Source organism: Bubalus kerabau, chromosome 9 (genome assembly GCF_029407905.1).
Source record: "Bubalus kerabau isolate K-KA32 ecotype Philippines breed swamp buffalo chromosome 9, PCC_UOA_SB_1v2, whole genome shotgun sequence".
Taxonomy (NCBI): Eukaryota; Metazoa; Chordata; class Mammalia; order Artiodactyla; family Bovidae; genus Bubalus; species Bubalus kerabau.
In genome coordinates this window covers 96958374-98111806 of record NC_073632.1, presented here as the reverse complement: position 1 = coordinate 98111806, position 1153433 = coordinate 96958374, and the positions used below count along the sequence as shown (strand labels likewise).

At 39.9% G+C, this 1153433-nt stretch overlaps 5 protein-coding genes, 1 long non-coding RNA gene, 2 other non-coding genes and 3 pseudogenes across 27 annotated transcripts in view; 2 read left to right on the top strand and 9 right to left on the bottom strand.

The window, feature by feature from the left end:
* FBXO5 (F-box protein 5) overlaps positions 1-9397 on the top strand; it is an 11152-nt gene extending 1755 nt beyond the window's left edge. The window contains exons 2-5 of one of the 2 annotated variants that reach the window (XM_055536013.1): positions 4185-4902; positions 6744-6834; positions 7601-7783; positions 8487-9397. In XM_055536013.1, coding sequence (XP_055391988.1) covers positions 4185-4902; positions 6744-6834; positions 7601-7783; positions 8487-8738 — 1244 coding nt within the window. In that variant the 3' untranslated portion in view covers positions 8739-9397. The remainder of the gene's footprint in view (positions 1-4184; positions 4903-6743; positions 6835-7600; positions 7784-8486) is intronic. The other variant, XM_055536014.1, reaches the window with a different exon arrangement.
* Positions 9398-130846: 121449 nt separating this feature from the next.
* Positions 130847-148649, bottom strand: LOC129659934 (glutamine--fructose-6-phosphate aminotransferase [isomerizing] 2-like; annotated as a pseudogene).
* Positions 148650-163295: 14646 nt separating this feature from the next.
* On the bottom strand, positions 163296-171843 carry VIP (vasoactive intestinal peptide). The gene is made up of 7 exons (XM_055534708.1): positions 171675-171843; positions 170351-170465; positions 168456-168578; positions 167423-167527; positions 166539-166670; positions 165635-165723; positions 163296-164140 (listed from the first exon to the last, which is right to left on the bottom strand). Exons 2-6 carry the CDS (start codon positions 170455-170457, stop codon positions 165678-165680), a joined length of 513 nt encoding a protein of 170 aa, XP_055390683.1. The 5' UTR covers positions 170458-170465; positions 171675-171843; the 3' UTR covers positions 163296-164140; positions 165635-165677.
* A 13069-nt stretch (positions 171844-184912) lies between these two features.
* Positions 184913-191699, bottom strand: LOC129659933 (mitotic checkpoint protein BUB3-like; annotated as a pseudogene).
* A 6818-nt stretch (positions 191700-198517) lies between these two features.
* On the bottom strand, positions 198518-215604 carry MYCT1 (MYC target 1). Its single transcript, XM_055536012.1, is given in 3 exon segments — positions 198518-201140; positions 215429-215505; positions 215507-215604. Coding segments are annotated over 3 exon segments (687 nt in total). The 3' UTR covers positions 198518-200628.
* Positions 215605-258669: 43065 nt separating this feature from the next.
* SYNE1 (spectrin repeat containing nuclear envelope protein 1) lies at positions 258670-754463 on the top strand. 17 transcript variants are annotated; one of them, XM_055535996.1, is made up of 146 exons: positions 258671-258924; positions 268999-269290; positions 348106-348167; positions 369174-369269; positions 374526-374609; positions 381212-381304; positions 382457-382635; positions 385963-386159; positions 389199-389308; positions 392885-392935; positions 395882-395989; positions 399193-399330; positions 400332-400496; positions 413136-413248; positions 413800-413968; positions 420126-420222; positions 420933-421135; positions 423021-423185; positions 423655-423807; positions 424849-424992; positions 427346-427519; positions 430436-430594; positions 430889-431053; positions 432767-432901; positions 437620-437778; positions 437973-438181; positions 439161-439269; positions 441348-441512; positions 443082-443249; positions 444696-444866; positions 445674-445814; positions 449658-449818; positions 451756-451906; positions 455040-455267; positions 455652-455750; positions 457589-457776; positions 458173-458296; positions 460502-460668; positions 463186-463339; positions 465638-466266; positions 469347-469526; positions 471540-471690; positions 472005-472163; positions 473480-473662; positions 477897-477998; positions 480286-480489; positions 481330-481537; positions 482352-482464; positions 483956-484161; positions 485153-485308; positions 489179-489470; positions 490510-490682; positions 492957-493266; positions 495635-495799; positions 498322-498678; positions 503490-503626; positions 503844-504021; positions 504854-505036; positions 507840-507983; positions 508283-508438; positions 509931-510095; positions 511700-511872; positions 512876-513029; positions 515325-515468; positions 516477-516641; positions 520706-521023; positions 521908-522063; positions 522218-522388; positions 523064-523390; positions 524817-524969; positions 525275-525442; positions 527482-527658; positions 529633-529779; positions 534066-534191; positions 535581-535757; positions 536794-537059; positions 539294-541454; positions 542834-543171; positions 543815-543959; positions 544627-544845; positions 545625-545884; positions 547324-547489; positions 547830-547985; positions 552373-552525; positions 553462-553644; positions 554361-554498; positions 558487-558672; positions 560200-560322; positions 560907-561089; positions 563241-563384; positions 568298-568492; positions 569579-569719; positions 576821-576988; positions 577269-577430; positions 585969-586175; positions 587686-587859; positions 592040-592231; positions 599711-599842; positions 600823-600932; positions 606437-606593; positions 610458-610589; positions 610767-610922; positions 611655-611864; positions 617794-617895; positions 623443-623562; positions 625099-625299; positions 627639-627812; positions 628686-628817; positions 629400-629596; positions 630285-630417; positions 630798-630980; positions 632555-632704; positions 633876-634052; positions 634497-634652; positions 639635-639790; positions 643085-643255; positions 645218-645351; positions 645971-646175; positions 647834-648016; positions 648569-648715; positions 650836-650990; positions 651726-651873; positions 653114-653208; positions 656991-657225; positions 659342-659536; positions 663621-663746; positions 666998-667153; positions 678516-678674; positions 681667-681833; positions 700998-701160; positions 711989-712176; positions 713076-713226; positions 717137-717319; positions 717580-717717; positions 724743-724934; positions 725848-726181; positions 728610-728678; positions 730435-730577; positions 732709-732835; positions 733582-733793; positions 737036-737236; positions 738669-738797; positions 740639-740851; positions 743504-743596; positions 745007-745065; positions 753487-754463. In XM_055535996.1, exons 2-146 carry the CDS (start codon positions 269224-269226, stop codon positions 753725-753727), a joined length of 26478 nt encoding a protein of 8825 aa, XP_055391971.1. In that variant the 5' UTR covers positions 258671-258924; positions 268999-269223; the 3' UTR covers positions 753728-754463. The 17 variants fall into 17 exon arrangements, with proteins under 17 accessions (XP_055391978.1, XP_055391985.1, XP_055391971.1 ...); XM_055535994.1 differs by having other exon boundaries at positions 599708-599842; XM_055535998.1 differs by having other exon boundaries at positions 258672-258924; positions 585981-586175.
* On the bottom strand, positions 299556-299627 carry TRNAS-GGA (transfer RNA serine (anticodon GGA)). The gene has a single exon. It is a non-coding gene; the product is annotated as a tRNA-Ser (tRNA).
* On the bottom strand, positions 555502-559283 carry LOC129620163 (uncharacterized). The gene is made up of 4 exons (XR_008698407.1): positions 559148-559283; positions 558452-558664; positions 557686-557745; positions 555502-555637 (listed from the first exon to the last, which is right to left on the bottom strand). It is a non-coding gene; the product is annotated as an uncharacterized LOC129620163 (long non-coding RNA).
* LOC129620162 (ferritin light chain-like) lies at positions 580459-580987 on the bottom strand (annotated as a pseudogene).
* TRNAW-CCA (transfer RNA tryptophan (anticodon CCA)) lies at positions 664933-665005 on the bottom strand. Its single transcript has one exon. It is a non-coding gene; the product is annotated as a tRNA-Trp (tRNA).
* Positions 754464-769696: 15233 nt separating the features above from the next.
* Positions 769697-1050686, bottom strand: ESR1 (estrogen receptor 1). 3 transcript variants are annotated; one of them, XM_055535993.1, is made up of 9 exons: positions 1050557-1050686; positions 1047997-1048521; positions 1006310-1006500; positions 974802-974918; positions 923047-923382; positions 839521-839659; positions 804361-804494; positions 779179-779362; positions 769697-774331 (listed from the first exon to the last, which is right to left on the bottom strand). In XM_055535993.1, exons 2-9 carry the CDS (start codon positions 1048449-1048451, stop codon positions 774097-774099), a joined length of 1791 nt encoding a protein of 596 aa, XP_055391968.1. In that variant the 5' UTR covers positions 1048452-1048521; positions 1050557-1050686; the 3' UTR covers positions 769697-774096. The 3 variants fall into 3 exon arrangements, with proteins under 3 accessions (XP_055391968.1, XP_055391967.1, XP_055391965.1); XM_055535992.1 differs by lacking the exon at positions 1050557-1050686 and adding an exon at positions 1048998-1049166; XM_055535990.1 differs by lacking the exon at positions 1050557-1050686 and having other exon boundaries at positions 1047997-1048812.
* Positions 1050687-1153433: the final 102747 nt, after the last annotated feature.

Here is a 1153433-nt window from a genome sequence, read left to right as displayed (position 1 = left end):
AGAGAAGTTAACTTTGTACAGTTAACTACCTAATACCACTTTTTCATGATTGGACTATTGAGTTGGTAAATAAGAGGTTTTAAAAATGCAATGGTGAATCTTTACCAACTCCATGAGGTAGATATTATGGATATAGTATCTCCATTTTAAAGAAATTGAAAGACCAATTCAATGTTCTAGATCACAAAATGGCAAAAGGCTGAGCCAGGACTTTCATTTGAAGTTGGATTTGATTCCTAGGGAAAAATATAATCTGAAATGCATAAGTCTGTGTAGAATGTATTTTGCCACTTTGAACATGTTCGTGATTTAAATATAAAGAATATGAAGGGTTTGGCTTACAAAAATAACACAGTGAAAATAGATTCTGTTTATTAAACTATATGTGATGGAAACTCTACCATGCATTTAGTCCAGTTTGGTTTTCTTACCTGCATTTTATACATGAGGAAACAAGCGTTAAGAGTTAACTTGCTCAGTTTTTTGTTTTTCACCTGAGATGCTCATGATTTAAACCCAGGGTATTCACATCTAATACAGTGTATCACCAACCTCTGTTGACTTTACCTTTCTGAAAAGATCTCAGATCTATTCAGTTATCCTTATTTGCCCTGCAGTTGTGTACCCAACTCTAGACTCCTGTGATAAGCATTTCCAACTACCCTCCCTGCTTTCACTTGTATTGGATTAGCCAAGAAGTTTGTTCAAATTTTTTCACAGGAGAAGTTTTCAAGTTTTTCCACAGTGTCTTTTGAAAAAACCCAATGAACTTCTTGGCCAACCCTATACCTTCCTATTCAGATAATCCAGTATTTTCCATAGCTGGCAATCATTTGTTTGTTTATTTGTGTGTTTGTGTGTTAGTTGCACAGCCATGTTTGACTCTTTGCGACCTCACAGACTATTCTGCCAGGCTCCTCTGTCCATGGGACCATGGAATTCTCCAGGCAAGAATACTGGAGTGGATTGCCATTCCCTTCTCCAGAGATCTTCTCGACCCAGAAATCGATCCCTAGTCTCCTGCATTACAGGCAGATTCTTTACTGTTTGAGCTACAGGGAAATCCTAGTGTTAACCAGATGTCTCACTTAGAACCCCTCAGAGGCTCTTTATTACACGATGAATAAAACCAGTCTACCCTAAAAATCCTGTAGCATTCTATACCTCTTCAACATTAATTTTCAATCCTTATCCCCCTATCATATACTGAATCACAGCCCTGCAGGCCTTCCTCTTCCTTGAAAGTTCAACACTTTTCCTTCCAGGGTCCACCTCTGTCTGGATTTTCACAAGGCTTTCAAGATACCAGGATTTCACCTTCAAAAGATCTATGGCTAGTTTCTTTCCTTCTCAAGACTCTGTCACTAAGTAGGCATTGGGTAAATGAAGTGGCAGAGCTAGACTCTCTATTGCTCATTCGCTCAGTTGTGTCCAGCTCTTTGCGACCCCATAGACTGCAGCATGCCAGGCTTCCCTGTCCTTCACTGTCTCCTGGAGTTTGCTCAAATACATGTCCACTGAATCAGTGATGCCATCCAACCATTTCATCCTCTTTCGTCCCCTTCTTCTGCCTTCAGTCTTTCACAGCATCGGGGTCTTTTGAGTCTGTTGTTCACATCAGGTGGCCAAAGTATTTGAGCTTCAGCTTCAGTCCTTGTAATGAATATTCAAGGTTGATTTCCTTTAGGATTGACTCTTAGCCCTCATCTTTCTGATTCAAGAGGTCTCCGAACCGTGAGATTTATATATATATATATACTTTTTTAATGATCCTTATGACTCAGCTGGTAAAGGATCCACCTGCAATGCGGGAGACCTGCGTTTGATCCCTGGTTTGGGGAGATCCCCTGGAGAAGGGAAAGGCTACCACTCCAGCATTCTGGCCTGGAGAAGTCCATGGGGTCACCAAGAGTTGGACATGACTGAGCGTTGGGCTGAGTGTCTTTCACTTCACATTCTACCTCAGAGTTTTGAACATATGTTTGGAAATGTTGGAAATTGTTGACTTCTAAACAATTATAAAGTAGCTGAATCATTATTAGCTCTGAACTTAAGGAACTGTCCATACTCTTGAGAACAATGTTGAATGAACAGGGTTCTGTAGGATAGTCTTTCAGTAACTGAGTTGTAAAGGCAGCAGAGGAAGAATACCTTTGAAAAGAATTGAGTTTCTGAAATATAGTTTCAGGCCTCTTCCCTTTAGGATTTCCCAGGTGGTACTAGTGGTAAAGAGCCTACCTGCCATTTGCAGGAAACAAAAAAGACGGGACTCTATCCCTGGGTCATAGAAGATCCCCAGGAGAAGGGCATGGCAACCCACTCCAGTATTCTTGCCTGGAGAATTCCATGGACAGAGGAGTCTGGTGAGCTATATAGTCCATAAGGTCACAAAGTGTGACACGACTGAACATGCCCATTCCCTTTAGGGAACTAGACAAAATAAAACATGTCTTTGTTGGTGGTTTCTTTATCTTCAGATAACTTGGGTGGTCTTAGCTAAATCATACTTAATTCCTTACTTGAGGCAAAAATGAAAATATCAGAATTTTTTACTCTTTTCTGAGTACAAGGGAACAACTCAGAATAATTTGTTCTAGAGTTAGGGTTAATTGGGGGAATATTTATGTCCCTAAACTTTTAATTTAAACTTAATTAAAAGAAAGTTTCTATCTACAAGGTGTCCTTTAGTGCTTAGCAGTTCTGTTCTAAGTAAAAACAGTAAATTCCATATGAACAGATTACCATGTTTAGTACAGACTAAACATACTGACTGTACTTAGGTATATTTACTTACAGGATAAATTGTTACCTACCTGTGATTGGTTTGCAGGAGGTATAGTACAGTAGATGGGGGGGAGTACATTAGAAGCACATACACTCTGCCTTAAAAAATGCTAAACAGTTTTCTTAAACCCATCTACTATATTCCTTCCCAGCCACTATTGCCTGCCAGAAATCCTAATCATCTTTTAAAACAGCAGTTCTTAACTGAGAATGGGGGAGATTTGCCTCTGCTAACTTCCCCCACTCCAGTATTCTTGCCTGGAGAATCCCATGGACAAAGGAGCCTGGTGGGCTACAGTCCATGGGGTTGCAAAGAGTCGGATACGACTGAGCGACTAACACACACACCCACAACTTCCCCCTACTCCCAACATTTGGCAATAAATGGTTGCTGGAGACATTTTTTATTGTCCTGCTAGAGGAATAGCGGCTGCTAATGGCATCAGATAGCTAAAAGTTACTAAACATCCTGCAACAGACAGGACAACCCCCAGCAAAATCATCCTGCCCCAGAAGTCACTAGTGTGGTTAATTTGTGCCTGTGTGCTTAGTCGCTTAGGCAGATTCTAAACACTACCATGATGCCCCCTGGGAAACTCCCAGTGGTTAACTTACAAATGATTAAATTTATTGGCTCTTTAGTCCTTTCTCTAAACTTCCCATAGATTTTGTGATTAATTATTATAAGACTTAAAATTGTTGTTTAGTCGCTAAGTTGTGTCCAGCTCTTTGCAACCCCATGGATTGTAGCACACCAGGCTCCCCTGTTCTTAGGTATTCCCAGAGTCTGCTCAAATTCTTGTCCATTGAGTTGGTGATGCTATGTAACCATCTCATCCTCTGCCGCCCCCTTCTCCTTTTGCCTTCAGTCTTTCCTAGCATCAGGGTCTTTTCCAATGAGTCAGTTATAATAATTACTAACATTTAAATATATAAGTTTTTTGCAACTTTTATCAAAACTGTTTTAACCCTTATATATTCCGTCTTCCATTATCTTAACCATATTTCTAGAAGTATTTGATTTCTCTAGGGATGTCTGTTACCTAAGGCCCTACTCTTGATGCATCATATTTCCTTATTCTGTAAGCACAGACTATTGGTTAAATAGTCCCTTTTGTCACTATTTTCTATTCAGATACGACTCTAAAAGCCAAATGGTATAGTTACACCAGATTTAAAAGCAGACTGTACTGAAGTACTCCCTCAAGAATAAGATATATGTACTTATTAGGTTTTAGTAATATTTTCTCACATTATACTTGGATAATTTCATAGCTAATTTCATGGTAAGTACACAGTTCTGAAAGGATGCAAAGTGATTAAATCTGTATCCCAAAGTTAAAGAAGTAGTGATACATGGAAATTTTGCCATCGGGCATAATGTTATGTTCTTTTTGTAGGTTGTAAAGAAGAAAGTTCCACTCTCTCTGTCAAAATGAAGTGTGATTTTAACTATAACCATGTTCATTCTGGAATTAAACCAGTAAAGCCTGATGACAGTAGAAGAAAAGGTTCCTACACTACTGCATATTTGGAAGGTTCTTATAAAGACTGCATTAAAGACTACGACAGGGTATCGGTTGTTGGGTCCCCCGTTGTGAGCCCCAGGATTGTAGAACTTGAACCTGAAAGCAAGCCATTGCATAACAAGGAAAATCAACACATACAACAAACACTTGATAGTTCCAATAACATACAAGAACTAGAGAACAGCGGGTATTATGAAGACAGTGGCTACTCTTCATTTTCCCAACGAAGTGGCCTCAGTGAACATGAAGACAGTAGCCTTGCCCTGGTGGAAAGTTGCAATGACAGTCCACAGTGCTGCCTGCTACGGACACAAAGCCCAGACCAGTATCCCAACAAAAACTTACTGCCAGCTCTTCATTTTGAAAAAGTGGTTTGTTCAACGTTAAAAAAAAATTGTAAACGAAATCCTAAAATAGATTGGGAGAAGCTGAAGGAATTTATATCCAGTGGAAATTTTAGACTACAGAATATAATTGGTAGGAAAATGGGCCTCGAATGTGTAGATATTCTTAGTGAACTCTTTCGAAGAGGACTCAAACATCTCTTAGCAAATATTTTAACACAACTCAGTGAGATGGACTTAATCAAGTAAGTATTGTTGCTCTGAGTGTATGTATTAGTATAATCCATAAATATTTTTGTTAGGTAGCTCAGCGCTACCAGCTCATGCAAAGATAGTAGTGTAGTCTTGCACTGTAGTTTTAATTGAGGTGATGAAAGTATGCTTTTAATCCAGCTACTTCAAATTTCATATTATGCTAGTGAAAGCTATTTCTGTTAGGTTAGGATCTTTGTTTCTTTTGGTTCTGAAATTGTTCATATCTAAGCTACATCTTCTGGTCATAACCATAAAAACAACAGCCTAGGGGTCTGCTGTACAGGTCCAATGGGAATTTGATTTTTGTCGCGCTTGAAAGTATGAAGTAATTATTTCTGTTCTTTTTAGACCATTTTCAAGTTTAAAAGTGATAAAAATGGAGAAGCATACAAATGGGTCTGATTATGACTATTTCTTAGAAACCTTTTACTGACTGCCCTTTCTTCCTTATCCAACCAGAGAAAACCTTTTAGGATGAGGTAACAGAGAATTGCCATTGGAGAAGGCAATGGCAACCCACTCCAGTACTCTTGCCTGGAAAATCCCATGGACCGGGGAGCCTGATGGGCTGCCATCTATGGGGTTGCATAGAGTCGGGCACGACTGAAGCATCTTAGCAGCAACAGAGAATTAGGGCTTCCCTAGTGGACAGAGGAGCCTGGTAGGCTGCAGTCCATGGGGTCACTAGGAGTCGGGCACAACTCCACTTTCACTTTTCACTTTCATGCACTGGAGAAGGAAATGGCAACCCACTCCAGTGTTCTTGCCTGGAGAATCCCAGGGACGGGGGAGCCTGGTGGGCTGTCATCTATGGGGTTGCACAGAGTCGGACATGAAGTAACTTAGCAGCAGCAGCAGTAGTGGCTCAGTGGTAAAGAATCCGCCTGCCAATGCAGAAGACTTAGGTTTAGTCCCTGGGTCGGGAAGATTTGGAGAAGGAAATGGTAGCCCACTCCAGTATTCTTTTTTTTTTTTTTTTATTTTAATTGGAGGCTACTAACTTTACAGTATTGTAGTGGTTTTTGTGATACATTGACATGAATTAGCCATGGGTATACATGTGTCCCCCATCCTGAACCCCCCTCCCCATCCCACTCCAGTATTCTTGACTGGGAAATCCCATGGACAGAGGAACCTGGCAGGTTGTGTCCATGGGATCGCAAGAGTTGACACAACTTGGCAACTAAACTACAATTGAGAAAATGATTATCCAGAGTATTGGATTAGATTGCCTCCACCTTGGTTCATTTTTGGCTTTTTGAAAAAATTTCAGGAGTACTCTTTGTTACTTTACACTGGCCCATGAAATATAACTGAACCAAAACAGGCACAAGTATTTATTTTTATTATTGACTAGCTTCTTGAGGGATAATCAACATCACAACATTTTTGTTAACAAAATGGATTTTTTAAATTGATTTCTACTAGTAGCAATGTGTCACATGTTTGAAATTTGTCTAATGTTAATAAATAGCTATATATATACAATGGAGTTTCCGATTTGATATTTGTGGATATTGTGAAAAAATGAAGTGTTAGGGTTCCTAAGCCTAGATCTACTTAGAATTACTTGATGGTGAACTTTTTAAAAGGTGGGGGGCGGAGGGGAGCTCGAGCCCTGGCCCCCATTTTAGACCAACCAAACCCAAGTGACTAGGCATGGGCCATTCTTAAATCTTAAGCGCATGCCACAGGCAGTTCTAAGTATAGTCAGGTTTACGAAGCACTGCTAATAGAAATTTCTTTTTTGCACTGGTTGTGTTTCTGTAATATATTCATCTTAGCCTTCATGGTGCTTAATTGTTCCCTTTATGATCATTTATTTTTCCAGTGTGTCTAAAGTGAGCACAACTTGGAAGAAGATTCTGGAAGATGACAAGGTGGCATTGCAATTGTATAATAAAGCAATACAAAGAATTACTGTAAGTCTATGCAGTTGTTTTAAGATATAACAGCTAGTGCTCTCTACCTTTGAAATGGGAGAGGGAAATAGTAAACATAACAGATCTGGAAATCCTTTACATTCATAACTCATTAAAAGAAAATACAAAGATAGAGGGGCTGGGATTTTATCTGTTACAAAGTAGTAAAATTATCTACATATAGAAAATTTTTAGTGTAGGAAGGGAATTCACTCACTTTGCAAAATACTTAGTAACTTTGGAGATGTTTCTGAGAATAAAGATCAACACATGATTAAAATTTCAGACTTAGGAGTTGGCAGACTAAGGTCGAGTGTTGCTTAAATTCTCCAGGTTCAGTTTCTTTATCCATAAGCTGGTGTTAATGAAAAATTTTCTACCTCAATAGATTGTTTTGAATCCCTTCACAGCACTGATGTGACACTTGAATGTGACTATTGCCATCTACTGGTGGGTAGGAAGAATGACCTTTTGTTCTGGGGGTAGTGCTTTATAAATCGTGTATTAAATGCTGGGTATTAAGCATGTAAAGTTGCTTTCTCACAGTTTCTGATTCGTAGTTTCTCTCAGTAACTTAGTTGTTAGGCTTTAAATGTTTGAATAGTTGTGGGTGGCTGTGCTTACACACATGCAGGTAAATTGAATACAGGAATAAATCCTTTATATTCTCATTTGCCCTTTTTTACATGTACAAACATGATAAAAATTTCTGATTATTGAGAATATAGGATAATTTTTAATCCTATTCAAACTTTTTTTTAATTAGGAAAAAAACATTAAGTTTTCACCACACGCTTCGACCAGAGAGTATGTTTTATTCAGAACCCCTTTAGCATCTGTGCAAAAATCAGCAACCCAGACTCTCCCCAAAAAAGATGCTCGAACTAAGTTACCTGATCCAGGTGATCAGAAACATTCTACTTACAGTCGACACAGTGAATTCTCTGAGGTAATTTTTTGTTTATCAATAAATTGGAAACGAGGTATTTATTGTTAAAAGGTTTTAGAGAAAAAAAATAAATAAATAAATAAAAGGATTTAGAGTAAGAAAACCGTTTATGACTCAAGTAATCAAATTAGGAAAGTACACAGAGGTGTCTTTCTATGCCAAAAATAATAGATATTATTTGGCATTGTTTATGATAGTTCAGTGGTGTTGAGCTCTAATTTAGAAACACTTAAGAGAATAAGGAGAAACCTTGAAGTTTCTTCTAAAACTTAAATACTACATTTCACAATTATTGCCTTTGATAACTGAGGAAGAGAGAGCTAAGCAAAAAGTCAATTTTATCAGGCATAGGTAGGGAAACATGGTAACCTTCATAGCTATATAAAGGTAAATGCCATATAATGTGAAAGGTTTTTTTTAAAGAAAAGCTAGAGGTAAAAGAGCAACCAACTCCTGGTTTCACAGAAAAGGTGGCATTGATGTGGGAGTAGCGTTTATGAACTAGAGCATATTTGTAGCTTAATGCCACAATAACCACTGGGTCAGTTGACAGTGATCTGTTCCCACGTTGAGCAGTAAGATCCTGAAAGGCAGGAGTTGTGTTGGTGCTTTAATACGTGTATTGGGAAAGTGCCCTTGTTTTGACTAGCTAAATTACATTCAGTTCTTAGTAAAATATGTGTATGGATTTCCTTCTTTCTAGGTCGCCAAAACTTTGAAAAAGAATGAAAGCCTTAAAGCCTGTATTCGCTGTCAATCACCTGCAAAATATGATTGCTATTTACAACGGGCAACCTGTAAACGAGAAAGCTGTGGATTTGATTATTGTACGAAGTGTTTGTGTACTTATCATACCACCGAAGACTGTTCAAATGGCAAGCCCCTAAAAGCCAGTTATAAAATGGGTCCTGTGCCTGGTACTAAGAAAAGCAAGAAGAATTTACGACGATTATGATTGCTTATTACATCAATTGAGATTGATCATGAAGGCTAGTTAGAAAAATGTTAGGTTTTAACTAAAATAAAAAATGTATTGTGATGTTCAATTTTATGTTGAAATCAGTGTAATACATGGGATTTTTCCCTTCAGTGAAAAAAGAGGGTACACAACTTATTAAAATATTTTATAATTTAATAGTGAAAAATTTAAAATTCTCAATGTAAATCAGAAAATATAAATATTTTAAGGAAAAAAGGGAAACTGATGATTGTGATTCAGAGGTAAAATAAAATTCATTCCATTTTATGGTAAAGGAAGACCATGTCATTTTACCTAAACAGTCTTAAAAGTAAATCTTCTTTACCATCTATTAACAGATTATTTTATTTGCTTTACCAAATTAATAATATCTATTGAAATATCAGCTTCTGGTGTCTCCATGTAAATGTTTTGTCACCTTTGTTTTACCTCTTTTTTAGAGTGTATTTCCCAAAAAAGTATCCTTTGTAAAATTTTGCTTGTTTTCCTTATATGCAAAGTTTGAATGTTTTAATATTTTGTACATATGTAAATATTTCTGTGTTTTTTATGTCAGTAAGAAAATACATGTCTTTTGTATATATATGTAATTTTTTTCCTATTATGAATAAAATTGTTACAAGCTTGATAAAGAATATGAGTCTTTTATGTAGGTAAACATTTAAATCTTAGAAACAGCTGAAGAAGCTGTAGGAGACTGACGTGTGGAAAGGCATTGAGTGGGTCTTTGTCTCCTTATGGGAACCTTGTGAGATTGTTGTTCAGTCACTAAAGTGAAAGTGAAGTTACTCAGTCGTGTCCGACTCTGCGACCTCATGGACTGTAGCCTACCAGGCTCCTCTGTCCATGGGGTTTTCCAGGCAAGAGTTCTGGAGTGGTTTGCCATTTCCTTCTCCAGGGGATCTTCCCATCAGGGGTCAAACCCAGGTGTCCCGCACTGTAGGCAGATGCTTTACCGTCTGAGCCACCAGGGAAGATCATCTAATCAGTCACTAAGTCCTGTCCAACTCCAACCCCATGGACTGCAGCACGCAAGGATCCTTTGCCCTCTACTGTCTCCTGGAGTTTACTCAAACTTGTAGAATTACATATTCCAATTTCAATTTTCTTGCCACCGAGTATCTTAGTAGTGGAATTGGGTCTTGAAATAAGCATTTCAAGATGGATCAAAGCAAGATCATAAAACACACTTTGGGAAATTCTGGTGTATTCATTCATTCATTGCTTTTTCACTATCAAGAGGCTCTTTAGTTTTTGTTTTCTTTCTGCCATAAGGATGGTGTCATCTGCACATCTGAGGTTACTGATATTTCTCCCGGCAATCTTGATTCCAGCTTGTGCTTCCTCCAGCCTGGCATTTCTCATGATGTACTCTGCATATGAGTTAAATAAGCAGGGTGACAATAGGCAGCCTTGACGGACTACCTTAGCAATGTGGAACCAGTCTGTTGTTCCAATGTCGGGTTCTAATTGTTCTTGACCTGCATACAGGTTTCACAGGAGGCAGGTCTAGTGGTTTTCCCTAATTGAAGTCTGAATTTTGCAGTAAGAAACTCATGATCTGAGCCACAGTCAGCTCCAGCTATTATTTTTGCCTAGTGTGTAGAGCTCCATCTGCTGCAAAGAATGTAATTTGGTATTGACCGTCTGGTGATGTCCATGTTTAGTTTGTCTCTTGTGTTGTTGGAGGAGGGTGGTGTTTGCTATGACCAGTGTTTTTGATTCAGATTACCTTGATTCATCTCAATCGATGGGCTTCTTAGAGGCTTAAGGGCTTTGCCCTTGATCTCAGCAGGAAACCAAGATAGAGGATTTATCTTAAATGGATTATCTTAAATGGGTGTGTCTTTCTAATGGAATAAAATCTCCAATGAAATTAACAATGGTTTTCTTAAAGGAACTTTCAACAAACAAAAGCATTAAAGTATGTAATTTGACACACATGCATGAAGCCATCACTTGCCAGATGAAGGTAATGAATATTATCATTTTTTCCTGCCCATTTGTAATCCCTCCTGTTAGTCCCCAGGCAATCAGTGATCTGTCACTGTAGATTCCTTTGTCTTTTCTAGAATTTTCTATAAATGAAATCACTTTGTACTATGTGACTACTTTCAATGAATGTTACTTTTGAGTTTCATCCATTTTATGTGCACAGTAATTCATCCTTTCTCTTAATAAGAAATACACTGTTGGATATGCCAGTTTGTTTATATGTATGTTCACCCTGGTAGTTGGATGTTTGGATTTTTCACCCATTTTTTTGCTACCAGAAATGAAGGTGTTAAAATCATTTATATACAAGTCTTTGCAAGTTGTATTCTTTAATTTCTCTTGGCAAATATCTAGAGGGGCTTCCCTGGTAGCTCAGCTGGTAAAGAATCTGGCTGCAATGCAGGAGTTCAGTTCAGCTCAGTCGCTCAGTCGTGTCCGACTCTTGGCGACCCCATGAATTGCAGCACGCCAGGCCTCCCTGTCCATCACCAACTCCCAGAGTTCACTCAAACTCAAGTCCATCAAGTTGGTGATGCCATCCAGCCATCTCATCCTCTGTCATCCCCTTCTCCTTCCCCCAATCCCTCCCAGCATCAGAGTCTTCCAATGAGTCAACTCTTCGCATGAGGTGGCCAAAGAATTGAAGTTTCAGCTTTAGCATCAGTCCTTCCAAAGAACACCCAGGACTGATCTCCTTTAGAATGGACTGGTTGGATCTCCTTGCAGTCCAAGGGACTCTCAAGAGTCTTCTCCAACACCACACTTAAAAAGCATCAGTTCTTCGGCACTCAGCCTTCTTCACAGTCCAACTCACATCCATACGTGACCACTGGAAAAACCATAGCCTTGACTAGACGGACCTTTGTTGGCAAAGTAATGTCTGCTTTTTAGTATAATGTCTATGTTGGTCATAACTTTCCTTCCAAGGAGTAAGCGTCTTTTAATTTCATGGCTGCAGTCACCATCTGCAGTGATTTTGGAGCCCAGAAAAATAAAGTCTGACACTGTTTCCACTGTTTCCCCATCTATTTGCCATGAAGTGATGGGACCAGATGCCATGATCTTAGTTTTCTGAATGTTGAGCTTTAAGCCAACTTTTTCACTCTCCTCTTTCACTTTCATCAAGAGGCTTTTTAGTTCCTCTTCATTTTCTGCCATAAGGGTGGTGTCATCTGCATATTTGAGGTGATTGATATTTCTCCTGGCAATCTTGATTCCAGCTTGTGCTTCTTCCAGCCCAGCATTTCTCATGATGTACTCTGCATATAAGTTAAATAAGCAGGGTGACAATATACAGCCTTGACATACTCCTTTTCCTATTTCGAACCAGTCTGTTGTTCCATGTCCATGCAATGCAGGAGACCCCAGTTCAATTCCTGGGTCGGGAAGATCCACTCGAGAAGGGATAGGCTACCCACTCCAGTATGCTTGTGCTTCCCTTGTGGCTTACCTGGTAAAGAATCCACCTGCAATGCAGGAGACCTGGGTTTGATCCCTGGGTTGGGAAGATTCCCTGGAGAAGGGAAAGGCTAACTCACTCCAGTATTCTGGCCTGGCCTGGAGAATTCCATGGATGGTATATAGTCCACGGGGTCACAAAGAGTTGGACACGACTGAGCAACTCTCACTTTTGCTTTCCAGTATCTAGTAGTAGAATGTTTGGGCTATATAGTCATTATATGTTTAACTTTTTTAAGAAAATACCAAAATGTTTCCAAAGTGACTACTATTTTATTTATTTTCGGCTGCACTGGATCTTCATTTCTGTGCTTGTTCTTTCTCTCGTTGCGGTTAGCAGGGGCTACACTTTCTTTGCTGTGCCCAGACTTCTCATTTCAGTGGTGTGTCTTATTGCAGAGCAGGATCTCTGTGGCACACAGGCTCAGCAGTTGTGGCTCATGCACTTAGTTGCTCCTCAGCATGTGGAATCTTCCCTGATCAGGAATCAAACTTGTCCCCTGCATTGGCAGGTGAATTCTTAACCATTGGGCCACCAGGGAAGTCAATGAGTACTATTTCATATTCTCACAAGGAGTGTATGAGAGTCCCATTTACGTCATGTGCTCATCAGCACACGGTATAGTCTGTCTTTAATTTTAGCCTTCGAATGTGTTTGTAGCAGTATCTCGTTGTGGTTTTAATTTACATCTCCCTGATGATGTTTGCCATTGTTATTTGCCATCGTACATTTTCTTTGGTCAAGTGTCTATCAAATCATTTGTGTGTTATTATTGGTATTTGAGAGTATACAGTCGGTACAAGTGTTTTATCAGAGTTTGTCTTATCTTTCATTTTCCTAGTGTCTTTAGAAGAGTTTTTATTTTTGATCATATATAAATTATTAACATTTGTCTTTAATTCATCATGCTTTGAGTGTTACATCTCAGAACTTTGCCTAACCTCAAAACCCTGACATAAATCAAAGCAGGATTCTCTATGAACCACCTCTCAGAGTAATGGAAATAAAAGCAAAAATAAACAAATTGGACCTAATTAAACTTAAAAGCTTTTGCACAGTGAAGGAAACTATAAATAAGGTGAAAAGACAGCCTCCAGAATGGGAGAAAATAATAACAAAGCAACTGACAATTAATCTCAAAAATATACAAGCAGCTCAAGTAGCCCAATACCAGAAAAACAGCCCAATCAAAAAATGGGCCAAAGAACTAGACAGACATTTCTCCAAAGAAGACATGCAAATGGCTAACAAACACATGAAAAGATGCTCAACATCACTCTATCACAGAACTGCAAATCAAAACAGCAATGAGGTACCATCTCATGCCAGTCAGAATGGCTGCTATCAAAAAGACTACAAACAATAAATGCTGGAGAGGGTGTGGAGAAGAGGGAACCCTCTTACACTGTTGGTGGGAATGCAAACTAGTACAGCCACTCTGGAGAACAGTGTGGAGATTCCTTAAAAAACTAAATAGAACTGCCGTATGACCCAGCAATCCCACTGCTGGGCATACACACTGAGGGAACCAGAATTGAAAGAGACACGTGTACCCCAATGTTCATCACAGCACTGTTTACAATAGCTAGGACATGGAAGCAAGCTAGAGGTCCATCAGCAGATGAATGGATAAGAAAGCTGTGGTACATATACACAATGGAATATTACTCAGCTATTAAAAAGAATGCATTTGAATCAGTTCTTATGAGGTGGATGAAACTGGAGTCTATTATACAGAGTGAAGTAAGCCAGAAAGAAAAACACTAATACAGTATATTAACACATACATATGGAATTTAGAAAGATGGTAACAATGATTCTACATGCGAGACAGCAAAAAAGACACAGATGTAAAAAACAGACTTTTGCACTCTGGGAGAAGGCAAGGGTGGGATGATTTGAGAGAATACCATTGAAGCATGTATATTACCATATGTGAAATAGATCGCCAGTCCAGGTTTGATGCATGAGTCAGGCGGCTCAGGGCAGGTGCACTGGGACAACCCTAAGGGATGGGGTGGGGAGGGAAGTGGGAAGGGGCTTTGGGATGGGGGACACATGTACACCCATGGCTGATTCATGTCAGTGTATAACAAAAACCACTACAATATTGTAAAGTAATTAGCCTCCAATTAAATAACTTAATTAAAAAAAAACTAATTTGCCTAACTTAAGAGCATACGTATCTTTCTCCTTTGTTTTCTTCTAGAAGCTTTATAGTTTTAAAGTTCATATTTAGGTCTGTGGTCCATCTGCAGTTTACATTTGGAATGTAGTGGGAGGTATCATTTGAAATGAGTGTCCACTTGCTCCAGCATCATTTGTTGACAAGACTCATTTCTTGTCAACTGAAATGTCTTTGCATCTTGGTCAGAAATCAATTTTACATAAACATGAGGGACTATTTCAGGACTCTATACTGTTTAATTGACCTATTTGTCTCTTAAACTCCAAAACCACACTGCCTTGATCACTAATAAGTCTTGGAATGAAGTAGTGGCAGTCCTTTTCTATTTAAAAATGTTTTTCAAAGTTGTCTATCATAGATCCTTTTTATTTCTACATAAATTTTATAATTAGCTTGTCAATTTCTACAAACATACAAATTGCGATTTTGATTGAGCTCGCAATGAACCTATTCATCTATTGGATTAGATGAGAAGGAGAGAATTGTCATTTTGACAGCGCTGAGTTTTCCCACTTGTGTACATAGTCGTTCTTCCATTTACATCTTTTAAAATGTTTATTAGCAGTTTTGTCTTTTAATTGTCATGTCTTGCACATCCTATGTCAGATTTATTCCTGTTTTATATATTAATGCTATTGTAAATGGTGTCTTTAATTTCAGTTTTCAATCATTCATTGTTAATATATTGAACTGTAATTGACTGAACTTGTGGTCTGCAACCTTGCTAAACTCAGTTACAGGATTTTCTATGTAGATGATCAATGTTTTCTCAAAATTAGGACAGCTTTATTTCTGCCATTACAGTCTATATGCATTTATTTCTTTTTCTTGCCATATTATAATGTCTTAAATCTTCAGTAAAATGTGAATAGAAGAGCCTTTAAAATATCCCTTGTGAACCCAGCCTCTTGGTGTTTACAACTTAGTGTAATCTCCTTCTACACTCCCTCAAGTTTGGTCTACATGCCTAACAGACCAGCAGAAGTGATGGCATGTCACTTTCAAGTCTATGTTGTAAAAGACATGGTAATTTCTACCTCCCTTTATTTCTCTCATCAGCCACTGGGGGAAGGTCCGTTGTCAGCAGCCTAGAGAGGCCCACACTGTGAGGAACTAAGGTCTTTGAAAGAATTGAGTCTGTGAGTCTTCTTGAAAGTAGGTCTTCCAGTTCCAATTCAGACTTCAAATTTTAGTCCCTGTTGACATCCTGAGTACAAACTGAGTCACCCAACTAAACTGATCCCAAATTCCTGAACTCCTGAGATAATAAATGTTTATCATTTTAAGTCCCATAGTTTGAGAATGATTTGTTATGCAATTATATACACCAAATGCAAAGTGGGCACCGCTTTCTAGGAACCCTGGACTAGAGAAAAGGGAGTAGAAGTCTTTCCTTACACCGTTCAATTAGCTGCACTAATCATTTTTAAGAATGTCAAGTCCTCCCCAGGGCTCTGAGATGTGTAATTACCTGACCTGAAATCAACATTAATATGACCACAGGAGGCTAAGCCATCTTGCAGCTGTGTAGAATGTCCCTGAATAAAGAACACATACTCCAGCACCAAAATAGATCACCAAAATGGACTATTGTAAGTCTGCTACAGAAGGGAGAATGAATAACTTACAGATGTTAGTGCTTTCATGGTGACTGATACATGGGGTATTTTTTTTAATGATTCCTTTTTTTTTTTTTTTAACAGAAAGTCACACTACTGGCTTTAAGCTTCCTAAAATGTCTTTGTGTTCTGGTATCCAGGGAAACCCTATATGTTTTATGGATTGAATCTAAATAAATGTTATGTCAAAAGATTTCTTGGGATTCCCCTGGTGGCCCAGTGGCTAAGACTCTACTCCCAATTCTGTGGGCCCCTTTCAATTTCTGTTTAGGGAACTAGATCCTACATACCTCTGCAATTAAAAAGATCCTGCATGCTGCAATGGAGATCAAAAATCCTGCATGTGACAACTAAGACATGGAACAGCCAAACAAATAAAAATGAATAAATACTTAAAAAAAAAAAAAAGATTTCTTAGGTGGTTCATGTTGTGGCAAGAATCCATAACTACATTCAGAAGGGCCCTTAAGCTGACCCTGGTCGAATGCGGTCTCTCCTGGGAGCTAGTCTCCTAAATGACCGCCTTCACATGGCTTCTCTGGTCGAGCGAGTGAGCAGTCTGTACTCTCAGAGTCACTCTTGGCGACTCTAACACAGTGCTGGGGCCGTTGGTATTTCTGATTAGTTAAAGCGACCATCTAGTGGCAAATGCTGCTTCATTGAGGCTTTTATTCTAACAAAGAAAGTTGTCGGCAGCTCTGCAGTAGTTCGGTCATCATTTAAATGGTAGAGATTATATTCTTGGATTTCTGCTAAAATCTCAATGTGTTCATAGGCACTGGCCTTGTGTGAGTGTTCGCTTTGTCATATTCCACTGGAGCAAATGCCGTACTCATATATTAGCACTAAAGCCTTGCCTGCCTTTCACCAGGGTTCGTGTTAAAATGTTATCTGACACCCAGAGTTTGGTATTTCCATATCCTCTACCTGGCTGAGAAGTTTGTCAAGCCCGGTTCATACAACTCAAGGGTGTGCCTGAAAGATTGCATATGAGAGCAACAATGATAGTTCCTTCATCATTACTTAAAATTTAAGAAATTTAAGCTACTTTCTTGAAATCATAATTGTACCTTGATTGCTTGGAGTTGTCTGTCCCCTTTTTCTCAAATTCGGCTTCAACATTGTAAATAGCACTATGCCACTAGATGGCGCTCTTATAACATCACACACCAATTTGTTCATTCCTGTGAAGTTTAATGTAAAAATGGATGAAACAATGTTACTGCTTTTCTGTTCGATCTGTACTATCAGATTATAGCATAGAGCCCACAACATAGTGTTTATCTAGGATCGGTTCAGTTCAGTTCAGTCGCTCAGTCGTGTCCGACTCTTTGCCACCCCATGAATCGCACGCCAGGCCTTCCTGTCCATCACCAACTCCTGGAGTTTACTCAGACTCATGTCCATCGAGTCGGTGATGCCATCCAGCCACCTCCTTCTCCTGCCCCCTTCTCCTCCTGCCCCCAGTCCCTCCAAGCATCAGGGTCTTTTCCAATGAGTCAACTCTTCGCATGAGGTGGCCAAAGTACTGGAGTTTCAGCTTCACCATCAGTCCTTCCAATGAACACCCAGGACTGATTTCCTTTAAAACGGACTGGTTGGATCTCCTTGCAGTCCAAGGGACTCTCAAGAGTCTTCTCCAACACCACAGTTCAAAAGCATCAATTCTTTGGTGGCAGCTTTCTTCACAGTCCAACTCACATCCATACATGACCACTGGAAAAACCATAGCCTTGACTAGATGGACCTTTGTTGGCAATGTCTCTGCTTTTGAATATGCTATCTAGGTTGGTCATAACTTTCCTTCCAAGGAGTAAGTGTCTTTTAATTTCATGGCTACAATCAATATCTGCAGTGATTTTGGAGAAATAAAGTCTGTCACTGTTTCCACTGTTTCCCCATCTATTTGCCATGAAGTGATGGGACCAGATGCCATGATCTTCGTTTCCTGAATGTTGAGCTTTAAGCCAACTTTTTCACTCTCCTCTTTCACTTTCATCAAGAGGCTTTTTAGTTCCTCTTCATTTTCGGCCATAAGGGTGGTGTCATCTGCATACCTAAGGTTATTGATATTTCTCCTGGCAATCCTGATTCCAGCTTGTGATAGGTAGCTATAAATTATTTGCCTTTTGGTCTCAGGTATTAAGAATAAAAGACTTCCTTATTTTCAATAATTACGTCCACTATTTATATTCAAAGCTGAGATCTGCCACTGGCCAATGCAGTAGCCACAGGAAGCTGGCAAACACTTGAAATGCGACTCATTCAAATCCAAAAGGAGATGAGCTGCAAATGTAAAATACACCCCAGGTATCAAAGACTTGATAAGAAGAAAAACAAAATCTCATGAATAAGTTTTATACTGACTACTTGTTGAAATAATGATATACTAGGTTAAATAAAATACTGTAAAATAAATTTTCCCTATTTCTTTTCATAATTGTTAGTGTGGCAACTAGAAAATGTTAAATTACATATGCGGCTCACATTATGTTTCTGTTGGACAGCACTGGTCTAAGATCACACAACAAACACGTAGCTGAAGAATCTTTTCTGGCTCCATAGCCCAAACAGATCACACTCTAGTACCCTAGTATCTAGATCTACCATACTCTAAAAATAAGTTTATTCTAGGTATAAAGATAGGGCATCCCTCTGGGCTCAGCTGGTAAAGAATCCACCTGCAATGGTGGAGATCCGGGTTCGATCCCTGGGTTAGGAAGATCCCCTGGAGAAGGGAAAGGCTACCCACTCCAGTATTCTGGCCTGGAGAATTCCATCAACTATACAGTCTATGGAGTCACAGAGTCGGACACGACTGAGTGGCTTCCACTTTAACTTTCAGGTGGAGAGAGAAGAGGGTATTTGCTGGAAAATGAGGGACTAAAGGTCATTTAAAAAGACTTGGATACTTTTCTCCAGAGCCCCCAACACTCATGGTTTGGCAGCAACTTGCTCCTCATCTGACCTCTGCCCTTTCCTCACTCTCAAACTAACAGGTCACCTCTCATACCAATGAAGGCCAGGTCCTATCTCCCCATCACACAGAAAGTGTTTATTAAATATTTGTGGAAGAAATGAATAAAAAGAATGACTGTGGATTCAGGCTGGCATCTCTGGAAGTCAATGAGTACAACTGAACTTGGGCTTTGCCTCCACATCACTGCTGGAACCTTCTGTGACCCTTTCCCCAGGAATAAGCTTTTCCTTTCTTCCAGAGCTTTGAGGGCCATAGGGATCCTATAGTTTGAGGTTTGCAAAAATACTGTTTTGCTAATGCCTTGTTTTGGTTATGAGGGTTTATTTTTTGGTCAATGTCATTTTACATAGTGGACATAGATGAGCATGTCCAGCTACACTTTGTCATTTGGTTTCAAAAAGATGATAAAATGGACAAAGTCTGTGAAAAGAAGTGATGGATCATTAATATTAAAGGGAAGAAGAAGGAACCACCCCCTCCCTTCTTTTAAAAACATGATTAAACATCCACTGCATTTCATTCATGTAATTCTACTCAGTCCTTAAGTCATGTCCAACTCTTTGCAATCCCATGGGCTGTAGCCTGCCAGGCTCCTCTGTCCTTGGAATTTTCCAGGCAAGAATACGGGAGTGGGTTGCCATTTCCTTCTCCAAAATGTAATTTTATGCTGCCAATATTCCAGGAGTTCCTTTACTACTGTGAAGAAAACTAATTCTCATCACCTGTTTTCTTTACATGACAGGAAAAAACAACTTCTATATCATGTCAAGAGCTAGGCAAACGCCATAAGAAATCATTTTTTAAAGAATTCAGAGTAGGGTGGCAGGAAAGGAAACTCTGAAGTGGTGCTAGAGTTCATGACCCCCTAAGCCAACATGTATTATTGTTGACCTAACTTCAGAACCCAGTTTAATTTATTTCTAAGGACTAGCACTATTATTTTTAGGGCTTCCCCGGCGGCTCAGCAGTAAAGAATCTGCCTGCAGTGCAGGAGTTGCAGGAGATATAAGTTTGATTCCTGGATCTCGTAGATCCCTTGGAGGAGGGGATGGCAACCCACTCCAATATTCTTGCCTGAAGAATCCCATGGATGGAAGAGCCTGGTGGGCTCCAGTTCACAGGGTTGCAAAGAGTCGAACACAACTGAAGCGACTTAGCATGCATGCACTATTTTTTTAAAGTAAATATATTTTTTAGATTTTTAAGTAAAAATTATAAAAATACTCCCATATTTTTCAGTCAGTTAAGTTCAGTCACTCAGTCATGTCCAACTCTTTGCGACCCCATGAACCGCAGCACACCAGGCCTTCCTGTCCATTACCAACTCCCAGAGTCCACCCAAAGCCATGCCCATTGAGTCGATGATGCCATCCAAGTATCTCATCCTCTGTCATCCCCTTCTCCTCCTGCCCTCAATCTTTCCCAACATCAGGGTCTTTTCAAATCAGCTCTTCACATCAGGTGGCCAAAGTATTGGAGTTTCAGCTTCAACATCAGTCCTTCCAATGAACATCCAGGACTGATCTCCTTTAGGATGGACTGGTTGGATCTCCTGGCAGTCCAGGGGACTCTCAAGAGTCTTCTCCAACACCACACTTCAAAAGCATCAATTCTTTGGCGCTCAGCTTTCTTTATAGTCCAACTCTCACATCCATACATGACCACTGGAAAAACCATAGCCTTGACTAGACGGACCTTTGTTGGCAAAGTAATATCTCTGCTTTTTAATACACTGTCTGGGTTGGTCATAACTTTCCTTCCAAGGAGTAAGCATCTTTTTATTTCATGGCTGCAATCACCATCTGCAGTGATTTTGGAGCCCAGAAAAATAAAGTCAGCCACTGTTTCCCCATCTATTTGCCATGAAGTGATGGGACAGGATGCCATGATCTTAGTTTTCTGAATGTTGAGCTTTAAGCCAACCCATATTTTTAAGGATGAGTTTTTTCAATCGAGGATGAACTAGCACTAAAATGAGCGGAGGATGGATTGTATGAAGATAAAAGAGGGCTTCCCTGGTGGCTTAGCAGTAAAGAATCCGCCTGCCGATGCAGGAGACGTGGGTTCAATCCCTGGGTGAGGATCCACCAGAAAAGGAAATGGCAATCCACTCCAGTACTCTTGCCTGGGAAATCCCATGGACAGAGGAGACTGGTGGGCTACAGTTCATGAGGTCATAAAGACTCAGACACGACTGAGAGACTGAAAAACGAATGCTTATCTTGCTGGGAATGAGAGGAGAGTGAAGAGAAGCATAAGAGGGGGAAGTACTTCCCTCCCCACCTCAGCTGCCTGAACAGGAAAATTTCAGTGTGTTGACTTCTCACCAGACACTGTGCAGGCAAGTTCTACCAGTCAGTTCACATTTAAGACCGACTGCCTCTAACCACTGGAGTGCATAGTCTGAGAAGTGAAGAAATAGTACTTTATTTTAAAGCAGCTTTTGCTTGGGAGATGAGAGTAGGGAGCACAGAATTAGCCCTTAGGGCCTTAGGAGGGTATATCCCAGGAACTAATACTTTCAGCACCAGGAGGAGGGGAAAGTCACATCTGCTAGCAATTCCTTCCTGAGCAGGCGATGCACAGTAGCTTCATGATCATGTTTTTATTTTTTTTTTTTTTTTTGACATTCTGACAAACACTTTTTTAAATTAAAATGATTTCTTGTAAAAATTATGGTTCTAATATTCATTTTGGAGATGCTATAAGATTCCATCGCAGAGTTGTCCCTGTAAAGACTCTGTCATATGTAGCCAGTGTGAGAGAGCTACATCATGTTTTCTGTTTAGTCTTACTCAGGATTCTTATATCTGGTTCCTGGAAGGTTTTCCAGCCATTCTCATGAACTTGCAAACTTTTCTAGAGCCCAGAATGTCAGGGAACTTATTGCTGTCTCTTCCTGTTGCCCTTAATGTTTCCTTGTGTTTCTTTCTTTGGTTTTCCACCAGAGGGCATACTGCTACTACTAAGTCGCTTCAGTCGTGTCCGACTCTTCGACCCCATAGAAGGCAGCCCACCAGGCTCCCCGTCCCTGGGATTCTCCAGGCAAGAACACTGGAGTGGGTTGCCATTTCCTTCTCCGATGCAGGAAAGTGAAAAGTGAAAGTGAAGTTGCTCAGTTGTGTCCGACTCTTAGCGACCCCATGGACTACAGCCTACCAGGCTCCTCCGTCCATGGGATTTTCCAGGCAGGAGTACTGGAGTAGGTAAGGCACACTACGCTTAGCTAACTTACAGTTTGGTAAGGGCACTTTTGGGGCTTCCCAAGTGGTGTTAGTGGTAAAGAACCCACCTGCCAATGCAGGACACAGAAGAAATGCGGGTTTGGTTCCTGGGTTGGGAAGATTCCCTGGAGGAGGGTACGGCAACCCAATCTGATATTCTTGCCTCGAGAATCCCATGGACAGGGGAGCCAGGTGGGCTACGGTCCAAAGAGTCACTTCTGAAGTGACTTAGCAAGCACGCATGGGCACTTTTAATATGTGAAGTGAAGCTTTTTGGAATTACCTAGAATGGTTCTAATTTTATTACTACAGGGTGTTGTGGTTAAGAGCAGAATCTCTGAAGCTAAACTTTGTGAGTTCAGATCCCAGTTCTACTATTTACCAGCTTGTGATCTTGGTAAATTTCTTAATTTTCTTTCTAAGCATCACTGTTCTTATCCTCATCAAATGAGAATAACAACCTACCTCATAGGATTAAATGACTGTGGATACATACATAAAGCACTTAGAATCATGCCTGGCTTAGAGTAAGCATGAAAAAGTGAGAACTGCTATGAAAATTTATGAATATGGCAATTTTACTTACCTGTGAGTTACCTGGAAAACACCTGAAAGTTAAAAGCTAATACAAACTGCTAATTACTACCATTTTTGAGCATCAGTAATGTGCCGGGCCCTAGTGATAGCATTATTTCCACGCAGGGCTTCCCAGGTGGGGCTAGTACTAAAGAATTCGCCTGCCAATGCAGGAGACATGAGACTTTCCTCTTGGGTCAGGAAGATTCCCCTGGAGGAGGACATGGCAACCTACTCCAGTATTCTTGCTTGGAGAATGCCATGGACAGAGGAGCCTGGTGGGCTACAGTCTGTAGGATCGCCAAGAGTTGGACACTGAAGCCCAACAGTCATAGGAGGAAGATGTCTGTGTCAGTTTATTCACTGATCCATCCAAAGCTAGACCAGTGGCCAGTACACTGAAGGTGTTCAAGATATATGTTGTAAATGAATGTAAGGTAATTGGTATGAACCGTGTTTTCAGGTAAGAAAACAGAGGCTTGAGGAATTGATGTAAGTTACCTAGGATCACACAAGTAAGTGGAATATGTTATGTCTAAACCCAAATGTGTCTGATTTCAAAAAACATCTTTCCATAAAATTTTCCTACTTAGAAAAAATTTTGAAGGGATGGAGAAAATGAGCTTCTGGTTGATTCTCATAACTGAAATATCAGGCTACATTTTTATAGCTGTTGGGGGAGAATGAGACATTCCCTTTAGTAACACTTATGAGGATAGTTAGCCCCAGGATTTAAACAGTGCTTAGCAAAAAATTAACCTGAATGAAGGAATTACTTACTCTCAAGCAAGTGTAGCCTATATTCTCCATTCACACTTTCCCTGGGGCATTTTGCACCCTATTTCCCATAATGGAAAGGGAATCAGCAAAATATAAAGAAAAAAGAAATTTGAAAACTTGCTTGCACTTAGATATGCTTTTTGGAGGGCACAGTGGCTGGTTCAGAGTTCATGTTCGATATGTGTTCGTTGAATTCCTGAGGGTGAGAGGGAACAGAAACAAATAACTGGGTTAAGGATTCTAGTGCCTTGATAGACCATGTGGGTCTGCTGCCCAACTGCAACAGCATCTGAAAAATTGCTAGCAACGCTAGACCTACTAAGTCTGATTCTACAGTTTGGTAAGATCCCCAGGTGATTTGGAAGAAAAGCTATGACAAACCTAGTGAAAGAAAGTGAAAGTGAAGTCGCTCAGTCGTGTCCGACTCTTTGCGACCCCATGGACTGTGGTCCACCAGGCTTCTCTGTCCATGGGATTTTCCAGGCAAGAGTACCAGAATGGCTTACCATTTCCTTTTCCAGGGGATCTTCCCGACCCAGGGATCGAACCAAGGTCTCCCGCATTGCGGGCAGATGCTTTACCTCTGAGCCACCAGGGAAGCAAACCTAGACAGCATATTAAAAAGTAAAGACATAACTTTGCCGACAAAGATCCATATAGCTATGGTCCATCAAAGCTATGGTTTTTCCAGTAGTTATGTATGGATGTGAGAGTTAGACCATAAAGAAGGCTGAGTGCCGAAGAACAGATGCCTTCAAACTGTGGTGTTGGAGAAGACTCCTGAGAGTCCCTTGGGCTCCAAGGAGATCCAACCAGTCCATCCTAAAGGAAATTGACTCTTGAATATTCATTGGAAAGACTGATGCTGAAGCTGAAGCTCCAATCCTTTGGCCACCTGACGCAAAGAGTCAATTCATTGGAAAAGACCCTGATGCTGGGAAAGATTGAGGGCAGTAGGAGAAGAGGGCAACAGAGGATGAGATGGTTGGATGGCATCACTGACTCAATGGACATGAGTTTGAGCAAACTCTGGGAGATAGTGAAGGAAAAGGAAGCCTGATGTGCTGCAGTCCACTGGGTTCCAGAGTCAGACATGACTTAGTGACTGAGCAACAACAACCAGGTGATTTATATGCACATTAAAGATTCAGAATCACTGTTCTACTCAATATGGTTAACTGCAGAAAACAAATGATTGATTCCACTAACTAATTAATTAATCATTTCTTATGAAGTATGTTTCAAAAAACAAGCAACTGGAAGAAAGTTAACGCTGGGAACCATAAAATTCCAAAATATGTGTTTTGGAAGGAAGGGAAGAAGAACTCTGAATGTGTTTAAAAAATGGAAACGACACACTTATTTTTCTTTTTTAAGGACTTGTGCCCATCATGCCAATATAGGATAGGTGTCTCTAAATTTACACAATGATTTACAAATTTACACAGTGAATTCTCACATGGATTACTTATATGAAAGTCTTGAGTTCTCTTTATTTATGGGTCTATATAGCCTAATGTCATTTTATTGTCAATAATACTTTTATGCTATATATATGAATCATCAAAATGTGTTTCCTAAATCCAGAGTGGAGGTGAACAGTCAAGCTAAAATTTATGGAACTGTCATTCCCTGTGACAGATGTCTCGTGTTAGGTTATAAAAGTTTTCTGTCTATGAAAAGACAAGGAAATCTGCAGTGATATACATAAATTTCAGTTATTAAAATACACATTAAACACACTTCTGCCTAATATACTATATATCATATATGCATATGTATAGACACATAAAATATGTGTATACATCTATATATATTTTTTTAATGATATATTATTTATATGTATTTTATATGTAAATGTGCATAACTTCTATAAAAGTTGTAGCATCTTCTCAGATCTTTTTTCAAAAGTTTATAGGCACCAGGACTTCCCTGGAGGTCCAGGGGGTAAGACTTCACCTTCTGATGTAGTGGGTACAGATTTGATTCCTGGTTGGCCACATGTCTTGGGATCTTAGAAAACAGAAAACAGAAATAATATTGTAACAAATTCAATAAAGACTTTAAAATAGGTCCACATCAAAAAAAGTCTTTAAAACAATTGATAGACACCAAAATATAATAATTTGTTATCGTAAAAGCACATCTCTATAATTACTTTAAAAATTATAACCCAGACTTATATTCTAGCACTGGAATATTTTGGTAGATATCTTTTTCTTTTTATTATTCAACCATCTCTATATATAGTCCACAACTAAAAATTGTTAATAAGCTAGGAATAATATAGTAATAAGGCCATGCTTCACAAAGTTTTTTTCATTAAATTAGCCACACATATATTTTTCTTTCTACAAAATCAAACTCTGTCTTTTAAAAATAGGATCTTGATTACTATCCTTGAGTAAGTCACCTGTGCCTCTCTGACTTGAAATTAACTCATCCATAATAGTAAGAAAATCCCATGGATGGAGGAGTATGGTAGGCTGTGGTCCATGGGGTCGATAAGAGTCAGACATGACTGAGCAACTTCACTTTCACTTTTCACTTTTCTGCCTTGGAGAAGGAAATGGCAACCCACTCCAGTGTTCTTGCCTGGAGAATCCCAGGGACGGGGGAGCCTGGTGGGCTGCCGTCTATGGGGCCACACAGAGTCAGACACGACTGAAGTGACTTAGCAGCAGCAGCAGTAACAATAGTAACTATTTGATTCAGTTACCTCTGAAATTACAAGTTCAGAACCAAAAAACGGCAGTGTTTCTTTCCCTTTTAATATGATGAAATTACACGGTCATAGATTTTTCTGTCTATAGTGTTTTGCCTTACTCCAGAATCTAATTGAATAAAACAGCAGCGTTCGTAAGCTCACTGTGCATTTGAGGCCTGTCCTTCCAGTAGACATAAAGGAAAGGAAACAAGTTGGCATCATTGGCTGCTGCAGTGCGTTTACCTGGAAAAATACCAACTTTCCATTTTATATTCACCTCTATGAAGCAGGAGCTTTATTCTGCTGAAAATAGTATGTCCTTGTTTGTGAGGACAGCTGTCTTCCTCTTTCTCTCTTGAACACTGTTGTAGATGATGAGTCTGTAGAAACTAAAAGGGAGCTTTCACAGTGTTTTACTGATTGACTGAAGCTATGTAGGAATGTAGTCCAAGTGAAGAATTTCCTCAATAGCAAGAGTTTAGGTCATTAGGAATGCAAAAGTATTTATGAAACATAATTTTGGTTACATTTTATTATATTGCTTTTTTATTTTAATTGGAAATGGTTACAGTATATTATGGAATTCATAGTCAAGTTTCCAACCTTACGATTCAATATGTGTAAGAAAAGGGAACATCAAATATAAGGAAAAGAATACACTGTTAATTTTGTGCTAGTTAAGTATATTCTACAGGAATTTGATCTATGAGGACTGATTAGCAAAAGATTTTCAAGGGGTTTCTAATGACAGATATTTCATGATGCCCAAATGAAATAGAAGAGTAGAGCGAGTATTTTCACCAACATCAAGATCGCTCAAGAGCTTCTTAAATGAATTCCCTTCTTCCATTCCTAGCAAATTTCCACCCAATGTAAAAGTGATATTTACAAAAAGTAAATCAGATTATGTCCTAGATGCTCAGAGGAACAAAAGTGTTAGAAAAGCAAAATGGTCCTGTCCTCAAGGAGGTTTCAATACATTGATGGCCTTAGGAGAGACCCTGGAGTCAGGGCCAGTTTCATGACTGCTGATCTGTACATTCACACTGAACTCTGTACTCGGGAGTCCTGACGAGCTTACTGCTCTACTGTTACCCTCCCGAAATCCTTGTAATTTTATCTTTTAAAGTAATTTATCTTTTGCAAATGAGGTCTAGTGGGACACTCTGCCTTGTTATTTCTTTAAACAGATTAAAGGTATTTTCTGCACCTTAGTTGAGGAGATATATTGATATAGAGGCAGTGACAGGTTTTATTTTCATGGGCTCCAAAATAACTGTGAATGGTGACTGCAGCCATGAAATTAAAAGATGCTTGCTCCTTGGAAGAAAAGCTATGACAAACCTAGACAGCATATTAAAAAGCAGAGATATCACTTTGCCAACAAAAGTCCATATAGTCAAAGCTATGGTTTTTTTCCAGTATGGATGTCAGAGTTGGACCATCAGATCAGTTCAGTTCAGTTCAGTCATTCAGTCGTGTCCGACTCTTTGCCACCCCATGAATCGCAGCACACCAGGCCTCCCTGTCCATCACTAACTCCCGGAGTTCACTCAGACTCACATCCATCAAGTCGGTGATGCCATCCAGCCATGTCATCCTCTGTGGTCCCCTTCTCCTCCTGCCCCCAATCCCTTCCAGCATCAGAGTCTTTTCCAATGAGTCAACTCTTCGCATGAGGTGGCCAAAGTATTGGAGTTTCAGCTTTAGCTGAAACTAAAGGAGATCAGTCCTTTCAATGAACACCCAGGACTGATCTTCTTTAGGATGGACTGGTTGGATCTCCTTGCAGTCCAGGGGACTCTCAAGAGTCTTCTCCAACACCACACTTCAAAAGCATCAATTCTTTGGCGCTCAGCTTTCTTCACAGTCCAACTCTCACATCCATACATGACCACTGGCAAAACCATAGCCTTGACTAGACGGACCTTTGTTGGCAAAGTAATGTCTCTGCTTTTGAATATGCTATCTAGGTTGGTCATAACTTTCCTTCCAAGGAGTAAGCGTCTTTTAATTTCATGGCTGCAATCACCATCTGCAGTGATTTTGGAGCCCAAGAAAATAAAGTCTCTTACTGTATCCACTGTTTCCCCATCTGTTTGCCATGAAGTGATGGGACTCAATGCCATGATCTTAGCTTTTTGAATGTTGAGTTTTAAGCCAACTTTTTCACTCTCCTCTTTCACTTTCATCAAGAGGCTTTTTAGTTCCTCTTCACTTTCAGCCTTAAGGGTGGTATCATTTGCATATCTGATGTTATTGGTATTTCTCCCGACAATCTTGATTCCAGCTTGTGCTTCTTCCAGCCCAGCGTTTCTCATGATGTACTCTGCATAGAAGTTAAATAAGCATGGTGACAATATATAGCCTTGACATACTCCTTTCCCAATTTGGAGCCAGTCTGTTTTTCCATGTCCACTTCTAACTGTTGCTTCTTGACCTGCATCCAAGTCTCTCAAGAGGCAGGTAAGGTGATCTGGTATTCCCATCTCTTTCAGAATTTTCCAGTTTGTTGTGATCCACACAGTTAAGGGCTTTAGCATAGTTAATGAAGCAGAAGTAGATGTTTTTCTGGAACTCCCTTGCTTTTTTCATGATACAGTGGATGTTGGCAACACCAACTCCACCCACACTGGGTAACCAGGGTCTTTGCATCTTACTCTCTTCTCTGCCTTCTGTCTACAGAACTCTTCTATCTAGAAGGGCTTTGTTTGATAATGAACCTCACTATACTTTTAGGTCAAAGTGTCATGTCTTTGAAGAACTCATACTTTTAGTTTTTATCCTAATCAAAGTAAAAAGTTCCTCTTGCAGAATAAATTTTGGAATTCACTAGAAAACATTTTGGGAACAGGAGACTTGCTTGATACCTTTGAAATTATACCCCACAGATGTGCATCTCCTTTATGACTAAGACTGACCTTTATAGGGACTATTGGTTTTTTTCCCTCTTTAGTCCTGGAGCTAGGACTGCCATCTTAGATGATAAAAGAAACGAGAAAAAAAAAAACAAAAAACAACTAAGACTATAAATGACACAGATATGAGTCATAGGAAGAAAATGACAATGTAGCTATTCTCAAATGACAATTATTTTTGGTCTAATCTACCTTTCATCAAATACAGGGTGTGGACAGAGCTATTATTCTTGCTTTTTTCATAATACTTAGAAGTTTTACAATAACTTTTGAATAAAACTATAAGAAAAACAGATACATCAGATGAATAAAATGATACTTTCAAATTTAGCATCAGGTAACTGGCTTTCATCCCTGGAGGAGGCATGGCAACCCACTCCAGTATTCTTGCCTGGAGAATCTCCCTGGACAGAGGAGCCTGGTGGGCTATAGCCCACAGGGTCACAAAGAATCAGACACGACTGAGCGACTAAGCACAGCACAGCACAATTGCTTTCATATAGATGATTCTCTTTTGCATATTTACATATAAGCACTATGTCAATTTAGGAGAATTTATGTCTATTTTTCATTTTTTTCTGTAGTATGCATTCTATACCAAGTTCATCTCATATTTGTAAGTGTTTAGCTTATATTTTTAAGTTATTTAAATTCACTCAAAATGTGTTTAGTCTAATCTTTTGTTCTGACACTATTGACTTAATTGTTTTTGCACGGCAAAACACTACTAGGTGGAAATAATTGAGGATGTTGAAATATTGAGCATTTTATTAAAAGTGACAGATTTCTTCAGGCAGATTGAATAATGCAAGCATGAATAAAATCTGTCTATATTATTATGAGGTAGTGCAGCTATGAGTAATTCATTTCTTAGCTATCATCGGAGTAAGAGAAATGAAATTATTTTAAAGTCCTAGAATACTCTTAATTAGCCTAATTTTTCTTTTTAGATTATAATGTAACAGCAAAATACATTGTTATTTTATTTATTATTTTTAATGTGCTAAGACCATACAATTAATAACAAAAATCAGAACTGGAAAATAATAACTAGGTAAATAGACCAAATATTATCTGCAACCATTGTGCAAAACAAATGGGAATATCTAACAGTCTGCCAAAATATGTTCTTTCTTTATGAATTTGAGTATACATTTATTTTAAAAATCTTTGTTTCCAATTATTAAAAGCTACTATATATATTTTTGTTTAAGAATATTTTATGGTATAAAATGAGTTTAAAAATAAAGATCATGAGACATTCTTTTATTTATGAGCACTAGAGAGTATGGGTTAGATGGTTATCAGGATAATTATCAACTGATACAAGTTAACCTTCACAAAATATCTGACTTTAAAATGCAGAGGGCTGTGGAAAATGTAGACAGAGTGGAGGCTGGAAAAATGCAGCCTCAGTGATGTTGAAAGTTAATCATTTCTTCCTTCAAATGCTTGTTTTATACAGGGTGGCAGATTCTGTTAGGCACAGGGGATTTACCTGTGAAGAGGACAGTTATGGTCTTTGAGCTCACAGCACTTATAGCACCGATTCTAGAGGAGAAAACAGATAATTAATTAGGGAATGGGCTTCTCAGGTGGCACTAGTGGTAAAGAGCCCGCCTACCGATGCAGGAGACATAAGAGACATGGGTTCGACCCCTGGGTTGGGAAGATCCCCTGGAGGAGGGCATGGCAACTCACTCCAGTGTTCTTGCCTCGAGAATCCCATGGATAGAGGATCCCAGCAGGCTACAGTCCACAGTGTCACAGAGTCAGACATAATTGAAGTGCCTTAGCATGCACAGAAGTAGAAAATGGCAACCCACTCCAGTATTCTTGCCTAGAAAATACTTCAGACAAAGGATCCTGGTGGGCTACAGTCCATGCAGTTGCAAAGAGTCAGACATGACTGAGTGACTAAACAACAACAAAATCCTTGGCCATATCTGACCATGAGCAAATATATCAGGGAGACTGCTATAAACTTAATATTTGGTGGTGATTTAGTTGCTGTCATGCCGAAGATCATGGCATCTGGTCCTATCACTTCATGGGAAATAGATGGGAAAACAGTGGAAACAGTGTCAGACTTTATTTTTTTGGGTTCCAAAATCACTGCAGATGGTGACTGCAGCCATGAAATTGAAAGACGCTTACTCCTTGGAAGAAAAGTTATGACCAACATAGATAGCATATTGAAAAGCAGAGACATTACTTTGCCAACAAAGGTCCGTCTAGTCAAGGCTATGGTTTTACCAGTGGTCATGTATGGATGTGAGAGTTGGACTGTGAAGAAAGCTGAACGCTGAAGAACTGATGCTTTTGAACTGTGGTGTTGGAGAAGACTCTTGAGAGTCCCTTGGACTGCAAGGAGATCCAACCAGTCCATTCTGAAGGAGATCAGCCCTGGGATTTCTTTGGAAGGAATGATGCTAAAGCTGAAACTCCAGTACTTTGGCTACCTCATGCAAAGAGCTGACTCATTGGAAAAGACTCTGATGCTGGGAGGGATTGGGGGCAGGAGGAGAAGGGGACCACAGAGGGTGAGATGGCTGGATGGCATCACTGACTCGATGGACGTGAGTCTGAGTGAACCCCGGGAGTTGGTGATGGACAGGCAGGCCTGGCATGCTGCGATTCATGGGGTTGCAAAGAGTCACAACTGAGTGACTGAACTGAACTGAACTGATGCCTGACTCTTGTGACCCAATGGACTGTATCCTGCCAGGCTCTTCTGTCAATGGGATTCTCCAGTTGAGAATACTGGAGCAGGTTTTCTTTCTCCAGGGAATCTTCCCAACCCAGGAATCAAACCCAGGTCTGCACTGCAGGCAGATTCTTTACCGACTAAGCTATGATAAAATCTGTGCCCTCCCCACGCCAAATTCATATACTGGCTTCTAGCATAATCCCCAAAGTTGATATTAATATTTTGAGATAAGGTCTTTGGGAGATAATTAGTTTGTGAGGGTGGACCCCTCATGAATGAGGGGGTCTTCACCAGATACTGAATCTGCCAATGCCTTGATCTTGGACTTCCCAACCTCCAGAGCTATGAGAAATCAGTTTCTGTGGTTTATGAACCACTTAGTCCATGGTATCTTGTATATAGCAGTCCTAACAGTCTAAGATAGATACCTACTACAGTTCAGGAGAGGGTCAAGAGGGTTTCCATTTGGTCATGATTGAAAAGTATATATTAAGCTTAAATAGCACAGAATCAGTGTCAATGCTCGTAGCTTAATTATTTAGAAATTCATTCATTGATTAATTCAGCCAGCAAGTATTTATTGGGCAATTATGATGTGCCAGCCACTCTGCAGTATATTTAGAGGAAAAACAAAATCTCTTTGGTGAGATCTCATTTGTGATGGCCAGGTAAACTGCACCATTTCTTTGCAGGTTACCAACTGGCTAATAGGGCTGATTTATATCAATCACTGAATGTTTCTAAGCAGAAAATAGAATGCATTAGCCTTGCAAATACTTCCAAAAATTACTAAGCTCCAGAACTCGCTGTTTTGGGCTTCTGTATTTTGCCATGTCTTATTCAAAATACTGTTTCCTTTCTGTCCATCTGTCACTTCTTTTCATCACTTAAAACATCAGTTCAGTTCAGTTCAGTCGCTCAGTCGTGTCCGACTCTTTGCGACCCCATGAATCCCAGCACGCCAGGCCTCCCTGTCCATCACCAACTCCTGGAGTTCACTCAAACTCATGTCCATCGAGTCAGTGATGCCATCCAGCCATCTCATCCTCTGTCGTCCCCTTCTCCTCCTGCCCCCAATCCCTCCCAGCATCAAAGTCCTTTCCAATGAGTCAACTCTTTGCATGAGGTGGCCAAAGTATTGGAGTTTCAGCTTTAGCATCAGTCCTCCCAATGAACACCCAGGACTGATCTCCTTTAGGATGGACTGGTTGGATCTCCTTGCAGTTCAAGGGACTCTCAAGAGTCTTCTCTAACACCACCATTCAAAAGCATCAATTCTTTGGCACTCAGCTTTCTTCACAGTCCAACTCTCACATCCATACATGACCGCTGGAAAAACCATAGCCTTGACTAGACGGACCTTTGTTGGCAAAGAAATATCTCTGCTTTTCAATATGCTATCTAGGTTGGTCATAACTTTCCTTCCAAGGAGTAAGCGTCTTTTAATTTCATGGCTGCAATCACCATCTTACCTGTAACAAATGAATCAGTCAATAGATACCTTTCAGTTCAGTTTAGTTCAGTCGCTCAGTCGTGTCCGACTCTTGGCGACTCCATGAATCCCAGCACGCCAGGCCTCCCTGTCCATCACCAACTCCCGGAGTTCACTCAGACTCACGTCCATCGAGTCAGTGATACCATCCAGCCATCTCATCATCTGTGGTCCCCTTCTCCTCCTCCCCCCAATCCCTCCCAGCATCAGAGTCCTTTCCAATGAGTCAACTCTTCGCATGAGGTGGCCAAAGTACTGGAGTTTCAGCTTTAGCATCATTCCTTCCAAAGAAATCCCAGGGCTGATCTCCTTCAGAATGGACCTTTATTTACCACCAGTTCTAAGAGCTGATTCATTGGGAAAGACCCTGACACTGGAAAAGATTGAGGGCAGAAGGAGAAGGGAGCAACAGAGGATGAGATGGTTGGATGGCATCATTGACTAAATAAATGGACATGAGTTTGAGCAAACTTCACATAGTGAAGGATGAGGAAGCCTGGCATGCTGCAGTCCATGTGGTCGCAAAGAGTTGGACCTGACTTAGTGACTGAACAACCACTATGTGTAATGCTAATGGCCTTGAGACATGCTTGGAATGCCTCTGCACACTCCAGGACAAAGCCAAACAGCATTATATGCTTTGGGGGAGAAAAAAGTTTAAGACATGGTGTTTTGATTTTTAAGGATCTTATGGCCAAATCTGAGTGATATGAGTAATATGTATGACATAAGAAAGGATGTGCATGAATTTAAATGCTGAATTTTGAACTATTCTGAGATTTCAAGAAAAGGAAGACCAGAGGGGACTTGACCTGGGTAGATGGTATTGCGTTGTTAGGAGGGAGAAGGATGGAGATTAGGGAAGATTTCGTGGGAAAAGTTGTGATTTGGCCTGGAATTTGAAGGAAGAGCACTATGATGGATGGGGAAAAGCCACACTGTCTAGGCAAGAGAGGGTAGGATATGAATGAGAACAAGAGAGCAAGCAGCAGTCAGCTGTGTTCATAGGAATGATGATTTTAGGATGAAGAACACCACTGGAGCAATGTCTTGGGAGTTTCCTTGAAAATTAAGTTGTATAGGATAAAGCCAAATTATTAAAGAATCTGGAAACCAGCCAAATGATTTAGGTAGCCACAGAGGGTTTGAGAGACAGACGGATGTTGATCATTATGTGCAAGAAAGGTAAATCTGGCAGGGCTAGTTCAAATAAATAGAACCAGGGAGATTAGGTTTGGAGACCAATCTCTTTTCTCATCTGATTCTACTCAGAAATCCTGTGTACACACACTCTCCATGCCAACAAAAGGAAAAAAGCAATGAACCCAGTGCAATGTCATTAAATACTATTTAGATATTAAGATACCTCAGTGACTGTCATTTTTTTGGCATATTTGAAAGATTTTTTTTTCCCTCATGGCAAAGGGATAGGTGCCTTATATATTTTATATTCATAAATCTTAAGATGCTGGTCACTGAAAAAGTGTCATGTATTAAAGACTTTGATAAAAAATTAAAAGCAAGACAGATTTTCATTTTTGGTCAAATAGCAGAATGAATGAGGTACATTCTTGAAAAACATTCATTTCTTTCCCCCCTAAGTAGTCTATTTAAGATCAGAAGGAATATGGCTAACATCAGAGATCTTACTACTACATGACGAGACTTTTTGTGACCCCATGGACTATAGCCCTCCAGGCTCCTCTGTCCATGGAATTCTCCAGGCAAGAATACTGGAGTAGGTAGCCATTCCCTTCTCCAGGGGGATCTTCCCTACCCAGGGATCAAACCTGGGTATCCCACATTGCATACAGATTCTTTACCATCTGAGCCACCAGGGAAGCCCATATTCTTTCTACATGTAGAACAAATAACTTTCTAAGCATATGTGTTAAGTGAGACCTGATCTTTCTTGTATTCCTTAAGAGACTGTGCTTCAAAGGTGATGTGGACATTAGCACATCATGAGTAACTCTGTAATGTGAAATGCCACTGATTGGATTTGTGCAGCCCAGATGTCAGAGGCCACTCAACAAATGGAACATAATATTGTTGAAACTCATGACAAAGAAGGAAGGACAAAAGGGGATTAATTACCAATTAGGATCTGAGTAAAACATTTGTTTATGATTACTCACATTTCTAAGGGTTATTTAGCTACATTTTAAAAGTCTGGAACCATTACACCATCTTTATTTCTTTTCAAAAATGATGAAAATAGGAAATTATTACTGCAAGGAATATAACTTTAATTTAATATTTCTACATGCATGTGTACTGTAATAATGAGATTTTAATTTTCATTAGGAAAAGATAAAGGAAACAAATTGCTGTTAGACATTAATTTACCCCTTTTGTGTATTAAATGATGATTCATAGGCATTCAACACTGATCAGAACATTATTCATATAACAGAAATGATGATTCATAGGCATTCAACACTGATCAGAACATTATTCATATAACAGCTACTTTTCCAAGCTTCAAAACTTAGAGCAACATAAAAAACTTGAATAGGTTTCAGAAGAGAACAAGACTTCTATGTTGTTAGAATACTAATCCATAAGATCCAAGACAGAAGCTTAAAGGAAGTAAAATCATTTGTCTGGGGAAAAAAATTCAAATATGTAGTATCTTTTTCTAAGAAGAACAGAACAAGAAAAAGCTGTACTAGCTAAAATATAAGTAATTTTGGATAAATATAAGGGAAAGAAACTCTTTACAGTTAGTTCAAAATTAAGACAGTTAAAATGTGATCCCAATGATCCCTCTTTGGAGATATTTTAAAACAAGATGAACTCATGTTCATTCATTCATTCATTCAACAAGTATTCATTAAATAGCAACTACTGTACAAAATAGACAAGATTCCTGAACTCTTAGATCTTTTATATGAGGGGTAATAAATACTGCATAAATAAACTAAAAAGATAGAAATTTTAAATACTAAAGGCAATGGGAAAAAGAATGGCCAAGCTGGGAATTTATCCTTTTAATTGGAAATAAGAGAAGCCTCTTTGGAGGGGGCTGCATTGATACTGTCACTTATGTGATGAGAAGGAAACATCTATACAAAATCTAAGAGAAAAGCATAAGAGACAGGGTAAATGGAAAATTTACCCAGAGGCCCTCAGTTGAGCCTGAACTCAAGTGTGCAGAGAACAGGACAGGAGAGGATGGGAACACGAGGTGCTGAGGCTGACTGCCTGCAAGGGTTGTGCCTCCAGTTAGGAGTTTGGATTGTGTTAGAGTCCAGTGAGAAGCTAGTGGGTGGTAGTAAATAGGTCAGAGAGCTAGAATAGGTAGCTTTTTCAGTTTGCTTCATCCGTATGATTTGACCATAGCAACCAAAATGTGTTTTTTAAAAAGTGTTGTCTTTCATAGAAAAGGACTCATTTCAAATTTGGACACACAATCATTTAGTTTATAAACTAAATCAATAGCATAAAAACAATGTGAATCTTAATCTACTAAAGTTTGTCTGAAGAAACCACAGGAATCCAGCTATCTTGTGAGCCTATTTAAGTCTCTTCACGTTTATATACCATTTCCAGACGGCATTCGCTATCTAGACTGTGAGCCGTGTGAAAGTGAGGACTGTCAGCCTCTTCATCATTATTCTTAGTTGCAGGAAATAAGAGATGTTTAATCATTGATTGAATGATTGAATCTATTTATTTCAATTTTTGCCATTAAAATTCTTTCTAAAGTATAGGATCAATCCATTTTGCTGATTGAAAAAAAAAACATAGCTTCAAATCATCAAGAATCTTAGAATGCATCTCAATAAAATTCAGATCATCAATTTTTATACATTTTATACATTCCCCGTCTATGGTTCATTGCTTTAAAATAAGAAAGAATATTATTTTAGCATCAAATTTAACTTTATGAATGATACTAGCCAGTACATTTACTGAAATTACTGTGCTTGTTATGTTTTCAGTGTGAATTTGTTTACTAGCTTAATATTGCAGAATCCATATTTCTTATATAGGGAAGCATAGATGGAAAATAATCATTTAATATTTGGTAAGGTAGAGAAAGAAAGAGGTTAGCAAATATTAGGACTTACTACATCACTTGCACTCCAACTAGACAGTCACCTAAAATACCAAGAAAAAATGACTATTCTGAGGTCACAGAGGGAGTTCAGACTACTGTCCTGGAATCCCAAATTTCCACTACTTTTCTACAACTTTCTGGAGAAGTCAAATGTGGTGCCCAAACAAAGGCATTCTATACAACCCAGCCCTTAAGTTTGTCTTTTGTCATGGGATTCTTACTGTCAAGATGAGTTTTTATTTTAAAGGAACATTAAAGGAAATAGATTTGGCTTCTATTTCACCTCCACCTATATTTACCCAAATAACACTTATTTCAAGGCTTTCTTTTAGTGTTTAAATACACTCTGTTAAAGGGCAAAGGACATGATCATATTCACTTTGTTACATGTCGTCGCTCAGTTGTGTCTGACCTTATGAACTGTAGCCCACTAGGTTCCTTTGTCCATGAATTTCTCCAAGCAAGAATACTGGAGTGGGTAGCCATTCCTTTCTCCAGGGATCTTCCCCACCCAGGGATTGAACCTGGGTTTCCTGAATTGCAGGCAGATTCTTTACCATCTGAGCCACCAGGGAAGCCAAATTTAGTCACTTGGTTGTGTCTGAATCTTTGCAACCTCATGGACTGTAGCCCCACAGGGTCCTTTGTCCATGGAATTCTCTAGGCAAGAATACTGAAGTGGGTAGCCAGTCTCTTCTCCAGGGGATCTTCCTGACCTAGGGATGAAATCCAGGTCTCCTGCGTTGCAGACAAACTCCTCACCATCTGAGCCACCAGGGAAGCCCCCATATAAATCTTTGTTGTTCAGTCACTCAGTCGTGTTCAACTCTTTGCAACCCCATGGACTGCAGCATGTCAGACTTCCCCGTCCTTCACCATCTCCCAGAGTTTGCTCAGATTCATGTCCATTGAGTCAGTGACACCATCTAACCATGTCATCCTCTGTTGCCTGCTTCTCCACCTGTTCTTGATCTTCCCCACCATTAGGGTCTTTTCCAACAGATCCACTCTTTGCATCAGGTGGCCAAAGGATTGGAGCTTCAGCATCAGTCCTTCCAATGAATATTCAGAGTTTATTTCCATTAGAATTGACTGATTTGATGTCTTTGCTGTCCAAGGGACTGTCAAGAGTCTTCTCCAGCACTGCAATTCTAAAGCATCAATTCTTTGGCAATCAGCATTCTTTATGGTCCAACTGACATCTATAAATGACTACTGCAAAAACCAGAGCTTTGTCTATATGGACCTTTGTCTGCAAAGTGATGTCTCTGTTTTTTCACATGCTGTCTAGGTTTGTCATAGCTTTTCTTCCAAGGAGCAAGTGTCTTTTAATTACTTGTGCAAGCAGGTATTTTTTTAAAAATGATTTGATTTATGCATAGAGGAGAAGCAGAAAATACAGGAAGTGTGGTGGTCAGTTGTTGGTGGGATTATGGTTAATTAAAATTTTTTCTTGTCTTCTAAATTTTCTATTGTAACATGTATAATAATTATGATAATACTTTTTATTAACAGTAGACAATAAAAGTGAATTCCATGATTTTCTGGGTCATTTTTTTCCTAATTCTGTGTTCTGGGAAAAATAAATATCCATAGAATATGGAGTGTTTATCTCCACTCTAGTGCCCATGTCTTTTGGCAACAAGAAGCATTCAGTTCTAAGGAGCCGCTGCCAAAGACAGCAAAATAGTCATTAATGAGGTTGTACTTATTCTTCACAATTTCCTCTACAATCTTGAAGACAGCCTTATTTACTCCCAAGATAGCATTTGGTGTCACACATCTGGATTTTGTTATCTCCCATGTAGCTGCATTGTAGTATCAGATCATTGAGTTCTAATTACATATTTTAACAGGGATTCAAATAAAGAAGACTTTGGGGTTTTTTTTCAGCTAGTCACAGATTTTATTGTTGTGTCATGCAGCTAGATGAATTGTGGGTGGAATGAAAGTTTCAGCATAGCATTTTGAAAAATATCCTGAAGAATATAGTGATGCACAGGCTAGGTATATATCATCTGCCTCTGTAACTGGTCTGTGTTTTAACTATTCATTTCCAAAGATGGATACAATGGCCAGACTGAACCACAAGAATGTTAGCAAAGGTCCAGGAGCCAGTGAAAATGTGGGTCTATGAAAGGCCCTTTTTTAAGGCCTCCTTAAGGGATAGGTGAACAACTGTGAGTTCTGCCAACTGGGCTGAGCCAGGAGTGCCCTTCTCAATAAAGAGGTAACTGAGGCTGTGTAAAGTGCCATGCTGTCCAGGCAGCTGCATTCCTTATGGCGGTGGCTCTGCTATCAATGAAGATCACCAACTCCCTGTCCAACTCAGACAGTTGGTCCCAAGGGACTCCCCAGTTATCCAAGGAGAAGTAGGAGTGCTGCTACCAGCTCCACAAGGTTCTCAGGCAAGGGCCTCAGCATGGAGGAAGCCACATACTCCTGTAATTTGAAAAAAGCCTCTGAGGTCAGGTTTCATCCTTTCCTGAAGGTACCATTTCCTCTTTACCAAGGCAGTATCTGTGGCTGTGGGCTTCCCTGGTGGCTTAGTGGTAAAGAATATGCCTGCAATACAGAAAGCACAGGAGATGAGGGTTCAATCCCTGGGTCAGGAAGACCCCCCTGGAAGAGGGCATGACAACCCACTCCAGTATTCCTGAGAGAGTTAATTCTTAGGTAAGTTGATAAGGAGCCCAAGGGTCTTCAAGGAGGAGAAAGAGAGAAACTTTTTTTCCCTACATTCCTTCATCTTAGTCACATAAGACTTTTTTTTTCTTCTTAAACTCTGAGTTGTTATGACAACAATCTATTTTTTCTAAGACTAACTTTCTTTAAGCCCAGAACTAATGATTACACAACAAAACAACACATCTTGCTCGAGTATGTTTTTCCTTAAACTCTGTACTAATGTACAAGGTATCTTGCTCGAGGACATGTTTCTCCTTCTTAATGGGAACATTAAGACTGGACTAATAAAAATTTAAAAAAATTTTATTGGACTAATCTTGTTGTTTTATGTTTTGGGAGTGGTTCTGATAAGACCTTTCTATTGTTAGTAACCAATTGAAAAAGTATATAGGGCTTTGGTAAGACTAGCAAGTGGGACACTCTCCTGTCCCCTCCTGATGTCTATGTCAGAATCTTTCTCCATCCCCTTTTCACTGTATGGGCTACCCTGGTGGCTAGGCTGGTAAAGAATCCACCTGCCATGTAGGAGACCTGGGTTCGATCCCTGGGTTGGGAAGATCCCCTGGAGAAGAGAAAGGCTACCCACTCCAGTATTCTGGCCTGGAGAATTCCATGGACTGTGTAGTCTATGGGGTCGGCAAGAGTCAGACACAACTGAGTGCCTTTCACTTTAACTTTTAAACTTTTGCCACATAAAGCTCTGAGTGCCTGAAGCCTCATCTCTAATCTTGAAGCTAACCTCTCTTCTTCAGAGATCACTAATCCAGCACCTTTCACTGTAAGATATCATTCCTGCCTGGAGAATCCCATGGACAGAGGAGCCTTGCAGGCTACAGTCATAGGGTTGCAAAGAGTCAGACACAACTGAAGCAACAGAGCACACACGCACGCGTGGTGGGTGTGCTGAACTTCTGCCATGAGGCGTGTCTAGCCCAGGGCATTTTAGGAACTTGGATGCAGAATAGTACATCTGTATCCAAGATGTACTGGTTAAAACCTGGTTTCTAAAAGAGCCCAGAAGGATCTCAAAAGTTGGCATGCCAGGGAAATATATTTGGGAGCTGCTGGGAATAGGCACATAGTCTAAAACTCCATGGGAAGTCAAGTAGACTCACCGTTGGTCCAGAGACTCCTGGAAACACAATGAGATATCATCTTGTGCCTGCTAGAATAGTCATTATCAAAAAAAGATGAGATAAATATTGATGAGGATGTGAGAAAAGATAGCCCTTGTGCACTGTTGATGGAAATATAAATTGGTGTGGCCACAGTGGAAAACAGTATGGAGAACACTCAATAAATTGAAAATAGAACTGTTATAGTTAACAATACTGTATGATATAGCAATCTCACACTGGACATACATCTGAAAAAAATAAAATCACTGTCTTAAAGAAATGTCTGTCCACCCACACTCACTGAAGCATTATTTACAAAAGCCAAGACATGGAAACAACCTTCGTGTCCATGGATGGATGGACAGATAAAGAAAATGTGATATAGATGCAACGGATGGACAGATAAAGAAAATGTGATATAGATGCAACGGAATATTGTTCAGCCATAAAAAGAAAACCCTGCCATTTGTAACACCATGGATTGATGTTGGGAACGTTATGCTAATGAACTAAGTCAGACAGAGGAAAACAAACACTGCATGACCTCACTTAGGTGTGGAATCTAAAAAATGCTGAACTCAAAGAAGCAGACTATAGAATGGTGGTTGCCAGGGGCTGCAAACAGGGCTTAGTTGTGTGCATGGGAGCAATGGGGAAATGTTAATTAAGGATATAAACTTCCAGGTATAAGACGAATAAGTTCTGGGGATATAATGTACAGCAAAGTGACTATAGTTAACAATACTGTATTCTACACTTAAAAGTTGTTGAGAGTAGGTTTAAAAAAGGTAATTATATGAAGTGATGGAGCTCTTCACTTCAGTTCCATTCAGTCGCTCAGCCGTGTCCAACTCTTTGCAACCCCATGAACTGCAGCACACCAGGCCTCCCTGTCCATCACCAATTCCTGGAGTCCACCCAAACACATGTCCATCGAGTCAATGATGCCATCCAACCATCTCATCCTCTGTGGTCCCCTTCTCCTCCTGCCCTCAATCTTTCCCAGCATCAGGGTCTTTTCCAATGAGTCAGCTCTTCCCATCAGGTGGCCAAAGTATTGGAGTTTCAGCTTCAACATCAGTCCTTCCAATGAACACCCAGGACTCATCTCCTTTAGGATGGACTGGTTGGATCTCCTTGCAGTACAAGGGACTCTCAAGAGTCTTCAACACCACAGTTCAAAAGCATCAATTCTTTGGCGCTCAGCTTTCTTCACAGTCCAGCTCTCACATCCATACACGACCACTGGAAAAACCATAGCCTTGACTAGAAGGACCTTTTTTGACAAAGTAATGTCTCTGCTTTTTAATATGCTGTCTAGGTTGGTCATAACTTTCCTTCCAAGGAGTAAGTGTCTTTTAATTTCATGGCTGCAATCACCATCTGCAGTGATTTTGGAGCCCAGAAAAATAAAGTCAGCCACTGTTTCCACTGTTTCCCCATCTATTTGCCGTGAAGTGATGGGGCCGGATGCCATGATCTTAGTTTTCTGAATGTTGACCTTTAAGCCAACTTTTTCACTCTCCTCTTTCACTTTCATCAAGAGGCTCTTTAGTTCTTCTTCACTTTCTGCCATAAAGGTGGTGTCATATTGTGGTAATCATTTTGCAGTATAGATTGGTATCAGGGCTTAACTTTGTATATCTTAAACTTTTACAATATTACATGGCAGCTATAGCTCAATAAAGGGAAAAAACTAAATTAAAAAAAAAGACAAAAACCCTTATTATGGAATTAAATTTTTCACGTAATAAAAAATTTTGAAAATCTTCCCCTTTCAATAAATATAGGATTAATTATTGCTCTTAAGGTACATTGTACAGCACATATTTTGGTGTGAGAAAATACATGTGAAGTGCCCAGCACAGTGCCAGGCATATAAGTCTTTGTTGAAATATATATTTAAAATATTTTAAATGTAGATATTCTTAGGTATAATGCAAGTGGCCTTAGAAGGAGCAGTAGGGCCTTTGCATAATTTTGAGCTACAGTAATAAAGGCAACCCAGGTGGCTCAGTGGTAAAGAATCTGCCAGCCAAACAGAAGACTCGGGTTCAATCCTTGGGTCAGGAAGATCCTCTGGAGAAGGAAATGGCAAGCCTCTCCGGTATTCTTGCTTGAAAAATCCCATGGACAGAGGAGCCTGGCAGGCAGTAGCCCATGAGGTCACTAAGAGTAGGACACGACTGAGCACTGGACACTCACACACTCATGATAGAGGCACAGACCAGGAGAAAGGGTGCCTGTGAACTGAGGCCGATGTTTCACTCAGTAGCTGTCCCTTCAGCGCGAGTGAAAGTTGCTCAGATGTGTCCGAGCCTTTGCATGGACTATACAGTCCATGGAATTCTCAAGTCCAGAGTACTGGAGTGGGTAGCCTTTCCATTCTTCAGGAGATCTTCCCAACCCAGGGATCAAACTCAGGTCTCCTGCATTGCAGGCAGATTCTTTACCGGCTGAGCCACTGGCGAAGTACAAGAATACTGGAGTGGGTGAAGTGAAGGTGGAAGTCGCTCAGTCGTGTCTGACTCTTTGCGACCCCATGGACTACCAGGCTCCTCAGTCCGTGGAATTTTCCAGGCAAGAGTACTGGAGTGGGTTGCCATTTCCTTCTCCAGGGGATCTTCCCGACCCAGGGATCAAACCCGGATCTCTCTTATTGCGGGCAGACGTTTTACTGTCTGAGTAGCCTATCCCTTCTCCCATGAATCTTCCCGACCCAGGAATCGAACCGGGGTCTCCTGCATTGCAGGCAGGTTCTTTACCTGCTGAGCTAGCAGAGAAGCCGCCTTTCAGTAGAGATAAATGCATTCCTATCCCAGCTGGTTGACAGCTGGAATGAAAACCATTCAGTTCACACCCCTGATCCCCTTCCCAGGTTTATCTAATCACCTTTGGATTACAATCTCCCTACACTGATAAACTTAAAAGCACTCTGCTGCTGCTGCTGCTGCTGCTGCTAAGTCGCTTCAGTCGTGTCCGACTCTGTGCGACCCCGTAGACGGCAGCCCACCAGGCTCCCCCGTCCCTGGGATTCTCCAGGCAAGAACACTGGAGTGGGTTGCCATTTCCTTCTCCAATGCATGAAAGTGAAAAGTGAAAGGGAAGTCGCTCAGTCGTGTCTGACTCTTAGCGACCCCATTGACTGCAGCCAGGCTCCTCCGTCCATGAGACTCTCCAGGCAAGAGTACTGGAGTGGGTTGCCATTGCATTCTCCGTAAAGCACTCTATGAATGCACAAATAGATGGGGAAACAGTGGAAACAGTGGCTGACTTTATTTTTCTGGGCTCCAAAATCACTGCAGATGGTGATTGTAGCCATGAAATTAAAAGATGCTTACTCCTTGGAAAGTTATGAACAATCTAGATAGCAAATTGAAAAGCAGAGACATTACTTTGCCAACAAAGGTCCATCTAGTCAAGGCTATGGTTTTTCCAGTGGTCATGTATGGATGTGAGAGTTGGACTATAAAGAAAGCTGAGTGCCGAAGAATTGATGCTTTTGAACTGTGGTGTTGGAGAAGACTCTTGAGAGTCCCTTGTACTGCAAGGAGATCCAACCAGTCCATCCTAAAGGAGATGAGTCCTGAGTGTTCATTGGAAGGGCTGATGTTGAAGCTGAAACTCCAATACTTTGGCCACCTGATGTGAAGAGCTGACTCATTGGAAAAGACCCTGATGCTGGGAAAGATTGAGGGCAGAAGGAGAAGGGGACCACAGAGGATGAGATGGTTGGATGAAATTACTGACTCGATGGACATGGGTTTGGGTGGACTCCAGGAGTTGGTGATGGCAGGGAGGCCTGGTGTGCTGCAGTTCATGGGGTTGCAAAGAGTCGGACATGACTGAACGACTGAACTGAACTGAACTGATGAATGCTATGTTGGCAAGAGCCTACCATATTCCAAAAAAAAAAAAAAAAATCTGCATAAAAAGTAATAAATACCTTCTGATTTTTGTTTTTTTCCTCCCAAAGGTATTGAGTGATGAATCAGGGACAGACATAGCTATAGGCACTTAGTACAGAACAGCAAACAAATTCAGTGAAGACCCTAGTCCCAAGGATAATTATCCCAACAGAAGTCATACATAATGACAAACCAAAATAAATCTCTCTCTAGAGCTGAATTCATAGTTTAATAGTCACTTGCCCATGCTCAGTCACTAAGTGGTGTTTGACTCTTTGTTACCCCATGGATTATAGGCCACCAGACAAGAATACTGGAGTCGGTTTCCTACCCTAGGGGGCCTTCCTGACCAGGATTGAACCCAAGTCTCCTTCATCTCCTGCATTGGCAGGCAGATTCTTTACCACTGAACCACCTGGGATACCTCTTAAGAGTCACTTACAATTTAAATTTAATTCACTACTCTTATGGCAGAAAGTGAAGAAGAACTAAAGAGCCTCTTGATGAAAGTGAAAGAGGAGAGAGAAAAAGTTGGCTTAAAGCTCAGCATTCAGAAACCTAAGATCGTGGCATCTGGTCCCATCAGTTCAGTCTGGTCCCATCACTTCATGGCAAATAGATGGAGAAACAGTGGAAACAGTAGCAGGCTTTATTTTTGAGGGGCTTCAAAATCACTGCAGATGGTGATTGAAGCCATGAAATAAAAAGATGTTTACTCTTTGGAAGAAAAGTTATGACCAACCTAAACAGCATGTTATAAAGCAGAGACATTACTTTGTCAACAAAAGTCCATCTAGTCAAGGCTATGGTTTCTGCAGTCCATGGGGTCGCAGAGTCAGACACGACTGAGTGACCGAACTGAACTGAACAATTTAAAAACTCTTTGAATTTTAATTTTACTATAGATGGGTTAAAAAGCAATCTATCACAGCTTCTAAATGACCTTTCAAGTGGAAACTTGAAGAGTGTGGTAACAGATACAGAATGAATTCCATTATGGTCTGGTATCTAGTAATTCTGTATTTTATCTACCAAATAAAGAAATTAAATGACCTCAATTAAAGCTAATTAATTAATAGCAAATGTAACAAGTTTAGCATTAAACTATTTGAGTATTATAATAAATGCATATCTTATCTTCCATTTCACTACATATTTGTTTAGCCAGAACAGAACATTTCAGTATTTGATTTGAACTCATAAATAGATCTCAATGACTTTGTTACGAATGTGTTGAACTAAATAACTGTCTTCAAAACCTATTTTTGGAGACATCGTGGGTATTTTGGGAGACATCGTGGAAACACTGGGTTGGCAGGGGGAAGAGAGCAGATAAAGAACTAAAAGGTTAATTCATCATTTGAGAATTTTGACAGGTAATGCAAGTGAAATATTGAAACAAGTGAAAAAAAATCAGATTTTAAACCAAGGAGAAAGAATAGTTTCAGAAGAAAATTAAGTTGTTGGATTATGAATAAGAAGAAATTTAAATTGTGTTTGAAAATAAAAAGCAGGTTATATAGCAGTTCATCAAAACTTGGCAAAATTTGTTCAGAATTTAAATTTACTTATTTTAACTCAAGCATTATTCTTCTTAGTTGTATAAAGACAGATGATCCACATATCAACTCATGTAAATATGAATGTTTATAAGAGCTTTTAAAATAAATATGGTGGATATTTTAACCAAGAAGCTAAAGCCCTGCAATCTTTGCCATCATCTCCCATACATCCACATTGTGTATTATCCCTTAAAGTATACCACTTGAAGGGTTTCCATGGTGGCCCAGATGGTAAAGAATCCACCCCCAATCCAGGAGACTCAGGAGATGCGGGTATGTGTTAGGAAGATCCCCTGGAAAAGAAAATAGCACCACACTCCAGTATTCTTGCCTGGAAATCCCCATGGACAGAGGGGCCTGGCAGGCTACAGTCCATGGGGTCACAAAAGAGTCAGGCACTACTTAGCGACTAAACAACAGCGTTTTCCTTGAAAGGGGATCTAATTAATTGAGTTCACCTTCCCCCAAACATATTTATGAAGAACTACTTGACTCATTAAAATATATGCTTGAATAACTTTACAAAACTATTTGACTATGTGCCTGTACAGCTTTAATAAAAACCTAAAAATGAAAAAAACAAATAACTTATTTATGAATGATTAAACATTTCTGATCAAGCCGATGTAAGGCTTTAGGAGATTAACCACAAACAAAGATAAATGAGTATATAATTGTAGTTGAATACACTATAGTTCACATAATGTAATCTTAATGCTATTCATCTTAAACTGAGTCCTTTAAGGGTGAATCACCAATAAATAATGCATCAGTTCAGTTCAGTTCAGTCGCTCAGTCGTGTCCGACTCTTTGCCACGCCATGAATTGCAGCACAGAGTCGGACATGACTGAGCGACTTCGCTTTCACTTTTCACTTTCATGCATTGGAGAGGGAAATGGCAACCCACTCCAGTGTTTTTGCCTGGAGAATCCCAGGGACGGGGAAGCCTGGTGGGCTGCTGTCTGTGGGGTTGCACAGAGTCAGACACGACTGAAGTGACTTAGCAGTAGCAGCAGCAGGCCTCCCTGTCCATCACCAACTCCTGGAGTTCACCCAAACTCTTGTCTATCGAGTCAGTGATGCCATCCAGCCATCTCATCCTCTGGTGTCCCCTTCTCCTCCTGCCCCCAATCCCTCCCAGCATCAGGGTCTTTTCCAATGAGTCAACCCTTCGCATGAGGTGGCCAAAGTATTGGAGTTTCAGCTTTAGCATCAGTCCTTCCAGTGAACACTCAGGACTGATCTCCTTTAGAATGGACTGGTTGGATCTCCTTGCAGTTCAAGGAACTCTCAAGAGTCTTCTCCAACACCAAATAATGTATAAATGACACTAAAAAAAAGGAAGAACTTGATTTTTTTAAAGTTATTCACCATTTTTTTTTTAAATCAGATAATTCAGAGAGTGATTTTTCCAGATGTCATCATTTACTGTAGTCTGGTGAGGGGTTTCCCTATACATTTTGACACTAACTCAGAACAATTTTTCTTGTGATGCTCCAGATCAGATTTGCATATCCCTAATTCCCCAATCTAGAGATATTGACCTCATCATATTTTAATACATTATTCATCCCATCTAATCAGTGGTGTTTGTGACCTGTCTCTCTAGCCTTTCTTTCCTTGTCTCTGCAGATGCTGGCCAGTGTGAAAGTCTAACATCAAAACATGAGTGTAATCAAGTGTTGGAGAGAAAAGACATTTGAAAATGATTACCCCTTCTCCCCGCCCCCCACCTAATGTATAGGTTCTTGTGAAAATGTTCCTTCTGTTATTTTTAAGGCTGTCTAATCCTGAAATAGTTTTCTCATTGAACAAGATATGGAAAATAAATACATCCAGGTCAGGGTCAACCTGATCCTTAAAGGCCTCCTAGTTTATTATATTAACTTCAGCCAAAAGATAAATTGTATAGTTGTATGAGATCCGAAAGTCACTTTGCTAAAACTGGATATGTGGTGACCTAGAAAACTTCAGACTTTGTCAAATAAGAGTAAATCCCTTTTCTCCCTGTGGTCAATACTCCCTGGATCAAAATAGCCATGATGTTATCCCCTGTGCTTCTGCCTGCACGGGCTGCTTTCATTTAATCAGATTCTCCATTGGAACTCTATTTTTCCCCTCTCCAGCTTTGTTTCCTAGAGAGAACTTCTTTTTGGCCTAGATTACCTTGGCATGTATTCTGTCTTTCCGTTTGGTAATAGAAGAAACAAAGAGAAATTTAATGGGATGTGCCCAACTCACGGTTCCCATGGTAGTGACTTACAAATATGATGTTTGTTAACACAGTTGAATTCAAATCTAAAGTCACTTTTTTCTAAAAGATGTGTTAAAGTACTACACAGGAAGTCTAAAATTAAACAAGTTTATGCAATCAGTTTCTTAAGGAGCAACATATTTAATAGTTTTAACCCTATAAGAAGACTATGCAAATCCATTAAGCTAAAGGAATGCATCTTTCCTTCATTTAACCCTTCCTTTTATTTGGCATTATTTCTTTTTATATATATTTTTCTTTATTATTTATTATTTCTATATCATTATTTATTATTGTTTATTTATTATTTATTAATATTATTTCTGTATATATATGCTGCTGCTGCTGCTGCTAAGTCACTTCAGTCGTGTCTGACTCTGTGTGACCCCAGAGACAGCAGCCCACCAGGCTCCTCCATCCCTGGGATTCTCCAGGCAAGAGCACTGGAGTGGGTTGCCATTTCCTTTTCCAACGCATGAAAGTGAAAAGTGAAAGCGAAGTCGCTCAGTCGTGTCCGACTCTTCGTGACCCCATGGACTGCAGCCTACCAGGCTTCTCCGTCCATGGGATTTTCCAGGCAAGAGTACTGGAGTGGGGTGCCATCGCCTTCTCCGATATATATGCTATATATATATAAACATATATTTGCAGTATATGTATATATTTATACATACATATATATTTGCTGTATATGTATTTATATATATTTGCCGTTTATGTCTTTATATACTTATGTATTTATTTGCTGTGAATACATATATACTTACTGATAGAGAACAGTGTGGAGTGGAGTTTATTCTACAACTGTGGCCTCCTTGATCCCCTTACAAAGTAGGAAATCCTTACAAAGGGGTATTTATTGTCTCCAGAGGCCCTGTTTATAATAATTACATCTAATTAGTCCAATCATCAAGGTAAATTCCAAAGCTTCTTTCTAAGTAGATTTAGTTTCTAGACCAATATATCACAAACAGAACAATTCATTTTATAAGGGAGTATTTAAGAATTTATGGGCTTCCTTGGTGGCTCAGTGGTTAAGAATCCAACTGCCGATGCAGGAGACATAAGCTTGATCTCTTGGTTGGGAAGATTCCCTGGAGAAGAAAATGGCAACCCACTCCAGTATTCTTGCCTGGGAAATCCCATGGACAGATGAGCCTGGTGGGCTATAATCCATGGGGTTGCAAAGAGTCAGACATGACATCATGACTAAAAAACAACTCTCTAAGAACTTTTTTGTGCTATATCATAGGCTTGTCTATTGTTTTGCTCACTAATTTTGTCTTTGTTTCTGTTAGCTATGGATTTAACAATGACTTGGAAGGTTTTGTTGGAGAAATGAATCCTAAGGGATTATTTGAAGTAAGACTAGAAAATTGCGTTTCCGCTTTCTTAAGCCTGGTCAAAATGAAAGAATAAGAATAAAAGAATAAGTTGAAAAATATTCAATTTTTTCCACTATCCAGAATTAAATATTTGAAAAATATTTGGAATAATGAGAGAATCTATTCCATCCACATATGGACAATTTTGACTGATGATGATAATGCAATGATTTGCTTGATTTATTGCCTGTGCATCAGCTCTTGAGCAAAAAGACAACGAAAACACTTTTGTCATCGTATTTGATGCAAACAACTCTTGCAAGAGTTACCAGCTGACAGTCTCATGAATACCAACATCATGGGGCTATAACGTGTCATAAGCAAGGGTCAACCCAAGGAAAGGGACATCATAAATTCACATTTCAGTGAGTGAAGTAATCTTCTGAATTTTCCTCCATAGTCCATAATGTTCTATGAAGTCATTTCTTCCCCTGATCTAACTGAAACTTAGGGCACTTTAGAATATATTGTACTCATCAAATCAATTTCTGCACAGTGTTTTATTAGCCCTAATGATACTAGTGGAGTGTACATTTAATTGGCATGAGGATTCTGGGAAGTCTTAAGGAAAGGCAGCTCAAAAACACAGAGCTTTTAAAAGGCTTCTCCATAGCATTTTCCTCAGCCATGTGGCACCTGGATACAGTAGGTGGTCAATATAGTTTTAAAATAAATCAAAGTGTATTAAATTTGCAACTTAGTGTAAATACAATTGTTTACTTTTTACTTGACACCCACTAATAATGAAGTTGAAGTTTTAAAATCGTACATTTAAAAATTTATTCTAAAGGTCCTTTATTGAATGCATTATGGAGAACTTCATAGTGTTTTCCATCAGTGTTCGAGTAGGGGAAAAATCACATGCCCGGGGAAAATGCTATTGAGAAGCCTTTTAAAAGTTCGATGCTTTTGAGTTGCCTTTCCTTCATAGCTCAGTTGGTAAAGAATCTGCTTGTAATGCAGGAGACCCCGGTTCGATTCCTGGGTTGGGAAGATCTGCTGGAGAAGGAATAGGCTACCCACTCCAGTATTTTTGGGCTTCCCTTGTGGCTCGGCTGGTAAAGAACCTGCCTGCAATGCAGGAGACCTGGGTTCAATCCCTGGGTTGGGAAGATCCCCTGGAGAACGGAAAGGCTACCCACTCCAGTATTCTGGCCTGGAGAATTCCATGGACTATGCAGTCCATTGGGTCGCAAAGAGTCGGACATGACTGACTGACTTTCGTATCCAGGTGCCATGCTAGTGTCTATAAAGGGATAGGTCTGGTACAACTGTCGCCCTCCAGGATTTAGGGTTCTGGTGTTTGCTGCTGGAGCCTAAGTCTGCCATTCAACAAACTAAATGCCACACATTTGGTTTAGAGACTCTGGGTACAGAGCTCCTTGGAGGTGCAAAGGATGCTTTGAAATTTGCAAAGTTGTCACATATTTTGAAATTTGAAAGGATGCTTTGAAATTTGCAAAGTTGCCACATATTTATTTGATATAAATAGTGAAGGATGAGATTTATATGCAGAGAGCTATATAAAACTTCTAACTGACTTTTAAAATATTCATCTTGCATAATTTTTCAGTTGAGAACATCAACGATTTGGGAAAACTTCAAGATTACTACTCTACTACTTATGAACAAACAATATTATATTGCTACATTATGAGATAAAATACACCCCAGTGTGAGTCATTTTTTTCATATATTCTTCAGAAAATATCTTCATCTTCTTATGGACAATCTGTTTTACCAGCTTCAATATGATTCAAATTAAGTCAGGTATTTCTCATAAAAGTTCAGGGAATCTCTGTCTTTGCATGCAGAGGGACAGATGGCCTCTAGGAAATTCATCCATTGTTAGTAATGGAGGTTGAAATACTAACTATGAAAAAGCAACCTTGAAGTAGTCTTCTGTGTGGAGTGCACTATTTCATATGAATCTTCATTCTGAGTGCAAAACTGCAATGGATTTTGGACACTAATTTTTTATATGGGCAATTTTTAATTACTCATCCTCTTGATCTTTATAAACTACATAGTTTCAAATAAATATGGTTACCATTAACTACTAAATCATAAGAAATTTTTACTTGACTTGATTAAGTGTTAATAACTAGACCTATACATGATTGAAGCTGAAGCCCAGTATTTTGGTCATCTGATGTGAACAGCCAAGTCATTGGAAAAGTCCCTGATGCTGGGAAAGATCGAGAGCAGAAGGAGAAGAGGCGTCAGGGGATGAGACAGCTGGATGGCATTACCGATTCAATGGACATGAACTTGGGAGGCCTAGCATGCTGCAGTCTATGGGGTTGCAAAGAGTTGGACACGACTGGGCGACTGAACATACATGACTTCATTGCATATGTATGCACTGAGGTGGAATTGATCCTCTGAAAAGTGTACTGCACAGATACCTAAGTTCAGTTTTCCTACAATGATGATTCATGCAGTTTCACCATTCCAAAGATCACTGAGGTTTCTGTTAGTGCCTATTTGGGAAAGCTCCTGTTCAGAAGATAACTTGAGGCCAAGTTCTGCCATTAGCAGAACTTATCAAAGGGCCTGCAAAAACTTAAACAAGAAGCTGCCTATTCTCTTCAATAGTTTCTCCAAGGGGATGAAAGAAAACAGCAGTTGAGAAAAAAATTAAAACAAATGTTGGCAATTACAAAAATATATGTAGGTGATTTCAGTAAACAAAGACCAAAGGTGAGTATGCTGTTCATCAAACATTTTTATAAAAACAAAAAACCCCAAAAAACCTATATTACCATTTTGCTTAGATGATTTGATCACTTGACTTGTATTCCAACTTCTATATCAAAAAAATTTTTTTTAGTATTTATTTATGTGTTTGTGTTGGGTCTTAGTTGCCCCATGGCAGGTGGGATCTTAGTTCCCTGACCAGGGATTAAACCCACGTCCCCTGCATTGGCAGGTGGATTCTTAACCATTGGACCACCAGGGAAGTCCCTATATCAAAAAATTTTAACATATTTTTAGTAACTTCCTTTCTTACATTTATCCTTGTATTATCAGCTATATACATAATATATATAGGACATTACAGAGTATGTCATATATAAGTATATGTTATATGCTGTATATATGCAGTATTCATATATAAGTATATGTTATATGCTGTATATATACAGTATTCTGTTTATACTCTACAAAATATATATATATATATATATATTTAAAAGAAAATTCAGATAGCTTTACTTTATACGACTATTTCATTGAGTGAGGAACAAATCGTGAACAGGAAGACTTGTTTATGATTATCAGAGGCATTAATAACTCAAGTTAACTTTCCATTATGTCCATAAAATAAGCTGGATTTAGCTTTGCTTACATGGCTGAAATGGTTTTGTCTGCCTGGGAGATTTTCAAGTCTTGTCTCCATTAATACATACATGTATGTAGAGTCATAGGATATATGCTTGGACTCAGACTGCATTTCAAAATATCTCTGTCATCGTCACTAATCATGTCTCTTATCTGATGCTGTTCTCAAGAGCAGAGCTTCAGTGGACAAACACCATAAGGACCTGTGGTCGGGGTCAGCCCTGGTATTTCCTCACCAGCACATTAGTATGAGAATGCTAGTCTCATCTTTTGCATCAGTGTCTTTAGGTATATTTGCAGTTTCTGACATCTGCTGCTGCTGCTGCTGTTAAGTCACTTCAGTCGTGTCCAACTCTGTGCGACTCCATAGACGGAAGCCCACCAGGCTCCCCCATCCCTGGGATTCTCCAGGCAAGAACACTGGAGTGGGTTACCATTTCCTTCTCCATCTACCAACTGCCTGATGTTGAAGAGAAAATGATGGCTTTGGCAAAGCTTTTCTTTTCATTTTTTTTTTAAATCAAAATAAAATAAACATTCTTTTTATTTGTTTTCTTTAGTATATTCTGCCAATTCTCTAAAGTTTATCAAATATATATTTCCTGCCTGGTTTGACTCTTTCTTGTGTCTGTAGTTGCTTTCACATTCTCTCTTCTAAATATAAATTTTCTAAAAATCTCACTGCTCTTTCAGCCTCACTTAATTAGTCATTTTACCTTTCTCTTATGAGCCATAGAGAACTTGTATCAGAGGTTTGCTCAAGAAAAACACATCACAATCAAAGCTGAAGTTCTAAAGCAAAACAAAAAGACCAAAAAAAAAAGAAAAAAAATGAAATGGTGAAATTTGCTAAATAGAGGTGTAGAATAAAGTCATTCTGTGTCTAAATCTTGGATCTGTCACTATGTACGTCAACTTGGGTAAATTACTAAACCAATGAGCCTAAATTTCCTTATCTTTCTTTAGGATCATAAAAACGATTCTTTCCATCAAGGGATAACCTTGTGAAACTTGTTAAACTATGCTTGGCACCTACAAGCTGCTTCAGTAAAATTCAATATACATTCTTTTTGTTAAGCACAGTGCCTGACTCTAGGAAAATTAAGGTGAAAAGATACACTGCTATTCTCAAGGAATTTACAATGTTAAATTCCCCCCTTTTCTTCAAATCAGGTACCTTCTCAATGGAATACAGGAATGCCAGTGAGTTCTGCTCTTGAAATCTCATGTTGGAGAAGGTCTTGATGTGAGGTTATTGGATGAAGGTTTATGATTTGGAGAACATTCTATTGATAGAACTATAAGCACAGATGGCCCAGAGTTCTTTTTAGGGACAGATTTCTGAACCATATCCATGGCAGCTGGTTCATATGACATGGTCTTTACCAATGGAAGAAGGAATCAGGTGGCCTGGCTCAATTTCAGCTGGGTGGTGCCCCATGGAATTGGACACAATTTAGCATAAATGTCCTGATTTTTGAAACAGATTGTCCTGTGACAAGACTGCCCTTTTCTTCTCAAGAGCAGTTTCATTTGCTACAATGCTGAGCTTGGTTATGTCTTTCTAGCTCAAACTTAACTTCTGTGTGATTTATCAATGCCGTTTGTGTTTCAGATAGAGATAAAATTAAAACGGAAATTAAACGCAAATTTTGTTTTAAATATAGCATAATGGGATGTGGGGCCATGGAGCAAACAAATATTTTAACCCTGCCAATGCTGTTTGGTTTAAGTTAACATCATACTCAACACTGCTGTTTGTCAGTTGTTACTGTTGGACCATACTTTAAGTATGAGAAGCTATAGCTAAATTCATTTCCTGACATTTGTTTCCTATTTTGTGGGTATATCTAATTCAAGTCTTGATTCATTTAATTCTAGTCTATTCTGTTATAGTTAACATGCCACCCACCCGGCAGTGTGATGAAATTTTTCAGCACTGAATCAAATCTAAATGTCATGTTTTCTATTTCTGACCCTCTTCAATTGAGATCAGTGTGGCCTTTCCTGGATTTTCATGCTCTCTGTTTCCTTCTTTTGCTAGTTACCATATCAAATCTTATATCATAAACATTTATTCATCTGAAGAAACAGCTCCTTGAGGGCAGGCTCTGGATTCAAGTTGTCTATTTGCAATGCTTGGCACAGGAATACAGGACTCGGGACATAGTGGTGATCAAAAGTATTTATTGAATGAGAGAAGGATGGTGCCAGACTTGGACCTGGAAAATGAGGAAGTTAAATGATTTCCAGAAGTTTATTTTCTTTTTAGAAAGTAGTGATTTGAAGATTTTCAAGATTTTATTTGAAAATGTAAAAAGGAAAATCTTTCTAAAAAGAATTGTTGGTTGTAATAGCAAAAGAAGGAATATGGCAAGAAGACCTATAAAAGTGACAAAGCTGAGCCTTTCTAACGGAACACAGGTTTAACTAGGAGGTTGTTGATGGATAAGATTTGGGAATTATTTGACTTAGCAACCAAACAGAGTTCTTTAAAAGAGTATCTTATTCTCTATAGTGGTTGCTTGTTTTTAGGTCAAAACAAACTAAATCAGCTAGCTTCAGAAATTGACTCCTTAGAAACATTTTTTCAAAATGTTTGAAACACTTTCTTTAAAGAGCTGCTTCAACATTTGATGTGATTGTTCCATTTCAACACAAAGAGACCTAAGTTTCTCAGAGTGCTTAATAAAACCTCAAAAAGCAAAAGACCAATAACACCTGACATTTCTCCCACAGAGCAGTTGATGACTGGGCTCGGACTCTCAGTTTAATGTATTTCTTTTCCTTTTCATCAAGGAAATAGACTAAAGGAAATATTTGTCTTAGTTCCTTCACTTATTTCTCTTTCTTCTATCAGCTCTGGCATGTCACTCTCAAAATGAAGGGGTAAAAACTAAAGTCAAAGGCATCTATTTCCAAGAAAATTAGCCAGCATCAGGAAATTTCTAATGATCATTATTAGAAGCTCTAATGTATTCACCAATTGTAAGAGTGGGATATGGAAGCTGATTCAACTTTGCAGCAAGATCCCAATGGAATGCCCATTTAAAGAAGAAAAAAGTTTTTAAAAATTATTTGTGTACAAAGATCTGGATGTAAAGGGTACAGGTGGTAAAATTTCAAAGTAATGAACTCAGTCAATGCCCTATTCCAGTTCTGGACCGTATTTGAATCCTCTTTCCTTCATTAGCCAGGATTCTGTCAAGAAAGAGAAACCACACGAGTTAATTTAATAGGACTTGATATGAAGAATCATCAGTCAGATATTAGAGAGGTGAAAAACTCAAATGCATAGGATTATGGATTCACAGAGGGAGTAACTGAAGGAAGTATGTTCACATCCTTGGCTGGGATAAAAGAGTAAATGACTGGGATTATTAAATTTAGATATGTGGAATCTAGAAAAATGGTACAGATGAACCTATTTCCATTGCAGGATTAGAGACAAATAAGGAGAGAATGGACATGTAGACATGGAGGGGAAGGGGAGGGTAGGATGAATTGGAAGAGTAGCATTGACATATGACAGCTAATGGGAGCCTTCTGTACAGCACAGAGAGCTCAGTTCAGCACTCTGTGATGACCCAGAGGGGTGGGATTGTGGAGGCAGTGGGAGGGAGATCTAAGAGAAAGGGGATACATGTGTACATATAGCTGATAGCTGATTCACTTTGCTGTACTGCAGAAAATAACACAATAGAGTAAAGCAATTATACCTCGAAAAAAATTAGAAGTTAATTGGAGAGCTTTATAGAGTTGGAACCAACACTTAGGAAGAAGAGGGCTTCCTGACTACAACTGGTACCAGCTGGGCACCCAGGGAACTTGGGAGGCCTGAAGGTCACAAGATGAATGAATTAAAGTCTCAGCTCCTGAGATAACTCACAAGATACTGGGGAAAGTAATCATGTGCATGAAGGCAGCTTGCAAACTACAAAGTGCTGCATAAAAGTGAATTTATAATATGGTTGTTTGTGTGCTCAGTCACCTCTGACTCTTTGTGACCCTATGGACTGTAGCCACTAGGCTTCTATGTTCATGGGATTCTCCAGGCAAGAATACTGGGATAAGTTGCCATGTCTTCCTCCTGATGATCTTCCTGACCCAGGGATCAAACCTAAGCCTCCTGCATCTCAGGCATTGCAGGCAGATTCTTTAGCCACTGAGCCACCTGGGAAGCCCCTTTAATATTGTTATTTTGGTACATTTTAGATTTATATTTTTCATGACCATTCAAATAAGTTACGCTGGGGCAGCCTGAACTTCATGTTTTATGTCTGTTTTCACACTTTGTGTTAAATGATGGCATTTGATTTTTGATTTGGAATGTGCAGTAATCAGCTATAATCCTATGCATCACAGTCAGCTTCTAAACCTTCTGACTGGGACCTAGACTTACTAACAGTAATAAAAACATTTCTGAGCCCCCTCCCCTCTGTTTTGGTATTCAAGATCCATTTATTCTAACTTTCCTGCTAGAGATTCTGTCCTTGATTCTCTGACCTTCTTGGAGAGGAAGCATGGTTGTTTTCATACCTTTTGAGATATTTTAGACGCACTGAGCAGAGACTGAGTCATTGAATACAGGAAAGAAAATACAAGCTGTGTTACTCAGTTTCTGATTCTACGTTTTCATTTAGTGGGCAAAAATTTGTTTATTACAAACCTGAAGAATCAGAAAACAGTTCATAAAGAGTCTGCAAATTCCCTCTTCTTTCAGGTGGAAAATAGCTTCCTATCGATCCTTCTCAGCTCTTCTTGGACACACAGGTGGCAAAATCATTTGTATTTTGGTTGATTACAAAAGAACGTGAAATTTAAGTATGAAATAATGGACACAGGGAGCACTTCCTCTTAATTTAGAATAACAATCGTTTGCTGCCCCATTTCATCCTAGAAATCAGCTTATTACCATAATGTCACATAATATTCTGCATTTTATCAGAAAAGAAATATTCTACAAATATCTGCAGCCTGGATCTCTCCCTGTAATTAGCTTCTAATTATGCAGCTCACCCTTCTCTCCACTCAAACAGTCCTTGACACTAATTGCGTAATATTTCATGGTCAGCAGAATGCACAACAGTGCTCTGGTCACTGAATGGAAGTTGGATCCTTAATCCAGACCTTTTGTAAAATGAAGTGCATTGCCTGGCACCACAGTATTCATAAAGTTTTGGTAGATTTATTGACTATTGTTATAATTAAAATGCAGACATACATTTTAATGATACTGTATATCAAGTATATTTATATGCTTTCTTCTCAACAATTGGTCTCCTGATTGGCCACTATGTCTCTGGTTTTCTCTTCCTTACATCTTAAAACTATAAATAAATGATGCTAAGATTACTTGTGGAGTTTAATAACTCATCAGAGGATAAGAATTATAAAGTCTATACTTAAAATATTTATGGTCCTTTTTCAATTATTTTCATCTTCCCCAAAGCAATTCTTTTGATTAATAGTAGTAACATTTAATAGTTAACCATTTTGAATCTTTCCTATATGACAAATAATGTGATAAAATCTTTATGATTATTTCAGTTAATATAACATGATTATGCCAAAGAATGGCAATGCCAAAGAATGCTCAAACTACCGCACAATTGCACTCATCTCACATGTTAGCAAAGTAATGCTCAAAATTCTCCACGCCAGGCTTCAACAGTACATGAACCATGAACTTCCAGTTAGGCAGAGGAACCAGAGATCAAATTGCCAACATCCACTGGATCATCAAAAAAGCAAGAGAGTTCCAGAAAAACATATATTTCTGCTTTATTGACTATGCCAAAGCCTTTGACTGTGTGGATCACCACAAACTGTGAAAAATTCTTAAAGAAATGGGAATACCAGACCACCTAACCTGACTCCTGAGAAATCTGTATGCAGGTCAGGAAGCAACAGTTAGAACTTGCCGAGGTCCAGCCCCGGCTGATCCAGGGTATTCGAAGGAGAGACGGTGTAGGCGAGGGTCAGGAAACAACTGCTTAATTAAACGTTAATTAAGGATATAAAGAGTAATAGAATGAGGATAGCTCAGTAGGAAAATTCAGTGGAGAAAAGAGTCTGAGTAGCTTGGTTTACGCGGGAGACCAATAAAACTTCAAGACAAGAAGTTTGCACCACTTACGTAGGCCGCAGGCGTCCTTCCGTTCTCCCGAAGGAGAGGAGACACTGAGGCCTCCCCGGTCGGATTTTAGAAGCCCAGGCATAATTAGTAAGCATGGTGGGTTCCGCGCTCCAGAAGGAGACTCAGCTGGAAGTTAAAGGGAAGAATGACATGGGGAGACCAAGCGTTGGTGAGCAAGGTCCATAGCTTTATTTTCAACAGGGGCTTTTATACCCTAAATTACACATAGAGGATAATAGGGGATGCAAAGTCAGCAGTCTTTGATGCTTATCAAAAACCAGGGTTTCTTTCCTGCAAATTTATCGTATACAAATGGTTTAGGTGATTTACATCATCTTCTGGCCAGAAGGCCTATTAACATTTTATGACTCTTGACAAGCACTTATCAACAAAGACTTATTTTCTCTAAGAGTAATTATTTTAAGGTTTGGCGCCATCTTTCGAAGATAAAATTACATTCCTATAGGGCGGATGTGTAATGGGTTTACAAAGGAAAGAATTTATTACCTTAAGGGTCTAAAGTTACTAACACCAAGGCCACTACTTATTTTTTCTACATAGCAACTATATTAATTAATACACATTCAAGGACACAATTCAGGGGATGTGGAAACTTGGCAACAAACATTGGCTCATCAATGAAATCTTTTACTAATTTTATTCTGACCGTTTCTAACTCTCTGAGAGGCTCTAAGTTATTTGAATATCTTAAGCTTCCTGTGCCTCTTGAGGCTGGGAGACTGTAAACAATCGTATGCATAGCTGTAGGTGTCCGGGTAAACTTGTCAGGCGAGTTAGAGAGCCATCTGAGGGGTTTGGATTTAAACACTCCTAATTGCCCAGGAACTTTATTAATTGGAGCTGTAAGTTAACTCTTTGACAGAGAGAGCAAGATGGTGGTGGGGGACAGCTCCCAGTAAAGTCAGAGGTGAGAGCACAAAGCAATAAAGTAGGCAGACTCTGGTTTTTTGGGGGTAGATGCTTGAGAATATCCGGGGGCACTCCTGAGGCTCGATCCCACCTTTGCATATGCCGAGCCTCCTTCCTCATGACCTTTGTCATGAGTGGAATGTCTCTCGCCGGCTCCTGGCAAGAACTGACATGGAAAAACAGACTGGTTCCAAATCAGGAAAGGAGTATGTCAAGGCTGTATACTGTAACCCTGCTTATTTAACTTATACACAGAGTACATCATGAGAAACACTGGGCTGGATGAAGCACAAGCTGGAATCAAGATTGCTGGGAGAAATATCAGTCACCTCCGATATGCAGATGACACCACCTTTATGGCAGAAAGTGAAGAAGAACTAAAGAGCCTCTTGATGAAAGTGAAAGAGGAGAGTGAAAAAGCTGGCTTAAAACTCAACATTCAGAAAATTAAGATCATGGCATACAGTCTCATCACTTCATGGCAAATAGATGGGGAAGCAATGGAAACAGTGAGAGACTATGTTTTGGGGCTCCAAAATCACTGCAGATGGTGACAGCAGCCATGAAATTAAAAGACACTTGCTCCTTGGAAGGAAAGTTATGACCAACCTAGACAGCATATTAAAAAGCAGAGATATTACTTTGCCAAAAAGGTCCACCTGGTTAAAGCTATGGTTTTTCCAGTAGTCATGTATGGTTGTGAGAGTTGGACTATAAAGGAAGCTGAGCACCGAAGAACTGATGCTTTTGAACTGTGGTGTTGGAGAAGACACTTGAGAGTCCCTTGGACTGCAAGGAGATCCAACAAGTCCATCCTAAAGGAAATCAGTCCTGAACATTCATTGGAAGGACTGATGCTGAATCTGAAACTCCAGTACTTTGGTCACTTGATGAGAAGAGCTGACTCATTGGAAAAGACCCTGATGCTGGGAAAGATTGAAGGCAGGGGGAGAAGGGGACCACAGAGGATGAGATGGTTGGATGGCATCACTGACTCAATGGATAGGGTTTGAGTAAACTCTTGGAGTTGGTGATGGACAGGGAAGCCTGTGTGCTTCAGTCCATGGGGTCACAAAGATTCAGACATGACTTGAGACGTGAACTGAAGTTCAGACATGAACTGAACTGAATGTGGTTATAATAAGATCCTATTATAATTCCAAATGTTTTCAGCAGTAAACCTGAGTTGGATGTGAAATATAAAATATGACATATGTTAAACAATTGCAAAATAGAGTCTGAAATCCAGAAAAGAAGGAATCATTTGAATAGTCCATTGAGTCAGAATTAGAAACAAAACAAAAACCCAACCAAAAAATCCTTTCAACTTATATTCCTTAGACCTCTGAGGGAATTTTCTTTATTTTCCACCCCTTTGAATTCTCTTGCCTTAGGTATTTGTTTGGCTGACTGTCTCTTTCCCACAAGTCCTTGCTCAAATCTTACTTTCGCAAAATGGCTTCCCCTGATCATACAAATATTAAAATTTTGCCAACTCTCCTTCTGTTATTTCTCTGTCCTCTGGTCCTAATCTTTCTTTCCCTAATAGATCAAGCTCAACTTCTTTATTTACCAGCACTAATTACTTTCTGAAGTGCACATTTAGTAATTATTGTGTTCCTTGCTGGGGCTTCCCTGGTGGCTCAGATGGTAAAGCATTGTTGTCAGTCTTCTGCTCCCACTAGAATTTAATCTCCTTGAAGCTAAGGATTTGTGTTTGTTGTGCTCCCTTATGTACCCCAAGCATAATATCTGGTAAAATAGTATAATATTATCTATTATCATAATATAATATAATAATATCTAGTATAATTATAATATCTGGAAAACTAGTATACTATCTGGAAAACTATATACAGCTAGTAAATATTTGTGGGATGAATAATGGTTTAGCACTGAGTTGGAATTTTAAGGGAGTTTATTGCCAGTGGCTTTCGTGGTTAAGAACCTGCCTACAAATGCAGGAGACATAAGAGATGCAGGTTTGATCCATGGTCTGGAAAGATCTTCTGGAGAAGGAAATGGCAACACACTCCAGTGTTCTTGCCTGGAGAATCCCATGGACAGACTAGCCTGGTGGGCTAAAGCCCATGGCATCACAGAGAGTAGGACATGATGGAAGTGACTTAGCAACAGCAACACTACCAGTAAGTTCCAGCATCTGAAAAGAGAACCATACATGGTCCTAAGCAAAGACAATCATCATCCCTTCAAATATACCAACAGGAAGAGAGGTGCCAAAGCAATGCAGTTTCAGAAAAGGAGTCTTCTCTCTGCTTCCTTCAGGTGTGACAGGAAGGTCCTCAAAATCAGGCTGTCCCCTGAGGACTTCATTCTAATACAGAGCAGGAAATCACTTCTCTTCCTCCCACTGGGATACACACCTCAGACCACTCCACTCTCCATGGCCCTTCCACTTCTCTATCTTTCATGTGGACGCTTTTTTGGTGATGGTGCTATTGTTTATCCTTTACTGTGGCTTTGTGAGCTTGTTGGGATGATCAGCTTCATCACTAAGCCAGACCAATGTATCGCTTGCTGGACCATTAAGGAGCCACATTTGAAAACCACCAAAAGAACTTCACAGCCTCCAGAGATCTTAAACTCAGAGCACATTTCAGCAACTGGACATGACTTTTTGTGTCTTTTTTTGAGACTAGGATAATACATTTTCAGTTGGGCATAGGTATTTGAACAAGAGTAGATGTGCCAGTTTTGACACTGGATATACAGAAAAAAGAAAGTGTGTGAACATGGGCACGGGAGAGGGTGCTGGAGAGTAATTGCTTTAAAATAAATTATATTAAAAAATAAATTTTATTGACAGGAAATATAATCAGAAATTTGTAAACAATTTAATATTTATTACTTACCATAAAGTAAATCTCATGTGACCAACACCTAGATCGGGAATTGAAATTACCAGCATTTCAAGCCCCAGTGCTCTATGCCAACTACAGCTTCTTGCCAATCCAGCAGTGACCACTCTCATGGCCTCTAATATCATATATTACTTTTGTTTATTTTTGGCTTTAATAAATGGAGCCATGTAGTATGGTTGTTTTTTGTTTTTGTTTTGTTTTGCCCTTGTATCTGGCTTATTTTAAAAAATATTAGGTTTATAAGATTCTTTACATTGTCTCAAATAGAAACAGTTCTTTTCATTGCTGTTTAGCTTTCTATTGAATGAACACACCATATTTTATTTATCCATTCTACTGTTTATAGATATTTGGACTTTCTTCAGGTTTGAGACTGTGTAAATATTCTTGTTCATAACTTTTAATGTGCATACACATTTCTACTGGTTGTCTATCAGGAGTGGATTATAGATTTGCTGAGGCATAGGACATGTTGTTGTTTAGTTCTGTCCAGCTCTTTTGAGATTCCATGGTCTGTAGCACACCAGGCTCCTTTATCCATGGGGTTCTCCAGGCAAGAATACTGGAGTGGGTTGCCATTTCCTTTTCCAAGGGATCTTCCTGACCCAGGGATCAAACCTGTGTCTCCTGCTTGGCAGGTAGATTTTTTACCACTGAGCCACCAGGGAAGTCCATAGAATATATACTCCTGTATATACTCAGGTTTGATAGATATGAGTAAACACTTTCTTAAAGGTTGTGCCAATTTACACTCCCACCAGCCATGTATGAGAGTTCTATTATTTTACAATGGTTATGCTAAGCTAAGTTGCTTCAGTCGTGTCCGACTCTGTGCGACCCCATAGATGGAAGCCCACTAGGCTCCCCCGTCCCTGGGATTCTCCAGGCAAGAACACTGGAGTGGGTTGCCATTTCCTTCTCCAATGCATGAAAGTGAAAAGTGAAAGTGAAGTCGTTCAGTCATGTCCGACTCTTAGCGACCCCATGGACTACAGCCTACCAGGCTCCTCCATCCATGGGATTTTCCAGGCAAGAGTACTGGAGTGGGGTGCCATTGCCTTCTCTGACAATGGTTATAATCAGTCATTAGATTTTAGTCACTCTAGTGAAAGCAAGAGTCCCTTGAACTGCAAGGTGATCCAACCAGTCCATCCTAAAGGAGATCAGTCCTGAATATTCATTGGAAGGAATGATGCAGAAGCTGAAACTCCAATACTTTGGCCACCTGATTCGAAGAACTGACTTATATGAGAAGACCCTGATGCTGGGAAAGATTGAAGGCAGGAGGAGAAGGGGACGAAAGAAGTTGAGATGGTTGGATGGCATCAATGACTCAACGGACAGAGTTCGAGTAAACTCCCAGAATTGGTGATGGACGGGGAGGCCTGGCGTGCTGCAGTCCATGGGGTCTCAAAGAGTCAGACACGACTGAGCAACTGAATTGAACTGAAGTGAAAGTGTAGTGGCATTTTATTGTGATTTTAATTTTCATTTACCTACTGAAAAATAAAGATGAGACCACTTCCTTTTTCTGAGGGGGGATGTCCAACCAGTTAGTCTATTTTCCTATTGTATTTTATGTTTCTTTCTTATTGGTTTGCAAATGTTCTTATATATGCAGATCAGTGCTTTTTTAATATATAAATTGCATATATCTATTCCCAGGCTATAATTTCTCACTTAATGTTATCACTTGGTGAACAGAAAAAGTTAATTTTAATGAATCTTAATTTATCTATATCTTATTTTATGATTTTTGTGTTCTGATTAAGTAATGTTTGATAACCCCAAGGTCATATATACAGTCTTTTATAATATTTTCCAGAAGCTTTATTATTTCCTCTTTTACATATGGAATTTATTTTTGTATTTTATGTAAAATATCATCTTAGTGGTCAAGATTCTTTTTTTCTCAGTTTACATTTGCTAAGTTGCTTCAGTTGTGTCTGACTCTGTGCGACCCCATAGATGGCAGTCCACCAAGCTCCCCCGTCCCTGGGATTCTCCAGGCAAGAACACTGGAGTGGGTTGCCATTTCCTTCTCCAATGCATGAAAGTGAAAAGTGAAACGGAAGTCGCTCAGTCATGCCCGACTCTTAGCGACCCCATGGACTACAGCCTACCAGGCTCCTCCATCCATGGGATTTTCCAGGCAAAAGTACTGGAGTGGGGTGCCATTGCCTTCTCTGAGTTTACATTTAGAACAGCACTATTTATTGAAAAACACCATCCTTTCCCTATTGCTTTGGAACTCTGCCTTTGACAAAAATCAAGTTTTCATACATATGTGAGTGTCTTTCTATTTTGTTTAATTGGTCTAGAGCTTTTCACCAGTACTATCTTATTTTAATATTGTTAATTTATTACTACTAATTTTGATTTATGGCAGTGCAAATTTTCCAACTTTATTTTCTTCAGGATGATTTTGGCTATTTCCTGGATTTTTGTATATATATTTAGAATCATATTGATATTTTCCATTAAAATTCCTGCTAGGATTTTGATTGACATTTCATTAGTTTTGATGCTTTTTCTCATATTTTAGGTTATTTATGTATTAGGAATATAGACCTTTATTATAACGTATATTGCATGCATGCTAAGTTGCTTCAATCGTGTCTGACTCTTTGCAACCCATGGACTGTAGCCCACCAGGCTCCTCTGTCAGTGGGAAACTCCAGGTAAGAATATTGGAGTGGGTTGCCATTTCCTTCTCCAGGGGATCTTCCTGACCCAGGGACTGAACCCACGTCTCTTATATTTCCTGCATTGGCAGGAGGTATCTTTACCACTAGCACCACCTGGGAAGCCAAATTAATTTTTGAAATCTGTCATCTGTCTTTTGACCTTGCTGTTTGTGATTTTTGGTCTTATACTTTAAAATTTCAGTTTGGCTCTCAAATTCTTTCAAGAGTTATTCCCCAAGGAAAATATGCAACTGTGACTAAAAGAGGCGTGTAATCAAGGTACTTCAGTATTATGCTTTACCTTGCTTATTACTTTGTGGAGTCTTCATCTATAAATTTAGGTCAGTACAACAATCTTCATTCAGTGCATCTAGAATTCAGCCTGCATCTCCCGGAAGCATTTGTGAAATCTGTGCAGAGAACACACCACATGGGTAAATAGCTGTGGAGAACTAAAGTAATTTTCATTGTGTATTTAGTTAATTCACTCAAGTAGATAAATATTTTAGAAGATTATTAGGTTGTTTTATTGAATTTTCGTAGCAAATGTGGATGTGTTCTACTATTACATAATATACCTCTTATGAAGGAAGTACTTTAAAGAATATGGTTGAGTCCTTAAGAACTGCACAATGCATTGGATATTTGTGCTTCAAACTATTGAGATGTAATACAATGTTTATTGCATCAGAACAACTGATTTTTTTCACTCAACGTATAGAGTGGATTTAATGAAACGAGGTTCCTGTGTTATTCTTTTGATAATTCTTATGTATGCATGCTACTGCCTTATCTAAGTAATTCAATACATTCTTCCCCGTGTTCTTCTCTGCCAATTAATTATCTAAATGCCATTTCAAACTTCAGTTAATATATTAGAACCCTGCACTTCAATTTTTGAATTTCATGTAAAGCACTTAGAACTGTGAGAGAATTGGCATTGAGTAGACAAGTTGATTTAAACTGATCCCAGAAGAATCAGGAGCAATGTGAACTTTATAAAAATTATCTAGAACTTCCTTTTTAATACATGTGTTTCCATCTGGTTACAAAACAAAACCACTGTCATTATAGACATTTTGGGAAAAAAAGAAAAAGATGAAAAAAATCCTTCTGGTTCCAACATATTTAAACACAAAGAGTGTTGACATTTTGATGTAGCTTTCTATCACAGTTGTTTTAGTCATTAAGTGGTGGTTGACTCTTTGAGACTCTGAGGACTGTGGCCCACCAGGCTCCTCTCTCCATGGATTTCCCAGCCAATAATTTTTTTTTTAACTTTTGGATTGAGTTGTCTTTTCCTTCTCCAGGGAATCTTCCCAATCCAGGGCTCGAACTGAAGTCTCCTGCTTGGCAGGTGGACTCCTTACCACTGAGTCACCTGGAAAGCCCCCATATATAGTTAAACACATATATATTACTTTATATTTCTCCATTTATAATACAATATCATATTTTATTTCACTAGATGTAAAATAACTTACATGTCTATATTTTTTTAATATTTTAAACTGAATTCACTTTTTAATTGGATGCAATCTTCTCATTTGAATCTTTAAATAGTTACAGAAGAGAGAAGAGTATAGTTAAAAATTTTTAAATCAAATAGGTTAATTAGGAAAATTAATTGCTATACTTTATTTATTTAGGATCATGTGATATTATTAAGAATACAAAATGTAGAAATGAATGGTTGGCATATTTTTCCTTAGTAGTTAATGATAATGTTTACTTTTCTAGGGTGCATGTATTTATACTAGTTCTTAAATCTCAATCATTTTTGTTTAGTTCATATACTTACTAATTCCTTTGTAATTGCATCATTTATTCAAGGATGTATGAAAGATAAGCTATTGTCAAATTCTGCTTATACAGATTTTACCAACTGCCATAATTCAGATTCTTATCACCAAGTTTTAATTACAATGATATTCTTCTAATTTGTCTTCACTGATACACTGCACACTCAATTGCCAGATGAATCTTAAAATATACCTTTCATAATAACTTTTGCTGTTATAATTCTTAGTGTTTCCACATTACTTATTGGGTAAAGTTCACTCTGAATCCTGAATATTTTCTTCTCCTGACATCAGTCTAACTTCCTGGATTTCTCCTATGTTCATTGTTTCACTACATAATCGCCCATCTGTGCTTCATTTGGCTTGTTACTTAGCAGCTTAGAATGCCCTTTCACTGTTCATTTCTACCTTTGAATACTTAATACCACATAAAAATCTCAATTCTTTTGTGAAGTTTTCTTTATGAGCCTGTAGCATTTGTGAACATGTTTTTACCTCATCCTTAATGGTTTCCCTGATGGCTTGGTGGTAAAGAATCTACCTGCCAATGAAAGAGACATAGGTTCAATCCCTGGGTTGGGAAGATCCCCTGGAGGAGGAAATAGTAACCCTCTATAGAATTCTTGCCTGGGAAGTCCCATGGACAGACAGCCTGGCAGGCTATAGTTCTTTGGTTTGCAGAGACAGATATGACTTAGCAACTAAACATCAATATAATCATATGTAACATTAGGCAACCATATTTGGCAATATCACTTATGATATGAGGATATCACACTTAATCTGTAATTGTTCATGTATTTTACATAGTAACCTGAGGGCTATAGAAATATTAAACTGATCCACAATCTTGGTAAATATACCATCTAGACTTGAAAAATTCTCTACAAAGTTTCTTTGCCAAGAAAAAGAGATTTGGAACTCTCCAACTCTCAAGGAGTGTCCCTTAAATGGCCAAGGCTGACTGACAGAAGAAGTGGCCACCTTCTACATCTTTATCTACACACTGCAGCTCTTTATCCTTCCCCTGCTTGTAGAAGTGGGCATCATGAGTCATTGATAAAGTCTGTCCCATAACCAACTTTAGCCACGGGCACAATGTTTTTGAGTACATAATAGTCCATCCATCACATACACCTAGAAAGTCCTTATTAAGACACAGGCTATTATAGTTTGTGACCAAGTGAAGATTCAGTTCAGTTCAGTCGCTCAGTCATGTCTGACTCTTTGTGACCCCATGAACCGCAGCATGCCAGGCCTCCTTGTCCATCACCAACTCCTGGAGTTTACCCAAACTCATGTCCATTGAGTTAGTGATTATCAGTTGTTAAAACTCAGAATACAAATATATCTCGGTCATAAGAAATGAACGTGATACTCATATTTTAGGGGCAGTTGGCTGGAAGATTTTATACCACATTCTAATTTCTGACAAAGTATAAAATGGCGCTACTTTAGTGGAATGAATAAAACTTTAAATTTATTGTAGCACATTTCTTGTGAAAGTTCAAAGCACTTTGCAGTCTATAATTTCATTCATCTTGACACAAATCCTCTAAGGTGGTAATTGTAATTCCTTCCGTAGCTTCTCAGATTCTTCAATTTAATAGGAAAAGAGCTGACAGGACTGGAAAATAAATAAGGCTTGGTAACTGATATTTGGTAGAAGGAGAAAGAATTCTGAGTCATCAATGGAATTAACAGATATGGAAACTATGCTAAATAAAAATCCTAGGAGAGATTGACTTTAAAACCAGATGATATTTTATACACATTGGATAATGTATAAATATTGGAAGTATATTCCAATTTTCTAAAACCTAACATTATGATATAAAATGTCCGTTCATTATTGATTGCAAAGGAAAAATAAGAAACAATAGTATGGCAGGATTGTGTTGTAAAATATTAATAACCCTGATAAGCACATTCTATAAATACTTAAGTATTTTTGCTACTCTAAGATGAATCTAATTATGATTTTCTAGTGAAATTTTAATTCAATCTGAATGTACAATACAGTTTAAAGATTTTCCCCCTGAAACTTTAACCCTTTATTGCACTTAATTTGACCTACTTTTATGGATTATAGATGAGAAACCTTTCAATGAGGTAGACCTCATGTAAGCATCTTGGATTGGATCAAATTTGTGTCATCAAGTATCAAAAATACATTATTCATTCAATATATACTTGGGGCTTCCCAGGTAGCTCTAGTGGAAAAGAACCCATTTGCCAATGCAGGAGACGAAGGAGATGTGAGTTCGATCCTGGGTTGGGAAGATCCCCTGGAGAAGGGAATGGCTATCCACTCTAATATTCTTGCCTGGAGAATTTCATGGTGGACTATAGTCAGTGGGGTCACAAAGGATTGGACACAACTGAAAGACTAACATACACATAACATATATTTATTAAATGTCTGTCATGTATAACTACCAATTCTTATATAATCTCTTGGAACAAAAACCTCAGTCAGAAATAAAATGACTTGGAGGATTACACTACATGTCTACATCTCCAGACATGTAATATTGGCCCCTGTGAGTACTTTTGTCTCATTAGTAAACTAGGTAGGAAAAGAACTGTGGACTTTTGCTTTGTTTTTTAACTTAAAGGATTTGTAAAGAACAAGTGAGATAATTCAGGTAAAAGTAACTTTGAAATTCTAAAATTATAAATTCTAGTTTTAATTCACTCTATTTTTTATATTTCATTAGATCATCAAGACAAATGAATTCAGATAGTGATCTCTGTTTTCTTATAGTATTTCTCCATAGAAAATAAACAACCAATAATTTCCCAAGTCTATAGCAAAAAAGAAAAAAGTAATCAAGTGATAATTTTTGTTTGGCTTCCCAGGTATCTCAATGGTAAAGAATCTGCCAACCAAAGCAGGAGATGCAGATTCAATCTCTGGGTCCAGAAGATGCCCTGGCAGAGGAAATGACAATCCACTCCAGTATTATTGCCTGGAAAATTCCATGGACAGAGGAGCCTGGCGGGCTACAGTCCATAGGGTTACAAAGAGCTGGACATGACTGAATATGCAAGCATTCAATTTTTGTTTTGTTTCACATAATTATTTAAGAAAAGACCTTTTGTCTTACTATATTTCATCCTTTCTGAGGTAAATGTTTGTGTCTTGTTTTTGAATTCTCTTTGCTATAGTCAAATTCTTGACAGAAAGTAAGTGCTCAGTAAATGTTTTTTAAGTTTAATATATTAAAAAACTCTTAGCAGATGACAGAAACTCTCAGCAATGAGCCAAAGGGTTCTGATAAAAGCCAACTTGACCATAACAGTCATAGATATTAGAAATCATAACTACAATCATGATTTTGCAATAGTGAGTATTTTAATAGTATGCTAAAGTTGGTGCAGTCATAATAAATGACAGAAGATACTGGAATGTAGAACAATTAACTGGTGTGCTAAGTGTGCCTGGGAAATTACTAGAAAGCTGAAGAAAGCTGAGCAGTAGAATGCCTCACCCTTCATATCCTTGAAGAATGATATCTTACAGTCTATAGGGCGATGCAGAATTCTTAGATGAGACTAGACAGAGAAACCAAGATAAATGCACTCCATAACAATGAATTCATATACAAACCTAGAGAATTAAAAACATCCTTCAGTTGACAAGCAAATAATACATTGAATCAGAGGCAGAAGTTTATGTAACTCCATGTGAAGTTCACATGAAAAGTCCAACAAAAATGAAATTCTGAGGTTTTCCCCATGCACATGACATCTGGAAGCTATGTTCAGGTACACAAAGATCTGTGTACACAAATTTTATCCATGAACTCTGAATATAGGACAGTACCACTGTGGAGTGTGCATATAAAAATAAGCTGGCAAATTAATTTTGTAATAGATAAATCTTTTTTTATTTTTTTATATTATTATTATTTTTTACTTTACAATATTGTATTGGTTTTTGCCATATATCAACATGCATCTGCTACGGGTGTACACGTGTTCCCCATCCTGAACCCCCCTCCCACCTCCTTCCCCATACCATCCCTCTGGGTCATCCCAGTGCACCAGCCCCAAGTTTCCTGTATCCTGCATTGAACCTGGACTGGCAATTCGTTTCTTATATGATATTATACATGTTTCAATGACATTCTCCCAAATCATCCCCCCCACCACAGAGTCCAAAAGACTGTTCTATACATCTGTGTCTCTTTTGCTGTCTTGCATACAGGGTTGTCGTTACCATCTTTCTAAATTCCATATATATGCATTAGTATACTGTATTGGTGTTTTTATTTCTGGCTTACTTCACTCTGTATAATCGGCTCCAGTTTCATCCACCTCATTAGAACTGATTCAAATGTATTCTTTTTAATGGCTGAATAATACTCCATTGTGTATATGTACCACAGCTTTCTTATCCATTCATCTGATGGACATCTAGGTTGCTTCAATGTCCTGGCTATTATAAACAGTGCTACGATGAACATTGGGGTACATGTGTCTCTTTCAATTCTGGTTTCCTCGGTGTGTATGCCCAGCTGTAGGATTGCTGGGTCATAAGGCAGTTCTATTTCCAGTTTTTTAAGGAATCTCCACACTGTTCTCCATAGTGGCTGTACTAGTTTGCATTCCCACCAACAGTGTAAGAGGGTTCACTTTTCTCCATATCCTCTCCAGCATTTATTGCTTGTAGACTTCTGGATCGCAGCCATTCTGACTGGCGTGAAATGGTACCTCATTGTGGTTTTGATTTGCATTTCTCTGATAATGAGTGATGTTAAGCATCTTTTCATGTGTTTGTTAGCCATCTGTATGTCTTCTTTGGAGAAATATCTATTTGGTTCTTTGGCCCATTTTTTGATTGGGTCATTTATTTTTCTGGAATTGAGCTGCAGGAGTTGCTTGTATATTTTTGAGATTAGTTGTTTGTCAGTTGCTTCATTTGCTATTATTTTCTCCCATTCTGAAGGCTGTCTTTTCACCTTGCTTATAGTTTCTTCTGTTGTGCAGAAGCTTTTAATTTTAATTAGATCCCATTTGTTTATTTTTGCTTTTATTTCCAATATTCTGGGAGGTGGGTCATAGAGGATCCTGCTGTGATGTATGTCAGAGAGTGTTTTGCCTATGTTCTCCTCTAGGAGTTGTATAGTTTCTGGTCTTACATTTAGATCTTTAATCCATTTTGAGTTTATTTTTGTGTATGGTGTTAGAATGTGTTCTAGTTTCATTCTTTTACAAGTGGTTGACCAGTTTTCCCAGCACCACTTGTTAAAGAGATTGTCTTTTCTCCATTGTATATTCTTGCCTCCTTTGTCAAAGATAAGGTGTCCATAGGTGCATGGGTTTATCTCTGGGCTTTCTGTTTTGTTCCATTGATCTATATTTCTGTCTTTGTGCCAGTACCATACTGTCTTGATGACTGTGACTTTGTAGTAGAGCCTGAAGTCAGACAGGTTGATTCCTCCAGTTCCATCCTTCTTTCTCAAGATTGCTTTGGCTATTCAAGGTTTTTAGTATTTCCATACAAATTGCGAAATTATTTGTTCGAGCTCTGTGAAAAATACCATTGGTAGCTTGATAGGGATTTAATTGAATCTATAGATTGCTTTGGGTAGTATACTCATTTTCACTATATTGATTCTTCCAATCCATGAACATGGTATATTTCTCCATCTATTAGTGTCTTCTTTGATTTCTTTCATCAGTGTTTTATAGTTTTAATAGGTAAATCTTTTGAAAATAAAAACATTATGTTTATTGTTATGCTTTCAATATTAATTCTGAGATTTAATTTTTCTAAATAACTTGATGCCTAGTTCTATGCAGTAAAATGACACGTTTTTCAAATGGAAATATATTTCTCCATGTATAAAATAAACAATTACTATTAAATGTTTGACTCCATAACTTCTGACTTACGTTTTAAATCTATATGTAGAAATAAGTCCACATTCTCTAGTATGACTTTCAACATCTTCTACAGCATGCCACAAGCAGGTATTTCCAGCTCATTTTCCAACACTTACTGCTCTTTGCCATATTTTTTCTGTCATCCAGAACCAGTTCACAATTTAACAGCTTTAACCAAAGCTCCCTTAACAAAAATGGAAAAACTCAAACGAACAACAACAATAAACAGGATCAGACACACAACATATGCTATATAAGCTCTTTGACATGACATTTGACTTGTGGTTGCCCTGTATTGGTTTCATACTCTACATTCTGACTTCATTTTGAGTTATAATCAACCATGTTCAGAAGAAACTGACTTGGAGTTGACAAGATATTAAGAAATATCTCTTAGGAAAATTCTCTATAGGATGAAAAATACATCTACAACCAGAGATCAATTCTTCAGTAATAGGAAACAAGTGACGTGAGATGCTATGTACAGAATGAGAATGTTACTTACAGGAATCAGATTTAGATAGTTTCAGAGACATTGTGGTGCTAGAAATGATAGGAGTTGGACTCTTGCTTGGTATGGCTATCAGGTTTCTAAGTCTGGGTGACAGGGAGAATTGTTTTGCCTTTTATGGAAGTAAGAAATTGAGGAAGAGAAGACCATTTGGTGGAAAGGATTTGACCTGCTGTCTGAACAATCAGGGAGAAATGGAAGCTGGAGTTTGGGAAAGATGGCATAATTATGTACTTCTAAATCAAAAGGTTAATCCCTTAAGTGAGTACTAGTTAACCAGGACCTAAGTTTTGGAACATTGCTTTATCTAAAGGCAACAACAAAATAGAATTACTTCTGGAGGACCCACATTATAAAATACACCCATTAACATTAATAACTGAGAATAGAAGAAACATATATCTTAAGAAAAAATATAGTTAATAGTTTTAACCTATTCCTACAAGACTGTAAGAACACTGTATAATTACTTTCAAATGGATGAAGACTGAAATTTGTTGTTTTATATTGTGATTTTATTTTGTATTTACCTAATGCGATTGAGACCCAGGTTTGATCCCTGAACCGGGAAGATCTCCAAAAGACAGGAATGACTACCCACTCCAGTATTTTTGCCTGTAGAATTCCGTGGACAGAAGAGACTGGTGGGATACAGTTCGTGAGTCACAAAGAGTAAGACATGACTGAGCAACTGTCATTTTCACAATGAGGTTGAAATGTTCCATCTTGATTTGTTCTTATGTGGTTATGAGCAATTCACCTACCTTCTTTTCCTTTTCTTTCTTTTTTCTTCCTCCTTCCTTCCTTCCTTTCTCTTTCTTTAACCTATTTAAATCTTTTGATCATCTTCGGCTTCCTTCTTTTATAATTAAGTTGTAAGTGAACACACTTTTCAATGGCAAATTCTATAAAATATTTGTATTATATTAAGCCCCCATTCAAGGAAGATAATGAAAACATAGTTATTTGGGGGAATTTTCAGCAAAATTAAATTTGAAAAAGTTGATGTTTCTCAGGTAACAGGTGTTTAGGAATACTCTGTTGAGAGCTGATGCAAGATCATCCATCAAGGATTGGGCTTCACTTTCATTATGGTGTGGACCCTGCTTTCAGGCTTGTAAGCTGGCTGATACATCTCTAGGTATCAAACCATATTCCAGGAAGAAAGAAAGGAGAAAATGAAGGACCAAAGGCATGTGACGTCCTAATTTGGGTTGCTTTTATCTGGCCATCCTACCCAGTACAAGGCTGCTTATATCTTGTCCAGCACTGGGTCCTGTGACATCCCAAGCTGCTAGAGAATTTCAGGCAGGGCTAGGGTATTTTCAATGCATCTATTGTGGCTCAGGAATCTTTTATTAAAGAATAAGATAGCATCAGGCAGGCAACCGAAGTTGATAGTACTATATTAATGCAAATATATATCTAAAGGAAGTTCACCACAGAATACTTTGTAATGGAACATTTAATTAGGAAATGGAATTAGCCAATTTTGCAGTGCCTATCACGTTGAATTTTATCCTATTAAAATTGCACTTAAAAGATTACTTAATGATTTGGGAAATATTATAATAAATGTAAAATGATACAACAAATAACAAAAATAACCACTATTTTGTTAAAAAATCCCACTTTTTAATGTTTATAAGCAAGTGCAGAGAGTTGTTAATAGTATTTATGACTGTAGAAAAATAAAGTCAAATGGTAATTTTTTCTGATTTTGTTAATTTTCTTATTTTTTCCAATGAACTTGAAATACATTTCTCAGAAAAAAACTCAGTATATAAATTAAACTTAAAGTAGAGACAAAACTAAATATTGGTGGAATGGAGTATAACCTATGGTATCATTGTTAAGTATTAAAAGGAGCAGAGTGGGAAAAAATTTCACATTTGTGTCTTGCCCACTTATTATTTTTTTAGATTTCCATGGCATTTTCAGTTCAGTTCAGTCACTTAGTTGTATCTGACTCTTTGTGACCCCATGGACTGCAGCACACAAGACTTCCCTGCCCTTCACCATCTCCTGGAGCTTGCTCAAACTCATATCCATCAAGTCGATGATCCCATCCAACCATCTCACCTTCTGTTGTCCCCTTCTCCTCCAGCCTTCAATCTTTCCCAGCATCAGGGTCTTTTCCAGTGAGTCAGTTCTTCACATCAGGTGGCCAAAATATTGGAATTTCAGCTTCAACAAATATTGAAATCCTTCCAATGAATATTCAGGGCTGATTTCCTTTAGGACCGACTGGTTGGATCTCCTTGCAGTCCAAGTGACTCTCAAGAGTCTTCTCCAATGCCACAGTACAAAAGTATCAGTTCTTCAGCGCTCAGCTTTCTTTATAGTCCAGCTCTCACATCTATACATGACTACCGGACAAACCATAGCTTTGACTAGACAGACCTTTGTCAGCAAAGTAATGTCTCTGCTTTTTAATATGCTGTCTAGGTTGGTCATAGCTTTCTTCCAAGAAGCAAGTGTCTTTTAATTTCATGGCTGCAGTCACCATCTGCAGTGATTTTGGAGCCCAAGAAAATAAAGTCTCTCACTGTTTCCATTGTCTCCCCAACTATTTGCCATGAGGTGATGGAACCGGATGCTGTGATCTTAGTTTTCTAAATGTTGAGTTTTAAGCCAACTTTTTCACTCTCCTCTTTCATGTTCATCAAGAGGCTTTTTAGTTTCTCTTCACTTTCTGCCATAAGGGTGGTACCATCTGCATATCTGAGGGTATTGATATTTCTCCCAGCAATCTTGGTTCCAGCTCGTGCTTTATCCAGCCCAACAGTTTACATGATGTACTCTGCATATAAGTTAAATAAGCTGGGTGACAATATACAGCCTTGAAGTACTGCTTTCCCGATTTGGAACCAGTCTGTTGTTCCATGTCCAGTTCTAACTGTTACTTCTCGACCTGCATACAGGCTTTTCAGGAGGCAGGTAAGGTGGTCTGGTATTCCCATCTCTTTAAGAATTTTCCACAGTTTATTGTGATCCACACAGTCAAAGGCTTTAGCATAGTCAATAAAGCAGATGTTTTTCTGGAGCTTTCTTGGAAGTTACATATTCTCAGGAAATAGCAACAAATGGATATGTATTCAACTTGGCTCCTATGCTTATTGACATCCATTATCCAAGGGCTTTAAGATACAGAATGGGTTTGTTTTGCAGGAGGGGTAGAAGTTTGGGAGAGGTGTCACCTCGGTAGGACGCAGTGGGTTTGGTGGCAGGAGGTCAAAAAGGCATAAGGTCATCTAAGACATTTGAATCATTTATGTAGGCAACCATTTATTAGACACCTCTTCATCTTTCTTTTATAACAAATAGTCTAGTATCTGGTATATACTAAGTATTACAAGTGTTTGTTGAATTAATTGATGAATGAGTGAATGTGGGAGGTCCTGTCTAGGATCTGAGATTCATATTTAAGTACAGGACATCAAATGAGGAGAGGCAGAAAAAGCAGATTGAATTGTTCTCATGACAGATGTAGCTAAAAGATCCCTTTATAGGATGCCATATAATTTGGGTATAACAATGGAGCCAACCTTTGCTCCAAAGGGTAACAAAGTCATCGGAGAACAACAATCTGCCTCAGGGGATGGTGAGGTAGATTTTCCATATGACCTGGTTGCATTGGACTCTATCTACTCAGTAGTACAGATTCAACTAGGTATTGAATTAAAGCCAATTTTGCCTGCAAGAGCAAGCTTAAGAGACATCTAGTTTATTTCACAATTTTTACTTGACTCTAAATTACTTTCTCTAAATGAATTTTCTCTCCAACTTTTTCTTAGAGTAGACTTTTACAAATCTATATATTATTAAGGGAACCACTAATTATTTCATTTGTATGTTAAGGAAAAAAACAAGCATATCTCAGAATCTATTTACTAACTGACTTTTTGGTAGTTCTTATTAATTTCCTTATTTCCCCCATAAACTTTTGCATTAAATAATCTTTTTGATTCTCAGAATTTATCTTTTTTTAGTTATATTTGCCAGCCTTGAGGCACTCTCACTGACTCTCTTGTTCTTTCTCTGTCTCCTCTTTTAAATTTAATGAAATTGGAAGATATTTAATTACAGATATGTACTAGTCAACTTATACAGAGTTTTACTTATTCTATTATTGGTGGCAAGTAGGAGGCAATCGTATACAGAGCACTTTCCACATGGGAAGACTAGAATTCAAGTTCCAAAATTTTCATGAGGATTAATTTGGTTACTCTGGAAAAAAAAAAAAGTATAAATAGAATGGAACAGAAGTTAAAAGTGGGAGAGAGGAAGAAAGGAAGGAAACTTACACTTCTGCATTAAGAAAAAGGCTGGACAGAAATATAACACATGACTAATAAGGAGAGTAACAGAGGAATCCTGAGCTAATGAGAGCGACATGGAGGGAAAGGAGAGGTAAATTCTTTTGGGGCGCTTGACAACTAAATGAAAAGAATCTCAGCCACTATGGCCACTTTTGAACACACTTGATTTACAAATGGTAATAGCTGTAATGACCCTTCAGTTCTATCAGAGATATTTTGGGAGATTGTGAACTCTGTTTCTGCTAACATAGTAACCTATGCTAGGTAGGGTAGAAATACTTTAGACCCAAGAAGAGTCCCAATGGAAGGTTGGTGTTTGTGCAACATGATGTGCAATAAGGATTAGATGTATTATGAGAGTTCCCAAGAAAAAATACTGAACTATGTTGCCATTTCCTTCTCCAGGGGATCTTCCCAACCCAGGGATCGAACCTGTATCTCCTGCATCTCCTGCATTGGTAGGGAGATATTTTACCACTAGACCCACCTGGGAAGCCATAAAAAGACTTAGGAATAAAGATAAGTCACCTAAGAAAGTTTCTGTGTACTGGATTTCCAAGTAAATTTTAACTTCGACTAGATTCAGAACTGTTCCTTGGAATCTTTGGAAGTTTACAAGGCATACCTATTATGCCTTCAAACCCAGCACTTTTTTATCCCCTCAAATGAAGCTTTATATATTGGCGATCTTTCATTATGAAATAGGAGTTAGAGTTCTTAGCCTGAGTCATCCTTCTAAAGAGGCAGCTGGTCTCTTTTACCAGCTGATATTACATATTAAATTGTCCCCCAAATATTTCATCAAAATGGCTTGCGGCACACACCCTACATTTACCTCATGTCCCTTTTGTGGCTCATTGTCAATTCACACAATGGGGAAGTCTGGGTGGCAGCTGCAAATTTTCTGGTTTTCAATACACACAGCATATTTGTCAGCAATTACATCTTAGCCTCTTATTCTGCATTTGTATTCTCAGTACAGAGTACTGATGGCAAATTCATTATTCCAGTGATCTGGACTGGGTACTCCCTTCCCTATAATGCACACTGAAGTCCTTCCAATTCACAGATCATTCTAACCATCAGGAAGCAGAGATAAAGAAACTATAGCCTCCATATGTTTTGAAATTTTTGTGGCTTCCCAAATCTTCTTCCTAAACAGAGCATTTTTTTACCTTTCATTTCCAGATAAATTTACTACCTGTATTCATTGCCTTCAAAGAGCACTTTTAACATTTTTCGATAGATACATTTAATGGTAGAAGAAAGTAAATACTCATCTATGGGAGACAGAACACAACATAAGATCATGGGAAGGTTGAAAACAATTTAATCCCAAATTTTAGCTTAAAACTATACTAACTTTATGTTCCAACAAAAAAAGATAATTTTCCATGTCTTCACAATACTCAAATTACTGCCTAGAGGGTAAAATGATGGTACAAATCTTGTGGGAAATTTATGCCATGAATTTGAGGAGACCTTGGCACATCCTCCCATATGCCTGACCCCTGTGCATTCCAGATTTCTAAAGCAAGGGGAAAGATCCCTCACAAGGAATCAGGACTTATGTTTCTGACTCTTCTGACTCTATGGACTGTAGCCCGCCAGCCTCCTCTGTCCATGGGATTCTCCAGGCAAGAATGTTGGAGTGGGTTGCCATTTCCTTCTCCAGGGGATCTTCCCGACCCAGGAATCAAACCTGAGTCTCCTACATTGCAGAAAGCAAGGGGAAAGATTCCTTACAAGGAATCATGACTCATGTTGCCTCTCTATATACCCAATAAAATTCCTTTCCTTTTCTATTACCTTCTTGAAAAGCTGCTGCTGCTGCTGCTGCTCTCGCTTCAGTCGTGTCCGACTCTGTGCGACCCCATAGATGGCAGCCCACCAGGCTCCCCTGTCCCTGGGATTCCCCAGGCAAGAACGCTGGAGTGGGTTGCCATTTCCTTCTCCAATGTGTGAAAGTGAAAAGTGAAAGTGAAGTCTCTCAGTCATGTCCGACTCTTAGCGACCCCATGGACTGCAGCCCACCAGGCTCCTCCATCCATGGGATTTTCCAGGCAAGAGTACTGGAGTGGGGTGCCATTGCCTTCTCCTCTTGAAAAGCTAGCCTTTCTCAATTTGGAGGATATTTGTGACAACCTTGTAAGTTGTTTCTGGTGACCATCTATAGTCTTGTCCCCTAATGACCTTTTAAATTTCAAAATTCCAAATTAATAAAGTATGTAAATATATATTTAACATAGTTTCTAGGTATGGAGGCTTGAAAGTCAGATGATCCAGATTTGAAACATAGCTCCTTCATTTTCCTGATACATGAATTTGAGTTTCCTAATTAATCTTCAGTTTTCTCACCTATAAAATGGAGGAGAATATCACACCTACCTTTTAGGGTTATTGAAAAATTAAATGAAATCCTATATGCAAAATGCTTAGAATAGTGCCCAGAAATAGAACACAGGATCATTATTATTCCCAGATGAAAAAATTTGGAAGAAGTTCTAACTACAAGAAAGTTTTTAGTCATTTCCAAAAATTGCAACCACACATACTTGTTTTTAGAACTTTTCCATTAATAAATAGTCACCATTTCTTTCCAGATGTCCATCAATTCTGCAAAATGTTGGCACATCTTTCTATATAGCCATTTTCAACAAAAAACCCAAAGCAACATGGTATTGTTGCCATCCTCATAGTGAATTCCAAGACAGAAAGCAACATATGCAATGCATAAATTTATTCATTTCTTTCTTCATTCACTCATTCCACACCCATGACCAAGTACCCACAGCAGGTTGCTACATAAGTTGAGTACCACTGAAAGTCTATGTATGTGTCCATTTTATTACAAACAACATGGTAATCCCTGGTCTTGGGTTAGAACCTCCGTTTCTACTTTTGGGTACATTTATAAGAGCTAATGGTTCAAGTCACAACACTGTACTGAATATTTAAGTCATGCTTTGCAAACTTGTCAGCCCTGGTGGCTCAGATGGTAAACAATATGCCTGCAATGTAGGAAAAAAATGTTGGACCCTGCATATGGAAGATCCTCTGGAGAAGGAAATGGCAACCCACTCCAGTATTCTTGCCTGGAGAATTCCATGGACACAGGAGCCTGGTGGGCTATAGTCCATGGGATAACAAAGAGTCAGACACAACTGAGTGAGATTAATACTTGCAAACTTAGCTGGACCTTTACTATGCTGAACATTTTTTTCTCTAAGAGTCTGTCTGTTGAGTTACCTCCACAGCTCTTCCCAACCTTCCTCTTTTTTAAGCCCTTCAACTCTACTATTATCCCTTTATTCCTTGCCAGTGATTTATTGAGATTTTATGAAGTTCAAGGTTATTTACAGTAAACAGTCTCAACAACCTCAAGCCTCTCCTCTCCTCCAAACTGAGTGTATCTGAGCCCATCTTCTCCTCTCAGAGAAGCAGATGACCCTGTTTGCAAAGGTTAATCCCTTTGCCTAAATTCTTGACCTGTTCAAGTTCTTTGTTTCACCAGTTCCTGTGCTTTCTCCCTCTTACCTGGCTTCCTTCCTGGCAAAATCGAACCTTCTTCCCAAATCCTACTGGTCACTAAACCCGATTGCTGTTAGTATCTCAGTAGAAATTTCCTCTTCCAACATCAGTTCAGTTCAGTTCAGTCACTCAGTTGTGTCCGACTCTTTGCAACCCCACGAACTGCAGCATGCCAGGCTTCCCTGCTCATCACCAACTCCTGGAGTCTACTCAAACCCATGTCCATTGAGTCGGTGATGCCATACAACCATCTCATCCTCTGTCATCTCCTTCTCTTCCTTCCCTCAATCTTTCCCAGCATCAGGGTCTTTTCCAATGAGTCAGCTCTTCCCATCAGGTGGCCAAAATATTGGAGTTTCAGCTTCAACATCAGTCCTTCCAATAAACACCCAGGACTGACCTCCTTTAGGATGGACTGGTTGGATCTCCTTGCAGTCCAAGGGACTCCCAAGAGTCTTCTCCAACACCACAGTTCAAAAGCATCAGTTCTTCTGCACTCAGCTTTCTTCACAGTCCAACTCTCATATCTATAAATGACCACTGGAAAAACCATAGCCTTGACTAGACAGACCTTTGTTGGCAAAGTAAATGTCTCTGCTTTTTAATATGCTGTCTAGGTTGGTCATAACTTTCCTTCCAAGGAGTAAGCATCTTTTTATTTCATGGCTGCAATCACCATCTGCAGTGATTTTGGAGCCCCCCAAAATAGAGTCTGACACTGTTTCCACTGTTTCCCCATCTATTTCCCACTAAGTGATGGGACCAGATGCCATGATCTTAGTTTTCTGAATGTTGAGCTTTAAGCCACATTTTTCACTCTCCTCTTTCACCATATGTTCCTCTTCCAATATAGCCATGTGTTTTCCACCAAAATGATCTAAATATGCAAGTAAAAGAAATTAGAATTAGTTTCAAAACACATTTAGCTAGTAATTTCATTACTTAGGTCAATAATTTAGATTATTTTGTAATAATTAGATTTAGTTACATGTAGATTTAGCTGTACATCATGAGTAAAATGGCTTTCCTGGTGGCTCAGGTGGTAAAGAATCTGCCTATAATGCAGGAGACCCAGGTTCAATCCTCGGGTTAGGAAGATACCCTGAGAAGGAAATGGCAACCCAATCCAATATTCTTGCCTGGAGAATCCCATGGACAGAGGAGCCTAGCAGGCTACAGCCCATGGGGTTGCAAATAGTCAGACATGACTGAATGACTAACATATGAGTAAAAATAAAATATTCTGGCTATAAATAATTTCAAAAATCATACAATATTTTCATAACAGTGGTCTGCATAGAAAATAAGGACCAGCTTATTAAGAAGTTTTCATGTTAATCTATTTACTGTGTACTTTCCTGGGATTTGCATGTGCTAGATATTGTGAAGGATTTCTTTTTGTCCTTTAAGAGTTTACATTTGAAAAATGCTATAAGCTCCTCAGTAGGCCAATGAACTACCATGGAGGAAGTAGAAGAAATGGAATTACTTTATAGAGCTATAATTTTCCAGTACTTTAGGCAAGAAAAGAATTGATATTTGATTCTTCCAGGACTCCAGGGAGCAAAAAAAAAAAAAAAAAAAAAATGAGTGTAGAGATGCTGAGGCTACTTGCTTTTAAATATTTAAGTACTATAATCTCCAGGGGATACAAAATGACTCATTAAGTTGGATTTGTTTCAGTTAAATTGTGATGATTAGATTTCTGAGTCTGTGAATAGCAACTACAGATCCATATATCTCTCTTTCTATTTCATTACTCATTGATACCTTTATTTGATGTTGCTTTGGAATTTATCTCATAAAATGCTATATGTTCTCACGTTGTGTTTTGCTCCCACCACTTGATTCTTGATCACATAGAAAAATGAAGAATCATAGAAAAAATCATTCTCTCTTTAGGAACATTTCAAATCTACGGACATTTGAGAGAGAGAAAATGATCATGTTTTAATAAAAACTCCGGTCTCCCATCCAGAATATGCAAAATATTTCTGGTTTCAAAAACATATCTCTAATCTGACAAAGCAGAAAATGATAATTTTAGAAAATTAAATTAATAATATGTTAGAGGAATTCTGCTTGTCAGAATACCTGAAGAAAAAGAAAAACTTTAAATATAAGATGTTTGAGATATAAAGTGTCCTGGCAAATAAAGATATAACATGTAATATAAATTTACAAACCTAATAGGAAACCACTGAGTTGAATAATCTTTCTCAACTGTTAAAGTATTACTTAATAGAGAAACGAGAACAAATAGATAAAGCAAAAAAAAAAAAAAACAAAACAAAAACCAGAGGTTATGGAATAAAGGCATGTATACCATGGCAATGTTTGTCTTTGCTTTTTATACAGAATGATCTAGAGTTTGAGAAGTGTTGCAAATAAAATATGATAGTGAACTAGAGAGAAAATCTTCAAGATTGACATAAAAAGATCTGCTGAACTCAAGGCCTTAGACATGGAGTTATTTTCTAAAACCACAAAAGCTGAGAGGGTGAAGAGTTTTGCAGGAAAGGCTGAGGGTAGGCTGACTGGTTTCCTTCACGTATTCTGCCCTCTGTCTAAAAACAACTGGAAGGAAAATATACTTTCTATATCTAAAAGAAAGATATTATGTCTTTTATTTTTCTACCTTCAGAAGTTTTCATTTGCTAAGCATTGTAGTTTTCCCTATTGCAAACTGATTGACATTGGGATCACATGATTAAAATGGCACTGCGGAGAAGGCCATGGCACCCCACTCCAGTACTCTTGCCTGGAAAATCCCATGGATGGAGGAGCCTGGTGGGCTGCAGTCCATGGGGTTGTGAAGAGTCGGACACGACTGAGCGACTTCCCTTTCACTTTTCACTTTCATGCACTGGAGAAGGAAATGGCAACCCACTCCAGTGTTCTTGCCTGGACAATCCCAGGGACGGGGAAGCCTGGTGGGCAGCCTTCTAGGGGGTCGCACAGAGTTGGACACAACGGAAGCAACTTAGCAGCAGCAGCAGCTTTTATAACCTAGATGTCAGCTGGTGCCCTCTTGTTGCTCTCAAAGTCAGGCATCTTCAGATTGTCTTTAGAAGTTCAAAGCCATTCTCTTATTAGCCTCAATTTCTCGGAGTTAGCTCTCTCTTCTGCACCAGACTCCCTGATGCACGTGGCTTGCCTTGTTTTGTTCATATAATCCCAGACATAGATCTTAATCTTTTTACATTTTTTCATAGGAAATCAATACATGTAAGGCCTTTTGTGAGGTTAACAGTCCTAACTGAAGATTTAATGATGACAGGAAGACATTGTGTCTGAGGGTGTGAAGTTTATCTCGAGTCTCTTTCCCATTTTGCCTGTTCTTCTTTTTTAAAAAATTTTATCAAAGTATGGTTTGTTTACAATAAAAGTTACAGATGTACAATACAGTCATTCAAATTTTTAAAGGTTGTACTCCATTTATAGTTATTATATAATACTATCTATATTCCCTGTTTTATATATCTTTGTAGCTTATTTTATACATAGTAGTTTGTACCTCTTAATAACCTACCTCTATGGCCCCTTATCCTTCCCTCTTTTGACTTGTAATCACCAATTTGTTCTCTACATATGCGTATCTGTTTTTTTTTTTTTTATTCACTAATTTTGGGGTAATTCACATGTTCGGAGGTAATTAACTAGCCTCTATATTTTTTCTCTAAGAACTCTATACTCTCCTCCCATAAGAAGGTGTAACAGGAACTGTACATAAACCCCAAGTCAAACTCAGGTTTATATCTCTTAACATTTATCTCCTACCACCAGGTGTAATTCTGACCTATGTTCCCAATTTGTTTGGGAATTAAACATACCTAGTGCCGAGTGATAAATAATCTGCTTGCAATGCAGGAGACGGGGCTTGATCCCTGGGCTGGAAAGATCCCCTGGAGAAGGAAACGGATACCCACTCCAGTATTCTTGCCTGGAGAATTTTAGGAACAGAGGAGCCTGACAGGCTACAGTCCATAGAGTCTCAGAGTTAAACATGACTGAGCAACTAACACTTTCACTTTCACTTAGACATATATAGTGGGAAGAGAGTAAGGATGTCCTTCCTGAAATATTTCTTTAATAGTTTATATCATAGACTCATTTTAGTTCTTGAATCAGGAACTTCTAGATATTTCTGCTTGTTTTAAATATTTTGTGTTTGTATGTCACAATTTATATCTTTCTCTTGCAATAAGTGCATCTCTGTTAAAACGAATAAGTGAGACCTGTCTAAACATGAAGAAGATCTCCACTTTATAATTGAGCAATCCAAGAAAAGTTGACAAAAAATCCAACTTTAGGTTTAGTTGCCATGGTCCAGAATTTACCTGAGGTTTACCATGCTTAATTCAGAAATGCTGACACTAACATTTTAGAATTTATGGTAACCTTGCCTTCACTCAATAGTTAATTGACTATTTTGCCACTGAAATAGATTCTCAATCTAGGATTTTAAGGCTTTATATCTGTCACAGTGTCTACTCTCTTTCCTAGATATAATCATTTTTGTAATAAGGTGTTTTTTTCTTTTAAAATAAATTTTTATCCATCCTCCTAGGTACTTCATGATTAAGTCCCAACCTCCTCTACTAGAATAGATTTTAGACACTGAAGCATATAACTCAATTGTGCAGTTTAGCATTGATCTCTGGGTTTTGTATGTCTCCAGTAGAATTGCTTAAACTACTTGACATTAAACTATGAAGCCATTCTGTCATTTTTTAGCAATTTCCTGAATAATTTCCAATTTCCAAGCCATTTATACACAGGAAACTGCTGATTAACAAAGGTTGTACCCAATGAAGTCAGTAGCTTTTTATCTAATTATGAGCATCCCTTATTATCTTCAATTAAGTCTACTGTGACCCTGAAACAACTTTGCATATTTGAAACTAAACTATGGACAGATGCTAATAGGTATCAGAAGCACGACTCACCTGCCCGACAACTAAGAGTTAAGACTCTGTCAAAATCTCTGCTGCAGAGACATCTATGGTTAGCAGTGGTTTCTATTTAATAAGAACTGAGGGAGGCCAATACTTTGGCCACATGATGCAAAGAATTGACTCCTTGGAAAAGAGCCTGATGCTAGGAAAGATTGAAGGTAGGAGGTATAGGGAATGACAGAGGATGAGATGGTTGGATGGCATCACCAACTTGATGGACATGAGTTTGAGCAAGCTCCAGGAACTGGTGATGGACAGGGAGGCCTGGCGTGCTGCAGTCCATGGGGTCACAAACAGTCGGACATGACTGAGTGACTGAACTGAATATATGTTGAAGGAAACATAAATGCAAGATCGATTATTTGGCAACCACCATGATGGTAACTGTTTCAGGCAAGAAACTTCAGTGGAATCCCAAGCTGGAAGATATTTGATAAGAAACAGGATACGTACATGGTCTTAAAGTGTCTCCTCCCTATGATACTTCTTAATTACGAAGTAAAAGTAGTGACCTTACAGTGAAAAAACCTGACAGATGCCACCATAACCAGGAGATCAAGAGGAACAGTAATGTGGAAAACAGATATAACTTCCACCCTGATGTGATGCACTAAATATACAATCTCACTTTTGTGGTATTGCTTCTCAAAAACACATAAATCTAATCACAAGTAAACATTAGAAATCATGAAGTGGACAAAATGCTTTATAATAAATGGCCTGTGTTATTAAGATAGAATGGTCATGAAAGACTAAGGAAAAGATCCCAGATCAAAGGAGACTGAAAATGCATGACAATTAAATTTTTTTATGGCAATTAAATTTAAAGGTGAATCTTGGATTAGATTTTGCACACATGCAAAAATACATTTTATCTTTTTTATAAAGAACATTAATAAGAAAATTAGTGAAATTTGAATAAACCCTGTACATGATATAATAGTATTATATCCAAAATTAATTTCCTGATTTTTAACATTGTTAGGTGGTTATATAAGATAGTGTTTTTGCTTTAAGAGAAAACAAACTGAAGAACTGAAGTGTAAAGGGAAATCTGTCCACTCTTAAAAGGTTCAGAACAAATTTATATATGTACATTTTACATATAATATAGAACATATATACAGAGAGAGCCTAAAGCAAACATGGTAAAATGCTAATTTTTGGAGACATTTTAGTGAAGATATTATAGAAATCATTTTATGATTTTTTTCAACTTTTTAATGACTGTGAATGTTTTTTGAGTTTGTAAGAATTTCAAGCCTTAGATAATCCAGTAAATTTTGCTTTTATTTCTAAGATTTATTAATCAACAGATTTTAGAGAAAAGTTAAGGAATTGAAATAGACAAAACCATGTTTCCAATTCTAGCTGAGCATGGACTAGTAATCTCCTTGAGTTTCAAATATATATAACTGCATTTTTAATATACATGCACTCATTTGTTTCATTGTACTTAATAACTTCACATAGCAAGCATAAGCTGAATCCTGCCTTGTTTTAAAAAGAAAATTGATGGCAAGAAATTGAATAGAGAATGACTATAATCTCAAACAGCAATTCTTAATCTCAGTTTGGTAACGTACTAATACCGTGTGCTGCAAGTAGTTTATTTCCACAAATATAGAGACGCTTACTCCTTGGAAGGAAAGTTATGACCAACCTAGACGGCATATTAAAAAGCAGAGACATTACTTTGCCAACAAAGGTCCGTCTAGTCAAGGCTATGGTTTTTCCAGTGGTCATGTATGGATGTGAGAGTTGGACTATAAAGAAAGCTGAGCACTGAAGAACTGATGCTTTTGAACTGTGGTGTTGGAGAAGACTCTTGAGAGTCCCTTGGACTGCAAGGAGATCCAACCAGTCCATACTAAAGGAGATCAGTCCTGGGTGTTCATTGGAAGGACTGATGTTGAAGCTGAAACTCCAATACTTTGGCCACCTGATGGGAAGAGCTGACTCATTGGAAAAGACCCTGATGCTGGGAAAGATTGAGGCCAGGAGGAGAAGGGGACGACAGAGGATGAGATGGTTGGATGGCATCACCAACTCAATGGACATGGGTTTGGGTGGACTCCAGGAGTTAGTGATGGACAGGGAGGCCTGGTAGGCTGTGGTTCATGGGATCGCAAAGAGTTGGACACGACTGAGTGACTGAACTGAACTGATAAGGTAAAATTTAATTTGATTATTTTTCTCTGTAGATTAGAGCACAGTTACCAGGGAGTTCTTCCCTGAGAGCTCAGACGGTAAAGAATCCATCTACAATGCAGGAGACCTGGGTTCCATTCCTGGGTAGAGAAGGCCCTCTGGAGAAGGGAATGGCAACCCACTCCAGTATTCTTGACTAGAGAATCCCACAGACAGAGGAGCCTGGTGGGCTAAGAGTGGGATGTGACTTAGTAACTGAGCATGAGTGCATGCACCACTCTAGTGATAACACTGGTATTTCTGTAAATGTTCCTGAGAGGCCAGGGCACTGGAAATTGCATACAATCAGCAGCTGGTACTCCAATCTGTGATTGACCTATAATTTATAAATCGATAAATATGGCATGCGTGAATCATTGCAGTACTTCATATCTGTGTAAATACTGGTTTTCATAAAAACTTAATAGCATGCATAGGAGGAAGTGTGCCCCATATGTGAACGTGGTTTGTCATGCATTTATGAAAAAAAAATTTTTTTAATTTCTTGGTTAAAAATACAAATGATTTTTAAAACTATAACTTTGGTTTATAAATATGTCCATAATTTGAATAAGGTTTATGAGGGACATTTCAGTGTTTATAACTTATGTAATTATAAAGTGAGAAATTTATTTTTTATTTACAGATAAAATAATTTTCAGAATGAAAACATTTTAAAGATAATTTGACTACAACATTAACTAGAAGAGATTCTGGGTCATCTCAGTTAATATTCCTGTAATAATTGCAAACAAACTTTGATTTGATGAATACATTATTGCTGCAAAGCTCACACTTAGCTATTTTAAATTAAATGCCTTTGTTTGAATAGAATTGGCTTGGTCAATGGCTACATTACAATGAACTAGATTTCACATTCAAAAGTTAGGATAATCCCTTCAGAACCACAGAGATGATAAAGAAGTTGATTAGTCATCATCAATTATAAATATTGTTGTATAGATACATTTATGTATCAGTCCACTATTTTCCTACTATTTTGTTAGTCATGTTAGCAAACTAAGGTTTGGTTGCTTGCTGCTCACTGGTTGGAAAGGAAAGACGACTTTATTTGGGAGATGGGCAACCTGGAGAGATGACATTCTTATGTCCAAAAACCAACTCCGAAGATTCTGCTCCACTGTGAAAGTTTTTAAAGGGCGTATCAGTTGGGGAGGGGAGTCAGAGTCCTTGGTGGGCTTCCGGATGACTCAGCAGATAAATAATCTGCTTGCAATGCAGAAGACACAGGAGACTTGGGTTTGATCCCTGGGTCAGAAAGATCCCCTGGAGGAGGAAAATGGCAACCCACTCAGTGGAGTCCGATTCTTAATGAGGCTAGGGACTCTAGCCCACCAAGCTCCTCCATCCATGGGGATTTTCTGGAGTGTGTTGCCGTTTTCTTCTGTAGGGAATCTTCCCCAGTCAGGGACCCATGTCTCTTGTGTTTCCTTCATTGTAGGTGGATTCTTTACCACTGGTGCTACCTGGGAAACCAAAGCAATCAGAGTCTTAATTATCTTCCACTGTGTGCGGACTTCCTCCTGATTGTTTGGTGGTGAGGTAACAGAGTGGTGCTCCAGGAATCCCGTGCTCAGCTCAAAATGACCATCCTCCACCTTGGTGAGGACCTCAGTCTCCACAGGAGAACTCAAAGATGTTTGTATCTTCCTGGAGGAAGAACTGGGATCCTGTCCCAAGACTACACTATTATTTCTTAAGTGCTTCTCCTTTGAAGCATTCCCTCCCTTCCTGGATAAGCGACTGTTTGAATATGCCCTTTGGAGCTCTGGGAAGGTCAAGGAAGTTGAATGAAACTTATTTCCTACAAATAAGAAATGGGAGAAGGTAAGCGAATGTGGGTCCTGAGGGCCCTACAGGGTCCTGCTCGGTTTCATGACTATGACTCTAGCTTCCTTGCGTCTTTGCCTCAGCCCTGTGCCCTCTTCTCTTGGGAACATTCTGCAGCTGCCTGCTGCTCACTCATTTGCACTGCTGTCATTTTAAGTTCTCGTGCTTGAGCGCTGTGAAAATGATGTCGGTTAATGCTATAAACCTTTTACACAAATTTAATCCAAATAGTAGTCTGTTTTGAAAAGTGGTCCAGATTGGCTACTCACTTTCCGATTTTCTAAAATAATTGGAGGGGAGGGATGATTAGGGTCAAGTTTAAAACCTGGAGTTGGGGGTAGGGTGGGGGTGGTTATCTAGTAGAAGTAGAGAATTATATACAAGTGGCTATTTCTAAACACCATTGTTTCTCTTGAATCAAATGAGCTTGTAGAAATCAGAGACTCTTAAAGCCAGAATTTCCCCTGATTCTATAAAGGGGAAGATTGAGTACTCTCACAACATCCTAATCATGTACACCCTAAACATTGTTTATTGTAAATATATTTAGTTTCCTTCCATCACTTTAATACATATATTATGTGTTATTTATTTAACCTTTTAAATTTCTTATAATTTTTAAAGCATTTTATTTTACAGCATACTTGCTATCATGAATTATTATCACCACATTTGAAAGTACATTGTGCAATTAAAAAATGTTAACAACTCAGGGTGATAGGCAAAATATTTCCACTAATGTCACCTCTTTCAATATATTGTCTGTATTACTCACTAGCTGGACAAATCTGAGTAAACAACTGAAATTTCTATTTCTTAGTTTTCTCACTATAAAATGAGGACATGATTAGTATCCACTGGACCCACTGAATGGACATGTGCAAAGTGCCCAGAACACTGCCTATTGCACAGCAAGTGCCCAAACCAGCAAGTGTTAACCATCATGCTTATCATTATTAATATGCATGGGGTTCTCCACTTGCAAGTACATTCATCTTCTTTTGTCTAAATTGTTTCTCACGTTGAATAAATTGGGTCATTCTGAATTCAAAACAGAGCTCAATTACTGTATTAATCTTTTCACTTTGTGAAATGAATTAATGAAAGGGATATCACAACTTACCAAAGAAATTTTTCTCTTTGTTATTGAAGACCAGTAAATTGGGGCTTCCCTGGTGGCTCAAACAGTAAAGAATCCACCTGCAATGCAGGAGACCAGGTTTAATCCCTGGGTGGGGAAGATCCCCTGGAGAAGGGGATGGCAACCCACTCCAATCTTCTTGCTTGGAGAATACCATGGGCAGAGGAATATGGCAAGCAGAGTTGAGCATGACTAAGTGACTAACCACACACACATTTTCTAGAGTAGTAGGGTCCTACATATGACAAAGGATTTGTCTTATTAGAAAGTAAAAATAAGGAATATACAGAGTCAGGATGTTCTTTTTGTTATATTTTCCAGACAGGAATAGATAGGAACTGCTAATTAAGTGATACTGCTAATTAAGTGATAGATAGAGCAGGGACACAAAATCCTAGAGTTCTAAGTGGGTCTTCTCTGACTGGGAGAAAACATTTTATAGTTCTTCAGATTTGGAGATTGGATGAGATGATCTTGTCTTTAGGAAAATGATGGACAAAAATGAAACTTAAATTTGGAACGGCAGAATTCCACTCACATAGTCATAGAAATTTGACTATCCTGAAAGGATCCTAGAAAATATATAGTTTTATACCTACATCATGTTTTGAGGTGTAATGCCAATCCACATAAGCCCATACCGCTTAGGGTAGACCTTGGTCTTAAAACTGTGAGTTTTAGCATATCTAAAACTTGTCTTCCATATCAATACCTTTGGGACTGAAATTGTATCAAACTCATCAGCAGTGAACTTTGTTCCTGATTTCTCACCTGAAAGACTATACATCTGTTATATAAAGCAAATGACTTAATGGACCATACCATTTCAGACTTATTGTTGTTGTTGTTTCAGAGACATTTTGTATATTTATCTTATCCTGATATCTCTTTGGATGAAGCAAATAGATAGCTAGTGGAAGGCTGCTGTGTAGCACAGGAAGCTTAGCTCTTTGCTCTGTGATGACCTAGATGGGTGGGAGGGAGGTCCAAGAGGGAGGGGATATATGTATACATATAGCTGATTCACATCATCATACAGTAGAAACTGGCACGATATTGTAAAGCAACTGTACCCCAGTTAAAGAGATATTGAATATGTATATGCCCTTCAACCCAGCAAGTTTCACTCCTGGGATTCTGTACTAAATAAATAAAATCATTAGTCCTTAAAAGAAAAGTTATTAATTTGAAGCAAAGGAATTATCTTATCTTTCTCAAAAAGAAATATCTACATTTTGAAGAGTTATTAGAAGATCTTCTCTCTATCCTTGTTTTATTCTGCCTTTTCACAAATCAAGCATAGAAGGTAAGTTTTTCACCATAATAACAAAGGTAACTACTGTTATTAAGAGCTTCTTACATGTCTATGCACATTGTCTGCTTCGGTTCCTATAATAATCATACAAGTTAGAGATTGTTGTGCCCATTTTATAGAGGAAATAGCTTAGGAAAGTGGCATGACATGCTCAAGGACACAGTTAGTAAACTGGACCCAGATACTTCTGACTAAAATTTCCATACATTTAATAACTATGCCATAATGCAAAAATTTTCCTTTTTCTAAAAGACATTTAGAACTAATTTATATACACAACTTTTTAAACTATTTTCTTCACTATTTCTACATGTAAAAAATCTTAATGACTTTTAGTCAGATTGTAAACTTCAAAATAGGAATTCACTCTGATATCTAAAGCCAAGAATTCCTTGTTATAATAATTTTTTTCATTGCTACAAGTAGATTATTGCTTGTCTTTTTAAATTATAGCTTTATTATTTAATATGGATTTAGAGTAAAAATATATGGAGATAGGTAAAAGGAATTTATTCAGTTCTAAGAACAGTATCTGTAAAGTGCAAAAATCAGAATGATAAGTTTCTTTTAGCTTTTTCATGATTATCTATGAGGACTTGCAAAAACAAGAGTTCCAGGAGAAAGATTAACTCTCCCTTTAGGAATGCTGACTCCAGGAAAGCGGGGGTGGCAGGGGGAGTCTACTACCTGTTTTTGGAGCTTGTGGGTAAGAATGAAGGAGACACAGGTGTTTGATTTTCATTTGAAGATTTCCGAGAATAGCACTTACCTGAAAAATTCATAAGAAGATGGCAAGAAGAGCCCTGTTCTATTGTGCCAGGGGAGAAGATGGAGGCAACCCCATCACTCCCTTCCAGGTCTCCACTGTCCTCAGACATGTGAAAGAGAACTTCAGGATTCCTGTATTCTTATATGAAGGAACATGAACTTAGGGGAGAGGACAGAACGTGTCCCACCTCGGACATTTATGCACCAAGCAAGATAGAGGCTCAATGTGAGTGGGCCTAGCCATTGGTGGTGCTATAAGGAGAAGAGTTTGTGTCTCACGGGGAAGTTTCTACAGATCCTCTAAGAACACCATCCGTATGATTAGTAGGGATGCTACAAGGTGTGGAGACCACCAGCAGCCGAAAAAATAGTTTGCACCAGAAGGAGACCTGGGTAACTTGATGCAGCCAACATGGGGCCAGAGTTGCCTCTTCATCACCAGTACATGGCCAAGTTAGACAAACGTGAAGATTCTTTGGTTACCCCATTCTCCTTTCTACCATGGCCCCAGAAGAGTTAGATCCCCAAGAGAAAGAAGAAGGTGTGTAACTAATGGAAGTGCGAGTACCTCCACCCTCGTCCACCCCTGTGCTATCCACTTCAAGGCCCTGGTACAGACGGATGGGAAGAAAGATCAGACTTTGTGTCATCCTCACACCTGTTTTCTCCTTGATCAGAAAGGGGAGTAGCCTTCAATTGTTTGAAACTGAAACTTTAGACACGCCATGATGTGATGGGAAAAGGCTATTACACAGTATTTTGTTAAAGGCAGTGAATGGTGAAAAAGAAAATGTTCATGTTTATATCCTACTGAGCTATTGCCTCAGTAAACCAGGTACACTCACATGAGATGCAAGTAGCATGGTGTGAATCTTGCTGTTTTCTTCCTTTAATGATTTTACACTGCATTTAGATATTACTAGTAATCTTAGTTAATGATGTATATGCTAAATATTAAATTTAGCAAATTTAATTGATTCAGCCAATGCAATACAATTCAAAGTGTTAAGTAAGATGGAAGGCACAAGTTATATAAGATAAGGCATATCGCTTTCTTTTCAACCTGCTAGGTTTACAATCTGCTGATGCTGGGAAAGATTGAGGGCAAGAGGAGAAGGAAGTGATAGAGGATGAGATGGTTGGTTGGCATCACCAATTCAGTGGACACAATGAGCACACTCAGGGAAATAGTGAAGCACAGGGAAGACTGGTCTACTGGAGCCCATGGGATCGCAAAGAGTCAGACACTACTTAGTTACTGAACAACAACAACAAGGTAATATATAAGCACTTTTTGAGTTATACAACCAGACAGAAGTCAGTTAACAATAAAAATTCTGCTAATATTCATATGAAACAATTTTTCAAATATTACATTTGTGTCACCTTAGGAAAAATTCAATGAATTTCTCATATTTGTTTCAGCTACCTCTTATAATTCTCTTTTGAGTCCATTTTTTTTGTGTGTCAGGTCTGGTGATACCCTTCTGCTAAGTCACTTCAGTCGTGTCCGACTCTGTGCAACCCCATAGACAGCAAACCACCAGGCTCCCCTGTCCCTGGGATTCTCCAGGCAAGAACCCTGGAGTGGCTTGCCATTCCTTCTCCAATGCATGAAAGTGAAAAGTGAAAGTGAAGTCACTCAGTCATGTCTGACCCTCAGTGACGCCATGGACTGCAGCCTACCAGGCTCCTCCGTCCATGGGACTTTCCAGGCAAGAGTACTGGAGTGGGGTGCCATTGCCTTCTCCTGATACCCTTCTAGTTATCCTTATTAATAACGTGAGAGTGAACAGAATACCAGTGAAAACAATCAGTATTTGACAGCCTCTTCAAATAGAAAATTTTTCTATCAAGAGCCAAACTGAAAAGGTCAAAATCCTCCTGTTTATTGTTTCTAGAATTTAAACTTGAGACAAAAACTACTCTGATCAATCCTTGCTGATGTGACTATATGCTTTCATTGTCTTTTTCTCCAGAAGATGCCCTATTAGCCTTGTCCTGGATTTCCTTGATTCTGATGCTTTACCCAGACAACCTCTTACCACCTTTCATATGTCTTTCTAGTTACTATGCTCTCTCCCAATTAACCTAGACGTCTTGTCTTGTCTGAAGCCAGAAATAGTGTCTACTCAGCCTTACTTGATTAAGTTTCTAGGCTTCACTCCTTCTTGGCGGGGACCATGTATAAGAACTTATTGATTTTTTAACAACCTTATAAAGGTATAATTGATATACAAAGAATTTTTATTGTTGTTCAGTTGCTAAGTCATGTCCGATTCTTTGCAACCCCATGAACTGCAGCACACCAGGCTTCCCTGAACTCCATTGTCTCCAGGAGTTTGCTCAAACTCATGTCCATTGAGTCGACGATGCCATCCAACCATCTCATCCTTGTCACCTGCTTCTGCCCTCAATCTTTCCAAGCATCAGGGTCTTTCCCAAAGAGTTGGTCTTTCACATCAGATGGCCGAAGTATGGGAGCATTAGCTTCAACGTTAGTCCTTCCAATGAATATTCAGTGTTGAATTCCTTTAGGATTGACTGATTTATCTCTTGTCTGGAGAATCCCATGGACAGGGAAGCCTGGCAGGCTGTAGTCCATGGGGTTGCAAAGAGTCAGACATGACTGAGCAACTAACACACACACACACACACACACACACACGGTGAGAAGACAAGAGATCTCCTCTCTTAAATTTGGAAGCACACAATACTATATTATTCTCTATAGGCTCTATGCTGTGCAGCAGATTTCTAGACGTTACTTACCTAGCATAACTGAAACTTTATACCTATTGAACAACTCTATAATACTAAGTCCACAGACCCTGGCAGCCACTATTGTTTTCTGCTTCTATGCATTTGACTGTTTGAGTTATATCAGTGGAAATCATGCAGCTTGTTCTTTCATGACTGGCTTGTTTCACTTAACACCCTCAACATCCATCCATGTTGCCACAGATGGCAGGATTTCCTTCCTTTTTAAGGCTGTGTGTGTGTATACAACATTTTATTTGTATATACATAAACCATTTTCTTTATCCATTCTGCCAACAGATACTTGGGTTGTTTCTATATTTTGGCTATTGCGAATATAACTGTAATGCATGCATACATCTCTTACAGATCCTGACTTCTGGAGACACAACCGGAAACAGGATTACTGGGTCACATGGTAGTTCTGCTTTTAATTTTTGATGAATCTCTGCACTGTTTCCCTTAAGTATTATACCAGAGAGTGAAGGACAGGGAAGCCAGGCACACCACAGGCCATGGGGTCGTAAAGAGTCAGACATGATTCAGTGACTGAACAACAACAGTGTAAAAATCTCTTAACAATCTGACCAACACTTGTTATTTTGTCTATTGTTTGCTTTGTTTTGTTTTTCTAAGAATGGCTGTCCTATAAGTGTGATGTAATATTGCACTGTGGTTTTGATTGACATTTTTCTGGTAATGAATGACACTGAGTATTTTTCATATACTCTTGTACCATGTATATGTCTTCTTTGGAGACATGTCATTCAAGTTTAACTAGCAAAAATCCTACCCAGTTTTCCATCTGTGTAGGGCAAAAATCCAGTTCTTCCCTTCTGTGTCATTCTTTCCTGTACATCTCTATTTTTACTTACTGACACACTCACACAGGACACTTCACTTCTGACACTTCTAGTTATCAAATCTGAGGTGGTTTTCCCCCCACTCCAGGCAACTCTGTGGCACCTGCCTGGTGTCCTACAATTTGACTCAATTTCAATACTGTAGACTTGGAGATAGTGTTAGATTCTACAGGTTAAGTTTTTAGTCCCACAAAACTGCTCCCACTCCATTTAAATGCATTTGTACATAATAGAGTTCCAAGGTTACCCACAACTTTTGTCTGATTTGGCTACAAATCAGAGCTTCCCATAACGCCCTCTTCTGGTTCAATTAATTTGCTAGAGCAACTCACAGAACTCAGAGAAACATACCTACATTTACTGATTTACTAGTTTATTATAAAGGATATGACAAAGGATATAGATGAAAAATATCACAACATCCTTTGTTTATTTTAAAAACTGAATTATTTGCTTTTCTGCTACTGAGTTGCAGAAGTTCAGTATTTTACATGAATAGAAAAAGAAGTCCACAATACATATAGAAACTCAAAAGACCCACAATAGCCAAAATGATCTTCTGAAAGAACCTAACTAGAGGCATCATACTTCCTGACTTCAAAATAAATTACAAAGCTGCAGTATGATACCAGCATGCTGCTGCTGCTAAGTCACTTCAGTCATGTCCGACTCTGTGTGACCCCATAGACAGCAGCCCACCAGGCTCCCCCGTCCCTGGGATTCTCCAGGCAAGAACACTGGAGTGGGTTGCCATTTCCTTCTCCAATGCATGAAAGTGAAAAGTGAAAGTGAAGTCGCTCAAGTCGTGTTTGACCCTCAGCGACCCCATGGACTGCAGCCTACTAGGTCTCTCCATCCATGGGATTTTCCAGGCAGGAGTACTGGAGTGGAGTGCCATTGCCTTCTCCGTGATACCAGCATAAAGATAGATTATATGCACCAATGGAATGCAATAATGATCCTAGATATAAACCCACAAACACAGTTAACTAATCATTGACAAAGGAGAAAAGAACACGCACACAGAGCAGTCTCTTCAACAACCAGTGTTGGTTGAATATTCAACCAACAAGGGGAAGGAAAAAGGGGAAGGAAAGAGGGAAGGGAGGAAGGAAGAAAGACAGACCCCTTTTTTGTGTGTGTGTACATCATACACATAAGAACCCCATGAAAGTATGAAAGGGCAAAAGGTAGGACACTGAATGAAAGATGAACTCCTTAAGTCAATAGGTGCCCAATATGCTACTGGAGATCAGTGGAGAAATAACTCCAGAAAGAATGAAGAGATGGAACCAAACAACACCCAGTTGTGGATGTGACTGGTGGTGGAAGTAAAGTCTGATGCTGTAAAGAGCAATATTGCATAGGAATGTGGAATGTTAGGTCCATGAATCAAGGCAAATTGGAAGTGGTCAAACAGGAGATGGCAAGAGTGAACATCGACATTTTAGGGATCAGCAAACTAAAATGGACTGGAATGTGTGAATTTAACTCAGATGACCATTATAGCTACTACCGTGGGCAAGAATCCCTTAGAAGAAATGGAGTAGCCATCATAGTCAACAAAAAAGTCTGAAATGCAGTACTTGGATGCGATCTCAAAAATGACAGAATGATCTCTGTTCGTTTCCAAGGCAAACCATTCAATATCACAGTAATCCAAGTCTATGCGTTGACCAGTAATGCTGAAGAAGCTGAAGTTGAATGGTTCTATGAAGACCTACAAGACCTTCTAGAACTAACACCCAAAAGAGATGTCCTTTTCATAACAGGGGACTGGAATCAAAAGTAGGGAGTCAAGAGATACCTGGAGTAACAGGCAAATTTGGCCTTGGGGTACAGAATGAAGCAGGGCAAAGGCTAATAAAGTCCTGCCAAGAGAATGCACTGGTCATAGCAAACACCCTCTTCTCCAACAACACAGGAGAAGACTCTACACATGGACATCACCATATGGTCAATACCAGAATCAGATTGATTATATTCTTTGCAGCCGAAGATGGAAAAGGTCTATACAGTCAGCAAAAAAGAAAAGACCAGGAGCTGACTGTGGTACAGACCATGACCTCCTTATTGCCAAATTCAGACTTAAATTGAAGAAAGAAGGGAAAACCACTAGACCATTTAGGTATGATCTAAATCAAATCCCTTATGATTATACAGTGGAAGTGAGAAATAGATTTAAGGGACTAGATCTGATAGATAGAGTGCCTGATGAACTATGGAATGAGGTTCGTGACATTGTACAGGAGACCGGGATCAAGACCATCCCCATGGAAAAGAAATGCAGAAAAGCAAAATGGCTGTCTGGGGAGGACTTACAAATAGCTGTGAATAGAAGAGAAGTGAAGGGCAAAGGAGAAAAGGAAAGATATACCCATTTGAATGCAGAGTTCCAAAGAATAGCAAGGAGAGATAAGAAAGCCTTCCTCAGGGATCAATGCAAAGAAATAGAGGAAATCAATAGAATGGGAACTGGAGAAGGAAATGGCAGCCCACTCCAGTATTCTTGCCTGGAGAATCCCATGGACAGAGGAGCCTGGAAGGCTATAGTCCATGGGGTCACAAGAGTCGGACATGACTTAGTGACTAAACCAAACCAATAGAATGGGAAAGACTAGAGATCTCTTCAAGAAAATTAAAGATACCAAGGGAACATTTCATGCAAAGATGGCCACAAGGAAGGACAGGAATGGGATGCACCTAATGGAAGCAGAAGATATTAAGAAGAGGTGGCAGATAATCACGATGGTGTGATCACTCTCCTAGAGCCAGACATCCTGGAATGTGAAGCCAAGTGGGCCTTACGAAGCATCACTATAAACAAAGCTAGTGGAGGTGATGGAATTCCATTTGAGCTATTTCAAATCCTAACAGATGATGTTGTGAAAGTGTTGCATGCAATATGCCAGCAAATTTGGAAAACTCAGCAGTGGCCATGGGACTGGAAAAGGTCAGTTTTCATTCCAATCCCAAAGAAAGGCAATGCCAAAGAATGCTCAAACTATCACACAACTGCACTCATCCTACATGCTAGTAAAGTAATGCTCAAAATTCTCCAAGCCAGGCTTCAACAATACATGAACTGTGAACTTCCAGATGTTCAAGCTGGATTTAGAAAAGGCAAAGGAACCAGATATCAAGTTGCCAACATCTGCTGGATCATCAAAAAAACAAGAGTTCCAGAAAAACATCTATTTCTGCTTTATTGACTATGCTAAAGCCTTTGACTGTGTGGACCACAACAAACTGGAAAATTCTGAAAGAGATGGGAATACCAGACCACCTGACCTGCCTGTTGAGAAATCTATATGCAGGTCAGGAAGCAACAGTTATAACTGTACAGGGAACAACAGACTGGTTCCAAATTGGGAAAGGAGTACGTCAAGCTGTATATTGTCACCCTGCTTATTTAACTTTTATGCAGAGTACATCATGAGAAACGCTGGGCTGGAAGAAGCACAAGCTGGAATCAAGATTGCCGGGAGAAATATCAATCACCTCAGATATACAGATGACACCACCCTTATGGCAGAAAGTGAAGAGGAGCTGAAGAGCCTCTTGATGAAAGTGAAAGAGGAGAGTGAAAAAGTTGGCTTAAAACTCAACATTCAAAAAACTAAGATCCTGGCATCCAATCCCATCACTTCATGGCAAATAGATGGGGAAACAGTGGAAACAGTGGGAGACTTGATGTTTTGAGGTTCCAAAATCACTGCAGATGGTGACTGCAGCCATGAAATTAAAAGACACTTGCTCCTTGGAAGAAAAGTTTTGACCAACCTCAGTTGCTCAGTTGGGTCCGACTCTTTGCAACCCCATGGACTGCAGCACGCCAGGCCCCTGTCCATCACCAACTCCCAGAGTTTACTCAAACTCAAGTCCATTGAGTCAGAGATGCCATCCAACCATCTGTTATCCCTTTTTCCTCCTGCCTTCAACCTAGACAGAATATTAAAAAGCAGAAACATTACTTTGCCAACAAAAGTCCATCTAGTCAAAGCTATGGTTTTTCCAGTAGTCATGTATGGAGTTGGACTATAAAGAAAGCTGAGCACTGAAGAATTGATGCCTTTGAATGTGGTGTTGGAGAAGACTCTTGAGAGTTCCTTGGACTGCAAGGAGATTCAAGTAGTCCATCCTACAGGAAATCAGTCCTGAATATTCCTTGGAAGGGCAGATGCTGAAGCTGAAACTCCAATACTTCGGCCACCTGATGGGAAGAGCTGACTCATTTGAAAAGACCCTGATGCTGGGAAAGATTGAGGGCAGGAGGAGAAGGGGATGACAGAGGGTGAGATGGTTGGATGGCATCACCAACTCAGTGGACATGAGTTTGAGTGAACTCTGGGAGTTGGTGATGGACAGGGAGGCCTGTGTTGCTGCTGTCCATGAGGTCGCAGTATCAGATAGGACTGAGCAATTGAACTGAACTGAACTGATATATCTGATAAAAGCTTAATTTCTAAGTATAACCGCTCTTCTGAAACATCGCTCACACATACATGTATACATACACACACCGCAGAAAAACCTACAAAGTATTTTGAAATCATAGTCATCAATACAGTCTCATATTCACTTGATATAAACAACACTGTAGATTAGAAAATCATATCCAAAATGAAGTCAAGGTATTATTATGTCCAGAAATTGTTATTTAACTCATTTGAGAACATTTTTAAGCTGACGTCAAGCACTGTAATATGATTTTCTTGATGGGAAGGTATAATATGGCAAGCAAAACACTTGAGAATGTTTAGGTATTTTCTCAAATATATTAACATGATGAGATAAAATTTAGTCCTCAAACTGGAAGAGAGCAGTTAAGGTAGCAGGCACTGGCCCGTAATCAAACTAAGGCTTGCTCATTAAATTGTGCTGCAGATAACAATGCAAGTTGATGATGCCCAGCATTCCATGATTGTCACAAATTGCTGTTACTTATGAAACAGAGCAGTAGCTTGAATATTTTCCAGACCAAAGAGAACTGCTTGCATAAGCACATATGCTTACAGGTGTTTGGTGGCTGTTTCTATTTTTAAATGGATATTTTAATACACAGAGCAAACTTTGGATATTTTTTTCCTGTGAATTGACATTGTCAAGTACACCATCACTGACAAGATGGAAACCTGGACTATCATATACATGTGTATGCATGTATTTTGCATCACATTTCCATTATTGTGGTCATGTATCTCAGTGTAGTAGAATAGGTGTTAGTCACTCAGTCATGTTCGACTCTCTGCGAACCCATGCACTACAGCCCCCCAGGCTTCTCTGACCATGGGATTCTCCAGGCAAGAATACTGGAGTGGGTATTCAATACCAATTAGCAAATGGTACCGAGTTTTAATTCTCAGGATGTACGTATACCTTAAATCAGTATTCTCCCCACCCCAGTAAAAAATCTTTACCATTCTAAAGAACTCACTAAACATGGGACATGCTGCCTTAAGAGGGATCTTCTCAACACTTGAAATATTCCTGTGTACCCTAAAAATCCATGTAGCTGTGATGTTCAATTGCAATTTCAAGCAGAAGGTGACAGTTAAGCATGTTTTGGCTGACTCTGAAGTCCCAGTGTTAAAAGCTTAGTCACAGAACACAGCAGCTAGGGGTCTGATTAACTGACCTGTGCCATGCTGGCAAAATTCAGTGTAAATGACAGCTTCTACAGGTTTGCTCAGAACTGGTTTCAAGAGTGCAGAAAAGCAGTCATATGAAACCATGGCTAGAGTGACAACTGGCCTCAGTCTTCAGATTTATATACAGCTGATATTTTCAACACTAGATCACCTGGACAGCAGATCAATCAACTGGTTAGGAGAAATTTCTCTAACACACACAATACAGTGGACAATCTAGGGAATGGTTCTATGAAGTAGATCTGTGCTATGATTTATGCTCTAACTGATGATAGAACCTATGAAATGATCATTGCCCTGGTTATATCTTTTCATATAACCTTACACCTCTCCTCAGGCTTCCCTGATAGCTCAGTTGGTAAAGAATCTGCCTGCAGTGCAGGAGACCCCAGTTTGATTCAGGTTGGGAAGATCCACAGGAGAAGGGATAGGCTACCCACTCCAGTATTCTTGGGCTTCCCTTGTGGCTCAGCTGGTAAAGAATCCACCTGCAATGTGGGAGACCTGGGTTCGATCCCTGGATTGGGAAGATCCTTTGGAGAAGGGAAAGTCTACCCACTCCAGTATTCTGGCCTGGAGAATTCCACAGAGTATATAGTCCATGGGGTTACAAAGATTTGGACACGACTGAGTGACAGCCACGCTTTCACACACCTCTCCTCAGGAGGCTTATCATATCTATAATTTCACTTCTTTATGTAAACTTTTTATTTTATATTGAAATATAGCCAATTAACAATGTTATGATAGTTTCAGGTGCATAGCAAAGTGACCCAGCCATTCATATACATGTATCCATTCTCCCCCATAAATTTCACCTTTTAAGTGATCATTTGATGAGTGGCTGAATCCCTCCACTTGACTGAAGCCATGGCAACAGGACTGCTGTTAGTTATCACTCTGCATTGTATATCTAGCACTTAGCAAAGTGTCAGGCACAGCACGAATGCTCAAACATTTACTGAATAAGTAAATTGAATGAATTTAAGTTTTCTGGGCTCCAGTTTCTTTGTATGTATAATAAAGAGAAAGGATTGTGGACTATTCCTTCATGGTTCTTACCCTTCAGATGCTTAGCAACTATTTATAAATAGAAGACACGTGAATGAAACTACTAGAGAAAAAAAAGATAAAGTCAAAAGTCAAGTGATTTGGGAAAATAGCACTGAAACATGTACATTACCATATGTAAAACAGATGACCAATGCAAGTTGTATGAAGTGGGGCACCCAAAGCCAATGCTCTGGAACAACCCAGAGGGATAGGGTGGAGACAGAAGTGGGAGGAGCAATTCAGGATGGGGGAGACACATGTCTACCTATGGCGGATTCATGTTGATGTATGGCAAAAAACATCACAATATTGTAAACTAATTATCTTCCAATTAAAATAAATTAAAAAATTTTTTAAAAGTCAAGTGTCTCAGGTTACTGACTTCAGAAAATTTTTAAAAATTATGTTAGAAAGTAAGATTTTGTAATTTGTATAATGGAACAGATATGGGAAAATATTTCCAGGTTATCAGTAGAGAAATGACAAAAGCAAAGACAGAGGCAAAAATAAAGATGGAGCATGCTGGGGAATGTGAGCAATGTTTTCCATATTTGCATATTTGTTTGATTAAAATCTTAACTTATTCTATTAATGTTTCTTTCTGTATATAATTAAATGATGAAGTAAATGTCATAGCCCAGATCTCTGTGATTGGTTTCATCAGAATTATTTAATTGTATTTGCTGGCTCCTGGAAGTTCGGATTACAAACACCACATCTCAAACCTTGGGCAGGTCAAATGACAATGCAATACTCTCAGAAGAAAAAAGTGGCCACCTCCATCACTCTGTGTGGAAGCAGATTGTGACAACAGAGATGTTTGCCTCCTTTCAAAGATAAAGAGGAAAGCTATAAGTGCTTTAGAGTCCAAAAGGCCTGTAGATAGTAACAGTTTATAATAGTCTCTGAAACGCCCAGAAGGAGAATTCCAATTGCCTTAAATGATTAGAAGGGAGACTTGAAGCTGGGAAATTCAAAGGCTCTTTATAAAGCCATGGCCCTCAGATTTATTTAAGGATGTATGTGATCCCAGGCACACAATTGTACAAGTAGAGCATCCTTTTTGCTGGTCCACGAGAATATACAGCTACTTGCACAATGCTTTTGACTAACGCTACTGAAAGTAGAAAGGAGGAATCCAAGCGGGAATCAAAGCCAACTAAATACACACACAATAGCAAAGAAGGCTCCATTTGTTTAACATGGAGAGTGAAGTGAGGACTACTCCTTATTTTTAGTTGTGTTTTTTTTTTTAAAAAAGGAAAGTCAACAAAGTATTTTTAAACAAGTGAAAGCCCTTGTGTATGTTCCTTAGTTTTGACCAGAGGACTCAACAACAACAACAGGTACACTTCAGAGCAAATTTTACACTAGAAATGATTAGAAAAGAAAGTACTTTTATTGAACTTCACACTAATAAATGAACACATTGAACAAGGTTTATAGCAGCTGAGAGCAGAAGGATGACTGACATCCCACCCTGAGTGACTGTGGCTTAACATGGGCTTCGTAGAGTTACTGACATTTTGATGGTTGGAGACGTGGGAGATGGAAAATGGAAAAGACACTGTGAACAAAGATGTGGATGCTGGATGTGGTGGTTTGTTTGGACTACAGAGAGTAAGACAACATTTTGGGAATGGAAGATGCTTGAGAATGGTGGAGGGAAAGAAAGATTGATTTTAAAAAAATAAAGATCATGAATAAAATGAGTAAATACCGTAATTTAAAGTCTTCTTCAATATCTGTAGATGTTCTCATTTTTCCTAAATGCTAAGTTTTCCCATGATCTCTAATATCTTGGGGCCCATTGATTTTCAATCTTGGATTACCTTAAGTTCAGTAATATATCTGACTTTGGCAAAAACAGACTAATCATGGAGGCTGGCCTAGAGGATCAGAATCAGAAGAGGATTCTGAAAGCAATGCTCTTATTTTACCAGCAAGCCCTCTTCTCCAGTGGGAAAATCATGTTTGTATATAAGTATCATTTTTAGTATCTGCAAATGTCACATACAGACCTTTTGTTTTTACTTCTACAAACCGCACATAGTGTATATTGAGTTAGAAGCCCTTCCAGATTTAAGAGATCTATTTACCCTCCTGCAAAAATATCCTTCATGGATATATGGTATAGACTCACCAAATATCTATCTTTTAATGTAAATATATAAGACAGTGAGTTATTCTCTACATGCTTTTAATATTGATAAAGAAGGCAATTTTTTCCCCTGTAGCCACTTCTCTTAGAAGTGGCAATATGCACTGTCTTCAAACTGAATTTTGACATATTTAAAAATTTAAATCACACTTTGATATAATATGACAATAACATTGAGTGTTGTTTTTAAGTTCTTTTAATTTTATTTAAGTTTCATGGATAAGTAAAGCATACACCTGTAATTTCACATTATGATGTGCCTTTTTCTATTTATATTTGTTTCTGTGCTGGTTTGTCTATATGCAGTTATAACCCACATACAATTTACCAATTTGCTCTTTCATTTAACACTGTATTACAAATATTTTTCCATGTTTCTATGGTTTAAAAAATATCTATATTAATGTCAGTAATTAAACTTATTTCATGCACTTTCTAACTGCTTCTTTTAAATCTTCCTCTTAGTCATCTTTAAGAGTTGACTTTATTCAGTTCAGTTCAGTCGCTCAGTCGTGTCCGACTCTTTGTAACCCCATGAACTGCAGCGCTCCAGGCCTCCCTGTCCATCACCAACTCCTGGAGTCCACCCAAACCCATGTCCGTCAAGTCAGTGATGCCATCCAATCATCTCATCCTCTGTCATCCCCTTCTCCTCCTGCCCCCAATCCCTCCCAGCATCAGGATCTTTTCAAATGAGTCAGCTCTTCGCATCAGGTGGCCAAAGTATTGGAATTTCAGCTTCAACATCAGTCCTTCCAATGAACACCCAAGAATGATCTCCTTTAAGATGGACTGGTTGGATATCCTTGCAGTCCAAGGGACTCTCAAGAGTCTTCTCCAACACTACAGTTCAAAAGCATCAATTCTTCAGTGCTCAGCTTTCTTTATAGTCCAACTCTCACATTCATACATGACCACTAGAAAAACCATAGCCTTGACTAGACGGACCTTTGTTGGCAAAGTAATGTCTCTGCTTTTTAATATGCTGTCTAGGTTGGTCATAACTTTCCTTCCAAGGAGTAAGTATCTTTTAATTTCATGGCTACAGTCACCATCTGCAGTGATTTTGGAGCCCAGAAAAATAAAGTCAGCCACTGTTTCCACTGTTTCCCCACCTATTTGCCATGAAGTCATGGGACCAGATGCTATGATGTTAGTTTTCTGAATGTTGAGCTTTAAGCCAACTTTTTCACTCTCCTCTTTTACTTTCATCAAGAGGCTCTTTAGTTTTTCTTCACTTTCTGCCATAAGGGTGGTGTCATCTGCATATCTGAGGTGATTGATATTTCTCCCAGCAATCTTGATTCCAGCTTGTGCTTCCTCCAGCCCAGCGTTTCTCATGATGCACTTTGCATATAATTTTTATTTATTTTTGTCTTCATAATGATTAACTCAAATTCCATTTATTTTTCCAATGACATAATTGTATGTTTATATTTTATCTTTACATTGCTTTCTAATCTCTTCTAAAAAAGATAAGGTATAAACTCAAAGCCATATGTCTTGTCTTAGTAGAGAAGTTAGTGTTGTTACTCAGTCATGTCTGACTCTTTGAGACCTCATGGACTGTAGCCCACCAGGCTCCTCTGTCCATGGAATTCTCTAGGCAAGAATTCTGGAGTGGGTTGCCATTTCCTTCTCCTTGTCTTCTCTTAGGTTATTAGTTAAATTTCAGAATCTGAAACCCTATTTATTTTTATGTTTAAGAAAATTTTGTTTTATTATTTAAACATTTTATTCCAAAATTTTCTCTAGTTATTCAGACTATTCAGTAATACATTTTCTGCTTCTAAGATCATTATTTTACTATTTGAAGCAGTAACTATGCACTTAATGATTTTGTTCAATAATGAGGACATAATTTCAGTGGTTATCAAAGGTGTCCATTTGTTTGTTTGTTTTTAACCTTGGTCCATATCATTTAGGTTTGGAATTTTGGATTAAGTGTCTATGTATTTTAGAGAAGGAATTCTTGGGTTCCTATTGCTTTTCCATACCCAGAATACATTGCTGATTCTCTTGGTTAAGATCTTTTTCCTTTTAGATAGCAGACTGTGAACTAACATTGGCATTTGCAATGAAGTCCAACAGGGTCATAATTTTAATGCCCTTGAAAGTAAATTTCCTTTGCATGAAAGCTTGAAAAAAGTTTTTTTTAATCTTTAAAGTTTAAAAATTTCACCAGACTGTGTGTAAGTGCTGACTTCTTATGATTGATTTTTCTACAGTCAAAAGCACTTTAATGTCCAATGTTGCTATTTTTTAGTTCACATCATGACCTTGACTATAAAATCTTTTTCATATTCTGTTTTCTTTCTTGGTAATATTTCCCATTAGTTGCATTTTGGCAAAATTAATTATGATCCTTTGTCACAGCTGTGATACTGTGCTTTGCTGCTGCTGCTGCTGCTAAGTTGCTTCAGTCGTGTCCGACTCTGTGCGACCCCATGGACTACAGCCTACCACGCTCCTCCATCCTTGGGATTTTCCAGGCAAGAGTACTGGAGTGGGGTGCCATTGCCTTCTCCGATACTGTGCTTATTTCCCTGTAAATGGATAACATTTTTGCTCTGGAATATTGCATTGTGTATACTGGACTTATTTCCAGGGCAAATATTAGTACTTTGATTTTTCTTCTTTCTTTCTTTCCTTTTCCCCCAGAATTGTCACAGTATTTTAGATAATTTATTTCTCCTTGTTCATTTTATTGAAAAATCTGACTTCTTCTTAGAGAAAAGGACAGCATGGGGGTTTTCTTTATTATTGTATCATACATATATGAATCCCTAAGCAATAGTTTAGTTTTGCCTACCTTTAAGTTTTCTATAAATAGAATTGCATGTATGCTTCTTTTTTTTTTAAGCTTCTAACTTGCATTTCTTTTTTTTTCTTTTTTTTTTTTAAACTTTACAATATTGTATTGGTTTTGCCAAATATTGAAATGAATCCACCACAGGTATACATGTGTTCCCCATCCTGAACCCTCCTCCCTCCTCTCTCCCTCCTCTCTCCCCATGCCATCCCTCTGGGTCATCCCAGTGCACCAGCCCCAAGCATCCAGTATGACTTGCTTTTTCTTCCTCACTATTCTATTTGTGAGATTCATCCATTTTCATGCATGTGGCTTTGTTTATTTGTACTTGAATGATTTAATTCTCTGGCAATTATTTCCCTGTATGGTATGAGGTAGGGACAGAAGAGTAATTGCTCCCCACATTTATTAAATACTCCACCTACTGTTTTGACATTCTACCTTCATTATGTACTTAGTTTGTGTATATTTGTCTTACTTTCTCAACTTTATTTCATCAATCCTTCTATTCTGTTATCAGTATTTCACCATTTTAAGTATGCTGCTCTGTGGTAAATTTCCATTATTCTCTTGAAAAATCTTAGATATGAAGGAATTTTAACCAAAAATAATAGTATTATGAAATATCAGTTTTGTTCTGTGTTGGGGAGCACATCTATTTTTTTTTTATTTTTAAACTTTACATAATTGTATTAGTTTTGCCAAACATCAAAATGAATCTGCCACAGGCATACATGTGCTCCCCATCCTGAACCCTCCTCCCTCCTCCCTCCCCATTCCATCCCTCTGGGTCGTCCCAGTGCACCAGCCCCAAGCATCCAGTATCATGCATCGAACCTGGACTGGCAACTCGTTTCATACATGATATTTTACATGTTTCAATGCCATTCTCCCGAATCTTCCCACCCTCTCCCTCTCCCATAGAGTCCATAAGACTGTTCTATACATCAGTGTCTCTTTTGCCGTCTCGTACACAGGGTTATTGTTGCCATCTTTCTAAATTCCATATATATGCATTAGTATACTGTATTGGTGTTTTTCTTTCTGGCTTACTTCACTCTGTATAATAGGCTCCAGTTTCATCCACCTCATTAGAAGTAATTCAAATGTATTCTTTTTAATGGCTGAGTTAATACTCCGTTGTGTATATGTACCATAGCTTTCTTATCCATTCATCTGCTGATGGACATCTAGGTTGCTTCCATGTCCTGGCTATTATAAACAGTGCTGCGATGAACATTGGGGTACACGTGTCTCTTTCCCTTCTGGTTTCCTCAGTGTGTATGCCCAGCAGTGGGATTGCTGGATCATAAGGCAGTTCTATTTCCAGTTTTTTAAGGAATCTCCACACTGTTCTCCATAGTGGCTGTACTAGTTTGCATTCCCACCACATCTATTTTATTTGGGAATCCATTTGTAAAATCAGTGAATTTTCAATTTACTTTGTAAATTGAAATAATACTTTGTAATTTGTAAATATTTATTTCAATTTACCTTGAAAACAAGAGTCAAATATGAATATTTGTTTTGAAAGTGAGTCTCATATAAAAGTCAAATTTTCATTTGAAAGACTTTTATGGGCTTATGTGGCATTTGTTTATGTGAAGTGTTACTCAACAAATAATGTACCCTTGTAATTAAATAATAAGAAGGAGAGATCATGAATCTAAATGTGATTGAAGTGAACTATTGATAATAATGTCATGAAAAGGCTGAACATGATCTTTGTTGAGAGGTCTGCTTAGTGTCTATGTCTGGCTAGCATCCAGCTCTTGCCAATCATTGGCAATGTTTTTTTATCTGAGCTCATTTAAAAGCACTTCTAAGAGTCCAGACAATAAAGGCTAGATTGCTTAGATGCTATCTCTGTGGTACACAAAAGAGTCACATTGGATGATTTCACTCTAGAAAGGCAAAGGTATGTGTGTGCCTGTGCATGTGCACACGTGTGTGTGTGTATGTGTTTGGTCATTACTGAGTCTGCTACCCCATAGATTATAGTCCGCCAGGCTTCTCTGTCCATGGAATTCCCCAGGCAAGAATACTGGAGTGAGTATCATTCTCCTCTCCAGGGGATGTTCCCGAACCAGGGATCAAACCCAGGTCTCCTGCATTTCAGGCAGATTCTTTACCATCTAAACAACTCATCTTACAACCCCAAATATTCAGCATTTTTATTCACTCATAGAAATCCATTTATTCTTCATCTTTCTTCTGGATACTTAGGGTATGTCGTTGGCTTTGATGTGAACATAAAATATACAGGTGAAAATGCCTAGCAGGACATTAAGTATGTGGGTCAGAAGATCTGCAGAGATGTGTAGACCAGAGAATTAAACTGGGGCGTCATTGATTTACTAAAATTTAGTTTACAATAAGGCAGTTGATAACATCAACCAGAGAGAGGCTATAGAATTAAAATAGAAGAGTACAGCATGAAACTCTTCAAGAATATCAAGTTTAGGGTGTAGGTAATAAAATAGAAACCAATAAAGGAAGCTAAGGAAAAGTTTTCAGAGAAAGAAATATGTGATGAAACCAAGATACAAGAATGCCAAATCTTCAAAATATAAAAATAATTGACTAAAAAAACAGCAGTTAGATTTGAAAATTAGTCAGTCATCTGTTAACTTATCACAAGGCATAGCAGTATGAGATTGTGTAGACAGCAGCTTGAACAGCATAGATGAATGAATAGAAAGTAAGACATGAAAATATTGCTTTGCTTTCTTGGAGGGGACTGGAGGGAGAGGAATGTGACATATAGTAATGTGTGAGGGAGATGTGGAGGCAAGAAACATATTTTAAAGGAGTAGAATCTTGAAAAAACATGTAAACGGAGTCAGATGGCATAGAGAGTGTTCACGACTAATAGAATAATACAGGACCACTGCTGGAGAAATGGAAGGCACAGTGTTCCATAGCACAGATAGTGAGATTTAAATATGAACAGGAGGAACCATATCTTCACTGTTGAGAATGATTGTGGCTTCAAAAAACATACAATGAGAAGAGCTGGAAGTTGACATTTCCCTGTAAAATTCAAAATAAAGTTCTCTGCTGAGACATATAAGGGTGGAGGTAAAATGGATCACTTCACAATGGTGGTGTAGGTATTATCAGTCACTGAGGACTCTGTGAAAGGAGTTGGGAAGTAACTCAATTTGAGCCAATGATTGTAAATTATGAGATTCCACTTGTACAATCTCAATGTGTTCGCCAATCATTTCTCATTCATATGAGTGTGGAAGCAGAACTGGTGGAGAGCAGGACTGGCCCAGAGATTAAAATTTGTAGACTAGACAAAGACAGAGATCACAGAGATGAGCTCATTGCTCAGAGGATGCCCAAGTGACTGGACATAGGCTAAGTCTGGGGAGGAAGGTATGAAATGGGAAAGATAAATTGCAGGGAAACAGAGAACTGAGCAGATAGTAAGGGTCCAAGTAACTTAAGAAGAGGAGAAATAAGAGGATAGGAAGTTTTCACTAAGAGAATGGAATATTGGAATTTAAATTTTCAGACGGTGATAACATGATGTAGTCATACGAAAGACTGAGTTTATTAACCATAAAGATGTTTGTAGTTAAAGAGATCAAGAAACTTAAACCATGTTGGTTTCTAGCAGGTTAGCATACTACATATTTCACTAACTCTCCTGCTGAAAGAAATAAACCAGAAAACTCAAATTACTGGATAAAGTATTTTTAAAAAATCATTTGAATACATAAATGAGCTGAAAAACAGTGATATATCTCCAAAGGTCAAAAACTAAGTGAAAAGGAAAGTCTGAGAGGTAAAATAAAATGGGGCAGTGAAGTAAGCTTTCCTGGAGGCCACATGCCAAGATGGGTTAACGTGAATTTTGGATTCCATGAGTTATGAGACACAGAAATCAGGAGATTAAGCCCAAGAGCAATGAAAATTTATGAAATTCTAAGGAGAATCAGAAAAAGTTATATGTATTACATGTCACTATTATTGTTTTAGTCTGTAAGTCATGTTTGACTCTTTGCAACACCATGGACTGTGACCCACCAGGCTCCTCTGTCCATGGGATTTCCCAGGCAAGAATACTGGAGTGGGTTACCATTTCCTTCCCAACACAGGGATGGAACTCATGTATCTCCTGCATTGGCAGACAGATTCTTTACCATGAAGCCACCAGGGAAACCCCATATATACATGTATATGTGTGTGTGTGTATGTAATCTTACAAATAGCTGAGAAAATAGAAGTGAAAGACAAAGGAGAAAGGGAAAGATAAACCCATTTGAATGTAGAGTTCCAAAGAGTAGCAAGGACAGATAAGAAAGCCATGTTTAGGGATCAATGCAAAGAAATGGAGGAAAACATTAGAATAGTAAAGACTAGAGATCTCTTCAAGAAAATTAGAGATACCAAGGGAAAATTTCATGCAAAGATGGGCACAAGGAAGGACAGAAATCATTTCATGCAAAGATGGGCACAAGGAAGGACAGAAATGGGATAGACCTAATGGAAGCAGAAGACATTAAGAAGAGGTGGCAAGAATACTCAGAAGAACTATACAAAACAGATCTTCATGACTCAGATAATCATGATGGTGTTATCACTCACCTAGAGCCAGACATCCTGGAATGTGATGTCAAGTGGGCCTTACAAAGCATCACTACAAACAAAGCTAGTGGAGGTGACGGAATTCCAGTTGAGCTATTTCAAATCCTAAAATATGATGCTGTGAAAGTGTTGCACTCAATATGCCAGTGAATTTGGAAAACTCAGCAGTGGCCACAGGACTGGAAAAGATCAGTTTTCATTCTAATCCCAAATAAAGGCAATGCCAAAGAATGCTCAAACTGCCACACAATTGCACTCATCTCACACACTAGCAAAGTAATGCTTAAAATTCTCCAAGCTAGGCTTCAACAGTGTACTTCCAGATGTCCAAGCTGGATTTAGAAAAGTCAAAGGAACCAGAGATCAAATTGCCAACATCCACTGGATCATAGAAAAAGCAAGAGAATTCCAGAAAAGCATCTACCTCTGCTTCATTGACTACACTAAAGCCTTTGACTGTGTGGATCACAACAAACTGTGGAAAGTTCTTCAAGAGATGGGAATACCAAACCACATTACCTGCCTCCTGAGAAACCTGTGTGCAGGTCAGGAAGCAACAGTTAGAACTGGACATGGAAAAACAGACTGGTTCCAAATTGGGAAAGGAGTACGTCAAAGCTATATATTGTCACCCTGCTTATTTAACTTATATGCAGAGTACATCATGCAAAATGCCAGGCTGGATGAAGCACAAGCTGGAATCAAGATTGCTGGGGAAAATATCAACAAAACCTCAGATACTCAGATGACACCACCTTACGGCAGAAAGCAAAGAACTTAAGAGCCTCTTGATGAAAGTGAAAGAGGAGAGTGAAAAAATTGGCTTAAAAGTCAACATTCAGAAAACTAACATCATGGCATCTGGTCCCATCACTTCACGGGAAATAGATGGGGAAACAGTGGAAACAGTGACAGACTTTATTTTGGGGGGCTCCAAAATCACCATAGATGGTGACTGCAGCCATGAAATTAAAAGACACTTGCTCCTTGTAAGGAAAGTTATGACCAACCTAGACAGCATATTAAAAAGCAGAGACATTACTTTGCCAACAAAGGTCCATCTAGTCAAAGCTATGGTTTTTCCAGTAGTCATGTATGGATGTAAGAACTGGATCATAAGAAATCTGAGTGCTGAAGAACTGATGCTTTTGAACTGTGGTGTTGGAGAAGACTCTTGAGAGTCCCTTGGTCTGCAAGGAGGTCTAACCAGTCAATGCTGAAAGAAATCAGTCCTGAATATTCATTGGAAGGACTGATGTTGAAGCTGTAACTCCAATACTTTGGCCACCTGATACAAAGAACTGACTCATTTGAAAAGACCCTGATGCTGGGAAAGATTGAAGGCAGGAGGAGAAGGGGTCAACAGAGGATGAGATGATTGGATAGCATCACCGAGTCGATGGATATGAGTTTGAGTAAGCTCTGGGAACTGGTGATGGACAAGGAAGCCTGGCATGCTGCAGTCCATAGGATCACAAAGAGTTGGACACGACTGAGTGATTGAACTGAATTTATATATATATATATATATATATATATATATATATATTTTATATAAGGACTATTCCAAGGACTGAACAGAAGATTTTTGTATTTTAAACAAGAAAACAAAAGAAAAACTCAGAAGCAAGAAACGATAATAAATTTTCTACAAAGGGAAAGAATAAATTATCTTCAAAGGAATAACGACAAAACAATGGATAATTTCTTAACAGAAGAGTGTAAATCAGATGACAGTGAAGGAAATGCCAAACTCAGAAAAGTTAATTCTTCAGTAACTACTTCCAGATTTCACATAAGACAATTTTCTGTCTTTAAAATGCTTTTAAAGTACCATGTATAATGTTTTGGTTCAGCACTCATGATCATGATTTAAGTTTTATCAATAAGAAAGAAAAGACTTCTATCATCAATTTCATAGATCTAATTCACTGGCAGTAGCTCATAGGGCAATCAGAACTCAGTTTTCTCTTGGCTGTAATGAAATTTTAAATCTGCATATCAAGTCAATGTATAGCATTTTCCTCTAATGAATTAAAATTTTGCTTTTTCCATTGTGGTCTGTTGCAAGGGTCAAGTTGGCCTCTAAGACTATTTTCCTTAGTGTTTTCTTATATTTATAATTGATGAACTAATTCAGTGTTGAAAGTGTTAGTCACATCAGTTGTGTCCAACTCTTTGTGACTCCATGGACTGTGGCCTGCCAGGCTTCTTTGTCTATGGAATTCTCTAGGCAAGAATACTGGAATGAGTAGCCATACTAACTCAGGGATGATATCAGTTCCTTTGTTTTGGTCATCTGATGCACAGAGACAACTCACTGGACTAGTCCCTGATCCTGGGAAAGATTGAGGGCAGAAGGAAAAGAGGGCATCAGAGAATGAGATGGCTGGACGGCATCACTGATTCAATGGACATGAACTTGGGCAAACTTCGGGAGATGATGAGGGACAGGGAGGCTTGCTGTGCTGCAGTCCATGGGGTTGCAAAGAGTTGGACACGACTGGGCGACTGAACAACAAAGCATTAAAAAGTGTTCAGACTTGGTGAATACACTTATTTAGAAAATAATCTTATGATTCTGCTATCAAATTAAGAGGTATTTTGTAAACTCTAAAAATTTAATTATTTCCATTGTAAATATTTTCAATTTAACCTAAAGAGAATAGAAAATAGTAGAAATCAAATTCTTTTTTCAAACTCTGCTGTAGCTTTAGATGTTTTTGTGTTATGATTGAATGGAAAAAATTAAAAGTGGTAATCCTCAGGCTAATGAGAAATAATGAATTAATTTATAAATAAGATGGAGAGTAAAATATTACCTATCCTACCTCATTAGAATTAAATCTTTGGTATCTACAATTCACTAAATAGTGCTCTTATTGTTGAAGTTACATTTTGATTTTCTGAGCCCCCCAAAGGATTGCTTATTAAAAATATTTCCTTCATAAACTTTAATGAAAATAAGCCAAGCAATAGAAAAATTTGGTTTTTTTTTTTAATTTTTGCTTTTCCATTTCATGTAAATTGAAGTTAAAATAGAAATAAATGAACTGAAAAGAAAATATTGACATAACCCTATCTATGACCCAGCTGTTCTTCTTTCCAGGTATTTCCTCCAAACATTTATTGATGTGTAACTGTGGTTTTAGACAGTTGAAATAAGTGCATTTTTTGGTGTGTTTGTGTTGTGATATTATTACTCTGACACACAAACATTAATTATTATGCAAATAAATTAGTGTTTTTCTTTTTTTTTCTACTGACTTTCAGAAATGTTAAGCTCATATATCAGTATAAACAACAGAGGTTGCATAGAACTGGTGGTTAAAAGCATGGCTTCTGGAGACATACTGCCTGAATTAAATCCTAGATCAGCCACTTGGGCAAGTTATTTAACTTTTGTGTCTGATTTAATTTATTGGTAAGATGGATATGTTATGTCACCTTCTTCATAGGGTTATTATGAAAATTAAATGAGATGTAAAGTTTAAATTCCTGTAAATTTCTTAGATTAAACTCCTGTAAGTCTTCCCTGGAGTAAAGTAAGTAAAAGTATTAGACACTAATATTAATCAGCAGAGAAATGGACCTTTAAATAAAAAGCTGTAAAACATCTGTTGAAATTTTATTAAGGTGCTTGTTCTGACACTGTTTTCTTTCTACAAAAGAGACTGGAAAATAGTAGAAATCAAATTCTTTTATAAAACCATACTATATCTTAGAAAATAATTTCAAGTGTTATTGTTGAATTTAAAAAAAACTAATAATATGTGGTGATGTATTCTCTGTCTGACATCTGGAGAAGAAACAGTATGTATGTGATATTAAATTCACCACCGTCTCCTCCTGCTGAGAGAGACAAGAATAAATGAAACAGAACTTCAGAACTATGTTATTACAGAGTAAATGATCATCAATCAGGAAAAAATTGCTGCTTTAGGGAAAGTTCAGAGATGACCTATCTGGTCCCTTTCAGTCAGAAGATTCTAGGATTCTAATATTCCTTAAGACATGATCCTAGAGTGACTCAATGGCTTTAGGGACAAACATCATTCTCTGATTCACTGTAACCCTTTTGCTGTTTGCCAAACTGGCTGAGCAATTTGTGACTTATTTGTCAAATGAGAGCAGTAAGATTAGCAAAACAGATTCAGTTTGGAAATTATTCAAGCAAAAGAACAAAAAGGCATTCGGAGGAATAATTAAAAAGACAATTCACAGCGGCAGTGTAAACTAGGCATTTTAGTGGTATGCTATTTGCGTATTTATATGAATAAGGAATGATGTGGGTAGTAGAGCTCCTTTAAGTTCTTTCCATTCCTAAATGTCTATAGGTTTTTAGATAAACTGGCCGGGACTTGAACTATATAGACTATGGACTCTTGCTAGGGAAGAAATGCTCAGCATATGGTATAAATAAGAGAATGCAGGATTTACGTTATTTCTTATTCCACTTTTGCCATTGATTGACTCTGTGACCAGGTACAAGTCACTGAACTTTCATTGATCTGTTTTCATAACTCAAGAATGGGCTACATAATGCTAATTTTCTTTCATTTCTAATTTAATCAATTTTTTAAAATACATTCCTTTAAAGAATATTAGACACCTATGTTGCTAGCTAGCAACATACCAGACATGATAAATTACATTGTGATTTATAAGGTATTGTTTCTACCTCAGTTAGGTTAAATTCAAGAGTAAGGCTTCGCTGGTGGCTCATTTGGTAAAGAATCCGCCTGCAGTGCAGGAGACCTGGGTTCGATCCCTGAAGGGAACGGCTACCCACTCCAGTACGCTGGCCTGGAGAATTCCATGGACTGTAAAGTCCATGGGGTCGCAAAGAGTCAGACACAACTGAGTGACTTTCACTTCCACTTTCAAGAGCAAGGACTGTCCAGAGAGACTAAGAACTAGTAATTTTAGAAATACGAAGACATGAGAGAATGGTGTCTTAGATTCCAAGGAAGTATGAGATTTGAGAGAATATAGATTATTCAGTGTCATAAGCTGAAGAGTGGCCTGGAAGGTGAGGATGGATCTCCACTAAGAGGTTTGGACTGGATTTCACTTTGGGGCTGTTACTGGGAAATTAGCATAAGAATGATTGTAGTTGGTAAGAAGGGGCAAAACAATACTGGAAAGAGTTAAAGAATAAATGTTCTCAAAGAAAAAGAGAAGGTAGAGATGACTGTTCATAAAAATTAGCCATGTGGGGAGGGAGGAAGGTAAGGTTATTTAAGGAGGAGTTGGGGCTTCTTTGGGGCTTCTTTAGGGCTTCCCTGGTGGCTCAGAGGTTAAAGTGTCTGCCTGGAATGCCGGAGACCCAGGTTTGATCCCTGGGTCAGGAAGATCCCCTGGGGAAGGAAATAGCAACCCACTCCAGTACTCTTGCCTGGAGAATCCCATGAAGGGAGGAGCCTGGTAGACTACAGTCCATGGGGTCACAAAGAGTCGGATGTGACTGAGCGACTTCAGTCACTCACTCTGGGGCTTCTTTGAAAGCCCTCATTCATAAAATGAATGATTCTCTGATTTTACTTAATATTTCCAATTGTCAGTGATTGCTTCCCTCTTTGAGATTTTTACTACCTTTTTTTTTTTAACCAACAACTTAATGAAACAGAGGCATTTTTGTTTTTATATTGAACAATGTTAAAGAATTGTGTCATTGTTACATAGAGAAGTGTGACCATTTTCAAATGACTCTTCAGTAAAAGCATTCTAACAAATGGGACAATATTTGAGGGACCCCTACTTCACCAACTCACAAACGTGCTGAGACTCACAATTATCTACCCTCTGAATTTTCTTATTTTCATTCCCACAATTTTATTTCTCAAATTACACATTAATATATTAACACATTTATATTGAGAATTTATTTGCTGACTATCAAGTGGGGAGGAAGCAAGTAAGTGAAATTATGAAAGTTCAAGGTGCTCCTGTCTACCTCAGAAAATACATCTAAAAAGTCTGCAAGGGCTTTGGAATTTAAAGTATGTAAAACCGCCGTTTTCAAAAGTAGTATTTGTGTATGCGCAGTTGGCTCAGTCACGTCTGACTCTTTGCAAACCATGGACTGCAACCTGCCAGGCTCCTCTGTTCATGAAAATTTCCAGGCAAAACACTGAAGTGGATTCAACCCAGGGGTTGAATCTCTTGCATCTCTTGCATTGGCAGGCAGATTCTTTACCACTAGCTCCACCTGGAAAGCCCATGTTCAAAAGAAAGCATTATATTATTTAGCGACAGATTAAACGTCTACAGGCATTTAGGAAAAATAACCAGGAATAAAGACTGCAGCAAATATACGACTAAGAGAATAAATACAGCAGCTCTCAGAAAAAGAACCTCATTTCAGAAACAATGTCAGAGAAATGGAAGTGAAAGGCCCAACACATAATATCGAATTAGTATTCCATGGATGCTGTCCCTGGGGCTTCCCTGGTAGCTCAGTTGGTAAAGAATCCACCTGCAATGCAGGAGACCCCTGTTCATTTCCTGGGTCAGGAATATCCCTGGGGAGAAGGGATAGGCTACTCACTCCAGTATTCATGGACTTCCCTGGTGGCTCAGTTGGCAAAGAATCGCCCTGCAATGCGGGAGACCTGGTTCAGTCCCTGGGTTGGGAAGATCCCCTGGAGGAGGGCATGGAAACCTACTCTAGTATTCTTGTCTGGAGAATCCCCATGGACAGAGGAGCCTGGTGGGCTACAGTCCATGGGGTTGCAAAGAGTTGGACACGACTGAGCGACTAAACACACACACATATGATGTCCCTGAGGGTGTTTAAGTGATAAGAGACACATTCTGCATGGAAATGCAGCTGTTTGATATATGTTAATAATATCAAATATAATATGCTGTTGATTTTCTAAGATAATTGTGTGACAATTTGACCAGAGGGACAGTGGGATGATGAGCTGGTTTTCTCTGAGGATTAAACAGAAGTGGAATCAACACAGAGTAATAATAATTAACAAAAGCATCCTTCATGTACAAATGACAAGGGTTCCTCTTGGCACAGGGTATGTGCTGCAGGTTATAGGCTCGCTGGCTCTCTCTCATTAAATGTAAGTGGCGCAGGCAGCACCTTTTGGGGAAAATGTTCCTCGGGGCTGTGGATAAGGAATCTTTCCTTCCTTGCAGAGCAGGGCAAATCCACGTACATATCTTCTGCATACAAGGGAGCATGTGTCTGGGTAAGCGGGCAAAGATGAACACTTTCATAAAGATGATCATGTTCTCCAAATGATTTATTTCACATCTCCTCTTGAATTCTTAAGAAAGAAAAATATATATACTGTGTGTTTTTTAAACCAATTTCCCAATGTCATTTGCCAAGTCACCCTAGCAAACAAGTGACACACAACACAGTTGCTTGTGTCCTATTCTGATTTTTGACATTTAGATTTTTTAAATCCAAGCTGCTGGTCTTAGACGGTGGCCTGGGTGGGCAACAGGTTAGCTATGTGCAGGCTCAATGAACAACATGCAAGAAAGTAAGCTCCCTAAGACCCTGTAAGTCCAGAGTGAATGCTCAATATAAATGCTTATCCTTTTTGAATCCTGTAGAGAATTGAAGGAATACAATAAGAATTTTCTGTCATTTCTGAATCATTTAAGCCTGAACACAAATAATAGCCCTTAGCTTGAGAATTCTTTTGAATAGGGATCCATCTAACATCTACAAAGGCATCATACTTTTGAGACAAGGGAAAGAATTCTTAGTTTGGGGGACAATATATTTTCTTGCCCCTGAAACATATTCTTGTTAGAGGAGACTAGAACTCACATCTGGATTCCTCTTTGATCAAATAGACACTACTGCTGAGCAGGATCCAGGCTCAAATCCCTGAGGAAATCTCAGAGGGGAGATTCTCTGGGCCAGTGGATGGCGGGTGGAGTGACCCTCCTGTTTTCAGCACAAGGCAAACACAAGCCATTTCCCACAATAAGACATAACAAACATAACTGGCAGTCACATGACCACAGATCCTATCACAGAGTCACATGACCACAGATCATCTCAGAAAGTTCCCAGGAAATGCTGTGGTCTCTCTGAAAATGTCTGATTCTGCAGAGAAATCTTAAGAAACGTAGGCCTTTCAAGGCTAGCTGCTTATTAAGCAGGACTGAGAGTCTGCACCAAGCATTGGCTTCTTCCAGAGGTTAACAGCCATCTTATAAAAAAAATCCACTGAGAAACAAAAGCTCAAAAACTGTCCTTCAACCCCCACATCCACCTCCAGCTCCCATTTTCCAACTGTGATCCCAACATTCACACCCAAGCATCTTGAAGGTACAACTTGCTTTCACAAGTGCTGAGTATGTGGCCCCATTAGCAACTCTGAGTAAAACAGGCATGTCACTCTCATTGCCTAGCTTTATGCTAGACTTTTACATCTACTACGAATCCTTTAAAATATTTTTTTTTTGGTGAAAACAGCATATGTTAAAATTTATTAACATGAATAGTTACGATAGGGTAAGAAAAAATTTGCATTTTAAGGTCAAATACCAAGAAGTATTATTAATTAAAACTTTGTTTATAAATAAATAAATTTTTTTAATGAAAAAGATTAAAAAAAAAACTTTGTTGGAAATTTCCTGGTGGTCCAAGAGTTAGTGGTAAAGAAACTGCCTGCAATGCAAGAGATGAGGGTTCGATCCCTGGGCTGGGAAGATCCCCCAAAGAAGGGCACGGCAATCCAGTCCAGTATTCTTGCCTGGAGAATCCCATGGCAGAGGAGCCTGGTGGGCTACAGTCTGTGGAGTCAGGGTTGCAAAGAATCAGGCATTACTGAAGCAACTTAGCACACACCAACAGTTAGGACTTTCACTGCTGAGGGCCCAGGTTAGGGGAACTAAGACCCTGCAAAAACAAAAACAGAACAGTTTGTTCCTTTAGAACCTAAATTCCTCTATTTTGAGACTCAGTTTTTTTACCCTTAGTTTTCACTATGAACTGGGGAAGAAGAGCCTCATAAAGGGTCATGCTTACATCTCTGTATTTCTGACTTAGCTGGAGCCTGAAAACTGGCACTCATCTGTGAGGGAAGTCAGTTACTGCCAGATTAGTTCACTGACATTTGGGACAGGGATGGAGAATTTAAAATGGTTAACCTAACGCATTATGAACAGAATCCTTGGAATGAGTCTTAAAGAGCAGAAATGTTATGGTGTTGAGTCAGAGTTTGGAGAAGAATAAAATTTTGTAGTAACAGGTTATGGGATCACTTTTTTCATACAATTTTTCAAAGGTAATTGTGTCTAAAAGCTCCTCCCCACCCCCAACCCAAATCACTTCATTACATTTCTATAAAAGTATTGATTGTGAAAATCACTACTTGTACTTTTCTTTCAAACTTGTTCATTCCAGGATACTTTTATCAGAAAAAAGCATATCTTCAATGACTTTTAAAATAATATGTATACATAAAGTTTTACAGTATGGTTTACACAAATTCAATTATATATATTATCTCTTTTTTCCAATTTAAAATACTGTCAAATATATTTAACATAGGTACTCTATGTTGTAGTATATTGTATATGGATAAATTAATATTTAGGTTTGGTTTGTGTGGGGCTTCCCAGGTAGCTCAATAGTAAAGAATCCTCCTGCCCATATGGGGGATGCAGGAGACACGGGTTTGATCTCTGGGTTGGGAAGATCCCTTGGAGGGGGAAATGGCAGCCCACTCCAGGATTCTTGCCTGGAAAATCCCACAGACAGAAGAGCCTGTTGGGCTACAGTTCATAGGGTTCCAAAGACCCCAAATAACTGGGTGACTGAGTACACACGCATAGGTTTGTGTATAAATATATAAATATAATGAACAATGTATAATGCACATTATGAGCAGTTTCAGGTATTTCTTTTTTTGAAGAGGAATTTTGACTTAATACTATTTTGACCTTACTTGCTAATTTTAAAAATAATCCTTAAGATAAGATGTTATTATGAATGTATCCTTGCAATTGGTTTATATACAGTTTCTGTATCAGTGCTACTTTCATAGGAGAGCTTACTCTCTGCTTCTATGCATTTCATTTTTTTATATTCCAAGTACAAGTGAGATCAAGCAGGTTTTTTCTTTCTGTGTCTGGTTTATTTCACTTAGCATAATGTGCTCCAATTCCATTCATATTTTTGCTACAGGCAGAATATTTGTCTTTGTTAAGGCTGAATAATATATCATTGAATATAAATATATATACTTCAATTTCTTTTCTATGTATCCATTGACAGACACTTAGGTGGAATGTCTGCCTTTGAGAAGTCAGGATCTTTGAAAAGAAGATGCTCTTCATTTTACAGCAAAACAATGTTCATGTTGAGAGCCTTGAGAGTGCTATAAGGGCGGTGGAATCTATTAAAAAGGATTCACTAGAAGAATTTCAACTCTATTCTATACTTATTTTAGTTATTAGTTAAGGCCTTCCTTAGTGGCTTAGACAGTAAAGAATCTGCCTGTGATGCAGGAGACCTAGATTCCATCCCTGGGGCTGGGAAGACCCCCTGGAGAAGGAAATGGTTACCCACTCCAGTGTTCTTCCCTGGAAAATGCCATGGACAGAGAAGCCTGGCGGGCTACAGTCCATGGGATTGCAAAGAGTCAGTTTTAAGTGACTGAAAATGAGATAGTCACTTGCAGCATATTGACTAAGTATTTGGATTTGTTATTCTTTTCCAATTAAACACTATTCTCCCCCCCCATTTTATCCACCTTGAGTGTTCATTTAACAAGATGACAGTTGAAGACTCCCCAGTCTTTGAAATATAGGTAAAGTTGCCTTGTCTTCTCTTCCAATTGCAATGTAGTTCCTTTCAAAGTCCCAGTTTCCCCTAAAATTTCTCCGAATTCTACTGGAGGGTAAGTTGGTAACAGGTAAAATGTGCAGTGAACCAGGGCTTCACTCTCCTGCGCTGCTCAAATTAGTTTCAATTATGAGTCATCTCGCCATCTCAGAAGCTCTGACCCTGTTGAGGCAATACATTGAATCAATTATGAAATTTGTCTTAAAAATGCAACATATGACCCCTCCCTCCAAACTGTCCCCTGGACCATTAGAAATTGAACAGACATTCTAATAATCCAGTACAAGGTGGGGGATAGTCAACATACCAATACAACTTCAACACAGCCATTCAAGTTCCTAAAAGTCCTCTATTTGACCAACTCAAATTTCTGTTCTGCCTGTTGCTCTCTGAGTACTGCCCAGATTCATTAATTCTTTCTCTCACTTACATTGCTTCTCTCTTTTTAGCTCTCTCCCAAGCTATCAACTAAAATCAAATCACTCTGTTACAAAACAGTTTGATCATTTTTACCTTGACTCCTGGTAATGCCTGTGCCCTGGAGGTTTCGTCTTTTACCAAAACTGTTTAAAGCATTCTCCTCCACAAAGAAAAAAAATTCTTAGGCTAAACATTGAAGTTATAAAATTTTCACCAGCAAATCCTCTTTTCTCCTCTCTCTTCTTATTTAAAGATCAACTCTCTGGATAAGATTTAAATTTTCCAAAATAAAATGGTGAGCATACAATTTCCCATATCTTTGACTTTGTGAGTTGAATGGACTGTTGTGAGTAGTAAATGGATTGTTAGAAACAGCCAGTTCTAAACATTACCCTGTGAGATGCATGGCTGTTCTTTTCATTTGGATTTAGCAATATATATAGAATGGTAATTATATATGAAGAATTGGCTGAAACAATCTCACTATACATTCCTCATAAACTGCATATACACAGGATTTATTCCTTACTCAATATAGATGCAGTGTTCTTGCCTGGAGAATCCCAGAGATAGGGGAGCTTGGTGGGCTGCCATCTATGGAGTCGCACAGAGTCAGACACGACTGAAGTGACTTAGCAGCAGCAGCAATATAGATAGATGATATTTACCAAGCCTATTTTCAATTATGACTCTGCCTCATGGAAAGAGACAATTCTTCATACTCATATTATTTTCCCCCAGTCTATGACTATTTTTTAAAATGAACTTCAGCTCATTGCTGCTTTGCAGTTCAAATTAGAACATTCATACAGACAAACCTATGAGAACTTTTCTTACCTTTATACATACAAAATGGCATTTTAATGTGAGTGTTTTGTTACCATTGATAAGCACTCAAGAAATATCCACTTGTGTTTTTCTGTTCAGTTATAATAAACTTCACTGGTGATTAAAAAGCTATGAAAGAAAGGACAGAGTATGAAAGCCAGAACACCGATAAAAGGGAGGAAGGGATAGTTGGGGAGTTTGGGAGCAACATGTACACATTGCTATATTTAGAATGGATAACCAACAAAGACCCACTGTATAGACGGGTGAACTCTGCTCAATGCTGTGCAGCAGCCTGGATGGGAGGGCAGTTTGGGGTAGAGTGGATCCATGTATGGCTTAGTCCGTTTGCTATTCAAATGAAACTATCACAATATTGTTAATCAGCTATACTCCAGTATAAAATAAAAAGGCTTTTTTTAAAAGTGCCAATAAAAAAGAGGGTGTGGCTATGAAAGATGACACAAAAGAAATGACTGAAATTATAGGCACAACTGGAGAAGAAAATGGCAACCTACTCCAGTATTCTTGCCTGGAGAATCCATGGACAGAGAAGCCTGGTGGGCTACAATCCATGGGGTCACAAAAGAGTGGGACATGACTCAGTGACTAAACAACAGCAACAGAGGCACAATAAAACAACTTGACCAAAGTAAAATTTAAAAGCACAACTTGGAGAGGGTGGGAAGATTTGGGAGAATGGCATTGAAGCATGTATAATATCATGTACGAAAAGAGTCGCCAGACCAGGTTCGATGCACGATACTGCATGCTTGGGGCTGGTGCACTGGGACGACCCAGAGGGATGGTGTGGGGAGGGAGGAGGGAGGAGGGAGGAGGGTTCAGGATGGGGAACACATGTATACCTGTGGCGGATTCATTTCGATATTTGGCAAAACTAACACAATATTGTAAAGTTTAAAAATAAAATAAAATTTAAATGTCAAAAAAATAAATAAATAAAAGCACAACTTGGGGGAGGGCTGCTTGGGTTTGCCCTCTGACCGAAAGGTACTAAGCAGGGTTATTTGGGGGCGGTTTAACTTATTCCTCAGTGGTTCAGTTCCTTCACCTCTAAAATAGGCACAAAAATAAGACCTTCCTTATAGATGAAGTAACACAAAATGTTAAGCATGGGTTTGTAACAAAAAAGAGCTCAAAAATACTATTCTTCTGGTGCCAATAATAAAAATGTAGCTAGATTATATAAGTATGCAAGTTATGAAGTATAGTTTTGTTTTTTATTAAGAAGAATGCAATTAGCCACAGAATAAGCCATGGTTTCACATAGCTGTCTCAGAAACCATAAAGTAAACACTATCATTGTTCAGATACCAAAGCCTTTGACTATGTGGATCACAACAAACTGTGGAAAATTCTTCAAGAGATGGAAACACCAGACTACCTGACCTGCCTCCTGAGAAATCTGTATGCAGGTCAAGAAGCAACAGTTAGAACTGGGCATGGAGCAACAGACTGGTTCCAAATCAAAAAAGGAGTATGTCAAGGCTGTATATTGTCACCCTGCTTATTAAACTTATATGCAGAATACATCATGCAAAATGCCAGGCTGGATGAAGCACAAGCTGGAATCAAGATTGCTGGGAGAAATATCAATCACCTCAGATATGCAGATGACACCACCCTTATGGCAGAAAGCAAAGAACTAAAGAGTTTCTTGATGAAAGTGAAAGAGGAGAGTGAAAAAGTTGAGTTAAAGCTCAATACTCAGAAAACTAAGATTATGGCATCTGGTTCCATCACTCCATGGCAAATAGATGGGAAAACAGTGGAAATGGTGACAGACTTTATTTTCTTGGGCTCCAAAATCACCGTAGATGGTGATTGCAGCCATGAAATTAAAAGACACTTGCTCCATGGGAGAAAAGCTATGACCAACCTAGGCAGCATATTAAAAAGCAGAGACATTGCTTTGACAATAAAGATCCATCTAGTCAAAGCCATGATTTCTCCAGTAGTCATGTATGGATGTGAGAGTTGGACTATAAAGAAAGCTGAGTGCCAAAGAATTGATGCTTTTGAACTGTGGTGTTGGAGAAGACTCTTGAGAGTCCCTTGGACTGCAAGGAGATCAAATCAGTCTGTCTTAAAGGAAATCAGTCCTGAATATTCATTGGAAGGACTGATGCTGAAGCTGAAACTCTAATCCTTTGGCCACCTGATTCGAAGAACTGACTCATTTGAAAAGACCCTGATGCTGGGAAAGATTGAAGGCAGAAGGAGAAGGGGATGACAGAGGATGAGATGGTTGGATGGCATCACCAACTCGATGGCCCTGAGTTTGATTAAGCTCCATGAGTTGGTGATGGACAGGGAGGCCTGGTTGCTGTCCATGGGTTGCAGTCCATGGGGTTGCAAAGGGTCAGACATGACTGAGTGACTGAACCGAACTGATCATTGTTCAAATGAAGTAGCTGTTAATGGGAAACAGTTTTAAAGCGTAGAAAAACACATAAGCCACAGAACATTGTACCAGAATAGAGCTCATAAGCAATCTAACAGAGATATTAATTTCCCTGTGAAATTTAGCTTCCTTTATTGGTTAATTTGCTTCCTTGGCTGCCGTAGAAGAGAATCTCTCTCAGGAAAGACTGCCCTTATGGTTCCTGTCAACATGCGCAGGTGAGGTTCTGTGTCTTCTTTTGCAAGCCCATCACTGCCCAGTAGGGTCAGGTAGATATTTTACCAACCCTGGTTTCATACCTGGTGCACGTGGAAGGGCAGATCCACAGTGAGGAAACCATTGATTATCCTGTGCAGTGTTTTCTTTAAGATCTCTGCATTGTTTTCAATAAAAGGCTCAAGAGGAATCAGGAAAGTCAAGATCCTTAAGAGTAACCTCATCACAAGCCTCAAATCTCCGTTCTTCTCTGTTAGAGTGGAGCTTTGGTTTGGAAGAACAGTCTAGGTTCAGAATTAGGTCTTGGAAAATGTGTCTTTCTTTCAATGAGATCAAGTATCTGGTATCCAGCTCTGTGTGCTGCCTGTCTACAGGAGAGTTTCCATCATTGCATCTCAAGATGCTCCCAATGCTCATGTTTTTTTCTGTATTGATGCCCTCTTCAATGCATCAGTGGCATTTATTAAGAGCCATCCAGTTCTACAGCCTTGAGTTACTTCTCTCTTGAAGTTCTGAAATGCTAGAGACATTTGACCAACTAGTGTACAGCCTTCCATCTACTGCCTACCCCATTTAACCACTGGTGGAAGTATTAGCAATCCCTCTGCTATAGCATGCCAGCACTCCCAAAGTCTCCCTTCCACCAGGAACAATGCCCTGACTGCCTTCTGTCCAGGAATTGGTCTGTATCCAGATTTCATTCTTAGAGATTGCTTCCCAGGTTCGCTTCTGATACCAGTTATCTTTGGTAGAGTTTCTTCAAATCAAACCTCGTGAGAGGGATTCCTGTGAGGATGATGTGCCAAGGAGAGCTCTAGGAGAAGGGGGTGAGGAAAGCAGAATGGGAAGAAAGCTAAACAAGGTGGTCAGCTTGGCTGGAAATGGGCCTCAGTTTATCTGCTCTCATGAGGGGCTCTAACACAGAAATGATAACCCAGCATTTGCTGTTCCTTAAGACAAAGAAGGTGGCTTTTTGTCTTCTTGGATCAATCAGTCATTAACCTCTGACCTCTATCAGAAGTCATTAACCTCTATCTCAGAGGTTAATCAGTCATTAACATCTGAAATACCAAAGGAACATTTCATGCAAAGATGGGCTTGAAAAAGGACAGAAATGGTATGGACCTAACAGAAACAGAAGATATTAAGAAGAGGTGGCAAGAATACACAGAAGAACTGTACAAAAAAGATCTTCATGACCCAGATAACCATGATGGTGTGATCACTCACCTAGAGCCAGACATCCTAGATGTGAAGTCAAGTGGGCCTTAGGAAGCATCACTATGAACAAAGCTAGTTGGAGGTGATGGAATTCCAGTTGTGCTATCTCAAATCCTAAAAGATGATGCTGTGAAAGTGCTGCACTCAATATGTCAGCAAATTTGGAAAACTCAGCAGTGGCCACAGGACTGGAAAAGGTCAGTTTTCATCCCAATCCCAAAGAAAGGCAGTGATCAAACTACTGCACGATTGTACTCATCTCACACGCTAGCAAAGTAAGGCTCAAAATTCTCCAAGCCAGGCTTCAGCAGTACATGAACTGTGAACTCCCAGATGTTCAAGATGGATTTTTTTTTTCAATTTTACTGTTATTTATTGTCTTAAAATTGCATAGTACTTTGATTGTGCATGCTTTTAAACAGAGGGCAGGGTAGCCCACTTGAAACTATTCTCTTGCATGGGATTTTTCAGGCTGTTTTTACTCTGGGCAGGAGCAGGGACCAAAATGCTGCCGGGGCTTAAAAAGAACCATGATGAGATGAAAGAGAAGTTGGAGAGTCAGAGAGATTAAGATGAGAAGATACTGTTGAAAGGAGCTGAGATCTGATAGGACCTATGGAGGCATAGGAAGATGGGGGGAGGGGGCTTCCCCGAGGTCAGAGGACAGGACTCAGTAGCAGCCAAGAGAGGATGGGAAAGGAGAAAAGAGTCCAGAGGGGCAATGCCTGGCACTCAAATCTGAGATGTACATTCCCTGCCAGGGGACTGGGTACACTAGGTAGCCTGAGGGCACCGTTGGCTACAGAAAGCCACATACTAGAAAAATAACTTAAAAGCTATACAACTGTCATTATAAATATTTTGTCTTTAGTGTTGGTTAAAAAAGGTTCACAGTTACTCTGAAGAGAGCTGTATCTCTATTGCACGGTATTGGAAGAGTCTGCTCAGATCCCCATGTGTAAACAATGATTCCCTTCTCCTCTGGCAACTTCAGGACACAGAGAAAACACTATCTGCTGTAAGCAAAGCACTTGGGTACAAGGCACATCAAAGCTGTCAAGCTCTATTGGGATCTACTGAGAACACGCTGAATGCCAGCTTTTCCTCCCACTTGGTTTCACTGGGACAGGTCTTGAAGGTGGTAGTGGTTTCCTCTCGGTTCTCATTCCACGGTTACAGACTTGGCCAGATTTCTGGGGAAGTCAGCGTGATATCCTCGGAGTACAGCCAGGTGGAAGGAGAGGAGCTGCAGTGGAATCACACTTAGGATGCCCTGCAGGCAGTCTACAGTGTGGGGCAGCTTGATCCTTTTATATGCAAACTTGAAGCTTTCAGTGTCGTCCTTGGGGCACAGTATTATCGGGCGACCCTGGCGGGCTGTGACCTGCTGCAGGGCGTTCTGGCATTTGGCAAAGCAAGGATCCTTCATGATGACCATGATGACAGGCATCTGCTTGTCAATCAGTGCCAGGGGGCCGTGCTTCAACTCTCCAGCCAGGATGCCGTCTGAGTGCATGTAGGTTATCTCTTTAATTTTCAGGGCTCCTTCCAGGCATGTGGTATAGTTGTAGCCTCGCCCCATGACCAGAAGCGACCTTTGTGTGTAGAGCTCCAGGGCCAGGTTGTGGATCTTCTCATCCAGAGACAGCACCTCCTTGATCAGCTCGGGTAGAGATTTCAGGCCATGGATGATCTCTCGCCTTCTGTTTTGCAGTGAAATGCGGTCTTCAGACATCATCAAACCAAACATCACCAAGGAGATGAACTGACTGGTCTAAGCCTTGGTGCTGGCCACACCGATCTCCGGCCCTGCGTTGATGTGGACGCCGTAGTCCGTCTAGTGGGAGATGGAGCTGCCCACGGTGTTGGTGACGCCTACGGTCAGAGCTCGGCGGTCCTTGCAGTAACGCAGTGCCAGGAGGGTGTCTGCAGTCTCCCCTGACTGGCTTATGTAAAAGCAAACGTCATCCCTGAACACAGGTGTGTTCCTGCCCAGAAAATCACTAGCAAGTTCAACCATCACGGGGAGCTCGGTCAGTTCCTCCAAAACTTGCCGCGTGGCCGCAGCGGCGTGGTAGCTGGCCCCACAGCCAATCACAATGAGCCGTCGGCATTGTCTGATCTCCTTCAAGTGGTCTTTCAGGCCACCCAGGAGCACTGTGTTGGTCTCAAAATTCACTCGACCTCTCATGGTATTGAAAACGGATTCTGGCTGTTCAAATATCTCCTTTTGCATAAATGCACTGAAGTTACCTTTCATGATTTGCTGCAATTCCATCTGCAAGATCTGGATGGCTCGAGATGGGTCATCACTAGCCAAACGCTTGACCCGGTGAATAGAGAGTTTCCCATCAGCCACTGCAGCAATGTCATCATCCTCAAGGAAGATGACCCGGTTGGTGTGCTCTATGATAGCACTTGCATCAGAAGCAAAAAAGAATTACACTGCATTATCACCCACAGCGTGAAGGCAGGTCAAGCTGTCCAGCCTCTTCATCCTTGTTTTACAGATATTCTTCACATTCTCAATAGTGCGTGTCCTATATAGGACGGGGATCTGTCCTGTGGAGAGTTTGTATTTGCTCCTTACTCCGATGAGTAGGGGACTGCCTCTCCTTGTGGCCACGGCTTCTCCAGGGTAGTGGATGCTCTTGAAAACCAAGGCAAATGCGCCTTCCAGCTGCTGAATGACTCTCCACCAGTGTTGAAAATGTAATGTCCTCAGTTTCTCTGTTGTCAAACACATATTTAATCAGCTTGGCAATGGTTTCTGTATCTGTTTCTGACTCAAACTCATAGCCTTTGCTTTCCAGAATTTCCTCAGGTCTTTGTAATTTGTGATGATCCCATTATGGATGACAACGAATTCGTTGCCTTTGAGCGCTGCGGGTGGCTGTTGACAGCACTGGGGACCCCGTGAGTGGCCCACCGTGTGTGGGCAATGCCAAAGTGGGTCTCAAACTCCACTTTTAAGTCCATGCTGTCTTGTTTGTAAAGTTCTTCATCAAGAGCTTTGACATTTCCTCTTTTCTTGACTAGCTGCATATGCCTTTCTTTGACTTCATTATTATTTCCATCAATTGCCACACCTGCTGAGTCATATAACCTCTGTATTCAAGCCGCTGCAGGCCCTTGATGAGGGTTTCAAAAATCTCCTTCCTTGTCCGGGGGACTCTGTAATTCATGTAGGCAAAGATTCCGCACACCTCGGGGGCTCCTCGCGCCCCTCCGGGATCCCGGCCTCCGCTCGCCGATAACCGTGGACACTCCCCCAAGATGGATTTTAAAAAGGCAAAGGAACCAGATATCAAATTGCCAACATCCGTTGGATCAGTGAAAAAGCAAAAGATTTCCAGAAAAACATCTACACCTGCTTTATTGATTACACCAAAGCCTTAGACTGTGTATCACAACAAAATTTGGAAGATTCTTCAAGAGATGAGAATACCAGGCCACCTTACTTGCCTCCTGAGAAATTTGTATGCAGGTCAAAAAGCAAAAGTTAGAATTGGATATGGAACAACAGACTGGTTCCAAATAGGAAAAGGAGTATGTCAAGGCTGTATATTGTCACCCTGCTTATTTAACTTTTATGCAGAGTACATCATGTGAAATGCTGGGCTGGATGAAGCAAAAACTGGAATCAAGATTGCCAAGAAAAATATCAATAACCTTAGATATGCAGATGACACCACCCTTATGGCAGAAAGTGAAGAGGAACTGAAGAGCCTCTTGATGAAAGTGAAAGAGGAGAGTGAAAAAGTTGGTTTAAAACTTAACATTCAGAAAACTAAGATCATAGCATTTGGTCCCATCACTTCATGGGAAATAGATGGGGAAGCAATGGAAACAGTGACAGACTTTATTTTCTTGGGCTCCAAAATCACTGCAGATGGTGACTGCAGCCGTGAAATAAAAACAGGCTTGCCCCTTGGAAGAAAAGCTATGACCAACCTAGACAGCATATTAGAAAGCAGAGACATTACTTTGCCAACAAAGGCCCATGTAGTAAAAGCTATGGTTTTTCCAGTAGTCATGTATGGATGTGAGGGTTGGACTATACAGAAAGCTGATTGCCTAAAATTGATGCTTTTGAACTGTGGTGTTGGAGAAGACTCTTGAGAGTCCCTTGGACTGCAAGGAAATCAAACCAGTCAGTCCTAAAGGAAATCAGTCATGAATATTCATTGGAAGGACTGATGCTGAAACTGAAGCTCCAATACTTTGGCCACCTGATACAAAGAAGTGATTCATTGGAAAAGACCCTGATGCTGGGAAAGATTGAAGGCAGGAGGAGAAGGGGATGACAGAGGATGAGATGGTTGGATGGTATCACTGACTCGATGGACATGAGTTTTAGCAAGCTCGGGGAGTTGGTGATGGACAGGGAAGCCTGCCATGCTGCAGTCCATGGGGTCACAAAGAGTTGGACATGACTGGACTGAACCTCTGACTTTCCTTTAAGAACTGGACTTTAAGAGGCAGCACCCATTCAACCAAGGGCAATTATCAGACAAAAGGTACAACTGTAAGGTCAGAAGTCAACCCTCACAGTGACTGGGCAGTGGGTGACTGTGGTGATCAGCGTGGGTCCTCATAACATTGGTACCAATTCCACATTGCCAACACCAGGCTACTTCAATCTTCATTGGCTTCCCACAGCTCATAATTCTCTCACACCTACAGTTTGTTCTTCACAGGGGATTGAATTGGGGCATTTCAATATGCTTATCAATAATTTTATATATGATAATTTGTCTGTTCAACTCTATGTCTTGGCACTTGAAAGGTAAGAGTTGATTTTTCTCACACTTTAAGTCATGGTGTTGGACTCTTGCCTGAAAATAATAAGCACGAGGTGATTAGTGGAGTTGCAGTCTATGGAGTATTCAGTTCAGTTCAGTTCAGTTCAGTCGCTCAGTCGTGTCTGACTCTTTGTGACCCCATGAATCGCAGCACGCCAGGCCTCGCTCTGCATCACAAACTCCCAGATTTCACTCAAACTCATGTCCATTGAGTCAGTGATGCCATCCAGCCATCTCATCCTCTGTCATCCCCTTCTCCTCCTGCCCCCAATCTCTCCCAGCATCAGGGTCTTTTCCAATGAGTCAACTCTTCGCATCTATGGAGTATTACTTACTATTAATACTATACTTATAAGTTTATAATAAATACTTTACTGGTCAAAGACCAACAGAAACTGAATGAAATTGAAAAAATTGAAAATTAAAAATCAATAGGAAAATAAGAATGAATAATGGAAATTCTCTACTGATGGTGAAAGTTAAAGTTGCTCAGTCATGTCCAACTCTTTGCAACCCCATGCATGAACTATACAGTCTATGGAATTCTCTAGGCCAGAATACTGGAGTGCATAGCCGTTCCCTTCTCCAGGGGATCTACCCAACCCCTGGAATGAACCCAGGTCTCCTGCATTGCAGGCAGATTCTTTACCAGTTGAGCCACAAAGAACAATCAATAATTTCAGGCAGAAGTTAAAACATTTGAACAAGCGACACAGAAAACCATCTGACGTTCTCCACTAGGCAAACTGTGAGAGATAAAGAATATGAGATTTTGTATTTTAAAAAAATCTAAAAACATCATAAGGACTTCCCTGGTGGTCCAGTGGTTAAGAATTGGCTTTGCAAGGCGAGACACGGGTTGGATCTCTGATAGGTCCCACATGCCACTGCATAGATCCTTAGAGCCACAGCTAAGACCTGACAGCCAAATAAATAAAGAAACAAATATTAAACAAAAATAAACACACTGTACATTTTATAATTGCTTAAATTTGCTTAGTACAGCAACCATAAAATGGATTGTTTTTCTTGCACGGAACAAAAGATAGGAAAGTAATCAGAAGTGATTAATTATACTTTTATAGAAAGCAAATAAACTGGATGATGATCTAGAATATATGAGGCAATTGGGATAGAGAATGCAATGTTCCAGAAGACTCCGACTGACACACCTGGAAACTAAAAGGAGTGGCTATTATTCAGTATCATAGAGGAGGAAAGATTCCAAATATAATCACGTAATTCATGAGTGTTTCCCTCCTGACCTTTTAAACAGCTAAATATTTTAGACAGTGACGCAAACATTCAGTGAGACTCAAATGCATTATTTAGGTGAGCAGGTGTTTGTTTCTGTAATCATTTCAAAACCTCTCAGTGTACGATCAAAGAAAACAAGTTTAGTTCACAAAGAACAGTTTTAATTACCGGGACCACAGTGTAATGACATAAAGTTTTATTTAATTATTGTTTCTCCAAGGCCCAGCTCCCATGGATTCCTGTCTCAGTCCTCTAGACAAGAAATTTAAGTGAAAATAGCAAGTGTTATTTTCTTTAAGTATCTCTAAGATACTGAGCAAAGAAGCAGCACCCCTCTTAAATCCACATAGCAAACAGCACTGTCAGTAAAATTACACCCCATGTTGGCAAAGAACACAGCATAGCTTCAATAATGAAGGTCCCAGGAGATCAGAGGAGCCATCTTCAACATGTGAAGAGCTTAGCTGAGCAGTAGAGGTCAGCTTTAGGAAGCAGTGGGACCCATCACCCCCAAGGTACCACCCCCAAGGTACTTTGAAAGCATTGAGTGGTGAGCACAATAGGAGATACTTCCCAGGGTTTCCATGAAAATGCTGGAGGCAAGATGCTGCACACAATCCTTAGAGACCCAGAGATTTCACAAGCAGAGGGTACACCATTTAGGATTTTCTGCCTGGGAACTACACACAGCAGCTCATGTGATTCAACAGAAAAGAAACTCACTGGAGCAATCAGCACAGGGGTAGGGAGGGAGTGAGGGCCCCCATATTCAAGGGGGAAACAGCAGATCTGGGCAAGAACCAGGGTAGCTGTGGACACCTGCAGATAGTCTGGTCTCAGACCTGCTGCCTCTATACTTTTCAGCTCTACTTTCAATCCTTTTCTCAATCTGTTAGTGATACAAATTCCAGGAAGAACAACTAATCAGTCTAACTTCAGTCACTTGCTCACTCTTTGGCTAAGGAACAGCCAAGTACCTTGACTGACAGACTGCATTTAGTAAGACCAAAAATAGATTGTATTCAATGGAGTAAAGATAATTCTCCCAAAGGGAAATCAGAGTGTTGTTCTAATATCAGGCATATTTTGGTATGTGGGAGAGGAAAGGTGTTAGAACCACTGAAGTTTAGTTTATTATTAGTACACATAAATTGGCATGGGAGACCAAAGGAAAAAAGTGATAGGAGATTATTAGAGTCCTCAGTGACCACAGTGTGGGAAAGGAGGTCAAGGTCAAGGAAAGAGGAGAGGGAGGGCAAAACAGATTGTAAGTGGAAGAAAAAGATGAACTAGAAACCAATTTTTGTAAGTTCCTGAATGCAAATGTGATATGTTTCAGGACAGAGACTATGTTTTATTTATATTTATTTTCACAGTTTACCACCCAGCCCGCCAATTATATAGTAGATAGGTGTTCCAAAAAGGTTTGCTGAATTAATGGTGAACAAATGAGTAAGTGATTAAATATATGAGCAAATGGATGGACAGATGGATAAATTTAAGATTGGTGGAATAATAATGCTAATTTAGAGAAATTAAAGAATCTACCAATAGACACAGACAGGTATTAAGCTAGGTTGCTCCTGCTAGAACAGAGATTCAATAACTAAGGTAAGACCATTAGGTGAGTTTCAAGGCTTCTTATGACCCACAACTAAATTCCTAAAAATTCTGTAGGTTCAGTTCTCTTCAATTCTGTGCATTCAGGGAGCACAGTTGGTCAGTCTCAAGCAACCTGTGTTGCAGAAGGTTCGTGATTTTCATGCCACAACTTTGGGAAATGGCCCAAAACACACTTGAATCCTTTCATTTTATAAAATCATCTATACTTAGTGTCTAGCTACTCTGTTTGCTGTTTTCCCCAGGAGGTTTTCTAGAATGAGAGCTAGAATGACCATAGCAGTTCAGTTAAGTCCCTCACTCGTGTCCCACTCTTTGTGACCCTATGGACTGCAGCACACCAGACCTCCCTGTCCGTCACCAACTCCTGGAGCTTAATCAAATTCATGTCCATTGAGTTGGTAATGCCATCCAACCATCTCATCTTCCGTAATCCTCTTCTCCTCCTGCCCCCAATCCCTCCCAGCATCAGAGTCTTTTCCAATGAGTCAACTCTTTGCATGAGGTGGCCAAAGTACTGGAGTTTCAGCTTTAGCATCATTCCTTCCAAAGGAATCCCAGGACTGATCTCCTTTAGAATGGACTGGTTGGATCTCCTTGCAGTCCAAGGGACTCTCAAGAGTCTTCTCCAACACCACAGTTCAAAAGCATCAATTTTAGGCAATCAGCTTTCTTTATAGTCCAACTCTCATATCCATACATGACCACTGGAAAAACCATAGCTTTGACTAGGCAGAACTTTGTTGGCAAAGTAATGTCTCTGCTTTTTAATATGCTGTCTATGATCAACCTAGCTTTTCTTCCAAGGAGCACGTGTCTTTTAATTTCATAGCTGCAGTTATCATCTGCAGTGATTTTGGAGTCCAAGTAAATAAAGTCTGACACTGTTTCCACTGTTTCCCCATCTATTTGCCATGAAGTGATGGGACAGGATGCCATGATCTTAGTATTCTGAATGTTGAGTTTTAAACCAACTTTTCACCCTCCTCTTTCACTTTTATCAAGAGACTGTAGTTCTTCTTTGCTTTCTGCCATAAGGGTGGTATCATCTGAATATCTGAGGTTATTGATATTTCTCCTGGCAATCTTGATTCCAGCTTGTGCTTCATCCAGCCCAGCATTTCGCATGATGTACTCTGCATAGAAGTTAAATAAGCAGGGTGACAATATACAGCCTTGACTGATACTCCTTTCCCGATTTGAAACCAGTCTATATTCCATGTCCAATTCTAACTGTTGCTTCTTGACCTGCATACAGATTTCTCAGGAGGCAGGTGAGGTGGTCTGGTATTCCCACCTCTTGAAGAATTTTCCACAGATCACTGTTGTGATCCACACAGTCAAAGGCTTTGGCATAGTCAATAAAGCAGAAGCATTTGTTTTTCTGGAGCTCTCTTGCTTTTTCGATGAACGTTTTCAAATTGTACCTGAATCTTGATTGAAAATGGGAAATAATAAGTTGATCCAACTCCACAGAAATCTTGGTAAAATTGCCACAACTCAGCAAGGATCATGATTATATATTAAAGGTTCTAGACTTCCTATTTCAGGAAAGGAAAAGGGAAAGACTGTGTATCTCTGATGGCTTAGATGGTAAAGAATCTGCCTACAGTTCAGGAGACCTGGGTTCAAACCCTGTATTGGGAAGATCCCCTGGAGATCTTGGCAACCCACTCCAGTGTTCTTGCCTGGAAAATCCCATGGACAGAAGAGCCTGGTGGGCTACAGTGCATGGAGTCACAAAGAGTAAGCCAGCGCTGAGCTACTAACTCTTACACTTTTCTCAGTAACCTAATCCCATGTAATCAAAACCTGGGGAGTGAGTTTATATGAGTTTTAGTCTTGGAGCAAAGTTTTGCTTGTTAGCCTATGGACATTTTTATTTCCTCAGCTTGTGGTGCTTACTTAATGTGATATTTTCAGACAGACCAGCTAGAAGTTTGGTATGTTTTCAACAGAATGTACATCTTTCACTTGTCTTCAGAAAATTTTTACATCTGACTTTTAAGTAAGGTTAAGGGGAATACTGTGAGCATTAAGATCACAGTTAACAAAAATGATAATAATAAAAAAAGCTATCATTATTGCATGCCCATTATATATCAGGAGCTGTGTTAAGTGCCCTACATAAGGACTGAGGCTCAGCAAAACTCTTTCAATTCTTGAGGCTCCTATGTTCCAAGCATCAGTCTGCAATCTAGAAAAGGTGACTGAATAATTGCTCGAAATATTTGTATTTCTTTGTATTATTGCATGCTTTGGTTCAGCACATGTTATGGTCACATGTATACCATTATAAGAACTTCACCATGCTTTTGAAAAATATAACTTGAAATCATCTTCTTGACATGAAGTAATGGACTAGGCTTAACATTTCAGTATTGGTAATCTGCCTTTTAGGAGTGTCAGAAAGCCAGATCATGTAGATGCAACAGGATGGAAGAGATGCCTCAGAGCTAAAGTGGAAAATGGAAACTAGAGGAGAATGTCTGACTGTGACTTTTATGCAAAAGTGCACATCCCCCATTAGGAACTTACCTTTGCCATGTGTGTGATAATAATTTAGCCTTTTAAGGCTGACATTACTCTCTCTCTGATTATTTTTGTTGTTGTATGCTGTAGCATACAGGGAACTGTATGTATGTATAAAATTTGCATATCTGTATGTGTACAACCTGTGTCCCCTGCAGTGGAACTTTTAACCACTGGACTGCCACAGAAGTCCTCTATCTATTAGTGAGACATTTTGGAGAGGTTTTATAAGAGAGCAAAGCAAGTTGAATGGCATCCTGTTGCTAGAGAGACAGAGAAGTTGGTTCTAGGTGTGGAGGCTCTGAACTGCACCTCTGGATAACAGATGAAGCCGCAGAACATGGGAGATTCTTTGTTACTGGGTCTTGGCATTCTGTGACCACAGTAAATCCTTAACAAATGGAGCGACAGCTCTTAATGCTGCTCACAGGCCTCTGTCTCATTTCCTCTTGGGCTGTGTTTGCTGACAATGTCTTCTGCAGCCACCTTGGACTTGTTTTCTTCTCCTTTTATTCCTCTTTCCCAGCCCTCCTCCAGCTCTGTTCTCAGAGTCTTTCCAGTGGTCCATGATTCGTCCTGGATTTCTGTCCTTTTTCACCGAGTCTTACTTGTCCTTCTAGTCTCAGCTCAAATATCACACACTGAGGGAATTCTTCTTTGCCACTGAGACTATGTGCAATCCCCCTGTTACAGATTCCCAGAGCACAATATGTCTTTATGGATAGAAATTGCCTTACTTATAACTTACATTTATATGCATGATTATCTCTTGTCTGTTTTTTCCCTGTACCTCAAGCCCATGTTCCCCATTCTCTACACAGGCTCAAGGCATAGGATAGGTATTTGAGGAGAAATTGTTCAGTAAATGAATGATCAATTACACATCTGTCAGAAGGGTGATTTCTTGGATTCTCTTGTGGCTCAGATGGTAAAGAATCTGCCTGCAATGAGGGAGACCTGGATTTGATCCCTGGGTTGGGAAGATCCCCCGGAGAAGGGCATGGCAACCCACTCCAGTATTCTTACCTGGATAATCCCCATGGACCGAGGTGCCTGGTGGGCTACGGTTCATTGTGTTTCAAAGAGTCGGACATGAATGAGCGATAAGCACAAGCACAGCACACAGAACAGTGAAGAGAAATGAAGAGACATGAGGGCTTTATATAAATTATTTGTGATTACTAACTGACCGAAACAACCTAAATGTTTTTTCAGTATGACTAAATTTTAGACAGATTTCTTCCTGACTGTGCACTCTAAAAGTCCTTTTTCTCAGTTTTCATTTCAAATTATCTGTGTTGCCTTCTGCCTCCACCACTTTAAAATGTAGACAGATCTTTTAGCCTCTGACCAGTTTTACAACCCAGGAATGGGTTTAAACCCAAAGCTTAATAAAGACCTGGGAGTCATTCCTTTGCAATGCCATCATGAAAGGACACAGGGCCTCAGTTTCCCAATCTCGGTGGAAAAGTAGGAGCCGAACTTCGATGAGCATCTATTAGCAAACATAGATGGCCTACTCACACTGATCAATCTCCTGAAGTCCTGCAGTCTTTTCCCACCAGCTCACTTCAGTGCTCAAGAACTCTCTCACCTTATGTTTCAGCAGAGTTCAGTCTCTCTCCCCTATTGCCACGGTCTTAAATAAAGTCTCCCAGGCCTGTTTAATTCTATTTTGTGCAGTTTTCTTTGACATGATACAATTGAGCATCAGTTTGGCAGTATCCTCAGCAGAAGATAATATTCTGCTTTGCATGCCAAAAGAATGAATGTGTGCCATTAGCTTTGTAGACTTTCTATGACCAAAGCTGAGAAGTTGGCCAAACTACCTCCCATCCACCCCTTAACCATGAAAGATCTTCGAATGCTAGGGTTGTTTAAGGGATGGCTCTGCCTATAAAAAGACAAACAAAAGACTAATTCACTAAATTTACATCTAAAAATACAATTTTCTGATTTTTAAAAGTGTTTTACTCTCTTAAACATTTTTGGATTTAGCTGTGTCTTACTATCTATGGCCTTTCCTTGTTCTCCAAATGCCCTTATATTGCTTGGAATTTTAACATCTATAACTAATTTCATGAAATGTTTAACTAAATGGGTCAATCACTTAGTCCATCTTAATGAAATGTTAAATTGCTTGTCTTCACTGGAGCATATTTTTCAGAATGGCTTGGTTAGCAGGACAGATCTAATGCTTGACTTATCCTTGTTAGATAACTGGATGCTGGAAGTGCTTTTTAAAAATGGGAAGCCAGATCTTCCAAGAGAAGGACAAGTCATTTGGGAAAGTTTTAACTGTAGAAATCAGGAAGTTTGGGCAGAGAATTGAAGCACTGGAGGTGGGCAACCAGACAGATCAGTGGAAGGGCTAAGTAGGTGGGTGGTTTGCATTAAAGAAATTTACTAATATGTGTATTTTGCTCCTTTCTTCCCTTCCCTTCCTTTCTTCTTTCTTTTCTCTCACAAGGGTATTTACTGAACAACTATGCCAGATACTTTTCTAGGCCCTGGGGATACAAAAGTGAACAAAACAGATTACACAAGAAATTCTACTATCATAGAGCTTACATTTTAATGTAACAATCCTTCTTTCTTTTCTAGAATCTGATTTCGGAGACAGAATCAAAGCTTTTCGTGGGTCTGACAATTCAATTTAATTCCCAGGAATGAGTTTAAACCCAGGATTTAATAAGGACCTGGGAGCCCTTCCTTTGAAAAGTAATCATGGAGGGAAACAGTGCCTCAATTTCCCAATCTCTGTAGAAAGGTAGGAGTCTAACAGATCTTCCCAATGCTGGGATTGAACCTGTGTCTCCTGTGTTTCCTGCATTGCAGGCAGATTCTTTACTGCTGAGCCACTGGGAAGTTTAATTTAGTTCCAAACCAAAAAACAAATGACATCAGCATATCAGCTCAGTGCTGGGCCTGAAGACTTCCATTAAATTTCCCCAGATTTTATGTAAGCATTCATCATCACTCATGAAGACGTATCTCTAACTCCTAGGGATGATTTAAGAGATTATATTTAAAAATAGGATAACGTTTCAGATCATGGGATTTTAAATAAAGTTCAAAATTATCCCTATTACATTCTGCCCTGTGACCCAGAAGAGAAAGATTGCCCGTACTAGGGCAACTCGATGAAGAACCTAACATTAAATTGCTTCACAATTTAAATTGTGGTTTCAGCTTGGCTTGTGCTGCCCACCGAAAATAAAAACCATCCCAAGGGCATTCTATTTTCTTATCTTCTTGGACTCTGTACCATATCTCAATTGTACATGAATTACATGAAGCCTTCCTACAGTAAGTCAACTAAAATCACATAAGTTCCTAACATTAAATTTTTATGTTGGAAACATTATAATTGTTTGCTGGCATAGAGGGTGTATTGGAAATTTTAGTGAGTGCATTGCTAGGCATGAATGTGATAAACCAATTCCATGAGCATTTGAGAGTATAATTACTTATGATCTGCAATATTTATTCTTCTCTTAGGGATCATTATGTTTTCCTTTGTGCGCAACTTTATAACTTGTGTATCTATCTGTAAAGGACCAAAGATATTCAAGTAAGTTTACACTTAATTCCATTCAAAATATCTATATTATATTCATTCTCAACTTTACAAAGATACAGATGAGGATTATGTGAAACTAGTCACCAGAACAAAAAAAAATATTAAGTATAAACATTTAAAAATAAGTTTGACTTCAAATGATACATGATAGTTTTACAAGCATAAACTATAAAATATATATGTTACATAAAATGTGAAAATACTAACTTTTCTATAGGTACTTATTACTGCTATTCATTCACTAATTTGCTACTGCTGCTGCTAAGTCGCTTCAGTTTTGTCCGACTTTGTGCGACCCCATAGACGGCAGCCCGTTGCTACTTATTTTTTAAAAATATTTTAGAATGTATTGATTTGGGGGCTAAGCACTGTGCATTCCCAAAAGAAACAATCTCTCCTTTTCAAACGAGGAAGATAATATAATTTGTATGCAGCCTGAAGAGTAGATTAATGAATATATGTGGAATCTAGGAAAACGGCACAGATGAACCTATTTGTAGGGCAGGAATTAAGATGCAAACGTAGAGAATGGATGTGTGGACACATTGTGGGGGAAGAAGGGGCAAGATAATTTGGGAAATTGGCATTGATTTACGTGCACTCATATATAAAATCGATGGCTAGCCGGAACCTGCTGTATAGCGCAGGGAGCTCGGCTTGGTGCTCCGTGATGACCTAGAGAGGTAGAAAAGGCGCAGGGGGAAGGGAGGTTCAGGAGGGTGGGGATATATGTATGCATGTAGCAGATTCACGTCATTGTACAGCAGAAACTAAAACATTGTAAAGCAACTGTACCCCGATTTTTTAAAGATTTAAATATACAAGGATTCTAAGGGAGTAGAGTTAAAGAGTATCTGAACTTAACATGTATCATTATTAGTTCTTTCCAGCTGAAACTATTACAAACGGTGCTGCTATACATTCATTTACAAATGTGTAGCTGGACATGTATAAGAGTTTATTTTTATTGTCCTTTTTGTTCTAAGGCCTACAATATGAAGTTGAATAAAAACAATGATTTTGAACATCTCTAATATGTTCCTAATTTAAAAAGAGGTTATTCTAATGCTTTGCCATTGAGAATGATGTAGTGTAGGCTTGGGGTATATAACCTTTACCAAGTTATATGTTTCTATTTTGCTTAATTTTTTAAAATCATAAATAGGTACTGGAACTTATCAGATGTTTATAGTTGCCGCTTATCATATGGTTTTAGCTGCTTTAACTTGTTAATGTGGTGAATAGCATCCTTAGGTTAATATTAAAACATTCTTACATTTCTGGGATAAACCCAGCTTAATTGATTTGTTTTATCTTCTTAAACACAAATGAATGTGTTTTGCTAATATTTGGTTTGGGATTTTTCATCTGTATTCATGAATGACATGGCCTGTAGTGCTCCCTTTTCCATGTGTGTTGTTTTGCTTTTTTTTAAAATCTAGTTTTGTTATCAAAAGCTATGACTTCATAGAATAAGTTTAATAGTGGATCATTTTTAAATTTTCTGGAAATTGGTTTAAGATTGGACTGATCTGTCTTTTGAAACTTTGATTGAATTCAAATATATAAGACACTGGGTCTGGGGTTTCCTTTATGAAATTATGTTTGTCTTACTCATCTGGGCCTGCCACAACAAATACCATAGAACAGGTGGCTTAAACAACAGAAACATATTTCATTACAGTTCTCTAGACTAGAAATCCAAATCAACTGGGCCACACGTCCAGCGAGCACCTGGCTTGTACATGACCTTCTTGCTGGGTCCTCACGTGGCAGGGAAAGAGAGAGAGCAATCTTTCTGTATTTCTTCTTAAAAGGTCACTAATCCCATCATGAAGCCACCAAACCTCACGACCCCATGTAACCCTAGTTTCCTCTGAAGGATCCCATCTCCAAATATCACCACACTGGGAACTAGGGCTTCAACATGAATTTGAATGTGACACACTCAGTCCACAGCAATGTTAACTTTTAAAAAATTTATTTAATAGTTGCAAAGGTTATTTATTCTTCTAATCCTACCTAAATATATTTTGATAAAATCATATTTTTGTAGAAGTGTGTCCATTGCACTTATAATTTCAAATTATTGACATAGAAGTTGCTCTCCCTATTTTATTCTTTTATTTTTAATCACTTTTCTATATACAATTTCTCCTTTTCATGCCTAATATTTTGTATGTGACTTTGATCTTATTTCTTCTTTTCTGGATTAGCACAACTAGAGGTTTCTTAAAATTTCATTAATATTTTCAAATAACAAGAAAGATTACACAGCTCTTATAGTCCTTTATTATTTTCTTATTTTCTACTTTATTGACTTCTGCTACTGCCTTTATTTTTTTCTAGTATAGTTTATTCTAAGGATATTTTTCAAACATTATGAGTAAAACATAAAAGATTCATTGAAAGAGACATTAAGTAAATTTTTCTATCATTTTTATTGGTTTTCTTACTTTCACATGAATTTAGAAGAGAATAGAAAGATAATGACTCTCTCCTGGGTGTATACCTGTACTAGTTGTGAATTTCTTGCCTTTCAACTCCAAAAACAGTGTGTATTGCTCTGCTTGAGATACTGGAGTTGGAGGGCACTGGAAGGAGCACTGAAGAAGGAAGATATTTTTTCCCTGGATGAGGTGTGGTTTCTTTCCTTTGGTCGTTGCAGTGTTAGGCTAAGCCAGTATGATACCCAGTGGAGTTCACCCCCAGCCAGTTTCAGCAACATCCCCTGTGGGCATTTCCCAGCACCCCCAGTAGGTTACTTCCCAGGATTTCTTGTGGGCATTTCTCAGTGTCCCCTGTGAATGACTTCTCAGTGAGTCCTGCATGTACTCCAGCCTGACTTCCAAGAAAGTGAACTTCCAAGTCAGAGGTTCATAAGCTTCACTTAGAGCCGGCTAATCTGAGATAACAAGTCAAACCTCTTGTATGTGGGAAGGTAGCCATTCCATCCAAACTGCTGAGATCACTCTAGGAACAGTGGGATCAGTTGATCTATGTTAGGGTACAGTAAGAATCTAGGCAGTAAGCTGTGATCCCCACAACTTTCCCATTCCCACAAACCCCTGCCCATCTGAGCCATGCCCCAATTCCACCTCTTCTTGGCTACGAAGACCCAGAAATTTAGCTATAGATTGTAGACTATGACCTTTTGAGTCAACAGAAGTGGGAAATAGTTTACATAATCCAATACTCTCGAGAAGTGTCTCAGAGTATTAAGGACATGTAGAAAGACTAGCAGTGGTTCCGAGAATCCAATTATCACCACAATTTTCCCAAACCCTTTAAATTTTCTAATTTCCCCTCTTGTTGGACCACAAGTTTTACGATTTTGTTGTTTTGTTTTGTTTTTTTAAGACTGTCATTAAATGTCTGAGAAGATCAACAAAGAAAAAGTTTTTATAGTAGCAATAGAAATAGAAATGCAGTTCTAAACATATAAAGTTAACTAATTTCTACTTTATTTCTTTGGAGTAAGGAATTTGGAATTTGTTTTGCCTCTGGTATGCTATGCTACTACTGAGAACACCAGGTTTTGACTATAATAAAGCATATATTTAGAACATTTAATATTCTATTCATTACATATATCTAATAACATTTCTTTATTTTAATTTTGGCTCTAGTAATAATTTATGAATTAAAGTAATCTTATTAAAATGATTTAGAGCAGGATTAGCTCATATTGAATAATCCCAAATTCTGAAACTATTTTCTGTGCTCTGACTCACGGTTAGAATTGGGATTGGATTTCTTTTATCTGAAATGAATTATGTTTCACACATGAATCACTTTCACTAATAATTTTATTTTCCCTAAATCCTATTCTATGAAATCTTCACCAGCATTTTCAGCATAAGTGAGGAATAGCTAAAGAAATATGGGAAATGGAAGCACGGAATAGAGATCTATTTGTGTGGACTCTTGTAGCTGTGTTTCAGAAAAAAATAAACACTGAGAGTCAATATTCCCTGTGTTTTAGTTAAACTGAAACAGGAAGAGCTATTTCTGGTTCTGTTGGCCTGTGGGTAGAAATAGTAAGCAAAGAATCTTTGCAAGTTGTCGTGGGAGCAAGAGTAAATTGTTGACCAGAGTTGAAGGTCGGCTCTTGGGGCCATTCAACCTCCTTCTGAGCAGAAGTGCCAGCCTCGTGCTGTCAAATGGACCAGAGAAAGGTCACTGGGCCAAGAGAGACCAAATACAAGCCCTGAGCCAGGCAGCTCCTGAGCTTCAGAGCAGCCCTTGGGAAGGAGCCATATGCAAACAGTCTCCCACCTTAGACCCCTCAGTGCTTGATTCCTGGAAAAGTTTATCTTGCTTCTCAGCTTGCCTGCAGATGTAGATGTGCATGACAGTTCCTGAGCATTCATTTCAATATCCTGAAGCTAAAATTATTTTTAGGAATCCAGATGATATCCTCAGGACTCCTTGAGTCTGTGGGGTAAGCTGGACTCTGATTTTTCTTATAGGAACGCAAAACTTTAAACCGGATATAGTGAAGTGTGCTTCATTGCTCAGTCATGTCTGACTCTTTGCAACCCCACAGAGTGTAGCCCACCAGGCTACATTCCATGGGGATTCTCCAGGCAAGAACAGTGTCGTGGGTTGTCATGCCCTCCTCTTGGGGATCTTCCCAACCCAGAGATCAAACTCAGGTCTCCAGCATTGCAGGTGGATTCTTTACTGTCTGAGCCACAGGGAAGCCCAAATAATAAAGTAGGCAGTTTATTATTATTTATGCAGCAACCCCTGATTCACATGCTCAGTTTCAGTGTGGGCACTTAGGTTGCTCTGGTGTGAAGTTCACTGTGATTCTATAACAGGCTCTGGCTCTTAGTTACGTTCTGATACTCATCTTTTTCATAGTCATAGAACAACGCTTCATTGTCAGACCCAAGAATGAGTTCCTGGGTGCTAATGAGGATGTATAGTGATATCAGAAGTTATAAAGAAGAGAGGTCCCCAAAACATTCATCTTTACACCCCAGAGCCACCCAAACACATGGACTAGTATTTACCCTGCTGGAAAACCAGGACATGTTATTTGCTAGTCACCCATCTCTTTAGAGTCATGTTTTCTTTCTCATAATATGGACTCAAGAAGTGGCATTAATCAGCAATTTTGCTTATCACAAACACATGAGTGATGACACCGACTTCCTGGTTTATTCAAGCTAATGTGTGGAAAGTGTTGGTCACCTGTCTCAATGAACATTATCCATTAAGACAAGTCTCTCCTATTTAGCCTCTGTCATGAGTAACCCACTGAGAGCCATGGGATGCTGCTTCTGCTCTACTGTTTGTTCAAATACATCTATTACCATCGATATGTGTGCATTACTCCCCAAAAGAAAGTGGGAACCATGACATAAATGCGAATTTACCTTTTCACCTATGATTCATTAAATGAATATGATCCATGTAATATTTGGGAAACAAGATACTCATATTTCACTTTAAAAAAACATTATGTTGTATCATCATAATGCTTTAAAATAAGATTACTATAGTAGCCCCTTCATGGAAGCCAACTTTTGCTATTACCTTTTATTTACCATTTTTCTTCTACTTTGCAGGTATATATATATTTAATTTATCTATTTTAACTGGAGGATAATTTCTTTACAATGTTGTGTTGATAAAGGTATATTTTCTTACCAGCTGCTTAACAAGAACTGAGATCTTAAAACAGGAATTTTCTCAGTTGTATTCATTGCCTTTATTTTCACTACCTGCGCACAATTTCAAACTTACCCATCTCTGATAAATTCTCTTTTTTGAGAATATGTTTGCTCCTCCAAACCTCTATCCCATTCTCTACTCGTCTACAAAGACACAGCTGAAGTTCTTCATCTATGTAAAGTGTCAAGGTAAGAAGGAAATGTCTTCCAGGTATAAATAAAAACTAAGAATAATGACATAGTTATTTCCCCAGGAGTAAATTATAACCTTATATGCAAGGGCAACTTCTAGCTTGAAGATGCCATATTTTTTAACTGGAAAGATAAATAGAATATAAATTAGGAAATCTATTTTAATAAGTGTCACCTGTGTGTAAGGTCCAATGGAAAGAAAAACTAAGAGACAAAACAAAATCTTGGGAGATCTATGTTAATATTCTGTCACTGGAACAAATGAGATTAATGTGTAGGTAAGGCAAGCAGGAGGAGCTTCCCTGGTGCCTCAGCAGTAAAGAATCTGCAGGCAATCCAGAAGACGCGGGTTTGATCCCTGGGTGAGGAAGATCCCCTGGAGGAGGGCATGGCAACCCACTCCAATATTCTTGCCTGGAGAATACCATGGACAGAGAAAACTGGTGGGCCACAGTCCATAGGGTCGCAAAGAGTCTGACACAACCGAGGCAATTGAACACACACGCACGCTCGCAAGGCAAGCAGGAGAGCAAGATGCCCAAGTAAATGAATCCACAAGTCTATAGAGAACAGAAGGGCAAAGGGAAAAGGAACAAAATTATGAAACCAGGGTGAACTTCCAAGAAAGAAGAAAAAAAGAAAAAGCACAATTGTGTGATGGAAGAATGAAAAATGTTAAAGTATGAAAGGAGATGAATCTTGCAAGCGACTTGCAATTACAGAAGGCAAAAGAGAAAGACACAGGAAATGTTTTCTCTCTCATAGTCAGGGAGAGAAAGCTGTTAACAAAGGACAGTCAAAAGGCAGATGCTTTTTATGTGTCTTTCCCTCTCTCTCCTTTTAAACAATTGCAGCTGCTATCGGTTAACCAGAGGGGGTACCATCTGAGTGTGGAGCATCAGACAAGAATAGGCAAATAAATAATTGGAGTGTCTTTTTCTAAAAATTTAGTTCTACTAAAATTTGCAGCTCCAAATGTTCTCAGGAATTCATAGATATTATTATAGACATTTTAGTCCTTATGTCCTTGAGATATCCTGTTAGCATAGTTTCTAAAACCCAGAAACAGAATGTGCATGTTTGTGCTATTATTATTACTATAGAGTATTTTACACACAATAGTATGTAGTAATGTTAACAGTAATTAATGTTATACTGTTTTAATATTGATAGTATAGTATATACTATGGTATATACTAATATAAGGGCATCCCCGGTGGCTCAGCTGGTAAAGAATCTGCCCACAATGCAGAAGACCTGGATTTGATACCTGGGTTGGGAAGATACCCTGGAGAAGGGAAAGACTACCCACTCCAGTATTCTGGCTTGGAGAATTCCATGGACTTAATAGTCCATAGGGTTACAAAGAGTCAGACATGACTGAGTGGCTTTTGCTTTCACTTTCATAGTAATATAATAGTAATGTATACTTTTTTACATAAAAATTTATGGAAGAAAATAAGTAACCTTGCTTACTGCTGCTGCTACTGCTAAGTCACTTCAGTCATGTCCGACTCTGTGCGACCCCATGAACTGCAGCATGCCAGGCCTCCCTGTCCATCACCAACTCCCGGAGTCCAACCAAACCCATGTCCATTGAGTCTGTGATGCCATCCAACCATCTCATCCTCTGTCGTCCCCTTCTCTTCCTGCCCTCAATTTTTCCCAGCATCAGGGTCTTTTCAAATGAGTCAGCCCTTCGCATCAGATGGCCAAAGTATTGGAGTTTCAGCTTCAACATCAGTCCTTCCAATGAACACTCAGGACTGATCTCCTTTAGGATGGACTGGTTGGATCTAGACTATAGAGTCACTTTAACTCTTACAGGATTTTAGAAAACTAGATATTTGAAATTTATCATACCCAGAAATTATAATATAATATATATAAATGTATATATATGTTATAAACATGTTATATCATATATATATGTTTATATATAATATATAAACATTATATATATTATAAGCATATAATATAAACATGCCTAAGATGCTTATCACTATCAGTGAAAATGTGATACCATTTACAAAAGAATATAGTCCTAAATTGACAAATTCAACATGCTAATTAGACATCATGGGACAGTGAACAGAATATACAGCATGCATTCACTGATAAAGAAAATAGGCGTGTTGTTGGACCTCACAGGAAGTACAATTGAGGGAAGGTAAAAATGAGTTTTCTGATTTTTAAAAAATTATTTTCTCCTGTCTCTTTTCTCCATTCCCTTTTTCTAAAACTTCTATTTATCAGATGCAAGTACTTCTTTTGACTATATAAGACTCTTTTTTTTTTAATTTCTAAATTTAATCCTCACATTTTAGGCAATTCACTTGATTTTGACCTATAACTCTTCAATTTTAATTCAGGCAGTTTTATAGTTCAAGAGGTTTTTCTTCCCTGTTCCTTCATCAGGTTCTTATATTATGCATGCAGTATATCTTCCTAATTCTCTCTTAGACTTTATCGTTTCTTCTCTGACATTATTTTCTTTCATGTTCGATTTTTCACTTGGGTGTTTTCTGCTTCAAGTTTTCCTCAAGTGCCTGGAGAGACCTGGTTGTTCACTCATATTCAGGATTTATAACAGCACCTTCTATCATTAACTTAAGGCCTGTTTGGGTAAATGATTAAAAAACTAAAGGGAGGAAAAGCAAGAGGAGAAGTAGCTAGAAAGTCTGAATTGAGTTGCTGTGAGTGGATGAAGCTCTTTGAAGGCAGGTTTCTTTCCAGGCTGAGCTGAGCCGGATGCAACTCTGAGTGGCCCAGAAGGAACAAGCCTTAATTCTGGGGCATCATCTCCCACATTAACCATCCTAGTTCTCCCCAGCCAGTTTTTATTTTCCATTTTTTAAAGCAAAAAACCCACAAATTTTCTTCCTTCAAGGCATCTAGGTGTTTAAGTGTTCTGTAGCAAGTATAAGTTGGAATAGGAAATGGCATCCCACTCCAGTATTTTTGCTTGGGAATTCCATGGACAGAGGAGCCTGGTGGGCTACTATCCATGGGGTCGCAAAGAGTCAGACATGACTGAGCATGCATGCCTGCATGCAGCAAGCGTGGGTGGTCAGCAATCCTGTGTATAAACCTCCTACATATGTGCATTGGTGCCAGTCCATGCACAATTTTGCCCTCAGTTGTAACGTTTCCAAATTTCTGAAGATATTAATCTTTCATGTGCAGGAAAGATCAACTAGAATTGGACAGGAATTCTTTAAGACATTCCCAAATTTTAAGTTGTTTCTTATTTTTCACAATATTTAGATATTTCTAAAATAATAATAAATAATCATAATAACAAAAGTGAAGATTTTTCTAGGATAAGATCACAGTAAAAGTTTCAGAGGTTTTCTATAACAAAGACAACATAATAATAAAGACACAGTTTGTTATTATTATATGCTGATATATTGTGACAAACTAATATGTTTCAATCATATTGAAGATTGTTTTTTTTCCTAATACAGACATTTGGTTATAGACAACATTATAAGAAAGGCACTCCACAGTGTTTCCTGCTCTTGCTTTTGACTTGCCAGTAATGGTGTTATGGACTCAATCATGTTCTCCTAACCAGTCCTTGGGTGTTCATTGGAAGGACTGATGCTAAGGCTGAAACTCCAATACTTTGGCCACCTCATGTTTTTAATTCTGCATTAGCAACATTAATTTATAAATGTAAGCCAGGACAAAAGTGAAAGTTTCTCTGTTCCCCAAGTCAGTCACCAGCTTCAAAGCCATGGTAAGGATTCCATGCAAAGACCAAGCACTGAATTCAGCATTGTTTAATATACTGAAAGTCCTTTTTAAGTCAAGAGATAACTTCTTTAGAGATTATCTTCTTAGAAACTTTTGCAATAAAAACTATTTGTATCATTTCAAGAGCAATAAACTGGTATGTTCAATGATAGGCATTTTCCACCCTGGCCTATCTTTTGAAACACAGCATAACCCAGAACCCCCAGAGATTTCAGCTATATGTGACTACTCAGGAAAGTATTAGTTTGCAATAGCAAAGAACATGCAGGGAACAGAGAGAAAAGGAAGGGAAGGAACAGTTGGAAAGTGAGAATTGAATAGAGAAATAAAATGACATAGGCTGCTTGGAATGGGACTAGTGATCGCTGATGAAATCCTTGTGACCCATAACAAGTTCTGTCCAAGTCCAGAAAGAGATCAAGTACCAAAGAGAGAGCTGGAATACAAAAGGGAAAAGGAAGGCAAAGGTGATGTTCTCCGATAAGGCCCATCTGAGACATCATCATATCATCCACGTGTTGAAGATGAGATAAGGAAGAGTACAGGGCAGTTCCAGGGACGTTTCAGCAAAGAACTAGCTGAGGCTGGATTTTAGGGCCAGGCTTCTGAAAGGCAAGAGATGAGGAAAATCTGAGTATACACGAGGTGCCAGCAGGGTGGGACCATAAAGGGAGACAGTGCTCCACCCTCATGGAAAAGCTGCAATTCAGCACGGCTGCTAAAACATAGAGGGGTCCGGTATCCTCCATGCTTCTTGAGCAAAAGAGAAGCAGAATATACCATGTCTGGAAAAGCCTCACTGGTGAGGTGAGCTCTCTGGCCTCTTACCTGTCTGGCCTCTGAGATGCTTTAGGAGGGTAGGGCAGCCTCTACAGAGATGGGACTGAGACTGCAGGGGCCTTTAAGGGAATCCATGTACTATGCATTGAATTTTGCCAATTTCAGTACTGGGTGTGAAAGAGTAAAATGAAGAAAGCATCTGAGGTCTAGTCCCTGCTCTGCCACTAAATAATTATGGTATATTGGAAAAGTCATTTAGTCTTTCTGGGGTCTTAAATAAGACCCATCAGGGGGTCAGTGTTTCAGAGGGTTTCTACAACAAAAAAACAACATAATAGTAATGACCCATTAGGGGACTGCCTGGAATATTTCCACATGAGCTTCCAGGGCTAAGAGTCTGCTTCTCCTTTGTGTTTTAGCTCCCTCATCTAAAAAAATGGGTTGAAGATACATGCCTTCTAGACTTGATATGATTTAACAATGTGAAGTCCTTAGAAAAGTCCCTGCTGTTAGCTATCTCTACCATTTCCTTTTGCTTCTCATTAATACCAGTCTAGCTCAAATCCTTATCAACTCTCTGTCAGATAACTTTAATGGGGCCTCCCCCGTGGCGCTAGTGGTAACGAATCCGCCTGCCAATGCAAGAGATGCAAGAGACAAGGGTTCAATCACTGGGTCAGAAAGATCCCCTTGGAGTAGGGAGTGGCAACCCACTCCAGTATTCTTGCCTGGAGAATTGTATGCAGAGAGGAACAGGAGAGTTACAGTCTATGGGGCTGCAAACAGTCAGACATGGCTGAGCACAATAACAATGATCTCCATACCATTTCCCCATTTGCAGTGACTCCAACCAGGACTCAACAACTAGAGTGGGGCTTCTTAAAGACCAATTAAGGAGCCTCCTAAAATTCCATGCATGGACCTGTAGCATTCAGGGAATTCTCTGAACGCACACAAAGAGTATGTATTTCTGAGGAAAGCTCTTTAACTTTTATTAAACTTTCAAAATAATTTCAAAACAAGAGAAGTTACCGCAATGACAAACCTACACACTGCAACTAGAGTATAGCCCTGGCTCATTGCAACCAGCAATGAGGACCCAACGCAACCAAAGTAAATATAAAAATCTTTAAAGAACATTATTTGACCTCTTTTTTTCCCCCACCAAGTTTCTCCTCTTTTCTTTGCTCCTCTATGCAGGAAAACAACTCTAGGAGTTATAGATATTCACGGTACAGACCCTTCCTCCATATTTCTTGGGCCCTTTCTGACCTGACTTTCACCTACATCAGTGGACCAGGACTATTATTGTGAAGGTCACTGGTGACAGTTCTCTAATGGCTTCTCATATCATCCAAAATAAAAGCCAAAGTTTTGCAATGACCTATAGTGTCCTCTGTGGCCTGGTTCCTCATAACAGACTCTGTTTCTTCCATCCTCTCTTAACCATTCTGTCCACTTCTGCCAAATGGGCCTCCTGTCTGTTCCTCACTGTATGAGGATTGCTCTTCATGCCAGGGCTTTTCACCTGGAATTCCCTCCTCTGGGAATGCTCAAACTACCACACAATTGCACTCATCTCACATTCTAGCAAAATAATGCTCAAAATTCTCCAAGCCAGGCTTCAGCAATATGTGAACCGTGAACTTCCAGATGTTCAAGCTGGTTTTAGAAAAGGCAGAGGAACCAGAGAAATTGCCAACATCTGATGGATCATTGAAAAAGCAAGAGAGTTCCAGAAAAACATCTATTTCTGCTTTATTGACTATGCCAAAGCCTTTGACCGTATGGACCACAGCAAACTGTGGAAAAGTCTTAAAGAGATGGGGATACCAGACCATCTGACCTGCCTCTTGAGAAATCTGTATGCAGGTCAGGAAGCAACAGTTAGAACTGGACATGGAACAACAGACTGGTTCCAAACGGAAAAAGGAGTACGTCAAGGCTGTATAATGTCACCCTGCCTATTTAACTTATATGCTGAGTGCATCATGAGACACGCTGGGCTGGAAGAAGCACAAGCTGGAATCAAGATTGCCGGGAGAAATATCAATCAGCTCAGATATGCAGATGACACCACCCTTATGGCAGAAAGTGAAGAACTAAAAAGCCTCTTGATGAAAGTGAAAGAGGAGAGTGAAAAAGTTGGCTTAAAACTCAACGTTCAGAAAACTAAGATCATAGCATCTGGTCCCATCACTTCATGGGAAATAGATGGGGAAACAATGACAGACTTTATTTTTGGGGGCTCCAAAATCACTGCAGATGTTGATTGCAGCCATGAAATTAAAAGACGCTTACTCCTTGGAAGGAAAGTTATGACCTACCTAGACAGCATATTAAAAAGCAGAGACATCACTTTGCCAACAAAGGTCTGTCTCGTCAATGCTATGGTTTTTCCAGTAGTCATATATGGATGTGAGAGATGGACTATAAAGAAAGCTGAGTGCCGAAGAATTTATGCTTTTGAACTGTGGTGTTGGAGAAGACTCTTGAGAGTCCCTTGGATTGCAAGGAGATCCAACCAGTCCATCCTAAAGGAAATCTGTCCTGAGTGTTCATTGGAAGGACTGATATTGAAGCTGAAACTCCAATACTTTGGCCACCTGATGCGAAGAAATGACTCATTTGAAAAGACCCTGATTCTGGGAAAGATTGAAGGCAGGAGGAGAAGGGGATGACAGAGGATGAGATGGTTGGATGGCATCACCGACTCAATGGACATGAGTTTGAGTAAACTCCAGGAGTTGGTAATGGACAGGGAGACCTGGCGTGCTGTGGTCCATGGGGTCACTAAGAGTCGGACACGACTGAGAAACTGAACTGAACTGAACTGAGGATGATCTTCTCATAGAAACTCACAGCTGATTTCCTCACTTCTCTAAGCGTATCTCAAATTTACCTTTCTGTAAGAATTTCTCTGGGAATCTCAAGGGAAATTTTAAACTTCTTCTTGAACACTTCATATTCTCTTTCCTTGCATTACTGTTTTCTCCTCAGCATATATCATTTTCTAACATAACATGTATTTTACTTATCTATTTGATTTATCAGATCTTTTGCTTAATAGAATGTAAGCTCCATGGGGCAAGAATTTATGTCTGTTTTTTTCACTGATAAATCATCAGAATCAAGAACAGTGGTGGGCATGTAGCAGATTCCTTAGATATACTTGCTTAAGAAATCAATAAATGAATCGTATTTTACATAATAACGGCATTTAAATCTGTTAAGGATGCTTTCTTCCTTGAACCATTTTCTTCACTTGTTTTCCAGAATTACTCTATTCTTTTTCCTATTTTACTAGTGTTACCAAAAGGTATGTGTGGGTTCAGTTACTCCCCACTCAAAAGCCAATAAATATGCCAGTTGGAGGGAAGGAAAGTTTGCTTATTTCAGATGCTGGCATTTGGTGGGGGAGGGTGGCAGATATCTGTTCGAAGGCTGACTCCCCGACAATAACAAGCAGGGTGTGAGAGCTTTGACAGACAGACTGGGGGAGAGGCTCTACATGCAGAAACAGCACAAGCATCTCTAAGTCATCTTTGAATTGATCATCAGTGGTCTTACCAGCATCAGCATGGCTGTTTTAGGCACAGCTAATCTTCACTGCGATTCATGGGGTCGCAAAGAGTTGGATACTACTGAGCGACTGAACTGAACTGAACTGAATCTTCCCTCCCAGGATCCATTTGTTCCCATTTCTTTGCAGCCAGTTCTCGGAATGGTGGCAGCTCATGTCCTGGTATAGTCTGATCATCATGTAGTTAACTTCTCCACCTGGTGTTTTAGTATCTATAAGACAGCTCTCAGGATATGGCTCAGAATATTATCCACAGCTCTTGAGAAAGGACTAAAGGTCCTTGACTATGCTTCATGACTACATTATTATTAATTAGTCTCCTTTGACTATTTTCCTTTGTTTCCACATTTCTCACTTCTCTGATTAAACTTATTCTTTGACTACAGTTTTCCACAAACAAAAGACAGGCAGGAGACATGGTCTGTGTGTGGTGGGGGCAAGAACCATATGGTCCATTTCACTAGCTTTTCTTTTTAGTCCTTTTTACCCCATTTATTTCAAATCCTGAAAGATGATGCTGTGAAAGTGCTACACTCAATATGCCAGCAAATTTGGAAAACTCAGCAGTGGCCACAGGACTGGAAAAGCTCAGTTTTCATTCCAATCCCAAAGAAAGGCAATGCCAAAGAATGCTCAAACTACTGCACAATTGCATTCATCTCACACGCTAGTAAAGTAATGCTCAAAATTCTCCAAATCAGGCTTCAACAATACATGAACTGTGAACTTCCAGTTGTTCAAGCTGGTTTTAGAAAAGGCAAAGGAACCAGAGATCAAATTGCCAACATCTGCTGGATCATCAAAAAAGCAAGAGAGTTCCAGAAAAACATCTATTTCTGCTTTATTGACTATGCCAAAGCCTTTGACTGTGTGGATCACAATAAACTGTGGAAAATTCTTCAAGAGATGGGAATACCAGACCACCTGACCTGCCTTTTGAGAAATTTGTATGTAGGTCAGTAAGCAACAGTTAGAACTGGACATGGAACGACAGACTGGTTCCAAATAGGAAAAGGAGTATGTCAAGCTGTATATTGTCACCCTGCTTATTTAACTTATATGCAGAGTACATCATGAGAAATTCTGGGCTGGAAAAAGCACAAGCTGGAATCAAGATTGCCAGAAGAAATATCAATCACCTCAGATATGCAGATGACACCAGCCTTATGGCAGAAAGTGAAGAGGAACTAAAAAGCCTCTTGATGAAAGTGAAAGAGGAGAGTGAAAAAGTTGGCTTAAAACTCAACATTCAGAAAATGAAGATCATGGCATCTGGTCTCATCACTTCATGGAAAACAGATGGGGAAACAGTGGAAACAGTGTCAGACTTTGTTTTTCTGGGCTCCAAAATCACTGCAGATGGTGATTGCAGCCATGAAATTAAAAGACGCTTACTCCTTGGAAGAAAAGTTATGACCAACCTAGATAGCATATTGAAAAGCAGAGACATTACTTTGCCAACAAAGGTCCATCTAGTCAAGGGTATGGTTTTTCCTGTGGTCATGTATGGATGTGAGAGTTGAACTGTGAAGAAGGCTGAGCGCTGAAGAATTGATGCTTTTGAACTGTGGTGTTGGAAAAGACTCTTGAGAGTCCCTTGGTCTGCAAGGAGATCCAACCAGTCCATTCTGAAGGAGATCAGTCCTGGGATTTCTTTGGAAGGAATGATGCTAAAGCTGAAACTCCAGTACTTTGGCCACCTCATGTGAAGAGTTGATTCATTGGAAAAGACTCTGATGCTGGGAGGGATTGGGGGCAGGAGGAGAAGGGGACGACAGAGGATGAGATGGCTGGATGGCATCACTGACTCAATGGACGTGAGTCTGGGTGAACTCAGGGAGTTGGTGATGGACAGGGAGGCCTGGCGTGCTGCGATTCATGGGGTCACAAAGAGTCAGACACGACTGAGCGACTGAACTGAACCCCATTTATTCCTCAATAACCCAAACTATTAATGTTGGCAAGTCTCAGTGCTATGGTTCAATTGTTGTGTGTTCAGTCACGTCTGACTCTTTGTGACCCCATGGACTGTAGCCTGCCAGGCTCCTCTGTCTATGAAATTTTCCAGGCAAGAATACTGGAGCTGGTTGCCATTTTCTACTCCAGGGGATCTTCCTAACCCAGGGATCGAACCCGCATATCCCACAGCTCCTGCAGTGGCAGGCAGATTCTTCACCACTGAGCCACCTGGGAAGCCCATGGGTTCAATTGTGTCCCCCCAAATCCATATGTTGCAGTCCTAATCACCAGAGCCTCAGAAAGTGAACTTACTCAGAGATTGGTTTTTACAGAAATAGCCAAATTAAAGTGAGTTCATTGGGAAAAGGGAAATTTGGAGACACACAACACACAGGGAGAACCCCATGTGAAGATCAAGCCAGAGACTGAGGTAACACCTCCACAAGCAGAGATTGCTGGCAAACCACCTGAAGCCAGGAAAGAGGATTCAGTTCTCTGTCACAGTGCTTGGAAGGAACCAACCCCACTAACAGCTTGACCCCTGACTTCTAACCTCCGGAAACAAAACACTTCTGCTGCTTGAGGCTCCGTATGGGGTGCTTTGTGATGCCAGCCCCAGTGAATGAATACACTCAGGGGTTTCAGGTGTTGAGATTCTTCTCTAGCCACATTCAGTCCCTGGGTGATCTCACTCTTTTGTGTCTTTAAATCCCATCTACACACTGAAGACTCTCAGTAATTTATCTCCAACCCAGTGTCTCCTCAACTCCTCACAGTTTTCCCCAACTCTACACAACATCAGATTTAACCCATCAAAACAGACCTCATCTTCCCCAGGAACCCCCTTACCCACAGTGTTCTTCATCTCACTTAATGAAAACCTCAACCTTCAAGTTGCTCAAGTCGTTTACCTTGGAATCATTCTGGACTTTTCTCTTTCATATTGTCCATTTATCAGCGAAAAGCTTGATTCTCCTTTTGAAATGTGTTCAGACCACTTCTCACCACCTGCACTATTGGAGCCCTGGTAGCCATATTGTCTCTGCCATGATTCATAGCAGCGGTCTCCTCATGTGTCTCCATCTTCCATCCTTAGCCCCCTTTCTCCCGCTTCCCAGTACAGCAGTCAGATTGATCGTGACAACATGCATTTCAGAAAATCCGAAATTCTGCCTTGTCTCTTCCTCTCACTCCTCAAGCCCTTAACAGTGGCCTGTGAGGCCTCACAAGTTCTGTGCTGTGTCTTAGTCGCTCAGTCATATCCGACTCTTTCCGACCCCATGGACTGTACTCTCACAGGCTCCTCTGTCCATGGGGATTCTCCAGGCAAGAGTACTGGCGTAGGTTGCCATTCTCTCCTCCAGGAGATCTTCCCAACTCAAGGATCGAACCCAGGTCTCCCACATTGCAGGCAGACTCTTTACCGACTGAGCCACCAAGGAAGCATCACAAGTCCTTGGTAACATCTTTGACCTTGTCTCCTCCTCAGTCCTTGTCCAGCTCATACTGTTTGGGGCATCCTGCCTTCCTTGCTGTTCAGATGTTCCAGACTATTCCCTCACTTGCTCTTGATCTTGCTTCTGCCTAGAACACTCATCTCCCAGATATCCTCCTGGTACATCACAGTCATTGATGTCTCTTGAAGGAATAGGGAGTCAATTGAGAAGATTCATATTAATGAGATAAAATAAAAACTCTTTAGGGAATTCCCTGGCAGCCCAGTGTTTAGGACTCCACGTTTTCACTGCCAAGGGCCTGGGTTTGATCCCTGGTCAGTGAACTAAGATCCCACATGCTGTGTGGCATGGCCAAGAAAATACATAAATAAAATAAAACTCTAGATTCACATTCAAATTGCACTTTAATGATGCCCAACTTTGATCTTTATAAGCTTCTTGTGTGCAAATAGCATCTAGAAGTTTTCTGTTTTCACTGTAGTGAGCATTTTGCATAGATAAGTCACTTAACAAAGACTTACAATTTGTGAAATCAGATATGAAGGAAAGGTACAGTTAGTCCAATTCATTTCAATTTGTATAAACTATTTTCCAATTACTAGTAATTCTAGACTAGTCTCTCCTCATGTAGCCATTTGTTCTAATTGTAGCAAATGAAACTGATATGATATAATGATGATGATTCTTCATTTACAGTTAGGAGCTACCTGATTCTACTTAACCTGATTTTCCTTGTCATTTATTTAAGCCTTTTTGGTGAGAATTTAAGATGTGTAGCCTGGGATTTAAAAAAATCCCTGCATCGACCTATTCATTTTTTTTTATCATTTTTTTGGGCTTTTATAATTATTGTTGTTGTTACTGTTTAGTAGCTCAGTCATGTCTGACTCTTTGCAACTCCATGGACTATAACCCATCAGCTTCCCTGTTCACGGAATTCTCCAGGCAAGAATACTGGAGTGGATTGCCATGCCCTTCTCCAGGGAGGAGGAATTATAGTTTTAGAGTTTATAGAGTTATAGAGGAGGGATTTATAGTTATAGAACCTTGGTTTTTCACTGAGCACATGATCTTCCAGAAAAAAAAAAAAATTCCCAGCCTCTTTTGCAAATGACTCTGACTATAACACTATGTCCTACTCAAGGGAATGTTAACATAAGATATCAGTTAAGAGAGAATCAGCATGCACTCTTTTTTCCCTTTTCTTCAATGCCTCTTCCTCCGTCCTGCTGCCTAAAATGCAAGTGTGATGGCTGGAACCCTAGCTGCAATTTTGGACAATGAGGAAAAGGGCTATGTCCTAGAAAATGAGGGGTGAGCTAGAAGGGGTTTAGATTACTGAGGGACTCATGGAGCAGAACCATCATGCTAACCCTTGACATTTTACTTCTGGCCTTGTATTAGAAAGAAATTTCTCTCTTACTTAAGTCATAGTTATTTTAGAACACACTCAAAGTCAAATATAATTCTACCCTAAACATCACAAGAACTAATTAGTTCCTGGAACTTTGGAGCCACAACAAATTGCTGCAAAGAATCAAAACAGTATAAAGAATCAAAACAACAGAAAGTGCCTGCAATGATAATCAAAGGTCTTTATTTTCTATATTTAATTTCTTACAATCATTTTGGAAAAATAGTTGTTTCTCCAAATGTACTTTCACTGAAGAAAGCTGATATGACCTAAGCATTATCTGAGAGACAATGGAAAAAATATTTATCACTGAAAAACAAGTGTTCTGTTCAGTTTACGCGTTACACATACTTAACACAAGCATAAAGGAAAAGTTCAGTGTCAGAAATAGAGGCCATTCTCCTTAACTGAAGCATTCAATCAGAAGAGTATTTGGCAATTAGACATTCAAATTTGAAAGATTTAAAAATCTCATTCAAAATGAATGCTGCCTAAGAATACGGAAACACACAACATTTTCTGAAAAATCTTTGTTTAAAATAATTTTTTTATCTTTGCTTCTGGTATTCTCTTAAATACTCTGAAGTTTATTTAACACAGCATTCTATCTGCTCAACATTCAAATTTAGATGTGCTAATTATCAGCTACACTCTTCTGCATAGTTAAGTATGTCCTATAAATAAACACATCAATTTTGCTCAATTACTATCCTTCCAAAAAGCCTCATATAATTGGAATTAACCTAGTATTTACTTATCATTAAATATATTTTTATTAGAAAGGATACACAGCACATGAAGTCACAGAATTCTCATGAGTTAAAGACAAATTTCAGAACTCACAAATAATATTTACAATGTAAACATCACAGTTATTACATCAGAGTAAAATAAATCACAACATTCACGACACAATGTATTTTATTTGGTTTTGATATTGAAGTAGTTTTCTTGAATTACTTATGTAGAACTCAAAATAAAATTACTTCACTTATTGTTTTCCTTCAAGAATTCTGAAAAAGAAAGAATTGGTGTTTTAAGCATAAAATCATTTTTATTTACAGTCTCTGACTTTCATTTACTGATCCACTCATTTAATAAATATTTATCTTTGCACTTGATCAGCAGCTTTTGAGAGGGGATCACATTTTGGAATATCAAGAGGGACTCTTCCAAAGAAATTGTTGGGAAGGGAGCCAGAATGTGAAGGGGTTCTTTAACTAGTCATAAATAATTAATTACTTATTTGTAATTTTCACAATTGGCTGACCAGCAAAACTTCCTGTTAAAAGAATTTGTTCAATGTCACCCATTCAAAATAGCAAAAAATGGAGGATGGAATCTCTTAAAGGGACAGAGTAATGAATCCTCTGTTATATTGCAGTGCCTATTGTATTTTAATTTAATGGAAAAGTCTTATTTGATAAACTTCTTTGAGAGTCTGTACGTTACTCTCTTTTTTGAGCATTCGAGGAGTTTGTTTCTCTGAAATGTCCGTGCGTGATGAGGAAAGGGCACCTGCAGCGCCCTTGACCACATATCTCTCTTACAGGGATCTGTCATGCTACTATAGCAGAGTCCAACAGATGTTACAGAAACTGTAGAATACACGAAATCAAAAGTTTGTCCTCAGAGTCCTTTAGAGAAAAATTGTGACAACTTGATACAGTGATGCTACAAAATTTCTTTAAAGACCTGCCAAGCATTATAAAAATATTTTATGAGCTACTGTAAACATTAATGTCACTCGGGAAAGAAATATGCCTTGTGTCCATGTTCACACAAAAACAATTTTGACAACAACCTTGTCAACTTAGCAAAGAAAAAAAAATCTATTTGTGTTTTCTCTACTCCAAAAATGTTTTACAGTGGATATTACTAGAGTCATAGTATCTGTACTTACTTTATAGATAAAATAAGCTAAATTTAACTTTTACTCCATGAAGTTTATTATGTTTCAAGAGCTACAATATCTGCTGTTCACCTGAAGCTATCACAACTTTGTTAATTGGCTATACCCCAATGTAAAATAAAAAGTTAAAAAAAAAGAAATATAATGAGACCCAGGGTGTTTGTTATTTTCACAGTAACAAGCCACACTTTAATTTGGTAGTATTTCCTTATACTTAAATGAGATGCTAACAGTCAATTGTGAGACTGGACTTTAATAAAAGCAACATGGCTTTACTATCAAAGAGAAAGCCAGTTTTTCTCAGTAGTGTGATTCAGTCTCTTTTTTCAATATTTCTTCAAAATGACAGGAATGAGTCTGAGCAAAGTAGGAGGTACTGAACTGTTTACTCATTATGAACTGTCTCTTTCACGCTATCAGAACACTGTATGAATGGTTTCAAGCTCTACTAAGCTGTGATCCACTTAGGTAGAAGCATCCTTCTTAGATAAGGTCTCACTGGGAGAACATTATGATGTTTTTACCAAGTGAGTCCTACCTACTTAAATACTGAGATGATTCCTACTAGCATATAAGAACACACAGATATACTCACCACTGGGAAACTGTCAGCAGCTTTGCTCCAAAGAGCTTTCTCATCATTTTTCTAACTCTTCAAGAAAGTCAGGAGACTCTCCTTCACTGCTGCAGACCAGAAAGAGAGAACTGTGCTTGTGAAGACTCTTGGATGAAAAAGCTTCTAAAGAAAAGGTGAGGAATGGCCTAGACTGTACAAGGTACTCAGTTAAGTGCTCTGGGGGCTAAACACTTCTGTTTCAGGTGAGCCATTACCTTTGACTGGCTCTTCAGTCTTAAATTGTCTAAAAGCTTTCCTAAAGAATTATAATCTGGTGGGCAAAGAGATCCATCTTGCTTGATCTCACCCAAACAGAATTGTCTTGCGTACTCCCCATCTAAACAAAAATAACTGGAATAAAAGAAAGGATCGTATTTCCTATAAATTGTGTTCTAATATTTACATACCATGGAAAGACAGGTTTTACTGAATCTGAGAAGACAAAATAATTCATGGTTTAATTTGGTAAAATACAGATAATTGAATTTGCAGGTAAAAAGGGAATTCCATGTGGTAACAAATTGCTAGTTGACTGTCCTTCACATGTTTTAAAAAGCAGCACTTTTGATAAAACCGTTTCCTAGACCCAGGCTAGATATCTCTACAGTCATCATTTTTAACCCTGGAGGCACATTAGCATCAACTGGGGAACTCAAAAAATACCAGTGTCCACAGCCACATGCCTAGGGACACTGATTTCCTGGCAATTGGTTTTGGGTTAGGGTCAGACATCAGTATTTTTATATTCTCCAGGGTAATCTAATGTTAGCTAAGGTTGAGAATTACTGCTTCAAAGGTAGAGAGGGAGATATGTCTCCATATGCAACTACTATTTGGAAAGTCAGTTATAATTTCCCATGTTAGCAAGTTCTCATTTCTTTACCTTCGCTTTCCATTTAGAATTGAGTTCAAGTATTTCTTCACAGCCATTTGTTTTCGAAGGCGTGTGTAGTTGTCAGTGAAGACAGCATCTGAGTGGCGCTTGATTGGTCCCTGGTCTTCTGAGATGCTATTGCTAAGAAACATGAGGATAAGGAAGTCAAATAATAATTTCTTGGAGTCAGATGAAAAGGAATTCCAACACCCACCTCATTTTCTATCACCAAAAAACTGAAAGAAAAAAGCCTCCAAGCCTAAGGATGGGGGAGCATGGAATAATCCAGTGTACTTTAACCTTCACTAGGGTGCTGTTAGACAGTCTGTCCTAACTGAGCAAATAATTTATATAAAAAAAAATGAGGGACTAGTTGAAATTGTGTTCTTCCATTGGAAGAAAGAGTTCTTTAAAAGTAAACGCTTCTTAAAAACATGAATGAATGCTTCTTCATGAAGAGATGCCAATTTAAGTAATGCCATATAAAATTCAGTTATTAACCATTTAAAGACAAAATCTTCCAATGCTTAGCTTGAAAGCAGGAACTTAAATACAAACGCTATAGCTAGCCTTAAAATTTGCTTCAGTTTAGAATATGCCTTATTTTGTTTTTACTGTGTCTAGTTTAGTTTGTTTGCCAATTTATAAATGATTATTATTTAAGAAAAATAAGCGTGTCTGGAGCCTATGAATATGATATTACTAGGAAACCTTATTTTCTTAATCTATGGGTCTAGTACATTTTATTGAAGTATATAAATTATTTTATAATGAAATTAAACATTATTGAGTTATCAGTTTTGAATAAAATAAATAAGTTACTTACAGTGAAGATATAATTGTCTAATTTAATAACTATAACATGCTTTTTAATAGTAACAAATTCTCTTTACCTAACTCGTTTTCCAATAAGGGACTCAAGGTACTTTTTGGCAGAAAGTTGACCCAAGAGTCTACTATAGTCACTGGTAAAAACTCCATCAGCATGTCTGACATTTCTGAAACAAGGAAAAAATGATAGTAATTATTTTGTAAATAGTTTGCTAAAAGATTATTTTGGCTCATTAAATAAAAAGGAAACATCAACTTATTTGATAGCTTCTCATTCAAACTTAAGTCCAAAAGGAAGTTTCTAAACAACTGAATAAATAATATATTCTAGTGACTTATTTCCAGCCCCAAATTTTGAAAAATTGAAGAAGTTAGCTTTTTAAGGAGCATATCTCAATATTAATGCTCCCTGGTAGAATCTGTAAAACTAATTCTTTTCTAAGAAATATTGGTGGGAAGATATATTTATTTTCTATTTATTCATGGTGATTTATTTCTTCTACTCTGAATAAAGATATATGCAAGGGGAAATTATTTTGATTTTAGCAAACCTTATTATCCCTTTTGCTATTTCTTCTGCCAAAAGGTTGTAAACAAAATCTCTTAAGATAGAAAGACTCTAAAAATCTATAAATCAAATTTTCCATCCAAATGAAAAATACTTCATGCTTTGCCTTCTGGATAGAGTTACTCTGTCTATACTGGAATGTTGCTCTGGACAATATTCTATGAAATGAATGGCTTTTATTATTAGACACCCTTTCTTTGCATAGAAGTGAAACTCTAACCTTAGAACTTTTTCCATCATGGAATCTCAAATGTTGTAGTTTTACTACTGTTGGCATAATTTCTGATGTTAAAAATGTATGCAACAGAATATAGGTGGATGACTTGCTTAGCTTGGCCTGTTACAATCTCTACAAGTAAAAATCATGCAAGTATCAAGAGTTTCAATAAATCAGGCTGAATGAAGCCACGACATACAGAAACTCATAGTGCAATGCTATGAGAATAGCTTCATGGTGACACAAAAATAAAATGTTTAGATTTCAAAAAAGTATTTGCTAAAATAAAACTCAGTAAAAATGAACTCACCTGGATACATCATAATAAGGTGTGTCATTTTCAGCCAGCGCATCTTGTAAAATGTCAGTGTCTGCTTTTAACGAAACTTGATCAGGTTCATTTGCTCCTTCAAATGGTATTCTGTCCCCCATCCTGGTAGGAAAGGATACAGTAAAGTAAAATACATTCCTTTCTCAGAAGCTGGTGCTTACAGTTTTATAGTCATTTGAGATAAGATACTCAAAATCTTAGGAAATATCACCCACTCATAATATGTGGATGGCAAAATTGAATTAATGACTTCTATAGTTTATTAAAGTGTAAATAGTAAAATTCTTGTTTATTCCATAAAACAGATGCCATACAACTTTTACAAGCTGTATGTAACAGAAGTTAGAGCTACTTAGTTCAGAATTTCAGAACATTAAGCAAAGTACATTTCCTTGGCAATAAGTAGCTTCACTTTGCCAAGTACACAGGTAGAAAGATCTTACACAAAATAGAAACTTTGGAAATTTTTTTATATTCAATATGAAAATTTCAAGCAATTCACATATTTCTTGATGGCCAGTATCATGTGTCTCAACATTTCTCAAGATCTGAGTATTAACTATTTTTCTTTCTCTGAGTCCATAAATTTTATTTCAAAGATTCACTTTGGTGTGGTGCATTTCTATATATTGACCAAGTCCAAAGACTCTCTCCGTCTCTGAATAGTCATTCAAACTCAGTGAATTTTGTTTTCAATGTTATGTAGTAGCACAATTTTAATGAAGGCTATCCAATGCTTTACTGGAAGGCCGAGAATAGTCCTGCCCATGCATGGACTATGTGGTACACGCACATATTGAACACCAGCACACTGTTAAAATCATGTGTGTGCATGTTTTTACTGTTACCCTATTAAGAACTGTGTTGGCTGCTGGGCACTTGTGTATCTTTGGGTGAGGCAGTTCTTGGTAGTCAGGAGCAAGCAGCCCTCTTTAAGAGTGAAGTTTAGCAATTAATGTAAGCTTCAGCATTCTTGAGATTATTCATCTCTTAACTATTCTGACAGACTAGTTCTATTTAATTATCAAAGCAACACACAAGCAAATTTCACAGAAAACCACTAACAGCTAAAACAGCTAAGAGATTATTCATTCTATTGAGCATATGCCTACCTTGAACAAAGAATTGGAAATGAAAAAATAAGCAAAGACATGTAAACTGGAAAGAAAAATAAAGCTAATGTAGTTTCCTTTTACTGTTTCCTTCTTTAGCATAAATTTATTTCAAATAAAGCTTTAGAGGTGAGTTGTATTATATGAATTTGAAATATGAAATGCAATGTAGAGAGCAGTAAAACGAAGAATTTGTGGTAAAAACTAAGTACCTTAAAATTCACTCATTGGGGAAGGGTAACTCAGTAGATTAATTATCTCATAATTTTTAACATTGACAAATTGATTCTGCCTAAATAGTCTGTCCAACATGATTTTATACATATTCCACTAATCAACTGTTCATGATTATTTGCTGATTGATCTTGAAAAATGAACTCAAATGAAGTGGGCAACTAGACACATATTTTTCTATCAGAAACTGAACTGAACTGAGGTGACAATGGAGAACAGCTAATTACTCAACTGAAACTGGTTTGAATGAAAGGAAATCCAATTCCTCTTTCTGCCTTGCTTGGAAATGTGATCCCTCTTACCTATAAAACTAGTCATCGACACTGTCTTTCTGGCCCTGAGAGTGAATTCCAAAACTCAGAACAATCATGTTGCCCTGAAGTTGAAAAAACTTGCTTAACAAGTCAACCAACAGATTTTAATAAAAATACATAGTTTACAAAATTGAGCTGTCTGAAATAACATATCAGAAATTCCCATTTACATGGAGGAAGACTGTTCAACTGTCTGAATTGAAAGAAAGCCTACCTCAGAGCCGAAGGTGCTCCAAAAAGAGGCCACGCCAAGGTCTGGGAGAAGAGCACGCTGAACAGTGTCAGGAACACAAGAAGCTGGGGCTTACTTCTTGTTTCCATCGCAGGACCTGAAGGGGAGACAATCACAGCTGTAAGTTTTTCCAACCACAGCTGTGCCTGAAAGCTAACTCTGTGTGTCCAGCAGTAATTCCTGAGGACTCATGAAGAGTTTAGAAAAAGCAATTTACATCTTACAGGAAGTGTTTAACTGCAGTATGATTACTTTTTAAATTAAGAAGGTTTTTGGGTGTGTGAACAGTGCTTAGATAAAGATTAGGATCCTTTCAACTTCTGCCTCTCTCTCACTAGGCACAAGATTGAATGCAATACTTTTATAGTACTGGAAACAACCATAATGGCAATTTTCTTATAACAGAGTTGTAACATCCATGTTTAATATATTTTCTAACTATGAAGCAGCTTCAAGAAACTGACATTTCTTCTTCTACTCTAAGTTTTTAGTACCTGAGTAATGGAAAAGTGGAGTGTCACCTATTTAATAATTTGTGTATATAGGTACATGTATACCAATACATAGATACAGATCAGTCAAATTATTTTGTGTATACATTTTTTCCTCTTTTAATTATAAATTTTACTGGTAGCTTAATCTCCTTAAGGAGTTTGGGTCTGAACAAACTAATTCAATTAATAGTGTAAATTAATACCAAAAAATCACTGAGGTTCATATTACCACCAAAATAATTTCTGCCATAAGAGGAAAAATATAACAAATGCAAAGCTTGTATATTTTTACATCTAATTGACTTACACATTTCATTTGTAAATAGGGTGCAGATAGAAACTTCAGAGTTTGATGCCTGTTTCTTGTGCTGTTTGTAAGACTCACAGCATTTAAACTCAGAAGAAAATAAATGTTTTGTAAGTTCACATAATTAACAAATGAAATGGAAAGAACAGCACTAAATAACAAGTTGAAACTTTCAATACATATGCACCCACTGAACTTTCAGTTAAAAATTTATAAACAAGCCAAAAAAAACCCCACTTGAAGGCATTATTTTATTTAAAGTTGGCATTGAGTAAAAAAACAGAGTAAAGCATTTCCAACTAAAGAATTCAGAAAACCCATTCATATGTGAGAAGTTGAGGCATTTCTATACTTACCAGATGACTTGAGAAACTTGCATTTTTATTGTTGTAAAGAAGGAACACTGTAAAGTTATTTTTCAGGAGAAATAAAAACTCAATATATCCCGAGAAAAGTTCCAGAGTAAGGGGGAGAAAAAAAGAAGAGAAGTAAAGTTTTCACTTACTTTGCCGAATAGTGTTCTCTGAGAGCTTTCTGTTGAGATTATGAGAGCTGTCTCAGGTGTTGAAGTCCTGGGAGCCGACAGTCTTCACGAGTTCTCTTGCCCTTACAGCTGAACCAGAACTTGGTGCTGGCTGAGGTTGGCTACTATTGCCAGCAACTGCTTCTCACTCTACCCTGAGCAGCACTTCAAGCCCATCATTTTATAGGGCTTATGCGTTGGGCTGAGCAATCACACAGCTCTCGGAAAGACGTCACAATGGTACTCTCATGGGATGAATAGGACTTGAAATTCTTATTAAGTTGTCATTATGCTTGATTTATATAAATTTAGAGTGAGTAACTTCAAGATGTAAGATACAAAGAGGAAATTTACTTTTCTTTAAACAGAAAAAGGTACTGAGCTTCATGTGAAATATTTTAATCTCTAATTAGTAGTAATGAAATAAAGGACTGATTAGTATTATGCCCAGGGCCACTGGGAATGCCTTTAGAAAATAAGAATTTTATGTGTAGGAACAGATGCAGAAAGCAACAAATACTTAGGCTCATGGGCTTACCAATGTATAATTCTCCTTTATTACAAGTCATCAATTGCCCTAAAGCCTTTTTATTTTTATACTATTCATATAGACTCTGACTTAATCTTTTCTGAGATCTATCTTAATTGTAAAAGCACCAGAAATAGATTTCCATATTCTTTCTATTATTACATTTTCCTTATATTGAAACTAATCCCTGGATAAATTTTCAAAAAGCCTCTAAGACAGTGTGATATGGACACTATTGCATAGAATAGTAGCAGTACTGCTGTTTCATATTGGTAGAAAATGTCATCATTCCTAATGTATTTTCACATACGTGATCTCAAATGATCCAAAAAAACTTAATAAATTATCATATTAGATAGCCTCAAAGGGTCATTTTTTCTTTCTTTTTAAAAGTCATGCTCATCAATTTTTTAAGTTCTTGCTCCATGTGGAATTTTATGTATCCCTGAACATATATCAACATCCATAGAGTTTATAACATTTCCAACTCAGTCACTTGACAGGTGATTTCAAAGAACTGGTTGGAAAGCCTTTATGGAGTACTTTGACAGATACTTAATTTCTATTTGTGGGTTTCTATTTCAAAGTAGCCTAGCATACATTCAATCAGAGTTTAAGGTAAAAAATACAGAAGCCTGCACAACTTCATGGATAACAAAGTAAAATGCTATCCTTCCTTTTACTTAAAAAAATGGCCGGGATATGTATTTTTACATTTTTCTTTGTAAGTTCCTGAGGGAAGGGGTAACAGCTCTTAAGCCCCCTTTCCTTCTACTTTATGATTTCAGTATCTATTTGCTTCATTCAAATCCAGTAAAAGAATATCCTGCTATGCTTCATCATATTTTCTAACCCAGTTACAAGAAAAATTAAATGAATTAAATTTCAAAATGTCTGGAAATTTGTTTCCCAGTTGACAGCTCTGACTTAAGCCAGAGTTCCTGTGGCTTAATTCCAGGAAATCTTTTTTTACCTGATGGTTACAAGCTAGAGGTTGACATTATTCTCATATGGAATCTTTTTATCTTTAGCTTTTCATCACCTAATTCCCAGGGAAGCAATTTTGTTTAAGAACAGCAACAGCAAAATATGTTTATTGAGAGTCACAGGAAATCCAATGCTGAAAGTAAGCAGAAAAAAACTAAAAGTAAGACATAAAAGTTTGTTTATTACTTGGTCTAAGCGAGCACTTAGCATTCACACAGAGTACCCACAGTGGTTTTCCAATGGTGAAGACAGTCTCTCCAATTATATCAATAAATTATAATAATAAAACACAAAATAAAATTAATTCAACCTTAATACCTCTGAATAAAAGTAAACTAAATCAAAGAATTGCATTTTCTCCTATGAATTCAAACTAATAGAAAGCAGAACTGAATTTCAAAATGGGATCATAGCACCATCTGCAGGTTCATAAGTCTTAAAACACAGATTAGATTTTTTTAAAATGTGTGGTTTTTTTTTTTTCTCTTTTCTTGAAGGAAATAGATGTAAACCAGAGGTCTTTTATCCAGCTAAATTATGGAATTTTCCAGAAAAATAACCATGTGAAAAAATACTGTAGCTGAGTTTATCCTGAACACTTTGTTACTATAAAATTCAGTAAACACAAAACTACAAATACGAATTTACTGTTTAAATCTGCTTTCCCCCATACTTTGGCATATCTTTCCACAATGTTCCCACATCTCTAGCAGAACTTATTTCCTACCTAAGACTTTTCATGAAAATGATATTATGAAAAGAACAACAGGCACACACAGACTCATTTCAGTGCCTGAAAGTACATTTTTAAAAGGCTGAAAAATATTAAAAGAAGAAAAATGCTTTGTTACATTTGAAAATTATATGAAACAAAATTTCAGTGCTCATCAATGAAGTTTTATTGGAACACGGAAATGCTTGTCAAATATGTATTATCTGAGGCTGCTTTTGTGATACAATGGCCAAGCTGCATAGTTGTGACAGAGACTGTATAGCCTGCAAGACCTAAAATGTTTACTATTTGACCCTTCACAAATAAGCTTTGTGGACATCTGGCCTAGAGCCTCCTGTTAAGGAAGATATTTAAGAAGTTGTGTTAAACTTCGCATTCTTAAATCCTTTAGATTTCAATAATTTTACTGGGAAATATATGCATGTGTATATATGTGTGTGTATATATATATACTTTTAATATACACTATGGATAATATGGCTTACCTGGTGGCTCAGATGGTAAAGAATCTGCCTGTAATGCAGGAGACCTGGGTTCGATCCCTGGGTTGGAAAGATCCCCTGAGAAGGGAACAGTTACCCACTCCAGTATTCTGGCCTGGAGAATTCCATGGACAGAGGAGCCTGGCAGGCTACAGTCTATGGGTTGCAAAGAGTCTCACACAAATAAGTGACTTTCACTTTCACTTTCTTGGATAATATGTTTGTATGTAAATGCCTATGTGTTATATGCATAATGTATGCATATATTGAATGCCTGCCTCTACTGAATACTCTTCAGTTGCCCCTTTGCATCTGTTCTCTGCTCTACTATGCTCTGTGGTCCTCTGGCTCCTGGTTGGACTTAGCCAAAGGGAGGCACTAGTAGAAAACTAAGGGACTGAAGATTAGAGAAAGAAGTTTTCTGAATATTTATTCTCCATAAGCCATGGTTTGGAAGAGACTACATTCCTCTCTCAAGACCCAGAATCTGCACAGTGGCCCCTCTCCTGCAGCCCTACAGGTGCCAAAAGCTCAGGGGCTGAGGCTATTCCATGGGTCCTTTGCCGCCTCATTAGTTCTCAACACTAAATTCTCCTCAATCCTTATTAAACTCTAATATCTTCATGAAACTCTGTTCATCTAACCTTTGGAGAGAGCCATGTGTGTCCTGCTCAGACCGTATCTCAAAGTCACGCTTCAAAGAGTAATTGGAGACATTGAAATTTAGGATTCAATAGCTGCAGGAAATAAAATCTGTCACTGTTTCCACTTCTTCAGTGACATATTTTATTTCCTTGGACTCCAAAATCACTGCAGATGGTGAGTGCAGCCCCAAAGCTAAAAGATGCTTGCTCCTTGGAAAAAAAGCTATGACAAATCTAGACAGCATTTTAAAAAGCAGAGACTTTTACTTGGTCAACAAAGGTCTGTATAGTCAAAGCTATGGTTTTTCCAGTAGTCATGTACAGATGTGAGAGTTGGACTATAAAGAAGACCGAGTGTCAAAGAATAGAGACTTTCAAACTGTGGTGCTAGAGAAGACTCTTGAGAGTCCCTGGATAGCAAGGAGATCAAACCAGTCAATCCGAAAAGAAATCAATCCTGAGTATTCATCGGAAGGACTGATGCTGAAGCTGAAGCTCCAATACTTTGGCCACATGATGGAAAGCTAACTCATTGGAAAACTCATCTTACCCAGCATCAGGGTAAGATGGAGGGTCGGAGGATAAGGAGGCGACAGAGGATGAGATGGTTGGATGGGATCACTGACTCAATGGACATGAGTTTAAGCAAACTCCAGGAGATAGTGAAAGACACGGAAGCCTGGTGTGCTGCAGTCCATGGGGTTGCAAAGAGTTGGATTATGACTGAGCAACCGAACAACAACAACAAAACTTTAGAAAGCTTTCTTGTTTTTAAAGTTCTAATATATTAAATTTAAGTTGAGAGAATCCTTTGAATAATCAATGTGGAAGCTTATAGAAAGGTCACTCTAGCCCTGAGCATGTCTGCCGGACTGGTGAACAATTAGTTTTTGAAGGTTGTGAAACAGAGATAAACATGAAGCCCTTTCAGACCCTTGCTGTTACTCAGGTCCCTCCAGGAAAAGAAGCTGGATCTATTGTGACACATATCAGGAGGAAAGGTCATTGTACTGCCAGAAGCCAAACACCAAACCCTGATAGGGTCTCTGTGGTGAGCAGCGCAGTGGTCCTGGGAAGGACATCTGAGGCCATCACAGGCTCCACCTCCCAGGGCTCCTGGCGCCTGGTCCTCAGGAAATAGACTCTCACTGTCTAGGAAGCAGGAGATGTGGCTATTTGATAAACTTTATTTTTTAGTTAATCATCATTCTAATATCCTGTATCTGTAGTCATTTCTCTGTACTTCCCAGGCTGAGAGACTGATGTTCTAATTTCTGACTCATAAAACCATAATTTTTAGGTAAAAAGAATGTAAGATAGTGCTTTATCTTATCTGCCAGTTTGTTTTGAGAGATTCTCGGCCTTCGATATCCAAAAGAGGCATCAGTTTCTATTTCATTTAGGGACACAGAGTTGAAAAGCCAAACTCCGTTTCCTATCTTAGCTCTCAAGGGGAGCAAAGATCAGTGGAAAATAGAGACACTGCGTACCTAATTATAAGGTTTATGAAAGGCAGAGCAGGTATTTCTGAGAGCATGATATCAAAGCAGAGATTTATTGAGGGCATGTGCTTTGGCTTAAAAACTAAAGGAGAAGAAGAGGGATGAACATTCCATGTATAAAAATAAAACAATAACATATTTTAGAAGAGCTGGTGGTATGACATACATGAGAAATTGATATGGAACTTCATCTTATGGAAAAGGAGCACCAGTAGGTAGGGGGATGATATGAGCTTCTATTTGCTTTGTCTGCTATAACAGATAACTTACTGGGTATAGAAAGACCAGAATGTCAGTCTGCTGAGACTAGTGTTCTGGCTCCAGAGGATACTAAAGCAGATTTTCTGTCCAAAAGAAGAAAGGAAAAAACAGAGTCCTTGGGATCTAATAAGGAGAGAAACTGCTCTAATCATTTATAAAAATAAGAGTTAGAAATTAGATGCTCTCATCAATTGTAGCTTCTTCTAAGAGATAGTAGGTTTCAAATGTATAAGGACTTCTGTCTTTACAAAGATTCCCCCAAAGTCAATTCATCCAGGAATTGTAATTTAGAGCATAAAAAATGGCCAGGGTCTCTCAAAAATCTTCCTCTCAACATTGTTATGTGACGCAATAAACATGAGTTTGCGCAAACACCAGGAGATATCGAAGGACAGAGAAATCTGTCATGCTGCAGTCCATGGGGTCGAAAAGAGTTGGACATGACTTACCAACTGAACAACAAAACAACTTTTGTTAATCCAAGTGGCATCAGTTAAATAGCTGGCTTAAGTTACTAAACTAATATGGGTAGGGAGAAGCTAAATGCTTTATAAAGCCAAATTGAGAAAAATATATCTTCAGATCAGATCAGTCGCTCAGTTGTGTCCGACTCTTTGTGACCCCATGAATCGCAGCACGCCAGGCCTCCCTGTCCATCACCAACTCCCGGAGTTCACTGAGACTCACGTCCATCGAGTCAGTGATGCCATCCAGCCATCTCATCCTCTGTTGTCCCCTTCTCCTCTTGCCTCCAATCCCTCCCAGCATCAGTCTTTTCCAATGAGTCAACTCTTCACATGAGGTGGCCAAAGTACTGGAGTTTCAGCTTTAGCATCATTCCTTCCAAAGAAATCCCAGGGCTGATCTCCTTCAGAATGGACTGGTTGGATCTCCTTGCAGTCCAAGGGACTCTCAAGAGTCTTCTCCAACACCACAGTTCAAAAGCATCAATTCTTCGGCGCTCAGCCTTCTTCACAGTCCAACTCTCACATCCATGCATGACCACAGGAAAAACCATAGCCTTGACTAGATGAACCTTTGTTGGCAAAGTAATGTCTCTGCTTTTGAATATGCTCTCTAGGTTGGTCATAACTTTCCTTCCAAGGAGTAAGCGTCTTTTAATTTCATGGCTGCAGTCACCATCTGCAGTGATTTTGGAGCCCCCAAAAATAAAGTCTGACACTGTTTCCACTGTTTCCCCATCTATTTCCCATGAAGTGATGGGACTGGATGCCATGATCTTTGTTTTCTGAATGTTGAGCTTTAAGCCAATTTTTTCACTCTCCACTTTCACTTTCATCAAGAGGCTTTTTAGTTCCTCTTCACTTTCTGCCATAAGGGTGGTGTCATCTGCATATCTGAGGTGATTGATATTTCTCCCGGCAATCTTGATTCCAGCTTGTGTTTCTTCCAGCCCAGTGTTTCTCATGATGTACTCTGCATATAAGTTAAATAAACAGGGTGACAATATACAGTCTTGACATACTCCTTTTCCTATTTGGAACCAGTCTGTTGTTCCATTTCCAGTTCTAACTGTTGCTTCCTGACCTGCATACAAAGTTCTCAAGAGGCAGATCAGGTGGTCTGGTATTCCCATCTCTTGAAGAATTTTCCACAGTTTATTGTGATCCACACAGTCAAAGGCTTTGGCATAGTCAATAAAGCAGAAATAGATATTTTTCTGGAACTCTCTTGCTTTTTCCATGATCCAGTGGATGTTGGCAATTTGATTTCTGGTTCCTCTGCCTTTTCTAAAACCAGCTTGAACATCAGGAAGTTCATGGTTCGCATTTTGCTGAAGCCTGGCTTGGAGAATTTTGAGCATTACTTTACTAGCGTGTGAGATGAGTGTAATTGTGTGGTAGTTTGAGCATTCTTTGGCATTGCCTTTCTTTGGGATTGGAATGAAAACTGACCATTTCCAGTCCTGTGGCCACTGCTGAGTTTTCCAAATTTGCTGGCATATTGAGTGCAGCACTTTCACAGCATCATCTTTTGGGATTTGGAATCGCTCAACTGGAATTCTATCACCTCCACTAGCTTTGTTCGTAGTGATGCTTTCTAAGGCCCACTTGACTTCACATTCCAGGATGTCTGGCTCTATCTTAGCTTTGTCTAAATAGCTTTAATATTGCATATTTCCCTCATTCTTAGAAACCAATTTGGAGGACCTAGAAAATGTCAGTAGTTTGTAAAATAGTAATTAAATAAACAGCAAGATAAATAATTAGAATAAATTAAACAAGACAGTCACTAAATGTGGAGAATCTTAAACTAGAGAAATATCAAGTGTATTACAAAAACTATACAATATTAGATAGTCTAAAGGTAGTGCCTCTGAGTTGGAGGATAATTGCCTGCTTGCTTGTCTCCTTTTCTGGGGTAAGAGAGGTGAAAGTGAAGATGGTGGGTGGCTTATTAGAAAAGAAAGATATAGGAAATAGAAAATCTTTAAAAAAACAATTTTTTTTAACTCTCCTGACAGCCTTAAGCTATAAAGAGCTTTTGAAAATTAACCTTGCATCCCTAAAACTTCTCTTCTAAAGAAGGTGTTTATGGCTAATGGAAAAATATATCTGTAAATCAGATATGACTAAATATGCTTTCATTTTTATGTAAAGTACTAGCTTTTCAAACATGAAGAATATTTGTTGTTTTGTTCTTCCTTCCCAATAAAACACCTCACTTTGAAAATGATTTCCTCTGAGAGAAGCCCACTTGTTTAAAATGACTAAACTTCAGCTTCTTTTGAAGCAGAGTAGTTTACTTAAATGTCTCACACATTAGTGCAAAATGCTAAACACTTCATAAAATGGTAACTGAATTTGCCTCTTTCTTTCTTTCTTTCTCTCTTTTGTTTGTTTTTGGTTGCTCTGGGTCTTCATTACGGTGTGGGAGACTTTCTAGCTGTGGCATGCAGGTGGAGTTGCCCCAGGACATGTAGAATCTTAGTTCCCTGACCAGGGATCAAACCAACATCCCCTGCATTGGAAGGCGGTGGATTCTTAATCACTGGACCACCAGGGAAGTCCCTGCTTATTAGTTTCTTTTTGGTTTGTTTTGTGTGTTTTTTTAAACATATACTGTGTAGTGGGCTTCCCTGGTAGCTCAGACAGTAAAGAATCTGCCTGCAATGTGGGAGACCTGGGTTTGATCCCTGGGTTGGGAAGATTCCCCTGGAGGAGGGCATGGCAACCTATGCCAGTATTCTTGCCTGGAGAATCCCCATGGACAGAGGAGCCTGGCGGGCGACAGTCCATGAGGTCACAAAGAGTTGGACATGACTGAGCAACTAAGCACAACACAGCACATACAATCTAATAGGAGACATTGTATTAAATACAGTATCATTTGATCCAAACAATACTATGAGCTAAGTGTTATTTTCTCCATCTTCAGCAGGGAAAAGAAAATGCCATCTAGAGGAATTAATTAATTGGCACAATATTGTCCTACTAATGAGTGGAGGACCCAGTATTTAAAAGATAGGAAGTCCATTAGTGACTAATGAAATCCTGAAAGACTCTAATGAAAACCCTGGAATTTGTCAAGCATTTTCAAATATTTATGAAATAAAAATCACAAGATTAAGGAAAGAATGAAAAATATTTATAATCCCATTACACAATGACTATTTCCATTTCTTTCACGTTTTTATACATATATGTTTTTAGTTGTTGAATGTATAACAGTTGTTAAGTATATGTCTATAACTTAGTATTTTGCTATCCTTTCTTGATGCTTAGTCAGATGTTTTCATGATTTTACAAATTTTTATAACTTCATAATATTTTCATAATATTGCACTTTGTTGATATGGTGGCACTAGTGGTAAAAATCCACCTGCCAATGCAGGAGATGCAAGAGATGCAGGTTTGATCCCTGAGTTGGGAAGATCCCCTGGAGGAGGAAATGGCAGCCAGCTCCAGGATTCTTGTCTGGAAAATTCCATGGACAGGGCTATAGTCCATGGGGTCTCAGAGTCAGACACAACTAAGCAACTGGGCATACACAGACACCCCCCTTAATACAGCATCTCTGGGAGATGAGAGAGGTGGGTTCTTCCCAATATTTTATTATATTCTCTTATAAAGAAAGACATGCTGGATATCTTCATGAATGTATATAGCTCTTTTGCTTTCCTTAAATAGCTTCACTGGGATAAAACCCTGGAGTAGAATTGCTGTGTCAACTCTGGTGTAAACAGTCATACAGCTGGCTGGAGAAATTTGAAAGGATGAAGAATAAACCATTTAAGTGGATGCTCTTAATTACATACAAATGCAACAATACTTAAACAGTAGCTGACTAACAGGAGATGTCCAGCTATTCTGCTAGCAGCTCTCAATTTCTCTCAGCTGTGCAACCTTAAATAGAATGATCACTATACAAATGCTCTTGAAGAACATGCTTGTGTGCTCAGTCGTGTCCAACTCTTCGTGACCCCATGGACTGTGGCTTGCCAGGCCCCTCTGTCCATGGAATTTTCCACACAAGAATACTGGAGTGGGTTGCTATTTGCTGCTCCAGGGGATTTTCCCTATTATCTTGTTCTTTAATAATTGAATAGCATTTTGAGTGCAATAGATATGTTGCTCCTCTTCTAGACACACACAGTGGAAAGGCATATTCTTTTAAAGTATTTGTCTCTTGTATCACGTCTCTCGTGTCTCCTGTATTGACAGGAGGGTTATTTTACCACTAGTGCCACCTGAGAAGTCCCATATATTTTGTATATTTTATGTATTAAGAAAAAATATATTAGAATATGAAAGTGAAAGTGAAGTCACGTCCAACTCTTTGCGACCCCATGGACTGTAGCCTACCAGGCTCCTCTGTCCATAGGATTTTCCAGGCAATAGTATTGGAATGGATTGCCATTTCCTTCTCCAGGGGATCTTCCCAACCCAGGGATCAAACCCAGGTCTCCCACATTGTAGACAGGTGCTTTACCATCTGAGCCACCAGGAAAGTCCATATTAGAATATACACATATATATTTATATACTTTCATATTATGCTTATATAATATATAAATTATATAAACATAATATATATTATTTATATTAAATATATATGAATTGTATTTTATATTAAGAAAAATATTAAGACTATATTTATATAGCTTTAATATATATACAGTCTTAAGGTCTTGGCTAGATTACAAATATAAAAATTTATTATGCATCTTTTGTGTGTGTACAGCTTAAGATTTAATATATATTTTATATATAAATATACATAAATGAAAATATATATTGACTATATATCTTTTATCAGGGTTTCCCTGGTGGCTCAGAGAGTAAAGAGTCTGCCTGCAATGTGGGAGACCCAGATTCTGTCCCTGGGTTGGGAAGATCCCCTGGAGAAGGAAATGGCAACCCACTCCAGTATTCTTGCCTGGAAAATCCCATGGATGGAGGAGCCTAGCAGTCTATAGTTCATGCGGTCACAAAGAGTCAGACATGACTGAGCAACTTCACTATCACTATATATCTTTACAACATACTTAATATATAAAATATATATGAAAATTTAAGTTGTATCCGCACACAAAATACACAATAAATATTTATACTTATGATTGAAACAAGATCTTAGGAAACTTCTGGCCTGACTGGCTATTGCTAGAAACAAAACTTTTAATTTCTTTAAAGCTAACAATACCGTTCAGCAAGGTATCTCATTCATTTACAGAGGAATACATTTTGCAAGCAATTTCTGTTAGTATATTGTTCCAGGAAACTGTATCACTCAAAGCCAGACTGTCTACGGGTGATTTATTCAACATTTCTTTTGTAATGTTCAAGATAAGCTCCTGATTACACCGGCTTTGAAAATATTCATGTTATGCTTATCAACACACTGACTGAACTATTTTCATTTCATTTGGAGTATACGCAAAATTATTTTCTATAAAAATCTTTATCTTTCTTGAAAATACACTTGGCCTTACCTCTGAGCATATATGAAGTGGATTTCTCTTCCAATCAGTTCTAAATCAGCGCCTCAGATTTTATAAGGGGTCCAGTCAGTGGTGCTAGTGGCAAAGAATTCACTTGCCAATACAGGAGACATAAGAGGCATGAGTTCGATCCCTGGGTCAGGAAGATTCCCCTGAAGGAAAGACTGGCAGTCCACTCCAGTATTCTTGCCTGGAGAATCCCATGGGCAGAGAACCCTGGCAGGCTACAGTCTATATGGTTGCAAAGAGTCGGACACGACTGAAGCGACTTAGCATGCACGCACAAGTCTGCTCTATTGAACTGACTCATGGGACATATGTTTTCTTTTTTTAGGGGACATGCTGAATTTCTTTCATTCTGAGAAGTAGAGAGCACAATCTCAAAACCCATTATTATATATATTTTTGAAAAGCTTATTAAGAAAAAGGTGTCCATGGACTTCTTTGGTGGTCAAGTGGCTAAGAGTCTGCCTTCTAATGCAGGAAACATGGGTTCAATCCCTGGTCAGAGAACTAAGATCCCATATACTTCTGGGCAACTAAGCCCACACACCACAGCTACTGAGCCTGCATGCCTCAAGTTAGATTCAACCTATTCAAAAATAGGTTTTAAATAATTTTTTTTTTTTTAAAGAAAAAGATATCCATAATGGGATTTGCAGCTTCTTTACTTCTGTAAATCAGTGGTTCTCAGTCTTTCCTGGAGCAAAGATCTTTCTGATAAAAGTTACAAATCCTGTCCTCAGAAAAAGGCATTAATGCCCACTCACGTCCACTTATGTACACAACTTACAGGATCCCTACAACTTTTATTTTAATGTTTATTGATCAACTCCCTTTGGGCTTTTGAAACTGTTTAAAAAGATTTGTTCCAGATACTCCAACATCTCTCAAGATCTCTAAAGTGAAGTGAGTGAAGTCACTCAGTCGTGTCCGACCCTCAGCAACCCCATGGACTGCAGCCTTCCAGGCTCCTCCATCCATGGGATTTTCCAGGCAAGAGTACGGGAGTGGGGTGCCATTGCCTTCCAAGATCTCTAAGATGCCGTTTATCTGGATGATACTATGGCATTTCCCCTATGGTTTTATTTTAAGTGATTATTTTTTGTTATAAGGACAATTGCCTAAATTAAAATACATTCTCATAAAACTCTGCAGTAGCTATCCTAAGCATATTGCTTAAGGCTTTGTTCATTTCATCACATAGATCCTGTTTAGGATAAACTTCAAATCAGAAATTACTGTGCCTCTTCTTTGTGAATAATTTGCCTTTATTTTATGAGCACTCTGAATGATATGACTACTTATGTTTCTGTTTTTAAATTTTCATCTATAAAGCTAAAAACCAAATCCATGGCCCTTTGCTGGTAAGTGTTTAGGATGTAAGGCTCTCTCATCTGAGCACTAATCTCATTACTGGCTCTATTTTACTTCCTTTTAGCCCTAACATTGTCATATACTTCTTATCTATGTTACCTTGTTTAAAACCTTTTATAAAAATTTTATGACAGTAGAAAGAAGGAAGAAAAAAGACAGAACAAAGGAAAATGTAGAAAAGTTTTCTTAAATTAACTGTTATGTTCCTTTATTTGCAATTTCCTTCAAAACATGCAATTAATCAAATATTTAATTCTGATTTATATTTTAGTTTTAAAAGGCTTTAGAAAAATTAGGGAAAAAAACAAAAAAATAGTAATAAGATGTTGATTTACATGTTGCAAAATCTCAATTGCTAAAACATTTTTTAGTTAAGGAACATGTTTTAAATTTTTATTATTGAAACAATCAAATGTATAGATGAGTAGAGAAAATGGTATCATGAACACTCCTTTATATATCCATTGCCTAGATTTTAAAATTTTGCCATATTTGCTTCTTTAGTTTTCTTCTGTTAAAAGTATTTTAGAGTCATTAACATACAAAGCACATAAAGATTCTTCATTCTACACAAAGTCAGTATGAAAAGACATACAGACAAGCTTTTTGTCAGACAGAAAACAGAGAAATTCATACTACATAATGTATCAAAAACAATGGCTCTAACACACCCAAGAGATACACATGTATCTGTAGGAAGCAGAAGAGTTTTCTGTAGAGAAACCACTTTCAGGAGATGATTAGGTAGACTTAGGTTTTCTTATATCTGTCACTTGGCAAATGAGAGACCATCTTCAGGACATCTTATGTCATCCATCTTATATATTGGAGATGATGCGATTGCAAATATAGTCTCGTCATTACTGAAGACAACTGATTCATGCTGAAGGGGTATCTATGGACCCGATGTATTTACAAATCCATCAGAACCACCCATGGCAAGTACATTGTTGATGTTGTTAAAACGAATGGCATTGACTGGATAAATCTGCTCAGTATTCTTTTATTTCAGCCTTGGATACTTGAAAACAAGCTTCTACAGTACCTCAGGGCTCAGCAGGAGGTATTCAACAGCCACTCTTCAAAAGAGCTTAATACATAATTCTGCTTATTTGAAAATGCTCAAAGCAGTGAGCCTGGTACTTCGGGTTGGACATCCAGCACTGTGCATGGAATCCATGTTCTGGGAGCCCACGTTAATCCTTTACTGCCCATCTTGCTCCCAGTCAGCCATCTTCAGGCAGAGAGAAGGTTCTAGCACTGCAAGGAGTTCTGGGGTTCCACAGATTAACTGTCTGATCCCAATGCCCAGTGACCACCACCGTCATTTCTGGACAGAATTCACCGCATCTGATAGGGCATCATGTGTTCCAACAAGATTTTCTTGATCAGTGTTGGAATCATGCATTTTCAGTCGAGGGTTTAGTCCTCCACTCAAAGTGTGTTCTGGATCGTTGAATGCGGGGAGCGAGCTCCGCCTGTGGCAAAGGTCATGAGGAAGGAGGCTTGGCATACGCAAAGGCGGGATCGAGCCTCAGGAGTCGCCCTGGAAATTCTCAAGCATCTACCCCCAAAACCAGAGTCTGCCTACTTTCTGCTTTGTGCTCCCACCTACACCTCTGACTTTACGGGGGGCTGTCCCCCACTACCTGTCTCTGAAAAAAGAGTTAGCTTACAGCTCCAGTTAACAATTCCTGGGTGTGACAGTGTTTCAACCTACAAACTCCTTTGGAAGTCCTCTAGCCTGCCTGAATAGGTTTTTCCGGCCACATGTGATTGTTCAGAGCCTCCCAACTGTTGAGAGGCAGGAGATGTTCTAAACTGTCTAAACACAGATTCCTTTGAGTAGTTATAAGATTGATTAGAAATTGTATTGGTGAAGGGTTTTTCACTTATTGGGCCAATGTTTGCTGCTAAGTCTCCATACCCCTTACCTACTGTGTCCTTGGCAGTGTATTGATTGATATAATGGGTGTATAGAAATGTAAGTAGTAGCCTCAATGTTTGTAACCTTGGACCCTTGAGTTAATTCTTTTCTTGATTGAGCCCACCTCACCTTTGCCCTATAGGAATGCAACTCTATCCAATGCTTTTTGGAGGCTGGTGCCTGACTTTAGAATAATCACCTTTACAGAAAAATAAGTTTCTTAAAATGTTAACAGGCCTCCGGGCCAGAAGATGATGTAAATCACCTAAACTTTTGCATATGATAAGTTTGCAGGAAGAAAGCCTGGCTTACTGCATGACTCTACCCCTCCCCCCATTATCCTCTATGCATAACTTAAGGTATAAAAACTACTTTGGAAAATAAAGTGCGGGCCTTGTTCACCGAAACTTGGTCTCCCCATGTTGTTCTTTCTCTTACCTTCTGGCTGAATTATTCAGCCTCTCTTCTTCACTGAATTTTCCTACTGAGCTATCCTTATTTCAGCATCTTTTCTCCACTGAATTTCCTCACTGAGCTATCCTCATTCTATTACTTTTTATATCCTTAATTAACGTTTAATTAAGTAGTTGTTTCCTGATTCTCGCCGATGCCGTCTCTCCTTCAAATACCCTGGATCAGCTGGGGCTGGACCCCGGCAGTTGAACACACATCCCAGACAGCCCTGGATGCTGGTACTTGAGCCGAACAACCGGAACATCGCAGAGATGCATCGCTGAATTCCGGGAGGAAACAAGCAGAAGCTGGTCCTGGGACTGAACTTCACCAAGGAGACATCATCCTTAGCGGGTGGTTCAGACTGAACTCATGGGCTTCTCTCAGAAGTGACTTCACCGCCATCTCCTCCCGACTTTCCTCAGACGTTACTGTTTTCACCTTTTAGCGTGCATCTCTGAAATGGAAACATCCGTTTCTACAAAATCACGATAACATTTTCACACCTATTAAAATTTACAATAATCTCCTAGTGTCACACTAAAAGTAATGTCACCAAACGTGTGTGTGTGTATCTGTGTGTTAGTTGCTCAGTCATGTCTGACTCTTTCTGACCCCATGGACTGTAGCCTGCCAGACTCCTGTGTCCATGGAATGCTCCAGGCGCTAGACTCCTGTGTCCATGGAATGCTCCAGGCAAGAATACTGGAGTAGGTTGCCATTCCCTTCTCCAGGGGATCTTCCTGACCCAGGGATCGAACCCAGGTCTCCTGTATTGTAGACAGTTTCTTTATCTTCTGAGCCACCAGGGACATCCATACAGACTCTATATTCAAATTACTGAGTTATCCAAATACCTTTTATAACTTCCCCAAATTCTTAATATTAGACTATATGAGGTAAGCTACTCAAAGTTCCTCTTCACTTCCATTTAACCATTTTGTTCTCCTCTAAAGGCCAATATATCTGGGTATCTCTAAATGGTTAAGAAAAACAAAATGATGAAATTGATTGTATTGTGGTCCCATTCAACAATAAGAATTAGCTCAAGACTCTTTAAGTCATTAATAAAAATTATCCTCTAGGAAAATTTCAATTTTCAATATTACTACAAAATAAGATGTCATTTATTACGAATTTTCCAAAGGTTCTAAATATTAATTAAAATCGATATGCATTGGCTTTTAAATATAGGCTAAATGTACCCAAAACCTTACTTATGTATAGCATTTTTAACTTTGGAAATAAAGAGAAACTTCTCTGTCAGTTTTTTTAACACTGCTAAATATTGTCAGCCCTTTAACATTTGATAATGCTCTCTGACTCCCTTTTAAAAAACTAGATTCGATCATAATAACTCATACTGTTCCTTGTATATTTTCTGTTCCTATTGAACATAGTCATACTCTTCATGCATTTTAAAAATGTTAGATATAAATTTTGTTTTAAAAATTTCTTTGAGGAGCATTATCTCATAAGCATTGCCTAATTTTATAAAGCAGCTGTAGATCAGGGATCTGGCCTGTGTTGTTTTATTTTTAAAAGCAAATTTCCAGTAAATGCAGTTTTCAGTTTACACTTATGAAGTAAAAATGTCAAGATGACTCAAAAACAATACGTTAAATTGCAAGTGAACTTTACAGATTTGATTTGGTAAAGATAGCACGAGATTCAGTGAGGCCAGACCCTGCATCTACAATACAACAGGCCTGAGTGAGCAGTCAGAGATCATTCCGGAAGATAACGTCAAAAGGCCAGACCCACACCGCTTATGCAAATACCTTCGGGGCGAATTAACCTAATAGGATGAAACATTTGCCTCAAAAAAAAAAAAGATGTCAAAGCATGTGGGGAATGTTACTAAAGTGTCTCATCTAATGAGAAATTCAGAGAGGAAGAAACAATGGAAAAGCACACACTTCAAGGTAGAACTCAGAATAAAAAAAAAAAGTCCCTGCACACGAGTCTCATCACCTACTTCTGCCACTGGATGGCTGTGCTTCCTCCCAGTGAGGAGAACAGAAGTGTCTAAACATAAAGACTGAAATTATCTCAAACAGCACCTTTGATCTTGATGTTGATTGCACATGAGCATCTCCTCATTCAAAGACCTTTGGGGAAAGGGATTGAACTATCGAATTCTATAGTTGTCCAGAAGAAATAGGTTAAATGAAATTGTGGATTTAGCAGGCAAGTTGGAGGACTGAAAGAGAACCTTGGGAAAATGGTCCAGATTTTGAAACTGCAGTACAATGCGATGGTCTTTTAGCCAACAATTGGCATTGCATATTCTTTTTTTTTTAATTTTTGTTGTTGTTGTTGTGGTGAAAGTTTCATAATGTTTTATACTAAAGAATCTGCCTGCAATGCAGAAGTCCCCGGTTTGATTCCTGGGAAAATCCGCTGGAGAAGGAATAGGCTGTCCTCTCCAGTATTCTTGGACTTCCCTGATGACTCAGCTGGTAAAGAATCCGCCTGCAATGTGGGAGACCTGGGTTCAATCCCTGGGTTGGGAAGATCCCCTACAGGTGGGAAAGGCTACCCATTCCAGTAGTCTGGCCTGGAGAATCCCATGGACTCTGTAGTCAATGGGGTTGCAAAGAGTCAGACACGATTGAGTGACTTTCACTCACTCACTCCCTCAACCATATTTAACTGCACAGTTCAGTGGCACTCGTACATCCACACTGTGGTGCAGCTCTCACCATCATTCATCTCCTGAATTTTTCACTTTCCTAAACTGAAACTCTGTTCCCATTCAACATTAACTCCCCATTCTGTTTTTTGTTTTTTTTTTTTAATTTATTGATTTTAATTGAAGGCTAATTACTTTACAATCTTGTGGTGGTTTTTGCCATACGTTGACATGAATCCTATGTCCCCCTGTCCTGAACCCCTCTCCCACCTCCCTCCCCATCCCATCCCTCTGGGTTGTCCCAGTGCACTGGCTTTGAGTGCCCTGCATCATGCATCGATCTTGGACTCATCAACAGTTTCACACATGGTAACATACAGGTTTCAGTGCTATTCTCTCAAATCTTCCCACCCTTGCCTTCTCCCACAGAGTCCAAAAGTTTGTTCTTTAAATCTGTGTCTCTTTTTCTGTCTTGCATATAGGGTCGTCGTTACCATCTCTCTAAATCCCATATATACGCATCAATACACAGTATTGGTGTTTTTCTTTCTAACTTACTTCACGCCATTCTGTTTCAACTCACAGGAGATTCATGGTTGAGAAAGGGTTGCCATTAAAATCAGCCAACTACTCCCAAAGGATGGTTAACTCTCACCTATCATTTCGTATCATAAGAAAAGCAGAGGCAGGGGCATCACTACAGTATTTGGGTGAAGAAATGATGGGCTGTTTCTAATTTTTAGAACCTATGACCTTAGATTTTTACAGCAGTAGATTTTTACAGCACTATTGTCTAAATTCCAAGATAAGCAGAAGCACTTTTGGAGTGAATGGAATGAAGACCTCTGAAAATTTTCTCCTTCATAAAAACGAAGAAGACACAGATCAAAATTATGAACTTTTTCAGTGCTCTGGAAATTAGCTAAATACTTGCAACAACTCAAGGAGTGTTTATTTGGGGAAAACAGCACAATCTTGGTAAGAACACTGAACTGTGTGGCATTTTTAACTTACCTACTCCCAACTCCTTCTTGCCAATTCTGTCATAGCTTGAACATCAGCAGCCTTTGCCACCACACTGGCAATGAGGGTGAACAGCCTAACAGTTCCTGGAGAAGTCAAAGTGTGTTTTGTCAAAGAGTTAATAGAGCTGGAGTAAATAGAGTGGTAAAAGAAGATTTTATTCAGAAAAGCTATTAGCATAGGGGAGAAGAGACCTCACTGGAGAACTAGCCTCAGTGCTGAATACAATAAAGAATACTCACAATTTATAGTCAAGGAACGGGGTAGGGTTCAGTGGGTGGAAAATTACTAAGAGGAAACATCACAGTTAAGAGGGGAAACTGGCTAGATTGGCCTATTGAGATTCTTAGTTAAGACAGGCCAGAAGACCAAACATTACCTGGGGGATGGTGGAGGAGGAGGAACCTGATTAGATACCAACAGTGATCGAATATCAAGAGTGGAGGAATATGGGTAAACTGCCTTAGCAGAATTCTTTCTATGTTTGGACTATGCAGAGACAAAAACCGAAGCCCAAAAGTCAAAGTCTATTTGAGAACAGCAGTGGGGGGAGCCTGAGTAGAATTGAGGCAAGGAGAGAATTTTGTCCGTTTAGAGTTCGACAAAGCCCAATTTGACCTGACTGGCAGCTAACTCCCTGCCAGGGAAAAAGCCCATCTACAAGGCATATTTTTTATTGCCTCTTTCAGAGCACACTTTACTCTAACCCTAGTGTTAGTGGCTCAGTCGTGTCTGACTCTCAGTGACCATATAGACAATAGCCCACCAGGCTCCTCTGTCCATGTAATTCTCCAGGCAAGAATACTGGAGTGGATTGCTATTCCCTTCTCCAGGGCATCTTCCTGACCCAGGGATCGAACCTGGGTCTCCTGCATTGCAGGCAGATTCATTACCAACTGAGCCAACAGGGAAGCTCAACCCTAACCCTAGCCCTAACCCTAACCACTGTCCGGCCCTTTGCCTAAATTAGGGACCACTCTGAAGGACCATGCTAGCTCTGTCCATAAGACTAGCTGAGATTTGTATTGGAAAACCCACTCATTTTCTTTCTACTGTCTCCTGCTTCCCTGGCTCATTTATATTTTTCCTGAGATCTCCCATTCCAAATTTTTGCATACAGATCAGTATTTGAGTCTAATTTCCAATGATCTCAATTTAATTTGGAAGTATTAATGCCAGAAAGACAAGGAATACTTGAAACAGTGAAATTATTAAGAAGGAAAGAGGGAATTAAACTAAAAGCACTAGTCAAATATTGATTGAAAGAGGGATATTTTCTCCACGTTTTTTTTTATAAGATCTATTTGATGTGGACCATTTTTTAAAGGTCCTTGTTGAATTTGTTATAGTATTGCTTCTGTATTATGTTTTGTTTTTTTTTGGCCACGAAGCATATGAGATCTTAGCTTCCTGACCAGGGGTGGAACCTGCAACCTCTGCCTTGAGAGATGAAATCTTAACCACTGGACCACCATGGAAGTACCTTCATTTTGGTAAGCAGGGTGGAGGGCATAGGGACAGGCGGGATATGATAACTGAGAGTTATCATAAGGCCTGTAAAATGAAGAATGGTTCCTCTAAGAAAATTAGGTAAGCAAAAAGGGACACATATGTTAGCCAAGCAAGTGAAACACTTGTCCAGTACAGGTGGAACTCAAGACCACAAAATAAATCTCAGAAAGAGCTGGAAACCAGAGGACTAGAGAGCTGTGGAGAAAACAGGAAGGATTCCCATTTTCTCTTGTCTTCCCACTTCAGTCATGTTTCTCTGGTAGTCTGCTTTCCTTTTTCTCCTTCCACTTTGTTTATTCACCCTGGTCAGATTTATACAGGCTTCCCAGGTGGCGCTAGTGGTAAAGAACCCGTCTGCCAATGCAGGAGACACAGGAGATGTGGGTTTGATCTCTGGGTTAGGAAGATCCCCTGGAGAAGGGAATGGCAACCCACTCCAGTATTCTTGCCTGGAGAATCCCATGGACAGAGGAGCCTGGCAGGCTATAGTCCTTGGGGTCACATAGAATCAGACACGACTGAATAACCAACACTAACAGATTTATACTATCCACTTCATCTTTTACTTCTCCATGACCTCTGATTCTAGGTCCTGCAATTTATTTTTAACCCCTGTTTAATACCTATTTTGCTGTAGGACACCAGGCTTTTCTGCTTGAGCATTTGCAGAACGTGACCTGTATCTGAGTTCAGAGATTTGGGTTTATTTTCCCAGTACAGTGTACATAGTACAGTGAGAATTTTAACTTTCATTCACTCCCTCTCTGACTGTAAATTCAAATCCCAGCTCATCTCACTAGTCAAATGATGACTGAGGAACCTCTAGGTCAAGAGCACATTTTTAGTCCAGTGGAGATGTAAGTGGGCTTGGATTTGCGAAAGGGGCTTGTTTTTATGGACTTCCCTGATGGCTCAGAGGGTAAAGTGTCTGGTCTGCAATGCAGGAGACCCGGGTTCGATCCCTGGGTCTGGAAGATCCCCTGGAGAAGGAAATGGCCACCCACTCCAGTACTATTGCCTGGAAAATCCCAGGGATGGAGAAGCCTGGTAGGCTACAGTCTATGGTGTCGCAAAGAGTTGACACAACTGAGCGACTTCATTTTCACTTTCTTGTTTTTATGCTGTCTAGTCAGTGGAGGCTTTGGTTTAATAATCATCAGGTCTTTGAGGAAGTAAATTACAACATAAAATTTTATAATAGCTAGGATTACTTTTCTAGGGCAAACGATTGTCTAATCCTCAAAGAGTATTTATATGGCCAAAGTCCACTCCAGAAAAGTAAATTTCAAGGCCATTTTAGCCATTTTTATATCTTTATTTTGCAAAAGACCTGATCCATTGTGCATTTTTTACTAAGGTATTATTTTTATAAATTAAACAGTAGAACATTCAATCCATACTAAAGCTCTTACTCACAGTTCATAATTTGTCTTTTAATAGGGTTTGAGAGCATCCTGTACTCAGGTAATGTTTGATCTTTTTTTTTTACTATTCTTAAAAAAAAAGGTTTTCAGAGATTTCCACTTCCAGTCAAAATAGATAAAAGATATAAGATTAATCTTCTGACAACAAACAAGCTATAAAATTGAGCATACTTGGCTACAGGCAGTTTTTAAACAAATGAGGGAAGCCTGACAATCACTCCTATTTCTTTTTTTGGAAGATGTATTCCAGGGCAGGAAGAAGGAATGCTAAGCACAGCACACTGGTCTCATCAAGTTGAGGAGAGAGTTCATGGTTCAGGGGTGTCAAGGCAACTACAGGGCTCGGCACAGTTATTACACAGTAGGAACAAACTGGGTCAGAGATCTTTCTGACTTCAGGGTGGATGTGTGTCAGCTCAGTTGCTCAGTCTTGGCCAACTCTTTGTGATCTCATGGACTGTAACCCATCAGGTTCCTCTGTCCTTGGGGCTTTCCAGGCAAGCATACTGGAGTGGGTTGCCGTTTCCTCTTCCAAGGGATCTTCTCGACACAGAGATTCTCTCCTGCAGCTCCTGCATCGTCAGGAGGATTCTTTAGTGCTGCCCCACCGGGGAAGCCATAAATGCTGAATAGGCTAGCAAATAAACAAGTCATAGTATATGCATTCAATGGAATATTATTCATCTATTAAATAACAAATCCCTAAAAAAAGTAAAAAACAAATTAAAAATGAATCTTTGAAATATGCAACAACATGGATAAATTTCAAATACTTATCTTGAGAGAAAGAAACCAGAGGCAAAATAGCACCTATTGTCTGATTTCATTTGTAGAGAACTTGGAGACAAATAAACCTAATCCATAATGATAGGAAGTACATCTAAGTATGTTTAAGTGTTGGTTGCTCAGTCATGTCTGACTCTTTATGATCCCATAGACTGTAGCCCACCAGGCTTTTCTGTTCATGGGATTTTCCAGGCAAGAATACTGGAGTGGGTTGCCATTCCCTTCTCCAGGAGATCTTCCCAACACAGGAATAGAATCCAGGTCTCCTGCACTGCAGGCTGATGCTTTACCATCTGAGCCACCAGGGAAGCCGACGTATGTTAAAAGGTGGTATTAGAAAATGACGATTGACTGAGAAGGAGTATAAGAGAACATTTTGTGATGATGGAGCTGTTATCTCTCTCTCTCTCTTTTTTTCTTCCTTTTGGTCAAGCCATGCATCATGTGGAACTTTAGCTTCCCAACAGACCAGGGATCAATCTGGTGCCCCCTACAGTGGAAGCACAGAGCCCTAACCACTGACCTCCAGGGAATTCCAAGTGTTACGTATCCTGAATATTGTGACGATGATATGAGTGTCTGTGTTGTGTGTGTGCTTAGTTGCTCAGTTGTGTCCAACTCTTTGTGACCCCATGGACTGTAGCCCACCAGGCTCCTCTGTCCATGGAGATTCTCCAGGCAAGAATACTGGAGTGGGTTGTCATGCCCTCCTCCAGGGGATCTTCCCAACCCAGGGATCGAACTCAGGTCTCACACATTGCAGGAAGAGTCTTTACCATCTGAGCCACCAGGGAAGCCTAAGAATGCTAGAGTGGGTAGCCTATCTCTTCTCCATCAGATCTTCCTGACCCAGGAATTGAACAGGGGTCTCTTGCATTGCAGGCAGATTCTTTACCAGCTGAACTACCAGGTAAGCCCTCAACATAGGTGTCTACCTATTTCAAAATGGATCAGATTCAGCACTTAAAATGCAATGAATCTAACTGTATATGAATTAAATCTCATAAAGTTGACTCCAAGTATAAATTGTAAATAGCAAGATTTATTTAAAAAAATTAAACTTCAAAATTTAAAATAAATCTGATTACCCACTATCCAAACTCACTCAGAAAAATTATTTCCATGTAAATATTTTTTTAAATATTTTTCTATTTTTATTATACACCTTTATTTTAATGGTTACATTTATTATTCATTTTAAACTTATTTTAAGATACATGAGAGAGATATTTTTCTCTTTCACCATCTAGTTTCCCCCAAAACATTTGTGAATCAGTTTTTTCATTTATTAGAAATTCTACCCTCAACTTAAGTAATTTTAATAGAACTTTGTTCTATTTCTGTATCATTTATTCTATTAAGTTGATTTGTACATTAATTTTCTTCTGATTTTTTTTGTTGAATGATTACTTTAGCTTTAAGAGTATTTTATTATCTAATAGCCCAAATTCTTTCTCATTACTCTTCTTTGTCAGAGTCTTGATGACTTTGTCTCATTTTATTTCCAACATGACTTCCATCTTCATCTAAGTTAAAATACAAACAAAAACAGATACAAAAAGCAAAGCATAAACCCTTACAGAAGGATTCTGATTGTAATAGGTTGAATGTATAAATTAATTTAGGTATGCTGCTGCTGCTGCTGCTGCTGCTGCTAAGTCGCTTCAGTCGTATCTGACTCTGTGCGACCCCATAGACGGCAGCCCACCAGGCTCCCCTGTCCCTGGGATTCTCCAGGCAAGAACACTGGAGTGGGTTGCCATTTCCTTCTCCAACGCATGAAAGTGAAAAGTGAAAGTGAAGTCGCTTAGTCGTGTCCGACTCCTACCGACCCCATGGACTGCAGCCTACCAGGCTCCTCCGTCCATGGGATTTTCCAGGCAAGAGTACTGGAGTGGGGTGCCATTGCGGTATAAAATGCCTTAAAATATTGAGGCTTCCTAGCTATAATTAAGGCATGTCCCTCACATATATTCAAATATTTCTTTATATCCCTCAGTGTGTTTTTAGTTTGCTTTATGAAGACATTTCTGGTACTTTGCTATTAATACTTGCTACCTAAGTTTCAAGATAATTTATATCCTCATTGGGATTATAGTTTTTAATGTTATGAAGTGATACTCTTTATTCTATTCACATACTTTTTCTGATGTTGATAATAGGTATACTGTATTATATTTTTGCCTTTACTTTGTATGTGTGTGTGGGGGCTGGGTCTTCCTTTCAACACCCTCTTCATTGTGGCATCCGTGGGCTCTCTCTAGCCTTGTGGCTGAAAAACTCTAAGCGTGGACTCAGTAGTTGAGCCACATGGGCTTAGTTGCCCCAGAGCATGTGGGATCTCAGTTCCCCAATCAGGGACAGAAGCTGTGTCCCCTGCATTGGAAGGTAAATTCTTAACCACTGGACCACCAGGGAAGTCCCTGTCTTTACTTTCAGTTTTTCTGAATCACTTCATTTTAGGCAAGATTTACAATTGGCTTACAGTTGGAATTTTTTGATCCAATTGAAGCTATTATTTTGTGTATTTATCTCATTTGTGTTAATTTTGAAAAGAATAGATTTTAATAATATTTATGTAGATTTATTAAATTCACTTTGTTGATATTTTATTTTAAATCTGATATCTGACACTTCACTTTTCATTATTTCCTTTGTTTTCTATCATTTATCTATTCTTTGCCTATTTTCCTAAAATAGATACTCTAATTTTACCAGCAGCTGCTAATAAAATTTCTCATAATACACTTATGCTCATATTTCTTAATTTATCCGCTTCAGAAATAAAGCAGTATATATTAAATTTCTGTTTTGTTAGAAACCTTTTTGGCAAGTGATTGTAGTCTAACTCAATTTGATCTACAGAAAAATGAGAATTTGCTAGAAAGCTATTATAGAGTTGAATCCAGGAAAGACTTCATTACTCTTGCCTTATTAAGGCAAGGAATGTGTTCTAGCCTTCAGGAGCTACAAAAACTAAGGATTTCAAATCCATTGACTATGCCATTTTTTAATTTATCTCTGTGGATCAGTTTAATTTCTTTCCTATCACATGGTAGGAAAAAAGCTTTTACATCTTACTTCTTACAATGTTAACCATCTAAGAGATACTGATCTCTCTCAGGACCCCTACCACAAAATCTTTTGCAAAGGACCACAGGATTGGTTTGATCAGATGCCTTCGAGACCAGTCAATGAGGTTACATTGGATGTGGTGCTAGTTCCTGCTATAAGTCAGGGAAAGGAATTTGGTTTTCAGACTAGTAGAGGATTTGCCAACCAAAAGAGCATGTCCTGTACTCTCTCTATGAAAGATATGCAACGTATCTCTTCTTTTGATCCCGACACCCAGTAGCTAGTTAATTTTGATAATTTCTAACTTGATTTTTTTTCTAATGTGTAAATCAGATACTATCTGCACTAAAATTAGAAACTTTTGTAGCTCTGCAGTTGCTTTTTCTTATGATTTTCATGCATTACTAGGGTTCTTTTTCTTAATTTCAGAGAGATTATTTCTAGTTGTTTCAAGACTAGGCAATATATACATTAGGCAAAATTCCAAATAAACCAATAAGACTGTCTACTGATATCAGAGAACAGAGAGCCAGACATGGTGGGGAGGGAAGTGGAGATCAAAAGGGTGAAGCTTGTCAAAAAAGGCATAAACATCTAGTTGTGAAAATAAACAAACCCTGGAGATGTAATGTACCACATTGTGACTATAGTTAATTGTACCGTATTGTATATTCCAAAGTTGGTGAAAATAGATCATATACATTATAAAGATGGATATATCCAACCAGTCAATCCTAAAGGAAATCAGTCCTGAATATTCATTGGAAGGACTGATGCTGAAGCTGAAACTCCAATACTTTGGCCACCTGATGCGAAGAACCGACTCAATGGAAAAGACCCTGATGCTGGGAAAGATAGAAGGCGAGAGGAGAAGGGGATGACAGAGGATGAGATGGTTGGATGACATTACTGACACAATGGACAGGAGGTTGAGTAAGCTCCGGGAGTTGGTGATGGACAGGGAGGCCTGGTGTGCTGCTGTCCATGGTTTCGCAAAGAGTCAGACACGACTGAGTGACTGAACTGAACTGAACTGAGAGTAGATCCTCAAAGTTCTCATCACAAGTAACTAAGTGTGGCTGCAGATATTAATTAGAGTGGACTATGGTGATCGTTTTGTAGTACATACATATATCAAATCCTTATGTTGTACACTTAAAACTAATATAATGTTAAAAGTAAATTATATCTCAAAAAGTTTATTCTCTAAAAAAATTAAACAATTCTGGAATTGTTTATCTCGTGAGATAAGAATCTAAATTCATGTTTTTAACAACTTATTGTTCATCTATATTAATTCATTAAAAATTTTGTTTTTTTCTTTGTGATCATACCCTTTTTCTGTTACACATTATTAGATAAAACAAGGTTTGTGTCTCTAGAATAGTTTATAAAGAATGATTTTTTTCCCCATTTTTTAGAGAATGATCTTGATTGAGTTAAAATACCAAATAAATAGGAAACAGTCACAGGCTGTTCAATAAATAAACTCTGAATCAAAATTGACATCAGTTTATTTCATAATCAACTAAATATTTCAAATAAAATAATTACATTAAGAAAAAGCCTCCAGTTTTTGTTTTAATTTCATGTTTTATACATTGCACATTTACAACATACTCATTTTGATCATTTCATAACTTGGTGAGGGAAGAGATAATAATTCTTTCAGATGGTTAAATACACCAGAGGATTTCTGCTCTCATTTTCATTATTTGAGAGAGATGAAGCAGTTTTTACTCTCAACATAAATTCTACACAAAAACCATATTCTTTGTTTACCTCGCATATTAGACATTAAAAATGGCATACAAGCAAAGATAGAGTTGAATGGCATCACTGACTCAATGGACATGATTTCCAGCAAACTCCAGGAGATAGTGAGGGACAGGGAGGCCTGGTGTGCTGTAGTCCATGGAGTCCCACAGACTTGGACACAACTTAGCGACTGAACAGCAACAAGCAAAAATCTCTTAAAATTTTATGTGGCTATAACTAAGTTTTTATTTAAAAAACTTACAACAAATTTGCTATCTTTTGAGCTTTTTTTCTCTTTCCTTCCTTCCTTCCTCTATCCCTCCCTTCCCTCCTCCTTCCTCCTTTCAGGTATATTGCATTAGAAAGCATCTATTTATAGACATTTACTATAGACATCATTAAGCATAACTGTCCTTGAGGAACAGTGGAAAATGTAAGCTGAAAAAAAAACAATAAAGAAAATACTATACAGAATCTTTTATTGTGTAAGTATCTATTACAGTATTGAATCATATTCAGACACCATTAGCTGGGACTGCTGCATTGCAGAAACTATCATGAGATCATTTTTCTTCACAGAAAATCCCAGTGTTCAGAGAAGAAACAGCAACATAAGCTAAATATTCACTATATCAGAAACAAACCCCAGGTCTTTTGAGTAATAATTCTGGGAACTCATGTCCTTAAATGAAAATGACCAGCCAGTCATCTCTGGCCACTGAAGCTCTCTTCCTTTAAAAGGGTGGCTTTCTGTGGAGATGGACTCCTTAAATAATTGTCTGCACCAAGGGCCAGTTGGCACAGTTTCATCTGTACAAAGACTCTTCACAGAAGCTGAGGCTGAAATCCATAGAGAAGTAAATAAAAGATGATGACTGATGGGTCCATCCAGGAAGGAAGATTCTTCATGGCTGTAACATCTAATTTGGATAAACAGACTTTCTCTCTACTAGCCCTCCTTTATTTGTCTTTGAAGTTACAGAAAATCCTTAGGTAACAAGCTTTCCCCATTGCTAGATTTAAATGTAAGAAATAAAGTTTATCCGTTAATAAAAATATAAACTCGGTATTAGAGTTTGTTTTTAGATCAAATGAATTGGATTTGCTATTGTTTTTATAACAATATAATGAAAACAGTAAAGAAAGGTCAAATTATCAAGTGAGTAAATCCAAGGATTTTGCCTCAGTGAAGAGGATAACTATTCTTGGGAAAAGAACAAAAGGAGTTGGGGGAAAAATAAGTGTCAGAATTGCACTATTCTGTAACACTGAGTTCAGCTTCCTTTGCTTGATTTCCTCACTTGTCACAAACGAGTGAAATCAAGGAACTTTAGAATCTCCTATGTTCCATCATTTTATGTCCATAAAATCACTAAAAATCCAAGATCGTCAAATGATTCACTTGTCTTTCTAAAGAAAGTTAAATTAAAATCCCTTAAGACAGGAATTTTTTTAAGTTACACAGTAATTTTTCCCGCCTTTATAGTCACATTGGACATTGAGTGAAGACTGTAAACCACAAAAATCCAAAGTTTTTGTTTTAGTCTAAAAGACATATATACTGTATCCAGTTGATTCTGAGCTAAGAATCACTATCTTTAAAAATTCCCACCTTGAATACAAAATACATAAATATATAACTATTTGGAAAAATATTATTTTTTTGTGTGAGACAAAAAAAAAAAAGGAAATCTGTTTTACATTGTGATGTCCAACTTGTGTGTGCGTATTTCAGCTTGGAAACTCATCAGGCATTTGGGCCATGTCCTCAAAATTCTGTTTTGCCTATTTGTAATTTCCCTTCAATAAAAAAAAAAAAAAAAAACACAAGAAAAGAAAGAAACAAAAACAGAAGCACCCTACTCAGGAGTCCGAGAAAGCTTTTATGATGGACTCATAGGCAGGTGGGGGTGGTGTTGAAATGCCAAGCCGAAGACTGTTATTGGACCAGTGGAAATCAGGACGGCCCAGGCTGTGGGAAGTGTTGATGGTGGAGGAGGTAGTGGATGAAGGGAAAGTCACCAGCTGACTCTCAGTTTCCACAGGAAGTGGTGGGCATTGCAGAAAGGGGTGGAAAGTTGAGCCCCTGAAGCTTGATTTTCTTGGAAAGGAATTGGCTTGTTCCAGGGAAGCTTGTCGCTGGAAAGTGAGGCTTGCCAGGCTGAGGTTGCTTCGACGTTCACAGCCACTGTGGCGGTAAAATCCATTTCTGTTGAGGCCGTGGGTATATGAAGATCTGGATCGCCGGCTTGAACTCCACTGCGAGATGGGGGCGCTGGCCCTTCTTCGAGACAGACAGACAGACAAAGCCCAAATAAATCCTCCGATTACAAGCACCGTTGCCACGGATACCGTGAAGGACATTATCACATCCTCTGAAACAAAGAAAACAAATAGGTAATATGATTTACAGATAGGTGTTCAACTAAATATACAGGCAAAATGCAAATGAGGACTATGGAATATTTGATTAACTTAGATTTTGCATTTGGGAGATAGAAGATGGTGTTGGGTGGGTATAAATAAATGAAGCCGATAGGCTTCCATTTATCAAAGAAAAACAATAAAGGTTGTAAAATGACATCTTTTTAGCTGTAACATTCCACATTGCTTACAATATTTTCTTATCTTTAAGAAATTAGTAATTAAAAAGTCTCATATTTTGAAAAAATCTCTTCTTTATTTAGCTCATAAATTTTTATAGTTGCAAATATAATCCAAAGATTACTTCCTTTTGAATTACAGTAGTAACCAATGTGCCAAAAATTGATAAAGAATTTCATAGTCACATTGACTTTGTCTTTTCCTCTGTCTGCTTTCAAATCCCCCACCAGTGTATCCCACCCTGAAGGCTGCATGATGCCTCACATCCGTTCTCATTCTGAGACAGGAAGTGCTGGGCTAGAACCATCTGGGGGGGCTGACTGATTTATGTCTTATTTCCAGAACTCCTGGACTGTCACCTTTATCTTTGACTCATTGATGACATGAGCTATACAGACTGCTGAGCTCTTTCTTGGTCCCCAAGCAGGTTCATGCTATTATCGTGCCCTTGTGATCATGAAATTCCTATCCCCTGAACCTCCATAGAATCCCTGCTATATACCAGTATCCTCCAATTCACAGAACTTGTCCAGATTTCCTGTTGTAAGGAGGGAAAAATGCCTTTCCCAAATACCTTATTGCTTCTTTTTGTGAACTAAAAACATATTCTTGAATAAAACTGGGTAGCAGAGCCCTGCATTAACTGGAAAGACATGCTGAATATTAGAAGACCCCTCCACCCTTATCATCCACCACACACAGACACACACACCCATGATCTAACCCACAACCCATATTGATTTTCACACTATCCTAAAATCTGTTGTTCTCACTCAAATTCCATACATTTCAGTATATTTTCCCCTGATACCTGGATATAATTTTAGAATTTTCTATTTGGAAAACTCAGTATGTGCTGAATTTTAAATACAGTCAACCTACCAACTGAGTATGGTTCATGAAAAAATACCAGCAGAAAATCCATCAAGCTGACCCCAGCCCAAGTTGCCCACCCACAGAATTGTGAGCTAAGTAAATGGGGTGGATTGTTACACAGCAAAAGCTAATTGATTCAGGGTTCCAAACTCAGCTCTATTTCTAACATTCCGTGTGATTTTTATAAAAATTTATTTAGACTCACTTATTTTATTACTTTCTTCAAATAAAGGAGTTAGATTTTATAATAACTAAAGTTCTCTCCAGTTTGTTAATATAGTCTATGACAGTATGCACCAAATCTATTATATAGAAATAACAAAACAAGCCCGTATTAATAAATAAAAAAGGATATTCATTGTTCTTTAGTTTTTGGATCTATTTTAGCATCTTTCTATCTTATATTGTCATGTTTTTCTCCTGTAGAAAGACCATATTTGTTATGTCCAATGTTTACAGTTATCACAAATGCTTGTATCAAAATCTCTAAAGCAACTCTTTATGTCAAATCTAGGCAATGAATTCTTTATAACAGGATGATGACTTCTGAAATACAAGATGATTTATGACAGATCTTCTAGACTCAGGATTGTTCTTCAAAATTGTCTCTCATCTAATATTGAGTCATGGCCTTAAAGTGAAATCTCTTGAGAATGGAGTTTTATAGAGTTAGGCTTTATCTGGAAAAAGCAATAAGCACAGTCAGAACCTAAAATTAGCCTTATTAATAATACAGTAAAATTCCAAATTAACTTGTAACTATCAGTGCCCCCAAATATTTGGAACTCAAAAAGGGAATTATAGAAAATCTGGGCTGCCAACACAAAAAGACCATGTAAATCAGGATTTTCCAAAGTTTCTTCTGAAAAACAATAGAGGACAACAAGATGACCAAATAAAAATATACAAAACCATGCTTTCAGCATAATTAGAAGACAACAAATATCCAAACTTCAATTTATCTAAAAAATAAATGACGGAAACTAGAAATCAATAAATTATCTCCTATACTTTCACCACATTGTCATGGAGAAGAAGGGCAATTCTGGAAATACTATAAAAATAAAATGAAAAGGTATTTTGGTCCATGAGCATGCTGACCAGGAAAGGGACTTACGGGAATGGGAAGAGGCAGTCTTGGAAAGTAATCCTTGCCATGAGGAAGAGTCCTATCACAAAAGGATCACGCATTTTATGATTCTACTCACAGGAAATGTCCAGAAGACACAAACTACATAGAAAGAAAGTAGATTGGTGATGGTCTAGGGCGAAGGGGTGAGGTGGAAGGGAATGGGAGGGACCTCTAAGTAGGGACAGGGTTTCTTTTTGAAGGACAGAAGTGAAGGTGAAAGTTGCTCAGCTGTGTCCAACTCTTTGAGACCCCATGGGCTATACAGTCCATGGAATTCTCCAGGCCAGAATTCTGGAGTGGGTAGCCTTTCGCTTCTCCAAGGGATCTTCCCAACCCAGGGATCGAACCCAGGTCTCCTGCATTGTAGGCAGATTCTTTACCAACTGAGCCACAGAGGAAGCCTAAGAATACTGGAGTGGGCAGCCTAGCCCTTCTCCATCAGGGAAGCGCTTTTTTGAAGGACAAAATCTTCTTAAATCTGATGCTGGTGGTGGTCACACAACTCCTATAACAAAACCATTTAATTGTATGCTTTAAGTGGGGGAACTATATGGTCTGCGACTACATCTCAATAAAGTTGTTTAAAAAAAGAAAGAAAAAGGTGCTTTTTGGAAGCCACACAATGAAGGAGGAAAGAGGCAGGACTGAGGGGAAACTGGAGGATCCTTCAAAACAAAAGACAGTTTGAAACAAAGGCCATGCATTTCCTCCCAACTCCACTCTCTAAAAATTAAAGTCAACCAGCAAAAAGCAACCAACCAAACACACACACACATGGACACACAGTCAACCAGTAAAAACACCACATTTTGCTACCCTGAGGGAAGGATGAACCTAGAATGACTCTCAGGTTCTGGTGTGGGCAAATGGGGGTGGACAGGTGCTTACTAGTACCGTTTGTCCAAATAGGGAAGTAATGTGAGACTGCAGAACTGGGGCTGGAACTGATGTTAGGAAGATGTTGAGTTTGCATGTCCCTGGAGTGTATATTAGGGAATTCAGTGTTAAATAAATATGGAGTTTAAAAGGATGCAAAATTTGGAATCTTCATGCTGCAAGAGAGTTCAACTATCCAAGGAACGCACTTCTACTACAAGAAACAAATGTGTTTATAGAAGTGAGTTGAGAACAAACTTCCAGGAAAACCAGAATTTAACAGGTGGCGGAGGTCAACACCAGGGAAACACAGAAGGGCTAATTAGGATGGCTCATAGAGACAAGAAAGGTTACTAGCACTGAATCAAAGTGAGAAGAGACTTTTAGGGAGAAGTGATTAGCAACCAGGAGCCCCAGAGAAATTTATCAATTCATTTGTTAGCGTATAAAGCACCCACTAGATACCAAGTACTGCTAAGTACAGAGAGAGCTGGGAAGAAATTGTCTGTAGCGGAGTTAATATTCTAGAAGACTTAAAGTAAGAAAAAGGCCCTTTAGATGGGACAGTGAGTGGGTCATTGGCCACTTTACGCACAGTTAGGTTGAGGGTCAGATGATGGAAGGCCCTGAGTACTTCTCCAGGAAGTTCAACCTCTTCCCTGTGGGCAAAGAAGAGGCTTGAGCAGTTACCCATAGGAAGGATAAAGATGGAGCTGGTGTTGATATCTGTGGTAAACTGAAAACAAAGAAGCAGGGAGGAGAGGGAAACAGTGATTCGAACATAAAATAACAATGGCTTAATCTGGGAAGCTATAGTAAGAATAGAAAAGAATCTGATCGTGGGAGTCTCAAAGTGAAAAGAATATAAAAATTATTCCATAGTATCACACCATCTAATGTCCTAGAGATAAGACATTGAGCAGCATAATGGTGATAAACTGAGGCTTAGAAGCTCTTGCTCCTAAAATCTAAATAATAATGTAATTTTATATTAGTAATTTGATAATCAGATCAAATTTTAATGTTTTAGAAATTCTATCATCTGCTTACTTTATATTTACTTGCCTTTGCCATTTTATGCAACAGTAGTTTATCAGAATAGATTTACTAGATAAAATTTTAATTTGTATTATAATCATTACATCTTTCCTTGAAGTTTTGTGTTGTTTATAATAGCTATCTAAATTCTGGATTTCACTGAAAAATGTTTTAATTGTTCTTGTAAGAGAACTAAGTAAAAATCATAAACTACTCAAATACTTCATAAAACCCAGTCCTTTGTCTTCTTCCAAATAAGTATGTGAATCCAGAAATTTTACTAAATTCGGTTCTTTTGTTAAGAAAAATACCTAATTTTACTATATTTCAGTGAGGTTTAGCAATCTTAGTTTTTGTGAGGTGTATTGCACATAATTTGAATAATTTATTGTGCATTATTAAGTGGTCAGTTGTCTCTGGAAGAGTTTATGCATTAAGTAGTTTATGCTCCAGAGGATCCATAAGTGGATTACCATGATAAACACTTTAATCAAAGACTATGAATAAAGTCACTCAGAAATTCTGTCTTTCTATTTAGAATAGATGAATGAGAGATATATTATGATTCATTTTAGTGTTATTGTGTCTTTGAGTAGAAAAATAATGCATTAAGTTGAGATTTAGTTGGTAAACTGTAAACTCCTTCTAAATTTGAACTTTTATCATTCTAAGTTAGAAAGGTTTCACTAAAACTAAGATTAAGAAAATTTTGATGTTGGAATGAATACAGTTTACAAAATGCAACCCTATTTTTATTTCATTATTTTGGTAAACAGTAATATGCATTTCTAATTTGATTAATTTAATATAGGGTCTTGGACACTATTAAGTCTATTACATCCCTTAATTGTCAAACAACCTCAATTAGGGAAAAGCTCTTTATCTTTGGTGTGTTGTAAGAAAATATTAATCTGAAATGAAAAATTTGAAATGCATAAGATTGTATTGATTTAATGCCAGATTTGGTAGCCAGTTACAGATAGAAATACTTGGAGGAAATGTGGTAAAGCAGTGTTATATATTCTGCAATTACATTTCTGAATCAACAACCTCCACTGGAGAATTTTAAATATCAACAACTTCAGATATAGAATCAGAGATATAATGTTTCAACTAAAACAAACTCTTGCCTCAGCTCAAACTCTTAGTTTTTTTATATTGAAACAGAGTTGTGCTTTTGAATTGTGGTGCTGAAGAAGACTCTTGAGAGTCCCTTGGACAGCAAGGAGATCAAACCACTCAATCCTAAAGGAAATCAACCCTGAATATTCATTGGAAGGACTGATGCTTAAGCTGAAGCTCCAATAAATACTTTGGCCACCTGACATGAACAGCCAACTCACTGGAAAAGACCCTGATGCTGGGAAAGACTGAGGACAGGAGAAGGGAGTGACAGAGGATGAGATGGTTGGATGGCTTCACCAACTAAATGGACACGAGTTTGAGCAGATCTTGGGAGATGGTGAAGGACAGGGAAATCCGATGTGCCGCAGCTCATGGGGTCACAAAGAGTCAGACATGACTTAGCAACTGAACAAGAAGATTTATGCTATAGGCGTGTGTGTCTGTTAGTCGCTCAGCCGTGTCCGACTTTGTGATCCCACCAGACTCCTCTGTCCATGGGCTTCTCCAGGCAAGAATACTGGAGTGACTTCCCATATCCTCCTCCAGGGGATCTTCCCAACCCAGGGATTAAACCCAGGTCTCCCACATTGCAAGCAGATTCTTTACCATCTGAGTCACCCACTGCACATAAATAAAATATTTAATTTATTTTAATAATTGAATATTGACAACCAACACTAGTCAGGGGACTGTTGCATTCACTCAGGTATGACATAAAGTGAGAAAACAAATATTAAAGTCTGCAAAGTATTGGGTTGGCCAAAAAGTTCATTTGAGTTTTTCCATAAGATATTACAGAAAACCCAAGCAAACTTTTTGACCAAGCATGCTCTGGCTTTAGGGTCTAAACCTGTGTAACCACTAGAGTCTGATGGAGGATTCTGAATATCTCAGTATATAAGCATGTATAATAGATGAGATTAGACATACTTACTTTATTTCAACTAAATGAAGCTAAAATCTTAAAATCCCATAAAAGCATTTAAAGTTTACAGGAGTTCCTTTACATCGTCTCTGTGCATATGCCCTGTGAGCCCTTCCACCACAGCCTCTTCAGACAATGTGTTCTAAAAGATTAACCTATAGCCAAAATTAGCATAAACTTCATTTCAAGAAGAAATTAGAAACTTTTAAAATGTAAAATCAAGGGGAAACAATTTTACATCAAGTAACAATTATAATGCAACTAAAAAGAACAAATGATTGCTTTAAAAATGACAGATCTCCCTTTAAAGGAAAAAAGGAACAAACTCTAACATTAGTAAAGCATGGCATATAACTTAAGTGTTATCCTATTTTATAACTTATGTCTATATACCTACTAAGGGGCTGGCACATTGGTCCTCAAAGAAGGACAGCTATTATTACTAATGGATGTATAGCTTTCCTGTGTCATTTGACTCTTCCTAGCCTAATAATAATGGTCATGATAGTGCCTTTCAATTCAAAGATTCTAATATTGAACCTGGTTTTCGATAAATCTAATCTGTACCTAAAATTCTGGCCACTACGATCAAAATTTAGTAAACGTCACCACCTAGTGGCGTTGAGTTGAATTGTTCTAATATCTGAAAAGTGATTTTATCTTTGACAATACAACATTGATCAATTCACAAAATCCTTTGCAATCTTAAGAATCATTAAGCTTAGCTATTAGACTGCTAGTAGATTGTGCTGTTCTTGGTACCCTAGAGAATATAGCAGGATTGTTCAGACAATAAGATTTTGGCAAAAATTGTTAATTTAAATGAGAGCAAGCATTTCCTATGTGTATCTCATCTCCCAGAAAATCCTACTGGGTCTATTGTCAGAACGTATCCAGAATTCAGCTTCTCATTATCTGCTCTGCTACCTTCCTGATCCAAGTCACCATCATCTGTGACTTGGACCATATCTATAGCCTTCTCTTTGGTTCCCGCTTCTCTCCTTGCTCAGTTCTCAGTACAGTAGCCAGAGTGAGCCTTCTAAAGTGTTAGTCAAATCACATCACTCTTTTGCTCTAAACCATTCATTTCTCCCAGAGTATAATAAAATGTAAACTCTCCCAAATCATCTTTAAGTTCCACCTTGATCGGTTCCCTGCCATCTGTCCTCCTTACTACTCTTCACTGGCTCATTCATCTCCATCCACACTGCCCTCTTGCCATTCCTTAAACACATCATCTGTGCTCCTGACTTAGAGCCTTGTGCGAACTGTAACCTATTCCTGAAACTCTACTCAGCTGTTGACACGGGTGACTTCAGGTCTTCACCCACATGTCACCTTCTCATTGAGAGCTACCCTAGCCACCCTATTTCAGGGTCATCCTGTCCCACCTCTGATGTCTAACTGCCCCCGTTGGTTTTCTTTTTTTCTTTCTAGGTTACTAGAAACTAGACTAACGGGATTGTGAGACAAATGAAAAATCGGGGAGATTTGGAAATAGATTTGATCAAAAGAATAAAGCATAAGTCATACTATGAATATAATTATTCAGCAGTGGTGTTAGAGTAGTAGGTAAGTTAAACTATGTTCAGAAGGAACAGGGTAGACCAACAGTTAACCCTTGAACAACATAGGTTTGAATGGCACAGGTCCACTTATACATGGATATTTTTTCAATAAATACATACTAGTGATTTCCTCTGGGGATGATGTAAACAGGGTTGACTAAGAAGTGTCATTATCATCAGGTAACTTTTCAGGTTGGAGATAATGTTCTATGTCTTTACTGGGCTTTGGGTTACTCAGGTGTGTATGTCTTTATCAAAATTCAGCAAATATTCAGTTATGATCTGTGCACTTCATTTTTTGATCATTTACACATTTTATTGATGTACATTTGACTTTCAAAGAAAAAAACTAAAAATATTAAATTCTTGTTAATACTATGAATGCTAAATTAATTAGGGGGAAGCATACTGATATCTTCAATTTTCTTGGAAATATAAACTAAGATTGGTTGATAAAATGAATATTATAAAAATGTTAATAGTATAATCTAGGAGTAAGTATACGGATATTCACGGCAAAATTCTTCAATTTTTTTCTGTATATTTCTTTCATAATAAATTTTAGAAAAGTATATGAGAGAAGGTCATGAACAACTTTAAGGCAACACATTTAGAAATTTAATTCAAATGGGCAAATTCCTACAAGACACAAACTGCCCTAAAGTAATCAAATGATCAGTAGGAAATCTGAATTATCCAATACTGTTAAACACCTTGACTTTTCCCTTAAAACCTTCTTATTAAAAATACTACAGATAATTACACTGGTGAATTCTTTCAAACATTTAAACAATAAACAATGCCACTCTTAAACAATTTTTTCCAAATAATAGAATTTTTTTCACTTCCTAACCTGTTTTAGGAAACCTGCCTAACATTGATACCAGAATCTGACAAGGCTATTGTAAGAAAAGACTACTATAAGCAAATTTCTATCATTAACATAAATGGAGAAGTTCTAAAGTCAGGAATGTATTAAAAAATTACATTCTTCTAGGCTCTGCCTCATCCTACTGAGCCAATCTCTGAGCATGGAGTTCAGTGAGAGATGAATCATGAAACTTCTGTCTGTGGAACTGAGATATAGCAGTTTTAAAGACAAGCATTTATAAATACTTGTCAATCAAACTTCCTAGGTAACTGATATAAAGCAAGTAATTATCAAGCTGTTAATATGAAATGTTGCATAGATGTCCAAGAGTTTTTAAAATACAAATTAAAAATACACATTTGAAACATAGTATTTGTTTACTATTTGGGAAGAGGGGATATAAAGAACATTGTTAGGGTGCATGCCCAGTCCATAAGCTTTCTCTGTCCTCAACCTCTCTAGAAACAACCTTCTTCCATCTTCTGGGGTAGATCCCTAAGTGACATATTTTTATCAGGTTATGAAATAAAGTTTTCAGCTATTAACCAAGGTTTGCTGCCCTTGACAGCACTTGATTGCCCAAGAAATCAACTAACAATCCTCCATCTCTTCAATTATCTTGGAGAGGATTAGGGCTGTTATGAAAGATGCACAGAAAAATAAGAAAAAACTGGCGTTCAGAATTACTAACAGGATTACTAAATACTTAGAATAGAAGATAGTTTTGAAAACAAAATTGTTTTACTCCAATCAGTAGACATTGTGAAAGACACAAGAGTGTTTTGGGGTTTTTTTGTTTGTTTGCTTGTTACAATTTCAAAATACTGAGCGCCTAAAAGACTGCAGAACATACCTTTTACCATAATGAACAGTGTTGGAAAAATAAACTGTGGTCCATGAGTCATGCCCAGGTCAACTTGGGCTGCTGTTTAAATACCACAGACTGGGTGGCTTCAACAACAGACATTTATTTCTCACAGTTCTGGGAACCAGGATGCCCGGCATCCAGGTGCCAGCATGACCAGGTTCTGGTGAGAGCCCACACCCTCATCTCAGTACTAGCACACAGACGGGAAAGAACAGTTATCTCTTTCTCCTCCTATAAGGCCATTAACCCCATCATGGCGGACCCACCTTCTAATTTGATCCCAATTATGCCTCAAAGGCCCTATCTCCAAATAACATCGCATTAGGGGGTTAAGGATTCAACACTGAATGGGGGAGGGGACTTAAATATTCAATCCGTAACAAGTAAATTTTCAGAAGCAGTGTGAAGAGGAGAAGTTTTGGAGACCGAAAAAGGGCTAGGCATATACATGTGACCAGTGAGGGTCCTGGATAAGGGGCCATTACTCCATTTCTGCCTGTGAATGAGCCGCAGATTCGTTTAGGAAATCCCAGAGAAATTGGTATCCATTTTCAACTTCTTGGGATCCAGATGGGAAAGATGATAAACCCCTCTGAGAAACTCTGGGTCCCTGCAAAGCAGAGTAGGGATGAGAAAGTATTGACTTAGTATATCCAGATCTAACGGTCTTATATATAGCCCAAATGCCCTCAGGTCCAAGGTTACGGGAGAGCATTCAACATTGTTCTGCACCAGCTGAGACAGATGGAAAAGAGCCAATAGACCAGAAAGGAAAAATCATGAATTAGCAAATGTCGCACAGATCATCAGATTTTATGGTAATAATCTTCAGCAGTAAAGGCAAGAAAAAAGGGCAATGCCCCTAAAGCAGATGGGAAATACACATCAGTAGAGTCAACAGAGACCAGAACTTGACCAAGAACCAGTAGCCCTCTCGTTCTAACACACTCAATAGTGTAGAGTTCCCAGTCCTGTCTCATCCCCTTTCCAGCTGTAGAGGAAAGTAAAGAGGGAAGTGGGGAAGCTTGAAGTAGCTAAATTAAAAATAATTAGGTTAAATCAGATCTCCTGCATTACAGAAAGATTCTTTACTTCTGAGCCACTAGGGAAGGTCAAGGTTAATCAGGTCTCTGTACATGGAATTCTCCAGGCAAACTTTTACAGTATACTATAATACTGGAGTGGATAGCCATTCCCTTCTCCCGGTAAACTTTTACAGTAACAGCCAAAACTACACAAATCTCTTTCAAGTAATTCAGTTCTCTGAAAACTTGGCTTGCGTATTTTTAACTTCTGTATATTTGCTGATAAGATTTTTTCCTAAATTTCCTGAAATTCTCCAACCATGCTATATTTATCTCACAAACACTAGGCACATTGCCTAATATAAATAATATAGAGTGGTCAGTCAATGCTTCTGAGTAATATATATATTACTGAGTAAAATAATATAAAGAGTGGTCAGTCAATGCTTCTGAGTAAACTAATGAACTGGATAGATAAAAAGATGAAAGAATGATTTAATAAGATAATATAAGAAATATGAATGACTACAATGTTCTTCCTAGAATTGTCTCCCTATTTGAACCTTGTCTGATTTATAGAAACAGGTAAGGCCTCACTTTTTTTTCTAAAAAGGATTTAGGGATCAGGCAGTTCAGACAGCAAAGAATCTGCCTGCAATGCAGGAGACCTGGATTCAATCCCTGGGTCAGGAAGATCCCCTGGAGAAGGGAATGGCTACCCACTCTAGTATTCTTGCCATGGAAAGAGGAGTCTGGCAGACTATAGTCCATGGCATCACAAAGAGTTGGACACAACTTAGGGACTAACACTTTCATTTTTCTAACTCATTCATTGCCATTTTACTGAATATTATCTTGCAGTATTCCATAGCAATATAGACATATGTTGCATACATATGTTTGCATATGTATGAGCACATAATCTCCTCCAAAAGTGTAATCTTCTTTAGGACAGATATTATAGATTTGATGAGGATTAAATCAGGTAAATAAAGGCAAATTCCTAAACCCATAAATTCTCTAATTTTTCACAATACTAGCCAAAACCACACATGGTAAGGCAAGAAGTATAACCAAATGGTCTTATTTAGAACTATAAATACGAGAAGACTAACCAAGTTTAATGACACTTGTCTACAATTTCATTAAAGCAGAGTGCAGCAAACTTTAACAGGTTATGTTTCCTGTTGCTTTCATTGGGACTGTTTATAGGGAAGAGAAATGCATCAAAGAAAGCAAAAGTGAGAAATGCAAGTCTTCAGCTGTGTTGTCAGGCCAATTTTATCAATCGCCTTTGCATTAATTACTGTCATGTTTGTACAACATTTAGTAAATTTTGCTAGGTGCTTATCAATAAAATGTAAACTATCATTATTGGTAATAACCTGGTATCTTTATCGAATTTTTCAATATTCTTTAAAGTAAACCAGGGAAATTACATTTGGAAAGCAATTTTTTATGCAGCCTTAGCATAAGTCTGGGAAATTTGTATGGTTTGATGTATAAGTTTTGCTTTTCTAAACTGTTCTTTCCCTATCTTCTGAATTCAAAATGCCAACAAGCAGACAATTGATTTTGGAAGCAATAGACAATGCATTGCACTGCACTTTACAGGATTTTCAAATAACATTTTTTGTGGAGACAGTGGACATGATAGATATCAATTTAGACAGAAAAGAGAGATAAAAATTTTAAAGGTCAACATTTATATTTTAGAAAATTTTACATTTCATAGATCCACATTTTTGCATTTTACACTTAATATATATATATTTTTTCTGCATTTTACATTTTTTATATATATATATATATATATATATATATATATATATATATAAAACCCCAGAAGAAATAATGGGATCTTCTATATATTTTCCCCACATCATCAAACATTATAATATTATATCTGCATAACATATCTGTTTAGCTTTGTTAATGCTTATCAATGTAACACTCCCTTTCCTGGTTTTCATTATATCCATCTATTTTCCATTGTATTCACCAAGTAAGATAAAGAAACACTCAGAACTATCTTTGGAACAATAAGTTTGAATTCTTTCTTAAGCATAGATTTCTATACTAAAAAAACATTATGGTAAGATTGGCAAATTGCCACTAAATATTTTGTTTTTAACTGGGGTCATTTTATGATTATGCTCCATGTTTTAATCAGTGGATAATTATTTTTTCCCTTAAATCTTTACATAGTCTTGAAAATTTGACTTTGGTCTGAAAAAAAATTGATTTGGTAATTTTGCAGTAAGAATTACTTTTCAATAATTTATACATCATTTTTGCAATGAAGAATTTAGTGTAAACATATTCTCACTATTTTTTAGCATCTGTTTAGTACATTCACTTTCCCTATAAAGGAGGACAGCAAACTGTATTGTAAGAAACCCAGATTACTAACACTCTCCCAATTCAGACTTGTCTTTTGGTGTAAAGTAGAATAACATTACCAAAAGCCATTCTTTACAATATGCAAGTATAATTTACTTTCTTTTTCTTAATTCTTTGAGAATTACAATAGGATATCTACTAACATCTCTCATTTTCAGACATGAGATGAACATAAATGTTGATGGTAAAAGGAGAATTCATTCCCTCCATGAACGTTTCTGTGATGGTGGAAAACCAGGTAGGTGGTTAGGGGCAGGCAGCGCCCCTGCCCATCTTTGACCTGAGAGCTCCCCAAACATACTTTGGAATCACAGCAGAAAGTGTTAAATAGTTCCCTTGGGGAAGTGATCTCTTTGCGAACTCCATTATCTCCTTTAAAATTTTTTTTTCTGAATTTAACCCAACTTCTCCCTTTATCTTTTAAATTTCCCTAAACCCAAGTACCTGCAACAATTTCATGTCTCAGCCCTTCTTCCCTGAGTCTGCAGCCTTGGAAGTCATGGATTTTACCTCAGCTCCATTCTGTTGCTGCTGATTGACTAGAAGTTGTGTCTGAACCCAGCCAAAAACTACTTTTGTATTGTTCCCTTTTTCCCTGTGATAAGCTTTCTTTATGGCTGGATGGCATCACTGACTTGATGGACATGAGTCTCAGTGAACTCCGGGAGTTGGTGATGGACAGGGAGGCCTGGCGTGCTGTGATTCATGGGGTCGAAAAGATTCGGACACGACTGAGCGACTGAACTGAACTGAACTGAAGCTTTCTTTATAATGCTATTTGTGATGTTATTTCCACTTAACTTGTTCAGTTACAGTTTTTCCCTCTAATTTCATAATATGATTTTTTTTATTTGATCATGTCATCACATTCCTTCAGTACATTTATTATTTAGATTCACTTTGGAAATTAAAGAGTATAACACTGACAATGTAAGTTAAAATTAATCTCTGTAGAAATTCTTAGTTTCATTAAATAAGATACATAATCTGTATAACCATAAGACAAAACAATTTTCCAACAAAATCCACATTAGTATTTTCCAAACAGCAATGACTTTCATTTTTTTTCATTTTTATTCTTATTTTCTAATTATCATTTCCTATTTTTTTTTTTATTATTTTGTAACACCAGCCAAAATCTTGTTGCCCAGATTCTACTTGAGTGATTTCACAGCCCACATTACAGACATTTTACATGAACAAATCTTTTTGTACTAAATCTATGAAAACATTAGGTCGTCAATTTAGAGTAAGCAAAATGGCTCAGGGATTTCCAAGGTTTTAATCACCTCTAGGCAATACATTTCTCCACATGCTAATTTTAAATTAAAAACAGCTAAAGAAAATCTTACCCCAAAAGTTTTCTGGCCATGGGCTCCCTAAACTTGTTGTGTTATTAGCCATAATATCCACAAAGAGAAGAGAGAAGAAAAGCCAGTGTGTCCAGAAGAACTTTGAATCTGTGTCTTTGTAGTTCGGCAGGAGAAAAATAATTTTCACACAACCTCTCATATACTTGTGTTTGCATGAAAGGAAATAAGTGTTTCATGTTTCCTGCTTTTATACTCAAATTAGCAACTGTTTTTCTTATCTTGGAATTCCACACAGTTCCTGAGACACAAAACAATTTCCTTCTCGTCATTTCCTCAGCTCAGTTGCTAAGTACCCACATTTCCCCCACCTCCAAACTGCTTTGGGGACATGAGACTCCTTTTCTGTCCTTTCCTCATCTCCTCCTCCATGTGGAGGATGATTTCAAACTCTCAGCTACAACACTTTGGGTTAAATTTGTGTTGGATCAAGAAATAGACTGAAAAAAAAAAAAAAAAAGACTACCTTCCAATGTTTAAAACCTATAATATAGTTTAAAAACTATATTTATATAGTAAGTTGGGAGTGGGAGGAACTCTTCAGAAATCCATAGTCTGTTCCAAAGCAATTAATTTTATCCAATACCTATTTTTTATAATTCTCACTTACTAAAATTCCAATGTCTTTGGCTCTATTTTGCATATTGATTTTGAAAAGAGAATTCTTTTTTTCATAAATACCTCTAAAATGTAATCTATATTTAATTTTTTAATTTAAAGTGGTGTGTAAGTATGAGAAAAAAACATTCCTATATTGATGGGCCCTATTTAAAACCAATTAGGGGAAACCTAAATGTAAATATTTAATTACAACAGAATGTTGAGCACTACATTGTAAGAGTACAAGGATAATTATGTTTTTCTTCATGATGAAGTGATGACTTTGGTATGACGGTATGAAAATAATTGTACCAATTGGAGAAAGAGTAAGACAGAAAGCAACATCAACAAAGAGAGGAGTTATGACTATACTGTGGCTATTCTGGATATCACTATCCAGAAAGTGGGTAAATGGGCTTTGAGAAAGAATTACATGAGACATCTCGGGAAACATAAGTTAGTTAAAATTTCAAGAATCTTTGCAAGTTTTACTACTTAGACTGGATTCTCTGAGCATTGGGCAGGCATTGGAAGAAGGAATAACAGTGCCATGGCACTTATAACCACTAAACTGTTAAGAATCTGGTTTCCTCCATTTTTGATCAACTCTAGCATTAACTCTTGTATAATTCTCATTCATCCCAATTGTCATCACAGTATGATTTAGTGTGAAGCAATAATCATCTTCATGAAAACTGTCATATATTCCTAAGTAGCTCTAGGAAAATCTGAAAAACCATAATATGAAGTTGATCCCGTATAAATTTTTACAGTCCTGATTCTCTAAAATTAGGTTGTTTCCGCTCATCAAAACCAGTACAATATTGTAAAGTAATTAACCTCCAATTAAAATAAATACATTTATACTTAAAAAAAAAAGAAAAGTAGCTGGAAAAAAATTTTTATATATTTGCATCAATTTTAAATGCATTTGAAATTAAAATATAGCCACCTAAAGGAGAATAATGGAATGTTATAGAAAATTTAGAGACTCCACTGTGCAAATATGAAAAGTCATCATCTCTATAATATTCTTGCTAAGGTTTATTTCCATATAATTGAATAAGTAAGATACTCATCTTTTTGCTTAGGAAAAACAAAAAAAAAAGGGACTCACATTTTAATAGTTACCTTTACTTTTCAATATTTTTGACAGAATTTATAAAAACATAAAATTAAAAAATTATTTCTGGAAAAACATAATCAGAATGAAGGTATGTTGAAATACTTCTGAATTCTAAATTCTTATGGGATTTGTCAATCGTTAGTTTTTTAAAGTATTTATTTATTTGATCTCTAGTTACAGCATGCAAACTCTTAATTGTGACATGTGTGATCTACTTCCCTGACCAGGGATTGAACCCAGGTCCCCCTGCATTGGGAGCATGTAGGCTTAGCCTTAGCCACTGGACCACCAGGGAAGTCCCTACATTATTTTTAAGTGCACATGTTGTATTATAGGCTACCTGATTCAATACACACTAATTACAAACATGGATATATTTTTGTAAAGAGTTATATAGACTGCATTTGATCTAAAACAACAAACCAGATGAGTGGAGTAGATGAGTCTGGTTTGGTGGAAATGCCTTCTGTGCTGAAGCTGGGCTCACTCCATCTCAAGGCTGGGGTACAGTTTGAGACTTCCTTTCATTGTTTCATGTTTAATTATCTAGATTTTCTCCCAGTTTTCACTTTTGCAGATGTTCAGAAGCCAGTCAAAACTCTGAAGAAATTTATTTTCTAGCACTTTATGACCTAGGAATATTTTTCTTTTCTGTAAACAGATGTGTGTAACTTTTGCTCTTATCTGTGCATATTATTTGCTTCGTAAAAGATTCGTATTTTTCTTGGCAGAGATCTACAGAAGTGAGTATTTATGTCTATGCCATTTTCAAATATCATGGCTTGTAATGACAAAACAGGAAATTGGTTTTTATCTATAAAAAATTGTTAAGTCTTTTCTTCTACTGTTCGTTATTTCAGAAGATAGGTCTTTAGATCTGGATTCCCCAGTAGTCATACAACACATTTGGAAGCTTGTTCTTCCTTATAGAGGTGGCTGAGACTGTAAAGAATGTGCCTGTAATGCAAGAGATGCAGGAGACACAGATTTGATCCCTGGGTGAGGAAGATCCCCTGGAGAAGGAAATGGCACCCCACTCCAGTATTCTTGCCTGGAGAATTCCTTGGACAGAGGAGCCTGGTGGGCTACAGTCCATGGGGTTGCAAAGAGTCAGACATGACTGAGCATACACACTTATAATGTTGTATATGTATACACACATACAATGTTATTAAGAGCACAACAGGCTTAATAACAGGCTCATATTAAATATTTGTTTAATAAGGGAATGAAATAATTCCAAGGAATCTGAACCTGAAAGTGTTACTAAACCAGGCTTGTCTGATGTGCAGCAAGCCAAATGCACAGCAAAGGTTTTTCAAAGAGGCAGCCAAGCAAGTAGGTGGGAAAACAAACTTCAAATCCACCTCTCCAAAGATGAGGGGCTAGGGATATTTACAGGCAGAGTACAGAGTAGTCAGAGGTTCAGGGGAAGGTGACTGAAGGCAGGAAAAAGTGAAGTAATTGCTGCTCTCTACAAGTTTATCTACATTACCTAGGATGCATGTTCAGAAAATAGCAGCATTAATGTAACCCGAGGGTGGAGTTTTTGGCCCTCTGATGTAATCCGTTGGACATTTACATAGGTCCAGTTGAATGGTGAGTGGTCTAGATTAACTTGAGCTGGGCTAGAACTAGTTCCAAGTTGCTGAAAAACAACTTAGGCAATCAGTATTCTGGCCCACACATTAGAGGTGTTATCTATATGGGACAGTTAAAGCAGTCTGTGACACACTATCTAAGAAGCGATGTGAAGTTGGACGGTATACAGTTTGCAAGAACAATTAAGGTGAGCTTGGTTAGTGAAGGTAGGTTATAATTTACTGTTTGTTAGACAAGCAAGTTATAGTTTAATGAATCTAATCCTCAGTTTCAAAAGTATTTTGGACATCCCAGTGGAAATCAGAAACAATGAAATATCTTCAAGAGATATTTCAAGAGAAAAAATAACCTGTGTACCCAAGCAACTGATATACTGTGAACCCATTTTTCAAAGATAGAATTAAACTACAGATAGTTTAAAACAGAAATTGAGTGGTTTTATTATTCTAAGAATTACCAAAGAATAAAGATCAGAAAGAAGGAAAATCATTCTAGAGAGCAAATTTGATATAAAAACTGGCAAATATGTGGGTCAACCCAAATGTTTATATTATGAAAATAATAACAAAAAGTTCTAAATTATTGAATTATTGGGATAAAAAATCAAGACAGAACTAAAAGTCTATAGGAAAATATAGTCTATAAGTAAAAGGTACAAAATGAGCTAAAATATTCAGATGACTCACTTGTCCGAAAAACGGATAAAGATATTGATGACATAGTCTAAAGAAAAGAAAGAAACTCTTTTTAAGTTGAAATGTAGTATGAATTAAGAAAAAATTCAGTTAGAATTATGAAGAAATACTAAAGCACACCCTTTATAATTCCTTTAAAACATTCCCTTTAGAAACAAGACGAATCTGATCACTATCAATATTTGCATTCAACATTGGACTGCACAGACTTGCCAATACCATAAGAAAAAGAAATAAATATATGATGTAAGAGAATTTGAAAGATAGAAATGAAACGATATTTTTATATAGATTGTATGATTGTCTACATTACCACAAACGAAAAAACTAAAACTACAAAAGACAAGAGTTATTAATAGCAACAAAATGCAGAAAAGAAAAAAAAATGTGCAAAATTTATATGAAAAATGATAGCATTTATTGAAGGATGTGAAGGAAAACTTTTAAAATGTGGTGATACAACATATTCATAGATGGGAGTAATCAATGCTGAAAAGATGTTCATTTTCAACATACATGTATTTTTCAGACATGTTTTTTAATTCCTTAAAAATTCCTAAGGGCATTCTTTAATAAATATGGCAAATTTATTCTAAAATATATATGAAGGACCAAAGGGCTAAAAAACAGCCAAGACACTTAAGAAGAAAAATTAGCTTAGGGGACATATAAAGATATTATGATAGACTTCCTCTGTGGTCCAGTGCTTAAGATTACCATCCTCCTCCGTTTGCATTACAGGAGTTGTGGGTTTGATCTCTGGTCAGGGAAATCAGATCCCACATGCCATGGGGTGTGACCAGAATTTTAAATAAATAAATAGTAGCTAATATATTTTTAAAAGATATTGTGGCTCATTATAATGTGCTGTATTCAGTACAGTAAAATTTTGATTCGGGGTAGAATGTTGTTGTGGTTGTTTAGTAGCTCAGTTGTGTCAGGGTCTTTTCTAATGAGTTGGTTCTTCGCATCAGGCAGCCTAAGTACTGGAGCTTCAGCTTCAACATCAGTCCTTCCAATGAATATTCAGGACTGATTTCCTTTAGGATGGACTGGTTGGATCTCCTTGCAGTCCAAGGGACTCTCAAGAGTCTTCTCCAACTCCACAGTTCAAAAGCATCAGTTCTTCAGTGTTCAGCCTTTCTTATGGTCCAACTCTCACATCCCTGCAGGAGTAGAATAGCAAACCAATTATGCAGAATAGAGAACTCAGAAATGGATCCTTGAAGGATGACAGATCTTGGGTTGATACAATCATTGTTAATATTGAAGGTCTTACAGCCTAGACATATTTTAATAATAAAACTAATTTAACATGGCATGACTCGCTTTTATTGCAATAATACAGACTCCCGCAATTGTCAGTGTTCATTCTTGAGCAATGCCCTCATTCAAAAACTCATTCTAAAACTTTTAGGATTGATGGCAAAAATTTACCTTAAATTTTAGGAACCAATTTCTTTCTTATTAAAACAAAATTTTCCTATTCTCTATGGCTCTCTAAACTTACATTTAATAAGTTGATATTCAAATTCCCAGTATATTAGAAACCAGCAAAAAGGGGGAACAAATCATTGCAAGATGCAAGTTGGATGAATCTTGAGGGAATTGCAAAGGAATAAGCACACACACACTCACACTCACACATACACACACTCACATACACATGAATGCATGTAAAACTGGGAACATCTAAATAAGATCAATGGATTGTATTAATGTTAGTATCCTGATTACAATGCTCTACCATTGGGAAATACTTGGTAAAGTGTACATGGGATCCTTCTTTATGACTTCTTACAACTGCGTGTGAGTCTACAACGATCCAAAAAGAAGGGAAAAGAATTTCCAAACTTTGTGAAAGATTGAAATGAACTATGAAGTGGTTACTAATGAAATAGGACAGAAATACTAGATGAGGCCTCCAGGAATCAAGTCTCTATCTCATCAAACCTCAGAGAATCTTGGGATGCAAAAATGCTTGGTTTGAGTAAAAATACAAGAGATGTGGGAATCAAAGTAAGTTGACTGTAAATACATTTTTGCAGTTCAATACCAATTTCCCAACAAGTCCCCCAACCTAAGAATAACTGAAAACCAGATAAGCAGGTTCTACCACCTCCCAACTCCTACTCCACCACTACTCCCCTACTCCTCCATCCTGCAAAAAGGGCTGTTCTTTTCTAAAGTGATGCTATATAGTTTCTAGGGAAAACTAGATGGCAACCCACTCCAGTACTTTTGCCTGGAAAATCCCATGGACAGAGGAACCTGGTAGGCTGCGGTCCATGGGGTCACGAAGAGTCGGACACGACTGGGCGACCTGACTTTGACTTTTCATTTTCATGCATTGGAGAAGGAAATGGCAACCCACTCCAGTGTTCTTGCCTGGAGAATCCCAGGGACGGGGGAGCCTGGTGGGCTGCCGTCTATGGGGTCGCACAGAGTTGGACACGACTGAAGCGACTTAGCAGCAGCAGAGCACCTAGTCTGGGAGTCTGTGTTCCAGAGCAAAGCTGATGAATTCTAGCATTTACAGGATTTCACGGAGCTACAGCCATCTTGTCACCTAAAAACTGGGTTTACCCCTTGGTCAGGCCACAAGATATAACCAAGCCCAAGAGCAGGAGAAGGAAGGATTTATTACTTCCAGCAACTAAGGCGAACACAGGGGATCTTCCCCAAAGCAGTGTCTCCCTGAACAGCAAAACTGGGGAAATTTTAAGGTAATGGTACACGCATATTCATGAACAGGCTTGGGCACTGAAGTTAGGAGGGCTAAAGCCAACATCATCCTCCCTTAGATGACAGCTGTTCTGGTGATTGAGTGCTTCAGATAAATCTTTATCATTGAGACATCTCTGGGAGCCTTTACAACTGATTCATTATCTTTGCTTTAGTTACTTCTCTTGTATGCTGCTGCTAAGCTGCTTTAGTCATGTCCGACTCTTTGCGACCCTATTGACTGTTGCCTGCCAGGCTCCTCTGTCCATGGGATTCTCCAGGCAAGAATACTGGAGTGGGTTGCCATTTCCTCCTCCAGGGGATCTCCCTGATCCAGGGATTAGGATGGAACCAGATCTCCTGTGTCTCCTGCATTGCAGGTGGATTCTTTACCTGCTGAGCCATTAAATAAGAGAATGGATATGAATGTAACTTCAAGAAATGTTGACAGGCTATGCAAAATTTGGTTAGTAAAAGAAAAACCTATAACTTTACAAAGTATGATATGCCATGTGCATTTGGCAAATAAAAATGCAAGATTTGATTAATAATAATATTGTTAAATCTGTTAATGTAACAAGGAAAAATCCCCTCTATTATACTGAGAGGATTTTAATGCCACAGTAATTTTTACAAAAAGGCTGACCACTAAAGAACTAATGCTTTCATACTGTGGTGCTGGAGACTCTTGAGAGTCTCTTGGACTGCAAGGAGATCAAGCCAGTCAATCCTAAAGGAAATCAACCCTGAATATTCACTGGAAGGACTGGTGCTTGAGCTCCAAAATTTTGGCCACCTGATGCAAAGAGCTAACTCACTGGAAAAGACTCTGATCCTGGGAAAGATTGAAAGTAAAAGAAGGGAATAGCAGAGAATGAAATGGTTAGATAGTGTCACCAACTCAATGGACACGAATCTGAGCAGACTCTGTGAGATAGTGGAGGACAGAGGAGCCTGGCGTGCTGCAGTCCATGGGGTCCCAACAAGTGGACATGATTTAGTGACCGAACAACAACCACATACTTAAACTTTGTTTGCCCTATAAATTTATTTTACATGAAAATCAGTTGTCTGAGACCAAAAAGGTTTTATAATGGAATACTCAGAAAGCAAGAGAGCTTCCATTTTATCTTTCAAATCATTTTTAATCATAGATTAGAAATTTAATTTCTTCTTGCTTATCATGCATAACAGATGTTTACCTCTTTTGTTTTTTGCCTATTGATTTCTTTCTTTTATTTTTTTCCATTCTTTCCTAGGTCTCTAAAGTTGAATTTCCTTATATACTAATTGAGGTGATTATAATATTCATCCTAGAACTGACAAGTGATTTAATGAAAGGCCTTGTTTAAAACGTTCAGATCCCAAGGTCAATATATGGTAACTATAATTAGTGCCTGACCTATACAAATTCTATTCTTAATGTCTTATAAAATGACTTGTATTAGAAAATCTCTAAGAACTATTCTAGTTCTTATTTTAGCTAATTTTATGGTGATAATTTCCTAATTATAGTGACATTATACTGAGTTCTCATTTTTTAACTGTCAGGCTATTTATCAAGGAGATAAAAAAGTTAAAATGAAATAATGGTAGTGGACTTCAAGAGTACTAAAATGGGTCTTTGTGACCCTCCATGGGATATAGCCCACCAGGCACCAGGCAAGAATACTGGAGTGGGTTGGCATTTCCTTCTCAAGGGGATTTTTAACAACTCCCTGATCGAATCCAGGTCTCCTGCATTACAGGCAGATTCTTTATCATCTGAGCCACCAGGGAAGCCTAAAATGGGTCTCCTCAATATCTAAATACATATTTTAGTAGAAATTATTTTATATACAGTGACAAAAAATACATGTCTTGTAGAAATGGAAAACAATGGTAGTATTTTTTGGTGAATATTAAATCTTGAACATAATTTGCTGTTGTTTCTTACATGTGACAGTAGCATGATTTTATAATTTTGAGTAATTTAAAATAAATTTTACTTGAAGATAATACACTTACACAAAAAAGGAGAAAGATAGTTGGTGTTATCCCGCATGTGGGTAAAATACCTCTATCACATTTACTTGTTCCAGGAGAATTCATGACACATAGAAGCTTATGGCTAACCAGCTTGAATGAATTGTCCAGACAGAAAATATTCTCAGCAGCGTTCTCTACAAAATGTACTTTTTGGTTATAAGTAAAGTGTGTCTAAGCTTTCAAATGGTGCTATTAAATTAAGAGAAATATAATACTCTAAATAACTATTATTTTTCCTCTGACATTTGTTTCCACCATCTTTTCCACCTATCTTTTATAGGTCATGAAATTTTTGAAAACAAAAAGCGAGCTGGAACTGGAGTAGTTGTTTTTAAGTTTTATTAAAGGCTCATTTCCTCTTACTTGGTTCACACCCTAAGGGAAGAATTCCAGGGGAGGAAACAGTGGAGAAATGTCCTTGAAAAATCTATGTGTAATCAGTAGAATTGTATGTCCCTGAAAGTGATTTTTTTTTTAAATCATGCACAGCTTACATTAGTGGACAACAAATGCCTATACATTCAAAGTTCTCAATGCCCAGATACTTTCATTTTGTAACTGAGATTGTGTTATACACTCCCAAGTATAAACTTTTCCTTGAAACAACTCTGGTTTGCTCATTACTATATCCTAAATTGGCCCTTATCAAAATAATTTCAGATGTATTATATGTAGGCAATGGATATACTCCACAAATATTAATTATATAATCACTTTTTAATAAAACATGGGAGTTCATCATTAAAGGAACCTTTAGAGGATTACTTTTGGTGAGATAATGATTTATTTTATGATACAAAAAAATCAAACAATAAATACTATTTTAAAAATAAGATGGATACATACTATATGGGTCTACATTACATCTTTACATAATTTTGTTTTTATGTACTACAAACAGATTTCATTGTGTGTTTTGGTTTGTTAGGCAGATATAAATACACACACACACACACACACACACACACACACAGGTATCAGGGAAGTCCCCAAGCAGATATGTTTTGTGAACAGCATCTTTTAAAAAATGTGTGTGAATAACATCTTACTCCCAATTCATTTTGAGTTTTTTTTTAATGTTTTGATATATAAATTGCATGGCATAGAGATGATATCCACAGTGTAGAGTACATAACCTCAGCCTTTTTTTAGCTTTAAATACTAAATGCATGAGTACAAAGCATAAAGAGAGCAAGAGATGATGCCATGGAGTAAAAAAAAGAGAAAAAAACCTGCCATGAATTAGTGGTGTTAAAGAAAACCTTTACATTACACATTGAAGCTAATTAAGTCTCAATTAAAGACAAAAGTGTTAAGTTATTAACATTCATTGTAAAGAAGCTAGGCAAGAGCAAAGATGTATTGTGATGGCATAATATTGTTCTTAGGAATTAAAATTTAAACATAATTTCCACTAATACCCATGACCATGATTATAATTAAAGACTCTAATAATTTATTTTGCCCTTCTCACAGTGATTTCAAAGTGGCTAAAAGGAACAGGAAGATCTAAAAGTGGGCAAACAATGCTGTAAAACTACTACAATAGGAAACAACTGTAGGAAAGCTTGTATATCCTATAGCTACCCTATTTAACGTGGTAGTCACATTTGGCTATTTAAAACTAAATGTAAATGATTTAAGATTAAATTATAAATTCAGCTTATCAGTTATACAAGCCACATTTCTTTGTTTAATTTTAATTTTTATATTGGATTATAATTGATTAACAGTGTTGAATGAGGTTCAGGTATACAGCAAAGTGATTCAGTTATACACATATGTGTATCCATTCTTTTTCAAATTACATTCCCATTTAGGTCATTACAGATCATTAAGCAGAGTTCTCTGTGTTATACAATAAGCGTTTGTTGGTTATCTCTTTTCAATATAGCAGTGTGTGTATGTTAACCCCAAACTTCTAGTCTATCTCCCCTCCAGTCACCCATCCCCCCATTAACGATAAATTCATTATCTAAGTCCATGACTTAGTCAGTCTGTTAGTCTGTTTCTGTTTTGCAAATAAGTTCATTTGTATTCTTCTTTTTTTTTAATTTCACATATAAGCATATGATATTGTCTTTGTCTTATCTTACTTCACTTAGTATGATAATCTCTAGGTCCATCCATGTTGCTGGAAATGGCATTATTTCATTCTTTTCAGTGGCTGATATATACCAGTGGCTGGTATATATATGCACCACATCTTCTTTATCCATTCATCTGTCAGTGGACATTTAGGTTGCTTCCATGTCTTGGCTATTATAAACAGCTCTGTAATTAACAATGAGGTGCATGTATCCTTTTGAACCATGTTTTTCTCTGGATGTCTGCCCAGATATTACTGGATCATAGGATAGCTTTATTTTTAATTTTTAAAGGAACCTCCATACTGTTCTCCATAGTGGCCACACCAGTTTACATTTCCACCAACAATGTCAGGAAGGTTCCCTTTTCTTGACAAACTCTCCAGCATTAATTGTTTGTAGACTTCTTGATGGTGGCCATTCTGACTGGTGTTTTTTTAACACTGAGCTGCACAAACTGTTTGTGAATTTTGGAGATTAATCCCTTGCCAGTTGATTCAGCATACTAGTCACATTTCACATGCTCAAGCTACATGTGGCTAGCAGCTGCCATATTGGACACCATGGATATAGATGTCCATCATCACGGAAGGCTTTATTGGACTGTGTTGGCCTACAGTTCAGAAGAAAGTTTCCATGAAACTTGTACTATTTTTAAATGTCTTTGAGGTTATTCAAGTTTTATAAAGAAGTGATGAGATAGAAATATGCTTCTACCATTTAGGTTCCTAAAAACCTAGTTTTAAAAGATTATATAATCTCATGAGAGGAACACAAAACTTGGTGTCAGATAATTCTGAGTTCTAATATTACCTCTGCTGAGTGATCTTGGATATATTATTGTTAGTGTTTGAACCTTTCTTCCTTTATGTGCACAACATAACCTTATCGAATAAAAAGTTTGTAAATATTAGAAATAATGTACGCAAAGTGATTAAACAGTACCTGACATATCAGTTCAGTTCAGTCGCTAAGTTGTGTCCGACTCTTTGTGACCCCATATATTGAGTCACCCGGCCTCCCCATCCATCACTAACTCCCAGAGTTTACTCAAACTCAAGTCCATTGAGTTGGTGATGCCATCCAGCCATCTCATCCTCTGTTGTCCCCTTCTCCTCCTACCCCGAATCCCTCCCAGCATCAGGGTCTTTTCTAATGAGTCAGTTCTTTGCATCAGGTGGTCAAAGCATGGGACTTTCAGCTTCAGCATCAGTCCTTCCATGAATATCCAGTGAGGAGAAAAAGTTAAAATTTTATAACCTTCTCCTTCTGTCTCTGTAACTCAGCTTGCCCCTTGTAAAGTCTAGATCACTTAGGTCACACAATCTCAGAAAGTGGGGACTTGGAATACTAGGAACTGGAGTTTATCTCACTCACTCTTGTCCTGCTCTTTGCAATCATCTGGCCCCTGTGAACTTGCTTAATCATGCCTGTCTGTATAAAGGCCAGGCATCTCTCTCCCCATCTTGACTGCTGTTCCTGAGCACGCAAAAACCCTTAGTTTAAACCAGCCTATTGACTGTGGCTCAGATCATGAACTCCTTTATTGCCAAATTCAGACTTAAATTGAAGAAAGTAGGGAAAACCACTAGACCATTCAGGTATGACCTAAATCAAATCCCTTATGATTATACAGTGGAAGTGAGAAATAGATTTAAGGACCTAGGTCTGATAGATAGAGTGCCTGATGAACTATGGAATGAGGTTCGTGACATTGTACAGGAGACAGGGATCAACCATCCCCATGGAAAAGAAATGCAAAAGAGTAAAATGGCTGTCTGGGGAGGACTTACAAATAGCTGTGAAAAGAAGAGAAGTGAAAAATAAAGGAGAAAAGGAAAGATATAAACATCTGAATGCAGAGTTCCAAAAAATAGCAAGAAGAGATAAGAAAGCCTTCTTCAGCAATCAATGCAAAGAAATAGAGGAAAACAACAGAATGGGAAAGACTAGGGATCTCTTCAAGAAAATCAGAGATACCAAAGGAACTTTTCTGCAAAGATGGGTTCGATAAAGGACAGAAATGGTATGGACCTAACAGAAGCAGAAGATATTAAGAAGAGATGGCAAGAATACACAGAAGAACTGTACAAAAAAGATCTTCATGACCCAGATAATCACGATGGTGTGATCACTGATCTAGAGCCAGACATCCTGGAATGTGAAGTCAAGTGGGCCTTAGAAAGCATCACTACGAACAAAGCTAGTGGAGGTGATGGAATTCCAGTTGAGCTATTCCAAATCCTGAAAGATGATGCTGTGAAAGTGCTCAATATGCCGCTCAATATGCCAGCAAATTTGGAAAACTCAGCAGTGGCCACAGGACTGGAAAAGGTCAGTTTTAATTCCAATCCCAAAGAAAGGCAATGCCAAAGAATGCTCAAACTACCCCACAATTGCACTTATCTCACAGGCTAGTAAAGTAATGCTCAAAATTCTCCAAGCCAGGCTTCAGCAATATGTGAACCGTGAACTTCCTGATGTTCAAGCTGGTTTTAGAAAAGGCAGAGGAACCACAGATCAAATTGCCAACATCCACTGGATCATTGAATAGGCAAAAGAGTTCCAGAAAAACATCTATTTCTGCTTTCTTGACTATGCCAAAGCCTTTGACTGTGTGGATCACAATAAACTGTGGAAAATTCTTCAAGAGATGGGAATACCAGACCACCTGATCTGCCTCTTGAGAACTTTGTATGCAGGTCAGGAAGCAACAGTTAGAACTGGAAATGGAACAACAGACTGGTTCCAAATAGGAAAAGGAGTTTGTCAAGCCTGTATATTGTCACCCTGTTTATTTAACTTCTATGCAGAGTACATCATGAGAAATGCTGGACTGGAAGAAGCACAAGCTGGAATCAAGATTGCCGGGAGAAACATCAATAACCTCAGATATGCAGATGACACCATCCTTATGGCAGAAAGTGAAGAGGAACTAAAAAGCCTCTTGATGAAAGTGAAAGTGGAGAGTGAAAAAGTTGGCTTAAAGCTCAACATTCAGAAAACGAAGATCATGGCATCTGGTCCCATCACTTCATGGGATAGATGGAGAAACAGTGGAAACAGTGTCAGACTTTATTTTTGGGGGCTCCAAAATCACTGCAGATGGTGATTGCAGCCATGAAATGAAAAGACGCTTACTCCTTGGAAGGAAAGTTATGACCAACCTCGATAGCATATTGAAAAGCAGAGACATTACTTTGGCAACAAAGGTCTGTCTAGTCAAGGCTATGGTTTTTCCTGTGGTTATGTATGGATGTGAGAGTTGGACTGTGAAGAAGGCTGAGCGCCGAAGAATTGATGCTTTTGAGGTGTGGTGTTGGAGAAGACTCTTGAGAGTCCCTTGGACTGCAAGGAGATCCAACCAGTCCATTCTGAAGGAGATCAGCCCTGGGGTTTCTTTGGAAGGAATGATGCTAAAGCTGAAACTCCAGTACTTTGGCCACCTCATGCGAAGAGTTGACTCATTGGAAAAGACCCTGATACTGGGAGGGATTGGGGGCAAGAGGAGAAGGGGACCACAGAGGATGAGATGGCTGGATGGCATCACTGACTTGATGGACGTGAGTCTCAGGGAACTCAGGGAGTTGGTGATGGACAGGGAGGCCTGGTGTGCTGGGATTCATGGGGTTGCAAAGAGTTGGACATGACTGAGTGACTGATCTGATCTGATCTGATTAACATCTAGTGTTGCCCACTACAGTCTGTCTATAAAAACCCTGTGATACCTTTGTTCCAGGCTCAGAGCTTGGAGTGTTAACTCCTCTGGGCCCGAGGCATGATAAATCTGTGATCTCCAACTCTGAGTGTGTGCTTGGTGTCTAGAGTGCTGGTTTATGCAACATCAGGACTGATTTCCTTTAGGATGGACTGGTTGGATCTCCTTGCAGTCCAAAGGACTCTCAAGAGTCTCCTCCAACACCACAGTTCAAAAGCATCAATTCTTCGGTGCTCAGCTTTCTTTATAGTCCAATTCTCACATCCATACATGACTACTGGAAAAACCATAGCTTTGATTAGATGGACCTTTGTTGGCAAAGTAATGTCTCTGCTTTTTAATAGGTTGTCTAAGTTGGTCATAACTTTTCTTCCAAGGAGTAAGCATCTTTTAATTTCATGGCTGAAGTCACTATCTGCAGTGATTTTGGAGCCCCCAAAAATAAAGTCTCTCACTGTTTCCACTTTTCCCCATCTATTTGCTATGAAGTGATGGGACCAGATGCCATGATCTTCGTTTTCTGAATGTTGAGCTTTAAGCCAACTTTTTCACTCTCTTCTTTCACTTCCATCAAGAAGCTCTTTAGTTCTTTTTCACTTTCTGCCATAAAGGTGGTGTCATCTGCATATCTGAGGTGATTGATATTTCTCCCAGAAATCTTGATTCCAGTTTGTGCTTCATCCAGCCCAGTGTTTCTCATAATGTAATCTGCATAGAAGTTAAATAAGTAGGGTGACAATATACAGCCTTGACATACTCCTTTTCCTATTTGGAACCAGTCTGTTGTTCCATGTCCAGTTCTAACTGTTGCTTTCTGACCTGCTTACAGATTTCTCAGAAGGCAGGTCAGGTGGTCTGGTATTCCCATCTTGTGAAGAATTTTCCACAGTTGTTGTGATCCACACAGTCAAAGGCTTTGGCATAGTCAATAAAACAGAAATAGATGTTTTTCTGGAACTCTCTTGCCTATTCAATGATCCAGCAGATGCTGGCAATTTGATCTCTGGTTCTTCTGCCTTGTCTAAAACCAGCTTGAACATCTGGAAGTTCATGGTTCACATATTGTTGAAGCCTGGCTTGGAGAATTTTGAGCATTACTTTACTAGCATGTGAGCTGAGTGCGACTGCGTGGTAGTTTGAACATTCTTTGACATTGCTTTTCTTAGGGATTGGAATGAAAACTGACCTTTTCCAGTCCTGTGGCCACTGCTGAGTTTTCCAAATTTGCTGGCATATTGAGTTCAGCACTTTCAGCATCATCTTTTAGGATGTGAAATAGCTCAACTGGAATTGCATCACCTACACTAGCTTTGTTCATAATGATGCTTCCTAAGGCCCACTTGACTTCACATTCCAGGATGTCTGGCTCTAGGTGAGTGATCACACCATGATGATTGTCTTGGTCATGAAGATCTTTTTTGTATAGTTCTTCTGTGTATTCTTACTCCAGTACTTTGGCCACCTCATGAGAAGAGTTGACTCGTTGGAAAAGACTCTGATGCTGGGAGGGATTGGGGGCAGGAGGAGAAGGGGACGACAGAGGATGAGATGGCTGGATGACATCGCTGACTCGATGGACGTGAGTCTCAGTGAACTCCGGGAGTTGGTGATAGACAGGGAGGCCTGGCGTGCTGCGATTCATGGGGTCGCAAAGAGTCGCACACGACTGAGCGACTGATCTCTTTCTTTCTCTCTCTGTGTATTTTTGCCACCTCTTCTTAATATCTTCTGCTTCTATTAGGTCCATACCATTTCTGTCCTTTATCGAGCCCATCTGTGCATGAAATGTTTCCTTGGTATCTCTAATTTTCTTGATGAGATCTCTAGTCTTTCCCATTCTATTGTTTTCCTCCATTTCTTTGCATTGATCACTGAGGAAGGCTTAGGGACTTAATTATGGTAGTTATCATTGTTTTCAATTAAGAATTTGGGAGACAGCAAAGTTGTTAATAGTTATACCCCAAAATCACATCTTTGAATAAAGTGTGAGGTTTTATTTCCTAGAAAAAGTGTCTTAAAAAGCCTCAGTTCCTATCAGAATCTTCATACCAAAAATATTTAGGATCATGGTAATCACAGGACAGGAGGGAAATGACCAAGTGAGGACAGGAAAATATATAAGCACAAAAGAATCAGTGAGTCAGGAAGAGGATAATGAGAATATGAACTGGTATGAAATGGAAAAAGGAGAGAGGGTAAAAGAGAAAGGATACAGACATACCAGGTAGAAAAGGGAAAAATAGTTCCTCTAGGAAATGTACCAGAAAGGAGTGTGAAACATGATGACATAATCATATAAGGAAGGAAAAATCATCTCCCACTACATGACTGGGAGGAAACAGCTTTTCTATAAAATTATTTTTTTTGTGCTAGAGAGGCCCATATATCTAAAAGATTCAAGATAAAAAAGGTGGCAAAATTGGTGAAGAATATCTTCTGGTGTCCTTTCAGCCTTAAACAAATCACCTTAAACTAATACAATTATGTAAAGTTTAAAAGTAAAATAAAATTAAAAAAAAAAAACCCACCACAATACTGTAAAGTAATTAGCCTCCAAATAAAATAAATAAGAATTTTTTAAAAACTCTCAGTACACTAGAAATAAAATCTACAACTAATATCATAAAAAAAAAAGAAAATCACTTTAAACTGATGTGCTGCTGTTTTGTGAAAAACAAAATGCATTCGGTAGACTGATACTTAATCCCTCCAGATTCACTATGTAATACATATGGAGAGTAGTTTAGCTCTGACAACCAAAATGTGCATCCTCTCAGATCCTTCATCAGAAAGAGGCAACCCAGAAAAGACACAAGTTCCAACTGCAAGAGGAGCATGCATGAAGACTAACACAGTAATGGAGAACAGAACTGTCACAGGTCACTATGGTCAAATGTTTTAAATAGAAAACAAACAAATCAAAAAGATAAAATATCACCACAAGTGAAAGATCTCAGGCATTGTCCATGTATTATTCCATGGGGATAACATTAAGTGCTTGAAATTAAGCAGGATTTTGGAAGAGGAAGCAAGTCACCTCTTTCATAGCATACTGGGGCTTAACAGCCAGAAGTAATAGAAATATGTTGAATAAAAAAAGAAACAGGGTGAGGAGCTTAGAAAATTGTGAGATAGCCCAGAGGCTTCAGACTCAGGAATCAATTTCCATTTGATTCTAAAAAGCCTAAAGTCAGACTATATAAGGCAATAATAAAACCTATTATTATTGTATATATATTGAATACCCAGATTGTACCATAAATAGTGCTAGGTATTGAAGATGAGATGATGAACAAAACAACACAATCCCAGCTCTTTGACACTTAAAAGCAGTCTGTGTCTGAAAGCAGGTAATTCTATCAGAATTCCCTGGTGGCCCAGTGGTCAGGACTTTGGGCTTGCACTGCTGGTGACCCAGGTTCGATCCTTGGTTAGGGAACTAAGATCCCATAAGGGGAGTTAAGATCCAAGCCAAGTGGCATGGTCAAAAGAAAAAAAAAAACTAAAAATAAATAATTCTTTTTCAGGTATATTTTACTTTGTTAGCTTAATAAATTCATATATTCATATTGATAAGGACATTAATTAGGAAAGTCAGCCATGTTAAGGTTCGATTGTGAAATCTATCCACCATCCGATTAAGTACTACAAATATGATATGAAAGTAAAGTCACTCAGTTGCGTCCAACTCTTTGCGACCCCATGGACTGTTGCGTACCAGGCTCCTCAGTCCGTGGAATTTTCCAGGCAAGAGTACGGGAGTGGATTGCCATTTCCTCCTCCAAGGGATCTTCCCATCCCAGGGATCGAACCCCGGTCTCCCGCACTGCAGGCAGATGCTTTACTGTCTGAGCCATATACCTACAAAAATATACCTATGATGAAAAAATTTTCCTATTCTTAGGTATTTACCCAAGAGTAAAGCAAAAAGCAAGGGAGAAAGGGAAAGATATAACCAACTGAATGCAGAATTCCAGAGAATAGCAGGGAGAGATAAGGCCTTCTTCAGTGAAGAATGCCAAAAATTAGAAGAAAGCAATTGAATGGGAAAGACTAGAGATCTCTTCAAGAAAACAAGCAGGAGAGATTAAGAAGAGGTGGCAAGAATACACAGAAATACTATACAAAAAAGGTCTTTATGACCCAGATAAGATTCTCACTGGAGTGGGTATCCAGGGGATCTTCCCAATACAGGGATCGAACCCAGGTCTCCTGCATTGCGGGCAGATTCTTTAATGTCTTAGCCACCAGTGAAACAACATATTCATATAATAGCATGATAATTAGCAATATAAAGTAATAAATTATTGATAAAAGCAACAATATGAATGAATTGTAGAATCACTATGCTTTGTTTGCTTTGTAAAAGAAGCCAGGCACTAAAAGATGCATATCATATGATTCCATTTCTACAAAATTCTACAAGATGCAAACAAATGTGTAATAACTGAAAGTAAAACAGTGGTTGCCTGGGGAGGGAAAGATGGATTACCAGGGGACACAGGAGTTTGTAGGGAATAATTAAACTATTTTTTAACTTGATTATAAAAAATGTCTTTACATAGGCATTTGTCAAAAGCGATAAAAATGAACAGTTTAAATGTTTATCATATTTGGACAAAGTGTTAAAAAAATAAGCAATAAAACGAAATGAACAACACACAAGATATCAAAGTACCCGTCCATGTGACACTTTGAATACTCTCTCAAATAATGATTCTTTCAGAGAAAAAAAACTTCATGACAGTTACAGAAATTGAGAGATAAATAGTTTTTACAGAAACAAGTTGATAATGACCACTGGAGTTAATCAGAGCATGAAGATTTTTCTCTGAAAACTGGAAACTCAGAGAAAATAACTATTTGTTTTGTGTTTCCTGAATGAACTATATATCTGGGTAACTCCAATTGAAGAAGCAAAGGCTTTCTTACAGAAGAACCCCAGCTATGAAATGTAAAAGAAATGATCAAGTTTTTTTTTTTTTTTTAAGCACCATTTTGCAATGCTTAGTGAAAAAATAAATGTCATCATTGAGTAAACCCATCAAAAGAGAGATTAAAATGAAATATTACTGTAAAAGTATCAGGTTTTGTCATCTGAGCCCACCAATCATTTTTCCCCCCAGGTTATTAGAATTAGGTTTTATTGGTAAAAGCAGAGAATTATCAAACCTTAAATACACGAGTGTAATTTTCCATCAAATAAAATGTAGCAGAGGCAGGTTGCCAGAGGTGATAGGATGGCCTTACAGCATCTGGTGTTTCCAACTTTTCTATTTTATTATTGTCAGTGCCAGCTTTCTGCCTGAAACCCCCACCAGTCATTTTTAACTTCACAAAAAGGACAGCCAGACATCATGTGTCTCCATAAGTGAGGGGATGTCAAGCACACAACAGCCCTGATGAAAAATTTGTAACCTGAAAGTGTTCCTGAACTTAATCAAAACTTTGGACCCAATTTCCACTTGCGTGAACTACGACACTACAAAGAAGTAAAGAGATAAATCCAGGATGCCAGGCATGATGCAAGACAGTTGACCTAGTTTCGGTAAGAAATAATGGCAGGAGAAATCAAGAGGGAGGAGCAGGGCAGTTGCTCCAGATAGAAATCAACTTAAGAAAGTCAATAATTAAATACATTGTGTAGACCGTGTTTGAATCCTGAGTCTAAAAAAGAGAAAAGGAAATCAGCGCAAGGGGCCCAGATTGGATCCTTGTGTGGGAAACTGTATCCCTCATGCAGAACTAAGGATCCCACCCGGAGGAACGAAGATCCCATGTGCCACAACTAAGACCGCTGCAGCCAAGTAAATAAATAAAATATTAAAAAAAAATTTAAGAGATGGATACTGAAGTATGGAAGGATGAAACAATTCAATACCTAAGATTTGCTTTAAAATACTTTATCAAAGTATTTTTAGACATGTTAAAAGTTTGGATAAAGCAAAATCTTAAAGATTCTTAAAATTAGGTGGTGGGTATATTGGGAGTTCCCTGCTTTTATATTTGTTTGAAATTTTTTCATAACAAAATGTATCAAACCACACATAGAATCTTGTTAATAGAACATGAAAAGAAGCGTCTGGTTCAAGACAGCAAGTAGCGTACTTATTTGCCTCTCATCCATTTGGCACGCCAATGAAATTAAAAAATAAAGCATGAAAAAGGAATAACCACAAAACGAGACAGATAATAGGGGAGAGTATCTTTAGTATAAGAGAGATTCCAACACATTTCTGGAAGATTGAGGGGTGATGGATGGACTCAAACTGACTCAGGTTTTATCAGATTTCTCTTTTATGACTTGAGTCTACAAGACAACCAGTTTCAAAATTCTTTGAGAAAACGACATACAGAAAGAACAAGTTTCTTTAGGAAGAAACATTTAGGTCTAATTTGGCAGAAACAGAATTCAAATGGCCAGTGTGGATATTCACAGCCTCTTAATTAATTTTCATACCCAAGCCACTTTGCAAAGAGAGTTTAGACTGAAGGGGTTTCTTTGAGAAAGGGTCATATAAATTGACCACAGATGAAAACCGTGACTCTTTGCCTGAGGTTTCTTCAGAGACTCAAGGCTGTTTAGCAGGATTACTGGAGACAGAGGAATAGCCAGACCTTCCAGAAGTGATCGGATTCTGTCCTGATTCTGGGTGACCACCAAATACCTAGTCCATTGTCAGATATGGGACTTGCAGAGTCTGTAATGGTCTTGTCCATGTCTGTCTTCTAGACTTGGGACGGGCATATGGTACTTCTTTCTTCTGTATATGTTCAAGACATTTCCTAATGACATATTTAAACCTACAAATATTATCTCATAGTTATTTTCTTAGTCCTAAAATGTCCAGTGGAAACAGATATGATTAATACCAGATAGATATTTTAACTCCCTGATGCATGGAGAAAAGTTCATTCTGGAAGAAAAGGCAGACTGGAAACCCCTAGAACTGAATTGCTTCCCCTTCCCCTCCACCTTCCTCCAAGAGAGTGAACAATATGCAATGTCACATACCTGAGGAATTGTTGAGGCAAGTGTCTCCATCAGAGACTTGAGAGATGAAAGGCTAGTGATTCTTCCATACCCTCATTTAGCATATGAGCAAAAGCCAGATGGGTTAGAGAATAACAGTAGATTACAGCAACTTTAATCAAATAGTGAAACCAATTAAAGCTGCATTTCCAGATGTGGTATCTCTGCTGGAGCTGATAAAAAAGTCTTTGGTACTTACTATGAAGTTACTGACCTGGCAATTATTCTTGTTTTCAAGGGAAATTGAAAGCAATTTGCATTTATATGCCAGAGGCCAAAGTATACTTTTTATTACTATTATTTCTTTGTTTTCCACATATAGGATCTTTAGTTGCAGCTTGTAAACTCTTAGTTGCCACATGTGGGATCTAGTTCCCTGACCAGGGATCAAACATGGGCTCCCCTGCATTGGAAGTGTGGAGTCTTAGCCACTGGACTACCAGGGAAGTTCCCCAAAGTATACTTTTAATGGATTATATCCATTGTCCAGCTATCATAATATAGTCCAGGGGAGCATCAATCATTTCAACATTCCACAGAATATCAGGAAGACCCATTACTCTCCTAATATTATTCTAATCTGCCTTGGTGAGCAGGAAGCTATAAGTAATCTAAATTCCCAAGTAATATGCACTAATTACACACAGAAGGCAGATAAATGTTCTAGATGTTCAAGAACTTGCCTCACTGGTAAAGTGTCTAGAAGCCCAGTGGTAGGAGGCATATCAAAACATCTCTTCCAGAGAGAGATGCTGCTGCTTCTAACCCAGCCTACCATGGGGCAGGTAGTGCAATAGTGAGTCTCCTTGGTTACTTTGTTAAGCTAATGAATGAATTTAACGAGGGTGATGGGAATCTTGTTTCCTGTTGCTGGAGAGAGGATTTACATACCTGGGGAGACAGGACACGGAAATGAATGTGAGAGTGTTATCAGTGGGTAAGTGGCCTGGGGCAGCTATAATAAAATACCCCAAACTGGGGGCTTAAACAACAGACGTTCATCCTCCCCCAGTTGAGAGGATCCCCTGGAGTAGGAAGTAGCAACCCCCTCCAGTATTCTTGCCTGGAAAATTCCATGGACAGAGGAGCCTGGCAGGCTACAGTCCATGGGGTTGCAAAGAGTTGGACACTACTGAGTGGCTGAGCACTAGTACCAGTTCTGGAGAACAGAAGTCTGAGCTCAAGGTCAGTGTCCTGCTTCCTCAAGAGGCTCCAGGGGAGAATCCTTCCTGCCTCTTCTAGCTTCTGGGGGCTCCTAGAATCCCTAGGCTTGTGGCCACATCCCTCCAATCTCTGCCTCCATCTTCATGTGGCTTCTTTTCTGTGCCTGTGTCTCTCCCCTTCTGAGTGCAGGCTGAGGTTTTTGCATCTCCTGTAAGTGGGGGTGGAGATGCCATTCTCTGAGGCTCCCCCAAAGAAAACACTTGTTTCTGTGCTCAGAGCACCTCTGAGGGGGTGTAGTTTCCACATGGTGAGTTTCTCCAGTTCTGTGTGGACAGCAGAAGTGTCCCAGCATATAATGAAGTCCTCCATGAAGATAATGCCTAGTATGTCAAAATCAAGAATCGGCATTATAAACACATCATTTAAAGATATGGAGATAAATACAAATTAAGTATAGCTGTAAGTGTTTCAACTTGATGGTTCTGGGGAGGGAAAAATAAAAGGAAGTAATACTTCAGAGGATTTGAATTTCTTTCTGTTTTGCTTTAAATAACAAGGGAGGAGATGTGTACCTTCAGATTGTAGGGTGATTTGGGAGGTTACCTTCAATGGAATCAGATATCCTGGCTGAATCATGTACAGTATAAGAGTAATTATTTGGATTACTCTTTATAGATGCTTGACACAGCAAATTTTCTTTTAATAACACAATATTCATTTACACATTTAGTTTTTAATTTGCTAAGTGTTAATAGGTTGGCGTATATTTTTGTGCAATTAGGAAAGTTAAAATTATTTGTAAGATTTATTATCAATGAAAGTGAAAATTAGTCTCACAGTCATGTCCTATTCTTTGCGATCCTAAGGACTGTAGTCTGCCAGGCTCCTCTGTCCATGGAATTCTCCAGGTAAGAATACTGGAGTGGATAGCCTTTCCCTTCTCCAGGGGATCTTCCCAACCCAGAGATCAAACCCAGGTGTCCTACATTACAGGTAGATTCTTTACCAACTGAGCCACTAGGGAAGCCTGCTAAGTGAAAGTGAAAGTCGCTCAATCGTGTCAAACTCTTTGCAACCCCATGGGCTATACAGTCCATGAAATTCTCCAGGCTAGAATACTGGAGTGGGTAGCTTTTCCCTTCTCCGGGGCATCTTCCCAACCCAAGGATTAAACCCAGATCTCCCTATTGCAGGCGGATTTGCTACCAGCTGAGCCACTAGGGAAGCCCAAGAATATTGGAGTGGGTAGCCTATGCCTTCTCCAGAGGATCTTCCCAACCCAGGTATCAAACCCAGGTCTCCTACACTGCAGGCAGATTCTTTACCAGCTGAGCTACTAGGGAAGCCCTTATTATTAACAACAATTTCTAATTTAAATTCCTATATAATAGAGGTAGAAGTGGTTAGATTGCCTTAGAAATGAAGTTGAAGCTTATTTATTGATTTATTTTATCTTCAGCACCTGACAAACAGTATATAAGCTAAGAAGTAGTTCCATCTGTCTACTGTGATCAGTGTTTTCTAAATATAACGAGAAGGCATTTTTACCCAGATGCAGCAGCTTTTTAGGTTTTGTTGTCTTGTTTCCATTTAGGGGCAGGGATTTCATCTTTCACTGCATTATTATGACATTTCTTTCCTAGAGTTGCCTGTAGATTGTTCCATTTTGTGGACTTCAAATAGCAAAGTCAACAGAATAGCTTATCAGCTATTTTTTGTAAGAAGAAATTACAGCAGTTTCTAAACTTGTCATATCAAAGCTAGCATTGCTGTACCTGAACCAGTATTCAGGTCTTATGTCAGACACCGGAGGATAGCCATTCTTCTCTCAAATTGGCTCTGAACCTGGCTATGCGTCCAGACTTGCTGAGTTTATGTAAAGCACTAATTTTCATGCCTTATCTTAGATGTAGAAAATCAAAATGTAGGAGGCTGGGAGTCCAATAAAACCCCATACTTTTAGTAAGATCCTAAGATTATTCAGATATAATAATATTTGGAAAACATTACTATTATATACATCTCAAAAACTTAGAAAAATACCTTCAAGGAAAATAATTTCCAGTGTAATCTATTTTCTAACAACTTTTCACAAATTTTTCTAAGCTTTCATTCTTATAATATCCTGTCTGAGTTCCCTCATTTCTGACTTTGTACTAACCTATTCATATTTTGCCTGGAGAGTCCCATGGATGGAGGATCCTGGTGGGCTGCAGTCCATGGGGTCGCTGAGAGTCGGACACGACTGAGCGACTTCGCTTTCACTTTTCACTTTCATGCATTGGAGAAGGAAATGGCAACCCACTCCACTGTTCTTGCCTGGAGAATCCCAGGGACGGCGGAGCCTGGTGGGCTGCCGTCTATGGGGTCGCACAGAGTCGGACGCGACTGAAGTGACTTAGCAGCATTCATATTTCAGTCAGCATCACTTTGGAAAATTTAGCTCCAAAAGTACAATTTATACTTTATGAAACAATGCTTCTTTATTTGTATTATGTTTCTCTCCTTTCAAATGATTTCTTTACATGGACACTATGATCACTTTACAAGCAATAGCTTGGACAGAATGATTCTCGAGGGCAGTAACTGAAAGCTAATAAGAAATGACAGCAGAGATGGAAGGGAAGAAGATTAACCAAGAAAAAGAGATGAACTTGTAAACAAGCAAAGCAATCAAGAAACAACTGCAATGCCTGAAAATGTAGGAAGAGGGGCAGGAAAGAGACAGGTAGAATCGACATGAAGGATTTGTTTCCTGGCATTGTCAAGGAAGATTAACCTCATAAGGGAATGCCAGAATTTCTGCTGCTGTAGTCAATTTGAGGAGATGGGAAGCAGAGAAAGATAATGGGGTGGAGGTGGTTTCTAGAGAAAATAACAGAAGGACAAAGTGAAAGAGGAAAATACACATTTTAATATAAAGAGGCTGTATTTTTGCTTAAGGACGTTATCATTCTCCTTGTCACAGAGCCTCAACACTTGTGATTTATCATTGATTCCCCTCTCTTGGTCTCTATAGCCAATCAATTGCTTAGTCATTGTAGTCTTTATCTATGAAATGACTTTCCTATCCATCTTCTTTTCCTTTCCACTATGATTATTTTGGTTCAGATCCCAGTTTCCTCCCACTTTTGAACTTCGGTGCTGGAGATGACTCTTGAGAGTCCCTTGGACAGCAAAGAAGTCAAGCTAGTCAATCTTAAAGGAAATCAATCTTGAATACTCATTGGAAGGACTGATGCTGAAGCATCAATATTTTGGCCACCTGATGCAAACAGCTGACTCACTGGAAAAAACCCTGATGCTGAGAAAGATTGAAGGCAGAAGAAGTAACAGAGAATGAGATGGTTTGATGGCATCACTGATGCACTGGACATGAACTTGGGCAACTTTGGGAGATGGTGAGGGACAGGGAAGTCTGACATGCTGCACTTCATGGGGTCATGAAGAGTTGGACACTACTTGAAGACTGAACAAACAGCAAGAAACTTACAATGCTATTCTTCCCTCTGGAGAAGGAAGTGGCAACCCACTCCTGTTTTCTTGCCTGGAGAATTCCATGGACAGAGGAGCTTGGCAAGCTACAGTCCATGGGGTTGCGAAGAGTAAGAGTCAGACACAGTGAAGCAGCTAACACATGTTCTTGCCTCTGTTTTCATAATCCTCTATTATGGATTGAATTGTATCGCCCCAAAATTCATATATTGAAGCCCTAAACAATGGGGCTATATTTGGAAATATGACCTTTAAAGAAGCAATGAAGGTTAAATGAGGTTGTAAGGGTCCTTATAAGAAGAGGAAGAGCCACCAAGGATGAGTGTGCATGTGGGGACACAGCAAGAAGACAACTGTCTGCAAACCAAGGAAAGAGGTTTCAGTAGAATGGAGTCGCTAAGAGTCGGACACGACTGAGCGACTTTGCTTTCACTTTTCACTTTCACGCATTGGAGAAGGAAATGGCAACCCACTCCAGTGTTCTTGCCTGGAGAATCCCAGGGATGGGGGAGCCTGGTGGCTGCCGTCTATGGGGTCACACAGAGTCGGACACGATTGAAGTGACTTAGCATAGCATAGCATAGAAACCAGCCCTGCGGGCACATTAATCTTGGAAATGTGCTTCTGCTGTTTAAGCCATGCAGTCTGTGGTGTTTTGTTAATGCGTTTTAAACTGCAGCACTCATACTCTTACTCTCTTCCTCACAAAGCGCTAATGACACCCCATAGGGATTTCTCACCTTGGTTTTCAAAGGCATTCTTCCTGGATTCACCTTTCACTGTCCCCTTGTTTCAGTGAAATACCATTCCTCACCATTTCTTCACAGGTCAAATAATTTTTTACTTCCACAGCTTTCACAGTCTGTGCTCCTCTATGAGGAAATGTACTTCTTTCCTCCAATCTCAGTAACAGTCAGGGGTGGGAGGAACCCTACCCAGAGGAGCCACTTCCATGATATACATGATGACCAGACTGAGTGCACCAGCAGAAAGTCATGGGAACAGCAGCCAAAGCAGCAGAAGGACAAAAATCCTTCTGTAGTTTATCCCTGACCTTCCAGTCCTGCTAACACTTGAGTCTTTGAAAGCGATAAGCCTCTGGTTTTTAACTTGCTTGGCTTCCAGTCATGACATCTGCTGTACTCTCCAGTTGGATTTATCCCAACATCAGCCCTGGCTTAGCAGAGACAATGCAAAGAGCATTAGGACAAGAGCTCAATATCTAAGCATCACATTGGGTATAATGTTGCTCCAGCTCCAGCCTGGTTGTCCTCGTGATGTGTTTGATTCTCTGTACCTAGATCTCTTTCAGAACCAATGAATTGCTTCCTTGTTTTATGATGATCAAGTCACTGCCCAATACTCAGAGTCCTGTTGTTGTTTAGGTGTCCAATCATGTCCGACTCTTTGCGACCCATGGACTGTAGCCCACCAGGCTCCTCTGTCCATGGGATTTTCCAGGCAAGAATACTGGAGTGGGTTGCCATTTCCTTCTCCAACTCAGTCTATTGAAGCCAAAATGACCACGGTTCACATTTCTAGGCATCTCTCAAGCCTCTCTGCCTAAGCCTGTGTTGGTCACCTGGTGTAGACCTGCCAATTGCTTTTTCCCAGAATTCCGGCCTCACCTTAATTCAGTCTCAATCTCATCCTGGATTAAGAAATTTTGCTATTCCATCCATCCCAATTGGCCCAGAGTTTTGCTTGTTTATTGTTCCAGAAGAATGGCCCGCTTTCAATTTCAGACCTGTAAGAATTCATGTTTTTTACAGAATCCTTGGGAAACTTTGGAAATTGCAAACACTCTGCTGGTCTTTTTTTTTTTTTTTTTTTATATAATTTTATTTATTTTTGGCCGTGCTGGGTCTTTGTTGCTTTATGCAGGGCTTCTCTAGTTGCAGTAAGCGGGGCTGGGGGCTACTCTTTATAGCAGGGGCTACTCTGCATTGTGGAGCACAGGCTCTAGGCACGTGGGCTTCCGTAGTTGCAGCACACAGGCTTGGTAATAGCTCACAGACTCTAAAGTTAGGGCTCAGAAGTTGTGGGGCATGGGCTTATTTCCTCCACCACATGTGGAATCTTCCTGGACCAGGGATGGGCCCCATGTCCCCGTTGCTGGCAGGTGATTCTCATCCACTGCACCGCCAGGGAAGTTCCACACTCTGCTACTTTTAATGTCCTAATGACTTTTCTCCCAAGTTACAGCCAGTCTATGAATAAATTTCAAAATCTTTCCCTTCAAAATATGTTCAGAATCGAATCACTTCTCACCACTCACACTGTCACCATGCTGATGCAGGCGACAACCATCTCTCATCTCTTCTTCTTCAATGGCCTCCTGATTGGTTTTTCTGCTTTTGCCTTTGATAACACAGTAGCCAGAGTTTTCCTAAAATATAAGTTATATCATGCTATTCTTATACTCTGGTGGTTCGGACGGTAAAGAATCTGTCTGTAGTGCAAGAGACGGGTTTAATCCCTGGGTCAAGAAGATCCCCTGGAGAAGGGAATGGCAACCCACTCCAGCATTCTTGCTGGGAGAATTCCATGGACAGAGGAGGGTGGGGGGCTACAGTCCATGTGGTCGCAAAGAGTCAGACATGACTGAGTGACTAACACTTTTACTTTCATACTTATGCTCAGAACTCTCCAGTGAATTTCCACATTGCTCAGAGTAACAGCAAAATCCCTGAAATGACTAACCAGGACTAAAGGATCCTCCACTAAATGGAGGCTCAATCCTCCACCACAGCTCACTGTTTCTCTGGCCTCCTCTCCTATGGCTCTCCCTATCATTCTCTGCACTCTGAAAACTCCAGCTTCCTACCTATCCCTGGAACGGAATAGCAAGTTTTAACCTCAGGGCCTTTGCACTTGCTCTCTGCTCCCCTTGGCATGCTTTTCCCAGTTATGCAATCACTTCTTGATTCGCTTCTTTCAGGACTTTTCTCACAAGTTACACTTTTAGAGCTCTCTTTCCTGACCACTCTAACTAAAATTTCAGCTATTTACTGAGTACAATTTTTATCTTTTCTATTTCATATTTTTCTCCATCATATTTATCATTATACAATGCTGCATATATTTTTGTGCATATTTTTTGTCTCCTTCCCCATCTAGAAGATAACTGTATGAAAGAAAAAATGTTTTCTGTCTTGTTCACTGCTCTAATCACCACAAGAAACATTTCCTGGCCTGTACATAGTAGGCACTTAGTAAATATTGAAAGAATGAATGTTCTGGGCCCTAACTCTGCTTATCTTCCTACATTTTGAGCCCTGCCTTTTCTGATCTTGCCTCTCATTCTATGCTTGTGTCCCTGTCACACCACATGAAGGCTGGAAAGAAATCTGACAGCCCTGCTATGCATTGCAATGCCTTGGCCATCTGAATTTCTTATGGCCAATCTAGACAGAGATGGAAATATAATTCACTGGTCCGACAACCAAAACAACTGACCCAATAATAGTCACCCTGGGACACCTTGTAGCTCTGCCTGGAAAGGAAAATTAAATTTATATCCATTTGTAGGCCCTGTTGGTTGCCAGGTTTATCTTAAACCATTGGCAGAGGAATCATAAAACTGTGCTCAAAAAAAAGTCAGGGGCAAAAACTTCGGGGATTTAACAGATCCTACTGTTAAAAGTTCTTCCTCTATTTAATCTAAATATTTCATGCTAAAAGTAAATTCATTTCCTCTTATTTTATGTTCACAAAGATAAGTAATAGACGGTCTCTCTCATCCACGTGATAATCTTTCATGTGCCAAATACTTTTGTCTAGAAAACTTTCCTAGAAGTCATGCAATATGTCTCAGTTCAGTTCAGTTCAGTCACTCAGTCGTGTTTGACTCTTTGCGACCCCATGAACCGCAGCACGCCAGGCCTCCCTGTCCATCACCAACTCCTGGAGCTTACGCAAACTCATGTCCATCGAGTTGGTGATGCCATCCAACCATCTCATTCTCTGTCATCCCCTTTTCCTCCTGCCTTCAATCCTTCCGAGCATCAGGGTCTTTTCCACTGAGTCAGTTCTTCACATCAGATGGCCAAAGTATTGGAGTTTCAGCTTCAACATCAATCTTTCCAATGAACACTCAGGACTGATCTCCTTTAGGATGGACTGGTTGGATCTCCTTGCAGTCCAAGGGACTCTCAAGAGTCTTCTCCTATATCACAGTTCAAAAGCATCAGTTCTTCAGCTCTCAGCTTTCTTTATAGTCCAACTCTTACATCCATACATGACTACTGGAAAAAACATAGCCTTGACTAGATGGACCTTTGTTGACAAAGTAATGTCTCTGCTTTTTAATATGCTGTTTAGGTTGGTCATAACTTTCCTTCCAAGGAGTAAGCGTCTTTTAATTTCATGGCTGCAATCACCATCTACAGTGATTTTGGATCCCAAAGAAATAAAGTCTCTCACTGTTTCCATTGTTTCCCCATCTATCTGCCATGAAGTGATGGGACCAGATGCCATGATTTTAGTTTTTTGAATGTTGAGCTTTAAGCTAACCTTTTCACTCTCCTCTTTCACGTTCATCGAGAGGCTCTTTAGTTCTGCTTCACTTTCTGCCATAGGGGTGGTGTCATCTGCATAACTGAGGTTATTGATATTTCTCCCAGCAATCTTGATTCCAGCTTGTGCTTCTTCCAGCCCAGTGTTTCTCATGACGTACTCTGCATATAAGTTAAATAAACAGGGTGACAATATACAGCCTTGACGTACTCCTTTTCCTATTTGGAACCAGTCTGTTGTTTCATGTCCAGTTCTAACTGTTGCTTCTTGGCATGCATACAGGTTTCTCAAGAGGCAGATCAGGTGGTCTGGTATTCCCATCTCTTGAAGAATTTTCCACAGTTTATTGTGATCCACACAGTCAAAGGCTTTGGCATAGTCAATAAAGCAGAAATAGATGTTTTTCTGGAACTCTCTTGCTTTTTCGATGATCCAGCGGATGCTGGCAATTTGATGTCTGGTTCTTCTGCTTTTTCTAAAACCAGCTTGAACATCTGGAAGTTCACGGTTCACATATTGCTGAAGCCTGGCTTGGAGAATTTTGAGCATTACTTTACTAGCGTGTGAGATGAGTGCAATTGTGTGGTAGTTTGAGCATTCTTTGGCATTGCCTGTCTTTGTGATTGGAATGAAAACTGACCTTTTCCAGTCCTGTGGCCACTGCTGAGTTTTCCAAATTTGCTGGCATATTGAGTGCAGCACTTTCACAGCATCATCTTTCAGGACTTGAAATAGCTCAACTGGAATTCCATCACCTCCACTAGCTTTCTTCTTAGCGATACTTCCTAAGGCCCACTTGACTTTGCATTCCAGGATGTCTGGCTCTAGGTGAGTGAGAACACCATTGTGATTATCTAGGTCGTGAAGATCTTTTTTGTATAGTTTTTCTGTGTATTCTTGCCACCTCTTCTTAATATCTTCTGCTTCTGTTAGGTGCCTACCATTTCTGTCCTTTATTGTGCCCATCTTTGCATGAAATGTTCCCTTGGTATCTTTAATTTTCTTGAAGAGATCTCTAGTCTTTCCCATTCTATTGTTTTCCTCTATTTCTTTGCACTGATCACTGAGGAACGCTTTCTTATTTCTTCTTGCTATTCTTTGGAACTCTGCATTAAAATGAGTATATCTTTCCTTGTCTCCTTTGCTTTTATCTTCTCTTCTTTCACAGCTATTTGTAAGGCCTCCTCAGATAGCCATTTTGCTTTTTTGCATTTCTTTTCCATGGGGATGGTCTTGATCCCTGTCTCCTGTACAATGTCATGAACCTCCATCCATAGTTCATCAGGCATTCTGTCTATCAGATCTAGTCCCTTAAATCTATTTCTCACTTCCACTGTATAATCATAAGGGATTTGATTTAGGTCATACCTGAATGGTCTAGGGGTTTTCCCCACTTTCTTCAATTTAAGTCTGAATTTGGCAATAAGGAGTTCATGATCTGAGCCACAGTCAGCTCCCAGTCTTGTTTTTGCTGACTGCATAGAGCTTCTCCATCTTTGGCTGCAAAGAATATAATCAATCTGATTTCGGTGTTGACCATCTGGTGATATCCATGTGTAGAGTCTTCTCTTGTATGTCTCATCAATTAGCTAATATTCTTTCTGTAGTTGTTGATACTATGATGACAATATGGTGGGGAAGTCGCTCAGTTGTGTCCAACTCTTTGTGAGCCATGGACTATACAGTCCATGGAATTCTCCAGGCCTGGAGTGTGTAGACTTTTCCTCTCCAGGGGATCTTCCCAACCCAGGGATCAAACCCAGTCTCCCTCATTGCAGGTGGATTCTTTACCAGCTGAACCACAAGGGAAGCCCATGATGACAATAAATGCGATTAATTAGGAAAAGTAGTTGGTCCACCAGAGAAGGCAATGGCACCCCACTCCAGTACTCTTGCCTGGAAACTCCCATGGACAGAGGAGCCTGGTAGACTGCAGTCTGTGGGGTCACTAAGAGTCGGACCTGACTGAGAGACTTCACTTTCACTTTTCACTTTCATGCATTGGAGAAGGAAACGGCAACCCACTCCGGTGTTCTTGCCTGGAGAATCCCAGGGACGGCAGAGCCTGGTGGGCTGCCGTCTACGGGGTTGCACAGAGTCGGACACGACTGAAGTGACTTAGCAGCAGCAGCAGCAGTTGGTCCACACCTCGATTGGGATAAGAGAATACTCCTAGGCATATAATGTGTTATTGTAAGTATTTTAAAGAAAACACAGGTGCTTCCCTGAATATTGTAGGAGTTCACAGTTAGACTAGTGAGTAAGATACTTCTGATCTGTAGGGAACATTGGCTCGTTGTCTCCCCAGGATTTATTATTCCCTCCGTCCTTCTTCCAAGTACCCAAATTTTGATTCAGATACTGTTCAGAGCATAAGCCATTTGTCCTCCCAGCTCTGTTCTCTGCCCCTTTACACTGTGTGCCCTGCCCCAGAAGGCTGAATAGTATAAGACACATCAGCAGGGCTTCTGCACCCTCTGTGCTGGTCTGATTTGGACAATGGGAAGCCCCAGCAGAAACAGGAAAACACAAGAATATTGGAGCCTTAGCTCCCCTTACTCCCTCTCCACTTCCTCTGAAGTTACGTGTGCTCCTAACCACTCACTATTGCTTTCAACACACCGTCTTCCACATGATCCTCCTTCCAGGTTCCCTCCCCTCTTTCTTTGGCTTCAGGATCAGTAATGGCTCTACGGTTGCTCTCCCCAAGTTTCTGTGCGAGGCCTTATGGTTCTACTGCACAGCTTCATTATCCTGCCTTTTGAATTGAAAACAAAAACCAATACATCTCACCTCAAATTATCCTAATCTAATGTGTGACTTCTGATCCTCGTACGGACTCTGACAAATGCAGGTATCTACAGTTTGTTCATGTAGACCACTGACTTTGGGAAAATATTTTGTCACGTTTAATACCCAGTATGGGTCCTCATTGGTGAAATGAGAACATTTTATTCTTCTTGGCCACAGAAGTTGGTTGGGATGAGAATGTTAGGCATATAACCTAAGCCAGCCCATTTGGAGAAGGAAATGGCAACCCACTCCAGTGTTCTTGCCTGGAGAATCCCATGGACGGAGAAGCCTGGTAGGCTGCAGTCCATGGGGTCACAGAGTCGGACACGACTGAAGCGACTTAGCAGCAGCAGCAGCAGCCTATTTGGGGTGGGTTTTAGAAACTTCACCTCAAAGGTTTAGACAGACATAAGTGTGTTATTTTCTAATGGGTGAACCAAGATGTATGTAGTCCAATATTTTGTTGGAGTTAGTCTACAACCCTCAGGGGAATCAGCCTTAGGGTGAAGTCAACATGTGGGCAGCAGAACAGAGAGGAAAAGAAACCAAATCCTGATGGAAACTTTGGGTGAATCCTGAAACCCATTTTTCAGACTTTCAGGAGCTAGTAAATCTTCTTTATGGGTTTTGTCAGTTTCAGTTGGGTTTTCTGCTGCTTGCATCATAATGGGAAACATGATCACATGGAGAGTTGATTTTGATGATTTCTCACAAATTTTTCAGTTGTAAATGGGCATGGATAGTGAAATAAACCAGGAAGAAGAAATTCACAAGTAATTCTCTCTGTTCCTTTCTCCAAGGCTCCTTGAAGTATTTCCAAGAAGCCAATAAAACTGTGTGTAACAGTGAGCTCATTCAGCCATTCTGGAACACTCTTTGTAGGAATCCAATTAAGAAGTTCTTCAATCCACATAATCTTTCCCCACTGCAAACCCATCTACAACCTGATGTCATTACTGGCGCAGTTATCTTGTAAACAAAAGCTCCATTCAAAACAGTGCTTAGCAAAGTCACTATCAACAATGAGAAAGAATGAGGGCCGCCTATGAAATTATTTTTTAACGTATCCAGAAAGTGTTAATACTTTTTTGAAAAAGAAGGCAATAAGGACAAAAATAGATGATCTTAATATAAGACACAGGGGTTTCCCTCATAACTCAGTTGGTAAAGAATCTGCCTGCAATGCAGGAGATCTGGGTTCAATTCCTGGGTTGGGAAGATCCCCTGGAGAAGGAAACGGCAACCCACTCCAGTATTCTTGCCTGGAAAATCCCATGGACAGAGGAGCCTGGCGGGCTACAGTCCATGGGGTCACAAGAGTCAGACACAACTTAGCGACTAAACCATCACAGTATAAGACAAAGAAAAGACTCCAATATGACTAGACCTTGACAGAAACCCAAGAGAAATATGAAAAAAAGCACAAAATTGAAGTGAATTTATCAGAGGATTTCAGACATGTCTACTTATCAGGAGCCATGGCAGGCATAAAACTATATACCCAAATAGAGTCAAACGTACAGTGACCAGAGTGCATTGGAGTAGCACTTTTTGTTCTACTCCATAAAAGAAAAGAAAAGATAGAATGGAGGGTTGAAAAGAAAGAAAATCAACATTTGAAACATGAGGTTATTCTGTGCTGATGGCCCACTGAGGACCTAGATACCCCGGAGGTTTGGGTAACAATTTTCCAAATGTAAACTGGTAATATTGTAACAGTATAGTTGATGATTTGTAGAATTTCATAATGTATAGTGAGATTGATATATTATTCATTTATTTATTCCACAAATACTTACTGAGCTACCTTTTATCCATCTGTTTTAAAAGCTAGGAATATAAGAGTTAATAGACAAAATTTATGCCTTTGCAGCAGTTAGAAAATAAACTAGATAAGTAAGGGAATATACACACAATGTTGGTGTTAAGCGCTGGAAGAAAAAAATAAAGTGGAAAGAAGGATAGAAAGCTCAAGGTAGAGTGATGAATGTTCAAAATCTTACACAGAAAAGAAGTGACTAGTAAACCAGATAAGGTAGGTAACTCACAGCAAGTCGGGGGGAGAGAATTGGCCAACAGTGAGCACAGCCAACCCTTGAAAATAAAGAAAGAAATGTGTAGTATTTAGAGTTCAAATGGTAATCAAGAGGAGTTTTTTTGTCCTTTGTTTTTTTAGTATGAGATAAATAGCAGCATGTTTCCATATTGATGAGAAAGAACAAGTAAAGAAAAAAAAAAAACGATTCTGGGAAGAGAGGAAAGTATTGTTGGCTAAAAGGATGGATTGAGTATGTAAGTGGAGGAACTGCATTATCGAGGAGCTTGAAGAACTCTTGTGTAACAATAGCAGACAAGTTTGAATATTATATAAGTCACTGATGCAAATAGTGCAGATGTCAGTGGAAGCTATGGAAATTCTCTGGATTGCTTAAGATGTTCAAGAGAAATAAGAAGAAAGGTTGACAGTTGAAAACTTAGATGTGGGGAAGACTGTTGGAAGTCTGTGGAAATGGGAAATGTATGAAATTTGTATAGGGAAGTGGGAGAATGTGTTGATCAGAGAAGCAGAGTATTCAGGGGTATGTAGTTCTGCGATCACAAATGCAAAGAACAATTAGTATGACTGGATTTTTCTCCAGCCATTCTCAGCACTCTGAGTGCTGGCACCAAACAGGCAGAGGGGCATGGTTCAGCCAAGTGAGTAGGAGAAAGTGAGAGGAAAGGTAGTTAAGGATAAATGCAAGGAAAATAAGAAATTGACATCATTTTAAGAGGGATAAACATAAAAGGGGTGGACAATGAAAAAAAAAAAGGTAGGATCAATAGTCACAAGCTACCACCTATGACTAATTGGATGCTATTCATATTTGAAATATTATTTGTATATTTATTATAATAATTATCTGGCAGATGGTACTCAAATGTCTTGCTTTGTTTAAAAAGTATCTTTTATGACATTTGTAATTTTCTTTCTAGTTTTTCAAGCAATATATGCTCGTTTCTGATAACTGCGTGCTAAGTTGCTTCACACCAACTCTTTGTGACCCTATGGACTGTATTCCACCAGACTCCTCTGTCCATGGGATTCTCTGGGCAAGAATACTGGAGTGGGTTGCCATGTCGTCCTCCAGGAGATCTTCCTGACCCAGGGATCAAACCCAAGTCTCTTACATCTCCAGCATTGACACGCAGGTTCTTTACCACTAGTGCCACCTGGGAAGCGCTTCTAATAACTAAAAACACGTACAAAATAAAGTGAAAACAACAACAACAGTCACCCATAATCCCTACTCCCCACATATAACCATAATTGGCATTTTGATTCATTGCTTCCCAGTGTTTACGTATTTATTTATTTATTTTTAATGTTTTAGATTTATTTTTATTTTTGGCTGCACTGGGTCTTTGTTGCTACGTGTGCGCTTTCTCTAGTTGCGGTGAGTAGGGGCTACTCTCTAGTCGCGGTGCTTGGCTTCTCATTGTGGTGGCTTCTCTTGTTGCAGATCACAGGCTCTAGGGTGGACGGACCCAGTAGTTGTGGTGCCTGGACTTACTTGCCCTGTGGCACGTGGAATCTTCCTGGAACAGGGATCAAACCCATGTCCCCTGCATCGGCAGGCTGATTCCCAGCCGCTGAACCAGCAGGGAAGTCCTATATACTTTTAAAAAATCGAAATAAAATTATCTACAGCACTATGTAAGTTTCAGGTACACAGCATAATGATTCGATATTTCTATGCATTACAAAATGATCACTTCGATATGTTTAGTTACCCTATGCTGCTGCTGCTAAGTTGCTTCAGTCGTGTCTGACTCTGTGCGACCCCATAGATGGCAGCCCACCAGGCTCCCCCATCCCTGGGATTCTCCAGGCAAGAACACTGGAGTGGGTTGCCATTTCCTTCTCCAAGTTACCCTATTTGCTAAGTTTTGCTACCCCCCACAAAGATATTACAATAAAATTGACTATATGCCTCCAGCTGTACCTCTCATCCTTGTGACTCATTCATTTTGTAGCTGGAAGTCTGTACCTCTTAATCTCCTTCCCCCTATTTTCGCTCATCCGCTAACCTCCCTTTCCTCTAGCAACCATTTGTTTGTTCTCTGTTGAGTCTACTCTGCTTTGCTATGTTTATTCCTTTGTTTCGGTATTTTAGGTTCTGCATACAAGTGAAATCATACAGCATTTGTTTTTCTTTGTCCGACTTATTTCACTTAGGTTAATACCTTCTAGGTCCATTCATGTTGTTTCTAATGGCAGGACTTCTTTCTTTTCTATGACTGAATAATCGTGTGTGTATGTATTTTATATTTACAAATATATATTTATATATTTATCTATCCACAGGCACTTAGGTTGCTTCCATATCTTGGTTACTGTAAATCACGCTGCAAGTATCTTCTCTCATCCGGTAGACAAGTTTTTTGCTTTGTTGACAGTTTCCTTCCCTGTGCAAATGCTTTTTAGTTAGATGCAGCCCCATTTATTTTTGCTTTTGTTCCTCTTGTCTGAGGAGAGGTATCTCTGAAAATACTACGAAGGGAAATGTCAAAGAGCTTACTGCTTCTTTTTCTTTCAGGAGTTTTATGGTTTCGGGTCTTACATTTAGGTCTTCAATCCATTTTGAGTTTATTTTTGTATATGGTGTGCAAATGGCATTCCAGTTTGATTCTTTGGCATGTAACTGGCTCTAATAGTGTTTTGGTGGTCTCTTTAGGATTTTCTATCTATCGTATCATGTCATCTGCAGACAGTAATGGTTTTACTTCTTACAAAATGGCCTATTATAACAGTCTACAAAAGAATGAACTGAAACATCTTGAGGAAGGCTCCCTCTCTAACACAAAGTCATCATAAGGGCTGGCAGTGGCCTTATCAGGGGCTATAAGGTCCTATTTAGCTGAGAAACTCCTGGAATTGAAGCAGAAAAATAAATGGGCTGAAAACAAAAGAGGAAGCAGTCAGAGAGTGGAGTGTTAACATTGAGATTATCAGTATCAAATGATTGTTATTATTGATAGTGACAAAATCAAGGCCATGATCATGGGAGTGTATGGTTAAAGCAGGGGAAAGACAACACTGGTCTAAGAAGAACAGCTCTTGAAGGAACAATGGGGAGAAAGGGACAAGCTTACACTGGGTAGATGTCATCTTAAAATTCATCAGATATGCTATTTTTTGTCTTCTTTAAAAAAACAGTCTTAAAATTGTAGCTCTTGAAATTCTAAAATACTATCAATATGAGAGTTAACAGATTTAAAAGACTCAATGTTTTAAACTGGAGTTCCTATGAGTTATAATTTAAATATGTTTGCTTTTCTTTCCGAGTCTGTGTTTGTACTGAATATTGTTTGTTGGAAAACAATCTTCGCTGTCCATTCTATGCACTCGCCCTGCATCTCAGAGGTTGGAAGTATGGGGATTACATTTCCAAGGCTCTTTCCTGGGGAAGGGTGGGGTGGATGAAACATACATTCTGCCCAAGTTCTCACATGAGACTTGGAAGGCAAATGGAAGGTGGAGAAATTGGCCCTCCAGCAGCCAAGACAGTAGTTCTACAGTGATTGACACCAAGCTCCACCACCAGGAGTCAGAGCAGAGGCAGTTGTGATGCTGCTAGCCATTTGCTGCGGCACCTTGCCCTCTAGGTGGCAGCAGTGAGTCACCGAGGTCTGAATTGCTCCTGCAATGGCAGGTGCAATGAAAGACAAAAGCAAGAAGGAAATGGCGAGCCACTCTGGTACTCTTGCCTGGAAAATTCTATGGACAGAGGAGCCTGGTAGGCTACAGTCCATGGGATCACAAAGAGTCAGACACGACTGAGCAACTTCACCTCACCCTGCCTTAGCAAAAATTTTGAACAACTAAATCCCTGTTTCAAAACCTCAAGCTGCTTTGACTTTTCTTTAATGAATCCTGGCTGACATACTATTTCATGCCATGCCAAGGTCCAGACCTTCAAAGATGGGAATCTCAAACTGATTAGTTGACCTGCCTGGGTTCACATACAGTGATGAAGGATGATATGATTCCACTGCACAAAAGAATTCTAAAGAGACATCACAAGGAGGGGGGAAGAAATTCACACTGGAAATTAAGGGCCTATTGAAGATAAGAATTTGGAGACCAATTTGGCTACTGTTGTGGAATATTATAGTAGGAAAGCGAATTAGGAGAACTATGGGATGGGTCAGTTACTTCTGACAATGAAGACCATAAAGAAAAGAAAAGATAAGTTTAGAAACTTTACAATCTTAGATCAAGGCATGGTCAGAGGCCAGGTAGCTTCTAGAAGTCTTACCCTTGCAGTTATTACAATGCTGGAAGAGCGAAAAATCAGACAGACTTAAATTTGCTGCAGCTTGCAAATTTATAATGTAAAGTGAGTTCAAAGCCTTGCTAGGCCTCTCAAGTGAAAGTAAAGGCCCTTGTTGAGAACTGCAGAAGGGACATTTTGGCGGATTTGGTTGAATCTTAGTTCTTTGAACCCCAAATCCTCCTGAGCTTTCCTTCAGGTAAACCCCTTCCTCCTTCCCTGTCTGCCCTTCCCCTCTCCTTAGCAGACTGTACTAACTCCACAGAGGCCATTACCACTGAGGGGCTGCCTAAGCCAAGCAGACCATTACTGACGGCATCAAGACAATGCAAAGCCCCTTTAACTTTAAGAAGCAAGAGCCATTTTGTTTAGTGTTTCCCTGCACTGTGCATAGAAGTTTGTTTTGAAGGGACTTAAGACTAATGGAAGCAGGTGGAAGAAGAGGCCCGTTTATTGAATTTCACTTGTGCAGATCTCTGAAAGATGCACCTCTGGTAAGACCCTGGGTTGCTGCTTTCAATAAATCGACAACATATTTAATTGTGGTAAATCTTTGCCATGGTATTAACACAACTACATAAAAGGGAAAGGATAGCCATATAAAGGATTCGCTGTTTATTTCATTTGGCCATTGGGGTTTATTTTACAAATACAGGGAACACAGTGATGCGGCCATTGGAATAACGCTGAACTGAAACCAGTTGGCACTTTTTTGCTGTTCTTTTCCACCTCCTATTAATGCAAGGAAGAGGTATAGTTGGCCCTGTTGCCATGATGCTTAGGAGTAGGATTTTGTATAAACTTGGAGGGTCTGAAGAATAGACAGATGAGGAGGACAGACCTTGAGCTCCATGGAGGAGGAAATCAGGTTGCTACCCAGACTGCTGTCTCTCAGCCTGTGATGGCCCCATGGGTTCTATTTTGCTGCCCTCAGAAACTGGTGTTCTAATTGCAATCAATTCAATCAGCCTGTTGCAAAGTGAAGTAGAATTCATATTTCCTTTATTTGCCAACTTTAGAAACATCTAGAATCATGGCAATAATAACTATAACTATAAAAATGACATTAACTATACTGTACTTCCTGATCGCACCAGGCTCTGAACTATGAAATCTTGCCAATATTAGCTCATTTACTCCCCACAACAGCCCTATGAATGAGATACGCTGTTATAATCCTGATTATGAGTTTGTAAAATCTGAGCTTGTGAGAGGTTAAATTACTAGCTAAAATTCACACAGGTAGTTAATGATGGAGTTGAGACTTAAGCTCAGGCCTTTCTTGTTTCAAAATCCAAGACTTTAACTTTATACTATTATGATTTCCTTCTGCCACAGACGACCTTATGTCTCACACACTTTTTATCCATTAAACATCCCTTGAACCCATGCACTTTCACCACCACCATCACCGTAATGATGAGGGCTATGATCCTTTTAAAAGATTACTATACAACTTCCTAACTGGTCCACCTTTACACATTTTGGCCCCACTTCTAATCTGTTTTCCATATTGTAGCCAAAGGAAAAGCTTCAAGACTTAAGTGTTATCACATTGCACCACTTAGAACACTGTAAAGACTTCCCTAATGATCCATCTCTTTGGGCTGTTTTTTAAGTCCACAATCTGCCCTTTGCTTTGTTTTGAGTCTCAGGGGGCCCATTTTCCCCTGAAGCTCCTGTTCCCTCCCTTGCTTTCTCTTCTGCAGTCCCATGGGTTTTCACTTCTTCAAAAGCACCAAGTGCGTTTCTTCCATGGATCCTTTGCCCTGGAGCGTTACTCTAGACCCCAGTCTATCTGCCTTCCTCTTAGTCGAAGTTTCTTTTCCTGCAGCTCACAGTTCAAAAGTCACTTCCTTAGCAAAGTCTTCCTAAATTGATTCCTTTCATTGGAGGCTCTCAAAGTATCTTCCTTCTTTTGGAAGCTGGGGTTTTATAATTATTTGCATGGTTTTTTGATCAATGTCTCTCTTCCTGATTATACTGGAAGCTCAGTGAAGGCAGGAGCCAGGTTTGGTTTCGTTTACCATTGTGGCTCCAACAGTTAGGACAATATTCAGGATATGGTAGGTGTTTGAACAATATAGTCGAATAATGAAGCTACAACACACTTCCCTGGGGTTTATGAAAAAAGACAAGCCTTTCCCAAAAGTCGATGATGTGCTTAGTCCTTCGGTGGAGGATAAAAATGAGCTGAGAGTGGACATTCAGTTCATCAGGCAACCAATGCCAGCCAGAAAGCCCTAGGCTCCTGCCTGTCTGCTCCTGGGAGAAGAGCAGCTAAGTCTAGGAGGGGAGTTTCAGTTGGTGAGTGAGTTGGTTAGATGAAAGCACAGACTGCAAGGAAGAGCTCAACTGCCCTCTCACCCTCTCCTCTTGAATGACAGGCCTGCAGCTTGGATCTCAGTCCAGTCATATGCAGGCAGAGGGTGGTAACTGCATGACTAGGCTATGGTGGGTCACTTCGCCACCCAGAACACCTGTTCTGGACAGCCATGCGGAATGTCACCCTGAGGCAGAGGATATGTTCAGAGTGACCCCCGACACCACCCTCTCCAGGCCCGACTCCCTGACACAACCAGTTTCTGCAATTAGACATTCATTCCTTGGTCTCTAAAATATGTAAACACAAGGAAACACATCAGATTAACTCACTAAATTCATTTCAGATATTATGATTTTGTTAGAATCCAGAAAGAAAAGCCTTTGAAGAAAATGCAAAGCTAAAGAGTGAAGTGTTGGCAGTGAGCTAGGGAAAGGCAGACGGCAGAGGAAAACTTTGTCCACTGAAAAGCTCCAGCCTCCCATTCTGCAAACGTAGCTAATGGGAAAAACGATTTGTTCAGATTGAAAATTTGAGAGTAATTATTATTTTTAAGATTCTTGCAACATAGCTGTAATTATTTGTTGCCTGCAGTCCTGTTGGACCTGAGCTTCCTTGTTGGTGAATAGAGGCTGTGTTTGACTTTGCTTGGAGACCATAAAACCACAACAAAATAAATTCTTCAGGAGGCTACCCGGCAACCCCAGGATCTCCTCGACACCTTGAGAAGGACTTGTGATGACAGACTCGCCGAGAGCGCGAGGGAAGAACCTGAAGGCAGTTCTCCAGCGTCATCTTGACGAATAACCAAGAAGAAATATCAAGAGGTCGGATGTCTCCTTAGGAAATCGAAGCTTTATAAACCACAAGAACAAAAGCCTATATAGTCTGACCCGTCTCCTTAAATTGCATGCTACGGAAGAGGTCAGCCGTTAGGATCTTTTTCGAAAGTTGATTGAAAAGGAGCCAGAGAAATGTCCTCAGTGAACCGCATCACTTCCTTCCTGGGACCATCAGCGAACCTCCCCAGCCTTTCAAGATAGGTTCTGCCCTGAAAGGTCAGCCGGGCGGTGGAAATCCCAGGCAAAAGTTAGCAGCCGGGGCAGAGCATCTCCTTCCCGGCGCTCTCGGCCATTTCTTTCCTCCTCGACCCCCCGGGAGGTGGACCTGGTGGAAAGGCTCCCCGAGAAAGAGAGCCGCAGAAAGCCTTTGCCGCTGCAGCAAGACGCTGGAGGCGGCCGAGCATCTCCAGGAGGTAGGGGAAGCCGGGGAGAGAGCCTGGGCGCCTGCCCCCAGCGGTGCCGGGGACCAGCTCATCCCGGGCGCCGGGCGCGGGGCGCGGGGAGGGGCGTGGCGGCGCACGGGCCGCGTCGGGAACCTCCCCAACCTTCCCTACCCGAACCCCAGTGCCGCGGGGGTTGCGGGGGGGTGGCGGGTCGTGGGGAGAGGCCTGAACCCCCCCCTCCTCGGGTGCACCCGGAAGGAGGACCCGCTCGCCGAGGGAGGGCAGAGTCGCCGAGCTGCTGGGCGCAGGAGTGAGTGAGCGTGCGAGCGGCCCGGGAGCGCGGCGGCGGGCGATCCGCCACCGGCCCGGGAGCTGGCCCCCGGCGTGCTGTCCTCGGTCACCGGGGCTGCCCGGCGCCCCGCAAAGCCCCGCAGCCGCGCGCTCCGGCTCCCCCCAGCGCGCCCGGCCGCCGCGGGTTCGCTCGCTGCGCTGCCCGGCACCTGGACGAGCCCGAGAGAGAGAAGGTAAGAGAGAGGCTTTGGGTGCCAGCCGAACAAATTGCAGACAGATTGTAAGCAAGTTTGCACTTGCAGGTTCGGGTCCTGCGTGCTTAACGGGAGGGAGAAGGTGGTGATGGTGGCGGTGGTATGTGTACGTGTGTGGTACTCAGGGAGATACGGAGGTGGGGGGCGTCCTGCCAGCATCTCCTACGTACATACCCCTATTAATATCCGCCCCCCAACCCCGACTTGACATTTCGGCTTGTGGCACTTCTCCCGGGGTCCAGAGACGCAGAAGCAAAAGGCAGCCGCCCTCTTGTTGCGATGGTCGGGGCTGCTGCTACTATCAGATGGGAGATGTAGGGCGTTGAACAAATTCCAGGAGCCTCCCTTCCTCCACTGACTATTTTAGGAAGGGCTGGGGGAGGGGACATGGGTAGCGCAGCCCCGGGGGCTTGAAGAACCGAGGAGGCTGGGGCTTCAGACTACTCCAGCTGTCGCCTGCGATGGCAGGCAGGCGGAGCCTACGCTAGAGGGCAAGATAACTTTCATCTCCTTTCCAGAAAGACACGTTTCAGACAGATTTTTTGCATCACTGCCAGAGGGAGTTCTGTGAAATGGTGGTTCGCCGAGTGGCAGGTGTATGGCAAAGGGCACGAAAATAATGTAAAATAAAGCAGCTAGTAGCCATCAGGGAAAGAAAGCCGGTTGAGAAACGGGGTTTGGAGGGCTATCTGGGATAACAGATCTGAAAGGCTTCAAGTTCAGGCCCTTTTTCATAAATAGAGTCAGGTTCAGCAGGGGTGCGGGGTGAGGGGGGTGGACTGGAGGGGTGAGGGCGTGCGGGGCAGTGGGAAGACACCAGCTGTGAGGTTTAGCATCCCAGAATGTTCATTTCTGAGCTTTTCCGTTGGGGGTAGAAAACCTGTATGCATCTGAAATTTTTCTGTGCATGTTAAGAAAGTTCAAAATGAATGATTTTTTTCCCTCCCTCTTCCTTAATGCTTGTCTATTTTTGTCTTCATCTGAGATGCACTTTTCCAAAGAAAGCATTTGTATGCAAGAGCCAGACTTGTGCAAGAGAAAGTATGATAATTTTCGACTAAGCAAAGGTTGTTAATATGACCCCCATCTGTATAAAATGCTGACTTAACCATGAGTCATGAGGATTCTTCTTGGAGAGGCTTGCTGTTCTCCATGAGGAAAAAGATTAATAGAATGGATAAAAAGTTCCTGACATCACCAGAAAGATGTCATAAAACAACATTGCTATTTTGCCTTGCATTTTTGAGTCTGTTTATTACTTTGTGGCAAATTGAGAACAAAAGTGCCCAATCAATGCTAACTGAATATATTTATTTCACACAGAAGATAAAAGCCACAGCCTCAGACTGACTCAGATAATAATATTGCTAGCCTTTGGAAATACTTGCTCAGTTATTACATTAAAGCTTCACTTTTATCTGTCTTAACTAATGATTTCTTCACAAAATGGTTTATTTCTTTTTTGTTGTAAGATTTTTTTTTCCGCCACTTGATTCTTCTCTGCAAAGGAGTAAGGATTGGGAAAATGTGGTTTGCTGTTTAAAAATGTTCAAGCATTGCTGTGTTCAGTGGGGAGGGTGCTGTAGTAGAACCTGATTTCTGATAATTATGCAGCCCACACAGCTACTTGGAGGTGAAGGGAGGTGTCACTGAAACCGGATGTGAGAAGCCCATGACTGGGCAAGGTTGGTGACAACTTCTGCAGGGCAGGCGGCACCAGCCTAGAGACTGCAGCCACACCCTGTGGTCTGAACCCAAGACTCCTCTTTGAGGAAATCTGCTTATCTTCTCTTAAGTGAAGTGAGTGAAATTGCTCAGTTGTGTCTGACTCTTTGCGACCCCATGTTCAGTAGCCTGCACCAGGCTCCTAGGTACATGGGATTTTCTAGGCAAGAGTACTGGAGTGGGTTGCCATTTCCTTCTCCAGGGAATCTTCCTGACCCAGGGATTGAACCCAGGTCTCCCGCATTGATAGACAGATGCTTTACCATCTGAGCCACCAGGGAAGTCCATATCTTCTCTTTAAAGTGTTAAATGTGTCCTTCCTTGTGGTCTAAACCAGTGAGAACTTTTGTTTGGCACAGAGTGCAGTCTAGACTCTAGCCAAGCTGGGGAGGAAGGGGAGCAGATATCTCTGGGCAGGATTTACACTCCAGGCGAACCGAAGAAAGTTCAATTACGATACAGTATCTGTCATGCACATTTGTTCTTCCAAGGACAGGACCAATTTTTGTTTGTTACCCTGTAACATTCATGAATTGTGGGTGCTTGGTCACGTCTGGTTCTTTGCAACTTAATGGACTCCTCTGTCCATGGGATTCTCCAGGCAAGAATAGTGGAGTGGGTTGCCATTTCCTTCTCCAGAGATCTTCCCAACCCAGGGATCAAACCCACCTCTCCCGATATTGGCAGGTGGATTCTTTACCACTGTGCCATTTTGGGGGGAGGTGTAATAACGTTCATAACAGTGAATAATTACCAGCACTACACACTGATAGCCAGTACACAGATGTTGTAATATATTTGTAGTGACTACAGGATATCCCTCTTTTCCCCAGCCATTTAGCTGTCTTGGTATTCATTAATTAGTACCATAACTAAAGGATGCATAGAGAAAAACAATAATTAAATGTAAAATTAGACACTATGTGACTCACAGCGGCTAAGGACTGATAGTAGGGGGTGTTGAAATGTATTTATTAGGTTTCAAAATTTTTTAATAGTGGATTTTAACAGGAATGAAAGTGAAGTTGCTCAGTCGTGTGCGACTCTCTGCAACCCCGTGGACTGTAGCCTACCAGGCTCCTCTGTCCATGGAATTTTCCAGGCAATAGTACTGGAGTGGACTGCCATTTCCTTCTCCAGGGGATCTTCCCAACCCAGGGATCGAACCCAGGTCTCTTGCAGGGGATCTTCCCAACCCAGGGATCGAACCCAGGTCTCTTGCAGGGGATCTTCCCAACCCAGGGATCGAACCCAGGTCTCTTGCATTGTAGACAGACGCTTTAGCGTCTGAGCCACCAGGGAAGTATTAACAGGAGTGCTGTTGTACATATTGAGAGAGCTAATGAAGTGCTACATACAGATGTGAATCTGTGTATGTTTTATGGTCTCAGTTCATCTTCTTTGCCTAGAAATGAGCCATATCATTTCTGGTTGTTGCAGAGATTGTAACTTTCTGCTGTAGTTCCCTAATACTTAAAAACTTGTTACATTGCCTGAATATATAGTCTTGTGGCTTAGCAGTGTTTCTTCTAGTGTTGTTGTTCAGTCACTGTCGTGCTCGACTCTTTGTGATGCCATGAACTTCGGCAGGCTAGGCTCCCCTGTCCTTGTCTGTCTCCCCGAGTTTGATCAAATTCACATCCACTGAGTTGGTGATGCTATCTAGCCATCTCATCCTCTGCATACCCCCTTCTCTTTTTGCCTTTAATCTTTCCCAGCATCAGGATCTTTTCTAATGAGCTGGCTCGTCTTATCAGGTGGCCAAAGTATTGGAACTTCAGCTTCAGCATCAGTCCTTCCAGTGGATATTCAGGGATGATACGGAATTCTTTTTTAAGAGCACAAACAGGAGACTGCTTTAGCAGTCAGTTGTCCATTCTGCTTAGAATGGACAGAAAAGTCCATTCCACTCTGCTTGACTGGAAAAGTCAAGTTGTGATGATTCACTCCTGTGCTTTTCACAGGTCTCGGGGTTAAGAAGAGCCCATTGTTCAGACAGGAGGATCCCAGATAGTAGATCGTCTAAATTCCCTCTGCAGCCCACATGATAAATGCAGCAGATGGTATTGATTGGATGTTCTCTTTGCTCCCACAGTACCCTGCATTTTTCCATTACAATACATGACCTACTTTGTTATAATGCTGTTTATATCATCTTCCCCTCTGGTACACAAACTCTAAGGGGGCTTATCTATCTTGTTTACTGATGTTTACCCAGTAGCAGTGTGTCCTTTACATGTGAATTCTCAATGCATTTCTGTATGAAATAATCAATACAGGAATCTCACCTCTCTGCTAGGTGTAGTGGATGTTGCTTGCCACTTTGTAATCTTAGTTCCTTCTCTGGAGAGGATTTGGAGACGGTCTCAGGACTATTAATTGGTCCATGACCCATCAATGTCTCTCTAATTCTCTCTTCTTGTCCCTTTCCACCTCTTCCTCCTCTACCCCCTACAGTATATTGCACCCAATTAAAAACTGTTAATTACCCTGGGGGTAGTGAGCTCACTGATGGTGCCGGACCTTCCTCTGATGTTCTAGTTCTGTAGATCATGCCCACATGGGCAGGAAGAGGCAGAATTAAGAGTCACTTCCATGTCTTTTTAGTCCAGAGTCTATGCCTTTCTGGGGACCATCCTGCACATGTCAGGGGGTTGTTGAGGATGTTGCTGAGAACCTCCCTACACAGAACCGGCTCAGAATCATCCTGATTGTCAGAACAAAGTGTTAGTCACTCAATTGTGCCCGACTCTATGCGATCCCATGGATTGTTTCCTCTGTCCCAGAAATTCTCCAGGCAAGAATACTGGATAGGCTGCCATTCCCTTCTCCAGGGGATCTTCCCAACCCAGGGACAGAACCCAGGTCTGCTGCCTTGCAGGCAGACTCTGTACAGTCAGCCACCAGGGAAGCTCCGTCAGAGCAAAGCTAAGTTTAAACTCACATCTTCTAACCTCCCGAGCACATATCTTGTAAAACCTCCCTTTATGATCATTGTTGGATTCATTTGAAATTTCTTAACAAATTAAAGGGGCATATTTTCCCCTTTAAATTTAAGTATCAGTAAAAAGCAAGAATATCAGAATTTCACAAAATAGGAAATAATGTGTGTACATGAATGATGAAAGCAAAATATTTAATCTCATGCCCAAAAAGGGAAGGATGTTGCATCAACATCTTTTACTGTAGGGAGGAACGAGTTTTCTGGGGGTTGCCCTGCAGAGGTAAAGTAATGTGAACATTGTTCAATAAAACAGAAATATGTTTTAGGGGCTAGGATGTGTTCAGGGATGTAGTTAATATCAATGGGTAGGATGTCAAAGCAATAATAGTTGTGATCTCTGTGCCTGCAAAAGGTTCACAGCCTGGTTAGAGGGAGACGAGACTCATTGGTGAGGGATATAAGATGAATCGCTCTTATCAGAGTGTGGATTGTTGATTCAGAAGAAATGGAGGGAGTTGCTGAAAGTGTGTTGTGTCTAGGTTGGCTTCACACGCAGTGCGGGTCCTGGGTCCAGGAAGCCTTTGGGTTAGATTAGCTGAGAGTGTGAAGGAGTCATCAAGAAACTGCTCAGCAAGAATGTGAGGGTATGAAAGGCAGAGTTTGGGGAAATAATAACTTGCACAGCCACTCTAGTGCTGAACTCAGCCCATGGCCCACACAGAATCTCAAGTCAGAACCCTGAGAGTCCTCAAGATCCCCTGACGACCCCACTTCCCATTTCCCGTCTCCCCTCCCCCACCAATCACCAAGTCCTGCATATCCTGCCTTCTTAAGATGTTTTGGATTTTACCCTCCATTCATTCACTATCCTGTACAGTCTCTCATCATGTTTCAGCTGGGTCCCTAAGATGCTTTCCTAACTGCTCTTCCTGGAGCTTTGTGTTGTTAACCTCAAATACACCCTTTAAAAATGTAGCCAGAATAATCTAAATTGCACGTGATGACTTCCAGCTTAAAATCCCTCGGCGTTTCCTGTTGCTTCCTGGGGACTCAGAACCTACTTCTGAGCAGAGCACTCAGCCATCTGGCTGCTCCCTCCTTTTCCAGCCTCAGCCCCAGAATGTCACCTGGTCGAGTCCCTCACTATCTGTCTGTTGGTCAAGCTGTTTCATGTGTCCATGCCTTTGCTCAAGTTATTCATTCTGCCTGGAATGCATCCCATGTTTTTCACCTGATTAACTCTAACACTTTTACCAGGCTCAGGGCAGAAGCTGTTCTCTCCCAGGACACTCTCAGAACCTCCAGATTGGTTTAGTGCCTGTGCTTTATATTCCTCATTTCTGTATTTGCATTTAGCCATGATTTTTTGTTGCATTATCTTTTCTATATTCTAAGCTTCTCAAACAATAGGTTACATGTTGTATTCATCCTGTTTATCTAGCACTGAACTCTGGCACTCAGAATGTATTAGTTATACTGTGAAAGTAACACCAGGTACATGAACTAAAGATGGACTCAAACAGAGAAATTCTGAGCTTAATGTTGTTGTTCAGTTGCTAAGTCATGTCCAACTCTTTGTGACCCTACGAAGTGCAGCACACCAGGCTTCCTTATCTTTCACTATCTCCTGGAGTTTGCTCAAAGTAATGTCCATTGAATCAGTGATGCCATCCAACCATCTCATCCTCTGTCATCCCCTTCTCCTCTTGCTCTCAGTCTTTCCCAGCATCAGGGTCTTTTCCAGTGAATCAGTTCTTTGCATCAGGTGGCCAAAGTATTGGAGCTTCAACTTCAGCATCAGTCTTTCCAATGAATATTCAGAGTCGATTTCCTTTAGGATGGACTGGTTGGATCTCCTTGCAGTCCAAGGGACTCTCAAGAGTCTTCTCCAACACCACAGTTCAAAAGCATCAATTCTTCATCACTCAGCCTTCTTTATGGTCCAACTCTCACATGCCTACATGACTACCAGAAAAACCATAGCTTTGACTCTATGGACCTTTGTTGGCAAAGTGATGTCTCTGCTTTTTAATACACTGTCTAGGTTTGTCATAACTTTTCTTCCAAGGAGCAAGCGTCTTTTAATTTCATTGCTGCAGTCATGGTCCACTGTGATTTTGGAGCCCAGGAAAAGAAAGTCTGTCATTGTTTCCACTTTTTCCCCTTCTGTTTGTCAAGAAGTGATGGGACTGGATGCCATGATCTTAGTTTTTTGGATGTTGAGTTTTAAGCCAGCTTTTTCACTCTCCTCTTTCACCTCATCAAGAGGCTCTTTAGTTCCTCTTTGCTTTAAACTTTGCTTTGGGTTTAATGTGGTATCAAAATAAAGACAGAGACAGAAAGAGGGAGGGAGGGAGAGAGGGAACTATTTCAGTATTACTCCACTGAGAAGATGAACGTGATTTAGAAGAGTTGAGAGCATGGTGATCTGTAAGGCAATGGCATGAAGAAATCCCTTTTAATTCTCTAATTCTTGATTGATGGTAGGGGCCTTGTCTTAATCATCTGTGAAATCCAGTGCTGAGCAGGGTCTGGCGTTGGGTAGCTAAATTAAAATGAATTTCTTCCCTCATTTCTACCTAGTGTATCTGTAGCCAGCTAGCTAGACCTCAGAAAGTTATAATCTTGTATTTGGAGAACCTTAATTTGTAACAGTTTAGGAAAGCCATTTGTAAGATCCTTCAGGCATTGCTCACTGTCCATCAGTCTTCAAATTAAGGTAGCTTTGGTATGTGGGCTGGTGGAATGCTTTTCCCTAGGACATGGAGGCTACTAATGGGCACACAGCTCCAGCAGGACTAAGATCTTGATGGATGAGGGCTGGCTGGTAGTAATTATTTCTTCTCTAAGAATCCCTGGGGGAGCTGCCCACACATAGGTACCTCTCTAGCTCAGAAGCTGCCAAATATTGGGTCCAACTTCCAGTATCTTTGCAAGTAGCCAAGAGAAATCTGTCTTTACCTTCTTACGAGGTAATGCTGTTCACTGCATCGCAGCCCTCTAACTTGTTAAGGGGCCAGTACACTCTTTCTGGCCCCAGAAATGTGCAAGGTAGCAGCAGGGTAGGGTGTTTTATATCCTTTTTAAGGTGGTAATCTAAAAACGATGCTCTCAGCTTATTCATACAATTCAGCCAGGTACCAGTATATGCTAGTATTAATGCCATTTAAAAAATCTGTTGTAATCTGTAATTACAGTGTATTACTTAACCAATTCTTCATAAATATTGCAGGTTTTATGACCACACATTCATGTCATAATGTTTGATTGCCCTCACAGACTCTTATTTCCTTGCTAAAAGTGGACTGCCCCACACAGAGGAACTGTTTTCTTTACAGTTTTGCTTTTGCCTTTCTCCCCTGACTCACCCTATTTCCTTTCTTCACCTTCATCATCACAGCCCAGAGATGAGTATGAATTGTAAAAGTGTCATGTTCACATCGGCCCCCTTGGTTTGGTGTCTTGGTTAAATTTCTCTGTGTACATTTTTCACGCTCCTTCTCTTTCTGTCATTAATTGTCCTATTCATGGCAAGACCTCTTCTTCTGTCAACCCTAGGGTTAGGAAGGGAGAAGGAAATGGCAATCCACTCCAGTATTCTTACCTGGAGAATCCTGTGGACAGAAGAGCCTGGTGGGCTGCTGTCCATAGGGTTGCACGGAGTCAGACACGACTGAAGCGACTTAGCATGCATGCATGCCTGCGTTGGAGAAGGAAATGGCAACTCGCTCCAGTGTTCTTGCCTGGAAAATCCCAGGAACAGGGGAGCCTGGTGGGCTGCCGTCTCTGGGATCGCACAGTCGGACACGACTGATGCAACTTAGCAGGAGAAGCAACAGGGTGAGGAAATCCTTGTTCAAAGCACGTGTCTCAATGTCAAGATTTCATCAGCTGCTCTCCTACTTCTGTTTTGCTTCCCCAGTCCAACATGATGAATTAGACTTGACCAAAGCAGAGAATTCAGGAAGAGGTTACAAGAAAAATGTCCTCTCTTGCTTAGCCCCCAACCCCACCACGGCCTTACGGTTTACTTTAGAATCTTTCTATGGGGAGGAAAAACAGAAATCAAACCCGTTTGTCTCTTTAAATGACAGAGTCTCAAACTCAACAGGGAGGCCTGGAGTGCTGCAGTTCACAGGGTCACAAAGAATCAGACAGGACTTAGTAATCGAACAGGAAATTTTATATTTATCCTGTTTCAGTTCATCAAATTTTAGGAGCTAAGATCTAATCTCATTCCTGAAAAGTGTACAGACAAAACAGAGCAGAGTAGGCATGCAAAACCGGCTAAAACAACCCAGATAAGAGAACTTATGAATATTGAGAAATGCTTGGTGTTTTGGGTAAAAGTACTTTTATTTTCATAGATTGGTGAAAAAAAGACTAGTTTAAAAAGAAAACATAGAAAAACATGAACACTTCTCCTTTTAGCAAATTTATTGTGTATGTTTCAAGTGTTTGTTTATTTTATCAAGCATCATGGGAATGTCTCACATTTGGCCTGTGCTATGCTGTGCTCAGTAGGGTTCAACTCTTTTAGACCCCATGGACTGTAGCCTGCCAGACTCCTCTGTTTGTGGAATTTTCCTGGCAAGAATACTGGAGTGGCTTGCCATTTCCTACTACAGGGGATCATCCCAACTCAGGGATTGAACCTGCGCCTCTTGCATCTCCTGCATTGGCAAGATTCTTTAGCTCCGAGCCACCTGGGAAGCCCTCATATTTGCCTACCACTTTATAGATTTTTAAGTATTTTTACATTAGTTGTTTCACTTGGTAATGAATCATCTCTTCAAATTAAATAAGCATAGTTCTACTTTTTGCGCTTGGGTGACGTATATTGATTTTTTGAAAAAATATTGAACCTTTTTTTTTCTATTTGGTTTTCAGAATCCTGAATTCATCCTGAGAAGACAGTCTTAAAGCAAGAGAAGAAAAAGAAGTGGTTGGATCTCTGGGAGATTTCCTCCCGGACTGCTGTGAGTGCCTGGGACTTGGCAATCACCTGTCACTTGAAAGAACTGGAGAACTTCAAGTATGTTTTCTGGAGTGGTCTAGGGACACAGCCGGCCGGACACAGAGTCTCCCGTGGTGGTTCCGCTCTCAGGGGCAGCCATGGCCACCTCCAGGGCAGCCTCGCGGGCCCCTCGGGACATCGCCAATGTGATGCAGAGGCTGCAAGGTAAAAAAATGCTTGGAGGGTTTTTTGTTTTATTTTATTAGAGGCTCTAAAGTTGCAATACTGACTTATCTCAGATTCTTTCCAAATCTGCTTGCCTTTTTATTCAGTTTTATGAAACTACAGCAAGGGGATAACAATGATGGCTTTTATCCTAAAGTTTTCAAACTAGTATCCACGTGATTTTAAGATGCCGTCTTCTTTAAGTAGAAAAAAAGACAAAGCTCCTGTTTTGGTTTTGTGTCTGGGTGAGCGTGACCTTAATGGCTCTTAGTCCAGTGTCCATATGGGAATTCCGAGTTATTGGCAACCTGTCCTTCAATAAGAGATGAAGACGCAGCGGCATGACGAGGCCCTGATAAGGATATCGTGACAGTGGTGAAGAGATAACTGTGTGCTGTGGCCAAGTGGTTCCCTTATCCCAGGGAGAAAGCGCTTAGATATTTAGAAAGTCTGTCAGTAAAGAGAGACAAAGAGATCCAGAGGGGGCGTGTGATGAGATGAGGTCAGTGACTAGTAGCCTGGATGGACTGGAACCACGTCCCTTACCTGTATTCTTCTCGGACAGCGAACTGTTTTAAAGAAGAGAGTTAGCAGTGAAATGTTATGGCAGCTGATAGATGAATTTCTAATTCTGAATTTTCTTTAATATGTGTATTCCTGGAATCATTAAAAAAAAATCATGGACGCATATATAAAAATATTGCTTCTTTGTCACAGTCATCTCTTCTCTCAGGCTTCACGTGGCTATTTTCAGGACATAAAAATATCCATACTTAGCACGGTTTTGCTCTAATCTTTGTCAAGAGAGCTTGCACATAATGCAGTAGCTTGGCTTTTAGGTTTCCTCGTGTCTCCAGCCAGTGAGCATGTGGTTTGGCACCCTAGCCATCACATTAAGTGGGAAAGCCTGACTTTCCTTGCTTATAATGCATTTAATGTGCATTGTGGTTATTTCCAGTTGGGCACTTTCGACTTTCAAATACAGACTGAACTACTACATCTGGGTGTTCGTGACCTGGTACACGCTTCCAGTTATAGAAAATCAGGTGATCGGTGGAGCTGAATGTTCTTCTTGCCTGAACAGAGATCGGCAATCTGACTGAAGCAGTCAGATGCAGTGGTGTGACCCCCGCCCGCATTTGTCTGCCTGGGCTGATTTGTGCTGCGTCAGTGCAAGTGATACTTGTTTCACAGTGATTATTGAAAAATCCCACTTGTCCTGCTGGAAAGAACCTGATTGGATGAAAGACTGATCATTGCTTAGTATGTGCAGAAACCTCCTCCACAGGCTGAAAAAACCTCCGGTTGGGTCTGTCCAGTGCCGAGGATCTGCAGTTTAAGTTGTGCATCTTTTCTTGGGCGGATGGAACACTGAACTTGGAGTTCCAGTCCACTGTCTATGTCTGCCTGTGTGCAAAGGACTGAACCATTTTGTGCCTCAGTAACCTCAGCTTCAAAATGATGGATTGATAAGTAAAAGTGTGAGGAAGATAATTAGATAATAAAGCAGATTATCCTTTAAGTGATTAAATGTGAAATTTCTCCGGATAAGATACATATTGACAACAATGGAAAGTTGTAGACAGTAAATTTCAAAACACTTAATTCAGAATTAGATTATGGTCCTATGAACACGCTTCTTTTTATACTTACTTTGGTTTGAATGAAAGTTCTTGTATTAAGGTAGTGGTTGGGAATGAGAGGAGAGAAAAATACATGCCTCAGTGTTTTATTTACTTTTTGTAGTACAGCAACAAGAATGAACTTGGAGGGCATTATGCTAAGTGAAATAAATCACACAGAGAAAGACAAATGCTATAGGATATTACTTATATGTGGGATCTAAAAAAACTACAACAGACTATGAATATAATGAAAAAGAAGCAGACTCACAGATATAGAGAGCAAACTAGTGGTTACCAGTGGGGAGAAGGCAGAGGGGAGGGGCGGTATAGGGCCAGGAGAGTAAAAGGTACAAACTTATGTATAAAATAAGTAATCTACAAGGATGTATTGCAGCCCACAGGGAAATTAGCCAGTGTTTTATGATAGCTATCGATGGAGTCGACGGTTGGCTGCCACGGGGGTCAGGGGCATGGCAGCAGTGGTCTTGGGAGGCGTGACTTGTTAGCATAAGTCCTCTTAAAGGAGATCACCATTAGCCCTACCATAGAGTCTGCAGGGATTTCCCTGGTAGCTCAGATGGTAAAGCGTCTGCCTGCAGTGCAGGAGACCTGGGTTCGATCCCTGGGTCAGGAAGATCCCCTGGAAAAGTAAATGGCAACCCACTCCAGTATTCTTGCCTGGAGAATTGCATGGACAGAGGAGCCTGGTAGGCTACAGTCCATGGGATCGCAAAGAGTTGGACACGACTGAGCGACTTCACTTCAGAGTCTGCAGACTGCAGAACTGGACTGCCTCAGGCCAAACTACAGGGAGAGAGCACAGCCCCACCCAGCAGCAGAAAATTGGATTTACGGAGCATGGCCTTGCCCGCTGGAGCAAGACCCAGGTTTCCCCACAGCCAGTCCCTCCCATCAGGAAGATGGAGTATCACCTTTAAAAATTAAACTAATACAGTTATGTAAAGTTTAAAAATAAAATAAAATTAAAAAAAAATAAAAATTGTGAGTCACTATATTATATACGTATAATATATAATATTGTATAGTGACTGTGCTTCAGTAAAAAAAATTTAATTAAGGTAATGTTTAGGGGTGAGAGGAGAGAGAAGGGTACTGATGCCTCAGTGTTTTGTTTGTTCTTGTGGGTGGGGACCTAAGTGGGTTTTCTTGAGAGGGGAGTGAAGTCTGGGAAAGTCCTGGAGCCCCACCCTCACCCCACCTTAGGCCTGTGATGATAAATGTCCTAATTCACATCTATGAGTTTAGGGACCCCCACTTGCAAAAGGTGGACTGTTTTTACCTTGCTTAGCTCTCTCAAGATTGTTGTCAAGCTCAGTGAGATAATAGACAAAAAGTGCTTTTAAAACTGCGAACACTGTCACATGACAAATTGTCCCAGTAGTCACGGAAGAAAATTGGATGAGAAGATGTGAGCCTAACAGTTTCTCACACATTGGGCTCATCATGCAAATTTGGGGAGGAATGTTAACTTTTTAATATATTCTATACTGTATAAAGCTAGTCATTTTATTACATAATGGACTGTACTTGCTGTATAATTTTTTTTCTTTGTAGTATAAGAGTTATAACATGTCTTAAGGGTACCTGACACATTTAGCACAGTAAATCTTACAATTCAGGAGAGAAAATTCCTTTGCACTAGGTATCATTAACTTTTAGCATCAAGTACTTCATAAAATAGGTTAATTGGCGACAGTGAAATGTAAGGTCTGCTCAGCTACAAGCTGCCACCATCTAACCTGCATTAGTGGAAGCCAAATGGCAGAGGTGGAAGGAAAGTTGATCAGGAGGACTTCTCTGCTAACCTACTTATCTCCTGGGTTAATTCTGCTGATTCAGCCAGAGAGGTTTCCTCCTCAGCTTAGCTCTCACTATTTCTTACTGTTGCTCCGAGCCCAGAGAAGAGTCAGCCTCCTCTGATGGAGGAGACCCGTCTTCTGCCAAGGGTATTGAGTAACTGTTCTTGCCTGTTAGAATCTCCAAACCAATGACCAAGATCCTAATAAACAAGGGGCTGCCATTATTGCCCAGATAATTAAGACAAATGAGTGAAATTTCTTTGAGGAAAAGTAAATTTCTATTGGGCTTCCCTGGTGTCTCAGATGGTAAAGCATCTGCCTGCAGTGTGGGAGGCCCAGGTTCAATCCCTGGGTTAGGAAGATCCCCTAGAGAAGAGAATGGCTACCCACTTCAATATTCTTGCCTGGAGAATCCCATGGGCAGAAGAGCCTGGCAGGCTGCAGTTCATGGGATTGCAAAGAGTGCGACAGGACTCTTTTATTATATACTCTTTTATTTCTATTAACTTAAATAGAATCAGAGTTACTATTAATACTTTCAAAGTTCAGTTCCATAAGAATATTCTTCTGGAATCCTCATTACTTTGCCTGGATAGATAATCCACATAACTAAGGGGTTTTTTTTCCCCCCCTTCTCGGATTTTATTGTCTTATCAGCTCCATAAAAAACGAATAAAATGTATGAAGATTTGAATAATGACACCTTGGCTTTTCTCTCTTACTTATTTAGTTTACATTTATAATTGTTGTCTGTTTTTTTTGTCTTAGTTTTTGTTTCCAGAGCTAGGAAATTAAAGCGCATGCACAGATTGCGACATAATAATTTATGCTCCTACTGTAGCAGTTCAATATTTCACCTTTGCCAATATTTGTGCTTGTTTGGGCTTAATGTTTTAGGCTGGGATCCTGAATTATGGATAAGCAGACAGACTGCAATGCAGAGTTTCTTTTGCTGTTAAGAAAAATGAATGTTTCTGTAACTTTCATCAATTTAAATATAAGCATTTTAATATTTAAATAAAAGAAAATAGTAGACACTGGCATAGTATAGGGCATTAAGTTTTAATTGCGCATAATATGTACATACATTTTCTGCTCTTAAAAGACTTACTATGTTGTTTAGTTGACTCTTTGCAATCCCATGGACTGTGGCATGCCAGGTTCCTCTGTCCCTGGGATTTCCCAGGCAAGAATACTGGAGTGGGTTGCCATTTCTTTCTCCAGGGGATCTTCCTGACCCAGGGATTGAACCCATGTCTCCTGCTTTGGCAGGAGGATTCTTTACCACTGAACCACCCGGGAAGCCTAAAGGCTTACCAAGGGAATCTGTTTAACAGGTGGCTCATGGAGTCACTTTAGTTTATGGTGGTGGTTTAGTTGCTAAGTCGTTTCTGACTCTTGTGACCACATAGACTGTAGCCTGCCAGACTCCTCTGTCCATTGGATTCTCCAGGCAAGAATACTGGAGTTTTTTGCCATTTCCTTCTCCAGAGGATCTTCCCAACCCAGGAATCAAACCCTGGTCTCCTGCATTGCAGGCAGATTCTTTACCGACTGAGCTACAAGGGAAGCCCGATCTTCCCAACCCAGGGATTGAACCTGTGTCTCTTACATCTCTTGCATTGGCAGGTGGGTTCTTTACCACTAGTGCCACTTGGGAAGCTACTTTAGTTTATAATCACATCTGAAAAAGTAAATGTTGAACTGTTCAGATCATAAGTTTCTTTAAGAGAGTGACAAGAGGTTAAGGCTTTTGTCATTTTCTCTAGGGCTTCTGCATAATGTTTGCTTTAAAAGGGTTTGTTGACTGACTTTTATCAATTGCATTGTTTTCATTTGAAGGTCATCTAGAAAGATTTTTATATAAAGTATCAGTGTTGATTATTTCAAGGCAGGGTAGCATTCATGCAACTTGGTAGAGCAAGAGGTAAATGCCAGAGAAGACCAGATGGGCATGCTAGGATGTCACACGGAGATCAATTAAATAAAAAGAAGGATGCTTGATTGTAAGGTTAAACTTCGATTTTTTTTTTTTTTTTTGGGGGGCTATGCTGGGTCTTTTTTGTCACGAGGGCTTTTCTCTAGTTTTGGAGCATGGGTGCTGCTCTCTTGTTGCAGAGCACGGGGTTCTCATTGCAGTGGCCTCTCGTTGTAGAGCACGGGCTCTAGGATGCTCAGGTTTCAGTAGCTGCTGCCCATGGACTCAGTCGTTGCGCTTCCTGGGGTCTGGAACACAAGCTCAATGGTTGTGGTGCACAGGCTTATTAGGTGCTCCACGAAATATGGGATCTCTCCAGACCAGAAATCAAACCTCAAACCCGTGTCTCCTGCGTTGGCAGGTGGACTCCACTGCTGAGCCACAGGGAAGACCCTAAGCTTTGATTTTGAAACATTGTGAATAAATTCAAAGAGAAACAAATGAGAAAGGGGGTAAACACTCTTGGAGATGTAGCTCTGAAATTTGCTAACTTCAAAAAACATAATCATGACCTTCCCCTAAAATTGTTTTTAGGAGCAATGTTAAACTTTTTTGGCTACATATAGTATTTCCTACAGATACTGTTTTTTGTTCATTTTACTGTTAAAAATAAAAGACCTCAGACTTAAAAAAAGAAGATGACTGAAAAGTAGAATAACTGATTTTCTTTTGACAACATTAAACATTGGGTAGAGTGTAAAAGTTTGTCATCTTGTAACGATTCTGATTTCTTATAGTGCCTTGAAGATTAAGTTTTATACTTTGTTACTCTGACTTAATGACTCTTCTTATTAAAGTACAAAGTAGTGTCAAAGATCCATTTATCACATCTAGGTTGAACTCCTTTTAATCTTTTTCTTCCTATAATGGATATTATATGGTAGCATCTCAAATTTAAATATAACACAAAGCTTGTTACAAAACAGGGATACATTGGAACATGTTAGTTCAATAACTATTTGATGAATGAATAGATAAATCATGATCTCTAAATTAAAGAACTGAAAATGAAATTAGTCAAAACATATGTTAAAACAAAGGAAGAAACCATTTAAATTGGATCCTACTTTATTTGCCTCCTTTTAAAAAATCTTTTTCTGAGTTTTAATCAGAATTGGGTTTTGACCATAAAATCATTTTAAGGACACATGTCCAGCCTGAGTGGGTGACTACATTGACCCCTCAGATATGTACATGGCTTTTGTAACTATAGTGCTTTAAACACATTTCTCCTTCCTAAAGGTATATTACACCCTCCTATTACTTTTAAATGTATCAAAGTGTTTACATTTGTATAATGCCCTGTCTTGAAAGCCTTTCCTTTTGCAGAGCCTTTTTATCCACTATGTATTATGGTGAAAGTGCCTGGGGCCTTCAGGATTTTTAACGGCTTGTAAAAATATTGACTCTCAAATAGAAAAAGTAAACTGCTAAGTCAAAATTAGCAAGGGTTTCAGTTCAGTTCAGTTCAGTCGCTGTCGTGTCCGACTCTTTGTAACTCATCGCAGCACGCCAGGCCTCCCTGTCCATCACCAACTCCCAGAGTTCACCCACACTCATGTGCATCAAGTCAGTGATACCATCCAGCCATCTCATCCTCTGTCATCCCCTTCTCCTCCTGCCCCCAATTCCTCCCAGCATCAGGGTCTTTTCCAATGAGTCAACTCTTCGTATGAGGTGGCCAAAGTATTGGAGTTCCAGCCTCAGCATCAGTCCTTCCAATGAACACTCAGGACTGATCTCCTTTAGAATGGACTGGTTGGATTTCCTTGCAGTCCAAGGGACTCACAAGAGTCTTCTCCAACAACACGATTCAAAAGCATCAATTCTTCAGCACTCAGCTTTCTTCACAGTCCAACTCTCACATCCATACATGACCACTGGAAATGCTAAAATTATGTGAACTAGTCAAATGTAAATCCAGCCAATTCAAACATTATTTATGTATAAAGTGGATTTGACATGGGGTATGGGTGCACTTTCTTGCTATTGATACAGCGTGTGGCAGGCCTTTAAACATAAGGGTTTCTAAGGCTTACCAATAAAACATAAACTATTCCTACACTTCGCCTCCAAATTAATTCTCGTTAACATACTACTAATTTTGTTACATTCATGATGAAATTCTTCCTAGACTCTGGTCTCCCTATCAAATCCCAACTTCTTGGCTTGGCATCCTATTCTAATTCCATCTTAACTGTCTAGCATTTGTCCCCTCTGAATCCCTACCTAGCCCCAGATGTCTGTCAAATGACACTAGCAACGGTCTCAAGATGTAAGATTTTTCTGTCTCCAGCTGGGACAGCGTTGGAAAAGACTACACTGAAAACTCCACTTATCTTCAAGGCCCAATCTAAATACAGTGTCCGCAATGAAGACCTTACTGCCAATACAATCAGAAACTCTCTCCCCTCTTTCTAAATGCCTTGTTGCACTCTTATGTCCATGGTTGGTACTGCTTTGCCTTATGGCACGTGTAGTGTCTAATCCACCCACTCAGAGGATAAATACCTTGAAGGCAGAAATTAGGTCAAGTTCATGCCAGTGCCCTACACGTTGATTAGCACAGTGCACTTCATAATATGGATGCTTCATAAGTATTGTTTGAGAGCATATAATATGTATACTTAACATCATACTGATTTTCAATAGTGGAAGCAGGGCGACCTGGAGGGTCAACTCTGGTAAGTCAGAAGAGATAAGAATGGTTTCGACTAGATATTAAACAGTGGATACAGAAGTGGTGAAAATCTAGATATAGTTTGAAAGTAAAGCAGAAAGATTTTGCTGATGGATTGGAGGTAGTCTGTGACAGAGAAGAGTGCAGGGTAGCCCCTTTGTTTTTCATTTGGAAATGAGGAAAGGCATAAGACTGTTGGGAACAAGGCTGAGAAAGAAAATCAAGAAAGTCACATGTAGTGTCTAATCCACCCACTCAGAGGATAAACCACCTTGAAGGCAGAAATTAGGTCAAATTCATGCCAGTGAATCAATCTAAAATAAAACATTTTAGTTGGCTGGTGGACATTCAGGACAGTAATTGAGTGTCTATGACTGTAGAGATCAAGAGTGAAGACACAGCTGGGAAAAAAAAATTTGGAAATCATAGGCACCCATAGGTTTTAAAGCTGTGAGATGGGCTGATACCACCCAGGGAGCAAGAACACATAGAAAAGAGGTTAGAAAAATAGAACATCCAGCATCAGGGGTTGAGGAAAGCCCCACATATGAGACTGAGAGTTGCAGCCTACGTGATCAGAATAAAGAAGACAGCCAAAAGGAGAGAGTTCAAGGAGGGAGTGATCAACCGTGTTCTCACCATTAAAGTTCTTAGCATGTGCAGGATTCATTATTTATAGAATATAAAAAGAGTGTGTGTTTTTTATACATAAATATCGAGCCCGAGTTGGTGCAAGGACATATGCATATAGTTTCCAAATCTGTTCTGGAAGAATAAGAGAATGGTCCTGCATGTTGCCCATAGAGTTACAAGGTTCTTGGAAGTTCATTGCTGCTGCTGCTGCTGCTAAGTTGCTTCAGTCGTGTCTGACTCTGTGCAACCCCATAAACGGCAGCCCACCAGGCTCCGCCGTCCCTGGGATTCTCCAGGCAAGAACACTGGAGTGGGTTGCCATTTCCTTCTCCAATGCATGAAAGTGAAAAGTGAAAGTGAAGTCAGGATACGAGCAATTCCTTAAGTATTAATGAAATCTAATTCTGTATTGATGTTGAGCCCAATTAAAATTGCATCCTAAGGATAAAATAGCTCTCACTCAGACTCTAATCAGCTCTCCATCCTCGTGGAGTTGGCGGCCCTGCTGTGAACTGAAGGATTGTCCTCGTGAGAATGGTGCACCCACTGATGCCGTTTTGGACGCCTGTGTGGGACTCTTACGTCTCAGCACGCCTCTTCCACTCCTAATTTCCACTTGCCTCCCTTGGCATTATCTTTCTAGATTCATTCCACATAACAAAACTAATAGCATTCCCCTCATGTTTTGGAGAAAGTCTTTATGAAGTTGGTGTCATCTCTTTTCATTGCTTTGGTCATGGTTGAGTTAGCTCCTCTAGGATTTAATGAAAATATGATTTTAGGGGTGTTTGCATTATTTGAAACGCTGTGATGGTTCTGGGATTTTCCACCAAGACTGAGGTGGTAGGTTGTTGTTATTTAGTTGCTAAGTCTTGCCGTCTTGCCCCACTTCCCCAAGGCAAAGGCAATAAGAACTTGCATAGCTGTTTCATTCAATAGTGGTCTGTTGTTATTTGATCACTAAGTCAAATAGTGGTCTGTTGTTATTTGATCACTAAGTCGTGTCTAACTCTTTGCGACTCCGTGGACTGTAGCTCACCAGGCTCCTCTGTCCATGGGATTTTCCAGGCAAGAATACTAGAGTGGGTTGCCATTTCCTTCTCGAGGGGATCTTCCTGACTCAGGGATTGAACTGTTGTCTCCTGCTTGGCAGGCAACTTCTTTACCATTGAGCCACTTGGGAGGCCCTTCCCCCAAATGCTGTAACTGAATTTGGGAAACCCATCTTTGCATTTAGGGGAATTCTTTCAGCACAGTGCTGGTAGCTATTTAACCCTTCCTGTGTTGAGTCAGACCTGGGGTCGTGTGTTGCCCTCTGTAAGAAAAGTTCAGATGTCCTTGAACTGAAAACTTTTATGAATGTATAATTTAGGTAATAGATACTGATAAAGGGAAAAATGCTGGACTTTAAATGTCATGTGGTAAGTTCCTCGTATATCCTAAGAGCCTTACAAAAATAATTCACACACCCTAGGTTATTATTTTTCTCTTATATTTTCCTTCTAATTGGAGCTAATGAGAAATGTTGACACATTTTTTTATGTTATTCACACCTAAATACATATTTCCTGATCTTTGCATGGCATTTTGTAATTTAATTAAGCAACTGTTAATCATAGGATTCAGTTAATCAAGCATTCATTTAGTTTAGAAGTGATCATGTAAGAATCTATGCAGTTTTGCCGTGATTCTAAGGAAAGGCAAATAGTAATTTTCTGTTTGTCTTACTCAAATCAATGAATGTAAATAACAGGGAAATGAAGGAATTGACATCTGCCTCAAGCAGGGTCAAAGACAAATGTTTTATGCAATGTTTTTAGTTCCTTGGATGTAGTGAAGTCTGCTTTAGTATTTTTTAAGTGGTTTCTATGGTAACCTGTGTTCTTTTTTCCCCCCATTGTTTGTAATGACCTCTTGGAGTAAAAACAAACAACTTCCTTCCTCTACTGATATTAATCTTTCATGTTTAGTAAACATTGGTCTCCACCCATGTTTTTAAAAAATCACTTACCTTCAACTATACAGTTGTTCTCCATTCTTTTGCTTCCCTTCTCCTCACATGTGTCACCAACATTGTTCACGTGACATTTTGAATCTCTTTTATCTGTTTATTCTTTATTATACTGATGACTTGTTTTCAGGACTTGTGAGTTTTTTGTTGTTGTTGTTACTGATGTTATTTCTTTATGAGCTGTGGTGTTCATGTTGCCAAGAATTACACTAATTACATACTCATGGTCAGATTTTCATCTTCTTTACTTCTTTGGGAGTTCTCAAAAATTATCTCGTTTTATCCCATTGTGGTTGATATGAGCATTCATTGCTCTAGTATTGAACAGAAAAATATAGAATTCTTACCCAGAAATCTGGGAGCTAAACTCTACTGTACCCTAGATATTTTGATGACAGAGATCATTCAAAGTACAACTCCACGTGGGTCTTTTGCCCTGTTTAAAAGCCTGCAGTGACTTTGGACTTCCCTGGTGGTCCAGTGGTTAAGACTTTGCTTTCCAGTGCAGGGGCTATGAGTTTGATGCTTGGTTAGGGAGCGAAGATCCCACATGCCTCTGGGGCCAAAAAAAACAGAACATAAACAGCAGAGGCAATGTTATAACAAATTCAACAACAACTTAAAGAAATACTTGGTAAAAAAAATACAGATAAAAGCCTACAATTTATTATTCAAAATGGATCTCCATATGTGGCTCCTTTTCACTTCTCTTTGTTTCCACTCTCCATTGATGATGTCGTTTCCATCGCCCTGAACCACTTCTAGTTCTCCTCATGTACCTTCCATCTCACTTCCATGTCTTTGCATGTTCTCTTTCTCTGTCTCTCTCCCCTTTTTCTTTTTTATTTACCTAGACCTGCTCAGGCTCCATGATTCAGCTCACATGCTGTCTCCTCTGTGACACCTCTTCCAGTACCACCAGCCAAAGTGAAAGGACTCCTCCTTGTCCTCTACTTTCAATATGTTTCTGTTAAATTATCGATTATATCAGGCTGTCATGGTTTGTTTCTTTCTCTCTGTGTCCCATTAGAATATGCCTGAGATTAGGGATCTTGTCTTAGTCAATTTTGGATCTCCAGCACTGACCATAAAACTTGACATGTAGTAAATCCTCAGTTGTTCATGCCTGCATTTAACAAATATATTTTGAGCATCTGCTATGGCCAAGTCCTCTGACAACAGATGTGAATATGATAACATGGGGGTCCTATCTTCATGGGGCTACAGTCTACTGGAGTGACATGATAATTAACAAGGAATTTATAAATTGGGTGATAGATATGATGGGTGAGTATATGTTTGATAAAATATTGACTGACTAAATTAAATTTCCACAAAACGCTCAGATGTAATTAAGTACGTTGACCAGACTAGCAGACCATTTAACGGTCTGAATTATTTTCGTGTAATCTTTTGCTCTGCATGTTGACAGCACCTTATTCTTGCAAGCTCAGGTCCTTAAATTTATATAGAACTGGTGTGGTTGTTTCAAGAAGGGACCTAGCATTTATAATTTGATGCACTTATTCTACAGATGAAATAACAGAGTTCTTAAGCATGGACTGTGCTGTTGGAGAAGACTCTTGAGAGTCCCTTGGACTGCAAGGAGATCCAACCAGTCCATTCTAAAGGAGATCAGTCCTGGGTGTTCTTTGGAAGGAATGATGCTAAAGCTGAAACTCCAGTACTTTGGCCACCTCATGCGAAGAGTTAACTCACTGGAAAAGACCCTGATGCTGGGAGGGATTGGGGGCAGGAGGAGAAGGGGATGACAGGATGAGATGGCTGGATGGAATCACCGACTCAATGGACGTGAGTTTGAGTGAACTCTGGGAGTTGGTGATGGATAGGGAGGCCTGGAGTGCTGCAATTCATGGGGTCGCAAATAATCAGGCACGACTGAGTGACTGAACTGAACTGAACTGAAACATGGAAGGGATAAGTTAAGGTCATAAGTAGATATTTGAGCAACTCTAGTGTCTGAGAAAATTGAGGGATAACCTGCTTTTCATACATTAGTGCATATTCCTTCAAGATTATTCTTTTGCATAGTTGCTAATGATCACTGTATCCTTATGGATAGGAGACAAGACTGGCTACTTAATTTTTGGTTTTGTTTTGGTTTATTATAAATAAAAATGTGGGACCCTCATTCAACAGTTATTAAGAATAGCTAATATGCAGCAGAGCTTTAAGCCATGTGTGGGGCCGTCTGAGTGCAGGACCCCAAAGAGTACTCAGTCCACCCCTATGAGGCCAGCACTGGTAGGAGACCGGACGTGGGACCCTGAGGATATTAGGGCCATTGCGAAGTAAAATTAAGAGGTGGAAGAGGGTCAAGAGAAGAGGAAAGAAAAAATCAAAGACATCCTTTAGCTATCTCAAAATTGTATTTGGAACAGCCTATAAAAGGAGGACTCTTTCTCTCATCCTCATCTCAACTCTCCCTTGACCAGAATACCAAGCTGGTCCTTGAGCACGAGAGACAATCAGTCAACTGATCTGTGAGTTAAACATACCGGGGTTAAACATAACTCACAGTTAAACATCTGTGAGTTAAACATACTTCTCATTACTTACAATCTTATCTTTCTGGGTTCAAAATAACTTGTCAAAAAGATGATTCACGACCACTTAGTGAATTGATGCTTGCTGATATATTTCCTCAAAAGGAAAGATCGTTTTGGTTATTAATTATTTTAATATCCAGTTTTCTACCAGAAACATTTGGGTTGTACTGAATAATCATGATGAGAAACTAGCAATAAATTTCTTATTTCTAGATATTTTCATGCTAATTATATCCCTTTAATTTCTCTGTTCTACAGTTGGTAGCACTACAGTGAGATTTGCAAGAAATGGGATATAGGGTGTATAGAAAGATTTGGTGAAAATTTCTTGTCTCTTGACTTCATGTTATTCAGTAAAGTTGTGAAAATTCCCTAACGAGTTCATGGCTCTTGTGTTTACAAGTCAAAAGGCGTGAAAACATGTTGTTTGAAAGCATTGCCAAATTCATACATCTCATGCAGTGAGAGTAAGATATTCGGAGATAATTTCATGTTCTGATGTTGTGATACTTCTTTATTTTCATAATTGTGGTGGGAAAATACCTATGTATAACTAGTGAATTTAATAAATTAATGTAAAACATATCTAAATCAGACTGGAGACACATTGTAAACAAATAGCACTCTTTTTAAAAAAAATTATTTTCCATATTCTTTTCCATTATGGTTTATTGCAGGACACTGAATATAGTTCCTTGTGCTATACAGTAGGGCCTTGTCATTTATTCATTCTGTATATAATAGTTTGCATCTGCTAATCCCAAACTCCCAATCCATCCCTCCCCGACTTCCCTGGGAAACCATAAGTCTGTTCTTTATATCTGTGAGTCTGTTTCTGTTTCATTAGATACATTCATTTGTATCATAGTTTAGATTCCACACATAAGTGATATCATATGGTACTTATCTTTCTCTTTCGGACTTAGTTCACTTAGAATGATAATCTCTAGGTCCATCCATGTTGCTGCAAATGGCATTATTTCATCCTTTTTTTATGGCTGAGTTTATTCCATTGTGTATTAATAATCCAAATGATGTTTCCTTTTGAGGAAATGTGTCAGCAAGCTTTAATTCACTAAGTGGCCATGAATCATTTTTTGATAAGCTGTTTTGAACCCAGAAAGATAAGATTGTAAGTGATGGGAAGGCTCCCACGTCCCCAGTATATTTAACCCTTAGACCCATTATTTCTCCATTCATCTGTTGAGGGACATTTAGGTTTTTCCCATGTTTTGGCTGTTGTAAATAGTGCTGCTATGAATATAGGTGCACATGTATTTTTTTCAAATTGTAGTTTTATCTAGATATATGCCCAGGAATGGGATTGCTTGATTGTATGAGAGCTCTGTTTTTAGTATTTTGAGAAAGCTCCATTTCCATAGTGGCTACACCAATTTACATTCCCACCAACAGTGTAGGAGGGTTCCTTTATCTCTACACCCTCCTCAGCATTTGTTATTTGTAGACTTTTTAATGATGGCTCTTCTGACCAGTGTGAATTGGTACCTTACTGTAGTTTTGATTTGTATTTCTCTAATAATAGTTAACGATGGACATCTTTTCATGTGCCAGTTGGCCATCTGTATGTCTTCTTTCGGAGAAGGCAATGGCTCCCCACTCCAGTACTTTTGCCTGGAAAATCCCATGGACGGAGGAGCCTGGTAGGTTGGAGAAATGTCTATTTAGATCTTTTGCCCATTTACATATAGCACTTGTTAAGATTTTCTATTTGGTTTTATAATGTCTATTTTCTATGAAATACATGTGTCTCATCTTTGTGATAAAATGGCTCCTTTTCAAAATAATAGCTCACCACCTCAACAAGAATCAGACAGACAAAAAAAGAATGGTATTTCTGATAAAATTTAAACCTTGTGTATTTTCTTCTTTTGAAACTTTATAATTGTAGAAAGAATAGTTTCATGACCGCATTCAGTCTTGGTGATACTTTTTGAGTTTAACATGATGATAGCAATGACCACATAAGTATCTATAAATATTTGGAAGATGACCAGTTATATTAAAAATATCACTTTGTTTATTTAACATTGCCTATAAAAAAAATCTTCATTTTTAAAGATTTTCTAGGTGACACTCAAGATTGAAAGCTAAATATCCTGAAAGGGTTATAAAATTTTTGAGGGAAAAATCTTAAAAGATCTTGTCTAACTCTGATTTTTAAAGATAAGTAACTGAGATTCCTAAAGATTAAGTGATTTGTACAAAATCATGCATTTAGTTAAGACAAAATAGGACTTGAACCTTAGATTATCTGACTGTCTCCAGAATTATGAAATTTTATGAATTTTCTTCTCATGATAAAATTATATGACCCATTAATAAGCATTGTCTCTTTATCTTTGTTCTGAGTTGAAAAGCAAAGTTGATATTTAGTGTGTGTTTAGTTCACATAAAACCATGCACTTTATATTTACCTCTAATTAGAGCACTTTTTACAAATACTTGGTGCTGTTGGGGGCATAACTAATGTCTTTCTCAGCTTTGCAAAATATGGTAAATGTTCACCAAGCATCTGCTGAATGGATGTTACATTAGTAAATTCACCTCCTCTCCAGTGAGCCTTTGAAGAGAGAGACATAGAGTCAGAGGGACAGAAAGAGAGGTCTTTAGCTCATCATTTGATTTTAAACTATTGTTTCTATAAGGCTGTTGCAATAGATTCCTCTGTGGGTACTACTTACTTGAACTAGCAAATATTAACTATGGGCTGTAGTTTTGAAAGTAACGTTACTCTCAAGAATGCTTTTTCTTCTGAAAGCTTTGTCATACTAGTTGCTTTGCATTTGTGTGATCTTTTGTTTGTAAAATGCAGTAAAGGATGGCCATTCAGCAGATATTCCATTCCTATGGCAAACATAATTCAGTACTTCCTGTGTTCCAGATCCTGTGTTAAGCCTAGAGGATCTTACTGTGAAACTGACATCCGTATCCTGGCCCTTCCAGGATGCAAAGCTAGTGACCTGCTTGTAATCACAACTGGCACAAGTCACTCTGGACAGGGGGCAGAGCACCCCTTGGAGGTTGCTTGAGATTCCTCCTGGGCTGATGCCAGCCATGGCCCCAGAAGTCTCCCTAACTACCGTGGTTCTTGTGCTCCGTCTTGGGTACTGGTCCTTCCTCATGTTAATTCTCATGCCAGGTTTTGGGAACTAGGCCACAGTCTGACAGAACTGCCAATGAGTGCCCCTTTTTCCATGCTCCAGATGGAATGTTGGTTTGTGGAAAACAAACTGTGGATCCTTCTCTCCAGGAACTGCCAAGTCACAGATGGGGAGGACGGAGGGGTGAAGGATGCTTGCTTCCTTCCCCGCACGCATCTGCAGTGCATTTATGCCACAGACTTGTAACATTGCCTTAGTCCTCATTATACCAGGGAAAGCTGGCTGTGGTTCCATGTCCAAGACTTATAGGAATTGTAATTGTTCATCATTACTTTCCCGAACTTATGGGGAAGGTATGGACTAGTTGAATGGCATACTCTGCCCTTTTTATTTAAAAAAACAAGCATTACTCTAAAGAATGCATATAGCTCCAAGAATGATCTAAGCTGCTGCTAAGTCACTTCAGTCGTGTCCGACTCTGTGCAACCCCTAAGACGGCAGCCCACCAGGCTCCCCCATCCCTGGGATTCTCCAGGCAAGAACACTGGAGTGGGGTGCCATTGCCTTCTCCAAGGCATGAAAGTGAAAAGTGAAAAGTGAAAGTGAAGTTGCTCAGTCATGTCCGACTCTGAGCGACCCCATAGACTGCAACCTACCAGGCTCTTCTGTCCATGGGATTTTCCAGGCAAGAGTACTGGAGTGGGGTGCCATTGCCTTCTCCAAGAATGATCTAAAATACTTTTTAAATAAGTAAAAAGCTCCAAGCCTTAATCGTAACTATAAAAATGTCTTTAAACATCTGCATTTAGAAAAGCAAAATTGTTCCTATGCTCCAAAGTATAAAGAAAGCCTTTCTACCCATAAAGCTATGTGTGGTTCCAACCTGATGTTGGTTTTAATTGGCTTAGTTATTGATGCCTAAGAAAGGGAGTTTTACAAGGGAAAAATCAAATCAGCCTTAAGTTCAAACCACTGGATTCACGTGTTGTAATGCAGTTCTTCTTGGCACTATTGCTTCATAACCAGCTACACATTAATGAGGGCTTTTATGTGTTTGTTAAAGATAAATATTTCCTGTTATCTCAAATGGCTTCTATGTGGGTCAAATTATCAATGCCTGTACATTTCAAGAGCAATTAGTGCTTTGAAAATAGCCAGTGGCTTTTGTTTCTGGTTTGAGAGAGGAAACATGAGTCTATTTTTCAAAAACATCTTCATTGCTGGTTGGCTACTTAATAACTTATCATAGAAAAATGTGATGTCTAGAAAATACAGAGATCTTATCACTACTTTTTTAGCCACTTGAGCTGAAAGAAATAAGTCCAAGTGGAAAGCTAGTAAGATTGCTGTACTCTAAAAAAAAAAAATTCTTCATAAACTACAGTGATTGTTTTCAGCATTTTATCAGTGAGATTAAACAAAACAAAAATTAGATAGGCCTATAATATTTTTCCAAAATTTAGATAGCTTAACTTTCTCAGATTATACAAATAATATGTTTGTTAAGATTCAACCAGCATAGAAAAATATAAACAACAAAGTGATAATATCTCCAATACACCCAGGTAGATGAGTAGATGCCTGATAGAAGATGACAGCTAGATGTGTCCAAGTGTTCTGGTAGGTCTCCTTCTAAATGTTTTTCAGTGCACACACCCTATAAATGACGACAAATGGCTAAACGCTATGAATACTCCTTATTCTTTGTAGTTTTTTTTAATGGAGCAATATATTGTATATTTCTCCACACATCAATAAGTATATATCTACATTGACACTGAATAGCTAAATAATATTCCATTTTATTTTTTATTTTATTTTATTTTTTTTCAGCCCTCCCCTATTTTTTATTTTAAATTTATTTTTAATGGAAAGATGATTGCTCTACAATATTGTGTTGGATCCTGCCATACATCAGCATGCATCAGCCATAGGTATACATCTGTCCCCTCCCTCTTGAACCTCTCTCCCACCTCCCGCCAATATTCCATTTTAGATGTGTGCCATTGCTGGTTTAACTCATCCTCTGTTGGTGTCTCGCTTTTCACTATTGTAGGTAAGAATAATAATCCTTTAACATAAGACGCTCTTCTTTCTGTATTGGATTTTACTTTACAAAACATAGACTAGAGGCTTCCCTGGCGGTCCAATGGTTAAAACTCCACGCTTCCAACGCAGGAGATGTGGGTTTGATCCCTGGTTGGGGAGCTGAGATCCCATATACCTGGCAGGACGAAAAAGAAGCATGGACTAAATGTGAGACAGTTTTATGCCTTTTAAGAATCAGTTGTATAATTATTTTAGTGAACAAGTTTTCCAAAGAATAAGATGGTAAAAATCTAATGATCATTATCAGTGAATTAAAGTTTGAATATAAGTTGGTGTAATACCCCATTACTGTGAAATATTTTCACATGATGTTCCCAAACATTTTTCTTCAGATATAATCAAACTGCCTAACCCAGAAGAAGAGTTTTGCTCTTCTGGTATCCGCATCTAACTTAAACAGGTGCTTCTGAAAGGAGATTTATGTCAGGAGTTGATGTATCCTTTCCTTTGATCAGACTGATTCCCATAATGTGAAGGTCAGTGCCATCAGCAGCATTTTATTCAAAATAATACAAACATGTATGCAAAACAGCAGTACCTGTCTTATAATAACACTGAATTTAGTCCCGATATTGCAGAATATAACCTTGAAACTAAGAATGCAGGGCAAACAAACAAAAAAAAAAAACAAATCTCCAACTGAGGTAGTGGAGTTTTATTTTCCTTTTCCTTAAATCACCCAGACAACTGCTCAGCTCTCAGTTTTATGCTGTGAGTGGGAAGAAGAAGCTGTGAGAAGTCAGGAAAACGATCAGGGCCGAGATGCTACAGTCTTGCCTTGTATTCCTTCCAGGGCTCATTTCACCTGCAGGGCAGTTCCTTTAGTCTGACATACACAGATCATCGTCCCCGGCTGGCCCCGGCCACTGCTTCTCCGTTTTGTCCTGTCTCACAATTGCTCCTGTTTTGTTCTTCAGCTCATGGTTAGTGGCCCCAAAAAGGGGTGCCTCTCTCTCCAAGTTAGCTCTTATGGTAGGACTCATTAAGCCTCTTCCTGGCCTCCCTCACTTCTCTATATCTATCTCTGAATAGTAGCTACTTAAAACTTGATATTAACCAAAAAAAGGAAGCACCTCTGAATCTGGTTTCAGATTCAGAAACAAAATAAATAAACAAACAAAAAAATTTGTTTATTTATATTCTGTTTGTCCCAGAAAGAACTGAAAATAACAGAAGTGCACACAACCAGTTGCAGTGTGTTTTTAAAGGAGGAAGCAAGTCACTGAGAGCCATGGAAAGTACTAATTCACATTGCCTTCCTTCTTCACTTCATGCAGAGCGTCCAAGTTTTTCTCCCGCTGAGGGTTGAAGGAGTCAGGCTGGTGGGAGTGGAGGGTGGAGATGATGCACTGAGTGTCTTATTTCCTGGTTGCTGAGCACCAGACTTTGGCATCAACTGAAGGAACATAATATGAGTGGACAATTGGGGGTCAGGACAACCCAGGACAAAGAACATCTGGATAAACAGAGTGGCTGGGGAACCCTGGGGGTGAATTTACAAAGCCTCTGTAGCCTTTTGCATACACCCCGTGACTGATTGTCAGGATGGAATCAGTAAGGAATATGTACCCCACCCACCTCCCGACCAGCCTCACTCTTTGTTTAGATATTTTCAATTGCCCAGAGCTTAGACCACATCATATGAGCTGTTTCTCTCAGTGCTGTTTCATTTCTATCCCTACCGGAACTGTTGCTAAATCTAGTGACTTTAGGAGAAGGCAATGGCAACCCACTCCAGTACTTTTGCCTGGCAAATCCCACGGACGGAGGAGCCTGGTAGGCTGCAGACCATGGGGTCATGAAGAGTCGGACACGACTGAGAGACTTCACTTTCACTTTTCACTTTCATGCATTGGAGAAGGAAATGGCAACCCACTCCAGTGTTCTTGCCTGGAGAATCCCAGGGACGGGGGAGCCTGGTGGGCTGCCGTCTATGGGGTCGTACAGAGTCGGACACGACTGAAGCGACTTAACAACAGCAGCAGCAGTGACTTTCAAATCATTTCAGATCATGACTTGTCATCTTGTCCACAGGGGTTCAGGGTGCCCTCAGCCTGTGGCCTGAAGGTCGTTGTTACTCTTTAGGTATTCAACAGAGCCAGATCCTGCTAGGATCCTTTGTTCTTTGGAAAAGAAAAGCATCTGCATCCTTTTCAAGCTGTGGTTTCTCATCTGCCTTAGGCTGGTGTCTTTCTTTTTTTTTTTTTTTTTTTTAATTTAATTTTATTTTTAAACTTTACATAACTGTATTAGATTTGCCAAATATCAAAATGAATCCACCACAGGTATACATGTGTTCCCCATCCTGAACCCTCCTCCCTCCTCCCTCCCCATTCCATCCCTCTGGGTCGTCCCAGTGCACCAGCCCCAAGCATCCAGTATCGTGCATCGAACCTGGACTGGCATCTCATTTCATACATGATATTTTACATGTTTCAATGCCATTCTCCCAAATCTTCCCACCCTCTCCCTCTCCCACAGAGTCCATAAGACTGTTCTATACATCAGTGTCTCTTTTGCTGTCTCGTAGAGGGTGTGGAGAAAAGGGAACCCTCTTACACTGTTGGTGGGAATGCAAACTAGTACAGCCACTATGGAGAACAGTGTGGAGATTCCTTAAAAAACTGGAAATAGACATGCCTTATGATCCAGCAATCCCACTGCTGGGCATACACACTGAGAAAACCAGAAGGGAAAGAGACACGAGTACCCCAATGTTCATCGCAGCACTGTTTATAATAGCCAGGACATGGAAGCAACCTAGATGTCCATCAGCAGGCTGGTGTCTTTCATCTGCTTCACTTGCTCCTACCATACGCTTCTCAGTGGCATTGCTTGTTGAAAGTTGACCTTAACATGTTCCTTCTTCTTTGGTTTGCCTCAAATGCATCGATCAGCCCAAGGTTAAGGATGAATACCCAATTTAGGTGAGCCTTGGTTTCTTCAATTAAGTTAGCCCTGTACCCAGCTAGGTCTACTATTGTTCAAGGTTCTGACAACTAGCACTATCATTCATAAATTCTCTCAACTGTTAGCAGAGGCTTCTCTTCTTCCTATTTTTAAGCATATAACTGCCTGTTGAACTTCTACCAATGTTCCTGCTTTTGGTGTAAGTAAGTGCTTCCTTACTTGGTGTAAATCATTAAAATATACCCTGTACTCAGTTGAATGAACGAAGCTTCCTCATGTCAGAATAACAGTGTTTTTCTCATTCTTAGGTTCTCTTTGGTGCCTCCTTAGATTTGGAAGGTGACCTTCCCCAAATATCTAATTTTAGGTTTGCAACTTGAAGGCAGTATAATTACAGTGTAAAGTGAAAGCATAGTTTCCATCAAGAAAAGAAGAAAATTATTTGTTCCTGCCCTCACTGGACCTTTAGTTCTGGATTGAAATCTCATTTTTTAGCGTAGCTACCTCTAAGTAAGAGCTTTTTAATTTCATGGTGCATAGATTCATACTCAGACTATCTGAGAACTTCACGATTACATTTTTCCCTCATGAAATAAAGAGCTATCTAGAGAAAAACTTTTCTCCAGTGATTCCAATTCCGTCCCATCTCTCAATTTCTCTGAGAAATTGAGAATTTAGACTGCCTGAGGTCAAGGCCAAGAAAAAAGGAAAAAACCGATCATGGTAGAGAGAGCTAAAAGAGTGTCATTAGTCAGCAGGAAAATGCAGAGACAGATTTTCAGCAGATCTATTTGCTGCTTTAAAAAAAGAAAATAAAAAATAAAACCCCAAAAAACAATTGCCAGCACATAAACACTTCCACTACAAGGGAGAAAAGTCCACAGTTTCACTAATCCTAAAATTTTGCCTCTTATTTTTCAGAGAGGATAGAGGACACTGAAAAAAGGTTTCTGTTTTGGGGGTTTTTTGTTTTTTGTTTTTAACTAGGAAACTAAAAAAAAAAAAACCCACACAATTATTGCCATTTACTAGCCACTTAAATACAAATTTTTATTTGGATAGTACACTTTATTGTCCTGCATCTAAAAGAAAACTATGCAAAGGTGAGATTTGTTTGGATGACCAGTCCCTTGTCACTGCAGCGGTGGTTTGCCATCTTTTCAGAGGTTTTATTTTGCCACATCAGAGCTGTCCTTTTATGGTTTAACTCTTCACCTCTGTTCCTATATGCTGATTTCAGGGCTTGTCAACTGCTACTACACTTAATATAATGATCCATCCCAACATGACTGAGCTTTGCTGGCTCTTGCTGCTACTAAGAGAGACGTTTCAAATAGTTGACTGAATCTTTTCAAGTCCCACATTATTTTGAGGTTCAATTCAAGTAGCGCTCTTCATCATCCCAATAGTTCTTGTGTGTCCACTTATGTTATCTTTTACTTTTAATGTACCAGATATCATTCCAGGTATTTAATACTCATCTGTCAACTTCTAGCATCTGACTAGAGTACCTGTGACTAACCTTCAAGGCTATAGAACAAATAGACAAGTTAATGCTTGTCATTGCTTTCTGAGGATGAGTAAGCAATAGAAGACCTATTGGTATGAATAAAATAATATCTGTGAATACACTTGACTCAAGTGAACCCGACAAATGGATTTTAATTCTTGCCCTAGACCAGCAGCAGAAACTCCGTTGTATAAATGATCAGTTTTATAATCAATAGTTTGAAGATTTTTACCCAAGGAATTGACCAAGCTTTTAGGCAATGTTTTTGCAGTTTATTCATCTTTATCTGCAAAGTAAGAGGGAAAACACTGATGTATCTGGCCACGGTAGATAATGTCTACAGCCTTGATTCCAAGATGCATATCTATTTTATGTTTAAAAATAAATTTACCTCTATATTCTTAATGGGAAAGCATGTTCAACTCTAATGTCTGTTGGTTTACTAACATATCTAGAGCCTCCCAGAGAGGTGCATTTCAATGAGATCCACCATTTCATATTGACATTAAGAACATTAAGAACAAAGTTATTTTTAGTTCTTTGATCTGAAAGTGTTACCCATGTAGGATTGCTCAGTATGTCAAGAGAGGGAAGTGGGAGGCGTTCTGGAAAGGTGTGGATGTGCGATAACCTAATGCCATCAGATAAGAAGATCCAAATAGGATTTTAGAACAAATCCTTCCTCTGTGTTTCAAGCACTTATTAGAACAAGTCACAATGATGTTTTCTTTGGCAGGCTTGTAGAGCATTTATCAGCCCGTGGGTTCTCCACTCTAAAATTTATGATGCTTTGAGAGACTCACAAAAGCCTGTACTTAGAGCTTTAAATAAAGTCAAAAGGATAGTTTTTCTGCCCTATGAATTTTCATTATTGAAATTATTAAAGGAGCAGTAAACTTTCCTGCTTTTTCCCACAGTTTCCAGCAAACTGTGTTGGTTCTTTATCTCATGTGATGGTTGAAAATCAAATCCCCTGTTTGTTCTCAGTTTGTTTTCTGAATAATGTAGACAACATAGATGAGGCCTCTGACCTCTTACCAAAGAGAATGACATCACTTGAAGTTACTAACTATTCTGCTTCTCTCTGGGACAACACATGTGAACAGCAACAAAACATCTGGGTTAGCAAGGAAGAGCAGCTAGTTGAAAAACAGTACCATTACTTATGTCATAGAATACCCTTGTTGGTCAGTGGAGCAGGACAAGCGATTCTGGACCAAAAAGTGATGGTGCCTGGAAGCTGCTCTGGCCTAGGGGGATGTCGTGGAGTAAAGGAGGGGCATGTGTCTTTAAATAATGTGTTCACGAAAGAAAAAAAAAACAACAAACAAACATGTTATGAGTATATGTGTACATATTATTGATGCTCTGTCTACCTGATTCTTTTTCTGCATAAAAATAACAGATTTATCTAGACTCTTACAGGCTGTTATTAGCTGTCAACAGTCATGAGTAATTGCTACATTGCCCCTTCCTCTTGTGTTCTACAAGTAGTAAGCTTTCTTTTAACCTTGAAAATTAAGAGTATACCATGATGTTATTTTGAAAATCCAGAAGCTGAAACCATATTTATTTCAGGAGATATTGCTAAGAGACCATGGGGCTTGTGAAAAAAAAAATGGCAAATATGAGTTAATTAATGTAATTATTTTAAAAAGAATGATTTTAATATTCTAATGTATGTATTCAGTTTCTGAATTTGAGTTTCCAAACCTCAGCTTTTTACTCCCTAAGCCCCTGGAAACACTTTCTCTCTCTTACCTTGTTTAAGTATAATAAAAAGGAAGTGTATTTGCTACCACTTCATTAGCTCAGTGACTCTGCTACCAAATTAGAGGGAATTCATGGATCAATTCCTAGTCTCAAAGAAAAATGAATTAATATATATATGAAAGAATTGGGCTTCGCTGGTGACTCAGATGGTAAAGAACCCACCTGCCAATGCAGGAGACATAAGAGATGCGGGTTCGATCCCTGGGTTGGGAAGATCCCCTGGAGAAGGAAATGCAGCCCGCTCCAGTATTCTTGCCTGGAGAATCCCATGGACAGCAGAGCCTGGCGGGTTACAGTCCACGGGGTTGCAGAGAGTTGAAACACAACGGGGCGGCTAACACACACAAAAGAATTGGGGCGTCCCAGGTGGTGCTAGTGATGAAGTATCTGCCTGCCAGTGCAGGAGACCGCAAGAGATCTCTGGGTTTTATCCTTGGGTCAGGAAGATCCCCTGGGGTAGGAAATGGCAATACTGCTCCAGTATTGCCTGCAAAAGTTACATGGACAGAGGAACCTTGTGGGCTACAGATCACAGGGTCCCAAAGAGTTGGACACGACTGAGCAACTGAGCACACACACGAATGTAAAAGAATCTTTATCATTTTCAAAGTAAATGATCCTCAATACCATAGTTGTCACAGGGACTATGAAAGAAAAAGGGAGTTTTTCTAAAGGAGAAAAAAACCTTCCATTTGACTGTGATGTGTACTACGTATTCAAGCATGTATTTTGATCTTTTTCTTATGAATATATTCATAATATTTACAATGAAAGAAAGAATTCCTCACCTGTGGCTATTTTCTCATTAGACATACACTCTACAATTGGATGATAGTCAATAATATGGTCTTTAGAGCTTATACTCACTCAGTCCTAGCATCACAGGTATCTGGACTGGGCAATCAGATCCAATTCAGCAAGTATTTATCTTGCACTTGCTAAAACACATTTCATAAGGTGTAAAGTTTGAGGCAAAAAGGAAAAGGCTTTACAGAGTTTTAGTTACTGTTAAGATACACGTCTATTTGACATTTAAAGGTAAATCTGCCTAACTCTGCTTAGTGGAAAAACATCATTTTGCAAAAAATTCAAATGTCTGTTAGTTTACTAAAAGATCATCCAGATTAGTGCACGAAAACAAAAATCCACCATTCCACATTCAGTTTAAGAAAAGGCGTCTAGGGGATTCCCCATCAGTCCAGTGGTTGGGACTCCACACTTTCACGGCAGAGGGCCTGGGTTCAATGCCTGGTTAGAGAACTAAGACCCCACAAGCTAGGCAGCATGACCAAAAAAGGAAAAAATTCCATATTATTAAATAAATATCTATGATTTAGGAATATGGTAAGAATAGTTTTTTCAACTTTATTTTATCTACCAGTTTGACATCCACATTTCCTTGGGCAAGTGAAGCACTCATGTTCCTGGCATAGATTTTGAGCAGTCTTTGCCTGTTCCTTTGTTTGCACCTTTATAGAGAACCAGTTTGTTATGAAATAAAGCAGTATTCCTGTATATTAGAAAGTCTGTAATGCCAACTTTACTTAAGGTTGTTAAATTCAACAGGAAGGGAAGATAATAGGAAGGAAGATCTCTTTTCCAATTAATTTTTGAAAACTTTGTTTTATACATCCCATAGTTAAGATGATGTCCATGAAACAATCCTATAAAAATCATGCTTCCTGTAGCCTTTCCTTTCACTCTGCTTATGTTTAACATTTGCCTTGAGTATAGAGGTGGTTTAATCATTAAGTCTTGTCTGACTCTTTGGGGTCTGGACTGTAGCCAGTCAGGCTCCTTTGTCCATGGGATTTTCCAGGCAGAATACTGGAGTGGGTTGACATTTCCTACTCCAGGGGATCTTCCTGACCCAGGAATCGAACCTGCGGCTCATCTGTCTTCTGCTTTGTAGGTGGATTCTTTTCTCACTGAGCCACCGGGGAAACCCTTTGAGTATAATTCAACAGTATTAACTTGCAGTATTAATACTTGCAGTTACCATATGTATTCTAATTTAAATAATTAGAATTCTAGAAAGAGAATCAAGTTAAAACAATACTATAAGATTTTTAAAATGAGAAAATAATTGAAAAATATCCCATCATGCCAAGTGGGCCTTAGACAATTCATTCTCCTCTAGGGAAGTTCTAGCCAAAGAAGCACAGATCGAAGGGGGCCATCTTTTTTTATTTTCTGGTTTTGATTGTCATTTGCTCCAGGTACTCCTTTCACACCTTTTTGAGAGAGAAGTGCAAGGAATAGTGAAGAAGATCAACTTCAGCCTTCTGCCTGTGATGGTCTTGATTAGAGCACTGGGCTCAGCCTTCATCTCATTCCCATGTATAAATGTGCGTCAGGCCAACATCCCCGATTACTTACTTAGGACACAGGGTATTTGAAACGTGAAAGCATAGAATTTTAGAACTGGATGGGGCTGTAAAGAGCATAGACCCAACAGCGGCATCTTTATAGACGAGGCAGCTGTGGCCTTGAAGTCTCAGGCTTTGTTGAAACCTCGACTCTGGGTTAGCCGCTGCTGTTACACCCTCTTTATTGAGTTTCCAGAGTTCCCTTTAGGGGCAGATAAAGAGCCAAGTAGATTTTCCCACAACAGCTCTGTTAACAGATTTCTGTTCCTGTGTTTCCAAATTCGAGAAAGAATATATAGTTTCTGGCAAGGCATTTTGGAATAGCTAGTGGCAGCATTTTTAAGTATTATGATAAAAAGAGATCAGTGATTGCTCATTTATTCATTCACTAACCATTTAATAAACTTATGCAACACTTTTTCAACTAGGGTTGCCAGCAAAGCCATGTGTAAGGGATAACATTTGATCAGAGACCCAAACAAGAGGGATGGAGTCTTGGAATGAGGATGGCATTCCAGGTCATATAAGCCCCAAATATAAAGTACCATGGAACAAATGTGTTCAGTGTGTCTGGGATTTAGAAGATGAGGCATGAGGAATTCCCTTGCAGTTTAGTGGTCAAGACTCAGCACTTTCACTGCCATGGGCCTGGATTTGATCCCTGTTTAAGGAAATAAGTTCCTGCAGGCCATGTGGTGTGGCCAAAAATAAGAAAAAGAATTATGTCTAAAAAAAGAAAAAACTGAAAATTATATCCCACTATAAACATCTCCCATTGTGAAGATGGGGAGTAGGGGCAGATCATGGACAAAAGTCATCTCTATAGTCTTCAATGGAAGGTACTGATCCGGCAGAGCCAGGAGCATGTCAATGGCATATGAACTGGATTCGCACACAGGTGATAGTACTTTCAATAGGAATAAATAATAATTAAAAAAAGAAGAAGAGGTATGGAATCAAGTGCTGTGCCTTAGAACTGTTCATGGTGAGATGTTGGGAGATCCAGTGGAGAAGTCTATAAAGCAGTTTTACCAAACAGGCTGGAACTCGGGGGAGAATGCAAGGCTGGGAATGGATGTTGATGATTCAGGAGCATATGGATGATGTCTTGCTGGATGAGAGCTACTGAAAGAAGAATGTCAGGGGAGAATGAAGTGATCACTGCTCAGTTGGTCCTCTTCAATATTTGAAGTTCAGCCCCCTGCAGTGGATGCACAGAGTCCTAACCCCTGGACCACCAGGGAATTCCCATGTTTGCTATGTTATATGTTGTGTGGCATCAGATGAAAAGAACTTCCCTAAATGTTTCATAAATTTTATAAATTTTCAGGAGGAGACAGCGGTGGAAACTGGAAAGGCAAGTAAGGGAGAAAAAACTAAACAATCGGGAGAAGAGGATGACTTGGAATTTAAGCCTGATAGAGTTTCAAGACTAGGAGGGTACCTAGCAATGCCTGTGTGCTGAGACATCATGTAATCTGAATGAATTGCTGGGCTTGGTAAGGTGTAGATGTGGCTCTGACAAGAATGTTTTCATTGAATAGAAGTTTGACTGGATTAGGCTTGAGAGAGACTGAGAAGGAAGTGGAGGTTGATGTATTAAAAATTCCTTGGAAGAGTTTTGTGTTTTTTTAAGCACAAGACACTGTGGAAATTGATGGTAATAGATGGAGACATGACATCTAAAGGGGTATTTATGTAGTGAAACATTTTTAGAGGATTTTCAGTAAATTTGCTATGGAATTCAGTAATTTAAAATAATAACTGTTTGCACTCTGTGTGTGTGTGTGTGTGTGTGTGTGTGTGTGTGTGTGTGTGTATATGTAGGCCATGCCAGGCAGCATGCAGGATCTTAGTTCTTTGACCAGGGATTGAACTCATGCCCCCTGCAGTGGATGCACAGAGTCCTAACCCCTGGACCACCAGGGAATTCCCATGTTTGCTATGTTATATATTGTGTGGCATCAGACAAAAAGAAGTTCCCTAAATGTTTCATAGATTTATTTAATATCTGTGTTAAAATAAATTCTAAAGATAGAATAATCTAACCTCTTCCCAGACCAATATCCCTTCCTATAAGGCAGCACATTGCATCTTTGTACAGACCAAAGAGTCCAGAACAAGTTCTTTATGTGTACCAAACAGAAATCTATCTTGTAACCTTTGGATGTCCTAGTTTTATCCCATTGGGCCACACCTTGTCTAGCTGCACCTGCTGCACCCGAGGTGACCCTGGTGTCCTTGGCACCTACAGCCCAGCACTCCCATCCCCCATCTACTCTTTGCATAATATCATTTTAAATCCCTTCACCAGTCTGACAGCCAATCCTTTCTAATGGCCCAGGTCCCACATACAACGGGCGTAACCATCAGATCTCCTCTATGGATCTTTGTCTCTTCTGAAAAATCCCTGTATTCAGTCACATAAGTCTCTCTGGAATCCAAGTAAACAGGAATTGAACAGAATGGGAATGGGGGGAGGAAATGCGTGTGTTTCTGATCTGAAATGTTGGTTAAAAAAAAGTGAATGACAGACAAGGTGAGTAGGTGCTTCTTGGTGGGGAGTTTAGTTTGGCTTATGGACCCAGCGCAGTTGCCTTCTGACCTTCGTGTTTGAGGAACCCTGTGTTATATGTGCCGTGAACACATCCAGGTGTTCACAGAGCGATCAAATATAAGTTTTTCCACTCCAGAAGCAGGCGTCTCTAATCCCTGCTTAATAAAGAAGAAAATAAAGACTCAGAAACTCTAGATAGATTGTTCAAAATCATATGTTTTGCAAGTGGCAGCATTGACATTTAAACCAAAGTCTGTCCGGCTTCAGAGACTCTCTTAGACTTGACCTGAGTTCTTGGCAATGTGTTTGGATCATAGGCTTGGGGCACCTTGGATGTTTTCCTTTCTCTGTGGGTCTTCAAAGTGTATAATTTCTTTTTAATTAAAAAAAAAATTTGAAGTATAGTTGATATACTATATGTGTTTCATGTGTACAGCAAAGTGACTCAAATTCTTTTCCATTATACGTTATTGAAGTAGAAGTGAAGTGAAGTCTCTCAGTCGTGTCGACTCTTTGCGATCCCTACCAGGCTCCTCCCTCCATGGGATTCTCCAGGCAAGAGTACTGGAGTGGGTTGCATTTCCTTCTCCAGGGGATCTTCCCTACCCAGGGATCGAACCCAGGTCTCCTGCATTCCAGGCAGACGCTTTAACCTCTAAGCCACCAGGGAAGCCCCATTATATGTTATTACAAGATATTATATATAGTTCCCTGGGCTAAGCAGTAGGTCTTGTTGCTTATCTGTTTTGTGTATAATAGTGTGTATTTGTGAATCCCAGATTTCAAATTTATCCCACTCCCCTTCCTCTTGGTAACCATAAGTTTGTTTTCTGTCTGTGAGTCTATTTCTGTTTTGTAAATAAGTTTGTTTGTATCTTTTTTTTGATTCCACATATAAGTGATTAAGATGTGTCATTTCTTAGCATGTTTCGTTATATTATACTTTTTACTATGGTATGCTCTTCATGATACTATTTTAATCAGATGTTTTATTTTCTAAGATATTACATTATATTATTCTGTTGACACCTTCTCTGGGTCCAACTCGATTCAAGGTAGAATATGCTAAGACAGGAAAAACTCAGTCCCTGACCCTCAGAGGTTGGTGAGTCTGTGGAAAAGATAACCCAAATACTTATATAAAGCAAAACAGAATGGATGATCCTGAAGAGAGGCACAAATGAGTGCTCTTGCCTCTAGAACTGTATGGGGATGGGGCGGCCATGATCAAGTGGGAGACCTTAACATTCTTCATGAAAAAGTTAGAATGTGAGATGAGTTTGAAAGGATGAAAGAATGAGATTGTTCAGGGGGAGGTGGGGCATAGCCACAGCTCGAGAACAGCGTGGACAGTGGGAAACCTTAAGATAAGCTAGGAGGCATCTAGTGATTGAGCTGGAGGAAAAGACGCACATTAGAGATAAATGATAGACAGCTCATCAACAGGAAAGACAGGACCATACTGGCAAAGGTATGACTGTTATGCACCTGGTAACAGGAAACCTTACAGGATGTATTTTTAAGAAAAGTTGTGACTGTAGTATGTATAGGAGGTTCATGACTTTTTGGATTTAGGACTTTTTTATGTTGTTAAGAGAAGTTACATCTTTAATTATAGTGAAAGTGTTAGTTGCTCAGTCGTGTCTGACTCTTTGTGGCCCTGTGGACTCCCGCCAGGCTCCTCTGTCCATGGGATTCTCCAGACAAGAATTCTGGGGTGGGTTGCCATTTCCTCCTCTAGGGGATTTTCCCGACCCAGGGATTGAACCCAGGTCTCCCATGTTGCAGGCAGATCCTTTACCGTTTGAGCCACCGTTTAACATGTCAGAATAGGTCATGTGCTATGACCTATTTGGAACTGATGGATTTGCCCCATCAGTTTCTTGAGTTTTCTTGCAATCTTAGATCTTGCTTGTAATATCGTCAGGTGACTATTTTAAAATGAACACAATTTGCAAATTTATTGGTGATAAAAAATAAAATTTATTAGTTCTCATTCCCATGTTAAGTGAAATATACTTTTGTATATAAAGACTGTAGGTTCAAACTAGCAAGAAAACTGTTTAAATATGAAAGATTGTGCAAGGGAAAAAATAATGGATTCAATTAAGATTTGCTAAGCCCTTTATTCTATTTTGAGTTAATGTTCCAGGTGAATAACTGTACTTCATGTTTAGTTAGGAAAACCACACTGGATTGTCACACCAGCCCTTTGCTGTCCCCCTGACATCCCTTAGGGTTGGGAACATGATTCTTGTTTGACTCAAAGCTGTCAAAAATTAATAGCAATCTGAATTGGTGGATAAAATGTTGACTGCAGACTTCTCCGACAAAAAGTCCCCCTTCGGTTCTATTTTTGTACCTTTCAAATTATAATTTATATCATGCACCTCTGTCTGTTTAGATCCATTTGATACCCAAATTCATTTCTGTGATTGATTTTCTAGTAAGAGGATGAAAAGTTTTCATATTAATGGGTTTTTATTTAAAGCCCATAAAAGCTAAGAATTTGAAATCAGCTAGATTTATATTAAATTTCCTGATAGGAAATGGTTTTCTGAGATTACTAGTTGCCTTTTTTTAGAATACTAAAGCTATTAATAAACCATCTCTTTATTACATCTTCCTTCAATAACACCACAGAATGGCTATAAAATATTCCAAATATCTCTTAAAGAGGACTGAAATTGAAACATTTAAAAACTCTGGGCTTTCCCAGTTTTGCTTTCGCTGTCTATTAGAATAGCTGAGTAACTCTGTTTACTATGTGGCTGTAGAAGGATGTCGGCCGTCTCAGATGTTCTTAAAGGTGGCCACCCTTCCAGGGGCCCAGCTGGAGGAATCTTAACAGGACAATGCCCCCCACCCTGCCCCAGGCCTATGTGGATGCAGAGTAGGGAGGGAGCTTGTTTAAAACTTGCCTGCGTATCTCCCCTGACCCCCCTAAAATTTACCAGAACTGCAGCAGGAGGAAGCCAAGGCCCGCATGTTGTCCAGGAGCTCGGCTGATACTCTGGTCGGTCTGCTATAACCCACTCTCCCCACCTCCATCATCAATACCATCTGTAATGACCCCCTGAGAGGATGCTTTTTCCTTCCTCAAGTCTCATCTTGACCTTGCTTGCCCTCCAACCCTGTCAACCACTGGTCAAGATTCTTACTGGCAGCCCAATTTGTATCAACTCAGAGAGTGAAGCCATAAAGCAATTCAAACAAGAGAACCTATAGAATAGCTCCCAGTTTTCTGTGTGATACTATGCCATAGATCATTTCAGTTTTAGAATATTTTATGTATTGTAAATAGTCATTTATATGGAAGTGACCTATTTAATCTGGTGCAGTGTTGCTTATGCTAAGTCCCTTCAGTTGTGTCTGACTCTTTGCCACGCTATGGACTGTAGCCCGCCAGGCTTCTCTGTCCGTGGGAGTCTTCAGGTAAGACTACTTGAGTGGGTTGCCATCTCCTCCTCCAGGGGATCTTCCCAGCCCAGGGATCGAACCTGCATCTCTTATGTCTCTTGCATTGTCAGGCAGGTTCTTTACCCCTAGTGCCACCAGTGGAAGACTCTTCAAGGAACAGATCATATGATACATTTCTTTGCTTTTATTTCTCAGTGCAGAGTCTCAACATAGCAGTTATTGAAAAGTTCCTGTGATTTTTATTGCTGAAACTGATGTTTTCTTCTCTGCTCTCTGCCTTTAGCACTCAATCTGGCTTGAAGCATCTATATCTAAAGCAGTGGGTGGATAGTTGGAGTCACAGAGTCTTGACAGCCAACTAGACTGGTTGTCTGTAGGTCGTTAAAGGATTAAAGTGAAGCATTTAAAAATTGTTGTGGCATTTGCATTTCCAGCCCATCCTAAAGGAGATCAGTCCTGAGTGTTCATTGGAAAGACTGATGTTGAAGCTGAAACTCCAATACTTTGGCCACCTGATGCAAAGAGCTGATTCATTTGAAAAGACCCTGATGCTGGGAAAGATTAAAGGCAGGAGGAGAAGGGGATGACAGAGGATGAGATGGTTGGATGACATCACTGACTCAATGGACATGAGTTTGGGTAAACTCTGGGAGTTGGTGATGGACAGGGAAGCCTGGTGTGCTGTGGTCCATGGGGTCGCAAAGAGTCAGACACAACTGAGCGACTGAACTGAACTGAACTTGCATTTAAGATAGGTGACCAGTAAAATGTTGCTATCGTTGTTGTTGTTCAGTCACCCAGGCGTGTCCGACCCTTTGCAACCCTATGGACTGCAGCACAACATGCCTCTCTGTCCCTTGCCATCTCGCGAGGTTAGCCCAAGTTTACATCCATTGCATTGGTGACACCATCCAGCCATCTCGTCCTCTGATGCCCTCTTTCCTTCTGCCTTCAATCTTTCCCAGCATCAGGGACTTTTCCAATGAGTCAGCTGTTCGCACCAGATGACCAAAACACTGGAGCTTCAGCTTCAGCATCAGTCCTTCCAACGAGTATTCAGGGTTGACTTCCCTTAAGACTGACTGGTTGCTATCATTAGTCCTAAACAAAACAACACAGGCAAACCCAAATTAGTTTGCTTCTTTTATTCAGGGTGACTCTAAATTGCTGCAGTGTCCCCATAATCATAATTTATGGGAGCTGAGCTCCATGTGGCATAAAAGGAATTTCTTCCAGATGGTAAGTCTAACCTAAAAAACATTTCTGTAATTGCTAATGGAGCCCTGGTAACTTAGCATCTTACACGTTGATTGAGAGAGGCCTTCTAATCTCACAGCAATATTGCCACAGCAGATCTTGTATGAGAGAGGATGTGGGGAGGAAAAAAGAAGAAGATATTAAACAAGAGGAACTTGCCCAAGGGATAAAGTTCCCTTTATGCTCCTTTCTGCCTGAATAGCTTACCCCTTAAAAGTAGCACCAGTTAGTACCTTTTGCATTATTTTTCAGGCATCCTCTGCTTTTCTGCCAGTCTTTATTTGGTGTAACTGAATTGGATCTTCTCTCATCCTGGTCTTTTGAAATGCTCCTTCTTTTCAATAATATCTATCACCACGAAAATTTGAAACAACCTAAATATCTTATAAAATACAGCCATTCAATGCAACATTGGGCAGCCTTGAGAATAATAGTGTAGGTGTTCTGGTAAAAGACTGTGAAGAAGGATTCTTTTTTACATCTCTCCCTGAGACTTACCAAAGGCAACAAAAAAGAATGTAAAAACAATGGGAAAAATGTTAACTTTAATAACCTTGAAAATACTAGTCATAATCCAACCCTACCCCCCGCCCCCCCAAAAATATCAGTCAGAATAGTGACATTTGGAACATTGAGAAGGACTTTGAGAACCAACACACACTTATCCAGAGCTCAAGCAAGGCATGGGCCTCTTAAGAAGTAGGCACTGGGCTCCCTGGTGGTCTACTTGTTAAGAATCCACTTGCCAATGCAAGGGATAGGGGTTCAATCCCTGGTCCAGGAAGATTCTATCTACTGTGGAGCAAGTAAGCCTGTCGGATGCAGCTGCTGAGCCCGGGTGCCTCGAGTTTATGCTCCACAACAAGAGAAGCTGCTGCAATGAGAAGGCACCACAACTAGAGAGTAACCCCTGCTGAGAGAGTCAGAGAAAGCCTGTGCATAGCAAGAAGCAGCAGCACAGGCAAAATTAATAAATCTTAAAATTTGTTTTAAAGTAGGCATCTTTTATAAAAGTAAGTGATGAGGCCTTCCTGCTGGCTCAGTGGTGAAGAATCCGCTTGCCAATGCAGGAGTCACGGGTTCAATCCCAGGTCTGGGAAGATCCCACGTGCCGAGGAGCAGCTAAGCCTGTGTGCTGCAACTACTGAGCTTGTGCTCTAGAGTCTGGGAGCTGCAACTCTTGAGCCCAGGTGTCGCAACTACTGAAGCTTGCACGCACGCCCCAGAGCCTGCGCTCTGCAACAAGAGAAGCCTCCGCAGTGAGAAGCCCGCATACCACAACTAAACAGTAGCCGCTGCTTGCTGCATTAGAGAGAAGACTGCGCGACAACGAAGACCCAGCGCAGCCATAAATAAATAAAAGTGTCAATTAAAAACAGAAGAGAAATATCCGCACTTAGGCAACACACCTCCAAGTAAAGATGCATTAAAACATCCAATCAGCAATTTTGCTTCTAGGATTTCATCCCCTGGATCTACACATACTTGTATGCAAAGCTATATTACAGACTTGATGATTATGGAATTTTTGCTATATATATATATATATCCTAATATATATGTATCCTAATATATACATTTATACATCCTAATTTCTCCCATAGGGAGCTCCTTATAAATAGTAAAATGTATCCATACCATGAAATATCATGAATCTATTTTAAAAATGAGGAAGATTTGTTTTGATGTAATGTGAAGTTGTGAAAGTGTATGTACTTTTATCCCCAAAGTAATCTCTACATATGTTAAGAGTGTGTGAGCATATATAAATATTGAAAGAAAGTAAAAGTGTTAGTTGCTCAGTCGTGTCCAACTTTTTGCAATCCCGTGGGCTATAGCCCTCCAGACTCCTCTGCCTATGGGATTCTTCAGGTAAGAATACTGGAATGCGTGGCCATTCTCTTCTCCAGGGGATATTCCCAACCTAGGGATTGAACCTGGGTTTCCTGCATTGCAGGCTGATTCTTCACCATCTGAGCCACCAGGGAAGCCCATATAAATATTACATTGTGGAGGTACTAGTGGTAAAGAACCCACCTACCAATGTAAGAGACATAAGAGATGTGGGTCAATCCCTGGGTTGGGAGGATCCCCTTGAAGAGGGCATGGCAACCCATTCCAGTATTCTTGCCTGGAGAATCCCATGGACAGAGGAGCCTGCTGGGCTACAGTCCATTGGATCACAAAGAGTTGGATACAACTGAAGCAACTTAGCACCCATATTTAACAGTTTATTAAAATTGTGAGGCTAACCAAGAAGCTGTTAATATTCATTGGCATCAAGATAAATTAAGTAGAAAAAGTTAGGTCAAGTATAATATGATTTTATCTGTGGTCTCATTTTCCTTCCTCTCTCTCACTGCCTTTATTGAAACTTCATACCAAGCACTGTTGTAAGTGCCTCATATGGGTAATCTTATTTAAATCTCACAACAACCTTAAAACCACCCCAAAGAAAACTTTTATTAACACATTCGCAGTTTAGTCATGAGGATATTGAGATATAGAGTTTAATAATTTGCCCAAAATCTGAAAGCTGGTGAATGCCAGAGCCAGAATTTAAAACCAGGCAGTCTGGCTTTAGAGCTTATGTTCATAATTCTTAGGCAGTCATGCTGTCCTATACACATGTGCATCCATCACACAGCTTCACACAGAAAAAGTGGTTGGCAGAATATAGCTTTAGGGCATTTTTAATAGAGTGCTTTTATTTGTACTTCTGTATGTCAATTACACAGTCTGTGGCCATTATACGATTGTACTGTATTACTCCTGTTTGTTTGTTTGTTTGAATCAGGCCTAGTTCCCTATTATGTACTACAAAAAATCTAAAGCACATGGGCCTGCCTTGTCCTCTGGTGGAGAAATCTAGTGTGTTATCTGTGGGATTTTAAATTTATACTTTCACTGAGAAAATGGCTCTGTGGGCCTCCTGCTGGAATGTGATTCTCTCCTCTGCATCCTAGCTGTGCAACCTTGGACCAGTCACGTAACTTCTCTCTACCTTTGTTTGCTCCTGTATAACATGTATATCGTGAAAAGGATAGGCTTCTTGATTTATTGTGAGGATTAAATGTTTATCAAGTGTCAACTGCCCAGAACAGCAATCAGCATGTTCAGTAAACATCAGCTATTGCACTAGATGGGCACCTAAGTAAGTTAGCCTGAATTTACGTTGAACCTGAAAGGATTGGGAGAAAGAGAATGAACGTTGGTCCGAATGGTCTTGGTGGCTCTGCCAGGCTTTTCCTGGCTCAGGACTGAGTCTGGGAAGAATGAGATGGGAGTCCAGAGCCTGTGCTTCTCTCAGTCCGTCTCAGTGTCCACTTACCTCTTAGTGTGGGCATCTCACCTCCGAGGATGACTCTAGGCCTAAAGAGATGCAATTTTCATAGGAGATGGCTAGCACAGGCTAAGTATATCAGCCTATGAAGTTGCCTTCATTTGACTGTTTTAGATCCACAAAATTAGCAGTTTCACCTGGTTCAGCCTAACAGGTTATCAGTTGCTCAGCTGGAAAATTCGTGGGTTTTGCTTTTACTGAGAAAAATAAGACATTAGGTTTTCTTTCTTTTTCATCCCTGCTTTTATTCCCATACACGGAGCATGTTTTCTGTTTTTCTCCTTCGTTAAGTGGTCATGTCTATTTTCAAGGAAGTTTTGAGTAGTGGAAATATGTTCTTGATGACACCTGACCTCCAGTCCATTCCTGTGTCTTCACTCTTTGCCCCAGGGCTCATACATTGTCTAATCCATCCATGTCTGCTCTCGAGAAAGAACCTAATAAATTCAGTCATGGAGAGGAACAAATGGCAAATAGGACCTAGTGCTCTCCTGCAAGAGCTGTGCAGGTTTCAATAACCACCATCTTCCGTGAGAAGAGCACGAATCACAGATTCTAGACTGGAAGGCTCTCTGTGTCCTAGGGTTGGAGGCTGGTAGTTGGGATTTGAAAGAAGAAGATTTCTGGAACCTGTAAAAATAGATATAGCCTGTTTCTTAGCCTCTGAGGTCCAGAATTCCCTGGTTCCCCAAATTTTCTGATATAGGCTTTAAGACCACATATTGGGATTGTTGTAGATAAAGTATATAATACTTATAGATTTCATATTATTCTACACAACCCTCACAATAACCTTAGGAAGCTGGGGGGCACTATTATTATCATTTTAGAATTAAGGAAATGGAGACTTATAGCAGTTAGGGAACTTGCTCAAGGTTATTCAACTAGTAATGGTAGAAAGTCCCTTGGACAGCAAAGAGATCAAACCAGTCAGTCTTAAAGGAAATCAACCCTGAATATTTATTGGGAGGACTGATGCTGAAGCTGAAGCTCCAATACTTTGGCCACTGATGCAAAGAGACCACTCATTGGAAAAGACCCTGATGCTGGGAAAGATTGAGGGCGGGAGGAGAAGAGGGTGACAGGATGAAATGGTTGTATGGCATCATTGACTCAATGGACACGAGTTTGAGCAAACTCCAGGAGATGGTGAAGGACAGGGAAGCCTGGTGTGCTGCAGTCCATGGAGTCCCAAAGAGTCAGACACAACTTAGCAACTGAACAACAAAGAAATGTCACAAGTCTGTATCTATGGCTTGGGGCCATGAGAAATAATGTCAGTTGTGATGGTCCTACAGACTCATCCCCTCTAAGCTTCCTTGATTCTAGGATATGACCATGAGACCATGATGTACTGGAAGCCCTGGCTCATTCTGGTTCTCTACTGAGGACCACTATTTAGAATTTAAATACAGATAATTCATAATAAATTTTAATATATTCCTTTTTAGTGAAAAATAACTTTTAGATTGGTAAATGCATTACTAGCATTCATGTGTAGTCACTCAGTCATGTCTGACTCTTTATGACTCTTTGGATTGTAGCCCACCAAGCTCCTCAGTCCATGGGATTTCCCAGGCAAGAATACACGAGTAGCTTATCATTTCTTCCTCTGGCAAATCATCCCAACCAGAGATCCAACCCACGTCTCCTGCATTGCACACGGAGTCTTTATCCACTGAGCCACTGGGGCATGACTTATTTATTGTTATCAATAAAATAGTTATAAAATGTATGATAAGATTTGTAACACTTCAAAAGTCTTCTACTCTAATGAAAGTACTAATTAAATTTTTATAGCCCTCCATGATTTTGTCCATATTTAGAGCAAAACAAATCTAGATATAATGATCTGGTTAAAAACATTTAAAATATTGAATGATTCCACCTCCCACAAAGTGTTTGGAAATAATGAAATACATTTGCACTGCAGAATTATGACTGTCAGCAAATGTTGAAAAGGCAGCAATATAAGTGGCCAGTCGTGTTTGAAGTGCAAGGAACTGATGTAGGCGTACTTGTGCAAAAAGGAAAGCATAACCTTTGTATTTGGGGTTATTAAAGTATTTATATGATGAGTCATAGTTTGTCAAGAAAAGAAGTATAATTTTCTAGAAATTAATAAATAAAAGTATCTTTTTAGACTGATTCCAACTTTAAATTACATTTTGTGTTATATTATTTATATTATTTATGAGTCAAGATAGCCATTTACATTTCAAAAGCTCTTTGAAGCTAGACATTAATAGAATAAATTATCACAAGGTGATATAACATGATTTCCTTTTGAATTTCCTGCTGAGATAACTTCATATTTGCAGCTGTCAGGGCCATCATAAATTATAAATTTGATCTTTCTTTTTAAATTTAGCAGTCTGTGTATGTGTGTCTGTACACACACACACACACATGCAAAGATCTTTAAGCACTTCTATGGAGTGAGCAGGGCTAGCTAATGTGGAAGAATAGGTTAGTGTTGATGTTATTAATACAAAGAAGGATGTGAGACCTACTATGAAAGTATTTAAGACAAGGTGCTACAGATTTTGAGAAAAGGAAAGAGAATGCCCAGGTGTGGTATCATGGGAGAGCTTGCCTTTGAACTTGGAGCTGAAGAAGAGGAGTTTTACCAGGTGCAACAGAGAAGCTGCTACTGCTACTGCTAAGTCGCTTCAGTCGTGTCCGACTCTGTGCGACCCCATAGACGGCAGCCCACCAGGCCCCGCCGTCCCTGGGATTCTCCAGGCAAGAACACTGTTGTGGGTTGCCATTTCCTTCTCCAATGCATGAAAGGGAAAAGTGAAAGTGAAGTCGCTCAGTCGTGTCCGACTCTTAGCGACCCCATGGACTGCAGCCTACCAGGCTCCTCCGTCCATGGGATTTTCCAGGCAAGAGTGCTGGAGTGGGGTGCCATTGCCTGGAGGTGTCCAAAGTGGCAGAGCCAACTTGAAAAAAGATGGAATCAGCAGGCAGCCAGAAAGACAAGCCCAGTCTGTATTCAGAAAGTGTGGAGCGGGTACAGATTGGCAGAAGGAAGCCGCAGTGCAGTGCAACCAGCTCTGTGTGGGTTATTGGTGACCTGACCAGAAAGTAGGTTGAGGCCAGGTTGGAAAAAGCTTTGAGTCCTGGGATATGAAGTACGAACCCTGCTAAGCAGTGGTAACCCATTTTAAGGTGGCAGGGGAATGATGTTGTCAAGAGATATGCTCTGAAAAATTAATCTTGTGTTAGTGAGTAGTGTGACGCAGACAGCAAAGAGGGGGAATCAGGGAAGACTGGAAGAGGTACATGAGAATCAGCTGCAGCACCTATGCACATCTACACCCAGGCAGTGATTCTGATTCGGTGAGTCTGAAGTGGCCCTGTGGTCTTGATATCCACAGGGACCCCAAATGAGGCTTAGGCTGGTGGACACTGTGCCCTGTTAAGAAACATTGAGAGAAAGTGAGGAGGTGTTTGAACTACAAATGAAATGGGAGTGGCCTGCGGACAGAAGGAATGAAAGCTGTCAAAGGTGACTGAGTTTGAGAACTGGGGCCGGGAGAGAGGCTTGATTTTGGGACTCATCACGCTGTGCCCGTGTGTTTACACGATCATTTCCTGCCCTGACGTTGCCTTAGCTCCTCTTAAGATGCAGTGAGCACTCAGAAGTGTTTGTGGAATGGCACGATCTCTTGCAGGCTCAGAGATGCCTGCAGGGATCTAGCCTCTCTCTTGGAGGACCAACTGGGAATTCAGTCAGCTGGAGGCACTGGTTGAACATGGTCGCTCATGGAAGAGCCCTCTCAGGCTCTCCCTGCCCTGTCCCTGTGTGCCCAAAAGTGCTACATCACTAGGCCCATCGGCAGCTAGACAGGAATTCAATTCATCGCAAGTGCCACTTGGGGGACAGTCTCAGGCAGGTGATTCTTTGCACCCTTGGGTTCACCCATCAGTGGCTCCTGAGGCCTCCTGGGACAGCTTTTCAAACACTTCCTTTGTGACTGGCTTTGCAAGGGTAGATTTTAGTCAACCTTACCAAGTGAAGAGAAACTGATCAATGAAGAAAGTGACACATTGTTTAAACAGCCAAGAGAAAAGTGACATAGATGTTAATGCATGCCCTGAGTTAGGTGCCAAATAGCCTTTCGCACATGCTGAACGCTACACACACGGGCATCCTAGTTATCCGTGGCTCTGTAACAGGCTACAGAAGCTTCATAGCAGAGAACATTATGCCCAGGCCCTTGGTCGATTAGGAATTTGGACAGGCCTTGGGAGGGATGGCCTGTCTCTCCTTCACCATGTCTGGGTCTTCAGCCAGAAGACTTGAAACCTGGAGGTTGGTCCCATCACGAAGCTCTCTGAGCACATCTGGCAGCTGGTTGGCTCTTGGCTGAGACTAGCTGGAGCACCTGCCTGTGGCTTCTGCATGTGGCCTGATCAACCTCTGAATATAGGGCCTGGGTTCCAAGGGCAGGAGAGAGAGAGCACCAGGAAAAAACCTTTTTGCCTCCAAGACCCAGACTCAGAAGTCACAGGGCATCCCTCCAGATACATCCTGTTTGTCACTGGGTAGTCATTCCCTCCTCCAGGGGATCTTCCTGACCCAGGGATCGAACCCAGGTCTCCTGTATTGCAGGCAGATTCTTCACTGTCTAAGCCACCAGGGAAGCCCTCCTCTTTGTCAGAGAAGGTCCTATAGGCCCTCCCACTGTCCCAGGGAGGAAAAGTACTCTTTACCTCCTCATGGAGTAGTAGTAGCAAGGTTCTGCAAGAGCATGGAGGATTAGAAATGCTGTTGTCTTATTCAGAAGATGCAATCCTCCTCAAAATGGTGAAAAAAGAGAATATTCTTATGTTACTAAATTTCAGCCAATGGAGCCTATTTAGTGAGAAGCAGCCAGGAAGCATAGTTATACTTGTAGATTTACATTTCTCAGTTTTAGGCACGTGCAGTCAAATGTCTTCTGAAACAAATCAGAATATTAAATAATACCCATCTCTAAAGACTTCAGAGGGTTTTAAGTGGATAACCTAGAAATAAAATGTGCCCCTTACTGTTTAAAAATGTTCGTGCAATAAGTAGTAGTGACAGTGACATAAAATATTGTTTTATGAATAATACATACATTTTATAGAAGAGATCTATTCATAGTGCTTAGAGGTCAAAATTATTCATTTTGAAAATTAGTCGGAAAGCAAGGCTATAGACTTCTCAGGGCTGACCAGCCTCAAACCTTCAAAGTAGGGAACCGTGAAATCAAAGTCAGAATATTGGAAATGAAGACTAAGAAACTCTGGGACTTCCCTAACCATCCAATGGTTAAGACGCTGCCCTTCCACTGCAGAGGACAGGGGTTCAATCCCTGGTTGGGAAACTAAAATTCCACGTGCTGTGCAGCATGGCCAGAAAAGGGAAATATGATAAAATAAGTATGAAAAAAAAGTTTGCTATGGTTTTGCTGCTGATGATAGCGAATAACTGTTTCTGCTGTCTATGTGTAATAGAAAGGATGACACTTACAAATACACAGGCATACACAGACACACATATGTGTACCCACAGCCACACCAACCCTGTGTTACATTCTAGTTAGTATATTCAGGGAAGGAAAATGCAAGAAGGAAAAGAAAAATGGGGCTTATTCCAAGAACTGTTTGTTTCAGTTGTTTGCTGTCTATGTGAGGCCAACTAGTCTTCTTGTAAGTGGATACTGTACAGTGTTAAAAAAAAAGTAAATTATATATATAGATATATATCACCCTATTGCTTTGTGAAACCAAAAAAAAAACAAGCCACTCACATCTGTAAGAATGAGATGTGATACCAGTGACTGGAGTTCTTCACTCTAAAGCTGGTCTGAAAAATTGTCATAATGAAACATTTCAGTGTTAGAAAATGATTGTGATCTAAAATATCACAACCATGTCATTTTTAGACTCAGCCGTTTGCATGGATCTTGATGAATTTCCTTTACCAGCAGCAGCATACACCGCCTTTCTCAAAATGTGTGTGGTTGTGCCCATGTTTCTGCCTGCAGACATGGGATTCCAGCTTAGCTGTGTGACTTTTCTAACATCCCTTACAGCTCCCAAGAAAATCCTTCCTATTATTGAACATATACATTACCATATGTAAAATAGATAGCCAGTGGATATTTGATGTATGACTCAGGGAGCTCAAACCAGTACTTTGTGACAACCTAGAGAGGTAGGATGGGGTGGGAGGTGGGAAGGAGGTCCAAGAGGGAGGAGACATATGTATGGCTGATTCATGTTGATGAATGGCAGAAACCAACACAAATTGCAAAGCTGTTATCTTCCAATTAAAAATAAATACATGAAAAAAAAAATCCTTCCTATTATTGAACCACTTGCAACAGGTTTTATTCTCAAAAAAAAAAAAAAAAACAAGAAAGCATTTCATTATCCCCTATGATTGTGAATAGCCATCTTAGTCAAGTGAAAGTGAAAGTGAAGTTGCTCAGTCTTGCCCGACTCTTTGTGACCCCATGGACAGCAGCCTGCACCAAGCTCCTCCGTCCATGGGATTTTCTAGGCAAGAGTACTGGAGTGGGTTGCCGTTTTCTTCTCCAATCTTAGTCAATGCTTGATTTAATTTAAAGACAAGAGAATACTTTTTTAATGTATGCAAAGTGATGATTGACAGTTTAAAGCTGGCATTTTATGTATCTTCAATTTGTTTTTAAAAGCCTTTCTTGTATGAAAATGATTAGTGTAAAACATATTTGCATTGCTCACAATCTGTTTGCCATAAATCTTTTGTTAATGCTCAATTATTAAGTTAAATTGTATCTCCATTTCCTCTGCTTGCTTTGAGTGTTATCCATTAGTCTTTAATATAATTGGACTAAATGGGAATTAGATCTGGGGAATCCCAGAGACAAACCCAGATTTTCTCACTGATTATTTGACGGTCAGCTTTGGGAGACAATAAGATAATTTCTGCAGTTCCTCTAGTTCATTTTGATAGGAAGGTCAAGAATCTGACCATCTATTTTTATACCTGTTATGATGCAAAGTATCCAATCAAAGTTTTTTTAGACATTTATTTAATTTTATTTATTCATTTGGCTGCACCAGAGCTTAGGTGTGGCATGTCAGATCTAGTTCCCTGACTAGTGATTGAACCTGGGCCCCTCTGCATTGGAAACTTGGAGTTTTAGCCACTGGACCACCAGGGAGGTCCCTCTAGTTGAAGTTTTGAAAGCCCTTTGGTCTGTTTGTCTCTGTGTACTTGGAAATACCTGTGTCTTTTGGGGATAACCTCCATTTTGTAGTAATGATTCTTTAGTTAGCTCTGACAAATTTAAATACCTTTGAAGTTATTTTCATGGAGAAATGACTAGGTGTAGAAGCATGAGCATACCAAGTTACAAAGGATTAGTCATCAAGAACTTAGCATATAATGAACTCTTGGAAATTAATTGATTGAAACAAACAAAAATAACATAATCTATAGAAAAGTGTTGTCCTCTGCCTAACAGAACTCAAAAATCAAGACTAGTGTATGTGCTAATATTTCTGCCATTCAGTTCAGTTCAGTCGCTCAGTCGTGTCCGACTCTTTGTGACCCCATGAATCACAGCACGCCAGGTCTCCCTGTCCATCGCCAACTCCCGGAGTTCACCCAAACTCACGTCCATCGAGTCAGTGATGCTATCCAGCCATCTCATCCTCTGTCGTCCCCTTCTCCTCCTGCACCCAATCCCTCCCAGCATCTTTTCCAATGAGTCAACTCTTCACACGAGGTGGCCAAAGTATTGGAGTTTCAGTTTCAGCATCAGTCCTTCCAAAGAATAACCAGGACTAATCTCCTTTAGAATGGACTGATTGGATCTCCTTGCAGTCTAAGGGACTCTCAAGAGTCTTCTCCAGCACCGCAGTTCAAAAGCATCAATTCTTCGGCGCTCAGCTTTCTTCACAGTCCAACTCTTATATCCATACATGACCACTGGAAAAACCATAGCCTTGACTAGACAAACCTATGTTGGCAAAGTAATGTCTCTGCTTTTGAATATGCTATCTAGATTGGTCATAACTTTCCTTCCAAGGAGTAAGCGTCTTTTAATTTCATGGCTGCAGTCACCATCTGCAGTGATTTTGGAGCCCCCCAAAACAAAGTCTGACACTGTTTCCACTGTTTCCCCATCTATTTCTCATGAAGTGATGGGACCAGATGCCATGATCTTCGTTTTCTGAATGTTGAGCCAACTTTTTCACTCTCCTCTTTCACTTTCATCAAGATGCTTTTCAGTTCCTCTTCACTTTATGCCATAAGGGTAGTGTCATCTGCATATCTGAGGTTATTGATATTTCTCCCAGCAATCTTGATTCCAGCTTTTGCTTCTTTCAGCCCAGCGTTTCTCATGATGTACTCTGCATATAAGTTAAATAAGCAGGGTGACAATATACAGCCTTGATGTACACCTTTTCCTATTTGGAACCAGTCTGTTGTTCCATGTCCAGTTCTAACTGTTGCTTCCTGACCTGCATGTAGGTTTCTCTTAAATGCCTACTAATCAGTTATTCTGTGTCTGTGGTGTGTGTGAGCTGGGGCACCCTAACTTGTGGCCTGCTCTGGACCACCTGAGAATCCTCATATGCATAACAATTTTTATTTATTTTGGGTATTTCCTAAAGCTATAGAATAGAAATACATACCGCAAACTGCACACAGCAAGCAGATTAGATTTAACATTAGTGAAGAAAGATGGGTTGGTACACATTTGAAAAAGAAATCACAGAAGGAACAATTACATAGCTGACTACTGGCTACCAGAAAGGCATGCACAGGCATGTTTGTGGATTAGTCAAGGTCCACTTTGTTCTTATTTGGTGGATTATGCAAGAGTTGTTTCTCAGAACACTGCTGATAGTGCTGCGGGACTTATAAGAGAAATTTTGTCTAAACTGGGTATTTTTAAAGAGATTAAACTAACATCAGGTTGCTCACATGTAGGGTAATAACAATAATAATAAGTCTACCATAGATTAAGTACTCATTGTGTTCCAGGCACTTTGCTGTTTGATTTACTCACATGTTGCTCTCAGCCACCCTGTGAGGTCACTGTTGCTACTTCCTCCATTTTAAAGCTAAGGAAACTGATGCCCAGACAGGTTAAGAAACTTGCTCTGGTCACACAGCTCCTAAATGGTGGGAAACCTACGTGGTTCTGATTCCAAAGATCATGCTTGTTCCCATGACATTGGACTCTAAAAGTGGAGAGACATTTTGGATCATGACTGATCTATGTGTGGTTATGTGCTCAGTCCTGGCCGACTCTGCAACCCCATGGACTGTAGCCCGCCAGGCTCCTCTGTCCATGGGATTTCCCAGGCAAGAATACTGGAGTGGGTTGCCATTTTCTCCTCCAGGGAATACTGAACCTGTGTCTCCTGAGTCTCCTACATTGGCAGGCGGATTCTTTACCACTGAGCCACTTGGGATAAAATATCACTGCTCTCTTGACTATTACCGGCAATTAACATAATGACATAATTATACAGATATTTTAAGAATCTAATGCACTGGATTTTAAACTTCATTTGGATAAGAGTCACATGAGGAGTGTGTCTGAGCCTCATCTGAGCTGTTCTCAAGCAAGACTGAGCTTGGGGACACCGCACATTTTTTTGACACTCTCCAATGTCATCAACAAATATATATATATATATATATATACACACACACACATATATATATAAGATGTATGTAACTATGACATATAAAACATAGTGGATTTGTCCCTCTTTTTCATTCTTCCCGTTTTGTGGCTCAGGTTGTAGTTATAAACTGGTATCCATGTCCACTTTGGCAGGTCATAATCAGGAGATTCTTGCATGCCTGGACCTTCTTGTCATTTGTTACTGAGAAGCTGTAACTGGTAAAGAGATGACTCAGAGCTTGAATAAATATTGTTAAAGTTTTACGTTTGTGTATGTGTGTAAATTTAAAATATATTCTCTATGAGGTACCATTTCACACCAGTCAGAATGGCTGCGATCCAAAAGTCTACAAGCAATAAATGCTGGAGAGGGTGTGGAGAAAAGGGAACCCTCTTACACTGTTGGTGGGAATGCAAACTAGTACAGCCACTATGGAGAACAGTGTGGAGATTCCTTTAAAAACTGGAAATAGAACTGCCTTATGATCCAGCAATCCCACTGCTGGGCATACACACCGAGGAAACCAGAAGGGAAAGAGACACGTGTACCCCAATGTTCATCGTAGCACTGTTTATAATAGCCAGGACATGGAAGCAACCTAGATGTCCATCAGCAGATGAATGGATAAGAAAGCTATGGTACATATACACAATGGAGTATTACTCAGCAATTAAAAAGAATACATTTGAATCAGTTCTAATGAGGTGGATGAAACTGGAGCCTATTATACAGAGTGAAGTAAGCCAGAAAGAAAAACACCAATACAGTATACTAACGCATATATATGGAATTTAGAAAGATGGTAACAGTAACCCTGTGTACGAGACAGCAAAAGAGACACTGATGTATAGAACAGTCTTATGGACTCTGAGGGAGAGGGAGAGGGTGGGAAGATTTGGGAGAATGGCATTGAAACATGTAAAATATCATGTATGAAATGAGTTGCCAGTCCAGGTTCGATGCACGATACTGGATGCTTGGGGCTGGTGCACTGGGACGACCCAGAGGGATGGAATGGGGAGGGAGGAGGGAGGAGGGTTCAGGATGGGGAACACATGTATACCTGTGGCGGATTCATTTTGATATTTGGCAAAACTAATACAATTATGTAAAGTTTAAAAATAAAATAAAATTAAAAAAAATAAAAACAACAACAACAACAACAAAAATAAATAAATAAAATATATTCTGTGCTTCCGTTAGGGGAAACAGAGCTTCAGTGCTAGTCTGAAAACATGTTTGAAAATGAACCCCTTCTGTTTCTTAGTAATAGAAGTTAGCCTTCTGGGATAAATGTTATTTTAGGATAAGCGGGTGCTATTATCACAATTAGTTTGCTAATCTTAATCAGTTTTTTTTTTTTTTTTTAATGATTGACCTGACTTTCAAACACATGTATTAGAACGCTAGGATAATGAGTTTTTATAGGTAAATTCATAAAGAGAAATTATTATTTGTGAAAATCCCAAGATTACATGCTTAACATTTTTTGAGAATGAGCTTTCTAAAAACTTCCCAAACATTTATTTTCATGTTCAAAACTGGACAGTGATAGTTCAGGCCTATGCAAGGGAAGGGGAACTGTGAGAAATGGAGTTCCCCCTTTTTCATCCTCTCTCTAGTTTAGGTACCTAAACCTAAGTGCCTCACCGTTAGAAAACTATTCCTTTCTTTTTTCCCATCCCTTATTTCTCATTGCCAGAGGCTACTGAGCAAGGTGTTGTCTAATTAGAGCAATTGCCAGTGAGGTGTGAATGACAAAATGCCTACCCTTCCCAGGAGGTGTTTTCATCCCTGAAGTGTTTATTAGACCAAAGACATCTCCCTGCTTCAGAATCTGTGGCTGAGATAGGTTTCACTGGTGTACTTCCTGCCTACCCTAGGAAGCCAGGTGACCTGGAAGACGTACAGAATCCATTTAACACAAAACACCAATGAGCAAATATCATAGAATCAGTTTTAGTTTATAATTTTGGGCATTTCATTACTTGATTCTCTTTACCTCTGCTCTGCTCCTTTTTTAAGTGAACTCCTCTACACCTGACAGAAAGCGAGCTGTCCTTCAGTTTTCAGTTCAGTTGCTCAATCGTGTCCGATTCTTTGTGACCCCATGGACTGCAGCATGCCAGGCTTCCCTGTCCATCACCAACTCCTGGATCTTGCTTAAGCTCATCTCCATCAAGTTGGTGATGCCATCCAACCATCTCATCCTCTGTCATCCCTTTTTCCTCCTGCCTTCAATCTTTCCCGGCATCAGGGTCTTTTCCAGCGAGTCAGTTCTTTGCAACAGGTGGCCAAAGTATTGGAGTTTCAGCTTCAACATCAGTCCTTCCAGTGAATATTCAGGACAGATTTCCTTTGGGATCTCCTTGCAGTCCAAGGGACTCTCAAGAGTCTTCTCCAACACCACAGTTCCAAAGCATCAGTTCTTCAGCACTCAGCTTTCTTTAAAGTCCAACTCTCACATCCATACATGACTACCGGACAAACCATAGCTTTGACTAGATGGACCTTTGTTGGCAAAGTAATGTCTCTGCTTTTTAATATGTTTAATATGCTTTGTAATAAGCTGTCCTTAGGGAAAGACTTTTCCTTCGGCTCATGTTTCTGATTGTAGAGGAAAGAGCTCTGGGGTATCAGTCAGTGAAGAGCATCATCTCTGACTCTCTGTGGCTAACTGGTTCTGTGACTCTGGGCAGGTCACAGACATGAGCTCACTCATACACAGTGCTCGATTCTAGAATTCTTTTATTCTAGCAGTTCTCTCATTCTGTTTATTTGTTCTTAAGCCATTCCTGTCTGAGCAATTCCTCTTGTAAAGGCATATGAAATGAATTGTTTTACAAGAAACAAGTCATCTGCAACTGAACTGAATTGTTCTAACAGCTAGGTAGATCATTGTGTGTTGTGGATATGTATAATTAATGGACCTCACCTTTAACCGGAAAATGAGAAGAAGGGATCATCAATTGACAAAATTGGCAAAAATATGAACAAACACTGGCTTGTAGAAATTTCATTTTATGTTAGTAAGTGTTAGTTGCTAATTCGTGTCTGACTCTTTGTGACCCCATGGACTGTAGCCTGCCAGGCTCCTCTGTCCATAGAATTCTCCAGAGAATACTGGAGTGGGTAGCCATTCCCTTCTCCAGGGATTGAACCTGGGTCTCCTGTGTTGCAGGCAGATTCTTTACCATCTGAGCCACCAGGGAAGCCCCTTATGTTAGTAAAAATAGACCTTAATTGTCATGTCTATTACAGTAAAATCCTAAGTATTGTAATGACAATGGAAATGTCACTCAGACACTTTTAAAGAATGTCACTTAGGATGTAGACATTTTATTTTTAAAAATATCGATTTCTGTTTGCCTTCTCAGATGCTTAAAGCAAAAAGCCAGTCCAAGATTGTGATTTTGAAGGTACCCTCCGTCCCCATCCTGCCTTATTCAGGAAGTTACTGAGGAGAGTTTTGTCATTGTACCTACAAATATGATAGTCTTTTCACAAGGGCATTATGAAAAATCTGTTATGAAGAAAAGCCTAGCATTGAATTTTTTTTCAAAAATCCATTAAAAATAACAAGTCAGTTGCACCTAGCAAGTAAGGAGGAAACAAATGTAAAAGTGAGTAGAATCACAGGTTATGTTTTCCTTTTCACATTATTTAAGAAAATAAAGCACTGATATTCTCTCTACCAGAGAAAATACCCTTCTGTCATAGTAATTGGTCCAAGACAAATACGGATATAATCAGACAGTTGTGTGTCTAAGAACTGTTTCCCGTCTTCCCTCCTGTGGACAAATCACAGTCCCAAATTTTGCAAATAAGTTAGATGACACTGTTTTTCATAAGAAGGGAACACACATGCTTCATTCTTTTGTTAGAGTAAAAAAGTATATACATATGAAAATTAAATACATATTCTTCCCTTATACTGCAGCTCTTATGAAATGCCTCCAAAGGACTTCATGTGTATAGCGTTTAACCTCTGAGATGCTGCAAGATTCATGCACACACACATGTATATGATCCGTTCTTTAAGAAATCTCGGGCCTTTTTTGTTTCTACATGATGTGTTTTTCTTTCTTCTTTTGGTTTGCTTTTCTAAAGTGCCATTTCTAACCTGGAGTTTATTTCCCAGGCTATTAAAAAAGCAAGAATAGTAATGACTACTTTGTTTCCCATTCTTAAGCAATCTCAGAAGACAAGAAAACACATGTGTTTCCATTAGTATCTTGGGTTAAGAGGAACCCCCAAACTGAACACAATGTAAGGTGACACTTGCTGGCTAAATTTATTGCAACTAGGTAGCTGAGATAAGGGCTTCCCAGGTGGCCCTAGTGGTAAAGAACCCATCTGCCAGTGCAGAAGATGTAAGAGACACGGGTTCGATCCCTGGCTCAGGAAAATCCCCATTCCTGTATTCTTTCCTGGGAAATCCCATGATCGGAGGAGCCTGGTGGGCTACAGCCCATGTGTCACAAAGAGTCAGACACAACTGAGCTTCTGAGCACATAACTGAGATAAATTGTCAGTTGAAAAAAAAAAACAAAAAAAACTCTGTATTCCTACATGGGTCCAAAAAGTCCAGATTAAGAAGCAGATTAAAGAAACAATTTGATTTCTGAGTGAGACCCTTCGCGTCTCCTAGTTTACAAACCAAAGGGACGAAAATCCCCTTGTTCCTCCCTTCCTGAGACTGGGCAGAGAGATCACACTCAAATCCCTCCAGATCCGGGCCTGATTAGGGGGAGGGTCCTGAGAGGCTCTTATACTGCTGTGGGGAGGGAGTTGGTTTGTTTTCCTTTTTAGGAATGTGGGCACCACTGGAAAGGTTTCTTTCCTTGCTACTAGGGACTGAAATATCCTAGACAGTTCTTTATAAATTTGTAGTGTTACCAGATAGGGAGAGTCAAAGATGACCCTTCCTCGTGGGCCTTGGTTCTTGGTAAGGACATAAAAATGAATCTGAGGTCTTACCTGTAGCAAAAACAAGTTTATTGAAGAAAGAACAGAAAGAACACCTCAAGGGAGTGGTGGGCCACGCCAAGAGAAGCACTGGGCCCAGAATGTTGAGGTACACAGGGTTTTCAAGACAGGACTTTTACATATTTGTCTACGTGAGTGTGGACTGATGGTTTTCATGGACAGTTCCAAGTTATGTAACAACAGGCTGTATTGCACATGTCTTTCCCATAATTCAGTCTGTTATAATCAGATGCATGTAGGTATAGAATATTTATGAACCGTTAATAGGCTCTTGGCTGCCTAAGGTCACTGAGGACACAGCTGTGCGTCACCAGCACATATGCAGGAGCTGGAGAAGTCCCTCTGGCTAGTTTGTATCCAGTGCTTAGGGCACAGAATCTCTGTGGTTATTTTGTAATGTAGCTCTCATGAGCCACATTGGGGCATGTTTGGTATGGGGTTTAAGAGATCAGTTTGAATCTTTTTCAGGTAGGCCGTGCCTCTTTGCTCATGCCTAACTTCCTACCTAACAGTAGGAGGAAATGAATTCCATCTTTTTCAGTTGTCTTTGACTGAAGGAACAATTATAGTCTGGGAGTCTGACTTTCTGGTGGGAGCAGATGGAGCAGACCTGCCCATCCCGAACATGTTAGCCTTGAAGGAAGAAAAGGACCCAGCACTATTTCTCTTGCTGTGAGGAAACACTCAACATTCAATATGGCCTCAATCCATTTCCTAGTGATGCTAAGGTTGGGCTTCCCCAAGAGGTTCAAATTGACAACTTCATTCTTCCACAATCTTATTTTTCGTGGGCCCTCATGACTCCCTCATCTACTTGACCCCAAATGCACAGGTAACTAGCTCCCTGGTTAATCTGTTCTTATGAAAGGAGCTAAAAAACAAACAAAAAAATTATACACAGAGGTGGAAGAGCAGACATTTGAAATCTGAGAGAGTCAACATTTTATAGGCAAGTATTCAAAAGATTTTTGAAAGCATAACAAAGATATTTTAACATTTTGAAAAATCAAATACCTGAACAATACAGAGAAAGTAATAAATAATACTTGAATTTTTATTTCATTTAGTCTTGAGCAAGAGTGGCTAAAACTAGAAACTGCAAGACTGTATTTTCCACTTATTTTGCTGTGACTTCATGATAATTTATTTAGTTATTGTTAACAACAAAATAATTGAAGAATTTAGCAGAGTTGTCAGACAGGGTCTAGACAACACTGAAGCAATTACTAGACTTACACTTTTTGTTTTTAAATTATTTCAGTAACAAAATGGTAAATCAGAAGAGTGACAATTAATAGACTGAACTCACTAAAAACACATTTTGATGATAGGCTCAGATCACATTTGCCTCACTTATAAATTAATAAAGGGTTATTTATCTTTCAAAGTAGGGCTTCAAGCCATGTCTCCAACAGCTGCTTTATTAGCATAGAAAACAAAGCGAGCACAATCTTTGCCATCATCATAATGAGTTTTCTATTCCCAAATTGTTTTAGACTGAGCATAAGAATTTGCACTGCTAGGCTTACCTCTAAGATATTCCTTGAATTACGTGTGGCCCTCGACTGTCAGAGTATTTGAGAATATTCTGGATGCAGCCTGTGTATATTCTTTTTTTTTTCTCCTATTCTTATCCTTCCTAACTTCTCTTACTAACCTACATTTCTATTATAGATATGCAATTTACTGTCATTTTTGATAGTGAATTATTATTTTAAAAAACCTTGACTGTGATCTTTTCCCTTTTAAAAGTTATTTGTTTTTAAATTTTTATTTGACAATATGGCTAGACTATGCCAAGCACTGTTTTGTATCCTTTGGGTACTGTGCTGGGGGCTTCCCAGGTGGTGCTAGTGGTAAAGAACCTGCCTGCCAATGCAGGAGAGATATGAGAGATCTGGGTTTGATCCCTGGGTTGGGAAGTTCCCCTGGAAGAGGACATGGCAACCCACTCCTGTGTTCTTGCCTGAAGAATCCCATGGACAGAGGAGCCTGGCGGGCTAGCGGAGTCTGGTGGGCTACAGTCCATAGGGTTGCAAACAGTCCGACATGACTGAAGCAACTGAGCGCATACACACACACATACACTGTGCTGTCCTCCTAACAGCCATATGAGGCAGATGGCATTACTATCCCCATTATACAGATGAGGAACTGAAAGGTGGAGAAAAAGAGGTGATGCTGGAACTTAGACCAAGGCATTTTGGACACATGCTGTATCGAAAACACTGTGCCACAGAATTTCATTATGATTCATGAAGTTGTCCCCACACTTGATTCTGTATAAGAATCACGGGGAAGTCTTGTTAAACCAGGTTGCTGATCTGATTCTATAGGTCTGGGTTGGAGCTGGACTGTGTGTATTTCTAACAAGTTCCTAGGTGATGCTGTGAAGGCACTTTGAGAACCACTGATTTCCCATAATATTGAGACTATGGGAAAGAAATTGCTAATTTATTAATATTGCTTAAGCTTTATTATAATAATTGAAAATATTAGCTTTCAAAAATAGGAGCTCTTTACAACTCAAGATCTTCCTGTTTAAAAATTACCCCTGGAATTCATGTTTATCTCACTGTTGTAATCTCTACTTTTCAAGTAATCGCAAACCTTATTTCCCATATTTTAAAAGCCACTTTGTGAATTTCTGGTTTATGTGAAGTGAAAGTTGCTCAGTTGTGTCGGACTCTTTGTGACCCCATGGACTATACAGTCCATAGAATTTCCAGGTCAGGATACTGGAGTGGGTAGCCTTTCCCTTCTCCAGGGGATCTTCCCAACACAGGGATTGAATCCAGGTCTCCTGCATTACAGGTGGATTCTTTACCACCTGAGCCACAAGGGAAGCCCAAGAATAGCTGGTTCATATCTTTGCTTAACAGTGTAATAGGATTTAAAGTTTTTTCCCATTGATTTTATTTAAAATTTTTGCTATTATATTTTTGGCAAATATTTCCTCTTTACTTTTAATTATGGTTATGCTTTCTCGAGTGCGCAATTTTTGTTTTTATGCAATGAAATCTCTCCCTCTTCTTTTAGTCCTAGAATATCTTTACTTTTTTTTTTTGTTTTTTAGACCTAGAATATCGTTACTTTTAGACCTAGAATATGTTTCTTCATTTGGTAAACATAGATATTGATAGGTAGTTGTTATAGTTATTTTATTTTCTTTAATTCCCTAACCCATTTGTAAATTTCTGGGGGCAAAGTTTGGCTGTAAGTGGATTTTTCTGTTTAATTTGCCCTCTACTTTTCCCTTAACCTAAGTAATCATTCCTGAAGGCTAGGTAATTATTCTCATTTTTAAATGAGCCTAGAGTGTCTTTCTGGAGAAGGCAATGGCACCCCACTCCAGTACTCTTGCCTGGAAAATCCCATGGATGGAGGAGCCTGGTAGGCTGCAGTCCATGGGATCGCTAGAAGTCAGACACAACTGAGCGACTTCACTTTCACTTTTCACTTTCATGCACTGGAGAAGGAAATGGCAACCCACTCCAGTGTTCTTGCCTGGAGAATCCCAGGGATGGGGGAGCCTGGTGGGCTGCCGTCTCTGGGGTTGCACAGAGTCAGACATGACTGAAGCGACTTAGCAGCAGACTTAGCAGCAGAGTATCTTTCAGGATTATGTATCCCATTCCATTCTGTGGTTTGTTCCTTCTCTGGTATCACAATGTTTTAATTAATTTAGCTATTTATTTTATTTTAATACTTGGTAAGATGAACCTAGATAGCATATTGAAAAGCAGAGACATTGCCAACAAAGGTCCGTCTAGTCAAGGCTATGGTTTTTCCAGTGGTCATGTATGGATGTGAGAGTTGAACTGTGAAGAAAGCTGAGCACCGAAGAATTGATGCTTTTGAACTGTGGTGTTGGAGAAGACTTTTGAGAGTCCCTTGGACTGCAAGGAGATCCAACCAGTCCATTCTAAAGGAGATCAGTCCTGGGTGTTCATTGGAAGGACTGATGCTGAAGCTGAAACTCCAGTACTTTGGCCACCTCATGTGAAGAGTTGACTCATTGGAAAAGACTCTGATGCTGGAAGGGATTGGGGGCAGGAGGAGAAGGGGACAACAGAGGGTGAGATGGCTGGATGGCATCACTGACTCGATGGACGTGAGTCTGAGTGAACTCCAGGAGTTGGTGATGGACAGGGAGGCCTGGCGTGCTGCAATTCATGGGGTCGCAAGAGTTGGACACGACTGAGTGACTGAAGTGAAGATGAATCTTTTGCTTTCCTCATCAATATGTTTCTTTTCTATAACCAAGGTTATCTTTGTAAAGGAGTCAGATCTCCCTCCTTTTTTCCTTTTTTTTTTTTTCCAGAAAGCAGGAAGGAAGCTGTTTCTTGACCATTCAGTAAAGACATCTAAAGTCTTGGATTTTGCAGAAATATCTATATATTCAAGGTGACTGTTATAATAACTGTTTGACACTGGGATAACAGGAGATTTCAGACTAAAGATCATGACCAATGAAAAAATATTCTTTTATTCTTCTCTGTTGCTTCTGCTTCGAGGAATGGTAAAAAGGGAGACAAAGAATTCAACAGAAGCATTCAAAGTACCTGTTGTATATACTTCACTAAGGCTTGTAGAACAATCCACTGATAAAGGTCCTCGGTATTAAAGAAAACCATAAGTTTCAGGACAACAAAAGAATGTACATTTTTATCTTATTATAAAAGAAAGGGAAAATCTGTTCCATTGATGAAGAGTTAACATTTTTGTTCCGTCGCTCAGTCGTGTCCGACTCTTTGCAGTCCCTTGAACTGCAGCACGCCAGGCTTCACTCTCCTTCACTGTCTCCCGGAGTTTGCTCAGATTCGTGTCCATGAACACAATGAAAAGGCAAAAAGAGTTAGCATGGTTTGGTTAATATTTAAAATAATGTGTAGTAAACCACAGGTTACTTTACAGTGCCACAAAAATCCAAGAGATTGGTTTTCTACCACTGAGATTATAACCTTAAATGATGAAGAGTCTCTCTTATAGCTGCATTTGTTTGTGAAATTAATATTTGAGTCAGGCCAAACTCTACGTGATGTGATGCTGTAAGGACACCTTGCTGAAAATGAGCCTGTGGTTTCTCTTCCTGCCTGATGTCCATTTGGCATCCACACTCTTGATAATTCCACTAAGCCTTATCCTAGAGTGTTGTGAATTGGAAATGTACTGCCAAAAATGCTATTTCAACCATGCTTTTAATATAATTTGAAAGGTGGTGGATTGGACTCAAATTACCTCTGAATCTATATTTTCCTGCTCTGTGTTCCTCTGACCCTTTCTCACCTCCTTCCTATCACAACTTCTTTGTTGTTGCTATTTTTTAATGTGGATTTTTTTTTCTCCATGTTGATATTGTTTCTTCCTGAAAAGAAGTAAAATTGCCCTTGACAGTGTGAACTTACAATAGAAGGGAAGGTCATGCTCCTTGCTTGCTCCAGAGTGAGCAGAGGGAACACATTATTCTCAAACAAACCAGCATCGTTATCTTGCCCACAGCTTTGACTGTTGCTTTTCCCTCTGTTAAATAATTTTTTATAAATCTAAGCATAGTTGATATACAATATCATATAAGTTACAGGTGTACAATATAGTGATTCATAATTTTAAAGGTTGCACTACATTTATAGTTATTCTACAGTATTGGCTATAATCCCTGTGTGGTACAGTGTATCTTTGTAGCTCACTTTCTACCTAATAGTTTGTTCCTTTTACTCTCCTGCTCCTATACTGACCCTCCCTCCTTCCCTCTCCCCTGTGTGTGTGTGTGCTAAGTTGCTTCAGTTGTGTCCAGCTCTTTGAGACCCCATGGACTGTAGCCTGCTAGTCTCCTATTCTTTATCCATTTATTTTCAGATGGACACTTAGGTTGTAGCAACTGAAGTGCCTTTTCGCTCTTATCTCAGTGGGCTTAGTGGTTAACTGTCTTTCCACGTGCGCCACAGATTCAAGCTTTTCGAGCAATAATCTAAATGGAGGTTACTATGTATGCATGATGTTTCTTCCCCTTACATACATGCGCATGCACACAGACACAGCCATGCTGTTGGGAGGGGGAAATACTTCTACGGGATATGAAGGGGCTAAGTTTACAAGTTCTCCTTGGCTACCTTTGCCTCACCTTCACCTCCCCAAATCACTAATATACCTAGTCATTGCCTTGCACGTAATTTGTGTACAATAAATCATGTGTGCAGTTAAATCATTACAGTGATTCTGTGGGGTTTGTGTTACTCTTTTTATCCCCATTTTACATATGAGTCAGGACTTCCTGGTGGCTCAAACAGTAAAGAATCTGCCTGCCATGCGAGAGGCCTGGGTTCAGTCCCTGGGTTGGGAAGATCCCCTGGAGAAGGGAATGGTCACCCATTCCAGTATTCTTGCCTGGAGAATTCCATGGATAGGGGAGCCTGGCAAGTTAAAGTCCATGGGGTCACAAAGAGTCAGACACAACTGAGCAACTAACACACATAAGTCAACTGAGGCATAAATTGGCCGAGTCACCTTTTTAAGGTCTCACAGTAAATGTGGATGTTAGGATTCCAAATCAGGTCTGTTTCACTTCCAGAGTCCAAAGTTGACTTCTGGAGAAATTAATTATTCCATTTTGCCTCTACTGAACTGCAAGGATTTTTTTTTTTGTAAGTCATGGAAAATAGTCAGCATTCTATATAAACAAATTTTGGGGATTAAGTTTTATCTCACAGTAAACATTGCTTTCTCTAAACAAGACAGAAACATGAAGACAGTGTTATTATTAATAATTTTGTAGTGTTGTTTAATGGGCATGAGTATGCTGCAACTGATTCTATTTTGCCTTGAAATCCTTGGTCAAAGAATTATTTTACTGTAGCCTGTAGAGACTCATAAGTCTGTAAACATTTATTGCTTGGGGGTCTAATTGCCTTAGGAAGCATAACATGGAATTTTAAAAATACTTTTTGTGGATTCTTGCACTTATATATGTATAGTTTTTTTTTTTTCTGGATTGGCTTTTTCTTTAGCTGATATTTATGTAAGATAATGTAAAATCTCTCCAATGTTATTTGCATATATATATTTTTAAAAAAAACAGTGTGATTCCCTTGGTAATTGGCTATAAAGTATATTTCTAATATAGTAATTATAACTTTTAATATGTGTCCCACAGTGGCACTTGGAAAAAATCCAGCAAATTCAAAGAACAAATTAGAAATAAACCAGATTATATGCTGTGTAAATATGAATATGAGAAATTAAATGCCAGTGTAGTATTGGTCTACAAATTTCTTTCTCTCAGATTCTGAAACTAAAACTTTACATATATATCTAAGGTTAAAACTGGGGACTTTGAATGCATTGAATGATTTTTTTTCAACATAATAAGAATGCCTGAATTCTAAACACTGACTGAAAAAGGTGTCATTTTTTTCCCCTTGAAAATGCATCTGAAGCACTTTTCATTAATCAATGTGAAAACTGTCTTTGTTGAAATGTTGGCATTAGGGAGCGGTGCATTTGGTCAGTAAGCAGGGGGTGAGGCTAAAGAATGAGAGGAGAATAATATGCTTTTATAGAGGGGTTGCTATAGGGATACTTGAGGGGAGAGCTTCTGGGGGAGCTGGAAGTTCGCTTGGTGAAAGCTGTGTTTAGATACTGATTGAATTAGGACAACTCCCAAAAGCCACCATAAAAGGTGGAATATGATAAAAACAACCTTCAAGACTCCTGGTGCGATAAAAGGTACTTTTTGTTGTTGTTGTCTTTCTGTGTGTGTGTGTGTATGTGTGTGCACTCTTTCTTCTAATAATATTTCAGTCTGAATCCTTGTTAGAGAATATTGGGGTTATGTAAAGTAGATTTTAAAGCAACTCTAAATTAAGCATTGTTTTCTTCCTATCTCATCTGAACCTGAAAATCAAAGAAGTAAAATGAATACTACTGACTTATGCTCATGATTTTGGGAAACCTAAAACCATTATTTATAGTGAAAGCCTGAACTGTGCAATTTTTCTAGGAGTACTAAGATATAAGCCAAATTTTAAAATAGAAATATAGATGATTTATAGGTAAGTATTTTTATGCTTCTTGAAAGTTAAGACCTCAGTGTCATAAGTGCCATTTATGACAGAGCTAAATATCTTTCTCAAATTCATGAACAAAAGTTATTCTTGAAGCCTTAATTTCATGTCAAAAATTTGTCATAGTCTGTTATGACTTAATTTTTTTTAACTTCCAGTTATTGTCTTTTAATTATAAGTTTCAAAGTCCCTGACATTTCATGTTTTTATGTGAACCTAATGGAGTTTTTTCATCTTATTTTTAATTTTATTGTTTTCAGACTTCTTATAAAATATGAGGATGACTCAAAATTTCACCTCCTTTCCATTGTGTATAGATACTCGAGGATGATAACCAAATATGCATCCAACTTTGCTTCTGGACTCCCAACAACTGTTCCTATGTGGTGTGACCCTCAAAAACATACTTAGATAGCTGAGCCATTTTCCTTACTAGGAAACAAATGTAGATACAATGTCAAGTCTTATGCTAATACTTGGCTACATGAACTATACCAATTAATTGCTGTTTATATGTGCTTTGGTGATTTCCAAACTTTTATATAAAATGTACCAGGAGGTTTTATAGCTGATTGAAACTTGGGATCTGGTGCTTGGTTATATATAAAAACACCAAAATCTTAGACTTTATATACATGTATCAAAATATACATTTCCTGTATATATATCTTTACATTGCTAACAAATAATTTTTATTTAGTTCTGATTGCTCTGAGTTTCCTTGAAATAGTTCAGTTGAAATAGTAAACTTATTTAAATTTATACTAATTTAAAATACTGGATGGTGGGGTAGAAAAAGTGAACAGAAATCTCTTCTACTTTCCCCAAGAATATAATTAAAATAACCATATCAGAAAATTGCAATAGCTTCTTTTTAAATTGGGAGAGTCTTTGTTCTGCTTATTACCTCTTCCTGTGATTTCTCATCAGGTTCCCTCCTTACCTCCCTTCCCATCTGTGAATATATGGAAGTCAAGTCTTTCTCTTTTCTACATGTTTTAAACTCATTTACCTTCAGGTGATTTGAGATGTGGCTGGTTTAAGGAAATCTAGAGTAATGGATCTATGGGAAACTAGGAAATGTTAAGTCACACCTAAAAAATATTCAAATTAAAATGTTTTCTTAGAATGTTGCTGGTGAAAGAAAGCCCATTTTCAGCCCAGATTCTTACCCACATGCCACTATTTAGCAACTCCTTTTTTAAGAACTTGAAATATAGTAAATTTACAATGTGTTAGTTTCAGGTATACAGAAAAGTGATTAAGATATATATATATATATTCTTTTTCAGATTCTTTTCCCTATAGCTTATTATAAAATATTGATTATAGTTCCCTGTGCTATATAGCGGGTCCTTTTTTATCATCTATATATAGTAGTCTATATATTTTAATCCCAAACTACTAATTTATCCCCCCACCCCCACCTTTCCCCTTTGGTAACCATAAGTTTGTTTTCTATATCTGTGAGTCTATTTCTATTTTGTATATAAGTTCATTTGTATCACTTATTTTTTTAGATTCCACATGTAAGTGATATCATATGACACTTGTCTTTATCTGGCTTACTTCACTGAGTGTGACAGGGAATCTTTAGGTTCATCCCTACTGCTGCAAATGGCATTATTTCATTCTTCTTTATGGCTGAATAATATTCCATTATATGTATGTACCACATCTTCTTTACCCAGTCACCTGGTTCCTGGTCAGTGCTGGGTTTAAGAGCTGGGAGAGAGATTATCTGTGGAAGAAGAAATCAGACAGATGGACAGTGATATGGAGCCAGACAGAGGGCAGGGCTAGTTGTTGGAGTTGTCTGGTCGGAGAAGTAGACAAGGTACCTAGGCAGGCAGGCAGACTTAGAGGGGAGAAAGGCGGATCCAGCCTTGATTGGTTGGCTAGAGAAACCATTGGGATCATTGAGCAACCATTCAAACAGTTAGAAAAACAGACATCTGAGGTTGTTTGGAGACCTCCCTGTAATTGGTTGTCTCATGAGAGGTGTGGCCCTTTGCCCGTCTTAGCACGGTTCTCATTGCTGCCACACTGCTAATTCAGTCCTTAGAAAGGTTCAACAGTGGGACTTGGAAACAATGTTCATTTAGAGACAAATGCAGAAAGCAGCATCTCATAGCGATAAAGGGTTTGACTCTGGTGTCAAACAGATATGAAAGCAAATGTTGCCTCCCTCTGTATTCATTGTGTCTGCCATGAAACACAACTGACGGGAGCTTTATTCTCTTTGTTGTTTGAAAGCAGCAGTTCTGGAAACTTAGTAGCTAACAGTGTAGCTGATATATTAATAGCACAAGCTGGCAGGAGCAGCCCGGGCGCTGCTCTTCAGTTCTGGGGCCCTGATTCCCCCAGCTGCCCAGAGTGCTACCCACGGAAGGCTCAGTCCCCAGGAAGGATGTGTCCTCAGTCCCAGGGATTTGCCTCAACTGAGTTGTGCCCCTGCGCAGGGCAGCTCACACCCAGCCAACGGGTACAGGGTCGCAGCCCTTCCCTCCATGTAGGGCATCCCTGAAGTAATACCTCAGCTCTCTGCATCTCAGGTCAGCATCTCTCACTGCCCAATCCTGCTTCCCCCACGCCTTCAAAGTGTTGTTTTTGAGAGCACATCCCCCAAAGCACCTTCTACTGACAAAAATCCTTCTAGAGTCTGTTTCCCTGTTATCCGAACCCTGATAAATGATGATATTGCAGCAGATACAAATATACAGATGGAGAAGAGAAATCATTTGTAGGATCAGGGTCTTTTCTAGTAAGCTGGCTCTTTGCATCAAGTGGCCAAAGTATTGGAACTTCAGTTTCAGTATCAGTCCTTCCAGTGAATATTCAGGGTTGATTTCCTTTAGGATTGACTGGTTTGATCTCCTTGCAGTCCAAGGGACTCTCAAGAGTCTTCTCCAGCACCACAGTTTGAAAGCATCAATTCTTCTATGCTCAGCCTTCTTTATGGCCCATCTCTCACATGCATACATGACTAAAACCATAGCTTGCTATAAAAATAAACTTGAACATATGAGGTTGGGCTGACACCCAGCACCCGCTTGTGACACCCACCAGCTGCTGTCTCACGTAGACGCCCCTGATACTGGCAGGGTGGTCACAGGTTCCATGATGGGGAATCTTTATGCTGAAGGTCACTGGCGTCACAGCAACAGAAAGTTCCAGCACCATCTGGTGTTCTGTGTGTGACTGAACACTGAATGCACGTCTTCCCAACATTGAATGTTATGTGGGGGTTGAATTTCTAGCATCTGCTCCTCAAACTCTGTGCTTTGATCTTCTTTTTCAATTTTACTCTTTTCAGCTCCTATTTTAAATCATTTCATCTCCTTTTCATGTTTATGGATTTTCACATTAAAATTGTGGGAGAAGGCAATGGCACCCCACTCCAGTACTGTTGCCTAGAAAATCCCTACGGAGGAGCCTGGTAGGCTGCATGGCTTCTTAAGAAGATGTGCAGTATAAGGTAGAAGATAAATGCAGTTGTGTCAAATGTTTGTGTCTGTGCTTGGCTTGAAAATAAAAGAAAAGGAAAATTTAGATCACAGGATGAAAATAGAAAATAAAGTTAGTAATGTTTAAAATAAAAGTCCCAAAGTATGGGATTGTAACCCTAAACCTGTTTAAAACAAAGGGTAGTAATTTAATGGAAAACAAACAAGCAGACTTTGAAGGCACTATCTTGGGGAAACGTCATATATATTTGGGAGAGCGATATGTTTTTAAAAGCCTAGACTAAATATTAGATGTAAAATATATGAACACTTTGGTCAACTACTATTCCCTACTCAGAATTAAAAACTGTGGGTTTTTTTTGAAACAGTAGTACAATTTAATGTTAAAGTAAAGTGGAGAATCCCAGGGACAGAGGAGCCTGGTGGGCTGCCGTCTATGGGGTCGCACAGAGTCAGACATGACTGATGCGACTTAGCAGCAGCAGCAGCAGCAAAGTGTTTGTCTGAAGATAATACTTCAGGACATTTTTTAATATTCACTTTTCTTCTACTGTGCTGGTGTTGCTAAGTGCTCACAACAGGATACAATTTCAAAGTTATGCTAACGTTCTTCCAAAACCAGGAGACGGGCCCCTTTTTACAATGGGGTGTTCATCCAGGGCCAACTTGAAGGTCTTTTCACAGTTCCTGTGCTAATTGGAAATAAGGCTTCATCGTGATCACTTGTCCTTACTTTGCTTTGTCACTTTCCTTTATATTTCACTTATCAGGAAACATCTTAGATATAGAAGCAGAATTTTCCCATTAGTTGCAAACTGTAAGGACTGGCTTTTACTTTTTTCCACATTCATGTTGCCTTTAATTTCCTTCACTGTGGTCTTTTTTTATCCACTCGCATATTCCATGCCCCTGTTCTTACTTTGCGCTGCATGTACAGAACTTGGGCTATGATGTACTTCCTTTTATGATGTACTTCCTTTTGAATCTTGTCCTCCTTACTGGACCGTAAGGAACCACAGTGACATCCATCCTCTCTGATTGCACCCATAGTTGGTCAGAGGTGGATGCTGGTACACAAGAAGGGCATACTGACATTTATTAAATACATGAACCAAACAATCAGTGAATGGATTGAAATTAGGAGTCAGTCTACCTAAACTCTGACCATGCATCTATAGCTTTCTTACCCACATTCTATGTTCTAGATTTCTGGCATATTTCTTAACCCCACCATGCTTCAATGCCTTAATTCCATCTGGACTAATGATACCTCCTCTGTCTGTGTGGCCAGGCTACTTGTGTGAATTTAAATGAGAAGTATACATGAAGACAAGAGTAAATTCAGGTTGTAAAAATATAAGGTATGTTTATTAATTTTCCATGTGATTATCTTCTTTTGCAATGTTTATACCCACAAACAGAGGAAGAAAAATGGTAGAGAAAGGCACCAGATTTCTGCTAGAACTAGTCACATTTATTGTCTTTGTTTGGAACTAGAAGATATTGAAAGGAGCCCCAGGATGAATGGCCATATGAACTTCGTTGCTTTCAATCTCTTATTGTATCTATTGCTTATGTTCTCTTTAGTATTATCATTACTCCTCTGTAGGATACATCTCTATCATGGTACAGTCCTTTGTGCAGAAGTCCAAGCTTCGTTGTTTTCAAATTAGAATCTTTTGGAGTTTAGAAATACAATCTGGTAGGCATGCTACTCGGTGTGCATCATCCCCAATCAGGGACTGTGACAGCACTTTGTAATCAGAGACATTAATATTTATGCAAAAAAGTATGACTTTTAACATTAAGTAGGATAAAGAAAGATTATAAACAGCCTTTCTCGATGGGTTTTTCTTCCCCACCAAGTGATTTTCCTAAAAAATATTTGAAATGGAGGCCTCTTTAAGGGTTCAGAGCTGATGTATCTGTTACCTTCTCTCCATCACACCCCCATACATACCTAATTAAAATTCCTCACGGTAAGAATGCATTTCCTTTCCCTGTTGCTTGTCCTTAGAGACTAACCCACTGCCTGGGCTACTTCCTGGCATACTGTCTGATCTAGGGGTCCTTAGCAAACTTCTTTAACTGCCTCTCAAACAAATATATGAAAATTCTCTAAATATTTAAACGTTCTTCTAATTGCTGACTGACATATGCTATGCGTTTCCTTGCCTGACAGTGATAAAATTAAAGTGTTATAATGAATGTTTCAGACTATATTTTTAACTAACAAAAACCAACTGAGGCTGAAAAATTACCTTCCTTTTTGTGTTGTTTTCTACAATTCTGAAAAAAAAAAACTTAAAAAGGTTTAGAAAAGTTAAATAAATCAAACACAATATCAGGATATATACACACCCACTCCCCATCGCGTATGACCAGATTTTCCAGATTTGAATGATAGTACCGCAGACATGGTAGGATATTGTATTCGTATTGGAAAAATCATGTAACCCTTTTAGCAAATATGCTAGATCTACTGCATTCTGCCATTTCTTAAATATATCTCAGTCTTAATTTTTGTCTAAATAAATGTATAAACTGTGGGAATAACCCAATATGATCCTGACTTTTGGGTGTAGTTAATTGGACAATAATAATTCAATTGAAACCAATATAACATTTTCAAATGTTCATATCACTTCATACACATAAATGCCAAGGACACAGCTTAGGCCAGTGATTCTCAACTGGGGTAATTTTTCCCCAGTAGAGTTTTGACAATGTGAAGACGTTTTTTATTGTCACAACTTGTTGGGTGGGGAGAGAGAGGATTGCTCTTGGCAGCTAATGAGTAGAGCCAAAGGATGCTGCTAAACACCTATAATACATGGGACAGCCTCTCAGAACAAGTAATTATCCTGCCCCAACTGTCAATAGTGTAGAGGCTGAGGAATTTCTAATTTGGGAACCAAGATAATTATATTTTTCTCATCCCTTGTGCCTTAGATTTAAACTGAGATGATACTAAATTTTGCAAATGTAACTTTAATAAAACTGGGCTCTTTTAATCTAGTCACTGCTTTTACATATATATGACATACAGCTCCACTTCCAGAAATCTTCAGAGCAGTTTATCTTTACCAACATGTGCTCGAAAAAAATTGGAGCAGTGATTAGAGCACTCAGTATAAGCAAAGATCCTTAAAAATTCCCTGTACTCATCTTTTTCTTCAATCTCACTCTTTCATTAGCTCTCGTCTCCTCTCCTTCTCTGTCCCCTTTTGTCTATGCTGAACTTGTGTAGAGTAACTTTGGATGCCCTTATTCCTTGCCACTTTTCTCTGTATGGCTCATCTGATCAGAAAACCAAAGACCCAGCAGATGGAGCCAATGAAGCAAGTCTAGAAGACAGAAGGGTCTTTTATTACAGAAGACAGAAGGGTCTTCTGAAGGAGGTGTGTGTGTGTGTGTGTGTGTGTGTGTGTGTGTGTATCTGTCACACAAGTAAATGCTTTTGCTATGTTACAAACCACTCCAAAACTTTGAGGCTTGAACAGTCATAATTCATCATTTCTCATGATCTGTGGGTTGGCTGGTTAGTTTATAGTTTAAAAATGAATGGTTTTCTGAGGAGCGCATACATGAGACAATGTGCCAGGCAGTGGGTTACTTTCTAGGGATACAATGATGGGGGAAACGCTTTCCTCCCAGGATGAATTTGTAAGCAGGTTTGTTTGGGGGTGTGGGAAGGAGGAGTTAACAGATACATTAACTCTGAAGCCTTAGATAGGTCTCAGTTTGCTGGTTTCACCTGGCCTGTGTTCATCTGCAGGGTTGGCCAAACTAGGAGGTCCAAGATGGCTTCACCCCATGTCTGGCAGTTGGTTCTGGCTATTGGATAGGGCATTTCAGTTGTTCTCCACCTGGACTCTCATCCTCCCATATAGACCACTTGCTTTGCTTGGTGACTTTAGGACAGAGATACAAGACAGCTAAAATAAAACTATAAGACTTCTTAAGCCCTAGAATCATATGATATAAAGTCATTTATGCTGCATTATTGATCAAAGTCAATACAATGCAAGATCAGATTCAAGGAGAGAGGAAATCAATTCTGCCCTTGAAGGGAGGAAGGACAAAGTCACATTGCAAAAGAGGATGTATTTTTGAACTGGAGGCATTTGTGTCCATAATTTAAAATCTGTGCTCTGGTCACTATGATTTATATTCTTTCTACATCAGAATGCACTCACCCCCTCTCAAGAAATCAAAAATGTCATCCAATTATGTCAGCAAGCTCCAACTCCAGTGTCATGTGATCTTCATCTGGTCCAGACACAGGTGAGGCTCCTCAGCTGCAATTCCTCTCAATCCCTAGGCCTGGAAACTAAAAAGAGAGGTTGCTGCTGCTAAGTCACTTCAGTTGTGTCCAACTCTGTGCGACCCCATAGATGGCAGCCCAACAGGCTCCCCCATCCCTGGGATTCTCCAGGCAAGAACATTGGAGTGGGTTGCCATTTCCTTCTCCAATGCATGAAAGTGAAAAATGAAAGTGAAGTCGCTCAGTCGTGTCTGACTCTTAGTGACCCCATAGACTGCAGCCTTCCAGGCTCCTCCATCCATGAGATTTTCCAGGCAAGAGTACCCGAGTGGGGTACCATTTCCTTCTCTGAAAAGAGAGGTTACTTCTTCCCATTCATCCGACATGCAGTCTTGAGACAGGGAGGGACCATTGCAACAGATGCTTCTGTTCAGAAAAGGGAAGAATGGAAAGGAGATGGTAGTCATACTCTGAAGTTATCCTGAAATAGAGCCAGACACAGGTGGCCCGTCCCTTTCATTCAAGAACAAGGGTCATTCCCTGTCTTTTTGATAAGAAGTGGCTCATATTTGTGGCTGATAGTCTTCTCGGCTTCTTTTAGCCATATAAATTTGTGGTTCCAAAATCTTCTCTTCATTTTGAATTATCCAATCCCTTTAGTTCCAACGGGTGGCGTTTTTGCTTAACAGATTTGTTGGCTTTCCCTAAATCTGCTTGGAGTTTATCCTGTGCCCTCCAACCCAAAGTCTGAATTAAACTTTGCATCACAGGCCACTGCAGTTGGCAGTGCCCTCAAGTTTCTCAGAAGCTGGATTGTCTGGGTGGGATCATCAACCAAGCAATGCCTTAAATCTTTCCAAGTCCTTCACAATGGTCTTACAGTCACATTCTTGATTTACTGTTATCCTGAAGCTATTTTTTGCTTTGCAAATCTTTTTCCACGAGAGACTGACAATGACAGAACAATAATTTTTTCCACTGCACCATATCAAAGGCTTTCTATGTTTCCTCTAAATTCTGTTTGCAAACTTAATAGTTTCTTCTTTGGTTCATCTCCCTTTCTTCCAGGACCTTATCAGTTCAGTTCAGTCGCTCAGTCATGTCTGATTCTTTGCGACCCCAGGACCTTATAATGTGCAGTTAAAAAAAGCCAGTTGACATCTTTCTATAGGAAAATCCCCCTAGCCAGTTGCAAAAGTTCAAGTTACTTCCAATGACAGAATATAAATACATAAAATATGTGTAGTTCTCCTTCCAGTCCCAGTTGGCAATTTTCTCACTGTTCTTTCAGCCTTGACCAACAGTCTCTTTGTGACCTTCAGCCTCCTTCCCCACCTCATCCCAAGGCCAGGGCCACATGTTTTCGATTTCTTTTAAAGCACCACTGACCTCCAGTAACAATTTCTGTTTCAATTAGCCTTTGCTAAACCACCATCAGGACTGAGAGAGTTAACGCAATAATACATATGGTTTCCGCTGGTCCCGTGGGTGGGCTATGCGTTTCCTCTGTTGACTGTGCCTGGAAACATTCACTTGGCTACGTTCAGCAGGAAAATCAGCAGGGCTGGCAAGTCCCCTTGTTCACGTGTCTGGCAGTTGATTCTGGCTGTCACCCTGGGTGCTTTAGGTGTCCTCCAAGTGTCTTTGTTCCTCTAGGATGCTGTATCACCACCAGGACAGAGTTCATAGAGAGCCATGATGGAGCCTCAAAACCTTTTAAAGCCCAGCCTCTGAAGTTGAATGAAATCACTTCAGCCATGTTATTGATCAAAGCAAGTCTGAAGGCCCAGCCTAGACTCTGTTGTTGTTGTTGAGTTGCTCGTGTCTGACCCTTTTGTGACACCGTGGACTGTAGCCCACCAGGCTTCTCTGTTCATGGGATTTCCCAGGCAAGAATACTGGAGTGGGTTGCCATTGCCTTCTCCAGGGGATCTTCCTGACCTAGGGATCAGTCCCACATCTCTTCATTGGTAGGTGGGTTCTTTACCACTGAGCCACCAGGGAAGCCCAGACAGACTCGCTCAGGGTGGGGAAGCTGTCTCTCTATCCTGATAGGAGGAACAGCAAAACCACGTTGCAAAGGGTGTGCTGACCAGAATGGCAGGAGTTTGTGGACATATTTGGTAATCAGCTATAGCCTGGTCATAGCAAACACCCTCTTCCAAGAACACAAGAGAAGACTCTACACATGGACATCACCAGATGGTCAACACCATAATCAGATTGATAATATTCTTTGCAGCCAAAGATGGAGAAGCTCTATACAGTCAGCAAAAACAAGACCCGGAGCAGACTGTGGCTCAGATCATGAACTCCTTAATGCCAAATTCAGACTTAAATTGAAGAAAGTGGGGAAAACCACTAGACCATTCAGGTATGACCTAAATCAAATCCCTTATGATTATACAGTGGAAGTGAGAAATAGATTTAAGGGACTAGATCTGATAGATAGAGTGCCTGATGAACTATGGATGGAGGTTTGTGACGTTGTACAGGAGACAGGGATCAAGACCATCCCCATGGAAAAGAAATGCAAAAAGGCAAAATGGCTGTCTGAGGAGGCCTTACAAGTAGCTGTGAAAAGAAGAGAAGCAAAAAGCAAAGGAGAAAAGGAAAGATATAAGCATCTGAATGCAGAGTTCCAAAGAATAGCAAGGAGAGATAAGAAAGCCTTCCTCAGTGATCAGTGCAAAGAAATAGAGGGAAACAACAGAATGGGAAAGACTAGAGATCTCTTCAAGAAAATTAGAGATACCAAGGGAACATTTCATGCAAAGATGGGCACAAGGAAGGACAGAAATGGGATGCACCTAATGGAAGCAGAAGATATTAAGAAGAGGTGGCAAGAATACACAAAAGAACTGTACAAAAAAGATCTTCCTGACCAAGATAATCACGATGGTGTGATCACTCACCTAGAGCCAGACATCCTGGAATGTGAAGTCAAGTGGGCCTTAGAAAGCATCATTACGAACAAAGCTAGTGGAGGTGATGGAATTCCAGTGGAGCTATTCCAAATCCTGAAAGATGATGTTGTGAAAGTGCTGCACTCAATATGCCAGCAAATTTGGAAAACTCAGCAGTGGCCACAGGACTGGAAAAGGTCAGTTTTCATTCCAATTCCAAAGAAAGGCAGCGCCAAAGAATGCTCAAACTACCACACAATTGCATTCATCTCACACACTAGTAAAGTAATGCTCAAAATTCTTCAAGCCAGGCTTCAGCAATATGTGAACTGTGAACTTCCAGATGTTCAAGCTGGTTTTAGGAAGGCAGAGGAACCAGAGATCAAGTTGCCAACATCTGCCGGATCATCAAAAAAGCAAGAGAGTTCCAGAAAAACATCTATTTCTGCTTTATTGACTGCCAAAGCCTTTGACTGTGTGGATCACAATAAACTGTGGAAAGTTCTGAAAGAGATGGAATACCAGACCACCTGACCTGCCTCTTGAGAAACCTATATGCAGGTCAGGAAGCAACAGTTAGAACTGGACATGGAACAACAGACTGGTTCCAAATAGGGAAAGGAGTACATCAAGGCTGTATATTGTCACCCTGCTTATTTAACTTATATGCAGAGTACGTCATGAGAAACGCTGGGCTGGAAGAAGCACAAGCTGGAAGCAAGATTGGCGGGAGAAATATTAATAACCTCAGATATGCAGATGACACCACCCTTATGGCAGAAAGTGAAGAGGAACTCAAAAGCCTCTTGATGAAAGTGAAAGAGGAGAGTGAAAAAGTTGGCTTCAAGCTCAACATTCAGAAAACGAAGATCATGGCATCTGGTCCTATCCCTTCATGGAAAATAGATGGAGAAACAGTGGAAACAGTGTGAGACTTTATTTTTTTGGGCTCCAAAATCACTGCAGATGGTGATTGCAGCCATGAAATTAAAAGATGCTTACTCCTTGGAAGGAAAGTTATGACCAACCTAGACAGCATATTGAAAAGCAGAGACATTACTTTGTCAACAAAGGTCTGTCTAGTCAAGGCTATGGTTTTTCCTGTGGTCATGTATGGATGTGAGAGTTGGACTGTGAAGAAAGCTGAGTGCCAAAGAATGGATGCTTTTGAACTGTGGTGTTGGAGAAGACTCTTGAGAGTCCCTTGGACTGCAAGGAGATCCAACCAGTCCATCCTAAAGGATATCAGTCCTGAATATTCACTGGAAGGACTGATGCTGAAGCTGAAACTCTAATACTTTGGCCACCTCATGCGAAGAGTTGACTCATTGGAAAAGACCCTAATGCTGGGAGGGATTGGAGGCAGGAGGAGAAGGGGACAACAGAGGATGAGATGGCTGGATGGCATCAACAACTTGATGGACATAAGTTTTGGTGAACTCCAGGAGTTGGTGATGGACAGGGAGGCCTTGCGTGCTGTGATTCATGGGGTTGCAAAGAGTCGGACACAACTGAGCGACTGAACTGAACTGATAGCCTGGTCCTGTAATTTTTTTCATGTATAAGTGAAAGTGAAGTGAAAGTCACTCAGTCATGTCCAACTCTTTGCGACCCATGGAGTATACAGTCTATGAAATTTTCCAGGTCAGAATACTGTGGTGTGTAGCCATTTCTGTCTCCAGTGGATCTTCCCAGCCCAGGAATCAAACTGGGGTCTCCTGTATTGCAGGCAGATTCTTTCCCAGCTGAGCTCAGGGAAGCCACTTTTCATGTGTATGTTTAATTTAAAATCTAAACATTGGGTAATTTTAAACTTTTTCATTCTGTTGAAATATTTGATATAACTTAGACCCTACCCATATTATATAACAAAACTAGTGATGATTTTAGTAACTATAAATCAACAATTTGGATCATGTAATTTTGATCCCAAAACAACTAAAATTTTAATTTAGATCACTGAATTGAGGCTTTTATTAAATGAATAATGGTTATGTTGCCATCATATCCTTTTGTTGTTTTTTCCTTTGTAGCCATATTTGATTGTGTTGAGAAATTGAACCTGCTTATTTCTATTTATAAATTGCTTTCCAACTTTGTTGAGGTGAATATATCTGCATCAGAAATGAAAAAACTTTATTAGCTGCAATTATGAACAATATTATTTTAAATATTTGGTTTGTTTTAAATTAACATATTTACTCTTAGGCGACTTAGACATCATTGTCATTAAAGCATCCAAAGAGTCTGCAAAAACTAATTAGAGTCTGCAAAAACTAAAAAAGTTAATCATAACTTATTACAAACTGTGAGTGTATTAATATATGATACCCTAATGTTTTTGTCAGAGATGGCAGTGTCAGACTTAACTGTATCTGTTTAAACAGTCTTTCTTCTTGGTATTTCTATATTAAAGATGACATTGATTAAGAATGGATATACCTAGAAATCCAGTATTTTGCTGTTTATGATTGTTCATAACTGTGATAAAAATGTTCATTTTTATTTGCATACCCATGAATGCAATGCTGTGTATCTCAGAAATAAATTCTGATGGACAAATTTGTTAAATATATTGAAATATGCTAATTTTAATTACTGTTAACATTTTAAAAGATACCATCTGTTAAGAGGATATTGGCCTTTATGTTAATTTTTTTTAAATTTGGTAATGCTAGTTAACAGCTGCTGATGGTTGGGTTCTGTGTCAGTTTTACATAACATATTTATATAGAATAAATTTATTAATATGGTAAAATGAAAATACAGTTAACATACTTCTAGGCAGCAAACTTTTCGTGATTGATTGCAAAGTCTCTCAATAACCCAGGTCACCTTTTCCTGTGGTCTCTGGGCTTATCAGCCGGTCTTTGTTACTATGACTCATCAGGAAAAAAGCTATTGACTATAGTCAGGTGACAGTTTCTGAATAGTCAGATGTAACCACCTTTGCTGCATTAGGCCCATGTCTGCAACGTGTCATGATCTTGCCCTGAAACAGCCTAGTACTGAGGAAATCTATAGATGGGGCCAAGAAATACAGAAATTGAATATCAGAGCTAGCTCTCTTTATTTTTCACTCATTTTTTAGAGAAGGATATTGCCATGGGATTTGGGGATTATCACACATAACAACATTACCCAGGGCTGTGTGCAGCCAGCAGCTTTCCTAGGTAGACATCTCTCTAACTCGTGGGGACCAGCTGTTATTGAAACAGAGGCAGTGATGGAAGCCGCAGGGTTGAAGGACCTAGAGAATTTTCATAACTAGTTTTGTGGGTTTTTTTTTTTTTTAATCCTCACGGTGTGGCTTTTAGAAAGGAATCAAGTTCAAGCCCTAGGAGAGGGGATTTGGAGCTGCATCTGCTCAGTAACACTCACCTAGACCAAAAGTTCGTCCTGAATCAGAGCGCAGTGCATGTTCCTGTCGGGGGGCACCCAGCTCCTAAGCTGGCTTCTCATCTCCTCTCTCCTCTGTGCTGATGCTGCTGTTCCATCCAGAGATTTCATGATGCATTTGCAGTGGGCGTGAATTCTCATAATCTTCCCTCTCAAACCTGCTACTTTTTTCTTCCCTCCTTCCTCCCTTCCCTCCCTCCCTTCTTTTTTTTTCTTACTTCAGAAACTTGTGGCGTCTGAAACTTGGCACTGCCACTGAGTGACCTTGCTGAAAATGCTTAACCTCTGTGTACTTTGGTTTTCTTTCTTTTGGTTTTTGGTCACGTCAGCGGCTTGCAGACCTGTGCTCCCTGTCGTGGAAGTGTGGATTTTTAACCACTGGACCATCAGGGAATTCCCCCAGTTTTCTTATTTGTAAAATGGACATTAAAGTAGTTCCTCTTGTAGATTTGTTATAAGAAGTCAGAGCGTTAATAAGTATTTATTACACAAGAATAATAATTAATCAATTTAAATGTAATATGATCTATAAATAGATAGGGAAACAAGTGCCTGATACATAGGAAGACTTAACCATTATTATTATTTGGGTTTGCTTCCGGTAGGTACTTGAAAGTTAAAAATGCATGTTTAATGTGATTACGAATAGTGGTTTCTTTAAATTTTATGAATATATCCAGATTTCCTCTAAATTTTAAGACTTTGCTTTGTATTTTCTTTATTCATTCAGCAGGATTTATATGTCACATTTGTGGGCATTGGGAACAAAGTTACTGTCCTCGGGGGTTTATATTCTACTAGGCAGTCAAAGATTCTGACCTGAAGCCCAGGAGAGGTCAGCTCCAGAGATGAAATCTACCTTTCTAGCTAGTTGAAATTACATTTCTTTGAGCATCACCTTTAAAAGGTAAGGAATTGAGGTGATATCTTTTTCATCTGTGATCCTTACAACAATCAGTTTATAGCAAACAGTTGACATTCAATAGATGTTGGTGTAGAGAGTAGAATTCACCTTTTCCTTGAAAGCAGTTATACCATTTCAATCATTTAAAAACTATTTTATCTATTTTATGTAGTATTTGGGGCTGCTTCAGGTCTTAGCAGCAGCATCTCTCATTGCAGCCCAAGACCTCCAGAGCATGTGGGCTCTGTGTTTGAGGTGCATGGGTTCAGTTGCCACTGGCATGGGGGATCCTAGTTCCCCAAGCAGGAAATGAATCCATGCCTCCTATATTGGGAGGCGGACTCCCAACCAGTGGACCACCAGGGAAGTCCCCTGGCATTTATCTCTGTATATCTCTAATTAAAGCCTGCTTGAAGCAGACCTGTTTTCTTTGTATATTAGGTTTTCCTTATTGCATAACAAGTTACCAAACTCAGCAGTTTAAAACGATGTTCATTTATTATCTCCAGATTCTTCTGGGTTAGGAGTCTGTGCAGATGGCTGTGCCATCTGCTCATGGTCTCATGAGTCCGCAGTCAGGGTGCTAGCTGGGCTGCACTCTCGTCTGGAGCCTGAATAAGGAAGAATCCACTTTCAAACTCATCCAGAATTCATTTCCTTGTGTGTGATGGAGCTTCTTCCGGGCTCTTGGCTGGAGGCTGCCCCCCTCACCCACTACTTCCAGAGGCAGCCTGCAGTTCTCTGCTCCAGGACCCTCTCCAGGGATTGGTCACATCTTGGCTGTTTGGTTGTTTACGCCAAAAGGAGAGTCTCTCACTCCAGTCAGCTCAGAAGGAGTCTTACATGAAGTAACACGTTCATGGGTGTGGCATGTCATCACCTTTGCTGTCTTCTGTTGATTAGAAGCAGTTCACAGGTTCTGGCTGCAGTTGTTCACACAAAGGTCATGGACTCTAGGATGTGGGAGTTCTTGGAGGTTACCCTATAGTATGTTCACCGCACTCCCCATGGGATGGAGTCCCCAAAATGCTTCTATCTTGGTACATTACTGTACCCTCCACTATATACTTTCCCTTTCTTGTTTCTCTCCACCTCTAAATATTTACTTTTATTATAATTTTTTTTTCTATTTTGACTTGCCTACCTTTTTCTTCCAGTTTTATTGAGATATAATTGACATGAAGCGCCATACGAGTTTAAGGTGTAGAGTGTAATGATTTGACTTACACACACCATGAAATGATTATCACAGTAAGTTTAGTGAATATCCCTCATGTCATATAGATACAAAGTTAAAGAAATTGAAAAAAAAATTGTTTTCCTTGTGATGAGAACTCTTAGGATTTATGGTCTTTAAACCACTTTCTTATATAACATGTAGCGGTGTCAATTGTATTTATCATGTTGTATATTACGGTAGTGCATTGTTCATTGTATTGTAGCAACAATAAAGTACTTAATTTATCTTTTAACTGGAAGTCACACCTTTTGACCACCTTCATCCAGTTCCCCCCCACCACCACCACTTCTGCTAACCACAAATCTGATTTCTTTTTCTATGACTTTGTTGGTTTTTGAAGTATAATTGAAAAGTATAAATACTATGCTAGTTCCTGTTACACAACACAGTGATTCACTATTTTCATACATTTTGAAGTGATCACCACGATAAGTCTAGTTACCAACTGTCACCATACAAAGATATTACATAGTAATTAACTATATTCCCCACCCTGTACATTTCATACCTGTGACTCATTTATTTTTCAGCTGAAAGTTTGTACCTCTTAATCTCACTCTCCTATTTCTTTCCTCCCCTCAATGCCTCTAAGCAATCACCTGTTTGTTCTCTGTATCTATGATTTTTTTTTAATTCTTAGATTTGACATATAAGTAAATCATACAGTATTTATCTTTTTCTTTCTCACTTATTTCATTTAGCATAATACCCTCTACATCCATCCATGTTGTTGCAAATGGTAAGATTTCATTCTTTTTAATGGCTGACTAATATTCCACTTTATAAATGTGGATTTATACCACATCATGTTCTTCGTTTTTTATCCATTCATCTATTGATGGGCACTTAGCTTGTTTCCGTAGCTTGGGTATTGTAAATGATGCTACAGTGAATATAAGGGTGCATATATTTTTTCTAAATAGTGTTTTCATTTTCTAAATATCCAGGAGCAGAATTGCTGGATTGTATGGCAGTTCTGTTTTTAAATTCTTTGAGGAATTTCTATATTGTTTTCCATAGTAGCTGCACCAATTTATATTCCTTCCAATAGTGCATAGGGTTTCGTTTTCTCTACATCCTTGTTATTTTCTCCAACGCTTCTTATTTGTTGGTTTTTTTGTAATAATAGGTGTGAGATAATATCTCATTGTGGTTTGATTTGCATTTCCCTGATAATTAGTGATGTTGAGCATCTTGTCACATACCTGTTGGCCATGCATATGTCTTCTTTGGAAAAATATGTATTCAGATCCTCTGCCCACTTTTCAGCTGGATTTTTTTTTTTTTTTGATGTTGAGTGATATGAGTTCTTTGTATATTTTGGATATTAACATCTTACGGGATACATCATTTGCAAATATCTTCTTCCATTCTGTAGGCAGCCTTTCTGTTTTGTTGATAGTTTCCTTCACTGTATAAAAACTCTGCAGTTTGATATAGTCCCATTTGTTCACTTTTGCTTTTGTTTCCCTTGCCTGAAAATGAGTATTAAGAATATGTTACTAAGACCAGGGCCAAAGAGCATACTGCCTATGTTGTCTTCTGGATATTTCCCTTTAGAGTCATTGTGGTAGAGACTATATCCTGTTTATCTGTCTGCATCCCACAGAAGTTAATTGGTCTCTGTGAATTTCTTTTTTTTAACAGCTTATTGAGTTTAATTATTCAATGAGTTTTCAGTAAGTGAATGAAAATAAAGTGAGTGAAAAGTGAAGTCGCTCAGTCGTGTCCGACTCTTGGCGACCCGTGGACTGTAGCCCACTAGGCTCCTCTATCCATGGGATTCTCCAGGCAAGAACACTGGAGTGGGTTGCCATTTCCTTCTCCAGGGCATCTTCCTGACCCAGGGATTGAACCCAGGTCTCCCGCATTGCAGGCAGACGCTTTAACATCTGAGTAAACATATGGCTAAAATTTCACAAATTTTAAAGCATTTGCGGATGATTTTTTTTTTAAATAGTCAAATTCCTTAATATATTTGGAGCCTTATTGATTTTTCCTTCAAGATAATAATTGGCAAGATGAATTACAAGATAAAATAATCTATATATATTATTATAGATAATTAGGGCTTCCCCAATAGCTCAGTTGATAAAGAATTGGCCTTATATATAGCATATATATTATATATAATATCATTTCTAGAATTGTGTGACTATGAATTTTTTCATGATACAACTTCCTGACTTGTTATCTAACCAGCTAATTCTTTTTCTTCTAGATGAGCAAGAGATAGTACAAAAACGTACTTTCACAAAATGGATCAACTCTCATCTGGCCAAGGTAAATAAAACTCCCCAGAGTTCTATGTTTATTTAGTTTGAGCCAATAAATCATTAAATTCACAGCATAAAATAACACTACCATGATCATTGTCACTCTTACCTAGTCAGTGTTGGCAGTCCTATGAATTTGATTGTCACCTAAGTGTGGCATTTGCTAACCTTGCCTTTAGATAATCAACAGATAACCAGAGTAAAGAGCAGTTACTTCATATCATTTCCATGAATCCTGATGGAATATTTCATCCACTTCTTTCTTCTGTACTAACCTGTGTGCCATACCAGAAGGAGAATTCATGCTAGATTTTTGTTTGTATTTGTTTCTATTTGGAACAGAAAGAAACAATGAGTGGTCTACCCTGAGCAGAGAATTTTATCTGAAGAAATTGTAATGGTGTCTAGACTCCCCTCTCAAGTGCTTTTATAGAAAAGTAATTATGGGGTCAGGACACTACAAAAACTAATCATTCTGAGATTATGCATACTGATGTTGGATGGTGTCAGGAGACTATGTATTCATTCATTGTGATTATTTTGAACATAAATACTAATGTAAAAGAAATTCCCAGGTAGGTACATTACAATAAAATTAATCTCTTATAATGTTGATGAACAACTGTGTGAACCAAAAAACACTGCATTTGTAAAAATAATGTCGATGATACAATGATTTTCTGTGTTCAGTTAGAGGATCTTTGCTGAGGCGCTACCTGTAAGTGTCCAAGGTATAATCCTATTAATATGAGCAATTTTTGCCTGGGGACTTCCCCCAAAGCTTCTTTTATTGTTCAGAAGCAAAACGCGACAACTAATTTCAGTGGTATGGTACACATTTACTGCTTACTGTGTGTCTTTGCTAGGCTTTGGAGACAGGAAAGAAGATTGCAAAACACTTTCCCAGGCCTTGGGAAGCTCACAGTCCAGCAAAAACTGGAGACTAGCATAACATGTCTAGATACAGGATTCAGTAGGCTTGTCTTTTCTAGGATCTCTCTCCAAAAACCTCTTGGTAAGATGGGAATTCTCTGGCCCAGTGGCGGCACCCAGAACCTGCCTGTGACAAGGCACTGAAGGACTTTGGGGCCCATTTTCTCAGGCTTAGGAGGGTGCCATCTCTCCATGGCCATTACTTACACTAGAGACTGGTCATCTTTTGAAAAATTCTTGCTTTTCCAAACTAAAAATAGAGTTATTGTTTTTTCATATTGTGAAATGGTTATGTGCTTGTTGTCAATCATTTTGATAATAGTCCTTAGAAAAATGTAATGAAAGTACGTGAAAGTGTTAGTCGTTCAGTCATGTCTGACTCTTTGCGACCCCATGGACTGTAGCCTCTCAGGCTCTTCTACCCATGGAATTCTCCAGGCAAGAATACTGGAATGGGTAGCCATTACCTTCTCCAGGAGACCTTCCCAACCCAGTGATCGAACCCGAGTCTTCTGCACTGCCGGTGAACTCTTTACCATCTGAGCTACCAGGGAAGCCCAATGAAAGTAAAAATCACCTTATGTCCCACAGTCCTGATGCAACCATTACTGAAGTATTGATCACTGTTTCCCTTCACATGGACATGCATAATTTCATGTAAATGCCTCTAGAGGATACCGTTCTGGATGCCTGACTTCACTTAGCACATCCTCCCATGTCAATATATACAGAGTCATAGAAACATTTTAATGGCTGCATAACATTTTTATTATAAATATAATAAAATTATAGTTATAAATTAGCTATAATAGTTGCCTATTAATGATCACTTAGGTTGTTGCCAATTGGTTAATATTATATAAAATACCACACTAAAAGTCCTTGGGCATGTATATATCTGTACACTTGTGTTATTTTTTTCTACTTTCTAGAATAAATTTCTAGAAATAGGTGGATAGTCCACAAGTATACACATTTATGGGCTTCCCTGGTAGCTCAGCTGGTGAAGAATCTGCCTGCCATGCAGGAGACCCTTATTCAATTCCTGGGTTGGGAAGATCCCCTGGAGAAGGGATGGGCTCCCCACTCTAGTAATCATGGGCATCCCTCATGGCTCAGACAGTAAAGAATCCGCCTGCAGTGTGGGAGAAGTGGGTTAGATAACTGGGTTGGGAAGGTCCCTTGGAGAAGGGATGGGCTCCCCACTGCAGTATTCATGGGCATCCCTCATGGCTCAGACGGTAAAGAATCTGCCTGCAGTGTGGGAGAACTGGGTTCGATACCTGGGTTGGGAAGATCCCTCGGAGGAGGGCATGGCAACCCACTCCAATATTCTTACCTGGAGAATCTCCATGGACAGAGGAGCCTGGAGGGCCACAGTCCATGGTGTTGCAAAGAATCTGGCATGACTGAGTAGAGCACAGCACATGCACATTTATAAATTTAATAAATAACCAAGAACTTATGAGAATGCCTCTTTCCTCACACTATTAATCATCTTTAAGATTAGCAGTATTTTTAAATCTGAGTGGTGAAAAAGTTTTTAATTATTTTCATACTTATTTTTTAATGGAGTTGAATATCTTTGTGGGAGATTTTAAAGCAGAATTCCTGGGATATACTTATTTACATACTGAATTCTTAAAAAGAAGTTAAAATGAGAATGTGTGCCATGGCACACAATATACAAAGGGCCTTTGTGGAGAGATTGTAGGCCAGGAGCTCATTTTCTACTTTACTTTTATCACCATTTTTTCATTGTTTCAAATTGCTTTGCATATTTTTGTGCTAAATGGGTATTGGAATACCAGTGTGTATCCTTTTCCATTCTTTTTCTTAGTCCTGCTAGCAGACCTTGCTCCTACTATTTCCTGTCTAAATATCTAAGTCCTACCTTTAATGTTTAGTGCAAAGCTTTCTCATTCGTGAAGTCATTTCTGACCACATGTGAAACAGTGAGGGTGGGCCCCAGCAAATGCTCCAGAATATAAGTAGTTTCCCTGGCAACCATCTCCCAGCACCATCCCTGTGTCCTCTCTGCTATACCTGCCTCCGGTTTGGTGGAATCTGAAATCTCAGCACTCCTCCAGAACCTGCAGCAGGTGGAGAAGTTCAGCGTGTACTTCAGTGATTTCATACTATTTCATATCTCACCTTCCCAACAACGCTGTGAAATCTTTAAGACGTGCTAATTATTGGAATTCATAGTGGAATATTACTTAGCCATAAAAAGAAACACATTTAGGTCATTGGTAGAGGGGTGGATGGACCTAGAGTATACAGGTCATACAGAATAAGTCAGAAAGAGAAAAATAAATATTATATATTAATGTGTGTATGTGGAATCTAGAAAAATGGTACAGATGAACCCATTTGCAGGGCAGGAATAGAAATGCATGTCTCCATAGAAAACAGACATGTGGACATGGAGAGTGGGAGGAGGGGTGGGGTGAACTGGGAGGTTGCAATTCACACATATACACTATCACGTGTAAGTAAATAGCTGGTGGGAAGCTGCCGTATAGCCCAGGGAGCTCAACTCGGTGCTCCGTGGTGACCTAGAGGGATGGCGTGAGGGTGAGGTGGGAGGGAGGTTTAAGAAGGAGGGGACATATGTATACATATAGCTGATACACTTCATTGTACAGCAGAAGCTAACACAACATTGTAAAGCAACTTACTCAAATTAAAAAAAGAAACCGCAATAGCTCTGGGCACAACACTAAGCACCATTTGCTTAATAAAACAGCAACAGCAAAGAGTCGTTATCTTGCCTTACTTTATGAGACTAGTAAAGACATCAATCACATGAGGAAAAATAATGATTAATTTCTGGCACTGTGCTGAGTGCTTAACCCAGGTTATTTTATAGGGAACTTCATCATACACCTGGTCGTTGGTGCTGCTGAGGTTTTAATGCAGATGTAAGCCTGAAATTCACTTGGTTTCCCTACTTTACACCATTTTATGTTGATGGTATCATTTGGAAAGACCCAGAAAATTGCTATCTCCACAACTGCTCCATTAGAAACTTACTGCCATAGAGATTTTGTTGTTGTTTTCTTCTCTGTACTTGTTATTTTTTGTTTTCCTGTCTCTTGACAACAGAAACAGTGATGCCGATACTTGTTATCCAGAACTTATCTATAGTGACAGCATAGTATCTTGCCAAAACCACAACTTCTTTGGAAAATATTTTCCTTTTTCTGATTCACTCATAGTCGGAAAACATTCTGAAAATCAAATCTGACCCCATGACCCTGCTTTGACACTTGAGAGTTTTAGGAGGGCTGCAGAGTGCATGTTTATGTCTGTGACTGTCTTGGCAGCTGATCCCATGGTTGCTTGTTCACCCCTCTCTGTTGTCCCCCACCCTCTGCTCACCTTTATCCCTATCTGAGTTTCCTCCTATCTGAGTTTCCTGTTCCAGGCTTGTTTCTCGCTCATTCTCCCTCCCACCCTGCTCCCATTCCTGTGTCACCTCCATCTCTCCCACCCTATCTCCTCCTCCATCGCACCTCCACCCAACTCCCTTCCATCTGTATCTCAATCCCCGGTCCCTGTTTTATCCCCATTTCCAACTCTATTTCTCTCTGTATCCCTTCTCTGTAAAAAAAAAAAAAAAATGCAACCTAGGCTTCACAGTATGGTTGAAATCACATTTACATATCCACCCAAATTTAAATGGAAGCACATTCTTCCCTCCCCAATGCAATGTGTTCACTTGCTTCTGAGACTAATGCCTTTCTTGCAACAGAAGCAGGATCAGTTTCATATCTGTGATCTGGCCTCTGGACATTGTAGGGCTTCCCTGGTGGCTCAGCCAGTAAAGAATCCGCCTGCAATGTGGGAGACCTGGGTTCGATCCCTGGGTTGGGAAGATCCCCTGGAGAAGAGAAAGGCTACCCACTCCAGTATTCTGGCCTGGAGAATTCCACGGACTGTATAGGCCATGGGGTCGCAAAGAGTCGGACATGACTGAGCGACTTTCACTTTCACTTTCTGGACACTGTATCACTTTTCCTGTTGTCTCTGTGAGAAGGCTTGCTCCCAAAGCCATTGTGTGATGCTGGAGTGTGTCCATCAGTCTGTCACCCCAGATGTGGACAACACGCACCTGTACAGACACACAGACACACACACCTTAGTTACCTGGGTTCCACAGAAGCATGTATTATGCCCAGAGTCTTATTAAGTCTCTTGTGAAAGCAGCTTCTTAGATTTTTGGTCCTCAGCTCCTACTCACCCTTTTGTTTCCCCCCTTATTTTATTTTTTAAAATTAGGGTATAGTTGCTTTACAGTGTTGTGCTAATTTCTGCTATACAACAAAGTGAATCAACCGTATGTTTACATAGACCCTCCTCCTTTTGAATCTCCTCCCCCACTCCTCACGCCCCATCCGCCTAGGTCACTGAGCACTGGGCTGATCTCCCTTTGCTATATGGCAGGTTCCCATAGCTATCTGTTTTACCTTTTAATGATACAGAGATATCTTCCCTAGCCTCTGGTTTTCAGTCATAGAGCAGGCCCCAAACCATACTTAGAATAAAAATGCTTCTCATTAGAGAAGGAACCACAGAGAGGCAATTTGATCTGCCTCAAGGTCTTTTCTTATCCTCTAGAGATTCAGGAGCCAACTTTTCTTCTTCCTTCTTGCTTATTAAATACCAAAGGCCAGTGGTTTGTCCTGTAACTGACAGTCTGCTCCAAGGATGGAGCCCTAATTGCTGTCAGCCTTGAAACAACCTGGTGTTTTGTAATTTGTTGGGTCAGATTGAGTCCGGTTTGGTGTACTATTTGTGTTCATTTACTTTGTCCAGTAAATATGCAGCCGGCTTAGACCCGCTATTAGTCAACTGTGGCCATAGACTATGTGGCTTAAACCAGGAAAATTTATTTCTTGAAATTCTGGAGACTGGGAAGTTCAAGATCAGTGTGTTGACTGATTCAGTTCCCAGTTCTCTAAAAATGAGAAAGGACAAAGGTGCTAAATTGGCAGGAAAAAGAAAAGTTTCAACTTTTTTCTAGAATGCAAGTTGTAAATATTTTGCAGGATCTCTATTGCCTGAGATATTGTTTACAAGTCATGAGGATTTTTATGGATTTAAACTAGGATGATAAACCATCTCACCCTAAATTCTGTGATAATGCCTTACTACTGTAATGCCTTCTTTAAAAGTCAAAGTTTCATAGTTTGTGTAAGCAGACTAAACAAAAATAAATAACGCTTTTATTTTAAAGAACAATTTAGAAGATTTCTTATTTAGAAAGAAAGCTTCATATGTCAATTATATTTCAATAAATTGCAAGAAAACTGTAGTATCTGTTTTCTCAAAATCTTTTTTGGAAATTGACCTTTTCCAAAAACAAGTGGTGACAGGTTTAAGAGCTATAATGTTGAATTGAGAAGCAAGAAAATTTCCTCTTCTGTCCTGTGATCATTTAGTCTTGGCTACATGGGAGATGTCCAAAAGATGCTTCACGGACATGAATTTGGGGAGGCTTTTTATTTCAGTTTTGTCCTAGTCTGCTTTTCTCAGTTGCAAATAAGTAAAGTAATTAATGCTAATTAAATAAAAGAATAAACTCTTTCATGGATGACATTTTATTCGATTGCAACAATTCTTTATAAATATTTTGACAAGAGTATGAAGTGATAGGGTGCAAATGAGAGAGCAATCTGTTTTCAAAAAAACATGCTTTTCTCAAAACAAAACTTTTATTAAAAGTAAGAAAAAAACCTGATAATTTTCTGTAGATTGTTCAAACTTGTGGATATAGTTATCAGTTTTTGTAAAATATTATAGATTGCTGTTTTCAGATTGAACACTCTATGCTTCTGTGATTATGCTAAGCATTGTGAGTCACAAATTATCGATACAGTGTGATATAACATTAGCAAATGTTAGTGAATTCTGTTTATTTCATATGCCTGGTACTTCCTTTCAGGAAGGGAGTTTCATATTTAAACATGGACCCTATAATTTTCTTCCTTTTTAAGAAGAAACCTGACTCTTTCTGTTCTATTTGCTCTGTCAGTGAAAGAAGGTAGGGTATTTGTTTTTTAATTAGCCCAATATCAATCCATATAATAGTTTTTCAAAGTTAGCTCCTGATTTGGCACTAGCTATCACCGCTCATTGCTAAATATCTTTCTAAATTCCAGGGCCGCTGTTCATTGAACTCTTATCCATGTGCCAATTACTGCACCTTAGCTACTTTATCTTTTATTTAAATCTCACAACAACAATCAAATATAAGTATTATTTTCACCACGTTATAGATTGTGAACCCGAAACTTAGAGTTAGTTAATAAGCTCAAAGTCATATAACAAGTAGGTAGAAAACTAGATTTCAGTCCCAGGACTACAAAGTTTGGGCACTAATCACTGTGTTATATGCCCATGCTTCATTTGATGAACTATTCATGTAGCAAATACTTTTCAAGCACCTCTTATGTGCTACAGATTGTGGGTACTATGGTGAACAAAAACAGCTATAATCCATGCTATCATGGAACTGACGCTGTAGCAGAAGAGACAGCAATTACAGATGTGTGTGAGTGTGCGTGTGTGTGTGTGTGTGTGTGTGAAATCCCACGCGTGGGGAAGTCAAGGGTGTTAGGGAGCACAGGGCAATTGCAACCAACCACTCAAGTAACCTGATGGAGGACCATAGGTTTTCAGAGGAAGAAACGTCTGGAACCTGAGAAATGTCTCGAGATTGGCTAGGTAAAGGAGCTAATGTTTTCAAAAGTTTAGGGTAAGAAAGAGCTTGGTACAGTAAAGGAAATGGAGGAAGCTCAGAATACCTACAAATACAGGTTCCAGAGATGGGTTGGCGACAGAGAGAACTGAGACTCAATCGAAGGTCAGTCGTTAAACAGGTTCGGATGCTGTGTTATTGGCACTGGGACACATTAAAGAATCTTAGGAAAAAGATATGGTCACTCTGGGCTAAACCCCTCTCTCAGTCTTGTTCTCTCTGTCTTTCTCCCTCCCTCCCTCCTTTCTTCTTCCGCTCATCTCTCTCTCCCGCCCCCTCTCTCATTTCCCCACACCCTCTCACATAAACAAGTAAAAGTGAAGTTGGAGTGAACTTGCAGTAAGTCAGATGAGAGGTGAGGATACTCTGGACTGAAACAGTGCTGGGGGGATGGAGAAAAGTGGATACATTGAAAAGTGTTATCTAGGAGTGGATTTGATACAATTGAGTCATTCCTGGGAAGGTTGGGGGAGAAGGAGTCAAGAATGACTTCTAAATTTCTGTCTTGAACAAATGATTAGGATCATTTACAAAGACAGAGAATATAAGACTTTGGGGAAAAGCTAATGGGTTCAACTACAGATGGAGAAATTAACTTGGTAGAGATGGACCCATTTGATTTGGCAATTCGGAAGTCATTAGCCATCACTGGGAGTGACCAAGTCATGGCAGAAACCCAACTCTAGCAAATTGATGAGTAAACGAGAGGGGAAGATGTTAGGATCTGAGTGTGTATTACGTGTTCAGGAGTATTAGCTAAAGTAGAACATAGGATCGGGTAAGAGCTGTTTCGATAAAGAGTGGTCCTAAGCGTGTGTTTATGGAAGGGAAAGCTCAAGAACTGGTGGAGAGGGATAGGCTGATAAAGAAAGAAGACAAGATTATTTTAAGACACAAGTCTCCTGAGAAAGCATGGTGGGGAGAAAATCTGGAGCACAGGTAGAGGGTGGGTATTTCCACAAAGATAAAGAATACTTCCACCAAAGTCCCCATCTCTGAGGCCAGAGTGGTGATGGGAAGGAGGGTGTGGATGTGCCTAAGTTTGAGATGGGGGAGAGAGAAACACCGAGTGGGGTGGACTTGAATTTGAGGGGATTCCCACCTGAAGACTGCATGCAGGTTTTTTAGGTCTAACACAATAGTCTACCTTTCTGAGCAGACAAATTTATGAAAAACATTTTTTAAACCGACAGTTAAAATGTGCTATACTGAGTGAAATAAGTCAGAAAAAGAAAAACAGATACTGTATATTAATGCATGTATACGGAATCTACAAAAATTGTATTGATGAACCTATTTGCAGAAGGGGAATAGAGACACAGATGCAGAGAACAGACTTTGGACACAGCGGGGGAAGGAGAGGATGGGAAGAATTGAGAGAGTAGCACTGAAGCATATACATTGTCATATACATATGCATTACATTACATTACATATACATTATCGTATGAAATGGGAAGTTGCTGCATAGCACAGGGAACTCAACTTGGTGCTCTGTGACAACCTGGAAGGGTGGAATAGGGTAGGGAGGAGGGGGAGGTTTAAAAGGGAAGGGGCGTATGTAAACTTATGGCTGATTCATGTTAATGTATGGCAGAAGCCAGCACAATATTGTAAACACTTATTCTCCAATGAAAAAGAAATTAAAAAAAAGAACTAAATAAATGTGTTCTTTCACATTTTAAAATGTAGCTATCATGGCAAATTTCTAAATTTTAAGCAAGATTCAAAAGCTATTGTATAGTGTCACATTGGCCCCCAAAGATACCAGTTTAAAGATGTGTTTTCCAAAAATATCTCCCCTGAAGTTTTACTTTTAATTAGGAAAAGATAGTATAAATAATCTTAAAATTAACATTGGCTACACTCTGTCATCAAATGGTTATAGTTTCACTTTTCTGTAAATTTGTCAAATGGAATAGAATATCTGTATTTAAATACCTTGGATTCATTCTTTATAATATATGGCTTTGAAATAAATATATGGTTTGACACTAAGTCCTTTGGGAATAAAGATAGGTCTGAAACAGCCATTGTTTCTTGTTTCTATAAAAGGAGCATCTCTTTCAGGATGCAATAAACAACCCACTCCATGTCTGCCAGACTTAGATCTAAGGGGCTGTGAAGGATAAGAACTGAACACTCTAAGTACCAACTCTCGGATGACCTCAGTCATGAGCATCTCCTCGCTTTTTAGATGAGCTGGGAAAAAAGCACCATTAACATTATTTACATTCTGTGTGAGTTTGCCATAACAAAGTGCAACATACTGGGTACCTTCAAATGAGAAATTTATTATCTCACCGTCCTCAAGGTTAGGCAGCCATGCCACCCTCTGAGACTCTGGGCAGAATTCTTTGACTCTTCCTCGCCTCAGGTGGTAGCCTGGAGTATATGGGATTCCTTAGTTTGCAGCTGCATTAGTCCAATCTTTGCCCCTGTGCCTGTGTGAGACTGTCCAAATTTCCCCTTTATATAAGGACATTGGTCATATTGGATTAGGACCCCTCCCCGCCATGACCTCATTTTATCTTGATCACTTCTCTGAAGATCCCACTTCCAAATAAAACCACATCCCAAGGTAGACTTCCATGTATCGTGGAGGGAGCACACAGTTCAACCCATAATAGGTTCTATTAAGAGCACATTTTGAGACCAAGTCAAATACATAGACTCCTTTTAAAGGAACACTTTTGACACTCCATGCTTTTCAATAATCCATACTAGTAATGACTTTGATCAACATCCTCACAGACAAAATATCACTTCAGTGGCTGCTTTTGTTCTTCTTCAGTTGTCTTTCCACCACTGGTATTAAAAGATAATATGGAAATGTTCAAAATTGAAATTTGATCCTTCGGTTTCTTGTACTCAATTTGGTGGGACTATTAATGAACTAAGATGAGATTAAAGAGACAAGGAGGAAAAAGTAAATGTAATAATACACCCCAGAAACAATTCTTTAGTTGATTTTGTAAAACTATTTTGGTAATCCTAAACATACTAATAAATTGTTTCCAAATATGCAACTAAAAGATTAAAAAGAAAATCGTCATTTCAAAATAAATGGCATTTATTAAGAATTGGATATGACTGAGCAACCAACGTTTTGTGCTTCCCTGGTGGCTCAGACAGTAAAGAATCTGTCTGCAATGTGGAAGCCCAGGGTTCTGTCCCTGGGTTGGGAAGATACCCTGAAGAAGGGAATGGCAACCCACTCCAATATTCTTGCTTGGAGAATTCCATGGACAGAGGAGCCTGGAGGGCTACAGTCCATGGGATTGCAAAGAATCGGACATGACCGAGCAACTAACATTAACATTAATTTGTTAATAACAGAGATGTAGACATAGCAAAGTTTATGCAAATTGCCAAACGTTTTGATAACGTTTATCAAAGTTCCCTCTTTTAGAAATATTTTTTCTTAATACATTTATTTGATAAATCTTTTAAAATGTTATTTGATATGCTTAGCAAGATTCTAGATACTGAGACTGCAACAGTGAACAAAACAAGAGGAGTAACCCTTTCACTGTGATGCTTTTATCCCATTTGGGGAGAAGGACGGGAGAGAAAGAAAATAGCTCTTCTCTTGAGAATAGACTGAAGAGGACAAAGGATGAAGGAAGGAGATAAGGTAGGAGATTGTTGGGTCATTCGGGTGAGAGAGGACTGGCTTGGACCAAGATCATTGCTGTGGAGGTGGTAAGAAATGGCTGGATTCTGGGTGAATTTTGAAAATAAAGTCAACAATTTGTTGATGAATCAGCTGTGGAGTATGAACAGAGATGGGTAAAGGATAACTCCAGCTTCATCCTGAATAAAACAAATAACTTGAGGAGTATGCTTCTTTTAAACTATATAATGAAAAAGAAAGATTACATGTGAAAGTTGTTAAGAGCAGTTTTTCAAGCAGATTTAAAGTTGAGCTGGAGGGCAAAGTTACTGCCTTTGGGATATTTATTCCAAATCGAATTAAATAATTAAGGAAATGGAAATATTTATGCTATCTGTCATAGGAAGCAGTAAAGAATGGGAACTATCTTCTCATTTTTGCCAAACAGAGGTGGAAAATAATCACAATAGTACTGTTAAAAGGGAGAGAAGGATAAACAGATTATGCATAACATTTTTTTTAATTACTTCACTTTGTTTCTGGAGATATTGGTAATGTCTAATTAGATTTTCTGAATAAGATGACAGAACCTTTTAGATGTTGAATTAATTTTCTCTGGCTCCTGTCAGTGGTTGTAATCACAGTTTTACTCATCTAGTCCAGCTGTTTCTGCATTTTTAGACAGTTTTGTGTGGTGGGCTCCTTGCCAACCATTGGGGGGTAACTTGCTCCATATCTGCAGGTCAACCTCACTTCCCTTCCCACTCTCCTCTCTGTTCCTGTTGTTGAGTTTATTGTCCCTGCCCATCAGATAACCGGCAGAGCACGTGAACATGCTCAACTGGTCCTGGGATGGGATGTCTCCCCATGCCCTGTTTCTCAGCCTGTTATATAGCTCCCACCTGGAACTCATGTAAACCAGAGGCAGGAGTGATTTCATCTCACTCGCTGCCGAAGTGAGAAGCCTTTGTGTAAACAGAAGTGTTGAGGTACACAGAATACACCTTGAGATCCAGCCTTTGCTTTCAGACATCTTTATATACTGCACAGAAGGCCATCTGGGGAATATCTCAGGCCGTCATTACACATCATGGTCAGCAAGCCTGATCGTGCCCAGCAGCATGTGTGTTTCAACTGGAGTGAAGCATTATCTGTGCTCCAGACTTTTCGTTTAGGTCTTTTCCAGTTCAGTTTTATTGGTATTGCTAGATATGTATAAATCACAAATTTTAAAGCCTGAGATATGTATTTAGGAGTTTAAAGTAAAATGCTATAAGTTTTATATTATTAAATGCACAGACATGGTCACAGGGGGACATGGTGTGAGTGGGGCTGATTTGTGTCTATTCCAATGTATATGTATACACATATGCCTCAGTATTTCTATACATTTCAAAATGGTCACTGCAATAATCTAGTTATTGTTACCATAAAAAGACATTATACAGTTATTGACTATTTTCCTCACACTGTACATTTCACACCTATGACTCATTTATTTTGTAAATAGAAGTTTGTACCTCTTATGCTCCCTCACCTATTTTTCTCCTTCCAAAAACCCCCTTCCCTCTTGCAGCCACCTGTTTGTTCTGTATATCTATGAATCTGTTTCTGTTTTGTTATGTTTGTTCATTTGTTTTTGTTCTTTTTTAGATTTCACTTATAAGTGAAATCATACAGTATCTGTCTTTCTCTATCTGATTTATTTCACTCAACATAATACTCTCTGGATCCATCCATGTTGTCCTAATGGGAAAAAAAAATCATTATTTTTTATGGCTGAGTAATATTCCATTGTATATTTACCATATCTTAATTCATCTCTTGATGGGCACAAACTAGAATAAATAATTCTAAGATGTATATTGAAAGACAAAAGACTCTGAATAGTCCAAACAATCCTGAGAAAGAACAAAACTGGAGGCATCATGCTCTCTAATTTCAAACTATACTGCAAAGCTGCTGCTGCTGCTGCTGCTGCTGCTAAGTCGCTTCAGTTGTGTCCGACTCTGTGTGACCCCATAGATGGCAGCCCATCAGGCTCCGCCGTCCCTGGGATTCTCCAGGCAAGAACACTGGAGTGGGTTGCCATTGCCTTCTCCAATGCATGACAGTGAAAAGTGAAAGTGAAGTCGCTCAGTTGTGTCCGACTCATAGCAACCCCATGGACTGCAGCCTACCAGGCTCCTCCATCCATGGGACTCTCCAGGCAAGAGTACTGGAGTGGGGTGCCATTGCCTTCTACAGTAATCAAAACAGTATGGTACTGGCACAAACACACACACATAGATTAATAGAACAGAATAGACAGCCCATGAATTTGAGCAAACTCTGGGAGATAGTGAAGGACAGGGGAGGCTGCAAGAGTTGGACATGACCTAGAAATTGAACACATACACACACACAGAGCCCATAAATGAATGCACATTTCTATAGGAAATTAAACTATGATAAAGGAGGTAAGGATATACAATGGAAGAATGACAGCTACTTCAATAAATAGTTTTGAGAAAACGACAGCTACGTGCAACAAAATCAAATTGGACTACTTTCTCATGTCATACATGAAAATAAATCCAAAATGGATTAAAAGCCTAAATGTAAAACTTGAAATCATAAGATTTCTAGAAGAAAACATAGGCAATCCACTCACTGACATCATTCTTAGTAGGTTTTTTTTTTTTGCTATGTCTTCTTGGACAAGGGAGACAAAAGCAAAAATAAACAAATTGGACTATCAGTTCAGTTCAGTTCAGTTCAGTCACTCAGTCATGTCCGACTCTTTGTGACCCCATGAATCTCAGCACGCCAGGCCTCCCTGTCCATCACCAACTCCTGGAGTTCACCCAGACTCACGTCCATCGAGTCAGTGATGCCATCCAGCCATGTCATCCTCTGTCGTCCCCTTCTCCTCCTGCCCCCAATCCCTCCCAGCATTAGGGTCTTTTCCAATGAGTCAACTCTTCGCATGAGGTGGCCAAGGTACTGGAGTTTCAGCTTTAGCATCATTCCTTCCAAAGAAATCCCAGGGCTGATCTCCTTCAGAATGGACTGGTTGGATCTCCTTGCAGTCCAAGGGACTCTCAAGAGTCTTCTCCAACACCACAGTTCAAAAGCATCAATTCTTCAGCGCTCAGCCTTCTTCACAGTCCAACTCTCACATCCATACATGACCACAGGAAAAACAATAGCCTTGACTAGCCAGACCTTTGTTGGCAAAGTAATGTCTCTGCTTTTGAATATGCTGTCTAGGTTGGTCATAACTTTCTTTCCAAGGAATAAGTGTCTTTTCATTTCATGGCTGCAGTCACCATCTGCAGTGATTTTGGAGCCCAAAAAAATAAAATCTGACACTGTTTCCACTGTTTCCCCATCTATTTGCCATGAAGTGATGGGACTGGATGCCATGATCTTCGTTTTCTGAATGTTGAGCTTGAAGCCAACTTTTTCACTCTCCTCTTTCACTTTCATCAAGAGGCTTTTTAGTTCCTCTTCATTTTCTGCCATAAGGGTGGTGTCATCTGCATATCTGAGGTTATTGATATTTCTCCCGGCAATCTTGATTCCAGATTGTGTTTCTTCCAGCCCAGCGTTTTTCATGATGTACTCTGCATATAAGTTAAATATCAAACTAAAAATCTTTTGTATAGTGAAGGAAATGATCAACAAAATGAAAAGATCAACTACTGAGTGGGAGAAGATACTTGAAAATGACATATCTGAGACGGGGTTAATATCCAAAATATACAAAGAACTCCTAAAACTCAATATCCAAAAAACAACATGATTGAAAAATGGGCAGAGGATCTGAATAGATGTTTCCCAAAGAAGACATACACATTGCCAGCAAGCACGTGACAAAATGCTCAAGATCGTTAATCAAGGAAATGCCAATCAAAACCATGATGAAATATCACCTCACACCCGTCACGATGGCAATTATGATTTCTATATAGTTTTAAAAATGTGAGAATTCCGTAAATTTTCATTTCATAACAAGTAGTTATGCCTTTTTTCCTCAAAATTATTCTCATATTCCTTTTTCTCTTCAGTATTGCAACTTTCTGAAAGTGAAAGTCGCTCAGTCATGTCTGACTCTGCAACCGCATGGACTGTGCAATACATGGAATTCTCCAGGCCAGAATACTGGAATGGGTAGCCTTTCCCTTCTCCAGGGGATCTTCCCAACCCAGGGATCGAACCCAAGGCAATTTTCTAGGGACATAAAATCAGCATGTGGCATAGCAAATATGATCTTCCTATATGAGTGAAAATATGAAAGTAATGGTCGATAAGGATTAAACGTGTACTAGAAGGCAATGGCACCCCACTCCAGTACTCTTGCCTGGAGAGTCCCATGGATGGAGGAGCCTGGTAGGCTGCAGTCCATGGGGTTGCTATGAGTCGGACACGACTGAGCGACTTCACTTTCACTTTCCACTTTCATGCATTGGAGAAGGCAATGGCAACCCACTCCAGTGTTCTTGCCTGGAGAATCCCAGGGACGGGGGAGCCTGGTGGGCTGCCGTCTATGGGGTCGCACAGAGTCGGACACGACTGACGAGACAGCAGCAGCAGCAGCAACACTTATAGACTAGTAAACGATCACAAGTTATTCTCATATACACAGTGACAGAGAGTAGATTATTTTTCCCCAATATAGGAATGCTCAGTAAAAGTTATGCCAAAGATCCCTGTGTTTTCTCAGATCTCATAAAGTTGAAGGAGAAATATTTGGTTTCCTTTCTTTAAGTTCTAAGAGTAAAGGAATAGATCTCATTGTATGACATTAAAGGGGCCACAAAAATAAAGGAGGAGGAGGAAAAAATTAGAGAAAAATACTCTGTGAGGTCTGTTCCACTCATGAGTTAACTACCGAGGGCACAGCCAGGATGTGCCTTTTCCCTGAGTTTCAGAGACTTTAGACAGTCCTCTGACAGCCAAAACTTAGGGCTTAAGCCTAGTTTGAGGAGAGCTTCTAGAAGGGAGTAGCCACAGAAGCCAAGTACCTCTTTATCTTTTCTTGTTTCCTCCATCTCCCTCTCCCCTCAGTCAGTACATTCCATTCTTTGAGATTCATCATGAATCTCAGATTCATCATGAGTATCTGTGGAATACCTAAATGTGATTTCCAGAGCAAAGAGTATAGTATTTCCAAACACTATACAAAACTAAGAGCTTATTGTAATTTTATCTTAATAAAAAATAGATAGCTATGGTCTTAAAATGTGCCTGGTAGATTTCTGTCTAGTGCTTGAAACTGTACATTGTCAAGCCGTCGGAACAAACCACATTATCTCTATTTTCCATTAAGTCAGGCTCCAGTGAATTACCCTCATTTCTATCTCTTCTTTTTGGCCTCTAGCACCATGACCTGAATCCTACAAAGAAATAGATTGATACTGTGAACACTTATCTATATGACAAGAGAGGCATTTTAGATGAGAGGTTTTCTATTAAAAAATTGTTTCAAAAAGTAAATGCACTATTGTCACGATAGTAAGGGTCCCCTCTAGTTGACCATTCGCTATAGATAAATGGTACTTCATACAAAACGGGGGAGCAAAACTTGTCCAATAATTGCTAGGACTTCTTATTCTAGTATAATCTTTGGTAACGTCTTTTGATAAATAAAGTGATCTTACACAGCATGTACATTATGTAAAATTGGATAGAAGTTGTAGAAATATGGAGATCATTTTCTGGGATTCATTTTTGTGAGCTCTTTGCAGTCAAAGGTTTGTTTGTTTCCTCTTTTGCTGGTTGAGGTATTAAGTCAAGAATTTATTACATACTAGGTTCTATAATTCTGTGTATTGAAAATATAATAATTGAATATTATAAATAACATAAACATTTTTATTTTAAAGAAAAATATTTTGTCCAGTTTCTAATTAGTCTGCTAATAGTCATCAGACTGCATCTCTTTACTTTGTGTAAGAAGATATTGGTGAAAAAATTTTCAGAAGCGACTCATGCTTCCTATAAAAAAAGAAAATTTTGCTTCATGTCCTTATTTTGCTTCATATTGTTCTCTCTCCAAGATTCCACAAGGTAACTTGCAGATAAGCATCACATATCTCTGTTGAGATATCTGTCTATGGGCGAGGCACTGTTCTTGGTATTAAGTGTATAAACATATATTCAACTTCCTTGTCCTCCAGAAGTCCATGATCTGAATTCCTGAGGACACGGACTTGTGAATAACTAACTGTAATGCAGTATGATTATTATAATCTGAACCATGCATTAACACAAAAGAAGTGATTTAATTCCAGTTGGAAAACTGGAAAAGATAATGTAAGACTGACTGTGTCATATAACTGACCAGGAATTTGCTAAATGGGAAAGTACGAAAGTGAGAGTATTCTAGGTATCTATGTTCTTGCGATAAAAACCACCTGCTGTTTTTTTTTTTTTTCCCCCATGCGCAGGCTAGAAACTTCATTCATTTCTTCAACAAGTTTTTAATGAGTTCCTACTGTGAATAAAACACTCAGAAACAAGATGCTTCTATGCATTGCATTGTAGTCTTGGATTGCCAAGAACCTGGAGATAATTTGTCTTTACTCATCATATATGCACCTCATTTTGAGAACCATTAGTATGGGCATAGGGCAAAGATCATTTTTTTAAGAAAACTTTGTTCATTCATTCATTCAGTCAGCCAGCAATATTTGTTGAGTGCCTGCCTTGTGTTCGACAGTGTTTAGTAGAGAACACTTACCTGGAAAGAAGGATTCAAGAATCATGTCTGTCCAGACAATTTTTTAAACAACAGAGGAGTTGGCACTGGGTTTGGTGAATGGCCACAGTCAGGAAGAAAGGAGAGCAAGAGAGGAGTAGAAGAGGCCTGTGAACCAGGCGGGCTGATCAAAAGGGCTTGGGGAGAAGCCGCTCAAGGAGAGGCCAGCAAGGCCTCGACCACCATTGCTGGAGCCAAGAAGGCCCAGTGCGGTGGGATGAGGGGTCACTGATTGTTCAGAGGTCAGTCTGGTCTGGAGGCCGCTTCTAGGAGTGGAGAAAGGGGCAGGGAGCACGTGGAGGACGGGTAGGGATGCAGGAGAACACAAATGAGCGGCAGAGGTGGGGTGAAGACCAAGTGTTCTTCAGGGACTTCCCTGGGGGTTCAGTGGTTAGGACTCCGCACATCCACTACAGGGGCCCGAGTTCAAATCCTGGTTGGGGAACTAAGATCTTCCATGTCTCGTGACATGGCAAAAAAAGGAAATGTTCTTCAAAGTAACAGAAAGTGAAGTCGCTCAGTCGTGTCTGACTCTTTGCGACCCAATGGACTGTAGCCTACCAGGCTCCTCCATCCATGTAATTTTCTAGGCAAGAGTACTGGGGTGGGTTTCTATTTCCTTCTCCAGGGGATCTTCCCAATCCAGGGATTGAAGCCAGGTCTCCCGCATTGCAGGTAGATGCATTACTGCCTAAGCCACCACCTGTGTATGCTTAAAGGCATAAAGGATGGATGCAATTTATCTTTTATTTTTGGTGTCCAATTTCGTGGAATCTTTATTATTTCATGAAAATTCCCTGCCTTGTTTAATTTTTAAAATATGTTTGCAGTTAACACAATATATGAAAACCCCCATTCGTATTTGCTTGCAGAATGTATCATGTGTTTATTAACTTTTCCCCTCATTATTTCACTGTTATTATTAGGACACAGATGGACATTTTAAAAGACAAATAGTCCATATTTTTAATGATGATATATCAGTTCAGTTCAGTTCAGTCACTCAGTAGTGTCCAACTCTTTGCGACCCCATGAACCGCAGCATACCAGGCTTCCCTGTCCATCACCAACTCCACAATTTTGACTGTTATCATATTGAATATTTTTCATTAAGAAAGGCTCATTTTATTCCTAATAATTTTATTTAAATGCTTAGCATATAAAGTCACTATTACGTTTTTGCTGTATAAATAGTAAGCAGTGTGAATAGTGGAACTTAAAAGACAAAGCTTGACAATGAAAACTCTGTTATTTTTGAACATGTATTTCACAGCATGAGAACATAATGTATTCAGCTATTCATTTTATAAACAGAAAAATGCATTTAAAATTAGAATTGTGCCATTCAGAGCCAGTAATTCATGCAGTCATAAGAGAAATATAAATGTGCCATTATCAGTGGGTAGAGAAAAAATCATGTTTCAATAAAACATTTGGTGATTAAATATCTCTGAAAAAAACTTTCTTTCTAGAAAATAAAGAAAGACAATTGAAAGTCAGGTATACAGCATTAGGCTTTTAACACGATCAGGGAGAATTAGAAAATTACAGAGCATGAATCTGCTATAGACTTCTTTGAAATTCATCTTTTGTGAGAAATCTGAGGTCACCTAACTTCTGTTGACCATCAACTTTAAGCATCACTTTTTTGCTTCCTTCTGAGCCAAAAGATACCTTAATCCAAGATTTCATAAACTCTAGTATATGTGTGTGTGCTAAATCACTTCAGTTGTGTCCAACTCTTTGCGACCCTGTGGACTGAAGCCCTTCAGACTCCTCTGTCCATAAGATTCTCCAGGCAAGAATACTGGAATGAGTTGCCATGCCCTCCTTCAGGAGATCTTCTTGACTCGGGGATCAAACCTAGGTTTCCTGCATTGCAGGCAGATTCTTTACCATCTGAGCCATCAGGGAAGCCCAGGTATTACGATAACCTTTGTAAAATAATAAAAATTCCCTGTGAATTAAGTATGGGCTTATTTTTCCAGTAGTGGTGTAGATTTGCCCTGATCAGCCTGTACTCTTGAGCTTACGATCATTTGGGTTCAATGCCACACAGTGAGAGAGGGTTTGCAGGATTTGCCAGCTTGTGAAACAGAACTGTTGTGTCCAGCTAACCCACAGGAGAGTCAATCTGCCACCCTGGCTAAGCTAACAGTGTCCCCCCAGCAGGTCCCTGAGCTAACAAGGTTACCTTGGAGAGAATGTTCATAGAAACTTGGCACCTGCCTCAGTCCAGCAGTATGCTCACTCAGGTAAGGAGGTTGCTCCAGTTTATCTGGGGTACCTCCTGTTCCCTGCTTACATCCTGTTTTAACCCCTCTCTTATCTTTTATGTTAATAGCACCCTCTTTCCCTCCTGTATCCCACACCATCTCTCTCTTGTCAACACTCCCTCTCTATGGACTTCCCATGGTGGTCTAGTGGTTAAGAATCCACCTGCCAATGCAGGGGAGACAGGTCTGATCCCTGGTGTTGGAAGATTCCATGTGGTGCAGAGCAGCTAAGCCCATGGGCCACAACTGCTGAAGCCCGAGTACCCTAGAGCCCTGCTCTGCAGCAAGAGAAGCCACCATCGTTAGAAGCCAGCACCAGAACCAGAGTAGCCCCCGCTCGCCATAACTAGAAAAAATCCATGGAGCAGCAACCAAGCTCCGGAGCAGTCAAAAATAAATAAAGAATGAAAGGAAGAAAATTTTAAAAAATACTCCCTTTCTAAACAACATTGGTGTGTACGTAAAAACCCAAACAGGAGGTTTTTTGAATGTTAAGTTTATCTCCAAAAGGTCATTTTTCTCTTTGCATCTATCAAAATTGATTGCCAATCACATCCTTAATAAAGGACTTTGACATTTAGACACTTTTCACCAGATTTCACCGCAGTGAGTACCAAATGTCTGCCAGAGAGGGAGAGACGCATTTTTTGCATTAACTCATTTTTTAAATTTTATAGCGGAAACCCCCAATGGTGGTAGATGATCTTTTTGAAGACATGAAAGATGGTGTGAAGCTACTTGCTCTGCTGGAAGTCCTGTCTGGGCAGAAACTGGTAAGGATGTTTTCTGTGACCAGATTTGTCAAAGTATTCCCATTTGGAATTTGGGGAGTGTAGATTGGGGAGTGTAAAGGGTGCTACCCATGTAAAAGTTTTTCTCTTTTGTAGTTGGTAATACATAGGAAACACTAGTCTATCGGTCACTTCTGGGAGCAAGGAATAATTTTTCTTTTTTGTACCCGGATACCTGTAGTAGCTTTAAAACATTATGTATAGTAGTAGCAACTTACAAGTAAAGGTAAAGAGCTTAACTCTTTAAAGGTAAAGAGGTTAACTGCTGCATCTGTGCGGTATCCAGGAAGATAAGTTGGAAATTAATATCTAACACATTTTAAGTGCTTACTTTCCATTTGGAAAGGATTGTTGGTCCAGTTGTTTCCATAGTATTGAAAATTAAGCTTGAAAGCAGCATGGCATTTTTCATCCATTGGTGGCCATTCTCCATCATCAGTCGTTTGTAATGGGAACAGCGTGTTCAGAACCATTTGATTTTATGTTCAGCAGAACTAGCAAAGTGAAAAACAAATTGCCACTGACCTATAAAGTGTCTTTTTCTGCATTACTAAAATAATAAAATATTTAGTTCTTTCTGGCTTATGGTTTTTTTTTTTTTCCATTTTGGAATAGTAGAGAAGTAGTTTGCAAACATAAATTATTTATGTGACATTTCCCATAATTTTTAAAAGGAGCTCAGGAAATAATCTTCAGAATATTGTATAACACGCTAGACATAGTGTCCAAAATTAGATGTACTCATTTTTTCTTAATCTGTTGCATCTTGACAAAGAGCTGCTGGATCATTGTTTCTTGGATAATTGAGGTTTTTAAAGTGTTTTTGCCTGGTCATAAATTTCCAGTTAATTTCATGTAGGAGTCTTCAACATAGCTTTTATAAATGTAAGATAGTTGTTTGTTGAAAAATACAAACTGATGATTTTTGTGTAAGTCATTATCTACTTGCATTCATATTACAGCAGAGGCTTCTGGTGAGCCATCTCAGCTCACCTCTGATCTAGCCACGGCAGAGGTGGACACAACCCACACCCTCCATCAGCATCTCAACTCAAGCTCTGACAACACCTGTCTGAATTTCTGCCCCCAGGGCTTTTATCAAAGCCACAGATTGCACAAGGCAACCCTGAAGTGTGGGAAAGTTAATGGTTTCAAAGGGGATGGGAGTCTGTGAATAAAAACTCCAGCCTGCCATTTGTAGGAGGGACAATTTCAAGGCTTATTTCACACATCAGGGCATGCTCCATTGGATCTGCAGCAGAGCTGAGCCCCAGTTGCCCACTGAGGAGACCCTCAACAGCACACTGAACTATTATAGATGATTGTTAATTAATTTTTATTCCTTCCTTCTCTCACTCTCCATGCGTCCTCACTCTTGCTACCTGGGATCATCTCCCTAGTCAATGCATGCACCCATGTTCTTATCTCAGGCTCCGCTTTGGGAGAAATCAAACAAGACACATGTGACAATCCAATTTGCAATCAACAGATGTATGCATGAGCTAAATAAACTGGATTAGCATTAGGATGTGAGAGTCATTGAACTGAAACATTTACCTCCTTGATGGTCAGGTGTAACTAGCCATATTTATGTGTCCTCCTGAATTAACCTATTTACTTATATGAAGGAAACTTCATTATAATTCAAACAAGATTTAAGAAGTGTCTCATTCAAAGTGTCATTATAATTGTGCCACTCTACTTGGCCAACAGTATACAGAAACCTTGATGGGCATTACCTACCAAGCTAAATGAATCTAGAGAAAGTATACATTTTGACATAATAATTCTACTTCTGTTTAAGTGCCCTTGTAAGTGCCATGGTAAGAATTTTAGAATCTTGAAGCTAGAAGCAATTTCAGAAAGAATCTGAGCATTCTTATTTAACACAGAGGAAACTGGGACATAGAAATACAGTTTCTGGTTTAAATTTCAACATTCAAAAAAAGATCATGGCATCCAGTCCTATCACTTCATGGCAGATAGATGGGGAAAATGTGGAAACAGTGTCACGTTTCCTTTTCTTGGACTCTAAAATCACTGCAGACAGTGACTGCAGCCATGAAATTAAAAAGTCGCTTGTTTCTTGGAACAATAGCTGTGACAAACCTTGACAGTGTGTTAAAAAGCAGACACATCGCTTTGACCACAAAGGTCCATCTAGTCAAAGCTATAGTTTTTCATGTATGGGTATGAGAGTTGGACAGTAAAGAAGGCTGAGCACTGAACAATTGATGCTTTCAAACTGTGCTGCTAGAGAAGACTCTTGAGAGTCCCTTGGACTGCAAGGAGATCAAACCAGTCAATCCTAAAGGAAATCAACCCTGAATATTCATTGGAAGAACTGTTGCAGAAGCTGAAGCTCCAATGCTTTGGCCACCTGATGCAAAGAGCCGAATCACTGGAAAAGACCCTGTTGTTGGGAAAAATTGAGAGCAAGAGTAGAAGGGGACAACAGAGGATGAGATGGTTGGATGGCACCCCTGACTCAACGGACATGAGTCTGAGCAAACTCTAGGAGATGATAGTGAGGGACAGGGGAGCCTGGCATGCTGCAGGTCATGGGGTCGCAAAGAGTCGGACATGACTTAGTGACTGAACAAAAACAAAATTAATTAATTAATTAATTAATTTGGCTGTGCCATGCAGCATGCAGGATTTTAGATCCCAGACTAGGGATCAGATCCATATCCCCTGCAGTGGAAGCGTGGTGTCTTAACCACTGGACTTCCAGGGAAGTCCCTTTCATTATTTATTTTTATTAAGCCCTTCAAAATTCTGAATTGCATAGAAGGAAATTACTCTGAAATTATAAATATAACTTGGTGATCATTATTTAAATTTTGTACATGTGGGCATTTTGATCCAGGATCACATTAAGATGAAAAGCATCATTTAAGGGGCTGAGTATCTGAGGCATTCTTGTAGAGCTTTCAAAAGGAGAATGTGAACAAAAGCATTTCGCTCAGGAGTGTTAGCAGAATTCAGGAACTCTATAATTATCTCATACGTAGAGCTCTATTAAGAACACTATACTTAACATCATGATTCAGATAGCCTAGGACTCTGGCTTTGACCATGATCTTCTGGGAAATGCAGCCAAATACCTTAATATTCTCTTATCATCAGCATCTCAATGTAAGAGAAAAATCTCAATATCTTAGTTTCTTTTAATAACCTACTGTGACTCTCTTATCTGTGATTTTATTTCAGGTACTAGGAAATTTAAATTTTTTGGAATTAGTATCCTTGGATTTCTCTACATCACTTAATTATTATTTGTAGAACATTTACTCTTTGAATGGATCCATGATTATATGTCTTTAATCACACATAAAGATAGGAATACTAAATTTAATTTTATACTCAGGTTTTCTTAAAGAATGTGAAAAATTACCATTGAAAAATTTTAAATAGTAGAAGCAATATGAATAAAGCTTAAGGACTGCAGAGAAATTTATTTCTTATTTATTTTGTTAATCTTCTGTATAGTGCTTTTAAAGACTCCTTAACACTCTGCATTCAAGAAGAGTCTAAAAAGCCACTTAAAAGTACACAGTGGGCATTCTTAGGAAATTGGGATCATCACCTGTGTCCATCAGATGACTTTGTTAAGCATCAATCATATATTTATAGTAGAACTTGTGTGTAAGTGGGTTTAGCATTATCTATTGACTGTCCAGCTAACATATCTGGAGTCGCTATTATGGATAAAGCACTGCCTTTTGCCCTCTAAGGAGAACAAAGATAAATGAGGTATGGTTGGTGCCTTCAAAGAGCTTGTAGCCTGGTAGGGAGGATCAGTGTGTTAGTTAATGGCAGGTCAATTGTGTTAAAACTGATGCAAATATGAGATAGTCGCCATGGTGTAGGAAGGCAGGAGGATGAGATGAAGGGTTATGTTGAGGGATCTGGCATTCGTTCTTAATTTCTGGGTCCTGACTTGGCTTTAGTTGTAGGTTCCTAGATGCTTTTTATATTTTAAAAGATAATGAATTAAATAACTAAGTGGGGCATGCAGGAAAAGACTACAATTTTTTAAAAAGTTAAGTATATTTTCTATTTAAATATTTGTTTAAAATCATATCATAGAAATCACCTGTTATGTTACTAACTGGAAATGAAAAGATACTTGGTTTTGAGCTCTAACTGGAAATTGTTTATAGAGTTTTGGTGTCACGCAGAAGAGACCAGTCTATCAGCTCTGCAATCATGGACTTTGTTATCCTCTCAGGCCCTGTAAATGTAATGCTACTGACTTCAATGAAATTATTTTGAGTTTTAAAATGAACAGTGTGGCACATAGAAGTCACTTATTATTTTATTATATTTATTAAAATATGTATTAATTTATTACATTTGCTAAGTTAAATGCAAGTAACTTAGTATCCTTGTACCAGATCATACTGTTTTGTGCAGAACATTTTCTTTCTCACATTCCTTCTTTTTAACCTTGGCTCATATAAAGCATGTGGGCTTCCCAGGTGGGACTAGTGGTAAAGAACCTGCCTGCCAATGCAGGAGACATAAGAGACGTGGGTTCGATTCCTGGGTTGGAAAGATCCCCTAGAGTAGGAAATGGCAAACCAGTCCAGTATTCTTTCATGCAGAATCCCATGGACAGAGGAGCCTGGCAAGCTACAGTCCACAGGGTTGCAAAGAGTCAGGCCTGACTGAGGTGACTTGGCATGCATGCATATGCACCATGCATTTGGTTGTTCAAACCGAGAAATATCACTGTCAGTGACCTTCATGTTGATATGACTGAAAAAAAATGTGAGTGACCAACAGTACTTTTCTTAAGACTTTATTTTTCAGAGCAGTTTTAGGTTTATAACAAAATTGAGAGGAAAGGAGAGAGATTTCCCATGTTTCTCCTGCCCCCTTACATGCACCAAGAGGACTTTTCATAAAAATACTTCCTAACGTACAGGGGGAACGGTCTCAATAGACAGCATAGGAATTTTGTGAATTTCTAACCTTAGGCATACAGAAACCTTAAGGGTAAGTGCATTCATAAGCTGAGAATGAATGTTTATTTATTGAGTCAGTTATACACCTTCCAAGTGCTGTGGGGATAATGCTCCTGTAGGTATTGGCTAACCTTTATAGAAATTCAGTAATGTTGGCTGTTCTCAAATATTCTTCAAGTATGTTTTGAATCCACTTAAATAGCTTTTATAACTATCATTTGAATGTGTGCATTTTTATTTATTCTTGTCTTTCTCCCTTTCATAGCCATGTGAACAAGGGCGCCGGATGAAGAGAATTCATGCCGTGGCAAACATTGGCACAGCACTGAAGTTCCTTGAAGGAAGGAAGGTAAGAGAAACAGAGACAAAAGAAGAAGGCGTGGGCATACTAGTATTTTCAATGTTGATTTTGGGGGTAGAAATACTGCATGCAATCTATACAACATAAAAGTGTGGTATTACTGTAAAATCATTTTAGACTTGCCGAAGTGGCAAAAAAGGCACAGAGATGTCATGTCTGTACTTTGGTCAGCTTTCTCTGATGTGAAAAACCTATTTATATACATGATACCTATATGTAGGGCTTCCCAGGTGTTGCATGAGTAAAGAATTGGCCTGCCAATGCAAGAGAATCAAGAGATTCGGGTTCAATCCCTGGGTCAGGAAGATCCCCTGGAGGAGGAAATGGCAACCCACTCCAGTATTCTTGCCTGGAAAAATTCCATGGACAAGAAGAGCCTAGCAGGGACGTGAAGAGTTCATGGAGTCTCAAAGAGTCAGACATGACTGAGCACACGCACACGCAGTACATAGGAAACACTAGTCTATTGGTCACTTACGCATTTGTATAATATGTATAACATATATGTAGCATATGTAGCATATACCTAACAGTAAAGCTATCAAATAAGAAAATTAAAATTGGTATGATACTGTCAAGTAAAGCATAGAAACTAATCTCACTTCATCATTTTTTTCTCCAGTGTCTTATTTCTATTCCGGGTACAATCGAGTAACACAGCTTGTGTTCAGCCATTGCTCCTTTGTCTTTTCCATTCTACCACTTGTGTTTCTGTGTCTCTCATGATCTTGATGATAAACTGCTAGGCAGTTATTTTTCAGAATGTCTCTCAGGTTGGTTTGTATGATATTTTCTCATGATTAGATTGAGGTTATTCACTTTTGACAAGAATTCCAAGGAAATGATATATTCTTCTCAGTATATCATATTAGAAGGGACAGGATTCTATCATGGCTTATTGCTGGTGATCCTACCCTCAACTACTTGATAAAGTCACCGACTGAGTTTTTTTATGGTAAACCCACTACTTTTCCATTTATAATTGAGAAATAACTTAGGGAAGATAATTGAGATTATGCTAATATTCTGCTTCTCCTCAAACTTTTGCTCACTGATTTTAGTATCAGCTGCCTTCAGTAATACTTCTGTGCTGTTCACCTGATGATGATTTTGTTTTTCCCTCACTTCTTTTATACTTATTAATTGGAATTGTTAGGTAAGAAAAAGACAACCTTTCTTCTTCCCCATTTATTTATTCAATTGCTTATTTACTTCATTGTGGACTCATGTATATTTATTTTATTCTATAGTTTTAATCCAATATGAGTACTATTATTGTTGTTGTTAGTATTATTTTTTGCTCAAATTTTTCTACCTTTGGCCATTAGGAGTTCCTTCATGCTGACTCCTGTACTCTTTTGACATGGGCCCATTCTTTTATAAGCATTTCCTTATTTCCTAGAACGAAAGCTTTTCAAGGTTTATCTTATATTTCCCCTATCCCAGTCCTGGAATCAACCACTTCCTAATGCAGCTTTGTTCCTTTCATTAGTGAATAGCATTTAGAAATCAAGATTTAGGTGCCGTGTGTGCTCATTGCTACTGAGTTTTCATTGCCCCAGGCCCACATACAGATCTGGAGATATGTATGTTTACTGTCTGGGTATACACAGATATCTATGTTTCTCTCTCTTTCTCTCTCTCTCTCTGTTTAGTTTGTCCTGTTATAGGTATGTGTAAACCATTACTTCAAACTGACACTTCTGATTTCAGTCCAACACCTCAAGATCCATTTCATGCTGATTTTTTTCCATTTTCTCTGACAATGAGAAACTTGGCTCTCATCTACAATATATTCTTTTCTTTTTCACCCCTAATATATATACACAAAGTAGTTTCAGAACTACTTTTGTTAATCCAAATTTTATAAATAACAGATCTGCTAACTGGAGAACAGTATTTGTGTACAGTTCTTTCTGTCTTCGGCATTACAATATCCAGTCAAAAGACTGTTGTCCAAATTTCCTTCGATTACTTCTGTTCTCCACATCCCTTTCAGTGTAATTATGTTATTAATTTGTAGTAGAATTATGTAGTAGAGTTATGCTTCCCTGGCGGCTTGGCTGGTAAAGAATCCTCTTGCAATATGGGAGACCTGCATTCAATTCCTGGATTGGGAAGATCCCCTGGAGAAGGGAACAGCAATCTACTCCAGTATTCTGGCCTGGAGAATTCCACGGACTATATAGTCCACGGGGACACAAACAGTCAGACATGACTGAGCAACTTTCACCCCTAATAAAGTTATATTCCACTTTGGGTAACCACCACACACGTGCCGTAGTTGACTTTTTCGTTTTAAAGAATGAGACATTACTGTGATTCAAGGTAAAACTTATACTTAGAGAAGTGCCATTTCCTCCTCATCCCCACTTCTCCATACCCACTCCCCTTCCTTTCACTTCTTTTCTCATCTCTTGTTCACCAGTCTCTCTAGTTTCTGATTTATCTTTTCTATATTTCTTTTGCAAGAATGAGCAGGTATATTTTCATATACCACCTTCTTCCTTACATGAGGGTAGCATTCTAGAGATAAACCAATTGTACTTTACTATTTTTGTTTTCCATTATGCCCTGGAAATCACTCAAATCAATTCATAGAGATCTTCTTCATTCATTTTCACAGCTACATACTATTCCATTGTCTGGATATGGCAGAGTTCATTCAACCACTCTTTTATGAATGAGCATTTAGCTTGTTTCTAGCATTTTTCAAACAGAAACAATGATGCTGTTAATAACTGTGCATGCTGCTGCTGCTGCTAAGTCACTTCAGTCGTGTCCGACTCTGTGCAACCCCATAGACAGCAGCCCACCAGGCTCCCCCGTCCCTGGGATTCTCCAGGCAAGAACACTGGAGTGGGTTGCCATTTCCTTCTCCAGTGCATGAGAGTGAAAAGTGAAAGTGAAGTCGCTCAGTCGTGTCTGACTCTTAGCGACCCCATGGACTGCAGCCTACCAGGCTCCTCCATCCATGGGATTTTCCAGGCAAGAGTACTGGAGTGGGGTGCCATTGCCTTCTCCGAATAACTGTGCATAAGTACTTTTATATTATTGGAAGTGCATCTTCTGGGTTAATTTTTAGAAGTATGATTGCGGGATCAAAACATAAGTGTATCTTTTGTTTTGTTAGGTGTTGACATATTTCCCTCCAAAAGGGTTGCACTACTCCTTTTAGATTTTGTCTTTTCTAACTTGTGGAAATTCAAGAAGTCTGTGTTTGGCAGTACCAAAATCAGCTTTATGAATGATATCCAGATACTTCTGGAAAAAAGAATAATTCAATTATTTACTTCTTTATGCACTAAATTAATTCATTTACTCCACAAGTGCATAACTGAATAGGAACTCTGGAAAAATAAAAAATTAAAGAAAACTATATTCTGGCTCTTAAATAATTTACATTTTGATGAGTTGATAGTGCAGTGAGTCAGGATAAAGCTCAGTCAGGTGTGCTAACTTCACGCCAAACAGAGTCTAGGCACTGCGATGTGCGAAAAAACAATCTTAGTTTCTTGTAGAAGACTGGACATTGTTTCCAGGTCACTCTAACATCATCCTAATGGAGTGTTTCTCTTCCTTCTCTTGTTCAACGAGTTTTTCATGGAAAGCTGAACGAAGCCTCATTTAACAGAATAGTTAGAGTTTTCCAAATCATTCTGTTGTCTATTTTACTGATATAACAATAGTGGCCTTCTTTGTTCTGGTGTGTATTCATTGACAGGGCGAGCATGTCCGCTCTTCTCGTTCTGATGTATATTCATTGACTAGAATGTGGAACAAAATTCTTTTTACTAATTAATGGCTTGGAGAAAAATGCAGTAGACTCTGGTTCAATTCCTGGGTCAGTGAAGATCCATTGGAGAAGGGATAGGCCACCCACTCCAGTATTCTTGGGCTTCCCTTGTGGCTCAGCAGGTTAAAGAATCTGCCTACAATGTGGGAGACCTGGGTTTGATCCCTGGGTTGGGAAGATATCCTGGAGAAAGGAAAGGCTAACCTACCTCAATATTCTGGCCTGGAGAATTCCATGGACTACAGTCTAGTCCAACGTGACTGAGCGACTTTCACTTTCAATATGAAAGGCATCATTTATAAACAAAACCAAAAAGTCTTATTTTCACAGAAAACTTCTTTGTACCATCTTCATTTTCACAGAACAAACCTAAGTAAATTTTAGAAAGTAGCGAATTCAGATTTCAAACATTATATTTGTTAAGGGCAAAAAGTAATACATTTGAGTTTTAGGACAAAAATCCCAAGTATTTTTTGTCTCCACATATCTCAAAACTTATTTTAATTTTTAAAAATCTTTCTGAAATACATGGTTTGGGTTTCTTTTTCTTGTATTTATTTACCCCATAGGCTCACAAAATAATTGACTATGGGATAGAAGGAGTTTTTGAAAATTCTTTGGTTCCCTCCCTCTTACTGTTTATTTTTGTTCTTTGTAATTTAAGAACTTATATCTCAAACATATTTTCAAGAATTTTTCTTTAATGTTTATATTTGCTTTGTTCCCCATTTAGATTTTTTCCTTACATGATAAATTTTTTTAGTACTTGGGTTCTAGCTTGATTTACAGAATAACAAAGACACTCTTCAAGTTTTACTGAAGAAAACCCTACCGTTCTGTTTATTTTCCACTAGTTTACGTAAAAAGGGATGTGTTAGTGTTTAATAAGACTTGTATGACTGAGGAATAGATTCATCGCCACTTTCCATGAGTTTTTCTCCATTGAGGGCTCATTTGTGTGATTCATCCTTTCTGGTCTCTGGAATTCTTTAGTCTCTTTGGATGTGTCTCTGTTGCCTGTCCTACAATCTTAGATTATTAAGTTTATTGTACATTTCATAGGATTTTTCAAGGTAGAGGAGGTAAAACAAACATAAAACCTGTGCTCCTCAAACCCATTATGGAACAGTTTTTAAGAGAAAAAAATAATTTTGAAAAACATTTTTTCTTCACAAGTTGAGCAAAAGATCTTTAGATTCTATGGTAAGCTGAATATGTAAACGTCAGTATAATTGGAACTGGGTTGAGGTAGGAAATACAACTTATATATTCAATTGCATTTTAAAAAGAATGATATGTAAGGAAAAAGAAAAAAATTGTCTTCTGTTAAATGCATTAATCTTGTGGTTATTAGCATATATTATAAATTTGTGGCCTGCAGATACTAAAATGGATGTGGAGAAAATTCTGGAGAGGGTATAAAACAGAACAATTAAAATGAATATAAGAGATTGCAATAGGTTCTGCCATAAAAGATTAAAGAAATATTATTTATAGTTTAATCTTTTATTATTATTAATACAATAAAAAAGTATTACATATCTTATGTGCTAGGTTTTAAAGAAATAAACACCTATGCTTGTAATCTATGGGAATTCTCCTTTTTTTTTTGTTTTCTTTCTGAACTTGATGAATGAACTTCACTAGTGAAGCAAAATCCCATGGGTATGTCTCAAATTATTTACAGTGACTTTTGTGCTAGCCTTTACCTTACTCTTCTTATACCTAACTAATAACTTTTATTAGTCAAGAGTAAAGTATTTGTGGAATATTTTTCCTTCTGATAATTTAAGAAGGTAAACCATTTACAAACTCCTGAATTTTATCATTAATAGCACACCTTATTAAATCCTGCTGAGAATTATTGAACTGGAATCTAAGGAGTTCTTTATTTTTTTCTAATTTGTTCAGTGGTTGTGAAGAGGACGAGGAGTAGTTGTCAGTTCTATTCTGTAGACTGACTAAGCTGGGCCTACCATACGAGTCCATTTTCCTGAGACTTAGGAAGTCACATTTCTCATAGTTGGGAAGTCATTAAAATGAATAAGTGAGGACAACAGTAGGCAGATTAATACTAAATGCTTTTCAGTTGTCAGTGCCCCAAAGTAGGGAACTGAGCCCCACAATCACTTTCTGCTTTACTCTTTCTTGGCTTTCCTTTGTCTTTAAAATGTATGCTGCAAATTATGCTCTGCCTTCACCACCTACATTTTTTTACCCCCTTTGAACAAATAATGTGGATTTTGAAAGACTATTTATGTATATGTATCATCTTCTCCCTTTGTTTTTCATGTCAGTCCATGTACAGAGGATCACCGGTTAGTACAAATTTTAGAATTTTTAACTCCTGACTTTTATAGGTAAAAGAGAACATAAGTTTCATGCTATTTGGTAACAAACTTCAAAGTAAGTGCATCTTCTTAAAATACCCCTCACAGTTTCTTTTACGTTCCAGTCAACCTTTGAATGTAAAGAATAACCCTTTTTTTTTTCCCTGTCTGGTATTTTGTTAGTAATTCCTTGCATGATGTCGTATTTTTTTTTTCAACTTCAAACTAGTTTTTGAAATTCATTCTGTAGTTGCGTTGATTGTGTGCACCTAATGAATGCCCCTGGAATTTCCACTGAAACCATACGCTTGTTTGTTTTTTATGGCTCACCTTACTTACTCTTGTGTACCACTGCACAGGCATGACCAGATGTTATTGATGTCTAATAAAGTGCTCCTTATTGCATAATGAAATGGTCTGTAATCTTCTAGTACATTACTAGTACAGTTTTTCTTTTTGAACAGATTAAACTAGTCAACATTAACTCCACTGATATAGCTGATGGTCGACCCTCCATTGTTCTCGGATTGATGTGGACCATTATCCTGTATTTCCAGGTACTGTGTTTCATCTCCCTTTTCAGTTGATAGAATGTCATGGATGGAGATAGAGGTGCATTTCCATAATGAAGATGCCCTCCTTTTCCATACTTTTGTGGTTAATCCTCAAGTTAGCAGAAATGTGACCTTCACATGTATATTATTTTTTTTGCGAGCAGGAAAAGGTCCCTTAGCCTCTGTTAAAGTGTTATATATTGAAGTCCCCAAAGAACTCTGGCCTACATACCCAATCTGAAAAGTGGTCAGGACATGATGGAGATGAAATATTGGTGTAGAAAGACTTCAGGAAATTTTACTTTGTCCTCTGGAAGGAAGAGGTTCTATACTCCTTTTAAATATTGAAGGGAGAAATTAACGTGCTAATCTATCCAGGATAATTCTTTTAGCCCATAGTTTAGTTTTTAAAGAAAAATACTTTATTTTTTAGAGTAGTTTTAGGTTCACAGAAAAATTTAGCAAAGAGGACAGAGATTTCCCTTGTACCCTCTGCACCCACAACATACGTAGATAGCCTCCGCCTTAACAAGCACCCCTCTTCAGAGTGGTATAATACTTTGGTTACAATTAATGAACCTCTGTGGACACATCACTATCATTTCAAGGTTCCTAGTTTACATGAGGGTTCATTCTTTTTTTAAAACTTGGAGTATAGTTGCTTTACAATGTTGTGTTAGTTTTGCTGCACAATGAAGCGGATCAGCCATATGTATACATATGTCCCCTCCCTTTTGGGCTCTCCTCTCACTCCCATATCCCGCCCATTCAGGTCATCACAGGACACCGAACGGAGCTCCCTGCACTACACAGCAGCCTCCCACTAGCTAGCTATTTGGCACTTAACATTGCATATACGTCAATCTGAAACAACAGAGTTCACTCTTGATGTGTACATTCTATGAGTCTGGAAAACCATTAGGTTTTGTTTTTATTCATTCATGCATGTATTTGACAACTGTTCATTACTGGGTCCAAGGTCCCATTTTAGATGTGGTAGGAAGTGGACAGAGGAGTAAGGCATCAATCGTGTTCTTTAAGAGCCTACATGGTCAGGGGGTGTTAGGGTTGTTAAGATCAATCAAGCTGGAAAAGTAAAACATCTGATGAGAGAACCGGGATAATGCTGATGTTTTTGCTGACTTGCACACGCAGATCGAGGAGTTGACCAGCAACCTGCCCCAGCTGCAGGCTCTGTCCAGCAGCACGTCCTCCGTGGACAGCATGGTCAGCTCTGAGACCGCCAGCCCCCCGAGCAAACGGAAGGTGGCCACCAAGATCCAAGGAAACGCTAAGAAGGCGCTATTGAACTGGGTCCAGTACATAGTCACCAAGTAAGTTCCTAGGCAGGGGTTTGTTTAAAGAAACCCTTGAAAAATTGAAGTTAGTTTATGACTGAGTACTCATTTCAGTGGTTGCAAAATTTGTGGAGACATATGAATGACTGGCTTTGCTTCAGGTCTCCTTTCATTCTTGTCTTGAGTTAAAATGTAGACAGAAAGCACCCCTGATACTCTAGAAAAATGCTCTAATAAAGCTAATTCCTTCTTCACTCGTGTGATGGGACCCGATTAAGTTGTTTAATCCCTACACTCTGATTAGCATGAGGACTAATTCTATTTAGGTCATTGTTTGGATTTTCTGCTGCTATTAAATAATCTTTCCACAAATAAATTAGAGGTTTAAACGTGATTATCTCTTCATGAGACTACTACGTGCTATTCAATAATATCATGAACTAAAGTCCACATTCTGAAATAAGTATAATTTGTTTTTATGTCCTGAAACTTGCCAGCAATTTTATTTTTCAATATTTCCTTTGATCTCATCTTTTGTCTGGAATGTAGATTATTTTGTCAACTCCAGCTTATGGACTGGGAATTTGCTTCTAGTTTTGTTTGCCTCAGAGCATAATAAATTTACATGTGTATGTATATATGTGATAATGTTGTTATTGTTTAGTCACTAAGTTATATCCAATTCTTTAGTGACCCCATGGACTGTAGCCCGCCAGCCTCCTCTGTGCATGAGATTTCACAGTCAAGAATACTGGCATGAATAGCTATTTCCTTCTCTAGGGATCAAACCTGCATCTTCTGCATTGCAGGAAGATTCTTTTCTACTGAGCTACCAGGAAGGCCATGTGCATTAATACTGGATATAAAATTCCTACTCTCACAAAGTACCTTCTCATAGCAGTTTCAGTAGAGTTTTCAATTGATCATACCAACATTTTGCAGTCAGATGTGGTCAGTAATAAGATCTATTCACATAGAAGTTGTGTTTTTGTAAGATTTTCCTAATGAAATATAAAGTTGACTCACTTTCTATTTTGCTTTTCATGCCTAAATCTAATCTGAATTTAATGCTCTACTTCTGGAAAATAGTTGTAAACAAGTACTTATCATTATGAAACACTGAGGCACTAAACATAGGGAGTTCTATTTTTAAAGCATTTGAAGAGCAAAAATAAGGAGCGAAAAAAATAAACATAGAGAAGATATAATTAGTGTTACTAGTTTATATAGTTTTGTTTAACTTTTCAAGTTGTTTTCTAACTGGGGGTATATTTTGATGATTCAAGTTGCAATCAAAAATATTTCTGAAAGCAAAGCTTTGTGGCTCTTGGGACTGTAGTAGGGATGAAATGGAAAGCCCTTCCTACATTGCTGGCATGCTCTTTACATTCCATCCACAGTGGGCATCAGTGATCTATTTGAAGCTTAATGGAGTAGGGAGAAGAGATGTCCTGAGTAGGAGAGGATGGTGATCACATACATGCTGTGACATATATCACGATGCTATCATGATAAAACTTTGTGGTTATGTCAGTATGATAGTCTGTTGTCTATTGATCCACATGGCATTTAATTATGCAAGCTGAGTGTGTGCTGGCAAAACAAGATTTTAAGCGAACTTTAAAGTTTGCAGAGAAAAAAATTTAAGGGCATTTACCAACTTTTTAGGCTTCCCTGGTGGCTCAGAGGTTAAAGCGTCTGCCTGCAATGCAGGAGACCTGGGTTCGATCCCTGGGTCGGGAAGATCCCCTGGGGAAGGAAATGGCAACCCACTCCAGTATTCTTGCTTTGAGAATCCCATGGATGGAGGAGCCTGGTGGGCTACAGTCCACTGGGTCGCAAAGAGTCGGACACGACTGAGCAATTTCACTTTCACTTTTACTTTACCAACTTTTTATATTAATCAATGTTTCAGTAAGATATATGGTATTTTATAGTTTATGGAAATTCTGAGAATATAGTAAATTAAAAGAATTGAGTGGTATTATTTCTGCTTTATTTAGAAACAACTATAATGGGGCTAATTTTCTAAAAAGAAATTACCAGAGTATTTATCTATTGAATTTTACCTAATTCACTGATCACCTTTAAATGCTCTGCTGCTAAGCTGCTAAGTCACTTCAGTCGTGTCCGACTCTGTGCGACCCCATAGACGGCAGCCCACCAGGCTCCCCCATCCCTGGGCTTCTCCAGGCAAGAACACTGGAGTGGGTTGCCATTTCCTTCTCCAATGCATGAAAGTGAAAGTGAAGTCGCTCAGTCGTGTCCGACTCTTAGCGACTCCATGGACTGCAGCCTTCCGGCTCCTCCGCCCATGGGATTTTCCAGGCAAGAGTACTGGAGTGGGGTGCCATTAAACGCTCTAGACTTAATCAAAAATGTTGTTCAAAGACATATTTACAACACTTTTGAAACTGCCTTTATAGTTGATAAGTTACATGAAGAAAAAAAAATTATTCATTGTGAGCTTGCCTCGCTTCTGTTTTCAACGACAAAATATTACCACCAACTTGAATCTCTTCTTAATTATAATAATTGACTTTGAATTAAACCCACTATGCAAGAGCAAAGATTTATCACCAGTGCTTTGCCCTCAAGGCAATTCTAAAAAGAAGAATTTAAAACACAGTTTGATCAAACAGTTTGATTGGTAGGGTAAATTAATCTTGCTGGTACTTGTGTGGAGTATAGGCTTTTTTGTGGCTAATTTAGAGAGATGACCACATCCCTCTGCATTTTGTTCATTCTACCACATTTAATGTGGTTCAACCACATTATATTTGTCTGATATGATCTGTGCATATAAACACAGGCTGCTTGTCATTGTCATTAGAAATGTGTTAGAGGCTTCTTAAAAAAAATACACAGAGGTGAATTATTATCAATTGGGGTGTTTTTAAAATGTTCCTTTTTTTCCTTTGTTAGGTATTTTTTCTCTCAGTTGAAAAATGTGCTTTACATGGAGGCTTTCAAATGCTTAAAAGCTCTAATCCAGAAAACTCTTAAGTATGGAACCAGAATTTCTACTTCTTAACTTGTTTCTGGTGAGGCAGTCCATGGGGTTGCAAAGAGTTGGACACGTTAGCGACTGCACACACACACACATTTTGTTACCCACTAAAAATTTTGATTATTTTTTCTCAAAACCAGTTAACTGCTATAGAGCTATATCAGAAATCAGAAAACTCTTAAATATGGAACCAGAATTTTCCACTAAAATTTTTGTTTTGCTTATTTTTCCTGAAGACCAGTTAACTGCTATCGCTGACCATACATCACCCATTGTGGAGGAGGTTGGATTGAGTCTTTGAGGAAGCGTGCATTACCTGTTTAGAAGGTGACGTTATCATTTTTTTTTTAAAGGCAGAGTGGAATAGAAGTAAAAGACTTCGGCCGGAGTTGGAGAAGTGGAGTGGCCTTTCATTCTGTCATCCACGCTATTCGGCCGGAACTAGTGGACCTGGAGAAGGTGAAAGGAAGGCCTAACCGAGAAAACCTGGAGGAGGCTTTCACCATTGCTGAAACAGAACTGGGGATCCCACGGCTCCTGGACCCTGAAGGCATGTAGAGTGATTCTGGTGCTTGTGTCCCTCAACTCAGGAGGGCTACATCCTAAACCCAGAAATTATAGATGCGTCCGAGAGCTCAGAAAACCTTGGAAAGTGAGAAGGAATGGTATTTTTCTGCACAGATTTTCTTTTGGAGAAATATGTGCCGCTGTGCCGGGGTCCAGCCCTGGTGGATCCAGGGAATTCGAAGGGGAGATGGCATCCACGATCAGGAAACAACAGCTTATTTAAATGTTAATTAAAGATATAAAGAGTGGTTAAATAAGGATAGTTCCGTGAGAAAATTTAGTGGAGAAAAGAGGCTGAATAATTCAGCCAGAAGGTGAGAGAAAGAACGACATGGGGAGACCAAGCTTCGGTGAACAAGGCCCGCACTTTATTTTCCAAAGTAGTTTTTATACCTTAAGTTATGCATAGAGGATAATGGGGGAAGGGGTAGAGTCATGTAGTAAGCCAGGCTTTCTTCCTGCAAACTTATCATATGCAAAAGTTTAGGTGATTTGCATCATCTTCTGGCCCAGAGGCCTGTTAACATTTTAAGACCCTTTCTTCAGAAAACTTATTTTTCTCTAAAGGTGATTAGTCAGGCGCCACCCTCCAAAAGCATTAGATAAAGTTGCATTTCTACAGAGCAAAGGTGTGGTGGGCTATAACAAGAACAAGAATTAACTCAAGGGTCCAAGGTTATAAACATTAAAGCTACTACTTACACCAATTATATTAATCAATACACTGCCAGGGACACAGCAGGTAAGGGATATGGAAACTTAGCAGCAAATATTGGCCCAAGAAGTGAAAAACCCTTCACCAATACAATTTCTAATCAATCTTTTAACTGCTCAAAGGAATCTGTATTTAGACAGTCTCATCCCTCTCACAGTTGGGAGGCTCTGAGCAATCACATGTGGCCGGAAAAACCTATTCAGGCAGGCTAGAGGACTTCCAAAGGAGTTTGTAGGGTGAAACACTATCACACCCAGGAACTTTATTAACTGGAGCTGTAAGTTAACTCTTTTTTCAGAGAGAGGTAGTGGGGGACAGCCCCCCCGTAAAGTCAGAAGTGTAGGTGAGAGCACAAAGCAGAAAGTAGGCAGACTCTGGTTTTGGGGGTAGATGCTCGAGAATTTCCAGGGGGACTCCTGAGGCTCGATCCCGCCTTTGCGTATGCCGAGCCTCCTTCCTCATGACCTTTGCCATGGGCGGAGCTCCTGCTCCCGGCATTGCTGTGTCGTTGTGTCCAGCTCTTTACGACCCCATGAACTATAGCCCACCAGGCTCCTCTGTCCTTGGGACTTCCTGGGCATTCATACTGGAGTGGGTTGCCATTCCCTTCTCCAGGGGATCTTCCTGACCCAGGGATCGAACTGAGGCCTCCTGCATTGGCAGGCGGATTCTTGATTTCAGAATGAATATTTCTAGCTCTCAAAACACCGTCTGCCTTCTTGGCTTCCATGTGATGATGGCCAGCATGGAGATCCCTTGCCATTTTCGTGACCCTGTTTCCCCTTCTTGCCTGCTCCCCTACCCAATTTCACTAGGGTTGCCAAGGGCTTTCCACCTTGTTTCTGTACACACACACACACACACACACACACACGCACACACACACACATGTGCCAAGCCACTAGTATCCAGGACACACCTCAGTTCAAGGGGAAAGACCACAAACATCCTAACCCTCAGCTTCAGAGAATACATCAGAGCTGAACTTTTTCCTATAGTGGAATAGGAGAAGGATATAAATGGTTCTTTCAGATTCACTAGACCAGAGGATCTTAATATTTTCTTTGATGATCAGAAATTGAGTTTGCCCAAATGCAAGCCTAACCCAGATATAAAGTAATTATTTTCCTAATGAGAACTCCCCCCTCCCAAATTTTTAGCCAATTTGAATGTATAAACTTGTAGGAATATAGATTAAATAGACCAAATATCAATATCAATCAATAACGATTGTTTCATGATTTAGTCCCGTGTATACTAAAAGCAGGTACTGTAGTAAATCATGTATTAAATGTTGTTTTCTTTCCACTTTTACACTTAATGAAAGTTTTACTCTTCACATGCATTTTCCACATCAGTGATCTTATTATTTCTAAAATCCCCTTTGAATCATCTCATGAATTCCAGAATACATTATCTTTGTTTATTTTTAAGTCTTTTGAGTTGTACCACTTCTTAAATCCTACACTGATAATCCCTATAAATTATATTTCAAATCACAAGAAACAATACAAAATATTAGGGAAGTTTTATATTTTGATTTTCATGGTTTCTGTTTGTTCAGTTTTTTTGTTGTTGTTGTTGCTCTGTAAGTGTATATATCATATATGAAATCTCCAAATGTATCCAGTCTTACCCTGATTTTGAAATTATTAAATCTATATAAATATCCTTGCTTGATTTTTACTGATATTTTAGATGAACATCTATATGCTTAAAAATGACAGTGACAAATCTTTTCAGCTCTCAAATTAAGTACTTAAAGGTACTTAATTGTTCAATATACAGTGGCTTAGACAGAAGGCTTCACAATGGAGAAGCTGTGTAAGGACTTGGACATAAGGCATCTCCCTCTTTTCTGAAATAAATTAATGCGTGACCATGTATAGTATACAAACTATATAGTCATTTATCATTCAGTGCTGTGCCTGTAACTTGTTTTACTACCCATTTAGTCTGATTCTGTAATGTACATATTATTGGTATTTTAGTAACTAGACAAAATCTATGCATAATTATATATATATCTCATATTTCTGATGAGTGTTGAAATTATTTAAACGAAACACATGCTACTTTCCCAACAGCTCTTGGCTAAAATGTGTCAGCTTTCTGAGTCATAAAATTTCCACTGTATATTATCCAGACTAAACTGGTTTTCCCTCTCTCCATCTCTAAATAGTATTCTGTCTTTCTTCTGCATTTAGGACACTGTATTTTGGTATATTAGCTAGATTTCAAAGTTTATATTCTTAAAATCTTTTAAAATGTTTATTAATTTCTCATATTTGGGTTTGATTTTTTTAGATGTTGATGTGGATAAACCAGATGAGAAGTCTATTATGACCTATGTGGCCCAGTTTCTGAAGCAGTATCCTGACATCCACAGTACAGGCTCTGATGGGCAAGAGAATGATGTAAGAATTTGTTTTTCTGTGAGCATTGATAACACACTAGATTGATATCACCCACACTTGGGAGGAAATTAGAGGGAAAAATTTATCTGATGTGTTGGCTGAATCAGAGAAAGCATTATTAATAATAACTGCTGGATGTATAATACATATAATATGAATTGAAATCTATGAAAGATAAGAGTGTTGAAAAACTTTATTTTAGCAATTTGACCACTGAATTATTTTTGTATCATCATATTATCTATGCATCTACATCCTGAGTTTCCTTCTTCTGTTCAATCTGATAAAACCCAATTTTTACTTTTAGATTTATTATGTAAGTTGCTTGGAGAAGGGAATGGCAACCCACTCCAGTGTTCTTGCCTGGAGAGTTCCATGGGCAGAGGAGCCTGGTGGGCTACAGTCCATGGGATCGCAAAGAGTGGGACATGACTTAGTGACTAAACCACCACCACCATGTAAGTTGCTACTCATTGTAAACATATGGAAGTGAAGCAGACTTATGAAAGTTCTAATTATTCACTGTGCTTAAATTTTTCAGCCACTCAGTAGTTTGAATAACATATTTTTCATAGTACTCAAATGACATATATTTGTTGTCATAAATAAAGAAAAACAAAAATTGGGGGGAAAAGGAAAAGAAAATTATTTGTACTTAACCTTCTGTAGAGAATCTGTTCTTAAAAAAATTAATACTTTGGTGTGAGTTCCCTGTATATGTAGACGTATAATATATTTTAACAAAAATAGAATCATGGGGCTTTCCTGGTAGCTCAGTGATAAAGAATCTGCCAGCCAATGCAAGGGACACAGGTTCAATCCCTGGTCTGAGGAGATCCCACATGTGACTTCCGTATGTTTACAATGAGTAGCAGCTTACCTGGTGGTGGTAAGCCCATGCGCCACCCCTATCGACTCTGCGCTGTAGAGTCTGGGAAACCGAAACTACTGAGCCCTCATGCCACAACTACTGAAGCCGGGCTTCCCTAGAGCCTGTGCTCTGCAATAAGAGATGTCACCACGATGAGAAGCCCACACACATCGCCACTAGAGAGGAGTCCCTACTCTCCACAACTAAAGAAAAGCCCGCACGGCAGCGAAGACCCAGTACAGTCAAAAACAAGTAAATAAATAAAATTTTAGAACATAGAATCATAGTATACATATAATTTTATTTCCTCAGTGATACAACACCTTTCTCATACCATTCTCTCTAGAACTTCATAAAGGTGGATGGTAATTTATCCAATATTGATTGTTGAAAATTTCTGATTTTTTGCTATTATAAAAATACTTCCATAAGAACTGTTCTACAACTCTTTCTTAAAGAGGAATTCCTAGACTAAAGAGCATGCAGAGTTTTGGCAAATTCTCTCAGGAGGATGTCTCATTTTACGCTCTAGCCTGCACACCAGAATGCCTATATTCTGTCCTTATTAACAAGGGATGTTACATTCTCCTATTTTTTAAAAGTACTCTATTAGGTTTGGGGGTTTTTTTGTTTTTAGAGAGAGAGGTGGATTTACTACTGAATTTAAAACTATTTATTAGGCAAAATGACATCAGGGAAAGTAATAAATGAATTTTCAAGACACGTTAAAAACACTCTCATCTTTACCATTCAGGTCTCAACTAGGATTTACTGTTCAAGTCTTAGCTAGGGTTTTCAGAGAGGTTTCAGATTATAATGAACAGAAACAAGAAAAACAAACAAACGAAAAAATACACTTTCTTAGAAACAGATCTAAGGAAGGAAAAGATCAGAGGAACATAACCCAGAGTTTTCAAGTAGGAAAAGGTTTTGCAGTAATAGAAATCTTTGTAAAAGAATTAAATGAAACAACAGTAACTGGTATTTCCTAGGTAACTTGGGTGAAGTTAATCTGGTATTTGATAGAACTATGTTAGTTATTTTAAAAACTGTGGTTTCAAGAAACTGTTTTCTTTGTTCCTTGCCAAGCTTGGAAGGAACAAATATTGATAACCAGAGTAACTTATTCTACAACAGGCAAAATAATGTTCCTAAGAAGCACCACTGAACACGAAAGACTCTCCTTGCAAACTCCAGTGTGGACTGAGTCATGTGCGTGGTATTCATTTGGTGTTTTTTGGGTTTTGAGAATGTTTTTGGGTATGGATGGTGCTCTGTGAATAAGAAACTGTACGGAGGTCTATTAGAACTCCCTCACAGGGCACAGAGAAAATCAGTTTTCCATCTGATTGTCATATCTAAACTTCTTATATTGGCCAGTTGGATTTATTTCTGACCTGATGTCTAAGCTTGTACTGTTTTAATTTCTCTGACATTAATCATCTCTCCAGATCAGTAAACACGGTGGCTGGTAATGTCTGAGAAATAAAGGGAGATACTTATGTTAATGCTCATGAGCAAGGATTTAATGTAAAAATCCTCAGAGATTTGAAATACACTCCTGCTTTAAACTTGTTAATATACTTGACTAAAGAGCTTTATTGTTAAGCAATTAATCTCATTCTCTAGAAGAAAAATTCTGATTTTTCTTTTAAAAACTTCCATCTCTTTCCTAAAACAGAGATGCTTCAAGAGAGTTTCAAAAAATAATTTTGAGGAAAGCGTGTTATAAATGTTACCCTTTTTTAAATGACGGGTAATGTAGAGTATGAACATCTAAATATTAATATTTTAAATAGAAAATCATTATTTTTTATGATGTATGACTTATTTTTGTTTAATGCAACTTAGTGGCCCTCTCATTCCGTCTAATGAACCTTGAAGATTTTATAGACTATACACATTAGGGTTGATGTCATCCCCTTGAAGTCCGCATTACTTTTGTACTCAAGTTTTAGTAAATCATTTTTAAAATTCATTTTAAAAAATACTGGCATCAACATATCTATCAGGCTTTCATTTTCCCTTCTTTTTGATTCTTATATCCCCTTTATGAATGTATTTAAATTAGTTATTTTATAGATACTATTTTAAATCTGATTTTCTGATTGGAAATAGATAGTGCCATGTTTTTCTTACTTCAGTCAGTAAAATTGATAAAGAACTTTTTCCTTAAAAGTATTCCTTGGATAATTAGTGCTAAATTATTAATAAATGCAATAGACCCACTGGTTTATAGCTCTCATTTCTCAAACTTTCAATTATTTATTCACTCATTCCTTCCCCAATCTCAACAAATGTCAATGACTGTTTTCAGAACCACAGCTTAGTCTTAGTTGTGTAGGAATACACAGACATATATCATGACAGTATAGAGAAAAATGTGAATCCATATACCTTTTCTTTACATTGTTCTCCCTTCAAAATATTTACCATTTTAAGACATATGTATAATATATATATAGTCACATATGACTATTAAAAATTAAAGCAAAACCACCAAATGCCAGAATTCTACATTGCCTTATTGGATTTGAACAGTTTGATACTTTCAAAAGTTGTGAAAATGTCTTAAAATAACTATACCCTTCAAATTATTGCCTATTTATTTATAGACAGATGCCTTTTCATTTTTTGTGTTTCCTGTATAATTTTTGTCCATGATTTATGTTATTTTTCTATATGTTATCTTTTCATGTTGTTAGGAAATACTTCCAAGTTTCCCATCTTTTACAAATTCTATCCAAATTCTTAAGGTAAGATTTAAGTCATCTTGAATTAGTGACTTCTTTCAAACATTCTGCATTCTATATAGCTTGTTAGCCATCCCTTTGCATGTATTTGTCTTTTTATACACATTTATTTTAATACCTTAATTCTGTTATTTTCTTTTCCTTTCTAGTAGAAAAATAATATGTGCATTCTTAAATATTAGTTACAATCTAAGCTACTCCCATGGACTTTCCCACTAATCTCTAATTATAAGATGGCATTAATTTCTTTTTAATAATAATAGCACTAACAAAAGGAAAAATTAAAATAACTATTATTTATTTATGTGTGACATGGAAAATAAAAATTAAGTTAAAGCTTTATTTTTTTCATTTTAAAGTATTAATAGGAAATAATTAATTGAAAAAGGTAAGTGTTCAATTAGCTTGTAACCCTGAGTTTCATCACAACTCTTCTGCTCAATATTGAGTAACATGGTGTAGTAAAGTTCATGGAACACGGTGAGTGCTCAAAAAATATTTGTGGAATTCATGATTAAGAATTCTTTCCCATATCCAAGTTACTTCCATTTTTCTACCTAGGCCTGAAGTTAAAGATTTATCAACACAATAGACTTTGTGCCAACACTGGGATAAAAAAATTAGAAGTAAAAATTTTTATTTCATGCTTCATGAAGCATGATTTTAAGTATATATAAGTACACTACCAAACATATAATGCATGCATTTGAGTGAGTGAGTGAGAGAGAAAAGAAAAAGTAGTGAGAATGCTAACAGTTTGGTTATTTGGCGCTTAGATGGTCTCTAGGCAAATAGATTTCCATGTCTTTGAATGTGTGTGGAAGTTACCAATTGAAGAAAACCCACTAAACTAAATGAGTTTTGAAATCTAAATCTAAATATTTCATTTTCCTTTAAAAGGAGAATGCTAAGTGTATACAGAGCTGCATCCTTTTTAACGTTATTGCAATTTGCACTTCCACACCAGAAGAAAAAGTCCTTTGTTGAACATACTCTAGTAAAGTTATTTTAAGAACATATTTTTTTTCTCTCAGATGATTTTGTGAAATAATTTCAATTGGTGAAGAAAAGCTTATGATGAGCCTGTCTTTGGAGAGTCAAAGCCCCATGCTCACTTTGGTGAGCTCCACCAGTGGTCATATTGAGCTCAGGTTCCTTGAAGGTAGAACAAGAGCTTTGTGTTCCTCTGAGCTCAGAAAATATGTCATTAGTGCTGTTGTGGCCATGAAAGTCAACCAAGAACAGAACATGCGCCTTGATACCATTCCCTTGTTCATTCAGAAGAGCCATCATGGGAAGTGCGGAGACTTTGGGGTCCTCCTATTCCATTTTGTCCTCTAACTATGTTACCAATCAGTGATTTATTCCCCAGTTATCTATCAAGTGACACCAGGTGCCAGACTGCTATGTTAGTCTGGAGAAAAAAAGATACATATGTGGTTTGGAATGCTGGATGGAGGAGGGAGGTGAGACAATGAAATATAATGTATTTTGGGTGAATATTTGGGCTCAGGTTGTTGCAAGATCATAGAAAAATGTTCTCAACATGTGGTCCCTAAGCCAGTAGCATCAGGTTCACCTGGGAACTTGTAATAAATACACATTCTCAAGATACACTAAGCCAGAAAACCTGATGGTGTGCCCAGGCATCTCCTTCACAAGCTTTCCAGGTGATTCTAGTGTTCACTAAAGTTTGAGCACCACTGGCAAAAGAGAAACTCATAACTCAGACCTGTGGATCAGAAAAAAGCTTCTTAGAGAAGGGTGCACCTGAGCTGAGCTCTGAGGAAGTCATCACCCAGGGGAAATTGTTCCAGGCCCAAGAGGGTTGTCTTTGTAACGCCAGGAAGAGAAAGAGGACACAGACCACGATAGCACTCGTGGCAACCTCTGCTCTGGAGGTGTTGATGAAGAATCTCTGATTCTCCTCAAAACCATGTAAAGGGGGTGCCATGACCACCCAGATGATGGTACAACAGAAGAGAGGATTTTAAAAAATTGCATCTGAATTCACAGAGCTAATACACGTCAGGACCAGAGTTTGAAACCAGTTTCGCCTGCCTCCATAGCCAGCACTCTTTCTCCTCTGCCATTTCACCTGTCTGCGGACAGCCATTTCAACCTGTCATAGGGCTGTGATCATCAGATGAGATGTTGTAATGGAAAGTTAAGTGCCAAAAAGTCACATTAAATGTGTCTGTGATTATTCTGGCATTCTTACCTGATAAGAAGTCTTAATGACAGTTTAGGATATTTTCACTACATCAGTGCTAGAATAGCTCTTACTAATTGTGGAAACAAGAATGTAACTCTCCAGTTCTTTTTCATTTTTGAGATGTGAATGAATGAATTCATTCAGCAGATGATCTGGTACATATCGTATAGGTTTCATGTTGCCAGGGTTTGGGAATGCCATATTGAGCAAGATAAATGTGCTTTCTGCCCTCATGGGGCTTATGTTATATTATCGCATAATGTTTTTAAACATAATGTACACAAGTAATCCAATGTTACTCTGACTGTAGCTCCTTTAATTCAGTCAAAATTAATCTTATCTTGATCAGTCCTCTGGGTTACCAGTGAGTGGCCTTGGGTTAAGACGAAACCACAGGCCTATTTCCACTCCCATTCCAAGCCACTGCTTTTTCTGAGTATTTTTGTGCTTAGCACATTTCCTCGGGAGCATATTTTCTTAATTAAATTAATGTTTCTTGAGAAGAACAACAGAGGTAGATAATTTCAGTATTCAGTATGATAATTAAGATTTTTTATAGAATTAATTTTTGCTTCTTATTCTCCGGAAAAGGTGAGGGCAGGGAAGGAGAAAGTTTTTCAGAGACATTTGGAGCTTATTAAATATTCAGTGTATCCTAGGATCAGTCAGGCATTAATCAGCAATTAAGTAAATGCACAGTTACTAATAAAATTGTAATGTCTTGTGGTTTCTAGAGAGAAGACAGGCTAATTTTGAAGGAGATGAAAGTTTGGATAGAACAATTTGAAAGAGATTTGACAAGGGCACAGATGACAGACTCAAGTTTGCAGGATAAATATCAGGTAATGTATGGAAGAGATATTTCATTTTTCTTAAAAGCCTTTCATGAGTAAGAGCCACATATGTCATTTAATTTATGTTTAATCTTTCAAGTGATGTTAATGAGAAATATCTTTTAAAAATAATATGCATTATCTTGTTTACATATAATTTAATCATGTTTCTATGTAAATAGGTAGTTTTTAAAATTTAATGCATTTATATATTGTAATATGTTTGCCATTGTAACAATAATTAGCACCTCTATCATGTGACATTATTATCATTTATTTTTAGTGGGTGAGATGTTTAAGTTCCAGTCTCTTAGCAATTTTGATGATTGTAATGCAATACTATTGTCCATATTCCCTGTACTGTGCATTTGGAACTAGGACTTATATACCCTAAACTTTTCCAGTTTGTATACTTAAATATCCACCCTGTCCCCTCCACCCTCTATCCCCTGGTAACCATCCTTTTGCTCTCTGTTTTTAGGAGTTTGACTTTTTAGATTCCATATATAAATGATATTATACAATCTTTGTTTTTCTCTACCTTATCTTGCTTAGTACAGCATCTTGAAGTTTCACCCATGTTGTCACTTATGTCAGGCTGTCCGTTCTTCTCATGGCTGAATAATATGCCATTATATATATACACCGCATCTTCTTTGCCAATTCTTCCGTTAATGGGCACTTAATTGTTTCTATCAATTGACTGTGGTGACAATAAACATGAGAGTGCGTGCATATCTCTTTGATACTTTGTTTTCATTTGCTTCTGATATACACCCAGAGCTGGAGTTGGTAGTTTTAAATTGTATGTGTCATGTTATATAGAGTTCTGAGGCTCCATCACTTTCCCAGAACTCAGTCTTGTAGACGATCCAAAACACAAAAATCTGGCCATTGTTTTTATGTAACACATGACCTTACAGATGTTACCTCACAAGAAATTCCTCCAAAATGTGACTTCAGTGGCAAATTGACATTTTCTATAGGATAAGCTGAATTAAATAAAAATTGCAGCATGAAGAGTTGGCGTAGGTCCCTTAGTAAGATCGGTTTCTCCTGCTACCTGCCTCACTCAGCACCGCTGCATTCAGGTTGAGTCCAGTGTTGCTGCTGTTGCTGTTGCTCTTTCTCCCAGTTTCATCACACCGTCATTAATTAGATTTCAGCTTCCAATTTCCACTTCCAAAATCCTTTAACAAGTTTTTTTTTTTTCCATTGAATTGTGACTTACTCTGCGTAGCACTGACATTTTCTCCTGCTTAAAATATCATTGCATTTCGGTGGCAGAACTATGGTATATTCTAATCTACAATGTATTTTGACAATTTTTGCTACAAAAAAAAGGTGAATGATGTAAGAGATGTGAAACGGCAGATGATAAAAGATTTAGCTGTTGGAATTAGTGTGTGATTTTATATAATCATATCTATAAAGTGTGCCTGAATTTAGATGGATGGTTTCATCAATATTACATTTGATGGACTTGGAAATGCAATAAATACATTCTTATATATGTGTTCCTTTTGCTGAAGCTCATTATAATTTTTTTCCCCCAAAAGATAATTTTCTGGGAACATTAAAATGATTAAATCAGTAAATTGAGGCTATAAATGCAAGAACAGAATGAATGTCCTTATTTAGTCCATTAGTGAGCTTCAGTTTTAGCATAAATTATCAAAAAATAAATTCCAAGTTATAAAGTTACCATTGTACAGAAGTTAATTTATAAGAGGAAATCTAAGTATCAGAAAAGTACAAAACAGAAGCATTCCTTTCAGATCAGTCTCTTAAATAGGGTTAGACCACATAGGGAACGTTTTCTTTCATTTGTATGTTTATTATGTAATCAGAATCTAATGTTTGTACTTATCAATTAATAGTGCATTTTCCAGTTTTTCTGTATATAGAATTCTGTAGAATAAAATTTAAGGCTGATTGTATGTTTTGGTACTTTAAAATTGCATTAAGTTATAGTGAATGGTAGGTAAACTTTGTGGTAAAATATTTATTCACCATCTCCCCCCAGTGTTCTTCATGTGAATTTACATGTTTGTGTACTTAGTGACTTAGAAGTTCTTTCAAATGTGCTATCTGTTAGATTCTATGGGGGCTATTCTCATGTTCCTTAATATTTTTAATATTAAAGACATTAAATGCACATTCAGTGACATTTTTAATTCATATGTAGACTTTGAAACATATTTTAGAGTGGGTTAATGTAATGTACAGAGAAGGCGATGGCACCCCACTCCAGTACTCTTGCCTGGAAAATCCCATGAATGGAGGAGCCTGGTGGGCTGCAGTCCATGGGGTCGCGAAGAGTCGGACACGACTGAGCGACTTCACTTTCACTTTTCACTTTCACGCATTGGAGAAGGAAATGGCAACCCACTCCAGTGTTCTTGCCTGGAGAATCCCAGGGACGGGGGAGCCTGGTGGGCTGCCGTCTATGCGGTCACACAGAGCTGGACACGACTGAAGCGACTTAGCAGCAGCAGCAGTGTAATGTAAAATGTAGGGCTTTCATTAAAATCACTAACCTTTCTTAGGTTATATTAATATTAGACTTACAGTTAAGTCTACCTGTTACAAATTTATCTTAACCGTACTGTGACAAAAGAAAGATATAATATTTAGTATTTTAACATCATAAAATTAAAGCAAAAGGTTATTGCATAAAGTAAACCTCTTTATACAAATTTACTTAAATATAAATTAGGATACCATTAATTCTGGTTTTTTTTTTTTTTTTTGGATGTATACAATTTCTACTTGTAAACTGGCACTTTAAAGTAAAACAACAATTTTGATTATGAACATAGATTTATACTCTTGTTTATTACTTCATCATGAGCAGGGACTGGCTTGTAGATTATACCTAGGAATGAGAAATCCTAGCCTTGAGTGCTGTCTCTACTACTTGTGTTTGCCAAGTCACCTCTGGGCTTACTGTGGTAGTAATAACGGGCTTGTCTAAGTTGTAGCATGATGGGAAGCCAGAGACGATAATGTGCAGAAGGCACTTCGCAAGGGGCCAGGGTCATCATCAGGGCTAGATGAATGCTGGCTGTATCACGATTGTCATTATTATTATCAGCAACATTTATTGAACGTTATCCAAATATAAAGGATTGTTATTTAGGAAACATGGTTTCCTTTGCTTTTGCTTTTTTTGACTGACTGCCATGTTCTTGCTATTTTTCCTCTTTTAGTCATTTAAGCATTTCAGAGTTCAATATGAAATGAAGAGGAAACAGATTGAACACTTATTGCAACCATTACATAGAGATGGTAAATTGTCACTTGACCAAGCATTGGTAAAACAGGCCTGGGATAGAGTGTCCTCCAGGGTAAGTCCTCTGATAATTCATTTCATTAGGACTTAAATTAGTCGAGAATACCTTCTATCATCTCTTTCTTCACAACGATGTTATACCAGGTCCTCATGCCTCTGTCTGTGGTTGGAAGTTTTACCAGTGGGATGGTCTTTGTCCTCTCGTCAAGTTTTCCTTTAAGTTAGTGGAAGTGCCTGTTTAACAACTCTTTCCCTACTTTGCCTGCCTTATTGTAATATCACCATCGACAAGACAACCCACTGAAATCCTGAAAGACCACCTGGGTTACTTCTCCTTTTACACAATTTAATCCTGGGTTTTTAGAAGTAACTCCCCAAGAATGAGGCCTCAACTTCTCCAAATTCCATAACCAGATTTCATCAACAGCTAATTATCTTCCTGTATTCACATTTATTTTTATATTCTTTAATTTAAGTTTATCTTCTTATCTGGTCTTGAACTTGAAGGAACCTTGCTCTGTAGCTTTCATTTTAATATTTTGCAAACATTAAGTCTGAGATTTCAAAACCTCTGAAACTTCTATCCCTCATGGGAATATTTACCTCGTACTTATTCCATTTTCATTTTTATAATCCAACTTTTCCCATTAAGCTCTATTAAAGAATAAGTTAGATCCCAACCCATCCCCCCATCATTCCAATAAGCTGTGAAGCAGTTCCTGAGAATCAGATAAGTGGGAGAAATTATTAAATCATTAGAGAATTACATTATTGTAGAAAGAATCCTGAATTCTCATTTTCCTCCCGAGATGTCTAGATGACCCTGATTTTTCTGGACCTGTTCTCATTATGTGGGAGATTTTGAAGGAAAGTATCTGTGTTCTGAACTTTTCAAAACATTAGATTAGGACACAGATATTTTCTTACTTGATATTTATTAAATTAACCCAAAATTAATAACTTACAGCATTTTGTAGGCTTTAAAATCATTTGGGGGAATTTTAGGAATTGTTTTTTTTCTGTGTTAAGACACTGTCTTTCTACTTTGTATTTCAGCTCTTCGATTGGCATATACAACTTGATAAGTCTCTTCCTGCACCTCTGGGCACCATAGGGGCCTGGTTATACAGAGCAGAGGTGGCCCTAAGAGAGGAAATAACCATTCAGCAGGTTCACGAGGAAACAGCCAACACAATACAACGGAAACGTGAGCAACACAAGGTAAATACTCTGGCTGGAAAACCTTCCAGCGTAACGGTTCTAGTGTTACCAAATCAGGTTTGTTTGCCCATTACTCAGCGAGTCAAAGGCTGAGACACTAAGATTTGCAGCAGAGAAAGGGTTTATTCACAAGGCAGCCAATTGAGGAGATGAGAGAACAAATTTCAGTCCATCTCCCTGAAGGTGAGGGGTTCTGAGTATTTATGGGATAAAGCTGAACATGGGAAAGGTCACTGGAGATAAGAAACGGGTGAGGTGATCCTCGTTCTCTGCAGATGTAACTAAGCCACAGATGTCTTCATGGGCTCCGTGTTCCGAAAATGTGGCATCAGTGTGATCAGAGGGTGGAGTTTTGGGCCCTCTGACATCAAAAGGTCACCATGCGGACACTCACCCATGGTCAGATGGAGGGTCAGTGGACCTAACCAGTCTTAACCAGCTGGAGCTCAAACTGGACACAGCTGACTCCAAGTTCCTAAATTCAGCTTGGCCAACATCTTTTTGTTAAGGTTGTGTGATAGTTGGAGGACCTACAAATTTTATTAAAGCAAACCTGATCAGTGAAGGTACCTACCTTGCTGTTGATCAGTTGCTAAGTCGTGTCTGACTCTCTGTGACTCCACTGTCTGCAGCACGCCAGGCTCCCCTGTCCTTCACCATTTCCTGGAGCTTGCTCAAACTCATGTCCATTGAATCAATGATGCCATCCAATCATCTTATCCTCTGTCACCCCCTTCTCTTACCCTCAATCTTTCCCAGTATCAGGGTCTTTTCCAGTGAGTCAGCTCTTGGCATCAGGTGGTCAAGGTATTGGAGCTTCAGCAGGTTACAATTTATTATTTATTAACAGCTAACTGATAATACCCTTGTTTCACTAGTATAGTCTGGGACTTGCGCTGACTCAGGTCTCCCAGGCACCCATTCATTCTGGTTCGGAGCTGTCCCCATTTTCCTAGAAATTCTTTGATTTGCATTTCCCTCTTCTGTACTTGTTATGACAATCCCAGTAGATTCATTTCCCGAGTTGTTCTCCAATAGCTCTGTGTTATTTTTTCATCTGCATTTACTTTTGTTATTTCTCGTGCTGTATTGTTGTCTTTGAAAATATAAGGCCATAGACAGTGTGTATTTACATAATAGTGTAATTGGCCATTGGCTCCAGACCTCTTTTCCTCCCCCATTCTCACAGGAAGGCAAACCAGGTCACCAAGTTCTTACGTCCTGGTGCTTAAGAAGTAAGGAGAGGGAGAGGGTGGGATGATTTGGGAGAATGGCATTGAAACATGTATAATATCATATATGAAATGAGTCGCCAGTCCAGGTTTGATGCACGATACTGGATGCTTGGGGCTGGTGCACTGGGACGACCCAGAGGAATGGTATGGGGAGGGAGGAGGGAGAACAGGATACACGTGTTCAGGTTGGGGAACACGTGTATACCTGTGGTGGATTCATGTTGATATATGGCAAAACCAATACAATTGTAAAGTTAAAAAATAAAATTAAATTAAATTTAAAAAAAAGTGAGGATCAGGGTGGGGGGAGGGGTTACTAGTGGCCTTAGAAAGTGGTGGGATTAGGCCTTGATCTCTCAGCCATTTGCGACTTTATTTTCTCATTGCATGTTTTGTGCTTTGTGTAAGTTCTAATACTCTTCCTGTGTGTCTTGTGATAGTACAGTCCTAACTTAAAATGCTGTGTTTTTCACTAACATCTCGTTAATGCAACCCTGCATTTTGTGCAGTTGAATTTGTGTATCTCATTTACTGAGTCATGGTGGGGGTTAACTGTATATGTGGAAGATAAACCAACAACCAGGTCTCACTTTGTTCTTCTCTCCTGGTTAAACAAGAAAAAGTGAAAGTGTTAGTTTCTCAGTCATGTCCAACTCTTTGCAACCCCATAGACTGTAGCCCATCAGGCTCCTCTGTCCATGGAATTCTCTGGGCAAGAATATTGGAGTGGGTTGTCATTCCCTTCTCCAGGGGATTTCCTGAGCCAGGGATTGAACCCAGGTTTCCTGAATTGAAGGCAGACTCTTTACCATCTGATCCACCAAGTGACTTTTTGGTTAAAGCCAGCTCTCAGCCCAGCTCCTGCCTACGTTCATGCAGTTGACTGTGGTTGGAGATAAACACACCCCCAGGCATGCTGACTAACCCAAGTGGGCCTTTAATGCTCCCCGGCACTCTAAAGGCATTTTTGGACTCTCTTCCCTCTGCATTTCTGGGACAACTATTTTATACCTTTTCTCCTCAAACCTTCCACACCTCCTCCTTCATCCTTACTCTTAGCTGATGACACCGCTTCCTATTTCTCTGAGAAAATAGAAGCAGTCAAAAAAGAATTTCCGCAAGCTCCCACGACCACATCAACCCACCTACACGCATCTGTGACCGAATACTCCGTCTCCTCTCCTGTTACTATGGACGAACCATCTGTGCTCCGAGCTAAGGCCAGCCCCTCCACATGTACAGTGGATCCCATCCTCCCAGCTCTGTTCCAGAAGATAATTCCTGTAGTACTTTGCTTCTTTATTTTTTCTCTCTCTTTCTCTGCTGGATTTTTCCCACCCACATGAAATATAGTGTCATTATTCTTAATACCCTCTTTCTTAACCATACCCCTCCTTTCAGCTATTGTCCATTTTTTAAAAAAAATTTTATTGGGGTATAGTTGCTTTACAATGTCGTGTTAGTTTCTGTACAGCAAAGTGAACCTGCTATACATATGCATGTATCCCCTCTTCTTTAGATTTCCTTCCCACTCGGGTCATCACAGACCAATGGATACAGTTCCCTGTGCTATACAGTAGTTTCTCATTAGTTATCAATCTTATACAGAGGCTCAATAGTGTATATATGTCAATCACAATCTCCCAATTCATCCCATTCCTTCCCTTCCCCCTTGGTATCTATATGTTTGCTCTTTACATCTGTATCTCTATTTTCTGCTTTGTAGATAAGATCATCTATACCAATTTTTTCAGATTCTACATATATGCATGAATATACAGTATTTGTTTTTCTCTTTTTGGCTTTCTTCACTCTGTATGACAGTCTTTAGGTCCCTCTACATCTCTACAAATTACCCAGTTTTGTTCCTTTTCACAGCAGAGGCAGAGAGTAATATCCCATCGTGTATACGCACTACATCTTTATCGATTCCTCTGTTGATGGACATTCAGGTTGCTCCCATATCCTGGATAATGTATATAGTGAGCTACTGTCCATTGTTTTCTTTCTTTTACAAAAGTGAAGTCCTTTGAAAGTACTATCTGAAATCTCATCCTTTCTAGAACCCATTCCAATCGTGTTTTCCCTTGCCCGTCTAGCCATGGCAGGTTCATGAGGGTGCTTTTTGCTCCTCGCTCAGTGGTCAGTTTTCAGTCCTCATTTTACCTTTATTGGAAGCATTTTAGACTCTGAACTACTTTATCCATTTGGTTTCTTAATTTTTTTTTTCTGTTCTTTCCAGTGTTTTCCGTTAGCCCACATTTGGTCCAAAATGTCCATGAGTGTATTTGGTTCATAGAACAAATAGTTTAGGACAGGGCCAAATATCAAGGACCTTTTGATGTGGACCAAATGTCTCTATGGACATTTTGGATAGGACCAGATATGACCAATTATCAAGGACCTTTTGGCATAAACCAGATATTTTATGGTAATTTTGAACAGGACCATATGGTCCTAAAATGGTCTTTCCTTCTCTTTCAACAAATACTTATTGAACTCTTTCTATGTGTAAAGTAGTGTTCTAGGCATTTGTGATATACCCATAAGTAAAACAGACAAAACTTCTACCCTAATATAACTTGCCTTTTCATAGGAGGAGGCAATTAAGAAATAATAAATATGATAAATAAAGGCATTTTATATTAGAATAGAAGATAGAAGGACAAGGAAGGTAAGGTGGTGTTGCAATTTTAAGCAGGGGAGTCAGTGAAACCACACTGAAAAGAGAACTTCAAACATGCAAGTGTGTTCCTACTCAAAGGCCTTTGCCCTTGCCAACATTTCTGGAATGTTCTTGTCTCTTTGCCTGATATTTTCCAGGCATTCTTCCTCATCTCCTTGGGCCTTTACTGAAAGGTCACCTTTTAGTCAATCCTCTCTTGGCCACCTCTTTGAAAGGACAACATCCTTTTCCTGTTCCCTATTCAGTTTTTCTCTTTAGCATTATCTTCATCTCAAATGCTAATTTAATTATCTTATTTATTGCTTGATCTCCTACAGTGTAATCTCAACTCTGTAAGAGCAATGATTATTGTTTGTTTTTTACTCTTGTTAAAAAAAAAAAAGCCTCTAAAAATGGTTTTATAAATATTCAGGCTTTCAAAATTGTGATTGGGTCAATAATGCTAATCATACTTTCTGAGAATTTGTTCCTTTGACTAAGTTTTCAAAATTATTGACACAAAATTATTCAAAATATTCTTGTGCCTGTAGTTAAGCCTCCATTTTCCCCCAGTTTTGTTTCCATGCACTTTGTCACATTCCTTAAATGCACTTTCAGCATCCTTAATTTTCTCTGATATATCCTAATGATCTTTTCCCATCTACTTTCTTACCAGAGAAATGACAGAATCCCTCTTTTAGCAGCATCATTCTGGTGCTGTGTGAGCATATGGCTTAGACTGGTCAAAGAGGGGAGAAGTGAGAGAAACAATTTCAATGATCCAGGTAGAGTGGCTTGAACAAAGGTCACAGCTATAGAGATGGTAAGAAATAGATTCTGAATATATTTCAAGGGCAGAACAAAGAGAATGTTTAGCATTAGATATGGATTATGAAGGAAGGGGAGTCATAAATGACACTATGATTTTTCAACCAAGCAGTTGGAAAAATGGAGTTTCCATCAGTTGAGATGGAAAGGCAATGAAGCAGGTTTGGGAGGAAAGATGGAGTTCAGTCTGGGGGAAGGTAAGTGTGAGACTGTTTCACGCCCCAGCAAATATGCGGAGTGGGTAGCGGGAGATGAGACAGGAGGGGGCCAGATGTTCAGAGTCCTTGGTATATAAAGGGAAGTTAAAAGCTTGGAGACTTAAATAAGTATAGACAGAAAATTAGTCAAGAGCTGAGCCCTGAGGGAATCCAGTAGTAAGTAAGCTTCAGTGCTTATAGTTACTGTTGTTCAGTCACAAAGTCATGTCCGACTCTCTGTGACCACATAACTGCAGCACGGCAGGCTTCCCTGTCCTTCACTATCTCCCAGAGTTTGCTCAAACTCGTGTCCATTGAGTCAGTGATGCCATCCAACCATCTTATCCTCTGTTGCCCCTATCTCCTCTTGCCTTCTATCTTTCCTAGCATCAGGGTCTTTTCCAGTAAATCAACTCTTCACATAAGGTGGCCAAAGTATCAGAGCTTCACTTTCAGCATCAGTCCTTCCAATGAATATTCAGCGTTGATATCCTTTAAGATTGACTAGTTTGATCTCCTTGCAATCCAAGAGACTCTCAAGATTATTATCCAGCAACACAGATGGAAAGCATCAGTTCTTTGTTTCTCGGCCTTCTTGATGTTTCAGGTCTCACATCCACACATGAGTACTGAAAAAACCATAGATTTGACTATATTGACCTTTGTCAGTAAAGTGATATCTCTGCTTTTTAATACACTGTTTAGGTTTGTCATAGCTTTTCTTCCAACGAGCAAACATCTTTTAATTTCATGGTTGCAGTCACCATCTGCAGTGATATTGGAGCCCAAGAAAAGAAAACCTGTCAGTTTCCACTTTTCCCCATCTATTTGCTATGAAGTGATTGGAACTTAACAGTATCTAGATTAGCAGTATAAAGAAGCATAGTGGGATGCTCTTCTGTGGGAATGATCTCTGTTCATTTCCAAGGCAAACCATTCAATATCACAGTAATCCAAGTCTATGCCCTGACCGATAATGCTGAAGATGCTGAAGTTGAATGGTTCTGTGAAGACCTACAAGACCTTCTAGAACTAACACCCAAAAAGATGTCCCTTTCATTATAGAGGACTGGAATGCAAAAGTAGGAAGTCAAGAAATACCTGGAGTAATGGGCAAATTTGGCCTTGGAGTACAGTATGAAGCAGGACAAAGGCTAACAGAGTTTTGCCAAGAGATTACACTGGTCATAGCAAATACCCTCTTCCAACAACATAAGAGAAGACTCTACACATGGACATCACCAGATGGTCAACACCATAATCAGATTGATTATATTCTTTGCAGCCAAAGATGGAAAAACTCTATACAGTCAGCAAAAACAAGACCAGGAGCTGACTGTGGCTCAGATCATGAACCCCTTATTGCCAAATTCAGACTTAAATTGAAGAAAGTGGGGAAAACCACTAGATCATTCAGGTATGACCTAAATCAAATCCATTATGACTATACAGTGGAAGTGACAAATAGATTCAAAGGATTAGATCTGATAGACAAGAGTGCCTGAAGATCTATGGATGAAGGTTCATGACATTGTACAGGAGGCAGTGATCAAGACCATCCCCATGAAACAGAAATGCAAAAAGGCAAAATGGCTGTCTGAGGAGGCCTTACAAACAGCTATGAAAGAATAAAAGTGAAAGACAAAAGAGAAAAGGGAAGATACACCCATTTAAATGCAGAGTTCCAAAGACTAGCAAGGAGAGATAAGAAAGCCTTCCTCAGCGATCAATGCAAAGAAATAGAGGAAAGCAATAGAATGGGAAAGACTAGAGATCTCTTCAAGAAAATTAGAGATACCAAGGGAACATTTCATGCAAAGATGGGCACAATAAAGGACAGAAATGGTATAGACCTAACAGAAGCAGAAAATATCAAGAAGAGGTGGCAAGAATACACATACAAAAAAGATCTTCATGACACAGATAATCACGATGGTATGATCACTGACCTAGAGCCAGACATCCTGGAATGCAAAGTCAAGTGGGCCTTAGGAAGCATCACTACGAACAAAGTTAGTGGAGGTGATGGAATTCTAGTTGAGCTATTTCCAATCCTAAAAGATGATGCTGAAAGTTCTGCACTCAATATGTCAGCAAATTTGGAAAACTCAGCAGTTGGCCACAGGCCTGGAAAAGGTCAGTTTTCATTCCAATCCCAAAGAAAGGCAATGCCAAAGAATGCTCAAACTACCCCACAATTGCACTCATCTCACACAGTAGCTAAGTCATGCTCAAAATTCTCCAAGCCAGGCTTCAACAGTACATGAACCGTGAACTTCCAGATGTTCAAGCTGGATTTATAAAAGGCAGAGGAACCAGAGATCAAATAGCCAACATCCGCTGGATCATAGAAAAAGCGAAAGAGTTCCAGAAAAACATCTACTTCTGCTTACTGACTATGCCAAATCTTTTGACTGTGTGGATCACAACAAACTGGAAAATTCTGAAAGAGATGGGAATAACAGATCACCTGACCTGCCTCCTGAGAAATCTGTATGTAGATCAGGAAGTAACAGTTAGAACTGGACATGGAACAACAGACTGGTTCCAAATCAGGAAAGGAGTACGTCAAGGCTGTATATTGTCACCCTGCTTATTTAACTTATATGCAGAGTACATCATAAGAAACTCTGGGCTGGATGAAGCACAAGCTGGAATGAAGATTGCTGGGAAAAATACCAATAACCTCAGATATGCAGATGACACCACCCTTATGGCAGAAAGCAAAGAAGAACTAAAGAGCCTCTTGTTGAAAGTGAAAGAGGAGAGTGAAAAAGCTGGCTTAAAGCTCAACATTCAGAAAAAAAAGATCATGGCATCTGGTCTCATCACTTCATGGCAAATAGCTGGGGGAACAGTGGAAACAGTGACAGACTTTATTTTTTGGGCTCCAAAATCACTGCAGATGGTGACTACAGCCATGAAATTAAAAGACACTTACTCCTTGGAAGAAAAACTATGACCAACCTAGACAGCTTATTAAAAAGCAGAGACATTACTTTGCCAACAAATGTCTATCTGGTCAAAGCTATGGTTTTTCCAGTGGTCATGTATGGATGTGAGAGTTGAACTATAAAAAGAGCTGAGTGCTGAAGAATTGATGCTTTTGACTGTGGTGTTGGAGACTCTTGAGAGTCCCTTGGACTGCAAGGAGATTCAACCAGTCCATCCTAAAGGAGGTCAGTCCTGGGCATTCATTGGAAGGACTGATGTTGAAGCTGAAACTCCAGTACTTTGGCCACCTGATGGGAAGAACTGACTCATTTGAAAAGACCCTGACGCTTACTCCTTGGAAGAAAAGTTATGACCAACCCAGATAGCATATTGAAAAGCAGAGACATTACTTTGCCAATAAAGGTCCATTTAGTCAAGGCTATGGTTTTTCCAGTGTGGTCATGTATAGATGCGAGAGTCGGACTATGAAGAAAGCTGAGCGCCGAAGAATTGATGCTTTTGAACTGTGGTGTTGGAGAAGACTCTTGAGAGTCCCTTGGACTGCAAGGAGACCCAACCAGTCCATTCTAAAAGAGATCAGCCCTGGGTGTTCTTTGGAAGGAACGACGCTAAAGCTGAAACTCCAGTACTTTGGCCACCTCATGCAGAGTTGACTCATTGGAAAAGACTCTGATGCTGGGAGGGATTGGGGGCAAGAGGAAAAGGGGACGACAGAGGATGAGATGGCTGGATGGCATCACTGACTCTATGAGCATGAGTTTGAGTGAACTCCAGGAGATGGTGATGGACAGGGAGGCCTGGTGTGCTGCTATTCATGGGGTCACAAAGAGTCGGACACGACTGAGCGACTGAACTGAACTGAACTGATTCTGGGAAAGGTTGAAGGCTGGAGGAGAAGGGGAATAACAGAGGATGATATGGTTGGATGGCATCACTGACTCAATGGACATGAGTTTGAGTAAACTCTGGGAATTGTTGATGGACAGGGAGGCCAGGCGTGCTGCAGTCCACGGGGTCACAAAGAGTCAGACACGACTGAGCAACTGAACTGAACTGAACTGCATGGGATGATCAAATTTTCAATAGATTTATGGGAAGTCTAGTTTTATTCAATAGATACTTGTTAGGATATACAATTAATTCTCAAACAAAATTCTAGGATATACAATTAATTTTAGAGCAAAATTGTTGGCTCTGCTTTTTAATATGCTGTCTAGGTTTGTCATCGCTTTTCTTCCAAGTAGGAAGCATCTTTTAATTTCATGGCTACAGTCACCATCCACAGTGATTTTGGAGCCCAAGAAAACAATAATTAATTAAGCAGTTAATAACTTGTAAAGACTTCTGTTCTGGAGTCTATTTGTCTGATATTGATGCACACATATGAGACTTCTTTTATTAGAATTTTCCTGGCTTGTTGTTTTCTATTGTATTAATTTCAACCTATCCTTGTTCTTAATGTTCAGGAATATCTCTTTTAAAAAGCAGATAGTTCTATTCTGTTTGTCTAATCTGACAATCTCTCACTTTCCATAAGGAAATATATATTCCATTCACATTTATTTATAATTACTGATATATCTGAATTTGTTTCTACCATTTATTTCTATTTGCCCTACTTTTTCTTTCTTTCTTTTTCCCCTGCATTCTTCCTGTTTATAAGTTGATTGAAGGAATTTTTTAAAAATTTTTTAAGGGGAGGAAAATTGCTTTAAAATGTTTGATTGAGGGGTTTTGTTGTCATTGTTGATTTGCTTCCCTATTTTTCTTATTCCATGTTTTCCCTCAAACTGTCTTCAAGTTATAAACTGTAGTTGTGTAATGTGATTGTCCTTGAAATTATACCATAGATACTTAATGAAATTGAAAATCAATGTCTTGACCTCCTTTTAATCCATATAAGGAATTAAGAACACTTTAACCGGGTCCTACTCTTCTAACTTGCAAACTGTTATTGTCAAGTATTAAATTACTTACATTTTTCTACCACTGTGAATGTATTGTTTCTGCTGGTTCTCACTCATGGTAGCGTGTCTCCTGTGTTTGGCGATATTTGCATTCTTCATTTTGTGTTTGCATTTGCTATCAACCAGGGACACATCAGCTCTCTTGGAGGGTTCTAGCTAACTGTTGAGTTATCACTTTCAATATTTCTCACATTATTCAAGTTCCAAGACTTGCGCGGTATTGATATTTGTCCAGGACAATCAGCTTTTATATATATATATATATATATATATATGTATTTATTTATTTATTTTAATTGGAGGCTAATTACAATGTTGTATTGGTTTTGCCCTACATCAACATGAATCTGCCACGGGTGTACATGTGTTCCCCAACCTGAACCCCTTCCACCTCCCTCCCCATGCCATCCCTCTGGGTCATCCTAGTGCACCAGCTGTGGTACATATACACAATGCAGTATTACTCAGCCATTAAAAAGAATACATTTGAATCAGTTCTAATGAGGTGGACAATCAGCTTTTTCAATGATTTTGTTCATAGGTCTGTGATTCAGTTTTGGGTCATGTTTTACTGAAAATGGGAGACTTAAAGGTTTCACTTACTTCCTGTGAGCCCACTAGTGAACTAAAGTCATACGCTGTGCTCAGCATCTGGTTGCTTTGTAGTGAGACAGCCTTTCAGAGGACCCAGCAGCATCACAGCATCTGTATTCTTTGGTCACGTTTAAAAATGTTTTTGTTTGTTTTGATTTCTTGTCAAGATTTTTTTCAAGTCATTAGATATAGAAAACTACAACAGGGAAAGCTTCTCGGAAGACAACTGGACATTTGGAAATTCCAGTAGAGTCACAGACTCCCACCCACACATTAACATGTAGTCACACACAACAAATAAGAGGTGGGAGTGGTGGTAGCTCTAAACTTGCCCTGAAGTCATTTGGGGGAGTTTTGGTCAAGATATAAGCTATAGAACTGTGTCTACAGGTTAAGAAGGAGGCAGACAAGTGATTGAAATACTCAAGCAATAGCTACTCTAGGATGGTCCGCTGTTCTCTGGGATCAGCTCTGAGATGTCTGTGGTGCCCTCCCACTGGGAACAGGGAACTTGTGAATATCTGTGCCATTACCTACAGACTCAGAGCACCTCAGAAGGTGATAATAGCAAGTACATATCAAGATAGAAATAGTTTGGGGCTGGAATTTTTTCTACAATGTAACAAATAACATCCTCTGAAGGAAAAGAAAATTAATCCTTTATGTTAACAAACATGTATGACTTTAGCATCTTAATTTATATATGAAAGCCTTCATTTGTACCTGTCTATCAAGTGTCTTCGGAGAAGGCAATGGCACCCCACTCCAGTTCTCTTGCCTGGAAAATCCATGGACAGAGGAGCCTGGTAGGCTGCAGTCCATGAGGTCGCTAAGAGTCAGACACGACTGAGCGACTTCACTTTCACTTTTCTCTTTCATGCATTGGAGAAGGAAATGGCAACCCACTCCAGTGTTCTTGCCTGGAGAATCCCAGGGATGGCGGAGCCTGGTGGGCTGCCGTCTATGGGGTCACACAGAGTCGGACATGACTGAAGCGACTTAGCATCAAGTGTCTTATGTTTTAGGCTGTTTTCTTGCTTCTATTTTCTCCGATTAATCTACTAAATCTTAGTGTGAAACACTATTAGTTAATTAATTTAAAATATATATATATGTTTTTATTTGGCACATCAGGTCTTAGTTGCAGCACATAGGATCTTTGGTCTCTGGTGTGATATGCAGGACCTTTAGTTGTTGCAATGGGGATCTAGTTCTCTGACCAGGGATTGAACCCAGGCCCCCTGCATTGGATGTGCAGGGTCTTAGCCACTGGACCACCAGGGAAGTCCCAAAAGAGTGTTGATTTTTCTAATTCATTCTGGTAGGTTAACGTATCTTATTTTTTAGTGAGTGACAATCTGTTGGCTATTTACTCTGCTATTGAGAAACCACCTAAGCTCTAGAAAATATGGCATGAATCTGTTTTCACTTGTCTCCTTCTTTGCTTTTATGTGAGAAATTAGCTAGGAATTGTGAAGGACATGTGAATCTTCATATAAATATATCTTCTGACAATGAAAAACTCAGAAAACAAATCTAAATACATTATTAAAAGTTTTTGGAGTTCTGTACAATCTAGACAGAATCTTTATAAACATCACATTTACTCTTCCCACTGTGATATCTATGGGACATTCCCTGTGCTTGTTTGAAATCTTCTAACCATAAGAGTGTTTTCATAATATGTGGTAATGCAATTGATTTACTTTAAGATGGCAAGCAAGCATAACTTTAGGGTAGCCTGCACACACTCAGAATAAAATAGAGAATTTAATATTTTTAGTTTTACCTTTAAAGGGTTAAACTAGTTGTACCTAGTTTTAAGCTTTGGAAAACCAATAGATTCAAAATCAGGGAAAAAGAAAAATGCTAACATTTATCGTTTATAGCACTAACTACATCTTCCTTTGGACCATGTGCCTTTAAAATGTCTGAATGCATTGCTGTGCAAGTGTCATGTGTGTTTAAAAGATGCCATAATTATTAGCTACGGCTCTAGCACAGGGCCTTATGGACAAGCACCCAGGCTCCTGTACAAGGTAAAAGCCTGTGCTCCGCAGCAAGCCGCGTATGGCTGCGGCAGCACCATCAAATTGTTGAATACATTGACTCATCCGTGCAGGCTGGAAATTATGCTGCTTAGCTTCCTGTGAACATGTTTCTTCATTTTTTATTTTTTTAAAAAAATTGTATCTTAGGATCTGCTTCAAAACACAGATGCCCACAAAAGAGCATTCCATGAAATCTACCGAACCAGGTCTGTGAACGGGATCCCAGTGCCGCCTGATCAATTAGAGGACATGGCCGAGAGGTAAGAGAATGTCTGATTTTGAATGAAGTGTAGTTAAAAGGCTCGGTGGATGCTTTTTTTTCCCATGTCTTTTCTTTCTGAGTTAATTTTTTTTTTTTTTTTACCTAGATACTTGCATTTGGTACATAAAAACTGGGTTCCCATAGCATATGCTGAGAATGCCAACATTCTAATATATGATTAGTTAAAAAGAATAAACCAGCATGTACCCACAGCCTGAAAAAATCACAGAAATGGTTTCTTCAGAGGCTGTATTTTTATTCAGTACTGTGAGGAACATTATGTAATATTGCAAAAACAGCTTCTAAAAGAAACAGATGAGAGCGATCTTGGCAGGAGAAAGAACTAAATCAAAGACTTCAATCAATCGTGATTTGCCTTTAAACCCAGAGCTAGAAACCGAACCAGCTTTCCTGAGAGTAATTGATCAGCCAGAGTTTAGAAGACCTTGTGCCTGCATTTTATTTAATACTGACGTGTAACAGGTTAAGTAAGCCCCGTTCTGTTACTATTAGTTACATTCTGTAAATTCTCTGGTGTTTTGTTTCTAGGTTTCATTTTGTTTCCTCCACATCAGAGCTACACTTAATGAAAATGGAATTTCTAGAATTAAAGTACCGTCTGCTTTCACTGCTGGTTCTTGCAGAGTCAAAGCTGAAGTCTTGGATCATCAAGTATGGGGGCAGAGACTCAGTGGAGCTACTTCTGCAAAACTACATCGTAAGTCTCCCCGAGGCTCTGACAGAGGTCAGAGGTACCCTGGGTTTAGTATCTAATACCTTCCAGTTTATTGGACATTGTTACTTTTAACTTGAATTTAAACCTTAAGTTACCAGTGTGTAAAATGGGTTTAATGTAAATCTGTGAGCTTTTCACAGCAATCTGAAATATACACCTGTATTCTTTGGAGTATAAAATGTTTTGCAGCTTTAATCATGTTGAACCAATTTTGATGAGCTTTCTTGCTTAAAAAAAAGAAAGTTTTTGTATTGCATACAACTGATTGTGAGCTCACTACTGAAGCTGACTTAAAATACTTAAACATTTTAAGCTTTCTAAAATCCAATCATGAGTAGTTGACAATTCTCACTTGTTCAGTGGGAACTAATTTTTTTTTTTTTTAGATTAGTTCAAGCATGCCTTGTTTATGGCCATGCTGTGAGTTTCATTACTTCCTGTGTATGCCTAGGAAAAGTAAAATTTTGTCTGTGAACCTGTAAGAACTTAATTTTTGAGGAGTATTTTCTACTTTGGGCTATCAGTATAGATAATCCTGTATGTACATAGACGAGTAGCCCTGCATTAATGAGGGAAGTAGGCCCTACTGTAGTTTCCATTTACATGTAATCAGAGAATTATAATTATTAACAGGAGTTTATTTCTCTTCAAGATGCTCCTCAATTAATTAGCAACACAGATATGCTCACAAAATTAATAGAACATCTCAGTCCTTTGTTTCATTTGTATTTATTTAGAAGTTCTAACCGATAAATTAATTCATTTAAAATATAAGCCCATTTCTAACCTGACTAGTCTCAGTGGTTCTGTTACCAACATGACTGAATATTTATTGAATCACATTTTTACTGAAGTATGCTAGAACCATAATATATTTTGCTACATTTTAATGTTATTTTCTACATAATAAATGAATAACATGCATTTTAAAAAATTTAACAAGTTTGCAATAAAAATATTTCTCTAGATTTACTATAATTTTCTAGGAAACATTTGTCCAAAAATGTGAAATATGTGACAATATGTTGTTCCCTTATTCATTTTGAATGATTTTGGAAAGTAATGAGAAATCTGATTTTCTTTTTAACTTTGAGCATTTACATTAGTCCTACAAATATTAAATGCAGATATACATGTATATTTTCTGGTTTAGTCATGTCAAATGATACACTCTGAGCTCAGTAGGTAATTATTCAGGATCCATCTTTGTTCTTGCTATTTAAGGACAGCCAATTAGATTGAAATGCCTAATGAGACTGTTTCACCAGGTTAATGTTCCAACACAAAGATGTTAATAATTCTCTTTGAACTTCTCACATGAAGCATATGTAGCTAAAGAATTATGATTAATGATAAAAAATCAGTACTTTCTACCTACTTCATAAATAGACATTCACTGAGCTGGTAATTTTAAACTGTTTTGTAATGTGTCTCGCAAAATTATTTGTAAGATTGCTAATAACTCTATAAATATAGCGGGCTTTAATGAATATTTCCTGATATTCTTGTTCCCTGATGAAAGATATGTATTTGTCACCTAAACTATTCCAAAAGAGGTTTAAGATATTCATAGTTCAGTAGTTTTAATAATTAGAGGATGTTGGATATTTTCCATGTGCCAAGTGCTTTACATGTGTCATCTTCCATCTTAAACATGACCCTATGGGCTGGGTGTTCTCACATTGTTTCATTGATGAAATGGGACTTTTGAATGTTCATGTCTCATGCTCCAAGTGGCATAGTTAATAAGAAGTGGAATCTGGATTTGAATCCGCATCTTTCTGCATCAAAAGCCTTTGTGTTTATGAATTTTATGAGAATTCCCAGGTGACACGAGTGGTAAAGAATGCGCCTCCAATGCAAGAGACATAAGAGGTGTGGGTTCAAGCCCTGAGTCAGGAAGATCCCCTGGAGGAGGGCATGGAACCCACTCTAGTATTCTTGCCTGGAGAATCCCACAGACAGAGGAGCCTGGTTGACTATAGTCCTTAGGGTCACAAAGAGTCAGACATGACTGAAGTGACTTAGCATGCACTGAACTTTACTTTCTAACAAATTGGCTGGGAAAAAAATTTTTTTTTAAAACTGGAAAGTCCAAATAATTGAAATGATATTCTGTAGCTCAGTGAACTAAAGAATGTCATTCACATAAACATCAGTTCCATTCAATGTTGGTCCATAATTGACAATATTTAACATTTCCATGCTGAAGCCTGTTAGTTACTCTTATATATAATAGGCAGCATGGTATTGAGGCAGGGTGTGGTTGGATTCTTGGGGAGATTTTTGGGACACTATAGATTATTCTATGTGGCCACCAGTGACATAGGATTGTGTTGGATCAGGACTCAGCTCCTCACTACCTATGTGACCTTATACATAACTTAATGTCTAGAAGACATACTCTTTTCCAAAATTTTAACAATAATAAGAATTCTTCTAAGGAACAAAGACTGACACTTCATTTTTTTCCTTCTATCTCACACGCCACAGAGCTTCTCTCATTCTTCTGGAGTTTTCGGGAAAATCATTCTTTTTAGAAGAGACTGTTTCAAAGTGCATGAAGATTTAAAAAAAAAAAACATAAAATCAGTTTCTTAAATATAATCCTTTACTTGGTTTCTAAAAAAACATTATTGTAATGAGCCATATGCTGCTACATCATCAAATAAGCAAAGTAATATTTGGGATATAAGACTTCCATAATTATCTTTTCCTTCATCTGAATTCTCAATTCTATTCTATTTATCTGCAAGGAAAAAAAGATACTTTTTTTAAGAGTTGGGAAACTAAAGAATGTGTTTCCTCCTTTAAAAAGTGCCTCTTTTAAGAGGCACTTAGGTACACAGCCCCTAAGTGCTCAAGGAATTCTTAGAAAATATTAATACTTCATGAATGCTTGTTGATTAAATTAGGCCACAGGATCCTGGTAAGAGATTACATACTGTAATGTAAATAAGAAGATGATTGGTTTGGTTCTTGATGTCAGAACTGTTCATGACATAACTGTGTTACTTAACACATGCTCCAATTTTATAGTGGAAGAAATGAGACAGAATTTCATTCTTTCACATAGAAGAAAAGCTCTTGGGAGTGTAGATAAAGTGAATGCAGCCTATGCAATGTGAACATTTAGTCTAATATTTGTAATGATTTTATTAAAGTCAATAGGCAGTTCTAATGAAAGTACTTCTCACATCTCAGTTGATTTTTTAAAACCTTAAATTGTCTGGTTTAGCTCTCTTTGAGTGAAATTCATGAGCTTTGTAGTTATTATATTTCTCTTTTCAGGGTAGAAATTTACTCCCTTCCAATTCTTTGAATTTTGCAGCATAAAGAAATAGCTTCCTTTTCTTGAAGTGCCATCAACTTTAAAAGTCCTTTGACCAACACAGCTAATTTGTTGAACTTGATTTCAAAATGTAAGCTGTATTAAAAAAAAATAATAAACTAACCCCATCACTGGTATTTTAAACACACATTTGTGCTTAATTTGGCATTCTTCTGAAAGACTTTGTCTAGATGGCTCACAGCGAAAAAGGGAGTTAGCAGTCCTTCTGCTGAAGTGATTCTAATAGACAAAATAATTCATCTTGCTAAGTGGAGTTACTCAGGACTCAGAAAGAAAGGGCAGAAGTAAATGAAACAATTTTAAAACTAAAATAACAAATAAGGCTTCTTCCTCAAAAATTTATTATTTAGTTTTCCTCGTAGTTGTTCAGTAGCTAAGTCATGTCCAACTCTTTGCAACCCCATGGACTGCAGCATGCCAGGCTTCTCTGTCCTTCACTGTCTCCCAGAGCTTGCTCAAACTCATGTCCATTGAGTTGGTGATGCTGTCTAACCATCTCATCCTCTGCTGCCCCCTTCTCCTCCTGCCTTCAGTCTTTCCCAGCATCAGGGTTTTTTCCCAATGAATTGACTCTTCGCATCAGGTGGCCGAAGTGTTGGAGCTTCAACTTCAGCATCAGTCCTTCCAGTGAATATTCAGGGTTGATTTCCTTTAGGATTGACTGATGTGATCTCCTTGCAGTCCAAGGGATTCTCAAGAGTCTTTGAAAGCATTAATCTGTCACTGCTCAGCCTTCTTTATGGTCAAATTCTCACATCCGTACATGACTACCGGAAAGACTATAGCTTTGACCATATGACCTTTGTCAGCAAAGTGATGTCTTTGTCCTTATAGGAAAACTCAAAAGTACTTTAATGAATTTCTACATTTATAATATTCTTAAAACATTCTTCTCCCCACCCATACCAAAAATTAAACCAAAAAATAACTTTTCTCTCTTGTTCATTTATAATGAATTTGTAAATCACTCTAGCAAAAGCATGTGTATGTTTTAATGTCCGATGTAGGCACTGTTTTCCATTTATTTGACACTTTGAGCAATTGTTTTCCCATTAGCTCCTTGAAATTGGGTCCAAACTAAATGGACACTATTTTTTAAAACTTTGCTGAATATATTTGTTTCTTCGGTTTCTTACAAGGTCTTGAAAATTAGGTGTAATCATCCATGTTTGATGAAATCAGGACCTTATTTGTGAAATTATTCAAAGTTTAAATTCCATTAAATTACTCTTTCTCCATTTGGGGAGCAGGTAGAGGTTAAGGGAATAGGACATAAGGCTAAATAATGAGCTAACCAATTCTCAACAAAAATAAGAAAGCCTATTTCACTTATTGGGTAAGGTATTCATCAGGGAATCCCTCATTCCAGATAATTCGCAGCTTTATTCAATATACCCATGAAGAATAGTTACTATGTAGTAAATTCAAACATAAAATGGTATGAAATGTATTATATGTAACTTTTTAAATATAGTCATGAAATGCTATAAATTTCTATTAATAAAATCTAGGGATGCCTATGAAATTGTTGTATGAATAGTTTTGCATCTGCTCACAAGCATTTTGCATCTCCACATTAAGCATTCATCAGCATCCTATTCAGAACTTCAGCTAGTTTTTGAAGACCAATTTTATATTCTATAGTAGTGACACAAAGTATTTTACTGAGTTTAAATCATAGGAACTAATTACACTATTAAAAGGAATTAAGAAGCCTTTGGTAATATGTTGTTATCTATAATTGCTTTAATTTTCTACTTTTAGAAAAGTAGGAATTATTTTTGAAACAGGAATTATTTCATATTTCCTGGAGTTAGCAATAATAAAAATCACCTGTGTGTCCTCCATTAGTCTTCATTTGCTTATAGTAACTCTAATGCATACGTAAATTGCATACAGACATATTAGATATAGGGGCTCCCCAGTAGCTCAGCGGTAAAGAATCCACCTGCAATGCAGGAGACGTGGGTTCAGTCCCTGGGTTGGGAACATCCCCAGAGAAGGAAATGGCAGTCCACTCCAGGATTCTTGCCTGGAGAATCCCATGGACAGAGGAGCCTAACGGGCTAGAGTCCACAGGGTTGCAAGAGTTGAACATGACTTAGCAACTAAACCACCACCGTATTAGATATAGATGTATCTTATCTTTAATTTTTATGCTGAGGCTTCCCTGGTGGCTCAGAGGTCAAAATGCAGGAGACCCAGGTTCAATCACTGGGTCGGGAAGATCCCCTGGAGAAGGATTAATAAAAATATGAGAACATGGATAACATGGATAGGATGTATGATTATTTAGCAATTTTCTACTTGGAAATATTTTTGTATTTACTTTTCAAGAAAGTGTGCCTTGTGCCAGTTATTTATACTCTGAAATACCTCAGAATCATCATCCACCAGAATTATTGTTTAAAGAGCAACAGAATCCCACAGCTAAGACCCAGTGGGACACTTTCAAATGTTGTTCCAAATTTAGTGCTTTCTAAATGTTAGCCCCACATACTCTGGAGAAGCTTCTGTCTCTTCTAAAAACAAACCCTTGGGTGGAGAAGAAGTGTAATATTTTCTCAATCTAGGGGTGAATTAGAAGCAAAAGTGGGGAATAACATTATATTCTCAGGAATAATCAGGTTATTTACAGCAGTTGAATTAAGTCGATATTTTGAAGAAAAATGAGGTTGGTAAATTTGGGTAACATAGCCACATACCTGCACTGCAGAAGACTGACTTTGGCATGCCTGCATATAAGCCTATATTAGTTATCACCTAACTGTTCCCTCTTTTTTCTAGTCTTTTATAGAAAACAGCAAGTTCTTTGAACAATATGAAGTGACATACCAGATCTTGAAACAGACAGCTGAGATGTATGTCAAAGCTGATGGTTCAGGTAAAGCACAAGACAGAATTTGTTGTAGTATTGAATACAGTAGAATTAGAACAATTTTCTGTACGATTAAATCAGTTTTTCTCTGCAGAATCTTTGTGTGACCATGCCATTGGCCTGAAAATTCATATTGGATTCAGTTCCCTTGACTTTGTATTATGCCTCTCCTATGTATATGCGTGTGTGTGTGTGTGTGTGTGTGATTTTCTAAGAGAAAGGAAAATAAGTTTTCACTTTCTAAGTTGTAATGGTCAAACCTGTTTTAAATTCCAATGGTTAAAGGCAAAATTGGACCAACCTGAATATTATAATAAAATGAATGAAAACTTAAGTTCGTGGAAAGACACAATTGTAAAATATGTCTGTTTCATTTTGCAGATATATTTCTCATATTTGCTGAAAATGAACTATAGCATTTATGATTGTACTATATATGTGTCTATCTGAATGCATATAAAATGAAAACAAATCTATGCCATCTTTATTTATATATACCATTTATCAGAAATTTTAAATATTCATTGTCTTTAATCTTTATAAATATCTATAAATAAGATATAAGGCATCCCCAACATTAGCTGAATGTGATTCTAACGTTACATCTGTTAATTTTAAAATCCTAAGAAGAATCATGAATGCCCTCCAATAGACCCTAGAAAAAAGGTGTAGTGGATTTAAAATATAAAACAGGGATTATAACTTATCTGTTTCAGTGGAAGAAGCTGAGAATGTGATGAAATTCATGAATGAAACCACTGCCCAGTGGAGGAACCTCTCCGTGGAAGTCAGGAGTGTGCGAAGCATGCTGGAGGAAGTCATCGCCAACTGGGACCGATACGGCAATACCGTGACTAGTCTTCAGGCTTGGCTCGAGGATGCTGAAAAAATGCTAAATCAGTCAGAACATGCCAAAAAGGTAAGACTGCTACTTAACAACTAACAAGCACAGGCGAATTTGGAAATAGGTGACTTTCACAGCAAACTTCTCTAGGGAGTGTTATGTGTTTGCATACGTGTCACACAAATCCTGACTTCTCCTTAAACGCTGCACTTTCAGGTTAGTAAATTATTTTAGACCAAGAAATGTTCTGCTTTTAAAGCTTAACATTAAGACAGTATTGGACTTTTGCATTCAGAGAGCCATCACTGTGGAGGGGCAGCCAAACCCAGTGGGCAGCAGAGGGCGCTATACACACAATAAGGTCTATGACTTAAAGGGTGCAGCCTCTGGATTTCCTAATTTAAGGGAGGATGAAAACAATTTTGGGCTTCCCAGGAATTCACCTGCTAACGCAGGAGACGCAGGAGACCCAGGAGACCCGAGTTCGATCCCTGGGTCAGGAAGATCCTCTAGCGAAAGAAATGGCAACCCACTCCAGTATTCTTTCCTGGAAAATTCCATGGACAGAGGAGCCTGGTGGGCTACATTAGTCCATGGGGTCGGAAAGAGTCGGATAAGACTGAGCGACTGAATGCTGATCATTTAAAACAATTCTGGCTAACGTAGCCCTAAATCTGTGTGATGGCATTATACAGATTCAACAGATGGGTCACCACATGTTTGTCTCTCTGGAAGTTTGTTTTTGGATTTTATCAACTGTCATTCAAGGTCTTCTTCTGGGTAGGAGTGATTTTCTTTCCTCCAGTTACAGGTGTGTGCAAGAATTGCTGTCTTTAATATCACTTACATTAAAATATCACATGAAATGGACTGAGTTCCATATATATACTTCTCAATGGGAGTCTGGTATTTTCTCATGGAAAAACAACTTTTATGTAAAACATTAAAATGCCAGACCCCCATTAAGAGGTATGGCACTTATATTAGAATTACTGCTTGCCATTCAAGTTTGGTTCTTTGATTATTATGTTATACAAGCAGATGTATAATTTTTATATGTTTCCCATTCTATATGTCATATAGATTAAGTGCTTTCATGTACCTGAGCAACTGTAACCCACACAGATTTTGGCTTTTCTGGTTAGACTGGCAGTGCCCTAGCAGATGTCGTATGTGATCATTTCATCCAAGGGGATATAACCACCAGAAACAGAAGTGTTCTCACTGGTTTATGTAGGAAGTCCTCCCACACATGACTTGTGAAATCGATTTTGAATTATGGTGTTCTTGGTTTTTACCATGGTGCATATGTGTGTGTGTGCACACGCACACAATTTGAAATCCAGTGGAAGCTGCTCCATTATCAGATGTGTAACCTTAAATAAGGAAGGATGTCATTGTATTATGTATTCTTGGCCCAGATAATTACTTTTTAAAAATTTTCCTTGAAGAGTTTATCTTCATGATTGTTAATTATCTTCATGGACTGTATTCAGATTTTAAAATTTGATTTTAATATCAAAAGTAATCAGTAAAATCTTTCTTGAGAAAGATATATATATATATATATTCCCTAAAGCTATATATTCCCTAAAATATTATACCTTTTATATGACTCTGGCACTGGTATTTACTAGCCTGAAGAATAGAGGCACAAGTCCCTTACATTCACAGAAATTCAGCTTTTTCATCCACAAAATAGGAATAACAGAATGTGGTCATCATGTTGTTTTGTTTTCAGCAAAATATGTGGCATACATGTTCTTATGAAAAGGCACAATTTCTAGTTCACATTTTTTAACTTTTTTGTTAAAATTTTCCATTTTGAAAGAGAGTTAAAATTCAGTTTAAAATTTGCACAGATTTTAGAACCAAGGTATTTCTCACGGTCTGGTTACTTTCATATCATCTACTAACCTTTGGTTTATGATTTACAAGAGTGTGCATGTTTCTTGTTCAGGATTTTTTCCGAAATTTGCCTCATTGGATACAGCAGCACACTACCATGAATGATGCTGGCAATTTTTTAATCGAAACCTGTGATGAGATAGTTTCCCGTGATCTCAAACAGCAATTACTGTTGCTAAATGGGCGATGGAGGGAGTTGTTTATGGAAGTCAAGCAAGTATGTTTTTCAAATATGTTTATGCCTAGAACATGGATGGGTGTGTCATAAATGTTGTGATAAACAGTCTGTTTAGAGACTCTTTACTGTTATAGCATGGGCTTATTAAGGCAGAGTACAGATGTGTTTAGAACTGTTATGTTTCTATTTGGTCCTTTATTCTTTCCAATTTGTAATGGAGGAACATAACAGAAATGTATAGTTTGATTAAGGATTATGTTGACATATGGAGCTTACTTACATGGAATGATTCATGCTTTAAATCATAATTCGTTGCTTCTATGCTAGCTCCTTTCTTCTTTTCACAGTAATTTGACTAACTTCAAGTATATCTAAAATAAGAATCAGGAATCAGAGTCTTTCCTACCACCTAACAATTCCAGATAGTATGTAGAAATGAAAGTTAAACAAGCTTCCTGAGTCTTGGCTTAATGGTTTTCTGTGTTGCCCCACTCCCTTTTCTGAACAGTATGCTCGAGCTGATGAGTTGGACAGAATGAAGAAAGAATACAACGATTGTGTTACTATCTTGTCTGATTTTGCAACTGAAGCCCATAGGAAACTTTCAGAGCCCTTAGAAGTCTCTTTTATGAATGTCAAGTTATTAATTCAAGACTTGGAGGTGAGCTGGTTTTCTGGAACATAAAGTGAAAAACCTATTCTATTGTGTAAAGAAATATCAGTGAAGCTACTTAGGTCATTACAAGAACTGTTTCTGTGTCTCCTTGGCATCACTGTGACATGTATGCATATCCTGATTTCTGGTCTCATAAAAAAGCTATCTAAATTTTTTAAGATGTGTATTGACCATAGAGTAACTTCAAAATAGTTTTTTAATAGAAATTTTCATTTTCTACAACCGAATTATAAAGTACCAGGAAAAAACAGGTGTCTGGAGATACCTCTACATAAATGTCTCCAACAATAAAGGATTTACTAAATGAATTGTGCTATTTATATATTTTGAATACCCTGCAGCTCTCAAAAATGAAGCAGTGGAAGAATATTTAATGATATGGAACGACTTTTCCAATATATCATTAAGTAAGAAAAGCAAAACAAAGCATCATCCTTTTGTTGTAAAAATAAAAATAGGTGTAAATACACACAGGAAAAATATTAATTTTGTTTAAGTAATTTTAGCAGAGCCTTGTGGTGGTAGGGGTGTTGGCTCTGGTGTGAGAAGACTGTATTAAGTTTTCATTATTATCTCTAATTTATAAATTTTTGCAATGTTACTTATTTTAAAGAAGTAAGTTGTTTCATTTTTAAAATCAGAATTGCCCCAAATTGTTAACATGCATTTACCTGATATAATGTTTACAGATTACATTAATATGTATCTTGAAAGTGTAAAGATTACTTCTGCTTATCTTTATGTTAACCTAAGGATTTATGGTGATATTTAAGAAAATTTATTTGTTAAATTCTATTTATTTTATTCATTTTCTTATATTTATTTCTATTTATTTTCTTATATCAATATATCATATATTAGTATCATATATTAGTAATGAAGGAAAGTAATCATTGGACTCTCCAAAAGATTATTACAAGTATAGAGTTTTATTCAGCACATACTTATTTGTATCCATTTGTCAAATCTTGAAATTAAGAGTAAATGTATCATGTGTTAACATAGCTGTTTCAATGATTCATGTAGGATATTGAACAGAGGGTGCCTGTGATGGATGCTCAGTATAAGATGATAACAAAGACAGCGCACCTCATTACCAAAGAGATCTCTCAAGAAGAAGCTAATGAAATGTTTGCAACCATGTCTGGGCTCAAAGAGCAACTAACCAAGGTGGGAAAATATTTTTAAAGCATGAAACTCCATTCAGGACCAACATCACTTTCTGCTCGTCTTACTTTTCTGTCACTGCAGGCAACTCATTCACTTGTTAGCAGATCCTGTGTTTATTTCTTATTGGGATTCTTCGTCTAGTAACTTTGTTGTGAGTTTTAAAAAATGAAACTATGGAGATGATAACTGAAGCCTTGCCTCTTTCATGTAGATGTACTAGTACATGTATTTTAATAGGAAGATAAGCCTCCTCTGGAAGAACAGAGGACCAGTGAGAAGTGATGAAATGGGATGCAAGGGGAGAAGAAGAGGAGGAGGAATACATCATATATTTAAGTGAGAAAGAATTCCAGCATACCCTTGTATTGGGGTGTATTGATATTGGACATACTTACACGCTCTTTATTACACCATTTCTTTTCACTTGCACAGCCACAAAATAGTGAAATTCTTCCCTCTTCATCTCACAGAGCTCACTTTGAACTTAGGATACATACATTTATGCCACTTCTGTGCAGGAAACTCAAAGAATATGAAATGACCCATAAGTCATTTCTATTCTATTGAGGGGTTTTCCTTAACAGCTTTGGAAGTTTCATTAGGATGTTTTATCTATCTAAAGTTGCATTTTATAAAGATGATATTGTTTTCAAAGTCCATTTAAACTGGGTAATTAATACCTGGTTTTTTCCTTAAAAAAAAAAAAAAAGGAGTGATTATGTAAGTGAAGAGAAAATTTTATAACGAAGAATTGGAAAACAAAGGGAAATAAGACAGAAAACCCTGTTAATTAGAAAAGGAAATTTAGAAAGAGAAAGACCAATATGAAAATATGAAATCAACTGTGGAGAATTCATTTTAAAAAGGAATAAATGAGACAGGTAGAAATAGGAAGAATCAAGGCCATGGAAAGAAGAGAAAATTTTGTCAAACTGGTATATACTAGAATGGTAATTTTAAATCCTTTCAAATATTCAAGATTATTTATAAGGATTTGGTACAATTTGGAGTCAACATTATCAATTAGATAACCTTCAAGCAGCCTTTAGAGCTGTGTCTTGGGCTGGCACATCTCAGCCTAGCTTGGGTTTAGTGATTTAGGGCAACTTCTGAGAAAGCAAATTGCTCCTTTAGACACAGGTAAGTCATCACACTTTCTTAACTGCTGTGTTAGATATAGCATCTTGGGAAGATTCCTTTTGTGTCCTGAGAAGATTTAGAATGTATACCAATTATTACACATGTCAGCAGATTCTCTTTATTTTGTTCAGTAATTTTAACAGAGCCCTGTGGCAACAGGACAGTGGCTTGCTTTCTATGAGTTTCTCCTTCATTCGGTATATCCAAGAGCATGAGAATAATTATAAGGTAAATAAAAAAATAAATGATCTACTAACAGATACTTAATTTCCTTTCCTTGGTTTCCAAAAGCATTGGGTTGACCAAAAAGTCCATTCAGGTTTTTTCATACCACCTTAGGAAAAATGCAAATGGTATTTTGGTCAACCCATAATACTTTGGGAGCAACTCTAAATAAAACGAGAGGGGCAGGAAGTTCTTGCAAGATTGTATGAGTTCCTGGATTCCAACAAATATGACAAAGCAGAAATTTGATGGAGATCTTCATCTTCAGGAGCTCATCATGAAGATAAACACAATGCAGTTGTATGAATTAATAACATTTTTAAAAAAGAGAAGTAACAGATGGGAGCTGGGCCAACTCAGATGAGGAAGAACCAGCTTGAGAACCTTTGTGAATAAATTTGTATATGACATGAGTGCTTGGTGTGAGTGGGATATCAATGGGGAAAGAGAGGCTAAGCATGGAGCTTGAAGGAGGTTAGGAGAGGCACAGGACCTCCCTGGGAGGAACGCATCAACAAGTTTGTAAGTTTGTCTAGAGTTAAGGGGTCAAGTAGTGGAGTTCTTAGAAATGAAGTTGGAAAGTCCAAGTCGGCTTAGATAATGGTCATTCATGACTGTCTTAGGTCAGATTTTGAGCCCAATGTGAAGATGGGTTGCAGAGTTCATAAAATGGAATTTGATGCCATCTGGCTCACTGACATAATTTAAATGAGCAAGACCTATCCAAATGAGCAAATACTTCCTATAGATGTATTTTCATGAGAAAGCTCTGTAGCATTTACTTGTCTCAGTGGTACAATAATAGTGCTTTTTTTTTACATCAAAATTTAACAATACACAGGAAATATCATTAAAGAGTATCTCTGGAGATCTGTAAGCACAGAACGACCCCATAATGAAGAAAACATTCCTGAGAGCTATGAATAGTGCCCTGAGCTTAGGGTCTTTCATGGCCTTCGATGCAGTTTGTGTCTTTGTTTTTTTAAAGGTCAAAGACTGTTACTCCCCACTCCTTTCTGAGTCTCAGCAGCTGTTGGTACCGTTGGAGGAATTAGAAAAGCAGATGACGGCCTTTTATGACTCACTTGGGAAAATCGATGAAATTATGACAGTTCTTGAACATGAGGCACAATCTAGTCCTCTTTTTAAACAGAAACATCAGGTAAGGAAATTGTTTTTTTCAGGAGACCTAGTTAATTGAATGCATAGGTAGTAACACTGAGGTGCATATAATGATAGAAATTCAGTGATAGGAGAAGAAAACTTTTAATAGAATAATACTGGCAACTCAAAACAAAATTGCATGGCCAAAGATGAAAAGCCTATGCACTATAGATAGAATAAAAAATGTTATATCTCTCTATATATTTATATATAGGTATATTTACATAGGGGCTTCCCTGGTGCCTCAGTGGTAAAGAATCCACCTGCCAGTGCAGAAGCCAAGGAGATGTGGGTTCGATCCCTGGGCTGGGAAGATCCCCCTGGAGGAGGGCATGGCAACCCACTCCAGTACTCTTGCCTGGAGAATTCCATGGACAGAGGAGCCTGGCAGACTACAATCCATGGGTCACAGAGGGTCAGACATGACTGAAGCGACTTAGGCATACCTGCATATTTATGTAGATAAAAATTGTATAGATAAATTTTAAATTGTATATATTTAGCTATGTACAGAAATAATTGCATTCCATTTCTGTCCAGTGTCTATCATCTGTCTTATGGGATCTTTTCACGGCTCTAGGATTAGACCAGTTGACATGACTATAGCATTCTGGAAATGTATTTGGAGTGAGAATTGTTCTTCTTTGTCTCAGTTTTAGCAAGCAAATCTGTATGCAGAACAGCCTCCTACTGAGTGTGACAGTTAATTGGCTTATTTAGTTGGTTTATTATAAATGAACTTAAGCAACAGAGGGTGAAACTGATGGGCAAAAGGTTTGCCACTGTATTCATCAACATAGACTCATGGAAGGAAGGCAGCGTCACTTAGTAGAAAGAGCAGAGAACATCTGAAGTGAGTCAGACAGGTATTCAGATCTGATACAGCAAATTACAAAGCCTTGATTAGCTTTATTTTCTCATGTTTAAATGGGAGTGGTGGTACCTAAGTTGAGAACTTGTTGTAGAGATTACATTAAATATTCTATAATAGGACTAACACATTAGGGCACATACTCTATAACTGTTAGCAATTAACATTATTATTAGTAGTAATGATAAGTCACAATGATGATGCCAATGCAGGAGATGCAAGAGACATGGGTTCAATCCTTGATCCAGGAAGATTCCCCTGGAGATGGAAATGGCAACCCATTCCAGTGTTCTTGCCTGGGAAGTTACATGGACAGAGAAGCCTGGTGGGCTGCATTCCATGGGGTTGCAGAGTCGGACACGAATGAGTGACTGAGCACACACGCAATGATTATACCACCAAACCCTATTCTAATGGGTTCTCATCATATTGGTTAAAGATTGTCTTTGATTTTGAAATCATAGTGCCATTTCCTGTGTTCCCAAATTGCTATATGTCTCCATCAAATAATCCTTTCACAATTAAAATTGTATTTAATATTTTTAATGATAAAATATGAGTAAGATTTTTCTAGGGCTTGCCTGATAGGTCACTTGGTAAAGAATCCACCTGTAATACAGGAGACCCCGGTTTGATTCCTGGGTCAGGAAGATCCGCTGGAGAAGGGACAGGCTACCCACTCTGGTATTCTTGGGCTTCCCTGGTGGCTCACCTGGTAAAGAATCTATCTGCAATGTGGGAGACCTGGGTTTGATCCCTGGGTTGGGAAGATCCCCTGGAAAAGGGAAAGGCTACCCGCTCCAGTATTCTGGCCTGGAGAATTCCATTGACTGTATAAACCACGGGGTCACAAAGAGTCAAATACAACTGCTCAACTTTCACTTTCACTTCAAGATTTTTCTAACATATGTTACTCTCTTACTTCCTAAATGTTCAAAATGAACAAGTATATCCTTACTCTGTCTTCCCCAAATAAAACAGAAATCTTGCTCTCAATATTTGCATCTAAGTTACCCAAACTGGTATCCATATTACCAGTTTGAACTATTTCTTCAAAGTAATCAAGGATGCTGAAGTGCAAATGGTGTAGATTCAAGTCAAAAAAATGACTGCTTGCCATGGAGCTGAATAATTTCCATGCTGTCTAAGGCAGAAATTGCCAGGATCCCAGGATATAGTCAGGTGAAAAGGCCTATGAGTCACCATTGCTTCTCATCTGCAAATGCACGACAACTGCCAAGTATTCCCAGGCCCACTAGTCTGCTGCCTTTTGTGTTAGAATCTGGGGTCCACTTGGTAGCTCAGTTGGTAAAGAATCCACCTGTAATGCAAGAATCTGCCTACAATGCAGAAGACCTGGGTTCGACCCCTGGGTTGAGAAGATGCCTTGGAGAAGGAAACGGCAACCCACTCCAGTATTCTTGCCTGGAAAATCCCGTGGACAGAGGAGCCTGGTAGGCTGCAGTCCATGCAAGAGTCAGACATAATTTAGCAACTAATCCACCAACCAACCTGGGGTCCACCATTTTATTAATGAGGTTGATAGTTTGTGAACCTTAAGAATTCAAATGTTGTATATTTTAGGATATACAAATTATGTATACTGCTTCGACTAACTCTGTAAAGTATAATATGCACTGGTATTAAATTTATTGAGGTAGATTATAGCCTGATATGTAGATTGATTTCATTATTGTTTTATACAATAAATTATGGACCTGTTGGTAGAAGGAAGGCATGCACCAGGCAGATAACAATTTTGATGCTCTGTCATTCTCTTGACATTAATAAGGTAGGCATGAAATGTAAAAGATTTCAGAAACCTCAGCGTGACATTTAAATGCCTTATATAAAAGGCACTGACTTCAGTGATTGCTTAAAATTGTGCTCTTCTGAAAAGCACCACCTCTCCATACTTTTGGTTTTACTTATTGCTGATTAAAAGCCTAAAAGCTATATAATGCTGTTAATGTTTTGTAATGGTTACTGTCATTCTTTCTTGCCCTTTTAAATACTATTGTTGTGAGTTCCCTTTTCTTGTAGGAACTGTTGGCTTGTCAAGAAAGCTGTAAGAAAGCCATGACTCAAATTGAGAAAGGCAGTCAGAGTGTTCAGAAGTTTGTGACCTTGAGCAACGTGTTAAAGCATTTTGATCAGACGAAGCTACAGAGAAAGATTGCAGATATGCATGTTGCTTTTCAGGTAGGTTCACTGCCTGCCTTAGAGACGTGAATGAGGAAGATTCCAAGAAGACTTGTAATTACCCCATTTCATGTCTTCACTCTTGACAAACAGCTCATGTACTGAGGTTGGAAACCAATCGTTTTACTTCTTTCTCTGTTATTAATTAATATTTAGAAGGATTGATTATTGTCATTATAATGACATATATTCCCTCCAAGTGTTTTTTGAAAGAAACAGTATACTTTAACAAATGACATTTTCAATGACTAGGGATCAATATCCCATTATGATTATTATTATTTTTTAATCAAGAATATGGTAAAGAAAACTGGAGATTGGAAGAAACATGTGGAAACCAACAGCCGCTTGATGAAGAAGTTTGAGGAGTCTCGAGCCGAGTTGGAGAAAGTGCTCAGGGTTGCTCAGGAGGGCCTGGAGGAAAAGGGGGACCCAGAAGACCTGCTGAAGAGACACACCGTGAGTGCATCCCACGTGGGCCCTTGAGGATGTGAGGACATGAGCAAGCCATCTTGGATGAAAACTAAAAAGAGCATGATGTTCTAATACAGAGAAGGAGATAGAGACCGGAAGAGAGAGACAGAGAGAAAGGGAAGAAAAAGAAAATGGAGGGGGAGGAGGAGGAAGGGAAGAAGGAAGGGGAGAGAAGGGGAGAAAGGGAGGGGAGAGGGAGAAATGAGCCAGGAGAAGGAACTTGTTAGATACGAGACCCGAAGAAATGACAGCAAAAAGAACCTCAGAAGCAGTTGATAAGCTGCCCTATAATTCGCCGTTCTTGAGCCCCTGGAGTAGCAGATAACCATGGGAGAGCTAATTCAGACTCTCCAAACTACTAATTCATTATTTAGCTGAAACACTCTTTCATGACCAACATATGCTTTCTAAGAAAGAAGTTTAGGGGGATGGCTAAGTCTTTGTGCTTATATCATAATTCTGCCATCTCACACATGGAATAGGTGCCATGTCACTTGAAGTTTGATAGCTGATCTACAACTTGAGCCTGTATTGTGAAGCCATCTCCCTGTTAATCATACTCATTTAAATTATATCAGTATTGAGAATATGAGTAATCTCTTAAATGGTGTATGGAGATGATTCCCTCTGACAATATATACTTTTTTCCTGAAATTTCAGTGGATATTTATGCAAGCCACACTCTCAAATGATGAATGCAATGCATTTGTGATGCAGCTGATGGATTTAGGTTTGATGTCCATGACCATCCAACATCTCATTCAAATTTATACACCCCTACTCTTCTGTTCTTTCTTTTGAATCACTGTGGCTTCCCAGCATACATAATCCTAAGACTTTGTGAGACTTAGCCATGTATATTTGTGCAGGTGTTGTATTCATCTGCCCAGGCTACCATTAAAAAAAAGACAAAAAAAAAAAAAAAAAGACAGGTTGAGTGGCTTAAGCAATAGGAATTTATTTTCTTAGTTTTGAAAACTAAGGCTGAGCTAAGGGTAGTAGCCTGGCTGGGTTCTGGTGAGGACTCTTCCTGATATGCACTTGGTTACTTCACTGTGTCCTCACATGGCAGAGATAGGTAAAGGGGAAGATCCTCAATGTCTCACCTTGAAAAAGGGCACTAATTCCTTCATGAGAGGCCCACCCTCAGATATTATCGCACCGCAGGTTAGGGCTTCAACATATGACTTTGATGGGATGGGACGGTGAAGAGGGGGCAACACAATTCAGTCCACAGTTTGTGTGCTTGGTGTGAATGTAGAAATGGCTCATAATGAACCAGCAAGGCCTGGAACACACTGCAGTTAGGGAGTGAGGGATTGTGAGGTTTAGTCCTGGCTTCCACTCTGCTCTTCTGACTTTTACCAAAGAGGAACTAAAACTCTGTCCCTGTGGGATCAAGTTTTTAGAATCTCCCATTGACTTTCTAGAATATTCTATCAACTTTAAAAACTGGAAAGACTTTTTTCTAAAAAATAAAAAAGTCCTAGTTGAATTTCAGATTCAATGGCTTCTGATTCATCACTGTGGATAATTTTAGTTTGTTCCTGAAAACAAAATGGTAGTCACCCAGAAGGTTTGAAGAGGGCAGCAGCTGGCTAAGAGGCTTGTTTAGAAGCATGACTACTTCACTGGTGTCTGATGCTGCCTTTTATTCTGCCTGACACTTGTGACCACTCTGCCCCTTCTCCATGCCAGGAGTTTTTCAGTCAGCTGGACCAGAGGGTGCTCAATGCTTTCCTGAAAGCGTGTGACGAGCTCACTGACATTCTGCCTGAGCAGGAGCAGCGGGGCCTGCAGGAAGCCGTCAGAAAGCTCCACAAACAGTGGAAGGTGAGTTGGGACCACACGGGAAGGTCATGTATCATGGATGAGGGAAGAGAACATGAGGGCGTGAGGGTTCAATGGTCAGAGAAATTTAGAAACCAGGGTAAGTTATCATAGTTTTTAATACCTTTCCCATTGAAAAAGCTGAGCTTGAATAAAACAGGAATATGATAGAATTTTGCTTTTCCTGTTTTCTTAAAGATTTTTTTAAAATTTCCTTTTGTCTCTGCTTTTTAAAATTTTTTTAATATAAATGTATTTATTTTAATTGGAGGCTAATTACTTTACAATATTGTATTGGTTTTGCCATACATCGACATGAATCCACCATTGGTGTACAAGTGTTCCCCATCCTGAACCCGCCCCCCCACTTCCCTCCCCATACCATCCCTCTGGGTCATCCCAGTGCACCAGCCCCGAGCATCCTGTATCATGCATTGAACCTGGACTGGCGATTCGTTTCACATATGATAATATATATGTTTCAATGCCATTCTCCCAAATCGTCCCACCCTCGCCCTCTCCCACAGAGTCCAAAAGACTATTCTATACATCTGTGTCTCTTTTGCTGTCTTGCATGCAGGGTTATCATTACCATCTTTCTAAATTCCATATATATGCATTAGTATACTTTATTGGTGTTTTTCTTTCTGGCTTACTTCACTCTGTATAATAGGCTCCAGTTTCATCCACCAAATCAGAACTGATTCAAATGTATTCTTTTTAATGGCTGAGTAATACTCCATTGTGTATAGGTACCATAGCTTTAAAGATTTTTTTAAATTTATTTTACGTGTGGTTGCACTGGATCTTCTTTGCTGCATGTGGGCTTTCCCAAGTTGTGGTGAGCAGGGGCTACTCTCTAGTTGGCAGTGCACGTGCTTCTCACTGCAGCAGCTTCTCTTGTTGAAGTGCTCAGGCACTAGGGCACTTGGCTCAGTAATTGTGGCACACGAGCTTATTGCCTAGTGGCACAGGGGATCCTCTGGACCAGGGATTGAACCCATATCCCCCATTGGCAGGCAAAGTCTTTAACCACTGGACCACCACGGAAGTCCTGCTTTTCCTATTTTTAAGTATTATCAATTTCATTATATTACTTAAGAGTACGCTTTCTTTTCCTGATTATTTTTGGGGATGGGAACATCAAGGCATTTAACTTTTTTAGCGACATTTCATAAACTCTTCCCATCTTAGTTATGTTAGATATGCTATTGAAATGACAAGAAATGTTTCTTATAATTTCAGTAGCATGGTGTATGAAATATATCATATGTATATGAAATATATATTCTGTATTCATATTTCATATGAAAACATCATATATATACATTATGTATGAAAGTGTGAAAGTGTTTAGTTGCTCACTCGTGTCTGACTCTTGTGACCCCATGGACTGTAGCCCACTAGGCTCCTCTGTCCATGGAATTCTCCAGGCAAGAATACTGGAGTGGGTAGCCACTTCCTTCTCCAGGGGATCTTCCTGACCCAGGGATAGAACCCAGGTCTCCTGCATAGCAGGCAGATTTTTTACCATCTGAGGCACCAGTGAAGTCCTATATATTATATATATTTGTATATAAAGTCTGCAATTATGTACTATATATAGATAGGTATATACATATATGGTCATGTATGGATGTGAGAGTTGGACTGTGAAGAAGGCTGAGTGCCGAAGAATTGATGCTTTTGAACTGTGGTGTTGGAAAACACTCTTGAGAGTCCCTTGGACTGCAAGGAGATCCAACCAGTCCATTCTGAAGGAGATCAGCCCTGGGATTTCTTTGGAAGGAATGATGCTAAAGCTGAAACTCCAGTCCTTTGGCCACCTCATGCGAAGAGTTGACTTATTGGAAAAGACTCTGATGCTGGGAGGGATTGTGGGCATGAGGAGAAGGGGACGACAGAGGATGAGATGGCTGGATGGCATCACTGACTCGACGGACGTGAGTCTGGGTGAACTCCGGGAGTTGGTGATGGACATGGAGGCCTGGCGTGCTGCTATTCATGGGGTCGCAAAGAGTAGGACACGACTGAGTGACTGATCTGATCTGATCTGATATATACATATAGATGAGTGTGTGTGTGTGTGTGTATATATATATATATATATATATATATACACGTATATGTTGGAGGTTTTTCAAGGATTTTGCCATCTGGTTTAGCTTGTTATTATCTGAAACATATAAATGAAAACAATTTATTGGTTAAGGATTCAGTGATGAACAAAGCATAATCCTTTCCCCCAGAGAGCTTAGAGTCCAGTAAGGGAGATAATTAGTTGCAAAATAATAAAAGTACAATATATAATAAGTTCCAAAAAGTGTAAGTAATACATTGATGAAAGCTTTGAAAGAGAGAAGTGGACCACTTGGACAGCAGACAAGAATAAGGCAGGTAATTAGTTTTGAGCTAGGGCCTTAAAAAGCAGCAGAGATCTGGGGGCGGCAGGGAGGAAGAAAGCAAGCTGGAGGGTGTGCCAGGGGCACGCGGGTTCCACTGGGCTCAGTGTGACTGGAGTGTCTTGGGTGCACTTGTCGTGTGGAAGCCGACTTCAGAATCTGCATGACAGGGGAAGCAGCTGTAGGTGACAGGGCCCTTTGAAGGTGTCATCCTTGGGGCAGACTGGAGGAAGCTACGCTAGCAGCAGACTCACAAGTTATGCTCTAAGGAAATATTGAGTGGTGAATTTCATATGTGTTAGCTGAAGGAGTCATGAGATCCAGAAAATATGCAGCTGGAACACTCTCCATCAAGTTGTGTCACTTTCTGGATTTTGTTTTTCTAACCTCAGTAACATAGGCTAAAAATTTCAGCCCTTTGCATAAGAAAAACACAATTAAAGAAATACCTTTTAAAATAGATAACCAACAAGAACCTTCTATATAGTACAAGGAACTGTAATCAATATTTTGTAATAACCCATAAGGGAAATAATCTGAAAATATATATATGTGTGTGTATATATATATATACATGTATAATAATTGAATCACTTTTCTGTACACCTGACATTGTAAATCAGTTCAGTTCAGTCACTCAGTTGTGTCCGACTCTTGACGACCCCATGAATCGCAGCACAACAGGCCTCCCTGTCCATCACCAACTCCCGGAGTTCCCTCAGACTTACGTCCATCCAGTCAGTGATGCCACCCAACCATCTCATCCTCTGTCGTCCCCTTCTCCTCCTGCCCCCAATCCCTCCCAGCATCAGTCTTTTCCAATGAGTCAACTCTTCGCATGAGGTGGCCAAAGTATTGGAGTTTCAGCTTCAGCATCATTCCTTCCAAAGAAATCCCAGGGCTGATCTCCTTCAGAATGGACTGGTTGGATTGCCTTGCAGTCCAAGGGACTCTCAAGAGTCTTCTCCAACACCACAGTTCAAAAGCATCAATTCTTCGGCGCTCAGCCTTCTTCACAGTTCAACTCTCACATCCATACGTGACCACAGGAAAAAACCATAGCCTTGACTAGCCGGACCTTTGTTGGCAAAGTAATGTCTCTGCTTTTGAATATGCTATCTAGGTTGGTCATAACTTTCCATCCAAGGAGTAAGCGTCTTTTAATTTCATGGCTGCAGTCACCATCTGCAGTGATTTTGGAACCCAAAAAAATAAAGTCTGACACTGTTTCCATTGTTTCCCCATATATTTCCCATGAAGTAAATCAGTTATGCTTCAATAAAAATAAAAAAGAAATACCTTTTTACTTGCTAAATTTGAATTTTTTAAAATAGATGCTTACAGAAATCCAAGCTTTTAAAGATGTCTTTGAGGTTTAACATTATCAAAAATGTACTGTGGAATAGAGACTATAATTGAAGGCTGTATTTTATTTTACATACACACACACACATACATTCAACTCTCTGAGATATAATCTGTCCTAGTCTTTCCAAAGCCTTAACTCATTTTTCTCATCAGTTATTTCAGTGTTTTATGTTAATCTTTTAAATGCCATAGGAGACAAGTAGGCTAAAAATAAATTGTACAACTAAAGGGAATGATGAAGCTTATACTTGTATTAAAGAAGAATGTAAAACATTTCCCATTGTCAGGGTGCCATTGTTCGTGTGCTGGCTTGCTTGTGTTTTCTTAGTGTATGCTCCGAGGAAAAGAGGAGATGACAGGTGGTCAGAGCCGTGGGCTGCTTAATCCTGGCTTTTTCACTAATAAGGTTTCCTTGCGTGCCCCCTCAACCCCTGTGTAGTGAACATAATATCTGTCCTTCCTACCACATAGGGCTGTTGACAAAATTTAAAAGGACACATGCCAGGGAGAGGGAGTATGGAATCAGTATGTGATTTAGAATCAAATCCAGCTTTTCTACTTAACCTTGAGCCTCAAGGGTCTGATCTTTAAAATAGGAATATTAACACCGTATAGGGCTATTAAAGTTAAATAGGATAATCACTGTGGAAACACCCAACTCACAGCAGGCTGAAAAGCTTGGCTGTGGTCCTGGTACTTGGAAAAGTACAAAGCACAGAGTCTCAATGCTGATGATAAGGGATTAAGTCACATTTGTGCTAAGCTATCCAGGTGGCTCAGTGGTTAAGAATATGCCTGCCAGTGTAGGAAAGGTCAGAGAGACAGGTTTAATCCCTGGGTCGGGAAGATCCCCTGGAAGAGGAACTATCTCATATTTTCTGCCACTTCAGTGGGAAAGGTACATGATCAGGAATGGTATCCTATTTTCCGGATTCTTCCTATGGCATGCAGGATCTTCAAGCAGAAGCTCCATATCATTTGCTTCATCTGAAGATTGAGGTGGAGAAGAACAGGTTCTTAGCTTCTGTGGAAGAGTGCAGAGCTGAGCTGGACCGAGAGACCAAGCTGGTGCCCCAGGAAGGCAGCGAAAAAATCATCAAAGAGCACAGGGTATGTCCCAGGGAGTCCCGGTGTCCCTTCAAGTATATCACTGATGCTTGTGTTTGGGTCTGAAAACACTCAATAGCTTAATTACTTTATACTGCTAGACTAAATGGGAATCAGCCATGAAAATATGGCAGTATTGTACAAGAAAATATGGCAGGATTCTCACAGAGATCATATAAATGTTTATTGCTCACTAGATTTTCTTCAGTGACAAGGGCCCTCACCATCTCTGTGAGAAAAGGTTACAGCTCATTGAAGAACTGTGTCTGAAACTTCCAGTCCGGGATGCAGTCCGGAACACACCTGAGACCTGTCACGTGACCCTCAAGGAGCTCAGAGCTGCTATTGACTGCACCTACGTGAAGCTGGTGGGAGACCCAGACAAATGGAAGGACTACACGAGCAGGTAGTTGTGGGTGGCTCCCAGAGAAGGACGTGGTCTTTCATAATTATTTTAATTCTGACATTGTTGCAAAACAAGTCATGAAATATGTTTCATCTTAAGCAATGAAGAAAATCAGATGGTATGATTGTGTACATGCTCTTGTACAAAAATGCTTCATTGAATTTAAAGAATGAGCTTCAGTTAGAAAACTGAAACGGGGCTTCCCTGGTCGCTCAGCTGGTAAAGAATCTGCCTGCAATGCAGGAGACCCCATTTTGATTCCTGGGTCAGGAAGTTCTCCTGGAGAAGGGATAGGCTGCCCACTCCAGTATTCTTGGGCTTCCCTTGTGGTTCCGCTGGTAGAGAATCCACCTGCAATGTGGGAGACCTGGGTTTGATCCCTGGGTTGGGAAGATCCCCTGGAGAAGGGAACGGCTACCCACTCCAGTATTCTGGCCTGGAGAATTCCATGGGCTATATAGTCCATGGGGTTGCAAAGAGTCAGACACGACTGAGTGACTTTCCCTTTCACTTTCAGTCAGAAACAAGAGTGAAGCACATTACTTCCAGGTGACCCAGATGTTGTCTCTTTGAATCAGAATTAGGCAATCTCTTTCATTCTGATTTCCTCATGTCCCCGCCAAAGGGACTTCTGCCTCTAGTGGAGACACATGAGGAAAGACCTCAGGTGTACCTTCCTTGCTTCCATATGCCCAGACTCTGAGATGCATTTTCTCCACCACTGAGGTCCATCTGCTCTGCTTCCCCTTTGGTTCAAGTGACTGAGCCCAGGGGTAGCCTCTCCTGCCTTGAGCTTCATGTGGAAGGAACCATTGTAGGGAAATTTGTTAATCAGTTTCCTAATGAGTTGAAAGAAATGTGTTAACCCATTTTCTCATCAGTTGATTATCAAATGTCTATGCATAAACTCAAAATAGAAAATGTATTCTAACTCTGGGCATATTTTCTCCCTTTAATAAGAAAATGCCTGTTATTTCAGAATTTCTGAGTTCTCCTCTTGGATATCTGCAAAGGAGACCCAGTTAAAGGGGATTAAGAATGAGACCATTGATACTGCTAATCAAGGAGAAGTTAAACGTGCTCTGGAGGTAAGTTCTGGGCCACTTTTTTTGTTACTAGAAAACAACTATTAATAAAAAAAAAATAGCAACAGTCTAACTGATGTCTTGTTTTCTTTCTATAAAAAAATTGACTTCCTGAAAATTGTCTTAAAATAAGTCTCCCCCTGTTACTGTGGAGAACTGTAGGGGTGTTCTCTATGGAATCATTGTTAGCTCTGAGATTTAGTCATGTTCAGTGGTGCTTCTAATACCTCTTTAGCTAATGGGGAATCTTGCGAGGAAAATTGTATGCGTGGGCGCACAACACAGTGGAGATCAAGAACAGTCATGGAAAACAAGAACACTGCAGGTTTTTGTACATTTTCAGCCACTCAAAAGCTGGGTTACAGAAGATGAAAGAACTGGGCATGGTCTCTAAGCATCGTTTCTATGTCACTTGCAGCTTGGGTTGGATCAGTCCCTGTGAGCATGGGTACCGCCTGATAAACCCAGCCAGGGCGACAGAACCTCAGGCCTGAATCCAGTTTGCAGTCTGTGAATGGCACACAGCAACCCTCTCCCTCTTATCTTGGCTCCTGGCTTTGTAGACACGCGCTGTTGTGTATGTTATTTATCTTTCGGTATTTTGAACCACTGCAAGTCACAGAGTTGTTCATGAGAATATGTTGTGTTGTTTAGTCGCTAAGTCGTGTCTGACTCTTTTGCGACCCCATGGACCTTAGACCACCAAGCTTCTATATCCATGGGATTTCCCAGGCAAGAATACTGGAGTGGGTTGCCATTTCCTTCTCCAGGGAATCTTCCCCACCCAGGAATTGAACCAGAGTCTCCTGCATTGGCAGGTGGGTTCTTTACTGCTGAGCCACCAGTGAAGCCCTGATAAGAATGCATTTCCCTTCTATTCCCATCCTCTGATTTTCATTTTTTCCCTATTAAATTTATAATCCCTTGACATGCTAAAAGTACTCAACAATACCATGTCCGTCTGTAGACGGATGTCTATGTTTGCTCTTGGTTGATGTTATAGTACCAAAAAGTTCACATCTCGGAATGAAGAAAGCATTTGCTTCTAAAACCAACTATTTCCTCTATAGGTACTGGCCCTGTAAGACCCTCTTGTAGCAACACAAGCAGTCAGAGTCCACAGCTCTCAGCTACCCAAAGCAGGTGCAGGAGGGAGAGGCAGCCCCAGGCACCATTCCCCTGGTCCCCAGTCCTACAAATGCTGACGCCTAGGGTCTTTCTGGTATCATCTTAGCCAGTCAGTCTTCTCTTCCTGGTTTAGAGCTGAGCTCCTGTTCGTGCACCTTACTATCTGGGGTATTGACTTCCAAAAACCAACCAAAGTAAAACATAAAATATGAGCTAATGAAGTGAAAATAAATCTTTGTGCTCAGCTGCTCAGTCGTGTCTGACTCTGCAGTGCCATGGACTGTATCCCACCAGGGTTCTCTGTCTGTGGCACTTTTCAGGCAAGAATACTGGAGCGGGGTGCCATTTCCTACTCCAGGGAGCCTTGCTGACCCAGGGATCAAACCCGCATCGCTTGTGTCTCCTGCACTGGCAAGTGGATTCTTTACCACTAATACCATAAATCTTTAGAGCATCCATAATAATATTCACCAAATAAATTCTTCAATAAAAGAAACCCACTAATTTAAAAAAGGACTCTGTCACTTTTTTTTTTTTTTTTTTTTTTCAAAAAAATACACTGTTCCTTCCAGCTCACAGAAAATACGGTGAAAAAGTATATGTTATAATTTCCAGTTCTGGTGTCACATATTCTAAAGTACTTTTGGAAGCATCTTTGTGTGATCAAGGAAATATCTGTAAATAGGTAGATAGTTACAGAGGGAATTTTTTGGTGTAGAGAACACTGATTTTACACATCAGGTTTTGGCATTGGGGAAACAGTTCCTTCTAGCATTCATAGACTTCGGTTAAAGACGTGAACAAAAAGTGAAATAAGCAGGCACTGTGTTGGTGAATGAATTTCTGGCTCCTCTACCTCCGTGTTACAAACCTTCTTAGGTTGAGTTCTTTTGTGCTGGAAAGTTATGATTCACAGTTTTATTTTGCTCATCAAAAGTGTTCTTTCATTCCAGGAGATCAGAAGTGGTATTACCAAAAAAGGGGAGACTCTCAGCTGGCTGAAATCCAGGCTTAAAATTCTGATTGAAGTTTCTTCTGAGGATGAAGCCCAAAAGCAAGGAGATGAGCTGGCAAAATTATCTAGTTCTTTCAAGGCTCTCGGGACTTTGTTGTCAGAGGTAAGCTATTTATTCACATGCTAAACAGAAGCTCTGGCTGAAGAGTCTGGAAGATTCCTTTGGGTTTCAGTTTAACAAATAATTTTATTTAAAATGTGTATTAATTGTTTAAACCAAATGGTTATAACAAACACTTATGTATATGAAGATTGGTGGGGAAGATGAGCAGAATCTTTGCTTTGGTAGTCTGTGCCATTACTGGATATGTTATTAATAGTTCAGGTTCACCATCTATGTTTAAAGTGCAAAGCTTCTAAATCCATACTTTTACTAGAAGCATTATTTCATGGTCAGTTTCAGGTAAATTACAGAGGTTAAGAACCCAGGTTTGAGAGTCAGACAAGCCCACTGGTAGAGGTTAACTCTGCTACCCCATTTCCTACTTAACCATGAGCTTAAAATGGATAAAAATACCCCAAAAGTTAACTTCAAGAATTGAATGCAATACTGTATGTAAAGCACTTAGTACAGTGCCTGAAGTGAAGTGAAAGTCACTCAGTCATGTCCGACTCTTTGCAACCCCATGGATTATATAGTCCCTGGAATTCTCCGGGCCAGAATACTGGAGTTTTGGGTAGCCTTTCCCTTCTCCAGGGGATCTTCCCAACCCAGGGATCGGACCCAGGTTTCCTGATTGCAGGCAGATTCCTTACCAGCTGAGCCACAAAGGAAGCCTGTACAGTGCCTGAACAGAGTTAAATAACTGATGCTGTGCTGCGCTCGGTTAGCTCCAACTCTTTGGGACCCCATGGACTGTAGCCCACCAGGCTCCTCTGTCCAGGGAATTTTCCAGACAAGAATACTTGAGTAGGTTTCTGTTTCCTACTCCAAGGGATCTTCTTGTCCCAGGGATTGAAACTGCATCTCTTGCATCTCCTGCATTGGCAGGAGGATTCTTTGACCACTGAGCCACCTGGGAAGCCCAAATAACTGATAGCTAATAATAGCAACACGTTCATGTTGAGCCAGCAGGCTAGTAAAATCCCTTTTAGGCAAGATCTACTCACTTTAAACTTCTTTATATACATTTCAATGTTTATAGTCCTTTGAATACTATACAAGACCATCTATTTCATTTCTAGTAAGGCCACATTTGGCTTCCCTGGTGGCTCAGCAGTAAAGAATCCTCCGGCAATGCAGAAGCTTCGGGAGATGCGGGTTTGATCCCCGAGTCAGGAAGATTCCCTGGAGGAGGGCATGGCAACCCACTGCAGTATTCTTCCCTGGAAAATCCCATGTACAGTGGAGCCTGGCAGGGTACAGTCCATAGGGTCGCAGAGTTGGACACAACTGAAGCAACTTAGCATGCACACACAAGGCCACATTTACCCTTAGCAAGAATATTTTTACTGACCCAGTTGTCCTACGAATCTGATGACTTTGTATTTTGGAAGATAATGTAAGAATGTAAAGTATAGCGAATAGGTATCAGGATTTCTTGAAATTGTTTATAAACTTGCATAGAAAAAATAATCATTTGGCTGACATAGTTCCCTGATTCTGAAAGATCTGAAATTCTCTATAGATGTTCCTAACCTAACAGTTTGATTGATTTTCATGAAAATCTAGGTTGAAAAGATGTTAAGCAACTTTGGAGACTGTGTCCAGTACAAAGAAATAGTCAAAAGTTCCCTGGAAGAGTTAATCACTGGCTCTAAAGAAGTCCAGGAAGAAGCCGAGAAGATCTTGGACACTGAAAATTTGTTTGAAGCACAACAACTACTCCTTCATCACCAGGTAGAATGCCTCTTTACTCTGGAGCATTTACGCAAAGTCGATTAGTTACTGAGAACCAGAAAGATAAAGAGTAAGGCTCTCCACTGACTTGAGCGGGGAAGATGGGGAGCTTGGGAAGGAACTCAGTCGAATAGTTAAAAGAACTTGGCACTTCTGTTCTCTTTATTAAATAGTAAATATTTCAGAATATCTTGCAAGAAAAATTCTTAGCCAGTGTGGTTTGATGATACTAAAATGTTCAAGGAATATTGTGGAAGGAAAATTGATTTAGCTATGAAAACTTTCATAAAACACTAAATTATCCTTTTCTTAATAGAGAAGGAAAGCATAAACAAACTATCTCATATTTGAGATGACTATTCTTTTATTATGTTACAATCCTTGATCTTCAGTTTACAACATTGAATACATCCTGGTTTGGGAAATTATAACTAACATGAAGTACCAGTCCTTTCTAAAGAGTGTGCTCCCACAAAGGATTAAAAGTGGAACCAAAGAAGCTCTGGTACATGTATTGATAATTAACAATTTTAATCAGCTTTACTTGTCAAATTCAACAGAAGTGAAAGTATGATTCAAATTAATCTAATGGCAGAATTTTAGCTAACTTAATGTATAGGAAAATGTTAAGTAATTGTCTAGTAATAATATATCAAAATGGAAGTTGCATTGAAGTAGTTGTAAAAGAGCAGCCTTTAGACTTCAAAAAAATGCTTAGTGCTATATTGTTCTCAATCACTGGTAAAAGTGTTGTTTGGGTTTCAGTTTACTTTAAATTAGAGAAATATGAAATTATAGATATTCACAGTAATATAGTAATATTAAAACTCTTCATTTCTTGAACCAACTGCTTGGTTATATGGTGTGTTTACTCTGTGAAAATTCATAAGTTGTATTTTGAGATTTGTGTACCATTTTTGTACATCATACTTCAATAAAATATTTATTTTAAAACACATCTTTCCTCAGATATCTTAGCATATTAATAATACTGAATATACCTTGGGCTTAAATCTCTTCATATTAGCATTTTGAGAACATGATTGATTTTTAAAAATTGGAATTGGGGCTTTGTGTTTTTAGGCAGAATATAGTTCTTCAGGGAGAATTATGTCAAATGAATAGTTTTGCCAGATTCCATCTGGGTTATTGCATAAAATATTACATGTTGTCTAAATCTGCACACAATTAAAACACTCAGGCCAAATTAATTATGTTGTTTCCCATTAAAAAACATAAAATATTTATAAATAATGCCCATCTTTGACTATCACAGAGCCTTCATTACCATCTTAACTATCCATCTTAAGTTTAAAATGCAGTTTAGGTCCCTGCTCAGGAGATTTTACCTTTCTGTACCTCCATTATAGCGTGGGTGTTTATGTCCCTACTTAGTTGCTTAAGAGAGTTAACATTTCTATCCATCTGTTGAACAAATGGTTCCAGCAAAAGACAAAGAGGATCAATGCAAAGAAGAAGGACGTGCAACAACAGATCACGCAGGCTCAGAAGAGAGAAGGTGGGCTGCCTGGGCGAGTCCAAGAGGAGCTGCAGAAGCTGGAGAGCACCCTGGACAGCGTGGAGCACAGTCGGGAGAAACAGGAGCGCCGCATCCAGGTAGGAGACCGGAAGTTACATTATAGGCTGCATTAACTTCCGGGTCACAAGTTACCTCTCCTACTAGCGGGAGCGAATATTTATTTTTCCTGTCTCTGAGGTGCCAACGTTCAGTTAAACACTTCATGAGTGCTCTCTTTTAATCATAGCATCAGCTTTGTGAGATGGGTACTGTAATTAACACATTTTTCAAGAGTGGATGCTTAAAAATAGAGAGTTTGAGGATATTCCCTGAAAATCAATAATAAAGCTAGTGTTTGAATCCACTCTTGTTTGAATCCAGAAATTTGTTGCTGGATAATTTCACTTTTCTGGACAGTCCAACAGTCATATCTTTATGATTTGTTGTGCCCTTAACACATACAAGTTAATGTGTTCTTGGATTTTTACTTCCACCTATTGACTGCCCACTACTGTTTCCGAGTCTCTTCTCTCTCCCTCCTTCCTTCTGTCTCTCCCTTCTCTCTTCTATCTTCCCTTTACTCCTTTATTTTCTTGAGACACATTGAAGAGTTTCTTTCCTTTGTCCCATACCTACATTAAGTAGTATCCTTGGATTCATAGGGCTTTGTAGCAGATAGAAAATTTCGAGTCCTGGGCCACATATTCTTTTTGTAGGTGAACTGAGACTCAAGAAGGGAAATTCTTATAGAAGATATAAGGATGATGTTTAGTCAGTGTAGTCGTTTGACAGTGGAACTGAGAGTTAACTGGAAGTTCACAGCCTAACGAATGAAAATGTGACTGTATTTTGTGAGGCATTCTGATAATTCATAACATGATATATTGTTATTTTTTCAAATTCAGGTCACATTAAGAAAATGGGAGAGATTTGAAACAAACAAAGAGACAGTGGTCAGATACCTTTTTCAAACAGGTTCCAGCCATGAGCGCTTCTTGAGTTTTAGCAGTTTGGAAAGCTTATCTTCAGAATTGGAACAGACAAAGGTATATTGGCAAGACCATATAGTCTTTTGGTACCCTTAATTCCCATGAAAAGCTGTTTCTACTTCATTGTGTCATTAATTATTGTAATTATTCATTTAGTCAATTCTTATTGTTTATGGTTCACTCTTCAATACATTGGTCAAGTCACTCTGGGGAATGAAAACATAAATAAGATTTAAACATCAAGATGTAAGAGAAAGTTTTCATTAAAGTGGAAAATGATTAGTTTCCTAGTAGATGGAGAAAGTTCTAAAACCTCTTTCTGAAGGCAGTGATATTTTTAACTGAACTTTGAAGGGCAGAAAAAGACACAGAAAAGCAGAGTTTGGGGCAGAAAACCAGCATTCCTGTAACAGGAAACACCATGAAGTATTAAAGAGTGAGAAGTGGGAATTCGCTGTTGTAAAGCAGAAACAGAGAAGTGAAGTTTTAAAGGAAATTTGCACTGCATCACAAAGATTCTTGAAGGTCTCTAGCATTACTCTCTACCCTTAAAGTTTTGTAAGAAAGAGTCACATGACCAGAAGAGCTGTACTTTAGGGAGATGAGTTTTTAATCTGGTGTAGAACTTTGAAAGGGTAAAAGTCTGCAGTCATGGGTTCTAATTATAAAGTCATTCATTGCTTGTGTGCATGAATAGGAACATGAATTAGGGTAATGGTTATGGCAGTGGATATATAAGGACAGATATAAAAGGGACAGAGTGAAAGAAGAGAGGATGATACCCAAGGTTCTGAGCCTGACAGAGATAATGGTAGCAGGACAGGAAACTGGGTTAGCTGTTAGTAGAAGAAGATGAACAAGTCACATTTACTATTTGCTGATCTAATTAGTTGATGGCTATCATTTTCTTTAATCACCAAAACAGTCCTTAGAGATAGGTACCATTATTAATCACATTGTATAAATGAGAAGATACAGGGTACAAAATTGTTACTGAATTTATCCTAGATCTTGGAATTACTAATTGGTGAGGCTAGGATTCAAACTCAAGAGCTCTGAGTCTAGAGCCCATAACCTCATATATAACTGTATCATATTTTCATTAAAAAAACTGATCTACTTTACTGGTTGTTTCTATATGCTGCTGCACACGCGTATGACAGCTGGAATAATTGTTCCCTATTTCTTTGTTTACTTGTTAATACAGCTTTCATGCCTGTTGTAATCCTTGAGTGGCTATACTGAGGAACTTGAGGGTTTTCTGTCTGCCACTGCGTGTTTATAGCAATGTCATGTTTAGCCTTCATAACAAGGTTTTACTTGATGAGGAAATGGGAATTCAGAGTTATGTGGCTCAAACACCTAAGAGTTATATGGCTGAAGACCTAGCTGATGTCAGAATCCATTCTCTCCTGCTGCTTCCTGCCACCACTCATGTCTTCTTGGGATTTAGAGATAAAGCCTTATGAGAGTATTCTAGTTTTATTTAACTTGGTTTTTATCAGCATCATTCTGTTCTCCGGATTCCTCTGCACTGTGCTTTCCCCATATGTAGCTCCCACAGAATGCTCTTAGATTGAATGTGTATTTTTGTTGTTGTTCAGTTGCTAAATCCTATCTGACTCTTTGAAGCCCCATGGACTGCAGCATGCCAGTCTCCTCTGTCTTTTACTGTCTCCCAGAATTTGCTCAAATTTATGTCTACTGAGTTCATGATGTTGTCTAACCATCTCATCCTTTGCCACTCTCTTCTCCTTTTGCCTTCAATCTTTCCCAACATCATGGTCTTTTCCAATGAATTAGCTCTTTGCTTCAGGTGGCCAAAATATTCAAGCTTCAACTTCAGCATCAGTCCTTCCAATGAATATTCAGAGTTGATTTCCTTTATGATTGACTGGTTTGATCTCCTTGCAGTCCAATTGACTCTCAAAAGTCTTCAGCACCACAAGTTGAAAGCATCAATTCTTTGGAATGTATATAAGCATTTTCAAACATAACTCTGCCTTCTCCATTTTTTTCTGGGTTCTGAAAAACACCAGGAGGAAAAAACACTATTTTACACTTCTGATTTTATTCATGGGGTTCTGCTGTTATTCACAGTTTCACAGTTGAATCTGCAATGACTCTGAGTTCACATATAGTGATAGCATTTAATAATTTAATAAATGCTTATAACCACAGAATTTAATGTTGTGACAGTACATACTGTATTTTAGGATATTATAAATTTTTTATTGATATTATAAATATTTTAGGATATTATAAATCTCTCTGTCATAAGAGATTATGACTTACTGATCTTTTATTCTTTCAAATTGCAGGGTACTTCTCTGAAGTAATGTTGATAATTTCTATGAGGACGTTAAATCTTTCAAACATGAAGATGCAATAGTATTATGTAGTAACTATCATATATTGCATTATGTAATAATTCTGAGAGATGCTATGTAAGAAAAGGCAGCTATCAGAAGTTTTATTTTACAAAATCATTTACATTACCTATTTAAGAGAGAGGAGTTTATGATCAAAATGTAAATCTTCTCTGATATAATCCAGGAGAAGAAATGAGATGCTAAGTTACTCAAAATTATCTCTGGGTTTACCTTTCCTAATTCAGTATTCAATACATTTACCTGGCAAAATTAAGACAACTAAAATTTACTGATACCTCAAATATATTAAGTTAATTTTTGAATTAAGGTAGTTCACTATTATTGAAAATCAGTGTGTGAACTTCATAAATGGTTTTGTCCTCAATTTTATGTGCTGGACATTAAAAAAATGATAATAGGTGCCTGTCAGAGTGCCAGGTACTTAAAAATGAGGTTACTAGTGAAATGCTAACAGTGACCTTAGTGAGAACAGTTTACTATCTGCATTTTATGTAAAAGAGCCTGAAAAATAATTTGTCAAAGTCAAACAACTAGTAATTAGCAAATCCAGAATCCTAGTTCAGGTTTGACTGGTTCAAAATTTTTCTTCTTTCCCTTGTGTAGTATGTGGATATATGGTAGATAAGATTTAACAGCATCAAGATCAGTTTATAGATCTTTTCAGAAAGCTAGTTAACAAAATGTTTCTTTAAAGATCAATGATACTCTGTAATGACCAAAATATCCTTCAGTTAAATAAACAAGTATTTATGGGCACTGGTCTAGAGGTCTGTTATCTTTATGACTGAAAAAAAAAAAAAGCAATCACTGTTGTTGTTGCTGCTGCTGCTGCTGCTGCTAAGTCGCTTCAGTCGTGTCCAACTCTGTGCGACCCCATAGACATCAGCCCACCAGGCTCCCCCGTCCCTGGGATTGTCCAGGCAAGAACACTGGAGTGGGTTGCCATTTCCTTCTCCAATGCATGAAAGTGAAAAGTGAAAGTGAAGTCGCTCAGTCGTGTCTGACTCTTAGCGACCCCATGGACTGCAGCCTACTATGCTCCTCTGTCCATGGGATTTTCCAGGCAAGAGTACTGGAGTGGGGTGCCATTGCCTTCTCCAGTCACTGTTGACCATGGCCTAACTAGCCTGGAATAAGCTGATATAGGCATGCACAAGTTAATTATTATCATGCAGCTAAGAATTTTAAACAGTAAACACAAACCAGGTGACCATTGAGTCAATGTTTTTTGGGGAATTGTTGGATACATATGAAAGCAGTTCTCTAACTATGAAGGTCTAGTTGTGGTTTCACTTATATAAAAAGAAAATAATTTAACAAAGTGTCTATTTTGGCCATAATGAAAATGTCTGTTTTATTGCTAAAAGTATCATATGCCAATATTCATACATGTTTGAATCTATCTATTCATCTCTCCATCTATTCTGGTGAGACTGTATGTTCAGTTTATTTGAGGGCAGAGTTTAACAGAAGAGGCTGCCTTTACAATTATAATATCTTTTTTTAGGAGTTTTCTAAACGCACAGAAGGTATTGCAGTCCAGGCTGAGAATCTTGTGAAGGAAGCTTCAGAGATCCCACTTGGGCCCAAGAATAAGCAGCTGCTTCAGCAGCAGGCCAAGTCAATCAAGGAGCAAGTTAAAAAATTAGAAGACACCCTTGAAGAAGAGTATGTGCTTGACAAGTCCTAGACTTTCTTCTCTGAGATTGTTTCATAACGCTCTTTCCTGTATATTGTATTCAAAACATTCTTTTAAAATCAAAGTGTTTGTGTATTTCAGCATGTTTTGAGGAAGCAACTTGCAGTTCAAAAGAAAGCATCGGCAATAGAGAATCCAGCATCTATAAGTGAGGGACATGGTTTTTGCATTGTAAACTGATTCTGTTCATGAGAAAGCCATATCTATAAAATTCAAGTGGCCTTCGTACACTGGAAAGGAGAATCTCAAAAAAGAATCAATATTTAAAATAATTTTTTTTACTGCGTTATTCTGCTGTCACCAGTTAGAGGGAAGGGTAGATTTTTGGTTGTGTAGATTCTAGGTCTAAACACATAGACCAAGCATCTCCAACTCCAAGAAGCTCACAGAGTTTACTTACAGTGCCTCAGTATTCAAACTGTCACTGATTGTATGCTATTTCCAAAAATTAACTTCAAAAATATATTTTATTTTTAAAGATTTAATGTTTAAATATCTAAAAGAAATTATAGTTTGGCCTGTGGTATCCTGTTATGTACAAAACAGACACACACACAAATTTGGAGGGGATAAACATATGGCCAATAACCAAAATAATATGGCTTAACAGTTCTACTTGAAAGGTTATTTAGTGGCATATCACCAACACATATTGTTTTTAAGGTATAGGGCATAATTTCTAAGATGGGCTTTAAAATGCAAAATTTGTTTTTAATACTATGAATATCTTAAAATTAATATTTTGCATTTATCTAAACTTTAAAATTTGTTAAATAATTTACTTAAAACAAATTGTGACTTAAAATTTTAAATATTATCTATTGGGTAGAAATAGTTAAACAGTTTATTAGAAAGGAAGCAACATCTATCTATATTAGAAATATCCTTTTGAATCTGTATTTCATTAAAAGTTGCAATATAATATAGCTTGCATTACCTGTGCTGATGAGAACATAGGTATATCCAGGGTATACATTTGAGATTGCAATATTATTGAATTTGACAATCATTGATGCCATTGTATTTTCCTGATGTCTTCAAGTGCCTTTTGGTAAACAGGGAAATTCTTTTTTTTAACCCAAGGACTTAATAGTTCAATGATATCCTTTTAGTTTCCTAGTCTTTTTCTAAACTGAAAGCCATAATCTCTTGCTTAGATATGCATAACTACCACATGGTTATATATACATAATTAATATAAACTGGGAACCTATAGCTGGAATTTTATTCACTAGATTTATTACAAATAAAGCCCAAGTTGTCTAAAAGCAGTTAGGGTGCTCATGTACAAGAATTTATAAAGTCTTTTGGAATCAAGATCATCCAGACTCTAAGAATAGCTGAAATTGTGATAGATAGTAGATTGCAGGCTTCACTCTAATAATAGAAACAGTTCCTGCATGACAGCATGAGATTCAGACTACAAGCTCTATCTTGATTCATAGAGATGTATTGTAGAAAGATCTTTGAGTATAAGGCATCACTAAACATCTCTCCTCTAAGAGCAAAAGGACCATGTTGGCAAAAGTGGGACTGTTAAAAACGTTATGTGCTCTGTAATCAAGGTGAGCAGTTTACTAAAATAAGCCTTGGCAACTACTTGTCACATGCAGTGTTTAACTAGATTATACCTGGATTCAAACCGTTTGAACCCAGCAGTATTTTCTTCAAAGCACAGTTCCGTACATAATATAGAGTAGTGCTACCTCATTCTCAGAGGAGACAGGAAGACTTGAGGACTGACTAATTCACATCAAAGGTGCATTTTTCCCCCCTGTTACTAATAGTTTCAGCTTCTATGTGGTCACAGATGTCTTCACTATCCTTTCACTTGGTGATTTAAAGGGCGATGTATTTTTCTCTATTAAAATACTGCATTTTATTTACTTAATTTGGTTAATTTTAGTATTAAAACCATGGAAATGGTGAAAAACAAGTGGGATCATTTTGGCACTAACTTTGAGACCCTGTCCGTCTGGATAACTGAGAAAGAAAAAGAACTCAATGCCTTGGAGACGCCGTCATCTGCCATGGATACACAAATCAACCAAATTAAGGTGACCTGCTCGCAAGTTACATTTACAATCCATCTCTAGCTTTTAAGAGCACCTTTCTTATGTTTCGTCAAATGCTATCTGACCCCAGGACAAATCTTTCATTGCTATGTGACTCTATTAAAATTAAATTCACACAAAATGCTGAGCTAAGAGGTCTCGACTGATACTGGGCAATGCTTAATAGATGGAATTATGTATTAATACTGACTGACTTATGCATTCAAAGTCATTCTTGTGTGCAATATCATTAAAATGTTTTTATGGTTACATTATTCTTTTCCTTGATTTTGAATTAGCGCCATTAGAGTCCCCTGTTGATGGGTTTATATGCCATGAAATATATTCATCATCTACAACCTTACTTGTTCTTACTTGTAAGAACAAGTCTAAATGTCTAGCTTAAGTATTGGTAGCATTTACCCTCACCAACCACAAAGAAGGGTTCAAGAAATTGCTTTCTTTAGGTGAAGCAATCAGATTCCATTGCTTTAACACTGGCATTTTTGACGCCTTTTGGGGGCGTGGACCAAGATGTTCTGATATGCTGTCCCACAGTCCTCAGATAACCACGTGTATAAGCTATCATCATCCACTTCATTCAAATAGCGTACCAAAAAAAAAAAAAATGAGCTGAAAGAAATGAATTCTGAGTGTTCATTTCTCTTCTTCTGTGCTATTTTTACACAACACATTTTCAAACTCCAGCCACTTCTTTTTCTGCCTCAGCTCATTTTTTTGGAATGGGAAAACCCTCTGCCATTTCATTCGATTAAATATAGTAAAATGAATAACAAGGTGAGGGAATGTTTCACATTATGACTCAGAAGAAGTCATTGCCATGTGCACGGTGGGAGGTGCAATATGGTTTAGCTAAGATTACATGCCGGACAGATTGCCTGTCAAACACCTTCTGCAGTCAAGGATACACGGAGTTTGGTGTCTGCAGTCTAGCTTATGTCCTGCGTGATACACCAGGAAAAACAGATACCCAGCCATTAAGGAATATCCAAGAAATATGTTTAATTTTTAAAACTGTTTGTAAAGTTGCCATTTAATCATTTCCACTAAATTCTAAGAAAACAAACAATAGTCCATTTAAATAGTTTCATCTCAAAATTTTTCTCTCAAAAAACTTTGACATAAACCCTTTTAACTTGTTTATCCTTTCTCTAAATTCACTGTTCTATTTTTGAAACCTTAATTCCACAACTTCTGAAATACATCAGTAACCAAAAGTATCACATTGTTACTTTTTAAGAAACAAAATAATCATGTATTTTATTTTTAAGTGTATAAGCATTCAACTGTGGATTGCCATGCCATCAAGCTAGAAATACATTTTAATATTCTGATATGGCACTTTGAAAACTATTTAAAAATGAATACGAATAACAGGAAAAAATATATTTGCTAGAAATAAGCAAAGATAGAGTTGAATTCATTGTACAGTGGAATCGTAAATTCATGCTCTATTTCCAAACAGAAGACTGGGTTATAGGAAATATTCAAAATATGTTTACACTTGTCATAGTATTTTCACTTTAAAACAGTTTTAGGATTAAAATTAAAAACTCATTTGCATGTTACCATGAAGATACCTATAATCTCATTTTTCTTCATTACATGCTGTTCCAGATTGACTAATTTCTTATTCATTCCTAATTGATAACTCCAAAATGATAAGAACATTCAGTGGGCTCATCTTCCATCTTCTCTTCTTGGACTGGAATTTTTTCTGCCACAGCCCAGCAGTATAATTATATAGTTAGCATCTATGAATTTGTTAATGGCATGTATTATGCTGAAAACTAAAAATTTTGATCTTAACTAAGATTATTTCACTAAGGTGTTGGAAGAGCCTACCACAACTATTAGCACATAAAAAATTCAAAGATTATTTGTTGAATTTTTGAGTAACTTTTCCAGAAAAATCATCTTAAAAGACAGCAAAACAAAGAAAGATTGTATCAATGCTCAAACAACAAGCGTCCATTAGCTATATGACTTTAGTCACAAACATAAAAATACAAACAAATAAATGATGTACCCCGGCACTAATCTGATGCCAGTTATTTCTGACTGTCTTCTCTAGACAGAAGTTATTCTTACTCTGTTGCTTCACCTGGACAGAAGTCATATATTTTTATGGGATAACAGTATTTTCTATTTAAATTATTTGGGTTGAAACTTGTCTGGATTTTTGGCTTTATTTTGATTGAATTATTTGGATTTTTTCTCAGAGAAATAGTTTTTGTCTTATACATAAATAAACATCTATGTTTATAAGAAACTTCTGTCCCCAACACACACACACACATACACACGCTGAGTTCTTTCGCAGTTTTCAGTACTCTTTCTGTATTGGCTAATAGATAAAATGTCCTCCTGCCCCAAACAGAAATCATAGTCTGTAGGTTCTTGACTGTCAAGTCCTAGCTAGTGAATAAAGCAGTGATTCCCAGAGTGGGTTCCCTGGGTCAGCAGCAGTGTATCACCCCAGAAGTTGTACAGCTGCAAAGTGGGCCTCAGCTTAGACCCAGTGAGTCTGAGTCCCTGAGGATGGGGCCAGGTGACCCTAATATATTCCAAATTTGGACATCATTGGCATAAAGACTAGTTGATAAACTTTAAAAGACTGGGTTGAAGCAGAAGCAGAAAAATTTTTTAGCTTGTAAAATATGAAAAACTAAACTACATTCTAGGAAAATTAAATGTATGTCAATGTTAGCATTCCTATGAGTTTGGGAACATACTGCTTCCCAGGCCAATTGGTCAAAATTCTCAACTCATAGAATAAGAAGAGAACTTTCTGCATCTTCAGACAGACAGTAAGAGTTCCTGGGACACATTCCTGCTGCCTTCACTTCAAGCAGGGTGGGTGTTTCTCCTTACTCTCCAGCCAGAGAGCGCGCCCACCGTCAGCGTGTGTCTTTCCGACTTTGTGTGCCTATCCTTCCCAAACAAGGTCAGGGAACCTGTGGTGTGTGTTTGTAGCTGCTCTACAATGGTGCAAATATGTTGAAATGCCAGTTAAGGAAAATTCTGCTGATTTTCTCTCTGCAGATGATTGTATCATTTCAGGAAGGCAAGCTTGCTCAGCCTACCTTGTCATTTTTCTTGTTTTAAATATTAGGTCATGATTAAGGAAATAGAAAGTAAGATCAGCAGCATTACAGGACTAGAAGAAGAAGCTCAGTCTTTTGCTCAGTTTGTTACCACTGGAGAATCGGCTCGCATCAAAGCCAAGTTAACACAAATAAGAAGATACTGGGAAGAGCTCCGAGAGCATGCACAGAGTCTGCAAGGAATAATCCTGGGACATTTATCTCAGCAGCAGAAGTTTGAAGAGAATCTTAAAAAGGTAAGAATTGGCCCATGCATGCTAAAGTTACCTATTTCACATTGCATTTTATAAATCACCCAGAAATAATGGAATGAGGGAAAAAGACACAATTTGCCAGTTTCTTATCAAGTTGTCAGTGATGATTGAGTGTATAATTTGTATGTAAACTTTTTGGGGAGAATATAAAAATGTCATTATATATTGTGTTCAGAAAGATCTTATGGCTTAATTAGGTTTCTTTCAAATAGTGGGATACATTGATTTGGGTTTTTCTTTTTTAATTTATTTTATCATCACATTGAAAGTTATCCCAAAAAGATAAGCATGCTGTTTCCCCAGCAACCTTTTCTGCCTTGAAGTATGTCTTCCCCACTGTATTTTCATATTTTACCAATGTTTTAGATCCAGCAGTCTGTGTCTGAATTTGAAGATAAACTTGCTGATCCAGTTAAAATATGTTCTTCAGCTACAGAAACATACAAAGTTCTCCAAGAACATATGGTAATAGCATGTTTCAACATTTCTTCTTATTTGTCTGCTCAGAAATGTGATGATTTCTGTTTGAAAAGAAAACAGTAATATTTCTATGACAGTTATATTTGAAAAAAAATTGTATGTTACTTGAGAAATAATATGATCAAATATATTCACTTCATATACTACAAGAAATATAACTATACAAATAAGTTTTCATTAAAAATGTTTGTTAAAAAGTAGTCATTTAAGATATATTTCTCTCGTAATTAAAACATGTAGCTTTTTCAGATTTATAGCTTTAATAAATCCTGTTACCTCTTGCCAACATTATAAAAAATGAAATGTACAGAAAAATATGCATATATTTGCATAGCAGATTTCAGATTTTAACCCAATACACTCAGATGTGCAAAGACTATGTACTCACTGATCTTTTCCTCAATGGCTAGCTTTTTTGATCTGGTCCCTGAACTGATAATCACTGTGAAAGTGAAGTCGCTCAGTCATGTCTGACTCTTTGCAACCCCATGGACTATAGCTTCCCAGGCTCCTCCATTCATGGGATTTCCCAGGCAAGAATACTGGAGTGGGTTGCCATTTCCTTCTCCAGAGGAATCTTCCCAACCCAGGGATCAAACCCAGGTCTCCTGCATTGCAGGCAGATTCTTTATGGTCTGAGCCACCGGGGAATCCCACCCACTGTGAGATATGTTGCAAAGCAACAGATGCTTCTGGCAGAATTTACAGGAAGGAGCAAAGCAAGGGAACATGGCAAAGAAATACTCAAAAGAAGCGTGCTCATTAACACAAAAAATATGCTGTTGTTGTTGTTTAGTCGCTAAGTCACATCTGACTCTTTGTGACCTCATGGACTATAGCACCCCAGGCTCTTCTGTCCTTCACTGTCTCCCAGACTTTGCTCAAATTCATGTCCAACAAATATATATATGTGTGTATATATATGTAGCATATATATGTATACATATAATCCCTATCATGTGTGCATGCATGAAAACGTATATATAAATGCAGATGAGGGGATGCAGTAATAACAAACAGTTGACAAAAACACAACTGGAATGGCGAGTGGAATTTGTATCATTTGAATTTTTATGGTAAGAATGCATTATTTTGTTACTTATACAATTTCTTAAGAAATAACCTCCAAATGAGGAAAAGTAGGAAAATCGGATTTGATGGAATTGTTTTAATAGACAACTAAATTAACAGTTGAGTACAAGAGAGAATAATGCATTTTTTTTTTACCATTTGGATTTCCTAAACTAAGTTGTGTTTCTCTGTCTTGACTTTTTGACCTATAAAATGGGGGCTAATGAAAGAGCATACCTCTTAGGGTTCTTGTGAAGAGTAAATGAGTTAATGTACGTAATGTGCATAACACAACGCCTGCCACGTTCTCAGGTACCTTAATTGTTGTTATCATGGATTCTTGACGTCAGCTATGTCAGTCATAACTTCCCATAGATATTTTTAAATAAAATTACAGCATGTTGCATGTACCTCTTTGTAAAGCAGGAATAGTGTTTTTAAATACTTGTGCTATATCATGAATAACAATTTTCCCATATTACCTAAATCCTTAAGGGAAAGTTAAAATTATCCCAATAGACAGGGACAATTTCTTATTTGGGGAATAGTTTCCATTCTCATCTTTGACTTCTGCATTTATGAAGTAATTGTCACTCTGTCTTGCTGTAAATCACACAGAGAGACATTTTTTAGTACCACAACTGTTTATTGTGACATTGGGGAAATGTTTGGTGATAACTGGTCTCAAGGGAAAATATGGGGCTCCTTCCTTGATGCTGGGACTTTATTGCACTCTTTCGCCCTCACGTCAGGATCTCTGTCAGGCCCTGGAATCTCTGTCCAGCACGGTGGCTGCCCTGTCAGCCAGCGCTCGGAAAGTATCCAACAGAGACTCCTCCATCCAGGAGGCTACAACCGTGCAACAGAGCTATGAGGGTTTGCTGGGTCGGGCGAAGGAGAGACAGACAGAGCTGGAGAATCTGCTGGCCCGCTGGCAGAGGTAAGCAGCCTTCCTTCTCCCATTGGCAGCCAGGGTATCAATAGCTACTCTTCAGTGGAAAATTCTGAACTTTGAGGGATGAGACGCGATCATCCCACATGTAAAACTCCTCAACTCATGTGCCTACCATGGAAAGACACCGATCTTCATCATAAGATAAAGTCCCCTAGTTGTGGAAATGATGCGTGTCTGTCTTTACACATGGCACAGATATAAGCACATGAGCAAGTTCATACGCAAATACAAAAGGAAAGGTTTTTGGACTTTCACACCAGAAAAAGTCAACCAACACTGTGGTATTTATCATGGTTACTGTTGAACTCCCCGACTTCAGAAAGGTTTAGTTTTCAAGTATGATAATTTCGCAAGACTGTTTATTATCTCTGCTTTCTGCAGGCTAGAGAAAGAACTGTCGACCTTTTTGACTTGGTTAGAGCGGTGTGAAGCTATAGCCAGTTCACCAGAAGCCGACATTTCTGCAGACAGAGTCAAGGTGGAGAGTGAACTTCAGTCAATACAGGCAAGTTCAAGGAAGTGTGAGGAGAATGAAATGCTGTTTGTCATGGTTGCATTGTAAAAACAAAATCAAGAACAAAACCCTCTCTCAACTTAGCTTCTTGTTTTTATTTCGTGATCCTGAAGAGAAGAACAGCCCTGACCTGAAAGACAAAGTCATGGTGAACTTTGTAATGACCAATTTCCACAGTATACTAGAAAATCCTGTAGCATAATGTCTGGCACTTGAATATAAATTATCCGGTAGGGGAATTGAAGGAGAAGTGGGTGGAAACATAGATGAAACAAGGTTGATTCTCAGTGAGTAATTTTTTTTTGGCTGCACTGAACTGCATGTGGGATCTTAGTTCCCCAGCCAGGGATCAAACTCATGCCCCCTGCAATGGAAACACAGAGTCCTAACCAGGGAAATCCCTCAGTGAATAGTTTTTGAAGTTGGATAATAGCTATATTCTTTATACTTTTGTATTTGTATAAATTTGGGATAAGTTTAAAAAAAAAGAGAGAGAGAGAGAGAGAGAAGTAATACAATGTAGAAAGAAGTCACAGTAGTGATTATTTTCAAGCAAGACACCAAAAAGTGAATAACCAAAGTACAGGAAATAGAAAGACAAAGAATTCTAGTTTATTACATCTTTTAAGAAGCCAACTTTTTAAACTTTAAAGAATCTCTCAGTATTATGGAAACTACAGACAATGCTACTGATTTCTGGAGATTAATAATTTGCTTTAAGTGATGCTATCTGTGCCAGAAAATTCAACAAGCAAAATTGCTTCAACAAAGAGATTTATTGTGTAACAGATTTGCACCCCAACTTTCTCCCTTCCCCTTTTATAAAACACTTAAGAGGAAAATGGATTCTTTTACTTTTCATAATTTCTCCTCTAAAAATTCCATCAGTGCACGTCTGTAGCTTCTGGTCTTATTCCCCCAACTTCAGATGTTCTCCTACTTTGACTTTGAGGGGTTCCCGTGCTCTTGGTTCTCTTGCCTTTCTAGTTTATTAAACACAGTTTATTAATGCAGTAGTTCTGCATTAATCTCCCCAAAAGTCCCTGTTCAGAAGTCTCTGGTGACTGTCCTGTCTGGATAATCCACAATCCACAATCTGGTGTTTATCTTCTTACAATTAGAGTGTGGGGAATTCTAAGAGGGAAAGTCATTGCTCCTGTTCATAAAATTATCTGCCCATATCAAAATGTATTCTTACGTGTCTCTAAATGGAAAACAGGTCTATTCAAGTTAAAGACCTACAAAGGGGGCTGCAGGCCCACATACAGGAACTGTGTCAACTAAGCTGCTCCCTGCCCCAGTCTGAACCTTCCTTGTACGTTCCAACCTCCTGGCCTCGTGTCCTTCAACTTACTCAGATTCTGCTTTGTTATCTTTCCTGGCTTCTGTAGACAGTCCTTCCTCTGATACCTTTAGCAATTTTGCTTTTATCGCACAGGTGACCTCCCTACAAAGTGGAAAGAGCATCATCTATGTGCCATGCTACAGCTGTCCATATGGTGCCTCCTGTTCTGTTGTATGAAAATAAAATGAAGAGCCTTTAAGCTCCCTGCTTTGGCCTAATGTCATCTCTAAACCCAGAGACTCACCGTGTTCCCAGTTCCTAGACTTGCACCTCTGTCACTGTTAGATATGCATTGTTTCTCCTCGGCAGTAGTTATTCTTTGATTCTTTTCACCTACTCAGTTTCTTTATTCTGAAAGAAATTCTACAGCTTCTAAATTTGCCTAACTTAATATAACTCAGACTGTTGGAAAACTAATTCGGGTTTCAGAAGCATTTTTAACATTGCATTAGAGGTTGTGCTGTGTGCTCAGTAGCTGAGTCACGTCCGATTCTTCGGGGCCCCATGGACTGTAGTCCTCTGTCCATGGGATTTTCCAGGCAAGAATGCTGGAGTAGGTTGCCATATCCTTCTCCAAGGGATTTTTCCCCACCCGGGGATCGAACCCTTGTCTCTGGTGTCTCCTGCATTGGCACATAGATTCTTTACCCCTGAGCTACCTGGGAAGCCTTGCATTAGAGGTTAAGTGGATCCAATTCTAAATCAAGGGATAAAAACTCTTCTTAGCCTGGTCCTAATGACCTCCATTTTTCAAGAACACAAAGCCTTTAGACAACAACTACCTGTGTCATGTGGTCCTTCCTGGTCAGTCTTGTTAGGATGAAATCTGTAATCCATTCTTTTTTTCTCAGGTGCTGCAAAATGAAGTTGTGTCCCAGGCTTCCATCTACAGCAACCTATTGCAGCTAAAGGAATCCCTCTTCTCAGTGGCCTCCAAAGATGATGTGAAAATGATGAAACTACAATTGGAGCAGTTGGATGAGAGATGGCGAGATTTGCCCCAGATAATTAGCAAAAGGTTGGGGTTCAAACAAACTTCTAGTATTGCTCATTTTTTAAAACAGTGAGCATATAAATTAAGAAAGCTTAGTTTTGTTTACTTTTACTTAACCCCATTATTTGAGCATAAAGAGAAGAAAACTAATCGTCATTTATAAATCAAAGTGCTTAAAACTAGTATTTCAGATGACCCTAAATTCAAAATTTTAGTCTTGCAATCAAGGCAAATGATCAAATTAGTTGAACGATATTAAAGAGAGTAGGATTACTCATGTTTTAATTATTATTGCTCAAGTTGTTTATATATATAGGAAAAAAATGGTAAATAAAATTTTACCTCACATGATATTTCTCAACAGAGGATATGTATTTTTCCCATTTCATTCCAGTATTATAGAGAACAGGAAAATTATTATTATCATATTAAAAGGAGACAAACATGGATTAAATCTTAACTGACTGGATGGTTAACAATTGACATCTACATATTTCTAATATGCCAGAAAACAAGTTTTTGTCTTAAATTGGTATTGATTATCCATGTAATGTGGAAAAAAGCAGTTAACCTTTTTAGTCAATTTTTAATTTATTTTTTCAGCAAATATTTACTGAGTTTTAATGAGTAGCACACTCTTCCATGTGCTGAGGTTAGCAACGTAAACAGAGTTCTGCTCTTTAACTCTGTGGAGCTTGTATTTGTTCTGTTGTCTATTCATTCATATATTCAGTTAGCAAATGTTTATTGGGTACCTGTTGAGTATGAGACAACCTATCAGACACTGAAACCATAAAAATCAGTAAAACCTGAGGGCAAGTATTATAGATCAGTGTGGGAATAACAAGAAACCCAATGGGAGGGGAGCACAGGATATTACAGAAGCCAAGAGAAAGGACGTTTGAATGGGTTCACGAAAGGCTGACAGAAGGTTTTTGGTGCCAAACTCTTGAAAGATGAGTAACTTTCTACAAAATAGAGGAGGATCTGCCCTCCCCAGCCCTCCCAGAAAAAAAAGTAAAAGGATTTTACAAATGATACAAATGTATGAAAGCATTCAAAATATACTCTATGCATGTAAAGATAACATGTAGAAGATTTTGTAAGGATTAAAGCATGAAAGTCTATTTAAAGAGTTGAACTTTGGATATGAGCCATCATAACAAGTATATTTTATTAAAGTGTTATTCTTTTTTAATATTAGTTAATTGCCTAATCTTGGTTGTGCTGGGTGTTCTCTGCTGCATGAAGGCTTTTCTCTAGTTGCAGTGAGCTGGGGTACTCTCTAGATGCCGTGTGCAGTCTTCTCATTGCGGCGGCTTCTCTTATTGTGGCTCTTGGGCTCTTGAGCTCAGGCTCAGTTAATTGTGGTGCACAGACTTAGTTGCTTCACAGCAGATGGAATTATCTCAGACCAGGGATCAAAAGCGTGTCCCCTGCATTGGCAGGCAAATTCTTATCCACTGTACCACTATGGAAGTCCCAAGGTTATCCTTAATGCCAGCCTTGGGCTCTGAAGTCAGATTGCCTATTGTTTGTTGATCTAATTCATTCATTACACAAGCAATGATTGATCCCTGACCCTATCCCAGGTACTTTTCTAGGTACTGAGTTTATAGCAGTAAGCAAAGCAAGACCTATGTCTTATTGGGTGAGGGGGAAGATAAATAGATCATTAATCAAAAGAATGAACAAGACCATTTCAAGTGGTGTTCAGTAATATGAAGACAACAAAATAGGATGACATGGGAGGGGCTGTAGATTGGGTGGCCAAGCAAAGCCTCTCAGGGGACTTGACATCAGATTAAGATCTGAATACTATGTACAAAGCATGTTCGCGGTACTTTGGGGACAAAGCGTACAGGCAGAGGGAGCAGAAAAGGGCAGAGGCTCTTAGACAGTAATGAGCTGGGATACTGAGGAGTATCTGAGGATACTGGGATACTGAGGAAACAGAGATGAGTGAAGCATGGGGCAGTGCTGTATCAGATGAGGTCAGAGAAGTTGATTACCTGGGATCCCTTGCAGACCACAGTAAGGAGCCTTGGAGTTTTGCCTTCTTGTATGCAACAGGAAATTGCCCCCATGTTTAAGCTTGGCAGGGATGTTCTGATTATATTAAGATAATTTCTGGTTGTTATCTACAAAGTGGATAGTAGGAAGGCCATGGTGGCAGGAAGGAGGCTGGTGTGGGAGGCTGGTAGAGGCAAGAGATGAAGAGATTTAGGCCAGGGTGTAGAAATGGAGAGAAGAGCACAGAACATACTGTGACGGGGTGCTGGCAAGATCAACACAGATCAGACATGGTGGTAAAGACAAGGGGATGAAGACTGACTCGTAGAATCATCTGGGTGGATGGTGAGGACGTCAACTGAGATGGGGAAAATTGGGAGAGAAATGGGGCTTGAGAAGTAGAAAACGTCAAGAGTTCTGGTCTGGCCATGTATGACAGCATTGCTTTTGCCCTTGATTAGAAACATGTCATTAATTTTTTCTGTCCAGATGTGTGGCATTTTAACATTAACACTTTTCTGTACATAGGATTAACTTCCTTCAGTCTGTGGTCGCTGAACACCAGCAATTTGATGAACTGCTGCTTTCCTTTTCTGTCTGGATTAAGCTGTTCCTCAGTGAATTACAAACTACTTCTGAGATAAGCATAATGGACCATCAAGCAGCTCTTACACGGCACAAGGTAAAGTTTGTTAAGATTGAAGAAGAATTTATTCATAAAATAGAGTTCTTGAATTATAAAGGGATGCAACATTAAAGAACACTTGCAACAATTTAACTTCTTATAATATGCAAATGTTTTAATAATTGAGTATATGGGTCCAGGCAACATGTTATGCAGACAAAGTAAACACATAAAGCTACTTCAGATAAAATAGGCAACCACCTTAAGAGACTGCTCCTTCAAAGTAGAGCAAATGATTTCTAGAGTGAATGATATGAGAATGTTCATTTTTAAGCTTCTACTTTGCTTTGTTACAGTGCTGAAAACTAATACTGAATTCTGATGCTTTAATGATAGAGTTTTTCTGTATTACCCTTTAGCTTGAAAGTTATTTAAAATTCATGATTTATTTTCCATGTAAAACAGCTGTTGAGGCATCAAAAAATAAAATATTTAATAAGATTCTGACCATCAAGCATTGGGATAGTTGGACATAAGCTATATAATAAGTTTATAACAACATTTAGTAATAAAACATTTAATATTTGTTGAGTGCTAACTCTATGGTGCGTTTGCTAATTGGTTTTACCCAAAGTAAAAGTACTTTATCATATCTTCCTGTTACAAGATAGGGGTGCTATCTTCCTTAATGATTTACATTTCAAAGAAATGGCTCCCCCAGTCCCTGAGAAAGATCTTCTGAGTTGTAAAATTGGCCAGAGGCTTTAAAAATATTTATCTCACAAAGGGGCAGAGAGGGAATTTATACATTTTCTAGTGTAAATGCTCAAAAAAGCCCTCGAAAGTTTAGTAGTCAAGCTAAGGAGAACAGGCGTTAATGTTCATCTATTCCTATACTCCTTCCCTATAAATTGTTGATATTAGCTATAATTATAATTATAAATACTATAATTTGTATATAAATATATTACTATAATATGTAAAATCTAAATATGTGTTATATATAATAGAGCTTAGCTCTAATATATAAATATTATAATTTGCCTGTAAGTGAATTATTATAATATATAAAATGTAAATTTAAAGTGTTGGCCAAAAAGTTCATTATGGAAAAACCTGAATGAACTTTTTGGCCAACTTAATATAATATGAATCATAGATCATAGAGCTAATTCCATAAATTAGTAATTCTAAATAAAATCTAATGAATTAATTCTAAAGTAGAGCTAATTCTGTAAATATTTTAGTTATATTCTGCATATATGTATAGGTAAATAGCTTCCCAGGTGGTGATAGTGGTAAAGAACCCACTTGCCAATGCTGCTGCTGCTACTGCTAAGTTGCTTCAGTCGTGTCCGACTCTGTGCGACCCCATAGACGGCAGCCCACCAGGCTACCCCGTCCCTGGGAATATCCAGGCAAGAACACTGGAGTGGGTTGCCATTTCCTTCTCCAATGCATGAAAGTGAAAAGGAAAGCGAAGTCGCTCAGTCGTGTCCTACTCTTAGCGACCCCATGGACTGCAGCCCACCAGGCTCTTCTGTCCATGGAATTTTCCAGGCAAGAATACTGGAGTGGGATACCATTGCCTTCTCCACTTGCCAATGCAGGAGACCTAAAAGGCATGGGTTCAATCCCTGAGTCAGGAAGACCCCATGGAGGAGGGCATGGCACCCACTCCAGTATTCTTGTCTGAAGAATCCCATGGACAGAGAAATCTGGCAGGCTACAGTCCATGGGGTCTCAAAGAGTCAGATACAGCTAAAGTGACTTAGCATGCGGCGTGCACATATAGTTAAAAAAAAATTGAAAATTTGGATGATTTTAAAAGCATATATGTATGATGTATTTATATGCACACACATATATATTTGTTGTTGTTTAGTCGCTAAGTCATGAAGGACTCTTTTGTGACCCCATGGACTGTAGCCCACCAGGCTCCTCTGTTCATGGTATTTCCCAGGCAAGAATACTGGAGAGGGTTGACATTTCCTTCTCCAGGGGATCTTCCCTACTCTGGGATTGAACCCATGACTCCTGCATTGACAGGCAGATTCTTTACCACTGAACTACCTGGGAAATCCATATATAATTCCTTCTAACTATTTCTATCCATGGAGTAATTATTTTCTGTGGAATGAATTATTTCCAAATGAGAGTTGTGTTTTATGTGAAATATATAGATAAACAAAACAGGAGAAATTTTAATAATGTTTCTACAAGATTCACCGTAGTTGACCTTTTAAGTACTGTGCCATCCGTTGCATTTAAATGTATCTTGACATCACAAATTTGTATCTGTATGAGTCAAGCACACTGCATCTGGGAAATTACTAACTCTCTCTGCTCTTTCAGGACCACTCGGCGGAAGTAGAGAGCAAAAAGGGAGAACTGCAGAGTCTGCAGGGTCACCTGGCAAAGCTGGGTGCCCTGGGCCGCGCTGAGGACCTTCATCTTCTCCAGGGCAAGGCGGAGGACTGCTTGCAGCTGTTTGAGGAGGCCAGCCAGGTCGTGGAGAGGCGGCAGCATGCCCTGTCCCAGCTGGCCAAGTTCCTACAGAGCCACGCCTCTCTGTCAGAGAGTCTCCACCAACTGAGACAAACAGTGGAAGCAACCCACAGTATGAATAAGAAACAGTCTGACTTATTAGAAAGGGACCTAAACGATGCTATTCGAAATGTGAAAACACTAGAATCTGCTGCCATCAGTCTCGACAGCCTTCTTACCAAAGCCCAGTACCATCTCAAAAGTGGAGGTTCTGAGCAGAGAACATCCTGCAGAGCCACCTCAGATCACCTCAGCATGGAATTAGAGAGGATCCAGAACCTTCTGGGAACCAAGCAGAGTGAGGCGGATGCCCTGGCAGTATTGAAGAAGGCCTTCCGAGATCAGAAAGAGGAGCTGCTGAAAAGCATCGAGGACATTGAAGAAAGGACTGACAAAGAGAGGCTGAAAGATCTAACCCGACAAGCACTTCAACAGAGGTGAATGGCAACTGCCTGGAAGACGGTTGCCAAGAGTTAATTCCTTTGCTTTTCATTTGTTCTGGACTCGTTTTTAAAATATTTTGAGGGGACTTCCCTGGTGGTCCAGTGGTTAAGACTCCACACTTCCACTGTAGGGGGCACAGATTTGATCCCTGGTCAAGGAACTAAGATTCCCACATGCCACAGGGCTTGCATATATGTGCATTAGTGAATGAAAGTCACTCAGTCATGTCTGACTCTTTGCAACCCATGGACTGTAGCCTGACAGGCTTCTCTGTCCATGGAATTCTCCAGGCAAGAATACTGGAGTGGGTAGCGGTTCCCTTCTCCAGAGGATCTTCCCAACCCAGGGATTGAACCCAGGTCTCTTGATTCACATGCAGATTCTTTACTGGCTTAGCCACCATAGGGTAAAATTAATGACTATTTTAGCACTTAAGAAGTACTAAAATGTCTTTGTTTTCCTTAAGGACTTTCCTAAGAGCTATATATAAGCCATTTTGAGATCTTATTTACAATAGAGTATATTGATCATATTATCTATTTTTAAGCAGTTTTTAGCTGATAGAAGAAGGGACCTATCTTCTTTAGCAAGAATGACAAGCTGAGGAGAAAGGAAGTGAAATGGATTTGTATTTCTGGTGGTAAAATATGAGGGAATTTTTCCCAGTGGCTTCTAGCCTATGAGAAAGTACTGGAGTGAATTCATTGGTTGACAGTGAGTGATAGGAAACTGTGGGTAGAAAATGCAGCGAGAAATGGAGAGGAAGCCTCTGGCACTTGGTAAGTGATACGCTGCCATTTGAGATTTATATTCGTTCACTTAAAGTGGAACCAATCAGCCTGGCAGAGTGGTTCTTCCCAACTACTTTTAACAGTTTGCTTAGAAGTGTGGAGAAGGCAGAGAAGAAGATTTAAGCAAAGCTGGTTGTTTTGTCAGGGAAGTTTAATAGAGAAGCTAAGAGGTCAAAGGTATTTTTTTATAGTAAATTTTCCAAGTAATATTTTACTGTAGGCTTCCTTGCATTCCTATTTTTCTTTTTTACTAGAAATTTTCCCCACTCGTCTCAGCATCACTTTCTCTTCCATTTTTTCAGGGGGCAAAGAAAGAGCAGGGATGAGTATACCAAGACATCCATAATTGATAAGGATTAGATTGACCCTGTCAAGATCATTGCCATTTGCTTCCTTTTAACCAGAATCAACGGAGAAGGCAATGGCACCCCACTCCAGTACTTTTGCCTAGAAAATCCCATGGACGGAGGAGCCTGGTAGGCTGCAGTCCATGGGGTCGCTAGAGTCGGACATGACTGAGCGACTTCACTTTCACTTTTCACTTTCATGCATTGGAGAAGGAAATGGCAACCCGCTCCAGTGTTCTTGCCTGGAGAATCCCAGGGACTGGGAAGCCTGGTGGGCTACCGTCTATGGGGTCGCACAGAGTCGGACACGACTGAAGCAACTTAGCAGCAGCAGCAGCAGCAGCAACCAGAATCAAACATTAAGCTAAAGGCGTTGGTTAGGTGATAATGACTACTGAGGTTGTATTCCTTATGGGCAATAAGCTATCTGACTAGTTTAACAACAAATTTACAAAAAGAAATAAGATTTGGAAAGGAAAAATGGCCTCCAGAGTAGGGATAGAAGGAAGAGCCGTGTGTGACAAAGGAGCAATGAGTTCACCCAGGAAATGTGCAATAGGATTGGTGCTGCATGGCCCTCCCTAGCCTGCTCAGGCCAAGCTGACCAGGAGATCCTAAAATTGCTCAAGTTGCCCTGGGTTGGTTTCAAGGGCCACTTCAGAACACACAACGCTAAACTCACCAAAGTTGTACAGAGGCTACGGAAAATGTTGCCTGGACTAGATTATTTTTTAAATACCAGTCATACCATGCCTAGGTATTACTGAGTGACCTTGAACAAATCGGCTCTCTTATGAAATGGAACTATTGATAATACCTGTTCCTAGACACTTTGTTCACCCCACTCCAGTACTCTTGCCTGGAAAATCCCATGGATGGAGGAGCCTGGTAGGCTGCAGTCCATGGGGTTGCTAAGAGTCGGACACGACTGAGCGACTTCTTTCACGTTTCACTTTCATGCATTGGAGAAGGAAATGGCAACCCACTCCAGTATTCTTGCCGGGAGAATCCCAGGGACGACGGAGCCTGATGGGCTGCCGTCTATGGGGTCACACAGAGTCGGACACGACTGAAGCAACTTAGCAGCAGCATCAGCAGCCACTTTGTTTGGGGAATTAAATGGGATAATGCACACAATCATCTCTATACCAAACTGCAAAAATTAAAAGAGTCAATGGCTGCCTCTCTATGGCCACTGTTAACAAATACTCAAATATTAAGGACCCAAAAAACCCTTTCTAGTGATAACCTTAAAAAAAATATAGGTAAAGTTTTAAAAACATACTTATTGTAGATCTCAGTGAAACTTATTTTTATTTTGAGTGAAATGACTGTGATTTTGAAATATTACTTTAATGTGAATCAAACCTCACAGCATGGAAGAATTTCTTACCGATGACCTTGTGATAAGTACTCAACTACTTTACCTCAAATGTTGGCCCTGGTCTTGAAATTCTTATATCATCAAAAGAAAATAGAAAAAGAATACAAACTTAATAGAAGTTTGAAGGTCAATGGTAAAAATGACTTCAAATGTTTTCTAAGTAACAGTCTGAATTATGCAAAATTAACTGTAAAAGCATCTTTGTTCATTGATATGCATAAATTGCTGTGTTAAAAGCTTTTCTAGCTATTGATATGCATGCTTTATTTATGGAAGTGAAAGTCACTCAGTTGTGTCCGACTCTTTGTAACTCCATGGACTTAGCCTGCGAGGTTCCTCTGTCCTTGGAATTCTCCAGACCAGAACGCTGGAGTGGGTAGCCTATCCCTTCTCCAGGGGATCTTCCCAACCCAGGCATCAAACCCAGGTCTCCCGCAATGCAAGCAGATTCTTTACTGTCTGAGCCACCAGGGAAGCCCTTATTTACAGAAAGGAAATAGTAGTTCAACACTTGTAGTAAACTAATAGTAAAATAACATTTTAATTTGCAGGTTGAGAGTCTTCAATCAGTTAGAAGATGAATTGAATTCTCACGAGCATGAATTATGTTGGTTGAAAGATAAAGCTAAGCAAATTGCTCAGAAAGATGTAGCCTTTGCACCTGAGGTTGACAAGGAGATAAACCGCTTAGAGGTCACCTGGGACGATACCAAAAAACTAATTCATGAAAAGTAAGTAAAAAACTTCTCAGCTTTTGTTTTTAATTTCCTATTTATTTTGTGACATTGGTCCATTGCCCATTGATTTGAGTTGGTCTGATCAAGAGTTTAATATCTTTTGCCATCTTAGGTATTTGCTGTCTCTTTAATAACATTAAAAATTTAGTCCTACAGAATTTTATTGAGGAATTTTTCTTGAGACAGCAATTACATGTGAAATTCAATACTTGGAAGTAAGAATTGTCAACGTTTACAGGGTACCAGTAGGAGAGTCTTAACCACTGATTTTCTTTTTTTGTTTTGTTATATTCGTTTATAATTGAGGTATTATTTACATACAGTAAATTCACCCTAAGTGTATACCCTTAAACTATAGGAGTTTAACAAACTCATATAGTTGTATAAATATCACAACTATCAAATGGTAAGAGTTACACCACCTGAAAAATGCCCTCATGTCTCATTGTAATCAATCCCTTCCTCACTTCCAACCCCTGGCAACTGTTGATCAGATTTCTGTCTCTGTAGTGTCTTCTTTCTTAGAATTACACATAAATGGATTCTTTCCAGTTTGAATGATTATAAATAAAGCATCTCTAAACACTCATGCTCACTTTTTGTGTGTACATCAGTTTTACTACACTTGGTTAAATACCTTCTTTTACTTAGCACAAGTACCTTGTGATGTGTATCCATAAAGTGCATTCTTTTTTTTAACAGCTGAATGATATTCCATTTACTAAGTGTTGATTTTTTTCACCAGTTGATAGATATTTGGGATCTTCCCAGTTTGAATTACTACAAAAGCATCTGTAAACATTTATTTTTTATGTGTACATAATTTTTTATTATACTGTAGACTATTCATGTAGACTTTAAAAAATGTAATCCTGCTGCACAAACTTTATTCTGTGTTATTAAATATTCTCTAAATTGTGATTTGGTAGAGGTTGCATGGTATTCAATTACAAGAATGTATCACAATTAATTCAGTTATTGGCCCATTTTTAACTTTGGGGTTATTTCTAATTTTTCTATTATAAATAATGGTATAAAGAATAGAATTGTACCCAAATCTTAGTGCACACCTTTTTCTTTGGAAAAATACCTAGATGAAGAATTGTTTGCTCAAAGACATTTTAGTCTTTTAAACAAAAACTATTTCCTATTTTAGCCATTCTCAGGGGACTCATAGTCAATGAACGTTTGCATAATTTAAATGGAAAAGAAAATCTCATGTGAACTTTAATTATTGAGCAGTATTTTTTCTTTGTTTTGTTTTTTGTCTTTTTTTGTCGCAGGGAGGCAGGTGGGTTTTCTTCCCTACAACATATACCTATGAAGTAATTAAATCATAGAAAAAAATTTTTTTAATTAGCAAATTTTTTTTCACTTTTTGGAATTATTTTATTGATGTCTGAGTTCCTTACTAGACTATAAGTTTTTTTCAAACCTAAATATTTTTATTTCGTACTGGGGCATAGCAGATTAACAATGTGATAGTTTCAGGTGAACAGTGTAAGGACTCAGCCGTACATACACATGTATCCATTCTCCCCCAACCCCCTTCCCATCCAGGCTGCCACATGACATCGAGTAGAGTTCCATGTGCTATAGTAGAGTTCCTTGCTGGTTATCGATTTTGAATATAGCAGTGTGTACATGACCTTCCCAAACACCCTAACTATCCCTTTCCCCAGCAACCTTAAATTCGTTTTCTTTGAATTTCTTTCTGTTTTGTAAGTAAGTTCATTTGAAGAAAATTTTTTTAAATTTAGCTGACTTTGTTTTAATGGCCGTGGCTAATGGCTGTGTGGATTCTTCATTCGTGGAGGACATTTTGGACACTAGAGTTGTCAGACTGACCAGAATGCTTTTGGCCTCGGTTCAGGAAAAATATGGTTTTCCCTTCATTCCAGCACTCATCAGAATACAGCAATGCAGTTATGTATCAGGTCAATCATAGGGAACTCTTCTCGATACTGATATATGACAATAAATGATGTGTTTTCTTAATTATTACAGCCAGGGTCAATGCTGTGGACTTATTGATTTAATGAGAGAGTATCAGAATTTGAAGTCAGCCATAACAAAAGTCCTAGAAAATGCCAGCAATGTGATTGCAACCAGAACTACTGTAAAAGATCAAGAAGACCTTAAGTGGGCTTTATCAAAGGTAATAATTCATAATATATTTATTTTTTAGAATTTTTAGTAGGTTTGTTTTTTACTCATAATGCATTCTCTTTTCGACTCTTGAAAGTATATTTAGAGATAGCTAATTCATGCTGACAAGCTCAACCTTTATTTTTTATGAGTACTTATATCCTAGGATCCTAGCAATTCGAGAAAATTATATATTTTTTTCATTATTATCACTGGTTTATGCATAAGGTCAACCACAAATTTAATTTCTTAAAGGCAAATGATTCTAAATTCTTGACTTATTACTGGCTGTTTTATTAACTAAGGAAACATTTATGTCCACAGCATGAAGCTGCCAAGAATGAAATGTGTAATAAACAGAAAGATTTGGATAACTTTACCAGTAAAGGAAAACAGTTGCTGTCTGAGCTGAAAAAAATTCACAGTGGTGATTTCATTGTGGTGAAAACAGACATGGAAAGCACAGTGGACAAATGGCTAGATGTAAGCTCATCCCCTCGATTCTATGAATAGTTTGCGTGTGTGGTCATTTCAGTCGTGTCCAACTCTGTGACCCTGTGCATTGTAGCCCGCCAGGCTCCTCCGTCCATGGGATTCGCCAGGCAAGAATACTGGAGTGGGTTGCCATGCCTTCCTCCAGAGGATCTTCCCAACCCAGGCATTGGAGCCGGGGTTCCTGCATTTACTGCTGAGCCACCCGGGGAAGATGAATAATTTAAATATTTACATTTTTCAATCACATTTTTTGGGCAAAGGATTATTTAGAAATGTGACTTTCATTGTTAACTTTTAATACTAAATTCAAAATCATGCTGTAAAGGAAAATAGTTTACATAGAATTTATACATAGTTAAAAATTTATTTGTTTTGTTAAAACTTATTGGCAGATTTTCTAGAATTTCACATGATAGCTTCAATCATAACATATTCATAACTTTGTTTTTCTTTTACACATTCTGGGATCATGGATAAAATAGAAGAATAATTTATAAACATCTTTCAGGATATTAAACCATAATAAAATAAAGTAATAAGACTGTAATTGTGCATTGAAAAACACTGGAATTTACGATCTTGGCTTTTAGTTCTTGCTGTCATTTGTTAGCTGTGTGCCTGTGTTATACAAGAAGATGCTTGATTTCTCTGGAGCTCTACATCTCAATCTATACATGTTTTATGTTGTTTTCCAGCACATAAATCCTGTGATTCTGTTACCCCTGCCCTGTTATTTTAGTATCTAGGTTCATAAGTTTAAGCTACAGTGGATTCCCTCACTTAAGCTAAATTACTGAAGTTAGATATTGATATTTGCATATTATAATGAGATAATTTAGGGATTTGGGAAAACTTTATCTGCCTACACTTTTAAAAAATGGCATTCTTAGGACTTCCCTGGTGGTCCCAGGGTTAAGACTCTGCACTTCCAATACAAGGGGCATGGGTTTTATCACTATAGAGAACTAAGATCCTGTATGTCGCATGGCATGGCCAAAAAATAAAAAATAAAATAAAATGGCATTCTTAGTATGACAAGAATTGATAAATTGTTAAACAGTAACACTTTAACCATGCAGAGTGGGTTTCTCTCTTATGTATTTACTTATTCTATAAATATATCCAAGTCTAATTATGCACATTTTTATATCTCAGCATTGCAAGTAACAACAACAACAAATTTTCGTAAACCTTTGTTTTTCTGTCAGAATAGGAATGAAGCACTGGCATATTTATTACTTCATTGGCCAGAGAGCATCTAAAAGCCTTGGATTTAATGATAAGGTCTTTCTTTTCTATCCCAGATATCAGAGAAGATTGAGGAGAACATGGACAGGTTGAGGGTAAGCCTGTCTATCTGGGATGATGTACTTACAAGTAAAGATGAGATTGATGGATGGTCAAACCATTCTGTTCCACAGCTGACCGAAAGCATCAGCAACCTGAATGACAGCCTTAGAGCAGAAGAATCCCTGAAAGAATTTGAGGTAAAATGATTACAACCTTCCTATGTGAGCTCATGGTACATCATTGACCAGAATATGAAAAAAACTGTCTTTTGTAATTGCTTTCAGGACACCTACTATACTCAATATTTTGTAATAACCTATATGAGAAAGTAATCTTAAAAATAGATACATATGTATGTACAACTGAATCACTTTGCTGTACACTTGAAAGTAACTGCTAACTGCTAAGTCGCTTCAGTCGTGTCCGACTCTGTGCAACCCCATAGACGGCAGCCCACCAGGCTCCCCCATCCCTGGGATTCTCTAGGCAAGAACACTGGAGTGGGTTGCCATTTCCTTCTCCAATGCATGAAAGTGAAAAGGGAAAGTGAAGTTGCTCGGTCGTGTCTGACTCTTGGCGACCCCATGGACTGCAGCCCACCAGGCTCCTCCGTCCATGGGATTTTCCAGGCAAGAGTGCTGGAGTGGGGTGCCATTGCCTTCTCCTCTTGAAAGTAACATGACATTGTAAATCAGCGGTACTGCAATTTTTTAAAAAAGAAAACAGACCACTGGGGAGAAAAATAAAGTTAATTCTTCCTCTTAAGACAGATATGAGTGTAATAAAACTGTTAATTATCATTTGCTGTTTACTTGAATGTTGAATAGACTACTGATACGAGAGGTGTTTTCTTTTGTATGTCTTTACCATTTCTTAATTGGGGCTCTTTTACTTAAAGTATTAATAGACTAGTAAAGATTCATCAAATCTATATTTTGTCCCATTCTTCTGAGATTATGGCACCTTCCTATCAGAGAATCAGATGGAAAGTGTTTGTAACCTAATAATATTTATTATGTATTCTTTCTTCATTCAAACAAAATGTTAACTGAACAGTCACCACGCCCCGATCACTTACATTAGGTGCTAGATTCTTCCACTGGCTTTTCAGAAATAGAAGAAAAGTGGAGACTGGAGTGTCACAGGCTTCCACGGAAAGTAGGCTTCTAAAGTTCTGGTCATCAATTTAATAACTCATTTTATTCCCATTTCCTGCATTCATGTATTCATCCCTTCATCAGATTCCCCATGAGCGCCTAAAATATGACAGGCACTGTTTTAGACATTGAGAATTTACTACTAAAACAAAGTTACTACCCTCATGGTATTCACGGTATTTGCATTACGACATATATCTTATGTAAACTGTCCAGAAGTAACTGGGCCGTGATGAAAAATGAAGCAAGGTAAGAGGAAATAGAGTAATCAGAAGTAACCTGCCTCACAAAGCATGGGACTGACTGCACCCTTGGTGAGAGAAGAGACAGTTCACATGCTGTCCTCAGGACTCCAGCCCAGGGCCTGGCACATGGTTGGACCTTGACAGACACATGAAAAGTGACTGCAGTCTGAATGAAATGTAGTTGAATCATCTGTATGTCCTAAGTTATCACCTGTCTTTGACCCCAAGAACATTTTATAGATTATCCCTATTTCTAAACCCAAACAAATAGAAGAAATTATTCAGACTAAAAGTACAGTCAGGAGAGGGATCGCACAACCTGTTTAAGTGTTATCTTTGATGTTAAATTAACGTAACAGCTCAGACAGTGGTGTGTGCTAGAGTACAGCTTGCACCAGCTCACAAAAGTCAATTGTTACATTTTCAGGAATTTTGCAAGCCAGGGCTAAACACAATCATTATTTAAAATTAAGTTGTAGGGACTTCTCTGCTGGTCCAGTAGTTAAGGTTCTGCCTTGCAATGCAGGAGACATGGGTTTGATCCCTAATCGGAGAACTATTATAAGATCCCAAATGCTGCGGAGCAGCTAAGCCCAAGAGCCACAACTGCTGAGCCTGAGTGTTCTGGAGCCCATATGCTGCCATTAGTGAGCCTTCAGGCCACAACTAGAGAGTCCATGCACCGCAAGGAAAGATTCTACACGACACAACAAAGATCCCATGTGCAGCAATTAAGACGCCCGTGCTGCCAAATAACTAAATATAAAAAAATTAAATTGTAAATAGCTATATCAACCTCACATACGCAGATGACACCACCTTTATGGCAGAAAGTGAAGAACTAAAGAGCTTCTTCATGAACGTGAAAGAGGAGAGTGAAAAAGTTGGCTTAAAACTCAGCATTCAGAAAACAAAGATCATAGCATCCGGTCCCATCACTTCATGGCAAATAGATGGGGAAACAAGGGAAACAGTGAGAGACTTTCTTTCTTGGGCTCTAAATTCCCTGCAGATGGTGACTGCAGCCATGAAATTAACAGACACTTGCTCCTTGGAAGAAAAGTTATGACCAACCTAGACAGCATATTAAAAAGCAGAGACATTACTTTGCCAACAAGGGTCCAGGTAGTCAAAGCTATGGTTTTTCCAGTAGTCATGTATGGACTGTAAAGAAAGCTGAGCACTGAAGAATTGATGCTTTTGAACTGTGGTGTTGGAGAAGACTCTTGAGAGTCCCTTGGACTATGAGGAGATCCAACCAGTCCATCCTAAAGGAAATCAGTCCTGAATGTTCATTGGAAGGACTGATGCTGAAGCTGAAACTCCTATACTTTGGCCACCTGATGCAAAGAACTGACTCATTGCAAAAGACCCTGATGCTGGGAAAGATTGAGGGCAGGAGGAGAAGGGGACGACAGAAGATGAGATGCTTGGATGGCATCACCAACACGATGGACATGAGTTTAAGTAGGCTCCAGCAGTTGGTGATGGACAGGGAAGCCTGGCATGCTGCAGTCCATGGGGTCACAAAGAGTTAGACACAACTGAGCAACTGAACTGAACTGATATTAGTAAAGACACTGTATTAAAAATTAAAGCAATAAATTCTCAAAACTTATCACTTCCTCATTACTTTTCAGCAATTATCTCGGTTCTGAAGTAACTGACATTCATTGTATGATGAAAATACTGTAGAATATGTGCAACTACATGGTACTTCCAGCTCCTTGTGCTATGGCATCATGTTGTAGCTCAAAATGGTGGTAAATGCTATAAGTCAGGGCCAGTTGTTCAACGAGTCTGGAGGACGCTCCTGCTGCTCACCTCTGGGATACAGGGAGCCAGTGGGCATCAGCCACATTCACAGTGTCAGATCTGGTCACTCACAGAGATCAGTTTTTTATGTTACTCTCTGTGGTGCACCAGTTAATAAGATTAGTGAACTGGATTCAGCTCGGTGCCTAACAGTTTCATTGCTGCAGTGCAGGAAATGAAGGGGAGGTGTGTGTGTGTGGCCCCTTAATTGCCCAGGCTGCTCCTGGGGAAGGCCAGTGGGCCTGACAGGAAATTTCTTCCTGGGTGAGGAAACTGCTTTCTAGATTGAAGACATCAGGAGGTTTGTTAGTGTCTACAAAGAACCGCAACACCACATTTCAGTTGAAAGGGTCATTTTACTAAATGTTTCTTCAGGGGTCCATTGCCTGGAGAATTCCATGGAGAGTAGCGCCTGACAGGCTACGGTCCATGGGATCGCAAAGAGTCGGACACAACTGAGCAGATAATACTTTCACTTTCGTGGGTCCAGATAAATAATGAAGTTTCCAAGCATCTAATTTGTTCCATAATGATTCTCTGGTTATTCTTTCTTCTTCTTGTGTTAGTGTTGACGGGAGGAAAAAAAAGAAGGCAAAAGGCAAAATGTTAGATGTCAATTCATAATTAACCTGAATTCTGTTTTAACACCCTTGAAATTTCTAATTGAAGCATTTCTTCAATTACTGTAGACTGTATTACATATATTATACATATTATATTACATATATATTACATTATATATATGTAATACATACTATATTACATACAGTCTACAGTAGTGAAGAGGCACTCCTGAAATGCTTCTCTAAGACTTAAATGCTGCCATAGTAGCCAATGATATTAATGCTAATAAGTAAATGACAGTTAGTCTGCTGAGAATTCCCACTGACTCAAGACTTTCGGTTAGTGTTTAATTTTTTCCAGAAGTTTTTATTTTCCCCAATAAAAGAGGGTTGGAAGAAAGTTCCGCATACTCCCTCACATTCCCAGTGAAAGTTAATGATGATATTTTTCCACATTCACAAATAATAAGAATCCTCAGAAAATGGAGCAGAATTTTTTTTTTGTTTTGTTTTTTACCCTGGGTTAAAGTTGGGTCTTTTTGACAGAGTTAATGCTTGAAATTATGAAATGCCAAGTAAAACATGTCATTCTTTGTATGACATGTAATTAGTTGATAAGTTATGTTTTCCCCTTTGTCTTTTACCTGGCAGTCTGAAGTTAAAAAGAAAGCATTGAGATTAGAAGAACTTCATTCTAAAGTTAATGATCTTAAAGAATTAACTAAAAATCCAGAAACACCTCCAGACCTTCAGGTAAGCACTCCATCAAGTTTGTAATAACTCTATATACTATTAATATAAATTCTCAAAAAAGTGCATGTATATGTGTGTGTATATTCTTATTGTTATCACTGTCATAATTCCAAGCAGACACATAGACCTTATCAGACATGAGAGTTAAAATATAGCATCTTTAGAATTCCTGGTGCTAGTTCCAACCCAAATATTATAATAAGATTAGTTCTTTTTTTCCTTACTAAATTTTGGAAGTCATAGCATTCAGCTTTCCTCAAGAACCATTTTAAGTCTAGACAGAAACAGAAAACATGTTTATGAATATTGATATCCTAATTCATATTTTTCTAATCCTTCTTACTGAATAATTGCATTTGGAGGGATTACCATCACAATGTCTCCCTTCGTTCCTCAAGGCTCTTTAGATGGCATAAATCCACAGGTACTGGAGGCAGGCCAGGCAGACGGGGTTTGACCAGGAACCAGGGATGCTTCAGTGAGGGAGCTTGGGCACAGACAGCACCAGTTCTCAGGCCCAGGGCTTCTAACTCATTACTTTAAGCTATTTGTTGCTGCTTTCATTTTCTCTACATTTTCTCTCTTCCTATATTGCCTTTCTCCTTTTTCTACTGTTTCTTACTAACCGATCAATCTTGTTTGATCACCTATACTTTTGCTCTGGCCCAAGACTGTTTTATCTATCAGTTAGTTATATTAGTGGATGATATACTTGTACCAGAAGGTTAGATGCTTCACCTGAAGCAAGGATAGGCAAAAAGGGTGCTGATAATCAGTAAAATTAAATAGGAGAGCTTGTGCTTATCAAGGGCATAAATGGACAACAGTTGGATTTTGGCAGAGTGAAGATGGAGGCAGGGTTTTGAGAGAGAGCTACTGTTGTGCTCTGTTTTCTCTCTTTCACACACACATGCATACACACACACACACACACACATACACTCCTACCCATGCCCATGGAGGAGATGTGGAGGTCCCTGCACCTTACCTCAAAATGGAAAGGATTTCACTGATACTGTCTGGAGAGCATGACATGTGCCCTGTATGGTTGGCAGACACAGGAGACTAGTATCTAATCCCCCACAAAAAACCTTAAGGGCGGGAGACAGGCTGGCTGGCTGACTGCTGATGTATTTGCCAAGGATACATGATTGTTTTGAGTGGCCTACATCTCAGAGTCATCTGGGGTGAAATGCCAGTGTGTGACCTCTGGCCCGGAAGTGAATGATGAAAGAGAAGAGCTTCCGTGTGGGCATCTCAGGGTCCTGCAGAGAATTTCTGCAGGCTTAAGAGGCTTTCTGGGTGATGAACAGGCCTCAGCAGCAGGGAGTTAGAGATGCTAAGGCTGCATAAGGAGGAAGTACAGAACCTGAGAGGAATGTGTTGCCTGTCTCTGGGGAACTTCAGCAGGAGGGGGCAGCAGTGAGGGGCACCTCAGAAAGCCCCATATGAGGCCTGTGACAGGAGTGAATGTGAACTCACCCAGCCCAGAAAGCAGAGAGGCCAGCCACCGGCGGTGGTCACCACTGTCCTGCCTGTCCCAGCCTGCAGGTGTCAAAGGCTGTCGAAAGTGGGGGAGTAGGGAAGAAAGACGGAAAAGGCACTTGGCCCCTTTTTCCGCTGGAGGCTTCATGTTTGCAGCAGGTCTGAGCAGAGGATAAGAAAAAAAATCTCTAAGTTTACCTTCAAAGTTTTGATTATTAAATCAGCCTGGATGTTCTCAGTGTGGAGTTGAAACTGCTTTGCAGTTGACCAGGATTATAAATCCTTTTATTGTTATGTGTGGGAAAGTCCAGGGCTTCCCAAAATCAGTCATCCAGGGAGGAGAGAAGAATTAACTTCAGTGAATATTTTAAATGGGAGACAAAAATGACATTGTTTCATGATAGAATCCCAAAGTGGTGTTTGTTCAAAGTAGTAGCTACCTCACGGTGAAAAATATGTGTTTCCCTGGGAGAATGAAGAGCAGGTTTTTGGTCACCAACTTGGTAACTCTGTGTAGGTCTAGTTCTGTTTTGAAATGAGATCTTGTGGATTTCCTGGAATCTCAGTCAAAACTTCCACTTTAAAAACCCAGTATTAACTATAATCCTCACTCTTTCCATTTCCCCGTTACTCAAGATATTTGGCAACTTGAAACCACTGATTTTCCTCTTAAAAAAGTTGAATTAGCATCCTTGGTGAGGCTTCTGTGATTTTTACTGTTAAGCTGCGCATGAACGGAATCCCTACTGAACAAGGGCTCTGGTCTTTACAGATTTGAATGAAATCTCACTTTATGTTTTAGTTTATAGAAGCTGACTTAAGGCAGAAACTGGAGCATGCCAAAGAAATTGCTGAAGAAGCAAAAGGAACCTTGAAAGAATTCACTGCTCAGAGTGCACAAGTGGAGAAGTTTATTAATGACACGGCAACCTGGCTGACAAAATTAGAAGAATCGTTGATGAACTGTGCCCAAACGGAGACTTGTGAAGGGCTGAAAAAAGTGAAGGTAAGTCATAAACTATCACTAAGTCTTTACCTTTCAATAGTAATATTAATTCTCCTGCTTTTCAGTGACTATAATATAAATGTAACCTCTGTTATGTTACCCATATTAGCACCAAACCAACTATAGGAGACAGCAAAGTAACAGATGGAGAATTGAATGCAGGTGGTAAGAAACTAAACACGAATATTCTAAAAATGGAAAGCATGCATTGCTATAGGGCCTGCTCAAAGATTGTACTTGTTAATATATAATACATATTTTTTAGTAAAAAGGTGGGAGCCTATAGAAGAACTGTTTGAATCTCTACAAATTTTCAAACTTGAATACCTAATAGTTTTTCATCACTTAATTATTTTTATTGGTCAGCATGACTGCTTTCGTACTGAAAAGGATCTATGTTTTAAAAATGGTTGAGAAAATGATATATGTAGTTTGTGCTCTTTTAGCATATTTTCTTACTATTCTTGAGACTAAGGACATATACTTCTAAAATTTGCTACTGGTGCTTTTGGTATGGCCTGTGATCCTAAAACAAAGGCCAAGTAACCCAGGGGAAAATGTGAATGCAGGAAGCTGACTTGATTAATAGTTTCTAATCAACTAACTAAACCCAAGATTCTGGGCTGGAATCCACAGATCTTTTCCATTTGTTTTAAATCCTAGACTATAACCCAATTCCTACCTATCTCTCAACAGCTGTTTACAGGTGTAGACAAAATTGTATACATTATTGAGTGGATTTCAACAACGTCACTTTCCAAAAAACATTCCAGAGTGTGGTAGATGAGATATTTCTCTTGAATGTAAAGACTATCCTTCATGGCACACTTTTATTCTTAGGACATACAAAAAGAACTTCAGAGTCAGCAAAGCAACATCAGTACGACCCAGGAAAATCTCAATAGCTTGTGCCGCAAGTACCACTCAGTGGAGCTGGGGAGCCTGGGCAGTGCGATGACCGGGCTGATAAAGAGACACGAGGCTGTGAGCCAGTCCTGCTCCAAGACACAGGCCAGCCTTCAGGATTCTCTGGAAAAACACTTCAATGGTGAGTTCCGACAGGCCCTAGCATGAGTAGTTTGTTTACAAGACATAGTCCAAACCAAATGCTGCCTAGAAACGGCCAGAAAACTTTCCACAAGAGTAGCATTTTAAATTTGTGTCTGCGTTGTGATTTGAGCAATAAAATTATTGTGGTTGGGCTCTCACTGTTGGCAGGATTCTTCTTCTTTCTCCCTAAGAAAATAGGAGGCTGCCATCTTGATAAATCTGAACTTCATGTGGATTTTCTAAGTAGAGCTCCTTTGTGTGGAAAATGACTCCCACTGCTCTGAGGAAATGGCACAGTAAGCTTGGATATTAGGAGAGCCTATAAAACAGCAGGCGTGTAATTCAGGGAACTGTTGGTCATTTGTGTCCCTGATTGGCCTCCAGCACTGCTGTGCCTCTGCTTTGGTGTCAATGTGTGACGCTCTAAGTCAGCATGGCGGGCAGGGGAGATGGTTCCTCCCTTTGCCATAGAAATGGCTTTAACACCTCAAGAGCATTGCTTACTCTTACATAGTCAAGCAATTATCTTTCTTCACCAAGAGAAAAAAAAAAAAATGGGAAATCAAATATGTCAGGAATACAAATTTCTTTTCAGTCTTACATCTGAGATAATTTCTCAGTTCTACCATGAGACGTCACACTTGTAGGTCATACTGTATTATATTCTATACTATTATTAATATTGTTTTCTTTCTGGAATATGTTGTAAGGCAGGATGTAATGGGCTGATCACCAGAATTAATTCATTGTGGTCATCCTGGAAGCTCTTTCAATGTTTTCTATGTGTTCCTTATTTTTGTTACTTTCCATAGAGTCTATGCAGGAATTCCAAGAATGGTTTTCTGGAATAAAGGCAGCAGCAAAGGAATCATCAGATAGAACTGGGGACAGCAAGGTTCTGGAGGCAAAGCTCCGTGATCTTCAGGTATGCAAGCTGGCGCTACTTTTTCCTAAATTGCCTTCAAGTGCCTTCAGGTCAGACCTAAACCATCTATTTCCCCAAACCTTCTTTTCTTCTCACTTTTCTTCTTCCCTAACAGAATTAGATTTCTTGGGTCAAAAAGAGATAGGAAGTATGAAAAGTAAGTTGATAAAAATGTTAGAATTTCATTCATGTTGATGTAAGGCAGAAATCAAACCAATATTGTAAAGCAGTTACCCCTTGAAAACATATAAAATATTGAAATATATTAAAAATATATAAATTTTTTAAAAAGTTAAAATTTCAGAATTTCTAGATCCCATTCTTCTCTTTTTTAGTCTATTACTCATTCTTTGGCAATCATTCAGAACTAAACCTAATTTTAGTTTTTATGGCAGTAAAAGCATAAATAATTGTATCTATTTTATATCATTGTCATGAAGAAGTTTTAAACAGAAGACATGGCTTGTGTTTTTTTTTAATAACCTAGCATCTGAATTTGGAGCTAGGATATATTCAAATAAAAGCAATAGATATTGTAGGTTTTAAAGGTGTGACAGACAATTAAAAATGTATAAATTTTGGTAAGGGAGTGCAGCAACATTAAGAATGATTGTCAGGAGCCTAAGTTCAAATTAAGTTTTGGCCAAGTTTTTCAAATGGTTAATCTGAGCAAAGCACTGTGTTAAGTATTATAAAAATATTTTTTTTAAAATTAATGGGGGAAAACATTAATGAGAAATATAAGGATTTTGTGGCTTAATGGGTGATGTGATAGCAATTATGTAGATAACTCATTAGCAGCCAGGGAGAAAGATGATTATAATACAGGAAGCTGGTTTTGCTGGAGGCATGGTGAATTCAGATGTGGAGCTGGGCTCCATAAAGCTTGAAATGCAGAGGATCTCCATGAAGCAAAGTCTGAGTGACAGTCACAAATACCTCTGTGAAGCTCAGAGTGGAGGCAAGACCAGCATAGTGGTTCTGGACTTCTTTTGCTCAGTTGAAGCCATGCCCATGTATATGATCTTCCAAGGAAGAGGTGCATACCAAGAAAAGCAGGGATCTGAGCACAGGATTTTGTGTGCAGTGTGAGTCAGACAAGGAGGCAGGGTGGAGGCAATTAACCAATTGAAAGATGTCACATTAACCATTTGAAGAAGTGGAGGCTGGACCAGGTTGAGATGGTGAGAATGGAGAGGGACTGAGTGAGAACAGACCTTGATGAGAGCATCCTTCTTTCCAGCTCCATGTTGCTTGCAGTTGGTCCTCAGTGGTTCCAGTGACTGGCTGGCACCATCCTCCATTCTCAGTCTTGACTGTATCCAGTTATATACATCATTCTCACTGAAGCTTATTAAAAGCCTTCTTCCTTTGGGCTGTTTTTCTTCTCTTGCTTTACTTTCTCAGATCAGAGTTGTAATTAATCCTCCTATTCAGTAGGATCTTTGAATAATAGCAAATGCTTTGTATTACCTTTATTTCCTGAAACAGAACATTCTGGACTCGGTCAGTGATGGACAGAGCAAGCTTGATGCGGTGACCCGAGAAGGACAAACTTTGTATGCACATTTATCTAAACAAATTGTCAGTAGCATTCAGGAACAAGTTACAAAAGCTAATGAAGAGTTTCAAGCATTTCTGAAACAGTGCCTTAAAGACAGACAGGCGCTACAAGACTGTGCTTTGGAACTTGGGAGGTAAGTTTTTTCAACAGGTATAGATTTCATCATGCACGGACTATTTCTTCAGTGATTTAAAGTAAAGAGGCATTGGGAATAAACAAAAAATATTTTAAATTGTGAGTTTAAATTATAATGTTTTGACTTTAAGTACATGTTCATACTAGGACAATAACTGATTGCTCAAACTCTGATGGTATCATTTGGCTTTATTTTCTATACAGAAAAAGAAAGGAATTATATTCACTAATGATTATGAATGACATAAATGTATGTACTTTTTGTCTGTTTGGCTAACTCTAGATATTAGAATTTTGACACCCGAATTTTTGATTATCCAAGTCCTTTCCTCACTGTGTCTACTTCAGTGAGGTTGGAATTATGGCAGAAAACACTTATTATATTTCTCTGAATCAAGATTCCAATCAGGAAGCTATATCAACAGGGCTGGGTATAAAATTAGAAAAAATATTCTGTTGCTAAGGAAAGATGTCAGTATAATCAAAATGCCTTTTTTTGGTTGGAGGTATTTGCCTGACTTTTGTCAAGGTTTCTTAGAGCATTTACAGTGTCTTTTTAAAACTTAAGAACCCTAGAGTCTTGTGCCATATTTAAATCCCCATAAGATACAAAGACCCAGAGATGACTTTCCTTCCTGTTCCAAGGGCTTCCACGGCCCCATTTTTCCACTGGCCCCAATTTAGGGTCTTTGTAGTAAGATGTAAAGTTAAGTGCACACAGGCATGGAAATGTAATCTTAATTACCAGCTATAATTATCAAGATAGAGTGCTTCTTTTTCTGCTTGGATCTCAAGAAAAATGTCCAGAATTTGTCATTTTGTTACTGAAATAAGTGATTATTTGAATGGGATTATTGTCAAATTTTCTACTCTACTTGAAAATCCATGAGATCTTAATGGCCATAGACATTGTTGACCTCAATATTATAATTTATTTATTATAATGAACATATAAGAATTTCTCTAACGTGTTTTGTTCTTTTCTTTAGCTTTGAAGATCAGCACAGAAAACTGAACTTATGGATCCATGAAATGGAAGAAAGATTAAGTACAGAAAACTTAGGAGAGAGCAAGCAACACATTCCTGAGAAGAAAAACGAAGTCCATAAAATTGAAATGTTTCTGGGAGAACTGTTGGCTGCAAGGTAGGATGTGGAAGTGGAATAGATGCTTTTCTTACTAGCAAATGTTTGCTTGTCTGGTTGGTTGGTTGGTTGGTTATTCGGGTTGTTTGTTGGCTGGTTAGATGGTTAGTTGGGGTGGTGATGTTTCTATACCTAGCACACAAATGATTGTATAGTGTTTCCATGGCAGTGTGGTGATCTGGAGAGAGTATTGGATTGGAGGTAAAGAGCTGATCTCCATTGCAGTTATATCTCCCTTTGTTCAACAAATTGGACAGGCCACTCATTTCCTGTATTTCTTGATATTAGCTTTTAAACATTGAGAATAATAATAAATACATTTTCCTCCCAGAGGTTATTATAAGGATATAAGGTGATTATAAAATACCCTTCATTTACAAAATAACACTATAGACCCCAATTTCCATATATTTCTCACACACTTCAGCCTCCAGGATTATTTCCAATCCACCATATCCTCATAATATTGTTAGTAAAGCAAAAGGTATTGTCATGAAGTCTGACTGCCCTAAAGATTCATTTTCTTCACTGCAGTATTTGTCTTCTCATTGTTTGTTAATTGAGCAAATGTTTCCGGCTCAGGCAGTTCTCTGGCCTGTGCTTTGGACTCCACTTTCATGGCTTTGCTCCCTCAATTCACACTACATCACTGGCATTTTCAGTTGCTTCATTGAAATTGTTGCACTGGAAGATAGAACACTTTTCACTAGGGGAGGGAAGCTTGGCCCAAAACTCTGTCTGACTGTTGCTTTGGTCCTACCTCTGTGAACCTTTTGGAGAAGGCGATGGCACCCCACTCCAGTACTCTTGCCTGGAAAATCCCATGGATGGAGGAGCCTGGTAGGCTTCAGTCCATGGGGTCGCTAAGAGTTGGACACGACTGAGCGACTTCACTTTTACTTTTCACTTTCACTTTTCACTTTCATGCATTGGAGAAGGAAATGGCAACCCACTCCAGTGTTCTTGCCTGGAGAATCCCAGGGATGGCAGAGCTTGGTGGGCTGCCATCTATGGGGTCGCACAGAGTTGGACATGACTGAAGTGACTTAGCAGCAGCTGTGAACCTTTACCATGGGGCAAACACGTTGTTGATTTTGTTACTGAATTCAGGTTAAGCTGCTCATACTCAAGAATCTAAGAATGAGAGACAAGTGTTGAATAAAAGGAAAGATGACTTTATTGAGGCACCTGGAAATTCTGGCAAGAAGATGGACTCATGTCCCAAAGAACCAATCCCCACTGCTGATCAGAGAACAGATTTTAAAGGAAAACTTGAAGGGTGGGCAGGCAGAGACTACAAGCAGAACAAAACAGTTAGCTTTGAGAATCATCTTGAAACTGGTCATTTAGTGGTCTGGTCAGCATCACCTTGATTGTTTTAAGCACAGTTAATCTTCAGTTCTAAGGTCAGTTTGTTATCAGTACCTTGAAGTCAGTTCTTGGAATTGTGCAAGCCACATATTCAGTATTGCTCAAGATAGAGCATCTTATGTCATAACTACAGTCTGGTCATCATGTGCTGTGCTTAGTTGCTCAGTCGTGTGCAACTCTGTGACCCCATGGACTGTAGCCCACCAGGCTCCTCTGTCCATGGGGATTCTCTAGGCAAGAATACTGGAGTGGGTTGCCATTTTCTTCTCCAGGGAATCTTCCCACTGCAGAGATCAAACCCAGGTTTCCTGCACTGCAGGAGGATTCTTTCCATCTTAGCCACCATGGAGGCCCAGAAATACTGGATTGGGTAGCCTATTCCTTTGCCAGGGGAATTTCCCAGCCCAGGAAGCGAACTGGGGTCTCCTGCATCGCAGGCAGATTCTTTAACAGCTGAGCTACCCGGGCAGCTAGCTTTTCCCCTCTGGTGGCCATTTTAGTGTCTGCAAAACAACTCAAGAATGTGAATCAGACTTTGTTATTTATATCCTTCAGGGAGAAGCTAAAGATTTTGTGACTGTGTTGTCCTAATTGTTAACCGTTTGAACCTGCTTTTTTGTGACTCAGGGGAGACCTGGGAGACTACAGCTTTTCTACAAACAAGAGACAAGGGACACAGAAGGGCTTTGGTATCTGGGAAGGCCTCACAGAGTCCTGCTCAATTTCAATTTTTTATAAATTGAACCCAATAGTGATTCAATTATAAATTGAAACTCACCCCAACCCAATGGTGAATTTAAATCTTGACTCTTGTCTAGGTACAATATAACACGGCCAGACCTATTTCTCTCCTCCTTTTAAACATTTGATATTCTTCTTGAGCTATTACTCTGATATTCCAGGACCAGATGCTTGGACACTAGGTGTATTTGCTCCCATCTGCTTTCCACCTGGCAGCTTCTCTAGACAATCCTAATGTGCTCCACTGGTATCCCAGCTTCTCCAGCTGAGTCACCTGACTTCTTTCACTTGCTGGCCACTTGCTCTTCCCAGTCCTTTGGATTTTTTTTTCATCATAATATTCTGCAAGTACTTTGCATATCTTAGGGGAATGCCCTGTATTTTTAAAAAGAACCTCAGACTTAAGAATCACTGATTTTTATTGTCTATTAAGCAGTTCTTCTTGTGGTAACATGTGATATATGTCCTCTTGAATTATTATTTAACTAAAGTCATTGTTTAAACCATCTTCATGTCTTACCTTCATGTCTCATACAGATTACAAGTATCAGTTCAGTTCAGTCACTTAATTGTGTCTCTTTGCAACCCATGAACTGCAGCATGCCAGGCTTCCCTGTCCATCACCAACTCCCGGAGCTTACTCAAACTAGGGTCCACTGAGTCAGTGATGCCATCCAACCATCTCATCCTATGTTGTCCCCTTCTCCTCCCACCTCCAATTTTTCCCAGTATTACAAGTATAAGAGATGTACTTTAAAGTATATGTAATGTTGTCTAAGTCTTATATATCTCATTGAAGCACACAGGATTCTGTTCAGATAATTGCTGCTCAAGCAAAAGAAAAAGACGAGGTAGGAGATGGGCTTCCTGTCCTTTTTCTGACATTCACAACAGCTTGTGTGACAGCATCAACAGTCTCCCTTCTGATATCCCAGGCATTTCCTGAGAGATATGCTGATTCAGAAATCTGTAAAACAGCATAAAGCCGACCTAGCCATAGAAGATCATGTTTTCCCTTGACTTAATTAACATAACCTCAAACTGAGATGAGCGGAGTTCCCAAGATACAACAAAGAAACCCATAAGTATTCATAAGATGGCCTTTTGAAAGAAGCTTTCTTTGGCACTTTATCTCTGCCAAACATTGTGCTGGATGCTGGGGATATGAGATGAATGTAATTACCGTGGCTTCTAGAAGGTGAAAGCCTTGTGGATGGAGACAGACAGGGTGTATGAGGTGAGAGAAAGGCGGAAAGAGGGCACCAGAAGGGGAGTCAGCATCATGCTTCCTGGGGATGTAAGCCCTGCACTGAGATTTGAAGGGCCTCTTAGAAAAGAAATTGAAGAGTGGTTATGAAGGAGGAGTCTTCGTGTGTATACAGCAGGGTGGAGTGCTTAGGGAATTTCAGGGAGCTGTTTATGATTAGAGCATTAACTAGGAATGAAGAAAAGTCAGAGATCAGCCCAGAGAGACAGGCCTGGGACATTTCCTGAAGTGAATCCCTGACAATACACAGGGCTGGGATCCAGGCATAGATAGCACAGACTGAATGAGATCCCTCTATGGGAAGTGACTGCATTCAGATAAACCACAGAGAGCCAGGTAGCCAGCCCTCTGAGGGCGCCCAGCACCATCACTGAAAGGCATGTCAGCTGTGTGCTCTGGTCTGGTGGCTGCTCCAATGTCAACAATCACGTGTCACTCCCCTGTGCTCCTGACAGTCAGAATTCATTTTTTTTTTCCCCTGTTTTCTTTAGAGAGTCTCTGGACAAGCTGTCCCAGAGAGGGCAGCTTCTCAGTGAAGAAGGCCACGGTGCTGGGAAAGAAAGCCGCCTGTGTTCCCAGCTCCTCACGAGCTATCAGAACTTACTCCGGATGACCAAGGAGAAGCTCCGGAGCTGCCAGGTGGCCCTGCAGGAGCATGAGGCCCTGGAGGAGGCGCTGCAGAGCATGTGGTCCTGGGTGAAGGACATGCAGGACAGACTGGCCAGTGCAGAGAGCACTGTGGGGAGCAAAGACGCCTTGGAGAGACGGCTGTTACAAGTGCAGGTACGTGGGGCGCCAGCCTGAGGCCTTCCGAAGACTGTTGGATTAGACTCACAGGTGTTTGGGGTGTCCCTGGTGGCTCAGACTGTAGAGAATCTGCCTGCAATGCAATAGACCTGGATTTAACCCCTGGGTGGAGAAGATCCCCTGGAGAAGGGAATGGCTACCCACTCCAGTAGTTTTGTCTGGGAAATCCCATGGATAGAGGAGCCTGGTGGGCTACAGTCTGTAGGGTCACAAAGAGTCGGACATGACTGAGTAATTAACAGACACACACACACACAAACACACACACACACACACACATGCATACACACAGGTGTTTGAGTTAGGTCCTCATCATTCAACTGTGAGCCTCCTCAGGATTACGTGGGCAAAATGAAGAAAATGGGCAAAAAAAGGATTTGGAGGGATTGTTTTTCTCTTCTGTCAAGGAATATTTTTGTTCTAATAGCTTTGAAATTATTTTTTTTTTAATTTTAGTAAACATTTTTAGCAAACATTATGAATGCACCATGCAAGTTGATTGGAATATAGAGACCAAAATTAGTTCTTGTTTTCCAGAAGTTCCCAGTTAGTGGAAGAGATCAACCTGTAAATTATTACTTTCAGTACAGCCTGTATGGAGGGGCCCTGATGAAGTACGGAGAAGGCCACAGACTAGCCTGCAGTCCGTGAAGTTTCCTTTGAAAGGCAGAAATTACCCAGGCAATAGAAATAGGGATCTATCAAGTTTTGGACAAGAGTGTCTTCGTTTTCAAAATGACTTCTCTTTATTCTGGTGCAAAATTCAATAAAGTTCCACTTCTAGGCTTGTGGTCCAGAGTTTTCCAGGAACTTAAATCAGAGTTGGTCTCTGACTTCCAGACTCCCGGACTTCTAATATTTAAGTAAGGTGTTATAGGGCCATAGGGTCCAGAGTTTGATATTGTTGTTGTTGTTCCATTTTAAGGTAAGGTATGCCTTAGCTTGATTCTCATGGGAAACAACACATCAGAAGGTTTAGTAATCCTGTTGATGATTATTCATTCTTCCTTCACAGGAAATTCTCCTGATGAAAGGTGAAGGGGAAGTTAAATTGAACATGGCCATTGGCAAAGGGGAACAGGCCTTGAGAAGTAGCAACAAGGAGGGTCAGAAGGTGATCCAGACTCAGCTACAGACCCTTAAAGATGTGTGGGCTAACATCATGGGCTCCTCCGTCCATGCCCAGAGGTACAGAGCCCATTTTTAGTGTGTCTTTGCCTGAGTCAAACCCAGTGACTTAGTAAAATGATGGAGTAGTGCTGAAGGTATCCTGTAAGAGAGTTACCAAGCATGTTATTTTAGATAGTTGTATGAATGCTTGTCTCTGCCTGATTGAATTTTCTAAAACTGCAATGGCTGGTTTTGTTTGCTTGCTTGCCTTGTGTATGTGTGTGTGTGTGTGTGTGTGTGTGTAATATTTACATCTCCCATAACATCTCTCATGGAATCTGGCACACATGGGCTTAATCAGATACCACCTCTAAATTCATCAAAGAAAGAATATGTCTTTAATAACTTTAACAACTTTAATAACTTTTTGCTTTTTAAGGAAAGTTAAGTCATTGGCAGCTTTTGAGCTTACATACAAATCTTTTTCTCAATCGAAGTAATATCCCTAACAGTGGGCTTACAGAGATGTTGGGAGAGTATGTGATCACCCCACTCTATCCTGACATTTAGAGTAAGGCCAGGGGAACCAACCTCCTGCTATGTGTGAACACCTTCACATGAGCAACAACCAGACCACATGACCCCATTGCATCAGACGCTGATGAGAAAACAGAGAAGATTCTAATTGTTACACAAGGTTTTGTTGTTGTGTTATATTTATGATTCAAAGACTTTCATCTTCCTCCCTCTTCTCAGAGGATCTACAAATAATCTGACTGGCTGGTTGGACAAATGACTTTCAGTCAGTATTATACTAACACACATTCCAGAAGTCACATTCTAAAGGTTATATGTACTGTTCAATTGCGGAAGAAGTGTGTGCTCAAAATGATCTTCATAAATAGATGAACAGAAGATTAGAGCTCATCGCAAAACAAAATAACACTCCAGATACTCACTGCAGTGTAAACAGTGAACCACGGTGACAGCTAAAAATGTGCTTTGTTTATTTTGCATATGGAGGGTAGGTGGTAACTCCACAGAGTCAGCAGGATTTTGAATCTTCATCACAACTCATAATGGTCAGCAAAGGAAAAAAAAAAATCAGATTCCATAGTTCTATCATTCTATAGATCAGACTGCTGGGGCATGAACTAAACTCCCCAATGCTTGGTAACAGGCCAACTTCATAAAAGTGAATAGCAATACAGGTGAATATTTTCCGGATGTTAGAATAAGATGTTAAATACAGGAAGCGGATTTAAATCCTTGATTCTTCTCTTTCAGCAAGGAATTAACTTTGGAAACTGCATTTTGAGCAGTAGCGGTGCTCAAATTATTGTGCTAAAATAATGAAACAAAGTAGTTTTTGCTCTCTCAGTGCTCAAAAGCTAGGGTAGGATATATTCCAAAAAAAAAATAAAACAACCAAGCCTCTGACTCAGATTGTGTTCCTAAGATGCTGTGGACTGTGGAAAAGAGTAGGGCTTGGATGGCTTCTGGAGAAGTGAGATGGATTTGGACTCTCCAGAAAATTATTTGCAGAAAGAATAGGGCTTTAAGGCATATATGATAAGGTATATATTGGTGCAAAGGGGAAATTTTGAGCAAAAGAAACAATTTGGAAGTACATTCACCGCAGATATAATTTCAGTGTCATAGAATTATATGCAAGGGAGAGTGGGAGGGGTCACTGAAGATGAGTTAGAATAGTTTGTAAAGCTAAATGTTGGAGGTATTTTAAAAATGCCAGTCTAGAGAGCCTTTTAGTTGACTATTGGGAGAGCTATTGACTTGACTATTAACTTAGGCGACTATATTTCTAATACTATTAGCACACTGAGCCTTCATCCCTTCACACATTCAACACAGAAGCACTAAACATTATATATTATATCTGCAAGTGAAAAAATCAATCTAATTATGTCATTTACGCAAAAGAATACTTTACATTTTGAATTCCATTATCTTTAATAGGATAAACCAAATCCAAGAAAATACAGAATTAATGTATATGAAATAAAATTTAACTGGTGCCCCCTGGCTGATGTTTTGACAATGTAACATGTATATGTGTCTATTCATTTAGGGCAATTAGCATCTGGAAGACAAATCTCCAGATGCATATGCGACTAAGACATCTTCAAATTTGGGGATAAATTTATTTTTATTTGGAAGAAGCTGTGTTGTAGGTCAGAAGAGTAATGTTTTCCCCTTCACTTGAAGACACTGTTTTCATCACTCACAATACCATTCAGTAAAAGAGCTTACATGGGTGCAATGCCCTCAGGGTTGGTTTTTAGTAGAGATGTGATGATAACTTACTTTTGTAATATGTGACATTGATTCTAGCACTTTAGAATCTGTGATTAGCCAGTGGAATGACTATCTAGAGTGGAAAAACCAGTTGGAGCAGTGGATGGAATCGGTGGATCAAAAAGTAGAACATCCCTTGCAACCACAGCCTGGTCTGAAAGAGAAGTTTTCCCTCCTGGATCACTTTCAGTCCGTTGTATCGGAGGCGGAAGACCACGCTGGAGCCCTGCAGCGACTCACAGCAAAGGCCAGGGAGCTCTACCAGAAGACTGAGGATGAGGCTCTCACGGATACGGCTCAAGAGGAACTGAAAACACAGTTTAATGACATACTGACCGTTTCCAAGGTTAGTGCTTGATAGCAAAGGAAAAACGTCAAGGTTCAGGTAAAGAACACACTGTAGGTTAAATTATAGGGGAATTGGTGTGGAGGTTGCGAGGGAGGGGATATATATATAAAATATATATATTATGTATATATGTACACGTTATGTGTATATATGTATATATATACATATATATACAGCTTATTCGCTTTGTTGTATAGCAGAAACCAACATAACATTGTAAAGCCATTATCCTCCAATTAAAAATTTTAAAACTAGAAATAAAAAATGAAACTATATCTTTAGGGAACAGGTATATTACATAAAGGGTCATTTCTCACCAATGGATGCCCATGAATTTTTCTCTCTATGCAATTTTGGGATTATTGTTTATTTGTTTTTTATCCTTCTCCACTCAGAATGTTAATCAACCCATTTCTTTTCTTTGTAAGACTCTCTGAGACTCAGTTGTCAGTTTCGAGTTCTTTTGCTTTTGCTGCCACTTATATTTGTTATGTTAGGTGCAAGTCTATTTACCTCCCAGATTTAAGTCATGTACCAAGTATTCTATTTCTCATTTTAGTAAAACCCTCATTTTTCTGTTCTCCAAGAAATTGGCTCCTTCGTGTAATATGAAGATTTTCTCTCAATTCTATCTCTGAATCATTACTTTCCTCCATGACTTTTCTATGGCATATATGTGAGAATGTTAAAGAAAATAAGGGAGAAGGTTTTTTCCTTCTCTTGGCTTCCTTTAGGGAACTCTTGTATTATTAGTACTACAGTTTTTAACATATGTGTTCAGTTCAGCCGCTCAGTCGTGTCCGACTCTCTGCGACCCCATGAATCGCAGCACTCCAGGCCTCCCTGTCCATCACCAACTCCCGGAGTTCACCCAGACTCACGTCCATCGAGTCAGTCATGCCATCCAGCCATCTCATCCTCTGTCGTCCCCTTCTCCTCCCTCCTGCCCCCAATCCCTCCCAGCATCAGAGTCTTTTCCAATGAGTCAACTCTTCACATGAGGTGGCCAAAGCACTGGAGTTTCAGCTTCAGCATCATTCCTTCCAAAGAAATCCCAGGGCTGATCTCCTTCAGAATGGACTGGTTGGATCTCCTTGCAGTCCAAGGGACTCTCAAGAGTCTTCTCCAACACCACAGTTTAAAAACATCAATTCTTCGGTCCTCAGCTTTCTTCACAGTCCAACTCTCACATCCATACATGAACACTGGAAAAACCATAGCCTTGACTAGACGGACCTTTGTTAGCAAAGTAATATCTCTGCTTTTGAATATGCTATCTAGGTTGGTCATAACTTTCCATCCAAGGAGTAAGCGTCTTTTAATTTCATGGCTGCAATCACCATCTGCAGTGATTTTGGAGCCCCCCAAAATAAAGTCTGACACTGTTTCCACTATTTCCCCATCTATTTCCCATGAAGTGATGGGACCAGGTGCTATGATCTTCGTTTTCTGAATGTTGAGCTTTAAGCCAACTTTTTCACTCTCTTCTTTCACTCTCGTCAAGAGACTTTTTAATTCCTCTTCACTTTCTGCCATAAGGGTGGTGTCATCTGCATATCTGAGGTTATTGATATTTCTCCCAGCAATCTTGATTCCAGCTTGTGCTTCTTCCAGCCCAGAGTTTCTCATGATGTACTCTGCATATAAGTTAAATAAGCAGGGTGACAATATACAGCCTTGACGTACTCTTTTTCCTATTTGGAACCAATCTGTTGTTCCATGTCCAGTTCCAACTGTTGCTTCCTGACCTGCATATAGGTTTCTCAAGAGGCAGGTCAGTTGTTAGTTTATCTTAATTTTTATTTTGGTAATGATTAAGAGCTATGACTTCAGTTAAAAAGACCTACAAATTTGAATTCTGGCTTTGAGGCTTTTTTGGATGTATGACTTTGGGCATGTTACTTAACTTCTGTAACCTCTAAAGTTCCTTTCTCATAATACAGTTAAATAGTATTATCTACATCACATAGCTGTTATGAGGATTAAATGAGCAAATTTATTTTAAGTGCTGAGCAGAATACTGTACACAAAAGCAACACAAATAATTTCTTGAACAATAAGAACAGTTATAATAATAGTAATAATTAAGTAGATTATTAGTGAGGGATGTTAGTCAACATTCATTAAGCATAGATTTTTATTCTAAGCTAGACCAAGTAAAACTTAAAGGAAAATGATTGCTTCTTCACAGTCTTTCAGTAGAATTAAGATTCGATTTTTTTCATTTTGAGATATTAGACATAGAGAAAATTCAAAAATAAGAAAAGAATCTTTTAAGATCATTAAGACACCTGCTGCCTTGTCTGAATAATGATTCGGGTTCTGAATAATGATTACTGTTAAAGTACTCTTCTTTCTCTACCAGGAGAAAATGAAGAAAGTAGAAGAGATTGTGAAAGACCATCTCATGTATTTAGACGCAGTCCAAGAATTCACGGATTGGCTCCATTCAGCAAAGGAAGAACTTCATCGGTGGTCAGATATGTCAGGAGATTCACCAGCCACCCAGAAAAAATTATCTAAAATTAAGGTCAGAAAATAGACGGATGGTATAACTGCATTGGTTCTTGGGTATCACATTTCTGTGATGAAGATTCTGTGGATAAGATTATTTAAAATATTTTCTTCCTGTTTTCTATTTGTTGGCATTTATTACCTTGTACCTCAAGAATCAAAAATATAGATAGGAGAAAAAAGGAAATTCAAAACATAGTACACTTGTGAGGAAAATGGACCACTGTCCATGGATGCTTCTGTGTGCAAATGTGCTTATTATTACTGTAACATCAAGGCCTACAAAATATGCACCAGATTGGTGGGCTGACAAAACCAGATACTATTTTCTAGCACGGTGGAAGAAAAGTTTATAAAGTAACTTGGTTAAAAGTATTTGAATAATTCACTTGTTTTATTCTGCTTTCTTAGCCAACAGTATGACAACATAGTAGAAAACAGTAATTTTAAGGGCATTAAAATAGGTTCCTGTTTATAAGGTCTACTTTAAAAAAAAAAAAAGAAGTTCACATATTTGAGGGAGCTGGAACAAGTATATTTCTATTTACTTGAATATTAAATTGCATTAATTTCCTCTATGTGGAAGTAATAGATTTTAATCTGAGAACCAGGAAATGGTGATATTTTCAATTGTTTAATTGTACATGAGGAAACATTGAAATACATAGTATAAATGTGGTCAGGAATAGAAGACTGGGATTGTGTTCTGACACCTGGAAATCAGAACATAAAAATACTCGTTGATGACAGCAACAATAACTACATTTTGAAAGTTTACTCTTAAATGTTCAGAAAGTATTATCTTATTTAAATCTTACTACAACTGCACAGGTTTTAAATGAGATAACCACAGAAAGCCACTTCTAAAATTCTTATTACCTGTGTGATTCCATAAAATGCTTTGCTATATTCTTCACTAATATTTTGATTTGTTCCTCCTTTTATTCACCCATTCATCCATTTATTCAATGAAGGTTGTACAGCCCTCAAGGAACTTGACGTGTGGGAGGGAATGAGGATGCACAAACTGATGCTTATAAAATCATACAGCAAATCTAACCCTAGCTCACGAGTTCAGGCTCTAGAATCGGACCCTGACACTACACCTTATCCCTACTGCTTTTCTTAGGGCAAGTTACTTGATGTCCTCAAGCCTCAACCTCTTTCTTCATCGGTAAAAATCAGAGTAACAATAGTACCTGCCTCACAGAGTCATTTTGAGGACTAAATTAGATCTTGTGCCTAAAGCATTTTAGCAGTCCAGGAGCTAAGTCATGAATTTGTATTAAAATTAACAAAAATAATGGATACATAAATATATAAACATCAGAATAGATTCTGTAGAGAAATCTATTCTTAGCAAGAAATACCACTATTTTACCTAATTAGCAATACATGTTTATCTTGTTATCTTTTGGGGTATTTGTGTGCTAAAAGTTGCAGTTAAATTGTTGAATTTCTAGTGAGGTTCTCAAAAGTAAGAAGAATAGTAAAAATGAATGCTGTGTAAAGGTTGTTTTGAGCTTTCAGCTTAAGTATGTCTGTGAATGATTTATTTTAGTTACTATAAAAATATTTCGTTAACATGCTGAAAGTGAAAGTAAAAGTGAAAGTAAAAGTGAAAGTCGCTCTGCTGCTGCTGCTGCTGCTGCTAAGTCACTTCAGTCGTGTCTGACTCTGTGCGACCCCGTAGACAGCAGCCCACCAGGCTCCCCCGTCCCTGGGATTCTCCAGGCAAGAACTGGAGTGGGAAAGTCGCTCAGCTGTGTCCAATTCTTTGGGACCCCATGGACTATACAGTTAATGGAAATCTCCAGGCCAGAAAATTGGAGTGGGTAGCTGTTTGCTTCTCCAGGGGATCTTCCCAACCCAGGGATCGAACCAAGGTGTCCTGGATTGCAGGCGGATTCTTTACCAACTGAGCTATCAGGGAAACCTGCATACTGAACTATTTCATACTTAAAATATGTCATATGAAAATATTAACATACTGAAGTATTTGAAATTGAGGAGGGCTTATTCTTTTGTTGGATGAGTTAGCTTGATTCCTAGTGGAAGAGAAGTGTCGTTTAAGCTACCACCTCGGGGAAGAAGATGGAAATGGGGTAGAGACAAGAGCAGAGGACAGAACAAGAACAAGAACAAGAACAAGGACAATCCTTGTTCACTTGTCTTGATGTCAACTTAGGGAAAAATAAGATTCACTCATTTATCTGAGTAATACACCACAGGCAAACATTCAAATCACTATCAAAATAGTTTCACATATTCCAACAATGCTGGATTTCAGGGTTCCCCTTTAGTCTGTTTCAGGATGTTGCAGATTCCTCAATTTACTTCACCACAAACCTTGACGCTCACAATGATAATTTTCTACTATAATAACTTAGGAGGGGGCGGATGAATTGAATCCGGTTCCTTGTGGCACACTTGCTAAAACTTCCTAGCAGGACAGGGTCCCCCTCTGTACACATTTGGAAACTTGAAGGCCAAGTGACTCAGAGCCTCCTCGGTTGCCATGGTGATATTCCATTACAGGAGCTGATGGATTCCAGAGAGATTGGTGCAAGCCGCCTAAGCAGAGTGGAGTCTCTGGCCCCTGCCGTGAAACGGAACACGACTGCCAGTGGCTGTGAGCTCTTGGACACGGAGATGCAGGCCCTGCGTGCGGACTGGAAGCAGTGGGAAGACAGCGTTTTCCAAACGCAGACCAGCTTGGAGAACCTGGTTAGCCAAATGGCCCTTTCGGAGCAGGAGTTCTCAGGCCAAGTGGCTCAGCTGGAGCAGGCCCTTGAACAGTTCAGTGCCCTCCTGACAAGCTGGACTCAGCAGTTAGCCCTCCTGGAAGGCAAGAACACAGATAAGGAGCTGGTGGAATGCTGGCAGAAGGGCCGGGTAAGTTGGCTTCCTGTGTCTGCTGGGGGGTTATGCTAAAATGTTTGTTTGCCTTTCTTTATTGCTAAACAACAACAACAACAAAAAATTCCTTGCTAACTAAAAACATGCAACATTCATACTTGGAAAAATAAGTATGAATCTAATTAAATTTGTAAAGCTGCTCCATTTCCTTTTTTCATAAGTCAAAGTACTGTAAAAATATAGACATAAGGGAGAAAGAGGCTTTCTTTCTTTTTACCATAAGAAGCGTTTATTGATAGTAGGAATATTTTACTTTCATTCTTATGATGTAAGAGTTTGTAATGTTGTTTTCAGCTACTCAGTCTGAAAACAGTGGCCTGTGGGTAGAGGCATAAATAGACAGAGAGTCAGAGCTGTTTTCCTGCCAGGGAATTATTTCCAACAATTAAATGATTGAATTCATAGCTTTGAAAGAAATGTTTGGTAATCTCCTAAAGCACAGCTAATAGTTTTCACCCTGATTAGCTCTCCTGTGTGTGGATTTGACAGCTGTGTTTGAATTAATCCGTTAACAGAACTCCTAGTCATGCTCGCCAGTTGCCTTGTGGACTTTTTTTTTTAACTAATAGCCGCCCTTTCAGAATGTGAGGAAGGAAAGCATAAAAGGAAGAGTGAAAAACGGGCAGAAGCTTGAAATCTTCTTTCTTTCTTTTACTGTTAAATAATATCTCAGAAAGCCTTTCGATATGTGCAGTTTTAGAGTGCTCTGAATCATGGATGTCCTTAAAAGGAAGTTTAGTAAACTTCTCTGTTTCTATTTATGTTATTCATTTCAAAATATCTCCAGCCAGTAAGAAAGTCTTGCAGTATTTCCAACACTGTCTTAAGTCAAGTATCTGAAACAAATATAGCACCCACAAAATAAAACTTCATAATCATCTCTTATACTATTTAATTTATAATGTTTCTAGGATTTTGTTTTCTCGAGTTTCCTATCCTTTAGGCTTAAGCTCTAGAATAAAGCACAGAAAGTTCTGTAAAACAGGGAGAAGGAAGTCAGTACTTGTCTTATGTGGTCAATATTATTCACTCTGGTATAAAAAAATGAATTATTATGCTTTAGTTCTTTTGTGTTTCCTTTTCTTTCTCTTCCATTAATATGATGAATTTTTTTTAAAAGAAAGATTTGGTTATATTTAGATTGAATTACTGTTTTGAGCTATCATTTTTTTATTCATACTACTAATGAAAGTAATAGGTGAAACCTATAAAAATGCACATGATAATGTAAAGAGAATATGGACTTTTTCTTTTTGCTTTAGAAGTCCAGTTACCTTGAAGTTTGTTTAAACGAAGAGAAAAAGGTCGTAATCTTTTCATGCAATACATACGTTGTTCTTTAAGTAACACTTGTGACAAACAGAAATAATTAAGGAATGCTGCACTTGCGATCCATACAAAACACCAACATTTGGGGTTGTACATAATTTAAAGAAATATCCCAATCACTTTTCAAAATATTGTAGTAGCCAGTACATAAAGGTATGCCTTAGGTGGTCATAGGCATGTAATTCAGAAAATTAAGAAAAGAAAAACATACTGGAACTACTTAATTTATTCAGAATCACTGAGCAAGAAAAACAACCTTGAACTTCCATACTGATTTTACATAACTTGTATATAGTACCTTGACTTAAATTCAAGAGAAAAAGTTAAGACTCTCCTCTTCTATTTTTGGTAGACAGGTGCATGGTAAACTAAGATAACATTTCTCCCTTGATTTTACCTGAGAGTGGCCTTTTAAATTTTCTATTTAAAAGAGGACAGGTTTGGCACATTTATACTAATGTTAAAACATTATTAACATTTCTTGGAATCTCAAGAAGAGAATATAGATTATTATTTGTGCTGGTAATCAAAAATTGCCAGCCCTTCGCTTAGATCTACTTCCAGATTTGGCTCTAAAGTTCATAGTTTAGATGATAATACTATATAACCTCCCAATATTCAGATTTCCTTTTATTTTTAATAATGATATTTTAATCTCAAAACAGATAACATTATGCTGTATACCTTAAACTTATACAGTGCTATATGTCAATTATATCCCCATAAAACCAGGAAAAAATAAAAGATAAAAACAGATAATAAGTTTTCTCACCACACACAACAAAGGAAATGGTAATTATGTGATGGGATGGAGGTGTGAGCTAATGATCTAGTGATAATCATTTACAATATATAAATGTACCTTATCAACATGTTGTACACCTAAAATTTATATAATGTTGCTTATCAATTGCATTTCAATAAAGCTAAGAAAAGCTTTTAATTTTAAAAAATAATAATATTTCCATGACGATGGATGCATAGGACATTTTACAAAATAATGGATTTGCCAGCGTTCTTTGACATTGTTTTGCTGTTTGTTGGAGGCGGGGTTTGTCACTGTTGAAAATCACAGTAATAGACATAAAATTCCACAAGTGTTTATTCTCTATTCCACAATTAAATGATGAGACTCAAGAAATCTTTAAAAAATAAAAATGGATCATCATCTATAAACTATGTTAAATCATGTTGCAAAGTATCTTATTCACTGTGTTTGCAAAACTCATATTTTTTTTTAATTTCCAAGGTTATTAACCTTAGAGATTTAACAATTTTATTAACCTATAGAACCTCTAAGGGGGAAAAATACATTTTAAGACTTAACTGAAACAGAATTATACAACCTGATATTTATAAAATGAAAGACTGCCAAAATGCTTTAATTTATGTTAAGTTTAATGTAGTCAAGTTGCTCAGTCATGTCCGACTCTTTGTGACCCCATGGACTGTAGCCTACAAGGCTCTTCTGTCCATGGAATTTTCCAGGCAAGAATACTGGAGTGGGTTGCCATTTCCTTCTCCAGGGGATCTTCCCAACATGGGGATAGAACCCAGGTCTCCCGCATTGCAGGTAGACGCTTTACCTTCTGAGCCACCAGGGGAGATGATTTTTTATTTTTTTTAAGTATAAGTTTTTAGTCAAAAGCTTTTCACTTTTCATATCATCTAATTTATAAATGACTGTTTTGAATCTCTGGTTCTTTTTACTTTTTTGGTATGTGGTAAATTTCTTTAGTTCTTATAACATTTTCCCTTAAATAAAAGGTTCAATGTGGTGTAAAATAGTAGTTACTAGTGTTTGGAGTTTTGGAGAGAAACTTTCTAATTATTTGTGAATTTCATAAATAAAAACATCATATACTCCTCTGAAGTCCAGCCACTAACCTAGAAAGAATTTTCAAACCAAGGGAACGTCATCCCTCCTCTGAGAATCACAGTCTAGGTGGAAAAGCCAAGAAGTTCAAGACCAGTGGGGACCCTGGCTGGTGATGAGTGCGGACACGGTGCTGTGTGTCCTCAAGATAATCCCCTAAGAGGTGGGACAGAGAGCAGAGAATCCTTAGAGGAGCCCTGATTTGAGCTGAGTCTTGAGGCTTGATTACAAATTGACCAGATGGGAGAGGTGGAGGAACAGTATCAAGATCCAGAATTACTGAGGAATGAGAAAACACAGGCAACAACTGGAGAACGGGATTCACAATCAGAGAACATTGTGCCATTCGAGAGTAGACAGGGGCGCTGAGAGTCAAGAAGCAGAGGGAAAGAGAGCTGATTAAGAGTTAAGACATACAATAGATCAGACCTCATTCATCTTGTGTGGAGTGAGAAGTTTTCTGATTCAGATCAGTGGGAGGACAGTGGTGCCATTTTCTAGGATGAGAAATACAACACAGACCTACTTTGTTGAGAGGCCTGGTTTTCCTCCAAATCTAGGCCGTGTCTTGATAAATATCTCTGAGAACAGTAATAGTAACAGCAACAGCTATTTGAGTAGTTACTCATCTTCTTGCCCCTCCTCCTTAATATTTTTTTTTAACTTGGAGATAATATTATCTACATAGTCCCACTTAAATAGCCTGCTGTCTTTACTAATTAGGCACTTGATGTGCCAGGAACTGTGCTAAGGATTTGACACTGAGGATCTCACGTGTTCCTTGTGAGAAACTATAAGAAAACTCTGATTGCAAAGCACCTTGTGTAACTCAATAGACCATGTGGTTTCAGAGGTGTCCTTGTCAAGTCCCAACACATTGTTTTGGATTTCAGATTTATAACATTGTGATTAATCACGTCTCTCTCTCATCTATTAAATTGTGAGCTCTTCAAGTACAAAAATCACACCTTTAGCTGTTTTGAGAGTGCCAGAATCCAGCAAAATGATTGATAGATACCAGATATTTAGCAGATATTTGATGACTAGATGAATTAAACTATGAAAGGAATAAATTACTAGTTAAATTAGACCTCTGATATATAAGAAATTCTTAATGTAAAAGTTAACTGTATATATACTACATAAATTCAGTTGCTACATGTATTTTTTAATCCAAGGTTAGTATTGGCTTTGCTTTGAAATGATTTCTCTTCACCTTTAAACAGTATATACCCATGCACATCTTCCAATGGCATAGTCAGAATGTTTTTGAACAGTTTAGGCTATTCTTGTTTTTCTGTTTCTCGTTCTGCTTTAAGTTACTTGACCACTTGATCATTTGACTATCCGGCAACGCTGGATACTTGAGAACTTAGCTCTTCCTAGAAAAAGATGCAAAATAACCAAGTGCTATCATCTGCCAGTGGGAATCCTGAAAATAGGCCTCATCTCATTACTGAATCTACTGTGTTGGTTCTCCCTCCACTAATAATTTATTATGTGATGTATGCGTGTATCATACAAGGATGTGGAAATTGCCCAGTTTAAGCACCTGCTCCTCTGCCTGGTTATTTCCTGGTAGGAGATACTGGATGCTCTACAAAAAGCAGAGCCTCACACGGAAAATCTCAAGTCTCAACTGAATGAACTTTGTCGATTTTCCAGAGACCTGAGTACATACAGCGGAAAAGTTTCTGGCTTGATTAAAGAGTATAATTGGTGAGCATAAACCTTACGGACATTCAAAATATTTTTACACAAATAAGAAGTCAGAGGTTTGTTTAAGTTGTGAGTTCAGTAATAATATAAATTAATATTTAAATATATTATCAAATGGTGTGAGTGTATATTAAGGGCTGTTGATTTTCTTGAACATTATTTTGATCTACTTTATCACTTTTTTTCTCCCGTTAAATGCTTCAAATCATGGTTCCAGTCTTTGTTTGCAAGCATCCAAGGGCTGTCAGAATAAAGAACAGATTTTACAGCAAAGATTTCTGAGAGCCTTCAAGGATTTCCAACAGTGGTTGGTTAATGCAAAGATCACAACTGCTAAGTGCTTTGACATACCTCAAAATATCAATGAAGTTTCAACGAGTCTTCAGAAAATACAGGTAAGAGTGTGATCAATTAATTCTAATAATGGTGCTGAAAATTCTCTAGTGGTCCAGTGGTTAGGACTCGGTGCTTCTACTGCAGGGGACATGCATGGGTTCAGTCCCTGGTCAGGGAACCAAGATCTCACAAGCCATATGGCGAAAAAAGAAAATATGTAGTAACAGTGCCTCCAGGTGACTCAGAGGTAAAGAATCCACCTGCCAGTGCAGGAGACTCGGGTTCAATCCCAGAGTCAGGAAGATCCCCTAGAGAAGGTTTTTGGCAACCCACTTCAGTAGTCTCGCCTGGAAAATTCCATGGACAAAGGAGCCTGGTGGTCTACTGTCTGTGGGGTCCCAAAGAGTCGGACATGACTAAGTGACTGAGTATGCATCGCTGACTTCTAGATCTTATTATAAGCCTGTTTAAGTTTTGCTTAAGAAACTCAGATTTCAAGTAAATCCCTTCTTGAAACAATTGATGTGTAAGTGAAAAGAAACTAGTCCATTCATCTAAATGCATGCTATTTTTATATATTAATAGGGATTTAGGAGATAATAAAAGCTCTTTGTATGTGAGAAACATTGTGCTTGAGCATGCTAGGCAGATTTTCTCATTAATTTTCACAATACCTGTAACAGTTACATAAGATTATTAGTAGATACAATGCATACATAATACACTAATGCCTAAGAGTATTATTGTACAAATAGGGTAAAAGAATCTTCTTCAGTTAATATATGCAACAAAATTGTTTATTTCTTTTCTTTGATTTTATTGAGAAATAAGTAGGAAATTCATGTATTTTAATGTATAGAGCTTTTTATTGTACCTAATCTCTTCTTTAAGGAATTTTTCTCAGAAAGTGAAAATGGACAGCACAAGCTAAACACCATGATTTCTAAAGGAGAACTTTTGTGTACTCTGTTGACCAAAGAGAAAGCTAGCAGCATTCAGGCCAAAATTGCAACTGCAAAAGAAGATTGGAAAAATTTTCATTCGAATCTCCACCAAAAGGAATCTGCTCTCGAGGTATACGATAGCCAACCATGTGGACACGTTCTGTGTTATTTGTTGTTGTTGTTGTTGTTAAAATCTAGTGTATTATACCCAGTACATCTAGATATCCTTGTCAGAGATTTTGGTCATCCCTCACTGAATATGATTGGATAACTGGATAACTTTAAGAATCAGCTCGTTGTTGAAGTGTGAGCCTCACTGAGGAATGTAATAGCTTCTTGCATGATAGAGGCAATTATCACAGGCTTGCCCGTGCACCAGCCCATCAGGAACAACTGGTTTTAGTTTTAGGCAATATCATTTAATCTTTACTTGAAGTCCCTCATTTATGAAAGTTGTTCTAGGAGGACTGAACAGAAATATCCATGCAAGGCTGCAAAATGCTAAGGATGAGACAGTGTGTTATAACTAATGCAGATATCAAGTACTGAATAGTAGATTTTACGAGTTCAGTATGCAGAGAGACAAAATAATTTGATTTTACCTAGGGATAACAGAACTTGAATTTATTATAATCATAATTACCCCACAATGCAATTATTTTTTTTCTTGAAATAATCTGTTTTGTGTACCAACTCTTCTCTTAGAGGAAAGTTAAGCATCATGGCAAGTATTTTTTTTCTTCCTTTTAAAATGCTTCCTAGCAGAAGAGAGCCTTAATTTAATTATGGCCATAATCAATGAAGGACGGAAAACTAATAATAGAGAATTAATATCTGGAAAGAGAAAATGCATGTTTCCTCAATTCTTAACTAACCAGAGACCATTGTAGTTCTCGACTTTAATAGTGGCTGTCGTTTCGTGGCAGGCATCCTCCATGTAATAGAGAGTAATAACCATTTTGCAGAGGCCCAGATGGCTCAAGTGGTAAAGTGTCTGCCTGCAATGAAGAAGCGACAGGAGATATAGGTTCAATCCATGGGTTGGGAAGATCCCTTGGAGAAGGAAATGGTAACCCACTCCAATATTCTTGCCTGTAAAATCCCATGGACAGAAGTGCCTGGTAGGCTACAGTCCATGGGGTTGCAAAGAGTTGGACGCGGTTGAGCATCTGACACAGATAAGAGAACCATTTTGCAGTGCCTAGAAATTCGCTGTCAACCCTGCAGGGATCATTAGTGCAGTGTGGCCTGAGCATCTCCTGTCAAAAGCAGTGCATATAGTATAGATAATGAGGTTACCTAATTCAAGAAATGTCCAGTAGGTCAGGGATTGCTTGCCTTCCTGCTTTTCTTATTTTTCTTCCTTCTTTCTTTCCTTCTCTTCTTCCTTCCTTTGGGCCTATCTCCCTTCCTTCCTTACTGTCTTCCCACCTTTCTTCCTTCACTTATATTAAGAATACACACAATAATACACACAGTAACACTTATTATGTGCCAAGCACTATGTTAGGAATATGAAAGTGTTAACCTTTCCTTCTCCTCAGGGAGAGGGAAACAATATGAAAAGAGATGGTTGCAATATAGGTATACTCAGGATGTTGGAATCACTCAAAGAAGGATGAAACTGACTCTGTGTGGAGAAATCAAGGAAGGTATCCAGAAAGGTGACATTCTAACTGAATCTGGAAACTAAACATGCTTTGAATTTGCCAAGGCCACTGTGCATTTCAGTTAGAAGGGAGTGCATGTGCAGGGCCAGAGTGTTAAGTGTCAACTGTTAGTGGGAGGCTTTGAGATGTTTGGCATTCAGGTGAAATATTGTGGGAAGAACAACAAACGTAAGACCAAGGATGAAGATTAGGACCTGATAGTAGAATGTCTTGTGTCCTAAACAATTTGACCTTGACTCTTGGATAGGATTCCTTTTCTGAACCTCAGAACAGTGCTTATTTTCTCAATTTTCCCAAGGATGCAACATGACCCATACCATTCTAGATGCATAGAAGAGACATTAGTTCATTGGTGGCGGTTTAGTCGATAAGTCGTGTCCAACTCTTGCGTTCCTGTAGACTGTAGCCTGCCAGGCTCCTCTGTCCATGGGATTCTCCAGGCAAGAATACTAGAGTGGGTTGCCATTTCCTTCTCCAGGGGATCTTTCCAACCCAGGAATCGAACCCGGGTCTCCTGCATTACAGGCAGATGATATACCAACTGAGCTATGAGGGAAACCCCTTTTAGTTCATTACATACAATGAATGTTTTAGGACACTAGGGCTTAATTCTAAGATTGAAAAAAGCTGAATAAAGAATCTACTGGTCTTTCAGAGACAAATATCTTAACTATCTGGCCATAGTGTAGACCAGAATGGTAAATAGTAAGTAGCTGGAAGACCAGAGAAAGCTTTTCAAAATGGTCCAGATGAAAGAGACAAGGGCCTGAATTAAAGAACTGATAATGGATGAAGGATTTCTCTCTAAGAGAAAACATGGCAGGATTTGATAACTGATTTAACAAGGGGCTCGAGGAAGAAGAAGTTAAGTTTAAGTCTTTAGTTTCTCATTTGGAAGATAGCTTGAATGATGATGCCATTAGGGGAGTCTTGAATATGGTAGAAAAAGTGGTTGGGGAAGAGAGAAAAATTCATTCAGTTTAATAGATATTAAATTCGATGGGCCTGCAAGATAACCAGTGGGTAATGGCCAGGAAAATAACAGCGAACATAAGTGTGATGTTCAAGAGAGAGGCTAGAGCTGCCAAAACAGTGAAGGTGGACATTTATCAGGTGCTGTTGTAGGTGCCCGCTTAGCATGTATTAATGTGTTTAGTCTTCATCACCGCATTTCTATTTTATGAATGAGGAAATTAAAAGACTCTACACTTACTATTAACATTTTTTTTTTTTTGGTCCCTAACACTATCTAAAACCTCATAGAATCTAAAGATCCAAATGAAGGACTTTGAAGTAAGTGCTGAGCCTGTACAGGACTGGCTGAGTAAGACTGAGAAGATGGTTCATGAAAGCACCAATCGCCTGTATGATCTGCCAGCCAAGAGACGAGAACAGCAGAAGCTGCAGGTGATGAGCCCCTGGCAGGTTCTGATCCTCCTGCAGATCAGAGGCAGGGGGGCACCCTGAAGTTAGATGATGCTGTCTTGAGATTGGGTGCACCCTTTCCTGAGTTCAGAGCTCCCGCTTTCCTTTGAGGTGTAATTTGTCTGGTCCTGGAGCCCTACATTGTGTGTGGCTTGGAAATAATAACGCCTTTGGGCCACGTCTTACTCTCCAGTGCTTGTTTCCGTGGTCTTGGGGCCAAAGCTTTGTCTGCCGTGTGCTCTTCCCCAGCCTCTTAATAGTGACTTGCTTGTGCTTTACAGTCTGTCCTTGAGGAAATAAACTGCTACGAGCCTCAGCTCCGCAGGCTGAAAGAGAAAGCTCAGCAGCTGTGGGAGGGCCAGGCGGCCAGCAGGAGCTTTATGCACCGGGTGTCGCAGCTGTCTTCTCAGTATCTAGCGCTAAGCAATGTAACAAAGGTAACGCCTGCCATGTGCTGTGTGTGAGTGTGCGTCCTGGTGGCAGAGCTGGGGCCTGGGAGTCCCGGGGGCCCCGGGGCAGGGCTGAGGCGTGTAAGTGCTCTTCCTAGCCTTGCAACCCCGGCCAAACATGTGTGCTGCGTCATCTCAACGTGCTTGTCTGAAAACAGCAAGGGAGGTTTCAAACATCCAAGAGACTTTCCATCTCTATGGTTACACCAAGTATTCCCTTTAATCCTGAAATGGTTCCCCAGAGCTCTTATTTTGAAGACTCAAAGCATAAATAGAAGGCAGACTTCAGAGTACTAGGTCTAAAGAGACACAGATTAAATTACTTTCCAAAAAACAGAAATTCAAAGCTGTTTTTAAATTTTAGTGAGTTTTAAGGATAGTACTTTTTGTTTTCATTTGTCTCAATCCTTTATATTTATTACATAGTCATCAAAGATGCGTTGATTGAGAGTTTCAGTTCAGATTCTGGAGCAGAGCTCAAAATTGGCAGTGATTCCCATCACAGATGAAAGCTCTTTTCTAACAACTTAGAAAAAAAGTAAATGGGATCCGACAGTGACCTCACTTAGAGCATTCAGCAGACCCATCCTGAATTGCAGAGGGCCAGACCACCTTGAGTTTTATGGCCTTGTGACATTTGTTCCCCATATTTCTCTTTTGCATTTCAGATCTGAGAATGTAGGGAACCTGCTGGAACTTGGCTTCACCTGTTTGAGTGTGGGCTTACTCCTGGCCTGCTGTTTGCATCCCCAATAAAACATCGTTGAGACAGTCATATAGTATTAGCCTGGGAGTGAAAAGACTATATTTACACCAATTTTTGTTACTTTTTTTGTTTTTAGAAAATCTGGCATAAATTCAGGAAATCTAGAGTAAATTAAGACCATCTTTCTATTGCTTTGTATTTATTTAGGTACCAAAAATCAACAGATATTCAAATGCTTTATGTGGTAAAAATTATATTCATAAAATCTTCATTGTGTTGGATGTTAACTTTACTTAATAAATAAATCCACATGTATGGTCCCAATTTAGGGGTATTACAAAATCTCAGATAATTGGTTTTTTTGAATTGGCTATCATGTAGGTCATTTGGGTATGTGGTATTGACCCAAATATGATGATCTGAAAGCAAAAACTACTTCAGTGGGTTTCCCAGAGAAGGTGTGAGGAATGAATTAATGAAATTTCTGAAAAGCATCCCCAATTGTCATAAAGAAGAGTAGCAAGTAAGTTGAGGGTCAGTAAATTGTCACTGTAATCTTTCTGCTTCTTGACCCAATTATTCTCATATTTTTACTCTTTAGAAAGCTATTTCCCATCTCACAGATTAATACAGCCTTTATCGTATCTATGCAGAGTCACACCTATGGCTGATCACAGTTATTTAGACCAGGGGTTAGCTTTACAGTCTGCGTAGCTGTAGGCTGTGAAGCCTCTATGGAAGGGACAGCTAGATGATGGTCTCTGTCATTTCTAGGAGAAAGTGTCAAGACTGGATAGGATTGTTGCAGAACACAATCAGTTCTCCCTGGGAATTAAAGACCTACAGGACTGGATGACGGACACGGTCCACATGTTGGACTCTTACTGCCACCCGACCTCTGACAAGAGTGTGCTGGACAGCAGGATGCTCAAGCTTGAGGTGTGTCTTTTACAAGAAATGTCTCTGATTTACAGAATTTGTTTTTCTCAAAATTTCTCAACTCTCCATCTGCCTGGTGTGGTAAGAAGCCCAAGAATGGGGACATCTCTGGTGGTCCAGTGGTTAGGAATCTGCTTTGCGATGCAGAGGACACTGGGTGGATTCCTAGTCAGGGAACTAAGATTCCACATGCTGTGGAGCATCTAAAAGCCCGCACACCATAACTAGAGAATATGTGTGCTATAACAAAAAAGTCCACATGCCACAACTAAGACTCTATGCAGCCAAATAAACCAATACATAATAAAATATTAAAAAGAAAAAAAGAAACCCAGGAATACTCTGCTGATATGATCCTGTTGACACAGGGAGGCCTTGCCTAAGCATTCCTGAATCATTTGAGCCCAGATAGACTTGCCCATCAATACTTTACAAAAAAAGAAATAACAACCCAAAAGTGGTTACTTGCTTGATATAGCCAGTGAATAGGCTATATTCAAATGATATCAGACATATCTATTCTGAGAAAATACTTCAATGAAACATTTTATCAGGCAGAAACATTTCCCATCTTGTTCAATTAACTTGCCTGCTTGTATCAGTTAGTCCATTCTTCTCCCATCATAAGAAATCCGTTTAACATGAGTTTACGTTTGTGGTAAGTCAGTCATTCTTCATTCATTCACCTGTCATTTATACACTGAGTGTCTTCTAGGAGACTGGTGCTCTGTCTTGATACCAAGGATTGAAAAATGAATAAAGTATGGTCATTGTCCTCAGGATTTTATAGTCTGAGGCTAGAGGCTGAGGCACAGGAGACAGTAATAGCAGATGGGGCGTGCTGATGGAGCTGTGGGCACATAGAGGACCAGAGCTGGGCAAGGACAGATGGTGTTGAGAGTTGGAGCAGATTTCTCAGAAAACCTGAGACTTGAGGATGGAACCCAATGAGCAAAAAAGCCAGTGGTGTGGTGTGTGAGTCGCCGCTAGCACTTCCTTTCTGCTGCGGCAGAAGCCGATGGCCAGGAGTGGCTGAAACTGAATCTGCAGCAGTGGGCAAGCTCCAGATGAGGGAGAGAGATGAAGTTTTACCTTTTAGGTGATAAACACCAGTTTTATAACTTTGAATTCAAGCATCTTTCTTATATAGAAAAAGAATAGTGCTTGTGAAGAACTTGAAATGTATAAATTTAATATAGACTATGAATTTATCTATTTCTTTCAGTTTGTTGTATGAGAGACCTTAACATGCATAGAGCTCTTCATCCTGTGACCTTTGAGAATTTAGGAATCCTATTGTTGTCTATTTTTTGCTTATTAAAAAACAGTAAACTTAAACTTCAGTGGAAATCAGGGATTATTCATTCAGAGAATAATAAAGATCTGAAAGGCCAAGGCCACTTGGAGACCAGTGGGTGACTGGTAACTGGTTACTGGTTCCTGATACCACCAGCCAGTGACTCTCCTGGCCTCCTGATCAGCCCAAGAGATCCAGGGCTCAACACGACGGCAGGTCATCTGCTATCCACAGGGACTCTGAAATATTTAAAGCTAGCGATGTTAAACATACAGATGACAAAGGACTTCTGTATGGGCTTTTACAGGCTCTGTTATCAGTGAAACAGGAAAAAGAGATCCAGATGAAGATGATAGTGACCAGAGGAGAATCTGTCCTTCAGAACACCTCCCCAGAAGGCATCCCTGCCATTCAGCAGCAGCTGGCGAGTGTGAAGGATATGTGGGCATCCCTTTTGTCTGCAGCAATTCGTTGTAAAAGGTTAGTGAAGCTGAAGGGCTACTGCAAGTCATTGCTAAAATATCTATAGAATAGCTCAGTAACACACTGTACAGGGTTTCCCCTATCCTCTCTTTGTGTCTCTTTCACTCTCTCTATTGCCCTGCTCCCTTATTTTTTGCCTCCTTCCTTCCTTCATTCCCTCCTTCCCTTCTTTTCTTTTTTCTTCTTGGAAGAAAAGAAAGTGGCAGGTGCAACCTTGCATTTACGTTGACCGACAGTACTGTGTCTGTGTTTTTATGTAACTGTAACTATATGTTTCTTCATGTTGGTGTTCACTGCTTAAAAAACCACAGGATAAATAAATGTTTAATCATGTGAAGATGTATTAGTTAAACTAAACTGTTTCCTTGGGAAGTAGCCCCAGAACACACCAGTGGGTGGTGGGAAAGAGCCATGAGGAAAAGAGGGCAGTCAGTAAAGCGTGGGAGCTAAAATTTACCCCCCACCCCAAAAAGGCACTGCTGGGAGCCAGTGTAGACAGAGCGTCTCTGGAAATTACCCATGAAGAGCAAAGGGGTGAGGGGTGAAGCTGGAATGTTTGTAAACAAACTGCCATGTGTCAGTTTCCTATCTTTTATTCCTTTTTTGTTTCTCTCCTCTGGTGGAATTAAATATTGATACTCTTATTTTCTTGAGTCTTGGCTCAAGAAAAGCCTTGCTTGGGGCATCTCTCCTTTTGCCTTCAGACCTCTTCCTGTGTCTCACGTGACTTGGTTACTGACTCCAAGTTTTATGTCCTGTCCCAGTTCTCCACCTGTCAGCCTGGGCTTCACCATCCTTTGCTTCTCAAAGTTGTGCTTTCCAGAGACCCAGGCTTGGATTTGATAAGCCGTGACCATTCAGTCCCCCTCAAGCCTGCCCCGACCTGATCTGTGGGCTTCCTGCCGGGGAAGTGGACAGAGCAGACACATGATAGAGATCAGACAGACTGCATGCAGACAGCTTCTCAGTGTAGATTACTGTCCTTTCAATTACCTTTCAGTCAACTTGAAGGAGCTCTTTCTAAGTGGACAAGTTACCAGGATGATGTTCGACAGTTTTCCAGTTGGATGGACGGCATGGAGGCCAGCCTGAACGAGTCTGAGAGGCAGCACGCGGAACTGCGGGAGAAAACAGCAGCTCTCGGGAAGGCCAAGGTGGGGCTGGGTTCTACATTCGATTCATCCTCTGCCTGTGCTTCGGACTTGCCACGGCTACACAAAAACATTCCGGAGAGGGAAATGGCAACCCACTCCAGTATTCTTGCCTGGAGAATCCCCATGGACAGAGGTGCCTGGGAGGCTACCGTCCATGGGGTGGAGAAGAGTCAGACACGACTGAGCAACTAAGCACATACAAAAACATGCCCATCTATAGGCTAGGGCCGTCCACATAGGTGAACTCTGTTGGGGGAGTTTACTGTAATTTCTAATGGCTTCTTAAACAAACTTTTGTTTGTGGCTATTTTATTAGTGAGTGAAAATGTCCCTTTCCAGGAAAACTTCATAGACCTATGTTTTATGAAATATTTAAAGTTTGGCACCTTGTAGTATGTTTTAATCAGGCTTCCCTAGTGACTCAGTGGTGAAGAATCCACCTGCCAAGGCAGGAGATGTATATTCAGTCCCTAGGTTGGGAAGATCCCCTTGAGAAAGAAGTGTCAACCCACTCCTGTATTCTTGCTTGGAATATCCCATGGACAGATGAGCCTGGTGACCTACTCTCCATAGGGACGCAAAAGAGTCAGACATGACTTGGCAACTAGACAACAACTACAAATAATTTTTGATATCTTTAGCCTGTTCATCCTGAGGAAGTAAAACTTTTTTTCTGTCACATCTTCCGTTTTTCACAGAATACCCTAGCTGTACCCTTGTACCTAGCAACCTTGTACTTAACCTTCTGAATTAGTTCAGAAGCCCCCATCTTTGCTCTGAAACACCACCACTGGAGGCTTAATTAGTTCTTCTGTTCTCTGTCTTTCTCATCTCTTGATAAATTTCATAGACTCTATACTTACATTGCTCTCTCTCTCAGTGGATAAAGTTGCTCAATTTTCTTCTTATCCTATGCACGTGGCTCTCTGACACAGAACAAATGCTGAGTAAAGGTTAGCTGAATAACTAAATGGCCTTGCATGACCTATGCCAAGCCACTTAACATTTCTGGGTCTGCTGTTTGCATCTGAAAATTCATGTAATTATAATTATTGACTTCATAGTATTATGATGATGATTACTTCATTTATTACATTATTCATCTAGTCGACAAATACTTATGGAGAACTTGTTACACGCAGGTGTTGTGCTTGATTCCAGGTAAATAAAACAGACCAAGGTTTCACTCTGGAGGTTGCACATGGACTCATTCGAGAATGATTGAATAAGTAAATGATTATAACTGGTGATGAGTGATATGAAGAAAACACTGCGAGTGATGAGAGAGAGTCATCGGGATTGGGTTGATAAGGACATCAAGGAGTCGGGGGTGGGGAGGGACAGGAAAGGCCCCTTGAAAGAGGAGATGGAGATGATGCCTTCAGGAATTTAGTGCAGAGAAATCAGGTTGGGGAGGAGGTGGGAAAGGAGGATTTCAGATGAGATAATCCACATGTCCATAGTCCCTGGAGAGGAGAGAACCTGGGTTGGATAAAAGGGAACTGTAAGAAAGGCTGGCTGTTGGTGGAGCAGAGACTCAATGAGTACGTGTCCAGGTGATGTGGTGGAGGTGGCAGGGACCAGATCCCATGCTGTTACAAGGATCCAAGCCTGTGGATTTCACACTTGATCCCCACAGCCCGGGGAAGATAATCAGTGTTTTGAACTGGAGAGCAAAGCGATCCCCTTTAGAATCTTAAGGCCTTTTATCACTCAAGCTGCTGTGTGGAAGGTGGACAAAGGCACAGTGCAGGAACCGGGGGCAGGGAATCTGCCTAGCGAGATATTACAAACGTCCAAGGAAAAGATGATAGCAGCAGGGGCCAGGGGGCTTGTGGGAGACAGGAGGACACATGTCAGGATACAGTGAAGAGATTAGAACTAACAGGATCTCACCATGGATGGAGGGACAAAGGGTGACTCCAGTGTTCTCAACTGACCAGCTGGGTGAGAACGGCAGCATTTACTGTTTGACAAGAAGACTGAGCAGAAGGAGGTTTGATGGTGGCTGGGGATGGATAGGAATGGAGTAGTGCTCAGGAGCCAATTTTTGGACAAATTAAATGTGATATTTCCAAGTCCACTCAGATAAAGTTCTGGGCTGGATATCAATTACACACACCATTCATATATCTATATAGCAATAGATGGTGGATAGAGTGTAGACTGACAGATAGATAACCTGAGATCACTTGTCAGCTATGCAGTTAAAATATACTGATTTTACAAGTTAACATCAATGCGATGATATGCACAATAATTCCTTTATTTTTTAAAAAAAAAAATGTTCTCTAGTTATTAAACGAGGAAGTGCTGAGTCACGGCAGCTTACTGGAGACCATTGAAGTGAAAGGGGCTGGCATGACGGAGCATTATGTCACCCAGTTAGAATTCCAAGACCTGCAGGAGCGATATGGAGCCATCAGAGAGCGGACCAAGGTACGGCTCACCGTGTTCCACGCAGAACTGCTGAAAGAGGGGCGTTTGGAGTTGTGCTTATTAAAGACTCATTTGTTTGGGGGAATGACAGGCTTGTGAAAGCAAATAGGACAAAAAAAGCAAAATGAATTTTAATACTTAGAGTACCCTACTGGCAAAGCAAACAAAAACCCTCAACTCTTGGTAGTATATGAAAGTTATTGGAGGAAAATAGTTCTCAATTAAAAAGTCCTCCGAATGTACCTATTGAAAAAAAATTGGGGAGAGCTTCATAAGGAAGAATCATAAATATCTTCATGTGTCTGGTGATGAAAACTTTCTAAAGCAGGAAAAAATTGCCAATAATATTTATCATTCTTTGCTTAAATCTCACAAAGAAAATAAAAAGAACTTTTCAGAGCACAGCCTACTTTATGAGAGTACATGGAAAATTGAATCTACAGTGAATCCAAATTCTCACTCAAGGAACAATATGAAAACTTCAGTTTTCTTCATTAGTAAAAATGTATTTTTATGACAAATAAATTTAATTCATTTTTTTGAATATCCATTTTACATTTCATAAGGAATTCAAAGGTCAAGAAGTTAATTCAACGAAATGATCTTTAAGACCCCTTCTGGTGGCTCAGTTGGCAAAGAATCTGCCTGCAATGCAGGAGACCTGGGTTTGACTCCTGGTCGGGAAGATCTCCTGGTGAAGGAAATGGCAACCCACACCAGTAGTCTTGCCTGGAGAAGTCCATGGACAGAGGAGCCAGACAGGCTACAGTCATGAGATGGCAAAGAGTCAGAAATGACTGTGTGACTTTGACTTTCACTTTTTACTCATGTTATGTTTTTTTCTTTACATAAATCTTGACATTTTATTCTTCTAGGAAATGATTCATGTTTTAATGATTTAATAATCATGCTTTTCTAATATTCCAAAAGTGAATTCTTAACAGTCTGTGTAAACTGCAGACTATAGCAATGTTTTCCCATCTTAATCATCTTAAATGCTAACAACAGGAAGCAGTAACCAAGTCGGAAAAACTAGTTCGCCTGCACCAAGAGTATCAGAGAGACTTGAAGGCATTTGAAGCTTGGCTTGAGAAAGAGCAAGATAAGCTTGATCGGTACTCAGTTCTTGAAGGTGATGCGCACACTCATGAGACGGCCCTGCGGGACCTTCAGGTAAACTCTTGCTTCATCATAAAACAAAGGACTTTAAGTGAGAAGTCACTATGACCTTAAAGCCTATAAATAGCTGATATATATTAAATGACATCCTAGTAAGGTCTGATCTAGAGTGTTCTGGGACCTCAGTAGAGTATGCTAGTCGAAATCATTTGGTAGGTAGTTCAGACTGAGCAGGACTGGGACTTGAAGACTTTGTCCAGCTACAGAGTGGCCTCTGATAGGAATGGCTAGTGGTCTAATTTATGGTGTTAACAGGCCCACCTGCCTGTTTCTCCCTAAAGGACTGAATTAGATGTGGGACACAGCTGCAGGAGTCAACAGCATTTGACACTTCTCAAATTCAAATTGGTAGCACCATCGTAGGCCCTTTGGTTTTAACCCAAATCACCCACATTGCTGAGGATACAGGCCTAGAGTCAGGGACCTAGAAGAAGGAATTCAAAGAGGTAAGAAAAGTACTCAGGCCAGCAGGCTGTGATTCAGGGCGAGATGGCAAACCTCATGGGCAAAGTGGTCCTAACCCATTGATTATTGCTACTGCAGGTAAAGATAATTAAAATATTACTCCTGCTTTCAAAAAGCTTGCATTCTAAAGAAGTTCAGACCCATTGATGGATCATTACAAACAATGTGATGGGGACAATAATAGAACGACTCTATTATGGATCTTATGGAAGCATCAGAGAGATCCCCTAATCTTATCTGCAGCAATAGGTAGCCATCAGGGGGTTCCCAAGAAGGGGAGACCAGACACATAGTAGAGAATGGAGAGAAAGGCCAACAAGACAGCTCCGTGTTGGAACTTAGCGCTATCAGCCCTCACTGGAATTGGTTCAGGATTGGGCAAGATCTGCCCACTGCTCGAACAAGGTGGAAAAGCAGGACTGAGATGGTCATTGACATATAACATTTCTGCCTATTTCAATGGCTCTCAGGGAGAATTGAATAATGGCAGGAGTGCAGGGTTGGGATTAGGAAGTTCAGACTCCGATTCATGGTGAGACCTGGTCCTGGATGACTTTGGGCAGAGAAGAGCTTCCCTGACTCAGTTTTCTCTACAGCATTGTTCTGAGGAAGGATTAAATGAGATGGGAGAAAAATCTTACTTGAACAGTAGTCCATTCGTGAAATAAATATATAGTAGAAGTTGGAAGGGATAAGGCAATGGCACCCCACTCCAGTACTCCTGCCTGGAAAATCCCATGGACGGAGGAGCCTGGTAGGCTACAGTCCATGGGGTCGCGAAGTCGGACACGACTGAGCGACTTCTTTCACTTTTCACTTTCATGCATTGGAGAAGGAAATGGCAACCCACTCCAGTGTTCTTGCCTGGAGAATCTCAGGGACGGGGGAGCCTGGTGGGCTGCCACCTATGGAGTCACACAGAGTCAGACACAACTGAAGCGACTTAGCAGCAGCAGGAGCAGCAGCAGCAGAAGTTGGAAGGCTCACAGTTTCATTAGCTTCTTTAAGGATCTCATCCATTTTATTTTTAATAGTAGCATATCCAGGTCTCTTAGATTTAGCTGTTATAATTTATCTTAGCCAAATGGGCTTTCTTTTCTGTCTATGACCTCTCCCAGCATTCACTGCAGACTTTCTTGGCAAGCAAATACCAAGCTCTCCAGACTTCTGTGGAGAAACTGGGCCAAGAAGTCACTTGTCATCAGCAGATATGTCTCCTGTTCCAGAAGAAAATATCTCATTTCAGTCAGTGTTATTCTGGCCCAAAGCAAAACCGGACTCCAACCTCTCATTTCACCGTGTATTAATTCTTATTGACACTGTCTTATTTTGAGTCATCACAAATTTTATAAAGGAAGGGAGACACTAGAGGCCAAAACAGGTGGTGCAGAACGGTGACATTCCACCTGCACAGCAGAACTCCTTCAGGGTCCTAATGTCCCACAGCTGGCTTAGTGATCTGGGGGTCTGCCAGCAGTGTGGACCACATTTAAAATTATTTTGTATTTGGGCTTCCCAGGTGGCGCTAGTGGTAAAAAGAACCCTCCTGCCAATGCAGGAGACATAAGAGACATGGGTTCAGTCCCTGAGTCAGGAAGATCCCCTAGAGAAGGAAATAGCAACCCACTCCAGTATTCTTGCCTGGAGAATTCCATGAATAGAGGAGTCTAGAGGGCTACAGTCCACCAGGCTCCTTTTGTAGTCACCAACAGTTTAATTTGGATCATAGTACATCGAGTTTTTAAAATATTGAGACCAGATTCTAAACTAGTACCTTTGGGGACTTCCCTGGTGGTCCAGTGGTTAAGACTCCACGCTTCCACTGCAGGGGCTATGGGTTTGATCCCTGGTCAGGGAACTAAGATCCCCCATGCTGCAGAGCACAGCCAAAAAATAAAACTAAATAAATTTAAAATATGTATATTGAACCATATTTCTGCCTCAGATAAATCCTTGAAATGTGGGATATATAAGAATTTCTCTAATACAGTAGTGATTTGTAGAATAGTGAAAACTGCTATAAAATAGGGAAAGGGTGATATATTGAGATTAACTAGGGCACAGATCAGTACACTGTATCCCGGAACCTGTTCTTTAAATTGAAACATAGACACACCTGTTCATCTATGTAGCATCTATGGCTACTTTGATGCCACAGATGGCAAGATTACATAGTTAAGTAGCTTCAGCAGAGATTGTGGCCCATAAAGCCTAAAATATTTACTATCCAGCCCTTTACAGAAAAAGTTCGTCAACTCCTGAATTAAGGAAAGAGATTGTATAAAATTAGCTTTAATTTTTTATAATTTTGAATAAAATTTGTTTGTGGTTATTTTGATTAATATTTTACCATATAAATTGCCCTTCTTTTCCAATTACAACATTTTTGTAGTGATATCATAGCTGAGGAAAGTGTATCTATAATCTGAACTATAGAAGATCACTATTTCTGTAGATAAAAGTGGTCAGATATCAGCAATTTCATTAGTATTAAAGATTTTTTAAAAATAATATTGTATTCTAAATAAATGTGATAGTGCTTTTAACACTCTTGGTGGGATTTGACCTGGCCCCTTTCAACCTTAGATGATCAGATCAAGTAACACAAGGATATAGTGTTTTGCCAACACCTTTAAGGTTATGATTTTTCTATCAAAAATAGCTGATGCTCTTAAAAACTTGGTTCATACAGAATTTGTAGGGTGCATTTCTGGGACTATGCTTTGATGGAGGGAAATATGTTTGTACCTAGAAGTACCTGATGGGTGGGGGCTTCCCAGGGGCTGCTAGTGGTAAAGAACCCTCCTGCCAGTGCAGGACACATAAGAGACATGAATTCCATTCCTGGGTTGGGAAGATCCCCTGAAAGAGGGCATTACAACCCACTCTAGTATTCTTGCCTGGAGAATCCCAAGGACAGAAGAGCGCGGTGGGCTGCAGTCCATGGGGTGGCAAAGAGTCAGATACCACTGAAGTGACTTAGCATGCATGCACACAACTGATGGGCAGGTGTGATAATTCAGCCTTGCAGGTTTATATGCCCTGTACCCTCCAGGGCCAACTTCTCTTAACCATCACATTCCCTAGAACAGCTTCAACAAAGAATCCCTCCTTAGCAGAAAGAAGGACTATTGTTCTTTTCTCAGCTAAAAGTGGAGCTCTGATCCCATTCAGTATCAAATTCAATGTCAAGCAAGAAGACTTAAACTCTTTAAACAGATTAGGGGCCACAAAACTCCTAGGTTATTAGACTAAACAATAATCCTTTCATCACATTGCTTTTGCCTCCCAGCTAAAAAGCCAGATGTCAGAGGTTGTTTCCAACATGATTGAGAAAAATACTTCTCGATATGTGTGTATCTGTGTGTGTGTGTGTGTGTGTGCAGTTTGAATGTTTTAACTGGAAACATTTCAGAATCTCTCTCCTGACTTGGGAAACAAGGTTCAGTGTTAGGTACACATTTTTTGTCAGAATCAGCTTGTTCTTTCCTAACATGAAGTTCAAAAGGGTGCAGTTGGCTCGAGTGAGACATAGTCACCTGTGTGGGTATAAAATGTGAACGAGGTGTGACAGCCATGCCTTTCCCCTGCAGGAGCTCCAGGTGCGCTGCGCAGAGGGGCAGGCCCTGCTGAATTCAGCACTGCACACCAGAGAGGAGGTGATCCCGTCAGGCATCCCACAGACAGAGGACCGGGCTCTAGAGTCCCTCCGGCAGGACTGGCAGGCTTACCAGCAGAGGCTGTTGGAGACCCGAACTCAGTTCAATAACGTGGTCAACAAATTGAGACTGGTGGAACAAAAGTTTCAGCAGGTAGATGAGTGGCTGAAAACAATGGAGGAGAAAGTGAGTCTCAGAACGGCACGTCAGTCTAGCCGAGCTGCCAAGGAGATGCAGTTACATCAGATGAAGGTACTATTGGTGTGAATTCCTGATGTTTGTCAAAGTAGCAGTTGCCTTGCATAGTTTTTCTCTTCAACTATTTAATAAATTTTGGTCCAAGGTTTAGATTTTGCAAAATCTCTTTCTACTTGCAAGAAATTTGATATAAATTACAATGGAGTATTCTTCTGTGAGAAATTGTTTACTAGAATCCTAAGGTAGTCTATTTTATTGATAATAGAATATAGTTTAATGAAGTATCTTATATTTTTCCCACACTTTATTACCTTGCTTGGTAAAGATACATGAATGCTAGTGTTGCAATAATTTAAGTTTATGGTTCTGTCTTGAAATTGCTCTAATTACTACATTTTTATGCAGATTCAGTGCACATGATCAAAATTATGCTTAGGCCTTTGGAATTCATTTTCCTTATTCATCTGTTTTAAAATGTATCTAAGTACAACAAAAGATATAAAATATATGTAATTTAGACAGAAGAGCATTCAAACTCGTGTGCAGTTTTATAATGTTATTCTAATTTTTATGAAGGTTATACATGATGTGTTTTCAAAATTATACAGAAATCATTCATATAAATCATTTTCTAGTAAGAATAAATCATATAAATCATTTTCTAGTAAGCCCATGTCTCAGGGCTTCCCAGGTGGCTCAGTGGTACCGAATCTGCCTGCCAATGCAGGAGACATGGGTTCAATCCCTGGGTCAGGAAGATCCTTGGAGAAGGAAATGGCAGCCCACTCCAGTATTCTTGCCTGGAAAATTCCATGAGGAGCCTGGCTGGCTACAGTCCATGGGGTCGTGACTTAGGGACTTAGGGGCTAAACAAAATATTTGTCTTACTTAAGAATCCCTCAGATTGAACTTTCCACTCCTACACGGTGTCATTTCAGAAGTGGCATGAAGAAATCACCGCATACAGAGATGAAGTTGAGGAAGTGGGAGCCAGAGCACAGGAGATCCTGGATGAGAGCCACGTGAGCAGCCGAATGGGCTGCCAGGCCACGCAGCTGACGTCCAAATACCAAGCGCTGCTCCTCCAAGTGCTGGTGAGCGGGCCACCCCGGCTCATTGTAGACCAGCAGACTTCACAACCCAGACATTCTTCCTTTCACTAACTTCCAGTGAAGACACGTGTTGATCAAGAAAGGCACAGGCACAGGTCTTTAATTCACTTATTCCATGTTGTCTCTTCTTTCAAAGGAACAAATAAAATTCCTGGAAGAGGAGATCCAGAGTTTGGAGGAATCAGAGTTATCCTTAAGTTCCTATTCTGATTGGTACAGCTCTACTCATAAAAACTTCAAGAATGTGGCTGCCAAAATTGATAAAGTAGATAAAGCGATGATGGGGAAAAAGATGAAGACGCTGGAGGTAGGCATGCAAATATCAAAGTTGTCTGCCAACTGTTTGTTCTTCTTTCACTGAGAGGTTCCCATCTCCCACGTAGAACTGGGAGCATGTATGTTCATCCCTGCCCAGTATGATTGGTGATCCCTGGTTCCTCATTTCATTCTAAATTCCAAGTTAAGATCACTTTAAGCCAAAGATTGCCTTCCATTTACTTATGATGTGATGTTATCCCAATGACTTACACACGACTGTGCACGAAATTCTTAACTAAATTCCAGTTTGACACTAAATATTGAAAAAAAAAATCTCTAACTCATGACACTGTGCATTAGTCGTGTTTTAACTCAGAACTCTAGGAGCTCTGTTAAGGATGAGAAAAGCATCAAGTTCTCCCATAAGTCTCTGATTTGGAAATGATGTGTTAATCGAGATTTTAAAAGACCTATGTTGAAGTAAAGAGGCTTCTCTTTGCTGGTGGGCCAAATCTGATTATAAACTTCAAATCTGATTGTAATCTTCCATCTGGATTGCTGGTGGGCCAAATCTGATTATAAACTTCAAAAACATATGGTAAGGGGAAATTGGTGAACTCAAGAATGGGACTTGCAAGGCTTTTCTTTAAAGGGACGGGCATAATGCCAACCAATTTGAATTTGTTTATTTGTTTGTATTACATTTCTTCCCATTGTTTCTCAGGGTTTGCTGAAAGACATGGAGAAAGGCCAGAGCTTGCTCAAATCAGCCCGAGAGAAAGGCGAGAGGGCTCTTAAATACTTGGAAGATGCTGAGGCAGAGACGTTAAGAAAAGAGATCCACGACCACGTGGAGCGGTTGAAGGAACTGACCAGCACTGTGCGGAAGGAGCACATGACCCTGGAAAAAGGCCTTCATTTGACGAAGGAATTCTCGGATAAATACAAAGCGCTAACTCAGTGGATAGCAGAATACCGAGATATTCTACATGGTCCTAAAGAACCCAAAATGGAGTTATATGAGAAAAAAGCTCAGTTATCTAAATACAAGGTAGTGTGTTGTTCCTGACAGATGCGTGAGGAGGTCACGTAGGACTGAACTGCAGGCACATGATTTCTGGTGTGTGTCACACTTAGTGGGTACTGGGAGAGGTCCTTAGCATGCCTGTTCTACTGGTAAGGGGCGTGCAGATTTATAAGGAAGCTGCCTGCCAACGCAGGAGACATAAGCAACACACGTTCAATCCCTGGGTCGGGAAGATCCCCTGGAGAAGGGCATGACAACCCACTCTAGTAGTCTTGCCTGGAGAATCCCATAGACAGAGGAGCCTGACAGGCTACAGTCCATAGGGTCGCAAAGAGTTGGACATGACTGAAGCAACTAAGCGCATACACTATGCCAGACTTATTTGTCCATTCAGGTACTGTGTTTGTCTGATATTCAAAGGTTGTATCAGTGGATGGAGACCTATTCGGACAGTGTGATCCAGGTACCTGGGTCCTTCAGATAAACTTTCTGGCATCAGGATCTCACACCTATAGATTTTCTCTGTTTCATCTAGAGTCTCTCCTTCATCTTTTGGTACCAAAAGCCTATAAGCACATCTATGGTAAATTCCAAATGAGACTTCATACTCCTAAGAAAATAAATTCTAATTAACCAACTGTAGGTAAAACATTTTAGAAATTAATTTTTGAAAAAATAAATGGTGATATAGATATTGCTATACATGCTGTAGATATAAATATTTCACCTGCTCAAATTTGTGAAACAATTATTAAAGCTTATACATGGGATAGTCTGCTTTTAAAATTTGACCCAGATTATTTAGCAATGGTCTTTAAGAATTACAGTGTGATGTCTTACCTCAAAGCTTTTCCTGGTGGAAGCTTTTCCGTCCTCCAGCCAATATGTCTATTTCTGCCCTTGGTTTTTCTGCCAAGCCTGACAGTGTGTCTTTGAAAGTGTAATGTAAGAAGCACAACTGCTTCTCCTTTTTTCCTTCTCCCTGAGTTCTTGATATATTTAAATAGCACTTTAAGGCTGTCACCGCAACGTTGCAACTGGAATTTGTCTCCCAAACCTCACATCCAACTCAAGCTACAATTGAGTTTACGATTCAAAATCAAAAGATAACACCTCTCTCCCTTCATATAACATTAAGATTTATTTCTCTGCTGAAAGGAATGAGGTGGAAGCCAGCAATATGCATTATGTTAAATTCACCCAAATACAATTCTTTTCTATACTTTTCTCTGCATGTGTGAGGACTATTCGATGTGTTACTTTTACTCTGAAAAAAACTGTATTAACCATAAAAGTCATTTTCTCTTTATTATTTTACATTTATTGATTTATAAAATATATATCAGATCTTTGTTTGAGATAGATCATCTTATATATGGCAATGCATGTGTCTGTATTCTCCTTGATCACGTGAATGAGCTGGCTCTTGTTTTTTCCTTTGTAATTCAAGTCACTTCAACAAACAGTGCTGTCCCATGAACCATCAGTAAAATCGGTGAGAGAGAAAGGTGAAGCCCTCTTGGAGCTGGTGCAAGATGTTACTTTAAAGGACAAAATCGATCAGCTTCAAAGCGATTACCAGGATCTCTGCAGTGCAGCAAAGGTATGGAAAGTTCAGAAGTAGAATAAAATTGTGGTGTTTGCCACAAAAGGAGTCTTGACTGCATTTTATCTGTCAGAAAATGTAGCACTGGTATGGGTCAGTATTTTTCCTTTTCATTCAGGTGGGCATTTTTAAATGGCATAGCAACTCTGTGTGTGTGTGTGTGTGTGTTTTCTGTCCCTAGTAATTTTCTGATGTGTGTAAGTCTACCTACTCTATGAGTTGCCCTGGGATTTTAAAAATGTTAAAGTTTGGAGTAGATTTTTGGCTGGAAAGTCACTTCTAACAGGCACCTGGCTTCACAGGAGCATGTCTGCAGTCTTGAGGCAAAAGTCAGAGACCACGAAGATTACAACAGTGAGCTCCAGGAAGTGGAAAAGTGGCTGCTGCAAATGTCAGGAAGGCTGGTGGCACCCGACCTCATGGAGACAAGCAGCCTTGAGACAATTACCCAGCAACTGGCCCGCCACAAGGTAGGCCTGATCTCTAAGGAGCTGAAGAACACAGGGTGGCTTTGACAGGCGTGCTGTGTGTGTGTTGGGGGGCGGGGGTAATCTCTGGATCATAGTGACTGTCCTTAAAGACTCAGGTCTGAGTTCCAAGAATGCCTGATAGTTGAGAACAGCTCAATTTAATATTTAAGTGACTCGACAACAGCTGAATCCTGGCACTCAACTTCTGAACACATTGTAGCATATTTCCCAGCTAATAGTTGTTTTTTTTTTTAATTTCAGAATATAATCTATATGGAGTAATTTATCAGTTAAATTATCTTTATTCTAGAAAAGTATAGCCAAAGATAGGATACAGAAATAGTAGTCAAAGAGTCTAAATTCTAGCCAAAGTCTCTTCTTGCTAGTTAGGGGCACGTAGCCTCTCTGAGCCTCCTTTTTTTCTTCTGTAAAGGATGATAATGACATCAGTCCCGTTACATAGCCACTGTGGTCATCAGAGAAGATAACATATCTGAAAGTCTTTTGTAGACCACAAAGTACAGTACCGATATGGGATGTTCATATCTTTATTAATATGTATTTTTAGTAATCATATGTGCCAAATGACAGATATCATATGCTCACAACTTTATGAAGCTATTTTAGTAAGCTTAATGGGAAACTGAATTTTGGTTTTAATCTGGTCAACATCTACTATTGTGTCTTAGGAAAACCAGTTAACCACTCCAGGTTTCAAGATCTGTAGGAGAAAATTTTATTTAGCAAATGCAAACAGAAAAGTAACGACATGATACAGTGTACTTGGTACTGAGTAAATAGCCTCAGTGACCATATGATGTAGTGGTTCCATTCCAGCCTGAAGATATATTGGTTCTTTTCAATATGGCATGTATAATAACTGTTAACCCAGCACCATTGGGGAAAAAAGTGGTGAACCCTGCACTGCTGGAGGACCATGGTTTCCCTTAGATATCGATGTGTCAGCCTAGGAAACTTTGTGTTGTAATGTGTCCCTAGTCACTAGCATTGTATTGCAGTAAGGAAGTTAGAACCTGACTTGAAAAAGTTGGGTCCTCCTCTCTAAGTCCCCCTCTCTGAGAAAGCTCACTAGAGAACACAGGCGGGCATAGCGTGTGAACCGGAGTCAGGCAGAGACGGGTCCAAAGCCAAGGCTCTGCCATTTACTACTTGTGTGACCTTGAACAAGTTTTATAATCTCTCCGTGCTTCAGCCTCCTCATCTGTAAAACAATAATAATGATAAATATTTATCAGGGCTTATATACAGTCCCTGGGCTATCAGTGCTTAATAAATGTTAAGTGGTAAACGTTTTTACGTTTATCAATATAAATATTAGATGTAAATTAGATCTTACACAGTTTAGACATTAAGCTATTACATAAATCAGATATCATATTATTAGATAAATTAGACATTAGTTAATTAAATTAAAATATAATTAGGCTATTTTAGACATAAATTAGGGCTTCCCTGGTGGTTCAGAGAGTAGAGAATCGTCCTGCAATGCTGAAGAACTGGTTTCGATCCCTGGGTTGGGAAAAGCCCCTGGAGGAGGGCATGGCAACCCACTCCAATATCTTGCCTAGAGAATCCCCATGGACAGAGGAGTTGGCGGGCTGCAAAGCATCAGACATGACTGAGCGACTAAGCACAACACACAGATATAATTTATACCAGAATTATAATTTTTAGAGTTAAAAAATGTATGGACATCTTTTTCACTGGTAATATTTCCATGGAGCAGATCTCTAACTGAGGTCAGTCTTATGAATTCACTCTTAAAGGTTACTTCATCATTCTGTGTAACTTAGTCCATTATTGGAGGAAACCTGAAAGTATACATTTTTTATTTAATTTGTTGATATGAAGACACCGAGACATTTATTTCATTGTGTTGATACCAAGACAAATTGCAAAACTCTTTTAAAAACATATTAAACAGTGAGATAATTGATCTTAAACTTTGTTTGGTGAATAGAATATTTAAAGGCTAAAAATGGAATAATGAGAACTGCGTATTTGTTTCATTTTTGAAGGCAATGATGGAAGAAATTGCTGGTTTTGAAGACCGTTTGAATGACCTTAAAACTAAAGGTGACAATTTGATCAGCCAATGTGCAGATCACCTTCAAGCGAAACTTAAACAAAATGTACATGCTCATCTGCAGGGCACAAAGGACAGTTACTCAGCCATCTGCAGTACAGCCCAGAGGGTAAGTACTGCTGGAACATTCTAGAATGATGAAGAATTAAGGAGAAAGGCTGTGCAGGCTGAAGGTTTTTTAAAATAGTTTTTATGCTTCATCCTTTGGATGGATTTCCCAGTCTATGTGTACACAGAAATAACATATTATATATTTGATTAATGTGATGAAGTAGTGAATTTCAGACATTTGGTTGTACACAATCCCTTTATTCCATGAATTGATTTTGAAAAAAAATTTAATATTTTTTGTTTTTATTTGCATACCATCAATACTTCTAATTTGCCATTTATTCTATAATACCAAAATAAGTTTGTTCTGTAAGTCTCACAATAATTATTTTCTTTTTAACCCTTTGTAACTGAGGTTCTACTCTAATTCAGTATTTCTGTGTATTCATATAGAAATTGAGAAAAGAAGCAAGCACCAATTTTGAAGTATACTTCAGTGGGTATTCTTCCAATAAAATGGAATCATTAATGTTATAGATATAAGTCTAAGATACATAAGAATTGCCTTTTTTAACAGTAACTAAGTAAAATTAGTGGGTTACTTTTTATTATTCTAGAATTTATAAATGACACTGAGAAAAGTCCATGTATTTTTGTTGCTGGGCTATTGAGTAAGAACTAGAAAAATATAAGTGACACAGGGAAAATTATTTGTGTTCACTATGATAATTAAAAAATGTGGGCTATTAGTTGATCCCTAGACTTGGAAAATTCACTTTCAAACTGTTTATTTAAAAAAAAAAAAGAGGGATAAAGGAATCTAACAATAACTACAGAAGATGACGAAGGGGGAAAGGGGAATGAGACAAGGAAAATGGCAGCATGAAACTTTCTGGTGAGCTCATTTATTCCCTCACTCAACATAGATTTATTGAACACCGTCTTTGTAGCAGGCTTTTTTTGTGCATTAGGGATATAGCTCAATTTTTTTTAAAGGTGGTGAATGTTTGAAAGACAAACATATTTTAGAAATAAAAGTTTAAAAAGCAGATGAAATTCTAAAAGCAGAGTCAGAACCTTAAATTTAAGTTTGAAAAAATGTTAAAGAAAACAAAATACCTTTTTCTTTTTAGTTCTGCTTATAATAAAAATAAGGGATATTCCCAATAGCAGATAAAATGATTAATTTAATACATGAAAGAGAAAAGCAGAATTCAGTTATTGCTTCTGTTCTCTCAATAACCAAAGAAAAGTCAGTCAACCTCATATTCTTTTCTTTCCTTTTTTTTTTTTTTTTTTTTTTTGATGAGTAACTTGCTCAAAAAACCATCATAGGTATATTTACGTTGAAGGAAACATGTAAGTTTCTCAACATGTCTTTATGGATAAAATGAAAATTGTTTGGCTGGTTGAGGAACTACTAATTGAAATGACATATTAGAAAAGGTTGGATTTTCTGGATATATAATTTTGGATTATTCTGGGCTATTGTTGTCCTGGAATATTGCTTCTGAATGAAATGAGGGCATCAAACTCTTCCCTCCCCTGTGTTATAATTTAGTTCCAATTTACCCTACCCCTAAAGAGGAAGCATTTCAGCTGAGAGATATTGGTTATCTTTTCATAAACTGGCAGTTTATTGTTACTTTTAGTTCCTCATTTAAACAAAAAGGGCAATTTTATACAATCGGGAGAAGCTGCAAAAGCTTTTGGTTTAGGTTTGACCAATTTACTTCAAAGATTCTATACATTTTAATACATTTCTACTGTTATATTAACCCTTCCCACCTTCCCTTTCCATAATCAGGATATTAGTGTTGTAATGCATGGGATGAGAAGTTAGAAACTGGGGCATGGCCCACGTGCTTTGCAGCGTTTTGGAACATATGCAAACTCCATCGATGTGTGTCCGATGTCAGGGAGCATGGCAAAGGGGGATCCATTTATGGTGGATTTGTTTCATTTGCTTCTACTGATATTTACAGTAATGTAAAACAGCTCTCACAACTGCAGCTTGATCGTTCTGTCTCAGGTGTACCAGAGTTTGGAACACGAACTTCAGAAGCACGTTAGTCGACAAGACACCCTTCAGCAGTGCCAGGCCTGGCTTTCTGCGGTTCAGCCAGATTTAAAGCCAGGCGCGAATCCTCCTCTTAGCAGGGCAGAAGCTGTCAAGCAGGTAGTTTGTGATTCCTGAAAGTTTATATTACACTGTGATTCATTCATTTGATGGAAACATGTTAAGTACTTGTTATGTGCAAATTGTGCTAAATATCAAAATATAAATAAGATCTGAACTTGATCCTAGTCAAGTTCACATTCTAGCCAGAAAGATGAACACACAACTAAGGATCAGTCTGGTAGAATAAATAGAGCATGGGCACTGTGCCCAAAAGGTACCTACTCAGTAGGGTCACCATGGATAAACCATTGAATTTCTCTGTGCCTTAATGTCCTAAGTGATTATAGGACTGAAGGTTATGAAGAAATTCAAATGCCATGCCATAATGTACCCGATTTGCTAACAGAAAAGCAAAATTAGCCTCTTCACCTTTTTTGGCACAGAACAAGTTGCTTGTTAAATAATTATCGAATGAATGCTGAATGAAATATTGTCATGTAAAGGATTCTGTGGCATATTAATTTGACATCTACATGCTTAAAATGTTGCTGCTGAGATTTCATCAGAATATTTGAGATATGTTTTTAAAACTTTTGAACTAAGCAACTTTTCTATGTGGTTCAAAGAAAATATTTCAAAGGTATTTAATTATAAAGGTTATTGCTGCCAGATATGAAATAATAGTAAAAATTCAATTTTTTACCTCAAACTGAGATTAAAATAATATGCTTGTTCATTTAGTCCACAAAGAGAATGTGTTTGGTTTATATCCCTCCAAAATATGCCTTTTGGCTTAAATAATTTGCATTATTTAAGTCATGAAATGATTCACAGAAATGCACCTATTATACCTTGTAAAGAATAGAATCTGGACAAATCTGGACAGAATCTGGACAAACAAATCTAGACTTTCCTTGAATCAAGAAATGAATTAAAAATTGTCTGCATTCTGCCTTTTCATTAGATTGTGAGTTTCTTAGGCCATTTATTATCTTATGGCTGTTTGTTTCCAGTGTAGTTTATTCAGAACAATCCAGACCAAAGCTTGATTTTTCTCCTTTGTTCCCAAAAAAAGAATTAAAAGAGAGGGGGTAAAATAGTATTAATCCAATGAACCTTTCCTAGAACAGGAAGTTTCTACGTCTCCCTGCATTAGCCATGATTGCAGGAAGACACTGATCCTTCTAGGGGCCCAGATTCAATGACTGTATAGTTTGGTTTTTGCTTCCTGCCCTTTCTGCACTATTTCTCAAAATAGGCTGCCCTCTTCAGAAAATAGCCAGAGAAGAGAATGAGAGGTATTGGAAACACCAAATCAACTGCTTCGATGGTCTGCAGTTGACTTTGGTCGTGGTCCCAGACGCACTGTGTACCCCCCAGGGCCTCCCACATGGTAAACACTCAATGCATATGTAATGATAACGTAGCCCCCACTACCACCAGTCAATGACAGACTGACTGGATTCCATAAGAATGCCATTTGTTTTTATAAGGCATAACATATGAATTTGGGAGAATAAGAAAAAGTCCTATCGGATTTGGCTTCCCAGGTAGCTCAAATGGTAAAGAATCTTCCTGCAATGTGAGAGACCTGGGTTCAATCCCTGGGTTGGGAAAATCCCCTGAAGAAGGAAATGGCAACCCACTCCAGTATTCTTACCTGGAGAAATCCATGGACAGGGGAACCTGGCAAGCTAGGTTCTTTGCGTCCATGGGGTCGCAAAGAGTCAGACATGACTGAGCTACTAACACTTTCACTATCAGATTTGCCCTTGAAGTTGATTTTAGCAAAAATCTTCTGAAACTCTTTTGTCATTGACAATCAACAAGTTGCGGCCAATGCTTTTAGAATCAGGCAAACTCTGTAAATTTTAAAATAAATTACTATTCTTTTTAAAGTAAATACATTTATAAAATAAAAATCCTGATATCTTGTTCTCTTCTTATATCCAAAAGCTGTTTGGGACAGATAATGTTCTCTGAGTCACAGGTACATGGTAGGGTGCTTTAGGTTAGCAGCTAATGATGCTAATGGGAAGTGAAATACCAGTCAATTTGTATAACAAATAAAACTTTAGGTGTTGCTTTTAACTTAATGGGAAATTGATCTATGCTTATTACATCTACATGAGAATGATGTACCTGGGCAATCCACACAGCTCAGAGAAAAAGACACTAAGATAAAGGTCAAAAAGTTAGGCTGTCTTATTAACTATGATTTTGGAAAATCACCTAATGTTTCTGCAAGTCTACTTTATCCTATACAAATTGCAGTCTATACCTCCTTCCCCATTTATCACAAAGATGTAATAAGAACCACTTATCACCACTTCTGCTATCCACCACCTTCCATCACACCATCATCAATTTTCATCTGACTCCTAAAGTAGCCTAAAAACTGGTTACCTACTTCCACTGCTCGTGTCAGCCTTTACTCCATAGTAAGCATGATTTTTTTAAACCTGTGTTGGAACATTTCTCCCAATACCTTCCAGTCACATGTGTGCATGTTCAGTTGCTTCGATTGTGTCCAACTCTTTGAGACCCTGTGGACTGTAACCCACCAGGCTCCTCTGTCCATGGGATTCTCCAGGCAAGAATACTGGAGTAGGTTGCCTTGCCCTTCTCCAGGGGATCTTCCTGACCCAGGAAAGGGTACAAATATAAAACTCTTTGAACTTAGACAACTCCTGCATTGGCAAGCAGATTCTTTACCCACTGAGCCACCTGGGAAGCCGACCTTTCAATCACACTTAGAATAAATTCCAAATTTCTTACTACAGTCAGTGAATACTTTGGTTGAATAATTTGTTTTCCAAAAATGAATATTTGCTAATAAGGAGGCCACTTTTCATAATTGCAGTTGAGATTAGACTGGTGGTTCTCAACCAAAAAGGAGAGGTGATTTTGTTGCCCAGGGGAAATTTAAAACAGTCTCTGAAGACAGTTTTGGTTGTCATAACTCTGACTGGTGGGGATGTTTCTGGTATCAGCCAGGGATGCTGTTGAACATCTTGCCATGCACAGGACAGTCTCACAGCAAAGAATGATTTGTCTTCAGATGTCAATAGTGCCACAGTTGAGAAGGCATAAAAATATAAACTCTGCAAATTGGGATGTATGGTCAGTGTCCCTGTGAGGTCCTCCATGCTTTGGCCCTTGCCTATCATTTAGACTCTGCTCCTACCTAGGTTCCTCTGCTTTAGCCTGGAGCTTTGCACTTGCTATCACCCATCACCCCCGACTGCCTGGAATGCTCCTACCCCATGGCATGACTTGCTCCCTCTACAACTCAAGGCTCTTTTTCAGAGAGGTCTTGGGGGTACATTCATCCCAAAGTAACAGTGCTTCTTCATTATATTAATACTTCCCTACCCTTACCTTGGCCACTTGATGCCGAGAGCTGACTCATTTGAAAAGACCCTGATGCTGGGAAAGATTGAGGGCAGGAGAAGGGAACGACAGAGGATGAGATGGTTGGATGGCATCACTGACACAATAGACATGGGTTTGGGTGGACTCCGAGAGTTGGTGATGGACAGGGAGGCCTGGTGTGCTGCGGTTCATGGGGTCAGAGTCGGACACGACTGAGCGACTGAACTGAACTGAACTGGACTGAACCCTTACCTTACTCCATGGTGTTTATTTTATCACTACCAAACACTGCACTGCATATGTGTTTCTGTTTATGTATTATCTGTCTTTCTCGTGTACGCTCCACTGGAGCAACCGTTTTGTTTTGGAGACTGCTGTATGCTTAGCGTCTAAAACAGAACCTGCAGGGCCTCTAAACATCTTCAAAGAAACACATTTCTCTGTGCTTCTGTGTGTAATTCAAGGATTCACCTGGAGATGCCTTTCTTGGGCTTATGAAAAGGGAAGACACTATGTGAATTTTCTGCAGAGAAAAAGAGCCCAGCCGTGTGCATTTTCACCAGACTCCAGTGAAACCTACAAATAAATGCACAATAACCTTTTATGTCTACAGAATATGCAAAACATGTTAAGAAAGAGACCAGAGTAGTCTATTGATTCTCTGAAATTGAACACAAGCTAGAATGTGAACAGAGAATCTGCAACAATTGTGGACGTTTCTTGGGTGTTCCCCTTTCCCAGAACTTACAGACTAATTAGAATAAGAAATGGCTGGTGGACAAATGGCTCCCTGCCAATGTGCTTTGAAAGCTTTCTTTTGAGTACTTAATATATGCCATTTATAACAATGGTGAAAACACTGAGTATATTTTTGAAATGTCAACAAAATACCGCAAATGTACAAATATTTGCTATCTAAATATAGCATGCCTCTCTTGCACTCTGACAATTTTTTTTTTTTTTTTGAGGTCAAACACTTCAGAGCTTTGCAAGAACAAGCAAGGACCTACCTAGATCTCCTTTGCTCCATGTGTGACCTGTCAAACTCTTCAGTGAAAACCACAGCAAAAGACATTCAACAAACAGAACAAATGGTAAAAAGTTAAAAAAAAAAAAGTGACATTGGATATGTCTGTTTGATCATATTCTCTTGCTTGCACGTTGCTGCTGCTAAATTAGATGTGAAAAAAAAATTCTCTTTGGATTATTCTTGCTATAACACTCCTTCAGGCATTATAATAAGTATGTATTGAATTTCAACTGAGTCACAGAAAAATAGGCACACTGTGATACTGACGCCTCTGAAACAGAACTGAAATATTTAGTCCCACTGAACTGCTGAACATTTGTGCCTCTTTCCTCTTCTCTTTCCTCTTCAATTAGCATTCTTCTTCTTTCTGATCATTTTGTTGTTGTTGTTCTTTTCCATCATTTTTCTTTAGGTCATACTTAGTGTGACCTAAAGAATGTATGAAAGGGACTTCATACATATGGATGAAGAGTCACATAAAGTGTGTATGAAAGGGTCGTACTTAGTATGAAAGGGACTCCTGACACTTGCATTCTCTTAGGATAGCAAGCATCTGTCATGACCCTTCTAAGTCAGCAGCAGTGGCTGAGGATGCTGTTGATAAGGATACTGAAGCTGTATTTGGGGTTTTTGGACAGAGTTGTGATGAACCAGCAGTACCTGTGCTCAGCAGATAGATGGCACCATAGAGGTCATGTGCCTTCTGCTGCTGCCTTAAACTCTGCAACTCAATGTGTTTGGATTAAAAAAAAAAAAAAAAAAGACCCGGTTTTGGTATTTAATTGATTAAATATTCCAGAAGAGTAAAATATTCTAAAGGAAAAAAGAAATAAATGTAAATAATTATAATATAAATAATTAAAATAGCATTTTTTTTACTTTTATATTTTACTATATTACCAGAGCAAGTCTGTTTTTATATCTTTAAGAAAGATGATATAGCTTCTATATTTTTTACAGACATGGTTTATTGAAAAAAGTTGCATGATTTCAAAAACCAGTGAAGCAGATCTAAACATATATCCAAAACATTAATAACTCAGTGTTCTATAAAAGGTATCAGCAAATGTGCAATAGAGAACAATGTAAGTCTTTTCTAGTTAACCCCAAGACCACATTGATGAGTCTGTCAAACAGCTGTGTCTACTGAAATGCCCAATGTGAGAAACCATCAGGGCAGCTTCTGACCTAAATAATTGGTAGAACTTCTAAAGCCTCACAGTATTGATTGAAATCATATGGCATAAGTCTTCGATGCTGAAAGTCTTTAGAAAACCGAAACATAAAATCTGTTTTTCTTGGAGCAAATAATTTGGGGGGCATTTGTCACTGTGTGTGTGTGTGTGTTTGTGTGTGCACCCAAGTATGGGTCTGCGTACATGGACAGGCTGATTCACTGAACATAAATGTTTCTGTCTATTGCCGCTGACTTTTGCCTCTGTGTTTTCTCCAGATTGAACAAAGGCTTGCCCAGGCACAGAACCTAACTCAGGGCTGGGAGGAGATCAAGCACATGAAGGCTGAGCTCTGGATTTACCTCCAGGATGCCGATCAGCAGCTGCAGAATATGAAGAGGAGGCACTCAGAACTGGAGCTAAACATCGCACAGAACATGGTGTCTCAAGTAAAGGTAGGAATTCACGTGTCTCCAGAGGAAACAGAGGCAACAGCATGGGTGTGTGTCAGCCAATCCTTACACATTGTTAAAGAATAAGACAGAATCAGAACCACTTTCATTTGGTACCAAAAGAGTACAGATCAGAAAGTCAATATTCAGATATTTTTTTGGAGCTCCCATTGGCTACTTGCTTTGAAGGACATTCACTCTGTAGCTTGTTTATGAACAAAGCAACTATAGTTCAGCTGGCAGAACCAGAAAGCTGTATCATTAAACAAACACAGAGCCTTACTATTTATTAGCGTCTCATCACAAAAATCGCTAAAGCTGTAGGACTGTAAATGTATCAATTTATTAAATGTATATTTAGGCACTTCAGTGGTTAGGATTCGGTGCTTTCACTGCTGGGTCCTGGGTTTAGTCCCTGGTTGGGAAACTAAGATCTTGCAAGCCACATGGCACAGCCGATAAATAAATGAATATAATATGTAATATATATGTATTAACATAGCAAACTTAAATGTAATAAAATATTTATATATTTAAAATGCAATAGAAAATTATTAAATTAACCTGAATGGAAGTCGTACCAGACTTTTTAACAAACTTTAAGATTTATATTTTCCCTGTGATAATCAGTAATTTATATTTTCTGCTGGAATGTTGTCTCCAGAAGAAGATATATCTCCTGGAGATAAATTAGATTTTTTGGAAAACCATGAACCTTAAAATTTTTTTAGAAAACTAAGGATACACTTTAAGATAAAATGTTAACTTTTTCTCTTAGTGACTACAATATTGTTCCACATTTATCAGTTTTTCTTTTTACTTTCTGAAGTAACACAAGAAGATACCACAGTTTCCCTTTGACTCTTATATACTTGGAAATTTGTGTTTATAAGAAAGCGTGATGGTTTTCTCTTTGCCCCTCAGTATACACTCTTCAGTTACTTAAAGTGTTCAGAGGTATTGTATCTGTGCTTCAATCTGTATTTATTTGGGGAGTGGGTTATAACATATTGTTTATTTTATTGTTGTTATCCTTTAGGATTTTGTTAAGAAGCTACAGTGCAAACAGGCATCGGTGAACACTATTACGGAGAAAGTGGATGAGTTGACCAAGAAGCAAGAGTCCCCTGAACACAAGGAAATAAGCCATTTAAATGACCAATGGCTGGATCTGTGCCTTCAGTCCAACAATCTGTGCTTGCAAAGAGAAGAAGATCTCCAGAGAACACGAGATTACCACGACCGTATGAACGTTGTCGAAGGGTTCTTAGAAAAATTTACTACAGAATGGGATAACTTAGCCAGGTAATAGCGGTTCTCCAGTGGGTCACCAAAATGCTAAGCCAGAAATTTCTTAATTTCTATAAAAATCAAAAGTATCTTTCTTACATTTTAAACATCCATTTTCTATCATGAATGCATAAATCAAATTTAAATACTGATAAAACATTATTAAGAGTCTAGTGTGATCGTATGCACACAGAATCACAATTTTCCTCACCCAATATTACTTTAAGCAGTGGACAAAAGGAAAATGCTTGAAAACCGCACTGATTCTACCTGTGACCTCAAGGAATATTTCAGGGCTATTATACTTTGACTTTAAAGTACATCCCAAGAATATTTCTAGTTTTAATTACCTGATATGGGACTCTGTAAATTGAGGACACGAACCCTTCTTGAAAGAAGTTCCATAGGTTTCTTGCCAGTTCTGTGAAGTAACACATTCTGTGTAATTCAGTCTAGTTTTTTCTTGTACTTGTGGTATTCTAGAACTTAGTGAATAATCTGATGGCTCAGATGGTCAAAAGTCTGCCTGCAATGCAGGAGACCTGGGTTTAATCCCTGGGCTGGGAAGATCTCCTGGAGAAGGAAATGGCTACCCACTCCAGTATTCTTGCCTGGGAAATCCATGGACAGAGAAGCCTGGAAAGCTGCAGTCTATAGAATCACAGAATCAGACATGACTAAGTGACTAACGCTATTTGATTTTATAGCAACTGAACACCTCTTAACTTTTTCTTTGAAAAGGATTCCCTCACCACCCCCCACCCACATACACAGTCATATATAGAAATCTTTGTGTAATTCTGATCGCTATGATTTATTAAAATCTGTACTTTTTCTGCCCAGATTTAGTAATTTGTAGCAATTAAAACTGAAAACATATTTTAGGTGTAATTCAATCATGGGTTTTTTGTTTATGTGGATTTCTGTTTTAGGGGAAGTACACTACTTTCTGATGTGTTTACTTTTTCTTGATGCTCAACATTTTATTAGTCTTTGGGATAAATCCAGTGTCAGCAAAAGCCTGTATTTCAGACTGACAGCAGCACCTGGGTCTGGTTAACCCACAAACACGACAGACTTAATATGTCCATGGCAACCCACTCCAGTATTCTTGCCTGGAGAATCCCCATGGACAGAGGAGCCTGGCAGGCTACCGTCCATAGGGTTGCAAAGTGTCAGACAGAACTGGGTGACTAAGAGCAGTACAATATGTCTCAAACGGAAGTCATCATATACTCTCCCAACACTCTTCCTCATACTTAAGAACTAATTGTTTTGTAAGTGAAAAAGATTCTAAGATTCAGTTTTTCTCATATGTGTCTTGTAGTCAACAGCATGAGAATTCTTTGCATTTCACACTTACTTTTAAAGCTTCTAATGATATATAAAAAATATCTGAGTTATACCAATGAGCAGCTGTTAGAGTCATTGGCTATAGCTTACACATGGCATGTTGTCTACCACTGGATTGTTTGCTGGAACTTCTCTCAGGAAAGCACAGAAATCACAGATCATTTAATTCCTTTCAGTGCCATTGTCATGAATGCAGTAGATCAGTGTTTTTCAGTCTTTTGTGTTTCCACAAATCATCAAGGGGTCTTGTTACCATGCAGTTGCTGTTCTGTTGATGAAATCCAGAGGAAGAAGCTACAAGTACATGTCAGATGTGATGAGAGGGCAGCCTTAGCTAAACAATGAAGAGCAGAGAAGTATCCAGGCAAACTATCTTAGTTCAACTTCTGCTATGGAAATATATGGGTCTTATACTCTATAATGGAGAAGGAAATGGCAGCCCACTCCAGTATTCTTGCTTGGAGAATCCCATGAACAGGGGAGCCTGGTGGGCTACAGTCCATGGGGCCACAAAAAGTTGGACATGACTGAGTGACTAACACTATATTTCATAGTAACTACAGAATCTCTGCCAATAAGCCACGAATTGCTCAGACGGTAAAGCGTCTGTCTACAGTGCGGGAGACCAGGGTTCAATCCCTGGGTTGGGAAGATCCCCTGGAGAAGGAAATGGCAATCCACTCCAGGACTATTGCCTGGAAAATCCCATGGACAAAGGAGCCTGGTAGGCTACAGCCCATGGGGTCGCAAAGAGTCGGACACGACTGAACGACTTCACTTTCTTTCTTTCTTAAGCTAAGAACACCCAGTTAAAGATGGTAATGTGCAATTTAACATGATACAAACAAACACAGATATGGACTAAAGTTAACTTGACTTTATGTGCTTAAATATAGATCTGATGCAGAGAGTACAGCTGTTCACCTGGAAGCTTTGAAAAAGTTGGCCCTGGCATTGCAGGAGAGAAAGAAGGCCATTGAAGATCTGAAAGAACAAAAGCAGAAAATGATAGAACATCTGAATTTAGATGACAAAGAATTAGTCAAAGAACAGACGAGTCACCTTGAACAACGCTGGTTTCAGCTAGAGGACCTCGTTAAAAGAAAAATCCAAGTGTCCATCACCAACCTGGAGGAGCTCAGTGTGGTTCGGTCCAGGTTTCAGGAGCTGATGGAGTGGGCAGAAGAGCAACAGCCCAACATTGCCGAGGCCCTTAAGCAGAGCCCCCCACCTGACATGGCTCAGAACCTGCTCATGGATCACCTTGCCATTTGCAGCGAACTGGAGGCCAAACAGATGCTCCTGAAATCTCTCACGAAGGATGCTGACAGGGTGATGGCTGATCTTGGCCTCAACGAGAGGCAGATAATCCAGAAGGCACTGTCTGATGCACAAAGGCACGTGAGCAGTCTCAGTGACTTAGTGGGCCAAAGACGGAAGTACTTAAACAAGGCTTTGTCCGAGAAAACCCAGTTTCTCATGGCGGTGTTCCAGGCGACCAGCCAGATTCAGCAACACGAGCGCAAGATAATGTTCCGTGAACATATCTGCCTGCTACCGGATGACGTGAGCAAACAAGTGAAAACATGTAAGAGTGCACAAGCCAGCCTCAAGACTTACCAAAACGAGGTCACTGGACTTTGGGCCCAGGGTCGCGAGTTAATGAAAGGAGTCACAGAGCAGGAAAAGAGTGAGATATTAGGGAAGCTCCAGGAATTGCAGAGCGTCTATGACACCGTTTTACAAAAGTGCAGCCATCGGCTACAAGAGCTGGAGAAAAATCTGGTTTCTAGGAAGCATTTTAAGGAAGATTTTGATAAAGCCTGTCACTGGCTCAAACAAGCAGATATCGTTACCTTTCCTGAGATCAATCTAATGAATGAGACTGCTGAGCTGCACACACAGCTGGCCAAATACCAACACATTCTCGAACAGTCTCCAGAATATGAAAACCTCCTACTTTCCCTGCAGAGAACTGGACAGGCCATCCTGCCCACGCTGAATGAAGTGGACCATTCCTACCTCAACGAAAAGCTCCATGTGCTGCCCCTGCAGTTTAACGTGATCGTTGACTTGGCTAAAGACAAGTTCTATAAAGTCCAAGAGGCGATGCTGGCTCGGAAAGAATATGCCTCCTTGATCGAGTTGACAAGCCAGTCTCTGCGTGACCTTGAAGACCAGTTCTCCAGGATGAGCCAAATCCCTGGCCACCTGAGCGTCGAAGAGGCTCTGTCTCTTCGGGATGGCTGGCGAGCTCTGGGGGGCGAGGTGGCAGGCCTCGCCGAAGCTGTGGATGAACTGAACCAGAAGAAAGAAAGTTTTCGCAGCACCGGGCAGCCATGGCAACCGGACAAGATGCCGCAGCTTGTCACCCTGTACCACAGGCTGAAGCGACAGACAGAACAGAGGGTGAGCTTTTTAGAAGACACCACCAGTGCTTACCAGGAACACGAGAAGATGTGCCTCCAGCTGGAGAAACAGCTAGAGGCTGTGAGGACGGAGCAGTCCAAGGTGAACGAGGAGACGCTGCCCGCGGAGGAGAAGCTCAAAGTGTATCACTCCCTGGCGGGAAACCTCCAGAATTCCGGAATTCTCCTAAAACGTGTCACTAGGCATCTCGAAGATCTCGTTTCGCATCTCGACCCCGCAGCTTACGAGAAAGCCAAGCATCAGCTCCAGGCCTGGCAGGAGGAGTTAAAACTGCTCACCTCTGCCATTGGCGCGACAGTGACGGAGTGTGAGAGCCGCATGGTGCAGAGTAGAGACTTCCAGACAGAGCTGAGCCGCTCTCTGGAGTGGCTGCGGAGCGTGGAGGTGGCCCTGAGTGGACCACTGTGCCTGGACCCGAACCTGCGGGACATCCAAGAGGAGATCAGAAAGGTCCAGATCCATCAGGAAGAGGTGCAGTCCAGCCTGAGGATAATGAATGCGCTGAGTAACAAGGAGAAGGAGAAATTCACGAGAGCCAAGGAGCTGATCTCCGCTGACCTACAGCGCACGCTGGCTGAGCTCTCAGAGCTGGATGGGGCCCTGCAGGAAGCTCTCCGCACCAGACAGGTGGGTGCCATGGGGCTTCTGCTCCATTTTTCTCACTTTGCTTCTTTGTAAACAGGTGTGGGGCTTCCCTGGCAGCTCACCTGGTAAAGAATCTGCCTGCAAGGCGGGAGACCTGGGTTTGATCCCTGGGTTGGGAAGATTCCCCTAGAGGAGGGCATGCCAACCCACTTCAGCATTCTTGCCTGGAGAATCCCCATGGACAGAGGAGCCTGGTGGGCTACAGTCCATGGGGCTGCAAAGAGTCAGGCATGAAGCAAGCAACTAAGAACAGTAGCAAACAGGTGTGAGTTTTTATGTTCATGGTATTCATTTCAAGTGATTTCCATGTTGATATGACTTTCATTTTAACACAGGAACACCTTGGCTCTCCCTCTCCTTTTGGAGAGGTAATAAATAATAAAGTGGGTGCTAAATTGCTTCAGTTATGTCCAACTCTGTACAACCCTATGGACCTTACCCTGCCCAAAAGTTTACTTGCTTTAATACCTTGGCCCATTTTCCCTACATCTGTTCTCAGTCCTTCTGATTCTATGGAATTTCAACCAGCCAAGATATTCCAAGGTGTGTATTGTTTTTTAATTCATTCATCTGTGGATGGACACTTAGGTTATTTCTATACCTTGACTATTGTAAATAGCACTGGTATTAACATGAAAGTGCAGATTTCTCTTTGAGGTAATGATTTTGTTTTCTTTGGATAGATACCCAGGAGTGAGATTGCTGGATCATATTGGTGGTTAATTTCTTGAGGAGTTTCCATACTGTTTTCCATAGTGGTTATACCAGCTTACATTCCCACTGGTATTGTTATACTCCTTCCTACCTGAGGAACTGGGTCTTCCCAGGTGGCACAGAGGTGAATCTGCCTGCCATTGCAAGGAGATGCTAGAGATGTGGGCTCACTCCCTGGATCAGGAAGATCCCCTGGAGGAGGAAATGGCAACCCACTCCAGTATTCTTGTCTGGAAAATTACATGTGCAGAAGAGCCTGATGGGCTACAGTCCATGGGAGTGCAAAGAGTCAAGTGTGACTAAGAACACACACCCTACCTAAGGCATTATTTCACTTTGGTGAATATTCATTCTGCCACATATTGCTAAGCATTATACTTTTTCTTTAGAGAGAGGACATTTCACAGCCATCATAAATTTCTATTCTATGACCTTTCTTGTTTATTTTAACTGAGATAATAAAATTATAACAAGAAGAGCTGAAGGGAAAGTAGAGAATAATAAAAAACAAATGTCACCAGCTTATCAATTCACTTGCAGACATACCACCACGAGACTGAGACCTGAAAGGAAATGGAAGGTGAAACTGTTTTCGGGAAACACTTTGCAAACGAGCGTTTACTGTGTTTGCTCTTGCTGTTTTTCAGACTACCTTGACTCAAATATACAGTCAGTGTCAAAGGTACTATCAAGTGTTTCAAGCTGCTAACGACTGGCTTGAGGATGCTCATGAAATGTTACAACTGACAGGCAATGGCCTAGATGTGGAGAGTGCGGAGGAGAGTCTCAAAAGCCACATGGAATTTTTTAGTGCAGAGGATCAGTTCCACAGCAATCTGGAAGAGCTTCAAGGCCTGGTAGCCAAGCTGGACCCACTCATCAAGCCGACTGGAAAAGAGGACCTAGCACAGAAAATGGCCTCCCTGGAAGAGAAGAGCCAGACGATAATGCAGGATTCACATGCCCAGTTAGAGCTCTTGCAGAGGTACAGAAATTACTTTGTTCTTTATATTCTAGTGAAATAGGTTTTCATATGGAAAATTTGAATGCATTAAGGATGTACATGGGCTTCCCTGGTGGCTCAAATGATAAAGAATCTGCCTGCAATGCAGGAGACCTGGGTTTGATCTCTGGGTCCGGCAGATCTCCTGGAGAAGGGAAGGGCTATGCGCTCCAGTATTCTTGCCTGGAGAGTTCCATAGACAGAAAAGCCTGCTGGGCTACAGTCTGTGGGGTCGCAAAGAGTCAGATATGACTGAGAGACTAACACACTAAGGATGTACACCGGGGTTTTGCTGAAGGCTTAGATGGTAAGGAATCTGCCTGCAATGCAGGAGACTGGGGTTTGATCCCTGGCTTGGGAAGATCCTCTGGAGAAGGAATGGTAACTCACTCCAGTATTCTTGCCTGGGAAATCCCACAGACAGAGGAGCCTGGTGGGTTACAGTCCATGGGGTCACAAAGAGTCAGACATGACTGAGCAACTAAGAAGGAGCAGGAGCCCAAGGATGTAGATTATCATGTAAATTCATTCTCTTGAGTATCCCTAGACATGTTGACCTCAGAGCTCTTGCATAGAAATGTGTGATTTTAAGTTGTATCTTGACTTTTGTTGGATTTTTTTCAAGATGTGCAGCTCAATGGCAGGATTATCAGAAAGCAAGGGAAGAGGTTATCGAATTGATGAATGAAGCTGAAAAGAAATTGTCTGAGTTTTCTTTATTGAAGACTTCTTCCAGTCATGAAGCAGAAGAAAAATTGTCAGAACATAAGGTTAGTTTGCTGTTGTTGTTTTTAATACTCTTGTCATTGTAGCTGTAACGGGTCTTTGCACTATGGTAGTTCAAGAAACAAGTCAATAAATCCTCGTTCCCACGAGGGCTTCTTAAACAAAAAAAGGATGTGTTTAACCACATTTCAGAGCAATTTTAACTTAATTAAGTGCTGTCACTCATTTAGCATTCCATTGGAAAAGCATAGCTAGCTTTAAAAAGGTACATTGAGAGAAATTTGCTTCTGATAAGATGTGACACAGTAGATTTCAGTAAATACTTTCTGATGTAACTTAGATTACTTCAATTGAAATTCAAAAGTTAACAACTTGAGTTTCACTCATATATCACAGCAATATAAAGTTGAATGTGACATACTTAAATATTAAATTCTGTTCACTTATACCTTTGCTAATTTAAAAAAATGGGATAATGTCAGTCAGATAGATAGCATGTCAACTTTTTAATAAGTATTCACTGTGCTGCTTTAGAAAACTCACGCCTAACTCAATTACAAATTAAATGTAAAAGTAAGAATTAACAGAGGAAAATAAATGTATGTAGGAACATTTTCTTTTGCAGGTGATTTTGGACTTTACCAAAATCTGTTGAGTTTTTGAAAAAAATCATCTCTCCCTTCAACTTCTTTTCTCCTGTTCCCACTCCAGGCTTTAGTGTCAGTAATAAACTCTTTCCATGAGAAAATCGTGGCTTTAGAGGGTGAAGCTTCAGAACTGGAAAGAACCGGAAATGATGCCAGCAAAGCAGCCATAAGCAGGTCAACAACAGCTGTCTGGCAGCGTTGGACGCGGCTCCGTGCTGTGGCCCAGGACCAGGAGAAGTTACTGGAAGATGCAGTGGATGAGTGGACGAGCTTTAACAATAAGGTAATCACCATTACTGATGGGCTCAAAGTAGTGTCTCCTCACTGATGAGAATGTATCTTGAAAGCAATGTTTTGTCCCTTTTTTGAAATTGGCTTTATGAAAGTAAAAAGCCTTTTAAAAAAAAATCTCTGTCTCCATGACTTGAAAACCAAATCATGAAATAAAATACATAATGCAGTGTGCAGTTCGGTCCCAAGTCCAGGCCCATTTATTTTAATAAGAAAGAAAGAAACCAAGCAATTGCATATTGAGAGGAGAGCAAGCCAATTTTGCCTCATTTGTGGGGTTCCTAGTGAAATTTTCTTTCCTGGCCCTGAAAAAGCGCAAAACACTTTGTCTTTCCATGAAATAAGGAAGGAATTTAACTCATTTTTCAAATCATGTTTACTATCTTCTATTTTTTAAACAGGGTTCAGTGTTTTAAGCCACATCATCCTTTGACTCAAAGGCACATATTCATGTTAACATAAATATTGAGAAGAGTCTTTCTCTTATCTGTTTAGTAAAAAATAAAATTAAACCCTTTTCTATGTTATGAAGTCCCTGATTGCCCTAACATTATTTTGAGATTAAATCTTGAAACCCAGAATAATAGAAGTGGTCTTTTCTTCCATGTTAAGAGAATTGTTCATGTTTTAGCTTCCCAAGATTTAGAGTTGACACCATCGTCTCTACCGTGCATCAGTGTTTTTAGCATCAAATGTGGCATTTGTTGGAATAGTCCTCTCTTTTTCATTTTATTTACTTTTGAACTTCATAGTGTGTGCATTTGTCATCAGGTTAAAAAAGCCTCTGAAATGATTGATCAGCTGCAAGATAAATTACCGGGAAGCTCAGCAGAGAAGGCCTCAAAAGCAGAACTCGTAACTCTTCTTGAATACCATGACACATTCATCCTGGAGCTGGAACGACAACAGTCAGCCTTAGGGATGCTGCGGCAACAAGCGCTGAGCATGCTCCAGGATGGAGTCACACCATCCCCTGGGGGAGAGCCACCCACGGTGCAGGAGATCACAGCCATGCAGGACCGGTGCCTGAAGTAACTATACACCTGCCCTCATTCTCTGTTTCTAAACGTGGCCATGACCCAAAGGGACAAATGTGGTACTAAGAGTCTTGGGGGAGCTCCACCATGCCGCCTTAAAAACATGGGGATCTATTCCTATCATCCTTGCTATCTAGCACATATCGAGTCATATTAGAAATGTAGTGATGAAGCACACAGATTCAATCTCTACCTCCAGGCAGTTTGCAGTCAAGCAGCAGAGGTAGACAGCTAAAGATACATTTAGGTGGAGCATTTAAAGGGAGCTAAATGAAATCAAAGCAGAGGCAATTAACCTAGGAGAGGAGTCAAATCAGGCTTCCCCTCAGAAGGGATATTTAAGTTGAAAACTAAGCAGGTTTGAACCAGCCAATGAGGTAGGAGGAGAGTTCTGAAGACAAGGGAACAGCAAGTAAGCCAGCTTGGTAGTAAGCACTTTTAAGGAACTCTTGGGTGATGGGGTAATTCATGAGAGATGAAGCTTGAAAGGTTAACAGTTGGGAGATATTGAGATTTGGTTTTGATAAATCTTGATTACTCATTGGCTAAATTGGATAACAGAGACATTAGAGCAAGGATGATACCAAAGTCCAGGTAAATAAGAGTTATTTACTGATAGTGAATGTAGAGAAAGTTAATCTTAATGATATATAACCAGCTTGATTTACTTATTGGACCAAAGAGGAAATGTCACTATATAGTTTAACTCCTGAATTGACTAATATTATGTGTACTTAGTTGCTCAGTCATGTCTGACTCTTTGCGACACCATGGACAGCAGCTCACCAGGCTCCTCTGTCTATGGGGATTCTCCAGGCAAGAATACTGAACGGGGTTGCCAGGCCCTAGTAATATATCACTCATATGTATCCCACATTCACCCCTTCAATTATAGATGAATTCAGGATAATCTGACTCCACTTATTCAAACTTTGCAACCAAATTATGTCAATTCAAATAAAGACTTATAATTTGGATGCTGAGCATTATTAGTCATAAAATATCCAAAATTTGATTCTTTATTTAAAGGCTAGTCTCTAATAGGCACAAATATTCCAATTATACATTAATTTTTAGGGCTGATGATTCTGTACCATATAAGTAGATTTCCAAAAAGGAAATTTAAAAAATCAGACAATCTCCAGGTTATTTTAGACAGGAAAATGGATTGCAGTGTAGTGGCATGGGAGTATGTCAGCTCTCCATTTTCCAGGGATAAATCATTCACTCCACATTAAGTGTATTCTTGTTGTATTTAAAGTAAGTTTAAATGTTACTGAAAATTATCTGGCAGTTAGGGGGAAGTGTCTTTACTTGGAAAAAAATAGAAGGTTTTACTTTTTAACATCTGTTTTTGACAATATGATGTCATGTACTGGAGGTTTCCTTTCATTTCAATCCATGTCTGCTTTCTTCCCTTAATGTTTCTAAAGCATGCAGGAGAAAGTCAAGAAGAACGGGAAGATAGTAAAGCAAGAGCTCAAGGAACGAGAAGTGGTGGAGACACACATCAGTTCAGTAAAATCTTGGGTTCAGGAAACGAAGGAATACTTGGGGAATCCAACAATAGAAATAGATGCTCAACTTGAAGAACTTAAGGTACAAAATTCATTCCCTAGACTCATCATTTAAAAAAACAGTGCTGATTTTAATCACATATTCTTGTTTATATTCAATGAGATATTGAAATGAAATCTTTTAGAAATGTTTTACATGAAAGGCTCTTAGTGTTAGTTCATTGGACATTCTTTTGTTCCATATAAAGTGGACATGCTTCTTATTTAGAGACTAAGGAAATGTTTGTTTTTTGTAAATGTGTTTCTCTAATTCTACCCTTAATCCAATTTTGAGGAACCATACATATCCTTGTCTCTGTACGTGTAAAAATCAATTTCCTTATCTGGCTCCTAGAAATTTCCTATGTTGATCTTTCCTTCAGATTCTCCTAACAGAAGCCATAAATCACCAACAGAATGTTGAAAAAATGGCTGAAGAACAGAAGAATAAGTACCTTGGTCTTTATACTATATTACCTTCTGAACTCTCCCTTCAGCTCGCTGAAGTGGCTTTGGACTTAGGAACTACCCATGACCAGGTAAACCTGCAGTCAAGAAAGAGTAGCTTTCCATTCTTTATTGTCTCAGTACTCTTGTGTAACAGTGCAGGATTTTCAGTCACGTCTTCATGGAAACAGAGTTAAAAAACAGATCAGTAGTAAACAATAATATTAAATTAAAGGTTTTATTCATAGGCGAGAAGCATATGAAATGATATTAAATGTAAACAATAATGTCAAACATTAAAGATAATTTATATGACTTCCCTAACCTTTCCCCCCAAAAATAATTAGTCAAAGAAACAAAGAAAGCAAGATATATTTCATGTATTCAACAAATATTTATTGAGTACCCAGAGTCTGCCAGGCACTCTTCTCTTTGTTATTTTAGTTCAGTGGTTCAGCGTGATGTCGTAGGTGAAGATATTTGAATAAAAGGAAAACAGTTAAAAATAAAGTAGAATCAGGAATGAGATTTTTATCCAAAATTCATGCTGTAAGGTCCTGTATTTTATCTAGAGGAAGGTCTGTCAGTCTAACTTCCAAACAATCAAGGAAGGGAATGAAACATAATACATGTATGTGTATATATATATATATATATATATATTATATAAATATATAAATATATATATTTTAAATCTTTTCTTTTTAAGGAAAGTGATACATAGCCATTCATAATACTTAGAACAGGGAGATTTTTATATTAGACCTCATAAGAAGGATACACTTCCATGTATTTCATGAAAATAGCTTCAGTAGCATCTGTATGCAAACACAATGGGTTTTAAGACCTTCTTGGTGGCCCAATGTTAAAGCAATTTAGTTAAAACTGGTCAGTAGAAAAAAAAAAGATAGTTCTAAACTGCTACACGAAATGGAAAGTAGTATTGCACTATAGAAACTGTAATATTCATGCAAGTGTGCTGTACCTTTTGAACTTGCCAGTGTACGATGCAATGTGTTTAAAGATTCTCATCAAAATCCAATTCTACTGTATCATGCGTTTGACCTAAATTAAAATGCAATTTTCTGTTTTAAATATTTAATTTACTTATTTGGTTTTTCTTCTTAGACATTGGAGGGTTTGTCAGGATGGATGATTTGTCAAGTTCAGATCTTAAAAAAAGAAGTTCAAATCTCATTTTTTTTTAACCCCTCTGGATAAATTTCCCTATTATAAAATTATTCACATGCATTCCATTTATGTTAGCACTCAACTGAAAATAATGAAATAAAAAAAAAGGTATTCATTTCTTGATATATTTCCTTGCTACTGAGGAGATTTTACTTTGGCCACATGATGTGAAGAGCCAACTCACTGGAAAGGACCCTGATGCTAGGAAAGATTGAGGGCAGAAAGAGAAGGGGGCGACAGAGGGTGAGATGGCTGAATGGTGTCACCAACTTGATGGACATGAGTTTCAGCAAGCTCCAGGAGATGGTGAATGACAGGGAACCCTGGCGTGATGCAGTCCTTGGGGTCACAAAGAGTCAGACAGGACTTCATAACTGAACAACAACCACAAAGGAGATCTGATTTGACAAAACATCTACTTCTGCCTCATTGACTATGCTAAAGCCTTTGACTGTGTGCATCACAACAAACTGGAAAATTCTTAAAAAGATGGGAATACCAGACCACCTTACCTGCCTTCTGAAAAATCTGTATTCAGGTCAAGAAGCAACAGTTAGAACTGGACAGAGAACAAAAACTGGTTCCAGATTGGGAAAGGAGTAGACTTGCTTATTTAACTTATATGCTGAGTACATCATGCAAAAGGGTAGGCTGGATGAAGCACAAGCTGGAATCAAGATTGCTGGGAAAGACATCAGTAACCTTAGATATGCAGATGGTACCACCCTTATGGCAGAAAGAGGAATTAAAGAGCCTCTTGATGAAGGTGAAAGAGGACAGTGAAAAAGCTGGCTTAAAACTCAACATTCAAAAAAACAAAGATCATGGTATCTGGTCCCATCATTTCATGGCAAATAGATGGGAAAAAATAGAAACAGTGAGAGACTTTATTTTCTTGGGCTCCAAAATCACTGCAGATGGTGACTGCAACCATGAAATTAAAAGATGCTTGTTCCTTGGAAGAAAAGCTGAGAGAGTCAATTCTTAGGCAAACTGATAAGAAGTCTGGGGTCCTGGAGGAGGAGAAAGGGGCCTGGGGTTCTCAAGAAGGAGGAGGAAAGGACAAACTTAATTTTTTTTCTCTACATTCCTTAGTGTTAGTCACATAAAATGTTTTTTTTTCTTCTTCTTCTTTAAGCCTAGAACTGATGATTATACAACAAACAACTCAGTTTATTGTGTACTAGGGATTATACAACAATGTATCCTGCTTGAGGACAGTTTCTCCTTCCTGAAAACCTTCTGACTAATCCTGATATCTTAAAATGTAAATTATGGGAGTGGGTCTAGTAGGATCTTTCTATTGTTAAATTCTAATCCTGTTATACTAAAATTTAAATTGTGGGAGTGGGTCTAGCCAAGTTTTAAAACTTGAGGCATTTTTTTGATTTATTGTAATAACTGCAAGGAGATCCAACCAGTCCATCCTAAAGGAGATCAGTCCTGGGTGTTCATTGGAAGGACTGATGCTGAAGCTGAAACTCCAATACTTTGGCCACCTCATGCAAAGAGTTGACTCATTGGAAAAGACCCTGATGTTGGGAGGGATTGAGGGCAGGAGAAGGGGATGACAGAGGATGAGATGGCTGGATGGCATCACCGACTCGATGGACATGAGTTTGGATAAACTCTGGGAGTTGGTGATGGACAGGAAGGCCTGGCATGCTGTGATTCATGGGCTCTCAAAGAGTCAGACATGATTAAGCGACTGAACTGAACTGAACTGAATAAGTAATTTAAAAAGTATATAACTCCCTTGCTAACACTAGTGAAGGGGGCACTCTCCGTCCCACTTCTGATGTCTATGTCCGAACCTTTCTCTGTCCCTTTTTACTTTAATAAAACTCCACTACACAAAAGCTCTTGAGTGATCAAGCCTGGTCTCTGGTTCCGAAGTTAATTCTTCTTTGGAGATCAGGAATCTGATACTGTTCACTGTAAGCTATCAAAGCTATGACCAACCTAGACAGGATATTAAAAAGCAGAGACAACAAAAGTCCATCTAGTCAAAGCTATGGTTTTTCCAATAGTCATGTATGGGTGTGAGAGTTAGACCATAAAGGAGGCTCAGCGCTGAAGAATCGATGCTTTTGTACCGTGGTGTTGGAGAAGACTCTTGAGAGTCCCTTGGACTGCAAGGAGATCCAACCTGTCCATCCTAAAGGAAATCAGTCCTGAATATTCATTGGAAAGACTGATGCTGAAGCTAAAGCGCCAATACTTTGGCCACCTGAGGCGAAGAACTGACTCATTGGAAAAGAACCTGATTCTGAGAAAGATTGAAGGCCACGATGGAGGATGAGATGGTTGGATGGCATCACCAAGTCAATGGACAAGAGTTTGAACAGGCTCCAGGAGTTGGTGAAGGACAGGGAAGCCTGGCGTGCTGCAGTCCATGATGTTGCAAAAAATCAGACACAACCGAGTGACTGAACAACAACAATATATTACAAAATGAGCAGCACAGTAAATCTAGTTAGTATTCAAAACTACATATAGTTATAAAATTTTTTCATGTGATGAAAACTTTTAAGAACTACTCAACAACCTTCAAGTATGCAACATAGGAATGTTAACTACAATCCCCACGCTACTATATATTACATCCCCAAGACTTAAAGATATTTTTAAAGGCCTTTCATTTATGTAAAGGAAATATTTCTTTACCATCTTCTCTTCAACATTATGAGCAAAATATAAATGTTTGTAATCACATCAAATTAAAGCCATTGGAAATGTATAAATATTAGCTGTTATTTTTTCATTTTCCTTTCCACTGGATGTGCTCAGGGTCACACTATAAGATGGTAATTGGAAGTTAGAAAAAGAGTTAACAGGTCATTAACAGCTACTCATGAAAAGGTACACAGAAGCAAATATGTGTGCCTCCAGTTATCTGGACGCGTTTTCCGTTTTATGAAGAAAAAGGCTTAGAAGAGTTTGTGTTTAGGATCACACAGTAAATGGAGAAGATAGAATTCAAACTCAGCTATCTACACTGCTATCTGTAAACATTTAATGAGTGAATCATTGTACATGTGTTGCTAGTTCCTTTGCTGAAATAGCAGCAGAAAGCACAGTGAATACATAAAAATAGCAGGAAGTAAGGCTGCAAGGAACACCATGCGAGCCCGTAACTGCACATGGCTGGTTTGAGGAGGTACATGGATACCAAAGCAGCACCGATGACCAACAATGCCTTTCGGCAACATCTGAAAATTGAAGTTATTAGTATTAATTATTCAGTTTTAACCATGATTGGTTTTCCTGTTTTTATTGATTGTTTAGATCCAGGACAAAGTACAAGAAGTTGAACAGAGCAAGGCCATGAGTCAGGAATTCAGCCAGCAAATTCAGAAGATAGCCAGAGATCTCACAACTATTCTAACCAAGCTGAGAGCAAAGACAGATAATTTAGTTCAAGCTAAAACTGACCAAAAGGTAAGGAAGGGAAAGTGGAAATATAAGGGGTGCTATTCAATGCCTTAAAATATTTTGGGTGCATTAGTTTATTTTGAAGATATTAAAAAATAAATAAAACCTTTCTTATCAGGCTTCATCAAAACCAGACAATAAAGGCAGGTGGTTTATAGCTCAGTTTGTGAAGAATTTGCCTGCAACGCAGGAGACCCCAGTTCAATTCCTGGACTGGGAAAATTTCCTGGAGACCCTTCTGGAGTCTGGATAGGCTACCCCCTCCAGTGTTCTTAGGCTTCCCTGGTGTCTCAGTCAGTAAAGAATCCACTTGGCAATGCAGGAGACTTGGGTTTGATCCCTGGGTTGGGAAGGTCCCCTGGGGAAGGGCATGGCAATCCACTCCAGTATTCTTGCCTGGAGAATCCCCATGGAAAGAAGAGCCTGGCTGGCTATAGTCTATGGGATCTCAAAGAGTTGGACACGACTGAGCGACTAAGCACAGCACAAAGAAATTTTATAAATACAGTAGTATAATGTATTATCATAGTAAAACTGAATTCATAAATATGCATGTATATGTAGGTAAGAGGGAAGAGTGTCAAAGCCTAAATGATGGCTGAGTAACTTAAGTACATATATGCATTTCAAAATGAAGGATGTTCTTGGTACTTAAATCTGTGTTCTCACTCTGCCAATGAGTGAAGTGACTAATCCTTTTTGGGTGGGACAGAAGGAAAATTTTAGCTCTCTCAACCTCCTAGGAAATAAACACCAGTTACAAAACATCCTGCTCTTCCTTTCCAACCGAAGAAACAGAAATGAGCAGATCATAGTAGAATTTTTCTTTACAGTGTTTGGCTTTTACAAAAATCATTTAAAATACAATCCTTCTGATTACAGAAAATCTGGGAAAATTTATTTTCAGTAGTCTAATGTGCTTTCTTTTTGATGACCATCCAGGTGCTAGGAGAGGAATTAGATGGCTGTCACTTAAAATTAATGGAACTGGATAAAGCAGTGCAAAAATTCTCCGAACAGAATGGCCAGCTAGGTAAACCACTGGCCAAGAAGATAGGAAAACTGACTGAACTTCACCAGCAGACCATCAGACAGGCTGAGAACCAGCTCTCCAAGCTCAACCAAGTATGCTTTCCAGACTGGCAATCAACATTCTCTATGGCCAAAATTCAATTTTCTGTTTTTTGCTTTTAAAAATAAGTAAAAAAATAATATCAACAATAAGAGTAATTTAAGTGTAGTTTATCTCATATCATGCCTGTTATTCCTAAGATTTATTTATACATGTAAACCTGACTTCATATCAAACCATATTATAAATTCATTCACAAAGGTGTTCATATAAATGGACTTTTTTATGAATATATATATATGTTTGTCTTTACTTAATCTTTACTGAATTGGTTCAGGTCATGCTTCATCATAATTGTTGAGTATAGACTAAACTTTTGCAAATTGAGTATGTTGTTTTTCTGCAGTCAAATATGAGTTAAATCAGAATTTGCAACCAGTAAATTATAATATTGAAAGTTATAATCCCCACCTACCACCTCCTTACTAAAGAGCTATACAGAGGAATAAGAGATGAGAGTGGAGACTTTTTTTTTAAAGACAGATTATTCAAGCATATTAGGAAATTGGACTTCATCCTAACGTCACTGGGAAGTCTTTAATAGGTTTTCAATAAGGAAATTATTTTTCATGATACCTTTAGATATCATAGATATTACAATGATCAACTGCCAGGCTTGTTGTATCCAAAGAGAAATAGAAGACTGATTTCTAGCTCAAGAAGCAGAGTATCTTTTTTTTTATCTGAATGGTAATGATTTATTTTTCAGGCAGCATCCCATCTAGAAGAATACAATGAAATGCTTGAGTTAATTTTAAGGTGGATTGAGAAAACTAAAATCTTGGTACATGGAAAGATTGCATGGAATTCTGCAAGCCAGCTTCGAGAACAATACATTTCACATCAGGTAACTTTAGCAAAAATAGTTTTCAAAAGGTAACTAAGAGGGTAATTTGATTTAACTGGCTAGATTGACAGAAAATTTGGAAGAATGTGATGAAAAATTATTTAAGATGCCAAGAAAAATGAAAGCCAAGGTAGCTTTAACAACTTGTCCTGGGGATTGAAAAAAAAAAAGCAGCTACCCATGAGATTTCATAACACTGAATAAGTAAATAAATATTCTCTATCACCTCTAAATTTTCCATTCCCCAAGACCAAAAATAATCATCCATATAGTATCTTTTTTTTTTTTTTTTGCAGCTTCTTTGAAACAATTGTACACAGGGATATGGTGGGAAATTCTACCCTTAGGAAGAGATGCAGGGACAGGTGGAAAGATAACAAGCTTTAGACTCAGACTGATGGGAAAACCAAGTCCTGCCACTTAGGGCTGTGTACTTTGGAGCAAACTACTTTGCCTTTCAGAATCCAGTCTTCTCATCAGTAAGATGGAGATGTAAATAATATGCATATTGCAGAGTTGTCACGAGGATCAAATGGTTTAACATATGTGCAATCATCAAGCACAACGCCTGGCACCTGTGGGCTCGGTCAGAGCCTGAATCTCATGCCTCCTCCTTCTAGCGCTTCCACCTGGTCACAGGGAGCTGACCTCCTGCAGGAAGTAGGGGCCAGCTGGAATGAGTCCACCACATGGAGGCTGCATGACTTCACTTCCTCTGAAGTTTTCTCTTGGCCATATCATCCAGGAAATTATTTCATCTTTTTAAATTTAGGCTTGAGTTAGATACTTTCCTATCCCAGGGGATACCTGGATCTTTTAGGGGATACCTCGGTATCTTTTAGCCCAGTTATCAGGCCATCAAATACAAAATGGTCCTTGTTTAAGTTACATGGATATCCTCAAGTATGTTCGATTTTCTTTTTTGTTCTGATTTATGTATACTCGTGTCTTTTAAATACATCCCCTTTTCCATTCGTGTTGACAGAGTTCTAGATCAAAACCTCATTTTCCCCTTCTGGGAATGCTTTAACAGGCTCCTAATTAGTTTCCCTGTATTTATTGTTCTTCTCTAATCAATCTTGCACTCTCCTCTCAAGAAGTCTTTCTTAAACAATTGCAGAGTTGTTCTGTTTGAGGATCTGCATTATGCATTAACAGACAAGACGTAAGTTACAAATGGTTGTAGACAATGGAAAAATACTCATTAGAGATCTAGAATGCAAACTTAAAGCATTTTCATTGTCAAGTTAACACTATTATTTAAAAGCTCATATTTAAGGAAGCGAGAGCTCTTAGACACTGTTGGTAACTTGGTAAAATCTTTTTGAAAAACAGTTGGAAAATGTATCATGCTCATCAAAACATTACTGCTCTGTAATCCAAAATGTAGGAAATTTTTTATATGAGTATTAATAACTATACTGAAATTTTAAAGAAAACTTAAATAATGTTAAAAAAGGTTTTCTGAATAAATTTTTGGATTTAATAAGATATAATGTAGACCATGAAGGTTTTAATTGACCATGAAGGTTTTCTTTTTAGTTTTTAAAAATAGCCCCTATTCTCATTCATTTATTTATTCAATAAACGTTTATAGAGTGCTTTCCAAAGCTAGGAATTTTGTTAGGCATTGGAATACAAAGAATATTCCTTGCCTTGCCCCAGGGAGTTGATAATTGAAGGGAGAAAAGAGATGGAGGGGGTTCCCAGGTGGTAAAGAATCCTCCTGCCAATGCGGGAGACCCAGGAGACACAGATTCGCTCCCTGGGTTGGGAGGATCCCCTGGAATAGGAAATGGCACCCAACTCTAGTATTCTTGCCTGGAAAATCTCATGGACAGAGGAGCCTGGTGGGCTACAGTCCAGCGGGCCGCAGAGAGTCAGACATGACTGAGTGACTAAGCACCAGGAGACAGGTTAGATTAAGGAAGGAAAGAAACTGGGCATCCCGGGTGGCCCTAGTTGGAAAGAACCTACCTGCCGGTGCAGGAGATGCAAGAGATGTGGGCTCAATTGCTGGGTTGGGAAGATTACCTGGAGGAGGGCATGGCAACCCACTCCAGTATTCTTGCCTGGAGAATCCCATGAACAGCAGAGCCTGGCAAGCTACAGTCCTTGGGGGTCACAAAGAGTTGGACACGACTGAAACGACTTAGCAGAGAGCAGCACAAGGAAGGAAAAGGTGACTCTGAGCTGAGTCCTGAAAAACACACAGCCTAAAATGCTCTGGAAAATCCCAGCAGAAAGAGGGAGGGGTGCTCTGCTTGGTGCACTGAGGTGCTTTGCTGAGAGCTGGAAAGAGCCCAGAGAGATAAGAGACGACAAAGACAGGTCATGAGAGCCTATGGAGTTCTTGACCTTTCTCCTGAAGTCACTCTAAGCCTTTGACAGACATTCTGCAGGCAAGTGACAAGCTCAGACTTACAGTTTAAGAAAGATGGCTTAGAAGCCTGTGGAAGACAGATTGATGAAGGTAAGACAACGTAGACAGTGGTTTCAATAACCCAGTAGACAGTGACAAAGTCTCATTTAGGAGGCTGAGAGGACAAAAATCAAGGGGCTTTACCTAGCGAGAATTCTGGACTTGGAGGCTTCTGGATTTGGGTAAAAGAGAGAGGAGCCCAGGATGGTTGGCAGGTTTTTCTGACTTGGGCAGGTGGCTGGGTTGGGTGCATCAAGGGCACAGGGGGACAGAGGTCAGGTGTCGGTGGTGACCTCACACAGATGCTCAGGAGAGAACTCAGCCTATACACAATGTTCCAGGGAGTTCTGTCATGTCTGCCTGCCTTAAGAATTAATGAAAACTGCCTTGACTTTATCCAAAAACAATGCACAGAAAATGCATGTGTTTTAATGCCAGGCGAAAAAGATAGGAAATTGTAGGTATCTTATGATCTCAATCACCTAAAATTATACCCAAATTGAACAGCAGTTATCCCTTACTTAAAGTCATTCCCGGGGTATGGGATTGCGGAATATTTTATCTTCTTTATTTTTCAATATTTTTTAAGCTTTATAATATATGCTATATAATATATATATATATATATATATAATATTGCAAAAGAAAACAATGTACTTTACTTTTAAAAAAAGGGATCTATTGCGAAAGAGTAATGTCCCACCTCCCGTTTCTCCTCTTTACACATCGCATGCCCCAGGAACTGCACATTTTGTGCCCACTCACCTCTGTGCCTTTTCTTATGCTGTCCCGTCAGCATAAAAGGTCTTTCCTTTTCCTCTCCATCTGTACAAATACAAACATTCTCTGACTTAGCTCTGATGTGACTTTCCAGGAAGCCTTCTCCCAACCCTCGTACAGGTAATAGCACCTCTCATTTCCGGCATCCTTAACCCTTTCTTCTCTCTCACTCTACTCATACAATGCATATTATATGCTTATTATTCCACTCATATGATTGTTAGTCTCAATAGATGATGCTGCCCTGAATGCCAAGGGCTTTGTTTAATCCCAAATAGTTTCTACCCCTTTGTCTCACTTCAAGCATTTGAGTCTTATTTTCGTATCTTAGATCCATATATGCTTAGAGCTTAGCTATAGAATATGATAGCTGAAAAGCAGCTCTTTAGTTGAATATGAGAAAAGAGAGGCCAGTGAGCTGATGAAGACACCCAGTGCCTCAGAGCATCACCACTGCTAGAATATTCCTGTCCTGAGTAGCTTGGGGTGGCAGACTGAGCACTAACCTTATGGTTCAACACACATGGCCTCAACAGATTGTTTACAGCTCCTGAACTTTGATTTCTTTTTCTCTGAAAAGGGGGTGACAGGAAGTGGGAAGCAGGCACAGGGCAGAATAAAATACACAATAAAACAGAATAAAATACACAACCTACACAGTGTGCACGGGGAAATGTAAATTAAATCTCCGTATCCCTTTCCCAATCTGATGGTCTTTACACCATACTTTACTGTTTACCTCTTTACCTACCTATCAATGTCCTGGATGTTGATAATTCACTCTAGACCATGCTAGAAGAATCTGAAGATATTCACAATGATCTGGAAGCAATGACCGAGAAATTACAGTACCTCGATAGTGTGTACCATACAGAAACAATGTCTCAGCAAGTGGCAGACCTGGGACGGGAGACTGAGGAGCTGCGACAGGTGATCAAAATTCGTTTACAGAGTCTCCACGATGCTGCCAAGGTAAAAAAAAAAAAAAAAAAAGGTTATTTAAATGGAAAAGTCTATCATTATGGGCTTCCCAGGTGGCACAGTGGTAAAGATTTCTCCTGGCAATGCAGGAGACACAAGAGATGCAGTTTCGATCCCTGGGTTGGGAAGATTCCCTGGAATAAGAAGTGGCAACCCACTTCAGTATTCTTGCCTGGAAAATTCTATGGACAGAGGAGCCTGGCAGACTACAGTCCAGGGGGTCGCAAAGAGTCCGACATGACTGAGCGACTGAGTGCACACATCATTAAAAACAACAATGGCACGTCCTTAGCAGTTCAGTGGTTAAGACTCTGTGCTGCCAATGCAAAGGACATGGGTTCGATCCCTGGCAGGGGAGACAAGATCCCCCTTGCTGTTGGGGGATGCTGTGACCATAAAATAAAATACATAGATACATTTTTAAAGTAAAAACAAATGGTGGCAGGAAGTGCAGGTAGATGCTCACCTCTAATGAGCCTTCTTGACTATGAATGTTACTCTCTTATGCCTGATGCATGGGGAGGTCACACAATACCCGTTGGAGTTTGAAGCAGACAAAGGTTTATTACAGGGCCGGGCAAGGAAGCAGATGGCTCATGTCCAAAAAACCCATAACATCTCGAAGGGTTTCAGCAAAGCATTGTTAAGGCCAGATGAGGAAGGAGTTTTGAAGCATCTGTGATCAGCTCATGCACAATTCTCTGATTGGCTGATGGTGGGGTGACAGGGTGGTGGCTTAACATTATCAGTCCTTAAGCCCCAGGACGCCTGGGGTTGTGTGCTCTGAGTCATCAAGTAGTTAACACCATCCATTTGGTGGGAGATTTTAACACCTGTAAAACAAGTCAGGGAATTTACATCAGATACTATGATCTGGGTACTTCAAAGAGGAGCTAAAATAGAGGGTATAAGGGGAAGGGTCTGCCCCAGAAGGCCTTATAGGGGGTCATGCTATTCCTGAATCTGAGGTTCTTGGATGTCTTGAGGCAGAAAGAATTCAGTGAGAGATAAAGTTATAGGTAAGAAGTGGGTTTATTTAGAGAGAAACACACTACACAGAGCATGGGCCATCTTAGAAGGTGAGAGAGAGCCCCGAAATATTGTGGTTCATTTTTATGGGCTGGGAAGTTTCATAGGTTAATGAGTGGGAGGATTATCCCAATTATTTTGGGGGGAAAGAACGGGGATTTCCAGGAACTGGGCCACCACCCATTTTTTAACTTATGATTGACCTCAGAACTGTTCTGGTGCTGGTGCAGGTATGATTTAGATGCAAGTGTATTCCCAATAGAACATAACGAGGCTCAAGGGCTACTGGAAGTGAATCTTCTGCCATCTTGGACCTAGTCGGTTCTAATCAGTTTTTGTCATGTCCTATGGCTATGTCATTGTTTTAATGGTTGTGCCCCTCCCCCCTTCCCTTTGTTTCACTGCCTGTTTACATGATAGTAGTCTCCACCTATGACTTTGGACTTCAAGTGCTTATATATCAACATTGATGTCACTCTTACTCTGCAGGATATGAAAAAATTTGAAGCAGAGCTCAGAAACTTACAAGTTGCTTTGGAGCAAGCCCAGACAACCCTGACTTCTCCAGAAGTTGGACGTCTAAGTCTCAAGGAGCAACTCTCTCACCGACAGGCAAGCAAAAATAATTCAGGGGAAATGAGAGGGGAGCTATATTTTTGAAAAAGAAAGGATAGTTAGGAAAAGTGATTTCTAAACTTATTGTCTGAGCACTGTATGCAGTATTAAAAAAAAAAATTCCTGGGGAAGTTTTTATAACTTTGGACAGACCTGTAATTTAGTTAATATCTCTTGCTTTTGAAATAAACTATTAAAATGTAAAATTTAAAAATATTTTAGAATATATCTTAAATGGGAAAAATTTTTTTTTTCTTTTTGGCTGTTCTGGGTCTTTGTTGTGGTGTGTGGGCCTCTCTTGTTATAGAGCACAGACTCCAGAGCACATGGGCTCAGGAGTTGAGGCACACGGGCTTCTTGAGTTGTGGCATGTGGGCACAGTTGCCCCCAGCATGTGGGATCCTGGTTCCCTGACCAGGGATCGAACCTGAGTCCCCTGCATTGGAAGGTGGATTCTTAACCACTGGACCACCCAGGAAAAATGTATATTTTATACCTACATATACCTTATATAAATAAATTGATATCAAATTGTATAAATATAGAATTTTAAAATTTAGAATGTGAACTTGCACTTTCAGCATTTGCTGTCTGAGATGGAGTCACTCAAGCCAAAAGTCCACGCGGTGCAGGTCTGTCAGAGCGTGCTCCGGATCCCCGAGGACGTGGTCACCAGCCTGCCGCTCTGCCACGCGGCTCTGCACCTGCAGGAGGAGGCCAGCCGGCTCCAGCACACGGCCATCCAGCAGTGCAACATCATGCAGGCATGTGCAGCCGGGCCAGCCGGCCTCTGCAGGCGGTCCCCGCGCCGCCGGCAGAGCAGCGGCAAATGAGTCATGGGCTGCTTTTCTTAGCGCTTGCGTGGGCTCAGCCATCAGAACACATCCAGAGTGTTAACTCTGACAGCTTGTTGTGATTATATAAAATAGGGACATGAAATGCTATCATTTAGATCACCCACAAATGCCTGGGGCAAGCTCTATTAAAAATATCTTTTGGTGAAAACTATCTTTAAGCAGCATATATATATATATATTATAAAAAACAACTTGTAAAGGTTAATTTTATATTCAATCATATATTTTTATGTTATTATTCATCTGAAAATCATTTAGAACTTTGTAATAAGATTTTACTGCTAAGGCATACTACAGAGGTGTTTTGTTTTTTTTTTCATATTTCAGCTTATTCAGCTTATTTTATTGCCTGAGAAGTACACCCAGCTATAACTCTTAGTCCTTTCACCTAAGAGACCGATTATTTACTAGGAAGAAATGAAACTATCGCATATCAAAGAAATGAAACTATCTCATATCTGCTTTCAATTAGTATTTCACCTCCTTTATCCAAAAATTGTATACATGCCCTCTCATTAAACCACCACTGGTCTATTTGGTCAGCTCTTCTTGCATTATCTTATGACTTGTTAGACAGTAAATTCCTGAGTGTAGAAGTCACACTTCATTGATTTTTTATAAATTTGTATTGGAGTATAGTTGATTTACAATGTTGTGTTAGTTTTAGTTGTCTAGTAAAGTGAATCAGTTATACATATATCCACATTTTTTAGATTCCTTTTCCATATAGGTCATTATAGAGTACTGAGTAGAGTTCCCTGTGCTATACAGTAGGTCCTTGTGTGAAAGTGAAAGTGTTAGTTGCTCAGTCATGTCCAACTCTTGTGACCCCAGGGACTTTGGCCCAACAGGCTCCTCTGTCCATGGGATTCTACAGGCAATAATACTGGAGTGGGTAGCCATTCTCTTCTCCAGGGGATCTTCCTGACCGAGGGATCAAACCTGGGTCTCCTGTATTGAAGGGAGATTCTTACCATCTGAGCCACCAAGGAAGCCCCAGGTCCTTATTAGTTATCTATTTTATGCATGGGCTTCCCTGGTGACTCAGACGGTAAAGAATCTGTAATCCCAGTCTCCCAGTTTATCCCCCATCTTTCCCTCCTGCATAACCACAGGTTTATTTTCTACATTTGTGACTCTCTGCTTTGTAAATAAGTTCATTATTTGTACCATTTTTTTTTAGATTCTATATATAAGTGATCTCATATAATATTTGTTTTTGTCTGACTTACTTCACTCAGTATGACAACCTCTAGACATTCTCTACCTTTGTTGCTACAAATGACATACTTCATTCTTTTTGTCTATCTCCTATTCCAGCACTTAGCTGAGTCCCTCACAGAATTTCCTTCACAGAAAAATGAAGTAATCATGTTTTTCGTAGTACTTTTCTACCATGTTCTGGACCATAACATTGTCATCTTCGAGACAATAAAGAGAAGAAGGAGGATCTACCACTTCAGTTCAGTTCACTCCAGTTGCTCAGTCGTGTCTGACTCTTGCCACCCCATGGACTGCAGCATGCCAGGCTTCCCTGTCCATCACCAACTCCTGGAGCTTGCTCAAACTCATGTCCATCAAGTTGGTTGTGCCATCCAACCATCTCATCCTCTGTTGTTCCCTTCTCCTCCTGCCTTCAATCTTTCCCAGCGTCAGGGTCTTTTCCAGTGAGTCAGTTCTTCGCATCAGGTGGTCAAAGTATTTGGAGCTTCAGCTTCAGTTTCAGTCCTTCAAATGAATACTCAGGACTGATTTCCTTTGAGATTAACTGGTTTGATCTCCTTGCTGTCCAAGGGACTCTCAAGAGTCTTCTCCAGCACCACTATGTTCAGTCCATCAATAATCTTGATGAAATGTTTTAGAGAGAAGGTGCTGAAATATCAGCAGAAAACTGGGAATTTGAATCATCTAGGAATTTTCCCCATCATTTTTTTGCTCCCTTGACTCATGGGTAAATAGACATTAACACCAGAGTTTGTCAGACAGCAGCACAGAGGCACACACACAGTTATTGATATCAACAGATAATCGTCTATGCTTTTGTTTTTTCCTTCAAAGGAGGCTGTGGTGCAATATGAACAATATGAGCAAGAAATGCAGCACCTCCAGGAACTCATAGAAGGAGCTCACAGAGAGATTGAGGATAAGCCTGTGGCCACCAGCAACATCCAGGAACTGCAAGCCCAGATTTCTCGGCATGAGGTAGGACAGGCCAAGTTCAAGGGCAGGGCCCTGGTGTGGTAAGAATATGTGATTGGTTTTTAGCATAACATGTTGGGGCATAACATGTTGGGTTCTTGGAGAGCTTCTTTGGCTGTCTTTGCATTTTGAGTGCTCATGAGTCCTCCACTTAATTCCAAAACCTTTTGACCCAACATTCATGACATGTCTGTCTCCACCATGACCCACTGACTGCTTCCATCAGAATTCTCACAATTCATACACCAAAACACACTATCCTCCCTGTCTTCTTTCTTTCTTTATTCATTTGGCCTCTCCATGCTGCATATGGGATCTTAATTCCCCGACCAGAGATTGAACCTGTGTCTCATGCACTGGAAGTGTGGAATCTTAACCACTGGACTGCCAGAGAAGTCCCTGTACTCTCTGTGTTTACAGATTATAGGAACAACAACGCTCAAAGCCTTGCTGCTTTGATAGCCCTCATTAAAAAGAAGGGATATTTCATGTTAAAGAGAAAATCATTTGCTCTTTCACATATAGGTCATTTCACCTCCTTTTACCAAAATCAGTGAATGGCTCATATTGTTGGTTTTGATGATTACTGTGTTATGACTCTTAGCAGCTTTTTCATTTTCAGATATGCCTCCTTCCTTGTATCTTTGGCATCATTATGACCTTGAGGACTTGAACACCCTTTGTGCAAACTTGGTCTCAGAGATCATATACCTCGAGTGTTTCAGTTCCTTCAGGAGAGCAGTGACTTTCCTTTCCTGACTTGTTAAATCCTGTATAGGTCACATTGACTCTTTCCTTGGGGGCTGATTACAGCATCATGAATTTTGGAAAGTTACTAGAGGAGGGCGTGTCTTCTTTCTCTGTGCCAAGGATAGACATTTAGCTTATCCTTCCATCTACTCAATTTTAACTGTGTTCTCATAAGAGCAACAAAAATTTCCAAACCAAATATCATAGTAAGGTTCTCATAAGATTCAGTTGTTGAATTTTTAGCAATTGTTGTTAAATAATTGTTGGAAAATCTCACTCCCTCCGCCTTGGCAAATGCAGTTCTTTAACTTCTTGTCACAGCCAATGCATCACATTCATGTATGATTTATAAAATAATGTAAATAAATATCCTACCTCCATTTACTCCTATACTGTAGATAATCATCTATGTTAACTATTCATTTCTCTTCTGTCACTGGTTAAATGAAAAGATGTTTTGCAAATACTTGAAAACTATATATAAGGCATACACTAGACTTCATGCTAAGTCGCTTCAGTCGTGTCCGACTCTGTGCGACCTCATAGACAGCAGCCCACCAGGCTCCCCTGTCCCTGGGATTCTCCAGGCAAGAACACTGGAGTGGGTTTCCATTTCCTTCTCCAATGCATGAAAGTGAAAAGTGAAAATGAAGTCACTTAGTTGTGTCCGACGTTTAGCGACCCCATGGACTGCAGCCCACCAGGCTCCTCGGTCCATGGGATTTTCCAGGCAAGAGTACTGGAGTGGGGTACCATTGCCTTCTCCATTAGACTTCATAATACACATTTATTCTGAAACTACTTTTAATCCCACATCATAAGATCCAGAATTTTGTTGCAACAACTTTTCAACCACAGCACAGAAAATACTTTTTTTTAATCTATCTGGAATGACAATAATTATCATTACTATAGATTTTTTGTTGTTTTATGTGTTTTAAGACAGTTTACAGTGTTTTCCAGATTATCTTTCACAAAAATCCGATGAGCTTAAGAATTTGTGTGGGTGTGAATTGTCTTCATTTTACTGATAAGAAAACAGAAATTAATTTTTTAGAATGACTTCTTAAGCCTCCAAATGTAGTAGCTGATAGAAAACAGATTCTAATCTGGTACATTTGGGGACTTCCCTGGTGGTCCAGTGGTTAAGACTCAAAGCTTCCACTGCAGGGGGGTACGAGTTCAATCCCTGCTCAGGGAACTAAGACTGAAAAAAAAAAAAAAAGAATGATGGTGTAGGAGAATAAATGACTTGCCAGCTCTCAGCAGAGTCAGCCATAGATGGTCCTCTGGCTCCTGTTCAATGATCTGTTCATTTTGTCGCATCTTCTTCTCCCAGTTCTAAACATTAGTGCAGACTGTGTTAGTCTTGGCATGTGATTTAGAGTGCATTTGCATGTTTATAATGACATAGTCCTGCATCAGGCTCATTGTTTATGTAAAACAAACACAGGAAGGAAAGTGTGGTGGAGGGCAGTGGGGGTGGAGGTGGGGGTAGGGGGAGTCGTTGGGGAAGCCTGATTTATAACAGGGAATTCTGGGAGAATGTTTTTTCCTGTTTTTTTATGTGTGTTTTTAATGGATTTTCATCTTGAGGTGAGGCTAGTTTCCATTTGCTTAACTTTAACTCATAAAGATGACTAATTATTTGTTTATTTCTAGGGAATTCACTTTTTTCCCTGTAATTTTTCAAATGTTACATTTAATTAAAAAAAAAAGTGATCCTGTCACTTTTAAGGCATAGGAGAGACTCTCAGAGCTGCTTTCCACGTGACACAGAAGGCATGCTCCTGGGTGCAGGAGGTTGCCTAGAGGGCACCTTCCCTCAGAGCAGCCTCTGTACCCGAGTCCCCACTTGTACACTCATCCCTTGTCTTGATCTTCAGAAATACTCAGTTAAAACTACACATACATATGCTTCCTGAGTGTGGAGAACTCATTAACTCATCCATGCTCCTTTTTAATTTAGCGAATTTGACCCCCAACCCACAAAGCTCCTGGGATACCGGCAGAGAACTATTTCTTCAAGGGAGTCTCATGGACTAATGATAAAAGGCAGATTTTCATAGGCCTAATAAATCAAAATCTTTTGGAGCCTAGATCAGAACTGCATTGCTAGCAAGCAACTCAGATGAGTTTTATACCCAATAATTTGAGATTTAGAAAACAGGCATTTGCTGTCAGTGTGCTAAGCAGGGTACTGCCATATGGGACATGACCATCCCTGTGGGCATGAATGGTGGAAGGACTGAGACTAACTCGGTTGCTCACAGAGTCCTCAATTTTACCAGATGGGCAGCCGTGGTATGAAGGCTCAGTGGAGTATATGAGGGAAATTTTCATGAATGCACAAAGTTTTAGCTGAAAACATAGAATTCAAGGAGTCCAGTGAGCTGGTAGATGACTTCCAAACATGCATGGTTACTAGTTATTATAGAGTATTCATATGTTAGGCATGAAAGCATATGTGATAAATAGCTATTTAAAAATCCTATTAGGGGAATTTCCTGGCAGTCTGGTGGCTAGGCCTTGGTGGTTTCAATGCCATGGGCCTGAGTTCAATCCAGGGAACTAAGATCCATCAAGCTGTGTGACTAGGCCAAAAAAAAAAAAAAACAAAACCCTATTAGGTTTAACTAAGTATCTGCAACCCTGAAAGGTAAAGAAGTGATGATTTCTACTTTTTAAATCCTAGATTAAAAAATTCCTATACTTTCTACTAGAAGTCAAGAGGACAGGCTGCTAAGCTGAATTCTGCTGGATTGTTTTCCCTTACACCGACACAGTCGGTTTTGGTTGGGAGGGGAAACACAAAGTGACACAATCACAAAATGGTGCGTTTGTGTGTACATATACATATACACACAGAAGGCAATGGCACCCCACTCCAGTACGCTTGCCCGGAAAATCCCATGGACAGAGGAGCCTGGTAGGTTACAGTCCGTGGGGTCGCAAAGAGTCGGACACGACTGAGTGACTTCGCTTTTCATACATATACACATGTATATATATATACACATGTATCATTTTGTTATTGTTATTTTGTTTCTGAACTTCAAGTTCAAAGCTGTAGTTTGAATGTCAGGTTCAAAGCTCTCCTTTGAGTGTATACACACACATTTTAAAGACTCACAAAATGTGTACCGCACAAGCACTAAATGACAGCTTTTCAAGTGAAGAAGCCAAATAAAAGGAATAGAAAAAAAAGCAGAGATTTTGTACTTTTAGGATTAATATTTTTGTTAACATGAATGTAAAAAAAAAAGAATGCTTACATGTTCATTTTTTAATCTTTGAAGTAAAGAAAGTATAAATTTAACATTTTAGGATTACCATTTTAGATTATTTTAGAATTTTAATACTATAATATTTGTTTTTTAAGAGCTATGTGCTATTCAGAATATATTTTCAATTAGCTCCTTGTAAAAATTTTAAAACCTCAAAACAATTTTTTTGACTAACAAAGGAAATCAAAAGACATTATAATGGAACAGAACTTCAAGTTCAAAGCTCTAGTTTGAGGCATCAGAAACATTAGAGGCATAATGGAGTACATGAGGGAAATTTTCATGAATGCACAAAATTTTCTTTGGGGAGGAAAATGCATCAAAAATAAGGATTTCCTAAGTAGTCTTTAGCTTATCTGCAAAAAACAACTCGCCAGGGTCACAGGAATTCAGGAGCAGTTTACTTTATGACTCGTCTGTCACAAATGACTGCTCTGTTTGACATATTCGAGATGGTAAGAACCCAGCATTGCATTTTTGGCAGTTTTAGTCATCACATGACCTAATTTCCATGGCATGAACCATCTGGCAATTTCAGACTCCTCAGGCATTTTAAAGAAAGTTGCCAGTCTTTAACGTTACCCAAATGCCAGGCCAGCCCTGAGCATCTCTGGGATTAGAATCCCTGCCGCCTGGCTCCGTGCCTCCCGCCGCGCGGTCCCCACCGCCCCTCCCGGCCCCGCCGCGCTGTGGTCTGGCTCGGGGCGCGCGGCAGGCAGGCTCCGCGCTCGCACCGTCCACATCCTGCCTCCCCGCCGCTCGGTCTGGCGCGGCTCTGTGATTTCATTGGCCAGCCCCGGAGGAAGATGAACGCTTCTAGCTCTGTTTCCTTCTGATGCTGCTGTGACACCCGAGGCGGGGGGGGAAATGTTTCCTCAGGAGCTGGCTCAGAAAATCAAGGGCTACCAGGAGCAGATCGCCTCTTTGAACTCCAAGTGCAAGATGCTGACCATGAAAGCCAAGCACGCCACCATGCTGCTGACGGTGACCGAGGTGGAGGGGCTGGCGGAGGGCACGGAGGACTTGGACGGGGAGCTCCTCCCCGCGACCTCGGCCCACCCCTCTGTGGTCATGGTGAGTAAGGGTCAAGGCCGGCTTGCCAGTGCGCTGTCTTCCTTCTGTCTCCTGGCTAGTGGCCTGAGCTCCTTTCAGGGGGCTTGGTATTAGGGATCTTGCAGATATGAACTGAGGAACAGTCCCCTTAACTCTCTGACTACATTTGGGCCGAGGCCAGTCTTTGACACTGTAAACAGTGGCAGTTGAAGCGAAGCTGTTTGAGACTCCGTAATTACTTAATGTGCTGAAGGTCAGCCCTGCATTTGTTTATAATTTAGCAATAATGCTCAGAGGCTCTGAGCGTCAAAAAAATTCCTTTGCACAGTTTTCTAGTTTTCTGGGGGAATGGGAGAATCACGCTACATACATTTGTGTATGTGTGTGTGTTTCCTGGTAATGTGCTGGGTGACTAGGTGTGCTTGCCTATTCTGTCGTATAAATGTTTCATAATATATCGAAGAAAAGCTATTATTAGAAGAATAAGATAATAGAAAATCCAACAGTTAACTTTGGATTAAAATAAATTCCATTCATTTCTATCTGCAATATTATTTCCCCCATCACTGTACATCTAAAGTGAGTTCATTATCCTCTTAATTCATTGTTTTCCAGCACTTATATTTTCACACATATGTACTGTGTCTTTGGTAGTGTATAACCAAGCCTGACCTCTTTTTGTGATATATTACTTTGGGTACATTTGTCTCACTAGAATAGTTGGAATTTGAAATACCTACAAAAGACCAAGCCTTAATTCATAGACCGTTCTCTCATTTGTATGCTTTGTGATTTTTAATCATTATTTATAAAGATACAGACAATCAAGAAAAGGAACATAAGTTAAAGAAATATTTAATCGACAATGAAACTCCATGATGTGACATGTATCCCCTACCCATGTGTGTTTTACAATGGTCCCTAATGTCATAGTCACTTGAGGACAAAACTTTCAAATAGTAACACAGAATTTGTATGTAAATTGAGATCTCAGTAACTCTAACTTTTGTTGTATGGTTATCTCTGTTTTAACCGGTGCCTGGTCAGGTGTTTTGTTAATATAACTAACCGATTTTCGTGTCCTTTGGGCCACATTCTATGTGACAGATGACTGCAGGTCGCTGTCACACTTTGCTGTCACCTGTCACTGAGGAGTCTGGGGAGGAGGGAACCAACAGTGAGATCTCCTCTCCGCCTGCTTGCCGCTCCCCTTCACCTGTGGCTAATACAGATGCCTCTGTTAACCAGGTACTGCCCACTTGGCATCCCTCTAGCTCAGATCTCTGAACGGATGCAGGACTCCATTCTCTGTTCTTATTAGACTGTGGGTATGGCTCGTAGACTTTGAGAATCTGTCACACCATTAGGTGTGACAGTTGCATAAACTGGGATTATCATGTGAGACCCACGCTGGCTTAACCTACCATCTCTCCTGGGCTACTGAGATGCGATGAGCAAAAATTAGGTCACAGAAACGAGAGCTGCAGAAGGGCCTGTTTTAAGGCATTATGGCTTTAGCATCTAACAGCTGTTTGTAATGGAGTACTGCATCCTAATAGAAAATGAAATGTTCATGTCACCTTTGTAAAATAACATGATTCTATTGCTGTTGTTAACATTCATTGAACAAAGTTTTGACACTTGCCAGCTCGGATTTTGAAGATGGAAAATTTATCTTCACCATATAATATAACAAAGACTTCTTCATTATTTACTAGTTGCCAACCAATTTAAAGGCCATCTGTCAGTATATACGTTAGTGCCTAACTAGATCTGTGTTTTGAGTTTTCTTATCTGTCGATAACCTTAAGTTTTATTTTATATAAAATGGGGACAACAGCTTCTCATTATGAGGTGCCTTTTGAGTGTACATTCCATTAAATATAGATCATACTAAATTAAATATCTCAAAAATTTTCATGAAAAATATTGCATAGAAATCAAAAGGATGTTTTTATAATAATCAGAATTGTTTAATGCATATTGAATAATGCTTTCTTTTTTTTTCTTTAGCCAAAGAACCAAAAAAAATTTTCTAGTTGCTTTACTATGAAATTACTTGTGTTCAAAAAAGCTGAAATTTATTATCAAGGGAGAAGCATTGACCAGAGCAAATGTTCTATAAGCTATATTACCAACCAATTATATTATTTTATTTTAAAGCAAAAGCATTCAAAATAGGATTTCTGTGATATAGAGAGCCCACCTCCCTCCAAACAAGGAAAATAAAGCAATGAAATCTTTCGATAAAATAATTCTCTTGGTAAAAATCTATGGAGCTCTAAGAAAGGTATCAGTTCATTCATTATCAGCTAGCTAGCTTGCTTGGCATGAAATCTTGTGCTAGGATCCAGAGATATAATAAAGGATGAAATAGCAGTGGCCCCTGCTTTCAAGCACCTTATAGTTGAGTGAGAAAAGTGGCCATAAGTTGAATAATAACAAAAGTGTTAGGGGAAATTGTAAAAAAGGAGAAGTTCACGGTGTTCTGGAGGATTTGGGAAACTGTTCTCCAAATTCTGATTTTAAAATATGAATTACTCATTCTTTGACGATGTGTTCTTCCCTGTGGCCGCAGATGTCATTAGAATCATAGAAATATGGCTAGAGTCAGCTTTTTATTGTGTAAGAAAATGTATCCTATACGATGGGTTTAATGTTCTTAAAATTTCCAAGTTGAACAATGAACACTGACTGTTGGGCTAACACTATGGAAAGAATATCCCTCTTCTAAATTATAAATCTCAGTGCTGCATCTTATGAAGTATCTTTCCTTGTACAGGTGAAAGTCTTCTGTAAATGATGTTGTATGCAAGCATTTTCATTACAATTGCTTTAACTGTCAAGCTCAATCAAATCTCCAAATTATGAGCAAAATTATGCTTTGTCTTAATCCCATGTTGACCCCCCTCCCAGATCACAGGAAAACTTTGATTTAAATTTTAATATTAACCTGACATAGTATTATATAAATTAGGGGAAACAGATCTTTATTTCTTTCATGTCAGACTTTACTCCCAGGAAGTTGTTAGAAAGCATGTGTTATGCTTGGTGTTATTCAAACAAATTGACCCCGTCATTCCAGCCACATGCAATTCTCATCGAGTGATGTAAGTCAGAGGAAAATGAACAAATACTGCAACATGGCCAGTGATGCCTGCATTTACAAAACTTTCTCTTGAAGCTGAGGAAAACGTTTAGAATTCCTATAAGTTCCAGTTTGCAGACTCAAAACACTGCACAGAATGTACACAGCTGTTTCAAGGAAGGGCCAAATATAACTGCTTTATAAAATCACAGCTGTTAAAAAAAAAAAGACTGTGTGCTTGCTACTTCTGTAAGTAGATCTCCATTATATAACTAACTGATCTCCCCACAGTCAGTGTGTTCTGTCTCTGACAGTAGTTATTAGCTGAAATGTGATAGCGGTTTAGTTTACTTGAGGAGAGAAATAATGAGACATCCCCAGACTTTGCTGCAGGATTCTTGATCCTATTAAAAGCAAGCCAAGACTTGGGCTCCTCCTCGGAAGAGTTGAGGAAAGTAGAAGTTTGAAAAGAGCAGTATTGTAGTAAGTAGAATCCCCGTCTCCAGTTTAAAAGCTGGGGATGGATCCCAGCTCTTCTGCTAAGTTGCATGTACCTGGAAAGTCCCTCATTTGTAATGGGAAGCAGTGCTACTTAATTCACCACATTGTGAAAGTTAAATGCGATGTGGATTCTGAAAGCACATTTTAGATTGGAAAAGGAATCAAAATGTAGCAGTTTCCAAATTCAATTCCGTAGGAATCTGCTAGATAATAACCCCTTTAATGTAGACACGTAACCAACAAGAGATATATCTAGGGGTGATTCCTCACTATAACAAAAATTTAGTAGTTACTTATAAAACTGATCAATTTATTTTATTACATCTATGTAGTCCTCAAATAGATGCAAATTATTAATCTATAAAAGGTGATATTTTCAAATTATTTTAAGAAATTTGAGACACAGAAGCCAGAAAACAGATTTTTTTTGTAACAAATGTATTTTACTTTATTCTTTTGGGCTTTCATTATTTATAATAGAGTATTTAAAATTTTTACATCAAAACAACTATTTGCTTTTCCTTGTGGACACTCATAGTACTATTAATACCATCCATGTAAGCAAAATAATAGAGTTTAAAGAAGTCTTTTTAGAGAACGTCCCTGGTGGTCAGTGGTTAACACTCTGCATTTCCAATGTAGAAGATATGGGTTTGATTCCCGGTTGAGAAGGTTAGAAGATCTTAAATGCCATGCAGTGCAGCAAAAAAAAAAAAAAAGAAAGAAAGAAAAGTGCTTTTACATATACAGTTTTTTTATGAATGTATATGTTATTGTTGTTTAGTTGCTAAGATGTGTCTGGCTCTTCGTGACCGCATGGACTGTGGCCCACCAGGCTCCTCTGTCCATGGGATTCTCCACTGGAGTGGCTTGCCATTTCCTTCTCCAGGGAATCTTCCTGACCCAAGGATTAAACCCAAGTCTCCTGCATTCCAGGTGGATTCTTTATCACTGAGCCACCAGGGAAGCCCAATGAATGTATATACCTGCCTGTTATTTGCCAAACACTCCATGGTATGCTCAGATTCAGACACTTGCACAGTTTTTAAGGAACTCACAGTCCATGTGAGAGCAGGCACATGGTGACCATGGAGTGGGACAAGTGCTCTGAGGGCGGGAAGCAGAATGTGAAGGAAGGACACAGGGTAAGTACCTAAACAAGGCTGGAGTTCAGTGGGTCGAGGACTCCCCCCTTTAGTTTTAAAGTAGTATAAGTCAGGTACAGTTGGAGTGCTCTAGAGTGAGGAGAAGTCTTTCAGGCAGAAAGAAGCACATATAGGAAGTTTTTTCAGGCGGCAGGAAGGAAAATGGCCTAGCAAAGCAACTGCAAATAACATCAGAATAATGGGAGAAGCATAGATTTGGTGAAGGAGATGGGGGGAGAAATGAAGCTGAGGGGGATATAGGAAACACACCCTGATGCCACACGAAAGAATCTGAACTTTGTCCAGGAGCTAATAGTTAACCACTGAAGGAATTTAACTAGAAGCTCTGCACAGAAGTGAGCTGTAGAACAGATTCTTCAGTATCACTATAGACAGGAGGATGGTGATGGACAAATCTAGAGCCAGGGAAGTGAGTGAGGGACAAAAGTTTACACACTCTGGTGTCTGGTCCAGTCATTCAGACTGATGACTGATCACCAGTCATTTACTGGTGATGTAAATGAAAGAAACAGCCAGGGGGCTGTGGGGCCCTGACAGAGCCTCCCCACATGAACTAGGCAGCCTTTCCTCTCTTAGAATTACCGTAGGCATGTGAATGTGGAATCCTGTCTTACCTGGATTCTGTTTGCAGAGGAAGCCATGAATCGGGATTCTTACAAAAGCACCCTTTCTGGTTGAGGAGAAATTCAAAACAATTTAAAACACTGTATAAGCCAAGCTAAATATATGCAGGCTAGAGGTAACCTGCAGGCTGCCAGTTTGCAACCTCAGAGTTAGGAAGTTGTCGCTATAACCTGAACTTGAACTTGAACCCAACCTGTGCTGTGGCAAAGGTATAGAACTTCATTCTTACATGCGCAGCAGTGGTCAGGAAGAGAAGGAATGGAGAATAAATCCCAAGTGAGGTGATTAGAAAGATGGATAAAACTTCATTCATTCATTGAAAGATGGACAAAACGTCATCATTTTTCCTAAATCCATTTCTTATCCTCCATGTGGTTTTTTTGATTGGTTTGCTTGTTTGTTTTTTTTCAAGTATTGAGTTTGAAGAGACTATGGGATCAACTTGTACAACTCATTATGTGAGTCTGGAGCTCATAAATATAGCAGTGTTTAAGAATGAGTGCACAAAACAAAAGAGAAAGACTGAATGACGAGAGAGGTAGGAGAACAGAGAGGGTAAAATGAAAGTCTTTTCCAAGAAGGGATGATCAGTGGTACTGAATTCCAGTGAGAAACCAGGCAAGAGAAGATTCGAAAAATAATCATTTTATATCATAGAAAACAGCCACTGATGATTATGGCCACAGCACTTTTAGTGGAGTTGCTAGAATCAAGGCTCAGTTGGGTATTTAGAAGTGGACGGGTGAACATATCAAGTGTAAACTACTATCTTCAGAAACTGAATTATGAAGCAAAAGGGAGAAAACAATGGTTAGAAATGTGTGTGCAAATTGTATTTGTGTGTAATGAGTCATTATGTTATGATTTGTAGAACTTTCTAATATATGATACCCTAAAAGAAAAAAACAAAGAAGGCTGTGTGTAGGTGTTTTCAGACGGAAAAGATTTATTTATATGCTAAGGGGAAAGTCAGTGGAGATGGAGTAGATATTAATGAACCAAGATCCTTGAGAAAGGGAAGGTGGATGAGGTTGTAGGGGCAGGTAAGAGGATTATCTTTACTCAAGAGGACTAGAATGAGTAAAATAGAGGTGAGTCTGAATATAGACAGACCTTTGAAAATTTGAGAAGTTGCAGAAATATCCCAATTTGTGTGTGTACATGTGTGCACACACATATGCATTCTGTAAGGAAAAGTTGGATTGAGTCATAGTTGGGGTTTTCCAAGTGGTTGAAGCAGAACTTAAAGGGACAAAGGAAACACAGCTGTTGGCAAGAGAATGGTTTACATCACTTAGTCAGAAATATACTCAGGGTGAATCAGTTCAGTGACGACAACCTGTCGTGTTCAAGGAGGGCAAGTGGGCGAGGATGGATGGATATAAGGTTGTCAGGGACTTGAAAATACCAAGATGATCTGCTTGAGATGAGTGACAGGGTTAGGGATGAAAAGGAACCAGTCTCCATGCTCCAGTGTCATCAGTAAATGTGGAGGACTTACCTGGAGGCCTCAGCAATAAGAAGATCGTAGAGGGTCTCATGGCCACTCAGATATCACTTTATTTAATCCTCGAATCTACCCAGGGTTGTGCAGATGAGGGAGTCTATGCACAAGATGTGAGTGACTTTCTCCAATTCTATGGTGGTGGTGGTGATTTAGTCGCTCAGTCCTGTCAGATTCTTGTGACCCCATGTACTCTAGCCCACCAGGCTCCTCTGTCCATGGGATTCTCCAGGCAAGAATACTGGAGTGGGTTGCCATTTCCTTCTCCGGGGATCTTCCCGACTCAGGTATCGAACCTGGGTCTCCTGCATTGCAGGCAGATGATTTACTAACTGAGCTACAAGGATCCAATTCTCTAGCTACTTAGAAGGTGAATTTCACCTGGGGTCTCAGGTGTCCTGACTCCTCCAGTGTCAGACTCCTGTCTGAACTCATTCTACTATACAACCCTGCTTCTGCCCTAGTATTGACCCCAAGACACCAGGCTCCTTCCTGCTGTTGCCTTGGTTTTTCCCAGGTATCTGGGGCCTTCAATACTTTTTACCAAGACATTATCATCAATAAGGCTCAGGTTTTTAATCTTAAACAGTACAACTGTGAAGTAGTGAAATTTATAATAGTATTTTCCACAATATAAACAGTACTCCCTTCAATTTCTATAAATATATAGATACACAACCATAAAAACAATTAAAAGCATATGAATTATGTATCTTGATATAGTAAATTCTATTATCAATACTAATAAAACATGTCATGTTACTTATTGCCCAAGATATAAAAAATTCAAAAGCCTCCTGTTTCAGCATCCACTTTGTTTCTTGTGTTCTTCCAGGAATTGAATAGAGGAAAACCTCATTATTATTTGTTTCTTAGAGTAGTTTTAACCTCCCCATTACATTTTCCCTTATTAAATATTAATATATTTATAATTTAAGTAATTTATTAACATGTTTAATTAAGACATATTTAAATAACATATTAACATATTTACATTAATTTCTGTGAATAAAGAACTCAAATATTGAAAATCTGGCTATACCTGAAAAACTTTTCAGAGATTCAAATGTATTTCAATCAAAGGTTTTTAAAAGTTATTCAAAACTGATCAACATATTCATCACCATTTCAGGAAATACATCATTTAGATTCTCCTTTTTTTCTGGTTAATCAGTCTTGAAGTGTGTATACCAGTTAAATTCTTTGTATTTTAATTTTGCCAAATATAAAGTAGGAATGAGTTTTGGCAACTTGAAATATTGGTAAATTGCTTTTTATATGAATCAACATCTGAAAGCAACAACAGTGTGCTTTGATATGACCTTCTTATCACAGGAGTTTACTAACTTTGATGGTTGTAGCCCCCGGGCCCAGGTATGAATCCTAAAACTTTCCTCTGCATGACAAGCACAGTGACCTAAGTTTTGTCTTCCTCTTGCATCTAACACTGTACCTTGCTCCTACAGGACATCGCTTATTACCAAGCCTTATCTCCTGAGAGGTTACAGACCGATGCTGCCAAGGTTCCCCCCAGCACGCTGCCACCCCAAGAGCTCTATGAACCAGGACTGGAGCCTTCCGCTACTGCGAAGCTGGACGATTTGCAGCGCTCTTGGGAAACCTTAAAGAATGTGGTAAGTCTGCCAGATGTGGGACTATTTAGCCCACGAGACAGAGGAGCCTGGCGGGCTGCAGTCCTAGGGTCGCAAAGAGTCGGACACAACTGTGCACACACTCAAGACACCAGATTTCCTTAGTGATTGTCTTATGAAATAAGTGCCTAATGTTTGCACATCCCGTGTACAGTTGAATAGCCTCAGTTGAGTCACAGAGGTAAAGCAGTGAGGAAAGAAATGTCGTAATCTAGAAGATAAGGGGTGGGAGACATTTGGTAATATCCCTTTTCTTCTTTAGATCAGCGAGAAGCAGCGCACACTCTATGAAGCCTTGGAACGCCAGCAGAAGTACCAGGACTCCCTCCAGTCCATCTCCACGAAAATGGAGGCCATCGAGATGAAACTCAGTGAGAGTCTGGAGCAGGGCAGGAGTCCCGAGAGCCAGATGGCCGAACATCAGGTAAGAACAGCCATGACTTCAGCTTCCTGCTTGATCAAACTGGTGCACCCTTATTTATGACTGACTGCTCAAGCCGGTGCATAAGAGGGCAGGCTGGCATGTTTCACTGATCAACTGTTACAGAGTCAGCAAGATTCCAAGTGGTGGTTTTGTTTCCATCATTGCTTCAGGAAGGGATCCAAGAGGGGAAGAAAGGAATTCAGGCGTTGGTGTTGCTTTTTCACGTTTATTATTACATAAACTGTCTTTCCTTATTGTTGCCACATTATTTTTATTTCGTTTTGAACTATTATCATAACAATAAAAGGCACCCCACATCTACCCTCTCTGGGTATTGTTTTTTTTTTAATTAAATTAATGAATTTATCCTTTTTGGCTGCACTGCCCAGCCTATGGGATCTCAGTTTCCCGATCAGGGATCAAACCCGTGTCCCCTGCAGTGGAAGCACAGAGTCCTAACCACTGGACTTCTGGTGAGTTGTTTAAAGAAACTTAGCCAGTGAGTCCCTGGAGGAGGGCATGGCAACGCACTTCAGTACTCTTGCTGGAGAATCTTATGGACAGAGAAGCCTGGCGGGCTACAGTCTTTGGGGTCACAAAGAGTCAGACACGACTGAGCATCTGAGTGTGTACCGGGTACCTTCTTATTACTTAGAATAGCTCTGAGACTTCAGCGGGCAAAGCAGCAGTTGAAGAAAAAGGGTTTCCAAGTTATAATCCTGTGGTTGTCCCAGACTTAAATCATTTATTAAAAGGTACACTGGGAAAAAAAGGAAAAAGGTACACTGGATGATGCTTCAGCTTTAGGTGAGAAACAGAGATGAGATGATTACATTAACCTAGCTCAGACACTGTTAGAAATGCATCACTTTATAATGCATGCTAAGTGCATAGGTTAATAATGCTTTAGCAATATTATCAGATTACTATTAACGCGTAACTGAGTCCAAGATACTGAGGTGTATCAGTATCTTTACAGTTACCTAAATATTCGATCACCACGGCGCAGGAAAATGCTGCCTGCCCTGACCAGATCTCAGAAGCATAAAACAACCCTATCAAAGGCAGAGGGAAAGAGAGATACTTTTAGATGCTAATTTAGAGCTGTGAAAGCATGGTATGATATATGTGTCTATCAAATAAAGACTGGGAAATTTGTCAGCTCTAAGAATGAAACTGTGTACTCTGTCTTTACTTAAAATCGTTGTAGTTTTGGAACCCACAGTAACCTTGGCATACATTGCCTGTTTATATGTATAGTCCAAGATAAAATTGTACTATTTTACAATAAAGGGCCTTGAAGTATTAACACAAAAGTGGAAACAATTCATCTAGAGACAGTATTGAGAAATAGTGGTTTCGGGTTTTTGACATTCTCGTAGCTTCTTAAGATAGACATCAGAGTGTACAGCATCCATTTTTACAGGCTTTGTTTTGGTAAAATGATTGTCTTTTGGTCTTTCTGCTATCTTAAAATCACCCACAGTCCATTTGGCTTGGGGAGGGTGCTATAAAAATACAAAATTAAAACTAACCTTTGTTTGCTTGGATCAAGCCGATCACAAGGACAGTCAGGGACTTAGGTCTCTGTTACTACCATGCTGTGTTCCCCTGAGCACCACGGTCCTTTTTAACTGATACCTCAGTTTTGTAATTGTCAACATCCACTTCATTGTCACCTGAGGGGGCTCTCTGGGTGGCCCCAGTGTGCTTCCCAGGGCTCTGTCTGCCCCTCACCTCTCCAACCCTTCACTGTACCTGTACTAGCCAGAGAACATCCATGCATTTGATTACAGCTTCTTTTAAGCAACCAAAAAGGATTAGGGAGTTTTCCAGGTGGCACTAGTGCTAAAGAACCTGATTGACGTAAGAGACATGGGTTCCATCCCTGGGTCAGGAAGATCCCTTGGAGGAGGGCACGGCAACCCATTCTAGTATTCTTGCCTGGAGAATCCCATGGACAGAGGAGCCTGGAAGGCTGCAGTCCGTAGGGTTGCACAGAATCAGACATGACTGAAGCAACTTAGCATGCACGCACAAAAAGGATTGAGGAGAAGTCGTCCAAAGGCTTGATTAGAGTGAATCTCAGTGTCACAGCTTAGTCAGTGTCCCGGTTTACAAAATTTGACTCTCTCTACTTTCAGGTACTTTCTGATCACTGTGTTTGTTCAGGGCTCATCATTCTTGTGTCCCAGGTGACAGACCACAGCTCCCAAAGACCCTTCACTGGGTCCCACAGCATTTATGAACTGAAAGTAGGGTCCTGGTGGTCTGCCTTGACCTTCCAGAGTTCAGAATTAAGATGCAAATTAACTCCCAAGCACCAGCATCACCCTGCCTCTCAGGCATTAGTATGAAAACGCACACAAACTGCATGTACAGCAGAATTATTATTTTGTTTAAGGGATCTAATGGCAAAAACTCAAAATTGCACATTAATGCTAAGCATTATAAATTAGAAGCTATCCTGTGAGTTTTCTTGTCATTAAGGCCAACCACATGATTTTCATCCCTTTCTAAATTGAGAGGGGTGATGCTATAACAATTATAGCACTGAGGAGATGTGATTCTAACTCAGTGCTTAGCCAGCATTTGCACTTAACAAGTATATTAATGCTCTAAGGAGAGGGAAGGAAATATAAATAATGTATAATTTCTTGTTTCACCACAAATCTAACATTTTCCATCTGACCTACTTTTGCTAACTTTTGCTGTCTGTACCTAAATTCTGCAAATTCTGGGACAGTGCTGCCTACATGGAAAGCTAATGGTATCATAATATCTAAATTGGTTTTTGGCTTCTGGAATGATACTTTAAAAATCCTAAGATATGATAGAATTACTCTAGTTTTTTTTTTTTTTTTTTTTTTTTTTTGATGCTGCAAAAACACTTTATTGTTTCCATTTGGTCCAAGGCTTAAGAGAGGGCTCCTGAGTGTTAAAAAGCTGCCTAGTGGCTGCAGAGAGGGGTTTGAGGCAGCCCTGACGTTAGGGGGACTGCTCAATGGCCACTGGTCTCCACAAGTTCCTAGTCGTGCTTGAGGGTGAGCCTTTCGAAGACATATTTGCCCAACCCAGCCTGGGGACCAGCCAGCCTGTGGAAGTGGGTCAGGTGGTCGCCCATGTTCTTGATGAGTTTCACCTCCTCATCTAGAAAGTGGTTCTCCAGCAAGTCACGGATGTGGGGGTCTGCACGGGCAGAACCCAGGCCATGCAGATCCCAAAGGGCCTGGCTCAGGTTCTTCTCTGTGAGAAGGGCAGCTTCCCTAGCATCCTGGGTTTTACCCCATTCATCTTGAGACAGCTTCCACACGTCCAGAAAGAGGTCACGGCTGCCATACTGATTTTGCATTTTCAAGAGATGCTTTGCACCCTCGCCCTTCTCCTTGGCCAACTTGCAGAAAAAGGTGGCCCATACCCTCCAGAGCCACATCGTCATAGTCGAAACAGAAGCCCAGAGAAAGGGAGGTGTAGGAGACCCACAGATGCATGTTAACCAGGCAGTTGACGGCGGCCTCCACCTCAGTGGAATAATTCTGACGAATCTGAGAGCTCATGGTTGATCGTTAATAAGGAGTTAAACTCAACAAATGGTGGCTGGTCCCGGTGATCGTGGACAGCTGAGTGGCTGATGCTAAAGGTTGCGACTGGAAAAAAGGTTGGAGGGTGGTCTGAGGCTGGGGCAAGGGGCGTCCCTGGATCTGTTCTGTCCAATCACTGTTGAAGCAAGAGACAGATCTATGGGACTGTTGAGCACACTTTGAGAATTACTCTTTTTAAATAAAGTCCAATGGAATGTGGGTAAGAGGGGCCAATATGATTTTCGTACTTTCTAAAGGTTAATAAAAATACTTTTATTTTTTTCTTTTCCCCAACATGCTCTGGGAAGTAATGTTTCTTTAAAGAACTATTCTAATTCCTATGCTTTTCCTCTAAACACCTGTCTAAATCTACCGAATTTGGGTGGAGTCTTGTGCCTTTCCTGTTACCCTCTTGAAATTGAACAATAGGTTTAATTTGGAGACATCAGTGCAGTTCATGAGCTGACTTGTGGCTGTTCTGCGTGTTACGGGACCTTCATTATCATGGGCAGCTAACCCTTTGTGGGTGTATGTTATCTTTGCCACCTGAACCCAGTGGTAGTTTGGAGGCAGAGCTCTGAGGTTATTTTGGTTCTGTTTCTTTAATATATGTAACTGCTCAAAGTTTGAGATGGACTGAGCTTGTGTAGACAGTTATGAAAGTCACAATGAAATTCATGTTCTCCTTTCTTGTTGAACCAGACGTGCACTCCGTGTTCTCCCCAGAGTCAGTTTAGAAAAGCCCAAGGTACTTTAAGCCAGACTGGTCATACACATGCCCTCCTTGTAAACACAAGTTAGAAACACAAAGAGGAACATTTCATCTCCTCTCCTTAGTTTTGAGTCAGGTGCTGTAGGAAAGGAAGCAGCTGGCCACCAGTTGAAAAGAGTTACAAATCAAAGACATATTCAACTGCTGGATTTTTTTGTTTTTTAGATTGAAGTTAACATCACATGAAATTAACCATTTTAAAGTGTACAGTTCAGTGACTTTTAGTTCTTTTACAAGGTTATACAATCGCCCCCCTCTATCTGGTTTCAAAACATTTACATCACCACAAAAGGAAATCCCATCTCCTGGTAAGTTTGCCTAGTGGGTCTTGAAGTTAAAACTTAACAACCTTCCCCAAAATATCCACTCTCCCTTGAGAGTAAACTGAAGCATGGACAGAGAGGCTTGACTCTAACAGTATGGAAATTAGCAGTTCTAGGATTCCTAATTCCTTTATCCCTTACTTCAGGACATTCATATAGCTGCTTTACAACATTATGAGTTTGAAAAGGAAGTAGTTCACTTCACTCTATACCTTATTGGTCAAATCCACTGAGATTAAATGAGTGAGGAAGATTTTTTTTTTTTCTGGTTGCTTTATGATTCAGATACCTGTTTTGTCTATAATGAATTGGAACTAATTCAACTAGATATGCAGAGTGCCTACTGTGTTCACAGCTGAAATAGACTTTTTCATTAACATGATTTTAGGGGGTGAAGTGAATTACCAGCACGTTATACATAACCCAGTGAGATGATTGTGTGTTACAGTGGTGGGAGGTAAATGAAAGGAGACTCTAACAGATCTGTTGGGAAAACAAGGATTTTGAAAGTTTGGAATAGTAACAGGAGTGGGTAGGAGGCACTATTAAACATGTGAGGAAAGGCATAGAATGAGAGAGTGAGAGTGGACGTGGTGTGCATTAGCAAAGGGGGCTCATCTTGTACAGAGAATCAATGCAGGAAAAAGGACAATAGGTCAGACTAGTTATGGAGAAGCCCTTAAAACAGACCAAATGATATGAATTTTATATTTTTGGCAATCAAATACCAAAAATGATTATAAAATAGGAGAAAATAACTTACTGGATGAAAAGCATTTTGAATGTATAACAAGCAATAATAGCCTGTAAATTTATTACAATCCTATGAAAATATCCTAGCAAGTTCTTTGGTAGAGATTGATAAGATAATTCTAAAATATATTGTAAATGTATGAAAAAATATATATTGAAAATGAAGAGTTAAGAACCACCAAGACAGCCTTGAAGAAGATGAATAAAATTGAAAAATGAGAGTGAGACATAAAACTAATAATTATGAGAGTGTTATATTAGCAAAAACACCACATGAGTCAGTGGAACAGAACTAGAAGCCAGAAACCCCCTCACACTACATGTCCGACTCTTTGTGACCCCATGGACAGTAGCCTGCCAGGCTCCTCTGTCCACGGAATTCTCCAGGCAAGAATACCGGAGTGGGCTGCCATTCCCTTCTTCAGGGGATCTTCCTGACCCAAGGATCAAACCCAGGCCTCCTGCATAGCAGGAAGATTCTTTACCATCTGAGCCACCAGGGAAGTCATCAGGGAAATCGATTAAAGCTGTGTGAGATACCACTAGAAAGGCTTAAATGGACAAGACCCTCAAACCAGGAGACAGAGGAATGCAATGCAACCCTGAAAAGGGTCAGCTCCTTCTGCCTGCATAGTCACAATCGTGGAGGGAGTGAGAGAGGCCAGACGCAGGACAGTACGTCAGGAGTGACTCTATTTCTGGAGAGCTCAAAACCAGACAGAAGCATCTATGGCTTTGCAAGTCCGCCCTGTGGTAATCTCTGGAAAGCAGAAAGGCTGTAACAGGATGAAGTCCAAGGGGATTGTAGAATCCTGGGAATGTTCACTTTCTCAGTTTGGGTGCAGGAGCATGAGGAGATACAGTTTGTGATAATTCACAGAACTGTACACTTACTGTCTGTACTTTTCTAGATGTATATACATACTTCAGTATCATAGTTTACTTAAACGGGGATTGGACATGATGACATCCTGATATTAGGGAAAAAAGAGGGTCTGTTTTTTGGCTTTAATGTCTCTTGACAGCCCACTCTGAGGAGGCACTTGGCTCACAGCGAAGCCTGCGGAAGAGATGGGAATCATGCAAGTAGGGTATACTGCAAACTATGAAATATTGGCAACTATAAAATCAGTGATTCTTCACTTGGGTCATGATTGTCCCTCCTGTGGAGGGGCTTTTTTTTTTTTTTCTAATGCGTCATTGAAATCCCAAATAAGAATTTCTCCTGTCAAGATTCTAGCTAAGGACTTCCCTGGCATCCCAGTGGTTAGGATTCTGTGCTTTCACTGCAGAGAGCACGGGTTCCATCCCTGATTGGGGAAACTGCATGGCACAGCCACAAAAACGAAAAAAAAAAAAAGATTCCAGCTAAAGAGCAAATCATAAAATACAAAAAATGAGAAATGCAGTGTATAATTGTGATGACTGTTAAACAGGAAATAGGATGCTATTCAAAGACAGCAATAGAGTTTTGTTTTATTTTTTGAATGAGTAGTCATGAAGGCAATGGCACCCAACTCCAGTACGCTTGCCTGGAAAATCCCATGGATGGAGGAGCCTGGTAGGCTGCAGTCCATGGGGTTGAGACGAGTCAGATCCAACTGAGTGACTTCACTTTCACTTTTCACTTTCCTGCATTGGAGAAGGAAATGGCAACCCACTCCAGTGTTCTTGCCTGGAGCATCCCAGGGATGGGGGAGCCTGGTGGGCTGCTGTCTATGGGGTCACACAGAGTCAGACACGACTGAAGTGACTTAGCAGCAGCAGCAGTCATGAAAGGCCTCTCTGAAAATGAGACAGTTAACCTAAGGCTCCATGGAGGAAGAGACCCATCTCAGGAGAGTGAGGAGAAGAGCATTCCAAACCTTGAGGGAATAGGATGTGCAAAGGCCCTGAGGCAGAAAGCAGTGGGGATCTTGGAGTGATTGAAGGCAGGGATGCTGTGAGCAAGAAGGAAGCCTGGTACCAGGGGCAGCCAGGTGTGAGAATGCATGAAGACTGTAAGGAGTTTGGATTTTATTTCATAGGCAAAAAGCCACAAAGTATTGTAAAGCAAGGGAGTGAGAGGATCTGATTTATCTTTTTAAAGGGGTTTAAGCAGATACTCCACCCAGTAGACTATGAGAGCAATTCAGATAAGGAAATGGTTGTGACTTAGGTGGGAGCAGAGGAGACAAACAAGATGTTTTGGAGGTGAAGGCAGTTGTGTTGCAGGAAGGGGGACCCCTTCCAGAGTCTGAGAGTGGGCTCTTGTCTAACACAGAAGTGAATTGCCCGAGGAGACACCAAGCAAATGCTTGGGAAGCGTGTGTTAGCTGGGCCATTCAGAGACAGAGGGATGCAAAGTGGACTCCATAAGAGTTTCCCTCACCACACCCACTCCTATTCTTTGCAAATGTCTCCGAGTTAGATTCTTTAGGTAGTTAGGTCAGAGTTTTTTCCTAAGTCTTTTGGGCCTTGATTGTTCTCAGCTCAAAATAATCTGCATGCCAGAGACCTTTTGGAGTGGGAGATTTTGTTCTACCTAAGTGTAGTGTAGTGTTAGAAAGGAATTAAAGCCTTGGCAATGGACAAGGCCTGGGAGAGATTGTGAAGAGAGAAAACAGGGTCTAGAAAGTAGCCCTGAGAAGCTTCAAATTTTAGACCTGGGGAGAGGAGAAAAGTAAGGGGAGGGCAACGGCGTAGAAGCAGGTGACAGATTCTTCCTGCCTGTAGGATATGAGTTTGCGATTAAAATGCAGCCTTGTTCCAGACTCAGGGAAATTTGGAGTGGGAGGAGTCACGTTGAGGAAGAAAGTGATGAATTTTATTTTCAACACAGAATTGTGGACTCAGAATTAATTGCACATACCACCCCCCGCGCCCCATCAGATTACAGACAAGCCTGTTGAAAGCCAGGTTAATTGATTTGCCCAGATTAATTAACTTTAAGTTACCGATGCAGATGATCTTAAAGTCAGAAACTTCCTGACTTTCAGTCTGGCAATGTCATTTTGAAACTTAGGTTAGAAGGCCCCCTATTTGTTGGTTAAATGACTTCCAAGTGAGCTTGGCTAAGTGCCACAATTCCTCAGTGCAAAAAACTGCACACAGGAGTGTGATTCCACAGTCTTCCCCTCAGGCTCTGATGGATGAGATCCTCATGCTCCAAGAGGAGATCAGCGAGCTGCAGTCGGCCCTCGCAGACGAGCTGGTGTCCGAGTCCCCGGAGTCCGAGCCGGCAGAGCAGCTGGCCCTGCAGTCCACGCTCACTGTCTTGGCGGAGCGAATGTCCACCATCAAGATGAAGGCATCCGGGAAGCGGCAGCTTCTGGAGGTAACAGGCCACCCTGGGGGTGCCCCTCACGTCCAGATTAAGTCCTGAGGTTGGGTTGACAAGTATGTCCAGCTACTTACGTGATGACATGTCTATTGTTTCCCACTCAAAAGAAGCTGGTATACTGTGTGTGCACGGCCTCGTGAATAGAGCCCTGAGTCCGTGTGGAGCCATGAATGTGTCTCTTCACCCGTTTCTGACTCATTTCAGGCCTGCAGAACTGAGGCAGCGGAGAGCCAATACTGGGTAGACATGAGCTTTGTGGGGAAGAATTGTAGAAGGTTTGCATAATAGTTTGCTATGTTTAAATAAGACCATTTTTATGAATAGCATTGCTAACGCTGTGAAAAATAAATCCTTAGTCACTGGAAGCCAATTCAAGCACATTAATTCATGAGAATATTCTTGCAGTTCTGGTTCTGATGGTAACTTTAATACTCAATAGATAAATTTTAGTTACACTACCATACGTGTTAAAAATAAGTTATTTTCCTTTTGTTGTTGTTGTTCTCTTACCTTTCCTGGCCTTCAACATGTATGATGTTTGTATTGTTGATCTGATGAAGTGTCTGTGTCCTTGTATCTCTAGGGTCTGGCAGCTTCTCTAGCACAAAATCAGTTATTGCTATCCGCTTAACATTATGTTATTTAGCTGCGGATTATACCATAATTCAATTAACTTTTGTCCTATTGTTAGGGACACAGGATATTTCCAGTTTTATCTATTTTAAAGCTGATCAAATCATGTATCCATATATTTTCCTGTTTGGAGAAATTTTAAATCAATGTTTCTACTCTAATCTCTAAACAATTTAATAAAAATTAATTAAAAATAATGAATTATTGATAAAATAACTTTTAAAGTAAAATACTTGAGTATCTTAATAATTACCCTTTTAATTCATTGATATTGTCCCCAGTCTGTGAAACCCATGTGGAGTTGTGAAATGAAGTGATTGGCCTGGATTTTTAACAAAAATATGGATTATTTGCCATCACTAAAGAATCCTCAGAGATCCAAATTTTTTGAAGTTTTGCCTGTGCTTTAGAAAGCGACAGCACGGGACCACTCCTTCCTGTAGGAGATGAGTTGCCGGAAGCTGCATGGTTCTGCCCTTTTCTGTGCACCAAGTATGTTCTTCCGTTGCCATGCTCCCCACTACACCCTACAGTTTCCCAAACTTTGAAGTCAAGTTACCTACTGTCTTACACCAATGACCAGTTTCTGTCATCCACATTATCTGCCTTGTTCTGTAGGTGTATTATTTAAGAACAGATAACTCCAGGCATACAATCATTGTAGGAGTTTTTAAAAAATACTAATCTTGAGGCTCACCTCCTGAAATTCTGATTTACCAGTCTGTACTGTGGTCTAAACACCGGGGATTGTTTTTGAAGTTTCACAGGTGGTTCTGGTGTGCAGTCAGGGCTGGGGACCATTGCTCTATGTGTTGAGTCCTGGTGATTTTGCCTCAGGATGATCTGTGTTCCATCCTACTTAATTCATCAGGAGAAACTCAACGATCAGCTGGAGGAACAGAGACAGGAACAAGCCCTGCACAGGTATCGCTGTGAAGCTGATCAGCTGGACCACTGGCTCTTGAGCACGAAGGCCACTCTGGACATTGCCCTGGGGTCACCCAAGGAGCCCATGGACATGGAGGCCCAGTTAGTGGACTGCCAGGTACAAAAATGGTCTCCAAGGAGTATGCCAACATCATTAGGCAGACTTTTTAAAAATGTATGTTATTGGCTGCGTCAAATCTTAGTTGCAGCATGCAGAATCTTTCGTTGGGGAGCACAGATTCTCTGGTTGTGGCGCATGGGGTCCGGAACATGTGGGCTCAGTAATTATAGCACACAGCCTTAGTTGCTCCTTAGCACGTGAGATTTTAATTCCCTGACCAGGGATCTCAGGGGGCTTCCCAAGTAGCTCACTGGGAAAGAATCTGCCTGCCAATGCCTGAGCGACAGGAGATACAGGGTCGATCCCTAGGTTGGGAAGATCCCCTGGAGGAGAAAATGGCAACTCACTCCAGTATTCTTGCCAAGATAATCCCATGGACAGAGGAGCCTGGCGGGCTACAGTCCATGGGGTTGCCAAGAGTCAAACACGACTGAGTACACACGCACACACACTTGACCAGGGATCGAACCCACATCCCCTGCATTGCAAGGCCAATTCTTAACTGCTGGACCACCAGGGAAGGTCCCACAAGACATGCTTTTTAACTACAAAAAAGTGTAATGGTAACAAACTGGGGTATGGATATGTGATTTTTCACAATCCATATACTTTACATATTTAGGAGAAAAACAATATCTTATAAAAGCTTAAATGAAATCCAGATGTGGGCTTAGTCTTTTGAAAATTTTACCAACAGTATCTACTCTTTAGAAAATTTTCAGCTTCCTGAAGGACATTTTTGTAAAGATTTGGTGTTTTTTAGTCACTCAGTCGCGTCCGACTCTTCGCGGCCCCATGGACTGCAGCATGCCAGGTTTCCCTGTCCTTCACCATCTCTCGGACCGTGCTCGAACTCATGTCAGATTTATTTATTTATTTTTTTAATTTTATTTTATTTTTGGAAACTTTACAATATTGTATTAGTTTTGCCAAATATTGAAATGGATCCGCCACGGGTATACATGTGTTCCCCATCCTGAACCCTCCTCCCTCCTCCCTCCCCATACCATCCCTCTGGGTCATCCCAGTGCACCAGCCCCAAGCATCCAGTATCATGCATTGAACCTGGACTAGAAACTCGTTTCATACATGATATTATACATGTTTCAATGCCATTCTCCCAAATCTTCCCACCCTCTCCCTCTCCAACAGAGTCCATTTCGGTGGCTAATAAGGAATATAAGTACCTAATGCACAGAATTAGTATCAAGGACTGTGGATAAACAACAGAATAGGTGGGTCATTGCAATTTTGGTTTTAATTCAGAAATATTATTTGGAAAACTTGGCAAAACTGTAGTTATAGGCAGCCAGACTCAACATGGGAAGGTTGTCTTCTGGGGCAGAGAATTTCCTTCCTCAACGTGCAGTCTTTAGCAATTAATGTAAGGGGTAATGACATCAAAGTTTTTACTGTAATATTATTTTCTTACCTCCTTATTATGGAAACATTCAAGCACACATATAAAGCATAGAGAATAGATGCTGAACTCCCATGTACCAGTCATTGACTTCAAAGAGTATCATCATAGTACACTTTACACTACGGGCGGGTGAAGTTTGTTTTAAAAGCTTTTTCATTTAACCAGCAAGTCTCTAGAAAACCCAGTCTAATCTGCAAGGTTAAATATCAGTGTACATGACTTCATACATGTGGGATGGAAGGAAATATGCACAGCCATTAGTTATGAATGCCATCTCTTTTCTTAATACATAGTGTATCATTCTGGTCATCCCTTATGATTGAGGTTTTTTAATATTATTATAATTTAGGTTTTTTAATTCTTTGTACAACTTATAATTTTAAACTTTTAAACTATTTTATTTATTTATTTGGCCATGCTGTGTCGTAGTTGCACCATGTGGGATCTAGCTCCCGGATCAAGGATCAAACCTGGGCCCCCTGCATTGGGAGCACAGAGTCTTAGCCCCTGGACCACCAGGGAAGTCTGTGGACAATTTATTTATGTGTCTTCAAAGCATTTCTGCCTTGATGGTAGAGAATAGAGAGCCGTGTGTGAGTGTTTTCTATTTCTTATATCATCTTTTCTAAAGTTACTTTTCTGAAAAGAGACATGTATTTTTAGCCTTGCCTTCTAGCACTTGAAATTACCACATGTACTAGCATTTCAAAATTATGTTTCATCATTACTCCCACCTCTTCCTTTTTGATGTCTCTATTTTTATAGTTATACATAAGATGCATAGTTGAGATAATATGTTTCAGGACTCTTACGAAGTATTGAAGTGGTACTTTGGCAATATTTTTCAAAACTCAGAGCCTATGAAATCACACAAATACATGATAGTTCCTCATGCAAATAACTCTGGCATCTGACCCAGTAGTATAATCGTAGCTGTGGCTATTATATGGAATTAGGGTCCTGTTATGACTTTTGGGGCCCAGGGTACTTTGTTTCCATGAACCTCTCTTCCTCTATAGAAATACTAAAAGTTATATTTGTATTTTGTAACTGCTTTGAGTACAGAGGCTAATGTAATCTAGGGTAGTTTGTCGTGGGTGCATGCTAAGTTGCTTCAGTCGTGTCCCACTCTTTGCGACCCTGTGGACTGTAGCCCACCAGGCTCTTCTGTCCATGGGATTCTCCAGGCAAGAATACTGGAGGGAGTTGCCATGCCCTCCTCCAGGGGATCTTCCCAATCCAGGGATTGAACCCACATCCCTTATGTCTCTTGGATTGGGAGGTGGGTTCTTTACCACTTGTACCACCTGGGGAGCCTGAGGTGATATCATTACATATTAATTATTATCCTAATCATTTTTTCCTCTGATTTTAAACGAAAGACATTTTCTTGGGCCCCTTGTGTTAGGGGCCTTCAGTTCTGTGACAACCATGCCTAATGGAAAAGGCAGTCCTGCACAGAATAATATTAGTTCCTCACAAGTAATCCTCAAGAAATGAACCTTTAAGGCCCATTTCATGAAAAGGTTCACTCTTCCTTTTAGTTCTAGGTTTGGGGATCTCACTTATGTTCTTAGAAGCTGATGGTAGTGATTCTGATTTTGTACAATCTTTTCTTATTAATATATAATTGAATATAAATTAGAAAGTACATTTCAAAGAGTTCAGACTTAAGGTATAGAAAAACAGAACAGTTTCTGTAGAAAATAATATAGTTGTTATTTGTTTTGGTTGACTTTGTTAGTTTTTCGGTTTTTGGTTTTTGTTTTAAATCTTACTTGGAAAGTGGGGAGACTATTTCCACTTCGTTCCTGGATTTAGCCTCCATTTTAGAAAAAAACCTTGTAACACTAGAAAGTGAATGTGAAATTCTTAGGAAAACTTTCAGAAATGTGAAGTTAAAAATGCGTTGTATAAAAGATAAAAACAGGGGAACTTCCCTGGTGGTCCAGTGGTTGAGAGCCCACCCTTCCAATGGAGGGGGCACGTGTTCAGTCCCTGATTGAATATCTAGGATCCCGCATGCCAGGTGACATGGCCAAAAAACAAAACAAAACAAAAATAATAAAAATCAAGTAAAAGAGCACTAGTCTGGGAAAACTCCCTTTCAAAACATTTTTCTTTGGAAAAAAAGAGTCCTTTTTAAATTGACACAAAGAGTTGGTCATGTGATGTCTTCACTATTATTAGCCACAAGCATGCATTGCATACATGCTCAGTCACTCAGTCATGTCCAGCTCTGCGACCCCTAGACTGTAGCCCTCAGGCTCTTGGCTCCCTGGGATTCTCCAGGCAAGAATACTGGAGTGGATTGCCATGTCCTCCTCCAGGGGGGTCTTCCCAAGCCAAGGACTAAACCTGGATTTCCTGCATCTCCTGCATTGGCAGGTGGATTCTTTTACCACGGGGCCACCTCTAACACTAAAATAATAGAACAGTCATAATGGGGTAACGCTAAGGCCTGGTCTTTTCTCCTTATCTGTTGGCTGTATAAAATGTGCTTCCCCTATGTTTTGTTTTTTTTTTTGTATAATATCTAATCTTAAATAAGAGAAAAATTAGGAGGCTCAAAGAATTGTTAAAACCTATATACCACTCTTGAAGGTTGTACAAAAACTAGGGGGAATAAAAACAAGCCTGGAGGCATGTTGTTTTGGTGAAAGACTTAATGAAGCAGTGGGTTTCTCTGTGAGATGCGGTCTTTGCAGAGGTGCCCAGGCTGTGTCAGTTTCAACCTTATTTCTGTTGTCCTAGAATATGCTGGTGGAAATAGAGCAGAAGGTGGTGGCCTTATCAGAGCTCTCGGTCCACAATGAAAACCTGCTGCTGGAGGGCAAGGCTCACACAAAGGACGAGGCCGAGCAGCTGGCGGTGAAGCTGAGAACCCTCAAGGGGAGCCTCCTGGAGCTGCAGAGGGCGCTGCAGGACAGACAGCTCCACATCCAGGTGAGGCTCCAGCCACACCATGAGTGTGGCGCTACAGAGAGGCTCATCTTTGCATAAGACTAGTCTGCCCTCTGAGCACGGGACACATGAAGGGGATGGCTGGGGAACAGCACATACTTATGTACGTACCTGCTTCACACACATTCTGGCGTAGTTTTTTTATTTGTTTGTTCTTAATATTTATTCATTTGTCTGCTCTGGGTCTTAACTGTAGCACTCAGGATCTTCAGTCTTCGTTGGGATGTGTAGGGTCTTTAGTTGTGGCGTGTGGGACCTAGTTCCCTGACCAGGGATCGAACCCAGGACCCCTGAATCAGGTGCTCTGAGTCTTAGCCACTGGACCACCAGGGAAGTCCCTGGCATAGGTTTCCAAATAGGCTTTGTAAGAGTTGTTTGAATCCAGAGACCTGGAAATTGCAGCATAGGAAAAGAAAAGAAAATGAAAATAATTACCAAAAGCAGGCAGCTGTATCATTGAAAAGAAAATGTTTATAGATTAAACATAGATTAAATCATAGATTAAGATACCCTGTGGCAGTGTTATATTTCTCCTTTATGTCTCCTATGTTCTACTTTTCAGATAGACTGTTTTACTTAGTGCCCCCAGGTTTAGACTTGACATGTATTCCAGGCGAATTGAACATTTTTACTATCATGCAGTGTCCTTCATGTTTCCCTATAGTGATTTTTGTTTTAGACGACTAGAGCTTTTTTTTTTTTTTTGGATAATACTTGCCTGGTATATCTTTCACTTTTCCATTGATTTAACCCTTTCTGAGTCCTTATTTTTTTAGATTTGTTTCATATAAAGAACATTTAGGTGTATTTTGTTGGTTTTAAGCATATCTAATCAGAAAACCTCTGACTTTTAAACAGCAGGTTTAATCTATTTAAATTCTTTGTGATCACTGATATGTTTGAAATTTTATACTTTTTTTTTTTTTTCTATTTTGTCCTGCTCTTTCTATTCTTCTTTCTCCATTTTAACTTTTGCTTCTAGGTGGTTGAATGCTTTCCTTTGTTTTTTCTCTCTACTTTTTACCATGCGTACCTAATAAATTCTAAGTCATTATTTTATTCTTGTTCCAGATCAACATAAGAAACTCATAACACATTCACTCAGATTTCTCTGCATGCACCTTGCATACTAGTAGTGTCTAATATTTTGATTTTGTTTGTTTTTCATCTCTACATATTATAACTATTATCTTACACAAATATTAAGCAAATGTTTATTGCGAAGCTGCTATGTGCTAGCCACTATTTTATATGATAGAGTGAAGGAGCAAGGGCAAAATCTATCTGTATATGTATATATCTATATAGTCCATCTTCAAGAGATTATGTTTGGGGGAGACAGTAATATAAAATTAAGGTGTGTTATTATATGCTAAGTTAGAAGATGATAAGAGCTGTAGGTAAAATAGTATAAGGCAGATAAATAAAGTTGGGGCTGGGTGGATTTGCAAGTTTAAACAGGGTGACCAATGAAGCCTCCCTCAGCTTACGTTTGAAGGAGTGAGCCATATTGACATGGAGGAAGAGATTTCCAGGCTTGGAGAAGTGAAAGTGAAATCGCTCAGTCGTGTCCGACTCTTTGCGATTCCATGGACTGTAGCCTACCAGGCTTCTCCGTCCATGGGATTCTCCAGGCAAGAATGCTGGAGTGGGTTACCATTGCCCTCTCCAGAGGATTTTCCTGACCCAGGGATTGAACCCTGGTCTCCCACATTGGAGGCAGACACTTTAACCTCTGAGCCACCAGGGAAGTTCAAGTTCACCAGGCTCAGAGAGGGGGAAGCAAGGGCAGAGGCTCTCAGGTGGGCTCCTACCTGGTTTTTCAAGGAGCCCAGCAACTGGCGTGGAGTGAACAAGGTGAGAGGCCAGACGGGTAACAAGGGCCCAGGCTGCAAAGGACCTTGTAGGTATCGTGTGAACTTTGGCTTTTACTCTGGGGAAAATGAGAAACCACTTGAGTGTTTGGGGACAGAGGCATGACAAGACCAGATATAACTATGTGGGGGACCAGGGTGGAAGCTGAGAGACTGGTTAGGAGGTTAGAGGGGATGAGAACTTAACAGGTTGTGGATAATTAGGAAAATGAAAACTCTCGAGGAACAGAACTTGGGGAAGGAGAACTAATTAGGCCACTGGTTTCATTTTGGACAGGCTAGGTTTGAGATGCCTATCCAATGTCAATGAGCTGTTGGGATTCAGCAGACAGATCTAGACTGAACTGTCAGCCTCTAGAGGTTCTTTGTTGATGTTCATGCCATAAGTCATGTCTTAGTTCCCCCACCAGGGATCGAACTCATACCCCTGCATTGGGAGCTCCGGGTCTTAACCCCTGGACTGAAGGGAAGTCCCTAGATGGTCTTTAAAGGCATGAGAGCCCATGAAATCACCAAGAGAGTGAGGAGAGATAAAGAGGAGCAAGCCCTGGGGCTTTCCAGTGTGAAAAGTTAGGAAGATGGGGAGGAACCCACAAAAAAAAGAGTAAGAAGGAGATACCAGTGAGGTGGGAAGAAGACCAAGATTTGGGTTTGGGAGACACTTGAGGGTAAGTGAGGTAAGATGAGAACTGGGAACTGACCACTGGATCTGGCAACACACAGGTCTTCTATGACCCCAGCTACAACTATTTCAGTGAAATAGTGAAGGCAAAAATCACTCTGAAATGAAAGTGAGAATGGAGAGAGGAGTTAGAGAGGAAGAGGGCAGGAAACAGGGGTTTCACTGTCATGGGAGCAAAGGAATGGAATGAGCTATAAGAAGCAGGTTAGAAGAAATTCATTCCATTTTAAGATCAGAAGAATAATGACATGTTTACAGGGAGACAGAAACAACTCAGTAGAGAAAAAATTGATGAAAAAGAAGTGAGACTGCAGCAAAAGTCTTCTTGTGTTGAAGGGAGAAAATAAGACCCAAGGGGCAGGGGAATGGTCTTGGAACCAGTGTCAGGAAGGAGGGGAGCAACTGTTCTTGAGTAGAGATGCTGGCAGGGGACACAGCACAGATACTGTGGTGCGATTGCTTCTACTTTCTCAGTGTAATGATTTTTTTCTGGACTAAACTATGTATTTTCAGTTATTTACTAATCATATGATTATATGATCTGGAACATCAAACCTAGCCAACAGAAAACAATTAAAAGCAATGGAAGATATTAGTAAAAAAAAAAATTTGTTAAAAAAATTAAAATGGAATTCATAACTTTCCTATATATAAATTAAAAGTTAGAGAAATAATATGCAATACATTTCCATCTAAAACATGAACAAAATATAAAATATATGAAATCTCAACACTTTAAAACCTGAGTGGTACCAAAACAAGTGGAAATATAGAGGTTTTATTTTTAAATAGGCGATTTCAAATTTTCCTCTGTTAAAACATGAATTAAAGTTATTCTTAATTAAAATACTAACTGTATGTTTTTGAAATGTGCCAGAATGATACCAGGTAAACCCGGAATAAGGGGCTTCCCCGGTGGTTCAGTGGTGAAGAATCCACCTGCCAGTGTAGGAGACACAAGAGTTGTGGGCTTGATACCTGTTGAGAAGATTCCCTGCAGTGGGAAATGGCTACCTACTCCAGTATCCTTGCCTGGAAAATTCCATGGGCAGAGGAGCCTGGCGGGCTACGGTCCTTGGGGTCACAAAGAGTCGATACGACAGAGTGGCTGAGCACACACACACACACATGAATGCCGTGTATCAGCGAATAATCCACTCCAGTGAATCCCCTCCACCCTGGCCCAAAATTGTTTACTTCTCTATCAGTTCAGTCGCTCAGTCGAGTCCAACTCTTTGCGACCCCGTGGACTGCAGCGTGTCAGGCTTCCCTGTCCATCACTGACTCCCAGAGCTTGCTCCAACTCATGTTCATCAAGTCGGTGATGCCATCCAACCATCTCATTCTCTGTTGTCCTTCTCTATGACACAGGCCTATAATATGTCTTGAATTACATGATATCTTCATTTGTAATAAATTTTTCATTTTCACACATTATCGTTTATCCAAGGAACAGAGAGTTCATCCTATATAAATAACAAAATGCTTTCTAAAGAAGTGTTTTATTTAATGTTTAGCATTCTCCAATCCTCACTAATCTTCCAAGGAATGTTCCTGGCAAAAATGGTTATTCTTCTAGTATTTCCAAAATAAACAGCTTACATAGCCCCACCCAAGCAGGAGCCTGGTGGAGAATAAAAGCCACCCTATTTCCTATTCCCTAGATAGGTCAGAAAACTGTTATCAGACCTCAGAGAGTGTAATTGCCATTATTTTATTCCTTATGTCAGTACCTTCATATCTCAAGGGGAAAGAGAATGAAATTTGAACTGTTCCTTAATCATTTTTTGCTTCCTGTGGTCCAAGGGTTAGGTTTCAAAACAGTAAAATCAACCAGAGAAAAATTCATTAACTGAGAAACCAAACCTAGCTACAGAGAAAATACATATTAGTCATATGCTTTTGATGCTGCTAAATTTCCCTTTTTCTAAAGCTGTGGATTCAATTAGTCAAATAGGAGTCCCTTTCTTAGAACTTGTTTTAGAATCTAACTATGTGTCTGTGCATGTAAATGTGGTTAAGTCGCTCTGTAGACCTGACATTTCAATTGTTATTTCCCAAGTACAATTGGTCTCTTTCCTTGGTATGAGGAATTTGAAATCAGAGCTCTCAGTCAACTGTAGTAAACCTGCAGAGAAGGGTGAGCTGGAGCCCTGAGAAGTTTCCACGGGAGTCTCCAGGCTGGGCTGTGAAAGCAAACCTTTACTGAAGGGCAAGGCAGAGAGGAATTCACAAAAGAGAGTCAGCAGGTCGTGGCTATGGCCACTGTTTTGTCACCGGGTCTCTGACTAGGGACAGCTTTCAACTTGTCCCACTGACTTCTTTGGGGCCATCCTCTACAGATCCCTTTTGACTTTTGTTTCATCCTTGCCTGGAAAAGCCAACGTATCTCAGAGCTTATTCTGAGTCAATGAAGCATCCTCAGATGGGAAAACTCTGCTTCATGCAGAAATGTGTGGGCTTTGATCCTGGAGGAATGCCCGACCACCCCAAACCTCCTGCCTTCAGGAAAATCACTGCTTGCCTGAAAGAGGTGCTCCTGGGAGGGTGGGGAGCATACTGAACACTTGTCATCTATTCTGAAGATCCTGCAAAATGCAGGTAGCATGTTTTAGACCAACGGCGCTACCATTGTTCTATCTGAAGCACATTCTTCTACTGGGAAGCTGGATCATCTTCAAGGGAAGAAAGCACCTGTGAGCTGAGGTGGTTCAGAATCCGGGAAGGAATGAAGTATAAATATGAATGGTACCTGTAGGTTTCACTGTTGCCTTCACTGCGCCTCAAGTGTGGATACCAAATGATCTCAAACATTTTAGTTTAACCATGAGATTCTAATAAGTAAGACAGAGGGAAACAGACCCCATCTATTTCTCTGTAAGAGTTAGTGTAAAATTCTGGAAAGAAGAAGAAAGGAAGGGTCCTGTGGGCAGTCAGGCAGGGTGAGCTTTTGTGGTTGGCCATGCTGAGGTCAGATTTTTGGCAGAGAACAGAGGCCAGGGGGGCCGCGGTTCAGTAGGATGAGATTCTAATAAGTAAGACAGAGGGAAACAGACCCCATCTATTTCTCTGTAAGAGTTAGCGTTAAATTCTGGAAAGAAAAAGAAAGGAAGGGTCCTGTGGGCAGTCAGGCGGGGTGAGCTGTTGTGGTTGGCCATGCTGAGGTCAGATTTTTGGCAGAGAACAGAGGCCAGGGGGGCCGCGGTTCAGTAGGATGAGATTCTAATAAGTAAGACAGAGGGAAACAGACCCCATCTATTTCTCTGTAAGAGTTAGTGTAAAATTCTGGAAAGAAAAAGAAAGGAAGGGTCCTGTGGGCAGTCAGGTGGGGTGAGCTGTTGTGGCTGAACCCCATGCTGAGGTCAGATTTTTTTTTTTTTTTGGCAGAGAACAGAGACCAGGGGGGCGGCGGTTCAGTAGGATGACGCCTCCATGGAAGCACCCCCAAGAACGTTCCCTTCCTATGTGCCTGCCCCCGGCCCCTCCCCGTGCTCCAATCATACTTGCCCCTCCTCTGCTGTCTCTGAGACACCAAGTTTCTTGCCCCTCTGGCCTTTGCTCCAGTGGTTCCAGAGGCCTAGAGGCCCCTACCCCATCTTTCAGTCAGTCAATATCAGTGTTAATTGCTCAGTCGTGTCTGATTCTTTGTGACCCCTGTGGACTGTAGCCCGCCAGACTCCTCTGTCCATGGGATTCTCCAAAAAAGAGTACTGGAGTGGGTTGCCATGCCCTCCTCCAGGAGATTTCTCAACCCAAGAATCGAACCTGGGTTTCCTGCATTGCAAGCAGATTCTTTACCATCTGAGCCAGCAGGGAGGCCCCGTCTTTGGCAACACACAACACAGCTGTCACTTCTGAAGATGCCTTGCTACCCAGCCTAGGAAACCGCCCCCTCCACTTTCCACCCCGTTCTCTAGTTTCACATTCTTTGTCTTATCACCATCCCAGTTTATCCTGTCTATTTATTGTCTGTCATCCCAGCAGGACCTTTGTCTGGCTTCTGAGCCAAATAAATCCCCTCCAATTCCCACCAGTGCCCCAAACAGTGCCTGACACACAGTGGGTGCTGATAAGCACTTAGTGCGTCTTACCAACACAGTGTAATTTATCCTTTGGCATATAAATACATGTTAGTAGAAAGGTGCTCACTCAGAACTAATTCCATTCTGATACAAAATATTTTGTTTGTTGTTTAGTCCTGTCCAACTCTTTTGCAACTTATGGACCATAGCCCACCAGGCTCCTCTGTCCATGAGATTGTCCAAGCAAGAATACTGGAGTGGGTTGCCATCTCTTTTTCTAGGGGATCTGCCTGACCTAGGGATTGATCCCACGTCTCCTACGTCTCTTGCATTGGCAGGCAGATTCTTTACCACTGAGCCACCAGGGAAGGCCATGCAGTGTTTTAGGGCCTGTTAAATTCCATCGGAATAGTCTAGCAGGAATAATAAACCCCTGCCCAGGTAATAGGTAGTTACTTTGGCTTTCTCCTTTAGCCACACTCTGTCAAAGCCAGAGTGGCAACAGATGGCAGTGGAGTCTAGTCCTGGTGGGGATAGAAAAGAGAGTAAGACCTAGAGTTATATTCTTGTGGAAGAAATTCCAGAATAATGTCTGCTGACCACATCAGTCAGCTAAAAAGCCTAGCCTCGACATGGCAGTTCTCTCCCTCCCTTAATATTTCTGAGTATAATAATCTATTTATTGTTCTCCTTCCTGCAAATGCCATAATAAATTCCATGGGTTTTGTGTTACCATTTTTTTTTTTTTTAAATGTGGTTTCACATCCAAATGGAGTCACTTTGGTTTTATTATTCAGACCACACTAAAAGAGCCATCATTCTGTTTTGGTTAATATCTTCCTGTGGGTAGTATGACTCTTGATTTCTCCCTCATTAAAAGCAGGGGACAGCCCAGGAGAAGGAGGAGAGCGATGCTGACCTGGCTGCCACACAAAGCCCCGGGGTTCAGGAATGGCTGGCTCAAGCTCGGAGCGCATGGACCCACCAGCGACAGAGCAGCCTCCAGCAACAAAAAGTAATGCGCTTCCCACCTCTTTCGCCTGCAGATCGGCCAAGCATGCACCTTGAGAGAAATGTTTTAGAAGGACAAGTTCCTTCTGTGCTGAAGACAGAGGGCCCCTGTATCTTCATTTTGGACAGAAGCAGAACCTGGCTGTTTCCATTTACTTGTGACCACTGGGAAAACTGGTCATTTTAAAGTCGGTTCTCTAAGAAAAGCTTAGTTTTAAAATAGTGTAACTCAATTATAATCTGCCCTCTATTTCTAGCTTGCCCCAATTTGAGTCTATTATATATAATAAAAGCCCCAAGAAGGCCTCTGAGAATTGGTAAATATGCAAAAAGTTGCATTTTTTTAAAATGAAATTTGCTTTCAACTCTCAAGTAGATGCCATCACAAAACAGGATTGCAAATTACTGCCTATGAAGCAAATGAGCTTTGATTACTCAAAGAATGACATCTTTTGATTACTCAAAGAATGACATCTCATTAGTACCTTCACTTTATGGATACGGCATATTAAAATATTTCTCAAAGAGTAGAGACGTTTTCACCAATAGTGAAAAAATAAAACTGAGTCCAGTGGTGATCCAGTTTATCAAGCAAGTGGGAAATTGAAGAGAGCTGTTGCTCTCTGTATCTCTTTCAGCTTGAACAAGGGAGTATCGATTTTGAAAAGTGAAAGTGCATTTTGGACCACTTGGGGGCGCCATTGCCAAGCAAAATTTTCTTTTCTCTTTGTTTTTACCACCCCGCCGCACCCCCCCCCCCACAAGATTATTTAGACATTATTTTATCAAAGCCAAAGAAAGCTACAGAGGACTTGGAGGCACCTCTGAACAGTTACCTAAGCCACACCTTTTATGTAATGTGCTAACTTAAAAACATACTATTGTACCAAAGTTCTCTGAGGATTTTCTAGACATACAACTGTGCTTGGAGACAATAATCATAAAGTAACAAAGATGTTTTTATTTTTCCTTTTCCTTGAGCAGGAGTTGGAACAGGAATTGGCAGAGCAGAAAAGCCTCCTCCAGTCAGTAGCCAGCCTTGGAGAGGAAATTCTAACGCAACACTCAGCTGCAGAGACCTCTGGTGGTGTTGGGTATGTTTCTTTCATTCTTTGGGGATTTTTTTGTTAATTCACCAGTTTGTTTTATTTCTTAGATTCCACATTTAAGTGATATCATACAGTATTTGTCTTTCTCTGTCTCACTTATTTCACTAAGCATAATACCCTCCAAGTCTATCTGTATTGCTGCAAATAGAAGCATTTTTCATTCTTTTTTATGGCTGAGTAGTTTTCCGTGTGTGTGTGTGTGTGTGTACACACATCACATCTTCTTTAACTATTCATCTGTTGATGGACACTTAGGTTGCTTTATCTGAACATTAGGGTACATGTATATTTTTTAATTAGAATTTATTTTCTCCAAATATATAGCCAGGAGTGGAATTGCTGAGTCTATTGCAGTTCTGTTTTTAGCTTTTTGAGAAACCTCCATATTGTTTTCCATAGTGGCTACACTAATTTACATTCCCCCCAACAGTGTCCATGATTCTCTTTTCTCCGCATCCTCAGCAACATTTGCTACGTACCATGATTCTCTTTTCTCTGCATCCTCAGCAACATTTGCCACGTACGGTCTTTTCGGTGACAGCTCTTCCGACAGGTGTGAGGTGGCGCCTCACTGTGGCTTCGCTTTACATTTCTCTGATGACAGTCTGCTGTTCTCTTCTTATTGCTGTTGTCCTGACATTTGAAAAATGGTCCAGTGGTTAGGACTCCAGCTCTCACTTCCAAGGGCCTGGGTTCAATCCCTGTCAGGGAACTAAGATCTCACATACCCTGTGGACAAAACAATAATAAAAGTAAACATCTTCCTTAAAATTTTATTTTGAACATCTTTTGCAAAAATTTAATCGTTTCATTTTTACTTGTAAATCTTGTATTTTGAACGTTTAGTTGAGCAGCATAACTAGTAATTACAATGGCTGACTTCCTTTTCCTTTCTCTAGTATGCTTAGCATATCTGATCAGGGATGATGCTTATTTAATAGTACATTTTTGAAAGTCAAATAATAAATGCATTATAAAATTAGATTCATGATGTTTACGACTGAATGATTTTACCTAACTGCAAAACATTTTCCTTACAAGAGCTTCTCTATCTTCCTCTAATATCATTCTGAAAAATAAATGTATGTGTCTTGTAAGTATATTGACTTTTTTTTTTTTTTTTTTAATTTGATGGCACCATGAGGCTTGTGGGATCTTAGTTTCCCAACCACGATTGAATTTGGAAAGCCTGAGTGAAAAGCCTGGAGTCCTTTTCACTGGTCCACCAGGGAACTTTTCTTGATGATCTGTTTCTATAATTTCTATATATAAAGTCATTGAGCTTTGAGTCCTGGTTTGGAGTGAGACTGAAAGTCTTACATGCACGAAAGTAAAGTGTTGAAAGAAAATTTAAAGAAAGGGGAGAATTTTCAAGTTGAAGAGTCTGGTTTAAAAGGTAGGAAGGAAAAGAAACTGAAGCAGAGTGCAAGTGTGCCTGTGTTGAGGCAGGTCTGGGTTTTATTCTGCTTCTGCATGTGTCACCCTGGAAAAGGAACTCAATCCCGAGACTTCATTTGCTCACCAGTAGAATGAGACTAATAATTGGCTGCCATCATCACAGAAAGGCTGTGAACACTGTGAAAGTCAATTGAAAAGATACATAGGAGAGCTATCTTTAAAATCTAAAACATTAAAAAAAGTTTCAGCAAAACCTCTGTGTTCGTGCAGTATTAAAGGTTGAAATTCAGTAGTAGCATCCTTTGACAACCATCGTGTCTCAAATAGCTTTAATCCTGTGGACTCCGGTGTTCTCAGTTCTGAGCATTTGTTTGGAGGAAATGCATATTATAAAGGTGATTTTGGAAATACTATTTATAATACCATATAAAAAGACAGAAATTCCTATTAGTAAAAAAAAAAAAAAAAAGCCTAAGAAAATATTTTTGCCTATATAATCTTAACAAAAATTACGTAGCAATATCATTAACAGTTTATGATATCAAGTAAAAAATGTGATATAAAATTGAGTATATAGTATATGTATGGGTAAGACCCAGACTAGATGTACATGATCAAAACTAACTTTAGTAAGGTCAGCTTTGGAGAGTTTTCTTTCCTTTTCTTTTTTTTTTTAATTTAATTAATGCTGACATAATGTTGCTGACATGTGACAAAAGTGTTGACTATATATTTCTATACATCTAGGAAATAGGAAGATATTCAAGGGGGGAAAAAGGAATAAAAAATATTGATAACAGCTAATAGATAATCAGTTTAAAAGAATAGAGATGAATAAGATTATAACATCTATAATCAGGAACTCCATAAAAATAACCCTAATACTGTAAAAATTGTGGTAAAATATAATGCAATTTAAAAAATTCTTCCGTTATGGTCATGCTTAGAAATGCTGATAAGACCATAACATGTATCTGTATGGATCTAAAATGAGGAACTCTGTTTCTTCCATGGTGACTAAGTCGAGACTTGCTGCCACTTTGCCTTTTCTGTTTCTGCTTCTAAGATGTTTACTCACCCCTCATGGTTTTCTGAATATTTTTACCAAACTCTATTTTTACGAAGAACCCATCCACACGTTGCTTCCTCATCATACGTAGAGTCATGAAAAGCAGCTGTAAGAACCTTCTGCAGCTTTCTTGCCATTTTTTTTTTTTTTTTTCTTTCCTTGGCCTTTAGCTTTGGAAAGGGCCCAGATGAAAGACAAACAACTATAAATTGCTCTTTCAAATCTAAGACTATTTTAAAGAGAAATCTGCGGTTCAGTACTGGCTCTCTGTGTAAGATTTAGTCTAAAGACTGCTTATAAATTCTTTAATTTTTATGCAAATTCTTTAGAAAAATCTTTAAATCTAGTTGATTACAGTTCAGTCATGCCTTTCAAGCCTCGGGTAAATATACCAAGCAAACAAACAAACATAAATTGAATAATATCCAGAAGCTAAAAGAAAAAACATGTATATATTTTTAAAAGAACAGAATAACATTTGTGGAGAAAAGAGTATATATTCAGCCGTCAACTTATTAGCTGATTTTCTAAGACTATCAACTGTGAATTGGTTTATGTAAAAATCCCTTTGGGAGCGGCGTGACTTGCTTCATGGTTACAGATTCATTGAATAAAGAAGTATTTTGTGATGTGGGACTTCCCTGGTGGCTCAGTTGGTAAAGAATCTGCCTGCAATGCAGGAGACCCAGGTTTGTTTCCTGAGTCGGGAAGATCCCCTGGAGAAGAGAATGGCAACCCACTCCAGTACTCTTGCCTGGAGAATCCCATGGGCAGAGGAGCCTGGTGGGCTACAGTCCACGGGGTCGCAAGGGTCGGACAGGACTGAGCGAGTAAATCATCTCCACCACCACTTTGTGATGTACTGGAGAACTGAAGGGTACTTCTAAGAGTACTAAGGAAATTCAACTGGAAATTAATCAATATAAATATCAAAGGAAAGGAAGGATATTTTCTATGGGAAAAGAAAAGCTGTGTTCTAATTTAAAACTGATCTGCTTGTGGCATTTTATGTGTCAGTGGTTGAATATAAGACTATATAGATATTAAATATCCTCTGGTTTCATATACTAAATTGTTATATAAACATGAATGAATTTAAAGTGTTATGATAGTCCACCATCTCAAAAGAACACAATAAAGAAATGTAATTTCAGAAGAATTTTTGAAAGTGATTTTTATTTAATTATTTATTTTTGACTGTGATGGGTCTCTGTTGCTGCTCGGGCTTTCCTCTAGATGCAGCAAGCAGGGGCTCCTCTCTAGTTTCTGTGCGTAGGCTTCTCACTGCGGTGGCTTCTCTTGTGGTTCCTGGGCTCTAGAACACTGGCACAATAGTTGTGGCTTATGGGCTTAGTTGGCCCATGGGCTATAGTTAGTTAGGGGCTTAGTTGGTCCATGGCTTAGTTAGTCCATGGCATGTGGGATCTTCCCAGACCAGGGATTGAACCCCCGTCTCCTGCATTGGCAGGCGGATTCTTTACCACCGAGCCACCAGGGAAGCCCTAATGTCAGAAGAATTTTAAAGCATTTTTTATTTTAAACGATTTTTAAAAAGCAGAAAATCCAGAGACTAATATAACCAACAAAATTAGAAGTATCAGTTTTATTTTTTAACTTAGTATTACTTTTTTAGATCAATGCATGTTGATACATATAGATCTAGTTTTTTCATTTTGACTGCTTAAGAGTATTTTATCTTGTGATAATAACAACTCACCTGTTTTCTTCTTGATGGGCCTTTACACTATTGCCATTTTTTTTTTTTTTTGCTTTTCCTGGCATTTTTTTATTTTAATTTTTGATCATTTCCTGCGACATGTTGGACCTTAGTTCCCCCCAGGGATGAAGCCTGCACCCCCTATAGTGGAAGCACAGAGTCTTAACCACTGGACTGCCAGGGAAGTCCTTACTAGTACTGCCGAACTTAGCTTTCTTACACGTCTTTAAGTGTGTAGGTGAGAAAGATTCTCTAAGATATATCCTAGAAGTAGAACTCTTGCCTCATAGCCTTATAGATCCTTTTTTAAGGCTTTCTTCAACAAACTTACTTGAAGAAACCATTGTATTCAATACTTAATCTGAAATGAGTTGGCTTTGGTGTAGTGTGTAATATTCTGCCAATAAGGTTTTTATTTTTTTTTCCTTCACCTGATCAAAAGTTTCCATTAAAATAACAATGACTCTCTAGCATAATATGGCTTTTGGATGACATGATTCTAGTTCGGACTTCAAAACCCCTATATACAAACTAGGACCTACTGAATCTAGAGTCTCCCAGGTTCTTATCGTTGCCATTACCATCAGCGTTAGGCCCCACTGATTTAGTGGCTGTTTTTTATCAGATAGGGTCAGAGGCATTATTCATCTCTTCTCTAAATTTAATTCTCATACTTCTGCATGGTAAGTACGACCTTCATTTTAAAGATGAGACAGTTGGGACTCTGAGAAATGAAGCAAATTGCTCAAAGTTACAGATCTAACATTCTGTAATGGAACCCTGATCTGTCTCACCTCCAAACCCATAGTCATCACAGAGGCCACACTGTTGCCTCTTTAAGGATGATACTGCTGTGCCTTCCTTCCCCCTTCTGTGCTCCTGCTCCATGTCCTGAAACCTGATCTGTAGTATTTTCTTTAGACTCAGGGTAAAAACTCTCAATAGACTAGGCAATATTGTTAGGGTTTTTTAATTTGTGGGCTCTTTGTCAAAGGCTACTGCTCTGATCATATGCTTTCTGATTTTAAAAGTTACAATTATTTTTATCTTTAATGCTGAGCTATTTTCAGTTTTTTTTTTTAATTTATTGTCCTCATGGTTCAATTTTAAGATCAGTAAGAATATACTTGTTTTACTATTAGTCTCAAGTTTTCCATTTTAATTTATATTTTTAAAGTGTAAGCCAATGTCTGAGATAATCTGGTTCCAATTGTAGAGGCCAGATCTAGTGCACGTAATAAATTACCTAGAACTTATTGCCTTTTTATGCACATTGTAAACTTAGATTATTTATTCTTCTAATAGCGAAAAACCTGATGTGTTATCCCAGGAGTTGGGGATGGAAGGGGAGAAATCACCTGCTGAAGACCAGATGAGAATGAAATGGGAAAGCCTACATCAAGAATTTAGCACCAAGCAGAAACTACTTCAGAATGTTCTGGAGCAGGAACAAGAGCAAGTGGTACTGAACATTTTGCTTTTCCATATTAACTAACAGAGAAGATTTGCAGCTTATGCTATGGGAATGAATGTAACTGCAGCAATCCATATTTCATTATCAATTCAAAAAGAAGACAAAACAAATGACTCATCCTACACTTTTAACAAGCCTGTTTCACATATCCCTTTATAATTATATATTTATATGTAGAAATTTATGTGACTGCTAGATACTGTTCTCAGAGAAGATTAATATCTGATGACTCATTAGCAGAAACCATTAAATATCAATGCCCCGCCTCCACTTTTGTTTCCCACAGCTTTGAAAACTAAGGATATACACATCCAGGCCAAAAGAAATGTTACGAATCTGTCAGTAAATTACCATGTTATCTTATTTTCCATTGCTACTTCCAGTATTTACTCATTTCAGAAAATCTTAATGGGAAACATACTGGGACCTCGGTGGAGCTAAAGGAAGGGAATTCAGAGTCAGTTACAGTGGTCACCGACCCTCTATAGGCCGGTTCCCAAGATGGGCGGGGCCTTGTGTGATGCTGGACTTGATTCCACCAAGCAAGCCAAATCCAGTGGAATTAAGTATAGCAACACAAGGTTCCAGATAGATAACAGCTATTAGTTCACCCTAAGCAGAAGCCAGAGAACAGCAGAGAGTCCAAGGAATCCACCCCTTAAAGATCTAATAGGGCAAGGCTATGATGCTCACCACACCTGTGGTACAGTAGGGTGGTGAAGATAGAAGCCTTGTCCCAGATCCCGGGTCAGCTCTGCACTGGCCACTCCCCAGTGGTAGCATCACCAGAGTACATTCTAGGACCTTTACTGGCAATCTGGGGAGCTGCTGTTGTCACTGATCTGGCCAGGCTTAGCTGAGGAGCTGGGAGAGACTGAGCTGGGGAGAGAAAGGCTGTCAGTAGTTAACAGAGCACCAGGGGAGGGGAAGGCAGGAAGTGATGAAGCAGGAACTCGGACAGGTGCACCTTGCCCCAATGACCTGCAGGGGGCCAGTCTAGAGGTCAGAATGTGTCCCCCACATCTACTGGGAACCCTGTATAAATCCTACAGAGCCATTCATTTCTGTTTCCTTTTACAAAATTTTGGGCATTTCATACCTTCTCACTCCCTGTCCAGGAGTCTTCTTTGCTACCATCCACAAGAATGTCTTGCCTGGAGAATTCCATGTACAGAGGAACCTGATGGGCTACAGTCCATGGGGTCACAAAGAGTCAGACATGACTGAGTGACTAACACCTTCACAGGAATGTCACCAGCTCTGGTCCTGGGGAGTAGAAAGCCCTCCCTTCCCAGAGGTCATTGTCCTAGAGACAGACTCCACCTGACACACAGGTCCCTGTACCTTTTGCCTGGACTTCCTACCTCTCTTTGAAAGAACGCTTCTTCACACCCCCGATCAAACATTGCTCAGACTCATGGCTTGAGTTCCCAGTTTCTGATACAGTTCTCCTGGGCTTTACAGCGCTATGCATGTTGTAGGATTTCCCCTTTCCTTTGTTTATGAGGAACACCTACAGTCCTGCATCAGGGCCTGCAGCCTTTTCTGATTTTTCTAAGTCAAGTAAAAGTGTTAGTCACTCAGTCGTGTCCAACTCTTTGTGACCCCATGGACTGCAGCCCACCAGGCTCCTCTGCACATGGGATTTTCCAGGCAAGAACACTGAAGTAGATTGTCATGGCCTCCTCTAGGGGTCTTATGGACCTTGGAGTTGAACCCATGTCTCCTGCATTGGCAGACAGGTTTTTTACCATTAGCACCAACTGGGAAGCCCAGAATAAAAACCGGGGACCCTGTGGCTGCGTGGGCTGGGAAATGAGACTGGGCATCCCTCATGGCAGGCAAGAATTCTATCACTGAACCACCCATACACCCAAATCTTGGGAAGATTAGAAGATTCCTCAGGGTCTCATGACTAAGAAGAGGCAGATCTGGGATGGGGACATAGGTGTGTTTAACTCCAAACTTCCTCCTTTTTCACATTACCTTGCTGGCAGTTTGTACACTGGATGGTATAGTACTATTCTCAATTGTGAAAGTAGGCACTTGTATTTATTTACTTTTTCTGGCCTCATGTAGACTAGGTTGAAAGGCATCTCTCTCTCAGAGCAGTGTTTCTTTGTTCACCTTCACTGTATTCAGCATCTCTGTGCAGAACAGCCCACCTGGCTTCAGGATGAGATATGACTTCCTGCTCCTAGGTACTGTAACACAACTAAGAAACTGTGTTCTACATTTCTGAAAAATGAAGCAGCCAGGGGGGCTCCACAAGCAGGAATTAAAAAGGAAACAAAATTTATTAAAAAGTGGGAAGCAGCTGTAGGGGTGATGTGGAATTTAAGACAGTGGATTACAGAGAGGTGTTGGGTGGTGGGCATTCCAGCCACAGTGGGGAATGAAGCTGGTGTGTTTAGAGGATAATGAGTAATCAAGCTGAAAAGTAAGATGAGGATGCTGCTGCTGCTGCTGCTAAGTTGTTTCAGTCGTGTCCGACTCTGTGCGACCCCATAGACGGCAGCCCACCAGGCTCCTCTGTCCATGGGATTCTCCAGGCAAGAACACTGGAGTGGGTTGCCATTTCCTCCTCCAATGCATGAAAGTGAAAAGTCAAAAGTGAAGTCGCTCAGTCGTGTCCGACTCTTAGCGACCCCATGGACTGCAGCCTACCATGATCCTCCGTCCATGGGATTTTCCAGGCAAGAGTACTGGAGCGGGGTGCCATTGCCTTCTCCAATATGAGGATGAGATGATCTAAAAAACTATAGGGCACTGAGTTTGATTGGAAACATCATTTAAGAGTTTGAGTGCTAGGTCATAGCATGGTCCTTACCGGGGAGACATTATGCTCTTTCGCTTCAGTTATGTCCAACTCTTTGTGACTCCATGGACTGTAGCCCACCATGCTCCTCTGTCCATGGGATTATCCTGGCAAGAGTACTGGAATGGGTAGTCATTCCCTTCTCCAGGGCATCTTCCCAACCCAGGGATCATCTGAGCCACCAGGGAAGCCACCTAGAGTTTAGGGGGGAAGTAAAGGAATCATGAGAGCTAAGGGATCAATCTAGTTACAGTACTTCGGGTGGATTCTTTTATCATGCATGCGTGCGTGCGTGCGTGCTGAGTCGCTTCAGTTGTGTCTGACTGTTTGCGACCCTATGGACTATAGCACACCAGGCTTCTCTTTCCGAGGAATTCTCCAGGCAATAATACTGGAGTGGGTTGCCATGCCCCTCTCCAGGGGATCTTCCTGGCACAGGGATTGAACCCAGCCTCTTACGTCTACCTGTACTGTCAAATGGGGTTTTTTTAACCACTAGTGCCACCTGGAAAGCCCCTAGTTATCATAAGTAGTGTTAAAACTAGGGCTTCCCAGGTGGCTCAGTGCTAAAGAACCCACCGGCCAATGCAAGAGACCCAGGTTCGATCCCTGGGTCGAGAAGATCCCCTGGAGAAGAGAATGGCAACCCACTCCAGTATTCATGCCTGGAGAATCCGACAGACAGAGGAGTCTGGCAGGCTGTACTCCATCAGGTTGCAAAAGAGTCAGACACAACTGATCGACTAAAACAAGAAGTGTTAAAACCAAGATAAGTTGAGAGGAAGGCTATAATGAGAATTCAGGCAGTTTCCCCACTGTTTTCTTTCCTTTTTTGGTCCATCACGGGAAACATTGCCACTGCTGAATCTGGTTGCCATGTTGAGTGGACATAGTGTGTTGTAGAGGTCGTCTTTCTCTAGCAGAGGTTTCCATAAACACAGTTGTTCCAGCATCTGTTTCAGTGTGCATGTCTAAATGAGAACACCTGGACAGAGTACGTCTGGTCCTAAAGAAGCTCTCCTGTCTGCCTCCAGCTCTACAGCAGGCCCAATCGGCTCCTGTCTGGCATGCCACTGTACAAAGGGGACGGGCAGGCCCAGGATAAATCTGCGGTGACATCTTTGCTGGATGGATTGAACCAGGTCTTCGAGGAGGTTTCATCCCAGGTGGGGCTGTGTGCTTGGTGTGTGGATCTGGGACCCCATGAGGTTCCCCATCCCCTGAGCTGAGCTGTTGAGACTGGAAAGGCAGAGCCCCTGGACCCCTGCATCTCATCCTGGTATCTTTCTTTGACTCCTCAAAATGCTCTAATGACTTCTTTGTCCTTCCCTTTTGTTTCTCAGGGTGGAGGGACAAAGAAGCAGAACGTTGATTTGGAACAGAAGTTGTATGATGGGGTCTCGGCCACCTCTACCTGGCTGGATGATGTAGAGGAACGGTTATTTGTTGCCACAGCCCTTTTACCAGAAGAGACGGAAACTTGCATCTTCAACCAAGAGGTAAGCGTGGCAGCTTGTGTCTGAGGGTACGTTACAAAGCACTTAAAATGCTGACATTGGGTAATTAATGTTATGTATAAAGAAGGTGAAGCATAAAACAGTTCTACTAAGGTACAAATGTGTATTTCCAAGCAGCGTAGAGCAGAAAAGAATTGCCTAAGTAGAACAAGCTCTGAAAGATACTTAGTTTTTGTATTTTTGTTTTTTGATTTACGATTAAATTTTTTTACAATGTTGTATTGGTTTTTGCCCTACAACAATGCAAATCAATCATAATTATACATACATCCCCTCCCTCATAGGCTTTGAATTTTTATGCTTTTTTTTGTGTATGTAGGAGGCAGAAAACACTGAAGAGTCTGTAGAAGCCTTGTTCTATATCGCAAATCTTCTATGATACAGAAATATATGAATTATATATATAAATATATTTGAAAAACAGACTAAAAATAATAATTATGAATTTCTAAATAGCACTTTAGAAAACTCATGTTTTCACCAAATATTAATATTATATTTTATTATTAGTGAATGATATAAAGTTTCTGAGAAAACTCTCTCCAGCAGTAACTTGCCTAATGTTTATAGAAGTGTATGAAAGTGGTCCCAGCTTGCCTTGGATATAATTATCACTGAATAGTAAGAGAAATGTAATGGGCTTTCTTTGAAGAAATGACTCATATATAAATTCATAGATCTAAACATTGACATGTACTTTCTTATCAATCCCAGACTCTTGCCAAAGATATTAAGGAAATGTCTGAAGAAATGGATAAGAACAAGAACTTGTTTTCCCAAGCCTTTCCGGAGAATGGTGATAACCGAGATGTTATTGAAGACACTTTGGGTTGTCTCTTGGGCAGGTTATCTTTGCTAGATTCAGTAGTAAATCAACGATGTCATCAGATGAAGGAAAGACTTCAGCAGATACTAAATTTCCAGGTAAGGCATTATCAAGAGGTGTTTCACCATCTTCCAGCTACATTCAACAATAAACAGGATCTTACTGAGATATGATCTAGACCTACTTTTTTTCAAAGGTACAAAATGCATGACCATTACAGAAAAACAATTCAAGGAATTCAAGATTGAATTCAAGGAACAGAAAACAAAATGTTTTATGCTTTTCATTGAGGAAACTAGCCAATCAGACTGAGGACTGAATAGAACTTTAAATTCAACCAGTAAAAACCATATTCCTGGCACATTATAATGCTAATTTCCAGTTGATGTTCAGTTCTTTTCAGTTCAGTCACTCAGTCGTGTCTGACTCTTGGCGACCCCATGGACTGCAGCACGCCAGGCTTCCCTGTCCATCACCAACTCCCAGAGCTTATTCAAACTCATGTCTGTAGAGTTGGTGATGCCATCCAACCATCTCATAAGACCAAAGAAGTGCTGTAACACAGAATCAACCCTAGATACATAATACCAATGGGGGCCACTGAAAGTGGCTGTGCCCTGATTACTTCTATCTGTGTTAAAAATGCATTCTGTTACTTCCCAGTCTTCGCTCAGTAGACTCACTGTCTTTTAGCCCCAGACTGGAGTTTCACCTCCAACTGAGTAATTGTGTGCTTAAGTAACTTTTCTTAGGACTACGAACTTCAACAAATGCAAAAGCCACTGATAAACTTTAGGGTTGATTTTCATTTCTAATAAAAAGCATCTTTGAGGAATAATTAAGGCTTAATTGAACTTTATTTTTAGCAAACATAGAAGATTTATAAAATAGATTTATGCAATACATGTATTTAGAGCCAAGCATTTGATGTTAAATTTTGATTTTCAGGAAAAAAGTACTATAAAATGTCAAGTAAATCTACCATTAGCCAGGAACTGGAATTTTCTAGATATCCATCTAGAGGGACAAATTATCCCTGCCTTCCTGCAGTTTGCCTTCTTAAATCTGTAAACATTTGTAGGCATTTATGTATCATTATTCTATTCACAAAAAAATTTTCATGTGTTTTACTGACATAATAATAGTATGATAGTTTTATCACCTGATGCAGTATAACCTTAGCTCCTTCTCTAACTTAAGTGTCCTCAACTATTAAATCATGCCCATATTAACTGCCTTTTAGGGCTTTGTGTAGATAAAATGAGTTAAAATGTGTCAAATGCTTTGCAAAGTATCTGAAACATAGTAAATACTCAGCATGTTTTATTACTATGTTGCTGTTAATAGTAGTACTTATGATACTAGATACAGCATCTGAAACCAGTGAAAAAGTTAAATATTTGTCTAAGTTTATCTGCTGCTAAGTCGCTTCAGTCGTGTCCGACTCTGTGTGACCCCATGGATGGCAGTTCACTGGGGTTACCCCCGTCCCTGGGATTCTCCAGGCAAGAACACTGGAGTGGGTTGCCATTTCCTTCTCCAATGCATGGAAGTGAAAAGTGAAAGTGAAGTCACTCAGTTGTGTCCGACTCTTAGTGACCCCATGGACTGCAGCCTACCAGGCTCCTCCGTCCATGGGATTTTCCAGGCAAGAGTACTGGAGTGGGTTGCGGTTGCCCCAAGTTTATCTAACCATCGAGAATTAAAACCAGGATTTGACTCAGATTATTTGTGTATTTTATATTGTTAGGGTGATGGCAAGGGAGATGGAGAAGAGAAAACCTAGTCAAGGTATATTTGGAAGGCAAAATCAGTAGGGGAGCACTTGTTGATTGTTTGGATCTGGGGAACATGGGAAAGGGGGACAACTGAGGAACTCCAGGGTTGGGGGGAGGGTGGGCACTGGCCAACAGTGAGGACAGGTGGGAGCAGTGCTCTTGACCATTGGGCAGGACTGGGTTGCTGGCAGGACCACTGCTGGGGCAACCCTATCAGGTAGAATGAAGATACTCAGGTGAATAATCTCAAATCTGTGGCTTAGAAAAATGACCTACATTGGATCATTGCATCTGTATCCCTTGCGTTGTATAGTACACAGAGAGGAAGGAACATTTCCCTTGGAATCTGAAAACCTGGCATTGATTATTTGAGTACTTTGTCTTGAATGCAAGATCTGATTGCATGTATGTGTACACAGTGTATGTCTAAAATCAGCGAAACTGGAATGCAACTTATAGAAACTTGTTTCATTATTCTAAAATTCCTCTTGCATAAAAGAACGCAGTGAGTTTTAACAGCTTTCTAGTCTATTGGCCATGACTGAGGTGGGTTAAAAGTGCAAATGAATATATCGCTAGGGCCCGTGTTTCCCTTTTTCAAATTGCATTCACTGTGTCTTTGGTACTTTTAAATAGTTCCTGGTAATCACAGACACAGTAAAAGATGAACTAAGTGAATACTCTGGAACTTATTTTGGGTAGAGGACCAAGAGAAGAACAAGTCATCTTGAAATTCTGTTTCAATCATGTTCTCTATTTTTCTTCTGCCGAGTTTCTACTTGTTGGTGGCCAGCTCACAAATAAACACTGGTGTTTCAAAATGTTTGTGCTCCAATTTAATTGGGAGAAAGACTTCCAGTGTTAATGTAATTAAAAGTCAAGTTGTGTGTGCGTGCTTAGCCTCTAAGTCATGTCTAACTCTGAGACCCCATGGACTATAGCTCCTCAGTCCATGGAATTTTCCAGGCAAGAATAATGGAGTGGGTTGCTGTTTCCTTCTCCAGAGGATCTTCCCGATTTGAGGATCGAGTCCACATCCCCTTAATTGGCAGGCAGATTCTTTACCATTGAGCCACATGGGAAGCCAAAAGACCAGTCTCGAGTCATTTTATTTTACTTTGCACTGAGCACCTGATACACTATCGCCGTTCAGTGCTTATTGGAGCTGTAGCCTTGATTTCCCAGTTAACTTTTGAGCATTAGCTTTTGCAAAACTGCTAATATTACCTTATTCCCAACAAACAATCTGGAAGAATGGGTAGGTGTTATGTAGATATATGTTATCTACAAGTAATCACAAGTTATTTATCACCTCTTCTATATTTTAAAAGCTTTTTTGTGGACTTAAACCAAAATACATTTTCTGGACACTTTTATAATTGAATATTTCAAGGTATTTAAAAAGGAACAATATGAAAGAATTTCTTATTAAATGATGAGGGCAGTACAAATGCTTTTAAAATTCAAGACTTTCTTTGGACCTGTTTCTTAAACAGCTAGAAGGCTGCCTTTTCATGCTCTCCAAGTAATTCCAGTAACTGTAGGAAAACAATTGTGATGTCTATTATATGTGCAGTATATAGATACCTTAATTACCTGCTATATCCCAATTGTAGGGCTTCCCAGGTGGCTCTGTGGTACAGAATCCCCCTACCAATGCAGGAGATGCAGGAGACCATGTTTGATCCTTGGTTCAGGAAGATCCCTTGGTGTAGGAAATGGCAACCCATTCCAGTATTCTTGTCTGGAAAATTCCATGGAAAAACAGATTTGCAGGCTATAGTCCATGTGGCCACAAAGAGTTGAACATGACTGAGCAACTGAACACATATCACAAGTGTGGTATTAAGAAATGGTTAAAGCCTTTGGATTTTTATTTTTAATAAAATATGAACATCCATGTGGCTATAAGCACCTCTTAAAGTATTTTATTTTTGTAAATAATTATTTTGTATTATAACACAAATTATTTTTCAATCTTAAATAGAATATGTTTATGATCAAACTATTCTATCCAGACAATTTGTTGTTGATTAGTCACTAATTCATGTCTGACTCTTTTCGACACCATCAACTGTAGCCCTCCAGGCTTCTTTGTCTGCAGCATTCCCCAGGCAAGAATACTGGAGTGGGTTGCCATTGCCTTCTCATAAAGTCTTTTATTTAGCGACTTCCTTGGTGGTCCAGTGAACAAGACTCCAGACTCCCAGTGTAGCAGGCATGGGTTCAGGGAACTAACATCCCACATACCACATAGCATGGCCAAAAAATAAATAAATAAGATAAAATAAAGTCTTTTATTTAGTAACCTTTAAATCAGTCCTGTTCTCTGCTTTACTGTCTTCTTGGCTAATCTCTTCTAGTAATTATTGCAGCTTTCAGAAATGTGAACTTTCTTCTCTGTTACCTGGAGGAGAATATGTTAGCAAGACAGAAAATATGCTCTTAAAAATGTGAAATTGATGTACAGATAATACAAACACCCTCTTCATTTCTTAACTCATGTTATTTGTACTTATCTTCTCATTTAGAGTAACTGAACTAATATTTTTCTAAATGCATGTAGATAACAGGAACTTGATTTCTTTTGAATCTGTTCAAGTGAATGAGACCATCTCTTCTTGTGCATGCAAACAGAAAACTATGTGATGGTTCTAATGGCCCATGTGACCTGGCCCTCAACACAGCTGAATGACACAAGCATTACCATAACTTATAAGCACAACCCTTGTTTCTGGCAGCATTTCTTCAGTGCTTTTGTTACAGTTTCTCATTTAGTCTGCAGCTAGGCTTGCAGATAGGTTTGAGTGTTGGTTTGGGCTTCCCTGATAGCTCATCTGCCTTCAATGCATGAGACCCCGGTTCAATTCCTGGGTCAGGAAGATCTGCTGGGGAGGGGATAGGCTGCCCACTTCAGTATTCTTGGACTTCCCTTGTGACTCAGCTAGTAAAGAATCTGCCAGCAATGCAGGAAACCTGGGTTCAATCCCTGGGTTGGGAAGATCCCCTGAAGAAGGGAAAGGTTACCCACTCCAGTATTCTGGCCTGGAGAATTCCATGGACTATATAGTCCATGGAGTTACAAAGAATCAGACACTGAGTGACTTTCACTTTGGGATAATTATTGCCTCTTAGGGGTGGGGGAGCCTGGTGGGCTGCCGTCTATGGGGTTGCACAGAGTCAGACTTAGCAGGATAGTATAGCTTTTCTCTAAATCTCATGTTCAGTTTCTTTACTTTTCTTTCTTTTTTTTTTTTAAACTGCATAATTCATCTACTAATTTGCTTTAGCCTTGCATTTTGTATTATAATGCTTCCATATTTCCTTAAAGACTTTCTTCCTTGATGTGATTATCATTCTCCTGAGACAGAATTCTTGCATCTTGGTGACATACGCACATGCTATCAGTTCCCAGTGGAGAAAATGTGATGAGCTGAAGTTCACACTATGATGAGCAACCAGACCATCAGAGACATTTTTAACTAATAAAAAATAGAACATATCTGTTGATATTTCAGGAGAAAAATGTAAAAATTTATAATTCATATTTTGTTCCAGGTTATTATTCCTTTTAGAACTGAGTGTCAAAATTCTGATAGTTACCTCCTTTCTGTACAAAGTTAACTCAAGATAAGCATATTTGGTCATTTAAATGAGTAATGTTTATGAATAGGCTTAGCTAAGAGCTTTTTGTGTTGTCTTTTCATATGTCTTTGGCCACTGTAAATAATGCATATTTTCTAAACTTTTGGATGGCTTTTAATAGGCTTGTGCAAATTCTTTGAAAATAGGAGGAAGAAGGAAGTGAGGGCAGAGAGGGAAGGAGAGGAAAAAGGAAAAAAGGGATCATAATTATTCTTAAGAATAATATTTTTCCCCCAAACAAGAAAACATCTACATGTAGAAGTCTTTAGTGCAATGCTTCTGCTGCCATATTTCTGTTTAAATGTGCTCACTTATTACAGAAATAACAAGATTAAAGTTACCAGTATTGTTTTTTATTTGTAAACTTTGTCTCCTTCATCTGTGTTGAGTTGGAAATGGTTTGTAAAATTCTTCAAAAGTCAGTTTTAGCACTTGTATAAATTGTTACCAGTTCCTTTTATCTTCCCATAAGATAATATTGTTTCTTCTGGAAACAATTCAATTCCTACAGCTATATATTATTTCTGAGAATGTGTGTTATATTTATAACCATTTTAAGTTTCCCATTACTCATATTAAGTCTTCCTATTGCTTTCCTCCTTAGAATGATCTGAAGGTGCTAGTTACATCACTGGCTGACCACAAATACATCATTCTGCAGAAGCTGGCGAAAATGTTTGAACAGCCTGTGGCAGAGCAAATAGAGGTATTTACGGCTGCAGCTTTTTCCATAAGAGCAAGCGCAATGAGTGTATCTGGTTTACTGTGAAATCCCATACAGCTGATGGAATATGATGACTTACTGTAGCGTTTTTTGTTTGTCATTGGTGTTGTTTTTAAGTGCCAGGTTTACATCAGATTACACTGACTCTGCTACTTACTTCTGTGCAGCCAGGAAATGTGAGAGAGGAAAAGGTGTCAGTGACAGATGCTGACTTGAAGGCGTGTGAGACTAGACGTGAACCTCAATGACTTATGATAGGCAGTCAGACCATCCTGGTAGTGGTACAGATGAAGCGCTGTGGATGTTTAGAAGATGGGTGGATTACCTCCAGCCAGCCGTAGGATCAAGGAGAAATTTTGTAAAGGGAAATTCGAACTGGACTTAGACGTTTGGATACACAGAGATTGGGAAGAAAGATAGTCTAGCAAAGAGCAGAAGAACAGAGGCATAAATGTTAGATCATTCAGGACACTTTGGGAGGAAAGCAAGTAATCCTGTTTGGCTGACTTAGTGAACCAAAGTGACTGAGGGGAAGTAAGGATGGGAAGAGAAAATCTGAGGCAACCTGTGGAGCCTATTGAATGTCAGAGAATTGGGCCTTGTTCCACGAATGAATGGTGAGCTTTATTGATTTCCTGCTTCATTGGTTAAAACAATAGGTACATACCATAATGTATGTATATTTACTTATTTATAAATTATAAGTGGGTAGTGTGTCATAAAGTATACATGCAAATGATCATTTAAAATGCATGTGGTTGAATATAAATGAAAGACATAGTGTTTCTCTCTCACAGACCTTCTTATTCATTTCTGAGTACTTACACCCACCTCAGAGACCACTGGCAGAGGAAAGTCACTTGGGATGTTCATAGGGTGAGGATGAGTGGCAGTGTTACCTCCTGCTTCCAGGTGGTTGGCATGGCAACTCCAGGGTCAGGAAGCAGGGTATCCCATAGCTGCTCTGAGGAGAAGGAATAAGAATTCAAACTGTCAGAGTGGCAGTGAAAATGGGGAGGAGACAAGAAATGGCAAGGATGCCACAAAGAATATCCCATTTCACAAGCTAAGTCATTATGAAAACGTGTGTTTTAATAGAATGGCATACCTTAATTTTAGCAGACTGCTAATGGTTCTATGGGTAGGCCCTAAGAAATCCCCTGAAATAGAAATCACCATTTGTTCAATTAAATAATCAAGAAATATATTTTTTGGAATTTACATTGGTTATATCTGTCAATAGTTAGTAAAAGTGTTAATTGTGATCATACTATCATAAATACATACCATAGAAATCACCCTAAATATTTCTCTATAGATCTCTCTTTTTCTCTTTCACCATTTAAAATAATTTGCAAAATTATATCTGAATATGTATCTTTCTTTACCATAATTTCACCTGTTTTTCTTTTTAAAGAGAGCCCTCATTTTTCCCAAATTGAAAAATAATTCGTTCATATCGTATCTCCTACTTGCTGCTGCTGCTGCTGCTAAGTCGCTTCAGTCATGTCCGACACTGTGCGACCCCATAGACGGCAGCCCACCAGGCTTCCCCATCCCTGGGAACACTGGAGTAGGTTGCCATTTCCTTCTTCAATGCATGATAGTGAAAAGTGAAAGTGAAGTCGCTCAGTCATGTCCGACTCTTAGCAACCCCATGGACTGCAGCCCACCAGGCTCCTCCGTCCATGGATTTTCCAGGCAAGAGTGCTGGAGTGGGATGCCAATGCCTTCTCCATCTCCTACTTGAAAGGACCTTAATTTTTATGTTTTGGCTTGTAATGTTACCTGATATAAAAAAAAATTTGAGCAGCCCAAAGAATGCTTTGTTTTGAATTTCTAATGTGAAATTTAGGTTAGGTATTATTACAAGTAACACCTGTACTATTGGCCAACATAACCAATGTCAATTTCAAAGATAAAAAATTACTGTTATTTCATTGAATAAATGGATTATTATTATAAAACTGTAAAAAGTGCTAATTCCATTTCTACCCTCCTTGAGTTGAGGAGGTAACAGTGGCAGAAGGCAAGGGGTTATGTTCGTATTCTGAGTCATGTCATTCCAACCTAGAACAGACCTGTGTCTGAACCCTGGTGCAAAGCTGTCTCCTGGGATCTCCCTTTTACTGTCGTTCTGAGAATCCCCTTCACCTCTCCCTTCTGTTGGGTCTTGTCTTCCCTGAGTCCAAACCACGTCTTTCTTCTTATTGTCTTGCTTCCTTGTTTTATCAGCGTACATCCTTGCTAAGAATGGATGCATGCTAGATATATTTTTCAATTTTTCCATGTCTCAAAGTGTTCTAGTACTGTACTCACATTCTATTGATTACTTGGCTCTTTATAGAATTCTTGGTGGACTCTTTAGAGTTTTGAGGCTTCTCCTGTATTGTTTCCTAGCTTCCAATGTTGGCTTGAGGAATGTAAAATTGTTCTGATTCCCAAAGGTCTCAGTGTTCTGAAATTTCATGATGACATGCCTTGGAGAGAGTCTGTTGTATCCTCTGGGCTGAGAACTCAGTGGACTCTTTTGATGTGGCAACTTCATCCTTCCATTCTGAAACATTTTATGAGCATATTGAAATATTTTGCATCCTTCTGTTTTATCTGTCTCCCTTTCTCAAAATCCTTTTAGGCACACGTTGGATGTTGTGGTCCAGTCTTCTAACTTTCTTATCAAGGGACGTTTCTCTCTTTGTTTTTTGTTCTGCTTTCGGAAGACTTTCTCGGTTTCAGCTCCAAACTTTTCTATTGACTTTTTCATTTCTACTCTCATGCATTTAATCTTCCTAGAGCTCTTTTTGGTTTTCCAAATGATGTGTTCTTTGGTAGTAGTATCTTATTCTTTTTTAAATCGATGCATTGTCTTCTGTAATCTCTCTAGGTAAATTAATGATTTGGGAGTTGAAGATACTTTAGGAGACTTTAAGGTTTTTGTTTGTTTGTTCGTTTTTCCTGCATAATCTATTTCCCTCAAGGTTGCTTTTATTTGTTTGCTTATTTTAGTTTCTATCTTTCATGTTAGAGCCTTTTCTAGGATTCATGGACATGCTGTCTCTTCACATTTAGGATGAGGGAGTAATCAGCTCACGAATGGGAGCTTCATGAATGGATGGGGCTTGACGATTTTGAGATTTATTGAAGGATGATCTATATGGGCCATTTGTTGTCGAATACTTGTCTCAGTTTTTTTCAGATCTTTTCATTTTCTCCCACCCACCTTCTTCTGTCTGGAAAATAGAGACAAGGCTTCAGCACTTTAGGAGATGCAGGAGATCCACTTTCACTTTCATCAAGAGGCTTTTTAGTTCCCCTTCACTTTCTGCCATAAGGCTGGTGTCATCTGCCTATCTGAGGTTATTGATATTTCTCCTGGCAATCTTGATTCCAGCTTGTGTTTCTTCCAGTCCAGCGATTCTCATGATGTACTCTGCATATAAGTTAAATAAGCAGAGACAATATACAGCCTTGATGTACTCCTTTTCCTATTTGGAACCAAGTGAAAGTAGAGAGTGAAAAAGTTGGCTTAAAGCTCAACATTCAGAAAACGAAGATCATGGCATCTGATCCCATCACTTCATGGGAAATAGATGGGGAAACAATGGAAACAGTATCAGACTTTATTTTTTTGGGTTCCAAAATCACTGCAGATGGTGACTGCAGCCATGAAATTAAAAGACATTCCTTGGAAGGAAAGTTATAACCAACCTAGATAGCATATTCAAAAGCAGAGACATTACTTTGCCAACAAAGGTCCATCTAGTCAAGGCTATGGTTTTTCCTGTGGTCATGTATGGATGTGAGAGTTGGACTGTGAAGAAGGCTGAGCACCGAAGAATTGATGCTTTTGAAATGTGGTGTTGGAGAAGACTCTTGAGAGTCCCTTGGACTGCAAGGAGATCCAACCAGTCCATTCTGAAGGAGATCAGTCCTGGGTGTTCTTTGGAAGGAATGATGCTAAAGCTGAAACTCCAGTACTTTGGCCACCTCATGCGAAGAGTTGACTCATTGGAAAAGACTCTGATGCTGGGAGGGATTGGGGGCAGGAGAAGAAGGGGACGACAGAGGATGAGATGGCTGGATGGCATCACTGACTCGATGGATGTGAGTCTGAGTGAACTCCAGGAGTTGGTGATGGACAGGGAGGCCTGACGTGCTGCGATTCACGGGGTCGCAAAGAGTCGGATACGACTGAGCGACTGAAGTGAACTGAACTGAGGAGATCCACATTTAGCGATCATTGGGCATTTGGTCACTTTATCCCCTTGTTTGCAGTCAAGGACTCAAGCCTCTGGTGCCCCTCAGTCCAAAGACTATCTGTCTTATTGGGTTGGCCAAAAAGTGGATTGTAATGGAAATACCTGAACAAACTTTTCGAGCAATCCAATACCTTCCTCAGAAAATGGAAAGATCCAATGCGAAGTGAGGAAGAGGGTCTGAGAATCTGAATATTCTTCAAGCATCTTTCCACCAACCCTCGAATTATAGTTAGTACTCATCCTGCATTTCCCAGAGTTCCTAAGATTCCTTTTGCTTTAATCTGGTAATGAAGAACCCCTGCCAGCTTAGAATTCAGCCTTCTCAGATTCCCTGTCAATTCCTGTGTATCCTTCTGATTTTCAGCTTGCAAAGTTTTGTTGGTATCATCTTCTTTCCTGTTTCCTTGCTCTTGTAGATTTATTGGGGGGAAACACACCAGAAAACAAGCAAACAAAATATTGGCGACCCAGGAGATAGAAAATAGGACACATGTGTTTTATCTGCCATCTGGAGTCCCTGTTCTTCTCCTCCTTCAAAGGCAGCTGAGGTTGCTTGTCTTCCAAAAGCCTTCCCTGGCTGTTCCAGAATTCACTGCCTGCTCCCAAGTCCTCTCACAGGGAGGAGCGGAAGCAAGTTTAGTACCTAACTGTATTCAGCCTTGTTTCATTTTCTTCTCTTTACTCCAGCTTCCTAAGCAGACTGGAAGCTCCTTGAAGGCCAGGTTGAGGTCTTGTCCTGCTTCAGTAGACCTCACTCTGGGAAGACAAGGCTCAGCTCTAGTGGTCACCTTCATGCTTTATTGCTTGTCCTTCTGCTTTACAATGAGAAAGCTCTCCCTGACCATGCTGTAATGTACTTTCCCTTTCCTCGCTGAATCTCTCTCCAAAGATGCTCAAAACTGCATTTCAGAAAAGCAGAACGTGATCCCCTAGAACATCTTAGGCAAATGCCCTTTTCTAACTTTGTCTTAAAATCATGCTGCTTTTTCAGGTTGCTGTTCACCATTTCCCTTATTTCTTCAAGGAAGCCATTGTTCTCCCAACCCTCCACATTAAGCCTTTCCAACCTCCTTACCTTTAAAACATCTGATCTGTAGTATAACAAAGGGCTTTCTTCCCTTTTCTAGATAATAGAGGAACATTGTTTTTATGTTACATGGGAAATGTTTTAGGTGCCAAAGGGAGGAACAAGTAAGAAGCCACGATAATCATATTATGCATGGGAAATTGTTTATGGGAGTTTTAATGACAAGTCATAAATCCTCCATAGGCAATACAGCAGGCTGAAGATGGACTAAAGGAATTAGATGCGGGAATCATTGAGTTAAAAATGCGTGCTGATAAATTGCAGATTGAGCAGCCTTCCATGCAAGAACTCTCCAAACTCCAGGTACAGTTTTCCACTAATGGCATTCAGCTTCAGTGGTACATCCTAATTGGAAGTCAAGAAAAAATAAAAATTATTTTCTCCATTTTCGTCAGGTTTTCTGTAAAGTTCATGTCATTTAGGCCCTAATTTTTTCCCAAGTAACTCTTAGAACATTTTCTAAAACATTTATCATAAATATTTAGTACAATAAAATAAATGGACACATTTTTAGATTTACTGAAGGGTAGTCTGTGTGGGCTATTTGTTGGAGAACTTTGTGTCAAATCTTTAGGTCTTGTCTTGTATTTTTCTTATAGTCTTATGCTTCTAAGATTTTTTTGTGTGTTATTATTATTCTGATGGTTAAGCACTTTGGTATAATTTATTTGTGGCCTATTGCTTTCTACTCCAGAAAATTTATTAATTGGCAATCTTATTAGGTATCTAGAAAACCCTGTATTGTACTGTAGCCAAAAACAGGTTTTAAGGAAAAAATACTTAAGCTGATACCTTTTAGAACGTGTATTTTCTCAAGTGTTCAAAATTATAGTTTATATTTCATACATGGTTGAATGGAAAAGAGACATTGTTTCAATTCCAGAACAACAAAAAATTAAGCTAGAAGGTAGCTGAAATCCAAACCAACTTCCCCAGCATCTTCCAGGAGAAGAGAGTAACACTTTGAATTGGTGTTTTTAAATCTGGCACCTAGGCAGATAGCTGGTATCAGATTGGCAGGAAGATAATGAGATAGTAAAGCCAACAAATTGTAGCATCTGCTAACACAGATAATTTATATTAAGAAAAAAATGTGCATGTATTAGTTTTTCTTCACTCTTGAGTCCAATACAGGGTCACAGATTCTTTTGAGAAAATAAAACACCTCTTATTTTAAAAGAACATTTTTATTTCAACTGTCTCATTCCATTATCTAAGATTTCATAATGTGATGAGCCCACGGCCCCCACTCTGTCCTTTTGAGATAGTTTTCCAACAGCACTCAAATGTCAGGTGTAAGAGTCAAGCGTCATAGCAGTAAATAGGCATTAAAGTTGAACTTTTCCAGATTGAGCCATTTTGGCCTACTCAACCTTAATATGATACATTAATCAGGTCCATATGGCTCAAATAAATTTTGTTTTTGGTGTATCATCGTCCACTAAAATGTCTTTCCAGTTAAATAGTTATTTATTTACTCCACCACATTTGGCAAAAAAACCCCACCAGAAAACATTGCCTTTTTAAGTTTTAAAGTCTTTCTGCTCACTTGAAACTGATGTTTCTGTAGCTCTTTATTTAAGGAATAGTCTCAGATCTGATTATTACTTAAGCAGACCCAATGTTAAGGATACTCTATTCAGTTACTTCAAAATTAGAAAATTTGAGAGCGTGACTAAAAATTAGAACTGCATTCTCCATGACATGTCCCTTAGCTGCAAGAACAGCTTTTCAGCATTTTAAACCTCTATCAATTATTGACATTCTGTGAGGACAGGTGTCAGACGTACCCCATGTAGAGTGAGTTTGAATTGAACATGAGTTTTATCTGTTTCTTAGGACATGTATGATGAACTCATGATGACTATTGGCTCCCGGCGGAGCGGGCTGAACCAGAATCTTGCCCTCAAGAGTCAGTACGAAAGAGCCTTGCAGGATCTGGCCGACCTACTGGAAACAGGACGAGAGAAGACAGCAGGAGACAAGAAAATTATTGTGTCTTCCAAAGAGGAAATCCAACAACTACTTGATAAACATAAGGTTGTATTAAAAAAAAAAAACAGAAAAAAAAAACCCAGAAAATATCCTTAAATGTGTGCTCTTCTGGTTGCCATAGTCCTCATGAGTTTCCTCCTGGGGACAACAAGTGTTGTTACTATATAACCAAACTTGGTAGCCCTGAGATTGTTCCACCAGTATGTACGATAACCAATCTCAGGTTAGACCCTGTTCCCTTCATAAAAGATGCTTAGTATGCGTGTGTGCCGTCATGTCCAACACTTTGTGACCCCATGGACCATAGACTGTCAGGCTCCTCTGTCCATGGAATGCCTGTTTAATTCAGAAACACAACTTGCATTATTAGTAACATTACAAAAATAAAGGTTTTGCCACTTCAAAGACTCAACTTCCCAGACAGTGGAAATTTCTCATAGGGAAACTTTTAAAATTCCCTTGAATTATAGATGGTTAACATTCTACCTTTATGTAGCTCTTTGGTGACTTATAAAGGTAGATTTAGGTTTGCGGTTGGGGGCAGAGAACTTCACTTCGTGCTATTTTTCCCAGAGGTTTTTGTCCAAAACTTTGTGATTTATTAAAGCCTTATCATTTGGCTTTGAAAGCAGTGCTTTAAAGTCAGCAGCTGGTTTTTCTCAAATCTTTGACCATAGCAATAAAATATCATCCTGAGTTATTCCAGAGGGGAAATTGGGATCAATGAGTATAAATAACAAAGAAATAAAGCTCAATAGATGAAGAACTCTAAAAGGATAGGCTGCCATTAAACGGATAGCCCTCCTGGCCAGAAGTCCGTCCAAGGCTGTCGGGGGAGACGGAGTTGTGAAACAAGTATCAGCTTTCTGCAAATGTTGGGCTAAGTGACCTCCAGGTTCTCTTCCAACTTGGAGATTCTATGATATCATAACTGTCCGTTAAAAATAATGGTTCTAGTTCCTCTTGACCAGATCATTTTCTGAGGGAGAGCTCTGCGTGAGTGGCTTAGAGTCCGAAAATGGGAAATTAAAACTACCTACCTCTTAGGGCTGTGATAAGGATTCAACAAGTTACTCAATGGAGTGTTTATATTGTTTAGCACATAGTACACACTCAGTGTTAGCTGATGTTTTTAATTCCCAGTCGTAGTTCCATCCTTGGTGCTGGGAACAGGAAATGGGATAGCCCTCTCCTATCCTCTGGGGGAGCTTCCCAGGTGGCACTCGTAAAGAACCCGCCTGCCAATACAGGAGACATAAAAGATGTGAGTTTGATCCCTGGGTCGGGAAGATCCCCTGGAGGAGGGCATGGAAATCCACTCCAGTGTTCTTGCCTGGAGAATCCAATGGACAGAGGAGCCTGGTGGGCTATGGTCCATAGGGTCACAAAGAGTCGGACACAACTGAAGTAACTTAGCACACATCTTCTGGGGACATTTCCGTATAGAAAGTAACATTTTGAAATGCATTTGTAGGGCTGTGCCGGAGAAGGCAATGGCAACCCACTCCATACTCTTGCCTGGAAAATCCCATGGATGGAGGAGCCTGGTAGGCTGCAGTCCATGGGGTCGCTAAGAGTCAGACATGACTGAGTGACTTCACTTTCACTTTTCACTTTCCTGCATTGGAGAAGGCAATGGCAACCCACTCCAGTGTTCTTTCCTGGAGAATCCCAGGGACGGCAGAGCCTGGTGGGCTGCCGTCTACGGGGTCACTAGAGTCGGACACGACTGAAGTGACTTAGCAGCAGCAGCAGCAGCAAGGCCTACAGTTCTACTGAGTGTAGGCATTTTATGAGGGAAATTTAAATATATTTATGCCAATCAGTGTGTGTCCAGTTAAGCTTGGCATTGAGTATAAAGTACAACAAATGCTCTGAGAATTCAAAAGAACAGAGCTCCAGCCCCACCCTGGAGAAAGGAAAGTCATGACATTGTCAGGGGTGGGCATTGCAGGAAGCAGAGCATGAGCAGAGGCTGAAGGTGGGGGATAGGCACTGATGTGTCCCAGGGCCAAGGGAGGCCGGTCTGTGTGGTGGCAGAAGCGAGTGTCCACCCAGGTGGTACGGGGATTAGGAGCTGAGAGGGCAGATGAGTTTTTAGCAGCTGCTCATGTGTAATGGGTTCTGTTTGGGGGCCAGAGTACCTGCAGCTCAGCATTGTGTAGGTGCTTTGAGTGAGGGGCCAGGAGAGGCCAGTCAGGAGACTAGAGCTCCCCCGTCCCTGCACAAGGCTGTGGGTGCCTGGGTGAGTGGAGGCCAGCAGGGGAGGATCACTGTTGCCCAGGGATTGGCTGAGCGCCAGCAGCTACCGGGTTTGAAGCGGTTTTTATCGTTAGGTAGTAAACGCATGAGTTGCTGACCCCTTTCTATCTGAAAAATTGCAGGAATACTTTCAGGGTCTGGAATCTCACATGATCTTGACCGAAACCCTCTTCAGAAAGATCATCAGCTTTGCAGTCCCACGGGAAACTCAGTTCCACACAGACCTGATGGCGCAGGCTTCCGCCGTGCTCAAAGGGGCTCACAAGAGGGGTGTGGAGCTGGAGTACATCCTCGAGGTGAGACTCTCCCCTTCAGCACGCTCCGGCTGCATGGCCGACCCGGCAGGCGAGACGTCCTCATTCCTACGATTTGTCTCTTATGACCCGGAGACATCACAGACTGGGCATCATATGTTGTGTGTGCCCCTCATGTTTCCTGTTTACATTTAGGTAAAGCCTGTGCCTTCTGTAAGTTCAGTCAGAAGAAGACTGATTCCAGAATGGGCACGGTGATATTTACAGTCTTGAAAGACTTGCCTTTGATATAAATTATTGAAGAAGACTTCACATGATTAAAAACATTTTTTTTCCAGTTTTAAATAAAAAAATAATTTTAGAATAAGTGATTTGAAATTTCTTCTTAATAGACTGTCTACACTGTATATTCATATTTCTTAACTGTCTGTGTCAGTTTTTTCTCTGCACACGTGAAGTATTTAGTTCACTTACTCTGGGAAGTTAACAAGCTTGTTCCTTTCACTTAAGTCATTGGTTTATCCTCACTGCAGGGAAGGATGAAACCGTGCATTTCAGATGCCCACTGTGTTCAGATGTGCTGCATATATTATTCTATTTAAGCCTCACAATGGACAAGACTGTTAGTATCATCGCCATTTCTTTTAATGTTGAAAGTGAGGTTCAGAGACGTGCAGTAATTTGCCCAGGTCTTACAGCTGCTTAGCTGCAGATGTGAGAACCGTGCACGATGCTTTGCAGGGTGACTTTCTGATGACTTCCTTCAAAGCCATTTTTTGCTTCCCAGAGCAAAGCCCCAATGCAGGCACCTCTGACATGTCTTTAAAGGACTCTGTCAGGTGTGTGGGTGCACTCAGAAGGGATGCTGTTCCTTAATGAGGGTCTTCAGCTCACACACTGATGTCATGTTTCTAGACATGGTCCCAACTGGAGAAGGAGCACTGGGAGCTTAGCCGGCAGCTGGAGGTGGTGGAGAGCAGCACCCCAAGCGTGGGTTTGGTGGAGGAGAGCGAAGACAGGCTTATCGACCGGATCGCACTCTACCAGGTCAGCGTCCAGATGACAGCATGGTGTAAGAAGTTGCCACATCGCTTTTTGAAGCTTTCCCATGGTTTTAACAGATCTACTCAAACTTTCAATCCAATATTTTGTTAAGTACTTTCAGTGTTTGTTTCATAATAGAACATAAAAAGAGCTTTTTCTTTTTTTAAATGAGAGCCCCTTTTGGAAATGTAGCCTTCAGCAAGTGTTTTCCACTTGTTAGGCTGAAGTCTCACTGTCTTGAAATAATTACAGATGGTTGTTTTATGATAGAGAATCAAAAAGCCCCCCCACCCTTTTTTCTTATTTTTAATGAGAGAGAGCTCTTTTTGAAAATTCATCCTCCACCAAGCATTACTTTGTATTTTTTTGTTGGTGTTACACTATTCTTAAACTAATGATATGTCAATAGTTTTAAGTACCCCCAAAGTTATATAGTTAGATATAGAAACATCATGAAGTAGAAACTTCAGTGTAAATAGTTGAAATCTGACTAATGGGTAAGGGGAACATTATGGAGAAATTATAATCTTTAGGGTGAAAAATTGCATTATCTGAACTTTGACCCAGTATTTTCAATCATTTTAGCATTTGAAATCCAGCCTTAATGAATACCAGCCCAAATTATATCAGGTAATAGATGATGGAAAACGACTTCTGATATCTGTTAGCTGTTCAGATCTGGAAAGCCAGCTAAATCAACTTGGAGAGCACTGGTTAAGTGATACCAACAAAGTGTCTAAGGAACTTCACAGATTGGAAACAATATTGAGACACTGGACCAGGTAATACTTCAGCAAATTTTTAAATTACTGCTGCAGTGTTTATAAGGCTGTTGGGCCTCCGAGTTGAAAAAGATGTGGTCCCTCAAGGAACATACCACAGAGTTTGGAAAAGAAAGGCAAACACAAAGCTTCCAATTGGATTCTTGCGTAATTGTATAAACATGTACTTAAAAAGGGGTGAGGGAGGCAAGCATTATGCAATACATCTAACCTTTGAGCTGTCATCTCCCCTGCCTATCGATGTACATGGGTGGTCACAGTAAATCTTAGAAGGAGAGAAGGAAGAGAGAGTGTGTTTTGAAAAGATAGAGTTTTCCTTGAGGGCAATAGAAGGTAGTCAAGAGAGGTGGAAGGTTGATTTTATATTACAAAATCCTTGTTTTTATGCCACCTTTATGTAAGAACTTTAACATTCATCTAATATTTCTCAGTAGGTAGCCTCAATGTGAAAGAGTAGGAGAAAGATATTTTTTTTATTTTCAGCTTAGAGATGGGAAAACTGAAACGGAGAGACTGACCTACTTAAGGTATGGATATGAAGAGAAGGGAATTTGAGAGTGTCAGCTCAGGGCATGATTCTCCCAAATCCTGACCTGTCTCCTTGTAAAATTAGCATTGGCGAATAACATAGGTTAGCACAAAATCAGGATTGGATGTTTACTTAATAGGCTTATTATTATCCTTACAGATATCAAAGCGAATCTGCAGATCTAATCCACTGGTTACAGTCTGCAAAAGACAGGCTGGAATTTTGGACTCAACAATCTGTGACAGTCCCACAAGAACTGGAAATGGTCCGTGATCACCTGAATGGCTTTCTGGTAAGCTTAAGAATCTAAAGCATTTGATTCAGTTTTACTATTTTCAGGCCTTTAGGTAAAACCTGACTTAACACCAGTAAAAAAATCAGCTGTCAATGGATGTAGTTAGTAAATCAAGCTATAGAGAATTTGTCATTGTTAACTCTGTGTGTTCAGTAATTCTGCAAAATACTAAGCCTCCACATTGCCTCTTTAGAGTAGTGTCTAAGGGAGGTTGGCTTTCATTCAGGGCAAGGGTCTGTTGCTTTTATTTTCCTCAGAGTGCTTAATCACTACTCTCCTTCAAGATGGAAAGAAAAAACTTTATGTAATAAGTTAGCCTCTTTCCGTAAATGTAAGGTCTGGCTACTTCATCCTGATTTGACTGTTGGTACTTCTAGGAGTTTTCCAAAGAGGTGGATGCCAAGTCCACGCTAAAATCATCTGTTCTGAGCACTGGAAATCAGCTTCTTCGATTAAAGAAAGTGGACACAGCTGCCTTGCGTTCTGAGCTGTCCCACATTGATGGCCAGTGGAATGACCTGCTGACAAATATTCCAGCCGTACAGGAAAAGCTTCACCAGGTACAGAAATAATCATCAGTTGAATTGTTCATAACTGATGTAAGTGGTATTAGATGGAAAAGTACATGTATCTGCTTTTGCTCACAAATTTAAATCAGCTATGTCTTGGACACCCTGTCTTTTATGTCTTCCCTTATATTGCATGTTAATATTGCTATACATAAAATAGATAATCAAAAAGGACCTATGGTATAAGACAGGGAACCTCACTCAATATTCTGTAATGACCTGTATGGAAAAATCTAAAAAAGAGTGAACGTGTTATCTGTATAACTGACTCTGCTTTTTAGCTGAAGGTAACACAACATTGTAAATCGATGTGCCCCACGCCCCCCAAAAAGAAGAGTAAATGATTCTACCAATGCCCAGTCTGTAAATTCCCTGTCTTCCAATGGCTTCTTTATTGTGTTGTGTGTGTTAGAATCCTTGTCTGTCCATGTTTAAATTATTTGTTTTCTCATAAATAAAATGAGGGTGACTATGCCTCTCTCAAAAAGTAAGTAGTTACGAAGATTTAATAATAGTATATGTGAAAGTGAAAGTCGCTCAGTTGTGTCTGACTCTTTGCGACCCCATGGACTATACAGTCCAAGGAATTCCTCCAGGCCAGAATACTGGAGTGGATAGCCATTCCCTTCAGGGATCGAACCCAGGTCTCCCGTACTGCAGGCGGATTCTTTACCAGCTGAGCCAGAAGGGAAGCCCAATAGTATATGTAAAGGACCTATAATCTTACCGACAATAGCGCTGACATGCAACAAATAGAATAAGGAAAAGTAAGCAGTTTCCTTATCTGGAAATATGCTTCTTAGCCCTGACCTCCCAGCTATTTTATCTGTATCTCTCTTTGAGATTCATCACTATGTAAAAGGGTGTGTTTCATATAAATGTCTCATCCCTCCTAATCGGTGGCTGGACATTTCTAGAGGGCAGGAAACATTTCACATTGACTTCTCTATCTTTCTGCACTGCCTAGAAGTCCATAAATATTTTAAATGATTGCTTTTGTCCCCTCCAGTCCTTCTAACTATTTGCATAAATGTTTGACACGTTAAGGAAGATTCAGGATTCTAAGTATATTTTAGTGAAAGACGGAGGAAATTGGCTATACTCTTCGGAACAAATATCAGAGTGCCAAAAATCTAGAAAATGATAGTTTGTCGTGTGGTGGTATTTTTCTTTCTTCTTTGAACATTCCTGAGTCGTAATACACAGAGATTTTACAAGATAATTAATGAAATACATCTGTTGAATGTTTTGTAGTTACGTTTTTTAATACTCATAAAACTAGCTATAAAATAAGAATAATATTTTCTTCTTGCTGGTGTTTTGATTAATTAGGTAGTGTTTATGCAGTGTTTATAGTATTCGATGTCAAGTGAACATAAGAGGACTTTTACTGTTCAGTGTTTGCCTGATGTTTAATTTCCAGCTTCTAACGAGGTTAATATCCAAAAATGTCATTAAGAAGTGTTATTCTGTTGGTACTTTAGTAGGAATTAATAGAATTTTAAGTTAACAGAAATCGGTTTGAATTTTAACATTGTGACTCGTTCTGTCTCTGACGTGGGCAGCTCCAAATGGATAAACTGCCTTCTCGCCACGCCATTTCCGAAGTCATGACTTGGATTTCTCTTATGGAAAGTGTTATTCAAAAGGATGAAGAGAATATTAAAAATTCCATCGGTTACAAGACAATTCATGAGTACCTTCAGAAATATAAGGTAATTAAACATTCTTGTTTGTTTCTGGCTTTTTGTGCTTTAGGACTGCTTTATTGGAAGAAACTCAAAAACTCAAGTTATAGAAATCAGGTCTGAAAGTGTATGCTTCATACATAGTGACCAGAGAGGTATCCAATAGTAAGAAAACTGCCTCCCTCGTTATAGGCATAGGAGCATTGTCTGGTATTAGGACAAAATTTTGAATAAGATTTTGTGTCATATTAAGAAGTCATAAAAATAAATACTATAATTTATATATATTATATAGTAGGATTATGTAGTTTGTCCAATTCTACTTACTCTTCCTAAAAAATATATATATTTATACTCAAGTTTTTCCTGATGGCCTAGATGGTAAAGAATCTGTCTGCAATGTAGGAGACCTGGGTTCAATCCCTGGGTCGGGAATATCCTTTGGAGAAGGGCATGGCAACCCACTTCAGTATTTTCACCTGGAGAATTCCATGGACAGAGGAGCCTGGTAGGCTACAGTCCATGGGGTCGCAAAACGTCAGACACCACTGAGCAACTAACACACACACACATATTTATACTCAATATATCTATATGTTCAAATTTTCACAAATTTAAATTCTATATATTTATACACTCAAAATGTATTAAATCAATTTATATTCAATATATTCATATGTTGCATATTTACATATATATTCAACTTCTGAAAATAATAGACATATTAATATATACAGACTGTGCCATTTGGACTAAAATCATGGAAGAGATAATATTCATCTTAAGCTTGCTTAAGGCTTTCTAACTCCTGGTAAAATATAAAAAAATGAAAGTCGCATCCAACTCTTTGCAACCACATGGGCTATATGGTCCATGGAATTCTCAGCCAGAATACTGGAGTGGGTAGCCTTTTCCTTCTCCAGGGGATCTTCTCAACCCAGGGATCAAACCCAGGTCTCCCACATTGCAGGTGGATTCTTTACCAGCTGAGCCACAAGGGAAGCCCAAGAATACTGAAATGGGTAGCCTATCCCTTCTCCAGTGGATCTTCCCAACCCAGGAATTGAACCAGCGTCTCTTGCATTGCAGGTGGATTCTTTACCAACTGAGCTATATCAAGGAAGCTGATATGTATAAAATCATATAAGAAATGTATACATATAACCTTATTTTCTTATTTTCTCCTCTCCCTTTTCAGGGTTTTCAGATCGACATTAACTGTAAGCAGTTGACTGTTGATTTTGTGAATCAGTCTGTGCTACAGATCAGCAGTCAGGATGTGGAAAGTAAACGCAGCGACAAGACTGATTTTGCTGAGCGACTTGGAGCAATGAATAAAAGCTGGCAAATCCTGCAGGGTCTGGTCACTGAGAAGGTGAGCCAAGCGTTCCTTGTTGTCCATGTTTCATGAAAACTCCAAGAACAGGTATACTCGGTAGAGAAAACTCATTCCACAAAGTAGCATGGCTCCACTGGGCATAGGACTGCTTCTGAAGGGATAGATCCTGGAGGTTCTCATTTTAAGTGTTCTTCAACCTTGTTCATTATTTTGTCCCTGTACTCTCTTCTCTTTGAATATTTCATATCATTTTCCTTTATTTAAGGTCTTAATATCTTTTTCCTTTGCTTCAAAGTTGACTTAAGTTCTTTACTTGTTTACCAATAATGGTCATTGATTTACATTCTTTAACATTCATTCTTAATCACAGATACAATGAACTTTTTTTTTTTTTTCAAGAATTCTTAATCTGGAGGAAATAGTGATCTGCCAGTAATGGGATTCTAAAACAAAATTGCAAATTTTGTTATGTTTGTTCAGATTCAGTTGTTGGAAGGCTTATTGGAATCTTGGTCAGAATATGAAAATAATGTACAATGTCTGAAAACGTGGTTTGAAACCCAGGAAAAGAGACTGAAACAACAACATCGCATTGGAGACCAGGCTTCAGTTCAGAACGCAATGAAAGACTGTCAGGTAACTTGTCCGAGTGGTGGACAAGCACCCTTCACAGTTTGATGGCATATGGCAAATTTGCAAGTCATGACAGTTGAGAGTTACATATTAAAAAATGCTGCATTTGGTAACAAATTTCTCTGATTACATGAATTATAATGTTTTGACACCTATTAGGTTTTTTCCCACCTGTTTTTATAAATTTGAATTTATGAATAGAGAATGGTTCTAACCCCCCATACTGATCATTCGGGCTTCCCAGGTAGCGCAATGGCAAAGAATCCACCTGCCAAGACAGGAGACACAAGAGACAGGGATTTGATCCCTGGGTCGGAAGATTCCCCTGGAGTAGGAAGTAGCAACCCACTCTAGTTTTCTTGCTTGGAAAATTCCATGGACAAAGGAGCAGGGCAGGCTACAGTCCTTGGGGTCACGAAGAGTATTGGGTAGGACTGAAGCGACTGAGCACGCACACGCACACTTCCTTAAGAAGCTCTTCTCTCACCTGTCTTTCCTGTATAAATGGAAGTCAGCATTAGAGGCTTGATTGAATTCTGGTTCAACTCCAGTGAGCCAGTGCTTCCCAGGGGACAGTGTTGCCCCCCTACTGCGTCCCATCAGAAAGACCTGACAGCGCCTGCTTATTCCACAGTTAGTGATAAGGATGTTGGTTCAGGTGGAGTGGGCTAACTAAATGTTTTCCAGTGACTTGGGACTCCTTAATATTTCCGTAGGGGTTCTTGTTTATATGAAAGAAATGTAAGCTATTACAGTTAATGCTGTAATTAAAAAAAAATTCAGTAATTTATATGTTACAGATTGGCTATGATGGTTCTCTCTAGTATTTCCTAAGGATAGTTGAAGACTAAACTGTGAAGCAATTCTACAGAAATGCTCCTTACCCCAAATCTGTTTTTCTAGTTCAGCTTTCAAAAAGAAAGGCCTTTCCTAATGATCTTCCCTTGAAACAATGTTTTTTTTTTTCAGGAGGTATATGTAAAGAGATATATTTAAGCTCTCAATCAAAGCCTTTTGGTTCAGAAAAGAGCACGGGCTTTTGTACTGGGCTGACAAGCTAATGAAGTGCAATTTTGAGGATGCATGAAAATGGCAAAGGAAACTATCATGCAGAGAAATAATTTGAAAAAAAAAACACAAAAACTTCACATCCTAAGATGGGTGTGTAGGGACGTCCTTGGTGGTTCAGTGGTCCCACTGCAGGGGACACTGACTGGTTCAATCCCTGGTCAAGGAACTAAAATCGCACGTACCTTGTGGCATGCCCCCACACCCCCCACTCACCCCTCTCCCCGCAAAATAAGATGGTTGTGTAAAAGATGGAAGACCAGAAACATGCATTAGCTAGTCTCATTGCCTTTCCAATTTTCCAGGGTCCAGTAGTGTTTTTAACCTAGGCTATCAATTCTAAAATGTACAAGTAAGCCAGAATTTCAGAATTTTACTTTGAAGAATGACTTCCTCAACTAACATGCTTTTATTAAAACTAAAACATAATTTCAGAATGAATATGAGAAAGATGAGTGCTTCCTTATGACCTTGTTGTAAGAAACTTGACTATGAAAAGACTGAAATTATAGGTTAGCTTTCCTTTTCCTTTGTTTTTCCTTCTTCCTTCTCCTCGTTTATTTTTTTCTTTCTTGCTATTTTTTGTTCTCCTTAATGTACTTTTCTTCTGCCATTTTCCATTTTATTTTTATATAATGTCTTCTGTTTAACAGAGAGAGAGAGGAGATTGCTAGATGGAAAATATAGCAGAAACTTGACCAAGTTTTACTCCTTTTCCGACCCAAATTTTAGTCTCCCAGAGGGTCACACCAGGCAGTGTCAGAAAGAAAGTTTCATGTGTGGTTGAAAGGACTTCACTCCGATGCCAATTCATGATTTCAAATGAAAAGTCATTAAAAAAAAAAAATAGCAACAACAGAATTAAAGTAGCCCACAGTTATTTTGGGGTTTCACAGATAAATCACGATAGCCTAACTGGCAGGTTCCATTTGACAGCACCACAAACCTTGGTGAAAATTTATTGTCATTCTTGAGAAATTGTTCCTCTGGACCAAAGTATAGAATTCAAGCCAGCATACTTACATTGGTGACTGGATTCAAGCTTAATTTTGTTTAAAAGGTCTTGGATATTTTTTTACTTTTCCAGAAGTAATTTATGAACTGAAACCAACCTAAAAACTGATATTTCTGAATTAACCCAAGTTAAGAATGATTTATTATAGCAAAAAATGTTAGTTTTGGCTTTTCCCTTCATTGATCAGAAACAGAATCATCTTTTAATTATTATTGGAGAGAAATGAAAACGTACCTTTGTTTTGCACAAAATATATATTTCATTCCTGTTTCTCTCCAGGGTTGTGCTTTTATGCCAATATAAATGTGCAGGACACTTTTGAGATGTGTTTCTAAGCAATGGATAATTTATTTAATATTGCTCACTTAAAAAACTAACATCTATGGATAAATGAGAATAAGTTTAATTCCAGTGGCTGAATTTTAGAATAATACTAAAGACATGTTGGAAGGATTATTTGGTTATGTAATCCTTTAGAGAAGTAGAGAAAAAAAATCCTTAAATAGTAAAGTTGATTATGTTTTCTTCAGTGTATATAGTTCCTGTAACTCTACTAATCATTATGTTCATTCTCAGGTTAATTATCAAAGCTGTCAACAGACTGGCAAAATTATAAATCATAAATAAAAGACCATTTATTAAAAACAAAATTTATCTCTTTAGGCTACTGACTGCAAGAACTTCTAGTTAATACATCAAGACAAAAATAGCTTCCTAATAATTAAGGAGAGATAAATAAATAAATTTGCACCGAAGCAAGGCAAATTACCAAATGGCTAAATAAAATAATACTCTTACATTTGCCTAGTTTTTAACAGCTTAAAAAGGATTTCATAGATATATTTATCCAATGTTATCTCTTTGAGGTGAGCCAAATGTATTATTATTCCTATTTTGTACATAAGGTCAAGGGCTTCCCAGGTGGCACAGTGCTAAAGAATCCACCTGCCAGTGCAGGAGACACAGGAGACTTAGGTTCAATCCCTGAGTCAGGAATACCCCCTGGAGGAGGGCATGGCAACCTGCTGTAGTATTCTTGCCTGAAAAATTCCATGGACAGGGGAGCCTGGTGGGCTACAGTCCATCGTGAGGTTACAAAGAGTTGGACGTGACTGAGCAACCGAGCACACACGCACAGACACACAGAGAGTGATGAAAGGATTGGACCACACAGAAACAAAAACCAAAGGGGCACATTAAAGGAAAACAGAGAGCAGGACGTTACCCTACCCGTACCCATACCACCACCCAAGACTGATGGAGTGATCCATGTGTGGATCGTGACAGGGAGGTGGAAATCTTTTTCACAGAATTGAGACATTATCCAAGCTTAAAATATTTTTCGGTTTTCTTCATTCCGAGCCCCAAGGCCTACACATCTGCATACCTAGCTCTGGGGATGTACTTTTGAATATGATCATATAACCAGGTCTCCATATACTACAGCTGCTCACCTCACCCCAACATAGGTTTACACCTTCTCCATGATTCCTGTCCAATGACCCGCCTGCAGCACTGGGCTGGGGGTCAGTAGGCTCAAAAGTCTTGGGTTCTAACTCTGCTTCTGGCCTTTCTGTGACCTGAGACAGGTTGTATGACTTAAATCTCTCTTGTTCACCCATAAAATGTTGATAGCAGTCTCAACCGGAGAAGGCAATGGCAACCCACTCTACTCTTGCCTGGAAAATCCCATGGATGGAGGAGCCTGGTAGGCTGCAGTCCATGGGGTCGCTAGTAGTCGGACAGGACTGAGCGACTTCACTTTCACTTTTCACTTTCGTGCATTGGAAAAGGTAATGGCAACCTGCTCCAGTGTTCTTGCCTGGAGAATCCCAGGGATGGGGAAGCCTGGTGGGCTGCCATCTCTGGGGTCGCACAGAGTCGGACACAACTGAAGTGACTTAGCAGCAGCAGCAGTCTCAACCTGGCTCAAGGTGCTTTCAAAATTTTCTAATGAATTTAAAATATGAGTTAGGATTATGGTTAAGTATGATCTCTATATCATCATCTCATTTTCTTTTTAGAACATTTCATGGTGGCGGTGGTGGTGATGTGTTAGTCGCTAAGTTGTGTCTGATTCTTGTGAACCCATGGACTGTAGCCCACCAGGCTCCTCTGTTCATGAAACTTCGCAGGCAAGAATACTGGACTGGGTTGCCATTTCCTTCTCCAGGGGATCTTCCTGACCCAGGGACTGAACCAGGATCTCCTACACTGCAGGCCGATTCTTTACCAATTGAGCTACCAGGAAAGCCCGGGCATTTCATGCTGCCCATTGTAAATGCAAATCCTAAGGAAGATGAGGATTTGACTCATGAAAAAAAGCCCACACAACCTTTCTGAATCACTCGAATCAGAGTATTTTAGGGAGAAAGAGAGGTTAATGGAGACTCTTTTTTCATTTGAAGAAACTGAGACCCTATGGAAGTTTCTCACTTGCACAAAGTGGCTTGGCTTAATGGTCACAGAAGTGGAACTAAATCTCAGATACTGGGGTCCAGAACACCATTCTATTGCATTTCATTCCAGAGGCTAGGACTGTGAAACTTTTCCAATAGCAAGATAAATGAATTTAAGGATATAAATCATGTTAAGCATTTACAACATATATTTCTTTCCTTGTAGCTTGTTGAAAAAAAATTCCATATTGCCATTTCCTTATCTATTATATAATCAAATTTTGTATTTTTTAAGTTACACTCATCTCTCATGGAATGAGAAGAGAATTTTTAAAATTTAAATGTAGGAAGAAGTATCATTCTGGCTACCCTCTCCTGAGAACAATAAGCTTTTTGGATTAGTAAAAGGTTTTTTTGGATATGAGACTATCATGGCTCAAATTCAGTGCACCCCAGAGTTCCATAATAGAATAATTTAAAATGATTATTTCTTCATCTTTCAGGATCTGGAAGACTTGATTAAAGCAAAAGAGAAAGAGGTAGAGAAAATTGAGCAGAATGGACTTGCTTTGGTTCAGAACAAGAAAGAAGAAGTCTCTGGCATTGTCAGGAGCACGCTTCAGGAGCTCAACCAAACTTGGGCAAATTTAGACCACATGGTAATGTTGCTTGTGGAGAGTTGGCTCCAAGACCGCGCTTACCATCTTGTATCCAAATGTGAATGTGACATGGGCTTTGATTTTCGTAAAGTAACTGAAAAAATAATTGCTGAATCTAAACAGCATGTATTTATACTGTTAAGTCCACTTTGTTAACCTTTCAAAGAGAGTCTAGCTTCAGCTGTTTCCTATAATTAACATTATTATGAACATTCCTTTCTCAATGATCTTATCTATTCCGGGTCTATCGATACCATTTAGGCACAGGTGGTTCTCAAATGTGTATACTCAGGTTGAACTTCTCCCCTAAACTCAGTCAGAGACAGATACAGAGGGAAGTCCTCTATCAACGTCTCCACTCACATGGCCAGTAGACATCTCAAACTTCCTGCACAAACCAACTCCCATCAGTCCCCCTCAAACGTACACTTTTGCCATCTCAGTTCATGACAACTCTACCCTTCCGGTAGCATGGGCTGAAACCCTTGGAGTCGTTCTTCATTCCTCTCTTTCTCTCAGACCTACCTCTAGTCCATCAGCAATTTTGTCAGCCCTATTTCAGGATAGACTAGAATCTGACCTCTGTCCCTATCTGTGAAGCTAACAGCTAGGTCTAAGTCACCTCTTCATCCCTCAGTTTCCTCATCTGTAAGATGAGTTAAGATTCCATCTACCTCAAAGGTTGTTACCAGGATAAAATGGGTAATGAATTTAAAACACTCAGTTAATGTGTTTCCTAAATGGTGGTACTAAATATATTTATCTTTTATCACTTATATATATATATATAAAAATATAAAATATAAATATATATACATATTATAATTATAAATATATACATATATACATATAAATATAAGCTCAGATCATGAACTCCGTATTAGAAAATTCAGACTTAAATTGAAGAAAGTAGGGAAATCCATTAGACCGTTCACGTGTGATCTAAATCAAATCCCTTATAATATACAGTGGAAGTAACAAATAGATACAGGGATTAGATCTGATAGAGTGCCTGAAGAACTATGAATGGAGGTTTGTCACATTGTACAGGAGGTGGTGACCAAAACCATCCCCAAGAAAAAAATATACAAAAAGGCAAAATGGTTGTCTGAAGAGGCCTTACAAATAGCTGAGAAAAGAAGAGAAGTGAAAGGCAAAGGAGAAAAGGAAAGACACACCCATCTGAATGCAGAGTTCCAAAGAATAGCAAGGAGAGATAAGAAAACCTTCCTCAGTGATCACTGCAAAGATATAGAGGAAAGCAATACAATAGGGAAGACTAGAGATCTCTTTAAGAAAATTAGAGATACCAAGGGAACATTTCATGCAAAGATGGGCATAATAAAGACAGAAACAGTATATACCCAACAGAAGCAGAAGATATTAAGAAGAGAACTATACAAAGAATACACCTATACAAACTATACAAGAATACACTGAAGAACTATACAAAAAAGATCTTCATGACCCAGGTAACCATGACGGTGTGATCACCCACCTAGAGCCAGACATCCTAGAATGTGAATTCAAGTGGGCCTTAGGAGGCATCACTACGAACAAAGCTAGTGGAGGTGATGGAATTCCAGTTGAGCTATTTCAAATCCTAAAAGATAATGTGGTGAAAGTGCTGCACTCAATATGCCAGCAAATTTGGAAACCTCAGCAGTGGCCACAGGACTGGAAAAGGTCAGTTTTCATTCCAATCCCAAAGAAAGGCAATGCCAAAGAATGCTCAGACTACCACACAATTGCATTCATCTCACACACTAGCCAAGTAATGCTCAAAATTCTCCAAGTGAGGCTTCAACAGTACATGAACTGAGAACTTCCAGATGTTCAAGCTGGATTTAGAAAAGGCAGAGGAACCAGAGGTCAAATTGCCAACATCCATTGGATCATCGAAAAAGCAAGAGAATTCCAGAAAAACATCTGCTTTATTGACTACACCAAAGCCTTTGACTGTGCGGATCACTACAAACTGTGGAAAATTCTTCAAGAGATGGGAATATCAGACCACCTTACGTGCCTCCTGAGAAATCTGTATTCAGGTCAAGAAGCAACAGTTAGAACCTGACATGAAACAACAGACTGGTTCCACATTGAAAAAGGAGTACGTCAAGTCTGTATATTGTCACCCTGCTTATTTAACTTATGTGCAGAGTACATCATGCCGAAGTGTGGACTGGATGAAGCACAAGCTGGAATTGAGATTGCGGGGAGAAATGAATAACCTCAGATATGCAGAAGACACCACCCTTATGGCAGAAAGTGAAGAGGAACTAAAGAGCCTCTTGATGAAAGTAAAAGAGGAGAGTGAAAAAGCTGGCTTAAAACTCAGCATTTAGAAAACAAAGATCATGTCATCCAGTCCATCATTTCATGGCAAATAGATTGGAAAACAGTGGAAACAGTGACAAGACTTTATTTCTTGGGCTCCAAAATCACTGCAGATGGTGACTGCAGCCATGAAATTAAAAAACACTTGCTCCTTGGAAGAAAACCTATGACCAACCTAGACGGCATATTAAAAAGCAGACACATTACTTTGCCAACAAAGGTCCATCTAGTCAAAGCTGTCATTTTTTCAATAATCCTGTATGGATGTGAAAGTTGGACCATAAAGAAAGCTGAGCACAAAAGAATCGATGCTTTTGAACTGTGGTGTTGGAGAAGACTCTTGAGAGTCCCTTGGACTGCAAGGAGATCAAACTGGTCAATCCTAAAGGAAATCAGTCCTGAATATTCATTGGAAGGACTGATGCTGAAGCTCCAATACTTTGGCCACCTGATGCAAAGAACTGACTCATTTGAAAAGACCCTGGTGTTGGGTAAGATTGAAGGCAGGGGGAAAAGGTAATGACAGAGGATGAAGTGGTTGGATGACATCACCGACTCAATGGACTTGAGTTTGAGCAAGCTCCAGGAGTTGACGATAGACAGGGAAGCCTGGCGTGCTGCAGTCCATGGGGTTGCAAAGAGTCGGACACGGCTGAGCAACTAAACTGAACTGATAATATAGGTCAAGGTTATATGAGTAACCTTTTAAGCATTTTAATTTAGACTATGTGATCACATGTATGAAAGGCTTAAATTTCAACATTGCTACATTTTTACTTTAAAAACCTATTTTATAACTTTTTGTTTTAATGTATAATTTTTTAAATTTGAGTTTACTTGCAATGCCTGAAACCCCAGTGAAGTTCTTAAATGTTAATGCCTTTTCCATCGAAGGAAAATATATTTTATCATGTAAAATAGTATGCAATTATAAGAAGTCTCTGTCTCTTCTGAAAGGTTGGCCAACTCAAGATCCTGTTGAAATCCGTGCTTGACCAGTGGGGCCATCATAAAGTGGCGTTTGATGAGATAAACAGTTGCCTCATGGAGGCCCGATACTCTCTTTCTCGATTCTGTCTACTCACTGGCTCTTTAGAAGCTGTGCAAGTTCAGGTGGACAGTCTTCAGGTAAGGAGTGAATTGACCTCATCCTTAGCATTCTTTTTAATTAGAGAAAATTTTTTTTAAAAGTGAACAAATTCAAACATCGTGCTGGAATGTTGGTCTATATTATTTGCATTTAATTATTTTCAAAATATTCAAAATTAATTTTACTTGCTTTATTTGTTACATAATCAAACTTGCCTGTGGATACCAGATTTTGGAGTAGCTGGTATATAACTAAATGAGTTTTTAAATTATATAAATATCCTGATGGATGTATTTTATCAAATGACTTTATTCCCAAATCCATCTTCTGTATCTATTATCACTGCCTTTTATGTCTTCCCTTTCTCTTTTTTTAATCCTGCTTTTCTAAACATATTCTAAGGGATTTAAAAGAACACAGAAAAATAGCAAAAGAGTAAAATTTTAAACCATTAAGTTATTTTCTTTGCATTCAGCAGAATGTCAGTGGTCTCTGCAATGCGTACACGTCATCCCCGTTTTCTAGCACTTGCTGCATTGTTTCCTGTGTGTCTGTTATCATGTCCTTCATCCAGACGGACATGGCTGTTGTTGGACTTAAAGAGCACAATCTCCTCACTCGGGCCACTGCCCTCAGTTGATTGCTACCTTCATCCCCTATGTTCCTGGGCACTGGGCACTCTTCACCTGCTACTGATCTTTCTCCCTGGGTGAATAGTGCAGCCAATGGCATGGGCATGGCAGGCCTAAGGGATGAGGGGTCAGCAAGAGCCCAGCATGGACCCTCCTTACCTCGGCTCACATCCCTCACTTGGCAATCAAAGTTTATATGTTGCTGATCTGATGTGCAGACTTGCTGAAGAGAATGCCCTTTTTTCAGGTGAGGCAGGAGGCAGGAAGGATAAAATGAGTTATATATAGTTATATGAAACCTTAAATAATTATTGTAAATACTAAAAATCATTACAACTTATTTTGAGACTAGTAAGTTTAAAAACACATTTTAAACCTTTGAGGAGAAATATCTTTTAATTTAGCCTACTCTGTGTTTCACCTCTTCTACCTTAAGATATGAAAGGACGTGGGGTCTATTCCTCATGTTTTGATTTGATGGCAGCCAGAAAGCAGTGTCAGGTAGGGGTGGATTTTTGCAGCCTGGTTTACCTGAGGAGTTTTACTAAGAACTGAATCTGTCACTTCAGCATTTCCTGGGAAATATCCTTCTTCACTGGTTCTTGGTAGAAGACTCCACCAAGCCTATAACCTTGGAGGTTATAGGCTTCCTTTGCAAGGAAGAACACTCAGAGCTAGAACTTAGATGGTACTCAGAAAAGCTATGGGACTTCCTGGGTGGCTCAGTGGGTAAAGAATTTGCCTGCAATTCTGGTGACACAGGAGACTCGGGTTTGATCCTTGGGTGGAGAAGATCCCCTGGAGGAGGGCATGGCAACCCACTTCAGTATTCTTGCCTGGAGAATCCCATGGACAGAGGAACCTGACGGACTACAGTCCACAGGGTCACAAACAGTCAGACTGTCACGACAAAGCAACTGAGCATGCACGCGTGCAGAAAAGCTATGATATCTTAAACTGTCATTATTAGAAGTTTCTGATAGAGCAGCTCTCGGTAAGCGATAGAATATAGATCTGGATTTTGATCTTGAGCAGCAAAGAGAACCACAGTTGCACACCCACCAGCCCCATGGCTTCCTCCTGGATGATGAACAGGGGCTCCCTGTGTGAACTTTCCTGGCAGAATTACCCATCCCACTCCAAGGCTCAATTGTTAAGAGTCCCTCCTCACACTCACAAGAACAAACTCATTAAAAAGGAAAAATGATTATCTAAAGGAAACTTACGAAACATTGGGGCAGAAGTCACAGTTTATGTATTTGTGTTTGCATATTTTCATATTGTGTGAAAACAGCTATATTACTTCAAAATTTGATCATTAGCATTTTTAGACCCTGTCATGTCATCTGTGGCCTTTTCTTTGGGCAGAATCTTCAAGATGATCTAGAAAAACAGGAAAAGAGCTTGCAGAAATTTGGCTCTGTGACCAATCAACTTTTAAAAGAATGTCACCCACCTGTGACAGAAACTCTTACTAATACACTAAAAGAAGTCAACATGAGGTATGGAATATGCTGGTTTTACACTGTTGCTCATTATTTATATCACAATCTAATTATAAATAATGATACAATTAAACCCTAGCATTTTGAACTTGAGTCTTATAGGCTCTATTCTATTAATGTTTTTATTTTCACAAAATGAATTTAAGGAGAAACAAATGTAGTGAAGATGGGGCTTCTCAGGTGACTCATTGGTAAAAAAAAAATCTGCCTATAGTATGGGAGACCTGGGTTCAATCCCTGGGTCAGGAAGATCCCCTGGAGAAGGAAATGGCAACCCACTCTAATATTCTTGCCTGGGGAATTACATGGACATAGGAGCCTGGCGGGCTATGACTGCACACACACACACACACACACACACACACACACACATAAATGCAGTGAAGACATTTGGAAAGGAATTATAACTGCAATATACCCCAAGATTGACCCCTTTTCTACTATCTACCCTTGAAATATGACTGTGAAATGTTACTTTTTATTACGTTAAATAGAAATGAGACATCTGCATTATTTCCATATTCACATGAACCAGGATCATGAAAAATAAAATAGCAAATAACAGCATTTGGTGAGAGGTGGGAATCAACCCATGAGTGTTGGCTATCGTTTCCAGATGGAATAACTTGCTGGAAGAGATTGCCGAGCAGCTGCGTGCCAGCAAGGCCCTACTTCAGCTTTGGCAGAGATACAAGGACTACTTCAAACAATGTGCTGCTACAGTTCAACAGCAGGAGGGACGAACCAACGAGTTCTTGAAGGCAGCCACCGACAAGGACATCGGTGATGACGAAGTTGCCACCTGGATCCAAGATTGCAATGTATGTTCAAGAACTATCTCGAGTTCTCAACTTGCCAGGCTTAGACTTCTCGAGTTTAACAGGGCAAGTGCTGCTGTGTGTAAGCTTTTGTTATGGCTCTATGTGGGACAGCTTTCCAAAAATAATTGTTTCCAATATCAGAGAGCCTGCTAGGTTTTCAGAACACAGTTGCACATGTATCAGAGTTAAAGAGATCCCCTCCCATTGCTTTCTTTTTAAAGAGTCATTTTCCCATTTTTCCTAATGGAATACAGTCCATGTGATAGACTTAAGGATCTCTGTTTTTACAGAGATGGTCAATATAAGAAATGACCGTATGAAAAGTAATGTTACATCTTTTAAAAATCCACTGTTAAAAGATATCGTCCAGTTAGGGCCATTATCTCTTATGTAAGCCTCAACACAATAATTTCTTCTAAGAACTTAATGGTAAGAAGAAGTCTTTCTCTCCTGATTTATGAGTATACTTCTTTTTAATAGCTTTTTAATATTTCTCTTTTTCACTGCAGCTGCCAATAACCTACTTAAAGTTTTCAGGAACTATTCTTCTCTTGTTTCACTTATCACATGCCTCTTACTGTTTCCCCCATTTGTCTTTATTTTAATGAACTTATTTCAAAGACCTTCTTATAAACTTTCCCAAATCAGTTTATTAGAATTAGGCAGGTTATAAAAGACACATAAATAAAAGTTTAACTCGTTCTAAGGCCTTCACATGAAAAATGAATAATCCCTTGAAAGCTAGAGTTTAAGTTTTACCGTAAAGTTAATTCAGTGTTGTTTTTTTTTTTCTCTTTCCACATAGCTCATCTTTATGAGATTTGTCATTTTCCATTTTCAGTCCTCCTGAGTTGAGAGATACTTGTTTTACAGTCAGGGCGCCAAATGATGGCTGTGAATTTTCTGATCTCTGTGTCAGGATTAAAGTTGCCCTGTGTTTTTCCCCTCTCACTGACGCCCCAGGCAGGCTCTGCTCTTTCCATCTATCTGTGAGTCATCAGAAACAGGCAGAAGAACCAGTCAGTTGTCATCCCCAAGTGGTAGATGGAACTGAAACAGGGAATTTCCACCAGCTTATAATTTGGAGTATATACGAGGGTCCCACAAAGCATGGAGGCGAGAGATGCCGCGGAAAAGGATGGAGTCCACTCTTGCTGCTGCTCACAGAGCCGTACCTAGGCTTCTGAGCCCCCCGGCCAGGGAGGGGGGTACTGTAACCACTATGGTGTGACCACACATACAGCTGCTCCCTTGTGTGTCTAATGTTAAGTCCTAGAAGGTAAAATGTAGCACTGGATTTTCAACTTGATGTCAATTACATGAAGAGGCAAGGGGAAAAAAAAAAGAAAACTGCCAAAATATTTCTAGTTATTGGCTATACTTGTAGATAATTTTTTTTCTTCTTTATGTAAGTTTTTCTGCATTTCCTCTATGTCTTATAAGGAACCTATGTGGCTTTTATAATCAGAATAGCACTTTTTTATGTTAATACACACGTTTTTAAAAATGGAATTCAGTTCTTGATTTTTTCCCCCCCTTCAGGGGGAGGTTATTTAGTGTAATAATTGGACAAATAAGAATGAGTGTCTGTAATTGTTTACAATAATGAGTACACTTAACCTGTTGTTTCATGATGAGCATATTTTCGTCTTCTGTAGGACCTCCTCAAAGGATTGGGGCCGATTCAGGATTCTCTTGTAGTTCTTCATGAGCTGGGAGGGCAACTCAAGCAACAAGTGGACGCTTCGGCAGCATCAGCCATTCAATCCGATTGGGTCTCTTTGAGGCAACAATTACATGCCCTCGAACAGGCTCTCTGCAAACAGCAGACTGTGTTACAGGTACAGAGCTTATATTCAGCAGGTGTTATGAATTAGGCATCCTGTAAAACCTGGCCATAAATAGGAAAAGGAGAACTTTCATCATCAAACAATGCTTCCTTCAAGATCAAAAAATTTAAAAATAAACAAATTTGAAAGTTCCAGTGGGGTCAAAGAAAGCTGGGCGTCTTGCCCTGTTCTCTACCATGTAATTTTGCCCTAAAATCAGTGATTTTTTTTCCCTTGGTAAAATGTGTTCAATTAATAAATGTTAAGTAACTTTAATGTTAACACTCATGTTTACATAAGCTTTTGTAAGAATCAATATATCTCTCTTGATAATGTATTTTTAAAAAACTTTAATTGGTTAATTAATGGTACATAGAAGTAATTCTAAGCTTTAGGAAAATTACATAAATACAAAGAAGAAAGTGTAAATCATGGCAACCTTGTCTTTTTAGAAATGACATCTGGAGAATGGCAATTTGATGCAAGAATATGAAAAATAATTTTAACATCCACTTGCCCTTTCACTAGATTTCTAAATACCAATTTTCTTTTGTGGAAACAAAGGCTGGCGTTCTTGACTATGAAACCTTTACCAAGAGTTTAGAAGCTTTGGAGACCTGGATAGTAGAAGCTGAAGAAATACTACAAGGGCAGGACCCTAGCCACTCCTCTGACCTCTCGACCATCCAGGAAAGGATGGAGGAGCTGAAGGTAAGTGTGTTCAAATCCTCATCCCAGATCTAGCTTCTGCTGCTGCTTCTTTTTTTTATCTTGGCCAAGCATGTGCATTTTAATTGTTTAAAATTGTACTTCCTCTACCAGGGAATCGAGCCCATGCCCCCTACAGTGTAGTCACAGAGTCTTAATCACTGGTGTGCCAGAAAAGTCCCCCAGGTTTATATGCTCAGAATCTTAAGGGTAACTCAAAACTCCTGACATAGGCCTGCCATTTGTTCCCAAGAGAATTTTTGCCAGCTCTGCTTTCCTTTTCTCGTGAGAGGAGTGATGTTTGTGACCACAGCAGATGTCATGGTCCGTGATGGGGGACCCCAGGAGCAGTGCTATGTCTGCATCTCATTCTTCTTCCTCCTCCCTCTGGTCCCTCCTCACACTTAGTCCATGACCTCTGTCCATGTTCTTAAGCCTTTCATCGCTACCTTCATCCGCTCCCAGTTCAAGTTGCCCAGTCTCTCTCAGGGGCCAAGGCCAAGCTTCAACCTCCATGGACCTCCTTGAATCTCTCTCTCTCCCTCCAACCCATAATGCTACAATGATCTTTACCTTTTGCAGGGATTTACTTAATTATGAACTATATTAAAGTAAGTAAAATAATACAATAGACCTGCCCATTTTTATTATTATATTATCCCTCTGCTTAAACCCTCTATGGGTTCGCATTGCTCTCAGGATAAAGATGTGGTGAAGTATCAAGACCAGAAATACCCAGCTTCCACCCTCCTAAGGATCTCATCTTCACCACTGTCCCTGTCACTCTCCAGCCATTTGGGAGCTGCGATGTTTCCCAGCGTCTCTGGGGAAGATGTGCCCTGGCTTCCTTCTTCCTGGAATTCATTCCTTATCCCCACCAACTCCATGCCCACCAAAAGGAATCAGTTCCTGGTCCTTTTGTTCAATGGCGCTCTCAGAAAGCCTCCCCTTCTGTCCATGATCAGGCTCCCCAGCAATACACTGTCAGACCCACTGTTCTTTTTCTTCAGAGTTTCGTCATATCTTCTAATGACACTCATGCAATTAACTACTGTTCTCTCCACTACTGGAATAGTGTCTTACACTCTGTGAGCACCGTGTCAGTTTTGTTCACTGCTGATACGTACCCGTGGAAATTCTGGCATCTAGCAGGTTGCTTTTGGCTTTGACAGTTGGAAAGATTTATTCCCTCTCAGGGTGATGAGCCTTTTTTCAGAGCACGTAAAGTGGAAACACACAGCCAAAGGTGGCCTGACCTTTTCTTCTTCCTATAGCCAGTTTCCTCGATGGAGTTAAGGATGCCCACAGGGAAAGGCAGGACAGGCAGCTTTGTCCTGTGTGTGGAGGGACAAAGGAGACCAGAAAGCATAAACTGCTTTCTCAGTTGAGTCTCCCCAACTTAGGGGTTGGGGTCAAGAAACTAAAGCTGAAGCTGTTGAGATGACACATAGTAATTTCAGAGCTTAAGTGAGTTTGTGTTGTATCCAGGGAGAACCCATCAAATGTTGCTTATCTGGCTCTCTCACAAGCTGGGTGGTCTTAAGCAATTTCCTTAAAGAGTCTGTGCCTCATATTTCTTGTTGTAAATCAGGAATAGTAGTGGTTCTTACCTTATGGAATTGTTTTGAGGATAAAACGAGTTATTATCTATAAAGCTCTTGCAACAGTACTTTGTTTATAAGGGCTCAATAAATGTTAGCTATTGCTGCTATAACTATTATTATTATTATTAAATAATAGTGGAGCAGATTAACACGGATAAATGACATATAAAGGGTAGGAAATAAGTTTTTTCAGTCATCAACACAATTTTCATCCTTTATCAGTTCAAGCAAGCATTACTGCTGAGTAAATGATGCAAGTAAATAACACATGTAAACTACAAAGTGTTCAATAAAGGACAGAGAGTAGCCGTGCAGCAGTAGCAGCAGCAGCGCTGAAAGCTGATGGGGAGGTGCCGTTTTGCTTTCTGTGCAACTCTGGAGATGGCAAGTGGATGCCTAGAAACACAGAGGAGACCAAAGACCAGCTTCTCCCTGAAATCAGAAGTTCACTGTCCACTCTGAAAGTCCTCTGCCTTTTCTGACCGTGGTGCTAAACCTACTTTTGCATCTTGCTTCCAGGGACAGATGCTGAAATTCAGCAGCATGGTCCCAGATTTAGACCGTCTGAATGAGCTTGGATACAGGCTGCCCCTGAATGATAAAGAAATCAAAAGGATGCAGAATCTCAATCGGCACTGGTCTCTGATCTCCTCCCAGACTACGGAAAGATTCAGGTAGCGTAACCCAGAGATGTTTTGGCTACTCTGAAATATCTGTACAGATAGTTCATGATTTGTGTATATTTATACATTCTAGCGGAGAAGGCAATGGCACCCCACTCCAGTACTCTTGCCTGGAAAATCCCATGGATGGAGGAGCCTGGTAGGCTGCAGTCCATGGGTCACTAAGAGTCAGACACGACTGAGCGACTTCACTTTGACTTTTCTCTTTCATGCATTGGAGAAGGAAATGGCAACCCACTCCAGTGTTCTTGCCTGGAGAATCCCAGGGACGGCAGAGCCTGGTGGGCTGCCGTCTATGGGGTCGCACAGAGTCGGGCACGACTGAAGCGACTTAGCATAGCATAGCATACATTCTAGGTCTTTCCAGTGATACAAAATTTGAACTAAAAGTGGGCAACTCAAATTGTGATACGGTTTCCCATGTTGAATGTACTGAGGAATGTTTAATCTTGTTTTTATCAAAAAATAAAGCTTTTATATATGCTTTACCTTCTGAGCCACCAGGGAAGCCCTTTATATAAGAATATGTAAAAGATATATAATTTTATCATTAAAACATTTTTCTTCAGTTTTCTTTTTATTTTTTAAAACACTTACTACCTCATGGGAGAGCTTTGTAGAGGTCAAATTAAAATTGGAGGCAGAGAATATTTAATCTAGTTTTATGTGCTACAGGCATAAGAAAAAAGCAGCAACATTGTCATTCTTTTTCTTTCGTTCTGTCAGTAAGTTACAGTCATTTTTGCTACAACATCAGACTTTCTTGGAAAAATGTGAAACATGGATGGAATTCCTAGTTCAAACGGAACAAAAGTTAGCAGTAGAGATTTCAGGCAATTATCAGCATCTTTTGGAGCAGCAGAGAGCACATGAGGTAAGTTATGCCAGTACTGTTTTGGCTGATAAAACAGTGTTAGGCCTTTGAAAGATGCTGCAAAAAATGCCATGTGGAAGAAAGACCTGTACTGTGCGCCAAGTCTGCTCAAATGCATGCAATGTTTTTGTCGTCTTTTTTAAGCTTGAAGTTTTGATATCTTAATCCCAAAAATGTGATTGGTTATAAGCATGGGACAGGCTTCAATATCCTGCAAGGTATCATGTCAGAATTACGGTAAGGTAATTTCCAAGTTGAGTTACAGACTACAATAATATTTCTGAGGCTAGTTGCTTAGAGATTACACTTTGGTCAAAAATCTCTAATAAATTAAAATTGTGAGTTCTTTAAAAAGCACATACATGTTTTATACTAGAAAATCAAGCTACCAAACATCTCCCAGTGTACTTCCTGATCAAATTGCATTATAATTCTTTCTCAAGAAACATCTAGAGTGAATTAGATCCGGAAAGCAAATTAATAAATTTGCTGTTAGCCTCTATTTTGCTGTTTTCTAGTGTAACTAAGTTGCTCCATGTGTTTATGAAATACACACAAACGGAGATCCAGGATTCCTAGGGCAGAGAAAAGCTAAAAGCTGGAAACTTGCTGATGAGTATGGAGCTTTGGGAAGGCATTGTGAAAATAGTCTAAAATTGATTGTGGTGATAGTTGTATAACTGTAAATATAAGAAAAATTATTGCACACTTTAATCAGATGAATTATATGATATAGAATTCTATCTCAATAAACCTGTTTAAAAAACAGTGAAAATTTGAAAGTCTTAGTGGTGAAACAATTTTATTAACTAAGCTAAATTGAAAAACAATGAGTTTATTAAAAATGGTGGATTTTTTCCATTCTTCAACTTTTTAAAAGGTTTTAGAACTATTCTGTCTAAAAATGGACTGTATTCTGCATATAAAATAAACCAGAATACAAATTATGTATTAACTAACTTTATTGGGTGATTTTGAAAGAAAGAAGGGAAACATAATTATACTTTTAGTCACAGTCTTAGTAAACAAAAACTAAACTGTATCTTTAAGTTTATCTTAATGGATAGTTTTTAAAATGTTCTTACCTTGCAGGATTTTATATATTAATACAGCCTGATTCATCTGGAAGTGTTTTTCATAGTCTTGCTTAAACCAGAATTTTTGGAAAGTTTTTGGAGAACTGGTCAGTAAAATTAGGAACTCTAAATTATGTTTTTCTTTTTTTTTTTTTAAATAACAGTTGTTTCAAGCAGAGATGTTCAGCCGTCAGCAGATTTTGCACTCAATCATTTTTGATGGACAGCACCTTCTAGAACAAGGTCAAGTTGATGACAGGTAGGATCTTTGATATTGTATCACAAAGAAAGGTTCCAGTAAATTAGTCATTTTCTTTGAGCAGATTAGAGAATATATGCCTAAAGCAAGTGTCCCACAAAGGACCCTCAGTAATTAGAGGAAGGACTTGTCTGAACCGCTGAAATGACTGAGTATTGAATCTTTTTAAAGAACCTCTGTTGTGTTATATGAAGGACATAGAGTAATTGGAAATCACCTAGCCAATCTTTGCTAGTGGTCTGGAGAAGACTGGAATTAAAATAGATCAGAATGAATTGTGTCAATGATGTGTCAACAGATGCTGGTAATATTCTCATACAGTTGCAGAAATTTTATTCCTCAGAGTAGCACAGAGGTCACTAGACCATCTCTCTTACTTACAAATGAAAAATTGAGGCCCAGAAACGTGAACTCATTTGACCAAGATCACATAACTAAGTAGCAACAGAATCAAGCCTAGCCCTCATGTACCTGGTTTTTACTCAGGAAAAGCCAGGTTTCCCTTACCATGATTTGGAAATGGCTTGCTACCTTAAGTCAGATTACACTCAGTCTGAAACCCTGCTTTCTCTTTATTGCTAAGCAAAGTATCTCTGTATTAAAAATACAGAGTAAAATCTAGCCCCTTTTTAAATTTATGGTATGTGAATTGGCAGCTTCGTCTTGTGTTACCTTTCCTAGGAACAGTATTTACTCTACCCAATCAATTTTCTATGGTGATATTTGGAATACAAACCTCGTTTCTTTTATCACATTTGTATGTCTTTTCCATAATTAGGACCAGTTCAGTTCAGTTCACTTCAGGCGCTCAGTCATGTCCGACTCTTTGCAACCCCATGAATCGCAGCACACCAGGCCTCCCTGTCCATCACCAACTCCCGGAGTTCACCCAAACTCTTGTCCATCGAGTTGGTGATGCCATCCAGGCATCTCATCCTCTGTCGTCCCCTTTTCCTCCTGCCCCTAATCGCTCCCAGCATCAGAGTCTTTTCCAATGAGTCAGCTCTTTGCATGAGGTAGCCAAAGTGTTGGAGTTTCAGCTTTAGCATCAGTCCTTCCAAAGAACACCCAGGACTGATCTCCTTCAGAATGGACTGGTTGGATCTCCTTGCAGTCCAAGGGACTCTCAAGAGTCTAGTTGTGATTATAATTAACTTAGTCCTCCCCACACACACAAAATAGAAAATAAGTCATTATTTTGATTAAGAGTGTGTTGGGTTTTTTTTCATGTTTTGGAACCAATTTTAGTCTTAAGTGGATATTTCTTTGGAAGTACATGAAAGATTTTCATGGTTAAACTTGGAACAACAAAATTTGATGCCATATTTATTCTAAGGAAGCCAAACTTAAATGTGAGCTTAACTAAGAATTTAAGGCCTTTAGAATAAGACATACTCAAATGCAATCAACTTATCTTTTGCTTTATCCTCCCTTCTCTGTGACAATATTATAAAAGCTCACATCATTAAGTAAAATAAAATTTAAAATTCATGTGCAAGCCAACATCTATTAAATTTTAAATGTTAGCAGGGAAAAACACGAAGGAGATGAAAATATGAGGATTGGACCTGAGAATAATTTTGAACGTTGCTAGTAGGAAAAAAAAAATTCAGATGCGAGCATGTTGATAAATAAGAGAGGTCCTAGATTACCAATGTATTGTGTTTTAAAGGTTTGTTTATACGTTTGGTTTTGAGAGTTCAGGTTCAGCACTGAGCCCAGTGTCATGTTTTGAGTAGTTCCTCATGCTGTCAGATAGCTCCAGACAGCTTAGTTCTACAAAGTGAAGATGAGGCTCCAGAGAGACCCTGAATGCTAGCTGATAGGGAAACAATATGTATGGTACTCTTACAGAACATCCTCAAGGCCTGGAGTTAGACATTGTCAGAGATGACGGATGCTTGCATCTTTTAAGGAAGTGTCATGAACCTAATTCATCATATTTGACCTTACAGATACGTCCACCTATTCTGATACACTCACTGTTTGCAAACACTGATAGTTTAACTGTTATTACTTTTTTAATTCTTCATATTTAGTTCTATTGTAAATAGATTATAAACATCAGAATTTTCTTTCAAAAACAGAAGCACTGAATAACACATTTGGTTACAAAATCAAAGTTTTTAGTGTGTGTGTTAGTCGCTCAGTCATGTCCAATTCTTTGTGACCCTGTGGACTGTAGCCCTCCAGGCTCCTCTGTCCATGGAGTTCTCCAGGCAAGAATACTGGAGTGAGTAGTCCGTTTTCCAGGGGATCATCCCTACCCAGAAATGGAACCCATGTCTCTTAAATCTCCTGCATTGGCTGGCGGGTTCTTTACTGTTTGAGCCACCAGGGAAACCGAAGTTTATAGTAGCCCTAGGTAATATATCAAGAATATAGGAGTCCAGAATAATAAATCTAATTCAGATTAGAACCCATCTGCAAGAGGAAAGAAAAGCAAAATGAGTAACATAGAGAAAGAGCAAGTAATGTTACACTTTACTACTAAAATGTGTGACTAGCACCATTATCTACAAAGAAACCCAGTCTATTTGATACTGGACAAACCAGTTCTAGAGCCACAGTTGGCTGCTAAAGAAACATAATTAAAAAAAAAAAAAAAACCTACCAACATTTTTTAAAGTTAGGAAACACAGAGGTAGGAAGAAGCAACTAAAAGTTCTGAGATTAGTCAGCCTGATATTGAGAAAGCTTAAATAAAATTTGATGTCTCTAAGTATATGGACAACCTTTATTCAAAAATGATGATTAGATAGTTTACATTTTTCTAAGAACGGGTAAAGTGGGCTTAAAATGTAGAAGGGATGTTTTAGAATGTGAAATAATTTGCTAAAGATTAGGGCTGTCTATTGTGAGGGAATAGTGAGAGTTTATGGAGTACAGTTTTTCAAGTATTTTTAAACAACATAATTTTATCCAAGTGGTTTATGATTCTAGCTAAAATAACCCAGTTTTGTTCATCCAAAGTGGTTTATAATTGTAGCTGGAGACAGAGGTTGTAAATAAGCTGGTCTCCTCACTTTCTCCTGCCGTGGCATACTTAAGATGCTGCCACGTGCTGGGCGTGTCCAGGGGGTCGTTTCCACTGAAGCCGCTGTCTTATGTTCTATCCCCTCTCGTGCACTCGGAGTGAATGACAGTGACCTTACAGATATGTCCACCTATTCTGACACACTGTTTGCAAACTAATAAAGTGAAAGTGAAGTCGCTCAGTTGTGTCCGACTCTTTGCAACCCCATGGACTGTAGCCTACCAGGCTCCTCCATCTATGGGATTTTCCAGGCAAGAGTACTAGAGTGGGTAGCCATTTCCTTCTCCAGGAGATCTTCCCAACCCAGGGATCGAACCCGGGTCTCCCGCATGTAAAGCGTCCCGCAGACGCTTTACCATCTGAGCCACCAGGGAAGTCCTGGTGGACCGATAGTTTAACTGCTTATTAATTTTTTAAATTACATTCAGTAGAGCTGACAGTAGATCACAGCATGATATATGAAGAACTCTATCCTAGATGGGGCTTCCCTGGTGGTTCAGATGGTAAAGAATCTGCCTTCTGTGCAAGAGGCCTGGGTTTGATCCCTGAGTCAGGAAGATCCCCTGGAGAAGGGAATGGCTACACACTCCAGTACTCTTGCCTGGAGAATTCCATGGACAGAGGAGCCTGCTGGGCTACAGTCCATGTGGTGGCAAAGAGTTGGACCCGACTGAGCAGCTTACACTTTTACAACACTTTCATCAGGATAACAATGGTTTTCCTTATGTAATTATTTCTTCACCAGGGATGAGTTCAACCTGAAACTGACCCTCCTCAGTAATCAGTGGCAGGGGGTGATCCGCCGGGCCCAGCAGAGGCGGGGCATCATTGACAGCCAGATCCACCAGTGGCAGCGCTACAGGGAGATGGCAGAAAAGCTCCGTAAATGGCTGGTGGAGGTGTCCTGTCTGCCCGTGAGTGATCTGGGCAGTGTCCAGATACCACTGCAGCAGGCAAGGGCCCTCTTTGATCAAGTGCAGGTAAGGTGCAAAGCAGGCTATTTTTAAACCTCTTCTGTGTGTTCACTGCATGCTTTACCCTAACCCCGGTTCTTCAGGATTCTAGAGTGGCACTGGAATGGCAACAAGCATTGTTCTCAAATGTCCGCAGAAATGTACAAAATGATCCATTACAGAGTCCATATTTAACAGTGAAAGTCCCACCTTCTTCAAAGACTGCCTGCACTTCACCCCCAATGCCCTCTCAGCAGCTCAGTGAGTCCCAGCTTGGATGGAAATGCAGTGGCAAGGACAGGGAAACCTGGCATTGATAATACATATTTTACTCATGAGCCGTTTAAACATGAACCTTAAATATTCCAGAAAAGGTGAAAGGATCAGCCCTGGGTGGGCTGTTTGTCCATTCCCCTTACTTTCACCACCTGGGAGTTTGGGACTCCAGCCTTTTAAATAGAGACCTCCTCATCCTCTCATCGGTCCCTCCCAGTATATTTCGTGGACTCCTCTTTCTTAAAGGTCATTCTCTTGCTTCCTGTCTCCTCCTCGCTTCGCTGGGAAACCCCATCTCTACACATGGTTTCCACTGCTCCCTACCAGGAAAGAAGGGTCACTTTGGATCTTCTGGTCACATTCACCTCCTGAGCCTCCAATTTATGCATCCAGCCACCTTTTAGCTTTATCTGCATCACAGACATAATATACTTGGTGGGTTCTAATAGCATCTATGATCCCTGAACCAACCACTCTCTATCAATCCACTCCATGTGTCCAAACCAAGGAAATGTTATCACTGGTCTATATCCATCAGCAACCCTAGAGTCCTTCTAGAGCTCTACTCTCCTTTTTTCTCATGCTTCTTGAATCTTATATCCCTCAAGTCTTCATCCCCACTGCCACTGCCTTAGATTAGGTGGTCATGATTTCTTCCCTAAATAGGCAAGCGCTTCCTAACCTATCTTTGTTATTGTTGTTTAGTCTCTAAATCATGCTGACTCACTCTCTTGCAACTCTATGTACTGTGGTTCACCAGGCTCCTTTGTCCATAGAATTCTCTAGGCAAGAATACTGGAGTGGATTGCCGTTTCCTTCTCCAGGGAATCTTCCAGACCCAGGGATCGAACCTGCATCTCCTGCATTGGCAGGCACTTTCTTCACCACTGAACCACCAGAGAAACCCTAACATGTCTTAGGGTATCCGATATATGACTTTCTTCCACTCCATTTTCTACCTGATGGCTTAATACTCTTCCATGAATCTCAGTCACTTTTACTATAAAAATCAATCTTCTCTTCAAGGTCTGGTCTTGCCTTATCTAACACCACTCACTTATAGACATCCTACATTCTAGCCACTGACAACTGAGTCTAGTGTCCTGAACTCCTCATAATTTATACTCTTGAGTGAGTTTGCCCATCCTTATTTCTCTGTGCGGAAGGTGTTCTCTCCCTGACTCCTGGCCTCATCACACCAGATCCTCCTTCATCTGGTTGTATCCCTTTGTCTTTCAAGACTCATGAGGCTTTTGCCTCTTGAAAAAGCCTCACTGTGCCCTCCAAGTGGGTCAGACATCCCTCTGTGTCTCTTTGCATTAGCCTCATAGAGAAGTCAACTTCATAGAGAAGTCACTCCACTCCAGTACTCTTGCCTGGAAAATCCCATGGACGGAGGACCCTGGTGGGCTGCAGTCCATGGGGTCGCTAAGAGTCGGACACGACTCTAAGCGACTTCACTTTCACTTTTCACTTTCATGCATTGGAGAAGGAAATGGCAACCCACTCCAGTGTTCTTGCCTGGAGAATCCCAGGGACGGCGGAGCCTGGTGGGCTGCCGTCTATGGGGTCGCACAGAGTTGGACACGACTGAAGCAACTTAGCAGCAGCAGCAGCAGCAGCATAGAGAAGTCTTCCTGTTGCATCATGACTGTTTAAAAGTTGGCAACAGAAACTAAGCCCTGTCTGTGGAATTCTCATTTATTTATATGTTCCTTCACTTGGGCCCAAAGTATAGGGTCAGTAAAGCTTTGGGGGGAAAAAAGCATGTTATGGATGCAGAAATTTAGGATTATTTAAAAACACTTATAACGGGGATATGGTGAAGAGAAGAATGAGAAAGTCAAAAATCTCCGGTTCCTTTCAGTTCAAAGAAAAAGTGTTCCTGCGGCAACAAGGTAGCTACATCCTCACTGTGGAGGCTGGCAAGCAGCTTCTGCTTTCGGCCGACAGCGGGGCTGAGGCCACCCTGCAGGCTGAACTCGCTGAGATCCAAGAGAAATGGAAGTCAGCAAGTGTGTGTCTGGAGGAGCAGAAGAAAAAACTGGCTGGCTTGCTGCAGGTAAGTTCAGCTCTTCCCTCCTATGGGCCTCGTGTGGTTTAAAATGCCCTTGTAATAGTTGTGCTGCTTCCTCAATGTCATTTATCCTGTGAATCAAATAATGCTGATCATTACATCAGACCTTGCAGTATTTTGTCCCCTGTGTCTCGTTTAAGACTTTGTCCTGTCTTGCCTCAAGGGGAAAAGTTTCCCAATCTTCAGCAGTTTGTCTTTCAGGAAAATCCCCCAACAAAGTAGTTTTAAATCTAATAAGACCGTCCAAGTGATGAACTCTTGATTCATGGTCAGTGCTAAGCCAGAAGCCATGAGATGACTTTATAAATCCAGACAAGAATGCAAAGAGCAGATTCCACTCCCTAATCTAAGACTCTAAAGTGGTTTTCGAGATTGATATCTCTTCTTTTATAGCAAGGGAAAAACTATCCAAGAAGACACTCTTGATTTGATCTTAGCTTATCCAAGCAAGTTGCTGTAAGATAAAATCTCCAGGAGGTATATTAAGCCTGTAGTTGGATACAGACAGCATGCTGATCATACAGAAAGTTTAGGGAAATGTAGATTTATCAGACCTCCCACAATGTGCTTTTCTCCCTCACTTTCCAATTCTTTGCATAAGACAATTAAATCAGCAGTTGAATGAAGGCATGGGGCTCTAAACTCAGATAAACCCAAGTTAAAACCATAAGAAACAAGGTAGCCTGGCAAACTCAACCTCTCAAAGCCTCAGTTTCCTAATCTGTAGAGTGGGTATGATCACATCTCTTTCATAAGACATTGTGAAGATTTAATGAAATAATGAAAGTGAATTATGTATCAAAATACTTGGTACACACTGAGTACTCAACAAATGATGGTAATTATTGTTGAGATTATTAACATTTTGAAACCGAACATGACTAAATACCAAAGTTTAATATACATTGATAATCACCAGCACTTTAATGAGGTCATTTATTAAATTTGGCCTGTCTGTTTTTGGATCAAAGGTAATAATAATAAAGTTAATAAAACACATTTTGCTTTTTTTTCTCTGAATACTTAATGTTTGCACACTCATTTTTTTTTCTACTGAATTTTATTGAATAATATATTACCTTCTGTGCAGGAAGCAATGAATCAAAAATGCCACCCAACATATGTTAGAGAATCATTATTTGCACACACTGCAATTCATCAGTAATAGAATATGCCTAATTCTTTTTTCTTCTTTTTTGGCTTTCAGGAAAGGATTAAAAACATTGTAAATCATTCTGTACAGAGCATGTTAATCATATATTTTTTCTTTATTTGTGATTGACTTTTGGACACATTTCTAAGACTGACTAAGATGAGATGGCTGAGTCATTTCATTTGCTTTGTCTGTTGTTCGTTGGCATATAAAATATCCGCTTTGATAAATGTTTGCAGACCATAACATTTAGTTATTTCCTTATAATTCATTTAGTAAAACTCTTGGTTATAGCTTTAGAATCTAATCCATCTTTGGGAAGGGGAATCCCTATTCTCTTGTTAAAGTTGTATTTTTTATTTTTGGATCATACATTAGATCCTAGTTGCCTGAGAAAAAATTTATTGGGCTGAATTCTAATGTTTATACAGTCTCATTTTACTGTATCTTTTCACCACAGCCATGATGCTTACCTATTTTCGCTTCTAACTGAATACTGAGTAAATACGCCAGAAACACAGGCATCATAAGTCTATGCCTGTGTGTTTACCACCTTCACAATTACCTCTTAATTCCGTTATAAAGAATAAAAGCTGACCTTTTCTCTTTTTAGATCAGTGAACATTCCTTGCCCACATGTTGAGAGATTTCAGTGTGTGAGATGATTTAATTGAGAATGTTGTTCAGCTTAAGCAGAAAGAGAGTCTGTTATCTGCCCTAACTGTGCTTAGCATTGATGAACAAAGCATAGCCTGGAAACACCAAGATATTTTAATAAAGGGGAATTGGAACAATTCTGTCCAAAACAGACAGCTGGGACTTTTGGGTTTTGTTTTTGTTCTTTCTGGTGAATGGGAAGAAGGAATGTGGTTATATACTCTAGGAAGTTCCCTGAAGGAATTTTTTTTAAAAAAATGAAAAGTTTGGGCCAAACTGTTAGTTCATTTAGAAACCAAAAGACATTATGAGCAAGGACGTAAGGTGGCCATTAGGTCTCAAAGAAGAGAGTTGAAATAGCAACAGTGTGTTGCTGTGGTGAAAATAAGGCATCAGGAGAAAAGATAGAAAGAACTCAGACAGGAAAAGACTGGTGATGAAAGATAGTCCAAAGAATAATGTGAAGAGAAATGTAGCAGGATTTGGCACTAGGCTGATGACTAAAAACAACTCAAGTTGTCTCTGCTGCTGCTGCTGCTAAGTCACTTCAGTCGTGTCCGACTCTGTGTGACCCCATAGACAGCAGCCCAACAGGCTCCCCCTTCCCTGGGATTCTCCAGGCAAGAACACTGGAGTGGGTTGCCATTTCCTTCTCCAATGCATGAAAGTGAAAAGTGAAAGTGAAGTCACTCAGTTGTGTCCGACTCTTAGTGACCCCATGGACTGCAGCCTACCAGGCTCCTCCGTCCGTGGGATTTTCCAGGCAAGAGTACTGGAGTGGGGTGCCATTGCCTTCTCTGGAACTCAGTAATTTAAGTTGTGGGAGGGGGAGGGGAGGCCAGGAGTGTAGAGTATCAGACAAACTGAAGGAGGTTTGTTGAGTTGAATTTAATTGGCACAGAGACCCCAGATGTGGGCTATTTGTAGATAGGGTGCTGTAAAGAATCAGGTCTCCATCATGGTTGCTCTCTCCCTCTCTCTCTCTTTTTTTTTCTTTTACTCTTCTTTTTTTAATTACTCAAGAAGTCATGTGTCTGAAAAAAAATTCAGGTAAGAACTGAAGTACAGAGAGTAAAAAAAAATTAAATTTTCCCTACATGACACTACCACTCAAATCCAAATCCTAGTATCTTTCCTAGAGGTAACCTTTGTTACCTTTGGTGTGTAATATTCTGAAACACAATCACAGCATGTATGCTTTCTTTTGTCAGCACCTAGGAGAAAGCAATGGCACCCCACTCCAGTACTCTTGCCTGGAGAATCCCAAGGAAGGGGGAGCCTGTTGGGCTGCTGTCTATGGGGTCACACAGAGTCGGACACGACTGACTCGACTTAGCAGCAGCAGCAACAGTGATCTACCACATTCCTTACCTCCATGTTCTTACCTGTTTTTTTTTTAATTAATTAATTTATTTGGTTGCTCTGGGTCTTAGTTGCTAGATCTTCAATCTTTGTTGCAGCATGCGGATATTTAGCTGTGGCATGTGAGATCTAGTTCCTGACCAGGAATCAAACCTGGGCCCCTTGCATTGGGAGCATAGAGTCTTATCCCCTAGACTACCAGGGAAGTCCCAATACTCTACTTCTTTACCTGTTACATTCTCCTTCAGAGTACTGATCTGTACTGACATATAAGGTGTACATTTAAAATTGTTGAATTCTCTCTCTTCCTCTACTGTTTTTGCTTTAGTTCATACTGTTTATATATTGAATTGAATCAGAGCCAGGTTTATACTACCTTTACATTTCATATCACTTCTCTTAGCTAATATGTATTTTCACCGTGAGAGAGATTCCATATCCTCTTTTCTACCCCTTATAGTGTGTTGAGATAGTAGAGACATGAGTGCAGTTATGGGTGGACTTAGGAGAGAGGCAAAGTAGTGTGTTTATACTCTTACCTCCGCAGACAGATTTGGATGCAGAAAACATTTTCGAAAACTGATAATATTCTGGGCATTGTCCTTGACATCTCGACACCTATTGTTTCCTTGCATTCTCCCACAGTTTTTGAGAGTTTGTGTTATTTCGGTTTTTGTAAGGAACACTGAGATAGCGCCTCACCTGCTTGAAGTCACACAGATAATGAGACAAGTTTAGAAGTCAGCTCTTCTGCTACTGATGCCCATGGCTATGGATGTGGACGCCTTTGCAGTACTCATCAGTGTAACTTTAATCCATTGTCTGGGAGTTGAGAAGAGAGTTTTTCTTGTTTTCTAACTTCTTATTCCTTAAAATTTCCTTCTCTGCCCATTCTAGGACTGGGAAAAATGTGAGAACGGAATAGCTGATTCTCTGGAGAAACTACGAACTTTCAAAAAGAGGCTTTCCCAGCCTCTCCCAGATCATCACGAAGAGCTCCACGCGGAGCAGATGTGCTGCAAGGTAAACCACTGGACTTAGCCTCTAACTGTCACCTACCTGCGCTTCTGGGCTTCCCTGGTGGCTCAGATGTTAAAGCATCTGCCTGCAATGCAGGAGACCAGGGTTCGATCCCTGATTTGGGAAGATGTCCTGGAGAAGCAAATGGCTACCTACTCCAGTATTCTTGCCTTGAGAATTCCATGGACAGAGCCTGGCAGCTATGATCCATGGGGTCACAAAGAGTTGGACACAACTGAGTGACTAACACTTCCACTTTCTTGTGCTTCTAGTGTGATGCCTTTGAAAGCATAATTCAGTTGAGCTCCTGTAATTGTCTACCTGTAGGTGCAAGTTTCTGGTATCTTGCATTAGGGCAGGCAACTCTGGTGAAACTTGCTTATTGATTTATTGCAATTGATGAAATTATAGACTAGTTTATGGATTACTATGAGTGAGTCAATGAAAATGTAAAACACAACATTAAAAGACATTTAAAACCAAGATTAAGAGCAATAAAGACAATCCTTCTAAACCGTCCACACTGGACAGTCATTCAGCGGAAGAGTCTAGTTCACATTTGGAGGAGTGAGGCTCGGCGACATGGAAATTCTGTAGATCATGGTCCTTGTAGAAACACAACCTGCCCTCAAGGCTCTTTTCTGTAAGAAAAACAGGAACTATAAGTAGCTGATTTCACTTACTGCGTTGAGACACACAGTCCTTTGTATCTTCAGGGCCCTATCAATTTAGAGATTGTGATCAACACCTCAAATGGCACTTGGAAGCCAATCAGTAGCTAAAACAGGCTGCTTCCTGCACGGGGCGCTCAGTGAGACCAACATGATTTAGTGTCTGTAGGATTTGTTCCATTCACTCCTGAGTAGCTAAGTCAAGTGCCAAGACAGCAGTTCTCTGCTGAGCAATATGCAGATCAAAATAAAGTTATCTTTAAAGATGCTTTTTCCCTCCAATGAAACATGTCCTCATGTTCTCCAAGTCATTTGTAAAGTACTGCACTGGAGTGACTTTGTTTAAAACTTCACACAGATATAAATGATTTAGATTTTGATCAGAAGTTCTCTGTTTCACATTGTCTAAGAAGTCAGAAGCCTTTAAGAAAGATTAATTTAAAAAAAAAATTTTTTTTGGCTGCACCATATCTTAGTTGCAGCACACAGGATCTCTAGTTGAGGCATGTAGAATCTAGTTCCCTGACCGGGGATCGAACCCAGGTCCCCTGCTTTGGGAGCTCAGAGTCCTAGCCACTGGACCACCAAGGAGGTCCCAAGAAAGATTAATTTTTAGAGAAGTCCAGAAATCATTAAAAGAGTAGATATAAGAATTTTTCTTCAGTATTAAAATGTGAAGATGATCTTTGAAACTGAAAAGAGGCAGATTTAAGAAAAAGAAAGGTAGTGTACTTTATGTCATGGATTTATAAGGGAGTGAAATATTATCTAGAGATGTAAAGTCAGTACTATGCAAAGATTAAAAAATATTTCAGTCTTTGACTGTAAATCTATGACAAATGATTCAAGAAAACTTTCCAACAGGCAGGAATGGGCGTTTAGTGGGCCCCTGTGTGCCCATGGCTGGCCAGTGTTATCTCCGTTGGCATGAACGCAAGCTCCTGAGGACAGTCTGTTATTTCCCTTCTGCAGATGTGGAAAACGAAGCAGCTAGAAGTTTAATAACTTTTCAAAGTTGGTAATTATCAGAGTTTCCTGAATCCAAAGGCTATATTTTTATCACACAAACATCTAAAATGGAGTCCGTGAGTCTGTGATAGTTGATCCCTGGTGGTGGTGGTTCTTTTTTAAACCCATACACCAAATCTGATATTTGAGTTTTGGGTGGAGTTGGAAATTGGTATAAAAAGAAGAAAATCTTTACAGTGATATGGCAGTTTAATATGACTACAGATATAAACAGAAATGCTGCATATTTAATACTCCCGGATGGTTTGGTCTTTCAGCCAAACACTGTTACCATGGGACCTTGTGTCCCAAAATACACAGCAGTTACAAACATGCCCTGCTATTAAGTTTGGAGATTAGAAGGATGCATTGCGGTCCAGCTTTCTGCTACTCTCGCCCCCAAACCACCTTAGCAGCAAAACAAAGCAATTACCTAGAAAATTCTGGCTAAAACCTAGTTTGCTTAAATTGCCTGAGAAGTTAGCCTCAGACTACCGTTAATTGCCTTTGCCTTTGGAAACTTGTCTCCTGTTTAATGAGACAAAAGAGAAGGTAAAAGCCATGTGAAATATTCTATTCATGAACAAAATTAGCTGGAATCTAAAAACATCAACAGCTGGCAAAAAGCAAGAGCTATACAAATTTTAAAACTAGTCATCTGTTCAAAGCATTGTAAAAACTGTTGGAAAAACATTCAAATATTATTATATGGATTTTTTTCCTGAAATTATTCCCCGAAAGGACAAAATACATATTTTACTAGTAGCTGAATGATCTCTCTTCTTCTGCAGTAAACATATTCAGTCCATTATTTTAAATCAAGTAATACCAGCAATACATCTTTTTAACTACAATGTATCAATAAGTCTGTAGCAATTGATAGTGTTTGAAGATGAGAGTTAAATTTAGTATTTGGATTTTTAAAAAGTATTTCACAAACATGATCGGTTACTTGAGACAAAGGTAAAGGATTTTATTAAGCTGATTTAAAAGTAAGTAAGATCAATATGGTGATGAAACTTGAACTAGGAAAGACAATCAGAAGTGGTCAGTGAAGTGGAAAATAGATCTCCATTTCCAGTTAGGAAAGATTCTGCAAGCATCCTGGTACTATATCAGAAGAACCTGGCAAATTATCAGATTATGTAGGAAGAAAAGTGTTGAGTTGGCCAAAATGTTCATTCAGGTTTTTTCATAACATCTGATGGAAAAACCTGAATGAACTTTTTGACCAACCCAATAGATAACCAGTTTGGGTGTTCAAATAGAATGGAATGGAAAGGCGGTGACATCAAGTGCCAGTGACAAGTCACTTTCGTTGTGTCCAACTCTTTGTGACCCTATGGACTGTAGCCTGCCAGACTTCTCTGTCCCTGGGATTCTCCAGGCAAGAGTACAGGGTTGATGTGCCCTCCTCCAGGGGATCAAACCCAAGCCTCATATCTGCTGCATTCCCAGGTGCCACCTGGAAGCCCAGAGACATCAAGAGGGATTTCAAATACACTTGAGAAATTGGTGATGATAGATGCCCATGAGTATTCAAGTTTTGTGCTTTTCTTTAAAAAAAAAATCTAGGAATTGGAAAACGCAGTTGGGAGCTGGACAGATGACTTGGCACAGCTGACACTGCTGAAGAAGGCTCTCTGTGCTTACATCAGTGCAGATGATATCTCCATCCTTAACGAACGCATGGAGCTTCTGCAGAGGCAGTGGGAAGAACTATGCCACCAGGTGAGACAAACTCGAGACACTCAGCATCCGCTCAGAAAGGCTGCAGACTAGAAGATGGTTTGAAATGTCTGTGGCTGTGTCCACATTTGGACCCGTCCCACTTGGATAGAGGAAAACTCTGGGCTTATTTTGACAATGCTTCAAATTTAGACAATTATATCTTAACACTCTATTTTAAATGTGTCCAAACTGGATTCTCTTGCTCTTTCTTTTACTGGCTGTCAAAATATTTTTAAAAGGAAGTACAGTTATGTGGTACATAGATATGGTTTTGCTAGGTAGATATTGGTAGTCCCTTTCATACTTAAAACAGGTAAAAAAGCATGGTTTTATTTGCAGTTTTAGCTGATGCTATGAGTGGTTTGTATGTGTATGCATGCTCAGTCACTTCAGTCGTGTCCAACTCTTTGCAACCCCATGGATCGTGGTCCACCAGCCTCCTCTGTCCATGGGATTTTCCTGGCAAGAATACTGGAGTGGGTTTCCAGTATTGCCTCCAATATTGCCTTCTCCAGGCAATATTCCTGACCCAGAGATCAAACCCATATCTCCTGCATACAGGAAGGTTCTTTACTGCTGAGCAACTGGGGAAGCTCGGTTTTGTACATTTAACATTTCTTATTGCTCTTGATTTATGATAGTTGTTTCCTCACAATTCATGGGTATTTGACATTTTTAGCCATACTTAACTCATTTAGTAAGTGCATTCAAAGTGCATGCAGGGTAAGTCACTTCAGTTGTGTCCAACTCTTTGCAACCCTATGGACTGTAGTTTACCAGGCTCCTCTGTCCATGGAGTTCTCCAGGCAAGAACACTGGAGTGGGCTGCCATGCCCTCCTCCAAGGGATCTTCCTGACCCAGGGATCGAACCTGCATGTTCTACATCATCTGCATTGGCAAGCGGGTTCTTTCCCACTAGTGCCCCTGGGAAGCCCACATTCTTTGTGCACAATACCTTAAAAGAGATCCCAGAATGGGTTTTGATTTGAATGAAAGAGAAAGATTGCTGGAGTGACAAGGAGTGGACACTCAAGGCAAATAGGAATAATAGAGCCCATAAGTGAAGAATGGCTCTGACTTATGGCCTTGAGATCATACATTTCAGGGAGCAGGAACCATGTCTGTAGGGTTCCTTACTGCACCTTCATTGCCTTGCCTGGCACAAAATAGGTTATGATGCATATTTGTTAAACGAATCAGTCACATTAATTATTGTGAATTTCACAAGCTAGAGTAGATGTCCCTACTGTGTAGTTTATCATTGAGCTGAGACTAAAATCCATTAAAAAGAACTTATACAGTGAAGAGGAAAACCAGGTATAAGTAAATCAATATACAAAAATGTAAGCAAACTAATGACAGTGTGGATCGCAGAGAATAAAGGAAGTGCTTATTGAACTGGATAAATCTTGAATTGAGTGCTGAGATCAGAGTGGAAAAGATGGCTTGGTGTAGGGGGAAAAGTGGAGGTGTTAGACAAGTTTGGGGCTTGAAAAAGGTACAGGAATAGAGCAGAAAGAGAACCTGCTCTATTCCAACACTCCTGGCTGGATAAAAGTAGCTGTGGGAAGGACTGGAGAAAAATTCTGGAGCACACTTGGCAAATGCACACGCACACACGTGTGTGTGTGTGTGTGTGTGTGCTTTTAAAAGAAAGAATTGTAAGAGATGATTATCATTAAGCACGTCAATGATTTGCATTCAAAATTCATTTAGTCACTTTTCCCAGGGTTGTACATTCTCATTGAACCCAGTGAGGAACTTAAATGGAGTGTGTTGATATTCATCACACTTTATTCTTTTTTGAGTTTTCAATCCAGAATCTATACCATCTAGTAAATTAGTGCATACTTTTTAATGTAAAGATTGTATCATAGCATATATAAATAAAAGGTATTTGGTGGATATAGTCATTCGAGAATGATCACAGCCATGTTAAGTTACCCTTGTGAGCTTTATTCATCCGTTTTTCTTAAAACTGAGACAAGTCTAGCACTGCTTGCTGACTCAGTACTTTTTAGTAGATCATGTGAAGTGAACTAGACTAGATCCATTTCTCTAGCTAATTGAGGTCTGTGAAGCTTTCAGAGAGATAACACTTTAAATACTGGCTCCCATCACCTTCCCAAACCTACCATGAAATCCTCTACCCCAAGATCTTGCTCAGGCCATTCTTCTTGCCTGAACTTCCTGCCTAGACTATTCATTCCTTCTTTTTTGATTTTCTAATCTATCCTCTTCTCTTGAATTCCAGCACTCCTGTGATGCCACTGTTTGAGATGCTGAGACCTCTGTATTTTCCTGTTTCTCTGAACTCCCGACTACCTTTTGGTCTGTGCCATCGTGTGGCAGTACACTGTTCCTTTGTTCCTCCCTTCTTCTCATTTTCTTTTTATGTTTGCGACTTGATTTGAAGACTCTGAAGCTCTTGAGGACAAACCTTTTCTTTGCACCTGCAGTACCTAGAACAGCTGAGTGTTCATTTATACTGTTGATTATCAAGATAGGACTTTTGGACATTTATTTTATTTCTTACGTTCCTCTAAATGTAGAATAATGACAAGGTTTCTGAATATTTTGGAGGGTGAGAAGATTATGAGTATGTAATACTTTTTGGCTTAGGAAGACCAGTACTATGTAAGAAAAGCATCATGTATAGAGGATGCTCACTTCCAGTTACAAGCTGAACAAGTTCCAGGGATTTAATGTCCAGCACGGGGACTGTAGTCAACAGACCCGATTATATACTTTAAAGTCGCTAACAGGGTATATCTTAAGTGTTCTCAGCTCAGTTCAGTTCAGTCGCTCAGTCGTGTCCGACTCTTTGCGACCCCATGAACCGCAGCATGCCAGGCCTCCCTGTCCATCACTAACTCCCGGAGTCTACCCAAACCCATGTCCATTGAGTTGATGATGCCATCCAACCATCTTATCCTCTGTCATCCCCTTCTCTTCCTGCCTTCAATCTTTCCCAGCATCAGGGTCTTTTCCAATGAGTCAGCTCTTCGCATCAGGTGGCCAAAGTATTGGAGTTTCAGCTTCAACATCAGTCCTTCCAATGAATATTCAGACTGATTTCCTTTAAGATTGATATAATCTTAAAACATAAAACCTAAAAGTTAGATTGTAAAATTAACTTAACATAAAAGTTACGTTGTAAAATTGCTCAGCAGACTTACATATAGCTAGGCAACAGTCTGTTTAGAAATACATTTTGAAAGTGCCTGTTGATCATATAACATTCTGTGAAGAGACTAATACCTTGCACCTGTGAGTAGACTAAGACAAATAAAAAAAAAAGAGGAAGCAGAAACAGTGTTTCTAGAAACCTTCAATATTAAACGTCTTAAGGCCTGAAGCTGAAGCATACCCTTCTCACATTGCTTCAGTCTAAAGATTCCCTTGTAGCTCAGTCAGTAAAGTGTCTGCCTGCAATGCAGGAGACCTAGGTTTGATTCTTGGGTTGGGAAGATCCCCTGGAGAAGGAAATGGCTACCCACTCCAGTATTCTTGCCTGGAGAGTCCCATGGACAGAGGAGCCTGGCAGCCTAGAGTCTATGGGGTTGCAAGAGTCAGACACGACTGAGTGGCTGAGCACAGCACACAAACAATTAAATCAGCAAAAGTTTAGTCATGTGTATTCATACCAAAGTTGCCAGGATATAACCGGAAGGAGAGGTGTAGACCAGTTACTACTTCTTGAGTTAGTGTTTCCGGAGAACTTCTGTCAAGCATGCAACCACAAAAGGAAATGAGCTTGTGCCTATGTCTCATTTTAAAAAGTTAAAAACTTAAGTGAAGCAAGGCATAATCCCCTTGTTAAAGACCAAGTAGTGTGTTCACATTCCAATGAAAGCAACTGGTGAGAAGTACGATCTGACTGGGGCTCCAGACGAGGAGGAGAGGGCCGCCCTGTGCGTGACCACTGCAGAGTTGAGGTAACGGAAAAGTGTCCCGCCTTCAAGTAGAGCCCCTGAAAGGACTGTCGTGCCTGTGGATAGTCATGGCTTCTGTTTGCTTTCATTCCTGCCTTGGTTTGTAGAGCTGTGTTAATTCCAGCTGAGATTTAAATACATCATCATTGTCATTGCTCGGCGTTCTTTCAGATTGTCATGGTAAAAATATCTGAAGCAGAAGAGGATGTGTTTCCTGTTCAGCTGCCTCCTGCTCTGGAGGTTTTAGCTGGTGTTTGTCAGCTCTTGGCAGTGCAATGTGTTTAAACCCTTGAGAAAACACAAATATGTGCTAAACTGATAAATAAGTTGAGGGCTTCCACTGAGCTCAAAGGAAAAACCAAAAGGAAAATGCTGTCCCCATTATTAATGTAAATCTTTTGAAAAGCTTTTGGCACCAGTTTGTAACCAGTGTTTATGGCCTACCTGTTCCTTCTTTCAACTGCTATTCTGTCTAAGCAAGTAAAATGAAAATAGCACTTGCATGGTGTGTGAAAAAACTAGAAACATGTATTCAAGCTGCTTCATGAATGCATGCATGTCAAAGAGAAAAAAGTGTTAAAACGCAAATTTCGTATCTAGTTGTACTACTAATAGTAACAGTAGTTAAGTAGACTTAACTTTTGTTGGGCTTCCCTGATGGCTCACGTGGTAAAGTATCCACCTGCAGTGCAGGAGACACCGGAGACTTGGGTTCGATCCCAGGATTGGGAAGATCCCCCCAGAGGAGGGCATGGCAACCCACTCTAGTATTCTTGCTCGGAAAATCTCATGGACAGAGGAGCCTGGTGGTCTATGATCCATGGTGTTGCAAAGAATTGGACACGACTGAAGTGACTCAGCATTTAACTTTTGTTAGCTCTTTAAGATCTACTGGTCACTTTCTTGAATTATTTTCTTTTTTGAAGAATATATTCTATTATGAGCCTCCAGTGTTCCAGTACATAAGACATTTCATATAGCAGACACGTGTTTATTGCAAACCGTAGACATTTAGTGAAATTTGGGACAAATGGAAGATTAATTTACAAACAGTGAAAATAAAGCTTAAGAAAGATGAATAATCTTGCCCTGGTCATAATCAGTAGTAAGTGATAGAGATTGTTTTTGAATCTCATCTGCCTCTGGTATTTGATCATAACATTATATTACAACGTGTATCAAAAACTCAAGCTTTACTGGTCAACGTGGCCCTCAAATGTGTCTAACCTCCTCTCTCCCTGTCTCTGAAAAGAGGGTAGGTATTACTCTCTTTTAACCTAATAGCTACCTCTCAAAGAGGTAGATAATATTTTCTGTTGTGTGGTTGTCTTCCCTGAAGTGTTGTTGCTAAAAGCCCTAGAATTTATTCTTGCCCATGGCCAGGATACAAGGGAAGACTCAGAGGCATTACACATAGCAGAGCTACACATCGTCTGAAGTCTGAAGGGCAGGGATTTCTAACTTTGTATGGAAAACAGTTCCTTTGGGCACTTTCAACTATGAAAATATAGTTTCAGTTTGGATAGCAGTCAAAGCAAAAATTGTAATATTAGTGTGATTCTGATATTCTGTGAATGAAAAAGAAAGTTATATACACCAGAAAGTTCAAAATCTTAGCATTCCAGCAGATGGAAATACACTCTGCTGTCAGAGGTTGAGAGGAAAATGGTGCTGGAGGAATCGTGCTCTTCAGGACTGTCTTGGTAGAACTTGATATAGGTGAAATTTGTGTCTAAAACTTTTAATCTGTGTTTTCTTTTTTCCATTCCCATCAATACCCACAACAAGTAAATGCACTATTGTTCTGCCTTGAGGAAAAATTAATGGTAAACTGAATTATACCAATGGGGAAATACTTAATAGATTCATACATGTCACCTCTACCCAGAGAAATTTTTATTTTAAAATATCATGTTAACTCAAAAGAGTGAATTTCTAATGGTAACATTTCAAAAATTATGGCAGGTTGTGGGGTTTGCTCTCTAGGCAGATCACTAAGCTGGACCTGGCATGAATATCCTGGGCTTATAGTCTAATTCCCAACTTTTTTTTTTTTTTGAGAAAACTTCTTCAGTATCTTTGTTCAGCTGTTTTTTAATTGGAAATATAGTTTACAGTGTTGTGTTAGTTTCAGGTTTTCAGGCCAGTGAATGTGTGTGTGTGTGTGAGTATAATTTTCAGATTATTTTCCATTATCAGTTATTATAAGATTGAATATAGTTCTGTGTGCTATACAGTAGGGCATTGTCAGTTATCTATTTTATATATAGTAGTGTATATATGTTAATTCCCTCCCCTCAGTCACTATTTCTTTTGGTAACCATAAGTTTGTTTTCTATGTCTGTTAATCTACTTTTATTCTGTAAATAAGATCATTTATATAATTTATTTTTAGATTCCACATATAAGTGGTATCATATAATATTTTCCTTTCTGTGACTTACTTCACTTAATATGATAATCTCTAAACCCATTCATGTTACTTCAAAGTCATTATTTGATTATCTTTTATGGCTGAGAATAATTCATCTGTTGATGAACACTTAGGTTGCTTCCATGTCTTGGCTATTCTAAATAGTGCTGCTTTGGACATAGGGGTACATTTATCTTTTCGAATTACATCTATGCCCAGAAGTAGAGTTGCAGGATCATGCAACAACTCGGTTTTTAGTTTTGGAAGAACCTCCATACTGTTCTCCATAGTGGCTGCACCAATTTACATTCCCACCAGCAGTGTAGGAAGGATCCTTTTCCATACTTTCTCTAGCATTTATTATTTGTAGACTTTTTGATGATAGTCGTTCTGACAAGTATGAGTTGTTACCTCATTGCAGTTTTAATTTGCCTTTCTCTAACAACTAGTGATATTGAACATTTTTCATATGCCTGTCAGCCATCTGTATGTCTTCTGTAGAGAAATGTCTATTTAGATCTTCTGCTCATTTGTTGATTGAGTTTCTTTCTTTTTTTTTTATTGAGCTGTGTGAGCTGGTCGTATATTTTGGAAATGAATCCCTTGTCAGTTGCCTTGTTTACAAATATTTTCTCCTGTTCTGTAGGTTGCCTTTTCATTTTGTTTATGGTTTCCTTTGCTGTGCAAAAGCTCTTAAGTTTAGTTAGGTCCCATTTGTTTATTTTTGTTTTTATTTCCATTACTCTATGAGATGGATCAAAAAAAAAATATTGCTGGAATTTATGTCAGTAAGTGTTCCACCTGTGTTTTCCTCCAGGTGTTTTTATAGTATTCAGTTTTACATTTAGGTGTTTAATCCATTTTGAGTTGATTTTTGTAGACAGTGTTAGAGAATGTTCTAATTCTATTCCATGTAGCTGCCCAATTTTCCTATCAACATTTATTGAAAGGACTGTCTTTTCTCCACTGTGTAATCTTGCCTCCTCTGTTGTAGATTAATTGACCATCGGTGCATGGGTTTATTTCTGGACTTTCATTGAACCATGCGCCTGTTTTTGTGCCAGTACCATACTGTTTTCATTACTGTAGCTTTGTAGTATAGTCTGAAGTCAGAGGGCCTGATTCTTTCAGCTTTGTTTTTCTTTCTCAAGATTTCTTTGACTGTTCAGTCTTTTGTGTTTCCATACGAATTTTGAAATTTTTTGTTCCTGTTGTATAAAAACCGCCATTGGTGATTTGATACAGATTACATTGACTCTGTCAATTACATTGGATAGTATGGTGATTTTAACAATATTGATTCTTCCAATCCAAGAACACAGTATTTTTTTTTGCATCTCTTTGTATAGTCTTCAATCTCCATCAGCATCTTACAGTTTTCAGAGTACAGATCTTTTGCTTCCTTATGAAGGTTTATTCCTAGGTATTTTATTCTTTTTCATGTGATTAGCTCCCATTCTTTTCTAAGAGGCAGAATCACAGAGATTTGGGGCTGTAAGGAACCTTGAATATTATTTACCTAATCAATAACAGAGCCAGCTCTGACAGAATTGCTAACTAGGAAGTGTGTAACACCTTAGAAATATTTTCACATTCATTTGAAAAAGAAAATTCATTAAATAATCATTGAAAAGTAAAATAGATCTATGGAAAAATGGCATATAGATATTAAAGCAAAATGTTGCAAAATGTGAACAGTTTTAGTCTACAGAGTATGTCATAGCTGTTTACCACACAATTCCTTCAACTTTTCTGTATGTCTGATGTTTTTCATAATAAAATATTAGTGTAAAAAGGAAAATTGAGAGGTAAGTGTTTAATGCAGTGAGATGAATGGCAGAAGTCTAGCATTATCAACTTGATTGTACAGAATGTCTGCAAAAGTGGATCATCTTCTTGCCACTCAAATAACATTGTATTTTACTAACATGCAGTTTAACTCAACTAGAAGTATTCCATAGTATCCTAACCAGTACTGTAAAGACAAGAGTATTATGAAGTCAGAAAAGTTTAGAATTCTCAAAAGGATCATTCTAGTCCTAGAAATAAGAAAATAAACTCATTGTATCTACAATGTATAAAGAACAAAAAAAAGTCAGTAATAAAAAAAAAATTAAGAAATGGGCATGGAATTTGACCAGACAGTTCTCCAAAGAAGTCATACAAATGGTCAAGAATATGAAAAGATTCTCCATATCATTAGCCTTCAGGGAAATGCAAATCAAAACCACAGTGAAATATCACTTTATATCCACTAGGATGCCTGTAATCCAAAAGACAGATAATAACAGGTATTGGTAAGGATGTGAAGAAATTGGAGCCCTACTGAGAGTGGGAATGTAAAATGGTGTAGGCATTTAGAAAACAATCTGTAGTGTTACTGTACAACTCAGCAAGTCTACTTCTGGGTATACACCCCCAAAGAAATGAAATTTATGTCCAGACAAACACTTGCACTCAAATGTTCATAGCAGTGTTATTCATAACAGCCCCAAAGCAGACACAACTCACATGTTCATCGGTAGATGAATTGAAAAATAAAATGTGCTATGTGCTGTGCTTTAGTTACTCAGTCCTGTCCAGCTCTTTGTGACCCCATGGACTGTAGCCTGCCAGGCTCCTCTGTCCATGGAGATTCTCCAGACAAGAATACTGGACTGGGTTGCCATGGTCTCCTCCAGGGGATCTTGCCAACCCATGGATCGAACCCAGGTCTCCTGCATTGCAGGCAGATTCTTTACCAGCTGAGTAACAAGGGAATCCCCAAAAATGTGCTATCAGTTCAGTTCAGTTCAGTCGCTCAGTCGTGTCTGACTCTTAGCAACCCCATGAATCGCAGCATGCCAGGCCTCCCTGTCCATCACCAACCCCCGGAGTTCACCCAAATTCTTGTCCATCGAGTCGGTGATGCCATCCAACCATCTCATCCTCTGTCATCCCCTTCTCCTCCTGCCCTCAATTCCTCCCAGCATCAGAGCCTTTTCCAATGAGTCAACTTTTCTCATGAGGCGGTCAAAGTACTGGAGTTTCAGCTTTAGCGTCATTCCTTCCTAAGAACACCCAGGTCTGATCTCCTTTAGAATAGACTGGTTGGATCTCCTTGCAGTCCAAGGGGCTCTCAAGAGTCTTCTCCAACACCACAATTCAAAAGCATCAATTCTTTGGCACTCAGCTTTCTTCACAGTCCAACTCTCACATCCATACATGACCACTGGAAGAACCAACCATAGCCTTGACTAGACGGACCTTTGTTGGCAAAGTAATGTCTCTGCTTTTGAATATGCTATCTAGGTTGGTCATAACTTTCCTTCCAAGGAATAAGCGTCTTTTAATTTCATGGCTGCAGTCACCATATGCAGTGATTTTGGAGTCCCAAAAAATAAAGTCTGATACTGTTTCCACTGTTTCCCCATCTATTTCCCATGAAGTGATGGGACCAGATGCCATGATCTTCGTTTTCTGAATGTTGAGCTTGAAGCCAACTTTTTCACTCTCCTCTTTCACTTTCATCAAGAGGCTTTTGAGTTCCTCTTCACTTTCTGCCATAAGGGTGGTGTCATCTGCATATCTGAGGTGATTGATATTTCTCCCGGCAATCTTGATTCCAGCTTGTGCTTCTTCCAGCCCAGCGTTTCTCATGATGTACTCTGCATAGAAGTTAAATAAGCAGGGTGACAATATACAGCCTTGATGTACTCCTTTTCGTATTTGGAACCAGTCTGTTGTTCCATGTCCAGTTCTAAGTATTGCTTCCTGACCTGCAAATAGGTTTCTCAAGAGGCAGGTCATGTGGTCTGGTATTCCCATCTCTTTCAGAATTCTCCACAGTTTATTGTGATCCACAGAGTCAAAGGCTTTGGCATAGTCAAGAAAGCAGAAATAGATGTTTTTCTGGAACTCTCTTGCTTTTTCAGTGATCCAGCGGATGTTGGCAATTTGATGTCTGGTTCCTCTGCCTTTTCTAAAACCAGCTTGAACATCTGGAAGTTCATGGTTCACGTATTGCTGAAGCCTGACTTGGAGAATTTTGAGCATTACTTTTCTAGTGTGTGAGTTGAGTGCAATTGTGTGGTAATTTGAGCGTTCTTTGGGATTGGAATGAAAACTGACCTTTTCAGTCCTGTGGCCACTGCTGAGTTTTCCACATTTGCTAGAAAGTAGATTAAGGTTGGGAGGAAGATGCTGGGGTAGGCAAGGGAGTGAGTTCTGATGGGTATGGAGTGGGGCAGGGGCCGGGTGTTGTATTGATGACAATCTTACAACATTGGTTGTGCTGGTAGTTGTAAAACTCTGTTAATAAACAAAAAAACCGCTGAGTTGTACACTTTATAAACAGGCAAATTGTATGGTGTGGAAATTACATCCCAGTAAGGCTGTTATATGAAAAAGAAACAAGGATACCTAAATAAAAAAGAAAACCAACAGGGATATAAAAGAATTTGCTCAAAGTAAAGTGATCAGGATAGAGCTGATCAGGAACTAAGCTCTCCCACTGTGTCCCTTGGTCCACCCTCTTCAGACACCTGATGCTCAACTTTCCTTCCTTCCTTTCTTCCCTATTTTTCTTTCTTTTCCCTTTTCCTTCCTTCTTTTGTCTTTTCTTTTTTTCCTGCCCATCCCCTTCCCCCTTTTCTTATTCTTTTCTTGTTTCTTGTTTATATATTTTTTTAGTTAAAGTACATTCAGTAATCCCATATCATAGCTACAGAACCAACCATAATGAGAAACTGGATTGTTCAGAACCTTTTATAAGAGAACGGTCATGTGGCTCTTGGGAGGGAAGTAGAGGATTCAATGTCTCCCACTCATACTTAATAGCAAATCCTGGTTGTGAAACTCACTAGGCTAGAGCAGTGTCCTGGGACTGAGCCTCCGGGAACAGTGGCCTAAAGAGATGCACTGTGACCACCGCTTGTCTTAGTCCACCCAACAAACTTCGTTTGCTTCTTCCCTCAGGCTATGAGTTCCACTCTGATTATCCTGTTGCATTTTCTCCCACTTTGAACTTTTCAGCTCTCCTTAAGGCGACAGCAAGTAAGTGAGAGGCTGAACGAGTGGGCCGTCTTCAGTGAAAAGAACAAGGAGCTTTGCGAATGGCTGACTCAGATGGAAAGCAAGGTCTCTCAGAATGGAGACATTCTCATTGAAGAAATGATTGAGAAGCTCAGGAAGGTAACAGATGTGTGGCTACGTGTGTTTTACTCTTCGTAGTGTTTAGGCGTTGGTATGGAAGATGGGCTTACTCCTGGTTACTTTCCCGACAAAGGAGCACTCTGTTACAAACACTTCTTGATATAAAATTAATGTGCCTGGAAAGGCTTCCTTGACATATAAATTATATAGAATATTTTCAATTTGTGATGAAATAGATTGTCTGCTGATAATGTTCAGTTTTTGGATTTTATCTGCCTGTTCAGTAGGAATTATTTATGTGTATTAGTTTTCTTTGTTTTTAATCAGAGTATAATTGATTTATTGTTTGTTTTTAAAAAGGTAAAAATCACTAGAGAGGAACTAAAAGAAAAAATTCCTAGGATCCATTAAACTGGCATTTTCTCTATAAAACATGATTTATAGACAGTTACAGAAATGAGGACTTTTCTTGGAATTTTAGCTTCATATTAATTTCAAGGTATATATGATGATGAGAGTATATTTTTATGTTCAAATGCATACAGAATGTTTTTAATGTCTATATAGGATTGGTCAGATTTAATAGCATTTTAAAATGTTTTTGATGGTTCCAGTGGTGTTTCCACACTGCATTTGAACAATTAATCATTTAAATTTTATATTTCTCTTAAGCACATATTGCCATCTGAAATACAGTACATGTTCCTGATTTACTTGTTTGTTATCTGTCTACACTGGAAGCCCCACTGGCCTGTAAGCTTTATGGGAACAGGAACTTCGTCAGTTTTGTTCACTGCCGCAGCTCCTGACTTCTCAGAAGTACTCAGCCATTATTTATTGAATAAATGGACAATAGCTTCACTCATTCTGAAAAAATATATAAATAAGTATTAGGAAAAATTCCCTTTGTCTATGAAGTTATTTATATTATATGTTGTCTTTGGGAATTGTATTTTTTTTTTCTCTATGGGTGTGCACAGGCACATATACAGAAAAACAAAAACTCCGAAGCCAAGATGTGATATTAATAACTTTATAGGTTTACACTTAAAAGTGCAAGTTCTAAGCATCAGCATTTCTGTTGGGTCCGAATAGCCCAATAGAACATCTTATGGAAAAACCCAAAAGAACTTTTTGATTAACCCAATGTATTTAATATTGTAAAGCTTTAAAATGTGGACTGAGACAATACATATTTCATTTAAGCATCTGTAACAGTTCTACCCTTTGCTGGTTTATGGGTGTCAGAGAACGTTCTATTAGACATGATTAATGTAATAGGTTTTATATGAAAGTTGCTATAGAATAAATTTTGACCAAGCATATTTATACTCCAATTGATTTTATCATGAAATTTAAGATCCATGTTTTGGGGGGTATGGAAAAAACTGTCTCTTGAGTAAAATGCAAGCATAATTTAAAATTTAGAAAAACTGTACCTTGACACACAGATAATTTTGTTATACTGTTTAGTAACCTTTAAAATATGGACTATACCATTTTGTATATATATACATATAATTATGGACTCTAAAAAAATCTTCATGAGCTTGCACTATGTGGTGTCTCTTTTGTAAAGAAAAATAATAGTCTTGGTAATTTTTTCAACTTAGGATAAAGAAATTAATAAACAGACTGTAACTATGATGTGGGTACCTACTGGCCTTAACACTCAGCATTTTGCTTTAAAAGACAACCTAGGCAGATTATTTTACTATAAATACTGTTCTAGGGTTGGAGTAATTCCATTGAATTAAACGTTTCTCAGTAAAATAATCTCAAATTTGTAATGGCATATTGTAACTATTAATAAGCATTTATTTCATTGGTCTTTGACTCCCACGAGGTTGAAGTAACATAGAAAGGTGAGTGGGTGGGGTACTGAGTCTGAGGACAGCATTCAACCCTGAATAGAATGAAGTTTCACTGGCTCCTCCTGTTCTTTGGGGGCCCTTTTTACTGACTTGAAAAGGTAGCCCTGTTCCCAAGGTAATTTTAGAGCAATAGAAGGCTAAAATACCCATATCCTTATAATACCTGTGTTTGTATATTATTTTCATGAGAAAAAATTTGCTGCCTGCCTAACAGAAGCTTAAACCAAAAATGAAGAAGTTGATTCTAAATTTTGGATGCTGTCACTATGGCAAGAAACTAAGAGGACCGTTGGTCCAGAGGCTGGGGGGGAGGGAAGAGGGGACAGATAGGGGTCAAGAGGAGATGGCCTTTATCATCCCTTTAATCATACTGTTCAGTGGTCTATCTCAGTGACCTTACTGTAGACCGTACTGAGAGCCTGTCTTGCTTACCTAAAACAGTCTTTCGGAGGAGCTCCTATAGAAACTGGGTAAATGAAGGAGATTTGAGGCCCATTGATCCTCTAAGACTAAAGGTCATTATTCTTGAGACTTATGTCAATGATTTATGGGTTGTAAAATCAGTATTTTACACTGTATAGAAGATAGCTCCTTAAAATGAAAGTAGTAATCTTTTAAAACATTCTGCACAAGTAACAATTGACATTCACACACACGGGCGCACACACATATATATTTAGATATACATACATGCAAACACATCTTATAAGCCTATTGGCAGTTAACTTGTAGGAGGATTGATTCTAAATATAACATGTGGTTGGTGATTACAGCAATAAGGTATAACTTCCCAGCATTGAAATTCTTCAAGTTTTGTCTTTTGTTTCTATGTATATACTTACATTTTTTTAATGCCTATTTTAAGTAAAAAGAAAGCCTCCCCCTGCCCTTTAAGAACATCTATTCCCTTTAAAAACATCTATATAAAAATTCAATCTGGACTTTGCCTACGTACTGAAAATCTGGACTTTGCCTAAATACTGAAAATAACAGGTACCATTAATTCCTGTGTACTAGGACTCATATCACATAGTGTTCCCTATGCCCAAACTATTTCCAAGCCGTAGAAAACTATAATTACCCTGTTTCTAGTAGAGCTAGGCTGAATACATCAAGAACATGCTTTCTGACCTCTGTGATTGCTATTTATTACACAGGATTATCAAGAGGAAATTGCAATTGCCCAAGAGAACAAAATACAGCTCCAGCAAATGGGAGAACGGCTGGCTCGAGCCAGCCATGAAAGCAAAGCGTCTGAGATTGAGTACAAGCTTGGCAAGATCAATGACCGGTGGCAGCACCTTCTGGACCTCATGGCAGCCAGGTAAAAAGGACCCCTGTCAACAGGACACATGTGCAGAATCTCAGTGCATTCAGGCCACCTTCCATTGCAGCGACAAGTCATCCGATAAATCTCTGCGTTCCTCATCCCACCACCTTAGTTCATGCTTGTCTCATAAATGTCACTTTCATTAACTTTAAAATTCCCCTTCTTGTTTCACAAATTCAGTGGTGTTTTCATTTAACTAAAAGAGAGAAAGTCATATCCAAACAAAATCCATCCCCGAGGGAAGAGTCTTTATTCTGAGGCTTCATAGTACTCAACTTCCTATAAGAAAGAGAGTGAAACTACTGACAAGTATCTGTGGAGGGTGTGTTTGTCTGAAGTGGCAAAAAAGATATATACATATATGTATTATATTGTATTATATTATACATACAGTGTGTATTTATATATTATATGTATTTATAAAATATATAAAATTATATTCCTACTATATTTCTTATTGGTAAGATGTGGGAATGAAGCTAATTATTGTCACTTTGCTTAGGTGTAAAAATAACCTGCTGCATTACTGTATTTTGTACTTAGCTTTAGTGATGTCTGTAAGTGTCTGCTTCGTGTCTGAGAGGAATATTACATCAATTTTTGTTGTGGAAATGTTACTGAAAGGACGAGGTGGGGTACAGCTGCTCAGTGCTCAAAAGGCAATAAACAGGCCAGGTTGGTGAAAAGGAAAGTTTGCTTTGTTTCAGATGCCGCCAACTTGGGGAGGGGGGTGGACATCTGTCCAAAGGCCAACTCCCCCCCACCCACCAGCACACACACACAGCAATCGGGGGGCAAGAGCTTTTATAGACAGAAGGAGGGGGCTACATGCAGAAACAGCACAGTCAGCTCTGACAGTCATCTTCAGATTGGTCATCGGTGGTCTGACCAGTGTCATTTTGATTGTTTTAGGTACAGTTAATCTTCAGTTCCAGGGTCCATTTGTTCCCATTTCTTTGTGGCCAGTTCTCAGAATTGTGACCACTCATGTTCTGGGTACAGTCTGGTCATCATGTAGTTAACTTTTCCACCTGGTGTTTTGGTATCTATAAGACAGCTCACAGGATATGGCTCAGAATATTATCTATAGCCCTTGAGAAAGGACTAAAGGTCCTTGACTATGCTTAATGACCACATTATTATTATTTAGTCTCTGAGTGTTTTCCTTTGTTTCTATATTTCTTACTTCTCTGATTAAACTTATTCTTTGACTAAGGTCTTCCAAAGACAAAAGGCAGGCAGAGGACGTGGGTGGGAGGTGGGGGGTGGAAGGACCATAGGAATCTGCTCCATTTCAGAAGGCAGAGTGAGAGAAATATAAAAGTCAAAAAGAAAAAAAAAATCTGAGAAACTTTGCTAGCAGTATAAAAATCTGATATGCCTGAATGAACTATTATGTTATTTGACATAGGGTTATTTGTAAAGGGAAAAGCTGGATAGATGCTTGATTTGAAGTGAACTTTGCTTCATGTGGGACTGTAGCCGCCATGAGGGCAGGCGTCTTTGTCCGTTCTGTTCACTGGCTGTCACTAGCACCAAAAACAGTGCCTGAACACAGTTTGGACTCAGCAAATATTTGCATGAATGTATGAATGGATATTTGAATGGACAGTCTTCTTTATAGCAGTTAGGAGAGTTAGAATGTCACAAATGCTTCTGATTCACAGTTGTTTTGGAGCCATCCCACAATACACTTTATAAAAAATCTGGATTATTTTCCCTAGCCATGAAGGTAGATGTGAAATAGTGCCTTTTGAATACTGTGTGCCCGTAAAGACTGCCTATGGGCATGACAATTCCGTATGTTGATCTTGAAAACATTTAGTATAGGTTTTTTTCTATAAGGAGTTCTCAAAAAGCATCTAATTTATGAAGCAAATGAGGCTATAGTTTTAGTAAGAATATAGTAAAAAGGGAACAAGCGTTAACCAGGTTTTAAAATGTTAGACAGTAGGACTCTAATAGCTAACACTGAACCTTTAGCTTGTCCCAGTGACCACGCTACAGGCTTCATGTGCATCTTCTTGTGTGTTTACAGCATCCTTTGAGATGGGTATTATTGTTATACCCATTTTCCAGGTGTGGAATGCTGAGGCTCAGGCTTGCTCCTGGTCATGCACATACTGAGTGGCAGAGTCTGCATTCTTTGACTCTGCAGCCCATGCCCTGCACAGTTCTGCCTGCCAAGTTTGTGACTTCTTTGTCCCTGTTCCAGACAATGCAATTAAAAGGAAATTAGGTTGTTATTTATTTCTACAGGCTTTCCTGGTGCCTTAGTGATAAAGAACCCACCTGCCAATGTAGGAGACGTGAGTTCGATCCCTGGGTCAGGAAGATCCCTTGAAGAAGAAATGGCAACCCACCCCAGTATTCTTGCCTGGGAAATCCCATGGACAGAGGAGCTTGACAGGCTACAGCCCATGGGGTCTCAAGAGTCAGACTGATTTAGTGGCTGAACAATGACAACAATTTATTTCTATAACCGAGCTTTCCGGTTCTATTTGTAAAGGACTGATAGCGACTGTGAGAGATTTCGGGGATACAAAGACAGAGGCCCCTTTCTTCAAGTGGGCATATAGACATGCAAAGAAATCAAGTAAAATGACTCACTAAATGCAAAGTATATAAAGAGATGGGAACTTAACGGTTCAGCTTAAACTACTTGAAGTATTTAGGCATATGTAGGTTTTAGAACCTCAATACCATGTTTAGCCTCACTTCTCAGGCACTGATAACCAAACCTTGTTTCAGAGGGAAGATCTGAAGCCTTTGTGCTAAAAAATACCCTTCTTTGGGAAGCCACCTACTTGGTAAACATCCCTGGATTTTTTTTTGGTCGGATTATGACTCAAAGATTGATTTGCATTGCCATGTAATCCAGTTAAAGTAGTTAATATTCTTTTCCAATTTTTAGTGCTTCAATGCTGTGGAATATGGGGCTGCATGAAATCAAAGTTTTTTTAATTTAATATAATTTAATCACAAGCAATCAGTTTAGTGTATGCCCAGCTGTTAGCCAACATTGTATAAAATAAGCTAGGTATTTACTCCTCAAAGTCATGCTTATTTATAACTTTTCTGTCTAGTTTTTGTTTGTTCATTTTTGTTTTTTGGGGTATTTTTGGCCACATGATATGGCATGTGGGATCTTAGTTCCCCTACCAGGAATTGAACCTTCACCCCTGCATTAGAAGGGAAGAGTCTTAACCACTGGAGTGCTTAGGAAGTCCTCTGTATAGTTTATTCAATCAAGAATTTTTTAGATATTACTTAGTTTATTCTTCCAAAGACATATTAGTAAATTTGAATCAATTGAATACAGGGTATACAGGCTTCCTAGGTGGCCCAGTAAAGTATCCTCCTGTGATGCAGAAGACTCAAGAGACGTGGGTTCAATCCCTGGGTTGGGAAGATCCCCTAGGGTAGGAAACGGCAACCCACCCCAGTATTCTTGCCTGGAGAACCTCATGGACAGAGGAGCCTGGTGGGCTGCAGTCCATGGGGTCGCTAAGAGTCGGGCATGACTGATACACAGATGTAATACATATTGTCCATTTCTAATTGTCTCTTTCCAACACGGACGGTATGACGTACTGACTGTTGGTTTGTCCTGAGGTTTAATGCCACGCTGAATTCATAGTTCTTGGAGTGTCTCCTAAATGGCTCTCAGCCATCACATTTGCTTTCTTTCCATTGTTCGGTTTACTGGCATTTCGCAAGTGCACAGGCTAGATGCCCATCTCCCACACCCGTCTTCAACTGTGACCTGCCAGTTGAAATACTAAGTTTCTATGATTCAGTCTCATTCTGTCCGCCTCCCTCTTCCAAAAAAATTTTTTAACATTGATTCATTAAAGCAGAACATAACTTGTCTTTTGATATTTTTATGTTGTTTTGGTGCTTTTGGGGGAATAGAGAAGTTGTTATTGAAGATGATCATATTTTCAGGTGAACAGCTTTCCAGCTAACAGGAAATGGGGGGAAAAAAGAAAGAAAGAAGATTCATAGATAATAACCTGTTATGTACGAATAGAATCCATAACTTTGAGTCAGCTTCCTATTACTAATTGATTAGCTAGCTTAGACCACTCTAAGTGCACAGTAGATGTGTTTTGCATTGAATTTTTAAACTGTTACCAAGCATTGTCAGCTTTTTAAGATAACAAAAATTTTGCAGTTATTTTTAGGGCTCAATGGATAATGTTCCAGTATGCTTTCTAGTCCTACTCAGTCCAACGTAACAGTGACTGGCTTACATGCTATTTAATGGCTATTTAAATGAGCTGAAATGGAATACAATTCATTTAGAATTTAATTTGAATTATGATCACATTTCCAGTGCTCAGAAACCACACGAGGATAGTGGCTACTTTACTGGATACTGCAGACACAGAACATTTTCATCATCCTAGAAAGCTCTGTCGGTCAGTGCTAGCCTAGACAAAAGCATTTCTGAGCTTTCACCTTTAATTAAGAGTCAACATAATTAACAGTCATCAGTGTAACTGATAATTTCTGTAATACTGTCTTCAAGGAGTCTAGCTCTCATTTCTGAACCCTATGCAAAAACCCAAATGGCTGTTTTCCAGAGCCTGGACTGACAGAAAACATCCTGTAGCCTTAGTTGTTCAGAGCTTCTAATAAATAGAAAATGCTTTATTCAACGTTTCCCATCTTGGTGTCTAGGAAGGTCAGATTCAAGTTGTTTACTCTGTTGTGATGACCTTTCTTTTTTTAGTTAACTGGACTCTCTAATAGAAAGATATTCTTCTTTCCCCACCAAACCTAAAATACTCATTACCAAAACAAAGCACACATTAGTTATGTGTTACTTTAATAATGAAATTGTTAGTCCCCCAACTCTTTGAGATCCTATGGACAGTTGCCCTCCAGGCTCCTCTGTCCATGGGATTTCTCAGGCAAGAATACTGGAGTGGCTTGCCGTTTCCTATTTGAGGGGATCTTTCCAACCTAGGGATCAAACCCAGGTCTCCTGCATTGCAGGTGGATTCTTTACCACCCGAGTTACCAGGGAATCCAGTAAAGTTATTATTTTAATAATAGCTTTATTGAGATATAATTCACATATCATACAACTTATCTGTCAAAAGTATTCAATTCAGTGATTTTTAGTATGTTCACAGAACTCTGCATCTTCCGTCATTGTTGTTGCTCAGTCACTAAGTTGTGTCCAACTCTTTGTGACCCCGTGAACTGCAACACACCTGACAGTCCTTCACTATCTCCGAGTTTGTTCAAATTCACATCCGTTGAGTCAGTGATGCCATCCAACCATCTCATCCTCTGTTGCTCGCTTCTCTTTTTGCCATCAATCTTTCCCAACATCAAGGTCTTTTCCAATGAATTGGCTCTTCGAATCAGGTAGCCAAAGGATTGGAGCTTCAACATCAGTCCTCCCAGTGAATATTCAGGGTTGATTTCATTTAGGATTGATTGGTTTGATTTCCTTGCTGTCGAAGGGACTCTCAAGAGTCTTCTCCAGCACCACAGTTCCTAAGCATTAAATTCTTCAGCGCTCAGCCTTCTTTACTGTCCAACTCTCACATATGTACATCACTACTGAAAAAAATCATAGCTCTGACTATATGGACCTTTGTTGGCAAAGTAATGTCTCCGCTTTTTAATAGGAAATCTAGGTTTGTCATAGCTTTCCTTCCAAGGAGAAAGTGTCTTTTAATTTCATGCCTGTAGTCACCACCAGCAGTGATTTTAGAGCCCAGGAAAATAAAATCTCTCAGTAGTTCCATCTTTTCCCTTTCTATTTGCCATGAAGTGATGAAACAAGGTGCCATTATCTTAGTTCTTTGAATGATGAGTTTTAAGCCATCTTTTTCACTCCCTCATTCACCCTCAACAAGAGTCTCTTGAGTTCCTCTTCACTTTCTGCCACTAGAGTGGTATCATCTGCATATCTGAGGTTGTTGATATTTCTCCTGGCAATCTTAATTCCATTTTGTGATTCATCCAGCCTAGCATTTCACATGATATACTCTGCACATAAGTTAAATAAACAGGACAACAATATACAGCTTTGTCGTACTCCTTTCCCAATTTTGAACCAGTCCATTGTTCCATGTCCAGTTTTAACTGTTGCTTTTTGACCTGCATACAGATTTCTCAGGAGACAGGTGAGGTGGTCTGGTATTCCCGTCTCTTTAAGAATTTTCCACAGTTTGTTATGATCCACACCATTAAAGGCTTTAATGTAGTCAATGAAGCAGAAGTAAATGTTTTTCTAGAATTCCCCTGATTTCTCTATGATCCAGCAGATGTTGGCAATTTGACCTCTGTTTCCTCTGCCTTTTCTAAACCCAGCTTGTACATCTGGAAGTTCTCAGTTCACATAATGCTGAAGCCCAGCTTGAAGGATTTTGAGCATAACCTTACTAGCATATAAAATGAGCACAATTGTTCAGTAGTTAGAACATTCTTTGGCACTGCCATTCTTTGAGATTAGAATGCAAACTGACCTTTTTCAGTCCTGTGGCCACTCATTGCTGAGTTTTCCAAATTTTCTTACATGTCAAATGCAGCATTTTTACAGCATTCTATTTTAGAAGTTTAAGTAGCTCAGCTGGAATTCCATCACCTCCACTAGCCTTGTTTGTAGTGATGCTTCCTAAGGCCCACTTGACTTCAGACTCCAGGATGTCTGGCTGTAGGTGAGCGACCACACCTTCATGGTTATCTGGGTTATTAAGATCTTTTTTGTAAATTTCTTCTGTGTATTCTTACCACCTCTTCTTAAGCTCTTTTGTTTTTGTTAGGTCCATACCATTTCTGTCCTTTATTGTGCCCATCCATGCATGAAATGTTGCCTTGATATCTCCGATTTTCTAGAAGAGATCGCTAGTTTCCTTTTCTATTGTTTTCCTCTACTTCTTTGCACTGTTCATTTAAGAAGGCCTTCTTATCTCTCCTTGCTATTCTCTAGGACTCTGCATTCAGTTGGGTATATCTTTCCCTTTCTCCCTTACCTTTCACTTCTCTTTTTTTTCAGCTATTTGTAAGGCCTCCACTTTGCTTTGCATTTCTTTTTCTTTGCATTTTGGTCACCTCCTTTACAATGTCACGAACCTCTGTCCATAGTTCTTCAGGCACTCTTTCTGTCAGATCCCATCCCTTGAATCTATTTGTTGCCTCCACTGTATAATCATAAGGAATTTGATTTAGGTCATACCTGAATCACATAGTGGTTTTTCCTACTTTCTCCAATTTAAGCCTGAATTTTACAATAAGGAGCTGAGCCACAGTCAGCTCCGGGTCTTGTTCTTGCTGACTATATAGAATTTCTCCATCTTTAACTGCAAAGAATATAGTCAGTCTCATTTTGGTATTGACCATCTGGTGATGTCCATGTGTAGAGACATCTCTTGTATTGTTGGAAGAGGATGTTTGCTATGACCAATGTGTTCTCTTGGCAAAACTCTGTTAGCCTTTGCCCTGCTTCATTTTGTACTCCAAGACCAAACTTGCCTGTTAATCCAGGTATCTTTGACTTCCTACTTTTGCATTCCAATCCCCTATGAAGAAAACGATGTTGTTTTTGGTGTCATTCTAAAAGATCTTGTAGGTCTTCATAGAACCAGTCAACTTAAGCTTCTTCAGCATTTGTGTTTGGGGTACAGACTTGGATTACTTGTGATACTGAATGATTTGCCTTGGAACCAAACTGAAATCATTCTGTTGTTTTTGAGATTGCACCCAAGCACTGAATTTTGGACTCTTTTTGTTGACTACGAGGGCCACATCATTTTTTCTAGGGAATTCTTGCCCATAGCAGAGAAGGCAATGGCACCCCAGTCCAGTACTTTTGCCTGGAAAATCCCATGGACAGAGGAGCCTGGTAGGCTGCAGTCCATGGGGTCGCGACAAGTCAGACACAACTGAGCGACTTCACTTTCATTTTTCTTTTTCCTGCATTGGAGAAGGAAATGGCAACCTACTCCAGTGTTCTTGCCTGGAGAATCCCAGGGACGGGGGAGCCTGGTGGGCTGCCCGTCTATGGGGTCGCACAGAGTTGGACACAACTGAAGTGACTTAGCAGCAGCAGCAGCTTGCCCATAGTAATAGATGTAATGGTCATCTGAATTAAATTCGCCTGTTCCCATCCATTTTAGTTTACTGATTCCTAAGAATTCGATGTTCACTCTTGCCATCTCCTGCTTGATCATGTCTACTTTATCATAATTCATGGATCTCAAAAACAGGAAAAAAAATACAATTTTTAAAAACTATGAAATGCCCCCTGTATACAAAAGTGTATGAAGTATTAATAGTTCCTCTGCATATTGCTACATGGCAGAAGCTGGCAAACTCTCAGGACTGGATTACTAAATGACTAATATTCGAGGCTTTGTGGGCTGAACAGCCTCTGACAAAGCCCTCTGCCAATAAATCCCAAAAGCAGCCTTAGGCAGTGTGTAGAGAAACACAATAGATTTCAGTAATATCTTATTACCAAAGCAGGTAGCCAGGCATAGTTTCCAGACACCCCTCTGGGGATATAAAGATGAAAAAGAAAATGATTCCCCAAACATAAGAGTGATAAAGCAAGGATACAGGGCTCCTCACCTGAGAGCCTCCCCTCTTCTGTTTCATCTTCCTGCTCTCTCTCTCTCTGGACCAGCCAGCTCCTAATTCTTCTTCATGTTCTTCCTTTTCTCCAGATTAGATCAAACCCTTCTTATCTAGGCTTTCTGCACACAGTCCGTAGCAGTTCCCTTGTTTATAATAAATATCCCATTTTGAAGATTATTGGAAGTTTCTTTCCTGTGTTGAAATGTCAGTGTATCAAACTTGATGACCACAGTAACCCCAGAACCTAATGTAGTTCTTTGCATATAGTAGTCCCTCCAGTATTTTGCTGAGCTTCTCAGCCTGAGACACAGCATGTGAAAAGTACCCTACATACAGATAGTAATATAGCAGAGCCTGGGCTTGGGGCTTCACTTGCCTGAATTATAAAATGTTTCTGCTTCACCTGCACTGTGATATTTGATGAATTACTCATCCTCTCAGTACTTCAATTATATGGTGTAAAAGGCTATCAGGAGGATTAAATGAGGTGGTACCTGTAAACCACTTAGCACAGTGAAGCGCTCAGTCAATAAACGTCAGCTCTCATCCTAGAGGGAGTTTAGAGGCTCATGGAGAATAAGGAGGGTTTTGCAAAGTTGAAGCAGCTGCCCCCACTAGGGATTTCAGTCCAGTGGGAGCTCTGCCCAAACTAGAAGAAAAAGAAAAAGTAATTCTTGGAATTTGTGGCTGGTATTACCTCATGGTGATCCATTCAGAAAAGTCAAGCCAGAATTGGAAATGCTTTGATGCAGCAAGCTCAGAAATGACACCATCCTAGTTGGTGGCTCAGAGGGTAAAGCGTCTGCCTACAATATGGGAGACCCGGATTCGATCCCTGAGTCGGGAAGATCCCCTGGAGAAGGAAATAGCAACCCACTCCAGTACTCTTGCCTGGAAAATCCCATGGACTGAGAGGCCTGGTAGGCTACAGTCCATGGGGCTTCAAAGAGTTGGACACGACTGAGCGACTTCACTTTCAATTAGCTTTAGTTCACCTTGCTCTGGCTGTGTGACCTAGGGCTTACTGTATAACCTCTCTGAGTCCCGGATTCCTTATTTTCAAAGTGTTCATTAAAAATAACTGCTGCTTCTCCAGTGAGACAACACCGGGGAAAGGATCATGTATACTATCATATACTATATGTGCCAATCTTATTCTTTTAGATCATTCCATAGTTTTATATAATGTGATTTATCTAATATTTTCCCTACTGATGAAAATCTATATTATTGTCATTTTTTGCTACTACAATAATCGTGTCTGTATAGCCTTGCCTTATATTTAGTTCGTTGGAATAAATATATTGTGCTAAGAACAGTGAACATGGAAAAAAAATTAACCCATGGAATAATGCAAATATAGTAAAAGGGAATTAATCAGTCTTTTTTAATGTTGGTAGTAATCAACAAAAAACAAATTTACCTTCTATTATGGAATTACAACCAATATTTTCCGTCTTGATGAAAATAATATATCAGTGAAGTGATTTTTTTATAAAGAATAAAAATATTATATCTTTAATAGCATTTTAAAAATAATTTTATTTTTAACGAAGTTTTCTGGATTTTTTTTTAATATAAAAATTCAGGTTTGTTTCTTTTATAGAGAAAATATATTACTATTTTAAAAGCAATCAATTCATATAACCAGAACCAAGTGCTTTGTTTTGTTTTAGTTAAAATTCATCATATTGGCTTTAAAAAAAAGCTTAGCAAATGTTTATTGCCCATTTATTTATTCATAAGTCATTTGTGCGTATGTACTTTAAAATCCTCAAAGGATTTAAAGCAGGCAGCGTTGGTCACATTTCTTTTTTTAATTACCAGTAATGAATCACTTGGGAGCTTATTTTCTTTAAAAGCTTAAGTTATGAAGTTTATATTGAATCAGTGCAGAAAATTTAGAAATTCTTGCAATTCCATCCCCCCTCCCCAAGTTAACTGAAATTCCACAAAGCAAATGAACATATTTTTTTAATTACCTTACAATGAACATATTATTTTTGTCACTTTATATCATTATTTTTAAAAGGACAAAGGTTGAGCCAAGTGGAGAATAGTATGTCTTCATTCCTTTTCCTGCTCATATTGTCTATTCAAAGGTGAAGACCAGTCACTTTTCAGCAGAATTTCTTGCCCATCCCATCTTCCCAAACAACCCCTTAAACTCCTACTTACATCACTTAGCTGGCAAGCAAACTGAAGAAAAATAGAAGTTGCTCCTTTTTGCTACTACAGTTTGCTGTACTTGTGGCTGTTTTGCTTGTTTGTGTTTGGGTCATTTGCCTTTTCAAATATCTTTTCCAACTTAACAGACTGCCTGCTAGAAAAGGTGGAAGGTCCTTCCAGAATGGCAGTGTGTCTGCAGCCAGTCTTATTTCTGCTCCCTTCTTTCTTTAGACCTGGAGCCTCCCCCTCCTTCCAGATTACCCTGAGCCTTTCCCCTTCTTACCCTCGTGGCCTACATTCCAGGAGATCAAGCCTGGCACATGTTAATGAATGTAGGTTTTATTTAGAAGCATGACCACTTGTCACTCACTGCTCAGTGTCATATTATCAGGCAGAGACTTACCAACATTTGTCTGGAGGGAGCCTTTTCATACTTCATACACAGACCAGGGAAACTTTCATCCCCGCGCAAGATTCAGCCTTTTGCTCTGCAAAGCTGACTTTTGCAAGTGGATACTTCATGGTGGTGGCGGAAGATTCTTGTGGCCCGAGGATGGCAGACGACGGCTGTGCGGATGCAGACCTCCCGGACTGTAACTGCGATGTCGCAAGGCAGGCACCTCCTTGAGTTGCTTCCCCTGGGCATAACTTTCTTGTTACGTGGGGGTGACAGGATGGAGGCTGGAGTTTTAATCCATAATTGTTTTTGCCAGTGTGAAGTGGGGCTGACTGGTGTTAGGAGGTTGTTGGACATGGACTCCTAAGAGTTATTTGTCGGTTTTTCTTGTCCCTCTGCTGGCCCGTGAAGCTAGATGGAAAGGTTAATGGGCTTTGTCATGGCTCGGCATCCAGTTGTCTCTGGATTAGAATCGTCACATGAGGGGTATGGTTACAGTAGAGAGTCTGAGACACAGGAAAGGGATTCAGAAAAAAGGTCCAGTGGAAAGATCCTGTCAGTCCGTCATCTGTTATTTAAAGGACGGCTGCTGCTAAAACTAAAATTCAGTCATGGCCAGTTCACAGCTTTGTAACCGAAAGTGTTCCCTTTATGAAATAAAATAATCTCTCATGTTTCAGCAGCCTGGAGGGTTGTGTGTGTGAGAGAAAGTCGTTTCTCTTTAGGTATGTCAGTAGGTTTTGGTCACTGACTAGTATAAAGGTTTTCAAACATATGTGCAAATGGGGAAATGCGTCTCTAAAATGGTAATTTAGTGCATAATGCAGATATTTACCTAATGACTTTTATTCAGTTAGAATAACATTACATCAGGAATTTTCACTTTATTTTTCAACATTTTTTTGGTACCATAACATCCCCCATATAAACCCCTATTGATGAATAGAATTTATTAATGGTACTTTTGGTTCTGATATATTGAGCACATGAATTTTTTTTTTGGTTTTGGTGTATGTATCTACTAAATTTGTCTGAAGGAAAATAGTGAGGTATATATGAAATGTGTATGTATATATGTGTATATGTGTGTATTCATGTGGCAATATTAAAAAGCCGTACAACTGAAATTGGTATTAGAACCCTTCTCAAGAAAGATCAAATACTCAGGAAGCACAGGAGACTCTGAAAGAGGAACCAGGTGCAGGGACTTACAGATAGACCAGGTTTGCTAAACTTATCCAGACAAATGACATCTGTAAACACTTATTTTGAATTATAATCCTGGATGCTACCAAAAAGAATGTTGCTCAAACTTCTTACAATGATAGATAAATAAAACTATTGTTGATACTTTAGTCAAAGTTGCCTTTAAAGAAATAATGGGAAAAAAAAAAAGTGGGACATTTCTCTGAAAAAAGAATGATCCCTGTCCCACCAATATCAACTGATGTATGATGATGTATGGGGACTTTATCCCCCACCTCCTCTCAGCTCCAATAGCACCCCTTCCCCCCACCCAACACTTGCACACACAATCTATTTTGCTATTTGTGGTAAAGTGCACTTTTTTAAAAATGGGAATGGAGACCCACTTAAGCGTTCACCCTCCCTGACTATACTAAGATTTACATATTCATTTGAAAGAGGAACTTGTCCTTAATGGACTATATGAACAAGCATTTCCATGTCACGATGCCCTTCACATACTGCACCAACTGCTCTGACTACTGGAACTCCTTCAATACTATACAGGATTACTGATCTGTAAATTATTTGGCTACTGTAGATAATATCCGGTGGAACAGTGTTTATTCATAGCCTTTGTGTCTTGGATCATTTTTGTAAGTGAATTTTGAACCAAGAAAATCAATTAATTTTTGTCCTTAACAAATATATCATTAGCAAATGATCTAGAAGAAAATTTAAGTATACATTTAATGTCAAATAAAATACGTTAACAAAATAAAAATATTTTAGTTAGAATACCAATTATTAATGTTTGCTTGCTTGCTTAGTCACTCATTCATGTCCGACTCTTTGTGACTGGTTAGACAGTAGCCCGCCAGACTCCTCTGTCCATGGGGTTTTTCAGGCAAGAATACTAGAATGGGTTGCCATTTCCTTCTCCAGGGGATCTTCCTGACTCAAAGATTGAACATGCATCTCCTGTGTCTTCCTGCATTGCAGGCAGATTCTTTACCCTCTGAGCCATCAGGGAAAGTAGATATTTAAATAAAACCCAGCTTTGTGCAAGGTACGGAGCTTAGTATGGCAGCCAAAAATGGAAAGAGAAAACTCAAAGTGGAAATTCACAGTTCTAGCTTTCCAGGGAATTTCCCATGGGAAGGGAGAACATGGGCATAAATAACAACAGAGAGTTTGAACAAGAGTAAGAAGGAAGCAGGCACTGAGTGAGGTACCTTTCAGTTCAGTTCAGTCGCTCAGTCATGTCCGGCTCTTTGTGACCCCATGAATCGCAGCACGCCAGGCCTCCCTGTACATCACCAACTCGAAGCCTTCAGCTCCACACAAAAGCCTGATGCTGTTGTAAGTTTATTGTAAAGCCCCATCCAAAGCATGGTCAGCATTCACATCCTACCAGATCTGAAGACAGGAAGCTGGTCCAGTGGGAGAGGTTCCTGGGAGGACATTCTTCACTGGGGTAAAACCAGGACACACATCTCAGATCAATGAGCCACTCTTCAGTCCTATTCCAGTGGCTTTATTGGTTGTAGACTGTCCTTTCCATATGGGACACTGAGGCAGGATGGCCAAGGTCATGTTAAACCCTAAGCCCGTGCCATGATCATTGTTGGTAGGATATGCACCCTGAACTTTATACCCAGTAGCTTCTCTAACTGACCTTCAGGTGAATTTTGTCTGACGTACGAGAGAAATGTGAGTGGGTTGTGTGTAAAAGTCCTTGGAATTATTGTTCAAGGCTAATGTTTTCAAATGCTCTCAAGACAGGTACAAATTATACTTAGAAGGCTAATTAGAGAAGTCTTATCTTGAATGGAATTGTAAGTCATGAGAAATACATTGTAATGCAAGTTTTCTGTTCCCTATCAATTGAATACATTGCAGAATATGAATATAATTTTTTTTTTTGCCAGTAAACAACTTAGTCTTTTATTTGCCCAAGGCCAGCTATTGCAGGCACTGAGGTCCCAAGACTTCCAGAAGGGATGGGGGTCGGGGGAGTCAGCCTGCCTCCCCGGTGCTGCCTGCCCCATCCTGCTTCCTGCAGGAGATGGGGGAGTAGAGAAAGTGCGCCCTTGCACCATCAAGTATCTCAATTGTGTGTGTGTGTGTCAGTCGCTCAGTCGTATCTGACTCTTGCGACCCCATGGACTGTAGCCCACCAGGCTCCTCTGTCCAAGGGATTCTCCAGGCAAGAGTACTGGAGAGGGTTGCCATTTCCTTCTCCATGAATATAATTTTTAAATACACATTTTTTTAAACAATGTAAGGTAACATAGCTTTACACACTGAAAATGTTATTCAAACATAAGGGGTTTTATTATAATTAATGAAATATAGGTACTATCAAGAACTGAGCATAGTGAAAATCCTTTTAAGCATTCAAAAAGGAAAAGTGAAGGTATCATGACTAGATTTTCATTTGCAAGAGAAACATTGATTTACAGAAAATGTTAACAGAAGTGATGATATCTATTCTAAGCAATTAAAAATGAATAAAAATTCTCAACATAGTTTGGTTATGAGAATTTCTTCAGAAAGGTGGCTCCTAACTAGAGAAGCCTATCAGATTTATCTGGAGAGTCATGGAAGTGAGGAGGTGGGGAGAGAGTTAGCTTTGGCCTGTGTGGCAGGAAAACACCCCTAAGTGATCAATTCTAGCTTGAGAATCCCTTCTTTACCATCTGGGAGTAATAGAATAGAGAGATTTGGTCGTTCTGAGTGAGGGTTATCCATCTTTGAGAACATTCTGTTGCAGATACCTACCTGAAACATATCATATCCCTAGAGTTGTTGTTGTTGCTGTTTTTTTGTTCTGCTCGGCATGCGGCATCTTAGCTTCCCAACCAGAGATCGAACTTGTGGCCCCTACAGTAGAATCAAGAGAATCTTAACCACTGTACTGCCAGAGAAATCCCTATCACATCTCTAGAGTTTTAAAAGACATACCGCTCTTGACATTTTTTCCAAGCAGATACTTCTTTGGTTGAGCCAGATTGATACCTTGGAAATGGAAGTATTTTGCTTATGTGCCATTTGTTTCTATTATAAGCAGTGTCAGTAAGGTGACCACATTTCCTGAACGAAAAAGTCTACAATATATTTTTAAAAAAGCTTATGGTCTAAAAGCAAAATTGAATTTCAAATAAGGGCTGCATCAGAAATCATTGATCATGTGCTCCCCTTCCCCATCCCCTTTCTTTTCAGAGCATTCCGTGTACATACATGCAGCCGTGTCAGCCCATCAACAGGGACTCAATAATGGTTTTTTGCTACTATTACTTGATATTAACAGAGTTGAAAAGTACTATCTGTGTTCCTCCCAAACTCCTGCTCACACTCTGCCCTCACTGGGAAATTCCTTTCAAAACTCATTTATTTATCCATGCCCTTGTACCCTTGACCCTGCCTCCTATTCATCCTTGCTCCATCATCTATATTCATGTATCATTTTCCACCTTTTTCTTCTGTCTTTGGCTTTTATCTCATGAGTTCCTTTTTCTCTGCCTAAAAACATTTTAAAGTGATTCCAGGCCTTCAACTGCATTAAACAGAACGAAAAATCAAATTTTTTCTTTTAGCCAGAGAATTCTACCTGTTTTGTACCATATTTACTCAACTCCCCTGCCTGCTTTCTTAAAATGATTAACAATCCTCTTTTATCATAAGGATTTCTGAAGCCAGATGCTGCCCGTGTTCTGGTTCCACGGTGCTTGCTAAACTACTCACCTGGGGCCAGCAGACCTCTTCTAATGGCTCTTTTTAGGCCTCATCATGCTGTCCTGCTCTGCCTTTGACTAAGCAGACCTGTGGTTCCACAATTTAGCAACACCTAAGGCTTGCTTCTTAAAAATGGAAATTCCCTGGCCATATCCCCTGAGGTTCTGGCTCCATAGGACAGTGTTGGGGTCTAGGGAGCTGCACTTTCCTGAGGGAAACCAGGTGAACTCTAATGAAGAGGGCATTTAGATCATATCCTGACCAACAGTTTCTTTTTTTAATTTTTTTCTTTTTTTTTTTTAATTTTAAGATAACTCTTAGTGACTCTAAAGTAATTTTGTAGCTAGTTTGTGGAACATAAAATTTGGAAACATGCAGACATATCCATTAACCTGCACACTAATAAATATTTATCATCTTTTAAGATCACTTTACTGTGGCACGCTGGGTTTCTAAACACCTGATAACTATGGCCTGACACTACTTTTTGTTTTTTAATTCTTCTTTTTTAATTAGTAAATTTACAATATTATGTTAGTTTCAAATGTAAAGTGATTCACTTACACTTATATATGACACTACTTAAAAATTATTTCTAATTGAGTGTACTTGATAATACAGCATTGTAATTCTAAGGTGTACAACGTGTTACTTTGATACATCGATAATTTATAATGTGGTGGCCATTGTATTTATCATATTTATCACAGTACGAAATTATAATATGCTCTTGTTATTTATATTCATTTTACTATGCATTCAATCCATGTGGCTTATTACTGCTCGTGACAAGTTTGTACCGTTAAATACCATCAGTCTTATTCCCGAGTCCACAAGTACTTTCTTGAAACTTTTCCCGCCTTTGCTACACTTACCTACTTCACCTCCTTCCTTTCTAATTATTTTTTCTTCGCCTATGATTCCTCCTCCTTTAACCTTTTAAAGTTCATTCTTCTTAGTCCACCCCCTTTCAGAATGAAACACGTCCTTTCATTGGGCTTCAACTCTATGCCACAGTATGTAAATCAGTGCAATACATTCTGTTGTCTTTTCTGGACCTAAGAATTATTATTTCCAGACTCATCATATCCTAAACTTTGTGCCCCATTAATCCCTAGAGCTTGCTCCTCATCATGTATCCTCTGAGGCACCAGCATCCATCTAATCATTCAATTGGAAAAGACATCATTTCTAGCTCTTTCTGTCTCACATCATGAGGATTTGTGAATTTAGCCATCCAGTCCTTGCCTCTAACCCCCACTGTTTGAAAGTAGGCTTTTGATGTAAACCACTTGAATTGTTTTATTTACTTCCTAAACGGACTCTTCCAACAGCCTTGCCTCAAACTTCTGCACTCAAAATCAGAACTAATCTTAACAGTCCTCCACAAATAGATCTTGGAAAAAGTTCTTATTAATCTTTAAAACTACAGACAAATGCATTATCATGTCACTATGGGAGTCTTATAATCTTATTCTCATCCACCCATCAGTCTTGTATCTTAGCACATCTCATCTCTTTTCCGCTTCTTTTCCCAGTTCTTTCACCCCTAATCTCCTGGGTGCCATGACACTGTTCGCCTTCAGAATCTCAAACTTTTCTTCTTTATGTTTCAGAAGCCAGAAGCATTCTGCTTGGCTTGTATCTGCCTCGCAAGATGCAGCTCACATATCATTTCTTCATTTTCTCTTTTTCATCAAAGTCTAAGCTCCTCAATGGCAAGGATGAAACTTTAATTGTCAGTGTTTACCTCGCACTATACATGTTTGTAGGAGGAATAAAGAAATGAACACGTGGTGGAGGAATAAAGAAATGAACACATGGTGAATGAATGAATAATTACTGAACATGGCAAGACAGAATTGATCACTCCTTATGTATTAGCCAGAAACCTGGTTCGTTTCTTTAGTTTCATTCTTACCATATTGTTATATTTCATTGCTTCCATGCCAGATTTCTGATCAGATTGTACATTTCATTAAGAAAATAATCAAATCATTTATTTTGTCTTTCTGGCACCTTACTTCTAAAGTGTTCACGTGTTATTGTTAGAGAAATGGCAATCTTAAAGAAACGAATTTGTACTCCTTCCTGGAAAGAATGGGAAACAGTGTTTTGTTTTGGTTGTTTTTTAGGCATGCCATGTAGTGAATACTGGGCTTCTTGTGGCAAAGCCATAAAGAATCAGGTTCAATCCTCGGGTTGGGAATATCCCCTGGAGTAGGAAGTGGCAACCCACTCCAGTATTCTTGCCTGGAAAATTCCATGGACAGAGGAGCCTGCTGGGCTACAGTCCAAGGGGTCGCAAAGAGTCGGACACAATTGAGCATGCATGCCGTCACCGCCAAAGTGAATAGTGGACCGAATTAGGCTCTGCAGGTAGAAGACTGGATAACAGTAGTTCTGGCACCTGCCTTCGGCCACTTGACAATCCAGTAGGCCCTTAGTTACCTTTGACATGATCTGGCATCATGAAAACTCAAATTGCATAAGTGCATGCAATAACTCACTGCTAGTGGATCTTAAGTGTGGTTTCTTCTTTGAACTAAGTTTCTGCTACAGTGTTGCTGAAACACATCCCAGTGGAGCCGAAGTGATCAGAACCATGGAGATGTGATCTGTTTAGTGACAAATTATTGGAAATGTTAACTTTTTCTCCCAGTTATTCTTGGTAGAAGTATACATTATATTATTTGTGAAAGTATGTAGTATAGATTATATTATTGATGAAGTCACAATTTCTGTGACAACCATGAGGTTTTTGTAACTGTTGTATCATTATAGTTGTGTTGAGGATAACCATGGCTGATATTCTTTTTAATGGTTCCCATGTACTGGCACCTTCGTTATTCACCTAATTTGAATCTCATAAATACTGTGACTTCTTCTCTATTTTATAGACAAGCAAACAGGGACACAGAAGGGCTATGCCACCGCCCACAATCACACAGACAGTAGGTGGCTGAACCAGGCTGGACTCTGGGTTTAGACCCAGCTCTGGCTTCTGTTCCTGAGGGAAGCATGAGTGAGGCCTCTCCCTGAAGTTGACACTCCTTTTCTGCCCACAGGGTAAAGAAGCTGAAGGAGACTCTGGTTGCAGTACAACAGCTGGATAAGAACATGAGCAGTCTGAGGACGTGGTTAGCCCACATCGAGTCAGAGCTGGCCAAACCCATCGTCTACGATTCCTGTGACTCAGAAGAAATACAGAAAAAGCTTAACGAGCAGCAGGTAAAGTGTAAAACAATACAAGGAAAGAATCAATAGGTTCTTGAAAATTGGTCCTCCTGGGCAGAATAGAGACATGAATGTGAGATGGTGAATTGGGATGGGAAATCTGGAAGAAGCTGGGCAGGATTGGTGAGAAAGGGGAGGCAGTGGCTAGACAGGTGTTTGGGGCAAATACATTCCATCTCCTCACAGAGTTGACTCTTTTTTTTAAAAAAAATATTTATTTACTTCTGGGTCTTAGTTGCAGCGTGTGGAACCTTTAGTTGTAACATGTGGGATCTAGTTCCCTGACCAGGGATCGAAGCCAGGCCCCCCTGCACACAGAGTTTTAGCCACTAGAAAACCAGGGAAGTCCTCACAAAGTTGACTCTTAAGTAGATCTACCATCATAGGGTTAATGTCACGGGTCCTCCAAGAAGCCATCCTAAGGTGGAAGCTTGGATTGAGCTGCAGTGATATATCCAGAACAGTGCTAACAGTTTTGTTTATTTATTTGTGAGTCACTAACCCGCAGCCATAGTCTTAGGAGCCCTTTTCTATGTTCTGCACACAGTGTTTTTGAGAGAGATCACAGTGCATACTTATCGAGTTTCTAGAATCTAAATAATTTAATTTTGCAAGGAGGATTGCATGACCTACAGACCAGACTATAACGTCATCTTCACGTGTGTAGCAAACACAGCACCATACCCAACCCAACAAAGCAAAAGAGGGTGACCCTGAAAAATACATGCAGAACGGATTTTCACTTCCCACTCTCCTTGCTGATTCTTATACACCATAGTAGACTCCAGCTGTCAGTAATCAACGCCATACATCCCCCATAAGATGTATTGCTATTTCATGCTTTTAAATTATCTTTGAAAATTCTACGGATCTCAGTTATTTCCATTACATTAAGCCATTTTATTCAAGTTCCTTAATTTTACAAAATGTATAAACAGACCTATTTCTTCAGTCCTATGAAATGTTTTATGTACTTTATTTTATAAACCATTTAAACCAAAGAGAATAGATATTAAAATACAGTTTTTAGGAGTTGGGGTTACTTTGATATTTAAATTAGCATTTCTTTTGTAAGAAATTGTTAGCAGGATATTTTGCACTTGTTGTAAGAATAAAACCCTCTGAAGGACTCTGATGAGTAACTCTGGGGGTTGTGGTTTGCCTCAAGTTTTTCCCACATTTTCCTGGAGAACATGGTAATGATATGGACAAGTGATAAGAGTTAAAATGCTAGTGGCCAGTATTGTGATTTAGAAATGTAAGAAAACCAAAACAGTATCTAGTTAAAAATGGTAAATTGATGATATGCATTTACAGTTCTACCTGTTACTAAAACCCCAATAAAATGATAGTAAAGGGGATAAAAGGTCAAAACCCTAAACAGCAAAAAAAAAAAACAGAAGATAATAGAGCTGACAGACATCCAAGAGAATTTGGAAGATGAATAATAGATAAACAGCGATGGTGCTAGCAGAATGGAGGAGGAAGACAGCTGCTTCCTGCTGCAGACGGAGTTCCCAGAAGTCTCGCTCAGGAAGTGGAAGCCCAGAATCAAGTCTGCTGGGCTTTAAAGGGAAGATTGCTCGAAGGTCAGAAAAAGGAGTGGTTCAGTGAGCAGATCCCACCTAAGCCCAGCTAGTCAGGCAAACCAGAGGGACCTTTAATTTGATAATACAGAATGCCGTCATTGCTTGAACCACTCTATTAAGAAAAGATGGAATAAGTGGAAGACTATACCAAATGGTCTGACTCCCACCACACTGCATCCAGTTAAGCCTGCAGCCAGGATTCGTGCAAGAGTTTCAAAATCCAATTCAGTTATGCTGTAAAAGCCCTCTCCCTCTCCAAAATAAAGTGGAAAGGAAAAAATGATCAAAGGAGTAAAGCAGGAAAAAAATTCCCAAAATGAAAACTAAACACTTCTAGAGCACAAACCCTACAAGCGCCCTGGAAAATCAACACAAAGCAAAGCTATTACAAAACTTCAGAAGATGGTGGATAAAGAGATTTTAAGGTTTCCAAGATGAAAAAGTTTGATTTCTCCAAAACCATGATGGCAGCCAGTATACAATGGCAGAATGCCTTCTAAAAGTTAGAAGATAGTTTATGATTTAGAATATTATATCTGCCACTTAATATATAAAATAGCCTTCTCTGCATACATTCACAAAATCTAATGAAGGATATGCTATGTATAGTGAAATGAGAGGAAAAATAATATTCAGGAGAGAAAGAAGGAAATCCCCAGGGTGATGGTAAAGGAAAGTCCCAGATGACAGTGGTTCTGTCGTCTAGCAAGAACCTGTCCAGACAGGAGTAGGGAGTCTGTGCGCCTAAAAGGGACGTCTCCAAGGAAGAAAACAGCTGAACTAGGGGACCTGATGGGCTTAACCATACTGGAAGGAGTTGTTTTTTTTTAATTATTTTGTATTGGGATATAGCTGATTAACAATGTGATCGTTTCAGATGAACAGCAAAGGGACTCAGTGATACTTACACATGCATTCACTCTCCCCCAAACTCCTCTCCCATCCAAGCTGCCACATAATATTGAGCAGAGTTTCCGTAGGTCCTTGTTGGTTACCCATTTTAAATATAGTAGTATGTACATGTCCATCCCAAACTCCCTACCTCCCATCTTCCCATCCTTCCCCCTGGCAATGAGGAATTCTTGGAAGGAGCTTTATTAGCACCATAAGAGAAAGAATGCAATGTAAATTAGCAATACAAATTCTAAAGAGAAAAAGAGAGCAAGGGAAAGAGAGAGAGAGAAATGAAGAACTATTGATTTTAGAAAACAAAAAGTTGTATAAGAAAAGAAATATAACCATAGCGTATTTTGTAGCTCAAGTGTGAAAAATATTAAAGAACTGTAATCTTGCAAAGAAATGATTATTGCGTTAGCTATAAGAGGTGCTAAACCAATAATTGGAGCCTGGTGAGTCATGTAGAAGTTTATTCCTTCCCTACTCTAGACTCACTGATAATGTCTAACGTTTAAAAATCAAGAAATACTAATATAAACATGTTACTTAGAAAAACAGAAATAAAAACCAGAAAACTGAGCTACAGGAGATGGAAATGGTTATTTCTGGTGAAGAATCTGATGTGAAAAGGGCATTACTTAATTAAAGGATCAGTAGATTTTTAATATATTAATAAATGTTCATATAGACTTCTAAAGTTTAAAGGCAAAAAGATAAACAACTGTACACTAACAGTTAAAAGTAAAGACTTTCTGGATTCAAATATTGGCCTTACCACTTTTTTGTGTGACTTGGAGCAAAGCAATGAACTCTTTTAACCCACAACTTCCTTACAGATAGGATGCTAAGAATCAGAGTACATGACTCACAGTGTTATTACCGAAGTTAGCAAGAAAGGCACTTAGCACAATGTCCAGCACAAAGTGGGTGCTTAGCAGATTTTACTTTAATCATATTTACTAGTTTCCTTTATGGAAAATATTTGACCATAGATTTTGTTAAAAAAAAAAAATGTATGTATAGCATATTGGATCCATGCTTTAAAAAAACAGAAAAAGTAATCTGTCTCCAAAGGGGAAAAATTCTGACAAATATTTAAATGAACAGATTTTCTTCCATTTTCCTATGTGGAGTTTCTGTATGTCTGTCTTGCCAATGTACTTAATTCTTACTGCCAATGTACTTACAAATTTAATTGGGCAGAAGTATATAAGGCTTGAGGTGGCTTCAGAGGATGTTTTGTCAGATTTCTCTGTGTTATAAATGAAAAATAATGAATCCGGAGACACTGTGGGGCAATTGGAGACCGTTACCAATGGAAGTTAAAGCTGAGACTAAAATTGTGATCTGTGTTTGGTTTCTTATATAATTATAAAATTCCTCAAGCTTTATTTTTTAATGTTGATTTGAACAAAAACTTTTGAGCAGAAGCACATGGAGACTTTTCTCCAATAGTTACTGTGGGAACCTGGCCAAGCACCTGGAAGTAAATCTCATCAAACTATGGAGGGCCCCCATGACTGGGTTGATCAGAGGTGTCAACGCTGGGCCTCCAGCCATGTGTCAGAGTCTGGGTTTCACACACCGGTGCTGGATTCCATTCTTGAATCTCTGCTCTGAGATAGACTCTAAAGCATATAGAGGAGTGATGTTATCAAGATGGTGGCCTAAGCCATTCCTGACTTAAGTCCCCATCACAAGAAGACCAACAAGCAACCATCCATAGACAGAGCACCACTGTGAGAACTCCAGAACCCAGGCTGAGGCTGTGGCACCCCCTGGACCACAGAGACTGGGAAGGCCCACATTAGAAGACGATAGGAGTGGCTGCACTCTGCCCCCATCACCCTCCCCAGGCTGGCACAGCCCTGTACCAAGGGGACCGCCCAGGCCTGTGGTTTTTCCAGTGGGAAAAGAGAAGCCCAGGTGGACATCCAGCTCCCCCAGGACTGTGTGATGCTTCCCAGGAGGCCCAGTGGGGTCTCACTTCACAGGGAGGAAATCTGTAGGGCCCATCTGCAGGGGATCTGATAAGATGGAGAAGGCATGGGGGCTTACAGCACCCACACTCAGCTCTCGGTGGAACTGCATTCCTGCTTGCAGCTGCACCCAAAGAGAGATCCTAGCCAGCGCCTCTGCTCATCAGCAGAGCCCAGCCAGTGGCCCTGTCTAGCCTGCAGACTCACTTGGCAGCTGTACCTGATTTGGGTCCCCAGACAACTGGCCTTGATCTTTCTCGGCCTGGGCAGGGAGGCAGATGCCCAGCCCCTCCCAACAGCTGAACACTGTCTCCACCCGACCCCACCGGGAAGCCTGGCCAGAGAACCCAGGCAGCCATGGAGCCCATCCAACAGCCCTGCTTGGGCAGGAAGCCAAGCCAGTAGCCCTACCAACTGTTGGGCATAGCCTCTGGCCTTGCATAGCCAGGGAGCCTGAACAGTGACCCTGGACAGCCTCAGCCCAACCTACAAAATCCCTACTCAGTGGTGGAGTCCAACTGAGGGCCTAGTCTGATTGCTCAACACAGCCTGAAACCTAAGCTACGGCCCCACCCAACAAAGGCTTTCTTGTCAAGAAAGCCTAGACAACAACCCAGCTTGACCATGAAATATAGTCTCTAGACCCACTCACTGTGGGATTCAGCTGGAGGGCTCTCTTAACCAGAGAGTCTGGCCAGTAATCTTGCCCAACAGGGGAGCACAGCCAGGGGCCTACCTGATGGCAAAGCCTTGTTTATGGCCCTGCCCAATTCCAAGGCTGCAGCTTTGCATCATTACAGAGCACAGCCTGAGGCCTCACCTGAACAGAGTCCAGCCAGCATCACCCTCCAATCTGGGAGCACAGGCTGAGACCCCATCAAGAGCAATTGCAGAGACCAGCCTATAGCCCTGCCCAGTCATGAGTCCAGCCAGTAGCAGTGCCCTGCCAGTAAACGTAGCTTGTGACCTCATACAATCAGAGCTGATTGTAGGGCCCAACCAGTAGCATACCCTGCCCCACCCCAACCTCAGAGCATGGAACATTTTCCAGGATAGATTATATGTTAGACCACAAAACAAGTCTCAATAAATTCAAGAAAGTGTAAATTACATCAAGTGTCTTTCCAACCACAATATGAGATTAGATATCCATGGCTGGTTCAGGTTGATGTATGGCAAAAACCACCACAATATTGTAAAGCAATTTCGCCTCCAATTAAAATAAATAAATTAATTAAAAAATTAATAACAGGAAGAAAGCTAGGAAATTGACAAATACATGGAAACTAAACAACACACTCTTAAACAACCAGTGGATCAAAGAAAAAAATCAAAAGAGAAATTAAAAATATCTGGAGATAAACAAAAAAGGAAACACAACATACCAAAACTTAAGGGATAAAGCAAAAGCAGTTCTAGGAGAAAAGTTAGTAGAGATAAACACCTATATTAAGAAATAAAGATCTCAAATAAACAACCTAACTCAACTCAAGGAACTAGAAAAATAAATACAAGCTAAGCCCAAAGTTGACAGAAAAGAGGAAATAATAAAGAGTAGATCAGAAATAATGAAATAAAGAATAAGAAAACAATACAAAAGATTAACAAAACTGAGTTGGTTCTCTGGTACTATAAACAAAATGACAACAAATTTTAGCTAGAGTATCCACTGGATCATCAAAAAAGCAAAAGAGTTCCAGAAAAAACATCTATTTCTGCTTTATTGACTATGCCAAAGCCTTTGACTCTGTGGATCACAATAAACTGTGGAAAATTCTGAAAGAGATGGGAATACCAGACCACCTGACCTGCCTCTTGAGAAACCTATATGCAGGTCAGGAAGCAACAGTTAGATCTGGACATGGAACAGACTGGTTCCAAATAGGAAAAGAAGTATGTCAAGGCTGTATATTGTCACCCTGCTTATTTAACTTCTATGCAGAGTACATCATGAGAAATGCTGGGCTGGAAGAAACACAAGCTGGAATCAAGATTGCCGGGAGAAATATCAATCACCTCAGATATGCAGATGACACCACCCTTATGGCAGAAAGTGAAGAGGAACTCAAAAGCCTCTTGATGAAAGTGAAAGAGGAGAGTGAAAAAGTTGGCTTCAAGCTCAACATTCAGAAAACGAAGATCATGGCATCTGGTCCCATCACATGGGAAATAGATGGGGAAACAGTGGAAACAGTGTCAGACTTTATTTTTGGGGGCTCCAAAATCAGTGTGTATGGTGATTGCGGCCATGAAATTAAAAGACGCTGCTTACTCCTTGGAAGGAAAGTTATGACCAACCTAGATAGCATATTAAAAAGCAGAGATATTACTCTACCAACAAAGGTCAGTCTATTCAAGGCTTTGGTTTTTCCAGTGGTCATGTATGGATGTGAGAGTTGGACTGTGAAGAAAGCTGAGCGCTGAAGAATTGATGCTATTAAGCTGTGGTGCTGGAGAAGACTCTTGCGAGTCCCTTGGACTGCAAGGAGATCCAACCAGTCCATCCTAAAGGAAACCAGTCCTGGGTGTTTATTGGAAGGGCTGATGCTGAGGCTAAAACTCCAATACTTTAGCCACCTCATGCGAAGAGTTGACTCATTGGAAAAGACCCTGATGCTGGGAAAGATTGAGGGCAGGAGGAGAAGGGGACGACAGAGGATGTGATGGCTGGATGGCATCACTGACTCGATGCATATGAGTTTGGGTAAACTCCGGGAGTTGGTGATGGACAGGGAGGCCTGGCGTGCTGTGATTCATGGGGTCACAAAGAGTCAGACATGACTGAGCGACTGAACTGAACTGAGCTGAACCAAGAAAAAAATATAGGGACCAAAATAAATTATTTTAAAAATTATAAATGAAAATGGAAACATTACAAGAAATATCAAAGATCATAAAAGACTACTATGAGCAGTTATAAGCCAACAAATTGGACAATCTAGGAAAAATGGCCAATTCCTAGAAGCATACAATCTACCAAGAATGGATCTTGAAGAAATAGAAAATCTGAACAGAGCAATAATGAATAAGGAGGTGGAATCAATAATCAAAAACCTCCCAACAAAGAAATGTCCAAGACTAGACATTTCTATGACCTGGTATCACAAGTGAAATCTACCAGACATTTACAGCCATTTCATCTCACTCTTTCAAAAAATTGAAGGGAAAAGAATGCTCTCAAACTCATTTTATGAGTCCAGCATTATTACCCTGATACCAAAACCAGATAAGGACACCATAGGAAAACTATCAACCAATATGCCTGATGAATATAGATGCAAAAACTCTCAATAAAGCACTGACAAACCAAATTCAGCAGCACTTTAAAAGATTATACACTGTAATTAAGTTGGATTCATTCCTAGAGTGCAAGAATGTTTCAACATATGCAAATCAGTAAATATAATACATTGCATTACTAAAATGAAATAAAAATCGTATGATCATCACAATAGATGCAGGGAAACCACTGACAAAATTCAAGTGATAACGCTCAACAAACTGGGTATAGAGAGAATGGATGTCAACATAATAAAGGGCATATGTGACATACCCAAAGCTAACATCATACTCAGTGATGAAAGGCTGAAAACAAGACAAGGGTGCCCACTCTCACCACTTCTATTCAACATAGCACTGGAAAGCCTTGTCAGAGAAATTGGGCAAGAAAAGAAATAAAAGGCATCCAGATCAGAAAGGAGGGTGTAAAATTGTCTTTGTTTGCATGTGGCATGGCCTTAAATATAGAAAAATCCTAAAAACTCCACCAGAAACCTTTTACAACTAATAAATTCAGGAAAGTTGTAGCATACAAATTCAACATACAGAAATCATTGTGTTTCCGAACACTTAACAATGAAGTATCTGGAAAATAAAGAGAAAAATTCCATTTACAATGACATCAAAAACAATGAAATGCTTGAGGAATAAATTCAACTAAGGAGATGAAAGATATGTACTCTGACACTGTAAGACATTGCTGAAAGACACTGAATAAGACACAAGCAAATGGAAAGATATCGCATGGATTGGAAGAATTAATATTGCTAAAATGTGCATACAAAGCTATCTGTAGATTAAATGCAATCCTTGTGAAGATTCCAATGGCACTTTTTACAGAAATAGAAAAAAAAAAAAAAATCCTGAAAGTCATGGAACCAAAAAGATCCCTAAAACCAAAGCAGTCCTGAGTAAGAACAAACCTGGAGGCATCACACTTTAGGATTTCAAGTTAATATTACAAAGCTTTTGTAGTCAAAAAAGTATGGTACTGGCATTAAAAACAAACACACAGACCAATGGAACAGAATAGAGAGCCCAGAAATAAACACACATGTGCAGTCAACTAATATTTGACTAATAAGGATACTCAATGGAGAAAAGATAGTTTCTTCAAAAAATTGTGTTGGGAAAACTGGATATTCACATGCAAAAGAGTTAAACTGGACCTCTCACGACGTAGACAAATTAATTTGAAATGGATTAAAGACTTAAATTTAAGACTTGCAACCCAGAGGAAGACATAGGGAAAAGACTCCTTAACATTGGTCTTAGCAATGACTTTTGGAAGTTCAACCAACAAAAGCAATAATGAAACAGGTAAGACTAAATCAAACTCTGAAGCTTCTGCACAGCAAAAGTCATGATCAACCAAATGCAAGGGCAACCTAGGAATGAGAGAAAATATTTTCGAACCACATATCTGATCAAGAGTTAGTATCTAAGATGCACAAGAAACTCATATATACACCTCAATAGCCCCCCCCCCACAAAATTATCCAATTTAAAAATGAGCAAAGGACTTGAACAAGCATTTTTTAAAAGAAGATAGTCAAATTGCCAACAGGCACATGTAAAGATTCTACTAATCATGGTAGAAATGCAAATAAAAAACACAGTGAGATATCACCTCACACCTGTTGGATGGCTATTATCAAAAGACAAGAGATTAAAAAGTACTGGCAAGGATTTAGAGAAAATGGAACCCTTAGGTACTGTTGGTGGGAATGTAAATTGGTGTAGCCACTATGGAAGAGAGTATAGATGTTCCTCAAAAAAGTAAAACTAGATCTACCATGTGTTCTAACGGTTCCACTTTTGGGGTATGTATCTGAAGGAACTAAAATCACTATCTTGAAAAGATATCTCCACTCCCATGTTTATTGCAGCATTGTTTACAAGTAAATGCATGTAAGCAACCTAAGTAGCCATCAACAGATTAATGTTTATCTTTCTTGTTTAAGGCATTGAATTTGCCCAGAGTTCTACCATATCAAGTCTTCCATTCTACCATATTAACTGCACAGAGTGTAATGAAATATACATTATTTTTCTGTTGAGCTTTTAACTCAGTTTACTCAAAGTATTCCATTATTACAAAGGAGGCCGACTGGTGCAGTGTTTTGCTTGTCCTATTCATTCAGTTCCTCAAGGTATTTTCCTTTTCTCTTATACAGTTCTTGAATTTGCCTAATTTTTTTCTCTTGATAATTCCTCAACTTATTCAGGTAACTGGGATTTATATTCTTGTATGTAGATTCTTCTTCCTGTTTTTCTCCTTAACAGCAGATCCCAGTGTCTTCTTCACAAACTGTAGCTTACTTTTGAATGCAATAACAGTGCCATTGATTAACTTTGGAGATTTCATAAACTAGACACAAGAAAATAAATTGTCAAATATTTCTATTACACTAAACTGTTCTTTCAAATCTCTTGGACAACCGCTTTCAGTTATATGGAATTTATCACAGGAATTGCTGGCCCTAAAACATAAAATACTATAAGAATTGAACTTTATCATCCTATTTCATATCTTCCTTCTGTCCTACATTTAAATTAGGTAATTGAGGAAGCTGCTGATAATGATGTCATACATGACAGAAAACCAAGGTCCCTTCAACCGTGGTACCTTTTAATGATGGTGGAATTAACTGTTTAAAACAGTTTGCAGATCCTTGGAGATCAAAGTGAGTGCCAGCTCTTAACAGGAGCACACGTACTCCTTTGATTGATCTATGGATTGGCATGGAAGTGATATATCTGTTAAGTTAAAAACTAGGGCAAGATTCGTTGTTCAGCCACTAAAGAAGCTCATTTTACTCTGCACAGTTGATGTGGTCTTACTTGTTCAGTTGCTATCTTGGCATGGCTCACATAGGCCAAATATTTCGAGACTCATTTTCTCATACTTTTGAGCTTGCTGTATTTCATAAAGGAAGTTGAAGAAGTTTTGTGCATTCAAGGAAATGAAATGCTCGTCAAGGTTTTGCCTAACCATTTCTGAGTCAGTGAATACAACTGCAGTTTCTTCCCGTGGGTAAACAAGTGTTTGAATAAAGCACGTCTCCTTCCCCGCAGGAGCTTCAGCGAGACATCGAGAAACACAGCACAGGCGTGGCCTCTGTGCTCAACCTGTGCGAGGTCCTTCTCCATGACTGTGATGCCTGCGCTACAGACGCCGAGTGCGATTCCATCCAGCAGGCTACTCGAAACCTGGACCGCCGATGGAGGAACATCTGTGCCATGTCCATGGAAAGGAGGCTCAAGTAAGTGGGGATGTGCACACAGCTGAAACAGAGGAAGGGCAAAAAAATCAATCAATGAATTTATCCAGGGTATCTGCTGTTCACCATTTCCTTTTGGTTGCAATGTCCAAATATAGCCTCAGTTTCTCAAACTTGTCATCTACGTTCAGTTGGAAACATAAGTAGGTATAAAGGTCACTTATAAATATAAAAAGCCAAGTGACACCTGACCTAACAGTTTAAATATAATTAGAAAAATTAAAACATGCCCTTGCTGAACAAGTATTATGTTACATAATCCATGGTGTGAAAAAGTAACTTTCTTTCATTAAAAAGGAAATAATAAAACAAAAGGACTTCTCTTGAAGCCTTTTGAAATTCAAGGTGGTAAAAAATTAGTGATGTGTTAGAAAGTGACCACAATGACTTCAGACACAGAATCTTCATGCTCTCTGGGGACCTCCTGAAAGCTTAGTATTTGTCTTGCCGTCATTGGTTGATTTTGATGAGGGTGAATGACGTTCAATGAATTTTCATGCCTTAGTTTTAGTCCAAGGAACCTCGGGATGAGTGTGCACTGAGAGCAGAGTGTTACACTTTTAAACTTCCTTGCACATACCCAGAACAGTTCATACCATGTGCTTATCAGACTCAGTTTGACTCGTTCCAAACCCAGAGCTGCAGGACATGTGTTTAAACACACACACACATACACACACACTCACACAGCTGTTTCATTTTAGTCAAACAGTTGTTTCTTTTTCAGTCTGGGCAAATTTGACTCAAGGCACAGTTAGTTATTGTTTGGCACAGCAGTTGCTTGTTTTGGGCACTCTTAATCCTGTTGCAGGCATCAGACAGGGCTCTGGAGCATAAACAGTCTCAAACAATCAGATTCTGTTCTTTCCTTTCTGTCTCAGAATTGAAGAGACATGGCGATTGTGGCAGAAGTTTCTGGATGACTTTTCTCATTTTGAAGATTGGCTTAAGATCTCAGAAAGGACAGCTGCCTTTCCCAGCTCTTCCGGGGTGCTCTATACAGTTGCCAAGGAGGAACTAAAGAAATTCGAGGTGATTTTCAATGCCAAATATTTCATCTTTATTTTGCTATGAGAGTAACCAGCTGGTCTTTGGTGTCTCAAGACCCAAACAAACTGTTTGCCCACATATTATTTGTTCAGACAACTAGGTGATGACTTTCTGGTCATCTTTCTTATTACATCATTGATATGTAAAGAAGACAAAGGAAGTTTTTACTTTAAAATTATCAAGAATTACAAATAAAGTAGTAATGAAGGGAAACTCTGTTAGAAAACAGGAATCATGATTCCCCAAAAATGATCTTGGCATTCTTTTAACTTCACAGTTCTTTATAATCAAGCTTCTAAGGCTCAACTATGATGCCATTCCATACTATAACAACTATACTGTGTGTGTATGTGTGTGTGTGTGTATTCAAGATATTTTCTTGATTTTTTTTCACTTAACTGAGGTGTATGTGTATGTATACATATACATGTATATGTGTGTGTTTGTGTGTGTGTGTGTGTAAGTGCATGCTAAGTTGCTTTAGTCATGTCCAACTCTTTGTGATCCTATGGACTGTAGCCCACCAGTCTCTTCTTATCTTTTAATCATTGATAAATAGAATTGACTCCAGAATTGATCAAATATTTTAAATCATAAACCAACTGTAATTATAAATGAGGAACAGTGCCATTGAGTCACTAAGACTTTTCAAATTTATAGAGAAAAATAGCAGCAGTATAATCATATTCATCAAGAAAGCAATCATTCAGTAACTGATTCTAGTTCCTTGCCTGTGTGGGCAGTCTCACATCTGCTCTATCACTGTGATAGGAAACCCCAGTTCTCAACTGCCTCTCATTTTCACCGAGGACTGGTCCCTAAAGTTGACCATTTTTTAATTTGAAGTTTCTTTGCCAGTCAATATCCATTGATTGGCAGTTGTGTTCTCATATATATTTACTGTGAACAGTTCCGATGCATGTTATCTTACAAAAATCATTCTTGGTTGCCAAGTCTGCCCCAAGCTCCCTGAGATATTTTAAAATAAGACTAAAAATTCCAACCAAATTCAGCTGGATTCATTTTTACCTTGTAATAGCAATTAACCAGCCTTTTTTTTTTTTTTTTTTTGAGGCCTGTTATAGTAAATGTGATGGAAAAGGAAATGGCAACCCACTCCAATGTTCTTGCCTGGAGAATCCCAGGGACGGGGGAGCCTGGTGGGCTGCTGTCTATGGGGTCGCACAGAGTCAGACACGACTGAAGCGACTTAGCAGCAGCATAGTAAATGTGAAGTTTGGTTTTTGTTCTTGTTGGATTCAAAATCTAAGAGTCATAAATGGATAGCTACACAAAGCTATACAAGTGTTCAAATACTATGTGAAATAAATAAGAGTTATTCTGCTGTCTGAATATGGACCTATATATAACTATTCCACTAAATCCCGGGGGGGGAGGGGAGGGGGCGGAAATTCCTATCTAAAAGACTTTTCCGTAGTAAAATTCTAGTAAAAAGCCACAATAAACTCTGCAGTAGATTTCAGATTATCCTGGTGTGAATCAGTGCTAGTGGAAATATTCTTGTACTGCATCTTATTACTCACAGCTTCATAAAGGTTAAACCTTCTATAATTGGCTTCCACTACAAAGAAGATTATGTAAGATCTTTTATGATGCTATTTTAGACTCAAGACTTTATGACAAAGGTTAGCCATATAGTTAAGCTTATAATGCTATTTATATAACTAGCTATTTGTATAATGCTGTATAAATATAGCATTATATATATATACTATTTATAAATATAAATGCTACTTATACAACTAGCTAGATATAATGATTGATTTTATTATTTATCTTTGTAGTTAATTTTCTCTTTTTTTAATTTTGTTTTATTTTTCAACTTTACAATATTGTATTGGTTTTGCCATATATCGAAATGAATCCGCCACAGGTATACGTGTGTTCCCCATCCTGAACCCTCCTCCCTCCTCCCTCCCCATACCATCCCTCTGGGTTTTAAGAGAAAAATAAATTACAAAAATGAAATTTTGAGGGCAGCTTTTGCCTGTTCAATTGCACAAACATTGGGGACAGATCTAGGGGTGCTGGGGTCCCCACCTGTTATGCCCACCTTCACCTCAGTGAGAAAATATATTCGGTGACTTCCAGTAATTGCAAAAGCTGAACTTGCCTTACTATTTCCTTTTCTGGGGAAATAATTCAAAGTTTTATAAAATAGATGGTTGGATTTACTCAGATGACGGCCCTTCAAACGACTCTCAGAAGGAAAGCCATCCCAGAGGCAGGAGTTTGGTAGCCTGTAAACAGTGTGATGAGCCAAAAGAAGCAAAAGTTTGGGATTTCGATGAGTGCAGTTCAGTTAGTCACACAATTTTCTGTCCAATGCCAGAATAAAAGTTGGTCATAAATCACACACCTAAGTTTGAAATGTAAAAGCTTCATTTTATTTTGGCCAAATGACTCTTATTGCTAGGGTTAGGCTATACTGCAGAGAAAAAGAAGTACTTTACCTGCAGAAACTGTAAGTGTGCAAGGGGTAACCTCCAAAGTAGATAGACTCTACTCTGTAATACTCTGTAAGGCGTCACATCAGCTTTAAAACATTTCATACAAACTAAATCATTCGTGGGCACAGCAAAAAAACAATAGAGCATGTTCGAAACTTTTTTCTTTGTAAGGTTACTTCTGTTTTACTAAGCTGTTGTTCTTAAAAGTCAGTAATAGCTTGCAATTAAAAGACATTCTGCAAAAAGTAGTTTTATTTTTTTTAAATAGAACACCAGAATTGAGGCAATTTCTGAATTTCTTAGGAAATAACATATTTTATAAATAAAAGAAGCAGTTTTATGATATATTTTTTTCTCAGTATTGACATCAGAAACTTGGAACATTTTAAACTCACGTTTCAGCATACATCCATATTTTTGTGGGCTTCCCTGGTGGCTCAGTAGTAAAGGACTTGCTTGCTAATGCAGGAACACAGGCTTAATCCCTCAGTTGGGACGATCCGTAGGAGAAGGAAATGGCAACCCACTCCTGTATTCTTGCCTGAGAAATCCCATGGACAGAGGAGCCTGGTGGACTATAGTCCATGAGGTCGCAAGAATAGGACATGACTTAGTGACTAAGCAACAACATATTTTTGTAATCAGTTTGCTTTATGGGAAAGTTTTCTTAGGCTATTATTTTAAAAGCTATATTACATATGTATATCGTGTGTGTTATATATGTGAGTGAGTGTGTGATAGGACTTCCCTGGTGGCTCAGACAGTAAAGCGTCTGCCTACAATGCGGGAGACCCGGGTTTGATCCCTGGGTGGGGAAGATCCTCTGGAGAAGGCAGTGGCAACCCACTCCAGTACTCTTGCCTGGGAAATCCCATGGGAGGACGCTGGTAGGCTACAGTCCATGGGGTCGTAAAGAGTCAGACACGACTGAGCGAGAGTGTGTGATAGTCGCTCAGCCGTGTCCAACTCTCTGTGACCCCATGGACTGAAGCCCACCAGGCTCCTCTGTCCATGGAATTCTCCAGGCAAGAATACTGGAGTGGACTGCCATTTGTATATGTATATATAGGTATGTGTGCACATTTTATATGCATGTATCATATGAATATGTGTATGTTCTACATGTATATGTACATATTCTATATGTGTATCATATATGGATTTGTATATATACAAATATTTAGTACTGTTTGCCATTTTCTTATGTATTTTTGTTTGATCAACTCCCTTTCTTAAGCCACATGGGTAACATGAGTTTTCTTTAACAAGGGAAAGTTTATGCTGGTTACCAAATGTCTTTTCCTGTTTGAGGGGAAGAGTTAACCTCCCATTCTGTCTAACATCACAACAGGATGCCCAGACACCCTTGCTGAGAGCACTCCTCAGATCTCCCCGGCTGATGTGCTTCTTTGTGGTCGTAGGCTTTCCAGCGACAGGTCCATGAGAGCCTGACCCAGCTGGAGCTGATCAACAAGCAGTACCGCCGCCTGGCCAGAGAGAACCGCACGGACGCGGCCGGCAGCCTCAAACAGATGGTTCACAAAGGCAACCAAAGATGGGACAACCTACAGAAGCGTGTCACCTCCATCCTGCGCAGACTCAAGGTCCATGCTGCCGCCTCCTCTGTAGCTTAGAGGCCAGGAGGACAGAGTGGGGCCATTGGAGTACAGTGTTAGGACATAATCTCAGTGACTTTGTAAGACTGGGATGACAAGACGGGTATCTAGCATATGATTTATTTGGTAAAACATTGTGGTGTTCTCTTTGCTCACTGAGGAAATGACTTCCCAGGAGGAGGCTGGAATTGGCGGTTCCATCTCAGCATGTGTCTGTGGCTTTTTCACTTGTGTTCTTTTTTCTCCAGCATTTCATTGGCCAGCGGGAGGAGTTCGAGACGGCACGGGACAGCATTCTGGTGTGGCTGACGGAGATGGATCTGCAGCTCACCAACATCGAGCACTTCTCTGAGTGTGACGTTCAAGCTAAAATAAAGCAGCTCAAGGTAATAGAATAATAGTGATTTTTTTTTCAAATTGGTATGCAGAGAGTCTGAAGAGGAAATGATTTATAGATACTTTTGTGAAGAGCATACTAAAGAACTGTTCTTTTTTAAAACATTTATTTGTTTTTTACTTGAAAGATAATTGCTTTACAGAATTTTGTTGTTTTATGCTAAATATCAGCATGAATCATCCATAGGTATACATATGTCCCTCTTGAACCTCCCTCCCAGCTCCCTCCCCACCCCACCCCTCTAGGTTGCTACAGAGCCCCTGTTTGAGTTCCCTGAGTCATACAGCAAATTCCCATTGGCTATGTATTTTACATATGAGAATCTTTGCTTTTTAAAAACATAGATCTTCTTGACTGAAAAGAAATTCAGAAAACAGAAAAATACTAAAAATGAAATAAAGAGCATTATCAGGAGATACAACTCCCCTTAACACATAAACTTTAAGTATGAACTTGATTTGCAAGGCTGTCGTTTTCATTTTTGATGGTGGTTTTTTCTGTTGGTTTCAAGCACTTTCAGATAGTTTGACTCCCATGATCCAGACCAGTTCAACTTTCTTATATTGAAACTTCATTCCGCACAGACTGCATTCCTAGGTGCCAAATTAATGTTTAAGTATATTTGGTATGTTTCATATATAATTAAAAACCAGCGGCTAGTTAAACATTTTACATCAGTTCAGTTCAGTCGCTCAGTCATGTCCGACTCTTTGCAACCCCATGGAATGAAGCACGGCAGGCTTCCCTGTCCTTGACCAAATCCCGGAGCTTGCTCAAACTCATGTCCATTGACTCCGTGATGCCATCCAACCATCTCATCCTCTGTTATCCCCTTCTCCTGCCTTCAATCTTCCCCAGCATCAGGGTCTTTTCAAATCAATCAGTTCTTTACATCAAGTGGCCAAAGTATTGGAGTTTCAGCTTCAGCATCAGTCCTTCCAATGAATATTCAGGACTGATTTCCTTTAGGATTGACTGGTTGGATCTTCTTTCAGTCCAAGGGACTCTAAAGAGTCTTCGCCAACACCATAGTTCAAAAGTGTCACCAAAAAGTGGTGCTCAGTTTTCTTTTTAGTCCAACTCTCACATCCATACATGACTACTGGAAAAACCATAGCATTGACTAGATGGACCTTTGTTGGCAAAGTAATGTCTCTGCTTTTTAATATGCTGTCTAGGTTGGTCATAGCTTTTCTTCCAAGGAGCAAGCATCTTTTAATTTCATGGCTGCATTCGCCATCTGCAGCAATTCTGGAGCCCAAGAAAAAAAAGTCTGTCACTGTTTCCATTGTTTCCCCATCTATTTGCCATGAAGTGATAGGACCGCCCTCTTTCAACAACACAAGAGAAGACTCTACACATGGACATCACCAGATGGTCAACATCGAAATCAGATTGATTATATTCTTTGCGGCCAAAGACGGAGAAGCTCTATATCAGTCAGCAAAAACAAGACCAGGAGCTGACTGTGGCTCAGATCATGAACTCCTTTATTGCCAAATTCAGACTTAAATTGAAGAAAGTAGGGAAAACCACTAGACCATTCAGGTATGACCTAAATCAAATCCCTTATGATTATACAGTGGAAGTGAGAAATAGATTTAAGGGCCTAGATCTGATAGACAGAGAACCTGTTGAACTATGGACGGAGGTTCATGACATTGTACAGGAGACGGGGACCAAGACCATCCCCATGGAAAAGAAATGGAAAAAAGCAAAATGGCTGTCTGAGGAGGCCTTACAAATAGCTGTGAAAAGAAGAGAAGTGAAAAGCAAAGGAGAAAAGGAAAGATACAAGCATCTGAATGTAGAGTTCCAAAGAATAGCAAGGAGAGATAAGAAAGCCTTCTTCAGGGATCAATGCAACGAAATAGAGGAAAACAACAGAATGGGAAAGACTAGAGATCTCTTTAAGAAAATTAGAGATACCAAGGGAACATTTCGTGCAATGATGGGCTCGATAAAGGACAGAAATGGTATGGACCTAACAGAAGCAGAAGATATTAAGAAGAGGTGGCAAGAATACACAGAACTGTACAAAAAACAGCTTCACAACCAAGATAATCATGATGGTGTGATCACTCACCTAGAACCAGACATCCTGGAATGTGAAGTCAAGTGGTCCTTAGAAAGCATCACTACTCAGAAAGCTAGTGGAGGTTATGGAATTCCAGTCGAGCTATTCCAAATCCTGAAAGATGATGCTGTGAAAGTGCTGCACTCAATATGCCAGCAAATGTGGAAAACTCAGCAGTGGCCACAGGACTGGAAAAGGTCAGTTTTCATTCCAATCCCAAAGAAAGGCAATGCCAAAGAATGCTCAAACTACCGCACAATTGCACTCATCTCACACCCTAATAAAGTAATGCTCAAAATTCTCCAAGCCAGGCGCAATACGTGAACCGTGAACTTCCAGATGTTCAAGCTGATTTTAGAAAAGGCAGAGGAACCAGAGATCAAATTGCCAACATCTGCTGGATCATCAAAAAAGCAAGAGAGTTCCAGAAAAAAACATCTATTTCTGCTTCATTGAGTATGCCAAAGCCTTTGACTGTGTGGATCACAATAAACTGTGGAAAATTCTGAAAGAGATGGGAATACCAGACCACCTGACGTACCTCTTGAGAAACCTATATGCAGGTCAGGAAGCAACAGTTAGAACTGGACATGGAACAACAGACTGGTTCCAAATAGGAAAAGGAGTATATCAAGGCTGTATATTGTCACCCTGCTTATTTAACTTCTATGCAGAGTACATCATGAGAAACGCTGGGCTGGAAGAAGCACAAGCTGGACTCAAGATTTCCGGGAGAAATATCAATCACTTCAGATATGCAGATGACACCACCCTTATGGCAGAAAGTGAAGAGGAACTAAAAAGCCTCTTGATGAAAGTGAAAGAGGAGAGTGAAAAAGTTGGCTTAAAACTCAACATTCAGAAAACTAAGATCATGGCATCTGGTCCCATCACTTCATAGGAAATAGATGGGGAAACAGTGGAAACAGTGTCAGACTCCAAAATCACTGCAGATGGTGACTGCAGGCATGAAATTAAAAGATGCTCACTCCTTGGAAGGAAAGTTATGACCAACCTAGATAGCATATTAAAAAGCAGAGATATTACTTTGCCAACAAAGGTCCATCTGGTCAAGGCTATGGTTTTTCCAGTGGTCATGTATGGATGTGAGAGTTGGACTGTGAAGAAAGCTGAGCACCAAAGAATTGATGCTTTTGAGCTGTGGTGTTGGAGAAGACTCTTGAGAGTCCCTTGGACTGCAAGGAGATCCAACCAGTCCATTCTAAAGGAGATCAGTCCTGGGTGTTGTTTGGAAGGACTGATGCTGCAGCTGAAACTCCAGTACTTTGGCCACCTCATGCGAAGAGTTGACTCATTGGAAAAGACCCTGATGCTGGGAGGGATTGGGGGCAGGAGGAAAAGGGGATGACAGAGGATGAGATGGCTGGATGGCATCACCGACTCAATGGACATGGGCTTGGGTGAACTCCAGAAGTTGGTGATGGACAGGGAGGCCTGGCGTGCTGCGATACATGGGGTCGCAAAGAGTCGGACACGGCTGAGCGACTGAACTTAACTGACTGATAGGACCAGATGCCATTATCTTAGTTTTTTGAATGTTGATTTTTAAGCCAGCTTTTTCACTCTCCTCTTTCACTTTCACTAACCTGAAATATCAATAACTTCAGATACACTGATGATACCACCCTTATGGCATTAAGTGAAGAGTAACTAAAGAGCCTCTTGATAAAAGTGAAAAAGGAGAGTGAAGCATTTTACATGGGGAGGGTTTTATATTAGATATGAGGATTCCCTCAAAGGAAAAATGTTTAACATCTTGAATAATATGCAATGAAGCTTATGAAATTTTCATCCCAAGATAAGATAGGATAAGTAGACTTTTTTTATAAGAATAGTCATGTTGCCTTGGAGAAGGAAATGGCAACCCACTCCAGTATTCTTGCCTGGAAAATCCCATGGACAGAGAGGCCTGGTTGGCTCCAGTGCATGAGGTCACAAGAGTCAGACAGGACTTAACAACTAAACTACCACTCATGGTGCCTGTGACTTTAAATTTGTCATAATAAAGCAAGGAAGTTACCTTTAATCCTAGATTCTCAGAATAAAAAAATCATAAAATAGCCCCAGTATTTTATTTAATAGACCAGCCTCTCCATCCTTCCCCTTCACCTCAACTCTCCCAAGTTGTTTCACAGGTAAAAATACCTATTTAAAAGCTTTAGCAGGAAATTTCTACCAAGTGGTAGTTGAATCTTTTCTTTCTGGACTCTGGCAGGGTCATAGCATTTATAACCGCCCTCTTTCTCCCTTGGCAGTCTTTTTATTATTGGGAAATTTCAACTACAGAGTTTATTCTTGTGTTGAATTAAAATTTATCCCTTGAAACATGTTCCCTGAGGCTTAACTGTTTTGAATCATATAAAATAAGTCTATGGAATCCAGAATTACCTGTTTTTCAAATAATTACAGTTTTTCCTACTTATGTCCTGAAATAGTCAAATCATCTGAGAAGAATTTGTGATATTGTGATTTTGGATGGTTTTTCTTACTCATGTTTGACATCTTGGAAAATCTAAAATTTAGCATCTTTTCATGTGTTTGTGAGCCATCTGTATGTCTTCTTTGGAGAAATGTCTATTTAGTTCTTTGGCCCATTTTTTGATCGGGTCATTTATTTTTCTGGAGTTGAGCTGTAGGAGTTGCTTGTATATTCTCGAGATTAGTTGTTTGTCAGTTGCTTCATTTGCTATTATCTTCTCCCATTCTGAAGGCTGTCTTTTCACCTTGCTAATAGTTTCCTTTGATGTGCAGAAGCTTTTAAGGTTAATTAGGTCCCATTTGTTTATTTTTACTTTTATTTCCAATATTCTGGGAGGTGGGTCATAGAGGATCCTGCTGTGGTGTATGTCAGAGAGTGTTTTGCCTATGTTCTCCTCTAGGAGTTTTATAGTTTCTGGTCTTACGTTTAGATCTTTAATCCATTTTGAGTTTATTTTTGTGTATGGTGTTAGAAAGTGTTCTAGTTTCATTCTTTTACAAGTGGTTGACCAGATTTCCCAGCACCACTTGTTAAAGAGATTGTCTTTAATCCATTGTATATTCTTGCCTCCTTTGTCAAAGATAAGGTGTCCATATGTGCGTGGATTTATCTCTGGGCTTTCTATTTTGTTCCATTGATCTATATTTCTGTCTTTGTGCCAGTACCATACTGTCTTGATGACTGTGGCTTTGTAGTAGAGCCTGAAGTCAGGTAGGTTGATTCCTCCAGTTCCCTTCTTCTTTCTCAAGATCGCTTTGGCTATTCGAGGTTTTTTGTATTTCCATACAAATTGTGAAATTATTTGTTCTAGCTCTGTGAAGAATGCTGTTGGTAGCTTGATAGGGATTGCATTGAATCTATAGATTGCTTTGGGTAGTATGCTCATTTTCACTATATTGATTCTTCCAACCCATGAACATGGTATATTTCTCCATCTGTTAGTGTCCTCTTTGATTTCTTTCACCAGTGTTTTATAGTTTTCTATATATAGGTCTTTAGTTTCTTTAGGTAGATATATTCCTAAGTATTTTATTCTTTCCATTGCAATGGTGAATGGAATTGTTTCCTTAATTTCTCTTTCTGTTTTCTCATTATTAGTGTATAGGAATGCAAGGGATTTCTGTGTGTTGATTTTATATCCTTCAACTTTACTATAGTCATTGATTAGTTCTAGAGAAATGCAAATCAAAACCACTATGAGGTACCATTTCACACCAGTCAGAATGGCTGTGATCCAAAAGTCTACAAGTAATAAATGCTGGAGAGGGTGTGGAGAAAAGGGAACCCTCTTACACTGTTGGTGGGAATGCAAACTAGTACAGCCACAATGGAGAACAGTGTGGAGATTCCTTAAAAAACTGGAAATAGACCTGCTTTATGATCCAGCAATCCCACTGCTGGGCATACACACTGAGGCAACCAGAAAGGAAAGAGACATGTGTACCCCAATGTTCATCATAGCACTGTTTATAATAGCCAGGACATTTAAGCAACCTAGATGTCCATCAGCAGATGAATGGATAAGAAAGCTATGGTACATATACACAATGGAGTATTACTCAGCCATTAAAAAGAATACATTTGAATCAGTTCTAATGAGGTGGATGAAACTGGAGCCTATTATACAGAGTGAAGTAAGCCAGAAAGAAAAACACCAATACAGTATACTAATGCATATATATGGAATTTAGAAAGATGGTAACAATAACCCTGTGTACGAGACAGCAAAAGAGACACTGATGTATAGAACAGTCTTATGGACTCTGTGAGAGAGGGAGAGGGTGGGAAGATTTGGGAGAATGGCATTGAAACATGTAAAATATCATGTATGAAACGAGATGCCAGTCCAGGTTCGATGTACAATACTGGATGCTTGGGGCTGGTGCACTGGGATGACCCAGAGGGATGGAATGGGGAGGGAGGAGGGAGGAGGGTTCAGGATGGGGAACACATGTATACCTGTGGCAGATTCATTTTGATATTTGGCAAAACTAATACATTTATGTAAAGTTTAAAAATAAAATAAAATAAAAAAAATCTAAAATTTAAATATTGAATAGAATTCTTTAAAATGCTAAATTAATTCTGGTGGTTCTCTATTGCTTGCCATTACTTTTCATCAGGGACAACCAGTGCTCTCAACTTTATGATGGGTTTGAATGTTTTTTCCTATGATTCTCTTACCCACACTGTCCATGGTGGTAAATTTTATTAGGCAAAGGCGCCTCTCTGGTCATGGAATTCTAACAATTCCATTTCTGCTTCCTGTTCTGATTTCAAAATTTTATAGCTTACTTTAGAAAGTAATAGCCTCTTGGCTTGTCTTTGTCTATGGTAAACTTAATATCCCCTACATGGTTTTTCTTAATATGTATCTTAGAGTTACTTCATGTTTATGTGAGTCATGAAAAATTAACATGAGAGGTATGCTCCCTAGGCCTTCCAGCAGGAAATCTCATTGAACCACAATAAGATTGAACAGATAATCGCCCAAGGAGAACAGCTGATAGAAAAAAGTGAGCCCTTGGATGCGGCCATCATTGAGGAAGAGCTAGATGAGCTCCGACGTTACTGTCAGGAGGTCTTCGGACGCGTGGAAAGATACCATAAGAAACTGATTCGCCTGCCTGTACGTGACACTGTTTTTTCATGGTCATGAAATCTAAAGAGAATTAATAATGTGAGATCAAGTAGCATCATTTAGTGGGTACTGGACTCTGGAGCCAGAGTGCTTGGCTTCATATGGATTGCCTTAGTTTCGTTAATGTAAACGTGGCTTAATAACTGTACCTATCTCATAGAAAAGATTGCTTTGGGCATGGAATGAGTTTGTGTGTGTGTATATATATATATATATATACACACACACACACACATGCATATAAACAGCTTAGAAGAGTACTTGGCACATATCTTCCATGGAAGATCAAGAAGCTTCTAGAGGAAACAAGGGGATAAAGGTGAGCAGTGTTAAACAGTGGCCCAATTGATGTGGTTATTTAGCTGAATTTATTTTTCTTTTCCTTTTCCCTAATTGCTACCATAATCATAGCTCATTGTCAAGATGTTATTATTAGAATATCTGTCATCTTCTGTGATAAAGTGTATTTTCTATCTGGAATATAAGGTGTAAAAGCACCAGGGATTTATGTAAAAGGCTAGGGTGTTATCAGTGATTCCCTTTGGCTCCTGATCTGTGCCATTCAGTACTTACTGTGTTGCAGGTTAGGCACTAAGTTATCTTTATTTACAGTATCTTATTTAATCTTCTGTCAATTTTTTGAAGTAGGTCTTAATATTATCTCCATTTTACCAGCGATAAAATTGAGAATTTACTAGATTCACGTATAAGGCATTTTGAAAAGTGCTCAGAAGATACTTATTTATTATTCGATGATAGGAAGTTTAAAGTTAACCCTACTAAGACGGGGATGTGGTCCAGCTAGGCTTGTGTGCCAAACACTGATGAGAGGCAGAGCACAGAGTGGGGAGGGGACCCGCTGACCGCTGCGGTAACAGGGCTGTCTTGGCTGCGTTTCTAGCTCCCAGATGATGAGCACGACCTCTCTGACCGGGAGCTGGAACTGGATGAGGCTGGAGCTCTGTCGGACCTCCACTGGCGGGACACCTCCACGGACGGCGTGCTCTCCCCGCAGCCTTCCTCCAACCCCTCCCTCTCACTCGCCCAGCCCCTCCGGAGCGAGAGGTCTGGACGAGACACCCCCGCCAGTGTGGACTCCATCCCCCTGGAATGGGACCATGACTATGACCTCAGCCGTGACCTGGAGTCCGCCGTGTCCAGAACTCTGCCGTCTGAGGACGAAGAGGGTCCGGAAGATAAAGATTTCTACCTCAGGGGAGCTGTTGGCTTATCAGGTAGGAAAGAGCTCCTCCTATGTGTATGCTAGCTTGAAAGAAAATACGAAGGAATGGATACTGTCCTGAAAACCCATAGCTAAGCAGAATCATCTTCATTCTCCCATCAAGGGAACTTGGACTCAATGGCATAATTGGATATTAACACGGTTCACAAATGCAAAATTGATATGACCACTGATTTATCCCACATATGCTTACATTCTTACTACAGGACTGGCACTTTATAAGTACTGGAAATACACAGTTCGTTTTCTTTTCAAAGAGCTTACATTCTAGGGTGGTAGTGTGGTAGTGTGGAGGTGGTTCAGTCGCTAAGTCGTGTCTGACTCTTTTTGATCCCATGGACTGGAGCCCACCAGACTCCTCTGTCCATGGGATTCTCCAAGCAAGAATACTGGAGTGGGTTGCCATTTCCTACTCCAGGGGATTTCCCAATCCAGGGGTCGAATCTGCATCCCCTGTATTGCAGGCAAATTCTTTACTTCTGAGCTACCAAGGAAGCCCTAACACTCTAGGGTGGAACACAGACAAATAAGAAACACCTGTGTGAAATGTTTGGCACTGGAATAGCAGGGTACACACGGTGATGTGAAAACAGAGCCCAGGGGTGGCTGAGCCGGAGCTTTGGAGAAAGGCTTTAGAGAAGAGACCTGTGCTGAGACCTGCAGGATGAATAGAAGTCAGCCAGGAGGATGTGACAGTGTCCAGAGGAAGAAAGGAGAGGACACCCATCTCGGCTTTATGACCAGCCTCAGCACTTTCGGTCACCTGGAGTTTGTCTAGAATGACAGGGCTGTAGATTGAGAGGTGGAGAGTGAACAAAGAGGAGATGGAAGGGCGAACCAGGGCCTGGTCATACAGCAACCTGTTTATCATGAAAAGCAGTTTTACCGTGAAGACCCTAGACAGTCACAGCAGGGCTCTAAGGAGGGAGGTAATGTGATCTGATGTCTGTTTTCGAAGAACCTGTCTCAACAATATCTAGAGAAGGGCACATTGAAAGAAAGTCCAGATGGAATCACTTTACAGTCCAGGACACAGATGTGGTTATGGCCTGAACTAAGGAAGCAGCGCTGGGAATAGATGAAAGCTATGAGAAATCATGAGATGGCTCCTGCATGACTGATGGCTGATTGGATTGCGGCTGAAGTGATTTTTCTGGTGTGAACATCTTGGTAAAAGAAGCAGGTGGTCCTAGGCTCTGAGGACCATGAGTAGGAGAGAATGTTCTGGGTGGCTGTGGAGGCACCGGGGCAGGGCAGTGAGAGAGCAGGAGGCAGTGAGTTCCTCTGTGCATGTCCTGAACTTGAGATGCTGTGGCCTATCCCACAGGAAAAAGCCAGCAGTGGATGGCTACATGGGTCAGGAACCAGAAATGTAGACTAGATAGTTATCCACATGTCAGTGGTCCCCAAGGAAAGAAAGGAGACCACACAGGAAGAGTGTACAAAGGGAATCAAGGCATATGAAGCCTCAGGAAGCACATATAGTGAAGAGGTGGACAGAGAAAGAAGAGCATTTTAAGAAAGGTGAGTCGACAGAATAAATAACCAGAGGCCGATTTGTAGCCCTTATAAACGCATCTCACACATTCCCTAAAAGACAATTTCTGCTTTTTCTTTGTGTGATGGCTCACATTTGGATTCCCAAGGGGCTGACGCTGTACAAAAAGAAAATGATTTCTCTCGTTTCTATTTTGTTTTTACAGTACAGCCTAATAACTAAGCATTTTGCATCTAAAGCAGAAATACTCAATATGCAGTCCCTCAGCCACACGTGACAGCTGAGCACTGAAATGTGACTGTGCAGATGGATATTTGTTGCATCCAGTGCCCTTACACAAACACACAGAATTCAAAGACTTAGCACAAAGCAAGTGTGTAAAATATTAATAATAGTACTTATGTTGATTACATGTTATACTTTAGATTCATTGATTTAGTAAAATTAAGTATTGAATTTATTTTCATCCCTTGACTTGTCATTGTGGCTCTTAGACTCTTTAAAACAATGTGTGTTATTTCTGTTGGACAGCACCGCTCTAGAACCTGTATGGATTGCAATTCCAGTTAAGCCGCTACTAGCTGTTGAAACTTGAATGAGTAACAATTCCCCTGGGCCTCAGTTTTTTTCATCAATAAAATGAGAATAACACTTCCATACACCCTGTAGGGTTTCTGTGAGGATAAATGAGTGCCCAGAACATCGCCTGGCTCATAAAACGCTCTCCATCAATGAGAGCCTTTATTATGATTTATTTCAGGAACCCTTTGGTGGTCGGACTCAGACTTCTCTGTATGTTCAAGAATTATTGGCCCAGAATGATTAATTTCCTTTTTTCCCTCTAGGAAAGTTATTTTCTTGCCATCAGGGGATCCAGGTTTGCAGACCTTAGCTGTCAACTTAGACTGTGCTCTTTTTGCAGATGTAGTGATCCCTGAAAGTCCCGAGGCCTATGTTAAACTCACAGAAAGTGCAATCAGAAATTCCTCTGGTAGGCACCAAAGCCAAAGCAGACCTCCCCTGCTTACCTGTAACCAGCCTTCTCCTCTCTGAGCACCTTTACCCGCCCTCTCACAGCTCTGTGCCACAAGCATGTTAAGGCAGAACCTTCTTCTCTGACTGCCATCTCAGAAACAAAAACCCAAACCACTTGGTTGATCCACACCAAGAGTAAAACTTCAGTGAAAGTGAAAATGTTGGTCACTCAGTCATGTCTGACTTTGTGACCCCATGGCCTGTAGCCTGCCAGGCTCCTCTCTCCATGGAATTCTCCAGGCAAGAATACAGGAGTTTGTAGCCATTCCCTCTTCCAGGGGATCTTCCCTGGGTCTTCCCAGGGATCAAACCTGGGTCTCCCACATTGCAGGCAGATTCTTTACTGCCTGAGCCACCAGGGAAGCCCATAGCTTCAGTAATCAAGTGCAGTAAAACAACCATTCAACTTGTGAAATGGTAGTCACTCTCAGTAGGTATGAACTATGATGCCCATTAATGGCAGAAAATAGGAGATGGAAACACTAGTCTTAGCATTGGTGCTCTAGCTCCCTGCTTGGTTGTAACAGCTCTGACTTTATGACTTCAAGGAGGAATTGCAGACCCACCACTGGCTGGGAAGTCAGGGCTCAGGGATTCTGTCCCAAGTTCACTAGCTTATAGGTGGGACCCCAGGCCCACTGTTTATCTTCCTGATCTCTGGGGGCCCATAAAAGACAAAGGATGAGTCAGGTATTCAGCTCCAAAAAATTAGGCTCTTGCTGTAGACAAACTGTAGTTCAGAGTCTGTAATCTGGAGGACAATGGAGAGAACAGGGTTGGACCCTGGTGATAGGGTGTTGACTCGTGAGATTATTAGTTTACACTTAACGTTTCTGTAAAAAAGCAAAAGGATGGAAAATAAAGTCTCATTGCTAAAATGGTGACTACCTGAGTGATTCCCAGTGAGAGACTTCTTCCAGGTATATTTAGAAGGCTTTCTTTCCAAAAGAGAATTAATAAAGCTTACTAATATTTACTCTGCTTTCACCCTGCGCTAGCTTCACTCTGACGATCATATTCTTGTTGAGTTCAAAGACTGTACCACACACGCACACACAAACTTCCAAAACAACGTCACGTCTCTCAAAGGAGGTAAGCCAGGAGTTCTAAGCTCTGAGTGGGAGCACGCCTGGATGGAAATGCTAAAATTTTCGCTTTCTCCTGGTTTTGTTTCAAGTTTCAGACAAAAGGAAGTCATTGCTAGCGTGGCTCCTCCACACATATCTTTTCTCAGCTCACGTGAAGTCTTGCCTTAAGTGAAGGGTGCAGCCACCTGAGACTTCAGGGGCACCATCTTCTATTGAGATGCAGAGAGGAAAATAAGATGGTGTGACTTTCTGTTTGATAAGTGACTGCAGAGGGAGCCTGAGACGTAACTGATAACTCCCAGTTAACGGGGAGCAGAAGGGACCACCTGAGGTTTTGAGAATGGCCTTCCCCAACTCACAGTGTGCAGTTTAAGAGGAAGTAGACTCACAGGCTGTGAGAACCTACTGTGTGGCCCCTGACTGGCCACCCAGTCAGCTTGGACTCCTGGTCAAGCACATTCATCAGTCTAGTCATTTGAACTCCTAACCCACCAGCATGTCAGTACTAAATGTGCCTTATGATCACCCACACACATGCCATCTCTCTGCTGCCCTGCCTGTAGAATTTCTTAACCATCTCCTTGAATGTCAAGCTTATTGAGATTCTCATGGTTGACGCTGCAGGGGACCCTGGTGCCTTGGAGTCACAGATCCGACAGCTGGGCAAAGCCTTGGATGACAGCCGCTTTCAGATGCAGCAAGCAGAGAATATCATCCACAGCAAAACGCCCACAGGACCAGAGCTAGACTCCGGCTACAGGGGCTATGTGAGTATCCGGGCCCTTCTTGATCTTCATACGTACCTGGTGATCACAGCTGTGTGACAAAGAACCATCTGTTTGTGACATGAGGTCTGTGTCCGCTCTCTGCGTACCAAACTGCCCTTGAACTCATAGGTGTGTGTGTGCCAAACAAAGCCCTGTTAGCAGATTACCTTTGGTGCAAAAGTGGTCTGTGCTCAGCCCCCTGATCTACCTTAAGAACCAGCCTGTTCCTTTACACAGAGAACTGAAAGTGAAAGTGTTAGTCAGTCAGTCAGTCGTGTCAGACTCTTTTTTTTTGACACTGTGAACTGTAGCCCGCCAGGCTCCTCTGTCCATGGGATTCTCCAGGCAAGAATACTGGAGTGGGTAGAAGATCCCTTCTCCAGGGGATCTTCCTGATCCAGGGGATCGAATCCAGATCTCTTGTGAAATCTTTTCACAGATTGCTTTGGCCCTGGAAGGTAACTAGGCATTCTTTCAAATTCAGTTAATGATTTTTCTGACCAAGGTTATGCTCGGAGCAGCAGATTTCAGCTGGTATATTGCTGACATGGAATGGGTTTAGTTCTTTTTTTCCTGGGTGTCTTTTGAGTCACTTGATGACCCTGGGACTTTTGTATTCTCTTGTTTGTTTTCTCATTCTGGGGAAAACAATTCTGACTAACAAGATTTGGAGAGAAGATGGCAAGAGATTGTGTGTATTACCAGTTCCATTTTTAAAGCTCTTTGTAAAGTATGTAATAGCTTTGCTCTGCTCAAGTTACTGACAGGATAACTTCCCAGAGAAATACTCAGAGAATTACCTGTTTTCTTACGCATACTTAAGCAAGAAGATTTGAAAGTAAATCTCTTCAAGGCCTTCTGTCATGTCTCTTCACACCCCTCGTAAAAGGAAAGAAAAATTAATTTCCCTAAGCCTAATGACAATTCACACGTACTGCTTTTTTGAAACCAGGGAAGAGAACCTTTTATGCTGACGTTAACATCCTCACAGTTACAGAAGAGTAATTAATTAATCATGAGTTTACTTCCTGTTCAATTTGGCCTCTTATCCTGACTTCTATTATAGTGAAACCTCCTTTTAAAAAATATAATACAGTTTCACAATGAGCGTGCTGAAATCAACTGAGATTATACTTAACACCAATCAAAAGCAATCAAAGTAACTTAATAGCAACGTGATTTGGTAAAGGCTTTGAAAGAAAACGTTATGAGCAGTGTAGCAGGCATGCCTTGAAATGATTTGTTCCTTTAGTCTTTGAATATGTGCCTGATATTAAATATGGAGTTGGAAGCTTTTCTTTTGATGTCAAATTTATTCCCTTAGTATGTATTAAGCATTGCTTAGATTTTCTCATGAAACTGCTAGTGTTAATATTGTTTTATTCTTTTAAGCATTTTAATTACTTAATGCAAATAGATGCCCCTGTGAGATTTGTGGTAATATCACTGTTCCCACACTTCAGTTTAAGAAAAAGGGAGCAGCTTGCCAAAGACAATATGTTATATTGCCAGCTGGGGGCTCTGAGTGTTAAATCCCAGATCGATTTAGTCTGTTTTGATTCATAAATTTTAAAAGAAATTGGGAGGATTTGTGTAAAACCATGTGTGCCAAGTATATCTTCAAGGCATTGCTTTGTGTAAATATGAACATGTCACATGTTTTAGAAGCATGTTTTTGAACTTGACTTTTTTGTTTCCAGCAGAGCAGCTTACTCTTTTTTTTTTTTTTTTTTGGCTGTGCGGGGTCTTCATTGTTGCACAGGCTTTTCTCTAGTTGTGACGAACGGGGCTACTCTCTAGTTGGGGTTCAGGGGTTTCTCATTGCGGTGGCTTCTCTCATGGAGTACAAACTCTAGAGCACGGACTTACTTGTGATGCTTGAGGTTTAGTTGCTCCATAGCATGTGGGATCCTCCCAGACCAGAGATGAAACCCATGTCTCTTGAATTGGCAGGCAGATTCTTTACCACTGAGCCATCAGGGAAGCTAAGAGCAGCTTACTCTTTACAGAAAGGTGGCACTTAGCCACTGTCTTTTTTGAGGACTCCAAAGATATTTTCCCCAGGATCTCTTGCACTCATGACAGCTTGAGAATTTTGTGACAAGGGAGCCTCTTTTCTGTGTCGAAACAGATGAAACTGCTGGGTGAATGCAGTGGCAGCATAGACTCAGTGAAAAGACTGGAGCACAAGCTGACCGAGGAAGAGGACCATTTTCCTGGCTTTGTTAACTTGAATAGCACTGAAACCCAAACAGCTGGTGAGTGCGTTGTGCTCTATTCAGAACAGAGTGAAATAGAAGATCTCAAAACACTCTGATGCCTCTGAGTTCCACTGTGTTGCTTACCTCAATCTATACTATTCTGTCCTGAGAACTTTCCTTCAGGTTACAAGGATCTCTGGGGACAGAACAAGAAGGTGAAAAGTATCACAGTGGTTTTTCCCCATGTCCCATTTATTTTAAAGCATCATCTTTGAATCACTAGTCAGGAATCTTCTAGATATATGCCCAGTGCTCTCAGAGCTCTATTGCAGAAAGAAACCAAGAACTGAAAGTTATCTTCACCAACTTTATTGTTGTTGTTGTTTAATATTTCTGTATGTATTTATTTTGGCTGCCCCAGGTCTTAGTTGCAGCATGCAAGATCTAGATCCCTGACCAGGGATCGAACTCAGGCCACCCTGCATTGGGAACAGGGAGTTCTAGCCACTGGACCACCAGGGAAGTCCCAATGTTCGCTCACTTTAATGCTATCACTTCATAAATCTCTTTACAGTGTTAAATCTTATGGAGCTGATTTTTTTCTTCCCCATCATTGTTAAAAATGCACGTAGGAAAAATACAGCCACTATCCTGTTACTTACAGCTGACAGCAATAGAAATGCCCAGTGGCGTTACTTTCTTTTCTGTTTTAGAGTTAGCGCCCATGTCAGTTTCAAGCATTTCCTAAACATTCCACGTGGAGGAAAGCCCCTTACTCTCGTGTGCGTGTCCTGTCTTGCCAGGCGTGATTGACCGCTGGGAACTCATCCAGGCAGAGGCCCTGAGCAAGGAGCTGAGGATGAAACAGAAGCCCCAGAGGAGGCAGCAGTTGGACTCAGATCTGAATAGCGTTCTGACCTGGCTGCAGGAGACGGAGGGCGACCTGGAACAGCTTCAGCGCCTACAGCTCAGCACCGACATCCAGTCCATCGCGTTCCAAATCCAGAAGCTGAAGGTAGCTGCTCTTGGCCTTTCCCATGGTGCCAGACAGAAAGCAGCCACGTGGAATGCCCAGTCAGATGAAAAACAGCAGCCCTGGCTGTTACAACACTGACATAGCAGTGGGCCAGTGGTTGGTGGAAGTGGACACAAATGTTTCTCCAGCCATCCCGAGTCAGGGTGTTCCTAGGAAGGCTTGGAAGAGTTGAGAGCTGGATTGAATTGCAGAACCAGCCCCATAAAAATGTGCATATGTTTTAGTCGCTCAGTCACATCCAACTCTTTGAGACCCCATGGACTGTAGCCCATAGGCTGCTCTGTCTGTGGAATTTTCCAGAAAAGAATACTGGAGTGGGTAGCCATTCCCTTCTCCAGGGGATTTTCCTGACCCAGGGATCCAGTGCATGTCTCTTGCATTGCAAGCGGATTCTTTACCATCTGAGCCACCAGGGAAGCCCCTCATGAAAATAATCATGATTTAATGACCAGTTAAAATTGCATAAAACCTCCAGGTACCTCTGGGACCTAGTTAACCTCTTTTAAGGCAAACACAGCTATGGCCAGGGCCCTACAAGTCTATCTAGAGCTGGAGAGGAAGCCTGTCCTAGATGGTATACATGTGAGTTTGTAGAGACCTGAGGAAGCCACTTGTCATCCTGGAATCAGCAGAACTTCTGAACTAGGTTACGATAGTGGCAGAAGCAATTTTCAGTGTAATGAATCCAGCTAAACAAAACCTGTGGAGTAATCCTGCTACAACACCTGACATTTCCATTTGATTTTGACCTTGTTGGGTGTAGTACAGAAGATAACCTTCTCTAACTCCCTCTCTAGATCGTAAAAATCCTCTTCAGCCCAGCTATTGAGATGCGTTGAGATGCATGTGTGGAGACTTTTGTAAGCATACTATGGATGGAGAGCTCAGTGTCTTCTTAATAGCTCTCTTGGTCCTGCCTTTTTGTTTGGAGAACGTCAAGCTGTGCTTTTCCTCAGATGTAGCTACTGGGCCCTCTAGACTCAAGGATTAAGCAAAACACACTGTCTTTGTGTCTCCCTGGTTTCTGTGTATGCTGGTTTTCTTTGGGGCTGATGTTTTTCTGCCTTGTTTTAGCTGTTATTTTGTTTTAAATTTTCAAACAGTGAAATGAGTCTTCCCGACCACTGCTCAGACTTCTTATAGAGTAGCCTCTGTACCAGCTCCATCAATTTCAAGATGAAGCATCAGATGGGAAATGCATTTTTATATTCTCTGGATTACATTTTTTTTTTTTTTTAGAGTGCTTAAATTACTTGAGTGTCTCTCCAGGAAAATGTAAGGCAGTGTTGCATTGTAATCAGTTCCTTAAAAGGTTGATGAAGCAAATACTGGCCAGAATCTGAGGCCTAAGTGAGATCAGGGTGGAAAAGTTGAGACCTTGAAAGTCAGCCTATGTGATAAGAAAAAGCCACCCTCTTATCCATCCCTCCCCTGTCTTTCCTGTTTTCTGAGGATAAATATGTGGAATAACCTAGTACTTTCTACAATATTTGCGGATTTTTGTGCTTTTTTGTGGTTGATTCTATATCATGGCATATTAAGAATCCACTTAAAAGTGAAAATTAAGACAAGTTGGAAACATAACAAATGGTGAGAATTATAAGAAAATGTAGCCTGGGTCGATGTGATCTATAGGGTCATTGACTCTACTTTGATCTGGGAACATTTAAACAGTACCAAGATATTCAGTGATTAATGTATAACCTTGTACTCAAGTTCTTGAAATTTAGTTCTAGATTTTGGGGAAATACACACAGTAACACATCAGTCACCTGTTTGTTTTTGTTCTGTTTTTTTGTGAAACCAAGCTAAATTGGTTAGCTGACCAAATACTATTTATTCTCTTTATCATCTCAAAAAGTCTGGCCTGTGGCAGAAGCAGCGTTCTCCGGCTGTGGACCACTGACTGTCGGTGCCTGTGACGTCAGAACAGCTGGAGGCCAGGGCCTAGGAATCTGCTTTCTTACCAAGCGGTGCATTTCATACCTATGCACACAACTTTGAGTAGCATTGTTCTCAGCAGCTAAGTCATGTCTGCTTCTTTACAGAAGCAGACCCCATGGACTGCAGCACTCCAGGCTTCCCCGTCCTTCACTATTTCCCAGAGTTTGCTCAAACTCATGTCCATTGAGTCTATGATGCCATCCAGCCATCTCTCCTCTGTCACCCTCTTCTCCTCCTGCCCCCAGTCCTTCTCAGTCTTTTCCAGTGAGTTGGCTCTTCGCATCAGGTGGCCAAAGTATTGGAGCTTCAACTTCAGCATCAGTCCTTTTAATGAATATTCAGGGTTGATTTCTTTTAGGATTAACTGGTTTGATCTTCTTGCAGTCCAAGGGACTCTCAAGAGTCTTCTCCAGTACCACAATTCGAAAGCATCAGTTCTTTAGCACTCAGACTTCTTTCTGGTCCAACTCTCACATCCAAACAAGACTACTGGAAAAACCATAGCTTTGACTATATGGACCTTTGTCAGCAAAGTGATATCTTTGCTTTTTAATATGTTGTCTAGGTTTGCTGTAGCTTTCCTTCCAAGGAGCAGGTGTCTTTTAATTTCATGGCTGCAGTCACTGTCCACAGTGATATTGGAGCCCAATGAGTAGCATTAGACTCCTGAAATTGAATTTGTATGCTGGAACTAAGAGCACATTTCCTGCTGCTCAGAACTGTTGGACAATGCTGTGTTTGGTTTGTTTTGGTTGGTTGGTTGTTGGACTCCCATGATAGGGGCTGACTTCATCGTACTCTTTAGTTCACTGCCCAGGATCATCTTTGCTTCCTGAAAAGTTCCTTAATTTTATTTCTCTATCCCTTTTCTCCCACTGTTTCTTAATCCCCATTCCTCACACCCATAGCAACCATTCCAAAATTTTAATCTTCTTTTTTCACATGTATTCCTGAGAAATGTGGATTTGTATGTGCACAATAAATTTTAAATTGCATAAGTGCTGTTTTGTAGCCTATAGCAATCTGTTTATGACTCTTTCACTTACAACTATATTTTCTTAAGATCCATTTATGTCAGTAAGTCTATATCTGATCCAATTCTTTTAGCTCCAGTGTGGTCCCCAGGGGTGTGTACCTTAGCCATCTTGCTATAAGGCCAGTGTTAATTAATGGATCTTTTTAACTTGGGTGAAGCATTTCCGGAGGTCTCAGACTGTATCTCTTTAACGTTTTTATTGTTGTTTTCCTTGTTTGATTGCTCTCCTTTCTCTTTGCAGGAGCTCCAGAAAGCTGTGGACCAGCGCAAAGCCATCATCCTGTCCATCCATCTGTGCAGCTCCGAGTTCACTCAGCCTGGCCGGGAGGAGAGCCAGGATCTTCAGGATCGCTTGTCCCAGATGAACGGGCGGTGGGAACGCGTGTGCTCCCTGCTGGAGGAGTGGCGGGGTCTTCTCCAGGATGCGCTCATGCAGTGCCAGGTCTGTGGGGCTTTGGGCAGGCCACGTTCCAGAATCCAACATTTCCAATGTGGCTAAGTCTGTGACTCAATTTATCAGGATCACTAGAGGGATGCAGTTACTTCCCAAAGTCAGTATTCATGTGAGGTAACTTTGTGCCCAGTTTTCATTTTACTGGAGAATGTGTACATATGACCCAGAGTTGAAAAACCCCATCTCCTTTAGAATTTGCAAGAGACTATTCCCATCAATTTATTTCAGTCTCACCATTCCTCCTTTGACTCATTCATTTATTCATTCAACAGATATTTTCTGAGCACATTAGGAGACATCCAAGTGAGCATTACAAATATTTACCCATTCATTCAGACCACAGTTACTTGCCCAGTGTTTACAGACATGACAGACACTGCACTAAGCAGGCAGGATACAGCCCAGCCTTTGCTTTTGTTGGGGAAGATGGACAACAAAAATGCAAATAAATGCTTAACCAAGCTACTTCCAGATGATGATAAGGGTAACCGAATGAAAGCACTTTGGAATGGTGAAGTTGTATGAATGTTTGAGCCGACACCGGAAGGATGTTGCCATGAAGGGGGTCAAGCAAGTGGCACGTCTCAGAAGCAGGAAAGGGCTTAGCATCTTCAAGGACAGAAGGAGGCCAGAGGCCAGTGTGAGGCCAGTGTGATCGGAGATGAATGGCCAAGAAAGATCCAGGAGGTGGTCAGGAGACAGATCATGCAGGGCTTTGTGGGCAGGGCCAGGAGTTTGGGTTATAATCTGAGCAGGATGGGAAGCCTGTATTCCAGGATTGTAGGTGCCCCCAAGAGTAATGGCTGCTTGAAAGCAGGTACCCAAGCTGTGGTTTCCCCCATCTCTAGTTTAGTCTCCCACCATGGAGATCTTCCATAACCATACCTTGATTAAATGAACACATGGATGTGTGGAGAGAAGGGATTGAATTTAGGCCTTCAGAGATGGAAAGATGTGGGGACATCCCTGGTGGTCCAGTGGCTAAGACTTCGTGCTCCCAGTCCAGGGGTCCTGGGTTCAATCCCTAGTCCATGAGCTAGATACCATATGCCACAACTAAGACCCAGCACAGCCGAATAAATAAATATTTTTTTTTAATGTTGGAAAAATTTGAATACAGGAGGAAGAGAGAGGAGGAGAGTTCTTGTCTCCAATCTATGCTAGAGCCCTAGGAATTCAGTATTTGATGCCAGTTTTCCTTATGTCTAATTTTTCCCTAGAGTAATAAATTAGATGTTTTTTGGTAAGAACTTGAACTCAGATAATTACAATAACTTCAGTGCCTTGCTTAGCAAGGAGTTGTGTATAAGATCTGAAAACCAATGGTAGGAATTGTAATGCATGGATATTTAAGCTGTGAGAGAAAGAAAAATGTCTCATTCAAGACGATTTTATGCTCCATATTTTATTTTTTCCATAGGATTTTCATGAAATGAGTCACAGTTTGCTGCTTATGCTGGAGAACATTGACAGAAGGAAAAATGAAATTGTCCCCATTGATTCTAACCTTGATGCAGAAATACTTCAGGACCATCACAAACAGCTTAAGGTAAGATACGTAGACTTGGACAGCCTCTGCTTATGTGATAGGTGGTTCTACTTATTTACCTTTTATGTTGTAGTCTTTTAGTCTTTTTTTCCCCCTCATGATTTTTCATCTCTGTGAAGCAAGCATGTGCATAGAAGATGGCATATACTGGCTTTAGAATCTTGTTCTAAGGCCATTGTTCATCTAAAAATCTGTCTTCATCTTTTTTTTTTTTTTAAGCTAATTTTTTAATAGACTTTTGTAAAAAGTTTTTTTTCTGAGACATTTTTTTAAAGTCTTAATTGAATTTGTTACCATCTTGCTTTTGTTTAATGTTTTTGGTTTTTTGGCCACTAGGCATGTGGAATCTTAGCTCCCTGACCAGGAATCAAACCCACATCCCCCACATTGGAAGGCAAAGTCTTAACTGTTGTGCCACCAGGGAAGTCCTCAGATGGTCTTCATCTTAATTAGCCTGCTTTTATCAAGGCAGTTCTATTCTTATTTACAATTTATTTCTAATTTAAACTTTATATATTGAATCTATGTCACAAGACTATTTCGGATAACTGATAATAGAAGGACATTAAATCTATTAAAATAGAGAATCTATTAAAATAGAGACCATTAAGGATTCTTAAGAAGAATTAAGTATGTAGATTCAACCTCAGTATCAAGTTTTCTGAAATCTAAGACAAGGGAAACATGGTAAGTTAAACGATTTTCATTACCTGACAAAAAGGAAATATACTAGTTTTCAAGGAATAGGAAACATTTTATAGTACTAAATTCAAAAGGATATTTGCAAGATTTTTGTGTAGATTCTTATGCAAAGAACTTCGGACAATATAATGTGCCATATACTTAAGTGATTTTATGGAAGATAAGGAAGCATATTTGAGTTCCATTAGGAGAAAATAATTTGCACTTTGTCACTTTCTGTATTTTTAAAATGCTATTTCTTAACATTTAACACTCACAGTGACCTAACCAACAGAATTGGCAGCTTTTAGTTCAGTACTATAAATGTCTTAGAAACCCAGAGGAAATAGCTATGCAGCTACATTTTTACCAGACTTTTGACCTCAGACATTAAGTTGTGAGTGATGAATCACCCATATACCTTTTAAAAAAATCTCAAATAGATATCAGAGTATACCTCAACCAAGCTGAGTTTTTCTGCATTTATATGTTAGTTTTACTTTTCTTTTTAAATGATTATTTTATGGATCATTTGCATAATACTTTATATTTTAAATAATTTGACATGCATTCACCAACATGCACCTTCCAATAATACTGTGGACCAGGCAGGAATTAATATCACCATTTTACCTAAAGGAAATCAACCCTGAATACTCATTGGAAGGACTGATGATGAAGCTGAAGCTCAGATATTTTGGCCACCTGATTTGAAGAGCCAACTGATTGGAAAAGAGACTGATGCTAGGAAAGATTGAGGGCAGGAGGAGAAGGGGGTGGCAGAAGATGAGACAGTTAGATAGTATCACAGACTCAATAGACGTGTATTTAAACAAACTCCAGGAGACAGTGAAGGACAGGGGAGCCTGGCATGTTGCAGTCTGTGGGGGTCACAAAGAGTTGGACTTAGTGACTGAAAAAAAACCACCACCAAATGAGAATACAGATCAGAAATGTTCAAGGATTTTATAGGATGCTTTTTGGGAGAGGTAGGATTAGAACATATGTCCCTGATTCCCAAAGGCCATGACTGCTATATCCTTCCTTGTTTGATGCTTAGGTATAATTGTCCACTGAGTTAAAGTGATGTCATCCTGCACATGGGCACTTTCTCCAAGTATCAGAAATTCTCAGAAAAATATTTTTTATTATATTCTTAGCAAATAAGGCATGAGCTGTTGGAATCTCAACTCAAAGTGGCCTCACTGCAAGACATGTCTTGCCAACTGTTGGTGAATGCTGAAGGCACAGACTGTTTAGAAGCCAAAGAAAAAGTCCACGTGATTGGAAATCGACTCAAACTTCTCTTGAAGGAGGTCAGTCGTCATATCAAGGAGCTGGAGAAGTTATTAGATATGTCAAGCAGTCAGCAGGTAAGCTCTCAACAGACATCATTGTGTCGAATTTCCTGCAGAAGACCAAACAAGCACCATCTTTATCCATTTCAGAAAGACTCTGAATGGAGTACTTGTCAGAATAGAGTGTATTTTCTTTCAATCACTGCTCTTACAAATCTGGCTCAGAATAAAAAAGCGACTCGAAAACTTTCGTTAACAGGACACTACTTTTGATTCTGTTACATCCAAAAATCCTCTTGTAACCATTACTGCTGACCCTGTTAGCACCACTATTGTGGCATTTTATTTTACCCAGTTTATTTAAGAATGCATGTGCTTTCAGTAACACAGCGAGAGGAGGTCACAAGCAATTGGCGCACATGAGTTTCGTATTCAGACCTTAGAAGGCATGAATTCTCCTGACATAGATGACAGTTAAGTCATAAGAAGTGTTCTCTACTAGCTTTTATTTATCTATTTACTTGTTTGTTTATCTCTTTATTTATTGGTAAATCTACTGCATCGTAGTAATATTGTTGGTTTTAAGAAATGCTTTTGCAGGTAAGACTTCAGACATTCACTTGTGAAATCCTGTCATGAACACACAGACACGCTGAAGGCAAAAGAACTATCTACTCCCAGTAACAGCAGGTGCCAGAAACAGTACAGTTTCTCTGATGCTGAAAAGGGTGGCTGCTGGATGACCCATGTGCTGTCTCTCCAGCCTGAATACCCTGCAGCTGTAAGGCAGATTCCATCACCCACTTCATGTCAGTCCATTCCCGTCACTGAGAAATGATAAAGCTTCAGTTCAGTTCAGTTCAGTCGCTCAGTCGTGTCCAACTCTTTGAGACCCCATGAATCGGAGCACGCCAGGCCTCCCTGTCCATCACCAACTCCTGGAGTTCACTCAGACTCACGTCCATCGAGTCAGTGATGCCATCCAGCCATCTCATCCTCTGTCATCCCCTTCTTCGCCTGCCCCCAATCCCTCCCAGCATCAGGGTCTTTTCCAATGACTCAACTCTTTGCATGAGGTGGCTAAAGTATTGGAGTTTCAGCTTCAGCATCAGTCCTTCCAATGAGCACCCAGGACCAATCTCCTTTAGGATGGACTGGTTGAATCTCCTTGCAGTCCAAGGGACTCTCAAGAGTCTTCTCCAACATCACAGTTCAAAAGCATAAATTCTTTGGCACTCAGCTTTCTTCACAGTCCAACTCTCACATCCATACATGACCACTGGAAAAACCATAGCCTTGACTAGACGGACCTTTGTTGGCAAAGTAATGTCTCTGCTTTTTAATATGCTGTCTAGGTTGGTCATAACTTTCCTTCCAAGGAGTAAGCGTCTTTTAATTTCATGCCTGCAATCACCATCTGCAGTGATTTTGGAGCCCCCCAAAATAAAGTCTGACACTGTTTCCACTGTTTCCCCATCTATTTCCCAATGAAGTGATGGGACCAGATGCCATGATCTTCGTTTTCTGAATGTTGAGCTTTAAGCCAACTTTTTCCCTCTCCTCTTTCACTTTTCATCAAGAGGCTTTTTAGTTCCTCTTCACTTTCTGCCATAAGGGTGGTGTCATCTGCATACCTGAGGTGATTGATATTTCTCCCGGTAATCTTAATTCCAGCTTGTGCTTCTTCCAGCCCAGCATTTCTCATGATGTACTCTGCATATAAGTTAAATAAGTAGGGTGACAATATACAGCCTTGATGTACTCCTTTTCCTATTTGGAACCAGTCTGTTCCATGTCCAGATCTAACTGTTGCTTCCTGACCTGCATATAGGTTTCTCAAGAGGCAGGTCAGGTGGTCTGGTATTCCCATCTCTTTCAGAATTTTCCACAGTTTATTGTGATCCACACAGTCAAAGGCTTTGGCATAGTCAAGAAAGCAGAAATAGATGTTTTTCTGGAACTCTCTTGCTTTTTCGATGATCTAGCAGATGTTGGCAATTTGATCTCTGGTTCCTCTGCCTTTTCTAAAACCAGCTTGAACATCTGGAAGTTCACGGTTCACGTATTGCTGAAGCCTGGCTTGGAGAATTTTGAGCATTACTTTACTAGCATGTGAGATGACAAAGCTTCAAGTGACCCAGTAATGACAGAGCTATTAAATACCTAGCTATTAAAACATAGCTATTAAATAAATAAATACCTCTATTTTCTGGAAAGCCCAAACTCACAACCAGGAAAGCCCAACACACTAGAAGAATTAGGTTCTGCTTTTACTGCAACTGTCCGATTCTATTTTTTGTTTGTTTTTTAAACTGGGGTATAGATGCTTTACAGTGTTGTTAGTTTCTGCTGCCCGACTAAATGAATCAGCTATACTCGTACACACATCCCCTCGTTCGGGGACCTCCCTCCCACTCTCCACCCCCATCCCACTCCTCTAGGTCACCACAGAGCGCCGAGCTGAGCTCCCTGTGCTATAAGGCAGAGTCCCACTAGCTATCTGCTTTACACATGGTCATGTATTTATGTCAATCCTAATCTCCCAGTTCATCCAGTGTGCCCCCTACTCCCCGCCGTGTCCGCACGTGTCTTCTCTACGTCTGCGTTTCTATTCCTCCCCTTCTCTTTTTCCCAAAGATGGGGATGGGGTGGGAAATACTTTGTAGATCGCAAAGCCATCATGGCTCTGGGACGTGGCATCATTAAGAGCATCTGTTTCTCACGTAGGATCTGTCTTCCTGGTCTTCTGCTGATGAACTGGACACCTCAGGATCTGTGAGTCCTACCTCGGGAAGAAGTACCCCAAACAGACAGAAAACGGTAACTTCCCACGGGTTACTTTCAGTTGGCCCAAGGGAGGGAACACGGGGGCGCGACGGCCTTTGTACCTGACGCAGGGTCCAAGGGCTCTCCCCTTGCAGAGCAGGGGTACTCAGGCAGCGTGGGGTTGTCACTCTGTGACACGGAAGAGCTCCGTTTCCTCAGTCCTGCCTTGAACCCTCTCCACAAGCACTCAGGAGCGAAAAGAGCAGTTCTGTTTTTCAGAAGAATCAGGGTTCAACGTTGCGGTTCATAAGCAGGGAGACAAATTACTTTTCTTGCTCCAAGGGCCATTTCTAATAGAACGGTGCCCCTTGTCCCTTTGGCGGCCCCTCCCTTCAAACCACCACCGCCATAGTCCACCTCAGAAAGGTAGGCTCCACATAGAGGGGCGCCTCAGGCAGAGGTGGACAAAACCGAGCATCTCACAAGGCCATTGAGTTTATAAGACCAACGGGGGTTCTGCTGACTCTCAAGCAGGGAAGCTCCTGAAGGTGGTCTTGAAGGTTTTCTGTGATTGTACTGCCCCCAGAGTGGCACCAGCTCAAGATAACTCACGCACAAGGCCTGTTATGGGGCTGTCTCCCTGGCACACAATGAGGAAGAAAAGACCAGTTTTGGCCCCTGCTACCCTTTCTACCTTGATTTCTTTGTGTAATTAGAGGCTCGTTTTTCTTTTTTTTTTTTTTTTTTGGTCTGGCTTTATGATTATATTCATTTTGATTATCATTCCATTTCTTTACTTTTTAGAAATATTGATTTCATTTGTATTTTTTTTGTTATAAACACTTAAATTCTATGCTGATAAATGTTGTTATCTTTTTAGAATTTTTTTTTTTTATTTTTACTACATTCACTAGTTTCCTGTAGATCCTAGTTTAAGAATGTGAAGGAATACTGGCTTTTCAAGTCAAATTTTAGCCTTTATTTGAGTATTTAACTTATTGAGTCTTCATCACTATACACAGAACACTCTCACTTCATCATTATTTTTGACCTACCTGCCAAGAATTGTAATATTGTTCCAGTGTACTGGAAGATGAAAAAATATGTAAAGTATATTTGAAATCCGTAACGTAACATATTGCAGTTTATATTCATTGTAATTAAATATGCAGAGATCTTTGGGTGGTGTAGTCATTTATGTTTTTACCACGAAAAGGGGGGAAATGTACCCTCTGTGATATGCATGCCAAACCACCATCCATGTTTCTTCAGTGATGAGTAATATAGATGTTCATTGATTTTGTTTCTTCAACCAAAGAAAAGCCAGTTTCCTTGATTCATGGGTACTGATCATTGCATTTGATTTATATTTCCTTTGCTGCACTTTTAATTTTCATCAGTAGCTCGTCTTTATTTGCCTGGACTGAACATTCTTCTTTCTTTACCCCTGTTCATTGCAAACAGCCACGAGGCAAATGTAGTCTCTCACAGCCTGGACCCTCTGTCAACAGTCCACATAGCAGGTACCTTATTCTCCTGGTTTCCACACTGTTCTAGAACTCCAAGAGGATGATGAAAATTGTCCATGATTTAGTCAGGCCTATATTTGGTCTGCCTCAGGGTAGTTGAGAAACTACTCTTTTCAGTCCACACCCTTTCCTAATAAATTGAGAGAGAATTTTCTAAGTGGAAAGTATAAGAAAATCTCAGAGCGTAAAATATTTGGACCCCACCAAAATTTGGTTTAACTATACATAGGCCATCCAGTACTTTTCATCCGATGGTGTTTATTCTGTGTCCTCGTAAAGATTCGACGTCACTGATAGCACAGTGCCATTTGATTCATGGCAGAATTTTATCATCCTCTTTTTTTCTAGATTTTACAATAAGATAGGCATAGATCAATGAATTATTTTACCATCCCCAGAACCCACAAATCTGAATAAAATCTACTAACACCCCCAACTTTTTATTTTATTTTCGTGTTTTATCCAGATGGTGGGTTTTGGAGTCTCAACATGGCAAGTCCTAATCTGATATCACTTAAAATTTATAAGCACCTTCTCTCTTCTGCTTCTCCTAAAACTCCTCTTCAGCCAGCACACACACTTACCTTCCTGACACTCGGCCAGCTCTTTCCCTCCGGAAACAAGAGCAGTCAGTCTCCCCCACCCCCGCCCGGGGACCTCCAGATAGCCTCCTCACAGCTGCCGCTCTGCTTTACGCCTGGCTTCCAACAGTCCCTGTCTCTGCAGTTAGTGATGCTTTGCCTTCTTCGTTGTTGGTGTGATGTCTGTGCCCCCGGCCCTTTCACTAATCAGTTCACATTTCCCCAGACAACTTTTTGAAAATACTGTCCGTGGAAGCTGACTCTTCATTCCAGTCGCCAGAAGTTCACTTTTAAAAGTAGTTTGTCTCACCACTGAGCTGGAATCTCAGTTCCTGGAAGGAGGGTGGGGGATGAGGAAGCGCAAACAGGCCCCGAGTCAGAGTGGCCCCGAGTCAGAGTGTTAGCTTTCCAGCTGTGTGCTAAAGGGACCAGCCTTTGCTTCTGGTCGTTTCCACTCAGCTGTGTAGTATAGAACAGATCATGATCTGCTTTCTGGTTTTAAGCTTCCCTTCACTATGTTTTGCTTTTTTTTTTTCTTTCCCTTTGGTTTGGTTTGATGACAGTTTTGTGGGGCTTTTTTTGGGGGGGTGGTCTATAACAAAATATCAATAATAAAACATGAATGGATAAAACTCATGGGGATTTTTGAAGATCACGATGGGCTTCTCCAGGTGCGCTGATGTTTTCTTAGCCCCCTATAAAAAAAGACATCATGTACTGTAGAGAGATCGCTGTTTCATAAAGTCCATCTTCTCGCCACAAATTACTGATGTGTCATAAACAGAGACGGGGCATCCTGTCCCCACAGCGTTCCTTTAAGGATACCAGAGACAGACTCTGTAGTTCACATAAATGATGGTGATGAGAAGGGGAAAAGCTCTTATGTTATTAATAGTATCCATACTGGTAGCAACCGCCCTTTGGTTCCCAATTTCCCCTGTTCTTTCAGACAGCCACCCAGCCTCATGAAATGTCAAAGGCCTCATTTCTCAGGGCAGCAAGGGCTTCGACACGTCTCCTAATGGGGCTTTGCAGCTGGGGCAGCCACGTTCTCAATGTGACATCCGCAAGGTGCCTTCAGCTCTGCTCTGTCCAGCACTGTTTATTAACATCTTTCTGAGCACACAGCACGGTGTCCACTTTGCTGCTTACAGGACCTGAAATACAAATGATCCTCACCTGAATGGCAAACGTCGGCAAACACCTTGGCAGGCGGATTGTGGTTGATCATTCTTGGATCCTTAACTCCTTGGCACCTCTCTTTGGGGTGCACCCACAGGGACAATAACATGGAGAGTCTGCTGGGAAAGAATTAACTTCTCTCACAATCCAGGCTGTCACGGTGTTCCTTTACATTGGACTGGAGATTACCTCGCGTTTGATCTTGCACTGGTCCAGCAAACTTCAAAGGTTATTGCCAAAGCACAAACAGTTTAGAACGTTGACCGCAGCCATCTGTGATGGGAAAATTTTAGGCATGTATTCTTTCTGAGAGCAAAGAGGCTGACTTGAAAGAAGCTGGGTATTTGTTTGAAGGGAGGGTTCTTATATTCTTTTTGTGGTTTAAAGTCAGATATTAAGAATATCAGTTGTTTGCCTGCTGTATATTTCAGATTGATTCTAGAGCCATTGTCCTCTGTTCTCTTACATGATATTCTAGGGCTAACACTGGATTGATACCAGTGTTTACCATACACCTACTACATTTAGGCCCAGGACCCACAAAATTAATACAATATGGTTCGTGTCATAAAAAAATAGTGATATGTCATAATCTAGGGATCCCCTAAATCAAGACTCTTTAATATTCAAAACATTTGAAAGCATACATTCCTAATAACTATTCACAATTTTTGAGATTAAACATACTTAAGATGCATGGCTTTTTGAAGCCATGTTTATGATGGCCCAGCTGACACTTTTCCTCCAGTTTTGATGTGAAATTATCTAACCTGAGAGCCAATTAATGTTCAAAATTCTACTATAGATTAGTTGAAGTTCACACATGGGAAGATTTTACTCCAATTTCCTGCAAGGCAAAGGAAAAACTCCTCCATAGTCTGCATAGAGGGAAATGATGACTTCATTCCCAAGCTGAGAATTATAACATGTAAATCTTCCCTGGGCCTCTTTAGTCTTTGGCACCTTCTACACAAAGAGCTGAGACAGAATAAGGGGCGAATGACTGGCTGAAACACTGAAACAGAGGGGGAAAAGGATCTCATTTTTAAATGTGTTCAAGGGAGCATTTAAGCAGGCACAGTGGGGTTTTCACACGTACATGAGGGCCTCACTGTAAACACTTCAATTTCTTGTGGAGTTTTTTTTGCAGGTGTTTTCTGTCCTCCCTTGGGGATTTATTTATTCAAAGCTCTCAAAGGCCTCAGACTAAAACAACCTTGCCCCCGAGGCAGCCGGACACCCTGGCATAGGACAGTTAGTTATAGGGCAGGCTCCACTGTGTTTCTTGTATATTTTGAGGTCTGCGTTCCCAGTGTTTCCCGGGAACAAGTAAGACACTTTGGAAAAATATATCACCTCTTTGAAAGTACTGCTATAAATCAGGGCTATTTCCCTGGAAGAAAAGGCTGAATCTAGCAATATCCCTGAGGGTGTGAGTCAGCACACCCTTGCTTTAATCCTACAGATAAGAATGATAAGTTGCTGGCATTTATTTAGCATTTGGTGTATTCTAGGGACCATGCTAAGCGTTATATATTTGTTATCTCATTTCCTTATTTAATCCTCCCAACATGTTCATTCCCAATTTTATAGACAAGGATATCCGGAAATAGAGGCATGAAGATATAGAATTTGAAACCAGGTCTCTCTTACTCTGAATCCTAGCTTGTTAACCACTCCACCCAACTGCAGGCTCTTAATGGGTGTGTGTGTGGGTGTGTGCACGCATGTGCATATGTGCTCAGTCACTAAGTCATGTCCGACTCTTTGCAACCCCATGGATTCTATAGCCCACCAGCCTCCTCTGTCCATGGGATTTCCCAGACAAGAATACCAGAGTGGGTTGCCATTTCCCTCTTTAAGGGATCTTCCCAGTTCAGGGATTGAACCCGCATCTCCTGCATCAGCAGGCGATTCTTTACCAATGCACCACCACCTGAGAGGCTTACATGAAACAGCAGTTCCAGGGCTGGGGCTACCATGGGCTGCCTGAGATAGCTTTGGACCAGCCAGGATATTCATTTTGGAATAAGGGAAGACACACCCTAAGTTGATTCTGAAAATTTGTCTTCTGAACCACATACCCAAGGAATAAAGATCACTCACACAAGAACAGAAAAGATCATGGACAACCTGATATTTCCTCACAAAATTTTCTATTCTTCTGCTGCCAGTGTTTGCTCACAAGTTACAAAATGAGTTGAAAGTGTCTTTTCATTTGTGTTTCAGTGAAATATGCACAGAATTAACTCATTTTATTTCCTTGGTGATATAAAATTTTTGAGATGAGTTGCACCCCACATGCACACTCACTCCTTAGGCTTCTCACAGCCCTTCTGAGACTTTCTTTGCTGTGGTGTGTTCATAGGTATGGGCTTCCCTGGTGGCTCAGCTAGTGAAAAATCTGCCTGCAATGCAGGAGACCTGGGTTCGATTCCTGGGTTGGGAGAATCCCCTGGAGAAGGGAAGGGCTACCCACTCCAGTATTCTGGCCTGGAGAATTCCATGGCCAGAGTTCCCACAACTACACATAGTTTGGGAAAGAGATGAAACAATGCCTAGGCAGTTTTTTTACCCTCAAATTTGAATGAGTGAGGGGAGTAAGAAAAATTATAAAATAAATGTTTACTTGTAGAGAATAAGCATGTTTGTGCAGGACAAGATTACCCGAAATATCTCCATTGATTAAGTTCCTTAAGCAAGCTTACACATTTAGTTTTTCCTCTGTCAACTCAGCCTCCACCACATCTGTTTAAAGAGTAAGGCCCTTGGAGAGGGATGAGTGAGAGATTTTTGTTCTTCCTCCTGTCAGATTCCCCAAGACTCTTGAAACTTAATTGAATTTAGATTAATAGATTAAATATTAAACGTACTCACTTACTTGGTATCATTAACCTGCTAGTATTAATACTAGAAGGGACAGGTTCATCCTAAGAAGAGAGAACTTTGGGACTGTTGAAACCTTAGTAATTGCCCCATGCGGGTGGCATTGTTTTCAGTAGACCAACTGGACATTTCCAAGAGCAGTCAACTGCATGGAAAATCACTAAGCTCTGTGTGTTCTCTTTGTCCCCATCTTAGCCCATTATTTCTACCCAGGCTGGCATTCTTCAACATTAGAAAGCTTGCACTAATTAAATGTTAATACAGAATGCTCTGATGCTGTTAAATGTGCCATGTCCTTCAGTAGACTACAGCATCTGAGCCTGTCATCCAAATATGGTGACCTTGTCTTGCTTTTCTCAGGAGTGGACTGGTCAATGTGTAGCCCTTGTTTTGATCTCGATCTTTGGCTTAATTGTTCAAAGAAGCTAATAATTGACAAACAGGCTATTCAGCTCTGTCAGTCAGATTCTTAATGATATGCATGAATCTGCCCATCACTAATGTCCTGAAGTGTCTCCTAAAGAAAAAAGTCAGTTTGAAATCTCCCTCATTTTATTTAGATACTGAATAATAAGAAACGTGGAGCTCTCTTTTGTTTTTAAGTCGTCAGATAGCTGACAGGTGGAGAGTGTTGTTCACCAGGGCCTATTTTCAGATCATTCAGTCCAGAGCTCATGGGTGACTGTCTCGTCCTTCTCCAGACACTTTAAACCACTGAATTCATAAACTGTCAGAACCAAGAAGTTTTTAGGAGATTAATGCACTCTCATCTTTGCAAATGAGAAAACTGAAGGCCAGAGAGATTAAATTACTTGCCCACAGTTGTACAGCTGCCTCAAAATAGAATGTCCCTGTGTCCATATACTGACTTGGTGGTCTCTGTAAAGCTGTGAGGCTTTATGATTAAAAGCATTTATTCTAGACATGAGGAAACCACTCACCTCCAAGTATTTTAAGATATTGCCTTCTTTGCCTCTACATGGGAGATACCCGTGACGTAAATATGACCTGGATGGCCTTCATTCATGCCACCAAACAGCAAAACATTACAGAAACATGCTGCTGGAGCTCTTCCTTTTTTATATTTTTTACTTTTTGGCTGCATCTTGAGGCATGTGGAACCTTAGGTCCCTGACCAGTGATCGAACCTGTGTCCCCTGCATTGGAAGGCAGAGTCTTAACCACTGGATCACCAGGGAAGTCCATACAGCTCCTCCTTTAATTGTCAACTGGGGCACGTGATTTACTCTATTTATAAAGCCTAAGTTCTAAAAGCTAGAATACCAGAGTTGAAATTTTCATTCTATGCCATGCTAGCTGTGTAACCTCGAGTGGGTTGCCTAACCTCTGTGCCTCCTTTACATCAGCTATAAAATGAAGGTGGGACAGGAACACCAAGGACTGCTGTGGGGATGAAGCGAGAGACAAATGCTTCTGTTATCCAGCAGTTAGAAGAGTAAATGTGAACTTTTGTTAGTTATTTATCTACAAAATCAGAAGATGGATTAGCTACTCTAAGGCTTTATCTCAGGATGAATATTTTACAGTTAGGTAGCTAGAGAAAGTTCTAATTAATAGATATGTGACAGACTTATTTTATGCCCTGGGTCAGGAAGATCCCCTGGAGAAGGTAATGGCAAGCCAGTCCAGTGTTCTTGTGCCTGGGAAATCCCATGTACAAAGGGGCTTGGTGGGCTACAGTCTATGGGGTCACAAAGAGCCAGAGGAGACTGAGCATGCATGCACACAGCATATCTTCACAAAACAGTGTTTCTGAGCATTGGTCCTAGCAGAGGGCAGTTAATCAATTTGACCACTAGATGGTGATTGAACTCTTGTGGCCTCCCAGTTGGTAACCTCTTTACATTCACCAATTACTAGAAGACATAAAGTGTATAAAACACGGAGCTTGCAAGTTGGAAGCCTGTCTAGTCTAATTTGAAGGATTTGAAGAAGAGGTTGTAGCATAGAGGTGAAGTCAGTTGTTCAAGGTTTGTAGACCAGAAAAGAACTCAGTCCCAATTTAGGCCAGGGGTCTGTTTTTTTCAATCACGCTCTGAGAGCTACAATAGAAACCCAGTATAGTACACGGCTGCTCAGAGCTTCTACAGGACCGGTCTAGACTGTTTCACATATTTCTTTGTGAATTTAATGAAAGAGTTTTGAGTAGTCCCTCTGTTCCCTTTTAAGGGGATTACTTCTGTTTTTTATCTTAACATTTTCTTTGGTGCCACTCCTCACTGATATCAGTGTAATCTGGCTTCTGAAATTAGTGGCTAATAAGGTAGCTCTGATAGCTCAGTTGGTAAAGAATCCGTCTGAGATGCAGGAGACCTCGGTTCAATTCCTGGGTCGAGATTTGCTGGAGAAAGGATAGGCTACCCACTCCAGTGTTCTTGGGCTTCCCTTGTAGCTCAGCTGGCAAAGAATCTGCCTGCAATGAGGGAGACCTGGGTTCAATCCCTGGGTTGGGAAGATCCCCTAGAGAAGGGAAAGGTTATCCACTCCAGTATTCTGGCCTGGAGAATTCCATGGACTGTATAATCCCTGGGGTCTCAAAGAGTCGGACATGACTGAGCGACTTTCACTTTTCTTTTCAAGGTAGCTGGAGATGGTGTTTTCTCATGAGATAAGCATACAGAGTGACCAATACAGTGTTCATACCTGTATACCTCTCCTGTGCTCTCACAATCAATGCCCTTACCATCAAACCATTAGAGAATTCAGACTAGGTGTGGGGAATGAGTCTCCTTGGTACATCTGTTCTTTCTGCTTCTGCAATGTTGTGTGTGTGTGTACACAATTCCTCTTGTAAATAACATTGCTTTCCTCCTCTTCTGCACTAGTAACCAAAACATTAATGGATGCTTACGAAGAGAAAGCAGTACCCCCCACCCAGAGCCCATTTCCATATTCAGTGTTTCACAGGCAGTCTTTCTTATGAATTCTGAAGTTCATGCTTGATCTCTAATGCACTGTTTCAAAAGTAGATGGGGAAATTTAAGAAGATAGGAAAATGTGGAACATTGGGTCTAGAAGGAGCTTTCAAGACACAATCTATCTTCAGAAATAGTGTGTCTGTTTCCCAAATTCATGGAGCCAGTGACAGAAGGATCACCCTGGATTCAGTATCATTCAGCACCTGCATTGTGTAGACTGACTCCACTGCCACACTTATTCTTACAGCCTTGGAATCCGCTAATATTAGGCCAGTCGCTGACTCAGTGCAAGATGAAACCAGGGTATACTCTAAGGTTAATTCAACTCTGTGGGTCTGTGCAAAATGACTGCAGCTGTCCTTGTCCTTACTACACGGACTCTGGCACGTCCAGGACAGCTAGACAGGAGGAAGACCTTGTGTCATCCCGACAGCCACTAATTGTGCCTAATGTTGCTCTTGATATTCTTGCACCAAAAATGTACTGCATCAAACATCTACATTTTAATTATCCCGGGTCTACTTAACTTATGCTGGTGGAGTGTGTGTAGAGAAATTATCTTTGTTGGAAAAGGTTTTGCCAAATCGAGCGGTGGAATTTGAACCCAGTTAGTTACCTTTAACTGACTAAATGTCTGCTTTCCATCCGTGCAGTTTCCAAACAACTCTTCATTTGGTGGTGGGTGGATCACCTGGGTTTACTGCAGAAGGCTGGCAGCTAACTGCCAGGTTGGGTTGTGTTCAGCCTAACCAAAGGGGAGGAAGCAAACAGCAGCATCCACCCAACACTGGAGATACTTGAGTTATTGATGTCGATTCTTCTCTCAGGTCCATAAAAGGTGGCTCCGATTCCTCCCTTTCTGAGCCTCGGCCAGCCCGGTCCGGCCGAGCCTTCCTGTTCAGAGTCCTCCGAGCGGCTCTTCCTCTTCAGCTCCTCCTGCTGCTTCTCATTGGGCTGGCCTGCCTAGTCCCGATGTCAGAGGAAGACTACAGTTGTGCCCTTTCCAACAATTTTGCCCGATCATTCCACCCCATGCTCAGATACACCAACGGCCCTCCTCCTCTCTGAACCAAGCAGATGCTCTCTGCAGCTTGCTGTCGGTCGCCTAAGGAGGAATTTGGCCCAGGGCAATCCCAAAAGAGCAAAGAGAGGACATGAGTCTTGGCAAACGCCCTCGGTACGGCAGCTGACGCCCACCTCCCCCTCCCATGTGTGCAAATCGCAGCTTCGGAGGCGACGTAAATGGTGATGGGGAGGGCACATAGAGGACAGAAGCTGGGAAGAAATTCTGATTGAGCCTCAGCACTCAAGAGAGTCAAAATTTCTACCGTTCCCTGGACACGTGAACTCTGGGCCCTTGGCCCATCCTGTGTGTACCCAGGGACTTCGGAGACCATCTGGGCAGCTTTCCCAAGGTGCTGCTCCATCCATTCAACAAGTGATGCTACCTGAGCACCACGTTGGCATCGAACAATCTACCAGCCAACCAGTGCTGAAGAGATTTGAAGACCCTGTAACATACAGTTTTTAAGAGCTTATATGGCAGCTTCCTTTTTACCTTGTTTTCTTTGGGGCATGATGTTCTAACCTTGCATTAGAAGCACAAGCTGTAAATCTAAAAGGCACTTTTTTTTAAAGGTATAAAGAAACATTGGATGTAATAAATAAAAATCATGGAAGGCTTTATGTGAAAAAAAAGTTGAATGTTATAGTAAAAGAAATGATATTTATGTATGTACAGTTTGCTAAAGCCAAGTTTTGTTTGTATCAATTTATTTGCATTTATTACAGATACTATGAAATATTTTGTCTGTGCTTTTTTTTCCTTCCTAAAGAAATGACTCTGAATTTCCCTATTAAGCAGGCACTTCTCAGAATGCAACTTGCTGCTGCTGCTAAGTCGCTTCAGTCGTGTCCAACTCTGCGACCCCATTGATAGCAGCCCACCAGGCTTCCCCATCCCTGGGATTCTCCAGGCAAGAATACTGGAGTGGGTTGCCATTTCCTTCTCCAATGCATGAAAGTGAAGTCACTCAGTCATGTCCGACTCCTAGCAACCCTATGGACTGCAGCCTACCAGGCTCCTCCATCCATGGGATTTTCCAGGCAAGAATACTGGAGTGGGTTGCCATTGCCTTCTCCAGAATGCAACCTGAGTTATCTTTCTTTTGTAGGATAAATGAAGCTGAAACATAAGCGTACGTTAAAAAAAAAAAAAAAATGGAAAAAAGGATGAACAGTGGTAGTGCATATTTAGACAGAACTCTGGATAACTTCTCCCTTCTCCTTCCACAGCCAGTCACATCTCCCAGCTGTCTCCCAGGTGCCTCCCAGCATCTTTCATACCTTTCCTATTCTCCTTTCTTTTCTGTTCTCCCTGCACAATTGGAGGAACAACCTGTGATCTCCTGACTGAGGCCCCTTGTCCATTCCATCCCAAGGTTTACCAAAAAACCACGGGAATATCCCTGAAGCACACTTCCATTCAGACCCCTTCTTTGCTCCAGAATCTTGTTTTCATCATCTAGCGGAGGAAATAGAATTTTAGTTTATCATTCAAGTCCTCAGACAGTCAGATTTTATTCTGTCCATCTCATCTTGCCAACTCGTGGCTCTCATGGAGCTGTTTGGTGCTCGTGGTCATTTAATCCACCGTTGAGCAATCAAAGGAGGAAGATTTATTTAAAATCCAAGTTTCTGGCTTCTCTTGCAAGTGGAAAGCTCACATGTCCTGGACACATATTCTCACTTGACAATAATGGCTGGAGTGACGTGACCGCTTCCTTTGAAGAACAAGAGGAGACAGTTATTACAGTTGAGCTAATGGCCTATGAACCTCCCTCATACCTGTACCAGCCTAACTCCCGCAGTTATTTAGTTTTCAAATCCTGCTCTAAACTGGGAATTTAAACCCGACTGAGGCACTCAGAATTACCTGGAATTTCCTTCCATAGTTTTCATATTGTTCATAGCCTGAGTGCCTTCTTACCTAGGGGTTCAGAGGGTTTTTTTAGGCTTTCTGATTTCTGGGCTCACAGCAGACCTTCTAATGAAGTCTCTGGGGGTCCAGCCTGGGAGCTGACATTTTAAACAGAAGCCCGAGGTGGTTTTTAATCCTGTGAAGTGAAAGTTGCTCAGTCGTGTCCGACTATTTGCAAACCCATGGACTATACAGTCCTTGGGGTTCTCCAGGCCAGAATACTAGAGTGGGTAGCCGTGCCCTTCTCCAGGGGATCTTCCCAACCCAGGGATTAAACCCAGGCCTCCTGCATTGCAGGCAGATTCTTTACCAGCTGAGCTATGAAAGAAGCCCGTTTTTTTTGTTGTTGTTGGTTTTTTTTTAAAGTCCTACTAACTGTTGAAAAGCACTCCTCTATACCATCTTAGCTCCAACTTTTTGTTCTCTCTACTCATTCTTTCCTGCCTCACAAGACTTGGCTCACAAGCCACCTCCCTGTTGCCTTTGCAGATCACTGTTTGACTGACTTCCCTGGACTGAACTTATCTCCCGTGGTGTACTCCTGCTCTATACTGTCAAGTTATTCCTTCTTTCCTGCTTAGGGAACAGATCAGAGGTGAGATGTTCTTTTCTGAAGAAGACACACACCTGTGTGTCACGATTTCTGTCTTTCTGCTTCTGGGAAGGCTGTGAGCAGTGGTGGACACTGGAGTTGAAGGATGCTCTGTGCCCTCATCTGAGGTGGTTCCTCTTCAGTTGGGCTCTTCCCTCACTTCCCAGTCACCCTGGCTCCGGATACCTGGAGGCCCTGTGCTTGTTTCTAGAGCAGTCTGGGCTTTGAAGAGACATGTGTCGCCAGTTATGGAAATCACCACACGAGGAGGCATCAGTCATGGTGGAGGCCAGCCCAAGCCTTCAGAGTCACTTCTCCACATGGCAGTTAACTGACTTAACTACTCATTCCCCATCACCGAAGGGTCAGATATTAAATGTGGCTGAGAAAGTGATGTAGCTTTGACTAAGACAAGTCTTCAAGTCCCATTTCTGCCTTTCTAAAACCCCTGTGAAACACTGAATGGAAGGCATCATGTGCATTTCTATTAAATATTTTCAAGACTTAGAGGAAAGGACATTGGAAAAGGACAGAAGTGGGAATCTCCTGTGAGAGTAAACATTAAAACCATGAGGTGCTGTCTTCCCCCAGATGGCAACATGATCCATCTAGCAAGGACCAAACCAGCCACAGATAAGACTATTTGGAGCATCCTCGCCTGTCCCAGCAGCTTCCCTGGCAGCAGAGAGAGAGATGGTCAACAAAGGCTTTGTGGATGAGAAAGGGGCTTTGGAAGAATATTAAGGGACTAAAAGGACACTGATGGCTGTTAAAGAGGCTCTGACTTCCAGAGTAGGGATTGTCCAGAGCCCCGCTGTGGCCCAGAGGTAGGGAGTCATGTCCCCCCGCCCAAGTGGTGAGTGAGGAAGGGCCTGGTGAAGAGATGAAGGGTAGGATTAATAATACTTTGGTAATGAAGTTTGCACAAACGGAAAATGTTAGAAGAACTGAGGGAAGAGAAAACCCATAAACCTAGGATGAAGAGGAGGAAAAATAAAGAGTTAGAAACTAAAAGTAGTGAAATACTGAAACGTCCAGGGAGAAGTGAAAGGTTTTTGTGGAAACTGTGCCCAGGGAGCAGGAATTTGCCTCCTGGAAAACGGGGCAGCTCAGCTCCCCTTGTTTTTGTAAGAACTGTGAAGAGATGCATTAAGAAGTCTTGGATGGGCAGTTCAGCAAGCTGAGGGCTGAGATTTACTGTCAAAAGACAGGTGGGGGCAGACAGATTTATAGCCTGTGCCCTAGGGCCAAATATTAAGAAATTAGAGCTACAAAATTTTATTGGCAAGCCACTTAAGAGATCATAAAGCAAAGAAAGGTGGAGGGAATAGATTTATGAGAGCTGATCATGACTAGAAAAGCAGGGTCTCTAGCTGCTCTGGATGGACCAGAGAGCAGTCCCAATAGCTGGGTTCCCTGCCCCCGCCCACCAGTCCACTATCACCAAATATGCCCCTAGGGAGTTAGACAGAAATAAAACTTTCTCAGAGGATATGCTGAATAGAACCCCAAATCCCCAGGCATAGCAACACACACTCACATCACAAGTATGTATTAAATGCCCGGTGTGGGTGTCAAAGATGCTTCAAACTCTTCCGGAGTCAAGTTGCAGCTGAGCCCTCATCCCTTCCTGTTTCATTACCCGTTAAAATGCCATCCCTGGGCCTTTGACATACAAGAGCATCTGTATTTTCCTCCACCGATTCTGTCCTGAAATTTGGGATAAAGGATAAATGAGGACAGTAGAAGGGAACCAAACAGAAGCAATCTCTAATTTGGAAGAGAAAAGGGAAATTAAGCCTGGTTCAGTCTGTCTTCAGGTTCTGGCAACAGTTTCCTCTCCGTTGTCATCTGTAAGAGTCCATGGACATGGAGGCAGCGTGGTTTGCGAGCACACAGAGGCAATTTTCGGCTTAGTCAGATGCAGCACCAAGACGTTAATTTGGGTGGTGAGAGAAGGTGCTTCACCCAGCGTGGCCATTTCAATTTTAGATTTAATAATATATTGTGATAATTGTGACCGATTGTTGTACCTCAAGTAACCCAGAGATGATGAAACCTAAAGGGAATGACTTTTATTCTTCAGTTTCTGGCTCCTCACTGACCTGTCCCTCTGAGTTTTAAAATATCCACCAGAAATCTATTTGGGAATATCACAGAGGGGCATAAACTCGGGGAGAACCCTCCTCATTCAGATGAGCAAGTGAAGGAACTGGGGACATTGATGGGGGCACTTCGGGGAGCCTGTTCTCTGCAGGGCAGCTGAAGGCTTCTCAGACAGAGGGGGAGTTCTGTCTGCTATTGGGTAGAAGGTGGGAAGCAGAGGAATTCACTTGAACGCTGTGGTCAGGCAGGAGCATCTTGGAATGCTAAGGAAGTTGGAAAGTTGAAAACTGGCTAATGAAAAACAGGGCGATATGCCGTAACACAGGCCGAGCAACGAGGAACATTTAATCTGGGGAACCAAGGATGCCAGTGGGACTTGGACATAATCTTTCTAAAATATGGTCATAGTATAAGGACTCAGATGCAGTTTTGTTTTCTCTTTTTTACCTGTTACCTAATACAGAAGCAGGATCATAATAGAATGTAGAAAGCCCAGTTGTATCAGAAGAAAGTCCTGGGTCAGCTGCACAGATGCCTGCATCTGATGCCATAGGTGGTCTAGAAGAAATCCAAATCTCCCAGAGGAATCCTCACATCAGGGCCTCACAGATGCATGTTCCCAGCCCAAGCTTAAATCCTGCTGGACACATTCTTGAGGCAGTGAGTTGTTGGACACAGAAAGTCAAGCTGCCAAACAGCTGCCAACACCGAGGACGGGTCCAGACCATTACCTCCAACCCCAAACCACCTGGCACAGCACACCTCCCACCCCCGATGCCACACCTCCTTGTGGGATTTACAGGTTGACCAGAAACAGTAGGGATGCATCATGCTACAAGCAGTCTGTCCAGGCCAGTGGTGTTTCCAGCGTGGTCCAGGTCAGCAAGACTTCCCTGTAGCTCAAATGATAAAGAATCTGCCTGCAATGCAGGAGACCCGGGTTCAATTCCTGGGTCAGGAAGATCCCTGGGAGAAGAGAATGGCAACCCACTCCAGTGTTCTTGCTGGGAGAAACCCATGGACAGAGAAGCCTGGTGGGCTACAATCCGTGGGGTTGCAAAGAGTTGAACACGACTGAGTGTTATGTGCCAGATCAGCAGCATCAGAGTCACCTGGAAACTTCTGCCCACTGTTGGCTCTAGAGCTGGGCTTCCAAGCCACCACTGCCCTGGATTTCCTTGTCTTGGGACCCTTTAACTCTCGCCAGCTGCCACAACACCACGCTATGTAAACAACCTCTCCCACTGACTTGTAATGTCAACTTCATCCAATAATAGGTTTCTGTATAAAACTGGATTTTTTTATTCTGGACTCTGTCTTGTGTTCTTGATCTACTTTTCCATTGCTGTCTTAATTATATTAGCAGTATGTAGTTAATTGTATTAGCAGCATATAGTTATATTAAGAGCAGTATATAGTGTAACTGAATGTAGTAATAATGTATATATGCAACTATATATAAATATAAGATATATAATAATATTAATAATGATATAGTATAAATATTAATTCACTATTAAGTATAGTAGAGTATACTAGTTTGTTATAAGTTTTAATACATCTTAGAATAAATCCCATTTCTGTCTCTTTTTTATATGTGTCTATTTTAAAGGCTGTTTTAAAAGATCAACTATTTGAATGACAAAAGATTCTTTTGTTTTCTAAAGGAAAGTTTTCTCTCTCCCTCTTAATCATCTCCCAATTTGATGTGACTTTTCTATGTCTTTTGTTTTTCTCATTCAAACAGCATACACTTATGTTTTTTAAAACTGCATCTATTTTTATTGTTCTGTGACTTGCATTTTTCACTTACCAATATTCCACAGACATATCAATACATATGTATCTATTTCCTCTGCATTGGACATCTCAGAGTCTTTTTTTTCAACTGTTGTTTCCTTTCAGATTTTTGCTGTTTAAGCAATGCTGCGGTAATCATGCTTGCAGGTATATGCATGCTCTCTTTTGTATAATGCTGCTTTTATTTCCCCAAGATGTATTGTTCAAGGTGGAATTACTGAATCAAAAAGGTATGTATATTCTAAACTTTAATAAATTTTGATAAATTCTGCCAGATTATGTTCTGAAAAGTGGTAATGATTTTCAATCCCACCCAAATTAGAGAAGAGGACCCTTTTTAGAGATCCTCCCTAAATCTAGAGTGGTGTCTTCCAAATTATGGGAATTCACTCCAAATTATTAATGTTCAGAATCTGTTCAGTTCAGTTCACTCAGTCATGTCCAACTCTTTGAGACCCCATGAATTGCAGCACGCCAGGCCTCCCTGTCCATCACCAACTCCCAGAGTTCACTCAAACTCGTCTGTCAAGTCGGTGATGCCATCCAGCCATCTCATCCTCTGTCGTCCCATTCTCCTCCTGCCCCCAATCCCTCCCAGCATCAGAGTCTTTTCCAATGAGTCAATTCTTCGCATGAGGTGGCCAAAGTACTGGAGTTTCAGCTTTAGCATCATTCCTTCCGAAGAACATCCAGGACTGATCTCCTTTAGAATGGACTGTTTGGATCTCCTTGGAGTCCAAAGGACTCTCAAGAGTCTTCTCCAACACCACAGTTCAAAAGTTCAATTCTTATACATTATACTTTTTGAGGGAACTTTTACAATGTAGAACCCCAGGCATCACCCCAAACCAGTTAAATCATGGGTCTCCAGCTATCAGTGTCGTCTGAAGCTCTCTGGGTGATTCCCTTGTGTAGACAAGTTCTGAAGATCTGGACTAGATGTTATCCGTTTTCTAAAATATTGCATGATTGAGGCAGCATTAGCTCTTTTATTATTATTTCACTCTTCTTCTTTTTTGGCAGTGCCCTGTGGCATGTGGAATCTTAGTTCTCCAACCAGGGACTGAACCCATGTTCCCTGTCTTGGTAATTCGAAGTCTTAACCACGGGATTGCCAGGGAAGTCTCAGCTTGCTGTTTGTAAAGTGTGTATTTTCATGACCAGGTTGTATGACCGACCATTGTTCCAGTTTATTCTCTGTTTCTCTGCTGCTTTTTTTTAAAAAACTTTTTAATACTATTTCCAAGGAACTCTTTGCATATTAGAAAATTAGTCCTGTAATTCATATAATTTATACGTACAGTTCCTTTAGTCACACAGGATGTTTTAATTTTTATGTCATCAAATCTGATATCTTCTTCCTTCCAAGATTCTGGCTATTGTATATTAAGATGGCCTTTTCCACTGTAAGATTATGCAGATTTTTGCATGTATTCTCTATAAGTAGGTCTCTAATCTATCTGGAATTATTTTTGTAGTTGCTGTGAAGCAAAGAACCACTTTGTTATTTTCCAGATAAAAAGATAATTGTCCCAGTGCCGGTCAGGAACAAGAACTAGTCTATTATCACTAGTTTTTAGCAACTAAATGTCAGTCAGCATGGAGTTTGTTGAATAAATTATAGTGCATACGTAAAGTGTTAACTATAATACAACTATTTTTTTCAATGAGATCAATCTATATTTGTTAGGGAAGATGTCTAAGCATTTATTATTATTTTTTAAATTTGTATTTATTTATTTTTGGCTGCACTGGGCCTTTGTTGCTGCACAGGGGCTTTCCGCAGTTGCGGAACAGGGCCTGCTTTCCAGTTGCGGTATGAAGCTTCTCACTGAGGTGGATTCTTTTGTTGCAGAGCACGGGCTGTAGGGCACGTGGGCTTCGGTAGCTACAGTGTGTGGGCTTAGTTGCTCCCAGACATGTGGGACCTTCCTGGACCAGGGATTGAATCTGTGTTCTCTACATTGGCAGGCAGATTCTTATCCTTTGGACCACCATGGAAGTCTTGTCAAATATTCTTAAATTAAAAAAAAAAAGATATAGAATGGTTTCTTTAATATCCCCATCGAAATTTTTATTTTAATTTTATATTTGAGTATATTTGATTAACAATGTTGTATAAGTTTCAGGTATACAGCAAACTGATTCAGTTATACATATGCATGTATCTATTCTTTTTCAAATTATTTTCCCAGTTAGGTTGTTACAGAATATTGAGTTCCCTGTTCTGTATAGTATGTTCTTGTTGGTTATCTATTTTAAATATAGCAGTGTGTACTCATCAGTCCCAAACTCCCAATCTAATCCCTACCCGCCCTTACCCCCTGAGGAGGGCAGTGCATAAATTCACTCTGTAAGTCTACAAGTCTATTTCTGTTTTGTAAATAAGTCCATTTGTATCATTCAGTTTTTTGATTCCACATATAAGCAATATCATATGGTATTTGTCTTTTTCAGACTTACTTCACTTAGCACGATAATATCCAGGTCCATCCATGTTGCTACAGATGAACATGCCCCTACTATAGTAGAAAGAGAACTGATAATTTTTAAAGGCAAGGGAAAAGTTTAGAAAGTTATATATAAAATTCAAGACTTAACATTATGAATAGAGTCTTAGGGGAAGAAACAATTTTCAACACATTATTTAACTTGTGACAAAGAGCGTGATTTGTTTTTGAGATTCAAAATTGCTGCACTAATAATAATTTTAAAAGACAAGAAAAAGGTAATTCTGTTCTTTCATGATGAGACATTGATTTGCTTTTTAATTAAAATTTTTTTGATATGCCCAAAATAAATTGTGACAGGTCATGTATCAAATGGCAACCCACTCGTGTTCTTGCCTGGAGAATCCCAGGGACGGGGGAGCCTGGTGGGCTGCCCTCTGTCGGGTCGCGCAGAGTTGGACACGACTGAAGCGACTTAGCAGCAGCAGCAGCAGCAGCATGTATCAAAAGCGGCAGAATCTTAATGGCTGACTCCACTCCAGGTGGTCATCCTGGATTTATTCTTGGTTCCAGGACTCATGAGCAGAGGTGGTGCAAGCCCCTGATTTGAGATGAGGAGGCTCCTGGACCGAGAGACTTGCTGAATCCTCAGAGAAGAGCCTTCTCGGGAGAGATGTCCTCCAAATGGTACTCTTGTTCAGGAAAAACCTCCACTTCCTAAATTTACTCCACCTGCAGGAGTCACCCTGCTTGCAGGTGAATCCATCTGGGGCAGCCTGATCACAGAAGGAATGGAGGCGGAAGCCCCGGAAGTCATAGGCAGCGTATACCAGCGCAGGTGCCACGGAGTCACCCTGCTCTCCTTGTTCCTTGCAATCTGCCCCTACTCTCCTGACAGATCCTGCCACCGAAAACCAGGTTTAAGTGAGGCTCAGCCCCTCGTCTTCTTCCCCCACCCCCATTGAGTCTGTGATAGGAATAAGAAATTGATAATAAAACACAAACCCCTTCCTAGAAAGGGTCTACCTGTAGCAGAGACTCCGGAGCCAAAATACCTGGGCTCGACCCACAGTTCAGCAGTTTCCTAGCCCTGTAACCTGAGGAAGTTACTTAACCTTTCTGTTCCTTAGTTTCTTCCTCTGTAAGATGGGATAATAACAGTACCCACTGCCTGGGGTTTGTTACGAGGATTATCTACAGCAATGTAAGGGCTGCACACTGCAAGGCAAGTACTAAGGGACGATAATGCTGGACAGTTCATTGTTTATTCCAGTTCTAATTGATTTCAGAAATGGTTTTTGAGAAGAGCTTTCCACATTTTCTTCCCACACTCATTTTTAACCTTTTTTGGAAGGAGAAGGACTCAGGAACTTGAAAGCCCTGCTGATACCCGGGAATCAATAAGCAGGAACAGATGAGCATCTCCTGGGTTTGCATTTCTGAGCTGCCGTCCCCACCCCTGCCGCCTCACCAGGTGCAGGTCCCTCAGGACCTCACCTCCCCAGACTCTCGCCATCTTCCTAGCTGGATGGAGGTGAGGGGACCTGGACCCTGAAGATGCCTGACAAAGGTCACAACCTATAGACCAAGGCAAACTGGTTGGCCGCTTACAGGTTGTGGCCTGTTTTTGTAGGCCCTTGACCTAAGAATGGGGGTCCACTTTTTTTAACTTTTTTTTTTTTTTTGACCACACCACAAGTTCCCTGTGTTAGTTGCTTGAACAGAGATCAAACCTATGTCCCCTGTATTGGAAGGGTGGAGTCTTAACCATTGGAACACTAGGGAAGTCCTGGGTTTCATATTTTTTAAGGGTTGTAAAACGAAAAAAGACACATGAAAACTTTGCCAGCCTCATTAAGTAAGACACTTACTCTCTGGCCCTTTACAAAAAGAGTTTTGTTCCTTGAGACAAACACCGTTGTCGTGGAGTTGTTAGTGAGAGGGTGGCATTAAAGCGCCACCCTGAGATTTTCAGACTCCTTCTCCTGACATGACTTCTCTGAAGGACGTCTCCACCGAGTCAGCTCAGCACTAGATCCCTCCCCTCAGTCTGGCTGCCCCTGGGGAATTCTTCTGCTGAAACCACTTCCATGGCAGCCATGAAGAAATCTTTCGTTTTCTCCCTCAAAATTTTTTTTGTTGGATTTTGTGGGGGGTGAGGTGAGGCCAGCACTTTCATGTTCGTCTTTGGAATGAAAATGGCATCTTTGTTTCATGAGTAATAGGCACAGAGGGTTCTGCAAATCCTTTGGCCTCTCAGACATTGCATGTTCAAAGTCCTAGTTGGGGCGCCTGCCAGGTCAACGGTCCTCGCTTTTCCCTCAGCTGTGGGTGCCAACGTGAGAAATTGAGGCTTCGGGCCCCTCTGCAGAGCTTGTTTCTCAGGGCTGGGTACTTCCCGTTGGCAGAGAGAGTGCATACGTGGCTTCCCAGAGCTCAGCAGGGATGAAGTATGGGAAGTATGGTACCAGGATGGTGACATAGTTTAACAGGTGATAAACTTTGTGTGTTCAGCATTTTTAGCTCCTCTTTATTGGCTCATTGAGCTCCTGGCATCGTTTCCCTGGGGACTGTACCAAGCAGTGTCTTCTTTTGATGGTCCTTGTGTTACCCAGAGGTCTATACTGCCCTGGCAACTGTTGTGAACTTGTGTCTCCAAGGTCACAAAGAGGTTAGGGTGGGGGGTCGGGGAATAAAAAGACTCACCTTTCAGAACACTTTATCTGAAACCGGACTCAGGATGTTTGTAAGGCTATTTCTTTTATCTTTCTGCCTCTAAGCAATCATAGAAAATAAATGGGGAGATCTCCATATAGCTTTAAACTCTGATACAGGCTCCCCTTCACTTTTTTAAACCAAGGCCAAGGGTCAGCAGCTTTTCCCATAGGACTAAGCCTGGATTCACCTGCCTTTTCAGGATCCAGGTCTTTATACTTCATGAACTCTGGTTCTGTGATCCTTGGCTAGAAGCAGTTGGTACCTGCTTCTACACTGCTAAGTACTGAAAACCGGTTTCTCTATCTGACCTCCTGTGTTTTCATAAACTTGCTTTTCCTTACATACCATTTTTTGTTTGGTTGGTTTTTTGCATTCTTTGGCTTGTAAGGATTGTTAATGACTGTTTCTGAATATTTAATAATAAATTCAAAGATGAATGAATGGGTCATTAGCTCTAGATTTTAGTCCCATCTTCGTGAAGCATCTAGCAGCCCCAGGTTGGCATCTTCAGCCCTTCCCTTGTTTTGAACAAAGTGGCACCTTAGCCTGGTTGAGCCGCGGAGACCCACCTGCACCTGGTCCTCAAGGGCCTGGGAGGGCCCGCAGAGCAGCTCCCAGAGGCCACGGCACGATGCCCCCGATGACTGTGCTGTCCCCTTGTCCCACCCTTCTCCCCTCCAGCCTGTGGTCTGGGGCCCTGGGAGTTGACACGTGGGTTTTCTGGTTGTAAATCTGGGAATACGCAGGAATGTGGACAGCGTACACCCCATTGAGCCTGAATTCCTGCAGCCCATAAAATGTTTACCAGCTCACAAAGCTTTCATGGGCCTTCCCCACAATCATTGACTTCTCAGCAAAAAGGCATCTGCTGACAGGTTGTAGAGCTGCCTAGGGGCCTCTGGGAGAGTTGAGTCTGGAAGGCGCTCAGAACGCTGTCTGCTCCGGGGCCTTCTGGGAGACTGGCTCTCGACCAAGGGTCCAGGGCCGGCTGGCAGCTTTGGAGTTCCTTTGGAGTCCCTTCTTCTGCTCCTCCGGCCCCTTGAGGACATCCCACCCTGATTCAAAATCACTTTTTAAAATGTTTACTCTCAGTGTTTCCCTGCTCCAGTTTTTTTTGTTGTTGTTCTTTGTTCATTTTGTTTCCATTCTTTCCCCCCCTCAATTTCATCTAGTTGGGATGAAAGCGCCTATTTTTGTCAGTTCTATGCAGAAACCAAGTGCCTAGGCCAGAGCCCATGGTCCCATTCCCAGGCCATGAGCTAGGAGCTGCTCTGGGGGCAGGAGAAGGGGGTGAGCCTGGCCCAGGTACTGTCACCCTGAAACAGGGTTTGCTGCCAGTGAGGGTGCCTCTGCCTCCAACTTCAATGTCTCGGGTCATCAGCTAAATAGAGCCTTTCCTGGTGCCAAGGGACAGAGGAACATCACTCTTCAGCTCACCCACTATTCCCGGCAGAAAACGGGGGCAGGAAGGGTACCTGGATGACCTCAGAGACCAGGAACACTCACACTGAGTTCCGGGGGCATGAGCAGAAGAAATAAATGATTGTCACACTGCCCTACTCAAGGGCCACCTATTAGTCAGAGAGGAGGACATGTCTCGCCAGAACTCGAAGGACAGGACATGAAGCATCCTGCCCAAAGTGCCGTATTGCTAAGAGTCACATTTGCCTTAAAATCCCATGGGAATTTTTCTTTCTACTCATCAAATACAGAATAAGCAATGGAGGCCAGGAGGCAGTGGAATGATATAGTCAACATACTGGCAACAAAACTGATGACCAGGAATTCTACATTCAGAAAAATAATCTTTCAAATATGAAGGTGAAATAAATACATTGCCAGACAAACAGTGAATTCATTACTAGTAGACTTGCCCTAGAAGAAACACTCTTAAAGATTCCTTCAGGCTGAGAAAAAATGGTACCAGACATGTGACTCAAATTTGCGGGAAGAAATGAAGAGTGCTGAAAATGGTGAATATGTGGATTAATATTTTAAAAAGTGCTAAGTCATGTCTGACTCTTGCAATCCCATGAACTGTAGCCTACCAGGCTCCTCTATCCATGGGATTCTCCAGGCAAGAATACTGGAGTGGGTTGCTATTTCCTTCTCCAGGGAAACTTCCCAACCCAAAAACTGAACCCAGGTCTCCCACACTGCAGACAGATGCTTTACCAACTGAGCTACATGGGAAGCCCTTGGATTAATATTAGAAAGCCTATAAATATATATATTTTCTCATTTTTGTCTTAGCGTCTTTAAAAGATATAAAGTTGTACAAGCCAATAAATATAACATTACTGGGTTTATAACATCTAGATACTTATGACAATAATAATATGAAGAAGGGAGAGAATGGAGCTATAGTATGTTGGAGCAAAGATTTTCATTTTATCAAATTTAAGTTAGTATTAATCTAAAATAGACTGTGAAGTTATGATGCATGCTATAAAAGCAACCACTAAGAAAATAACTTTAGAATAGTAAAAAAAATTAAAATCAACAGATAAATATAAATGATACCCTAAAGATATTTATTTCACCAAAACAAAGGAAGGGCCAGTAAGGAGGAATAGAACAATGAAAAAGACAGGAGACATAGTCAAAGCAATAACAAAGTGGTAAGTGTAAATCTAAACCTATCAATGCTCCCACTAAATGTAAATGCTCATAGAGCATAATAACAGTTACATAATTATGCCTAACATGTATTGAGAGCTTACTATGGGCAGGTCCTATACCAACACTTGAAACATTTATCTCTTTTGATCTTCATAATAGCCCTATCCTGAAGATTCACTGCAAGGACTGATGTTGAAGCCGAAGCTCCAATACTTCAGCCACCTGATGCGAAGAACTGACTCATTAGAAAAGACCCTGATGCTGGGAAAGATTGAAGGCAGGAGGGGAAGGGGATGACAGAAGATGAGATGGTTGGATGGCATCACCAGCTTGATGGACATGAGTTTGAGCAAGCTCCGGGAGTTGGTGATGGACAGAGAAGCCTGGTGTGCTGCAGTCCATGGGGTTGCAAAGAGTTGGACACAACTGAGTGACTGAACTGAACTGAATAGCCCTGTAGAATGGGTATTGTTCTTATTTATATTTTAGATATAAGGAAGCCAATGAAAATCAGGATTGAAGAATTTGCCCAGGGATGACAGAACACAAGCTTTTTGGAATCCAAATGACAAACAATGTGAAAAATTATACTCATCCTAATAAAGAGGTGAGTGCAGACATGCAGTTGGGGAAGATTCGGGAAAGGGGAAAGAAGCAATGCCAGCTGCTATCCTTTAGTGTTCTCTGTGAATTAACCCATGTAGTCTTCTCAGCAACACTTCCAGGCAAGTGGTACTATTGTCCATCTTTACAGATGAAGAAGCTGAGGCACGGGGAAATTACCTTGCCCAAGTTGGCATCATAAATAGTAGAGCGAGGTTTCCAATGGACTAACCCAGCTGCAGACCCCGTGTGCATATCTCCCCAGTTCACCAGTTAAATCACAGAAACAATGGGGCAAAGAGGACATGCAGGTAGCTCTTCAAAGGGAAGAGAGTCTGAAATGGAAACCAGAGGTGGGATGGGGTTGGGGTGAACCAGTCCTCTCTGCTTTGGGTCCATGATGGGGGCGAGGCTTCTGAACAATTATGTAAGTTTCAGATGCATTCACGCAGTGCTCAATCACGTCCAACTCTGTAGCCCCATGGATTGTAGCCCACCAGGCTCCTCTGTCCATGGGATTCTCCAGGCAAAAATACTGGAATGGGCTGCCATCGCCTTCTCCAGGGGATCTTCCCTACCCAGGGATCCAACCTGTAGCAGGCAAGTTCTTTACCACTAGCGCCACCTGGGAACCCCCTCATAACTACTCTGAAGCTTTTTACTTCCCCACATGGAAGGGGTTGGGATTAGGCCTTAGAAAATAACTACCAGTTTTAACAATTAATTTATTTATTTTAATTGGAGGCTAATTACTTTACAATATTGTAGTGGGTTTTGCCATACATTGACATGAATCAGCCATGGGTGTACATGTGTCAACATAGTTAAAAAAAAAAAAAGGAACTACTATTTTCATGAGCGTCTCATATAATCTGCACAACTGTGAATTAGGTGTTACTGTTATCACCTTGCTGATGAGGAAGCAGAGGCTCTGAAAATTCATGACCAATGGTCATAAAACTTGTATGTGCCGGAGCCAAGAAGTGCGGCCAGGTCTGCCTGACTCCAAGGACCACACGTTCCCTTCTGTGCCTGGGGCGGGAGGTCAGTGGGGGTTGGAGGGGAGCCTGGCATCAGACTGATCACCTGAATTCACTGCACTCTGACGATGCATGTCACCACTCTGATCTTGGGCAGCCAGCACTAAACCACCAGCAAGAAGGGGGCTGACACAAAAACAAACAAAAGGCTTTCATTTAATTCTTTATTTGAACATCAAATAGGTAGAGAAAATTGTTTAAGGTGCTTGAGCATCCCACTGGATTCTTTTTTTTTTTTTTAAGGTGCAAAAGAGGTTTACAAGTGTGTTTCATTAAACAAAGCAAAGCTGCAACAAAACAGAATCACATCAATAATAGTATGTATCGGCGTATTAATCCATCAAACACAATTTGGCATTTGAGCTTTTCCCCGTAAAAACAAGAGCTCTACACTGAAGAATACGTAGTGCACAAAAAGCGCTGTTTATAAACCGTGAGAGAACATAAACTGGCATAATGTCACTTATTAATTCAAGTCTCTATGACCAATGACCTCTCTGTGAATGCAAAGGGGTCTGTGCCTCAGGCACCTGTTCATGGGGCTGTATGTGGTTTCCAGGGTACACAGCTCTGTAAAAACACACTGAAGATGGGTTTGAAACATGGCAGCATTTACACATTTTAAAAGTTCAGGCACATTTGGATGCAAAAAAAAAAAAAGAATAGAAATTTTTCTTGAATCTCTGAAAGACAGTGCAAACTTGAAGTGCCATAATAGAGGCAGCAGTTACTTAGAAAATAATTTTCAGTGACTTAGAAGGAGGCCACATTCACTTTAATCCAAATGGAAAGGAACTGCAGTTAAAAACAGAGAAATAACACTAATGAAAAGGTGGATGTGTGGGACGGCACTTAAAGTCATTTGCTCCAGTTGACAGTAAGTTTTCAGGGAGTTCACCCAGGAACTGTGCAGTGTCATCTGGGTCGTCATCCCAAGACTTGAACCCAAGAGAATCACGGTTATCTCAGAAGCTACATATGAGTCTACATGTGTTTCTAATAACTAGTTTCCGGAAGCAAATCTGCCTGTGAATATCAGACGTTAACTATGGTCCTAGTGATGACTCCCAGTACCCACAGTCCATCTCAGAGGTGGGGAGTGTGACTAGGAAGGGATTTGGGATTAGTTTCATGTAGGGATAGTCTAAACCAGTGGCCTAAACCAATAGCCATTTCAGCGTATAAAGATTTTAAAGCAAGAACATTGTAATGGGATCAGAAGTTGGATTATCAGTTAGCCCCTTATTTGTTCAGCCCTCAAAAGGCATGGGCTATGGCATGGTTAAACATAGTTGCAAGGTTAATAGGGAAATTGAATCAGTGACTATACTTCCTCAAGGGCTGGGTTTTGCAACCTACCTAGGGTCTTCTCTTTGGATGAACTAACCTCTCTGATTGTTGCGTGACAGCATTACAGAATCATTACTGCAAGCCTGGAGCTAGGCAATGGCTAAAAGAAACACAGACCACCAGCTATTTCTTGGACTGTACTGCACATGCCTCTAGTTCTGCCCCAGAACTCAAGCTGCCATTACAGGATCAGCTGTCATATACAGCTAGTTATTCCGGGTTAACAGGACACAAGTGAAATACTGAATCCCGGTGCATGCCCCAAGTGCCAGTGCTGATCTGCCTCAAGATGCTTTCAGGACTCTTATCACGATATTTTTCATTCTTAAAATGCCCAAACCCATTTCCCCACTCTATTCCAACCCATCCACTCCCTCTCTGACCATGTCTTTCAAACTTTAAACTGTATCAGAGTAGGGGGGAAAAACACAGCATATTCCCTACTTCCAAGTAACATCAGCTGCAAAGTATTAGCTCTCCATTAGTGGCACTTCATATAAGAACAAGAGATTTCTAAAATTACTTGAAACTCCCAGGCTACCATACCAACCATCTGGTGCTCTCTGCCCATTTCAAATGTAATAGTGTCTTTACATGAATACAAACATCTTATGTGAATAATGTAAAACCCTCCGCTGGATTATTGTTTGGATTTAGCTGGTATTACATCATCTAGAATCCTAGAATTTTTTTGTTTGTTTTTATTTTTTTAAAAGAAAATCTAAGTATAAACATTAAAAAGAACCCACTGACCCATTAGCTACTGTCCAAAAATATTACTACTTATATTTTGGTAAAGCAAAATTAGCTGCCCTGAATAATTTTCCTTTTCAGGCATAATCTCTGCTACATATGATTGTCTATCATTCAATATCCAACAATAGGCATCTGGATTAGTGCTATTTCATCTACTGTGGATATAAAAGTTGATATGAAAATGTGATCATCATTTAAATGAATAATCACCAGGCCTTAGGCATCAATGACTACATGACAAGGTAGTAATACAAAAAAAGTAAACATATTTTTTGTTGGCTTTGAATGTTAACCCAGTCAAATTAAATCCAAAACAGAATCACTACATTCAGTTGTCTGATAAACAAGCATTGCAATTTCAAAAAAATATATATTATACTATATAAGGTGCTTCTTAAACAAAAACAACAAAAGAATTATGTTCTAAACATTCTTACTGCAGATGCATAAAATCGGCCCCAAATTTAGATGCACTTGTGAAAAAACTTTTTTTTTTTTTGGCCTTCCCAGGTTCCTGGCCCTTTGGTGATCACTTACTGGGTAATCAGATGAGTGAAATCCACTTTTGAAACAGGCATCCCAAGAGAAGCCCTAGAAGCTTGGCTGGGTTTGTTGACTAACACATTGCCTATCAACAGGGTTCGAGTTACAGACGATGTGGTCACCAGAGGAAACCAAACTTTCTTTATAGCTGAGAAGGGGAACTAATTCATAATTGCTTTAGAGAAGCAAAGACCCAGGGAAGCCTGCCCTGTGATTGGAGTGAGCTTTTCTTGTTTAGCCTATAGGTCCAATGGATTCCTATGGCCCAATTCTAGTCTTTCTCTCTTGGCTTAGGAAGTTCAATGAAATAGAATCTGGAGAAGTTTTGTTTCCCCCCACCACCCCTTGAGGCTATACCCTGATTTTTGCATGAGCTGCATACAACCAAGGGCAGGTGTGGTCTGACCAGGCCCCAGGCAGCCTGAGTTCAGAAAGCTCCAATCCTGGCCCTCCTCCCCCAAGGAGCACTTGCCTCCAACCAGGGTCACTGGGAGCATAGAAGGGAGGAGGAGGAGGACAGCCCTCCATGGACCCCAGGGCAGCCCCGTACTACACTGTGGGGTCAGCCTGTAGCACTCCTAAGTGGCTGCAGCCTGTGGCAGGGCCACCCTGAGCCTCACAGTTTTATCCAGTTTCTGCCCTGTTTACCTCTTTGGTCTCTAGCCCCTACGAGAATCATGCACGTTTACTATTAAACCCAGTGCCCCGGGGCTAAAAGTGTCACCAGAGTGCCTGCTCCTTTGCCCTTGGTCGCAGCCTGAAAGTGAAAGTGAAGTCGCTCAGTCGTGTCTGACTCTTTGCGACCCCATGGACTGTGGCCTACCAGGCTCCTCAGTCCATGGGATTTTCCAGGCAGGATTTTTGCAGCCTAGGCACTAGGAATTCACCTTGAAAGCGACACACCAGGAAGAGCCATGTAGAGCGCCCTCTGCTGGTAGGAGTGAGATCACACTAGAACAGGTCCTGAAGCCCATTTACTGCAAGTCCTGGGGTTGGAGGGGGGTAGGGGGGTGGGGGGGAAGCAGGGGGAGGTGAGGCTTTCTTTTATAAAATGAAAATGAAAACAAAAGACAAGTATCTATCTAAACTGGTGGATGTGGAGGTTATTTAACTGGGATCAACTTTGCTGCTTTCCATGGATCCATGGGAAGCATGAATTAATTGGAACCCATGACCTATATATATTTAGTGCTCTAAATGGTAAAGCATTTAGCAAATTTGAAGGTGCAGTGTACTAAGCTGACAAAGTCTTGACAATTAGGGGCCTTCCTTCCCTGTGTGCATCTTGTATTCCTATAGGGGAAGTGGGTGGACAATCACTGAATATTCTGCTACAGCCATACAACAGAGCAAAAGCTTTAATAAAATGATATGGACCTATAGGAATACAAGAGGACATTATAATGAACCCTGGGCCTCGCTTTCTCCAAGTCAGCCATTAAAGGAGCCACTTTCAGTTCTTTCCTGTGGCTGATGCTCAGATCCATTAAAAAGTGCTTCACATTCACGGAGGTGAAATGTCCATTCTCCAGGCCTGGGTCACAAATAGCTAAAGTGCACAGTCATCTGAACCCAGCTGGGAGACCGAGCTCAGTAATGAAGCGCTAGGTGAATCCTCGTGCTGAGTAAGGTAGCAAAGGCAGAGAGAGAGAGAGAACGGTTACAAAGAAATGAGCCCTGGAATCCCTTTGGCTGTTCCCAAAACAAGGCGTGCCACGTAGAACTGAGTGAGCGAATGAATGGCCATCCACATCAGAAAGCCCGTGGTGGGTGCATGCCAAGAGTGTGTGCAGGGGCAGAATTCGGCTAGAGTGATGCATGATGTGGGTAAAGTGCAACAGGGATTCTCAGAACCTTGGCAGGGAGCGGGGGAACTCTCAGACTGTGCTGGGGAAATTCTCTGCCTCCCCAGTGATGTAATATGTTTGCAAGGAATGTGATGAAGTGCAGCCAGTGGGGGCCAGCTGGCTCTGATTCACGTCCTCCGGGGGTGCGCTCCCGAAGTTGGCTGGGGCGTGCAGGCGGTGGGCATCCAGCATCTCCAGCAGCAGGTCGTAGAGAGGCACCACGTTCTTGCACTTCATGCTGTATAGATGCTCCATGCCTTTGTTGCTGCAGGAGGGGAGACACAGACAGGACCGCTCAGACCAGACTCAGACCCAGGACGGCTGAAACGCTGAGGAAGGGCAACTAAGAAAAGCCCCAGGACACTATGCCAACCTTTCTTCCTGCTTCAAGAGCCAGTTTAGGGTTCACTACACAGGTGACTTTCTCTCCTCTATCACCGCTACATCTAAAAAGAGAAGTTGTGTTTGTTGTTGTCATTTAGTCGCTAAGTGGTGTGACTCTGCAACCCCATGGACTGTAGCTTGCCAGGCTCCTCTGTCCATGGGATTTCTCAGGCAAGAATACTGGAGTGGGTTGCCAGCCACCAAGCAGGAAAAAGGTTTTTTTAATGGGGGCGGGGTGGGGGTACATCGCTTGGCATGTGGGATCTTAGTACCCTGACCAGAGATTAAACCCAGGCCCCCTGCATTGGAACCATGGAGTCTTAAACACTAAGACTGCCAAGAAGGTCCAGGAAGGAACTTCTCAAATACGCAAAACAGTTCAAGAAGTTCCCTTGCTCACAACTGTCCAGCTGCTTCTCATTTAACTCAGAATAAAATCTCAATTTCTGGCTGTGCTGTGCAAGGCCGGACTGACATGCCTTCCACCCACCTCTCAGACTTTGTCCCTCCTCCCTAACCCATACCTTGAGCCAGCGGAGTTTTCATGCTGCCCCTTAAAGGCACCAAGTTCTTTATGCCTAGACTTAGGGTACCTGCACTGGTTCTTCCCCGCCCTGCCTGGAGGCACTTCTCCCAGATCTCCGGATGTCACCCATTCTGAGAGACCTGCCAAGACCCCAAGGGCAGGGGGCTCAAGGCCCTGCGGCTTTAGCCATCCTCTTTCAACCTCACTCCGTTTACCTGCCAGCGCGCATATCAACCTGAAACCCTTCTATGTATGTATTTATGTACACATGTATTTTTATTCTTTTTAAAACACCTTTACTTGTCTGCCTTGGGTCTTAGTTGCGGCATGCGGGATCTTTGGTTCTGGTGTGCAGACTCTCTAGTTGTGGCACACGGGCTCAGTAGCTTCGCGGCATGAGGGATCTTAGTTCCCCGACCAGGATTCGAACCCTGGTCCCCTGCGCTGCAAGGCAGATTCTTAACCACTGGACCACCAGGGAAGTCCCTGTATTTTTATTCTTGCTCCCTAAGCACAAGCACATACACACAAGCACAGACACACACAGACCTAACACACACGGTGCAAGTTCCACGAGGGGTAGCAATTTGTCCACCCTGTTAGGCCTAGCACAGTGGCAAGAACATGGTAAATCCTCAGAAAATACGGGATAGACAGGCAAATGCAGGCAAATGGCATTTCTCCTTTGACCACTCTCCCCTACTGTCTTGCTCCACCAGCCACACTTCTGCCTGTCTCCTCCACCACACCACCAGCAGGAGAAAAAAAACCCAAACACTATTATCTAGCTTGAAATTTCTTTTAAAAGAATCATGTATCGTAAGTAGGCAGACCAAGAGCCTCCTAAAAATTACTTGCATTTTCAGTCAGGGGAAAGTCAACCCTTGTTGGAGACGTGCCATGAAAACAATCAGGCTTCAGAGCAATTCAGGCCGTATAACAGCCACCAAAATTACATTTTTAAGTGGGATTCTGTGGTTGTTTTTTTTTTTTCTGGTTTGTTTGTTTTAATTTAAAATGCTGTTAAAGTTAAATGCCCCTGGATCTGACACCGTCTTTTTCTTGCAACCCGATGAATCACATTTACCGTGAGATGAAATCTGGTGTTAAATGCTCTGCATGACAGCATATGGTCGGGGCCAAGCTTAACACAACAGAGTTCTGTAATTTAGATTGGCTGTAATGAGGCACCACAATATTGTCGGTGTTGGTGTGTGTGTGTGTGTGTGAGAGAGAGAGAGAGAGAGGGAGTCTGCAAGCCAGTTCAAAGCTTGCAACAGAACAGCAAATTCTCTTCAGCCCTTCACACAATTCAAACAGAAACTCCCACTGCCATTGCCCTTTTCCACCTTTTGCCAGTAAAACTAGCAAGGCTTGTATATTCAGTGCAAATACACTTTGGTATTAACTAATGAGGCTTCCTAATGCTGAGAAGCAGTTAATGGATCTGAAAATTCAGCAATTCCAACCACCACCACCAACAAAAAAAATCCTTCATCTGTGATATACAGTTTCTCCATCGAATTCCTAGCTCAGAGTAAAGCTAATATATTTTCTTCAAGGGGAAGGCTACTCTCTGAGCCAGGAAATTTGGTAGAGGCTTATGTTATTCTGATCCATCCCCCTTTTCCCTCTGTGTAATATTCATCAAAAGAAATGGACAGGAAAGGACTGAAAATGTATACTCCAAATGCAGTAATCTACTTAACCTGGCCGGATTCTCGGGGACTCCTGGGAACACAGACTGCAGTCACTTTGACAAGTGAGAGCCATCATTTTTGAATTTCAAATTCACGGAGAAAACCTCAGGTAATTTGTCTTTTCCTTCATGAGTGACAACTCCTTCACTCAGTAATGAAGTTATGCTCATATACCGCATCTAAGAGTTCATACATGGCACTGAGTGGGTTACAACGAAAGAAAGATACATTTATTTTCTCAAGAAGCGAACGACTTGTGGAGTTAGCTCCAGAAAAGGAGCCACCTGGAACTCTGATGGGATGAACTTCTCGCCACCTGACTCACAGTTTTTCAAGGTTTGAAGACCCCTTAAAAAATAAATCTCTTTCCAGACACCTTGGCCCTTCCCTCAGAGCCACTGAGAAACAGAATCTCTTTTTCATTCCTGGAGGCCTGAAGTAAGCCCAAGGTCATAGGGACTTCATCATGCAGGTGTACCATCACTTTGTTGTGGTCTTTCTGGAGTAAAGAATCTAATACTTTCTTCATCTGTTCCCTGAGGGATAAGTTCTGTTCATGGGAACAGTACCCAGTAAGTCCCTGGCCAGGCATTTAGAATAGAAACAAGGCCATTTTCGCCTTGTGGTGCAGAAAGCCTCTATTTCCTCCGCTATCAACCTTCCTTATCTCCTATAGAAAATATTTATTGAATAGTCACTCCGTGCCAAGCCCCATGCTTCGGGGTACTGGGTCCACAGAGTAAGCAAAACAGGTTGTGAGAACTGTCTCACAGAGTTTACATTTGTAGTCTAATGGTACTGAAAGATAATAAAATGGGCAATAACAATCTGGAAGAACAGGCTGTAAATCCCATCTACGTGTTAAGGGTCAGGAGATGCTTCCTGCAAGGAATCGTATCTAAGCTACGACAGGCTAGCTTACTGTCCAGGAAGATTCACTCTCTGTGCCCTGTGTTCAAGATCCTTGACTTTGGGTGTTATTCTATGACTTGCTCGCCCAATGGGATGTTCGTGGACATGGACTGAACTAAAAGATTAAAATGTGCTTCACCAAACTGACTCGCCCTCTGGTGCCTCTGCCATCAGTATGAGAAGAACGTGTCCCAGCTCTCCTGTTGGTACAAGGAGGACAAAAGGCACTCGGGTTAGTCACCCAGCTGACCTTCAGGCCTGCAGCTTGGTGCAGAGCCTCCAGCTGTGCCCAGCTTCCATCACCTGACCTTCAGGTGTGTGAGTCCAGAGGAAGTAAAACAGCTGTGCAGTCAACCCGCAGCCTGCAGCACCTCCCCGCTGAGTCAGAGAACAGCTGATCAGCGCCAGAGCCTAGACTCCCAGGAAGTCCTACAAGTAAGGCTACAGCATAAGAGGGGCTTCCCAGGTGGCTCAGTGGTAAAGAATCTGCCTGCCAAGAAGGAGTCTTAGGTTTCATCCCTGGGCCAGGAAGATCCCCTGGAAAAGGCAATGGCACCCCAGTCCAGTACTCTTGCCTGGGAAATCCCATGGACGGAGGAGCCTGGTAGGCTGCAGTCCATGGGGTCACTAAGAGTCGGACACGACTGAGCGACTTCACTTTCACTTTCATGCATTGGAGAAGGAAATGGCAACCCACTCCAGTATTCTTGCCTGGGAAATTTCATGGACAGAGGAGGCTGGTGGGCTACAGTCCCTGGAGTTGCAAAGAGTCGGAGACGACTTAACAACTAAAGAATAGTAGCAGCAGCAGCAGAGGATAAGAAGTAATGGAAGCAAAATAAATGGATTTATATTTTCATCTAAAAGCAATGGGAAGCCATTCCAAGGCTTTAAGTAGGAAAACAGTGCAATCAGATTTGGTATCAGAATGATCACACTGGCTCTACCGTGGAGAGTAGATCAGAAAGGCTGTTAATGGATCTGAAATTAAATCTGGAGAGATAGGTTAGGCAGCTGGGACAGACATCTAGGAGGAAATGATGGGGACTCGGACTTGGATCATGGCAAAGGGGGCGACAAGAATGGTTTGAGAGGGCTAGAAGAGTCGAGGTTGACCGTCCATGAGGGGTTTGGACCCAGAGTGTCTCATTTAGAATTTACACCCATAAGTAAGAAGAGTGTGACACGGGAGCTGTAACAGATGTGCCCAGTGCCTTCTGAGGACGAGTGTGCTCACAGACTGCCCATGACTGGCAGGGACAAAGTGAACAACCAAAGAAGATTCCCCCTTTCCCTGACCTGCATGCCACACACTGTGAACCCACGTAAGATGCTGCATGGGCTCCAAGCTGAGCGTGAGTTAGCGCTTCCTCTGTGAAGCCTTCTCTGACGCCTGCCCACACCCCCAGACAGATTCGGGGCCTCCGTCCTCCATCCTCCCATGGTGTTCACGCTCTTCGTGGGCCCAGAACTGCCCCAAGTGTGTTATCTGTATGCAGGCGTCAGCCCTTCCTGGGCCTGCTGCCACACAGGGTTGGGGGCTGGGTTCCCTTACATCTTTGCTGTGAGAGAAACCCAAGGAGGCCTCACCTCATGTGCCTGAAGTGAGAGAGGATGAGGAGGAGTTGGGCCAGACGCCGGTGCTGCTGCTGCAGAGTCAGGCCTGCTTTGGCCATCAGATGGATCAAGGTGTCTGTGATCTTGTCCAGGACGCGGTGGATGTGGTCCTTCTCTTCCAGAGACCTCAGAGTGCTGGACAGAAATGTGTACACTCCTGAATGTGCAGAGAAAGAGAGAGAGAAACTCAAAGAGGATAAGGTCCAGGGGTGATACTGAAACAGTGCCCCTCTGAAGCCCCGACCCTCCACGCCCAACCACTGAGAAGTTGAGGATCTATTTGGTCCAGGCAACTATGCAAAACTCCTCATGAATATATACGTCTGAGAGCACGTGTCTAGGAAACTCATGTCACCTCCTGTGTGTGAGCCAGTTTTCAGGGTTTGTCATCAAGATTTCCTAGAAAGGCTCTGCTTGCTTTGGGGCCGTGACAGTCATACCAGCCATCTCTTCTCTGACAGGCCCTTCGCCAGTGCCAACTATCCTGTTAACGCTGATGACAGCTCCAGGAAGGCAGCATTATCGCTCCATTTCACACAAAGAAACCAAAGTGCCAAAAAACTGTATTAACTTGTGGAGTGAACTCAACGGGACAGAGCAGAGTTGAGAATAACCCCAATGTGCCGACTCCACATCCAGTCTTATACTGGAAACTCTCAGAAGACACGTGACACCCTAGGTGAGATGCACAGAGTGAGTAAAAGGGATTTACTAAGTGATTGACAGGTAACATTTGCAGGTAGGACTTAATCTGCTGCTACATTTCAGGTCAGGTTTGGGGCCTTCGTACTTTTCAGGCTCAGCTGAAAGGTTTATGACAGGAAGGGCGAAAGGACCCTGGGAAGTGCTGTTTTTCATCGCCAAGTTTGGATTTATGTGCCCTCTTGCCTTTCTTCTGGTAGTAAACCCCTGCTCTTGGAGCCACAGGTAGTCTTCAGACTAAAATTAGACAATCGGGTCACTCGATTCCTTTGGATAGCATTAGCCTCGCGCTAGAAAATCAAAGATTTTTCTGGGCTTGTATATGGCTTCCTTGGGCTTCCCTGGTGGTTAAGATGGTAAAGAATCTGCCTGCGATGTCAGAAACGCAGGTTTGATCCGTAGGTGGGGAAGATCCCCTAGAGAAGGGCATGGCAACCCACTCCAGTGGTCTTGCCTGGAGAATTCCATGGACTGAAGAGCCTGGTGGGCTACAGTCCACAGGGTTGCCGAGAGTTGGACACAACTAAGCACAACAACAACAACAGATACGGAAGCTGTGGATGGAAATTCTTTCCTCTAGGGTGGAGGTGCTTGGAGGATGAGGATATGGGGCTTGTAAGCGCCACCTTCCCAGTAGGAGAGGCTCCCCCTGCTGAGTGGAGCCAAAAAACAAGCGGCAGAGGTGATAGTACCGTGGGTAGGGGAGGGGGCGGGGAGGGACGGGAGAAATCACGGTTCCCCTCATAAGGTCCTCGTCCCTACTTCTTCCATCTGACCTTAAAGCTTCCATCATATCCTTTTAAACACACAGATCCATAAATTTCCTGTTTGCTTAAGACAGTGTGAGTTGGATTTCTGTGACTTGCAACTGAAAGAATCCAGACGCTTTAAGTTGGGAGTTCAGGAGACAAGGAAGGTGAGTGATAAGAGGTGAGAAGTATTGAAAGCAAACGGAAGGCAGGATGGAGCAGTCTTGTCTCGAGACTGCAGCGATGGATGCTCTATCAAGTGAGCACTGCAGAAGCCAACTTGTCCTGCTCAAAGCACAGCCCCTCGAAGGGAGCAGATGACGAAGGCAATGGTACCCCACTCCAATATTCTTGCCTGGAAAATCCAGTGGACGGAGGAGCCTGGTGGGCTGCAGTCCATGGGGTCACTAAGAGTCGGACACGACTGAGTGACTACACTTTCACTTTTCACTTTCATGCACTGGAGAAGGAAATGGCAACCCACTCCGGTGTTCTTGCCTGGAGAATCCCAGGGACGGGGGGGCCTGGTGGGCTGCCGTCTATGGGGTCGCACAGAGTCGGACACGACTGAAGTGACTTAGCATACATCTATTTAGCAACATTATTTTCAGTCTTATTAGTCCACTGGCCCTCCCATAAATATATTTCTCCTTCTCCCCTCCCCCCATCCTCACTGGGTATTTTCAAGTTAAAGGCCCCCCAGTTTATGAATCCCCGACTCTGTGCTGGTGGCGCAGTGATGAGTTACCACTCACGCCGCAGCCTGTAGGATGAAAATGGGGAAAACGCCCACACAGAGGAACTCATAGTAAACACAGTTGTAACTGCCCAGAGTGGGAAACAGCTAATATTCAAAACAAATACAGCAACAACAAAACCAGAACGGCCAGGCTCCTGGCTTACAGGCTGTAGAATAGAATAATGTAGCTTTTGGTACCCGGAGGCGTTCTTGTCCAAAGGAAACAGAGCCCAGGATAAGTAAGCAGTGGACAGGCAGTGGGACGAGAAAGAAATTGCTGGATTACTTATGTTCCCTGTGGGCTTCTGATAGAGAAAGGTTGTGCTCATTAGAAAAAAGGGCACATGTCCAGTGCCTTGGGGTGGACCCGGAGGTAACGGGTGGCCAGGGAGGTGTGCACCAGTGGGTTGGGGGGCCCGGGACAGCCCCTGCTGAGCCCCACGGCCCTGCCTCTCCCTGCCCTTATGTCATCACACACACATTCTAGCCTGGTGTCTCTCAGAAGCCCTGCCGTCTGGCTGGAATACCCTGGGAACCTGCCCAGGCCACAGAGCTGACTGAATCCAACTTGGATGATGCATTTTCTACCAATTTCCTTTTTTTTTGTTGTTACCACCCAGGATGCTGGCCTCACTCACCAATCATCCCATTCTTGTTCAAGGAAACCACAGGACGGAGGAGCTTCCACGCCTCTGCACCTGCTCGTCCTGCTTGTGCGCCCAGGGTGAGAGCGGCCGGTACAGAGCTGCGGACGTGTTGAGACCCCACGTGGCACCCTCCCCTCGCCAGCAGAGGCCAGAGCCTTGGCACGCAGGCTCCTGGAAGTGCAGCCCACCTCCCACTGCTGGTTCCCCCTCCTGTACTGGTCCTCCCTCCAGCCTGTTCTCCCTGAGAAGTGTGCGTGCACTGCGTTAGGAGACAGGGATTCCAAGCCTTCTCTTAAGTGTTAATGTCGTAAGAGCAGCTACTGCCTGTGGAGGGTTGCTTTTCTTAACTGACTTTCCGGATACCTGCCATTCTCAGAACAAGCTTGTTTTTCTAGTCCTGTTTTGGCACCAACACAGCTTATCATCTCATCCTTGTCAGCAGATGCTTCCTAGCTGTGCGAATATACTTAGAAATAAACATACAGTCCTGCTGGAATGCCAATAATCGACAACAGCAGCCATCTTCTTTCTGGGCTTTTCTGGCAAGAAAAAAAAAAAAAAAAAAAGTGGTCCCAGTTTGTTCTCTATTGCTCCTAAGGGGCCAGTGGAGAGAAACAACAGAAATCCTAATTCCCAGAAGGCTTCAGGTGCTCTGGCAAGAGCCAAGCTAGGGCTTCTGGTAATTTTCATACCCCAGGTGGTCCCTGCCACCCTGGACAGCTGTGCCACTGTTCCCAGAAGCACAGAGCCAGTGATCAGACAGTGCGGGCCTTCAGAAACAGTCTTACAACAAGGCAGGCTTTTGCAACTCCCCAGGCTGCTCCAAATCCCCAAGATGGAAAAAACAATCTGTATGTCATTATCCAGGCTCGAAGCGCTGTTGGCAAATCCGAGCTTCTACGTATTCTGAATCTTGCGGCCAAACACTGGGAGTCTCGGGAAGACTCTATGGAGAAAAATCTGGTGGTAGAAAGGAAGGGGGAGCAGAAGCGCCTGGACACCCAGTAGAGAAGAGAGCTCAGCCTTCCGCTGCCGTCTCTGGCTCTCACTGCCTCGAGCTTCTGTGCTCTCCTTCCCCCTCTTGCTCTGCTCAGACACTCTCCTTCCTTCCTTCCTTCCTCTTTTCCACTCCATCCCACAGGAACACCCTTGTTGCCCCTTCATCACTTTTCCAGATGATGCAGTCTTCTCTTCGGGAAGCTGGAAGAATGCAGATATGGAGACGGCGGTGCACACCTGCCCGTGACTGTATCCAGAGGAAACACTAGCAGGACCCGGGGCCACACGCCCGGGCGCTGACCTCCACCGGGTGGGGGGCGCATCCAGCTGTTCTCGGAGAAGTGAGGAAGGAAGACACTGATGCTTCAGAGCAAAGTCTTCAAGTAAGGCCATTTTTTTTTCCTTTTCTTTTCCAGAAGGACGAATATGACAGTGGATCCTGGGAGAGTCCTTGTGTCCACAGCAGCTTGACCAGAAAAGCAAAGGGAATGACTCAAAGGAAAAAAGAAAACTCCTTAAACCCCCAGCTGTAAGTGGTTTAGACCTGAAAGCTGCTGCTCTGCTGGAATAAAAAAGGAACTTTTGGGGGGACTCGGCACACGAAGGACTCGGTGACTCGTCCGCAGATCAGACTGTTAGGTGTGCTGCTGGGCATGGCTCCCACAGTCAAACTGGTGTGTTTGCTCTTAAGTGCCTTCTCGGCGGACAGTTTCACGAGTGCCACATTCGTTTTGGGCATCACGTCTAATGGCTGCTCCTCCTCCTGGCACTGTGGGTCCTGTGGGATGTTGGATGGCTCATGGTGGCTGAAGCTAGTTAGTGAGGAGGGCTGTGCTGGATAGCCTACAATATGTGGGACAGTCCCACAGAATGAAGGACTTCTTTTCTCTTTCTTTTTTAAAGGGCAGATAATTTCATATTTAAAGTTAGACGTTCACTTCACCAAAATAGACACCATCCATCATTAAAGATGCATTAACCATCAAAGATTTTGAGTTCCAGTTTCTTTGTGTGTGTGTATGTGAGTGTGTGTGTATGTTCTGTGGCAGAGTTTTCCTTTTTTAAAATTTCTGATTAGAGTATAATTACTTTACACAACTGAGCACACACATGCACACATGCATAAAAGTGAAAGTGTTAGTCACTCAGTCGTCTCCCACTCTTTGTGACCCCATGGACTGTAGCCCACCAGGCTTCTCTGTCCATGAGGTTCTCCAGGCAAGAATACTGGAGTGGGTTGCCATGCCCTCCTCCAGGGGATCTTCCTGACTCAGGGATCAAACCTGTATCTCTTATGTCTCAGGCATTGGCAGGCAGTTTCTTTACATGTAAGCATTTTACTACTTTATCAGTTTTTGTATTGTAGTCAAGCCTGGGCATCTGCATTGAAATATACAGCATTTTATTTTAAATTAGTTCAATATTATCCCTCCTTTATGATCATTTTGAAATTATCTGAAATTATATTTTAAAAAAAGATATACATGTATAGACTATTATTTACTTCATTCTAGGCTAGTCAAAGGAATATGCATGTTTTATTGGACTGGTATTGGTTCCTGGCAATTCTTTTTTTTTTTTTTTTCCCCTGCATTCAAGCTTAATTGTATATTTAATGGCTTTTTCCTTAAGCACAGTTTTATTTTATTTTTAAATTAATTTTTATTAGCGTATAGCTGCTTTACAATGTTGTGTTAGTTTCTGCTGTATAGCAAAGTGAAACCGATATACATACATCCCTTCTTTTTTTGGATTTCCTTCCCAGTTTCAGTCACCACAGAGCACTGCGCAGAGTTCCCTGTGCTATATAATAGGTTTTCATTTGAAGTTCCTGGCAATTCTAATAGATTTATTTCCAGAGTTTGTGATTCCCAAGCATGGCTGTCTCTCAGTCTCGTCTGTGGGGTTTTCCAAGATGTGGCTGTACAGGTTCCAGCCAAATCTGCTGACCGAAAGCTGGAATTCGAGCTCTTGTATCTGTGCTTCTTAAAAACTCCCCACTGAGGAGTCTGATGCCTAGCTACGATTAAGAATCACATGATTACCATGATTTGCTCTTTTATGGCCACTACTATGTAAGCTCTTAGAAACATGGACTATATCTTCAGTGAAAAGTGTCTTATCCCAAAGCTGAAACTACTTTGAGGATTTCCTTTCCAACTTCCTTGCCATGTTGTGGTCCCCTATGCTTCTTTCCCCTTTCTGGCTGGGTTGATTAGAATGGAGATAACTCTTAGGATGACCATGGAAGTCACCCAATTAATATTGCAGAGTCCTTGTACAACCACACGGAAGAAGGCTCTGGCACTAACCTATTCAAGCACCCAGTGATATTAAGTAAACAAGAAACAAACCTTCATGTGTTTGCAACATTATACATTTTGGAGCCTATTTGTTATAGTTGTTCTACTCTAAGGCAAGATGAGAAGTATTTTATGACTTGCTGACTGTATCAATGAATAAACTGTATAAATCAGACAAAGTCAAAGTGATGCTTGGTACACCTCCTTTTGTTGCCATTTCTGCATTCCTAAGGCCTTAGGTTGCATGAAACTGAAAGTGTTAGTCACTCAGTCAGGTCTGACTCTTTGCGATCCCATGGACTGTAGCCCACCAGACTCCTTTGTCCATGGGATTCTCCAGGCAAGAATACTGGAGCGGGTTGCCATTTCCTTCTCCAGTGGATCTTCCTGACCCAGGGATCGAACCCGGGTCTCCTACATTGCAGGCAGATTCTTTACTGACTGAGCCACCAGGGAAGTCCTTAGGTTGCATTATAACAAAATGTGGCAATATAAATCATTTCTCTTCCCAAATGCCAAAACTGCCATATTTTGTCATAGAAAGCATGATGTAGATTCTAGAACCACCTCATCATCTCCTGTCATGCTAATCATTCCTTCTGAATACTAACATAATTCATAGCAACCAATAAGTTCAAAGAATCAAGAGGGAAGCCCAGGATGTCAGAATGTTTAGTTAGTCATCATTCAAAGATGCCGCTCCCAACATTATTAAGGTTTCAGAGACTGCACTGTACCATGCAGGAACTGACTTCTCATGTCATGAACTGAACAAAAAGAGTATTGCCTTGAGCAATATTTGTCCAGAGGCAGGAAAGGTCCATCCTTCTGGCAGTGTGTGATTATTTACTAAAAGGTGAAGAACTTTTCATAACTCCCAGTCCTTGAGCAAACGTTTACTATTACTCTAGTCTTTGTAAGATCACACACTCCTCCAATCATCTTCTAAGTGGTCTCATAGTGAGGTCTCACAGTGAAGATAAGTATTCTTGTCACAACACAACAGGGACCACAGCAGTCCTTTCATTTTGGCATCCCTATAACACCCACAAGTACTCCCGTGGCACAGATGACTATGAACTCATCCACGAATGATTCAGTGACATTTATCAATTTAGCATAATTTTTAGTGAAATCTAATAGATATCCACTTATATGCCTTCAAGCTGACTCAAAGGACAAACCTCTAAATGATTTCAGGTGGTGAAACTGATGACTTGATTTAATTGACCTGAAAAGAAATCTCAAAAGTGTATTTAAAAAAAAAAATTTTTTTAGGACGTTCCTGGTGGTCCAGTGGTTAAGAATTCACCATTGCAGGGAACATGGGTTCAATCCCTGACCCGGGAAGATCGTGCGTGCCTCAGGACAACTACACATGTGCACTACAACAGCTGAGCCTATGCTCCAGAGCCCATGAGTCACAACCACTGAGTCAATGTGCCAGAAGCACTAAAGCCCTCGCCTAGAGCCTGTGCGCCTATGCACAGCAACAAAGACCTAGCACAGCCCAAATAAGTACAATGTTGAAAGAAAAATAAAATCATTTTAGTGGTATCCATGTGTCTCACTCCTATACATAAAATCACCGTCTTTACTTTTTGTAATAAATAGCCCCCTAGCCTTATACCTTTTAGGATGAAGCCATTATGAATCTGTATCGCTGACGCAAGGATCAAAGCCCTGTCTCTTGCGTTTCAGGCAGATTCTTTAGCACCTGAGCCTTCAGGGAAACCCTATGTTGCTTAGGGGCCTCCTTTTTGTTAGTTATGTCTGTGATATATGAAGAAACAGCCAGGTTTCTGATTTTCCTATTCCTCAGTCAATTACTACCTTTCTGAGATCAAGAAGAAGACAGTCTGAAGAGATAACTTGATGGAAAATGGGTGGCCTGTCGAATACAATGGAGTTTGTTCACCGGTTCCATGTGGAACTCCTAGTCCAGGTGAGCTGGCCTGGTCTCAAGAGGTGCTGAGGGTTTCTTTTTTTTCCCCAGAAAACGTAGGTTAACGCAGTCTGGATGGATTTGTTGCCCTGCATCTCACCTTTTCTCACTTGCCGTTTCAAAGACAATGGAGCAATAGCGCAGAGCTGGAAGCTGCTCTTTACACCCATGGGGGCAGATTTATTTTCCAAAAATGATCACAATGATATCTCCCATCCAACATGGGTTTCCAGAATGTGATCTTGGCACTCCTGTCATGGAGATGTGTGAGTTATGCCCCTCCCTGGAGGTTGGGTGGACCCGTGACTTGCTTGCAATCAATAGAATGGGATAGATGACACTGCCTGGCTTCCAAGGTACAATATGCTTGTCATATAAGGCATACAGCTTCTGCCTGTCAACTGACACTTGCTTCTGGAGCCCTCACTGTCTTCCTTGTAAGAGGCACAGTGCAACAGGCCACAAAGAAGCCAAGGCCACAGCTAAGCACCACAGTTGACTGTTGGCTGACGCGCCAGCCAACAGCAAGCATCAGTAGGCAGCATGTGAGCAAAGACCTTTAAGATGTCTCCAGCCAATGACTATCAAATTACTGTTAGTGGATGACCCTCACCTGAGGCCCCAGACATGATGAAGAGGGAATGGTGCATGCCCTCTGTGCTCTATCCAAATCCATGATTGAGACAGTCCAAATCCTTTTTTCTCTTCTCTTAGCCATTCAATTTTGAGGTGATTTATTCCACTGCAGCAGAGCACAGAGCACACCTGGGTGTCTGCACAAGACAGGCAAAGTGGAGACTAGACTCCGGATCTGGTACATCATGAGATGAGACAGCATTGGAGTACTTCCTGCTCCACGTGAGGAATCCTCCCAACTCCCGATGCCTCAACCCCACCTTGAATCTCCACTCTGGTTAGTATAATGGTCAGGGCTTGAGTTCATCCTATCAGATGCTATGCACAGTTAACAAATTTCATAGGAGGTATTTACCCCTAACAACTGCCCAGCTGATGATCAAAATAAATGGATCTTCCCCTAACTGGCAACCTCATATATCAGCACCCTACTTTCTTATCAGAGGAATTCCCAGGTGATGCTAGTGGTAAAGAATCCATCTACCAAGGCAGGAGACATAAGAGACGTGGGTTCGATCCCTGGGTCAGGACGATCCTCTGGAGGAGAGCATGGCAAGAGAAGAGGACACTCAAATTCTCAGCTGCAGCATCCTTATCAGGTGCTGGTTGTAATAAATAGACCTTGTAGAGATTTGCCTAAAGGAGAGTTTTTACGTTGAACAACTAGTCTATTTCATTTTATTTTTATTAAAAGCCGGTAGACCTTATAATGGAATGTGTTCTCTTTGCTTTGGCCCAGCGAAGAAGCTGAAAGCCAAATTTGTGGCCCACTCCTAGGAACTGTACAGATGGACTGCTGTGTGCTAATCTGACTTCTGAATTTATTATTTTCTTCACATTATTTCCCCTTTTTTCAGATTGTGTCAATTACTGCCTTCCTCATTTTGCATCACATGAAATTCAGTAGGCCATTTCAAATCCTTTGTGGAACAAAGGCAATACATAAACAAAATAAAGAACACGCCGCCCTCCTCTGTCAAAGCAATAAACAGGGTTAGCGTGAATACAAATGTTTATAAAACATCATTAAACATTCATCTGACTTCACCGCAAAGCCAAAAAAAGATGATATATGATCTAAGAATATACAGTGGGTTGAATGCACATGTTCTTGTAATTCTGAGTTGAACAGCACTGTTTAAAAATCCTGGGATGATCTACGCTGGTCACTGTGAAGTGACACCTTCTTGTGTGATTGTAAAGGCCACCCCTTCTGGTTTGGGTTTGCATGTTTATCTTCAGAGCCACCGAGATGCAGATATATTCTCTCCCCTTTTCCTAGACAGAGAATGAAAATGGTGAAATGGCTGACACTTCTCACTGATTATTTTGAAAAAGATAATTACTGTCCAAAATTACTGTTTCAGAAAGATAAGTGGACATGTAGATGATACCTATTCTTCAGATGTATCCGTTCCATCATTTCAAGAGAGCTCTGCATTAGATGAAAATTGTGTTGAAAAAGTGTCGCGTGACTGTGACAGTCTGTCTCGTTTCTCCTTAACAGAGCCTCGTGAGAGGATGTATTACATCGTAAAAAAGGAGACACAGAATTCTAGAATTGTGGATTTAACTTAAGTTTCATGGTTTTTCGCACCATTTGGAGGAACAAAATCCTTTTAAAAGAGTGAACTTCCTGTGAAACCTTCACATATAAACTGAATGAAGTCAAATCTCTCTGATTAAAGCAGAAGAAATGGGGAAGTGGAGACGAGAGGTTGGTCCCTCAGCCTCTCCCTCTCTGATTCACGCCCCTATCCTTTGGTGACCGGAGGCTCCTTCTGACACACAGGGCTCGAGCAGAAGGTTTACAAACCACTGATCTCAGGACCATGAGAAGACAAGCCACAGACTGGGAGAAAATATTTGCAAAAGACACATCTACTAGAGGACTCTTAGCAAAATAAATAAGAACTTGAAACTCAAGAAAGAGAAAATCAATGACCCAATTAAAAACTGGGCAAAAGACCTGAACAGAGACCTCACCAAAGAAGAGATAGAAGATAGGCCAATAAAAAGATCCTTCACATCATATGTCAATTGTTGTTGCTGTTATTCAGTTGCTCAGTTGTGTCTGACACTTTGCAACCCCATGGACTGCAACACGCCAGGCTTCCCTGTCCTTCACTATCTCCAGGAGTTTGCTCAAACTCATGTCCATTGAGTCGGTGATGCCATCCAACCATCTCATGCTCTGTTGCCCCCCTTCTCTTCTTGCCCTCAATCTTTCCCAGCATCCGGGTCTTTTCCAATGAGTCAGCTCTCCGCATCAGGTAGAGAATTGATGAGAACAACAGGGAGATGCACCTACACACCTATTAGAAGGACCAAAATCTAAATGCCAACAACAGCAAATGCTGGCGAGGATGAAGAGTAGCAGAAACTCTCACTCATTGTTGGAAGAGATGAAAAATGGTGTAGCCACTTTGGAAGACAATTTGGCAAATTTTTACTAAACATACTCTTTGTATATAAGCCAGCAATCATGCTCCTTGATAGTTACCAAAATGAGTTGAACATTTATGTCTACACAAAACCTTCATGTGGACATTTATGGCACCATTACTCGTAACTGCCAAAGCTTGGAGGCAAGATGTCCTGTAGTAGGTAAGTGGATTTGAAAGTGAAGTCCCTCAGTTGTGTCTGACTCTTTGTGACCCCATGGACTGTAGTCTACCAGGCTCCTCCCTCCATGGGATTCTCCAGGCAAGAATACTGGAGTGGGTTGCCATTTCCTTCTCCAGGGGATCTTCCTGACCCAGGGATCGAACCCGCGTCTCCCGCATTCCAGGCAGACACTTTAACCTCTGAGCCACCAGGGAAGGTAAGTGGATAAACTGTGGTAAATCCAGACAATGGAAGATTATTCAAGGCTATAAAGAAATGAGCTATCAAGGCATCAAAAGACATGGAAGAATCTTAAATTCATATTACTACATGTAAGAAGATAATCTGAAAAGACTACATAATGTATGATTCCAACTATATGACATTCTGCAAAAGATGAAACTAAGAAGACAGTAAAAGATATCAGTGGTTTATAAGAGTTATGGAAATGGGTGGGATGAATAGAGCACAGAGGATTTTTAGGGCAGAATGTCCTCAATGTCTTAAATATCATACAATATGGAGACTACTCCGTACAATACTGTACTGAAGGATACATGTCATTTTACATTTTTCAAAACCCACAGAATGCAGAACACCAAGCACATGCATGTGAAAGTGACCCTTAAATTAAACTACAAGCTTTAGGTGATAAAGGTATGTAAACATAAAAGTTTATCAATTCAAACAAATCATTGATACATCTCTGGTAGGGGATTTTGATAGTGAAGGCAGCTGGGGGTGGGGTGGGGATGGGGTTACATGGGGAATCTGTACCTTCCCCCGGCTTTGCTATAAACCGAAAACTGCTCTAAAAATTAAATTTTACAAAAAAATATTTTTATTAATTTTTAATTAATTTTTAAAATTGAAGTATAGTTGATTTATAATGTTATGCCAATCTCTGCTGCACAGCAAAGCAACTCAGGTAAACACATATAGACATTCTTTACATAAAGAACTATTTTTATTCATTTTTAATTAATTTTTTAAATTGAAGTATAGTTGATTTACAATGTTATGCCAATCTCTGCTGCACAGCAAACTGACTCAGGTAAACAAATATAGACGTTCTTTAAATATTTTTTTCTTTTCTTTCTATATTTTTTTCTTGGTCTGCACTGCACAGCATGTGGGATCTTAGTTCCCTGAGCAGGGATGGAACCCATGACCTTTGTGTTGGAAGCGGGAAATCTTAACCACTGGACGACCAAAAAAAAAATTATTTTTAATGTAAAAAGGCCCCCTACTGATCCACTCATTATTTTACTTGCTGGGAAACAAAGGCTCAGAGACATTAAGGAGCTGGGGCTAGTGGATGCTGCTGCTGGGAGGGTTTTCAGATAGAACATAAGGCTGGACTTGCCAGAGGTCACCCTGTGGGTATAAATGGCAAAGCTGGAACTAACACTCCAATACTCCTCATTCCCGGCCAGTGGTCAAAGGCCACACAAAGAATTTCCTAACTTCCAGTTTGTGAAAAACTGGAAATGACTGCCAGCAACAGTCTCGCCTCCAGAGATATTTGAGAAAACTAACTATTTCTCTGGGATGATTTAGGAGCACTCCAGAATTTCAAAACATTAGGTACAAGATGGCAGAGCAGAGGTGCTGATGGACTGAGGCCTCTGCCTCTTTAATTAAGAATGTTTATCAAGATGTTAACAACGGTCACCTTTGTGTGGTGAAACGGATTACTTGGGAGATTATTTTTCTTGGTGGCTTTTCTGTATTTTCCAAGTTCCCTGCCTTGGGCATGCATGCCTTTCATAATCTGGTGAAAGAAAATGCTATTGCAAATACAAAATCAAAGTGACTTTCACTTCCATTATTTCAAAAGCTTTGCCAACGCCTGGACTGATGGGAGGGAAACCCAAGCTGACGAATGGATATCCCAAGGACTAAGGAGCTTGCTGTAGAGATATTCCTTGTTACTATTTTCATAATATTTCTATCATCGGTAAGGCTGTTCACGTTTCTGAAACTTCTAAGTTTGCCATTTTGGCAGAAAATGGAACTAACAAATTTGTTACTAAAGCTTCTGAGAAAAATTTTCTTGGCTGGAAATACCTCCAACATGTCATCAGTAACCTGAGTTACTTATCTAAGTACAAAAAAAGATCAGCCTCAAAAGACTGGTAGCCCATCTTCCTCCAGGATTGGCAAGCTGAATTGCAAAGGAAGCAGAGCATTAAGGTCTTACTAGAAGGAGCTGAGTGCCTGGCTTTCACTGAGTGTGAAGGCTATATTCTCTCACTTAGAGAGTAACATCTGCTTTACCAAAAGTAAGTAAGAGCAGATGCTTCACCATCTAGATGAAGATGAATTTTGCATTCTGGATTGAATTTATCAGTACTGTTGCTGCCGATTTTAAAGACTAAACAAATTGTTGCTGCCAGTGCCCCCTCCTGCAGTCATGCTTAGCCCCTTGGTCCAACAGCCCATTGTCTGACTGCTTCCAGTTGTAAGAACTGGAGACGAGATTACACTTAGTCCTTGGGATCCATGAGATCAGACAGGGCATTCCTGGAACCAGCAGTTTCTTGATCACTAGAGAAGGGCACAGCTAGAGGGGCTTTCCTGGTGGCCTAGATGGTAAAGAAACTGCCTGCAATGTGGGATACCTGGGTTTGATCCCTGGGTTGGGAAGATCCCCTGGAGGAGGGCATGGCAACCCACTCTGTATTCTTACTTGGAGAATCTCCATAGACAGAGGAGCCTGGCAGGCTACAGTCCATGGAGTTGCAAAGAGTCGGACACAACTGAGCAACTAAGTACAGAGCAGCCATGGGGTCACGTGGTAAGCTGCATATGGTGACCACAGCCATGAAACTAAAAGAAGCTTGCTCCTTGGAAGAAAAGCTATGACCAACCTAGACAGCATATTAAAAAGCAGAGACATTACTTTGCCAACAAAGGTCCATCTAGTCAAAACTAGGGTTTCTCCAGTAGTCATGTATTGATGTGAAAGTTGGACCATAAAGAAAGCTAAGCACTGTAGAGTTGATGCTTTTGAACTGTGGTGTTGCAGAAGACTCTTGAGAGTTCCTTGGACTACAGGGAGATAAAACCAGTCATCCTGAAGAACACCAGTCCTGAATATTCATTGGAAGGACTGATGCTGAAGCTGAAGTTCCTACACTTTGGCCATGGGGTGTGAAGAACTGACTCAATGGAAAAGACCCTGATGCTGGGAAAGACTGAAGGCAGAAGGATAAGGGGACAAGAGAGGAAGAGATGGCTGGATGGCATCACTGACTCGATGGACATGAGTTTGAGCAAGTTCTGGAAGTTGGTGATGGGCAGGGAAGCCTGGTGTGCTGCAGTCCATGGGCTTGCAAAGAGTCGGACACGCCTCAGCAGCTGAACTGAATTGAAGGGGTCTTCCTCACCTACGGATCGAACCTTCATTTCCTGCATTGGCAGGAAGGTTGCTTACCGCGTATCTACCAGAGAAACGCAAGCTAGTGTGTGTGTGGTGCTGTCACTTCAGTTGTGTCCGATTCTGTGCCTCTGTGCGACCCTAAGGGCTATAGCCTGCCAGGCCCCTCTGTCCATGAAATTCTCCAGGCAAAACTGCTGGAATGAGTTGCCATGCCCTCCTCCAAAGGATCTTCCCGACCCAGGAATCGAAACCACATGTCTTACTTCTCCTGCATTGGCAGGCAGATTCTTTACCACTAATGCACCTGGGCAGATCCTAATGTATAGTAGCTTATAAGTCAATGAAAGTGAATGTGTTAGTCTCTCAGCCATGTATGACTCTTTGGGACCCCGTGGACTGTAGCCTGCCATGCTGCTCTGTCCATGGAATTCCCTAGGCAAGAATACTAGAGTTGGTTGCCATTTCCATCTCCAGGAGATCTCTGTCTTAATTTCATTAGAAGAAAAATGGAAAGAAAAGTAGATATAAAGTTAAAAACTCAGAGAAATTAGAACTGAGGCAACCCTCAAGCTACCCCAACATACAAAAGTAGCCATCCACTCCCTCAGGAAAGAGTAACCATCCACTCCCTTCAGGAAAACGTAGGCATCCATTCCCTGCAGAAAAGCTAATCATACAGTCCCTGCAGGAAAGAGTAGCCATCCACTCCCTTCAGGAAAGAGTAGCCATCCACTCCCTTTAGGTAAGAGTAGCCATCCACTTCCTGCAGGAAATCACTGAAGACAGCTGAGGCTGATGCAGTGTTCAAGGACCAGGACTCCAAAGAAGAGGCAGAGAGTGTGTTTTTCCATCTTTCTTTCAAACCAAGTGAAGCAGGTGGATATAACCCATGCATGAACGTCAAGGCCCAGAGGTAGGTCTTCCAACTAAGTGTAGGGATGTCTGGTTTAGACTGAAAACTTTATAGTCTGGATTTCCATAGAAAGATTTAAGGAAACATATATATTCCATTTTGGCTTTTACTTGTTCAGTGAGTAACATGTAGGGAAAGAAAACTCCATTAAAAAACAGTATTGCATTTTCCTTCTGAGCTCAATAAATTAGTGGGGATTTACTGTTGTTTCCTCATGGTTTCCCTCAGTTCAAGTGTTGACACACTTTTAGATTTACAGTTCAGTGTTCCAGGCATGAGGGCAGACAGAGGACACTTAAGGCCCTTCCAAATATAGGGCCTGAGTGTAATTCTCATCCTATGATTAGAACAGGGAGATCCTGAACACCAAAATCCCTGTACAGTATTAGGTTACATACTGTTTTCCCTATTAAAAGTAACAGACTATATTAGTAATGATGATAGTAGCTCATGTTTTAAAGCTATCTTGTTATATCATAACAAACCTATAGGGTTAATAGGACTGTTTAGAATTTTTATGCCTTTTAAAAAATATTTATTTATTTGGCTGCACTGGGTCTTATTTGAAGCATGCTAACTCTCAGCTGCAGCATGTAGGATCTAGGTCTCTGACTAGGGGTTGAACCTGGGCCCTCTGCATTGGGAGTGCAGGGCCTTAGCCACTGGACCACCAGGGAAGCTCCTGGAATTATTATACATATTTTATAATTGAGGCAACCAGGGAAGAGCAGTCCAGTGGCTTCATGTTAATTTAATGATGCAGCCAGAAGTCCCCCCAACCCCATGCCTTTCTTCTGCCTCTAGCCAAGTCCAACTCAACCTAAAGCTGAAGCCTCCTTCTTAGGTAAGGACCCTGCTATCTGTCTCTGCATCACTCTGCTTCCTTTCATCATGACATCCCCTTATCTCCTGACATGGAAATGATCTGTTAACTGCCTGCGTCCCCTGCCCAAACCAGCCTGTGAAAGACAGGCCCACAATTCCTGTCCCCAGTGCTAAGCACCCTTTTGAGCAGTTTTCCCTCATGGTTTGCAAACTGGTTAATTTTAAAATATACCAGAGAACCAGTTTAATTAGGTAACATTTTTTATCTATAGCAGTAGTTTTCAAACTAATTTCCACACACCTCTGAGAATTAAAGGTGGATTCTCAAGGGTACTAAATTGCCTCTTAGCCTTTTAAAATTGTGTGCAATTAGAGATACCAAGGAAACATTTCATGAAAAGATGGGCACAATAAACGACAGAAATGGTATGGTCCTAACAGAAGTAGAAGATATTAAGAAGAAGTGACAAGAAAACATAGAAAAAATATACAAAAAAGATCTTAATGACCTAGACAAGCATGATGATGTGATCACTCACCTAGAGACAGACATCCTGGAATGTAAAGTCAAGTGGGCCTTAGTAAGCATCACTACAAACAAAGCTAGTGGAGGTGATGGAATTCCAGTTGAGCTATTTCAAATGCTAAAAGATGATGCTGTGAAAGTGCTGCACTCAATATGCCAGAAAATTTGGAAAACTCAGCAGTGGCCACAGGACTGGAAAAGGTAATTTTGCATTCCAATCCCAAAGAAAGGCAATACCAAAGAATGCTCAAACTACCGCACAATTGCACTCATCTGACATGGTAGCAAAGTAATGCTCAAAATTCTCCAAGCCAGGCTTCAACAGTACATGAACTGAGAACTTCCAGATGTTCAAGCTGGATTTAGAAAAGGTGGAGGAACCAGAGATCAAATTGCCAACATCCATTGGATCATAGAAAGAGCAAAAGAATTCCAGAAAAACATCTATTTCTACTTCATTGACTATGCCAAAGCTTTTGACTGTGTGGATCACAACAAACTGTGGAAAATTCTTCAAGAGATAGGAATACCAAACCACCTTATGTGCCTCTGGAGAAGTCTGTATGCAGGTCAAGAAGCAACAGTTAGAACTGCACATGGAACAATAGACTGGTTCCAAATCGGGAAGGAGTATGTCAAGATGTATATTGTCACCCTGCTTCTTTAACTTATATGGAGAATACATCATGCGAAATGCCGGGCTGGATGAAGCACAAGCTGGAATCAAGACTGTCGGGAGAAATATCCATAACCTCAGATATGCAGATGACACCACCCTTATGGCAAAAAGTGAAGAGGAAGTGAAGAGTCTCCTGATGAAAGTGAAAGAGGAGAATGAAAAAGCTGGCTTGAAACTCAACATTTAAAAAACTAAGATCATGGCATCCAGTCCCATCACTTCATGGCAAATAGATGGAGAAAAAAAATGGAAACAATGACAGACTATTTTCTTGGGCTCCAAAATCACTGCAGATGGTGACTGAGTCATGAAATTAAAAGACACTTGCTCCTTGGAAGAAAAGCTATGACCAACCTAGACAGCATATTAAAAAGCAGAGACATTACTTTGTCAACAAAGGTCCATCTAGTCAAAGCTAGGGTTTTTCCAGTAGTCATGTATTGATGTGAAAGTTGGACCATAAAGAAAGCTGAGCGCCGAAGAATTGATGCTTTTGAATTATGCTGGAGAAGACTCTTGGGAGTCCCTTGGACTGCAAGGAGATCAAACCAGTCAATCCTAAAGAAAATCAGTCCTGAATATTCATTGAAAGGACTGATGCTGAAGCTGAAGCTCCAACACTTTGGCCACAGGATGTGAAGAACTGACTCATTTGAAAAGACCCAGATGCTGAGAAAGATTGAATGCAGGAGGAGAAGGGGACAAGAGAGGATGAGATGGTTGGATGGCATCACCAACTCGATGGACATGAGTTTGAGCTTGCACCAGGCGTTGGTGATGGACAAGGAAGCTTGGTATGCTGCAGTCCATGGCGTTGCAAAGAGTCAGACACAACTGAACGACTGAACTGAAGAACAACATGGTTAGAGTTTTTGTATTTAGCGAGTCTACAAACTGACCTATGATGTGCCAGGTGGGCATAGTTTCAATAGTCACAGCACTCCTGTCTGTTAGGTATCATTATTTCCATTGTACAGATATGTCTCAGGGAAGTGGCTTATAAAATGGCATCCCTTATCTGCTAAGTGGCAGCGTTGCTTCTCTTGAATGACTGGCCTTTCTAAGACAAAGTCCATGGCACACCAAGTGTTCAAGAAATTAATGAAGGCAGGGACTTCCCTGGTGGTCCAGTGGGTAAGACTCATGCTCCCAATGTAGGGGACCCAGGTTCCATCCCTGATCAGGGAACTAGATCCTACATCTTGCAACTAAGCATCTGCATGCTGAAGATCTTGCAGGCTGCAACTAAGGCCCTGTGCAGCCAAATAAATAAATAAAAATAAACAGTAAAAAAAAAAAAAGAAAAGAAAGAAATTAACCGAGACCATAAGGCTTAAGGCCACACCAGAAGGTGGGAGCAAGAAAAGGCTCAAGAGTTCAATCTACTGCCAACAGAATCCATCAGCCAGCAAGAAGACGGTGAACAACTTAATAACTATAAAGAGCCATTTATCTCAAAATTACGACAAGACAATAGGCAGGGTCCCTGGATAGGAAGTTTGGCACTACAAAGAACTCAAGAGACAATATAATCAACTCTTCTCCACTGTGACAGCCATTGGCATACCTGACAATGTGTCTATATGAGATTCCAAGGCTTGTTCCTATCAGAGAACTTTAACAGTTAAAGAAATAATGATCCTTAATATTTACAGCCAGTATGTTTCTTAAGTGTCCTAATGTCTAATAATTAACAGAAGGAGTGCAAAGTATTCGGGTCTGGAAAGAGGAAATATTCTATGTGATGGGAGCCTGTTGTAATTAATCATGATTATAAATGCTTCTTTGAGCAGAGCGCAGACTCTGGTGAACATACACAAAGCAAATGTCATCACCTTCAGCACCAGATGTTTCATCAAGTCATCAAGACGACAAGGTGTGCCATATTAACAAAGAGCTGAGTGACACACAGAGCTGGCACCATTTTTATGTTTATGCTTAACATATACGCACTTGTGTGATATTCCACAGCCTTTTTTCTTTAGATGAACACCAAGATACACACTTTAGAGATGTTGTCATAATTCTTCCTTTTCGGCTTTTCACTTTAATTTTTCGCTTTGGGTTTTAAGTCCCTATGGTTTTGGCTCTTTTCTGCTCTCTAATATTCCATCAATTGAAAGAGAAATGTCTGAAGATCAATTTTGGATGAACAGGTAATGAAGGGTATGTTTCTACAGCAGGAGGTTGTCCAGGAGCAACCAACAGGCCTGCCAAAGATACCACGGGGATCCAGCAGACACAGAATTGGAGTAAACACAGTTAGTTCGTGCATCAGGAGAGGAAAAGAGATCCACTGTAACACAGAGAAGGCAGAGGAGCTGGAGTCAGGGGTCTGACAGGCTCTCCAGGGAGCCAGCTGGATAAAGTTACCAGGGAGCAAAGTAGGTGAGGCTCTTCAGAATTATTGAGACATATAAAGAATGATGGTCAGAAGAAAGTTAAGAAAATGGATAGAAATAATTATTAAATTGAATTTGAAAGCCAAATCCAACATTTATCAGGGACTGTACATTTATACATATTGAGCTTTGACTCTTGAATTTTTCTAAGTCTTGAAAGAGTCCCTAAAAAGGTGGTGTTCTGAATGGGAGTGGGTTCTGAAGGCTTTGTGAGGATCACATATGTGGGGAGAAAGGATGCAAAGAAGCAGTCAACCGACAGGGAATAGGGACACCACCAGTTTTCATTAAGGTTAGCCAAAATTAAATAACAATTCATTATTATCTATCAGATAAATCTTGCTCTAAAATTTCTCCAAATAAAATTAAATAGCACAACTAACAAAGCCTCAGAACAGCTGCAAACTCTATTGTTATTACCCTCCTGTCCTTGCATATTTTTTTAAGCCTAGTGAGAGGGAGGCTTTTAAACTAAAAGCACTTCTGCGTGCTAAGTCACTTCAGTCGTGTCTCTTTGCAACGCTATGTACTGTAGCCCACCAGGTGCCTCTATCCATGGGATTCTCTAGGCAACAATCCTGGAGTGGTTGGCCAAGCCCTCCTGCAGGGGATCTTCCCAACCCAGCGATCAAATTCTTGTTTCTTATGTCTCCTGCATTGGCAGGTGGGTTCTTTACCACTGGTGCCACCTGGGAAGCCCCAAAGTACTTAATTATGTTGAAAAGAGGCACAAGCTGACTCTGTTTAAGTCGGAGATTCTCATAAGTGATGATGACAATTGTCACTGACTGAGGACCTACTATGTTCCAGGAAGTGCATTACACACTTTTTATTTATTTAGGCTGTGCTGGGTCTTCACTGCTGCACACGGGCTTCTCTAGTTGTGGCATGGACTTAGCTGCTCTGCAGCATGTAGAATCCTAGTTCCCCCACCAGGGATCGAACCTGTGTCCCCTGCATTGGAAGGTGGACTCTCAACTACCAGACCACCAGGGAAGTCCATGCATTACACACTTTATACACAGTTTCCCCTAGATCTCACAAAAACCCAAGGAGACAGACATTATTTTTCCCATTATCTAGATCTTTAATAAACTGAAAAGGATGACATGTTTCATCATGGTGGGCACAGCACAGGAAAAATGGGAACTTTTTAGGTCCCTTTGGTCATACCCAGCAAACAAGCATCTATTAAGTGACTAGACAGTATAATACTTGTTGGCAGTTTACAGGCTCTGAGGAATACAAAAAAGCATTAATGATTTATAGAGAAATTAGGACACATGCGTAAAGACTCCACCTGGGTTAAAAAAAAAAAGCAACTGGAAAACCAAAAGCAAAAAACCATGTCATTCATTTTCGTTTGGTGCTGGTGTAGTTGCTAAGTCCTGTCCAACTCTTGTGATCCCATAGACTGTGGCCCACCAGGCTCCTCTGTCCATGGGATTCTCCAGGCAAGAACACTGGAGTGGGTTGCCATTCCCTCCTCTAGGGGATCTTCCCAACCCAGGGAATCAAACCCCATCTCCTGCATTGCAGGCAGATCCTTTACTAACTGAGCTACCAGAGAAGCCCTATATATCTTCGTATACTTGGTGTAAAGTTCACAGTGGGAATTCCATCACTGATGAGTTCTTGAATGAATGAATGATTGAATCAATGAATGAAATCAGCCAACCAACTGACTAAATGCTAGAGTGTGAGGTATTAGCTCTAAGAACTAAAACAGTCTAGAGAAGAAAAACTCATTACGGACGGGGTCATAGCAAGATTTCCTGAATGAAGTAAGATCTGAACTGGGCTTGAAGAATTTGAAATACTGGAATTACAAAAAAGAACTAAAGTCCCATTGGATAGCAGGAATACTGTAAATGGGCCCAGAACCTCCTCTCCGCTGTAGCTCCAGCTCCATCCTCCTCTTCCACTGCTGCTCCCTCAACAGCCTATTACCCTGAGTTCATCTGCCCTGTTTGCATTTGTCCTACCTTGAACCCTGTCCAGCTAGCTCTCAGAATCCCTTGACGCTAATACTGATTGGGCGAAGACATCTTCAGATTAACCAGAAAGGCCTCTGTCCTTTGGTGGAGAGTGGAAAAACAGTGCTTGTCCTGTGGATGATTGGAGACTTTTGCAAGCAAAGGAATAAATTCTTCTGTCGCAGAAATGATGAAAATCTCCCACTCCCAAATAGCTGTGAGGAGGCCTTCTCATGGAAACGTTGGCACCTGGGAGACCTTGTCAAGTCTTCCAGAAACACATTCCTAGTAGGTCCTCATAACAACCATTCAACTCCCCCTGTGCCTCTATGCCAAAGTCAAGGCCAATGTAAACACACCCTTCTCAGACTTTAGTGACAGGGGCTCAACATGAAACCCCAGGTTTCTCTACACACTGAGGTTTTGTTTCCCAAGTATCAGGAAAACAGCTTCTAGCACAGTTGTCCTGAATCATTTCTAGCTTGCCTTCTGTCAGAGAGTCCAGGAATTAGCGGCACTTTGTAGTTTGTCTCACAACAGGTGAAGAATGGCCCCTGATCAGAGCTATGGCTTGCTTGGGTTTTAAGAAAAGCCCACACCTCCGGTAGTTGGAAAAAGGTGTTGATCGTGGTGACCCTCATATCACTGATCACTTCTCTGAAAAAGGCCCAGAGAGCCACACCCCTGTGTTTTGCAGTCAAGTCCTTTTCGATTCTGTTTTTTTCAGGAACAATATGAGACGTCGGGAGCTGTGCTCAGCAGGCAGATCCACTTTTCCAAAACAGAAATCACTCTGGGGGTGGAAAGAGTGATTTCACTTTTCCCAGGTTGAGAGGCAGCTTCTGTTTTGCTACAGCCCATGAGCCAGCCAGCAGTACTGCTCTTGAGAGAAAAGATGAGCTACTGGAGTCTCACAAAAAAGACAACTATGAACTGTCACTGAGATGGTGCCTTGTTTCTCCAAAATAGCATTCCAGCCCTCCCGGTGCAAGGCAGCTCACAGAATATCCTGAGAAAGAGGTGAAGGAACAAGGATGGAGGCGGCGGTGTCAGGAGGCAGCAGGTGAAGGTCCAAATTCTGTGGCAAGAAGTACTGTTTTTGAGATGCCAGTGCCAGTCTTTTCATAAAAGACTTTCTTGTGAGGGCTGAAAGTGTTTCCCTCTGGGATTTAAAAGACTCAGGCCTATAAATCCAATATTTTGATGGCAAAAGTTCCCCCTTTTCTATTATATAATATGAAAAAAAAAATACACCCTCTCACAGGCACAGACCAGTAATGCAGGAAAATAAGATACGCATCTGAAGAAAATATTTTTGATCATCAAGGTCAGAGCATCTACTTCCATTGATTATATAACTCTGGTTAATTTCACTTCCTGTCCAGGGTATTATTTCCTGGTAAAAGTAGGGAAAAAAGTCCCAGCACTTTATAGGCCTGCCTTCCCTGAAATTAACAGATTGTCCACACGAGAGCCGTCGGCGTGTGCCAGCCCTCCAGCGAAGAAGGAGCAGGTTCGGGACCTGGCACGGTGCAGCCGAGTGGCACTGCTCCCAGAACTCTCCTCCAATAAAGAGCCATTGTGGGCTCTGGACCCTTCAACCAACAGGACAAATGACTCAAATGAAAAGCACAATGCATGTGAGTGGAACCTGAAACTTGAATGGCGTGGTAATCACTTCCTTAGTAGAGACGCCATTATTTTTCACACAACTTCATCCTGCAATTCAGTCCTTGCCTAGTGTAATGGTACAGATTTCCATTTATCAGTTGATAAGGGAAAATGATTACTATCAGAACCATTAAGCAATACAGGTTACAAGCACTGGTGGGGAGAAGTGGAAAATTGTCAGGGGAGGTGGGAAGGGATTGACATTCATCAGCAAAACACCTCAAAAGACAAGCAAGCGCCAATTCTCCCCAAATGGGGATCAACAAAGACTTTAGTTCAGCTACTGGGAAATTTGAGACCATATCGAAGGGTGTAAGAAGCTAAATCTAAAATCAGGTCCAGGGCTTCCAGGCAGCTGTGATTTCTGTGTGAGAATGAGGTCTCCAGCAGGAGGCGGGCCTGGGGCTGGGGGGCTAAGGTCAAGGTTAAGGGCATCTAAACTGTGCAGCTGACACCCCATTGTCAAGCATCAGGTGTTATAGGCTGGAGATCAAGTGCTTAGATTTGACTGCTGAAGAGGCTGGGACGAGTCAGGGTGCTAATTCAGGCTGAGCCATAGTTTCCATCTGGATGACCTGGAGTGACTCATTATGCAACAGCCAACCTCACTAGCAAAAAAAAAAAGGATGCCACTGTCAGCTAAGATTTCTCAAATGAATAAATAGGAAAGGACAGTTGAATTGGATACCATGGATCAAATGAAAACCACTCTTTTAGCTGGACCAACATACCAAATTCCATGTTCCTTGGTTTTAGAATTAGGTTTTTCTATCTCTGAGTCAATGGTATTTTTCAGCTAATCAGTTTTGACCAGAAACACAGTCTGTCTCAAATAAGTCTCTTTCCTTATGATCTGAAGCTTGGAACTGGTCACAATATCCTAACAGGGTCAACCACTCTACTTACTTTCTGACACATACAACTAACAACAGACTTATGTCCATATACATGTGTCACTTTAATAAAAAATAAATAAATAAACTCATATCTGTGGAAGGATGCTACTATTTCAACAAGGCCATCTGATTCAATGCTGAATTTTTGCTTTCATTCATCTTATTTTATCAGCATGGTTTTGCCTCCATAAGTCATCTACAAAAAAGATGTGTCTGTGCTCACCTGTGCCAGCCTCTGCGACCCCATGGACTCTAGCCCACTAGGCTCCTCTGTCCTTGGGGTTTTACAGACAATACTGGAGTGGATTGCCATTTCCCCCTCCAGGAGATCTTCCTGACAGAGGAATCAAAATTGCATCTCTTGCACCTCCTGCATTGGCAGGCAGATTTTTTTATCCCTAGTGCCAAAAAGATAGCTAATTTAAATGTACGTCAGTTGCTGTTTTCAATTTGTGATTATGCCTTTGTAATAGGTAGCTTGTATCTGGTTGAAAAATACAAATAAATGTTTCTTCCAGTAACTTGGCATTAAATTTTCCCATGTGATTCACTCACCAGAATTAAGCAAGATGATGGATTTGAGGCACACAAACTCTTCTCCCTGGAGATTCATCATACGGAACCGAGATGAAGTAGCCAGCAACATGTCAAAGATCTCCACCATGCCTTCCACACATTTTCCCTGGTTCCTATGAAAACACACACACACAAAAATATTAAAGCACAAAAAAATTGCAGAAGACATGATAAGGTTTACATTCATAAAAATCTACTGATTCCAAATCTGTAACAAAAAACCACGGCCCATTCTCTTCATGGAGCATGAACATTCACTTGAATTCTAGAAGGCAAGATGGAAAAAGATTTTTCATCCACAAAAAGACTTCCATTTCAGATTCTTAGAAAAGATGTCTTGTTCAGTCCCCAAATCTGTTATGTTAAATATGAAGTTCTTCAACCTATGGATAATTAAACATGATTTTAATTCAGGTAAAAACATTATTCTAATAAATATTTATCAATCGCCTACTATATTCTAGTTGCTGTGATAATAATAAGAATAAAAATAGGGCTGCTAATATCAATATGCTCATGACCTTGAGATAATACAATTTGTATTAATAAATGTATATAAAATGATTTGGAGATACAGGACCAACTATGAAAACTATGAGCTGTAGTTGTGTGGAAACCATTAATGTTGCCTAGGATGACAGGTAAAGATGTCACTTATCTTTAATGAGTGGACATTGAGTGGACACTTTAAGAAAATGTAGGATTTCATTGGGTTGAGGTATGAAAGCATCATTGGAAAAGCTCCCAAACATGGAAAGGAGGAACAGTGTGAAAAAATCTGGCGGGAGAAGGAGATAGGGCAGTAGTCTAGGAAAGAAGATGAAAGAGATCTTACATCATTATAAGAAGTTTAAGCATCTTCCCTGTACAACAAAGCTTTGGTGTCAAGGATTTAACATTAGTAGTTGTAACTATTAAATAAGCAAACCCAAAGGGAAGTTCCCTGGTAGCTCAGACAGTAAAGCGTCTGCCTACAATGTGGGAGACCTGGGTTTGATCCCTGGGTCAGGAAGATCCTCTAGAGAAGGAGACAGCAACCCACTCCAATACTCTTGCCTGGAAAATCCTATGGATGGAGGAGCCTGGTGGGCTACAGTCCATGGGGACGCAAAGAGTCAGACATGACTAAGCGACTTCACTTTCATTTTTTACTTTCAAAGGTTCAAAACATGCAATATCTTCAAAAGAAAGTATTAGCATATTTTTCAATAGGATTGGTACAGAAACTAAATGCAGAGATGATACATCTGAAGGGAATGCATTCATCTAGTTATTCATTAACTGAATTTGGGGCATGATGAGCTTGGGGCATAGGAAGAAGCTAAGATATTTTATGCATATGCAAACATATGTTTGTAACATATATAAAAATTTAAAACATGAACAGTTAACACCTTGTCCAGCACTTTATTTTGTTTTTAATGGATATACTTAAGAGTCCTTCATCAATTGTTTTTAACAGCGGCACAGTTTTTCACCAAATGATTTTATTTCTTTAATCAGTTTTTTGTTGTTTGACTTTTAGTTTGATTTCAAGTACTGTGCTGTTACAAACATTTCATGCAATGTCTATACTTATGTTTATGTCTAGACACATTCAAAATGACTTATTGAGGGCCCATTATATATGAGGCTTTGTGTTAACATTAGGGTACAGGGAGGAAAACCATGGACCTTGTTAATATAGAGATTGGGATGGTGGGGTGAGAAAAATTAGAAGTTTGGGATTAGCAGATACATACTACTATATATACATAAACACTCAGATCCTACTGTATACCACAGTATAGTATAAAAACATTCAATATCCTGCAATAAACTATAATGGAAAATAATCTGAAAATGAATATATATGTGTATATATATAACTGGATCACTTGCTGTACACCAGAAACTAATGCAATATTGTATATCAACTTTACTTCAATATAAATCTTAAATAAAGAGATTCAAAACAGAGTCAAGACAGACAAGGAAAAAGATGAGTGCAATACAAGGTATATTCCCCAGAAGAGGTGTATTACATCAAATAACAGTCTCTCCGAATTTAACCCACATCAATATTGAAGCAATTGTCATAAAGTTCTCAGTTAAAGGTAAATGAGTTTTTATGTAAAGTGCTTAAATGGCATGTAGCGCACCATAGGGGCCATATTTAAGTCTTAGCTACAGACAGTGATAAGTAGGTAGAGTCATAGATATCAGGGTAGAGCCTGGCCTTTTTACCTGAAGTATCCAGGAAACAATTCCCAAAGTGCCTTCTGCTTTGTGGAAATCTGGGTGCATGAGAGCTCTACATTAGCAGAGGGGAATCTTGAAAAGATATATTGCTCCACGGGAGGAATGAGCTGGTGTTACCCCAAAAGGTGAGTGGGCCTCAAGCCCAAGTGAGCCTTAAACCAAAAGTGGCCTTAATCTACAAGTGAGCTTTCCTGTCCTGTAGCTGATATTTTGTTTCTTTCTAGTGAAAAAATAAACAAGGAGAGGGGGACATGTTTGGAGGCTAAAGCTTTAAAAATAACAACTCATAGCCAAAATAGAGAAATGTTCCTTTCTCAGTATAAAGTCTTTGTTTACTTAACAGACTGCACACCGGCGGGGGACGGCTTCTCAGTGTGGGAGGGAGCCTGTGTTTGCCTGCTGTGAGCAAAAGTTCAGTTCAGAAACGGAGACAGTGGAGTTTTCACAATCCTCTTTTCTTCTCATCCCCTTACGACAGTCTCCTACATTTTCTCATGAGAGTTTGTTCTTCACTCTGCCAGTGAGAGTGTATTCTCTTCAGCCTCTTCTCAATGGATGCTATCCTGGCATTTCTAAGCAGCAGTTATTACCTGGCCACAGCACAACGCTGGCGCTTCAGCACACTTTAGGACCAAGCCCTCAGCCATGGCGCACACCCACGACTCTCACTTCAGTTCTTAATGTGTATCTGTGTGTGTGTATTTGCACGTGTTTGCACGCACATGCACGTTCTCTTTTAGAGGACATGGAGGGAGCATACATGCCTAAATATAAATCACTGAGACAATTTGATAGAAGGACCCTGGGTCTAACCTTCCAAGCAAACGGAAGTGCTTCATATGGGCTGGTGTGAGTGTCAACTCGGAGGCTCCTGGGGGAACATTCATTGCAGTGAAGCTGCAGTTTTCTAAGCCGTGCTCTAAGAGTCTGGAAAAACTTGACGTTGATGTCTCCATAAGAATGAACTCACTGTCTTTCGGTGGAAAAACTTCATTTGGTCTAAACGCTTTAGCCAATCCGTTATTTGTGTAATAAATAAAAAGCATGTACTCTGAGAGCCCTGATGATATTTTCAGTGAATCACTAGAATGTCAGCTGCATGGAAATGACTGACTACATGGTATGTGAGGGTCTCCCATCGGCATTGCCACCAGCTGAAAAGGTTTGCTGAGTGAGCTAGTGAACAGCTGATTTCTCACCCTAAGATCAGGTACAAATCCACATGGATTTGGAAGGTTAACAGACGCTCATCACCTGCCTGACACAAAGGTATCATTTACTATCCACGGAGGTCATGACACATTGGGGTCGGCGATTCATTTTCAAACCCTCACGACACACCCTGCACTAACTTCGAGGAGCCAATTAGACTAGCACAGTTAACTCAATATCAGAGGAACAGATGAGTCAATGGCGCAGTGATGGGGTGATTGCTAAGAATCTGGAGGTAACCTGACTACAATAAGACAGGATTAGTTGAAATCCCTGAGGTATGCCTGAGCCTGAGAGATATGTGGGCTTTTAAAGAACAAGATATATTTTTTTTAAAGGAGCCCAGCTTCAGGCATAGATCACGAGTAGTTTACCAAGCAGACCAGCCCACGACTCCCACTTTGAGACACGTCAGCCTGCAGTGACGAACTCTCCTCATCACACAGTCTGCTGTTCAGAGCACCTCAGAATTGCCTTGACGGAAAACCTCATTCTTCTCCTTACCCTCTCCCAATGCAGTCCATGTGCACTTAAGTTATGGGGAAAGAAACAGGTTTGGAAAGCGCGTTTGTTCATGGGAGGTTCTCCTCTACAGAAATGAATGCCCATTTTACGGAAGCCCTTAAGTACTCATTCCTCCACAGGTGAAATAAAGAGCTCTAATGAGGACATACACCTCAAACCTGCACTTGCATATCTTCAAAAGTAATCTTAAAATGTAAAGCTACCCCCTTGGACTTTGTTGTTATTGTTGTTTAGTTGCTAAGTCATGTCTGACTCTTGTGCGACCCCTTGGACTGTAGCCCATCAGGCTCCTGTATCCATGGGATTTCTCAGGCAAGAACACTGGAATGGATTGGAATTTCCTTCTCCAAGGGTTATTTTCGACCCAGGGATTGAACCCTCGTCTTTTGCATTGGCAGGCAGATTCGTAACCACTCAGCCACTAGGGAAGCCCACCCTGTAGCCTCTCTGTATAAATCAACATTGATAGATGGAGACAGAAAACCCAGGAGATCAACATAAGACATTTAATTTAGCTATCCTGAAAAATTACAACATGGTTAGAAAAAGGCTACAAATTAAGATGCTGCCTGAATATCAAAAGGTCCCTCTAGTCAAGGCTATGGTTTTTCCAGTAGTCATGTATGGATATGAGAGTTGGACTGTGAAGAAAGCTGAGTGCCGAAGAATTGATGCTTTTGAACTGTGGTGTTGGAGAAGACTCTTGAAAGTCCCTTGGACTTCAAGGAGATCCAACCAGTCCATTCTAAAGGAGATCAGTCCTGGGGTGTTCTTTGGAATGAATGATGCTAAAGCTGAAACTCCCATACTTTGGCCACCTCATGCAAAGAGCTGACTCATTGGAAAAGACTCTGATGCTGGGAGGGATTGGGGGCAGGAGGAGAAGGGGACGACAGAGGATGAGATGGCTGGATGGCATCACTGACTCGATAGACATGAGTTTGAGTGCACTCCGGTAGTTGGTGCTGGACAGGGAGGCCTGGCGTGCTGCAATTCATGGGGTCACAAAGAGTTGGACACGACTAAGTGATTGAACTGAACTTATATATGTAGAATCTAGAAAGATGGCACAGATGAACCTACCTCTAGCACAGGAATACAGATGCAGACGTAGAGAAGGAACATGTGGACATAGCGGTGGAAAGAGAGGGTGGGACGAACTGGGAGATTAGGGTTGCCATATATACATTACCATGTGTAAGATAGCTAGTGGGAACCTGCTGTAAAGCAAAGAGAGCTCAGCCTGGTGCTCTGTGATGACCTAGATGGGTGGGGGTGGCGGGGTAGGAGGGAGCTCCAACAGGGAGGGGAGATATGTACACATATAGCTGATTCACTTCATTGTACAGCAGATACTAACACAACATTGTAAAGCAATTATACTCCAATAACAAAATAAAGAGTTTCTGTATCTTTCTTTGATGCTACAAAATCTCTCAGCACATGCTCTGACATGCTATGACTCCATAAATATTTGTATGATCAAGAGGTTTGCATATACAACGCTTTGATGTATGGAACACAATACTGAAGATGGCAAATTGTAAGGTATCTTGAGAGACACAACATTTGAATGGCTATATCTTAAAGCTGATTACTTGAGAGGAAAGTAGCTAAGACTGTGGAATCTGACTGCCAGGTCCAAATCTTGAGACCATTATTTACCAATTATGTCACCTTGAACCAGTTACCTAAATTCTGTGTGCCTGAATGAGTATATTCTCACAGTGGACTGTAGGTTGAATAAGAAATAGTAAGTCATTAATATATGATTGTTTGATATAGTGGTTGGTTTATGAGGATCAATAATGAAGTTGGCCCTGGAAGTGAGGTATTGATATAGAAATATTTACCCCCTTGATACTGAGTAATAAGAAACAGATAGAGCAAGCTAGAGAGCCCTGTCAGCAAATTATCAGGTAAAACCATGGTCTGAAAGAACTTGGAAAGCAGACCATTCACCTTGAGAAGTGAATAGAGGGAGTCCAAGTAATGGTATATGGCGGTCCATACAAAAAAGAGGTTAACTCAGGCAAGAATGAAGTGGTTCTGAAGCAGAAACTGAAGGAAATGGGGAAATCCCAAAGATAAACAGTCTTACAAATTTGGAAAAACCAAATGTTCCTGGCTATGAAATATTAAAGAGACGAAGTCGAAAAGCATTCTGTATTTGGAAGGCCCGGTAAGACTTTTTGATTTACAAGGTTTAGATTTTAGAGTGTTTAAAGCACCTCAGGTGGTAAAGGGTGACATCAAGAGGGTCTTACCTCTTTATCCAAGCCTGTGGTTTCAAATAGCCTCAAGGCTGTCACCAGTAAATCACGAGAGGCCAAAGGCCAAAGAAGCAAATGAGAACATCAGACTTGAGAACTGTGTCGAGGAAAGACTTTGGGTGTGGTTACAAGCAGATGAAACTGACAAGGGCAAATGGAACAGAAGCCTACTCTTCTTCTTCTTCTTCTTTTTTTTTTTTTTTAAGACAAATGTACTACCAAAGAAATCACAAGTCTAAACTAATAAACAAGAGCCTTTGATCATTCAAGTCTCTAACCCTAAAATTTAGGCTGCTCAACACAATAAAAGTGTATTCCCGTCTCAGGTCATTGTCCAATGTAAGCATCTTCCTTGGTAAATGAACTTCCCATGCAGGGACTCAGGATCCCTTTAACCTCTATCTCTGCCCTGTAGAAGTCCTTGAAGTACTCTTCATTCAGACAGGAGACGGAGAAAGGACTCAGGAAGGCTCGGAACATGTGCCAACAGGATGTGCTATGAACGTGGCAGAGCACACTGGAAGGAGAAGCAGTCTCACGCTCATTCAGCTGTAGCCAGTGTGGATGATGGAAAGAAAGAACCTCCCAGAAGGTGAAGTCAGGGTTCTCGAAGAATGGAAAGTTCCTTCTCCCCAGATAGCAAATTTAGGAACTAATTAAAGAAACTACTTTCAGGCTCCTCAGAGTAGAAACCTCCACATTCTGTCTAGTGGGCTTCCCAGGTGGCACTAGTGGTAAAGAACCATCTGCCAGTGCAGGAGGACCTAAGAGACATGGGTTTGATCAAAGGGTCAAGAAGATTCCCTGGAGGAGGGCATGGCAATCCACTCCAGTATTGCTGCCTGGAGAATCCCACGGACAGAGGAGCCTGGTGGGCTATAGCCCATAGGGTTACAAAGAGTCAGACACGACTGAAGTGACTTAGTATGCATACACATTCTATCCAGTACGATGTTAAGACTGGTATGAAAGAGTATGTGACAAGAAAATCAAAATGGAGCCAGTATTGCTAAGAGAGCAATGGAGCCAGGAGGCCACTAAGGAAGTGGAACTTGAGCACATCTCAGCCTGGATGGAACCTGACATTTGACCACTCACTGTCCTAAGGAAGATATCCAGAACCTTTACCAGAAACTCAAAATGTTTATCAGATTCTTATTCTAAAGCAACTCATGACAGCCTATCCCTTAAAAATAAATACTTCTTTTCTTGTGACTTCTGCCTTTAGAAATTCCTGACTCACTTTCCCAGAACACTCTCCTCTTTATCTGAATCCATATCTCCTGAATTGCAGTTCTTAAGATGTGAAATAAAGCTCTTGGTTTTTTGCAGTCTCGATACCGACTACTGTCTGACAAATGACACAGGATATTCCTACTTCTTTGTTTCTCAATTGACTTTTTATTGCTGTTCTTTCACCCCTACTCCACCGTGCAATAATGAATACATTTGTGGATCAAGGTTACCAAACCAGGATAAGCCATATCTGTGCTGGACAGAGGGGACCACACATTCCTGAGAAATCAGTGTGTAGGACTGACTTGGAACCAAGCACGTGGCTGGAGGCAACTCTGAATTCTCTCTCTTGGAGAGGAACAGTCTGAATTTTGGGTATGGGGGAGTAGATATTTGGTGACCAGAAGTGAAAGATTGCTGAATCGATCACAACACATTTCCTTTCCCTCCTGGGCTTCCTCCTAGACATACAAACATTTCCCAATATTCCCTGGAAGTTAAAGTGGACATGGGACTGGGTTCTGGCTAGTGAAAAGTGTGGGGGAGCAACTGGGACCACTTCTGTGATAAAGTGGATAGAAAAGAAACAGACATGCCTCTCCAGTCCCTGTCCCACCTACTGCCTGAATACAGAGCATTCCACAGACCTAGTAGAGGGCACAGCCTGAGGTTAGAAAGGCCCTGGGTCCTTGAGTTGGAAGGTCACCTGCCAAGGAAGATGCCTGCATTGGATGGCAACCTGAGTAAGAAACAGATTTTCACTGTGTTGAACAGCAGACATTTTAGGGAGAACCGTGACAATATTTAGCCTCTACCCCGTGACACAGAATAGATGCACAGATGCATCCTCTGTGCTCCAGGCCACTCGGGACACAACAACTGACACACAAATACTTAGGATGCAAAGATGTGCTCTTCTGAGACGTGGCGACTACTAATAACTGACCAAAGGGATATAAAGAATGTATCTCTGTGACATCTTGCTTTAGAGAAACCAGACACTTCTAACTGGTATCATTAGGAAAGAGGTTGATGAGTATGTGGCATAAGGGATGGAGAAATTTGAGGTTCCAGGGGCTGTATTCCTGGAGAGGGAGCCTCCAAAATATGATACTGCTGGTGACATCCACTCAAGGAGTGAAGAAACCAAATAACTGAAATGTAGAATCTTACAAGGACGTCCCAGGTGGCTCAGTGGTAGAGAATCTGCCTGTCAAGCAGGAGACTTGGGTTTAATCCCTGGGTCAGGAAGATCCCCTGGAGAAGGAAATGGCAACCCACTGCAGAATTCTTGCCTGGGAAATCCCATGGACAGAGGAGCCTAGTGGGCTAAAGTCCATGGAATCTCAAAGAATCGGACACAGCTTAGCAAACTAAACAACAACAAGAATCTTATGAACACTGAGATCAAGGTTCCTATCGTTATAACAAAGCCCAGTATTAAGTGACTGATTTAGAGTTGACCAAAGGTCTGAGTGTTTTGAAAAATTACCCAGGACTCATTTGTTTCTGACTCTTCAAAGACCTCCTTGGTTTGAAGGCTTTTCTTCTGAAAATGATTCTGAACAAAAGCAATGATCTGATGTCTGCAAGGATGTGCTGAACAAACTCACTAGAAGGAGAGCATATCTCTCTCAGGGCTCAGCCACCCCTCTGTGCACCTGAGAACATATAACCCACGTGGCTTTGGATCAAAGTCCGTGCTTTACATGTGAGTGTGCTTTACCTATCACAGGCTATATGTCAAGGCAAATAAGCTAAGAACACATAATGATAACTAGCAAAAATGTTGTTCCTCTTAGAAAGGATAGTGTTTAGGCAGAGAAAGGAAAAGTGGAATACAATAAAAACCAATAGGGGAAATTTTAAGAATATGGCCAATACATCATCTTCTTAGAGTTACTCTGAGAAAACAGAGATAAAAACTATGTTCTATGACTCATTTGAAAGAACTGGATTTCAAGTGGTCCGTTACCTGGAGGAGAGTTGCTATGAGACTGAAAACCAGTGCTGCCTTCATGGAGAGGTGGAGGATTAAATGCATGGGGCAATTTGGGAACATCCTAGAAATGTAAAGTTCTCAGAAGGCACATTGCAAGTCAAGCAGACCTTCCTGAAGAAGCAGGAGAGGTTAACAGTAGGAAGAAGGTTTTCCGGACTCTGCTTTTCTCAGTTTCAATCCATATTAAGCTTTGCTGCTATTGCTGATTCCCTCAGAAACATACAGGATCTACCAAGAGAAGCCAGTCAACCTTGGTGCCCAGTAAGTGGACTTCCAATAAATTGGGAAAAACACCAAAAAGATTCTTTCAGCATAAGGAAGCCCACGCTCATTAAAATCAATGAGGCTTTCCTTCAAGGAGTGTCCGGAGGATACATTCAGCTCAAGAAAAAAATAATTCTTTAGGATTTCCCTTGTGGTCCAGTGGTTAAGAATCCACCTTCCAATGCAGGGGACACAGGTTCGACCCCTGGTTGGGGAACTAAGATCCCATATGCTACGGAGAAACCAAGCCCATGAGCTCTGGAGCCCTTTGTGCCACAACAAAGATTCCACATGCTGCAATTAAGATCCCATGCAGTCAAATAAATAAATATTTTTAAAAAGAGAAAAGTCATTGTCATTCAGAGACTTGCCTTGCTGAGACATTAACTCATTGATGACTGAAGTCTTAGAATGACTGGCCATCCACACATATCTAACCATATATCCAATCCTTTACAAAAGGAAGACTCTACCCATGCTCCCCACCACCCCCCCCCAACATCATGCCCTGACACAAGGCCAAGAGGACTCTCCTCTCCCTTCATTTCAGTCATTAAGGGGGGACTTCAGCCTCAAAAGAGTCACTGTGAGCCTACCTCTAATCCTGGAAACAGAGTACAGATAATTGACATGCCTATTACTCACCCAGAAAGATCCAGACCCTTTCTATTCATACTGGTGCAAATGGTAGTCATGAAAATTACACAGGGAACATTACAATGGCCTATCTGAAAGATGTGTCTGTATATTAGCGTCACACACTTAGTCATCTAATGTCCAATTATCTTTATTAAGCCACCTCTCACACAGGAGTAAGACTCTATGGAATTCGTTGCTTATTTACTTTTCTCACATTAGTAGGTTGATAGTCAAAAGAGTTTTGAAGCCAAGAGGTGTTTTCTAATAAACAGAAAAAGCCTTAACGTGCACTCTTTTCATATACTTTTGGGTACTAACATAGCAAGAAAGAAGGTTACACTTGGCTATTACAGGTGCTTCTGTCAGAATGTGTAAAACACACTTCTGGGTTTGAATGGTTTCCCAAAGGGAGATGGAATTCTGTACTTCTATAGATAATGATCCACTTGAGTTTGCTTGTTCAGTGTATACAGTTTAAGAGCTAAAGTAAGTTCCTAGAAGAAAATTCTCTAATGGTTGTGTCTATTCAAATATCCAATTGAAAATAGAGTCGATCAATCTTTTAAATCTTTTAAGATGTCCACATCAAGTATGTAAAACATCGCGAAGAATTCCCTGGTTATCCACTTTTCATTTGGAACCGCTGTAATTACACAAAGAAGTTAGGTAGTTTTTCTTGCATGTACTTCAATGAGCAGATTTATTTAATTGAAATGAAGGCAAACAAATTAACAGAGAACATGTGGTTTGTATCAGAGCAGGGTTTCTATTTTTGATAAACCAATAACTGTTTCTTTGTGTATGATAAACACTTCTTCATTAACTTGATTTTAGTTATACGCTATTTTTTAAGTCTATTATATATGTCGGATTCAGTGCTAGGAACTCAAAGATCAAATGTATTCATTCCTTTATTCATTCAGTGAACATTTACTACATCAGAATCTACTATGCTCCATGCACTGAGCTGAGTGTTGAGGGTTTAACAATAAGCAAAACATTGTGCTTCTGCAGTGTACAATTTAGTAAGGTAGACAGGTATTAAGTGCATACACACACACAACTACAACAGCAACAACAAAATAAAACTAGTAACTGCAATCGGTTCCAAGAAGGAAGAGTATAGGGTCTTATGAGACAGCGACAAGAGGACTGCCTGCCTTAACTCAGAGGAAAGGTGGGTCTCAGAGAAGACCTTTTTGAACAGGTGACACTTAATCTGAAACCTACAGAACTTGGAATTAGTCAGGAAAAACTTTGGGAAGAGTGAATCAAAGAGAGAGAAGTGTACATAGGTTTGGGAAGCAAAAACAAAGTGCTTGATGAGTTTGAGACACTAAAAAGAAGGTCAGCACTTTGGAATGCTGGAACTCACTGTGATCCCAAGCACAGTGGTCCTGAGGAGGCTAAAGAGGCAGCCATAGAAACAAGGGCTTCAGGCTTCGAGCCGGAGGGTGATCTTCAGCCCCAGGCCAAGAGAGGCCATTGCAATTTTAAGAGAATTCCGAGGATAACTTAAGAGAAGAGTGACCGAGATTTGTGTTTTTCAAAGACCAGACTCACAGGGGTATTATTTCCTCAAGTCTCTATGAAAAGAAAGTGAAAGTGTTATTGCTCAGCCATGTCTGATTCTTTATGACTCCACGAACTGTAGCCCACCAGGCTCCTCTGTCCATGGGATTTTCCAGGCAAGAATACTGGTGTGAGTAGCCATTCCCTTCTCCAAGGGATCTTCCTGACCCAGGGATCAAACCCAGGTCTCCTGCATTGCAGGCACAGTCTTTACCATCCAAGCCACCAGGGAAGCCCCAAGTCTCTATGAAGTGAAAGTGAAAGTTGCTGTACTGCTGCTGCTGCTAAGTCGCTTCAGTCGTGTCCGACTCTGCGCGACCCCACAGACGGCAGCCCACCAGGCTCCCCCGTCCCTGGGATTCTCCAGGCAAGAACACTGGAGTGGGTTGCCATTTCCTTCTCCAATGTATGAAAGTGAAAAGTGAAAGGGAAGTCGCTCAGTCGTGTCCGACTCTTAGCGACCCCATGGACTGCAGCCCACCAGGCTCCTCCATCCATGGGATTTTCCAGGCAAGAGTACTGGAGTGGGGTGCCATTGCCTTCTCAGTCATGTCTAATTCTTTGTGACCCCATGGGCTATACAGTCCATGGAATTCTCTAGGCCAGAATACTGGAGTGAGTAGCCTTTCCCTTCTCCCGGGGATTTTCCCAACCCTGGGATTGAACCCAGGTCTCCCACATTGCAGGTGGATTCCTTACTGGCTGAGCCACAAGGGAAGCCCAAGAATACTGGAGTGGGTTGCCTATCCCTTCTCCAGCAGATCTTCCTGAGCCAGGAATCGAACCGAGGTCTCCTGAATTGCAGCAGATTCTTGGCAAGAAGAATATAAAATTCATATTTCTTATCCTCGCCATTCTAATTGCAGCACACACACATACACACAAAAAACCAAACCAAAATGCACCACCAAATGCTGCTTTATGGTGCAGAAATTAAATGCGACATAATCGGCCATTGAAATGTGCGAAGAAAAAGCAGTTCCTTTCTTATCCTGTCTTTTACTCGCAACTCCTGGTTTACAAAACCAGTGCTCTAATCCCTGAGCTATAGGGCCTCGCCTTTCTTATATGGAAAATCTTAATCTGTTCACTATCCTTTAAGACAAATGACACATATTCAATACACAAGCCAAGAACTAAACTAATGACCTAGGAATTCTCATGGGGATTCTGGAGTCATTTCATTAGGATTTATCAAGCTCTTATTTAGATCCCAGGCACTCTGCAAGTTAGTCAAAGTCCCCACTTTCCAAGAGCTTCCATTCACATGGTAAAGGCAGATAAAGAAAAGTAAATAATGGGCAGGATAATTCCCACTGTGAGAAGTGCCTTCACAGGAACTAAACCAGGGAGCAGTGGGATAGTATAGCAGAGGGCCACCTCCAGCTAGCTTGTTCTCCAGGCCGTGACATCTGGACTGAGGCCCAAGTGACAAGATGTTTTGAGATAACCCAGGCTCTAATTTTAGAAGAGAAAATTTTCAAGTGTTTTTCATCAGGATAAGAATTAAGGTAGTCATTTTAATGGTTGTTTTTAAGGCTAGGAAAAAGTATTCTGGCTTTGCAACCCAATAAGGCAGATCTACACAGACCAAGCACTGTGCCAAATAATCCAAGAAACTGGAATTGAAAAAGGAGAATCAGAGGTGGCCAGAACACTGCCTTCCTCTTAGAAGTTCCAGTCTTTTTCACGATAAAATTGAACCTACAACTGTTAGGAGAACAATGGTTTTCCCTGGTAGCCAGTTCACAAACTCAGCCCATGAACAGTCAACAGGAGGTGGCGGTGGTACTTCTTAGCCCACATTGGAACCAATCCTGTTTGATACAATTCATCTTTCTTTAATGTTGACAACTCACGTGGAGTTCTTTGGTTTACTTCATTTTAAAAATTTTATCTTTTCTTTTATTACGGATGATCTTTGCCTTGACTTCACCATATAATTTCTACTTTCTAACGTCATTTCATTTATTTCAATCTAAGGTTTAGCCAAATAAAAATACAGATAGAAAACATTAATTTGAAGAAGGGTAATGGACTGCAAGGAGATCCAACCAGTCCATTCTGAAGGAGATCAGCCCTGGGATTTCTTTGGAAGGAATGATGCTAAAGCTGAAACTCCAGTACTTTGGCCACCTCATGGGAAGAGTTGACTCATTGGAAAAGACTCTGATGCTGGGAGGGATTGGGGGCAGGAGGAGAAGGGGATGACAGAGGATGAGATGGCTGGATGGCATCGCTGACTTGATGGACGTGAGTCTCAGTGAACTCCGGGAGTTGGTGATGGACAGGGAGGCCTGGCGTGCTGCGATTCATGGGGTCGCAAAGAGTCGGACACGACTGAGCGACTGATCTGATCTGATCTGATCTGAATGGACCCTGAACTCATATGGTTCAGTAGTAAAGAATCTGCCTGCCAAGGCAGGAGATGCAGGTTTGATCCCTGGCTTGAGAAGATCCCATGGAGAAGGAAATGGCAACTCAATCCTGTATTCTTGTCTGGGGAATCCCATGGACAGAGGAGCCTGGCAGGCTACAGTTCTTGGGTCACAAAGAGTCGGATGCAGCTGAGTGACTGAACAACAACAACAAATTGACACTGAGAGCTGTTTCCAGTGTGCTGGGATATGTATGCGTGGAGTTAAATGCTAGTTTTTGAAAAAACATTTTGGCCATGCCACGTGGCATATAGAATCTTAGTTCCTCCACCAGTGATTGAACCCATGCCCCTGGTAGTGGAAGTGCAGAGTCTTAACCACTGGACTACAAGGGAAGTCCTAATACTAATGCGCTCTTGATTGGAGTTGTTTTGTGTAGCTCTTACATATAGGTGCTGATTTCTTTTTGAAGTTTTCTTTTGATTATGCAGTAGGTAGCATTATATAACTAGTGACAAGCACGGTACCAGAAAGAGTGGCCTTGTGTTTCTGGCCACCCTCTGGCAGTAGCTGGCTGTATAACCTTAGGCAAATGGCAACCCACTCCAGTATTCTGGCCTGGGAAATCCCATGACAGAGGACCTTGGTAGGCCACAGTCCATGGGGTCACAAAGAGTCGGACATGACTGAGCGACTTCACTTTAAACAAGGAGGCTGGAGTGAATCAATAGTATTCAAACTTCTTAAATGAAATACTATGTGGCACTTCAATTATAAGGCAGAACAAAGTGCATCTTCTTTGGAAGAACTCTAAGGGTGCCCTGGAGACCACATCTTCTTCCTTCCTCCAAGGCAAATTCTTAGTTACCTCCTTGGAAAGACCCACAGAAGGCAATTTGAAAAGCAGGGCCCTAGGTCTTAAATGTTACTTCAGTTCCAAGTGCAAACAAGATAAGTCTCCAAAATCATACTTCACAGAATCAACCTTTTGTACACTTACTAACCTCTACGAGAAAGTAAAAGGGTTCACTCAGCCCTTTAATTATAATACTAAGCTTCACTTTTGGTGATGAAACGTCTTAAAATACAGCTACTCTTGGCACCAATGAAGTCTCCTAGGTTGGACCATGTTGTCACTTACCTCAACTACGAGTCCTAACAATGACATTCTCACTATGTGATAATAAACGTGGTCTAAAAACTTGGCATTCACTCCTTGAATCCTTATAAAACTCCATGGACGGCTTCCCTAAGTGGTCTAGCTGTTAAGAGTTTACCTTGCAACACAGAGGTACCAGTTCAATCCCCGTTCCAGGAAGATACTACATGCCGCAGAGCAACTAAGCCCATGAGCCACAACTACCAAAGCCCACGTGCCTAGAGCCCGTGCTCTGCAACAAGAGAAGCCACTGCAATGAGGAGCCCGTGCACGGCAGCTAGAGAGTAGTCCCCACTCACCACAACCAGGGAAAGCCCGGGTGCAGCAACCAAGACCCAGTGCAGCCAAAATAAACAAACAAGTAAATGAATAAATCAAAAAAAAAAAACCCCAAAAACTCCATGGAAAGAAACTGAGGCACAGAGAAGTTAAGTGACTACCCAAAGTCACAGTTGCTGGGTGGTCAACCTGCAACCTAGCTCCAGAGCTCTCAAACAGCACAGTGAATAGCAACCCACCCCCCCAACCCCCGACCATCCCCTTCTCCAGTTAGGCTCACTTTTATGTGCCTTTATCTCTGCTGCACCCCTGCCCACATCCAACCCTTCCCAGAGGGACCTCCCTTTCTGTGACTCCCCTCAAACCAATGTATCTGAACATGAGCCTGGAGAAGCTTCTGTTGCTCTGACACGTCACAAATTCCTACAACTCTTTTTCAACAGGTTCCAAAGGTTTGCTCAGTGTCAAGGACATCATGTCAGTTCTGGGACTAAGACGTGGGAGCTTGGCACCAAATTCGTGGACTGAAGGTTCCACTGCACTTCCATCTTCTTCCTGTTCCTGGGGAGTGAACCATGCATCTTCCTACAACAACTATCCCTTCTGCTTCTCCGTCCACCACTCCCCACTAGTGGTTCTCTCAAGATGAGTTCTGAACTAAGTATATACCCATAGGCAGCACTTGCCTCCTCTATGAGTGGGTAGCTGTTCCCTTCTCCAGGGGATCCAGGGGATTCTCCTAACTCAGGCTTGGGGGAGGTTTCTCACACTTTCCACCTACAGGCCAGTTTATGTACCAGAAGGGACTCCTTGGGTTGCCTGCATTGCAGGCAGATTATTTACCGGCTGAGCCACCAAGGAAGCCTCATTTGGCACTTAGCTACTTGTTACTGACTCATGTTAAGCCGTATATATTCATGTAACTGTCTTACTACACCCCACACCTCTAATAGATTATATGCTATCAGAGGACAGGGTTGTATCTTATATTTCTAATTCCCAGGTAAATGTTGATCTTATTAATCTAGATCATTAATGGTGGAGTGAAAAAACATTCTGGCACCATATGGTGCTACAGAAGACTCTTGAGAATCCCTTGGACAGCAAGGAGATCAAACCAGTCAATCCTAAAGGAAATCAACCCTGAACATACATCGGAAAGCCTAATGCTGAAGCTGAAGCTCCAATACTTTGGCCACCTGATATGAAGAGTTGACTCACTGGACAAAACCCTGATGCTGAGAAAGATTGAGGGCAAGAGGAGAAGGGGTGACGGAAGATGAGATGGTTGGATGGCATCATCAACTTAATGGACATGAGTTTGAGCAAACTCCGGGAAATGGCGAAGGACAGGGAAGTCTGGCATGCTGCAGTTCGTGGGGTCACAAAGAATCAGACACGACTGAGCAACTGAACAACAACCAAAAAACATTGACGCTGGAGTAAGGAGTTTTGATTCCTGCCACTAGAGAGCCTTACAACTGTAAGTAGATACATTAACAGCTATAAACCTCATTTTCCCAGAGGAAAGGTGAACATTATAATGTCTATCTTAATATCCTCAAAGAGCTCTTTCAGGGATAATGAGAGAATGTGGAGGTTAGCACGTTAGAAACCACAAGTATGACACACTTTAGAATTATAATTATCACTTAAAACACAACCTTATTTTCTAGAAGCGTGGTTCTAAGGATTTTTTTGAAGCATGCAATCTAGGAGAGGGAAAGGTTATAGCTCATGAATGCTTATTAGAAACTGAAATAAAAATTAAGAATAATTCACAAAGTTTCATTAACAGCAAGACACAACATCATCAATGTGACCTCAAAGGCCAGATGAACCTATTCTACTCCAACCAGAGCAATGTGCGCTAGCATTTTCAGGAGAGAAATGAGAAATTATCTACATGTCCTTTACGGATAAGTGCGTCTTTCTCAGCATCCTTACCATAAAGGGCAAGGTTTTGTTTCTTATTCTGTTGTTCATTTGTTTTTATGATCCTTTCTTTTTTGCTGCCTCTCTCCCCTTATTAAATATTCCCAGGGCTGCAGAATATGTAGAAATTATATTTAGATAGAATAGCCTAAATTAGGCCAATGGCATTGCTCTAATTTACCAGAAACTTCTTGAAGAAACTAAAGTAGGGGTCTAAGTATCATTTCATCAGTGATTGGCACTACAACACATTGTTTTGGGAACAACTGGTCAACAAAACTGCAGCCCGTCTCGGGGCTTTTCAAAAACCATTTTCATCTTTTCTTTCCTGGCCTGGTGTATTCCCAAGGACTCCGTGCTGCACTCTGACCCCCAAGGCCTCAGTGATGGTTAAAATTGATTCTGAACCAAGGTTAGCAGGGTTCCTCCCCATAGCCTGGAGAGCTCCAGTCGGCAGAAGCTAATGAAGCCCTAGAAGCAGGCTGCTTCTCTTCCACCCACCCTTTATTGAAGCTGCTTTTGAGTCTTATTGTGTTGTAATTACATACTATAGGAAATTCAACCATCATCTATTTCAAGGATTGAGCCCATGACTCTTACTAAAACATTTCAATTCCATTTTCTGAACATACATTTCTAAATGCATCTGTGAGGGCCCTTCACAAGGATTTCCATTTCACATTTCAGAAAACTGAAGAGTGGCGCAGGTTCCTGACTGAGCTGGTGATGGATGTAAAGGGGTGCTCATTCTGGGCTGTTTAGGTTATTCTTTGTTTCCTGACTTCATTTTCAGCCTAATATTTGATTCAGACAACAGAATTTTGATCATATATGTTTGGTAAAACATAATGAAAAAATAAATACCCATTTCTCCAGCAACCCACCTTATTTTTATTTTCTTTTTAAAGTTGCTCATTTTAGAGAGATCAACGTTAGCAATATTTCTTCCAGCAATAGTAGTTTTTGTGCCCTGCTTAGACAGAACACAAAAAGGACTGTCCTTCTTGAGTTCTCAAGTTCATTCTCAAATCTGAAATAGATATTTTCCTACATTTTCCTAGAAAACTTTAAATGTTATCTCTCAATTAAATCCTTCATTCATCTGGAATTCTTTTTTTCACATGCTATGAAATCAAATCAGATTTCCTTCTTTTTTTTCTCTTCCTGTGTAAATGACCAGTTGTCTCAGAACAATTAATGCTTTCTTGCTTTCCCTCCCAATCTCAATGCTCTATCTGATGTCAATTTTTCATAAATGTCAGTTTCTGAACACCCTTTTCTATTTCATTAGTCAGTGTGCTTATTTTCATGCCAGTACCACATTGTCTTAATTATAATAGCTTTATGACTTTGTAACTCAATTATTATAATTTTTAACCCAATCTCCCTCACCTTAATTCAGTCTTCAGAAACATTTAGCTATACTTGGTCTTTGACCTCTACCATATAAATTTTAGAATTAACTTGAGATTTTGATTATAAATTCACTGAATTAATAAATCAGTTAATAATAATAATAATAATTTGTGGAGAACTGGTATATTTTGAATAATAGATCTTCCTAGCCATAAACATGGTATATTGTTTCAATGCTTTATGTTTTCAGTATATTTCAACAGAATTTTCTAGTTATGTCTATAAAACTCCTGAAATCTCTCAGTGAAATTTATTCCAAAATACATTAAACATCCTATTATTACTGTAAAAAGTATACATAATTATATGAAATGCTTATATAATTATATATCTATATAATTATATTTTATATTTATTGCTGGTATATGCAAATTGACTTGGGTTTTTCATATTGATTAACTAAACTATGGTGTTGGAGAAGACTTTTGAAAGTACCTCGGACTCCAAGGAGGTCAAATCAGTCAATCCTAAAGGAAATCAGTTCTGAATAATCATTGGAAGGACTGATGCTGAAGCTGAAGCTGCAATCCTTTGGCCCCAGGTGTGAAGAACTGACTCATTAGAAAAGATGCTGATGCTGGGAAAGATTGAAGGCAGGAGGAGAAGGGGATGACAGAGGATGAGATTGTTGGATGGCATCACTGACTCGATGGACCTGAGTTTGAGCAAGCTCCAGGAGTCGGTGATGGACAGGGAAGCCTGGCGTGCTGCAGTCCATAGGGTAACAAAGAGCTGGACAGGACTGAGTGACTGAACTGAACTAAACCTTCTTGTAAACATTCTGATGGGATTGAACAGCAGAAATATAGCAAGGGAAGTTCTTATCTAGGGATGTTTTAAACCAGATAAATCAAGTCTGTCTAAATTTCTCATGGCTAAACAAAAAATCTGGAATTTTCAATTTTATGCGAGGCAGCTACTAGAGAATAGAAATTAATCTCATAGGCTTTCTATCTGCCTAACAAAATATAAAAACCGAGTAACCTGAAATCTAAATGACTTCTCCTGAGTGAACTTCTACCATGCATATAGCAATCATCTATTGCTCCAAAATTTACAACACATTTTAGAAAAGAAAAAGGGTCTTTTGAAAGCTCCATCTGATGGTTCAGAGTCCTTCTAATGAAGGATGATGATATGTTTGTTTAATGCCCATTTTTAACATGTATCTTTGCTGCTGTTGCTCTTGCTAAGTCGCTTCAGTCATGTCTGACTCTGTGCGACCCCATAGACGGCAACCCACCAGGCTCCCCCGTCCCTGGGATCCTCCAGGCAAGAACACTGGAGTGGGTTGCCATTTCCTTCTCCAATGCATGAAAGTGAAAAGGGAAAGTGAAGTCGCTCAGTCGTATCCGACTCCTAGTGACCCCATGGACTGCAGCCCACCAGGCTCCTCTGTCCATGGGATTTTCCAGGCAAGAGTACCGGAGCGGGGTGCCATTGCCTTCTCCGTGTATCTTTGTTAGTTGTTAGTAAAAACTTGGTGTGATTGAGATCTACGATTCACTGGGGTCTGCTTTGACAATTCAGCACATTTAGGTACTGATATCCACAAAGCAGATGAAAACTATAGCCTAATCTTTAAGGATAAGTTAAAACTACTGGAGACAATAATCAAAGCTTTGGAAGAGTTGCACATTTCAGAAACAGAAAATGCATAAATGATAGGATCAGGCAACAGAAAAAAAAAATAAACAAGAACTGAGACATTTTGGAAATAAATTTTAAAATAAAAGAAAAACATTCAGAAAGATAGACTAAATTAAGGAGGGTATAACAGGAAATAGACACCATGGACAGCACAGTGAGGGGAACAAAGGATGGAAAGATAAAAAGTAAAAAAAAAGAATAAAAATATTTAGAATAAAGTCTTAATTATAGAGTACAGTAAAGGATCCCCATTGTATGTATAAATGAGCCCCTGAAAAAGCAATGTAGCAAAAGTTACTCAAAACTATAAATCAAGAGTCGAGAAGTAAAAGAAGATTTCAATCAATGTATTCAAAAAGACATACCATGTACCTGGGATAAGTAACTTAAAACGGTCAACACAGAGACCATTAAGAGGCTGTATCTTAATAAAACTTAATAAATATATCTTAATAAATACTACTGAAATTTAAGTCTATGAAAAAACAAACTTTATCTAAGCATTCAGATAAAAGTCCAAATCCCTAATAAAGGAAAGTAAGTCATACTGCCACCCAACTTCTTGACAACAGCATTTCACACACAAAAAACTAAGAAGAAATTATTTAAAAGTTACTTAAGAAAAATGTGAGTAAGTATATCAGAATCTATACATAATTAAGGCAAAACTAGAGCTCTGGGAAAATTCTTTGCATTAATTATCTATATTATGAAATGAAAATAAATGAGCTAAATATCAACTCAAAGAGCTAGAGAAAGAATTACAAGGTTAACTGACTGGAAGCAAAAGGAAGGTCTCAGTAAATCTAAAAATATAACTGAATTAGAAAGTAGAAAACCAGTAGAACTAATAAAAAAAAAATAAGGGGAAAAGAATTGACAAAATGGGGAAACCACTAGCTGACCTAAGTTCTAAAAAAAGATAAATATACAAAATAAATTATAAGGTGGAAGTAACCATCAACCTAGAGAAAAAAATTTTCTAAATCATCAGAAACTACTTTGTCCAACTCAATGCAATAAATTTAAAAACCTTTTTGGAAAGCCATTCTTCCCTTGGAATCAGAGACTTTGGGCTCCTACCTCTAAAACAACCCTGCTTCAAACCCCAGGCTAGGATTCTTTTTCGCTTATAATTCTTAAAGCTGAGCATTTTAAGAAGTCTTTCCTCAACCTTTTGGATACTACTTTCTCCAATATTTTGCCTACTTGTCTCATGCATTCCACACTTTCAACTAAGGAGATGATTCAAATCTTTTATCTCCAGCTTTCAATCTTCATCTCTCTTCTGAGCTCCAACTTTCTGAAGGACACAGCCTTCAGTATACCCTTCCTGTATCTTAAGTCCAACATATATAAGGAAAAATTCATCAGATTTCTCCAACACCTATTCTTTTTCAGTCTTATATCAACAGCATAGCCACCCTTTCAATTCCTATGACCACATATGTTGAAACTTTCTTCATTCCCCAGAATTCCCGCCACACCCACACTAAATTAAGCTCTCCCTCAGGCTTTGCTCTCTTCAAAGGCTAAGAGGGACCAGGCACGGGCTCCACTTCACACAGTATTAAGTTTGTCCTATCAAACCTGGAGATGCAGAAGAAGCCCCTTTCTTATCAGGGATTTGAGTAACCTTTCCTTATTATCGTAACATGTCCATGGCATCATATTTTCCAATGATGAAGTCATGATGGATCTTAGAATCTGTGCCAGTGGAGAGTGGTCAATATTGCTGCGGTGTTTGTCGCCATTCATGTCTAACTCTTTGCGACCTCATCAGGCTTCTCTGTTCATGGACTTCTCCAAGAAAGAAGACTGGAGTGGGTGTAGGCATTCCCTTCAGGGGAACTTCCCGACCCAGGGGTCGAACTAGGGTCTCCTGCATTGCAGGCAGATTTTTTTTTTACCATCTGAACCACCAGGGAAGCCCACAATATATAGCAGGTTAAGCAACCGATTCTCTGCCGTGGCAAAAGACCAAAGAAAATACTGATGGTGAGCTTTTCATCTCTCTTGTGTTTGATAAAATAGAAACACAGGTAAAAATAATGAATAAGAATATAAAATGACTTAGAAGTGTCTCTTGAAGAATCATAAGAGAAATACGACCCTTAATCTTTGGATTAGGAGCCCATAGGGAGAAGTCAATAAAACCAAAGAAGAGACTGGAACTCAATTATAGATCATAAGGGCATATAACCATGACATTAATGATAAAAACAATTACAACTTTAAGAAATGGAAATAGGCACACTAACTTCATTTGCTTTGAAGTAAAATTCTAAATCCTTAGCCAGTCATAAAATTAAAAACTGTAATTATAGAAAACTATCCTAGCAGTATTAATACCTTGTCATAAGTAATATTTCAAAAATGTGTAAATTGTGATTATCAAGCACAGAAACTTGACAAATCTCTGCTAAAACCACATGTTGCCCTCCTACCAGTCCCAAAGGACCAATATATGGAATGATCTTTTAGAGCTATCTATATTAGGATGCATTTTTAGGCAAGATAAATGTAAAATGAGTAGAGTTATGATGGCATGGAAATGTCAAGAATGAATCAGTTTATTAATGTAAGTGCAAATCAGGGTTTGATTTTCCCCTTAGAATTCACAGTTGTTAGAAAGTGATAGAGGTACAACTGATACAACAGATAAATGAAGAATCATAAGAGATTACTGTGGACAACTACATGCCAGCAAATAGGACAGTCTGGAAGAAATGGATAAACTCCTAGAAGTATACAATGTACCAAAACTGAATCATGAAGAAATAGTAAATCTGAGCAAATTAATTACTACTAAGGAGAATAAATCAGTAATCAAAAACATCCCAACAGAGGGATGGGACCAGATGGCTTCACTGGTGAATTCCACCAAGCATTTAAAGATAGATTAATACCAAATTCTCACAAACTCTTTCAAAAAATATAAGAGGAGGGAATAATTTCAAATTCATTTTATAAGACCAGTTTCATTCTGGTACCAAAACCAAAGACTCTCAAGAAAAGAAAATTACAGGCTAGATCTCTGATGAACAGAGATGCAAAAGTCCTCAGCAAAATGTTAGCAAACCAAGTTCAACAACATATTAAAAGAATCATATACCATGATCAAGTGAGATTTATTCCAGGGATGCAAGAACGGTTCAACATTCGCAAATCAATCGGTATAATACACCACTTTAACAAAATGAAGGACACAAATTACATGATTGTCTCAATAAATGCAGGAAAAGCTTTTGATAAAATTCAATATTCATTTATGATTAAACCTCTCAACAAAGTAAGTGCAGTATCTCAACATAGTAAAGGCCATCTATGATAAGCCCACAGCAAACATCATACTTAATAGTCAAAAGGTGAAAGCTTTTCCTCTAAGATCAGCAATAAGAAAAGGATGCTTTCATCACTTTTATACAAGGTAGTATTGGAAGTCCTTGCCAGAGCAATTAGGCAAGGAAAAGAAATAAAAAGTATTCAAATCAGGAAGGAAGAAGTAAAACACACTATTTTCAGATTACATGATAATCCCCAAGAATATGGGAGTGGGTAGCCATTCCCTTCTCCAGGGGATCTTCCTGAACCAGGGATTGAACCCGGGTCCCCCACACTGTAGGCAGATTCTTTACCATCTGAGCCACCAGGGAAGCCTGATATTATATTTCAAAAACCCTAAAGACCAAAAAACTGTTAGAATAAATGAATTCTATAAAGTTGCAATCTTCAAACTCAATATATCAGTTGAGCTTCTATGTTGACCTAAACTATTTAGACAGAGATATTAAGAAAATAATCCCATTTACAATTGCAACAAAAACAATAAAATATCTATGACTAAATTTAGCCAAGGAAGTGAAGGACTGAAAATTATGACACTGATGAATAAAACTGAAGATGACACAAATAAGTTGAAACATATCCATGCTCATGGACTGGAAGAATTAATACTGTTAAAATGTCCATAATACCTAAAGCAATCCACAGATGCAATGAAATCCCTATAAAAGTTCCAATGGCATTTTTCACAGAAAGAGAACAAATAGTCCAAAAATTTGTATTGAACCACAAAAAAATCCCAAGCAGCCAAAACAATCTTGAGAAAGAACAAAGCTGGAGGCATCATGTTTCCTGATTTAAAACTTATACTATAAACCCATAGTAACCAAGATACTATGGTATTGGCATAAAAACAGACACATAGATGAAGGGAACAGAATAGACAGTGCAGAAACAAACCCACATGTATGCAGTCAATTAATTTGACAAAGGAGCCAACAATATACAATAGGAAAAGGACACTCTTTAATCAATGGTGTTAAGAAAACTGAATAACCACATGCTAAAGAATTAAACTGGACCACTGTCTTATACCATACACAAAAATTATTTCAAAATGGATTAACAACTTGAACATAAGACCTGAAAGTACAAACATAGGTGGTAAGATCCTTGATATTGGTCTTGGCAATATTTCTTTTGGATTTGACACCAGAGCAAAGGCAGCAAAAGCAAAACTAAACAAGAGAGACTGGGCCAACTTAAAAAGCTTTTATACAGCAATGAAAACCATTAACGAAATGAAAAAGCAACCTACCAAACAGCAGAAAATATTTGCATATCACGTATCTGATATGGAGTTAATATCCAAAATGTGTAAACAAGTCATATGACTCAATAGCAAAAAAACAATCTGATTAAAAAATAGGAAGAAGATCTAAATAGACATTTTCTCAAAGAAGATATCCCAACACATGTATGAAAAGGTGCTCAAACACCATGAACCAACAAGGAAATACAAATCAAAACCTGGAGCTACCATCTCACACCTGTCAGAATGGCTATTATCAAAAAGAGAAGAAATAACAAGTGTTGGTGAGGGTGTGGAGAAAAAAGAGCCCTTTTGTGCACTGTTAGTGAGAATGCAAATGGGTGCAGCCACTATGGAACACAGGATGGAGTTTCCTCAGAAATTTAAAAATGGAACTACCATATGATCAACTAATTCCTCTTCTGGGCATTTATCCAAAGAAAATGAAAACACTACTTTGAAAAGATATCTGCACCTCCATGTTCATTGTAGCATTATTTACAATAGCCAAAATACAGAAGTAACTAAGTGTCCATCAATGGATGAATAGATAAAGAAAAAGTGTGTGTGTGTGTGTATATATGTATGTACATATATATATATATAAAATGAAATATTATTTAGCCACAAAAAGGAGGAAATCCAATTCCACCATTTGTGATAACATGGATGGACTTTGAGGGCATTATGCTAAATGAAATAAGTCAGACAGTGACAGACACATCACAGTGGAATCTTGTTAAAAAAAAAAATCCACCAAGCTCAACAATACAGAGAACAAATTGGTACTTGCCAGAGGTGAGGAGTGGGCAAATTGAGTGAAGACAGTAAAAGGTACAAACTTTTAGTTATAAGATAAATAAGTTCTGGGGATGGTAATGTACAGCATTCCATCCCTGAGCTTCCCTGGTGGTTCAGATGTTAAAGAATCTGCCTGCAATATGGGAGACCTGGGTTCCATCCCTCAGTTGGAAAGATTCCCTGGAGGAGGGCATGGCAACCCACTCCAGTATTCTTACCTGGAGAATCTCATGGACAGAAGAACCTGGTGGGCTACAGTCTATGGGGTCGCAAGGAGTCAGACACTACTGAGTGACTAAGCACAGTGATGTACAGCATGGTGACTATCGTTAATAAAACTTTATTGTATAGTTGAAAGTTGGTAAGAGAGTAGAACTTAAAATTTCTCATCATAGGAAAAAAACTGTAACTATTTGTGGTGATGGAATGTTAACTAGACTTATTATGGTGAACATTTTATAATATATAATATATCAAATCATATGCTGTATGCATACGCTATATAATGCAATGTCATGTCACTTATATCTCAGTTGAAAAGAGAAAGTGATGAAGGAGGATAAACTAGACAGGGATGATGTGGGATGTGGTGGAGGTTTGCTTACAATGTCTTGCTTTTGCTTGTATTCATTTGTACACCAATATTACTCCTCCACTAGGCAGTGAATTCCCTGAGGCCAGATCTGCCTCTTACAAATTTTTTCCATGCCCTCCAGCATCAGACAGAACCCTAGAGACATGGTCAAACTCAACAAATATCTATTGAGTTGACTTAAACTGACTCCTAACTAACAGAGTTGAAGCTGTGTTATCTCCTTTTGTCACTGGATTTTAACTGCATTCATTCAAACAAATGAGGATCTTTTCAATGTCAACTATAGAAAGGCAGCTGAGATTAAAACAGATATGATAGGGGGATTACATGATTACCTCTATGGAGCATGTGTGACTTAAATAACATCAAGATATTTTAGAACTAAACTTTCAAAAACATTATGCTCATTACATTTTACATCAATTAGCAATGGTTAACTGTTAACAACATATGGCAAATACCAAAACAATGTGGAAGGTAAACACATAAGAGAAGTCAAAGCAAGCCTCTTACACAGGATTAATTCTTTGGCTGGAATTTTGCCTTTTCCTCTGTAGCCATTTTATATCAAACAGATCTTTACTCTTTGTAGGTTTATTCCTCTTGAGGAGTTAAAGACTTGTGGCTTAGCAGGCTTATAACACTGTTCTGTTCAAGTGCTTTTGTTTTTAAGGTGCAATCATGATTTGAATATTCTGTTTTTCACCTTTCTCCAGTAGAACCCCTACATGTGCTCTCATGACTGAAGGTCCTGTTGGCCAAATTGATTTTTTCTAAAACTCCAATATGTGTGTGTGTTTAATATTTTTATTGATATAACTCACATATCACATAATTGACCCACTTAAAGTATATAATGCAACTGAGATTTAGTCCAATAGATATTTTGATTCCTTTCTAATTTCTCTCTTCTTTGGGCCTCCATTTTTCTCTCTGCAGTTTACAGTTTCATATTTCCAGAGTGTGTCAGAATGCTACGCCAAAGACTTTTACAAGTCAACCTGGTGGCATCTGCTGCTGAGTAAGTGAAGGACTCATAACTGGAAAGAACCAATGGATAGAGCCAAAATATAAACCAGTAAAACCCCTTGCTCCCTGTATTCTCATATCATGAACAAACTATAGTATAAAAGATAACCCAACCCACTACTGTACAGATGAAAGAAGTTACATAAATGTTGGCTTCCTTTCTTTCTTCATCAAATTCTACAAGGCAGAGCAAAAAAAAAAAAGAAAAATTTATGAACGAAGTCCTTGAGATCTGAGTGGGCCAAACAGGCATGCAAATCACTGCACACCTGGAAAGTTATGAGGGAATCCAGCAAAGCCACTGGAGTAACCAAAACCCTAACTCGGGACTCACTTTGCTGGTAAGTCGACCACTCCGCCATCCCCACCCACTTGCTACCTCTGCTACTACAATATCCCCCTTCAGTAGAGGACACATTTTTCAGAGAAGAGAAATCTTAAAACAGGAGTATAAAGGGAGGTCCTCCTCTTTATACCCAAGAAATCTTTAAACAAATTACATTCTGAATTTATCAGCTTATTCCAGAACTTTCTTTTTTCACTCTTCCAAGTTAAAAAAAAAAAAATCTGCAAAGAATTTACATCAAGTTTTACACAGGAAAAAATTTTAAAAGGCCAATAAAAAAAAAAAAAAGTCCAGTAAAAGCATTGCTGGAAGCACTGTTTTATTTGCATGTTTTTATTTGCATGCTTTGTTTTCTGAAATATTGACAATAAATAACTCAAGCATGTTCTTACTTCTAGAAAATGGCTTGTTTTTCTATTTTAAATGAATTTATGGTCTGAAAACAGTCAGCTATTTAGTAGAAGAAGCAAAATATCCTCTCCCAGGGCAGCAACCTGTTTTTCTCTTAAGGAAGAGAACTCATTCCTATTCCATGCCTACAAGTCAAAGAACTTTCTGTTGTCCAGTATTATTTCCTACAGGCAGAGCCTCTTGATTCAGGAGTGATGGAAAGAGCCAGATCAACAACCTTCTGGCCAGACACTTGGTAGAGAGAATATTCTGCTTGTCGGATTAAACTCTGCTTTTTAAATGGATGAATAGGTTTGTTTTTTTTTTTTTTCCCTGAGAGTGAATAGGAATTGAAAGAGAGTGCTTTGGCCTCCCTGAGAAATCCACAAATATTTCTCAGAATTTGTTAGCACGGATGGCACCAGTAAAACAGAATTAGACAGTGCTCTGCAAACTGGATGGTCTTACTGAACTGGCAATTCGCATTGTTTCCTCTAACATCACATCTGTCTTCCAGCGATAGTAAACTTTGCTCCTACGAAAACAAAGAGATCCCACAAGGAATGACATATCTTGAAGCTTTTGCTTCTGTTTTTGGTCTCTATTTTTCCAGGTTGAGCGCTCAAACAGGACTCAATGAGGAGGCGCATTCCTAGTTGACACAGAGGACATATTTTGTGTTTTCTGGTGCCAAAACACACCAAAGGATTAGGTGCTAGAATGGAAAATGAGTTTTCTCCATTCCCTGATGACTTTCACAGGCGTTCTTATTATCTTTAACTCTCCTCTTGTAAAACACACATACACACACACACACACACACACACACACACACAAAGAGAGATTACTGGGTTCTCTATTAATACCTTATAATAAGCTTTGTTTCTTAGTTTTCACAGAAAGAGATGACTGCATTAAGTGTTTGGAACTCACTCCTGCAGGCTATGGGGGAAGAACTGGAAATTGTGGATAGGCTAAGCATGGCAAGGATAAAATTAGCCTTTGAGCATATGACTACCAGGAAAGTTACAAACTACCAGAATCAAGATATCATGGCCTGTCATCAGGAAGTAAATCAAGCAATAACTCTTTAAATGGATGCAAGATAGGAAATATGTCCTCTGCTCACAAACATGAGATGACAACCCAGCAGATTTTTATATTCCTATAATCACTAAACCCCACTTACCAGTGCTAACATTGGAGTAATTACAAGGAAAGACTGGGGTACATTCTATCCTCTTGATAGCCTTGGAAAGCACAAATGCCTGGATTTGCAAAGAAGGTTTGAGAAAACAGGACATCAATATGATCTATCACAGATAAATCCCTGTCTCCAGTTAGCAACATTGGTAATCCAAGGGTGACAGGACTCCCTGGGACTTCTGGCTTTCACTTGTCCCTGTGTCTGTGAAGATGTAAGCACGCAAGGGAGACTGACTTTGCAAAGGTGGTATCACCAAGCTTGAGAGAAAACAAAAATGATGCAGCTAGCACTCATCTTAGCTGAAACTCCAGTACTTTGGCCACCTCATGCAAAGAGCTGACTCATTGGAAAAGACTCTGATGCTGGGAGGGATTGGGGGCAGGAGGAGAAGGGGACGACAGAGGATGAGATGGCTGGATGGCATCACGGACTCATTGGACGTGAGTTTGGGTGAACTCTGGGAGTTGGTGATGGACAGGGAGGCCTGGCGTGCTGCGATTCATGGGGTCGCAAAGAGTCGGACACGACTGAGTGACTGAACTGAACTGAACACTCATCTTTCGCTTACCAGCTCTGGAACACTTGGTTTTGAAACTCATGGATTTCTACGGCTTGTTACCAAAAAGTGTTTACAATGTGAGAAAGGATTGGAAAAGGACAAAAGGGAGATCAGGATGACTGAGGCTAATCAGAGAGCTGAATGTTATCAGAGGGGTTGGGACCCTGCAAGTCAAAAACATAAACAGTGTTCTCAGCTTTCACTCAAAAGCCATCTTCCAGATGTATAAAATTTCAAGTGAGTTACTGGTCACAATATTGTTTACTGTTATGAGTATATCAATGGCATCAAAAGGAGTTATCTTCTAATACCAAGGGAGTAATTTCATAATATTGAAATTTTTTTCATATGTAGGTACATGATAAATAGAAAAGTATAGAAAATTTTATACTATAGGCCATAATTTTTAACATATTTAGTACTAATTATTGATATAACTCATGAGGCTTCCCAGGGGGTGGTGCAGTGGTAAAGAATCCACCTGCCAATGTAGAAAACACAGGAGACATAGATTCAATCCCTGGGTAGGGAAGATCTCCTGGAGTAGGAAATGACAACCTGCTCCAGTATTCTTGCCTGGAAAAGTCCATGGACAGAGGAGCCTGGTGGGCTACAGTCCATGGGGTCTCAAAGAGTCTCAGTCACAACTGAGCAACTAAGCACATATGCACATATAATTTATATTTACTTATATATTTTTCTAATCACTAACATATATGTAAATGTATGTAGATCTTGAGGATTTTACTCGATAGTGGGTCTAGTGATGGAAGAAAAGTAAGATCCTTTGTTTATCCTCATTCAGAATCTAACAGGTCTGTGGAATAAAAGCAGAAGTGTAAGCATGAATCAAGTGCATTTAGTAATCTGAAAAATCCTCTCAAAACATATGTATCTTAATTTCTTCAAAGTCTAGGAGGGACTAAGCCAGGAATTGCTGAGTAGCTCTGAACAAGAGGTGAGCGAGTATGATGACACGAACGGTCGAAACGACCATCAGAAGATGTGGTTTCTCCTGACTCTGACATGAGCCACCCGAGGGGCCTTGGCCGGTGAAATTAACAAATACTTATTGGGGATCATGAAGACTTTGTTCACTGGAGGGAGCAAAAAAGACAAACAAGATCTGGTTCCTGCCCACAAGCAGTTCGTGAGCTTGAAGAGAAGTTAAGACATATGATCATAACTTACAGGCAGAAGGAGAAGAAGAGGAGCAGAAACCAAACCTAGTGAGGATTTAAAACAAAGGAAAGGCTACTTTCTGGCTGAAGAGGAGAGACTCTAAAGAAAGGTTTCTCCAGAAGAGTGGCAACTAAGGACAGCCTTAAAGAAGGTCCCAAGATTCTGACAATTCTAAAGGCCCAGGGCCTTTCAGAAGCAGTGGAAAAAAATCCTTGAAGAGTGAAATTAAGTTCGTGGCTCTCAGGCTGAAGTCAGGGTCCAGGTGTTTTCAGCCTGGACAAGAGCTCACCTGGCTCACTTAAATCCCCAGAACTCCTTTTTGGACTCACAATCACTGGCTTTCCCCATTACATCACTGGCCCGGCTCTGCAGATGTTCGTGTCTATGACGCTTGCAACAGGGATTCATGATTACCAAGATAAAAAGTCTAGAGAGTACTTTCTAAAGAAGAGAGAAAGCCAATGAAAGCTGAGTCAGGAAGCATCAGGATCACAGCTGTGCCTTACAAAGAAGTATCTGGCAGCCCTCTGGGAAGAGACTGAAGGAAAGAGGGCTGATGGCTGAGAAAGGGACATAGTGGTGGCCAGGTCACACTTTAGGGAGGGCTGATTTGGACCTGTGCTAGGGGAGGCGTGGAGACAAAGGGGAGTGTGGATTTCAGAAACAGAGAAGGAAAGACTTGACAATTAACTGGATAATCTGGTGGGGTTGGGGGAGTGGAACCCATGGTTAATTTGAACTTGACAACTTCAATGTCTAGGTGAATGTTGATGCCACTAATAGACAGCAGTAAAGAATAGGAACAAACTTATAAGGATGATTCAGTGAGAGTTCTTGTGAGTCTGAAGAGTTTAAAGGATATTGAAATAGGAAAATCTAGAGTAGTGGTTCTCAACCAGGGACAATTCTGTGCCTCCTCTCCTGTCACACACAGGGGACATTTAGAAATGTCTAGATGGGCTTCCCAGGTGGCACAAGTGGTAAAGAAGCCACCTGCCAATGCAGGAGACATAAGAGACAAGGGTTCAATCCCTGGGTTGGGGAGAGCTCTTGAAGAAGGAAACAAAAACCCACTTCAGTATTCTTGCCTGGGAAATCACATGGACAGAGGAGCCTGGTAGGCTATGGTCCATGGGGTCCAAAGAGTCAGACATGACTGAGCAACTTAGCATGCAGAGACATTTGGGGTTGTTATCTCCAGGGAAAGGAATGCTGCTATGAGAGCAACTAGCAGGGCAAGTCCAGGGATGCTCCTAAACATTCTAAAACACACAGGATAGTTCCTCATAAGAGAGAACAATCCAACCCAAAATGTCAATAGTGCAGAAGCTGAGAAATCCTGGTCTAGAGGTGGTAGGAACTGCACATCTGGAATATGAGAAAGCAGGAGTGGAGAGAGATGAGAACTCTTAGTCACTCACACTGCAGTCAGAGACAGGGGAGAAAATTAACCACCGTGAGAATATGCAGAAAAGAGAGATAAGCAGGTGCATGATAAAACTAGGCAATATCACCTCATGGCAAAGTGAGCTCATTGGGATGAAGTGATGTCAAAAACACCTGCACACCTAAAATGCAACAATTGATGATTGCTTTTAGGAAGTGGGTACCCAAGAAGATAAATATGGACTAGGTAGTCACCATGAAATCATGAGGCAGATCACGTCAGTCATGAATGTCCCCCAAATCCTCAACCTTCAAGATACCTTCCAGTCTATAGTGGGGAAACAGTATGTGTGGTCTGTGATTTTCATTTGCAAATTTATTATAATTCAGTCACAGAACCACATGACTGTAACAGGTGAAAAAAAAAACTTTTTAAGAGTAGAAGAAGAAGGAGGAAGAGGAGGAGGGAGAAAAGAAGGAAGAGAGAGGTGAAAAATAAGGTAAGAGGAAAGCAAAGGAAGAAGGAGAAAAGAAGTGGAAGGGAAACTTGAGAAGAAAAGAGAAGGGAAAGAAAAAAAAAAGGAAGATGGGAAAAGTGAGAAGCACTGCAGAGACATCCTTTAAGGTAGCCAGACACTGCATGAGGAGCTCTATGGAACAGGACCAGTGGCCATCCTCAATCATTCCAAAAAATTGTGATATGGGATTATATTCAATGGAAAGAGCGAGTTGCTTCTTGACTAGCATCATCACTGTTTTTCAAAAGCTATAATAATACAAAATGATGAAATGGTAACCAATACTTATGCAATTCTCCAGAGTTAAATCAATGTTGCCAGAAGTCTGCTCCAGGGTGTTTGGCAGGTATAAGGAAGGAAGCCGGAGCATGACAGGAGATGGGAGGCAGTCTGGTGCTCCGAAAGGAAGGAAAGAACAGAGATGCATTGAGAGCAACCTGGCGACCTTGGACTGCTGAGCAGAGGCATACAAAGTCGGCAAGAAACTTTAGAAAATGGCTCTTTCCCATTCACATGTTTATGGCATCCATAAAGACAAGGTATACATGGAAAGAAAAGGTCACAGCATCAGACCAAAGATGGCATCACTGATGAGGAGGGAATGTGAAGAACACGTGGCAACGTGTTATGCCAGAGCCAGACAGATCCTGAATTCCAATCCTGGCTCCACCATCAGCTCGTCCCATGCTTTCCCAAGTAACAGAATGTGTCTGAAACTTAGCTCCCTTTCTGGTAAAATGGGAGTGATAAGGCTTCCCAGGAGTGCCGTGATGATTACATGAGATCATGTTCATAAAGCCGTCAGCACAGCAGTTGGTGCTGGGTAGGAACTCTGTCAGGGGTAGCTGCTGTTAAATAATGTCTAAATCCAATTACTCTAAGTAATGACTGCGTAAGAACAATAAGACTCACATTCCGAGTCAACCCAAATAAAACACATAAAACAAGGTAGCGCATTTGGAAACTGAATTCTCTGTTTTCAAAAATAAGCAAGTTAACTTTTATGAATTCATAAAACTGGAAGTGACCTTTGGAACTATGATCAAATTTCCTCATTTAATGATGGAAAAATTGGAAGAGGAAATGAAAAGACTATTGTGGTTTGGATGTACATGAACCAAAAAAAGATTTTAATTACAGGAAAGTTACTCATCATTTTTTAATATAACACAAGGTGAAGATGGAGTTAGAAAATGACAGTTCATAATGTTATGTGCATGTACGCTAAGTCACTTCAGTCATGTCTGACTCTGTGCGACCCTATGGACTGCAGCCTACCAGGCTCCTCTGTCCATGAGATTCTCCAGGCAAGAATACTGGAGTGGGTTGCCATGCCATGCCATCTCCAGAGGATCTTCCCAACCCAGGGATTGAACTCATGTCTGTTAGGCCTTCTGTACTTGTAGGCGGGTTCTTTACCTAGCAGCCCCTGAGAAGCCCTCATAATGTTATAAATACAAGCAAATACATGTGTATACGTAAATCCATATATGTATATTATAAACACATATACAATATCCATATGTCTATGTTAGAAATGATAGAGCTAACCTGCAGACGCATCAGGCAGACAGTTAACCTTAGCTATCTGTGAACTCAATTAGCCTACCTCACTCGAATTCACCCATTTGTAAACATATCTGATAAAGTTCTTGGAAGTCTCATGGAATGCTGAATAAACAAGCTTCAGTATAAAACTGGTGATTCTCAGGGATGTACTTTCCCCAAGCTACAGCTAGGTCACTCACCTGTCCAGGAGAAGGTTAGGAGCAAATAGGAGCTTCCCTGGATGCTCCATGGAGCGCCAGACAAGACCAATCATGAGGATCTCTAGCCAGGCACATTCCAAAAGGTGGACTTGATCATGGAGGGCCAGATCCACAAATCCTGAAACGAGACAAGAAAACCCCCCTGACTCAAATGAAAAGGAACTGCTGGTGAAATGAATGCAACCAGGGATTTGAATGGTTAGGGTCTATCTTTCATAAGATGTTAAAACATAAACTAGAAGCACACTTAGGAAAATCAAACAGCTATTTTTTAAGCATTGTATATCAATGAACATTAATGTGGCATTTTCTTAGTGTTACCTTTACAAAAATATACTAACTTATGTAACCAACCTAGATAGCATATTCAAAAGCAGAGACATTACTTTGCCAACAAAGGTTCGTCTAGTCAAGGCTATGGTTTTTCCTGTGGTCATGTACGGATGTGAGAGTTGGACTGTGAAGAAGGCTGAGTGCCAAAGAATTGATGCTTTTGAAGTGTGGTGTTGGAGAAAACTCTTGCGAGTCCCTTGGACTGCAAGGAGATCCAACCAGTCCATTCTGAAGGAGATCAGCCCTGGGATTTCTTTGGAAGGAATGATGCTAAAGCTGAAACTCCAGTACTTTGGCCACCTCATGGGAAGAGTTGACTCATTGGAAAAGACTCTGATGCTGGGAGGGATTGGGGGCAGGAGGAGAAGGGGATGACAGAGGATGAGATGGCTGGATGGCTTGATGGACATGAGTTTGAGTGAAGTCTGGGAGTTGGTGATGGACAGGGAGGCCTGGCGTGCTGTGATTCATGGGGTCACAAAGAGTCGGACACGACTGAGCAACTGATCTGATCTGATCTGATGTAACGCACTTAGCTTTCTATAAAGTTCTGAACTTAAATGGTATTTACATATGTATGCTTTTTACTTAGGCATTTCTAATAGCCTTATGTGATTATTATACTTCATTTCTGTTTTAGTTGAAGATATTTAAGTGTAAGAAATTTAAATTACTTGCACTAAACCAAATAGGTATTGAAGAACAGGCAGGACCAAAGTCACTCAATTTCTACTTCTTTGCTGCATCACTAAGTCATGCTCTTTTTTTCACACCATGTAAAAGAAAGATTAATAAAATAGCATATGTACATAAATCACTTGGGAGAGAAAGAATCCAATGGAAAAAAAAAAGGAAATTCTGATTTCTTATTTTTTAATGGCTTATTGGGAAAGTAAAGCTTTTTCCAATCATCACTGACAATATGGTGGATGCCTACTAATAATGAGAAAGAGGAGGAGGAGGAGAAGGAGAAGAGGGAGAAAGAAGAGGAAGATTAATTCATTGAACCTCCACTATGGGTTAGAAGCAATGCTAAGTACCACCACGCCAATTTTTAAAAGTATTTACTAATACAATAATTTCTAGAGATAGGAAGCCATGGGGATACCATTTTACAGATAGGAAACAAACGTTCAGAGAGCTTAGATACCTGTTGAGGTCAGAGGCAGGAATAGTCTCCAGAACCTTTGCCCTTGACTACAAGTACCACCACATCTTGTAAGCTGCAACTGATTATAGACTTTGGATCAAGTGGCTAAATAAACCTAACCACACACATTAACACATGCCAGAGTGAGTGACCGGGGCATTGCATAAACGAGATGTCCATAAAGTCTGCTGCTTTCCAAATCAGTTCCCTATGCTTTTGCCCGGGGACATCCCATCACATTTCTTTCCTCTCCCTCTCTGCCCTCAGCTCTTTTGTTCTCTCTCATCCATGAGACTGGGTCTAGGATTTCCATTTTTCTTTGTCTTCTTTATTCTTTTCTCACTAATATTATACTTCTATTAGTCATCTATGCTTGTATTTACTAAAAAGCCAAAATGTAACTCATTTTCTTTAAGCAGCAGTATTGATGTTTTGCCTACTGAATGTTTCCTTTTGGTGATGTTAGTTAAAAGAATCAGCACTCAACAATTAACTCACCATTTCTTTCATACTTAAGTATTCTCTTTCATGAAATCCTTACCACTAAATAGATGATGATCCATAGAGAAAAACCCAAACTAGAGAAAGACCCTCTAGCCACTATTCCATAACCAAGCCTCATAAATTTTATCTTTCAAATAACGATAAAATTATTTTTCTCCAATATATATGTCCACCACTACTCTATTTAATTCCCAAGAGGCTCTCACCTTTTTGCCTGACTTCTTTAACTCAGCATGACTGTTTTGAGACTTACCTATGTTGTTGAATATAGAAACACTGTAGGTGACTCTTTTCATTGCTGAATATTTCATTGTATGGATACAGCCAATCAGTAAATACAATTTTGTTATCTTTTCATTGAACATTTGGTTTGTTTACTTTGGGTTATTACAAATAAAATTGCCATGAGCAGTCTATGCGCATTTTTTTTGTATGAACGTATGCTTTCATTTCTCCTGGGTAAATATTAAAGGCACTATGACTGGAGTATGTAGAAGGTATGGGATAGGTATATGTTTAACTTTTTAAGAAACTGTTAAACTGTTTTCAAAAGTGATTCTTCCATTTTACATACCTAACAGCAATGCGTGTCCAACTCTGTGCGACCCTATGGACTGTCGTCTGCAGTCTGTCAGGCTCCTCTGTCCATGGGATTCTCCAGGCAAGAATACTGGAGTGGGTTGCCATGCCCTCCTCCAGGGCATCTTCCCGACCCAGGGATCGAACCCACATCTCTTAGGTTTCTTACCACTAGGGCTGCCTGGGAAGCCTCCCCGCTCCCCCTCCCCCTGCCCCCAGTCAATAGCAATAGATGAGAGTAAGTTACTCTACCTCTTTAGCCAGTAACTGATATGGGCAGTCTTCTTCATTTTAGTCATTCTAGTAGATATACAGAGGTTTCACACTGGCACTATGATTTGAATTAGCATTTCCCTAAAAATTAATGATACTGCGCATCTTTTCATGTGCTTCTAACAGGTCATTATCTTATACTATATTCACATTAATTATGCATATATCTGTAAATTCTGCTAGACTATGTACTCATTAGAAGCACAAAATGCATGATTCTATCAAATTATGCCTTTTTAAAGTCTCAATTTATTACCCCTTCTGCTACATCATTTCAGCCACGCCAAGTCCAATAACAGTGTAGCATTTACCAGAGAAAGAGTCTTCTCCCTGGAAAAAGAGGGTTTCACTCATTTATGATTTGTAACCAGAGAGAATATGGGCCTTTCTTGTTCATAAGAAAAACTAAAAGATTAAAAAACTGTGACTGGGTTTCAGGACTTTGGGGAACAAACCCCTACACCCTGCAATCTTGCACCCATAGTGTGCACTGGGTGAAAATAGACTAGCCTTGCTAGGAAGAAGCTCTGTCTGGGGCAGCAAGGAATGCTTCTTTTTATCAGTGAAGTCGCTCAGTTGTGTCCGACATTTTGCGACCCCATGGACAGTAGCCAACCAGGCTCCTCCATCCATGGAATTTTCCAGACAAGAATACTGTTGGCTACTTTTTATCAGTACCCAACATTTAATGGGATAAATGAACTCTAGTGAGCAGTGCTTAAAAGGAAAGCTCACACGGAAGTTTTAATTCTTTGAAAGTTCACTCCAATCTTCTGGGTAAATTCTCGGAGTAGTTGTTTTTTTTTTTTTAATTGAAGGATAATTCCTTTACAGAATTTTGTTGCTTCCTGTCAAACCTCAACATGAATCAGCCATAGGTATACATATATCCCCTCCCTTTTGAACCTCCATCCCACCTCCCTCCCCATCCCACCCCTCTAGGTTGATACAGAGCCCCTGTTTGGGTTTCCTGATCCATACAGCACATTTCCATTGGCTATCTATTTTATATTAAAAAAAAAAAAATTACCCGGTAAATCCAACTCACTTTCAGAAATGTTAACATTCAAAAGATATTTTCTCTTTTCTCATGACATTCCCTAATTGATGTGGGGGGAAAGTAATCATGTGATAATGTCACCCATAACGAAACCCAACCCATGTTATTTGATACCCTCCATGAGCCCCCAGTAATCACACAGGATGAGATTTAGGGGCCATCTCACGAGAGAATGGGAGCCATTGAACCACTCAACTTTGGGAAACCAAAGGAGCATTTTCTGGTATCCAACCTTACAGATTAAACTGAACCATACTTTCTAATTCTCACATCAAAACTTCAGTGCTATTTAAGTCGGACAGTTTTAGTGGCCTTTGGGGAGCCTCAGAAGCTCACCATAACCATTTGTACCACAGAAGCCTGGTGATTATGAAATCTGTCTGAAGTATGTCTGCTAGTAATAGTGTTCAGCCTGAATCCAGCAGAATTGCTGGTCCTTCTGTTGAAATGATGTAGATCTCTCAAAAAGAAATAGTTGACTTAATTATCTTTCCCAGCTGTGCATATTGCCTGCAGACAAGGGTTACTGTGTCTCTTGCAAAGGATCCTCTGCAAGTTCCAGGGCCAAGGTTGCAGAAAGTGTGCAAGGACTGTCAATTAACCTTCCCACTGAACGTGAGGGATTTCAAAGAGGGTTACTGGATGGAGTGTCTCCTTTCTTCCAATATACTGACCTCAATATTATTTTAACCACACAGAAGCTAAATGTTCTTTTGGTGTAGAATAAATGTCTTTGAGTACTCTAAATTCATATCCAGTGAAGAAAAATAATGTTCATAAATCCCACACAAAATTGTACTGGGCCAACTTATCTAAAGGGGCTTCCCAGGTGGCTCAGGGGTAAAGAATCTGCCTGCCAATGCAGGAAATGCAGGTTCAGTTCCTGGGTTGGAAAAGACCCCCTGGAAAAGGAAATGGAAACCCACTCCAGTATTCTTGTCTGGGAAATCCTATGGACAGAGGAGCCTGGTGGGCTATAGTCCATCAGGTCTCAAAAGAGTTGAACACGACTCAGCGACTAAACAACAACTATCTATAGACATCAAGTTTTGATACTTTGGCTTGTTTTCCCTATAAAAGGAAGAATAATCTAATATGCAACTTCAGCGAAATCTCCTATCATAACTTAGAGACATCCAACAATGCCTTTTTTTAAAAGTAGTAGAATACCAAGAGCTTTACTGTTGCTTTTTTTCAATTTCTTTATTTTGCATTGAAGGATAATTGCTTTAGAGTACTGCATTGGTTTCTATGCCTTTCTTGAACACTCGAAAGTCTTACCGATATGAATTGGGAGCTTGTAGCATCTACGGGATATAAACAGAGGCGTCAGTGGCAGATCTCCTTATAGTTGACACTTGTGATTCACACCCGTCACTTGGGGACCCTTATCTTAGTGACAGTGACAAGGGCCCCCTGGGGCTATGGAGTCCACACCAGTGGGACAGAATGCACGTGTCAAGAGTAATAACAATAGTTGATTGAGAGCAAGTGAAGTCATATGCAAGGAAATCTCATTTTATAAAATGAAATTTCAAAAGACAGTGAACAAGGGCCTTTTCCTCTAGTCTGCACTCACAGGTCTAGTCGTAGAGTAGCCACAGATAGGATATACTGGAAACAGAAATGCCTCAAGTCCTGTTCCCTACTTGCTATGTGGACATAGATCTGATGAAGCTGAAGGAGCCTTCTTTCAGAGGAAAAAAACTCTCTCTGTACAGTCAACCAGCTTGTTATTTCCAGCCTCATCACCAAGTAAAGATATTCCTGCCTTCTTTCTTGGTTGCAAAGTAACTGTTCTTCCTCCAAGATTTTTAACTGAGTTTTGACTGTGAAAAGAGCTCGTGGCATGTCTTCCCCATCCCCTCCCTTGAGCTTCATAAGATCTTCCCAACTCTGCTAAGGAGTGCCATACTAATTGCTTAATTTGCCTTGGCACACAAGAAACATTTAAAGCATTACCCACTCTTGCCGGGTGTGGCAAGACATTGAAAAGTGTGCCAAGAGCCTAAGGCAAAATGACTAATGTGATATGAATGCCGGTTAAGTTCTGCACTGCGGTTGTATAAAAGATAAACCAGCGTGGCTCTTCAGTAGAGGCATGAGAAAAAAGAAAAAAGAATGCTACAGTAATTATATTTCTTATTTCCATGGGATACACTCTATTTAGATGCAAAACAAAGTAGAATCTCTCTGAAAAAAAAAAGGCAACTTTTTCCTGGGGAGCAGTTCTCTCCAAACTTGAAACCAGGTGGTTGGTTCCCTTAGTAAATCCACTGGAAAAAATATTAGTGTCCTGACCTTCAAAAAATTAATCATGTTCTCAGTCATATGATGACCCCAATGTTCTCCAAAATGTCAGTTATAAAATTGCCCATTGCATTCTTTCTGTATTGCCCTATCTCAATGAAAGAAGATTTAAATAATTCATCTCTTTTCCCCTTGATGCCAAAATAATATAAGGTTAAAAAGAAAGAAAGAACGTAATGGAACATGGGATTGTAGCACAAAACAGCTCCACATTGACTAAAACAGGATTTCTGGGATAGAACAGATAATATCAGAAGAACCTAGATCCTAGGTCAAACCCTAAGCAGTCTTCACATCCTTCATTTTGTAATTTTATTTTTCCTTTTCTCCAGAAGATAGTAATTTAATGCCGTACTGTGAATCATGTACCCCATGGTATCGCTGCCTATAACCTTCCCCCTCCAAATAAAATTTTGGTTTCTCTTTTATATGTGGCCTCATTATGGAAGGATTCATTAGAACTGTGATCCTCACCCTATATACTTTAAGATGTAAGCACTGAAAAATTCTTTTCAAAGAAAAGAGTTTAAGCCATTTAAGTAATGTCATGTACCACATTTACCAAATATGTACCACGATTACAAAATAAGAGGTAATCGAGTATCACTTTGATACTGAATCACAGTGCAAAAAAATGGGCCTCCTACCAAGCCTGCCCCACTTCCCATCCCATGTGTATTCTGGCTTTCCTCCCCTATAATAAAAAGAAGGTGCCCAGGCCTATCTGGCACAATATGATGTATCCAAAGCCCTTATGCAAACACTGTCCTAAACATCCACCTTGCCAATACCAAGTGGCCGCTTTCCAGAGGTTATCCTTATCCTCAGGCCTGGTTATTAGTTATTTCCAAGTCACCTCCCAAGACGGGACTTTCTGGAAGTTATACCTCCTCAAGGCTCTGCAACAGATGAGGAGGACATAAGTAATTAAGAGTATAAAGTGAAAAGTCACAGACCTAGCTTAAAATTCTTCCTTGGCGCACAGCCAGTTATTTAAGGTCTCTGAAAGCTCTTCCCATCTGTAAAATGACCACTGGGGGCTACTGTTAACATTAAGGAGTTAGCAGATGTTCCCGAGTACCACAGTCGCTTCTCAATGAACATTTGTTCTCTTCCCTACTTTATCCTGACATTCTGGAACTTCCAATCCAATAGAAGGGAAGACTGCTTTTGCAAAGCACCAAGAAAAAGGATAGGCTTTAAGATATTGTAGATTTAGAACTTTGAAATTCAATTGGGCACTTTGTGTTCATCCTAAGTCATGCACATTGTGTTTTTTGTTTATTTTTTTCTGTTTATATGTAAAAAAAAAAAAAACTAATAAAAAGAATAAAAGACTTCCTGGACATCAAATGGCTCTTATGAAACAATACTTTCATGATTTAAAAGTGGAGGGAACAAGAGCATGTGGATTATATTTCTCCTACATATGTGGAAAAAAAATGGGGAAAAAAGCACGTTTGGGGTTTTGTTATACGCAAAGCATTTCAAGATGTTTAGCAAATCCAGAATGCAGCTGTCTTTGTGCACCCCCAAAATAAATGGCTGATGATTTTCTACTGAACTCAGAAAACCACACTGCGCTGCCCCTTATTCACCTTGGGGTAGAGAGAATGGATCTTACCCTGCGGTAACTGCCTGCCTTGGGAAATAAAGTGGTGTTCTCAAGGCAATGCCAGGCAGTAAAAACCAGTGGGAAGTGAAGAATTGAATGTGACAAAGTTGATATTTTTTAAATATGTCACATTCAGCATAGTTGACAGCCAAATTAATTTGAGTAAAGATTAAAGAATTCAGTCCAGAGATTTTAGGGTAAACAAAGGTACTGCCTTTTCAAACCAGTGCATCCTTCAGACACCCCTTACTCAGATAGATGGCCATACATGGAAAGAATTAGAGATGATGCAAGTCGTGTGCACGCTCAGCCACTTCAGCAATATCTGACTCTTTGTGACCCCATGGACTGCAGCCCGCCAGGCTTCTCTGTCCATGCATTCTCCAGGCAAGAATACTGGAGTGGGTTGCCATTTCCTCCTCCAGGGGATCTTTCCGACCCAGGGATCGAACTGGCATCTCTTGCATTGCAGGCGGATTCTTTACCACTGAGCCACCAGGGAAGCCTGATGGAAGTCAAGGTATCTATATAAATCCATGAACTTTCCAATTTTGACTCTGCAGCCTGACAAGGATTCTGTGTTTAAGCTGACGTACATGATGAAGACACTGTGACATAATTATTACTTCCTTCAGAACAGGACAACAGAGCTGAATGCATCCACGCTGAAAATTCTTTTTATATGCACAGATTCGAAGCTTCTGTTTATGGTATCTCCAAAAGAAAAACAAACAGTGCTGTTTGTGGTTATTCTATTACACATCTTCCCCATTTTTATCTAAGTGAAAGAGAACCCACGGAGAGCTCGCTTGGGAGGACCTGAGATATTTCCCAGATGTTCTCTCTTACAATGCATACATGAGGGAAAGGCTAAATGCAGAAGACTGTCTTTCCTCTGAAAATATCTTACATACAATGAGTAGATTACTCACTGAGACAGAATATCCAAAGACAATAATTATCCTTTTTTTTCATACTTTTAACAATAAGTAAGGTATGTGATGACAAAGAAGTTGTTCGTCAGGAGAAAAGAATTAATCTCACAACTATATCTGACTCTAGAAAGAAAAATAAGTCAAGACTTTCAGATATGAGGATCATACTTGGGGATCAAAAAAAATGTCCCTCAGAGAAAACAAAGCAGATGGCAGCTCCACCTGGTTACCAATCCATCTGTATTATACTTGAAGCTTTGGTTCATGAAGAGATGGTTGTCATGACAATAAGCATTTGAGAAGAGTTCTGGAGAAGCTGATGGATTTAAGCGTGTCTCCTAGCTTCCCAATTTTCCCAACACACACAAAAATCCCATCCCCCGCATCCTCCAAATAAACAATTCTATTACTTCTTGTATTGGCTACCAAACCATATCCTATAGTGATGCTATAAAATTTTGCACTCTCTCATGTCAAAATCCTCCTCGGAGGGACAAAACAGCTTTTTACTCTGATACAGCACAGCTTGAAAGTAAACTGGTCTTTTATTTTTATTCAGCCAAGCAATTGTATTAACTACAGCTTAATTTTTTTTTCCCTTCCAAGCTCAGAAAGAAATCAATTTGAGCTTAAATGAGAAAGGTGGAGGGGGCGGAGTCGAAGAAATTATTTTCCAGTTTCTGAGAGGAGATGGCAAACTAAAGAAGGAAAAAAATTAATAAACTATAAAGTACTTAAGACTGTCCTTTGACATGCTTGTCAAATGGACAGGAAGGGCAGCGCTGTGGAGCAATTCTGAGTTCCCTGATAAAGAGCACGGGCTGGCTGCGTTTAAAAGTCAACAAGCACTTGTACCTTGGAACATACATTTTTTTCCTGTCTACCTCGAAGCAGACCTACAGAAGCATTTCAAATACTATTGTCATCAGTCTGAGTTTTCCGGATAACCGTGGGCTCCCAGTAAACACTACAAATGTCATCAATACAAAGACTGAGAGGGAAGCAGACAATCTCCTTTTAAGGGCAAGTCCCCCAAACAAATGAAAAATGATGATTTCCTCCTACACCCACCCTGCTCAAATCCCTCAGTGAAACCCAAATTGACCCTGATAATTGTAGGGGGGTGTTTCCTCATACATATACACACGTACACACTTGATTTAAAAGCTAGAGGAACACCTGTTGTTGCCAATTACCCAAGGACATCTAGTTCTAGAATGAATGAATTAGGAGCAAAAAAAAAAAAGGCTTATTCTCCCTTTGCTTTAAGTTGGAAGGTTAGAATGGGAGTTTTGCAAGCCCAAATCTTCAAGAAGTAAAAGAACTGCTGAGTATCAATTCACATGAGAATACCTCTGCTGAGAAATCAGAGGCCAAGGTCCAGGGCCCCATAACAAGAAGAGACAGGGCTGCAAGTCTGGCGATGTGGAGGCCTGAGGGTCTCATAAGCATGTGGGGGGGATTTATTTAGACAAGACTGCTCCCTCTCCTCCGGTCTTCTCAAAGTGCCCACAGCCCACATCTTTCCATTATCCAATACAAATTTCAGCCCCAGAGAGAACAAGCAACAAAAAGGGGAAAGAACGGATTTCAGCGTCTTCCACCCCATATCTGAAGTCAATGAACGCTGACCTTAGCTACACCAGTGTTGAGAGAGGCCAAAAGGAGATAGAAAGTCAGAGACTATATTCCTTTCATCCACGGTGGATCCTTTTATAAGCACAGCCGTTCTTGCCACTCCATTAAATAACCAGTCTAAAAATAAAGTGGGTAACTAAGAAAACCTGAAAGAGAGATTCTCTAAATGCCAGTTACCTTCAAAGCAAGAATGATTTCATGTTTATGCTAACTCAATACAGCCCATGGCTTGGTATTGGGTCTCATCAATAATGTTGACTGCCTAAGGTTTACAACAGGAACTACAATAGTAATTTCCAGTGAAAGTAAAGAGAAGCTGCATTGGTTTTCTAAGGCTGCAATTACACGGTTCCACAAACTGGGTGGCTTAAAATCAAAACACAGAAAACTAGAGTTCTGGAAACGAGAAATTGAAATTAAAGTTGCAGCAGGGCCGTGCTCCCTCTGAAGACTCTGGGGCAGCAGTGTCCATGCCTTTCTCTCAGCTTCTGGTGTCGCTGGTAATCCTTAGCATTCCTTGGCCTGCAGACGGGTCACTCCCATCTTTCCCCCACCATCACATGGTTTTCTCTGTGTGTCTCTATGTCTTTTTTCTTTTTATAAAGACATGAGTCATATAAGATTAGGGTCCACATTAATCAAGCAGGACTCCATCCTAACTTGATTCCATCTGAAAATACTATTTTCAAATAAAGTCATATTCACAGGTGCTGGGGGTGAGGTCTTCAGCATATCTTTTGGGGAAGATGCAGTTCAACCCACAGCAATAAGAAACTGTAACATTTTACCTCTTACTTGGTCATGCTCAATATTCACCAAATATTTCTTGAGCATCTCCAATATATATAAACCTGGCAGGAGGCTGGGTACTGTGGGTACAGAGATGGGACAATGTTCTCATTCTCAAAAAGCTCCTAGTCTACAGGCGAAGCAAAGACAATGAACATGATAATAACAGCAGGTGCCAAGTGCTAAAACATAGGAAAATATCTGAGGCTCAGACACCTTAATCTCTGGAGGTTGGAGAGAAGGCTACTCCTTGGGCTACTGCATACACTTTCCCCTCCTCCCAGCACACTCTTCCAAGGACTTCAGTGCTCACAGCATCGAGATTAAGTTCTTATTCCTAGGGCTGCTCTTATCTGTGTGAATGCCTGTGCTCTTTAGCATCACTCACCAGAATGGAAACAGATCAAACACAGGGACTATGTCTTAACATTTTACCTGCAGTACTTTATGCAGTGCCTGTGAGAAAAGGCCCTTAATAAACATTTCTCCAATGAATCGGGGTGGGGTGGGGAGACAAGTCAATGAATGAGATAATGAGCGGAAGTGAATTATCTTCCAGTAGTAGGGGTAGCAATCTGAAGGACTTCTTGTAAGAAGGTATCAAGTATCTCAGGGAAGAAGAGGGGGAACTAGTCTCTAGAGGGGAGAAGGAGATGACAAGGTGTCATGGTAGCAAAGGCAGGAGACTGAAATAATTGCTGTGGAATAGGCAGAAAGTGGAGCAGGAGGAAGAGTGAGAGAGACAGAGACCGAGACAAAGGAAGAGAGAATGCGCTAAAGAGACAAGAAGAATACTCAGAGAATTTACCTGTTAGACCTTCCAATCTCTACAAATAAGTCTAAACATGATCATGGATTAAAATAGAAATGTATCTTTCCCTTTAATTGGGAAACTGTCCTTTTGAGTACAGTGTTGCTTACGTCTTAAAAAGTCCATAAAATCTTTGCACAAACCCAATTTTTAAGGAGCAAGAAGTGAAATTTAAATACCCAATCCAACCACTAAAAAAAAACCACCACAACAATGCACATTGCACATACAATATTTCTGGAGTACCTACAAGCATAAATTAGTTACAGAAAAATGAATTTCTTCACTTTTCTGAACATCTACCATGTGTCAGGCACAATATTAATGTTATGGACAAAAATTTTAATATGTATTGGTCTCTGACATCAAAGCTAAAAGAAAAGATGGTCCAATTTTTAAAAAGATTGCAATCACTACTATATATAAAATAGATAAACAACAAGGACTTACTAGGAACTATATTCAATATCTTGTAACAATCTATAATGGAAAAGAATCTGAAAAAGAGTATATATTGCATAAATATTTATACATAAATATATGAATAAAACTGGATCACTTTGCTATTATACACCTGAAACTAATACTACTTTGTAAATTAACTATACCTCAATTATAAAATGGTTAAAAATAAAATACAAAAGTAATATCTAAGATCACATTAGAGGACTGTCCAGGGCTCACTGGATGCAACAGGACTGGCAGCTAATCCATAGTGGCAAGCCTTCCTCGTATTTCTGATTCAGGTCTTAATGGCATACTTGATAAAGGGGAGGCAAACCTACAGAGGGACTAGAGAAGGTGGAACACTCCTGGAAGCGTCCCTAGACCAGATAAGCCGGGACACAGAGGAGAGGGAGGTGTGGTCAGAAACGGGGCTGGAGAAGGAAGACAGGGCCACATGGTTGCCACGGAGCTCAGGCTTCACTCTGGTGCAAACAAGAGCCACGGGAGGGTTTTAAATATAAGAGTATTTTAAAAATAAAAATAAGGATTTTAAAAATAAGGGTTCACTGGACGCAACAAGACTGGCAGCTAATCCATAGTGGCAAGCCTTCCTCATATTTCTGATTCAGGTCTTGATGGCATACTTGATAAAGGGGAAGCAAACCTACAGAGGGACTAGAGAGGATGGAACATTCCTGGAAGTGTCCCTAGACCAGATAAGCCGGGGCACAGAGGAGAGGGAGGTGTGGTCAGAAACGGGGCTGGAGAAGGAAGACAGGGCCACATGGTTGCCACGGAGCTTAGGCTTCACTCTGGTGCAAAGAAGAGCCACTGGAGGATTTTAAAAATAAGAGTCTTCCTCACTCGTTAAGACTTCATTCCACGAGAATGAACTGAAAGAGACCCACTGAGAAGATACTAAGGAAGGTGAATAAAATGAATTTAGCAACTGATGAGATGAAAAGAGGGAGAGGAGGGGCCCAGCATCTCCGGAGGATTGAGATAGTGGAGTTGGCCATGTGATGGGCAGACAGAAGGAAGAGGAGGTTCACAGGGGAAGGCAGTAAGCGCCGGGTGGAACATACTTAGTCTAAGCTTCATAAGGCGCAACCATGTGGAAAAATCTACTGGTGGGCAGTCTCTCAGTCGTGTCTGACTCTTTGTGACCCCATGGACTAGGCTCCTCTGTCCATGGGATTTCTCAGGCAAGAATCCTGGAGTGGGTTGCCATTTCCTCCTCTAAGGGATCTTCCTGACCCAGGGATCGAACTCTGGTCTCCTGCATCTCCTGCATTGCAGGTAGATTCTTTACTGCTGAGTCACCAGGAAAGGATCAAGTCTAGTGGATGCTGAAATAAGAGTCTGAGGCTGAGAAGCCTGGTGCAGCCTGAAATCATAAATTTGGGTTTTATTAAAAAGTAGGTGAGAAGTGAAATCATGTGATTGATAGTATTGATTAAAAGGATGTGCAGAGAAAAGGACACTAAGATGCCATGAAAAATGCCAGTGCATCAAAAAGATAGCTGTTTGTTCCCCCATGCTGAAAACAATGACTTGATAACTTTAAAAAAGAAAATAAAAATCAGCATGGGACTGGCATATGCTTTCTTTTCTTTGTACTCATTATGTCCAAAGTTGTTAAACAGATGTCCAGAAAGGGAAAAATAAACATTTGTTATTTACTGATTCCAGAAAAAAAAAAAACCAACTCTGGCCATGCTTTTGACTTTTTATCAAAATACTTTCAATAATACAAATTTGAAAACGGCATAAAATACACTGCTGCCTGGTCATGGCTGGCTGAGAGGCAACACTTCCATTCACTTTCTCACATTAGGAGTTGAGCATGAAAAGATCACATGTGTTCTTTTTCTTTAATCCCAAGGGAATCCTGAGGGCGGACAGGGCCCCAGCCTCAAGGAGCCGCTGCAGCTGTGTTCTCCCTCCCCCAGGACCCTGGGAAAGTCCGCTTAGACTCAAATGCAGCCCCGGCCTATGGAATGTTGTCACCTCATGCCTCCCAGCAGACCCGGCACCAGCTTCCTCTTTGGGGACAAGAGAGATGGTCTGACCGCACTGAGGGGGCCGCCAGCCTTGGAGCCATCCACCGCTCATCCCAGAGGGGAGCAGGCAGAGCTGATGGGATGGTTTCTTTCTTACAAACCTGGAAACCAAGGTATCAATCTGGAATGACGTTTGAGGAAAATGAAACTCGAAATTGCTTTGTCTATTTTGAATTCTTGGAACTAAACATATTTTGAACATAACTATTTCTTCTTCTTGTGGAGACTGTTTAGTTGCTAAGTCATGTCCGACTCTTTTGCGACCCCATGGACTGCAGCCTGCCAGGCTCCTCTCTCTGCCCATGGGATTGAACCTGTGTCTCCTGCATTACAGGTGGATTCTTTACCACTGAGCCAGCTGGGAAGCACTTTTATGGAGATGCTGTCTTTATTTTTACAAATTAAAATTAAAGAGAATATCCATGCCCACTAAGTCTGGATTAGTCAGATGTCCAATCTATAACCCCCTGTCATAAACCCAAAGAAAGGATTTTTTCCCCCTTTTCTCTTCCTACCACCTATGAAGCAGTTAGGGTATCCTCCAGGTTATAATGGGCTAAAACTCTTCATCATATTTTCAACTGCTGTTGGTGTCAAGATCAGCTTCTCAAATCAGCCGCCAATACACAAAGAAGAGTTGAGCCAGAATTGGACAAGAGCATGAAGTGGCTCTTTTGATTCCAAAAAATTGTGTTTATCATCATAAACATGGATAACACTCCACAAGGAAAATATAATCTGTCTTCAAGACTGTAAAGTCTCTTGTTCTAACTGTTCCAGACGACAAAGAGAAAATCATGGGATCACTAAAAAATTCAAAACCACTCCTCCATACCTTTCCCTCCCTACACAACCCTACACAAACCAATGGCACATGAGCCAAATTACAGGCAAGGTTTATGACTATTTAGTGAGGCAGAGGAGTAGAAATGTTTTCTTGGATTCACAGACATAAAGATACCATCACTGAAAATGACATATCATTCTTTCTCATGATGACAGACTAGTGATGGTCCTAAAAGAGAATGAGCTTATTCCAACTGCTAATTGGACTCTGGTTTGCTCAGGCAATGCTAGAACGAAGAAAAGTATATGCAGAATTACTAATATTCTGCAGGATAATTTAATTATGTTTCGTATTTATACAAAGGAAAAAAATATCTGTTGGCTACTTTCTTAGAGGTCTGTGTTTTTCAATAGGATTTTTTACTTTTCCAAGGCAGAATTAGAACTATGAAGATGCAATGTGAGATGCGGGGGTGGGGGCAATAGGCTTTGTTGAGCTCAACCTCGCCACTTCCTAGTGATGTGACTTTATGTGAATTATTTCATCCCTGATGCCTAGCATAATGCCTACTTTTAATGTATTGTTTCAATAACTGAATTGCTCTGGGCTTCAGTTAATTCACCTAGAAAATGAGAATGATACTATCCCTACAGTATGTTTTGGTTAAAACTAAAATAATTGACATTGTCTGGCAAATACTGGCAGTTGACAAATAAATAGTAGCTATCATTGCTTTGGTTCCTTTTGAATGATAAAAAATGTGCCACAAATATTATGACATATTTTCTTTTTACACCATGCCCATGCATTCCATCATCTAAATTTGTAGGTTGAAATACATTTATGACAAGATTCTTAAACATTTTGCTCAATTTAGAAGTCTGATGAAGTCCATGGACTCTTCTCAGAATAGAGTTCTAAATACATAAAAGAAGATATTTTAAAAATCACAAAATAAAACCCGTTATACTGAAATTGGGCTTCCCAAGTGGCTCGATGGTAAAGAATTTGCCTGCCAATGCTGGAGAAGTGGGTTTGATCCCTGGGTTAGGAAGCTCCCCTGGAGAAAGCAATGGCAACCCACTCCAGTACTCTTGCCTGGGAAATCCCATGGACAGAGGAGCCTGGCAGGCTACAGTCTGTGGAGTCAGACATGACTTAAGGACTCAACAACAAAACAATACTGACATTCAGTTCTTTTTTAAGAACTCTGTGGGCCCATGGACCCTGGGTTAAGAACCCCTGGTAGGGGAGTGATTGCAGTGAGTGACTTCCCAGATACACAGAGGCCGCTAATAATTTCAAGCATATCACATTACAGCAGGGAAGTTCTCTTTCTTCCTTCACTTTTCTTGGAATGCTCTCAAAACATTATTGAAGAGCAAGATTATAAACTACTGGAATGCTATGTGCATAAGAGACAAAGAGATAAGGAAAAAAGTTATAATACAGATGTTGTTTAGTTGCTAAGTCATATCTGACTCTTTTGCAACCCCATGGACTATAGCCTAACAAGCTCCTCTGTCCATATGGATCTATTAAACACAAAAACAAACAAACTGCTACTTAAGAGCATGTACAGGAATTGGCCTTAATGACTCACATTCAGTGACTTACTTTATAAGCTATTAATACTAAGGGAAACCATTTATATACTTACTTAACTAAAGAATGTCTGTGAAAAATTTATCAGGATTTTAAGAGTACAGGTAAATGACAGGTCTTAAAATAAAGAGGCAATTTAATGAATTATAAAATGACTGAGATATCAAAAAGCACATTCTATTTATTTTTAAGAGAGTAAAATTGACCATGAAGTTATACACAAAATAGGCAAAACCTCAAAAATACATGCTCTTCGACTTTCATATCTCTTATAAAGACATCTCAGATATGTGAGCTTTTCTCCAAATGTAACTGGCCAGCTGAGAATTGGCCAGGGGGACAGGACCACCCACTTGGTCATTAACTTTGCCACAACCATCGTAAGGGGTGGCCAGGACAAATGAGGCAAGAAATGGCCACCCAGTCCACTTTGAAGGGCTTCTAATATTCTGTCCAAGGCATCTTAGACACCAATAAAATTCAAATTTTAGGACTAGAAACTGAGAGTGAGGCCAAATTATCTGAAACACATGCAGGTGTGTGATAGGATTCTGCTTGAAATACAATGAGAATGTGAAGAATACCTAAACTTCAGAATGTGAGCTGGCAGGAAGCACACAGTTCTTAGTTATAAAAACATGAAGACATAAAAACAGTTCTCAGTATTAGGAGAATTGATTATATTTGGCTAAGTAGACCAATGATGTCATCTTTATCAGAAGTTTGCAAAACTGTGCGTGATTAATGACATGCCTTCAGAAAAATGTAACTGATTTTCATTTTACATCAGGTTTTTCATCCTTTCTGTCAGCCTTTGTCCAGTTCTAGAAGATACCACCCCTCTAATGCATGAACTTACTGGAGAGGAAGATGCAGGCTCACTCATCTTTGTTTTCCCCAAAGAACCCAGAACAGTGCTTTTCACAAAACTAACATTCTAAAAGATTCTGAGTAAATGTTTGCAAGGGTCTTGTTGCTGTTGTTTGGTCACTAAGTCGTGTCCAACTCTTTGCAACCCCATGGACTGCAGCCTGCCAGGCTCCTCTGTTCATGGGATTTCCCAGGCAAGAATATTGGAGTGGGTTGCCATTTCCTTTTCTAGGAGATCTTCCCAACCCAGGGATCGAACTCACATCTTCTGCATTGGCAGGTTGATTCTTTACAACTGAGCCACCAGGGAATTCCCCTTGCAAGGGTCTAGGAATCAATTAAAAAACAGAATGCTGATTTTATTGGCAACTATAATATCCTAATGGTAGAGTCTCTTGGGCTAGGCCTCAATATCTTTGTGGCTATATGTAAATAGCATGTTTACACATATAATATGCCTAGCCATTTACTACCTCCCTTTTGGAATGACTCAAAGAAATAACAACGAGAAAAAGAACACTCTTAACTACACAGAAAATATGAAAGCAATAATCTGAAAGCAAATAATCTTCCTAACAACAAAATCCTAGCAAATACCAAGGAGGGCTGGGATCCCCTCAGCACTTACAGAAGACTTTAGGAACACCTCCAAGTGCCCTTTTCCTCCCCCTGGCTTTCAGTGGCCTGTTTGTTAATCTTTTCAGGATGGTGGTAGCATTTCTAAACTTTTTCCATTCCCTTTTCTTTTATTTCTATGTTTTTCTCTTCTGCTACTCCATCCAATGGACTTTTAGCAAAGTGAGCTTGATTTGAATTTTGAATTCTAACAAAAATTTCAAATCACTTCTGCCCAGCTAAAAGCACAGCCAGTGTCAAGAAGGAGGCAGACAGTGAAACGATAGTTTGTTGAGAAATAACTTAAATTCCTGGATCAATCAGCTTCCAGTAATCATAGGTATTCTGCACATTACTTCTCAGGGGACATTTTTCTTCTGATGCATCAGTATTAGAGCTTATAATGGGTTATACTTGTCCATTTGAAGTTCTTACAAGCTACAGTGTTAAACCTCTGGGATACTTTGTGTCCTCTGTCTCATTGTACAACACTGGGACTAAGACTGAAAAGAAGAAAACAACTTTTTTTTTTTGGATCAGAGTGTAAAAGCATTCTAGTTTTCCTAAGGTTACTACCAAAAAACAATTGTCGAATTTGAGCACAACAGTTTGGGTTTACAGACATTTGACGCCTCAATATCTATTTCTTGAATGGGCTACCACAGATCTTTTCATTTACTGGTTGATTGGTAAATTATATGTTAATTGAGTGGGCAAAAAATAAATGAGTATATTATGAGAAAACTAAGGAGCCATATATATATGAATACTGATTTTCCCCAAAGAATGATCAAATCTAGTCCTATTAACTAAGATTGGGCAAAACAATAAACAGGGAGATGCTCTTCACATTGTCTTCTTGTTTTATTTTACCATCTTGCTCTTCCTTTGGCCAGGACGAGGAAGGGCATTAGGTAGGGAGAAAAAGCACCTGCTTATGAAAGATTATTTGTCCCATTTTGCCAGCTGGGATCAAGTATTAGAATAAATACCTTTGGATGGGCTGAAAACCTTGTCACTCAAATCTCCTTCGTCTTGACTAAGGAGACAGTGGCTTCCCACCTGTTTAAGATGATTCAAAGGATCAGCTTCTCTGTGCTTTACACCAACTGTGAGACTTCTGAGATTTGTTCACGAAACCAACACAACAAATGTGATTCCCCCAAATATTCACCGACGATCTGTTATGTTCAAGGCATGTATTAGGGACTGAAAATAGTGCACTTTATTTTGCATATTGGGATAGACCCCAAAGTTCTAATTTTGCCTCTACAGACATGTTTATTATTCAACTGCTAGAAAGTAAATGATCTATAAAGAGTTATATATATAACATGGTCTCTTAGGATCAAAATGAGGCACTGTGAGACTTGGTACCCAATCCTGAGGCACAACCTACAAGCTTAGAGCATTTCAAGGAGAGGAAAAGCAATGGAGAAGGGTGTACTAAGCGGAGGGGGTTGGTGCAGCCCATCAGATATGATGGGGATGCAAATGAAAACATGAAGACGCAAATGAAGACAACGGGGTAGAAGAAGCAATACGGAAACCACACAAGCAGAGACTTGCGCCTGGGCATGAGTATAACACATTTAGATGACAGAGAGGTGGCTGCTCTGGCCAAAGCAGAGGGTGTGTGCTGAGAGAAGGAAGTATTTGTCCAGGGGAGTGTTGTCAAACTGAGAAGCATCTCAATAGTGTGCAGAGAAATTTTAATGCAATTCTGTGGTAACCACTCTGGTAACCATGGCCAGCAGTCATGATGTCCTCATTTTTTATAGACAAGTACATTGGTTCAAGCATACTGTAAGGACTAATACGATGAGCTGTTTATGAGAAGATATTAATATGCTTGATAGGCAATGTCTTTCCCCAGAGGAAACTTCAGTAGAGTAGATAATATTCAGTGTGACACAGATGTGAGCACTTAAGAATGTGACCTCTGGAATATTGACTCATCAACTTCATAGTGGAGAAACTTTGAGAGAGCTACTTAACTTTTCCATGCCTCGGTTTCTTCATCTGAAAAGAAGAGAATAAAAAAAAAAAGCCCCTTCCTCATAGTGTTGCCATGATGAGGAAACAAGCCAATAAATAGAAAGTGTTTAAATAGTGCCCAGTGTCTGGTAATCATTCATTAAGTAGGAGCTTATTAATAGTCATAGTACTCACTAGGATTCAAGGTGAGAGAATCAGTTTGCCATGCAAGTAATTTTGTTGCGAAGGTATTCAGTTTCTCCTACAATTCTTGCCAGTTAGGTGAAATAAATCCAATAAAGTAACAGTATGGATGATTCAGTTTGTGAAGGTTTCACCAAACAAATTAAATTAAGAACACAATATATTTAGAATTTCAATGCTGAACTTCAAAATGCTCTCATCAAATAATAGACATACATTTGAAATCATAACCTTACAGCATTTCCCATTTGAAACTGTCTCTTAATTATGAGCTTATGCACCTAGAAGAGTTGTATACAATTCTCTTTTCTATCTCCTAGGCTCCTTCTGGCAATACTGCTACTGCTGCTGCTAAGTCACTTCAGTCGTGTCTGACTTTGTGCGACCCCATAGACAGCAGCCCACCAGGCTCCCCCATCCCTGAGATTCTCCAGGCAAGAGCACTGGAGTGGGTTGCCATTTCCTTCTCCAATGCATGAAAGTGAAAAGTGAAAGTGAAGTCACTCAGTCGTGTCCAACTCCTAGCGACCCCATGGATTGCAGCCCACAAGGCTCCTCCATCCATGGGATTCTCCAGGCAAGAGCACTGGAGTGGGTTGCCATTGCCTTCTCTGGCACATAAGTGCTCAAAAAATCCTGGATGGATGGATGGATGATAGATGGTCAGAAGGAAGAAAGACAAGCAGTTAGGCTGATCAGTAGGGTAAGAGTTATTTCCTTTTCCAGCATGGGAAGTCAAAAATCCTTTGACAGACTCAGGAGTTAGGTATCTAGAGCAAACACCCCTGCTGCTAAGGGCTAATTTTCATGCAGATGTTGACCTTGAGAACACAGAAGGTGATGCATGAGCACACTAGCTTCTGAGTGTGTGCCCATCTGTGTCTTCTCTACTTGTGTATCCCCTCAACAAGACCCCATGCTGGAGTTTGTGAAATGCTGAGGGTATGTGAGGGCACGTGAAAGGCCTAAAGATTTCTTCTTTGCATCTGGGAAAATTACATTATTTAAATAGTATTTATAAAGATTCATTTTAAGTCAAGGTAAGAAACCTGCCTTGGAAAGTGGGGAAATTGATCCTTTCAATGATAAATTCTCAAATAAATGTACCCTAAGCAAAAAATGGGCAGGCTTAATGAATCTGTCTCTCCTGTTCTCTCTCTTGCCTCTTTCTCAATGAGCACCTCTCTCCTGGTTACAAAGATTTTTTTAAAATGTGATTTAGTAAGCTTTCCACAACTGGTCACAATGTACTTTACTGCATAAAGAGAAAACAAGAAAGCCTCTTTACTTATTTTGACATAGTTTCCTGGACTCACTTTTGATGGAGGGCTTTTGAAGCTGCTTGCTGTCGCACATGAGATAATAAGTGGGATGGAGTTTAAAACCCACAGGTCCTGGATCAGCAGCTTGAGGAGTGTGTTAGGACTTTAGTGGGCTCTTGTGCTTTGCTTTCACTTTATTGGGAGGACTATTTTCCATCTTAATTTAACAACTTTTTATTGAGTATGTATGTGCCTAGGATTTCTTGTGGGCTTCCTAGGTTGCACTTGTAGTGAAGAATCCTCCTGCCAATGCAGGAGACACAATGGGACATGGGTTTGATCCCTGGGTCGGGAAGATCCCCTAGAGGAGGGCATGGCAACCCACTTCAGTATTCTTGCCTGGAGAATCCCATGGACAGAGGAGCCTGGCAGGCTACAGTCCACAGGGTTACAAAGAGTCAAACACAACTGAAGCAACTTAGCGCGCGCGCGCGCGTGCTCGCGCGCGCGCACACACACACACACACACACACACACACACACACATATATACAGGGTTTCTGGTGCTCACCAGGAAATAAAAAGAGGAGACCAGAGATTATATTTGGAGATTCATATATAAATATAAACATATTCTTTACAACTATCTGAAGTTGGAGTCTTTAATTGTATTGACCTCACAATTAAACCCAAGTAGCAAGCAAAGAGGGCTTCCCTGGTAGGTTAGCTGGTAAAGAATCCGCCTGCAATGCTGGAGACCCCAGTTCGATTCCTGGGTCAGGAAGATACGGAGAAGGGATAGGCTACCCACTCCAGTATCCTTAGGCTTCCCTGCTGGCCCAGACGGTAAAGAATCAGCCTGTAATGTGGGAGATCTGGGTTCGATCCCTGGGTTGGGAAGATCCCCTGGAGGAGGGCATGGCAATCCACTCTAGTATTCTTGCCCGGAGAATCCCCATGGAGAGGAGTCTGCCGGGCTACAGTCCATGAGGTCACAAAGAGTCGGACAGGACAGAGTGACTCAGCACAGCACAGCAAGCAAAGAAGATAGTCATTTATTTCCATTCTTCACATTATTTGGGGAAAGAATTACTATATGCATTTATGAGACACCCAAGTAACAAAGAAATAGATGCTTAAAAGACAGATATGGTATAGTTTTGGTAATTAATACTAATAATCCAAGAGCCTATTAAAATGATAATGATATACAGGGGGGGACACATTCTTAAAAGTGCTGCCAACTGGAGGAATATAACATTAACCAACCAAACACTTTTCACAGATTTCCTGGAAGACAAATTATTGATGGGTGGGATGAGATGAAGCAGGGTAACAGAAGCCTAGCAGAGATCTGAAATCCTTGGGCCGCTGCTCACAACAAAGCCCACCAGTATTTAGGCTGAAGGACGAGAAACAATCTGCGAGGAAATGTAAGTGATCTTCCTGGAAAAGGTCAAGGTTTCCAGCATGAGAATCCTTCCCTATAAGGAAGATGGGCAGGCAGCAACTCTGACCTATCTTCTTCCTGAACTATCTTCTAGACAAAATAAACTCAAGAGCAGGCATATAACAGACACACACACACAAACACATGCACACACACTTGTGCATGAAACAAAAATTGATGGGTGGAGAAAGGGGAACGGAGAAGGGATAGAATAAATGACCTATATTCTTAATCTTCCAAAGCTGGAAGTCAGGACTCTCTGTTTGCTGGGAAAGACACAAGCAAGTCATTTAAAATATGGCCATAACCACTGGGTTACAACCTGGGTTCGATCCTGGGTTGAGAAGATCCCCTAGAGGAAGAAATAACAAAGCACTCCAGTATTCTTGCCTGGAGAATTCCATGGACAGAGGAGCCTGGCGGGCTACAGTCCATGGGGTCCCAAAGAGACACGACTGAGCAATAGACATTTTTACTTTCATAGCTGCCAGGAGAACTGGTGGATTAATGAAGGTGTGAAGAAAAGGTAGGAAGGGACTCTTACATTTCTAAAATATAATACTCACATGCACTTTAATTTTTTGCCTTTTACATTATACCTAACAAGGTTTTCAAAAATAGATTTTCTAAAAATAACTACTTAGCCCATGAAATGTGCAATTTATCTATTTTAAATCATTTTTAATCATAGAAACAATACTTGAAAATCATAGCCCCTCAGTGCTCAAATTACTACAACCAAGAGTGGACAACAGGTTCTGAATCTGACTGTCTGCTCAAGCATGGCTGGAGCTTAGCAACAGAGGTCAAAATTACTTTGTGTAAAAAACTTTGCATTTGTACACATAGATGCTATAACTGCTGTCTTTAGCCTAGTTTTCAATGCCAAAATCGATTACCAAATTTGCTATTTCTAGTGTTTTGATTCCCAAATTGAATTCTACTTAGATATTTTAATTTCTCACAGTTGGTTTTGAATGTCATCTCAGCCCATTTCTCAGAAGATAAGAGAGCTCTATTACTGATGGGAAGTAGCCTTATTAAGGCTTATTAAGGGAGAAGGCAATGGCAACCCACTCCAGTACTCTTGCCTGGCAAATCCCATGGATGGAGGAGCCTGGTAGGCTGCAGTCCATGGGGTCGCTAGGAGTTGGACATGACTGAGCGACTTCACTTTCACTTTTCACTTTCATGCTTTGGAGAAGGAAATGGCAACCCACCCCAGTGTTCTTGCCTGGAGAATCCCAGGGACTGGGGAGCCTGGTGGGCTGCCGTCTATGGGGTTGCACAGAGTCGGACACGACTGAAGTGACTTAGCAGTAGCAGCCTTATTAAAGACATCCAATGAGAAAATGGACATATGGATTAGATTTTAGAAAAAGCTTCCTGTAACCAGAAGGATTATGAGATACTGAAAACATAATCAGGGATGCCATGGAAGTCTCCTTTACTGAATAATCTGAGGAGTAGACAATTATCTTGTAGAAAATAGTTTTTCTTGAGAATCTTTCTAGAATTACCAAGCTGTTTCTTGTCTGTTTTGCTGGTGTCTTTGATTGTTTTGCCGAATGTTCAGGGAGAGTTGAAGACAAAGCAACAGGCAAAATCTACACAGTCAACTAGATAGAAATCTGCAAATTTGAGAGTTGACTTGATCCATACTCAGGACTCAGAATTGCAAAATTAAGTAATGTGCTGAAGACTCTATGAGGGTCTTCACTAGCAGCAGAAATGATTCATCTGAATCTAAGTCATCTTCTGTTTGTCTCAGGGATAGGTCCAATATCCCAGACACAGCTAACAGAACAGCAACCACTCCTACCACTGCCCAGGTATTAAAAGAGCCAAAGACAGGAATGAGATTTAGCTCAACCCAACACCTGACAGTTGAAATGCCAACAAGCAAATGACTACTAGAGCTAGATGCCACAGGAAACCTTCAGTACAGGCCATACCAATTACAAGCAATAATAAAACAACAACAAAACAGCTTTTTTCACTGGAAATGAATAAGCAAAGTAAATTTGCTTACAGCTCGAAAAAGTCCTATTCACAAGGATCCTTTGAAGGTGACAAGCTAGAAATCTGAGCTACAGAGGCTAGGCATTTTGGCACACCCAAAATGACACCCACATCTATCTCTCTGAAAAACAGGCCCAAGAATCATGGTTAGTCTCTAAGCTCTTTAGGCTCAAGGGCCATGTCTAGCTAACTGAAGCCCCGACACCTAGCCCCTGCATCTCACGTGATGTGTGTTCGATGACTCACTGTTAAACGATTAAATGAGTCTACTGTTGCTACTTCACATGTTTCCAAGAGATCAGATGGAAGTGTTCTCCTTCTTCCTCTCTTCTTAGTAAGTTTCTATTGGGTTTTCAAGATCCACTTCACAGATTCCTTCCTTAACTCCCTAGAGCTCTCTGCTCATGCCTCTGCTATAGCACTCATCTTACTGAGTTGTCATTCTTGAACTACACTACCCGGTATGATAGCCACTGGCCCCCTAAGGCTGTTGAGCACTTAAAACGTGGTTAGTGTGAATAAGGACCACAATTTTTAACTTAATCTTAATTGGACTAAATTTTAAAACTGATGCTCAATTCAGTTTGCAAAAAACCTTTTATTTGGATCTACTTGGGTATGTAAATCAACTTTTTTCCACCCTAAAATTTATGAAATCTAAATATAGATTCAAATACTCTCAATGAAAAGTTAACATCGGCATTGAAACATGTAAAATATCATGTATGAAACGAGTTGCCAGTCCAGGTTCGATGCATGATACCGGATGCTTGGGGCTGGTGCACTGGGACGACCCAGAGGGATGGAATGGGGAGGGAGGAGGGAGGGGGGTTTGGGATGGGGAACACATGTATACCTGTGGCAGATTCATTTTGATATTTGGCAAAACTAATACAGTTATGTAAAGTTTAAAAATAAAATAAAAAAAAAAAGTTAACAGATCACACAAAAAAATAAATAAAAATAAAATAAAATAAAATTCAAATACAAAAAAAAAAGAAAAGTTAACATCCATGCTAAAAGTGTAAAATACAAAGCATATTTCAAAGACAAAACAAAGAATGCAAACTAGCTGATTCATAATATTTTATACTAATGGCACATTGAAAAGCTAATATTTTGGACATACTGAATTAAATAAAGGGTTTCCCAGGTGGCACTAGTGGTAAAGAACCCATCTGCCAATACAGAAGACTCAATCCCTGGGTCAGGAAGATCCCCTGGAGGATGGCATGGCAACCCACTCCAGTATTCTTGCCTGGAAGAACCCAATGGACAGAGGAGCCTGGTGGGCTATGATCCATGGGGTTGCAAAGAGTTGGACACGACTGAATATTTTGGATATACTGAATTAAATAAAAGATATCATTAAAATTAATTTCACTGATGCCTCTTCACCTTTTTAATGTGGCTACTAGAAAAATTTAAGTTACATATGTGGCTTAGGTTACATTTCTATTGGATAAGCATTGCTCTAGACTATTTGATGAACACTTACTAAATGCTTTTCACTAAGATAACCATTTTATATGTAAAGCCTGTTTTACCAATAAGGAAACAGAGGCTCCTAAATAAAAGTCATGTAACATCCCCTGGAGCAAAGTTAGAGTGGGATTTGACCCAGGTCTCCATGGCTTCTGAGTTCCAGCCCTCACCTGCTCTTTGTTTCTGGTGTGTACATGTTCAGTTCAGTTCAGTTCAGTCGCTCAGTCGCATCCGACTCTTTGCGACCCCATGGACCACAACACACCAGGCCTCCCTGTCCATCACCAACTCCCAGAGTCCACCCAAACCCATGTCCATTGAGTCAGTAATGCCATCAACCATCTCATCCTTTGTCGTCCCCTTCTCCTTCTGCCCTCAATCTTTCCCAGCATCAGGGTCTTTTCAAATAAGTCAGCTCTTCACATCAGGTGGCCAAAGTATTGGAGTTTCAGCTTCAACATCAGTCCTTCCAATGAATACCCAGTACATGTTAGCCTGCCCATTAAGCCGTGAGGTCTTCCAGAGCACAGACCCTGCCTTAATCGTATTTCTGTCTTCCTCAATTTCTACACAGCAGGCAACCAGTGAATGCCTGTTGACTGAATGAAACACAAAGTGAATGGATTAAATGGGATTATCTATGTAAATATATTAGTATCATATGAAAAGAAACTACATAATGTTAAACTCAAGTTTAACAATATATAGAGGATGAAGACACATCTGATTTGCCTGGAAACACTGAAGAACTTCTTAGTGTTGATGTTTACATTTGACCAAAGACATACAACCCTTCTGAGGAAAACATGGTCATTATGAACATGAAAGGTTGACCCTAATGACAGATGGACAAGCTGCTGAGAAGCCAAGTTGGGCAAAGGTCTGCCAAGAAAGCAAGGGATACTAAATTTTCACACATTTGAATTTTTAAGGTCAATATAGTTGAACCTACTCAAGCTAGAGCAGCAATAACTTTGTGTGAACAAAAGAACAATCTTATATTCTTAGGTTTATACTTCACAACAGACTTTTAAATAAACATTCAACACATATTTCTCAAGTTCATTCTGTTGGCCTTGATCTGTCACTAAGGAAAGTGTTACGTTTAAATGTAGTTTGTTTTACAAGGTAAAGCTCATGATCCAAAAGAAGAAGGATATATAGAAATTTTAGTCTTGATGTTTCCCTTAGATGAAAAGCTTCTGTAATACTATTTTCATTATTGTAATTTACTCTGTAAAGAATTCAATCCAACCCTACAAAAACTGACCAAATACCTCCTGGATGCTAGGTATTGATTATTAAGTGAACAAGGCCATGAATAGAAACTCCTCCAGATCAATAGTTTTATCATTTCTTTCCATTCTTACCCACTCCTGAAAATTTGTCATTACTTTAGGAATGGCAGTATGGAAGAAAAAATAAAACAAGTTTGTAAAGAAGCAAGGAAAGGTAGAATACCTCTAAACCTTACCTCGGTACAATTACAAATAGAAACTGCTCAGAACATCCTGTGCAGGACATGAGAGACCAAGCATAACCCTAGAGTTTATGGTCTGGTCATTCTTTCTAATCATTAGAAAATAAAATGAGTCTCCTACTAAGACACCTGCAGCCATTTTAAAACTTCAGATGGCTCCAGTTTGCAAAGCTCATCTATCTGATTTCTTTTGGGCAAGATAACCTAGACATGTCGGATATTACCAACTGCTGGTCTAATTCTGCCCTTCATGACTATCCCAAAGAGAAAAGATCTCTATGATAATTGACTATGCCAAATAGTTATCTGTTTTTTGTTACCTATCTAGCAAAATGCTTTAGGCTATTTAGACAAAAATGATTTTTGTCTCCTGTTTAAGAAAGAATATATATTCTTTCCTTCATTTTTTCTTCCCCTCCTCCAAGACAAGAAATTGTCCTTGACAAATGCCAGACACTGAAAATTATTCAAAGCATTATAGTGACACACCAAAGAGAGAAGAGACCAGGAAATTAATTGCAACAATTTCTTTTGAACACTCTAACAAGTAACTTGTGTGTAGGAGTGTCAAAATCCAAGAATGCAAAAGGGGAGGACTTTTAGAAGAAGAAAACAAATTGGAATGTAGCTGACCATTTGAATTTATTTGCTTGTCTAATAAAATTAGCAAGCAATATATTCTAGGAAACCCATCACTTACTGACCAACCAAAGGGCCATTATTTTTCCTAAGAACCCTTCCAAAATGTGACAACCAAAACTGCACTGTTTGTCTCAATCTTTCAACTGAAGTGAAGTGAAGTCGCTCAGTCGTGTCTGACTCTTTGCAACCCCATGGACTGTAGCCTACCAGGCTCCTCCATCCATGGGATTTTCCAGGCAAGAGTACTGGAGTGGGTTGCCATTTCCTTCTCCAGAGGATCTTCCCGACCCAGGGATCGAACCTGGGTCTCTCACACTGTAGGCAGACGCTTTACCGTCTGAGCCACCAGGGAAGTCCTCAATCTTTCAACTACTGACACGCAAATATTGAGTAAAATGGCTGTCATTAAAAAAATCATGTGCAATGAACTGGGCAATAATATTATACAACTTGGGAAATCTGCCCTTCTGATTATTTTTATGGTTCTTAGATGACCCACTGTATTACCCAACAAAGGGCTTCATTGGTGGCTCAGTGGTAAAGAATCTGCCTGCCAAAACAGGAGACATGGGTTTGATCCCTGGGTTGGGAAGATCCCCTGGAGAAAGAAATGCCAACCGACTCCAGTATTCTTGCCTGAAAAATCCCAAGGACAGAGGAACCTGGCGGGCTACCGTCCATGGGGTCACAAAGAGTCAGACAGGACTGAGCAACTAATCCTTTCTCATTATATCACAAAATATTTCTTACCGAAAAACCAAGAGCAAACAGAGATTCTGGATTATGCTTGTTGAAAGTACAGCCCTAAAAGCTCAGTAAGCTTTAATTCCACGTGCAATTTGGTATTTAGAAAGCAAATGTGTCCAAGATTTATGTTCCATTATTTAGAAATAAACCCAGATTAATCAAGAAATGCAATATTGCAAACAATACTGAGGAAGAGGAATAGTCACTGTGGTTTAAACAGATTATTATCAAGAACTTTGGAATTATTAATTAATTTTAATTATCAGTTGCTCCTGAAAGGAGGTTTCACAATCTGCTTTCTTAATGTGAGTCACCATACAGGCTTGAAAATAAATTAAAATACTATTTTTCATGATGTTATTCCTTAGAAATGATAGTTTTATAAGACTAAAGTAAGAAGCACATAACTGAGTTATGATTATAAGCCTATTGCTTATTTTCTTGAATTTTAAAAACATGTCTAGTCATTCACTTCAGTCCAGTTCAGTTGCTCAGTCGTGTCCAACTCTTTGCGACCCCATGAACCGCAGCATGCCAGGCCTCCCTGTCCATCACCAACTCCCGGAGTTCACTCAAACGCATATCCATCGAGTCGGTGATGCCATCCAACCATCTCATCCTCTGTCGTCCCCTTCTCCTCCTGCCCTCAATCTCTCCCAGCATCAGGGTCTTTTCAAATGAGTCAGCTCTTCGCATCAGGTGGCCAAAGTATTGGAGTTTCAGCTTCAACATCATTAATAAAATCAAAAAAGAGAACTGACATATTTAATATCCATATTCTCAAAAATCATCTTAGGTTAAATAGCCAAGTTCAATCCTCCAAAATAACTTTGGTCTCTTCCTGTTTCAGAAGATGGGATTTTACTGCAAAAGTTGTGTGGCTACAGGCTGAGAGGTAGCCCTCCCAAAAATCCTATGTTGAAGTCCTGACTGCAAGTCCTTCAGAGTATGACTACTTTGGGATATAATGCTTTTAAAGTGGTGATTAAGTTAAAATGGGGCCACTAGGATGGGACCTAATCCAATCTGACCGCTCTCCTTATAAGAAGAGGAAACCTGGACATAAAAGAGATACCAGGGACATGGGGTTCATAGACCACTTCAAATCCCATCATTCCAACTTAGATATTATTATGGTTCCATATTTTAGTTCTACTTAACTATTTAACCTTCAAATTAGACATTATCATTGCTTAATTAGTCCATGCTTATTTTTATTTACTCAGATCAGATCAGATCAGTCACTCAGTCGTGTCCGACTCTTTGCAACCCCATGAATCGCAGCACGCCAGGCCTCCCTGTCCATCAACAACTCCTGGAGTTCACTGAGACTCACGTCCATTGAGTCAGTGATGCCATCTAGCCATCTCATCCTCTGTCGTCCCCTTCTCCTCTTGCCTCCAATCCCTCCCAGCATCAGAGTCTTTTCCAATGAGTCAACTCTTCTTAATATTTTATTTATGATTTCTTCTTGTATATCAAACATTCTTTCTAGAATCTTATTCCTTAAGGTGGCAAACTGTAGGTTTCTGAATCCAAAGATTAGTGATTTTAACATTTCTGGACACTTACCAGCCATTATATTTCTTGAATATTATATGTTTCCATTCCCTTCACTATCTCCTCTAATCATTGTTAGAATTTATTACACCTTCATATTCTGTTCTCCATGTCTCTTAAATTGAAGTTTATACCTGTCATCTATTTATCTCCTTAAATTTCATTCCTGATCAACTATCGGAATGTATTTTTCAGTTCACTAAATGTCTACTATAGCCCTTCTACTGTTTAGCCCATCTAGCAATTATTTCTGGAGAAGGAATTGGCACCCCACTCCAGTACTCTTGCCTGGAAAATCCCATGGATGGAGGAGCCTGGTAGGCTGCAGTCCATGGGGTCGCTAGGAGTCGGACACGACTGAGCGACTTCACTTTCACTTTTCACTTTCATGCATTGGAGAAGGAAATGGCAACCCACTCCAGTGCTCTTGCCTGGAGAATCCCAGGGACGGGGGAGCCTGGTGGGCTGTCATCTCTGGGGTCGCACAGAGTTGGACATGACTGAAGCGACTTAGCAGCAGCGGCAGCAATTATTTCACTATAATTATTATCTTTATTTCCAAAAGCTATTTTATTCTATTTTAAAATATGCATCATCATTTTTATAACTTCTTACTCTTTGCAAATATTTTCAATGCCCCTTTACTTCTTAAACATATATCTTTTGTATTAAGTGTCTAAATCTCCAACATTTGAAGTCTCTGAGTCCAATTCTATTGTCTGTCTTTCTTTTCCCCTGATGGCTTACTCATAGTGGTTTGTTTTTGGCAGGGGTGGGTGTTTGGTGATTTCTGAGTGTGGGTGCATATTCTTTGAAACATTTTAGTGGGAATTCTTTGAGGCCCAACTTGAAATTCCATCCCCCCATGAGGATTTGTGTTTCTTTTCCCAGTGCCCTGTGGTCACTATCAACCTGGGTCCACATTAAAGAACACAGTCTGTCTGTGGTTCATCTGGACTATAGTCCTAGCTGAACACTCACATGAGGGCCAGCTTGTGGTTATCATTTCACAAGGAAGATATTTTCCTTTCCTCTATCCAGAACCATAGTTGTGCCAGGCAAGTTTTGTTACTGTTCTTTCTGCAGAGAGAGTTGTTTTCTCATGTATCATAATACTGAGGGTATTGTGTTAAAATGTCCGTAGTAGCCCCCAAACATCTAGAGAGTCAATGCAATTCCTATCAATGTGCCAACGGCATTTTTTACAAAAACATAGCAAAGAATCCTAAAATTCACATGGAACCACAAAAGAGCCCAAGCAATCCCAAGATATAAGAGCAAAGTCGGAGGTATCATACTTCATGGTTTCAAACCATATTACAAATCTATGGTAATCAAAACAGTAGGGTACTGGCATGAAAACGGACATATAGACCTATGGAATAGAACTGGGAGCCAAGAAATGGATCTATGCGTATATGTTGACTAAAATTGACAAGGGAGCCAAGAAAGGATGGTTTCTTTGATTAATGGCTCTGGGAAACTGGATTGCCACATGCAAAAGAATAAAACTGGACCCCTATCTTACACCACTCAGAAAAGTTAACTCAAATGGATTAAATAACATATATTTGTATATATACAAAAATATACCCATATATATGAATACTATTTAGCCAGAAAAAGGGAAAAAACCTACATTTCCAACAAACTGGATGGATTTTGAAGGCATTACATTAAGTGAAAAAAGTCAGAGAAAGACAAATACCATATGATTTCACTTACACATGGAATCTGAAAAAGTTGAACTCAGAAACAGAGAATAGAATGATGGCTACCAGGGCTGAGGAGTAGAGGAAATCAAGAAATACTGGTCGAAGAATATTATTTTCCAGTTATAAGATGAATAAGTTCTGAGGAATCTAATGTACAGTATGCTGATTACAGTTAGCAATACTTGAAAGCTGCTAAGACAAGAGATCTTAAATGTACCCACCACAAAAATTGTCATTATGTAAGGCAACAAGTGTTAATTAACTTTATTTGGTAATTATTTCACAATAGATACATGTATCAAGTCATCACATTATGTACTTTTAACTTACACTATGTCATATGTCAGTCATATCTTAATAAAGCGAGCGGAAAAGATGGGGAAGTTTTAGTACTTTTTTGGAGCCATTTAAAAGGGTGGAAATTTCTTTCACATAAAAATCACTTGGAACAGTTTCATAATTTTATATCTCAAATTATTGCCTTTTATTTTCCACTCAACTGTACATTTGAAAAGACAAACCTTTAGCTATTACTGTTGGAACTATTATTGTTGGAGTTATGCATGCAGAAATATGCAAGGAGTGCAGGAGGTACAAAATTAAAAGTGAAAACCTCCTAGTTCTATTCTTCAGAGATATTATATTTGATTATGTCCATTTCTAGTTCTGATGAACAGGGAGGCCTGGCGTGCTGCGATTCATGGGGTCGCAAAGAGTCGGACATGACTGAGCGACTGATCTGATCTGATCTGATTTCTAGTTCTCATGGTTATTCACGCTGCATCCATATTGTTTATTTACCTCAGAAAGGGCACACATTTTAAAAGCTTATTAAAAGCTTGAATTGTGTACAGAATGGTATTGCATATTGTGTTACTTTTACCAGGACCTATTGCCCCCCCATCATAGCTTTTATTTTTTTATTTTTTATTTTTTTCCGTCATAGCTTTTAGAAGCAGACTTTTATGACATTTTCAGCAGAGAGCTCTTAATGTAAATGTTACCTAACACACCTATGAAGAGCTTCACTGCAACCATTATCAAACAGACATTAAAATATCTATGTAAATTATATTTGAATAAATTTCACACTTTGTAAAAATCCAAAGAATCTTTTAAATTGATGTGGTGTTACATTTCAAGAAACAAATTTGCACTTCAGGCCAGATTTATCAGAATTTATAGAGGCTATGTTGTGGCATAAGTGAATGCATTATGAATGCATTATAAATGCTGGGGGAACAAAAAGAAAAAAAAAATCTGTGCTTGTGTGTGCTCAGTCACTCAGTCGTGTCTGACTCTTTGTGACCCCATGGACTGCAGCACGCCAGGCCTCCCTGTCCATCACCAACTCCCGGAGTTTACTCAAACTCATGTCCATTGAGTTGATGATGCCATCCAACCATCTCATCCTCTGTCATCACCTTCTCCTCCCGCCTTAAGAATACTGGAGTGGGGTGCTATTTCCTCCTCCAGGGGCTTCCAAACCCAGGGATCAAACCCACGTCTTCTACATTATATGTGGATTCTTTACACTGAGCCATTGGGAAACCCCTCCCCCACCCCTCAAAAAATCTAAGAATGGGTAAATTCCCATTGGACATCCTGTTACCAGTTTATTATTCTGCAATAACTAGGAAAGCATTTGTTAACATTGTCTACTCTTATTTTTCAATAAATAATAATAAAAAAATAAATATTTCAATCAGATCATGCTCTTCCAACTTTATGGTCATTAAAAGAAAGAATTCAGATAAGAGAAAAGAAAGGTTCTATAACTAATTATGGTTCCATAGTTAGCGGTCAATTAAATCAAGTCTCTGTGCAAACGTTAATTGTTTGCTTACTGTTGTGTTAAACTCCTCTCATCTATGAAAATGGAACTGGTTGATAAACTTATTATTTTATTTTGAAACTAACATAGACAGTAACTGAACTCGGCCAAGATTTCTCGTAGGCAGAACAGAACACTATAGGTGAAAACAAAGTTATAATGCTATCAAATAGCAGGCAAGAAGCAGGCACTTCTGTACATTGTCTTTTTTCCCCATTTTTTTTAAGAGTGAAGTTTTTTCATTGTCCCTGGGTTAGGAAGATCCCCTGGAGAAGGAAATGGCAGCCCGCTCCAGTACTATTGCCTGGAAAATCCCATGGAAGAGGAGCCTGGTAGGCTACAGTCCATGGGGTCGCAAAGAGTCGGACACGACTGAGCGACTCCACTTAAAATTAAGTACAGCAGATTATCCTCTAGATTATCCTGGAAGGCCTTTGTCCACAATCAGCTAGAGACAAGAGCAAGGTCTTGACAGAGGGCATTCTGTCTCAAGACTGCAACCCTCCCTGAGTTTCCACTGTGCTGGCCTGCACTACAGGAGTTGCCAGCATCCACAATCCCAAAAGTCAATTACTTAAAAATAAGTATCACTCTGTATATAGGTAGATAGACGATGGATGTGCTTAGTTGCTCAGTCTTGTCTGATTCTTTGCAACCCCATTGACTGTAGTAGGACAGACTCCTCTGTCCATGGAATTCTCCAAGCAAAAATACTGGAGCGGGTTGCCATGCCCACTTCCAGGGGAACATCCCAACTCAGGGATTGAAGCCAAATCTTCCGCACTGCAGGCAGATTCTTTACCATCTGAGCCACCAGGGAAGCCCATGGATGATGGATCGGTTCAGTTCAGTTCAGTCGCTCAGTTGTGTCCGACTCTTTGCGACCCCATGAATCGCAGCACGCCAGGCCTCCCTGTCCATCACCAACTCCCAGAGTTCACTCAGACTCACGTCCATTGAGTCGGTGATGCCATCCAGCCATCTCATCCTCTGTCGTCCCCTTTTCCTCCTGCCCCCAATCCCTCCCAGCATCAGAGTCTTTTCCAATGAGTCAACTCTTCGCATGAGGTGGCCAAAGTACTGGAGTTTCAGCTTTAAGATCATTCCTTCCAAAGAACACCCAGGTCTGATCTCCTTTAGAATGGACTGGTTAGATATCCTTGCAGTTCAAGGGAGTCTCAAGAGTCTTCTCCAACACCACAGTTCAAAAGCATCAATTCTTCAGAGCTCAGCTTTCTTCACAGTCCAACTCTCACATCCATACATGACCACTGGAAAATCTATAGCCTTGACTAGACAGACCTTTGTTGGCAAAGAAATGTCTCTGGTTTTCAATATACTATCTAGGTTGGTCATAACTTTTCTTCCAAGGAGTAAGCATCTTTTAATTTCATGGCTGCAGTCACCATCTGCAGTGATTTTGGAGCCCCAAAAAATAAAGTCTGACACTGTTTCCACTGTTTCCCCATCTATTTCCCATGAAGTGATGGGACCAGATGCCATGATCTTCGTTTTCTGAATGTTGAGCTTTAAGCCAACTTTTTCACTCTCCTCTTTCACTTTCATCAAGAGGCTTTTGAGTTCCTCTTCACTTTCTGCCATAAGGGTGGTGTCATCTGCATATCTGAGATTATTGATATTTCTCCCGGCAATCTTGATTCCAGCTTGTGCTTCCTCCAGCCCAGCATTTCTCATGATGTACTCTGCATATAAGTTAAATAAGCAAGGTGACAATATACAGCCTTGACATACTCCTTTTCCTATTTGGAACCAGTCTGTTCTTCCATGTCCAGTTCTAACTGTTGCTTCCTGACCTGCACGCAGATTTCTCAAGAGGCAGGTCAGGTGGTCTGGTATTCCCATCTCTTCCAGAATTTTCCACAGTTTATTGTGATCCACACAGTCAAAGGCTTTGGCATAGACAATAAAGCAGAAATAGATGTTTTTCTGGAACTCTCTTGCTTTTTCGATGATCCAGCAGATGTTGGCAATTTGATGTCTGGTTCCTCTGCCTTTTCTAAAACCAGCTTGAACATCTGGAAGTTCACGGTTCACGTATTGCTGAAGCCTGGCTTGGAGAATTTTGAGCATTACTTTACTAGCATGTGAGATGAGTGCAATTGTGTGGTAGTTTGAGCATTCTTTGGCATTGCCTTTCTTTGGGATTGGAATGAAAACTGACCTTTTCCAGTCCTGTGGCCACTGCTGAGTTTTCCAAATTTGCTGGCATATTGAGTGCAGCACTTTCATAGCATCATCTTTCAGGATTTGAAATAGCTTCACTGGAATTCCATCACCTCCACTAGCTTTGTTTGTAGTGATGCTTTCTAAGGTCCACTTGACTTCACATTCCAGAATGTCTGGCACTGGGTGAGTGATCATACCATTGTGATTATCTTGGTCATGAAGACCTTTTTTGTACAGTTCTTCTGTGTATTCTTGCCACCTCTTCTTAGTATCTTCTGCTTCTGTTAGGTCCATACCATTTCTGTCCTTTATCGAGCCCATCTTTGCATGAAATGTTCCCTTGGTATCTCTAATTTTCTTGAAGAGATCTCTAGTCTTTCCCATTCTGTTGTTTTCCTCTATTTCTTTGCATTGATTGCTGAGGAAGGCTTTCTTATCTCTCCTTGCTATTCTTTGGAACTCTGCATTCAGATGCTTATATCTTTCCTTTTCTCCTTTGCTTTTCACTTCTCTTCTTTTCACAGCTATTTGTATGCCCTCCCCAGACAGCCATTTTTGTTTTTTGCATTTCTTTTCCATGGGGATGGTCTTGATCCCTGTCTCCTGTACAATGTCACGAACCTCAGTCCATAGTTCATCAGGCACTCTATCTATCAGATCTAGGCCCTTAAATCTATTTCTCACTTTCAGTGTATAATCATAAGGGATTTGATTTAGGTCATACCTGAATGGTCTAGTGGTTTTCCCTACTTTCTTCAATTTAAGTCTGAATTTGTCAATAAGGAGTTCATGATCTGAGCCACAGTCAGCTCCCGGTCTTGTTTTTGTTGACTGTATAGCGCTTCTCCATCTTTGGCTGCAAAGAATATAATCAATCTGATTTCGGTGTTGACCATCTGGTGATGTCCGTGTGTAGAGTCTTCTCTTGTGTTGTTGGAAGAGGGTGTTTGCTAAGACCAGTGCGTTCTCTTGGCAAAACTCTATTAGCCTTTGCCCTGCTTCATTCCATATCCCAAGGCCAAATTTTCCTGTTACTCCAGGTGTTTCTTGACTTCCTACTTTTGAATTCCAGTCCCCTATAATGAAATGGATATCTTTTGGGGGTGTTAGTTCTAAAAGGTCTTGTAGGTCTTCATAGAACTGTTCAACTTCAGTTTCTTCAGTGTTACTGGTTGGGGCATAGACTTGGATTACTGTGATACTGAATGGTTTGCCTTGGAAATGAACAGAGATCATTCTGTCATTTTTGAGATTGCATCCAAGTACTGCATTTTGGACTCTTTTGTTGACCATGATGGCTACTCCATTTCTTCTAAGGGATTCCTGCCCACAGTAGTAAATATAATGGTCATCTGAGTTAAATTCACCATTCCAGTCCATTTTAGTTTGCTGATTCCTAGAATGTCAACATTCACTCTTGCCATCTCCTGTTTGACCACTTCCAATTTGCTTTGATTCATGGACCTGACATTCCAGGTTCCTATGCAATATTGCTCTTTACAGCATCGGACCTTGCTTCTATCACCAGTCACATCCACAGCTGGGTATTGTTTTTGCTTTGGCTCCATCCCTTCATTCTTTCTAGAGTTATTTCTCCACTCATCTCCAGTAGCATATAGGGCACCTACTGACCTGGGGAGTTCCTCTTTCAGTATCCTATCATTTTGCCTTTTCATACTGTTCATGCCAGGGGCAGCAGCTGGGAGGAGCAACCCCACGTCCAAGGAACGGTGGCTGCGCAGGCGCAGGAGGGCCGAGAGGAGCTATTCCATGTTCAAGGTCAGGAAGGGCGGCGGTGAGAAGATACCCCTCATCCAAGGTAAGGAACAGTAGCTGCGCTTTGCTGGAGCAGCCATGAAGAGATACCCCACGTCCAAAGTAAGAGAAACCCAAGTAAGACAGTAGGTGTTGCAAGAGGGCATCAGAGGGCACACACACTGAAACCATAATCACAGAAAACTAGTCAACCTAATCACACTAGGACCACAGCCTTGTCTAACTCAGTGAAACTAAGCCATGCCCATGGGTAAGATGAGCAGGTCATGGTGGAGAGGTCTGACAGAATGTGGTCCACTGGAGAAGGGAATGGCAAACCACTTCAGTATTCTTGCCTTGAGAACCCCATGAACAGTATGAAAAGGCAAAATGATAGGATGATGGATACACAGATAGAAAGATACATAAATCCTATTGGTTCATTTCTCTGGAGCTGCTGCTGCTGCTGCTGCTAAGTCACTTCAGTCGTGTCCAACTCTGTGCGATCCCATAGACGGCAGCCCACCAGGCTTCCCCGTCCCTGGGATTCTCCAGGCAAGAACACTGGAGTGGGTTGCCATTTCCTTCTCCAATGCATGAAAGTGAAAAGTGAAAGTGAAGTTGCTCAGTTGTGTCCGACTCTAGCGACCCCATGGACTGCAGCCTACCAGGCTCCTCTGTCCATGGGATTTTCCAGGCAAGAGTACTGGAGTGGGGTGCCATTGCCCTCTCCAATTTCTCTGGAGACTCTTGACTAATACAATAAATTGATATGGACATTTGTTCCATAAAGAGCTGATAAGGGAGCTGAGGAAAACCTAAAGGGGGATTTACTAAGCACAATATTGTGAAGGAGTTGCTTGGGTGGGAAAAGGTGTAGCATTTAAGATTATACCAACGCTTTTATTTTGTGTGTTTGTTTTTTTCCAGATGGAGAGACATGTACCATTCCATCCCTGTGAGTCAGGGCTTCTCCAATGGCTCAGATGGTAAAGAATCTGCCTGCAACGTAAGAGACTGGGTTCAATCTCTGGGTTGGGAAGGTCCCCTGGAGAAGGAAATGGCAACCCACTCTACTATTCTTGCCTGGAGAACTCCATGAACAGAGAAGCCTGGCAGGCTACAGTCCACAGGATCACACAGAGCTGGACATGACTAAAGCAATGTAGCATGCATGCATCCCCATGAGTCAGCTACTAACATCTGGCCAGAGGCTGGAGGAGGGACGGAGGCACTGGGAAAGAGAAGCCTCAGAACTGCATCAGCCAAGACAATCTTTAACAAGACATGGCTATCTGAGAATCACACATTTCAACTCCATAAAAACATAACTATATTTTGTGCCCTTGAACCTCTTTCTTTGCATTCCAGCCTCACTCTACACACCCTACATCCACCCAGTCTAAGTGATCTAGGAAATGCTCTTTGAAAAAAGTTAAATCTGGCTCAACAGAGAAAAGGAGTGAAAGAATGCACGGTAGAAACAGAGACACAGATGTAGAGGACAAACGTATGGACACCAAGAGGAGAAGAAGAGGGTGGGATGAACTGGGGGATTGGGACTGACATATCCTTTGGAAAAGGGCATGGCAACCCACTTCAGGATTCTTCCCTGGAGAATCCCATGGACAGAGGAGCCTGGCAGGTTACAGTCCATAGCATCTCACAGAGTAGGACACGACTAAAGCCACTTAGCATGCATAGCATGGATACACACTGCTGCTGCTGCTGCTGCCGATAAATTGCTTCGGTCATGTCCGACTCCGTGCAACCCCATAGATGGCTGCCCACCAGGCTCCCCCGTCCCTGGGATTCTCCAGGCAAGAACACTGGAGTGGGTTACCATTTCCTTCTCCAATGCATGAAACTGAAAAGTGAAAGTGAAGTTGCTCAGCCGTGTCTGACACTACTATGCATAAAAGCAATAACTAATGAGAACCTACTGTATAGCACAGGGGACTCTACTCAGTGCTCCGTGGTGATCTAAATGGGAAGGAAATCCAAAAAGGAGGGGGCATATGTATGGAGGATTCACTTTGCTGTGCAGCAGAAACTAACACAACATGGTAAAGAAACCATACTCCAACAAAATTTAAAAAAAAAAAAGAATGAATGGTACAGCTTTCCTTTACAGCAGAGAGGAGTCTAGATGCATAACCACAAACACCTAGAAAAGGTAAGTGCTCCAGGGCTGGGAGAGATCAAGGAGAAAATCAATGAAGACTGCTTTAGGGGTCAACACCCTGATAACCTTACAGTTCAAGAATTTCACAGCTTTTCTTAAAAACTTTTACTTGCTATTACACATTAAAAAAAAAAGACTAAGATTGTTTTCTATGTCTGTGGGTCTGCTTCTCTTTTGCAAATAAGTCCATCTGTACAATTCTTTAGATTCCACATGTAAATGATATCGTATTTGTCTTCCTCTGCAGGGCAGGGGTGGTGGTGGGGGGGGGTGGGGGGAGGGAAGGGATAAATTGGGAGTATAGGATTAACAGATGCTTACTATTATATATAAAACAGATAACAAAGATTTACTGATTAGCACAGGGAACTATATTCAATATCTTGTAATAAACTATAAAGGAAAAGACTCCCCAAAAGAATACAGATATATACATATGTATAACAAATCACTTTGCTGTACACTTGAAGCTAACATTTCAATAAAAAAGACTAAGAATTATCCAAATAACAGACTAGTAACTAACAATGGTACAGTGTTTACAGTTTGTAAAGCACATTCATATACTTTCTTATCCTCCCAGGAGTCTCTAAGGTTGGAAGAACAATTTCTGTTAGTGTTCCCCTTTTATTGGTGCGAAAACCGAGGCTCAGCCTGAACGTAATTTGCCATGGAACAGAGTTGGAATATAAACCCCATTTCCAATTGTTAAGTCCCATGCTTTTCCCTCTCAGTTTAGTATTATTGTTATCTGCATTCAGTTCAGTTCAGTTCAGTCACTCAGTTGTGTCCGACTCTCTGCAACCCCATGAATTGCAGCACGCCAGGCCTCCCTGTCCATCGCCAACTCCCGGAGTTCACTCAGACTCACGTCCATCGAGTCAGTGATGCCATCCAGCCATCTCATCCTCTGTCATCCCCTTCTCCTCCTGCCCCCAATCCCTCCCAGCATCAGAGTCTTTTCCAATGAGTCAACTCTTCCCATCAGGTGGCCAAAGTACTGGAGTTTCAGCTTTAGCATCATTCCTTCCAAAGAAATCCCAGGGCTGATCTCCTTCAGAATGGACTGGTTGGATCTCCTTGCAGTCCAAGGGACTCTCAAGAGTCTTCTCCAACACCACAGTTCAAAAGCATCAATTTTTCGGCACTCAGCCTTCTTCACAGTCCAACTCTCACATCCGTACATGACCACTGGAAAAACCATAGCCTTGATTAGACAGACCTTTGTTGGCAAAGTAATGTCTCTGCTTTTGAATATGCTCTCTAGGTTGGTCATAACTTTCCTTCCAAGGAGTAAGCGTCTTTTAATTTCATGGCTGCAGTCACCATCTGCAGTGATTTTGGAGCCCCCAAAAATAAAGTCTGACACTGTTTCCACTGTTTCCCCATGTATTTCTCATGAAGTGATGAGACCGGATGCCATGATCTTCATTTTCTGAATGTTGAGCTTTAAGCCCACTTTTTCACTCTCCACTTTCACTTTCATCAAGAGGCTTTTTAGTTCCTCTTCACTTTTTGCCATAAGGGTGGTGTCATCTGCATATCTGAGGTTATTAATATTTCTCCTGGCAATCTTGATTCCAGCTTGTGTTTCTTCCAGTCCAGCATTTCTCATGATGTACTCTGCATAGAAGTTAAATAAGCAGGGTGACAATATACAGCCTCGACGGACTCCTTTTCCTATTTGGAACCAGTCTGTTGTTCCATCCATGTCCAGTTCTAACTGTTGCTTCCTGACCTGCATACAGATTTCTGCATAGATGCTCATGAATCCTGTAATCAGACTGCCTGTATCAACATAATGGTGACATGTAACTCCTGGCAGGCGCTCTGTGACTCAGTTTTCTTGGTTGTGAAAGCAAAAGCAAAGTCGCTCAGTCCTGTTGGACTCTTTGCGACCCCATGGACTGTAGCCTACCAAGCTCCTCTGTCCATGAGATTTTCCAGGCAAAAGTACCGGAGTGGGTTGCCATTTCCTTCTCCAGAGGATCTTCCCAACCCAGGGATCGAACCCAGGTCTCCCGCATTGTAGGCAGACGCTTTACCATTTGAGCCACCCAGGCTGCTTATTCTTGGCTGTAAATGAAGACAATAATAGTACTTGCTTTATAAATAACATGAAGCCTGTAAAGTGCTTCACAAAGTGCCTGCCACTAGCAAACACTCAATACGTGTGAGCCGGTATTATCTCAATGATGAAATTAGATGGTTGTGTCATCAATTTAGTCATTTCCTGCCTGGTAAATTTTAGAAAAATGCAAAGAACAGAGACTCAAACATGGAAGCATCCCAGAAACACAGTACATTTCAAATCAGGGGTGAAAAAGCCACAACCCAGGCCGATCCCCTCATTTTCCCCAATCAAGTCGGATTTGACCACGGGCATGCCCCTTGTCCACAGATAGTCTCGGTTGCTTTCCTGTCTGTGGCATGGTTGAGTGGGAGTGACAGAGACTGAACAGCCCACAAAGCTGAAAGCACTTATGCTCTGGCCCTTTACAAAAAAAGTTCGCCAACTTCTGCTTTCATTCAATAATGAACATTCAAACAAAACAAAGCAAGTAAATAACTCTGCTAGGTATCTGACAGGAGGTAGAGGGAATTACAAAGATGGGAAGGGTCTATGAACCATCTGTGAATCTAGAAAGCCAGGTTTTCCTGTCCTGCCTCACCCTGGTCTCAGATGGTAAAGAATTTGTCTGCAATGCAGGAGACCCATGTTTGATCCCTGGGTTGGGAAGCTCCCCTGGAGAAGGAAATGGCAACCCACTCCAGTATTTTTGCCTGGAGAATTCCATGGACAGAGGAGTCTGGCGGGCTAACAGTCCATGGTGTTACAAAGAGTCAGACACGACTGAGTGACTAACACTTTCTCTCCCCTGAAAACATTCACAGAGTGTTTACAGTACACGAAGCTTTACTTTCTACCAACAAGACACGCTCATTGGCCCTCTGATGAACTTGTGTTTATTTCCAAAAGCACCTGGCAAATTGTGGTAACTTACATGACTTTCTTACCTCCAGCTTCTAACACGATGCATACCCAGGAAATGATGATATACATGGACAGCATAGTAACAGCTTTGGGCATCCCAAACTCTCAGTGCAGAAAGTCACTTTGGGAAAGTCCCCCTTTTTGGCCTCATAGTACGGTGAGCCAAGCTATCAAAACGGGAGTAGACTGAAAATCCAGCTATATTCTTTAGTTTGTTTACAATTCAAACAATAATAAACCAGCACACACCCAAACACAGAGAGAACACAGTGGCTCTGCTCTTTCCTACCAGCAGTGTATCCTTGGCAAGTTACTCAACTTCTCCAGGCCTGTTTCCTTTTCAGTAAAATGAAAATAAATACCTACTTCACCAAGTTGTCCTAAGGATTAAATAAGATTTTATTGTTGTTATTACTATCTATTTTTCCATGCGTGCTCAGTCGCTTCAGTCACGTCCGACTCTTTGTGACCCTATGAACTGTAGCCCTCCAGGCTCCTCTGTCCATGGAATTCTCCAGGCAAGAACACTGGAGTGGGTCACCATGCCCTCCTCCAGGGAATCTTTCTGATCCGGGGGTCGAACCCAGGTCTCTTGTGACTCCTACACTGTGGCAGATTCTTTATCACTAGTGCCACTTGTAGACTACTAGTCACAATTAAAAATTAGCTACAGACATTCTCCTCTGGATTAAAACCTCTACTATCCAGGACAAACAAATGATGCCAATTTAATATAAATCCATTCCACAATATCTACTGTTCATCTATGATGTAAAAGGTAGTATGCTAGACACTATGGAGAGCACAAAAATGAATGAAATACACTGAGTCTGGAAGAAATAAAGCATATCCACTAAAAATTCTGATAAAATTCTATATTATAATAAAAATGTAAACAAACAGCTAGATGGATAAAAGTTTTTTTATTGGGACAGGGGTGAGGAATGTCATAGAAAAAGTAGCATTTGAGCTTGTTTAGGAGGATCTTATGTGCACTTAATGGCTTCCCTGATGACTCAGTGAATAAAGAATCTGCCTGCCAATGCAGGAGACACAGGTTCGATCCCTGGATTGGGAAGATCCCCTGGAGAAGGAAATGACAACCCACTCCAGTATTCTTGCCTGAAAAATCCCAAGGACAGTGGAGCCTGGCAGGCTACAGTCCATGAGGTCACAAAGAGTCAGACAAGACTGATAGATTAAGCATGCATGCACATGTGCACACCTGAAGGGGAGACAATGGTGTGGCAAAGATACAGAAAAAGGAAAAAGGAGTGAGCTCAACAGGATAGGAAATCACCCTGTTGTGCAGAACAGAAAGCGTGGATGAGCCACTGCACGAGACTGACCACCTTGCTAAGTGCAATGTTTCATTTCTTCAAGTGCAGAGTTGCCTGGTCAGCCGTCCAGGGTTTCCCCATGTAATCAGTTACTAGCAATAAACTGTGAATGATTCTCTTTAAAATATAAATTCAACGAGTTCCACAGCAGCCTGAGGTTAACATCTTTCATTATCTCAGCTCTGCTTTCTACAGTAGGAGAGAAAGAAGCCCACTTCAGGTAAGTTCCAAGGCTGGGACTGCTCCATCACTAGGCTTATCTTCAGGGAGCCCAGAAAGAAGAAGCCCCAGAGGGATTTGGATCCTTACAGATTTATGTCTGTTTCTATAAAACAGACATTTGTTCATGAGAGGGCTTCTCATTTATCAGTGTCCTTGGCCAGGCATGTTGTGATAGGAAGACGGAGGTGCAAGGGGCCAGTGGTGAAGAAGGCATAGAGCAGGGATAGCAACAGAAGAATGCACACCCTCATTAACCTCCATCCTCTGCCAGCTCTGTGTCCTTGATCCTCATTAACCTGAATGACTGAATCCCAAGCATGTGGTAAGCCTGCACGGGATGAAAAGGGTATGGGACAGGGATGTTCTCTTTGCAAAGGGTCTAATCTGGTCATCATCAGAGCCATGCATTAGAAGGGCTTCTGTGGCGGCAAAGACAGAAATCATGGGAAGGAGAAGCAACTAGAAGGCAGAAGGTCAGCAGAGACTAGTGTAAGAGTCCAAGACTATGGGGACTGGGCCATAGCACTGTCTCCAGAAAGGAGGAGATCCACAAGGGTGACAATGAGTAAGGTAAAGTTAGGGAAAACTAGGGTATGTTTCAAAAGGCGAGTCAAGTGGGGAGGGAAAGGACCACTTACGAAGAGGGATATAACAGGATTTGAGGAGTGGGAAGAGGCCATGAGTTTCATTGCATTTCATGAGTTCCAGCATCCTGCAATAAACTCTCTAAGGCTTTTGTGGCTCCCAGTGGACACAGGCTAAGCAAGTCAACCACAACTGCTTTCATGACTGTTTGGGGGAGTTGTCAGGTGCAAGAGAAGAGGTAAGTGGGAGGGAAAGTCATTTCCCGATGACTTGTTACTCCTATTGTCGATACGGCTGGCTCGTGCACAATTCCTACCACAGCCACTGGCAGTGCAAATGGCAAAGTTACCACCATCAGCCACCCCTCAGTTGCCTGTGCCTGCTGGCAAGGTGAGATGAGAGGAGACATGGAGAAATGGTGGTGGTGTGTGTGTGTGTGTGTGTTCACACTTGCATGTACACACTCTTTTGCAGGGACTCATGCCTGCTGTACACCTGAATGACTCATTTAGAAAAACATTCCAAAACATTTTGAAATATACAGAAGAACATCATTTCAGTCTGCTCCTTCTTTCCACATGAAAATGAAAGCTGATTTTTAAATTACAGAATTATAAAGGTTTGACTCTGGACCCAAACACTAATAAGCTATAATAGTAAAGTTCATGAATCTGTAAAAATACAAAATCTTATTTAAAATAGATCAGAAGGGGTTCCAGTTCAGGGGAAGGGACAGAGCCCTCTCTCCAAGGTCAGAAGCAGGTGAGAGGCACTGGAACAGAAATTAGAGCAGAGGTAACGCTTGCTCCTTGGAAGGAAAGTTATGACCAACCTAGACAGCATATTAAAAAGCAGAGACATTACTTTACCAACAAAGGTCCGTCTAGTCAAGGCTATGCTTTTTCCAGTGGTCATGTATGGATGTGAGAGATGGACTATAAAAAAAGCTGAGCGCAGAAGAATTGATACTTTTGAACTGTGGTGTTGGAAAAGACTCTTGAGAGTCCCTTGGACTGCAAGGAGATCCAACCAGTCCATCCTAAAGGAGATCAGTCCTGGGTGTTCATTGGAAGGACTGATGTTGAAGCTGAAATTCCAATACTTTGGCTACCTGATGGGAAGAACTGACTCATTGGAAAAGACCCTGATGCTGGGAGGGATAGAGGGCAGGAGGTGAAGGGGAAGACAGAGGATGAGATGGTTGGATGGCATCACCGACTCAATGGACATGGGTTTGGGTGGGCTCTGGGAGTTGGTGACGGACAGGGAGGCCTGGCATGCTGTGGTTCATGGGGTCGCAAAGAGTCAGACACAATTGAGCGACTGAACTGAACTGAACTGAACACACCAGAGCTAATGGGGCTCTTGCTGAGAGCTAGAAGTTCACAAATGCTAAGCACCCTGGAGCAATTATCAGAATAGTTCATTAAGAACTGCATTCAGAACATCTTGGAAAACCATATTCTTCTTGCCTCTCACCCAATAAACCTGAGCCTTTAAGCCTCCACCCAAAGACTGAGCTCTGTTTGCTAAATATGTGGGTGATTTGTTTGAAGAACATTCCTGCCAGAGGTTTTGATGCCAGAGAAAGACTAAGAAACTAGAGTATCAACTGCAGACAGGAAGAAGAAAAAATAAATCAAGCAGGCAGCTCTGCCTAGGACCATGCATGGAGGAAGTCTTCTCTAACTTGACATTTTTCCAGCCTGTCTCCCTGCTAGGTTCCCATCCATCAGCCTGAAGTATGCCTACAAGAGGAAATGCTCCATCCACTGACCCAGAACCAGATAAGCTTGCCTAGAATGGGGAGAGGTGTGGTGGGGGAACAGATTCCCACAACTGCAGTGAAGTCACTGACCAGCCGCCTGTTCCGACCTTGACTCCAACTAATAAATGGGAACACAACGAACAGACCACCATGGACCACCGGATGTTTGAGGAAAAGCAAGAGCGAAAGAAGGGAGGACCTGAGACAAACAGATGGAATTAATGAGTCATGAAAGACAGAAAATAGAGATGGTTCTGGGAATAAAACAGTACTTTTAAAATTGACTTCTCTGTCCTCAAAGAGATCTGAAACAGGTTGCTTCATTCATAAAATGGGCGAAGACTACAATGAAAAAGGAGAACAGTGGGACTGAATTCATCTCTCTTCATAGTCTCTGTTTTTCTCACCTCACTCTAAATAAGGGAATGCAAAGCAGTACTGACAATGAAGATTTAAGGGATGAAAGCATCAAATGGAAGTCCACTAGTCCCAGTACAAAGAGTGATGATGGTGAGACATAGAGAAAAAGAGAAAAAAGGATCTGGAGGGACACGATAACTTTTGGACATTGGTAGGGAAACTAATAAAATGCTTGCCCCATTATATCTGCACTCAGAGTGTACTCTTACTTACCTATGAATAAATCCTTTCCAGATATTGTGGGATATAAAAGCAGGTTTCAGGGAAAAGTAGAATATAAGCAACAAATTCTTAGAAATTAAAAATATAGTTAACCATACCTGAAATTAAAAATTCAAAGATAGATTTACTAATAAAATTGACATGACTAAAGATCTAACAGGTGGTATCCCAAGGTGAAAGAGTATTCTGAATATAGTGTAAAAAGAAAACACAGATATTAAAAATATGAGATAATCTCCAAGACAGAATCCAATATCTATCAAAAAGGCATTCAAAAGAGAAGACAGACAGTAAGGGGAAGAAAAAAAAAATAATAGAAATTTTTTCCAAGTTGAAGATGAGACCTTATTTCAAAGACCTTTTGAAGATTTACAGAACTTAGACAAAAGAAATACTCATACCTAGAGACAGAAAAGTTTCATCATTCAGAGGATAAATAATAGTTTCCTAGAAGGAAAAGTCAAGTGATATAAAAGAAATGACTCAGACTGACATTCAAATTTCTCATTAGCAGCAACAGATTCTAAAACACACTTGGGCAGTATCTTCAAAGTTCTGAGGGAGAAATAATTTGAACCTAGCAAATCAATAACAAACCTAAACAGCGTATTAAAAAGAAGAGACATCACTTTGCTGACAAAGCTCCATATAGTCAAAGCTATGGTTTTTCTAGTAGTCATGTATGGATGTGAGAGTTGGGCCATAAAGAAAGCTGAGCACCAAAGAACTGATGCTTTCAAACTGTGGTGCTAGAGAAGACTCTTGAGAGTCCCTTGGACAGCAGGAGATCAAACTAGTCAATCCTAAAGGAAATCAACCCTGTATATTCATCAGAAAAACTGATGCTGAAGCTGAAGCTCCAATACTTTGGCCGTCTGATGCAGAGTTGACTCACTGGAAAAGACCCTGATGCTGGGAAAGATTGAGGGCAGCAGGAAGAGAAGGGGATGACAGAGAATAAGATGATTGGATGGCATCATCAACTCAATGGACATAAGTTTGAGCAAGCTCTGGGAGATGGTGAAGGACAGGGAAACCTGGCATGTTGCAGTGCACAGGGTCACAAAGAGTCAGGCATGGCTTAGTGGCTAAACAACAACAAAGAAAGAAACAGCTTCCCTGGTGGCTCAGTGGTAAAAAATCCACCGTCAATGCAGGAGACATAGTAGACTCGGGTTCGGTCCCTGGGTTAGAAAGATCCCCTGGAGAAGAAAATGGCAACCCACTCCAGTATTTTTGCCTGGGAAATCTCATGGACAGAGGAGCCGGGAGTCCATGGAGTCGCAAAGAGTCATACCATGACTCAGTGACTAAACAGCAACAGAAACAAGAAAAAATAAACCAAGATATAAGTAAGCAATCAATTTACACACACACAAGTATATGAAGATATTAAAAATCTTAAAAACTATAGCAGTTTAAAAAAATTTAGAGATACAGGCCATGGTTTGGAAAGACAGTCACAGTATATTAAGTGAAAAACAGCAAGTTGCAGATCAGATGGTACATGATCTCAACTGTATAAAAATTAATTAGGTGTGTATATGTGTGAAAATGCATAGAAAATATCTGGAGAGAGTTTCATAACACTATTTAACAATGTTTATCTACTGGAGAGTGGTTTTAGAAAAAACAACATATCTTTTGCTTCTTAATTTATAAACTTTTTCATCACTTAGATTTTTTTCAGCAAGCCAGTGTGTACCACATAATTAAGAAAATAGAGAATAGGATCTATTACTCCTAAACAAAGAAAGTTCTCCATATTAGTATGAAAATTACTACAACAGTGTATGATTTAATTGCTAGGTTAACATCAACCCAGTGATTGGCAAAACAACATTTATTTCTAAATGGATAACATTGATTGCATGTTATCAAGAGTCCTAACAATTTCATAAGTAATGAGCTACTCTGTTTAGTTTGAAAAAATTAAACTGTATCTGTAAAGTAGTTATCTTCTTTGCAGGGTATTTACACACTTTTTGTCTTATCACATAAAATTACTAGTTTAAATTGATATGTGTGTTCAGAGTGTTCAGTTCAGTTCAGTTCTGTCGCTCAGTCATGTCCAACTCTTTGCGACCCCATGAATCACAGCACACCAGGCCTCCCTGTCCATCACCAACTCCCGGAGTTCACTCAGACTCACGTCCATCGAGTCAGTGATGCCATCCGGCTATCTCATCCTCTGTCGTCCCCTTCTCCTCCTGCCCCCAATCCCTCCCAGCATCAGAGTCTTTTCCAATGTTCAGAGTGTTAGAGGCTGCAAGCGAATGTATCTAACTCACATTGCTTCCCATAAGAGCTAAAACTGTAGAATCCAGAATACAACACAAACGAACGTATCTACAAAAGAGAAACAAACGCACAGACGTAGAGAATAGATTTGTGGTCCCCAGTGGGAGGGGGGTGAGGTAGGGAAGGATTGAGAGTTTGATTAGCAGATGCAAACTATTATATATGGGATGGATAAACAAGGTCCTATTATATAGCACAGGGAATTAAACTCAATAGACTGTGACAAAGGATAATGGAAATCAATATGAAAAAGAATATGTATTTATTTATGTATAACTGAATCACTTTGCTATACAGCAGAAACTGTATTACATTTGTAAATCAATCAACCATCAATAAAATTTTTAAAGAAGAAATATTTCAATACTTTTGACCACCTGATGTGAAGAGCCGACTCATTGGAAAAGATCTTGATGCTGGCAAAGATTGAGGGCAGGAGAAGAGAGTGACAGAGAATGAGATGGTTGGGTGGCATTACTGACTCAATGGACATGAGTCCAAACATGATTTTGAGCAAACTCCAGGAGATGGTGAAGGACAGGAAACCTGGCGTGCTGCAGCCGTGGGGTTACAGAGAGTTGGACACCACTGAGCAACAAACAACAACAAATATTCTCTATATCACTGTAGCTGGTGACAGCAGGGAAATGGCAAACCAAGAGGAAACTTGTTTCTGATGTGTAGTTCCCGAGATGATGGTACCAAACTAAATATATGTATTGTCTCAATCCTTCCAACCCCTTCCGAACCTATAACATGCATACTAGTACATATGATAGAAGTTTTGAGAGACTGATTCAAACAAGGTCAATCAGCTATTCAGGAGCACAGATTGATTTTAATCCAGGATCTGTCTAACCAACAAGTTTGAATGCTTCACCACTGAACAACCAGCTTCAGACAGCCTGCTTCTGACCACCTCTGAAAGGACTGTTGTGCAAATACTATCAGTAAGTAGCTAAAAGCTTTGCCCAAATTCTCTGCTCACATCTACGGATCATTTGTCCAGCTCCATTTTGATATGTTTCCCAATGTCACATGATTTTGTGATGACAGAGTTGGTCAATAAGACAGATAGACAGTAAAATTATCTATGCTCATTTTTTTTCCTGTTTAGAGGTAGAATAAGCTCTCCGCATATCTTCTCTTGCAGAAAATTGAAAATCATTATGTAGCTTCATTTAAAACCCTGTCCTTTGTCTTCTAATAATAAATCCTGTAGCCTCAAAGTGTCCCCTAGGTAAAACTTTACTGGTTTGATTTAGTAAAGACAATAAAGTTACATTAGCAGCTGCTTTTGAGCATGTGTGCTGCAGAATTTTTACTCATCGTAAATGTGAAGTGCTTTGTCTTAAGCATTGACTGGATTATTTCAGGGTTCTTGGCGTTAAAATACTTTAGGCTTTTTCTTTTGCTTGTTTCAGGTTTCTTTTCTTCTGCTGAGAAGAGCAACCCCATGTCGAAGGAGCAGCGGCTGCGCGGGCGCAAGAGGGCCGAGAGGAGCTACTCCACGTTCAAGGTCAGGAGGGACAGCTGTGAGATACCCCTCATCCAAGGTAAGGAGCAGCAGCTGCACTTTGCTGGAGCAGCCGTGAAGAGATACCCCACGTTCAAGGTAAGAAAAACCCAAGTAAGATGGTAGGTGTTGCAAGAACGCATCAGAGGGCAGACACACTGAAAACATAATCACAGAAGACTAGCCAATCTGATCACATGCACCACAGCCTTGTCTAACTCAATGAAACTAAGCCATGCCAGTGGGGCCACCCAAGACAAGCAGATCATGGTGGAGAGGTCTGACAGAATGTGGTCCACTAGAGAAGGGAATGGCAAACCACTTCAGTATTCTTGCCTTGAGAACACCATGAACGGTATGAAAAGGCAAAATGATAGGATACTGAAAGGGGAACTCCCCGGGTCGATAGGTGCCCAATATGCTACTGGAGATGAGTGGAGAAATAACTCCAGAAAGAATGAAGGGATGGAGCCAAAGCAAAAACAATACCCAGTAGAGGATGTGACGACTGGTGATAGAAGCAAGGTCCAATGCTGTAAAGAGCAATATTGCATAGGAACCTGGAATGTTAGGTCCATGAATCAAAGCAAATTGGAAGTGGTCAAACAGGAGATGGCAAGAGTGAACGTCAACATTCTAGGAATCAGCGAACTAAAATGGACTGGAATGAGTGAATTTAACTCAGATGACCATTACATCTACTACTGTGGGCAGAAATCCCTTAGAAGAAATGGAGTAGCCATCATGGTCAACAAAAGAGTCCGAAATACAGTACTTGGATGCAATCTCAAAAATGACAGAATGATCTCTGTTCGTTTCCAAGGAAAACCATTCAATATCATGGTAATGCAAGCCTATGCCTCAACCAGTAATGCTGAAGAAGCTGAAGTTGAACGGTTCTATAAAAACCTACAAGACCTTTTAGAACTAACACCCAAAAAAGATGTCCTGTTCATCATAGGAGACTGGAATTCAAAAGTAGGAAGTCAAGAAACACCTGGAGTAACAGGTAAATTTAGCATTGGAGTAAAGAATGAAGCAGGGCAAAGGCTAATAGAGTTCTGCCAAGAGAACGCACTGGTCATAACAAACACCCTCTTCCAACAAGACAAGAGAAGACTCTACACACAGACATCACCAGATGGTCAACACCGAAATCAGATTGATTATATTCTTTGCAGCCAAAGATGAAGAAGCTCTATAAGGTCAGCAAAAAAACAAGACCGGGAGCTGACTGTGGCTGAGATCATGACTTCCTTATTGCCAAATTCAGACTTAAATTGAAGAAAGTAGGGAAAACCAAGACCATTCAGGTATGACCTAAATCAAATCCCTTATGACTACACAGTGGAAGTGAGAAATAGATTTAAGGGACTAGATCTGATAGAGTGCCTGATGAACTATGGAATGAGGTTCATGACATTGTACAGGAGACAGGGATCAAGACCATCCCCATGGAAAAGAAATGGAAAAAAGCAAAATGGTTGTCTGGGGAGGCTTTACAAATACCTGTGAAAAGAAGAGAAGCGAAAAGCAAAGGAGAAAAGGAAAGCTATAAACATCTGAATGCAGAGTTCCAAAGAATAGCAAGGAGAGATAAGAAAGCCTTCCTCAGCAATCAATGCAAAGAAATAGAGGAAAACAACGAATGGGAAAGACTAGAGATCTCTTCAAGAAAATTAGAGATACCAAGGGAACATTTCATGTAAAAATGGGCTCGATAAAGGACAGAAATGGTATGGACCTAAGAGAAGATATTAAGAAGAGGTGGCAAGAATACACAGAAGAACTGTACAAAAAAGAGCTTCATGATCCAGATAATCACGATGGTGTGATCACTCACCTAGAGCCAGACATCTTGAAATGTGAAGTCAAGTGGGCCTTAGAAAGCATCACTACAAACAAAGCTAGTGGAGGTGATGGAATTCCAGTGGAGCTCTTTAAAATCCTGAAAGATGATGCTGTGAAAGTGCTGCACTCAATATGCCAGCAAATTTGGAAAACTCAGCAGTGGCCACAGGACTGGAAAAGGTCAGTTTTCATTCCAATCCCAAAGAAAGGCAATGCCAAAGAATGCTCAAACTACCACACAATTGCACTCATCTCACATGCTAGTAAAGTAATGCTCAAAATTCTCCAAGCCAGGCTTCAGCAATACGTGAACCGTGAACTTCCAGATGTTCAAGCTGGTTTTAGAAAAGGCAGAGGAACCAGAGATCAAATTGCCAACATCTGCTGGATCATCGAAAAATCAAGAGAGTTCCAGAAAAACATCTATTTCTGCTTTCTTGACTATGCCAAAGCCTTTGACTATGTGGATCACAATAAACTGTGGAAAATTCTTCAAGAGATGGGAATACCAGACCACCTGACCTGCCTCTTGAGAAATCTGTGTGCAGGTCAGGAAGCAACAGTTAGAACTGGACATGGAACAACAGACTGCTTCCAAATAGGAAAAGGAGTACATCAAGGCTGTATATTGTCACCCTGCTTATTTAACTTCTATGCAGAGTACATCATGAGAAACGCTGGGCTGGAAGAAGCACAAGCTGGAATCAAGATTGCCGGAAGAAATATCAATCACCTCAGATATGCAGATGACACCACCCTTATGGCAGAAAGTGAAGAGGAACTCAAAAACCTCTTGATGAAAGTGAAAGAGGAGAGGGAAAAAGTTGGCTAAAAGCTCAACATTCAGAAAACGAAGATCATTGCATCTGGTCCCATCACTTCATGGGAAATGGATGGGGAAACAGTGGAAACAGTGTCAGACTTTATTTTTGGGGGCTCCAAAATCACTGCAGATTGTGACTGCAGCCATGAAATTAAAAGATGCTTACTCCTTGGAAGAAAAGTTATGACCAACCTAGATAGCATATTGAAAACCGGAGACATTACTTTGCCAACAAAGGTCCGTCTAGTCAAGGCTATGGATTTTCCAGTGGTCATGTATGGATGTGAGAGTTGAAAGCTGAGTGCCGAAAAATTGATGCTTTTGAGCTGTGGTGTTGGAGAAGACTCTTGAGAGTCCCTTGGACTGCAAGGAGATCCAACCAGTCCATCCTAAAGGAGATTAGTCCTGGGTGTTTATTGGAAGGACTGATGCTGAAGCTGAAACTCCAGTACTTTGGCCACCTCATGAGAAGAGTTGACTCACTGGAAAAGACTCTGATGCTGGGAGGGATTGGGGGTTAGGAAGAGAAGGGGACGACAGAGGATGAGATGGCTGGTTGGCATCACTGACTCAACGGATATGAGTTTGAGTGAACTCCGGGAGTTGGTGATGGACATGGAGGCCTGGCGTGCTACGATTCATGGGGTCGCAAAAAGTCGGACATGACTGAGCCACTGAACTGAACTGAAGGGAAAGAAAACTCAATCAGTTTAATTCTTGCTAGATTGCTATAGTACAAGATACTATTTGGAAAGTAATTTGATCAACTAAGAGCCCTACATTGCAGCTGAAGATAGGTGCTAAAGTTTGTGATCACATCAAAGCAGGAAGAAGGATATCAGAGCAGCAAAGCCATTTCAAGAGGCTGTGGGGTGTCCTCACAGGCAACACAGTATGGATCTGGTATAAGCTGAGGTGACCCACTTCGGTGTCAAGCAACCACAGAAATTCTGTTCCTGGAGCTTCCCAAGAGGGGCCTCTCCCTCTCCTCTCTCCTGTTTGCAATTCCTTTCCTCCCAGTTTCCATGAACTCACTCCAAGTGGCCTTCACCCCGAGCACTCTATAAAACTCCTGAGAAGATCACCAGTGACCTCCACGTTGCTAACTCCAATGACCAGTTATCGATTCTCTACGTACTTGACCTAAGAGTGATATAATTGATCACTTCCTGTATTTTCTTCATTTGTCTTTCAAGATGCCACAGAGGACTCCATCTCCACGTCCTTGGCCAGGTCCTTCCCTTCACTCTTGAGTGTCCCAAGGTCTTGGCCTTTGGTGTCCTTTTTTTTCCAACCTTGTTAAAATGATCTTTCTTTTCAACCTTGATGAATCTAGGCAACTAGTGGTAACCAAAACTATTAGGATGAAAGGCTGACAGGAAACTTAATAACAGACAAACTGTTAATATTAGAATTGGTGATTAATATTAACAGCTCTAAAAGTGATGTTTTCAGATCTTATCACCTCCTGATGCAATTTCATTCTTTTCTTATAAATAATACTGAACAAGAATCTAATCAAGTCTTAAGGTCCAATGAAAAGGTAACAGATAATGAAGAAAGTAGAGGAGATTATGCTAAATGTCATAGTAAAGATTCAGCTGACTGCCTCAAAACTGTAGAACACTTTACAGGATATATTTCCTGTTTTTGTTTTTTGGTTTTTTTCATAAATAAATGGTGAGGAAAAAATTAGAGGATCACACCGACCAAATGCATGGTTTGGACATTGGATCCTGACTGGAACAAAGCAACTGTAAAGGGACATTTTGGGGATCGCTGGCAAAAACTAGGAATTAAATATTAAAAAATTATCATTTTTGCCTGTTAAATATAGTTATGATATAGCACTCTACTTTTAAAAGTCTTTCCCTAGTAGAGATATACACTAAGGTGTTAATATTTATGGATGCAAAAATATAAGATCTGAAGTTTGTTTTTGTTTTGTTTTTTTAAAATACACATACATTCACAAGTGTATTGGAGGGAACTGTACCATTTTCTCCACTTTTTTTCAGATGTTGGAAAATTTCTCGATGTTAAGAAAAAGTGACATAATCTAACAATAGAGTAGATGCATAAGATGAAGATGAAAACATTAGTCTCCTTCTCTGTTGTATACTCACACACTTGGTGACTTCAATCATCTCTATGCTGAGGACTCATGACATTATATCAAGTCCAGAATCACTTCCAAACCCCAGGACATCTCTGCTTGAACTGTCTGAAAACACCTCAAAACTGAACTGATTTTTTTTTTCCCCAGAAAACGTCTACCTGTAGACTTCTCCATATCAGTTGCTGACAACCCCACCTTCCAATTATTCAGGCCAAAATAACTGCACCCATTCTTGACACTGTTCTTTCTCTCACACTCTACAACCAGCCTGAGGAAAATCATGCCACCTCCTCCTTCTGTCTCACTGTCTGCTCCCCTGTCTCCATTTCCTTTGCCCACTGTCACCTTCCACATATAGCTTGTTCACCACGTTGGGCTTCTTCTGTCTCTCTACTAGACTGTAAGCACCCGGAACAGCACTGGGCCTGTAGCATACTCAACGATAATCGCTAAACGAACAAAATTATCAGTAAACTAGTAGTTGCCATTTCCAACCTTACTCTGGGTTCATTAGCATTTCTCCACATTTTAAAATACAGGACTCCACTGGAACATCAGTAGACTTTGAAGACCTATCTGCAATCCCCCTTCCCTAAGCACACACATTAATCTCTTTTTAGTGAGTGTCGATTTACAAAATGCTTAGTAATAAAAATATGTTCAGATCAATAATGTGTAGACCTCTGAGAGCTGCAGGTCTCTCAAAAGCTGGTTCCTAGACAGGAGTCACCCATGGCAAAGCACTGGCCACGACTCTCCTGAGACATGTTGGAGTACAGAGACTGAGAAAGGATGATTAGTGGGGTGGGGTGACAAAAGAAAAGAGGCTGTGACTGTTTAGCAAAAGAAACATTTTTTTTTTAAGTCATGAGAAAAATCAGCTTTTGAGTTTGCATTTGTTCATGAGTAGAAAAAGCTGTATGCCACACCAGTGATTCCTAACAATGAAGAGTTTACACTTTCACAGATGACTAAGGGAGCTTTCACTACAGTTGATGAATGGGATGATTTAAACAAAGATGGAAGAACAAGCCAAGTTCTACCCCCGAAAAGGTGTGGTCTGAAGGGGGGCATTTCCTGTTGAAAATTTCTGTCCTGAGATGACCAGCTCATACACTGGGGGGTGTTTGCATTCATATAATTAGGTGAGTGGTTCTGGAGCCCCAGGGAGATGCCAGTTTTGGTCCCTCCTCACTCTTCTCTCCACTCCATGCCACTCTACTTGCTAATGGCAGCTCTCCTTGCAAATGCCTGAAATTTCTCTAACCATACACACACTCTACACACACACACACACACACACACACACACACACACACACACACATATGCAGTTGCAGAAACTTTGCCTCCTCCAATGGAAGAGGTAGAACTCTACTTCAAATTTATCATCTTTGAATCTCAAAGAGAAGCAAAAGCAGAAGTGATGCAAAAACTAAAAACTTCAGATGCTGGCTCTCAGCCAGCACTGACGCTGAGTTCTGGGACCCAGCATCTGAGGGCTCAGCATCTTAAGCCCTCTGAGGACAAGGATGTAATATTCGTTCACTATTTGTGCTAGAACATTCCCTCACATACAGGAAATCTTTCAAGAACCATTCTCTGGGGTAAATGTGAGTGTGTGTATTTTGAACTACTGCCCATATTTTAAAAAATATGCATAGAGTACAATCACAGGGGTACAGAATCCCAGTAGTCAAATCATTTGAATGGTCAGAATTTCTCACCAGGCCATAGAATGTTCATCAATGCTCATGATGACCAGTTGCACTGTCCTGAAATACTTCAACATCCTGACTGACAAAATGAAGCAATGGCATTGAAGATATACTGTTAGGAATCAGATTTCCCAAAGCTCTACCACCTCTTAGCTTATGCTGCTTGGAAAAGCTATTTATCATCTTGATGCTTCTATTTCTTTTTTTTAACATGGCCACAATCATAGTATGTAACTGATAGGAATATTGTGACCACAGTTTACCCAATGCTTAGGTAAACACTCAGTATTAGCTTTTCCTCAATATGGCTTTTATATGAATTTTGTTTTTTCACATTCTGATTCTTTTTTAAAATGATGATCTATCTGTGTTACATATTCATGCTCAGCAAGTCAGAATATTCATTAAAGAGGATGTCCAATTCTCAAATTATATGAAGATAACTTACAATAGGGATTGCTGCTACTTGTCTACCAAATATCCACTCAGCTCTTATTATTACTAACAGGACTCAGATTTTATTCCAGGCCCAATGTGCGTAGCTTAAAGATTACATTTCCCAGGGTCTCTTGCAGGCAGATGGAGCCTAAGTTGCCATCAATATGATCTAAGAGGAAGGGCTGGGTAAGACTTCCAAGAGCTCCTTAAAGGAAATTGTTTCAGTGAAGTGTGACATTACTGACTTTTCCCTCTCCCACTTGCCTATGGGGCTGCCCAGGTGGCATAAGTGGTAAAGAATCTGCCTGCCAATGCAGGAGATCCAAGAGACGCATGGGCCTGGACAGAGGCGCCTAGAGGGCTAGTCCATTGTCACAGAGACTCGGCACAACTGCAGCTATGATGGCTGAAGCTCCAGTAGCCACACTGGACTAAGAGCTGACCTTGAGAATGGGAGCCCTGGGCTAGGCTAGACGAAAAAGAAAGTCAGAAAGAGTTCGGGTAATTTTGACTCTGGAGCTGCCATACTACTGGTAAAGAAGTCCAGATTTATTTTATGTGAGACAAAAATAAGCTTTGTGTATTAGGCCACTATTACCTGGAGGGTTTCTGTTATATGTGGTTGATTCTAATCCTAAAAAGAAAATTATATTTGAAAGGAATTTCTTCTAAAATAGATACTATTTTTTTATCCCATAGTCTTTCCAATTTCATGTAAATAATTGCAATATTTCAAGCTTGCAGGATAATTTAACACATTTAAATGTAGCCCAAAATCTCAGTTAATATTAACTCAGAAAAATTGGCAGACGCTGATATAACTCAGGAATTTTTTTTTGCTTAAATGTAACAACATGTAAAAACAAAACAAAGGCAAAGAAAAGTAAAATCTCAATTAGTTTTGATTATATTAATACAAACGCTCTTGATGATATCTATGTCTTAAACAGCAGAAGGGGGAGTAGAAGGCGTTTTTCTTTTAATCTAATAGTGATAAAATGGTACAACTTTTTAAAACTGTGTAATCACTTTTTTAGCCTATTCTAATAAATTCACACAGGAAAGTATTCCAGAATGCTGTTTCCCTAATACTAAACCTTATTTACCTCTCTGTCCCTCAGTTTCCTCTCCTATAAAAGGGGGACAATAAATCACTCAGCTTTTAATATCAGTTAACTGCTTAGAACAGAGCCTGACACCTAGTTGGCTACTGTTTTGTAACAGGTAAACTGATAAAGTCAGCTCCACTTCTTCTTCATCTGGAAAATGGGCAAACCATAATACCTGCATTCACATTCCTCATGTGACAGCTAGAAGAGTGAAAGAGAAGCTCTTTGAAAGCAGGGATTTTGTCACTTTAGCTCTCTAGAATATTCCCACACCTAGAACATAAAGGAGGAACTCATTAAATCACTGTAAAATGAATAAAACTGTGCTCTTATTATAGAAGACTCTATAAAAGCCTAATATATAAACTGTTCCAGTTCACTATTGCACTTCACTTCATTGGTTTATTAATTTATCTTTTTACAATGTGCTTATATGCTTATTTAAAAACCAAATGCAAAGTTATGGATAAGACAAATGATCTCTGAATTTAGTATCATTTTTCTCTATTACCTTTTTGCCATGCAATGCCTCTTTCCGTTTCATGTTTCCTACAAAAAGTATTATACCTCTTCTTTTATTGTGGCGAAATATACTCAACATAAAATTTACCATTTACCTATGTTTACGTGTACAGTTCAGTGACATTAAATACACTGTTGTGCAACCATCACCACGACCCATCTTCAGAACCTACCTCTTTTATAAAAATGTAGCTTCTAGGATACCTTAAGTTCCATTTACTATAATCAAGACAAATCAGAAAACGATTAACAAGGCTATTGTCCCATGTTACAGTTCTAATAGTCATTTTTACACTAAAGATTCAACCAAAGTGGTCTGTTATTAGGAAGGAAAAGTAAAAGACATTTAAGTAGATCATTCTGATTTCATGAAACTGTGTGTCACGTGTTTTGATACACATTTGTTTGATGCTAATTGATTATATAGCTACACGTTTATAAACCTTTTAAATTTGAGATCTTTCATAACCAGTCTCAGTGGAGCCTATTACTCTCACAGATCCAATCTAAAGATAGCATTTTTCTGGATCATAGTTTGGGGAACTTCAGATCTACACAAGAAGGGTATACCTCTTCCAGATTATACCTCTGAATTGTGCTTAGCAATAAACTAAAAAAAAAACAAAACTGATCAGATCCCATTTCTGCCTCATCGATACAAGAAGAAAAACCCCTCCAGATGCAACTTAAATGCATATATTCAAGGCCACAGTTCAAGGTGTTGAACAATTTTTCACGTTCATGGCATTTATCCACTAATTTTCAAAAACGCCTTTCAAATCACCTAAGCAAATTTAGCAAACATCTTGATCGGGTAAAAAAGAACCAAATGTTATTACATGACATGCTATTCTATGAAGATACACTTTTAATACCCTCCAGAGAAAGAAACTGCCCACCATTTTAGTAGATTTCAAGTTTATAAAATGATCACTTGATAAACACATGCTGTACCACAAAGAGACAGTTCGGTTCACTCTAAAGAAGAGCACTGCTTCCATTTTATTAGATTTCATTTAGCAAACACACTTCAAATTTTTCATATTATTGTGCTAGGGGTTCTGCCAGGTACAACTAGGTGAAAAATCCTAGACCAAAATCACAAGGTCATTTGTTTTTTGAACTAAATCATGGTGAATTCGACTCAAGAATTTTTAAGCAGAAATTAGATTTTAACACATCAGCAACTGACTTCCAAAGGAGAATGTTCCTCAGAGAAGTACCCATATGAAGTTGAGCAACCTGCATGGAACAGTTTAGTAACCAAGGCAACAGAATCGAACCTCTAAGATTTCCTGGAACCAGGGGTTCCCAACAGGAACAGCTAATTTTGTCACTTATCCTTTTGTAGAAGATGAACTAACACTAAGCTGCTTGTGGTGGCTCAGGTGAGGTTAAAAATCAAATATAAACAAGCCCAAGATTGGATCAACCTTACTATTAATGTTAAAATACCACAAGTAGTAAAAGGACTTTACCACAGCACTTTTGTTAATTTCCACCCTCTGTGAAGAAAGCTGAGTGCCGAAGAATTGATGCTTTAGAACTGTGGTGTTGGAGAAGACTCTTGAGAGTCCCTTGGACTGCGAGGAGATCCAACCAGTCCATCCTAAAGGAGATCAGCCCTGGGTGTTCTTTGGAAGGAATGATGCTAACGCTGAAACTCCAGTACTTTGGCCACCTCATGTGAAGAGCTGACTCATTGGAAAAGACTCTGATGTGGGAGGGATTGGGGGCAGGAGGAGAAGGGGATGACAGAGGGTGAGATGACTGGATGGCATCACCGACTCAATGGATGTGAGTTTGAGTGAACTCCGGGAGTTGGTGATGGACAGGGAGGCCTGGCGTGCTGCGATTCATGGGGTCGCAAAGAGTCCGACATGACTGAAGAACTAAACTAAACTGAACCGAACCCTCTGTGTAGCAACAGGGTATAGAGCAAGCATCTATTTACCTAATGACTATGAATCACTTTAAGAGAACAATTACACTGCCTTCTCTGGGAAATAAAGTATTTGATTAGAGAAAAGGAACACATTTCTATATCTGCTGCTGCTTAGTTGTTCAGTCATGTCCGACCCTTTGTGATCCAATAGACTGTAGCCTGCCAGGCTCCTGTGTTCATGGGATTCTCCAGGCAAGAATACTGAAGTGGGTTGCCATTTCCTTCTCTGGGGAATCTTCTCAACCCAAGGATTGAATCTGGGTCTGCTTGCATTGTAAGCAGATTCTTTACCCTCTGAGTCACCAGGGAAGCCCTCTACCTCCTTAGCAAATACCTCTGTCTATTCTTCCTTGATATTCAATTCAAGCTCCCTACACTCACCAAACTTTCATTCTGGATTCCAGTAGTCCAGAGATCAGCATCAAGCTGTTTCGTCCATGCCAAGACTCTGAAGGTCGTTTGTCAGTAATGCCTAATGTGGCTCCCAAAGGTGCCGCGTTAGGCATTACTGACAGTCATTCATTCCGCCCCAAAGTTAAGAGGTCACTAGGTTTTACAACATGCTATAAATAAGTGCTAATATAATATCGCTAGATTAATACCAATACTTTCCAACCTACTGCAATGTTTAAGCACTTGCCATAGGCACTGGATTTATTTTCACACTGGCAAGAGAAACGTTTAACATGAATGTTTGAGAGATGTGGGTATGAGGAGATAAGGAGAGAGAGAGAGAATAATTGTGTCCCAAATAATCTGGTTAGACTATAGTCTAACATAAAGACTGCAGCATAAATCTATTGATTAGAGCTCTCTGGTTCCCATGAAATAACAGAGTGGTGGCATGAAACAAATTTCAAATCTACTTATTGAGACATGCCTAGAAATTATTGGTTATATAGAGTTATGTAGGAAATAGGTGAATTCTTTTAATTCTACTCCCCTACTGCTTCCAAGATTCTCATCATTGCTGATGGCTCCACCTCCTTAGATTTCACTGGAGCCAATACTGATTTTCTCCCCTTTTTGCAGTTTTCTAGTCTTTAATCCCCTAAAGAAAACTAACAGCTTACATCACTGAGGTATAACTTCCACTGGGTAGTAGGGAAGTTGAAACTTTCGTTTGGCATGGTGATGCTCAGGGCACAGAGGCTAAGCCCACAGTGGCTCTAAAAACACCCCTGTTAGGAATAAAAGAGGGCAGGGAGCTTCCCACGTGGCTCAGTAGTAAAGAATCTCCCTGCCAATGCAGGAGACATGGGTTCAATCCCTGGATTGGGACGATCCCCTGGAGAAGGAAATGGCAGCCCACTCCAGTATTCTTGCCTGGGAACTCCCAAGGACAGAGGAGCCTGGAGGGCTACAGTGCATGGGGTCACAAAGAGGCAAACACGATTTAGCAACTGAACAACAGCAACAAAGGAATAAATGGATTCTGGGGTTCTAGATAGAGAACCAATTAAGCCAAAAGATAAGTGCTCTCAACCCAGGAAGTTACCGCATGTATCTTGGAGAAGACGTACTGTTTCAGGGTCATTCTGAGAACGCAGCAAATGATCAGAACACTGAGAAATCTCAATTTCTGAAGAAGCATATTTCAACAAAAAGGAAAACACTTGTCTGTCAAAGGAAGGCTCACTTCACGTATCTGTATCTAGAGCCGGTTTTATACAAGTGAGACACACTTCCTACAATTAAAATATGATTAATTTAATATACATTCATTTTGCACATATACAACCCTTAAAGAACAAGTTCATGGCTTTAGCCAGTCAATCCAGATTGTAAAAATACTTTTCCTCTGACAAAGTTCCCTAGACAAAAACAGACAGTGGCCAACAAAAACTTCAACTTTCCATTTAAAAGGAGAAATCCAACCATAGTATTAAATGAATGATCCAGCCTCAAATCTACTATTAGTGAAATAAGAATACAGTTTAAAAGCTCTTACTGTGCTTTAGACTCTGGTTGATTTAGTTGATGTATATACATCTGACAAGGCACCCTGGACCATGGATTGGTTACCCTGTGATGGCACCCTCGATCTGAGATTTGCTAGTTAAGCTAGTTTGAAGTTTCAGAAAGGAAGTAGAAGTTGAAGTGTCCCTTTGGTTGGAAAATGAGCATAGAACTGAAACAGACAGAGGGAGACGCAGGTATTCAAGCAGAAGAAAAATAAAATGAATACACCGTGTGGAGCAGAAACTGGCAGGAAGTGTGAGGCAGGGAGATCAGGTTGGAAAGTAGAAATCAAACAAGATGAGAGAGAGCCAGTGGGTCTTCCCAAGGCTCCATAAAAGATTAACCTGGGATCTGGCGCCCTGAGGCATAGTCTAATTCTACATTTTAAATTTCAAGGGACACCATCACTTTTCTGTTAAAGCCATTATTAAGTTAGACAGTCAAGTCTACTGCCAAATTTTTAATTGAATAGTTGTCTCCCCTGAAACACATATTCACCCAGAACCTATGAATGTGATCTTATTCAAAAATAGTCTTTGAGATTTAATCAAGTAGGATGAGATCACACTGGATTAGGGTGGGCCCAGGTGTCCTTATAAGAAGAGGGAAGCTTGGTTACAGACACACGAGAAGAACATCTTGTGACAACCGAGGGACAGAGATTGCAGAGAAGTACTGTAAACAAAGGGATGTCAAGGGTTGCCGGAAGCCTCTAGAAGCCAAGAAGATGCCAGGAAAGAGCTGCCCTGCCTTCAGAGAGAGCACAACACTGTTAACATCTTGATTTCAGACATGCGGCCTCTAGAACTGTGAGAGGATCGATTTCTAGCGTTTTAAGCCGTCCAGTTTGTGAAACATTGTTATAGCAGCCATTGTGAAACTAACACAGGGAGTGGAGCATTTTGAAATGATGATTTATAGAAATTACTCTGGCAGGGACGAGCAGGAGGAATTGAAGGGAGGAGAGGTTGGAATCAAAAACAGACCAGCTAGGAGGATATGATAGTAATTTGGGCTTGCAAAACAATGGGGATGCGGACCAGGGTGGTGACAGAGGAACGAAAACAGAGCCAAAATCTAGAGATGTTGAGGATGAAGAAGTGATAATCCACAGTGAAGAAGTGCCAGACACAAAGAGGATTCAAACTTAGATGGAGAAGAAGGCTGGAGCCCCTGGCAGAAATGGGGAGGATTAAGAGAAACAAATGAGTTTGTTATAAGGGCAGAAAGAGAAAATGACTAGTTTGATTTTAGATATATTGGTAGCAATGTGGGCATTTGAAAGTGGGAACTGAATATTTAGGTGTTGGGACCTCCAGAAAGAAATCTGGAATCATGAGCCTAAAAATTAATAGCTGAGGCTCTGAGGAGACTAGCTTTTCAAGTTGGTTAAAAGCAGCAAAGTGCTCAGGGCCCAGTACTGGAGAATCTGGATAACACCTTCCCCAGAGAGAAGGGAAGCTTGGTGCAGCCTTCTTTTTCTCTCCTGGGAACAATTTTTCTGTCCTGTGAATATTAAATGATAATTCTATTGATTACCTCTTATCAGCAGTAATCTTTTCTAAATGTGTCACATCTCATGAACTTTTCCTCCTTATTTATAAAATCAATGGAATGTTACAAAATATATCTGCACAAGATACACAAATCACATTATATATTCAGCTAATATAAATTAAGCAAAATTTATAGCTTGTGAATAAGTCCTTTGTTTTTTTAATTTCAGGATTGGGGGAAAAACAATGAAACATGTAAACTAAGGGGTCATATCTATCACTCTACTTTAAAAGTGCTTAAAAAAATAAATAATAAAAGCTCTTAACAAATAGTAAACTTGGAAGGTCAAGAAAAGAAGTCTTAACAATACTTCTGTAGGAGGTGGTTCAATGAATGGAATCGAAACAGCTGTGCAGCCACGTGTAGAAAAATGTTAGAGCACACCTCACAGTGTAAACCAGGACGAATTCAAATGGATCAAAGACATAAATGTAAAAAGGGAAACTACCAAAGGAACAGATGAAAACATTCTTTTGTTGGTTAAAAATTTTTACCAGGCATTTGCCAGGTAGGTGCACAGAACTGTTGAAGCTCTAAACCAACTTCAAGGTCAGAAGTTCAGGGAACCACTTGGACAAAGGAGAGAATCTACAAAGGCAAAGGAGAGAATCTACAGAGTAAATGATTAGCCAAGCCTTCATCAGATGAGCCCAACATCCTTTTAAATCAAAAACTCCTTCTTTCTTTTGCCTTAAAAGTCAGCCTTTTTAATTTCTATATCTGTTGGTGGACTTCCCTAGTGGCTCAGTGGTAAAGAATCCACCAGCCTATGCAGGAGACATGGGTTCGATCCTTGGTCTGGAAAGATCTCACATGCTGAGGAGCGACTAAGCCCACGTACCACAGCTACTGAGCCTGTGCTCTAGAGCCCGGGAGCCACAGCTACTGAAGTCCACCTGCCCTGGGGCCCTTGTTCCCTAACAAGAGGAGCCACCACAATGAGAAGCCTGTGGACGGCAAGTAGAGAGTAGCTCCCGCTTGCCACAGCTAGAGAAAAAGCCCACGAGCAATGAAGACCCAGCACAGCCAAGAATAAATAAATGCGTGGTAATCGGTTGCTAGGACTTTCATACAAACGATAAAATAACAACAGAAATGAGTCTGAAATCAAGGGGACAGGGCCCTGCTCTCTCGGTGGGCCCTAACCTTTCTGACCTCATCTGCCTTTGGTGTTTACGGACGGTCTGTGGTTTTCCTTAGCCTGGAGATGCATCTGTGGTTTTCCTTAGCCTGGAGATGCATCACTCCGATTACAAGGCCATCTTTTCTCTGTGAGCCTTCACATCACCTTCCCGCTCTGTGTGTCTCGCTCCCAAATTTCCTCTTTTTAAAAGTATTCAGGCTCACTCTAATGAACTCACTTGAATTTTATCTACCCTATAAGACCCTATTTCCAAATAAGAGCACATTCTGAGATAAAGGGGTTAGAATTTCCACACATATTTTGGGGGGATACAATTCCACCTGTTTCAACACATGTCAACAGCATTACATCTATTTAGCACATATATATGTGCGTATGTGTGTGTGTGTGCTAAGTCACTTCAGTCATGTCCGACTCTGCGACCCCATGGGCTGTAGCCTGCAAGGCAGCTCTGTCCAGGGAATTCTCCAGGTAAGAATACTGGAGTGCAGAGCCATTCCCTTCTCCAGGGGATCTTCCCAACCATATATGCAAAAAAACCCTGACATTCTCCATGCCAAACTTCCCCCAGAAGTAGCAGAGCCAAAGGCCAACAGCTCCCCATAGGGAGGCTTGAGAACCCAGAGGCCCCAGCCCAGACTCAATGAAACAGAACCCTGAGGAGGGCAGGGCAAAGAAGCCCAGATGGAGCGTTTTTCCCAAATACTCTCAAGATGAGAAAAGGATTTTAAAGGTTTAACTGCATCTGGGCCAACAAGCTTCTATGGGGTTTCAAAGTTTCAAGCGAAAGAAAAAAATGAAGTAAGTAGCTGCTTTCCTTGGATTTCAACCAGAGCTTCCAGAGGAGCAGTGAAAGCCTGGGCAAGACTGACTTGGAAATGGAACACTCCAATGAAAGCTCCCAGGGGGCTGCCACCATTCATGCAGGGGTTTTTAACCCAAGTCCTAAGGCTCTTATTATAGAAAGGCTGCAAAATCTAAACCACAGATCTTACGCTTAAATATAAGTATCTGTTGCCTCTCTGGGACATCACCTATGCTTCCAAGTCACTTCCAAGTTATCATTCATCACTGTGCCACGCTGAAACAGGCTGGAAAACTAGGACAGCTTTAGAGTAGGGTCCACTGGTCTGATTACAGGTTGGGAATCAGAATACAGGGTAGGATTGCCAAGTCCCTGGAATCCACCTCCCAGAATAGAAACGTGTCCCTTAAAGATGCTCCCAATTTCCAGACTGGGGTATTGTGCTCTCCTCTTGGCCATACCCATTTTAAGGTTTAAATTACACTCTCATGAAGTGAAACTACCTTGCTGCTGGCCAAGGAAGCCTGTTAAAAGTCCTCAGCCTAAGCTCTGTCCATGCCTGTGGATACTGCTCTTGGCCCTCATGTATACCCATGGCTGATTCATGTCAATGTATGGCAAAAATCACTACAATATTGTAAAGCAATTAGCTTCCAATTAAAATAAATTAATTAATTTTTTAAAATAGAAGGGTTGGGAATGAGACTCATGAAGGCAGCTGTGAGAGGACTGTCAGAACAGCAGGTAGTTTCTGAAGGAAGGAAAAAAAGAGTTAACACCCTTACCTTAAAAATCGCATCGACTTTGTGGAAAAACTGAGTTCTAACAGGGCTCAGAGATTTCTTAAAAATCAGGGGTTTCAAAGAGCATCATTCATTCATTCATTTATTAATTCATTCAACAGGAATGTCCTGAGCTCAGTTCATTTCTAATTTGAGTGAGGAGGATGAGTTACAGTCCAGGAAGCTAATTACTAGACTCCTAGTAAACACAGGGGCAGACACAGCCTTGAGCCCTGGCACAGCTAAGACAAACTTACACCCTCAGAGACAATATAAGAAGCTCCTGAGAAACCTGTGGTTGGGGGGTGTACCCAGAAAAAGCGAAGCTCTCCCCTCCCCCTGGGACCAAACAGAAGAAGAAAGGAATGCACAGCCAAATGATGGGGAGTCAGGGCTCAGAAGGAAGTGGGGACTCTCTAGTTATTGAGTAGAGAGGGCCTTGGGCAGGAAAGGAGAAGGAGAAAAGTCATCTAGTTTGCCACTGAAAGAAAAAAGTGGATAATGTAGTATGTTTCCCATGAAATTGAGCTCAACTGTCGACATATGTCCTTTGTATTATTCTTCCTGGGCCAGCAGCTTCCTCATAACCCTCAGCATCCTCATAACCCTCCCAGATGTCCCTGTGGGTCAGTGAGACTGTCAGGCTCATACTCATCAGCCTTTAAAAGCAGTGAAGAGCCCAGGGCTAGATATTTGTCCAAATATCCACTAGACAGAACTAGAACATAAACATGAAGTATGAAATTGCCCTTCAGGTATTCAAAATTATAGTGAATTTTGGAAAATGTATAATTTTTTATAAGTCAAATGAATGGTTTCATGATGCAAGTCAAGCTTCTGGGGGTAAAAATCAAATGTACTTGATTCACACTGAAACTAAGAATCAGCCAAAGATGCAAATGAGTGTGACGCAGAAATTAAAAACATAACAACTTTGCAGTCATACTTCTTTTCCTTTTTGACCTTCAGATAATGATGCTGCATTTGCTGACATTTCACCATGTATATGATAATAATAAATTGAGATTTAACAATCTCTTAAAGCTAATTCTCCATCCACAGATAGATTATGTAAAGTGCTTCTTGCGTGCATATATGCTAAGTTGCTTCAGTCGGGTCCAACTCTTTGAGACCCTATGCAGTGCACCCTGCCAGGCTCCTCTGTCCATGGGATTCTCCAGGCAACTATACTGGAGTGGGCTGCCATGCCCTCCTCCAGGGGATCTTCCCAACTCGGGACTGAATCCGCATCTCATTATGCTTCTTGCCTTGCATGGGGGTTCTTTACCACTAGCACCACCTGGGAAACCCAAGTGCTTCTTAAAGATTAACAAATTCAGTGGAAACAATAAAAAGAAAAATCATTCTCTACAGTAAAAGCAGGTATGTAACATGTGTTATGAAAAAACATAATTTGGAGTGCAGTAGGTAGGTAGGTTTTTATCATTCTCCTTGCTGCTGCTTTTTAAATTGCAGAGAGGAAAAAAACTAATGTCATGATGTGATCTTTAGCTAGGTTAACTATAAGTACTTTACAGATAGGAACTTGATTATCATCCTTGCATGATTTATCATAATGCTCTTCATATCTTGAGTCTGAGTAGAGAGACATTGCAAGTCAAAAATATGCCCTAGATATTAAGATAAAGGGAAATTCAACTTAAAATCACCAACATTTGAAAATTCGGACAGTATTTTATTACTAAAGTATACTTCTAGAATAAAATAGTCCAATGAATTGACTGTTTTTTTAATTAAAATTCATCATGCAAAATGAAGTCAACTGGGGTTATGGTCCAAGATGGAGATGTAGGAGACCCCTGAACTCATAACCTCCCATGGACATATCTCCATTACACGCAGAGTGATTTCCCCTAAAAGAAATCCAGAAACTACTTGAGTGATTCCTTCACTTTGGGCAAATGAAAAAATACTCACGTTGAAATGGGTAGGAAAGACTGAGACATACTCTTACCATAAACATACTCAAAATTTGTACAGCACTGTACAATTAGGAGGGAACTCACCACTCTTAGCTTCTCCCTGAGGAGGGAAGGGTTGATCCTAATATCTAGCACCAGGGATATGCCCCCAAAACACACTGCTCTGAAAGCCAACAGGGCTTATATCTACCATACTCACAATACTAAAGCAAACAGATTGTTCTTAATGGGCTCACTAGGACTCACAATCTTCTCAGGGTCCAGTACAAAAGAAGCAAACAGATACATTCATCTCTGAGTTTTTCCTGAAAAAGGCCCATCTGCATACTTTAAGAGCTGCTATCTGAGAGTCAGGTTTCTAATTTAGCACCATCTAGAGAATGACTGGGAGAAGGCAGTGGCACCCTACTCCAGTACTTCTGTCTGGAAAATCCCATGGATGGAGGAGCCTGGAAGGCTGCAGTCCATGGGGTCGCTAGAGTCGGACATGACTGAGCGACTTCACTTTCACTTTTCACTTTCATGCACTGGAGAAGGAAATGGCAACCCAGTCCAGTGTTCCTGCCTGGAGAATCCCAGGAATGGGGGAGCCTGTTGGGCTGCTGTCTCTGGGGTCACATAGAGTCAGACACGACTGAAGCGACTTAGCAGCAGCAGCAGCAGCAGAGAATGACTGATTCTCCCCCAGAAACCGGGAAAGCATTACATACCATCTCTGCATTCTGCTTGTAACCTATTCAAAATCACTAATATCTCTCTGGAAGGAGCTTGTACATATACTTGGTATGCTAGCTTTTGCAGCTGCCACCTAAGGAAAACATAACTTTATCATCTGACTCTAGTGTCCAGCAGAGCTTGCACTTATCAGCCCCACAGGTCTTTAACAAACAAACAAACAAAGGGTTCTTAAGAGGTTATCCTTCCAAGGCTCAGCACAGAAGAAGCAAACAAAATCCCACCACTCAGTCTTCCCCTAAAAGAGATCTATTTGTATACATTAAAAGCTGGGACCTGAAGGTCCAGCTCTAATCAGTTTGTATCTACATGCTCACCGAGATCCTTCCCTTTCAGATACTGACAGGTCTTGGCATACTCTCAACTACTGGGAGCCTCTAAAACAAAGAAGTCACCTTGGAAAAATCACAAAAGTCTGAGAGACAACCAAGAGCTCAAGCTGGGCTGATCAGTAATGTTCGTCTCCAATATGAGATCACTCTGTCAAGACCGGGAGAGGTAATTGTTTTATCAAAGGCAAAGAAACCAATGAAGGGAGTCAAGGAAAATAAAAAATCAGAGGAATAATAAATAATAAATAAATAAATAATAAATGTTCCAAATAAAAGAACAAGATAAAATCTCAGAAACAGACTTTAACTAAATGGAGATAAGTGATTTACCTAATAAAGAGTTGAAAGTTATGATCACAAAGATGCGTACCAAGATCAGAAGAATAAGGCAAGAACAAAGTGAGAAATTCAACAAAGACACAGGAAATATAAGCACAAAACAGAAATCACAGTACAAAAGAATACACTACAGTGAAAAATTCAATAGAAGGGTTCAATATCAGCTAGATCAAGCAGAATAAAGGATCAGCAAATTAAAAAACAGGGTAGTGGAAGTCATCCAATCAGAAGAGTAAAAAAAAAAAAACATGAAAAAGAGTGAAGATGGTTTAAGGAATTTATATAAGGACAACATCAAGTAAACCAACATTCACATTACAGTAGTCTCAGAAAAAAAGGAAAGTGAGAAGAGTAGAAAGCTAAAGAAATAATCACTGAAAATTTCCCTAACCTGGAGAAAAAACAGATATCCAGATCTGGGCTTCTCAAAGAGTTTCAAATAAGATGAGCCCAAGGAGACTCACAACATGACACATTAAAATTAAAGTATCAAAAGTTAAAAACAAGGAGATAATCTTAAAAGAACCAAGAGAAAAAACAACTTGTTACATTCAAGATAGGTAAGACTATCAGCAATATTTCAACAGAAACTTTACAGGGCATCATATATTCAAGAGTGTTGAAGAAAAAATAGATTGAGGGCAAGAGAAGAAGGGGATGACGGAGGATGAGATGGTTGGATGGCATCACCGACTCAACGGACATGAGTTTGGGTAAACTATGGGAGTTGGTGATGGACAGGGAGGCCTGGCGTGCTGCAGTTCATGGGGTCACAAAGAGTCAGACATGACTGAGCGACTGAACTGAACTGAAGAAAAAAAAAAGAACACCAACCAAGAATACTCTACCTAGGCGTTTTCCTTCAGTATTGAAGGAGAGATCAAGAGTTTACCAGATAAGCAAAAATCGAAGGGACTCATCACTAGACTAGCCTTTAAAGAAACGTTAAAGGTATTCCTTAAATGAAAGGATGTTAATTAGTAACAGGAAAACATATCAAAGTATAAATCTAAGAAACAGATAAACAAGGACCTACTGCATAGCACAGGAAACTATATTCAACATAATAACCTATAATGGAAAAGAATCTGACAGATAGGATAGATAGATACACATACACAACTGAATCACATTACATTGGAAACATTGTAAATCAACAATCCTTCAATTAATTATCCTTCAATTAAAAAAAGAAAATATAAATCTCAATAATAAGGTAAATATATAGTTAAATTCAGAATACTCCAAAGTTGTAACCATGGTAGGTATTTACTAACTTTTAAATGTAGTATGAAAAATGGTAAAAAAAAAAAAAAGAAAAGAAAAATGGTAAAAAAGAAACACTGTAACTTCAGTAATTTGCTAATGAATACACAAGGTAAAAAAATATAAATTACAACATCAACCATAAAACTGAAGAAGAGTAAAAATACATAGCTTTGGAAGTTGTTAACAACTTAAAATAGGCTTATAAGTTGTTATATAAGTTTCATGGTAACTACAAAGCAAAAACCTGTACTAAATACACCAAAGATCATAAGAAAGAAACCTAAGCACACCATTAAAGAACATCACCAAGACACAAAGGAAAAGAGCACAAGAAGGAAAAAGAAACAAAGAAATACAAAACAGTCAGAAAAAAATCAACAAAACGGTAATAAGTAAATATCTGTCAATGATTCATTTAAATGTAAGTGGACTACCTTTTCCAATGAAAAGACAGACAAAAGGCTGAATGGATCATAAACAAGATCCAACTATATGCTACTTACAAGTTACTCTCTTCAGGTTTAAGGACACACAGCTTGAAAGTGAAATGATGGGAAGAAGATATGCCATACAAGTGGAAACCAAAAGGAAGAGGGACAGCTATACTTATATCAGACATATATTAATAGAATTCAAGCAAAAGACTTTAAAGAGAGACAAAAAATCATTTTAAAATGACAAAGGGGTTAATCCAATAAGATGATATACAATAATATTTGCAAACATTTATGCAACCAACATAGGACCACCTAGACACATAAAACAAATATTAACAGACCTTAAGAAAGTGGACAGTAATCCAATAACAGTAGGGGGCTTCAATACTCTACTTTGAACAAAGGATAGATCATCCATACAGAAAATCAATAAGGAAAACACTGGACTTAAACTGTATAAACTGCATATTAGACCAGATGAACTTCTGGTAGCAGCAGAAAACATTTTTCTCAAGCACACATGGAACATTCTCCAGGATAAATCATATGTTAGACCACAAAACAAGACAATAAATTTAAGAAGACTGAAATATAAAGTATCTTTCCCAACCACAATGGTATGAAACTAGAAATTAAGTACAAGAAGAAAACTGTAAAATTCACAAATATTTGGAAATTAAACAACATGCTTCTGAACCACAGATGAGTCAAAGAAAAATCAAAAAAGAAAAAAAAATACTTGGACACAAATAAAAATTGAAATAAAACACCAAAACTTACAAAATGCAGAAGGGCAATCTAACGAGGAAGTTTACAGCTGCATTAGGAAAAAAAGAAAAGTGCTCATTACATTGAAGAAAAAAATGGTGCTCAAATTAACAACAAATTTAATACTGCAAGGAAGCAGAAAAGAAAAACAAACTAAGTCAAAAGTTAGTAGAAGGAAGGAAATAACAAAGATTAGATTGGAAATATGAAGTCAAGATTAAAAAGTCACCAGAAGAGATCACTGAAACTAAGAGACAGTTTTCTTTTAAATATCTACAAAACAGACAAATTTTTAGCTAGACTTATCAAGGGAAAAAAAAATCAGAAAAGAAAGAATATTATAACTGATATAACACAAATACAAAGGATCATAAGAAACTACTATGAATCGTTATATGCCAACAAGCTGGACAACAGGAAAAAAACTGATAAATTTCTGAAAATATACAAGCTACCAATACTGAATCATGAAACCAGAAAATTCTAACAGACCATTACTAGTAAGGAGATAGAGTCAGTAATCAAAAACATACCAAAAAAGACAAGATCAGATTGCTTCACTGGTGAATTCTACCAAACACTTAAAGAAGAATTTCAAATTGTTTCAAAAAATGGAAGGAGAGAAAATATGCCCAAAATCATTTTATAAAGCCATAATTACCCTGATACCAAAACTAGACAAGGACACTACAAGAAAAGAAAATTACAGGCCAATATCCCTGATACTCACAGATGCAAAAGCTCTCAACAAAACAGTAGCAAACCAAATTCAACAACATATTAAAAGAATCACACACCATGATTAAGCGGGACTTATTTCAGGGATAAAAAGATGGTTCAACATCTGCAAATCAATCAATATAGAACATTAACAAAATGAAGAATAAAAAGTATATGACCATATCAACAATAGAGAAAAAGCATTTGCAAAATTCAACATCCATTCCTAATAAAAACTCTCAATAAAGTGGGTATAGAGGAAACATACCTCAACATAATAAAAGTCATATATAAAAAGTCCACAGCTAGCATCATGTCAAACAGTGAGAGAAAGTTTTTTCGTCTAAAATCAGGAACAAGACAAAGGTATCCAGTCTCAAGACTCCTGATTAACATAGGACTTACTGGGAGTCCTAACATAGTAATTAGGCAAGAAAAGGAAATAAATGACATGCAAATTGAAAAAGGAAGAAATAAAATTGTCTCTATTTGCAAAACAACAAAAGCAAAAATAAACAAGTGAGACTTCATCAAATTAAGAAGTTGTTGCATAGCAAAGGAACCCACCAACAAAACAAAGAGGCAGCCTACCAAATAGGAGAAAATATTTATAGATCATGTTATTGGACAAAGGGTTAATATCCAAAGTATATGAAGAACACATATATCTCAATAGCAAAAGAAAGAAAAAACCCAGTCTCATTAAAAAATGGGCAGAGGAACTGAATAGACCTTTTTTTCCAAAGAAGATATACAATTGCCAATGGATACATGAAAAGGTCCTCAAGCAATCATCAGGGAAATGAAAATCAAAATCACAATGAGATATCACCTCATACCTGTTACATTGGTTATCATCAAACAGACAACAAAGAATAAGTGTTGGTAAGGATCTGGAGATGAGGGAATCCTTGTAAACTGTTGGTGAGATTGTAATCTAGTGCAACCACTGTGGAAAACAGTAAAGAGACCCCTACTCCTGCCAAAATAAAACAGAACTACCATATGATCCAGCAATCCCAATTCTAAATATACATCCAAAGGGTTTGGAAACAGAATATCAAAATAAATAGTTGTACTCTCGTGTATCCAAGATACGGAAATAAACTAAGTGACCATCAACAGATGAATGGAAAAAGATCTGATAAATCTGTATCTATGATATACGGCACCCCACTCCAGTACTCTTGCCTGGAAAATCCCATGGACGGAGGAGTCTGGTAGGCTGCAGTCCATGCTAAGGGTCTGACACGACTGAGTGACTTCACTTTTCACTTGCATGCATTGGAGCAGGAAATGGCAACCCACTCCAGTGTTCTTGCCTGGAGAATCCCAGGGACGGGGGAGCCTGGTGGGCTGCCGTCTATGGGGTCGCACAGAGTAGGACACGACTGAAGTGACTTAGCAGCACAACGATATACAAAATGGAATGTTATTCAGCCACAAGAAAGAAAGAAATCCTGCAATTTGCGACAGTATGAACGGACCTTGAGGGTATTATGATTAAAAACAAGCCAGTGAGAAAAAGATAAATATTGCATGGTATCACTTATACATGGAATCTAAAAACAAAAGTCAAATTCATAGAAAGAGAATACACAAGTGGTTGCCAGGGTTTGGAGGATGAGACAAATAAAGATTGATAAGCATATAACTTCTCAGCTATATGATGAAAAAAGTCTGAGGATCTAGTACAAAACACTGTACTGTGTAACTGATTTGCTAAGAAAGAACTTAAGGGTCTCATTAGAGAAAGAAAAGGTAAATTGGTAAGGTGATGGATATTTAGTTAACTAGATGTAGGGAATTCTTTTACAATGTCTATCAAATGACTGTAACATATACTTTAAATATATCATCTGTCAACTATACTCAATTAATGCTGAAAATTTTAAAAATGAAGTCACTTCACAATCTCTGTTATACTGATAGCCGTCTGAGGATATCCACATGTTCCATGCAGGTATCATAGAGCTAATTCCAGGTACCTCTACAACTGGTGTTCCTACTACTCTTTATACTCAGGCAAAAAGTATATCTACATAAGGTAAATCTATACTAGATTAATATTATTGTTAATCTCAAACTATGACCATATAAACGTAGTATTGTCTATATTAGATTTTAGATTTCTCGTGTGAGTTCGCTTTTTTTTTAATGACAGATGGTATCTGGATGTAAAAAAACTTTTCAAAATGTGACTTTGCCAAATTCCCTGAAAAACTTGACAATCATCTTCAAAGATGATTCCAGAAGACTATTTTCCCCTCATTTTTCATCTTATCACCATAGCATATATATAATTTCATTTTCGCCTATATAATTCTTTTTTTTTTTTTTTAAATCATCAAATAACAAGACATAGTTTGGCCCAAGGACTTTGGAAACGTTCAGGTCTCCTAAACAAATCAAGTTATAAAGTGGTTTTTCTGTACTTCTCATTACCATAAATGTGTTTAGTTCTGGGGTTTTACAGTGGAATGGTTAAGCATGGACATGATTTTTCCTTCCCTTGATTTCCATCTCCATTTTATTCCTAAATACAGAAGATTCTAATACTGTATAAGAATCTGCCTGCAATGCAGGAGACCCGGGTTCAATCTCTGTGTTGGGAAGATCCCCTAGAGAAGGGAAGAGAAACCCACTCCAGTATTCTTGTCTGGAGAATTCCTTAGAAAGAGGAGCGTGATGGGTTACAGATCACGGGGTTGCAAAGAGTTGGGCAGGACTGAGTGACTAACACTTTCACTTTCACAGGTGATTATTGCCATGAATTCTTCATTGATTAGTAATGTGCATACATGCTGTCGCTTCAGTCATGTCTGACTCTTTGCAACCCTATGGATGGTATCCCGCCAGGCTCCTCTGTCCATGGGATTCTCCAGGCAAGAATACTGGAGTGAGTTACCATGCCCTTCTCCCCCTGGTTTTGTATTTGAACTTAATTCCCATTGTTTCTGGAACACATCCTTCTGACAGAATGTGGTCCACTGGAGAAGGGAATGGCAAACCACTTCAGTATTCTTGCCTTGAGAACCCCATGAACAGTATGAAAAGGCAAAATGACAGGATACTGAAAGAGGAACTCCCCAGGTCAGAAGGGGCCCAAAATGCTACTGGAGATCAGTGGAGAAATAACTCCAGAAAGAATGAAGGGATGGAGCCAAAGCAAAAACAATACCCAGTAGAGGATGTGACTGGTGATAGAAGCAAGGTCCAATGCTATAAAGAGCAATATTGCATAAGAACCTGGAATGTCAGGTCCATGAATCAAGGCAAATTGGAAGTGGTCAAACAGGAGATGGCAAGAGTGAACGTCGACATTCTAGGAATCAGTTAACTAAAATGGACTGGAATGGGTGAATTGAACTCAGATGACCATTATATCTACTACTGTGGGCAGGAATCCCTTAGAAGAAATGCAGTAGCCATCATGGTCAACAAAAGAGTCCGAAATGCAGTATTTGGATGCAATCTCAAAAACGACAGAATGATCTCTGTTCGTTTCCAAGGCAAACCATTCAATATCACAGTAATCCAAGTCTATGCCCCAATCAGTAACACTGAAGAAGCTGAAGTTGAACGATTCTATAAAGACCTACAAGACCTTTTAGAACTAACACCCCAAAAAGATGTATTATAGGGGACTGGAATGCAAAAATAGGAAGTCAAGAAACACCTGGAGTAACAGGAAAATCTGGCCTTGGAATACGGAATTAAGCAGAGCAAAGACTAATAGAGTTTTGCCAAGAAAATGCACTGGTCACAGCAAACACCCTCTTCCAACAACACAAGAGAAGACTCTACACATGGACATCACCAGATGGTCAACACCGAAATCAGATTGACTATATTCTTTGCAGCCAAAGATGGGGAAGCTCTATACAGTCAACAAAAACAAGACCAGGAGCTGACTGTGGCTCAGATCATGAACTCCTTATTGACAAATTCAGACTTAAATTGAAGAAAGTAGGGAAAACCACTAGACCATTCAGGTATGACCTAAATCAAATCCCTTATGATTATACAGTGGAAGTGAGAAATAGATTTAAGGGACTAGATCTGATAGATAGAGTGCCTGATGAACTATGGACTGAGGTTCATGACATTGTACAGGAGACAGGGATCAAGACCATCCCCATGGAAAAGAAATGCAAAAAGGCAAAATGGCTGTCTGGGGAGGCCTTACAAATAGCTGTGAAAATAAGAGAAGTGAAAAGCAAAGGAGAAAAGGAAAGATCTAAGCATCGGAATGCAGAGTTCCAAAGAATAGCAAGAAGAGATAAGAAAGCCTTCCTCAGCAATCAATGCAAAGAAATAGAGGAAAACAACAGAATGGGAAAGACTAGAGATCTCTTCAAGAAAATTAGAGATACTAAGGGAACATTTCATGCAAAGATGGGCTCGATAAAGGACAGAAATGGTATGGACCCAATAGAAGCAGAAGATACTAAGAAGAGGTAGCAGGAATACACAGAAGAACTACAAAAAAGATCTTCACGACCCAGATAATCACAATGGTGTGATCACTGACTTAGAGCCAGACATCCTAGAAAGTGAAGTCAAGGGGGCCTTAGAAAGGGTCACTATGAACAAAGCTAGTGGAGGTGATGGAATTCCAATTGAGTTCTTTCAAATCCTGAAAGATGATGCTGTGAAAGTGCTGCACTCAATATGCCAGCAAATTTGGAAAACTCAGCAGTGGCCACAGGACTGGAAAAGGTCAGTTTTCATTCCAATCCCAAGAAAGGCAATGCCAAAGAATGCTCAAACTACCACACAATTGCACTCATCTTACACGCTAGTAAAGTAATGCTCAAAATTCTCCAAGCCAGGCTTCAGCAATATGTGAACTGTGAACTTCCAGATGTTCAAACTGGTTTTATAAAGGCAAAGGAACCAAAGATCAAATTGCCAACATCCACTGGATCATCGAAAAATCAAGAGAGTTCCAGAAAAACATCTATTTCTGCTTTATTGACTATGCCAAAGCCTTTGACTGTGTGGATCACAATAAACTGTGGAAAATTCTGGAAGAGATGGGAATACCAGACCACCTGACCTGCCTCTTGAGAAACCTATATGCAGGTCAGGAAGCAACAGTTAGAACTGGACATGGAACAACAGACTGCTTCCAAATAGGAAAAGGAGTATGTCAAGGCTGTATATTGTCACCCTGCCTATTTAACTTCTATGCAGAGTACATCATGAGAAACACTGGGCTGGAAGAAGCATAAGCTGGAATCAAGATTGCCGGGAGAAATATCAATCACCTCAGATATGCAGATGACACCACCCTTATGGCAGAAAGTGAAGAGGAACTCAAAAGCCTCTTGATGAAAGTGAAAGTGGAGAGTGAAAAAGTTGGCTTAAAGCTCAACATTCAGAAAACAAAGATCATGGCATCTGGTCCCATCACTTCATGGGAAATAGATGGGGAAACATTGTCAGACTTTATTTTTTTCGGCTCCAAAATCACTGCAGATGGTGACTGCAGGCATGAAATTGAAAGACACTTACTCCTTGGAAGGAAAGTTATGACCAACCTAGATAGCATATTAAAAAACAGAGACATTACTTTGCCAACAAAGGTCCATCTAGTCAAGGCTATGGTTTTTCCAGTGGTCATGTATGGATGTGAGAGTTGGACTGTGAAGAAAGTTGAGCACTAAAGAATTGATGCTTTTAACTTTTTGTGGTGTTGGAGAAGACTCTTGAGAGTCCCTTGGACTGCAAGGAGATCCAACCAGTCCATTCTGAAGGAGATCAGCCCTGGGATTTCTTTAAAAGGAATGATGCTAAAGCTGAAACTCCAGTACTTTGGCCACCTCATGCGAAGAGTTGACTCATTGGAAAAGACTCTGATGCTGGGAGGGACTGGGGGCAGGAGGAGAAGGGGACGACAGAGGATGAGATGGCTGGATGGCATCACCGACTCGATGGACGTGAGTCTGAGTGAACTCCAGGAGTTGGTGATGGACAGGGAGGCCTGGCGTGCTGTGATTCATGGGGTCGCAATGAGTCGGACACGACTGAGCAACTGAACTGAACTGAACCCATTGTTTTAAGTGTCCTTCAAATTTTTAAATTTATAAAAATGTCAAGATGGAAATCTACTGCTAAGTATGAAAGATATATATTTGACTTCAGCAGTGCTCTGGAACTAACATTACCAAAACTCATTAGCAAAAATACAGGCTTATATACAACAATAAAACTTAAGAGCAACTCAGAGTTGGCTCTCAGGGATATGACCATTAGTTGTTTGTTTGTCTGTGTTCTTCTCCTGAAGTACCTTTCTACAAAATGAAAGCAATAATAAATATAAAGAGAAAACCTATAACCACATTACATTTAAATTCCAATATTTACTTTATGGATCTGCCTCACAAAGAAATATTAAGGTAGAGACGTGCTCATTAAAACTCTTAATTCCAAACATGGCTGGGAGTCTTTATTTGCCAGTTGGACTGACTCATAATCTAAATATGCCTGTGAATCCCCATGTTTCCATGTAACCCAACCTCTGCCACCTAAATAGATGCCTTCTATCCAGTTTGGATCACAACATTGCTGGCTCCTTATTCAAAGGATGAGATGCTTACATGTTAATAAATGCAAATCTAAGGCCAGATATATATTCACTTGGCTTATAATCTCTAAAATGTAAGTACAAAACTCCTTATTTATTTAGTTTAATAAAAAAAAAACCCATGCTTCATAGATAATAAGTTCATCTACTAAAATAAACCAGTCCATCCTAAAGGAGACCAGTCCTGGGTGTTCACTGGAAGGACTGATGCTGAGGCTGAAACTCCAATACTTTGGCCACCTCATGCAAAGAGTTGACTCATTAGAAAAGACCCTGATGCTGGGAGGGATTGGGGGCAGGAGGAGAAGGGGATGACAGAGGATGAGATGGCTGGATGGCATCACCAACTCAATGGATGTGAGTTTGAGTGAACTCTGGGAGCTGGTGATGGACATGGAGGCCTGGAGTGCTGTGATTCATGGGGTCGCAAAGAGTTGGACACTACTGAGTGAACTGAACTGAACTGAACTAAAAGAAAACTCACAAGATAGTCACTATCTAAATTCATTACTTGTTTGATCTGTAAGCCCAGAAAAGAAGATTTAACTTCCTCTTGCCTTCATTCATCTATGTTAGCTCCTGAATGGATATGATGGGGTATGGAGGAGGTCATTTTTAGTCTTGTTTCCATAATAACTAGAGTTCTTCCCCCTGAACATAGAGCAACAGTCATGTTTTATAAGAACACCAGTTCTGAAAATATCAGCTGAAGAATCAAGTATAACTTCACCCACTGTTATCTTTCCACAAGCTCCCCTCAGGGATGAGAACCTAATTGATTTTTCTATTGCATTACCTTGTTCCTAAAATGTTAATAGACAGTTAAATGAATATTTGGCATTCAGTAAAAAAAAAAGAAAAACAAAAACAAAAACCTTATTATTTCTTTAGCTCATAAATACCTGAAAATAAAATCTTGTAAAGCAAAAGTGATGATTCACAATTTAGGTGTTTTGAACAGAGGTCCTCAACATTAAAATTGTATAGGACATAGATCATTTAGTGTTAAAAATTTCTGCCACAGTGAACGTATAATATTAAATGCATTTATTATCTAGTGTTCAGCCCAGATTTGTGGGGTGAATATTCATCGGTTAAAAAAATAATGTCAGATTAAAGACTTTAATCATCTAGATTTTTATTTCAAAACACTATTTCCTAATTTCCAGGAGAATTAAGAGTGTATAGTTACTGAAAATTAATCAGTTCTGATATAACCTTGAAATCAACTAGATAACAAGCTATTGTGTCCCACTATCTCTCCCATGGTACGTATGGCAACCTGTTCATGAATAGTGAATGGCTCTTCAAAATAAAAGTCCAGCTTAGTCTTCTTACCTGGCACCCTCTTTGCCCAGTTGATCATGTGTACCAGCTCCCTGTCTGCAAGGTTGGTCAGCAAGCCCATCATTGAAGCCTCACTGAAAGGTCTGGTAGGGTCATACTCAGAATAGATTATGGGGGGCTCAGCCTCCAGCAAGGCACTGATCATCTGGTCAGCTGTCAGGGACAACACCGGGCTGTTCTTCTTAGTGTGTTTAATCATGATGGGGCTTGGCCAAAGGTTGGCAGCTCTCATGTCTCCGGAGGGCACCGCTTCGTTCCTGCCCTCCCCATCATCTCTCTGGCGCTTGTGCTTCAACATTCTCCCTCCTCTTCGGTCTTTCCGTATCCCTGAGAACACACACACAAAAAGAGCTTATTCTTTTGCTCATATAAACTTTCACATGAAAACCATTTTTAATGCTAACAGCCCTTTATTTTATTTAAGGAAATAGTTTGGGACACAGTTGTGCTTCTAAGTGTTTAACAACCAGCTGTCCACGAGAGGGGAAACAAAAGGCTTTGATTTGTAGCATTCACCAATTTCCATGGTGTAACTACTCCCACCATGGCAAATTTCAAGCTTCTTGTCTGAGATGAAGCAGTGTACAAAACTCCTACAAATTTAACAATAGGCTTTTGTGAGCCAGTACAAGCTGCTCTTACAAACCATTGCGGGATGTGTGTGTGTGTGTGTGTGTGTGTGTGTGTGTGTAACAGATGCTATAAAAAAGACAACATATTAATTAGCTACTCTTGAAATATGACATATTAAAGATTGCTCCTGCTATGAATATTCTTTCAATAGCAAATTTAAAAAGCATCTATATAAAATATTTAATAAATGTCCTTATCACCCAAGTAGACCTCTTAATGGAAGACACTAAAGAGGAATGATTTATCCAAAATGTATCTGACAGTCTCAAGCCTCCACAGAGTCAGTCTTTTATTGAGTCAGTCTTTTACTGCTACTAAGCTGTACCTCATCACCTGAGTAATCAACCCAAGAGCCTCAACTTGTTGACTAGGTTCTAAGATGTCACAAATGTCTTTCTATTTTCCTAATATTAAAGTTTTAAAAGAGTTGAAAATAGTCTTCCCCCAAAGATTTACCAGCTGTGGTTCCCCCTAACTAATTAAAGGAGGAGAGAGACTCCAGGTTTTTTTGCAGAGATTCTTTGAGTCTTGGTTCAGCATCTTAACCTAGAAAACACCAGGCTATAGTACTAAAATGCATCAGCAGAAACAAACATTTTAAAGGACAAAAGTGAACACAAGGATCCATATTTTCAAAAACTCTTAATCTCTCCAAAATAGACCAGAAAGCAACATTTCTTAGATTTGTATAAAAGAAATAATTATTTTGGTAAAAATCTAACACAATTATTTTTAATATAAAAGACATGAGAAGTAAAATTCTTTGTAACAGATCACCTGTCCTCTGATTCCAAAACAAATGAATAACTAATGTCAGAATTTTGCTCTATTTTGTTCTGTCAAGGAGTTTGGACAAATGTTCACTGGTGAGTTTTTATGCATAGCTTTTATTCTTGTAGATCTAGATTAGATATGTTACATGATATTAAAAATATAATGATGCCACAGGCCCTTCCTTATTTGTTCAGTATCACAATAAGCATTTCTCAGAACTCTTGGAATAAGTAACAATCATAAAGATTATTATCACTAACATACACTGATCACTCACCATGTGCTTAAACACTTTAAATACACTTTACATGTATGCATTTTACAACTAATTTAGTCCTCACAATAACCTTGTAAGGTAAATGCCAGAAAACTGCTCCTTTAGAAAGATTCATGAACTGGTCCGAGACCATTCTCTATTAAGTATGATCCAAGATCCAAGCTTCTAAATGAAGTTTGTGTTTTTTTCCCAGTTACCAGAGTTTCAAAATTGTATCCCACACAGTTGACAAATTTAAGGACATCTACAAGTAAAATGGGCTTCCCTGGTGGCTCAGCGGTAAAGAATCCACCTGCCAATGCAGGAGACATGGGTTCAATCTCTGAATCAGGAAGATCCCCTGGTGAAGGAAATGGCAACCCATTCCAGTATTCTTGCCTGGGAAATCCCATGGACAGAGGAGCCTGGAGGGCTACAGTCCATGGCGTTGCAAAAGAGTCAGACATCACTTAGTGACTAAACAAACAAAACAAAAAAGAAATAAAATAGGTCAAGTGAGAGTAATCATTGCATTTGGCCAGTTGCTGTCCTTGGTCAATTCTTTTCATCACTAGATGTGCTAATGTGAGTATAATATCTGAATTAAGAAAGCGAAACACACCCTACCCTCAGCTCATCAGAGCACACGTGGACTATCGCACGCAGTGCTGGTTGCTGCAGAGACAAGCAAAACAAACCCATTCAGAGTAACGAGGATGGAGGTCACGCGGAGAACCACTGAGGAACTAGGAGGGGTTAGCCAAAGAGAAAAAAAGACTTAGAGGAAACATGAGTGTCACCTTCACGTGGGCTGTACCTTATAAAACGGCATTGTGGTCTGAATGTCTGTGTCCCCCATCTAAATCCATATGTTGACATCTAATCCCCAGTGTGATGGTTTTCACACTTTGAATACCATCCCAAAGGTATGAGCCTTTGGGAGGTCATTAGGTCACGAGGGTAGAGCTTTTACGAATGGGATTAGTGCCCTTATATATAGAGGCCAGGGTGCCAACTTGCTCTCTCCTCCCCGTAAGGGTATGAGAAGACAGCTGTCTACAAGCCAGAAAGCAGGCACTCATCAGACACCAGATCTGCTGGCAAGCTTGGAGTTCCCGAGCTCCAGAACTGTGAGAAATGTCTGCTGTTTAAGCCATGAAGTCTGTGATATTTCTATTCCGGCACCCTAAACTGACTAAGAGAGATGCGTTCAACTTGCTTTTTACAAGTCCAGAGAGTAAAATAGAAGAAATATGTGGAAATCATGAGAAGCCAGAGCTCACTACAAAGACTCAACGCTGACAACAAAGATAGAATCTGCTGCCACAGGAAAGGATGTGTTGGATCACTGGAGGTTTCCAAGAATAGGCTAGACGAAGACTTTACAGGGGTGTTACCAAAGGCATTCAGTTACCCAGTATTTGTACTGCATGACTTTCAATGTACTTTCTCTCCTGAGAGTGTAGGACTCCACGATTTCCCTGTTAGAATGTAAGACCAGTGGCCTTGGATGAAAAACAGGAAAGGAAGATCAAAAGCAAAGAATTCCTAGAGATTCATATTTCTTAGAAACTTTGAGGTCAGACTTTTGAGAAGATGATGCTCATTGTTATTTACCTACTTTGGGTGGCAACTAGGGTGAAAAAATGCTTTGTTCTTCAATATTAGGCAGTGTATGTATATAACTCAAATACTCTTTGACTCCCTCTCTATAATTTTAGAAAGAGAGAGATAATGTAAACAGATAGAGAATGTAAACAGATGTAAACAATACAATCTTTTAATATCAGATCTACATGGAGAGATAAAGGCAAGTGATCTGAACAAAGAAGAAATAATTAAAGGTGATTTTGTTCACCCTAAGACAAAACAAAGTTACCTAAGTAATCAAGTTATGACTATACACATGCATTTTACTTTTTAAAAATGAAGCTGATGCTTTCTGTTATCGTTGCAATTTATCTTCATTTTAAAATATTTCCAAGATAAAGACAAATAGACACAAGGTAAATTAAGGAAAACAAAACACAGTATTTCCCACACTTTAAAAGGTCCCAGCAGTCATACTACAGACAAATCTGTTTTCTAGAATAATTTTAAACTCAATTTAGCTTCTAAAAGTGACAGTTATTAAAAATTGTTTATCAAAGTATTCATTTTGTGAACATTTGTTCAATACTAACAATGTATATTCACAGATGATGCAATGCTAAACAAAGACAGATTATGTTATCCTCCATGAAGTTTTTGGCTTGGAGGGAGAAAGACATGAATCAAAAGTTGTTCTGTTATTTGTGGAATGGATGAATGAACTGCCCAAAACACAATGGAAGAGAGGAAGTGAAGCTAAGAAGAGGAGACAAAGAAGGTATCTTTAGGAGACAATGTTACATTTGGGCCAATACCTGAGATTTCCTCTCTTGGAGAAATTTAGAAGCAGACTCTTCAGATGGTTTAGGTATAGCACTATTACAGCAGTGAGCTGAACCACCACACCTCTTTGAGTCTCAAATATTTGATTCCCATTGTTGAACACAAGTCAAAAATGACCACAGACTTGGTATGCAGAACAATTAAACACAACTGGAGAGGTGGAGATGAGAGCTGAATATTTATAAAATTATCAAAGAGTCAAATATGGTAGGTTCAGTTAGCATTGACAAATATTTTCTTAAATTTACCCCTAGATGCTCTATATTTTTCAAATGTCAAAGGCTCTATAAGATGTACAAACAGAGCAAAATTAGGAAGCTGTACATATTGTGTGCCTGACTACAAAGATCGGATCCCAGGGCACAACTCAAAGAGGAAAGCCACTGTGTCTACTTGGAAGCAGTAATGGTCATATTAGCTGTGACATGCCAGTGACAATAATGCATATTTACAGTAGTTTAAAAAATTTCAAACTGGAATTGAGTGCAATAGGTGAAAAATGGACAAATTTCCAGCTCTATTTTAACCTAGGTTAAATGAGAATTGCAGATCACAACCAATAATTACAACCTGTGTCACTACGGAATATACAGCCAGTTCCTAATTACATATAGTGACAGGGTATATGAGTGGCATGCATAACTTAAATCCAAATAAAGTTAAAAAACTCGTTCTATGTTCCCTACCAAGGATTTTTCCAGACAACATAGATTAATAAGTATTTTACTTAAGCTCATTTCCCTTGTCTAAATTATTTCAACCATTTTGGTATTTTAAAAAAAGTTCACAAAGCAGAGAGGAAAAAAACCAACTAGTTTAGATCATGCAAATATTAAACAAACTCCTTAACAGTTGAGATGTTTATGTGTAACAGATAGCACTTTGGCTGGTAGCACCATATAAGCAGATGTATTCGGCACCCCAAAATGTCATTTCCCAGAATGACTGAGCAAAATATTTAGCAATGCAATACAGATTTCATGTTAACAGATTTGCTAGTGGACAAACATTATTAGATCTCAAGTTGTGTCATTGATTAGACAAGAGTTATATCACAGCAAATTTCTTTACATTCCTTTAAAAAATTTTTTAACTTGCAAAATTCAAGGATTACCTTCAGGCTTGAGATACAAACTCTCTCGTCCAGCAAGCCCACCATACATGTGAAATGCCACCACTTTGAATTGCATGCCCTTGGGTTAAGCCTTTCTTTAATATCTTTGTTGCACTGTTGTTAAGGATTTCAAAGCCAAGTATAAAACTTGCACATAGCAGTACTTAATGTGAATTTGAGTGATTCTAATCCACAAGGAAGCATTAATTGAAGAGAATTTATTAAACTAATAAGCACAGATCAATGGAATGAAAATGAAGGGGAGAAAGATGATGCCCAGGGCACTCTCTAAGATCCCTAAGGATTTTAAGACTGCCCGGGCTTGGGGAAGTTCATAATAAGGCAATGTAGGGGTAAAGTCCTGGCAGGGAGAAAAGGTCTGAAGACATATTCACTGCTTAAACAATTACGCCCTGGCCCTAAAATAAAAATGTCTGTCCTAATGTGTCTAACTAGGAGTTTTGAAAGGCTTACTTCTAATACTTTAGAGTTTACTCAATCACCCTTTTTTTTTTTTTTTCATTCTTTAAACTCTTTGGCTTGCCCATTATATCTCAGGAAAATGAATGCTATCTGAATATTCATTACTTAATTGAATTTATTAGGTCATTTGCTTCTAATGCATTCTGCTTTTTAAATTTTCTTTTCCTGAAATGATCTTTTTTCTCCTTAATACCTTCTGCCTCTACAAAAAGCTACTATAACTTCAGTAAAGCTATTTCTCCAATTTCCCAAGACTACTTTAATGTATTATTAAATATTTCAAGCATTTGCATAATCACCTTTCTTTTGTTTCTCAATAATTTCACATTATTCATGAGTTATTAAAAAGCCAGACAGAGAAACACGCTAAAAGCTTTCTAACTCAACATGTTGAAGAAAACAGAAGTGGTGATTAGTTAAGAATTAAATAACCTTAATAACTAATGAAACTTCAGCCAGAGAAACTCCCCTGCATCAGTTTGAATGCTTTCCTTTCAAATACTAGAAATGAAGCCTGTAAAGTAGGCACTGTTAGAGTCCCCACTTAACAGAAGAAAGACATTTACAGTAACTATCATGCTCCAAAGTCATACCAAGGGCATCACAGAGATTTCAACCCAGGTGAATTATGCAATTACAGATTATTATTATCATAGCCTCTAAGTGTATCATTGATATATCACCATCAATGATACACTTCAGTCCAGTTCAGTCACTTAGTCATGTCTGACTCTTTGCGATCCCATGGACTGCAACAGACCAGACTTCCCTGTCCATCACCAACTCCCATGAACAGTATGAAAAGGCAAAAAGATGATACATATAGAGGCTATGAATTACCTAGTTCATTTAAAGCTGCTTAATGCTATTTCTCTTCCTCTTTTAGTATCCAGCATATCACCCCTACCTTTATTTCCTCACATATCTAACAATGGGGAGAGATATCAGAGTCTCCCAGGCACTCCCTTGGTTCCCACTGCTCAACTATGGGACTTACAAAGATGCATGCCAACAACGGAAGCAGCCCATTTTGCCTCCATTGACTGAGCTGGACGGTGACTTCGGGTACTCCCCTTCTTTCTGTCTTCACTGCCACCACCCTAGTTCACACCTTTCTCCCTTTTTGCCTAGATTGATGCAGCAGCTTCTAAATTGTCTCCTTGCCTACCTTTAATCTCCCTTCCAATCAAATCAACTTTCAGTTAATTAATCTCCCTTACACACATACTATATCCTCTTATTGTCCATCGAAAGCTCTCAAAACCTCAAGAATGGTTTAACTGTTCTCTGAAAACTCTTGGCAATTCTAAGCAGGTATCAGAGGCAGTGTGGTTGGGCTTCTGGTTGTCCCACTCCCCCCATCAGTCTAAAGCAGTTGCTTATATATATGTATGTATATATATATATATTAGAGAAATAACTTATTTTTAAAGGAGTTTACCTGTTGTGTTTTAAATTTAAAAAGCCACTAACCTACGGAATAAAACCGAACATGACACTGACTCATGTATTTCCGCAAATAATCCTAAAGCGCTTTTCCAAGCTCTCTTTACAAATCCCCCCCACAAACTTTGATTTTTTTAATGAAAGAGGGTTGGGCCGTGCCACTTTTATAATACTTTCCAATATCACCACCATGAGCAATTTCTACTCCTCTTACATTGGCCACCAAATCCCAAGTAAAAGCTCATTTCCTCCATAGGCAATCTTGGACCCCACCCCAGCCTACTGGCTCTAGCTCCTTCCTTCTTATAGCTTTTCTTTCCTTTGTCATTCATTGGATAACCATCATGTTTTAATTTCTGTGTTTGATTACACCTGAGTTCCCCCTCCCTGGCTATGGCTTTGAATTTCTCTCCAGATAGGAAGCTGGAGCAGCAGCAGGACTCATCTCATTTATTTCCCTTTCTCATGAAACACTGCCCCACACTGCCTGATATCTAAGGTTTAAAACATATATGATATGTTTCATATATCATATCCATTTTTTAAGATACTTCTTTAGGGAGGCAATAAGGTTAGAGCTGAAAAGCAAAGTAGATAAATCTACTGTTACAGTTGGAAACATCATTATCTCCTTCTCAATAACTGATTAAGTATGCAGAAAATCAATATGAATGGAATTGACCTCAAAAAGACTATGAATCAACTTGATCTAATAGATATTTACAGAAGACTCCACCAACTAACAAATGAATACACATTATTCTCAAGCTCCAGTGGAATATTCACCAAGGCAGACTATATTCTGGGCCATAAAAATTTCCTTAATTGTTATAACTTTACTAACTAGAGTATGGAGTTTATGTATAGCTCCTTTTACCTTTAAATGTTATAACAACTGTGAAACCACTGTTAGGCATATTGGAATTAATGAAGTAAATGAATGGCACATGGTGAGAGCCAGGTTTCACACTATTGGAGTAAGAAGTGGAAGGTAAGAGAAGTTTAGAATGATTCATGCTACAATTGATTAGAGTTGGAGACATCAGTGTGTATTCAATGGTGAACTTAATAGATACAGATGTTAAGCTGTATAAAAAACATAAATAAAATATTTATAAATAGGTGTATACATATGGGGTAGTATAAAAACATATATCTCCATACACTGTCAGCTTAGAGGCTCTAGAAATAACAATATTCCCAGGAACAGCAAGTGCATCTATTGCCCAGATCTTGGTTCCCAATAAGAGAACCATGTCTCCATGGAAAAATGGCTTATTCTAGGTCTGGAGCAGGAAATATACAAAATGAGTCTGAACCATCTTGTAGTGACAGAGAAGGAAGAACTTGCTCAAAAATAAAAAAAAATTGCATAATGATGTATATGTCAAAAGAATACTTCTTTTTTTAACTCATAAACTTGCCAGTGCCAAGGCTGGAACAATGTGAGAAGCAAAATAAATGAGTTGGATTACACCCCAAAACATAAACATCCATGAATCTACACTAACATAAATACATGATTGAAAAAATAAATTAATGGAGAATAGATGACTCCATTAATGTTAGTACTCTCTTTTTAAGTTATACCCTTAAGGCATAACCCACATTCTTTAAGTATGAGCTGCAGATAGGGACTTCCTTCCAAAGCAAAATGTTTAATAACTTTACAGTTATTAATAAAGTTTAATAACTTTAATAACTTTACAGTATAGAAACCTGACAAATCGTGCCTCAAGGCAGATGATCAGCGTCAACATTAACCGCGATAACCCGTCCTGATTGTGTGTGCCCTTGAAATGATGTGATGGCAATGGCATTTTACATCTGTGGTCTCCCTCCCCAAAACTCATTAACCCCAGTCTACCATGAGAAAAACACCAGACAAATCCAAATTGAGAGATATTCCACAAAATATCTGACCAGTGATCCTCAAAACGGGCAGGGTAATCAAAAACAAAGTCTCAGAAAATGTCACAACCAAGGACAGCCTAAGAAAGCACGAATACTAAATACAATATATCCTGATGGGAGCCCAGAACAGATGAAAAGTATTAGGTAATAACTTAGGAAATCTGAATAATTACAGACTTCAGTTAATGATAAAATATCAATGTTGTTTCATTCATGGTGATAAAAGTACTATACAGTAACACAAGACCTCCATCAAAGAGGAAACGGAGTGTAGAGCATCTGAGAACTCCCTGTGCCATCTTTGCGGGCATTCTGTAAATTTAAAACTGATCTAAAGTGAAAAGTTTAGTTTTAAAAGTCAAGTGCAAAACCCTGAGCAAGAACAGTTTTTATATCATATGAAATTTAATTTTATACTTCCCCTTGATTGTCTGGAATAACAAGTCACTGCCATTCAGATTGCTATGTTAAAGGAGGACAGCTGAATCATCTTACCCAAGAGCTTGAGTCAAAGTATAATTCTACATTCATGATAGCATTGTATATGCAGAAGACCATGGAGTTGATCAATAGGAAATTTTAAGGCTGTCAGATACACTGGCCTATAAATTAAAACTACAAAGATTATATCTTTGCTGCTTAAAAAGTTTTCAGGATGCAGAATAAGTTTTGTAATTGGGCACATAAATTTAACACTGTTGTAGTTTTTTATCTGTTTCTAAAATATACAAGGGCTTCCCAGGTGGCTCAGATGGTAAACAGTCTGCCTGCAATGCAGGAGGCCCAGGTTCAATCCTTGGGTTAGGAAGATGCCCTGGAGAAGGGAAGGGCAACCCACTCCAGGATTCTTGCCTGGAGAATTCCACAGACAGAGGAGCCTGGCAGGCTACAGTCCATGAGGTCGCAGAGAATTGGACATGACTGAGCCACTACACTTTCACTTTAAAGAGAGAGAGAGAGAGAGAGAGAGAGAGATGAGAGAGAGAGAGTGAGTTAGTTATGCTCAGTGTTAGCACAAGTTAAAATTCTAAGAGTCTCCTGTTAAAGACATATAACCATCACAACAAAGTAGCAATGATGACTGAATTACAAACCACATGAAGGCAGAGACTGTATCTGTCATTAGAGATAATTATCTACTAGGCTTCAATAGATGTGTTGGTGGAATACATAAATGAGTCTTGGCATGACCTAGAATCACACTGAATATGTTAAAAGCACAAGTTTGATATATTAAAACATCTTGGCCACCATCAGTTGTTGCAATTTTATTATAGCAGTGTTTAAAATAGGTCTTTCTAGTAAGGCAACTTACTTTCTATAATCGATTTAAGTAACAAAAGTCTTAAATAAATTGCTAAATAAAACAAGTAAGTAGGGATCAGTCTAAGCTCATGACTTAATTGCTCTGTCTCCTCCCCACATTTTTTTTTTCATTATCTTATATAACTTTGGGATAACTCTGTTAGTAGTGGAGAGAGGGTTATGTACATGACTCAGACAAGATTGGTTAATGAGTTCAGTTTTCCTTGAAAGTAGTGAATTCCAGCTTTCCCACCATACTACCGTCACCACCACCAGTTAACCTCAACTGTCTCAAGTGCTGTGCACCAACTCATTTTGTCCTTCTCTTCCAGACCAGGGGCCTATCAACTTAACAAACTGCAGTACTCAGGAGGAATCACAGTATCCCAAGGCACTGTCTGCCAGCACCCAAATTCAAATAAACTGGCAAGTTCTACTAACAGTAGGCTCCTTTGGGGTGATTAACTATTGTGGGTTAATTGTCCTTGATGAGTAAACTTGTGCACAGATAAGCAGTGTTTTCTCCTGTGGGTGCAAAGAGCATATTTCTCCCCCCTTTCCTTCTAAACTAGGACTCCACTTGTACCTGTTCTAATTATTTCATTTGCATAAGAGTAATCAGAGCCCACCATGGTGGTTAATCATGCTACCCCATCCCAGTCTTCACCCTTCTTCCCAGGTCACATAGAGCGAGGTTCTTCTCTGCTATGACAGTAAGGACTCTGCAATGATGGAAGGGAGCAGCTGCAGCTCTACGATGGAAGAAAACTTAATTAATATGCTGTCAGCCCTGCCTGGTCATGCCTGCTCCATTGCAGAGCATGTGCCCAGAAGTTTACAACAACACACGTTTCTGCCCTGTTGAGCTGGAGCTGTCTGCCTGAAAACACTTCACAAACACCAACGGCAGAAGCACACTGATTCTTCTCTGCAATTACCATGTATTTACATTTACAATCTGGAAAACAAAACCCATACTTGCTACTGTTTTCACAAGGAATCCTCCTGCAAAGCAAGTGGGGAGAGAGTTATGTCTCCCTCTTCACCAAATCATCTTGGAAAACCATAACTGGCTTTGATGATATTTGACAATTTATCAAATTTACTTTGATGAAATTGAACTTAAAAATGGATTGCATTTTTCCTGCTCTGACATGTTGTAGAATTGGTTTAAAAATGTCCCTTTTGGAAGCTGGAGGGACCAGAGAGGTAGCCCTCATATAAGAATTGCACTGTTTTGGAATTTTCCCAAAGGTCTAGGCAGGGAGTGCCAAGAAAGGGAAGTCAATCAAGGTTGCCATACCTTTCGTTGCATGTCAAATCACGCTGCCTTATCCCAGCCACAAAACCAAGTGTATGGAGAAAGTCCCGATCACATGTGTTCTCAATGACATCCATTTTGACTTAAAAGCATAATGTTCACCCATAAAACTACTGTGTATTTTAATAAAAATGCAGCTAATAAAACCTTGTTTCTAGAGAGACAGCTGTTGCAGGCTGTTCTATAAGAATCTGATTTATTAATAACAAAATTTATGGGGTGAGGAGAAAAGCAATACATATTTTTCTTGCCTGGCTTCATTTCCCTGTAATATCTTAGTGATGAGTCTCCTGCTGGCAGGCATTCTGTAGCCAAGAGGAATAAATAAGACACCAAGGTTTAGCCTGTGAAGCTCTTTGCTTTTCTCCCATTTCTTAGCAGGGCTGCTACTCAGACCTGCAGTTTTCCTTCTTCAACTTGTAAAAAGAAACAATTTGTCTCCCCATCTCCCCCATAGGTGTCCTCTGTCTCATGCTGATCTGTGCAGAGCTGGGTACAAGTAGAGTTCCCGTTGTCTTTAATTTGGTCGTGGAAAAGTCTTCCCAGCCTTGCTTGAGTCACCACCACCCAATTACATTCTCTTGGACAAGAAGTGCTTGCCAGTGGGACGGTCATCTTACAACAATCCTACGATTGGATCAACAAACTAGTTCACCCTCACTGGTGATTTCACAAATCCTCCAGTGGGTGCGTGTCATATTTCCTGAGGCTAAAAAGGGTCTATTCCTTTCTATAAACTCATTTGTGAACTCTATCACCTTAAATATATTGGAAATCTTTGATATGCCAAACAGCCCAGAGCTGGGCAAACCAGGGGCTCAATAAATATATCGTTATCTCTTCTTGCTATTCTTTGGAACTCTGCATTCAAATGGATATTTCTTTCATTTTCTCCTTTGCCTTTCGCTTATCTCCTTTTCTCAGCTATTTTAAGGCCTCCTCAGACAACCATTTTGCCTTTTTGTATTTCTTTTTCTTGGGATGGTCTTGATCACTGCCTCCTATACAATGTCATAAACCTCCATCCATAGTTCATCAGGCACTCTATCAGATCTAATCCCTTGAATCTATTTGTCACTTCCACTGTATAATCATAAGGGATTTGACTTAGGTCATACCTGAATGGTCTAATGGTTTTCCCTACTTTCTTCAATTTAAGTCTGAATTTGGCAATAAGGAGTTCATGATCTGAGCCATAGCTCAGCTCCCGGTCTTGTTTTTGCCAACCGTATAGAGTTTCTCTCTCTTTGGCTGCAAAGAATATAATCAATCTGATTTCAGTATTCACCATCTGGTAATGTCCATGTGTAGAGTCTATTATTGTGTTGTTGAAAGAGAGTATTTGCTATGACCAATGCATTCTTTTGGCAAAACTCTGTTAGCCTTTGCCCTGCTTCATCTGTACTCCAAGGCCAAATTTGCCTGTTACTCTAGGTATCTCTTGACTTTCTACTTTTGCATTCCAGTCCCTTATAATGAAAAGGACATCTTTTTAGGGTGTTAGTTCTAGAAGGTCTTGTAGGTCTTCCTAGAACTGTTCAACTTCAGCTTCTTCAGCATTACTGGTTGGGCATAGACTGGTGATGCCTTAGGAAGCATCACTATGAACAAAGCTAATGGAGGTGATAGAATTCCAGTTGAGCTATTTCAAATCCTAAAATATGATGCTGTGAAAGTGCTGCACTCAATATGTCAGCAAATTTGGAAAACTCAGCAGTGGCCTGAGTTTCCAGGACCGGAAAACATCAGTTTTCATTCCAATCCCAAAGAAAGGATGCCAAAGAACGCTCAAACCACCTCACAAAGTGAGCTCAAAATTGAGCTAGCAAAGTGATGCTCAAAATTCTCCAAGCCAGGCTTCAACAGTACGTGAACTGTGAACTTCCAGATGTTCAAGCTGGATTTAGAAAAGGCAGAGGAACCAGAGATCAAATTGCCAACATCCACTGGATCATGGGAAAAGCAAGAGAGTTCCAGAAAAACATCTATTTCTGCTTTATTGACTATGCCAAAGCCTTTGACTGTGTGGATCACAACAAACTGTGGAAAATTCTTCAAGAGATGGGAATACCAGACCAACTGACCTGCCTTTTGAGAAATCTGTATGCAGGTCAGGAAGCAACAGTTAGAACTGGACATGGAACAACAGACTGGTTCCAAATAGGAAAAGGAGTCTGTCAAGGCTGTATATTGTCACCCTGCTTATTTCACTTAAATGCAGAGCACATCATGAGAAATGCCAGAATGGATGAAGCACAAACTGGAATCAAGTTTGCCGGGAGAAATATCAATCAATAACTCAGATATGCAGATGACACCACCCTTATGGCAGAGAGTGAAGAACTAAAGAGCCTCTTGATGAGGGTGAAAGAGAAGAGTGAAAAAGTTGGCATAAAACTCAACATTCATCACTTCATGGCAAATAGATGGGGAAACAATGGAAACAGTAGCAGACTTAATTTTCTTGTGCTCCAAAATCACTGCAGATGATGACTGCAGCCATGAAATTAAAAGACGCTTGCTCCTTGGAAGGAAAGTTACGACCAACCTAGACAGCATATTAAAAAGCAGAGACATTACTTTGCCAACAAAGGTCCGTCTAGTCAAGGCTATGGTTTTTCCAGTAGTGATGTATGGATGTGAGAGTTGGACTATAAAGAAGGCTGAGCACCAAAGAATTGATGCTTTTGAACTGTGCTGTTGGAGAAGACTCTTGAGAGTCCCTTGGACAGCAAGGAAATCCAACCAGTCAATCCTAAAGGAAATCAGTCCTGAATATTCATTGGAAGGATTGATACTGAAGCTGAAACTCCAATACTTTGGCCACCTGATTCGAAGAACTGACTCATTTGAAAAGACACTGATGCTGGGAACCATTGAAGGTGGGAGGAGAAGGGGACGACAGAGGATGCGATGGTTGGATGGCATCACCGACTCAATGGACATGAGTTTGAGTAAATTCCAGGAATTGATGATGGACAGAGAGGCCTGGTGTGCTGCAATCCATGGGGTTGCAAAGAGTCAGACTCGACTGAGTGACTGAACTGAACAAATATATCCTAAATGATGAATTTATTACTTAACCTGGTAGCTAACAGATAGCACTTGGGGTCCTTTCCTAAAATGTTGATCTGAACAAGTACTAATGTTAGAGGAGGAGACAACAGAATTATCAGCAGCCTTAAGAATCACAAAATTCTACCACCACATTAATAGAGAGCTCAGCAAAAGGACATGAACTAGAACAAATTCCAGGAGATAGTGAAGGACAGAGGAGCTTGGTGTCCTGCAGTCTATAAAGTCATAAAGAATCGGACACAACTTAGTGACTGAACAATAGCAAAAGGAAATATTTATTTCTTAGCACTGATATAACAGGAGCAATTCTTTCTCACCATACTTAAGCCAAAGGAGGTGCTTACTGCCCAAAGCCAGAAGCCTCTCTCTCTGAAACATGCCACAAGTTGAAAGCTTCTTAATGATAAGGACTGTACCTAGTTCTTTGTATTTCCCACCAGACTTAACTCTGTGCCTTGTAAATAAACTAGCTTTCCTAGGTAATGATCAATGAATGTCTCATATACTGACCTGAACCAAAGCCTTTCAAAGAAGACAGCATTCCACTGAGGGTAGAAGCATCATCCCGGGTCAGGCTCTCCTCTATAGAATCTCCGTTTTCCTTTTCTTAGACTGTATTTCAGTATTAGCAACTCCTCATTCAATCCACACTCCAGTACTCTTGCCTGGAAAATCCCCTGGGCAGAGGAGCCTGGTAGACTGCAGTCCATGGGGTCGCAAAGAGTCAGACACGACTGAGCAACTTCACTTGCACTTTTCACTTTCATGCATTGGAGAAGGAAATGGCAACCCACTCCAGTGTTCTTGCCTGGAGAATCCCAGGGACGGGGGAGCCTGGTGGGCTGCTGTCTATGGGGTCGCACAGTCGGACACGACTAAAGTGACAGCAAGCAGCAGTGTTCAATCCAAACAAAGTAACAAATTTATTTTACTGTGATTTATTCCTGAATATAAAATACTTCGCCCCATATCATTTGAATTCTATTATTTACTCTCACAAGCTCTTATCCACTTTTCAGGGGAAAAAATTAATGCATCTTGATGCAGGAAGTGTGTTCATATCTGTTTGCTTCACCAAATATCAACTGTATCCTTTGCTTTCAATTGCCAGAGCTGAAATTCTATTGAAAATATCTTAAGCAAGCTTGTTTATCAACTATCAAATGCTAAATATATGCTTCTCCAGAATACTTGTCCTTCAGTGGGAAGATACTTAGCAACCTGGCATAACTATTGGTTTCCTACATAACCTAGATTTTCACAGCTGGGAATGGAAGAAGAGAGAGAAAAAGAATGAAGTCCTCAGTTAGAATGCAAAAACTTATATCAGTAGTTGGGATAGTAGAAGAAATTCCAAAATAAGCTGGCCAGAAGACTCTTAAACCCAGATAAGATACATGTGCAAACTTAAAAAAAAAAAAAATCTGTACAAAGAGCTGAAGACTTGGATAATTCATCAAGCATGGTTAACAGAACCATCATAAATCTAACTTGCAGAACGAGGTCCATTTCATCATGTGATTCTCTGAAGTCCTGATACTTTGTAAGGACAGTTAGGCGGTTCCCTGGCCTTGTCCATATTTGCACTTGTATCATTTCTAAACACCAGTCCTTTTGCCCATGGTTAGCGCAAATTAAAAGTTTTTATAAAGGATAAACAGTTGAGCAACAGAATGAAGATTGTAGCCCAAATTGGGGAAAAAAAAAACCCTACTGCTGCAACTTCAGAGAAAAGTTCCTAGGCACTATTTGTAGCTCAAGATACTATAGGTAATCGGGATATATTTCAAAGGAAGATATAGGTGAAAAATTAATAGAAGATTTCCAAGCTTTCTCAGTAAGGAAAGGGCTTCTCCAGAATCATATTGTCCCTTTTGGAGGGAACACAGGGGGACTTCTGCTCTTTCTCATGAACGGTAGTGCCACACAATCAACTTCATCAAATTCTTTGATTCTTGACAACTGATAAGTGTATACTTCTTTCAAGCTTACTCTACTTTTGGAAATGGTTATAGTATATGTGAATATATTTTTATTGTGATTCCAGAATTTTCAGTAAACAATCTGAAGTTATCCTGTTTAAGCTGGCAGGGCTTTGATTCAGTTAAGAAAGAAGTTATCAAAATTGAACACGTGGACTTTTAGGTCTACCATGGGAATATCATGGCTAGGGCCTCCAGTCTTCCAGAAGAGGCTTACATAATCATTAAGTTCCTTGAAAGGAACTAAGGAAAGCTATGACAAAGCTAGATAGGGTATTAAAAAGGAGAGGTATCACTTAGCCGACAGAGGTATGTATAGTCAAAGCGATGGTTTTCCCCGTAGTCATGTACAGATGTGAGAGCTGGACCATAAAGAAGGCTGCACTCTGAAGAATTGATGCTTTAGAATTGTGGTGCTGGAGGAGATTAAATCAGTCAATCCTAAAGGAAATCAGTCCTGAATATTCATGGGAAGGATTGATGCTGAAGTTGAAGTTCCAATACTTTGGCCACCTGATGCAAAGAACCGACTCATTGGAAAAGACCCTGACTCTGGGAAAGATTAAAGACAGGAGGAGAAAGGAGCAACAGAGGATGATGATAGTTGGATAACATCACCAATTCAATGGACATGAGTTTGAGCAAACTCCAGGAGATAGTGAAGGAAGAACAACAACAAACCATTAAGGTAGTGATGACTGCCTGTATGGTCTGACTAGAGAAAAAGTAGAAGAAATTGTTTCAAGTCAGGTGATAGACATGCTTCGTAACTTGAATAAGAGATATTTTTAAAACTAGAAAGAATATTTATTTGAGATTTGATCATATGGGATATTCCATCTAACACTTTCTTAAGAGCTGACACCAAGGCTTTAGCTGGTAGATGAAAGGGAGTGTAGCCACTCATGAAGTACATTTACTCAATGAAAGTGAAAGTGAAGTCACTCAGTCGTATCTGTTTGCAACCCCTTGGACTGTAGCCTACCAGGCTCCTCTGTCCATGGGATTTTCCAGGCAAGAATACTGGAGTGGGTTGCCATTTCCTTCTTCAGGAGATCTTCCCAACCCAGGGATTGAACCTGAGTCTCCCACATTTTACGTAGAAGCTTTACCATCTGAGCCACCAGGGAAGTCATGACAATGAAATGGTTTTATCTAGGCTGAAGTTCACCTATCCTGATTTCAAAACAGAAGTGTCGATTTTCTGGAAGGAAGAGAATTATCATTACAGAGGGCAATTATACTATGTTCTCTGGAGGACACTTTACACAGCACTTCATTGAAGCATCTGAGATATTAATTCTGATTTTACAAATGAAAGAGCTCAGGAAGGTAACGATGGCTTTACCCAAAGGCACACAATTAGGAACTGACAAAAAATTAGAACTCAAGACTGTTCATCTCAATGTCCATGTCCTTTTACTCACTATTGTTGTTATTCAGTCATTCAGTCATGTCCAACTCTTTGTGACCCCATGGACTGCACCATGCCAGGCCTCTCTGTGCCTCACCATCTCCCAGAGCTCGCTCAAACTCACGTCCATTGAATTGGTAATGCCATCCAACCATCTTGTCCTTGTCATCCCCTTCTTCTCCTGCCTTCAACCTTTTCCAGCATTAGGGTCTCATTATACCATCCCCAATACTGCTATGATTTGTCAAATGTCATGATGATTTGTCTTATGGGCTTGTTGATTCAGTCCTGAGGATATGCAGATTCCCATTATTATTTCTTGATAGAATATTCATTATGAGTTATTTTACTTTGACTTCATTGCATATTATGCAATAACATGAATATGCCAGAAAATTCTTTCGTGATACACGATGATTTTTTAACTCATATTGGAAGATATACATCCAATATGATTAAGCAGGACAGAAAGTTAATTTCGGTCAATAAGCAGATGAATTTTCAATATGGCAATGTACATATGATGAAGTCCAAAGAAGGTTGAAGGGATTTTTTTAATTAAAAAAAAGTATACACAAGGACAAAGGATAATCTGAGAAGCTCAAAGAAATTGTGAGCCCTGAATTGCAGAGAATGGAGCAAAGCAAAAAGTTCCTTAAAGTAGACAGGAAAAAAAGAGAGAAAATTGGCTCTTTGAAAATGATGAGGGAATTGAAGACAGGGATAAGGAAATGACAGTTATTTTTTCCCATGATTTTAAAGTGAAGGACTAGAACACAGAGCTCCTGAAACTAAAGATTTTATTTGTTCACAGTGAAAGCACATAATGACCACATGCAGCAGGAGAAAGAAAAATTTAAGTTTTGATGAAATATCCTAAATGGAAACAAAGAGAATAATGGGCAGATGGGGGGTTTCTAAAGATGCTACTTTGAAAATTACAAGATTATCACAACTTTTAAAAAGGAATCATTTTTGAACTAAGGACCTGATTGTTAAAAGAATTTTCTGGTAATTTAGTGATGCTTATAATTTTTAGCTCAGTAAGTGAAAAGAAGATCTGATATATGTTATTCTTATTCACAGTGTTACAATTTCTAAAATATCACACTGGAAGGACTCAGCCGTCTTTGAGAGAACAAAATTAAAACTGAAGATAAGTGGATAAAAATGGGAAAAAGAGATCACTTTGGTTACCAGGTCCTATCAGAAGAAGCTGTTCATAGGCATTTTAAGAGAATAAACTCCCTCGATTTATTACCTACATACTATCAGCTACTCATTACAATTATCAAATATAATAACCAGCTTATCCACCAAAAATATGAGTTAAACTGTTATTTTAATAATTCTTCTTTGTACCAGCAAATGTCATTATTTGAAATAGGGTGAAACTTAACAGAATGAACTTGTTAAAAATAAAGTGAATGCATCTCTGCGATCTTAATTATAATTACATAGTCATTTGCGATCATTTCCAAGAGTTCTTGGCAAAGACAAATGAGCATAATGAGCTCCATTAATGGACTGATGTGTTCTGTTTACATGCAAGGAAGGGACTTTTTGAAAGTGTCCGAAACAGCAGGAGGGTATACAAAGTGAAACACGAGATACTGGTGAAAATCTACACAATGGTGTGAATAGAAGCATCAGGTTATGAATAGGATTTCAAGTAATTTGAAATTTGGATTTCAAGTAATCCATCCCTAGATTTCACAAATGTCACAGTACAAGGCAGTGACTGGCATCATATTTTCCTTTGGTGGGATTAGAAACCTTGGGGCTATTTTCACCAGCTGTTCACCTTTTCCGTAAAACAATACAGATTTCAGAGGGGATAACTTCTGTGATTCAACTGTTTCTAAATGACACACACAACAAAAACTGAGACAGGGATTAACTGAGATGCCGCTAAAAGCACTCTAACAAGGGAGATAAGTTAAACAAAGATAGGCTAAGCAACTAGAATCCCTGGTAGCTCACATGGTAAAGAGTCTGCCTGCAATGCAAGAGACACAGGTTCAATCCCTGGGTCAGGAAAATCCCCTGGAGAAAGAAGGGAATGGATACCCACTCCAGTATTCTTGGCTGGAGAAGTCCATAGACCGAAGAGCCTGGTGAGCCCATAGGGTCGCTAACAGTCAGACACGACCGAGTGACTAAAACTTCCAATTCCAAGGCTAAGCAAATTATATAAAATCAAACCAGTACTTCACTTAAATTAACTAAAACTTATTTCAACTGAATCTAAAAATTAAGGGATTCATAAACTAAGCTCCAAATGTAGTATAAGATCCAGCATCTACCAATCACCCAGAAAGGTTGGTGTTTCTACTGCATCATATGCTCCCTCCTTCACTTCTCCAATCTGACATGTCCCAGTTGGTAACTTCACTCAGTGGACTTCTCTGTGATAATGGAAATGTTATGTGGCTGGGCTGGACAATATGGTAGCCACTAGCCACTCATGAATGTGGCTGGTGCAACTGAGGAGTGGTATTTGTAATATTATTGAATTTTAATTCATCAAAGTTTAGATGGCCACAAGTGATTAGTGGGTAACTATTGGGTTATGCAGTAAACACGTGTGCAAAAACTATGCAATATCTGATGGTGCTTAACAGTGCTAGAGGAAAACAAACAGCATGTATTAGAATCACGTGGGGAGTTTTGAAAACAATTCTGGTAGCCTTTCTCAGAGTGTCTGACCTAATTGGTTTGGAAAGAGGCAGTAGAAGCACAGATTGCTATCTCAAATTCAGAATGATACATGTGCTTAAGGAAGAAGACGCTCCCAGGACTAGTTTGTGACACTGTATTCATTTTACACCACTTGTGGAGGAAGCTGTGACAGAGGCCCTTTCCAAGTCAGAGCAGGTTATAAAGTGAGATGAAACAATTTTAAAGCCTCTGATTGATTTTCAGATATTGTTAGAGGTCGCTATAAAGATACAGGAAATGAAACCTTGGAGAGATACAGACATGGGAAGAAAAAGGAAAATTCACTGAGCATAAAAGAGCTATGAAACTTAAAATAAGTGAATCGGTTAATATTGAAGTGAAAGTCGCTTAGTCGTGTCCAATTCTTTCAACCCCATGGACTATACAGTCCACAGAATTCTCCAGGCCAGATTACTGGAGTGGGTAGCCTATCCCTTCTCTAGAGGATCTTCCTGACCCAGGAACCAAACTGGGGTCTCCTGCATTGCAGGCGGATTATTTACCAACTGAGCTATCAGGGAATTGGTTAACAGAGTTATTGAAAAACCTATAAAGAAACGCTTTCAGTAACTATACTTTCCCTGTTACTCTGTTATGAAAATATCTGAGTTTAGGATATTCAATCATATTGTTTAGCCGCAGGACTAGTTTTGTCTGTAGGATATACTGTTGAGCAGAGAGCTGTGTATTTTTTTGACTACATATCTCTATTAGGAAAAAATACTTGAGCAAGCAGCCCTAATGGATGTACATATTTTAATTACAGAGACACAGAAGATTCGGGTTCGATTCCTGGGTCAGGAAGATCCCCTGGAGGAGGAAATAGCAACTGGCTCCAGTATTCTTGCCTAGGAAATCCCATGGACAGAGAAGCCTGGAGGGCTACAGTCCATGGGATCGCAGAGTTGGACACGACTGAGCAGGCAGGCACATACTACTGTACTAACATATTATGGGACTAAAACATACAAGCTGAAATACAAGTTTCTTAATGAGACCAATTGGACACCAATGGAGAAGGAAATGGCAACCCACTCCAGTATTCTTTCCTGGAGAATCCCAGGGACAGAGAAGTCTGGTGGACTGCCGTCTATGGGGTCGCACAGAGTCAGACACAACTGAAGCGACTTAGCAGCAGCAGCAATGAGAACCAAAAAAAACATTATTTTCTTCCTGTACTTGAATAGATTTGAGTTGTCTGCTCCGGAAACTACTTGGAAAATGACTATCCCACTGGACAGGAATATTTGGAAATTGATACATTAACTACCTATTGCTTATGATAAATACCAATATGATTTTTAATCACCATATTACAGAAAGACCAACTATGGTACAATACAGGTCTAAAAAATGAATTCAATACCTTCTCTGTGCAGAATCTCCACAAGATGAATTTGATCACTATAGACAGATGAGTTTACAGTCTAAAAATTTTAAAAATGAATGCCACTTATTTGGGGTTGGGTGCACAGCCAAGGCCAAAGGGAAAGAACCATTTGGGCTTTGCCCTGCTCATTTATTTATAATTATCACTTTGCTCTTCTAAGTATAGGGTTTGTTACTACTTACCCTAGCATCTAAATCTGCTCTGTCCAATCCAGCAGCCACTAGCTACATGTTGCCCTCTACACCGAACTTGAATTAAAAAGTTCCTCAGTCATGCTAGCAACATTTCAAGTACTCAACAGCTACATGCAGCTGTGTGTTAACGTATTGGTCACTCAGTTGTGTCTGACTCTTTGCGACCCCATGGACTGTAGCTCGCCAGGCTCCTCTGTCCATGGGATTTCCCAGGCAAAAATACTGGAAAGTGTAGCATTTCCTTCTCCATGGGATCTTCCCAACCCAGGGATCAAACAGGGGTCTTCCGCATTGCAGGAAGATTCTTTATGGTCTGAGCCACCAGGGAAGCCCCTACATGTAGCTAGTGACTACCAAAATGGACAGAACTGAACTATCCATCTTTGCAGAAATTTATACCTGAACAGTCTGCATGAAATCCTTTGGGAACTATGTCAGAGATGAAAAGGATGTTACTGCCAATGGAACATTCTCTCCACCTAGTCTCTGCAGTCATGACACCTGGTCACAACCCCCTCTCTTGTCCTCTGTCTCCTCCTTCATAGCATCTTACAGCTGGATTTGTTTGTGGCCCACACCTACAGTTCAGTTTCTCCCTGGCCCCGAGCCGGCCACTGCAGACACAGACAGTGTGTCAGAACTTCTACCTGCCAGTCTGGTGAAGCTTGTGGTGAAATCAGGCTCCCAGACACAGAGCAGCATATATTCCACATCCACATCCAAGACCTTAGAAGATAGGTGTATAGTTCACCAAATGTCCTCCATTCCTCACTTACATCACTCCCTGGCGGTTTGATTGATCACATGCTAGATGTCAGGCTTCTGCCCAAGCATTTCAGAAGTGAGCCTCAGCCCTGAACTCAGTGGTGGCTGGGGAACCATTTATGACACCTGCCAGCGCATCTTCCAGCATGGACCTTGGCCCTTACCTGCCATAGCTATCTTCCTTACAGGCAGAGACCTGACACCAGCTTATGCAATGACTCCATCTGAAAACATTCCTGGTGGCTAAACTCACTTTTCTTTGCTTCACCCACTAAATACAGTGCCTGGACTGACATCCACTTCCTGAAACCTATGTAGCTTTCCTTACCCTCCACTGTGCCCTGGCCCAAGGCACTCTAGGTCCTATCTTCCAGCCTCAGTTAGTCCTCTTCCCTGATCCCACAACCAGCTTCAAGTTGTTCAGTTCAGTTCAGTTCAGTCGCTCAGTCGTATCCGACTCTCTGCCACCCCATGAATCGCAGCACGCCAGGCCTCCCTGTCCATCACCAACTCCCGGACTTCACTCAGACTCACGTCCATCGAGTCGGTGATGCCATCCAGCCATCTCATCCTCTGTCGTCCCCTTTTCCTCCTGCCCCCAATCCCTCCCAGCATCAGAGTCCTTTCCAAGGAGTCAACTCTTTGGCATGAGGTGGCCAAAGAACTGGAGTTTCAGCTTTACCATCATTCCTTCCAAAGGACACCCAGGGCTGATCTCCTTTAGAATGTACTGGTTGGATCTCCTTGCAGTCCAAGGGACTCTCAAGAGTGTTTTCCAACACCACAGTTCAAAAGCATCAATTCTTCGGCACTCAGCTTTCTTCACAGTCCAACTCTCACATCCATACATGACCACTGGAAAAACCATAGCCTTGACTAGACAGACCTTTGTTGGCAAAGTAATGTCTCTGCTTTTCAATATGCTGTCTAGGTTGGTCATAACTTTCCTTCCAAGGAGTAAGCGTCTTTTAATTTCATGCCTGCAATCACCATCTGCAGTGATTTTGGAGCCCAAAAAAATAAAGTCTGACACTGTTTCCACTGTTTCCCCATCCATTTCCCATGAAGTGATGGGACCGGATGCCATGATCTTCGTTTTCTGAATGTTGAGCTTTAAGCCAACTTTTTCACTCTCCTCTTTCACTTTCATCAAGAAGCTTTTTAGTTCCTCTTCACTTTCTGCCATAAGGGTGGTGTCATCTGCATATCTGAGATTATTGATACTTCTCCCGGCAATCTTGATTCTAGAAAGTAGGGAAGACCACTAGACCATTCAGGTATGACCTAAATCAAATCCCTTATGATTATACAGTGGAAGTGAGAAATAGATTTAAGGGACTAGATCTGATAGATAGAGTGCCTGATGAACTATGGACTGAGGTTCGTGACATTGTACTGACATTGTACAGGAGACAGGGATCAAGACCATCCCCATGGAAAAGAAATGCAAAAAAGAAAAATGGCTGTTTGAGGAGGACTTACAAATAGCTGTGAAAAGAAGAGAAGCAAAAAGCAAAGGAGAAAAGGAAAGATATAAGCATCTGAATGCAGAGTTCCAAAGAATAGCAAGAAGAGATAAAGCCTTCTTCAGCGATCAATGCAAAGAAATAGAGGAAAACAACAGAATGGGAAAGACTAGAGATCTCTTCAAGAAAATTAGAGATACCAAGGGAATATTTCATGTAAAGATGGGCTCGATAAAGGGCAGAAATGGTATGGACCTAACAGAAGCAGAAGATAAGAAGAGGTGGCAAGAATACACAGAAGAACTGTACAAAAAAGAGCTTCATGACCCAGATAATCACGATGGTGTGATCACTCACCTAGAGCCAGACATCTTGGAATGTGAAGTCAAGTCTTAGAAAGCATCATTACGAACAAAGCTAGTGGAGGTGATGGAATTCCAGTGGAGCTCTTTAAAATCCTGAAAGATGATGCTGTGAAAGTGCTGCACTCAATATGCCAGCAAATTTGGAAAACTCAGCAGTGGCCACAGGACTGGAAAAGGTCAGTTTTCATTTCCAATCCCAAAGAAAGGCAATGCCAAGGAATGCTCAAACTACTGCACAATTGCATTCATGTCACACGCTAGTAAAGTAATGCTCAAAATTATCCAAGCCAGGCTTCAGCAATACGTGAACCGTGAACTTCCAGATGTTCAAGCTGGTTTTAGAAAAGGCAGAGGAACCAGAGATCAAATTGCCAACATCTGCTGGATCATCAAAAAAGCAAGAGAGTTCCAGAAAAACATCTATTTCTGTTTTATTGACTATACCAAAGCCTTTGACTGTATGGATCACAATAAACTGTGGAAAATTCTTCAAGAGATGGGAATACCAGACCACCTGACCTGCCTCTTGAGAAACCTATATGCAGGTCAGGAAGCAACAGATAGAACTGGACATGGAACAACAGACTGGTTCCAAATAGGAAAAGGAGTATGTCAAGGCTGTATACTGTCACCCTGCTTATTTAACGTATATGCAGAGTACATCATGAGAAACGCTGGGCTGGAAGAAGCTTCAAGTTGGAGGCTCCCTAAATCATGAAGGGAGAGGCTACCCACTCCAGTATTCGGGCCTAGAGAATTCCATGGACTGTATAGTCCATGGGGTAGCAAAGAGTTGGACACAACTGAGGGACTTAAAAAAAACAATTATGACATGATTAATTAAAAAAAAATCCACACTCCTTTGCCCCACTCTGAATGGCTAGCAGAAGCCCTAAGGAGTCTATGTCAAGGCAATGGAGCTTTTCCTTTGAGTTTCACCACCCCGTAATGGGATCGAGCCCATAACCTTGGTGTCATTAACACCAAGCTCTCCTCAGATAAGCTAACCCGTCTCTTAGGTTTCAGTGAAAGCTTAAGGTCACACAGATTGGGTTGCCTTTTTCCATTTTATTCTTTGCAGATGGGGTGAATTACCTTGGCTGCAGAAGGTGCCCAAATAAACATATTTCAGCATTGCAATATTTCAGAATGGGGTGTGCTACTTAGCGAACGTGGAGCAAGCAACCAGAATGAACTACCAGGTGTCACTTACAAATCTCTCTGAAAGAAAACCCGATGCTACTGTGATGCCTTGCTGAGAAAAAGATAACTCTCAACATAAAATCATCAAACTGCCAGTAATTGCCTTAAGAAAACACATTTAAATAAAAGGATGGGGCACATGCTATTGTCTCAGAACAACGTTTTTCTCAATTGTTTGGAAAGCTTTTATTGTTCACGAAATCTCTTTGTGTTGTTTACCTTCAAGAGGGATTGAAAACATTCTGATAAGGAATGGAAAAATTAACTTATTTCTCTACAGCTTTATGAAGTACCTCATGAGTGAATCACACTAGTCATTTGTGCTTCAGTTTTAAGCAAAGAGGGGGAAAGAGTAGGCAGTAGTGGATTTCATGTATTCTTTTCATTTGTAATAGTGGCTACCTTTATAACCAAGAAGCATATTAATATACACATACAAAACAGCCATTGGTCATTGACATTTCAATATTATAATGCTGATGTTGAATGAATTCATTCCATGATATTTCTGAGCTCGCTTAAAATATAGTTAAGTGTCTAATGGGGAATAAAATAATTAGAGTTGTGAAATTTAGCAACTCAAGACAATGATCATAATGTACATGGTTGTTATAGTAATACAGCTGGTCAACCTCATTCTTAATAGAGCAAAAGAAACACATTTTAAAAATTGCTATGAAGAAAAAAAAATTTCCATGAAGAAAGCTTCTCAAATATTAAAGAAATAAGGAGAAATATTATTCCACTAAACCTACATAAAGATATCAAAATTTAAAATGTTTTTATTTATAAATAATTCATGTGTATTGTTGAAAATAAGAGAAGAAAAAAGTAGAAAATAAAAACCATGCAAATTCCCTTACCCAAGGCTATTACTAGCTTCTTGTTGAGTACCCTTCCAGAATCATGTATTCATTCACTTATTTACTCTCCTTTTTATTGCTCAATATAAGCATAAGTAAAATAAAATACTTAAATATCATTTATAATCTGCTCTCTTCATGACATAGTCCACATCAAGAAATATATTTTATTTTGTAATTCATATCATGTTCTTTTATGTGATATTATGATTTCTGAACCAACACTGCTGGATGATTTTAACTATAACAAAAGTCAAAGGAAAAGAGCATACCTTTTAACTCAGCAATTTGAGTCCTAGGAATGAATTCTAAATAGATAATTATTGTGGGGTGCAAAGATTTATCAATAAAGTTGTTTACAGTCTTGTTTAAAATTGCAAATGTGACACCACCCTTATGACAGAAAGTGAAGAGGAACTAAAAAGCCTCTTGATGAAAGTGAAAATGGAGAGTGAAAAAGTTGGCTTAAAGCTCAACATTTAGAAAACGAAGATCATGGCATCCGGTCCCATCACTTCATGGGAAATAGATGGGGAAACAGTGGAAACAGTGTTAGACTTTATTTTTTTTGGGCTCCAAAATCACTGCAGATGGTGACTGCAGCCATGAAATTAAAAGATGCTTACTCCTTGGAAGGAAACTTATGAACAACCTAGATAGCATATTCAAAAGCAGAGACATTACTTTGCCAACAAAGGTCCATCTAGTCAAGGCTATGGTTTTTCCTGTGGTCTTGTGTGGATGTGAGAGTTGGACTGTGAAGAAGGCTGAGCACTGAAGAATTGATGCTTTTGAAATGTGGTATTGGAGAAGACTCTTGAGAGTCCCTTGGACTATAAGGAGATCCAACCAGTCCATTCTGCAGGAGATCAGCCCTGGGGTTTCTTTGGAAGGAATGATGCTAAAGCTGAGACTCCAGTACTTTGGCCACCTCATGCGAAGAGTTGACTCCTTGGAAAAGACTCTGATGCTGGGAGGGATTGGGGGCAGGAGGAAAAGGGGACGACAGAGGATGAGATGGCTGGATGGCATCACTGACTCGATGGACGTGAGTCTGAGTGAAGTCCGGGAGTTGGTGATGGACAGGGAGGCCTGGCGTGCTGCGATTCATGGGGTCACAAACAGTCAGACACGACTGAGCGACTGAACTGAACTGAACTGAGAAACAATGTAAACACCAATAATCACGGAAATAATTAAATTATAGCATATCTACTTTGGAATATTAATGCAGAGACCCCAAAAATCTTATGTTGAAGGATACTTAATAACATGAGAAAACTTTACATGAATAAGCAATGCAACTCTAAATTTGTTAATTTTTTAAAAATTACATGTCTAAAACAATAAGATAAAGAAAAATGTTTAAAAAGATATATCTTTAAAATATAACTAGCATGAAATAGCTAGGAGTAAATTTTTTTAATATGTGAGATCTTTTGGAGAGAATTTTAAAATTTTATTAAAAATCATTTTAAAATATCTAAAATAAATGGAGAATTAATTATATGTCAACAGGTGAGAAGATTTCATAAAGATGTCAAAATTCCCTAAATTAATTTATAATTACGCGATTTCGTTAAAAGTTGATTTTAAAATTCCTTTGGAAACAAAAGTGGCCATAAATAGCCAAAACAGTTTTGAAGCAGAACAAAGTTTCTTCAAGAAGAATCAAAAAGTGAAAACAGTTATAAACTTATAGTTATTAAAACTATCATTTTATTGACAAACAGAGGAAAGAAATAGCAAAGAGAGCTCAGAATCAGATTCTCAGAATCAGAGCAGGATCTTCATATAAAAAGGAAGTAGCTTTACAAATCAATGGGGAAATAATGTATTATACAGTTAGTAGCTCTGGGACAATGTGATTATCCAAGTGCAAACAAAATAAAATTGTATTCTTTTGGCTTTTTGGAAATTTCTGAATTTTTTTCCCAAATATTTTTCATCCACAGTTGGTTGAATCTGTGGATGTGGAACCCACGATACAAAGGACTGACTGAATTTTATTCTTTTAATATTCTTAGTATTTTTGAAATTTATCTTACTAGAGTTTAAGTGTTTGGTTTGTCTTGTTATTTGTCTTTGTATCAGTGAAAGTGACAGTCACTCAGTTGTGTCCGACTCTTTGCAACCCCATGGACTATACAGTCCATGGAATTCTCCAGGCCAGAATATCGGAGTGGGTAGCCTTTCCCTTCTCCAGGAGATCTTCCCAACCCAGGGATAGAACCCAGTCTCCCGCATTGCAGGCAGATTCTTTACCAGCTGAGTCACCAGGGAAGCCCAGGAATAGTGGAGTGAGTAGCCTTTCCCTTCTCCAGGGGATCTTCCTGACCCAGGAATCGAACCGGGGTTTCCTGCATTGCAGACGAATTATTTACCAACTAGCCATCAGGGAAACCCATCTTTGTATCAGATGATTCTCTAATTTTTGTCTTAATTTAAATAAATAAGTCACTGAGTACTTATTTCCCTACCTCCCAGCGGCTTACATTTCAAAAATGTCGATTATCTGACAGACGTGGATGGGTACTTTTCTGACCCATTACCATTACTAAAAGCCAAAAACTGACATTGCTTTGGGAGTAAACAGCACATCCACTTGAAGGGAATCAGTTCCACATGTGCAACATTTAATTTTGGGAAGGGCTGGAGTAAATAAGTGGTGAACTGAAGCCCTGGAGCAAACATAGCTAAGTTATTCCAAAATCAATTATTATTAAGAAAATGCTTAAAACTTATTTTTAAAGAAATCTTTCATTTAATGAATTGAAACCATATTGAGAAAGAGAGAGGGAGACAATAAAAATGTGCATAAATATAGTCTGGTTGTTTTTGTTTGTTTGTTTGTTTTAAATATAGTTAACATCTGTCTGCAATAAAGAATACCTGGAAAACTCATTATGAAGCCAACATACTATAATATTTTACAGAAAATTTCCATGTATAGCAAAATGTATACTTCGAATCCTCAAGGAACAAAATAATGAACACAAAAGTATTGGCTAAAGGAAAAACAGGGATTATCCAACAGTAAAGATGCTATACCTAGAACTTCTCAAGACAAATATCTATAAAAAGTGTCCTGGTGGCTCATCGGTAAAGAATTGGCTTGCAATGCAGAAGACACGGGTTCAACTTCTGGGTTGGGAAGATCCCCTGGAGAAGGAAATGACAATCCACTCCAATATTCTTGCCTGGGAATTCCCACGGACAGCAGAGCCTGGTGGGCTACAGTCTATGGGGTCACGACTTAGCAACTAAACAACAATAAAAAGTTTTAGCAAGCAACAATTTAGTTCATACCTGTGATACTGAATACTACAAAAATAATCCCATAATGAGGAAATTATAACTTAATAAACTTGTAAATGGCTTCTTTTTACTTCCTAAAAATTTCTTTTCTTTGACTTAATCAATGTATAGTTTTATATATTTGTCATGATAATTTCAAATAAATAATATTTGGTGTCATTATTTTTATGCCTAAAATTACATAATAATTTTCCACAGGTCTGTGTACTAGGCAAAAAGAGAGAGAGAGAAAGAAGGGGAAGGAGAGGTCCTTATGATTAGTGGTGTTACTTCAGTCATGCTTAGGGATCTGAACAACAGACTAATGCCAAGAGAATGACTTATCTAAGCACTAAGATAAACCACCTCTCCTCCTTTTTCCGTTATCATTAAACTCACCATCAATAACAACTATTTATAAGATGTCACTGTGCTACGAATAAAACAAGAATATGACAGTCTCTGCTTCCAGAAATTAAAAAGCCAACTGCATAGATATGCCTGCAATGCAGGAGACCAGGATTCGATTTCTGGGTTGGGAAGATCCCTTGGAGAAGGAAATGGCAACCCACTCCAGTGTTCTTGCCTGGAGAATCCCATGGATAGAGGAGCCTGGCATGTTACAGTCTATGGGGCCACAAGAGTCGGACACAACTGAGTGACTAAGCACACACATAGATATGGGATGAACGTATTTTTGGCTCAACTCAACCTGGCACCTAGAAGATGAAACCTATATCCTATTCAATTAAGTGTTTAATAAACAAAGATACATTAAGTGCGGTGCCAGGCAGCTGGCTGGCTACTGGGGAACAGCACAATCAAAGAGGATCCAAAGCTAAGGGGCATGGACAGTCTGCCACTTGGGAGAAGATTCCAAGACAGTATTGAGGCCAGAGCTGAGTGGTATGCATAACCATGGCTAAGTGACAGCAAAGTCTAGACATGATTCAAGCAATGAGAAATGATCAGTCAGATAAATGACCTAGTAGTCAAAAATCAAAGCTTTATGTAGATGGGATCATGCCAAAGAGTCAAAATGAAAGTGAGGAGGCAGAAGGTAGACAATGAAGTAAACATATGTTAAAGTCAAAGGCCACAGTGAGGCCAAGCAGCAGTCAAGTGCCAAGATGGCAGAAACCAGTCTCCTGCAGTTGGAACTGACTGCCCACCACTGTATTCAGCTTGTCCTTAGACTGGCAAGGTTCAAGATGTTCAGTACCTGGCTTAACACCAGAATTCTGACAGCAGATCACAGGTGGACGAACATAGAGCCTGTTAGAGGGAAGAAAGTCAGGAAGAGAAAAACAACTATCGTATAATAACATGAAATTAGAAAAATGGTACTGATGAATCCATTTGCAGGGCAGGAATAGAGATGCAGACATAGAGAACAGACTTATGGACACAGTGGGGGAAAGAGAGGATGGAACAAATTGGGAAAACAGCATTGAAATATATAAATTACTGTAAAACAGACAGCCAGGGGGGAGTTGCTGTAAAACACAAGGGGCTCAGCTCAGTACTCTCTGATGACCAGAGGGGTGGGATGGAGGCGGGTGAGATGGAGACACAAAAGGAGGGGACATATGTATATTTATGGCTAATTTATATTTTCGTAAGGCAGAAACCAACACAGCATTGTAGAGCAATTATTCTCCAAGAAATACATTAAAATAAATTTTAAAAAATAGATGTGATTCAGAAGGTAACCCTTATAGCAGAAAGCTAAGAGGAACTAAAGAACCTCTTGATGAAAGTGAAAGAGGAGAGCAAAAAAAGCTGGCTTAAAACTCAACATTCAAAAAACAAAGATCATGGCATCTGGTCCCATCACTTCAAGACAAACATATGGGGAAACAATGGAAACAGCGACAGACTTGATTTACTTGGCTCCAGAATCACTAAAGATGGTGACTGCAGTCATGAAATTAAAAGATGTTTGCTCCTTGGAAGAAAAGCTATGACAAACCTAGACAGCATATTAAAAAGTAGAGATATGACTTTACCAACAAAGGTCTGTATGGTCAAAGCTATGGTTTTTCCAGTAGTCATGTATGGATGTGAGAGTTGGACCATAAAGAAAGCTGAGAGCCAAAGCACTGATGCTTTTTAACCATGGTGTTGGAGAAGACTCTTGAGAATCCCTTGGACTGCAAAGAAATCAAAGAAGTAATCCTAAAGGAAATCAGTCCTGAATATTCATTGGAAGGATTGATGTTGAAGCTGAAACTCCGATACTTTGGCCTCCTGATGCAAAGAACTGATTCATAGGAAAAAACCCTGATGCTGGGAAAGATTGAGGGCAGGAGGAGAAGGGGATGACAAGAGGTTGAGATGGCTGGATGGCACCACTGACTTGATGGACATGAGTTTGAGCAAACTCCAGGAGTTGGTGCTGCAGTCCTTGGGGTCACAAAGAGTTGGACATGACTGAGCGACTGAACTGAACTGAGAAGTTAAGAACTCTGAATGCCAAGGTGGACAGGAGGTTAAATTACAGGTTCCTTGGGGTGAGGCAACTACATTTTACATATCACTGATTTTCCAAACTGAACTAAATACATAATAATTGATTGCTAAATAATTCTTAATTATAATAGTATAGTGGAATTGCATTTTATAGGGAGATTAGATTAAGTAGACAAGGCAAAAATTGAGTGTACTCTTTATCTTTTCAACTTCGTTTGAACATTCATTTTAAAATGGCTTTTTGCTTCAAATGAGAAAATAACATCTTTAGAACAAGGAAAACAATGTTTACAGTTTTCTTTTTGAACTCAAAATATTAACCATTACTTCCCAAGGTCATTAAAAGGGCCAAGTCTGGGAGAAATGCTACATATAAGAAAAGCTTATAATACAGAAACACCATGGCACAAACCATTCCTCTTTATTTCTCTTCCTCATTTGCTCCCCATCCCCTCCCCAAAGAGTGACCTTCAAAGCATCCAATAGGACGTAACATATGCACCTAGGATGATCAACAGCATTTCTTAAACTGACATTACAGTTTTGGCAGTGGACTTTGCTAGATGACATCACTGGGAAAGCCCAGTTAGACGGAGCCCACACAGATACTCAGTGTTGCCTCATCTCTAGAGAACCTAGCGCCTGCCAGAAGCCTGTTTCTCATCTTCAGATGCCCGCCGGTGTTCACAGGTAACTGCATCCTGAAGTTACCTGTGCACAGTGGTCACTGGTCCAACCCAGAGGCGTAAGTGATTATATACTACACAACTAATAACTATAAACTGTTGCATTAATATTACTAACTTGTTGATAACTTTCAAACTCTACCATCAAAATCATTAAAGTCACTGAGTTTTCAGAGTAAAGACATGCTATTTCATGTCACATTTTTTTCAGAGGAAGTCAGCTTTATTCCAGCCTCTAGAAGATACTCTGCATTTAGAAGATACTCCAGTGGGAAGGGGAGGTCTATTATAAGTTAAGAGATCAGTTCAGTTCAGTCAGTCAAGTCTGACTCTTTGCGACTGCTGGACTTCAGCATGCCAGGCTTTGAGGAATAAGTGTTAGAAAAGAATATCTTTAAGGTACGTCTCTGAAAGTAACCAGGGAGAAAATCAGAAAACAGGACCACTGACCAAAGTGAATCAAGTAGAAATACTAACTGTCCTAAGCTATAAAATATTAAGGATGACATATAGACAATGTATTACAACTTTATTAGGTTTTTTTGTTTTAGTGTTTGGACTCATTTGTGGCCTTAGTAGCCTATAACTTTAACATCTTCGGGCATTACAGTACATAGCACCTCATCTGATTAGGTAGCACAAGACTAGTCAACCTGTCAACACAGAGTAACCATTTGCATCAGAGTTGTGGCCATTTGATGTTTTATAATAATGTCAGTCACAAATGTAAAGATACTCAGTATTTTGTGGGGGTTCTCTGATGCAGCCGTGCAAGTTATTATTCAAGAAAAGTCTCCCTGACCAGGCCTAATTAATGACAGACACCAGCTGATGCCACTGTTACAGGTAAGTCAAAACTCTGCCTTCTATTTAGAAAGACAAAGGTAACAAGTCCATGAAGAGTGATTTTCTCTTTTGGGTTAGGGTTAGGTTAACATCCCTTCACCTCCACACACATCCCCCCTCTATAACTTGTACCATTATCCATCTGTTCAACATCCTGCTTTGACCCATTTGTATGCACCAAGTAAAAATGGTTTTTAACGGTTTGCTCAGTGCAGGGCAAGGGGGTAAGAGTGGATAAGTGAACAAAGTGACAAACAGAGGGAAAAAAGATTCCAAACTCTTTCTATTTAATGGAATGGCCTTCACAACACCTCTCAGGCTGGAAAAAGAGGTTGATGTAAAGAATTTGATTCTGGTGAAGAAAGACTTGTGTGCCTGAGTAAGGCAATTTTTTTGACTTAGCCCCACCCACTAACAGATTTTCCTAAAAATCTGTGGGATAATCAGAGAGGAAGCATATGCCTTCCTTTCCAAATGGGGGCAACGTGACTCCTTCCAGAAGGAAAGTTTACAACATTGACTCCAGAATTGGAAGCCGCCCCACCAGCCATTCTGAAACAGGCAGCTAGAGCAGCACACCCTGGAGCCTGTCAGGTCTCGAGTCCGATGTCTGAAGAGTGTTTTCATCCATTTCCACTTCAGTGAGGATCAGCAGTGTCCGGTGGCGGCAGTCAGCATTCTATCCTTTGAGAACAGCAATTGGCCTCAGATTAATGGCCTTCTTGTTGACTCCAGGATCATGGCAGGTGTTCACCACATCTGTCACGCTCGTAGAGAACTCAGGTGCCTCTTCAATGATCAGCCTGGGCGAGCCAACTTGGATTGCAATTCCCACATCTGCCAATTTGTCTAGGACACCCTGGAAATCTAAATTATGTCTTGAATTTGCTTGGGACAATGCAAGGCCCGCTCCATGACAAGTTGTTCTAAAGGTCTCAGTCATGGCCTGCTCAGTGCCAGTAAGAACACAGCTGCAGGCTCCCATGGTGCCACCAATGAGCACTGGTTGTCCAGTGAGCTGGTAATCAACTGCAGTGAGGGGATGGTGAGGAGGGAAGGCTTAGGTGGACCCCTTCCTGTGTACTAACAGAGCCTGCACCTTCCCATCCACAATATGTTGTTCTACTTTGGCAACATTGTGAGAAACATCATAGATCACATGTAGGTCCAAGTCATCAGGGGTTGCATTGAAGACCTTGACAAAAGCCTGACAGGTTAAGAAGGTCATGGAACAGCAGTTGACCCAGGCATGGTTCTTAGTTCAGTTCAGTTGCTCAGTTGTGTCCAACTCTTTGCCCATGGACTGCAGCATGCCAGGCTTCCCTGTCCATCACCACCTCCCAGAGCTTTCTTAAACTCTTGTCCATTGAGTTGGTGATGCCATCCAGCTATCTCATCCTCTGTCATTCCCTTCTCCTCCTGCCTGCAATCTTTCCTAGCATCAGGGTCTTTTCTAAGGAGTCAGCTCTTCGCACCAGGTGGCCAAAGTATTGGAGCTTCAGCTTCAGCATCAGTCTTTCCAATGAACATGCAGGACTGATTTCCTTTCTTAGCTGCTGCCATTGCCTTCAGGTAGTCCTGACCCTTTGGGGAAGCAATTCGAGCACAAGCCAACTGATGATCATTGACTATAATCCTCTCTCTCTTCATAGCTTTTCCCATAGCTATGAGAGCATCTGTGGCTTAGTGGCCCAAGCTTCTGCTTCCACTTTTGATCGTCACACACATCTGTCTCTTATGGCTGATGTTCATTTTCTTAGCAACAGACTCATTGAAAATCTCAGCAACAAGTTGGATTTCTACATAGTGGTTGCCTGCTCCCAGAGTTCCCAACTGGGGAAGGCTTCTTTTCTTAGTCCTCGCTGAGACTTTATTGGGGTCAGCTTGCAGCATCCTTCTGTACTCGTCACAGTGCTCCTTGTCCTCCGCCCAGGCATAGCCTTCTCTCAGGAATTAGTCTATACCCATCTCCAAGGCTTCCTCCAAGTCTTTGGCATTCATTGGGATGACACATTTTGACCCCACCCCAACAGGACTGTGGTCAAATATAGCTTAGACGAGTTTCTCCTTCACAGGCTGAACATCACTTTCGTCTAAATTGGTTCTCAGCAAGCAGACACCACAGTTAACGTCAAATCCAACACCATCTGGAGATACCACTGCTTCAGGGTCATTCATATCAAAGGCTGTCTTATTCCTAATAGCAAACCCATAAGCTGAATGGACATCAGGAAGACCAATGGATCGATGAACAATACCAGGCGGGGCAGCCACAGTGCCAATTTGTTTCATGGCTGGCAGAAAGGTACCAACACCACCATCTCGACAGGCATTCCTTAATTCTTCAAACATTAATTTTTCCAAAGCATCATTCACACAGCAAACTCCTTCAACCTGCATGTTGGGCATGAAGCCCTTCTTGATTCTCTAGCAGTTTTTATTGATCTTTTCTAAGAAGTGCAGCTCATCATTATAACAGCAACTCATGGTGGTGAAAACTCCTGACTTTGAGTGTACTCTTATTACTGTTGCAACCAACTTATATGGAGGGCTCACTACAGGCCAAATACAATAATAAAAGCTACAGATTAATTCTTGTACAACCGTCTTAGGTAGGTATTATTAACCTCTCCCAGGTCTGGAGAGGTTAAGTATCTCATTCATGGTCACTCATTTCCAGGCAGAGCTAAATTTTGAAGCCAGGGAGACTGATTTTAAAAGCTAAAGACATAAACATCATATATGAAAAATAAAAGCTAACTTTTGTGTACCAACTTTTACTTACCACAATATAATTCATGCCTTTGATTCTTGGGAGAGGCTGATGACGCAGTTAATGGATTCACTCAGGAATGTTTTCTGTGAGACTGGGACCCACAAAGAGATGGAAATAAATCTAGGATGGACAGGACTTAGCTTGGCAATAGGACATATCCCCATGAATATCAGCCAGAAGTTGAAAACACAAAATACAAAAGGTAAGCCAGCAAACTTGAGCTTGATTCCTGGGAGTACAAAGTATAATAGATATCACTAAGGTTGGAACTGGCGGATAACTGAGACAGCAGGAGTATTTAGGCCAACTTAAATTTCAGGTCTTTTGAGGGAAGGAAGAGGGTTGGTCACCTTTTAAGTGAAAGGTCTCTTTGCATCATAAGGTTGCCTAGACACTGTATTAAGCGATTGTGTTTTACCCTTGTGTCTCCAAACACCTCCACGCAGTAAATGCTCAATAAAGTTTACCCTTATTTTAAATGATTTAGGCAAGAAGTTTGGAGTTGGCCTGACATTTGTTATATAAAATTTTCTAAGTAGGACTGCCAAAAATGTAATATAAAATAAATATAATAGTAACTAGTCTTAGCAAACTTTTAAAGATACAAACCCCTAAGTATAATTTTCATATTTCTCACTACTTTTATTTGCTCAGTCAAGCTTAAACTAAACCATGTATTGTCGTCAGGTGTAACCAGAACCTTTCTTTCCACGTGTCTCATCACTTTACCTTTAAATCTCTTTTAGGGTTGGCATATATTTTCAAGATTTCTAAGACATCTCATCTCGTGTGTGTTGGTTTATACCTACTAGATAATTTTCCAAGCCAAAATCACCAGACTCATTTGTCTGGTATCTAACCAGGAACTTCTCAAAACACTATCTTTTCAGCCTCTTCCTTTCTCTGTTCCACAAAGCAGACACTGTAAAGTTTCACCAGCTCTTGGGACTCAAGTCGTAAGCATAACTTTGTTGTTGCTGTTTAGCTGCTCAGTCATGTCTGATTCTGTGACCCCATGGATTATAGCCCACCAGCCTCCTTTTCCATGGGATTTCTCAGCAAGAATACTGGAGTGAGTTGCCATTCTCTTCTCCAGGGGATCTGCCCAACCAAAGGATTGAACCCACCTCTGCAGTGGCAGGCAGATTCTTTAGCACTAGTGTTACCTGGGAAGCCCAACTACAATTAATACATCTCTAGAGATCAGTCCTGAGTGCTCTTTGGAAGGACTGATGTTGAAGCTGAAACTCCAATACTTTGGCCACCTGATGCAAAGAGCTGACTTATTCGAAAAGACCCTGATGCTGGGGGAAAGATTGAGGGCAGGAGGAGAAGGGGACGACAGAGGATGAGATGGTTGGATGGCATCACTGACTCAATGGACATGATTTGGGGTAAATTCCGGGAGTTGACGATGGACGGGGAGGCCTGGTGTGCGGCAGTCCATGGGGTCACAGAGTCAGACATGACTGAGCAACTGAACTGAACTGAACTGAATACCAAAAAAAGAGGTTAGTTATCTTCTCAAAGCCCTATCTATCTCAACAAACTTTATTCTTGATCTGTTTGATGTAGTGATGTTATAGCCATCTGCGCCTATCACCAGAACATCAAACTCATTTTGGTGACACTCTTCACTCTGAAGACATTCGCTTTTCATGCTAATCAATGAAGAGAATAGCTTTGTCCATTCCAACCGGTTTTTCCAGTTGTTAGCTACTTTGAAAATTTAGCTTGAAATATAAATATTGATATGATAGCTACTTCCCAATATGTTCTTCATAATGGGACACTCATATACATAACTTTAGCTTTAGATTCTGACTCTGTCTTCATAAAATATAAAATTTAAGAATCAAAATATGCTCTAGGGACCACTCAGTGCTAAGCTCCTATTTTTCACAAGTGAAAACTGAGTTCAGAAAAATTAAATGATCTGCCCAAGAGTCCTTGAAAGAGCCAGGTTCAGACTGGACCCTTAGCCAGCCCTCCTTTTTACTTGGCAAAGTTACCATTTTTTAATACTAGAATAGTCTAAATATTTTAAAAAAGAAAACAGATGGGCTTTCAACAAATATTGCCATTGTTATCTCAAAACAGTGAAAACCCTTGGCCTGAAGGAGAAAATGTCCTTTTAAAATTATATTAAGCAATAGGAAGCAATTAAATATTAAGTAATTCTTTTTCAAATAACCAGCACACTCTCCATATAAATTTATTTTGGTGCTTCTGTTGTGCAATTAAGCCAAATGTGTTAATATTTTTGTTGAAGAAGAACAGGATTTGGGGCCCACAGTAAGGTTTCCTAAGTCGTCATTTTGGTCTGTGTGATATTAGTATCTTACGCATGCATGTGTCTTTTTTCATGATGCTCTAAGTCCTCTAGGTCAGCGAGGTAGCGCTAGACAATGAAAAGAGCCATGAACTCGGTGTCAGGAGTCTTGGCTTCTAGTCTGAGCAGCTATCTAGCTGTGTAACTTGGATAAGAACAATGAGCTGAAAAACAAAAAGATGGACTAGGTGATCTTTAAGTTCTTTCAGCCCTAAGCACCATTTATTATCCTAATCACAATCACTGAAATAAAAAGTAAACACATGAACATTTATGAGGTTTTAGGTTTATAGAACTTAAAAAGTAGCAATTTATTCATACAATTACTGCCCCCAAAGTTCTGCATCTTGTAAGTTCTATCCACAGAAAGGGTCCTTACATCATCTCAAGAATGATTTGCTTTTGCAAAAGCAAATTATAGGATATAAGAATGACCCAGTTCTGGAATTTTTGTAAATATCTGTCAGCATGTCTTTGAATTATGTCTCATTCAAGATGAGACATGGTTATCCTTGAAAAGGTAAATGAAGATCCCTCTTTCTGTCCTTTTAAAACAAAAGTGAAAGTGTTAGTTGCTCAGTCTTGTCTGATTCTTTACAACCCCATGGATGATAGCCTGCCAGCCTCCTCTGTTCACAGAATTTTCCAGAGAGAAGAACACTGGAGTGGGTTGCCATTTCCTTCTCCAGGGGATCTTGCTGACCCAGGGATCAAACCCAGGTCTCCTGCATTGCAGGCACATTCTTTACCATCTGAGCTACGAGGCAAGTCCAAACCTACATCTAAACGAATTAGTGAAATATGGCATATATAAAACAAGCCCCTATTTTTCCAGAATTACTGGCTCATATCTACTCCTGCGTTGTTTTTTTTTTCCCCTATTGTGTCCACTCATCATGTGTATGGGGTGTGAACACAAAATTGACATCTGCATTCAGCACCCCAACACAGCTGTTAGCAATGCTGGATGGGGGTTCCTACACTGAGTATGGAAGAAGAATAAATGAACCATAGGTCCCTTCCAAGTGTAAGAGTTCGTGATTCTCTATTTTTGAGTCCAAAATCTGAAAAGTTCATATTTCTGGTTGTGATAAGATTACAAAAATGGTTCCAATTTTGTAGCCTTTGCCACACAACTCTGAAAGCCTCTCTCACGAAGCCAAAGACCCAGCCATCTGACTGGCTTGGGGCCTTGGACATCAATGGATAATGCAAGCAAAAGCTTGGAATGGGCTTGCGGTCTGGGGCTTGTTCTCTTCCATGCCTCAGACCTACCATGAGAACATGCCCGGACAAGCCTGCTGGAGAATGGGAGACATGTGAAGAAAACTGAGTCATTCCAGGTGCTCCAGCCAAAACAGCCAGCTGACCTCCAGACCTCAGAGGGAACCCAGCCAATGCCAGCATCTAGGCCATCTCCTTGACATGTGAGTAAGAGATGCGTCTTGTTGTACTGCCATTGAGGTGCTGAGGTGAGGTTCTGCTATGCAGTAAAAGCTAACTCCTATACAGGTTTTAATTTCCAAGCAGATGTTCTTAATTAGAAAAACAGGACTCTTGACACTCAACCTATTCACAGCTCAACACTTAACAATGCACTTTTGGTTGTGCTCATTCACTCTATTAAGTCGTGCATGCTACAACTATTTCTTGATTGTCTATTAGATGCAGGCACTGACCTAAGTGTTTGAAATGTCATTAGTGAACAAACAAGCATGTATGATTTGTTTGTAAGCTTCCATCTGGAACCTGTTTTATAGAGACAGATATCAAATAATAAATCATCTGAAATTAATTATGTGATGTATTAAAAGGTGGAAATGCAGGATGGGGACATGGGAAAACTGAGAGAACTGCAGGATGTGTGGATGAAACAAACTATCAATACAATGGTCAGGATAAACCTCACTGATAAATTGATAATGCAGCAGAATTTGAGAGAGGTTACATAGTTAGGTGGAGAAGGCAATGGCACCCCACTCCAGTACTCTTGCCTGGAAAATCCCATGGACGGAAGAGCCTAGTAGGCTATAGTCCATGGGGTTGCTAAGAGTTGGACATGACTGAGCGACTTCACTTTCACTTTTCACTTTCATGCATTGGAGAAGGAAATGGCAACCCACTCCAGTGTTCTTGCCTGGAGAATCACAGGGACGGCGGAGCCTGTTGGGCTGCCGTCTATGGGGTCGCACAGAGTCAGACACTACAGAAGCAACTTAGCAGCAGCAGCAGCACAGAGTTAGGTGCACAAGCATTTGGGGGCATGGCATTCCAGGGAGAAGGAAAAGTTAGAGTAAATGCTTCAAGACAAAAGTGCACCTAGCATTTAAAAATGCCCACAAGTTGGAGTGGAGGAAGCAGGACAGAGAGTAATAGGAAAAAAGGTGAAAGAAGTAAGAAGAGGGAGGAGACAGGGTCTTCTGGCCTCTGTAATGACATCAGCTGAGTGAACTGGGAAGCAATGCAAGGTTCTGAGAAGTGCTTGGGTTATTTTCCATTTTTAACATATCTTTGGCGGGGGGGGGAGGGGGTTGGGGGGGGTAAGGCTACAGGGAAGCAAGGAAAAAATCAAGTAGGACTTCAGCAATAAAGTGGGAGAAACATGATGTTATTTCAGACCAGAGTGGCAACAATAAAGGTGGGGAGAAGTGGTCAGAGTCCAAAAATATTTGAAGGCAGAGCCACCAGAACTTCCCAAATGTGAGGTATGGGAGAAAGAAAAGAGTTGAGGATAATTCAGTTTTGGGGGTCTGAACAGTTCAAAAGATGAAATTATCAGCTAAGATGAGAAGGATCACAGATAAAGCACATTGGAGGATAAAGACAAGAAATTCAGGTTTGAACAAATTGAGTTTGAGATATTTATTAGACACCCAAGTGAGGAACACACATTAGAAACCGTATATAGAAGTCATAAACTTGGGAGAAAGTCTGAGCTAAAGGTATAAACTGGACACATGTGCATGCTAAGTCACTTCAGTCGTGTCTGACTCTTTGCGACCTATGGCCTGAAACCCTCCAGGCTCCTCTCGCCATGGGATTCTCCAGGCAAGAATACTGGAGTGGGTGGCCATCCCCACCTCCAGGGAATCTTCCCAACCCAGGGATCTAACTTACGTCTTTTACATCTCCTGAATTGTCAGGCAGATTCTTTACCACTAGTACCACCTAGGAAGCCCATGAACTGGGCAGTCATCAGCATATACATGGTATTTAGAGCCATGGGACTAGGGAATACCAAAATGGAGTGAGAATGAACAGAGAACAGAAGAGTTCCCTGGACTGAATCCCGGGCCACTCCAACATTGAGAGTCAGGAAAGAAAATGAGAAACACTCAGAGAAGATCTAGAGAAAGAGACAAATCGGGTGGGTGGGGGGGAAGTACATTGTCCTGAGAGGTAAGTACAATCAGCACATTTAGGAGAAAATTATCTACTGTGTCCAATGCTGCTAATCTATCAGGAGGAGGACTAAGAATTGACTGCTGGATTTAACAAATTGAAAGTCATTGGTAACTCTGATGGAAGAAATCACTAATCAGTAAGGAAACAGTCTTTGAACTGAGATGATCCCATCATATTCTGCCAAATTTTTAAGAAAGTTGCTCAGCACATTAAAAGATCTGAAGGACGGAAACCCTGGGCTGCCTGCTATATTGTTTCATTCACCTGAATTTATTCATCTCTAAGCCAGGCTTCAGCAGTACGTGTACCGTGAACTTCCAGATGTTCAAGCTGGTTTTAGAAAAGGCAGAGGAACCAGAGATCAAATTGCCAACATCCACTGGATCATGGGAAAAGCAAGAGAGTTCCAGAAAAACATCTATTTCTGCTTTATTGACTATGCCAAAGCCTTTGACTATGTGGATCACAATAAACTGTGGAAAATTCTGGAAGAGATGGGAATACCAGACCACCTGACCTGCCTCTTGAGAAATCTGTATGCAGGTCAGGAAGCAACAGTTAGAACTGGACATGGAACAACAGACTGGTTCCAAATAGGAAAAGGAGTCCGTCGAGGCTGTATATTGTCACCCTGCTTATTTAACTTCTATGCAGAGTACATCATAAGAAACGCTGGGCTGGAAGAAGCACAAGCTAGAATGAAGATTGCTGGGAGAAATATCAATCACCTCAGATATGCAGATGACACCAGCCTTATGGCAGAAAGTGAAGAGGAACTAAAAAGCCTCTTGATGAAAGTGAAAGAGCAGAGTGAAAAAGTTGGCTTAAAGCTCAACATTCAGAAAACGAAGATCATGGCATCTGGTCCCATCACTTCATGGAAAATAGATGGGGAAACAGTGGAAACAGTGTCAGACTTTATTTCTGGGAGCTCTAACATCACTTCAGATGGTGATTGCAGCCATGAAATTAAAAGACACTTACTCCTTGGAAGGAAAGTTATGACCAACCTAGATAGCATATTAAAAAACAGAGACATTACTTTGCCAACAAAGGTCTGTCTAGTCAAGGCTATGGTTTTTCCAATGGTCATGTTATGGATGTGAGAGTTGGACTGTGAAGAAAGCTGAGCGCCAAAGAACTGATGCTTTTAAACTGTGGTGTTGGAGAAGACTCTTGAGAGTCCCTTGGACTGCAAGGAGATCCAACCAGTCCATCCTAAAGGAGATCAGCCCTGGGTGTTCATTGGAAGAACTGATGCTGAAGCTGAAACTCCAATACTTTGGCCACCTCATGTGAAGAGCTGACTCATTGGAAAAGACCCTGATGCTGGGAGGGATTGGGGGCAGGAGGAGAAGGGGACGACAGAGGATGAGATGGCTGGATGGCATCACTGACTTGATGGACATGAGTCTGAGTGAACTCTGGGAGTTGGTGATGGACAGGGAGGCCTGGCGTGCTGTGATTCATGGTGTCACAGAGTCAGACACGACTGAGAGACTGAACTGAACTGAACTGAAGGTCCTGTATGTGATTCAGTGTATGTCTTTGTTTGAAAATGAAAAATGATAATAAGGAAGAAGTTTTGCTTGAATTAATTATTCATAATATAAAATAGTAAAAGATATTTTTAATATCATAAATATCTAAGTTGCTTCTTAAAACAACCAGAATCTCTTTGGTCAAGAGCAATTAGCTTCCCCTTAACATCTTTCTTAAATCAATTCCTAAACATGAATTCTCAACCCTGCCTTCTGAAAAAACTTGGATTCACATGCAGCTACAGTTCTCACAAGAATTGTTGGACTATCCCTAGGAAGAAATTCACATTTACATTTTTAATTCAGTGATTTGGTTCTCTGGTTATTAACTTTAATAAACACTTGACTATTTTGGTAAAGAAAAATAGCCAGTGTAGGATCAAAAGAAACCTAATTTTCTGGACTGAAATCCATCCTATCAATGAAACTAATTATAGTTACTCAGGACTATAATTATTAAGCTCAGAAAAACAGGAAACATTTTATTTTCCAGCTCTTCATTCGGCATCTCAGTTATTTGAAACACGTAATATACATTTCTCCATCTATATTATTAGTATCTTATTTCCTCACTTTAAGACTGTACTGTTAGTTAAATTTATTTATTGTTTGGGAGTATTTCTCGAAATTAAACTGCAACATTGTCACCAAAGTAAACAGTTAGTGACAATTATTACTTCATCTTTAATTTCTTCTTAGTATGTAAAAAGGAAGTACAACCAGGATGGTCAGTGCATGAGTCTTGCACATCAATTAATTTCGGATGCCAATTTCCTCATCTGAAAAATGAAAACCTTTCCACCAACACACTTCTGAGTCTATGTGAGGAATTTTAGCCAGTTTGTGTAAATCTATGGCATCATAAAATGATAAAAAAACAAATCCCACTCATGAAGACATACTCAGCATAAAAGTATGCTTTTTGACACCAAAAAGTCAAAAAGAAAAAGCAGATGTAGCTTAGCCAGGGTTCGACTTTCTACAAAAGAATTAGATATTTATACCTAGAACTAGTGACAAAATGGCCATTCTCTTCCTCCCCACCCACCCCCCCAAAAAAAACACATCTGTGATAGGGATTATTTCTAGGATGGAAGATATATAGGCATACTTCATCTTGCTATACTTTGAAGATACTGTATTTTTCACAAGTTAAAGACTTGTGGCAACACAAGCAAGTTTATTAGTGCCATTTTTTCAACAGTATTTACTCTCTTTCTGTCTCTGTGTTCCTTTTTGGTAATTTTCACAATATTTCAAGCTTTTTCTTTAATATTATATTTGTCATGGTGAACTGTAATCAGTGATCTGCGATGTTACTTTTATGGCTCACTAAAGACTCAGATCAAATTGCCAACGTCCACTGGATAATAAAAAAGCAAGAGAGTTCTAGAAAAACATCTACTTCTGCTTTATTGACTATGCCAAAGCCTTTGACTGTGTGGATCACAACAAACTGTGGAAAATTCTGAAAGAGATGGAAATACCAGACCACCGACCAGCCTCCTGAGAAATCTGTATGCAGGTCAAGAAGCAATACTTAGAACCAGACATGGAACAACAGACTGGTTCCCATTTAGGAAAGGAGTACTTCAAGGCTGTATATTGTCACCTTGCTTATTTAACTTACATGAAGAGTACATCATATGAAATGCTGGGCTGGATGAAGCACAAACTGGAATTAAGATTACCGGGAGAAATATCAATAACCTCAGATATGCAGATGACACCACCCTTATGGCAGAAAGTGAAGAGGAACTAAATAATTTCTTGATGAAAGTGAAAGAGGAGAGTGAAAAAGTTGGCTTAAAACTCAACATTCAGAAAACGAAGATCATGGCATCTGGTCCCATCACTTCATGGCAAATAGATGGGGAAACAACAGAAATAGTGAGAGATTTTTTTTTGGCGGGGGTGCTCCAAAATCACTGAAGATGGTGATTGCGTCCATGAAATTAAAAGATGCTTGCTCCTTGGAAGAAAAGCTATGACCAACCTAGACATCATTAAAAAACAGAGACATTACTTTGCCAACAAAGGTCCATCTAGTCAAAGCTATGGTTTTTCTAATAGTCATATATGGATGTGAGAGTTGGACCATGAAGAAAGTTGAACACTGAAGAATTGATGCTTTTGAACTGTGGTCTTGGAGAAGACTCCTGAGAATCCCTTGGACCACCAAATCCAACCAGTCCATCCTAAAGGAAATCAGTCCTGAATATTCATTGGCAGGACTGATGCTGAAGCTGAAGCTCCAATACTTTGGCCACCTGATGCGAAGAAATGACTCATTGGAAAAGACCCTGAGCTGGGAAAGACTGAAGGCAGGAGAAGGAAATGACAGAGGTTGAAACAGTTGGATAGCATCACCAACTCAATGGACATGAGTTTGAGCAAGCTCCGGGAATTGGTGATAGACAGGGAAGCCTGGCATGCTGCAGTCCATGGGGTCACAGAGTTGGACACGACTGAGAGACTGAACTGAACTGAACTGAAAGACTCAGTGGATGGTTAGCTTTGTTTTTGTTTTTGTTTTTTTTCCTTAGCACTAATGTATTTCTTAATTGGGCTTCCCAGGTGACTCAGTGGGTAAAGAATCTGCCTGCAATGCAGGAGACATGGAGTAGACATCTTGGTCAGGAAGATCCCCTGGACAAGGAAATGGCAACCCACTCCAGTATTCCTGCCTGGGAAATCCCAAGGACAAAGAAGCCTGACAGGCTACAGTCTATGGGGTTGCAGAAGAGTCAGACGCAACTTAGTAACTAGACAACAACAAACATTTCTTAACTAGGTATGCACATTATTTTAGACAAAATAGAGTACAGTGTAGTGTAGACATGTCTTTTACATGCACTGGGAAACCAAAAAAATTTTTTTCTGTGATTCGCTTTATTGTGATATTTACCTCATCGTAGCGGTCTGGAACCACGCCTGCAGTATCTCCAAGGGCTGCCTGTAACCACTAACACTTGTGTGGTACTTTAATAAATACGTCACATAAATTGTGATCTTTACAAGAAACTTGTTAAGTACAAACTGTTTATTTTTATTTTACATCTGAGGATAATGAAACTCAATAAAAATGACTGTAACAGGATTGCTCAGCAAGTCTGAGGAGAAGCCAGTATTTGGACCAAGAATTCCATCTCTGAAGTTTTCCCCTTTCATTAACCCAAGATAGAAATTCCATGTTCTTGGATAATAATATTCGCTTTGGAAGTCAGATGGTCTGAGTAACACTCTGGGTTGAACTAAACCCAGTAGTGAATGGCCAAAGCTCTGAGCTTCCACTGACCAATGGTCTTCCATTCTCATCCTATCTTCCATCCTGGTCTTTAACTTGTTTTAAGGACTTTTATTTGTCACTTGATGAGCAAACGTCCTCTTTGTACAGTGAGGATACTGATGCAAGGGACTGGGTGTTTATTCATCTTTACACTCTCTGTAGTAGCTCACCCCTAAGCAGTCCTAAACTAATAACTATTTAAATGAACTATGCCATTAACTCATGGGGAAGGAAATTCTTGAACACTCACTTTGTGGCTTGTTTAGTGCTAGATCAGTAAACAGGACAGAGAAAGGAGCCCTCACCACTGTGGAGTTCATGGACAGATGTTGAACAATGAACAATAACAGTAATGAGAATTCAGGGAAGAGGTGTCTGCTATGAGAGGGAGAACACAAGGGGCTAATGTAGAGTGAGGCAACAGCGGAAAAAAAGAAAGTGAAAGTCGCTCAGTCATGTCCAACTCTTTGCCACCCCATGGACTATACAGTCCATGGAATTCTTCAGGCCAGAATACTGGAGTGGGTAGCCTTTCCCTACTCCAGGGGGTCTTCCCAACCCAGGGATCGAATCCAGGTCTCCTGCATTGCAGGCGGATTCTTTACCAGCTGAGCCACAAGGGAAGCCCAAGGCAACAGAGAGGCTCTCCCTAAAGAACAGACATTTAATCTGCCACTTAAGGTTGAGGAGGAGGGAGACAGATGAAAAGGAAAATGCAAGCTAGGCAGGAAAATGAGGAAACCAGCACTGGTACTAAGATGGGCAAGAGCATCCCCTAAAGCACGTCTTAAATCCTGCATCTGACTGAACCAATTTGCCTCAGGACCAAATCTAACAATGATGTTGGGATTTTCAGGGTACAGCAGGTATCATAAGAGATTAAAATAATTTCTTTGTGTAGATAAACCATGCACTCTTTTGGATCTCTAGAATACTTTAATAAACACATTCAGCCTTGCTCTAAAAGTAAGGGGTAAGTTTGTGGTTCTCTCTCTTTTATCTGAAATGAAACATTTTATTTCATATGTAGAGATTCAATATTATAATTGGTCTCTAGCCTGGTTCAGAAACTGGATTCTTGTGAAACCGGTAGGAAAACATTGTAAAGATTTATTTAGTCACAGCTGTTCTTTACAAGTAATTTCTGATTTTATAGTTGGTTATAACTGTACTTGCAGCTGTAAATAAAGTCTTTATTGGGTGGGATTTGGGGAGTTGTTACATAAGGTGTTATAAGGTTATGTGTCCTATCCCATAATTTAAATGTAATATAAATTACATTGCTTTATGGCAAGCACTATACACATAATTAAAATGAGATGTTTTCACAGCCTATAGTTTTACAATTTTAAAGCTTGCCATAAAACTTATACACATGGATAAACTGCCAGAAAGACACATGTTTTCATTTTATGCAGAGGGCTACTAACAACTGCTAAGGAATCTTATGGGAAATTGTTATGGACTGAATTGTGTCTCCTCAAAAAAATCAAATTGAAGCCTTAACCCTAGTACTTCAAAACAGTTCTAAATTTGGATATAGGCTCTTTAGAGATGTAATAAAGATTAAAAGAGGCCCTAAGGATGGGGTCCTAATCCAACATGACTGATGTCCTTCAAAGAAGAGAAAATACACACACACACACACACACACACACACCCCAGGGATGCACACACAGAGAAAAAAGGCCATGTGAGGGCAGAAAGAGAAGGGGACCATCTTAAACTAAGGGGAAAGGTCTAGGGTGAAACTGAACCTCCTAACAGCTTGATCTTAGACTTCCAGTCTTCAGAGCAATGAGATATCAATTTCTACGTTTAAGCTACCAGTCTATAGATTTTGTTATAGCAGGCTCAGAAAACTAATATAGTAGCAGACTAACACAGGTATATATTTTGCAGCCATAAATATAATGTACAAGAATATGCATATACACTTAGATTGGCTATGTGCAGTAATTATCCAAAGTCCCATTTGAAAACAGTGGGGAGATTTTTATTATGTCTTTGCATGTTAAATTTTTTGTTAGATTAAAAATGAATATGAATAATTTATATTTATGCAGTCAGACTGTATCTGGATGTTAATTAGGAAAAACAGAATTGTTTCTATGAAGTGGGATCAATGTATGGGTACCCTCAAAGGAAAAAAAAAATGTCCTGGACCTATTTACAAGTTGATTATTCCAGCTTTTAGAGAGAATTTAAGAGGCTGGGCTTAATCTACCTGTAATTGCCAAAGAAGAATATCAAACTTGGACTCACTCTTTCAAATTAAACTTTCTACATGTAGCTGTTATATTCCTGTCACTTATCAAGTTACCTTAAGAAGCTTTTTGTGAGTTTAATTAAGCCTGACTAATTCTCCAACAGTACAAAGAAAGATGAATTTCTTAAATATTTAATCCCTTTATGACTCAAAGTGTCATTTTCTGAATGTAACTGTTAAATTCTTGGAATTAATTACCCTTTGAATTAAAGTTGCTTTTTCAGACTCTCAAGACATATAGTCATAGCTCACACAATGTGTAAATCCAACATTTCATCTGTTCATCAAGAGAATTTATTCCAAATGTTGTATTCAAAAATCTCAACCCCCCCAAAAAAAAATCTCAACCCAGTAGGTTTATTTATGACCACTAACTAAGGAATCTTTGCCTATAAGCTCAATTATATAATCATCAAGCATGATTGCTGGTTTTTCCTCTGCCTCCCACTTTGTCCAAGTATTAATGAGTTAAAGGTTAGCTGCCCTCTATTTATACAATCACTAATCTTTGTCATGGCAACTTTGCTCTCCTTAACCAATCTCAAGCCTCCTCTCCAGAAAGCTTTTCCCCATTATGCTCAGCAGGCAGCACCATCATAGGTCTGCCTCTCTTTGAGCACGCTGTGCTAAGTCGCTCAGTCATGTCCAACTCTTTAAGACCCCATGGACTGTAGCCCGCCAGGCTCCTCTGTCCGTGGGATTCTCCAGGTAAGAATACTGGAGTGGGTTGCCATTTCCTCCTTCAGGGGATCTTCCCCACCCAGGGATCGAACCCATGTCTCTTACATCTCCTGTATTGGCAGGCGGGTTCTTTACCGCTAGTGCCACCTACGCAGCCTTATATTACCGTACAACACTGGATGAGCCCATTCCTTTATTTACACATTCCCTCTTTGTTCTCTCCCGGTGTTCTGAAGGCTATTCAAGACTAAAAGTGCTCTTCAAAAGTAGATCCCAAAGAATACAAGGAAATCAATGAGGAAACTCTCTTTATGGAGCACCTAATACCCCCAGAACAAGACACTGGATTCCTGTACGAGAAAAGTGGAAGACTGGATACATGAAGAGACAGAAAGCCATACATATACATACTCACAGCCAGAGAGACACAAGCACACGAGCACAAGTCCCAGCCACCTAGTGATGGTTAGTGCTTGGAAATCACTGCATTGTCCCCAGCACCACGCTAGACACGGAGATCATGGGAGCAGCTGGCTAACTCAACTTCTAAAGGAGAAAGCTGCCCGTCAATTGAAATTCAAATTTCCTAAGGAATATGAAGGGATTGAAAGATTATAAATTAGCCCTTTAGCTTTTACATATACAAGTCTCAACGAAGTGAAGGTGTCTTCCCAGATATCATGATCTAGCATTAGCAATCTAAAACAGTAACTGAAAAATATTTCTAGAATAACTCATTGAGCAGTTTTCCTTTTCTTTCACCACCACCTCCCACACATCTTGATTTTAAACATCATTATTTATATTAAAAATATGAAACACAAAATGGCATGCTCAAATTTCTAATTTTTTTAAGGAAATGTGTTATAAAATACTTTCATTGCAAAGAAAAATAAGAATAGGAAAAAAATTAATTAGAAGAGAAATCACTCCATTCCCACAGTTACCAGAATGGAAACAGCCAGCAGTGGGTGATGGACAAGGACATCATGGCAGGTGGGAAGGTGGGTGCCCCGGGCCCAAGGTACCTACCGCCTTTCATCATGCCCACTTCATAGCATTTGCGTAGCCGGCAGGCCTGACAGCTCTTCCTCCTGTTTTTATCAATCGTGCACTGGTTGGTGGCCGGACACATGTAGTCATTATGTCCTGTGAAAAGCAAGAGGACAGAATTAGTATTATTTCAGGAAATTTAGCTGGTCTGAATCTATAGGGAATCTACAGGGAAGCTGTCTAGAGGAGATTTTCCATCATCACTTACTTGACTTTCCCATGTTGCTACCTCAACCCACTGTCCTTTTTGTGTCCTTCTTGAAGTGCTAAAAACAAAAACAAAAACTCTCCTAAACTGAATTTCCACCTCTCCCACTTGCTTTGAGAGTTCTTTGTGAAAATCCATTTTGGTTCACAAAGCCTATATTTGGGGGCATAACGTTTTATATATATTCACAAAGTTAAGCTTTCTTAGTAGATAAACAACAGTTTGTTTGGTTGGTTTCTTTGACGCAGGCCACTTATCAAAATTGTTGTCCCAATAAAGTCATTAGAACTTCAGACAGAGTTTTGAAATGCTCTTTCTTAAAATATAATTTAAAGATTCTTTAAGCAGCTCTCCAAATGCAGCACAAAACACCTAAATTTAAGTCAGGGATGGTAGACTGGGGCAGTGGCCAAGTTCATCCTTTAATAAATTTGTCCATCACTTACTAGCTGAAGGACACTGAACAGGTTAGTTAACATCCCTAAATCACACTTCCCCACTCTAATCTAGAAAACACAAAGGCACCCACTATATAACGTCATATACATTATAACGTAAGACACATACTATGAGAACACATGTCACAGTTAATTTTTAGCCCAGTGCCCTGGGTCTGGCAAACACTGAATGAATATTTAGTCATTGTTGCTGCTGTTATTTCACTCTAAATCCTCTTTCTTTTCTCTCTTGTTTACTGAATCTCTCTCACTCAAAGGCTTCTTTCTCACTGGCTTTTACCACATCAGGCAGGTCTGTCCCACAAAAATGTTCCCCCTTAACCCACAACACTCGCCAACTTCTATCAGATATCCTGCTCCTCCTTCCAAGCTCAGCTCCTCACAGATGTCTACACCAGAGGTCTTCTTCCTCCTTTTCCTCCTGCCTGCCTCAGTCACATCAATCTGCTTTCCACTTTTGTCACTCCACAAACGTAGCTTCCTAGAAACCATCCATGACTTCAGTGGCTGAGTTCAACAGCCACTTTCAGCCCACTTCATGCTTGACCCATCAGAAGCATCTGACAGCTCCTCCTTCCTCTTGAAATATGCTTTCCCCTGGGCTTTTGTAACACAAAATGCTCCCAGCACTCTCTTTACCTCCCAGGCTGGGGCTTCCCAGACTTTGTAGATTTTCCTCCCTTATATTATTCCTCCTAATAATCCAGAGATGCCTGGGGCTCAACATCCAGGCCTTTTCTCTTCCTGTGACCCTGAATTCTCCCACCAGAAAATTCTGCCCCACATCTTTGGCTTTCATCGCCACTAAATGCAGATGACTCATAGACTTAAACTGCCACTCCAGTCCTCTTCTCTGAGTTTTGGGGAAAGATATCCAACTGGCCACATGAAGTTTCTGCTCTAAGATCTGGAAGTCACCTCCATTCCTCTACCCATCAAAAGAAGTCTGGCTGATAATATGCAGTATATTAAATTTACAAATCAAAAAGTATCATTAGCATAGTTTTATAAAGAAGTCCTTTTATAGAAGTCTAAATTCTTATACCTCTTTGGAAAACAACCTGAATTTAGACTAGAAAGATGATATGTACAGTTTTAAAATGTTTTCCGTTCACAAAAAAGGTAAGTGTATATGTGACCTTCTAATTCAGATTCTCTGTTTTAAGTTTCTATTTTCTCATTTACTAAGGGCAAGCCAGAACATGTAGTGAAACTACAGACCTCTTTGTCCTTTATTTAATTTAAGGGTCAGTCCAATTAGAGTAGGGTGGAGTGGGGAATTGACAAGAGAATACGGGTCTCATAAAACTTGATTCTCTGTCTTTATTTTTTTTTTAATTTTTTTTTTTTTAAACTTTACATAATTGTATTAGTTTTGCCAAATATCAAAATAAATCCACCACAACTCTGTCTTTAGATATACATTATAAAAGCCATTGTATAAACAAGCTTCAGATTAAATTAACATGTGCATTCCTCTATTGCATAATATGAAACAACAAACTAGTCAACAGAGTTGAAATTTCTTAACTTCAGTAAAAGACCACACATTGTCTCAAATACCCTCGCATAGTTATTTATCTTTAGAATCTTTCCTATTAACAGGGACAAATTGAAGAAATAATAGATCTAGAAATAAAATTTACCTGGGCAGATGTAAACTCTAAGTAAAAGTTTAAAATATTAAAACTCTAATATTCTTCTGACACGTCAAAGAAACTCTTAGTGTTTCATCTATGATGTTTGTGCAGGACATGTTAACTTATTTTAACTCTTAAAAATAAAACTAATACAATTATGTAAAGTTTAAAAACAAAATAAAATTAAAAATAAGTTTATATTAAGCCTTAGAAGTCAACAATCACTTGAATAAAAAAATTACTTTGATTCAGTTTCTCTCCCTAAAGCCAGATGTTTTGCAAGCCAGAAGATAGGAAAACTTGGGTTAGAAGTCACTTGGTTAAATCTTGTTTGGATTGGCCAGCCGTCATAGATGCGTATCTTTATAAAACCAAATGAAGTTCTTGAACTAACATGTTTAATAGACAAAACATGCTGGATTTGTACAATCAAATTCATCCCTTAACAAGAATTAAAATAGAGGCACAATAGAATCATGGTTGTAATGCCAACCTTTTGTGACAAGCTGGGTTTTCTCCTGCCTAAACTACATTAAATTTAGACTTGACAAATTGGCAACAAGAAACAATTAATAAGTATGTCTTTGATCTATACATTTAAAACAAAATTTTCTTAACCAAACACCATTAACCACTATTTGTCAGTCTTCAACTTACATCAGAAAAAAGAAAAACAAAAATTTTTGTTCCCTAGTGAGTATAATTTGGTCAAGGTGTGTTCTTAAAGCAATTTATTCAAGTTTCTTTAAGAAGAAACTTCTGTTTAAAGGCTATTATTTGAGCCTGTGAAAATAATGCAAGAGAAAAATCTTGCAGAAACCGAGTTCATTTAATACTCACACCAACTATATTAATGAAACATACAGTGTCTTTGCTGAAGAGACTGAAGAACTCGGTGTACCTATGACCAAATCAGCCCAAAAGTTCCTCTTGCACAGAATATGAAATGCAAGAGGACAAATCCATGATGTGAGCTGCAGGATTTAAGTCATAACCAGAAAACTTTAAATTACATATCAACTCTTTTTTTTTTTTCATTTATTTATTTTTTTAATTTTATTTTATTTTTAAACTTTACATAATTGTATTAGTTTTGCCAAATATATTTTATGATTTTTTTAAATAAATGAGCTCAATAAGATATGCACAGTACTCTGGCGGAGAGGTGGGGGGGAATGCATTAAAATCAAGAAGACTCTGATGAGGTCAAGCAAAAACTCAAGTATGGAAGGTAGTGAAAGGTAAGAAATAAGGACTTAACATTTTTTATCTCACATATGAGCATTTAGCTAATTATTCATATTTTTAAGGCATGAAAATGAATTCTCAAATTAAAGACAATCTCCAGTCTTTAAGCAACCACAAATCCAAAAAAGGCCCAAATAAAGCTAATCCTATTTAAAAGCCTCATTGGAAGGTTCCAACAAAATAGTATTTCATTTTCAAAGTCCTGTTCTTTTATACCTGATTAATCCATAAATTTAGCTAACATCTATAAAGCTTAGTTTGCTTTAGAGTCTTTTCATTAAAGGCTTTCACAGGCTATTTGCATAAAATTAACTAGCATTTATTAAAATCTGAAGTATCCAAGAGTCATACACAAATTAAGGTGCCAAACAAGATGGTAAAATCAGTATTTCTTTCTCCTTCTAAGAATCAACATGCACTTATACAGTTTCAAATTTGATAGGAATCACATAATGTTATACATGCATGGCCCAAAGGAAGCCTCTAACTTTTCATTTTATCAGTGAAAGATGGTATTTTTCTTGAGGTGTTCAGGTACAAAAAACATGTCAAAATACACTTTTGAGATTTTTCACTGGGAAAATAAGAGTTTGACCATGAATTTTCAAAGCACTGAATATAAACAAGCAACCACTTCGACCTGAGAGGGGGCCTCCAGGTACTGCCCCTCCTCAGTTTGTTCATTTCACACTCATGCATGAGATCGTTTGATGAAACAGCCTGCTGCTGCTAAGTCACTTCAGTCGTGTCCGACTCTGTGCGACCCCACAGATGGCAGCTCACCAGGCTCCCCCGTCCCTGGATTCTCCAGGCAAGAACACTGGAGTGGGTTGCCATTTCCTTCTCCAATGCATGAAAGTGAAAAGTGAAAGTGAAGTCACTCAGTCGTGTCCGACTCTTAGCGACCCCATGGACTGCAGCCTACCAGGCTCCTCCAACCATGGGATTTTCCGGGCAAGAGTACTGGAGTGGGGTGCCATCGCCTTCTCTGGATGAAACAGCCTAGTGACTAAGAAAACTGACCCATTTGGGTACTGACTGGGCTCCCCTGGTGGCTCAGACAGTAAAGAATGCGCCTGCAATGCAGGAGACTGGTACTATGACGCACCAGGCACTGTGTTATACATGGATTAGTTCATTTAATTCCCCAGCAACTCTATGAGGAAGGGATTATATTAATCTCCCTTTTACAGATGCAAAACTATGATAAACGTTATAAAGTCTGTTCAAAACCACACAGCAAGCAAGCAGCACAGACGGGTTTTGAAGCAAAGTATTCCTTATTCCAGAGATTGAACTCATGCATACGTGGAGAGCTCAACATCCCAAAAGGGCAAGATCTTCACTGGGAAACTGTATATCTACTTTTCCAGAGGCAATAATGATCGGATTCTCTGCAGTTGGTGGAGCTCTGTGTGTTCTCCTTCTTAGGAAGCTCATGCATGAGAAAGTGAAAAGTGAGGAATTAACAGAACCAATGTTATTGTCTTCTATTTAACGTATCTGCAAAAAAATACTGTGCAAGGCCAAACCAATATTGAATTCTTTTGGCAATAACATTTGACTTAGATGACTCGGATGAAATGAATGGTCCAACTCTCTTGGACATGAGTGTACAGAGGAAGAGAAATCTAACCGTCCCTTACACGCCAAGGAAAATACTGACTTCCTGTATTATCCCCGTCTACTCCAACCCTGACTCAGGACTGAAGCTTGATCTCTGCTTAGCAGTCTCCCACACACTCATTTACTGTGACCAAAGCAAAGAAGTGTTACAAGAGTTGCTGGGTAGCACTGAAGAATCAGTCCAAACATTGATGTTGTTGGGATCTACCAGCAAAGGAAAAAAGAAGACTGGCAGGGAATCTGTTGTCAAAATGAGAGTTCAAAAGAGTTTTTCATGAAAACAGGGGTGTATGATTTTCATTAAAAAATGAAGAATTTAAAACTATTCAAAGTTATACCAAGGGAAAAAATCATACCAAAATATGCACTAATGATCTCTGAGTAGTAAAGTAGATGAAGCAGAGAGAAGTGTGCAGAGGTTTGAAATACCTTTGCAAATTCTTAGGGCTAAAGAAGAGGAGGAAGAAGTCAAAGATACTCGTGGTTTGTGCCAGTGTGTCTTGAAATCTAACTATGAATTAGAGGATCTGATTTTGGAGGCAGGTGGGGAAAAGAGATATAGAACAATTTTAAACACACTGTATTTACAATTTCAGTAGCATACCAAAAAACAACTACCAAGCAAGCTATTATAAATGTAGTACTGAAGCTTGGGAGGCAAGTCAAAAGGAAGCTGGAAGTTATGTGATCCAGAAATTCTACTTTCAGGTATGTGCCCAAAAGAAGTAAAAGCAAACTTAAAGAGATATTTGTACACCCATGTTCACAGAAGCATGATTCACTACAATCGATGAGCAGAAACAATCCAGAAGTCCATTAATAGACAAATGGATAAACAAAATGTGGTATATGCAACACTCCTCCCACCATTCGCAGAGGGTAAGTTCCAAGAACCCCAGCGGGTGCCTGAACCACAGATAGTATATACACCATGCTTTTTTTTTACATACATTCAAATCTATGATAAAATTTAATTTATAAATTAGGCCCAGTAAGAGAATATCCAAATTGCTAGCACCTATACCCTTGCTCTTTGGTACCATTATTAGGTTCAATTAGAGTTACTCAAATACAAGTACCACAGTACCTCAACAGTCAACCTGATATACCAGATGACTACTGAGCAACTAACAGTGGGATACACTAGATAAAGGGAAGATTCACATCACTGAGCAGGACAAAGCTGGACAGCAAAAGAGTTCATCTCATTACTCATAACTACATACAACTTAAAACTTATGAACTGTTTATTTCTGGAACTTTCTGTTTAATGTTTCCAGACCAAGGTTAACCACAGAGGTATCTGAAACCAAGGAAAGTAAAATTGCAGGTAAGGAGGGACTACTATACATAGAATGGAATTATATTCAAGCTTAAAAAGGAAGACTTCTTTAATTTTTATTTTATATTGGTATATAGTTGATTTACAGTGTTGTGTTAGTTTGTGGTGTATAGCAAAGTTATTTAGGTATACATATATAAAATTCTATTCCTTTTCAGATTCTTTTTCCATATTACAGGAATTAAGTAGCGTTCCCTGTGCTATACAGCAGGTCCCTGCTGATTATCAATTTTATATATAGTAGTGTATATATGTTAATCCCAACCTCATAATCTATCCCTGCCTACCACCTTTCCCCTTTACTAACCATAAATTTGTTTTCTAAGTCTATAAGTCTGTTTCCATTTTGTAAATACATTCATCTGTATCATTTTTTTTTAAGATTCTGTATATAAGCAGTATCATATATTTGTCTTCCTCTATCTGACTTACTTCACTTAGTATGATAATCCCTAGGTACATCTATGTTGCTGCAAATGGCATTATTTCTTTTTATTTTATGGCCAAGTAATAGTTCATTGTTAATATGTACTACATCTTTTTTACCCAATCATCTATTGGACATTTAGGTTGCTCCCATGTCCTGGCTATTGTAAATAGTGCTGCAATGAACATGGAAGTGTATGTCTCTTTTATGATTTTCTCTGGATATATGCCCAGGATTGGGATTGCTAGATCATATTGCAACTCTATTTTTAGTTTTTTAAAGAAGGCTCCATATTGTTTTCCATAGTGGCTGCACAAATTTGCATTTCCACCAACAAGGTAGGAGAGTTTCTTTTTCTCCACACCCTCTCCAGCATTTACTGTTTGCAGATTTTTGATGATGGCCATTCTGACAGGTGTCAGGTGATACCTCATTATAGTTTTGATTTGCATTTCTATAATTAACAATGTTGAGCATCTTTCCATGTACTTTTTGGCCATCTGTATGTTTTCTATGGAGAAAAGTCTATTTAGATCTTCTGCCTGTTTTTTTTTTTTTTTTCACTTGGGTTTTTTGTTCTTTTTGATATTGAGCTGCATGAGCTGTTTGTGTATTCTGGAAATTAATCCCTTGTCAGTTGCATCATTTGCATATATTTTCTCCCATTCTACGTGTTGTCTTTCCATTTTGTTTATGTTTTCCCTTGTTGTACAAAAGCTTTTAAGTTTAACTAGGTCCAATTTTTTGTTTTTATTTTATATTTTTATTTTCATTACTCTAGGAGGTAGATCCAAAAAGGTATTGCTGAGATTTACATCAAAGACTTCTGCCTATATTTTCCTCTAAGAGTTTTATATAGTATCTGGCCTTATATTTAGATCTTTAATTAATTTTGAGTTTATTTTTGTGTACAGTGTTAGAGAATGTTCTCATTCTTTTACATGTGTCTGTCCAGTTTTTCCAGCACCACTTATTGAAGAGATTGTCTTTTCTCCATTGTATATTCCTGCCTCCTTTGTTGTAGACTAATTACCCATAGGTGTGTGGGTTTGCTTCTGGGCTTTCTAACCTATTCTATTGATCTATAAGCCTGTCATTATGCCAGTACCATGTTTTTCTTACTGTAGTTTTATAGTATAGTCAGGGAGCCTGATTCCTCCAACTCTGCTTTTCTTTCTCAAAATTACTTTGGCTATTTTGGCTCTTTTGTGTTTCCATACAAATTTTAATATTTTTTATTGTACATCTGAAAAAAATGCTATTGGTAATTTGACAGTGATTATATTGAATCTGCACACTGCCTTGAGTAGTATAGTCATTTTGACAATATTGATTCTTCCAAAGCAAGAACATGGCATATCTTTCCATCTATTGTGTTATCTTCAATTTCTTTCATCAGGCTCTTATAGTTTTCAGAGTACAAGTCTTTTGTCTCCTTATGCAGATTTATTCCTAGGTATTTTTTTTGATACAATGGTAAACGGAACTGTTTCCTTAATTTCTCTTTCTGATCTTTCTTTGTTAGTGTACAGAAATTCAACATATCTCTGTGTGCTAATTTTGTATCCTGCATTAATGAGCTCTAGTAGTTTTCTGCTAGCATCTTTAGGATTTTCAATGTATAATATCATGTCATCTGCAAACAGTGACAATTTTACTTCTTATTTTCCAGTTTGGATCCCTTTTATTTTTCTTCAATGACTGCAGTATTATTTATAATAGCCAAGATATGGATACAAGCTAAGTGCCCATTAATGGGTGAATGTATAAAGAAGAGGTGATGTATATATACAATGGAATATTACTCAGCCATAAAAAGATGAAATCTTGCCATTTGTGATAATATGTATGGACCTTGAGGGTATTATGCTAAGTGAAATAATTCAGACAGAAGTACAAATATCATATGATCTCACCCATATGTGGAGTATATATCCATCCATTAATCAATTAAGCCAAACTAAACAAAAACAAGCACATAAATATAGAGAATAGAGTAGTGGTTACCAGCAGGCAAGTGGGGAAGGGAGAAGGCAAAATGGGTACAAGGAGTCAACAGGATGGTGGCAGATGGAAACTACACTTCTGTTGATGAGAACATGCAGTGCGTATGGAAGCTGAAATGTAGTATTGTACACATGCAACGTATATCATGTTGCAGACCAACAAGATAAATAAATAAATGCGAAGTTGGAGGTGTAAAGAGCATCTGCATGAGGAAGCAGGGTAGGAAAAGGAATCAGAGTTGTGTATTTTCAGTTGGCCTATTCAGATTTCCTTCCGCATGACTGGGGGCAGGACTAGTAGAACCAGCTGTGCTCCCCATGAACCAGGCGCTGTGCTAAGTGGCTTCAGCCCTTTATCTCATCTAAGCGTCCTAACTGGGGATGTAGGTAAGGCAATTCCCATGTAATAGAAGCAGAAGTTGAGACTCCGAAACACTGGATTACTTACTGAAAGTCACTCAGCTGGTAGCAGGAGGAACCCTGGCTGAAATTCAGGTCTGTGTCATTCACAAATCCTGGTTCCCCAAGTAACACCATAATAGGGTTGGAGAAATGGAAAAAACGCAAGAACTACTGAATCAGAATGCCTAAATATTGTTACAATTGACACTGTAATAAAAATATAACTATCTAATGTAATCATGGTATTACTATTATGCCTTTGGGAGGGCATCTCAGAAGCAGCAATGAAATTAAATAAAATCTGTCATTCCTAATATTTCCACAGATAAAGCTATGTGAGCTTAATCACATGAAATGCATTCATGGATAGGTTATAACACATTACAAAAAAACATATTTTTGGAAAACCTTTCAGCAGACTCCAGCATAAAACAGAGAAAGAGAAAGTAGGAAGTCAAGTGTTGAGGAAGTAAATAAAAAATTTACATTCTGTGAAAAAACAACTGAAGTATTGTGTTTGGAACTAAAGCTTGACTCAGATATTAAAGGGAATATTTAGTGATTTACAGCCAATGCAATGAGCCAAACAAAATGGAATAGAACTTGGCTGTCTCAGTGAACACATTCCTAAAAATCCAGTGAGGATATTCAAAGTGCCATGATTTGAAAAATTTCACAAACAATATCTGTATGTAATGGCATGCAGATAAAAACAGTATGCCTTCATATGCATCCCCAAATTATATTTTTATAGCTAATGAATTCTAGTATATCTTATCAGTGATAACAACCACCTGCAAATGCCATTTTACTTTTAATTTTTAATGAAAGTATTTTTAAATAAAAGCATTATTTATATCTCAGTCTAGCTTTAAAAGAAACAATTTTTTTTTTGAAGAAACAATTTTTAAACGAATTCTAAGATAGATAATTGTCCCGCAACGTTTCTTTTTCTAAATAAAGTAAGGGAAACTCTTCAATCTATTTGCCTTCGTCAGACCCCAACCTTCTAAAAATTTCGGCCACGGTAGCAACACGACCCATCTCCTTGTCCAGCCTCGCTTATGATGTGCAAAACCACAATTGTTTTAAGCCCTTGGCACAGGATCAAACCAACAGCTGTAATAAAGAAAAACATAATGAAATCAATAACCACCAGCTCACTGTCATAGCCCAGAGACAATGAACCACTTTCCAGAACGCCTCCTAGGGCTCAACACAAAAGCAAGTGTTGTTTCACAGCCCAGAGGAGGACCTTCTGAAATTGCTTCTCCTGGAACAACTGACAAGTATCAAATGAACAGGAGACCAGAGCGACAACTGAAGCAGAGAGTTCCATGCCAGGCTGCCTTCAGCTCACCTCTCCTCTACTTTTCTCTCCTCAGCAAGCCACAGGCCAAGCAATAAACTTAACCACCAGAAACTCACTAGGCTCTGTTCAACTGTTTCCAGAGAGTTCTTTAAGCTTTCTTTCTATTTGCATTCACTTAAAGTCCACACAATGGTGGCCAAAAGCAGTAGAAACAATTTGAAACTGTTCTGGTCTCAAGCTGAAGAGCAGGTAAAATAGACGAGCAATCAGAGCAAGAGGGTGAAATTCAGAGACCCTGAGCAGAGCTATGCTTCTGGTCCTGGATGTCTTGTTGTTGAGTTGCTAAGTCGTGTCTGACTCTTTGCAATCCCATGAACTGCAGCACACCAGGCTTCCCTGTCATTAACTAACTCCAGGAGCTTGCTGAAACTCATGTCCATTGAGCCAAGTGATGCTATCCAATCATCTCATCCTCTGTCACCCCCTTCTCCACTTGCCCTCAATCTTTCCCAGCATCAGGGATGTCTAGAACCGCGAAAAAGTGCATTGTCCTACTCTCCTGTCCCTGGGTCATTGTGGTGCTTTAAGGAGAGAAAGGAAACACTGTTTACTAAGATCTGGTAGGGTGTGGAATAGGAATATCCTTCAAGCTGCCATATCTGAATGTTCCCTTGTAGACATCTGACCATCAAACTGCTAAATAAGGAGTTTCATCCATCTTCAGGAGGCCTCCAAAATGATTGCCCAGGAGGAAGTTCCTCTCAGGCATCCTGGCAAACGTAATCAAAGAAGAAGCAGAAGCTTCTGAATCCATGGTCAGAGGTCACTTCTAGCATGCTTTCACAGATGAATTCAATCATTTTTTTAAAAAACTGAAATCCAGTTCAAAAACATGGAAGTAAACCAAAAGACAATCTGTTGGACTTAGTCTTCTGTCTCAGATTGGATAACAATTTCTCCTAACAAACAGAAATAAATGGATGTTGCTTTTCATTCATTGTGTTGCCAGTGAACCTTTGCAGGATGGTTATTGGATAAAACAAAACACAACCTACGCATAAGAATTGTTTTGTACTGAACTGTACTTATTTGCATGGTAAATTTAACCCAAAATAGCACAGATAATCAATCTCATGCATTTTATGGTCCTCATGATGAGGGATAGTTTCTTCACCATATGCTTCAGGAGCCCTGCCACCTGGCAAAGAGCTATGTGTACATTAGACACTCCATAAATGAATGAGTGGGAAGCAGAAGTGGTATTAAAATGCACATTGCCTGGGCATCCAGATAGTTAAAGTCTACTTGGTCATACTGTCCCGGAGGCAGCATTCTCTTAGACAAATCACCTCATTGTGCTTGTCAAGTTTTCTCATTTCTCAGGGGTCTATTTGCTGTCCATGCCCCATTGTGGCTGATGAGAATGAGAGAGCCTGGAAAAATAAATAATCTCCTTTCCCTCTGCTCTCCAGATCTAGCCTCAGGAAAGGAAATGGCATAGCTGTAGGGTACGAACAAGCTCTCTGATGTCCTGGCCTCAGATCCTCATCTGTATGAGGAAAGGGCCGAATGTGTTGATCATGGGGGCCCATTCTAGTACTAAACTTTTTATTCTCTTTTGTCACTTTAATGAGGTATGCATTTCCTTGTCTAGCCTTCCCTGATGACTCAGATGGCAAAGAATTTGCCTGCAATGCGGGAGGCCTGGGTTTGATCCCTGGGTTGGGAAGATCCCCTGGAGAAGGAAATGACAACCCACTGCAGTATTTTTGCCTGGGAAATCCCATGGATAGAGGAGCCTGGGAGACTATAATCACAAAGAATTGGACACGACTGAGCAACTAACACTTTTCTTCTTCTACATTTCCTTGTCACCTGGCTTATTGAGGTTCTAGGTTGAAGATTTTTTTTTTTTTACAGCTTCCAAGAGTTGACCTCCACTGGTGGTCATGGAACTAAATGGAAGGAATATGAGCATATTTAGGGAATGTCAAAGTGTTAGGAGCACAGAACTCCTACTTGAGTCCCAGGCACCATGCTATCCTGGGTGAACCTGGCAACCCCTCTGAACCATCTGATACCCTCCCTCATGGCTTCTGTGAGGCCCAGAAAGATAATATATGCAAACGCTTGATCAATCATAAAACTCTGTGCCAATGGAAGGCATTACTATGCACTAATATACAGCCATTCAAATAAAATGAAACTAGTAAATACTAAGGTGGACAAATCTCCAATATACCTTATGCAGTGAGAAAAACTAGGCACCAAATAATGTGAAGAGTAGAATACCATTTACGTTAGCAAGGGGCTTCCCAGGCGGTGCAGTGGTTAAGAATCTGCCTGTCAATGCAAGAGGTGCAAGAGATATGGGTTCGATCCCTGGGCCAGGAAGATCCCCTAGAGAAAGAAATGGCAACCCACTCCAGTATTCTTGCCTGCGAAATCCCATGGACAGAGGAGCCTGGTGGGCTACAGTCCATAGGGTCGCAAAGAGTCAGACACAGCTGAGCACAGACATATGTTACCAAAACATAGTATGTGAGTAAGTGTATGTGTACACACATTTAGGTAATTTTTGGAAGAAGCTGTTAACACAGTGTTTACCTATCAAGAAAGGAAGTATGGATTCTGGAATGGGACCAGAGGAAGACCTTAACTTTTCATCATACACCATGTACTGTGTAACATATAACTATGTGTATTTGTGTATGCATCGGGTTTTTTTTAATAATCAAAAAAGAAAAAATATTTTTTAAATATCTAACCAACATCAGCCTGGCGTCAACAATCTTCATTTCTTTTCTGGTTCTGCTACGATTTCCATCCAGTGGTTACTTCTCTCTACTCAGCAACTCATGCACCAAGCAATAAACTTAACCACCAGAACCTCACTAGGCAAGAGAAAACATCACATCTCTTTTATAAAGAATGGGAAAAAGGCTAATTGTGAGCTGCGTTTTGCTCTTTAGATGCTCCCGCAGAGAATGAGTAGCAGACGCCCAAACCGCAGGCAGACGCTCCTGTTTCGAAGCCATCCTGAGTATCTGTCTCTTCTGCTCCTCCCTGGGTTTAGCACCCCTTGCTTTCTGCTGACACAAACCTTTATCCCGAAAGGGTTTGGGTTCCCTCCCCATATTGAGCGTAGAGTCATCATTCACTTTTATTTTATGCCAGTAGGAAATAAGTAGGCACAGAGGGTGGGCCTCCCTGGTGGCTCAGCGGTAAAGAATCTGCCTGCAATGCAGGAGACCTGGGTTTGATCCCTGGGTTGGGAGGATCCCCTGGAAAAGGGAATGGCAACCTAATCCAGTATTCTTGCCTGGAAAACCCCATGGATAGAAGAGCCTGGTGAGCTACAGTCCATGGGGTTGCAAAGAGTCATAACTAATCACACACACAGGCACGCAGATACACGCTAGTAATACAGCTCCATTTTTCCCTGGCAAACAGGACTAACACCAGTCAACTCTACCTCGCTTTTCTTGCCTGTTAACCTAGTGGGAAAAGAAGCCAGTGATGGTCAGTGACAATCCTCACCTTCAGAATCCCCTTTAGAGTCATTTCTTCCCTTGGGAGATGCAAAAGAATACAGTGGCTAATATAACACAATGAGTTCTGCAGTCCCCTAGCTGGGTTCAATGCTGGTTTTGTTTCTTATACACCTCAGTTTCCTCATCTGTAAACGAGAGTAATTTTAGTGTTGATTTCCTAGACTTTTGTGGAGGATTAAATGGGATGATGCATGTGTTGTGTGTGCTAAGTTGCTCAGTCCTGTCTGACTCTTTGTGACTCCTTGGCCTGTAGCCCACCAGGCTCCTCTGCCCATGGATTCTCCAAGCAAGAATACTGGAGTGGGTTGCCACTTCCTACTCCAGGGAGAGATGATACATATGAAACCCTACAGAACTTGCCTGCAACACAGAAGACCCGGGTTCGACTCCTGGGTCGAGAAGATCCCTTGGAGTAGGAAATGGAAACCTTGCCTGGAGAACTCCACGGACAGAAGAGCCTGGTGGGCCACAGTCCATAGGGTTGCAAAGAGTCGGGCACTATTGAGCAACTAATACTTTGATATGAAACCCTAACATAAAGCCTGGTGCAGGGCTGGTACTCATTAAATATGAACCACCATTCTTATTAAAAACTCAGTCTCCAGACCAGGAGAGCTCAACTTTGTAGGAAGAGCATATAAATGACAGTATCTTCAAACCAATTTGTAATAACCTATCATTTCCTAATAGTTAAAAAAAAATCTTTTTCACCCTTAAGTAATTCTCTTCACATTATGTAGCATGATAGGCTACATTTATGCAGTCAAGTGTAAATCATCCAGAATCCTTCATCCACTTCATCCTATCCAAAAGTTCACTTCAGCCAGCATAAGGCCAACTGTCAGAGCTGGAAACTATTCTAAGGCTTGAGAAAGCAACTGAAAATGTAAGAGAAATAGCTATTTAGTCGAGCCTCTTAACAAAACACATTCAAATATCTTTTTAAACAACCAAGAATTACAGTCTAACTGTCCAAGAATGCAGAAAAGTCATAACATGTCTCTGAAAAGAACTAAACTCAAAAGTAATTCACCTCTGGACTTGAAAGTGAACATGGCTGCCTCTTCTGTCCAAAAAGGTAAAGGACAAAAGTCATCTAGTTAGTAAGCCCCAAACTACTAAGCCAATCAGTACTCTGATTCCTGATTCTCTGATTCCTGAATTAGCCTCATGGCTTACAAATGAGAACATAGAAGAACTACATTTTATTTAACAGAAGATATTTCAAGAAGTGCTAGATTTAGTATAATCACTTTTTTTGAAATCTATTCTTTCTAACTGATTACTAATTTGGTGCCATACCAAATTCCCATTTTGAAGCAGCAATTATTAATACAAAGGTTACTGTGGATTTTTTTTTCCTACTTTAGTGCAAAATGGGGCTTCCCTGGTGGCTCAAGAGGTAAAAAAAAATCTGCCTGGAATGTGGGAGATCCAGGTTCAATCCCTGGGTTGGAAAGATCCCCTGGAGAAGGAAATGACAACCCACTCCAGTGTTCTTGCCTGGGAAATCCCATGGACAGAGCAGCCTGGTGGGCTCAAGTCCAAGGGGTCACAAATAGTCAGACACAACTGAGCGACTGAACACTTGGACTTTAGAGCAAAATGCCTGTTTAGAGGCAGAACTCTTTGGGAATGTGCTCATAGAGGTTATATTCTTTGGTATCACTCTCAGGACATAGCAAGATTTTAAATGGACCATTCCAATTCATTCAAACAAATCATAAAAGAAAGTTGATTCCAATAATTTACACATCCAACAAGTATAAATTTGAAAAGTGTTCGCCTCCAATTCCATCCTATAGCTTCGTTTTTCTGACCCTTCTGGATCCACTGCTACATTGGCAGGTACGAGGCAGACAGCCCCATGATGGCTGCACCTGTAAAAATTTTCTTAAAAGAATGCTATTGTAACCTGCTCATTGGCCTTTTTTAATAACAGTTCACCCTACTTAATTGGTCACCAAAACAAAGCTGATTTTGAAGGAACAATTTTCTACTAGTGGGAAATGAATCGACTACGACAACAATCTTTAAAACATTTTTTTATTACACATGTAAAGATACTTATTAGAAAAATTAAAATACAGATTAGCAAAAAGATTAAAATGTAGTCATACTTTTAGTGACTCAGAGATAGCCACTGCTAATATTTTGTAGTAAGTACTTCTAAAGTCTGTTAAGTACTTCTGTCCCTCTCTATATATGTGTGCATGTAAATATGTATATTTATGTATATACCTATGTGTACGTACACGAGAGCTTCCCTGGTGGCTCAGTCGGTAAAGAATCTGCCTGCAGTGCAGGAGATCTGGGTTTGATCCCTGGGTCGGGAAGACTCCTGGAAGGAAATGGCAACCCACACCTGGGAAATCCTATGGACAGAGAAGCCTGGTGGGCTACAGTCCACAGGGTTGCACCAGTCAGACATGACTTAGTGACTAAGCCAGCCAGCCATGTGTATGGACATATGTATGTGAACACACACACACCGCACACACAGACAAAAGGAAGTATTTACAAGAAAGCTCTGATGCCAAGACTTTATCCTGCCTTATATTCAGAAAAAGTGACTCACTAAGAAGAATGGCTGTCTATGCGGTCACACAGAGTCGGACACAACTGACGTGACTTAGCAGCAGCAGCAGCAAGAAGCATGGAGAAGGCAATGGCACCCCACTCCAGTACTCTTGCCTGGAGTATCCCATGGACGGAGGAGCCTGGTCGGCTACAGTCCATGGGGTCGCTACAAGTTGGATACAACTGAGCGACTTCACTTTCACTTTTCACTTTCATGCATTGGAGAAGGAAATGGCAACCCACTCCAGTGTTCTTGCCTGGAGAATCCCAGGGACAGAGGAGCCTGTTGGGCTGCCGTCTCTGGAGTCACATAGAGTCGGACACGACTGACTCAACTTAGCAGCAGCAACAGCAAGAAGCATTTAATGAGTCATGAATGGTCCACAGGGCCCTTCGCAGTACTTGTATTTCTAGGAAAATGGACCCCAAATCGGGGATTGTGACTCTGATGCATTCACTTGGTTCAGAAAGGAAATACAAAAGCAAGAAAAAGGAGCAGGGTACCTCAGTCCCAGGGCTGAGCTAGCAGCCAGTCTGCTCCTCCTGTCTTCACGTGGATTGCAAAGAGTCAGGAAGGAACACAGCAAGGACAGTGGGGAGAGTTTGTTTGTTTTAAAGCCCATTTCTGGGATCTAAATTTACATATTAATGTCATCTCATGTCTTTACATCATTGCACCAACAGTACTAATCTTATACAATACTATAAAGTATTATATAGAAAGAATGGAGGAGTGAGGAATTGAAATCCTTTAAATGCCCTGTGCAAAACTGATAAAAGGTGACCAAATCATTTTTTTTCTTCTCTAAGATCCGGTTTACTGTCACAATTTTAAAAATTAAAGGATACATCTTAGAAGTGGTTCACATCATAGGGAAGTTTATGCCAAGGCTTAGAAGTGCAAGTCTTAAAAACACCCTTTCATAAACATCTCATTAAATTTAAACCGGGAAAAAACATAAAGAAACTTTCAAGCATAAAAATTACAGAATCTAAGTTAAGCCTACTTAAATACATCTTAGCTTGGGACCAACTGTTTTCTTCTACATCAAATATCAAATGCATTTGCCTGTATAATAGCTACATTATATATTACTACAGAGGAACATCTTCAGATTTTTGTTAACATCACTCCCATGTCCAACTTTAAAAGCAAACTGTAATTAGCACATTATCCTGGAAATGAGTAAAGTATTATCAACTTCTGAATACATGCCAGACTTACTAGTAATGCCAGCTGTACAGATATACACATGGGATATGTTTTTAAAACATGTTACAAATAATAAAAACCCATATGTATGAATGTGTGTGTATATATATATGCATATATATATATAAATAACTGAATCAATCTGCTGTATACCTGAATCTAATATAAAACTGTAAATCAACTAAATTTCAATAAAAATTTTAAAAGTAAACTACAGATAAACTTCAAAAAAGTTTAAAAAATAAAAAAACTCATACTCCCCTAAAATATTATATAATGCTCCCCTAAAATATTATATAATGCTCTTTAGTATTAAATATGCAGCCGTGAGCCATGCGATCACAATGTAAATCAATGAAGTAGAACTCAGCCTGATCCTCTGATGCAGAGGACAAATTTAAACACCAAAATGTTTTCAAGTTCACTCCAGTGCAAAGTGCCCATGCCTTCCTCTCAACTCAGAACCTTACCTTCTCAGATACCCCTTTGTTTCTTTATACTGCTTTGAGGCATCTCCTGTGGCACTGAGTTTAATGCTTCTGTGGTTTAGTGTGTATTATTATAATCTTTCCATTTTTGTACAAACTGAGTTTTTAATTGGATCTAGAGTCTATGGCATTTATATTTTTGCATTTCTCCCAGGGTTAAAATAAAATGGTCATTCAAGAAATATCTGTTGCATAAAAAATCTTGTTCTAAGTGTCTGAGCTCAAAGAGCTAGCCCTCTTGGGTGGAGAAGCTGTGAAAAACTTGGACAGGGAGGTCCGTAGGCTAAGAAAACATGAGCTAAGAAGAGTGCATTAAGGCAAAGCAAGAATTGAGTCTGCTTTGAGAGACGACACTTCTTAGAAGTCAGGTTGGGTGGCAAGAGAGTAGAGAATGGCTTGTACCAGATAACGCAGGCGGAGGGAAAACAACTCCCACAAGGGGTTGGTGAAGACATCCACCAAATTAACTTGATAAGAAAGAGGCGAGTACGAGGAATTGCACATGATGAGGTCTGTACAGAGAGCAGACACGGGGCTGGTCTGCAGGCACTTGTGTAGCGGGAAGACTGATCAACATGCTAACAATCAGAAAAACAAAACAGAGAGGAAAACCATCTCCAAGGTGACTACAATCAACCATCGTGTCACTGGTTAGCAGTGGTGGTAAGTGCACTTTTACATAATTTTCAAATGAAATCTCTCATTAGGAATTCTGCTGTGTCAAAGGGACAAAACAATGATAAACTTTTATTATCTTCAGTTCAGTCACTCAGTCATGTGACTCTTTGCAACCCCATGGACTGCAGCATGCCAGACTTCCCTGTCCATCACCAACTCCCAGAGCTTGCTCAAACTCAAGTGCATTGAGTCAGTGATGCCAACGAATTGTAATATCTTCTCTGGTGTATAAGGAAAATATTGTGAAATTCATTAAGTGAATTTCAGTTCACTTAATGAAATGCAGTAAAGTGTATGCAGAATTCTTTTAAATCACTCTGCTTAAATTTGAATCACAAAAAGATGTATATTTATAAATGTAACCTAGCTACTCACTCCTGGGGGGCAATTTAATCGATGCACGATGCTGGATGCTTGGGGCTGGTGCACTGGGACGACCCAGAGGGATGGAATGGGGAGGGAGGAGGGAGGAGGGTTCAGGATGGGGAACACATGTATACCTGTGGCGGATTCATTTTGATATTTGGCAAATCTAATACAGTTATGTAAAGTTTAAAAATAAAATTAAATTAAAAAAAAAAAAAAAAAAAAGAATTTCTTTACTCATTCACTCCACACTTTCTAATACACGATTTTCAAACTGCCAAATGAAGCGGATAAATATGTTTGTTTGGATAAAATTTAAAGTCTACATCCTCTTTCTCAAAGAAAAGAGAGAGAACAGTACCTATAGCAGAGATAAATTATAATTTAATAACCAAATTGTTTACTTCTTTGTCCCTTTATTTATTAACAACTGGAAAAAATGAAGTCTCTTGTTATTGCAGCTAAAGGAAGATGAAAATGTGAAGAAAATAATAGAAATCCTTCCCCCACTATACTCTTTCTCAAGCAAAGCATTTCCTTCTTTAAAAACATTAAATCTGCTCCAAAACTTACACATGAGCAGAGAATTAACCTAATTGCAAGAAAAAGCTTTACAAAGTGGATGGCAGATCTATGAAATAGATTTTTCTTGAATGTTGTTATTTTTCAGTCAAAAAAGTCAGGCAAGCAGGTTATCGTATAACTTGTATACACAGTTCTGAAATGGCAAAGTATAATATAGAGATCAGAAATGAGCAGACTATATATCTCAAAGTATACTTTTCTCTGAAAGAGCATGAGAGAATCAGGCCATTCTCTCTGAAAGGACCTGAAAGGAAATAGCATTTTAAAGATGTCAACAGCAACCTTGTATGAAGGAGAGGGAAATTCAGGCAGCATTAGGTCACGGACCAGCATTGGTAGGAACTGTAACAGCAGAGGTAGCACATAATTTTGAGGGCTAGTTAATGCCCTTTGAAAACGTACCTATTAATGGCTATCTATAATTTTAGTGTGAAATCATTGTCGCTCATAAACAAGGCTTTCTAATGGAATTGATGATAAGCTTAATCACTATACATGGGCATAAAGTCTACTCCTTTAATGGAAACAGTCAATGCCATGACCAGGACAGAACCATTTAGTAGGGAAATTGGAAATTTAATTTCAATCAGATGAACAAAAAGATGAAAAAGAATGCTTGAAGTGGTAGCATAAAAAACACCAGCGATTAAAAACATTTGGAACCTTCGCTTACCTTTCAAAGGCATTTGTTGCCATGGTTTTTAAAGACCTCTGAAAGCTTCAGCTGTGTCCACAAGAGCTGCCAAGAAATAGGGGTTCTATACTGATTTTATTTGTCAAATGCATTTTGTCTTAATTATCTCCAAGATAAAGATTTCTTGGCCGAAGGATATAAAAAAAAAAAAAAATCCAGTGTTATTTCACAGGTAGAAAGACTATGATTTTGCTTTTCTGAGCCAGTCTTCAAATGCATGCGTGCACTTGTGCACGCACCTCTAATTTTCATACTGTAGCATTTAAGAGTAACTAGCACTTAAAACTGGTAATAAGGATGGCATTCTTATTGAAGGAGGTTTTTAGGTCTTAAATTTTAGGGCTGTGCCTTCCTTTTTCTCTGTTCAGAACAAGAAGCCAAGCATCTGGCAAATTTATCCATAGCTGGAGGTAAGACTTTTAGAAAATTTCACTATAAATGCTTTCATTTGAAAATTACAAGATAACTCATATGTATACACACTAAAACTCTTTGGCCTTTTGGCCCCAATAGTTTTAATTCTCTTGCAAAATTTGCATGTTTCTGGGTTTAAAAAAAAGATGTCTATGGACTCCCACAGTATTCATAATGTGGGGGAAAACTTGCTTTTTATTTGAACATCATAAAAATGCTTATATTTGTTCCTGCTGTTTACTATTTTTACAGCTAATGTTTTGGTACCAGCATGTTCTCAAACTGGAAGATCCTGGAGAGCAGCATTTGGTCCTATTGGGCTAATTTGTGATTTTTCTACTTAGAAGGGCCTTGAACATAAACTTTTAATAATGAGAGTGTTTCTTATAAGGTTTTGGTAAGATCCAGGAACTCATATTATCCTGAGAATCGGGAGGGTGTTTCTGGAGTTGCTTCTTCATTATTAATGGACAACCGTGAGGAAGTATTTAAAACATTCATGTCATCAAGTTTCTTTAAAATTTATTGAGGAAATCGATTCCAACTCCCACCAGAAGAGATTACTGCTTCTGTCTCTGTAGCTGCTGGATAATTCTATCCGGATATCCAATTATCATGTCAAATTCAGTATGTCTGGAATGTAACTTTCTCTTGTTTAGTCACCAAGTCACACCCAACTGTTCTTGGGACCCCATGGACTGTTGCTCACCAGGTTCCTCTGTCCATGCGATTTCCCAGGCAAGAATACTGGAGTGGGTTGTTATTTCCTTCTGCAGGGGATCTTCTCCACTGATGGATAGATCCCACATCTCCAGCATTGGCAGGCAGGTTCTTTACCACTGTGCCACGAGGGCTACTCCTTTCTAATCAGCCTTCCTCTTGATCTTCCCAGTTTAGGTAATGACACCATCATTTTCCCTCTGTTTTTTAACTTGTTCAACTTCCTTCTTTTCCAGATATTTCATATTGAATCATCTTAAAATAAGGTTAATTCTTTCACTTATAATATTCTTCATGCTATTCCTTTTCCCATTTCACAAATACCAACATCAAGATTTAGTATGAAGTATGTCTAAGGTTGGAGAAGGCAATGCACCCCACTCCAGTACTCTTGCCTGGAAAATCCCATGGATGGAGGAGCCTGGTAGGCTGCAGTCCATGGGGTCACTAAGAGTCAGACACAACTGAGCGACTTCCCTTTCACTTTTCACTTTCACACATTGGAGAAGGAAATGGCAACCCACTCCAGTGTTCTTGCCTGGAGAATCCCAGGGACTGGGGAGCCTGGTGGGCTGCCGTCTATGGGGTTGCACAGAGTTGGACACGACTGAAGTGACTTAGCAGCAGCATGTCTAAGGTTTGTGAATAAGAGCCAAATTCATCCTCATGCTTTATCAGTCGCTCCCTTCTCTGGTCCCTCCTATATGCCTTTGGCAGATAAATCTTAATTAAAGACTGTTTTGTCATCTCTCTCCCATGATTTAAAAAAATGCAATGGTTTTGTGTTGCCTAATCCTAACCTTCTTTTCATTCTTATATTTATTCATTGAGTGAATCCTGTAGTATGAAGTCTTGATTTGGATCTTGCTTTTGGGAGACTCACAGACAGAGAAAGACAAACACACAAACATAAGCAGACCTTGGAGATTTTAAGGGCCAGGTTCCAGACTACTGCAATAAAGTGATCATCACAATAAAAGGAGTCACACAAATGTTTTTGTTTCCCGATACATATAAAAGTTATGTTTATACTATACTGTCATCTATCGTGTACAATAGTATTATGTCTAAAAAATGTACATGCCTCAGTTAAAAAATACTCTGTTGTTAGAAAACGCTAAGCGTCATCTGAGCCTTCAGCAAGTCACAGTGATTTTGCTGGTGGAGGGTCTTGCCTCAATGTTGATGGCTGATTACTGATCAGGGTAGTGGCTGCTGAAAGTGACAATTTCTTAAGACAACAAAGTGTGCAACATCGATTGAATTTTCCTTCGTCTTGAACAATCAGAGGCCACTGCATGGTTATTAATTAGCCTAATTTTAATAGTGTTGTGTCTCAGTTAATAGAGAGACCGAGCAGAAGGGCAGAGAGTGGGGAACAGGTCATCACTGGAGCAGTCAGAACAGACGACATTAGTCAATTAAGTCAATTATCATATATGGATTCGATTGATGATGCCCCCAAAATTACAATAGTAACATCTAAGGCCACTGATCACAGATCACCGTACAAACATAATAAGAATTTATAAGTTTGAAATATTGTGAGAATTGCCAAAACGTAATAAAGCAAGATAAAGTGAGCAAATGCTGTTCAAAATATGGCACAGATAAGACACTTGATGTAGGGTTGCCACAAACCTTCAATTTGTAAAAACACAGTATTTGCAAAGAGCACTAAATCAAAGTGCAATAAAACCAGGTATGTCCGTACCTGCCATCCTAGGCAATGGGAACAAAATATAGTCGTCCCAGAGTATCCTTGGGAAATTGGTTACAGGACCCCTTCGGATACCAAAATCTGTTCAAGTGCCTTATATAAAATAGCCATAGCATTTGCATATACGCCACACAAATCCTCCAGTATTCTTTGAATCATCTCCAGATTACTTATTATACCCAATATAATGTAAATGCAAATAGTTGTAAATGCAATGTCAATACTAGGTAAATAGTTAGCTGGCACAAGAAAAATTCAAGTTTTGCTTTTTGGAACTTTCTGGAAATTTTCTTTACTATTTTCAATCTGGAGTTAGTTGAATCCACAGATACAAAGTGTTGACTATAATATGGAGGGTCATAGGAGAGACAGAATTTCTGCATTAACATCAGAGGTTTGATACAAACACTTTTTAGAAGAAGAAATTGTACAGGTAGATCTGGAAAGAAAGTCCCAGCAAAGAAATGGGATGATTATGTTTGAGTAACAGCAAATAGTCCAATCTAGACAGTCTACTTCAGAAGTACAAATGGTGACTTTAAAACAACTAGAAATACAGGCTAGGGCAAGACTGTGGAAATCCTTGAATGCTTGGTTGTCAAAGGATTATTCTGTGGGCCCTGAACGTCATTAGAGAATTCTGTGCAAAGTGTCGATATGATTAGTGATTTGCTAATGTTAATAGACTGTCAGTGTGCAGACGGGTTTAGAAGGAGGAAACCAAATGAAGTAAATGAGTTAAATGGAGAACGCAGAAGAAAAAAATTAAATTACTGCAATGATCATGGTGAAAGTTAATGGGGCAAACTCTGGGTAGTGGGAGCTGAATGGATAGACATTAAAGAGATGGACTCAACAGGATTACACAACGCCTCTGATGGGAACCATCATAGGGAAGGAGTGCAAACTGCAAAGATGAGGATAACAAGCTCCATGCTTCTAAGTCTGGACATGTGGGGGAATGTTGAGGGAACTGATATAAAGGCAGTCAGAAGGAGCTAGTGTTGGGGACGCACAGGAGTCACGAAGTAGCAAGGTTGCTAACACAAAATTGTTAAAACAACATTAAGTGTTACCTCACACTTCTGGAGGCTAACAGTCTGAAATCAAGGTGTCAGCAGAGCCATGCTCCTACTGAAACCTGCAAGAAAGAATTACTTGCCTTCTGGTGTTTGCCAGCAATCCTTGATGATCCCATGACTTGCAGATGCATCACTTCATTTTCTCTCTCCATCATCTCTGCCTCTCTGTCCAAATTTCCTCTTCCAGTAAGAACATTAGTCCTCTTGAATTACGGCTCCACCCCACTCTAGTATGGTGGAGACTCACCTTAACTAATTGTACCTGCAACGACCTTATTTCCAAATAAGGTGACATGCTGAGGTACTGGGGGCTTAGAACTTCAATGTATCTTTTGGGGGGACACAATACAACCCATAACACAGCAGACCTCAACCTTTTGACATCAGGACCATTTTGGTGAAAGACAGTTTTACCATGGACCAGGGGAGGGGGATATTTTCAGGATGATTCAAACCCATTACATTTATTGGGCACTTTATTTCTATTATTATTACATTGGGATGTATAATGAAATAATTATACAGCTCACCATAATGCAGAATCAGTGGGCTCCCTGAACTTTTTTTCCTGAGCTCAGATGGTAATGTCAGCAATGGGAAGCGGCTGTTAATACAGATGAAGCTTGGCCGCTCACCCGCCGCTCACCTCCTGCCAAGTGGAGTAGTACTGGTCCATAGCCCAGGGGTTGCGGACCCCTACCATAACAGATATATATGACAGTGCTTAGGAAGCTGGGCAGAGAAACGGATGGGAAGGAGAAAGGAACAGAGGCTGCAAACTCTGGGGAATGCCTGCATGTAGAGAGATGACGAGGAAAAACAAAGAATCAGGGAGAAGACAAGAAGCCCTTGGTTCTTTCACAGTCGATTTACTCAATTTCCACTGTGCATTTCTTGGTTTATGCTATTTCACATTTCTGGAATTCTTCTCCAAACTTCTTAATGCCCATGAAAATCCTCCCATTCTTTTCAGGCCTATATCAAACATACCACTTGCATTAACACTTCTCTTGCTAGTCTTAATCAAATAACTCCCTTTTCTGAGGTCTTCCTATAGGTTTTATCTGTCATTCTTTTGACTTCTTGCCATATTCTCTTATTTAACAGATGTGTGCTCAACATGGGGAGAAGGCAATGGCACCCCACTCCAGTACTCTTGCCCGGAAAATCCCATGGACGGAGGAGCCTGGTAGGCTGCAGTCCATGGGGTCGCTAAGAGTCAGACACGACTGAGCGACTTCACTTTCACTTTCCACTTTCATGCATTGGAGAAGGAAATGGCAACCCACTCCAGTGTTCTTGCCTGGAGAATCGCATGGACGGAGAAGCCTGGTAGGCTGCAGTCCATGGGGTCACACAGAGTCGGACACGACTGAAGCGATTTAGCAGCAGCAGCAGTGCTCAACATGACTATAGTCATGGGAGATACTGCAACAAACAGGGCCAGAAATCAGCTCTCACTGAGCTTCCATCCAAGTGTGGGCAGGAATATTTGACCATGGCACCTGCTGCATGCATGCATGCTCAGTTGCTAAGTCGTGTCCGACTCTTTTGTGACCCCATGTACTGCAGCCCGCCAGGCTCCTCTGAACACGGGATTTCCCAGGTAAGAATATTGGAGTGGGCAGCCATTCCCTTCTCCAGGGGATCTTCTTGACTTAGGGATCGAACCCTCATCATCTCCATTGGCAGGTTGGTTCTTTACCACTGAGCCATCAGGGAAGCCTGGCACTTGTTGCAGACAGATAATCAATCAAGTGAATAAATTTTAAAGTTCATTAAGGGTTTAAGGGCCTTAAAGAAAAATACTTTAAAAACAAACAAAAAAAAAACTGAAGGCAAAGATTTGTAGTTATTTTTGGTGGCATAATCAGGGGACACTTCTCTAAGAATACGATCTTGGACAGGAATTGAATGATAAGAAGCCAACCAAGTAGAGAGCTGAAAGCAAAGAAAAAAATAAAAGGGAACCACATGTGCTGAAGAAGGAATTCATGCGGTGTGTTGGGGGAAGAGAAGTATGGCCAACCTGGTTGGATTACAGTGATAAGGAGAGAAGTGAGCAGGGATACGACCATGCAGAGTACTTTAAGTCGTGGAAAAGGATCTGGACTTTAACAGCAGTGAGCATTTGAAGTACAAGAGCATGTGACCTGATTAATGCATCTGAAAGATCTCTGCTGCTGTTGTGTGGAGACTAGACTGTGGAAGGGCAAGTGGGGAAATATGGAGACCAAAAATGCAGGAATTTTGTGTGAATGTACTGCCAGAACCAATCCTGAGCCATATCCCTGAAAGGACTCCAGAGATAAAGACAGCTCTGTAACAAGAGAGCAGCCTCCACTTCTACCCCATCCTCTGGCCTTTTCTAGACAGAGGTGCACATGTCAAGACAGAAAGCAACTGGAAATGGGAAACTAAACATAAAAACTAAACCATCTTGGGCAAACAACAGTGAGTTCCTAAGGACAAATGAACTAAGTTATCTTTTCACAGACTAGCTGAACAGGCTTGAGGTTCCGTGGAAAGTCAGTCTCTGCTCACCCCGCTGCTGAGGGAGCTATCCAGGGTGCTGGACTCTCACCCTGAAGCTTTCTAAGGCCTGATGGGTCAGAATATCGGTTGTCCTTGTGGGACCGAAGGCCCCCCACTGTGTTGAAAATTGGTACCATGTCCTTCTGGCCTTAGCTAACCTTTAAGCCCCAATGTGTGCCTGGGCCATGTCCATTTGGTGTAATGTTAAGCATCTTCCATAGATCCCTTAGAAAGAAAAGAAAAAGTGGCAGCATAGCTAGGGGTGTATAATAGGTGTGAGCCTCCACTGTGCCTCATGACCATTTATAATATGGGCCTTTATAACATTTATTTGTAATACTATGACCAAGCAGCAAGTTCTGTGGAGTCCTTTTTCCTCCAAATAATATTCAAAGGAAGTACCTGGTTGCTGAAAGTGACAGTGAAAGTGTTAGTCGCTCAGTCATGTCCAACTCTTTGTGACCCCACGGACTGCAGCCCACCAGGCTCCTCTGCACATAGATTCTCCAGGCAAGAATACTGGAGTGGGTTGCCATGCCCTTCTCCAGGGGATCTTCCTGACTTAGGGATCGAACCTGGGTCTTCCACACTGCAGCCACCAGGGAAGCCCTAGTACCTGGCTGCTGAACCTATTTATATATATAATATATTTATTATTTATATATATAAATAATATTTATTATTCATACATTTATATATAATATTTTATTCCTATATTTATATATAATAATAGTTATTCATATATATTTATTTATATGTGTTATTTAGTTTATTTTATTTATTATTTAGTATATATATATACATATGAGTTTATATAACTCATCCAAGAGTCTCTGCCTACAACACATCTTAAGGAACACTGCCTCTCTACCTGCAATGATTAATAAATTCACAGAATATCCAATTTCACCCATCTCCCTTAAGTCATGTCCTTGACTTTGCTTTAAAAAAAAAGTATGTTTGACTGGAAGCCATTACTAAATGTCTTGAGTGATCAAGCTCACACACTAAGTAGGGGATGAAACTCTGTATGTTTTCAAGTCAAACACTTTACCTCTTCAACTAAACACTTAGAACACTAGAGCAATCTGATGGATACTCATTTCTAGCTCTTTTCTTAAGTAAGAAGAAAAGCAGGGAGAGCTACAGCATCTTCAGAACTTTCTACCTGCATCATGTCAGACCCTTCACTGTCCTTAAATAGGCTTGAGGGCCAGTGTGATTTATAAAGAGTCACAGAAGTTCAGCAAAACTTTTTAGCTCCAAGTTAATAAGACTATGATGAGAAAGACTCTATTGCTCTGGTGTTTTCCTTTTATGTGCACAAACATATCAAATAGATGGAAATGCCACAAAAGTAAAAAGGAAGTAAATTTCTTTGTTTTTACACAGCCTAAGAATAAATACATGGCCCAGGAATGCCTTTGTTTAACCATATTGTATATTAATTTTGTTAATTTTTATTCATGGAACTCCCCAAACTCTATCTTATCTCCTAGTCTTTGCTCACATACTCAGTTCTATTTTCAGATATTCACCCTGCCCTTCTTTTTGCTTACTTGCAAAATCCTCCAGACAATTTTAAAACAGGAAACATTCTTTGAGAGCCTGACTAAACCCCCACCAGGAATGAGTGAAGCTTGGACCCTATAAGACCTGTATTCAACCTGTCTTGGTGCTTATTATACTGTAATTTAATTGCTGGTTTATTTGTCCATCTCTTCTACTACCTTTAAGCTCTATGTGGATAAAGACTATGTCTTGCTTATAACTATATCTCCAGGACCTCACATAGTGCTTTGCCTAGTAGGGGCATTCGATAAACAAACTAATACATTAGGGGACTTCATGACTTATAAGGTTCCCTCATCTTTAAAAGTCTTTTTTCTGTTTTCTGTTCTGATGCCTTGATGTCTACAGACAATACTAAGTTCAACATGGTGTTACACAGCACAATCCTAAATGCTGAACCTATGTGATAAAAAGAACTATGTGAAAATACTGTCATTGTTCCTTGGAGGAAGGTCATTTCTACCCTCAATCTCAGTCTTTTTACATCTATAACTGCCAATATTTTCCCTATATTCATGTATTGTTTTCCCTATCTGTATCATAGCATAGCTCTTTATACTGACTTTCTAATTCTCTCATGAGAACAAATACCTTTGCCTCCTCCCCAAACAAATTCTAAATTTTGTGGGATTATGGATTATGTCTTACACATATTTTTATTTCTCTCAGAACATCTAGCACAGGTACAGAGTAAGTTCTCAATAAACATGAACAGATAAAACATTAGATTTGGAAATCATCAATTTCTCTTTTCATACATTAAATCAGGAGTCAGCAAATTACAGCCCACAGGCCAGTTCTACTTAGTTACCTGTTTGTGTATATAAAGTTTTGTTGGCACACATCCATTTATTTCCATAGCGCCTGTGACTTCTTGCCGCAATGCCAAAGGTGCACAGCTGCTACAGACTGCATGACCTGCAAAGCCGAAATAGTTCCTCTCTGGTTCTTTGCAGAAAACCTTTGCTGACCACTCTTCTAAATCATTTTTATAGATGAGAGAACTCAGTCTCCGATAAATGACTTGCCCAAGTTTGCAGCTGAACCTATCCACTAAATCTGCCTCTGTCAGATGATTTCTCCATGTCAGATTAAATGCCTGATAAAAAGAATATCTTAGATTATATAAAAGTAAATAAAAAGGAGGACCACAAATGAAGATGGCTGTCAAAAGACCTTTAAGGATTCATACTAACTTAAACCAAAATACAGATATCATTTTCCTAAATGAAATAGTGTCTGCTAGTAAAAATTAAATAGTCTATGTTGATATGTATATTCACATAAAAATTTACTTGCATATATTATAAATTTTAGTAAAATGCTGACAAAAAAAGGTCCAAGCCTTACAGTAGATTTCTAAAAGATGTTGAAAGTAATAGCTGTCCAAAAAAAGTGCTTTGAAAATGGACCAAGCTGACCTCACACACTGCTCTATTAAGATATGAATAGCCTTTTAAAAAAATCCATCCACTGGCAATGGAAGGAAAAATAAATAGTGTGTATCATTCCCCAGCTTTCACCCCACATTAGGGCAGTGAAGAGCTACCGCAAAAAGTCTGTGAGAATAGTGATTCATTCTCTATTCAAAAGTGTCTGCAATCAGTACCTCTTAATTTAGTAGAGTCCGGTTTTCAACAAGTTACTTCAGTCTCAGTTCTATACAGGGAATCACATAAAAACTCCATCGGAAATATTCTTAGTGCTTATATACTAAACTTTGCTTAAGCTGAAAAGGTAAAGGAATAAGAACACAGAAAAATGGTCCAGTATTAAGACAAAAGATTAATCCAGCTAGACTGCTGTCAGACCTCTGTTCTTCTCATAGGATCTTTCGTATAGATATTTTAGGTAGTAAAAATGATTGGTGTCCCACCCCCAGGGCATCCCCTATAGACAATATAGCAAAAGTATAGACACTCCTGGAATAGAAATGAAATGTATCCAACAGTCTATCAGAGAAACTGCACTTGGAAAACTATATACAAGAAAAGGGTCAAAGCAGACACTGCAAATGAAATGAATGAAATGTTACAGGTGCATACTTAATAACTGTTTGGTACAAATAATACATCCCTTATTACTGAGTCTTCTCATTTTAGCAAAAGGTCATGTTATCCATTGAGACAACAAAGAAATGGAAGAAGAGCAAGAGAAGAATGAGTTAAATTAGAATTGGTCTGGAGCAGAGATCAGAACACAATGCTTATCTAGGCAAAGCCAAGTTGGAGAAATAACTATGTATGGATAATTAATATCACACAACATCACATAAGTCTAGCTGCCTACAACACACAAAGATCCACCTGCCATCCCCCAATCATGGCACGGACAATGTCTCAGAGAACCAACTATTGAAATCCTCTTCCTGTAGAGTTGCTCAAGACTGTTGGGAATCTTGCCAGATGGAGGAAGCATAATTACTCAGCCACAACTACCCTGACATTTGCCAACTCCTTCTCCTGGGACCCTATCTCTTCTCCATGTTTCTATCATAGATGCTAGTGGACTCACTGGGTATTAGTGTTTTGTACAAATGGCTGATCATATGTCTTCCTCTGTCGCTTCCCCTCTTAGGATTAAAAAATGGGATGACTTGTTTGCAACACACTATTACCTTGAATACTTCTCTTGAAGAAGGCCTTACAGCCCTCGCAAGACCAAACTCCGTAATGGTAGCCTGAGGCATAGTCATTGCACACTGCACAGTAGCGAGTCTCCTTGGCAGATTCCATGGCCATGCTTCCCTTGTCACTGGTACTGGCCAATCTCTCTCTGCCACCTTGGCGTCGATTATCTGAATTTGGCCTGGGGGAAAAAATAGGAGAAAAAAACAAAACAAAACAACAAAAAAAAAAACAGTGAATCCATTAACATTAGAAAAGTAAAATATGCACTATCCTCTAAAGAATAAGATGCTTGGAAGATGTAGCAGATCCACTTTATTTTGACATTTTGAAATAATGAATCATAATGTAAGCTAATCTTTCATTACCTCTGCAACCGTCTGTTGCAGCAAAAGGTGTTTGCCTATTATATTAACCTTGAGGGGAAATTGTTTATTGCAAATCTGCTTAAAAAATGGACTGCCTACACCGGAATATATTATTCAGAAAATGACAAAATGAAATTAGCTGGTTTCTATTAGATTTATTCATTTTTTTAAGGGTTCACAATGAACTCAGAACCATTAGAGACCAATGCTCATTCCAATTTCAGACCATGCTAAGGGTCTTTAGAAAGTGGAGGCAAAGCATAAAAAAGGGGAACATGTGAAACTCAGATGAACCAATGAGCCATGTAGAACAAGTGCAGAAAGATAATTCAAATTTTTATGTCACTGTTATCAGATAACCCTAGGTATCAGTTGTTTAGACTTGGCTATAACTTGAGCATACTGGTCAATGTTCAATATTCCTCTTCAAGAACATGCAGAATGAGAAGAACAGAAGAACACAAGTGATTACACCAGCCTTGAAAATTTTTAGGGAGGAAGCACATCTCAGAAAAGAAACTGAGAAAGTACAAACAAAAGTTCTGGGAGACCCAAGGAAATGGGGAAGCAAAAAGTTTAAAGAAGTAGAAAGCTTTAAGAAGGAGAGACTGATAAAGTGAAGTTGGATTTGACATGAAGAACACTTGGCAAGGAGTTTCAGTAGACAGTACAAGCCAACCCAGTGGGTGGAGAGTGGATGGAATGTAAGGAAATAAAAATAAATGAGGGCCATTTCTTTGAGAACTTAATGCAAATGAGAAGAGAAAGAGATAGGGTTGTCACTAAAGAATATAAAGACAAGAAAGGATTTTCTCCCTGGAGGGAACTTGAGAAGTCATGGAAATTGAAAAGAATGGGCCAGCAGGCAGGGAACAGTGGCAGGTACAGGGAAGGGAAAAGAGAATAAAGCCAGGAAGAAAAGTAAAGCAGTCGGGATTAAAGACACAGGTAGAAGAAACAGCCTCACTGAAGATACCTTGAAGAAGACAGGGAGAAACGAGATCAGGAAAGGAGTAGATGAGACTAGGTTTGTATCTCTCATGGAGCCAAGTATAGGAGCAGAAATTACCCTGACCCCAGGATTTGCTCAGCATGCACAACAGAATAAAGGTAGAAGGCTGGGGAGCATGTGGCCGGAGCCCAGCACAGTGCCTGGTATGTGGTTGGCACTCTATACTATCTTGAAATGAATGAACAGTGTTCCAGGGTATATAGGGGAAAAAAAGAAGTAGAAAAATATTTGAAGGAGAAATGGAATGAAGCCTATGACATTTAAAAAGAAAATAAGATGAGATAAAGTGAACTGAAGATAGAACTTTCAGGGTCTCTTGGTTAAGGAAACTCACACTTCCTGCTTTCCACTGCCTGCCCAAATAACCAGACCACCCTGCCCATCACCATTCCTTCCTTTCACAAGCCTTGACCTTCCTTTTAGGGCTTCCCTGGTGACTCAGATGGTAAAGAATCTGGCCACAATGTGGAAGACCCGGGTTCAAATCACAGGTTGGGAAGATTCCCCTGGAGAAGGGAATGGCAACCCACTCCAGTACTCTTGCCTGGAAAATCCCATGGGCAGAGGAGCCTGGAAGGCTACTGTTCTTGGGGTCTCAAAGAGTCAGACACAACTAAACTTAGCACGCATATCTTTCCTTTTAGTTCAAATTTTGCAGTCCTTCCCTGCTCTCCTCACTTATTAATACTGTCCACAATTTTGTGGCAGTGGTTCTCAAACTACATTGGCCATATTCACAAAACAACTAGCTCCTTGGGTTGAGTCAATTTTTTTCCATTCTAAATGACTTAGCTCTTGGGTTGGCAGCCACAAATAGGAGTTCTTTATTTTTTAATATCCTCAGAAAGCACTGCCTGTAGTTCATTTCTTACCCATCTCTTTCCATTTCATCACCATGCCATCCACACCTCCCTACATAACCTCAAATCTTTTTACTGTTTATTTACTCACAACTCATGCACAAGTCAAGTCAGCAGATAGCAGTTGTGAATATTTCACTATAGAAGCTTAGCATCTAGAGAGGGAAGGGGTGGTTAGCAAGTGTGACATTCACAAACTTGGTGTCTTATACAGCTTTTTAAGTACTGAAAGTGAAAGTCGCTCAGTTGTGTCCAACTCTTTGCTACCCCATGGACTATACTGTCCATGGAATTCTCCAGGCCAGAATACTGGAGTGGGTAGCCTTTCCCTTCTCCAGGGGATCTTCTCAGCCCAAGGATTGAATCCAGATCTCCTGCACTGCAGGCGGGAGCTGAGCCACAAAGGAAGCCCAACAATACTGGAATTGGTAGCCTATCCCTTCTCCAGCAGATCTTCCCAACCCAGGAATCAAACCGGGATCTCCCGCATTGTGGGCAGATTCTTTACCATCTGAGCTATGAGGGAAGCGCTTTAAGTATTGAGCCCTATATTAATAACTAGCTTAGCACCTAACACGTAGGAAGCATTCAATACACATTTGATGAATGAATGAATGAATAGTATGTGCATGGGCAAAAGTTCCAAGGTATTAAGTATCCTCCACCCATCCCTGCATAATAAGATACTGTATTTTTTTTAAATAGTGGTAAGATACACATAACATAAAATCGATCATCTTAACCATTTTTAAATGTGCCATTCAGCGATAAGTATATTCACATAAGTATATTGGTTGGTGTACAACCAATCTCCAGAAATTTTCCATCTCGCAAAACTGAAACTCTTTACCCATTAAACAACAACTCCTCATTTCTTCTTCTCCAGCCCCTGGCAATCACCATTCTACATTCTGTATCTATGCACTGGATACTCTACATATTTCACATAAGTAGAATCACACAGTATTTGTCTTTTTGTGACTGGCTTATTTCACTTAGCGTCATCTATGCATGAATTCCTCTCTTATCAGCTACCCCTAATCCCCACACACTGGAGGTAACATATCCTTGTTTTGAATTCAACAGCCGGCCTTCATTTCTCTTCTGCTACTTACAACATTATCACTCCTTCAATTGTACATTCTCGTCTTCATTGCTGTCCACTAGGTTCCCTGCGTCTTATTCATCGTTGGAACTCTGAGTGTTCATAGCACAAAGCCTCTTCCAGAATAGGAACTCAATAAATATTGATAGCAAATGAATTAATCAATGGCTGAGTTGATAACAATTTTCAAAACAATATAATAGGCTATGCATATACTGTTTTTAAGAATATTGGTAAAAGATGTAAGAGCAAAAGCCCATTTTTCCCAGACCCAGCACAGTGGTGTGCTGTCAACAAAGTGCCTTTCGTCTACACTTTATCTTTCATATAGCCCTGAGTACTGAAAATTCACTGTAGACAGAGGGTGTGAGACCAGAAGGCTTCGGAGAAGATGAGGGGGAAATTACATTGGCCACATCTCCTCTCCGTTAAGCAACATTTTTATCCAGTTGCGAAATTCATGTGAATAACACTGTCAGTCATCATTTGAGCTCAGCCCTGCTCTACAAAGACTCCCAAGCCAGGATTTCATGAAAAAAAAAATAATAATATAATCCATATCAAGTAAAAGGGCAAGTGAGGTCCTCTCACAGGCTGTGAAGCCCTGTCACACCTTAAAATGCAACAGTCAAGGCTGTTGAGTTAAGCCAAGCTCATCTGGCCCAACTGCATCCAGATAGAGATCTGTGTCCTCAGAATGCAGATGAACTTGGCCAGGTAAACTGCAGTGGAAAGGCACAGAGTGGGAGGTCCCCGTGTCTGGACTCAGACCAAGACACAAGAGTGGGCCAGACACCAACCCGAGATGAGAACAGTCTGCAGGGAGGGGCTTACTTATGGATCCTGGATTCATCTCTTCCGCTGTCCTCTGCCTGGTCTTGCCCGACTGCAGCTGTCACGGACCCGGAACCCTTAACCTCACACCTCGCCGGTAGCAAGTGCTTCTATTACACTCAGGGCAATCTTTCTTCTTCTTCCTCTATCTGCCTTGGGCTTTTTTATTTCCATAGGACCGATATCAACTACTTTCTTTCATTTCAGTTCAGATCAGTCGCTCAGTCGTGTCCAACTCTTTGCAACCCCATGAATCGCAGCACGCCAGGCCTCCCTGTCCATCACCAACTCCTGGAGTTCACTCAGACTCAAGCCCATCGAGTCAGTGAGGCCATCCAGCCATCTCATCCTCTGTCGTCCCCTTCTCCTCCTGCCCCCAATCCCTCCCAGCATCAGAGTCTTTTCCAATGAGTCAACTCTTCACATGAGGTGGGCCAAAGTACTGGAGTTTCAGCTTTAGCATCATTCCTTCCAAAGAAATCCCAGGGCTGATCTCCTTCAGAATGGATTGGCTGGATCTCCTTGCAGTCCAAGGGACTCTCAAGAGTCTTCTCCAACACCACAGTTCAAAGGCATCAATTCTTCAGGGCTCAGCTTTCTTTACAGTCCAACTCTCACATCCATACATGACCACTGGAAAAACCATAGCCTTGACTAGACGGACCTTTGTTGGAAAACTAATGTCTCTGCTTTTCAATATGCTATCTAGGTTGGTCATAACTTTTCTTCTAAGGAGTAAGCATCTTTTTATTTCATGGCTGCAGTCACCATCTGCAGTGATTTTGGAGCCGAAAAAAATACAGTCTGATACTGTTTCCACTGTTTCCCCATCTATTTCCCAAGAAGTGATGGGACCAGATGCCATGATCTTCGTTTTCTGAATGTTGAGCTTTAAGCCAACTTTTTCACTCTCCTCTTTCACTTTCATCAAGAGGCTTTTTAGTTCCTCTTCACTTTCTGCCATAAGGATGGTGTCATCTTCATATCTGAGGTGATTGATATTTCTCCCGGTAATCTTGATTCCAGCTTGTGCTTCTTCCAGCCCAGCATTTTTCATGATGTACTCTGCATATAAGTTAAATAAGTAGGATGACAATATACAGCCTTGACAGACTCCTTTTCCTATTTGGAACCAGTCTGTTGTTCCATGTCCAGTTCTAACTATTGCTTCCTGACCTACATACAGATTTCTCAAGAGGCAGGTCAGGTGGTCTGGTATTCCCATCTCTTTCAGAATTTTCCAGTTTGTGGTGATCCACACAGTCAAAGGCTTTGGCATAGTCAATAAAGCAGAAATAGATGTTTTTCTGGAACTCTCTAGCTTTTTCAATGATCCAACAGATGTTGGCAATATGATCTTTGGTTCCTCTGCCTTTTCTAAATCCAGCTTAAACATCTGGACATTCACAGTTCACATACTGTTGAAGCCTGGCTTGGAGAAGTTTGAGCATTACTTTGCTAGTGTGTTAGATGAGTGCAATTGTGCAGTAGTTTGAGCATTCTTTGGCATTGCCTTTCTTTGGGATTGAAAAGAAAACTGACTTTTTCCAGTCTTGTGGCTGTTCTTTAGCCCTACAGGATACCTTTAAGGATTCTCTGAAAAGAAGTAGGGTAGATGCTTGAGTGAGACATGGAGGGATGTTTCGCATCAGTGACTTAACAAGTTGCAACTCTGATGCACATAAATGACTAAGCAGTGGAATAAAGTAATGGCAGGGGAAAAGCAGAAGCTGGAGAGCATCAGGTAACAAAAGACACCACCACGGCACCTATGGAAACTGGGAACCCAACTGATTTAGATTTAGTTCCATTTTCATTACATCAGTTTGACAACCAAATATTGCGTTGGCTAAAAAGTTCAATTTTTTTTCCTTTAGCCAGCTCTAGATGTTTTCTTTAATGTCATTTGAAACAATTTTGTTAGACAGTGATGCAACAGCTGTCATATAAGTGAGCATTTTTAAAAAATTTTATTAGAACTGATGAATTTGGGGGCAGCCATTTTAGATGAAAGAAAAAAAAGCAACATTTTCGGCATATGTGCCTTTTGTTTTTACTTAAAAAACCAAAGGACAGAAACGTTTTGGCCAACCTGATATTTCCAAGTGGATGCCCCACTGATATTACATATTTGATATGATTTAAGAGAGATGTTGGAAGGCATTCATATTGGGGTCAGAGAGTGCACTTTCTTGGACCAAGTTAAAAACAGAGCCTAATAAAAAGAATTTGCCGGGAAGATTTTCATTAATCAAAGGCAAAGTTTGAAGCTCAATGTAATCAAATACCGTTGTTTTTCCAACCATAAATCATGGTACCAGCCATCCAAAAGCTCTATTCCCCTGATTAGCCAAGCACTGAAAGAAAAAAATTTAAAGCCTTGGTTTCTAAAGGAAATATTTTTGCAAAGTTAAATTAAAGGAACCAACAAATACCCACTCTCTAGAAATGTGGGAGTAATTGAGTGCTAGTGGAATAACTTAGTGAGCTTCCCTCACCAAGTTCCCACTGTTGTGAGCCAAGTTCCCTGAACTTTCTTTTCATGGCATTTACCACAATTTCCAGCCCTATGTTTGAGTGATTATTGACAAATATATGATCCCTGTGAAGGCCATGAAGGTCCATGAAGGTGGGGACCATGTCTCACTTGCTCCCTATTTTAACTGACTAATAAACATTTGCTAAATGTACCTCCTGCATCTAATCCATAATCAAATTTAGTCCATCGTTTCTGCAAAACACAAGGCCTGTCCTTCTTTGCATTCTGGTTTTCATCATTCTTGCCTGAGAAAACAATACTCCATGTCTCAATTACTAGAATTTATGTCTGTCTCCTGTTAGTGGCTCAGAAGATAAAAAAATTGCCTGCAATGAAGGAGACTGGAGCTCCATCCCTGGGTCGGGAAGATTCCCTGGAGAGGGAAATGGCAACTCACTCCAATATTCTTGCCTGGGAAATCCCATGGATAGAGGATCCTGGCAGGCTACAGTTCATGGGGTCACAAAGAGTCAGACATGCCTGGGCAACTAACAGTCTCAGTTTCAGTTTCCCATCATTCCTCAAACTCACCCTGCCAATCAATGTCCAAAGAACTGTCATAAAAGACAACATTCATCTCTCAATGACTTCGCATTGCCTACACCCAGAAATAATTACCTTCTGGGGGCTCGTGGACCTGTTTGATCATCTAATGAAAATTCTGAAACTATCTAGAAAACACACATAAACAAATTCTCAAACTTCTACATATAATTTTAGGGGAGTCATAAACCAGCGAAATTCTAGTTAAAAAATCATCAGCGAATAAAATTAAGCCCAAATGTTTGAATTCCCTGCTCCAGTCAGTACTGATCTCTTTGTAGCTTCCTGAGCAAAATTTTATCAAACCCACCTCTGAGAGACTGCTCACACTATGCTCCCCACATAATCACTGCCTATCATATAGACATCTCAGCTATCAGATAAAACCAAGCTTCCTTCCCCACATTCCATAAGGCTTATTTTATGTATCCCAACTCATATTGGCTTAGCTTTAAATTCTTACAGCAGGTAAAGTCTTCACCACTTCTCTGGACACCAACTTAGATCTCACTGGCAACTACTCCACCACTATTGATATTTACTATGCATTTCCTTCCCTCACCAGGCTCCTAAACGTCACTATTCCTTGAAGCTCTGCCTCCAGCCCTCACCTTCTCAGCTGACAGCTCTTTGTGGGTATCTCAGCCCTGTGTGTGGCCACACGAAACTGGCTTCTCATACTCTTCTCCTGGACAGCAGACCTAGATGCTAACAACCCACTCTGCAGCTCCTACTGATCTACCCAAAGAAACCTCAACCTTAATGTGTACAAAACTGAAGTCAGGATCTTTCCCCCAAAGGTTGCTCTTACCCTTGCATTCCCAGTCTTGGCCCCTGGGCTAGTGATCCACCTGAGGCATTCAAGCATACTGTTCCCTCTGCCTAGAACAGTCTCTTCCTCACCTGCTGAAGAACTCATATTCATCCTCCAGTTCAAAGTTTAAACTTAACTTCCTCCGGGAGACTTTGCTGACCCTCATGAGCTAGGTTAGATGGACCCCAAACTCCCCCAATTATAGTAGAGGTCTTCACTCTCTATGATATTGTGATTTTTTAATAAGAAATATATATTTGGTCTGTGCAAGGCCACCGGGCTCCTAAAACCCCAAGTGATGAAAGCAACAAAGATGTCTCTTGTTATGTTAGTGAAGTGACTTTTGCACCCCACCTAAGGAGGGGGGTTGTTTGCCAGGGGAACCAGCCAAGCCTAGAGGGTTGGAACTTTCAGTTCTACCTGCCTGATTCAGGGGGAAGGGGAGGGTCTGGAGGTTGTATATATCACCAGTGGCCAATGATTTAATCAGTTGTGTCTATGTAATGGAGCCTCCATAAAACCCCAAAAGAACAGGGTTCAGAGCTTCTGGGTAAGTGAACACATGGAGATTTGGGGAGAGTGGGGCAGCTGGAGAGGCATGGGAGCTCTGTGCCCCTTCCCCATGTCTTGCCCTATGCATCGCTTCCTTCTAGCTATTGAGCTAGTGAGTCAAATGTTTATAATAAACCAGTAATTCAGCAAGCAAAAGGTTTCTCTCAGTTCTTGAGCCTTTCTAGCAAATTAATCAAACCCAAGCAGAAACTAGGATTTAAAGCCAGTTGGTCAGAAACACAGGTGATGACCAGGGCTTGCTTCTGACCGGCATTTAAAGTGAGGGGATCTCATGAGACAGAGCCCTTAACCTATGGGATCTGATGTCATTTCCAGGAAATGAGTGTCAAAACTGAGTTCATGGCATTGGTGGTGTGCTAAAACACGCGCACATCCAGAGTGGAGTCAGAATCACACTTTTGAACTGTGGTGTTGGGAGTCCCTTTGACTGCAAGGAGATCCAACCAGTCCATCCTAAAGGAGATCAGTCCTGGGTGTTCACTGGAAGGACTGATGCTGAAGCTGAAACTCCAATACTTTAGCCACCTGATGCGAAGAACTGACTCATTGGAAAAGACCCTGATGCTGGGAAAGATTGAAGGTGGGAGGAGAAGGGGATGACAAGGATGAGATGGTTGGATGCCATCACCAACTCTATGGACATGAGTTTGAGTGAACTCCGGGAGTTGGTGATGGACAGGGAGGCCTGGTGTGCTGCAGTCCATAGGGTCGCAAAGAGTCGGACAAGACTGAGCAACTGAACTGAACTGAACTGATTCAAAACCCTCATGGCTTCCCACCACACCGAGAATAAAATTCAAAGGCCCAGCACTGTCTGTCCCCCAGCCGCACTCTCACTGACTCCTCACACTCCTTTTCTCACTCACCAAGTTCCAAGTCCTGAAATCACTGCTGCTCCACAAAGACCAAGCACATACACATCTCAGCACTCTTTTCCTGACATACTTCCCCCTTTCCAGCAGGGTTTCTCACCTCAGAAAGCCTCTCCTGACCTAACATAAGCCTCCTATTACTGCTCACCCTAATGATGGTTCAGTTTTTCTTTACAGCTACCTAATACCAAACCGAATGCTAACATTAACATAATATGTGTCTTCCCTGAACATGAGCTTCCTTTCCCCAAAGCCTTGAAGACAGCCTGGCAAAGAAAGAATTGCTGAATGAACAAGTACATAAATAAATCATTGAGGCAACAGACCAACACTTTTGTTGTGCTCTGTTTAATTATCTTTCTCACCCCATACACTGTAGTGTCTTCCCTGGCAGAACTGCAGTGACCTCACTCTGTATGGTTTCTCCCTGCTCATGTTCAGCACAGTCTTGACACACAGGTAAGTGACTGATAAACATCTGTCATCTGAGTTAAGGTGCAGACACGGTGACTTTTCTGGAAAGTTTTCCCAACTTGCTGCCTGTAACCCCCACAACACAACCCTGTCCTCCATATCACAGCAAGAGCAAAATGGACCTCAATTTGAAATCCATCACATCTCTTCAGCATCTATCATAAGGCTTCTTAACCTTCTTCCTCTGGGTGGACTCCAGGAAAACACCCTTATTTCCAGAAACACAGATTTTGCTTATAATCTTTGGGGTGTTCATGGGCATGCTGAAGTCCATGAAAAATGAAAGTGTTACTCGCTCAGTCTTGTCTTTGCCACCCAGGACTGAAGCCTGCCAGGCTCCTCTGTCCATGGAATTCTCCAGGCAAGAATACTGAAGTGGGTTGCCATTCCCTTCTCCATGAGAATCTTTCTGATCCAGGGATCGAACCCGGGTCTCCTGCATCTCATGGGGATTCTTTACCATCTGAGCCACCAATAGACTCACCAGTAAGTCCATGATCGGTCTTAAAAGACTTTAGACTAACAGTGCCCACCCCAGGTCTATGAGAGAAATGCAGGTTCCTTAGCATCAGCCATTCTGACTTGTCCAGTCTCCCTATTCCTCCCTGAGCTAATTTTAAGTGTCTCACTTCCCCAAACAGACTAGCACACATCTGAGCTTTTGTCCACACTGCTTCCTATCTTGGCCAAATAGCAAAAATATCCTTAGTGAAAATTGCCCCTTCTTAGGTAGCAACCACTGAATTTCTCCATAGAATCAACATACACTCCTAGAGTATCACATCCATAACTATTCTGAAATCTTCCTCCTCATTATATGTATTCACTGTGAGTCTCCAGGAAAGAGATCCTAATTGTATCATCCTTGCTTCCTAGTTTCCAGCGTAGTAATGACAACTGATGCTGCTGCTGCTGCTAAGTCGCTTCAGTCGTGTCCGACTCTGTGCGACCCCATAGACGGCAGCCCACCAGGCTCCCCCATCCCTGGGATTCTCCAGGCAAGAACACTGGAGTGGGTTGCCATTTCCTTCTCCAAGTAATGACAACTAGTAGTAAGCATTTGATAGCTGACTGTGAATGAGTAGGATTACATGTTTCATATTGTATGTCTTGCCTTCTCAACTAGGCTGTAAGCTTTTCAACAATACGGAAACTATAAGTATTTTCTGTGCTGTGCTGTGCTTAGTCACTCAGTCATGTCCAACTCTTTGCAACCCCATGGATTGTAGATCATCATGCTATTCTGTCCATGGGGATTCTCCAGGCAAGAATACTGGAGTGGGTTGCCATGCCCTCCTCCAGGGCATCTTTCCAACCCAGGGATTGAACACAGGTTTCCCACATTGCAAGTGGATTCTTTACCGTCCGAGCCACCAGTGAAGCCCAAGAACACTGGAGTGGGGAGCCTATCCCTTCTCCAGGGGATCTTCCCAACCTAGGACCCAAACTGGGGTCTCCTGCATTGCAGGCAGATTCTTTACCAGTGGGAGCTACCAGGGAAGCCCAAGTATTTTCATCTCCACCTCCCAAAGCACTTGGTATGGTACTTTGCAAGAACACATCTAACAAAATTTATTGGACAAATTGATCAGTAAAGAATTAAGAAAAATTATGCAAGAGACGGGAGAAGGCAATGGCACCCTACTCCAGTACTCTCGCCTGGAAAATCCCATGGACGGAGGAGCCTGGTAGGTGGCAGTCCATGGGGTCGCTAGGAGTCGGACACGACTGAGCGACTTCACTTTCACTTTTCACTTTCATGCATTGGAGAAGGAAATGGCAACCCACTCCAGTGTTCTTGCCTGGAGAATCCCAGGGATGGGGGAGCCTGGTGGGCTGCCATCTATGGGGTCGCACAGAGTCGGACACGACTGAAGCGACTTAGCAGCAGCAGCAGCAGCAGTATGCAAGAGACACAGCTATTGCAGTACCAGAATGCTGTATCAAGAGAACAAGAAACCAATTATTGATGCCTGTGTGTGCACCAACATACAAATCAATCAGAACATGGTTTCTTATGTAACTCTCTCTGCTTTAAATATCAGCATAAATGGGTATCAACTAGAGGTGGTTCATGCCTTTGGCCAGAACTTATGGGTATTTCTACTCTCTAGGCAATTTTATATTTGGATTTTAATATGATTTCCATTTCTTTTCCATGGCAGTACATATATGTTCTTGAAAAGAATAGACAAGTCGATGTAAAATGGTAGAGTCTAGAGAACAAAAACCCTGAATCTCATTTTTAGAAAAGCTAGAGTTAAATAAGCCCTAGGTCACATCTGGGCAGCCTAGTAAAATAGGGGGCAGTTATGTTCTGATAGACAAGTAAAGGAGCTTCTCAGGTGGCTCAGTGGTAAAGAACCTGCCTGCCAATCAGGAGCTACAAGAGACATGGGTTTGATCCCTAGAGAAGGAAAGGGCAGCCCACCCCAGTACCCTTGCCTGGGAAATCCCACGGACAGAGAAGCCTGGTGGGCTACAGTCCATGGGGTTGCAAAGTGTTGGACACAACCGAGCAACTGACCACATACACACACCAGTTAAAAATTATTTTCTGGATGACAAATATAGGTCTTTTCAACTCTGTCAGAAAAAGATTCTAGCTGATTTACACTGCTTATCTAAAAATTTACTCTATCTCTTGCTGCATATTATCCATTTAAATGAGTATAATTTTTATTTGTATTTGTTGTATCTTCTGGTTAATAAACAGAGGCAGATAATGTCCTTCCCTAAACAGTACAAAAGAAAACTCCTTCTAAAAAATGACTAGAGATAAATGCAGTTCACTTCAACACTATGAAATTATCCAGGGAGAGAGTTATAGCTGCTATTTCAGCTTCAGCCAAAAGTTCAGACCACACCCTGGACTTCTGGAAAACCCAGTGTGACCCTTGGTCTAGCAAGACAAGAGGAGCTGGAGGAGTAGGCAAGCAAAATTTCACACAAAATTCATAGTTATGGCAGGCACTATGTTAAGTGTTTTCATGGAATTAAATCATTTGGCCCTCAAAATTATCCCAAGCAATGCAATTATAACTGCAGTTGTTTTTAAAATGAGGTAACCAAGGTACAGAGAGATTAGCTAACTCATCAAGTCACCCAATCAGAAAAGGATGGTGTCAAGGACCCAGGCAGTCTGATCCCAGAGCCCTGCTCCCCAAAGAAAAGAGAATCCTTGAGAACTCCACCCCAACTCACCCAAGCCAACAGTATCACAACTAGGAACAAAGTCATTACCTCATATCTCATCGCTAAACTCAAAAATAGCAATCCCATTAGAAATTGTCCACAATTATTTATTACAAGGCCAGTAACACTTTTTTAAGGGAAAATGCTAATTCAATTTGTAGTGCAAAGGTTGAGAACTCTGTTGAGTTCCATGAAAACAGAGCTAATGGAGCTGACAGTCATACAGAAGAACATCTTGACGAAAGTTTTAATATCTCCTAAAAATACAATTTCAGAAAATGCCTATTTGAACTCACAAACAAAGAAAAAGTGAGGTATTATTAGTGCTCATGTACAACAGTCCTGAAATTCTTTATGCACAAAGAATATTAGCATTTGCCATTCAAAACTTAAGTCTCTCTGTAAAATGTCAAGAGGTTTTCCCACTCACTTAAAAAAAATCTTCACCCCCACAATACAAGCAAGTGTTGATTTTCCACACTAATGGGAAACAAGAAACCTGGCATAAAATTCCCTAAAGAAAACCCATTTAGCCAATATGTTTTTATCTTTTATCAGTTACTAATGTGCCACCCATCGATGTGATCAGTTTCATCACCTCTCCCTTCTCTGCTTGTACGAACCAGTTGCAAGTGCTAATGAACAGTGAGGATGGGAAGTCCAAAGAAGAAGCAGGGAACGAGAAACACGGATGACACGAAGGAGGTAACTAAGGAGAGAGGTTTGACACCACACCTTCCTAAAACAAGGGCTTCCCTTGTGGCTCAGCTGGTAAAGAATCCACCTGCAACGCGGGAGACCTGGGTTCAAATCCTGGGTTGGGAAGATCCCCTGGAGAAGGGAAAGGCTACCCACTCCAGTATACTGGCCTGGAGAATTCCATGGACTCTATAGTCCATGGGGTCTCAAAGAGTTGGTCAGGACTGAGCAACTTTCACTCCTTAAAACAAGTCTGACTCCCAGACTAATTTCCACAGAAGACAGGACACTACGTCAGCAGAGGACTAATCTACTCGCAGGCAGAAACATTAAGAAATCCATCCATTCATTCAATAGCACTGGGAAAGTGTCTACTTATTACCAGCCACAGAGCGTCCTAGGACATAGGACAGATTCAAAAGGAGTAAGGAGAGAGGGATAGAAGGAAGAGAAGAAGGATAGGTTTTTTCCTAGGAAAGCAGACCTAGGACCTTTGGGAAAAGGACTCCAGACACAAAACACCAAAAACAGTCCTGGAGCTCCAGCACTGGCCTCTGGTTTGCTTCTGAATGTGATCCATACTCCATAAATTGTAAACTGATGACCCCATCCGAGAGCTAGAACAATAATATATCATCACATAAAAAGACCACACAAACACGTCTAGAGCTGCACATGGAAAGTTTTCCTTACAAAAATTATTTGGGAATCTGTATGTCATCTGCATGTCATTAGGGATCACAGAGCTGCAAATGTAATAAACTTCAATTAGGGAGGCAGGGTATTGTGGTGCAAAAATTCTACCCTGAGTCAGAACTCTCGGGTTCTAGATAAAAAGCTTCCAATAACAGCTGCATGGCTTAAGCAAGTCCCCAACCTCTCTGGGTCTCAGTTTCTTCTCTGTAAAATGAGAAGTCTCAACTGTGTTTTCTGAACTGCTTTCCAGCCTCTACGCTGGGTGACCATGTTTCCAACCAACAATAACATCTGTAAGCAGCTAGGATTTCTTCAGTGGGTCTCGCCAGTACACAGCCCATTTTTCAAAACTCTTTCCCAAGAGTAATAAAATGTGTAAAAGATAAGTTGGTAAGAGGCCCTAGCACTGTATTTAAGCCTGCTCAGTGCTCAGTCCCATGACCGATAGAAGATGACAAACACCCATTCTATCAGAGAGCTGACGGTGATGGCCATTGTGTTTCTAACTATAAAAGTGGCTTGCCCACAGAAATGTCACTTCTCACTAATATGAAGGATGAAAAAACAGGAAGAAAAAAAACTAGAGGGAAAAAAGACAAGAAATAGAGAAACAAAGAAACAGAGGGACATATTCAATACATCTGTATATTTGACATATTCGTATTTCACTGACCTCTATCAATGACTGAGGTGGGAACCTGGGTAGAAGAAAATATAGCTGAGCTATCAATGACAACAGACTGGTTCCAAATAGGAAAAGGAGTACGTCAAGGCTGTATATTGTCACCCTGCTTATTTAACTTATATGCAGATTACATCATGAGAAACGCTGGGCTGGAAGAAGCACAAGCTGGAATCAAGATTGCTGGGAGAAATATCAATCACCTCAGATATGCAGATGACACCACCCTTATGGCAGAAAGTGAAGAAAAACTAAAGAGCCTCTTGATGAAAGTGAAAGAGGAGAGGGAAAAAGTTGGCTTAAAGTTCAACATTTTGAAAACGAAGATCATGGCATCCGGTCCCATCACTTCTTGCAAACAGATGGGGAAACAGTGGGAACAGTGGCTGACTTTAATTTTGGGGCTCCAAAATCACTGCAGATGGTGACTGCAGCCATGAAATTAAAAGACGCTTACTCCTTGGATGGAAAGTTATGACCAACCTAGACAGCATATTAAAAAGCAGAGACATTATTTTGTCAACAAAGGTCCGTCTAGTCAAGGCTGTGGTTTTTCCAGTGGTCATGTATGGATGTGAGAGTTGGACTGTGAAGAAAGCTGAGCACAGAAGAATTGATGCTTTTGAACTGTGGTGTTGGAGAAGACTCTTGAGAGTCCCTTGGACTACAAGGAGATCCAACCAGTCCATCCTAAAGGAGATCAGTCCTGGGTGTTCAAGGACTGATGTTGAAGCTGAAACTCCAATCCTTTGGCCACCTGATGCGAAGAGCTGACTCATTTGAAAAGACCCTGATGCTGGGAAAGATTGAGGGCAGGAGGAGAAGGGGACAACAGAGGATGAGATGGTTGGATGGTACCACCAACTCAATGGACATGGGTTTGCTTAGACTCTGGGAGTTGGTGATGGACAGGGAGGCCTGGCATGCTGCAGTTCATGGGGTCGCAAAGAGTCGGACACAACTGAGCAACTGAACTGAACTGAACTGATCAATGACAAAGGAGACATAATTCATCTTCTGGGGCTCTGTTTAGATTAGCATGCATGGCTGGAGAGAGAGTTCCCAAGCAAATGAAACATCCTGGAATAGAAGACAATTCGGATATGGTTTAAAAAGAACAGAGGTTCCTTTGCACAGAACCTTCCTCAATGGAAAATTGTCCAACATAATCAGTGACCAGAAATGTCAACACCTCTGGGTAGGGACTAAGAATTTACTTAGAAAGGGCAACTAGAAATAAATCTGCAGGGTTACTTTGATTTTTTCCAACCCACTCTACAGGAAGCTTCCCAGGTGGCACTAGTGATAAAGAACCCACCTGCCAATGCAGGTGAGAAACCCAGTTTTGATCCCTGAATTGGGAAGATCCCTTGGAGTAGGGCATGGTGACCCACTCCAGTATTCTTGCCTGGAGAATCCTGTGGACAGAAGAACATAGTGGGCTATAGTTCAAAGGGTCAGAAAGAGTGGGACACAACCGAATCAACTTAGCATGCCCACACTACAGGATGCAAGCTCAATGACAGTCTATTCTTTAGCTGTTGTTATTTTCCTTACTTCTGAGAAGACACAGTAGATCACTCTGAGGTGTAGCAGTGACAACATTTGATGACAGTGTCATCCAAAGACACCAGGAACACATGGGACATTGACAGAGCCACAGACAACATCGGTCTCATGGACAAACATCGGACGAGATTGGGTAGGTACATGTGAAACATCCCATCGAAAGCAGTGATTCTGTAACTTGCAGAGAGTTTGGGAGTTTTCAGATGCTGTTGTTACCTCTTTGACTGAGGGCAAAAGATGCAAAGTGCTCTCTGCAAAAGCTTGACCTCTGTCTCCAGACTCATCTCCTGCTGCTCCTTTGCCTACGTGCCAGGTACCGCATACTTCAGCAGCCAACTGCATGCACTTCCGAACCTGCCATGCCTCCACTCTTCTCATGCCTTTGCTCGTGTTGTTTACTGCCAAGAATACCCTTGCCCAGCCCCTGCGAGCCAGAAGAACTCCTGATTGCATCCAGATTCATTTCTTCCCTCTGCTATCTCTACACCTGGTATTCTCTCTGCCTCCATTTACACTAATCACATTTACAGTTCCAAGGTTTCACGCCTGTTAGACCTTTAAATCCTTGTAAATGACATCCAGTGTATAGGAGGTAGCCAATCAATCTTTTGATTTTCTTTAAATTCAATTTAATAATTCAGCTGAGTTATAATACATGGAACTATATCCATGACAGCTCTTTAAATAATTTAAAATACCATGAGAGATTAGGAAATCTGTCCAAATATATATCTGATTGCCCAAATTTATTCTAGAGAAGAAGAGATAATAGAGCAAAAGAAACTTCAAGTTTGGGTAAGTCATTCCCAGTTTACCAGGATTTTCTAAACCACCATTTAAGGGACTTTAGAATAAGTCACTTAACAAGTGAGCAATTCTGTGCTACTTTTCCACATTTGAAAATAGCAATACCAATATTTTCTCTAGCCGAAGAATTGATGGTATTGGATAATATTTACAAAAAGAAACTAAAAATCCTGAAGCCAGATGCTGATGTTAATCTTTAAAGGAAACCAGAATTGAAAGATACACGTACCCCAATGTTCATCGCAGCACTGTTTACAATAACTAGGACATGGAAGCAACCTAGATGTCCATCGGCAGATGAATGGATAAGAAAATCATGGTACACAGGCACAGTGGAATATTACTCAGCTATTAAAAAGAACACATTTGAGTCAGTTTTAATAAAGTGGATGAAACTGGAGCCTATTATACAGAGTGAAGTCAGAAAGAAAAACACCAATACAGTATATTAATGCATATATATATAGAATTTAGAAAGATGGTAACGATGACCCTATATGCGAGACAGCAAAAGAGACACAGATATAGAGAACAGACTTTTGGACTCTGTGGGAGAAGGCGAGGGTGGGATGATTTGAGAAAATAGCATTGAAACATGTATATTACCATTGTGAAATAGATCACCAGTCCAAGTTTGATGCATTAAGCAGGACACTCAAAGCCAGTGCCCTGGGACAACCCAGAGGGATGGGATGGGGAGGGAGGTGGAGGGGACTCAGGATGGGGACACATGTACACCCATGGCTGATTCGTGTCGATAAATGGCAAAAATCACCACAATATTGTAAAGTAATTAGCCTCTAATTAAAATAAATTAATTTTTAAAATACCTAGTTTGAAGTACATATATAGTAGCATTCCAATAAATGTATGACAGTAAAAAGGATTTTAATTACTATCTAATCCTTGACTCCTCTCTCACAAGCTGCATCAAAGCTGTCATGAAATCCTATCAGTTTGACTTTCAAAATATAAATCAATTCAAATTCTTGATATTTAAAGAAATATTGTTAACTTTTAAATATGATAATCATAGTATAGTTGTATTTTTACAAAGCAGTCCCCATACTTTAGAAATGCATACAGAAATACTGACAAACTATATTATAATGGTCAAAGCTGGGTGATGAAAACATTGTGCTTTTCATTGTGCTTTTCCCTTTTTGTAAAGATTTTAAAACAGTCACAATAAAAGCTCAGATCAGGTCATTCCACTCTTTGAAATCATCTGATGAATCTCCCACTCATTTGGAGGAAAAGCCAGCATCCCATCAGTGGTCTACAAAGGCCCTGTTCACTCTGAGGCCTACACTCCTCTCCATCCTCACCTCCAACCTGGTACTCCACTTCATCATCGCAGCCTCCCTGTCTCATACACAGCGGGCAGACTCCTGCCTCGGAATCTTTTCACTGCTGTGACCTCAGCCTGAAATACTCTTCCCTGAGATATTCTCCTGCTACCATTCCCTTGCCTATTTCAAATCTTGGCTTATGTGTTGCCTTCATATTGGAACCTTTCCTGGTCGGTCTGATTTGTTCACTGGCCTATTCCCAGTGCCTAGAATAATGCCTGGCATAGGGTAGATGGCCAATAAATACTGACTGAATGAATGAGTCAGCCATCCAGTGCACCTAGGTGGAGGTCCTACAGCATCACCAGAGTGAAGTAAGAGTATGTCAGACAGGCTACATTGGTGACTCTCGATCAGTATGGCAAACAGTGACTTCAAATACTCCTTGGACCTATGGCCCAGTGTGCTGCTCAGGAAGTCATCAAAGTTAATAGAGCACAGCTGTCTAGAGCCGAGTCTCAAGTAGCCAGGAGATGGAGATGGGCCTTGCCCTCCAACAAGCAGCTGGCCACTGACATCGACTACCTGATCACGTGATGGACACCCTGGGCCTGCAGGCACCCCACACTTTCCAGAACATCCTGACACTCCTGAAGGCCAAACCTGAGGATTACAGACTGGTCACAAAGGGCCTGTCCTGTATCCTCACCGCCACAGTGGCTTCCGTGCAGAGTTCAGACTACAGATCCCCAACGCCTCCGGCTGAGAAGGTCAAGGCTTGGGTTCTGATGTGACAACAACTCTCCAGAAGGGATCTGCTCTATACGTCTGCTCAGAATTAGGCAGAATTTGCTTTTTAAAGACTCGGTTCATTTGTATAATCAAATAACAGTCATAAATTAGAGGAATATTGTTTATCAGAGAAGAATTTTTGGATGATTTTTAGATGACCTGATCCTGAAAATTGAATTAAGAAACACTATGAGATGAAGAAAAAAGAAAACAGCTGCTCTGAAACTCCTGGGAAACATCAGTGCCTCAGGCCTCCCGGCACAGGCTGGTGTGTTCTAGCCTTTGCATTTGCAGTTGCCTCTCATTTCTAGACAGCAGCCTCTTGAGCTTCCTTCAGTTTCTAGACAGTACCCTCTGATGGCTTTTTCTAGAAGGTGCAGTCAGAAGCAATATGACATCTCTGGGGGAAGGGCTCAAATTCCCAGTTTCTACTCCACTTGCTCAATCTTCCTGCAAGACTTGGCATTGGTCAGAGGGAAGTCAATATTACACATTTTTACTACCCTTATAAGTGGTATTTATGACTCGTACTATTTAGCTCTGAAATACTCTTGATTCTTCTGTCATAGTTCTGCCAAGTATAAGCATGCTATGAGGCAGAAACAATCAAATGAACCTTCCATTTATTCCCCTCCCATCCCCAGTACTCTGCTCAAACCTGGCTCACATCCAGTTGGGGCAAAATCACTCAGCTGTTAGCCAGTGGCCTCAGCTGCCACCAGCTCAAGCAACAAGTTTCCCAAGCGGCTGAGAACCTTGCTCCAACTCTCCCCACTCCACCCCACCAACCCCAGCTATGCCTTGGCATGTGCCTCTGGGAGCTATTTAATGTCCTTGAGTTAGGGCAGAGTAAAAGAAAATGTTTCCAAAGGCTTGTGGCTTCTCACTCACACTTTGTTCCCCATGGTCTCACCCAAAAGACTTCAGAGGACTCCCCCCCATCCAGAAAATTACACACGTACAATTATCCAGCCATACACAGAAGATGGCTAGATCACTTCCTCAATTCACTGCCTCCCAAGCATCTCTTTTTCCCCCCTTAGCCTTGATTTCTTTACAAGCCCCCTAGTATCCATGCATTTGGAGGTCCCCATGTCACATGCCATCCCGACAAGCTGGTTTGCAGCCATGCATTGAGGTCCCTCATGCAGCAAGCCACCACCACCAAGCTCAAGTTCTGCTAGTGAATCAGCCACCCCAAAGTGCTAAAAAGTGAAGAAATGGAGAAGAAGGGAGTGCAGATATGTTTAATGCTCTATCTAGATAGAAGCTGTATTTTTTTCTCCTAAATCTTTGACACTCTGGAAAGAATTTCCAAGAATAATTTTTCTAACCCACTGTTTTATGAAATCAATCATAATGCTGTAAAAACAAGAGAATTCCCTCCAAACAACCAAGAAAAGTTCACTCACTATATTACTCACAAAAGTTATCTAATCAATAATTCTGATGACAGATCTCTTTCTTTAAACTAGGTCCTTATCCTTGGTTTTCTCCTCATGAAGAATTATAATGCTGTAATACTGTATTGTAATATTTTCCCTTGTACTCTATCATTCTGAGTAACAGAATGAACAGCTATGTCATTCTGGGTTTACTGTAAACCTATGTCCTTAATTATGATCAAGAATGATGACAACTATTTAAATGTGCAGATTCCTCATCAGCCTGCCTCCTTTCCTGGTAGGAAAAGACAGGCAGACATCTGTGTACTAGTTGGAAGAGAGAGCCATAAAACATAACCTTCAGGCTTCAAAAATGAAACTCAGTAAACAGTGAGGCAACGTGGCCAGGGCGGCCAGATTTACCCAATAAAAATGCAAGACACCCAGTTAAGCTGAATTTCAGATCAACAACAAAGAATCTTTTAGTATAACATCATGTGGGACATAGTTATACTAAAAAAGTTTTTCTGTTTGTTATCTGAAATTCAAATTCACTTGAGCACCCTATATACACCGGACAATCCAAAATACAAAGCTTTTAAGAGCAGGCAGCAGAGATACACGAGTTTGGCAGCAATGACAGAGTTGAGTTCAGGACAGTGGGAAAGGTTACATCACAGGCTTAACCATGCTTTTCTTGTCAAGAGACAAAAGACTGCTTTAGACAAAATTAGGCAATTTTGAACATGTATGATAACTCTTGAGCCAATGGGATTTCACATTAAATTAATGCTCACTCATTTACTAAAATTATTTAGGAGTTCAAAAGACTAATGCACCATCCGATTCACGTGGATTAGGCCACCGAAGGGAAGCTCGCTCTGTGCTGAACACGATCTCGCATCGCACTATGAGACGTGGTCTCGCATTAATTGATCATTCTCACTTTCCGTCCACCTGCTGCTGTTCTCCTTCATGTAGATCCAATTAGAGAGTTTTAGCCTAGACCTTGAGAAGATTAAAATGATCATATTCTCGGGAGAAATATTGACTTAGAAACAGTCACCACTGACCTAATCATCCTTTGTATGTAGCATCCTCAGGCTGCGAGGAGCCACCAGAAATCAGAATGCAGGGCCAAAGCTCTCCACAAATCACTATGGAAGCTTTGTTTTCAACTTCTCAGCTAAAGTCTTTTTGCCGAGAGGCTGCTGACAGCATTTTCACAAACAGAAGAAAATACATTGTGGTCTACAATTTTTTACAAAAGAGAAAAGAAAAATGGGAAAGGTAACCTCAAGAAGTCTTTAGGAACTACTGACACCTCAAGCTCTTCTTTCACATGTATAAAAGTCATCCTTTCCATGAAAAACAAAAAGTCCTTGAATGCTAATGTAAGTATAATTGACAATTTTAACAGTTCTTTAATTAATTTAAAAAAGAAATTGAAAAAATATTATAGTTTTGTTTAGCTATAAATTGCAGCCTGAGAAATAGAAATTTCTACAGAATAAGTGGTTTCAAATTATCTTGGTTTAGTATAGTTATAACCCTCAGCCATGCCCTTCTCTTTAACACATTTATCAGGAACATTAATTATACTTGGGACATACAGTTCCATCAATAGCCATTCTTATTAATCTTACATTTCATTTCCTGGAACAATATTAACCACAAGGGGGAAAATTTAATAGTCAACAGTGTATAACCACATTGGGTTTAGCAATTAGTCCCAAAGAAGACACAAGATTTTCAACATGGGACTCTGTTATAAAAATTGTCTATTGTAACAAGGCTTCTGGATCAAGTGCAGATTGAATTATTTTTTAATTTTGCCAATACTGAGGTGAAATATCTATTATGAAATAATTCAAGTTCCATTTTCACTGTGGTAATTATGGAACAAAAATAGCATCCAACTGCTTTAGAAATCTGAAAGGAGTCAGCAGAAGTCTCCAGAGAAGTCCAGTAAGGTAATCCCGAACCTTTAAGATCAGGAAAAAGAAAAATGGAAAACAAGAAAGGAAATCTTCCATCACAAAGTAACAAGATACGGTAGTCCCTTGACATTCAACCACAGGGGATTGATTTGGGAGCACCTCCAAGCTGACTCCCACCTAAAATCCATGAATGCTCAAGTCCCTCATATAAAATAGCATAGTATTTGCATGTAACCTACGCACATACTGGAGTGGGTTGTCATTCCCTTCTCCAGCAGATCTTCCTGACCCAGGGATTGAACTTTGGTCTCTTGAATTGTAGGCAGATTCTTTATGGTCTGAGCTACCAAAGACCCTTAAATCATCTCTAGACTATATATAACACCTAATATAATAAACAGTTGTGAATACGATAAAATGCGAGGAAATAGTTACCTGTGCACAGCAAATTCAAGTTATGCTTTTGAGAACTTTCTGGACTTTTTTGCCCCCAATATGTTCCATGGGTGGTTAATTGGATTCAGAACCCATGGATACAGAGGGCTGATTGTATAATTATTAGAACTGACAGAATGATCTAAATATAAAAGCCTCCCAGATTCTTAAAACTGTAGTGTCAAACCAAGATTAAAAATTCTCACAAGGTCCAAACACCAATTGAACTGATGGCCTGTCTAGCCAGGGATGGCTGGTGCATTCACTTAAGCCATTGTTACAGTTTTGTCATGATCAGCATCAGGCATTCCTTCATTCTACTTTGCTTCAGTTTCTACTCTCCATGATGGAATTACAAGGAGTAGGGCATGGCCCTGAAGTCCTCAGTGAACAGAAGCTGGTCACACCTCCAGCGGTTAAGCATGAAGTGGTGGGCTGCAGGCAGAAGGCAACATAGGTTCTCGCCTTGGCTCTGCCCACACTAACTGGGGAACTTAAGGGAAGTCACTTCACATCTCTAGACTTCAATTTCCTCAACTGAAAAATAAAGAGGTGGGAATCCATCACACCTAAAATTCTTCCTAGATTTCAAATACTGTGATTCTATGATTCTAATTACATAAAGAGAGGACTGGACCAAATGAATACTATAATTTTGTCTGGATTTTAAATCCTTGGGTATGTTTCATGTGGAGGCATGCACAAGGTTGCTATCAGGAAGTGTTTGTGGGATTTTATTTAATGGTTCCTTCTGATATCAGAAGGGAAAACACTCCCCTACTAAATGGAAAAAATGTTTAAACACACTTTTAGCAAGCAGCATAAAAATAGTCATTTCCCATAAAACTAAAAGCAGCAGCTCTGGGACATAGTCTAAGATTAAAGCATTGTCACAACTAAATATAAAGACACAACGAATCAACTGCCAAGTAAATCAATCAGTGACAGAAGACATTCTGTCCATTTTTGTGCAAAATAGAACAGGTTAAAACTTGAGTTCCAAAATTCACCTTCTAGATTTGGAATCCTTAATTCTCCTTTGGCTCAGCCCAGGTATTTCAGAGGTAAAAAACCTGCCTACCAATGCAGGAGATACCAGAGACACAAGTTTGATCCTGAGGTCAGGAAGATCCTCTAGGGGAGGAAACAGCAACCCACTCCAGCATTCTCGCCTGGAGAATCCCAAGGACAAAGGAGCCTGGCAGGCTACAGTCCCGAGGGTCACAAAATGTCAGACAGAACTGAGCAACTGAATTCATGTGCTCAGTCGTGTCTGACTCTTTGCAACCCCATGGATTGTAGCCCGCCAGGCTCCTTCGTCCATGAGATTCTCCATGCGAGAATGCTGGAGTGGGTTGCCATTTCCTCCCCTAGAGGATTTTCCCAATCCAGGGATCAAGCCCAGGTCTCCTGCATTGCAGGCGAATGCTTTACCCTCTGAGTTACTAGGGAAGCTAGTACACACAAACTTCTCCATTCTTGGCTGTGAGACCCTGGGCAATCACTTTCTTTCTCTTAGTTTCTTCTTCCATAAAATAGGAATAAGAGCAGTATCAGCCTCTTATGGTTGGTATAAGGATTCAACAAGATCATCCATTAAAGCTTTCAGCAGGGTGCCTAGTGCACTACAGTCAGAAAAATACTAGCCACTGGTGTAATTCAAGTTATTTCTCCTATTTTTAACAATTTACTTTTTGGTTCCTTCAACAGTTTGGCTTTGTAAATTATAAAGCATTCATTACATGCAAGGAACCAGGCTGGAACTCTAGGGAGGACCAGGCAACCAGACTCGGCATCTCTTCCCAGCCTCACCCACCCTCTTTCATTGCCTAAATCCTCCCTCCTTCACACCTTTTTGGCTCTCTTCCTCAGGAGACACGAGCCCTCCATCTGGCTAAGTGCCCCTCCTCAGTACCTCTGGTGGTCCCTCCTCTACTACCATTCTTTCTCCACTGGTTTTTGGTTATCTGGTCACTTGTCATCTCCCTCACTTGACTGTGAGCAACTTAATGACAGATAACATGTCCAATCCTGTAACTACCATAGGGATTAGAATACAGTTGACACTGGGTAAAGCTTGCTGAGTGAGTGAATATACACATTAATTAATTTTATTCAATTACTCTAAATTAATCCATAAAATTTGCCTTGATTCATGGACCTGACATTCCAGGTTCCTAGGAAAATTGGAAGTGGTCAAACAGGAGATGGCAAGAGTGAACATCGACATTCTAGGAATCAGCGAACTAAAATGGACTGGAATGGGTGAATTAAACTCAGATGATCATTATATCTACTAATGCGGGCAGGAATCCCTTAGAAGAAATGGAGTAGCCATCATGGTCAACAAAAGAGTCCAAAATGCAGTACTTGAATGCAATCTCAAAAATGACAGAATGATCTCTGTTTGCTTCAAGGCAAACCATTCAATATCATGGTAATCCAAGCCTATGCCCCAACCAGTAACGCTGAAGAAGCTCAAGTTGAACAGTTCTATGAAGACCTACAAGACCTTTTAGAACTAACACCCAAAAAAGATGTCCTGTTCATTATAGGGGACTGGAATGCAAAAGTAGGAAGTCAAGAAACACCTGGGGTAACAGGCAAATTTGGCCTTGGAGTATGGAATGAAGCAGGGCAAAGGCTAATAGAGTTTTGCCAAGAGAACGCACTGGTCATAGCAAACGCCCTCTTCCAACAACACAAGAGAAGACTCTACACATGGACATCACCAGATGGTCAACACCGAAATCAGATTGATTATATTCTTTGCAGCCAAAGATGGAGAAGCCCTATACAGTCAGCAAAACCAAGACCAGGAGCTGACTGTGGCTCAGATCATGAACTCCTTATTGCCAAATTCAGACTTAAATTGAAGAAAGTTGGGAAAACCACTAGACCATTCAGGTATGACCTAAATCAAATCCCTTTTGATTATACAGTGGAAGTGAGAAATAGATTTAAGGGACTAGATTTGATAGAGTGCCTGATGAACTATGGAATGAGGTTCCTGACACTGTACAGGAGACAGGGATCAAGACCATCCCCATGGAAAAGAAATACAAAAAAGAAAGATGGCTGTTTGAGGAGGCCTTACAAATAGCTGTGAAAAGAAGAGAAGTGAAAAGCAAAGGAGAAAAGGAAAGATATAAGCATCTGAATGCAGAGTTCCAAACAATAGCAAGAAGAGATAAAGCCTTCCTCAGCGATCAAATGCAAAGAAATAGAGGAAAACAACAGAATGGGAAAGACTAGAGATCTCTTCAAGAAAATTAGAGATACCAAGGGAACATTTCATGCAAAGATGGGCTCGATGAAGGACAGAAATGGTATGGACCCAACAGAAGCAGAAGATATTAAGAAGAGGTGGCAAGAATACACAGAAGAACTGTACAAAAAGATCTTCACGACCAAGATAATCACAATGGTGTGATCACTCACCTAGAGCCAGACATCCTGGAATGTGAAGTCAAGTGGGCCTTAGAAAGCATCACTACGAACAAAGCGAGTGGAGGTGATAGAATTCCAGTTGAGCTATTTCAAATCCTGAAAGATGATGCTATGAAAGTGCCGCACTCAATATGCCAGCAAATGTGGAAAACTCAGCAGTGGCCACAGGACTGGAAAAGGTCAGTTTTCATTCCAATCCCAAAAAGGCAATGCCAAGGAATGCTCAAACTACCACACAATTGCACTCATCTCACACACTAGTAAAGTAATGCTCAAAATTCTCCAAGCCAGGCTTCAGCAATACGTGAACCGCGAACTTCCAGATGTTCAAGCTGGTTTTAGAAAAGGCAGAGGAACTGGAGATCAAATTGCCAACATCTGCTGGATCATTGAAAAAGCAAGAGAGTTCCAGAAAAACATCTATTTCTGCTTTATTGTCTATGCCAAAGCCTTTGACTGTGTGGATCACAATAAACTGTGGAAAATTCTGAAAGAGATGGGAATATCAGACCACCTGACCTGCCCCTTGGGAAACCTATATGCAGGTCAGGAAGCAACAGTTAGAACTGGACATGAACAACAGACTGGTTCCAAATAGGAAAAGAAGTCCGTCAAAGGCTGTATATTGTCACCCTGCTTATTTAACTTCTATGCAGAGTACATCATGAGAAACACTGGGCTGGAGGAAACACAAGCTGGAATCAAGATTGCCGGGAGGAATATCAATCACCTCAGATATGCAGATGACACCACCCTTATGGCAGAAGGTGAAGAGGAACTAAAAAGCCTCTTGATGAAAGTGAAAGAGGAGAGTGAAAAAGTTGGCTTAAAGCTCAACATTCAGAAAACTAAGATCGTGGCATCTGGTCCCATCACTTCATGGAAAATAGATGGGGAAACAGTGGAAACAGTGTCAGACTTTATTTTTTGGGCTCCAAAATCACTTCAGATGGTGATTGCAGCCATGAAATTAAAAGACACTTACTCCTTGGAAGGAAAGTTATGACCAACCTAGATAGCATATTGAAAAGCAGAAATATTACTTTGCCAACAAAGTCCGACTAGTCAAGGCTATGGTTTTTCCAGTGGTCATGTATGGATGTGAGAGTTGGACTGTGAAGAAAGCTGAGTGCCAAAGAATTGATGCTTTTGAACTGTGGTGTTGGAGAAGACTCTTGAGAGTCCCTTGGATTACAAGGAGATCCAACCAGTCCATCCTAAAGGAGATCAGTCCTGGGTGTTCATTGGAAGGACTGATACTGAAGCTGAAACTCCAATCCTTTGGCCACCTGATGCGAAGAACTGACTCATTTGAAAAGACCCTGATGCTGGGAGGGATTGGGGGCAGGAGGAGAAGGGGAAAACAGAGGATGAGATGGATGGATCACATCACTGACTCGATGGACATGAGTTTGAGTGAACTCCGGGAGTTGGTGATGGACAGGGAGGCCTGGCATGCTGTGTGATTCATGGGGTCACAAAGAGTCTGACACGACTGAGTGACTGAACTGAACTGAATCCATAAAATTAACAAAACAAGAATTTCATTTTAATAATGACTTAATACTACATGACTGAATATTATTGTCATTTGGGGGGGATATTTAACAGTTTTTTTGATCATCGAAAAAGCAAGAGAGTTCCAGAAAAACATCTATTTCTGCTTTATTGACTATGCCAAAGCCTTTGACTGTGTGGATCACCACAAACTGTGGAAAATCCTGAAAGAGATGGAAATACCAGACCACCTAACCTGCCTTCTGAGAAATCTGTATGCAGGTCAGGAAGCAACAGTTAGAACTGGACGTGGAACAACAGACTGGTTCCAAATCAGGAGAGGAGTACATCAAAGCTGTATATTGTCACCCTGCTTATTTAACTTATATGCAGAGTACATTATGAGAACTGCTGGGCTGGATGAAGCACAAGCTGGAATCAAGACTGCCAGGAGAAATATCAATAACCTCAGATATGCAGATGACACCACCCTTATGGCAGAAAGTGAAGAGGAACTAAAGAGCCCCTTGATGAAAGTGAAAAAGGAAAGTAAAAAAGTTGGCTTAAAGCTCAACATTCAGAAAATGAAGATCATGGCACCCAGTCCCATCACTTCATGGCAAATAGAAGGGGAAACAGTGGAAACAGTGGCTGACTTATTTTAGGCAGCTCCAAAATCACTGCAGATGGTGACTGCAGTCATGAAATTCAAAGACACTTACTCCTTGGAATGAAAGTTATGACCAACCTAGACAGCATATTAAAAAGCAGAGACATTACTTTGCTGACAAAGGTCCATCTAGTCCACGCTATGGTTTTTCCAGGGGTCATGTATGGATGTGAGAGTTGGACTATAAAGAAAGCTTAGTGCTGAAGAATTGATGCTTTTGAACTGTGGTGCTGGAGAAGACTCTTGAGAGTCCCTTGGACTGCAAGGAGATCCAACCAGTCCATCCTTAGAAAATTAGTCCTGAATATTCATTGGAAGGACTGATGCTGAAGCTGAAACTCCAATACTTTGTCCACCTGATGCGAAGAACTGACTCATTTGAAAAGACCCTGATGCTCAGAAAGATTGAAGGCAGGAGGAGAAGGGGATGAAAGAGGATGAGATGGTTGGATGGCATCACCGACTCAATGGACTTGAATTTGAGCAACCCCTGGGAGTGGGTGATGGACAGTGAGGCCTGGCATGCCGCAGTCCATGGGGTCGCAAACAGTCGGATATGACTGAGTGACTGAACTGAACTGAACTTAACAGTTGTTTTTTTTTTAATTGAAGGATAATCGCTTTACCATGTTGTGTTGATTTCTGCCATATAGTATTACTGTTACTAATAATTAATTCTGAAGTCTGAAATGTTAGTGGCTCAGTCATGTCTGGCTCTTTGCAACCCCATAGACTGTAGCCCACCAGGCTCCTCTGTCCATGAGATTCTCCAGGCAAGAATGCTGGAGTGTGTTCCAATTTCCTTCTCTAGGGAATCTTCCTGACCCAGGGATTGAACCCAGTTCTCCTGCATTTCAGGCATATTCTTTGCTGCCTAAGCCACCAGAAAGCCCCTATAATTAATTGATAACAATTAAATAGATAGGGGAGACAAATCTATCCACGACTATAGTGAAAGGCATTCCATGGTTATTTCCATAATAGAGATGCCCAAGAAGGTGCTCCACGTGCACAATAACACTGAAAGAATACCAAGGGGGAAACTCATCTGGCAAAAGAGGCATTGGAACTGAGCTCTGACTTTTGTGTACCCTCAGTCTAACATAGGTGGGACAAGAAGAAAGAAAGGTACATGAGGGAGATGACTGAACAACAGAAGTGGGAATGTGCCCGTTGAGACTTGGTTTTGAACAAGAGCTTCATGGAGTGGAGCTGAGCTGAATGGAGTGGAGGAGATGAGTTGGAATCAAATGACAAGGTCTTTGAATGCTGCACTACAGAATATGCCTCTGTTCCGTGATGAAGAGAAGCTACTGAAGGCTTTGAAGCAGAGGAAGGACCCAATCAAATGTATACTTTGGGTAGGAAGCTCGGGTAAACTGGAAAATTTGAGTTTGTAAGTTCAAAATCTGCAAAACCTGGACAGAATTATTACAGCCATAACAGAGAGCTGGTTGCGTGCAGAGAAATGAGAGAAGGACGTGAGAGGCATTGGAGAAGGAGCGTCTTTGTGTGTTTTCAACACCTGCAAATGGATGCCTCGTACCGCCTTTCTGTGAAATATACAGTTGTCCAACTTTAAAAACACCAGAACCTGTGAATGCTTCCACCAGCCACCTGACATCTTGGCTAGCATTTTCTAATGTCAAACACAGATGCCTTTGATGAGAGTTGGGCTTGTTATGGAAAAGCAACTTTGATCTCACTGATCTCAACTACTGAGCCTCAGACACAAAGAACCAGAGAGCCCTGGGCCTGTGGGCAGATGGTGCTTCATTATGTGGCACCTAGATCATCTTGTGGACATCAGAGGAGCCCTGCGCTCACTTCTAACCTGAGGATCTACAAGTATACATGTTTCTGTGATTTCAAAGGCTTGCTTTCAGCAGATTCTGGGCAGAGTCACACAGGGAAGATTGAGCAATAAGGGAACTTTACCAAGCTGAACCCAAACTGCTGATGTGCCAAGGTCAGGTGCCTGGATGCCCATTTCCCTCATCAATGAATGAGTCTTCTAATTCTATCTACAAAAAGAATTCTGCAAACACTTCCCAACAGAAAGGAGTACACAGGGAGAGTTTTAATTAAGCCCTCCACATTAAAATGTTTGAGGAACTTTCCAAAAACACAACTGGAAATCTGGCACAATCAATCGATTATCCTGATATTGATATTTAGAGGTTATATCAACAATGCTAGAGTCTGGGTGTGTGGCAACGATCAGAAGAACTGAAGAGAAGCGAACCCTACTGAGGGGAAGGTTCAAAGACTTCAGTGACCTTCAATTATCCAAACCTTTGACAAAAACCCAAATCATGCCCGCTAATCGGCATAGGTAGGTACACTTGACTCTTGAACCAAGACGGGGATTGTGGGTGCCAATCGACTGCAATTTAATTAAAAATCTTCCTAGTATAACTTATAGCCTGCCTCCATATCTGTGGTTCCTTCTGTATGCCTACTTCAGCATCTGTGGATTCAGCCAACAGAAGATTATGTAGCACTATAGAAATTAATACTGAAACCATCCACCTATGCATGAATGTGAGCAGTTCAAACTTGTGTTGCTTGAGGGTCAACTGTATTTACATCCCTGTTTTAGGTTGTTTCCCAACTTCCTCTTCATATCCAGTGGCAAAAGCCTGCAGCCTCACACTCTTAATGCAACTGCGTGCTTTATACATTATTTTGGAAAGATGAGGAGTAGAAATTAATGTTACTGTCATTTTTCTCTTTGGCATTCCTTTCTCTCTCTGCTTCTGAAACCCAAGTGGCTCAGTGAAATGGAGACTCGGAAAGCAGGCAGTCCTGGGTCTGAATAGTTCTCCTCAGGGTCAGAACACAGCCTGGGGCCACTGTGATGGACAGGTCTAGGAAGATTAAATGTGATAAAGCTTTCAGAAATGCTGGGAGACCGTGAATCAGCGGACTACCCAAGAGGAAAGCCCATGGAGTTTTGCTGTTTTGTTTTGTTCTCTTAATTGCTTATTTCCGCTTCACTCCCAGAGCAGACATCAACACTGCTGAGACATGGCCCAGGTCTCTGTAGTTTTTTTAATCATCTGGGTGATTCTGAAATCATCCTTGATCCAAATGTGCAGTCGGGTTGAAAATCAACTTTTCTAGATACTCTGTACATTCTGGCTTCTATCCCTCTTTAGTCTCTGCATCCTTCTTTCCAGATCACAGAGAAATCCTCTCCTTACCTTATACGTCATAGCTTTCCCATGTTTACCTGAGTTTCAACTACTTCCCTCTCTGGAATTGCTTCAGTCCAGAGTATTTTACGTCTTTCGCTCTTTTTTTTTTAAACTGATTTACTTTTTTTTTTTACTTGGGGTTTACTACAGCTGCTTGGTTTCATTTTGCTCACACAGTAGCTGGCATATACTAAGCATTTCGAAAAATCCTAGCTGCCTGTTTCCTTTAGGTTGGAAAAGTTTAACTTCTAATCGCAACAGGGTGTTAAATCTGGTCCCTTGAAGGCAAAATAAACACACATAGGGAAGTTACAAACACTCCAGACTCTTAAAGAGCTCTCATATTCACCTTCTTCTGTGTAGAGTAATCAATTCTCCATCAGAGAAGTAATAAAAAATTGTGGCTGGCTATGTGCTGGGCATGTTGAAAGTCCTTGACATCTCTGAACTAGTTTAATCTTCCCAACTACCAAAAGATGTAGGGCCTATTTTGATTGGCATTTTACAGATGAGTAAACTGAGGCATGTGGAGTCAGAGATTACAACTAGACAGGGATTGAGAAGGTGCTTGTCTCCCAAACCAGTGCCTTCATCACTCTATTATATACAATCTTATTTCGGTTCTTGCAGTTACCTTCTATCAAGGCACTACAATCATTGAGTTAGTGGATACTGAATCATCACTCCTAGGGGAAATACAGGGTTAGGTTCTTGAGAGCCTCTAGTTGTAACATTTTCATCAACCAAACAATATACAGCCTTGCTTCGTCTCTGTGTGTGTGTGTGTGTTTCTGTTTAAAGACATCTTATTTAACATACATTGCTGGTTTGTCGACTATAAAATCATGGCCAACCGCACTATAACCCATGCTGAGCGAAGTTTATCTAACCTGTACTTTCTCCATAAGGCATGTCACAGCCTTCTTGCACTTAGGAACGCTAGACAGTACTTCAGCACTAGGCTTTCTAAAGAGCAAAATCACTAAATGAAAAGCACAAAAATGCAAACACACACACAAAGTGGCAGTAAATAGACCTCAACCAGGACACTTGTTTACTGTCTGAGATCTGAAACAAGCAGGCAGAGCTTGCCTGGTTTGACCTCAGCGGGGAACGCGCATGTCGGATGACTCAAATTTTTCACTACTTTGTGCACGGCCCATGCTGCTGCGAATGACCAATAAAGTGCCGAGAGTACTGACTGATTGGAAGGTGACAAAAAATGTCAGCAAGCAGGTGAATTTGTAAATGCGCAGTCCATGAATAACGGGAATCAATGAACGTGAAATGCCCGGTGAAGGAAAGGGGATTCTCAAACTCCTCACATTCTTCCAATCCCATCTAAAGATCTCTTCCTGACCGGCCTTTCTCCCTGCAAGAGGCCAGAGGGAATCAGGGTAACTGGTACTTCCCGCTCACCACGTTTCTAGGCACTTCATGTGCCATGCACTTTGCTAAGGGCTCAGAGAAATACTGTGATGAATAAGATCGGCTTTCTGTTCGGACCAGAGCTCAGGGGTTCTTCCCATTAGAAATCCAATAAGCTTCTGGAGGCCTCTCAGGTTTTGTCATATAACTGAAGAAAATACCTTCTCATTATAACTAAATTGAATCTTGCATTCAAATTAGAATGCAAGATTAGAATGCACTTCTCTCTCTGAAGTGCCTGAAATAGTCCAGCAGAAACAGAAGGGCTTCAAAAAAAAAAAAAAAAAAGTCAAACTAGCAGCTTCCCAGGTGGCTCAGTGGGTAAAGAACCCACCTGCAATGCATAAGACGTAAAAGACGTAGGTTCAATCCCTGGGTCAGAAAGAGCCCTTCGAGAAGGAAATGGCAACCCACTCCAGTATTCTTGCCTAGGAAATCCCATGGACAGAGGAGCCTGACGACTAAAAGTCTATGGGGTCGCAAAGAATGACTCAGCAACCAAAACAACAAAAACAGCCTTTAAAATCAAGTACCTTTCTGACAATGTTGTACAGCAAAAGTTATGCCCCAAAAAAAAAAAAAAAAACTAACAATTAAAAAAACATCAAGTAAAATGAATCATGGACAGATCTATGACTGTTAAAAAAAAAAAAGAGTGTTTTTGTTGACAAAGTGGGAAATTATAATCGGCTGTATATGGGTAGTGTAAGTTCGTGTGGATATAGGTTTCTGAAATGTAGACCGCTAGAAGACAATAGCCAAGGCTGCACTTTCTGTCACCTCCTTGACAAAACCACTTGCAGAAGACTGTGGCCCTGGGATTGCAGCCATCCATGCAGTAAGGCTCCTGGCTGCTCCGTGCTAACACTGATGTATGAACTGCTAGGAATATAAACACATGTTTTATTCCATCTATGCCCCTGGTGAACTTACACACTTTGGAACAAGTGTGTAGTTAGCCAAATGAATGAATGAATGAATAAGCTGTCGGACCAATTTCACTAAGTGAAATTTTTGTCCTGAATTTTTGTTAAGCATCTCTCCTTAGAGACAAGAAAAAAAAATCATTCTTGAAACTTTTACTGTTGTTAATGCCACTTTTAACGTCATGGCTAGGTTATTAAGGCATATTCTTACACCACCAGCCTTCCTAGGCTAGGGAGGAATTCTGCTGAGCCCTGTTCCAAATTTTATTAAAATAACAGATGACACAGGTCAATAAAGAAATAAACCAGAAAAGATGGAAGGAAAAATCTGGGACTACACAGATGGAGTGACTAAAACAGAAAAGAGAGAAAGAAAGCTGGATAGCGGAAAAGAAGCCAAGAAATGTTTAAAGGGAAGAACGTTAGAAAACAGAGCAAAGAAACAAAATAGGAGAAGGGACTATTAAAACAAAGATCAGTGGAGGAAAGAGAAAGGATGCCAATGCATAAATGGCTATTTCTAACATTATTTGGTTGCAGGGAATCAAAAGAGAATTATCTTTTACTTTCAGGATCTTAAAAGAAATTCCAAGTCTTTACGTGAGAGAAGTGAGTTGTGAATTGATTTGCCAAGAAAACTGCCCAGGAAGTAGTGCTCGCAGGCACTCGCAAGACAGCTGTTCTGTCCCTACACCCACCACCGTTGGGGACAAGGGGAAAAGAGGGTGAGGGATGCAATCCAGACAGAACCTCAACTACAGAGCGGGAGCCTCTGGCCAGGCAGCTCTGTAGCTGCCAAGCTGAAGCTGCAACTCTGAACATGAAACCCTCCGGGGTCTCTGGCTCCTCTTGGAGGTGATACTTTAGGGGAACCCTCAAAAAGGACCCCTATGTGAAATTTTTGAGGGCTCATTGGGAAATGTCTAGTTCTGAAATTTTCTTAATTAAGTTTCATTGAACGACTCTAATTTTCTCAAGCCTAAACCACTGAAGTTTCAGAAAGCAGAAAATGACAAGACAGAGTTGCCTACTACCTCCTGAAAGATGACACATTTGATTCAAGGAGATGTTATGGGAACATACTAAGGAGGCACCGTGTTCCCCTAAAAGGTTCAGGAGAGAAACAAAGAAAGAAAGCAATCCAGGCTTGTTTGGATTGTTCTTTTTGAATTTCTGTATGGCAATGAGAGGCACTTAATAGATTTAGGATATCCGTGTCATTGACAGTATTATTATGGAAAATTTTGACTATGTATCTAAATTATATCACCACAGAAATGAGCAAAGTACATTAAAAATGTTTGATTTCTGTCTGGATAGATATCTCCAGGCTACATGATAGACATTCAGAAACACTGCCTACCCAAATTGAATTCAGCACCTCATTGCTGCTAACCCACCATCTTCATTACCATCCCCTCCTTCCTCTGCCCACACCACCATCATCGTGGCTTCCACTGTCACACCACCATATCTATTAAGAATCTCTTTAAGAATCTCAGAAGCTCAGTAAATTGAAATGATCGAACTAAACTTTGTATAAGATTTATTTTGCATAATATTAAACACTGATTTTGATTAAAATCCTAGTCTTCCTCATTAACCCAGGTGCAAAATAATGACTGACTGCAGAATTGTGAAATAATTTTCTTCTAGCATTGAGATCTAAGTCACTGAGAGTTTACAATGGATTAGGCACTATTTTTTTTAAAAAGTCTGCAGTATTTTGTTTAAGCTTTACAATCATCCTAAATGAAGAGAATTTGATTGTCTCGTTTTTTAAAAAAAGGGAGAAACTGAGGACTGGGCGATTTGGTTGCGCTCTCACAGGTGGCCCACTGTCGAGCTGGGATTGGGTGCCTAGCAGTTTGAGTCCAGAGTCATTGCTCTTAGCTACTACACCTTACTAAATAAATCTCCTTTTACTCAATCATTCTTGATGTCTGTGGAGTCAATCCTAGTGTTTCTGATTAAATTATCACTTTGTTAAAATAGATAAAATTTTGTCAATTGGGACCAAAATAGTTGCCTTTCTAGCCTTTGTATTTTTAACAGGGTCTAAACATATACACATAATTAAAACTGTTGTTGATTTATGTTAAACATCCGCCCCCCTCATAATGCCTACTAATATTCTCAAAGATGAGAACTCGGCAGTCGTTTCTTCTCTCATGAGGTCAAGAATATCATAAAGGTATTTGCAGTCACCTCCAGCCCAGTTCAAGCCTCAGATTTCAGATGACACTGTGAGAATATGTTTTAGAGATAGAGTATGGGAAGCTCAGACACACTTCTTAAAAACTGACTTTACAGGTTAACTCATCAGCAGAGTTTAAAATGTAAAATAAAACTACTCGATGATTTTGGTGGACTGCCTCCGTTTCATAAAATTCTCTACATTTTCACTTTAGCTGGTTTGTGTTCAAGTGGCTGAATTCTGGGGACTTACATAGCACTTTCTTTGGAGTATGAATTTTGGTTCTAAACAGTTATGGCACTGTTTTCCTTTCTTCGATAAGCAAACTGGGACTTGGAATTAAACAAAATGAGTAATTTGCTTTTACCCATTCAATGTAACCTAGAGAAGAAGGGAACATACTTAGACCGCTGCCTTCTCTACTGGGTCCTTCTAAAGTTACATTAAAAATAATACTGAAGTCATTGGAAGGATTTAGATTTACTATTTTTTTGCTGAGTACACATTTTAGAAAAAACATAATTCATATACTTCCTTATATAAAACTATTTTCACATAATCAGGGTTTTGACTTTTTAAAAAATGTATGTATAAGATAGATGTTCTTTATGAAAACCCAGACTGCAAACAAATGTTGCAGATGGTAATAAAGATTTTATTTAAATTTGGCTTCCACAGAAAATGAGTTTATATTATCATCAATCTATATTTGTAGTGAAACTCCTGACCATTTAAGTCAGTTCTTCCCTACAGTATTTTTTGAGTTTAAAAGCACCAGAACAAATATTAACATGTGAATAAAATCACTTGTATAGCTTATGCATTGTTTTTACATATACTAGCTCACTTGACAAAAGTACTACTATCTTACCCTTACTGAAAAGTTTGGTATCTTTTATAGTTTTTCCTGTATCTACGGTTCTTGCCATGGTCAGTTTCTTACCCCTGTCTTTCATATCCTTAAAATTTATAAGAAACCAAAATGCTGAACCTGAATTTTCCTAAATTATGAATTTTACATCTTAAATACATTCACAAAAGCAATTCAGAGACCCAAATTAGCTGAGTGTGAGAAAGACTAGAATAAGTGACAATTATCTTTCAGGGGCTTTCTACCAAACAGGTACAAGCCACATAGAGTAGGTGAAAATGAAATGGGGTTTTAAGATGTGATCCTGTTTCAGTCTAAAATATATTCATTCTTGAAGCAATATGTGGCTCCTTAAACTATTAGTAGACCCACGTAATCAGGTACACAGTAACAATTTAAATAACTGAAAAAAAGTAAGACCAGGAAAAAAGGGTGCTAAGATATTACCTAACTACAAAGAAAGAATTACTGAAAACTTGCAACTTAACCATTCAAACCTCTCTCTAGAAGTGAGCCTTGCTTAAAGTTGAAAAATAGTTTAAATGTTCACCAACGCACGAACTAGGCACTGACAATATGCATACAGCCAGAAGACAAATTTCTAGGGCTTTGGCTTTGATGTAAAAGTTTGGATATTGGTCAATTTTTTGCAAAAGAGGGCAATACTTCACCTCTAAGAATACTGATAAGACTGAAACCAGCATGGAGTATTATATACCTCACTTGAATTTTTAAAACATAGTGGATATAATTAATTTTCTTCTTCAGTTTTATTCAAACCTTCTAAGATGTTTAAACATGCTAAGGAACCCAGGATAAGGTAACTCCCACTTGCCTTCATCATGAAATTTTAGCTAAGACATATTTTACAGGTCACCGCTTGCCTATTTACAAATTTATTCCCTTTCAATAACAATTTGTTGGGATATATAACCATCTTTCTCCCATTACTATATGCCCAGGGCAGTCTTATCTGTTACATTTCTTCATACGTAGATATGGCTGCATATTATGGCCAACAGAAGAAACCACGCGTAGCATCTTAATGATAAAATGATGTGAACTTCACATAAATTCTTTGAACATCCCAGTGGGGCATTTAGCTGGACAATCCACACAATAGCATTTTACAAATGGAAAAGTTAAGAATAAAGTTAAGTAATAAAGGGTAACCTAACTGACCTAAAGTCACCAGCTGATTTGTAAGCAAAAAGTAAAATAGAAACAATCAAAACTGTTTTTTTGGTTTGTGTCTATAAAACAACCAGGCACTTACCTGAACTTTTTGTTTTCTACTGACCATAACATTTTAGGTCAGTAGCTTTCAAACTTCTTTACCTCAAACCAGAGTAAGAAATACATTTTAATCACAGCCTGCACACTTAAGCATGGATAATTAAAATAGGAAACAAAATCTGCTCTTATTAGATATTACCCACTTGAGTATTTTCTATTTTTTTAATATTTTATTCCTTTAAAAAAATGTTCTAGACTCACTAAACTAATTTCATGATCCTCTGGATCATGACAAGCCATCTAAAAACACTTGCTTTTGGCCCCAAAATTTTTGATAACTACTGAAGAAAACTAAGGGTTCCTAAAAGAATCTAACCAGCTCTTTTCTTTTTACCCATTCAAACAGTAAAATTGAGAGGGGGAAAAATAATAAGTGACGTCTGTCTATTTAAAATAATTCTATTTCATAGAGTCTTCTTTTCCTCCCTGGGTAATAAAAGGCAAAATTCAAACATCAAAAAAAGGATGTTATGGAAAATAAATGCCAAAGGAAAAAATTATTCTAAAAATGAATTTCCATCCAGAATCCCATACATACTGAGTTTTTTACCTTTATTATTTTTGAAAGTTCCCTTTTTCTTTTTTTAAAAGTACCAGAATAGTATCTAATGCAAAAAGTTTAAGATGGGGCATATTATAGGGATATTATTTGCCACTGGGATGATGAACAATTTTGAATAAAATGTGATCCCCTCTTCATTTGACCATGCTCACTTTGTAATTACTGGCAAGGCAGTAAATAATCCACTGAGAAGCAGTCTCATTAGTGCCCATTGAAATTCAGTGGCATTAATTTGCAATAAAAGAACTGAAAATTAAATGGAAAAGAAAATAGTTTCTGGAGTCTACCAGGAGGTTATGGAACTCACATCATACCAATGCCTTCCTTCACATCAAGGAGTTTAAAAGGTGTGAATCAGACTTAATCGTTAGATTTTGTTCTAACACTTAAAAAAAAAAAAAAAGCAGGCAGAATAAATTCTTTTTCATTTTCCATTTTAACCCTGAATTAAAACAAGTTAAATGAATTTGACAGACACCAACTTGTGAAAGTTTTGTTCATCTTAATGAGTCTTCTGAGGAATAACTCAGGCTGGACCTGCCTGGCTGTGGGGTGTTCTAAAGTCTTTTGAGGGGCTAAAGGATGTGGGGTGTGCACAGATAGCCCATGATCCCCCCTTCAAATTTTCTGGGGCCACCTGGCACCTTCCTCCTACTGCTTCTACTATAAATATCTCTGGAAATAGAACACTGAATGGAAAATCATCCCAGCTTGCAATATAGAAGGGTCTGGGTTAAGGATGACAGGCAGGTCCAGACACCAGTGTACAATCAGGCAGTGACTAACTCAGTGCCCAGCCACGTGGGTACCCTGAGGTCTCTCAAACCCACTCCAGGGCATCCCTGTCCAGCAGCACCTAGAGCACTGGTATTCCCCAGGACCACCTGCCTAAGCCCATTTGGAGTCCACCAGGAAAAGAAGGGAGAAATTGTCAAAGGGAAAATGAGAGCAAGAAGGGAGAAGGAAAGTTGTCATCTCTACGAAAAAGAAAAGAAAAGGAAAAAAAAAAAAAAAAACAAACAAAAAACGAAGACACAACACTTATTTGCCTTTAAGTCACGAAAGTGTCCCTGTGTGCCCTGAACCATCTGCTTCTTCCCCTGAAGGAAAAGCACAGAACCGGGCTGAACTCGGGCACAGCACTCCCGGGGGCATTCTGTGCCCCGTAGGCCAGAAATGAAACTTAGCTGGCAGGAAAGTATTTCAAAACACTCGTGCTTCGATGTGGCATGTTTCAAACTCACAGGACACTTATAAATCTCGGGATGTCAGAAGTCTTCTGCCAGCACTGGGCTCTGACACGGACTCAGCCCGGGAAACTCAGAAATCAGAAAACTCCTCAAGACCCATCCAACTCTAGGGTCTTCCGAGGGGCGCGTTTCAGCCCCGCAGCCCTCCTAGGTGGGACGGGAGAAAGACTTGCGAGGAATCGCTCCCCGAGGAAATTACCTTTGCCACCACCATAGTCACCATTATCAGAGCGTGCATATTTCCAACCCGAAAGTCGAGGAGCAGGGAAATTTGGCACGCACAGTAAAACAAAATTGTTAAATACTACTACTAATATAAATAAATAACACTCAGAGCTCAGCGAGTCCCAAACACCTCCAGCCTTAAGTACCAAAGCGGGACCTTTTCTAGGGACTCAAAGCACCTTACGTGTGTTGGCTCTGGGGTGGCCCCCTCCCCAACTAAAAAAACCTCTGCTTTGCACGGTTTTCCAATATTTGTTTAGTCAGGAAGCACACGGGGTTTCAGATCTGCGTCTCAAGCAGACATGGGGATGGGGGGGGGCGCGGTGGAGATGGAAAAAAATTAAAAATTAAAAAAAAAATTTTTTTTTTTTTTTTTTAAGCTGCTGGGCCAGAGAACTTGACTCGAGAACACGAGATGCACCCGAGATCCCAGGCAGGGCGGCGTGCTAGCCCTCGGGTCGCGCGGCCCCGGCTCGGGCTGCGGCTGCGGCCGGGCGCCCAGCCCCGCGGCCTGCGGGCCCCGCTCCCTCCGCGCCTCGCGGCCCCTCTCCCCCGCTCCCTCCCGCCGCCCGGCGCGCGGCGACCACCCCGACGGGGCGCGGCGGGCGGCGCGGGTTACCTGTAGTAGGCGGGAGGGCCGGCTTCGCGCACCGCATAGCCGCTCGACTCGTTCTCCAGGTAATAGGGCACCTGTTGGCCGTGCGGGTGCAGGAAGGGTGAGAGGGGCTGCGGAGGCGGGTGTAGCAGCACCAGCGGGCTCGGAGACACGCTGTTGAGCGGCGGGAAGGCCCCCAGGCCGTTGGCGCCGAACGCCGCCGCCTCGGACCCGGGGCCGTAGGGGAGGCCCGACTGGCCGTAGACGGGCGCGGAGGCGGGGGCCGCGGCGTTGAAGTCGTACGCGGCGCCCTCGGGGTAGTTGTACACGGCGGGCTTGCTGCTGTCCACGTACACCTCGCCCAGGGGCCGCTCCAGGGGGATCTTGAGCTGCGGGCGGTTCAGGGGCTCCAGCTCGTTGGCTTGGATCTGGTGTAGCAGGGCCATGCCGGACGCTTTGGTGTGCAGGGTCATGGTCATGATGAGCGGCCGCGGGCCGGCCGCAGACCGTCTCCCCCCGCGGCAGAGGGCTCAGCAGCCGGCCGGCCACCTGGAAGAAGAGCACAGCCCGCGGTTAGAGGCGGCGCAGCGCATGTCCCGCCGCGACGCGAGCGCCGGCCGGGCCCCAGGGAGCCGGCCCCGTCCCGAGGAGCGCGGCGGCGGCCGGACGCGAGCAAGTGCAGCCCTGCGCGAGCGCGCTCTGCCAACTCGCGGGCTCGGGTCTCCAACTTTAAGTACCGCTCTCCCGAGCTCAAAGGCATGACAAAGGTGCTGGCCCCCGGCCAGGGGCTGCTGCCTGGCCCTGACGTTGCCTTCAACATCACTCCAGGCGCGCAACTCGTTTTGGAGCGATCCCAAAGAGCAGCTTCCCTGAACTTTACTTTACTTGCCGCTGCTGGATAGAGGCTGGATTTCACGGCAGGAGGGCGGGGGCGCCGAGGGATCTCCTAAAGGTGGCCCGGAGAAGACGGGTTTCAAACCAACTCGGAAGACTCATCCCGGGGCCAGCTTTCTCTAACGTGCTACCTTATGTGCCCCGTGCCAGGCTCCAATCTATCTCTGTTTGTCTCCCGTGCTGTTTGATTCACGCTCCTCGTTGGCTGGAAATACGTAGTGTGTACATAGAATGACCCTGGGGAGGACCACTCTGTAACCGAGATATGGTAGATAGAGTAGTAGGGTGTGCGGTTGCCCGTGCAGACAGCTATATTTAGCAGCTGCAGAGACTGAACGCAAGCATCCGGGGAAAGGGGGCGGAGATTCAAGGTGTACGTATAGGAAGAGCCGAGTTTTGCCTTCAGGAGAGTGCTACCTGACCTCAGTTTCCCTCGTCTAAAAAATTCTCCCAAAGTGGTCGCCTCCAGCCGCGATCTTCCGAGATTCTCCCAGCCCGCCTTGTCTGTGTTGGACCACAGTACTGTACTTGCGTCCATTAGGAATTCTAATGTGAATGACGATTTACCAAAACCTTTCCGTTAGGAGGACATGGGTCTTCATGCTTTCCACGGACTATGCAACCAGAACTTCAGAAAACTGAATATGAAATATGACCCTTCCATAAAAAAAAAAACAGAACCTCAGGTCATTAACCACATCTTTAGCAATTATGTTGTACTGATGGTCTCAGCAACAAATTTTAAAATCAGCAACAAATTTTGAAAGTCAGTGATGCCTTTCTGTTCCTTTGGACTAGGATATGCAGATTCAAATATCCAGATTGAAAAAGAAACAGGAAAAAGTTTGGTATTGCATTAAAAGTTAAACCTGCTCAAGTACATTATATATGTATATATAATATATTAGAATAAATTATATAATATATAATGTGTATATATATAATGTGTGTGTATAAATATATATTTTAAAAATTATGGTAAATACATTGTGCACCTATAATCATGGACAGTTGATACTTTTTAATAAACTTCCTTGTCCCCAGTCTAATAAACTCTGATACAACTGCTACTTGGCTTTAATTGCTATCCCAAACACCTGACGGAATACCTGACAAAATTTCCGTGTCATATATAAATGCCAAAGATGCCATCACTGATAGTAATATCTGGGGATATCTTTATACTAGTAAGTACATGGTTACCTAATTCTTATAAGAACAGACAGAGCATTTGGGGATAATATGCAGATATAGCTGATTTACTATGAAGCCAGAACTGAGCTCAGCATCCATAAGTATAACTAGAATTATAAGCAAAGAAAGGGTTAAAAACACATTAGGTGAATCACAGATATTTCTCTTTATGGCCAGCAACCATTACTTTCCAAAGCAATCTTTTTACAGATGACTTCGTTTCCATAAATCACACTTTCAATTTTCAAACATCTTAAGAAAAAAAAAAAACACCATACACAAGCACTTCAGAGGACTCTGAAAAATCTGAACCTGCCAAATTCTAGGCAAATTACACAAAGAACCCTACGGGTCCTGAAAGCAGAAGGAGATGCACACACAAACCCAGGGAAAACAGCAAATTCTTATCTCCCTGCTCGGATACAGACACTGGTCAGAAAGGTGAGTTGCTTTCTCAAAATGCTAAAGCTGCAAAGAGAAATCAAAACAGTCCTACCCTGCTGGATCAAGAGCGTCTTTCCAGAAATGTTCCATGGGCTTGTAGAAGTCAAGGGCTGAGACAGTTAGAAGGAAGGGAAGACTGTGCTCCCATGTGCCTGTGGCTCCGGGTGTGAGCAAGGCAGAGCGTGTGGGGATGTGTTTGCATGTGGGATGGCAGGGAATCGGGAAGCAGCCAGTAGGCAGGGCACTTGGCAGCCCCTCCCGGCAGACAGAGCAGCTGGGCTGCCGCACAGAGCTGGATGAATGGCAGTGGAGAGTGAGGAGAGGCTTGCTGTCTGCTCACGGGGAGCAGGGTGGCACACTCAAGTCAGCGTTATCGCATGGAACCAACACTCCCAAGCCTTTCTGCTCCTTCTACCTGAAGCCTAGCAAGTGTGCCATGCTTTCTGCTGCCATCCAACGCAAGAGGGAAAGCAGGCTTGCTGGAAATCACAGGCTTATGGCTAAAATAGAATGCCAGTCAAAAGTGCGTGGATATCAAGTTTACAAAATGTGACACGGGCGGTTTTTCCTGAAGAATATAATTTAACAATAAAAGTTTTCTGGGATCCACTTGGATCAGATGCCTTGCTGGCCCCAGCCCGCCCTGTCCCTCCTCACCATCCCCCTGTCTCTGAACAGACACACTGTTGCCGTGCCTCCCATTGCACCAGGAAACCAGACTTTGGAATAAATGTTTTGGCATTCTAGGGATGTGTTTCCAACTGAAATGTAATATTCCTCCACCTCGTTAACCAAACCCACAAACCTTTCCACGAATAGCTCAGTTGACTGCTTTCAGTAAACATGAAAAAAATATATCATTAAAGTCCCAGAGTAGGAAGATAAGACAAAGGTAGGTACCTTTGTGTGGCACTGATTTTAGGCTTTCTGGTTGTAGAGGCATTGAGCATGGGCAGAGAGTCTATTTACCAATGATGCCCACATAGAGCCTCCACGTTCTCAACGTTTCTCTTGACCATGGTACTAACACACAAGGAAAGAGCTCCTAGTGGCCCTCACCCAGTGTCTAAGGACATGTGACGCCTACTGGAGCCTTTGTTGCCAGACATTAGTCACTGCCTTGGGTATTAAATGGTTCTAATCACAATGCCAGGAGTGGCCAGTCTCTCGCCCTGGTACCTCATGCAGTTAGGGAGAGATTTATGAGTGGCTCTTAAGACCAGTACAAAGGAAGAAGTAAAAAGCTATTTTTTAAAAAGTTACCAAAATGTTAATAATGTCATAATGCAAATAGTATTTTGTGCTTTGAAAGTCCCAAAATATTGCAATATTAGAGCACAGAACCCTTTGTTGTTGATGGCTGTGAATATTAACTCCTCCTTTAGGCCAACCATGGCCATGCACGCCCTAGCCCAGTCCAAAAAAACTCAAGAATGTGCAAAGAATGGAGAGGAAAGGGAGAGAAGGGGGAGGACGGAGAGGAAAAAAGGGAACGAAGAAAGAAAGGAGAGAAAGAGGGAGGAAAGGAACTTTGCAACTGTTCTCCTTGAACATAGGAAGGGTAAGAAGTCTCATTATCTCTTCACAGACTTTGATTTTTCTACAACTAACCATCAAAGTTAGTCCCAGATGTCCGATAAAGTCAGTTTTTCAGAACACTCTCTTGCCCGTATTCTCTTCCTATTCCTGGTAAGAATCATCACCCAGGCTTGATGATGGTGGGTGGGAAAGGACAGCGAACCTTGCCAGTTTTCTTCTAGTGCTTCTGGCAAACAGCCTTACGGCCTGGTTCCCTCCTCTCCCCTCCCCAGCTACACAGGCTCACACTCCCATCCTTGACTTCCTGGCATTTGCTGGGGAATTAGGGTCAAGTCTATTTCTGTAGCTCTACCATCGAGAGCATCTCCAGACCACTTTGCCAACAGTCTCCTGGGCATTGCCTGCTCGTTGAAAATGTGAGTCATCATTCTCCCTTCCCCCAGACATGGGGCTCCTCTCCAACCCCCCAGTCTGTGACTAGCATCATTATCCCTGCAGTCGCCCAGGGCACTCCTGTAGGCTTTCTGTAGCCTTTGGCACACCTGAGCATTCTAGCTTTGCCATTTATCCCTTCCCCCGACACTCCTGTGCCCCTCCTGCATTACCTCACCTGGCAAAAGGATCTCCTAGGGACATCTGCCCCTGCACACTTCTTCCTAGATCTTGCTGCCTTATATTTTGTTGGTTTTTACAGTTTTGAGATCCATTTTCTCATGATCGGCTCCATTCTTCACCCAGATCACAGCTTCCTCCAGAGTTCAGGCCTTCCTTTCTTCCCATAATATCTTGTCTAGTGTATCTCCCCCTGATGTGTAACCTGTGCTTTAGTCAAAGGAAAAAAAAAAAAAAAAAACTTGAGGCTCCAAGCACTCAAAGCTTTCCTGATGACATCCCCTCTGCCTAGAACCCCGCTTTGCTGGCTTGTTGGGGAAGGTCTTTTTTAAAGTTCAGCTTAAATGCTATCACAACAAAAGTGCCTTCCTTTATTCTTTATTCAAAGGTAATTTCCTCTCCTCTGAACACCAGTGATATTTCTCATGCATGTGTTACATTCTTCCTTGTGTTAATATATAGATTATATATCCCCTCCTGCTCAGAAGTTCCCTGAGGACAAGGTCTGCAACGAGTTATTTGGGAATTTTCTGAGTCCCTAGCACTGTGCCTAGTCATATTAGGTCACCAAATATTGGCTAATTTATTCATCCAGATACTTAAAAGGATAAAATAATATTATACTTATCTGGATAAACCCTCTCTAAAAGCTAACTTTCCATGTAACGTTCTACCATCTTCAAACTGTTTTTCCTAAATGATTATCTTGGTATACTCATACTGACTGAGGCCATAAAGTCAAAATTTAAATTCATACAATCTTGAGGATTAAGCCTGCAATTCTTGGCAGCATAATTCACGAGAAAGCTCTGAATTTTTAGTTCGTAACCAGATAATACTGTGACCAAACAAAGTTTTTCTCTAGTTCCATTATAAGCTTTTTACATTTACAAAAACATTATTCCTCCAACAGAAACATGAAAGAAAATAAATGTGGAAATATTTCCAAAATAACTTCCACTCCTAGAAATGGTTCCTTCAGTCTGAGATGTGGGGCTCCAACTCTGTTCAAACTGATCATTATTTTGATGATAAAAATGCTCTGTTTGGGAGGTTTTTGTGCACATTTATTTGACACCATTTATTTTTTTCTAAAGTAGAAGAAAAAGAATTTCCTGTTAGGTTTCCACCTTTAAAAATGGTTCATACTATTTAAGGACTTTTTATTAGCTCCTAGATTTTTTTTTTTCAACTGACATTTGATTTTTGTCTTATGAGGTAAATTTGATATGCAGGGAAATGCACATATCTTGTGTGTTCAATCTTGATGAGTTTGGACACACACACCTGACAACCGTCTCAATGAAATCATACAGTATTTCCATCACTCAGGAAATACTTGACGCCTTGTTCAAGCCAACATGCAACCCCTCCAGGCAACCACTGCTATGATGGCTATCATCATAGATTTATTTTACCTTCTGGCCCAAAATGTGGACCGTGACCTCTTTCATACTGGAGCACATAATACACCCCGTTTCCATCCACTGGCACAACAGCGTGATGCTGGGCACACAGCATTGTAAGGGCATCAAGGTACATAGCTATCCTCTCAGTCAGACCCCTCTCCCTGGGATAAGCTCCCTCAAAACCCCAGAATTTTCCTTACACTCTATTCAGGGATCTTTTTAACTATAACAGGCTTTCCTTCATTAGGTGTTACATAAGCCTGCCAAGATACGAGTTAATGATGAGGAGCCAAATGAAATCAGGATTCTTTACCATGTTATTAAACAGACCATCTATATTTTTTTTAATTTAATAATTTTTAAGCCTAGAATCAAACCCCAAATCCTAATTCTCATGAAAGTCAGGACCTCAGATACAATTCCCTGTCTTTGTACCCAAAACTCAATGGGGTAGTTTGGATTTTTGGTTGTCAGGCAGAATGGCTACTCATTATTGTGAATCAGTGAGTGGTTCAGATTTAATTCACCAACTTAAAAAAATTTAGTAACTTTTCAGGTTACATTTTTTTAGAAAACTGTTAATGTAATTTAACTGTAAGACATGTAGCATAAGACAGTTGAGAAAGTACTTTCTCTATAAGTGCCATGAGTGATGAAAGAATTCCAATTATTCCAATTATTATTACACTGTGCCCCTCTCCCTCCCTTTATCTATTGTTTACTGGAGGAATCTCATTGCCAGAGTAGGGTATTACTTCTCTGTGGAGAGAAGTATTCAGATTGTGCCTCAATTCAAGTTGATTCTAATAGTATTATGCGCTGTTAAGGATGACCTTTATAGACACACACACACACACACACAAGTAACCAACCAGAAACCTGGCAAAATTTCAGAACCAGCCTTAGTCAAGTGGTTTTTAAAAAGGGGGGTGATTTTTGCATTTTGAATCTTTTCGGGTCTTTCTTCCTATTTTGTTACCACACTCATCCAGATAACCAGCTCCCTCAGGTCCCAGGATCCCAGGCTACCCATGGCTATAACCAGTGGACTCTCTCCCCCATCTCTCAAGACCCTCAATTACAATCCTACTGTCTCAAAGGAGCGATATATTTCTTGAACATGCCAAAGAGTAACTCATTTATTCAGTTCACTCAAAAAATACTGATTACCTACTATTTATCAGGACCATTGCTAGATGTTGGGTCCTGTCTTGGACAGCTCAGGCTGCCGTAACAAAAGACCATAGACCTTATGGCTTAAACAACAGGAGTTAATTTTCACACGGGGCTGGTCACCAGAAGTCCAATATCAGAATGCCACCTTCATCGAGTCTATTGAAGACCCACTTTCTGGCTTTCAGACAGGGGCCTTCTCCCTGTATTCACTCCTGGTGGGCAGAGCTCTCTCTTCTCAGAAGGCCACAGTCCTGTTGGATGAGGGTCCACCCATGACCTCATTTAACCTTAATTACTCCCTGAAGATTCTGTCTGTAGATACCATCATGGGGGAGGTTAGGGCTTCACCATAGGAATGTAGGGAAGACACCATTAAGTCCACAGCCACCACCCAAACATAAACAACAAACGTCTGTGCCCTCAAAGAGCTTACTTCTAGGGCCTTTGTATTTAGTCCTGCAGTAACGGCCCCTCCTACTCAGCCTCCTGTAGAAGAATCCCTGCCTCTGTCCGCCCACAGTTGTTGGTATTCCTCTGGGTTCAGCTCCAGGCCCCCTTGGCCCCTCTATTCTTCTCCCTTTCGAGGGTCTCCACCACTCCCAGGGTTCTAAGTTTCACCTGTACATTGAAGACTTTAAAATAGAAATCTCCAACCAAAAGGTCTCTGCTGGCCAGGAGCCATTCCAGATACCTCTTAGACATTTTTACTTGCATGTTCATTCATTCAATAAAGACTTCTTGAGCACCTAGTATGTGCTTGCCATTAGCAGCTCACTTTGTTCAAAATTACTGTTTCTTTTCCCCAGACCTACTCCTCCCTCTGTTTCCCATCTCAGCAGACAGCATTGCTATTCGTGTAATTGTGCAAGCCACAAACATCCAGCTTTCAGCCTTGACCTGCCTGTGTTTAATCTCTCACAAATCTTTTTTATTTCTGTCTCCTTGATCTCTTTTGAGTCAATTGCATTTTCTTGCCATTATTATTTTCAGGCCACTATCTTCTCTCCCAAGATATGCCTCCAGACTTTTTCTACCACTGTCCATTCACCAGACTATGGAAAGAGTAATCTATCTCAAGAGCAATGGAACTTGAATTATTATTCTCCTTTCTCCAGAGTTCTCTCCCACAGATATTGCGCTCCTGCCATACTGAATTATTTTCCAGTTTTTCAGACTCTCTCAACTCTGTCTGAATCTAAATATTCATATTTTTGATTCATTCTACCTGGAATCTTCCTCCTATTCCTTTTCATCTGACTTACTCCTATGCATCCTTTAAGTCTCCCTTCAGATACCACAGCCACCAGGAAGCCTTCCTTGATTTTCTACCGTGTGCCTGACTGTGAATGCCCATTGCTCCCTAAAAATCCCTGGTCATTGCTCTTATCATGCTGTTGGAATTTCCTGTGTATTTCTCTGTATCCTCCCACTGACCTATAAATTTTTAAAAGGCACACAGGGACTGTCTTTTTCCAAATCATGAGCCCATTGCTTAGTAAATTTCTGATGAATATTTGGCCCCAATAAATACTATTTAAATAATGAATGTTTAAACCTCTCCCTGATATCACATTTGCTTTGCCAGCTCAATTCCTCAATAACTTAATTCCAAAGAACTGATTATAAGGGCTAGAATTCAGAACTAGAGCTTAGAGAAGAATCTGAAAGAAGATTCATATTTTCTAGAACAACTCAGATTTCTTATCTTATATGAATAGGCTATTAGAATTAATGGCCCCTTTATGGGTTGTCAAGTCCAAATCTGAATTGTCTCCATAAAGAAAGATCATTTTTGTTGAATGTCTAGTCCAGAACACCTGAACTAGAATCTGGATCTCCAAATTTAGGGTGTATCACCCATCCTACCCCACCCCTATTCTCTTCATGTTGATAGTGCCTTCTTTCTTTTTATGTGGGCTGTGATCTGCATAATCAAATTAAGATGTAATTTAGTGGCTCAGTGGGCTATTCTTAGAGTCTTACTCTTATTCTTGGAGTCTTACCCCAACTCTGGAAAACACAGCAAGATTGCTTCACATTCTCAAAACACTGATAAAGAAATGGGGAGAAGGGTTTGAGGATGTAAGCTTAAAATATTGAAACAACTTGTGTTCAGAGAAATAACTTGCCTTATGAAACATAAAGAAATGACTTCTCATGCATTACTCTTAGAATAGAGTTTATTAAGGTCTGACCCTGATACCTATTAATATATCTATCATTTGAATCAAACTGGAGAAAAACTGGAGCTGGAGAAAAACTTTATATCCTTGCTGTATCTTGTAAATTGTACAAACTTGCAAATAGAGCATCCTTAACCTAAAAAATGCTTTACTGTATTTGACACATTCCAATTTCCAAGAGAATCTAATTTGAAAGACATTCAAGTACCTTTCCATTTTGCTGTCATACTCATAAGGGAAATTACATTATGATCCAAAAGTGCTCACCTTCCTAAAAACCAAATCTTCTTAAAAGAACTGGAAAAATTGTTGGGAATAACATTATAAACACTGGATTCAGAAAAATATAGTGGCAAACTTTTCGTTGATTCTCAAATAAAGACATTATTTTTTGTGACACTTTCCAGCAACTTTTGTACATAAATGTGAAGAAAAAAATAATTCCACAAACTTTTATGCCAAATGCTAATGAATGGCTAAAATGTACAAATTATCTTTTTCTTCCCATGTTCTCCATCCTGCCCTTCTCACTTTTCTGTCCTTAAAACATCTACCTCTTCCCTGCTATCAAGCCTGCCTCTTCTCTGAGACCAGCCCTAATCAACATAGATCACCCCAGTGAGACCCAGAATTTTAATCAGAATTCAGAAAAAAAAAAATCCTGCCCAGTCATTCTGTTCTCTCCCACGTGTGATGTGTGGCCTCAACTCCCTTGCCTCCCCTTTCAACAGTCCCAGTCACAACACTCCTTCAACACAAGCTTCTCGGACCTTGATTTGGAGCAGGGTGCCCAGAGTTCAAGTTGTACAACTGTCCAGTCTCCCAACCCCATCTCATCCAAATTCTAGCTTGTTCAAAGCCTTAACTTCAGCCTGCAGTTTACAGGAATGTATCTGATTGAACTAATTTCCACTCTCACTTCACATGCAGGTATTTGAATTTTTTTAAATGGTAAATCTTATTAAACTAGAGAAATCTCTACTTGTAGAATTGCAAAAGGGCTGGGAGGAGCTATCTGTAAGTAAAGCATATCCTGCCCTTTTCTTTCTCAAGACTTTCAAAAATTCCAAACTATCTCTTGGTTAACCCCCAGGGTGCCTGAATGAACTGTTCTTCACATTTCAACAAGGATATGTCCTTATTCTCACCTGGATGGTCTTTGTTTTTGTGTAAGCAACTAATGATCTGTAATAAACAAGCCCACACAGTGCCTGGGAGCAAAGTTGTGGCTTTCATAGGATATGTTTCATTGCAGTTACTTCCCAAAGGAAAACTGAAGGTGAATATATTCCAAATACCTAAAATTTACTCCCTCAGTACATTGAGATGCTAGAGGCAGAAGACCATAAAAAGCAATAAAGTCATTTTCTGAGTGCTTGTGTAAAACATGGAAAAATTTAGGTCTAACAGTCCCCTTCCCATTGGTTTCTCTTTCATGTAAAATGTGATCTTTGACTCTTTCTGACGTGGTAATTTAGCTTTTTCAGAATGGGCGTAAGAAAAATTAAACTAAATATAGCTCTTGCTCATGAATCTGGACATGCTTATTCTTGAAAATAAATGCTGCATTCATTCAGATGAATGTTTCCCAATCAGCCCAAATTCACCCTTCACTCTATACTTAACATACTTTTCCATCTCTGCCCACCAGCCCGATTACCATTTTGGGTAATCTAGCATTTGCTGACTGGTCAGTTGCAACTCCAGTTTCAAACTCTTCACATTGTTTAAAGAAGTTTTTGTAGAAACTCAACCAGAATCTCATGACTCTGAGCCTGTAGTTGCCTCACAATGGCTATAATAGCTTTGTGTATATTCTTGGAAGTTTCATCATCTGCCACCCCACACCCCTCCCCCCGCTTTGTCTGTATGTGGGGAGGAAAGAGGTTGGCAAAAGAAATCAGATTGCCTTAGCCTTTCTGTAAGCTCGGCTGTTGGGGGGGTGGGGATTATTTCTGTTCACAGTGGGCTAGTGCAGTATGAACTAATACTCAGTTTTAGAGACTTTTCTTTTGGATTGGTTTGACTACAATGAAGATATCCCAAAACAGCCTTTCTCTAGAGTTGATTTCTTTATTGATGTCTTACTAGAAGCCTAAGTAAAGCCTGATGACTGTTCATTGAGAATCTAGCATGTGCTTTACAGGTATTATTTTATTTAAAATTTGTTTTTCCTTTATTTTTGAGTATGTAATGGAGTCAGTGCTTTAATCTTCAATAGATATTTCCATAACCATTTTGACAGAATCTCCTCCCACCCCTGTGTGCCACCTGCCAATTTCCCCTTTCTAGAGGCAACAGGTGTTACCTGTTTTTAAAAGACTCCTTCCAAAGATATTCCATACATATAGAACACACACATTTCCACATCCTTTTTTAAAAATAGTAACACGGACTCCATTTTGTATCATGTTTGTTTTCATTAGCAATATATCTCCCTGTTTTGCTATGTAAATATATCCCTCATTTTTATGGCTGCATAATATTCCATTGTTTAAAAGAATCATACTTTATTTTGCCAGTTCCCCATTCAGGGCAATTAATTTGTCCCCAGTCTTTTGCAATTGTCAACAATGCTACAATTAATAATCCTGTACATAAGTCAATTCTTATAGGATTAATATGCACATCATTCATCTTAGCTTGTGTGTGCTTAGTTCCTAAGTCATGTACAACCTCTTGCAACTCCATGGACTGTAACCCACAAGCTCTTCTGTCCATGGGATTTCCCAGGCAAGAATACTGGAGCAGGCTGCTATTCCCCTCTCCAGGGGATCATCCCAACCCAGGAATAAAACCCACATCTCCAGCATTGGCAGGCAGATTCTTTACCACTGAGCCACCTGGGAAGCCTGGAAGCAACATTTTAGTAGGTGTTGCCTAAACGCCCTCTATATAAGTGGTTGAACTCCTACACCCTCACATATATGATGGATCTTTGAACTTTTGATATTTCTCAAAATATCTCTGTTCAGTTTTAATTTGTACTTTTTTTACTATGAGTGAGGATGAGCATCTTTTCATATGTTTTAGTCTGAATATTAGGTTGACCACTCAGAGGCTGAGTGAATTTGGACAAATTAAAGTTTTTGAGATCAAAGAATCGTTGCAAGATTAAATGCAATGATGTAGGAAATGCATGTTCTTCTTGCCAGCTTCCACCATTATTTTTCCAGTAGTTGACAATTACAGGGGCTCCAGAAATAAAAGCTAATGATGTATTAAAAGTAATAGAAAGCATGATAAAAGCCAGGGTCGTGGTACCAGAAGGTTTTAGATGAAATAAAGAGTTGTTGTTGAAGCCTTCCTTGCTTATTGCCATTCCAAAATGACAGTTTGCTTAGCACAACCTCATTGAAATTGGGCACAAATCAGGACTGCTTCCCTGAGGATGAAAAATAACTCTGCATAGTGGCACCTTAGGTGTGGAATAGAGCATTAACACCAGAAGCAAGCTATGTAAACTTGAAAAACAGAGACTCACTTATGAATCCAGTGTGTTTGAGGAATGAATTGTTGAAATGCCAGTTTTAACTATTTTACAATGTTTTCAGACTCGCTGAAACCACCTTCTACTGCTCCCATGGAGGCATTGTACAGACAAGTAAATACTCCTCATCAAATTTTAAACCTCTGTAAATAAGTGGTAGATTGTTGACAAAATCTTGGCTGCCATGACAGGAAAAGGACTGTGGCTTTCACAAAAATAAAAAGAAATATTTTGAAGTACTGTAAATATCAGGTATGAAGATGCTTTGATATACAGCTAAAATGCTTGTGACTCAAATGGCAAATGCGTCCACAGTCTAATTTGAAATCCCTTTATGTACAGATTATCAATTAAGTTCAAACCACAAACCACCCATTTTTTAAACCATGTTTTGGTCTTGCCAGTTATGTTCTATCAATAAATACAACCAGTGAATCTGAAGAATGTGGGTACCAATAAAAGACAGGAAAACAGGAATACACTGTGACCTTCAATGTATTTTTAATGGAAAAAAAAAGAGGTTTTATATTTATGACTAATTTTTAATTTTTGCAAAAGAAGCCAAATAGTTATTTTTACATTAGAAGAAAACTCTATTGCTATGTATTCATAAGCTTTCTGATCCATAACATAAATGTCAAAGGAGGTTTGATATCACTTCTTTCCACAGTCAAATATACTCCATTCCCAATTTTTTAGAAATCAATTAAAAGACAATTAAACAACCTAGCATTAAAGATAACATTGTATTCCCCTAATATTTTTTAAATGTTTTTATCTCACAAGTACATGATCTAAAATTAACACCTGAACCAGAGCTAATTCTTCATGGGGAGTAGGTAGGTGACCTGCTATTACAGGATTTGTCACTTTGAATTACACATATTGTTTCTGTTTTGTGTTTCTTACTAGATGTTGAGAAGCTTGTGAGTCCTTTGCTTACCACCTGACACATATTTGCTCCTCATTGTATATATTGGAAGAGAATACATGAATAAATGAATTAATTAACTCAACCTTCAAAAAACTAGGTTCATGGAATCTGATCATGGCAAATAGATGGGGAAGCAATGGAAACAGTGACAGACTTTATTTTCTTAGGCTCCAAAATCACTGTGATCAGTGACTGCATTCATGAAATTGAAAGATGCTTGCTCCTTGGAAGAAAAGCTATGACAAACCTAGACAGCAAAGACATTCCATCTACAGAGAAATGGATAAAGAAGATGTGGTACATATACACAATGCAGACTCAGCCATTAAAAAGCATGAAATAATGCTGTTTGCAGCAACTTGGATGTGTATGGAGATTGTTGTACTAAGTGAAGTAAGTCAGAGAAAGACAAATATCATATAATATCGCTTATTTGTGGACCCAAAAAAAAAAATGATGCGAATGAACTTATTTACATAACAGAAACTGACAGACATAGAAAATGAATTTTTGGTTACCAGGAATGAAGGGTTGGGGTGGGAAGAATAGACTGGGAGTTTGGGATTGACACATACACACTAATAGATAATCAATAAGGAACTATTATATAGTATATAGCACAGGGAACTGCTTAATATTCTGTAATAACCTAAATAGAAAAAGAATTTGAAAAAGAATAGATATGTGTATAACTGAATCACTTTGCAGCACATTTGAAACTAACACAACATTGTAGATCAACTATATAGTCCAATATAAAGCAAAAACTTTTCTTATAAAAAAACAGAGACATCACTTTGCTGACAAGAGTTCACATAGTCAAAGCTATGGTTTTTCCAGTAGTCATGTATGGATGGAAAAGGAAATAGCAACCCACTCGAGTTTTCTTGCCTGGAGAATCCCATGGACAGAGGAGCCTGGCGGGCTTCAGTCTTTGGATGGCAGGAGTCATACATGACTGAGCAACTGAGCACATTTATGGATGTTGAGAGTTGGACCATAAAGAAGGCTGAGTGCCGAAAAATTGATGCTTTTAAACTGTGGTGTTGAATAAAACTCTGGAGAGTCCTTTGGATTGCAAGGAGATCAAACCAGAGATCAAACCTTAAAGAAATCAAGCCTGAATATTCATTTAAAGGACCGATGCTGAAGCTGAAGCTGAAGCTCCAATACTTTGGCCACCCGATGTCAAGAGCTGACTCAGTGGAAAAGACCCTAATGCTGGGAAAGACTGAAGGCAGGAGGAGGAGGGAATGACAGAAGATGAGATGGTTGGATGGCATCACTGACTCAATGGACATGAGTTTGAGCAAACTCCAGGAGATGGTGAAGGACAGGGAAGCCTGATGTGCTGCAGTCCATGGGGTTGTGAAGAGTCAGACACGACTGTGCGACTGCATAACAACAACAAGCCTGTTGTTTGAGTTATACAGCATTGCTGTTATTGTTCAGCTGCTAAGTTGTGTCCGACTCTTTGGGACTCTATGGACTGCAGCACATCAGGCTTTCCTGTCCTTCACCATCTCCCAAAGTTTGCTCAAACTCATGTCCATTGAGTTGATAATACAATCCAACCATCTTGTCCTCTGTCACCCCTTCTCCTCCTGCCTTCAATCGTTCCCAATCAGGGTCTTTTCCAATGAGTCCGCTCTTGACATCAGGTGGCCAAAGTATTGGAGCTTCAGCTTCAGCATCAGTCCTTCCAATGAATAGTCAGCGTTGATTTTCCTTAGGATTGACTGGTTTGATCTCCTGGATCCCTGGATTGGGAAGAGGATTTTACTCTTTCCTATCACACATCAAGAGTATGAAAGGAGTGAAGAAAAGGGAGAATTTGGGGAGAAAGTGGTTTGCTGTGCCTCCCCCTCAAGTGGAAAAGGTAGAATGTGTCCACCCTCATCTTAAGCCCAGGGAAAGCAGCCTTAACACACCTTTAGAAGATTCAACAAACCACTTCCCTGGTGGTCCAGTGGTTAAGGCTTTGCTTTCCATTAGTGCCTGGTCAGGAAGCTAAGATCCTACATGCCTCCTGGCCCCAAAACCAAAACATAAAACAGAAGCAATATTGTAACAAATTCAACAAAGACTTTAAAAATGGCCCACATCAGAAAAACCTTTAAAAAAATAAAAAAGTATCTCTTGAGAACTGGCAGACACAATGGCCTCATATGTCTGATCCACTGGAAATCTTAGGGACAAAAGACCTTGGCTCACTGCTCTGATAGCAAGCAAGGAAAGCGGACTGTGTTGGGACTGGGCTGTGCTCCCAAAGTCTATGGAGGCAAAGGATGGAGCTTATATGGGCAACAGGCAGGAGAGAACCTCTTGCAGCTTCAATTTGTATCTAGCCCATGAGAAATGCCTAAAGTGAAGAGGTAACCTCAGAAACAAGAGCAATGCTGATTCCCAAGGCTGAGGGGGAACCATCTGTTACCAGCCAGAGGATGTGACCTTACCTGCATGGAGGGATCCACAGGTGAGAAGTCCCAAGAACTGGGGTACAGGGTGTGAATCAGAAGCACCATACACGAGCTTCAAACACCTGCCAGATCCAGAAATCACAACACCAGCTCACCACAGTATTTCCTGGCCCTTTCCTCTGCTTCTAACCCACCCCTTTCAATCCTGAAAGTGGGAGTGTTAGCTGCTCAGTCATGTCTGACTCTTTGCAACCCCATGGACTTGTAGCCCACCAAGCTCTTCTGTCCATGGAATTCTCCAAGCAAGAATACTGGAGTGGGTTTCCAGTCCCTTCTCCAGGGGGTCTTCCCAACCCAGGGTTCAAACCTGGATCTCCTGCATTGCGGGCAGATTCTTTACTATCTGAGCCACTAGGGAAGCCCTTCAACCCTAGAGAGATCAGAAATTCAACTGGCAAGCGGCACAAAGTAATGTAAGGAAGGAAAAAGAAGCCAACTGCCCTTTATCCCACGGCACACAGCAAACTTGTTCGAGCATGAACTGGGGAAAGAGAGGAGATGGAATATTATGTGAAACTCACATGATTTGACATTCACATGGGAGTCTTTCTCAACAGTTAGCTAGAACCAAAGCATATCAAGTACCTCAACAGATTTACCATGACTTGTGTGTTCTTCCTTGCCAATTACAGTTAAGTAATTGATGAGGTTTTTCAAATACAAACATTGATATTAACAAAGTGAATAAATGAGAGCATGGGCAGTCTTAACCATCAGTTGAAAATTACCCCTGTAAAACACTATTCTCGGCAATATGTGTATGTGTGTGTGTTTAGTTGCTCAGTCATATCCAGCTCTTTGCAACACCATGGACTCTAGCCTGCCAGGCTCCTCCGTCCACTAAATTCTTCAGGCAAGAATACTAGAGTGGGTTGCCATTTCCTTCTCCAGGGAATTTTCCTGACCCAGGGATTGAACCCAGGTCTTCTGCATTGCAGGCAGATTCTTTACCATCTGAGCCATCAGGGAAGCCCCTCACACGGGACTGGGTATATTAACTGGTGAGTAGTGGCACAGAGTTGGACATGACTGAAGTGACTCAGCAGCAGCAGCAGCAGCAGCAGAGGTCCTTTATTACTTGAAGGAATCAGAAAGTCTGAGATTTGCTTCACATTTCACCCAAAGAAACAACTGGCCTACAAATTTGAAGTCACAGTAAATACTCTCTTATTCCATGAGACCTGCTTTTCAGCATAATGGTAACATTTATTTTCCTTTAAGGAACTGAAGCTTCTCATGCACTCTGCCCCACACTGCTTTAATAAATACAAAAAAAAAAAAAAAAATGGCTCGCGTAACAGTTGAGACTAACAAGAGTGAAATTTGCTGATCCAGGTAAGTCAACATATCTACTATTTCTTTTCAAGGACACACTTGATGCCTACCAGTATAAAATGTCTTAATAACTGTTCATATGTCAAATTACAGATTTTTAAAACAAGTCAACAAAAGGCTCTCTGAGAGGTTCAGTTTATACCCTTGAATAAAGAGGTTTAGCCCTTGTAAAAAGTCAAATGTCTCCTTCAGCAACATTTGTGTATATAAATGGTTGTTTGTTGTTGATGTTTTAAAAACAGAATTGGGAGAAAATGGGCATGTTCTTTCATTAACTGCTCTCTAAATCAAATCCAGTGCTGATGAGATGAAGAAAGGTTGTATTCAGTTAAAAGAGCCCCAGACTTCTCCAGGTCTCAAGCTCCTGGAACCTCCACCCTCCAGCCCAGCTTCCTGACCTGCAGCTCACGTGGAACTGTGTCAAGGCCACGAAAGGCAACTTTTGGCTGCATAGTGGATGGGCGAGTCAGGCACATGGGGTTTGCAAAGAACATCTGACTTTGGAGATTGATCCTGGCTCCAGAGAATCAGGAACATTCTCTCAGGAAATGGACCACTCCCAGCCACTTCTCTGTAGCAGCTGTGCTCTGGACCAGTCTTGTGACTTTAATGATAAAACTAGGTCAAAATCAAGAGCATTGTAAGCAGGCTATAGGGACAAGCCAGGATGTAAGGGTTGGACAAGATCTTAGAGGTCACCTATGTTAATGCACCCCAATCTCTTCCCTGCTGCCAACCCACATGAAGGAAAAGACTTAAAAGCTTGAATGTCTGTCCAATCCCAGGTTCTCTGCAACCCTTATTGCACCAAGACTTTTCTCCAATATAAGAAGACTTGATGGCTGATTTGCATTGTTGTACAGCAGAAACCAACACAACACTGTAAAGCAATTTTCCTCCAATTAAAAAATAAAGTGCTATGCAACACACCACTCTAAAAAAAAAATAAAAAACTTGAGAATTAAAAGGACATTAATATGGGAATAACCTCTTCTTTGCACAAAACACATATACACTATTTGATAACAAAGGACCTGAATCACACCTCCCAATCAATCTCCCTACACAGAATTTCACCCCAGTGCATTTCAGACTTGCTTGCCCATTATAACCTCTTCTTTTTATCGATTGGAAACTGAGTTCCTAAGGGGTTAAGTCACTTGCCCAGAGTGATAACCTAGAATCACAGTCTCATAACTTATTAAAAGTGGATGGAACTTGTGTTTCTTTTCATTTCCAAGAAAGCCAGTCCTTACCTATTGTTGTTGTTTAGTCACTCAGTCATGTCCAATTCTTCTGAGACCCCATGGACTGTAGCCCGCCAGGCTCCTCTGTCCATGGGATTTCCCAGACAAGAATGCTGGAGTGGGTAGCACTTCCTTCTCCAGGGGATCTTCCTGACCCAGGGATCGAACCAGTGTGTCCTGCTTGGCAGGTGAATTCTTTACCATTGAGCCACCAGTGAAGCCTGGTCCTTACCTGCAGCAGCCCTTTATCTTTTCTGACAGCAGCCCTAGCAGTCCTAGGATCTTTCAAAACTTCCTTCTCAAGATTTCACCTCCTCAACAAAACTCTCAGCCTCTCAGGGCATGTGAGGAAGGCATTTAGAGGAAAAACATTCTGCAATGTTAAGGGACCTTCCCAGGATTAACTGCATAATGTAAGAAGCGAACTCTTAAAACCCGTGGTTCTCAAAGTGTGGTCCCCAAGGTAACCTCATCAATATCATCTAGGAATTTGTACAAATATAAATTCCTCTTTCTTCCTTACTTTTCCATCTCTTGGCTCAGACATCACCCACCCTCCATGAACACTCCAATGAAAATGCATCCTCCATTCCCTCTTCCCCGTTCCAGCCTCTCACTGAGGCACCATTAGTGTGTTTTCCCACTCATTGTACTTTTCTGTCTCAGTCCCTGTAATGCTTGATCTTACTTGTCCACGTGTCTGTTACAGTACCCAGTGATTGAATCTGACACTAGCCTAGGTGTTTCTGTGAAGGTATTCTGTAGGTATGATTAACATCTATAGTCAGGTGACTTAAAATTGCCTTTCATCATGTGAGTAGGTCTCGCCCAATTAGTTGAAGGTCAAAAGAGCAAAACCTGGTGTTTCCTGGAGAAGAAATTCTGCCTGAAGATAACAGCATCGACTCCTGTCTGAGTTTCCAGACTGCTAGCCTGCTCCATAAATTTAAGACTTTCTAGCCACCACAACTGTGTGAGCCAACTGATAAATATTACTGAAGATCTGTGCAAAAGGCATGGCTTTGGGATAAGAGATGTTTTTAAAAAAGAGAGAGAGAGAAACGAGTATACACCAAAGTTTTTTCATGGGAATGGTAATATGTTAAAGGAACTTTAAAAAGCCCTAACAACTGGAACCCAGTGAGGGAGGCGACAGTGGCCACACCACATAGCCCAGGAATAACCGTGTTGAGAGTGTTACCTTTATCCCAAGAGCCACGGGGTCACCACGGAGATTTAGAGAGAGGCCTGGGGAAGGTACTGCTTATCACATTGAGTCACATATTGCCTACCTCATCCTTGAAAACTTGTCATTTGTTCTCTGATCTTAGCACACTAGAAAACAAACACTAATCTTTATATTATAAGCAATCAAAATTTTATTTGCTAGAAAATGGTATAAATGACACCAGTTAAGGGGAAAAAATTATTTCTCCTATTACTGAAGTTGACTTAGTTCTTTGATAGAGTGTTTTTATATTTAAAAATATATCTTCCTCTGAAGTTGGAACAATTTGAGCAACATAATAAGTAATGTAGTAGTGAATTATAACCCAAAACATAAAATAAATATCCATGAATCCATACTGATATACATGATTGAAAAAATAAAATAAATGAAGGAGAATAGACAAACTTCCCATGCTGAAGAATTTCCAATAATTTATATACATATCCTACCCTCCAGAAGCAGAAGTTAACTCCCAACTCCCTAAGAATGAGTTGTGCATAGTGACTTTCTTCCCAAGAATACAGTACTGAAAAATGATAACTTTATAGTGAAGAAACCTGACAAAAACCACCTCAGCCTGATGGTCAAGGTCAGTGTCAAGTCATAAGTAACATAAATGTTGATGGTATATACTCTTGATGAGATGTAAGGCGAATAACATCTCACCTCTGTGATCTTCTTTCTTCCAAAACCTGTAACCCCCGCTTTAGGCATGAGAAAAACACCAGAAAAATTCCAAATGAGGAACATTCTTACAAAATACCTGGCCAGTAAGCCCCCAAACTGTCAAGAATACCGAAACAAGGAAAATCTGAGAAACTCTCACAGCTAAGACATAACAACAAATGTAATATGGCAACCTGGATATTGAAATAGAGAGGATATTGGGCAAAAATTATGAAAATTGTTATAAAGTATGGAGTTTAGTTAATAATAATATATCAGTATTGCCTCTTTAACCATAGTAAATTGACCGTATTAATGTAAGATCTTACTAACAAAGGAAACTGAGCGTAGGGTATACAGGAAAGCCCTACTAGCTTATTCTGTGAATCTAAAACTGTTTAAATACACACACAGTCACAGATACCTTCTATAAAAAGTAAAACATGGAGATATGAAATTACTTTCTAAACAGACATGTACAGAATTGCTAACACCACTTTCTGTTTGGCAATTCTGGAATCATTCCATTTTGGTTGTCTACACTCAAGGCTTACAAGGTTCTTGAAGCCCCGAGAGGGTTTCCTCTGCCTGATTGCCCTGCAAAGACCAGTGGCATTTAAGAACCTGGCTCCTGGCAACAAAATTCCCTTCCTGTTCCAGCCAACAAAACAGCCAGCATCTCCCCAGGAAAGGGAGCAATGGGCAAGGAGCTGCCAGCTCCTTTGCAGAAACTGGCAGAATGTGCCTCTTCTTCCAGGCACACACAGCCTGGTGCAAAGGTGTTTTGGTTTGGGTTGCAGATGACGGCTGGATGTCAGCCACCCTCTGCCCTTTCCCCCAGCCCGCATCTTTGTGGTGGCCTTGGGGGACTCAGGGTGACACGTAGGCTGCTACTGGGTGACTAATGAAGGCCATGGCACTGGAGCAGAAGCCAGTTTACATGGTTTGTTACATGGTTTGTTAAAACCACTAGCTCAGAAGTCTCAAGTGTCATACAAAATAAGATTAAATTTTATTTCAAATTTCAGTGAGTGGATATCGGGAAGAACTTGGACAGGGTAGTGAAACTAGAGGCATATTGAAAATCCAGTTGATTTGGATTTATATTTAACACTTTTACACATTTGGTCAGGACTTAATTGTTCATTCACACATATACTTCTTGTGTTTAAATGATTAGATTGCAGGAAGAGAGTCATAGCAGCTGGGTAGCTTGATTTCTAGAAGGCAAACAGAATAAGAGAGAGTGGTGAAATGGGCAACTCCACATACTTTTAAATTCGTGTGTGCATTTCTAGAAGGAAATCTGAAAGTATTTATCAAGAGCTGTATATATATTTATACTTTACTTTTAAAATTATTTGTCTTAAGGAACTAATCCAAAATATGCACTAAAATAACCAACAGATATTAAAAACTTATAAGTCGACTAAAAAAAGAAATCTGTTAATGAGGAGCTGGCTAAATAAATCATTATCCATAAGTACAAAATTATAAATTGAATTATAACACTTTTCTTAAAAATAATTTGTTCAAAAATAGATTTGCAATCTTAATGTAAAATGAAGAAATTGGACTATAAAAATGCACATGATACTTGCCTCTTTATAATTTTTAATATTTTATAAATTCATATTTGTACACGAACATATATTACTTTTATAATAAAAGGAAAACAGTGACTGATAAATTCCTTCCTTCCATTTTTTCATATCCTAAACAAGAAGGATAGAGAACTGATTTAAACTCCAGTTCCAACAGGTTGTTGACTGACCTTCAGTCAAGGAAATTTTGAAGTCCTCATTTTTAAAACAAAGGGTTTGAACACAATAATCCAAGTCCTCAATTTTTTTATGATTTACATGACTATAATATACATTTCTATAGCATATTACAGTTCTATAGCATATTATAGTTAATGATATAGCATATAATATCATTTATATAGCATATTACAATCTGCCCATGTGTATCTAATCTTTTAGGATTTTAGTGGTTATTATTTCTTCAATACTACTCACCTCTGCTTCAGACTCTCACAGAAAAGCAGAGTAACAATAAAATCAGTTATATCAGCTCCTCTTAAGAGTTCTGCTGTTTCCACTAAAATTTTATTTGGAAAATTAAATTCTATCCTGAAAATGTATCTCTCGCACAATACTTTTTAAACAAATATTTGCCACCATTTATTAGAAAAACATTTTATTTTCTCCACTAAAATAAAAAAATCCTAAAGTTGTTCTGACCTGTCTACACAATTTGTGCATATATCAATTAGTAAATATATGTTGAAATAGCTGAAAACAAAGGACTGCAAACAGGGGAAAGACAGGGTATAGGAGGAAGAACACTCTCAATTGGGGACCAGCACATCAGGGTTCTGGCATAGTGACTGTGTGCCCTAGAGAAATCATTTCATCTCTTGGGCTCTCAGTCTCTTCATCTATAAATTTAAAAGGTTATATTAAAATCATCTTCAAGGATTTGTTCACCTATATAATTCTACTTCAAAGGAAGTTTGAAAGAAAATGTCTAGCTTTAAAAGCAAAAATAAATTTAAGAATACAAAGACTTAGCTTTGCTAGTATTTGCTTCCTACAGCAATGACAAGCAAAATCTGAATATTTATGACCCACTTATATTTAAGAACTCTCTTATTAGATTTTGATTAAAAATCACATTAAAAAGTGAGACAGTATCTAGTTGGAAATGTCCACTGCACTATGATTATATACACAAAGTAGCAAAAACACTTTTAGGACTGTTAAGTGTTAGACGCTGACTGGGGGGTCAGTGGTTTTGTCTCAAGATTTTGATGGCAAATGCCCTCCTGGAAGGCACTGGGTGGACTGAGCATGAACAGTCAATGGCACCAAATGCCAGCCTAATCATCTGACTTCTGCCCAAGTCTGGGTTTCCCCTTTTCAGAAGAACAGAAAACTTGAAAGTCCAGAGGCTTTCAATCCTGGCTACACCTTAGAATCATGACAGGAGATGTTTAATCATTTTCCTGGCCAGAACCCACCTCTTAGGAATGAAGTCAGAATCTTGGGGAGTCGCCTGTCTGCATTGTCTTTAGAATCAGAGTGATTCCAATGTACTGCCAGTCGAGAATCACTGGGTTAAACAATGAATCATATGAGGAAAAGGAAGGAATGAGAACTGTCAAAACTCAAAAAAGAAAAAGAATAGGTTTTTCTCAGCAATGTACTGGGTTGCACTGGTTGTGTTTGCTTTTTTATAAACTGTGCACAAAGAAAGGGAAAAAAATGGGAACCTGTATGACAAAAAAAAGTAGAATTCAAGAATGATGGTTGTCCATGAATTTTAGAGGAAAGTGGAAACTACTTTTAAAAATTAGACCAGGAATGAATCCTGTCTTGGGGAGCTGAATGCCAACACGTGGGTTTCCTGGTTTTACATAATCTATGCTTAGTCACTCAGTTGTGTCCGACTCTTTGAGACCCCGTGGACTGTAGCCCACCAGGCTCCTCTGTCCATGGGGATTCTCCAGGCAAGAATACTGGAGTGGGTTGCCATGCCCTCCTCCAGGGGATCTTCTTAACCCAGGGATCAAACATGGGTCTCCTGCATTACAGGCAGACTCTTTACCATCTGAGACACCAGGGAAGCCCTTTGCATAAGCTACTATGCATTTTAAGCAGACACGGTCGCCCATCACTCTGGCCTCTGTTTACCAGAGGGATTCCTGATCTTCACATGCCCATTCTCATATTAACACCATTCTGACCACGACCTCTTGCTCTTCACATCAGTGCTCGTTTCACCTCTTCTTCACAGTTTCCACACCCCTCATCCTCACCAACACCGTTAGTTGAGATAAAAGGAAAAAAACAAACTCAAAGCTCAGAGCTGCACATGATTTTCTCTGGGTTTTCATACCCCAAACTAGCTTCCCCACAAGCCTAGATTAACCTTTCTGAGATGCCACTCTCATCCTCAAAAAGAAAAAAAAAAATTTTAACTGTTTTGCCTCTCACATAAAACCCAAATACTTACCTGCTAGCCAGCCCATCCATCATCCCGACTCCCTATTTCTCCCTGTATACAGTTCCTTCTCCAGCCAAGCCCACTCGGTGGTCAGAACACATTTTCCCCTCCATCTGTGTAAGTGAGAACTCATTTCTGTTGCTCCTGCAGTTAATAGCCACCAGCACCCACAGCTCTATGGTTTGCCTTAGCTGCCAAATAATCCTGCCAGTCTGTTCATAGGAAGGACAAAGAACAGACAAGACTCTGCTTTGGTATTTCTCATCGTAAAATTGCTGCAGTAACCATTGGTATTGCCCCTACTAATCCTTTCCACCCTGAACTGAATTCCCAGGGCTCCTTTTCCTAATATTTCAGTAGGGGTTTCAACTACTTGTGCTGGCCTCTGTCAGCCAGGGCACTGCCTGTTTCCCCAAACTAGTCTCCAGTCCTCCCCGTGTTCTCCAGGCACCCTACTAATAATGGATCTGATTCCTGCTGCCAAATCCACTTTGACCCAGCTTCCTTCCTTGAATTTGCATCACCTGTTCGTCCCTGCCTCCAAAGTCTGGAACCCCTCTGTGAAAGCTGCTCCATCGTGTCTGACTCCTTGCAACCCCAGGGACTACACAGTCCATTTAATTCTCCAGGCCAGAATACTGGAGTGGGTAGCCTTTCCCTTCTGCAGGGGATCTTGCCAACCCAGGGATCAAATCCAGGTCTCCCACACTGCAGGCAGATTCTTTACCAGCTGAGCCATGAGGGAAGGCCAGAACCCCTCTACTTACAACTAAAAGTGCCCATCCATCCCTTATCCTCTTCATTTGGCCTCCTTTTTGGAATTTAAGGGCCTTACATATCCTTTCTTAAGTGACTGACTCCCTGACCCCACCCTTGCTCTCCAAATCATAAAAATTTAGCACATCTTCAGGGTGGACCAGATGCCTGGGACTGACTTCCCTTGGCCTGCCCAATGCTGGTGTCATTTGAGACTTTAAGCCAACAGGCCTTGAACATCCATCTCTTGCAGGAGATTTTGTTCCTCCCTTGCCAGGTGCTCTACGCTGTAACCTCCAGGGCTATTTTAACTTGCTAGCCCTTTTCTCCACTGACAAGCAGTTCTGTTGTTTTCGGGTATGTTTGCTCTGTATGAGAGATTGCATTCTTTTTAATGTCTACTTTTTGTAGACATTGACTTTTCCTTTTACCTCTCCTGACACTTCAGGCCTTGTCCAGTGACAGAAATGGATGCCTAGAGAGTAGTCATGCAGGTAACATTTTGAGGTTTGACGTTCTCTGAAGTCAGTGGGATTACATTGGACTAGATGTTGGCTCAAGAGCCACCCTAATTATTTCGCTTATTTCCCTGTGTTAAGATGAAGGAAAAGTCAATTTAAATGACATTAAAATGAAGTCAGTGACAAACCAAGAAAAAAGCAGTTTGGGTCAATCTATAGTTATTTAACGGATACCAGTGACTTCACTGAGGCTCAGCTTTTTTTCTACCCATCTAATCAGCTAACTATGTTAATGTACCAGTAAAGGTCTAGAGAGACATTGGTTTCTTTTGGTTACACCTGAAAATATTAAACACTGTAGATAGGAAGACATTTTTCCTAAATACAGTCAGACTCAACTGATCATCTCTAACCTCTATAATCATCACAGACTCCGAAGATGCTCCTTAGTGGTAAAAAGCAAAGACAATCCAGCCTTCCTAATCCTGTGCAAACACTAAGCTGGGAGTCCATCACAAGCAGCCTACGGTTTTAGAAACTGAAGGAAGACCACCATGCAGTGCTGCGATGCCGCAGCCGTGACTAACTGGCCCCCGGTGACCCAGAAACTATTACCCATTCTTGGCATATGATGCTTTATTCAGAGGCAGAGAAGCTCAAACAGCACAACTTAACTCCAAACAAAATGTCAAAGTTATTCATTATTGCAGAACAGCCCTTTGTTCTCACCATCCCCACCAACCCCAACTTCATTGTTTCCTCTGAGATGCTGTGCACCATTTGGAGTGACCAAAGCAACCTCACGGAAGTAAAACAAGAGCAAGTGAACGGAAGTCTCTACCTCTTGTTGCTAATAAATTTTACCGGCTAGTGAAATGGTTTCAACACAACGCCATTGCAACATGAACCAAAACTGACCAAATCTTTCCAGAAACTTTCTCTAACTCCCTAATGACAATGTTCCTTATAATAGCCCTGCTTAATTCACTTATTCCAACTCCACAAATAGCTATTAGATACATGGAATTTTCCAGGCAAGAATATTGGAGGGAGTTGCCATTTCCACTCCAGGGGATCTTCCCAACCCAGGGATTGAACCCGTCTCCTGTATTCCCTGCATTGAAGGCAGATTCTTTACCCACTGAGCCATCCAATAAGATACCTACTTTGTGCAAAGCATTGTGTTTAAATCTGTTCCTCGTTCTTATTGTGGAAAGCTTTCTCTTTACCAGCGATGTTATGTATGTTTATTTGAAAGCCATAACACCATATGGAGAATGGCATGGCAACATACTCCAATATTCTTGCCTGGAGAATCCCATAGACAGAGGAGACTGGCAGGCTACAGTCCATAGGGTCGCAAAGACTCAGACACAACTGAAGCAACTTAGCAGACATGCACATACGACACCATAACACTACTGATAACAACCCCAAAAATCAGCTCACCCTTTGGACTTGACCCAGGGATCAGTTTTCCAACTAGAACCTCCACAGCCCAATAATTTGCCAACAGAGAAAATAAGAGGTGGCTGTTGTTCAGTTGCCCAGTTGTGTCCAACTCTTTGCAACACCATGGACTGCAGCACACCAGGCATCCCTGTAGCTTTTTTTAAAAGACAATTGGACTCTTTCTGAAAACTCTGTTCTTGACTTTACAAGCAGGATCTCCCCCTAAACCAGTGAAAAGGAGAAATTGCCTCAATTTCTGTTTGTGCAAGATCCATGAAGCAAGGAAACAACCCTAGCTTTCCAGAGTCACCTGGTTGCTGCCCAATAGCAGCCTTCAAACATACTCTTGAGCAAAGGTAATTCATCTTCATCAAAAGACTTTCTGCTACTATAGAAGAATGAGAAAGGATTGTTCCAGAGAATGAGTGTCATCACAGGGGAGAAAGTACATTCATTTACCAGGCCCATCATAATGAAGCACCACAAACTGAGTGACTTTACAATCACTGGGCATTAAGACTGTCCATCTGATGAGAATACAAAGTTGGCAGTCATTGATTTACAAATCTGAATTTTCAAGTTGGCAGAACTGTTTTGAATCTTGCCTGTATGGAGATTATCATGGGGCAATCATCACTCTTCACCCTTTTGTCTCTCTGGCTTCATTGCTCTCCCGACTCCCTCAAAGGGGGCCTCTACTGTAAATCCCCTGAAAAGCAGATACTGTCTGTTAGGCAAATAGTCGGAGAATCGGCCACATATTTTGCTAAGTGAAGTGAAAGTGTTAGTCACTCAGTCGTCTCCATGAACTGTAGCCCTCTAGGCTCTTCTGTCCGTGGAATTCTGTAGTCAAGAATACTGGAGTGGGTAGCCATTGTCTTCTCCAAGGATCTTCCCAACCCAGGTCTCCTCCACTGCAGGCAGATTCTTAATCATCTGAGCCACCAGGAAAGCCCGTATTTTGCTAAACCTGGCCTTTAAAAGTTAAAATCAAAAAGAGATCAGCCTCTAGCTTTCTGTTTGGTTGTTGTTTTGCACATGGCCACACAAGACACAACCCATCCTTTCTATATAATGTAAAAGTTACTACAAAAGTTAATAACAACTAATTTGTCCTTATTAATTTGGGGTAGAGTTAAGATTAGACTGGCGCATAAGCTTAAAGAGCCACTCTTCCATGATTTGTGGGTGCATGTCACAGTGCCCGGTACAGCTAAGCAGTTGGGACTCCTACTGAGACTTTGCTTCCTGTTGCCCCACATCTCCCTTCTTGCTCCAGTCTGATAAAGCAGCTGTTACAAAATGGTTTCCCATTGACTCTGGTGTTGTGCACTGCCCTGTTGAACACCCACGTTCCTTGATTTACCTTCAAAAAAAATCTGCATGTAGCATTTGTCACTAACAAAACCAAAATGAGGAATTTAGGCTGGAGGTGGGAAGGTTGAGCTGTTCATTTAATTAGAAACATTTACCTTCCTTTTTAAAGCAACCTCCTGAGAAAAGCAGGGGAGTTTTGATTTAGCAAGAGAAAATAATAGTCAAGTGGTATTGACAAATTAATTATTTAAACAAATTCCATTCCAAGTAATTTCTTACTCCCTGGAGTTTTTTTGTCAGTTGTTTTTGTTTTAATGACAACATAACACTTGCTCATTTTAAAAAATTCAAAAAATACAAAAGCGAATAAAATAAAAAGTATAATGTAAAAAGTGAAAATCTTTCCTTATGTTTCCTCATCTCACTTCCCAGAGGTAATCATTCTCTAATTAAGCAAACCTCTGAATATGTGTACTTAAATGTTTTGTATAGAGTTGCTTGCTCAAAAAAATAGAGTTTATTCAACTTTTGCACTATAAGTTGCTTTTTCTCACTTTACAATATAGTATGGATTTTCTTCATGTCATCCCATGTTTCTTTTCAAAGAATGTAATTTTATTTTTTGATCAGTGGTGAAATAGCAACCAAAGGTGTAACTACATGAACGTGGACAGCTAGCCTGCCACAAGAAATTCCAGCTTTATTTCTTGTACAGGACTAAATTTTCAACAGGTTATACTGGGGAAAAGTGGAGACTTTAGAACAAAGCTGGGTGAATAGTATTTCCTGGGCTGTTGTCAAAGGTGGGGGATTTCATTACTTCCAAATGCCCAGTTTTTCTACTAAGAGAGGATAAATGCTTTCAATTACATGAATTCCCATCAGGCAGACAACAATAGCATGGACATGATTCTATAGCTCTTGAGCAATAAAAAGTATATCACAGATGGAGAATGGGACAAAGAGAAACAGCTCTGCCTCTGTAATAAGGTAGAGAGTGAGGATCATTACCTGCAAAATACTCCAAAGGTACATTAACTGAAAATTTTAAGCAAATAAGTTGTACACTATTTCTCAGTGATTTACAAGACTTTCGTAGAAAATTCTAGTATAATCCATGCTGCTGGTGCATATCTGGCATCTTTAACTGATCCAGATGCTTCCTTTCAAACTTTTCCCCCTTTGATCTGAACAGTTTTCCTTTTTTCTTTCTTTAAGCTCAGAGAAACAACTAAAATAGGCAAGTTAATCATCTTCAGATCTAATTTGAGGTGCAGAGATACTTTTAGAGCTTTATCTCTCTAACCTTTTTTTGCCTCCCACTACGGCAAAATCTTGGATTTCCCCAGTGGCTCAAATGGTAGAGTCCACCTGCAATGCAGGAGACCTGGGTTTGATCCCCAGGTCAGGAAGATCCCTTGGAGAAGGGCATGGCTACCCACTCTAGCATTCTTGTCTGGAGAAATCCATGGAGAGAGAAACCTGGTGGGCTACAACCCATGGGGTCACCCAGATTCAGACATGGTTGAGCAACTAACACTTCCACTTTTCATGGCAGAATCTTTGTGAAAAAAATAGATTTGATCTAATTTATAATAGCAAAATTATATACTAACTAATCAATAATATAAAAAACACTGCCTGAGATGATCTATATTGGTTTAATTCTTCTTTGCTTTGTACATATTAATCTCATATCATCATCACTTCTTGGAAAGAACTGGTCAGTTTTAAAACTCTTCAGATAGTTTACTTTTAACATTTTTTACTTTTCAATTATATTTCATCACATTTATATTAAATTAAATGTTATAGTTAAATGAAATATTAGTTACAGTTATCAATTATATTTAACAACTGGACTGTTATAATACAGTCAAAATTCTGCCTTTGTTAGTGATAATTAAATTTTTAATGCTGCATAATAAATATTTCCAGAGCATTGTACTCTAATTTAATAAATAATTATAATGAAATTTCTTCCAAGCAAAACAGATTTTTTTCCATTTTAATTGCATTAACACTCTCATTTCAGCTCTTAGAAAAGGATAGCAAATGTGTAATATTTATTACTTTGTCATTTAGTTGCTCAGTTGTGTCTTATTCTTTGTAACCCCATGGACTATAAGCACACCAGATTTTCCAGTACTTAACCATCTCCCAGAGCTTGTTCAAACCCATGTCCATTGAGTTCGTGATGCTATTTCATTTTTATTACTTATAAATGAAAAATTAAGACCACATCATGTTGAAGTCACTTTTCCTAGATCTACTAAAATGTCACCACACAATTTAGGTTCACAAACCATCAGAGTTTGTTGTTGAGGTAAAGAATTTCCATCTTAACTCAGCTATCATGCCCCTATCCCTATCAGATCAGATCAGATCAGTCGCTCAGTCGTGTCCGACTCTTTGCCACCCCATGAATTGCAGCATGCCAGGCCTCCCTGTCCATCACCAACTCCCGGAGTTCACTGAGACTCACGTCCATCGAGTCAGTGAGGCCATCCAGCCATCTCATCTGCTGTTGCCCCCTTCTCCTCCTGCCCCCAATCCCTCCCAGCATCAGAGTCTTTTCCAATGAGTCAACTCTTTGCATGAGGTGGCCAAAGTACTGGAGTTTCAGCTTTAGCATCATTCCTTCCAAAGAAATTCCAGGGTTGATCTCCTTCAGAATGGACTGGTTAGATCTCCTTGCAGTCCAAGGGACTCTCAAGAGTCTTCTCCAACACCACAGTTCAAAAGCATCAATTCTTCAGCGCTCAGCCTTCTTCACAGTCCAACTCTCACATCCATACATGACCACAGGAAAAACCATAGCCTTGACTAGACGAACCTTTGTTGGCAAAGTAATGTCTCTGCTTTTGAATATGCTATCTAGGTTGGTCATAAGTTTCCTTCCAAGGAGTAAGCGTCTTTTAATTTCATGGCTGCAGTCACCATCTGTAGTGATTTTGGAGCCCAGAAAAATAAAGTCTGACACTGTTTCCACTGTTTCCCCATCTATTTCCCATGATGTGGTGGGACCGGATGCCATGACCTTCATTTTCTGAATGTTGAGCTTTAAGCCAACTTTTTCACTCTCCTATTTCACTTTCATCAAGAGGCTTTTGAGTTCCTCTTCACTTTCTGCCATAAGGGTGGTGTCATCTGCATCTCTGAGGTTATTGATATTTCTCCCGGCCCTTCTATTTTATCCAGGCACCTATCTTCAGTGTTTTTCTTTAAAACTTTTCATAGCCAATTATGCCACCATATCTTATTAAGATCTTATTTTTCTGTTGTTCGAAGAAGTCTTAAAAGCTCATTTTCTCTGAAGCCTATTGATTAATGGGAATGTAGACAAAAATAGCCAACTCCTCATTTGACATCTTCACATGTACATTTTATAGAAACCTTGTTACAAAAAAAAAAAAAAAGAAAGAAAGAAAGAAACCTTGTTACAGACTGAATGTTCCTGAAAGTTCATCTTTTGAAGTCTTACCTGGCAATGTGATGACATTTGGAAGTGGGGCCTTTGGGAAGTTAAGGTCATAAGTGTGGTGTCCTCATGAAGGGATCAGTGCCCTTATAAGAAGAGGAAGAACACAGAGAGGTCATGTGAAGACAGAGAAAGATGGTGACCATCAGCAATCCAGGAAGAGGGCTTCACCAAGAACCAAATCTGCCAGAACCTTGATCTTGGACTTCCTGGTCTCCAGAACCATCCAACAAATGTCTGTTGTTTATAGGCACTCCTGAGGTGACAAAGACAAACCTCAAACTTGGCACATCCCAGACTGAATTCATAATCTACCTTTGGCCTATCTCAGTCTGTTTTCCCTTCAGGATTCTCTATGTTTTCACATGCCCTCCCCCACTTTCAATTGTTTTCAAAGTAGAAATTCACAGTCCATTCAATCAGTCACCATGCCTGTCAATTATAGATCTAATCTACATGCTCCCCACTATTCCATTACTCACAATTTCAACTGCCATTATGACAACCCATGGAGAAATAAAGACAGTTTTGTGCAACAGTCTATGTTACAAACTATCCATTGATGAGGCTATTATTAGTATCAGGTTTACCAAGTGAAAGTCACTCAGTAGTGTCTGGCTCTTTGCGACCCCATGGGCTATACAGTCCATGGAATTCTCCAGGCCAGAATACTGGAGTGAGTAGCTTTTCCCTTCCCTAGGGGATCTTCCCAACCAAGGGTTCAAACCCAGGTCTCCTGCATTGCAGGAGGATTCTTTACCAGCTGAGCCACCAGGAAAGACCAAGAATACTGAAGCGGGTAGCCTAGCCCTTCTCCAGGGGATCTTTACAACCCAGGAATTGAACCAGGGTCTCCTGCATTGCAGGTGGATTCTTTACCAGCTGAAATACTTATAAGTGCAGCTAAATGAATTAACTTGTAGGCTTAGACTGTTCGGCATTGTTCATTTAAATGTTGGGGAATGTCTACCCCAAACTAAGAGTTTAAGTCTGGGTAATTTATGCTGAACTGTTCCTTCTGATAACAATTAGCTAGAGTTCAACCATCTCTTGGCAAAATACCTAGCCAAGACAAACAAATTTATACCACTAGTGCCAAAAAAACAGGCTTGTCTTCTATTTCCTGTAACAAGATGGAATGTGCCATTTGCATGGCAGTAAGGGGAAATGGCAACCTACTCCAGTATTCTTGCCTGGAGAATCCCATGGACAGAGGAACCTGGTAGGCTATGGTCCATGGGGTCACAAAGAGTTAGACACAACACTTAAACTTTTTTATTACTATAACTAAAGTGTTCCAGCATAAGCTTAAGAAGAAGTCAGTAGAATGCTGTCTGATACCACTGAAAATAGGAACTTATTGGTCCACTAGATTATAAATTTTGAAATACCAAAGACCCTGACTTGTTGCCCATTGCATCATTAGCAGTTAACACCAAGCATAGCATGTAATTATAGTTTAGTAAATATTTTCTGAATGCATGCAAGCACAGCTCCATTGTCTCTTCATTTTATGGTTATATTGTGATGCAAACTCCAAAGGATCATTAATAATTCTAAATCAAGGTAATAGTTTGAATCATAATTATTTCTAGCAATGAAATCAAAAGCCATTGGAAAAAAATCAATGGGCATTGAGAATAGCTTTAAGTTGTCTGGACAAAATTTTCAAGTCAATAAATTCCACATAACATGGCAAATAGTGATTGATGTGTCCAAAATGTATGTTTTCTTTGCAGTGAAAACTGCTGATGCCAACTCAAAATCCTTTTCCTTCAGTTTAAAGGAATCACAATTTAAATTATGTATTCCCCCACCCTTAGCACCAACAATCCCAGCTTCAGAGGTAGATTCCAATTAATCCAGCCAATCCATTGGTTCAGGGGTGAGTTGCTTAAATTGAAGGGAACAAGTAACATTCCGTGCTTTTATAAAGAGTTTTTCTCTGTGCCCTTATTGATGTGAATTTGAAAACATTATTCCATAGGCTTGTGACCTCAATTTTTTGGCCACTATGGAGAACAGTATGGCGTTTCCTTTAAAAACTAAATATAGAGTTACCATATGACCCTGCAATTCCACTCCTGGGAATATAACTGGAGAAAAAACATGATCTGAAAGGATACATGTACCCCAATGTTCATTGCAGTACAGTTTACAACAGCCAAGACAGAGAAGCAACCTAAACATCCATTGACAAAGGAATGGATACAGAAAATGTGGTACACCAGATACATTGGAATATTGCTCAGCCATTAAAAAGAATGAAATAATGCTATTTGAAGCAACATGGATGGACCTAGACAGTGTTATACTGAGTGAAGTCAGTCAGACAGAGAAGGAGAAATATTGTATGACATCCCTTATATGTAGACTCTAAAAAGAAATGATGGAAATGAACTTATTTTACAAAACAGAAAGAGACTCACAGACTTATAAAATGAACTTATGATTGTCAGGGGAAATGGATAGTTTTAGGGAGTTTGGGAATGTACATATTGTACATGCTGCTATATTTTAAATGGATAACCAACAAGGACCTATTGTACAGCACAAGGTACTCTGCTCAATGTTTTGTGGTAGCCTGGATGGTAGAGGGATTTGGAGGAGAATGGATACATATATATGTATGGCTAAGTCCCTTCGCTGTCCACCTGAAACTATCACTCTCTTATTTGGCTACACTCCAGTACAAAATAAAAAGTTCAAAAGAAAATAAAGATGGTGTGATTTTGCATGGGTTTAAATTCTTTTTCTTTAGTGTTGTTTATAGTTAAACTTATTTCATTTATATGAGATCTACTATTGCAAATAGATCGTATTTTTTTGCAAACAGATTTTAAAAACAATTTGAGGGTCAAACCATTTCCTTGAAACATTTTTAAGTTGCTAGTAACTAGCTGATCACATCTTAGCTTCGAAATATAATTGGCTTTCATCAAAGGAACCCCCAGTAGGCTACAGAGTTCAATCAATCTTCATCAATAGAAATTTATATCTTTATAATTCCTTTTGAAATAACACCTGAGAACAAGTATATTAAAACAGTCTTGAGCACTGCATCTAAGAGACAAACCTGAAATCTTTCAAGGGCATTTATTTTAATACATGTTTTGAACAGACAAATTATTTATATGAGGATCTAACCTAATAAGGTTCACATAGCTTCAACTTGATTTTATTTTGCTTTGGAGCCTTGACAAATATATGAGGGTTTTTTAGTTAGGGATGTCTCTTTTCCTACGACACAGCACCTGATTTCTAAGGCAAATGACAGTCAGACTGGTTCCAACAAATCTAACACCTGGAGACATCAAAATGATCTTTTAAAATTATAGGAATCTTTACTCCACTTTAATCTCGTCATTACTGTAACCTCACTGTGTGTGTATGTGTGTGAATGTGTGTGTAAACACAGTGGGTACATGCACACAGTCAGTCAAGACCAGTGATACTAAGGATCAGAATTACTTTAATAGCAATCATCACTTTCAGAACATGTTAAATGATTAAAATGGTAGTCATTTACTTTCAAGAAATGAAAGTAGATACTTCCTCCCAGAGGCTCCATTCAGAACTATAAGCTCTTATTAATAAACTAATTTGATCGGATCTTTTCTTCTGTGGTTCAAGAAAACATGCTTGGAGAGATGCCTTGTGCAAGTCAACTTGCAAGACCAGATTTTCCAATGACGTTTTGGAAAACCATTGACAATTTGGACATTCAAATCTACCCAAACGTGTAAGAGGATAGCAAGATAATAAAATGTTTCAGAATCTGCAGGATTGGGATGCAAATTAATAGACAGTATCCATGCATTAGGGGATAGCCAGGTAATACTAGCGGTAAAGAACCTGCCTGCCAACATGGGTTCAGCCCCTGAGTCAGAAAGATCCCCTGGAGGAGGGCATGACAACCCACTCCAGTTTTCTTGCCTGGAGAATCCCAATGGACAGAAGACCCTGACAGGTTATATGGTCCACAGGGTCATAAAGAGTCAGCCATGACTGAAGCGACATAGCGTGCATGCACACACATCCATACTTTAAAGCACAACAGTGTTCTCTTCTTAGCAAAAGGGGATCAAAATATGCAGAACTATATTCTTTCCACTTGGCTCAGAAACTCCTAGACTTATACTCTGATGTTAACTAAAATACCAGTGGCCAACCTGGCTTGCCACTACATAAAGTCCTTTAATAAACAGAAAAGCACAAGGCAAACAAAAGTTTGGACCTTTCTTCTTGGTTTTATAGGAATAAGGTCTAAACAATATTTTCATTTTGAAATTATTTCAGATTTTAAGTAAAATTTTGCAAAAATATTATAAAATATTCCCATGTATGTTTTACCTAGATTCCTCAAATGTTAACAATTTATCAGACTTACTTTTTCATCCTATCACCTATCTGCTATCATTCTGTCATCTGTCTACCTATCTACTTATTTATTCTTTTTTCCTGAGACATTTGGGAGCAAGTTGTCAACATCAGGATGTACATCCCCAAAAAAATGTTTATTTTATTTTACTTAACCACAGTACTCTGATCAAAATCAGTAAGAGAAGGCCCATAGGTATCACCAATCTGTTAAAGGGCTTCAAGACCTAAAATGGGCAGGACAGGACTGATCTCTGAGTCACCACTTGGTGGGGAGCCACAGGAAAGCAGGTGGGGAATATTTGCATTAAAACTTGTGTGTGAGAGAAACAAGCCACCGAGATTTATGATGCTATTTGTTCAGTAATTATCCTATTCTGACTAACAGAAAGAATGAAATCCCAAATTTGGGAATTAATATACATAGAAAGAGAGTTGAAGCCATGGGGCTGGACATGATAACTGAAGAAGAAAAATGAGGAAGAAACTAAGTGCTGAACTTTGGGTAATTATTACATTTTGAAAAAAATAAAAAAACTGTTAAGGAAGTAGACGGAATAGGAGAAATGGAATAGTAGAAAGATAATCAGAAATATATGATGCCATAAATTATGTAAATGATACCATGTTTTAATTCCTCAGATGTCTTCATATGGAATAAATCTATATATGTGGTCTCGGCTAAAAAGATAAGAAAGGTAACCGTTTCAGCAGGTTTTCTGAACTATACCTAGAGATTTGCTAAATGACAGGTGTGGTACTTCTCCAAGTCTAGTTTCTTTACCCATAAAAAATTGCTATGCAGATTAAAGAAGGTAATATAAGTAAACACATGCAAACGAATCTTTCACATCTTCCGACATGCACCTATCACTAAATAAAGTTGCCTCTTCCTGTCCTCAAGCTTTCTTCTCTATTCTACCACTTCACAGGCTATGTTAGAATTTGAGAATTAAAGAGCATATTTAAAAAATGATAAAAATTTTAATCAAAAGTATAGATATTACATGCATTACATTAGTTACACTACAAATATTCTACCTATAAAGCTAATTCAAACCATACTTTGATATTCTCTTTGAGAAATAGACCGAGTAATACTTACAGAAAATAGAGACTGTGATTTTTAAATGCCACTCAAAGAGAATCAAAAAAACACACCACAACTTGCTGGGCTTTTGTACCAGGAGATTCTCATGAGCTATACAAAAATGCACACCAGTCCTTAGAAACTCAACTTGAATGTCTCCATCCCCTCTTATCTCGTGGTCCATTATCTCAAACACATTGTGAAAGGGAGGAGAGGGAGGCTAAAATGTTAAACCATGAACTTTAAACAGATATATACATAACTTTATCTAAATGGTATTTGTTAAGTTCTTTTAATAGTAGATGTGAATGTCTTCCATAGAAAAGAAATATGAAATGTATGCATTCCAAAAATTTCAGTTACAAAGTTGACAGAAAATAAAAAAACAAAAAATAGATTAACATTACCAACAGTCTGTAAAACAAAATCTACCTCTCATCTGCTTAGAACAGTCTTATTAAGCGGCACTTGGAATCACCATTTCTGAAACGTGGATTTGAGCAAATGAAAGCATTTTGATAAAAGTCCCGTAATTGCATCGCTTTCTCCTTTCACCTTCAAGCTGCTTTTCTCTTTCCTCAGCTTGAGGAATGTGCAATTTTCTAGATTAGAGGCTAAGAGACTGTTTTCATAATCAGCAGCCATCTATGCAGAATGACAATAGAGCTGAAAAGAGTCTAACCTATGCCACCAAGGAATTTTCCAAAGAACTTACTCTTTCTATGAAAAATGCCAGAATCTGAGTGATAGGTCCTAGCAACTCCTCCCCCTTAGAGTTTCGGGAAGAAAGTGCTGCCATCTACAGGAAGTACGTGGAATTAAACCTTACAAAAAAAGATGGAGAAAGTCTTTTGGCTTTTATAGTTGTAAACAGCTAAAAAGGGGAGGGGGGGAAGAAAGCACGACAATGGAGAGTAATAAAACGTCCCCACTTTCCAATTCTTTTACTAAATATATTCTACTTCTTTGCTGTCCAGTAGAGCAGCTTCTAGCCATTTGTGGCTAGGAGACACTTGAAATGTAGCTGCTGTGACTTGAGGAACAAAGGGGTTTGCTTGTTTTTTGGGTTTTTTTTTTTTCATTTCATTTTAATTAACTCAAGTGACTTCAGTTCTAAAACTGACATTAAAGTCAATCATTGAAAAACTTTTAAGTATGCTTGTGACTACTTAGGTATATTAATCTACCTTTTCAACTGTGTAAATTTTAAGATATTTACATACAGGCAAAATATTTCTGATAAAAATTTAGCATTTGAATTGAGATGTGCTGTAAGTGAGAAACGCACACCAAATTTTGAAGACTTGGTACAAAGTAAAAGAATGTAATCTATCTCATTAATAATTTTTAGATCTATAACAGTTTGAAATTATGACATTTTGGAAATGTTAGATTAAAAGTGTCAAAGTTAATTTCATTGGTTTCTTTTTACTTTCTAGTTTGATAACTAGAAAATTTTAAGTGACACATGACTCATATTATACTGCTACTGCACAGCATTGTTCTGATTTACAGATGGAAATTTCTAAAAAAGTAAACGTGTTCAGAATTACACGAAATGCTGTATTTTAAAATATTTTTAGGTCCTAAGTGTTTAATTCTTGTCTGGCCCTGAGATTAATAAAAAGCATGCAGTAGACACTGATACTTGTATGTATGAATGGAACATGACTTTGGGGGCATTTACCTAACATCACTTTCAATGACCCTCACTGTGGGTGATAAATATCTTAACATGGCAGACACTGTAGACTTTGATGAGTATAATTGCAGAACCGTCTCTACCATGGTGAAAGAACTGATGACCGAAACCACACATTTTTAAAGAAATTTCAGTTAAGTTTGTCCTCTGTTCCATTTCTTCCATTAACTATCTCCCGTCTATAAATTCCAAGCACTGGTCCACAGCAACCTTCTACTGTTCTTCCTTTTCACACGTGCGGGGCACAGACTGTTCTCCATGGCCCCTCTCTTTGTCCTTAGATGGGAAGCAGTCCCCCGTAGCCTAACCCTATCCTTCATGGAGGATATCTTCTTCCCAGCCACAAAAATCATACCTCCCCTCTCTTTCTTTTCCATGCCCTATCTTTAACATGTTCTTCTGTTACTTGGAAGACAAAAACAAAACAACAGGTACATGATTCAGCTGGCAGATACCCACACAGAGATACGGAGCTCAATCTTCCTGATATGCAAAGCCTGTCCCATTTTAGTATTGAAAGTCTCACCTTGCTGGAAACCAGGTTGGTTGGTCACCCTACTTGCCAATCTGACCTGTTGACAGCAAAGCAAGAAAGAGGGAAGCATCAGCTTTGTGCACCAGGAACACTCCACTGCCTGTGTTTCCTGCAGTTTCTCACCTCTCCTTAACCATACAGTCACCTTTCTCCTTACCAGTCCCTTAACTGGCCTGATTTCTGTTAATCTTTCAGGCAATCATTTCTCTTCCAAATTCTTTACCTATTCTTCCAGGCTGAGGCAAATTGTTAACATTATATTTTAATCCTCTGTCTCATCCCCTGGGGCCCTCATAAGCTGTGAGCTGCTTGAAGTCAGAACCAAGATATGACATCCATTTGTGTCTTCTCTTCACCCTGAAGCCGAATTTGTGAGTGGATGAAGGTTGGTGTGTTTTAGAAAGGGACCTGAGCTTTGGGTAATTTATTTTTCTTGAATGTTTATTGGAGTATAGTTGATTTACAATGTTTTATTAGTTTCAGGTATACATCAAAGTGAATCCGTTATACATAAACATATATCCACTCTTTTTTTAGATTCTTTTCCCATATAGACCATTGCAGAGTATTAAGGAGAGTTCCCTGTGCTATACAGTATGTCTTTAATAGTTATCTATTTTATATACTGTGTATATGTCAGTCTCAATCATCCAATCTATCCCTCCCCCTCCCTTACCCCTTGGTAACCATACATTTGTTTTCTAGATCTGTAACTTTATTTCCAGACATGGAACAACAGACTGGTTCCAAATTGGGAAAGAAGTACGTCAAGTGTGTATACGGTCACCCTGCTTATTTAATTTCTATGCAGAGTGCATCATGCAAAATTCTGGGCTGGTTGAAGCACAAGCTGGAATCAAGATTGCTGCAAGAAATATCAATAACCTCAGATACACAGATGACACCACCCTTATAGCAGAAAGAGAAGAGGAACTGAAGAGCCTCTTGATGAAAGTGAAAGAGGAGAGTGAAAAAGGTGGCTGAAAACTCAACATTCAGAAAATGAAGATCATGGCATCTGGTCCCATCACTTCATGGGAAATAGATGGGGAAACAGTGGAAACAATGTCAGGCTTTATTTTTCTGGGCTCCAAAATCACTGCAGATGGTGAATGCAGCCATGAAATTAAAAGACGCTTACTCCTTGGAAGAAAAGATATGACCAACCTAGATAGCATATTAGAAAGCAGAGACATTACTTTGCCAGAAAAGGTCCATCTAGTCAAAGCTATGGTTTTTCCAGTAGTCATGTATGGATGTGAGAGTTGGACTATAAAGGAAGCTGAGCACCAAAGAATTGATGCTTTTGAGCTGTGGTGATGGAGAAGACTCTTTCGAGTCCCTTGGACTGCAAGGAGATCAAACCAGTCAATCCTAAAGGAAATCAGTCCTGAATAGTCATTGGAAGGACTGATGTTAAAGATGAATCTCCAGTACTTTGGCCAGCTGATGTGAAGAGCTGACTCATTTGAAAAGACCCTGATGCTGAGAAAAATTGAAGGTGGGAGGAGAAGGGGATGACAGAGGATGAGATGGTTGGATGGCATCACCGACTCAATGGACATGAGTTTGAGTAAGCTCTGGGAGTTGGTGATGGACAGGGAGGCCTGGCGTACTGCAGTCCATGGGGTCTCAAAGAGTCAGATATGACCGAGTAACTGAACTGAATTGAACTGAACCAAAGTACTATATAACACTTAAGGAAATAAATTGCTTTTAGAAATACACAAAAAATTTAAATACATAAATAACTTATATGCTAAATATATGTTAATGTATTGTGATGTACTTTAACATATTCATTTTAATATAGTAAAATCAAATTTGCATACCTTTATATATAGCAACATTTCAAAATGTATTTAAATACATTTTAAACAGGTTTTAAAACACTAGATTATCAGTGCTCATTTTTGAGTTCTAATCTGTTTTATTCTCTTTTTTATTTTTTAAATTTTGAAAGTATGATAACATTTACAGGAGACTTCAAAAATACAGAACTAAGTTACATATAGTTCCACAATATATTGCAATACTTTTTAAGTAAATTAAGATTTTTAGTTGGAGTTTTAATATTAAACCCTCAAAAATTAGTAGAATGAATAGACAGAAAAGTAGAGGGACACTAGACCTGAAAAGCACTATGAACCAATTCAATATAATAATATTTATACAATTTTCACACAACAGCAGGATACAAATTCTATTCAAGTTCCAATACACTATAAACCAGGAGACACTGGAACATATCCAGAGACATATAACATGATGCAAAAATTTCATGGTCTAAAGGTATTGAAATCATAAAGCATCTGTTCTATCACTGGAATTATGTTAGAAATCAATATCAAAAGTATTTGAAAATAACCCACATATTTTCCAGTGCAAATATAACATTTACCAAGAGAGATCTTTGACTTAGTCATTGTAAGCTTCAACAGAGTTAAGAGACTGAAAAACACAGACAGTGATTGCAGAGAGGAAAGCATTTAAATGAGAAATTAATACCAAAATGAGAAACCAATATCAAACATATTTTTAAAACTCCATGTTATTTGGAAAGTAAATGTTGTTGAGTGCTAATTACATAAAATAACTTTAGCTGTATAAATCTCAAAACCCTGTGAAGTTAGTTTTATAATTATCCCAATTACAGAGAAAACTGGCGCAAAATACGGACATTAGTCCAAGGTCATAGAATTTGTAAATGGAAGAGCTGGGACTTGAGATTTATCACACTTTAAAAGCTATAGCCCATTTGCAACCACATGGATGGACCTAGAGATGATCATATTAAATGAAGTGATATAAATAAATTTATTTATAAAACAGATATATACTCACAGACATAGAAAACAAATTTACCAAAGGGAGAAAGAGGTGGGGGAGATAAATTAGGAGTTTGGGATTAACATGTACACACTACTATATGTAAAATAGATAAACAACAAGGACTTACTATATAGTACAGGGAACTATATTAAAATCTTGTAATAACCTACAATGGAAAAAATCTAGAAAAAGAATACAAATATATAAAATATATACATGTATATGTATAATTGAATCACTTTGCTATATACCTGAAACTAACACAACATTGTTAATCAATTATACTTCAATTTAAAAATGTTTATAAAAATTATTTTTAATAAATTGGTAGAATTCACCAGTTTTTTAAAAAATGTGATAGCAACCCCCTGGATTGCAAAGAAAGATGTCCACATTACTCCCCAAAAATCAAGTAACTTATAAACTAACTTATAAAATAATTTATGAAAATCTATGCAGTCCAGTACTCTTGCCTGGAAAATCCCAGGGACAGAGGAGCCTGGTAGGCTGCAGTCCATGGGGTCGCTAAGAGTCGGACATGACTGAGCGACTTCACTTTCACTTTTCACTTTCATGCATTGGAGAAGAAAATGGCAACCCACTCCAGTGTTCTTGCCTGGAGAATCCCAGGGACGGGGAGCCTGGTGGGCTGCCGTCTATGGGGTCGCACAGAGTCAGACACGGCTGAAGTGACTTAGCAGCAGCAGCAGCATGCAGTCCAAAGCAATATTTCAGCATCTACCATGCTGTTTTGGCACAAGATGCACAACATATGTCCCAATGGATTCTCCAAAGATAAAAAATGGTTATTTCTGGAGGAATAAACCCATCCATGGAAGAGTAAAGAATAGAGTCTTCATGACAGATTTATTTCTTATTCCTTTAAGTTAGAATTATAATCATTTTTGACTTGGAAGTCACCTTAGAAGTGGTTTTCAGCCTTGACTGCTCATTATAAGAAACTTGGGAACTTTAAAAACTAATAAGATCTGATTATCACCTGCAGAGATTGTAATTTAATTGGTCTGGGGTCCACTATTTGAAAGTGACATTATGCTATCCACAGAACACCATAAAGACACCGCCCAAAAAAACAAAAAAGCTGTTAAAACTAATAAATGAATTCAGTAATGTCATGGGATACAAAATCAATATAAATAAACTTGTGGTGTTTCTGTACACTAATAATGAAATAACAAAAAAAGAAAATTTTTTAAAATCTCATTTACAATTGCATCAGAAAGAATAAAGTACCTGGAAATAAATCTAATCAAGGAGGGAAAAGATTTGTATACTAAAAATAAGAAGACTCTGATGAAAGAAATTAAAGAAGACACAAATGAATGGAAAGAAATTTCATTTTCATGGATTAGAAGAATTTATATTGTTAAAATGTCTATGCTACACAAAGAAATCTAGAAATTCAATGCAATTCCTATCAAAATTTCAAAGGTAGGTTTCACAGAACTAAAACTAAATTTTATGTGGCACCTCAAACGATTTTGAATAGACAAAATAATATCCAGAAAGAACAAAGGTGAAAGTATCATATATCCTGATTTTTAACTATACTATACAGTTATAGTTGGGCTTCCCTGGTGACACAGTAATCAAAACAGTATAATGTTAGCACAAAACAGACTTATAGACTAATGGAACAGAATAGAGAGCCCAGAAATAAACCCACACATATATGGGCAATTGTTGTTGTTAAGTTGCTCAGTCATGTCCAACTCTTTGCAATCCCATGGACTGCAGAATGCTAGGCTTCCCTGTCCTTCACCGTCTCCTAGAGCTTGCTCAAACCCCTGTCCATAACAGAATATAACAGGATAACATAACAGGATAACAGAAAAATGTAAATGCAATGTATATGGTATAAAACTACTATGTATTTGTATAAACATTTGATAACCATGAATGAAGGGATGGTCTCCAAAAAGTTAATGACATTCATTTCAGACTTTTTTGAGAATCCAGTGTTTTTTGGTTTGTTTTACCTTTCTGTGTTTTTCCATATTTTTCAGTTTTTCTTTCCAGTGAGTATGTAATATTTATGTAAACATGAAAAACGTAAAAAAAAAAAATCAGTGATGCCAGCCAACCATCTCATCCTTTGTTGTCCCCTTCTCCTGGCCTTCAATCTTTCCCAGCATCAGGGTCTTTACCAATGGGTCAGCTCTTCACATCAGGTGGCCAAAGTATTGGAGCTTCAACTTCAGCATCAATCCTTCCAATGAATATTCAGGACTAATTTCCTTCAGGATTGACTGGTTTGATCTCCTTGCTGTCCAAGGGACCCTCAAGAGTCTTCTCCAACACCACAGTTCAAAAGCATCAATTCTTCGGTGCTCAGCTCCCTCTATAGTCCAACTCTCACATCCATACATGACTACTGGAAAAACCATAGCTTTGACTAGACAGACCTTTGTTAGCAAAGTAAAGTCTCTGCTTTTTAATATGCTGTCTAGGTTGGTCATAGATTTTCTTCCAAGGAGCAAGCATCTTTTAATATGGACAATTAATTTTCAATAAATGAATAACGAATGTACAATAGAGAAAGAATACTCTCTTCAATTGCTGATGTTAGGAAGATTGGACTGCCACAAGCAAAGAGTGAAACTAGATCACTGTGTTACACCATACAAAAAATTAACTCAAAATGAATTAATGACTTGATGTAAGACTTTGAACCATAAACTTCCTAAATGAAAACACAGGAAGTAACCTCACTGGCATAAGTTCTGGTGATGTTTCATGGATCTGGCTCCATACGCAAAGGAAACAAAAGCAGGGGAAAAAAAGTAGGCTTTACATCAAAGTAAAAAGCTTCTGCATAGCAGAGGACACCATCATCAAAGTAAAAAAGAAATGTACTAAATGAGAGAAAATATTTGAAACCCAAAGGAGGTTGATTTAAAGATGTAGAAGTTAGGCAATTAAAAGAATAGGACCCAGATTTAAAATACAGCAGTTCATTTTCCCTTTGCCACATGGAGCCAAAACATTCATCAATTCTAAATGAAGCAAGACTAGAATTAACACCAGGACTATGAAATTTGGGGGGCTGTATATTAATTGTAGTCGTGTATATTTGTGTAAAATCACTTATTTACATATTTATTTATAAAATCTTAACAAGTGGCACCTTGCAGAAGGAAAATTTTCTTCACTTAAAAAAATAACTCAATGGCATATTGGGTTGTTTTGCTTTTTTAAATGCATAGACTCAAGCAAGACCAAGAAGCAGAAAGCAAACCAAATGATGAGCTGGAATATTTTCATAAAATAACAATCCCAGACACAGTATTACAGAGGCTGGAATTGTTCTCAAGATGGAAATAAGGAGAAAAGAAGATAGGAAAGCTGAGAGCACCAGGAATGTTGAAGTCTGAATTGCTCAAGAACTTCTTAAGAAGAGGGATATTAAGATATTCTATTCTATTTCAAGATGCTTGTTTATTGTGCTGTAAACTTTTTCTTTGGTAAAATCTGGCATTAACTACAAGGTCTTGCCTGGGTGGCCTTTTGTGGAAATCAAAGGAAGAGAATAAATTCTCCCTCAGACTCTACTCAGTGGAGAAGAGGGGCAGGAAGTACAATGATCTGCAGGGAATGAAGTAATTGAACAAGATTTCTGGGAATATGTGTCTGTTGAAGACAGGGAAATTAGTCTTTACAAACTGAGAGTTGTGCCAATCTTTCCTAGATGGTACATGGTGCAATGAAACCTGATCACAGCCTGGTTTACACATAGGCATGTATGCTTCAGTTACAGCTGTTTGTAAACTCTACATGGCTTGACTTGTAGCATAGATTCAGACACATTTGATTAAACTTTTATTGATTTTATAATTTTCAGGTTTCCACCAACCTTTTCCAGTTCTGATAAAGAAAGGTCCCAGAAGGACCCAGCATCCTAATGATGGGAGGAATGAGGTTGCACGTCACTGAGAAGGATCCTTGAGTAAGGACCATTCCTACCTAGGTATGTCATCTGATTCACATCATCAAAAACATTTACCAAGTGGAACCACATGTTGTGCTATTTTTATCAAAAATGGGTCCCAAGATATCCATTGGTTAGATCCAGCCACCGGGTGGTATTCTGCAGAGCAAAGCTCCATAGCTTGGTGCTCAGGGCTGGCCATGCCAAGGAAATATTTGAATATTTAAATACAATAAAAAGAATCTAACTTGTAAATAGATTTTTAATGTATTGTATTAATAGAATCATACTATCTCATGCAATGGAAATCACAGGAATATTCTGGTTTTATTTTGAGTTTTCATTGTTTGTTACTCCAAAGTACATAATAATTTTTATTTTTCCATATGATCAAAAAATACAGAAAGGCTACTTTGAGAGGTAACTTTATGTTATTTTTTTTTCATTTTGAAAAATTACCTGTTTGTGATTTAATATTGAGAACAGCTGAGAAATTAGTATGGACAGCTTTTATAATGCCCAATTCTGCCAGTAGTTCAGTGTAAGACCTTGGGTGAGTCAACCCCTTCCCCCATCTTCCCTTTTCTTCCTCTATAATATAAAGGATTGGGCTAGACTTTCTGTTAAGCCCCCTGGAGCTTAAACATACTGTCATTTTATGATTCTGAATGAACGATTATTATTGTTTCTGTAAAGTCCTACTGTATAGCACAAATTATTATGGAATAATTTATGAAGAACAAACAGGTTGAAGACTATTAAAGAAATGCATAAAAAAGAACTGAAGAGATAAGACTGTTTTTAAACTCCACTGATGAAAGAAGGCCCTGTGAGGCATATATAGTAATGAAAGTAGCTTGCTTCTTAGCATCTATTTTGCTACCTCTATCAGGAAAAACAAACCAGCCCATAACTAACAAAACTGTCCAAAAATTCCTGCCCTATTTTTATCATGCAGGTGTCTCTGCTGCTGCTGCTGCTGCTGCTAAGTTGCTTCAGTCGTGTCCGACTCTGTGCGACCCCATAGACGGCAGCCTACCAGGCTCCCCTGTCCCTGGGATTCTCCAGGCATCTCTACAGAATGCTAAATAGCCAAGACATGAAACTACAAATAATTCACATGGCATGATCCCCTACTTTCATAGCAGCACTGTTTCCAATAGCCGAGAAATGGAAACAATCTAAATGGATAAAGAAGATGTAATATGTATATACAATGGAATATTACTCAGCCATAAAAAAGAATGAATTTGAGTCCATTCTAGTGAGATAGATGAGCCTAGAGCCTATGATACAGAGTGAATTAAGTCAGAAAGAGAAAAACTAATGTTGCATATTAATGCATATATATGAAATCTAGAAAAATAGTATCAGTGAACCCATTTGCAGGGAAGGAATAGAGATGAAGACATAGAGAACAGACTTGTGGCCTGTGGGGGAAGGAGAGAGTGAGACAAATGGAGAAAAATAGCATCAACATATATACACTACCATACGTGAAATAGATAGCTGGTGAAAAGTTGCTATATAACACAGGGAGCTCAGCCTGATGCTCTGTGATGACCTAGAGGGCTGGGGTGAGGGGAGGGGAGGGAGGGGATATATGTATAATTATGGCTGATTCACTTGTTATATGGCAGAAACCAACGACACATTGTAAAACAGTTTCCCTCCAATTAAAAAATAAATTTAAAAAAAAAGAGAGATAAATGGGGGGAAAAAGATGTGGTACATATATACAAAGGAATACTACTAAGCCATAAATAAGAATGAAATAATGCCATTTAAAGCAACATGAGGAACCTAGAGATTCTCACACTAAGTGAAGTAAGTCATAAAGAGGGAGAGACATGCCATATGATATCATTTATATGTGGAATCTAAAATATGACACAAATTAGCTGTCTATGAAACAGACTCACAGACATAGAGACAGACTTATGGTTGCCAAGGGAGAAGATGGGTTGGGGAGAGATGGATTGAGAGTTTGGGATTAGCAGATACCAGTTATTATATATAATAGAATGGATAAACAGCAAAGTCCTACTGTATAGCACAAAGAACTATATTCAATATCTCTGATAAACCAGAATAAAAAGAATATGAAAAATGTATATATATGTATAAATGGATTCACTTTGCTATATGGCAGAAATTAATACAATATTATAAACCAACAATACTTTGGTAAAAGTTTTTTGAAAAAGAATTCACAGGGAGTGAACATTGAACTTCAAAACTCTCCATGATTTCAGAGATGGCATACAGCTTTCTATTCCTAAGGTTTTATAAGCTTCCTTAAAGTTTATAAACTGCCTTGTTTCCAAAAAGAATTGAGGGTAAAAACCACCCTACATCTAGCCCTAGAAGTGGCCTCTGTGTTTTGAAGCAGACTTTAATAGGTTCCTCAAGGTCAGACCATTGCCTTATTATAGGAAAGTTATTACAAGATGATGTCATTTCTGGCTTTCGGTTTGTCTAGAAAACTACCTACTTTCTCAGTTTAATACACCACACTCCAGCGTATCTCTTTTTTTGCTTCCTTAGTGTGGCACCTGATCTCAGAACCAAAACTTTCATCTTTGATCTAGTCAGACATAGAGAAACATGTGGGAGAAGACACAAACAAGCAAAGCTTCCAGATGAGAACTTCTCCTTCTGGGGAAACAGCAGCTTAGTGAGTTCTTGGTAATAACGTGAGCTCACTCTGTTCGAGAGCAACAGCTTGAGTAGCTGACCTGAGGGCAGGATCCAAGGTTCTAGGCCAGCTTCATCCCCATCTGCTCTGACCACAGCACACTTCCTCCGGACTCTCGGGGTCTTGCTTTCAACCATCTGGGTGCATTGAAGAAAGATGAGAAGGAAAGCAAGAGACAAGAGGGATGGAAACTTTTTAATATGTCCCTAAAAGCCTCTTTATAGAGATGAGTAATAAAAAAGATCGAGGCCAGCAAACATATTCAACCTTTCCACATTTTCTCTAAACAGTTGTAAAACTGAGAGTCTTCTAAGGTCAGAGTTAAAGTAATACAGCCATGTTTTTGTATTTTAAATGGTTTTTAGTGGAATGCTAAAATAGCCTCAGCACTAGTAAAAGGCCTAGTCAAGAGTCTTTTTGATTTGACTCAGGAGGAGAAAATAGGACCCACCAAATAGGGAGGTTAGATCACTTTGATGTGAACTCTTACCTTAAAGCCAAGTACGCTCTGTGCATCTCCATCCACACACCCCCAACTTCTCCTCTAATCAAGGCACACTATACTGTGAGATCACCTAGTTGATTCTGCCCAATAATAATTTATTATTCTTGATTCTTTCAAAACATGTTAATTGAATGCCTATGATGTATCTGACACTGTGCTAAGTACTAGGGATACAGCAATGGACAGAACACCAAACCCTGCCCTCCCAGAACTTACAGTCTAGTGTAGGGAGACAGGAAAATAAATCAGTAAATACACAGTAGGTTTGAAGGTGATACAGAGAGAAAATAAAGTAAGGAGGAGAGTGCACTACATGCAGAAAAGAGGAGGAAGTTGGAGAGGGCCGCAGTGTCAAATAGGGTGGTCAGGGAAGGCCTTTCCCCAAGAGAAGTTTGGATAATGTCCTCAAGAAAATGAAGAGTGAGCCATGTGATTGAGGAAACAGCAAATGCCAAAGTTCTAGATCTTTCAAGGAATATTGACCTCAGTATGCCTGAAGCAGAATAAGCAAGAGTTAGAAGTCAAAGAGGTAAGGATGAATGGGACACAAATTTGGCTTTTACTAAGTGTAAATGGAAATTATTGGGAGCTTTTGAACAAAGTCGTGACCTTATGTTACTTCTGTTTTAAGTTGTAGGACTGACAGATTATGAGCAGAAAAGAAAAAAGTAGGGAAATGAGATACCAGGCTGCTCCAATACTCCGGATAAGAATGGTGATAGATAGACCCAAGGCAATGGGCATGAAAGTGATAGGAAGTGGTTATATTTCAAAAATGCTTTTATCCTAAACCCAAAAGGACATCAAACCAGTCAATCCTAAAAGAAATTAACCCTGAATATTCACTGGAAGAACTGATGCTGAAGCTGAAGCGCCAGTATTTTGGCCACCTGATGCAAAGAGCCAACTCATTGGAAATGACCCTGATGCTGGGAAAGATTGAAGGCAGGAGGAGAAGGGGGTGACAGAGGATGAGATGGTTGGATGGCATCACCGACTCAATGGACACGAGTTTGAGTAAACTTTGGGAGATAGTGAAGGACAAGGAAGCCTGGAGTGTTGCCATTCATGGGATCATAATGAGTTGGACACAACTGAGTGACTGAACAACAGCAACAGGATTCTCAGGTGTTTAGACTGAGAGCGTGGAAGAGGGGAGTTAAGTATTACTCCGTGATATTTGGCACAGGATCAGAAGGAAGAATTTGCTCTAAGTTAAGACAGGACACACTGTGAGATGAGTAGCCTTTGGTGTGTTTGTTTTTAGACATGATAAGTTTGAGCAACCTCTTAGGCATGCAGGTGGAGTGGTCAAGTAGGCAGGGACAAGTCTAGAGTTCAAGGGGAGAGAAGGTGATAGATGGTCTTTAAAGCCATGACACCAAATGTGATTGACACCAAGAAGAGAAGTCCAAGGACCAGACCCTGGGGAGCTGCAACTTTGAGAGACTAGAAATTAGGAGCAACAAGCCAAGGATACTAAGAAAGAGCAGTCAGTTTAGAAGGAAAAAAATTTGGACAGTGGAGTATACTGGAGTGAAAGGAAGTCTCCAGATGAAGGGGATGATTAACTGGGTCAAGTTCCGCTGACAAGTCAAATAAATAAGGACTGAAAATGGATACTGGGTTTAGCAACTGTGCCAAGTCAGGTCAAGGAGGACTCAGTGCTGTTGTAATATGGCCACTAGCCTGAACAAAAGAAATCAATCAAGGTTTTGGCTTATTAATTAGACTTCAGGGGAAAAACCCTTATCATCTTCAGTGGCCCTTTGTTTCATAAATATTACTTAAGAAGGAGAGCTTTATTCTCTCTACAGTGACAGTCAGACTTAATCATAGAACTGCTTAGCTCACAATGGATGGTTTCATTTCACGTGAAGTACAGATTTTTTTTTGCCTCCTAGACTTTGGAAATCACAGATGGTTTTCTTCCTTAATTGCCATTTTTTTCCAAATCATACCTGGAATGAAACAAAATGTATATTTCCTTTGACTGTTTTGATTTGAGGGATTTTTTTTTCCATTTTTCTCTTCTTCCAGGTAATTCTGAAGGTTTTCTGAAGGTTTGTGAGCATCTCAGATTTCTCCCCTTTCTCATCCCTTCCCAATCTCTGATTCCTCTGCACTATCAAAATCAATTTAATCTTGAGCATCATAAAATTCTGCATATTCTCAGAGCAGCAGATTGATGTCACTGACAGTATATGATAATTCAAAGAACAGGACAGCAAAAAGAAAGGCAGGTGAGGGAAAAACGAATAAGACGAAAAGAGAGAAGAAACTGGAGGAGGTGGGCTAAATTGACCACGTGCTTTCATTATTTCCCACAAAAACTGGTTAAACCAGAAACTGCAAGATTTAGAAATTCCGTGTTGATAAAGTCCAACCACACATACACAAACTAAATAATTGCATACATTTAAAAATAAACACTATGGCAATATCTAGGGCTTCCCAGGCGGCACTAGTGGTAAAGAACCCATCTGCCAATGCAGGAGACATAAGAGACGTGGGTTCAGTCCCCAGGTCAGGAAGATCTGCTGGAGAAGGGTATGGCAGCGCACTCCAGTATTCTTGCCTGGAGAATCTCATGGACAGAGAAATCTGCCAGGCTCCAGTCCGTAGGGTCACAGAGTCGGACATGACTAAAGCAATTTAAACATGCATGCACGCATGGCAATATCTATGCACCTCAAATAATGTTATTGTTTGGCAACTAACATAAAAATTCACTCAAATAATCGATTTTGAAAAACACTTCCTATTTGCATAATTTTTTCTAACTGATTTATGTAAAATTGCCTCATTCTCAGGGGTTGGCAGTACAAACCAAAATAATGAGTCTGTAGGATCTTCTTGCCATGTTGCTGCTGCTGCTAAGTTGCTTCAGTCGTGTCCGACTCTGTGCGATCCCATAGACGGCAGCCCACCCGGCTCCCCCTTCCCTGGTATTCTCCAGGCAAGAACACTGGAGTGGGTTGCCATTTCCTTCTTGCCACGTTATTGCAATCCTAGATCTTAAAGCACATCGGCAGTTGAAGATCTCAAGTAGTTAATGAGTATGTTACAAAGGTGCAAGTTTAACATTCTCATTTATTCATTATGGTAAATCTCATAGTATGAGCAGCAAATAAAAGTTACCATGCCCTACATTAGATTTGATTACTTTGGTGTTCTTGGCACTGTCAAAAGAATTAAGAAAATAAAGGAAAGGTACACCCTCCAGTTGCAATGAATTAATTACTTTATTAGTCCATTAGTCTTACTAGAATCTAGCAGTTCCAGAAAATGCTGAACTCAACAGATGTTTTTTTCCTATGATACCCTTTAAAAAAGAGACAGCGGGGAAGCACACAGAAGAAACATTATACTGTTAGAACTTGCAGAAATATTTTCTGAATGTAAACAAACATTTTCAGGAAAAAAGGAGGGATATCAAATGTTCAAGGAAATAAATGCTGAAAACATTTTAAAGTACCATGTTTAAAATAGCATTTTAATAGTATATTGTAGTCTTTTCTACTGCCGTGAATTTGACACCTTGAAAAGAAATTGAACATCATTTTTTTTTTCCTGTCTTTGCAATTTGAAACTGTTATTTTTATTATCCTGGTGACAATATTTTGGAAACATGCATGGGGGACCTGCAACAACATTATAAATTTCTAAGGAAACAACTGCAGTATTAATATGAAGAGGAAATTCAAAATTTGGAAGTAATCTTTAGGAAAACAATATTTTAAAGCAAAGCAGCTTGGAAAATATCATTATCTGTACATTTCCCTCTATATTCTAAATCAATAAAAACATTTTTGGATTTCTTCCATTTTGCCACTGTTGATTTTTCTTTATTCTCTCAGAGAGTAAGGTTTTTGTTATTAAAAAAATAAAGCTATGTTAAGATTCAGCCTCTAGAGAGGCTGAATTCCTAGTAACTGCAGGTGTATGGCACTTACTGCTAATTGGATGTGGCTGCTTTTAGCAAATGTGGTAGCTGCTAAAAGCTCCTGTTGCCGTAGTGCTGCCTCCTCAACACCATCCCTCTCTCCTCTGCCAACGCTGCATATCGGCAACATCTGCCCACCGAAATGTCGAGCCAACTCCTTCATTTGAATGCATAGAGACAGAAATCGTAAAGAGCCACCTACAAGGGTACTGCAAGAACATATGAACCTCTTAATGCACATTACATATTCCTATTAACACAGTATTACAGTAAATTATCTCCTTGTTATGATACGCTTTTTCAAGTCTCATGCCTTGTAGAGTGGGCTACAAAAGGAAATGCTATTAGTATTTTCTTAAGTATCTTCCCTCTAGCGTGCTGTACCAACTGGCTGGTAGACTTGAGTTCTGGAAAATATTGTGAAGTTATACCTGTGTCTCATATCATCGTTTGTGTATATGTAGGATGCTTGCTCTGAGAAGACTAAAATTACTTTGTTAAATATTGAACCGCAGGTTCAAGAGGGAGGGGATATATGTATCAGTTCAGTTCAGTCACTCAGTCGTGTCCGACTCTTTGCGACCCCATGAACTGCAGCACGCCAGGCCTCCCTGTCCATCACCAACTCCTACAGTTCACTCAAACTCACGTCCATCGAGTCGGTGATGCCATCCAGCCATCTCATCCTCTGTCGTCCCCTTCTCCTCCTGCCCTCAATCCCTCCCAGCATCAGAGTCTTTTCCAGTGAGTCAACTCTTCGCATGAGGTAGCCAAAGTACTGGAGTTTCAGCTTTAGCATCATTCCTTCCAAAGAACACCCAGGGCTGATCTCCTTCAGAATGGACTGGTTGGATCTCCTTGCAGTCCAAGGGACTCTCAAGAGTCTTCTCCAACACCACAGTTCAAAAGCATCAATTCTTCAGCGCTAGCTTTCTTCACAGTCCAACTCTCACATCCATACATGACTACTGGAAAAACCATAGCCTTGACTAGACAGACCTTTGTTGGCAAAGTAATGTCTCTGCTTTTCAATATGCTATCTAGGTTGGTCATAACTTTCCTTCCAAGGAGTAAGCGTCCTTTAATTTCATGGCTGCATTCACCATCTGCAGTGATTTTGGAGCCCCCCAAAATAAAGTCTGACACTATTTCCACTGTTTCCCCATCTATTTCCCATGAAGTGATGGGACTGGATGCCATGATCTTCGTTTTCTGAATGTTGAGCTTTAAGCCAACTTTTTCACTCTGCTCTTTCACTTTCATCAAGAGGCTTTTTAGTTCCTCTTCACTTTCTGCCATAAGGGTGGTGTCATCTGCATATCTGAGGTGATTGATATTTCTCCTGGCAATCCTGATTCCAGCTTCTGCTTCTTCCAGCCTAGCGTTTCTCATGATGTACTCTGCGTATAAGTTAAATAAGTAGGGTGACAATATACAGCCTTGATGTACTCCTTTTCCTATTTGGAACCAGTCTGTTGTTCCATGTCCAGTTCTAACTGTTGCTTCCTGACCTGCTTACAGATTTCTCAAGAGGCAGGTCAGGTGGTCTGGTATTCCCATCTCTTTCAGAATTGCCCACAGTTTATTGTGATCCACACAGTCAAAGGCTTTGGCATAGTTAATAAAGCAGAAATACATGTTTTTCTGGAACTCTCTTGCTTTTTCCATGATCCAGTGGATGTTGGCAATTTGCTCTCTGGTTCCTCTGCCTTTTCTAAAACCAGCCTGAACATCTGGAAGTTCATGGTTCCCATATTGCTAAAGCCTGGCTTGGAGAATTTTGAGCATTACTTTACTAGTGTGTGAGATGAGTGCAATTGTGCGGTAGTTTGAGCATTCTCTGGCATTGCCTTTCTTTGGGCTTGGAATGAAAACTGAACTTTTCCAGTCCTGTGGCCACTGCTGAGTTTTCCAAATTTGCTGGCATATTGGGTGCAGCACTTTCACAGCATCATCTTTCAGGATTTGAAATAGCTCAACTGGAATTCCATCACCTCCACTAGCTTTGTTCGTAGTGATGCTTTCTAAGGCGCACTTGACTTCACATTCCAGGATGTCTGACTCTAGGTGAGTGGTCACACCATTGTGATTATCTTGGTCGTGAAGATCTTTTTTGTCTTCTGTGTATTCCTGCCGCCTCTTCTTAATAATATATGTATACTTATGGCTATTTCACACTGTGTGACAGAAACCAACACAACACTGTAAAGGAATTATCCTCCAATTAAAAATAAATTTTGAAAATTGGACCACATTTACCAGTACCACATAAATTTCCTGGGTTAAATATTAATGCTTTATTTTTTTTTTCTAAATTTACACCTACAGTACATTCTACCAGTTCTGCTATCCAACAATAATCTCATGAAACATCAAGGTCAGATAAAAATACCCTATGTACATCATCATTCTTTTATTCCAAGACTCTCTTTGTCTTACTGTCTACATTAGACACAGTCTATAGGGATAAACTGAGTTATTGGAAGTGAATAAGTGAAGAGAGAAAAATCCAGAAGTAGTGACTTTAAAATAATCAGACTTTAACTCTCAGATGGCCAGTATGATTAGGACCAAACACATACAAATATTACACAAATAAATATTATGCTTCTTCCTGCTTCATACCTGGGACCCCATAGATCATGACTCACAAGAAATTCCAACCCTCTCCCTAAAGTAGTTAGTATCATCATTTCAAGCAAATTTGCCCACGGTCATATCGCGAAGTCAGGGTTAGCCAAAAATTGAGCTCACTAATGTTGACTCCTTGGTGGCTCAGATGGTAAAGAATCTGCCTGCAGTGTGGGAGACCCGGGCTCTATCCCTGGGTCGGGAAGATCCCCTGGAGAAGGAAATAGCAACCTATTCCAGTATTCTTACCTGGAGAGTTCCGTGGACAGAGGAGCCTGGCGAGCTACAGTCCATGGGGTCGCAAAGAATTAGGTATGACGAATGACTAATAACTTTCATTGCTGACACCTAGCAGATTATCCTGCTTCCTTAAAAACTTAATTGCCTATTGGACCTTGTTTTAAGTGTCTGAAGACTGGTATTGAGACCATTTATACTAATATATTGCAGTTCATCTAGATTGCCTGTTTCTACTGCATTTCATATAAAATTTTTTTTCTCCACTTGGGTTCATTTTCCAGATTTCTTCTCAAAACTTCTTGGGTTCCTGGAACACATCTTGGTTCCATCCTGCCTAGAGGCAGGATGAAGAGTTTGACCTCTGACTTTTGCTTTCCAACTGAGAGAATGTGATTAAAAAAAAAAAGTAGTCCTAAAATTTAGCCCTGATTTCCAGACCAGAGCTGACCTGCTTCAATGGCTTCTCAAATCCCATGTCTTCTAATCTGATGCCAAAATAAAGCACCTGTCAGAGAGGTCTTGCTTTTAGGGTTAGAATTCCAAAGGAAGGGCTTCTACTTCAAGAAGGTAAGATGGTTGTCTCTTAACTCTGAAGGAAAAGCCCTTTGAAAACCTTGGTAAAATTGCAGCTGATCATGAAAAAAGTTTTCAGTGGAAACCCAGAAAAAGTTCTTCATCTGGGACATCTTTCTGCTGGTTCTAAAGGAAAATTACAAAATATCCCTTTTAAAATACCTAGAAGTAGAGCAAGTCCACCTATAAGACTGAAAGCTCTATGTTCATCAGTGTTATTAGAGAACATTGGCCCAAACCTGGGAAGTAGGTAAAGAGAAGAAACCCACAGCACCTTGCCCCCATCCCATCACTTTCTTCAATTAAAAAAATATTTTCACCACTTCATATTAGTTGTGATGACTAAAATGCAGAAGATAGACAATAGCAAGTGTTGATCAGGATGTGGATAAATTGGAATTGTCATACAGTAGGAATGTAAAATTCTGCAACCATCTGGCAGTTCCTCAAAATGCTAAGCATAGAGCTACCACATGACTCAGCAATTTCATTCTTAGATACATACCCAGGAGAATCAAAAACATATACCCACACAAAAAGCTTGTATAAAAACATTCATAGTGGCATTATTTACAATAGCCAAAAAGTGGAAACCCAAACATCCATCAGCTGACAAGTAGAAAACCAAAATGTACTATATCCATACAATGGAATATTATTTGTCAATATAAATAATGAAGTACTGATACATGCTATACCATGAATGACCCTTGGAAACATTATGGTAAGTGAAATAAGATACAAAAGATCAGATATTATACTGTTTCATTTATATAAAATGTCCAGAATAAAACTCCATAGAGAAATAAAGGAATTGAAGATGTGCTAAGATTAGATTGTGGATGTGCTAGGTGGTGCCATAAAACATGGAATATACTAAAAACTCCTGAACTGTATGTACTTTAAATGGGTGAATTTTATACTATGTGAAATATAATAAAAATTATGTGAAATATACATAAATTATATAAATATAGTATAAATCTCTATAAAGCTGTGAAAAAAATTTTAACGCATGGTCACATACATTATCACATTGGATCTTCAAATGCGTCCCCAGAAACAATGGCTATAAAGACCAGATGAGATACTGTATACAACAAAACACAGAAAAGAAAAACAGCAACTACTTTTAAAATGTAAAGTCTGTAGTCATGAATAGTAGTCTGGGTATTTACCACTCAGAAATATTTCTGTAGTAAAAGAAAAAAGTTACTAGGGGTTTGCCTCCCACAGCCCATCTGCCTGTTCAATGATTCATTCATTAAAGACTCTTGCAGTCACCCAGAATCTATCTGTGATGCGCTTGCTGACTCTCCTAGCACATCCACCATCTAAGAGCTTTCAGGGAACAAAATGTTCCATCCATCACTCTTTCAATTTATGCACTACTAATTGACTAAAAGGATTAGACCTTTGGTTGGTCTACATTTTACAGCCATTCAGTAAAGAGAAAAACTTTTTTTATTTTTTGCAGATGACAACATTGATGCCTGAGATATGAGGAATGTTGAACAACCTAAGGATTTGTGGCCAATGCTAGAAAATCAATAGCAAAATCTGACATAGCACTTCCTCCATAATGCATAGATCTAGTAAGTTGCATATATTAATTCCAATAAATGTCACAACAACCCATTATTAACTGTAGTTCACACACGAGAATGTGAGGCTCTGAGTAACTTGCTCAGTGTCACACAGCTCACAAGTGGGGCAGAGACTGGATCAGCACCAAACACTCAAGACTCCAGAAACTGTGTCCTTGATCTAGTCTACCCACTCCTCACCTAAATACAGGTTTGATATAGAAAAGATCTGCCACATATTATGCTTTCTCTAATAATGCTTTTAGTCAAAATAAAACTGAAAATCAAATTCATATAGTAACCCAAATTTGTACCTTTCATCACTTTGAGTCTTCCTCAACCAGATTCATGTACGTTGCATGTAGCACTTCAGTTGAGTTACCATATCAGTTCAGTGTTTGTTATAAAACACAACACTGTATTGCTGGAGAAGACCATTGAGAGTCCCTTGGACTGCAAGGAGATCAAACCAGTCAATCCTGGAGAAAATCAACCCTGGATGTTCACTGGAAGGGGTGATACTGAAGCTGAAGCTCCAATACTTTGGCCACCTGATGTGAAGAGCCAACTCATTGGAAAAGATGCAGATGCTGGGAAAGATTGAGAGCAGGAGGAGAAGGGGACGACAGAGGATGAGATGGTTGGATGGCATCACCAACTCAATGGGCAGAATTTGAGCAAACTTCGGAAGACAGTGAAGGGAGGGAAGTCTGGCATGTTGCAGTCCATGGGGTCACAAAGAGTCAGACACAACATAGTGACTGAACAACAACAACGTAAAACACAAAACCATCATGAACCATTTAATAAATTTATTGGAACCTGTATATGGATAGTTGTTACGGGCACAATTTTTTTTTAATTTAAAAAAATAAATTTTTGGCCACACAGTGTAGCATGTGGAATCTTAGTTCTCCTACCAGGGATCGAATCCTCACCCCCTGCACTGGAAGTGTGGAGTCTTAACCACTGGACCACCAGGGAAGTACAGTGACAATTTTAAATTATCATCCTCTTTGTAGACTATGTCTACAATAATACAAATCTCACAAAGTTTAAAAGGCAAAAAATAAATCAATCAAACATTGCATCTACATACTTCTCAAGAGAAAAAAAAGGGAGAGGGGATCATTGTTCCCTTTTCATTGAAATAATATATATTTTTTTAACTGAATAATGTGTTCTGGAGTAATAAAGAATTAGCCAATAGCCTATCAGCAAGAACAGCAATCGATCTACTTGTATTTGGAGGGCCACAAGTTTGATTAACTTCAGCACTTCCACTGTTTAAAAAAGAAAGCACAGGCAGGAATTCAAGTAGAATCAATAATTTGTTCATGATTATCCTAATGGAATATGTCTAAAAGGAAGCAAAATATATAGAATTAGTATATGATCCAGCAATCCCACTCTAGGTATGTATCCAAAAGAATTGAAAGCAGGGTCTCATAGAGATACTTGCATTCCCCACAATAACCAAGAGATAGAAGCAACCCAAATATCCATAGACAGATAAGTGGTGCATTCACGCAGCACTCAATTACTGTCTTATGTCCTTTCTGTATTCCCAGTCTGTGAGACCCAAAGGAAAGAAATAAGGACTTATATTTCTTTGTATCTATAACACCCAGCACATTCATGCATTTACACAACAATATTGATTGAATGCCTACATCCTTGGCTCTGCTGCTGCTGCTGCTGCTGCTGCTGCTGCTGCTGCTAAGTCGCTTCAGTCGTGTCTGACTCTATGAGACCCCATAGATGACAGCCCACCAGGCTCCCCGTCCCTGGGATTCTCCAGGCAAGAACACTGGAGTGGGTTGCCATTTCCTTCTCCAATGCATGAAAGTGAAAAGTGAAAGTGAATTCGCTCAGTTGTATCCGACTCTTTGTGACCCCATGGACTGCAGCCTACCAGGCTCCTCCACCCATGGGATTTTCCAGGCAAGAGTACTGGAGTGGGGTGCCATCGCCTTCTCCACATCCTTGGCCCTATTCTAGGTGTAATGATCACCAGCATACAACAAAGATACCGTCACTAAATACATGACTGGTGAACTTGATTATAATGATTCTATTAAACTGAACTGAACACACAGTCAGTCAGTTCAGTCACTCAGTCGTATCCGACTCTTTGCAACCCCATGAACTGCAGCACGCCAGGCCTCCCTGTCCATCACCAACTCCTGGAGTCCACCCAAACCTATGTCCATTGAGTCGGTGGTGCCATCCAACCATCTCATCCTCTGTAGTTCCCTTCTCCTCCTGCCTTCAGTCTTTCCCAGCATTAGGGTCTTTTCAAATGAGTCAGCCCTTTGCATCAGATGGCCAAAGTATTGGAGTTTCAGCTTCAACATCAGTCCTTCCAATGAACGCCCAGGACTGATCTTTAGGATGGACTGGTTGGATCTCCTTGCAGTCCAAGGGACTCTCAAGAGTCTTCTCCAACACCACAGTTCAAAAGCATCAATTCTTTGGTGCTCAGCTTTCTTTATAGTCCACCTCTCACATCCATACATGGCCACTGGAAAAATCATAGCCTTGACTAGACAGACCTTTGTTGACAAAATAATGTCTCTGCTTTTTAATATGCTGTCTAGGTTGGTCATAACTTTCCTTCTAAGGAGTACGAGTCTTTTAATTTAATGGCTGCAATCACCATCTGCAGTGATTTTGGAGCCCCCAAAAATAAAGTCTGACACTGTTTCCCCATCTATTTGCCATGAAGTGATGGGACCAGATGCCATGATCTTCATTTTCTGAATGTTGAGCTTTAAGCCAACTTCTTCACTCTCCTCTTTCACTTTCATCAAGAGGCTCTGTACAGCAGGAACTACTCTAAGCATCACTATTATTGTCTCTGGTTTGTAAGTCAAGAAACTGAGGCACAGAGAAGTTAAACAATTTGCCCAAGATTACACAGTTAAGAACTGGCAGGGATAAGATGTCAGTCTCCGCAGGCTTGTTCCAAAGTCAGTGCTTATAACTACTCTATCTGCTCAGCATGACTAGTCAGCTAAGTTTAAGGGAAATGATATTAATAATACCCCGCATTTAGCCTGAATGGGGGAGCAGGGTAGAGAGAGAGCTATAATATGAAATGATAAGTGCTATACCAGAAAGGTAAGTGTTGGAGCACAGAAGAGGAATCAATGAATTTTATTCTAAAAATGGGAAGGCTTTAGTGTGAGACACATTGAAGGTAAGCTTTGATAAAGGCCCTGGGAGGAAAAGGAGTAAGAAGAGAAAAAGGAAGAGAAAGGGACAAGGAGGAGGAAATGACTGTGATAATGGAAAGATTACCACCAGGGCACAGAGGAGAGAAAATTGACATTGCTGTGGATTGCTAGGGAACAGCGGTGAGCGACAGACCACCTCTCATGCCCCTCTCAGAAATGGAACACTTTTCTCCCAATAAAGAGACCCGGCTCGCCAGAGGGAAACGCAGCCACAGCCAGGCAAATCCATAGCAGCAGCCCCATGCCTGCTGCCAGTGGCCTCTAGAGATGCAACAGGTGGTCAAAGTGGGCAGAGGAGAGAAAAGCCTTACCCGCTGCTGCACCTCGAGCCATATTCACCCGCCTGAGAGCGGAACACAGACCTCGATATTTTCAAAATAAAGCCTAGGCTTTCAGGAAAAGACGTAGAAATGCTAAGTAAATGATTGAAGAGAAATTTTCAGGGTGAACCAAATTCTGAGTGTTTGGGCATCCAATTGCAAAAGAACTGTTCACTCAGCTACAACCGTGCACAGTCCAGAAACAAGTTCCGGTGACACTTTGCTTCATTTTAAAAATAGAAAATTATCAAAATTTATTCCTTTATAACTAAGGAGGCCGTATGAAATATGAAGAATGGTTGCTGGAGAATAAGAGGGAAGTTCAAGAGAGAGGTGAAGGCCGAGGTGAGAGCGTTTAGAGGTAGGGGATCATCTTATCAGCTCTGAGACAGTACAGGGGATTAGGGGCCTGGGGATATGAAGCAGAAAATAGATCTATCTTCAGAGAATATTTGTTTCAACAAGTACAAGGAGACCTGGTGAGACGTGCATGCATGCTAAGTCACTTCAATCGTGTCCAACTCTTTGCAACGCTATGGGCTGTAGCCTGCCAGTTTATTCTGTCCATGGGATTTCCCAGGCAAGAATACTAGAGTGGGTTGCCATGCCCTTCTCCAGGGGATCTTCCCAACCCAGGGAAGGAACCCACGTCTTCTGCATCTCTGACGTTACAGGCAGATTGTTTATTGCTGAGCCACAGGGGAAGCCCAATCTAGTGATAATGTGGCCATAAATCTCAACTGACCTGTTAGATCTGCAGTGAGAGAACCAGCAAAGACTGTACCCAGGTCCACATCTTAAGGAGCACAGTGCTTTGCACCCAGCAGCTTCTCAACAATAATGTGTGAATGGAGACCGGAGAAAGAGGGGGTAAAGAGAGGGATGAAGGGAAAGAAGGAGAAAGGGAGGGAAGAGACAGCTAATGAGGACCACATCATGGGGGATTGTGGTAGATTGCTAACAGATGAAATGAAAGGATAAGGAGGAAAGGATTTCTGCCACAAGAAATTGAACTATGGTGCCTATAAAGATAGACGTTCAAAAATCAAGTCAGTGCATGAACAACAAGGTGAAATAAATAATTTACTTTAATCTGTGGCATGGCCATATTTTGATCTCATGGCCAATGAGATCAAAGAGGTTTGGGATTATAGTCTATAAGGACATCTTATCATTTGAGAATAAATAAAAGTGTCTCAGTGAAAAATCCTTGAGATACATCACATAGGGCAACACTGAAGACTTTTATAATCCTGACTCTGCTGACGAAACAGCTCTTATTCACTTTGTTTGACAATATGCAATTAAAACTGCACTGGGGATCCCTTCATGTTCATGAGAAGCAAGAAAGAAAAAGCTTCTACACAGAAGATAAATAGAAGATATCTTACCTAGCAAAATTACCCTAAAGAAAGAGACACATCATGGTTGTGGACCTTTATCTTGAGAATAAAGGCTGACTGGCCTCAACAATAAGATTACAAGATACAGCAAACATCAACAGTCATTCTGTTTATGTAAAACTTACATGCCAAGGACTTTGCTAAATGCTTTCCATGTTTTATCTCTCTGTGAAGACTCACTTTATCTCACAACGACTCTGTGAATAAGGTACAAGTATCTTTATCCTTATTTAAAAGGTTAAAAAAAATTAACAATTACCAAGACTGAGAAACCTGACTCCCAATCACCTAGTGCTCAGGCCAAGACAGTTAAGCCAGGACTCGTGAAACCTCATCTTACAAATAAGATAAAACATGAAATACTAGAAGGGATTGAGGATGGAGAAATCTCTACCAACAGTCTGTATTCCTTGATTTTGAAAATGGTGTAGGACATGTTTTGCTGCTCAAAGAAGCTAGGAAATACCTGCTAAGTGCTGAAAGCAGTACTAATATTCCAACTTAACAGAGGTAGGAGGTAAATCAGGTTTCAACATTGCCCCAGGACCTTCTTCAGCCACCACCAACTCCCAAGTCAATATGAAGCTTATAAGTCATTTCATCTTAATCAACTCCAATTCAAATCAAGCCCACTTTGATCACAGACACTGAATCTTAGTTTCTGCACATATAAATTATTATATACGTGAGGCATATATAAAGTAAAACTAACCCATAAGAGACAAAAGTCCTCCAACAATATATGTTCATGGACCCATTCTAATTTATGATACTGTTTTTATGAAATACATGAAATTGGAGAACTGCTAGTTGAACACTATTAAAAAAAAAACAGATTCTAATAGATATGTTATGTTCAAAACAATTGCATCTCACATCTGCTATGATGATTATTATCCAAAAAGCCAGAAAATATCAAGTATTGGTGAGATACTGGAACATTTAGTAACCATTGGTGGGACTGTAAAATGATGTAACTACTGTAGAAAACAGAATGGCAGTTATTCAAAAAAGTTAGAATTACTATATGATCTAGAAATCCTACTTCTGAGTACATATCCAAAGTAATTGAAAGCAGGATCTCAAAGGGATATTTGCACACCCATGTTCATAGCAGCATTATTCACAATAGACAAGAGGTAGAAGCAAACTGAGTATCCTTTCACATGCGATGGAATAAACAAAATGTAGTATCGACAGACAGAGAAGGCAATGGCACCCCACTCCAGTACTCTTGCCCAGAAAGTCCCATGGGTGGAGGAGCCTGGTAGGCTCCAGTCCATGGTGTTGCTAAGAGTCGGGAACGACTAAGCGACTTCACTTTGACTTTCCACTTTCATGCATTGGAGAAGGAAATGCAACCCGCTCCAGTGTTCTTGCCTGGAGAATCCCAGGGGCAGTAGAGCCTGATGGGCTGCCGTCTATGGGGTCACACAGAGTCGGACACGACTGAATCGACTTAGTAGCAGCAGCAGTGTCAACAGACAATGACGTATTCAGTTCAGTTCAGTTCAGTCACTCAGTCGTGTCTGACTCTCTGCGACCCCATGAATCGCAGCATGCCAGGCCTCCCTGTCCATCACCAACTTCCGGAGTTCACCCAGACTCACGTCCATCGAGTCAGTGATGCCATCCAGCCATCTCATCCTCTGCCATCCCCCTCTCCTCCTGCCCCCAATCCCTCCCAGCATCAGAGTCTTTTCCAATGAGTCAACTCTTCGCATGAGGTGGCCAAAGTACTGGAGTTTCAGCTTTAGCATCATTCCTTCCAAAGAAATCCCAGGGCTGATCTCCTTCAGAATGGACTGGTTGGATCTCCTTGCAGTCCAAGGGACTCTCAAGAGTCTTCTCCAACACCACAGTTCAAAAGCATCAATTCTTTGGCACTCAGCCTTCTTCACAGTCCAACTCTCACATCCATACAAGACCACAGGAAAAACCATAGCCTTGACTAGACGAATCTTTGTTGGCAAAGTAATGTCTCTGCTTTTGAATATGCTCTCTAGGTTGGTCATAACTTTCCTTCCAAGGAGTAAGTGTCTTTTAATTTCATGGCTGCAGTCACCAAGTGCAGTGATTTTGGAGCCAAAAAAAAATAAAGTCTAACACTGTTTCCACTGTTTCCCCATCTATTTCCCATGAAGTGATGGGACCGGATGCCATGATCTTCGTTTTCTGAATGTTGAGCTTTAAGCCAACTTTTTCACTCTCCTATTTCACTTTCATCAAGAGGCTTTTGAGTTCCTCTTCACTTTCTACCATAAGGGTGGTGTCATCTGCACATCTGAGGTGATTGATATTTCTCCCGGCAATCTTGATTCCAGCTTGTGTTTCTTCCAGCCCAGTGTTCCTCATGATGTACTCTGTATATAAGTTAAATAAGCAGGGTGACAATATACAGCCTTGACGGACTCCTTTTCCTGTTTGGAACCAGTCTGTTGTTCCATGTCCAGTTCTAACTGTTGCTTCCTGACCTGCATACAAATTTCTCAAGAGGCAATCAGGTGGTCTGGTATTCCCATCTCTTTCAGAATTTCCCACAGTTTATTGTGATCCACATAGTCAAAGGCTTTGGCATAGTCAATAAAGCAGAAATAGATGTTTTTCTGGAACTCTCTTGCTTTTTCCATGATCCAGCGGATATTGGCAATTTGATCTCTAGTTCCTCTGCCTTTTCTAAAACCAGCTTGAGCATCAGGAAGTTCACGGTTCACATATTGCTGAAGCCTGGCTTGGTGAATTTTGAGCATTACTTTACTAGTGTGTGAGATGAGTGCAATTGTGCGGTAGTTTGAGCATTCTTTGGCATTGCCTTTCTTTGGGCTTGGAATGAAAACTGACCTTTTCCAGTCCTGTGGCCACTGCTGAGTTTTTCAAATTTGCTGGCATATTGAGTGCATCACTTTCACAGCATCATCTTCCAGGATTTGGAATAGCTCAACTGGAATTCCATCACCTCCACTAGCTTTGTTCGTAGTGATGCTTTCTAAGGCCCACTTGACTTCACATTCCAGGATGTCTGGCTCTAGGTCACTGATCATACCATTGTGATTATCTGAGTCGTGAAGATCTTTTTTGTACAGTTCTTCTGTGTATTCTTGCCATCTCTTCTTAATATCTTCTGCTTCTGTTAGGTCCATACCATTTCTGTCCTTTATTGTGCCCATCTTTGCATGAAATGTTCCCTTGGTATCTCTAATTTTCTTGAAGAGATCTCTAGTCTTTCCCATTCTGTTGTTTTCCTCCATTTCTTTGCATTGATTGCTGAAGAAGGCTTTCTTATCTCTTCTTGCTATTCTTTGGAACTCTGCATTCAGATGCTTAGATCTTTCCTTTCCTTTACTCCTTTGCTTTTCACTTCTCTTCTTTTCACAGCTATTTGTAAGGCCTCCCCAGACAGCCATTTTGCTTTTTTGCATTTCTTTTCCATGGGGATGGTCTTGATCCCTGTCTCCTGTACAGTGTCACGAACCTCATTCCATAGTTCATCAGGCACTCTATCTATCAGATCTAGGCCCTTAAATCTATTTCTCACTTCCACTGTATAATCATAAGGGATTTGGTTTAGGTCATACCTGTATGGTCTAGTGGTTTTCCCTACTTTCTTCAATTTAAGTCTGAATTTGGCAATAAGGAGTTCATGATCTGAGCCACAGTCAGCTCCTGGTCTTGTTTTTGCTGACTGTATAGAGCTTCTCCATCTTTGGCTGCAAAGAATATAATCAGTCTGATTTTGGTGTTGACCATCTGGTGATGTCCATGTGTAGAGTCTTCTCTTGTGTTGTTGGAAGAGGGTGTTTGTTATGATCAGTGCATTTTCTTGGCAAAACTCTATTAGTCTTTGCCCTGCTTCATTCCATATTCCAAGGCCAAATTTTCCTGTTACTCCTGTGTTACTCCGGTGTTTCTTGACTTCCTACTTTTGCATTCCAGTCGCCTATAATGAAAAGGACATCTTTTTTGGGTGTTAGTTCTAAAAGGTCTTGTAGGTCTTCATAGAACCATTAAACTTCAGCTTCTTCAGCATTACTGGTTGGGGCGTAAACTTGGATTACTGTGATATTGAATGGTTTGCCTTGGAAACGAAGAGAGATCATTCTGTCGTTTTTGAGATTGCATCCAAGTACTGCATTTTGGACTCTTGTTGACCATGATGGCTACTCCATTTCTTCTAAGGGATTCCTGCCCACAGTAGTAGATATAATGGTCATCTGAGTTCAATTCACCCATTCCGGTCCATTTTAGTTTGCTGATTCCTAGAATGTCGACATTCACTCTTGCCATCTCTTGTTTGACCACTTCCAATTTGCCTTGATTCATGGACCTGACATTTCAGGTTCCTATGCAATATTGCTCTTTACAGCATCGGACCTTGCTTCTATCACCAGTGACATCCACAGCTGGGTATTCTTTTTGCTTTGGCTCCATCCCTTCATTCTTTCTGGAGTTATTTCTCCACTGATCTCCAGTAGCATAATGGGCACCTACTGACATATTATGGCAACCCACTCCAGTGTTCTTGCCTGGAGAATCCCAGGGACGGCGGAGCCTGGTGGGCTGCCGTCTATGGGGTCGCACAGAGTCGGACACGACTGATGCGACTTAGCAGCAGCACAGCAGACCTATTATGTGACCTCAAAAAAGAAGGAAATTCTGTCACATGCTACAACACAGGTGAACCTTGAAGGCATTGTGCTAAGTGAAATAAACCAATCATAAAATTTAAAAACTGTATGAGTCTACTTACATTATGGGTCCAAAAGAGTCATATTCATAGAAACAGAAAGTAGAATGATAGTTGCCAAGGGCTGAGTGGAGGGGGGAAAGGTAAGTTGTTTAATGTGCACAGAGTTTCTGCTTTACAAGATGATAAAGTTCTAGAGATCTGCTTCACAACAATGTGAATGCCCTTAAAACCAGCAAACTGAACACTTAATAATTGTTAAGATGGTAAAAACTCACATATACATTATCATAAGGTAATCCTTCCATACCATTTGGAGTTTTTTCTTCTTATAGCATTATCTTGCAGATTTTAAACAATACATCTAAAATATGGATTCTTTAAAAATAATAAAAAGGAATAAATTATGAGAAAATGATAAAATTACTATATGTAGAAGAGAAAATAAATCTGTTTTGTGTTTATTAAGACAAAATTAGACTAAAGATTCAAGGAGAGACCTTAAAACTTTATTCAATAAAGAGTTTTATGAGAGCTGGCCAATGGAATGTGTTTTGTTAGGTGGTAAGTTTGGGGTCACTGATTCATTCAAGCAAATAAAGACCTTTATCTATCAGTATTGCTCTGGGGCTTTTTTGCACTGACTGGAAATTTTTCCTCCATCACCTCTAAGGTCTTTCTAGTTCAAATCCTATGATACTATGTCAAAAGAATTTAAGTATACAAAGGGACAGTAGGAGGTTTTGATAATCCAGGAAATTATTCACAAACAAAACCAAAAAGATTGATAGATTTGATTATATAAAAATAATTCTCTCTATCCACACCAAAACAAAAAACAAAACACACAATAAAAAAACCCATAATCGTAAAATGAAACAGAAAGGCCAACAATGAAATGTGAAATAAAATTTGCATCATTTGGTAAAAATGGACTGGTATCATATTACGCATAGAAGTTTTACAAATCATTAGCAATAACCAAAATAATAAAACTACAATAACAAAAGCCTCCAAAAATATTGACAGGCAATTGCAAAAGAAGAAATGCCTATAGACAATTTTTAAAATGTTAATATTTGCAGCTCTTTCCTTATAATGCAATAGTATATAGACATTAAAAGTAGTAAGGCAGTTCTTCACTTACTAATATGGAAAAATCTCCAAGATATTATGCTAAGTGAAAAAAAAAAGGAAAAAAACAATGTATAGGGTATGTGCTTCTGTCTGTGGAGGAAAACATAAGCACACATATATACGTGCATATGTGTTTGCTCTCATGTTCCTTTCCTGGTGGTTGTTGTTGTTTAGTCACTAAGTCATGTCTGACTCTTTGCGATCCCATGGACTGTAGCCCGCCAGGCTCCTCTGTCCATGGAATTTCCCAGGCAAGAATACTGAAGTGGATTGCCATTTCCTTCTCCAGGGCATCTTCCTGACCTTCCTGCGTCTCCAGGGCATCTTCCTGACCTTCCTGCATCTCCAGCTTGGTAGGCAGATTCTATACTACTGAGCCACCTGAGAAGCCCCCCTTTCCTTATATGTGAGTAATAATTTTGGGGAGGCCACTCAAGAAAATGCTAGAGTGGCTGCCCCTTGAGAGGGTTACTGATGGATGTCTAGGAAGCAGGTGTTGTAGGTACACAATCTGCATAATAATCTTTGTTTCTTTAACACTTGAACCATGTATATTTGTTCAAGGGATAAATAATGTTTGTTCATTTTTGTACTTCCTGCAAATCAAAAAAATGCACACTGAAATGAGAAATCTTTTTCTTCTTTTTGTCTATTAAATAAGAAGAATAGGAAGAATAATAGCCTAGAAGTATCCAGTGTCCAGGCAAATATGCTCTCTTGTTGGCTGCTAGGATTAATGTAATTTGAGACGATCTTTCTGGAGGATAATTGACAATACAAATCAAGAAACTTAAAATGTGTCTATCCTGAGGGGAGGATGATTACAATTGCAGAGGTTTGTCCCAAGAAGCAAGAGGTTAGAGCCAGACATTGGGCTCCCCAGCCCACAGGTCCACAGGTCCTGCACTGGGAAGACAAGCCCCTAAATGACTGGCTTTGAGGCCAGTGGGACTTGAATATGAGAAAGCCAAGGGACTGTAGGAAAGAGAGACTCCATTCTGTAAGGACACACAAAAAAAAACCTCACACACACACACACACACACTTTCTGTGTCCCAGTGCAGAGGCTGATTTGAAAGAAACTTGAGTCAGACCTACCTGCTTGTCTCAGAGAATATCCAGACAGTCAGGAGGTAACTGGGACTTCCCCTGGTGACACAGAAGCTGGAAGCAGCCATTTTGGGGGCTCATTCTACCGCGAGGACATTTGTGCTAACAGCCACCATATTGGAGTCTTCCCTCTAGCACTGGGGGCTTGCCCCTCCTCCCACCAGCAAGCCAACACCAGTCTTGACCAGCCACCCAGTCATGCCTGGACTCAGTCTTGCCCACCTCCAGGCCAGTAACAGTCCTAGGATTTCCCAAGCCATGCAAACAGCCATGCTGGGACTCAGCCTCACTTACCAGCAGTCCAGCAGGCACCACATGATGTAGGGCCTGATAGCCAACAAATGCACCCACAGCAGGCAGCCCAACCACAACAGAAGGGCCCCTGCAGTGCACACAGGGACACCCCTAGAGCATATAGCTTTGGTGACTAGAGGGGTGTGTGCTGCTGAACCTGACAGGATGTCTCCTACATAAGACCATTTCCATGAAATCAGGTACTGTAACTGACATACATATTACATAGAAATAAACACAGAGAATTAGGGTAAAGGAGGAGATAGAGGAATGTGTCCTAAACACAGGAATGAAACAAAAACTCAGAGAAGAACTAAGTGAAGTGGAGACAAGCAATCTACCCGATATATAATTCAAGGTACTAATCATAAAGATGCTCAACAAACTCAGGAGAATGAATGAATGCCATGAGAGGTTTAACCAAGAGTTAGAAAACACAGGGGGCTCCCCTGGGGGCTCAGTGGCAAAGACTCCACCTGCCAATGCAGGAGACTCAGGTTCAATCCCTGGGTCAGGAAGATCCCCAGGAGAAGGAAATGGCAACCCACTCCAATATTCTTGCCTGGGAAATCCCATGGACAATGGAGCCTGGCAGGCTACAGTCTGCCTGGGGGTCTCCATGGGGGTCTCAAAAGAGTCAGACACGACTTGGTGACTAAACAACAAAGAAAATGCAGAAAAGAACTGAACAGAGCTAAAAAAAAAAAATACATTAATTGAAATTAAAGATGCACAAGAAGTCAGTAGTAAAGTGGATGATACAAAAGAACAGATCAATGAACTGAAAGAGTACTGGAAATCACCCAAGCTTAAAAGCAAAAAGAATTTTTAAAAATGAGGATAGCTTAAGCAACCTCTGGGACAACATCAAGCATACTAATGTTCACATTTGTGTCCCACAAGGAGACGAGTGAAAGGCTCAAAGACCTTACTGGAAGAAATAATAGCTATAAACTTCACTAACCTCAGAAAAGAAACAGACGTTATATTCAGGAAGCACAAAGACTCCCAAAAAAGATGAACCCAAAGAGGACCATACCAAGATACATTATAATTAAAATGGCAAAATTAAATATAAAGAATCTTAAAAGCAGCAAGGGAAAAGCAACCAATCATATGAAAAGGAACTCCCATAAGACTATCAGCTGGCTTTTCAGCAAACATTGCATGTCAGGGAGCACTGGCACAATACATTCAAAGTGATAAAAGGAAAACATCTATTGCCAAGAATGCTCTACCCAACAAAGCTATCACTCAGATTTGAAAGAGGAATATAGAGTTTACAGACAAGCAAAAGCTAAAGCAGTTCAGTATGACTAAGCTAGCTTTATAAGAAATTTACAACAGCTAGGAAATGGAATTAACCTAGATGTCCATCAATAGATGAATGGATAAAGAAGTTGCGGTACATATAAACCCTGGAATATTATGGCGGGATGGGGTAGGCAGTGGGAGGGACGTTTAAGAGGGAGGGGATATATGTATGTGTGTGACTGATTCATGTTGATATATGGCAGAAAATCAAAGTGTTAGTTGCTCAGTTGTGTTTGACTCTTTACCACCCCATGACTGTAGCCCACCAGGCTCCTCTGTCCATGGAATTCTCCAGGCAAAAATACTGGAGTGGGTTGCTATGCCCTTCTCCAGAGGATCTTCCTGACCCAGGGATCAAACCTGGGTCTCCCGCACTGCGGGCAGATTCTTTACTGTCTGAGCCATCAGGGAAGCCAGGGCAGAAACCAATACAATATTGTAAAGCAATTATCTTCCAGCTAAAAATAAACAGATTTTTTTAAAAAGAAAGTTAAAGGGACTTCTCTTAGAGGAAAAAGACCACAAGTAGAATTGGGAAAATTAATAAAGGGAAATATTCATTGATCAAGGCAACCATACAGTAAAAGTAATGGATTAACCCCTTATAAAGCTAGCAGGAAGGTTAAAAAGAAAAAAATAGTAAAATCATCAATAAGTAGCTAAGGGAACACAAAACAAAAAGATGTAAATATTATGGCAAAAGCATTAAATTCGGGACAGGCAGAGGAAAAAAGCAGAGTTGTTAGAATGTGTTCAAACCTGAGATCATCAATTTTTAAAAAAATCTTTATATTTATAGATGTTGTTTATATACAAACCTCATGGAAACCACAAACCTATAATAGATACACTCATAAAAAAACAGAAAGGGTCACTGAAGAAATAGCACAGATGTTTTTAATATGAAATTTAATTATGCAAATTATTATATAAGTTAATTATATGTCTTTTAATAAGAAATTTAATTATGCAAATTATGTACTTATATAAAATGGAGCATTATGTAGCAAAATTTCACAGTCAAGAAGAATGATTTTTGACATGGAGAGGTATGGGTGGGGTACAAAACTGTATGTGCAAATAAACTCTTTTTTAAAGTTATATGCACATGAAAATTCAGAAAGCAAATGTAGCTCTGTCTTTTACCAGCTTTATTGAGATATAATTGACTTACCACTTTGTGCAAGTTCACTGTATACAACATGATGGTTTCACACATGTATCTATAGCTAAGCTTTAATTGTTTCCATTCCCTGGTGGCTCAGATGGTAGAAAACCCTCCTGCCACACCTGAGACCTGTGTTCAATCTCTAGGTCAGAAAGATCCCCTGGAGAAGGGAATGGCAACCCACTCCAGTATTCTTGCCTAGAGAATCCCATGGACAGAGGAGCCTGGCAGGCAACAGTCCATGGGGTTACAGAGTCAGACTCGACTGAGTGACTTTCACTCTCACCAGATCTATAAATGGTGGTGAAATGGGCAGTTTTTTCAAGCTTTTGAAGTTCTCTGCATTAAACACAGATCAATTGTTAGCAACGTGAGCTAATAATTAACTTCCCAGGATTCAGATGCCCACAGTGTTACATGTGTTGAGATTTTGAGCCTAATGTCTCTGTGCTTCAGTGTGCTTCACTTTTCTGTCTATAAAATGGGGGTAATAATAGTTACCACAGCAAAACATTATTGGGACTTCAGTGAGCTAATAGAAGTGAACTGCTTTCTAAGCTTTTAATACTGTTGTTTCTACTGGAAAGTGGAACATAATTTTAGTATTGTTTCTACTTTTAGAATTAGGGGGAAATCTTTCAAAAACTCATTCTGTATGATTTAGTATACATTTCAACTTTCACTTGATTACATGTTGCTGAGAATTTTATATATATATATATATATATATATATATATATATATATATATATATATATACACAAATTTGAGGGACAATGAATAAAAAATAATCAGAAAATTCTTGGAATGGAACAGACTACTATTAATTTGGCCTCCCCAATTTTAAAAGGTTAAAAGCTTTTCTATTATTCATATCCTTATAGAAAATGAACTCCCAAACAAATGAACCACAAAAACCAGCTCCCCACTAAGGCAGTGTTGCCGCTGAGGAGAAGGCCATCTTGTTTTGACACATGATTGTAGATTCACAAGCAAGTTATATTTTTCTGCTAAATTGGTGGGAGAGCAGGCTCAACAAAATATGCTCTAGGGATGCTCTGTGAGTGCTAGGAAGCTGCACAAAACTTTTACCAACCTGTGGGAGGCTGGTGATCAAGATGATCCTACTTAAATGAAAAATCCGTTGCTAGGATTCCAATGCCTCAGAAATCTGTGGGACACCGGGGGACTGATAAAATAGGCCTGGCAAAAAAGAATTAGAGACCACGAGCATCACAACACATTATGCTAAGAAACCTAGCCCAGAACTCTAAGAAAAAAAAAAAAACTGTAGATGTTACATTGGTTCTATCAGCTATCAGTAATCCCAAAAATAACACAATCATGGATTCTCCTCTAAAGAAATAATGGCCAAAGGCGATAATGTGTCTGTTCACAGTCTGCCTTATACATTTTTATTTTAGGCAATTTTTGTATATCCTCCCAAGGCCTATTAGAACTAGACTTCATTTCAGTTTATACTTTTCTTTTTCTTTTCTTTTTTTTTTTTTTCATTTTTTTAGGACTTGTCTTTGTCCCTAAATAGAGAGCAGCAAGCTGCCAAAAGTGCAGCAAAAAGCCCCAGACCTTCTCATCCAGCTTGAGGTCCTCCCCTGGCAGGGCAAGAGTGATGGACCGCTTCAGACACCAGGGGAGCATCAAGCTGCAGGTGGGACTTGGTGAGCTAGAGGCAAGGCAATTCCTTTTCAGTTCTCATAGGTTAACCTTGCTATAGCAGCTGAGGTGGTTGCAACTTGGCATCTGAAGTCATTTCAGGGGAAAATGCCTTTCAGTGACCCTTGGAGTCATAGCTGCCACTCTGGACCACAAAAAAGATGGAACTTGACTTTGGATTGTGCCTACTTCTTTTTCTGCATCTCTCTTGTACGTGATCACCCCTCTCATAAGCAGTCAGATTTCTTACATGGCCAACTGGCTGTCCAAGGAAGCCCAAGGAAATGCTTCATTATTTAAATACCAGTTTGTCTTTCTTAAAGTACGCCCACACTCCAAAATAACTTCTTAATCCTACAACCAATGAAAATTTGCATTTCTGCACTGATTTAAACTAGGGTGTTACAAGCAAAACAGTCTAACTGAAAAGTTCCATATTAAGTAGGAAACTAAACTGCCTTACAGTTTTCAAAATAGAAGGGATAAACCAGCTATCTCAAGTGAATATGTAATCAACGGAATGAGTGGAAGAAAATAATTGTGTAAGGTGGAAGAATCCAGAGGACAGAAGGATCATGAGTGCAAGAAAGCCAGGGTGAATACCCTCGCCCATACCTTGAGGGACACAGCTACACATGATCTGAGTGCTCTAGACTCTAACACAAGTAAGGAAGAAACCCTAAAACCTGGGGAAGCAAAACTTGTCACATCGTTAGCTTTTTTCTTACCTATTTAGTTCCTTTTTAATTTTCTTAATTTATTGAGTATATAATGTACGATGGTTAAGGGAAAGAATTCTGGAACTCACCAGAGGGGTCTTAAACTCCTATTTTTGCCACTTCCTAAAGGCAAAGTCTTTTCAACGATAAAATAGGGATAAGATGAACCTCATTATGATCATTGTGAAAGTTAAATCTAATTTATGTGAAGTGTGCCTGACACATAAATGTGCCGAATAAGTGGTAGATGAAGAGGAGGAGGAGGACAATGATGACAATAATTAAGGTTATGGGGCAGCTGCAATGTGTGTGACTCCAGGTATTGGAAATGGTGCCTATTCTTCATCATAAGTAGCAACAATTAAGCAGAAGAGATCAACATGCTGCTGGCTAATTATGCCATGATGGTGCTATATATTTGATGTGAGTTCAAGGCGCACGATAGTGTGGTGACCGATAACATGGGTTCTTCCGTTAGACTCCTGGGTACAAGTCCTGGCTCCACTACTTGCTAACCATGTGATCTTGGACAAACTGTTTAGTCCCTTAAGGCCCCAACTCCCTCAACTGTAAAATGGGGGTATGACTAGAACCTCTATCACTGGGTTATTGTGAAGATTACAAGAATCGGTATGTATCAAGGACCTGGAACACCTCACAATATACAATGTGCTTCAGAAGTGAATGTCGTCTGCTATTTTTATCTAGGCTTTTCACAGGTCCAGAGGAGATGAGACCGCCAAGATGAAGGAACGAGAGAAACAAAGGGTGTCGTTCACAGGAGGAGGGAGGTGGACTGGAGCACAGGGCACGTGGGCAGGCAGCCTTGGGAGATGGGGCTAGAATGTCAGACTCACAAGGTCAAAAACTTGTAGCTCTTCTCTTATCCAAAGGCAGTCATCCCTTTCAAACTCAGTATCATGTTTAATACTGTCCATCACAGGTCATGCTTAGAGTAGCCACAGTCTGCAAAATTGGGTCTGATGCCTTTAAAAAAAAAAAATCCTTTTCCCAAAATATGCCCCCTGCTAACCTCCATGAAAACCCAAGTCTTTTTTTATCATTGGAGTTAATTTTCTGGGTTAAGGCACTATGAAAAAATTCTCTTTAAATGCAAGAAGCAGACCGAAAAGATAACCAAATTGAATTAACACTCACTAGGGAGCCTGGTGGGCTGCCGTCTATGGGGTTGCACAGAGTCGGACACGACTGAAGAGACTTAGCAACAGCAGCAACAGCAGCAGCATAAAAGCATGAGTTGTATACATCCTGTATAACTATCTACACACCAGAAAAATCAAGGGAGCCCTATTTACCCTTAAGACAATCTTGAAAGTGAAAAATCCTTTTATTTTCATCAGAGACACAGCCAGGGTTTCTTGTTCATAACCAGAATAACTTCAATTAGCAAATATAAGTAAGTTCTTACTTCTTTGGAATTTTATTGGCAAGGCTGTGAAACCACTTTTCACCTCTCTGACAAAAGGTATAACATACAATATGTGACAAGAAGATACCAGTTACTTTTTAAATTTAGGTTAATGATTCATATATTTTTACAATGTAAATTAACTGCCTCATGAGACTGATTACCTATGAACTTGACTGGCTGTTTAGAGTGACAATTTTATAATTGAAATTAAAATGTTATCCTAGAAAAAGTAAAGAAGCATAGTTTTCTAAAACTCTAAATGTTTCTAAACATTTAGAGTTTCTAAAACTCTAAAATGTTACCATATATAAACATTTTCAGATTTTATCTTTCTAAAAAGAAATTATGAAAAAGCTCAAAGTAAACAATCTGCAATGCAGGAGGCCCGGGCTCAATTCCTGGGTCTCGAAGCTCCCCTGAAGAAGGGAATGGCTACCCACTCCAGTGTTCTTGCCTGGAGGATCCCATGGACAGAGGAACCTGGGGAACCATGGTCCATGAGGTTGCAAAGAGTTGGACAGGGCTGAGTGACTAACACTTTTGCTTTCAAAGTAAACAGCAGCCCGGTTGATAACACTGGTCTAATGATTGGATGGAGGGGGTGGTTCTCTCTCATTGCTCAAATTTCTACATAACCAGTCTGTTTCCTGTCTTCTAGTTCACAGAGGGCCCATTTCACTAGGACCGGTGATTTCTTTTTCCGATGAGTGGGAAAACAACATCTTCCACAGATACCCACTACAGCCTATCAAAGCACAACTGTAGATTTAACTTCTATCCCATCCTTAAAGTTGCATGATTGCAGTGGTAATACAGACACCTTATGTTATCTCCCTGATAAAGGAAGAAGGAAGATGATAAAGATTATTAAAAGCCAAAGACCCTGCAAGTCGATCTCACAGTGATTACTGGTTAGTATCCCACGTGTGCGTGTGTGCCTGTATTCAGCGTCCAACTGTTTGCGATCCCATGGACTGTGGCCCACCAGGCTCCTCTGTCCATGGGATTCTCCAGGCAAGAATACTGGAGTGGGTTGCCATTTCCTTCTGCAGGGGATCCTCCCAACCCAGGAGTCGAACCTGTGTCTCCTGCGTCTTCTGCATTGGCAGGCAGATTCTTTACCTCTGCACCACCTGGGAAGCCCAGTATGCCATGAAGTCTGGCTAAAATATAGTTAGTATTCCATCATGGGTAAGTCCTAACTGAGGCACTGGTTCTGAGTAAACCTCCAGAGAGTTTATACAAAGATTGTGATGGTGGAGGCAGGTGGGGCAGGGAGAGGGGGTGTTGTAGTGGACAGGGGGCAGGAATCATTGTCTCCAAGATGCAGAGACCTGAAGACATCGCAAACCACCTCTGGTGTGACTCTATGCTAGGCTGCCGTGTGCATGCTGCCAAGAGCTGTTCCATTTCCACATGGTTCCAGGTGCCAGCCAAGCCCAATTCTTTCTTTAAAAAAAAAAAAATTAAAAACCACGTCTGCACTCACAGTTGTGTCTGCTAATCAATTTCCCTGGAACAGAGAAAGAAGAAAAGGGGCACAGAGAAAAAATGTGCTCCTCGCTAATGGGTGACATGCAGGCACCGTTCTAGAGAAAAGAGGCAAGCAAAATGTCTTTCATTATTAATTTTATACAGAGATTCTTCTGTAGTTTGGCTAGACAGAGAAAATTGAATCTATTTAATTTAATGACCTATTAAAATTGTGTAAAAGTGGTCTCAGAGATAAAAGAAAAGATTAGGATGAACATTTCACCAGGGAAGACAAGTAGGAATGTTTTAAGTACCACACGTTATTCTAATAAACACCATATTATCACATGTCCATGAAACACAGGAATCCTGGTTCCTATTGGTGAGGTCAAGTCATTCAATATGAGCTATTATTTCCTTGTAATCCACTAGACTGAACTCCAAATTGGAAGTGATTAGTTGTGGAGACACATATTTATTTTTTAATGATCCATGCAGTAAGTCCAAATCTAGATCAAGAAAGGAGAGAAATACCAAAAAGGAAGTAGTGATGATTTCAGATGATATACATGAGACAGGCACCAGCTACAGGACTTGAAGAAGCCGGAACTTGAGTCCCTCTGAGAAGGTAGACCTTGAGGACAGATCAGCTGTGGACAATTAAAGGCTGGACCAGAATAAAAGAAGATGGTCAGAGAGAGCAGGACCTGGGTACAGGCCAGAACAGGCCAATAAGACAAGGAAGGGAGTTCCTGTCAAGAGTGATGAGCAGGCAGAATCTGAGATGCGGAACAAGGAAAGAAGCAGGAGTCAGGGCAGAACCAGCAGATAGTTAGCATCAAGGCTCCAAGGGAGCAGGAAGAGAAGCTCCAGTGACAGAGCTGGGGACCAGGATGCCTGGCCCTGGCTCTAGGAAAAAGAACAGGGAGAAGGCAGGAGCCCAATGTCTGGGTCCTCAAAAACTCAGGATGTAAAAACTAGACTAGCAGGAAAGCAGAGGATCAAGAAGGAATTCATTACAAAGACACGGAAATAACCTAAATGTTTACCAACAGATAAGTGGAGATATATATATCCACTAACAGATACTGGATATATATATATACACTATTTATACTTCTTTATTTATATATATATATATATACACACACACACACACACACAATAGAATATTATCAGCCATTAAAAAGAATGAAATAGTGCCATTTTCAGCAACATGTATGCATCTACAGATTATTATACTAAATGAAGTAGCTCAGAAGGACAAAGACAAATGCTATATGATATCATTTATAAGTGGAATCTAAAATATAACACAAATGAACCCATCTATGAACAGAAACAAAAGCAGGGACACGGAGAATAGACTGACGGTTACCAAGCGTGTATGGGGTGGGAGAGGATAGAAGTCGGAGTCTGAGATTAGCAGATGCAAACTGGTACATCTAGAATGAATAAACAACAAGGTTCTACTGTATAACACAGGGAACTATATTCAATATCCTTTATTCAATATGATAAACCATAATTGAAAAGAATATGAAATATATATATATATATATATATATGTAGAACTGTTACTTTGCTGTAAAGCAGTATTAACACAGCAATGTAATTCAACTATCAGTTCAGTTCAGTTCGGTCACTCAGTTGTGCCCGACTCTTTGCAACCCCATGAATCGCAGCACGCCAGGCCTCCCTGTCCATCACCAACTCCCGGAGTTCACTCAAACTCACATCCATCGAGTCGGTGATGCCATCCAGCCATCTCATTCCCTGTTATCCCCTTTTCCTCCTGCCCCCAATCCCTCCCAGCATCAGAGTCTTTTCCAATGAGTCAACTCTTCGTATGAGGTGGCCAAAGTACTGGAGTTTCAGCTTTAGCATCATTCCTTCCAAAGAACACCCAGGTCTGATCTCCTTTAGAATGGACTGGTTAGATCTCCTTGCAGTCCAAGGGACTCTCAAGAGTCTTCTCCAACACCACAGTTCAAAAGCATCAATTCTTTGGCGCTCAGCCTTCTTCACAGTCCAACTCTCACATCCATACATGACCTCTGGAAAAACCATAGCCTTGACTAGACGGACCTTTGTTGGCAAAGTAATGTCTCTGCTTTTCAATATGCTATCTAGGTTGGTCATAACTTTCCTTCCAAGGAGTAAGCGTCTTTTAATTTCATGGCTGCAATCACTATCTGCAGTGATTTTGGAGCCCCAAAAAATAAAGTCTGACACCGTTTCCACTGTTTGCCCATCTATTTGCCATGAAGTGATGGGACCAGATGCCATGATCTTAGTTTTCTGAATGTTGAGCTTTAAGCCAACTTTTTCAGTCTCCTCTTTCACTTTCATCAATTCAACTATACCTCAATAAAAATAAATTTTAAAAGGATTTAAAAGATTTTAAATCTTCTGGTTTATAGAAAACTATTCAAACTGTAAATATTAAAGAGAGATTAAATGAGACCTAAATAAATGATTTGTTACTGTTCAGTCACTGAGTAGTGTCCAGCTCTTTGCAACCGCATGGACTGCAGCACACCAGGCTTTCCTGTCCTTCAGTATCTTCCAAAGTTTGCTCAAACTCATGTCCATTGAATCAATGATGCCATCCAACCATCTTATCCTCTCTTGCCCCCTTCTCCTCTTGCCCTCAGTCTTTCCCAGCATCAGAGTCTTTTCCAATGAGTCAGCTCTTCACATCAGGTGGCCAAAGTATTGGAGCTTCAGCTTCAGCATCAGTCCCTCCAGTGAATACTCAGGGTTGATTTCCTTAAGTATTGATTGGTTTGATCTCCTTGCTGTGCAAGGGACTCTCAAGAGTCTTCTCCGACACCACAATTCAAAAGCATCAATTTTTCAGTGCTCAGCCTTCTTTAGATATATCATTTTCATGAGTTGGAAGGTCCAGTACTGCAAATTACTTTTCTGCCCAAGTGAGTCAGATTTGGTTTCAGCTTCTTAAGACACAAGCACCCTGAAGGGTCCAGAAGGTTGGGATTGAGGGTGTCCCTCCCGCATATACCTGACTTCCTTGCCCTCTGTTCTTCAAATACACTGCAAGGGTTTCCACCTCTTTATTTTTACTCCACCCTTCCTTCCCCTGCTACCCAAATCCACTCCTCCAATACAGTTACACGCTTTCATACGTTTCTCTTTATGCAACTCAATTGAAGTTCATTTCTCTTGCCTTGAATTCTATAATATTTTTGACATATAATTAGTCAATAATGCTTGCCAACTGTGTGTATTATGTAAATATTTGTTATTTTACTTTTCACAACTCATCTCCCCAACTAGAACACTCACTCTAAGACAACAAATACTCATAATTTATATTTCTTTGCTTTTCTCTTTATAATGCCTTCCACATAGAAAATGCTCGATGCACATGTAAAACTGTGATTTGTTTTATACACGACATGTTGCCACAATTAGTGGATAAGAAATAGACAAGTAAAGGCAATAACCCAAGGTCTTAGAAATCTAAGATTTATATAACTTTTCCCCTGTTAATTGGAAAAGTATAATAAAGAGTAGTCTTGGGAGTCTTGCCAACTCCCAAGAATTTACCCAGGAAACTAAGAACTAGAGACTTTACCCAGAAATTCTATAGTCCCAAATCAAAGGATATAACCATAAGGTTTCCTGGGAAAGCAAACAAAAAGGCTCAAGACTTTTGAATAAATTCTGTGTTCTTGGAGTTTTATAATACTAGAGGGATCCAATTAAGCGTACCACCTCCACATGACCCCGAAACACATGAATGGAGTATAGCAATATTGTTCAGCAAAGAATTGTCATGGAGAAGAGCCTACAATTCCTTAATCAGTGGCCAGAAGTGGGAAATTGTAATAAATTTATGGCAGAAAGCCTTCCATGGGCTCACACACAAAAAATGAAAGCTCATCCTTCTAAATCCTTCATTCTGAATATGATCCATTACACAAATGCTCAGAATAACAATGATAAAGTTTGAGGTAAAATGCATAGGATGACAGCCAATGTGTTCTCTCATTTTGTTTGTTGACAACACAGAATAAAATACTTAAAATCAGAACATTTCGTTTTTAGCATAGCAAAATAAATGCCTTCTCCTAGGTTTTCTGGGATTCCTAGAAAATGGATTACAAAAACATCTATAGATTTGTTCCAGGTGTTACTACCCATAACAACTCTGGATTTAAATCTAAAGATGAGAAGGAGCCAGGTACAGAGACCAGAAGGAAACCAGTCCAAGCACTGATGCTGCTCAAACCAACCAGATTAGGGTTAGGGTTAGGGTTAGGGTTTCTCTGCCTCACAAAGCTCTGTCTTACAGTTAGCTTGGCCACAAACATGCAACCATTCCTCTGGGCATGGAGTAGCTCAAGAAAGATACAAGATTTTATTCATCCTACATAGTTCCTCCAACAGAACTGGAGTATGTGTGTGCATGTGTGTGTATGTACTTATTGGTGTATTTGGGTGTCTATCTCTCATGTTACCAGTGTTGTCTGGTGTTCCTTGATTATCCAAGTCATATTCCTACATGTGCATCTCTAATCAGGTGGGACCTCACCATTTCATAGAAACTCAATGTCAGTTTCTGAGGGTCCTTTCTCTTGATGTCGATTTCTGAGGGTCCTTTCTCTTAGACTGTTTCCTCAGAGACAGCTCCTACAAACTGTTGCCTGGATGGTACAAGCCTTGCTGTCAGTATTGAGATGCAAGGGGTGGAGGGTCTCACATTCAGTGTGAGAGCCTTCACTCTATTTTCAGGAAGACCTTTACCTTCTCCACTAAACTGTAAATGATTCAGAAATTGGAAGGGCATCTGTGGCTCTCATTTCTCCTTTTGAAGATTTTCAGTGAGTTCTATTTTCAGCCCCATCCCAACCCTCATCTTCAGGGAGAATGGCTGCCTCCAAATCCCATCCCTTTCTGGGATTTCATGATTTGATGGACTTGCTTTTCAGCGGCTGCCCCCTGGACAGGCTTGGTTGGTTACCAGTCAACTACCAGCTTTCACATCCTAGAATTTCATGTATCACTCCAGCTTGCTGTTATCTCCTCTCTCATAATCTTAGTTCTTATGGATTTGTGCCTTTTTCTCAGTCCTCTGTTGTCATTTTAGCAGTTTCTCAAGAAGTGGATTTTCTCAATTGAGCCAAAAACTCCTAGTTACATTTTATGTAATCTAAAGGGCTTCTCTCTGTCTAAACAGCTCCATATGCCCAACCTTCATCCCCTTCCTAATCCATAGATCAAAAATGTATGATATTGGCAAGATGCAAAAAAGCACTTTTCAAAGAACTACATAGTTCTTTGTTTCCCAGGTAACTCAGTAGTAAAGAATCTGCCTACCAATGCTGGAGATGCAGGAAATGTGGATTCGATCACTGTGTTGGGAAGATCCCCTGGAGAAGGGAATGGCTACCCACTCCAGTATTCTTGCCTGGAGAATCCCATGGACAGAGGAGACTGGCAGGCTACAGTCCATGGTGTTGCAAAGAGTCAGACACGACTGAGTGACTGAGCACGCACACACGCATAGTTCTTTATCACCGAGAGCCTGGAACGATCTAACCTTTAACACTTTGTAGATGTTTCTACATTAGTGTGATGTGTAGCTTATATTACTGCCACATTTATATGAGCTTTCCAGGGTAGAGAATGGCCTATAATAAATGTCATGCAACATACATTGCTAAAAGTCCTAACACTCTGCCTCCCAAGCTTCCTTTACATCAACTATAAAGTGACACGTCACTCAGATAACGAATTCATTTTCAACAGGATTTTGCCTCAGTGGTTTCATGCGAAGATACACAATACCTGTAAAAGATATTACTGCTTTATGGAAAGACGATGAGTTTAGAGAATTCTAGATTTGCATTAAGCAAGACTCTGAAGTTGCTCAAGCCCAGAAATATACTGGGAGTTACAGACACTTGGGCCTGTTAGTGCCAGAGCTATTACTGGAGGAGGGTCTACAGTGCTTCATCCGAATGCACTTCCCTCTCAGCCATGCTTGTTCAAATGTCCTCTCTCTTTTCCACCAAAGGCTTTCCCAACTCACAGAGCTTTGCTCTTTCTTCTGTCTTCATCCACATCTGTCTTTTTCTCTGCATTGTCCCTGCCTTCTCCTGAGGCCCGGGTCTTTCTAATCTAATCCTCCCTATATCTGGGGACTACTCAGTGGAAATCCTGGCTCTTTGGCGTGTCACTTTCTTGTTTGAGGAGCCCTAATGAGTGTCTGTCACCTACAGAGGAAGTCAACACGTCTTAGCAGGCAGGTCTGTCAAAGTTTCCACAGTCAGAGCCCATGTACTTGCTCCAGAACAAGCCCTCACTCCTCGCGGCCCTCCTAGCACCCTACACCCTCTGTGCTCAACCCAAAGCTACTGATCTCCTGCTCGAGAGCTGTTACCGTCCTCTCCGATATACCCCTCCTCTGCCTCAGTTATTCCCAATTATTTCCCAAGGTCCTCCCTATAATCAATCTCCCAAACAAGCCTCTCCCAATGCCACCAGGGCAGGCCAATCTCTTAGGAAACAAATGTGTCACTGTCTTTTGGAGTAAATCAGACTTTTCCTGGAATTATACTTGACTAGTTTACATCTGTGACTCACTTCAAATAAAGTGAAACATCCCTGGCATATACAGCTAGCTCCCTGAAAACCTACCGCAGTGCCACGTACATTTATCTAACAAACACTCGTTGGAGGAATGAATCGCTTTTGAACAAGAATGCATTCCTGTTATCATGGATACACCAAAAGCCTATATTTCCAACTAAACCACTGAGCCTGCTGAACTGGGGTTCTATGAAGGAGGAGTTGGAATTCAGCATCTTCCACATTGACTTGTACTCGGAGCACTGGGCAGCCACCTGGGTCTGAGCAGAGAGACTCAATGCATAGACGATAAACAAGTGAATGATCTGACTTCTTTTCCAAACAATCTAGCTTCATCATTTCCAAAGGGCTGATATGTCTGTCCCAATTTTGCTGCTGAAAATTTCTGTTTTAAAATATCCACAGAACTTAAATGGTCCAATCTCTCCTGTCCCCTCAAGAATCTCACTCCATCAATTATCCGCTCCCTCATGCTCATACTCCAGGTGGAGTGCTCTTTCTAGACTTGTATCTGATTTTTCTTAATTTGAGTTTTGGTAACCTCCTGGGTCATCACAAGCCCCTGAGTGATCAGCTTCCTCCCAGTCTGTCCACAGAACCCTGAGCTTCAGCTGTGATGAACCACTTGCCCCTTCATCATGCCAAATCCTACGCTGTTACACAGACATGCTTCCTGTTGCCTTTTCCTTGAACACTCACCTCTGTTATGTTACCCTGGTCCTCCTGCTGGACATGTGTGCATCCGTGCTGTCTTTTGTACTCTTATCAACCACTAGATTCTGACCTTATATTCTCCTTGAAAGCTGCCAGTTGAGTCATGAAACTAGCTGAGTCACATTTCTAAACAATCATTAGGTCCTGTACTTCTACCCCCTCAAACATTAAAGAGAAATACAGAACTAAACTCAGTGATAACTGGAACATATTTTTATCTCAGCTGCTCTAGGAGAACACGGCTTTGGTTTTTCGTGACTCCCTTACAATTCTCTCTATTGGTAAATAAAAATGGAAGAGAAATTTACAAAACAAAGTTTACCTGGAGCTTTGTTTTTGCTGTTCAGTTGCTAAATTGTGTCTGACTCTTTGGGAGTCAGTGCTCCGAGTACAAGTCAATGTGGAAGATGCTGAATTCCAACTCCTCCTTCATAGAACCCCAGTTCAGCAGGCTCAGTGGTTTAGTTGGAAATATAGGCTTTTGGTGTATCCATGATAACAGGAATGCATTCTTGTTCAAAAGCGATTCATTCCTCCAACGAGTGTTTGTTAGATAAATGTACGTGGCACTGCAGTAGGTTTTCAGGGAGCTAGCTGTATATGCCAGGGATGTTTCACTTTATTTGAACTCCCAAAGAGTTCCCATGGACTGAAGCACTCCAGGCTTCTCTGTCCTTCACTAGCTCCTGGAATTTGCTCAAACTCATGTCCATCGAGTTGATGATGCCAACCAACCATCTCATCCTCTGTCACCTCCTTCTCCTGCCTTCATTCTTTCCCAGCATCAGGATCTTTTCCAGTGAGTCAGCTCTTCACATCAGGTGGCCCAAGTATTGGAGCTTCAGCTTCAACATCAGTCCTTCCAATGAATACACAGGACTGATTTCCTTTACAATTGACTGGTTGGATCTCCTTGCAGTCCAAGGGACTCTCAAGAGTCTTCTCCAACACCACAGTTCAAAAGCATCAATTCTCTCTCAGCCTTCTTTATGGCTCAACTCTCACAACCATTCATGACTAATGGAAAAAGCTTTAACTATACAGACCTTTGTCAGCAAAGTGATGTCTCTGCTTTTTAATGTGCTGTCTAGGTTTATCATAGCTTTCTTCCAAAGAGCAAAGGTCTTTTAAATTTGTGCCTGCAGTCACTGTCCTCAGGGATTTTGGAGTGCAAGAAAATAAAACCTGTCACTGTTTCCACTTTCTCCCCATCTACTTGCCATGAAGTGATGGGACCAGATGCAATGATCTTCGTTTTTTGAATGTTGAGTTTTAAGCCAGATTTTCACTCTCCTCTTTCATCTTCATCAAGAGGAGCTCTGAGGAAATGTCAACCACTTAGCCATCTGCTTGCTAATCAAGTTTTTACATGAAAGTACATTTTATAGATAATGTGAAAATAAATTTAAGAAAGCTATTCTTTAAATTTATCCAAAGCATTACTCTTTCCACTCCCCAGTTGAAAAGCAGTTTACCTACCCCATCCCCTCCTGCCTCCTTTGACCTTCTCTCCCCTAATGGGCTCCAAGCCCACTGGCCTCCGATGAAGAATGCTACTCCTCAAGGCTTAGCACCAGCTCTTCCCTCTGCCTGGGAAGTTCTTCCCTGGATACTCATTATCTTACTTCCTTATCTCATCCGTGTCTTTGTTCAAATGCTCCCTTCTCAGTGAAGTTTACCTTAACCAACTTGCCACATCCTGCCTCCACACCCACCTAGCCCCTCCACTCTCTACCTTCCTTTTTTGCTCTTTGCCAGAGTACTTACCACCTCTGACATCTATACCCACTTGTCAAGCTTATTGTTTATCATCTGCCTCCCTCTGCCATAAAATGTAAGCTCCATAAAAGCAAGATCTTTGTCTATGTTGTTCGCTCCTGAAGCTGAGCTTCCAAAACACCACCCCCACCGTAGGAGCTCAATACTTACTGAACGCAAGATTGAATACTATATACTGGATTGTCTGAGATTGTAGATAAAGGCAGAGCTTGATTAAAAGGAGGTGACGCGGGGAAGAATGAAGAACTAGCAAGTTTAGGGTTCTTTTCTCTTTTTCCCACCTCATCCTGATTCAGGCTGCTTCTTCACCCTTCCAAAAATGAGGAACAAGAAAAGAAGCTTGAAGATAAGGAAGAAGGGGGAAGCAAAATGGTAGAATGAGAAAGAGAAAAGGAAAAACTGCAAAGAGCACTCATCTGGAGAGAGGTGGAATGAAGTTGAAATCTTCCAACAAAATAGTGGGCCGCAATCCACCTTCCTCAGCTCATCTCTTGTCCTGATGAGAACGAAACTGAAAGATATTTTTAAGGCCCAATAAAACCATGTGTTTTAAACAGACATTACTAACTGTCAGCAAGCAACAAAAACGTCTTTGGGGCACCATAACCTATTTTTCAGTCATTTAGATAGTAAAACCACTCCATCACCTCCACATTCAACCCACTGGCAAAGACAGATGAGGACTTTTTATCCCAGTCCTTGAATAATACTTCTCACTAGTATAATATATTAGTAATAGATAGAAACCTCATGAATGTTTTTTAAATGAGAAGCCTAATAATTGGAGAAGGAAATGGCAACCCATTCCAGTATTCTTGCCTGGAAAATCCTATAGACAGAGGAACCAGGTAGGCTACAGTCCATGGGGTCCCAAAGAGTCAGACTAAGCAGCAACCTAATAATGCTCAGTTCTTTGCTCACCAAAAACAATCCAATATTTTTAATTACTCTGCTAGTACTCCATAAGCCCTTATTAAGTGCTGGTCTCTGTGTTAGGTGTTGTAGCAGTAAGATGATGAGATGTGACTTTAAGTTGCAATTCAATGTTGTGTTTCTCATCCTTTGTATAAAGAGATCAATATCATGCTTCCTCTCCAGATAGAACCCTCTGGAAAGAATTGGCCTCCTCTATACATCTTATTACTGATTCATAGAAGTGGAGATGTATCTTTGTATATTCTCACCACCACCAAGACATTTTTGTTGAATTTCATTTTCTCTTTTCATACTGTGAAACCAATACATTTTTTGTTTCTTCTGCAAATGCGAAGTGTTACATTTTGTTATAATGTTTTATAAAATTCATTCATTCACCAAATACTCAGAGTGCTTCTAGATACCTGTCAGATGCTATGGTTAAGATGGTGAATGATAAGGAAATGTTTTCTTCAGTTCAGTTCAGTTCAGTCGCTCAGTCGTGTCCAACTCTTTGTGACCCCATGAATCGCAGCATGCCAGGCCTCCCTGTCCATCACCATCTCCTGGAGTTCACTCAGACCCACATCCATCAAATCAGTGATGCCATCCAGCCATATTATCCTCTGTCGTCCCCTTCTCCTCCTGCTCCTAATCCCTCCCAGCATCAGAGTCTTTTCCAATGAGTCAACTCTTCGCATGAGGTGGCCGAAGTACTGGAGTTTTAGCTTAAAAAAGTTGGCTTAAAGCTCAACATCCAGAATACTAAGATCATGGCATCTGGTCCCATCACTTCATGGGAAATAGATGGGCAAACAGTGGAAACAGTGTCAGACTTTATTTTGGGGGGCCTCCAAAATCACTGCAGATGGTGATTGCAGCCATGAAATTAAAAGATGCTTACTCCTTGGAAGGAAAGTTATGACCAACCTAGATAGCATATTCAAAAGCAGAGACATTACTTTGCCAACAAAGGTCCGTCTAGTCAAGGTTATGGTTTTTCCAGTGGTCATGTGTGGATGTGAGAGTTGGACTGTGAAGAAGGCTGAGCGCCGAAGAATTGATGCTTTTGAACTGTGGTGTTGGAGAAGACTCTTGAGAGTCCCTTGGACTGCAAGGAGATCCAACCAGTCCATTCTGAAGGAGATAAGCCCTGGGTGTTCTTTGGAAGGAATGATGCTAAAGCTGAAACTCCTGTACTTTGGCCACCTCATGCGAAGAGTTGACTCATTGGAAAAGACTCTGATGCTGGGGAGGGATTGGGGGCAGGAGAAGAAGGGGATGACAGAGGATGAGATGGCTGGATGGCATCACCGACTCAATGGACGTGAGTTTGGGTGGACTCCAGGAGTTGGTGATGGACAGGGAGGCCTGGCATGCTGTGGTCCATGGGGTTGCAAAGAGTCAGACACGACTGAGCAACTGAACTGAATAAAATTCCTTTAAAATGCATATGGAACTCTTTCTCTCTCTCTCTCTCTCTCTCTCTCTCTCTCTCTCAATATATATATATATATATATATGGAATTCTAAGTGTTGAAAACTAGACCAAATTAAGAAGAAGAAGAATGTAGGGGAGAGGCTTTAACCTGCCAGATATTAATACAAATTATACAGCTATTATATGCAAAGCAATCAAAGGCCTGACAATAGATAAATAGAGAAAAAATTTTAAACAGATATTACTATATGTGAAAATTTAATTTACTAGAGAAAAGACAGTTTACTGACTAAGTGGCTATTAACAATTGGCTATCCATCTAAAAGAAAATACAGTTAGAACTGCAAGCTTTATAGAAAAATAAAATCAGATGGGGAAATACTAAAATATTTAAAAATAGAAAAAATAGAATTTAGAATTTAAATTAGAAAAAAGTTTAAGAAAATTGGTGGGAAGATCTTGTAAAGTAAAATAGGCAATCCAGATTCTGTAAAGAAAGAGAGATAAATGTGATATCATAAGGTTTTTTAAAATTCAGTGGAGGAATAAAATTAAAAAATAAAATCAAAGAACAAATTGTTGAAGGGGAAAGATCTAACTAGCATAATCTTCAAAATCTATAATATTCAAGAGGCTTTAAAAATTAATAAGTAAAAAAGCAACCATATAAGGGGCCAAGGATACATATAGGTAATTGATAGATAAGGATATCCATAGGAATCATAATAATATAAATAGATGCTCAACCTCATTAGAAAATTTAAATTAATAAGGCCTACTCCTTAGACTAGCAAAAATTAGAAAGTAGAGAAATAGGAGAGTTGGTGGAAATGTGAGGAAAATTATATTCTCAAACATTGCTAGTGGGAATGTGATTTGCTATTATATTTTTAGAAAATAATATGGGAAAACCCATTAAAATTTAAAAATACACATATCCTTTGAACCAGTAATTTTACTTCTGGGAATTAGACCATAAAAATGAAACCACCAAGAGCTAAGAATTGTGTCTATAGATATTTGTAGTGAAAACATTTTTCATGTGTTGAACACTATTCACAACAGAATGTCCATTAATAGCAGAATACCTGAGCAAATTTTAGCAAATTTGTACATCATACAACTATGGAAAAGAATAAGGGATCTTTCTCAGACTCAGAATCTCCAAGATGTATTTCAGAGTGAGAAAATCAAGGCAGATAATACATACACATACACACACACATACACACTCATGCGTGTACTATGTATATAGCCTGACCCACATTTTAAGATAAGTAGAAACCATTGCCTTGTACAATAGTGTATATTATAGTGTGTGACCATGGAGAAATACATAGAACACACCAAGCTGTATTCACTGCTTTCTCTGAAGGAGTGTAGGCAAAGCAAAAAAGAAAGGAAAAAGGGAAGAAGAAAGACAAAAAATAATAGAAGCTGCACATGACAGAACAACAAAAGAAAATGTAGGAAATAAAATTCTATCCATTATCTTAATAGAAATAATGAATAATAGGGTAAGTTCATGGACAGGGACCAGGGGTGATGTGGCCAAATATAATAATAATTTGATTTCTAGGTGGGATTAAGACAATTTTTGCTTGGAATTTTTAAGGAGAGTTTCTGAAATACAATATTTCAGAAGGAAATAAGAGAAATCTGTCAGTACCCTTTCAAGAACCTTAAAAGTAGCTTTGACTTTTGACACTATATTTTCACTTTTAAGAATTATTTTTAAGGAGAGAAATAGAGTTGTAGATAAAATGCATGTTGCAACACCTGAATAATTTAATAAATTCTACAAGATAAAACATAATTTCAATTTGCAAAATCCATACTGTGCATATGTGTATATACATATGTGTGCATATTTTATACAAATATTTTAATGCAAATCCAAGATACGACATAATTTTAATCCATAAAAGATATACTTTGTGTATGTATATGTAATAAGTATGAGTTTTGAAAATGGAAATTTGTGTTATATTTTGGGGTTTTGTTAACATTATGGGGCTTCCCAGGTGGCCCTGGTGGTAAAGAACCTGCTTGCCAATGCAGGTAGACATAATAGAGGCCAGTTCGATCCCTAGGTTGGGACGATTCCCTGGAGAAGGGCACAGCAACCCACTCCAGTATTACTGCCTGGAGAATCCTATAGACAGAGGAGTCTGGCAGGCTAATGTACCTAGGGTTGCACAGAGTCAGATGTAACTGAAACAACTTTGCACACACACATTATCCCAGCATCCCCTAGATTAACAACTTGTCCCTCAAATAGCATCTGTAGGATTTGAGGATACTACACATGCTCAAATTTTGAGGATGAATCACACACATAGCCAGTGCTAGAGATGCTACATAGAAAGCCTTCCAATGAAAACCAGCAAAGTCATTTTTTATACTACCCTTACTGAACTTCTCATTTCTCTGCCTTTCAGCTAAGATAAAATGTAGTATGGGGGCTTCCCTGGTGGCTCAGTGGTAAAGAATCTACCTGTTAATGCAGGAGCTGCAAGAGAGGTGGGTTCAATCTCCAAGGAGCCTGGTGGGCTACAGTCCATGGGGTCACAAAGAGTTGGACAGGACTGGGCACTAGTGAATAACATTCGTAGTTTATTTCTTCAGATTTCCAGTTAGAGCAGATATCTCTAGTTCGATCTGAGCTCTCAAAATTGGAAACACTTCCTCTGTTCTTTCTCTGTTGGTTTTCCTCCTAGGTAGAAAGATTGCAGCTGAATCGTAAGGGAAAGGCACTGGTGTTAAGACAAACAGGCCTGTAGCAAAGGGAGCTAGTGAGGTCTCATGACACAGCAAGGACAACCAGGAACAGGTTTTCTGTTCTTATCCCAGAAAACCTTCCCTAACAGGCCAGCAAGGTAAACATCAACCCAAGACACTGACAAAGATTCCAGGCTACATCTTGTCCCCATGGTCTAGTGGGATTGAAGAAAGATTAACAGAAACACAGGTGGATTTCTTTCAAATACACCAGCCAATCCCTTCCGTTGCCAAAGCAATTGGAAGAACTGTGTTCGACATACTTGTGTTGAGCAAAATTCAAGAAACTCTTAAAAATCTTTTTAGTACTCAACTAGTAGTAAAATCCCCTTCATGGATCACTGCCTTGTTGTGGTAAAGAGGCTTGTGTAACTCAGCTGAAGCTATGAGCCATGCTGTGCAGGGCCACCCAAGATACACAGGTCATACTGGAGAGTTCTGACAAAACATGGTTCACTGGAGGAAGAAATGGCAGACCACTCCAGTATTCTTTCTGGGAGAACCCCATGAACAGTATGAAAAGGCAGAAAGATACGACACCAGAAGATGAGCCCCCCAGTCTGCAAGGTGTCCATATGCTATTGAGGAAGTGTGGAGGACAATTGGTAATAGCTCCCGAAGGAATGAAGTGGCTGGGCCAAAGCAGAAACAACGCTCAGTTGCAGAGTGTCTAGTGGTAAAAGTAAAGTCTGATGCTGTAAAGAAAAATGTTGCCTAGGAACCTGGAATGTTAGGTCCATGAATCAAGATAAATTGGACCTGGTCAAGCTGGAGATGGCAGGAGTGAACATCAACATCTTAGGAATCAGCGAATGGGATCACAAAGAGTTGGACACAACTTAACAACCGAACAGCAAAGCACCAAACTATTTACACTTTCATGTGCAATAACATCACTACTTAAAAAGAAAAAAAAGTGTTAGCTGCTCGGTCATGTCCAACTCTTTGCCACCCCATGGACTGAGCCCACAAGGCTCCTCTGTCCATGGAATTCTCTAGGCAAGCATACGGAAGTGAGTAGCCATTCATTTCTCTGGGGGAACTTAAATAGATGCCCAAACAATGGCTACATGTTTTAATGGGAAGAAAATGTGGAAATGGATATTTCCTCAGCTGATTCTAGCTCCCAGCATCTGGCTGTCTTTGGTATCATAGAACCCAAACTTCCATATGACTAAGATTTTCACTTCTTATGAGAACATGTTGCTGTTGTATACATATAGCTTCATACTGGATAGAAAATTCTAATCCATCTTGCTACTGTGTGTCAGGGCAACAATATGAATAGAAAACTACTATAATTAGCTGTGTAAGATTGTAATGTAGACAGGTCAAAATAAATTGAATGAACCAAATTGAATCTTTTAGACTTAACCAACCATAATCAAAGTGTGTATTCAGGGCTCTTGTTAGCACATATCCAGACAGATAAATTAATAAAAGAAGTCCCTTCTCTTTGCTCCTGGCATAAAGCCAGGAATTACAATAAATGATACTAGAGTATATTTACTGGTTTGCAATTTACTTAGAGACAAGATTAAAGCCAAAAGATAGAGTCAAAACCAGGAGAAATCATAGCAAATAGATACCAGTAAGAATGAAATAGAGCAGAAAAGTAATTTGACCCAAGTGGAGAGTGAAGAGAGGATAAAGGTAGCTTATTTGATGGTGAAAATGAGCACATATTGTTATATTGTATTCAATTCTTGGTTATTCATGTGTGATTTACCAATTTTTTGGATTATCCTTCCCTTTGCCAGTCTTCATACATGCATCTGAGTAATCTCCTGCCATCTTTAATTCATATGTGTCCAGGGAACCCCAAAATAATGTTTACCATTAACCTACTTCAAACTCACTTAGCAAAGCAAACTCGATGGTATGGCTGTGGTTTATCGACCAAAGACCCCCCTTCACCTCTCTAGAAATCAAATCTGATGACACATGTTCACTCACGAGAGAGAAGTCAGAATGGGAATTGAACTCGGTAAATGAGGATACCAGTCAACTAATCCTCGCCTATTGTCTTTTTGCTAAGTTAAATTGACCCAGATATAATCAGTCAACTCCATTAAATGTTATTTACAGGCAGGAAAGCATACTGATGGTTGATGAAAACCAGAATAATCACTGCCCAAAGCCTGTAAAGGCTCACACTCAGAGCTCTTGACTTGAGTGGATGGGTTCTAAACAGTAAAAAAAAAAAAAAAAAAAGGAAATCATAAGAATTTGTTCCAGGCAATAGTGAAACAGATATTTTACAGTGGAAATTTGAGCTCCTCATTTCAGTGGATTATAAGGTTCTCAAGGGAAGGGACTTTTTACAATACTGCTTCTGTACTTCCTTCACTACTGAAGCCCTTGCCTGCAAGCATCATCGGAAAACCCATGTTTATAGTGGCCAAGATCTGGAGTTACTTTCTAAGTTCAAGTCTTTTTAATAACTGGGTGATCCTCAGCAAATCACTTGATTTCTGAGTGAGCCTCCCTAGAAACTGGGAGTAATGATACCCATTCCTAGAGATGTTGTAATGACTAAGGTATTCTCTGTAAGGTGCAAACACTATGATGGGCAGAAAAAGGGATCAACCCATGAATAGGTAGTATTACTGTCACTATTACTATTACTTGATTGACTGACCCCAGAGATGAGCAAAGAAGATCATAAAAGAAACAATCCTTTAAAGAACTGATTATTTAAATTAGAGAGTTGGATCTTTAAGAAAAAGAAAGAAGCCTTCCCTGGTGGTCCAGTGGTTAGGAATTTGCCTGCCAATGCAGGGGACACAGATTCAATCTCTGGTCCAGGAAGATTCCACATGCAGCAGAGCAACTAAGCCTGAGCACCACAACTACTGAAGCCCATATGCCTTAGAGCCTGTGGTTGGCAACGAGAGGCCACTGCAATGAGAAGCCAGAGCACCGCAACTAGAGAAAACCCACACGCAGCAACAAATACCCAGCACAGCCAAAAATAAAGAAAGAAAATTTTTTAATTTCTAAAAATGAAAAACAATGGTAGCAGACAACCCCACGTGTGGGCACTACACTAACCTACTAACATATTTTATGCATTTTATTATTTAGGCTTTAGATTCTTTCAAGACCAACATTTACTGTTCATAAAGCCAAATAACTTTCGGAGAGGGAGAAACACTGATGCTCTGTGTTGTTTACAACTAGAAAGGCAATAAAAATTGGGGAGGAGTGATTTTGGTGTTATTATCCAAGAGACACAAGATATAAGAATAACAAGCCCCAGGTTCATGGCCTGTAGAACCTCAATGGTTTTGTTCAGACATCTTTCATAAACCCAGCAAAGGCATACTCTCAGGCCTTTTCAGGATAATCAGCTTCTGATCCAGGACTTCAAAGAGTGAAGAGAAATTCAAGATCATTCCGAGACTGACAAGCGTATAGAAACACAACGGTTGAGGAAAGGAATGTGTGTGTGTGTATTAGTCACTAAGTCATGTCCAATTCTTTGCAACCCCATGGACTGTAGCTGTCCAGGCTTCTCTGTCCATGGAGTTCTCCAGGCAAGAATACTGGAGTGGGTTGCCATTTGCTTCTCCAGGAGATCTTCCCAACCCAGGGACTGAACCCAGGTCTTCTGCATTGTGGGCAAATTCTTTAACATCTGAGCCACCAGGGAAGCCCTGGAAAATTATGGGAGGGAAAGGAATAATAGCCTTGAAAATTGTGTAGGAACCAAATACCCAATGGTTTGCATTCGCTCTACTTTCTTCAGTCCCAGCTGAGTAGAGGATTCATTTTTTGGTTAAAAACCTTTTTCTTTCTTCCTCTTCATTGTCTATCTCCTTGTTCTCCAAACTAGATGTCTGCACTAGGCTGGTGAGTAGCTATGAGCACTGTCTCATTGGAAGTAAGAGACTCCAGCTGTTCGTCCTGTTCTCAGTTCTCTGATTCACATGAGAGTTCCTTCATAGGTGTTCAGACTCTTAATACAGGATTAGAACTAGAGCTGTCTAGAATTCCAAAGCCAGAGGAGGTTTTGCAGGGCTTCTAAATAGGCAGTGGACTTCCCAGGTGGGGCTAGTGGTAAAGAATCTGCCTGCCAATGCAGGCGATGCAGGAGACTCGAGTTTGATCCCTGGGTCAGGAAGATCCCCTGGAGGAGGAAATGGCAGTCCACTATTCTTGCCAGGAGAATCCTATGGACAGAGGAGCCTGCAGAGCTACAGTCCATGAGGTCGCAGAGAGTTGACATAATTGAGTGTCTGAGCAGCAGCACCTAAACAGCCAGCCCCTTGCATTCAGGCTCGGTAGGTTCCATGGACCCAGGAACAAGAGTGCACCCCAACTCTCAGAAGACTGACCCGACCAGTCTGCACTTCTGAGGACAGTGGCCAAGCCTGGCATTGGTGATGTTAACATTTTGGTTAGTCACGAAATAAAGAAACCTTCATTTCCTATAAATAGAGAAACCATTTCCTATACAGCCGATCTAATGGAAAATTTTCCTGAAATACGTCATTAAAGCAGGCCAGTTCTACAATGAAGAAGTGACCTCACTGAGTAGTTATATGCCAGTTTGATCCTTGGAGAAATCAGGGTTTACTCCACTGGCATCTCTAGCTGATTTTCAGACAAACCTAGGTCCTGCCCCCCAACCCTCCCTTGTAATTTGGGCAGGTTACATAAAAATAAACCTTCCAGTATTACTCCATTGACTCAGACTTCCTGTGCTTTTAAACATTTTGAAGGATAGCATGGTATTTACAGACCTGAGGAGTTTAATCTTTTATATCACATGCTAGTACTGGATTAGAGTTCCAGAAAAACATCTATTTCTGCTTTATTGACTATGCCAAAGCCTTTGACTGTGTGGATCACAACAAATTGTGGAAAATTCTGGAAGAGATGGGAATACCAGACCACCTGACCTGCCTCTTGAGAAATCTGTATGCTGGTCAGGAAGCAACAGTTAGAACTGGACATGGAACAACAGACTGGTTCCAAATAGGAAAAGGAGTACGTCAAGGCTGTATATTATCACCTTGCTTATTTAACTTCTATGCAGAGTACACCATGAGAAATGCAGGGCTGGAAAAAGCACAAGCTGGAATCAAGATTGCCAGGAGAAATATCAATCACCTCAGATATGCAGATGACACCACCCTTATGGCACAAAATAAAGAGGAACTAAAGAGCCTCTTGATGAAAGTGAAAGAGGAGACTAAAAAAGTTGGCTTAAAGCCCAACATTCAAAACACTAAGACCATGGCATCTGGTCCCATCACTTCATGGCAAATAGATGGGCAAACAGTGGAAACAGTGTCAGACTTTTTTTGGGGCTCCAAAATCACTGCAGATGGTGATTGTAGCCATGAAATTAAACAACGCTTACTCCTTGGAAGGAAAGTTATGACCAACCTAGATAGCATATTCAAAAGCAGAGACATTACTTTGCCAACAAAGGTCCGTTTAGTCAAGGCTATGGTTTTTCCAGTGGTCATGTATGGATGTGAGTTGGACTGTGAAGAAAGCTGAGCTCCGAAGAATTGATGCTTTTGAACTGTGGTGTTGGAGAAGACTCTTGAGAGTCCCTTGGACTGCAAGGAAATCCAACCAGTCCATTCTAAAGGAGATCTGTCCTGGGTGTTCAATGGAAGGACTGATGTTGAAGCTGAAACTCCAATATTTGGCCACCTCATGCGAAGAGTTGACTCATTGGAAAAGACCCTGATGCTGGGAGGGATTAGGGGCAGGAGGAGAAGGGGTCGACAGAGGATGAGATGGTTGGATGGCATCGCTGACTCTATGGACATGAGTTTGAGTAGACTCCAGAAGTTGGTGATGGACAGGGAGGCCTGGTGTACTGCAGTCCATGGGGTTTCAAAAAGTCAGATATGACTGAGCGACTGAACTAAACTGAACTGGATTCACAAACTGCTAAATAAATAGCCTCTCAGATTGGCTTCTAGGCAATGGTAGCAATTTGTATTTTCACTGTAATGTATGCACAGCTTTTCAAGAGTTTTGCTAACTAGTTTAGAAATGTTCCATGGAAAAAATGAGGAATGGACTGGAAGGCCAGTAATTTTCTCTTTTAAATTTTAAGAAAAAACAATGCAATTACTTGGTGATCACAAATAAAGTGAAATGGTTACTTGTCCACCTAATATTAGCTTTTTTTCCCCTTATGAACTTGCCAATTGACACTTTGAATAACTGAATTCAGTAGAAAGGATTCTCAATGACTGTGAATATAAGAATCATGTCTCTGTTTTGAGGTAGGTAATTGAATAAATGAAGGTTATATTTGGAAGATGTTCTCCTATTTTAGGGTTAAGTTAAACACACACACTGACCCACAGACATGGAAAACAAAACTATGGTTACCAACAGGGAAAGGGTGTAGTATAAATTAGGAGTTTCAGAGTATCATATACATACCACTATGTATAAAATAGATAATCAATGAGCACCTACTGTATAACACAGGGAACTAAACTCAGTATTTTGTAATAACCTATAAGGGAAAAGAATCTGAAAAAGAATATATATATAATAGATGGTTAAACAGTGGAAACAGTGTCAGACTTTATTTTTGGGGGCTCCAAAATCACTGCAGATGGTGACTGCAGCCATGAAATTAAAAGACACTTACTCCTTGGAAGGTAAGTTATGACCAACCTAGATAGCATATTGAAAACCAGAGACATTACTTTGCCAACAAAGGTCCATCTAGTCAAGGCTATGGTTTTTCCAGTGGTCATGTATGGATGTGAGAGTTGGACTGTGAAGAAAGCTGAATGCCGAAGAATTGATGCTTTTGAACTGTGGTGTTGGAGAAGACTCTTGAGAGTCCCTTGGACTGCAAGGAGATCCAACCAGTCCATTCTGAAGGAGATCAGCCCTGGGATTTCTTTGGAAGGAATGATGCTAAAGCTGAAACTCCAGGACTTTGGCCACCTCATGTGAAGAGTTGACTCATTGGAAAAGACTCTGATGCTGGGAGGGATTGAGGGCAGGAGGAGAAGGGGACGACAGAGGATGAGATGGCTGGATGGCATCACCGACTCGATAGACGTGAGTCTGAGTGAACTCCTGGAGTTGGTGATGGACAGGGAGGCCTGGCGTGCTGCGATTCATGGGGTCACAAAGAGTCGGACATGACTGAGCAACTGAACTGAACTGAACTGATGTATATATTTGCATGTATAACTGGATCATTTTCTATACACCTGAAACAACACAAAATTGTAAATGTTTTATACTTCTATAAAACACTTCAGCACACACACATTTTGCTTCCTATTAGCACAAGCGGCAAAAGAAAAAGGAGGTTGTGAAATTCAAATAAGGAAATGTTCTTACTTACTAGTAGCTATGGTAGAGCTCTGAGGGGGAAAAGAGTAAAATAAAAGAGCTTTAAAAAAAAAAGTTTGGGCTTTCTGTATGTGAAGTGGACTACTGAGCATTGTAGATACATTGGTTAACATCCCTGATCACACATAAAGAAACTTGGATCACACCGTGCATACAGAGGATGTAGCTTACAGTCTGTATCCTGAACCTGGTCTCAAGAAACACATCAGTGACCCTGATCAGTTACTGCTCCACCCCTGGCAAAACACATATGATAATCAAAGAAACTAAATGAAAAACCCTCCTTCAAACCGAATGGCTGAATTAGGTCTAACGTATTTACGGAAGAAGACAGGAGAAAAAAAAAAAAGAAAACTAAAATTTTCACATATGTCTCAGTGGTGATTCCAAATCCAGATTAATATCTACAACCTTTCTCAAAAAGAGCTTGCTAAGATGTGGTGCTACAATCCTAGACAATGAGAAGAAGTTTGTATGCTTAAGTCTCCTAGTTTGCGTCCTCGTTTTGTTTCTAACGGTGAGGGAAAGGCTTGTGTGGGTGGTTTCTAGAGATTTTCATAATTATAAGTGGTTTGATTATTTGCATAAATTAAACAAGGTGGTTGAAGATAAAGCAGTCTCAATTATCAATAAGTTTTGGTGAATTGATGTTTCACGTAACTGTTCAGCTCAAAATTTCCTGGTCATTGTTGTTCTTCAGTTGTTCAGTCATGTCTGACTCTTTGCGACCCCAAGGACTGCAGTGTAGCACACCAGGCTTCCCTGTCCATCACCAACTCCTAGAGCTTGCTCAAACTCATGTCCATCGAGTCAGTGGTGCCATCCAACCATCTCTTGTCCTCTGTCATCCCCTTCTCCTCCTGCCTTCAATCTTTCCCAGCATCAGGTTCTTCTCCAGTGAGTCAGCTCTTCACATCAGGTGGCCAAAGTGCTGGAGCTTCAGCTTCAGCATCAGTCCTTCCAATGAATATTCAGGGTTGGTTCTTTTAGGATTGACTGGTTTGATCTCCTTGCTGTTTAAGGGACCCTCAAGAGTCTTCTCCAACACCACAGTTCGAAAGTATCAATTCTTTGGTGCTCAGCCTTCCTTACGGTCCAACTCTCACATCTGCACATAACTCCCTGATCATATTCTTTTACAAAGCTAAGGAAGGCATAAGATACTTACCATGGATGCCATGAGCAAGCAATCACGTGAAATTCATAGACCACCACACACCCTACCAACTCAGGTCCATAGGATGAATTCTGTTATTTGTAGATCAATTTTGCTATTAGAGCAAAAAATGCTGGCCCACAGCATCTCCAAACATGAGTTCACCAGAAGCAGACTTGAACTTCTTGTGGCTGTGTTGTATGGGTATATCACAGAGATTCAGACATTGCTCTATGACAGGAAAAGCAGTCACTACACAGAGTGAGTGAGAAATTTAACAATGCCACTTAATACACGCATTCATATTATTTACAAAACAACTTTCTTAATCCTTACTTCATGCAAAATTCTTCTTGAATTTTTACTTTATATAAGGTATTCCAATGGTCTCCCTAGCAGTACTTCAAGAATATTCCATGGGCAATTTTCACTGTGAATTTCAAACATCAGCCTGAGCTATTGAAAAAAGGCCCTGGGTTATTTTTTGGGTTTTGTTTTTTTTTCCAAAATGCTGTATACAATGGCTTTCAAAGTACAAGACATGATAGAGTGAAAAAATATTAACTTCTTAACTTGCTTTTCTCTCTGTAATACTAGCCTGACTGTGTTTTTTCTTAATTCTAAGCAGCAGGGAATCTAATTTATGAACTTTTTCTCAATAAAAAAACAACAAATGGAAAGTTTAATGTTGAATTAAGGAGTTTTCAAGATTAGCAGGTACACAATGACAGATTTATAGGGGTCAAGGAATGACAACTATATTTTAGGTCTAGGAAACATCTGCTCAGAGTAAGTAGTTTATGGTTTCCATTTCAAATAGAAGAAAACAAATGACATTGATCTAAGACTTTAATAGTTTTATTTTTTATCTTTTAACCAAAGATAATATAAACCCTATTCCAGTGGTTTGTACAATTCCTTGACAAATTCTATGGACATCAAGGAGATACAGAAATGACCACATAAGGAAATGATAAAGGTAAGGGAGAATAAAAGTTTTCAATGGAAAGTTCATAAGCCTATGCTGTAGGTGGAAAAGGTTAATTAAATATAACATTCAATTAATCTTAAATTTATTCTCCATGTAAGACAATAGAGTGCTTGGGCTTCCTCAGTCACCTCGACATACTAATCTAAAATAGTAAAATCCCTGGAAATACTCAAAAATCAACATGTCACAGATAGTAATACAGATACAGAGAAATTTTGCACAAATATACAACAACCTTGGTAATGAATTCATCTTTTTTTTAACTCTAGTCTTTATACTCATTCTAGATAATTACATGAAGCCAGGAATTGGCTGTTATCCAGTGACTGTGGACTGTGGACACTGACCAAACTGTTTGACATTTCACCCCCTTCCCTTCTATTTTCAGTCCACATTTTCCCTCCATGGTGACTTTCTGGTTATGTATTATCTGGTTTTGGCAGTCTTTACTGCCCACTTCAGATAATTGCTCAACTCTCAACTTGGCTTCTTGCTGGGTAGGCTTGACCTAAGAGAATGGATGAAGAAAGAGCCAGCATTTTCCTTTGATCTCACAGAGCTCAGGATTCTATTATATAATCTGCCATAAATCCTGGCAACAGAGATTGACATCAACTTCCAACCTTGCCATAATATGACAGTCCTCATTGATTCATTATTAAATCCTGACATTTCTTAATTAACATGAACTCAGTACTTCAGTTCATCAGTGATAAGACTTTTTTTTAAGTTGCCTTCTCAATATTTTTAAGGGTTTCCTTGATTAATTTTTCTCTTCTGCAATCTAAGCCTTAAATGCCAAATGTTCTAATTGGCTATCTGCCTCTAAGGTTTAAGCTCACAGATGTTTCCTTGTGGCCCTAGCAAATACCACTCCTCTGAGAATAAGTTTGATAAACAAAATTGGCAATAAATTTAGAACTGAAGAGCTGGATAAGAAATTTAAGGACAGCCCTTGTTAGTTACACTTTCGTAAATCTACAAACTTGTCTAGAGTACTCAATTCTCAAATATCGGTGTTCGTGAATTCTAGAAATCCCATCAACAAATTGGAGCCTTAAGCAATCCAAAAACTTTCTTCAGCTTAACAGTATAAACCCCTTCCCCTACTGAGCTTTTTACCATGGCTGTTAACAAGTAGAAAATTGGCGCACTTCAGTTTCGCTTCTCTTCCAAGTGCCGAGGGAGGAGTCAAATGGACAGACTCCAGATGGTGAGAAGAAAGTGAAGCAAGGGCCCTGTGGAGTCTGAACATAGATAATTTGTGAGCTGCTCTGAATGATTAATACTCAACTCTATTAATACTGCTTATGCAACATGAATGCCATAGTAAGCAGGAGACTTTGCTTTCTGCTTTTTCATTTCCTAGAAAACAACATTCTTCTATGAAACCTTTCCCTCACAAACTAAATTTGGAAATACCTCTTGGCTTGATTTGTGAAGCCTAAATAATCTGGAGGGGTAGGGCCACAGACCAATGTGAGCAATGTTCCTCATGCTAAATGTTATGATGTCACCCTGTCCCTGTACTTTTCTGCTTAAAATAAAATGCCCCAACATTGCCCACCAGGGAGCATCCTCAGGAGTGGAGTATTATCACTTGAGATTTATTGTAACTGAAATTAAATTATTTAGTGTGCTTGGCCTCCCCCCCGCCCCCAACTCCTAACCCCCAACAAGTCTTTGCCTTTTCTTTTTCTTTTTTTAATTGGTATCCTTGCCTCCGAGAGGAGCTACCCACGTCCAAGGTCAGGGGCGGCACGTGGGAGGAGCTACCCCATGCCCGAGGCCAGGGGCAGCAGCTGAGAGCAGCAACCCCACGTCCAAGGAGCGGTGGCTGTGCAGGCGCAGGAAGACCTAGAGGAGCTATTCTATGTTCAAGGTCAGGAGGGGCGGCAGTGAGGAGATACCCCTCGTCCAAGGTAAGGAGCAGTGGCTGCGCTTTGCTGGAGCAGCCATGAAGAGACACCCGACATCCAAGGTAAGAGAAACCCAAGTAAGACGGTAGGTGTTGCAAGAGGGCATCAGAGGGCAGACACACTGAAACCATAATCACAGAAAACTAGTCAACCTAATCACACTAGGACCACAGCCTTGTCTAACTCAATGAAACTAAGCCATGCCCTGTGGGGCCACCCAAGATGGGCAGGTCATGGTGGAGAGGTCTGACAGAATGAGGTCCACTGGAGAAGGGAATGGCAAACCACTTCAGTATTCTTGCCTTGAGAACCCCATGAACAGTATGAAAAGGCAAAATGATAGGATACTGAAAGAGGAACTCCCCATGTCAGTAGGTGCCCAATATGCTACTAGAGATCAATGGAGAAATAACTCCAGAAAGAATGAAGGGATGGAGCCAAAGCAAAAACAATACCCAGGTGTGGATGTGACTGGTGATAGAAGCAAGGTCTGATGCTGTAAAGAGCAATATTGCATAGGAACCTGGAATGTCAGGTCCATGAATCAGGGCAAATAGGAAGTGGTCAACAGGAGACGGCAAGAGTGAACGTCAACATTCTAGGAATCAGCGAACTAAAATGGACTGGAATGGGTGAATTGAACTCAGATGATCATTATATCTACTACTGCGGGCAGGAATCCCTTAGAAGAAATGGAGTAGCCATCATGGTCAACAAAAGAGTCCAAAATGCAGTACTTGGATGCAATCTCAAAAACGACAGAATGATCTCTCTTCGTTTCCACGGCAAACCATTCAATATCACAGTAATCCAAGTTTACGCCCCAACCAGTAATGCTGAAG

Coding starts and splice junctions, on each gene's coding strand:
- SYNE1 (XM_055535994.1), top strand. CDS start 269,224: ATGGCCACCTCCAGGGCAGCCTCGCGGGCCCCTCGGGACATCGCCAAT. Junction 460,669..463,185: donor CCCCAGATAATTAGCAAAAG/GTTGGGGTTCAA, acceptor TTCTGTACATAG/GATTAACTTCCTTCAGTCTG. Junction 534,192..535,580: donor TTCAACAAACAGAACAAATG/GTAAAAAGTTAA, acceptor TGTTTTCTCCAG/ATTGAACAAAGGCTTGCCCA.
- ESR1 (XM_055535993.1), bottom strand. CDS start 1,048,451: ATGACCATGACCCTGCACACCAAAGCGTCCGGCATGGCCCTGCTACAC. Junction 1,006,501..1,047,996: donor GGCCCTCCCGCCTACTACAG/GTAACCCGCGCC, acceptor TTTTTCCCCCAG/GCCAAATTCAGATAATCGAC. Junction 839,660..923,046: donor CTGGGCAAAGAGGGTGCCAG/GTAAGAAGACTA, acceptor GTCTCGTTTCAG/GATTTGTGGATCTGGCCCTC.
- VIP (XM_055534708.1), bottom strand. CDS start 170,457: ATGGAAACAAGAAGTAAGCCCCAGCTTCTTGTGTTCCTGACACTGTTC. Junction 168,579..170,350: donor GGAGCACCTTCGGCTCTGAG/GTAGGCTTTCTT, acceptor CTTTCCTACCAG/GATGGGGGACAGAATACCAT. Junction 166,671..167,422: donor CTTATTGGAAAACGAGTTAG/GTAAAGAGAATT, acceptor CATGTTTCTTAG/CAATAGCATCTCAGAAGACC.